This window comes from Canis lupus, chromosome 7 (genome assembly GCF_003254725.2).
Source record: "Canis lupus dingo isolate Sandy chromosome 7, ASM325472v2, whole genome shotgun sequence".
Lineage (NCBI taxonomy): Eukaryota > Metazoa > Chordata > Mammalia > Carnivora > Canidae > Canis > Canis lupus.
In genome coordinates this window covers 54,743,551-55,780,998 of record NC_064249.1, presented here as the reverse complement: position 1 = coordinate 55,780,998, position 1,037,448 = coordinate 54,743,551, and the positions used below count along the sequence as shown (strand labels likewise).

Below are 1,037,448 nucleotides of genomic sequence, written 5' to 3'. Positions count from 1 at the left end.
GAAATTTCCCATGTTGAGTTAACAACACAGGAAATGCATTAAGACCAATTAAAGTATTTATTTATATGCATTTATGGATTTCTGATCTCAACATTAGTTCAAATATGAAACTGTTTCGATTTTTCTTAAGAAAGAGAAAAAAAAGAAGGAAAGAAGGATATTTTCAAATGAAGACTATCCTCAAACAGCCTGAAAACATTCGGGGTTTGATTCATATAACTATTACTTAATTTGTATTGTGATGTTCTTCGACATATTCTCATTTAACTCTGTGAACAAACAAATTTAGGTGTCAGCTCATTAAACCTTTATATTTTATTTGTTACCACTTTTGGCTCCTATTCAGCAGTTTTATGTCTTTTTTTAAAGTTTTTATTTAAATTTAAGTTAACATGCAGTATAAAATTAGTTTCAGGTGTACAATATAATGATTCAACTATTTTACACTATAATCAATTATATTAGCTTGAAGCAAAATTCTTAAGTATTGGTGTGCCAAGAATCAAGTTGAATGCTCATTGATAAGGTGGATTCTGGATCTCTGCTATCTGAACTCATATATCAGGAATGGAATTCAAGAATCCATATATGCAATAGACATCTCAAGTGATTCTGATATATAGTCTAGAGATTTAAAGTAGGTGATTGTCATCTGCTTTTACTATATCCTGACATGTGTTGTAAGTCTAATAATCCCTTTTAGAAGTTAATAATTCCTGGAGAAAAATGGACAGTGAAAGCCATAATATGGGTACATCTGACAGGTAAGCTTACATTGAGGAGGATAATTTGTTGAATTTGTGGGAAAAGTATATGGGCTGGGACTTTCCAAATATGTGAAATGAGTTCATTTCACAGTGGCACACATTAGCAAATGACATTTTTTCCTTTTCCCTGCTTTTTAAATTTAGTTTCAGCTCCTGGGTTTCTGTGACTCCATTTTTTATAATTTACTTGATTGTTCACTGTCCCATAGGCTATCTGAGTAGGGGTATAAAAGTAAGTTTTTGACAAATTAAATCCACTGAATGAGTTTTCATGAACTTAATAATATTTTCTATTAGTCTTTTTAATTCAAGAGCATCTTTCTTGAGAAGCAAATGTGTTCTGTTGGTTAAAAGTGAAGTCTCTTAGCTTTAACTTAATTTCCAACTTGTAATCAGCCCCTATGCTAAATCAACTAGAGTTATGTAATTATTTTTGTAAAAAAACATAAATGTATATTTATTGAAAGGAAATTTTCATCATTGAATAAGTATGTATTATTTTAAGTATCTTGTACCATTTTTGTTTACATGTATGTGAAACCATACACTACGAGTTTAATATGGAGTTGATTTTATTGAACTTCATTCATAGGGTTAATATTGTATTCATAATATCTTCCACTTAACTTCCACTTAACTTTTGAATTTGCACAGCTAATCACTAAACATGATTTTGTCTATACTTTGTAAATACTAACAAGCAATTTAACAATTTTAAGTTTTGTCTTCTCTACTTTTTCTGTTCATGCTTTGAAATAAGTACAGACAGTCAGAATTTGAAAGCAAGAGGATATTTCAGATATTGGATAATTAACTGCTGCAATATTAAAAATTTACTATTGTAAAGTGAACTAATTACACTTTTCTTTGCCTTTAGTTTGTAAAATAGTAACAAACCATAACAATTTAAATTACAGGTGAGACCTTTGAGCTTTTGATTGCAGTGACCAGAAGACCCTAGACAAATCTCATAAAAGACACAGCAATAAAGATTCTCTTGATGTGAATAATTGAGTTCACATTGTTCTCATTTCATTTCTGAGTATGGTTCTTTGAACCATTACAGAAATGAAATTGACTCATTGTCTTCACTATATATCTTGCATGTTCTATATCCACACTATGGCTCTCTGTACCTTCCTTCTGAAATATACAGTCTGGTTTTCTCAGACTATCTAAGATTTACTATTTCACATATTCAAGAGGATTTGCCATAAGCATAATGTAGCTTGCTTAGAAGAAGAGGGTATTTTATTTTTGGTTAAAATCATCTTTATGTTCTAGCTGAGGACATGAGGAAAATTCAGAAATTAAATTTAGTAAAATATGATATCTTAGTCTGATCTAATTACTTGAAGTTATTTTTAAGTATTTTATTTTAAAGATTTTATTATTTATTCATGAGAGACACATAGAGAGAGGCAGAGACATAGGCAGGGGGAGAAGCAGGCTCCCTGCAGGGAGCCCAATACAGGACTTGATTCTAGGACCCAGGGATCACAAACTGAGCCAAAGGCAGATGCTCAACCACTGAGCCACCCAGGTGCCCCTGATTTTATTTTTAAAAATCTTTATTTATTTATTTTTAAGTGATATCTCTACCTAGCGTGGGGCTCTAACTCATGACTCCAAGATCAAGACTTGCATGCTCTATTGATTAAGCCAGCCAGGTGCCCCATTTATTTATTTATTTATTTATTTATTTATTTATTTATTTATAAGATTTAATTTAGTTTTTCATGAGAGACAGAGAGAGAGAGAGAGAGAGAGAGAGAGGCAGAGACACAGGCAGAGGGAGAAGCAGGCTCCACACAGGGAGCCCGATGTGGAACTTGATCCCGGGTCTCCAGGATCAGGCCCTGGGCCGAAGGCAGTGCTAAACTAATGAGCCCTGAAATCAGGCTGCCCTGATTTTAATTTTTAGAACAGTTTTGTATTTACATAAAAATTGAATAGACAATAGAAAAGAGTTTGCATATGTTTGTGTTCAGTTTTCCCTACTATTAACATCTTATTTACTATGGTATATTCATTATAATTAATCAATATACATTATTATTAACTAACGTTCCTAGTTTACTCATATTTCTTTAGTTTTACCTAATGTCTTTTTCCGTTCCAGGATCCTATCAAGGATATCACATTATATTTCGTCATCACATCTTCTTAGGCTCCTGTTGGCTGTGACAGTTTCCTGGACTTTACTAGTTTTTGATTACTATAACAGCGTTGAGGAGAATTGGTAAGGTATTTTATAGGATTCCCCACTGCAGGAATTTGCCTTATGTCTTTTTAGTTATTACACTGGTGATATGGGTTTTGGGGAGAAATAACAGAGGTAAAATGCCATTCTCATTACACAATATCAAGAATTTACATATCAACATGATTTATCACTGTTGCTGCTGTCCTTCATCATGTGACTGAGGTGGTGTTTGTTGGGTTTCTTTACTGCAAAGTTACTCAATTATTTTCCCTTTTTATAGTGTACTCTGAAAAGTAGTCACTATGCACATACAACACTAAAGGAGCTTCCATTTGTGTTAGTTTCCAATATTAGTTTCTTGCTATAACAAAGTGCAAGGTTGATGACTTAAAACAATAGAAACTTTTCTCTTAGTTCTAGAGGCCAGAAATCTGAAATCAAGATGTCATCAGGATCATGATCCTTCCAAAAGCTCTAGGGGAGAATTTTTTTTTTTTTTCATCTTCAAGCTCTAGGCATTCCTTGGCTTATAGCAGAATAATACTAATCTCTGCTGTGATCTTCACAGAGCCTTCTCCTCTGACCTCTTCTCTTATTATAAGGATATTTGTTATTGGATTTAGGGCCCACCTGGATAATTTAGGATGATTTTGTCTTAAGATCCTTTACATAATTACACCTGCAAAGACCTTTTTTTTTTTTTTTCAAAATAAGATCATACCAACAGATTCCAGGCAGATATATCTTTTGGCAAGCCACCATTCAATTAACTACACCCTTCTTCAACATGGAATAGCCATATAAATTATTTCAAGGAAAAGTCGTCTCTTTTCTCCATTTATCAAACAAAGGGGAAGAACTCATGTAGGGAGATGTATAAAATTCAACTTGATGCATATTGACTTTGATGTGCTTATGAGACATGAAAATTATAATTGTAGTAGGCAATTGAGCAAATGATTCTGAAGCTTTGTAAAAGCTAAATATTACAGTTCATCAACAAAATTATTCATACTGTTAGATTCAATGAGAATGTTCAAAGATAGTGTGTAGAAAGAAGAAACCAATGGCCCAATGACCAAATTCAGGGAACTCCAACACAAATGGGGCAGGATGCATATGACCAAGAAGTGATGATTTGAGTAAAAAAGAAGCAAAAAAACATGTCATGGAAGGCAAGCATAGCAGTATCATATGCGCTAAAAGCACCAGTAAAAGTCACAATCTACAGATGTCCCATGCATTTGGAATCAGGGACTTGAGATTTTCCAAAGCATTTTGTGATACTCTTATACATATACATAAAGAGTAAAGGAATAAATAAATGAGTAAAAAAAATAAAGTTCTACAATGATTCAGAGGTGTTTTGTTTTTTGTTTTTTGTTTTTTTAAGGGCCAGAGGCAACATCACAAGTGGGTAATGAATGAATCAGAAGTGAGAAACTGGGGTGGGTCAGTTGGTTAGGCATCTGCCCTCAGCTCAGGTCATGATCCCAGGGTCCTGGCATCAAACCCCTTTTCCAGTTCCCCGCTCAACAGAAAATCTGCTTCTCCCTTTCTCTCTCCCTCTGCATCTCCCCGTGCATGTGCTTGCATGTGCTCTCTCTCAAATAAATAAATAAAATCTTAAAAAAAGGAAAAGAAAGTGAGAAATTGAACATGGCATATAGAGGCAAAACTTTCCAGAATTGAGAAAAAAAAGGAAGACAAGCAATAGAAAAACGGCAATAGTTAAAGAGGGTTTTGTTCAGTTTCTGTTTTGCATTCTTTTTTATTTTTTTATTTTTTTCTCTTTTCTTTGTAAATGGAAGAGACTTTCTGCATGTTTATAGAACAAATTTCCTCTGGCCAGGGGAGGCAGATGTGGAAGATACAGAGAAGTGAGGAGATCCTGGGGGAACAGTTTTTATTCCGTCAGTGGAGTTTTATTCCACTTCAGTGGAATAGAAGTGGGTTGGAAATGTTGGCCTTGGAATGGACTAGATCAGAAGAAAAGAAGCTAGGAGAGCACACACATAGAAGGCTGCCAGGCTGGGGAAAACACACTCCATTTGCTCTTGGAAAAGAGGATCTACGTGGAGGAAGGGGGCGGGGCACTGACAGCGTATGTAAATTCCTCATGAATCTTACTGGGTCAGGATTGCCTATTAAACCATTTAATTAGAAGCGCTTATTGAATCAATACTTCAGAGCTCCAAGGCTTTGTGTTCTCAAAGATACTCAGAATTAAAGCCTTTTATCTATAATGTCAGGCAGAAATATAAAAACAAGCAGTCATAATATTGACTTTCCTTCTGATTAACTTGTCTGTACCATTTTAGAAGGGCGAAGACAAAGTGCACAGTGCTCCAGAGCTCTTTATCGATCCCCCACACCCCCCACATCCCCACCCCAGGCTGGACTGTGCTGTGTTGGTCTTCCTGTCTCCCACCATGGGGCAGTGTAGGAAGAGCATGCTTTGGAATCGGGGAGACTGGTTTACATCTTACCCTTTCCAGTTAGTAGCTGAATGTCCCCAAGTAAATGGCTTCATGTATCTTAGCCTCAGGATCCTCATTTATAAAACACAGTCCAGAAATCTTCTGCATACATTTGTTGCAAGACACAATCTCTGAATACTGCCCAGGGCTTGGAACTCATTGGAACCGTCTGTCTGGGTTCCTTTCCCAGGCTATGAACCCCCAAAGGCAGAGAGTGTCCTACTCCTGAATTCCTAGTTCTCAGCATAGTAATGAGTACACACACACACACACACACACACACACACACTTAGTAAATGTTGGTTGATTGGTTGAGTGAACAAATAAATGAATTAAAGATGTTCTACAACTGTTAGTATTTTATAATTAAAAAGAAAATCTTAATGAGAACAATACACACCAATTTGTTCTGAACAAAAGCAGAGGCTTTTCAGGTTCCTGACTTCCCCTCTTTGCCTAACACAAAGATATATAGTAACTTTTCTTCAGTATGGTAACTTTGTGCTCCTAAGGGCCACATTTGACTCCTAATGAAATAGAACTCTATTTCTTTTTAAATTTTGGTATATTCTCTAGTAGAGTAGCTAATGGATAGTGTAAAGTGAAGAAGAAAAACAACACATACATCGTGCACAACACATACATCTTTGAATTACAAACAAGTAATAATGGACTATATGTATGTTTGTTTTCTGTGTGATTTTTATCGTTATGGGGGTTTCTTCTCTAGCCTACTGGTTAGACCTAAAAACAACACATATCAGGATAATGTGGCATTCCTTGCTTTGTTTTAAGAATTTCTCAAACATTCACTGTAAGGGCACTTGGGTGGCTCAGTCGGTTAATCACTGCTGTGAGATTGAGCCTGACTCAGGCTCCCCGCTGGGCATGGAGTCTGCTTGAGATTTTCTCTCTCCCTCTGCCTTTCCCCCCATGCCTCTCTCTCATTCTCTCTCTCTCTCTCTCTCTTAAAAAAAAAACGTTTCCCAAACACCGTAAGATGGGGCTCCCAAGGAAGTCTGAATAAAATCTAGTTTTGCTTAAAGTTCCAATACCTGGGTTATCCAAACCAGTGGACGCAGAGGGGTACAATATAGAAAGGGACCATGCATGCTAGCCCTTGCAGAGAATAGGTTTTTTAGATAAGTATTGGGCCATATTTCCATGGTTACAGCTAATCTATTATTTATTCTTCTGTGCAGAGAAATTCAGTAGCAGCGTGGTCACTGGGGGATGGTTGCTGTGTTTGCCACGCAGAGGATGAGGTTGAGTGGGAGGGATCATGACACTTGCTTGCAGTGGCCATGTCTGTGCCACCTGTTCATTAGTAGATCCTTGCAATGCTCACCATTCTCTGCTTCACTGTATCTGGATGTGCACGGGGAAATCTGGTGAAGGTAGAAGGCTCGATTCTGATACTCTTCTGCTGCTCGCACTGAAAGGACCTCGGTGGAGTTGCTACCCATATTTTCTTCCCCAGAGCTCACTTTGTTACCTTCGTTTGTGATTAATTAGTCTGCTGGTGAAATGCAAATCATAGCTGTGCATCCTAGAGGACAGCGGAGTAGGGATGAGGGGGGTGGGTGCTGTGGGTCCTCATTTAGAAGTCCTCCTTTCCTTTCTTAAGCTTGGTGGGAGTCATTGAGGAGCAAGGTCTCCAGTGAGCAGAAGCAGAGAGCTGAAAATTTGAGGTGTTTTTCTTACCTAAGAGAGGATGGCCAGTAGGTCAGGAGTCTTCCCATCCCTCCCTGTCATCTGGTATCCCAGGGAATGTTCCCACATGGCCCTATTTCAGGAAGTCTCATTTTTCTTGTCATTGTGACTCTGCTTACTAGAGGTGGACTGTTGCAGTACAGTCACTGTGCACTCATAATTCTGACAGAAAATCACTATAAATTGGATTTAAATTTGGATCAATTCTATGTCATAAAAAGGCAAAAGAATATAATTTATTTGTTTAGTTTGGTTTTCTTTAGCTTAGTTGACTAGTATGGTATGAAACTGAGGTTGTTCATTTGTTTGCTTTGGTAGTGAACAAAACTGCCCTCATATGTAAGGACATCGTTTCTTTTTATATTGTCCACTATTTTGCCATCTATCAGCTTTCCCTGAGACCAAAAAGCTTTACTCTCCTCTTTTGAAAGCACTTTTTTCCCCCTAAAACTTCTTTTCTTTATCTAAGTCTTTTAAAAATGATCTTCCCTATCCAGGAAGGAACTGATTACCCATTATTCCAATCCAATTTCCTTGGTATTGATTTTAACCACTTCAGAAATGTCGAAGTAAAACTGTCATTTCATTATCTCAATTTATCCTTCTTATGTGTTATTACACTGATTTTTATCTCTAGTCATATGTTAGTTGTTAATCATTAATTTTTTAAATTTAATTTATTTCTGGTCCTCACCCTCTTTCCATTGAGATCAACATTTCCAGAAAGATAATGATAGCTGCTATAAATTACTGAGTATATACTGTATAGTGTCTAAGTGCTGGGCAAACATTCTCTTTTAATACTCACAACCCCTGTGAAGCATGAGTTGTCAATATGTCCACTCTACACGCTCAAAGAAGTTATACACAGCTGGTGCTTGGCCAACCAGGGATTCAAGGCTGCATACACCTCATAAAGGCCCTGTTATTTCTACTGCACTTGACTATAACATTTCAAGCATTTAGGATTATGCCTTGAATATTTTAGAATCCAAAAATTTTGGTCAAACAGAAAGCTTAACTGCAAGCATATAAACAATGATTAAGGCATTTATATGAATAACTACTAGGTAGAAAACATAAAAGCTAGAACATTAAATCAAATGCAATAGCTTCATCGTTTTCCTTGAACTTACAAAACTGTCTTTTTATCTATTAAAACCTATATTTTATCACTTAGAAATCCTTCTTTTAGGAATGTTTAAGTATATAATTATAAGAATTTAAATGCAGTGAAAAATGGAAGCAACATAAATGGTTCTCAGTGGAAGACTATTATAAATTATGGCTTGCCAGTGGAATGGCATTCTCTACAGCAATTAAGAACAAAAATCTATATATTCTGATTTGGAAGAGTGATAGTGAGCAGACCAAGTAAAAGAGCAATATGTATTAGATTATTCTATTTTTGAGTAAAAATGTAGATGTGATTATATGCATATATGGCTACATCCATATAAGAAGTAGCAAAAACAAAATCCAGTGGGGAAATGTCTTAAATTATAATCACCAAAATGTTAATAATGATTACCTTTGGGGTTTCAGGTCAGTGATCATTCTGCTTCTAAGTATAAATACTTAAAAAGGAAGTAGGGGGATTAATGGTGATTTTTATAGCTTTTAGTTTTTAAAAAATAATTTTTATTAATTTCAGTATATGACCTTTACCTTAATAAAGGCATTTCTCTGCACTTAGGCATAGACACTTCATATCTATGGGTCAGAGGTAGCCTTTTACATATTCCTCACTCTCACTAAAAGTATAAGGAATCTCCAGGCAATAGCAACAAAAAGATTATAAATTTATTTAAAACTAGTGAAGATCTTTGGATACCAAGAAATCTAAAAGGATCAAAGTCAAGAGAAGCAAGTCTTTTCTACACAAGAAAGGGACAGCTCATGTTTTTATACTTAGAAGAGTTGCTGAGGGTGGCAGCAGGGCTGGTAGAAAATCAAGCGTGCACCATGTTTACTTGGAAAAAGAAGCCAGCTACTTTTAACAAACCCAAGCATTGGCATGCTTGATTTGAAACTCCCAGAGTCTCAAAAGCAGAAACAATTCCTTTTGCCAAGTAATGCTCTTACATGGGAATTCTGATGAGTTAGGAGAAGCTGGAGTGTGGCCGAAAAGTGGAAAATCTCTGCAACCTTATGATCGACATGCCTACAGTCTTGAAGCCTCATGGTCTCACAACTTCACGGTTTCACAGATATGCAGTCTTCAGGTCCTGCAGTCTCATGATTTGTGGGTCCCTACTGTTGGGAAAGAACTAACTCAATGTCAAGCCAGTTCAAGCCAGAGATGAAGGGAGTCTGATCAAAGTCATAACCAACTACTACTCAATTCAAATTCTGATGACATCAAATGTATCAATGCTTTCATAGTATACATGGGGATGGCAAACAGAGATCTATTCAATTCCTGGTGTTCTAATTCTAAAGCTCTGACAGAGGAATTAAAGCCACCTCCTTCCAAACTAATTTAGCTTTTGACCAAATCAAGTTGAACAACTTCTTACCACATTTCACACTAGCTACCTAATATTAACAGAAGAAAGTGGTGTCATTTATGTTAAAAAAGAACAAATAATAAAGTGATGCACTTTATGTTAAAAAAGGAAGAAATAATATACATACCCAGTCTTTAGATGCACTGTCCAACCTACAACAAAAAATAATAAAAAGATGTGCAAAAAAGCAGGACAACTCACAGTGAATGGGAACCATCCATCATAAAATACAAACATAGATAATGAAGTGTAGAAATGGTCAAACAAAATTTTCAAATAGCTGTAATAAATATGTTTTAAAAATCCCTAGAAAAGCATAGATATAATGAATGACAAGATGGAGGATTTTGAGAAATAACTTGAAGCCTTAAAGAAAAGACCAAGTGGATAACCAAGAGCTAATTAATATAATATTTGGAATAATAATATCCACTGGGGTAAGGGTGGGCAGGAGGATTAATAGCAGACCAAACAGAAAAAAAAGGACCATTGATATTCTAAACGGGTTATTAGAAATCATCAAAATGGAAGCAAACAGAGAAAAATATTGAAAACATGAGTACAGAACCCTAATAGGATTATATGAAACAGGGTGATATTCATGTAACTGGAGTAGTAAAAGAGAGAGAGAGAGAGAATGAGAATGAGAATGAAAGAAAAAAGAATATTGAACAAATGTGGGGTAAAAATGACCAGATTTGATTTTAAAAGAAAATAGCAACTCATGTATTCAGGATAAAATACAAAGAAAACCACATCTAGATGCATCCTACTTAAACTGCCAATGATATTGAGAAAAATCTTAAAAGTAGGCCAAGAAAAAAGACAAACAAAATGCCCTCAATCCTTGCCTTTCCTTCCAGAATTGTTTTAGATATTCTAGTTTCTTCAGCTTTCTGTATAAATTTTAGAGTTGTTTTATTGATAACTATAAAGGAAAAAAGCCTGCAAGGTTGGTTCTGGTTATACATGTGTCTTAGGTAGACAGTGTCCTTGGGTGTCATGGATGATCTATCTACCAAGGGGAGAAGTAACTTTCATTTCCTTCCCCAGCTACAAGTTTCTTTTTTAGTGCTCTAATGGTGTGCACATTGACTGTTCCCCATCCAGCCTCATTTAAAGCTTTGGTTCAGTAGGGGAGACAGGAAGAGAAGGACCTGGATGGAATGTCATGCTGTTCTTGCTCACAACAGCTCTTGTCACCAGATTCCTTGTCACCAATTTTCTTCACTAGACTCTTTGTCACCAGTGTTTTCCCCAGACTCCATGTCACCAATTTTCTAATTCTATTCCTCCATTCAGCCAAATATTTAGCAGCTGCCCAGGAATCGCAGAGATTTGTTATTTCTGACCCTCTCACAGAGTGAACAACCAGATGAATTGCTGAAGGTCTTGCCCATTGAGAAGATTCCTTTCACTAATGACAATCAGGGCTACCCTGTGGGACTCTAGTACTACATTTATCCACTTTAAATTAGAACTATCATATTGTGAGTACCCCTTTGGAAACCAGACATGAGGGTGTTTTTTTCCTCAGGTCATTGGAAATACACCAGGCCATAGGTATGAATTTGAGAGGCAGCACATTTCTTGATGTTGGAGAAATCCTGCTCCTGCAACTTACTCAGACCTTGTAGACCTGCCCAAGCATCATCTCTTATACACAATTTTTATATCATCTCCATTTGATGATAGACTGCTGCAGTTGCATCTTCCCATCCTATGGCTGTGTGGTTCAAATAACCGAGTTCATGAAGGTACACTCAACCCACAGTCACCTGCTGTTCCACTGTTAGGTGTTCGGTCTCTACCAAGGCTCAGTAGAAAGCCAGAAGAAGCTCTTCCTTAAGAACAGAGTAGTTATCCGTATTAGATATGGATGTAAGTACATATAGATGCGTATAAGTATATGAATAAATGGAGATGGAGAGATTCCATGATCTTAGAAATACACACTGATTTTTCCCTTTGGTGCTTGCCAGGGTCTGCATGCAGCATTCTTATGTGCTCCTGAGTATCATCAGATAGGCTTAATCATACAGCCAAAGCAATGAGGTGCTTGTGTACAGACTGAACTTGTTCCAGAGCCTTCTCTTACTCTGGTCTTTACTAAAAACTGGCAGTCTTACAGATAGCTCTTTAAATGGATTGAAGTCTGCACCTGAATGTGTTATAAATTACCTATAAAATCTAAAAAGGCCTATTGAGCATCTTTTTTCATGGCAGGCGATGTAAGGTGCACAACTTATCTTTCACCTGGAAGGAGATATCTTCACATGCTCTAAACCACTGATCCCTCAGACATTTCCCTGAGGTGGCCCCCTACATTTTTTTAGTGCTCTAATATATGAGCTAGAGGTGCTCCTCTAGCTCATATATGTCTTACTAAGGCATTTAAAATCCTTGCTACTTCCAATTGGCTGTATATAATGAGCAAATATCATCAATATAGTAGGCCAGTGCAATTATTTTACTGAATGTCAAAAAGATCAAGGTCTCTATATGACCATACTTCTGTAGAGAGCAGGAGATATAAGAGAGGTCTCTGAAGGTGTACTTCTGGCTCGAAGGAATAGCTGCATATGAAATGGCAAGGCCTGTGCTATTCCAGTGAAGATATAACATCTGGGGTAGCAGCTTCCATTGAAATGACCACTTTATCAACCTTACAGTAATCCATGTTAATTCTCTAATATCTGCCTCATTTCTCCACACATTGAATTGTTGAATAGTATATGGATATTATAGGTTTCACCACTTTTGCTTCATTCAAATATTTGATGGTGGCATTAATATCTGAAATTCCCCCCAGTGATGCAGTATTGTGTCTGGTATCCTATTTTTATAGGTAGAGATAAGTTCCAGAGGTTTTCTCTGGGCCTTTTATATAATAATAGTCCAAACTCTATGAATCAAAGAGCCAATATAGAGACTCTCACCATTGCCAAGTCTCTATTCTAATTATACATTTAGGAGTTGGGCACATAGCTACAAGGTGGGTCTAGGGACTAACTTCGCTCATTGTAAAACAGACTTGAGCAAGTGCTCCATATATCACCTGATTACATTGGCATTTTGGGTCCCCAGGAATTCGCTTCAATTCAGAGCCAATGTCCAGTAATTTTCCAAATGTTTGGGTATTTCTACTTCACTAATGCACAATACCTCTAGTAAATGACCACAGGTCCCTGTGGAAAGTCTTCAGTAAAGATTTATAGTATGTAGCTGTGACAATGGTCCTTCTTCATGGGGACCAGAATATTTTCTTCAGTCAAGGAGCTCTGGGTCTGTGAATTAACTCAGGCCTAGGAACTGGGCTCAACAAGAGAGTAAACTAAGTCATATTTCTAGCTTCCTGACCTAGAGTTTTTTTCTGGTGCTAAATCTATATTATTACCTTTCAAAGAAATAGAGTGAGGAGGGATGGACTAGGGAGAAGTAAAAAGAATACTTTTTACTTACTCCATTACATCTAGGCCTAAGATAGAGTGGCCAAGGAAGAGACACCCATTCCTGGAACCCAGTTCCAAAACTCGTTATGCATCGCCTGGCTGTAGCTTATTGGAAGGCAGAGAAGTCACAGAGATGCTGTACTGATGGAACTTGCGGGTACTCTGTCCTCTGTTGTGATGGGGTAAGCTGCCCTCAGAGGACTAACTACCGAACTCACACAGAGCCTCCTGTGGAGTTGTCAGGGGAACAGCTGGCTCCTGGGCACTGGAGAATCCACAGCGTGCAGCGTGCAGGAGCCTGAGAGAAGAATACATCAGAACCCGGGAGAGAGACCTTCCTCTTCCAGTGTCTTTCCAGTCCCTTCACCTGACAAAACTTAACATGGTGTCAGTTCTGCTATATTATCACAGAGCAGGAGAAGGAAGATGGATGAGGAGCCAAGACAATACGTTAATAATTGGCACAGGAGACAATGGAAAAATTCTCATTTTGCATATGAAATAGTGATTGTGTTAGAAAATAGTGGATTTTCTTGTGCCTCAGAAAATTAGCCTTCTGTTTTTGAAAACCCTTTGGGGATGCCTGAGTGGCTCAGTGCTTGAGCGTCTGCCTTGGACTCAGGAGGTGATCCTGGGGTCCTGGGATCCAGTCCTGCGTCGGGCTCCCCACAGGGAGCCTGCTTTTCCCTCTGCCTGTGTCTCTGCCTCTCTTTCTGTGTCTCTCATGAATATAAATATAATCTTAAAAAAAAAAAAAGAAAATCCTTTGAAGCTTAACTAGAGTAAATGGCTTAGAAGTATAAACTGCTTTACCCATTAAAAAACAAAATATACAACAGACCAAGCAGACAAACCAACCAAAGGAGTATAGTTAATATGAAACAAACATAAAAAAAAGTTCCAGAAAAACCAGAGAAAACTAAATTATAACTTTAATAGTCCTCAATTAAAACAAAGAAAGCAAAAAAAAAAAAAAAAGAGAGAAAAAACCCTGAAAATTGGGAATATGATGAATATTATAAATAACTTTATACCAATAAACTTGATACCTTGAATGAAAATGCAGTCCACATATATTTGTATTTAAATATTTAAGGCATCATGTTCATAGTAGCCAAAAAATTGGGAGCAATCCAAATGTCTCTTAATAGATGAATAAACAACTTACAGCATATTAATACAATGTAACACTAATCACTAATACAGTATGTAAACTAATTGTGATACACACAATCATATGGATGAATCTCACAAACATCTTGGGAAAAGGAAACTGAAAAAGAAAATATACTGCAATATGGGTGAATTGAATTTAAATAAAAAATTTAAAATAAAATAATATATACTGCATGCTTCTATTTATAAAACTTCTGTAACTAGTGAACTTAAATCTAAGTTACAGAACTTAGATCAGAGGTTGCCTATTGAGGTGAAAGGGTTGCTGAGGATTGTTTGCATGAGAAAACTTTCTTGGGTGATAGGAATATTCCATATCTTGATTAAGGTGGCAGTTATGCAAGTGTATACATTTATTAAAACTCATTCAACTGTATATTTAAGGTGTGCATTTTATTGTAGGTAAATTATACTTCATCAAAACTGATAAAATTCATAATCAATTATTTAGCTTTTAGTATGTATAAGGCAAAATTCTAGGTATAAAACCTTCCTATACTATTTCTTGTTACTTACAAAAGGTGATCTTTTTTTTTCCTATTTAGATATTAGCCTCTCCCAAAACTGTGTTTAGTGATCCCTCCTTCCTGTTCTCTATCTTTCTCATCCACATACAATACCACTCATCTTTGTTTTTATTTTATTTTATGGTAAAGATTTTATTTTTAAGCCCTACACCCAACGTAGGGCTTAAACTTAAAACTACAAATCAAGAGTCACATGCTCTTCTGACTGACCCACCAGCTGCCCTGTTTTTGTTGTTGTTGTTTTGTTTTTGTTTTTGTTTCTTTTGTTGTTGTTGTTGTTGTTGCGACACATTGATATAAGGAAACAATTGAGTTTTATTTAATTTTGTTAGTTTTGAAAAGATGGAGCCACATCTATGTTTTAAAAAATTGGCTCACCATAGAGATGAACAGATAAGCAAGCAGCTTTCACTATCATTTCTACCAGTTATTTCTTCTTTCTTTAAAATTAATTTATTTATTTGAGAAAATGTCAGAGTGTGTCTGCGCACATGGGGAGGAGGGAGGGTGGGAGAGAGGGGCAAAAGGGAGAAGGAGAGGAAAATTCCTAAGCAGACTCCGTGCTGAGCACAGATAAGCCACATGTAGGGCTAGATCTCAGGACCCTGAGATCAGGACCTGAGTTGAAACCAAAGTCAGAGCCTTAGCTCGCTGAGCCATCCAGGCACCCCCCCCCCCCACACACACACAAACACACACTAGTTATTTCAGTTACTTGAATGTCCATTTGTTATTGCCTTCATACAGATGAAAATTCTAAAGCACAGGCCAAATAATGTTCTCAGATTCATATCCCAACACACAAAAACACTAGGATACAGGTTATCATAAAGCCCCCTTTTTATATTTATGAAAAATTAGTTTTCATTGTATGATTTGATTTATATACTTCAAATATTGTCTATATATTTCAGGAATAAATAGCACTAGTCTTGTCCTTCTATATTCAGATCACAAAACTGGCCCCACCTTTTTATTTTAAATATGTTTGCCTTTGATGTTGCTGCAGGTGTGAAAAGGGATAGAATAAGAAAAAAAGTTGGAGTGATCTTCTTTCACACTTTTCTTCACATTTCATTTTTATAACCTATAAATATTGGAGAAAATCATCTAATTGTTCTCTGGAATGCCAATAAGTGGATTCAACAAAGCCCTTAGAGCTTTCCCCATAAATTCCGGGGCTTATTTCTCCCTATTTGTACACAACTAGTCTTCTAGTGCTTAGTATGACCCAACAGATAGACCAAATGTGAAAATTTACATTCTTATCATTATGCTGCATTTATTATATATGAGGAATAGAACTTGTATATTATTTTATTTAAAATATATGAATATATGTGTTTGATATATTGGACCAGCTGCTTTAAGCATGCTATTAAAACATTGTTGTTTGTTTTAATGACAACTCTGTGCAGTTGTTAAGGGATTCTTAGAAATGTTAAAGTGGAAGAAGAAATATACTTTGGTTTCATAGAAATGTTCTCCCAAATCAATAATAGTAAATAATTAATCTCATTGGAAATATTCTTCTACCTCAGACCGGTTCACAATTGCATTATTCTTTTTGATCAAAATGCATAAACAAGCTATAGGCAAACACTTTGTTGGCTTTAGGCTCCATAACAGATTTTTGATCATTTGCCTTCAGGCCCATCTGATCTTTGTTCTATGAGGTTGAATTTTCTGTGTGCTTGTGATGAAAATGAGAAATTGCAAGCATCGCATGTTCTAGTATGTTTTCACCCAGGCTTCACAATACTCCTTCTCAAAGCTCAGTGTCTGCTGTGTTTCACTTGTTGGAAATGTGCTACCCCTCCGATAAACTGAAGCCTTTTCCTTTACTGTTTTGAGAGAGCAGTGAAGTCATAGTCTTCTGAGGATGAAATTGCATACAAATCAATACATTCCAAAGACCAATTCATCCTTCTAGGCTGAGTGTGAGAAAATCAAGTGATTTGCCCTATGAATTAGCCTTATGTAATCTGGTTTTTCCCACCTAGAAGTGCATATGTGTTTCAGTCAACTCCAGTGCTTCAGCCATGAAAAGAGACTTCTAGAGCTTATGGAAGTTTTGAACAAGGTGGGAGGTTCTCTTAAATGCCTTGGGGCTGGGTGTCTCCATTGCCTATTTGTGCTCCATTTTCTGGCCTGGATTTCCTAAAGCCTGAGCTGTGTTTTCACTGAGCCATGGGATAGGTCTGCTCAAAACCTCAGAATAGTATATGTGCACATGTGGAGGGTGAGGGGGAAGAGCCAGCAAGAGGGAGAATTAAATGTAACTGCACTCTTGTGTCAGCGGATAAAAACTGAGCTGCTCAGTTTCACCTCATAGTAAAGGGATACCTATGCAATGTCATAACACACTGAGTCATCTCTTTTTGCAAAAGGCAGCTGGCCTGTTTGTATACAAATATATTTTGTTGTGGCCTCGTATTTCTGGTCATGGTCTGAAAGCGCTACGTGGTCAGTGGTAGAACGTTCATTTGCCTGACTCGCATCCTCCATTCTGGACCTGTAAATAGGCATCGTCGATAGCACGGAAAATGGAAAATCTAGACATAAGTCTTTTTTCTTTTTTTTGGGGGGGTCATTATCATCCTCAAAAGAAGGCAGCAGAGGGAAGGAAGAAGAACTAAAAGAAACTGTCCATAAGCCAAATTTAATTATTCCAATTTTCACATAAAGGGGCTGAGTTAAATGCCCTCAAGAGGCAACCAGGGGGCAGAGATCACATAACCATGGAAAGAATCAGTACTGATGGACTACTACTAATCTCTTAGGCTATATGCATTAGGATAGGCTGAGTTACCTCATGTCACGTGACTGGCCGATAGTAAGGTCAGAATTTTGCTCTAGCAGGTGCAAAACCTGTTGTTTACTTAAAAATGTTGGCAGCAGCTGCCGCTTGTGCTGTCTCAAAGCAATTAAAGAGTGTGTTGTTTATTAGGTTGCCAGGTGCTGGCTTCCCTATGTGCTATGACAGGTGGGGCAAAATTTCATGGAAACACCTGCCAGCCTCTGAGACAGACCTGTGCTAACTGGCTATTATCTACATAGCATTTAATCTTTTGTGGGTTTAGCTGACAGAGCAGGAAACATAGCTACAACACCCTCCACCAGGACTGAAGAGATATGATATGTAAGCACTTTCTTGCTTGCCACTGTAGACAAGCATATTTTAGATATTAAGAAGATTTCAGAGGTTTCCATTTTTCAGCTGTGTTTGGAGAGCATAGAAAACACCCCAAATTGAAAAAAAATGTTGTCTAGAGATATAGCATGTTAATTATTAATAACAGTCACCAAACTGACTTATGAAACAATAAATACTATCAAACAGTTTTCTCCCAGTGCTGGAAAGCTCCTCACTGCCTTTCCCTTTAGTTAACAATTTTCTTCTTTACATAGGAAAAGTACCTTAATACTCATACTAGAAATAAATAAGTGAAAAGAATCACTACAGCTTTTGGATTTGTTTATTTGCTTGTTTGAAACACATGTGTGACTTAGGCTCTTTAGTTTTCCCTTTCACAAACAGTGGAAACTCCTGGGAGAAGAAATAAAAATCTAGAGATTTCTTAAAGGTTAGAGCACAACTATTTTCTCTTTGGTAAAATAATCCCAGGTGAACTCAGGAGACATAGGGACTTCCTTTTAAAACATACTTGACAAATGTTAGCCACCTACCAAGAAAAATTTCTTCCATCAATCTCAGAGCTGTGGAAACTCAACTCAATAAAGAAGTCTAAATGATGCTATCTTAGAACTGTATTCTTTGTATTTCTATTTTTCCATTGAAAAAATGCCTGAGAGTCGGTCCATAGATAAGAGCTAACAGTTTGTGGCATTCGAAGTGTATCTTCAACTTACGTCTCATGCATCCCTTTTTCCATTTACTTTCATCTATTCAAAGTTGCCTCCAAGAAAGAAGTTTAAAACCTTATTTATACTAAACACTAATGACTGATATATAATATATTGTTACCTGTTTCTAGAACATTTGCATTTTAGGAGAAAATAGTAAAAATTATATCAAGGGTAAAGCCACCATTACCACAACACAAAATTACCTAATTCTGAAATATTAAAGATCAGCAAAGAGAAAAGAGAGTTGGCATTTGGGAAACAAAGACATTTCTGGTTTGCTTGCACATACTTACTGGCTGGGCTTGTCGGGTCAATTGCTAATGAAGTTCACATATGTTTCCTTAGGGGCAGCTGAATGTTGAATAGAGCAGTGACTTGGTTTTTGTTTGTTTTTACTTTTTTTAAAATTTGAGTATAGTTGACAATGTTCCATTGGCTGCAGGTGTGCAACATAGTGATTCGACATTTCTGTAAGTTCTCTGTGCTCACCACAAGTGGGGTGGTGAGTACCATCTGCCCACCGTACAACACATTACAGTACCATTGATGACATTCCCTATGCTGTGCCTTTTGTCCCTGTAACTTACTCATTTCATAATTGGAAGCCTGGACCTCCCACTCCCCTTCACTCATTTTGCCCATCTCCCATCCTCCTCCCTCTGACAACTGAGTTGGTTGTCTGTATTTATAGATCTGATTCTGTATTTTTGTTTATTCATTTGTTCTGTCTCTTAGGTTCCAGGAATTTGAATCCTGGTCCTCCTATCCACCTACCAAGTCTAGAATCATCAGGCTCCACTTGTCATCCGTGTAAAGGGAAACAATAGGACCTCAACAGAGTCTCCTGAGAGGATTTCAATGAAATGACAGTGTATGGAAAGCACCTAAGACAAGACTGGACCCAGGTGAAACACGAGAGAAATTACAGTTTTCTTCCTTTGCTTGAATTTAAGTTTCTTCAGTAGATAAAAATCATTCTAAGAGCACCCTTGCGGGTTTGTGCTCGCTGAGGTGGAAACTGGTCCCATCTTGGCATTTATAGTTTATAGGGGGCCACTCAGCACAGGATTTATTACTTTCTGTAGGAAAGGCTGCTGTGTGAAATGTGAGTCTTTGACGATCTCCTCCCCATCCTTCAAGGAAATAGTTCATAACCATCTGATTTAATGCTTGTGAAACTCAAAGTTAGTTTTATTAAGTATATCAAGCTTCATGTGACCTTCAACTTCCCATTTCATCTGGCAAAAACCTTCATTAATGTTCACCACTGTGATTAAGGTAGCATTTAAAAACTGTCACAGAATAATCTAGAGGTTATTATACCTGAGGAAAAAATATGCCACCATTTCCAAGTTTCTGCTAGGAGTCTACATTGCCTCCATAAAAATTTCTTTTAAACCATGTTGAAAAGCTGATTTTTTTAATCAGGAAAAGCACCAGGTGGCAAATATACATTTTATATAAAATAGAACTGACCTTTTGCCATTTCTCAACACAGGAAGAGAAGGATAAAAGGATGTGGAGTAGAAGCAGATAGAATTCACACGGGAAAATAAAATCCTTTCCCACAACAGTCCAAAGATATACTCCATCATGGATACTATACGAAGTTAATGTTATCAAATAGAGATATGGGACAGTTGATCTTAAAAGAAAAGCAGGGTGATGTTTTTATAGGAAACGACATAAAAGAGTAAAAGGCAATTTCTAGGTAAGGAGTCAGGAGGAAAAAGAATAATGAACTAGGTGGTGAACAAAAAGATTGCAAAGAATATATAGAACACACATATCAGAAAAAATATGAAAAGGTCCACTTAGAAAACTCCTAAGGTTACATTTACAAATATTAGAAATAAAGAGGAGCTCAGTAGTGTAGGTCTGGCATGTGTTTGTTTTCGATGTTCATATTGTAGTTTTAAGTGAATTTATTGTTTTACTGGCAGCAACTGCAGGTGAATAAGGAGACTACATGTGGACTGGACACTAGTATACTTGATGTGAGTAGAATGTTGGAAGCAGAGATGGTAAAATAAAAGGACAGGCTTCATCCAAAACTAGCTTTGACTTCTTGCAATTCCAGGTGTGTGCTTCGGGTGAGTTACTTCCCCTGTCTATTAGTTTTGTCTTTAGTAAAATGAGATGAAATTTCATACCTCATGAGGTTGGCCCAAAAGATTAAATAGATAATGCAAAAGGAAAGTATTCTAGAATAGCGCCTGGCTGTCAGTAAATAAACACTGTTAACTAATGTTCTTAGTTATTAGGATTAGATGTTAACTCATTTATTTTAACAGGTAATTTTCTTAGAAGAAATAATTTCTACAAAAAGCACAACACACATTCCTTCTCTTGCTTGCTTGCTTTCTGACCACCAGAATGTGAGTTTTATCTCCTTTTTAGGTAAAAATGCGGAAACTTCATAATGCCAATGTGTACTCTCAGAATTGTTTTCTTCTAATGCAGTCATCAATAAAGTTGAAATCTGAATTTATATTAGGATGTTAATGTCTTAATATTTATGGAATTTCCATGTCAGATGGTCAATAAGGAAAGGGATGCTGAGAAAAGTGATTTTTTATAGTTAAAAGAATGATAATGCTTAAGGACTTGTGGACATGGGTGGAACGGAACAGCCAATTAGAATTGACATCTTACCTCATCATAAAGAAATTACCATCCAAGTTAGCTTAAGAGTTTTGATTTATAGAAAAAACAAAGAAATAAAATTATGCCAAAATATCCACAGCGAGTGATTTTGTGTATGATTGTCAAAGAACTTTGTGTTGAAATAGGATTGTGATCTATTAGAGGCCCTGATGTATTTTATTTGTAATCTACAGGAGAAAACTACATCCAGAGGTGTGAATGCTTCTGTGACCTACAGAAAAGCCTGTGTAATTCATCTGTTGATACACAAGCCTGGTGAGTTCATTTTTAATTTAAGTGAAAATACTCCACTTTTGGTGACAAATATATTCTATTGACATAACTGTAAATATAATGTTTCACATGCCTCATTAAGGTTGAGTGTTCTGTTCCTGAGAGTTGAAACTATTTAATGCCCTAGGAAAAACAAACACCAAACTAACTTGTAATTCCCATTGAATATCTCCTAAAGATTACTGCTCCTTTTTCAGGACCATAGAAAAGACATAGCAAGAGACAGAGCCTTCACAAATGTAAATAAAAACTTTTCCCCCTTATGATTTCACTCTTACCAGGCACTTGGTTTACTTAGAGTCTATGGTCACTGAATATAAATACTCTAACTATGTCTTCATAACTTGAAATGTCAAAGTATGGCCAAATAATATTCTTCCCTAAGTTTATAAAATATTCTTGTGATCTATAGTTTATTTTAACAACATTGGATCAAAATTCAATGTTATAATTTGCATGTCCAAAATGTGAATATTACACTCTTGTAAAACTCTAAATGTTAAGTAATCACGCAAGAGCATAACAAACTATCCAATGAAACCTTTGCCCCTTTCCCAGGCAAATCCAAAATATGCAATCAATGCTGCTTTGAAATGTATTAACCAACTACAAAGGAAGCAAGCCTTTTTCAGAGAGTAGATTCCCTCTTTGAGTCTCTTTGAATGAAATTTCATTAGGTCATATTCATGATTATACCATGTAAATATACATACCAAAGAAAACCATTAGACTTTTAATAGGACACTATAATGGTACTCTCAGAATTTCTTTTCCAAAGAATTCAGGATCCTGAGTTGTTGAACCACCATTTCATCCAGCACTATATTTATTGCTTACAGATTCTTGAGTATTCTGTGCCTTGATTAGTCTACTGTAGTGAATTTTAACATATAGAGGATTCTTCACCTTAACTTTAGTGTTTCCATTTGGATCTTTGTTTTCCTCCTGACTCTCACCTTCTCCTTTCACTTTCTCCTCATATCTTTGCTCATTAGCTTCTTCCTTTCACTTAAATGACTAGAGTATACAGAGTATCTAAGCATTTTAGGAGAGAGGAACAATGCCATTTTGTTCTTTACATACGTAGTAGATACATTCGTTTTTATAAAAGAATCAAATAATACACAAATAGGCAAAGTCCAACATATATATACATATTTTTTCATTTGTCCTCCTTCAAACTGAAGCTATCCTCCTCAAAGGTAACTACGATAAAAAATTTGGTATGTAAACTTTCATGTATATCTACTAATACTCATATGCAAGCATGCTCATTTTATTCACGTGATTGTATGAATTGATTTTAGGGGAGGATCTTTTCTATAGTATTACAAAGCATGGATGTTCATTTCATGGCAAAATTTAAAATGAAAGATATAAATATTACTGCTCATGAAATCACTGTCCAGTTTAAGAAGTCACATATTACCAACATTATGGAAGTTCCCTGTGCAACCCTCCGTGATTCTATCATAACCTTCCCCTCATCCCAATAACTCCAAACCTGAATTTGGACTTTACTATTCCTTTGCATTTCTTTGTACTTTCTTTATACTTTTTACTACTTATTTATGTATGCCTAAATGTATTTCTCCTGCAAGTTTCTAAACTTTATATAAATAGTATCAAAATATATTTGATTCTTTCCTTGCAAAATGTTTATGATAGCCATCAGTTTTGAAATAGAAAGTTCCAGTTCATTAATTTTTAGTTTTTGTTGATAAAAATAGTTTATTATGTAAATATAACACAATGTATTCATTCACTCTTCCAGTAATGAACATTTATGTGTTTTCAATTATTTGTAACTAAAAATACATGTTGAGAACTTCTGGTTTCTGATCCAACACATAAAGAGGTTAGAAGTCACTGGTTCCATCCTTACAAAAGCTGAATATTGAAAATCAAAAACTTCTTAGATTCATCAGAGAATTGGGATCATAGGACAAATCACTAACACCAAAACTGAAGACACAGATAGGTTATACAGAGTTTTACAGTTTACTGGAGCAGAAGCCCAGAAGCAGAAACATTCTAGAAAAGAAGTAGAAAAACCTAAACTGCATTTGACAATTTGCTCGAAGCTCAGGATAGACAAATTTGAGAGTTAATCACTCCATGGGTTGAGGCTCAGAGAGGCCCTATACTTTGATGAGCCTCACCTTTAGAAGCCCTGTCAGGTTCTCACAGTAAATATCAGAAAAAATTCCCTTGTGTTTATAACAGCAAGAAGGGGAAAATAAGCATACTGAAATATGTCCATTGCATTCTCCAACTCATCCTCCTCCTCTTTTCCTTCTTCTTTCTCCTCCTCCTCCTTCTCCTCCTTCAAGATTTCTTTATTTCTTAGAGGGAGCAGGCAGGAGGTGAGGAGGGGCAGAGGAAGAGGGTGAAGCAGACTCCTTGCTAAGCAGGGAGCCTGAAGCAGGGCTCAGTCCCAGGACCCTGAGATCATGAGCTGAGCTAAAGGCAGACTCTTACCTGACTGAGCCACTGAGGTGCCACAAGCATTCTGTTCTTCTTAATAAAGCCAATCAAAAAGGGAAGCAATTTTACAAGACTGTAACTAACTAGTGTTTTATCAGAGCCTAACTGATCTGAGTCAAGGGAAATATCCAACTCCAGCACCTGCTAGCTTTCCTGATTCACACAAGGGAAAAAAAAACCTGAGATACACTGGTAAAAGTCATAGACTAGGGGCACAGGGTTACTAAAAGCCTGAGACCTAATTATAAGACTATAGAATGCTTCTCCTCTTCAGTATATACACTACATCAGTAGCATTCTTGTGTAATAACAGGAAAATACAACAAAAAATATTGCAAGTCTTATATTTTATTTAGGAAGCGATCTTTAGGAAAAGCCAAAGATAGCAACAAAAACAAAAATAAGAACACCAGAGGAAATTTTAGCCTCTGATACCCATAGCTAGAGCAAACAGTAAACAAACTAACTCCTAGGCAGGCAAATACAAAACCTCACATTGAAAACTATTTAATGAGTTCCTTTTACTAGGTACATCATATCTGGCTTTCAATAAAAGCTTCCGGGCACACCAAAAGGCAAAAAACAATTTGAGTAAAGAAAGCAAGCATTGGAACCAGCCTCAGATATGGCAGAGATGTTGGAATGAACAGAATAGGAATTTAAAACAATTATCAATAATACGATGAAGATTGTAGTGGAAAAGTAGACAACATGTAACAACAGATGAGTAATGTAAGCAGAGAAATGGGAACTCAACGAGTCTAAAGGAAATGATGAGAAAAAAAAACCCCACCATAATGGAAATGTGTAATGGACTTTAATGGGACTCATTAATAGATTTAATATGGCCAAGGAAAAATTCTCTGAGCTTGAAGAAATGTCAATGTAAACTTTCAAAACTGAAACACACAGAGAAAAAAGAATAAAAGAGACAGAACATAATATACAGGAACTGTAGGATAATTACAAAAGATATAATAAACATTGTAGGAGCACCAGGAGAAGAAAAAGAGAAAGGAAGAGAAATATCTGAAGCAACAATGTCTGAACATTTTAAAAAACTAATGCTAGATGATAAACCACAGTTCTAGGAAGCTCAAAGAACAACAAGCAGGGTAAATGCCAAAACAAAACAAAACCCACACATAGGCATATCATTTTCATATTTCAGAAAAGCAAAGAGAAAGTCTGGAAACTAAGGAGGAGAGACAGGTAACATATAGGGAGCAGGAATAAGAGTTACATTACTCTTCTCTTGAGAAACCATCCTAGCCAGAGGAGAATGGAATAACACATTTAAGATATTGAAAGAAAAAACCAGCAGCCTGGAATTTATCCTTTAAAAAAAAGGACTTCTGTGGACAAACAAAAATTGAGGATATTTATTGCTGGTAGACCGGTCTTGCAGGAAACATTTAAGGAAATTATTCAGAAAGAAGGAAAATAGGTCAGAAATACAGATCTACATAAAGAAAGGAAAAGTGTTAGAGAAGAAATAAAAATAAAATCATTTTTGCTTATAATTAATTGATCTGACAGATAATTGTTTAAAAGGATTATAACAGGGGCAGCCCGGGTGGCTCAGTGATTTAGTGCTGCCTTCAGCCCAGGGCCTGTTCCTGGAGATCCGGGATCAAGTCCCATGGAAGGCTCCCTGCATGGAGCCTGCTTCTCCCTCCGCCTGTGTCTCTGCCTCTGTGTGTGTTTGTCTCTTATGAATAAACAAATAGAATCTTTAAAAAATTATTATAACACTAATGTATATCTCAGGGATAAGTGAAATTATTGACAGCAATACTATAATGGATGGGAGAGGGGTATCAGGAATATTTTGTTGTAAGGTACTCACACTATCTGAGAAATGGTATAGAGCGACTTGAAAGAGGATTTGGATTACTTCTACATGTATTTACAAATTTAAGGATAAGAACAGAAGACTGCATGTTCTCTCATGAACACAGATGCAAAATTCCTCAGCAAAATATTAGCAAATCAAATCTGACAATATCAAGTTAGTTAAGAAAGGGTTTCACAAAATTCAGCATTCATGCATGATGAAAATTCTTAGCAAACTAGGATTAGGAGAGAACCTCCTCAACTTGATAAAGAACATTTCCCCCAAACCCCAAGCTTTACCTGCTTTCTGGATGACAGGGCCCATGGTAAAATAAGTAAAATTCAGGGTGATTATAGTGTCAAACTTCTTTTGCCATAAAAATGTTCCAAGGTCAAAGATGATATTATATACTGAATATACATATATATGCAGACATTCTACACATTTATTATTCTACTGCAACAAGAATGTATGACGCATGCTGAATCTGGGATTCTGTCTCTAGTAGGGCACTGGGACCAGAAGAAATGTTATTTCAGAAAGAAGGGAAGAGGCTGCTTAGGTATAATCACATGCCCTGCCAATCAAGGAAGAGAAACATGTCTTGACTGATTGTTCAAGTAAACTGTCAACAAGCATGTGGCCAGCTTGAGCTGACAATAATAAACATCAATAGATCCTTCATTTAAAAAGCAGCTATCATGGACCAAATATGGTTTTTGATACTTGTTGCTTCTCTCAGAATAACCAAGGGCTAGAAGGCAAGTGATTATTGTGAGTGGAGATGTATTCTATTCACAATCAAATGAATGAGGTGGGCCCAAAGCCAAAGAATACTCTTGATTGGACTCTTATTTTATAGCCCTAAATTTAGCTAGCTAGATTTTTTCAATTTTTGAAATGGAGGCTTTGGCATTTATCATAAAATCTTGTTTTCACTGCAGAGATATCATAAGGCTCTATAATTACCCACACAGAAAGTGGTCTTTTTTTTTTTTTGATACAACATATATAGCATATAGTGAAGTCCCAAATTATATTATTGTTAACAGGTTGCCCTGGAAGAATCCAGATATAAAGATTTGGAATCTTGATAAGAGGAAGTGGAAACAGACTGTCATTTACAAGTTTCCAGTGGTTCTTCCCTTCTCTAGAAATAGAGCCTTCAACTCACAGTTGGGGCAGACTCGTCATTTGTGTTAAGGAAACTCCAGGAATTAACTCTTAAGTTACACAAATATAAAACATACATCTACATGTTGTGAGACAGAATGCCATTTCCTGCACAACCGTAAGACAGTTGTAAAACATTTATTTTGGTCATATATTTGTACATCTCTGAATCTGAGCTGTGGATAAAATGTTTTCAGGGTTTATTAGTTGAGACCACATTTTCCCTGAACTCTCACAAGTTTCTAATGAGATTTTTTTAAAATGTATATTTTGAAATAACTCTACACTTAGAAAAAAGTTGCAAAATACTAGAGTTTCTGTATACTTTTCAACCAGCTTTCCCTGACATTGATATCTTGCATCACCACGCCACAATCATCAAAGCTAAGAAATGAACATTTATACAATATTGGTTTCTAAAGACAGTTGCAGGATGTACGAGTTTCTTCACTAGCATCTTTCTTCTTTCCCCATATCCATTCCACGATCCCACATGGCATTTAGTTGTTAGGATTCCCTGGTTTTCTCCAATCTGTGATGGTTTCTCAGTCTTTTCTGAGAGTTTTGAAGAACATTGATCAGTTTTGTAATAGAATGTACCTCAAATTGAGTTTGTCTGATGTTTTGTAAGGATTCGTTTGAGGTTATGAATTTTTGGCAAGAATATCTCAAAAGCGATGTGACTTTCTTGGTGCCTCATCACATCACAGGGCATATGAATTTGATATGTCTTATCAATGGTGATGTTAGCCTTTGTCACTAGATCCAGGGTTCATCAGGTTTCACACTTCCCAGTTTATCTACAAATATCCATTATTTTCCAACTTTTGCCCACTGGTAGATCTTGCCTATAATAATTATGACTGTGGCATTTTAATGGTGATGTTCTCTTATTCCTCCAATACCTATTAATTAGAATTCTAGAAGGAATAATTCTCTCCCATAAATTCATAATTTATTTTCCAATTTACATATGCCAGTATGGACTTATGGGTATTTATTTTATGCCATGTGTTACAATTTAATATTATATTTATGTATTATTTGCTCAAATCACCCCAGCTTTGGCCACTGTGCTCTTCAGTTTGACTCCTGTGCCAGTTCAAAATGCCCCATTCTTTCTGAGAAATACTTTACTATCTGGCACTAAAATATGCCCCAGACTCATCTTATTTCCCCTGCCTCAGCCCTAGAATCAACCACTTCTGCAAAGAGTCCTTGTTCCTTTTATTGGAGAAGAATATTTACAAACCAAAATCTGGGCTCGCTAGGTGTGCTCATTCCTACTGATGTGTCATTACTTCTAGACCTGTCATCAAACAGTTTGGAAGATGTGTGTGTATACTAATCTGTGTATAAACAGACATCTACATTTATTTCTGCATCTATCTGTAAATATTTTTTAAAAAAATCTCAGATACCTTTCATTTCTATATAACACCACTTTGTTCATTCCAAGCTCTCCCCTTTTCTTATTTGTAACTTCTTTCCACCACAGTGAGAAGCCTGGCTCTCATTATTTATAATGTATTTATTTGCTTGTTTAACTCCACTATATATATAAGTTATTTTCAGAATTTCTAACCCATATTCCCATAAAAAACACATTTGCCAACTAAAGTACAATAGTTGTCTACAGATCTTTTTGTCGCAGCCTTTATGTATCTGGTCAAAATATTGTTTTCTTTCATTAATAGGTAGTTCTCTTCACCATCCCTTTAATGCAGTCTTATTATTATTAACTATTAACTCATTTTTAAATAGATATTCTGAATTATTTTCAGATTATTTATTTCTTCTTATATAAGTTTTGGTATCCTGTGTCTTTCAAGGAATCAGTCAATTTCACCTGGGTTATCAGATTTGTGGATAAAGAGTTGTTCATACTATTCCTTCACTATTCTTTTGCTTTTCATGGAATAAGCAGTGATAACCCTTCTTTCTTTTATGGTATTAATAATTTGTGTTCTTTCTTTTCTCTTAGTCTCTCTAGTGAGCTTATTAATTAATTGGATTATTTTAGATCTTTCTTCTCTTCTAATATATACATTCAATGCTATAAATTTTCCTCTAAGCACTGTTCTCATTGCATCTTACAAATTTTGATAGTTGTGTTTTCATTAACTATACCTATCGTGGTGGATATTTCATGATATATATATATATCAGAATATGTATAATTGTCAAATCACTATGTTGTACACCAAACTAATATAATATTATACGTTAACCGTGCTTCAACTAAAAATGAAAAAAATATTTAAGTTCTCTTGAGGCATCTTCTTTGACCCATGTGTTATTTAGAAGTATATTGTTTAATCTCCATATATTTGGGGATTTTTTAAAGTTACCTTTCTGTTATTGTTTCTAATTTAATTCCATTGTGGTCTGAGAGCAGGCATTGTCTGATTTCTGCCTTTTAAATGTGCTAAAGTATGTTTTATGGCCCAGAATGTGGTCCACACTGATGAATGTTCATGTGAGCTTGAGAAAAATGCACATTCTGCTGTTGTTGCATGAAGTAGTCTACGGATGCCACTTACATCTGGTTGATTGATGGCATTGCTGAAATCAACTATGCTCTTACTGATTTTCTGCCTACTGGATCTGATCTGTCTGTTTCTGAATGGAGGTTGTCGAAGTCTCCAATGATGAGACAATTTCATCCATTTCTCCTTGCAAATTCTATCACTTTTTCCTCATGTAGTTCCATAGTCTGTTGTTAGGGACATACACATTAAGAATTGTTATATCTTCTTAGAGATTTGACCTTGTATCATCAGATAATGTAATTCTTTAAGTCTGATTCCTTTCCTTACTTTGAAATCTGTTTTGTCTGAAATTAATATGCTACTACTGCTTTTTTGCTGTTTTTATTGTATCTTTTTATTGGTGCTATCATGGTATATTTTCTGCATCTATTTACCTTTAACCTCTATGTGTCTTAATATTTAAAGCAGGCTTCTTAAACAAGAAGATAGAGTTGTGTCATGTTTTTTTGATCTACTCTGGTAATATTTTATTTTGTACATTTAAACCATTGACATTCAACATGATTACTGAGATGGCGAGATGAATGTCTACCACGTTCGCTGCTATATGCTATGTTTTGTTCTTATTCTTTGTTCTGAGTTTTGTCTTTCACTCTTTTTCTGCCTTTTGTGGCTTTAACTGAGCATTTTATGAATCCATTTTCTTTCCTTTCTTAGCATATCAGTTCTCCTCCTCCTCCTCCCCTTCCTCCTCCTCCTCCTCCTCTTCCTCCTCCTCCCCTTCCTCCTCCTCCTCTTCTTCCTCCTCCTCCTCCTCCTCCTCCTCCTCCTCCTCCTCCTCCTCCTCCTCCTCCTCCTCCTCCTCCTCCTCCTCCTCCTCCTTCTTCTTCTTCTTCTTCTTCTTCTTCTTCTTCTTCTTCTTCTTCTTCTTCTTCTTCTTCTTCTTCTTCCTCTTCTTCTTCTTCTTCTCTTAGTGGTTGTTCTAGAGTTTATGACTAATCCAAGTCCAAATAACCTATATACCACTTGACAAGGTAGTGTGAGTACCTTAGAATAACAAATACCCTACTTCCTTCCTCCTATCCCTTGTACTATTGTTATCATTTATTTCATATATATAAGCATATATAAGCATATATATATATACATAATACATAAATGGACTTAATTGAAATTAGTGTTGCTATTATTTTGAATAAACTGTTACATGTTAGGTTAGTTAAGAATAAAAAAATAAAAGTTTTTATTTTGCCTTTACTAATTCCTTCCTCAACGATCTTTCTTTCTTTCTACAGATCCAAGTTTCTGACCTATATTATCTTCCCTCTCTCTAAAGAACTTCTTGCAAAGCAAGCCTACTGGCAACAAAGTCCCTCAATTTTTGTTTATCTGAGAAAAGTCTGTATTTCTCCTTTACTTTTGCACTTTGGAAGGATAATTTTGCAAGGTGCCGAATTTAGGTTAGTGGAGTTTTAAAACTAGTTTTGTCTATTCTTGTTTGCATGGTTTTTGAGAAGTCATATTTAATTCCTATCTTTCTTCTTATATAGGTTAAGGTTCTTTTTCCACATGGTTTCATTCCAAGTTGGTTTTGTTTTTCCTTTATCATTAATTTTTTCAGTAATTCAAAAATGATATGCCTGATTGTTTTATTTATTTATTTATTTATCTATTTATTTTTGACATTTATCCTGTTTGGTGTTCTCTGAGCTCTTGGTGTCTGACATTATTTGGGGAAAATTCTCAGTCATTATTGTTTCAAATATTCCTTTCCTTTTCTTTGTTTTTCCTATTATGTGTACATTACAACTTTTGTAGTTTTCCCATGGTCCTTAAACGTCCTGTTCTTTTTACTCATTATTATTATTATTTTTTACTCATTATTTTGATTTTTCTGTTTTTGAAAATTCTAGTGTATAGATTCTTTTCATTTTTAGGCTGTATCCAGTCTACTAATAAGCCTATCAAATGCACTCTTTATTTCTGTTACAGCTTTTTTATCTTCATCATTTCTTTTTCTTTTCCCTAAGGATTTCTATCTTTCTGCTTACATTGTTCATGTGTCCTTACACACTGTCTACTTTATTCAGTAGAGCTCTTAGCATATTAATCACAGATTAAAAAGTTCCCAGTCTGATAATTCTAACACACTTGCTATGTCTGATTCTGGTGCTGCTATCTCTTCAAATTGCACATTTGGCCTTTTGGAATGCCTTATAATTTTTTCTTGATAGATAGACATGGCTTGCTGTAAACTGTCCTTTAGTAATGAAGTGATGAGGTATTGGGGAGGAGCACAGTCTATGATCCTATGATTAGGTCTCAGTCTTATACTGAGCCTGTGCCTCTGGACTGTAAACTTCACAAGTGTTTCTTAGTCCCCACCCAACCCAGGTAACAGGTTGGCTTAAGTGGGTTAAAATTGAGTATTTCCCTTCCCTATATCAGTTAGGCTCTGATAAAACCCCAGTAGGTTAGGCACTGGTTAATTAGTTTCTCTGGATGGCAAGCCTATTTAAGGAAAACAGAGTGATCTGGCGTATTTCAAGATGGTTCCTTTCCCTCTCCCTCTGCCTGATGCTCAAGGGGATTTTTCTCTGATATTTACTGTGGGACTCTGATTGAGCTCCTGGAGGTAAATCTCACATATTGTGGGGACCTCATCATGACTGGGACCCCTGAATTTTTTAACTCTCAGACTTGTCCACATTGAGCCTCCAGTAATTTGTCAGTCAGAACTCAGGTTTTCCTGCCTTGGCCCTGTTTCTTACAGCAGATTCTCCTCACCAGTCCCTGTTCTGGTAAGTTATTCTCTGTATTTTTCTGTCATTCTCTCCAATCTTGAGGACAGTAGTTTGCTCTGTGTATTACCCTCTTTGTTCTTGTTTTGTTGTTGTTTAGTCTGTTCAGCTTTTTACTTGTTGGAATAATTTGCTTCTTAACTAAGCTCTTATTAATTAGTTAATTTATTTATTTATCTATTCTTAGCTCATTACATGAGAAACTGGAAACAGAACCTGAATTTCTTTAAAAAAAAAAAAGTTTACATACGGTTAAATTCACTCTTTGTGGAGCACAGTTCTTTGGCTTTGAAAAATATAGACTACAAGACGATTCCATTAACCACCCCAAAATTCTCTGTGCTTCTCTTTCGCAATCAACACAAACCTCCATCCCTTGTAATTAATGATTTGCTCCCATCATTAAAGTTCTACATGTCATGTAAAAGGAATCAAAGCATATAAAGCCTTTTGAATCTGTCTTTTTTTACTTAGCAAAGTGCATGTGGGAGTCATCCACGTTGCTGTGTGAACAAATAATTTGCTTCTTTTTATTGATGAGTATTATGCCATTGGCATGACATACTATACTTTATTCTTAGGTTAAGGTATTCTGAATTATTTCCATATTTTGACAATTATGAATAAAATTGCAATAAACAGTTATATAAACATAAGTAAACCTAAGGGTTTTTTTCAGGGGGAGTCAGTGAACATATGTTTTCCTTCTTTTTGGCAAAATACCTAGGAGTTGGGTTGTGAGTTATATGGTAAATGTCTTTTTTCATTTTATCTGAAACCATTGAACAGCTTTCCTGAGTTGCTGTGCATTCTGCTTTCCTACCAACAGTATATGAGAGTTCCAGTTACTGGATGCAAGTGCATCCTCACCAGCACTTGCTATTTTAACCATTTTTCCCTGTAAATTTTAGTTATTTTGAAATTAGAATTGGCACTGTGGTATCCCATTATAGTTTTAATTTATATTCCCTTAATGGCTAATGCTGTTGAGTTCTTTTGTGAATTTTATTTTTCTTAAATTGCTTTTTGAGCTGGTTGGTAAGTGGAGGGAGAGTTTGAGAGGTTCCTGCAAGATCTGGAGCATGGTGGGGAGAAGCTCAGGGATCTTTTTGTATGTCTATGTGTGTGGGGGGGTAGTGGCCATGAAATATTAGATCTCAGAAATGTTGGTTTGCAGCCCACATAACCAAAGGTAGAATTTTTTACACCCAACCCGCACACAAAATCTAGTGTCCTGTAAGAGGGGGGAACACTGAAATCATTGGGAAGCTGCACCCTAAACCAAGAAAATAAGTATTGTGAGGAACCCATTATTACAGGCTACCATGCAGGTCCTCCATTAGTTGTTGGAGCCTGGGGGAGCAACCCAGGGTGACTGTCACTATTTGATTATTTTCTTCTGATAGTGAAATTGCAAACAGTAAATGTTTTTAAGTACTGAGAGAGGCATTAACTTTTATAAATATTCCTTTAAGGCTATGAATGCTTTGGGAAATACTGCATTAATTAGTATGGAAAGTGTGATCAGTTAAGATCACTACTACTACCTACTACCTTGCAGCTCCCCAGCCCCTCCCAATAAATATGTACACCCTGGATCTTATGACCTTGTGCTCAGTGCCTGGAGGTGAAATGGGAAAGCCAAAGGAATTCAAGACTTCTGTGATTTGAATCCCCACAGAGCCCAGAGGGACTAGGCCTGAGCCCTAGAGAGGGAGAGGCTATAAGAACCAACCAATCAAACATAAGAAAGAAAACTTTAAGAGACTGTTATTACTAAGGACATTATGGCACAAAATGCATTTATTCAGATCCTAGTAGATAACCACACAACAGGACCTGCAAAGAGGCCTAAACTTTATATGTGGAATGTAATGTAGATTTGGAACAGTGAATAGGAAAAGCAAAGCAATGGAAACCCTAAATATCCTGCAGCCTTGAGCTAACAGAACCTGCCCCTGAGCCTGGGTGTGCTACTGTCCCAGAAAGTGAGGGCTTCCTTCACCACATGACTTGAGATGCACAACGGGGACCTGTCCACTATTGGAGCACAGGGGTCATCACCTGTGGCTCCCAGAAACAAGTGAGGAGCCTACAGGTTGTCAGCGACATTCTGTGGGGAGGCAGTTATCAGCTCAATGTTGTCCTAATATGACCCCTCAAGCCCAAAGGCTGATGAGGCCTGGTAAAAGCTGAGTTCCACCTGAATTAGTCTCCACTGGTAGAGACCTTATCTCCTCAGCAGAGAGCTTGATTAAAAACATGTGCGTTGAATGTATTTTAAAATCCAGGCTTGGGAATTAATTGAAGAACAGTTTGAAAATTTCTACCTAACAGAAAAAAAAAAAAGTGGAAAATGGAAAAAAAAAATCCAGCCTTCCATTTCCCATGGTGGATAGGTTCTTGTATTTGCAATTGTAATAAAGCTTTTTGCTCCTTCTATAACAGCATTGTCTTTCTCTCTAGGATATTGTAGTAAAGTTATGTAGGTCATGTGACCTCACACAATTTCCCCAGGCCAGAAGAAAATATGGTCAAATGTCTTCATTGCAAAATGAGTCAGAAAGTAAAGCTGCTATTAGTCATGTCTTGTGTCATTACAGGAAGCAGAAAGATGACTGGCAACATAAATATCAGAGGCATGAATGTTTTGTTTTCCCTTCACCAATCTGAGCTCCTCCCAGCCAGAGAGCTCAAACAAAAGCCCCTGATCCAAATATTCATGCATCAGGAAGAAAAACTCCTTCCCTGCTGCTTCCCTAATAATGTGTGTCTGTAGCCAGTGATTGTGGTTCAGCCTGAGCCCTTTTCAGATGGCTGGTTTCACAAGCTGGTCCCGGAGGTTGACAAGAAGCAGCTGTTGATCTCATCTTACTCCATCCCATTCTCCCCCTACCAATACCCTGAGAAGAGAGGGGTGTGTTCCTTACCTGGCTAGAGAAGCAGAAGGCTCTTGGGTCTGAGTGGAGGGGAGAAATCAGTTGCTTTATTTTAAGAAGCTGGTTAAAAAAAAAAAAAAAAGCTGGTTTATCATAAGAGTCCATTTCAAATTTGTTACATGCACTCTCATCCATGCCTGTGCCTCAGAGGCATAGAATTTCAACCAGACAGGAAGAACCAGGGCATTGATAACTATTTCTGTGACTTTCTCTTTGTTATAAGGAATAGAGATGGTATAAGGCGCTGTAAGTAGGATAGTAGCGAAGCCAAAATTTCCGCGTATCTGTAATATTGAACGTTGAAAGTACTGGTTATAAATTTCTGGAAATAATGGAAGAATTGATAAGAAAATAGAAAAAACTTAATAGTTAAATATCAACAAAAATAATGGTCATTTTCTTGACTGTTAATCAATGCCAAGAATGTATTCAGTTTGTCATTAGCAATTCTCAATATCTTAAATTCAACCTATCTTTCCATCCCTCTATCTCCATCGCAATGACCTTCTACTCCCCCTGCTATACAACATCATGTCCAAGGGTCTGGCCATGCTGAACAGTATACTCCTTTCTCTCCTCCCTATTTAGTAGTTTTGGGATTTCCTGCCTTGGTTGTGTTCCTTCCTTGCCCTTCTCTCTCTCTCTCTCTCTCTTTCTTTATCTGTTTGTTAAAATCTTTTTCATACATCAAGAACTCTTTCTCATGATGGTGAAATGTTTTCCAAGTCAGACGTATTTTCTCCTATGTTCGCTCATTACATTTTGTTTGTTCTTCTAGTTTATCTATCATATTCCTCTTTATATTAGAGTTTCTTACTTTGGTTGAGAATGCTTTCCAATATCCATTCTTATCTTCTTCCTCAATATTAGAACTTGTTATTTTTTAGCAAATGGTTTCCCAAGCATCATTTCAGCTAGGAGCAAATTTGTATCTAAAATTTGTCAAAGGGAAACAAGCAAAAGTGGCACGTGAAAGATCCAGAAAATGTCATGAAAGGAAGGACACGTGTCCTTTTTCTTCTATTTCTATCTTGTTGCTGTTCAGAATATAGATAAAACGGTTGAAACAGGAGTAGTCATGCTGGACTAGGAGGAGAAAAATCTGTGATTCTTCTTAAATTTGAGTATAGTCAATATTTAATATTATACTAGTATCAGATGTACAACATAGTAAATCAAAATTGCATACATTACAAAATGTTCACTATGAGAGTAGTTACCATGTGGTAACACACAGTTTTTACAGTATTGATCACGTTACCTACATCGTCCTTTTCATCCCTATCACTTACTTACAACCGAAAATTTGTACCTCTTAGTTCCACCATTCTTTTCTAGAAACTATTAGTTCTTTATATTTATTAGTATAGTTATCTTTTTTACTTATTTTTTTGTTTCTTAGATTCTACATATAAGCAAAATTATATTGTATTCGTCTTTTTGTCTTACTTCACTTAGCATAATACCCTCTTGATCCGTCCATGTTGTCATGAATGGCAAGACTTCATTATTTTTTATAGATGAGTAAATATTTCATTGTGTACATATACCACATTTTTATCCATTCATTTCTTAATGAAAACTTAGGTTGCTTCCATATCCTGGCTATTAAAAATAATCCTGCAATAAACATGAAGGTGAATATCTCTTTTCAAATTAGTGTTTTTGTTTTCCTTGGGTAAATACTAAGAATTAGAATTTTTATTGCATCATATAGTAGTTCTTTTTAGGGTTCCGAGGAACGTTGATACTGTTTTTTATAGTGGCTGCACCAATTTACATTTGCACCAATGCTGCATGAGCATTCCTTTTTCTCCACATCCTTGCCAACACTGGTTATTTCTTGTCTTCTTAATAAGAAGCTGTGATCTTAATTATCACAGGACTCCCATTGTTATATTGTACTCCCTATGTTTAATGAGAAGGTTACATTTCAGTCTTATTTGAGCTTATGTTATTCAGAGTTTTCTGTCACTTGCATTTGAAACTGAATTCTAACAATCAGACCTTTGTAAAAGTCTGTCTCCCCCACCAGATTGTGTGACCTGGGGCATGGGTATTATATCTTATATTACATCCATCTCAAGCCACTTCTCAGCAATTAGAACAGTGCATGGCCTATATAGATTGCCAAAAATGATATGATAGTTTGATCCAAGTAGAAAGTGTGTTTCCTGATATTTTCTTATTCAAAGCAACAACAACAAAAAAAGAAAAATAGACACCACAAGCTACATGAAAGCACTGACTATTCAAAATAGAAGTCAAATGAAGAATGTTCAAAAGAAGGGGAATTATACTATCATACCAGACATAATACAAAGAGAGTTCAATTTTTGTATAGTTCTTATCACTGCAGAAACAGTATTTAAAGCTATTTTGAAAGAGATCTAAATGCCTACAGAGCTATATGTGTATTCTATCAATATAAAATTTTAAACTATCCACTGTTGTCAGGTGCTACAACAGTTGGTAGAGATAGAATGGTAGACAGGTATTAATGTGCCCTCATGTATAGTCTAATCAGATTTTTATTAAAACTTCCCACAGAGGGGTACCTGGATGATTCAGTGATTTAAGCATCTGACTCTTAATTTTTGGCTCGGGGCATGAGATCAAGACCCACAATGAGCTCCATGCTTAGCATGAAGTCTGCTTGAGATCTTCTCCCTCTTCCTCTCCCTTTGTCCCTCCCCATGCTCATGCTCTTTAAATAAATAAAATCTTTTTAAAAGCATCCCACAGAAAATCCCATATAATTTATAATGTGTATGAATATTACATATATTCCTCTCATTTATAATTTATAAGTATAACAAATGCAATGAAGTGAAGTATATATGCATTCTATGAGGGTATTGGAGATAGAGTTGGAAGACTCTGGACTATATCTTAGAAATCTTATGTAACAGAGCTTGGTAATAGATTGGATATGAGGATAAAGAAGTAAGAAATGTCAAGGATGACTTCTAGTTACCAGGATTAACTAGAATGGTGGTACCAGTCACTAGTCAGTAAAATATTGGAAAAATATAAGATTTGGGCATATATTTTGAGTTTGGTTTTGAACACAGTGATTTTTTTTTAACATAATAGTTAACATCTCAAATTTGAGATTGAGGGGTGAGTTTTACATAAGAATATGGGGATGCAAAGTTTGGTCTGGGGGCTTGAGACATAAAATTTTGAGTTATCTGTCTTTAGTAGTAATGGACACTATAGGGATAAATGAAATTGCTTCAGGATAGAATCTAGACTGAGACAAGGAATTGGTTAGGATCTGGCATTGAAGGACTCCACTAAAACCCAGATAGAGGAGAATTATTTAGCAAGAGAGGCCAAAAGGGCAAGAAATAACCAGAGGAATAAGAATAATGTGATGTCTGAGAAGTTGAAAAAAATTAAGGGTTCAAAAGAGGAGGAAGGAATTTTCACAAGTGCCTAATAGTAGGCAGATGTTAAATAACATGAAGACCGTAAAACAAAATTTATTGAAATATATATCCTAAAAGTCATTTGTGTTTTAGTAACTGCCATTTTGGTGAAGATAAGAGTGGAGACCAGATTAAAGTAGATTGATAAGTGAGCAGGAAGTGAGAACATGGAGCAGAAAGTGAGAAAATAGTGACAGTTTATATATATATAAATAATTTTTTAACTGAAGTTAGATTTGCCAACATATAGCATAACACCCAGTGCTCATCCTATGATTTTTTTTTTTTAATCTAGAGTGAAATAGTGAAGTTTTGGGAAGGCTGTGGGGGCTAAGATAGAAAGTGTTCTTTCGGGCAGCCTGGGTGGCTCAGCAGTTTAGCGCCACCTTCCACCCAGGGCGTGATCCTGGAGACTCGGATCAAGTTCCACGTGGGGCTCCCTGCATGGACCATGCTTCTCCCTCTGCGTATGTCTCTGCCTCTCTCATGAATAAATGAATAAAATATTTTTTAAAAAGTGTTTTTTCTTTTCCTCTTTAAAAAAAAAAAAACAAAAACAAAAACTTAAGAGTGACTTGAGAATGATGGGGAAAAAAGGTTACATATACCAAAATGGAATGGAATAGTTGGTATAATTTTTCAAGAATGGCAGGAATAGGATCCAAAGCATAAAATAATGTATCAAGTCTTAAATGAAAAGGGAGATGATCATACCATTAGATCAAATGATGCTTGTATGTGTGTGGATATATCTTTTATGAATTGCATCTAGCTACTTATATCAAAGTCTGGCATTAATTGTGACTTAAATAAGATGAAATTTCCTTTGTTTTATAAAGGATATCTGGAGATAGCAATGGGCTAATAATTGTGAACCTACCATTCTCCAGATCACCTGTAGAGCTTATACCTATGAATCATACCTATGTTCCAGGCAGAAAGAAAGAGGTGGAAAGTGAAGAGCATTGCTATATAGTTTGAAATCAGGAGTCATGATACCTCCAGCTTTGTTCTTCTTTTTCAAGATTGCTTTGTGATTTGGGGTATTTTGTGGTTCCATACAAACTTTAGAATTGTCTTCTCTATTTCTGTGAAAAAAATGCCATTAGACTGTTCATAGGGATTGTACTGAATCTTGAGATTGCTTTAAGTAATACAGACATTTTAACAATATTCCTCCAATCCATGAACACAGAATATCTTTCCATTTATTTGTGTTTTCTTCAGTTTCATTCATTAATGTTGTATGCTTTTCAGTATAAAGGTCTTTTACCTCCTTGGTTAAATTTATTTCTAGGTATTTTATGATTTTTGATGCAACTATAAATGGGATTCCTTTCTTAATTTCTCTTACAGTTCATTATTAGTGTATAGAAATGAAACAGATATTTGTATGTTGATTTTTGTATCCTGCAAGTTACTGAATTCATTTATTAGTTCTAACACTTTTTTTGGTGGAATCTTGAGGGATACACACACACACATACATTATTATGTCATCAGCAAGCAGTGAGTTTTACTTCCTTTCTAATTAGGATAACTTTTATTTTTTACCTAATTGCTCTGGCCAGAACTTCCAGGGATATTTTGGATAAAAGTGGTCAGAATGTCTTGTTCTTGATGTTAGAAAAAGCTTTCAGCTTTTCATGACTGAAGATATTACTCGTGGGCTTGTTATATGTGGCCTTATGTTGAAGTATATTCCCTGTCTACCCACTTTGTTGAGATTTTTCCTCATAAATCGATGTTGAATTTTGTCAGATGCTTTTTATGCATCTATTGAGATGGTTATATGATAATTATCCTTCATTATAATGTGGTGTAATCACATGGACTGATTTATGGATGTTGAACCATCCTTGCATCGCTGGACTAAATTCCACTTGATCATGTTGTATGATCTTTTTAATGTATTGTTGAATTTGATTTGCTAATATTTTGAGGAGTTTTGGATCTAAGTTCATCAGGGATACTGACCTATAATTTTCTTGTGGAATCCTTGTCTGGTGTTAGTATCAGGGTAATGTGACCTTGTAAAATGAGTTGAAAGTGTTCCTTCTGTTTTTTTGGAGGAGTTTGAGAAGGGTTGATAATAATTCTTTAAGGGCACCTGGTGGTTCAGAGGTTGAGAATCTGCCTTTGGCTCAGGTTGTGATCCTGGGGTCCTGGGATTGAGTTCCCCATCAGGGTCCTCAGAGGGAGCCTGCTTCTTCCTCTGCCTATGTTACTGCCTCTCTCTCTGTCTTTCATGAATAAATAAAATCTTTAAAAATCAAATCCTTCTTTAAATATTTTGCAGAATTCACTAGCAAAGCCCTATGATTCTAGATTTTTATTTTTGGGGAAGTTTTTGGTTACTAATGCAATATTCTTGCTAGTAATTACTTGTTCAGATGTTCTATATATCCATGAATTCAGTCTTGGTAGGTTGTATGTTTCTGAGAATTTATCCATTTCTTCTATGTTGTCCAATTTGTTAGTGTACAAATCTTCATAGAATTCTTATGAATCTTTGGTATTTCTGTGGTATCAGTTATGTCTACTCTTTCATTTCTGATTTCGAGTCCTTTTCTTTGGGCAAAACTTCAGCTAGAGTCCCCTTCTATCTTCTCAAAAACCAACTTTTTATTTCCTTGCTCTTTTCTATTGCCTACTTCATTTATTCTCTGACCTTTTTTCCCTTCTTTCTACTAACTTGGACTTCATTTGTTTGCCTTTTTAAAGTTTCTTGAGGTATAAGGCTGTTTGATATTTTCCTTGTTTCTTTTTAAATCACATTCTATTTTTTAAATCACAAGTGTACTCTTTAAACCCCATCCTCTTTTCCCTTGTCTCTGCCATCCCATATACACACACATCCCCTCTGGGAATCATCAGTTTGTTCTCTATAGTTAAGAGTCTGTTTCTTGGTTTGTTTCTCTTTTTTTTTCCTTTGCTCTTTTGTTTGTTTCTTAAATTCCACATATAAGTGAGATCGTATGGTATGTGTCTTTCTCTGACTTATTTTGCTTAGCATTATACTCTGTAGCTTCAACCATATGTTGAAAATGACAAGAATTTTTTTATAGCTGAACAGTATTTATATATATATATACACATACATATATATATGTATATATGTATGTGTATATATATGTGTGTGTATATATATATATATATATATATATATATATATATATAGACACACACACACATACACACCACTTCTTTATCCATTCATCTATTGATGGACACTTGGGCTGTTTTCATAGTTTGGCTATTGCAATAAACATAGGGGTACATGTATCTCTTTGAATTAATATTTTTGGTTTTGGTGGATAAATAGCCAGTAGTACAATTACTGGTTCATAGAGTATTTCTATTTCCAATTTTTTTTTAGGAAACTCCATTCCAAACTGTTTTTCAGAGTGGCTGTACCAGTTGACATTCCCACCAACAGTGTAAGAGAGTTCCCCTTTCTCCACATCCTTGTCAACGTTGTTTCCTGTGTTGTTGATTTTAACCATTGTGGCAGGTGTGAGGTGATATCTCATTGTAGTTTTGATTTGTATTTCCCTGATGATGAGTGATGCTGGGTATCTGTTTGTTTGTATGTTAGTCATCTGTATGTCGTCTTTGGAAAGATGTTCTGTCTTCTCATTTTTAATTGCATTATTTGTTTTTGGATATCTGGTTGTATAAATTCTTTATATATTTTAGATACTAACCCTTTATCAGACATATCATATGCAAATATATTCCTTCATTTAATAGGTTCCCTTTTAGTTTTGTTGACTGTTTCCTCTTCTGTGCAGAAACTTTTTATTTTGATGTAGAGCCAATAGTTTACTTTTGCTCATTTCCTTTGCCTCAGAAGACCTATCTAGAAAAATGTTGCTATGGCTGAGGCCAGAGACCTTATTCCCTCTACTCATCTGGGATTTTTATGGCATCTGGTCTCACATTTAGGTCTTTAATCTATTTTGAGTTTATTTTTGTGTATGGTGCAAGAAGGTGGTCCAGTTTCATTCTTTTGCATGTAGCTCTCCAGTTTTTTCAATACCACTTGTTGAAGAGACAGTCTTTTTTTCCATTGTATATTCTTTCCTCCTTTGCAAAGATTATTTGACCATATAATTGCAAGTTTATTTCTAGGTTTTCTATTCTGTTCCACTGATCTATGTGTCTGTTTTCTGCCATACAATTTTGATTACTACAGCTTTGTAATATAATTTGAAGTCTAGAATTGTATTACATCCAGTTTTGTTTTTATTTTTCTTTTTAAAAAAAATTTATTTATTTATTTATGATGGTCACAGAGAGAGAGAGAGAGAGAGAGAGAGAGAGGCAGAGACACAGGCAGAGGGAGAGGGAGAAGCAGGCTCCATGCACCGGGAGCCCGACGTGGGATCTGGGTCTCCAGGATAGCACCCTGGGCCAAAGGCAGGCGCTAAACTGCTGCACCACCCAGGGATCCCTGTTTTTATTTTTCAAGATTCCTTTGGCTATTTGAGGACTTTTGTGGTTTCATAAAATTTTAGGATTATTCTAGTTCTGTGACAAATGCTGTTGGTATTTTGGTAGGAGTTACATTAAATCTGTAGATCACTTTGAGTAGTATAGGCATTTTAAATGATATTTGTTCTTCTAACTCAAGAGCATGGAATCTTTCCATTTCTTTGCATGGTCTTTAATTTCTTTCATCAGTGTTTGTAGTTTTCAGAGTACAGATCTTTTATATCTTTGATTAAGTTTATTCCTAGGTATTTTATTGTTTTTGATGCAATTATAAATGGGACTGTTTTCTTTTTTTTTTTTTTTTTTAAATTTTTATTTATGATAGTCACACACAGAGAGAGAGAGAGAGAGGCAGAGACATAGGCAGAGGGAGAAGCAGGCTCCATGCACCGGGAGCCCGATGTGGGATTCGATCCCGGGTCTCCAGGATCGCGCCCTGGGCCAAAGGCAGGTGCTAAACCGCTGCGCCACCCAGGGATCCCTGGGACTGTTTTCTTAACTTCATTTTCTGCTTCTGCGTTATTAGTGTATAGGAATGCAACAGGTTTCTGTATATTGATTTTTGGATCCTTCAACTTTACTGAATTCTCATTTATCAGTCAGTTCTAATAGTTTTTCGGTGGAGTCTAGGATTTTCTATATTTGATATCATATAATCTCCAATAGTGAGTTTTACTTCTCCCTTTCCAATTTGGAGTGTTTATTTCTTTATGAAGTCAGATTACCTGTGGCCACCTGTGTTTACTAAAAGGCAGCCTCAAAAAGGTTCTGGTACCACTGTATCAGTATGTCAGGTTTCCCTTAATTTCTCCTAGGCTCTAGGAGGAGAAAAATAGGGTTTGCACAGAAAGGGACAAACTTTCAGTCCTGAATCACTGGCATAATGGAAAGTATTGTGCTGCCTCAGTCCTTGCACATGCCCTCTGCCATAAACCCTGAGATGAGCTGTCTGAAAAAATAATTTGCAAATATTGAGGATGCCTCAGTTCATATCTGAGGGCCCCCTCCAAATAAATTTTTAAAGAAGGAAAAAAAAAAAGACTGAGGATTCCTGCAAGAAAGGGAGAATGAAATCGAATTCCCTGTTTAGATGTGTGCTTAAAAAGCTGTCCATTAGGGACTCCTGGGTGGCTCAGCAGTTGTGTCTGCCTTCGGGTTAGGGCATAATCCAGGGGTCCCTTGCAGGGAGCCTGCATCTCCCTCTGCCCATGACTCTCCCTCCCTCCCTCCCTCTCTCTCCCTCCCTCTCTCCCCCTCCCTCTTTCTCCCTCTCTCTCTCCCCCCCCAATCACAAATAAGTAAAATCTAAAAAAAAAAAAAAAAAAGTCTGTCAATTACGTCAACTCAAATTGATGGCGACTCCAGAGTTGCCCCTGTGTTCATCTTAGCTTTCCTAGAGAATAGTATCAGCTCATTTTTGTGTCCTCTCTCTTCCCTCAAAAAAATAAAAATAAGAAAAAACTCTATGAAGTATAAATTCCTTTATCTGTAAAAAGTATTTTATAGAAAACTTTTGAAAAAATTTAAGAGGCCAAACTGCTCATTTCAAGGAGGGGTAATATAGTAAATGTACTTCCCCAATTATGAAATCCTTGTATTTCATTTCAGAGATCATATTGTGGGACTGTTGTTCCATTGAGTATATTTTGGAAAACGTTGCACTAGACTTATTAAAACCAGCAACAAGAATGCTCATTCACTTCTATTAATATTTAATAGTCTTTTAATCAATGAAATAAAACCAATAAAACAAATTTAAAAAGTTTAATTATTGGAAAGGATACAAAATTATCAGAATGTGCTAATGATGTGATTCTATCAGAATTCATGATGCTAAATTACAAAATGTAGAGAAGTGCAAAAGATTATATAGGTACAAGAAAAATGCTCAACTATCAGTAACTATTTTTAATATAAGCAATGAAGAACTAAAGGATATAATAAAATGTTCATTTAATATCAATAGAAAAATATAAAATCATTCAGAATATCTTGAATGTAAAGAAAATTCAGCAAGATTGAACAGATTTTTTAAGTGTTTGAACAAAGATTGTTCATAAGTCTTTCCAGGGCTCTGAGCTGTTGGTTAAGACTCTGTCTCTTGGTTTCAGCTCAGGGTGTGATCTCAGGGTCACGAGTTTGAGCTCAGCATCAGGCTTCACACTCAGTATGGAGTCCACTTGAAGTTCTCTTTCCCTCTCCATTTGCCCCTCCCCGATGCTTGAGCACAAGCACTCTCTAACTCTCTCAAATAAATACATTTTTTAAAAAAAGATGAATCATTCCAAATTAATTTATAGTGTAATACAATTAAAATAAACATTTACTGGGAATTTTTTGGTAACGTGATGAAATTATTTTAAAGTTGCTTTAGCTAAATAAACAAGTAAGAGAAACTAAGAAATTTCTGAAAATGAAATTTTCCTATCAAATATAAATACAGATCACAATTTTCATTAATTGCATGATAGTATTGGCAAAAGAGTCAACAGGTTGACAAATGAGATAAAGTATATAAATCTCTGAAATACTAGTAAGTGTAATAACTTATAAATAAAGGAATCCTCACAAGTAAATGGGGAAATTGTTCAATACGTGTTATTGAGAGAATTGACTAAAAATATGGAATAGTTAAGTAGAGATCTTGCCTCCTACAATGCAAAACAAATTCAACAGAGTTTAAGGAAAATATTTTTAAAAAGCAAAAAAATACAAATATAAATTTTAGGAGACTATACTGACACTGAGGTGGGTTCTTTTCTTTTTCTTTTTTTTTTTTTAATTTTTTTTTTTATTTATTTATGATAGTCACACACAGAGAGAGAGAGGCAGAGACACAGGCAGAGGGAGAAGCAGGCTCCATGCACCGGAAGCCTAACGTGGGATTCGATCCCGGGTCTCCAGGATCACGCCCTGGGCCAAAGGCAGGCGCCAAACCGCTGCGCCACCCAGGGATCCCATCTTTTCTACTTAAGACTCATTATACAAATTAATCCAATCAACTTTATATATATATATATATATATATATATATATATATATATATATATATATTTTAAAAGGCAACATTATGATTTGGAACATGGTGGAAATCTGCATATATATCAATAGGAAATATAAGCTGTTCCTCAGAAGGAGGATAATTTGGAACTAAAACCATCAATTCTATCTCTAACCTCTCTCTCTTTAAGGGTGACAAATTCTCACCCTGAGGATCTCTCTCATCTGCTTTTCTCTCTCTAGCTCAGCTCCCCTATAACTCTAACCTCAGATGACTTTACTGGGCTTTCTCCATCTGAATATAACTGTGAGCTCAAGTTTCTGCAAATGACCTGCAAAAACTCTGTGAGGTTGTGTTTCCTATAAGTTTTAAAGGGGTAATATGATTTAGGTCATATTTTTTAAGCCATAAAAATCCAGAGGGTGATTCAGTTTTTGTTTTTTTTTTTTTAAGATTTTATTTATTTATTCATGATAGTCACACAGAGAGAGACAGAGAGGCAGAGACACAGGCAGAGGGAGAAGCAGGCTCCATGCTGGGAGCCCAACGTGGGATTCAATCCCCGGTCTCCAGGATCGCGCCCCGGGCCAAAGGCAGGCGCCAAACCGCTGCGCCACCCAGGGATCCCGGTGATTCAGTTTCTTGTGTAAAGCAGGACACTTCTGAGAGTGAAAGCTCATATGGTTCCTGATTAAGGACCAAGAGAGGCTTTTCCAGGCCAAAGAGGACAAATGTTTCTCCTAGCCTAAGTCACCCTCTAGCTGAAGTTGGATCTTCTGATAGTCGAGTATGTATCTCTACCAACCCAGTGTGGTCGCATGTGATAAGGTAATTCAGACTGCTGCCAATCAGACTGCAAGCTAGAACAGGTTCTATGAGAAGTGGAAGTAGAACAGGAACTATGGAACATGCCCACTCTAACAAGAACTTTTTGAGAATGAAAACAATGAAGATGGAAGCACAGCAAGATCCTGAACTCACTTCCTCCCACTGGCACACTGAATCTATAGCTACGTACGGGATAATTTACTCTGAGAGGAAAAAACCCTAAAAACTGTGATGATTATACATTGGGCACATGAGGAAAAAAACCCTATTGAAGCAGATAGGAGAGGCTGAAACAGAAGCTCTCCATAAACTCCACTCCCAGTGTGGCAACTCATAGTCAGGAGGCAATTAAAAACCTGAACTTCTCCCTGTGGAGCAAAGAGTTTGAAGCCCATATCAGGCATCCCTAAGAGGTGCACCTGAGAGACAAGCCTCCAAAACATCTAGCTTTGAAAAACAACAGGGTTCACATTCATGAGACCCACAGGGCTATTGCAATCTGAGAAATGGCTCAGGTTCTTCTTTAAAGAACTCACAAGTTAGGACTCACTTGACACAAGGCCTAGTGAAGAAATAGCTGATAGCATCCCAACTTAATGTGAAGAAAGCTCATTTAGAAATGGAAGATACAAATGCAATGAAACGCCGGGACACCTGCACCCCGATGTTTCTAGCAGCAATGGCCACGATAGCCAAACTGTGGAAGGAGCCTCGGTGTCCAACGAAAGATGAATGGATAAAGAAGATGTGGTTTATGTATACAATGGAATATTACTCAGCTATTAGAAATGACAAATACCCACCATTTGCTTCAACGTGGATGGAACTGGAGGGTATTATGCTGAGTGAAGTAAGTCAGTCGGAGAAGGACAAACGTTATATGTTCTCATTCATTTGGGGAATATAAATAATAGTGAAAGGGAAAATAAGGGAAGGGAGAAGAAATGTGTGGGAAATATCAGAAAGGGAGACAGAACGTAAAGACTGCTAACTCTGGGAAACGAACTAGGGGTGGTAGAAGGGGAGGAGGGCGGGGGGTGGGAGTGAATGGGTGACGGGCACTGGGTGTTATTCTGTATGTTAGTAAATTGAACACCAATAAAAAATAAATAAAAAAAAAACAAAAAAAAAAACCAAACCTTTTATGACAGAAAAAAAAAAAAAAAAAAAAAGAAATGGTGAAGCATCAACCTGAAGAGCAGGCATCTCTCTCCTATATCTAGGGTCCTGCTGGATGGAATACTCTCTGGTTGGTGGGTACCACATTCACACCTTTGCCCCTCTAAAAAACCTAACATTTTTTCCTTTCCTTTCCACTCCTGGTAGGTACTATCTTTATGTTTCCACCTCTGCTTTTCTCCAGCCATGAGTTCCATCTTCATATTCTCCCTCTGCTGTGCTCCAGAGTGTCCTGCTAAACAGGATCATTCACATACATCTGGATCAAAAGGATCAAAAACAATTTTAGAAATACCTTGAGACACATAAAAATGGAAGTAAAACATACAGAAAATTATGGGATGCAGCAAAAGTAGCTCTAAGAGGGAAATTCACAGTGATAAATGTCTATATCAAGATGAGAAACGTTTATTATTCAAATGATGTCAAAAGAAAACTGCAGTAGCAATACTTATTTCATATAAAATATACTTTAAAACAAAGACTGTAACAAGAAACAAAGAAGGGCACTGTAAAATAAGTGGGACAATCCAACAACATGCTTTAAAAATTATAAATATTTATGCATGAAACATGGGAGCACTCAAATATATAAACAAGGTAATAAATAAAAGGAAATAATTGCTCGTAATACAGTACTAATAGGAAACTTTAACACTCTACATAACATCAAAGGAACAGATCATCCCAACAGAAGATCAATATGGCCAGGGCACCAGGGTGGCTCAGTCAGTTAAGCATCTGCCTTTGGCTCAGATATGATCCAAGGGTCCTGGAATTGAATCCTGCATCAGGCTTACAGCTCAGCAGGAAGTCTGCTTCTCACTCTACTTCTGCCCTCCCCTGTTCATTCTCTCTCTCTCTCTCCCTCCTTCCCTCCTTCCCTCCCTCCCTCTCTCTCTCTTAAATAAATAAATAAATAAATAAATAAACAAACAAATAAATAAAACATTTAAAAAAGAAAATCAACAAGGAAACCATGGCTTTGAATGACTCTGGACAGATGGACCTGACAGATATATTCAGAATAATCTATCCTAAAACAGCAGAATGCACATTATTTTCAAGAGCACACAGAACATTCTCCAGAGTAAATTACATATTAGGCCACAAAAAAAGTCTCAACAAGTTAAAAAATTGAAGTTATACAATGCATCTTTTCTGACCACAATGCTATGAAGCTAGAAATTAACCACAAGAAAAAAATCTGGAGGGATCCCTGGGTGGCGCAGCGGTTTAGTGCCTGCCTTTGGCCTAGGGCGTGATCCTGGAGACCCAGGATCGAATCCCACGTCGGGCTCCCGGTGCATGGAGCCTGCTTCTCCCTCTGCCTGTGTCTCTGCCTCTCTCTCTCTCTCTCTCTCTCTCTGTGTGACTATCATAAATAAATAAAAATTAAAAAAAAAAGAAAAAGAAAAAAATCTGGAAAGAGCACGAATACATGGAGGTCAAATAACATGCTACTAAACAATGAACGAGTCAGCCCAGCCTTCCAAACCTTTGGGATGTAGCAAAAGCAGTTCTAAGAGGGAAGTTTAGAGCAATACATTCTCCCTTCAAGAAGCAAGAAAAATCTCAAATAGCCTAATCTTATACCTAAAGGAGCTAGAAAAAAGGAAAAAAAACAAACCTCAAACCAGCAAAAGGAAGAAAACAATAAAGATTAGAGAAGAAATAGGGATGCCTGGGTGGCTCAGCAGTTGAGCGTCTGCCTTCAGCTCAGGGCATGATCCTGGGATCCAGGATCAAGTCTCACATCAGGTCCTTGCAGGGGGCCTGCTTCTCTCTCTGCCTGTGTCTCTGCCTCTCTTTTTCTGTGTGTCTCATGAATGAATGAATGAATAAATAAATAAATAAATAAATAAATAAATAAATATTTTTAAAAAGATTAGCATAGAAATAAAAAATATAGAAATTTAAAAAATAGGTTGATAAAACCAGGAGCTAGTTCTTTGAAGAGATCAACAAAATTGATAAACCTCTAAGATGAATCAAAGAGAGAGAGAGAGAGAACAAGAGAGAGAACTCAAAATCACTAACAAAAGAGGAGAAACAACCAATACCCAGAAACACAGCCAATTTTAACAGATTATAAAAGTCTATGTGCCAAAAAATTGGACATCTTAGAAGAAATAGATAAATTCCTAGAAACCTATAACCTACCAAAACTAAAGCAGAGAGAAATAGAAAATTAGAACAAACCAATTACTAGCAATGAAATTGAATCAGTAATCAAAAAACTTCCCAAAACCAAAAGTCTAAGACCAGATAGTTTCATAGGCAAATTCTACCAAACATTTAGAGAAGATTTAATACCTATTCTTCTCTATTCCAAATATATCCATATACATATATATATTCCATATCTCTATTCCACATCTCTATTCCATATCCTATAGATATAGATATATATAAAACTTCCAAATCCATTCTATGAGACCAGTATCATGCTGGTACCAAACCAGATAAAGATACCACACACACACACACACACACACACACACGAGAGAGAGAGAGAGAGAGAGAGAGAGAATTACAGGCCAATATCTATCATGAATATAAATGCAAAAATTCTCAACAGATTATCAGAAAACTGAATCCAACAATACCTTAAAAAATTCATACATTATAATCAAGTAAGATTTTTTCCTGTGATTCAAGAGTAATCTAATGTTCTCAAAATCAATGTGATATGTCACATTAACAAGAGACAGGAAAAATTACGCAATCATTTCAATAGATGTAGAAAAAAAACATTAGACAAAGTACAACATTCATTCATGATTAAAAACCCTCAACAAAGTAGGTTTAGAGGAACATACCTCAACATAATAAAGGCCATATATGAAAAACCCACAGCAAACATCATATTTGATGGATACAAACTGAGAAGTTTTCCCCTAAGGTCAGGGCAAAGACAAGGATGTCCACTCTCACCACTTTTATTCAACATAGTACTGGAAGTCCTAGGCAAAACAACCAGATAACACATTTTTATAGCTTTCTTTAAAATGTAGGGTATTTTCTCTTTTTCCCTCAATTCAGAGTTCTAATAGCCATTTCCCTGAAATAGAAAATGTTTACTGATTATGGTATTAAATGCTTTTGAGGAACATTAAAGTGTTTACTGCAGATAAGGACAGTTTTCTTTTGTGTGTGTGTGTAAATTATAATTCAATGTTCAATATGAGTTTATTGGAAGGAGAAAGCATAAAGATCCTTCAAAATCTTTGGGAGAACCTGCAGGGTTTATGTAACTGGGAGCTTTATAAATAATCATCAGCTGATAGCAGGGACTAGAACAATTGATCCTTTGAAATAGATTCCAACTCTAGGATTATATGTTTCTGTGAAATGATGAGTGTAAACTGCATCACAATTATAATCTTTTCTATTTTGCTGGCACTTAATTAATGCTTCTCAGAGTGACAAGTACTATAATGACTATGTGACATAAGAAAACTATATCAAAGAATGATAAAACCATAGTGACCTTATTGCTCCCTTGGTGTGGCTCAAAGACAATGAGGCAGCTAAAAAATAACTTCATCAGTGATTAAGAGGATAAATGCCATTTGGCTCACTCTGAGAGCTATAATTTGTTCTAATATTCCTCAGGAGTACGTTTAGGATGATACAAATTCATTTATTTATGTTCTTTTGAATGGTTTTAAAGTACCTTGCAAAGATCCACAGAGTATAGCATAGTAAAAATGAGTGGAAAAAGAAACCAAAGAAAAGATAAAAGGAATTTATGATTTTTTAAGATTTTATTTATTCACTCATGAGTGGCAGAGACATCGGTAGAGGGAGAAGCAGGCTCCCTGCAGGGGGCCTGTTGTGGAACTGGATCCAATCCCGGGACCCTGGGATCACAACCTGAGCCAAAGGCAGATGCTTAACCACTGAGCCACCCAGGCATTCCTCAAGAGTATTCTTAATTCCACATTTGATACCTCATGACCTTGTTATTCATTTCACTTATTCAGATGTGGTGATGATCTGATATATTATTACTATTATTATTTTAAACAAATTGTTGTCATTTAGATTAAGAGAAGAAAGAAATTGACATTCCTGTATACTTTCTCCAGTACTGTTCCTCTATTTACCTAGGTCAAAATTTCTGATCTCTATAATTTTTCTCTTGAACTTATTTTAACATTTCCTAAAGGCAGGTCAGCTGTTGATGACTTAGGTTTTTTGGTTTTTTCCTCTGAAAAAGTCTTTATTTCTCCTTTATGGCTGAAGAAATATATTGCTAGGTATATAATTACAGGTTGGGTTTGATTTCTTTGAAAACCATAATGATTTCACCTGCTATCTTGTTTGCATGGTGGCTGTCTCCCTTAGCTCTCATTCGTGTTCCTCTATGAGGGGCTTCACCACTCACCTTGCTTATTTCAAGAATTTTTCTTTGTCTTTGGATTTCTCAATTTTGAATATGTATATGGCTACCTGCATTTTTTTTCTTAAGAGTTTACTTTTTACTTCTGGGTCATAGCAAAATTGAGCAGAAGAGAGATATTCCCTATATATCTTTGTCTATACACATGCATAGCTTTTCCCATATCAATATTCTGCGTGTGGTGGTGCTTGTGCTACAACTGATGAACCTACATTGACACATCAGTATTACTCAGATGTCGTATATTCTATAAATTTGGGCTTGGACAAATTTATAATGACCTGTATCTACAATTATTGTACCACACAGAGTAGTTTTCCCTGCTAAATATCCCTAAAAATCCTGGTTTCACCCATGCATCCCTCTCTTCTATCTAATCCCTGGCAACCACTGATCCTTCCAATATCTGCATAGTTTTGCCTTATCCAGAATGTCATATGGTCGTAATCATACAGTAAGTAGCCTTTCAGATTACTTCTGTCACTTAGTAATGTGGATTTATGTTTCCTCTGTGGCTCTTCATGGCTTGAAGGAAGTCTCATTTCCTTTAAGCATTGAATAATATTCTATTGTCTGGATGTACCACAGTTCATTTATCTATTCGTCTACTGAAGAACATCTTGGCCTCTACCAAGTTTTGGCAATTACGAGTAGAGCTGCTCTAAGTATCTGTAAGAAAGATTTTGAGTGAACACAAATTTTCACGTTTTTTGAGTGAAAGCATCGGTGAGCATGAATGCCGCATCTCATGGTAAGAGTAGGTTTAAACCTGTTCTATAAGAAATGCAAACGGTCTTCCCAAGTGACTATACCATTTTGCATTCCTACCAGCCATGAATTAGAGTTGCTTTTGCTCCGTATCTTCACTAGTGTTTGGTCGTGGCAGTGTTTCAGATTTCAGCCATTCTAATATATACATAGTGGTATTGGATTATTGTTCTAATTTGCTTTTTCCTGATGGCATGATGCAGAACATCTTTTTATGTGCTTATTTTTTATCTACATATTTCTTTGGAGTGTCTCTTAAGGTGTTTGGCCTATTTTTTAAAGCAAGTTGTCTGTTTTCTTATTGTTGAGTTTTAAGAGTTCTTGTGTATTTTAGATGAGTTCTTTCAGATATGTCATTTACAAATATTTTCTCCCAGTTTTTAACTTGATATCAGTCTCTTGATAATGTCTTTCACAGAACCAAAGTTCTTAATTTTTAATGAAGTCCAGTTTATCAATTGTTGTTTTCATGTATATTGTCTTCAGTTTTTTATCTAAAATGTCATCATCTTTCCCGAGGTCATCTAGGTTTTCTTATGTTTCCTTTGAGGAGTTTTATAATTTTACATTTTACATTTAAGTCTGTGATCCATGTTGTTTTTATTGCATTTTTAAATTAATTAGAATTAAAATTAATTAAGACTCTATGTCCAATATGGAGCTTGAATTTACTATGCTGAGATCGAGTTGTATGCTTTACCAACTGAGCCAGCCAGGTGCCCTGTCTGTGATCCATTGTAAATTAATGTTTGTGAAGATTATAAGATCTGTGTCCAGATTCATTTTTTAAATATGCAGATGTCTATTTGTTCCAGAACTTGATGAAAGACTATCTTTTGCCATTGTATTCCCTTTGCTTCTTTGTCAAAGATCAACTGACTATGTTTAGGGGATTCTGTTTCTGGACTCTATTCTAGTTATTTGTTTATTCTTGTGTCAGTTAAACACTCCTGAATGTTGTAGCCTTAAAATAAGTCTTGAAGTCAGATAATGTTATTCTTCCAATATTGTTCTTCAATATTGTGTTGGCTATTCTGGGTCTTTTGCCTTTCCCTAATAACTTTAGAATCAATTTGTTGTAATCTACATAGTAGCCTCCTGGGAATTTGATTGAGATTTTCCTATAGATTAAGCTGGGAAGAACTTGAGTCTTCCATGAACATGATATTCCTTTCCATTTATTGATTTCTTTGATTTCCTTCATCAGAATTTTAGGTTTCCTTATGTAGAACTTGAACATATTTTGCTAGACTTACACCCATGTATTTCAGTTTTGGAGGTGCCAAAATACATGGTACTGTTTCTATTTTCAGATTCCACATGTTCACTGCTACTATACAGGCAAATAATTGACTTTTGTATACTAACCTTGTGTTCTGGAACGTTAGTAATAGTAATCACTTATGAGTTCCTAGGACTATTTTGGTTGATTCTTGTAGATTTTCTAGATTATGTCCTCTCCAAACAAAGACAGTTTTATATATTCATCCCAATCTGTATACATTTTCTTTCCTTTTCTCACTTTATCATATTAGCAAAGATTTCCAATATGATGTTGGAAAGAAGTGGTGAGAGAGGACATCCTTGCCTTTCATCTGATCTTCTGAGAAAGCTTCAGGTTTCTCACCATTAAGTATGCTGTTAGCTAGAGGGTTTTTGTACATAGTCTTTATCAAGTTCAGGAAGTTCCCCCTCTATTCCTAGTTTTCTGGGAGTTTTTAATGAGTGGGTGTTGAATTTTGTTAAAATATTTTTCCTCATTTACTCATATGATCATGTCATTTTTCTTTAACCTATTGATGTGGTAGTTTATATTAATTGATTTTTCAGATGTTGAACCAGGCTTGCATAACTGGGCTGCATCCCACTTAGTAGGGTGGTATAATTTTTTTTAATGTTTTTTGGATTTGATTTGATACTTGTTGTAACTGAATGTTTTTGCACTTGTATCCATAAGAAATACTGATTTGTAGTTTTCTTGTAATATCATTGTCTGGTTTTGGTTATTAGGATAATTCTGGTATTCCCTGTACTTCTTTTGTTGGTTTGTTTTTTAAAGTAAGCTCCATGCCCAGTGTGGAGCCCAACATGGGGCTTCAACTCACAACTCTGATATTAAGACCTGATCAAGAGTCAGATGCTTAATGGATTGAGCCATCCAGTGCCCCTCCCTATACTTTCATCTTTTCAAAGAGATTGTAGAGAATTGGTATAATTTCTTCCCTATATGTATGGTAGAATTTACCAGTAAACTCCCATAGACCTGTGCTTTCTGTTATGGAGGGTTATTGATTATGAATTCAATTTCTTTAAAGAAAAACCTTTTCTGATCATCTATATCTTCTTGTATGAGTCTTGGCAGATTTTATCTTTCAAGGAATTGATCCAATTCATCAAGGTTTTCAAAATTTGGGGACATAAAATAGGTATTACTATTTCTTATCCTTTTGTTATTCTTGGGATATATAATGATATTTCATCATTTGTGATATTAGTGATTTGTATCTTCCTTCTTAATTATGTCTAGAGCTTTCTCAATTTTGCTGATCTTTCAAAGAACCATCTTTTGGTTTTGTTAATTTTTCTCTATTGATTTACTATTTCATTTTCATTTACTTCTCTATTTTTTCTAGTTTCCTAAAGTGGAATCTTAGATCATTGATTTTAGAATTTCTTTTTTAATATTTACATATAATGCTGTAAATTTCACTCTAAGGGCTGCTTTCACTGCATCCCACAAACTCTGATAAATTTGTGTTTTCATTTAGTTCCAAGTATTTAATTTGCTGATTTATTTTTAACCTATGCATTATTTACAACTCTGTTTAATCTCCATTTGGGGATTTTTCTAGCTATCTTCCTGTTATTGATTCTTTGGTGGTTTGAGAGCAAACATTGTATAAATTCAGTTTTTAAAAATTTGTCAAGAAGTGTCTTCTAGTCCAGAATGTGGCCTATCTTGGTGAATGTTTCATGTGAATTTGGAAGAATGTGTATTCTGCTATTGTTGGGTGAAATAGTCAATACATGTCAATTATGTCAATCCTGTTGATTGATGGTGCTGTTGGAGTTTAAGTATGTCCTTACTGATTTTCTGCCTACTGAATCTATCCATTTGTGACTGAGTGAGTTAAAGTCTTTGACTATAATAGTGGATTCATCCATTTCTCTTTGTGGTTCTATTGGCTTTTGCCTCATGTAATTTGATGGTCTGTTGTTAGGTGCATACACATTAAGGAATTAAGGATTGTTTTGTCTTCTTAGAGAATTGAGCCTTTTATCATTATGTAATGCTTCCCTGATTAGTTTTCTTGCTCTGAATCTGCTCTGCCTGAAATTAGTATAGCTACTCTTGTTTTCTTTGGATTAGTGTTAGCATTGTATATCTTTTTAAAATCACTACTTTTCATCTACAAGTATCCTATTTTTAGAATGGTTTTCTTGTAGAGAGCAAAAATTTTGTTCTTCGGTTCACTCTAACCATCTGCATTTTAACTGGTGCATTTACACCGTTAACATTCACATGGATTACTGATATAGTTTGATTAATATCTATGATATTGCTACTCTTTTTCTGCATTTTATGATTCCACTTTCCTCCTTTCTTAGCATACCAGTTATGCTGCTTTTAAATTTTTTGGAAGTCTTCTGTGTAGTTTGTAATAGATTTACAACTAATTCAAGTGTCCTTGAATTACACTTATTATTATTTTATTACACAAGTTCTAGAAATACCAGAGAGGAAGAACGAGAGAAAGGAACAGAAGAAATCTTTGAAATAAGAATTCTCAATGGAGAATTCCTCCAAATTAATGTCAGACACCTAACCACAGATCCATGAAACTCAGAGACAAAGCAGATTAGAGGCCAAAAAGTTAAAGCTGGGCATATCATCTTCAAGCTAAGAAAACCATAATAATGTAATAGTTTGTAATGTAATACCTAGTAATAAAATAATCCTAACTTCTCCCTCTCATCCTTCATATCATTGCTGTCATTCATTTCACTTATGTGTAAACATGCATAAGTGGATATATTATTGCTATTATATTTTGAATAAATATTTTTAGATCAATTAAAAATAGGAATAATTAAAACTTAATATTTCTTTCATTCTTTCTCTGATGCTCTTCCTTTCCTTATGCAACTCTGAGTTTCTTACCTATGTCATTTTCCTTTTCTCCAAAGAATATATTTTAACAATTCTTGCAAGGCATGTCTACTGTCCACAAATTCCTTTAATTTGTCCAAGAAAGTCTTTATTTCTTTCTTCTTCACCTTTGAAGCATAACTATGGAGAATTATAGGTTGGTGGCCTTTTTTCCCGCCTCTAAGCACTTTAAATATTTCAGCCCATTCTCTCTTCCTTGTGTTGTTTCTGAGAAGTTGGATATAATTATTTTCTCCTCTACAAATAAGGTGTTTTTTCCCCATGATTTCTTTCAGCAGTTTAAAAAATATTTGGTTTTCTTAGCTTGAAGATGATATGCCCAGCTTTAACTTTTTGGCTTCTAATCTGCTTTGTCTCTGAGTTTCATGGATCTGTGGTTAGGTGTCTCACATTAATTTGGAGGAATTCTCCATTGAGAATTCTTATTTCAAAGATTTCTTCTGTTCCTTTCTCTCGTTCTTCCTCTCTGGTATTTCTAGAACTTGTGTAATTTTTCCACAATCCTTGGATATTCTGTTTTGTTTTTCAGTTTTTGTTCTCTTTAATATTAGGTTTTTGAAGATTCTATTGAGTTAACCTCAAGCACAGAGATTCTTTACTCAGCTATGTCTAGTCTATTATTAAGCCCATCAAAGGCATTCTTCACTTCTGTAATAGTGTGTGTGTGTGTGTGTGTGTGTGTGTGTGTGTTATCTCTAGCAATTATTTTTTTTTATTTTTTTATTTTTCTAGCAATTATTATTATCTTTTGGGCTTCCATTTCTCTGCTTATATTGCCCATGTGCTCTTGTATGCTGTCTTTTTTTTTTTATTCTTTAAAGCCTTTAGCATATTAATCATAGTTTCTTTTTTTTTTAAATCATAGTTTCTTAAAAGAAATTCCCAGTTTGATAACTCTAACATCCTTGCCACGTCTGATTCTGATGCTGCTCTGTCTTTCCAAATTCTGTTTTTTTGGCCTTTTGTATGGCTTGTAAGTTTTTCTTGATAGCTGGACTAGATAAAATGAACAGCTATATATAGGCCTTTAGTAATAGGTGTGAGTTGGGAGAGGGAAGTGTTCATGTCTCAGTCTTTAAGAGAGCCTGTGTCTCTGGACTGTGAACTTTACATGTGCATCTCAGATTTCTTCCCTTTCTGTGGGACAGGATGGCCAGAGTTTGGTATTTTCCTTCCTGCATGTGGAAGATTTAAGGCTGGCTGCAGCTGGGTTTTACCTTCCTCAAGGTTGTTTAATCTCTGATAAAACCCCATTAGTCTAGGCTTGGGTGAAATAGTTTCTCCTATGGGCAGATCTCAAAAAGAACAGAATATTTTGTTGAGTTTTATTTCCCCCCTCTTCCTGCTGTGAACACAAAGGGATTTTTCTCCACAATTCATCATGAGGACCTGATAGAAGGCCTGGAGATAAAACTCACAACAGCGTGGAGGCCCCTTTATGACTGGATCTCCCTAGAGTTTTAACTCTCAGACTTGTCCACATTGAGTCTCTAGCGATGTATTACAGTTCAGATTTTCCTACCTCAGCACTGGTTCCTGCCCAGGCTTCTATTCATGGGGCTTTGGTAAAGTAAGTTTTGATTCTCTGTATTCATTTTTGGTCTCTCCCATTTGGGGGCCAGTGATTTACCTTGTGGTTTCACTTCTCTTTAAAGATCTGAGGAGACCTATTGATTTTTCAGTTTGTTTAGCTTTTTTACTTATGAGGGTGAAATGAAATGGCAACTACCAAGCTACTTACAAGCTGAACTAGGAATGGGAAATCCCTTATTTTCTTGTTTTGTTTTGTTTTTAATGTTTATCATCTTGATAAAACTGCAATTTATGTATTCCTGTATTGAGGTTCTTGTACAAGAGCCACCTGTATTTGTGGTTTTGTTTCTGTCGTTTTTTCTGAGCAGTTTGAAGCCATGATTAACACAAATATTTTTTTCTACTTCATTGTTTTTCTTCTGCTATTTCAATCATGCATATGTTACCTCTATATAAATTGTCCCGCATTTTAGGTTTTTTATTTTAATGTTTTTCTTTTTGCATTTAAGTTTGAGAAGGTTCTATGGTCCTTTCTTCAAATTTAGTTTTTTCCTCATCTGTGTCCACTCTACTGATGAGTGAAGCAAAAGCTGTTCCATTTCTTGTTTTTGATTTACACCATTGTTATTTTTAGAGTTTCTATCTCTATTTACATTACCTGTCTATTCTTTCATGCTGTCTTCCTCTGCATCCACTGGAACCCTTAACATATTGATCATAGTTATTTTAAATTCTGCATCTTATACTTTTAATATTCATGTCATACCAGAGTCTGGTTCTCATGTTTGCTTTGTTTCTTTAAATTGTGATTTTTTTTTTTTTTTTTTGCTGTTTTGCACACCTTGTGATTAGTTGTCATTGAAAGCCAGATATATTTTATTGGGTAATGGAAACTGAAATAAATAGCCTTTTCATATGAAGATTTGTGTTCATGTGTGTAGGTGTTAGGTTGTGTTTGATTTTGTCTATAGCAGAGTGTCATGGACTTCAAATTTCTCTAGCACCTTTGTTTCCATTTCCTTTTGATTTTGGATTTCTGAAGTTCTCCTTCTTAGAGAGTATGTATTCTGCTGGGTTTTTTTTAGCTATAACTCACTGTTATTATGCTGAACCCCTGTAGGTAGAGTGGTAGGGTATGTAGGAATGGGAGCTTTCTATAATATTGTGGTTAAATCTCAATCTTTAAGTGGGCCTTTGTTTCCTGGCTGGATCTTCACAGGATTTAAACAGAAGTGTTAGCACTCCTACCCCAGGTTGAGACCAGAAGGCATGGGGGGTAGAAGCAGAATGGGAGAAATGTCCTGGCTCTGATAAAGCCTTATCCCCACCAAAAGAAGGCTGCTGCTATGACAAACGCTCCTTATTTAGCAATACTCTTCTCCCTCTTAAGCCACAAGGGGATCTCATATAGATCTTCACAGTACAGCAAAATGAAGCTCCTGCAGATAAAGTCCCTGATTGTTGGCCCTCTCATGAGAATGCAACCCCTAGGAGCTTCTCACTGTCATGCTAGTCTCCACTTAGCCTCCAGAAACTTGTCAGTTACCACTTAAGTATTCCTACAAGTTTATGCTAGTGGCTGCTATTCCAGATAAGCGTATCTTGGCTAAGACCCTCTATTTTTTTAAAGATTTTATTTATTTATTTATCACACACACACACACACACACACACACACAGGCGAAGACATAGGCAGAGGGAGAAGCAGGGTCCACACAGGGAGACCGATGTGGGACTCAATCCTGGGACTTCAGGATCATGCCCTGAGCCGAAGGCAGACGCTCAACCACTGAGCCACCCAGGCATCCCAAAGGCCCTCTATTTGTACCTGTCTTTCCACATTACTGGCTGGTAGCTGGCCTGAGTCCTCAGTTCTCTGGGTCAAAAAAGACAAAAACAAAACAACAACAACAAAAAAAAACACAAACACTTTCTAGTTATTGGTATGGGAAACAAACCTTTAAGCTCTTTATACAGCAGAGTTAAGATGGGAAACATCTTGTCCTTGATTTTTATTCCACAAGACTCACTCCTCATCCTAGTTGTCTTAATGATTCCTTTTGATTGCTTTCTCTTCAATGATTGGGCCTAGGTATGGAAACAAGACTATTTGTATAGTCTAGTTAGAGACTGCTGGAACTTTATAACAGGATTTTTTTTTTTAAATCTGAAAGTAACATGTGGAAATTTTCATCACAGAAAGATTATATTGTTAATAGGCTACAGATTACTTCATTTAAGTTTAGAATTGCCCACAAGTGACTTTTTTGCCAAGCTTCCAGTAGCTTCTCTGTGGCAAAGGTCCTATTATTCCTAACTCCCTGGAGTTCTCTTAAATGTTTCTGTATCCACTGAAGATCAAAGACATTGGCAGAGAGAAGTGAGAAATCCTTCCAAGCATGTTCTAGCTGGGGATCTGGCCTTTTTGCATGAGGGTTCCTTTCATTGGGCCATTTCACCCCTACCTGGTGTTACAAACTCATCTCAAGGTCTCAGCAGGTCAGCTCTCTCACAAAGGCAATAATCCACCTTAAAGCAGCAGAAAATTTGAAAGGAATAGATGTTTATGTATCCTGGGTAGTAGATACCCAGCAAGCATTTGTTGAATGAATGAATGAATGAAAGTAGGTCTAGAAATTTGAAGCAGAGGAAAACAGATTTGAAGCAAGATAATAAGTTGGTTCTGAATGCTTTCTGATGAGCTCACTCTTTCAGAACACAAGAGGAAAAAGTCAATTGGGGAAAAAAAAAAACTAAGGAAAGTGGTTGCTACAGTCCCTTGCCTTTACCAAAAAAAAAAAAAAAAAAAGAAAGAAGAAATTCAGATGTCTTTGGGCATTTGGATCTGAGAATGAAGTTAAGGCTGTTTTAACAAGCATGATATCTTTGTGTATTATCCTAACCCCCGTGTGCATACACTTCTTGACCTCCTCCAATCTGTCCTCCATTGAGCACTCAGAGAATTTTCAGAATATGAATTTGATTAGATCACTTCCATGCTAAAGATCTCTGAATTCCTACAACCTAAAATTAGTTACATATTTAATGTTGTCATTCAAAGCCAATTTATTATCTTGCCTCAAATCTTTTTCTGTTCCTAGCTGTATCTCTTGCATATTCCTCAAATAATGTATCCTCTAATCAAGTCTGACCAATTCCAACATAAACCACACATTTCCACATGACCTTTTATCTGCAATGCCATATTTTGCTTGTTGAACTTCTATGCATTTCTTAAGGCTCAGCTTACTTCCTGTAGTAGATTTTACTGAAGAGTCCCTCCCTCTGGCAGTTTTAGTTGCTCTATGTACTATTTTATTTAAAATTTTGTAGCATAGGGATGCCGGGTAGGCTCAGTGGTTGAGTGTCTACCTTTGGCTCTGGTCGAGGTCCCAGGGTCCTGGGATAGAGTTCCACATCAGGTTCCCTTCAGGGATCCTGCTTCTTCCGCCTATGTCTCTCTGTCTCTATGTGTCTCTCATGAATAAATAAATCTTTAAAAAATTAACAAAAATTAACTTATAAGTTTTAATTGCTTCGAAGGGGCAGGTGTATCCTATTGACCAGCTAGCCTTTGTTAACTGAGTAGCATGGGATATATATAATGAGAGAAGCAGTGTCCATGGCTAAAAGCACAGACTAGTTTCAGCTGACCACATCTGACATCTAAGTAATTTTTTGTCAAGTTATCTCTATGCATTGGTTTCCTGAAGTAAAAAGATGCAAATGATGATAGTCAAACCTAACCCACTGGTCTTTGCAAGGAATAAATGAGTCAATCCTGAGTCAACCTATGAAGATAGTGCAGAAATAATCAGAATTGAGGGTATTGAATTGCTTCGTCTAGTAAGTGGTAAAGATACTTGAGTTGGGTTGGTGGAGAAGTAAAGGGAATCCAGGAGGGAAAAGACAAAAGTTAATGAGGCTGAACAGAGAAGCAATACATTGTTGGTACTATAAAGAGTGAGTTTTAGAAAACAGACCCATCTGGTGAGGATTTTAAGTATTTTTCTAATAATTGTGTGCTGTAACTGTCTCCTATCCCCATCTGCCAGATGAGATCACTAAATGTACTTTATGAGTGACACGTTGAGTGCCACAGGATTCCTTCTGGGTAGTGAGACAGATACTGAGACTGTTTCAGTGCAGTGTGGAGCACAAATGCCTGACTTCAAGTTGCAAGTTGTGTCTTCAAGCTGACTTCAAGTTGGAAGTCTGTGTCTTTTAACAATCAGCATAGGAAGACAGTGCCTTTATCTTATTTATACTGTAAATAACACTCTCCAGCTTTCACTGCCTGAGAGAATAATAACCAGGGCAGAAAGGATATATTTGTCTCTGAACTCCCCCAAGTGAAACCACTGGAATCTCAATGTTTTCTTTTCATACTCCCCTCACAAAATTCCTTAACTGTTACCTGTGGGCATTCTCAAAGGATGTCTTTAGCTATGCTCAGTTGGCTGATAGTCAACAATGACAATACATACTTCTGGTTGTATTCTTCTTTTACTAGTAACCCCGTTGCCATCACCACTCCCAGTATTCCAGATGGGACAGCATTGTTCCATCAGCTTGTGATGATACCTCTTGTGCTTCAACTCTTTCAACTTTCTCATTTTCAGATACTTTCTTTTTGAAGCTGTTGAGATACTTCCTTAAGGATGACCACAGAAAAATAAAACTCATGCTTCTTGTTATGCAGCCCAAACATTCCATCCTCAACAGGTTGGTAACCAGAATAGAGTCCTTGAGGACTAGTCCTCATTTATCTGGAGGAGCACTCTCTAGGAGGTAAATACAGCCTTGTTCTTCAGTTGTGTTTGAGAGCTTAAGTTCAGAGGACAGCTATCCATCTGGAAAAGTGTTATCCATACATCCCCCAGGAGGGTTCTAAGAGCTTCATGCAAGCCAGATCAATCTGTTCTGATGAACCTGAACTCCATACTGGGTTCCCTCTTATACTCTTTACTGGAATTGGACTCTGCTGGAAGCTTGCTTTCAATTTATTCCATGCTAAGGGTCAATGGACTATAACTGTTCTCTGTTCTATTCCTTATCCATGTGAGTGTCAATGAGCATGAAAACCCATCAGCACACCTGACGTTTTAAGAATTATTTCTTTATAAGGTTTTATTAAACCATTAACAGCCGTGTGTGCCATCAAAGTAGCCTCAGATGAAGGCAAGATTGTTTTAAATTCTGGATTTTCCTGCCCATGGAAGATGATAATATTCTAAGAGGTGCTTTCTGAAATTCACGACCTAATTTTAAGAGTATTTTACAAAGCAGAAAATTAAGTAATCTGGTCTGAAATAATTGGCCAAAGAGGCCAAGTTCAGTGTAGCCTACTTTTTTGTAATTTGAATCTTGTTGATTTCCTTAAAATATTTAAGTTTATGCTAATGAAAGTGATAAGAATAATTCTAAATAAATCAAAGGAGGAGGGGACAGACAGACAAAGCAGGTGTCTGGGATGAGTTAGTTACAACAGAAGTGTGGAGCATTTAGCTCTCAGGCTCCTGTCCACAGGGTCACATGCAGAAACAGATGTGAGTTGCTGTTGACATCTCTTGAATGCTTATTATGTGTCAGGCTCAAGTATACAGGCCTTTTAATTTTTGCGCGTGAATTTATTTCCATAACTACTCTGAAGTATTAATGACACTCATATTTTACAGATGAATAAACTGAGTCAAAAAAAGGCAAATAACTTCCCCCAAGATAACATAGCTAGTCCATGAGAGTTGGAATCTGAAATAAGGTAATCTGACTTCAGAGTTTATGCTTTTAAGCACAATGATTCTTCTTACTCTCCAGTAAGGGAACACCAAAAGATACATTTTTCTGAAACTCAAGGCAAGAAAAACTTATTTAGTATTTAGTTTAGCCTTGGATTGGGTAATGTAATAGAAAATAAAAATCAAAAACTTGGGCTCAGTTTTGCAAAAGGAACAATGTATCCTCCACATGGCAACTTTTGTGTCACTATCTTAAAATTATAGGAATACCAATAACCTAAATTAGAGACTTTGCTTTATGATGTCATAACTTCGCAGAGGTTAGACAATACTTAAAAATATATATTGTAGATTATTGAGTTAAGTCCTATATCTGCAAAGCAGAATGCTGATTTGTAGGATGATATTATTTGGATGAGCCTGGGTAATGTTTAGGGGTGGCTTGCTTTATCTTCACATGGACATGGGGTTCGGTAGGGTGGGCTATGGAACTGGAAAGGACCAATTTGGCCAGAAAAAAATAATAAGTCAGGTGTAATTAAATACTCTTGTATATAAAAGAAAGTATCTTACAGGATATGTATTTTTTTTGAATCAGGGATCACATTTATATATTATACATAAAATTTACTCCATTAAGAGTAAGAGTTAGAGAAACTGAAATTAATGAGTGAATACTAATAAATATGCATATGTGCTGCCTTTAATATTCATAAGCCATTTGATTTTTAGAAGCTTAACTTCGCCCTTACAATTACATTCCTCAAAATAATGCCATATGGTGAGTTTGTACAGAGATAATTATCAAACTTCTCACACTTTAAATAATTCTACAGAAATAAAAGATTTTGTTTTCAAAACATGTCTCATATATACATAATATATGTATATATTCTCTATTTCTCTGGTGGCCATCTTATATTCCTTTTGCTTCAGTTTATTTTGGAAGTATAAAGGAATAAAGGGGGAAAAAGCAATTGAACATGTAGTTTATTTAAGCAAAAGGGAAAATTTTTTTTCCAGATAGGAAAGCTTAAAGTGCTTTTGGCTAGTTACTGTGTGTTAGTCTCTCTTCCCGTAGGGGGCAGGATGTGGTAATCCGTAAACTCAAGCTTCTCAGGGGTTAAATGAGAAGCAGTATCACCTTCTTTTGGAGTTACTGTTTAATTAAAAAGCTGTTGTTTTTTTCGCTGATATATATGTTCTGATTAATTAAATCCCCCAAAGTGAGATTGTGGTAACTTGCAAAATACTGTATTGTAGCAAATTAACACGTAGCCCAGTTCTCTTCCAGAATACCTATACACTTGCACAGATTTCAAGGAAGTATTTTCCATTGTTGATAAATAAGCAAGTGGAAATTTACTACACTCTCCAGGTTGTACTCATATGTTGCATTTTAGGACAAAAAGACAATATAGATGTTTATTATTAACTAAGGGGGAGTCACATATGAAGTGCTTTGCAGCAGTGCCTGGCCCTCTTCCAGACTGTGGGGTGCAGAAGTGAGTGGTACAAAAGCTCTACCTATAAGCAGCCTGTATTCTCCCGAAAGGACACAGAAGATCCACACAGATATTGCTGACTAAATAGTTTGTGGACAGTCATAATTGTTAGAAAATGAAACAGGTTGGAGAGTGGTTGGGCAGTCAGAAAGACCTCTCTTGACTAAAGAGGCAGCCCCCAAATTCTAAATGGGCTGCTTTCTAATAGCTTATATTTAGGTCCATGGTTTGCCACTGAGAACTACTTTTCCCACTAAAAATAAAACCTGGAGATTATGTTCCTAAAAACAGTTAATAAAAGACTTGAGTCGGAAAAAAAAAACCCCAAAACTGTGTTTGAATTCTGGTTGCGATACTTATAGTAGCCTGCTTTAGACACATGGTTTGGCCTAAGATTCTTTCCTCACTTGTAAAATCATGATCATAATACAACTAGCAAGGTTTTTGGGAGCATTAAAAATAACCTATCAAAGGGGTCTAGTTGAACACTTAGCATATAGGAGATAGTTATGGTCCATAATATAATTTTCTAGACTAGCAGTTGACAAGCATTTCTGTAAATAGTCAGTAAATATTGTTGGCTTTGTGGGACTACTATAGTGTGAAAACAGCCATAGACAACACGTAAGTGAGCAAACATGGCTGTGTTCCAGTGAGACTTAATTTACAAAATCTGAGCAGGCTGGATTTGGCCAGCTGGCCATAATTTTATGACCCTTGCCCTGGAATATATGTATATATCACTGGATTGATAAAAGTACAGTAATTGGAATATAACTGAATTCAATCACCAAAGGGAGCACTCTTCATTCATTCATTCATTCATTCATTCATTCATCTAAGAGAGCCAGAGAGTGGGAACACTCACAAGTGGGGGCAGAGGCAAAGAATCTCAAGCAGACTCCCTGCTGAGCACAGAGCCCCACACAGGGCTCGAACTCACAACCCCAAGATCATGGCCTGAGTTAAGATCACTGATGCTTAACTGACTGAACCATCCAGGTGCCCCGAGGTAGCATCATAACCAATTTGGTGCCTCTTATTAAGGATGTGGGTTTGGGGTCTGTCTGGATTATGGCCTTAAAGAATTGGAAAAGCAAATCCACACAGGATTTAAATATGAATTGCAACTATGTATGATTTTTTTCCCCAAATGTCCAATTGCTAAATAACTGTCTAAAAATTAGGTCTGGCCCAATTGTGCCTTATTTTTCTGATTTCAGCTGCTTTTAGAGTACATAGAGACCCATCAGAGACCTGGCGTAAGCTACCTCTAGAATGCTCCTATTACTCTGCTGCCCAGGAGCGTAAAAAGTGCTGAGAAGCATGTTTCCTGTCAAATTGGGGACAAGCTCTTATATTTTTAGTTTTCATTTGGTTCTCCTGGTCTGGCAGGAGTTCTCACTTCTTACAATTAACATTGCCAAGGGCTTCAAATGGAAACGCAAGGAGTACCACTCTGAGACTCTAAATTTTATTTAGTGAGTGCCTTAAAACCTGTTCTATCTTATTTAAATCCATGTTTATATTGTGAAAGAGCTTATTCTCATTTTACACATGGACAAACAGATCCAGCCCAGTGGCTGTCAGCACAGGGCCTGGTGCTAAAATCCTCACACTGACTTGCAGACTCTTCATAAACATTTATTTCTTTTCCATCAAAATATCCCATCTCTGATGCCAGAAGAGCATGGGGTTCTGTAGTTCATATATTCTGCTTGAGTGACTCTTCTAATGAATTTTCATTAAGAAAAAGACAAACCTACAGGCAAAGAAGGAGAGCAAATCAAAAGGTATTCTGGTTTGAATGTCTCCGAGGTTATGAACGTGTCAAAGGATGGATAGCGTAAATGAGCAGGTTTCAAAACCTAGATAATGTATGTTTGTAACACGTGAGAGAAACAACTCTTTGAAATGCAATGCAAGGTAATGGGGTGGAGGCCAGGGAAAGCACAGGATTCAGCATTAGAAGGCCTGGCTTCTTTCTTGGCTATAATAATTAGCAGTCTTAGAACTCCGTGCTTCAGTTTCAGAAAGTGATTATAAAATCTTCTGTCTTCCCTGTAATAGAGATCAAATAAATCGATGTAGATGAAGGTACTTTCTAAAAGCTCTCAAAATTGTCCATTAAAGTTATATTTTTAAACATAAACATTATGAGCTAGTACTTGGGTAATATATTAAGAATATTTTCAGAGTTATTATATTCTGCTTAATATTCAGTGAGGTACTGAAGGGGACTTTGATGAGGTGGCGCAGAGGGAGATAAAGACTGGTGGTGGTAGTTTGCCAAGCCGAGCTGGGCTCTCCTTTCTGATCATCCATAACTGTCTGTATATTTGGGACTCATTTCAAATGTCAGCTGAGCTGGCCTTTTATGTCACAACACCAGCAGCAGTGTTTAGATTAATGAGGAGAATATGCTGCTGGCCTGAAGCACCGGCCACTGAGCAGGGCGCCTGGTATATATGTGGGCAGATCCACAATTCGCTGAGGTCTTTTCCATTTCCAGCTGCTCCTCCTTATGCTGCAGGCTTTAGCCTCACCCAGTCTAGACATGGGGTCACTGTGGCTGAGCCTTCTGCAGTCACTCCTATCCAAACATGCCATCGAAGGCACCAGTCAGGAGGATGAGTTCCTATTTATTTGAAGGATCATCTTATTTAATTTGGTCTTTGGCACTGGCAATATCTGCAGCTGAGCTGCATAATAATGAAGAGAATGAGAATAATTGATTTGTGAGTGGAACAGGCATGTTGTCCCATTCCTGCAGGTCTCAAGTCCGGCACTACTCCACTCTCTGTATGGGAAGTGTAGAACACAAGTGATACGTGAAATAGCACATTGTCATACTTTGCAAAGGAAACACAACTCATGAGTAATTTTCATTTTACTGGAAAAAAACAAAATCCTACCATGTACACCATGTTAGGAGTCTGCAATAGCAGTGCTAAATAAGTCCTTCTCTGATGCCAAGCTCCCTAGAGCAACTCTGATGATCTTCTATCCAGTTCCCAGAGGTACCACATGTTCTCCTTGGTCTGCTGTGGTGTAGAAGATAGCCCTCCTGTTTCTTAATGGATAGACAATGTGCACAGTAATAGACATTTCTGAAGTTAGGAGCTATTGAAGAAAGATTCCTTAAAATGAAAAGTTTGTCACAGATGCCATTCTTACAATGTCAGGTTGTCAAGCGAGGTAAAAAATGGCTTCCCCTGGTCTTATAGTTGCAAGCAAAGCATTTATTGCAGAAAAAAAAATGATATATTGGGAGATACTTTATTTCAAATGTATTTTTTTTTAACTTCTATGAACTCATCTTTCCTGTCTGCCTGCCTTCCATTCGTTGCTATTGGCTGGATATCTAGGTATCATACTGTTTCTTTCCACCTAATTTTTATGGGACATGCTCATTGTTTAACTTCTATCTGTCCTAGGAGGTGTTTCTGGCCATTGCAATGACAACACCAGTCTGCAATGATTTTCTTCTCCAATGTCCTTGTTTTAAACTCCACTTGGGTAGGACTTTATGCTATCAACACTTGGAGATAAGGAATTAGTCTAACGATTTCTAAATTCCCTGATTTCAGGGTGGGTCCTTTGAAATTTTTCTTTTCACGGAGGCAATGAGACCCAATCATTCATTTCTCCTAATGTCTTACCCTTTCCCCTGACAGCTTTGCTTGTTTTCCTCTCAGAGAAAATCAAGCAAGAAAAATGGAGCTCATGAGTTTTGGCCATCATGTTGTTAGGTAGGGGTGGGGAGGAGGTAAAGGAAAGGAGAAAGAAGATAGGACAGGAAGATGGGGTGTTGGCTGAAATCTTATTCTTAAAGAAAATTTGCCCAGGGTATTACCATTTCTCTGCCATTACTCCTCAGCCTGCCTTTTCCATCAGAAGATGCACAATATGTCAGTTTCTAGCACTGCTTCTACTTTGGGAGGCTTGTGAGGACAGGGAGGGACTTGCATTCCTAAAGGGTTGTGTACATTGCCGGGGGGGGGTGTGGGGGGGTGGGGGGTGGGGGGGGGTCCACCCACCCCTCAGTCTCCCTTTTTCCAAATTAGGGTATTCATAGTGGAGTTTTTTTTGTTTTTTTTTTTTTTCAAAATTCCTTTCTACTCACCTGTCTTTTCTTGTATCTGTCTCCTGAGAAAGAAGCCACATTAATTTGTGACATTTAGGGAATTATCCTGGTTTCCGGTTCTCAGTGGTTATAGTACAAACCATTCCTTCCTTGTTAGCATGCTGCTCATGTCATACTCCCTCCCCCCTTTTTTTTATTAGTAGTTTTACTTAATTCTCCTGGGAGGAAGGTCCTATGTCCCAGTATTATTCCATCTCCTTCCCCAGAATTTCATTCAAACAATCAAAAGCCAAGCCAGCACACCACTTACCACACCACTGATAGGCCAGTGCCTCTTGATCCTCTACAGGACATAGCTCAGCTCCTTGGCATGGCAGGCTAGGCTCTTCATAATAGGGCTCCTTTATTCCTCCCCAGGAATCTCTCTCGATTCTTAAACCCTACTGTCCAGCAATACTAAGCTGTTTGAGTTACTGTGCACACCATGCCACTCCATGTCTCCTCTATCCTCTTCTTGTGTTGTCCCCTATAGTTGAAATGCCCTTCTCTAACATGTTTGTCTTCTTTCCTGCCCAAACACACCTGACAATTTTGCCAGATATTGTTCACAGCTCCAGTCTTGATGACCAGCTAGCCCCAGCCCATGCTCTACTGCCAAGACAGGATCAGTGCTCTTTTCTGACCTATCTGGCATGTTCCTATCATTACATGTTATGCCGTTAATCTTTATCCCTTTGATTTGTAATTATCTGTACTTCTGTCCCTCTCCTCCAGCAGATGGGACCCCTTGAAGCAGGAATAGTTTTTGTTTTGTTTTGTTTTTGTTTTTGTTTTGTTTTGTTTTCTGTATGACAGCACAATGCCTAGCACATAGTAGGTCAAAGAATACATAGTCGTTAAGATGAATGAAAAGAAAACAAGCTAAGAGGCTTACTACTCCAAGGAGAGTAGTTCACAACAACAAAGGAACTTAGAATAATCTGCCACCATAATAGAACACCTTCAGTAAGTAGATGATACCTTTATCGTAGGCAGACTGATCTCATTCTCTGATAAATAAAGAATATGAGAAATCAGAACTTTAGAGGGGAAGAAAAAACTGGTGCCAATCTCACACTGGTAGTAATAGCATTTGCTCTCTGTGCTCTATGCTTTTATTATATTTTTTCCCTCACACAGCATTAAAAATGGTCTTGAATGATCTCAATCTTCTTTCATTTAGTGGATAGCCTTTAAAGGGAAAAATGGTAAATAAGGGAAAATAAAAATTTTGACATGTAGATAAAAGTACAGTTGTCCTAGCAAATTTAATTTTTAAACTCAGCTGATTATCTTAAATTCAGTATATTTGTTATTGCTCAGTTTGTTATTTGTTAAAAAGAAGGGTCACCTAAAATCATTTAATGTCAAATATATCATTTGTTCAAGTAAATAAAACGCCACTAGTAATTGGCACTAGAAGTTTTATAAATGCAGTTGGTTTACTTAAATAATTTAACCAGCTTTGGATTCTCACGTACCCCTTCTGGCCTAATGAGTTGGAGTCTTCTCATACATATGTCAGGGAATTTCTTGGGCAGAACCACCTTCAAAGAAATGGAAATGGAGGAAAGCGTTCAGAGGTATCTTTGTTTCATTTCCTGTGGAAGATTTAGCTGTACTTTTACCATATTCATTTGTTCATAACGTTGAATTTGAATGTGAGACATGGGAGGGAAAAAATTCCATTAAAATTTCTAAGACTGTATCCTTTATACAGGAAAAAAGAACATGTAGTATTGCCAGCTGACAAACCTTTGAAAAAGGTTTGTGCTGCTGACTTAGGATTTTTAGTACAGGAGATTGGAAAATGCACCTATAGTATCTGGGCACAGAGTGGTATTTTTAAAAAGAAATTAAGGCTGAATAATGTCCCTCAAAGATGTTTACTTTTTCATTATCAGAACTTGTCAGTGTTTTGATACATTTCAAGTTGAGGAATTAAGTTTGGAGAGGATATTAGGGTTTCTAATTAGCTGTCTTTAATATAAAGAAATGACTCTATTTGATCCATGTGGTCCCAAGGTACTCACAAGGGTCCTAAATGTGGAAGGGGGGCTAAAGAAGAAGTCAGATTTAAAGATGAAAGGAAGGGACACTGGTTGAGGAATATTCTGAGAAGCAGAGCAGGCAAGGCAACATTCTCCCCAAGAGCCTCCAGAAAGGAATGCTTTTACTGAATCCTAGATATTAGTCTAGTGAGACTTCTGACCTATCAGACAGTAATAAATTTGTTGTCTGTGGTAATTTGTTACCGCAGCAATAGAACACTAATACAGGTACATTCAGACAATGTGATACTACACAGTCATTAAGAATCATACTTAAGAAGAACACATGGTGTATTGTTAGGTTAGAAAAACAGCTGAGGAAATACTCTAGGAAAGTGAAACCAAATCTTTATATACCTATTTAGGTAAAATTTGAAAGATAGGCTGTAAAATGATATTCATGGTTCTCTATGGATGCTGGAATTACTATTTTTCTTTCTTCTTCCCATATTTCCCAAGTTTCTTTTTCAATCAGAAAATAAAATTAAATGTGGAACATGATTGACCTTAATTAACAATGGAGATAGGTTGCTCATAGTATTTTGTTTTCCTTCAAAGTCTTGGAGAGGAGATGAGCTCCAGGTAGTATAGTAAGCTCCTGTATGGTAGCTTGTACTCAATCCTTACTTTGCCAAATTTCTACATCTTAAATACATGGAAAATGTGTTAATGTCTTCCCGTTGTATTTTTTATTTTTAGTTATGAACTGAAGTTTGAAATTTGAGCCATAAGAAATTAGAAAATATTTTGGGCATTTAAGATTAGTGTCTGAGTATTTGTATTAATGGTGTAAAGATTAATTACGATTGCAGGAAGGCTAACTCTATAGGTGTAGAAGACTAAAAGACTATCGGTGTTTGAAGACTAAAAGTTGAGGTGAAGGAACCTAATCTTTATGGGATCAGCTGGATACTGCCTTTCACCTCATTGTTAAAAAGTCCCTGCCTCCCCCTCATGCTTCATGTATTTGATTGTCATTAGTGGTGGGTTTTATTGTTGCTCTTGATATTTGCAGAGAATGTAATGTAAAGGAAACTAAACCTCTATAAGCAGGATAAAACTCTCTATGTTCAAGTCAAAAGCTTTATTTGATGCCAAGAACATTTTCAAAAACTATTACTTATGTACCATACTAAACTTTAACAATCTGGTTCTGAGTCGCAGGGTAGAAGACAATTATTTAGTACCTGGGAGGCATCAGACTCCAGCTACCAAGAGGGGAGAGTGGGCATCAGGTATACCTGGGTTCAAATGAGGGCTGCGGCCTTCAGTCTGTGCTCCTGGCAAGCTACATCAATTTCTTGAGCTTCCTTTGTAAGACGGACTGTGGCTACCCTCAGTGCCTACGGTTATTGTGAAAAGGAAAGGAAACAAAATGCTTCTCCCTGTATAAGTAATCAGTAAGGGGTGGTTGTCATTATATCTGAATGCCCATTTACTGAGTATTTTTCCTTAAACTATACAATTTAAGAAAATTCAGTAATGGCTTGTGTGTGCAGTCTCTGTAGTCATTTCAAGGCATTTTTTTTCTTATTAGGTATGATAAAGTAACACACACAACACACTGCTGTTGTATATAAAGGTAACTGGCAGAAACTTCTGTTTGATCTCTGTGTTTGTGATAATTTCCAATCACCTTAGTACAATGAGGATACAAACCTGCACCTAGTTTCTCCAAAATGCCTTATAAAGGGGACATGATTTATTTTCATGTGACACAGTGTCAAAGAGGAACCTGATGTTTTTTAGGTACAAGTTCTAAAGGAAAAGGCTTTGGCCTCTGAGCACTCCTAGGGAAATGATCGGAATCCCAGTACCCTCATTCTTTGGGATAAATGTTCAAAAAGCAGAAACTTTGAGGGGGAATTTAGTTCTTGGTAGGTAGGGCTGGGAGTTACATTAGAAGGTGGGGACATAATGAAAGCACGATCACCTTGCTGGAACTTACCTTCTCTACTCCGTTTGCTTCGTTATCACTCTTAAGGATTTTTTTATGGATGTGCCAAACTCAAACCTGTTACTTTGAAGACTCAGACATAGTTGCTACTTCTCAAAGATGGCTAGATGACTGCAACAAAACCCAAAATACAAAACAGGAACTTAAAACAGGGAAATGCTTCTCCTAAGATGTTAAATCAGGAGTGACTGAAAGAGCCAGAGTACTCTGGTAAATGAAGAATAACAGAATTAAATTTAAATAAGCAAATGAAATATTCTTGGCTTGCTAATTTCCCTTACCTTATCTTGGGATAAATTCTTTACTAGACAATGTTGAGACTCTAGGGGATCTTGGGATAACCTGCTGATTAAATGTTAAACTGTCCTTTTTGTGCTCAATGTTGCATACAAAACAGCATTGCATATTTTCAAAGTAAACTGCTGAAAGTATAGTATCATTCAGAAAGTTTGTAAGTTTTCACAATCATTGTTTTAACACAGAAATCTGTTTATTAAACCAAACAAAACAGAGAAAATTATACCAGCCCTCGAATTTTTTTTGAATTTTCATTTAAATAAGCAAACTCTAAATCCACACCTTAAAAGATGTTTGTGCATCTATGTATTTCCAAAATACTCATATTTCAATAAGATTTTCACATTATATTCACCAACAGTATCACAAAAGTTCTTTTTTTTTGTTTTTTGTTTACGTAACTGTAAGGAACAGTAATTCTAGAAACGCTAGAAGAAAAAGCATAGCAATGTCCACAGTTACAAGAAAAAGTGCACATTACTTGGTCACAATCACAGTCATTACTTGAAAAACTATATGTAACAAGTAGATAAGAAAGATCACTGATGCCTTAAACTCATTATCAAAAACTGAATGACATAAGTTTTACATGAAATAAGGCAAATTCAGGAATGCACAAAGAATTTGTAATCCAACCAAAGCTGAACAACAGAAAAATAATTGTACAAGAAGCATAAACTGATGTACTTCTCCCTAAGTATTTAAAAAATAGGCTTGCCTCAGTGCACAAAGAAAACACCATTCCTGTGTATCCAACACTATAAAATAAGAAAGAAGGGCAAAGAGTAAGGGGAGAGGTGGGGACAGTTCATTGAAAGTTGCAGCTGCATCCACTGAGAGTTCTTTACATTTTTACCTAGAACTGTAAATTATACAAATTCTATCAGGAGAGGTAATGGTCTTTTTTGGAAACTATTTCTGAAATAGAGAAAGAAAAACTACACACGAGTGCAAATTTTCAGATTGTCACTTGCAACCGCTTAACATTCAGTCACCTACATCCAATTGCTGCTGGAGGCATGCCTGTAACACAGCAGCGTCAATCCGGGGTGAGCAGCTGTAAGGAACCAAGGTGTGATTTTTTTTTTCAATGATATGTCTTTTTTAATATTAAAAAATTCTGTGATGAAAACCTCTATTGCGAAACTGCAATGTTGAATGGCATGATGAGCCTGAGTGCAGAAACGCAGGCTTCTCTTGGAAGTAGCTCCTGATGTGACGGTTTAAAGAACTTAGCCAGGGTGTGTTTTCTAGCATTGTTATTTCTGTAGAAAGAATTTGGAAAGAGGAAAAGGCAAAGGGATATGGAAAAGGTACTTACAGTAGTTTCTCAAAACAGTTTTCTTTTAGGACCTATGAAAAAGTTACCAAAGTAAAAATGACAATTTTGAATGAAAAACAAGTTTTCTTTTTATAAAAATTACACATTTTTTTAATACAAGATCCTTCTCATTGTTGTTATATCCTGTAGCAACAAGAAAATTGGCTTTTTTTCTTTTGCCAGATAATGCAGCTTTCCATCCAATAAGTCAGTAATAATAAGTCCATTAATATTTCAGTTGGATCTTGAACTATTTTTTTCATACCACAAGCTTCTTCTGTTTTATCCTTGAATTAGGAATATACAGCCTTTTTTTGTTTGTTTTTTGTTTTTTGTTTTTTTGCCCCAGATATTTATGCTGACAAACTAAAACAAAAAGCAGTAGGCTGGACACATTACAGTATCTCAAGTACTTCAGAGGTCAGAGTTCCTTTGAAGCACCTTAACACATCACTTCATGGATCAAGGACAATGTGGCATAATGGAAGTATTTCTCTTAAGACTGTGCAGTAAGACCAGAAGCATCTCTGCTGGGAAATCAAAATGTCATTAGTGGAAACTGCAAATTTAGACCTCAGTGAATAGGCTCGTCATTTGACTCAGTTCTGTTGTAAAATAAGATTTTCCAGTTCATCTGCAGAACGCAATAAAAATGCAGCTGATTCTCGATATCCTGCAACGAGCTGTCTCACGGCATTGATTTCAGTTGGACTCAGCTGGGGTCTGGAGCTTGAACTGCTGGAGGATCCTGAGCTAGTTGCCAACTGCCTCTTCATGCTGAGATCCGTGGGTCCTAGAAAAAAAAATTACAAAATTAACAGGAACAATCTTTGTTACGGTACTTTGAACACGGACATTAAATTGACTTAATTCACTTACTCTTCTTAGAGATACCAAAGAGCAACATGATGTGAAATGAGTGGCTGAGTAGTCTCAGATTCCTTGTCCACGCAATCCCCTCTTATTGTGCAAAGACGACAACCTTCTCCTAACATGTATTTTTCGGAAAATTCATTTTTAAGTCTACTTCCCTGTAGAAGTTTCTCAGCAGTAGCTAAAATGTTGAGACTTACAAATTCTTTGTGCTTGTACCATTGGTTCACAAATAATTTTAGATTCCACCAATTCAATGCAGAAACATCCTAGACTGTGATGCTAATGATCCAGATTAGGAATTCCTCCATTTAGAACAAAGGAAATTTTGGACAGGGGAGTTCAATGACAAGGTTATAGTTTCAACAACTATTAAGTGGCACAGTAAGGATGTGAATTGTGGATTTTTTTCATCTCAGGCAAATACTGTTCTTCTATTAGGATGGTTAGTATTGAAAAATATTAGACTAAAATTAGAATTTTAGAAGAGTACAATGGGTAAGTGATCAGTAAAACAATTCTGAAAAACAAAACAAAACAAAACAAAAAAAAACAAAAACCAGACTAGGAATAGTGATTTAGGTAATGCTAAAGCTGCTTCTATATTTACTTGCAGGAAACATTAGGTGTCAAAAGGTTTATTACATATAATTAAATAGATCTGCTTTTTGACAACATTTTGTCAAATTTTGGGGGTAAATTTTTACTTTAAAACAATGTTCGTTACTTAACACACATCTGAATTAAAACAATTTAGTTACTTCACACAAATGTCTGAATTAAAGATTTTTAAGATGCTTTACATCAATTATTGTATTATTAAGGTTTTTTATGTTATTATGGTTTCTAAGTGTCGTAATAGCAATTACTTAATGAAAGTAAGAACTATAATTATTTGCAATGAGTAATGCATTTCAAATCCTTGAATAAATATGAATAAATGTGTACACGATTAAAGCCATGCTCAAAAGCTGTAGCGATGCTCTAACTTGAAAGTATTTTAACAAATTTTTCTTAAATGTAACTTTTCAGATAATGGTATTCATTTCATGAACTGAAACAAGGGATGCTATTTTATCCTGTTAGTTCTTTTTGAAGCCTGATAGAGACAGGTCAAGACCCAATCCCCCTCACCCTTTACCCTGAAGGGAGAAGACTCCTGTCAGCTTGGAGGCAAGTGTCCCATGAGACTCGAACAGTTTCACTTGTAATTTAATTAGGACAGAGACAAGACTAGCACACAAGAACTCTGACATTTGAGATGGACTTATTTCCATTTCTGCCACAGTCTTTCAGAGCCTTGATTTTCTAGCAGGAGTTAGATTCCATTTGTTCTGCTCTTTACAACATTATGATTCTGACATAGCAAGCTGAAAAGGGAGAGATGTGGGGATGTCACACTTGGCAAATATGAATTAATGAACAAGTATTCAAGCAAATCATTAACAGCAACTATCTTTAGTTGCTATTAAAATGCTTTCAACTATTTGGAAAACTCTGAGTGGATTAAGAAAATATGACATAATGGGTTCTGGTTTGCGGATGAACCAACTTTAAATTTGTCTTTTTCCCCCCTTTATACTCAAGAATCCCAATACTAGTACGAATCTTTATAAAAGAAAACAGAAAGGATTTTCTTAAGTTATGTCGATATGTCATGTCTAATTGATTATCCTTATTTTATTAGAAGTTGTAACATTTTGTGATGTTTTGCTGATAAGCCAAGTGGCTGGTTGACATCTTTAACTGGAATTGAGAAAGGCTGAAGCTAGGGCTCAGGTTCTTTTTTGGGATAAAAGAGACTGTGATTTCATTCTAACACTGCAGTTTATAGGTTATTTTCTGCCTGTGGCTCAGGGGCAGAGGCTTTGAAATTTAAGACGTGGCTTTCACTTTTTTTTTTTTAAGATTTTATTTATTTATTCATGAGTGACACAAACACACACACACACACACACACACACACACACACACACAGAGGCAGAGACACAGGCAGAGAGAGAAGCAGGCTCCATGCAGGGAGCCCGACATGGGACTCGATCCCCAGTCTCCAGGATCACACTCCAGGCCTAAGGTGGTGCTAAACCGCTGAGCCACCCGGGTTGCCCTTTCACTTTCTTTCAGATTATTAACCTAGGCAAATTCTAGATAGCTCAGTAACACAGAAGCAACTCATACCATTGTTATTTTTCTGGAAGAAAGTTGACATCATTATCTTGGTGTCTTTTGGATACAGGATCAGAATTAAGTATAATAAAACTGTAAGGAATTCTTGTTGCTGAGTATTTATTATTCAGGTCTTCAAAGTTAAGAGGTTGAGTAGGGCAACTAAAAAATTTTAAATAGTCATAAATGAACAAACTATTTGACTACGGACTACTCAAACAGCCCCTTGTTTGTCACTAGTATTCTTATCTTCGCCATTCAGACAATGTCATACTTGACTGGCCTAGCTTAACCCAAACGACAATTGATAAAAAGTAAAATTTCAAATTTTATAAAGATGTTGAATTTAAAGAAGTCCAGAAAAATATTCTCGGAGATTTGCTCAGATCACAAAACCACTAAAAAATATGGTTCTGGAAGAGTGGGACCAGTTAGCCAAACAAGCAATAATAATGACACAATAGATGTGTCAAGAGAAAATGATTTGAACAACAAGTGTTAAAGCAAATAATCAAAAAACTTGGCAGGGCCATTTGAAAACCATAATTAGGCAGACCTGCTTTATTCTGAAAATTTGAGTAAAAGATATTTCATGCTAACATGAAAAAATTAGAAAAATTAAGATCCACTTTTTAAAAAAGGTTTGGGGACATATTTAAGTCATAAGTAAGTTGTAAATAAATGAAAATGTATATCCATAACTCATATTTGTTGATATATTTTTTTTAAATTACAGTTTACGTACAGTGTTAGTTTCAGGTGTATAGCATAGTGATTTGACAACTCTGTTATGCTATGTTCTTTTTAAGTTTTTACTTAAATTCTAGTTAGTTAACATCTGGAGTAATATTAATTTCAGGAGTAGAATTTAGTGATTCATCACTTACATATAACACCCAGTGCTCATCACAAGTGCCCTCATTAATACCTATCACCCATTTAGTCCATCCCCTGACCACCTCCCCTCTAGCAACTCCCAGTTTGTTCTCTATAGGTTAAGAGTCTATTTTATGGTTCACTTCTTTTTTCTTCCTTTCCCCTGGGTTCATCTGTTTTGTTCCTTAAATTCCACATAGGAGTGAAATCGAAAGGTATTTGTCTTTCTTGGACTTATTTTTGCTTAGCATAATACACTCTAGCTCCATCCACATCATTGCAAATGGCAAGAGTTCATTCTTTTTGATGGCTAAGTAATAATCCATTGTATATTTATATCACCTCTTCTTTATCAATTTATCAGTCAATGGATATTTGGGCTCTTTCTATAATTTGGCTATTGTTGATTATTCTGCTATAAACATTGGGGTGCATGTGCCCCTTTGAGTCCATATTTTTGTATTCTTTTGATAAATGCCTATTAGTGTAATTGTTGGGTCATAGGATAGTCCTATTTTTAACTTTTTGAGGAACTTCTATACTGTTTTCCAGAGTGGCTGAATCATTTTGCATTCCTACCTACAGTATTAGAGGGTTCCCCTTTCTCTGCATCCTTGCCAACATTTGTTATTTCCTGTGGTGTTAATTTTAGCCATTCTGAAAGGTATGAGGTAGTATCTCATAGTTTTTGTGTTTCCCTGATGCAGAGTGATGTTGAACATCTTTTTGTGTGTCTGTTGGCCATCTGGATGTCTTTGGAAAAAAAGTTTATCCATGTCTTCTGCCTATTTTTAAACTGGATTTTTTTTGGGGGGGTGGGGAAGGGTGTTGAGTTTGATAACTTCTTTATAGATTTTGGATACTGATCCTTTACCAGATAGGTCATTTGCAAATATCTTCTCCCATATAGGCTGCCATTTCACTATAAGTGTAGCTAGCATCCATCACCAAACAAATCTATTACAATCCCATTGACTATATTTTGTAAGCTAAACCTTTAATCCCTGTGACTTACTCATTCCCTAACTGGAGGCCTGTATCTTCTACACTCCTTGAACCATTTTGACATCCTCCATCCCTCTAGTAACCATCAGTTTGTCCTCTGTATTTATGGATCTGTTCCTGCTTTTATCTGTTTTGTTTTTTAGTTCCACAAACAAGTGAAATCATATGGTGTTTGACTTTCTCAGGCTTATTTCACTTAGCATAATACCCTCTAGATCCATCAATGTGGTCTCAAATGGCAATTTCTCATTCTTTTTTGTTAAGTAACAGTCTATTACACACACACACACACACACACACACACACACATTCTTTATCCATGCATCTATTGGCAGACATTTGGTTGCTTCCATATCTTGGCTGTTGTTAAAAATGCTGCAATAAACATAGAAGTACATATATCATTTTTCAAATGAGTGCTTTTATTTTCCTTGGGTGGATATCCAGTAGTGAATTACTGGATTATATGGTATTTCTGTTCTTAATTTTTTGAGGAACCTGCATATTATTTTCCATAGTGGGCACATCAAATTACATTCCTATAAGTAGTACGTGAGAGTTTCTTTTTCTGTACATCTTCACCAACATTTGTTACTTCCTGTCTTTTTTAGTCCAGACAATCTGACAGGTGTGAGGTGGTAACTTCATTGTGGTTTTAGCATTTCCCTAATGATTACTAACATTGAACATCTTCAGGTCCTCTACTTATTTAACATTATTTATTTATTTAACATTTATTATTTAACACTGAACATCTTTTCAGGTCCTCTACTTATTTAATCAGATTGTTTGGGGGCTTTTTGAGTTGTATAAGTTCCTTACATATTTTGGATATTAACCCCTTATTAGCTATATTATTTGCAAATGTCTTCTCCCAATCAGGAGGTTGCCTTTTCAATTTGTTTGATGGTTTCCTTTGCTGCACAAAAGCCTTTTATTTTGGTGTTTTCCCAACAGAATTTTAGTTTTGCTTTTGTTTCCCTTGGCTGAGGAAACCTATCAAAAAATGTTGCTGAGACTAGTGTCAAAGAGATCACTGCCTATGTTTTCTTATAGGAGTTTTATGGTTTCAGGTTTGACATTTAGATCTTAACCCGTTTTGAGTTTATTTTTGTGTATGGTATGAGAAATTGGTCCAGCTTCTTCTTCTTCTTTGTGTGTGTGTGTGTGTGTGTGTGTGTGTGTGTGTGTGTGTTTACATGTAGCTGTCCAGTTTTCCCAGCACCACTTTTTGAAGAGATTGTCTTTCTTCCCCACTGCAATTTTTTGTCTCCTTTGTCATGGACTAATTATTGACCACATAAGTACTGATTTATTTCTGGGCTCTCTATTCGATTCCATTGATCTATGTATCTGTTTTTGTGCCAATACCATACTGCTTTGATTACTACAGATTTGTAGTATATCTTGAAATCTAGGACTGTGATACCTCTGGCTTTGTTCTTTTTCAAGATTGCTTTGGGTATTTGATGTCTTTTTGGTTCCCTACAAACTTTAATATTATTTGTTCTAGTTTTGTGAAAAATGCTGTTGGTATTTTGATAGGGATTGCATTAAATCTGCAGATTGCTTTAGGTAGTATGGACATTTTAACAATATTAATTCTTCCAATCCATGAGCATGGGATATCTTTCCATTTGTGTTGTCTTCAATTTCTTTCATCAGTATTTAATGTTTTCAGAGCACAGTTCTTTAACATTCTAATTAACTTTATTCATAGATTACATTTCATTTACTTCTGCTCTGATCTTATTTCCTTCTCTCTACTATCCTCGAGCTTTGTTGGTTCTTTTTCTAATTGCTTTAAGCACAAAGTTAGATTATTTGAAATATTTTTTTTTTTTTAGGTAAGCCTATATCACTATAACCTTGTCTTTTAGACCTGCTTTTGCTTCATCCTGAAAATGCTGAAACTTTGTGTTCTACTTTTATTGTCTCAAGGTATTTTTCAGTTTCCTCTTTATTTGTTGAAACATTGGTTGTTTAGTAGCACATTTAGCTTCTACGTGTTTGTTCGTTTCCAGCTTTTTTTTTTTTTTCTATTTGATTTCTAATTGCATACTGTTGTGGTCAGAAAAGACAGTTGGTATAATTTCAATCTTCTTAAATTTATTGAGACTTTTTTTATGGCCTAACATGATCTATTCTGGAAAATGTTCCATGTTCATTTGAAAAGAATGTGAATTCTGTTTTTAGATAGAATATTCTATATATCTGCTAAGTCCATGTGGTCTAACGTATAATTTAAAGCCACTTAAAAAAAAGATTTATCGGGATCCCTGGGTGGCGCAGCGGTTTGGCGCCTGCCTTTGGCCCAGGGCGCGATCCTGGAGACCCGGGATCGAATCCCACATCGGGCTCCCTGCATGGAGCCTGCTTCTCCCTCTGCCTGTGTCTCTGCCTCTCTCTCTCTCTCTGTGTGACTATCATGAATAAATAAATAAAATCTTAAAAAAAAAAAAAAAAAGATTTATCATTGATATAAGTGGAGTGTTAAAATTCTCTACTATTTTCATCATATTACTGTCAGTTTTTCCCTTTATGTCTGTTAATATTTGCTTTTAATATTTAGGTGCTTCTATGTTGGGTACATAGGTATTTACAACTATTATATTATCATCTTACTGGATTCATCCTTTACTGCTGTGTAATGCCCTTCTCTGTCTCCTATTAGAGAGTCTGTTTTAAGGTTTATTTTGTCTAATACAAGTATTGCTACCCCAGCTTTCTTTTTTGCTTCCATTTATTTGCATAAAATATCTTTTTTTATTCTCTTTCAGATAGTATGTTTCTTTAGGTCAGATGTTAGTCCCTTATAGGGAGTATCAAGATGGGTCTTATTTTTTTCTTTTTTTATCAATTTAGCCACTCTGTACCTTTTGAGTGGAGAATTTAAGCATTTAAAGTAATACTTAATTGCTATTTTGTCCATTGTTTTCTGGCTTTTTGCAAATCCTCTGTTCCTTTCTTCATGCTGCCTTTGTGTTTTGATTTTCTGCAGTGATATGGTATCCTTGACTAAATTTGATATTTAAGCATAAGAAAAGGTGATTAAAGGCCAATATCCCTGATGAACATATAGACAAAAATCCTCAACAAAATATAGCAAACCAAATTCAACGATATATTGAAAAGATCACACAGCATGATCAGATGGGCTTATTCCAAGGATGTAAAAATGGTTCAATATCTGCAAGCCACTGTGATGTCCCACATTAATAAAATGGATATAAAACATATGATCATCTTAATAGATGCAGAAAAAACATTTGAAAAAATCCAACGTATTTTAAAAGCTCTCAACATAGCAGGTATAGAATAGGTATAGGAATGTACCTCAATATAAAGCAGAAAGTTTTTTTTTCCTCTAAGGTTATGAACGAAACAAAGATGCCCACTCTTACCACTTTTATTCAGTATAGTGTTGGAAGTGCTAGCCAGGGCAATTCGGTAAAAATAAATTAATTAATTAAATAAGTAAATAAATATGTAACTAAATAAATGCATTCCAAATTAGAAAGGAAGACATAGGGATGCCTGGGTGGCTCAGCAGTTGAGCATATGCCTTCGGCTCAGGGCATGCTCCTGGAGTTCTGGGATAAAATCCCACTTCGGGCTCCTGCATTGAGCCAGCTTCTCCTCCTTCTACCTGTGTCTCTACCTCTCTCTCTGTCTCTCATGAATAAATAAAATCTTTAAAAAAAAAAAAAAAGACATAAAACTGTCAATCCTAAAATTTGTATGGAACCACGCAGGAACTCAAATAGTCTCATCTTGAGTTAGAACAAAGCTGGGGACAATATCCTCCCTAATTTCAAACAACGTTACCAAAGCTATAGTAATCAAAATAGCCTGGTATTGGCATTAACACACCATGGAAACCAATGGAAAAAATACATAGCCCAGAACTAAACCCATGTGTATATGGTAAATTAATTTATGACAAAAAAAGCCAGGAATACAAAGTGGAGAAAGAATAGTCTCTTTTATAAATGGCACTGGGAAAACCAGATAGCCACATACAAAAGAATGAAACTGGGCTTCTATCTTAAACTATAGATAAAAAATAATCCAAAGCAGGTCAAACACTTTAATACCTGAACCCATAAAGTTCCTAAAAAAAAAAATAGATAGTAAACTCCATGACATCAACTTGGCTATGATATTTTTGATTTGACATTAAAGCAAAGGCAACAAAAGAAAAAATAAACAATAGGGGCTATGTCAAATTAAAAGGAAACCATCAACAAAATGAAAGGCAACCTACAAAATGGGAGAAAATATTTGAAAATCATATATCTGATAAGGAGTTACCATCCAAAAAATATACAAGCTCAATATAATTCAATAGCAAAAACCAAAAACCCCACAAAACCTGGTTAATAAATGGGCAGATGATCTGAATAGAGAGTTTTCCAAAGATGACCTATAGGTGGCCAATAGTACCCAGAAGTGCAAGTCAAAGCCACCATGATATATCACCTCACAGATGTTAAAATTGCTGTTACAAGATTTCACAAAACTTCTATGGACAAAACTCAAAATTCAACAATTGATAAATATATTACAAAATATGTAGTATAGGACTACTAACAGTGAAATTCTTTGGAGGAGGGAAACAACATTTTGCTTAACTGGGATTTCAAGTTTATGTTCCCTGTTACAAAATCAATTGTAAATGCCTATCTGCTAATGTGGATCTGTACAGAGATTTTATCAGTTTTATACAGATAGTTGTTTCCAAATACTGATAATAGTCCACAAGATTATAATTTTAATTGAGTATATTCATCATTTGTAAAGCATTTATAGCTGCCTACTAGATTTTTTTTGATACTTACCTAGTAACTTATCAGTTCATTGCATATTTATCTGGCCATTCTTCAACTGAACAATAAAAACTATTTTGTAATATGGAGATTTATTTTGCACTTGTATAAAGTCCCAAAAAACATTGCTGAGCCTGTAGTGTGTGCTCGGTGAATATATCCACTAGAAATGTGTGTGAAAATTTAGATTTAACTTCTTATTTGACTTGAACAGTATGAATTTATAAAGCAGCTTAGCCTACATGTGATCCAAACAATGTTTGTCATCAGCAAAGTGGCTTTATCACAGCATAAGCTTCACATACAAGAACTGTTTGATATTGTAATTCTAGACTGAATTCATCAAGAATCATTGTCCATTCTGCAGCATAAGCTAATTTCCAAAGCCATTTTGTGTTTGGTAATAAAGTCTGAGGGCAGTTCTTGTTCAGAAAAATTTCAGTCTTGGCCCTGACCTGAAAAAAATTGCAATAATTTCCCATAAGCCATCAAGCTGCTGTGTCTTAGGACAAGTAAGGATATCCGGATACTATTTTTGACAAAATATCACATAACTGATGTTTAAATTGATGAAAACAAAGTTTAAAGTTAACACTACTGTTCAAGTATCACATGATAGTAAATGTTTTCCACAATATACCTATTTCAAGAAATGAATAGTTCAAGAAATAACCATATGCCTTATGTTTTAATGAACAGTAAATTTGTCCAAATAAGCCTTTTTCTGCTTCATACATCTTAGCAGATTCCACTTCAGGTTTTACTGAATTATTTTGTTCTTTGTTTTAAAAATATTCTCAGCTAAAGGTGTTCAACTTCTACTGTTCATAAACACTAAAAGTCATTTGTCACTTCAAATTCATCATTAATTACTCAAGCCCCAGCAGTATTAGTAACATCTCAACTTATTAAGAGACAAAACCACTTTTAATCAGTTGCCTTCTTTTTTAATTATTTTGCCAACATCTCAATTTCAGCCCTTCAAGCACTGTTTTTGCCATAATGCTAATATCAAGCAAGTTTATTTTCTCTAAACACATTTCTTTGGGGATCCCTGGGTGGCGCAGCGGTTTGGCACCTGCCTTTGGCCCAGGGCGCAATCCTGGAGACCCGGGATTGAATCCCACATCGGGCTCCCGGTGCATGGAGCCTGCTTCTCCCTCTGCCTATGTCTCTGCCTTTCTCTCTCTCTCTGTGACTATCATAAATAAATAAAATTAAAAAAAAAAATAAACACATTTCTTCAATTGCTGCAATCAAACACAATTTAATAAACTCACTATGAGTAAGTGAAGTTACTTTCCCTGCTTGACTAACACATGAGCCATTTAGAAACTTACTTTGGTTGCAGACTTACTTTCATTTTCTATTTTGATCATATATTTAATACTAGTATTTGATAATATTTTCATACTTTTCTGCCAAAGGATAAAAAAATTAACTATTATTCTTTATCATCTTGGCTAAATTAGCTGATACATACAAAGCATCCAGTGCTGTGCCTGGGTAATAGCAGATACACGTTACTAAATTCAAAATACTGAGTTGCAGTTACAGACAGAAGTGATGATAGATTTTGCCCTTTAATACTGTTCTTAATGATAGGATTAAGATGGCATCACAAAATGTGCTGAGGTGCTTTTCATTTCTTTTCCCCTCTTTTTGATCTGTTTGTCGAAGTGAGTATTTTATCCTTAAAGTTTTGGTAAAACTCATTTGTAAAACTATCTGAGTCTTATTTTTTAATGCATTGGTTTTTATGTATTAATCATTGTGAGTTCATGTTGAATATCTTTTTTTGAGTCAATATTTGCCAATTATGTTCTTGTACAACAGTCTAAATTTTTCAAATATACTAGTATAAAGGTATAATATTTTAATTTTTAAAATATTTTGTTCTTTCATTCTTATTTTATACTTGTTCTTGGCTAATCTTGCTAGATATTTTTAAGTATTTTCAAAGATTTTGCTTCTATTGGTCTCTATTGCTGCTTTTTTTTTCTGTTTAATTTCTCCATTTATTTTCTCTGTTCTAACTTCTTGGTTTAAATGAATAGCTCACTAATTGTCTTTCTGTAACATGTGTGCCAAAATACCACTTTAGTTCCATCCAACAAATTTAATGTGTAGTGTTTTCATCTTCATTAATTATAAATATTTCTAAACACAATGCTTTCCGTATATTAATAATCTTTGGTTGTCATCATTTGCTTAGTCAATATGTCTGAAAGAATATTTGTTGTCAAACATGTCTGGGCAGGTTCTAAATATAGTCAGATTAAATTTTTGTTGTTTTTTCAAGTCTAAATGATTTTCTTTTCTATCATTCTCTGTGAGAAGTGTTTTAAAAGTTATGGCTAGGCCAGTTTCTTCCTACAATTTTGTAATTTTTTATTTATTAATTTTAAGGTAATAATATTATTGGGACACATAGTTTTAGACAATTGTGACTCTGAACCTTTCCCTGAATTATTAATCTAAAGCTTTTGCCTTAAAGTCAATACAAATTTACTTTACTTTTACAAAATTGGGTTTTGTATGGGTCTTTTCTATCAAAATGAAACCATTTTATGTATGCATCTTCCTAAGAATCCATCCTTTAACAAATAATGGATTAAAATAGAACAAGATATGATGTGTTAATATAAGGTCTGGGATCACTCCATCTTCAGGGGACTTATCCTTTGATAGGAAAGAAGGTCGGATGCTACAGTTCAGTGAAAATTGTTTGTCTCCTCTGCAGTTTGTGCCAAACTCAAGCCATTTTCAAACCATTCAGGTCTACTGTAGGTCTAATAGATTGTGCTGCTGCCAAGTACTTAACTCCTCTTGACCTCATCAAATTTATCCTTTTCTACTTAACACTGATTAATCAACATTAAGTTACCCAGGAACAGGGTATTTATCCATAAAGTATGTACCAAATTGCTGAGATACATGTTCTACAGACAACTAAGAAAATACATAAAGCAAGGTATTTATCACTGTCAAGTAGCTATCTAAGGCATTATGCAAGACAGAAAAGAGTATATGGATCACCCCTACTCTCCACCTACATCATAAGTCTACTTTCTAGTAAAATGAAGGATCAAGCACTGACAGCAATTATAGGTTGAATTAGATCTTCTGTAATATACTTCTGGGCTGATTTGAAGGCAATTTTGAATGTTTACTTTGGACTGTAATTGATGATATCCCATACATTACAAAAAATTGTACATGATTTCCTGAGCCAGATTTAGCTGAGTCTTTATATTTAACATGCAGATCTCTTAGATCTGTTTTTTAAATTTTAATCTATTAAATTTTTCCTTCACCAGGTCTTCTCGTATTTTTTTCATTGTCTTAATCCATTTGTTTTATTTCATTTTTTCTCATCTAAATGTACCTTGTTAAACAAAACAAAACCAAAACCACCAAAGAGCAAAATTGCAGTTGAATAAATTTTTATACAGAATTTGAAATGACTCCATTGTTTCCCCCATTAAGAAGGCCTATCTTTCTTCCACTTATATTTGCTAACTGCTGGCACTCAGCTCTGTAAACTGCCTTAGTGTTTTCATTGTATATAGCCTTTCCACTCGAGCTTCAAATTCATTATTTTGTAGAGACTTGACTAATCATTCTGATAAACTGTAGGAAGACCTGGCAGTGAGTCATTGTCCCAGCAGAGTCTTAGAGATTTATGAGGGAAACAACTCAGCATGCTTATTTTGTGCCTAGTTTTGGATTGTGAGAAAGGACACAAACATTGCAGTAGAGAGAGGAGTTGTTTAACTTCAATGGAATCAAATATATTACATGAGAGTATAATGAATTATTGTACTACTTGACTTTATGCATTTTCATACATGTTTTTTTTTTCAAGGAAGAGGAAGCAATCCCTTAAAAAATAAGCCCAGAACATTCATTTATTATTTTTTGGAGCTGAGGTAAAAAATGTCTTAATTGCTTGGACTATTGGGTTTTGCCTTCATCTACACCCCAATGATTAGTTTTACCTTTCCTTTTGCTTAAAGAGTATTTATTTATTTAGAGTGTGCGCAGGGGAGGGAGAGTAAACAAAAGGGGAGAGAGAGAGAGAGAGAGAGAGAGAGAGAGAGAGAGAGAGAGAATCTCCAGCAGACTCTGCTCTGAGCAGGGAGCCCAACATAGGGATCTGTCCCATGACCCTGAAATCATGACCTGAGCCAAAATCAACAGTGGAATACTTAACCAAATGATTCACCCAGACACCCCTAAAGTTTTACCTTTTTAAGGGTTTCCAAGGATTAGTAGGAAACTTAGGAAATAAAAGGCAAGATGAGATTAAAAAAAATCTCCAGAATGTCCTCAGGAAAGACTAGATATTTGTTTTATTCTTTTCTACTTTTATCTTATTCCATTTTTAAGTTAATAGGAAACCCCAATAAACTACAATTTCAAAATCTCACCTGTAAGATGTATCTGTTTATGTGTATCCATTCAATCTATTTCCAAAGATATTTGAAGATATTTTAAAGATGTAAATTAAATGGAAACTGTACCTGTGTTAAAGTACTAAAAACTCGAGTAAATAGTAAAACTCTACTAAAGAATTAAGAGTTGGACACAGGTTTCATCTTCAAATGATGAAATCTCAATTAATATATACATATAAAGATATATAGTTATAAGAGCATAAAACTAGTATGTGAAAAACTGGGTTCAAGTCTTAATACAGAAACTTTTCTAGATATGTGAACCTTACATTTGGGCAAATCTTTTATTCTCTGAGATTGACAAGTAAAATGGGAATACTGCTCCTACTTTTGTCCATTTGTCAGGTTGTTGGAGCAGGAGAAATGAAATTATGAATGTTAAATGGTCCAATGAATGTGAGATCATATTCAAAACTGGGATCCTACCCTTGCCTTAACTTCTCAGTAATAATAGGGGATTCATGGATTAGTTATGTTAAACTCTAAGGGATTATTCAAGTTTATATGACTCTTTGTATTAGTAAAGTTTCTCCAGAGAAACAGAACCAACAGCTAATATATGTGTATGGGTATAATATTTGTAATGAGGGAATAGCTCACTTGATTATGGAGGCTGGGAAGTCCCAAGATCTGCAGCTGACACTCAGGAAAGCTGAAGGTGCAATTTCAGTCAAAGTCCTAAGGCCTGAGAACCAGGAGAGGTGACTGTGTAAGTTTTAGACTAAAAGTTGGCAGGCTCAAGACCCCCAAGTGGATTTTTCAGTTTAAGTCCAAAAGCAAGAGTTGACTGTTTTCCAGATCAAAGAAGCAGATGGAAATCTGACTTAGCCTTTCTGTTCTACTCAGGTCTTCATTTGATTGGATGATGCCCATGCATATTAGACCCATCTTCTTTACTTAGTCTACCAATTCAAAAGTTAATCTCATGCAGACCAACCCATAATAATGGTAGGCTAAACATCTGGGCACCCTTTGACCAGTCAGGTTGACACTTAAAAAAGATACATGAATGTGATAGTTAATTTTAAGTTAAGTTAAATTTAAATTAAATTTAAATTTTCTAAATTTTAATTCCAATATAGTTAACACACAATGTTATATTAGTTTCAGGTGTAAATATAGTTACTCAGTTTTCTATATATTACCCAGTGCTCCTCATGATAAATGTACTCTTTAATCCCTTTCATCTATTTCACTCATCCCTCTACCCACCTCTCTTTTGGTAATCATCAGTTTGCTCTCTACAGTTAAGAGTCTGTTTCTTGGTTTGTCTTTCTCCTTTCTCCTTCATTTCTTAAATTCCACATGAGTGAAATCATATGGTATTTGTCTTTATTTGACTAATTTGGCTTAGCATTATACTCTCTAGCTCCAAACCTATTATTACAAATGGCAAGATTTCATTATTTTTTATGGCCAAATAATATTCCATTCTATTCACATAGCATTTCTTTATCAATTCATTTATTGATAGGCACCAGAGCTGCTTCCATAATTTAGCTATTGTAAATAATACTGCAACGAACATAGGTGTGCATGTGTCCCTTCAGATCAGTGTATTTGTATTTTGGGGGTAAATACCCACTACAATTACCGTATTGTAAGGTAGTTCTATTTTAAGAGGAACCTCTGTACTATTTTCCACAGTAGTTGCACTGGTTTGCACTCCCACCAACAGTGTAAGAGGGTTTATTTTTCTCCACACCCTCACCACACTTTTTTCTTGTGTTTTTGTTTTTAGCCATTCTGACAGGTGTGGGGTGATAAGTCATTGTAGTTTTGATTTTCATTTCCTTGATGATGAGTAATGTTGAGCATCTTTTCATGTGCCTGTTGGGCCATCTGTAGATCTCCTTTGGAGAAATATCTGTTCATATCTTCTGCCCATCTGTTAACTGGATTATTTGGGTGTTTTTTTTTTTTTTTGTTTGTTTGTTTTTTGTTTTTTTTTTTTTTACATGTTGAATTTGTATCAGTTCTTTATATATTTTGGATACTAACCCTTTATCAGATATGTCATTTGCAAATAATTTTTTCCCATTCAGATTGCCTCTTAGCTTTGATGATTGTTTCTTTCACTGGGCATAGCTTTTTGTTTTGATGTAGGCCCAATAGTTCATTTTTGTTTTTATTTCCCTTGGCTCAGGAAACATCTAGAAAAACGTTGCTATCGCCAGTGTCAGAGAAATTACTCTTGATGCTCTCTTTTAGGACTTTTATGGTATCAGTCTCACACTGAGGTCTTTAATCCAGTTTATTTTCATGTGTGGTGTGAGACTGTGGACCAGTTTCATTCTTTTGCATGTTGCCGTCCAGTTTTCCCAACACCCTTTGTTGAATAGACTTTTTCCCATTGTATATTCTTTCTTCCTTTGTCATAGAGTAATTCACATATAATTGCAAGTTTATTTCTGGGTTTTCTGCTCTGTTCCATTGATTTATGTGTCTATTTTTGTGCCAGTACCATAGCTTTGTAATATACCTTGAAGTCTGGAATTGTGATACCTTTAATTTTGTTTATCTATTTCAAGATTGCTTTGGCTTTTTGGGGTCTTGTGTTCCCATCCAAAATTTGCAATTGTTTGTTCTAGTTCTGTGAAAAAAGCTGTAGATATTTTGGTAAGGACTGCATTGCATCTGTAGATTCCTTTGGATAGTATAGACATTTTAATAATATTTGTTTTTCCAATCCATGAGCGTAGAATGTCTTTCCATTTGTGTTGTCTTCAATTTCTTTCATCAATGTTTTACAGTTTCAGAGTACAGGTCTTTCATCTCCTTGGTTAAATTTATTCCTCAGGTATTTTGTTAATTTTGGTGCAATTATAAATGGTATATAGAAAGGCAACAGATTTCTATACATTGATTTTGTATCCTATGACTTCACTGAATTCATTTATCACTTATAGCAGTTTTTTGGTAGAATCTTTAGGGTTTTCTATATACAGTATGGTGTCATCTATAAACAGTGTAAGTTTTACTTCTTCCTTACCCCTTGTCTTGTTCCTGACCTTAGGGGGGAAACCTTTCAGTTTTTCAGCATTCAGTATAATGTTAGCTGAAGATTTTTCACATATAGCCTTTATTATTGAGGTATGTTCCCTTTAAACCTACATTGTTGAGGTTTTTATCATAAATGATGTTGTACTTTGCCAAATGCTTTTTCTGCATCTATGGAAATGAACATATGGTTTTTATCCTTTCTCTTATTGATGTTATGTCATGTTGACTGATTTGCAAATATTGAAACAGCTTTGTATCTGATGAATAAATCCCACTTGATGGTAGTGAATGATTTTTTTAATATATTGTTGGATTTCATTTGTGAGTATGTAGTTGAGGATTTTGCATCTGTGTTCATCAGAAAAATTGACCTGGTGGTCTCTTTTTGTAGTGTCTTCGTTGAGTTTTGGTATCATTGTAATGCTGGCTTAATAAAATGTATTTGGAGGGTTTTCTTTTCTATTTTTTTTTGGAATAGCTTGAGAAGCATAGGTATTAAAGCTTCTTTAAATGATAGGTATAATTCATCTGTGAAGCCAGCTGGTCCTGGACTTACGTTTGCTGGGAGTTGTTTTGATTACTGATTCAATTTTATTGTTGGTAATTGGTCTGTTCAGATTTTCTATTTCTTCCTGCTTTAGTTTTGGTAGGTTATAGGTTTCTAGAAATGTATCCATTTCTTTTAGGTTGTCCAATTTGTTGGCATATAACTTTTCATAATATTTTCTTACAGTTGTTCATATTTCTGTGGTGTTAGTTATTTCTCTTTAATTTGTGATTTTGAGGTGGCTTTTTTTTTTTTTAATGAATCTGGTTAGAGGCTTATTTATCTATTCTGTTGATCTTTTCAAAGAACCAGCTCTTGGTTTTATTGACCAGTTCTAGTGTTTTTATTTTATTTTATTTTATTTTATTTTATTTTATTAGTTTCTGTATCATTTATTTATCTTTATTATTGCCTTCCTTCTGCTAGTATTGTGTTTTGTTCTTTTTTTAGCTCCTTTTGGTATACGATTAGGTTGTCTGAGATTATTCTTCCTTCTTGAGGTAGGCTCATATTGCTGTAAATGTCCCTGTTAGAATCACTTTTGCTGCATCTCAAGGACTTGGACCATTGTGATTTCATTTTCTTTATCTCTATGTAATTTTTTATTTCTTCTTTCATTTCTTGGTTGACCCACTCATTTTTAAGCAGCATGCTATTTAAACCTCCATATATTTGTGGTCTTCCTAGATTTTTCCCCTGAAGTTGATTGCTAGTTTCATAGTCTTGTAGTCAGAAAACATGCATGGTATGATTCATTTTTTTTGTTGAGACTTTTTTATTTTTCTTTTAGACTTCTTTTGTGGTCTAATTTGATCTATTCTGGAGAATGTTCCATGTGCACTTGAAAAGAATGTGTATTCTACTGTTTTAGGATGGAAGGTTCTCAATATACTCTTAAATACATCTGGTCCAATATGTCATTCAAAGCCATTGTTTCCTATGCAAATCAAAACTACAATGAGATATCACCTCACATCTGTCAGAATAGCTAAGAACAATACAAGAAACAACAGCTGTTGGCAAGGATGTGGAAAAAAGGAACCCTCTTGCACTGCTAGTGAGAAGACAAAGTGTATAGCCACTGTGGAAGTTCCTCAAAAAGTTAAAAATATAATTTATGATCAAGCAATCACACTACTAGGTGTTTACCCAAAGAATACAAAAACACTAACACTATGTTGATAGCAGTATTTACAATTGCCAAGGTATGGAAGCAGCCCAAGTGTCCATCAGCTGATGGATAAAAAAGATGTATAATTATACAATAGAATACCACAAAAAGAATGAAATCTTGCCATTTGCCACAACAGGGATGGAGCTAAAGAAAATAATGCTAAGTGCAGGTCAGAGAAAGACATATACCATATGATTTCATTCATACATGGAATTTAATAAACAAAAAGGGGAAAATAAGAGAAACAAATCAAGAAACTCTTAATTGGAGAGAATTGATGGTTACTATAGACGGGAGGTGGTGGATGCATGGATTACATACATGATGGGGATTAAGGAGGGCACTTGTGATGAGCACTGGGTGATTTTTGGAATTGATGAATCACTATATTGTACATCTGAAATTAATATAACACTTTATGTTAACTGGAATTAAAATAAAAACTTTTAAAAAGCCACTCTTTCCTTATTGATTTTCTGTTTTGATCTTTCCATAGACTTAAGTTGGTGTTAAAGCCTCCCAGGATCATTTTTTTGTTTTCTAGGATCATTTTTATTACTACTGATTAGTTCCTTTATGTTTGCTATTCACTTTTTAAAATTTTTTTTTTATTTATTTATGATAGGCACACAGTGAGAGAGAGACAGAGACACAGGCAGAGGGAGAAGCAGGCTCCATGCACCGGGAGCCCTACGTGGGATTCGATCCCGGATCTCCAGGATCCCACCCTGGGCCAAAGGCAGGCACTAAACCGCTGCGCCACCCAGGGATCCCTACTATTCACTTTTTTTTTTTTTAAAGATTTATTTATTTATTCATGATAGACATAGAGAGAGAGAAAGAGGCAGAGACACAGGAGGAGGGAGAAGCAGGCTCCATGCACCGGGAGCCTGACGTGGGATTCGATCCCGGGTCTCCAGGATCGCGCCCTGGGCCAAAGGGAGGCGCCAAACCGCTGCGCCACCCAGGGATCCCCCTATTCACTTTTTAATGGAAAGTTTTAAAGTCTATTTTGTTTCAGAGTAGTATTGCTATCTAAGCTTTCTTTTGACATCATTTGCATGATAAATGTTTCTCCACCCTCTCACTTTCAATCTGCATGTGTCTTTCAGTCTTCTAGAGTCTCTTGCAGGCAGCATATAGATGGGTCTTGCTTTTTAATCTACTGTCATTCTCCTTTGATTGGGGTGTTTAGTCCTTTTACATTCAAAGTAATTATTGATAGATTGCTATTTTGTTACTTGGTTTGTGGTTGTTTTTATAATTTTTCTGATTCTTTCTTGCTCTCTTTCATGGTTTGCTGGCTTTCTTTAGTGATATACTTGGACTCCTTTATTCTTTGCATATCTATTACTGATTTTTGATTTGTGGTTACCATTAAGTTTATATATAACATCTCCTACATAGAGCGGTCTATAGAAAGTTTCTGGCCACTTAAGGTTAAATTCATTCTTTACTTCTATCCCGCTCACGTTTTATGTGTATGTTGTCATATTTTATATCCTTTTATTTTGTGAATCCCTTCACTGATCTTTACAGATAATCTTTTTTCTTTCTTTCTTTCTTTCTTTCTTTCTTTCTTTCTTTCTTTCTTTCTCTTTCTTTCTTTCTTTTCTTTCTTTCTTCTTTCTTTCTTTCTTCTTTCTTTCTTTCTTTCTTTCTTTCTTTCTTTCTTTCTTTCTTTCTTTCTTCTTTCTTTCTTTCTTTCTTTCTTTCTTTCTTTCTTCTTTCTTTCTTTCTTTCTTTCTTTCTTCTTTCTTTCTTCTTTCTCTTTTTCTTTCTTCTGCTTTTGTGCTTTCTACTTTTTATGCTCTCATTATGGTCTTTCCCTTCCACTCAAAGAGTCCTTTAATATTTCTTGTAGGGCTGGTTCAGTGGTCATGAACTCCTTTAGTTTTTGTCTGTGAAATTCTTTGTGTCTCCTGTTCTGAATGATAGCCCTGGTGGATAGAGCATCCTTGACTTCTTATTTTTCTTATTCAACACTTTGTAGGCAAAAAGGGAGTACCATGATATATTCAAAGTTTCTGATGATAGTCTTATGGAGTTTCCTTATATGTGGTTTCCCTTGTATGTAACTCATCTTTTGTCTTGATGCTTTTAAATTTTATTTTCTATCACTACTTTTTGCCATTATAATTACCATGTGTCTTGGTGTGGACCTTGTTGGGTTGATTTTGTTGGGAGATCTGTTTCCTTCCCCACATCAGGGAAGTTTTCAGCTGTTATTTCTTCAAATACATTTTCTGTCCCCTTTTCTCTTTCTACTTTTGGGAAACCTATCATGCAAATGTTACTATGCTTGATGGAGTCACTGATTTCCCTAAATCTATTCTCATTTTGTATAACTTTTTTTTTTCTCTGACATGCTGAGCTTGATTATTTTCCATTGTCTCCCAGGTCATTAATTCATTTTTCTGCTTCTTATAGCCTGCTATTTATTCAATCAAGTGTATTCTTTATTTTATTTATTGTGTTCTTCATTTCAGAAGGGTTTGTTTTTTTATCTCTGTGTTGTGTCTCACCAATGTTATCCACTCTTTTTCAAAAAAGAATATCTTTTTCAAAAGTGAATATCTTTATGATCATTACCTTAAATTCTCTAATCATGCATATTACTTATATTCTACTAGCTTAGGTCCCTTGCTGTGATTTTGTCCTATTCTTTCATTTGAGGCATATTCCTCTTTCTCCTCTTTTTCCTAACTCTGTATCTGTTCCTGTGTGTAAGGAAAGTCAGTTATGTCTCTTGTTCTTGAACGTAGTGAGCAAGGCACATACTTTTAACAAGGTGGCACCTTCCACAGGGAACACAGAGCCACTGCTGAGATTGAGCTGGCTGTGGCTGTTCTGCAAAACATGGGCAAGGTATACAGTCTTAAGGTACATGTGACTTTTGCAGGAGTTTGGGAGAGGCAGTGTTGGTAAGGTTTGCTGTGGTCTTCTGGTGGAGAGGCTTGTAGGGCCAGGACTGAGGCAGGACTAGCTGGTGGGGGGAGGTTGAGGTGGGGGCGCACAGTATAAGCAATTTAGATAGTGAATGCCTGTGCAGCACTGGTTACTGCTGGTGAATGTGTGATTATGCTGGGGGCAAGGGAGGGAAATGGTGCTTGCCAGTTCATTTGTTCCTGGAGAAGTCCCTCAGGGACCTAACAAGATTAGTAACTAACTGGCCCTCTGGTATGCCCCAGTTGTTTTTCAAACTACTTCTTCTAAGCTGTATTTCCTCAGCTTCTTTTTGTGCCAGCCCTAAGGGGCAGGGACTCAGCTTCCTATCACCCTCCAATATCTTTCAGAGCCAAATCTGCTGCTTTTTAGAGTTTCAAGCTTTATGTCTTGCTGGTTGTAAGAACTCCTGAAATTCAATCCTGGTTTTCAAAGCCGAATGCTATGGGGAGTTGTCTTCCCTGTGCAGGCTCGCAGTGTGATAGTCTGTTTCTCACCCTTCTCAACACTAGTGATTCCTTTCCCCTCCGCTGGCCATATCTGCAGGGTTTAGCTCCCCACCACATCTCTGCCCTCCCCAACCTCTTCAATGTGGCCTTTTCTATACAGTTAGTTGTGGAGTTTGTCTATCAGTCGTAGGGTCATTTTATGGGTTATTTACATTGATGTGAATGTTATCTAGTTGCATCTGTGGGATGAAGTGAGTTTAGGATCCTCCTATTCCACCATCTTCTCCATAACCCTCATAATTTCAACTGTCATAGTCTAAATCATTTTAATTTTTGAGATGGTTATATAAAACATGTTTATTTGTAAGGTAGGCATTTATTTTATAATAAAGATTTAATAAGAGTTGCTTTTTGTTCCATATGCTCAATAGTAAAATTATTTCTATTCAAGGGAAATGAAATTTGACCTTGAATTTTATTTAGATTCTCTTCTGTGTTTTTTGTTTTGTTTTCAATAATTATTTTTAAAATTTGAGTACAGTGACAGATGGTAGCTGCAATTATGGTGAACACAACAGTTATTGAGTCACTATGTTGTACACCTGAAACTAATTAAGATTGTGTGCCAAATTACTTTGAATTCAGGATATTGAACACACCTACACAAAATGTTAATACCATAGTGATTAAAAAATTTAGGATAACAATAACCATAGCAGAAATTCTGATGGCTCATGAAGTAAGACATAGGTGAACTAATGACACCTCCAGAGTTAGAAGTACCAGTCATAAAATTTATACCTATAACTGCAATATTGTATTACAATATAAAAATACAACCCTGACTCAGCTTGGTCATTGTTACTGCTGATAAAGAATTCAAATAGCTATTTAGAAGAAATTCAATGAATTTCAAGAAAACCCAGAAAGACCATTCTTTGAATGCAGGAAAAAAATTATGAACAAAATGATATACTTACCAAAGAGACATAAATCATTAAAAATGAATCAATAAATTCTGGACCTGAAGAATTCAGTGAATGAAATGAAAATTGCAATAGAGAACATCTATAGTGGAATAGAACAAATAGAATACTTAAATAAAAATTAAAGGACAGGAATTTTAAAATAACCCAATCTGAGCAGAAAAAATAAAGAATGAAGAAAGTGATTTATGAAATTTCATCAAAAGAACAAATATTGGAATAATTAATATGCCAGAGGGAAAAAAAGGAGTAGGGCATAGAAAATTTAAATAATAGCTGAGAGGTTCCCAAAGCAGGGGGAAAACTTGGGCATCCAAGTTCATGAAATATCACAACCTATTATCTCAATGTAAAAAGAAATGATCTAAGATAACTTATAACTTGGAAATATAAAAGAATTCTAAAATCAGCCAGGGAAAAAATGATTTCAACTTACAAAGGAACCCTCCACTAGGCTATCATAAGATTTTTCAGCAGAAATCTTACAGGCTAGGAAAGTACTGAAGAAAAGAATTACCAAGCAAGAAATACTCCATATGGCAAAATTATCCTTCAGATATTGAAGGAAAAATTTTAAAATCTCAAAAGACCTAAGGGAGTTAATCGCAGATAGATTTGCCATGAAAGAAATGCTAAAATTAGCCTTTTTTTTTCAGCTTAATCAGCAACATGAAAGTATACAACACATTAGTAAAGATAAATACAGATTTAGAAAAGTCTATAAGATAGTGTGTTAACCACTTACCACTAACAATAATTATAGCAACTCTAATGAATACAAAATATAGTGACATCAAAAAAATGAAATAAGAATAATAAAGTGAAGATTTTGTAGGCAATTGCATTTAAGTTGCTATCAGCTCAAAAATGAGCTCTTTAACTGAGATGTTTTATGTAAGCCTTAAGAAAGACCTAGAGTAGATTACTACAGAGGAAAAAAAGGGTTAAATGGAGCTAACCACCACAGAAAATCGTCAATTTACAAAGGTAGGCAGAAACAGAAAAAGAAAAAAATGGCGATATAAAACAACTGGAAAGCAATTAATAAAATGACATTAGCAAGTTCAGATACATCAATAATAACTAAATGTAATCATTATAATTCACTAATCAAAAGCACAGAATTACTGGATGAATTTAAAAAAAAAAGGACCCAATTATAGGATGCTTCGAAGACTCAAATGAATTTTAAGGATTGAAAATGAAGGCATGAAAAAAAAATTCAATGCAAATGGAAAAGAAAGTGTAGTTAGCCATTCTTAACACCAGATAAAATAGACTTTTGCCAAAAATGGTAACAGGAAACAATAAAGGTCACTGTATAATGATATAGGGGCCAATTCATGAAGAAGATAGAATTTATAAATATGTAAATACCAACATTAGTGAATGTAAATATATTGAGCAAATATTAATAAATCTGGAGAGAAAGAGACAAAATTGTAATAATAGAGGTCTTTAATACCCTAATTTCAGCAATAGATAGGTCATCCTGATAGAAAATCAATAAGGTTACATTGGACTTGAACCATAAATTAGACCTAATGGACCTAACAGACATATATAGAACATCCTATCCAATAGCAATGGAATGCACATTCTTTTCAATTGCACATGAAATATTCTCCGGGACAGATCATATTATAGGACATAAAACAAATCTTAGCATATTTAAGAAGACTGAAATCAAATGAGGTATCGTATAGTATGAAATTAGAAATCAAGAGGAAAGTTCAAAAAATTATAAACGTGTAAATGTAATGCAAACTTCTGAACAATGGTTCAAAGAAGAAATCAAAAAAATGGAAATAAATCAAAACCTATGGGATGCTGTAAAAGACATTCTTTTATGGGAAGTTTATGATGATATGTGTATATTATTAGGAAAATAGATCACAAATAAACCACCAAACTTTACACATCAAGGAACTAGAAAAAGAAAAAAAAAATTAAATCCAGAGTTAGCAGAAGGAAACAAAAAGGCCAAGAGCTGTTTTTTTTGGGGGGGGGTGGGAATATATATATATATATATACACACACACACACACACACACACACATATATATATGTATGTATGTATAAATTGACAAATCTTTAAAATCAGAAATGGAAGGAAAATTAAAACTGATATGACAGGAAAACATAGAATCATAACAGACTCCTCTGAACAATATAATACAAAAAAAACTAGACAACCCAGAAGAAATTAATACATTTCTAAAAACAAACAATGCACCAAGACTGGAACAGGGAGACTAGAAAATCTAAATAGGTCAGTAATGAGTAAGGAGATTAAATCAGTAATCAAAAACCTACAAAACATAAAACCCCAGGACCAGATGGCTTCACAGGCAAGTTCTACCACATTTGAAGAAGAGTTAATGCAAATCCGTCCCAAATGCTTTCAAATAATTGAAGAGAAGGGAACACCTCAAGACTCATTTTACTACAGGCAAGAGTTACTCTGATACCACAGCCAGATTAGGACACTACCAGAAAATTAGAGAGCAAAAAATTAATGAAAATTCAAAATTCTCAACAAAATATTAGTGAACCAAATTTAGCAGCCCTTTAAAAGGATTGTATATGGGGGGGGGGGGAGCGGGGCTCGTGTGCGGCCAGGTGTGCAGCGGCGGCCATGAACCACGGGAAGAGCGGCCTGCGGATGCCAGCTTTCCGGGGGACAGGGCCCCCGCCGTGTTAGTGCAAATAAAAGATAAAGAGATAAAAAAAAAAAAAAAGGATTGTATATCATGCCCACATGAGATTTATCCCTGTAATGTAATGATAGTTCAACATATGCAAATCAATAAATGTAATACATCACATTAATAGAAAGAAAAAAGATCACATGATTATCTCAAGATGCAGAAAAAGTATTTGACAAAATACAACATCCTTTCATGATAAAAACCCTCCTCAAAGTGAGGATAGAAAGAACATAACATAATAAAAGTCCTTATTGAACAAACCCACATTTAACATTATACTCAATGGTGAATAGTAAAAAAGATATTCCACTAACATCAGGAACAAGACAAGGTTGCCTACGCTTATTATTCTTATTCAACATATTGTTGGAAGTTCTAGTAAGAGCCATTAGGCAAGACCAAAAAAAAAAAAAAAAGTATACAAATGAGAAGGAAGCTATAAACTGTCCTTATTTGCAGATAATATGACCTTATATATAGAAAATCTTGAAGACTCAAAAAACTGTTGAACTAATCAAATTCAGTAAAGTTGTAACATATAAAATCAACAAGAAATCAGTTGTGTTTCCATACACTAACAAAACATCTGACAATAAATAAAACTATCCCATTTATAACAACAAAATATTTGTACAATGAAAACAAGAAGACTTTGATGAAAAAAGTTGAAGATGCAAACAAATGTAAAGATATCCATGTTCATGGATCAGAAGAGTTAACATTGTTAATGTCCATGTTACCCAAAACCATCTATAGATTCAATGCAATTCCTATCAAAATTACAATGGCATTTTTTACAGAGCTAATAATATTAAAACTTGGATAGAACCATGAAAAGACTCCCAATAATCAGAGTAATCTTGAGAAAGAATAAAGCTGTAGGCATTGCACTTTATTTCAAACTATACCACAAAGCTATGATAATTAAAACAGTATGGTTCCTCAAAGAATTAAAACAACCAAATCACTTCCAGCAAACCACTTTCAAGTATATATCTAAAGGAAGTAAGATAGGATGTTGAAGAAGTATACACATTGACATGTTTATTGAAAGATTATTCATGATAGCCAAATATGGAAACAACGTAAGTGTCTGTCGATGGATGGATGGATAAAGAAGTGGTGGCATATAAATAAAATGCAATATTTAGCCATGTAAAAGGAGATCCTGCCATTTCATTGAATATGTTATTCTAAGTGACATGTCAGACAGAAAAAGAAAAATACTCTAGAATATCCCTTATATATGTGGAATCCACAGAAACAAGATTTAAAAACCATATTCTATAATGATGGTTTCCAGGGGTTTCGGAGGTGCAGACGTTAGGGATATGTTAAGGGTACAAACTAAGAACAAGTAGACAAATAAGTCCTGGAGATCTAATGCACAGCTTAGTCATTATAGATAAGAATGCTATATTATCAACTTCAAAATTGCTAAGAGACTAGATCTTAATTATTGCCACCACCACAAAAAAATAATAATTATAAGACATGATAGAAGTGTTAGTTAACACTACAATGATAACCATATTGCAATCTATAAATAAATCAATAAGTAGTATACCTCAAAGTTAAACAATGTTATATGTCCAATATATCTCATAAAAAAGAATGCCCATATTCAATTTACAATTATTCAAAAACAAAGAAAAAATACATGAAGGAAACAGTGGCCCATGTGAATTGATAAAAGTTTCTCCTTACTATCATTTTAATCAATAAACCCTGGGGGTAAAAATACAGATTCAAGACAGAAAATTAAAAGGAAACAGCATTCTTATCACATTAAACCAGATTAGACCAGATGGGCTTAACAGACATACACAGAACATTCTATCAAATGACATCAGGCTACATATTCTTCTCAAGTACACACGAAACAGTTTCCAGGATAGTTCATTTTAGGTCACAAAACAAGTTTAATAAACTTAAGAGGACTGAAATCCTTTCAAGCACCTTTTCTGATGGTATGAACTAGAAATCAAATATAAGAAAAGTACAAAACTCACAAATCATGGACATGAAACAACCAATACTACTAAATAATGAATGGGCCAAGAAAAAATTGCAAAAGAAAAAAAAATACCTTGAGACATAAGTAAATGGAAATACAACATATCAAAGATTAAGGGATGCAGCAAAAGCAGTTCTTTTTAAAAATTATTTACTTGGGGATCCCTGGGTGGCGCAGCGGTTTGGCGCCTGCCTTTGGCCCAGGGCACGATCCTGGAGACCGGGGATCGAATCCCACATTGGGCTCCCGGTGCATGGAGCCTGCTTCTCCCTCTGCCTATGTCTCTGCCTCTCTCTCTCTCTCTGTGACTATCATAAATAATAAATTAAAAAAAAGAAAATAAATAAAATAAAATTATTTACTTGTTTATTTATATTAGAGTGAAAGAGTAAGAGAGCAAGAGAATGAGAGAGAAAGCATGGCAGGAGTAGGAGGGGCAAAGGGAGAGAAGAGATTCCCAAACAGGCTCCAAGCTTAGTATGGAGCCAGATGGGAGGGATTGATCTCACAACCTGAGCTGAAACCAAGAGTCAGTTGCTTAACCAACTGAGCCACCCAGACACCCCAGCAAAAGCAATTCTTTTTTTATTTTTATTTTTATTTTTATTTTTATTTTTATTTTTATTTTTTTTTAGTAAAAGCAATTCTAAGAGAGAAGTTCACAACAATAAATGCCTTCCTCATGAAATGAAAAATTTTAAGCACCTTTCACTGCAAAGAAGTAGAAAAAAAGGAACAACTGCTCAAAGTGAATACAAGGAAGATCAGAATTGAAATGAAAACTGAAAAGGCAATAGAAAATATCAATGAAACCAAGCCCTGGTTCTTCAAAAAGATAAACAAAAGTGACAATCTTTGGCCAGGCTAATAAAGAAGAAAACTCAAATTAGAATTAATTATTATTAGAATATTAATATTAAAATTAATATCACTCCTCAAACTCCTCCAAAAAATAAGGGAGCACTTCTAAACACATTTTATTCAAAGCAATCATTATCCTGATACTAAAACCAGACAAGGATGACACAAAATTACAGACCAATATCCCTGATGAATATAAATGCAAAAATTCTAAACAAAATATTTGCAAACCTAACTGAATACATTAAAAGTATCATTCACTATCACCCAGTGGGATTTATTCTAGCGATCTAAGGATGGTTCAAAATCTGCAATTCAATGTGATATACCACATTAACAAAATGAAGGATACAAATCCTATCTTAATAGATTCAGAAACGCATTTGACAAAATTAGACATTCAATTATGATAAAAGCTTACACAGAAAATATATAGAGGAAACTTACCTCAATATAATAAAGACCATATATTACAAATTCACAATTACCATCATACTTAACCACAAAAAGTTAAAAGCTTTTCCTCTAAGACCAGGAACAAGAAAAGGATGCCTCTTCTCACCACTTTTATTCAACATAGTTTTTGAATTCCCAGCCAGAGAAAGTAGGTAATAAAAAGAAAAGTGATCCAATTAGAAAAAAAAATAAAGCTTCCATTATTTGCAGATGACATATTATATATTATATATAAACTCTATTATAATAGATTTTGGTGGAGTCTTTAAACAAATTTAGTAACATTATAGTATACAAAATCAATATACAAAAATCTGTACTTCTGTACGTTAATGAACTATCAGAAAATTAATAACAATTCCATTTAAATTTTCATCAAAAAGAATAAAATACTTAGGAATGAATCTGACCAAAGAAGTGAAAGACCTATAGTCTGAAAATTATAAGACATTGATGAAAGAAATTGAAGCCAACCCTAATAATAAGATATTCTATACCCATGGACCGGAAAAAATTAATATTGTTGAATTTCCACACTACTCAAAGAAATCTACAGATTCAATGCAATCCATATCAAAATTTCAATGGCATTTTTATGGAAATAAAACACACAACTCTAAAATTTGTGTAGTACAACAAAAAGACCCTGAATAGGCAAAGCAATCTTGAGAAAGAAGGAAAAAAGCTGGAGGCATCATGTTCCCTGATTTCAAACTATGTTTACACAGTGATAGCAATCAACAGAATAGTATTGGCATAAAGGTTGATGCATAGATTGATGGAACAGAATTGAGAGCCCAGAAGTAAATCCATGCAAATATGGTTCATTATTTTATCAAAAAGGTGCCAAGAATATGGAATGAGGAAAGACTGTCTCTTCAATTAATGGTGATGGATAAACTGGACACTATCTTACACCATACACAGATATGAACTCAAAATGAGTTAGACTTAAACATAAGATCTGAAACCATAATATCCCTAGAAGAAAACATAGGCCATAAAGTCCTTGGACACCAGTCTTGGTGATGATTTTTAAATCTGTCACCAAAAGCAAAAGTTACAAAAGCAAAAATAAACAAATATGACTAAATAAAACTAAAAAGCTGCTGCACAGCAAAGGAAACTGCCCAGAAAAAGAAATGGCAAGCTACTGAATTGGAGAAAATATTTGCAAGTCATATATCTGATGAGGGTTAATACCAAAAATATAAGAACTTAACATCCAAAAAGACAAAAAAAATCTGATTAAATATAAGTGGAAGATCTGAATAGACATTTTTCTAAAGAAGACATACAGATGGCCAACAGACACATGAAAACATGCTCAACAACATTAATCATCAGGGAAATGCAAATCAAAACCACAGTGAGATACCCTGTCACATGAGTTAGAACAGGCACTATCTAAAAGACTAAAAATGACAAGTTTTGGTAAGGTTGTGGAGTAAAGGGCCCCATGTACACTCTTGGTGGTAATAGAAATTGATGCATCCACTGTGGAAAACATTATGGGGGTCCTCAAAATATTAAGAATAGAATTACCATATATTCTAGCAATTTCACTTCTGGGTATTCATCCCAAGAAAATGAAAACATTAACTCAAACATATATGCATCCACATGTTCATTGCTGCATTATTTACGAAAGCCAAAATATGGAAACAACCTATGTGTCCTCTGATAGGTAAGTGGATAAAGAAAATGTAATATACAATTTTTATTTAAATAAACCTTGCCATTTGCAACAATATGGATGGGCCCTGAGAGCTGTATACTAAGTGAAATAAGTTGTGCCAAGGAATACAAGTCTTACTTACATGTGTAATCTTAACAAAAAAAAATCAAACTAAGCTCAGATACAGAGAATAGACTAGTGGCTACCAGAGGTGGTTGTGGGGGCGGGGGGGGGGGTGGGCAAAATAGGCTAAGGGAGTCAAAAGGTACAAGTTTCCAATTATAAATAAGTCATGGGGATATAATGTACATCAGGGTGATCATAGTTCATTATATATACTGCATATTTGAATGCTGTTACGATAGTAGACCTTAATAGTTCTTATCACAAAGAAAAAAGTTTTATAATTATGTATGGTGGTATATGCTAACTATATTTCTTGTGATGATCATTTTGCAATGTATACTAATATTGAATAACGTGGTACACATGAAACTGATATAATGTTATGTGGCTATTATACTTCACTTAAAAAAATAACTTTAAGAAACTGTGTTTGATGTTAGGGTACCTTTGCCTGCCTTCTCTCAGTGATTTGTTTTTTTTAATCAAACATGTGCTTTGATTTGTTAATGTCAAGAAATTTAAAAGTTAAGCACGACCGTTTTTTGAACATAGATGAAGTACTTTCTTGTATATGAGGGCAGACAGGGTTGATGGATATCTGTGGATATTAATGTCCTTTTCCCAATGTTTTTTAAGTTATATACAAATCAAATTAATATTTTACACAAAATAGAAGAAAATCATGGGAGATCATAATTAGAGTGGTAAGAGAAGGATGTCTTGTGGATAATGAGGATATGAAAGAGGTGGGTATATTATAAACACAAAACATGGTTTTCCTTGAAAGATCACACAAAAAATAAACAGTATGACATCTCTCACAATTTTGGATAAACTGTTTATAAATATATTTTTAAGAACAAATTATTTAGAAAACATGACTGACTTCTAGAGAAGATGGCAATCTAGGAAGATCCTAGACTCACCTTGTTTTATGGTGACATGGACCCCTGTGGGAACCAGGACAGTGGGAACTTTCCACCTAGCCTGCCAACAGCATGCCCTACCCCTTCCATCTCAGTCTGGGCAGGAATTTCCCCACAGGGCTATGGGTCCCCTCCCACACTAAACTAGTGCAGACCTTACTGGCACCATGGCACTTTGCCCCCACATTCTCCTGTGGACATGCCCTATCCAATATGAGTTTGGCAGGAGACCATCCAAAGAGGTGACATAAGCCTCACAGGGTACAGAAACACTCAAAAGTGACTCCTGCCTCAGGGAGAGGGGAAGATAACTAACCAACCACACCAATTCAACTGCAATCATAACAGTGGGCTGGGGACAGATGTCTGGTCTGACTGTGGGCCCTGTCCACCAACAAAAGCTTTACAGAGGAGAATATAGGGAGACGGCCCTGCAGTTTGGTGCTACCACAGATTTGGCAATGCTTGGTCTGACTTAACTTAAGCCAAAGGCAGCCCCAAACTGGGCTATTAACACAAGGACCAAACCCTGCCTACAACAGGCAGAAAGAGCCATGGTAGGTGACTGGAATGAATGCAAATGGGGCTCAGCCACATAGTAAGGTGTACACAACACATATAGGAAACAACTCCAAAGCACCAGGTTCTCCAGGGGACACTGACTATAGGACGCTACAGTACCTCTTCTCCATAAGGCCATTGCTTTTAAGAACAAGAGATGTAGCTGACTTTCCTAACACACAGAAATGGTCACAGAGAGTTAGCCAAAATAAGGATATGGAGGAATAAGTCCCAAATGAACAAAAGGATAAAATCACAGCAAGAGAGCTAAATGAAAAAGATATAAATAATATGCCTGACAGAGAATTTAAAGTAATGGTCATAAAGATATTCACTGGACTTGAAAACCAGAATGGAGGACCTCAGTGAGACCCTCAACAAAGGGCGAACATAAAGAAGAACCAATAAGAGAAGAAAAACTCAGTTAACTGAATTAAACACACTCAGTAGAATAAACTATAAAAAGCAGAAGAACAAATTCATGACCAGGAGGACAAAATAATGGAAAGAAATCAAGCTGAATGGGAAAGAGAAAAAAAAAGAGTAATAAAAAATGAAAATAGATTAAGGGAATTCAGCAACACCATTGAACATAATAGCATTCACATTATAGGTTTCCCAGAAGTAGAAGAGAGTAAAAAGGGAGCATATGATGTATTTGAAGAAACAGCTGAAAACATCCTGAATCAGGCGAAGGAAACAAAAATCCAGATCTAGGAGGCACAGAGAGCCCCCAACAAAATCAATCCAAGGAGGTCTACACCAAGACACCTAGTACTTAATGTGGCAAACAGTAGTGACAAAGAGAGAATTCTAAAAGCATCAAGAGGGCAGCCTGGGTGGCTCAGTGGTTTAGTGCCACCTTCAGCCCAGGGCGTGATCCTGGAGACCCAGGATCAGGTCTCATGTCGGGCTCCCTGCATGGAGCCTTCTTTTCCTTCTGCCCCTCTCTCTCTCTCTCTCTCTCTCTCTCTGTCTCTCATGAATAAGTAAAATCTTAAAAAAAAAAATAAAAGCAGCAAGAGAAAACAGTTACATTTACAAGGGAAAACCTTTAAGGCCATCACCTTATTTTACAGCAGAAACTCTGCAGGCCAGAAGGGAGTGACATGATATATTCAAAGTTCTGAAAGGGAAAAAATACTCTATCCAGAAAGGCTTCTAATAAAAAGAGAAAGAAAGAATTTCCCAAGCAAACAAAAATTAAAAGAATTCATGACCACCAAACCAGCCCTACAAGAAATGTTAAGGGGGACTCTGAGTGGCAAGGAAAAATCATACGTTAGGAATAAGGAAGATAGGAAGCACAAAAGCAGTAAAAGTATACCTAAAAAATCAGTCAAGGAATTCAAAATATATAAAGATATAAAGTATGACACCATATATCTAAAATGTTTGGGGGAGGGTATAAATTTAGTGCTCTTAGGATGGGCTCAAACTTATGTGACCATCATCCTAATATAGACTGCTATATGCATAAGATGTTATTTATAAACCTAATGGTAATGACAAATCAAAAACCAATAATAAATTAAAAAAAAAACTAAAAGAGAAAGGAATTCAGTTATATCACTAAAGTAGCCAGTAAACCATGAGAGAAGAGAGCAAGAGAAAAAAGGAACTGAGAACTAGAAAAGCAACCATAAAACAAGTAATAAAATGGCAATATATATGTATGTATCAATAATAACTTAGAATGTATATGTATGGACTAAATGCTCCACTAAAAAAGACATAGGTTGACAGAATGGATAAAAAAAAATAAGACCCAACTATATGGGGCCTACAAGAGACTCATTTCAGATCTAAAGACACATGGAGATTGAAAGTGAAGGGATGCTGGTAAAGTATTTATTATGCAAATGGGAGTGAAAAGAAAGCTGGGGTAGCAAAACTTGTATCAGACAAAATAGAAACAAAGACTGTAACAACAGACAAAGAAGGACATTATATAATCATAAGAATATCCAACAGAAAAACACAATTGTAAATATTTATGTACCAAATGTGGGAGTATCCAAATATATAAAGCTGCTAATAATAAACAAAGAAAGTCACCAATAGTAACCCAGTAATAGTAGGGGTGTTTAATACCCTACTTACATCAATGGTTAGATCATCCCAAAAGAAAAATCAACAAGGAGAGTGGCTTTGAATGACACATTGGACCAGATGGATCTGACAGATATATTCAAAACATTCCATCCTAAAATAGCACATGCAGAACATTCTCCAGAATAGATCACATTTAGGCCACAAAACAAATCTCAACAAATTAAAAAAGATCAAAGTTATATCATTTATCTTTCCTAACTACAATGTCATGGAACTAGAAATCAACCACAAGAAAAAATCTGGAAAGAACACAAATACATGGAGGTTAAATAACATATTACTAAACAATAAATCAATCAACCAAGAAATCAAAGGAGAAATTGAAAAATACATCAAGACAATGAAAATGAAAACACAATAGTCCAAAATCATTGAGATGCAGCAAAAGCTGTTCTAGGAGAGAAGTTTTATAGCTACACAGGCCTACCTCAAGAAGCAAGAAACATCTCAACCAACCAACCTAACCTTACACCTAAAGGAGCTAGAAAAAGAGCAAAACCCATACCATAGAAGGAACAAAATAATAAATTCTAGAATAGAAATAAACAAAATAGAAACTGGAAAAACAATAGGATGAATTAATGAAACCAGAAGCTGGTTCTTTGAAAATATCAACAAAACTAATAAACCTGAGGTGGACTCCTCGATTAGAGGACTCAAAATCAGAAGTGAAAGAAGAGAAATAACAACTGACACCACGGAAATACAAAGGATAATAAGAGAATATTATGCAAAATTATATGCCAACAAATTTGACAACATAGAAGAAATGGATAAATTCCTAAACTGAATCAGAAACAAATAGGTATTTGAAAACACCAATTAGGGGGATCCCTGGGTGGCTCAGCGGTTTGGCGCCTGCCTTTGGCCCAGGTCGCGATCCTGGAGTCCCGGAATGGAGTCCCACATTGTGCTCCCGGTATGGAGCCTGCTTCTCCCTCCTCCTGTGTCTCTGCCTCTCTCTCTCTCTCTCTCTCTCTATCATAAATAAATCTTTAAAAAAAAAAGAAAGAAAAAGAAAACACCAATTACCCGCAATGAAACTGAATCAGTAATAAAAAAAACTCCCATTAAACAGAAGTCCAGGACCAGACAGCTTCACAGGTGAATTATGCCAAACATTTAATGAAGAATCAATACCTATTCATCTCAAACTATTCTAAAAAAAAATAGAAGAGAAAGGAAACCTTCCAGGCTAGCACTACCCTGTGATACCAAAACCAGATAAAGACACTACAAAACAATAAAACTATAGGCCAGTATTTCTGATAAACATAGATGTAAAAAATCCTCCACAAAATATTATCAAACTGAATTCAACAATATATTTTTAAAAAAATCATTCATCACAATCACGTGGTGATTGATTCCAGGGTGGTGAGGGTGGTTCAATACTTACATATCAATCATTGTGATATATCACATCAACAAGAGTCAGGATAAAACCATATGATCATTTCAATAGATGAAGAAAGCATTTGACAATGTACAACAAAGTAGGCTGAGAGGGAACATGCCTCAACATAATAAAGGCCATATATGAAAAACCTACAGCTAATGTTACACTTCATGGTGAAAAACTGAGAGGTTTTTCTCTAAGGTCAGGAAAAAAACAAGGATGTCCACTTTCACTACTTTTATTCAACACAGTAATGGATATCATAGCTGTAGATATCAATTAAAATATTGATTATTTTAATCAATCACGGAAAATAAATTAAAAACATCCAAATTGGTAAGGAAGGAGCAAAACTATGACTATTTTCAGATGACCTAATATACATATTAGGCAATCCTGGAGACGCCATCAAAAAACTGCTAGAAGTGACAAATGAATTCCGTAAGGTTGCAGGATACAAAATCAATATACAGAAATTTGTTCCATTTCTAGAGACTAATAATGAAGTAGCAGAAAACTAAGAAAACAGTCTCATTTACAACTGTACCAAAAAGTGAAATATTTATGAATAAATGTAATCAAGGACATAAAGGACTCATTTTCTGAAAACTTTAAAACATTCATGAAAAAAATTGAATGACACAAAATAATGGAAAGATATTCCATGTCCACGAATTGAGATGACAAATATTGTTAAACTGTCCATACTCAAAGCGATCTACAGTTTTAATGGAATCCTTATCAAAATGCCAATAGCATTTTCCACAGAACTGGAACATATACTTCTAAAATTTGTATGGAACCAAAAAGTCCATTAGTAGTCAAAGCAATTTTGAAAAGAAGAACAAAACTAAATGTCTCACAATACCAGGTATCAAGATACACTACAAAGCTACAGTAACCCGAACACTATGGTACTGGCACACGTGCGCACACACACACACGCATACACACACAAGGCACATAAATCAGTAAGACAGTTAGCTAGACATACACCCATGGTTATATGGTCAATTAATCTTTGACAAAAGAGGCAAGAAGATACAATGGGAAAAGTCTCTTTAACAAATAGTATTGGGAAAACTGGACCACTTTCTAACAACATATGCAAAAATAAACTCAAAATGAATTCAAGACCTAAATGTGAGACTTGAAACCATAAAAATCCTAGAAGAAAGCATAGGCAGTAATTTTTTTTTGTCAGTAATTATTCTGACATTAGCATAGCAATGTTTTTCTAGATATATCTCCTGAGGCAAGGGAAATAAAAGCAAAAATAAACTATTGGGACTACATCCAAATAAAAAGCTTCTGTGCAGTGAAGGAAACAAAACAAAACTAAAAGACAAGACAGCCTACTGAATGGGAGAAGATATTTGCAAATAACATGTCCAATAAAGGGTTAGTATCCAAAATATATGAAGAACTTACACAACTCATCAACAAAATAATCTAATTAAAAATGGTCAGAAGACATGTAGATGTTTCTCCAAAGAGGACCTACAGATGGCCAACAGGCACATGAAAAGATCCTCAACGTCACTCATCATCAGGGAAATGAAAATCAAAACTATAATCAAAAATCAAAACTTACACCTGTCAGAATTGCTAAAATCAAAAACACAAGAAACAAGTGTTGGTAAGGATGTAGAGAAAAAGGAACCCTCTTGCACTGTTGGTGGGAAGGCAAACTGGTGCAGCCACTGTGGAAAATAGTATGGAGGGACCTCAAAAAGTTAAAAATAGAATTACCCTGTGATCCAGTAATCACCCTACTGGTTACTTACTAAAAGAAATATAAGAACACTAATTCAAAGGGTTACACACATCCCTATGTTTACTGCCACAGTATTTACAATAGCCAAATTATGTGTCCATCAATTGGTGAATCTGTAACGAAGTGGTATATCTAAACAATGGAATATATAACTCAGCCATAAAAAAGAATGAAATCTTGGCATTTGCAATGACATGGATGGATCTAGAGGGTATAATGTTAAGTGAAAAAAGTCTATGAAATACAATACCATATGATTTCACTCATTTGTGGATTTAAGAAACAAAACAAAGAAACAAACAAAAAAGACCCTTAAATATAGAGAACTGATTGTTGCCAGAGCGGAGGTGGGTGGGAGGATGGGCAAATAGGTGAAGGGGTTTAAGAGTACACTTAGCATGATGAACACTGAGTATAGTATTGTTGACTCACTGTATTGTACACCTGAAACTGATATAACACTGTATGTTATATTATCCCAGAATTAAAATTTTAAAAATAATATATGTTTATTCCTACAATATTGCCCCCCCCCGAACAATAGAGTAACTTATATTTCCAGAAACAGGAACCAGAAAAATGGTCTAGATTTAAGTAGTGTAAAAATTGGTTTTGGATACATTCGGAGCACAACAGTCCTTCCTTATCCATAGTTTCCCTTCTCGAGGTTTCAGTTACTTCTGGTCAGTTTCATCTGGAAGTAGATGATCCTCCTTTTGAGATATCATCTGAAGGTCAATAGTAACTTAATGCTAATGTCACAATGCCTATGTCACTCACCTCACTTCACCTCCGCACATAGGCATTTTATCTCACACCATCACAAGAAGGGTAAGGATGGTAAAATAAGCTACCTTGAGAGAGAGCAATCACATTCACATAACACTTATTACAGTATACTGTATCATTATTCAGTTTTATTAGTCATTGTTAACTTCTAACTATGCCTTATTTATAAATTACTAAATTTATAAACTTTAAAATATAATTTACAAATGAAACTTCATCAAAGGTATATAGGAAAAAACCATAGTATCTATAGGGTTCAGTACTATCTGCAGTTTCAGGCATCGATAGGGGTTCTTGGAAATAACCCTTGGGATAAGGGGGGGGACTACTGTACTCAACAAGATTATATTCCCTAATGAGTTTAATCACCAGAGAGAATTTCTTTTTGCCTTGAGACCACTGAGATTTTGGCCAGAATTGTCAGTCACCACACATTCCTCATTTGTTAATTTGGAATCTGAATGAGTGGAGCAGCACAGGAGGCAGTTTGCACTCTGTGAACTCACACTAGTTCCAGCAGTGGTATGTGGATGGAAGTAGGACTCTCAGACAGTCAAGAGCCAAGTGGCTATTAATATGACTGTGTGCCTTGAAACCACAAAAGGAAATATTAGCATTGTAACTGTAATCATATTTGGCATTTGCAATGTGTTAACATGAATGAGAAAAAAATAAGGCAACTCTGGCCTTCCTACCCTCTTGGAGTGATTCAGGCAGACAGACCCAAGATCTCTAGTGAGGCCGGGGAGAAGCCTGGTGCCTATTTCAGGAAGGTGCATCAGTACCTGAACCCAGGAAAGAGGAATGTAGAAAATGGCTAATTCAATTTTCATACAGAGAGTGATACTTCTCACTTCCTAGAAAAGTAGAACATTCTGAACTCCCCAAAGAGTTCCTTCCTGAGTAGCAGTGGGCTGATGAGGCCAGTGAAATTTAACTGGTTTGTTCAGAAAGATCCCCAGAGGATATGTCAAAGTTCAAAGGAGGTTGTATAAGGAAAATGAGCCCAGCCAACCATTAGGAACTCATACCACCTGGAAAGCCCCTGAAGAGGATCCTGGCAGCCTCAAAAAGGGAGGTCCCAGAATCCTAATGGAGTTGTCTTTTCATCCCTTCCCTTCAGTGAGTAGGCACAAACACAACATGAAATAAAAGGATCTTAGGAGTCAATAAAGATCCATTTTACTGTAAAGAAGGGCTTTTAGGAAGCTGCTGCCAGAAAGCCTGCTCAATATGGAGCTGTAACACCATTACAAGTGCTTGGCAGTCCAGGGAAAACACAGGGCCACTCACTTCTTTTATTCCAAGCCCTTTCTCTGAAGCTCCCTGACCTAAAGAACACCTGCTGCAAGATTTGAAGACTTGATCAGATAAACTGAGAGACGCTTCAGTTTATTTTGCAGGTAATTCATATCATTTTCCTTTGAATTATCCAGCAGCTGATTAACATAATTTCCACTCATGGTTATCATCATGGTACATGTGGGAAAACCTGAAATAATAGAATGAACTCAGTGGCAAAACTGTGGTCACATTTCAAACATTTTCATCTTGAGCTGCTTTCTCTAAATGTTACACTATTTGAAATTCTATCACAATGAAACTCTTACAAAATTTGTTTTGTTTTGGGGTGCCTGGGTGGCTCAGTCAGTTAAGCATCTGCCTTGGGCTCAGCTCATGATCTCTCAGGTCCAAGGTCTGGCTCCCTGCTTAGAAGGAAAGTTGCTTTTCCCTCTCCCTCTGCCCCCACCCCACTCCCAGTTTGTAGGCACACACACTCTCTCTCAAATAAAATCTTTAAAAATTTTTATCTTGTTTGTAATTTTAAAGCAATGCCAGCTTCTGCCAAAAAGGTTTTCAATACTTATGTTGCAACCTATTAGCTTTTCTCAGAACCCTAAAATGACTGCAAGTCATTTAAAAGCTGAGCAGTCTGAATTAAAAGCATTATTTAAGAATTGTCATTTAAGTTTCCATAAGGTTATTCATTGACCCCACATATTTTATTGAGAAGTGAAAAATACATATATAATTAAACACAAGGAGCTTGATGGAATAAATGTAGAAAAAGTTTTCTGCAATAATAAAACCCTCCAAAAGCCAATATAATGGTGCAAGGTGAGAAGATTAGGGTCTGGAATAAGCATTGTCCAACAGAAATTTTTGTGGTGATGAAAATGTTCTTCAGTGCTATTTAAGTAGCCACTCACCACTTTGGCAAATGAGAACTTGAAATGTGTCCCAGTGTGATGGAGAAACTGACTTTTTAAATTTTACTTAATTTTACTTAATTTGAATAGACACATGTGATTAGTGGCTATTATATTGGATAGTACAGACATTGAGAAACTTAAAAATAAGGATACAAATGAGTAGAGTTTAAAGTAGGGAAATATATGAATTAAGATATGTCATCAAAGGAATTCACATGGAGGAAATGGGCTTTCTAAGAATAGTCACAAGCTGGATACTGTGATGGTACAATCTCCCTCTGCAAATGAAGTTATAGAACGTGCTCTGAAAACTCAGGTGTTTTGAAACTATTGAGATATAATAACAGCATATTCCTAATTATGTTTATTTCAATTAGATCATACGATCATCTTTTTTCACATATGTTATCATCATGTAGATCTTTCCATTGTGTAAACTACATACAAATTAACCATAGGGGATTGCTTAACTTCTGTGAATCACTTTTAGGTTCTACTTTGTAAAATCATTATGTACACAATTTTACATAATACATCTAATGTATTTTTCACACAACAGAAACAGCCAGCTGGTCTATTGGAGCAGGATGATGATGAATCCCTCCCCCATGCCTCTGTACCACTTTGCATTCGGCTCATGAACCAGAACAAGTCATTATGAGGATAAGGTAAATGTATAAAGAGCACCTTGCCAGTTCCCCGGACAACTACGTAAACATTTCTCTCTTGAATCAGGGAACTTAAAGCTGAATACATTTTGAAATGGAATATGTGTATTTCAAAACATTTGTCTGAAATGTTTGATATGAAAACACTTCTCTTCTTCCAGTATTGTACTCTTCAGGGTATTGAGAGAAACAGAGAAGACATCCTCAACTGATGATTACTATGCTCAATAGGATTTAAGTTCTCTAAAGAAGTAATATTTTATTGGAACAATTTCTTTCTTTCTTTTTTTAAATTTATTTATTCACAAGACACACACAGAGAGAGGCAGAGACATAGGCAGAGGGAGAAGGGGGCTGTGAGACTCTCCCAGGACCCTGGGATCATGCCCTGAGCCAAAGGCAGATGCTCAACCACTGAGCCACCCAGGCGTTCCAGAACAATTTCTTCCTGAGTCATTTATCTGCTCAATATTCGTTGAGCATAAATATAAACCTATTATTTATTGATGCTGGTGTTATGTTAGTAAAAAAAAAAATCACCTTGCCTGTCCAGTATAGAGAAGAGCATTTAACAGGTTAAATAAGAAGTATGCCCATGGCATTATGGGAACATATAGGAAGAAAACTTAAGTGGGGGAGGCAACCAGAAAATTATCAATGAGAACAAGAGCTGTCATGAGTCAGGTCCAGGGAAGGGCATTCCTGAATGAGGCAGCCTGAGACAGGCAATAGAAGGTATCAAGATGAAGAATTCATTGTTAAATAACTGAATGTGAATTTTCTTGGGATGTCTATATTTTCTTGGCTATCTGGTAGACAACTTGATATAAAATCTGAAGCTCAGGGTGAAATAGGGGTGAGATATACCACTTTTGGCATATTCTAAAACCACAAGAGCTGGTAGGCTCACCTTTAAGCAGTGTGCAGAACAAGATAAGTAAAGAGACAAGAGCAGGATATGCTAGGAGAATCCCAGTATGGAGGGCATGAGTAGAGAGAGAAAGCCCAGGAATACAGTGAGAGAAGAATCATCTGAGGAGCAAAGTGACATGAGAGTATATTATCATGGGAGCCAAAAAGGTGGATGCTTCAAGTCTCTAATCATCAACAGATACAAATATGCCCAAGAAACCTGGTAAGATAAAGGGAAAAATCATCTATGGTTTGACAAGTAAAATCATTGATAAACTTGACCTGACCAGTTTCAGCAAAATGGTGGAGGAGAAGCCTGCTATTGTGGATTGAAGAGTGAGTGATAGATGAGAAGTGAAGACAGCACATGAATAGAAGGTCTCCTCTGAAAATTTCAGATGACAAGTGATGTTTCAAAATGTTGATGCCGAAGGGCAGCAATATCCATATACAAAGCCAGGCATATCACTATCAATGGGCTTTAGAATGGTAGTGAAACTTATGGCCAAGCTTCCTTAGACTCATAATAATAGGTTCTGATCCAAAGCATCTTGACAGCCAACAACCCTGAATATTTGTGAGGAGCAAAAAAGATAATGGATGTAAAGATTCAGGCAAACTAGAAATTGCCACACAAATGTTAGTTATTATGGGTCATTATTACTACAATTTGGTCTTGTTAAATTTCGGTCTGTATATCAGCCCAGTTTATATCAGAGTTGAAAAACAAATTGAAAAGTCTGCCCAATGGAGTTTGTGGAGAGGAAACATCAGTAGTTAACTTATGCATTATGCATATAATTTAGACTCAAGAGATCCAATGGATAACTGCAGCAAACCGCAATTGCCCTCTTTAGAAAGCTCAGTGTGAACTTCCTGATAGAAAGAAAGCTTTCCAAAGTCCCATGTAATTGGATGTGATAATAACGAGAGGATTGGCTGCTTGCTTGCTTCTCATTTCAGTTTGATAATTTGAATAAATTCTTTATACAAATTGTAACTGCTGTCATTTTGATAACACTCCAACTTGAAAATTTGGATTGTTGGGTGCAGACCCTTGCCAGCTCTAAACAAATGGAGGTTGGCTAACAAAGGATTTGAAGGGCACCCTTTCCTTGCTATGAAGTCTCCAACAGGGGCAAGTTTTTCCTATTGTTATTACCCTCAAAATTAATCAATTAGTAAAACTTCATGGAGTCTCCCTCTTTCACCCACAGAATCTCCAAATTCAGTTTTGTCTTTCTTCTTGCTTCTCATTCCTTTGCTTTATTTAAAATAAACCCTCACCCGTACCATCCAATATACATAAATAATTCAGTTTGCACCTTTTTCACTTCTTTAGCAAGTGTTCTATTTTTAAGAATTTATTATTCATTAAGCCAATATGGTTGAGCACTTATGTTTATTCACGGGATGCAATAGAGAGCAAGACAGAGTTTCTGCTTTCAAGGAGTACACGTCTATCTAGGGAAAATATTTGAAAACCTATGTCTTGATTCAATGAGACAAATGCTAGAATAGAAACATAAGCAGGAGAATAATTGTTCTCCAAAAGGGTGGAAGGGTGGCAAGGTACAGTAAGGATTCCCCAAGGAAGTACTACTTCATCAGAATCTTAAAGGATTCTGATATTTACACAAGAAGAGAAAGAAAATGAAAAATTTTAAAAAGATTTTACCTATTTATTCATGAGAGAGACAGAGAGAGAGGGAGAGGGAGAGAGAGAGAGGGAGAGAGAGAGAGAGAGAGAGAGAGGCAGAGACACAGGCAGAGGGAGAAGCAGGCTCCATGCAGGGAGCCGACTTGGGACTCGATCCCGGGTCTCTAGGATCACATCCCGGGGCGAAGGCAGGGCCAAACTGCTAAGCCAACGGGGCTGCCCAAGGAGAGGAAGAAAATTTTATCTCATTTTGATCTGGAAGTTCCTTGAGGTCAGTGATTCTGCCTTTACTCAACTTTGTTTTTCTTTAAGTGCTTGCTCTGGACTGAATGTTCACCTTTCTTTCAAAATTCATATATTGAAACCTAATCTCCATTGTAATGGTATGTGGAGGTAAGACCTTTGGAAGGTGGTTGGGTTCTAAGGGTGGGAGGAGTGCCTTTATCAGAGAGGCCCCACTCATCCTACTGTGTGGGGACATGGAGAAAAGGTGGTCCACTAGGAGCCAGGAAGTGGTTCTCACCAGATACTAAATCTGCCCAGCACTGGAACTTTGGACTCCATAGCGTCCAGAACTCTGAGAAATAAAGGTTTGTTGTTTAAGCTACTCAGTTTATAGTATTTTTGTTGTAGCAGCAGCCCAAATAAATTACAAAAGAAATTAAGAAAGTGATTTGAAAATGAGAATCCAAAGTTCTTAAATCTTTGGACTCTTTAAGTCCAAATGCTGTTAAGGTAGCCTTCCTTTCTCATTCTTTTACCCTCATGCTCTTTTTGAATGTAGCACAATCTACAGGGTTCATATTCTTATTATGTTAGCCTAGAAGGTTTTACAAACATTGTATCTCCTTCAATCTTTGCCTTCCTATTTGGATAGCTAATCCACATCATGCTTCCCATTTAATAATTTAACTTCTAATTGTCTTCATCTGCTTTATAAATTCAGATGTGTAGCTAATTCACCTTTGCATCTTGAAAGTTGCTGCTCTGTTCAACACTTCTCAGAAGATCTCCACAAATCCTAAAATCAAGAATTCTCAAATTTAGAGTAACTGGAGTTGTCAGCCATCAGATTTGATGCTGGCATCTCATATAATGCTAATCTTCTGCTATGTCCTTTTTAGCTCTCAAGATTTATGTATATGTATATAGTTTCTTTCTCCACAGCTCCAAATCTGTTACAGGGAATGATTATTCTAATGTCTTAAAATTGAAGAAATAAGCTAAGGATAATACCATTTTTAAAAGTCAAAATATGTTAGGGGTTTCCAGAATTTATAAAGAAAGTCCCCAAATAAAGGAAATTGTGGACCTGAATCAAGCTTTCATTCTGTGCTTAAAACAAGCAAAAACTAAACACTATCAAAATAGCAGTAGCCATTACCAGTGTTACAGGTAGGATGTGCCTTTGGGGAAAAAAAAAATTATTTAGAGCTCCTTCACAACCTGAAATTAACCATTTGCCTTGCTACCATTACTATAGCTTATTTTTCAGACACAAGGTAGAAAAATTTTCCCTGGTTTAATCCTGAAGTTGTTATTTCCCAAGACTAGTCTTTTGCCTCTTTAAAAAAAATAAAACCAAACCCAAAAACTCCATTACACTTATCCCAAAAACAATGCTCAAAGAAAGCCATTCATTTTAAATTTGTTGCATACCACACTGGTTATTCTGCTACTCCTGTTTTTTTGCTACAGTACACAGTCTGAATTGTTCAAAGTTGTTCTTTACTGTGTCCTTAAGAGATCTTTATAGCAACACACAAAAACCAAAAGATGTATTAATCCAATAACCAAAAAAGTCAGCCTGTGTGACCTTGAGCAAGTCACCTTACTTTTCTGGCTTATTTTGTTATAGCCTTTTAAAAATAAAGAGGTTTCTATTGAATTATTTCTCAAATCCCCTTAGGCCTATCATCCGATGATAGGTTTTGGTGGGAGGGGTAACTTACAGACGAGGTAAACTTCATCATAGTACCATAGTACCTACATTTAAACTGCCAATTTATAAAACTTACTTTCTAACCACTTGTATGGTTAGAATCTGATAAAGGATCTATACTCGATTTCCAATGTGGCTTTTGAGTAGCATTGAGCAATAAAATTGAAGAGTGGATACCAATGTATTGTGATTACATATGTGTAAGAATGTGTTTAGGAGTGTGTAGTGTGTGTGTGTGTGCATGTGCTGTGGTTCATGCTTCAAAGAATGCTATGAAAATTATGACTATATTTAATCTAGACTTCAGGAATTCAAGATTCAAAAGATGAGCAATAAATGATGGATATGAGGGTGAAAAGGGCAAGTCCAAGAAAAGTTCAGGTGAGTGAACCTTGAGGCATAAAGTGGTAGGTAAGGTCATTTTCCAGGAACAAGGAGAGCTATAAAAGGGTTTTAGATGAAAAAAAAAAGGGGGGGAGGGGCTTAGATAATAAGTGATGTAATCAGATTTCTCTTTTCTTTAAACTTACTTTGGTTCCTATGTGGAGAATGAGTTGAAGGGCAAGAAAAAATTTTGGCACCCCACTTATTAATAATTCATAGCAAATTTTTTCCTTTAAATTCCTTCTCAATATTGACTCATCATTGGCAGCTGCTCCAACATTCTCTCCTCTCTCCTCAAAAAACTCAAACTATTCTCATTATCTTTCTTCTCACCAGTAACTATCTGCCTTTTTCATGAAAACACAGTGCTTCCTCCAATTTGCTTAACAAGTCAGAGGAGCAAAGTGGGGCATGAAATATGTATAGTCCCACAGGATCCTGTGATCAAAAGAGTCCCATGCCTTGTGTAATGCTCTGTTATCATCATCTTGATATTCTTACTTTTTAAATAAGAAGACCTATTTTTCATTTGGCATTGGGTTCCCAAAATTACACAGCCTTTTATGGAAAAATGACAAATTATTTTGGTAGTATTTGAGTAGAGGTGAGAAATACTCAATTTGTCCTATATTCTTTTTTTTTTTTTAAAGAAAACAACATTTTTTAAAAAATTTTTATTTATTTATGATAGTCACAGAGAGAGAGAGAGAGGCAGAGACATAGGCAGAGGGAGAAGAAGGCTCCATGCACCAGGAGCCCGATGTGGGATTCGATCCCGGGTCTCCAGGATCGCGCCCTGGGCCAAAGGCAGGCGCCAAACCGCTGCGCCACCCAGGGATCCCTGTCCTATATTCTTTTATGTGTCACTTCCACATCCAAAGTTTTGCCCTCTTGTCTTCATTTTCAGGACTACCACAATATTATAGAAATAACTAATATTAGGCAAGATAGATGTAAGAAGTTATAAAGAGGGATATTTCACAATGATAAAAGAGTCAATCCATCAATAAGATATAATGATATAAACAATAAATATGCCTAATGGTAAATTCTCAAATGAAACAAAACTATTAGAAATGAAGGCAAAGTAAACAGTTCAATAACAGTAGTTGGAGACTTCAATAACCTTTTTTCAATAATGGACATAAAACCTAGGCAGATGATCAATAAGAATATAGAATATTAGAACAACACTATAAACCAAGGAGACCTAATATGCATTTACAACCAGCCAAACAATCAACAGCAGGATACACATCTTTGTTAGGTACACATGTGACATTATCTAGGATAGATCACAAGCTGGATCATAAAACAAGCTTCAATTAACTTGAGAGGATTGAAATATATAACGTATGTATTCCAATCACAGTGGAATAAAATTAGAAATCATTAAATAAATTTGGGAAATTCACAAATAAGTGGTGATTAAACAACATATCCCTAAATAACTTGTGGGTCAAAGAAGAAATGACAAAGGTAATTAGAAAACACTTTAAAGTGAATGAAAACAAAAACACAATATACCAAAACCTTTGTAATGCAGATAAAGCAATGCTTAGAAGGAAATTTATAGCTGTAATTAGCTACATATGAAGAAAAAGCAGGCTTCAAATAAATGTCTTAACTTTCCAATTTATTTTCAACTGGAAACTATGGACAAACTGAACTTAGTATAAGCAAGATGAAGGAAATAATAAATATGGGAGTAAAAAATCAATGAAATAGAGGGTAGAAAAACACAGAAAATAAATGAAGCTAAAAGCGGGCACCCCTGGTGGCGCAGCGGTTTAGCGCCGCCTGCAGCCCGGGGTCTGATCCTGGAGACCCAGAATCGAGTCCCGCGTCGGGCTCCCTGCATGGAGCCCACTTCTCCCTCTGCCTGTGTCTCTGCCTCTCTCTCTCTCTCTCTCTCTCTGAATAAATAAATTTAAAAAAATGAAGCTAAAAGCTTTCTCTTTGAAATGACCAAGTAAATGATCAAGTAAATTGACAAGTCTTTAGCTAACGTCACCCAGAAGAGAGAGGAGAACTCAAATAACTAGAAGCGGAAATTATAGAGGGAGCAGAGCTTGTGAAAATAGGATTATAAAGGAATCCTATGAACTGTGTCAGTAAATTAGATAATTCAGTTGAAATGGACAAATTTCTGGAAATATATAAAACTACCTAAACTGACTCAAGAAGAAATAGACAATATAACAAGAGACTGGATTAGTGATCAAAACCCCTCAGAAAAACCCAGGCACAGGTATCATCGTTCCTGAATTCTACCAAACATTTAAAGAATACCACTACTTTACAAACTCTTCCAAAAATAGAAAAATATAGAACAATATTTTAAGGAAAACATTCCATCTGCAGTAGCATCACAAAAGGAAATAGCAATAAAAGAAGTGCAAGCTTGTACTGTAAATATTACAAGACAGTCAAGAAAATGTATTAAGGATTGATAACAAAAAAATATCTCATATTCAGTCTATTATTCCCTCAAAGTGTTAATCTTAGAGTTACCATATGAATGAACCAGCAATTCCACTCCTAGGTATATTCTCAAAAGAATCATATACACAAATTTGTACACAAATGTTTATAGCATTATTCATAGAAACCTCAAAGTGAAAAAAATCCAAGTGTCCATTAACTGAATGGCTAAACAATATCTGACATAGCCACGGAATGGAACATTACTTGGCAATAAAAAAGAGTGAAGTACTGATTCATACCATAATATAGATGAACCTTTAAAACATCATGCTAAATGAAAGATGCTCAACATAAAAGACCACATATTGTATTATTCACTCATTGTATAAAATGTCCAGAATAGAAGGGTCTCTGGAGACAAAAGTAGATTAGTTCCTACCAGAGGCAATCACATACTTCAGTACTTTCTTGTTTGCACACATTGTTAGCTAAGTGGTTTACTTTACAATGTGGCTTCTGATGTCAGAAAGCCTGTGCTCAGATCCTGGCTTTTCCCTTTATTAAGGAGGGACCTTGAGAAAATCCTACTCAATGTCTCTGAGCCTCACAAAATGGGTTTCAATCATTCTAAGAAAAAAGGAAGTGGTGCCTAAGCATTATTTTTTTTTAAGTTGGGGCAAGTTCAATTTTATAAACTTCTTCCACAAAACTGCAAAACATATCTCAGAGGACTGTGTAAGGAATAAATGGAAATTACATGAAGCACCACAAGGACTCAGTAAGTGATTGGTATTGATGTTAAATACATTAATAAATGAATGACCACTTTAGTCTAAAAAAACAAAGTTTCTGTCAGTAAAATCTACAGTCAATACACTTTTCCTCAAAATGTTTTGATTTACCCCAAAGATACAGATGCAATGAAACGCCGGGACACCTGCACCCCGATGTTTATAGCAGCAATGTCTACAATAGCCAAACTGTGGAAGGAGCCTCGGTGTCCATCGAAAGATGAATGGATAAAGAAGATGTGGTTTACGTATACAATGGAATATTACTCAGCCATTAGAAACGACAAATACCCACCATGTGCTTCAACGTGGATGGAACTGGAGGGTATTATGCTGAGTGAAGTAAGTCAATCAGAGAAGGACAAACATTGTATGGTCTCATTCATTTGGGGAATATAAATAATAGTGAAAGGGAATAGAAGGTAAGGGAGAAGAAATGTGTGGGAAATATCAGAAAGGGAGATAGAACATAAAGACTCCTAACTCTGGGAAACGAACTAGGGGTGGTGGAAGGGGAGGAGGGCGGGGGGTGAGGGTGAATGGGTGATGGGCACTGAGGGGGGCACTTGACGGGATGAGCACTGGGTGTTATTCTGTATGTTGGTAAATTGAACACCAATAAAAAATAAATTTATTAAAAAATGTTTTGATTTGGTGGTTGAGTTCTAAACTATCAGTTCTTACCTCCCATGTCAAATATTTAAAAAGAATTGTTAGTTTCTAGCTTTATTGGCTAAGGAATGTTCAGCTTCTGTTTATGGGTTGTCCCTATTTAGTACTGAACTTTCTCGTTCCTGATGATTTGCTGTATGAATACAAATAAGACTTGGAAACAACTAAGAAGACTCATTGCCTTTGGAAAAATTGAAAAACACTTGAAACTTAGTTTCTTTTCAAAATAAGATAATTTCCTTTTTTCCCCCTTCCACTTGAAGCACCCCTCTTTTGAGTTGGAGGCAACTGATTCAAGTGCAAGCTTTGTGATCCTGTCCTTAGAGCACCTTTAATTTGAAAGCAGAACCAAAGAGCCCCAGCCTTCCAAGCAGAGTACCCCTGAACACACCCAGAGCATATTTCCAGTATTAGAAGGGTAAGTGATTTTCTAGAGTATATACTCCTTTGACATTAATAATGCAATTTCCTCCCAAATATGTCAAAAGCTCACAAAGCCTAATTCAAATATTCAAATTTAAATTGGTCTTTATTTTCAGGCACTTTTCAGTAGAAAATGAAACATTTTTTTTAACAAATAATGAATTAAGTTCTCACTGATACTACCAATTCAAATACAAGATTATGGAACTTTTGCTTGAACGTATTGCTTTTAAATTTATATCTACTTTGTCCCTGCTAAAAATTCCAACTTTCACTGTATCAACATAATTGTAAAATTGTTTTAAACCACATGCACAAACAGTCTCAAAATAATAATGTGATTACTGAAAATAGTTAAAGGTCTTATGATAGACTTGTATGCTATGGAGTCAAATTATGGTTTTTGAACTCATTTGGAAAAGTTCTGTGTGGAGGTTATGCCAACCACTCATTAAGCAGATAAAAATTCATCTGTATCATTTTTCTTTCAATATCAGGAATTCTTAAAGTCAGTTACATTTATAATTATGTATTTAAATTGTTCAAAGTTAAATTTATAAAACAAAATACAAAAACCAAGTATAATCACAGAATTCTGGCTTGTATTTCTTTCTCCATACTGTTCTCCCCCATTCCTGCCTCTATGCAAACTTTTTTTTAATTATATAAATCCTTCTTTAATGAATATTAGCATACTATAGGGGCTTTTCAGCATTTGGAGGTATAAAGAGATTCTTCATCACTTTTTATAGCTGCATGTTACTGTCTTGTTTGGATGTACTCAAAATGAATCAACTAACCATCAATTGATGGGACATTTTTATTTTGGACATTTTCATTGGTAATCCCTTTTTCTTGCATTTAAAAATAACACTACAATGGATAGCTTTGTGCATATGTCTTTTTGAGATAAATTCCTAACAAGAGATTCCTAAAGAGATTGCTGGACTGAATGGTAAATGCATATTTAACATTTCCAGATACTGCCAAATTCCATCCCAACTTTTGCATTGTACAAACTATGCATGAGAGTCCTCATTTCCCCCCACAGCCTTGTTAAAAGATTATTGTGTAAATATTTGGATTTTTGCTAATCTGCTTTTCTCTTATTAGGTGTGAGTGGGGTTAAGTAAATTTATCCATATTTAAGAGACATTTGCATTGCTTTCTTTGGGAATTGTGTTTTCATTTTCTAGCCTTATTCTTTTTATATATACTTTGGGGTATTTCTTTCAGAAGAACCTCATGTATTGGCTTATTAACCTTTTGTAGTATAGGTAGCTAATAATTTTCCCAGTTTGTCATTTATTTTTTACTTTGTATAAAATGTTTTCTGTCATAAAAAAGTGTGTGTATGTGTGTGTTTGTATATGAAATGGAACTCCCCCCCCCCCCCCGGATTTTAAGTATACTTTAGGAAAACTTTTCCTACAATGCAGTTATAAGAAATTCATCCATATATTTTATTCCTTTTATATTACACATTTGGAACTCATTTTGGCACATAGACTCAAGAAATTCCTAAAACTTTATCAAGCATGAGCCAGTATGAGCTGCCTCCAGTAAACCCTTTACTGCTGGTGGAGCATGGAGAACCACGGGTGCACGGGTTGTTTATGTGGTGTCTCTGTTTGTATGTTCTTAGGTATATGACTAGTTGTGTTTCATAAAGTCAATAAAGTTCCTGGTGCCTCACATTTTCCAAATTAAAAACCTCTTTGAACATTGAGAAAATAGGTCATTATTCTTGACGAATAGTGCATTACAGCTTTGGGGGAAGGACGTATAACTATTTGGTTTAAAAAATTGTTATTTCTCTAGTTGAGATTTTTTGAGTACAGAACATCAAGTATTCAGTTGTATAATAGTGCTGCTACTTTTGGAAACAGCAAGACAATTGGGAAATATCCTTGGAGGGAGACAAATGTTATGTATTAAGCTGTCTTGTTTTTAGCAGATTGGTACTATTGCTTATCACAGTAAATTCATTTCTTCCTCTCAGATTTAGAGAATTTGCTATCCCCACATGGACAGAAAAAGCACAATAAATAGTAAAGACTCACCACTACTGGAAGCATCATTCAGATTGAGCAGGCCCCCGCCTAGCCCTCTGTAACTATGGTAACTGTAGGTCCCATTTCCGTTGATGTACAACACCTCCTGGGAGCCTGATACAGCTGAGGTGGAGTAAGTGGCCTGGGCTGGCTCTGGTTTACACTGTTTGTCAGCTGGAGCAGATTCGTCCTGCAAGGACAACAGCATTCCATTACTTGTCAGATCACAGTGCTATTTCACATTGACCAGGACTATCTCATTGTTATCTACATGTCTGCATTGAATATGGAAAAATAAAAAATCTGTGGTCAACATCATTAACTCAGCACATATACAGATTTTCAACAACTTGGCCAAAAACTAAAAAAAAATGGAGGGGCATCTGGATGGCTCAGTGGTTGAGCATCTGCCTTCAGCTCAAGTCGTGATCCTGGAGTCCTGGGATTTAGTCTCGCATCAGGCTCCTCACAGGGAGTCTTCTTCTCTCTTGGCCTATGTCTCTGCCTCTCTTTCTGTGTCTCTCATGAATAAATAAAAATCTCTTTAAAAAAAGAAAGGAAAGCAAGGTAACAACGTAAGACAAATTGGAGATAGAACAATTTGCAATTTCCAACTGAATTTAGAATTACATGAAAAGAGTTGTTCACAATAGCCCAGAGGTGAAAGCCACCTAAATGTCTACAGAAGGATGAACAGAGAAGGAAAATGTGGTATATAAATACAGTGGAATATTATTCAGCTTTAAGAAAAGAAGGAAATACTGTCATTCCACAGTATGGATGAACCCTGAGGACATAATGCTAAGTGAAATGAGTCAGTCCCCAAAAGACAAATTTTGCATGACTCTCCTCGAATGAGGTATATAAAGAGTCACACACATAGACCAGGATGTAGAATGGTGGCTATGAGGGGCTGGAAGAGGGGTAGGGTGGAGATAGGGAGTCGATCACTGGGTATATTTTCAGTTGTGCAGGATCAGGGCAGTGGCCTGGGAGTCTGTTGCACAACAACATGCATATGGTTGATGATCTTGTACCATACACTTGGAAATCATTGGAAGGGTAAATTTTATTAAAAATTAGAAAAAAAAAACTAGGTAGGCTTTAAAAATACATGAAGAGAAATCACAGTTTGTTGAAAAAACATTTGCAAAGTTAACTTTCTTAAAATCCTTTTTTGCAGCCTGTGCCTGCCTGCCCTTCACCCCAGGCTCCCTTTCTCTACCTTGTTGCCTCTCTTTTTATTTTATGATTATAGCAAAACTGATTGTGTGCTGCTAACTCCACACTAGGCCCATCTTGTGCAGCATAGCAGCCTAACAAAACCCAAATAAACCCAGGCCTTTCAGCTTGTTTTTCCTTTCTTAAACTACACTAGTGTCTGCAAACTGTGCATCAAAACTGCTAACCATGTCAAGTTGTAGAGGACAATGAAATTAAGATTTGTGATAAATTGTATATGTCTTAAATAGTAAAACAGGTTGAATTTCTCTCCAGCTTTGAGTATATAAAGTCTAAAATGCATACAACATATATGACTTCACTTGCCTGCTGCATTCTTCATGTTTTTTTTTTCATAAGAAAGAATTATAAACAGGTTCCTAGTGAATTCCTAGGAGTATCTTTGTCATAATCAGAAGTATTTTGCAACTTTTAAGGTTTAGGGTACATGTTTAGAGAAATAAGTAACTTTCAAATACATTTTTTAAATGGCACCAAGTACTAGAAAAAGAGGATACCTGGAATAAGTTTGCTCCTATGTACCCAGTGGTATTGTTATAGTCAGAAATATCCTAATCTTTCATGTAGTAAAAACATCACCAGTTATCAGAATGATACAGTATTGATTTTCTTCTTGTTCTTTTGATCTTATTTATTTGAGAGAGAGAGCGTGCACACGAGAAGGGGGGTGGGTCAGAAGGAGAAGCAGACTCCACTGAGCAGGGAGCCTGAATCAAGGTTCAATCCTGGGACTCCAGGATCATGACCTGAGCAGAAGGCAGACGCTTAACCAACTGAGCCACCCAAGCTCCTCTGATCTTTTTATCTCTAACTGATCTATTTGACTCTGACCATTACACTGAGACAAATTATCTGTGAGCATTTCATCATTTCATTTCTAGGTAGGAAAGATTTTGAAATTAATGGAAAAAATCCTCTGTGTAAACTAAACTGAAAATAAGAATTTTCTGAGCATTCACTTTAAAAACAAGCAACCAAACATAAACTGACTTAAATTGGGGTATGAACTGGAATATCTGATTATAATTCCCTCTTGCCATTTAAACCTTAGTAATCTCTGGAATAACACTTTCCTGGAGAAAGTGCACTAAAGAGGAAACTAAGATAGAATCAAATTTTGCCGGTATCACTGCTCTGCCATTTAGACTGTAAAGTCAGAAAATTCCAGACTTTTTTTTTTTTTTTGAAAGTAACTCTGCTAGTTGAAAGTATCCAAAGACAGTGGGTTTTAGAATGGAGATACTGGGCCTTCACCAAATTTACCCCTGGAAATAGAGACTTTTCCTAGAAACATACCAATATATGTGCATTTTTTTTCTGGTACTATGATGTAATGTTATACTACAGATAGTAAGAGATCTTAAATAATCTAAAATATTGAAGAGTATATTTCCAGGAATCTTTTGTTACTGAAAGTATGTACCATAATAAGTACATCTTAGGTAAATAATTATACTAATTATAGTGCTACTGTGAACAAGAATTGTTAATAAAGCAATATCAGTGTTACAGAAACATGGTTAACTATTACAATCTTAGAAACTGTTACCAATGGTCTTTTCAATGGCATGTTACAGTTCAGGGTAAATGGAAAATGGTCAAATCAATGATGACAGCACATCATTAGTGTCCAAAAGTCTTTTATAAAAGTGCAGTGAAGTGGTCTCCCATCTAGGAGTGCCAATCTCCTCCATGCCTGGAGACAGAGATTATCAATCATATATATATATATAAATATATATGTAGACAGATTGAAGGTATATATAGATAATTGAAGAATACAGTTTATGCATAAACTGGGCCTTCTTTGCTTTAGTCTACTTTCATCAAATTATCACATCTAAAGCGTATTTCCATAATAAAACCACTGGGTTGTGTAGTATTCTTTCTGTAAAGACCTGTAGCTTCTGAAACTCTGAAAGAAAGCAGAATGTTCTATACTTCAAAGCAATTCTGAGGTCTTTGGGAAGGGGCTGGCCTCACAATTCCACTGCTAGCATAACTTCCCAGTTGGTTGATTGAAAATAACTTGGGCAACATGATAGATTTTGAGTTTCTAGTTTGGCAGAATGGGTGGCTCTTCTGAACATCCCAGTCTATTTTTCTGTGTTTGGAAAATGACAATAAGATACACTCCTATTGGAGAGGCGTTTCTTAATGATGAGTAAAAAGGGAGAAGGCATTGTCTCCACAATATTTGCTCACTGATTCTTTGTGTGATAGAATGTATATTATTAAAGATGCTATTTTTAAAATTTGCCTTGGTCTTTCATTATTAACTGTTATTCCAAACCACAGTAACTGCATGGAGCAGAGAGATAATTAATTCCATTAATAATCAAAACAGGCCTTGTAGGGAGTCATTTGTGTTCAAACACAGATTTGCATTATTAATGCTCTTGGCAATCCACTATATGTTGAGAAAAAAAAAACATATGAAAGTCCCAATAAAATCTGGTCTGGGTATCTTTTAGGCAAAAGTTTAATATAAAGTTAATTCATGTTTTTCTTTTGAATGATCAGTGTTATTGGTTTTGAAGAAGAATAGATTTTAATAACATAAAAAATAAATATCCCCTAGGGTCACATTTTATCCCTGTAAGCAACTTTTAATAATCATTAGTTCCCAAATTTCTCAAGGCTAACAGTCTGCCCCATGGGTTGCTCTGAAGATTATTTTTAAAAGAGGATAATATTAACATGTTACAAGATTGTGTATCTAGGCATTGAAATAAATTTTATTCATCAAAAATTAGACAAAATCTCATCCCAGCTTTTATGAGACATAGTTCAAGTTTTCTTTTAAAAAATTCCATAAAAATAAGATAGCATCAGTCATTTAATGACCACCAACAGTGCACTACAAGATCAAGTGTTGTTTTGATTCAGATTTCTTTGATTAAAATATATAACCAAAAATTAAAGATATACTCCTAAGTAACTTCTATAATGAGGCTCTGGCCTTATCAATAAATATAGCCTTGATGTATATGGGTAGGCATTTTATGTTTCAGAAAATATAGGCTTGTAATAGGATATGTGATGGATGTTATGGGTAAAGGGCAAGTTTGGGAATGATTTGAAGGAGTAGACACTGTCACAGTCTTTGAGAAGGCTGGTTTGTACTCTCCTATATGTTATCCTCAGAAACTGGACAGAGATGACCTTGAGTTTGTGGAGCTTGACCTGGTACTTGAGCCATGAGACTGAATTCCTGAGTGTGATGCCTAAGGAATCCTTAACTCAAGTACCTTAGACAGATACTTTTTCTATAAAAACGAAATTTGACTGATTCCACTCAAATTTTTTGAGAATAGATTTCAAAAAAAATTTGCTTGGGAAATGTTACATTGCCTTTATTATATTTCTCAAGAATTACACTTTTTCTTAGACTATTGCTTCTATGATCTATTAAGTATACTTTGTTTTCGTTAATTTTTCCCTATCTATAATTAGAAAACTCCAATAAAATTTACTGCTAGATTCAATAATCCAGATATCTTTCTTCTTTTTGCCTTGACCTTACATCATTAGAGCAACTGGAGTTTGCAAGGCATCGATATTGAGTTATATTTTTAGTTTATCATTGAGGTGTCAGGGAACTAGTGATCCATCTTTTTAAGGTGAAGAGACTTGCACAGACCTTAAAGAAGCTTCTCACTGCAGAATAGTAAACACACAGATAATTCATGTGTCCATTTGCTGAGCTTTCTAGAAGATAGTTACAGGATTTCTTCTATCTTTATGTGTTCTTTACAGTCTATATGACAGAAGCATTTTTACTTTAGTGACTGCTCAAAATATCTCCTTCGCTTTCTTAGTACAGATGTGAGGAAGCACAATTTATTTCACACGTAAACTACTGGAAAGGATCCTGCTTTCTAAAAGCTTCTCTTCTTCCATTTGATAGCAAGCATTCCAGAACTAAGTACATTGCTAAGAGTTTCCAGAGAAATTCATAAAAGCTCTGAGAGAGCCAAAGCTTCCATTGTAAACTGCTTAAACTGCGGAAAAAAACAAAAACAAAAAAAACAATCCGCACTTAAAGTAAATGTAACTTATTACTTGAGATGATAAGAAGTGATTGATGAGGCCATCAAAACACACACACACACACATACAGTAATATTCAGGGAATCATTTCTTTCTCTCAGTTAGGAATACTCTATACAGTCTCCTCCCCTTGTTGGCCATACAAATAATTAAGATAGACAACATAGAAGACCATTCTTTGCAAAGATGCTCCCAAACCCTCTAAGATAATAAGGTAAAACACCTTTGACCCAGTCCGAATAGCCTCGTGATAAGATGTGAAATAAAAGAGAAACCAAAACCACAGCAAGATAGCTGTTACCCAGAGTTTTATCAAACTCTCAGAACAACAGGTTATCACATTAACAAACTCTCTTTCTAGCATTATTTTACACACATATGCATGATTTTTTATAAACAATAAAGTTTTGAGAACTATTGGCTTAAGTAAAAATACAAAGTACAGTCCCTGCCTCAGTAAATATGGATACGAGGTTGGCAAGAAGTAACCAAGTACATCGCAAAGTTGTCTCCTATAAAATTCTTCCTGATGGTCATAAAGTTTTATTATTAAAAATAAAAGTACAGATGTAGCATTTAAAAAGTTCAACTTTAAATGAAGCATGCCACCATTTAATTATTGGCCAAAAAAAATCGAATTTAAAAAATGTCATTTCCTATAGGTTTCTAACAATCAATTTTGAATTCCTTTGTTAATAGGACCAAAATGAAAATTTAAAGGTAATGTTCTTTTGAGGTTCTAAAATTGGATTGCAGATATGAATTTTTTTGCATATGATTTTATATGCATCTAATAGTATTTTGGGCCTCAGAAAAATCAATTTTAATAGAGTAATACCAAATTGGTATCTTTAACATTACATTTTAAAGTATTTTAGGGATAAAACATATTTTCCTAATCATATTTTTGTTTCTCTTGAGTTTTTAAAAAATATTTTTAAAGTCTAGGGGCACATGGATTGCTCAATTGGTTAGGTTAAGCATCTGCCTTTAACTCGGGTTATGATCTTAGGCTCCTGAAATCCACCCACCAGCAGCTATCCAGCTATCTGCTCAGTAGGGAGTCTGCTTCTTCCTCTCCCTCTGCCCATCCCGACACATGAGCAGACAGTGCATTCTCTCTTTCTCTCAAGTTAATAAAATATTTTGAAAAAATAAAAAGAATAAAGAATAAAAATCTACATTTGGGATACCTGGGTAGCTCAGTGGCTGAGTATCTGCCTTCGGCTCAGGTTGTGATCCCAGGGTCCTGGCTTAGAGTCCTGTACTGGTTCCCTGCAGGGAGCCTGCTTCTCCCTCTATCTTTGTTTCTGCCCCTCTCTCTCCTCTCTCTGTCTCTCATGAATAAATAAACAACATCTTTTTAAAAAATCTACATTTACAGCAATTCAAAACATCTTTAACACCATACCTTTATTTGTAATTTGGGTTCTACTGTTCAAACAGACTTTTATTTTTTCCTTAGTCCCCTTTCATATAATATTCTGTTTTGGTAAGATAGTTGCAATGCTCTACATGATGATTCCATGCCAGGCATGGTGTCAGATATGCATCACACCAAGATTGTTTTCTTCTCCTACACTGGCTTCTCTGAGTCAAACAACATCCAAGTCCTCACATGCCCATCTTGGAAATGACCCTTATTGGCATACATGTGAGAAACTCTCATTGACAATACAGAATTCAGAACCCCATAATCTCTCCTTTGGGTTAATATGGTAATCCTCTGGCCAGTGTTTTCCCCTTCACATTTGTCTACTCTTCTCAAATCTTTTTAAAATCATTTAAATCTTTTAAAACCATTTATCATGTTGAATTCTCTTTAAAAAGACTTTGGGATTTCTTTTTTTTTTTTTTTTTTTTTTTTTTTTTTTTTCTTGGAGAACAAAACCCAGAGCTCCTGGCATCCAAAGCTCTTCGGAGTTGGAGAACAATCTTGGCAGTCATATTTTCTGTCACTTCCTCTCACCACATTCCATACTCTGGTCATAACTTAAACTGGAAGAAAAAAATCTTAGCAGTCTAATATTCAGAGCCATCTGAATGCCCATAAGAGCATCGATATATAGAAAGTTTCTCATTTTTAATTTTTTCAGAGAATCGCCTCCTGGTTTCATTGATCTATTGTTTTAGTTTCTACAACATTTATTTCTGCTCTATTCTTTATTATTTCCTTATTTCTGCTGGTTTTAGGTTTTGTTTGCATATGTTATATCTGATGATGGTTTGTCATTTAATTTTTACTCTTGTTTCCAAAATTTTAAACATACATATCTAATATTGAATAACAAATTAAATTTTTTTCTTAGAAGATTTTTTTAAAGTTTCTTAAAAGTTTTTAAGTTTTTTTCTTTTTTTACTTTTGGTGTGAAGCCAAAAAGTGTTATAGATAAAGCAAGTTTAGATATGGCTTTCATCAAACTAAGAATAAAGATAGTATTTTCCTTTTTCACATCCTTACTAACCTAAAGTCCAGCATAACAAAATATTTTTCCTCCCTAAATACCTAATATAATTGCCAGCCACCCTTAAATGAAAGAAACAAATCCTATATATCTGAAATTCTTGTACCTCTTTTCCTGTATACAATTATCTTTATGGAAAAATGCAAGAAAAGCAAGTAGAGACTAAAAGATACTGCAGGAGAGAAAAAAGACCTCAATTGTGTGTAAATGTTCAATTCTCAGATTGCTAAAGACCCAAAGACCTTGGACCAAATACTCTACAGAAGATAGGAGTCCAAAAAGATTGTCAAGGCAATTATATTCTAACAATTAGAAATTTCCCTCAAGGCCAGGGCCTTAACATGATAGCTATGTCAGAATCTTTAGCTATAAAAATATTACAGCTCTAATAAAAATTCAGAATAAATATTATAGTTGCAACCAAAATTCAGAACAAATGTTTTCAGCATTAAATGAGGCAGTAAGAATTTTTTTTTTTTAGAGCACTTAACCATTAGCTACTATATAAGAATCGCATTACCACGATGATGTCAGAAGATTAAGGCTAACTATGGGCAAGGGCCACCAAGAGTGTGATGTTGGATAGCCTGAAGAGGTGCATTATTTTATCTACAATATAATCAAGTCTGTGATACATAAGGAGCTTCATAAAGGAATTTAATTAGTTATTGGCAGTTATCAATTCTAGTCTAATATTTATTTTATCTTGTCCACATATAATATTATTGGCTAATGCTAAAATAAACTAAGAGCTATCAATGCTGTTGTGACTAACATTTTAGTTCAAATTAAATAAAAATGCATGCTACTTCAAAAGATACGTTAAGAGAAGGAAACTTTCTTTTCATTTCTGTGGACATCAGTTTTCGTAAGTAAAAGATTAAGCTACAATTTATGTTAAAACTGTGGTTAGATTCCTCATCACAAATGGCTACATAAGTATAAGTCAACAAAACTCAGGTTGAGTACTTTAAAAGGGACCCCTCAGATACTATTTATTTATCCCAGATGTCAGTCACCCAAAATTTTCTCAGTACGATCCATGGAGTTTTCATCACTGGCTTAAAAAAATTAGACTTTACTGGAAAATAGGGATTTGAAAATACAAGTTAAAAAAAAAAAACTGGCCATAGCACACAATTTTCATCTTTTCACATTTCTTTTTGAGTAAATAGAGAAACTTGACTAATGGTGCTATTTCAACACTGATGTTGGGAGGTAATCATAGATGATTTCAAAATTAGAAAGAGGTGTGTCAGCATGGTTGCATGAGCAGAATGAAGAACAATCCCTTCTTAAGGTCACTCTACATAATAGATTCCTTCATAGCTACTTTTGATGAACATTATGTTCGATCATATAGTAAACATAATTCCATCTGAATTGTGTATCTTGAAGGAGCCACATAATTGAGATGTTACTTCCTACATGTTGGAATAAAAGCTTACAGGTTATTACAAGTTAATTTAATCTGGATGTAAAAATTACCCATCCATTTTGGTATTTCAAGTATATTAATTATGAAATAGTCAACTAAAGTAATTAGAAAAGCCATCAAAATGGTGATGCCAGAGTCATTGAGTCATAATGCTTTTATATTAATGTGAAATTAACTTTTAAAAGGAACATGCATGAGACAACATGAAATGAACTGAAAATAATCTAGTGATGAATTTAATACACATCGTTTAAGCCCGACTATATACAGGTATGTGTATACATAAACAAAATACTATATTTTTTGTTAATGTTTCTTTCCTGAATAGTTATGTTTCTCTTACTTAGTTGCTTAGTTACGTGAAGAGTCCTGATCTACCATGTTGGCTGTGGGTATAGGGTATATAGAAGAAAAGAAATGACACTATTAGTGTATTTTTTACAATTTTATTCCCATCTATGATGAAAAACTAATTTGTTGTTCAAGAAGTCATTAATTTTTAGAAGTTCACTAATTTCTCAAAAATACACACAATTAACCCCTTTAATATTCTTGGACACTTCATGTATTTGGGGTAGTAGTATTATCTTCCTTAAGATAGTGTGTTCTGTTATACGGCTCCATAATAAACTTTGATAATAACAGTATAGCTAAGCTTCTCTTTTCCATTTTGCTTCTCTTTGAGTCAGCTTTCTATGCAGAATTTTCCTTCAAGAGTTAAACTGTGTTTATGACTTCATCTATCCCTTCTACACCAAAGACCTATAAATCTCAATCTGTAATTAAGAGCTTTTCCCAAGTCTACATTTTCAACCACCTACTGGACAAAAATATCTGCATACTCCACAGGTGCTTCCCAATCAGTATGTCAAAATTGTACATTTTCCTCCTCCACACTCACTTCTCTAGCCATAATTTTCTCTGCCTCCTGAACTCTTGATTTCAATTAATGATACCTCCATCTAGTCTCCTGAGCTAGAGACTTATGCCATATTGTACAGGCCCCCTTCTGATTACCTTATATGTACATATAACCCAGGATGAAATCATATGATTATTTAAACAATGTTCTATAGAATGTCTTATTTATTAGGCTACACATCCAGCTATGTACTGGGGATATATCATCAGATAAAACAGACAGGATCCCTGCCCTCAAGGAAACCTACAGAGGTATGGGAGGAGGGAGAAAATAGGCAAGGGGAAGAAATGAAAAATGTAAGATATAGTAAGTTCCAATATTGATAACCATTAATAATGAAAGAAAATAGGGTGATGTAAAAGAATAATTAGAGATGAGAGTTCAAGAAGGAAGGCCTTTCTGAGAAAAGTATTTATGTCCATAAGCTAAAAATGATAGAAAAGAGTCAGTCATATGAACATACTGAGCAAGTGTGTGTGAATGTTGTACAGAAATCCATTCTATATCTGATATGAAACATTCTTCATATCCAAAGATCTCTATGATTCCCAAGATTTTGTCTTATTATGTGAAATAAGTAGTCACATATCTTAGACTAGAATTTACCTTACAGCAAAACATTTGAACAATGCATATTTTTGCTACTGAACTGAATATTCTCACCCTCACTTTAGACGCACTCTTTAAGACTATTCCCTGGGAGTAGAATCACTATGAAGTTAGTTAGCTCCCTTGCTCTCTGGCTGCTAGGATTTGGTCAATGGGAAGCCCTGGTAGGATTCAGAGTTGAGAGATGAGAGTGCATGAGGTTTTCTTCCCCAGCAGCCTTTCCTGCCCTGCCATGCTCTGGACTGTGTTTAGCCTCTGCTGAACCTGGATCCTATCAGCCAGCCCCTCTCCAGAGGGGGTTTCAGTTCCTATCTGGTTCTGCTAACCTTTCATTGCTCCTCCAGGCTTCTCTCACTTGCTAGTTCAGGATGCTTTACCTTCTCTTCTGGATTTCCTTAGGCCACCCCACACTTAGGTAAATAATCTCATTGTTAAACAATATTCAATTACTCTTTTGAATATGCTCTATTTCCCTTGCTGGGTCCCAGAAAGACACAGTAGTGTTCACTATTAAGCCAACCATTGGGGCAACCCCGGTGTCTCTGCAGTTTGGCACCTGCCTTTGGCCCAGGGTATAATCCTGAAGACCTGGGATCGAGTCCCACATCTGGCTCCCTGCATGGAGCCTGCTTCTCCTCTGCCTGTGTCTCTGCCTCTCTCTCTGTCTCTCATGAATAAATAAAATCTTAAAAAAAGAAAGAAAGAAAGAAAGAAAGAAAGAAAGAAAGAAAGAAAGAAAGCCAACCGCTGAACAGTAAATATGAACACTGAATATACTTTCTTATCTAAATTTTTATTCCTTTGGTATTAAATTATTTAATTTAAATTATTTTTCTTTGCTGTTATATTCCAAGCCACCATTTCTAATTGGCTAGTATTCTAAGCCACTAATAGTAATTTCCCTCAAATTTTCTTTTTTTTTTTTAATTTTTATTTATTTATGATAGTGACACAGAGAGAGAGAGAGAGAGGCAGAGACACAGGCAGAGGGAGAAGCAGGCTCCATGCACCGAGAGCCCGATGTGGGATTCGATCCCGGGTCTCCAGGATCGCGCCCTGGACCAAAGGCAGGCGCCAAACCGCTGCGCCACCCAGGGATCCCCTCCCTCAAATTTTCTAACACAAATATAAAACCCTTTGGAACATTTCCATATCAAATCCATCCATTGTCTCATCAGTTCCATATTTCTCCTGGATACCTCTCTCCCAGAACTCTATCTTCTTACTCTAATCTGGAAAGATTCTTCTCCAAGGACTCTTCCATAGCATCATTCCAGATATTCTTCCAAATTCCCCCCCTATTCTATTTTGGGTCACCTCTTAGATTCAGTGACTTCTTCCTTGGTTTACATTCTTGTTTCAGTGAATATTTTCCAATAACTTTTCAAGAAAGACTATTAGAAGATATATACCAGAAAATTATTTTAAATTATTTTTACCCTTATATTCAATTAACAATTTTCCTGGATATAGAACTGTCTTTAGAATTTTGCATATTTTACTCCTATATATTTTAGTGTTGAGAACAGTTTTTGCTGGGTGATGTCCTTTGGCTTTCTAATTTTTTATATGTGACTTTTTTTCCTCCCTCCTTGAGTATTTAAGATTTTCTTTTCATCTTGTGTGCTCTGAAAATTTCATGGTAATGTTATTGATTCAGATCTTTGTTTGCATTTACTGTCCTGATAACTTTATGGGCTTTCATTCTGGCAACGCAGTTAGTTACTTAGTTCTGAAAGTTTTTTTTTTTTTTTTTATAATTCTTTCGTATTTTCTTTCTCTTGACTCTAATTAGCCAGATGTTGGCCTTCCTAGATTGATCATCCTTTTAAAAAAACTTTCTCTTTGGGATCCCTGGGTGGCGCAGCGGTTTGGCGCCTGCCTTTGGCCCAGGGCGCGATCCTGGAGACCCGGGATCGGATCCCACGTCGGGCTCCCGGTGCATGGAGCCTGCTTCTCCCTCGGCCTATGTCTCTGCCTCTCTCTCTCTCTCTCTGTGACTATCATAAATAAAGAAAAATTAAAAAAAAAAAAAAAAAAAAAAACTTTCTCTTTAATTTTCCATTCTGTGCCTAATTTTTTAAAGTTTCTGCATAATTTCCAAAATGATCTTCCAATCCTTAGAACAATTTTGACTAGTATATATATATTTTTTTCATATTAAAAGTTTGATTTTGCTTATTGTTCTTTTTCATGTATTTATCTCTTATTTCAAGGAAAAAAACTTTTAAAAAAACTGAGGAAATGTTTTGCTTCAACTATTTCTTCTATTCTTTGCTGTGCTTCTGAAATTGGAGCGCCAGGATTCATAGTTTTATTCCTCTCTGGATCCTCAGCTTTTGAGAAAAGATTTCTAGTTTTCAGAATGGAGGAAATTATTAGGTTATCTCCATTCTTGGAGCTAAAATGTGAAAAGGCCTGTAGCAGAGATATAGAGCCTTCAGTCTGAAGAATTTCTCATGTCCATTTTCAGGATACTGTTCCTGCTTTTATACCTGGCTTATCTGGGTTTAGTGACATTTGCCTTTATTTCTCTACAGGATAAACCTCTTATCTTCCTTCTCAGAGGAAGAGATTCCCCTAGAAATACAGAACTGGGGAGGGAATCCAGGATCTAATAATTGTACATATCTATTGAGCCATTTCTATTTTCATATTCATGCTTTTCCACTTTCTGTAGTACCTGGTGCCCTTACTTCTTAGACTTTCATTGTTTACTGGGATTGAATGGCTTCTTCTTGGTATCTCCTTATCAACATTTGCATGTCACATTTTCATTTTACTTTCCTGAATCCTCCTCATTCTGTACCTCCTTGTAGGACTAATGTCTTTATATTCACTTACAATTATTTTAGTGTGGTTTTGGAAGGAAGCAGAGATAAAGGCAAGGATTTACTTTGCCATGTTAAAAGACATGTACGCTTTCAAACTTTAATATATTTAAGATTACAGGTAGGAACACTTCAGGATATAATGCAATATGTGTAGGATTTGGATAGTTACCTTAAGTATATCTTTTAATCTCAGATTCTTGTCATTTGAAATGGTTTTAATACATAGATGGTAAACTATCTGAAAGTTTTGTTCAGTAGAAAGGAAAAGTTAAAATACGTGAACAGAAAGATCACACTGTTTTCTGTCATAAAGGCAATATAAGTCATTAAAGTTGACAATTTAAATATTTTAAAACTGGGTAAATGTGGTAAGAAACAACTCATGCTAAACTTACCTCATTTTCTTTGTGGAAAATACTTAAAAATGCAGATCATGGTGATTTTCAGGACACAGAACAAAGCATATGACAAAATAAAGCAGAGTGTGCTAAAAAGAGAGCACCATGAGGGTAGTTCAATCTAATAGAATGATCACATCCAAGGACAGATGAATGGATTAGAGCAGCTAGAAAGGTTTTAAGAAGGCATGCCACAGAGTTTTGCTCTAAACCTGTGCCATTCAATGTTTAAATTGAGACATCAGTGTATTGATAGAATACTGAACAACTTGAGTGATAACAAGAAACAGGATGCAAGCTGTGAAAGCAGAGTAGTAAACAATATGCAGTCAACAGCAGCAGGCTTTGAACAACATCATTACAGGTGGATATTTTATATGATGAACTCAACAGGGCTGAAAATATAGCTTTAAAATTACATCCAAAACATTACCTATACAGACAAAGTGGGGAAGAAATTTTTCACCTCTGAAAGTGTACAGTTATAAGTACCTTAAACCATTTGTGAAAATATTTATTGAGGGCTCACACTGTGCAAGGCACTGCAGTTGTAATGGGTGATACAGAATGAATGATTGCTTCCTGTGAACTTACACATTAGCAGGGGACACAGGTAACACAAGTTCTAACAGGTAATTAGAATTATTCATTATAATTGACATAACAAAAGAGAACAATTAACATTAGAATACATATAATAGAGGTCCTAAAGTATAGATGAATGAGACAAAAATTATCTAATGCCACGGTAAGTGCAGTGACAAGAGCATATAAATCCTGGAACGTTGGGACACTTGGGTGGCTCTATGGTTGAGCATCTGTCTTTGGCTCAAGTCATGATCCCAGGTTTCTGGTATTGAGTCCCTGTATGGAGCCTGCTTTTCCCTCTGCCTATGTCTCTGCCTCTCCCTCTGTGTCTCTCATGAACAAATACATTAAAAAATCTTCAAAAAAATCCTAGAATTTTGAGCTGCCTCTATTTAATAATTCCTTGAATAAAGAATGACACTAAAAAGAGAGAGCGCTAAATATATTACCAGGTAATACTTATTGAGCATTTACTATATGCCAGGAACTGTGGTAATTGTTATATTATCTTAACTAGAGATGCTTAATTAGAGGAGACAAAGAGAAATATTCATTTGTTCATTCACCAGGGAATGATCTTCATCAGGTTTAAGCTGTCACATACTGCTGGGAACTCTTTGGCAGGTGGCAGAAAAGTGGTATCCAAAGCAGATCTTACCCACTCGGCGTTCCACAGTGTATATGTATATGTTGTTAGACAATTAAGACACAAAAGGCAAAAAAGAAATAAGGCCAGCTATATCATTTTAATACTCCATGCTTATTTATTTTAATATCAAACAATGTGATGATAGAATTGAGAAATTTTTCAAATAAAAATATTCTATTTTCATCTGTTTACTTAGTAAACAATATTTACTCTGATGAACACTAAATATTAAGATTTTTTTTTTTTTGGTTTGCTTCATCCTATCCATATTTTTAGGTATATCTTTATATGTTTAGAGGCAAAATTCAAACTTGTTTTTTTTTTTAACCTTTTAAAATTTATAACTGCCCTAAATGATAGCTTCAAGGACAAACAGCATTCAATTATTAAGGAAGGGGTGTTTTAATTCTATAATAGCCTTTAAAATACAATTAAGCAAAGTAAAAAATAATGGAACCGCACAAGGCTACTTCATCATAAATTCAGCATTATCTTCACTTCAAAATTTCCGTTTGATGGGATTTGCTGTTAGTTTTAACCCAGGCACTGTGCAGGAGGCTGGATTTGCTGATAAGTAGTTTTTTCATTTCAGTGCAAAATCAGCAAGGTGATTAATACTTTTAATTTCCAGAAGCCTAAATTATGCAAATGAACTACAACTTTCTCTCCTCCTCCTTCTCCCTCCTTTGTGGGCCTTTCCTTGCAAAGGGAGATAGGATACAGTCCTGTGTGTAAACTAGTGAACAGCTGGTAAGAACACTCTGTTTCCAGTCAGCAGCTCATCCAGAGTTGCGGTAAAATGCTGACCCAACCTTCACCCTGTTTGTCTCCTGGTGTGTTTGGGTGAACAACGGCACCACAGTTGTATCTGTCCTGTGGAGACCCTATAAATAGTCATATTAATTTTTGCAAAGCTTTTTGAGTACTGTAGAATAAAATACTGTATAGATATTTAATACCATCACCACTTAAAAAAACAATATGATCATCTCAAATTCTTTGGAAGACTCATTAAAAATGAGGGCCTCATTCTAAGATGTGTGCCTCCTAGGGCATGCTTAACGAAGGCTGACTCTCATTCTTTCTATGGCTCTAAAATGTTTCATGATCTGTGGGCTTTCAAGATGCTTTATCCCAGGAATCCTTCATTTTAAATGAATTAATTTAGTTGTCTGCTTTATAAATGTCTTTTAATTCTAGCTTAAGGACTCTGGCCCAATTTTTTTAAAACTAAACATGTCTACTATGACCAAATATAAATAATGTGTTTACCTATTTAGGGACCCAGAGGCTTATCTTCCCTATGAACTCACCAGGAACAAACAGGCAGCTTAGTTCAAAATGAATACTGATAGATTCATTTTGGGTGGGAGAACAAAAAATCTGTCCAGTTGTTTCCTCTTCATTTTGTAACAAGCAAGGCTGTTAGTTCTAAGTACCAAAATCACACAGAAAGTTAGAATTTTAAAAAGGAAGTAACTTTAATTCAGTGGTTGGTTAAGAACAGGGTTCATAATTCAGCTTGAGTTTGATTTATATTCATACATTCTTGCTGATACATATTCATATGTCCTTCATGTATTCTTACTGATATATATATATTATTTCTGATACAGCAAGTATCCTCTTAAAGGTAAAACCACATATCCTTCCATGCTAAAATATAAAAAAAGAGAAGAATCAAATCTAAATAATAGCTTTCCTATTCCTATTCTTTTAGCAATATTTTTTATTCTACTATTGAAATGAAGAAAAGAGATAGTATTTGCATATTTGTATAAGTTGGAAAGGGTAAAAAATCTAAAGACTATCTTATTTCTTATCCTAATTCCTTTTTTCCCCAGAGGATTAGCAAAGCTTTAATTTTTAAAGCAAAAATGTTGGCATGCATGTTTGGGTGATAAAAGACTCAGCTAATATGAGGTAAATCAAAAGCCTTGATATATTACAGGTGGCACACTCAACTGCTTCTAGGCACCCAGCGAAGTATATAAATGAGAAAAGGGGTCCAACTATAGAACAATGGGAAGTTATGGGGACAGTGGTAAATTCAACAGCACATGCCCCCCTACAAAGGGTTCAAATACAAACATTTTACAGCAATGTTTAGACCAAATAAACACTCTGTGGTCTGATAAACATTTGCCATCTTCCTATATACACTTTTGATATATATAATATATTTAGGTTTACTGTACTGAAAAATGATTCAATTTTATTTCTTTTCAGAATACTGAAGCAGTGTTTTCCTAACCTGTTGAAACAAATCACGTGTTACAATCCAGGGCTATACTGAATTACTCCCAGAAATGCTTATAAGATCTAACAAGTGTGTAAAGATGAATTGGGCTCTGTAGCCAAAGCCATAAAACAGACCCAGAGTCCCCTTCTGTGCTTCCTGGACTGAGGCTTTTGAACAACCAGATACAAAAGCATCCACTACATTTACTTCCTGTCTGAGGTCTGAAGAACATGGAGCCCTGATGTGTCATCAAGACAGGGATCAGATCCCTTCCTCCTCTTGAGGGGATTGCTCTGGAAGGAATTAAGGGAAGGAATTGGAGGTCAGGCAGCCCTGATGTTTATCCCCTCAGGGCTGCACAGGGGGTGAATGTGGGCTGTGGGTGCTTGTCTTCATACTAAGATACATACAACTTTTCAGAACCTGCCTTGGTGAGCATTTCTATAATTAATAAATCACTTTCAAATTTTCCATAGTGCCATCAATATTCAGAGAAGAGCAAAAACGTAAATAAGAAACAAAAGACAGCCATATATATATTATTAATATATATATTAATTAACACATATGTTAATTTTAGTTTGATTTTTAGAACAGAATGCACACATATAAAGCTTGGTCAGCACTTTACAGCTAACGAATGGACAGTACTTTTTAAGAGACAGCTCATTAATAATTGTTTTCCTCCTCATCATTAAGAAGCACTTATTACTAGTCTAATTATAGATGGCCTTGATTAGGGGATATGTACACGGTATGTATGCATGAATCACTGGGTTGTCTAACAGCTTTGTCTCTAAAGCAGAAAAACAATGTAAATCTACATAGTATTCCCATCTTATATCTGACAGTTATTACAAGTGAGCAAAATACTTAGAAAAAATACAAGATTAAATTAATTTTTAAGAAGGAACACATTTTCTGGGTGTGGGGCATGAGGTATATGAAGCACTTTTATGGACTTGACAGTAACAATATAGTGGATCATATGTATTTGCTACATTCCCATGAAAGAGCAAAGCACATATCAATAGGCAATAGGGCTATATTTCACCTTTATTTTGAATTTTATTTCCAATGTTTTTACTCTCCATACCTATCACTGATTTAAGATTATTAGCATTTCTTCATATTTTGATACAAAATTATATTTTGTATAAGTTTATATTTATATTACATAGGAGAAAGAGAGAATCTAAGTCAATCTCCTGATTAAAAAAATACTCATGCAATTAAAAAAATAAATGGAAATATTAGCCCTACCATACATCTTTAAATAAATAAAGCTCAAAGATAATTTTTAATTTTTTCTCGATTTAATAGCACTGGAGGTAGTTATATATTTGCCATTTATAGATATACTTAAATTGTATGCCTTTAATAGTTCTGTTGGTAAATTCTTATTAGGTATAATACAACCTAATGGACATAAAGCCATTGAGTTGAATTTGCTAACACAAAGGAATCAGCACTTGATTTGGAAAATTTTCAATTGAGCATGCTTTGAAACAAGGGTATGGTCAGACCACCCTATGCTAACGATTTTAAGTGTAACTTATAAGTCCAATCAACCATCTTAGCAGAGGTGAGAGATAGAGACGAGGTTATCCAGGAAGGGTGTGTGAAGAACCCTCACGTCAAATAATGTGAATCACCTCAACATCCATGGAAGACCAACAAATGTTTTAAAGATGTTACGCTAGCAGAAGAATTGCAAGCTTGAAATGAGATAGAACAAGAGAAGGAGGGTTTGTAGAGCAAAGGATAGATGCAGAATCCAGAGAAAGTAGAGCTAACTAAAGTGAACCTACCGGCAGTCCCTGGGCTAAGAGTACAGGCAGCATAGAGCTGCTGCCCAGCTGGGCAGAGCACAGCACCTCAGATGGCTATTCTTAGGCCTTGGAATATAATGGGATTTACCCTGCTGGGTTTTGGACTTACTCAGGATGTGTGACCCTTTTCTCCTTTCCCATTTCTCCCTTTTGGGATGGGAATGTCTATCCTACCCTGGCCTCATCATTGGAAGGATCCATTTTGGAAGAATCTAACTTGTTTTACAGGTTTCCAAGGTCTACAGGAGGAGAGGAATTTTGACCCAGGATGGACCATACTCAGAGTCTCACTGGTACCAGATTTAAATGACGTAGAAGATTTGAGACTTTTTGGGGGTACCTGGGTGGCTTAGTCAGTTAAGCATCTGAGTTTGGCTCAGGTCATAATCCCAGGGTCCTGGGATGGAGCCCCACATCTGTCTCTCACATTCTCTCTCTCATATAAATAGTTTTTTTTTTTTCAAGGAAGAACATTTGAAACACTTTGAGTTAATTATATTTAGGGGAGATTTTGGAATTAGGGTTGATACTGGAATGAGTTAAGACTTCTGATGAGGTTGGGATGAATGACTGCATTTTGCAAGCAGAAATGACATGCATTTGGTGAGGAGGGCAAGGGGTAGACTGTTACGGGTGGAATTGTGCCCCCCCCACCAAAAAAAGACATCTGTTGATGTCCTAACCCCTGATACCTCCAAGTGTGACCTTATTTGGAAATACATCTTTGCAGATATAATCTAGTTGAGACTAGACTGAATTAGGGTGGGACCTGATCCAATATGACTGGTGTCTTTATGAGAACAAAAAACAGATGCAGACACAGAGGAAAGATGCACATATGAAGATGGAGACAGTGATTGCTACCACAAGCCTGGGGTTATCAGAAACTGGAAGAGGAAAAGAAGGGTCCTCCTCTAGATGCTTTAGAGGGACCAGCGCCCTTGCAATACCTTGGTTTTGGACTTCAAGCCTCCAGAGATATGAGAAAGTAAATTTCTGTTGCTTTAAGCCACTGAGTCAGCAGTACTTTGGGATGGCAGCCCTAGGAAACTAACACAGCCCGTCTTAGTGAATATTATTTTTCTTTGGCTTCTCAGCATTTATCTTCCCTCCTTCCCTTTTTAGTAACTGCTTCTGATTTTTCCTCTCCCAGTCTTATTCCATGTGCTTTGCAGAGCTGACCACACCCATGTATCTAAAACTGAACATGCAACCTATGCATTATTCTGTTCTCCCGGGCTCAGTGTATGCTTCAGGGATGCATATGTACCCCAATCACAGTCCATGAGAAGATGGAAAGCTAGAGCTGCTGCAGCCATGTTGCTACCATGAGGAATAAGCTGTCCAAGAACAGAAACAACAAAGAAGAACAGAGATCTCAGGGGGATCCTACTTATCTATAAGATACTCAACCCCATATAAAGCTGGCCCTAGTGCTACAATTTTGAGTTGCCTGAACTTATCAATTCTCTTTTGCTCAAACCATCTTTGATTACCTTTTCTAACACTTTTAAGTAAGAGATTTCTAGGTGTTCGAACTGCCAATTCTTGGCACTTCCTCCTTCATCTGCTTTCAACAGCTACTGAATGCCAGATCCCTCTCTCCTGGGTCGCTGCTAAACTTAATAATAAAGTTAAGTTTCTGGTCTGGTGTTTCACCAAGTACTGAATGAATTAAATGCTTTGACAATATCTAATCAAAGTTCATCAGGTTTCCTCAATCTGAACGTGTACTCCTTGGCTACTTTTGTATCTGGGCTGCATTGCAGAGACCTTCCATCAGCTGTAGCTCGGGGATCCAAGAGAGCAGACAAATATCGCTTAACTTTTCCCTGTAGGAATAATGCAGAAGAGTCTCTCTCTTCATATATAATATATGGATTTGGATGACATCAGAAATACCTTCAATTTCTGTGCATTGAAGTGAATATATTTTATGTTTTTAAATACATTACAAAAGGTAAACTCATTATAATAATAGACTATATTTTATACATTTACATATTCTGTATCCAAATACATTGTGCTTCCAGACTTTTTTTGAAAACTCTCCCTATTTCTAACTTCATTCATAACAGATATAAAATGAAATTTTGACTCTTAATCTTCAATTTTAGTTTATGTTCTTTTTAGCTCACTGTGCATGCATTCTTTAGTAATTTCTGAAATGCTGGTCTGAAATTACTATAGAGTATTACATTTATTTTTTCAAGGTTTAAGCAAAACCAAAATATTACCATTCAGATTATATTCCTATTTTTCTTTTGCTAGTAGCACTGCTTATATTTTTACCAGGTCAAAAAGATTGAGTGAAAAAAATGTAATTTTTCAATTCCTCCTAAAGGTGGAATTATATATTGACTTGGAAAGAAAGAGAAAAAAGCACCCTCATGGTAGTGGTTATACTAAATCGTTATGATCTTTTTATGATGCCTATTCCATAATTGCATAAGCATGGTTTAGAAAATATTTAGGCTATGCTTTAGAATGTAGACATTCTCTATTGATCATACATAGGATTAGGATTTTTGTTCTTTTTTGTTTTAGGCAGAATAATCCAAGATTATTATAAATCTTAATTATTGTTGGAATAGAAATTATTTTTTCTGAAAATTACAGTTATCAGTAGTTTATCTGAGTGTTTCAAGATCATGCATGCATTAACAATTGTAATTGTTTATAAAATAGGATTGTCTAATGATATATAATTTAATGTTACTATTAAGATTTCAGTTGTAGGAAGACATGTCCACATTAATGCCAACTCTATCCTACTAAAGCAAAAATAACATTTTCAAAACTCAAATGAGTACATCACTGACCAATCCCAACATATTGAGAGATATCTTCTCCTTTATGTAGATACGTTTATATATGTTTATGTTTTTATCTAAAGCTTTAAGTAGCTGTCTTTTGTGCAAAAGATAAAGGGGTGCATGCATATATTTGTGAGTAATCAAAGAGCAAATAAGGACAAAAATTTGCTGAGTATGAACAGCATACAGAACTTAAAAAACATACATCCAGTTTAGCATCCAAACCTTTTTTTTTCTTAGCAACACTTTAAAATACCTTCTCCCCAAGGAACAATAGCCTAGATACATGGTATCTACTTATAGCGGATGGGGCTGCAAATCACATCGAGGCTTGTGGTTGTCATTGCCTTTAAACATGGGCTTCTTATCAAGTACTTAAAAATTAGATAAGCACCAAATAAAGGAGAAAGATGGCCACTGCTAAGGAATGATATACATCCTTGTATATTGTTTTAATGTGTTCCATTTAGGATGGAACTTCCTCCAGAGCCCACAGAAGCACTTGTAGCAAGCTGTTCTATTCATCCTGCTGCTATGACAACTATCTGGGGGCAAATGTCAGGTCAGCTTCCAGCATCTGTGTCTTGCTATAATTGCTTTGTCAGAAACCTAATAGCTGCCTTCTTTTTCTTATTGAACAGTTAAAAGCAACAGTGCCCAAAGACTAAATGTTGAGACATTCTTTACTCTCTCCCCAGATTACACGCTTGATAAAAATTTTTTTAAAAACTATTTTTTTATTTTCTTTATTTGGTGCTAAGACTATGTGTACTGGGCTGTCAGACAACATATTAAATTATAGTATTACTTCCAATGATTACTCTTCTATCAGATGACATTCTCAGGCCTGAGCATTCCTACTGTGTTATGGAGGCATCTCATTAAAAAGGCTCTTTCCGGGCAGCCCCAATGGCCCAGTGGTTTGGCGCCGCCTTCGGCCTGAGGTATGATCCTGGAGACCCACGTCGGGGTCCCTGCATGGAGCCTGCTTCTCCCTCTGCCTGTGTCTCTGCCTCTCTCTCTGTGTCTGTCATGAATAAATAAAATAAATCTTAAAAAAATTAAGATATAAAGGTCCAAAAAGCTTTTTTTTTTTTTTAAAAAAAAGAAAGGCTCTTTCCTTCCCTAAAACTGAGCTTTTTGCCATGCTACATCAAGATTATATAGATAATTATTTACTGCCTAACCTCAACCCAGTATATAACTAGGTATATCCCTGAGGCTCAAAATGATGAAAAGCCAAAGCTGTTTTAATCCTACAGAGAGACACTTAACTTCAGAGTCAATATTCCAAAAACCCATCTGGAGGTCATTCCAGTGTCAGCTGGGTAGGAGGTAATCAAGTGGTACAATATGTTGGACTGATAGTTGTTGCTACAAAGAGAAGAGGAAAAGGACTTAGTTTTGTGGGGTGATTTAAGCCAGGAGATGTTTCTTAAATCAGATGCCTGTGGGATGGGCACAAGTCAGAGCAGGAGTGGACCTGGACAAGATGAACAGCCTAGGCAAAGACACTTGGGAAAGATTTATGGTGTGTTTAAAGGATTGAGAATCCTGCTTTCCATTCACATACCCTTAAATAAAATTTCATGCATATAGGAAGAAAATGGGGTAACAATGAGGGGTTGCACTTATTCATGTAATTTTCAGTCACGAACAATAGTAATGATGTATTTACCTCACTGAGTTTTGGGGAAAAGTTAAATGAGAAAAACGTATGCGGATTCAACATGAAGGTCTAAGAAAACACACAAACATTAGTATGATTATGAGTGATGTTTTTCCCCACACACGTACTGATTTATCTCCCAAATATAGTGGGGATGACACTTGGCATGTTAAAGAGCTTGAAACTGAAACCTGAATCTGGGTATATGAAGTGGTTTCAACAGACTTGGTTCTTAGAATAAGAACTATCAAATAGTGGTTTACAAAACTAATGTAAAGAGAAACAGAAAGGATCCTCACATGTGGATTCTTTATAAAGAATCTAAGAAAGTACACCAAGAACTAGGCAGTCCCCTAGAAAGGAAATGTTCCTCACACACATGGAGACATACAAAGCTTGACAGCTCCATTGGACTTCTCAAACTTGCTTCATAGACAACCATAAAGGGTAGAAAAATGCAACTGAATTAAACTAATGTGACCTTCTGAGCTCCACATCTAAAGTAGCATTCAAATTCTTCCATGTTATGAATGTGTGATGGCATTAAGAGTTGAAATTTATGAAGCATTCTGATTTTCATTACTCAGAACATTACCCTGAAATAAAAATGAAGCTAAATTCTTTGTACTGTATTGGTCTTTTTTCTTTTTAAAGAGAAATTCCACTTTATAGAACTAGGGAAAAGTTACTAAAGAAAGGAAGAAAGATAGAAAAGAGGAAGAAAAGAAAAACTAAACTAAAAATCAATTTCTCTAGGCTTGCTTCTTTTATAAAATAAATTTACTGAACGAAGTGGTCTGCCAGGTTCTCTGAAGCTCTCTTTATTTTATTTTTTTAAGATTTTATTTATTTATTCATGAGAGACAGAGAGAGAGAGAAGCAGAGACACAGGCAGAGGGAGAAGCACGCTCCCTGCAGGGACCCTGATGCGGGACTCGATCCCAGGACTCTGGGGATCAGGCCCTGAGCCAGAGGCAGACGCTCAACCACTGAGCCACCAGGCGTCCCTGGAGCTCTCTCTCTTTTTTTTTTTTTTTTTAAGATTTTATTTATTTATTCGAGAGAGAGAGAGAGAGAGAGAAAGCACATAAGTGAGGGGAGTAGTAGGCAGAGGGAAAGGAGAAGAGCTGAGTGGGAGCAAAATGCAAGGTTGGATCCCAGGATGCTGAGATCAGGACCTGAGCCAAGGCAGATGCTTAACCAATGGAGCCACCCAGTCACCCCCAATGTGTTGGAGTTTGCTGTGTGTTCTTGAGTATTAGGACCAGACTGTGCAATTATGTTTCCTTATGTATAAAAACTAGCACTAAAACTAAGAAAAATAAGAACATGGAATGTTACTAGAGAAGTGATTAATGAGAGGTTTGCTCTTGATGTAGGAAAATCACTAGGCTTTCAACATAACTGTATCATTTAAAGTGTTATTTTGATCTTGTTTGCGTTCAAGGCAAAAGATTAACAAGAACTTGAAAAGAAATGGGACTTGGTTTTTGATCTATATAAGCATCATTTTTCTCCTGGTGAAAGATCGTGGGTAAGGGCTCTTAGAAAATAGGTTTGCATAAACTCCTAAAACTGAGAGGTAGTCCTTCATATATCCCATTTAACAGCGTGTAAATGAGAGCAAATACAGACATGTCCTGGAGATATCTAGAAGCCACTGGGTCGTTAAAGCAAAAAAAAAAAAAAAAAAACAAAAACAAAAAACAAAAAACAAAAAAACAAAACAAAAAAACAAAACAAAAAACAAATAATAATAATGTTAACAAGGCAAAGAACACTGGTAGCATGGAAAAGACGGGGTATCTTCCTGAGGGTGAGAAACTTATAAGATTGATCCATCTGAGCAAAACTGATCAATAAAGATCAACTTCACTGGCAAGGCTACCAGAAATCCAGGATCCTTTCACCATTATGAGAAAGAGGTAAATTACCAAGAAAGCAGGTTGACCTGCCTTGGGGGTTCTCTCTAAGACAGACTTTATAGGATCACTTGTTTTACCACCTGTTCTGCAGTACCTATGCCTATAGCTGAGGCTCTAATATCAGAAATGCCCAATCTTTAGTAAAGAATAATAACTAAATCCATGGTTAAAATTGATGATCAGAAGACTTTTGTCATGAAATGAAGATGCATTGAAAGTTTAGAATGAAATGAAAGCAAAATAAATGAAATGAGAAACAAAAGTAAAACCATCCTTAATGAAGCATAATATTCAACTACCCAAAATAATCAGTTCTGCAGAAACCCCCACTTTCCCAAAGTGCTGAGGTACTGAGAGAAAAATGTGGTTTTTGAGGCCACTGGTCTCATTGTATTTACCATGTGAGTCATGCCAAACATCATAAATCTCTTTAGGAGGCTTAGTCCAATTTGTCAAGTTATTACATTATCTGATTTCATAATAAATTTGTGACTATGGCTAAATTTCACAAATACACACAATATTGTTGCTTCAGGGTAACTAGTGGGTTTTAAAGTGGTTAAAGAAAAAAGAAGATAAAGAATGAATAGATTATGAGAAATAAATTATAAAAATGAACACATTTGGCATAAACCTAATGTCAGACTTTTCATTTATCTACTAAGCCTAAAAATAATCCATTTTAAGATAAATATTAACATAAATGCTATATTCATGGAGAGCTCAGTAAACCATATGTTTCCCTGCCTTTGGCATCAAAAAGTGTATAAACATATCATGTGAATTACTCTGTCTGAATTCAAACCACCTACTCATATCCTGACATTTATCCAGAAACTAATAACATCCTAAGCCAAAGATGTACCTAAAAATTCAAAAAGAAATGATTTCTATAAAAATGTGGGAGAATTCTCAATGAAGCCAGAAAATCAAATAGTAAAGTAGAATGAATTAAAAAAAAAAGACAACCCAACAGATATCACCCAACAGGAATAAAAGTTCTCAGCTTCATATTTCCCATCCATAGAAGAAGGAAATCATTTGATTCACATGCTTCACAATATTATAAGGGGCCAACAAAATGATATCCTATGCACCTCTACACAGATGTAAATTGATAGACATTTACATAAGGAAAACATGTACACTAAGGAAAAATCTTCTACAGAAGTAACCATATTCCCAATTTAAGAAAATAATAAAAAACTCATTGATGAAAAACTACAATGTCAGTTTTTTAAGACCTCATAAAAAGAAAAAGATGAAAAGGTCTTTAGACAGAACAATAATCTTTATGTATAATTACATAAACGGAAACTCTAGGAAAATAGTAATCTTTGATTCCAAATTAGCTGAGGTAATGTGGCGCGGAAGGGCAGGCATACCCAAGACTCGTGGTTAACATAGAAATGCCCTGTAACCATACGATTATTTTATAGCTGATTCATCTTCATAATCACTTTGGCATATACTTAGCTTTACACATCATCTCATTTAAATGGCACGTTTGAAATAACAGGTGATAAGTAAAGTAATTCCTTGCTGGATCAAGACCCCACCTTTGCCCCAGCGTCTCATCAACACTCCTTTGTTCATAGGCTTCTGAAGCCTCCTAAAAATAAAACATTTTACTCTCCTTCCCACTCCTCTCTGGCATGTATTTAAAGTCCAAATAACACCACATAAAGCACCTACGCAATCTAGTTTAAACCCTCATGCCCAATACACTTTCCTTTTCCTTTTTCCCAGGAATCTGGTTTCCTTCACAGGAGATGGCAGTTTTTAATACTCAAGAGGCTTTCACGTGTAAAGATGTTCCATGTGTCTGGAATATTATCCTCAAGCTTTTTTTTACTTTTTAAAGATGTTATTTATTTATTCATGAGTCACACAGAGAGAGAAACAGAGAAAGAGAGAGAGACAGAGACAGAGAGGCACAAACACAGGCAGAGGGAGAAGCAGGCTCCATGTAGGGAGCCCAACGTGGGACTCTATCCCGGGTCTCCAGAATCACGCCCTGGGCTGAAGGCAGCACTAAACGGCTGAGCCACCTGGGCTGCCCATCCTCAAGCTTTTTTGTCAAAATCACCTTTACTTCCCAAGGTCCAAATCTGATAGTGTCTCCTCTGAGAAGCCCTCCTGGGTTCCCTAGGTAGAATTAGGAGCACTGTCCCTTTGCTTTCACAACAATCTGATCACCCCCTTATAATTTTATTTACCATGCTAATTTCACTTATCTTTAATGGAATGTGAGTTTCTTGAGGAATAATATTATGTCTTATCTATCCATAAATTGAGAATAACAATACCCATGCTCAGCAGCAATATGGCCAGAAACAAAGAAATTCCTATCTACAAAGAACCAAGTAAATCCAGACTTAGTAAATTCTCAGTAGAGGTTCCCCTCTCCTTACTTGTTTCATGGCCTCTGTAAAACATCTTCTATATGATGAATATTTGCTAAGATAAGCAAACCACTTTAGGGCTTATTTACAAGCAATTTTCTTCTATTAATCATGTTCTTTGTTGATAGAGATAAACGGAATATTTAAGGAACTACCCAGAGAAGTGAAAAACTTATGGTAAAAGTTTTAAACTTCTAAAATCCATTAAAAAGATATCTTGTAAAAACTCAAGTTGGAATTAATTCATATTTGAGGCCCAGCTGCATTAACTAATGCTGAAAGAATACAAATTCATAAAGCTAATTATTTTGCTTACAAAATATCAACAGAATTCAGGTCAAGTATTCTTTCCCACAGAGCAAATAAAAATTCCAGGAAAATTATTTTAACCCTGTTTTTCAAATATTATATAATGTGTACATAAGCTCAAACTTTTAAATTGGAATGGTAAAAATGCATTATAATTATCCGTAAGGGATATTTCATGTAATTTTAAAACATTTTATTTTGGTATATATCTTTACTTTTCCTTTGTTTTTATGTTTATACAGCTTCAATATTTTTACAAAAATGTAAGGTAACGTACAACTTATCTATATTTTTAGTATTTAAAAATGTGATTATACCTAGTCCCAGAGTCTGTTCTGGTTTAATGAAAGTATGATGGTAGGTTTGCAATAGTGAGAATGTTTGTGATCTAGTTTCTCTGGATTGGCTTACTAGTTGGTCTATTCCTTGGTGCTTATGAATTTAAGGTCATGTTTTGGTATCCACTATGTTAGCTATTTCCCTATATTCCTTTAGAATATGATGACTTCCTACACATTGCCAGGCATTTAAGAGATGATGTAAGCAAAACAAAACAAAACACAAAACACAAAACAAAACAAAAACAAACAAAAAGAGATGATGTAAGCAGATAGTTCAGTGTACACCCATTCCAGAAAGAGAAGAGTTGCCAAGTCATGCCCTCCAATGGTGAGCATGCAAACAGCATATTTATGGATGATTAAAACTGATGAAACATGCATTTCTGAAGACCACGGAGCCTTATCTTTTTGTGGCATTCTATTTGTAGCAAAGTGTTGGATGTTGTGGCATCCCTGTTATAAATATCTAACATAATGGTGACTTCAAAATTAGAAAGAATAGAAATGTAATTTTGGGAGAGACCTTAAAATAGTTGAATCGATGAATACAAAGTGGAACTGTACTACAAGAATAAAACTGGAATTAGAAATCACACGTGGCTTAGGTTTTTGACTGAGGTCATAATTGAAAGGGCCATTGATACTTAATTGCCTCATCCTTGCAAAGACATAAAAGTAAATCAAAGGACCCAGTGAAGTTATTTTTATCTGAACCATGCAATTTTTATTTCTAGGTCCTAGTGAATATAAAAACAAAAAGTAAAAGGAAGGAGAAAAGGATGGAGGGAAAATTCATTTACTATGATAATTGCAAAGCCCATGGGAAACTTGTGGATTTTGAAGCTCAAGGTCATCTTTTCAAGTGGGAGTAACAGAGTTATGAGTTCACTATCAAGGAATGGATCTCATAATTTATGATTCCCATTCCTATTCACAAATCCTAGACTACTCCATCCATAGCAGTGCTTCTTTTTTTTTTTAATTTTATTTACTTATTCTTGAGAGACAGAGAGAGAGAGAGAGAGAGAGGCAGAGACACAGACAGAGGGAGAAGCAGGCTTCATGCAGGGAGCCCAATGTGGGACTCAAGCCCAGGACTCCAGGACCACGCCCTGGGCCTAAGGCAGGTGCTAAACCTCTAAGCCACCCAGGGATTCTCCCCATAGCAGTGCTGCTTCTGCTTCTTCTTCTTCTTCTTCTTCTTCTTCTTCTTCTTCTTCTTCTTCTTCTTCTTCTTCTTTTATGTTGCCTTTTATATTTATTTATTTATTTATTTATTTATTTATTTATTTATTATAAATTTATTTTTTATTGGTGTTCAATTTGCCAACATACAGAATAACACCCAGTGCTCATCCTGTCAAGTGCCCCCCTCAGTGCCCGCCACCCAGTCACCCTCACCCCCCGCCCTCCTCCTCTTCCACCACCCCTAATTCATTTCCCAGAGTTAGGAGTCTTCCATGTTCTGTCTCCCTTTCTGATATTTCCTACCCGTAGCAGCACTTCTTTTTTTTTTTTTTCGTAGCAGCACTTCTTAAACAGTGTTACCAACCACTCACAGGTGACATTGGGAAAATACATAGCAGGTGACACAGGCATGAAGTGGGAGAGGGACCAGTTTACTAGAAGCTCTGACATGCTCTAGGCAGTCTCAAATGACTAAGAATTGTCTCTGTTCCCATGTGAATTTTAAAAAGTTCTGCTGGATATATATATATATATATATATATATATATATATACACACACAGATATATATTTGTACATACAAATATGTACAAATACATGTACATACAAATATGTACAAATACATATATACAAATATATTTGTATACATATACAAATAATATTTTTATATGTATTCATATCATACATAGTTCATAACACATCCATAATACCTTTCATGTTCATAGCTCAAAAGCAAAAGCCTACATACAATTATCTGACCCTAAAAGTTGACTTTAGGTATAAACACAAAGTGCTTATGCATGCTTTTAAATATATATTGAATTATTTCGGGCATATCGTTACTATGCAAATCAAGGCAATATTGTACTATGCAGCATTTGGAACTTAACCAATAGTTTTTCACCATTTAGAAAGTTCGTGTCACTGAATGCTGTGAGCTGCCACCACACACATATAGCAGATGACAGTTGGAGCTGCTGCTGCTTTGGCGACTTTATGTGGAATCAGTGATGTTAAAAAGTACGAAGATCGGATCAAAGCAGAGCTCCATCCTGAACAACTCTGTACCCTTGGGAGAAGTTACTTCCCTGAAGCCTCAGTTTCCCCACTTCATAAAAAGTCATGACAGTGACATAAAATAGGCTTGTAAAACACCTCACACACTACTGCATCCATACATACTTCTGATACTATTATTAATATTCTTACCAAGGAGGAAAATAATGCCCCATATAGTGAGATGACCTGAGAAGTTTATTCTATCTAAGTAGTTTTAAATTGTGCATGTTACAAAGGAAATACAATGTAATCCAAGAACTACCCTCTATGGCTCTTTGTTGTTCTTATATAGTATATTTTCTTCTTTGGATGAAAGGGTCATGCTGAAACATATGTTGAAAGAGTCAAATATGTCAGGTTTTCCCTAAAATACTGAATAAAAGAAAGAAAAAATCTGAGAGTAGAAGTTGAAGATGATTGAGAATGAGAGCCCAGGGGTGTAGGCTGCAAGGGCACAGAAAGGTTTCAAGCCACATCTCCATCTCTGTTAGCAGCACATTGTTTCAATGTAAGCAGAAAATCCTATTGAAGAATGTTGCTTTCAGTTTGTGCATCTGTTAAAGTTTATAAGTGGTATCAAAAGAACATACAATTGTAGAGGATGAAATATGATAGAAAAGCTGCCTGTCTTGAAAACGAAGTCTTGACCACAGTGTTTTGGCTAGTTTTAAAAAATGTCCTTGACAAACTACAAAGTCTATAAGAAAACTGACACCATGCTTACACACCTATGTTTTCAACCTTTGTACCTATGATTACATTTCTTTTAATAATATGCCCTCTCATTAGTACCTTAACAGGACACCCAATGGATCATGAAGAGACCCAGGTTGCAGGGCGACCACCACTGCTAAAGGAAACAGAAAACTAAAAAAACAGAAAACTAAAAAAATAGTTTTGGGTCCTGGCTGGTGGTTTCATGCTAGTTTACTACCAGTGATTCTTCTTTAAAAAAATATTAATTAATTAATTAATTAATTAATTAATTAATTTTGAGATTTTTCTTTTCTAATTCTGCAACACACCGGTTTTATTATTTTTTCCCTTGATTTGTCTCCTTTTATTATATTACAAGGAACTAACATGCCATTTCTCCTTTCCCTTTCTTGGGGTTTTCTTTTTTTCTCAATAGAATCAAAGAGTTCAGGCAGCCCGGGTGGCTCAGCAGTTTAACACCGCCTTCAGCCCAGGTTGTGATCTTAGAGACCCAGGTTTGAGTCCCACATCAGGCTCCCTGCATGGAGCCTGCTTCTCCCTCTGCCTGTGTCTCTCTCTACTCTCTGTCTCTCATGAATAAATAAATAAAATCTAAAAAAATAAAAAAGGATCCAAGAGTTCACATTACAACCTACCATTGATCTGTCATCTCTCCCAGTCACCGCAAAAACCGTCACTTTGCAGAGTTGTACTGTGTTGTCCTTCACAAAGGCTGTATCTGTTGTGCTATGCTGTGGAAGCCCTTGACTCTTGGCTCTATGTGATTCCCACCTAGGCACTATAAACTAATTTAACTTAAAGAACTAAGGATAGAGAAGAGAAACCAAAGAAACTCACATTATTCAGAAACACATTATTCAGAAATTCCTGAAGTTTATAAGTCAGTAAGCCAGGAATAAAACATATGTTATCCCATAAAAACAGCAAAAAAACAAAACAAAACAAAACAAACAAACAAAAAAACAAAAACAAAAAAACAAAAAACACGCCCATGGGTAACAAGTCACCACCAAGTCACTGGTTCTCATCTCTCACTTTCTGCTTTTGTCTCTCTATTTAGATGGATTGTAACCAAGAGCATTAAAAAAAAAATCTCTTTAAGGAAAAAGTAATAAAGATAGAGAAAAAGATTATCTTTTAATTCAAGCTATAGCTAGAAAAGTGCAGTCTGACTTTGCCCATTTTATTTTTTTTTAATCGTTAGAGTGAGGAAGACTTTCCTAGTTACCATAAAAATTCCAGATTTTCCATTACAAGAAAAGAAATGCTGACTATATTCTATAATGCACTGAGGGTTGACCTCAGTTCTGTGAAATCTGATTCTTGATAAAACAGTAGGCTCCTGTCCTTGCCACTGGCTTGCTCCAGGGCTCAGGCTGCATAATAACAGGTCTCCTCTGGACTGTGGTACAAGGTGGGCATATGAAATAAAGTATTTAACACATCCATAATACCTTTCATGTTCATAGCTCAAACAGCTTTACAAAATCCAATTAATTCATCAAGCTTCATAAACTCTGAAGGACATACATAATTATCACTCTACATGTGGCCAACCACTGGCAACAAACACTCAGCTATAGGACTTAAAAGTCCACATTTAGCTGTCCAGTTCTTGAACTTTCATGCACCTACAGAATAGCAGGGGCATGATAAAGAATCTGAATCACCAGCAAATACTACAAATGGTGAGTTGGGCTAAGAATGTGTGCAGAAAGGAATGATCTCAATGCCAACAACCCAAAGAATCCTTGCTGTCTCTACTTGGGTAAAGAGGGTTTAGATCTAACTAGGAGAGTGCTGTCCCATCTGCATGCTTTGGTTGGAAGTGCAAAATCACTTGGTAGAAGCCTTTGTGTGACATGCCAAATGAAATCTATAGAATTTATGTTAAGAAGAAATAATCTAGATATTTTTAAATATCTATGTGTAATATATTATTTATTTTAAAATGCTAAATAAACACTAAACCTATGTTCATAGCGCATAACTCATTTTTCAGATGAAGTGAGAATAGCTGATACGGAGACAAAAATGCCCTGCTGGAAATAACTTGCTTACTGGAGAAGCCTGGTTTGCTAGTTATGAGAGAGTGCAAGTATCTTTGTGAATAAAACAGATTGTTTTCCAACAGAAAAGTGCACTGTCAAAAACATTATGAGCAGAGGCACAAATGATATGAGTCCTAAGAGTGTTCCAGGACATGGGTTTTCCCTCAGTGAATGTATCAGTGAAAGGCATAGGATTATACAGAGATCTCAAGTGTCAGCCTCTCATAATAGAAACTTGCAGTCTGATTTGCTCATGTAGCTGGATGACCCTATACAAATAATCTCTATTCTCTGAACCTCAGGTTCCTTACAGGGACATGAGAATAAAAATATCTGCTTCTCACCAGGTAGTTGCAATTACTGAAGGAAAAAAAAAAAGTCTACTAAGTGCCTATTAGGTTTCCAGTAAATCACAGCATGTATTTTTTAAAGCATTTGTTCCATATTCCCCCATAAATCCCAAGCTCACTGAACACGTTTAAAGTCTAGAAAGAACATTTCTATGTGGAAGGAGATATTGGACATCCCCTATTCTCAGAATCTTGCAATAAATGACTGATATGTATGAGGACAGGAAAAGGAAACAGGTAATTGGTCACCACCTATTCCCAGCACCTACTCCCTGGGCAGAAGTAAGAAGTCATTCTCCTCGTTATTGCTAGCCATTTTTCTTCAATGGGTAGAAGGAAGCTCTAGGAAGCAAATTTGATCTCAGTTTAAGGACTGTCAAAATGTTATAGCTCTCTGAAAGCAGGAAGCATGTGTTAGTAAACAGTAGAGTGTTAGTACTACTAGAGATGAGATTTTCCTACCACTTTAGATATTCAAGCAAATGGTGACTAGAGTAGTATTCTGGCAATACATAAACTTATTAAATGAACTATGCTTTCATATGCCTTGCCTTATTAAATTCTCAAAACAAATCTATGAATTTAATATTTGTATCCTCTATCTTATAGATATCTATCCATCAATAGATGGATGACCAGCTTTTGGGGATACTGTAGAGTGATATCATACATAGTTCATAACATGAATGAGACATTTAATTTTCATAACAACTGTATATATGACTGATACCATTCTAGAGTGTAGACTAGGGTGGGATATATGGCAAGATAACAACCAATAGAGTACATTCAATCTCAGAATTCTCACTCCAGTTTCTAGAATTATGATCTTTTCTCAAATAGACTTAGTCTGACTTCAAAACTCCTCTATCTGAGATACTCCTATTAGTGCCTCTTTCTAGTTTTACTGATGCCAAGGCAATGACAGAACATGAGTTAAAATCTTCTTTTCTAGGCTGAATTTATTGATGCTTAGTATACGCCAGGCTAAGTACTTAAATATAATAAATCTCATTCTCATGACAACACTATAGGACTAGAACTGTTGTTGTTATTGTTATTGTGCCCATGAATAAACTGAGGCACAGAGAATGGAGCAGCTTTCTGAAGGGCACACAACTAGAAAGGGCAGGGCTGAGAATCAAAACCAGACGTATTTAACTCCAGAATATACCATTTCAATCGCTGCTACATGGTATTTTATAAAGTGCTCTGACTTGTTTCAAGCAAGATAAATTCTAGACTTATAATAATAAATAGAGTCTCACTGAGGACATGTATACATGAATAAATACTTTTGGCCCAGAATGATTAACAAACTCAAAATAAATATTATGTATGTATGTCATCTGAGGCAAATACTACATTCAAAAAAATTAAAGGCTTCATCTTTTGCATTGTTTAGAATTATTAGCACATATCACACTGACAATAAACACAGAAAATTTTTAAATAATGCCACTATGAAACATTTTTACATATTTTGGTCCTGGAATGGAAACAATTTTTTTCTATTTTTCTTCAAAGCTCATTGGCTCCCAGGAAAAACAAAAGTAGACTAACAATTTGATCTTCTCATTCCCAACTTAATGAAAGATATGAAGCACCAGATCATTTGTTGTAAAAATAACTTAAAAGTCAGAATACAATATACTTGTATGTGTAGCATTGAATGTCATGTATTATAATTTAGCACTTTATTATGGATAGTTAAGAGGGCTAGAGAGAAAAAAAAAGACAGAGAAAGGCATTCCAGATCAGAGAAGGGGCAACACACAATGCAGATAAGCCAAGGGAAAACTGAATGAAACAAATAAACAAAAAATGCACACGTCCACACCACCTGGGGTACATTCCTTAGAAAAGAGACAGAGAAAAATGATACTTAATGGATATACAGCAAATGGTTCATTAATGAGGAAGCAAGCCCAGGACATACATTTTCATTATTTTATATCCCCATTTTTATGGCTTTCTAGTCTTTCAGAGTCCTTGCTTTCACCACGCCCAGAACAATACTGACACTTAGCAGCAAACCAGAGGCGATTTAAGAAAGGTTCATGTTCATTCAAAATGAACACAATCCTGTCACTATCATAAACAATCAGGTACAATTACAAGACTATTGTCAATGATCAGTTAGAACCACTTACTTAAATAAGCAATCAGCCTGCGAATTGGGTACTATGCAGAATTCCGACTCATTAACTTTACAGTTGGCCATTTTTCACCACAGAAAATTTGATGGATGTCCACTGATCTCATGAACATGCATTTTTAAGTTCAAATTCGTATCATAAAGACACAAAAAAACATATCTTGGTGCGCTTCAAAATTTCATTCAAAAGTTTCATGCTCTTCTACGTAAATCAGGCTAAATGAACTGTATTTGTTTTCTATCATGGGTGCACACCAGCCCCCAAGGCTCCTCAGTACCTGCTGTCTATCCAGACGCATCCTCTTGGCTGCATTTCTGCTCTCACTCTCACAGGCTGAAGCCAAGATACTCTCTGCAACTGCTGAAGTAAGGTGGGAAGGAATAGGTCGAGACTAAAAAAAAAAAGAGAGAGAGAGAGAGAGAAACATGAAAAATTATTAACAGACCAATGCTATTCTCAGAGGAGCTCACAGGATGTGCAGGAAAATCCATGTATTTCAACTGAACTTATTTCAATAAAAACAGGAGATGGAAATTGCAAAGATGAAAAATGAAAGCTAGTTAGAGGTTAAAGCTACAGCTGTTACACAGATCCATCACTCATTCCCATAGCTCCATTGTCACAAATAGTTAGTCTGGGCCATTAAGCTGGAGTTTGAATAGGCGGTGACAAAATGCTGACTGGGTTTTGCAAATAATAGAAGTTGCTTTAATTCTTTCGTAACACATGACGATGCACAACAAAACAAAATCAAGTGACAAGGCTGAAACATAGCTGGAAAAACTGACAGACACTCAGACCATGTCAAACATTTTTAATATGAAATATGAATATTTACAATTGAAGTTGTGACATTATTGGTATGATTAAAATCTTCTAAAATTATTTTAGCTTAAAAAAAAAGAACCAACTAGCTTGGGAATGACAAAAAAAATATTTTAGCTTACATACAAACTGAAAACTCAGTCCTGAAATAATTTTGATATAATACAAGTTTGATGTTTTGATATGAGCTTTATGTGTACCTACATGTTTTATTAATAAAATAGGAGCTAATATTATTAATTTAATAGATACATGTTAGAAATCTATCTTCTATGTAGCCCATATAGAAGTTAATTACCCCCCCACTAAGCTTGTAATTAATTTCAAATTGTTTGCAACTCTCCATATCATTTGTGATAATCAGAAAAGTTTTCCATTTTCTTTTCCCATAATTACATCCAAAATCATCAAACTGAAAGATGAAGTGCTTAATGATATTGAACAGTTTTTTAATGAAGATAAGCAAATGATAGATAAGAAATAACATGATAATTAAACCAGATAATACAGCAAAATATGAAATTACAAAATAAAAATGTCCTTTGGGAAGCTAGCCTATGTAGTGATATGGCACTTTTGAGTTTTCAAAGCCTCGATCTCAAATATGTATGGATGCCATTTACTAGAAGCTTCTGACCTAATAAAGGCCTTCTCATTTTTCTAAGTGAATAGGAGCATGCCTTTATGATACTTGATTCATTTTGCTAACTCTAGCATATAAAATGTGTTTCAACAAATTGAACCAGAGGGCTTATATCTCAATATTGAAGAACAGCTAAATTCAGACCATCAGTACTTGCACAGATACTCCTCAGTAGAATTTATACAGTGTAAAAAGAGACCAGGCTCTGACCTTGCTTGAACTAGGAAGCAATTTCTATAGCTGTCTCAGACAACTTCTTCATGTTTCCTACCTCTTTAGACATAAGGTAGTAAAGGTAATGGGTACAGTCTCCACTGCTAACCCTGTGGGGTACCTGAAATGATGCCTAGACAACCTTGACAATAAAGCATTAGGATACTAGAAATGTTACTTTTGCAGAGGAAAGAAAAGAGAGAGGCCGCTGAGGCGGCAAGTAAGTGTAGCAGCAGGATTTTGAGAAGGAAATTAGAAAGCTAGGAGTGTGTGTTGGGAACAGAGAGGAGGATCAAATCAGATAAATAATAAATTGAAAAAAATAAATTGTCATAAAGATGTAAATATAATTTTAAAATCCATATGGCTTCTTCATTTCATTCTGTACTTCCCTGAGTATGGATAAGATAATCTAGTTCAGAACCAAAATTATATTAAGCCACAAAATCAGTGTCTCATGAAAGAGCAAAGCTTTGGTCACAGCTCGGCTCAAAATTATAATATAAACCACACGGAAATTAGGTACACAGTGTTGTTTTTCTCAATTGAATTATGTTTGGAGGCAAAGACATTATAGAAAAAAATGGGAAGAAGAACATTCTAATATGAAAAAAGAAAAATTATTTGATTGTAGCTAACATTATTCAAATAGAAGTGACAGTTCACATCATTATAAACTACATTATTAGACCTTTCATCTGGTTCTAGGGGCTGAATTAAAACAATCTAAATAAGACATCAGTAGTCTCTCTTTTCTTGATCCAATTATTGATAGTCACATGAAATTCAGAGAGATGTATTCCTGCTCTTCATTATCTTTATTTTCTCTGTCAGGTATCTTCATTCAGAATTAGGAATACATAAAGCTATGGAACATTATTAAGCTGATTCAATTGAAGTAATAACCATATACCTTCCTAAACACATAAAAGTTTCTTGAATAGAAGAACAAAAGGTGAAATATTTCTGTAATCAAAATTAGCATTTTATTTCATTTAAAACATTAAAAAAACCAAGATGGGAAATAACTTTTACTAAAACAGTAAAAGTTGTTAGGCGTGATAATTTATATAATTTCCTTTTCAAAGAAAATGATGGGGATAGTTCAGTCTTTTCCAGCTATAGGAAATTGGTCTTCTTAGAAACTAGAATAATGTCCTGGCTGAGTGGGGCTAGATCATTTTTAAGGTCACTGGCTAGCCTAATATTTCAAGATTTTGAAAAGAAAATCAACCTCAAGATAAAGCAGTCACGTATCCTTTCCTATTAAGTGGCAAAAAAAATTAATAATAATAATAAGTGGAAGCAAAGGTATGTGATAGATATTGCCAGTAGTTAAATAGTATAATTTTGAAGATAGAGTTGTTTTGAATTTATGGTAACGCTATAACTTGGGAACTGTATATAGCCTTAGAAATCATTCAATACAAATTTCTTCTGAAAAGTTTGAAGAAACTGAAACTCAGAGAGGTTAAATGATTTGCCAAAGGACAGATTGACTAGATGTAGAACCCAGGGTTCATGTCTCCCAATTCTCAATCCTTTCACTCTCGAAATTCTGTTCTATACTTAGTACTTTTACATAACTTATCATTAATATAAAATATTATAGAAAAAAATCCTTATACACACACCCTATTGCACTCAACTGAACAATAAGCAGACCAAAGTTAACCCTTTCCATGTATGTATTACAATCAATACATGTTCATTGAAAAGAAAGCAGAATGAATAAAATTTATATTATGGATTAGGAAATATACATGTGTTTTCCAAAGTATTTACTATATCTTAAGTACATAATAAAAAATGTACCTCTAACTAGAAAACCAGTACCACCCTAATTTAATTTGATGATAAATGTTAGTATCTAACTCATACTGACTAGCTGGGATGGGCAAGCATTAATACAAGAAGCTTAGATTCATTATCTAATTTAGTTTTCCAAACAACCCTTGAGAAAAGTATTTATAATATTCATATTTAGAGGAAAAATAAATTGAAATTCTAAAAAATTATATAACTTGACCAAGATCACACAGCTATGATGTGGAAACACCTTAATATCTAAGTCCGATGATAAAGTGGGAATAATAATTCCTAGTAAAAAAATATTCTCATTTCACAATGAAGGTCTCAGTAAGTTTAAACAAAGCTAGAAATCTTAAATACTACACACTCCTACAGAGGAATCCATTTACAGCTAACTCTATTTTTCACTTAAGTAAGGAATATATTAGGATCTCACTAAAGTTCTCTTAAAGGGATTGAGATTCTCCAAATATATTTTCCTATTAATTATTTAAAGCCTTTCTTCATTAATAGCACAAAAATAAATGTAACATATCTCAGTTCTGTCACGTTCTAAATGGAGGCAATATAAAATCACAAGAATGTCATGTTGGAGAAACCAGGAGTGCCAAGAAATTACTGTCTATGAAACATAAGAAAAGCTTAGTCTTGTGCCCAAAATGAGAATGAGGAGCCAGGCAGAGTTCGTGCTTTCCTGTGAGGCAATCTGTTAAAATCCCTTTGGTTCTAATATTGAGGAGCCAATAATGAATGCCAATGCTCCTCACTATACACAGAGCTCCGTTACGCTGTGCCCTGCTCTAAGATATGAAAGATGAAAGTCTTTTGTTTATTGTTCCTCCATAATTTGTCTTTTATCTATTTCACAGCTCAGAAGTACTTTAACCAAGCTAATGAGAAGGAAATTAATCAATTTTGCTCCTCATCAATGTTATCATAGAGGAATTTAAAGCTATTGTTTAGTGTGAGTTTTGAGGATCATCTTTGCCAGAACTCTCTTTTCCTTCACCATATTTGGTAGTACAGAGCTGATTCTAATTCTAATATTGCCACGCTACGGGCTTACTGGCAGTTAATTAGCAGAGTGTGTTAAGAGCTATCATCATGAATTCCACCAGGAACAAGTATGAAAAGTCCCTCTTACATCAGTAAAAGTGGCCATAGAACACAAAAGCCTCCATGTAATAACTTAAGGATATTTTGACAAAAAAAATCCCAAGTGCGTAGAACTCAATAACACCTACTTGATGAAAAACAAAACCTTCCAGTTGAATATAGCTCAGTAAATATACTACTTGGTATATATCTTGTAAGATTTTAAAATAATGATGCAAAGATGTATATAATCATACATTCCACATGATCTATACCTACAGTGAGATTTGTTACCTATTTCTTATCCTATTTCTTACCTTATTTCTTATCCTATTTGTTATTCTATATCTGTTACTTATTTCTGATACTGGAGGTGAGATAATGCTAATCACCTTTACTAATTATCTCTTTGTAATTAACTGTCATCCTCAACTGGGAAGAGTTGATCTTTCCCTAGCACTGCTCTTATTATAATAATTATCTATGACCAAATTGGTGGTGGTTGTTTCATTAAACAGATGGCTCAACTGTCACAAGGAACTTTTGGAGATGAAAAAGTCACATTTTAATTGTGGTCTTAAGATGTGATTCCTATTGGCACAGCATAAACATAATTTTCCTTATATACACATGTATATTTACCACCACACCAACAAACTATTCCATTTTTGGGGTCTGAAACTAAAAACTAAACAATGTTACCATCGTCTGAACTTCTCCCATACTTTTACTAGCTCTGAGTTTTTTACAATTTTTAAAAAGTAAAAATAAATCATTACTGTAAGACTCTATTCATGAGTTGAGGCACCTGAGTGGCTCAGTGGTTGAGCATCTGTCTTTAGCTCAGTTCGTGATCCCGGGGTCCTGGGATCGAGTCTCACATCAGGCTCCAGGTAGGGAGCCTGCTTCTCCCTCTGCTTGTGTCTTTGCCTCTCTCTGTGTGTCTCATGAATAAATAAATAAAATCTTTAAAAAAAGACTCTATTCATGGGTTAACAGTACTTATTAGTGACAAGGCTTACTAGAATCCAGGGTGAAAGCATTACTAAATCAAGTATTAAATGAGGCAATGAGGCAAGATTGGGAACAACCACACATCTACCCAAGATTCTACATAGAATGTGCTCTTTCAAAATAAGTAAAGCAAAGGATTCAGTAGTCAGTTTAGACAAAACCCTATACTAAGATTATTTTTCCTAATTGTGTTACTTCACAAAACATATAATATAAAAATTCTGCAGCTTAGATCATATGCATATTCTAGATATATCTACTCCTAAAGGGATAATTGTTATAGGTATGTAGAAAGCTGTGGCTCCTCTGTGATCTCTTCTATAAACCAAGTAGCTTCCTTTGTATACATCAGTAGAATAAAGTCATAGTTTAGCAATGAAGTGACTGACCTGAATATTATTATGAAATAAGCTACTTGCAATCAGCCTGACCACTTTTGCGATTTAATCGCTCTGAGCCTCACTCACCATGCCAGGTACGATTATTTCTATTTTTACAAATGGCAAAACTAATTTTCATTCAGTAAGTTATGAAAGGGAAAAATAATCTTTATATCATGAATAGTTACAATTCCATGATGAGGTAGTGATAAAATCACTGATAAAGTTTTTATTAAAGTCACTAATATTTTCACTTAGGTAGCCGACAAATGTATTTCATGAGCACATTCTATAAGTCAGAATCTGTGCCAAGTTCAAATACATAAACAGTATCAATACTGTCTCTGCCATCATAGCTTACAAGCTAATACATGTGCAGCATGAGGTGTGTAATACACATGCAATAATGTTAATTACAGACTTGCAACCATTTATCAGCAATTCTGTAATGCTAATAGTGTATAAATGGAAAGTTTTTCAGAAACTTTGGGGAAATTTGGCCGAAAGAACTGATGAGAATACTTACAATCTTTCTTTTTCCTACTTTCTGTGAATATTCATATTTTAATGGCAGGAATACTAATACATTTGTATATTAGATGTTTTCTCAGACCCTGTTGCAAGTGTTATATTCCTCAAATCTGAAAAGTTCTGAATTTTGGACCACATAGGATCCAAGGTTTCAGATAAGGCTTGTGGCTGTGGACTAAAAATTACAGTTCAATTGTTCTTCCCCCATCCTATATGGTTTTGGTAGAAATAATGATCAAAGAGCCTCAGTGACCTGATCCTGGCCATGACTTAGTGTGGACCATCATGAGAGCTCACTTCAGTGGCTGATCCAAGGGATGGGCATATGAACCAAATAGGACCAAAGTCTTTTCATGGAAAAGGGGATGTAGAGTTGGAAGATTGTTCTTGAATTGTAAATTTTTTAAAAAGATTTTTATTTATTTATTCATGAGAGACAGGGAGAGAGAGAGGCAGAGACATAGGCAGAGGAGAAGCAGGCTCCAGGCAGGGAGCCTGATGTGGGACTCGATCCTGGACTCCAGGATCATGCCCTGGGCCGAAGGCAGGTGCTAAACTGCTGAGTCACCCAGGGGTCTTTTGGATTGTAAATTTTAGGGAGAGAAGTTTAGAGCTACTGATGGCATCATTTTATAACAGGTAGCAAGGACTTGTCTCAGATATAAGCTAATGCACAAGGGAAGCATAGTTAAGAAATAGGAGAGCGTGAAGCCCTAACGTCTGACCCCATGGATCCAGCTATGTGTGAATCCCTGGACTTCCCGGTTTCTTGAGAAAATTCTCCTGACCTCTTTAAAAGGAGATTGAAAATGTGTTTTCAACAAAAATGCTAATTAATCTTCATCCAAGCTTTGATAATAATTATGAGTTAATGATATGCACTTTGACCGTAATTTTAGAGCATTATTGGCCTTTAATAATGATCTTTCACAAATACATGAGGGTTTAATGTCTTATTTTTAATACTCAGAAGCCCAGTTTGGCTAATCCTATCTGAAAATCCCTTTGATCAAGATAAGAAAAACTAAATTATCAACTGAAATAATATATTATCATTTTTAACGAAGTGATTACCTACTTAAATCTCCACTAGGAAACATCTTTAAATTCTGAAAATAAGTGACTAGATGTGCTTATGATTATTGTTGATCATGGCCTCTCTGCCCCTAATAGTTCATTTGTGAAACCTGACACCATATACAAATTCTATTCAGTTAACATTACAAAACATTTCTAAAATAGTATTTCAAGAGTTAATAAGAGTTAAAGTTAAATAATGTAACTTTTTCTTCAGAGAGTTTTTTTTTTTTTTTTTACTATTAGATTTCCAGTTAGCAGTCACTTTAAAAATTGAAATGCCAAGTGCAGAATTCTGTGAAACACAGCACACAATAAAAACTTGCTTATCTCCCAGGTAATTTCTACCACAAAGTAACACATTAGTAAATGTCCATTCACTCATTCATCTTTCATTCGACAATATCAATTCAGTTGAATTGAACACGTACTGAGCAGCTTTCATGAGCAATTAATTGCACTGTGTGTGAAACACTATAAGTGATACAGACATGAACAAGGTAAGCAGCATAGTACTCAAGGAACAGAACTTCTTATAAGGCAGCTAAGGCCAATATATAAATAACAGCAATATAAGACAGGATAAAACTACAAAAAATGTACCACAAAGTACAATTTGCACACAGAAGAGAGAGAGATTTAGGGCTGCTTTTAGTGAGAGGTGAGGACTAAGTAGATAAAGACATATTTGATTTAGTCCTCCAACTAGTTGATGAGGTTGAGCAGTGAGGGTTTTCCAGTAAAGGGAGCCAGGGAACACGGTTTCAAATTATATTGTAATTTATCAAGTTCCTCAGATATTAGGTACTATATTGGGTAGGAGTTTTTACATTTGTTATTTCAAGTGACATTGGTTTTCATGTGTGATATAAAAGCTATTTGTTTCCATTCTTCCATGAGGAAACTGAAGCTCAGGAATACAAGTCCATGAGTAGCAACTGGCAAAGAAAGCAGGTCCAAGAACCAAGATCCAAGGTGTTTTTCTTCAAATTTTCTCACCAATGCTGCTAATTTTTCATTGTTGCCCAGGGCTCAGCCTCCCTCTGCATGGAGGACATTTCAGCTCTTCCATACAGCCTGTGAGTGGTAACCTTGGAAATTGTCTGAGCTAGTTCTTTGTTTCATACTCTGGAAGCAGAGGTTAGCTGGGCATTGACTTGTGAATTAAAAGCAATTTCGCCAAAAAAAAAAAGAAAGAAAAAAAAATCAAGACTTTTTTCTTCCTTAGTCCCTTGTAGACAGTCTTCTGGCATCTATTTTGAGGACAAGAGGTGTGGTCCTTCTGTTTTTCTGTTTTAGATCATCTCTTGTTTGTTCATTGTGACATTTAAGAATTTCTTGGGTCTGCTGCAGTTGTACTAGGATGTACACAGGTATAGATTTATTTTTATTTATACTACTCTATGCTCATCTATTTTTCTGTTCTTAGGATTCAATGGTCTACTCAATTCTAAAAAACTCTCCTCATCTGTTTGAATATTGTTCTTATTCTAATTTCTCTTAGGAAATACCTTTTAGATCTATCTATATCATTCTGTTTTCAATCTTAAGTTCTTTTTTCTTATTTCCCTTTTTCTTTCTAGAAGTAATTTCTATAGTCTATATCCCAGATTATTGATTTTCTCTTTGGCTGAATCCTACCTCCTATTTAACCCATCTAGGAAGGTTTTAATTTTAATGCTTATAATGCCTGTCATTTTATTTCTTGAAGTTATAACTGGATGTTTCCAATTCCCCTGTCATAAGAGAGTAACCCTTTCCAAGTCCCAGCTATTTATATAGTTGGCAGTTCCTGTTCCTCTCCAGTTATGAAATCCTCATCACTTGAACTTAAGTGGGCATTCGGACTGTAACCTGACCTGCTTTGGCCTACATTCAGGTTTTCTACCTTGCTAATCTGTTACCCTATCAAATTACGGGTTTATAACTCTGGTTATGAGTTTCCTATCAAGTTCATAGCCTGAAAATTTCCTTCTCTTTCTTTTGCTCTCAGCTAGGTATTTAAAAAGTTATTATATTCTACTCAGTATTTGTGTATTTGTAGAGGGAAGGTGGGTGCGGTGTATGAGGGGTACTCCACGAGGCTTAGGTCAACATTTTGCTAAAACTAAAAGATCCAGTGATAAGTCAGTCTTACAACTATGTTGGCTATATTCTTTACACTCTAATTACTCTTCAACCTTAATATATTTAGTAAATAATGGGAGAACAGTACTCATTATCCCTGAGTCAGGAACAATCAGTGGACCACAAGAGCACACGAGGAGAAAAGTACCAGAAATCCTGTGTGAGAGTTTAAGTTGAGAAACGAAAGAATTGAACATATTAGGAAAAAAAGGATAGAAAGAGGCCAGATCATATGCTAAATATTTCATATACATTATCACATATAATACCCCAACAGTCCTCTCCTTTAGAAAATTGGAGATTCAGAAACATCACACAGAGTTGTACAGGAATTGAACCTAGGCCTCTAAGTTTCAAAAGGCCATACTTGATTATTATAAGAAACTCAGAACTTTTTCTGATGTGGCAAAAGTTTGACATCAAAGTCAGAATCAAGGAAGACTACTCCGGGAGCAAAGACAGATTTCTCATATAGCCAATGAAATTTAGACACAAGGGCCTTTCAACTGGATGGGACTCACAGAGTTTCTGGGTATTGTAAGTATGTGGATAGGGAGGGGAAAGCCATGTGAAAATTGGAAAATATTTAAATGTAAGTGTGTCTGAAAATTGTCTAAAGAGATGTCAGAGAGAAGGGTTTGAATCTTCAAGACTTCTGTTTTTGAAGATTTTGGGGGTAGAAATCTTTTCTAATTAGAAATAAATATTCATCCTTCTACTTAAATTTTTGCTAATAATGGTGTATTACTTTTCTTTTAATGAAAGGCTCCAACTTTATAACTTTCAGGCACAAATCCTAGTTCTGTCCCTGCCTGGGAATAGAGGGTGGGGGGAGTATAAAATGAAAATAGGCTAGTTAGGATTCTGTAGGAGTATAGGTATGAAGTATGAAGGACTAGAAGTAAAGTGGTTAATGATAAAAGTCAAAATTATTTTTTTAAGATTTTATTTATTTATTCATGAGAGACACAGAGAGAGAAAGGCACAGACACAGGCAGAGGGAGAAGCAGGCTCCATGCTGGGAGCCTGATGTGGGACTCGATCCCTGGTCTCAGGGATCACACCCTGGGCTGAAGGTGGCGCTAAAATGCTGAGCCACCTGGGCTGCCCAAAGGTCAAAATTATTAGACTGATTCAAGAATCATAGCAAAGAAAGAATAAACGGAATCCAGTGAATGGTAGGATGTAAGCCATAAATATAAGAAAGAATCCAGTCTCATTCCAGGTTTATGAGCACTGCTGTAAATGACATTAGTGGCACTATTACCAGAAAGAGCCCAGTCAAGAGGAATTTACTGGTGATTTGGTAGATGAGGTGAAAGACCAGTGGAGAGTATGAATGGTGGAAAATACAAAGAGTTCTGCGGATAGAACAACACATTTGTCCAGCATCTGGCTGACATTTGGAAATGAAATACAAAAGCTCTGCAGATGACTGGGACTCTATGGGAAGAGCTGCTTACACACAACAGCCCTCAGTAGCTGTAGATTAAGAAAGACACAGTACATGGCCAAGCCCAGGATTTTCATAAGTGGCTCAAAAGCAAGGAAAGGTAAATAAGAAGGGAGAGCAACAAGAGCCTCAAGAAAATGGAGGTGATTTCACTGAGAATGCAATGTTTGGATCTGGTGCAAAGATCACATGACTATGTGATCTTTTAAAGAACCAATTCAATAGGGTAGTGAGAACCAGAGTCTGAATGTGAGGGATCATCAGGAGAGTTGATGGTAATATGCATGATCTGTGAGTATAAAATAATCTTTCAGGATTATTGAATGGCAAAGAAGAATGGTCTCAGATTGTAGAAGAGACATGAGATGAAATACTTTCTTTGAGTTTGAGGACTTTTTTTAAGTCAGAAGAGAAGAAATTTTTCTCTCTCTATGGTAAAGGAAAATTGGAAATAGAAGCATTGGGATGGTTGACGAAACAACATTGTGACAGAAACTGAATGATGGGGGAACAGAGGCTTTGGGGTCATCCAGGGGCAAATACAATGAGGACATTTCCTCTGTAAAGACAGTGGCAGATACTTAAAAAATTTCAGATGATTATGAAAGTTTTTAATATTGCTTATGTAGATTCTTTGAGTGATAACCAAGGCTAGATACATCCATGTTAACAATGGCCAAAGTAAAATAGAGATGTAGATCTTGAAACTGAGAAAGAAAAAAGAATTGCGAATTCAAAAGGTCAGATAGTAAAATTATTAAGGAGAGTATTAGAGGATGTAATTAAAAAGAAATACTATGAATAAAGACCTCAGAAGATGGCATGAAAGTATCCTGGGGGATGGAGATGACATTTATAAAATAGAGACCAAAAGTTGGTACAAGTAGCAGGTGGGGAATTCAAACAAAATGTGTTTGCTAATTAGTATCAATTAAGTTAATTGGTCACAAAGACAGAAACCTACACAGTTATGGGAATAATAACGTGAAAAATGACTGCACAGGTTATTACAGAGTTTTTAATCATGACCTTGTATGAACAAATGGATGGGTATATCTCTAATCAAAGTTTCAGTCTAAAGAAGCACTTGAATTCATTCTTTATATCTCCATTTGCTAAAGAATGAACAGCCAATGTCACTGCAGCTTTTGCAATGCTCCTACCAGGGAAGTTTTAAATTGAAATCAAATTCCAATCTTTCTACTTTCATCTGCATTAGACAACTAAAGGCAAATGATGTAATTAGGGAAATTCCCTTAAAAAATGTACTATTGCTTAAACATTACTTCTTTTCTGATGAAAGAGTCATAAGCTCAGGAGACTAGATATCAAAATAGCTGAGGAGGGTGCGATTAAAAAGAAATAGTATAAAAAATAAAATAAAAAAAGAAATAGTATAATAAAGAATTTTCATTATGGTATTAAAACATGGTGTTTCTATAATTAGATTTAAATATTTTTTAAATTAATATATCACATTTCCCCCTAAAATAAATATCAGAGCCATTAAAGAAATATATACCTTTCATCAATTAAATGAAAGGATAACTAGTACTTCAGATAAACTTTGGCTCTCAACTTGCTGGCAGTGAGGCACACAAGGGAACATATTTAGTTGCATGGTCCTAGGCAAAAGAAAATATAAAGCATTCTATCTACATAGGAGAGGCACTTTTTTTTTTCTTGTATTACATTTGGAAGGAAGTTTCTGAAATAAGGTAATTTATGGACATTTTAGTAGCCTACTGGAAAAAACACTTAGTAAAAATACTACGAGTATGTCATAGACCTATTTCTCCAAACATAGTGAATCACATGATATTTTAAAAATAAGTAAATAGGTAAGTTTTCAAGATGCTGAATTTATTGAACTCAAATATTAGGGTATCTGATCTATCTTAGTATAGTGGCGCAATTTGAGATACAGTAGGAATGATAGACCACAAGTGTCTTACAATAGCTCCCCTAAATATCTTTTCAGTTTTATAAAAAATACATGTAAACATATGCAGCATGGTGAAACAGTCTCTAACAATATACGCTCAAACTCAAAAAGAGAAAACATCGTTATAACACAGACTACTCAGGTATGGGCCAATCCCATCTTGTTCATAAAGTTTGGCTTTTATGATCTTATCTGTTATACCTGCTCTTGAATTTAAGATCAGGGCATCTTGGACAAACATTTTTATTCTAGAATAATCAACAGATATTCTTCAGAAAACTAAAGTAATTTGAGAGTCAAAAGTGCACAACTGAATCAGTAGCAATTGGATATGTTTGTTAAAGGATTAATTTTATGGCTGTTTAGCCCATTCATTGGGTTCTAAAAATCTAATGAAAACTAAAACAATACTCTGGATCAAACTTATGAGATTTATTTTTCATAAAAGGTGACCTTTGATATTCAACACTGAGGATTTTATGATTTGAAAGGATTGGTAACAGTGACTTGGTGAAAAGGTGTAGAAAAGAATCATAATATAAAGTAATATAGTGATAGTTATATAACAATAGTAATATAGTTATTGTACTTCATCCTTTACAGAGACCATTCACAGTGATGGCATGAAATTTTGGCTGCTTAAGCAATCAACATCTGTGGGGTCTTGTTAATTCTAGTGAAAAAAATGTATAAATACCTACTCTAATATTTATGTGAATTCAGTGAAGTCAGTTAAAAGTATTTATGTTGGCATGTAAATTCTTAAGAGATAATTATTATTAACCATGAATATATTTTGTATTAATGACAGTGGGAAATTAACAAAAATGAATGCCAACATTCTTAACTACTATATGTTGTGATAAACCACTTCTATGGGATTATCTCTGAATTTCTCGAAGTCAACACAAAACATATAATTCAATATTTTGTGTTTTACTCTACTGAAGGAGTCTTCTGGCTTAGAAAGCCCAAATGACTGGAAGAGATAAGCTTGTTGAATGCCACTTTCATTTTATAAGATGGAATATCCTACCAAACAATCCTACACTTAACAATTTCATTTTACAATTATATTTTTAAAAATTCTTATGTTGTCTTGTTGACCTGTGAAGTCTTACAGAATAATTTGTATGTAAAAACCTGCTGAAAACAAGACTTTTTTTTCATGTCTACCTACATAAAACACAACAGAAAACAAGATTTTATATTTAATGCTGTTCCGATTTTTAAAAAACTATGGATATTACTTTATATCAAATTTAAAAAGTGAGGGCAAAAATATTCACATACTATATTTAGCTGCAATTACTACTGCCCTAGTCATACATTTTTCCTATCTCTTCTAGATAAGTATTCAAAATGGCACCTAATCCTTTCCCATGTCCCGTAACAATGAAGTGATATATTAAAAAAAAAGAAAAGATTCCAAGGGTCAGCTGGATGGTAGATTTGCTATTTCCAGTAGTACATTACTGAATAAATATATATAAAAAAACTAACCTGCAATATAAATTTTCATTCATGTTGCTCATTTAACATTTAATTATATTTGGCCTTGTATTTTTACTTAAGTACTTACTTTACTTCCCACAACTTGTCACCTCAATGAATCATAATGATCAGGGAACATGTTAATTTTTCCTAATTAACTGGTCAGAAATCTCTAATATTTCTGCTTATAACTTTATATAATGTATGTACATTATTGAATAAATGAATGAATAAAAATAAAATAGCATTTCTTTATAGTATATTTCTTTAAGATTAGTTTGCAAAACTATATGACTTTGAATCTCAACTTTTGTCCTTCTCTATGCATAGCACAGGGTTTACAACAAATAGATGTCCATGTTGAAGTAAATAAATACAATCAACAGGAAAACCTGTGAGTCTCAAATATGCCTTTAAAGGATATAGGAATCTTACAAGACAATGGCTTTTTTCTCATAAAAATAATTAATGGAAAATAAGATAATTTTTACCAAAGAATCTCTAAATAATATTACAAGATTAGGAAAAGAAATAGTAATGCCAGATGCTGGTAATAAAAACCTTGATAGATGATATCATCTTTATTGTTACTGAAAAAGGAAAGTATATATTGTACATTCTATTCTGAATGAGACATATTTAGGTTCAATTGCAATTTTATATCAGCTGCTAAATGGTTCTGAACTAAAAGTCAATGCCAGGACTCTAGACTTTTACACCTGCTTAGCTACGCTGTCTGTCATCTTTTTCCTATTGAGTAGGCAATAATAATTTTTCAATAACTGAGTAAAGGGATAAATAGCTTTAATTTCCTCAAGCAAACTCTCCTTCTCTTTTATTCTGTGCCACCACTCCTGCCATAATTCAGTTTGATCAGGCATAGCAATACCATTTTTATTTTAAAATGACTTATGCACTACAAACTCTGGCTTCAATATAGTTATTCTGAGAAGTAAACAAATACTTAAATGGAGTATTCTGTGATTGTTTAATACAAACGGTTTGGGAAGCTTTCATCAGATGATAGATTAAATAATATTTAAAATATTTTCAGATTTAAGATTTATTGAGTGACTACCATGTGTCAGAAATGGCTTGCAGAACTTTACAAGTGACAACTTATATAATACTCATAACTTTATAAATTAGGAGTTACCACCTCTACTAGAGGCATCTGAGTGTAGGTATCTGAAGCAATGTGCCAGTCACACAGCTCCAGGGTGGTGGATCGAGAACTCCAAACCAGGCTCTCTGAGGACTGAACATTGAGCTTGGTCCCAACTAGGCAGATTGCCTCTCTTAAAGTCAGAGAGTCTATAAAGATTCTGTTTTATAGGATATACAAGGAGGGCACCTGGGTGGCTCCATCAGTTAAGCATTAGATTCTTGATTTCAATTCAGGTCATGATCTCAGGGTCATAAGATTGAGCCCTGTGGCAAGCTCCATGCTGGGTGTGAAGCCTGCTTAAGATTCTCTCTCTCCCTCCCTCTCTGTCCATTCCCCTACCCCTGTCAATTCTATAAATAAATAAATAAATAAATAAATAAATAAATACTGAAGGTATTTTTACAAGCCAGCGGGGAAGGACTGATAGTAGATAGTGGATTTACTGCTTTTGTCATTGCATTTAGATCTAAAAAGCTATTTCTCCAAATGACATCTCTGAAACCTCTCCTAGCTTCACCAGCACCACCCCTTCACAACTAATGCATTACAGACACTGATCACAAACACTAACAGTTCCTAGCTTTGATGGAGCCAAGAAAAGGGGGGAAATGGCTTCAGAAAATTTCTGATACATTGCTGCTCACATGCATTAAAAAACAAAAATTTAAAAAGCACATTGTAAATGTATACACTATTTCTAGGAATAACAATTAGAGCCAGCTGAAATAGAACAAAGTTCAGAAACCATTGATAACTGATTTCTATCTGTAAACAATCTGATGTCAACAAAATCTCATCCATCTGTAAAGCCCAGATGAATATGAAAGCTCATGTACCATCCACAAGCACACAAATACACCATGTACAACAAAACCTTATTTTTCACATGAGGATTTTCATTTCCCTGATCTTTACTTTCAAGGCATGCTACCTGTTAACCACTGGTATGAAAACAGTATTACTTAGGTGGATTCATCCATTTTCTTTGGTTCCAGAGAAAGCAATTCTCATGGGCCATCTAAAGCAACGACTTGTGCTTCAGTTGGAGACTTGGTTAAGTTTAATCTGCTTTAGCAGTGACAGAAGACAAACAAAAATGAGATGCTGGTTCTCATTGGTTTTTACTCATATCACCGTCATTTTCCATGACATGGTACCACATGTGCCTGTGAGCACTGGTCTCATCAGGTATTCCTTATTGAGTGACAAAGGGGGTAAATACTTCAGGAAGATGAAAAGGAGAAGGGGGGAAAAACAAACAGGCAAACAAAAACCCCTTGGACCTGACATTATGGAAAAAATAAAAAAAGACACTAAGATGAAAAAAAAAATAGTGTCATGGTTTACATGTGGGATTTTGATGGAATCTAGGGCTGTGTTTTAATTCAAAACTCACCATCTCAAAACCACTTCTTTTCATCCGCCTGCAGGACTTGAGGTAAGTACGTATACGTTTTCTGGCACGCTCTTGATACTCAGGGAATTGTCGCCTGCATGAGTCAATGATAGCCTGGATCTTTTCTTTGGGCTGCTTAGAGATTGGGACCATTCGGTCCAAGTTTTCATCTACAAACAGCCTGACAAACATCTGTTGGCAAGAGGGAGACAGAGGAGAAGGGTTTGGAGGACTGCTCTCTGCTGTTCCTAGCTTCCTGTCTTGATTACCGATAGGAAAATACTCTTTTCTGCTTTATGCACTGGAGAACTTTGCCATGGAAAGCCAGAGATTTTACGCAAACACCCTTTTAAAGGCTTTCGAAATGGTTGGATTAAAAAAAAAATAGAGAGAAAAAAAGAGAGAGAGAGGCAGACAGACAGACACACAGACAGAAAAGTATAGACTATTGTGTAGGGAAAAAAAATCAGGAAATAACAGTACACTGTGACAATTAAGCACCCCATAAAATTCTCCATTAAGGATAAATGCGACTGCTCCACTGTGACACTGCACAGTGCAATCATCTCTGAAAACAATGGACTCTCTTGTCATGCATAATTAGATAAGCCGGGAAGGCGGGAGAAATAACTGGTGACAGGCATACTCTTCCGAGGAAGAAGCCGAGGCCCCTCATCCACTAGGTAAACATGCATACTCACACAACACAAATCCAGTTTTCAGCTCACATTTGGCTTTAAAATTCTAAACAAAACACAGCAATTCTGGTGTCTGGTTGGCAAAGAGTGTTTCATGTACTTTTTAAATCCTTCTGTAAATTAAACAGACATGTCTCTAGAATAGCCACATTTACCAACAAGCAACAACACCAAAGTGAAGCGGTAAAGGAAGCCACGCGGGGAGGGTGGCCGGACTCACATTAAAGGCCTTCAGCCGCTCGGCCTCAACGCCATCGGTCTCGTTCACTTTCTCCGAGTCGTCGTGCTCGTCGTGCTCATCTTCGTCCTCATCTCCCCTGTTCAGGGACAGGTCCTCGGCACCTCGGTCTACGCTCTCATTTTTGCCAGACTCGTAGCTTGAGTAGCTATGTGCCGGAGACTGCAAAGAGAGGCGCAGATTGCTGCTTGTAAATCCATCGCACGGCAGACAAACGCAGCTTTTAATTTCTCAAAGATCTCAAAGATCTTGCTCAAAGAAGTGAATCCCAGAGTTGTAGCTATTTTCATTTGAATCGGAATGAAGGGAGAGGAGAAGAAAAATCTACCTCCCCAGTCATGCTGGTCGCATTACCAGTATTCCATAGCTGCATGAACATTTCTAACACTACAGAAAGTTCTATCGAATTTAGCTTTTCGAGCGCAAAGATAGTTCCCACTTAATATACTCAGGAAGGAAGGAAGGAAGGAAGGAAGGAAGGAAGGAAGGAAGGAAGGAAGGGAGGAAGGAAGGAAGGAAGGAAGGGGAGGGAGGGAGGGAAGAAGGGAAGGAGGGAAGACAGATTAACCTTTAATCACCTTTGCAAAAGAATCATTGAATCACACACATCCTTAGAAATGACCTCAGGGCTTAGTCAGTCTAACCATATTAGTAATGTTTTTAACAGATAAGGAACCTAAGGGGTGGATATATTTAATAGATGTGCCCCACAAGGACTACACAAAATATTGATACTAAGGGGTGCTAATTATAAGACAACGTCTTGAAAATCAGTTTTTAAATTGTGAGTCTTATCATGGCCCTGAATTTTGGCAGAAAAAAAGAACTAGGTTTCCTCAGAATCATGTTAAGCTTAATGCTTCCTAAAGCTTAACGGAAGATAAATGCCGATCAGCGCAGTTCTCGCAAACTTCAATAGGGTTCAAGACCAACCATGGGTCCTGCTGTGGTAGCTCCTACTTTTTTGTCCATGTGGCATCTTTTCCTTTCAGGAACAGCTTCTGTTCCACCAGGTGAGAGTGCCAATCCCAGGGCGGCAACCTTCTCTAACCCAGGTGTGCCCCAACTTTACCTCTGGGTAACTGAAATTAAGTTGAATACAGCAAGGCTAAGCAGAATAGAGTGCTAATAATGTCATCTGAGATTCTAGATTCAACTGTGCCTGAAATTAACCCACCTCCCACACCCCTCCCCCCTTAGTCTTTCTTTGCTTAAATCTGAGTTTTAGTCCTTTGCAGTTGAGTCTAGAGTGGCACTATAGTGGAACACCAAATACCTGTTAGTGAAAGAAGCCAATCTGAAAAGGTTACATATTGTATGATTTGAGCTATAAGACATAATGGAAAAAGCAGAACTATGAACAGTTGAGAAAGATCATTGGTTGCCAGGGGTTTGGGGAGTGGGGTGGGGGATGAAATGGCAAAGCACAGAGGTTTTCTAGGGCCCTGGGAATATTCTATATGATACTATAATGGTGGATACATGTCACTATATATTTCTATGAACCCATAGAACAGACAATACCATGACTCCTAATATAAACCATGGACTTTGGGTATTTATAATTTATCAATGTAAGTTCATCAATTATAACAAAAGTACCACTCTGCTAAGTGGACATTGATAATGAGGGAGGTTATACATGCATATGGGCAGGAGGTATGTGGAAATCTCTGCATCTTCCTCTCAATCTTGCTGTGACCTTAAAACTACTTTAAAAAATAAAGTCCTTTTTCAAAAAAATGGGGAATATGAGTATTGGGATGATAAAACAGAAACAAGCCATAAAAATTACTATAGCCTTTTAGCGACCCACATAAAATATGGTAGTCTTTACACCATAACCCTACCTTAATTTTTAAGAACTTTGGATGACCATACCCTAAGAAGCCTTTATTTCAGGAGCAATCATTTTCATATTCCAAGTGTAATTTTAAAAATTCCAAATCAGGGACACCTGGGTGGCTCTATGGTTGAGCATCTGCCTGCAGCTCAGGGTGTGATACCAGAATCAAGTCCTGCATCGGGCTCCCAGTGGGGAGCCTGCTTCTCCCTCTGCCTATGTCTCTGTGTCTCTCATAAATAAATAAATAAATCTTTTAAAAAATTCCAAATCAAATCTTTTTTTTAAAAAAAAAATTTTATTTATTTATTTGACAGAAAGTGAGAACATAAGTAGAGGGAACATCAGAGGGAGAGGGAGAAGCAGGCTCCCCACCAAACAGGAAACCCAATGTGGGGCTCTATCCCAAGACCCCAAGATCATGACTTGAGCCAAAGGCAGACACTTAACCAACTGAGCCATCCAGGTGCGCACAAATCAAATCACAAAATAAAAGAAACAAAAATGTTAAGGAATCACCACTTAGGCCTTTTGGATGAAACCTTGCTTATCCTCATAACACAGGTGTTCACAGGACCAATGGTATATTTTTGCCTAAATTATGTATTTCATTTTTCCCCTCTTGAGATAACCTGTAGTTCTCCTTAGCAAAGACCTCTTGAAAAATACAATTACACTTTGATTTTCTCACATTTTTACCACCCTTATAGAACTGGTAGCTCTGGACCTAGAAAGCCACCCCACTGCTGTCCACTCCTAGAAAAAGGAGGCCCAATCTGTTTGCTTATTCTGTGGTCAGAGCATAGAATGGCTCGGACAGCAACACCGCCATGCTTGATAGAAGAGCTGAGGCCATAGGGGCCATTTGTGATTCACGCAGCCAAGGGAAATAAAGACAAACCTTTTATTTCTTTATCATGCCCTAAATAAGGGAAGAATCTCATGAATTTAGTGGAAGACATTCATGTTTTCATATTAGTTTGAACACAGCTCTGTCACAGCACTGATCACGAAGTATTATACAAGTTAGCTCATATGTCCATCTTCCACACAGCCCAAGAGTTACTTGAGGTTGGGGTCACTCAGGGACCATGCCTTTTCCATCCTTATAACTTTGCACAATGTCAGGCACATAGTGGGAATAAGATAAGAAATGTTTCTGAAAAAGTGAACAATTAGAGCTGTACAGAATTCGAATTAACTTTTAAACTGCTAGGCGCAGCCCGGGTGGCTCAGTGGTTTAGTGCCACCTTCAGCCCAGTGCCTGATCCTGGAGACCCAGAATCATGTCCCACATCGGGCTCCCTGCATGGAGCCTGCTTCTCCCTCTGCCTGTGTCTCTGCCTCTCTGTGTGTGTGTGTCTCTCATGAATAAATAAGTAAAATCTTAAAAAAAAAAAAGTTGTTAGGATTTAAAAAAATAAAATAAACTGTTAATTAAAAATTTACCTTGTCAGTTACTTCCTTTTTAATTGAGCTATAATTGACAAGCAACATTATATTAGTTTCAGGTATATAATAATGATTTGATATTTGATATATTTCACTGCCACCATATATAATTTCAAAATTGTTTGTGATGAGAACTTCTAAGATTTACTAACTTTCTAATATGCAGTATATTATTAACTAGAGTCATCATGCTGTACATTACATCTCTATGACTTACTTTATAACTCAAAATTTGTCCCTTTTGACTCCCTTCACCTATTCCCCGTCCACTGACCATCCTCCTCCAACTCTGGCAATATATCAACTTATTTTCTATATCTGAGCTTGACTTTTTGTTTTGTTTTTCAAGATTCCATGTGTGAGATCATTCGATATTTGCCTTTCTCTCTTTTCACTTAGCAGAATGACCTCAAGGTTCATGTCACAAATGGGAAGACCTCCTTGTAGCTGAATAATATTCTGCTGTATACATTCACTATGTTTTCTTGATCCATCAAGGACACAGGTTGCTTCCAGTCTTGGGTATTATAAATAATAATACAATGAACATGGGAGTGGATAACCTTTCCAGTTAGTGTTTTCATCTTCTTCAGACAAACACCCATAAGTAGAATTGGAGGATCATATGAAACTTATTTCATTTCATTTTATTTTTTAAGAATTTTATATTTTAGAGAAGGAGAGAGGGAGAGAGAGAAAGAATGCATGAGGAGGAAAGATAGAGGAGGAGGGAGAGAAAGAGGAGAATAAGTCCCAAATAGATTCTATTTTGAGCCAGATGTGGGGCTTGATTTCAGGACCCACGGATCATGACCTGAGCCAAAACCAAGAGTCAACGCTTAACCAGTTGAGTCACCCAAGTGCCCCCATACAAAACTTCTATTTTTAATTTTTTGAAGAACATTCATATTGTTTTCCATAGTGGATAGACCAATGTACAGTCTCACCAACAGTGCACAAGTATGGAGAAAAGAGAACACTTGTGCACTATTGGTGAGACTGTAAACTAACATATACCCTGTTGTAGTTTTAATTTGCATTTCCCTGATAAAGCGATACTGAACATCTTTCCAAGGGCTTAATGGCCATATGTACATCTTCTTTAGAAAAATATCTATTCAGATCCCCTGCACTTGGTATGGGGGTAATTGAATGGGTTGGTATTTTAGTGTTGAGGTGTAGGAGTTCTTATATATTTTAGATCTTGGTCTCTTATTGGATATAACATTTGCAAGTATGTTCTCCTGTTGTTGGTTTCATTCACTGTGCAAAAGCTTTTTAGTTTGATGTAGTCCCATTTGTTTACTTTTACGTTTGGTGTCAAATCCAAAAATCATCACCAACACAGACATCAAAATTACCACCTGTATATTCTTTCAGAGTTTCATGGTTTCAGGTCTTATGTTCAAGTCTTCAATCCATTTTAAGTTTTTTTAGGTGTATGGTGTAAGATAATGGTTTAGTTTCATTCTTTTGCAAGCAGCTGTCCAATTTTTCCAAAATTGTTTTTTTTTTTAAGATTTTTATTTATTTACTCATGAGAGACACAGAGAAGAAGAGACATAGGCAGAGGGAGAAGCAGACTCCCTGAGGGGAGCCTGATGTGGAACTTGATCCCAGGACCCTGGGATCACAACCTGAGTCAAAGGCAGATACTCAACCACTGAGCCACCCACGTACTCCAACATTGTTAATTGAAGACACTGTCTATCCCTATTGTCTGTTCTTGGCTTTATCATGAATTAATTGACCATATATGCATGGATTTATTTCTGGTCTTCCTATTCTGTTCCACTGATCCTATGTATTGGTTTTTATGACAATACTATATAACTTTAATTACTATAGGTTTTTAATACATATTGAAATCAGGGAGCATGATGCATACAGCTTTGTTTCTCTTTGTCAAGACTGCTTTGGCTATTTGGGGTCTTTTGTGGCTCCATACAAATTTTAGGATTATTTGTCCTACTTCTGTGAAAAATGCCATTGAATTTTCATGTGTCTAAATAAATTTTATTTATTTGATAATATTGCATTGAATCTGTAGGTTATATTGGGTATTAAGGACACTTTAATGATATTATTTCTCCCAATCAATCAGCAGGGAATATCTTTCTATTTGTTCGTGTTGGTTTAATTTCTTTTATCAATGTCATACTTTTCAGTGCATAGATCTTTCGCTTCCTCCTCGATTATGTTAATTCCTAGGTATTTTACTCTTTTTTTATGTAATTGTTAATGAGATAGTTGTCTTAATTTCTCTGATAGTTGTTATTAGTGTATAGAAACACAAGATTTTTTTAAATTCAAGTATAGTTAAAGCACAACAGATTTCTGTATATTGATTTGTTATTCTATAACTTTACTGAATTCAGTCAGCTTTTAAACATATAGGGGATCCCTGGGTGGCTCAGCGGTTCGGCGCCTGCCTTTGGCCCAGGGCGCGATCCTGGAGTCCTGGGATTGAGTACCGCATCGGGCTCCCAGCATGGAGCCTGCTTCTCCCTCTGCCTGTGTCTCTGCCTCTCTCTCTCTCTCTCTCTCTCTCTCTCTCTCTGTGTCTATCATAAATAAATAAATAAATCTTTAAAAAATAAATAAATAAATTCTAAAAATATATATATTAGTTATTCATTACTGAATATATTAGGCAATCTTAGAATCATTAAAAATATGAGCAGTCTAGAAGCAGTGGTTTTCAGACAATGCCTACTATGTCAGCAGTAACTGCATCTCCTGGGAACTTATTAGAAATACAAATTATTGGCCCCCATCCAAGACGACCTAAATGAGATACTTTGGGGCTAGACCCAGCAATCTATGTTTTCACATGCCCCCCTAGGGTATCCTAATGCACTTTCAAGTTTGGAACCACTAGCCCAGAACTAACTTCTATCTATAAGAAATAAGGCAGATAGAACAAGTTGAATAACACTAGAAAAAGCAAAGAGACTTCCAAAATATGAGACCTTGTACAGGACGACTGGCTGGTTCTGCAAAAAGTGACACAGGAAAAACAAGTGATACATTAGAAGAGATTTAGAAGTGTACGGGCGTACCTTGTTTTATGGCATTTTACAGATATTGTGGGGTCTTGGTTTTTGCTTCTTTATAAAGTAAAAGTTTGTGAAAACCCTGTGGCAAGCAAGTTGATCAGCACCAGTTTTCCAATAGCATTAAGCTCACTTTGTGTCTCTGTGTCACACTTTGTAACACTCATACTATTTCAGTGTTTTTCTTCTTCATTATAATTGTTATGGCAAGTTATGATCAGTGATCACTGATGTTATTATTGTAATTGTTTGGGGTAATCACAAACCATGCCCATCAGAGATAGTGAATTTAATTGAGAAAGTGTATGTATTCTGACTGCTTCATTGACCAGCAGTGCCCCCACCTCTCTCTCTCTTCAGGCCTTCTTATTACCTAAGATAACAACAATACTGAAATTAGGCCAATTAATAATCTTATAATGGCCTCTAAGTGTCATGTAAAAGAGTCATGTGTCTCACTTTAAATCAAAAGCTAGAAATGACCAAGCTTAGTGAGAAAAGCATATCAAAAGTGGAGACAGGACAAAAGCAAGGCCTCTTGTGTCACAAATTGTAAATGCAAAGGAAGAATTCTTGAAGGAAATTGTAAGTGCTTTTCCAGCGAACACACAAATGGTGAGAGTGAAACAATCATATTCTTGATATGGAGGAAGTTTTAGTGGTCTACGGAGAAAATCAAACCAGCCATCACATTTTCTTAAGCCAAAGTATAATCCAGAGCAAGGACCTAACTCTTGTTTGAAGCTAGCAGAGGAGCAAAGGATAGTTCATAAGGTTTAAAGAAGGAAGCCACCTCTCTCCCTAACATCAAAGTGCAAGGTGAAGCAGCAAGTGCTGAAGTAGAAGCTGCCGCAAATTATCCAGATGATTTAACTAAGATAATAAAGGTGGCTACACTAAATAACACATTTCCAATATAAGACATAACAGTCTTATATTGGAAGAAGATCTCATCTAGGACTTTCATAGCTAGAGAGAAGTCAATGCCTGGCTTCAAAGCTTCAAAGGACAGGCTGACTCTCCTGTTAGAAGTTAATGCAGCTAGTGACTTTTTGTTGAAGCTAATGCTCATTGACCATAGGAAAATCTTAGGGTCCTTAAGAATTATGCCAAATCCACTCTACCTTTGCTTTATAAACGGAAAAACAAAATCTTGATGACAGCACATTTGTTTGCAACACTGTTGACTGAACATTTTAAGCCTGATGTTGAGACTTACTGCTCAGAATAAACAAAAGATTCCTTTCAAAATATTACTATTCATTGATAATGATAATGCACCAGGACACCTAGGTGGCTCAGTGGTTGAGTGTCTGCCTTCAGCTAAGGGTGTGATCCCGGGATCCATGATTAAGTACCACATCGGGCACCTTGCATGGGGCCTGCTTCTCCCTCTGCCTATGTCTCTGCCTGCCTCTCTCTCTCTCTCTGTCTCTCATGAATAAATAAATAAAATCTTTTTAAAAAAAGATAATGATAATGCACCTAGTCAGTCCATCTTTAATGGAGATATACAATGAGATCAGTAGTTTTATGCCTGCTAACACAACATTCATCCTAACAGATCAAGGAGTCATTTTGAATTTCAAGACTTATTTAAGAAACAAGTTTCATAAAATTATAGTTTCCATGTATAGCAATTCTTCTGATGGATCTGAGCAAAATCCATCTAGAAAGGTTTTATATTCATCTACATTAAAAACCTTTTAGAAAGGATTCACCATTCTAAGTGCCGTTCAGAACATTTGCAATTCATAGGAAAAGGTTAAAATATCAACATTAACAGGAGTTTAGAGGAAGTTGATTCCAGAGGTGCCTGGGTGGCTCAGTCAGTTAAGTGTCTGAATCTTGATTTAAGCTCAGGTCATGATCTCAGGGTCGGGAGATCAAGCCCAGCATCGGTGGCTGGTATGGTGTCTACTTGAAATTCCCTCTCCCTCTGTCCCTGCCTCTACTGGTCCCCCTGCTTGCATGCTTGCTTGCTTGCTCTATCTCAAATAAATAATAAATAAATAAAATCTATAAGAAGAAAAAAATGTTGATTCCAGTCCTCAAAAAGGACTTCGAGGGGTTCAAGGCCTCAGTAGAGGAAGTAATTGCAGATGTGGTATAAATAGCAAGAGAATTAGAATTAGAAGGGGAACCTGAAGACATGGCTGATTTCTTGCCATCTCATGATAAAACTTGAACAGATGAGGAATTGGTTCAAGAAAGTGATTTCTTAAGACGGGATCTACCCCTGGTGAAGATGCTGTGAAGATTGTTGAAATAACAACAAAGGATTTAGATTATTACAAAAATCCAGTTGATAAAGCAGTGCTGGGTTTGAGGATGGATTCCAATTTTGAAAGAAGTTCTGTGGGTCAAATGCTATCAAACAGCACTACATGTGAGATAAACTGTAAGAGGGAGAGTCCATCAATTTGCAAACTTCATTTGTTGTCTTATTTTAAGAAATTGCCACAGCCACCCCAACCTTCAGCATCCACCACTCTGATCAGTCGGCAGCCATCAATATCAAGGCAAGACCCTTCATCAGCAAAAATATTCACTAAAAGCTTAGATGATGGTTAGCATCTTTTAGCAATGAAGTGTTCTTTCATCAAAATACGCACTGTTTTTTAGATGCAATGCTATTGCAACTTAAGAGACTATAGTATATTGTAAACATCACTTTTATACACACTGGGAAACCAAAAAATTCATTTGACTAGTTTTATTGTGATATTTGCTTTATTGTGATGTTCACTTTATTGTGGCTTTCTGGACCTGAACTCACAATGTGTCTGAGTTTGTACCTATAATAAAATTAAATGTGTTGAACTTGCTTGTATCATGATTCAAATAAACTCAATACAAAATGTCATTTTGAAAACACTTGGGAATAATTGGCTATAGATGGGGTGTATTACATGGTAACACTGAATTCTTACTAACTTTGCTAGATGTAAGACCTAATATTTGCCTAAGTAAATATCTATGTAAGAAAATGTCCACATTTGTTAGAGACACATATTGAGGTATAAGAGATGAAATGACATGAATATCTGGGATTTGCTTTAAAATACAGAAAAAAGGAAAATAGTGAAAAAAGTGTGGAAAGTCCTAATCACTGTTGAATTTGGCTGATATTAGTAGTTTTGTGTATTATTTTCTTTTTCAATACATTTTAAATTTTCAAAATAAATTTTGAAATTTATAACACTTCTGATTAGTTTGATGAGTCTCCTCCATTTCAGATATTTTTACATAACAATAACTTATTCAACATTTAAAGAATCATTAACCCATGCTTAGAGCAGCAATCTAAGCTCATAGGATTGATCTGATCCAAGTTTTTTGAAGCCTGAAAGTTATAAAATTTGGAGATGGGGCTCACTTATTTGAAAAAAATTGATACAAAAGAGATTTAATAAGAGAAAAATCACAAATTATGAGGTTCTAAAAAGCCTATAAATGCTACTACTATCATCACAAAATACAGTAAAATTTAGAATGTTAATTCTAAAAATTAAGTAACTCCCTGGCACATCTCTGTAACATTGTCTTCTTTTCACATTTCCTGGCTGCATGCTCTTTGATTGCTTCTTCATATGACAATTATTTTGTATTACCACAGCCTATTGAGAATAGAAAAATGATTCAGTCTTTATTTTAGCCTGTCTGATGGAAATGTGTCTTTTACTGTTGGTAGTTTAGAAACTTTCCTTTGCTCTTCAAATTTATTATTGCTAATATCATGCAAATTGTTACATTGTTTTCTGTTGGGGAAACCCTTAATCAAGTTCTTTTCATGTCTAACCCATGAATTTTTAGGGCATTTCAAGTTTTCCTGGGAAGTGACTGATATCTTCATTAAAATGGTATTTTATGAGATTACATTTTCTTAATATTGGTATCTTCTGTCAAATTCAGTATGAAATTTAAATCTTCCCCTGGTGTGTTAATATAATTCATTCCTCATCATTAGTTGTATTTTTCTTACTCCTAAATACTGCTGTTAGTGAGATCTAAAATTTCTATTACAAGTCAGTTACTTCTCAGTGTCAGAATGTCTACTGATTTCCCTTCCCTTTATGGTTTTTCATATTCCATTAATATTTTACCTGAGTTTTCTTTCAATCATTTGGTAAATAAATATAAAGACAACAAAACGATACAGTCTTCATAGTCTTCATATATTTCAAAGTAGGCATTTGTAATTTCTCACTTTTGTCAAAAAGATTTTTCTGGGGTACCTGGGTGGCTTAGTTGGTTAAATGTCTGCCTTCATGATCTTGGGGTCCTGGGATCGAGTCCCATATCAGGTTCCCTGCTCAATGGGGAGCTTGCTTCTCCTCTCCCTCTGCCATTCCCCCTGCTTGTGCTGCCTGGCTCTATCTCTCTGTCAAATAAATAAATAAAATATTTTCTTAAAAAAAGATTTTTCCACATGTTAATTGAAATGTCATATTTCACAAAACATCTCTGTTTTAATACTTACAACTGCATGCGAATCTGCAATTACCATTGATATAACCATGGATTGATATATGTTATTTGATTTACTGATTTTCCATTGTGTAAATACTTTCCAATGATTGAGGTTAACCTTAAACAGTTTTGGATAGATAAGTCACAGGGGACATTTCATCTTGACATTGAGTGTCCAATAGTGAACCAAATTTAATGATTACTTTGAAAATTCTCATGGGATTTTAGTTATTTCAATATTATTCCTTTTCCTCATAACCTCTGAAAGATAATGTCTTAATTAATAATTTTAAAACTATTTTTTGGCATTTCAAATAATACCAGTTTTTCAGGCCTGTTCTTCAAGATGTATGTTGGCTAGAACAGTGCTTTTAATTGGCATGCACTAGTATCACCTGAGGATGGTTGGTAAGGAGGAATATCACAGACAAGAGGTCTCCCTGGAGGAGTAAGGGAGTCAAGCCCTAAATTGAGCATCCCTAGCACTGGCGATCTGTACCATGATGACAAACACCCATAAGGTCTGGCTTTTAAAATCAATGGGGCTTAACTCTGAAGCTTTAAAAATCAGGGGTGCTTAACTCCAGGAGAACTGGAGGAGTATAAAAAACTAAGTCTCTGCTATTCTGCTTGTAAAAGGTCAGCATACTATCTCACTAACTCCTAGACCAGAGCACAGTGGCAGTGGTTTGAAAAGTACCTGAACTGTATGTGAAGATTTACTGATTAACTTTAGGTATTTGTTGGAAAGGTAGGGATCTTTAGGCATTTTCTTCAGGAATGTCAGTGCTAACAGACACTATCTTTCTTGCCTCTTTCAGGTTAACTGATCAGATAATAGCAAAAGGTAGTTTTGACACCCTCCATCTACCTGGCTAGTACTGCTTGTCCTGTGTTCTGTTAACTCATCCCACCCAATATGCCTACCTGGCAAGTAACCCTCCAAAGCAGCTCCTGTCCCACCATATCTGGCAGGCAGGTTCAGTGAAGGCCAGAGTCCTTCCAAAGTCACTACTGCCATGCCACACCCAGTGGGTAGTCTAGGCCAGGTTCAACACATCTCCAAAGTAGCTCCTGCCCCAAAAATTGGAGGGAGGGGATAGGCAGTCCTGACTATTAGCATAACCACAACAGTTTTGACTTGGTTTCTCACCAAATTGCAGTAGGGGCTAACTTCACCCACCACCAGCATACCCACATCTGCTATAGCTGGGTTTCTCAGTCAGCCACATTGGGGCCAGCCCTGCTTAGTGGTGTGCCCACAGTAGTTGCTGCTAGTCATTGTAACCAGCCATGCTGGGAGTGAGCCCTGATCATCAGCATAGCCACAGCTGGAGGGTGTACCCAACCCACATAAAGCACACCCCTGGAGCATCTGGTTCTGGTGACCAGATGAGATTGTATTATGGGCTCCATAAAATACCTTCTACATAAGTCCACTACTTTCAAGACCATAATGCCTCATAATGAGTTTAAAGTACTGGTCAAAAAGGATGCTTGCCAGACTTAAGAATGGATGAACTCAGTGAAAACATCAAAAAAGAAATAGAAAACATAAAAAAGAACCCATCAGAGCTGAAGATAAAAAAAAAAAGAAAAATACACTAGAGGATAACAGCAGATTAGAGGAAGCAGAAGAATGGATCAGAAATCTGGAAGACAAAAAAAAAAAAATTAAAAAAAAAAAAAAAAAGGGATCCCTGGGTGGCGCAGCAGTTTAGCGCCTGCCTTTGGCCCAGGGCGTGATCCTGGAGACCCGGGATCGAAACCCACGTCGGGCTCCCGGTGCATGGAGCCTGCTTCTCCCTCTGCCTGTGTCTCTGCCTCTCTCTCTCTCTGTGTGTGTGACTATCATAAAAAAAAAAAAAATTCAGAAATCTGGAGGACAGGGTAGTGGAAATCATCCAAACTGAACAGCAAAAACCAAAAAAATAAAAACAAAAATAAAAAATGAGGACAGGGTAAGAGGCCTCTGGGATGACATCAAACACACAAACATTTACATTATAGGGGCTGCAGAAGGAGAGGAGAGAAAGGAGTTGAAAACTTACATGAAGAAATAATAGTTGAAAACTTCTCTAACCTGGGAAAGGAAACAGATGTCCTGGTTCAGGAAGCACAAAGAGACTCAGAAAAGATGAACACCAAAAGGTCCACACCAAGACACATAATAATTAAAATGTCAAAAATTAAAAATAGAGAATCTTAAAAGCTGGAAGAGAAAAGCAAATAGTTACATAACAAGGGAAAGCCTATAAGGCTATTAAACTGCTGATTTTTCAGCAGAAACTATAGTCCAGAGAGGAATGGCAGGATAAACTCAAATGCTAGCAAAAATAAATAAATAAATAAATAAATAAATAAATAAATAAAAGATAAAATAAAACCAAGAATACTCTACGTAGCAGTTATCATTCAGAATTGAAAGAGGGATAAAGAGATTCCCAGACCAAAATTAAATAAATTAAAATTTAAATAAAAAAAAAAAACCCACAACAACAAACCACAAAAATAACAACAAAAACCCACTAAAGCAGTTCATCACCATTAATCAAGCCTTAAAAGAAAAGTTAAGGAGACTTCTTTGGAAAAGGCCAAAAGTACAAATAAAAATGTTATGACAGGAAATTATTCCTGGTAAAAGCAAACATATAGTAAAGGTAGTAGATTAATCACTAGGTTAAAAATAAAAGTAGTAAAATCAATTATATTGGCAAAATTAGTTAAGGGATACACAAAATAAAAAGGTAAAATACAACATCATATACACAAAATGTAAGAGGGGGAGAGAGTAAGAATGTAGTGTATTTAGAATGTATTTGAACTTAAATGACCATAAACTTAATATAGGCTTTTATATACATATGTTGTTACATATGAACCTAATGGTAACAACAAACCCAAAACCTATAATAGAAACAAAAAAATAAAGAGAAAGGAATCCATGCATGAGACTAAAAAGAGTCATCAAATCACAAGGAAAGAAAGCAAGAGAAGAAAGGAACAGAGAAGAATTACAAAAACAACCAGAAAACAACTAAGAAAATGACAATAAGTATATACCTATCAACAACTACTTTAAGTGTAAATGGACTAAATGCTTCAATCAAAAACATAAGAGGATTGAATGGAAAAAAAAAAGAGGTAGGGTAGCAACACTTCTATCAGGCAAAATAGACTTTAAAACAAAGACTGCAAAAAAAATAAATAAATAAAATAAAATAAAATAAAACAAAGACTGCAATAAAAGGCCAAAAAAAAAAAAAGGCATTACATAGTCACAACGGGATCAATCCAAAAGGAGAACATAACAATTTTAAGTATCTTTGCATGCAAGTAGGAGGACCTAAATATATAAAGCAAATGTTAGAGATATAAAGTGAGAAATTCACAGTAATACAATAATAGTAGGGACTCTAACACCCCACTTATATCAATGGGTAGATCACCCAGACAGAAAACCAATAAGGAAATAGTTATTTTGAATGACACATTAGACCAGATGGACTTAATAGATTACAGAACATTCTATCCAAAATGAACAGAACATACATTCTTTTCAAGTAAATGTGAAACATTATCCAGGATAGATCATGCTAGGCTTCAAAACAAGTCTTAATAAATATTAAAGGACTGAAATAAAAATTAGACATCTTTTATACCCAAATGGCATGAAACTAGAAATCACAAAAAAAGATGGAAAAAACAAAAATACATGGAAACTAAACAACATGGTACTAAACAACCAATAAGTCAATGGAGAAATCAAAGAGTAAAAAAATAAATAAATAAATAAAATAAATATATAGCAAATGGAAACACAACAAAATCTTTGTGATGCAGCAAAAGTAGTTCTAAGTTTATGGCAATACAGGCCCACCTCAAGAAAAAAAAAAAAAAAAACTCAAATAAACAATTTAACCTTACACCTAAAAGAAAAGGAAGAACAAAACCCAAAGTTAGGGGAAGGGAAAAAAATAAGAGAAATCAAAGCAGAATTAAATGAAATAGAGACCAAAACTATAGAAATGATCAATGGTTCTTTGAAAAAATAAAATGTACAAACTTTAACTAGACTTAAGAAAAAGAAAAGACTCAAAATCACAAATGAAAGTTACAACCAACAACACAGTAATACAAAGGATTACACAGGACTACTTCAAAAAATTATATGTCAACAAATTAGGCAATGTAAAAGAAATAGATACTTTCCTAAAAACATTCAATCTTCTTAGACTGAATCAGAAGAAATAGAAAATCTAAACAGACTGATTAATGATTCATTTTTGTTACTACTAACAGGAAATTCCCAACAAACAAGAGTCCAGGCTGAGATGGCTTTACAGGTGAATCCTATCAAGCATTTAAAGAAGAGTTAACAACCTTCTTCAGGTGGAAGGACATAAGATGGTGTGGTAGGAGGACCCCAAACTTGCCTCATCCCTCAAAAACAGCTAGATTCCTATCAAATCATTAGTAATAACCGAGAAATCAATCCGAGGACTGACAGAACAAAGTGCACAACTAGAGGGAGAGAAGAGGACACATTGTGGTAGGAGTGCAGAGACATGGTTTGGGAGAGAAACGGATCATGGGTACTATAGAGGGGAGAGAGCTCTGGTGGTAGAGATAGAAAGAGAAGAGTGCATAGGAAATTATACAAGGAAAATGCTGGGGAAATGGAAGTGGCTGACTTTTGTGAGGTTCTGCAACCAGGCAGGGCTCAAAGACTAGAGTTTTAGAGGTCTGTGGTATGGCTGATGTGGAGCCCTGAGAGCACTGCAGTTCTGTGAAGAAGGCAGGCAGATAAGCCAGCTGGCAGATAGCATGGATCACCTAAGACACATAAGAGCCAGCAGTCCTCCTTCCTGGAGCCCACTCTTGTGTGAGGGCGCTTCTGGGCCAAACTTGCATCAGTCCCAATGTAACAAGACTGTCTCCCAGAAGACCAGTGCAGGTCTCACCACACCAGATCCCTAAAGTCTGGAGTCTTAAAACTCAGCAGGCCTGGCTGGGATAGAGACCAAAAGTGCACTACACTGCTCCAGGCAGGCAAGCAAGCTAGACCCAGACAGTGTGGAGGAAGGACATCTGGGACACCCAAGGGAAAGTTGTCTGCTCTTCTGAGAGGGCTTCCTCGAAAGTGGCAAACATGAACTTCCCTCTCTGGGGATGAAGGAGCTAGCTGGTGCCATTTCCCGCCCTTGCTCCTAAGCATAAACTAACTTTAGTAAGTAGCAAAGTGCCAAAAGTGGCAGCCTAAACTACTTAGACCAAGCCTCATGCCCCTAAACTCTGCAGGTGCTGCTTTTCTCAGGCAAGCATGCCTTAGAACCAGAGCAGCAGGCCTCTCCCCAGGGATGAGCACAAACCCCCACAGGTACCACCACATAGTGCTGCAAAGCTTCAGATCTAGTTCAAACAGATTCAAATCTCTTTTAATAAGCAGACCAGAGCACACTTAGTTAAAACTTCACCACATTCTGGTGAAGGTCCAAACACTCCCCACTGTAGGAAAAGGAAACTGCAGACCTAAGGAATAGAGTAACCAGAACACAGCACCAGAGACCCTTCCTGAAGCAGCAGACCCTGGACAACATATGACCTCTTCTTCATAAAACCATTACTCACAGGATCAGCAAACCTAAAAGGCTTTTCTCACATAGAGAAGAAGACAGAGACCTAGACAAAATGCCAAGATGAAGGAACGTATCCCAAGAGACAAAAGAAAAGGTCACAGCCAGCGATCTAATTGAGACATACATAAGTAATATGCCTGACCCAGAACTTAAAGCATCAATCATAAGGAAACTAGCTGGGTTTGACAAAAGCATAGAAAACACCAGGGAGTCCCTTACCACAGAGATAAAAGAGCTAATAACTAACCAGGCTGAAATGAAAAGTGCAATAACTGAGATTTAAAACTGACTGGATATAATGACCATGGGGATGAAAGAAGCAGATGAATGAATAAACGATATAGAAGATAAAATTATGGAAAATAATGAAGAGAGGGAAAGAAAATCATGAATTGGATCACGAATGTAAACTTACAGAACTCAGTGATTCCATAAAGCATAACATTCATAAAATAGGAGTCCCAAAAGAAGAAGAGGGAGAAAAGGGGGCAAAATGGTTATTTGAGAAAATTATAGCTGTAAACTTCTCTATTTTAGAGAAGGAAACAGACATCTAAATCCAGGAGGCACAGAGAACTCCCATCAAATCAACAAAAGCAGGCCACACCAAGACATAATATAGTTAAATTTGCAAAATATAAAGAAAAAAACCTAAAAGCAACAAGACAAAAGAAGTCCCTAACTTACAAAAGATAACAAAATAAGATGAGCATATCTCTCCACAGAAATTTGACAGGCAAGAAGAGAGTGGCAATGGTATATTGATAAGATGCTGAGCAGAGAAAATATGCAGCCAAGACTTCTATCCAGTGAGGCTATCATTCAGAATAGAGAGGTAAAGAGTTTCTCAAACAAAAACTAAAGGAGTTCATGACCACTAAATTAGCCCCGCAAGAAATTCTTAAGGAGGCTCTTGGAGTGGGAAAGAAAGATCAAAAGCAATAAAGACTAGAAAGGAACAGAGAAAATCTCCAAAAACAATGACAAAACAAGTAATAAAATGGCACTAAACACATATCAATAACTACTCTGAAATGTAAAATTGGACTAAATGATTCAATCAGCAAACATCAGGTATCAGAATAGATAAAAACAAGCAAAATCCATCTATATGCTGCTTCCAAGAGACTAATTTTAGAACAGAAGATACCTTAGGGTTGAAAGTGAGGGGATGGAGAAACATTTACCATGCAAATGGATATCAAAAGAAAGCTGGAGCAGCAACACTTACATCAGGTGAACTAGATCTAAACCAAAGATTTTAACAAGAGTTGAAAAGGTGCTATATCATATATGATATAGCATATATGCTATATATGCTATATCATATATCTCTGTTATGATATAGCACAACAGAGAGATCTATCTACCAAAAAGATCAAATAATTGTATATGTTTATGTCCCCAACTTGGGAGCACCCGAATACATAAAGCAATTGGTAACAAACATAAAGGAACTCACTGATAATAATATAATAATAGTAGGGAACTTTAACACACCACTTACATCAATGCACAATCATCTAAGCAGAAAATCAATAATAGTGTCTTTGAATGACACACTGGACCAGATGGACTTATCAGATATATTCAGAACGTTTCATCCTAAAGCAGCAGAATACACATTCTTTTCAAGTGCACATGGAACATTCTCCAGAATAGATCACATACTGGGTCACAAGTCAGGCCTCAACAAGTTCAAAAAGATTGAGAGCATACCATACATATTTTCTGAACACAGCGCTGTGAAACTTGAAGTGAAATACAAGAAAAAATTTGGAAAGACCACAAACACATGGATATTAAAGAACATCTTACTAAAAAATGAATGGATCAACAAAGAAATTAAAGAATAAATTAAAAAATACATGGAAACAAATGAAAATGGAAATACGATGACCCCAAATCTTTGGGATAGAGCTAAAGTGGTCAAAAACAGATGCATATAGCAATACAGGCCTACCCCAAGAAGAAAAAATCTCAAATACACAACCTAACCTTACACCTAAAGAAGCTAGAAAAAGAACAACAAATGAAGTTGAAAGCCAGCATAAGCAGGGAAATAATATAAATTAGAGCAGAAACAAACTATATAGAAACAAACAAAAAACCCAGAATGATGAAACCAGAAGCTGGTTCTTTGAAAAAATTAATAAAATTGATAAATCCTGGGGCACCTGGGTGGCTCAGTCTGTTAGGTGTCTGCCTCCAGCTCATGTCATATCAGGGTCCTAGGATCCAGCCCCACATTAGGCTCTCTGCTCCGCAGGTAGCCTGCTTCTCCCTTTCCCTCTGCCCCTTTCCCCTGCTCATGCGCTCTCTCTCTCTCTCTCTCTCTCTTAAATAAATAAATAAATAAATAAATAAATAGATAAATATCTTATTAAAAAATTGATAAATCCAGGAAAAATTTGTTAAATCCCTACCCAGACTTACCATAAAGAAAAGACTCAAATAAATAAAATCACAGATGAGAAAGGAGAAATCACAACCAACACCACATAAATACAATCATAAGAAAATATTATGAAAACCTATATGCCAACACACTGGACAATCTGGAAGAAATGGATAAATTCCTAGAAACATGTAAAATACCAAGCTGAAACAGGAAGAAATAGAAAACCTGAACAGACCAATAACCAGCAAATAAACTGAAGCAGTAATCAAAACTCTCCCAACAGCCTCGTGGCTTCTGCAGTCCAGCTCCCCTGCCCTAGAGCCCAGTGCCACTGCTGCCATGTCTTCCAGGGTCAGCCTAAAGGCCATGCAGCACCTAGTGGAGCAGCTCAAGCTAGAGGCCAGTGTAGAGAAGATCAAGGTCTTGCAGACAGCTGCAGAGTTTCAAGAGTACTGACTTCAGAGATGCCCTGCTGGCAGGTATTTCAGCTGGAAGCAATTGCTTCCAGAACCCCAGATTCTGTGCCTTATTCTAAAGGCTATAGGGAAGAAATTCACTGAGGAATGCTTTTAAGCATGAAGTGATGAAAAACTGTCTCCAGGTCTCAAGAGAACATTTTTCTCCAGCCAAATGATTTCTAGATATTTCAGACCTTTCCTGTAGCCTGCTCCTAAAGCCAAAATTCTACCCAAATTGATGAGTTTCTACTTAGATAAGGAAACTCATTTTAGGAGTAGACTAAGTAATAATGTCCTGACTCTTTTGGCAAAGTGTTTTTATATATAAGACAAATAAAATGTTCCCCCCAAATACACCTGTTTCTACACCTGGAATATTTGTTTTGTTTACTGGATGTTTATATTTTGAGAAGGAAAATATTTTTGTTAAAAAATTGAATATTTGTAATTTGTTGTTTCTAAGGTTTTTATACCATAACAAAACTTGTTCTTTTCTCACAGATCTAGTTTTTAAAGATAAACAAGTATAAAACTGGAAAAAGAATAGGCTTTATTAATCAAAGGATGTCTAGATTTCTCTGAGAATATTGTTTTATTTGTAACTATAAACATGGGAGTTATTTCTTAGCAAACTTGTTTGGAAAGATTCATGTTGTGTTGTGTGTTAGATTGCCTCATCATATGTATGAAGCAGATTTGGTCTTTCTTAAGTTCCTCTATTTTATGGTTGTGGTTGTACTTAAAAAAAAAAAAAGAACCACATCGTTTCATATCTTTTTAAGGAAAAGATTTAGTTATGTATTCTAGAGAGAGCACACATGCACAAGGGGGGGGGGAGGGCCAGAGGGAGGAGGGAGGGAGGAAGAGAGAGAGAGAGAGAATATCTTAAGCAGATTCTAAACTGAGTATGGAGTCCAATGGAGGGTTCAATCTCACAACCCTGAGATTGTGACTTCAGCTGAAATAAAGAGCCTTACACTTTGACTGAGCCACCCTGGCACGACTATTTCATGCCCCCCCCTTTCCCCCGCTCCTATTTCATGGCTTAAAAAAAAATGTTTAAATGTGATTTCAGAACATTGCAATGATTAAAAACCAAATAATGTGAAAAATACTACAACCTAAATTAATTCTTAATGTCACAAGTGTTTTACTTTGATGATGTCTCTTCAATTTAATCTCAGATGCATTTTTTAAAAATTTTAGGAAAGAGTTATTGAACACTCATAAGAGCAGAGTGGAGAGGAGCAGAGAGAAAAGGAGAGATAGAATCTTAAGTAGGATCCACACTCAGTGCAGAACCTGACCTGGGGCTTAATCTCATGACCCTGAGATCAAAACTAGAGCCAAAATCAAGAGTTGGATGCTCAAATGACTGAGCCACCCAGGCGCCCCTAATTTGGGATACTTTTAAAAGGATACTTTCTGTTTGTAATAATCTTTGATGACTTTGGAAATAAAACTTCTGCTTAATTAAAAAAAAAAATCTCCCAACAAACAAAAGTCCAGGGCCATATGGTTTCACAGGGAAATTATACCAAACATTTAAAGAAGAGTTAGTACCTATTCTTCTCAAACTATTCCAAAAATTAGAAATGGAAGGAAAGCTTACAAATTCATTCTACAAGGCCATAATTACCCTGATTCCAAAACCAGACAAAGATGTCACTAAAGTAAGAGAACTACGGGACAATATCCCATATGAACATGGATATAAAAGTTTCCAATAAGATACTAGGGAAGTAAAATCTGACAGCACATTAAAAGAATCATTTACCATGATCAAGTGGGATTTATTCCTGGGTTGTGAGGGTGGTTCCATATCCACAAATCAATCACATTAATAAAAGAAAGAATAAGAACCATAATAGTCTTTCAATAGATACATAAAAAGCATTTGACAAAATATAGTATCAATTCTTGATAAAAACCCTTAAAGCAGGGTTAGAGAGAACATACCTCATTATTATAAAAGTCATATACAAAAAAACTAACAGTTAATATCATCCTCAATAGGGAAAAACTGAGAACTTTTCCTCTATGGACAGGAACAAGATAGCATGTCCACTCTCACCATTATTTAACATAGTACTGGAAGTCCTATCCTCACCAATCACAAAATAAAAAGAAATAAAAGACATCCAAATCAGTGAGGAGGAAGTCAAACATTCACTATTTGCAGACAACTGACATGCTATGTAGAAAACCTGAAAGACTCCACCAAAAAAAATGCTAGAATTGACACATGAATTCAGTAAAGTTGTAGGATACAAACTCAATATACAGAAATCTGTATATACATCAATAATGTTTCTATACATCAATAATGAAGTAGCAGATAGAGAAATCAATGAACCAATCCCATTTACAATTGCGCCAAAACCCACAGATACCTACAAATAAACTTAACCAAAGAGGTAAAAAATCTGTACCTTGAAAACTATAGAACACTTATGAAAGGAATTGAAGATGACACAAAGAAGCGAAAAAAATATTCCATGCTCATGGACTAGAAGAACAAATACTGTTAAAATGTCTATACTACCCAAATTTAATGCTCCATATCAAAATACCACTAGCATTTTTCACAGAGCTAGAACAAACAATACTAAAAATTGTATGGAACCATAAAAGACCCTGAATATCCAAAGCCATCTTGAAAAAGCAAAGCAAAGCTGAAAGCATCACAATTCCTAGACTTCAAGTTATATGACAAAGCTATAGCAATCAAGACAGTATGGTGCTGGCACAAAAATAAACACATAGATCAGTAGAACAGAACAGAAAACCCAGAAATGGACCCACAATTATATGGTCAACTAATCTTCAACAGAGCAGGAAAGAATATCCAATGGAAGACAGTCTCTTCAACAAATAGTGTTGGGAAAATTGGACAGCTACATGCAGAAGAATGAAATTGGACCACTTTCTTACACTATACACAAAAAATAAATTTGAAATGGATGAAAGACCTAAATATGAGATAGAAAACCATCAAAATCCTAGAGAATACGAGGCATTATCATCTTTGCCATCAGCTGTGGAAACTTCTTTCTAGACACAGCTCCTGAGGCAAGGGAAACAAAAGTAAAAATAAACTATTGGGCTTCATCAAGATAAAAAGTTTCTGCATAGTAAAGGACACAACCCAACTAAAATAAAACTTTTCAAATGGGAGAAGATATATGTAATAAAGGGTTAGTATCCAAAATCTATAAATAACTTATCTAAATCAAAACCCCAAATCCAGTTAAGAAATGGGCAGAACACAATGCCCTTCTACAGATGAAGGGCTAAAGAAGATGTGGGATATATACACAATGGAATATTACGCAGTCATCAGAAAGGCTGAATATCTACCATTTACACTGACATAGATGGAACTGGAGGGTCTTATGCTGAGTGAAATAAGTCAATCAGAGAAAGACAATTATCATATGGTCTCATTCATTTGTGTAATATAAATAGTGAAAGGGACCATAAAGGAAAGGGGGAAACTGAGTGGGGAAAAGTTAGAGGGGAACACAAACCATGAGAGACTCCTAACTCTGAAACAAACAAAGGGTTGCAGAAGGGGAGGTGAGTGGGGTATTAGGATAACTGGGTAATGGCATTAAGAAGGGCACCTGATGAGATGAGCACTGGGTGTTATACAATATGTTGGCAAACTGAATTTAAATAAAATTTTAAAAAAAGAAATGGGCAGAAGATATGAATAGACATTTTTTCAAAGAAGACATACAGATGGCTAACAGATGAAAAGATGTTCCACATCACTCATCACAGGGACATACAAATTAAAACTACAGTTAGATATCACCTCACATCTGTTTGAATGGCTAAAATTAACACAGGAAACAACAGATGTTGGTGAGGATGTGGCCAAAGGGGAACCCTCTTACACTGTTGGTGGGAATGCAAATTGGTGCCGCCACTCTGGAAAAATGGTATGGAGGTTCCTCAAAAGTTAAAAATAGAACTACCGTATGACCCAGCAATTGTACAACTACGTATTTACCCACAGGATACAAAAATACTGATTTGAAAATATTGATGTTTATAGCAGCAGCATTATCAACAATGGCCAAATTATGGAAAGAGCCAAATATTCATCAATTGATAAATGAATAAAGTAGTGTGTGCGTGTGTATGTGTGTGTATATGTATATATATGTGTGTGTGTGTATGTGTGTGTATGTATATATATATATACACACATACACATATGTGGAAAACTACTCAGCTATCAAAAGGAATGAAATCCTGCCATTTGCAAGGATGTGAATAGGACTAGTGTATTATGCTAAGCAAAATAACTCAATCAGAAAAAGACAAATATCATATGGTTTTACTCCTACATGGAATTCTAAAAAATAAATGAAACAAATGAACATAGTGGAGGAAAAAGAGAGGCAAACCATAAAACAGACCCTTAAAAGAAACTGAGGGTTGCTAGAGGGGTGGGGGAGGATGGGTTAAATGGGTGGTGGGTATTATGAGGAGCACTGGGTATCATAGTGAGTGAGTGATAAACCACAAAATTATATTACTGAAACTAATATTATACTATACGCTAACAGGAATTTAAATAAAAACTTGAAACTACAACCAAAAAAAAAAAAAGCCTATGGAAAGAGCAAAAAAATAAAAATAAAAAATAAATAAGCAATACTCACCTTTCTCAAACTATTCCAAACAAATAGTAGAGGAAGTAATGCTTCCAAATTCTAACTAGGATTACCCTGACACCAAAATCTGATAGGCATAGGTTTATCTATGAATATAGATATAAAAATACTAATATATATATATATACACATATATATATAAATACTCAAAAAATATTAGCAAATTGATTTCTACAATATATTAAAAGGATTGTTCATAATGATCAAGTGAGATTTATTCTAGGGATGAAAAATGGTTCCATATTTGCAAATCAATCAACGTGATACACCATAGTAACAAAATGAATGAATTAACAAAAATCATGAAATCATCTCAACAGATGCAGAAAAAGCATGTGATAAAATTCACCATCTGCTCATGCTAAAAATCTCTCACTAAAGTACATTTGGAAGAAACATTTATCAACATAATAAAAGCCATATATGAAAAACCCACAGCTAACATCATACTCAATGGTGAAAAACTGAACGCTTTTCCTCAAAGATCAGGAACAAAGCACAGATGTCTGCTCTTAGCCCATTTATTCAACATAGTACTGGAAGTCCTAGCTAGGGTACTACAGCTACATCTAATAGAGCTAATAAATGAATTCAGTAAATTTGTGGGATAAAAAATTGATGTACAGTTATCTGTTGCATTTTTATGCACTAATAATGAAATATCAGAAAAATAATTTATGAAAACAATCCCATTTACAATGTTATCAAAAATTAAATATTTTGGGATAAATTTAACCAAGGAGATAAAAGATCTAGTATAATAAAATGGTTGTTTCATTCTTTTGAATGTAGCTATGCAGGTTTCCCAGCACCATATATTGAAGAGACTGTCTTATCCCTATCATCTGTTTTGTACTCCTTTATCATAGATTAATTTACCTTGAAAGAATGTATTCTGGAGTTTCTATTCTGTTTAGGTGAACTATGTGTCTATTTTTGTGTTTTGTTTACTATAGCTTCATAGTAGTTTTAAACCTGGGATTGTGTTACTTCCAGCTTTGTTCTTCTTTTTCAAGATGTCTTTCATTATTTCAGGGTCTTTAGTGGATACATACAATTTTGGGATTATTTGTTCTAGTTCTGTGAAAAATATTATTGGTATCTTATAGGGATTACATTTAACATTTAGATCACTTTGGGTAGTATGGGCATTTTAACAATATTCTTCCAATCCATGAATATGGTATGTCTTTTTCTATTTATGTCAGCTTCAATTCATCAGTGTCTCAGTTTTCTCAGTATAGATCTTTCATGTAATACCTGAAACTTTAAAACTTCTAAAAGAAAACATAGTCAATAAATTCTTAGACATCAGTCTTAGCAATATTTTTCTGCATGTCTCCTCAGGCAAGAGAAGCAAAAGCAAAAATAAACAAGACTATATAAAACCAAAAAAGCTTTTTTACATTGAAAGGAACCATCAATACAACAAAAAGGCAACGTAATGAAAGGAAGAGTATATTTGTAAATGATATATCCAATAAGGGATTCATATCCAAATTATATAAAGAACTCCTACAACTCAACATCAAACAATTCTATTAAAATTGGGCAGAGGACATAAGTAGACATTTTCCCAAAGGCGACACACAGATAGATGGCCAAGAGGAACATAAGAAGATGCTCAACATCACTAATCATCAGGGAAATGTAAATTAAAACCACAATGAGCTATTATCTCACACCTGTTAGAATGGCCAGTATCAAAAAGACAGGAAATAATAATTGTGGTGAAAAGGGAAACCTCATGTACTGTTGATGGGTAGGTAAATTGGTGTAAACACTATGAAAAACTATATGGAGGCTCCTCAAAAAAATTAAAAATAGAAATATTATATGATTCAGTAATTTCACTTCTGGGTATTTATATAAAAAAAAGAGGACACTAAATTCAAAAAGATACATGCACCCCCATGTTTATTGCAACATTATTTATAATAGCCAAGGTATGAAGGCAACCACCTGAGTATCCACTAATAGAAGAAAGGACAAAGAAGACATAGTATGTACACACACACACACACACACACACACACACAAATGGAATATACTCCTCCATAATAAAAAATAAAATCTAGCCATTTGTTATGACATGAATGTATCTAGAAGGTATTATGCTAAGTGAAATAAGACTGAGGAAGACAAATACCATACAATTTCACTTATATATGGAATCTAAAAAGAACAAATGAACAACAATGAAAAAACAGAAACAGACTCAAATTCAAAGAACCTGTGGTTGTCAGAGGTGGTGGGTGGAGGGATGGGCAAAATAGGTTAAAGGGATAAGAAGGACAAACTTTCAGTTCTAAAACAACTCAGAGGGATACAAAGTATAGCATAAAGAGTATAGTCCATAATGTTGTTATAACGTTATTTGGTAACAGATGATAACTACACTTACTGTGGTGAGAATTTCAAAATGTATACAATTTTCAAATCACTGTGTTGTACACCTGAAACTAATATTTTCTATCAGTAATGCTTCAAGTTAAAAAAAAAGGGGGTTGTTAAAACAGATTGCTATACCTCATACAGTAGGTCTGGGGTGGAACTCAAAAATCAGAATTTCTAATACATATCCAAGTAATGCAGATGTAGCTAGTCCTACTCTGTTTGGGCTGCTATAACAAAAATACTACAGATGAGTGACTTAAACAACAAACATTTATTTTTCGGAGGGCTGGACATTGGGAAGTCCAAGATCAAGGTGCCAGCAGATTTGATGTCTGATGAGGCCTGCTTCCTGGTTCACAGATAGCAATCTTTTCCCACAGCAGAAGGGGAATGCTCTGGGTTTTTAAAGAAGGGTATTAGTCCCATTTATGAGGGTTCCACCCTCATGACCTAATCACCTCTCCAAAGTCCCACCTCTTAGTATCATATTGAGGGCTAAGATTTCAACACAAAAATTTCAGAAGGACACAAACATTCATTTCAGAAAACTACAAGTCTGGGGAACACACTTTGAGAAGCTAGTGCATTTTTACTTTCTTCAAATGTAATCCAAATAACCATCACCATCATGGGCTCCATGAAATCTTCATAACCTTTAAGATTTTCAAATATTTTTTTTCTTTTTAAGATATCTATACATTTTATAAACCCCAGTACATAATGTCTTTCTTGTTCAAAATAGTTATAAGCAAAATAGTATATGTGAGGGGATCCCTGGTGGCTCAGCGGTTTAGCGCCTGCTTTTGGCCCAGAGCATGATCCTGGAGTCCCGGGATCAAGTCCCACATCGGGCTCCCGGCAAGGAGCCTGCTTCTCCCTCTGCCTGTGTCTCTGCCTCTCTCTCTCTCTCTCTCTCTATGTCTATCATGAATAAATAAATTTTAAAAATCTTAAAAAAAACAGTATATGTGACCTTTAGTTTTCAAATAAACTGGGCAACATATCTTATCACATTGACACTTCAATTTTTTCCATAAAATGTAAAGAATTTATTTTTGTCAATGGACTTTTGAATCTCTTTAAATAGCATTTGATTGAAATTTAAGAGAAAAAAACACTTTTTAAAATTAAAATGTTAAAAAAATTTTTTTAATGTTTTGAATGGAATCAATTCATCTTAAAATCCCATAATGAAATCACAGGATTTATCAAAGTCAAAATGAAACTGCTGCTGACATTCATGTGTTGTTACCCTAACAAATTGTGCTTTTATTTTTTATTTTTTTTCAAATTGTGCTTTTATTATTGTAATCTTTCCTTTGTTATGTTGTTTCCTTTTAGGAAGGGTCTTGAATCTCATCTCTCTCTCATTATTTTCAACATCATTATTTTTGTCACTCTTTTTCTTATTTTTATAATTTTGACATCAGAATTTAGCAACAGTTTTTGACATGCTGACATTTTGGAGCTTCTGCCAATCTTTCTCTTTTGGGCTTTTTTACTAGAAGACTTCTTTTCCTTTATACATGAACTGTGGAATGATCAAGAATTCTGAAAATGTAAAAATTATAATTAAGACATACACATTTCTAAGTCACTTCCATGTTATTTTGAGCTACATAACTATATTATCACATTGTCCTTCTACCATATACATTGAAGTTCTTGATGAATCTATATATAGTTTTGCTGTTAGAAATCATTTCTTCAAGCTAATTCAGCCTGTCTATGGCAACTTTGCTATTTCTTCTGGAACTTCCAAGTCTCATCTGGACAGATTGTATGCTTGATGCAGTATGCTAAGGTCCAATTTGATAAGTGAGATGCACACAAGTACCTTTGCCTATAGATACATTAGCTATTCTCAGATCTGCTACAGGGTTGTGTCATATAAAAAATTTTCATGGGATTCCCATAAAACAGAAAAAAATATATAGTAGGCTTATTGAGTATATTCTTCAAAGGACATTAATTTTGACTAATTCTCAGTAAGAAGAAAATCTTTCATTTTATATATGTGATGATTAGAAGAAAGTTCAATATTTTAAACTGTGGCTGCAGACAACTCAACCTTTGTTTCTCCTGGGTCCATTTCCCATATAGTTCTGGTACCAAGGATGACAGTACATGTTCACCTCAGAATCTGTGGCTGTAAACACCATGTGGACTAATGTCAGGACAGTTGATATTAGGATTATTCCTGGGAGGGCTCCCTATGCTGGCATACAGTAACTCAAGTGCACCCAGAAGTGATGGTAAATTTCTTCTTTTCCTCCATTGTTTTATAGATGGTCTTTTAGGTATGGTAACTTTATAGTGATCAAATAAAAAAACAAAAGGCCAGATCTGATTTCTGAGCAGACATAAACAGATTAGTCATACAAGAAAGCTTAACTTAGCTTATTTTGCAAGATTAACTTGACGTGGGTCATTATTTTGCTTATGTCTCTGAAAATCATAGTGAAACTTAAACTAGCCCCCAAAATTGGTATGAAATAATCACTAACCAATTTCCTCATTTACAAAAATTCTAATAGTATAACCAATCACTATGAATACAGTCACTGTCTCCTCACTACATAAGCTGCTTTTTAACAATATACCTACCCCTGAGCCTCATTCTATGTTTTAAGTGCTCACAGTTTATAAACTGTCTTTTTGGTATGTTCACAGTAAACTTTTACTAATTATTAGTTTAGTGGTTCAAGTTCATTTCTGAATTATTGGCAATAGTTTAACCTAGTTATTTTAAGATGAGACCATGATGAAATGAAATGGAGAAAATTAATGAACATACCTTGAGATCCTAGATTTGAAACCTGTTATAATAAAATAAAACTTTTTGGTAATTTCAAGTTTTTATTTAAATTCTAGTTATTCTGGGACACCTAGGTGGCTCAGTGGTTGAGTGTCTGCCCTTGGCTGAGGTTGTGATCCCAGGGTGCTGGGATCAAGTCCTGATCAGGCTCCCTCTGGGGAACCTGCTTCCTCGGCCTATGTCTCTGCCTCTTTCTCAGTGTCTTTCATGAATAAATAAGATCTTTAAAAACTAAATAAATTCCAGTTATTTCACATATAGTATAATGTTAGTTTCAGGAGAATCTAGTGATTCCTCACTTACATATAATACCTAGTGTTCATCACAAGTGCCCTCCCTATGCCCATCATCCATTTGTATCATTCCCACCCACCTCCCCTCCAGCAACCCTCAGTTTGTTCTCTATAGTTAAGAGTCTTTTATGGTTTGCTTCCTTTTCTCTATTTTTTCCCCTTTCCCCCATAGTCATCTGTTTTGTTTCTTAAATTCCACATGAGTGAAATCAGATGGTATTTGTCTTTCTCTGACTTATTTTGCTTAGCACAATACACTCTAGCTCTGTCCACGTCATTGCAAATGACAAGATTCCATTCTTTCTGATGGCTAATATTTCATTGTATATATACCACATCTTCTTTATCCATTCATCAGTTGATGGATGTTTGGCTCTTTCCATAATTTGGCCTTTGTAGATAATGCTGCCGTAAACTTTGGGGTGCATGTCCCTTCAAATCAGTATCGTTGTATCCTTTGAGTAAATACCTAGCAGTATAATTGCTGAGTCATAGGGTAGCTCTATTTTTAGCTTTTGGGGAAACTCTATACTGTTTTTCCAGAGTGGTGGTACCAGTTTGCATTCCCACCAACAGCGTAAGAGGGTTCCCCTTTTGCCACGTCCTCACCAACATCTGTTGTTTCCGTGTTAATTTTAGCCATTCTAACACATGTGAGGTTAGATCTAATTGTAGTTTTGATTTGCATGTCCTGGATGATGAGTGAAGTTGAACATCTTTTCATCTGTTAGCCATCTGTATGTCTTTTTTGAAAAAAATGTCTATTCATGTCTTCTGCCCATTTCTTAACTGGATTATTATTATTATTATTATTATTTTTTTTTTTTTGGTATTTAGTTAGATAAGTTCTTTATAGATTTTGGACTCTAACCCTTTATCAGATACATCATTTTCAAATATCCTCTCCTATTCCAAAGGTTGCCTTTTGGGTTTGTTGATTGTTTTCAAAACAACAGAAATTTTGAGTGGACTTACATTTTGTAGAAGGGTATGTTTTCAGTTTAGTAGTAACTGCTGCATTTTTAGGATGTGGGAAAACAGTTTTTTAGAAGTGTAAGTTTCTGATATTGGGTGAACTAAGGAAAATAAACAGTAGACATTTGATACCTTTTCCTATTTTTGAGGAATCTCCCTTTTTATAAACTGACCTCACCTCCCACCACAAAAGCTTTAAAATGCCTGTGTTTGGGGGACTCTCAATCCAGACTTCACCTATTGGACATACTCACCACAAACTTTAAATACAAGATGGTTTGTAAAGAAATAGAGACCATTCTGGCCAGAGGGTAGCCAGAGGGCAACTGTATGTTCAGTTGCAGGGGTAGCAGTACCCATGGTTCTAGGGGGCAATTGCCTATGCTCAGTCTTGCAGTATTTCCAACAGGTAACTTGTGCAAACTACAAAATTGTTCCTGGCTATGGAGATTCCAAGCCTGATTGTTCACCCCTCCCACAGACTGCTTTATAAATATTTTCTCTGTTGCAATTAGTCACCTTCATTAAAATCCCTGAGTGCTGCCTATGCCAAACTCTTTTTTTTTAATTTTTTTTTATTTATGATAGTCACACAGAGAGAGAGAGAGAGACAGAGAGAGAGAGAGAGAGGCAGAGACACAGGCAGAGGGAGAAGCAGGCTCCATGCACCGGGAGCCCGACGTGGGATTCGATCCCGGGTCTCCAGGATCGCGCCCTGGGCCAAAGGCAGGCGCTAAACCGCTGCGCCACCCAGGGATCTCTATGCCAAACTCTTTGATGAGAATATGGATATTTGAATTGAAAAAGATTTTTTTTAGCCCAAAGATTAAGTCACTCATGATATACTGCAGGTTTTAAAAATACTCTGTGAATATATTAAGAACTCCTACAACTCAGGGGTGGCTGGGCAGCTCAGTTGTTTAAACATCCAACTCTTGATTTTGGCTCAGGTTACAATCTCAGGGTCGTGAGATCAAGCCCCACATTGGGCTCTGTGCTGGGTGTGGAGTCTGTTAAGATTCTCTCTCTCCTTCACCCTTTGCCCCTCTCCACTCACTTGTGTATTCTCTCTCTCTCTCTCTCTCTCTCTTCCTCACAAGAAAACAAACTCCTACAACTCAACAACAACACAAAAATTTAAGAACCTTATCCAAAAAATGGGCAAAGGGCTTGAGGAGACATTGGTCCCAAACTGACATACAAATGGCCAACAAGTATATGCAAAGATCCTCAACATCACTAACAATCAGAGAAATGTACATCAAAAATGCAATAAAATATCACCTAATACCCAATTAGGATGGATACTATCAAAATCCCAGAAAATAACAAGGGTTGGTGGTTATATGTTAAAGTACAAATCCTTGTGCACTGATGATGGGATTGTAAAATAGTGTGATGGGTATGAAAAACATGTTGGTTCCTTAAAAAAATTAAAGATAGAACTACCATATAATCCTTAAATCCCACTTGTTGATATGTATCCAAAAGAACTGAAAGCAGGATCTCTAAGAGATATGTTCATAGCAGCACTACTCATAATAGCTAAAAGATGGAAGCAACCTAAATATCTATCCATGGATAAATGGATAAACAAAGTGTGGTATTGGAATATGCATATAATTAAATGTTACTACTCAGCCTTAAAAAGGAGGGAAATACTGTCACATGCTATAACATGTAACATTTTCAGAAGGAAAAATACTGTATGATTCCACTTATATGATATACTCAGAACAGTCAAAATAATACAGACAAAGTAGAAAGGTGGTTTGCCGGGAGGTGAGGGGAAAGGGGAGTGGGAAGTTCCTGTTTAATGGGCACAAAATTTGTTTTACAAACAAAAAAACAGTTATGGACTTGGATAGTAATGACATTTGCACATTATTTAATATCACTAAACTGTACATTAAAAATGGTTAAGATGGTGATTTTTGTTGAGTTTATTAGAATTCTAAAAAAAAAATACAAAGATTTAATTTAAAAAGCTCCACAATTGGGGCACCTGGGTGAATCAGTCAGACAAGCATCCAACACTTGGTTTTGGCTCAGGTGGTAATATCAGGAGTGGTGGGATCGAGCCCTGAGTCAGGCTCCACACTCGGCAGGGAATCTGCTTGAAAGACTCTCTCCCTATGCCCTTCTCACACTCGTTACCACCTTCATCTCTCTTTCTCTCAAACAGATAATCTTTAAAAACAAACTCCAAAATTTGTATAAGGAAAGAAATCCAAGCAAGTAAGGAATATTTCCTGTTTTTCTTTGCTCTTATTAATTCTCATGTTTGAGTTTTCACAACTCTTTCTTCCTCATTAGCAATATCATGGGGTTATTAAAAGACATTCAGTGAAGAAATTAGTATATAGGGAAAAAGAAGAAAGACCTTTATCAAGCATGTCTCATTTACTTTAGATCAAAGTGGGCTTCCTCCAAAGTTGGTATTGTTTAGGTTCCAACTTTAGATGATGAGGTAGCAGTAGAAAAGGCAGCAATCCCTCCTGCAATCCTAAACATATGTGGGTTTTTTAATATCAAATATAATTTGACCATTGATGATAGGAAGTCATGTATGAGAAGCAGTTTTTTGAGGATATATGCATTGGGATTTTTGCCTCAAATATGCAAGGAGATCATATAGAGATTCAACACTGAACAGGTTAATCTTGGATGTTAACACGCATACCACAGCAAAGAGAGATATTGGTCAGGCTACATAAACACTCATGGAGTGGAAATGGGGAGGAAAGTATAAGCAGTCATTCTAAAATAAGTTCAGAACAACTGATTCTCATGATTGTTCCCTGGCACACATGCCTGCTGTGCTAAATGGTTACAGAAGTTTTTCCTATCTGAGAAAAAAATTGCTCCATTATTCTGCAAATTTCATTTAGGAATAGAAGACATAAGTCAAAAGCAACACATTTCATTTTGATCAACTTGACACTTCTATGTGAAAGAATTTCCCCTGAGAGAATTGATATATATTTTAACCAATTTGTCAAGGCTTTTATTTTTATTATATAAATGATGATAGAAGTGTGTGGCAGGAATGACATTACAGGTTTCTACAAATTCGAAGTTTCTATGATTACATCACTTTTAAGAGGAAGAAACAAATGCAATTTATGTTCCTGAAGCTTCCAAAAACGTAGGGATATCGATTTTTTTCTTTTATTATAAGGTGAGAATATACTGATATTAGGGAAGTCTTGTGACACAGAAAACATGAACTGCTGATTTAACTCTTAAAGTTTCAAACACAACTATTAATGTTATTAACTTATCACCCTCAATGAGAAATCCCCAAATGGCAAAATTCATCTTCTAGTATCTCCATTTAGTTCTACAATTAAAATAATAAAAGGTAAATGTAGGCATCAGATCTCTGAGTGTCTCATGAATATTATATTTTGTTCAAGTACTTTTAAAAAGATGAAAAATATTATGCATACTGCTAATATATTTCCCCTAATTGCTAATTTTGTGGTTTTAGAGTAACATTTTTCCTTTTTAGAGTTAAAGTTCAATGGAAAGTGAGGCTTGAAAGTGAATTGAATTCCCAATCATTAATTTCATCACCAACAATTCAAATGATTATAATATTATTAGAGGTTTTAAGGCACAATTACAATTTTATTCACGAGGGAAGAGGGTGATATAAATATTTTAGCAGTATTAAGTAAAAATTTCACAGCCTAGGCTTCAGACACTAAATACTTAAGGTTTGAAAGGTGGAGTTTCCAAACCTAGTTTCTATTATAAAAGTACTTCTAACTTGTAGATTACATATTTAACCTTGTTTCATTTATTTTTAACATAAATCTAGTTGTAAATAACAGCAACATCATCCCTAATAATGATAATCACAATAAGAATGTTAGTTATGTTCCACATCTGTACTTAATACTTTATACCTATGAAATCATTTTCCCAAGGACCCCATGAGGTAAATTTTACTGGTAAGAGAAATGAGAATGAATGGTGGAGTTGTGATTTGAACCCCTGCAATCTGGCTTCATTGCTGTCCACCCATATGTGCTGTATTATAGCACATAAGATTTAACTGATATAACTTCTGGTTTGAGATTATTTTGATACTATATGGCATACAATCTATCTTTAAATTTATGTTCATAACTGTATTGGTCAATAAATACTAGCTGCTATAAAAAAAAAAAACTCTCTAAATCTCAGTAACTAAACAGAATTCATTTCTGATTCAAAGCAGATCCAAAGTGGTTTCTGTGAGTGGTGGTGACTTCACATGTGGTAATTCAGGGACCTCAGTTTCTTCCATGTGTGGAAATCTAGGACCTTGGAGTCCTATGTCTAGCCAGTAGAGAAGCAAAGGAGGATCATACACAGGAAATTACTATGGGCCAGTCCTGGAGCTAGTGCATTTCATCTCTACTCTTTCCATTGCCTAGAACTCATTTACAGGGTCAAGGAACGCTTGAAAATGCTGTTTAGGTGTTATGTGCCCAAAAAGAAGAAGAAAGTAGATTGGCGAGCAGCTGGCCGGTATCTCCCACATCAGGCTTTGCTTATCTTAGTGATACATTACTCATACTTTCGGACTCCAAAACTAATATTTATTTCACTATAGCTCTGCTTTCTAGACACTCTATATACATATAGCAAAGTGAATAATACTAGTATATATAAAGGATGTTATGAAGGTAGAGCAGGATTTTAAAATTGGCCAGATTCTGGTCAGACAAGAGATTTCGGATGTCAACCAAAAAAGTAGACGACACAGTAAGTATTCAATCAGGTCTATACTGAAGGTTTTTTTTTTTTTTTCCCTCTTCTATAAGGAAAACTTATCTGCTAAATCCCTGTTTCCTTATCTGTCCCTGCTACAATATATTAGCTCCCTTGAAAATTTATGGGATTCCTTGAGGAATTTTGACTGGATCAGTTATTGATATATATTAAGCATCTAAGATATCCTGGGTTTGTTAATTATTAATTTAAATGTGCACTATAAATACTTAATGCTAGGAACATAGCAAGTGATTAATAGAAGTTTGTAGGTTATTGCTTGGACAATATTGTTTTTTAATTGTGGGGTAAAGAAAGTGAATCCAAAATATGAATCTAAATTAAAGGTTTACAGAAGGATTAGACCATTTTCCTTTCATACTTACTTTTGAAGGTAGGTATGTAGGAAATAGCTGATTGTAGAACAATGCTATTTAATATGTTAAACAAATGAACTTTTAGATTATAAATGTAAAAACTGAAAAGCAAGACTCAAATAGACATTAAGCATGCTTGTTCTTAGGTCTCTGCAACAAAATTGAAAACAAAAATCAACCCCACATTTACCCTTGGTTGTAAAATCAGAATAAAAAGGGCAATAAGTGGGGCAGCCCGAGTGGCTCAGTGGTTTAGCACCTGCCTTCAGCCCAGGGCGTGATCCTGGAGACCTGGATCGAGACCCACGTCAGGCTCCCTGCATTCAGCCTACTTCTCCCTCTGTCTGTGTCTCTGCCTCTCTTTCTCTGTGTCTCTCATGAATAAATAAAATCTTTAAAAGAAAAGGGGGGCAATAAGAAGACTTGTAAATCGGTATTTTTCCATAAGTTATCCATTTTTTACAAAAAAAATATTTTTTAAGATTTTTATTTTTTTATTTGAGAGAGAGTGAGCAAGTGAGAGAGCCAGTGGAGAGACAGAGAGAGAAGCAGACCCCTCATTGAGCCCAGATGTGGGGTTTGATCCCAGGACCCTGAAACAAGACCTGAGCCAAAGGCAGACACTTCACCACCTGAGCCACCCAAGCGCCTCTCTATAGGGTATCTTATTGATATTTGAGGTTTATTCATACTCAAACAATATGCCAGACACAATCTTATCCTTTAAAATTATAAATACAAGTTTTTACTCCTTTTTTATTCATCTGTTAAATGCTCTAACCATATTGTCTGACTCTAAGTCTACTTAATTATACATAATATATCATCTATTAAAGAAAGGTCTTGAATTCTGAGATTAAGAGCAGTATTATTATAGATTCATAGTCTCTTATTGCAAATCTTCATTCTGTTTCAGACTTTGAATTTTTTATATTTACATATAGTATGTGGAGCATAAATAAAATAGTTTAAAATATTCCAGAATACTATACAAATATATTAATATTTCTCTAGAAAACATGAATATTCTAAATATATAGAGACCATAAATAGCTTCATGTTAATTCAGATTACGTTTTGCTAAAAATGAGTTTGCCACAAATTCACGTAGAAAGTTTTTTTTTTTTTTTACGTAGAAAAATTTTTAAGAGTCTTTTGGATTTTAGAAACATGAAAAAAGAAGAACTATGGGCTCTTAATACAATTAAATCTTAGGTGTTTAAGTTAGATAAGTTAGATATTGTTTCTAAGCTACCTGTTCATGAAACAGTTTCAATGAATTATAAATATTTAAATATCTCAAAAGTTTTAAACAATTGTATGCTCAAATAAAAATGTTTCTGGTGGGTACTGGTCCAGCATGTAAGGACCTAACAAGTAAAAGTGAACAAACAAAAATCAGCAACTCTTTTTATATGTCGGAGAGGTGAGGTTACAGGGCAAATCACTGCACCCCAAATCAGATACACAAACAGCTGGGTGGGAAGAATCATGACTTAGCAGAGTAGAAACTTATATCCACAGCAACCCATATTGGGGTAGGGAAATCTTGACTGTAACACATGAAATTTTGGAAGCTCAAATGTAGACAAATTGGAGAGATAAAAACTCCAGAGGGACCAAGTCATGGCAGTTAGAGGGAAGAGGGTTCCTCAATTTGCTTTTATTCTCCCAGGAGCTCTAACAGGTTATAACAGTGAAGATCAGAGGAGTAGAGAGGAAAACAAAACAAACAACCTTGGGCATCCAGGGAGAAGGAGAAAGTAGTATTTTCAAATAAGCCAGAGCATTCTGATCTTAACAAGGCCTGCTCTGAAGAGAAAATGTTTTACCAAAGCCTAAACCATTGGGGTTTTATCAGGACCTAACCTCAAGGAAGAAAAACACCTAAGTCTGAAAGGAAATATCCAAATGTAGGCTCCCCTAGGCATCCAATACACATAAAGGAGGAAAAAAAAAAAAAAAAAAAAAAACAGCTGAGAAGCACTTGTGGAGTTCATAGCAGAGGGACCTAAATGACTGAAACATAATCATAGGACTAGAGAGCACCTCTCACACACCTTACCACTATATTATTAAAGACCTATTTACTACAGTTTCTTTTTTTCTTTTTTCTTTTTTTACTACGGTTTATTTAATGTAGCACAACATGTCCACATTTCAATTAAAAACTACAAGATATCCTAACCAACAAAAAACAGTTTGAAGAGACAAAGACAAAACAAGTATTATGACGAGACCCAAATATGCTATGAATGTTGAAATAATCAAACCATAAGTTTATAACTATGCATAACTCAGCCATTAGAAATGACAAATACCCACCATTTGCTTCAACGTGGTTGGAACTGGAGGGTATTATGCTGAGTGAAATAAGTCAATCAGAGAAGGACAAACATTATATGGTCTCATTCATTTGGGGAATATAAATAATAGTGAAAGGGAATAGAAGGGAAGGGAGAAGAAATGCGTAGGAAATATCAGAAAGGGAGACAGAACATAAAGACTCCTAACTCTGGGAAATGAACTAGGGGTGGTGGAAGGGGAGGTGGGTGGGGGGTGGGGGTGAATGGGTGACGGGCACTGAGGGGGGCACTTGACGGGATGAGCACTGGGTGTTATTCTGTATGTTGGCAAAATGAACACCAATAAAAAATAAATTTATAAAAAAATAACTGCATAATGTACTAAGGACTGTAACGTAAAAACTAGACAACATTCAGGAAGAAATTGACAACATAAGCATAGACAGATGACTTCTGAGAAAAAAATCAGAAACAAGTGCGATAGACCACATTCCAGGCCATAAGAAGTACTTTAAGTTTAAAAGGATAAAAATCATATAGCATATGCTTTCAGATCACAAAGGAACAAAACTAGAAGTCAACAACAGAAAGAGAGCTAAAAACTACCAGAATACTTGGAAATTAAATAACACATTTCTAAATAACACATGGGTCAAAGAAGAAATTTCAAAAGAAATTAAAAAATACTTTGAACTAAATGAAAAGAATACAATTTCACCAAATTTGTGTGATGCAGCAAAAAGACATATATTCAGAGTATATATATCACATTGACTATATATATTAGAAAAGAACAGAGATCTAAAGTCAATAATCTAAGCTTCACCATAATTGTGAAGAAAACGAAATGGAAGAGCAAATGATATCCAAACTAATCAGAAGAAATAAAAGAACAGAACTCAATGACATTGAAAATATGAAAACAGAGAAAACCAATGAAACCAAAAGCTGGTCCTTTGAAAAGATTAGTAAAATGTATAAGCCTCTTGTCAAGCTAATAAAGTAAAAAAAAAAAAGGAGAAGATGCATATCACCAATATTATGAACGAAAAAGGGAGATCACTACAAATCCAATGGACATCTTTTTCTCTGTGTCTCTCGTGAATAAAATCTTTTTAAAAGTCTTAGACATTTATCCAAAGAAGACATACAGATAGCCAACAGACACATGAAATGATGCTCAGTATCACTCATCAGGGAAATGCAAATCAAAACCACAACGAGATATCACCTTACACCTGTTAGAATGGCCAGAATCAAGAAGACAAGAAACTCTAATTGTTGACGGAAATATGGAGAAAAAGGAACACTTGTATGCCATGGTAGGAATGTAAATTGGTACAGCCACTGCAGTAAACAGTATGGAGTTTCCTTTAAAAATTAAAAATAGAAATATCAAATGATTCAGTATGTCTCCAATTAGGTATTTACCCAGGGAAAAAAAAGATATATGCACCTGTGTGTTTACTGCAGCATTATTTACAATAGCAAAGACATGGAAGTAGCCTAAATGTCCATTAATAGATGAATGAATATAAGGAAAGTGGTGTGTACCCACACACACACACACAGAGGAATATTATATAGCCATAACAAAGAATGAAATCCTTCCATTTGAGACGATGTAGATGGACCTAGAGGGTATTACACTAAGTAAAATAAGTCAGACTGAGAAAGATAAATGCTGTATGATTCCACTAATTAATGGAATCTTTAAAAATGAACAAAAAGCAGAATCAAAACTATAAATACAGAGAACAAACTGATGGTTGCCAGAAGGGAGGGTGGTCATGGGTTGGAAAAAATGAGTGAAGGGGAAAGGATGATATATATCCCCAGTTATGGAATGAGTAAGTCATGGGAATAAAAAACAGAGCAAAAAACAAAAAACGAACAAATAATTTTTTTTTAAATGTAGTGTATACAAACACATACACACATATATCCAGTGGAATATTACTCAACCATAAAAAGAATGGGATCTTGCTATGTATAATAACACAGATGGACCAGAAGGCATTATGCTAAGTAAAATAAGTCACACAGAGATAGACAAAAAACAAAACAAATAATCAGTCTCTTATATACAGAGAACAAACTGGTGGTTCCTAGAAAGCAGTTGGATGGAGGGGTGGGTGAAATAGAGAAAGGGGATTAAGAGGTACAAAGTTCCAGTTGTAAAATAAATCAGTCAGAAATTAAAAGTACAATGTAGGGAATATAGTCATAATATTGTAATAATGCTGCAAAGTTGACAAATGGTGACTGCATATATCCTGGCAAGCACTGAGTAATGTACAAAACTGTTGAATCAGTATGTTGTACACCTGAAACTAATAAGACATTGTATGCTGCTTATACTTCAATTAGAAAGTCCTAGAAAGGACTTTTTCTAGGACCAGCCCCGGTGGCCCAGCAGTTTGGTGCTGCCTTCGGCCCGGGGTGTGATCCTGGCGACCTGGGATCGAGTCCCGCATCAGGCTCCCTGCATGGAGCCTGTTTTCTCCTTTCCCCTCTGCCTGTGTCTCTGCCTCTCTCTCTCTCTCTTCTCTCTCTCTCTCTATCTCTCTTTCTCTGTGTCTGTCATGAGTAAATAAAATCTTAAAAAAAAAAGTCCTAGAAGACAATAAAACAGGAAATCTAGATGGCTTTGGTTGGTCATAGCCATAACTTTTTTGATACAAAAAAGACAAACTATGAAAAAAATAACTGATAAACAGAACTGCTCTATGAAAGATACTGTCAAGAAAATGAGAAGACAAATCAGAGACTGGAAGAAAATATTTGCAAAAAAACATCTGATGAAGATGGCCTTTCAAAATATGCAAAGAACTCTTAAAACACAGCAACAAGAAATCTAAACAGAGAGCAAATAAGCATATAAAAAGATGTTTAATTCATGTCATTAGGGAATTACAAAGTAAAACAAAAATAAGACACCACCCCACACCTATTAGAATGGTGAAAGTCCAAAACACTGACAACATCAACTGCTAGAAAGGATATGGAACAAGAGAAACTCTCATTCATCATTGGTGGGAATGCCAAATGTTATATCTTATTTGGAAGACAGTTTGCAGCTTCTTACAAAAATAAATATATTTTTGCCATTTAATCCAGAAATTATACCCTTTGTTACTTAACCTAAATGAGTTGAAAACTTAAATCTACACAAAACCTTTACACCAATTATCACAGCAGCTGTATTCATAATTCCCAAAATTGGAGGCAACCACTATGTAGGTAAAACGATAAACTGTGGCACATCCAGAGCATGGGATATTATTCAGTGCAAAAAATAAACGAGCTACCAAACCACTAAAAGTCATGATGAAACTTTATTTTTTTAAAAGATTTTATATATTTATTTATTCATGAGAGACAGACAGAGAGAGAGAGGCAGAGACACAGGCAGAGGGAGAAGCAGGCCCCATGCAGGGAGCCTGACGTGGGACTCGATCCTGGGTTTCCAGGATCAGGCCCTGGGCTGAAGGCGGCGCTAAACCGCTGAGCCACCAGGGCTGCCCCATGATGAAACTTTAAATGCATACTACCAAATGGAAGGAGACAGTCTGAAAAGACTATACTTTTGATTCCAACTATATGGCTTTCTGAAAAAGCCAAAACTATGAAGACAGTAAAAAGAATAGTTTGTCAGGAGTCATGGCAGCAGCAAGAATGAATAGGTAGAGGAGCACACAGGATTTTTAAGGCAATGAGACTATTCTACATGATACTATAATGGTGAATACATGTCATCATACATTTGTCTGAACCCATAGAATGTACAACATCAAGATTTTCTTTTTGTTGCCATAGGACCATATTTGTTCAACAGGGAAAAAAGAATATATATTTTTTCCCATGGCATGTTAAGTCACACTAAATTTATAAGACACAATGAATTATGATGAAATGTAATGTAAGTTCAATTTTGATCCAGTTTTCACTTTTAGCCTACTTCCAAATATACAAGGAAATATATCTCCAGATAGACACCACATCATACTTACATAGAAATATTTTCCTGTGTTCAGCACATGTGAATTTGCAAGCTTCCGAGTACTGGTCAATTTTGGAATAAAAAACAACAGAAACAAATACAACACAAAACCTAGTGATTTTGTTTGCTTTATCAACTCTGGAGAAATGTAATATAACCAAAGGTTTTACAAATTGTTAGCATTTGTCCAAGGGCTATCTTTAACTTAACCAACTTAATTCTCCCTCCCCCATTTGCTATCTATGCAACTTTGGAGGATTTATTTCACCTCTCTAAATCTGCAGTTCCTCGTTAAAAACTAGTACCTACATCTCACAGAACTGAATGAGAAATAAATGAGATGGTGTTTAAGAACAAAAATTGATTGAAAACTATTTCCCAAAGAGAAAAATGCTATAATGTCAACTAGTGACTAAAGTATAGGCTACATATGATTAAATAGTTTAAAGCCTGTTTAATTTTTAAGAGAAGTTTTAAGCTAATCAACCTAAATGGTTACACCAGTTATAAAACCTCACATGAGATCATTTTTGAGAGCTGTTTTTGACAGCTGGGAAATTCAGGCATTTGAAAGTGTTTACTGAGGCAGCACGAACGGTCTGACAGATGGGGAAAATAAAACCTTCACAGGCACTTAATTGTGAGTGCCTAAATATTGTACCTTCCAACATTTGATTACTTGAGTTTTAGTATTTTGTTTTTGTATTTTAAAATGCTATAAAAATTTATGTCTCCTATTGCGAAAAAAAAGCTTTCATGGCCATCACTATAGTTTGAATGGTTTACTACTCTGTTATTCCTGATCCTCAAAAATCTCCTTGTAGACACTTTTGTTTTTCCTCTAGACCAATATTTTAAAACCCTCATGACTTAGCCTTCCTATTTTTTTATTATAGAGAAACACATTAAATAACACAATATTGAGTGAAATAAAATGCAGTCAACCATTTTAGTTCTCCAATAAAGACTGTACATTCAATAGATTTTAGGTAAAATTCTAACCATAAGCCATCTTTGGTGTGTGTTGGGGAAGGTATGAAATATGTAGAAAGATTTTAAATGAGGTTCTGGCTTCCTTAATCTCTCTTAATTGATTAACTATATGCTCAAGTCTAGGATAATGTAGCAAATAGCCTAAGGTTATACCAACTTGGATTTTACAGGTAAAAAATTAGGTATATAAAAATATGTAGACAAATAAATAACTTCTGAAATTGGTTATCAACCTTTGATCAAATCAACCACCTTTTACTGTTTTATTCTTAAGCCAAAATAAAAGGAACCAATTAAGAAAAACAAGTGTGCCTGATATAAAACATCTTTCTACTTATGTTGGACCGTAAGTACTTTATAGCATAAACTATGCTATATTCCCTTATATTTATCAGTTTAAAAGAGATATTTGTTAATAGCAGTAATTATAGCTATTTGATATATTGATTTAAAGTCTATTAATATTCTTCCAAGAACATTGGGATAAGACCAAATAATACTATTTTATTTTACAATTGGAAGGAGCTATAAACCAATGTATAATGTAATAGTGTCAATTTACATGAAACAGGGTAGTCCAAACAATATTCTGCTAAATAAAGAGCTAAGTACTTAATTTTTTTAAAACAACTTTATATATATATATATATATATATATATAGAGAGAGAGAGAGAGAGAGAGAGAGAGAGAGAGAGAAACCCCCCCAACCCCTCAGCCCTGCAAGAGCTGGTGGGGGGTGGGTAAAGGGGGAGGAGGAGGAGGGAGAGGGGGATGGAAAGAGAGAAAGAAAGAATCCCAAGCAGGCTCCATGCCCAGCCCAGGGCCCCAAGCGGGGCTCGATCTCACACCTGAGTGGAAATCAGGAGTTGGATGCCCAACTAACTGAGCCACTCGTGTACTCCTGAAAAGAGCTATTTTGAAAAATAAGATTGTTTGAAACTCAGAAGTAACAACCAAGTGTATTTATTATTTTCATTACATAGATATGTTCCTTATATATTTAAATAAAGGGGCCAAATTTCTCTTGTTTGACTCTTCCTAAGAGAGAAGTTTAAAAGGAAATTCTTGGTACAGTTTTTGTCCTATGGCAGTTGGTGACTAAAATACATCTCATTGCTCTGAAATAATTAACGTATTTCCCCCAAAATTTCTGGCTTGCAGAGTATTTTATGACTCCTGAACTATATAAGAATACTGACCATTTTTACCTACAAACTAAAAGCTAGGCTGTTTTTTTAGGCAGATGTGGATACTTTGTTGAACCACAAAGGATATTGATCATTACATTGAGTTTAATAAGGATTATAATTTCTACAAATTGTTGGCTCTTAACATTTTGCAAGATAGCCAGTCCTTAATTCATAAAAACCTAGTATAAATCTTCAATTTATTCTCCAACCTTGGTTATAATACAGATAACATGATGTAGATATTCTGACCCATTTAAAGGATCTTAGCAGAGTATTAGCATCCAATCTACCACATGTCTTAAAGAAGTGAGAAATAGTCATGCAGTTTTATGTTTTTTGACTAGGGAAAATAAGCAAAAAACAAAATGAGAGATTATATGACTTTTTGGAGGAAGTATGTAAGTTTCATGTTTTAGAAAATCATTATGATGGATTTATTATTTATAAGTTCATATACTTGTTATATATATCACTACTCTGCCTGAGTTCACAAGAGAGGGAAAGACACAGAGCAAATAGAGATTAAAGAGAAGGAGAGGTGGATAGTAGGACTCAAAGCTTATCTGAGCAAACTCCCACAAGCAGAAACCACTGCAGGAACCAGTGCTAGAATAGGAAAACCTGAACTTTAATTGATGAATTGCTGAGAGTGTCAGTGTTGACTCAGAGTTAAAAGCTCTAGGGGAGCTCAGTTATAGGATAGAACCCAACAATACTGCAAGCATTATATCCAGAAGTTTATCCGAGATTCCCACAATAAATATTGGAGAAAAATCTTCTCCTACTTCTGGCAGAGGGAAGGAAAGGGAACCATTTTGAAATGAGCCCAAGCACTCTGTTCTTAAACAGGCCTGCCATCAGGAGAAACGAATTAGCCAGAGCCTAACTTGCTGGAGTTTTATCAGACCCTAAATGGGATACGGGAAGGGAATTATCCAACTCTAGCACACTTAAACCAACCTGTCCCCTGTCTCACTTAAGTGGGGAGGAAAAACCTGAAAAACACTTATGAAATTCATAGTCCAGAGGAGCAGGATCACTAAAAGACAGACCTAATTATAGGACTATAGAACATGTTCCTCCCCCTATGCCTCCCAACACATCACTACAGGCCTATTCACAGCAGTTCCTTTTACCAAGTACACTGAATCTGGCTATATGGAAAAAAATTATAACGCATACCAAAAAGCCAAAATTGCAATTTGAAGATACTGAGCAACATTAGAATCAGACGTGATGGAGCTGTTGAAATTAAATATATTTATATATGCTTATGTATGTGTCTATATAAGTGTAATAAATGACAGCAATAATACAAGTGATGGGAGGAATGAATTAGGATATTTTGTTATTATTAGGACTACTTGTGAAGTAGTAAAGTGTTATTTAAAAGTGGACTTGAATTAGTTGTAATATATATTGCAAACTCCAGATAAAGTCCTGAAAAATGTTTTTATTTATTTTTTTAAATATATTTTTAAAGGTTTTATTTATTCAACAGAAAGAGAGAGAGAGAGAGAGCACAAATAAGGGGAGCAGCAGAAGGAGAAACAGACTCCCCGCTGAGCACAGAGCCTGATATGGGGCTCTATCTCAGGACCCTAGCATTATGACCGGTGCCAAAGGCAGACACTTAACTGACTGAGCCACCAGGCACCCCTGAAAAAGGTTTTTAAACAGTATAATTGATATACTAAGAAAGGAAAGATAATGGAATCATATAAATCAAAATTTAATAGAATCAGTTAAAGCCAAAAAAGGCAGAAAAGAATGGAAGACAAAAAACAGAAACAAAGAACAAGAACAATAAATAGAATATAGCAATAAATATGGTAGATACTAATCCAACTAAATCATAATCTTATTGAATGTGAATGGTCTAAATATACCAAGTAAAAGACAGAATATCAAAGTAGGGACACCTGGGTGGCTCAGCAGTTGAGCATCTGCCTTCTGCTAGGAGTGTGATCCTGGGATCCCAGGATTCAGTCCAGCATTGGGCTCCCTGAAGGGAGCCTGATTCTCCCTCTGCCTGTGTCTCTGCCTCTCTTTGTCTCTCAATAAATAAATAAAATCTTAAAAAAAAAGAATATCAAAGTAGATAAAAAAATATAACCCAACTAATGTCTTATTTACCAGAAACCCATTTTAAATATAAAAACACAGAAATTAAAAGTAAATGGGTGGAGAAAAAATAGCAATAATCAAAAGAAAGAAGAGTAGCTATATTAATTTTAGATAAAGTGGGCTTCAAAGTAAGGAGAGTAGTCAAGTATAAAGAAGGATATTACCTAATGATAAGAGGTTAATTCCCCAAGAAGACATAACAATTCTTAATATCTATGCATCTAATAATTGATCAACATGAGGCAAAAACAGGGTATTGCAAAGAAAGATAACTCCACTATCATAATTCATCACCCCTCTCTCAGAAACAGATCCAGCAGTCAGAAACAATACTATTAATCAGCTGGATATAACAGGCATCCATAGACTACTTCATGTAACAATAGCAGAATACGCACATTTTTTTCTCAAGTTTACATGGAATATTCACATTCTGAGCAACAAAACGTATTTAACAAATTTAATATCATAAAAATCATACAATGTCTGTTTTCTAACAATGGAACTAGAAATCAATAACAGAAAGCTAACTAGAAAATCCACCCAAACATGGCAATCAAACAGCATACTTCTAAATAATGCATGAGTAAAAGAAGATATTTCAAGAAAACTTTAAAAATATTTTGCAAATGGAAACATAATTCACCAACAGTAAAGCAGTGCTTAGAGGCAATTTTATAGCATTGAATGTATATATTAGAAAAGACAAAAGATCCAAAATTAATAATACATGTTTCCACCTTAGACATAGAAAAATAGGTGAATATTAAATACAAAGTAACCAGATGAAAGAAATAACAAAAATTAAGGCATAAAGCAATAAAACTGAAGACAGAAAAATAGAGAAAATCAACGAAACCAAAGGATCAATAAATCAACAAGCCTCCAGCCATGCTAATGAAAAAAAGAGGACACCAGTTACTAATATTAGATATAAAAGATGGGACGTTGCTACAGATCTCATGAGCATTAAAAGAATAATAAAGAGGGGTGCCTGGATGGCTTAGTTGGTTAAGTGTCCCACTCTTGATCTCAGCTCAGGTCTTGATCTCATGAATTCAAGCCCCTCAAAAAGGATAATAAAGGGGTATTATGAACTACTCTATACCTGCAGATTCAAATACTTAGATGAGATGGACCAATTCCTTGAAAAACTGGAAAAACTCACAGAAGAAATGATGCCCAGATACATGCACTTGTAAATTTTACCAAATATTAAAGAAGAAATTATATCAATTCTCTACATGCATTTTCAGAGAATAGAAATAGAAAGACAATATTCCTTAACTCATTTTATGAGATCTACGTTATGCAAATATCAAAACCAAAAACATTAAAACTATAGAGCAGTATCTTTATGAACATGGAGAAAAACATTTTTCAACAAAATATTAGCAAATTTAAGACAAAAAAAGTATAAAGGGCACCTGGATGATTCAGTCATTTAAGCATCCCACCCTTGGTTTCAGATCAGGTCATGGTCTCAGGATTCTGGGACCTAGCTCCACATCAGGCTCCCTGATCAGTGAGGAGTCAGCTTAAAGTTCTTTTCTTTCTCCCCCTCTGCCCCTCCTTCTGCTCATGCTTTCTCTCTCTCCCTCTCTCTCTCAAATAAATTAAATCTTTTTTTAAAAAGCATAAAGAAGGAGTAGTGGAAGGGGAGGTGGGCAAGGGGATGGGGTGATAGGCACTGAGGGGGGCACTTGACAGGATGAGCACTGGGTATTGGCAAATCGAATTCCAATAAAAAAATAAAAAAATAAAAAGCATAAAGAAATGACACACCAAACCAAAGTAAGAGCTATTGCAGGTTGCAAGGGGGTTCAGCAGTTAAATATCAATTAATGTAGTCTATTACATCAGTAGAAAAAAAAGAAAATAATCATACTAATAGATGCAGAAAAAGCATTTGACAAAATCAACACCAAATATTCAAGATAAAAATTCTCTATAAACTAGTAATAGAGGGAAATGTTCTCAACCTGATTAGACAATCTATAAAAACCAACTGCTGACACCTTACTTGATGGTGAGAAACTTGAAAATTTTCCACTAAGATCAGATACAAGGCAAGAATGTCCCCTTTCACCACACCTTTCTAATATTCTACTTGGATGTACTTGCTAATATAAGGCAAAGAAGCAAATAAAAGTATATACATTGAGAAGGAAGATATCAAACTGTCATTGTTTGCAAATGACAGGATCATCTGTGTAAAAATCTGAAAGAATGGACAAAAAAACTCATGAAGTAATAGATTATTATAGCAAGTTTTGAGGTTACATACTAGTGATAGTGATCTCCATCCAGCCATCTGTACACCAGGGACCACCTCAAGGAAAGAATATTGTAGTGTGTGGTCAACAATAGGCAAGCTGAGTTGGGGAGGCTTGTTGCTGCCCTAATGCCCCAAGGCATACTAAAATCAAAAGGTTTCTGCTTTTATCACAAATTAGAGTGCAGTTACAGTGTTTTTCCCTCTTTATTCAAGAAACAAGAAAACAACCTTAATTTATTGCCCCTTCCTGGAGGAGGTCAGATGATACAATCAATGCTCACCTATGTATCAGGACTTGGGTTTCCAGATCAAAAAATAAGGTCCGAATGTTGTTAATGAAACATGAAATTCTCATGTAGACCATCAGGTGGACTTGGAAAAAGTTCATGGAGCATTGTATGATTCACTTTATACTTCTGAGGAAAATAAAACATTAGCCAGAGAAGTTAAAGTGGATACTAGCATTATTATTCTTCCCACCTTCCCTATCTTACACAGCCTATCACTAGACCTCTCTCCTCTTCTCCTTTGGAATTCTCTCCTCTTTTGGAGTGCCCAAGAAACTAGATAGAGGTGGAGAGTTTCAGAGGATGCCAGAAGTATGAAATGTTTAAGTATAAGAATGTACTTGAATCTTGGTCCCTTCTTTAGGGAAAGATAACTCATCCCAGGAAATGGCCCATGTAGGGAAGCTCTGCTCACTTAAGAAAAGTCAAGATAGGTGGTATTGGGAACAGGTAGGAGGAAGCTCTCTTTCTCTTTTGTGATTGTGGGCATTACATTCGTTGTGACTACTGAAACATAAGCATCCACCCAAAGATAACTACGGATTTTGAGCCATGAGGAATAACCAGTATAGATGATGTAGCTTGTGATCTAGCTGAAGAGTGAGTAAAATTGATTATTCAGATTTACATACCTATTTTCAAACACGGTAGCTATACATGCATCCTATGGGAAAAGAAAGGAAGACACTTATACTGTATGGTACACACACTTTATTTATTGGGATTCTGTCAAAGACTAGAGAATGAAGAGTACTTTGAAAACCCCTATATAAATATACCATCCTCCCTTTCTGTGGACAATGTCACCAAGTACAACTTGAAAAATCCATCAGAATTATTTGAAATAGTTGTATAAAATGAATGGCAAAAGTCATCCTGAATCAAAGCCTACAATACAGACTAATTAGTGTAAAGGGATTTGCTGCAATTCACTACTGCATCTTAGTGAGATGAATGATAGCATCTGTTAATAATTATGAACCAGCTGCATAGGAGAAATAATAGAAATCCATAACACACAATATCTTTAAGCAACACAATGAAGACAGTTTGCTAGATGCTGAATCAATAGATAAATAACTTTTAATACAAGATCTATTAATAGAATTTTAAATGGTTATTATATGGCATCAGACAAAAAGAATGTGTTTTCATGAATAGTGCCTGGCCCAGCAAAGGGCTGCTAAGGATAGTCACTTAACCTTATTATAATGTTTATTTTCTGTAGAGACACAGATGGTAAATGACATTCTTATGCTCAGCATATTTCAGTGGTTAAAGTCAAATTTTTATAAAACCCAAAGTAAATTCCTTAGGGAACCATTAAAGCAGTATGACAATTCATTATTAATAATGAATGAGTTAATATTAGTAAAGCGATTTGAACAATTTCTGATCTATAGAAGCACTATACAAGTGTTTGACAAACCAAAAAATAAGTATGGGATACTTCTATACTGACACCCCACTATAGCTGTGGCATAATTATAATGTATATAATATGTCAGGTACAATGTGTAATAAGTTAGGTATAATCTTTTTAGCCTTTTTTTCTTCCACTTATAATAATACAGCAGAACATAAATGAGTTAATTATTTTCTTTAACAAATATTTTTTGAGCACTTATTATGTACCAGGCACTATGCTGAGGACGAGAGATGTAGTTAACAAGGTAAAACACAAGATCCTACACTCGTGAGAGACTATCTTCTACTAGGGAAGGAATATAATCAGGAGACAATTAACCAGGGAAATTTCAGACATTGATAAGGATCATGAAAAAAATCAAAGTAGGCATTGAAATAGCAATGGGAGGCTGAGGGTAACAGTTTAGTAACATAAAAACAACTTTATAAAATAATTCCTTTTGGAAAATACAAGCCCGCTAATTTTTTATACTTTACTTCTAATCACTCTTGGTCACTGGACAAAATATAAATATTTTATCCATTTTCTTAAACATCCTACCATGCTATACTCCTTTCACATAGTTTACATTCTTTCATCTCTGATATCGCCCGTTTCATGGCAAGCACACCCTGTCATTTTAACCTTTGCAGAAGAGAACATGCTTCCTTCCTTTCTTTGCCATATGTTAAACATATCCCTTGCTGAGGCCATTGCCTTTTTTTCTTCTGGTAGGGAAGAAACGGCTCCTCCCCAGGCTTAGCCAATTCTTAGTGACAGCACAGAACTAAGCCTGAATCATGCCTTTGATAGCAAACTAGACTACCCAGAACTATACCTCCTCTATCTGGCTCATATACCCCAGGAGACAATATTATTCTGCCTTAATCATCTCACAGTCAGGCACCAGGCAACTAAGGACTACTAGGATAGCTTAGAGTCTGCTGAAATTATTCAAATTAACCAATCCTAAATTGTCTACTCTGCTCTGCCTTGCTTTTCTTACAGAAACTCCAAGTAAGGCCATGGACTAGGTCCCTTACTACCTTACCAACACTGGTGCTTCCTCATGTGGTCCTGCCTGATGAACCACATCTCCAGTTTCTAGGACTTGTGGCTATAATGCACTTTGCTCTTTTGAGCCTCTTCTGTGTCTCCTCTGGTGGCTGCATATGACTGACCATCACCTAGGGAGATGCAGAACGGGCTTCTATACTTCTAGGTATACACTGCCCCTTCCAGACATTTAGTTTTTCACTGTTACGTTAAAACAACTTTTTTTCTTTGAAGTTTGTCTTGTCCAATTTTACAGCCCCTGATGCCTCCTCATTTATTATTTTACTTGCAGTTCAGTTCTCTGTATTTAAAGATTTATTTATCACCTGGCCCACAGTCTTCCTTTCTACCCCAAATGACACCATTTTCCTTGAATGGCTTTGATGTCCTTAAAGATGATGTATTCATCATCCCAGCCTCATAACACTGTACTCCTCAATTCAAATGACATTCATTTCATTTCAAATAGAATGCCATTTCAGGCATATGCAAATAAGATCATATCCTAGACCTCGATATCACAAGAAATGATTCTTTTTTTGAAATACAAAAGCCCAATTTTCAATTCTGTTACTATCCTCACAAATTTATCACTTTCCTTCACCAACTGTCTTTAGCTGTCTTTATGAAGCTTTCCAATTCTTTGCCCAAAGTTTCTCCTGATTTACCAATCTCTACTCACTTTCATTACCTTCTCATTCAATCTAAAATATTATCATAACTTTAAGTATCCTCTTACCAATGCCCACAACTATCTTATCCCTTGATATTTAACTGAATTCAATAAAGAAAACACCTACCCTAGTGAAAACACCTACCCTATATTACTCATTGAGCCTGCCACAAAATTTGGGAAAGCTACACAGTAGTGAGAGATGGTGTCCTCTCAAAGTTGTGGTTGCCAACCCTACTGAGGTCTCATGTTGCCCAGGCATGCCTGTATATGTCCCTACTCATGTACCGGTTCCAATTCCTATATCAGTAGTGTCAAAACTTCCCTGCCTCTTTAAGCTCTCAAGCCTATTACCTACTTTCATTTCCCCTACTCTTCACAGTTAAAATCCCCCAACATCCTGCCATTCTGTTTACAAAGAGAACTTATTTCCCCTGCATCCATCTTCCTCTTATCCTTGTTCAGGGTTTCTCATTGACTTCTCAGTCTTTTCACTGATCTCATTGCCCTAGTTTTGCTTAACTTCAGTCCAGTTTCCATACAACTGCAAGGCTATGACTACATGTCACAATATAAGACAAATAACCCTGCTTTGAATCCTTCAGTTATTCATTACCTTCAGGAAAAGTCCAATATTCCTAAATGATGAAACCTCCCTCTTGTCAGGCCTCATTTTTTGTCTCTATACTTATCTTCCCCCACCTCAGTCTAAGAAGCCTGTAGTCCACCTCTACTGGCATGGTAGCATTATACTGTTCCTATCATGTACTCTTGTTTTTCCTTTCTTCATACATACTACTCCCTCAGCTTTGTCAGCTGGTGAACTCCTATTCATCTTTCAAGATTCACCACAAGGAAGTCTTAAATGATCCCCATCTGCCCTTTTCAAATGGGTTAGGTATGTTTTTGTGTATTTCACATCACAAACATTAACCCAGTTTTCTCTTAATAATCTATACTTCGTCTGCATTCCCTCTACATGAAGTGCCTTTTGAGGAAAATTCATTTCATCTTTGAATCTCCAGGACCTACTATAGTGCAAAAGAGAATGATTATTTAGCAACTAATTCTCCCAATTTTTCTAAGAACAAAACTTTCACCTGTTTATTTATATACACTGTGTGGTCCTATTAATATTGCTCCACATTTCTTGGACCTTTCATGTTAAGACCCACCCAACTAAAACTTTATTTATTAATTAATGCATGTTTTCATTTCAAATTTCACTTTGCTCTAAAAGATGATGGTAAAAAAACACAAATAATCTAATGCATTTGTCTCTACTTTTTAATAATCACTGTTTGCCAGCCATTAAATGATCTTGTGTATTTGGCTTTTCTAGCATATGACTATTAATGCTACATTATTATTTTAAATTGAAATAATAACATAGCATGTTTTATAATTGTGGGTAGCAGTAAGTGTTAGTCTGTGTGTGTGAGGGGGCAGCGAGCAAGATAAATAGGGACAGGATAAATGAATCAATATAGCAGAATTACCGTTATCTAATGATTTTAGGAACATCAATACAATAGCTTCTAGCCACATGAGTCTACTTAATTTTAAATTAACTAAAATTAAAAATCTAATTCTTTAGTCATACAAATCCATATTTACCATTGTTCAATAGCCACATGTGGCCAGTGGTTACCATACTGGACAGTGTAGATATTGCTATCATCACAGAAATTTCTACTGGACAGTGCTGCTCCCTAAACTGAATTCTATGCCATAAATGGACAGTTATCTCTGGAGACATAAATTGAGACAAAATTAAGTCCTAAATTTTTGCCATTTAATACATCTGCAAGTAAAATTAATAAAATCATTTTTGTAAAATTAGTAGTGTCACCTCTAATTGCAAACAGCCAAATTCTTCAAGCAGATATCTATAAGCTTTTTATGGAAAACACTTGACATTACAGTTTCAGAGGTTAATCTCCCATCAGTGCATGCATAAATCTTCTATAAATGTTAATAGGAGAATGCTAATGAAAAAACTTCTAAAATCAACATGAGAATAGTTTCTTTACTATGAAAACCTATTTTCTCTTCATTTGGATCTGCTTAACTTGAAATTATACTTAGTATTTGCATAATTTTACGTTTTTATTTATAACTAAATAAAATATCTTTTTAATGTCTTACCCCTAAGTCTATTTTTCTTTTATAGTTCAAAATTGGTGATAATGTATGATAAATTGAGATTCATCTCAATTTATTTAAAATGCATTTAACGATTTAATAATCCCACTTAATCTCATATTTGCTTAGTTTTCTTTTTTCATAAATGATTAGCCATACAAAATATTCCTGATAAAAGCAATGTTCTTTCTTATTAAATGCGATCCACATAGGTAATGAGGAGAAATGCTGACTTTCTGTGAAGTTCAGTTTTGACCTAGCTCCCCTATCCCATCTGTACTGCATTTTGGTCATAGACACACACAACCTAAAAGATACGATGAGTGCTCATAGGAATTAAAAATAACTCATTTCAAAATGAATAATCAGTTGAGACAAAGCACACATGTTCACAGACACAGTTCAAAGACATGATGACTTGAAGCTGAGTGCAGTTCCCAGGAAAGGAGCTTGGTAGTGCACTCTTGCTGTTCAGAGTGTGTATTGCCTCTATCACAGCTTGCTGTAAACAAATACTGCAGGCTATTTTCACTTTTTTACACAAAAGACAAAATTCTCTTTAGATTGCTTTCAGGTAGTGAAAATGGGTACTAATGTAGGTCTTTCGTAAAAAGGAAGTGGTATAATGCAAACTTTCAAAAAAGGAGGAAATACCTGTAATAGCACAAAGGAGGTAGATGGGAGCAAAGCTCTACTAGGCTAAGGAAAATGACACCAGCTTTGACACCAGACTTGAGTCCAGAGGAATAAAGGAAGAGAGCCAGAAATGATAAATAAGGTTAACATAGGAAAAACTATATATACTGGTTCTCTTTTCTTCACTAATATTCTTTAAAAGTGATAAAATTATGTAAGGTAATGATTATAATGATGCATTATAGTATTTATAGACATAAGATAACAATAATATTACAAAAAAGAGGAAAAGAGAACAGAGCTATATAGAAGTACTATATTTCTCACTGGAATTAGGTTTATATAAATCTGAGGCTGAGGCTGATGCTGATAAGTTAAGATACAGGATAGGATCTGGGACAACCACTAAGGAAATCAAAAAAGGAAAAAAAATCATTAAAGAAGTTAAAATACTACATTAAAATATTTATTTGATGCAAACAAAAACAGTAAAAGAGAAATAGCGGAACAAAAAAGACATGAGACATAGAAAACAAAAAGCAAAATGGCAGATATAGACCCAACAATATCAATAACAACATTAAATGTGAATGCATTAAATAACCCAATTAAAAGAGATTATCAGACTGGATAAAAACTAAAAACAAAATAAGATACAACTATATGCTATTTAAAAGAGAGTTATTTTATTTTTGCTATTTCTTTAAAAGAGACACACTTTAGATTCAAAGATAGAGATTGAAAGAATGGAAAATGATATATCATGCAAACGGCAACCACAAAAAAACTGCAGTGAGTATACTAACAGATGAAATAGACTTTAAAACAAGAATGCTACTAAAGTAAATGAGCGGCATTTTACAATGATAAAGGGGTCAATCCATCAGGAAGATATAACAACCATAAAATGTATGAGCCTAATAACAGAGCACCAATGTACAAGAAGAAAAAAGTGACAATGTAGGGTGAAATAGACAATTCAACAATAATAATTGGATAATAGAGATTTTAATATATCACCTCCAGTTTAATAGGTAAAACAACTAAGCAGAAGATCAACAAGGAAATAGAGGACTTGAACAACACTACAAACCAACTAGATCTAACAGACATCAATAGAACACTTCACCAAACAACAAATGCACATGGCTCATTCTCCAGAATAGACCATATGCCAGTCCATAAAACAAATATCTATAAATGTAAAAAGATTGAAATAATAAAAACGTAATAAAAATGTGCATTCTCTGACCTTAATGGAATGAAATTAGAAATCAATAAAAGAAAGAAATTTGATAAACTCACAAATATATAGAAATTAAACAATATACTTCTAAATAACCAATTGGTAAAAGAAGTAATCAGAAGGAAATTAGAAAATATTTTAGGGTGAAGTAAGATGAAGACACAACATACCCAAACTTATGGTATGCAGCTAGAGCAGCGGTACTTAGAAATTTACAGCTGTAAACACTTATATTTTAAAAAAAGGAATAAAGATCTCTAGTTAACCTAATTTTCCACCTTAAGACACTGGGAAAAATGATAAAACCTAATGTAAAGAAAAAGAAGTAAATAACAAAAGTTAGGGTGGAGATTGATGAAATAGAGAATAGTCAAACAGTAGACAAAATGAATGAAAAGATTCTCTGAAACGAAAATAATGGACAACCCATTACCTAGATTGACAAAGGAAAAAGGAGAGAAGACTCAAATGACAGACATAAATGCAGCGGGGGTCACTACACCAACCTTACAGAAACAAAAAAGATTAAAATGAGCACTTTAAATAATTATGTGCCTACAAATTACTTAGGTGAAACGGACAAATTTCTAGAAATACACAAACTACTTAAATTGACTCAAGGATAAGCAATCTGAATAAACCTATAAAAGGTAAAGATATTGAATTGGTAATCAAAACTACTATAAAGGAAAGCTCATATGCTCATATGGCTTCACTTCCCAACTCTTTCTATGAGGCCAGTATTAACCTGATTTGAATGCCAGGCAAAGATATCACAAAAAATGAAAACTAGAGCTGATAAATCATGAATCTGAATACAAACGTCCTCAACAAAATACTAACAAACCAAATCCAGCAACATGTAAATAAAATTATATACCATGATCTACTGGAATTTATCTCAGAAATACAAAGATGGCTTAACATCTGAAAAGCAACTAATCATATCAATAGAATAAGAAACAAAAAACATATATCAACTCAATAGATACCCATAAAAGCATTTGACAAAGCCCACACTCTTTCATGAGAAAAAAATCAACAAACTAAGGATGGAAGGAAACTCCAACAACCTCATTAGAGACATCTACAAAAACCCACGGCTAACACCTAAATTAATAGTAAAAGACTGAATGCTTTCATCAGAGATCAGGATCAAAACAAGAACCTACACTCTTGTCACTTCTGTTCAAAATTGTACTGGTAGTTCTAGCTATAGCAATTTTATAAGAAAAAGAAATTATGGCATCTAGATTAGAAAATAAAGAGTAAAACTATCCTTCTTTGCAGTTGAAATGCTTTTTTATGTAGAAATTTCTAAGAAATCCCTTAAAACTCTAATAAGAGCTAAAAAATGAATTCAGCAAAGTTGCATATACAATAATTAATAGTATTCTGTACAGTTGCAATGAACAAACCAAATATGAAAACTTTTTAAAATTCCATTTACAAAAGCATCTAAAAGAAAGAAAGAAATTGAAGATATAAATTCAAGAAAATAATACCCTATTTATAAATTAGAAGACTTAAAATTGTTAAGACGGTAATACTCCCTATATTGATCTCCAGATTCAAGGAAATTATTAACAAAATCCCAGCTGACTTTTTAAAAGATTTTATTTATTTATTCATTCATGAGAGACACAGAGAGAGAGGTAGAGACACAGGTAGAGGGAAAAGCAGGCTCCCTGGAGGAAGTCCGATGCAGGACTTGATCCTAGATCCCGGATCATGCCCTGAGCTGAAGGCAGACACTCAACAACTGAGCCATCAAAGTGTCCCTCACCAATGTCTCATAGTTTTACAGTGTATACATCTTTCACCTCTATGGTTAAATATAGTCGTGAATATCTTATTGTTTTTGATGCTATTGTAAAAGGGATTGTTTTATTTTTTATTTTTAATTATTTTGTTATTGGTGTATAGAAATGCAATCATTTATCTATACAGACTTTGTGTCTTCATCTTTATTGAATTCACTGATAGCTTCTAATGGTTTTTTGGTAGAGTGTTTAGCATTCCTCTATCTAAGATCACATCATCTGTAAACAAAGACAAGTTTACTTCTTCAGATTTGGATGCCACTACTCTTCTAACTTATGCTTGGGATACATCTTTTTAATTGATCATTTTTCCTACGAGCCTGGGCAAAATGTATCTCCAAACCAAACACAGTCACTACCAAGTATTTTCAACTCAAACAAAAAATGAAATCTATTTTCCATTCCTAGGATAAAGATCATTCAATTATCATATTCACTGGAACATCTCTCAGCCAGGAAATGTAAATTAGGTAGTTAAGAAATAGTTTTGGAGACATGATTAGGCATTTGGTATTTAATCTGACTGTCCATGAATAATGCAATTTTTAAATATAATATGGCCCCCATAGTCAACCTGCTCAACAGTTGGCCAATTGCTGAAGGAGCAAGAAACCAGGCAAAAGTGCCTATCAAATACAACCAGCTCTTTGGTAATTACTGTAGATTAATTCAATTCCAGAATTTATTTAAATCATATATTTTGCCTTGATCTCAACACTGTGTTGGGTACTTAGGTTTCAACTATGAACAAAACATTATACATATTTGCCCACTAGACATTTATATTATAGTTACCATGGAGTAAAGACATTGAAGATACTGATTTTTATACTAATCCTTTTTTCCCATCACTATTTCTTTATTTTCCATTAATCTCTGGCAAAATTTTTGTTGAATATGTCAGTTCTTCTCTGTCTTGATAAGAGAATATACAGAGAGATTTGTTATCATAATTAGATCAAAATCTGAGAGTCCCCAGAACACTCCAGATCTGGCATGATATCCAAATTAGATTATAGAATCCCAAGGGGTTAAAATTCAAGACAATGTGAGCAAATGACAATGTGTGTTCCTTTTTGGGGAAAGATAACATCTATATCATTCTCAGTGCCCGGAAGCTCTGCTGCAGACATGACGGGATGCTAATTTCTATTTTTTCTACTCAGGAATAGTGACAACGCTGTCATAACAAAGAATTTCTTAAAATTCAACAATGACTTTGAGACAGAATGTGATTTGATACTGAATTCATTTCCTAAAAGAAACTATAAACCTGAAATAAAACATATAGCTAAAATACAATATAAAGAGTTTAAATTCTCAAATGTGAGGTCCTTACAGAAAAAATAATAATAAACTAAATTTTAAGGAAAAAGATATATTTTTATATTTTATAAATTAGAACAAGAATGTGGGTAGGTCAGGGATGTCAGCACAAATAAGGATTATTTTAGTTCAGTTATTCCTAATTATAAGAAAGATGGTTCAGAAGTTAATCATTTTTAGTATAGTAGAGTACACTTTAATATGACTTTTTTTTTTAACTTGAATTCTTCCTAAACATACCTTGAGAGGATTAGTGTTTCCAAGCACTACTTTAGCACTGAAGATAACTAAATTCTCTAATCTCTGACTATAAATTCTTTTTACCAGAGAATCCCAAAGTACTTAATTGCCCTCATCTTTTTTTTTCTTCTCATACTTATATTAGCTAAGAACAACATACACTTTACCATCTTCCAGCCAATCTAACTGATTCAATTAATACTTGTTAGAAATTGCAGTAAGTGATGGATGTTATATATACTTCTTCTTTGGTTCAACATAAGAGAGAAAATATGCAAACTTATATTCAGAACCTAATGTAAATGGCATAGAACTATATACCAGTTCTAAGAGACAAAAGAAAGTCATTATCAGCAGGGAAGACTTCATATACCTAAACCCCGTTGTAGGTGGTAATGGATGCACCCCAGGTCAAATAAGTGTGCTTGGGGAGGAATGGAGGGCTGGAATTGGGTAGGATAAGGAAAGCAGACAGAGTGAATATTCTGGGTAAAGGAAGTGCATGTTCAAATACAGAACTTCTAAAGGGGTACAACTCAGGTTTCATCATAGAGAGTATTAAGCACTAATGCTGAAATTTAGATGTAATATTTAAGTATTGCAGTAGGAGCAGCAGAGCGCTATGGGATGTGGGACTAGGAGAAGCAAGTATCCCCCAAAAGAGTATCAAAACAGCTTTGTGGGGGGACAGTGACATCTACACAGAGACCTACTTCAGTGATGGGCACTACCATCCACCCAGGTCCCCACGCTAGAAACTAGGTCACCAAAATAACTTGCTTAGATCATTTCAAAGGTATTTGAGATGATCTTGATTCCACCTTGGTTCATCCAGTTTCAGACTCAATAATCTAAGATAGCCTAAAAATAAAAATCTTGGCCCAATTCATGACTTCTATAGTGATAGCATCCAAATTCATAAACATAATTTACAAAGACTTTTGAGATGTGGATCTCTTTACTTTTCCAGATGCAGTTTTGACACTATGCCCCCTCAGACTCCAAAATCCTGCCATACCGAAGTTCTTTTAATTCCTCAAACATACCATGCACTGCCTTCCTCCAAGTTTTGTCTTTGCCTGGAACCAGTCCTTCAGCACAGTTCCTACTTAGATATTATATCTTCTGCAAAGGAGGTCCTGACTCCCCAAATCCCAATCAATGCCTCTCCTAGCGCTCCTATTTCAGCATGTCCTCCTAACCAGACCCAACCAGCCTCTGAGAAACAGGGACCATCTCTGTCTTCTTTACTCTTTTATTTCTATCTGCCAACATAAAACTTGGCTCATTTAACAATAAATGTTAAACGATGGATAAAATGTAAAACACTTAACATAAAATATGTAATATTAAATATAAGCTCCAACATAAGCATTAAATAAGAACTTCCAATACAAACATTAAATAGTAAATTAAATCCCCATTTACTTTCTCACTCATTAAAAGTTACCATGTGACTTGGGAACATTGTAGATTAATGAAATTTTCATTAAGAAGTCACTCTCACTTTACTAAAGTTAATGTTGAAAATGGTCATGCTTTATATTTAAATTTAAAACCTGGAATCAGTCCTTCCCAATACAGACATCCTTTAATTATATTTATCAAATCTGTATGAAATATTATAGGAGCAAACGTTATCCCTATTTTTCAAAAAGAGGAGTGCCAAGAAAACTCTGTCATACTCATTGTGTTCCTGCATAATAATATTTTTGAAGGAGGTGAAGAAATAATTATATTTTACATTTTGCTTTTGGTATTTTTGAAATCTACCTAATCTGTGAACTTCTTATGAACAAGTATTAAAATAAAGGATTCAGAACGTAAAGACTGCTAACTCTGGGAAACGAACTAGGGGTGGTAGAAGGGGAGGAGGGCGGGGGGTGGGAGTGAATGGGTGACGGGCACTGGGGGTTATTCTGTATGTTAGTAAATTGAACACCAATAAAAAATTTAAAAAAAAATCATGGAGTGGTACAAATACCCATGAAAAAAAAATAAAATAAAATAAAATAAAGGATTATCTTTTGGTTTGTATTGATGTTTTCCAATGTTCCAAAACTTTCATGCAAGTATGAAGTCCAGTGCATATTTTTATTATTGCATGTGTCTTATTTTAGGCAGTTAATGTATTTATGTAACTGCTTCACTCAATGGACTGGGATTTTTATTTTTATTATTTTTTAAGATTTTATTTATTTATTCATGAGAGACACAGATAAGAGAGAGGCAGAGACACAGACACACAGATAGAGAAGCAGGCCCCATGCAGGAAGCCCGACACGGGACTCGATCTCAGGACTCCCGGATCACACTCTGGCCCAAAGGCAGGTGCCAAGCCGCTGAGCCACCCAGGGATCCCCCTGGACTGAGATTTTTAGAACAGACTACCCTTGATTCATCCCTGCATCCTTAGAGCCCAGCATGATACCACACAAATAGATCCTCAGTACATGCTTGTTCAACAGACGAAATGAAGTTTACTTTATCAATTTTGCAAGACTAGACTTTTACCATCTCAAACACCTTAGTGAATTTGAAGAGCCTACTATTTGGCCTTCTAAAATGCAAGTGGAATTACGTCTTCCTCCTGCTGAAAAATCCTTCTCATTCCCTTAAGATAAAATCCAAACCTTTCAGCCAAATCATAAATTCCTTCATGATCTGGCTCCTGCCTCATCCCCTCTCCTGCCTCTCCTTGGGTCCACAGCACACTCCACCACCCATCATTCTCATACACATTATGCACTCATCCTATTCTTTATATGACTGGCTGCTTACCGTTTCCTTAACTTTCTGCATTGTTTCATTCATTTACATTCACAACACAAAACATGATAGATACTTTCATTTTGTACTGAGTCCACATTAAACATTTTACAGCTTTTTTTCCCTTTGATTCTCATTGCATTTACCAAGTGCCTAACCTTTACTTCAGGACTTGGCACATAGTAAATAGCAAATATATGTTGATGCCTAAATGAGGAATCCTTAGTAATAAAGATAACTCCCTCACTTCTTGGGTAAGTAAATTTAGTTAGAGAGATTAAGTAATTTGTCTGAGCCCACATAGGTTAGTCAATTGCAGAGATTTAAATCATCTTTCTTCCCTTTTCTGGCTGGAAACTATTTTTCCTTTAAGACCCAAGTAGAGTGGGATATTTTCAGGAAAAAAAAAAAAAAAAAAAAAAAGATCTTTTCTGATTCCCCCAAACTTTCATTTCCACCACTCGACTCAATAAAATGAGTCATTCTCTCAGACACGTGTTTTATTTACTATCCTAAGTGACTGCACTTAGGACTGTCACATTGTAATGTGTTTAATGTCTCCCTTCTTTTCTTGAAGCCCCTGAAGCAACAGCCTCTGTCTTTTTCATTTCTTCATTCCCAGGGCTCCATATGTAACTGGTGTCCAAAATTATTTGCTAAATTCAGTTGAAAAATCAGTGTTAAGACACTGTGTTAAAATATTAATTTAAACTTCTATTTCACTTTCATAACACTATTACTCTAACCACATACAGTTTTAAAAAGCATACAAGTCCAACAAAACCTTTTACTATACAAGCCTTTTTCTGAGGAAACCATATATTGACTCACGCCTCAGTTCTTTGAGATCTGCCTTTGTTCTCATCACTCCACTGAAACGGCCTTCTAGATGGTCTCCAGGGACATCCAAGTCAAAGCCTTCTTTCACTTTTTCTTCTCCTCCACTGCTGAAATGACCCATCACCTCTCTTTCTTGTACTCCAGAAGTGGATGTGCCAGGTTTTTTGTTTTCCAGCTCTTTGTCAGTTTCATGTCTATCCCTTCTGTTTTCTCTTCTTTCATCCATAGAGAAAGGCTCAGGTTTGTTGGCTGGTCACTTCCTGTCTGGCTTCCCGTTGACACAGCAGATGACTCCTACTTCTTTCCTCCCGGTTTTTCTACTATCTATTGGCCTCACATTTCTACCTGTCATCCAGTCATAGCTAACTGACCTTCTTAGAGCACCTAAAACCCCGTAAGTTCAAAACAAACTTGACACTGCCCCTACTCTGGGAAGGGTCCTTGTACCTCTCCCGTGGAAGGGTTCTCTGTACCTCCTATCTCTAGCATCCTCAAACCATTCTATGAAGTACTGAGACATCCATCCTCCTGCCCAAGATCACTCTCACTGTACTGCTCTCATGCTCATGTCTTTCCATGGTTCCCCACGCTAAGAGATACAAACCAAATAGCATATTAAGATTGGCTCTGGAAAATATCCCCCCCTGACTTGCTTTTATGCACCCTTGAGTCATCCAAATTCATGGTTATTTGCTTCCAGGTCATTTTGGTGCCTTCCTGCTTTTGTGACCTAACTCTTCTCACCTCCTCAAACTTCTCTTATCACAACTATCCTTATTCTTTGAGTTCATACAGTCTTTCCTCTCTGAAATCTTCTTCAGTTGCTTGCTTTGTGTTTTCACAGAACATTTTTGCACATAATAATAAACATTCATATATTTTTACCTTTTGTTTTCATTTACATAGTAGCTCTTTCAGAAACAATTTTGTAGCACCCACAATCTCTGGTATGGCACCCTGCCTATACAGGAACTGAGGAGTATTTGATGATTTACCAAATACTATTAGTTAGGTTTCCCCAAACTAATACCTCTTTTGTTATTTCAATACTCTAGAGGCGTCTCTGATGAGAAGGCTAACATCAGGAATAATATCCCGCTTAATAAAAACATAGAAATAAGTATCACTGGTTAATTTTGGTCTTTAAAATTTGTCATAAGCAGGGAAAAGGATAAATAGGGAGAGCACAGAGAATATTTAAAAGTAATGAAAACTGTCTGTGTGATAGTATAATGATGGGTATATGTCCTTGTACATTTGTCCAAACCCATAGAATGTACAACACCAAGAGTGAACCCTAAGGTAAACTGTGGACTTTAGGTGATTATGATATATCAATATGTTCATCAATTTTAACAAATCTACTACTCCAGTAAGGATGTTAATGGGAGAGGCTATGCATGTATGGGAGCAAGGGGAATATGGGGAGTCTGTATGTTTCTCTTTATTTTTCTGTGGACCTAAAACTACTCTAAAAAATTAAGTTTTAAAGAGTTTTGTCTGAAACATCAAAGTGAAACTAATTTAAAAACCAATCAGTTCTCTTTACATTTAGTGTGAACGTTTGAGAATAACAACACAAGACCTCATAAACTTCCAAATATCTCCTTTACCAGCATTCAATGATGCTATCCTCAATAATCACCGTATTAGAAATTCAATTTATTTGAGTCATTATTTTTTGTTAGTTGAAATATATTTGATATTGTGTAAATTGTGTAAATTTGTGTATAACATGTTAATTTTATACACTCATATATAGTTATATAATTGGCATTATAGCAATAATTAGCACTTCTATCATACCACATAATTGTCATTTCTTTTTGGTTATGGCATTAATTAAGATCAAGTCTCAAAGTTTGATTATTATAATACGATACTGTTGTCCATATTCACTTACTGTGCATTAGATCTCTAAGACTAATTTACTATTTGTCGTAAATTTGTCTCCTTTTTTTTAAAGATTTTATTTATTTATTCATAGAGACACACAGAGAGAGAGGCAGAGACACAGGTAGAGGGAGAAGCAGGCACCATGCAGAGAGAGCCTAACTTGGGACTCGATCCAGGGTCTCCAGGATCACGCCCTGGGCTGCAGGCGGCGTTAAACCGCTGCACCACCTGGGCTGCCCGTAAATTTGTCTCCTAAAACAACATCTGTCCTGTTTTCCTACCCCCCGTTCCCCCTGGGAAACACCATCTTACTCTGTTTTTACAAGTTTGGCTTTTTTTTTTTATATATAGATTCCACATATAAGTGATATCACAGTATTTGTCTTTCTCTGTCTGACTTATCTGACTTAGCATAATGTCCTCAAAGTCCATCCATGTTGTTGCAAATAGCATGATGTCCTTCTTTTTCATGGCTGTATAATATTCATATATATGTAAAATAAATAAAACATAATTAATATATAGAAGATATGAGATATGTATATATCTTTTTGATATCCTGTTTTCACTTCTTTTAGATATATACATAGAAGTGGAATTCCTGGATCATACAGCAGATCTATTTTTTTAATTTTTGGAAACCCACCCCATATTGTTTTCCATAGTGGCTGAACCAATTTACATTCCTTTAAGATTGTACAAGGGTTTCCCTTCCTCCACATCCTCTCCAATACTTATCTTCTTTAGTTTTCTTGATGATTGGCATTCTAACAGGTGTAAGATATCTCAATGTGGTTTTGATTTCCATTTTCCTGATGATAAGTGCTTTTGAGCATCTTTTAATGTCCTTTTGGCCATTTGGATGACTTCTTTGGAAAAAAATGTCTATTTAGTTCCTCTGCTCCTTTTTAAATGTTTTTTTAAACTGAGCTTTTATTCATGCTTCATGTATTTTGCATATTAACCCTTTATCTGATATATGGTTTGCAAAATTTTGTACCATTCTTAGGTTGCTTTTTCATTTTGTTTCCTTTGCTGTACAGAAGCTTTTAAATTTAATGTAACCTCATTTGTTTTTTTATTTTGTTGCTTGTTTTTGGTGTCTTATTCAATTGAGTCACTATTTTTGATGAAATATAATGAGAATCCATGGCCCAGAGAAATAAGATCATATACATATTGCCTGGAACAGGACATACTCACATTTCAGATTAAGGTCAGAGTCAACTACATAGTGGGAAGTTTGGAGAAGCTAGGTGGCAATGTGAGCAAGTATTGGTATAGGAAAGTGGGTAGGATAAGATTAATAGGATGTATTTCCACATCACTGCATCATTTTTGCTCAACAAACATTTTGTAAGGAGCAAGTTTTATGCATGTAAATCACTTTAGGTGTGACCAAACAATCCACCACTCATACAACTTACCATCCTGACTCCTTGTCCTTATTCCTCATGGATCTTTCTCCTTAGAAGTTCAGAAAAGAAAAGACTTTTTTTCCTGGCTGAGTTAATCAAGATAGATACTATAAAGGCAGTGAAATTTGAATTGGACAGATTCCAACAGGGTCAGGTAGATTTTAACAAGCAGAAATTGCAAGGTATCCTAGGATCTATTTCCATGAGTATCTATTATATATACACAGAAATAGGTCTTAGAATAAATGCCTATAAAATACCTCTGGGAATGTATTACATATTCCAGATGCCTGGAAAATAGGTGTAACTAAAAGAAAATAAGGAAGGAAGAAGGGGTTAAAGGGAGAAATAAAATATAGTAGTATTTACTAGATAATATAAAGTAAAATGCTGCTCCAAATTGCCAATCTCAGTAAGTACTTGTAGGCTATAAAAAAATGGATATTCAACTTTCCAAATAAATATTTATGAGATTTAGCTAAGCCCCAAACTCTGGAGCTAGTAATAACCATCACAGAAATTCCATTTATTATGTGCTTATATAAACAATGCATATAGCCTTATTTAATTGTCACAATTGCCTAAAGGTCAAGTATTACTATCCCTACTAATGAAATATCCTGGCTTAAAAGGTAAAGACTTGCTCCAAGTCACAGAGTTGATCAGTGTGGCTTTCTGATAAGGGAAACTATGAGCCATAAAACAGCAGCTGGGGGAGTCTCAGCACCAAGTTAGATTTGCTACTCACTTTCAGGCCCTGTCCCATGATCTCTACTCAAATTGTATCGTTGAAATGTGGGCAAAATGATTGGGGGCTTAAATCCAAATTCTAGAAACTCTTAGTGTAACCATATTTGTGATGTCATTGGGTCTTAGTTATCCCATCTGTAACACTGGGAATAATAACAAAGCCTAATTCCATTGGGTTATATGAGGATTACATGAGTTAGTTTTTAGAATAGTGCCTGGCAGATGGTAAGAACTCAATAATGTCATCTTTCATTATTATTATTCCTTGGGATGAAAAGTTTATGACTTTTTACTACTTAATTATTTTCTTCAAACTCTCATTCATATTATTCTCTTGATTCCAAATAACCCCAAGATCTTTATTTCAAAAAAAGTTTTTATAAATCATACTAATAACAAAGTTACAGATAATTGCTTTCAGGAATGTACTTCAAGACATCAAATATTTAACATTAATGAAAACAATATAACTTTATTATATTGAGACAAATTAGAATGTATTACTCCTGGTCTCTGGTATTTCTTCTTTTATTCTTTCCCCAAATTTGGGTAAATATCAAGGTGTTTTCAATGAGTCCTGGTAATACCAACTATTTTGAGACATGTATGAGTTACTTCTGGGTATATTAATTATGATTTTCTCTCTTAGATTTCCTCTATCATTCTTAAGATATCCACAGACCAAATGATATTTTTAAACATTTTATCTTATTCCAAATGACAGAATACAAACATAAGACAGGCAAGTACACATATGTAGGCAAAATAAAATTTAAAAACCACTCCAAAACCAAAAAAAAAGAAAGAAAGAAAATACAAAAGTATATAAAATACAACACTATTTCTTTTAAGCTATTGATTAGCCATTCAATAAAGACAAAGATAATAATTGTTCAGTTTTCTTTATTTTGTATTTTGGCCAAACTTATAACGTATTACTCTAACCAGAATACTTATCAATACATAGCACTGAAGGCTGGAGGATCATTTGAGATTTTGCAGTGAACCAATTGAACTCATATGTTTAAAAGGGAATTCAAAATGTATATTTTGCTGTATATAGATAATTAAAATCTAACTTCACTTTGCACATTTCAGGGTATAAATTTTAGAAGCCCTTTGTCTTCTCCATTCTCCTGATATAGTAAATGTGAAGTGAGCAAATATAGACTGTATCATGCATAGTAGGCACTCACAAATGTTGACTTTACCCTTTCCTTCTTATAGTAACATATCAAGAATATAAGCATATGCAGGTGGTAACCATGACAGCATCATGATTCAGAAGGACACTGATCTGGGTGTTAAGAGTCACTTGAATAGGTCTTAATTTCTTCATCTGTAAAACGAAGCGGTTTTTAAAACTATATTATTCCACAGAGTAGTTAATTTAACAGTCCCTGAATAAGGCACATATTTTTTTGCTAAAGCATTATACACATTTAAATTTAGGTTGCAAATATGATAGACACTACAAAAAAATCATTTGATACTATATCCTTCTTATATATCTTTTGATTAAAAAAAGATCTAAAGACAGAAGGAAAAAAATATGTCCAATAATGAGCATAACTGAAGTTCACATAACTCATAAGTATGAAATATAAAACATATACACATTCTCTCCATATATCTATATATAATACATATGTAAATATATGTGTATGCATGTAAAATACATGAAGATGTCATTTTAAATTGGTAGTTAACAAAATGTAAGTCTAAAATTTACCTTAGGGCTTTTTAAGGACCCACTCTAATTCAACCACTCATTTATTTACATTTATGCACATAAGCAGTAAATGGATACATGCTTAGTTTTCCAACAGAGGCGCTAGTATATTATTATGTAAAATATCTCATAGAAGAGAGCAGAACAAATATCTGTATAATAAACACCACTGCAAATATGTGCCATTTATCAAGGAACTATTCACTAATTGTTTTATTTATTTATTTTAGATTTCTTCTTCTTCTTTTTTTTTTTTTTTTTTTGGAGATTTTATTTATTTATTCATGAAAGACACAGAGAGAGAAAGGCAGAGACACAGGCAGAGGGAGAAGCAGGCTCCATGCAAGGAGCCCAACCTGGGACTTGATTCCAGGTCTCCAGGATCACGTCCTGAGCCAAAGGCAGCACTAAACCACTGAGCCACCCGGGCAGCCCCACTAATTGTTTTAAATATCTGCCTGTCTGGATAGTTTGCTCATCATAGTCACCATATGGTACATAGAAATAACTAGTCCTACACAACATCAACCATTGTGTGGGTACAGTGAAAACTACATGGGCTGCAGAGTCAGAAGACCTGTGTTCAATACCAGGCCCTAACACTTAACTAAGTGTATAATTAATGTGTATAATTAATATTAGTTAAACAGCTTAGCATCCATTAGATTTTATGCACTTATGTTTAAAAAAGACTTGCTCTCCTACTAGATGGAGTTGGTTTGAGTTATGAACATGAAAGCATACACAAGTGTTTGTCACTGTTAGAGTTGACATAACATCCTAATATCAGAAATGATATACCCTTTATCTTCTGGCTCTAAGTTTCTTTCACACTCTCCATCCCTTAACTAATCAAACTCCCCTTTCTGTCCATTTAATATTCTAAATATTTCTTAATTCTTTGCTCTTTCCATCCCTACCACTACCTCATGAAGGCAAGACCTCATGCTGTTAGTAGCTTCCTGTCTTTTTATGCCACTTAAAGCCATCTTGTAACAAAGATGCCACAATGACCCTAAAACACAATCTGACCATGCTATTTTCCTATCCTACATCCTAAGCAAGCCTGTCAAATAGAGTAAAGTTCAAGCTTTGAACTTTAGCCAAAACATAGCCTACCCTAGTCTGACACCCCTGAACAACCATTCCAGACTTACCTCTCACTACTTCAAACCTCAACATTTCTAGGCCTTAATTGAATGCTGTGTTCTTTGAGGATTTCCTATTCCCTTTCACCAAGTGTCTATCTCCTATTTAACCATTAGTAGGCCTAGAAGGCACATTCACATACAAATTAATTTCTGTATTATAACACACTTATTTTCTTATGTGTCTATCTTTCTGGTCAAATGAGTTCTTAATGACAGAGACTTTTTTTAATTTTTAATTTTTAATTTTTTTAGCACTCAGGACAGTGCCTAGCACAGTGTGCACATTCATTGAATATATCTATTGTTTCTACCCTAAAGAAGATCCATGCCCAAATCTTTAACATCAAGAAGTTAGATATTGAAAATCACCAAATTAAAACAATAATGAGCTGAAATATCCACAGAAGAAAGACCAAGATAATATTTTTCCAAAAGTAAATCTATGGCTCTTATGTTTTAAAAGGCAATCTCATTACACCTAAATATTACAGAGATATTTAGAAAAATGTGCTGCTTCCATTCATCATGTCTAAATAAAATTACATAGCAATTCTTAATGGTAATTAGGATAAGTATTTTATAAACTTTAATTTGAATATCAATTCTTACCCATTTGGTAAGAATTTAAAGGAAAGATTCACTGAAAAAAATGTCTCATGGACCACTTTGGGGAAAAATATTTTAATAAAGTGAAGATTGAAGGGTCTTGGGAACTGAGCCAAAAACCAAACCAAATATGCAGTAACCACAGTGACACATTAACCCTCAAACAATAATCACCCTCCTACCACAGTTATTGCTTGAAACATCAGTCTTTTGGGAGACTGATTCAGAATATTTTACCATATTTAAGTATAATGCAGCTAGGTCACAGATACTAAAAGAGAAACAAAAAATCAATGATATTGTTTTAAGTTATATATTTCCCTCTGTTAGATTTCATTTTGCTTTAATTCTCACTTAATAATTTTAAACATGTTTATATCCAAATTTTTGTCTTCTTAGCCTTTTTTTTTCCATATAACTTGTTTCTTATTGTTTGCTCATGAGTCTCATTTTCTGAGCTTTTAAACAACATTACTACTTCCTTCTGATTTCTAATGTTACTATTTGTCCTCTAAAAATGTGGCCATCTGCTAGCAGAAAATAAATATCACCTAAACTCTTTCAATGCAATATATTTATTTTTTAGATTGGTTAATGTGATTCACTGGTTTACTGAGTGAATTTGCATAATAATAAGCAATTGGTAAATGGCATAGTCCAGCTCAGCTATTCTTTTTAAGCATTTCTAGTCACTGTTCAGGTTTTTAAGTGCTTTATAATTATTTTTGTTTTATATGACTCAGTACAATTGTAAAATAGATTATATCAAACTCACAGAAATCTAAGTTTTTCAAAGATATTATATAGTTAAGCTTTTTTACTCCAAGTTATGACAGAGGCCAGACTGAAAAATACTGGAAGAGAAATTGGTAGTGTCACTTTACAAATTTGTAAAGAAGTGTTTATTTCTAAGGATTACAAAAGGTAATGCTAACTAGACAGGTGAGTGCTAAACCTTTAGTACGAAGTTCACCTGATAAGCTTCAGGTAGAGCAAATATTGATCCAAAGCCAGGAACCCAAGAGCTCTCTGCATACAAATTCACATTGCAAGAAGAATCCCTAAAACAAAATTCCAGACACAGTCTCCTTCACAATTAAAATGATTCAACTTTCCCATTCAGCCTCTATAACTGTCTTCAGTCTACTTTCCCACTATTTCTGCTCTTTCTTCTGCCACATGTTTTAACTCCAACTCTTAGCATTAACTCTTTTAACCATCGTCCAGGTTGAGACCTGGGGCATTTCACCTAAGGATTACTCCATTTAACTACATACCAATTTTGAAATGCCCCACACTTTAGCTTCTAAAACATCTCCTATCTGCTTGCCTTCATTTCCTCCTTTTCTTTTCTTTTTTTTTTTTCCCCCTCTACAAACTCCTATTTATGCCACTTGTTCTTGATGGGCTGATATTCTTCTATAGGATGATATATTTTGACTCTCTTGTCTCTTTAGTCTATGCTCTTCTGAGGTGATTTCAGCAACCACAACAGCTTTAAGCTGCACTTCTAAATCTTTCACATTTCTTTCTCCAGTCTGGACATTTCTTCTGAGCTGACACATATGTCCCCAATGTCTATCAAATATATCCAATAGATACTGCATAGGCACAGTAAACCTTATGTATCACAAAACTACTTCTTCAAACGTTTCTCACCTGAATCTTGGGAAATGGAGTCATCATTCACCTAGGCAATCAAGCCAATAAGGCTAGATTTATTCTAGAATGTTCTCTGCTTACGACATTCGATAAACCTTTATTTCTTCAAAATTATTCAAGAAGCTACTATGTACCCAATATTAAGCGAGATGCTGGACATACCTCAGTAAACAAGGTAGACATGATTCTTATAGTAGAATTTACATCCTAATGGGAGGTAGAAAGAGGCTCTTCATACTGTAGTGTATGTGAAAAACATTCCCAGGAGTTTCGCAATATAAAATCTATGGAGCTATATATATTCCACAAATAAAATATCAAAAGAACAAAAGCCATCTGTTCTGTTTGTTGTTGTTGTATTCCTGCATTATTGTCTCCCTAGATTGCCATTATAGCTCTCTAACCAGTTTTCTGCCTTTTTTTTATATTTCCTAGTCCCTATCCTATTTATCTGTCCTGAGGTAGCCAGGATAATATTTCTAAAATTCCAACCTGATTACAACCTTATCATACTAAACTTACCTATGGGATACAATCCAAAGTCCTTGAACTGACCCATGACACCTTTATTGATGGAATCTCTTTATACTCCATTTCTCCACATGTATTCTCTGCTGTGGCCATGTGAAGCTCCTTGCAAATCTCCATGCCAAGTGTGCTCTCTCATGCCTCTATGCCTTCAAACATGCTCTACCATATATAATCCTCTCTGTCTGAATAACTTCTACTTACACTTCACATTCATTCTGGCATTAATCTCTGCATAAAGTCAACCTTAAGATCATTATAGCCCCAAAGGTGCTCTACCTTTCTTTTCTCATTTCACCCTGCCTTTGCCCATCATATCACTTATGGAATCACATTATAATCCTGGGTTTGCCTCTCTCTCCTGCTAGATTTTAAGCTTTTGAGGGTCTGGGACCCTAGTTTGCTCGTTTCCATGTTTTTGCTTCCTACAACAGTGCCTTACATGGAGGAGTCCCTCAGTCAATATTTAGTGAATTAAATTAAATGGTGGCTAACGGTCTATGTTGCATAATGATATCGGGTTCTTTTTTTTTTTTTTTTTTTTTTTTTTTTTGATATCGGGTTCTTCCCCAAATACCACGCTATGAAGTCCCACCCAGCTCCAAATAGACAATGATTCTCTAACTCATCTCCTCTGTGCATCCCAGGCCCTTTACAGTGACCAACAAGAGACTCCTGATAAAAGAGTAATCTTACATTTCCTTCAAAATTCAAGACTCACTTCCTCTAGGAAGCCCTCCTTATTTTTTCAGTAGAAATATTTTCTTACTTTGAACTCCCAAGGTTTTAATACAGGAATGGATATTTGCCTATACTTTTACTAAGAAACTTTTCTATATATATGGACCCCTTTTTACCAAAATTATTTACCAAAGATCTTATGAATAAAGAAAGACTCCTCTCTTTGCAGAGTCTCTGCTACGTACTACTTTAGTACAAGTATGACAGGTACTTAATATATCCTTTTATCCCTGAAGGAATGAATAAAGAATCCCTCTGGATTCTGCTCCCAATGTGCTCCATAACTGTTCTCACAGACTCAACTATTTTCTTTTTTTAAGATTTTATTTATTTATTCATGAGAGACACAGGCATACAGAGAAACCAGGGTCCCTGTGGGGAGCTTGATATAGAACTCAATCCCAGGACCCCAGGGAAATCATGTGCCCTGAGCTGAAGGCAGATGCTCAACCACTGAGCCACCCAGGCGTCCCTCAACTATTTTCTATCTTTATCTTCTTTGATAGATCAGCATTGTCCACCAGAGCTGACCACTCTCTTTCTTAAAAGGTAGACTATGCTTAGCTTCCATACACTTTATCCTTCTGATCTTTCTTCTATATCTCTGGCTACTCCTCAGTGGGTTCTGGGAACTCTTCTTCCTTTACCAAACTATTAAACTTTTGTTTCTCCAGGGATGTCTCTTCCCCAGGTCCATTTCTCATCTTGCTCCTCACAAAATTGCCCAAACAATCTGTACTTTTTGCAACTTTATTTTAAGAGAGTAGAAAAGTAACTTCACTCTTTAAAATGTGCAACAGTGTTTCCAACAAGCATAGTTCTATCATTATAATAAGGGGATAAAGAAGGGTAAACTATTGAATAATTTTAGAAAAATACTCAACAAACACATGGCATAAAAAGGACATTTATAAAGACCAGGTGGAAAATGTAGATGGTCAGAACACTTAAAGGTATTTTGTTCTATAAAAATGTAACCTTGATTCAGATCATGTTACTGAATACAAAATTATTTGCGTTTGTGTGATTTGGCTTTAAACCACTGGAGACCGTATTTGCACATTTACCCCAGCAAAAGTTGTAGCAGAGTCCCTCAGGCAGTAGTGCTTAAGTGCATGATGAGGTCAGTGACTTGCTTAAGAGGATAAAGCAACATGCCCTCAGGCAAGCAAGAGGATTTAAATAGAGCCAATTTAGGAAGTACAGTGCCTCAGCAAATTCAGAAATTAATTCAAATTAAGCCATTTTGCTTTAAAATCTATGTCAAAAGATCAGTTCTTCAATTCTAGTTTAGAAGAAGTGGGGGGGGAGGGAAGGGAGTCAAAATGTATATTCCATAAAACTACTGCGTTCAAAGTATGCATTCAAAAATTACAAAACAAAAATCACCAGCATGTATTATTTCAAACTGATAGAAATGTGAAGTCAATTTTTAAATAAATTAATCAAGACAAACTGATGGTTACCAGAGGGGAGATGAGTGGGGGGATGGGGATTAAATAGGTGATGGGGATTAAGTAGTGCACCTGTGATAACCACAGGGCGATGTATGGAAGTGTTGAATCACTATATTGTACACCTGAAGCTAATATTATGCTGCACGTTAACTAAAATTTAAATAAAAACAAACAAAAAAAGAACTGGCAGTACTTCTAAAAATGGGTATGAAGAAAGAGATAAAAACAAAAGGACTAAAAAAATAAGAAGAAAAAATAATAAATCAATTGGGAATGGGGAGGATTGTAATTTATTCTAATATAAAGAATCTAGAAAATTAGATATGTCTGAAACATGTTTCTGTTTTCATTTGTATAATTCAGTTTGTGATAAATTACTTGTTCCAATAGTTATTTAATCTGCAGGCTTCATCTAGAACACTGACACATCTCCCAGGTATGGGGAATAAATTACTGATTGAAGTCCCTGGGTCTCTAAAGCAAACTTGAGAGTCTAATTGAAACTTTATTACTGTGTACACCTATCAGTCTAGTAGAAACTATATAGTTATCTTTTTAGAGTCCATAATTGTGTTCTGAGAGCTAAATTTTCACATCTGAGATCAACAAACTCCCAGAGACAGATCCATAAGAAGATTATATGAAGGAGAAACATTAAATCAAGTGATTTCCTGTATAAAAACACATCAATGTGATGGGCATTAAGGAGGACACATGATGTGATGAGCACTGGGTGTTATATGCAACTGACAAATTCTTGAACTCTACATCTGAAACTAATGATGTAATATGTTGGCTGATTGAATTTGGATAAAAAAAAAAAAAAAGCACCAACAGCTTTGTCTGAAACACTCTCCATTTTGTTCACTGTTATTCCTGAAAATTATTGCTTATATGGACACAGGATACCTATGGTTATAAACTTCTTGGTAAGATATTATTGGGATTTGCTTAAAATATTTTTAGCAAAAATAATCATCTCTCATATAAATATGTTTCTCCTTATGACCTTCATGATGAACATAGAAATGCTGAGAACTGTAATGTGACCTTACCTTGCTTCCATTTTCTCTCGCTTCTCGTTCCATCTTGAGGTCAGAAATTAGAAGATTCTTATATTTGTTTTTTCCATTACTGCTGTGGTCATCTATTCTGTATTCCGAAGTCAGCTGTGCTGAGAGGGGACTGTCGCTCAGGTTCAGTGGCTGCTCATCCTGTTCCAGTCTAGTTTTGCTGTCACCATTGGAGTCTCCTATCTCCCTGCTGTGTGTTCCCCCTGAAGCAATCGAATTGTGCCCCAGAGTCTCATTGCCATTAAAGCTCTCTGCAGCAGAATCATCTGTTGGAAAGAATATTTTGATTTTAATTAATGTGCCATTCAGCTTCTACTTCAACTGACATTTACTGAGCTCCTAATATGTGCCTGGCATTGTGGTAATTTTACATATCCTGTGTAGTCTATCCTCACAAATAAACTTTTGAAGCAGCCACTGTTATCTACAATCTAGTAGGCATGTTTAGGCACAAGAAGTGGAGTAAAATAAAAAAGAAAAGAAAAATAGGGAAAACAATTCAATCTCAAATGTAATCTCAAAGGAAAGCAAATTTAACAAAGAAAACTTGATCATTATTTTACAAATAGTTTTTGTTTTTTAGTGAGAATATCCAGATTTGGTGAAAATTCTCTGATAAAAGCATCATCTATCCTGCTAGTGGGGTAGATGCTGGTTCAAGCTTTATGAGTGTTTAACTCGTATTCAAAATATTAAAAGTGCTCATAACCTTTGCTCCAGTCATTAAACTTTTGGGGCTTCTAAGCCTAAAGAGTATAATCATTGTGTGCATTTCTGTGCAGGTAAAAAGGCCCTTATACCAGTGTTCTTTACAATAGCAAATACTCAAAAGTGATAGAAATTACCAAATATAAAAAACTGACTGAATATATGTTGGAATGATTAGAATATGGGAAATATTGAATATTTTCCATTAATATTAATGGGAAACATGAAGTGTTAAATGGAAAAGGCTAGCTACAAAAATGGTCAAAATGATCCCAATTTTCTAAAAAGAAAACACATAACCATATAGAGTGAAAAAAATGTAGCCTAAAATGTCAATATTAATTTCTTCTTAACTGGAGTGACACTAGATTTTTAAATTATATAAGTTGTAAATTATTATTTACAACATATATAATTTTCTAATAACAAAAATAAAATAACTGTAGTAATAAAAAATAAAAAAGCAAAACAGGGAAGAAAGGGAAGAAACAAAATTTGTCAAAACTTTCTGGCTTTCTAAGCTTGTTTAGAAAATACACATCAATAACAATTAGAGTAAGAAACAAAATGTACATGAAACAATAAAATTCTATTTCTCTTAACTTCATCTTTAAGGTAAGAATTTGCTATTAATTTTAAAAGATTATGACGGACCTTTGTTTCCTTTAGTTAAGGGCTATTGATGAAGACAATAGAAAATATGGATGTGCATGAATAATATTTTGATTTCTGAACACTTTCAAGTTTGCTTTATCTTCATAGGATGCAATATTTAATGCCTTCTAATCAATTAAATTGATGAAAATAATGTTTAAATTCTGAAGGAGTGGTATAATTCACCTGTTCATTCATTTATCCAATATTTATTGACTACCTATGCTTGGCCAAGAGGGGGCTAAATAATTTGGCCAACAAAGACTCTGCCTTCAGTGAGTTCACAAATAATTAAAAGAGATGGAAAAAAAGTGCAACTAAAACGCAGAGAAAAAAGGTTTGGATCCAAAACAAAGGGTAAAGACATAACAGAAGTTCTAAAGAAGGTGGGATATGAACTGAATTCCAAAAGATGAGTAAGCCTTAGCAAGGTGAACAAGTTGGGGGAGAGGATTCCCCACCTAGAGATTAGCAGGTGCAACATCTTGGAGGAAGGAAAGTGTGGGGCAGGTGAGAAATAAGGTTGGGGTGCTGAATGTGAACAAGAGAGTCAGAAAGGGAAGCATAGACAGGGAGGCAGAGAATGTGTTTTGTATAATAAAGAGCTTTTATTGGACCTTGGGAGAAAATAGGAACAATTTTATTGTCAGAAGTGATATGAAAGAAAATGTCTTTTGAAAAGATTACTCTGATTCTGATGAGAAGTATGGGATGAAGGTGACAAAAGGGGAAATTGTTAAGAGCTCCAGAAGCCCTCTGGATCAGCATTGTTGAAAGCCCAAGTCAAAGCAGCAGTAATGTAGAACAAGAGGGTACTAGAATCATCCTAAGAAAAGAACAGGTAAGACAGGACAGACAAAGGTCCAGGAGGAAGGCCAGATCTCCAGCTCCAATGGATAACAAAAACAAAGGGCATGGAGCTTGAATTTCAGTAAAATAGTATTTTAAGAACTTAATATCTTAAAATTATTTTTTGAAAAGTTAAAAAGTATTCAAATGTCAAGATGCTCCTAATAAATTATTCCTTTTACATTCCCATTCATCAAAAGACTTCATGCAGAAAGAAAACATACATAAGAGAATTAAAGAAACCCTGTCATAAATAATATGACTTAGCATGTTCCATAGCTATTGAGAAATCAAAAAAAAATCTTTTAATCATGAAATATGTAAGGCTTTTGAAATAAAGAGGGCAATAATTTATATAAGTAATTCAGAAAATTCTGCATATCCTTTATATGAAGTCGAATCCAATGCTAGAGCATGCAAGCTCATTTCAGATTATTTCTTTCTTTCCACAAAAGTCCAAAGAAGAGCATAGTGGACACATTCCAGCTCAATTATTTCAATTATTAAATTCACAAAAAGTGTGATTTAACATTTGTGTACTAGAATCCTTTAAAAAATGTTAAACATAAAAAAAAAAAATGTTAAACATTTTATGTAAGGAAATTTCATTCTTATATTAAAAGAATGAATAACCCTAAAAGTATATCACACATTTTAAAACCAAATCTAGGGGCATCTGGGTGGCTCAATTGGTTAAGCGTCTACCTGTGGCTCAGGTTATGATCTCAGGGTCCTGGAATGGAGCCCATGTCTGGGTTGGGCTTCCTGCTCAGCGGGGAGCCTATTTCTCCATCTTCCTCTCCCTCTATTCCTCCCCCTACTTGTGTTCTATTTCTCTCCCAAATAAATAAATAATCTTTAAAAAATAAAATAAAACCAAATCTCTACTAGCATAAAACAAATCCAATATTTATTATAGTTAATTATCAAATCTGGTACATCTCTGTCTTTAGTCTGAAATCATCATACATATTTACTAAAGAGTGTACTATTTATTCACATTTTAAAGAAGATAAACATTATCATCTATGAAGAGAATCTTTAATAAAAGTCATATGTTTATAATTTTGGTATAAATTATAAACAATAAAGGAGAAAATATTTTTAGACAGAGTAGTTCACTCCAGATGTTACCAAGGTAACTGAATTCCACAGCTTTCCATATCTCATTCGTGAGTAAATCAGTATGTTTTATGAAGAGCAAATGCTTTATTTGTATAAAATATATATTCACACATTTTATCATTTAAATGGTAAAAGAATCAATCATGTTACATGCCACAATTTTATAAATCAAAATCTAAAACAAAGTTTCTGATGTCAGTATTAGAAAAATTCAATATAAAGAGTGATCAGACATTAAACTGAAGCTAAATTAACCATTTTTATTGTCTGATTTCTTGTGACCATGTTAGCAATTTTTATTTTCTCTTAAAGATACTTTTTCAGAATTTGAACCCACAAATCTGAGACTCCTATTCAGAGCCAACTCATATCAGTTTATTGCTTTAAAGGGGAAATCTGTTTCCTTACCCAAGATCATTTGCTCCATCCTAAGTGGCTGCTGGCGTGTGGGTACCCAGCTGCTACACAAAGAGTACAGTGTTGAGATCTGTAGGTATAGCCGTTAGGTTCACTGGCCCAATTCAATGCTGGTGCTTCTCTCAAGTTTCAGCCTGGGGACCATAGCATTGGAACTATAAATTATGTGTTTGAATCCAAGGGGGGGTGTGGCAGGAAACGGCACCTGGAGCTTTAGAAATTAAGAGTGCCCAGGGTACCTAGCAACAGAAGAGAATGCAGAATGTAACGATGGGTAGTGTGGAATCCAGTGACATCAGGAGGGCCGTTGGATGTTTGGGTTGCATTACTCTGAGGTTAGTTTTTGCTGGGATGGATCCAGCGCTATGGAGAGGGCCATCCAAGTGAGTTGAGCTGTGGCTCTTGCTTGTGAGGTACAGTGTCACTAACCATAGTAGCCAGCTTTTCTTTTTCTTCTTTCTCCTTCCCTACTCCCCATGCCTTCCATCAATTAGTACAGACCCTAGAAGTACTAATTGTTTAAATTATGTCTAATGTCATCAGAAGAGTCAATGGTTAGCTCTCTCTATATAAAGAGAATGAAATATTACAGCAAGTATGATGTGTGTGGAATTAAATATATAAACATACATATATGTGTATGCATCACTGTCTCCCTTTCTCTATCTATATATATATAAATAATGTGATGTAGATATATTTGAAATCTCCCAAAGCATCTGACCTACATTCTTATTCAGTTACTTTCAGTAGTTCTTCATAATGGCCTTGCCTTGGGCAAAATGAATAGGGAAATATATATGTATATATTCTTCATTTTAAGATTGGAACTTGGAAATTTAGTCTGGAAATCCAGGTCGGATGCTTATAGGGTCCAAAAAGCTTTTTTTGTTGTTTTCTCTCAAATGTACCATAGTCTTCTAGTCCTTTGGTGCTTCCTTAGAAAATTGCCCTTTAATATCTCACCAAAAAGCTAACTTTTAATTCCAAAATATAGATGTAAATAACCCTGTGTCAAAAGATTGGTACCTTAGTAATGAAAAATATATTTTTTAAATCCTTCAAAATCTACTTGCAAAAAGGAATTTAGGTGCCAGTCCCCTTCATCACTTGGTCACTCCTGATCTCTGCTCTAAGTCTTCTCCCAGCCCAGGGTCCCCTATAAAAAAAAAAAAAAATGGAAGCATATCTATTGCTAGACTATACCCTACATCTTTTTCCCCTCCTTTCAAGTTTTTATTTAAATTCCAGTTAGTTAACATACAGTGTAATATTAGTTTCAAGTGTAGGATTTAGTGATTCACCAGTTACATACAACACCCAGGGCTCATCACAAGTGCCCTTCCCAATACACACCTATTTAACCCATATCCATTTAATCCACCTCCTCTCCAGCAACCCTCAGTTTGTTCTCTTTAGTAAGTCTGTTTTACGATTCCCCTCTGTTTTTTACTCCTATGTTCAACTGTTTTATTTCTTAAGTTCCATGTATGAGTAAGATCATATGTCCATACCCTACATCTTACACCACAGCTACCTCTACCCTGCAACATGAAGCAGGCAATCCAGTCTGCCTTTGTGAGAACACTGGCAGCAACCTCTTTGGCATCAGCCATAGCAACTTCCTGTTAGACATGTTTCTGGAGGCAAGCAAAAATGAACTACTGGAACTTCAAGATAATAAGAATCTGCACATCAAAGGAAACAATCAATAAAACTAAAAGGCAGCCTACAGAATGGGAGAAGATATTTGCAAATGACATATCTGATAAATGGTTAGTATTTAGGATCTAAAAAGAACTTATCAAACTCAACATCCAAGAACAGATAATCCAGTTAAGAAATGGGCAGAAGACATGAAGAGATACTTCTCCAAATAAGACAGACAAATGGCTAACAGACACATGAAAAGATGCTCAACATCACTCATCATCCAAAGACAAACCAAAACTATGATGAGATACCACCTCACACCTGTTGGAATGGCTAGAAATAACAACATAGGAAACAACAGATGTTGGCAAGGATACAGAAAAAGGGTAACAAACCCTCTTACACTGTTGGTGGGAATGCAAAGTGGTGCAGCCACTATGGCTATCCTTTATCCAAAGGATAAAAAAATACTGATTCAAAGGGGTATATACACCTCGATGTTTATAGCAGCATTATCAACAATAGCCCAATTATGGAAAGAGCCCAAATGTCTATCAACTACTGAATGTATAAAGAAGTGGTGTGTATGTATGTGTATATATATATACATACATACATATGTGTGTGTGTGTGTGTGTATGGTGGAATATTACTTAGCCATAAAAATAATTAAATCTTACCATTTCCAACAACATGGATGGAGCCAGAGTGTATTATGCTAAGTGAAATAAATTAGTCAGAGAAGGATACTATATGCTCATATGTGGAATTTAAGAAATAAAACAAATGACAAGGGAAGGAAGAAAAAAAAGGGAGAGGGAGGCAAACCATAACTAACTACAGTGAACAAACAGAGTTGCTGGAGGGAAGTGGGCAGCAGATGGGCAAAAAGGGACGATGGGTATTAGGAAGTGCACTTGTGATGTTATATGTAAGTGATGAATTTACATATAAATTGCAAATTATATGGGTGTCATATGTAAGTGATAAATTCTACTCATTCTACTCCTGAAACCAATATTACACTATATGTCAACTAACTAGATTTTAAATAAATACTTGAAACAAAGAGATAGATTATACATAGATGATAGATGGATGGATAGATGATAGATAGATAGATAGATAGATAGATAGATAGATAGATAGATAGATAGATAGACATATAGATCAACTGATCCTTTGCTGGGCAGCCCCATTCCTCCCCCAGCCCAAGACCTTGACACATTCCTGTCTTTATCACTGTTTGTCCATTTGTAGTTGCCACCTAGAAATTTATTTTTCATTTTTCTTGTTTCCTTTCTTCAAATCCTTCTGATGACTTTTCTATTCTTTGATTTCTATTTTACTCACCCTCTATAATACTGTTATTAAGTAAACAGCACTGTCTGAGTTTTATCTTCTGTTTTCTTACAAACATTTTAGTTGCTGATTACAAAACTCTTGCACTTCTAAGTCCTTAACACTACAAAAATCTTTGAAAAGATAATCAACAAAGCAATCTTCTGTTTTTGTTTGTATTTGCAAAGTATTATCTAGACTATATACTATTTAAGTAATGCTATCTCAAACATGTATAAAAGAATGATGCAATATTTTGAAGTCAATCATTCACAACAACTCCTATAAGGAGTTTAAATATCTATGTGTATATACCTAGTTATATATAAAAAGTTAAAGAGCATTGATTTTAAAATGATAAAACCAATATAGAAGATAAAAAAGTAAAGAGCAATTCAGGTTTTCCCTTCCAAAGTGAAGGATAAGTTCTTAAAACTTGACCTCTTTATAAGAAGGAGGCACATCACCAAGTAGGTTCCATCTGGTTTTGATTGCAATGGAAGTGGCTTTTCCACTTGACCTTTGTGAAGACAAAAATAGATCAGATGGTACTCTAGGTATCTGTAGCACTTCAGGATTGGACATGGAGTCTGGGGTAACCTCCAACCAGAGAAATTCTATCAGTAAAAAACATGATTTAGCACAGGGCCCCGTATTCTTCCTAGGGTAGCTTTGCTTTTCGATAACAGCTCCTGACTCTTTATCCAGCTGGCCATCATGAGCTGAGCACCACCTGGTTCACTGAATGTTAAATTTATGTGCACTTAGGAGCCCTCCTTCATTGAGTGGAAGTACAGTATATAGAAAGGAGTCTGCTCATGCCTCAGAGGTATACGAGCACAACCTGCCATACAAGAGTTCCTTCTTTTTTTTTTTTTAATTTTTATTTATTTATGATAGTCACACACAGAGAGAGAGAGAGGCAGAGACACAGGCAGAGGGAGAAGCAGGCTCCATGCACCGGGAGCCCGACGTGGGATTCGATCCCGGGTCTCCAGGATCGCGCCCTGGGCCAAAGGCAGGCGCCAAACCGCTGCGCCACCCAGGGATTCCGAGTTCCTTCTTTAATCTCTGTTTACTCTCTTAGATGAAATTATTCATGAAAAATTGAGAAAGAAAAATGTCAGCTGGGTTTCCATGATTCTGTGAAAAGCTGCAATGGTATAGGTGCTTTCATGGATAGGCCAAATGGCCAATGAAATCCATGTAGTGAACCTTGAGCAGTAGGTCTGGCTGTATTTTCTCTTTAGAACAAAGATAGAGGTTATTTTTTATGGTATTTCTTTAGCAGCAGCCAAATGATGTAGAGACTTGAAAAGGGAAAGTTTGGAGGGCTTCTTAATAGAAGTTGAAAGAAGGATGATATTGATAGATCTTTCATAATTAGGCTAGGGGAGAACAATTGTATTAGATGCCTCTGACTTGAGAAGACAGTTACTTGACCTCAGCAAAATGGACACTTATTTTTTCCTTGGTCTTGCATTTTACTCACCCCTTCTTCCTCCAACACCACTGCATATGAACCCTCAGAATGTTTTATATACTACTCTTTCCCTCACACACATTAATTTTAATCAAGGAAATCACATCATACTAAAATAAAATAAATAATTGGATGATTTCTCATAGAGCTATTATTCTTATTCTCTACTCCATTATTGGAAAACTATGGACATTCTAAAATAATGGAATAAACTATTAAAAACTCGGCTACGATGCCACTGAAAGATACAATCCAAGCCTGAGGGGCTGCTTTTCAGGATGTAATATATGCTCTAAACCAGCTGCCTCTCTCTTAGCACAATATCAGTCTGAAAAACAAGGCTTTTCTGAGATGGTAGTGACATTTCTCACAATTCTCTGCAGGAATAGGTTCTACTGGTCTGTAAGTAGGACACTTCCATTAAAATGGATAGACAACTAACTACCCATTTCACACCATGTAGGCCACAATGGGAATAGATAAGAGCTGTGTGTTGGCCATGATCACTGATCCTGAATACCAAGGGAATGAAAGATGTCCAAAAAACAAAATGGATTGGGATATAGGCCCAGAGAAGCACCTGAAGCATTTCTCATTTTACTCCGCCAACAGGAAAATATTGTCAACCCAATCCTTATAGGCAGAGATAAAATCTCATATCTTGACATGATATGCCATCTGAAAACTACTGAGTAGTTTAACCACTAGCTAAAGAAAAGACAATGTGGAGTGAGTAGTGGAGCTGGTTAGTCATATTATCCTTTGGAATGAGATGCAGAAAGGAGTGCAATATTTATCTCAATTTCTTTGTTTGCTGTTAAGTGTCTGATGATTAAAATACATTTCTCATTTTTTTAAGTTTTATTTCCACTGTGTGTATATGGTGTGGTGGTAGTAGATAAATATGCTAATTAGTCCATTAATCACATAGCTTCAATTGTTACAGAACTAAATAAGAATGAACATAACTTGATGGTCTGGCCTTAGAAATTGGGGCTCCTTGGGATGCCTGGGAAGCTTAGTGGTTGAGCGTCTGCCTTAGGCTCAGGTCGTGATCCTGGGTCCTGGGATGGAGCCCTTCATCAGGCTCCCCAGAGGGAGCCTGCTTCTCCCTCTATGTCTCTGCCTCTCTCTGTGTGTCCTTCATGAATAAATAAATAAAACCTTAAAAAAAAAAAAAAAGAAAGAAACTGGGCTCCTCCATACCATCTCTGAATGCCATAGCTGGACATGACAGATTTCATTCCATTTGGGGAAGAATGAGGTTGGTTGAGGTTTATGTGAAATAGGTAGTAAGTATTCAGTAGGATTATCTTCGGTTATATGAAAAAGTTACGTGATATGTGATATGGAATGGTGTGGTGTGTGTGTCTGTATGTTTTAGCAGCCAAATGTACTAAGCACCCATTGGGTTGGAAACCTAGTGCATATGATCCATTTCTAATATGCAGGTATGCTCCAGAAACCATAATCCCTTGCTCCTTTAGAAAAATTTGGAGCTTTGAGACAGAAAAAGGGAGTCATTGGAACTAGGTTGTTATATTTTAACCTCTAGAAAAAATGTACAAAAATTACCATCACTGGATTTACCAGGACTTTTCTAAAATTGGGGCTGTCTTTGGTTCCTACATTCCCAGATTGCTGGGTGACTAACTCTTCTATGAATTTTGTCAGAAACTCCAGTACCTCTCCATTGGATTCCCATTATGTGTATTGTTTTCACTTATTTTAGCCAAAGATAATATTTTTACTTGAAAAAGGCAATCTTAAATACTGTATAATATTTGTTTCACTTTTGAAAAAACTGAGGAACAGAAATGTTAAGTGACTTGATTATGTCTTACTAAAAATATAACATACATGTTGCAGGGACTTGAAATCATAATAAAATACAGTCAAAGAACTAGAGGATTCTAAACCTGAAAAGAACATTGTCATAGATTATGAGGAGAAATACAGTTAAATCAAATTTAAAGATGTGAATGTGTTTTATTACCTGTCAGATCGAAGATTAGAAGTCACACATAATCAGTATTTTTATACAAAATACGAGAAATCTTTTTGACAAAATTCTCAAAATATTAAAGAAGACTTTCTACTTCTAGAGGTATTTGATTATGAAATGTAAGCTATTTAAGGGAAAGTTCCAGTTCTTACTCCTTTACCAATTTATGATTGCTACATAGTAAATACTCAATAACTATTCATTGAACTGGATAATCATAGGAGGTGATAATCACATATCTATTTAATGTCTGCTTAAAAAAAAAAGACTGAGTCTTTTTACATCCTTTTATATTGTTTTGAACCACTTATTGAATCATTACTACAGTGGATGCTGTGGTAGGAAGAATCTAGAAACTGCTCTTCCTCTCAAGATTCTATACCCTAACTCCCCAAACCCGTAAACATGGTGAGATACCACTCCTGAGATTATGCAATGTCATGTGGCACAGTGGATCTTAAATAGGGAGATTAGCTGGGTGGGCCTAATCTAATCACATGGTCATTTAATAGCACAGAGCTCTCTCTAGTTAGTGGCAGAAGTCAGGGACACTCGAAGCATAAAAGTTTTCAGTGTGCCATTGATGGCTTGATGATGGAGGAGGTCACACAAGGAGGAATGTAGGCAGTTGTAAAGAGCTGATGATAGAGGCTTCTGGCAACAGCCAGTAAGGAAACAGGGACCTCAGTTCTATAGTCACAAGAGGCTGCCTAGATTTCTGACCTACTGAACTGTGAAATAGGAGTGTTGCTTTAAGCTGTTAAGTGTGTGGTAATTTGTTACACAGCAATATGAAATGAATATAGCAACAAACATAAAGGATTTTCTTTCGTGTATTGGGATAGGTAAACTACTCTAATTAGTTGAGCATATTTCATATGATAGGTGTATATCAAATAGTTCTCCAACTTTAATTGCTTCAGAATTTTCTAGGAAACTGTCAAAAATGCAGATCCATTTGAACACTAAAAACCTCTATCCTAACAAAACCTAGAAATCTGGGTTTAATTCATCTTAAATAGCAGGTAATCCAGAAGTATTTCTCATACAAGAGTTTTGGGGCCACATGTGAGAAATCAATGTAGACAATATCCAACATGAATATGCAATTTTTTTAACGTATGAGGATAAGAGTTTTTTGTTTTGTTTTGTTTTTAATTTTTATTTATTTATGATAGTCACACAGAGAGAGAGAGAGAGGCAGAGGGAGAAGCAGGCTCCACTGAATATGCAATTTTAAGAGGCCACTGTTGATATCAAGAAAACTGAACACCACAACCAACAGCCATCGGGGGTTAGTAAGACTGAATCTGAGGATATTTTATCCTCATTTAATAAATCTTCAGGAAATTTTCAGAAAATGATGCCAGCAAGCCAAATATTCTCTTGGTCAAAACTAATAAACAAGGGCACTTATTGCCAGTATGGTCCCACTTTTAACGGATTCATGAAAGAATAGGATTTTTTTCCCATAGAGCGAATGTAAATGTAACTAAAGAACTAAAGGCATTATTTCAGGCAAGATGACTACCTTGATTAGCAAACTCCTGGGAAAGAAGATCTTTACTGAGGTCAAGTGTACGTTTGTAAAATCAAGAGTCTTCACTTAGCCCGTAAAGCAGAACTACATAACACCTATGTGCTCGCATATGCTGAAATCACTGTTGGTTTTGCTCATATTGGAGGTAAAGAGTACCACTCTAGGAAAAATCGTCAAAACCTTCAAAGTTTGTCATCTGGGTCCACCATGTTCTCTGTCCCATCTTAATGGCCAATCTTCCGGCTATTTGTGTGCACACTGGCTCGATATAAATGATTTTACTAAGGAAGAGATTGACATTGATTGATTAATTGACCTTTGAAATCTCCCCACAGAAATAATATTACTTCAGTTAGGCATTTGTAATTTAAATATCTTATCTCTAATTGTTGAATGAAAGGCTTTTACTCTTGGTATTTTCTGCCATTCACGAGCAGGTGAAGAAGCGTATTGTGCTTCGGGAGTGTGTATAAGAGGGAGAAATCCTGTAGTCCTACTAGATCTATTTAGTACCCATGTTTTTAGAGGAACTTAGAGTCTAATGATTAGAGTGCATGCTCCACAGTATTTTCTCCTAAGCCCTCCTTCCCACCAAAGTTCCTCTCCCTACTGCAGTAAGCCAGGACTACTCAACAAGGAAGCTGAGCTCATCCCTAACATTCTGAGATGCAAGAAATCTGAGCCACTAAGAACTTCTTAGACCTAAAAAACAAAAAACAAATCCTAAAGTAGGATTATAAAAGGCTTCCACACACATTCCATCTTACACTTTGGTCATTTGCTGATTTGATCTGTTCTTCTCCTATTCTTTGCAAACCACTTCCCAGATTTCTCTGCCTATTGTCTTATGTCTTAGTTCAAATGATGAGAGATGCTAGCAAAGACTGAGCATGAGAGAGAGAGAAAAGGGTGAGTATCCCTACCCCCACTTTACACACACATCCTCTCTGGCTCCACTTCAGGATGCATCTTCCCCATATTCCAGCCCCTGCCAGGAAGCATCTTCTGTGAATCTCACACAACAAGGTAGGTAGCTCTGGCTCTTGGGTTCTAGTAACACCAATTCCTCCCCAACTTCTCCACCTCCAGCTGTAGCAGTGGCTTCCTTCTATTATTAGTTCCTGTATCGCTTTACTATCTTCTGTTTAGCTTTTCTGCTTTTATAATACTATCGCAAATAGTTCCTGGTATTGAGTTTTTCTAATGAATAACATGGAATGGCCTCCATTTTCTAGATTGGATTAAAACTGATACAATTTACCTTACTCTTGGCTTTAAGACTTCTGTTTTCTAGCATCGTTGATGTTATTATAGCCAATGTTTTATAATGTAAAAACATGGTTAATGTCAGTTCATTAGTTTATATCTAAGAGATTTCCACCAAACTTTCTTTACTACTTCTACCTCTGATGTTGAAATCCATCATCATCAGTAACAGTGGTATTAATGAACTTATCTTAAAGGATTCTAAGCCAGAAAGAGTTTTGGTACCAACTTATAAAACATTATTATTTAGACACTTGCCAAAGTACTAATATCTTTCTAAAAAAGACTAAATTATTCTAGATTCATCTGAATAATATCAATTGATTTGAATCATTACACATTTTAATTATATAAATCATTTTGATAGTCACTACCTTTACAAAACTCAAAAACAGATCTAGGATTAAGATAACACTATCAGTTTTCGTAATTTAAAGAGCTTGAGAAAGATAAAGAACTTGCTCAAGTCACACTGATTGTGGCAAATTTAGGATTAAAAAACTGGCCCCTTAAAAAAAAAACAAAAAAACTGGCCCCTTAATTCTAGACCAAATTTTTCTCTAAATTGTACGGCTATAACTCAGCAGGAAACACCTATCTGGTAGGTATTATGAAGAGAAAAACCTGAAAAAGACAGATAATATGCTATGTGGGGGAAAAAACAGTTAACTTTAGATTTTAGGAAGCTCTTAGAGACACTAAATTGAAAGGTGTCATCTGAGGTTACCCATTTTGCAGCACTTCATAAAATCAGTGATCAGTGAATATCCTACTACCACCTTCCACTCACTGTAACAAAGGCCTTCTGTCTACCCTTCGTGCAATTAGCATAAACTGAGTAGCTATGATTTCTTATAAATACAGGTGAACTTTCAATATCTCCATGATTATAAGTACAGGCTGACCAATTACATGATATTTATAACCATAGACAACTGTGTTTGACATTCAAGACTGAATAATATCAAATGATACCATTTTAGGAAATTTGCTAAAGCTTTAAATAAATACGAAGAGAAAAAATAACATAATTTATGAAATAAGAGATAAAAAGAAAACCAACATAACATCAGTATTTGGAAGATACAGAAAATTGAAGTCCTACTCTTGAAAGAAAACAGTAGTAGCATATTTGCTATTTTTCTACTTGAAAAGTGATTTCATCTCATCACAAGAAAAAATAATTTATACTATGTGTGGCAATGGATATTAACTATACTTATAATAGTGACCATTTTTTGATATACACATACAACAAAACATTATGTTGTATACCTGAAATTAGCACAATGTTATATATCAATTATACCTCAATATAAATAAAGCAATAAAGGGGTTACCCACAGGCCACAGTTAAAATCTATTCAAAGCACAAAGAAGCCAGAGGCCCTATGGCCACCCCAAAAGGATAAAGTTCTAATACCACTACTTACATTCCCACACTCATCTCTCCCATCACACCAGATCACCAGAGCTTAGGTGAGAGGTAGACAAGGACCCATGGCCACACTCATGGAACAGGATGTGAAATCTGAATGACCATGGATGGCTTCACCTCTATGTATGAGCATTCAGTAAGTACACAAGGTGTATAGATACTTCTAGGTGCCAGGTTGAAAGGACTGTAAGTAAATATAAAAGAAGTGGGGAAAAGGGGAGAAACAACTACTTGCCTAAATCTAAAATAAAATGCTCTGTAAAAAATAACAAGCACTATGCTTGCAATGTAGAGAGTAAACTATAAACCAGGTAATTTTATAATTAAATGTCTTAATAATAGCAGAATCCTAAAAAAAAAAAAATATATCAGAATCCTAGACAACACATCATGGGTCTACATAGCATTCAGATGATTGTTACCACCCAGGGATAAATGGTGAAACATTTTCAATAATAGAAATAGTACTTGCTTTTGTTGTATTATAGGACCTTAACAAACAGTAAATATAGAAGGGTTCTTCCCACGTTTTACATTTCTCAAATTTGGTATACTTGAGTCAATTTAAATATTCAAATTAAAAAAACGATGGTTAGTTCTAGCACTGATTTGGAGGGAAAGGAGGATTATGGTTCAAGAGAACCATGAAAGTTCTCAAAATTATCATCTAGTTTGAAATCAAGCAAACTTTCAAATCATGGATGGCTGAGGAATTAGGTCAACTCTAATTGAGCAGCCTGGGCAACATCAAGGTGGCCATCTTGCACCAAATCCTCCTTTCAGAGCACAGGCTCTCTCTCAGAGACCCATCTCTATCAATATCTGAGGAACACTACTTATATTGATCTTACTTTCTAAAGTCTTGGTTTTCAAAGTTCAAAATTTTTTTATTCTACACTAACTTTTCACACAACTGTCATATTTTTCCAAATGTTCATAGACAGTGTGGACCTTGCTCTAATATTCTTTCGTATAAAGTAGTGTAGTTAGCAAGTCACAAGTAGAAATATAATATTTCTTAAAATGTCAATGGATGAAGAGGAAATATTTTGGGTCTCGCTCCTATTTTATTTTTTGTAGTAAAAGGACTGGTAAGAGATAATGTCAGCATGAATTTAAAAAAAAAATAAAAATGGCTAAGAATTGAAAGCATTCCCAGGTAATGAGGGGCGCCTGGGTGGCTCAATTGGTTGAGCGTCAGACTCTTGATTTCAGCTCAGGTCATGTTCTCAGTGTCCTGAGATGGAGCCAACAGCTGGCTCCACACTCAGCAGGGAATTTGCTTGAGATTCTTTTCCTCTCCCTGCCCCTCTTTTCTCCTCCCCCACTCACCATTCTCATTCTACACATACATACATACATACATGAAATCTTTAAGAAAAAAGGATTCCCAGGTAATGAATATTCTTTATATATCAGGAATATATATTCATTTTCATTAATGCTGTTTCTATCATAACAAATCATTGAATTCCCCTCATACCAAAATTACAAAATCTGTCTTGGTTGACCATTAAAAAACTAATTAGTCTAAGTTTCTGTACTCACTATATCAATTTAAATACTCTAAATAATACCAAGATAAGAGCTCTTACAGTGTGATTATTTCTAATTAGCCAAGAGCTGCTCAAAATAAACTCCTTACCCCCTATGTCTCATGCTGCTATATTAATGTTACACAACCATGGCCATCCATAAAATCTTTCTTTGGATAAAGCACAGTGGATTATGATTTGAAATCTGTTGTTTCTTGGCTTTAGCAAAGAAGAAACATTTACTGAGATTTGACTGGCCTGGTTTAGAGAGGTGTCCAGTGCCCATGGCACCTTTTCAAGCTCCTTCCTCAGTGGCTTTCCATGAAAAGAAATGGGACAACTAATTTACATTGAACATATCATTTTAGTATATGAGCTCCTCTCTATACTCCCTTCTAGAACAAATTAACCTACTTACTGCCTTGGTAGCCATATTACCTCCCCAGGCCCAAAATGCCAAAGTAGGCACCTGTCCAAATGATCATCAAACCATAAGAGGTCAAAGCTGTAATTACTATGGTCAAATCAGAGAGGTGAACTGGCTCAAAAATTTCTATCTCTTGGAATTTACACTAATACCTTTCTTTTCAACATCTGGGCTAATGATGAGCAGCATCAAAATCTCCTGTGAACCTGTTAAAATCATCAAATCTCAGGCCTTACCACAGACCTACTGAATCAGAATTTGCATTTCAACATGACTTCCAGATAATTGTATCTACAATTATCTATGGTGGGAAGAGGAGAACAGAAGAGGAAAGTAGTTGAGGAGAAGCACTTATTTCACCTTGAATAACATAATCACATACAAATCACTTCAGCTGTTTTGTTATTTAGCATAATACAAATCTCAGAAACCCAAACTCCTAACTCAGTAACCATAGCTAAAGTCATGAGGGAGCACAGGACTGACAAGGTAAGAGGGGCCATTAGCAAGCCAAATTCATCAGAGAAAGCCATAATGGGGGGACAGATGGACACAGAAACAGGTATACAACAGAGGGATTATGTCTGTGGTAGGCTGGCCTCACATAGTCTTGGTGTCAGTGTAATAATTAATTGTGCCCCCTCTCATTCCAAATGTTTGGTTTGGGCAAAAAATTGTATGATAACCCTATGTATGATTCAGTGAGGCCAAGGCTAATTCATGGCCTGGCTGTTCTACACTTCCTCTTCCTGGGCTTCTTAAATCACTGTCTCCCTTATTGTGGCATCATTCTTACAAAAATTGATACCTCCTTTCTGCCCTCATTATTTGAAGTAACTGATGCAAAAAACTATATTGCTTAATTAGTGCCGTTTGCCATTAAAAATAATTTAAATTTGAGTGCTGAATACTTATTTCATTATATGTAATCCTCAAAGCAGGCCCAGCTAATCTAATACCATAGAGGCATATGCTAGGATCTTGATTGAAAGACTTTGTCAAAGTATCACAGGTGTGATTCACACTCAGAGTAGCTGACTCCTGAGCCACTATCCTTTTCTCTCACCTACATACCTCTATAGGAGATGACCTCATGTCATCCAATTCTGATGATGCTGCAAACACCAGTCATGGGGGAAAAAAAAAACAACATGGTATATATTGTCCCTGGAGGCACAGAAGTACTTATTATAAGATACTATCCTCTATTTTTCTGAGAAAATGCTTAGAAGCTTTGCAGATATGGGTTGAACATTATTTTCTAGACTATACTAAACCAAGACATGGACATTTTTTATCTTATTCTATTTAAATATGTTCTTACCCAAAATGTGTCTTTTCCCTGTAACCACCAAGGTATATTAACCAATTTGCAGTAGCAAATACAGTGATAAAACAACTGAAAATGTTAATTGATGAAACCAGGACAAAATTTCATATTAATCCACATACAAATCATGTCAGCTGTTACAATTGTTATTAAGCAGTGCAAAATGTACTACAATTGAGTGATTTCATGCCTCAGAAAATAAACAATTTTCTCCTTTTTATGGCAAGAATCCTATCTTAAAGGCAAAGGAAAGCAATGGCCTAAGTAAAAATCTAGTGTCCATTTTCTGGCATTTAGAAAGGAATCATTTTGGGTAGCCCCAGTGGCTCAGCGGTTTAGCGCCACCTTCAGCCCAGGGTGTGATCCTGGAGACCCCCAGGATCGGGTCCCACATCGGGCTCCTTGCGTGGAGCCTGCTTCTCCCTCTGCCTGTGTCTCTGCCTCTCTCTCATGAGTAAATAAAATCATAAGAAAGAAAGGAATAATTCCAATTGTATTTATATTCTTTTTTCTTAAGGTTTATTTATTTAAGCGAGAGAGAGGAAGAGCACACACATACGCACACACATTGGGGTTAGAGCAGAGGGATAGAATCTTCAAGCAGACTCACTGCCAAGTCAGGAGCCTGATTCCAGGCTGAATCTCAGGACCCACAAGATCATGACCTGAGCCAAAACCAAGAGTCAAGATAACCAAGTAAGCCACCTAGGTGTCACTTTATATTCTTAATAATAAAAGCTTTGAATTTCAACCTCCACATACTTAATCTTAATATTATCTCTCTCTTTTTTAAAGATTTTATTTATTTATTCATGAGAGACACAAAGAGAGAGGCAGAGACATAGGCAGAGGGAGAAGCAGGCTCCCTGAGGGGAGCCCAATGTGGGACTCAATCCCAGGACCTTGGGATCACTCCCTGAGCCAAAGGCAGACGCACAACCACTGAGCCACTGAGGCATCCCATTATCTCTCTTTTTTAAAGGGTACATGCAAGAATGCATCCTAAGATTGAGCATGCTCAGGTTCAATATTCACAGATTCCTGAATTCCAGTTCTAATTACTTTTGCTTATTTTTCATTTTAGGGATAGGAACAGGGAATGGGAGGTGAGGATATAGTGGGGTGTGAAGCACAAACCATCCCACATGTGAGGGGCTTACCAAATTCTAAATAAATCTAAATGGATGCAGAGAGTGAAGAAAAGGAGAGAGGAAACAACACACAGGGCTATAGGCACATACCCTTTAGTAATCAGAAATAAAATATGTATATTTCCTCCAAATTGGACTATTTGAAGAGCTCTGTTTGTTGACCATGATTGAAATCAAGGTTACTATTTATTCCCTTCTGTAGATGATAAAGTTTCTCAGTTATGTAAATCAGAGTAGATGAAAACAAATGAAAGATTAAGGGGAACGGTGAGGAGAGTGAGTCATAGCAAGTGAAGGGGAAAGGGGGCAAGAGGGTGAATAGATGAAGATGAGAAGATAGGAGAGGGGAAGGAGAGAAAGGGAAGGAAGACAGGAGAGAGGAGGAAAGTGGTTGAGGAGAAGCACTTATTTCACTTTGAATAACATAGTTATTTGGAAAGGAATCATTCCAATTGTATGGCATGGATAAAACAAAGAAGCAAAGCTTGAAACAGAACATGCACAATACAAACCCATTTGTTTATTATTAAATTCTACAGACATAAAATTGCTGTTTCAAATCCTGCACTTATCTTGTCATGGACCAGAAACAGTTGTGAGTTCTACTAACTGCTCCTTGAAGAGTCTGACCTGGTAGAAACTCATTAAAAATTCATAAAATATCTCAATAGTACAGCCATCAGAACATTAACAGTTCAGCAATAAATTATTGTTAGGTCATGCTTTTTCTGGAACTTGATCGCTTTGGTTTTTCCCTCCATTTTATTGCCAATTCAGAGAAGTTAACAGGGTGGGCAATATGACCCTTATTTTTAAATGGTTACACTGAGGACAAAGGCCAGACCTGTCAGAGGATGGTCCCATACTGAGTAGTAGAATAGAAGGAGACTCAGTTCTCTTGACTCCCAGGTCACTGCTTTTTCCTAGGCTTTGGTGGCTCTTTTTTTTTTTTTTTTTTTTTTTGTGCAATCAAATTGGACATGCAGCATTAATTAGCGAGCTGTAAGCACTTTCGTTTTCACTTTTGGCTAGCAGACTCCAGTGAATCTCTAATTTACACATTTCAGCTCTGCAGACATTTGCAGACCAATATTCCAAGAGCTAGTTTTTAATGTGGCTTAGCATCTATTTCGGTACTTATAATGTTAAGATGTGTATTTAATTGTCATTCCAGAAGGGATCCTGCCACAAATAATCAATGGTTCCCAAAAGATAAGTGTGTGGTTAAATCCATTCTACTTTTCTTTTAGTCTATAAATTGTTATGCCTTTTGTAGCATTGGCTAGTATAAAAAACTATGACAACTTCAGCAAATCATTGGCAAAAGGACCTTTCCAACAACTGATTAAAAATGATAAAAATGATACCTATATTCAAAATCTTGGTGACCATTTTTTTAAAAGGATAGCTATTGAACCAGCTATCATTTATCTACTTTTCTTTTCTGGAAAAGTACAAACCAAACTGCTAACAGCAATAGGCTACTGGGCGGATAGTATACAGGGAGTAGGAAATGGGGGACCCTCCCTTTGCACATTTCTGTATTTTAAAAATTTTTTTCTCATGAATATGCATTTAGATGAATATGTAATATTTTATTAATAATATATTGGTGATGGAAGTGACTCTAGGAAGTCTAAATGTTTTAAACATGAATATATATTTAAAACAAATGTGTAATATTTTATTAATACATTTTATTACTTTATCCACTGATCTTTGAAATAAGGCAATATGCAAGTCAGGTTCTTAGCTCTTTAGTAGGTAGATGAAGGAACTACAGTGGAGGTATAGGGCTGAGATTCCAAGGGAAATGTGTTATGCCAAAGTGTGTGAGCTTCGCACTTCCTTATGCTGCATGGCAATGACAAATGAATACACTGCAACAGTTAGTGAAATCTCCTTGTATTTCTAACTTAGGTCTCCCAGGGTAGATAAACAACAAACAGGACCTATTTGAAACATGCACTGTGACAATGATACAACCCAGAATTTGGGGTAGTTCTGAACCAAAATTGTTCAGGTACATTTGATCAGAAGTATATTTTATATTTCAATTACCCTGACAAGCTTTTCCTCTGGTTTGGTAAAACCAGTAAGAGATTCATTTAATCTCTAGAAGGTTAGAGATCTGTGCCAAGAACATGTTACATTGGCAAATGTCACATACCATGCTGAAGATGATTTTATCTGATAATCTAGTATGGAGAAAGCATAACATAAATATTTGCCAGATTATAAACTTAATTTTATACCACAGGTCCAATAACACGTAATTTGCTTATAATGGATTATTTCTAAAAATATATATTTAAGATATTTAAAATTATAAAGTTACTAACAATATCTTGTTACTCCCAGTTCTGCTTTTTCACTTGACCAGTTAAAAACTATATTTGCTTTAAGAGAGGAAGGGCCACTAAGAAAACCAAGTTTTGGGGTTGAAAAGAAACAATGCTAAATTAACAAGGTTAAAATTTTAAGCTCTAAAAAAATCATAAAAGAACTTGAGAAAAATGCTGTGAGAATTTGTAACAAAAAATAAGCCAAAAAGAAAAATCATATTCTTGGGCCTTTTCTTTCCCACTGTGTAGAATGGGAACCAGAGGAAAGAACTAAAGGTGAAGAAGATCCCTATTTGGCAGGAGTTAAGAGAAACACATGTCTCCTTCCTGATATGGGTACAGTCATCCCTTGGGACCTTATTAGCTACAGAAAAGAAAAAAAAAAAACTTGGTTATCACCCTTAAATTCCCTACTCGCTTAAAGCAATTTCTAGAGAGAAGATACACATGTGCCGTATCGTCTAAGTCATGGCTTCTGGGATTTTTAAAAATTTCTAAGGTTCCTTCCAAGCATTAGAAAAGTGTTATATGTGATTTTTCTTTCTTTTTTTTTTCCTTTTTTACTAATTGGGGTGACCATTATTAGACAAGTTTGGAAGGTACAGGCAGTGTTAAAGTCAATTTCTCATTTTTCTTTTAAAATCTACCTTAGGTTTGTTCCACAAATCATTGTCTTAACCATATTGTTTATGTGAACTGCTGTTCTTAATATTTATTATACAGGGCTAAACTTGATCATCATATTGTTAGCTTTTACTAAAAAGTATGAGATATAAGTGATTCTGTCACAGATTAAGTAATAGCCTTCAGAGAGTTTTCCACTGTGTGAATTTCTGCATGTGATTTAAAAGGCAATGTGATATAATACATACACATGCATTCAGGACTCACGTGTGAAAACCTTTTTTCTATAGATCACAAAGTTTGAAGATCCTTTAGTATATTTTGATTTTTTGACTCAAATACTGAGCCACTGACTCCTCTGAGCCTGATTATAAACAATGCCCTTTTTTTTTTTCCTCTGGTGCTAATTTTCTTACCCTCTACAACACATTCAGTGAAACCTATGAATGAAGGCTACATACAGGAAGAGGCAAGTTCCCTAGCCAGTAATGGCATCCTTACTTGCAAAAATGAAAAACTCTCAAGATATTCCTCCCACTGAGCCCCTTTCTCTAGAAACAAACAAACAAACAAACAAACAAAAACAAAACACAAAACAACAACAATGAAGAAAAAACTGAGAATACATGATGGTATTTAGAGGAATACTTCCACTGTTGCCTATCCCAATCGTAAGGAACCCTAATGGATACACCTGGGAGGTCAAGTGCTAGGAAAGTTTTCTGTGAACCTTTAATCATCTCCCAGACTATTAGATAAAGTGGAAGGGAGGTAACATGTATATTTGCAGACTGTCTATGAAACAAAGAAACAAGAAAGAAAAAGAAAGAAAAGGAAAAGTCAGAGCAGTAACTGAGACCTAAGATTATAGTTGAATGATAGTGGCTGCTAACATATATTAGCACCTAGTGTCCTCCAAGGTTTTTCTGGTTACAACCTCCCTTCATTCCCAAAACAATTCCATGAAATAGTTATTGTACAGAGAAATTGTATTTGCTAAAGGGGAATTGTATCTGCTAGGCCTCCCCGTGTGACCACTCCCACCCTGTCGCCACTATCCTTCCTGACAGTTCTATATCTTATACTAACCTTCCTCATAGCACCTTACACATGTGTGCAACACAAGGAATAATATTGTGGTTAAAAGAATAGGTGTTGTGGCTAGAAAAACATAGATTCAAACCCAGGCCTTTCACTTATAAGACAGGTGGTTTGGACCTTCTCTCAGAACCTTAGCTTCCCCATAGAAACAACAGGGGCAGGTGTATCATTTACATTATAGGATAATTGATATGATTAATTGAGTTCATGTTTGCAGAGTATTTAACTGGTCCATAACAAGGAAGAGCTTAGCATTATCTTTGAGAGGAGTGGGAGTTTCCGGTTGTCTTCATTTTCCTATAATTTGTCTATGCAGAAGGAACCCAGGGTAAGGGTGTTATTTTTTAAAATTTTATTTAAATTCAATTAATTAATATATAGTGTGTCATTAGTTTCAGAGTTAGCATTCAGTGATTCATCACTTACATATAACACACAGTGCTCATCACATTGAATCTCAGGACAGCATTATTTTTACTGAAACTCCAATTGCAGGGATGCCTTAGAGGCTCAGTTGGTTAAGCACCTGACTTGATTTCAGCTCAGGTCATGATCTCAGCATCTCGAGATTGAGCCCCACATAGGGCTCCCCTCTCAGTGGGGAGTCTGCTTATCCCTCTCTTTATGCTCCTCCTCTTGCTCTTTTTCTCTCTCTAAAATAAATAAATAAAATCCCCCCAAAATAAAGCTCCAATTGCTTCATCATTCTCCTCTTCCTGGAGTGGAATAAGTTTCTGTGACTGTTCTGTTATTAAGTACCTAGTGCAGTGCAAGTTTCTTTACATTGCTTATCTCTTTTAATTCCCAAAACAATTCTGTGAAATAGTTATTGCACAGAAAAATTGGACCAGACTGTATCCAATGGCCTGCTTATTTTTTTTTTGGCCTGCTTATTTATAACATGGGCATAAGTGTTCATAGATACCTAAGGCAAGAACAATAAAAATGATTGTTTCCTTATTACCTCTCCATGTAGCATCCAAAAATGAGTTTCTACAATGCCTCATTTAAGAAATGAGAATGTGAGATAAGGAGCTGGATAATCTCCTACTATTGGTTCTATAACTTTAAAAATATTCCCTGACCTTTCTAAGCATCAGTTTACTTATTCATAAAACTGGGACACAATGGTAATTATATATGTCTGACAGTGTTGTGATAATTAAATGAGATAATGTGTAGAAAAGGTGCATCATAAGGATAAGTGGATGATTTTCATTGAGGAGACAGGAAGCTGCTTCCCTACCATCCCCTTTAGAGTGTCTTCTTGAAAATATTCAGGTGTAACAGGACCAACCTTTTGATTTTCCAAAGCAAGATTAAGACTTCTGACCCTTCAAACTGTAAATTCAAGCTTCCAGAATTAGCTCAGAATTAGCTTTCTTTCACAAGAGAAATAGGAGACAATCAGGTGCATCTATTTACTTCTCAAAAAGATAGAGAAGTTATTATTCTTTATTCTACTTAACTATATACATATGTGTGAGATTCTGTGCAGAACTTGTAGTCATTTTGACATCACCATATATCCCTACACTATAATAAATTGTTTTCTCTCTTTCTTCTATATAGGTACAGAGGGGTCTTTTTTGGGCAGGGTTGTTTTTGTTTTACCAATAATTATAAACCGTAACATACCAAAAGATCTTAACTGTTGATATTGTTCTTATAATTATTAAAAACTTTTCTCATTTCAGGACTACAGTGATGGAAAATTATGCCATTATCCAGATAGAAAAGAATATAAAATACTTGACCCTAGCACATTGGGTAAGTTCTACAAAAGTGGTTTTCTTAAAAGTTCAGCTGAATATATCTTTTTTCCTTTGTATTAAACTTACTTTTATCTTATATTAGTGCCAAGAGCACAATGCAAAGACAAAAATTATTAAATTTTAAACGGTCATACCCAACTAATGAAAGATAAACTTCTTTTTGGTCATGCTAAAAAGTTGAACTTCAAAATGAAAACACATATCAAGTTTTTGCATACTCTAATTGCTATATACAAATATTAAAGAGAAACAAAATATAGTAAAGTAAATGCTAAAGACACTATGAAATTCTATGCACTAACACAACCTTCTAAAATACACTACATTATGAGGTGCCTGGTGGTTCAGTGGGTTAAGCATCCAACTTTTGACTTAGGCTCAGGTCATGATCTCAATGTCATGAGATCAAGCCCCACACCAGGCTTTACCACACTGGGCGTGGAGCCTGTCTAAGATTCTCTCCCTCCTACTCCCTCTGCCTCCTCTGCCCCCACTCTCTATCGATCTCTCTCTCTCTCTCAAACAAACAAACAAACAAACTATACTATGGGTAAGTTAACTCTTACAGTTAAATGCAATATTTCTTTCTAAGTCTTAAAGATCAAACAGGATGGCCAAATCAAATTCACTGCAGTCTCCATTACTATCACTTCTCTCCTCACGTCTCACAAAACCTCCTGTCTCTTCCTATTGGCTTTCCCTACGTCTACTAATGGCACCCATGCATTTCCAAGTTTGAAGGTTCTTTAACGCTATCCAGTCATTGGCCAAGTATACCCCCTAGTTTCCCACATTTCTTACTACAAAACATTTTAATTTTCTATCTCTTAGTCCCACCAGACTAAGTGTTTTTTTATGAATGCCTGAACATAGTATTTTGCTCTGTAATTCTTACCATCCATCTTGGCAGTGACCAAATAAAACCTTAGCTGAGTAAATCAACACATGAAATTCCTTAGATTATGTGGCTATGATTGCTTTCTCACCTATTCCTTACCTTTAATTCTCAGGTTTTCTATGCTAGTTTAGCTTCTCAGTCCTAAACACCTCCCCTTAACTCTTGCCCATACCATAGATTTATCCTTTCCACATTTGTAGAATACATTTTCACAGAGCCCTGCTCCTATTTCTCACTCTTGGCTCAGAAATGCCCCTTGGCCCCCATCTGCTTTCAGAAGTGTATATCACCAAAAGTACATAAACCCAAGTAACATTCTGGTCTTTCTACATATAACCCAATTTCAACAACTGTTCCAGCCATCTTCCCATACACGATGCTACACATTTACTTACATGCAATCCTGAGAGATAAATTTAGCATCTTACATATTTGTCCTGAGACATATAAAGTCAAACTTAAAGAATATAAGGAGAAGATTTTTACATGAGCATAAATCTCAAAGTTTAAAAAAGAGGAGGAATCATTGCTATATTACAACTCTCTAAAGTGGCCTCTGTAACCCAACAATGTATTATAGAATCAAATTTTATATAGTCAAAATTAAATCTTAATTTGATTTTTAAAAGCAAAAAGTATTCATATCATAGTGTTATCTTTTGTGCTAAATATTTCTACCTTCAATATTTACTATAATGTATATGTCAACCATCAACCATACTGGGTAGTTTTAAAAGCTTTCTTTATTTTTTTTTAATTTTTTAAATTTATTTATGATAGTCACAGAGAGAGAGAGAGAGGCAGAGACACAGGCAGAGGGAGAAGCAGGCTCCATGCACCAGGAGCCCGATGTGGGATTCGATCCCGGGTCTCCAGGATCGCGCCCCGGGCCAAAGGCAGGCGCCAAACCGCTGCGCCACCCAGGGATCCCAAAAGCTATCTTTAATGTACATAACTGACCATTATATATATACTAACCCCAAGACCTTGATGTCCTAAGATTTTTATTCTTAAACTGACTTCTGGACTTTCCAAAAGACGTTCCAAACCTCTGAGACCAGTTCAAGAATAGAAAAGCTTGCTCTTCCAAAGATTCCTGAAGCAATGCCTTTCCAAGGATAATTAGGCTTTGGAGTAGGACCTGTCCCTCACCTAGCAAGATCCTGACATAGTAGAAGCCCAAACCAAACTGCCTCAGGGATATAATAAATCCCCACATGTCTTCAGCTCTCAGCATTTGGCTCCAGTTCAATCATTACTGTATTTACAAAAGAAATAAGCTCAGAAGACAGGAAATGGAAAACTCTAAGTAATATAATAAGTTTCTTATTTAAAACTGGTTAGGACCACCTCTTGAAAAACTTTAGTTAACGTAGTGAATGGGCTAAATTCCTTCCTTACCTTTCAATTACTATTCAGTATATAGTATATACTTGTATATACTTTATTCTGTGATCTCAGTCAGTGGTGCCCATTTTCACCTAGCCATTGTTCCCCTTTCCCAGTTCTGTTTATTTTGAGCCTGGCATCATATAGTGAGCTCAAAGTTTCTCTCTTTTTAGAATATGGTCATTGGCTCCCTCATTTTTGCACAAAGGCCATAAATGAAGAGAAATAAGTTACTCCAGTTTGTTTTCGGAGGGTAAGGATGGAGAACCGGGGAGAAATAGCAGATTTGCCTCTTTCTCTTCGTGATTTCTAAGGGCTCTGCCCCGAACTACTGATAGAAAAGAGATTTACAATCATTTACTGAAAGGGGCTCCCTGACTTCCTGCTTTGTCTCCATTTTCTTAAGAGCATCAGGCTTCTGCATAGTTATAACCTGAATGCTATTCAGCCAATTGTGACCCTTATGGTTTTGTGTATATTTCCTGACATATGAAGAGAATAATTTTATGTAGCCATTTAACACAACCGTTCCTTCATGTCTAAGACCCATGGTCTCTTCTAGCATTAAGTTTCAGAGAAAAAGAGTATATGTGTAATCTGCACTCTGCTTTTACAGCAACACCCAAATTTCTTTCATTTTGGTAAATTAAAGCAGTATACTTCAAATAGCAATTAAATATTTTTTATGATGTTGGCTGTATTTAGCAGGGACTGCAATGTTAGTTGTAGTGTGGAAGTACACTGATAGCCTAGGATTTTGTATATGGAAACCAAAAGCTAGTTTTTAAATACACATTGTAAATATATGGCCAGGATCAAAGCAATTGAAAAACATGATGAATGCACCATGCTACAATTTTCACTGGGAATATCTTAAATTAAAAAAAATGTATATAATTTCAGTGTAATATACACACTGATCATCAAAGCCACAGTTCACATATTAGTAATATAGTACATAAAATCTACATAATCTTGAAATATTATTTTTATTTTTGGATGTGGATTAAAGTGCACTCTGAAGTAATTAAGTTTTTCAATGAGTAGATATCTCCACAATAGATATCAATATCAAACATTTCAAATCTATAACAAGGTTTACTGATTCTTAAGCTAAAATCTATGCACTACTTAGTAATTATAGAAAGAACTGTTCCCATACAGACCAAGGGGGGAAAAACAAAATCAACCCACATAGTCCCCTAGAATAAAATCCATTTGAGACAAGCAACAGAAAATCCTGAAAGATTTACACATTGCACATACTTTATGCTGACAAGTTGAAGCAATAGCACCAAAGAGAAGACCTAAATAAATTAATCTTCCCCAAAGAATATCGTTTTTATCACAGTCTAACTATCTTAAAAGAGCTGTATCACTTGTATGCTTCTAAAAGGATTTTCAAAAACTGTATACATAATTGAAAACAAACATTTGCAATCCTAAAATGAAATCTTATTACTTTTGGTGTAAAAGAAACACACTTGCTTAGAAATAATACATTTTTTCATGAATTTTTTTCTCTCTATGGAATTTTAAATTTAAGTGCACAAAAATCTAGGGTAAATCAATTAAGCACCAAAAACCTATAATACACTTTTTTTTTTTTTTTTTGCTTATCTAATTTTAACATGCTCCCAGGATTTTAGATGGATGTTTCAAAAGTACCTAACATTTTCCCTCAAGTTTCTGATGTGATCAACCCCTTAAATACCACCTAAACTAGAAAAACATTGGCAGTCTTATCAGAGTTCCCTGCTGTCATTCCACTGCTGCATGGGACAGTCTTCAACGAGACTTCGACAAACCTCATTCATCAATATTCTACTCTGGAGGAGCTGACACTTACTGCGAATTCTGCTCTTCAACTTAAATACCAGTGTCTGTGGCAGCCAATTCTATCATTGCAGAGACAGCCTCCCTCAGGCGAGGTCCAACCTTTCTCTCCAAGTGCACCCAGGGATTACTCTGACTTCCCCTAAATTCTCTCCTCTGCACAGTAAGAGCTAATCTTTCCTGTATGAAGCAGGAGATGGTGTTGCTATGACAACAGAGCACATTCTAGCAGTGGGACTACCGAGATGAGCCTTCAAAGACTCAGGGAAACATGTACTCAGTTTTCCTCCAGGGCTATGGGCTCCTTCCTTTAGGATTTAATCCCCCAACAAGTTTACTGACAGACCGAGTTGTTGATTATCTATGCATTTTGCTACAGGGAGATGACTGATTAAGAACATGGATGGAAGATCACAGAGTTATTTAATAAAAGTGCCATTCTCAGTTATATTAAATTTCCAGTTGTAACTGCTTTGTATAGCTGTTTTAAAATACTAGCCTCACTTAAATTTAAAACATTCTGCTTACTGTTAAGTTTTTCAAAAATGATATTAATGTGTTGAGAAGGGCATTAGCAAGGGGAAAGCTTTATCTTTTTTCGTTTGTTTGTATATCATCACCAATGTATCAACTTGAAGGTTAGATACAGTCACACACACACACACACACACACACACACACACACACACATCCATTTTCTCTCTCCAGCATCAACGTCTGGAGCCTTGAGGTTTCAGGGTGGGGGAGGGGATATGCTAACAAAAGCAAATCCCTGCAGCCACATTTTGCATACATATATTAGCTGGAGAATAATCACAATAAGCATTAATCATTTAGAAAAATAATCACCAGTAGAATTTAAGTGCCTTTGCAACCACAGAAGAGAGCTAGTATCGGGTCATATTGTGTAAGGGCAGATTTCACATATTATTTTCGAACACAGCAGTTATATTTTTCAGAAAATAATGAATGCAAACATTGTGTATTTTTTAAAAAGTTGATAATGCATTTTAATAGCCCTAACTTTGTACTATTTTTTATATTCACTTTTCTTCAGTAGGCATTCCTGTGAATTCAAACACGTCCATCTTGTCCATTAGAAGGCAAAGACTCAAGGCAGGAAAAGTTTTCCCTTCTCAGCAATAGACATTCAGTTTACTACCCCGCCATGAGAGAGACTTTCACCCAGGCAGTCATCCAAACTGTCCTTTTTGCTCCTCTTCACTTCCCCGATACCTCTTCCATTTCTCAATCTTTTCCTTCAGGAACAGCTCTTATCACACATCACCCTTCCCCCATACCAGGCTTGCAACTGCTCTCCTTTGTGGCTGAAGCAATATCATCTACATCCATTCTTCTGATTGTGGAGGGAGAACATGACTTCATGGGTGTTGCTATCATTCAGAGGTGAGGGGATATACAGGGTATAGGGATTCAGTGTCCTATTGGCTGGCTAGAAGGAGTATCAGACTATCTTTATTACTCCTTCTCATGCAAATTTAGTTACTTCCTTTTTGTGTGTGAAAAGCTTTAAGATATTAACTAGTATGTCAAGATTCCAGATAATACTTGCATTTACATTGAGTAATTCACAAAAAATGAACAGGGCATTTTAAAACTAATTTTGATTTTTTTTTTTTATTTCTATCAGGTAATAAAACTAGCAGTTAAATTTGTTCAAAGTGTGCCTTGGCATCCTCCAGACACATACGTGCTCACATCATGGGCACATACAGAACATTTTTCCCTCATGATCCTATTCCCAGAGCTTGTTCTGAAGATGCATTCTCATAATTCAAAAAGTTATGGCACCTGTTTTCATTATGTTCATTATTATCTAATTAGTAAAAGGCTTTTTTTTCCCCCATTTTCACTCTCATCTTCAGGGAAACTGGATAAATGCCAAAACATGTAAACAACATATGGTTTACTTTCAAATCAACCAACCAGAATTACTCATTTTCAAAGAATCTCTTAGCTAAAAAAATATGTTGAAGAAATAATTTCCTGCTCTAATAGCTAATGTTTACCATCTGCTATTCCTTTAGATTAACTACCTGGAGATCAATCACATTATATATTTTCCAGTTCCCCTCCCCTCTAAAAACTGATATTATTAGTAAAATAAAAAATAAAAAATAAAAGGCACTTAAGTAGGTCATGCTGAAGTGGCACAACTAAAATTTGAATTTTGCAAGTGAGTTATAACCACCTAAAATAATATGCAAGCCAGAAATCACTACTGTTAGAAATTTATGAGCTTTATGATAATCTCCTATGTATTACTTTTGAGCTTCTATTTTTCAACATAATAATCATTATATCTGTTAAACCACAATAATAAGTTTGTCTTACGAAAATAGAGATCAGGAGAGTAAAGAGCATTTTCCTCAAAACCAGCTTTGAAGATGAACCCCAAAGCATTTCAGAAGAAAGAGACTGAGCTGCTGGAGCCCATGGCAAGGGGAGCAGAGTGTGGATCAAGAACCATTTTTCTTTCTATGAGGCCATCTTTTGTGGAAAGGCTTAAGTACAGTCTCTGGACTTTAACTGGACACTGAACACAGATTCTAATGACAAACTGCACTGCTAACCTGTATTTCAGTTTATCACTTTCAAAATGGGGAAAATAATAATACTTCTATCATGGAATTCTCATAAGAATTCAAGGGATAAATATGTATAAAGTTCTCCTAATAGTGCCTAGTATACATAACATACTATGTAAATGTTAGCTATTATTTAGGATTTTGAAGACAAGGACTACATGTTATTCATTTTGTTCCTCCTATTCCTAACACAATATCTGCTATAAGATATGTACTCAGTAAATCTACAAAAGTATTTTTCATATCATCTATGTGATTTCAATATCTAATAAAGCAAAGTGAACATAAAATATCAAAACATTCTAAAATATAACAGAAGAGAAATAATAAATCTGTATAACTATTATGGGTTTATAAAGTTCAATAAGTAAATAAATAAATACATATTCAAGGAATGGAGTAGATTTTCAATACATAACCCTCTTACATACTAATTCTATGTTAAGAACTATTTGTTGAATACTAGCTACAGATTACAATAAGTAGGATTATTGGAATACAAGCACCATAATCCCTTTAGTTTTACAAGAGAATGAGTTATCACTTACTACAAAAGTATTTAGCACCTGCTTTAGTAAATGTTATGCTAGATGCCAGGGTACTAAGATTTAGATCATGGTTTCTGTTCTCAATGAGTTCACAATCTAGTCTAGGAAACAGACATCCATTCAACACATACTATATGTGCTAGGTACAGTTCTAGGTGCTGGAGATACAACAGTAAACCAACTAGAGAGAAATGTCTGCTCTCAAGAAAGTTACCCATACTCTGTGGATATGCATGTGCACGTGTGTGTGTGTGTGTGTGTGTGTGTTAGGGGTGGAAAATGTGAGTATACAAGTAGATTATAACTGCTTGAGAGAAAAAGGAAACATAGTTGGGAAATAGGAAGGGTGGTAGAAACAGGGACGAAATCTTAATGTTAAGCATATATATACAACGCAAGTTGGTAGCAGCCATAAAAGAGCCACAAAGGATCATGGGCATCTACAAAAGGGATTGATTAACTCTTCCCTAAGTAATCTGAGAAGACTTCATAGAGTACTCAAATTCCAAGTAAGAAATTTAAAAATAAGTACATAAATAGAGTTCTTGTGTATTCAATAGTATTTTTCACATCATCCATTTTAATACTTACCACAACAAAGTGAATAAATAACATCTAAAAATACTAAAATATGTCAAAAGAGAAATATACATCTATTAACTAATTATTATGGGTTTACAATGTTCAAAAATTTCATGGTCAGTTAAAAATATGTAATTCTAGCACCTGAAATAATATGTGGTTGTTCTACAAAAGTAATTTCCTTTTATTTTGAAAAAGTAATTTTCTTCTTACTTAGTTTCCTAAGATAAAACATAGCTAAAGAAACACAAGTATAACTCTATTATACTTTGTATAACAAAACAAATTGCAGATGGGTTAAACTTTTAAAGAAAATAAAGTTGTAAAAGCATGAAAAGAAATGGAGATTTAAAAAATATGTACATACAGGAAAACAAATTCTGCAACATTCTGTCAGATAATTAACATCCTGACTAGTCTAGAAATCTACAGATATATACCCATACCCACTTTTAAATTATTTATTAGACAATCATTTACTCGCTGCAATGATGCATCAGATATTGGGAATTCAAAGAAAAATGAGACAGTCTGCCTTCTACAAGTTTATGGTCCAGCAACAGACACAAATGAGTACATAAGTCTTTACCACAACAGAGTGATAATTATTATAAAATTATGCACAGAATGCTATGAGAGGATCTAGGAAAGAATTCTGTCCTGGTACAGGCATATGAAATCATCAAAAGAGCGTGTAGATGCAGCCAAAATGGAAGAGATTTGAGCGGGCCAATGCTATCACTGAGAATAGCCAGAAAAGCTAATTTTAAAAAATATATGCCTGAATCCGTTTGAAGACATCAGACAGCTAGCAGGCAACCAGGATTTGAGAGCCCACAATCCCTGAGAGAAGAAAATCAGAGAACTGTGAACCAACATTCTCTAAGCAGCTTTTTTTACTCCAGGCAAATGCTGATGTTCATGTGAAGAGCGGGACAACAGTATGAGCATGCATTGTTTAGATGCAGAGAAAAGAGTAGAACTTTTGGAAATCTCATAATGCTGTAAAGAAAATAAACTGGATTTCACATTGAAAAGGTAGCCAGATTATGAGTAGTCAGGATCCCAGAGAAAGGGTAGTAGCACGGAAGTGAGATCACAACTTGTGGTTTTATTTTTGAGACTTAAGCGTATTTATAAGTTGCACAGAGCAAAAGCCCAAGAAGATAAGCAGAAAACCTCTAAACAAACAAACAAAAGACCAAACCCAGCAGCATTTGCCTTAGTCCTCTGGACTGAAAAGCCAAGGACCCTCAGAGGGGCAGGTTTTTTGTTAACAATCCAGGCTATCCCTGGGACCTCTGGAAGGTTACATCATTCAGCTGAGGAAAAACAGATGGGGAAAGGAGATCGTTATAAGACCTGAGACATAGCATCAAATCAGTTCAATCCTTGATTTGATTGATCTGTGCCTCCTTATCTGCCTATATAATAGGCATATTAGGATATAAGGAAAACTCCCTGAGCCAGACAATGTTCCTAAGACCATCTATTATTATTCATACAAAATATCCATAATTTAATAAAAAATTATAAAGCCTACCAAGAAACAGGATTGAGAAAAAAAAAAACAGTTTATAGAAAAACAGACAGCCAGTTACTAGAGCTATCAGAAATAAATTTTTAAATTACTGTGATTATTATAGTAAATGGAAAAAGAGGTGGGAATTTCGCCAGAGCTGGAATTTATAAAAGGAAACTCAAGAATTTTAAATATGAGAACATTAAAATTAGGCATTTAAGATAGGCTTTATTTTTTATAGTAGTTGGAGAGAAAAACAGAGAGGATTAGTGAATTGGAATATAGATCAGTAGAAAATATACAGGTGGAAACACTGAGTTAAGTGCAGGAGATATAGAGAAAGAGTGTTCAGAACATACAGGAAATGGGAAAATGATTTAATACCTGTAATGTGCTGGTAAATGTTTAACAACCAGTTCTCAAAAAAAGTGTACATATATTATACATTTCACTCATATAAAGGATGTGTAATACACTATTAATAATAATAATAATAATAATAATAATAATAAAATATACGATATTCCCTGTTGTAAATTCCATATAGCAAAATGATTCTTTCAGAACATTTGGCTTCCCATCAGCTTCAGGGTGAATTGCAAACCCTCATCATGGCAAAACAAGTGTTAAAAGTATCTAGTATATTGACAACATACATACATATACTGCATATTTGATATAATTTAAGCCTCACAGCAACTAAGATACAGTGCTATCCTCATTTTATAAAATACCCCTGGTTCAAAACTCTGTCTTCCTCTTTCACTGTCTCAGTATTTACCAAAACGGGCTGTACTCTATTCTCATTGAAGAACTGGAGGTTCTCAGAACACATCATCCTTTCATCTGACACCATGTCTTGTATAATGCCTCAAACTCTCTTGCTCACTCTCTCACATGCACATTATCTCTCTGGCTGTCATATCCTGTTCCTCATACTGGATAATTCTGGTTTTTCCTGTAAGGTCCAGCTCAGCCTTCTCTTGTTCTTGGAAGCCTCACCTGAGACTGACAAGATGCCCTTCATCAGTGTTTCCACAGTACCCTGCACATACTGTAAGCACTGTCCCCTGAAATTACTCAACTCCAAAAATGGCCCCAGATGATCTGTGAATCCCACAGTTTTCCCCTTGTGAAATACTCTCCCTGAATCTGAGTTGGCCTGGGACTCATAGTCATGAGAATTCAGAGAAAATAATCCTGTGTAAGTTTTGGACTTGACACTTAAGAGAGTCTGTCAGCTTCTACTTTTGTGCTTTTTGGACCTTCAAGCCAACAGATAAGAAGTCTCACTACCTACTGAAAGAACCATGTGTTGAAACCATGTACAAAACTATCTGAGAGGGGAAGAGGCCCAGACACATGAAGTAAAAGAAACAGGGCCAGTTGTCCCAGTGACCCAATGTTCTTTCTGAAATGAGCCTCCCAGCCTCCCCTAACTAAGGCATCAAACATATGAGTGAGCCACTTCTGATGCTCCAGGCCATTCAAACCTTCAGACCACTGCAATCCTAGCCAACATTGGAAGTGGAAGCACTACCAGCTAAGCTCCATCAACCCAATAAATCATTAGATTATAAAATTTGTTTTTATATTGTTTTAAACAGTTACACTTTGAGGTGTTTTTCTTAGAACGCAGAGACAGATAACCAAAATATCTTGTACTTTGAACTCTGAGAAGCTTGAGAGCAGAATCTGGACATCTACCCTTGTACTCAAAACCACTAGAATAGTACTTTGTACAGAATAGTTCTAATAAATGTTTACTAAATTAAATTAATATATTCAGGTCTCCTCAGTCTGAATGTGCAAAAACTCCCAAACAGCTCTACTTTTAATTTTCAATTCTCAACCAATTTTTAGTGACACTGCTTTACATGGCTAGGAACTTAAATTATTTCTGCACCAATTGCATTAACCTATTTATATGTTCCTACCTCACTGTCTTTTTCCTACTTTATTTTGCCTTTGATTTTTCTCTCATCAAAATACTATGTATTATTAATTTGTGATGTTTATTATCTGTGTCCCCCCATTCTCTCCCCTTCTTCCTATTAAAAGTGCCAGGAGGACAGGGAAGGTTTTTTCTTTATTCTATTCAGTTTACTGGTTTATCCCAAGTACCTAGAACAATATCTAGTAAGAGCAGATGCACAATATTTGTTGGTTGACCTAATTCATTATTTTAGAAGGGAACTGGAGATACTCATGAGCTACACTGTAGAGAAAACCAGGACATAAAGAAGGTATATAGTCAGTAGCCAATGAAGGGGACTGCATGATTCAAAAAAAGAAATTTTACTTCTCTGTGAATTAGTGTTTAGTGAAGAAACAAAATTTGGGTGGAAATAAGACAAATGTGTATGAAAAACCTTGACCTCTTCCGCATAAAGGTGCTACGTAGATGGAAAGACATCACATCCTGCCTTGCGGTATGACTATTCCAAGTAGCAAAAGTATTTATTTCTCAGGCATTCAGTATTTTTTCTTCAGAAAACAGAACTTCAAATTAACTTAAAGGAATATACAAGGCTGAAATGCCTTAAGTGGCCTGAGTTTCATACAGAAAGAAATTCCAAGATGTGTTATAAAACAAAAGCAGTTCTTACTATCATGAAGCAGTCTGCTAAATATAAGACATAAAAATTTCACAGAGAATATAATTAAGAACTAGGAGTATACACATGTATTTACCTTAGTAGCCCATAATAGGTATTTGAAAGATGTTGGCTGAATTAGTGTTGAATAAATAAACATAATCTTACACACAATAATTTTAGTTATAACATTTATTATTAAGATAATACATTATCTTAATGATGCTCTTCAAGATATGGTGAAAAAAATTCAATGAGACATTATCACCGACATTCTAAAACTACAGAGCTAGCTATCTAGAGAGAAAAGAGGATATTAGTCTCTTATACTGTATATTACAGTGATTCTAAGTGGAGACAGCTCAAGAGCTCTTTGGAAGAATACCATATGCACAGGTCATCCTATGGGATGGTGACCAGGATATTAAAATGTTCCCACAAGAAGGTCGACCAGTGGTCTGGCTAAACATATTCTTTCAAGGAACACATCCCTGGTCTGCTGGAGTCACACTATTGGGTTGGCTGAGGGGGGATAAATTTGTTTTCATCAGCTCTGCATCGGTGAAATAGTAACTCATAAGAACTATGCATAAATGAAGGAAAAGAAACTATAGACAGTTTGTCTTAACAACAATAACTTATTTTATTTATATAATATGTGATATTTTTAAGAAGCAATATTATATGTTCATTAGGTAAAGGGACCACGTCTTAAATAATTGTATCTTATAGCATTTAGGAAAAGTGAACAATTAGTAGAGAGTTAATATTGCTACAAGTTCTCTACATACATTATTAGAAACTCCTGCTTCAATTACCCCAGGAACCAATTACATGTTATTTAGTCTATCAGAATAGGACAAAAGATAAAGTAGGGACCTGGAAAAACATGAGAACGGGCAAAAGAAGAAAATGAAGAATTAAAATAAAGAAATAGCAAATATCAAAGCCTGGAATGCTAATAAGTAACATAAAGATTCATTTGAAGGGACAAACGAAGATAAACAGCTATAGATGTCTCCTAAAAGAGAGATGATGAAAGACAATAGCTAAATACTTTAGAGAGGTATAAAAATAGAGCACTGGGTGATGGACCTTACCCTTTCAGTTAAACACATAAGCCTCACCTGAGCTGCAAGGAGATGTAGCAGAACCTCTACAAGCATGAATTTTTTCTTAAAGAAGCTCCTACTAGAGATGCCTGGGTGGCTCAGCAGTTGAGCATCTGCGTTTGGCTCAGGACATGATCCCGGAGTGCCGGGATCGCATCCCATATCAAGCTCCCTCCATGGGGCCTGCTTCTCTCTCTGCCTCTCTCTCTCTCTCTCTGTGTGTCTCTTGTGAATAAATAAGTAAAATCTTAAAAAAAAAAAAAAAAAAAAAAGGCTTCCTGGGGGATCCCTAGGTAGCTCAGCGGTTTAGCGCCTGCCTTTGGCCCAGGGCGTGATCCTGGAGTCCCGGGATCCAGTCCCACATCGGGATCCAGTCCCACGTTGGGCTCCCGGCATGGAGCCTGCTTCTTCTTCCTCCTGTGTCTCTGCCTCTCTCTCATACATAAATAAATAAATCTTTTTTTAAAAAAGTTTCCTACTATACTTCCACTAGAATATTATAAATTAACTGAAGATATAAACATCATTCTCTCTTCATACATATATAATATGCTGGAGTAGTAATATTTGTTATTTCCATTCCAGTCCTCATTTGAAATGCTCAAAATGTCTGAGAGAAGTTTAATCAAGTTTGAGAATGTGTCAAAGGTGAGATCTAATGTTTAAAAAAGAGTAATAATATATTCAAATATTCATTTTTCTATATCCATGAAATATATATATACACACACATTTTTATATATCAAAATTAAAATCAGGTGGATGGAAAATATATCAATATAATATCATAGGAAGAAGTCATTTTGACTTGGATAACAGGAAGTAGAAAGCAACAGAGCATATTCATATAAAAAAATTAACTCTATCCAGAATGAAATGTTAGAATACATGAAATAAATGCAAATCACAAACCAAAAAGACTGCCAATGTATAGAACTGGTTAGTTATCATGAAATTTGACATGTAAGACACTGTGCATCATTCAATCAACTACATCACAGAACTACAAACAGAAGTTACTTGTTGATGCTATATTGCCTTTTATATCCATAATGGATCTCTCTCTGCTCCTAAAGAGATCATTCACCTTTGGTAAATTTTACCTTCTTAAACACCATATTCCTAGGTGAGACATAGACAAAAGATGAATAAATGAACTCAGTAAAAGGAATAAAGAAAAATCATAGTCATATCTTGATTTGGTCCAACAGAGATGATCAGATCATGGGAAATTAATCTGAAAAGACAGCAACCTTGACATTAGCAGCAGTATAAAACCACCAGCCAAAGTTTCGGTGCAGTGCTTCACAGGGGTAAGCATTGAGCAAATAGCTTGCTTTCCCAAAATGAGTTAAGTGGCATTTTCAACCTTTATCATACCATTACTCAATGTTCTAGAGTTCACCCATTAACTAGATTACATTTTTTTTTCTCCCACTGGCAGTCTACCTTACCTCAAAAATATATGTTGTGTGATGCCGTATGTGGAATTATTTATATCAAAAGTTGGCAGGCTCTAATTGACAACAGAAATTATGCTTTAAAAGAAAAAAATGATTGGATATTAAAATAAGGAAATAGATGGAGACCTTTGTTCTTGCATGTATAGTCTGTTACTGGACACTTGAAAAGTCATCTCTTCAAGTCTGAGCTTTCACATCTCTTAAGAGGACATCTGAGAAAGCCAATCTCATCCATCTTTATGACCCAATAAAATAATGTCTGTAAATGCACACTTATTTATTTATTTGAGAGAGAGAGACAAAGAGAGAGAGAGAGAGAGCACCCGAGCACACAGAGGGAGAGGGAGAGAGAGAAGCAGACTCCCTACTAAGCAGGGAGTCTGATGCGAAGTTTAACTCCAGGACCCCTGGGATCATGACCTGAGCCAAAGGCAGAGGCTTAAACAACTGAGCCACCCAGATGCCCTTGTAAATGCACCTCGTAAACCATGCAACAAAAATGTAGACAATAATGTCACACTAACGCTCAATTATTTTCTCTCAAGGTGAGTCTGTCTTGCTATTTAAAAGCAATACATTGCAGCAAATCTTCAAAGAGCATTTATGATGATTAACCTAATGTACAGAAAACAGCTAATTCTATTTATGTAGTTGGAAATTGCTATTTTTTCTTCCTTGCCATATATTGACTGGTGTGACTGAATGGTTCTTATGTTTATAAAGAATTAATAATTATGATATAAAGACAATCATAGGAAGTCAAGTACAACTTACAGAATACAATCAGCACACTGTCACCTATGAAACACAAAACATATTTACTCTTTTACTGGTGCAAAGATGAGTATCAGTAAAGGATCAAATAAGCCCAAGAAAAGTAAAGCAGAGACCACTGGACTAAACAGTCTCCTTTGCTACCTTCTCTTATTGTTGAAATTTTAATGAAGCAGGTCAAGGAATAAAGAGAAATGAAGGCTACAACATAGAACTGTCAACACCTTACATAAATAATACTATGGTTATACTCATTGTATTGTGGACACTGTATATAGCCCAAGGCACATTTTCTTTTTCCTCTTTCCACTTATATTACAATATCATAAAAGCCTTGGATCTTATAACCTCCATTCATAAGTTCATTTTAAGTGGTACCAGTGAAATTACAGAGTTTGACAACTAATCATTCATAAAGAACTGTTTTTGAGGATCATATGCTAGAGTATATTTTATTCTGGCAGATTAACATGCATTCCAAATTATGAAATATCCATGTTCCCAGATCATTGTTATGAAAATTGGTCTTTATAATTTTAAAATGCAAAACAAATACGTAGTATTAATAATAGCAGATATAATACTTTACTTATGAGATGTGAAATATAAATCTATAGTATTAGGAATCATGATATAATGTATCATATATAAATTTTTGTAGTTTGTCATTATGAATCATTGATTTCCCTAGAATTGAAAATGATCATTCGATTCTTACAAATCTTCCAACCATATTCCAAATGGTTTACCCAAAGCATCCTATGATCATTCTAATTCATAAAAATTTCCAAAATTATAACTTTTATTCCCCATGACATTTCTAGTAGATAATTTATAAATATCTTGTTTTTATGCCAAAAAATTAAAATACATAACATTTACTCATGTACAAGGTAACACAATCTATGTAGAAAGTTATTTGGTTTTATTAAGATAACTCAATTAGACAGGCAATTAACTTGAATAATAAGAGTTATTCAAATAAATATATCACTACATTTTTGAAAACAGAAAGGAGTACAATCTGATGAGAAATTAGCTCAGGAATCTAGTTAGTACAGTTTTAAGAAGTGTTAGAAGGGAGATCAGATTCTTGAAAGAGATCATAAACATACATGATTTAGTTTGTTTTCTCAAGTATCACCAATCATCTCATAATTCCATTTGACTGTATCTTTGACACTTAGCACTTATTAATTTTATTTGAGAGTTAAAGCATCAACTAAGAGCCAATAGCAGTTTATTAATCTTTACATAAACTGACTTCTACTACTCTTTCAGTTAAATACATTCCCCCTGAATCCCACTGAAGTTAAAATGATGTTACCAGGCATTCTAAAGTCCAGAGATCAAATAATAAATATCAAACTATTTGAAATTCTAAATTTGAATAACCAATAGTTTCATCAAAAGAAATGAGCTTTTTTTTAAAGACTAAAATGCAAAATAAACAAATAAAAACCAAAATGCATGACTTTTCTTATTTGTGATACTCACAAGGATTTAAACATACAAATGAGTTTCCCCCTTAAAAAAAATTCTGCAATGTATGCAATACCATTATACCATGAATTGCACTAAAATTATGATTCTTCATTTTATATATTAATTAGAAGATGCATACACATCTATGTTTTCTGACTTATATAGTACAATAATTATTTTATAACTTTAAATAATCTGTTAAGTACATCATGGGATGATAGAGAATAAAGGCTAAAAATTTCTGACAGGAGATATGAAAAATTAGGAGATATAAAAATGCTAAATTGTTAATTTGTTGGAATTTTCAGAACACTGTTTTTTTTTTTTTTGCTTAATTGAAGACTCGAAAGTTTGAAGAAATTTCCATGCAAAAAGTTCAAATTTTTTGCTATTAAATGATATATAGCACTATATTTAGTGGTTTTAAATATCTAATCAGTTTCAAAACACAACTTTAAAGAGTTTGACTTAGGATTATTACTCTCTCTAAAAAAAAAAGCAATCTCTTAGGATGAACTGATCTCAAGTATATATTCTAACAACAAAAATAACAATTTGAAATTTGCTTGGGATATTTACACAGAAATTCAAAGTAATGTCTGTATAAGCTTTAAAAATAGTGGCCATGAATAATTAATCTAAAAAAGAAGGTAAATTTGGTTTATACATTTTAGTTACTGCAAAATTATAATAGTAAAATATCTCAATTTTAGATGATTCATTTACTCTTGAGAATTACCAAAATTGTTCTTAGCAGATTTTATCATTTCATTATATTAAAATACAAAGTTCTTTAGTTCCATTCTTTTTTTAATTAAGCTTTTATTTTAATTCCAGTATGGTTAACATACAGTGTTATATATTATTTTCAAGTGTACAAAAAAGTGATTGAACAGTTCTGTACATTACTGAATGTTCATCATAAGTGTAATCTTAATCCCTTTCACCTATTTTGTCCATCTCCTGACCAACCTCCACTCTTTAATTCCATTTTTAAACACGAGCAGCTGTTCTTAATTTTCTGTTGTTTTCAATTATTTAAGTCTTTACACTTGATTAAAATATGGTACATGAGCATAGGTACTGCTATGAATTTAAATGACCTTGAATATGCTATAAAGAGAAAAGTATTTTGGAACTCTGTTATAAAATATTAAACTATTTTCATGGAATTTGAATATTCAAACTTTATTACCACTGCAGGCTTCACAATATTTAAAAGCAGTGTGTAGTTGCCAGTAGGGAGATTGCATGTCAAATCAGTACTAAATTATTCCAAAGCTGTCTACTATGTAAAATATATTAATTCCTTATATTTGAAAAGTGTTTTAATATTTACAAAGCATTTTTTGTAAGATGGAGTACAAATATATGTTCCTTTCTCTAATATAACATTTAACCTTTGTTCAAGAAAATTGTGTTTGCTTTTTCTATTTTAGCTCTAACAATAATCCCCAAACTCTAACATAATCAGTATAAGAATATATAAGAGGGGCTAGGGGTCACTGTAAAACAAGAAAACCTCTTCACCTTTAGATTGTCATAATGTAAAGGACATGAAAGATGAAAACCTCTTCACCTTTAGATTGTCATAATGTAAAGGTTCACAATATGAACCAACAGCCAAGGGATAAAAGAATAGCTAGTAATATACAGAAGCATTAATAAAATACCTTCTATGTGTCAGGAATTATTCTATGGTTACAGCATAAACAAAATAGAGGAAAAAACCCCATTTATCCCACATATTCCAATGGGAGAGAGAAAACAAAATACTAAAGTAAATTACATAGATAGTTGAAGAAAACAGTGTTACAGGGCAAAATAAGGTGGGAAAAGTGTATAGAGTTTTCAATTTAAATAAACTGGTCACTTAAGAACTCAGAGAAAATGATCTTTGGGCAAACTCTTGAAGAAGGCAATGGGGCAAGAAATGTAGACAGGAGGGCAGCCCGGGGAGTTCAGCAGTTTAGCATTGCCTTCAGCCCAGGGCGGGATTCTGGAGTTCTGGGATCGAGTCCCACATCAGGCTCCCTGCATGGAGCCTGCTTCTCCCTCTGCCTGTGTCTCTGCCTCTCTCTCTGTGTCTCTCACGAATAAATAAAATCAAAAAAAGAAAGAAAGAAAGAAAGAAAGAAAGAAAGAAAGAAAGAAAGAAAGAAAGAAAGAAAGAAAGAAAGAAAGGCAAGAAAATTTCAGGCAAAGTTAACAATAACCACAAAGAACCCTGAGGCCAGTGTATACCAGGCATGTTTGAGGAACAGCAAGAAGCTCATTGTAACTAGCCCATATAGAGACTTCAAATTTGACACTGAGAGATGGGAAAGACTCTGACAAGTTTTGAGCAAAAAAAGTAACATGATTGGAGTCAGGCTTCGAAAAAGATCACCTAGGTTGAGAATATACTGTTAGAAAGAAACAGAGACAAGAGTAGAAGCAGGGAGACTAGATATGAGGCTACTTTAATAAGCCAGGCAAACAATGTGGGTAGTTTTCACATAGGTAGTTTTCAAACCTAGGAGAATAGGTTTGAAAATGTACATAAGGGTCCAGATTCTGGATATTCTCTGAAGATAAAAGAACCAGGAAATTAACTGATTGATAGAATGCTGATTAGAAAGAAGGAAGTCATAGGTAACTCCAGGTGTTTTGGTCTGAGCAGCTAAGAGGATAAGGTAGACAAAAATGCAGATGGAGCAAGACTGATTGGTTGATGGATGGATTATTTTGTAAAGAGTCAAACTTTGGATGTATCAAGATGTTTATTTTATGTCCAAATGGAAATGTCAAATGAGCAGTTGGGAATACAAGTCTTGGATTAATAGTAGAAGTCTAGTTTGGAGATATAGCTATGAGTCATCATTGCATAGATGATATGTGAATACACAAGTCTGATATCACCAAAGGATGATTGCACATAGAAACAAAAAGTATTCAAAGACTGAGCCAGCAGGTCCTGCAGATAAGAGATATGGGAAATGATGGAAAATTAAGAAATAATGTGAGAAGGAAAAGCCAGGGAGATAAGAGGAAATAGGAGGTGAGCAAAGTGGTTCTGCAACTTCCACACCTGGTAGTGGGCATAAACATGTATGCACAATGGAAGCACAGACCCACTATAGTTGGAGAGGCTTCGCAGGGATGAGGAAAAATCAGGTAAGACTAGATGACAGTCAGGTCTTCCAAAATAGTTTAAAAACTGAAAATAGCTCCAAATGTAAAAACAAATATCTTAGTGTGTAAATTCTTCTTCCTCCTCTCGTCAAATTTTAACAGGAAGCAGCATTGGAGGAGAAACAATGGAAAGAGAAATTGTTTATTCTTAAGCCACTTTTTTTTACACATGAAAAGTACTAGTTTATAAATAAAATAGCTATGATTGAGATTAAGGTTTAAGAAATACTATGTGTTAAAATGTACAATTTTGATAAACTGAGTAATAATTGAACAAGAATGACTAAGTGTAAATGTTCCCTTCCAAGCATAAAAGTTGTCCTTAGTGAGTAAAAACACACTGACAATTCACTTAGCTGCTATGTTATTATTTTAAACCTCCTTTTTTGGTTTTTAAAAAATAGTAATAATAAACTAACTGATGGTTGCCAGGGGGGAGGTGGGTGGGAGGATGAGTGAAATAGATGAAGGGGATTAAGAGTATACTCATCCTGATGAGCACTGAGTTATGTACAGAATTGTTGAATCACTATATTGTGCACCTGAAACTAATATATCACCATGTGTTAATTATACCTGAATTAAAAGTAAATAAATAAAAATAAAAAATAAAAAGCCATTGAAAAAAATATATAGTAGTAATAACAAAGTCAAAGGCAGTAAGACAAATCCCCTGGAAAATTAGCTTATTCCTAAATAGTCTTGCAGTAATTTTATTTTAAAACACTTTCTAATTTGAATTAAATAGTAAACAAACATACTTAGAATGGCAATACAATACCCTCTTTACCCAAATACTGATAAGATTAAAAAAGGGGTGGTAGCCTGAGATACCAAAGATTAACTCAATATAATTAAAATTGTGGCCCAGCTACAAGAAGAATTTGGAATGAGTAGCTTCTTACCTTCACCACCAGGCAAGTGAAAGGGCTTTATTACCTGGGAAATAATTCAAAACAATAACTATACTTCAACCATTCTTTTAGAACAACATTCAGGGGAATAAATCAGAACTTTATAAGATACCTGAAGGAATATATTATCCATCATAAAGAGAAAGCAAAATAAACAGAAGATCCATAGATAATGCAGTTATTGAAATTATCATTATTATGTTAAACAATTTACAGCAAAAGATTAATATATTGGGTGAAGTGATAGCACATTTCAGCAGAAAACTGAAAGCAATAAAAAAGCACCAAATGGAAATTATGGAGTTACAGAATACATTGTGTGAAATTAAAGTTTGTTAAATGAGTTTAACAGAATACTTGACATGGGTAAAAAAAGGATAAGTGAATTTGAAGTCAAGTGAAAAGAAATGCTCTAAACTAAAAACACAGAAAAATATTGTTTTAAAAATGACAGTAAAAAGGTCAGTAATCTGTGACATAATATCAATAATATAGATGCAATTATGCAATTGCATAAAAAGAGATGAGGGAAAATTAAACTAAAAATGTTTTTGGAAAAATCTGAAAAATCGAAGAAACTTATGAGAAATCTCAACGCACAGATATAAAAAGCTCAACAAACCCTAATCAGAATTTACATACACACACCCACATGCATACACACACACACACACACCCCTGAGCATTCCATAGTCAAACTGCTGAAAACCAAAAATAAAAGAAAACCTTACAGAGACAAAATACAGGTAACCGAAAGAATGAATATACATATGGATAATGGCTAGACCACGTAACAAAAATAGAACATGACACAATCTGCAGCAACTATCCCAGGAAACCAGTCTATTTTCTACAGTAACTAACCTAGGAAGTCAAACTACTTTTTGTAAGTCAGATGTGTAGGAAATCAGATGACTATCTCTAGCAAACAGCCTAAAAAGCCAACAAAAGCCCCTATACAATTGGTCCAAAATGCTCAGGACCTCATTAATAACTGACAGCTTCCCTAATTTTTTGTCCCACATCCAACTTATAATTAACCAAAGAAAGCCCTGTGTACCCCTAACTGTGTAGAATGTACCACTTCTAATTAGCCTACTTCCAATTTCCCCAGGCCAACAGCTTCCAATCAGGGCATTCTTTTTTCCAATCTAGCCTTTCTTTTCTTTTTTCTTTTTTTTTTTTTTTTCATCATAAAGCTTTCCCACTCCTCTGCCTGTCTTGAATTTCTGCCAAACATAAGTAATCATGGCTGACTCTTGCTATAGCAAGTTCTAAATAAATAGCCTTTGCCTGTTCTCATTTGGTTGGTCTTCATTTATTTCCACATAATGTGCAGAAGAACACGAATGATTGCTGACTACACATAATAAACAATTCAACCCAGAACATAAGAAACACAATCTTTAACGTGTGAAGGGAAAAATACTTATAACCTAGAATTCTACAATCAGTGAAAAAGTCCTTGAGAAATGAATGCAAAATAAAGATATATCCGCTAAGCAACAGCGGAGTGAAAGAATCTGTCACTAGCAGAATCTGCACAACAAAGTAAATCCTTCAATACAAAAGTAAACAATTCCAGATGGAAACTCGGGCTTAAAGGTGAAAGAAATTATAAATATATAGGAAGTACAAAAGACTATTTCTTAATCTTTCTTACTCTCTTTAAAAGGCTGTTAAGAGCAAAAATGGTAATATAAAAATGGAGTTTATAAATTATGAAGTGAAACATGAAAACAATGGCACAAAAGAGGGAGCAATTGGAAATACATAAAGTTAAGATTCTTGCATTAAAAATAGAATGAGGGCAGCCCCGGTGGCGCAGCAGTTTAGCGCCGCCTGCAGCCCAGGGTGTGATCCTGGAGACTCTGGATCGAGTCCCACCTCAGGCTCCCTGCATAGAGCCTGCTTCTCCCTCTGCCTGTGTCTCTGCCTCTCTCTCTCTCCTCTCTCTCTCTCTGTGTCTCTCATGAATAAATAAAATATTTAAAAAAATAAAAAATAAAAATAGAATGATGAAGCATTAATTCAAAGTGTACCACAAGGTAGATACATACCAAAGTACTTAGATAACCATGAAAAAATTGGAACTAAAAATATTCCAATTAGAGTTTGTTACACTGGAGCTATATACCTAGATCTAGATCTAGGTCTATCTGCCTAACTATGTACCTACCCGTCTATCTATCTGTCTGTCTAGAGAGAGGTAGTGAGGGACACCCAACTGTATATATCATACAGAGCTGTATTTTAAATGTAAAGTAACAGATAGGTGAAAAGAAAAATGACAGAAAAAGGCACATCATTCATATGAAATCCGATGTGGCTATATTTAGCATTAGAGAAAATAGATTTTAAGATATAAATGTATTACCAGATATATAAAAGTACATTTCATAAAGACAAAAGGTCAATTATCAAGAAGACATGTTCTAAATGTGTATACATCTAATAACAGAGTTTGAAAATATATGAAGGAAAAATGGACAGAATTAAAGGCAGAAACAGAGAAATGTGCAATTATGTTGGAGATTTTAGTATATGTTCCTGAGTAATTAATAAAACAAGTAGATAAAAACCAGTAAGAAAATATATTTGAATGACATTATCAATCAAATTGATTTAATTGACATATACATAATACTATACAACACAATTACAGAATATTCTTATTTTCAGGTACACATGAACCTTCTATTATTAAGTCATATTATATATTGCACCATGAAATAAGTCTCAGCAAATTTATAAGTATGTAAATTATAGAGAAGATAATTTAAAACAATATGTTAGAGGTGGGTTCTTTGACAAAAGTAATAAATTTCATAATCTCTTAGAATAGCTTCGTGAAATAATAAAAATCAAAATACATAAATTACCAATGTCAGAAATGAGAAATGGCATCAACTGAAGATTCTACAAACATGAAAATGATAATAAAGTGATATTCTAAACATCTAAGCCAAAAAATTCAGAAAATTAGATGAAATAGATAAATTTCTTAAAACCACAAATGTAACAAAAAAGAAATAATAAATAAAAATATCCTTGTATATGTTAAATAATGGATTTCCAAATTAATGGAAATTTAGAAATGCAATCAAATAAAATATTAGGCACTTATTTTCTTCAGGAAAGAATAGAAAAAGTTTTATGGAGAAGGAGATATGATCATCCATGAATATCATTTACATTATAATTAAATATTTTTAACTAAAAAGTCCAATATGACTAAATTGGGAATACAAGAGATAGAGGATGGGTAAGTGCTACAGAAAATCAATACATGGAACTGGAGGGTATTATGCTGAGTGAAATAAGTCAATCGGAGAAGGACAAACATTATATGGTCTCATTCATTTGGGGAATATAACTAATAGTGAAAGGGAATAGAGGGGAACGGAGAAGAAATGGGTAGGAAATATCAGAAAGGGAGACAGAACATGGAAGACTCCTAACTCTGGGAAATGAACTAGGGGTGGTGGATGGGGAGGAGGGTGGAGGGTGGGGGTGACTGGGTGGCAGGCACTGAGGGGGGCACTTGGCGGGATGAGCACTGGGTGTTATTCTGTATGTTGGCAAATTGAACACCAATAAAAAATAAATATATTATTAAAAAAAAGAAAATCAATACATGATGTCCAAAATGTAAACCAAAAAATCAAGAAATAGCAAGAAGCAGCTGTTATTTAGAAATGTCTTAGAAATGAAAAAGAAACAGTTAAAATATTTTAAAGCAGTAACCTTTGTGAAGCAAGAAGAGATTAGATAAGGCATTGATTATTTTTGTATATTCTTTTAATGTTTGAGATTTCAAACTCTTTGTATGCATTACATCATTAAAGATTAAAATCATATAAGTTCATTATAGATATTTGAAAAACATTAAGAAGTCTAAAGAAAAATTACATTTTATAACTTAAGGTTAGCCATTCTGCATATTGCTGTGGTATTATATAATAACTTCCAATATATATACAAACAAAAAAATAAATACTTCACTAAGTTGGAAACATACTATATATATAAATTTTGCAATGTTATTTGTCAACAAAAATTACATCATGGATATTTTCCCATATTATTGACTATTATTCAAAGCTAATATATTTAATGATGATATAATTTCCTATTAGGGATATTCATTAATTAAACAAATATTTATTATGAGTATTTAATATGACCAGACACTTTTCTAGGTATTTGAGATACATCAATGAAAAAACAGGCATTAGCTGTTGATCACTAGTACATTAATATGGATAATTTAAGTTTACTTATTTTGTTGTTGTTATGATAATGCTTCAGTAAACATCTCTGTTTCTAAGAGTTACTCTCGGAAGTGAAATTATAATTCAGACATACAAATATTTTACAGTTTCTTGAAACATACTTGCAAGTTGTCTCCCCGAAAAGGTGCATCAATTTACATTTTCATCAGTGTGACATGGGAGTGTCTGCTTTACAGAATTATGTTGTACCATAACAATTCCATTATCTTTTAAAATTATTTTCCAGTTTGAAGGGGATATAATTCTTTTTTTAAAAAAGATTTTAGGGATCCCTGGGTGGCGCAGCGGTTTGGCGCCTGCCTTTGGCCCAGGGCGTGATCCTGGAGACCCAGGATCGAATCCCACGTCGGGCTCCCGGTGCATGGAGCCTGCTTCTCCCTCTGCCTATGTCTCTGCCTCTCTCTCTCTCTCTGTGACTATCATAAATAAATAAAAATAAAAAAAAAATAAAAAAAAATAATAAAAATAAAAAAGATTTTATTTATTCATTCATGAAAGACACAGAGAGAGAGAGAGAGAGAGAGAGAGAGAGAGGCAGAGACACAGGCAGAGGGAGAAACAGGCTCCACACAAGGAACCCGACGTGGGACTCGATCCCAGATCTCCAGGATCAGGCCCTGGGGTGAAGGTGGCACTAAACCGCTGAGCCACCTGGGCTGCCCAAAGGGGATATAATTCTTTTATTAGTTTCTATTTGTTTAATTATTTGTTAGATTGAAAAGTTTTCTGATATTAGTTGTCTACTCCTATTTCTTGTTTTTACTCTTTGAAGGGTTGACTTTATGTCTTTTCATCTCACAAGTACTGTCTTTTTGGTTTCTGGTTTTTAGATAAGGGAATAAAACAAAATGAAATCATTTCCAATTTCTAGTTTTACATGGAAGGAGCTTGGAAGTCACCACTGTGTCCTAATGAGTAAAAAGCCAAAAAACTGAAATCAACAGATCTGCTGGGTACCTAGAGAACAGATGACAAAGGGCAAATAGCAGCCACTAAGACTAAACAGTCAGGTGAATGTGGGCAGTCTTAGCTTACCAGGACATAGACACATGAAAGGAAAGTGTCATGGGAGCTAGTACCTGAGTAGGAATACATGAACTGTGAATGATGAATTGCTGGAGGCTCAGTGTAGACAACTCTGAGGGTGAATAACCCTAGTGGGATACAGTCCTAGGAGCCCCCCCACAATACTGTGAGATTTACTTCCTGGAGCTCAACTGGATTCCTACAGTAAATATCAGTGAAAAATCCCCCTGGGTATCTGGCAGTAGGAGGGGAAAGGAACCATTCCAAAATAAAACAGAGGGTTCTTCTCCTAAAGAAGGTCTGCACTCAAGGAAAATGACTTAACCAGAGTAAAATCTGCTGTAGTATTTTAGAGCCTAAGTGACCTAAGAAAAGAAAATACCCAAATCCAGCTCAATCTTGCTATCCTGTCCTAACTAGGGTGGGGAGAAGAAAACTGAGAAATAATTGGGCACAAGGCCACTAAAAGACTAAGTTCATTATAGGACTGCAGAAGGCTTTACCCACCCCTCAGGCCTCACAGCACATCAATAAAGGCCTTTTACAATAGTTCCTTTTACCTATTATCAAGAAAAAATTACAAGGCACACCAAAAGGCAAAAAAATCCACAATTTTAAGAGACAGAATAAACATCAGAACCAGACATGGCAGGGATGTTGGAATTATCAGACCAGGAATGGAAAACAACTATGATTAATATGCTAAGGGCTCTAATTAATAAAGTAGACAAGTGCAAAAACAGATGGGAAGTGTAGGCAGAGAGATGGAAATACTAAGAAAGAGCCAAGAAGAAAGTCTACAGATTAAAACAAAAAAAAAAAAAGTAACAGAAATGAAGAATGTATTAAATGGGGTATTGGTAGACTGGACATGGCTGATGAAAGAATCTCTGAGTTAGAAGACATAGCGATAGAATCCTCAAACACAAAAAAGCAAAGAGAACAAAGACTTAAAAAACCCAAACAGCAATATTCAAGGATTGCGGGACAATTAAAAAGATACAACATACACATAATGGGAATACCTGAAGCAAAAGAGAGAGAAAGGAAGAGAAAAAAATTATTTGATATAGGAATGACTGAAATTTCCCCAAATATATGTCAGACACTAAACCACAAAGCTAGGAACCTCAGAAAACAACAGGCAAGATCAATGTCAAAGGGAGAAAGAAAAAGTACACCATGGCATATCATTCTCAAATAATAGAAAATCAAAGATAAAATTCTGAAAGAAGCCAGAGAGAAAAAACTCCTTACCTATAGAGGAACAAAGATAAGAATGACTCCTACCTCTCAGAAACCATGAAAGCAAGAAGAGAGTGGAATGAAGTACTTAAAGAGGTAAGAGAAAAAAAACTCACCAACTAGAATTTAGGTACCCTGTGAATATCGTTCCAAAATCAAAGAGAAAGAAAGATTTTCTCAGATGAACAAAAATTGAAGGAATAGGTTGTCAGTAGACTAACCTTACAAAAAGGTTATAAAAAAGATCTTTGGAGAGAAGGTAAATATTATAGGTCAGAAACTTAGATTTACATAAAGAAAGAAAGAGCACCAAAGAAGGAATAAGGAAAGGCAAAATTAAAAAAAAAAAAAGGTTTCTTATTCATTTTTTAAAAAAAATATTTTATTTATTCATTTGAGACACAGAGACAGAGACAGAGACAGAGACAGAGACAGAGACAGAGACAGAGGGGGAAGCAGGCTCCCTGCGGGGAGCCCGATGTGGGACTGGATCCCAGGATCCTGGGATCACAACCCAAGCCAAAGGCAGACACTCAACCACTGAGCCACCCAGGCACCTTATTTTCTTATTCTTAATTGATCTAACAGATATTAGTTTATACAAAATAATAATTCCTGTAATGTATTCAATTATGTCTGTTTTTATATATATCATATATAAATAGCAATAATACAATAGACAAGAGGGATAAATTAGGATGATTTTATTATTATAAGGCAGTCACACTACCTGTGAGGTGGGACAGTGTTACTTGAAAGTGGATTTGGATTATCTATAAATGTATACTACACACCCAAGGGAAACTACTTTTTTAAAATGTAAAAAAAAAAAAAGGAAGTATAACTGATATACTAAGAAAAGAGGGAAAATGAAATCTGAAAATGCTTAATTAAAGCTACAAAAGGCAGAAAAAGAGTGGAAAACAAAAGGGAAAAAGAACAAGGGGAATAAATAGTGACAAATGTTGATAAATGTTAATCCAACTACATCAATAATCACTGTGAATGTCAATGGTATAAATGTACCAATTAAAAGAGAGAGAATGTCAGAGCAAATCAAAAAACATAATCCAACTATATGTTGCCTATAAGAAATCTACTTTAAATAAGAATACAAAACCGCATATCGATTAAAAGTAAATGGATGGAGAAAAACTTACCATGCCAATAATAATCAAAAGTAAGCAGAGTGGCTATATTAATTTCAGACACAGTAAACTTCAAGTCAAGGAAATTTATCAGGAATAAAGAAAGGCATTATATAACAATAAAGAGGGCAATTCTTCTCCAAGGAAACATAACAATTCTTAAGGAGTATGTGCTTAACAACAGAGTGTCAACTGAACCAAAAGCTGACAGGACCACAACAAACAATAGATAGATCCACTATTACAGTTAGAGATTTTAACATTCCTCTCTCAGCAGCCAGAAAATCAGGACAGACATAGTTGACCTCAACAATGCCATAAATCAACTGAATTTAATTCACATTTATAGACTACTTCATCCAACAACAGCAAAATATACACTCTTCTCAAGCTCACATGGAACATTCAACAGTTAGACTACATTCTGCCATAAATCATATCTTAACACATTTGAAAGAATAGACATTACACAATGTATGATCTTAGAACACAATGAATTAAACTAGAAATCAATAACAGAGAGATCAATAGAAAAGTCCCCAAATTCGCGGCATGTAAACAATATACTTGTAACCTTTCCACTCAGAGAGTCCCCTTTAATATTTCTTGCAGGACTGGTTTAGTAGTCACAAACTCCTTTACTTTTGTTTGTCTGAGAAACCCTTTATCCTTTCTTCTATTCTGAAGCATAGCCTTGCTGTATAGAATATTCTTGGCTGCAGATTTTTCTCATTCAGCACTTTGAATATATCATTCCACTCTCCTCTGGCTTGCCAAGTTTCTGTTGAGAAATCTTTAGCTAACCTAATGGGTCTTAACTATAGGGAACAAACTGATGGTAACCAGAAGGGGGGATGGGTTAAATATGTGATGGAGATTAAGGAATACACTTGTGATAAATATCAGGTGTTCATGTAAGTGTTGAATCAGTAAATTGTACACCTGAACTAATATTACACTGTATGTTAACAGAAATTTAAATAAAAACTTTAAAAAACCAAACAAAACAAGACACTTCTAAATACACAAGTCAAAAAAGATATTTCAGGAGAAATTTTAAAATATTTTGAACTAAATGAATTAAAACAATTTATCGAAATTTGTGGAATGCAATGAAAGCAGAGCTTAGAGTGAAATTTATAGTATTTCAGGTATATATTAGAAAAAATGAAAGATCCAAAATCAATGTTTCCACTTTATGTAAACTAGAAAAAGAAGTGAAAATTCAACCAGAATTCAACAACAGAATAAAAATTAGAGCAGAGATCAATGAAACTGAAAATAGGAAATCAATAAAGAAAATCAAAGCAACCAAAAAATATTTTTTTGATAAAGATCAATAAGTTTCTATCCAGGCTAACCCAGAGATAGAGAGAGGACACATATTACTAATATCAGAAATGTAAGAGGATATATCACCACGGATCCAGTGGACCTTAAAAAGATATCAAAGGAACAGTATGAACAACTCTCTGCCCCCACATATGGTAATCTAGATGAAATGGACCAATTTCTAGAAAGACACAAGCTGACAAACTCATACAAAAAGAAACAGACTATCAAAATAGGCCAATGTCTATCAATGAAATTGAAATCTGTAATCAATAACCTTCTAAAACAGAAAGTACTAGGACCAGAGGGTTTACTGGTAAATTCTACCAAACACTTAATGAAAAAATCATAACAATTCTCTACAATCTCTTTCAGAGGACAGAAATAGAGGAAACTTCTTAACTCATTCTACGAAGTCAGAACTATCTTTATACCAAAATCAGAAAAATTCATAACATGAAAAGAAAACTACCCACCAATATCTCTCATAAACATAGATACAACAAAATATTAGCAAACTTAATCTAAAAAAGCATAAAATTAATTATACACCATGACCAATTGGGATTTATTCCTGGTATGGAAGACTGATTCTTACATTCCAAAGTGAATTAATGTACTTCATCACATCAATAGATTTTTTTTTAATCACATGATCAAATCAATAGAAGCAGAAAAAGCATTTGATAAAATCCAGAACTATTCATGACAAAAACTCTCAGTAAACTAGAAATAGAAGGACACTTTCTCAGGATGCCTGGGAGCCTCAGCAGTTGAGCATCTGCCTTCAGCTCAGGGCGTGATCTTGGGGTTTGGAGATCGAGTCCCGCATCAGGCTCCGAGGAGTCTGCCTCTCCCTCTGCCTATGTCTCTGCCTCTCTCTCTGTGTCTCTCATGATTAAATAATTTTTTTTAAAAGGACACTTTCTCAACTTGATAAAGTCTGTCTACAAAAATCCTACAGCTAACATCATACTTTTAAAAAATATTTTATTTATTTATTTATTTATTTATTTATTTATTTATTTATTTTTTGAGAGAGAGAAAGACGAGAAAGAGAGCACACGCATGTGGAGGGGCAGAGAGAGAAGGAGAAGCAGGCTCCCCGCTGAGCACAGAGCCCAACACAGGCTCAATTCCAGAACCCTGAGATTGTGACCTTGGCCAAAGGCAGACACTTAACTGACTGAGCCACCCAGGAGTCCCCTAACATCATACTTAATGGTGTGAAACTCCAAGCTCTCCCATAAGATCAGGTATGAGGCAAGAATGTCCACCCTTACCTGTTCCTCTTAGCATCATATTGGAAGTTCCAGGTAATGCAGTGAGTTAAGAAAAGCAATTAAAATATATTTATATTGAGAAGGAAAACATAAAACTGTCTTTGTTTACAAATGACATGATTCTGTATGTAGAAAATCTAAAGAATCAACAAAAGCCTCCTGAAACTAAGTGATTAGAGGAAGGTTGAAGAACAAATATTATGTATAAAAGTCAGTTGCTTTCCTATACATCAACAATGAACAAGCATAATTAGAAATTAAAAACACAATATCCATCCCCGAAAATGAAATACTTAGGTATAAATCTATCAAAACATGTATAGTATCTATGAGGAAAACTGCAAAACTCTGATGAACAAAATCACAAAAGAACTAAATAAATGGAGATAGATTTCATGTTATTAGGTAGAAAGACTCAATATTGTCAAGATGCCAGTTTTCTAAAATTGATCTATAGATTCAACAAAATGTCACTCAAAATCCCAAGTTATCTCATGGGTATTGAAAAACTGTTCTAAGGTTGACATAGAGAGTCAAAAGACTCAGAATAGCCAATATAATATTGAAGGAGGAGAATAAAGTTGGAAAATTAACACTACCCAACCTAAACATGTACCCTAAATCTATGGTAGGAGAGTATGGCATTAGCCAAAGATTAGATAAACAAATCAATGGAAGAGAAGAGAGAGCCCAGAAACAGACCAATATAAAGAGTCAACTGACCTTGAAAAAGGACCAAATGCAATACAATGAAGCAAAGACAATCTCTTGAACAAATAGTGTGGGAATAACTGGTGTCCACATGTAAAAAAATTAATCCAGGCCCCAGAACCTTCAAAAAATTAACTCAAAGTGGAACATAGGTCTAAACATAAAATAAAAACTAGAAAACTCCTAGAAGATAATCAAGGAGAAAACTTAGATACCCTTGAGCATGGTGATGACTTTTTTAAAAAGATTTATTTATTTATTTATTTGAGAGAGAGGGAGAGAGAAAGAGTTGGGGGAGGGACAGAGGGAGAGAAGAGAGAAAAATCTCAAGCAGACTCCCCACTGAGTGCAGAGCCTAATGCAGGGCTTGATCTCATGACCCTAGGTCATGACCTGTGCCAAAATCAAGAATTGGATACAACTGACTGAGCAATCCATGGAAAAAATTTGCAAAAGGCACACATGATAAAGGACTGTTATTCAAAATATACAAAGAACCCTTAAAACTCAACAGTAAGAAAACAACACATTTCAAAAATAGGCCAAAGACTTTACTTGCTGTCTCAGCAAAGAAGATATACAGATGGCAAATAAGTACATAAAACATGCTCCAAATTATGTGTCGTTAGGGAATGCAAATTAAAACAGCAATGAGATACAACCATATACCAACTAGAATGGACAAAATTCAGAATACTAGTAACATCAAATGCTGATAAGGATATGGAGCAACAGGACCTCTCATTCATTGCTGGTGGGAATGCAAAATAATTTTGGAAGACAGTTTGATTGTTTATTAAAAGCTAAACATGCCCTCATGATACAATCCATCAATCACGCTCTCTAGCATTTATCCAAAGGAGCTGAAAATTTATGTCCACACAAACCCTGCATGTAGATGCTTATAACAGCCTTCATAATTGTCAATACTTGGAAGCAACCAAGATGACCTTCAACAGGTGTTCGGATAAATAAACTGTGGGACATTCAGACAGTGAAATATTATTCACTGCCAGAAAACAAATGAGCTATCAAGTCAGGGAAAGATATGGAGGAATCTTTTTTTTTTTTTTTTTAATTTTTTTTTTTTTTTTTTTTTTTATTTACTTATGATAGTCACAGAGAGAGAGAGAGAGGCAGAGACACAGGCAGAGGGAGAAGCAGGCTCCATGCACCGGGAGCCCGACGTGGGATCCGATCCCGGGTCTCCAGGATCGCGCCCTGGGCCAAAGGCAGGCGCCAAACCGCTGCGCCACCCAGGGATCCCGATATGGAGGAATCTTAAAAGTATATTACTTAGTGAAAGAAGCCAATCTGAAAAGGCTTCATCATGTATTATTGTAACTAAATAACATTCTGGAAAAGGCAAAACTGTGGAGACAATAAAAAGATCACTGGGTGTCAGGGATGGGTAGGAAGAGATTAAAAAAAAAGGACACAGAGGATTTTTAGGGCACTGAAAATACTCTATGATATAATGATGACGTCATTTTACATTTATCCAGAACCAAAGAATGTACAACACCAAGAATGAAGTCCAAGGACTGTAGGTGGTAATGATGAGTTATTATAGGTTCATCCTTGGTAAAAAATGTACCATTCTGGTGAGTGATTTTGATACTGTGTAGACTATGTACATGTGGGGGCAGAATGTACATGGAAAATCACTGTACCTCTGCCTTAATTTTGTTGCAAAACTAAAACTGCTTCAAAAAATAGTTTTAAAAAATAAGAAACAAAAAATAAAGCTTCACATTTAGTCTTCAGGAAAAACATTGCCAGAATCATTTTATATTTTAATGTTTGCAGCAGGAAAATACCAAGTAGTCATGTTCCTTTTGCTGATCACAAGTATGTGGCATTTTTCATAGCTTTGAAAATAAAGTACCCCACAAAACCAAAAGAAATCCAAGTTCTTATATAGTTTTATTTACCTCAACTGATAACATTTTGAATGACCAGTTGCTGCAGTGCTCATTCTTTCATTGCTTCCCTAAATTTACAAGCAATATCTCATAAATTATGAGGCTAACTCAAGAATGAAGTCATTGAGTGTACTTTATAGGGGTAAATGGGGATCATGAGCTTCATAGCCCAAGAAAGGTTATCTTTTCTTAGATGGCCTGAAAAGAACAGAGCACACTGTAACAAACACATACTTTTTTAGACTTTTCCCCCTTAGTTATTAAACAGTTTTAATAATAAAAAAATTATCCTTCCTTAAAAGAGAAACTTGTGTTTCTAATTTTCTTTCTTTAAAAAAAAAAAAAAAAAAAAAAAAAAGCTGTTTTGGGACACCTGGGTGGTACAGTAGGTTAAGTATCAAACTCTTGGTTTCAGCCCAGGTAATGAACTCGGGGTCATGAAACCGAACCCTGCACCACCGTGCTGAAAGCCAGGTGTGCTAAAGTTTCTCTCTCTCTTTTCCACTGCCCTTCCCTGCCTCAGGAGCAGCCTCTCTTTCACTCTCTCTCACAAATAAAACATTTTTTTTAAAAAAGCTGTTTCATAGTCATGAAAGCATGGACATATAAGGCTTAGTGTTTTAGTTTACATCACATAGTTAGATCTTTATCTTATTAGAATATAAATTCCAAGATGCCAGATATCTTGTCTGCCTTGTTTACCACTATGGTCCTAGCAGTAAAAAAGTTTCTGCCTCGTAGGAAGGGCTTAATAATTGAAGAATGAATGAATTGTTCTTGAACCCAGTATATTAGCAGTCATAAATCTTTTTAATCATTTTTAAGAAATGTTTCCATAAGTAGTAAGTGAAAAAAGTTTTTTTTCATTCATTAGATCACAGTTCAACAAAAGGAGAGAAGGAATTAATCTCGATAGAAGTTTCACTATAATCTTGACATAAAGCGCATGGCCAAAGTGGAGGTAAAATCTTGGAAAGTCAAATGCATGTTCTCTTTCAGGGCTCTTCATTGCCCAATTTAAATAGTTGAGAAGCAAATAATTTTGAAGCTGAGGGATGAGTGCATCCTACTATAAATACATATGCAGTCTGTTGTTTCCTCTGTTTGTGTTTATGTTTGAAATTTTGGTATGTATAATGTATATAATATATACTTTCCATAGATTTTTTTAAAAACTTTTAAGTTCTGCTGAGTCTTCCCAGTTAGTAGTTGATAATTTATTTTTTTTAGTAGTTGATACTTTAAATTAGGTGTTCATTTATAATTGCAAAGGTGAGGGATCCCTGGGTGGCACAGCGGTTTGGCGCCTGCCTTTGGCCCAGGGCGCGATCCTGGAGACCTGGGATCGAATTCCACGTCGGGCTCCCGGTGCATGGAGCCTGCTTCTCCCTCTGCCTGTGTCTCTGCCTCATTCTCTCTCTCTCTCTCTCTGTGACTATCACAAATAAATAAAAATTTAAAAAAATTTTTTTTTAAATTGCAAAGGTGAGAGTTTGAGAAGTGTGTGTATATTAATTATAATAATTTGATAATAATTAAAGTAATCATAAGGGGAAAATATGAGAAACTTCAGATGCCAAAGATATAATGGCAAAATTTTATATATGATAGGTGAATGAAAGTGATACTTTAGTAGGAGGAAGAGAATAGCATACACATGGGGATGCCTTGAGCAAACTGCAGAAAGGCTAGCTACTTGCAAAAGGCACTTCCCTTTGCCAGAGGAATTATAAAAAGTTGCCTATTCCTCTAGGTGAATGCAGTCTTGCCCTTTTGGCTTGGCAGAACAGAACATGACCAATAATCAGCTTCACTCACCCCATGGCCAACAGTAGCCTTTGTAGAGTGCACAAACGTCATCATTTCATACCTACACACAGCAGCCAAGGGGAGCCATTTCTGGCATCTTCCAAATCCCTGACATCAACAGCAGCCTATTTTGCCTACTCAAAAAAAAAAAAAAAAAGGTCATCCTGGATAGTGTAAAATACAACTACAAAATAATTAGTGCTAGCTAACTGGACTAAATAAAAGTCATCCTTTTGCTACATTTGTAATCTTGCTCCTGTCTCCTAGATAGAATACCTTCTGAAAATAAATTCAGGGGCAGCTCACTAAATGCTCCAAAAAAAATGTCGATGTAATGTTTCCTTAAGTTGAAGTTTTCTCTTTATTGCAGATGTACTCATAATTATTTTGGCTAATTGGAAGGGAATCCCAGAACTTACACATTGCCTTTCCTCCTTGTTCCAACAAGATGACACCACATTTCTAATTTCACTATTCATCTCAGCAAGAAAATGGGGCTGGAGCCAGACAGATCAGATGAGAGAATAATGAAACTGACATTTCTACTGAGCTTTGAGAGCTGGGACTCTTTAAAGTACTATAGACACAGGAGACTCTCTGACTACAGGGTGTTTCTTAGTTCCTTAGATGTCCCTGTGGTCCATGACAGGAAGACAGACAAGTCCAAGGTTCAGAGATGAGCCCCTCAGTTCTCTCATGCAGATAACAATTGCTACCTTCTTTTATATAAAAGAATGTAAAATGGCAAATTATTTGAAAAGAACAACAATATGTAATGCTTCCAGGGTTCTTAGACACAAATTTTCTACAAAATGGTGCCTAGTAACACTTACTTGTTTCTAACAAAATAGAAGCCATCTATTTTTAGGAACATAACTGACTACAGCATGAGTCCCTGAATGGTGAACTCTATGTTTGATGTGTATGCACACTGCAAATCCCCTGAAGGTGTACTCACAAGTCAGTGTGAAAATGTGTAACATCAGGCAGTAAATTCTTGCCTTAGAATCAAATGGAATTCATATAATCTACTGAATGAAAAGTAAGACAAATTTTAAAACTAACGTTATCATATATACACACATGGGATATATATACACACACACACGTGTACACACATATGTGTGTTTATATAAAGTACCCAATATATACCAACCATTTAAAAGTTAACTATTCTTAAAATAGTTAATAGTCTGATATAGTATTTAAACCTGAAAGGAAAACAAAAAACAAAACATAAATACCCAAACAAAAATAATCCCCATCCAAACTGTCAAATACCATCAATTTTAAGTGGAATTAAAGTTCACAGAAAAAAAGATATAACAAGAAAGAGGAAATTTACTTTAATTCACATGAAATTAAATATTTGTAGAAATGAAGAATGTTGGCAGAAATTTGATATCAGTAGACCTCTAGTGGTTATTAGAGTAACTGGTGATTTTACTATTTTCCATTACTGCCTCTTTCAGCATGAAACAAAAAATGTTCAAGGGTTCCAGGATATTACCTTCAATGGCAACAGTGTAAACAGTAGCAAATATCTGTTCATATCTCTAGAAAAACAAAATAATAAAAAAATAAAACTAACTTCCAAAGTAGGTTGGCCACAAACTATCACATAAAAATATTCTATTTAAAAATGCCTTTATAGGCTTCTAAACCCAGAGGTTTACCTTCTGACTGTAAAATAATTTCCATGAAAAGAGAAATTCAATGCACATGTGTTATTTTTTTTCATCTCAGATAACTGAAATGTTACATTTTCTTTAGCAAAGATGTTTAGTCTAAATTTAAACCTGTGAGCTATGAATACATGATTTTACTTGCAAGGGAGACAATAAATAACATGGTTTTTCTTTATATTAAAATGAAATAAATGCCAGTTTTGAAGGATGATGGACATAAACCACTCAGCAATTGATGAGGTCACAGAAAATTGCATCAGGTAGACAGACGTAAATTGTATTCTAATTGAAAGTAAAAAGTCTCAGATGAAGTTAATTTCATTTTCCCAAATTTAAGTCATTCTTGTTAATGATGGCTTTTGCCACTGATTAATAAAGACAACTGGTACAGCAAAGGATGTCTTCAAGCAGCAGCATTCTTTAGGTGACATTAGATGTGGCTATAGAATGACGCTCAGGAGCCAATGACACATACTGTCAATGACATCACTTTAGCAAAAAAAAAAAAGAAAGAAAAAATTACTTCCCACAAGAAGATATTCCTTTGCTACATATTATAATTCATCTCAAATAGGTAAGTGTAGAAGATAAACCATTTAATAAGTCATGGTCAAGCCAACCATGTATATATCACAATAAGCCAATATAAAAGAATTACTCACATGGGATCAAAATAGCATAGTTTTAAAAGATCTTTTGCTTTGGAGGTGGATTTCTGAAATGCCTACTGATTACTTATAAAAGAATGTACGTACAAAATGGACCTGCTTTCCAATTTCCTAGAAGGCATTAAAAAAGGAAGAATATTGCTCAGGATGATAAATTTAAGATAACTGTGAAGCTACTTTAGAATGTTAACTTCTAAGCTCTGCCCCAAATTTAATGATGATTACTCTCAATATCTATATTCCATGTAGAACTGGTTTAAATTGACATGGTCACCAACTCAAGTGTACAAAAAGGGGCATCTTCCTTTTTTAACTGAATTCACTTTATTGCCCCACTGCTCGTCAGGTAGGGAAATATATGGCCCATGAAGGATGCTTGGTCATTCCAGTGAAAAACTCTTTTTTTTTTTTTTTTTTTTTTTTTTTGTAGAACTACTCTGCCTTGTAAACTTCTCAGGATTCTAACCACCAGCACTCCTTTTCCTTCTCCTTTAGGAATCTCAGTGACATGATAGTGAATGAAGCTTGGAAGCCTGAGAAAGAAAAGGAGGCCAACTTATTCTGTCCTCCTCGTCCTGCATGGAAGAGTAACCTTCTCATCAGATGCCTATCCTTGTGGAATCTACTAATGATAACCATACCTCTGCCAGAGCTTCCAAATAGTAGATTTGGGACTTGGTCCACTCAATCTCAGAGATTCTTACAGTTCACCAGACCTCTTGGCTGCTTCTTCCTGCCACCTTACCCCAACCATGCTAGCCAGGGCATCTGTGAGATTTTCCCTTAGCCTATCACCTAAGTGCCTCATGCTAAGTACTGCACTCTTCAGATGCCATGTTGGACACAGGGCATCTCTCTATGAGGTTTGTGGCCACCCTAACAATACCCTGGGTGTAGAACTCTGTTCTTTTATCCTTCAAGAATATTCCAATTACTCCACTGCCCTGGCCATGGCCACTAGGCTTTTTTCAGAGAACCATGCAGCTCATCTCTCTAAATTGCTCTTTCCCACATACAGTAGGAAGGTTAACTTCTTTGGGGAGGAAAAAAGTTCTTATTATGCATTCTTGTCCTTTCTATAATTTATTCATCCAGGCCTCTAGGCTTTTGCTTCTATTTAAAGCCAATTTCTTAGAATTCTATTCTATGTTTGGATCTCACCGGTCAAAGTCATTGCTTTTAAAGATGCATATCTATGCTATTAATTTTAAAATATCAACTTAAGTACTCAAAAACCAAACAATTGATTCTTTATTCTTTCTGTAACATGCTTAGCCTAAGGGCAGTTCATTTGAAAAGCCCTGGACTCTGCTTAAAAGGAGATGTGGTGAGCAGAAGTAAAAGAATTTGAAAAACCAAGCATACATAGTTTAATATCAAAATATGGCCCCATTATACCTAACAATTTATAAAGCACATTATTTTGCTCATGCAGGTTTCTGTCCAAGGTGTTCTTATGCCTTTCTTCACCTGTGAACTGTTTTTCACCTTCTGGACCTATGTCACTTTTTCTAAGAGGCATTTCTAGCTCTCCCATGGCCAGGTTAAATCAGCGCCACTGTTATTCTCTCTCATGTGGCTCCTTCCATTCAGAGTGGTTGTCATAATTTGTAATCACAAATTTACTCTTATGTCCCCACACTACCAGTCTATACATCAATGTTAATAGTGTGGGTCTTTTTTTATTTTGCCCACTGCCAAATTTCAAGCACTTTTTATACTTCTGGCATATAGAAGGTGGTCAATCAATATTTGTGAATAGCCATATTATCTTATTGGTTTCTGTCATAGATTCTGTGAGGTTAAGAAGGCAAATATTACCTTAAAATGGAGGACCTTTAGGTTAACGTATGTGAAATGGAATGCATCAGGACATGTTATATCACAGAACTGGGATCTACGCTTTGGTCCTGTGAACTCTAGCCCACCACTGTCCATTGTACCACATCCTTGTCCACTGTCATCTTTCATAATGGCTTGGAATCTGCCTTATAAAGAATTCTTAGTAAATACTTGCTTAACAAGGCAAAACATTATATTTAGTAACAAAAAAGAATAGTTTAATGGAAAGAAAACAAAAGACAGGGTTTAATTTTGAAATGAGAATAATATGTGACCCAATAAACCATTCTGATCATTATTTTAAAGATTTTATTCATTTGACAGAGCAAGAGAGTGAGGGACCACAAGCAGGGGGAGCAGCAGAGGGTGAAGGAGAAGCAGGCTCTTCACTGAGCAGGGAGCCCAATGTGGGGCTCAATCCCAGGACCCTGGGATCATGACCTGAGCCAAAGGAAGATGCTTAATCGACTGAGCCACCCAGGTGCCCAATCATTTTGATTATTAAACTGAATGACATTATTATAATATCACCATGATGGGGTACAAAACATTTTCAAAAGGTAGTCAAAATACTTAATTTATTTGCAAAAGTTTCACTTCCAGAATAACATTTTATAGTCTTCTTTTTAAGAAGATATGAATGGGTTCTTATCTATAGATGCAAATGCAAAAGCCAGTCTATTTATAGATTGGCCAGTTGACAAGCCCTATGAACATGGAGGGACATTTATAATCACCAGACAAAAAATATACCCAAGTGGTAACTGGCTCTATTAACCTTCAATTCACTCAATATATATTCTCAAAGCCACAATATCTCATGAGCATTTAGTAACCTTTACTGATCTAGTTGTATTCTTTTCACAAATGCAAGAGATTTCAATTTATAATATTAAAAGCCTTCTTTTGAAGTTTGATGTTTTATTTTTTTAATTTATTCACATTTATGTATGGCTGAATGTACCATTATTATATAAGTTTACCCAATTTAATCTGTATAATTTCCACATTTATGCACCCTTTAACAGTCTTTCAAAAATGCCTTTATTAGATTAATGTATTATTGCTATAAAGTATGTTAAGATATGCACCCTGTATGATTGATACTTCAAAATAGCCTATTCATCTGGATGCTTTATGTAGAAAAATGGTACTCTTCATCAAAAAGTGTACACTTTATTGTTAGTCACACAAAGCAAAACTGAAATGTTTCCCCAAAAAAGCTTATAAGATAAATCATTATTGGCATGAGTGGATAGTCATGAATGAAAAGTGTTTTTTTCCCCCTTCTCCAAAAGCTTGCTCTTATTATTTAGAATAAAGCACAGTAAAGTAAAATGAGAAGATATGAAATAATGAATGCACTAGAGGAGGTCAATCATAATTTCTTATTGTCCTTTCCAAAAAGGGAAGAATAGGGGGAAATGAAAGAAATCATCAAAAGTCAATTACGTATTTAACAGATAAAAGGAAATATGAATTTTAAAAACAGGACAATTATTGTCAAGAGGTGTTATAGAAATAAACATTTTAAGTTTGTTACTCCTTTTAGAAAGCTATATAAAACCAATAGATTACAATGGCTAGAAAGAATATTTTAATTCCTTTATAACAATGCGGAAGCAAAGAAGATACATGCATGAAAATAGGAAAGTACAAGAAAACATCTACAAGTAGCTATTATAGACAGTTTTAAAAGCACAGGCAATACTAAAATATGAACCCCAATATTAATTCCCTGTTCAAAAAATAAAAACATGATGAGATAGTTGAACATGCATGGCATAAAATAATGTGCGTAAGCAAGCCTAGGCTACAGAACATGATAAATGCAATGGTTAGAGAGGTGGGCTTGTGGCAACTTAAAAACCCATCTTTAAAGACATAGGCTCCAGATCTATGTTCTGATCTTGTTTCTACCACTTTGCAGTTGGATAATGACAGACTAGTTATGTAGCCTCAATGTCCTCATCTATACCATAAAAACAATAACAGTTTGTACCTCATAGGATTGTTGCGAAAATCTGAAAAGTTAATTCTTGGGCAGCGCCTGGCATACAGTAAGCAATCAAGACAGTTCTTGTCACCACCTATCATCACTTTCTGTTGGAAATATCTTACAACAATTTGATTTTAGATGGTTAAATTAAGATGAGAGACTAGATGTTTCTCATCGATCCAAAAATAGAATTATGCACATCACATTTTAGATAAACAAACTGCTGATGTCGTTGACATGCGTTAAGTAAGTATGTTCTCACTGAGCCCAATTTAGAACCCTGGCATCATTGTTCAGTGTACTAACCCTCCCCTGTACCTATAATGCTAATCTGATTTTTCTTGATTGCTTTATCATAGATTTGAATAAAGACAGAGCTAAGCAGTGATGAGTTGTGTTTTTTATTCTGTATGATGCTAGAATGTATTCTCCAAGATGTTATTATGCAGTAGCAATAATGATATGTTAGTGAAATAAATCCCCAGACTGAGAGATGTGCTGATTGATACTTGACTGCCAAAAATCTCAAAGTTTCTGAAATGTATATAGACATTGAAGGTTGTCAAAGCTTCAGTGATGCTGCTGTTAAAGGAAATTCTAAGAAACCCTCCAGTACCTTAGGAGCTCAGGTTAATTTTATGAAAAGTGTTTCAAAGAATATAATAATCATAATTGTTGAAAGTACTAAACCTAAATCCTCCTCCCTTTCTCTCTCTGTCCCTCCCTCACTCTCTCATCCCTTGCACACACACACACACACACACACACAGCTATTCTCTCCCCCCTTTGTTTCTCTCTCTAAATACACACATAACCACTCATACATAAATATGCACATTCTATATACATATATTCAGGAAGGAATAAGGGTTCTTAAGCATGATGTTCATAAAGAAGAGGGGGAAAGAGAGGAGAATTAATTTCACATATTGGTAATATCTACCAGCCTCTGTGTTGACTGTAGTTTCTTACCAAAAGCATGGAAGATTGGCAGCAAAAACAAGACAAAGTAACTCTGAACTCTGGAATATCTTGTAGTCAAGATTGGAGGGAAACTGGGAAGTCTGCTCCTTCAGTAATCACCCTGGTTTCCTAATACACTCTCTCTCTTTCTCTCTCTCTCTCTATATATATATATATACACACACACACACACACACACATATGCACCCTGGAATTAAAATGTAATATATAAAATGTAATATATAAATTATTATATATAGTATATGTTACATATAAATATAATATATAAATATAAATATAAATAAATGTAAATATAAATATAAATATAAATATAAATAAACAGCCTGGAATTAAGATGGCTGAAACTAATATTACACTGTGTGTTAGCTAACTGGAATTTATATAAAAACTAAAAAAAAAATAAATGAAATGGCTCTTTAAATATGGGAATGACCAGTTGGGAGAAGGATGACGGTGTCTCCATTATTCCTTAATCCCTTCCTCTAGCCTGAGAAAATACTTAGAGTAGTTTAAGGATATATAGAAAATGATAAAGGAGCCCCTGGATGGCTCAGTAGGTTAAGCATCTGACTCTTGATTTTGGCTCAGGTCATGATCTCAGGGTAGAAAGATTGAGCCCCGAGTCAGGCTCCATGTTCAATGGGGAGTCTTCTTGAGATTCTCTCTCCTTCTTCCTCTGTCCTTCCCCTGGCTCACACTCACACATGCATGTACACACTCTCTATCTCTCAAATAAATAATTCTTAAAAAAAAAATAAAACAATAGAGTCCCACTTATTTTTTAAAGGAAAGTGTTTTGTCAGGATGAAAACAACAGAAAACATTATAGATAAGAAAGAGAATCCTAAAAGTGTTCTAGGACTAGAATAAATCTTAGAGGTTAACTGAGCTTCCTTCCCATTTACAGATGTAGAAATGGTTGCCCCAAGGTGTTAATAATTCTTAAGTAAGGCCACAAAACTAGTTACTGGAAGAGCTGGTATGAGAAATCAGGTGTCAATATTTAAACTTAATAATGCCTTCCTGCTGCCTCCTTAATGACTTCGCTTGAAGATTTCCAAGCTACTTTTTTATTCCATTGTTCCTCAATGGGTTGGGCGGTAGATGAGGGAGACAGCAATAAGCATCAGAAACCCCAAAGTGAGATGCGAAAAGGACAAAATATTCATTCATGGGCAAGGAAGTCAGCTGCCTATCTCTTTTTTGGCAAGAAAGACTAAGTCTAAGAGTTGAGTGAACTTCCACCTCAGAAGCAAGCAGATGGGGAAGAAATTTCAAACACTATTTCAATTCAAAGACTACATCTTATAACATGTCAAACACTGTTCTTGACTCCAAAGACAGGGTGCAAGGATGCAGATGATGTACTGTTCCTGCCTGCAGGTGTTCCCAGTCAAATAAAGGAGTGATAAGAAAACAATTATACTATAAATTTATAATGAAGTATCCTTTCCATTGTTTTTCTTCAATAGCCTCTGACTATTCTTTCCTTCATGAATTATCATCTAATTATGATCTCTGTAAACCTTTTTTTTGTTTGTTTGTTTGTTTTTTTTAAGTAGTAGCTAGATGACCCACACTTACCCACAAGAAAGTTGTAAAGAAACACAGCATGGTGTTGACTTTACAGTAAGAATTTACAAAGGTTAGCCAGGTGGTAGTAAAAACAAACACAATTTTTTTGGGGAAAAAAAAACTACTTAAACATTCAAATTGGTAAATTTCAAGCAGTTCTGATTCTATAATATAACTGGATACATGAACTTATAAGTTCAAAATTTATTTTAATAAATATTCATAATATATGCACTTTCTAACATCTCTTTGGTATCATGTGCATTCTTGTCTTATTTATGCATTATCAGACAGACAAAACTCATATTCAAGGACAAAGGGTCTAGTAATCTGCTACTTGGTCCTACCAGAATTTTGGCATCCCCTGGAGGTGCTAAAAAATTGAATGTTGGGTCCATGTAATCATGCATGGTCTAGTGAACACTGTCAGAAAGATCATGACAAAGCAAAAGAATAATACTTCAAAACAAAGAACTAACCCAGAATTAAAATTCCAAATTAATCTGACATCCTTCACTGATCAGATTAGACTCTCCAAATCAAGACTGGAAGCTAGCCAATTTCCCTTAATTTTCCAGAGGTCCAGGAACTAGCTAAGATTGGATTGGTGTCTGGAGTGCACAGCAAGCTTTAGACTGAAATCAATAAACTAAATTTCTAAACAAGTACTCACTTATATGAAAAATCACTTATATAATATCAGTAAAGTATCAAGAAGCAGAATTTTAATTCAAGATAAAAGTAAACTTTTAAATATGATCACCCTAAATATAAGAAAATATCCCTTACAAAAGCATTTAAAGTAAATGCATAACTATGCATCTTTTTTCCATACTTATGTTTTACATGTAAGCCCCACTGCTATTCTTCTGCTTTTGGAAATAGAGTAACTGCCTAAAAACAATTTCAAATGATTAAACATACACACACACACACACGCACACACGCGCACACACGCACACACATAATATTTAAAAGAATCTAGCAATTGAAATTCCTCCAATTCATAGAAACATTCCACCTAATTCTCTATCTTCCTTATATTACGTATAAAGATATTTTATATTTCTGAAAATCATAATATATTTTTTATAGAACTGCCATGAAGAGAAAGCTTTCTAAAAACTTTATCGGTGTAACCACCTCAATGCAGAATAATTAATTAAATGTTTATCATGTAAATTGTTTTTAAATTTGGCATTAGAACAACTTGAAAAACTAACAGCATTGTATCATTCTTAGGTATTTTAATCCCACAAGTGTATGCAACTTAAAAATTGAGAATACCATCAAGAACAGATTCAATTCGGGAAGTCAAATATTTTATTACATTTATATAAAATAATCCTTTTAACTATTTTTTGCTTTATGCAAAATTTCCTAAACAATTAGAAACTACTAAAAGAAAACAAAGTTTTGGAACAAAGAAAGTCACTTACACAAGACAACATTACATCAATAGGGAATTTGGTGTTCTGCATAAAAAAATTTTAATAGCTTTTCTAATTAAAACTCACCATCATAAAAAATTAACCACTAAATTTAATTTTGTATTAAGTATACTGTTTTACATCATTTTTATTAAAAACATGTTTTATTAGATTTTTCAACTAAATTAAATGGTGAATAGTAATTGCTTTTATTGCTGCTTTATATGCTTTAATAATTACTTGAAACTATCCCATTTGGCTAAATTAGATGCAATTTTAGTTACAAACATACTTTTAATAAAATTTTATTCACATATATACAGCAGTTAGAATGCTATGTGTGTGTGTATGTTCTAAAATTAAATCCAAATGTGTGCAGTACTCAGATAAAAAAGACTGCAAACAGATTGTAAAACTTAGTAGATGAGTGGAGGAACATTTTCAGAAGTATTAAAAAATTGCAGTACACAACAATTGTCATAACTAAGAAAACAGCATTAACTGAAACCCATGCAGATCAATCCTCACTCAGAAGGTAACAGTGGCCAAAAATAGCATTGAGCGTGACCATATCCACGTGACTCGATACTCTGGAGACTGTTGCCATCTTGACACTCCAGAACTGCCAGGTACAAATGTGAGAAGTATAAAAGTATGTTCTGGAACACTGGCTCCATGCCTTTTCCACATGATTGTCTTAGTCATCCCATTTGAAGTGGTCCCATGAATCTGCTGTGCGTTTTGTTTTGCTTTTTAGTTATATTCCTCAGGTAGGAATCTGTGCTGCCAACTCAGTATATAATCTAAATTAGGACGGGGTGCCTACGTGGTCAGTCAGTTAAGTGTCTGCCTTCAGCTCACTGGTTTAGGTCCTGATCCCAGGGTCCTGGGATTGAGCCCCGCATGGGCTCCCTGCTCCATGGGGAGTCTGCTTCTCCCTCTCTCTCAGCCCCTCCCGCAGCTCATGCTCTCTCTGTCTCTCTCTCTCAAGTATATAAATAAAATATTTTTTAAAAAATCTAAATTAGGATGGAAGAAAAGTAAAACTTCCACTACTATATCTCTTTATCCAGTTACTTATCTCACAACTAATTTATTATTTTTAAATTTACTCCTTTCTGTTTTCACTTAAAACAGGGCTATTTATGGTCATTTTACAAATGTCTGAGTCAAGCTATACACAATGCACATGGGTATACATCATTGTTCTGAAACAGAAATCTCAACTTCAAAAACAGTTTGCTTTTTCATACTCTTCATGTTCTAATTTATTTTAGAGCTTGAACTATTAGGTTAAACCTATATGGAAATTTCATGAGGTAAAGTTTACATGTCATGTTCATGCTTATAATCCCATTGTGTAGCTCATTCTTGGGTTCAACAGGTATTTGTTGAATGAATAATGAAATATTGGGTCTCTCACTACTTACCCTTACCTAAGTATGTTCAAGGCTCTAAATAACGTACTTATTAAATTTTACATCTGAATAGGACATTTGCCTCCTTTTTGGCTAACTAGCTCCCAAATATGCTCTAGGGGGTTACTGCTGTATCATATGTCATAGTAAGAAGCAAAGCTCTCCATTACAGAATCCAAAGGGGCTCAAAGAATCTTGGAAAAGTATTTCACATGGAAATGTTGTTTCAATGGGTTTGTTACTAACACTTTGGAAGTCAGTACACTATGGATTATTATAAAGGAAAAGTGTTCTAGACTAGTGTTAACAAATAAAATAACTGCATTCCTGGAAATAGAAATTTAATCCTAGATTCTAGAGAGGGATATTTGTTCTAGTCATTTGTTCTAAACAAACTAGACTTTGAAAGACTAAGTAGACATCAGTGGGATTCAATTTTTTTTTTTCTAACAATTGAAAACAAGATACTTTTCTGACTTTCAGAAACTGTCTTCCGACCTTTTGGATCCTGAAAGCCAGGCTTTTAAAGGAAAGTTATGATTTTACTCAAAGATATGCAATTCAAATGATTAGAATGCAGAATACTTACCTATTATTTAATTAACCTATAAGATATTTATAACCTATAAAATATTTTTCACTAAAGTGATATTTATGGTAAACAATTTTCCTGTTTTCAGCCATGATCTAAAACCTAAAATTCTTCAGTTTCTATAATTAAACATGATTGTATGTGTATGTATGTGTATAGATTACATATAATATACATTATATATACGTTGTAGTTTAATATTTATATGCAGGTTAACCACTAAGTTCCAATTCAATTTTTTTCTGTTTCTCAAAAATGGTCTGACCAATTGAAGCATATTAAAACATTTCTAGAATATAAATATGCAGAAAGGGGGAGATTTTTAAACTATGTAAATGAACTTTGCATTTCTCATGATGATAGAATTACCAAACATATTTTTGAAAGAAAAAGTTGCCTTAAGTAGTTTTTTCCATCCATCATGTGTAGACCCTGAAGTATTAATGAACTCATTAAAAGAGTTCTTAATTCTCAAGTCCTTTTCCCTCTTTTTTGGTTTTAAATATTACAATCCTTTAGATGGCACATAAGATGCTGTTTGTTAAGGTTTCAAATGCATAAAGAAGTCATTGTTTGACACATGAATGAAGTACCAAATACTGCAAACAAAACAAAACAAAACAAAAAACTATTATAAAAAAAAATCTCTACTGAGTTGAGAGACAATATGGGGACATGCTCCCAAGAGCAAAATATTCTGTAATGTCATGAACAAAATAATTTTTAAAATTCCACATATTTTTTCTATTGCAATTCCTTACTTTAAAAGCTGATAATATGCAGAGTTAAAGGAGGTATCTCAACTTCACCTTGTACTCTCATAATCTTTAAAAAAAAGGGCAAAGGGGAAAAATACAACAATTTGTTGTGACTTAAAAAAAAAAAAAAAAGAAATCCTCTGCTGATTATCTAATATTTTTGAGACTAATAAAGTACAAATATTCTCTTGCAAAGCTATCAATAGTATACAACATAGTATGAATTCAGAAAAGTAAAATGTCTCTTAGAAAAGTATACTTCTATCAAATGAAGTTGAATGTTTATTTTGAACTGAAACTTTCAAGTCTTTCTCTAAATGTGACACTTTTATTTTGCCAGACATCCTTTAACTTCAGACAACAACAAACAAATCAGCTGTTTGGAGAATTTTGAGAATTGAGAATAAAATAAATAATTAGGAAAAAAAAGAATACTTTTTGAGCTATGGCATGTTCCCACAAATTTCTAGAATCTGGATTCAAAGACAGAAACCTACATGAGCCCATTTCTACTTATAATCCATTTAAATGGATGGTAGAACAAGACACAAACTGATAAACACTTGAATAAAGAGCATCTTTCAAGTTCTTTGATCAGGAATGCCTTTTGGAATTCTGTAAACCACAGCCATTGCATAAGGGAGCCTCTTTCACAATTAGCTACTTATATTTCACGATATATTTCATGATAGCTCCAAGAACCTCCTACTTTATGATTAACTCAAGTGATTATTCAATCTTTAAGTGATTTTAGCTTACAGGTATTACTTGAAGTCTGCAAAAAAGTTTTACATAGCTTAATATATTTTACTCAAAATCAGGTGAAGGTGGCTAAAAGATACAAGCTTCCAGTTATAAAATAAATAAATTCTAGAGATATAATTTACATCATGGTCACTATAATTAATAATTCTGTATTATATATTTCAAAGTTGCTAAAAGAGAAGATTCTAAAAGTTCTCATGACAAGAAAAAAATGTAACTATGTATGGTGATGCATGTTAACTAGACTTACTGTGATCATTTCACAATAAATACCTATAGTGAGCCATTATGTCATATACCATAGACTAATATGATGTTATATGTCAATTATATCTCAGTATTTTAAAGGTAAAATAGGTTAAATACTTACTATGCTAAGATTCAGAGATTTTTCACATTTTTACCTTTATATTTTATTGACTTAGAGAAGCATTATAAGCTTACAATAAACAAAAGAAGCTGAATATTATACATCAATTTTTCCCTTTTCTAAATTCTTCATTCTGATTTGTGTCTTCTTGACCTTTACCTAATTATCTAGCCTGATGTCAAGAGACAAGATATTTCTCTTCTTTTCCTCTTTTTCTCCAACACACACAGTATACATGTATCCCTCAAATGAATTTATATTTTTTCCCTTGGTATTGATTAGATTGAAAATCTTTCATAAGCACAGTGAGGAAAAAAACTTTAAAAAGGAATTTTTAACTCTCCATTTTATATGATGCCTAACAAAAACATTGTTATACCTACCTGTGTTATAATTATAGGGAAGGATTTCTAAAAATCACAATATTTCAATTTCTTTACAATAATAAATTAATCATTTAGTATTAAAGAAAATAGAACCTTTTAATTTAAAATTTAAAATGTGGGCAGCCTGGGTGGCTCAGCAGTTTAGCACTGCCTTCAGCCCAGGGCATGATCCTGGAGAACCGGGGTTAAGTCCCATGTCAGGCTCCATGCATGGAGCCTGCTTCTCCCTCTGCCTGTGCCTCTGCTTCTCTCCCCGCCCCCACCATGTCTCCCACGAATAAATAAATAAAATCTAAAAAAAATTAAAAAAGAAATAATATTTAAAATGTTATATTATTCATATATTAAGCTGGGGTTCCAGCTGACTGTTAAAATATGAGTTTCACCAACAATTTCTCTAAAGACTTTAGATACATCAAACCCATGGCTACAGAGAAAGACATTTAACTGCCAAGTCAGAGTAAAACAATATTCTAGACTCCACATCTGATACAGTGGCCACCATCCACATGCAACTATTTAAATTAACATTAACATTAATTAAAATTAAATCAAGTGAAAATTAACATTAGTCCCTCAGTTGTACGAGCAATATTTCAAGTACTCAACAGCTGCAGCATGGCAGTGACTATGGTATTAGACAGCATGAATATAGAACACTTCCATTATCTCATAAAGTGGACTGAATGAACTTCCTAGACTCTTCTCCAATCTTCACTTCTAAACTCCTCTTCATTGGGTCTCTTTAATCTCCATCTTACTGGATTCTTACCCAGACCCTCCTTCTCTGTCTATACAAGTTGTTCTCAACTTAGGGAGATATAACCCCCATGGGACATTTGCCATGGCTGAGACATTTCTGGTTGTTACAATCTGGGAGACAGATTTTAATACTAACATACTGAGTTAAGGCCAGAGACACTGTGAAACACCCTACAAGGCACAGAACATCCCCCACAACAATGAATGCTGTGTCCATAGTGCCCAAGTTGAGAAGTTTTGGACTAGACTATTCTAGGTTGATGCTGCATGTGGACTGCCCACCCAAAATTGGATTTGTTATATCACAAGTCCCTAGTCTCTCAAATATCAATGTACACCATGTACAAGAAAGTAATACACCCTAGATCCAGTGTATGTCTAGCACTCAGAGTCTTCACTATTTAAGGAAGATAGATACAAACTACAAGTATTACTACTATGAATTATTATTTTTATAGAGACTGGAATTTCCCCACATTGGTTAGATGAAAAGTAATCAAATGTGAGTGATATCATGTATACTTTTATTCCTTTAGATTGTATATTACATGAAGGTAGGGACCATGTCTTTGCTCACCATTTTATACACACACACACTCATATATATATATATATGCATTTTTATAATATACATATATATTAGTATATAGGAAGCTCTAAACAAAAGGTGACATTGTATGAGAAAAACAAGATACAGAATTGTATAAACAATATAAACTTATTTTTATAAAAGAATGATAAATCTTCTGAGTATGTACATATGTTTGTGTGCATGCCTGGGTGTGTTCATGTGTGTATATGTGTGAATAAGTATAGGGAAAATAGAATGATACAGTAGTTCATCAATCCAGATTACCTAGGATAATGCTATTGTCAAGGGAAAGGAGAAATTTTTTGAAAAGTTAAAAGAATAGGTAAAGCTTATGTGTCAAATAATGATGATAAAATTATATTTTCATTTTTTAAATAATGGGGCAAGTAAGAACCACCTCTAGTGGAGCAACTGAGGAAAATCAAAAGCATAAGATCTATTCATTAATATAGCAGTTGTATTTTAGAAGAGAAACAGCTAATAAATAAGAAATATAATATTTTATACAATGATAAATCTTCTAAAGAATATTAAAATTTAGGTTTCTGGGGGGAGATAGTCCTGAACTCAAGAAAGATACCAGGGCTTGGAGAAATAAATTTGGGATTCATCAGAGTATAAATGGCATTAAAAGTTACATGATTCCATGTGATCATCTACATGAGAGTGAACATAGGGGAGGAGAGAGTTGAGGGCTGCACTCTAGGGCTCTCCAATGTGAAGTGGCAAGGATGAAAGCCTACCAGAGATGAGCAGAAAGAGTAGAGGGGAGAAAGCAGAGATAATGAGACAACTTTTTAAATGAGTTTTGCTGGAAAATATGTTGTGGGAATGGTGGAGAGAAATGGGACACTGAACTTAAGATCACAATGGGATCAATGGAGGCTTTCTAAAGATGACTTTCATTACAGCAGACTCGTATGTAGGAGAAGAAAAGAAGGGCTCGCAAAAGAAAACTCAGTGAGAAATGTGTGGAAAAGGCATTTATACAGCGGAAGACTTAGGCAAGACTTAGGCTTAGACTACAGAAGAAATGACAAGATATGTCCCTATCCTTGAGGCATACATCCATATATGATGAAGAAGCACTTTCCCTTCAGAGTAAATAATATTTGAAATTATTCCATTGAATTTTATTGAAATCAATGTAAATTTGTATCACATTAGCTATTCCCTAGCCAAAGATCCACAACTGACAACTTCAAACAAGAAAACAGTGAACTTCCATCATAGGACACAGCCTCTTGCATTCTCCAGAATTATAGACTAAAAAAGAGGGTGGTACAAATAAGCAAAACACACGAATAAATACAAATGGAGTGAAAAATATATCACTGATATATATTTCTGTTATTCTAGGATGTCAGTGCTAAACAATTTCCAATAAAAAATATGAATAAAAGATGTCCACTCATATTATAAAAGAAAAAAGACAACCAAACCAGAAAAATTTCATTCTTAGAAATTATGCAAGTAAATATCCTTTTTATCCCAATAGCTATGCTACTCTAGTGGGTGAGATGTTTTTTAAACCCAACCGATCAAAGTAAATAAATAAATAAATAAATAACAACAACAACAACAACAACAAAAAAGCCAACTGATCGATGCACTCCTCCTTCCTTGTAATTCATGCCAAAGACACCAATATCTTTTAGATTAATCTGAAGTGTGAAAAAGAAACACCCTTGCCACCATGTGTTTCGAACTTTTGGTACACTTAAAACTAGGGATTTCTTTTTTTTTTCTTTTTTTTATAATTTTTTTTTTATTGGTGTTCAGTTTGGCAACATATAGAATAACACTCAGTGCTCATCCCGTCAAGTGCCCACCTCAGTGTCCGTCACCCAGACTAGGGATTTTTTATATCTTGACAGCAAAAACAGATCACTAACAGAAGCTAGAAATGCAGCAATCTTTTACAACCAGTTTTTAATAGCAAGTGTCAGAGAAAGCAAGAAAAAAGTTTCATTTCCCTACCTACAGATGTAGGCACAAAACTTCAGTCAAAAAAAAATTCATGTAAACTTGTTAATTACAGGAACAACAAACTAATGTTGAATAAAACTGGCCATTTGCCTTCTATTTATTACCTTTCATTTTAACTCACAATTACCATAGTAAGGTTCAAATTTAACTTTCATACATAATTCTATACTTACAAAGATAGAAATCTACAAAGATAATTTTTAAAGATCTGTACAAATAGTAGACCTAAACAATTAACTTCCAGTCTACTTTCTTTATATATGTAGTTTTCTTCCTATCAAGAACAATTGGAAATTCAGGAATTGTCAATAGACCCAAGAATAAGAGATAATGATTTTCTTTTTTCCCTTTACAGCTGAATAAAGTAACTCAAAATCCCAGCAAAAATCTTCTTATCCAACTGGTGCAGCCACTCTGGAAAACTGTGTGGAGGTTCCTCAAAGAGTTAAAAATAGACCTGCCCTACGACCCAGCAATAGCACTGCTGGGGATTTACCCCAAAGATACAGATGCAATGAAACGCCGGGACACCTGCACCCCGATGTTTATAGCAGCAATGTCCACAATAGCCAAACTGTGGAAGGAGCCTCAGTGTCCATCGGAAGATGAATGGATAAAGAAGCTGTGGTTTATGTATACAATGGAATATTACTCAGCCATTAGAAATGACAAATACCCACCATTTGCTTCAACGTGGATGGAACTGGAGGGTATTATGCTGAGTGAAATGAGTCAGTCGGAGAAGGACAAACATTATATGTTCTCATTCATTTGGGGAATATAAATAATAGTGAAAGAGAATATAAGGGAAGGGAGATGAAATGTGTGGGAAATATCAGAAAGGGAGACAGAACATAAAGACTCCTAACTCCAGGAAATGAACTAGGGGTGGTGGAAGGGGAGGAGGGCAGGGGGTGGGGGTGACTGGGTGACGGACACTGAAGTGGGCACTTGACGGGATGAGCACTGGGTGTTATTCTATATGTTGGCAAATTGAACACCAATAAAAAATAAATTTATATAAAAAAAATCTTCTTACCCAGCAAAATCACTTTGATAAAACTGTCCTTTTATAGAAATTGTTTTTTAATTACAATTTTGTCTTTTAGGAAAATTAAAACATCCAAATTACTCTTTTGATTATTTTTAAATGCTTAATTATTATAGCTCAAGAAAGCAAAGCTAGGAAACATCACAGAAACCAAAACTACACTGACACAACACGTTTTGTATTCAGGGAGCAAAACGTGGGCAAGCTTGATTTTTATAATTAACATCTGTTTATAAATCAGTCTGTCACCCTACTTTTGAACAAAGTACTTGAATCCAAAAATAATGAAAGTGGATAATAGAACCTGAGAATACAGAAAAAGTCCCTGTAGAAACATTAAAAACTGGCACAAGAGAATAAGATGGTTGTTTTAATACATTCTGACTCTGACTCAGGTTTTTGTTGTTTTATTTGTTCAGTTTGAAAGGCTTACCATCTTGCTGGCCATGAAGAGCCTGAGGACTTTGCATTCTTTCCTCAAGATTGGAGCTAAGATCAGAGTTCACAGCTGACATCCGTGTTGAATCGCTCATATCAAATTCATCACTTTCTATTGAACTTTCATCCTGAAAATGGTTTTAAAATATCATCAAGCATCATAAAATATAACATTCAAATAGTGACCATTTTATCTACAGGGTCAATTAGAGTTTAGCAAGTAAGTAAGCTTTTACAGAACTCAGTAACACATGTTACATATTTATAGATCCTTGAAATAACAAATAATGTAATAATTTCTCCCTTTAAGGAATTTCAAAACTTGTGAAAAATCAATGTATCTATGTACAGGCAGATTTAAAAGGTAAAATAATATGTTTAGGACGGATATAGTTGGGGAATTATCCAAAATAATGAAAAATATATTTTTTTAATTAGTAAAAAAACTTCCTAGAAAGAATCAAATCACAAAATATAACATATGGAGAAATATGTGTTTTGAGTCTAAAAATAAATGACCTAATAAAATATTATAAGAAAAAAAATCTTCGGATGCAATATGAAAACCTTAACCAAAAAATTGTCGTTGACAAGCAGAATGGATTCTAATAATTGACAAGCTTACATGGCTATATTGAAAATCCACATTTACTGAGAGCAAGTTTTATCACATCCCTTCTTTCCTTACAAGTGAATATACACCATAACACAAAAAGAAGTTCTAAGTAGAAATGTGCAAGATCCATTTGCCAAAAGCCAGTTCACTGAGTGGTGAAATTACCCAAAGGCCTGTTTTCCAAAAGCCCAATTCATCAAAGCCTGTCAAAAACTAACTTAATCCAAATCCTAAAATATTTTGCTGTAGCCATTTCACTGAAGCAAACTCCTGTAGGAGAACTGATTTTCAGCCAGTCGTACACTTATGTAGGCAGAACGGCCTGAAAACTGCTGTGACATACATATTGCAAGTATTTAATCAAAATCACCAGGTTTGACTTTAGTTTGTAAATGTCTGATCTGAAGGTTTAGCATTAATATAATAATTAGCAGTAGCTGTACTTGTAGTGCTATTTCGGTTCCAGGTAATTATTCTTTATATTTGTTCATTCCCCTCAACTTTATCACCACCTGTCCCAGGATTCATTGAATTTTACAGATTGAGAAATTGAGGCACAGAGCAGTTAAAGAATGTATCCCAGTATTATATACACCAGAACGGGGATTTATATGAAGTAACTCAGACTTGAGAAAATAGCTTCTTTGAATAGGAAGAGTTACCTTGGCTTCATAAATGACATCTTGGTATCAGCAAAGAAGTTGCTATGGTTAGGGGACAGGAACATTCTAGTAGACTAACAAATTGGCATTCTGATCCATAGGTCAGGTCAAGGTGATTTTGGTGTCCTTCCTTTACAAAAGGTCTGATCATGTCTGGGTCTACTGAGTAGCACTAGCTCTTCATTAATTCAGCAAGGAAATGCCACCCTGCGAGGCCTCTGGGCAATCAGCCACATAGACTTCTCCCGGCGGCATGCCCTCTCTCTCGGTACATTATGTTTTCTCCAATTCTAAATTCTAAGAAAATCCAAAGCATCTGAAATAAATATATATGTTAAAAAGAGAAAAAAATAACAATTCAATGTGCACATCAACATTATCAGTGTGTACCATATACATATACATACATATATATGCACACGTAAGTAAGTGACATAGATATTTATTATATATACTATATATAGTGTCTACGATATGGTAGTATTTTAGAGCACATTCTTTAGAGCCAGACTGACTGATTTAGATCGAGGCTCTGTCACTTAGATGTGTTACCTTACATAGGCTACCTAACTTTTCTGTGCCTCAATTTCTTCATCTATAAAATGGAAATAATAGCATTAATCTCATAGGGCTATATAAAGATTAAGGAAATATAATAATATTTAAAGTAGTTAGAACAATGTCAGATATATAATAAAAGCAAAGCTGTTTAATATTTTTATGTAGAACATACAGGAAATTCTGCAGTATATAATAGGACTCATACTAATTATATTTTATGAACATTTACAAAAGTAAATGTATTTATAATGGTAAAGGTGACCAACATGTGTTTGTAAAGTAGCTGTGTATTCTATATAAACATGGTCTTTAGAATCAGCATTTATTATATATACTACAAATAGCTAACAATATGTAATCCAGTAAAATATCATTTCCAATATATACCACCTGATATATATTATGTGTGCATGTGAATGCAGGTGTGTATGTAAAATGTATGTGTATGTGAGAATGTATGTGCGTTTAAAGAAAAACTAGACACAAAGAGATCACAATCTCTGATCGATAGAATGATTATAGAAACTGCTATAGCACATTATGAACAATCAAACACTCTTATCAGCACACTTTGTAAGAAATGTGGACAATAAATTAACTGGTTATATAACCAAATGTACCTGTTATGTATTTTATTTTTTAAGATTCACCATTCTATTTATCATCATAAGTGGCTTAAAGATTGTGACTATCTTATTTTCCTCCATGACTTCCTATGAAATATAATTCAGTTTTCATAATTCTACTCCTTATTAGAATATAAATTATCCAAAACCTTTAATGAAACTAAGTGCATGCATTCATTCTGTAAGTTATATTCCAATTATTAAATGATTAGATTACTATCTTTTAATAAGAGGTGGCAAAAGTATATAAAGTATAATATTGTGGTTTTTTATTATCATCTTAGAAACAATGCTAATCACTCTGGAAAGAAATTACTGAAGATTTCTAAGAGTGAAGAATCATAAAACTTGATTGATATATTAAGTATTTTATTTTATTCATAATCATCTGCTGGCGACTCATCTAAATTTTTCCCTCTGTGAGTATTTTATTCTGTATGACAACCAGAAAGAGAGTCTTCACATCTTACAATGTGACCTTATTCCTTATGTTACTAAAATATTATCATAATGAAAGCCCTGGCCAACTATCATAGCATTTGCGTTCCTAACACTTAATTTTTAAAAATTAGAATAAATATTTTACTGTAATAAATAATTTTATCCCTAGTCTTTTTCCTTTTAAGACAGTTGCTTGAAATTCTGATCCCGGATCAATACCATATTTTATTTCAGTTTTCAATTCCAGATTTTACTTCAAAAGAGTCTGTACCATGTGACTCTTAATTTCTATTGCTATTGCCTTAATCTCATTTTCCCATTTTCTGAACAATTAATAATAGTCTCCTAGTTTTCTACCCACCTCCAATCTCTTCCCCACCAGTCCTATTTATCGACTACTGCTAAATTAATCTTTCTACTTCAGAGAGTGCCTCTTCTCTGCTTATAAATTTGCAGCTATATTCAAGTCAATCCAAATCTACCAAGTAATGTGTAAGCTGCTCAATCAAACATAAAGGGTTTTCCATAACACTGCTTGAAAACCACTCTCACCAATCTCATCTTTGTTCTGTTTTTCATTTGCCTTATGCTCAAATCAACTCAAAGCCTATATTATTAGCCTTTCTATGAAATGCACCACCTCAGACTTTAGTGTGCGTGAGTGTAGTTATTGTTAAAAGTTCAGATCACCAGGTGTCACACACTACATCTAGAATCAGAATCTTGGGGTCGAGGTCTTGCAACATGCAGTTCAATAAGCTCCATGGATGTCACTAATGCTAGTTTTTAGCCAGTAATGTTCAGAAAAACATTCTGTGCTGTTGGAAATGCTCTATAATATCCCCTATTCAGCAGATAACTACCAGCTATGCTTGGCTATTGAGCTCTTGAAACATGGGTAGTGCAACTGAAAATCTAAAAATTTAATTTTAGTTAATTTTAATTAATTTTCGATTAAAGTTAAATATCCACATGGGGCTGGTGGCTACCATATTGGACACTGAAGATCTGACAATTCTTCATTGTTGGATCATGAAAATATTTTCAATTATTCACAATTATCAATGTAATAAACATCCTAATACATAATTTGCTTCATTCATCACATCCCTTAATACAAATTTCTAGTCAAAGCATATGAGTAACTTTTAAAAGTTTTTAATGATTATTGCCGAGCTCTCTCCCAGTAAATTTATCCTGGTTTAAACTCTGTCGACAGTTTATAAGAAGGTCAACTGATCTTACATTGGATAAAGTATTTTGTAATCCTAAAGAGATCCCCATTCCGTCTTTATTTCTCTAGTAGCATTTAGCATCTTCTCATATATACATACCTTCATTACTTACTGCCTTTATCCCCCCCACCCCTGACTAGAGGTTAAACTTTATAGGCAATATTTTTGTCAATTTACTCACTGTTTATCTCTATTGTCTACAAGAAGGCCAATCACATAGAAGGTACTCAGTAAATATTGGTTGAACTAATTGAATTCACACATTAAAATTTAAATATACCTGAGCACAAAGAACTATCTCACTTGAATTCCTTTTCAGTATGATTTACTTAACCACTTTCCTATCTTTCAATAATCACAACTTCTAGAATCTTGCAAATAATCTAGTCGCTTATCTGAATATTTTTAAGGCTGTGTATATCCAATTGGTATCTTCAAAATGTAAGGCTGAAAGTTATTTTCCTAATCCAGTTATAAATTAAAAGGATCCACTTCCTTTGTATGAAATACTTATGATTCTTTAGAAGCCAGAAAGATTCAGCATATGTGGGCTGTACTGTTGGCACAAAGTTGATCTTCTTACTTTTTAGCCTAGAAATAAATGTACCAACATCTAAGTGAGCTTCCTACAAATAATTTGACAGCTCTAACTAGTTTATGAGGTTTTAAATTTTTTCCAATTATATAATAAATGATGGGAATAATTTTTCCATTCTCTGGGATGGATAGACATTAATATTTTTTAGTTGTCTCTCATGTCTTTAACCCAAAGATTTTATTACTATTTATTTAATCATTTATATGTAGCCATCTGGTAATATGAAATCCAAACTGCCACTATACAAATACAGATCTTCTCATGGAATATATCCTTAATAGTTTTTTAAGATAAAATGATTTTATAAATGTAGTTTTAAGATTAAACCTGCTTAAATAAAGAGGAAAACAAAAAGATGAGTTTTATCAAATAAAGCTCAAAAAAGTAATATTGAAAGAATTTTATAATGCTTCACCAAATAATGCTTTATTTGAAAAATATTTAACCACATTTCCTGTTCTTGAGAAATTTCAAGAAGGAGTATACGTATTAGCTTGAGAAACTATTCCTATTATTGATAATCTGAATGTGTCCATTGATTAATGTCTACTAACTAGTTAACAAGGACTTTCTAAAGCCCCTATTGTTATAGGTTTTTGGGGGAATACATATAACTTGGTCCTTGCTTTTGGGATACTTCCACCAAATTGAACAGTTGATTAGTATCCTAGAGAATATTCAACAAATGTGCATTTGTGTCTAATACATGCCAGTAAGCACATTTCTAGGTACTTATTGTACAAATTAAACAGAATGGTTTGAAACATCAAAATACTTCTGATTAGGAAGAATCACCACAACTTATCTCTAGAAAATGCAGAGAAGTAGACAAACTAATATATAGAATAATGAAAAAGAATATTAAAACGTATGAAAGATTTAGATGGTGGAACAATGATTATACTTGAAATACTATTAAGTGACTTTTTTTTTTAACTTCCAGGCAAAATAGCCTTAGTCCTAAAGGCTTGGACACTTTCCTTGGATTTGGGACACTTTCCCCTGAACTTTCTAGCACTTTCCCAAGGCCAGCTTGATGGCAGTCCATTAAGGAAAATGAGTCTTTCTTGGGAATGAACACATTCCCACACAGCATTAAGGTAGGTGTGTTGAGACAGGGACTCTATCAAGGACTAGAAGTTTCTGCCCGTTTCTCCATCTGTGCAATCCTAGTGACATTCTTTTCATTAAAAAATAAATTACCATCTTCAAAATGCCGTCATGCTTAATACAATAGTCATGGTTATCAAACTCTATTCTGACTTGGAAGTAGATATTTCCATTTTACCTCATCTTGCTGTGAGTTTAGCAGCTGCAGTTTCATGTGCTTCATATAGGCCATGGTAATTGGCATGTTGTAGTCAATCATGCTGGTCACCAAAGTGGGAGGTTTTCCATTATCTGTAATAAAACATTTTTAATGGGTATGAAAGTAATTCCGCATTCTACCTGTAATTTCAGAATGATCCAATTTGTTCAAATTGAAATAGGATTCTAGATACCAGGTCTTTAGGAGATTGGTAGCATTATGGATGGATTGCAGAAAAAATAACTATACAAAAGTGTATGGGACAAATAAACACTACAGATAAATTAGTTATTTCTAATGACAGGGAAGCTTTTTGATACCCCAGCAACAATGGTGGGTGAAAATCATATAGTGATTAAGCACAATTATTTGTATTTTTGTATTTTTTTCTCCTTTGCTGCATACCTACTTTAGCTATGTGCTAGTTGAGTGAAAAAGAAAATTTGTATGTTTTTTTCATTTTTCTTTTTTTTGTCTATTCATTCCCCAACACATGGGAATGAACTAGCCTAAAAGTACCTTTGAGACTAATTTAAACTCTGAGAGAAATTGATAGATTAGAAAAACCATCTAAATAATTTTTAATGAGAGCTAAGGACAAATTGTAACGACGTAAACATTTTAAGTGAAGGAGCTCCACACTACTCATCACTTTCAGAAATAAGGAATTGGTAGATTTAAAAGGACACCAATGGAACATCCATTTCCTTGCTAAGTACATTTAAAATACTATGGAATACACACAATATGTGAAAATTAAAACATTATCATAGGAAAAAAGTTAGTTGCCACAGTCAAAACTGCCTTTCTTCTGAAAATGGGCACAGAATCATTCTGTAAGTAGATACTCAATATTCACTGCCTCCTACTCAAATAAATGAGATGATCTGACTTGTTGAACTGTTTCAGTCTACCACATTTTTATAAAAATGTGGGATATGAATTGACATTATGAATAAAATTACTTTAAATCTCACTATTTGACACTGTGGCTACCTTTGTGATCTGTTCCATCTGGGTTTAAATGCATTCTTTTCTGGCACTCTGAGCAGCTCATTAGAAACCGTGTCACCGCTTCTCTTGGTAGGAAGGCATAGCTCTCTGAAATCTGAAATGATTCACAAAATAGAGGTGTTATTATATAAGCTGACTGAGCATGAGTCAACAGAAATGATCATTGTATTTCCAAATAAGACGCATTATTCCATAATGGCAGGAAGCACAATGAAAGCATGCACTGCATACCATGCATCATTTCAAGAAATATCTATCCAACTTGATTGCATGTCTCTTAATAATAGCTAATAATGTGATGTGGCGAAAAAGAATCAACCACATCTGGATGGATATCTGTTTATATTTCTGCATTTCTTTTAGGAAAAGTAATCATAATGTGCAGATATTCTAGTGAATTTTCCTTGTTAAAAATTGTCAACGTTGTTTTTAAAAGTACTGCTAGCACCATCATAGTTTTATCCAATTTTACATATATTTTTAAAAATTTAGCCCCAACTATTAACAATAAACTTTGGATTTTGCATTAATGAGCATTTCTTCATTATGGCTTTTCAAAACACTTTAATTGAAAATAATAGATAATTCTAAGAGAAATTATGTATATATTTACTGCAGTGAATCATCCCTTCCACAGAAAATGACACACCTGGAAATGCATTTTGGCCACTTATTCCATGTATTATCTTATGTCAGTATTTCATAATTTATGTCTACAATAGCTCACGCTGTCAGAGTAAGCTTTCCCCATACCCTATACAGAGCTTCTATTTTCAGAACCATGATCTAGAATCATATTAGAAATAAATACTTCTGTCAGAAAATTTTTAAATATTAACTTTTCAAAAACCAGAGTATTTCTCTTATCAAAGCAAGTAACTTCAGAAGTGAAGCTGATATATTGCTAAATATCTCTAAATAAAAGCAGACACTGACTGATACAGTGCTATTAAGGAGTGTGATACAGGGCATTAGTCTTCCACCATAGCACTAATGCTGGTACATAAAACATGAGATACAGAAGAAGAAATGAGTTGCAAATTAGTCGTAAATGCTACAGACAGTTGCTCAGATACATGCACCAGCTGTCATGAACACTATTATATTTTAATTGTAGAAAGGAAAGAAAATATGCATCTTATGTATAATTAAGTCCAAGTCTACAACAATTCCATTAATAGTGATGGGATTAATATTTACCTATTCAGGCTGTAGGAAAAAACCAACATTGAAGAAACCCTATGCACTAAAATCCAAAATTGTAAAGCATACTTTGCCTTGAATTTAATAATAAAATCAGTTTGCATCACTTATCCTGGATCAGGGCAAAAAAAGCCATAAAAATACCAAAAAGACAAAAAAAAAAAAAAAAAAAAGAATACCAAAGAGAAAGTGTAAGTCCACAATTAAATCTATTGTGGATGATCCATACACAGGTAATTAAAATTCAACTCCAAAAATAAATAAATAAATAAAAATAAAAATAAAAAAATAAAATTCAACTCCACTAGAGTTTTTAATATAACTATCATTTGTAAATTAAGATGTCCAGTTTTTTAAAATGTGCATTTTTATACTATACAAAGAATCGTGAGAGAAAAGTAAAGAGAACAATTTAAAAGTGTTTCATTAAACTATTTAATATTAGTTTTCAAATAAGGAAATATATACACAATTTAAAATCTCACTCTCTCTTGTTATTTCCCTAACTACACACACACACACACGAATTTGATTCCTATTTATCTATTTTACTGAGGGAATTCACACCTCTGCCTGATTTGTTTATCTGATTAGAGATCTTTTTTTTTTTCTGACTCTCTGAAAACCTATATTAAAATAATTTGAAGTTAAAAAAAAAATCCATGATGCATGCCTGGTCCCTGATATTTTAACTCACATGGAGTCATGGCTCATTGGAACTCTGTGCCTGACCATAAATTCCTCAACAAATAGCTTTTGAGAAGAACGTTCTATTGATTTTCATAGAGGATTTCTATTACATCTTTCTCTACTTATATAAAAGAGAAATCTTCCATTGAAAAATGATGGGCAAATGGTGGACTTGAAGACACCCTGCATATGCTTCCAGTGTCCTGATGCTCTCCACAATCTGCCTTCTTCCCAATGCTAATAAGGCACTTGTGTAGGAATCCCTTCTAGACAGATTTAAGACTAATCTCAACCATATTACTTGTCCTAGCATTACTTTGCTTCAAATCCATGTTTCAATAATCATTATTAATCATATTAAATTTATTTTATAGTTTAACTCCGAAAAACAGAGTACATGTAATGGTCACAAAGATGTTTGTGTTCATATGTACATGTGTACATGAAAAATATATAAATTCCCATTTTATATCTTAGGAAAAAAATAGCAAGTATTTTATCACATTATTCTCTGTGATGTTATTCTGACACAGCACTTGGTATGTCACTACATGTTAAAAAGTGGATAAAAGCACTTCCTAAGGGGTACTTTTCTTGGTGTTCAGAATCCATTCTATGGGGAGGCTTGCCAAGGCATCTTATTCTCCTTGAATCCTTTCTTCCTCACCTCATGCTTACTAGGCCCACAGACCACGGAGTCTTCTTATGCACAAGGACACAAGATCCCAGACATATCTCACACTCATTTATGAAATAATATTTCTCTTGCTATGGAGGTGAAGATGGAAAATAATTTCTTTTTCTTTATCTAGAATTTTTCCTCCCAGCCTTCTTTGACATTAAGAATCCTAAGCAACCTTCATTGATAAAGTTCTTAGAATATTTTGCAAAATGAAGAAATATTTTTCAAAAGTTCTTAAATTATGGTACATTTGAATAAATACATTTCATAATTAAAGCCCTGTCTTTTGATCCTGTTGGTATCCTCTGGTAACCCCATTTAGAGATAACACTGAAAGCCTACATGTGAAGCTTCTTTAGAAATTGAGGCAGGGGCTTAATGCCCTTATGGTTCCTTCTCTAGTGAAAGCTCCTGTTTCTATTTACTAGGAGTGAACATTTGAAATGCTGAATCAACTTTAAATAGATATTCATAAATGGTGAGAAAATTCAGGGATGTGTTCTAGGCTGTCCATTCATCAAAGTCCTAACATCTTTTATGCAATATGTAAGAGCAGTTGTAAATGAAACCTAGAAGTAAGGGACCAAAATTTTAAAATATTCTGACTTGAAATACCATTCTATCAATACTATAATTAATTATATAAAATGCTCTAATCATTCATAAGTGTCTATTTCCTTGACTCACTCTTCAAATCTAATCACTTATTTGTTTCTAGGATAGAAACTGAGCTTTGAATATAGAGTACAGAACATTTTCTAGAATGCTGGATGAGATTAATACTTTACTTGAAAATGTATTCTTAGAAATATCTTTATATTTTGGAAGGATAGAGTACTTACTTAGAATTTGCCCATGCAGAAACACTGCATCTTGTTAATAATAATAAGCAAAACAAAACACTAATGGATATTAGTCTTCCTCTCCCTAAACTAAACACTAAAAAGACAACTGCCTTATGACAAGCCACATATATTGCTTTTAATAGAAATTAACATCTAAAGGAAGGACCAGAACCTAGCCATATTGAAATTTATAAACTAATAACCAAACGCCATTTATCAGGAGGTACCTCTTTCATAGAAATGCTTTTTTTCCTGTAAATCCACACCTGTTTTCTTAGATTTATATAATGCTTTATATTTTTCATTGACTTTTTGTATCCATTCTTTTAGATAGTAGCTAAACAGATTTTACAGTAATTTTCTGAGAAGTGGATCAAGTGGTATAAAGAGATGAAATGAACTGCCATGGTTACATGACAGAGGATAAAACAGAGTTGGAAGTGTGGATCTCCCAAATCCTGGCCTATTTCTACAAAGTAAATGAATGGACCATGTGGGCTTATCCAATGGACAAATGTGTAGGGTCCAAGGAAAGCAGAAATCTCAAAATAGATTTTTAAAAATGGTCTATTTCAATAACACCTGAAGTATCAAAGCATCCTCTCAAGACAAAGTCAGCACATGTAAAACTTCCTTAAACGTAAGTTATGTCTGAGTATTTATTGTTACTTTTAACTCTATGGTTGGGGGGTGGGGATGTTGTGGCACAACAGATTTTTTTTCATGACTTACCACTTCTAAGGACCTTAAGTTCTCTGTTTTTGGACATCATTAATACTGTTATCAGTGAAAACATTACATTCTAAGTCCATTAAAATTGGAGTGCAATAATGTAGAATATCATGAATCAAATTATTAATACAAGTAGAAATGACCTCTCCTATCAAAAAATATGGTGATACTCTACATAAAAATAATTGAACTGCAGCATCTTTTGATAGATTAAACAATAAAATTGGCCTCTATTGCAAAGATAGCATGGCATTAATAATCTAATGATAAACAGATCCGTCCAAATAAGGCCAGATGATCAAGTCCCAGGCACTGCTATTAATCTTCCACTTGTGGGTTAAAACAACAACAAACTACTAGGGACACATTTCTGAAAAGTTTACCGACAAATAGTATTATGGAAAAGAGGCTGGGCATGTCCCTGCCATTCTGAAAAAAGAAGAAACAATAATTTTTCAAAACCTTACAACCATAAAGCCAGATTCTGGCTTCCTCTAGACATAGTTCTGTTAAGGTAAAAATATCAGTGATCCAAAAGAACTGAAATAAAAGAGCGATTGTAGTTAAATTGGTTTGCAAATCTTATCTTGTAAATTCAGTAATATATAATTCCTAAAATTTTCTTATATTTATTTTTGAATAGTAGAGCTTTATCTTCAGAAGTAAATCTTTCCTACCTGGATCTGAATGCATGAAGTAACACCAAGTTAGGAAAATTGAAGAAATTAATCAGTTAATCAAAGCAATGTAATAATAAACCATTGCTTTGCTGTACTTTCTCAGACTGTGTGTCTCAGAGTTACATGATACAAGCTCATCTTATTAACCCAAGCCATAAAATTTTGATAGCAACATTGCTAACAGAGAAAAAAATTTTAAATGGGGCTATTTGTCCGTCTTCTTCCTCAGTCCCAAGCCTCTTCTCTAATTTTAACTGTTTAATTTCTGAACATTTTCAGAAGAAAGGTGCTCTAAATGTATTCAGCTTAGCACATATACCTGCAATATTCTGGTTTCTGACATGGTAGAGAATGGACAGTTCTCAAAATTAAGATTCTCATTCAATATATGACAACTATTACTCAATATTGCTGTTTTACACGAAAGGAAATGCTTCCTAAAAAATGCATGTGTAAGTTTTCCATTAATTGAGTCCTTAATAACTCGATTATACTAAGCAAATATTTTACATGAATTTTACCCTTTGATCCCCCCAACAACCCCAGGAATAGATTACCATCATCACTATTGTCATCTCTGTTCAAAAGATGAGGAAACTAAGCTTCAGAGAGGTGGTAATATTTGTCAAACGAGTAAAGAGGACTCAGGTGGCAATGTTTTCAGAGTCTATCCCCTTAATATCTATAATTTATAGCCTCTTCTGCTTATCAGCATCAAAGAGAGAGAGAGAGAGAGAAAGAGAGAAGAGAGAGAGAGAGAGACTCATCCATAAAGACTTGGAATATTAACCTCACAGCATAGGTTAATATCCTGAAATGTTTATAATGTTTCCCAGTGTGAGGTTCTTCGTAAGTTTAAGATGCTCTAACGAGTTTGAGGCAACCATTCTGAATACAAGGGGCAGTCAAACTCTCTGTATCTTGACTTGGGTTACAGAGTTCCACAAGAAACACATCAGACTGTATAGTAAAAATGCAGAGCTCCACCTGGAGGAAATTAACAACAGCCTGTTCAGCAGAATTGATGGCAAAAGTGATGAGCATTGCAACAGTATTGTAATACTTAACAGCTGGGAACTAAATGCATAGGACTTCAGCTTTTATTTTTTTTTTAATTTTTATTTATTTATGATAGTCACAGAGAGAGAGAGGCAGAGACACAGGCAGAGGGAGAAGCAGGCTCCATGCACCGGAAGGCCGACATGGGACTCGATCCAGGGTCTTCAGGACCACGCCCTGGGCCAAAGGCAGGCGCCAAACCACTGCGCCACCCAGGGATCCCAGGACTTCAGCTTTTAATAGAAAGAACAAGGAGTATGAGTAGCATATTTCTAAGGGAATCAGAATTCCAATTATTGAAGGAAATCCACCAGTAGGGGAGTCATTCTCAGCTTAAGATGCAAGCTTTAACCGGTGAACTGAAACAGAGATATCACATGACACTGGTCAATCATAAACATTAGCAAGCATTTTTTAAAGCAAAGCAAAATGGCTAAAGCCAAAAGCTTAACCCACCAAAATCATGTCATATTGTCCTAAGTTCCCTAGCAAAAACAAAACAAAAACAAACAGAAACTAAATTAATGTTACTAAATACCAGTAATTTGGAAAAGTAGGAGGCAGTGCTAAATTTCATAAATAATAGTGAAAGGGAATATAAGGGAAGGGAAAAGAAATGTGTGGGAAATATCAGAAAGGGAGACAGAACATAAGACTCCTAACTCTGGGAAATGAACTAGGGGTGGTGGAAGGGGAGGAGGGCGGGGGGTGGGGGTGAGTGGGTGACAGGCACTGAGGGGGACACTTGATGGGATGAGCACTGGGTGTTATTCTGTATGTTGGTAAATTGAACACCAATAAAAAATTATTTTATTAAAAAAAATTACTCTTCAGCTTGCTGCCTAGGTATAGTGTGCTCCATTGATACTGAGCATCAGAGCAAATAAAATTGGTCTAATCACACTATTTTTAAAATTACTGTTCCTTAACTTTATAAAATGAATTTAGAGAATAGCAATAATATTTTTATTTTACTGTAATAATAACATTAAAAACATGTTTGTTGCTGAATACCATGCAGTACACTTTATGGAAGAATTTGCCCTTGGGGCCAAACTTTTGATATTTTCTCTTGAGATTCTGGGAAAAAATAAATTAGAAATAATCTCCTAGTGAAATTTGTTTATCTCATTATATTTAGTATTGTGATATTTATTATTGTGCTATTCTATCACAAATCACCTGCAATATACATAACTGGATAATACAACTATAGAAAATGTATCTTTAAAAACTAATAAAATTTAACTATAATTGAATAAAGCCTATAAATCTAAATGCTATTAAAGAGCTCATATTTCCTGATTCATAAACAGCACACCCTAGTCCAGAGAAACCTCTATCTGGGGAATGGAAGTCTTGGTTCACTGTAACATCTCTTAGTCATCAAGGGCTACTGTGCCTTTATCTACTTTACACACTGTGTATCTTGAATACATTTGGAAGGAGAGAATTAGGACTATAAAAATCTGCAAATGGTATAACATCTTGCTCAGAAATTTTTTAAGATATATTACAAAACTGAAATGTCTAGCCAATGGTTTGCCCTTATACTTACATGGGTTCTCTTTTACCCATTTCTCACATGAGAAAAGATAAGCAGGAAGCATCGTTGTACTTTGACAGGAGTAATTATTAATTTGCAAAGGTGCATATGGAAACTGTCTTTCAAAGATGAAGACGTTTTTAACCTAACGTTTACTTATTCAACAAACACTTACTGAATGCATAGACAGTATAATTATCCCTGAATACTGCTAGATATGGTTCTACACCACTAAAGTGCCTGGATACATCAAATTATTGGAATCACTTATTGGTAATTATTTGATTAATTCCAAAGTGATTCTGAAAAATGCTTTCATCCAGGCTCTATATAAATACTCTTAGGTAAATAGCACATGCATGGTAATAATCAATAAGACAAAAAGCCAGACATTTAGCCTGCCTATATCAAATCTGCATTCACTCTGGACCTCAACAATTTTCACTTCAAAATCCTAGCTACTGTTTCTGAAAGATTTGGTGCTCTGTTGTATCTGTTTGACCTCTAGACATCTGCTATATGACCAATTGAATTCTTGTACCTTAATAATGTCTCCAATATGAAAACCAAGATGCTGCTACATCTTTTTTTTTTTTTTTTTTTTTTTTTTTTTGCTACATTTATATTTCAACCCCAAAGTTACCACTTCTCCCTGACAGGATTCTCAGGTTTTATATGAGTTCCTAAGAATCCCGTACTACTGCTTGATCTGCTGTGATTCTGATACTATTCCCATTTGGTATTTTCAGTTCATAGCACTTTCCATGTGTCCTTTTCCTTCTTTCTTTTCTGAGCATTTTCTTCTTGGATCATTCATCAGCTCCCCTTGCTTTTTTTCACTTAGTTGAGGGGGATGGCCTGCCCCAATCTGGAATATCTAGTGTTGAGTTTTTATTATTTATTATATTATTTTTCACAACTGGAGGAATTTGATTTCTAATTTTTAAAAAAGCAACTGAGTATAACACGGAAAATTCAGATCATCCTTACATTTATTTGGGGCTTACTACAGTTTTTATTTTGCATTACAGATGATGGAAAAACCACAGTTTTTTCTACCACTAGGGTCTAGTGCTGATTTTTCAATAGGATTAATGTTGGTAGATAAAACACAGCATGGCCAGTTCAATATGAATTCCAGATAAACATGCAATACTGGGACAAATTTATATTAAAAATTATTATTTATCTGAAATTCAAATATAACTGGACATCCTGTGTCTTATTCATTAAATCTGGCAATCTCACAGGATACATTCATCTAAAATGAATGAAAATATGAATTAGAGCCTGAAAATTATTTAACTTTATTTTTTAAAGATTCGTTTATTTATGAGAGAGAGTGTGTGGAGGGGGTGGGGGGTGGGGGAAGCAGAGGGAGAAGGAGAGAGAAATTTTAGCAGACTCCACACTGAGCATGGAGCCCAAAGCAGGGCTCCAGGTGGGGCTTGATTCACAACCCAGATCATGACCTGAGCCAAAACCAAGAAGGGTGGGATGCTTAACTGACTGCCACACCCAGGGCCCCATAATTTTAAATTTGAAACAAACTGCTTATTGGGAAAATCTAAGAATAAAGTGAGAGGTACAGTAGGCAGAAGTGATCATTGGAAAGTATGCAGGCAATCTGAAATCACAGTCCCTATTTAAAGCAGTGTTCTCCAACTTTTTAGACCAAAGTACAAGCATAAATATGTTTCCCATCATAAACTAGCACATACACACATTTCTATTTCCTATTTCTGATCACTTCTATTTCCTTTTATTTCATTTTTTGAAAGTGTCCACAACCCACTAAATTGACTTGCTAACTTGCTAATGGGTTGTGATACGTCATAAAAAAAAAAAAAAAAGAAAGAAAAGAAAATTGGTCCAAAGTAGAAGAGTGCAGTCTGTCAATCCAAAGATTTTTGTTGTGGTGTTGAGAGGAGATGCTGGGTATGTGGTCAAATTTAAAATGAAGGCTGGCAACTCCAAAGAGGGTTTAAAGCAGGCAGGGATATTTTTAGACAGTTCGGGCCAAATTGTAGATAGCTCAAAGCAATCTGAAGACATGAAGCAAATGCAACGAATGTAATATAAGAGGAAGGAATGGTGCAAACAGCACAGTGGCAGACACAGCATCCTCCAGGGACAGGGAGATAGATGCTAGAATGGATGGCAAAAGGCAAAAATTCAGTTTCAGGGATGCCTGGGTGGCTCAGTGGTCAAACATCCACCTTTGGCTCAGGTCATGATCCCAGAGTCCTGGAATTGAGTCCTGCCTCAGGCTCCCTGCAGAGAGCCTATGCCTCTGCCTATGTCTCTGCCTCTCTCTATGTGTCTCTCATAAATAAATAAATAAAATCTTAAAAAAAAAAAAAGATTGTTTCAGACAGAAGCACAGAAATGCACCCCATGATGGAATCCGAGGAGGTAAGCAGAGAGGTAACAGTATTCCAGGGCAAGGCAGATGAATGGAGCCCTACACCATTATACTTCAGTAAATCAAGGCCTAGGCAAACAAGATATAGCATGTGAGTTAATTTAATATTAATTAATGAACTTTTCCTGGAAACAGTTTTTGCTTCACTGATTACAGTTCAAACTTAGCTGTATGGCTTTGCAAAAAAGAACTTTATTCTCCTCTGCCTTATCTCTGCTATAATGATGCACATCTCTAATTTGGAGCTGTATTTTACAATAATTAAAATAGTCATCAATTGAGCAAATGAGACAACATCAAGAGAGATAATAAAATCAACTGGCAATACATTGCCAAAGTTGTGGATGCTATTTTTGTCACTTCTTATGTTAGAATATTTGCCTGTTAAGGAACAGATTGTCATAACAGAGAATTCTTATATTAGATGAAAAAAATGAGCAGATGGGCAGTGAAAAGTTTTTCTTCATGCATGTTTCCTAATAGTAAAATAAAGAGAATCCCTAAATATTGCATGTAAATAAAATGACTCAGCAAAGCAAATGCTTATACAATTACTTGCAGCATGACACGCTACATTAAAATACACAATTACACACATGGAAAGTGTGGAGAATTTGCTTCCTCTCTTGACTTCTTCTGAAGAGCATATATACTATGATATTTTAGTGTTTTTACTGGGGGCATAGGGGGAAGACCAGTTACAATTCGACCTTCTTGGTCTGGAATTCATCAGCACATTCAAGCTCTCCTTGGCTCTGACTATAACCCACCCTCTCTGTTAAAGTTTACTTTGAGCACATGCTGCTAGTCAGTGGGGACACAGTGCTTCTTTTGAAACAAGTACCTAAGAATACCAAAGTAGGCAATAATTAGGCATCTTAGGGGAAATGGGAGAAGTTGCAGAAGTTTAGACTTCACTACTTAGGGAGTCCAGTGAGTTACACAACCCTCATAGAGCTGTACAGGCAAGGCGCAGAGTCAGGAGATGCTAACCATGTGCCACAGGTGCAGAAATCATTGTCTGAATTCTTGAATTGCTCAACAACTAGCAAATAATGAAAACAATTTTTTGAGACACTAAGTAGAAAACTGGCCACATGGTTTCCTTTAGAAAATGTCTCTCAACTTGGAGTGTTCACTGTGCTGTAGAAGTGACCTGAAATAGAGAACAGGGTTGCATTCTGATTATCACAGGAAGCAGGGCTGGTGTGGCTGGAACTTAACATTCAGGCATAAGGGATGTTAAATGGCCTGGAGTATTTGAACAAAGCCAACTGCCTGCACAAAAGCCTATAGTGCCCAAATGGAAATATGGCCTTAGGTTATACAAATAATTATACAACTAATGGATACATAGGACAAAAGATACCATGTTTACATGTTCTTTTTTTAAAGATTTTATTTATTTATTCATGAGAGACAGATAGAGGCAGAGACATAGGCAGAGGAAGCAGGATCCCTGTGGGGAGTCTGATGTGGGACTCGATCCCAGGACCCCAGGATCACAACCTAAGCTGAATGAAGATGCTCAACCACTGAGCAACCCAGATGTCCCTACATGTTCTCTACTAAAGAGAAAAGGTTCCAAGATAGAAATTTCTCGGTGAAAATTCCAAATTCTTAGAAGCAGTGGCTAGGTCCATTTCTTTTGGGATTCATCTCCTTTACCATTACAGTAGCTAAGGAGCAGAGCCATGCTCAAACATGGCTGTGCTGTATGCTGACTGGGAGAGGACATTCCCGGAAAAAGAAGGGGTGGAAAGGGAGAGAAATAGAATGGATAAACAGATAAGAAATAGGCTGGTTTTGTTTTACCTATCATGAAATTAAACTGCTGTTGATAAAGCTAGTGAATAATAAGCTCAATTCTGGGAAATTCAAGAATGAAGACCTGGAAAAAGCCAAGGAAGAGCACAGATGATACAAAGAAATAAATAGATCTTTCAAAATCTAGTTAATAGGAAGCTGTTTCTAACATTTGCCACCCCAAATAACTCCACATTTTTTAAAAAACAAGTTTCCATTCACTTCAGTATAACAATGTTTGAAGCAATTACATTAAAACCTTGACATATATTATTTCTGGACCTCAAAAAATCCTTCAAATAATACATGCTCAACTCACACATATAGAAGTCACCTAATCCAGGATTTAAATCAAGTCTGGCTGACCTCAAAACCAGCACCATTTTCTACTACCTCATGCTAGTCATTCACATCCTATACCTTCTTCTTGTTATATTTTATCCCAATTAAATATCTATATAGGTGCACATATGCATATTATTGAAGAAATTCAGTAGATTTTATTTATTATACTATGACTGTACCCAGGAATACCTAGACCTCTGGATCTGACAGAGAATCACCCACTGGGAAGCAGGAATCATCCTTAGTTGTAATGCTGCACTGGCTCACTTTCACCACAAGGGTGCACTAAAGTAGCAATTTCCTAGGCTGGACATAAAGGGTTAATGGTTTCTTCAAAAGGTTAATTCCCTTTCAAGGAATGTATCTATTCACTGGGACATTATCATTTAATACAAAAATTATTAATGACACAGTTTGTGACATTAGTTGATGATTAAATGGTTTCAGGGAGCTCTTACGTCTTTTGATGATCTCCACTACCAAAAAGACAGCTTCTGAGTAAAATAGATTTGCACTATTAATCTGCCTACCTGTGATAATTCTAACTATACCTATATAAGAAATAAATCAATTTTGATGAATGGCGATACACTAGTCTTCTGCTTCAGAATGGTTGTTTAATAACTCTAATTGCCATGCCATTGATTTTTTTTTTTCCTTCTGAGGTGTTCTCCACATCTAACTTATTAGGCTGAATATTATTTTTAGTTATCAGAAACAATGGGGCTGCTCTAACATAAAAGTGGATCTAATATGATATGTACCATGTTCAATTCAATGGCTGTTTTCAATATTTAGAAATCACCTCTGTAAAACCTATATATGTGTATAAGGGTAGAATATGTGGGTATAAGTGTGTGTCTGATAAAAATAAGCTACTGTATGGAAAAGTAAGTAAAGTATTTACAACCTGTCTCAAAGACAGAAGCATTATTTAATGGAGCATCAAAGTCTGTCCTGAAAAGCAAATGAGAAACTCTTGTGCTAAATGACTTTTTTACCTTATTGAGAACCTCCAAAGTTGCATAAATCTGGAGCTGTGTTTAGTGTAAACATGGATTGTACAGTGCCCATCTTTATGGCCATGGGATACAGTACTAATCTTATTTCATTATTTCTAGTTATAGTAACATCTTTATACTATTTAGTTGGTATTTAAAAGGCAAGGACTTCAACAAGTACTTATCCAGTACCTCCACTGAGACTCGCCTTCTGCTAAATGTACTTACACCGTGGTATGAGAAACATACATGGTTTCTCATGGTTTCCCCCCATCATTAGGAACTGTGTGATCTTTTAAACATCTACTCTAGTCATAAAATACAAAAACAAATAAAAGGAACCTCACAAAAATAGCATAAAATATCTATAATTGAGTAACATTTTGTACTCATAATCTCTCAAGGATAAACTAATTTAAAAACACTTCTAAATCACTGTATTATTGTATAACATTATCACTGAATTCAACATTAAAGAGTACCCACAAAAATATTTGAATTTGGAATAATTTTGAAGTTTCTTTCTATCTCTATTTGAAATCCAGAACAGTTGTTTATTTAAGACACTGTAGTTTGTAATAACAAAATAAAAAATGTCAGTTACATAAAAAAGGCAGGAACCTATATTTATTTGTTATATTAATTCATCTTCCTATTTCTTTGCATTAAGTCAAAGAAGATGGATTATACACATAATGTTAATTTCTAAGTCCCATAGAATATTTTCCTCCACACTTGTCTTCAGTAACACCCTATCCATGTGCTTAGATCTGTTGGCAGGTAAGGGAAAAATTCAAAATAATAAAAGGAAGTGAGAAGGGACAGAAGCACACGTTTTTATATTCTATTAGTAAATCATAATTGAATAGTACTTTTACTAGGAAATCATATTTAAATTTCATAGTTTTAAATCTAATACTGCCCATCTATTTTTATCATTTATCTCTTTCCCAAAATTTTTATTTAAATCCCAGTTAGTTAACACATAGTGTAATATAAGTTTTAGGTGTAGAATTTAGAGATACCACTTACATACAACATCCAGTGTTCATACAACAGGTGCTCACCTATTTTTAAACAGCACTCTCATCTTTTAAAAAACTTTTCACTAAAAGAAATGGCACCTTCTTTTTGGAAAATATTTTCAAATAAAGTTTGTAAAGGCTTTTTATCCTTCTCTTGACAGCATGAGTTCTCAACTTCTAAATATCATACATGTTTCTAAAGCTATAATATGTAATGCCACACTGAGATTCACACAAAAATCAGGCAGCTCCTATACTACCTGGGGTGTCAGATATAGGAATGTTTATTTAGAGCATTCCACATTGCTTTTCTGTATGCTTCTTTATGGTTGAGTTAAACCCAGCTAGATATGGGAGACAGAAGCAAGTTTATAAAATGATCATACAAAATATCCATGACTGCTAGCAGCCTTATTTATTCTCCAACTTTTCTTGTCTGAGGATATTTGAAGTCCATATAAAGATATAGGGGTCAATAGTTTAACCCAAGTAAATTATATCCTAACTGTAAAATTTGAGGCACAGTGATAGGGAAGAGAAATAGATCTGGAAAGCAAAGCCTCCCTGGCACTAATCGCAGAACTACATAGATAGATATGTTTCAACAGTGAGATTTAGCAAATCCTATTAAACATTGTCTCAGACTATAGGACCATAAGACAGGCAACACTGATGTTCACATGATCATTTATGTTTCAACAAAGATGCAGGAGAAAAAAAACATAAACAAACAAATGAGATATATAGCAATCATCAGGTTCCAGACAAGAATACATGCAACTGAAGTACAGCTGCATGTGTTGTGCTGCAGCTTAAAAATCACATTATAGGGCAGCCCCGGTGGCACAGTGGTTTAGCGCCGCCTGCAGCCCAGGGAATGATCCTGGAGACCCTGGATTGAGTCCCACGTCGGGCTCTCTGCATGGAGCCTGCTTCTCCCTCTGCCTGTGTCTCTGCCTCTCTTTCTCTCTCTCTCTGTCTCTATGAATAAATAAATAAAATCTTTTTAAAAAATCACATTATAACTAAGAAGCTGCTCATTCATAAAATGGTTCAGATTACTGCAAAAATTTTACAAAAAAGTAAAATAGTGAAGATCTGCTGACATGTGGTGGTATTTTCTGGGCTCTCTCCTTTGATTGCTCTTTTAAATTCCTGGAAATATGAACTACAATGACTACAGATCCTTTACATTATTGTTCTTATCATCATCATAATGATTATTTATAGAAGAATTCTCTAGATAATAATGGAGCCAAAATGTTCTATCTCTATGCTATGCTTACCAACGAATCTGCCTTATGACAGACAGCAGGATACATTCCCTGTGTTTGCACATTTCTGGTGCCAGCTAATTTACTCACTTTGGTTAGTATCTCCATTGTGTCGCCAGCACATAATGGCCTCATACACACTATTACTATTGGTGTTAGTCCTTCAGAGTTGTTGTGGGTTTTTTTTTAAACTTTATTTATTTATTTTAGAAAGAAAGAGAATGAGTGTGGGTGGGGGGTGGTTAGAGAATCCTGAACCTACTCCCCACTGAGCACGGAGCCTGATGAGGGGCTGGTTCTCCTTATTGCATGACCTGAGCCAAAATCAAGAATCAGATACTCAACCAACTGAGCTGCCTAAGTGCCCCTCCAGTTTTTTTTTTTCCAGTGTTATTCCTTCAGAGTTTAAAGAAAACTGAAATGTAACCCCCTCGTTTCATACCTAAGTAAATTGTAGCCTAAGCCAAAAAGAACTTTATTTGGAACTCTTGAATTTTAGCGTAGTGTACTTTTTTCACACCACAATGGCTTCAAATTTTGCGGATTAGTCTCATTATAAATTGACAAGAATTCTAGAAATTTTTACATAACAAATCAGTAGAAACTAAATATCCTATTTAGCAGTGGAAACACTAACCCAATAGGTATTTATAAAAAGAGAACAAAAATTATGCTAACTTAAGCCTTAAGATTAAGCACTTAATCTTAAAATGTATCTTTTTAATTTTCAGAGTAGGAATGCAGACACTCTACACGATATATTGTTTTTCTACAATACATCCCTAGAAAGGGATGTTCAATTCATACTGAAAACACATTCTTTAAAGAGAGCTAGTTTTTAAATTTTTCAAAAAGTTTATCTGAAATTAATTTATTCAAAATTATTTTTTTTGGAAAAAAGCAAAGAAAATGAATAGAATTCTCATAAACTTCATCAAGTAAGAGATCTTCTAAACATGGAAACTGGCCTGCTTTTATGCTTCCATTCTGCCCAGTGAAACCTCAGAGAAAACTTACACTATGGACTTCCAGGGATGTGACATCTAGAGTTTGACATAAAAAAAAATATGCATGAAAAGTTATTACTATTCCTATCTCCCAACAAGAGGCATCAGGGTGGGCAGAGGAAATTATATCCATAACTGCAACCTGGGCAATGACAGAGCTATGTTAATTGCTTAATATATGTCTTTCTACTTAGAACATGAGTAGTGATTAGATAAAGGAAAAATAATAATATTCCAAAGTTTACCATATTCCAAGTGCTTTATGTATATGAACTCATTTATTTCACCACACCATGCATATCATTATCTCCCTCTAAACAGGAGGAGAAAAAAAGTAAATAATTTGCCAAAACTGACACAGATAGGAAGTGCTAGATTTGAAATCTGAAACTGAGCTTGTCTGGCTTCTAGCCTATTTTCTTTTAGCTCTAGCATATGTTCTCCACTCTGAATTAAATGAATGTAATTATTGGCAGCGATGTATGTGAATAGTACATGTAGGTTTAGTGTATCACACTACAAGTTGTGTGTGTGTGTGTGTGTGTACATATACACATTTATATGCAGACTGTTCTCTATTGAAAACATGGACTTTTCCCCTTAGCTCCTGGATTTCCACCATTACTCTTATTTTACATGTAGACATGTAAACATGTAGAGGAAAAAAGTCTTGAAACTTAATCCTCTAATCAGACCCTAACTTCTGTTACTCGAAGGGCAGCTGTGCTTAGCCTATGATAAAATATAGGTGATAAAAGACAACTGGAGAAGAGTGACGCATTCCCAAAAGTGGAGTTCAGGTAGAATTTGAGAAGTACCAGAAGACAACATTTTGCAATAATTTCTTATAATGTTGCATCATCAATTTTGGAGTTACCATCCAAATTGCTAAGTACTCTTGTATTCAATATTCGGTACAAATCGATATTTTATATTCAAATATAAGTGATATTTGAATGAACTATGGCTCACACCTCTCCACTCAGTTAATGTAGATAATCAAAAGTTGACTAAACTCAAATATACCAAAGGAAACAAATTCAGTGCAGCAATAATAGTTCACATATACACAAGAGCAATTGTATAAAAAAAATAAAAGACCTAAAAGACACTAGAATTCCCCAAAGACTGAACAAAACAATTATGATAGCCTTTACATATTCCTAAAATGTGTCATTTTATGTGGATTTTTAAAGAGTTCATCAGTAGTAGAATACATACCCTCCAATTTTATCTATGGTCAGATCAGATTGCAATAATAGTTAAGTTGTATAATGCCTAGATATTTCAAGGAATGACATACTGCAGATAGGTAAAAACAAAGAGCATTCAAAAGTTAATCCAATATTAAAGGACCACCATTTCCTGCTGAGTGAAAACATAGAAAGATTTGCAAAAAAAGGCAAAGTAAATAAAATGACCACTAAGTCTATCAATAATATTAAAACAATATGAAACACTTTAATGATTAGTTGTATAAGTATGGTTTCTTGGCCATGTAGGAAAAGGGAGAAAAAGGTCAATAAATATAATCATGCATGCACTATAACTAATGTTAGAAGTAGGAAAAAAATCTTAAACTTCATGGGAACCATTATAATTGCAATAGGTATAAAGCTAATTCTACCAATGACTAGCCAATTCTAGCATTAGTGTTGAGAACTAAACACTGACCCAGCAGTCTAGGGCCCTGATACCACTAAACCATTCCATTTCAAATTGCATTTGGTCTTATGCTCCATTTAGTTGAACATCTCTATGAAATGCTAACATTAGACTTAATCTATTGTAGAGTGATATGTACAGTTCTGCTGGCATTGCAGCAGTTTTTTTTCTATGATATATTATTACTCAATAAAATGGAAAATCTTCTTTATTAGGATTCAATTATGAGGTACCAGAAGGCAAAAGATTATGCCAAAAAGAATCTTAATGATATTAGAAAAAGGTGAAAGTACTTTAGATGTGTAAATTAATAATAAACTTGGGAAAGGATCTTTAAATAGGATGTTCTCAAGAGGCAATGAAGGATGTTTCAGGGCTGCTTATATGTCCAAAGTTGGTATTCCCACCCCAAAATGCAGAAAATGTCTTCACAACGTTAATGCAAAATGAGATATGTTGGAAACATGTTTACCAATTTTTTTGGAAGTGTCTGGCATGCATAATGGCAATGGATCACATTCCCTACATTTCACCTAAGAAAATAGGGTGACAGAGTTGGGTCTGTGTCATGTTTCCATTTTAATTAAAGGTCTCTAGTAAATGTATTCCAAAGATTCAATCATTTTGAATTGCTTTTGGCACCTAAATAGATTTGGCTGCCACACTACTACTGACAATGAAGCCACTTTTTTGTTCATTTGTTTCTTTTCATTTCACAGCTGAACTTCTGCATTCCTACCTTATAAAGTTCTTTCTATCAAGTTCAGGCAGCTATTTCATGAAAATGCATTATCATAAGAGTATACAGTTAGTGAAATTAGTAGATCAATGTATATATTTTTCTTGTTAATATCCAAAGATACAACCCTAGCTTAGGAGACAAGCAAAGTGAGTATGTTCAGTAATATTAGTCTACATAAAAATATCTTAAGAAGCTAGGCCATTGTCATTAGTTATGATAAGAATGTCTCCTAGGATATGTAAGTCAAAAGAAAGTTTATGTGGCAGAATTATGTAAGGAAACTTACAATAGTGCCTGCCCACAAACCATGCAATTTGGAAACAGCCAAGAAACAAAACCATAGAGAAGGAGAGATAAATACAACATGTATTAGGGGTTATTATGCAACTACAAAGATTCAATATGACCCTGGAAATATAGCAAAAAATAGTTATGGAAAAGAAGCTATTTCTTATGCTCAGTAGCTAATTTTCAAACATATGTACCTGTATTTGAAACTTTGAGCATTTCACACATTTTTCTGTATCTGAAAAAAAAATGGATCCAGACTGATATTGTATATCAATATAGCTGAAAACAGTCAATAAAAAGGTAGCCAAAAGCAAAGTTCAATAAGAATTCTAAAAAAGGATATTATTCTGTTTGCTGATAAAACACGTCTGATGTATACTTTGCTCATATTGGAAAAGAATAATTTACTGTTCAATTTTCCTAGAAAGGATGAAATATCTATAAGATGATTTCATAAAATGTTTGATTAAATAAAAGCTAGATTAAAGTGTCTAGGTCAAACTGTAAATATAATTAGAAACTTTAGAGATAATATATAACTCCATTTTGAGAATATATATATTTTTCAATATCTGAAAGTTAATGAAATCTGTTTTCCACATAATTTACAATAACAACATTGTATATTTTCACTCTAAAATGTTCAAGGGCATTGGATCTATGAAAACAACACATATATTTTAATTCTCTATTCTGGAAAACTAAGAAATGCATACACTTCAGGACAAATGTATTTAATATAAGGTGACACAGGAAAAGTACATCAAATTTCCTTATCCATGTGAACTTAAGATTAAATAGGAAATACCTGAACATACTAATATGATTTGAAGGGGAAGGAATATTAAGATTATAGTGGTAGTACGAAAGTTCATATATCCAGTCCATAATTCATATATTATGATTTGAATATATACTGAATATATAACATAAATACATCTCCCCATTTTTGGGCATTTGACTGTGACTACCACCTTTTATGTATATTTAAACAAAACAAAATGAGAGTGCTAGAGGCAGATTTAAATTATATGCAACAGACTTAGTGAATATATGACCAAAACAGAATCAGCAATAATAATAGTTTAAATGTTGGGCATGACCATGATATGGTCTAACTTATACTAGAGATAGAATATTTATAAATATTTAACCCAATTTCAACAAACATACATAATATCAAATTTCAAAATGCATGCCTTTCTCTTTTTTTTTTTTTTAACTTACTGCTTTGTAAGTTCTCTTTTGTCCAGCATGTTTCCGAATTTGTTCTCCATTTGGCCCTGTTTCCACATGCATCGAATAGATAATGTCAAAGAAATCTTCAACCACAGCTACCCGCCGTAAAGACAGCTTCTCATCTACCCCTACGCCATCCTGGAAACAAACCCCCCCAAAAAAAGACAAAATTAATAAAGAAATGTGTATTTAACACATAAAGTTAACACACAGAGTGAATTAAACAAAAACATTTTTGATAAATTGAACCAAATCATCCAGATAGGAAACTTTAAAAAATTGTGAGTGAATGCTGCACCATTTCATACATTACTTACATATAGAACCTTAAGAAACATGAAAAAAGATATTTGGCATAGTGATCATGCTTACCCACCCACCATGACTTATTTGTAGACATCAGTATAACTTTATTAAATTACTCCAAAATATATTTTAAAGCTTAGGAATTTTTATTACAACAATTTCATTCTAGATATTCATTCATCCAATCAATATTTATTGAATTTCTGGGTACTGGTAGCTGTTATTAGAAAAGGAAAAGAAATTATGTGGAATCTCTATCCTTAAATACCATATAATCTAAGAAAGAAAATGCATCTACTATTCTGTCAGATTGGACTGGGGGACAATAATTGTTCAAGGTTAAAAATAGGAATCACAGAAATTATCTTGGTGTGAACTTTGGATCCTCCACTCAGAAATCGTATGTTTTGTGCAAATCATTGAAACTTCCCTAAATTCTAGTCTTCTCAAATTTTAGTTTTCTCAGTTGGAAAACAGAAATAGTAGAGTCTACTTCCCAGAATTGTAAGAATTAAATGCAATAACATAGGTAAAGGATGTGACCTAACAGTTGACATACAGTGAACACTTGGCAAATGGTAATTCTTGTCATTGTGACAATCATGATAAAAATATAGCAACATACTACAGGAGTTCAAAGAATAAAGATATCACCTCTGGCTGAAGTAGCTTCTTGAAAGAAATAGAATTTGATGTGAATGGGAATACACACATGGTATAAGCCATAGTGGTGGTGGTGGGAAGTGGAGCAAAGAGCCAAAAGCTCCAAGAGATGACAGAAAATAAGAAATTTATAAGAAAAAGATAAGAAATTAGGAATTAGGCCAAAAAAATAAAGAAATTTAATCTTATATGAAAGGGTTTCCGGTTTGCTAACACAGACATGCACGCATGTGCATGTACACACAATGTTCTTATTTGGACCCTAAGGCATAACCTGAAGTAACATGACATAGTCATTAATGTTGATACACAGCATAAGAGGATGATTAATCTGAGCAAAATCATTATGAAATGAGTCAAACAGCAAAAGCCTCTTTGAACAGAAGTCCCAGAAGACTGAGCTCACTACAAAACTCAAAATAAGTTATATAGTACTTTTTCTTAGTTTGGTTTTGTTTTTTGTCTGATTTATAATAAGTCTCAGAAGTAGCAGTGTTAGGCGCCTGGGTGGCTCAATGGTTGAGTATCTGCCTTTGGCTTGGGTCATGGTCCTCGAGTCCTGGGATTGAGTCCCACATTGGACTCTGCAGGGAGCCTGCTTCTCCCTTTGCCTATGTTTCTGCTTCTCTCTGTGTCTCTCTCATGAATAAATAAATAAATAAAATCTTTATTAAAAAAAAAAAAGAAGTAGCACTGTCTGAGGCAACATATTCATATATATATGTATATATATACAAACACATATATATATTTAAATAACTCCATATATATTCAAATAACAATATATTTCATAACTACATATATATTCAAATAACTATATATTAAAATAAATATATATATTCAAATATTATGAGTTGTATGTAAGGTCAAACTGCACAGTATCTCATCTCTGTTAAATCTGAAGCACTCTTTCACAATTACCTATGATGCATGTGATTTGTTATTAGATTATAGACCTTTCTCACTTCTCTCCTTTAACATTTTGAGGCATCTCTTCTGTACTGCATCTCATTGATAACCCCTTATTGCCTTGTAATGCAAGACCAATATGTAGCCAAAGTACAGAGAAACTGCATGAAGCATGGCTGTGACTAGCCTGAAAAACTATCTAGTTTAGTGTAGAGTTCTTGGGAAGCACCATTTGAGATGCCTATCACTCAATCACCCCGGCCTACCCCCCACTCCTCAGAGAACATCTACTGTTCTTAGGCTAGAAATCCAAATTCTAACTCTGTCTACTAGCAAATCAACACAAAATTTTGTCTTCTTTTCTCCCACTCATAAAATTTGTAGTTTCCTCTCAGTTTGCTGGGTAACCAGAAATATTGTAATTTTGTATAGTTAATAAACTATGAGTGATGTAGGAATCACAGACTATTCATTCCTTCAGCAAGTATCCCAGAAAGACCAAATATTGCCAAGACCAAAGTCTACTGTGTTGAGGTTACCAAGGTCAGCTGACTTCTCAAAAGAAACATTGGAGGTCAGAAGGCAATAGTACAATATAAAGTGTTGAACATAAAAAAAAAAAACTGCTAAAACAGAATTCTATATCCAGAAAAACTACTTTTCCAAAATTAAAGTGGGTTAAAGACATTATTAAATAAACAAAACAGAGAATTCAATGCTTATAAACAAGAGAAATTTATGCTCTCCTAGTCCTAGAGGCCAGAAATCGAAATTCAAAGATGTTGGCAGAGCTGCACTCTCTGAAAGCTCTAGGGGTGAATCCATTCTTGGCCTCTTCCAGTTCCTGTGATTGTTAGCATTCCATAGCTTGAGGCCATTTCACACTGCCTTCTCCTCTTTGGTGTAGCTTTCCTCTGTGTGTTTCTCTTATAATGACTCATTTTATCTGAGAGCAGTTACAGCCTAACCAGATAATCCACGGTAATCTCTTCACTCAATATCTTTAATTTAATTACATCTATACAAAGACTCTTTTTCTAAACAAGGTAACAGTTACAAATTCCAGGGATTAGAACTTGAAATCTTTTTTTTTTTTTTTTTTTTGAGAGAGAGAGAGAAAGGTGCACACAAATGGGGGGTGAGGGGTGGGGAGGTGAAGGTAAGGGGGAGACACAGAGAGAGAATCTTAAGCAGGCTCTGCACCCAGCATAGAGCCCAAGCGGGGCTCAATCTCATAATCCTGAGATCATGACCTGAGCTGAAATCAAGAGTTAGACACTTAACTAATCATGTGCTCCAGAACTTAAAATTGTTAGATGGCCGTATTTAACTACACGAAGTATGAATTAGAGTTCAAAAGATACAAGTTGTGCTCTGGGAACATATATTGGAAATGTTTCATTATCAGTGGTTAATAGTCCATTTTCTTTCAGGAAATCATAAATTCAGTGTTAATCAAGATAAGATTGAAATCATATATTTTGGGGAAGGGAAATAATGTTAGCCTTCTGTCATGTGGCCCTGCTTACTTGCAATTGTGACTAAGCTCAATTCACATCCATACTCTTATTAAAACTCAAAAAAGCCTTCAGGGGTTGGGCCTATAACAAGGTCAAACTGTATTGACCACAAAGTATTTGTGGGAATTGTACTTCCCACAAAGTATTTGTGGGAAGAAAACAAGGAGTAATAAAGCCCTTTAGGAAATAGAAGAAATGTATTCAAAGAGCTTGGAGCTTAGCATACTTCAAATACTATGGGGCACCCAGGTGGCTTAACTGGTTAAGTGTCTGCCTTCAGCTTAGGTCATGATCTCAGGGTTCTGAGATCTGTCAGCATCAGGCTCCCTGCTCAGCAGTCTGCTTCTCCTTCTCCCTCCTAACTCCTCACTGCTTATGCCTCTCTCTCTCTCTTCTCTTTCTCTCTCAAAAAAAAAAAAAAAAAAAAAAAAAAAAAAAAAAAAAAAAAAAACCTTTAAAAACCTTTAAAAATCATACTTCAAATATCATAAAAAGAAAGACATTCACAAACAGACACATGATAGTTAAATGCCAAAGATAAAATCTCAAAAACAACAAGAGATAAATAACTCATCAACTATTGAGGAAACCCCAGTAACCATTCAATGCTGTAGACATGCCTCATAATAAATAGTAAAAGAAAAATTTTCCAGAATAAAAGTAAGTGGTAAGTGACATCAAGCAGTAATTCAAATCCAGATGTAAATACTAAGAGCTGGGCAACCCGGGTGGCTCAGCAGTTTAGCACCGACTTCAGCCCAGGGTATAATCCTGGAGACCCAGGATCGAGTCCCACATCAGGCTCCCTGCATGGAGCCTGTTTCTCCCTCCTCCTGTGTCTCTGCCAATCTCTCTCTCTGTGTCTCTCATGAATAAATAAATAAAATCTTAAAAAAAAATACTAAGAGCTTCAGTAAAGGAAGTAAACATAAAAAAAATAAATAATAAAAAATAGAAACATGCCAAATATAATTACCTATTCTTTTTTTAAAGGTAATAATTGAGTCATTTTTATTTATTTTTTTCTTTATTAACCTACAATCTTTCCTCAGTTACCAAAAATAGTCAACTATGTGTTGCAAGAGGGGAGCCAGGTCCATATCATTAAGACAAAATATATAACAGGCACATTGCCATAAGGGAAAAAATACAGACAGCACAACTTATATCTTCTTACTATCACTGATAATAAGATTAATTTAACAGTTCCAAATGTGTGTGTCTCATTTTTGTGAACCAACACCTTAAAGAATTTTCAAATGTTATCTTTAAATTTCCATAATCATCTCTTGAGATGAGAACACTAATACTCAGAAGTTATGCAACCTTCCCAAAGACTCGTAGTAATTACAAAAGCTGAGTAACATACAGTTTTTGTGAAAAAAAGAAAATATTATTTACCCTAAGAATACACTTGGACATATCCTACACAGATATACCTGCTGGTTATTTTACAAGGATTCCACAAAAGCCTTTTAACCCATAGTAGAGCTGAAATAATCTACGGTTGCAATTAAACATAGCAAGATATGTAATTACAATACTAGAGGACAAGAAAGATTAAAGGTTATCTAAATGTTCACCTTGAATACTGATGCTTTGTTAACTGCTTGATTTAAAAGGCAAATGATTAAAATAATATGTAAATAATTGTATTACTGGTATAATAACATACATAAATGTAACATATTTGACAACTAAAGCACAAAAGAGTCAGTAACAGAGCTATACTGGAGTCTAGAATAAAGAAATAACAATAATAAATCAAATCCATATGTAGAAAGAAAGAGAATCAAAAAAGTTAATAAGGTTAACATTAAAAGCTCTATAACTATAGATTTTCCTACTTCCTTCTCTTAACTCTTTGAAATACATAACAGTGTATGAATAATTATGACATTATAATATTGGGAGATTATTGATATATCTATATATTACATGCATAAATCATAGAATTAAAAAGTGAGAAAATTGAGCTCTTTAGGAGTAAAGTTTCTATATTGGATTATAACTAAATCAGTATATATCTAAAGTAGATTCTGATAAGTTAAAATGTATATTGTAATTCCTAAAGTAACCCCCCAATTAAAAAATATATTATCTAAAATCATTAAAGGAATTACTATTTTACAAGGGAAAATATGTACTTAATATAGAAAGGAGCCAACAAAGGATAAATAAAGGAAAAGAGACATGAGAGATAGAGGTAATAAAGCAAAGTCACCAATATAAATCCAATTACATCAATATCATTAAATATGAATGGACTAAGGAATCTAAACAAAAAGAATTAATTATAAATAAGATCCTAGTATATGTTAGCTAAAGGAGACACAATTTCAGTTCAAAGATGCAGATAGAGAGTGCCTGGGTGGCTCAGTCAGCTAAGCATCTGACTCTTAGTTTTGGCTCAGGTCATGATCTCAGGGTTGTGAGATGGGTAGAGTCTGCTTAAGATTTTCTCTCTCTCCACCCCTCTCCCCACTCACACTCTCTAAATACATAAATCAATCAATCAAATCTTTTATTTTTTAAAGACGCAGATAGGATGAAGATGAAAAGCTACATTATGCAATTAAGAACAACAACAACAAAAAGAGCTGGAATAGCTATATCAGAATTAGAGGACAGAGTTTAAACCAAAAACAAATGTTACTAACAACATAGAGGAACATTTTATAATAATAAAAAGGTCAATTCCAAGTAGGGTATGCATGCACATGCATTGAATTAGCAAAAACTGAAAGAAGTAACCGGAGAAATTAACAATAATAGTTAGAGACGTCAAAGCTCTATTTTCAAAAATAGAATAATAAGGGAGAATGTAACCAAGGAAAAGAAGACTGAACAACAGTATAAAAAATAGACAAACATAGAACAACCCACACAACAGAAACAGAATATTCTCCATAATAGACCATATCTTCAGCATAAAAGTAGTCTCAATAAAATGTAAGGGATTGAAATATGCTTTATATGTTTTCTGATCAATATGGAACTAAATTACAAATCAATGACTGAAGGAAAATAGGAAAATCTACAAAGATGAAGAAATGAAACAACACACTTCTCAAAGCCAATGAGTCAGAGAAGTCAAAAGAAAAATTAAAATATACGTTGAGATAAATAGAAACAAAAACACAAGATCCCGAAAACAGTTCTTCAAAGGAATTTATAACTGAGTGTATTTTAAAAAATAAGATCTTTTTACCTTATAGAACTAGAAAAAGGGTAAACCAAGCAGAAGGAAGGAAATATTTTTAATGAGGAAAAATAAATTAAATAGAGAATAGAAAACAATGGACAAAATCAGCAAGACCAAAGTGCAAGTTTGAAAAAATTTTAAAGACAAAACTTTAGCTGTATTGACCAAGATTAAAAGAGAGAAGACATAAATTGCTAAAACCAGAAAGAATGAAAGAAGGAACAGCACTCCTGATCTTAAAAAAAAAAAGGATTATAAAAAAGAGTATAAACAATTGTATGATAAGTAACTATATAAAATGAATAATTTCTAGAAAGATACAAATTATTAAAATTGAAAAAAGTGAAAAAAATTTTTAAAGATTTTATTTATTTATTCATGAGAGACACAGAGAAAGAGGCATAGGCAGAAGGAGAAGCAGGCTCCCTGTGGGGAGCTAGATGTGGGACTCAATCCCAGAATCCCAGGATCACACCCTGAGCTAAAGGCAGATGCTTAACTATTGAGCCACCCAGGTACCCCAAAAAAGTAGAAAATTTGAATAGGTCTTTCACAAGTGAAAGAGACAAAATTAGTAATTAAAAAAAAAAATTCTTACAAAGAAAAGCTTGGGCCTAATGGGTTTCATTGGACCAAACATTCAAGAAGGAAGGCCAATTTATCACTAAATTTCACCCCCCCCCAAAAAAAAAGAGAGAGAGACAGAGAGACATTTCCCAAATCATTCTATAAAGCCAGACTTACCCTTATACCAAAGTCAAATGTATTACAAGAAAGGAAAACTATGGACCAATATATTTTATGAATATAGACGTAAAAAACTCCAACAAAATCTTGGCAAACCAAATCTAATAATATATATATATGCACATATACATATATATACATATGTATACATATATATAAACTATTACATATATATAAATTATTACATACCATAACCAAATAGGATAATCCTAGGAATACAAGGTTGATTAAATATATGAAAACTAATTAATGTGATACACAAGATTAAAGAATAATAGGCAAGGGATCCTTGGGTGGCGCAGCGGTTTGGCGCCTGCCTTTGGCCCAGGGCGTGATCCTGGAGACCCGGGATCGAATCCCACGTCAGGCTCCCGGTGCATGGAGCCTGCTTCTCCCTCTGCCTGTGTCTCTGCCTCTCTCTCTCTCTCTCTCTCTCTCTCTCTGTGACTATCATAAATAAATAAAAATTTAAAAAATTTAAAAAAAAGAATAATAGGCAAAAAGCATATAATCACCTCACTAGTTACAGAAAAAGCATTTGACAAAAGCTAACATACTTTCCTAAGAAAAGGCCTTAGTGAATTAGAAATAGAAAGGAATTTTCTCAATATGATAAAGTACATCTACAAAAGCCCCACAACTAATATCTTACTTAATGATGAAAGACTTAATGCCTTCCCCCTGAGGACAGGAGTAAAACAAGAATGTCTGCTCTAGACACTTCTTTTTAGCATTTTACTGAAAGTACTAGTCAGGGGAATCAGACAAAAAAAAGGGGGGCGGAGAAAGAAAAAGAAAAAAGAAAAGGAAGAAAGAAAGAAGAAAGTAAGGAAGAAAGAGGGAAAAAAGAGCATCTAGATTGAAAAGGAGGAAGAAAACCTCTCTTTTTCTATGACATAACCTTGTATGTAGAAAATTCTATGAAAGCCACCAAATAACTATTACTCTAAGTGAGCTCAGCAAAATTAAGGTTTAAAATCAATAACAAAAAACAATTGTATTTCTTTTAATTAGCAATAAAAAATTCAAAGATGAATTTAGAAAAATAATTTGATTTACAATGGCATCTAAAAATTCACATACGGGGTTGCCTGTGTGGCTCAGTCAGTTAAGAATCTATTGATTTTGTCTCAGGTCATGATCTTAGGGTCATTTCAGGCTTCATGCTGGGCATGGAGCCTGCTTAAGACTCTCTCTCTCTCTCCCCCTCTTCCTCTGCCCCTTTTTACCCTGCTCATGCATTTTCTGTCTCTCATAAATACATAAACAAACAAACAAGCAAACTAGACTACAAGGTATACATTTAGGTATAAAGTTAACAAAAAAAAGTACAAGACTTGTATGTGAAATCTACAAAATGTTGTAAAAAAATGTTTAATGATCTAAATAAATGGAGAGACATCCTATGTTCTCAGACCAGAGGCTTAATATTGTTAAGACAGTAATATTCTAAAAACTTATTTACAAAATCAATATAATCCCTATTTAAAAGCTCTAGCTAGCTTTTTTTTGCAGACATAAACAAATTAAAATTCAACATGTATATGCAAGATACTGAACATAGCCAAAATAATCATTTAAAAGAAGAAATGTGGAGATCTCTTTATTTAAAAACTTACTATAAATCTTACATAATAGCATGGTACTGGGCATAAGAATAGATAGATCAATGAATAGAATTGAGATTCCAGAGATAAATCCTTATGCTTATTTTCCATTCATTTTCAACATGAGTGTCTTGTTGACAATGCAGTGGGGAAAAAATAGTCTTTTCAACAAATGGTACTGGGACAACTGTATACCCACATGCAAAAGAAAGAAGTAGAATCCTTACCTCACCCTATACATAAAAATTAAGTCAAAATGCATCATAGATCTAAATGTAGAAGCTATAACTTAAAATTATTAAAAGAAACATATAGGAGTAAATGTTTTTAACGTTGAGTAAGGCAAGGTCCTCTCAGTTATAAAACCCAAAGTAAAAGCAACAAAAGACAAATAAGTAGAATGACATTAAAATTAAATTTTTTCATGCTGAAAATGACACCTTCCAAAAAAAATGAAATGACAACCCACAGAAATGGATGGAAACACTTGAAAAATCACATATCTGATAGGGTGTTAATATCTAAAATTTATAAAGAGCACATTCAACTCAATAGCTTTCCCAAAGGACGCACCCATGAAAAGGTGCCCAACATCACTAACCATCAGGTAAATGCAAATCAAAACCACAATGAGATATCACTTCATACCAGTTAGAATGGCTATATCAAAGGGACAAGATATTACAAGTGTTGGTAAGCATAAGGAAAAAAGGGAGCCCTTCCTTACACACGACTGGTGGGAATGTAACCTGTGCAGAACTATGAAAAACAGTACAGCAATTCCTCAAAACATTAAAAATAGAACTACTATATGATCTTTATTGCACTTCTGGACTTATCCAAAGAAAGCAAAAACACTAACTCTAAAAGATACGTGCACCTCCATTTTCATCGCAGCATTATTTACAATAGCTAAGACATGAAAGCAACCTAAGTATCTGTTGATGAATGAATGAATAAAGAAACTGTGGTCATGTATATATATATGCCACATATTGTGCTACCACATAATTGTGGCATTATGCACGTGCATGCATGTGCGTGTGCGCACACACACACACACACACAGGCAGGAATATTATTCAGTCACAAAAAGGAAGGAAATTCTGTAATTTGCAGTAGCCTGGATGGACTGTAAGGGGATTATGCTAAGAGAAATAAGACAAAGACTAATACCATATGATTTCACTTATATGTGGAATTTTAAAAAACAAGCAAACAAATTAAAAAAACAAACTCACAGATAGGGAAAGAGATTGATGGTTGCCAGAGTCAAGAGGTAGGAAGTGGATAAAATGGGTAAAGGTATAAAAGTATAAGTTTGGAGGTGTAAAAGATAAACTCAAAATGGATGAAAGATCTAAATGTGAGACAAGATTCCATCAAAATCCTAGAGAAGAACACAGGCAACACCCTTTTTGAACTCAGCCACAGTAACTTCTTACAAGAAACATCCACGAAGGCAAAAGAAACAAAAGCAAAAATGAACTATTGAGACTTCATCAAGATAAGAAGCTTTTGCACAGCAAAGGATACAGTCAACAAAACTCAAAGACGAGCTACAAAATGGGAGAAGATATTTGCAAATGACGTATCAGATAAAGGGCTAGTTTCCAAGATCTATAAAGAACTTACTAAACTCAACACCATAGAAACAAACAATCCAATCATGAAATGGGCAAAAGACATGAAGAGAAATCTCACAGAGGAAGACATAGACATGGCCAACACGCACATGAGAAAATGCTCTGCATCACTTGCCATCAGGGAAATACAAATCAAAAACACAATGAGATACCACCTCACACCAGTGAGAATGGGGAAAATTAACAAGGCAGGAAACCACAAATGTTGGAGAGGATGCGGAGAAAGAGGAACCCTCTTACACTGTTGGTGGGAATGTGCACTGGTGCAGCCACTCTGGAAAACTGTGTGGAGGTTCCTCAAAGAGTTAAAAATAGACCTGCCCTACGACCCAGCAATTGCACTGTTGGGGATTTACCCCAAAGATACAGATGCAATGAAACGCCGGAACACCTGCACCCCGATGTTTATAGCAGCAATGGCCACAATAGCCAAACTGTGGAAGGAGCCTCGGTGTCCATTGAAAGATGAATGGATAAAGAAGATGTGGTCTGTGTATACAATAGAATATTACTCAGCCATTAGAAACGACAAATACCCACCATTTGCTTCGACGTAGATGGAACTGGAGGGTATTATGCTGAGTGAAATAAGTCAATCGGAGTAGGACAAACATTATATGGTCTCATTCATTTGGGGAATATAAATAATAGTGAAAGGGAATAGAAGGGAAGGGAGAAGAAGTGGGTAGGAAATATCAGAAAGGGAGACAGAACATAAAGACTCCTAACTCTGGGAAACGAACTAGGGGTGGTGGAAGGGGAGGAGGGCGGGGGGGTGGGGGTGAATGGGTGACGGGCACTGAAGGGGGGCACTTGACCGGATGAGCACTGGGTGTTATTCTGTATGTTGGCAAATTGAACACCAATAAAAAATAAATTTATTATTAAAAAAAATTTCAAAGGTGTACACTTCCAGTTATAAAATAAATAAATCCTGGGGATGTAATATATGTCATGGTTACTATAGATAAAAATACTGTATTACATATTTGAAATTACTAAGATCTTCTATCACAAAAAAATATGATTTGTAACTATGCATGGTGGTGGATGTTAACTAGACTTATTGTGATGATCATTTTGATATAAATATCATTATATATAATCATTATAATCACATAATCATTATATATCTATATCATAATCATTATGTTGTATACCTAAAACAAAAAAATTATAAATATTTTGAGTAAACATTTTCTCCAAAGAAGATGTTCAAGTGGCAAATAAGCACAAGAAAAGATGATCAACATATTTAGTAATCAGGGAAATGTAAATCAAAATTTTAATGAGATACTACTTCACATTGACTAGGATTGCAATAAACAAAAATAAGTATAGACAAAGATGGAGAACTTAGAACTCTCATACATTGCTGATAGAAATGCAAAATGATGCAGGTGCTTTAGAAAGTTTGCTAGTAACCTGAAAATTTAACACAGACTTATCATATGACCTAATAATCCCTTAGTATGTATATATTCAAGATAAATTAAATACAACCACACAAAATAAATTGTACAAAATACAGCAATATATTAGTTATAGCCTTAAAAAGTAGAAACAATTAAAATGCCCCTGAACTGAATATATAAATAAAATATGGTATAACCATACAAAGGACTGTTACTCTGTTATAAAAAGGGATAGAGTACTGATTTGTGCTATCCCATGGATGAATCCTCAGAACATAAACCTAAGTGAAAGAAGCCAGACACATAAAAAGACACATATTGTTTGATTCTTATTTGAAATGTTCAGAAAAGCCAAATTTATAAACGTAGATTACTGAATACTTTGAACTAGAGAGATGGGTATATGGGGATTCACTACTAATGGGTATAAAGTGGCTTATGGAAGAGGTAAAAATGTTCTAAAATTAGATGATGGTGATGGTTTTGCATCCTGTGAATACACTAAAACATTAAATTGTGCGTTTCCATGGATGAATTGCATGGTGTGTGTTTTATCCCTAAAAAGCCATTGCAATGTGTGGTCTCCAATAGTTTTGGATTTTCTTTCTTTTTCATTTTATTTTATTTTTTTAAATATGTATTTTTAAATTTTTAAAAAATTTTGGCTGTGGGTGACAGACAATATTACATCAGTTTCAGGTGACAACATGATTCAACTTCTCTATATTACGCTATGCTCACCACCAGTGTAGCTACCATCTGTCACCGTACAATGCTATTACACTATCACTGACTATATTCCCTATGCTGGACCTTTTATTCCTATGACTTATTCATTCTCTAACTGGAAATGTATATCTTCCACTCTTCTTTACCCATTTAGGCCATCTCTCTAACCTCTTCCTTTTGTCAATCACCTGTTTGTTCTCCATATTTATAGGTCTGATTCTGCTTTTTGTTTGCATATTCATTATTTTTTGTTTTATAGATTCTGTATGAATGAAATTATATGGTATCTGTCCTTCTCAGTCTGACTTATTTCACTTAACATAATACCATATTGCCATTTGTGACAACATAGATTTTAATTTCAAAGATAAAAAAGGAGTTCATACCATCCAATTTCAACAGTCTACAAACCCATAAACATAGAGTGGAAATGGGAACGGCTCAAACAGCAAGGCTTAGCGTGATGTGCTGGTATATGTTTACCAACTATCTCCCCCAGAGTATATAAGGTTTTTATAAATTGCAATAATATAAAGATGTGTAGCATATAATTTATTTATTTATTTATTTTTATAATTTATAAATAATAGCAAAATATGTACTTTTTATTGTAAATTCCATATATACAACTAATTCTCCCAGAATGCTTTTGACTTGTGTTGAACTCTTGCTCAGCAAACCAGCCTATTATTTTAATTGAACTATGATATGTCAAATGGAATTTCATTGCAGACTTCTTCCTAATAAGTTTTTTTGTAATTTAATATGGTATGTACTCTACTGTTGTACTATTTCTCCCTTGTATAAATTGTATTAAACTGAAACCTCTTTCAGCTTCAGCACTATGACAATAAACAAAACAATAAATCCAACTCTGATCTGTGGTATTTGCTGATTTTTGTGGTGTAAGTACTTCTATAAAGGCATATTTCAAGATACCAATGTGAGGTCACTGAGCCCAGAGTTAGGAAGAGATGCACAACAGTATACCAGTATGTGGTATTTTCACCATACTGATACTATAGACCAGAAAAACTACCTTAAGAATATGAATAATAATAAAATAATTAAGTAGTGATACATTCTGAGTATCTACCACCTCAATATAAAATAACTTAATAAGCCTATATCATTTAATTTTTCTTAATAGCTGCTTCACTAATGGCTTGTAAAATTCCTGAAAATCTAACAATTAGCTCTCTTAAGCTAGTACAAACCAGCTCCAGAATACAGTTTTTATGTCATTCAAGATGAGTGAATGACATATTCAATGAATTAGGTGAATATTTCATAGTGTAGTTTCTTTAACCAACCACTGATATAAAAAGCCTTAAATAGCAGGAATTCACAAAATAAACTGGTCTAATATAACCCTTCAGGGTGCTAGAAAACATAGCTACTATAGGAAAAATTTTATATTAAAGCTAATATGATAGCAAAGCCAATCAAATTTGTAAATTGAGTATGGGATAGCAAGTCTGTTCTCAAAAAACTTTGGTTACTTAATGCCTTTATTGTATATTATATTAATGCACTCAAATGATATTAAAGGAAGATAATAATTAAGTTCAAAAATGAATCACCCTTACTTCACTTCCTGCTGGCTTACTAATTGCCCATTGGTGAGATGACACATATACACATAAAAACTTAGGGCAAACATGTGAAATTGATAAATGAGAGACACAAAGCTTAGAGATACAATACTATTATAATGAAATCACAGTGCCATTATGTTAAAAGACTATCATCAAATTTTACATGTTTCATCTTGGCCTTATAGGAGGTATTTAAAATACACTTTTCCTAAGTTTCAAATTCAACCCCTTTTGAAATTCCTCATTTCCAATTACATTTTGAAGCTAAGTAAGAACTGATGAAAACAGAACCATTAGGGGGTAGATCACTCTCCTGCAATCTTCCCTGACTCCATATCTCCATAGGAGACTGTATCTGCTTTTAGCATGACTAAGCTACGGTAAGATAATAGACAGACATTGACACCAGAAATGTCACTCAAGCATATTCATATAATTTGTGAGGATTTTCCACTCAATTAAAAACAATTTGAGAGTCAAAGTTTTGATATATCAAATATAACATCTACTGGAATAATCTTTATTTGAGTTACATTACACAATTGAAACTAAGGCCAATATAACACATTTGCTATCAAGGAATCAATGAGTGAAAGTAGTTATCATCTTTCCTTCCTCTGTCTAGTTATTATCAAACAGATAACAGGCAAAGTCATCATGATAAACTAGTTGATGTGAGAGCAATTTTAGTGAGATATTCAAAATTAAATGCAGTATGAAAGGCTGCCAGTTTATAAACAATAAATAAAACAAAATAATAAATAAAAAGGGATAGTGAAATAAAAATAAATTTCTAACATTCAATATTCAATAATCCTAAACTCAAGAATTTTTAGAGAATACCTTAAATAATCGAATTTTTGCGAAAAATTTCAATGTGCTCCCTAAACTGAAAGGTACCCTTTATCCTACTCTATTCAGCTGACTCTAGAAGTTCACTTTTCATTGGCAAGTCCATCATTATATGTATGCTGAGAGAAAGCAATGGGGGATGGAAGTAGAGGAGGATTCAGTCTGTGAAGATGGAAAGGTACCTAAAACCTACTTTATCCTACTGTAACTACCTAAAGGTGGTACCTTGGAATATAATTCTGCAAGAGAGATGCAATCAGAAAGCCCAGGAGTGAGGCAGTATAAGGAAATACAAGGTTGGCAAGGCTTCAGAAATTACCTCTACTGTGTGTCAGAGATTATGATAGATTACTTTGGCTAATTGCAAAGAAAAACCTAAAAGATGTTTTCCTTCCTAAAGGATTGTAGCCTAACATTAGTTTAGATGAGTATGTAGAAAGAGATTGTAGTAAGTAGAGCACGGTAAATCCAATATGCTTTAAAACTGGTTCTTAATCTTAGTTGCACTTTGAAATCTCCTGGTGAACTTTACATTTCTGATACCTAGGTCCTTTCTCCAGAGAATGTGATGGATGGAATAGGTCAGGGGTGCACCTGGGCATGGGAGTTTTTAACATCTCCCTCAGGGATTCTAATAGGAGCCACAGTTGAGGAATCAGGCAGTCCCTGCTAATATTGTGCAAACACAGTCCTACACCCTGGATAGCAACTCTTCTTTGAGGCCAGACACCCTTCCTATTCCCAATTTACATACAGGAAACCAGGCCTGGAGATTGGAAGTAACTTTGTCCAATCAGTAGATTGTGCTAGGATACAAACCCAGGGCTCCAGGGATCAAGCAGTTATCCCCTATGAATAGGAAACAGACAGGGAAGTACACATTTCTGCGGAATATGCTCATTTCAAAGCAGCCATCTGCAGCCCTAAACTCTCTCTTTAGCCTGCTACTTGGCCCTCAGCGCCTCAGTTCACGCATATATTTAAAAACAAACAAAACAAACATCTGGGAAAGTAAATAATTTGTAAGAAACTTTCAGCTAAAAAACAACAACAATGTTTCAATCCTATGTATTCATTATTGAAGAAATGCACTCTAATTTTCTGTAAAATAGTAAGTTTGGAAATCAAATCAAGAACTTTTAACCTGCAGCATTCTTATCATCTAAAGTGTTTAAGTAGGGATCCCTGGGTGGCGCAGCGGTTTGGCGCCTGCCTTTGGCCCAGGGCGCGATCCTGGAGATCCAGGATCGAATCCCACATCAGGCTCCCGGTGCATGGAGCCTGCTTCTCCCTCTGCCTCTCTCTCTCTCTCTCTGTGACTATCATAAATAAATTTAAAAAAAAATTTAAAAAAAAAATAAAGTGTTTAAGTTACTTGACTGTGTTTTTAAAAAGGAAAACAAGACAACCTGAAGAATTTTAAACAGACAATATTTTGAAGAGAAGGAAAAACAGCCGAAAGTAAAAGTAGCATAAAGAGAAACATGCAGTATTTCAACATACAGTACTTCAACTGAAAAATATGTTTTTGGGAAAGGAAAGCCTATACAAAATTTATTAAATTTGTACTAGCAATTCATTTGCAAAAACACAGAAATTTAATTTCACTTCTTTGCAAAATTGATGATTTATTCAAGAAAACCATATCGAATTCCAAGTTTCTGTTTCTTCAATGAGAAGATAATTACAATTATTTATGGAGAATATTCATCCTGTCTTCAGCACAAACAAAAGTCCACATTACTAGGAGGCCAATCCCTGCCAGTGTAAAAGAAGTCTGGAGAAACACTGCTTCACCATATGTTCAGATGCTGGCAAGATGAACTTTTCTTGTCAGATACTATCGTATAGTAGTGACTTTTCACCACTTCCCTGACACATACTGTTGTCACCCTTGACATACAAATAACTTTTTATTCTGAGGTACTCATGAACCAGTAGCATTAGTATATTTTAGGCTGTATATTTCACTGCTTTTAGTTATTTCACAGCATTAACATCATTAATGGTTGATGTAGTAACCAAGGAAAAAGTAAAAATTAAATTTCTTTTCTTGAAAGCCAATCTGTTCAATATAAATTTAAGTTCATCTAAGGACGGAATCATTTGAGCTTTTTTGGTCATCATTGTGTATAATTTGGGACTTGGTTGTGAGCAGGAAGTGCCACTGCACCTTCCTGCATTTTCCCTTAACTAGCAGACATAATCATTACTTAATACAGGTACATCTCCTTTATTTCTTTAGTTCTAACAACTAGAGCAAGGCAAATAGTTTTAGAGATGCTAGCACTCATTGCAAATTTTATAAAAAATTTAATAGATCAAAGATGTATGGTGTCCATGGACAATAGTCTATAATGCAGAAGTAACTTCAGAAGGAGATGCTAACAGGCCAAAAAATAATAATAATTTAAGACCTTTACAGTTAAGGATCCAATCTTGTGAGTTATAATCCCAGAAAAAAAAAGAAAGACTTCATTTTAGGAAAATTCCAAGAATAGTAACTGAGTTAGGTACATAGGGACATAACGTAAGAATTTTTGACCTAATTACAAAGAAAGGACTTAGAGCTTAGAAAAAAACATTCTTCGTTTCTAATTTGATCAGAAGAGTTACAAGAGATCCACTGAAAAGTGTGCAGGTGTAGCTAGTGAGATGTATAAATGAGACCTTTGTCAAAATTTTGGTGTCATACTTCCCCAAGAATCCAAACACATTTTATATCCTTCATTACTATTATTACTATTATTATGTTGATGATTTTGTTTAGTGGTATTTTTACCTAGATTCAGCGTCTAAAAATTCGGAATCATGATACTATGCAGTAATCAGATAATTCTACTTCTGGACTGGCTTTCCAATCTACTCCGTACCCCACCTACTCTACTAGACTCCTGATTTACTAGCCCAGGAAACGACTTTGGGAGCCTAAAACAGAGATTGCAAATAGGTTTCATTACATGTGTCAAATCTGTTTCTGATAGTGGCTACTCATATGTAGAGCCTTGTTTTGGCTTCATGAGAAAGAGTACCTTTATGGGTTAGTATTGGTTCAAAAATCTGAGATGGCACATGTACTAAGTTTCTGCCAACTCTGGCATAAACTATGGAAACAATATTATTTTTATCATTTTTCTATTAATTTCTCCCCATTCCAGTCTATATTCAAACTGCTAAAATAATCTTGCTTTAAAAACTATAATCACATCAACTTATGATTTATAAATTTCTACTTGATTTTTATGCCTGTAAGACAATTCAAAGTTTTGAATTTATTATTCACTTTAATTTCTTAATCTAGTCCCAATTTACTTAACCACTACTCACCTATGTCCTGTCATTTCAACACATTCACATAACATTGAACTTCTCAACTTTTCCTGAAAATTCTGTAAAACTCATAACTAATGATTTCTTCATTAGAATCCAAGCTTTCTGTGGGCAAAGTCTGCATTTGATTTTCCCTACAAAGACCTAAAATTGAACCAAGCAGAGAATGAATGGACTATAATTTTGAGCAGAAAAATGAATAAATTAATATATGAATAACATTTTCTGATTTCTTCCTAGAATGTCTTTCTTCAGCTGGCAAATTCCTGTCCACCCTTCAAAACCCGTGTCACATGTCCAGTCTTCCAGGAAGCTTTCCTTGATTCCTTAAAGCTAAGTTACCTATATCTCTCTGTTCGTTCCTGTTTTTAGCATTTCATATGCTATTTTTGTTCACTTTTTCTTTTTTATAATTTATATACAGTGAAATGCTCAGATCATAAGTATACTATTCAGCATGTTTAGGCAAATGCATCAAATAACAAACATTTCCATCACTCCAGATAGTTCTTTCATACTTCTTTGTCAACTTCTTCAAAATAATGACCAATGATTTCAGTCACCAGAGGTTACTATTTGCCTGTTCCCAATATTTATCTAAGTGGGATTATAGATGTGTACTTGTGTCTCACCTCTTTCATTTAGCATAATAGAGATTTATTCATGCATTTGTCTGCAGTGCCTTCTTTTTATTACCGAATAGTATTCCATTGCATAGCTAAGCCACAATTTGTCCATTTTCCAGTTGATGGGCATTTAGGTTGATTCTAGTTTGGTGCTATTATGAAAATAGCTACTATGTTGTACTTTAAATGATCTCTTCACTGTAAGATCTTTACTTTGCAAAATGAACTCAAGAGAAGTTGCTTGGTGATAATTATTTTGAAATTGCCATACCTAGAGTAGTCCTTGGTAGATAATACTTGATCAGTAATCATTCAATTAGAATACAATTTGTGTCTCTCTAACCTAGATGTTTGTAGAATCTCTTTGCCAAACAGGACTTGTAGGTACTGGGAAGTGATACGTTATGAGGCAAACTACCATATTCCATTTACTTCCTAAGTTCCTTGGGAAATTCCTTTACATTTCTCTGGGCCTTGATTTCCTTATCTATAACATGAAGATAATTATAGCATTTATCTGTTTGGCTTGATTTCAGGATTACTTGAACGTTGCATAGAATTTAATAAGCACTCAACAAAGATTAGTTGTGAATTTATTATAACGTGTATCCTTCAAATATCTGACTAAGCCTATAACATGAAGAATGGAATTTTGGGATAGTTCCATTAAAAAAATGAGAGAAAAAAGAGTAAAAGGCACCCAGAAGAGTCAACACAATATTAATGAAGAACAAAGTCAACAGACTGACACTTCAAGACTTAATATAAAGCTACAGTAATCAAAACAGTGTCACGGTGGCTAGAGAACAGGCAAATAAATCAATAAAACAAAAGATGAAAAGATGAAGTATAGAAGCAAACCCACATAAATATAGTTAACCGATCTTTGATAAAGACACAAAGGCAATACAACAAAATAAAAATAGCCAGGATGCATGGGTTGCTCAGTTGGTTGAGTCTCTGACTCATAGTTTTGTCTCAGGTCATGATCCAGGGTCATGAGATTGAGCCCTGAATCATGCTCCACACTCAGTATAAAGTCTGCTTGAGATTCTCTCCCTCTGCCTCTGTCCTTCCCCCAGCTCACACGCATATGAGTACACTCTCTTTCTCTCTCTTTCTCTCTCTCTTTCTCTCCCTCTCTCTCTCAAATAAATAAATAACACCTTAGAAATCTCAGTGGAAAAAAGAGATTGTCTTTTCAACAAGTAGTGCTGGAGCAACTGGACATCCACATACAAAAAGAAAAAAAAACTTAATCTAGGCAGACAGCATATAATCTTCAGAAAAAATAACTCAAAATGGGTCATAGACTTAAATGTAAAACTCAAAACTATAAAAACTCCTAGAAGATAATATAGGGAGAAATTTAGATGACCTTAGGCATGGTGATGATTTTTGGTACAACACCCAAGGTACTATTGATGAAAGAAATAATTGATAAGCTGGAATCATTATTAAAAACTTCTGTTCTATGAAAGACACTGTCGAGAGATTGAGAAGACAAGTCACAAATGGAAAGAAAATATTTGCAAAAGACCTATCTGATAAAAGATCGTTATTCAAAATACACAAAGAACTCTTAAAGTTCAACAATAAGAAAACGAACAACCTGATTTAAAAATGGGCAAAAGATCTAAACAGATGCCTCATCAAAGAAGATGTACAGAGAGAAAGCAAGCTTATGAAAAAAAATGTTCCATATCATATGCCATTAGTAAAATGCAAATTAAAATAAGAAGATACCACTACACACATATTAGAGTGGCATAAATTCAGTATGCTGACAACACCAAATGCTAGCAAGGATGTGCAACAACAGGACCTCTCATTCACTGCTGGCAGGAATGCAACATGGTACAGCCTCTTAGGAAGACAGTTTGGCAGTTTCTTACAAAACTAAACATTCTCTTACCATATGATCCAGCAGTTGTGCTCCTTGGTATTTAGCCAAGGGAGTTGAAAACTTATGTCTACACAAAAACCTGCACACGGAAGTTTATAGCAGTTTTGTTCATAATTGCCAAAACTTGGAAGCAACCAAGATAGCCTTCAGTAGGTGAATGGATAATAAATTGTAGTACATCCACTGCTAAAATGAATGAGCTAAAAAGCCATGAAAAGACCTGAAGGAACTCAAATGCATATTACTAAGTGAAGTAAGACAATCTGAAAAGGGCACATACTGTATGATTACAGATATATGAATATTCTGGAAAAGGCAAAATTATGGAGACGTAGCCATCATGAAGACTAGTTGCCAGAAGTAAAGCAGAAGGGATAAATAGGTGAAGCATAGAGAATTTTTAGAGCAGCACAACTATTCTTTATAATATTGTAATAGTATTACATGTCATTATACATTTGTCAACCCATGGAATATACACAAAGAGTGAATCTTAATGTAAATTATGGGCTTTGGATGATAATGGTATATCAATGTAGGTTTACTAATGGTAACAAATGCACCAGCTTGTGTAAGATTTTGATAATGAGGGCGGCTTATCCATGTGTGAGGGCAGGGCATATATGTAAAAATCTGTAGTTTTGTTCCATATTGCCACAAACTTAAGCTTGCAATTGATCTTAAAAATAAAATCTATTTAAAAGGGAAAAAAAGTTAAAGTGAGTGAAAGCCTTATTTCCTTGTGTAACCACTATGGAAAGTTATTTAAGTGGCCCAAAAACCAGCTTGAGGCATTTTTTTGTAAAGAAGCCTTGGTCAATTAAAAAAAATAATAATAACTGAAAATACACAAAAAATTAAAAAATAAAATCTATTCCATCTCTTTTAATTGCATGTATTTCTAAAAAAACTTCTTCATATTTTAGAACAATTCATACTGAAAAAATGAAAATTTGCCAAGGACATAAACCATTCACTTTCATTAATATTTAAAAAAAAAAAGACTTTCCACTATAAAATAAGAGGATTAATAGCAACCACATAGTAAAATGCAGAGCTCTCAGAACACAAACTGGGGCAGCCACTGGGGAAAACAGTATGGAGGTTCCTCAAAAAATTAAAGATAGAACTACCCTATAATCCAGTAATTGCACTACTGGGCATTTACCGATAGAAAACAAAAACACTAATTCTAAAAGATACATGCACCTCTATGTTTACTGCAGCATTATTTACAATACCTAAGCTATGGGGGCAGTGCGAATTATATATTGATGGATGAATGGATAAAGAAGATGTGGTATACGTGTATAATGGAATATTATCCACTCATAAAAAAGGAATAAAAGCTTGCCATTCTCAACAATGTTGATGGATCTAGAGAGTATAATGGGAAGAGAAATAAGCCGGTCAGAGAAAGACAAATACCTTATGATTTTACTCAATATGTGTAATTTAAGAAACAAAACAAGTGAAAAAAGAAAAAAAAAAAAGACAACCCAAAAAAACTGACTCTTAACTATAAAGAACAAATGGATGGTTACTAGAGGGGAGGGTGGTTGGGAGATAGGTGAGATAGGTGATAAGGATTAAGAAGTGCCCTCATGGGCAGCCGAGGTGGCTCAGCAGTTTAGCGCCACTTTCAGCCCAGGGCCTGATCCTGGAGATCGAGTCCCACGTCAGGCTCCCTACATGGAGCCTGCTTCTCCCTCTGCCTTTGTCTCTGCCTCTCTCTCTCTCTCTCTCTCTGTGTGTCTCTCATGAATAAATAAATAAAATCTTAAAAAAAAAAGTGTACTCATTGCAATGAGCACTGGATGATGTACGAAATTTTGAATCACTATATTATAGTAATACAACACTGTATGTTACCTACCTGGAATTAAAGTAAAAACTTTAAAAACAAATAAAAATAAAATAAATACAAAGCTCTCAAAATACAGCAACTTTCTAGGGCATGTGTGCAATAGGCCATAAGACTTGAAACAGAAACCTCCACATGAAAACAAGACCCTCAAAACAAGGTCAACATATGTATTGAAAAAATGGAATACGAAAAAAATCTGCCCATTTGAAAACAGGGATGACAAGGTAACTTGTCTTACTTTCCTTTATCTCTTTATTGAGGAAAAAAAAAAGTCTCACCTTTGGGAAGGCAACGGAGAGAAACTGGTAGTTATTTAGACAGAGTTATTCAGATTTAAGAAATATGATTAATTCCAAACAGGATAATTTTGTTTTTTAAAAATCCACCCTTGACTGCATCTCACTTAAACTGCTGATATCCATAGACTGACCACCCTAACAAGTAGCCAGAAAGATAAAACAGATTACTCTCAAAGACCAGCTATTTGTCTGACTGCAAAGTTCTCAATAATCACAAACCCAAAAGACAGTAGAATAATAGTTTCATGGCCCTAAGGGTAAAAATATATATTACTCTAGAACTGTATAATCAAGTAAATTATCATTCAAGAATGAATTTTGAAACAAAAACTAAAAACATTTACCATCCTCATTAAGGGAACTTAAAGGAAGTACTTTAGAACCAAGAAAATTGCTAGATAATTCTAGAAAGGAAATACTAAAATTGTAAGCATAATTTATTCATAACATTTGAGTTATTTTAGTAATTTTTCCCAAAGCACTTTTTTGATAGATAAGTCAGATCCTTAAGGAGTCAATAGTCAGTAGTTATGACCCCCAATATTTAAGAAGCATGGAACAGTTAAAGGATAAACGCTAAAGTTAAGGATTAATTTTGCTCCTACATCTAAGAAACAAGTTATTTCCATTTGTTTATTAAAAATAATGCTACTAAAAAAAAAAATAATGCTACTGTGGGATCCCTGGGTGGCTCAGTGGTTTAGTGCCTGCCTTCGGCCCAGGGCATGATCTTGGGAGTCCCAGGATTGAGTCCCACATTGGGCTCAATGCAAGGAGCCTGCTTCTCCTTCTGCCTGTGTTTCTGCCTCTCTGTGTCTCTCATGAATAAATAAATAAAATCTTAAAAAATAATAATAATGCTATTGTGAATATTTTGTTCACATTTTTAGCATACCCATGTACTTATTTCTTTTGGACACATAACTAAGAATAGAAACGTTTAGTTACAGGGTATATTTATGTTCACGTTGTACTACTTCCAATATTTATGAAATAATCCCAAATTTCTAGAAGGTCTTGAATCATAAAGCAAGATGAGCTGGTTTTTAAAATCCTTAACTTAAGAGGGATGTCTGAGTGGCTCAGTGGTTGAGCGTCTCCGTTTGGCTCAGGTTGTGATCCCAGGCTCCCCGGATCAAGTCCCCATATCAGGCTCCCTGCAGGAGCCTGCAGGAGCCTTTTTTTTTTTTTTTTATGCAACTTCATCACTTTATTCAGATCTTCAAAATAGTCTTTATTCTACATTTTTAGTATAAAAAATCCACAAGTTAAGTACACCACAGTGTAAAGAGAGATGTACAACGCTGAACTTCCATAACAGTCAATGGTACAAACATCACATGTACAGAACACAAAATTTAGATGAACTGAAATTATAAGATAAAATAAAATAAAATCCAATTTCCAAAAACAAAAATCAAAGTATTAAGGATCCCTGAAAATGTTCTTAACCCTAATGAGATTTCGCTGGACTCAAGTCATTTTGTAGTGAGGGATTCATAGTACCCATTACCCCAGCTGAGGAATTCTCAGGAGCCATGAGCACCTGCATCAGATACTCTGATAACTGGTAACCAATTTTTGGATGGGGAAACTTCAGGCCCCTCTGCCTATGTCTCTGCCTCTCTCTCTCTCAGTGTTTCTCATGAATAAATAAATAAAATCTTGTAATAAAAATCCTTAACTTGGATATCTACCTCTAATACACATTGATCTTTGATGTTACGCCTTTGCTTAATTCTATAATGTCATGATGTGTATTAAAACTACTGTGTGAAAATAAGCTTATATTTGTTGAGTGCTTCATTTGTATTCCACACTGTGCTAAACAGTTCACATATTTTATACCTTTTAATCATCATGATAGCTATCCATCATTCTCATTTCACAGGTTAAGGAATATGGGGCTCAGATAAATTAATACATTCTCCATGATCATGTATATAGGACATGGAATGCACTGCAAGAGAACAAATAATGAATATGGCACAGCCTGGAGATCCTTTCAGTAGAAGAAACCTAGGGTCAGGGCATCTTTGGAAAAACTAGCCTCACTAAACATAGAGGCATATATGAATCACAATGTTTATAAAATATTAAGTGTGCTAAGACAGAGACTATATTATAATAAAGAGATTTCAAATTTTGTAACTTAAATAGAAATGTATTTCCCTCCCATCTAACAGTTGAGTGGGCTGGTGAGCATAGTAGTTTTGCCATCAGAAACATGTGATTTCCAAGGATTCTCTAGATTTCATTAGTTTCCAGTCAGAAGTAAAACTGAAAGAAAAAGTATAAGAAACAAGTTGCACTCATCATGTCTGATCATCCAGCATTGGTCCAAACTTAATCACAGAACCACACTTTGAGGCAAAGAAAGCTAGAAAATGTAGTCAGCAAACTGGTTAAAGACAGTCAGATGTCCTGCTGAAATTAAGATGATTCTATTTTTAAAAAGAAAAAAAAAAGCAATGAATATGAAAAAGTGGAAGCCTCTGCCTCATTAACTAGTCAGACCTGACAGAAACAGGACATGTGCCAAGATGTAACAAGGAAACAACTGGAGAAGTAGGTATAAAGCCCAACTGTGGAAGGCTTGAACGCCCATCTGGAGAAGGTAACCTAATACAGTAGTTAATCAGAAGCCCTTTTTAAAATAAACATTTTTATTGAAGTACAGCATTGAGTCAAAATGCACATATCATAAATGTACAGCCTGCTAAATTTATACAAATGTACACGTCAGAATCACTCAGCTCAAGAAATTTAAGTTCCAGCACTCCCACCAGCATCTTCCTGCCCTTCCCAATCATCAACCTTGCTCACCTACCCAAAGATAACCACCACCTAACTTCTCTATATAGGCTAGTGTTGCCTATCTTACCATGCCATTATGTTTGTGGGATTCATATATGTAGTATATAGTAGGATTTTTTAATGTTTTACTGCTGCACAGTATTCCATTATAGAACATGCCATATTTTTAATTTAAATTCAACTAATTTAACATCAAGTGTATTACTAGTTTCAGAGGTAGAGTTCAGTGATTCAGTCTTCTATAATACCTAGTGCTCATTATATCCCATGCCCTCCTTAATGTACATCACTCAGTTACCCCATCCCCACACTCCCCTCCCCTCCAGCAACCCTCCTAAGGTTAAGAGTCTCTTATGGTTTGTTTCCCTTTCTGATTTCATCTTATTTATTTTTCCCTCTCTTCCTCTGTGTTCCTCTGTTTTGTTTCTCCAGTTCTACATATGAGTGAAATCATATAATTTTCGTTCTCTGATTGACTTATTTCACTTGGAATAATACCCTTTAGTTCCATCCACATCATTGCAAATAGTAAGATTATATTTTTTTGATGACTAATATTCCAGTGTATGTGTGTGTGTATCCAGATAGATGATTGATAGGTAGATAGATAGATAGATCTCACATCTTTTTATCCATTCATCTGTCAATGGACATCTGAACTCTTTCCATAATTTGGATATTATGGGCATTGCTGCCATAAATATTGGGGTGCAGGTGTCCCCTCAGATCACTACATTTGTATCTTTGGGATAAATACCTAGTAGTGCAATTGCTGCGTCATGGGGTAGCTCTATTTTCAGCTTTTTAAAGGAACCTCCACACTGTTTTCCAGAGTGGCTATACCACCTTAAAGTTCGACCATTCATTTGGGGAATATAAATAATAGTGAAAGGGAATATAAGGGAAGGGAGAAGAAATGTGTGGGAAATATCAGAAAGGGAGACAGAACGTAAAGACTGCTAACTCTGGGAAACGAACTAGGGGTGGTAGAAGGGGAGGAGGGCGGGGGGTGGGAGTGAATGGGTGAGGGCACTGGGGGTTATTCTGTATGTTAGTAAATTGAACACCAATAAAAAATAAATTAAAAAAAAATAAAGTTCGACCAAGAGTGTGGGAACATGCCATAATTTATTTAGCCATTGTCTTCAAGATAAACATTAGAGTTGTTTCCAGTTTTCAGCTATTTAAAATAATTCCACTATAATAGTTTGCCTTGTGTTTTTTGGTGTACCCATTACTCATTTCTTTTGGCTATACCCCGGAGGAACAGAATTGAATACAGAGTATACTTGCGTTCAACTTTTGTAGATCATGCTAAATAGTTTTTCCCAAGTATCTGCAGCATTTATTGTTCCCCTGGAAGTATAGGAGCATTCTATTTACACTACATTCTTACCAACACATGGGAATATCATTATTTTTTCATTTTAGCCATTCTGGCAGTTGTGATTTTCATTTGTCTGCAGACTACTCTAGTAGTTTTAATTTTCATTTGTTTGATGACTATTGAGGTTAAGAACCCTTTCTTACATTTATTAGTTATTTGGAGAACTACTCTTGTTTACTATGTCTCCTAACTGCTTTCCAGTTTTTTACTGGGTGGTCTTTTTAACTTATAGAAGCTCTATAGATAGCCTGAATATGAATCCTTTGCCAGTTTGCAACTTTCTTCTCAGTGAACAGCTTTTGAATTTTTTGAATGAGAGAGTGGCAAGAATAGTTCCTTGTTTTGAGAAAATTCATCTGCCATGAATATGAAAGAGTCAGGCCGAAAAATGTTAAAAGGATACTGTATAAATTTCCTGATAATGGTAAATATAATGAGAGCCTAGTTTAGACAAAGGGGAACAATAATAAAGAGGAAAAAGATGAGAGATATTTTATAAAAGAATAATTCATCTATTCAATACTGAGACTTGCTAACTGATTTTAAAAATATGAGACATGGGCCATTTATGAAGGACAGTGAATACTAATAAAATGCAGTCATTATTGGCAGATGGGAACTTAGGAAAATGAGAGTTCTGAATCACTGAAGAGTGTTTACTTTGGAATTAGGTTTTTAACTATAATGATCACACCAAGTAGCAGCAAGGCCCAATTTCTCCCAACTCAAAGGCTTTTTATCATTCTCACCGTGATTAACAACTCCATATTCATTTCTTTTCAAGATCACTCAATGAAAAAATAAAAGACAAAACATGGGCTTAAGGAAACTGATATTGTAAAAAATCAGAAAGGAACAGAAAACTCCTGAAAGAAAATTTTCCCAAGAAGGATATTTGAGGAGTAGCAACCCTAGATTGTCAAAACATCCTCCATTTCTTCCTACCCTCAGATTAGCCATAATGTCTTTCCTTTCCTGGTTCTTAACACTATTATAACTAAGAAGTAAAGGATGCAGAACTTCCCTTAAGTGATTTCATAAAAACTCTTATTTGAATGAGATGTTAAGTCCTCTATCATTATCATCAGGCCCAACATTATCATCTTAACATTTATTGAGCACTTACATACACTGTGTGTTATATGCATTATTTGATCCCTGTAGAGTCCTGAAAATAAGTATTACACTATTATTACTATTCTATGGCAGAAAGCTTAAGCAATTTGCTCAATGTGACAGAGCTAGTAAGTCATGGACCTTGGACATGAACCAAGGCAGCTTGACTCTAGAGCTTCTTTCTTACCTAATTGTTCTCTACATTCTCCTCGCCAGCTATCATGCAACAATTATTTACAGCTAAGGCCATAAAATAATACGAATCATAATAATTAGGATTTAGTAGTAAGTACCCAGATGTGGAAAGTCCTATAGGACATAATGTACCCTAAGGATAGAAACGAAATTGAGACCCAATCTGAGGGACAAACACAATTGAAATTACTTCATGTCAGTTCACTTTTCTCCCTCTCCACTTCTATCCAGCTTCCTCTGTTATCACTAATCTTCTAATCACTAATACTTCTATTGTCTTTAATTTCCTCTCCATCTCTAAACTGTCACCTTCTCTAATTCGTTCTCCACCCCACAGCCAGAATGATCTTTTTAAATTATAAAATAGCTCATGCCACTCTTCTTTAAAAACATTTCATGGCTTCCCACTGCACACAGGATAAAACTCTTCATTAGGGCCCACCAAATCCTACAAAATCTGACCTCTGCTTCCCTTTCCACCCTCACCCAGCCCCCCCAATTTCCTTCTCACCATGCACATTGATTTTTATGTCAATCCCTTGAATACCAGAAGCCCTTCTCTACCACAGGTTCTTGGTGATTACTATTCTCTCTGCCTGACCTGTTCTTTCTCCAAAAACTTAAATGTTTGGCTTATTCTCATCCTCATCTCCACATAAGAATTTTTTTTATCATATAGCACCCTAGTTACTTCTGTAGCCGACTTTCTAAAAAGCTGTAATTTTATTATTTAGTCATAAATGTATTCATCTATCTTACCCACCAGAATTAAGTTCATGATAGTGTGCCTGGCACATGCTAGATATCAATAAGAAATCTGATGAGATGAATCAAGAATCAATAAATGGCTCCATGTTTCTTATCTTGGGTAACGGGGGATAGTAAGGTCATTAACTGAGATATGAAATACAGGAGAAGAAGCAAGTTTTGAAGAGGAACATAGTTCAATGAAGGGGAGGAGACTGAATTTGAGATGCCTGAAGGAAAAACCAGTAGAAATATCCGTGAAGTAGGTAGGAATAGGGGGGTCTAGCATTCAGGGGAAAATCGGCAAGATAACACAGACACGATAACATCAATTTAGAAGACAATAGAGAAAAGGGGCAGATAAAGCTATGGATGTGAAAAAGAAGGCCCAGGAAAATATGCAGAACGGATACAGCAGAAGACCCAACAGGCAATATAAAAGAAGGAAGAGGAAAAATGAAAAGCAGGAGGAAAGGGCTTCAAAGAGATCAGAGAAGTGCCAGGAGAAGATGGGGACAGATTTTCCAGGAAGATGAGAAATTAAATAATGAAGGTCAAGTTTTCAGGAGAAGTAGGATAACAAATGAAAGCAGGGATTCAGGGTTGATGTTTAGGAAATCCTCGTGGCCACTGGCAGAGGCTGCAACCAATTAGATTAGGAGATTGAAGACAAATGTGTTTCAAATTCTTAGCTTTACCCAAGGTTTGGATTATATAAAAATCTTTTTTGGTGGCTTTGAAAACCCCATGACACAGAAAGTGTGGCAAAGCTAAATTATTAAGTACTTCACCTATCAGCTTCAGGGAAGACATAGTTATCCTGCATTGTTGGAATTTTCTAAAGAGGTGGTATTAAAGTCAGTTAAAAAGGCTAGTCTATTCAAAATTGCAGAACTATGTAAGGAAACTCATGATTATCAGTAGCAAAAGCTACCAGGGTGCTTTCAGAGAATGAAAGCTGTACCATATACACATTAAACACAAAAGAAATTTGAGAAGCAAGGGGCTGAGACCAACAGCAGTTCACAGAGCCTGCCAGGGTACACTGGCAATTCAAGATCACAGATGCCTCAACTTGCTCTAATCAGGGAGAGTCCTTCTTGCTAAGTGCATTCATGTCTGTAGTCAGTAGAGATGCATCCATGCACTAAATCTTGAACTTGAACTAAGTGTAAATATTCTAGGGTATTTAATTTACCTCCCACCCCAGTTCAAGGGCAGACCCATGCTAAAATAATCCCCCCTGCAAAGCGAAACACTGATCTCAAACACGGAATGGAATGGAGCCCAGAAATGAGACATCTTAGCACTGGATTGGCATACGGGCTGGGGGGAAAAAAAAAACAGGGAAGGAGCTTCTGAACAGCTCATTCTTTCTCTATTATGTCCCCAGATACTCCAACACATAATCATTCCACTCATTTGTCAAAAAGCAGTTAATTTCAGCAAAAGGGTGTTCCTATACTATCCATATCCTATAAATGAAAAGTAAGAATTTCGCATATCTACTATAATTTTAAAAGAATTTTAAGTCTCTTTCTGTTGATACTTAGATTTTGTCCTGGACAGTGTTCTGTGAAATAAGCTGTTTGTCAACAGAAGAGGTGCGTGGCACGGTACAAAGGGAGTCACTTTTTCCTCCTCCGGACCGACCGTTAACTGCAGCAAACGCTGAGATCTAGACAATTCTGGGTGGAAAGCCAAAGAAAGAAAGGCCTGGTGGAGGAACCCCGGCGAATTTTGGAAGTCGAAGTCGGCCCTCTCCGGTCCCGTTTGCGGGGGAGGAGCCGTGGCAGGTGCTGGGTTCGAGTTCTCGCAAGAGGCCGCTCGGGCACAGGAAGGCTCGGGTCGGTAGCTGCTGCTTCTAAGGCGGCGGCAGGCCAGGGGAGGCTGCCCCGGCAGTCTCCATGGCAACGCTGAGGGGAGGAGGTGGGAAAGGCGCCCTCGCGCCGCCCGCCCCGCCTCCCCCGACCTCGCGCCGGCTCCGGCTGCTCCTCCAACCACACCTGCCCCGCGCTCCAGCCTCCGCAGCGCCCGCGGCCCGCTGCACTGTTGCCTGGGCAACGCCGGGGCAGGCAGGCCACGCCCCCGGGCATTCCCGCCCCCAGGGCCCGGAGCGCGAGGGCTGGAGCGGATCCGAGAACTCGGGTCCGGGCGGGGCCCAGGGGTGCCCTTGGAAGACGCAGGCGACCGGGGCTGGACAGCCGGCCCGGCCCCACAGCCGCGGGCGGGGGAGGATGCTCAAGCGCCCCGCCCTCTCCGGCACCTCCGGTCGGGCATCTGCTCTCTCCTCCCGACCGGGGCGGGGTCGCCAAGCGACGCTGGGACTGTGCGGGCCACCTCCCGAAGGGCCCAGAGCCCCAAGGATGCTTGCCGCACCCCAAACCATCCCCGGGTCCAAGGCAGGGCCGAGGCGCCCGCCCCGCTCCTCCCGCGGCCAGGCCCCCTTCACACCCACCTAGGCTCGGCTCCAAGGACTAATTTACCTCCCACCCCAGTGAGTCCTCGCCCTGTTTTCCTGCCCAGCCCTGGCCTTGGAGAGCTAAGGGTAGACTCCCTCGGAGCCACAAAGTAGAAGGCAGCTAGTGCACCCAGGGGCCCTAGGCGACTCCCAGCCTTTTCCCAGGTCAGCAGCTCCGCTGGCCCGGGCCTCCCACGGGAGAGGGCTGCGGGGTGGGGGCGCAGTCAGCAGGCTGTGTCCTGCCACCCCCGACCCACCCCCAGCCATCAGAGAGGTACCCGTGACCATGATTAAAAATTGCATAGAGAAACTGATTTTTGTTCAGAGCCTAGAAGAATTGAATCAAGTGTTTATTTACTGGAGCAAAACAATCCTCGGTGAAGTGTGCCTTTTTCTGCAGCTAAGTCAATGGGGACTGTTGCCTTGATTTCAAAAGGAGCCAAGATTTTGAAAGACATAAACATTACTGCTTAGGTGTGGATAAAGAAAAAAAAAAGAAACTATTTTTATTTTCTAATTGAAATTTTTCTAGTTACAGTTTTCTATAGTTTACAATATGGATCCGTTCTCTTCTTGAGCAAAAATATTTTATTGCTATGACCGGGGCTTTTCATAACAGAAGGTTTTAGTATTACCTTTTAAATAAGATCCACAAAATTTGAAAATAAATTCAGAAGCAATACATGTATTGGTGAATATACACTGTATCATTGGTTTTTCCAAACATTTAGGGAGATACTTGATGAATCAGTATATTGTTCAATAACTGTTGGTGACTTAGCACTTAAAGCAAAGATCACTGTAGCTGGAGAAAATTCATAGGGAAATAAACAGCACTTGTCAATTAGATTTAATAGTTTGCTTAAGAAATTTTTAAGATATAGATAGATGATAGATAGATAGATAGATAGATAGATAGATAGATAGATACTAAATAAATTTGACCTAAAACAGAGGATCTTTCAGTCGGAGTTTTGAGATTAGGTATGTGCCTTAAAATGCAAACTGAAGTATTATGTGATTATTAATTCAGATATGTTTCGGTATCTTTGCAATGAAACACCCAATTTTATAAGGCAGTTATCTTCAAAGATGATTTTCATAAAGAAGTTTACTTTAAATGTGATATAGTGAGTAGGAGATTAATAAAGAAAATATATCTCTAATCATCTTCCAAACTGCCTATTCTGTCATGGCAGAAATGTTTCTATCTCCCTGAGGATTTTATCCATGCCCTCAAGTGCCAAATTATCTCCTTTTGTGCCCACATTGATTAAAGTTAAATGCATATTTCAATTGGGAGATAGATCTGTATATAAGTCATAGAGTATATATGGACCAATGTCTAATATCTCACTTCATGTCATCAGGATCTCACAGAAGAAGGTTCATGATCAGAGTACCCCATGTTGCAGTATGTTGAGATATAACTGAACGGGAAGCAAATAGAAAAGCTTTTGGCCTTCTGGACTGTTTCTTTTGCCATTTGAAAAGGCCTAGCTGCTCACTATTATTTCACATGGTATGATTAGCTCTCAGCAGGTCTGGCACGCCTTCAGCTAGGTCTCAATCTTTGCATATTCAAGTATTGTTCCATTTTCTCAAGGTACAATATATATCGGGGTATTAAAATATAGAATATAACACAGAGCTGCCAACTAAAGCTTTCAAAATGAATAATTATCTGAACACTTAATATTAATGCACACTAGGAATAAGGAAACTGGAAAAAGAAGTATATTAAGAAATGATTTTAGGGCAGCCCCGGTGTCTCAGCGGTTTAGCGCCGCCTTCAGCCCAGGGCCTGATCCTGGAGACAGAGTATGGAGTCCCACATCAGGCTCCCTGCATGGACCCTGTTTCTCCCTCTGCTTTTGTCTCTGCCTCTCTCTCTCTCTCTGTGTGTGTGTCTCTCATGAATAAATAAATATTTTTTTAAAAAAGTTTTAAAAGAAATGATTTTAAAGAAACACATATACTCAATATGTAATTTTTGTTAATCGATGTCTCTAGATTATAGAACCGGATGTTATTCTTTTTCTTTCTTTTGCTTTTCAAGAAATCTATAATAAGCAGGTATTAATTGAATAATAATAAACATTATATATTTTTAAATTTATAAATATCTACACTTTTAAAAGCATAAATTTATTTTAATCTATTAGTTGTGACAAACAACGCTATATTTTTTTCATTGTCTAAAATCTGTCTAGGAAATAAAAAGCCAACTGAATTTTTCAAATATGTCTTTCTAAGAGTTGGGAATGTTTCAGAGGTTCCTAACAGAATACAGAGCCAGAGAAACTTGTATGTACATCTCCAGCTTACTCATTAAACAATGTTATAAGAAATTGTTACATTTAAAATACTCATTAACCTTATGATAAGACTGTCAAACCTCCAAAGCATTCTCATCCACTGATCTATCAAAATATAACCACATTATAGCTTACCTGGGCCAGTAGGTACCAACTAATTCATATGTTAGTGTTAAAGTGTTTGACAGAATGATATTAATAAAACAATTTTTAAAAACACTATATAAAAATAGCCCCCTTCTAATTCCCACTTCAACAAGGTATGCCAATTTAGTAGATGGATCTTGCACCTAGATTTGAAGTAAGCAAACAAGATTCTGTCATAGGCAAACAGGGAGGAATTGAAAGATGTTTGTCTTTTACAGAAAGTAGATTATACAAAAATTTGTATATATTCATTTCCCCACAGTCTCAATATCAGAAGTACATCATTTAAACTTGAGCTGATAATAAACATCTAGAGCTATAATAATGTACACTAAAGAAATAGAACAATATTAACTAAAGCTTATAAATTTGTAACAATCAAGCTGGTAAAGAACAGCTATGAAATGTTGTGCCCAAGATTGCGAATCCGAGAAACCACCACGGAGCCAACACCGATGCAAGCACACGAGGGTTTATTAGCAAGCTCGAGCTTGGGTCCAAGTATACCCATCACAGTGGAGCAGGGACTTGGACCCCGAGGTGGGTTTCAGCTGGGTTTTTATGGGCTGGTCTAGGGGACCTCCAGGAGGGGTGGAAGAATTTCTTCATTCCGATATGGGGGAAAGGGTGGGGGAGTTTCTTAATCTCTGTCTTCATTCTGATATGGGACTTTCTGTCAAGGGCATTCTATTTTCATTCCAATATGGGACTTTCTGTCAAGGGCGTTCTGCGGTTTTTTTCTGTAACTGAAGTAGGGTAGAGTTCAGCTCTTGTTCACAGGGGCCTGAGATGGCTGCCGAAGCTAAGATGGCTGCACTTGTGCTAAAGCTAAACTTGAGGTGGAATGGCCTTAATTTTCTCGGCCTCCACATTTCCCCCTCTCAGAGGAACCTAAGGAAGGATCCAATCATGAGTCCAGGTTAGTCTCAGTAACAAGATCCAGTGGTTGGTATTGCTGAGTATCATGAGCTGAACTGCATGATTGTCTTTGACAAAAGTAACCAAACTATTGATAATGCAGGGCCCGAAGGTAAGGAGGAGAAGGAAGATAATGAGGGGCCTGGCTAGGGTGAACAGCAAGGTAGTGAGCCAGGGGGAATGACTGAACCAGGATTTGAAGCAACCTTGTTGCTGTTCTCACTCCCATTTACATCTAGCCAAACCTTTTCTGACATTTGCCATAGATCTTGGACTATTCCAGAGGGGTCAGTAAAGAAGCAACATTCCTTGTTTGAGGCAGCACATAACACCCCCTTGTTGTAAGAAGACTAAGTCTAATCCCCTTCTGTTTTGAAGGACAACCTCAGACAAAGATGTTAGGGAGTCTTGGAGGTGGGAAATAGAGGTTTCTATCCGTTTTATGTCTAGATCGATTGTTGCTCTGAGACTGTTATAGTGGGAGTTCTGTACAGCTAGTGGAGCAATATCTGTCCCTGCACCTGCTAACCCAATTCCCAACAGCGTGGCAATGGTGATAGCCGAGATGGACTCTCTTCTATCCCATCGTGGGTACCTGCATTGAGCCACTGAAGTACCTGCTCATCTGAATGGTAGATAATTTTAGGAAGTAGCTGAACTAGCACGCAGAAACTCTTTGTCTGATTTAGAATCTGACCATGAAAACAGGGGGTTAGGCCTGTAGAACATGCCCACCAACCATCTTGAGGAGGTAGGTGGTAGTCTAGGCTAGATATAGATTTTGTATCATTACATAGGAACTGGTATTGGGGTGAAGGGGTGCCTATCCAGAGTCCCTGACCTGACATTGATTGTAAAGTGAGTCCTTGAGTCTTTTGATGCCATGTATAGGCATTAGGGTCGGAGGTTGTGTTGTACTGAACTAACATCGCTGATTCCCTCATAGAAGGGAGGCCAGATGTCATAGCAGAGCCAGCAAGATCAGATAAGATTGGGCTTAGTTGCATTGAGGAACCTGTAAGCTTGGAACATCAGGTCCCAAAGTGGATGCTGAGAGGGGCTGAGGAAAGGAGCATCTTGTGGAAAGGAGGCCGGGATGGGAGTGATTGTCTGATCAGGGGTGTTATTGAACGCAGACAGCATGGTAGGTACAGGGGAAGGCGGTGGGGAGATAGGAGCTGTCTGAGGTCTGAGGTTTAGGTGGAGGAGGTGCTAGCACAGGGTTTGGGCCTAAGGCAACCCGATGGATATCCCTGTGTTGGAGTTTAACAGTAAACAGGATACTGGGGTCTGATCCCAGTTGTGAACAGAATCGCAGGCCCCAGGTGAGTCCTGTTTGCCACCTATTCTCTATTCTACCGGCCTCCGTAAACCTCAGGGTCATTAGTCCAGCCCTGTTCGTCGGCGCCCCTGGGTTGTGGAGTTGCATTTAAAGGTGATCAGATTCTTGCTGAAGGGTGCAGTCCTCCAAATATCTCCGGTGGAGACAAACTCCAAGAGGCGCAACAGAAATTGGAGGGGTCTCCACACTGTTTATGTGGGTTCCCTTTAAGATGCCCTGGACGGACAAAAGTATTGATCTGTCCAGTCTCCACAATATCCCTGGCAAGGTTGAGATAAGTTAAAAGTAAGGTCTGGGAACCAGGTCTGTGGAGGCGCTTCCTTAGACATGGAGTGTATTACTTCTCCCCTTGAGATATCAATCACCTGCCAGGTTAGATTAAGTGGCTGATGGGGATTGGTTCTGGAAGAGGACGTAGCATAAGCAACATTAGTGGGGTAAGTGAGAATGGTGCAGTCTTAGCTTTAGGGGATTGTCCTTGTCTAGTTGGCTTTTCCATTCTGGAACAAAGTCCTTGAGAACGGCATGTGGGTCAGCTGGCCAGACGTGGGTGTACTGGACCCAGGGAGTAGTCCCATCAACCTTGACAGCGGTGGGAGTGGTTAGGATCACGATGTAAGGTCCCTTCCAACGAGGTTGAAGTGGCTGGTGTTGGTATCTCTGGACGTACACCCAATCACCCGGCCAATATCGATGGGGGTCCAGGGGTGGCCCAGTCTCGTAGAGGGCCCTCAGCTTAGGCCACACCTTAGAGATGTATCCTGGTCCGTTGTCTGATCCAATCTTAACAGGAAAACCATACCTCAGCAAGAGGTCTCCCAGCAGTTTCTTGGTCACGGTCTGTGCTGTTTCATGTTTGGTAGGAAATGCCTCTGTCCATCCTGAAAAAGGATCTACAAACACTAGTAAATACCGGTATCCGTATTTTCCAGGTTTTACCTCAGTGAAGTCCACTTCCCAGTAGGCTCCCGGGCAGTCCCCCTGGAGCGGGTACCTGGGTTAGATCCATGGGCACTGGCATTAGTTAACTGGCATGTGTGGCAGCTTGCCACAATCTGCTGGATCTTTGCTTGAGAGTCTTTAATAGTGATCTTTGCGTGTCGTATGAGGTCTTCCACCTTTCTTGTTCACCTATGAGTACTCCGATGCATTTTGGATAGGACTCATCATCCTAGTTCCTCTGGCAAGATGATGCTGGAGTCTGCGGCCCTCCACCAGCCACGCAAGACTTGGGTCATAGGCAAGCGTTTGATCCAGTGTTAAGTGAGCATCAGTATAGTTGGGGGTGTCCGGCAGGGTCGGTGCCCCCCGGATTGGGTAGCGTGGTTGTTAAGTTCTGGATCACCGAAAGGGCCACCTCCTTTGTTTTTGAATTGGCTAGCCGGTTTCCCCCAGCTACTGGTGTATCTGCCTTTTGGTGTCCTGGACAATGGATAATAGCTAGTGCCTGGGGCAGCCAGAGGGCCCTCAGGAGTTTAAGGACCTCTGTTTTGTTTTTAATAGTCTTTCCTTCTGCTGTCAGAAGCCCTCTCTCTGTGTAGAGGGCTCCGTGGATGTGAGCGGTGGTGAAGGCGTACCTGCTGCCGGTGTAAATGTTTATTCGTTTACCTTCTCTCATGGTCAGCGCTTTGGCCAGGGCGATCAGTTCTGCCGTTGAGCCGATGTTCTGGCTGCCAATGGCTCTGCCCAGATGGTCTCCGTTTCCGTGGTTACGGCTGCCCCCGCATATCTGATTCCTTCTCAGACAAAACTGCTGCCGTCCGTGTACCAGGTGGCGTCTGATTTCGGCAGTGGCTGGTCCTGGAGATCAGCTCTTATTCCGTGTACCTGGCGGACAGTTTGCGGCTGTGGGATCCTCAGGACGGTTTCCTTCCACGCATCTGTCAATCATCTTTGTCCACCCTTTAATTTGTACCCTAGGTAGCTCAACTCTGCTCTGCAGATCTGGAGAAATGTCCCAGAGGTGTGGGTGTGGGGTTGGAGCAGTTAAATGCATTAGGGAGGGAACAGCCACCAGGAAGGATTTGCCCAAGGTGGCACAGATAAAACAGTGGGACAGATTGTCCATGCCAGAAAGGCTGGTGAGGGAAGTGCCTTGTCGGGTAAGTTTTATCCAGGAGAATGGGTCCTGGTCCTGAGTTGGGTTAGTCTGTAGGTGGGTTTGGAGAAGTTGTTCCTGTGTGCCTATGGTGTGAGTTTGGATACTTAGGGCGGTTTGGAGAAGTTTGTTAAAACCTTAGAAAGTTTTAAAGCACACACCTAAATAGGATTAAAGACCTGATAAAGGCAAAACAGAAACTGGTTTTTCTGGGCAGGCAAAGAGAAAACAACTCTTCAGATTTTCTTATCAAGAGCAGACCAACAAATCAAGGAAACTTTTGAACAGAAGTAGACTTTCAATCTTATACATTTGTACTTTAAAATCCATTAACTTCAATATTAGTCTGTCCTGACCACACCTAAAATTCCTTTCCAAGGATTTCCCTTCACAAACCTTCTACACCTTCCTTTGCATTCAGAATTTGTCCCAAGCCATTTCTTTCCAGTCTCATTTAGTACAAAATTGCTTTCTTTCACCTTGAACAAAAATATATTCCCATTCCTTATATTTTTCTTACACATCTCCTTTTCTACATACAGAGTTGCTTCCTTTATTGCCATCAGTCTTATTTTAGCAGAGTTTTTCACTCTTAGAAACCTCAGTCTCCAGTGAAAACTAAGGAGTAACCAATTTTGAACTGTCACACCAGAACTCTTCAGACAGCAAATTTATGAAACAGTTAAGTACAGAGCATGTTCACCAACAGATTCAAATCAACGTTTCAGCACCTTTTCCTGTTTGGAAAAGACCTAGATGTCCAATGAATTTAATCCCATTTATCATCAAAGTGTAACTAAGGTTTCAGGTTACCAAAGACTTTGAAAGGTATCTTAACAATTACCTATGAAAACTTGGAAACAGACAATTAACCATGTGTTAGCCATTTTCTCCTAACAAATTGCAAAAAGATAACAGAGCTTATATGACCTTCAGTAAACCTCAATAGAATAAAAGTTTCAGGCTTAGTAGTGATAATTTTCAAGACCTATTTATTATGTCCCACCTGGATCCACTTAAAGTCAATCAATTTGCTCCCCATCGTCAATTTTTACCTGAGACACTAGTGCAGGATTCTGGAGGGGGCAGTGTTAAGTAATTGGTGGTCTTCTTGCTCCTGGATGGGGAAGGGAGAAAGAGCCACTATGGACCAGGGCACGGAGGGGAAGGGCGGTAGAGTCTGCCAGCCGGTGGGTCCGGCCGCGTGACCCTGCTGCCCCCCGTGCACTGGGACTCCCTTGTCAGGGTCAGGGAGGGGTGGCACCCCTTCTGCAGCCCCGGCGCCTCTAATGGGGGTGGGGGGCGAAAGTGCAAGGGGGCTCGGGTAGGGCTGCAGGAGAATCAGGTCCTCCGGGGAGGAATCCTGCAAGACTGGATAAGGGGTGTTTTGGTCTTAGAGTCAGTCTCCTTCTCGGCCTTTCACAGGGCTAGAATCCTGGTAGGTCCTGCTTTGGGGGGTAAAAATGGTTTTAGCCAAGGAGGGAGATTCTCAATCATGTCCTGCCAGGCCAGCATGTAGAGCACCTGGTCAGGGTGGCCGTCTGGTTTATCCCTGAAGATCACGGCCTTAACCTGTAAGGTAAAAGGTAGGTGGAAAGTTCCTTCTTAGGGCCATCAAAGGTTGGCCACTCTGTCATGCTGTAAGTTCGAAATTTTTCTCTCCATATGTCTGTGCTCAGATTATGAGTTCTTTCCCTAATGTCTGAGAAGTGGGAGAGCATAAGAGACAGGGGGGTGGTTTGTGTCTGCCCCATTCTGTCTCCAGTCCACACCAAGGCACAGTTATGACAATTAACAAAGACACAGTAACACAGACAAACGTTCCAGTGCAGCCGTGGAGACGACAAAAAGTAAACCGAAGGGCTGGCTGTTCCTAATGGCAGCCGGTCCTCCTCACAGATGAGGACCCCGTCCTCCAGGCAGGGGCAAGGGACGTCTCCCAAGACCCCGGTCTACGTCCACCAGTGCATCCTGGCGCATTGGCCTAAGCCAATGCCGACCGATACAGATTGGAATTCCTACTGGTAAAAGTACAGTATAGAGCTCTCAGAGAATATGCCTGCAAAGGTGGAGAAAGTTGAGTGCACTCACCAGCGTGAAACCCTCCAGATGGGGTCCTGGAGGTCTCTCGGATCCGGACGAGCCCCCAAATGTGCCCAAGATTGCGAATCTGAGAAACCACCAAGGAGCCGACACCGATGCAAGCCACGAGGGTTTATTAGCAAGCTCGAGCTTGGAGCTTGGGTCCAAGTATACCCGACACAGCGGAGCAGGGACTTGGACCCCGAGGTGGGTTTCAGCTGAGTTTTTATGGGCTGGTCTAGGGGACCTCCAGGAGGGGTGGAGGAATTTCTTCATTCCGATATGGGGGAAAGGGTAGGGGAGTTTCTTAATCTCTGTCTTCATTCCGATATGGGACTTTCTGTCAAGGACGTTCTGCGGTTTTTCCTGTAACTGAAGTAGGGTAGAGTTCAGCTCTTGTTCACAGGGGCCTGAGATGCCAAAGCTAAGATGGCTGTACTTGTGCTAACGCTAAACTTGAGGGGGGATGGCCTTAATTTTCTCAGCCTCCACAGAAATAGTTGTATAAAGTGCTGTTAAGCTTTAAAATAAGTCATCCTGGATTATTACACCTCCCACATATCCAATTACTAAGCATAACTATTAAACCATTCTCAAATCTGCTGACATTTGCCTGTATCTCTTGCTTGGATTATTCAATTTACTACTTGTTCTACTAGTTTCAAAAATGACACCTACAATTTTTTCTTCTCAGAGTATCCTAAAGTATAAAATTAAAATCTGAGCCTACTTATTTTCTCTCCCCCTTGTATGTCTACACATTTTAGATATACTATTGAGCATACACGTAAATATGAGAAATCCCACAAGGACCCCAAAATTAAAATATAAAATAAATGTTAAAGTGAAATCAGAGAAGTAAGTTGTAACAGAAAACTAAAGTTTAGGCTTATCCAGAGGTAACTGCCTATACCAGAAACCTACAGCTTCTGGGGACTAGACGGAGCCAGAAGAAGAAACTAAACCTTGGATTCTGGCAAAGTAGGGTATATAAAGCTGATTTGTGAGTGCAAGGAATTAGAAATTATAGAAGAAAAGAAAAGAAAAAAGACTGCATTTGGGGCAATATCTTCACATCAAGATTTCAGTTCACCAACTCTTTTTTCAATGTTATCAAAATTTCTATTGAAACCTTTGAGTTCCTACTTTCTACATTTGTTGTTTTTGCCTTAAAAAATATTTTTTAGATCTATCTAGTCACTTTTGTATCATTTCTTTCCCTCTAATTTAAGAAACTGCTGACAGAATTTTCCATAACTGGTAAAAGTCATTAATTCAGAAATTCAAGACTATGTATTATTAGAAAGGCTAATTATTTTTAAATCTCGGCATAGATACATAATCGTGAATCTGTAGAACACCATCAAAAGAAAAAGATTCAAACACCTTCAAAAAAGGGACCATCTACAAAGAAAGGACAATAGAAAAGACAGCACATTTCTCACCAGGAGATATGATGTAATGTGGAAAATAAAAAGACCTTTAAAGAAGATTTTAAAAGTCAAAATAACAGGCCTAAATAAAAATATTTTCAGCTGGAAAATTAAGAAACTTAGCCACCCACCAGAACTTTAACCTCTAAAGCACTAATTTCAATGAAGAAAACATACCTCAGAGTAAAAGCCTAACAGACTGGAATAAAAAATATGGAAAGAAACTAGTGAATTTGAGGAAGAGTGTAAAAACAACATGATCTATGGGATAAAGATAAATGAACATTATATGTAACACACATATTAAAGAAATAATTATTTAAAAGAAGAATAGTGATACTATCTACATTCTGGGCTTCAAGAGAAAAAAAAGACTATAAACTAAACCCTTGATAACAAAAGATTGTAATTCATGTCCAAGACAGTAGGCAGAAAGGTCCAGAGGTAGAATTTAATAGCTATGCATGGTCAAATGCAAATGGCAGTCACTAATATAAATCTAGTTTATAAATTCCAAATCAGTAAAGGGGAAAGGTGAATAAAAAAGTAATTTAAAATGTCAAGGTAGTATGAAAGAGAACTTTTAAAAGAGCAATGTAAATAGAAAAATATATATATGTTGGGGCACCTGGGTTGCTTAGTTACGCTTCTGACTCTTGATTGTGGCTCAGGTCAAGATCTCAGGGTCCTGGCATCCAGCCCTACATTTGGCTCTGAGCTTAGCAGGGAGTCGGCTTGGTGCTTGGGAGTGATTCCCTCCCTCTCTCTGCCTCTCTCTCTATGTTCCTCCCCCTGCTCACATGCTCTTTCTTTTTTTTTTTTTAATTTTTATTTATTTATGATAGTCACAGAGAGAGAGAGAGAGAGAGAGAGAGGCAGAGACACAGGCAGAGGGAGAAGCAGGCTCCAGGCACTGGGAGCCCGACGTGGGATTCGATCCCGGGTCTCCAGGATCGCGCCCTGGGCCAAAGACAGGCGCTAAACCGCTGCACCACCCAGGGATCCCCACGCTCTTTCTCATATATAATTAAATAAGTAAATCATTTTTTTAAAAAGCGATATTAAAATATATAGACCTATATAAATAATAGTATCTTTTTAAATGAAGGCGAACATATATTATTGTCTGATACATAGAGCCAAAACAATTCATTACTAACAGACCTATACTACAAGAAATGTTACTATTCTTTAGGCAGAAATGTCTTTCAGGCAGAAGTAAATGATACCAGATGGAAATATGGACCTATAAAAAGGAATAAAGAGCACCGCAAATGGTGACCACATAGGTAAATATATTAGAATTTTTAATATGTAAGTATCTTTATAGATAATTGATACCTGAACAAAATAATAACGTAACATGAGATTTATGACATATCTGTAGGAAAAATACATAACAATGGCATAAAAGTCAGGAGGGGGAATTGAAAGTATACTATTGTGAACTCCTTGAACTATGTAAGTGGTATAATTCTTGAAGGTAGACTTTGATAAGTTAAATATGTACACTATAAACTCTAAAGCATTTCAAAAATGCAGAAAAAGGGTACAAAAAACAAAGAACAGATTGGACAAATAGAAAATAAACAGCATGATGATAACTTAACCATAACCAAATTAAATATAAATGTTCTAGTGAACCGCTTGATTGAAAGGCAAATATGGATTTAAAAAGCAAGACCAAACTATATGCTACTTATAAGAAATGCACTTTATATTTAAAGGCACAAGTAGTTTTCTAGTAAAGGATGGAATGAGATATACCAACTCTATAGGGAATGGGAATACAAGGTTGGGTTAACATTTCAAAATCAGTGTCATCCACCATATCAACAAACTAAAAAAACATATGGCTCAGCTCAGTAATGCAGTAAAGGCACTTGAAAAATCTAACATCCATTCCTAATAAAAATCCTCGAAAAAGTAGGAATTAAAATAAACTTCTTCAACAGGAAAAAGGGTAACATTTAGGGATCCCTGGGTGGCGCAGCAGTTTAGCGCCTGCCTTTGGCCCAGGGCGCGATCCTAGAGACCCGGGATCGAATCCCACATCGGGCTCCCGGTGCATGGAGCCTGCTTCTCCCTCTGCCTGTGTCTCTGCCTCTCTCTCTCTCTGTCTCTGTGTGACTATCATAAATAAATAAAAATTTTTTTAAAAAAGGGTAACATTTAACTATACCTTATTCTTAAGACACACCTAACTAAAATACATACTCATTAATACAAACTGCCAAAACGTTCATGGTTTAACCCTAAGAATTCTTTAACATTGTCTTTCATGAGTCTCCCTGTCTTATTCTACTCTCTAGCCATGCCATTCTTTTTTCAATTCTTAATCAACTTCCTCCTTTGCTTATTCTTTCACTTCACCCCACCCACAATTTCTTTAGATCCCTTCTGGAAGCTAGGAGAATCATTTCTTTGCCTTTTCTAGCTTTTGGAGTCCCTGCCTTCACAGGCTTATGGCATCGTCTTCCATTTTCAGAGTATATCACATTATCATTTGCTTCTGCCCTCATATCTCCTTCTTTACCTCCAGCCCTTCTGTCTCCCTCTTATAAAGACCCTTGGGATTAATTGGGCCCACCTGGAAATTCCAGGATAATCTTCCTATATGATCCTTAATCATATCCTCAAAGTTCTTTTTGCCATGATAACATATCACAGATTCTGGAGATCAGGATATGGACATTTTTTTGGAGGCCATTATTCTATCACTGTGCTCAAATATTTTTGTTCAACAAAAGAAGATAGATTTCAAGTTTTTCTAACATTTCAAGTTATTTTTAAGCACTCAAGGAAAAATAAACTTTAATAGGAAGATATCAGAGTAAAATTAACTTTTGTCTATTATAAACTTCATGCGAAATGTGTAATCTACATGCTAAATATTAAAAGAAAAATTCTAAAACTGTTCATCTATAGCCCATAAACTGTCAATAACCACTGAAGATAAAGCCTGTCATCTTGGGATGCCTGGGTGGCTCAGTGGTTGAGCCTGTGCCTTTGGAAAGGCTCCACTTTGGAAAGGCTCCAGAGTGCTGGGATACAGTCCCACATCAGGCTCCCTGCATGGAGCCTGCTTTTCCCTCTGCCTGTGTCTCTGCCTCTCTCTCTGTGTCTCTCATGAATAAATAAAATCTTAAAAAAAAAAAAGGCTGTCATCTCTGTAGCAATGAAAATGGCTATTATTCTTGCTACATTTTCAGCTAGTGCCCTATTTCATTTATCTAGTTTTAAATACCTATATAGGTTACTAAACCCAGACACTGGGTAAGCCATTAAGAGGAAATATCAATCCCAGAAAGAGAATTAATTATCATAAACACATCATATATCAAAACCATATATGTTTTCTATGTCAGGCATTGTACCATCAATACAATTTAGGTAGGATTTATAAAAAGAATGGAGTTTCATAGCAGTTTACAAGATAGAAAATACTGAAGTTATTAGTTATCCAAACTGCATTTTGTCATGCTACTCTCAAACCTGATCTTCATTCCAGAAAACAAGGCCTCAGACTGTTGATGAGTTTAAGAATATAATATCGCTTGTCATTTCTTTAATTAATGCATTACTTTATTATTGTTCTGATGTTACCTCAACTATATATATTTTCTGTTTCAATTGGGATAAGGCATTCCTTAAGACAAATATTTTATGTAAAACTCCCATAATTTCTAACTTAGAATTTTACATTTATGAATATATATGTATGTGGATATCTTTGTATACGTATAAAAACTCTATACATATACAGACTTATACAAACATATATACATATATGATCAAGTTATTACAAAATATATTTTTGATAAGCTATGTGAAGTTCTGTTACATATCTGAAATTATTAAGATATATCTGTTTTGTGTCAACATGCAGCATTATAACTACAAATGAATGAAATATTTTTGGATAATGACATCAATATATTAATTAATGTTAATCTAATACTAATATAATTTTGAATTATCCAGTTTTAAAAGCTAATTAAAATTTTAAACATCACCATAGTTCCAAATCAGTTAAAATGTTATTTTAAGAATTCTTTGTTGTGAAAATAAAGAAGTAAACAGTTTGAAAATGTAGTTTCTCTCTGTATCTGGCAAACAAATGCTGAAGAAATATTTAAAGGATATCTGTTTAAGGGACACAAAACTACAAACCTGCTCTAGGGCTCTATATATCTTTATCTGTCTTTAAAATATTATATGAATTTTTGAATGGCAAATCTTTGTCTATGTCAAACAGATGCTGCAGATATATCAAGATCAAATATTAACAGTGCTATGTATTGTCTGAATGTGCTTTTACTCAGGACGTGTATCTCTCTCAACATGAATGATATGTTGATATGTGATATCCCAATGTGGATGGTAATATTTAGCTTCAATCATAATACTTGTCCACTATTTCCTTATTTCTGAAACTAATGTCAATTAATACTTTTTATTAACTAAAGTTTAAAAATCCTTTGAGAAACACATGACCTCACATAGTGAATATGAGCAACTCAACAGCACAACACCATGTGCCAATGAAGAGACTGAATGATGCTTGGAAAACTGCCTGGACAATTTGCCCCTTTAGAATGATCCTAAAGTTCCAGACCAGTTCTCAAAAATTTTGGCAGGGAGCTTAAACTATACTATTTAAATTCAGGGTACAGAAATGACATCAAAACTATAATGGCAGAGTAAGAACCACTGAAAATCTGTTCTTTCTAAAATTCATGAGAGAATGGGCAAAATCGTCAGAATCTACTTTTCAAAAACCGGAAACTCATCAAAGCCTTACAAAACCCAGCAAGCATTTATTAAAGAAAAAGCACGAAATATTGAAAAGAATGGGGAAATTTATGCTGTTTTAACTTGCTGTAATTCCATCTCCTAATGTGGTACTCTGCCATAGCCTAGAAAAGTCACAGCCCACATTATTAGAGCAGCTCGTTAGTCACTAAAAGTAAGAAAATGGAACCTGAGCTTTTTCAAAGCTTCAGTCCCAAAGAATAGCCACGTTATTTTACCTGTCAGGTGGTTTCCTAGAAGACCCCACTTAACAAGCTGTCTGAAGTTGACCTGACTTGGAATTCATCTACTGTGAAAGGCCTTCACCTCAGGAACATTTATGGAAAACAACTGCAGGAAAATGTTTTATCTTCACAGCTGCCTACAACAGTGAATAACATTTGAGTCAAACAATAGACTAAACAGAAGCCTAAAAGTAAAAACTAGGGAATAAAATGTCCATAAGGCTTTAAAAGGCTCTAACGTGGTCATCTCTGGGTGGCTCAGCAGTTTGGCGCGCCTGCCTTTGGCCCAGGGAGTGATCCTGGAGTCCCAGGATCAAGTCTCGCATCGGGCTCCGTTCGTGGAGCCTGCTTCTCCCTCTGCCTGTGTCTCTGCCTCTCTCTCTCTCTCTCTCTTTCTCTCTCTCTCTGTCTATCGTGAATAAATAAAATCTTTTTTAAAATTTTTTAAAAATTAAAGGCTCTAACATATTCCCTAGGAATCCAAAACAACACACACATGCATAGAAGCATATGCACACACAAAGAAGGTCTAAGAAGTCCCTCAGGTCTCACCTTTAACTGACCTTGAGACTCTGCAAAAGCAGGAAATAAAGCCTAGGAAGAGCTGTAAGCAAACTGGCTTAGTGTCAAAGGTTTGTGCTAACACAGAGAGCCCCTTACAAATACTGATTCTAGGAATTTAAGAGAATCATTGTTCTATCATTAAATTATTAGGCTGAGAAAAAACTTCAGTGACTGCAGAAGACAAACAATATAAGCCTTACAGAATTAATTTTAAAAATCCATTAAACAAAAAACATCTGTAACCATAATAAGCATCAACAAGCCCTGGATAAAGAAGAGAATCTCATTTCCAGGACTCCCATATAATATTGTCTAAAGTGGCCATTTCTCGGTAAGAAATTGAAATTGACATTCAAAGAAACAAGAATGTATTGCCCATACACAATAAAACCAATCAACAGAAGAAACTCAATAAATGGATTTACTAGAGGGAAAAAAAAAAACCTTTAAATCAGCTTTTTAAAATATTTTAAAAGAGCTAAAAAAAAAAAAAAAAGGAAAATCATGTTTGAAGAACCAAAGAAAAATATTAGAACAATGGCACACCAAGTAGAAACATCAATAATGAGAGAGAATTTTTTTTAAGAAAGATAAAAAGAAATCTTGGATTTGAAAAGTGGTATCACTGAAATGAACAATTCAGTACAGGAGTTCAACAAAAGAAAGCAGAAGAAAAGACAGAAGCTATTTGAAACATGCAGAGAAAAAGAACCAATGAACATGAACATAAAGCTGATAAAATTATCCATTCTGAGGATCAGAGCAAAAAAAAATAAGGAATAAAAACAAAAAAACCTTAGAGACCTGTGGGACATCATCAGGCATACAAATAAAACCATAACAGGAATCCCAGATTGAGACAAGTGAGAAAGGAGCAAAAGGAATATTTGAAGAAATAGTGGGAAAAAGACTTTGCAAATTTGATGAAGAAAATGAATATATATATATTCAGAAATCTCACTGAACTCAATAGGTTAAATTCAGATAGATCCACATTTAGTGGATCTGAACTGTGTTTGCCCCAAATTCATATGCTAAAGCTCTAATACCCATATGATGGTATTTGGAGATGGGACCTTTGAAAGATTAGAGTAAGATGAGGTCATGAGAGTGGGAACCTTATGATAGGATTATCACCTTTGTAAAAAGAGACAATCAGAAAGCTATGCTCCCTTTTCCCACCATTCAAGAAGTTGGCCATCTACAATATAGGAAGGGAATTCTCACCACAAACTGACTATGCTAGCACCTTGATCTCAGAATTTTAGCCTCCAGAACTGTGAGAAAATAATATTTTATTTTTTAAGCCACAGAGCCTATATATTTTGTCATGATAGCCCAAGCAGATGCCAAGGTACCTCATCAAACTGCTGGCAGCAAAGACAAAGAGAGAATATTAAAAGCAACAAGCAGCAACTCGTCATACACAAGAGATCTTCAGTAAGACAAAAAGTTGATTTCTAATCAGAAATCAGGGAGGCCCAGAAGCAGTGGCCATAAAGCAGGAAAACCAAAAACCATATTTAAAGTGCTAAAGAAAAAAAACTGTCAACTAGAATCTATACCCAGTGAAACTATCCTTCAAAAGGTGAAGACATTAAAATGTTTTTAGAGAAACCAAAACTTGAAGAATTTATTGCTAGCGTATCTGACCTAAAAGAAAAACCCAAAGAGAGTTCTTTAGGATGAAATGATAGAAAACTACAATAACTTTAATCCACATGAAGAAATAAAGAGCTGTGGTATGAGCAAACCAAATCAGTATATAAAGAGATTAAATACCATGATCATGCAGGCTCTATCACAGGAATATAAAGCAGATTCCACATATATAAACCTAATCCATGTAATGCCTCATATTAATAAAATAAGGGGAGAACACATTATCATATAAATAGATGCAGGAAAAGCATTTGACAAAAGTTCAACATTCTTTCATGGCAAAAAAAATATAAAATATAAAAAGCTCAATATACTAGGGTAGAAGAAAATTTCCTTAACAAAGGACCACTATGAAAAAAGCAATTGAAAATTATACTTAATTTTCTCTTACACTTAGGAAGACAAGGGTGTATGCTCCTGTCACTCCATTCAACACTGTAGTGAAAGTTCTAGCCAAGGAAATTAAGGGAAAAAAAGAGGTAATAAAAATCATCTATATTGAGTAAAAAAGAGTTTAGCAAGGTTGCAGGATACAAAATCAATATATGAAAGTCAGTTGAAGTTTTACACAATAGCAATGAAAAATCTGAAAATGAAATTAAGAAAATAATTCCTTTTATCATACCATCAAAAAGAATAAAATAATCAGGAATAAATTTACCAGAATAATTGTACACTGAGAATTTCAAAACACTAGATTTTTTTTAAGGATTTTTATTTATTTGGGATGCCTGGGTGGCTCAGTGATTTAGCACCTGCCTTCAGCCCAGGGCGTGATCCTGGAGTCCTGGGATTGAGTCCCATGTTGGGCTTCCTGCATGGAGCCTGCTTCTCCCTCTGCCTGTGTCTCTGTCTCTCTCTCTTTGTGTGTGTTTCTCATGAATAAATAAATAAAATCTTTAAAAAAATCTTTTTTAAAAAAGATTTTATTTATTTATTTGAGAAAAAGAGAGTAAGAGAGCACAAGTTAGTGGGGGGGGTGGTAGGCAGGGCAGAGGGAGAGGGAGAAGCAGATTCCCCACTGAGCAGTGAGCCTAATGCAAAGCTCAATCTCAGAACACTGGGATCATGATCTGTGCTGAAGACAGATACTTAACCAACTGAGCCAGGCACCCCTAAAATATTGTTGAAAGAAAAAAGACTTAAACTTCTATATTACACCATACACAAATATCAATCCCAAATGGGTTAAAGATTTTAACATTAGACATGAAACTATAAACCTCCTAAAAGAAAACAATGAAGAAAATCCTTAACATAACTCTTGGCAATGAACTTTGGGATTTGACACCAAAAGCAAAGGCAAATAAAGTAAAAATAAACAAATGTGACTACATCAAACTGAAAGCTTCTGCACAGCAAAGGAAACTATCAACAAAATGGAAGGTAATCTACAGAATGGTAGAAAAAAATGTGCAAACCATACATTTGATAAGGGGTTAATACTCAAAAGATATAAAGAACTCATACAACTCAACAACAAAAACCAAACAATCCAATTTTAAAAAGGGCAAAGGATATGAATAGATATTTTTCCCAAAGAAGACTTTCAAATGGCCAAGAGGTACATGAAAAGGTGCTCAATATCACTGATTATCATAAAAATTCAAATCAAAACTACAGTGAGGTATCACTTCACACCTGTTAGAATGGCTACCATCAAAAAGACAAGAAATAACAAGTGTTGATAAGGCTGTGGATAAAAGGGAATCCTTGTTCACTATTAGTAGAAATGTAAATTGATGCAGCTACTATGAAAATCAATATAGATATTCCTCAAAAAATTAAAAATAGAACTACCATATGATCCAGTAATCCCATGTCTGTATATGCAAGAGAAATGAAAATAAGATACCTGCACTCCCATGTTCACTGCAGCGTTAGTCACGAAAAGCAAGAAATAGAAACAACTATTCATCAACAGATGACTGCATAAAGATACACACAAATACACACACATACACATATAAATACAGTGGAATATTATTTGGCCATGGAAAAGAACAAAACCTGCCATTTGTGACAACACAGGTATACCTAGAGGGCATTATACTAAATAAAATAAGCCAGACAGAGAAAGATAAATATTACATAGTATCATATATATGTGGAATTAAAAAAAATCAGAGAAACAAAGAGAAGAAAAATAGAAAAGTGTTTGTTGGGGGCTGAGATATAGAGAAGGTGTAAGATAAACAAGGACTGAGGATCCCATGTAAAACGTGACTATAGTTGATAATACTGTATCATATAATTAATATTGGCTAAGAGAATAGGACTTAAATGTTTTCACACACCCCCTCACACACATACAAAGATCAATATGTGACCTGACAGATGTGTTAATTAACTAGTTGGGAGGAATTCTATCACAATATACACATATATCAAATTACCATAATGTACATTTTTAAATATCTTATAATAGTTTATGTCATTTTACCTCAATAGAGACAAAATACTTCTTAGGGGGGAAAAGGCAAATAAATGTAAAGACATTCCAGGTTCCTGCACTGGAATGCTTAATATTCTTAAGGTGGCAATTCTCTCCAAATTAACCTACAGATACAACATAATTTGTATTGAAATTCCAACTGCCTTTTTTTTTTTTTAATAAATTGGCAAACTGATCCTAAAAGCAAAAAGGAAATACAAGGGACTCAGAAAGGCCAAATCTAAATCTAAAAAAGAAAGTTAGGGCAGCCCAGGTGGCTCAGCAGTTTAGTGCTGCCTTCAGCCCAGGGCCTGATCCTGGAGACCCAGGATCGTGTCTCATGTAGGCTCCCTGCATGGAGCCTGCTTCTCCCTCTGCCTCTCTCTCTCTCTCTCTCTCTCTCACTCTCTCTCATGAATAAATAAAATCTTTAAAAAGTAAAAATTAAAAAAAAAGTTAAAAAGAAAGTTAAACTAAGACAAGTCACACTTCTCAATGCCAAAACTTACTATAAAGGTACAATAATTAAGACAGTGTGACACTAGCTTAGAGATAGACATACATCAATGGTGTAGAACTGACTATCCATAAGTAAATTGTATATCTATAGTCAAATCATTTTTGACAAGGGTGCCAGACCAGTTCAATTGAGGAAAGAATAGTCTTCAACAAATGGTGCAAGGAAAACTGGACATGCACTAACAAAAGAAATGAGCTAGATACTTATATCCAAAAATTAACTCAAAATCAATCAACAACCTAAAGGTAAGTACTAAGGCTATATAACACTGTTAGAAGACAACACAGGTTTAAAACTTTATGGCCCTGCTTTAGGCAATAATGTCTATAGCCTATAGCACAAACAACCAAAGAAAAAAATAGGCAAGTTGGACTTTATCAAAACTAAAAATTCTTACACATCAAAGAACACTTTGGCAAGAAGTAAAAAGGCAACTCAAATAGTGGAAGGAAATATTTGCTCATGATATATCAGATAAGGGTATAGTTCCAGAATATATAAAGAAATCTTACAGTTCAGCAATAAAAAGACAACCCAATTTAAAAAACGTGCAAAGAATGTGAATAGACATATACATATGGCCAATAAGCACATGAAATAATGTTCAACAAGATTAGTCATTAGGGAAATGTAAGCCATCAGATGTTATTATTCCATATCCACTAGGATGGCTACAATTAAAAAAAAAAAAGAATGTAAAAAATGATGGGGGGGCACCTGGGTGGTTTGGTCAGTTAAGCATCTTATTCTTGATTTCAGCTCAGGTCCAGATCTCAGGGTAGAGATCAAGCCCTGTGTTGGGCTCCATGCCTGCTTAAAGATGCACTCTCTCTCCCTCTTCATCTGTCCCTCCCCCAACACTCAAAAAAAAAAAATGTTGGTAAGGATGCAGAGAATTCGGAACACTCATTCATTGCTGTGGGAATTTAAATGGCAAACTACTTTGAAAACAGTTTGGCAGTTCCTAAAAAATACAAAACAGGGTTGCCATGTGACCCAGCAATTCCACAGCTGGGTATATAGCCAAGAGAACTGAACACATACGTCCACAAAAAAACAAAAACAAAAAACTGTACATATGAAAGATGTGTTCATAGCAGCATTATTCATGATAGATAAAATGTAGAAACTCCTCAAAGCGTCCATCAACTAATGAATGGATAAACAAAATCTGTCATATCTATACAGTGGAATATTACTCATACATAGAAAATTTCATCATTGCCAATGTGCAAGGTAAAGAGTGCAAATAGATACACAGTCAAAATCCAATTTTCAGATATTCATCATCATATTTTCTATGTAATTTTTCTGTCTGGGCTGCTTAGTGGGAAAGTTACACTTGCAAATCCATTTATCCTGACATATGTACACTTGTATTCTCTATTCTGTCTACTTTATTGTGAATTACATTACTTTTATATGTCAACAAATCATTTTATTTCCTGGTCTACTTCTATGAATTCGGAATATAATTCAATAAAAAATATGGAAATTTCACAAATATAAACAAGCATGAAAAGCCCTTTAGCCAACCTGACCTGCTCCCTGTTAACTAAATGTTAGCCAAGCCTAGTGACTAATATCTCCTTCATAGTACCTGAACAACCAAGTATATAATAGTCATGAGCCATCATTGAGAATGTATAGAGAATGTAATCTGATGATAATTACATTACAATTAATCTTGGATTTCATAGTTATTAAATTTATTTCAACAAATGTTTCATCCCTTTTCCTCTGGAATAAACTACTTGTGGACCATTTGATGCTCAGCCAGGTTACAAAGTAGGTCAAAGATTTTGCTTTGAGATACACTTACCAGTCTCTTAAGCTACCTGAAGACAAAGATTTTCACCCATTGACTATCAGTTACCTAGACTATCTGAGAACTAATATATGCCCAATAAAAGTTCACAGTCCTTAAATGTGTGTATTTCTCTTATCCTTTTCTTTACTCACCTTAACATCCTTTTGACTCCAAGGAGACAACTTCTATAAGCATGATTGGCCAATCCAGTTTGGCTTCTCTGAATTCCTAACGCTTATTGCTACCTCCCTGCCAGAAAAAAGTCACCTTTGTGGTAAAACTTTTCAAGTGTGATACTTCCAAAACAAACTCATTATTATGTACTATCTAACAAAAGACACATATCTGCCTCCTATTTCTCCTACCACTTGTAACTTTTTGCACTAGCAATGCAGGCTCAACCTCAGAGTCTTTTACTTACTTATCTACTGTCAATATTAAAGCCTTCATATTCTTCTAAAAACATGCTTATTTTGAGGGTGCCTGGGTGGCTCCGTCAGTTAAGCATATGCCTTTGGCTCAGTCTTGATCCCAGGGTCCTGGGATGGAGTCCCACATCCTGCTCCCTGCTCAACTGGGAGCCTGCTTCTCCCTCTGCCTCTACTGCACCCCCTACTTGTGCTCCCTCCCCTCCCTCTCTTTGTATCAAGTAAATAAATAAAAATCTCAGAAAAAAAATGCTTCTTTTCTTTATAGTGATTTTTAAAATTACAAATGTAATATGGGCTTATTTTAAGAGCTAATATGACCCAAAGCTGCATATAAAATTGTTAATACTTCGACCCAACTTCCATGTCCTGTTCCTTTCACACAGTGTTTCCAGATTGGTCTATGGTACAATGACTGTGATAGCAAATTGCTTCTTCCAGCCCCAAATGATACCAAGTTCCTTTTCCTATTTCCACTGCAACTACCCTAACTCAGGTGTTCCTTATCAAAATGATATTTTCCATGTTTGAGTCTCTCCACTTTGTTCATAATCCATTCTGCTCATGTCTATTACATTGTTCTTAAGATCATGGCTTATTTTGCCACTCTCCAACATAAGAAAATATCACCGGTGGCCAACTGAATAAATTCTAAACTTATTTTAATATTCAAGGATCTCCTATAGTTGCCAAAGCATAAAATAAGGAAAATTTGGACTAGGAATTAGAAGAATACACTTAACGCTAATTGTGCGATCATACCTCTAAGCCTTCTTATCTATAGAAGGAGGAATAAGTACATAAAAAAAAAACATTCTAGCTTATTGTAGAATTACACAAGTCCACTTTCAAATATTAGCTTCCATTACTCCACTAAATGGAGTTTTCCATCCAATAAAACTATATATCATTCCACAGAAAGGACTTTGCAATTACTACACCTGCCAAAGATTTTGCCTTTGCCTTTCCTCTCTGCAAGCAATATTTAACTCCTATTCCTAATAAAATAATATTCATACATAATGGTTACACCTTTCATAAAAGTTTTCTAAACCAGAATAATTATCTTCTATAAATTCCCAAAGCATGTGTATTTTGTTTTTTGGAATATTGCCAGCCTTTCTTTATATCTTAGGAAAAAAAAAAAAAAACCCTTCAAATTTTATTTTATTTTATTTTATTTTATTTTATTTTATTTTATTTTATTTTCCCTTCAAATTTTAGAGCCATTTTAGGTTTACAGCAAAATTGAGCAGAAGTTACAGAGATATTTGTCTTACACTCCCTGCCCCCCACAAATATAGAGTTTTACCCACTATCAACACCCCACACCTGAGTAGTACATTTCTTACAATTGATGAAACCACATCTCGCAGAGTCCATAGTTTACATTAGAGTTCACTCGTGGATTTCAACAAATATATACTCTATGGATTTTGACAAATACATAATGATATATATCCATCATGTAGTATCATCCAGAATAATTTTGCTGCCTTAAAAACTCTTTGTGTGAGGTCCTGGGTGGTCCAGCGGTTAAGTGTCTGCCTTTGGCTCACGGTGTGATCCCAGAGTCCTGGGATCGAGTTCCGCAGCGGGCTCCCTATGGGGACCTGCTTCTCCCTCTCTCTCTGGGTCTCTCATGAATAAATAAATAAAATCTTAAAAAAAAAAAAAAACCTCTTTGTACTTTACCTATATATACCCCTTCCTGCTCAATAAGCTGTAGAAACCACTGATCCTTCACTATCTCCATAATTTTGCATTTTCCAGAATGTCAGATTATTGGAATCATACAGCATGTAGCCTTTTCAGATTGGCTTCTTTCACTTAATAATGTGCATTTAAGGTTCCTCATTTCATAGCTTGATTGTTCATTTCTTTACAGCACTGTCTAATATTGTATTATCAGAGTACACAACAATTTATTTACCATTTGCCTATTGAATGACATCTTGGTTGCTTCCAAGTTTTGGCAATTCTGAAAAAGCTGTTATAAACAACTGTGTGCAGGTTTTTGTGCGAATGTATATTTTTAATTCCTTTGGGCAAATACCAAGAAGCACAATTGCTGGACCTTAAGATAAGAGTATATTTAGTTTTATTTAAAAACTGCTAAACGATCTTCCAAACTGTACCATTTTGCATTCCCACCAACAATGAATTAAAGTTCCTTGGGGCACCTCGGTGGTTAAGCATCAGTTAAGTGAGTTGATTTTGGCTCAGGTCATGATCTCAGGGTGTTGGCCATGGAGCCTGCTTGAGATTCTCTCTCTCCTTCTCCTCTGCCCCTCCCCTGCCCTGCTTATGCACTCTCTCTCCTCTCTCTCTCAAAAAAAAAAAAAAAAAAAAAAAAGGTCAAGATTTGGGTTTTTGTCATTCCAGTCGTGTATAATGATATCTTGTTGTTTTAACTGGCAATTCCTAAATAACACATGATGTTGAGTATTATAACTATTTTTATGCACATTGTATCTTCATTTTAATTATAGACTTCTTTTTTATTTTATTTATTTATTTACGAGAGACCCAGAGAGAGAGAGGCAGAGACATAAGCAAAGGGAGGAGAAGCAGGCTCCATGCAGAGAGCCCGATGTGAGACTTGATCCTGGGATTCCAGGATCACGCCCTGAACCAAAGGCAGACACTCAACCACTGAGCACCCAGGCAGCCCTAATTATAGACTTCTTAAGGGTAGCCAAAGTTATTTCTTTTTGTCATCCACTGAATGCAATATAAAGCCTTGAAATCATTATTGAATAAGATGCTTGGATTGGAGGGAAAATAAAAGAAATTGAAAACAATTGTATCAGTTGATTGGAAAGATGAATTCAGCCTCAGATGTGTCTAAGAATCAGTCATTGCTGGAATTGTAGTAATTTTGTATATTTGTGAATATTTATTGGTATATTTGTTCACAGATGATATTCTTTCTTATAATGAAATAGGTTTGTGAGTCCAAGGTACATAGCCTTACTGTACTACTATTGGTGCTTTATTTACTAGCATAGCCTGAGAGAGATCAAAGGGAAAATGAACTATATTTCCAATATGCTAATTCCTATCCACAACTTTCCAAAAGCTTAAATAATGTCGATCTGACTTTCAAAGTTAACTAATTCAGCAAATATTTATTGAGTGTTTACTATGTGCAAGGCACTATTCCAAAACAAGTAATATATTGGTGAGCAGAACCAGTTCTTCATAATGATAATGATTTTTTAATATATGCATTTAAATTTTTCCCCCTACATCTAATAAAATATTTCAGGATCATGTATCATTTGGTATATTTTAAATTAATGTTATTTCAGTTTAGAAATAAATCAGTCCTGAAAAGATTAAGGCTAAAATCCTTTAAACCAAGTTCAGAATACTTTCTTTCCATTCCTCATTTGTGAAATAAATATATATTTTTAATTTCCATATGGCTGTAAGATATTTGAATCCAGAAGACTCACATTAACATTTGGACTTGGAGATACATTTTTAAGCAGTTTTTGCTATTCCTATGACCTCATCAGGTTTCCTGTCCTAACTACACACTGGATGATTTTGGAGTTTTTTAGTTACAATTTAGGCAATAGAGAAAAAATACATACATAAATATGATCCATTGCATATATATAATATCCAAATGAATTTGAATTTCAACATCTCTGTTTTTGGCAAGAATTCAGATTTATAAGCAGCAAGCTTCCGTCTGGAATTATAGTCTATATAAAGAGGCAAAACAGATTGATTGATATTCATTCACCATAATTTACAAGAGCTGAGAATGCTTGTCTCTTGATAAGGATGGCTAAAGGCCATCTGTAACAGATCATATGCAAATAAAAGCTTGCAATATAAATTAAAATAGTCTCTTAAAATGTAATAAAACTGGACAATTGATTTATATATATGATTTTATATATCTCCCAAATGCTTTTCTATAAATAATTTTCAACTAACTATAAATTCAGTAAAATTCTATTATGTTTATATCTTCAATATTTATATGAAGGAATGTGTTGTCCCTTGTAAATGAAGGTAGAATTACCCAGTCACTATGAGTGAAATGTGTGCTTTCAAGTGTTGGTAGGATTTTAGAATTTATCAGTTTATAGTGAGTCACAGTCCTTTAATCCTCCTTGTGGAACTGAGTGGAATAGTCAAGGAAATAATCCAAAGACAATGTTAATATATAAAAATACTGAACAGAATTTTAGGTTGTGATAGCTTAAAATTTAAATATTTTTATTTAAATACACAAATAACTACATTTTGACAATAATTTTAGGCTTACTGTTGTATATTTCTCACTCAAAAAAAGTACTCTGGCATCATTTAGATCAGTACATTAGAGGAATTACTTTATCTTTTAAAGCAATTATAAATGATATTCTATATATAGGTCTGGTATACAACACAAAAACGATTTCACATGAAATTGCAAAACCATGCTAACTGAGCCAAAGAAGCCCACCGGGGTTCCCTGAATCATAAGTATCTAATGTTTTTAAAAGTTATGGAGATAATGCTCAAAAATCTTTGAATATGCTAATAAACTTCAGCTTAAAATCACAGCACAGAAACAGGAACCCAACTTTAGCTGTGTTTTCTTAATGAGATAGCTATATAAATGTGGTGCACAATTTCAGAAGGCCCTGGGCATACATGATAAAGTAAGAAAATACCATAAAAACGAGTGTATCTCCACCCCCTTCTAATAATCTTATTGTTTTAGAACACTTTGTCAGTTGAAAAACAGCAGCCAGATTCACTCTCCTCATTCTGATTTGTCTAAATGATTGGAAAAGTCAGTTATACGATACTAGAAAAAAAAATACATATATACATATATATGCACACACATCATATATGCACACATCGTATATATGTATGCATATACATGAGGTAATTGATCACTTGTGTCAGTGAAGATGATTTTGCTATAATCAATGGAACAGCCACCTTAAAGATACTTCTACATTTAATATTTTGAATACAAAAATTTCCAGAAATAGTGTTGCTTTAGATTTGGCTCTCAGCTGGCAATGTCACCATGACCCAAGTAAGTACTTTCCTTGTGTCTCCTTGTCATCCTCCCATGTCAGCTCTCTTACGAATGCAAGAAGTCCTCACAAGACCCTAGGATTCATGTGTATGCACCACCGCATACAGCAAAGAAGAGTGATTTATTCTTTTCCATCTCCTTTATTTATGGAAAAGCAACTTTCTTGAGATCTTACAAAAGACTTTCCCTTAGGTTCTGCTGGCCAGAATGAGTTTATATTCCAATGCCCTAGCTGCAGGGAAACTGGGAGAGCAAGTATATAAGCATACTCAACCTTTACAGAAGGTAAGCAGAAAAGGACCAGAGACACAGGAGTCAGGGAGATTATCTGTAAGTCTGCCACCATCTCTGGATTTGTCTAAGTTACCCTACATTGTTCAAAATTCATCTACCTACCTACCTATCCCTTCCTCTCTCTTTCTTGTGTGCAAGCGTGCATACCCACACACACTTACTACCCCACGTTTACTTTTATCCTGCAACTGTTAGCTTGTGTAAGGGAAATGCTATTTATTAATGTGCCAAGACATCATATGTATATTTCTTCACTGTATCTAGATTGTATAGTAAACCTTTTAACTCTTGGCTACATTTTTACCTAAAAGGATTCAGAAACCTTTCTTGGTATTTGCAAAAAAACAATGAGCTACCAGAAGTTTGTAGCTCTTTGAAATTTACTGTGTTCTCAGTGGAAAAAAAAAGAAAAAGAAAAGAAAAAAGCCACAAATATGTTTCATTGGGCTTATGTATTTCTCTTATAAGTTAATTGGTTAAAAGATGTAACCATTTCCAGCATCCTGAAATGCCTTTGTTCAAAACTCAAACATTAAAAAGATGTCACACATCTTTTTCCTGATAGGATTGCAGACGATTTTTTTGCATGTAATTAATATAGAAACTACTCACCTAAATGCAAATATCTTTTAAAGAGCTAAGATTTAACATAGAGATCTTTAATGGACTCCAACCCAATTAATTCAAATTGATGAAAGTTTACAGTGAAAAGCGATTTTCAAATGGCTTACCAGAATCTTGTATTTGCAGCCTGGTGTTAAATCATTTACAAATAAAATTGAAAATGACACTTTAGCAGAAATTACTGAAATACTTTTCATGAAACACTGAAGCATGACCACATCTTTCTTCTTAAATGAGCACTTTATGGATTTTATTACTGACAAGTGGCATCACCTGTATATGCTCTTTCTAATCACTTTCTCAAAATTGAAATTAATAAAAAAAATAATCTACGGATGAGTGACAAATAACAAAATTAGTACTTCTCAACACAGAAATTCAAGTAGCTAAGTTACACAGAAGTTGCAAATCCTGATGATTCTATCAGTATGAAACAATGAAAAAGCCAAACTCAGTTTGTGTAAATTGTATGTATGTACTGATGGATGGTGACCTTGTAAAATTATCCTGCCATGTTCTCCTTTAAGTCTTAGTGTTTGTAAAGCAAATGTTAGTTTCCTCAAAAAAAAAAAAAAAAAAAAGCTATTTTATTCTAAGAAAGCTGTGCTCCTACAGGCGTCATAATAAGCTTTCATGTTGCCATTGCATTGAGGCCTATTATGCCAGTTTCACAAGTGATTATAAGCATTTTGTCTTCCACTAGCAGAGGTCAAGACATCTGAGACCTTAATAAGTATCATCTTGTCTGGAATTCTTTACAGCATTGCTTCAGTAAAGTGAACTATCAAGACATCAACATCTGATGTGGGTCAATCTTTTATTAAAAAATATCCCTCCCAGTATATAAAGAATTCATTAGTCCACCCTACAAACAAATCTCTACCCAACTTTCTCATTTAAAAAAAAAATTAGGTAACTATAGAATACCATGCAGGAAATAGATATATTCATGAAGATACAATAAAAATTATAAAATATAAAAAAGGTAATTCTTACTTTTGGACCAAAAAGGGGGGGAGGGGATCATTAGGTGCATGCACTTCTCTTTCCTCATATGTTTGAAAAAATGTGTTAATTTTTAAATTACAGATTCTCTTCAGAAACATCTATGCTGAAAATATTGTTTCCAACATATCCTCTAAGGATACAGAGAAAGGTATCCCTACTATTGTATCTGGTTTATGAAATTTTAAGCTAGGAGAAGGTGGCTGCTAAAATGTGTGCACATAGTTTCCCTCATGGCAATTCTAAGGACACTCAACTAGTTTACAAAGACTCTATTATCTTATTTTAATCCAAGTATGAAAACATCACAACTTACAGAAATTGCTGATCAGAGCCATTTGGGACTAGAAACCCATATGTATTCACATTTTAAGCTGTGCAGCATCACAGTCACAAAGTGGTTTTATTCTACAACATCATTCAGTCAATAATAAAGTAAATGGGCTGTCCTAGAAGCGAAATTGACATTACAGAACTATTGTCAGGACAGATGGTCCCCAGCTTTACAAAGATTCAACTTAAAATGTTTCATCTTTACAGTGGTGCAAAAGCAATAGGCATTCAGTAGAAACCAGACTTTAAATTTTGAATTTTGAGCCTTTCCTGGCCTAGCTATATGCTCTAAGATCCTCTTCTCATGATGTTGGGCAGTGGCAGTGAGCTGTGATTCCCAATCAGCCACACCATCACCAGGTTAACAACCAATACACCTACCACCTTTCTATACCCAGACAACCATTCTGTTTTTCACTTTCAGTATAATACTCAATGAATTACATGAGATATTCAACACTTTATTATAAAAAAGGCTTTGTGTTAGATGATTTTGCCCAACTGTAGGCTAATGTAAATGTTCCAAGGACATTTAAAGTCAGCTAGGCTAAGCTATAATGTTGGGTAGGTTAGGCGTATGAAATGCATTTTTGACTTATGGTATTTTCAATTTACGATGTGTTTATCAGGACATAAGTCGAAGAAGATCTGTAGAACATGAATTTTGATTAGATGTTCACAGCAGGGATTTGAGGGCCCTCAAGCAAACATTTTGAAGGAGATTTATTCACACTTTGTTAAATGCAAAACGTTATGAATTTGTAGCAAATTTTCATGCAATTGAAAGATTTGGCTTTTCCAGAATCTGACAGGAAGGGACCTTTTCCTTTCAATAGTTTAGCTTATTTTCCATCAACTTTTGATTTTCTCCATGTAAAGAAGCCACATTTAAGGGTTTAAGAAAGAAAATATATTTAACAAATGAATATTTCCTCTAAATTGAGTAACTGTAGTTTAGTTATATATGGTACAAAAATTGTATTAACTCCTTAGATGACTCTTTAAATTGATAGGCAGATATTTTAGAGCTTTGGGGGATGGATTTCTGCTGCCTCGCAGTCTCTCAAATGTCCTTAGAGACTAACTAAGGTTTTGAGTTCTGTTATTTTTGTTTGTTTACTTTTTTTTATTTTTTAATAATAAATTTATTTTTTATTGGTGTTCAATTTGCCAACATACAGAATAACACCCAGTGCTCATCCCATCAAGTGCCCACCTCAGTGCCCACCACCCAGTCACCCCCACCCCCCACCCTCCTCCCCTTCCACCACCCCTAGTTCGTTTCCCAGAGTTAGGAGTCTTCCATGTTCTGTCTCCCTTTCTGATATTTCCCACTTATTTTTTCTCCTTTACCCTTTATTCCCTTTCACTATTATTTATATTCCCCAAATGAATGAGACCATATAATGTTTGTCCTTCTCCGATTGACTTATTTCACTCAGCATAATACCCTCCAGTTCCATCCATGTCGAAGCAAATGGTGGGTATTTGTCGTTTCTAATGGCTGAGTAATATTCCATCGTGTACATAGACCACATCTTCTTTATCCATTCAACTTTCGATGGACACCGAGGCTCCTTCCACAGTTTGGCTATTGTGGACATTGCTGCTAGAAACATCGGGGGGCAGGTGTCCCGGCGTTTTGTTATTTTTTTAAATGGAGAAAGTTAATAATGGATTTGTGCAGATCCATTACTCGGATGGAGAAAATAATACAACAGAGTGCTAGCACATATAAAATTACAGTATAAAATTACATATGGGAATTTAGCAAGTTCTAGGGCTAGGCAATATACTATTCCGTTTCATTGTGCCTTAACAATCAAGAAAATGGAAAGAAACCTGAAAACTATGATCTTTATCCTTTCTCTCTTAAGTTTATCCTTTTACACCTAGAGTAGGTGACAAATGACATTTTAGCATTGAATAGATTCACAAGTAAATCTAATCAAATCCTCTCATTTTATAGCTCAGCAAGGTGAAGTCAGAAAGAGGCAAATTAATATCTGACTTGTCTATAATAAACACATGTGTGGGAGCTCATAATACCATGAAAGAACAAAGCCCTACATTTTCGTTAACATTTACTGTGTGCTTGCTTTGTTCCAGGGGCTATACAATAGTGGGGGCGGGGTACTTACATTCTGCCTGTTTCATGAAACTTATCTCATGGGAATAGCAAGCTTTAATTAATCACACTAGCACATGTATTATCATAAAGTGAAATAAGTGCTAGGAAGGAATATGAATGAGAGGGAATCTTGAAAAAGGCATTGTTTGAGATGAGACCTGAAGGATGTACAATAGCTAAATAGGTGAAAGGGGTTATGAGAGGGTGATCTGAGTTCCTAGCAGGGGGAACAGCATATGCAAAGGCCTTTCTGGATGAGAGTGTATCAGTATTTTAAGGACGTGCATAAAAATAGAATTTTAGGAATCACCTAATCTGGATAGACAGGAAATGAATTGAAAAAAATGAACACAGCTTCAAAGATTCACCAAAAGAAGTCAAAAAGTTCTATCATATGGGTAATTGGAATCCCAGAAAGAAGACGGAGAATTTGAAGAAATCATGGGCAAAAACTTCCCAAATCTGGTGAAAGACATAAACTTACACACAAAAATTTTTTAAGAGGCACCTCGGTAGCTCAGTCAGTTAAGTGTCTGTCTTTGGTTCAGATCATGATCTCAAGGTCCTGGGATTGAGCCCCACCCCAGGCTCCCTGCTCAGCAGGGAGTCTGCTTCTTCCTCTCCCTCTCTGCTCCTCCTGCTGATTGTGTTCTCTCTCTTTCAAATAAGTAAATAAAATTTAAAAAAAGAATTTAAGAGCTCATCACATCCCAAAGAGAACAAATACAGAGAAATCCCCACGTAGTCATATCATAGTGAAACTGCTGAAAAACAAAGATTAAAAAAATCATCTTCAAAGCAAACAGCAACAGCACATTCTATACAGAAAAATAACCACTTGGATTATTCTGAATTTCTCATCAGAAAGCATGCAAGCCAGTCAGTTACGCCTCAGATTCCTGGTTTCAGCTCACTCAGGTAGTGATTTCATGGTCCTGAGATTAAGTCCCTGTGGAGCTCTGCACTGAGCAGGGAGTCTGCTCCAGATTGTCTCTCTCCCTCTCTCTCTGTCCGTCCCCCTACTCGCTCCGTCTCTCCAATAAATCAATTAATCTTTAAAAGTTTTGAAAAAAGAAAGCATGCAGGCAAAAAGGGGGGAAATATCTTCTAAAAATTCTGAAAATATTTATTAGTTTCTGTTCTTTTATTGCTTACTTCCCTTAAATTATTTTTCTAGCTTCTTCAACAGAGTATCTTATTGATTTTCCACTTTCTGCATTCTATATAAAGAGAAGCATTAGAAGTGACAAATAACAGTTTGAGTGCAACACAAAATTTCTGAAATAATTTTTTTATCATTTAGTTTAAAGTATTTTATAATTTCAACTGAGTTTTTCTTTGATACATGAGTTATTTAAAAGGGAATTTAAAAATCTCCAACTATACTTTTTAGTAATTCGTTTTTAATTTTTAGTTTAATTTTTGTCAAAATGGCACATATGAATCAGTTTTGGAAATTTACTGATATCTGTTCCTACACTTCAACACACTTGCAATTTTTACAAATGATTTGTATATTCTTGAGAATGATGTGAATGTTGTGACTGTTAGGTAGAAGGTAAACATATATTCATTAGACCAAGTCAGTTTACTGTTGGATTAAATCTCCTATTTCTTTAGTAAAGAGCAGTCAAATCAGACAAAAATTAAACAAATATATGATAAACTTCCAACAGTTGGCTTTGTCAATTGCTCCATGTTATTTCGTCAAATTTGGCTTTATATATAATAAAGGTTTACTATTAGTAGCAAGTTTAGAATTATATTTATGTTTAATGACTCTTCCTACTCATGGTAACACTGTCATGAATAATGAAATTCTATTTAGTATGGTATAAATAGACATTTACCTGCCATGTTAATATTTGTTACAATCTTTTCATTTTAACCTATAACTTTATAATTTGGTATACCCCTTATAAAGATGATATTAGCTGGACATAGACTTTTTTTAATCTAACATGTCAATTTTTCATTTTTAATCAAAAGATTTAGTTCATTTATTTTACTATATTTATCAATATATTTGAATTGAGTTCATTGTTTCATTTTTTCTCCTTTACATGTTTTTTCTCCCTTTATATGATTTTTACAATGCACTGCAGTTATTTTTCATATTTCACTTTTGTTTCTCTAACAAATTGAACATGAATTCTATTCTTGTAGTGAATAAATTTGTAATTTTTAAATGTAAATCTAATTAAGTCCAAATCTAAGTAACATTTCAGCCCTCTTTATATTCAAGCTTAAATTGCTTTAAATCTCATCTCATTTAAAATGTTAATTTTGTCCAGAATTTTGCTACCACTTATTTCCCAGTATCACATATTAATATCATTTCATAATAATATTTACTGTGCCTTTATGCTTTCTCAGTTTTATGTTCACCATTTCCTCTGACATCCTGATTATTCCTTTTGAGGTCTCTGTATTCCTTTTTCTTTAGACATACCATATCATACCAAAATTTCTTGGGGGAGGGTCTATTAAAGACAAAGTCTCTCATGTGAAAATGTCTCATTACATTTTATTTCTTCTCAGTATTTTGAAGTCATTTAGTTTCCACCGATCTTGAGAAGAAAACTATCCATTCACCTAATCATTCCTAAATAAATCATTCTTAAATCATTTTTGTTCTATCTGCTTTTAAAGTTTTTCTTCTTGTCTATGATTTTATATGTCACTATTAGAGGCCTAGTTATGAATTTCTTTTGTATTTATCCTGTTTGATATTTGCTGTCTTTCCTGATTTTGTGGGTTCATCTCTTCCAAAGACTCTTGGTAATTCTAATTAAATTTATATTTGAAAAGCTCGTTTCCCTTCTTTTCTGTGCTGTGCTTATGGAACCTAATTGAATATATTTTTTACCTTCACATTCTCTTCTAGGTCTTAATCTGTCTTTTCTTTTATCACTATATCCATCTCTTAAATCTAGAAAAATTTACCTAAATTTATCCTTCAGTTCACAGATTCACTATGAAATTCTGTCTAATGAGCTGTTTGTCTTCTCTGTTGGTAGGGGGAGAATGCCATTCTGTGAAGCAGCTGTGCTGCTACAGCTAAGGATTGATGGTCATCCGCAAACTAGCAGGAGTGAAGGGAGAGTCACCCCTCCAGCCCTCAGAAGGAATCAACCCTGCTGAAACCTTCATTCAGGACTTCTAGCCTCCAGAAACTAGCACAGATTCTGATGAATTTTTTTTTCATTTTTAGAAGTGTCTGGTTCTTTTGAAAATTTTCCTGTCTTTTTAAATATCAATATCTCATTTCATTCTTAGATTTTGACTCAATGTTTTTAAAGGCATTTAAGGGGGATCCCTGGGTGGCTCAGCAGTTTAGCGCCTGCCTTTGGCCCAGGGCACGACCCTGGAGTCCTGGGATCGAGTCCCACGTCGGGCTCCCTGCATGGAGCCTGCTTCTCTCTCTTCCTGTGTCTCTGCCTCTCTCTCTCTCTCTCTATCATGAATAAATAAATAAATACAAATCTTTAAAAAAATAAATAAAGGCATTTTAAATACGTTCCTCATATATGCTGTACACAGTAATTCTAATATCCTAAGTTCTTGGAGGCCTAATTCTTCTAAGATTTCTGCTGACTCTTAATTACAGGTGTTTGTTCTACACTTTGTAATTTTGGCAAATTCAGGTATAGTTGAGCTTTCTCTGTTGGAATCCTGGGAAACCTGAAATGAAAGTATACCATTTCATAGAAAGCTTCTGCAAGTCACCCTCAGTGCAAGAAACCCTGATTCACTTATGTTCATTCCTTAGCTTGGGACCTCTGAGACCACATTGCTGTGGGAGTTGGGAACCCAACCTACATACATGTGAGGTCTATGGTTATAAATTTTTAGGAGAAACCTCCTTTCCTTTCCAGAGCCACACCTGAGACAGAGAAGTTCCCTTGTTCTATCTCTGTACATCCTTTACTGAAATGAAATTCTTTGATGATTTCAGCTTTATGAAGAGGTCTTTGATTCCAACTTCCAACCTTATGTGAACACAGTTTCCTATCTCCTGGCCCATAGACAGCTGATAAAGTGCTAAACTGTCACTTAACTATAGATACTTTTAAGTAGATGAAATATGGTTAAAATAGGATAATAGTTTCAAATTTCATCTGAAGGGTAAGAACGTTCTAAAAAGGATTTAAAACATTATTAGGCTTACCTTTCCACATACAAAACAGAGATCTGTACGGGTAAAAAAATATAGACTTACTTATCTCTGTATCCACAACATTAAATTTAGTTTCTACTATTCTCTACTAAACCAAATCATATAAACTGTATAAAACTTTCAAGAACACAAGAAGAAAAATTCTTCAATGTTCTATAAACTTATACTTGCAGCTATAATGATACAAGTATAAAAATAAGTGGCATAGGTTAATGATTGGGTTAGATAATAGATTTTAATATTCTGGAAACAAAATTTTAAAGATTTATTTAGGGACACCTGGGTGGCTCAGTGGTTGAGTGGCTGTCTTCAACTCAGGGCATGATCCCAGAGTCTCAGGATCGAGTCCCACATCAGGCTACTCGTGTGAAGCTGCTTCTCCTTCTGCCTATGTCTCTGCCTCTCTGTGTCTCTCATGAATAAATAAAATCTTTTTTAAAAAATAAAGATTTAGGGCAGCCCGGGTGGCTCAGCGGTTTAGCGCCGCCTTCAGCCCAGCGCCTGATCCTGGGGATCAGGGATCGAGTCCCAACGCTGGGCTTCCTAAATGGAGCCTGCTTGTCCCTCTGCCTGTGTCTCTGCCTCTCTCTCTGTGTCTCTCATGAATAAATAAATAAAATTTTAAAAATAAATAAATAAAGATTTATTTATTAAAGAAAGAGAAAGTGCAAGGGGAGCCGCAGAGGGAGAGAGAGAATCCTCAAGCAGACTCTCCGCTGAGAACAGAGTCTGATGATGGGCTCTATCCTAGGACCCTGAGGTCATAATCAGAGCCAACATCAAGAGTTGGACACTTAACTGACTGAGCCACCCAGGCACCCCTGGAAAATTCTTTATTATGTCATAAGGTTAAAAAAAAGTTAGTGACATCAGTTAACTCTAGGAGGTGAGAAGTTTTCCTATAATTAAAAAGTCAATAAACAAAAATAAACTTTATTTAACTACACATTTAAAAATAGTTTCACATCATATTGGTACAATCTGGGGATGGAAGAAGGGGACAACTGTAAATACACAATGTAAATGGTGGCTGGTATCAACTAACACCTTCCAGTCTATTCACATAACTGGATACCAACCATAAGAGCAGCAGCATCTTAAACTGGGGAGGCAGGGAAGGGTATATATTTACCTTTCCTTATACAGTCTCTGCTTTTTTCTTCGGTTTTTAACAATTTTAATAATTGTTGTCTTTCATTCCCTGGCACCATCTATTGAGTGTCACCACAGCAGTAAGCAAAATAAAAGTTGACAGGAAAATTAATGTGTTACTTTTCATCACAGAAAGAAAAAAAAATGACTGTGAAGAAGAGCTCTCTAGAAATTTCTTTTGAGTCATGAATTTCACCATTTTATAAATTGAAGCACACAGCCATGTTGATTTGATAGCACTCACTGATGTTTCTTCTATAACCAATAAATCCTTAGAAACAAATCAAACAAAATATATATCCACAGGATGCCTGGGTGGCTCAGCAGTTAAACGTCTGCCTTCAGCTCAGGGCATGATCCTGGAGTCCCAGGATCGAGTTCCACATCAGGCTCCCAGCATGGAGCCTGCCTCTGTGTGTGTGTGTCTCTCATGAATAAATAAAATCTTAAAAAAAAAAAAAGTCAAAATCTTTTAAAATATATATATCCAGAAGGAGATGGGGCTGTCTCAATTCTGGTGGTAGTCCATGATGTAGTTCCCATTATTTAAGGAGAAATAATACAGTAAAAACTGAGTGAGTTTTTCACTAAATTAATCTTATTCAATTTAATGAGCTGTTTTTGATTCTCAAATTAAATCCTTCCTCCTTTCCTTGTGATGGTGGTGCTGCTTTTTAGGTTAAAATGTCTACTATTTTATAAAATGTTGGTATAATAGGTGACAGAGATTTTGTTGTGTTCTAGTGTTCTTATACCCTTATATGGAAAAACAAAAATTTAGTAAACTTGTTGTGGTCTCATGCTTAAAATTCTTTTAATTTACTAATCCACAAAATGAAAAAGTCTCTAGGAACCTCTTTGAGAAAGCAATATATTGATGTGTTACACACAATGGATCCTAATCTATTCAGGTCAGAAACAAGACCATGCCACCACAGTACCAAAAGTCAGCTGCCAATAGGAGAGAGCTGACCAGCTCTTTTTTGAGAGACAGGAAAAAAAAAAAAAAAAAAGCATTGTTAGAATACATAAACTGGCTAATTCAGTGAAAGTATTCAATTTGAGAATTCTATGTGACAAGAAAAGTTCCAGAAGGAGAATTTTTTCTTTCCAGAATGTTCCTAGCCACCAGAAGAGTTCCTTATGGTCTAGAGGAAATTTCAGAACTGAAGATCAGTTTTTAATAAAAAAACAAAGGTTCACTTTTATCTTGAACAAATTAACTTCAATAATATGCTTCCCTTCTAAATTAATGTTAATGTTTAGTATGATTAAAGAGAGACAAAGAAGAGAAATAGAGAAAGACACACACACAAAGAGAGAGAAGAAAATAATACTCTGACAGCTTTTTCATGTTCATTTCTAAACACAAAAGTTTTACTTAGTCATTATTCAACAGCATGTACTTCATACAATGCATTTCTCTGTTTTACAAATATTAACTCATTTAATCTTCATAAAAATCCGATGAGGGAAGTATTACCTTCAGTTTATAGATGAATAAAGCAAGGCACAGAGATATTAAGTAACTGGCCAGAAGTCACACAACTAATTCATGAAAAGCTCTAAAAGGCAGTCACCTTTTAGAGTTCATGCTCTGAACCACCACCATTACTGTCACCATGAATTCAATGGTAGGAATTTTATATCCCAAGAACCAGAAAGCAAAATAATCACATCTAAGGATTATACAGCATTAATATAAGGTATACTAAATAAATTCTAATTACTTGATACTTTTTCTCAGCATCCTTTGTCTGTTAGACATAAAATATTATGCCCTTCTTTCACAGTTGTACCAGTTAGCCCACCCAAATGAACATTGGGCCACATCCAATGAATTTCTGAATTCAAAAACTTTCATCTGGGTTTTTAGCTCAGGAACAGTCTCTTGGAATTTTTCAAAATTCTTTGAAGGCTAGAATTACATTTTTAAAATACTTGTAAATGCTTAACTTAAACCTATCATTTAAATATATCTGTATCATAAATGCAAATCTTATATTCGGTGCCATGAGGAAACCAACATTCTAGTCAAAAAATAAGCTACCTCTCCTCTCATCTAGATCTGCCTTTAATCCATATGGAAACATTTCTCATTACCTGGATTTGTATGAATACTTTTATCACCAATAAATGTATTTGTGGGTGCCTCAGTGGCTCAGTGGTTAAGCATCTGCCTTTGGCTCAGGACGTGATCCAGAGGTCCTGGGATCAAGTCCCACATCAGGCTAACTGCAGAGAGCCTGCTTCTCCCTCTGCCTATTCTCTGCCTCTTTCTCTGTCTCTCAATGAATAAATAAATAAAATCTTTAAAAATAAATAAATGTATTTGCTTATTTTGCTTTTTTGGAGCATTAAAAAAAGAAAAATAAGGAATACTATTACAGTCTATTTGTCCAGAGTCTAATAATTAGAGATTTAGACCTAACGAAGTTAATTTAACTTGTATTGATCTAAAAAGAGGTCGAAATCCTACCTTTCCCACAATTTTATTCTTTAATTAAATATTTATCAGGTAAAACCACACAAAAATCTAGGGATACTGAGATTAATGTTAAGTATTGGTGCTGTTAAGACATGTTTGAGAGTCATATTTTGGCAAATCCTACTTAGTCAAATTTCATGGCTACATAATTTATTGTAATATAGATTATTCACTTCAGTATCTTTGTCCTAAAGTTAAAAACTGCACCCTTCCTTTCATTGTCTATAAACATTAGCATTGAAAGTATTTGCTCTACAGCTTCCATTTTGGGAAGATAGTTGCTGGCTAGGTATTTATTTACACATGTCAATTTTTCTAACCTTGACTATTTAGGAGAGCACTATTAGGAAACTTTTCAAAGAAAGTGGATTACAGACTTCTAGGTAATAGTGATGCCCAAGATGAATAAACTAAGTAAATATCAGTGACTTTTCCAAAATAAAAACTGAGAAAATATCACAATGATACCTTTCTATGGTTGTGTTTGTATCAGTGACAGTTACTTTCAAACTCTAAAGAATGTTCAAAGAGAAAGTATGACTTTATGTTGTTATTGACATAAGTTATTATTGCTATAACATTAAAAACTGGATAGGATAGGAAAGTCACACATACGTACATATCTGATGGGAAAATAAAATAATACAGACATCCTGGAATATAGTGGCAATTTAACAAACCAAACATGCAATTACTCTGTAACACATCAGTTGCACACTTGGATATTTACCCCAGGAAAATGAAAACCTATGTCCACACAAAAACCTATACACAAATATTTATGGCAGCTTATGTTAACAGCCTCAAACTGAAATATGACCAAATATCCAACAGATTAATGATTAAACAAATGGAACATCTATACCATGGAGTACTACTTAGCAACAAAAAAATACAAACTATTGATACATACAACACTTGAATAAATCCCCAGGGAATTACACTCTGAAAAAACACCAGTCCCAAAAGGTTATATATACTGTATAATTTTGTAAAATTACAAGTTTAAGAAATGTAGATCAATGATTGCCAAGGGTTAAGTTAGGTGGGGGCTTGGGAAAAGGGGGCAAGAAAGAGGTGGGTATAGTTATAAAAGGGTAGATTGAAAGATCCTTGTGTTGTTAAAACTGTTCCAGTATCTTGAATATGGTACTGGATACACAAACCCACACACATAATTAAATTGTGTACAACTTAATACATACAAATAAATACAAGGCAAAATTGGAGAAATCTAAGTAAGATTAGTGGATTGTATCAATATAATACCTTGGCTTTGATATTATACTAAAGTTTTAGAAAAATGTTAACCAGTGGTGGGAAGTAGTAGCTACAAAGTTTCACTCTAATATTTCATAAACCACATATGAATCTACAATTGTCTCAAAAATTTCAATTCAACAAAGGGCATTGGAACACTCTTTCTATCCTGTCTCTCTCTCTCACACACACACATGCGCTCACACAATGTTCTGCCTGGAAAGCAACATGTCCACCAGAGCTAGAGCTGCTCCAGCAAGTGAGGATGAATGCTACACGGTAAAGGTGGCAAATACGGAAACAGAAGGAGCCTTGGTCTCTTAAGACACCAGGGCTCCGTACATCATCTGTAGACTACGTATCCATGGCCTTTTCGTGAATAAGAGAAAAATAAGCTTCTACTTGTTTGAAAGATGAACACAATGTGACAAGTAGATAATACTCATCTGATGCCTCCTGTATGTTTTCATTAAAAGTGCTATTTGCCTTTAGAACAGTTCTCAACAAAACCTGAATGTGTACATACAAAATACACATCCATAACACCCTATTGCCTCATGACTGACTGCATACATGATATTCCTCCCATTATCTATTGGATCTATATAGTCTCTGCAATAAGAGGAGAATCTGTGCCATCTGACAGTAAGTTCTAGACCTTTCATCACAAATAATCTCAGCCAGTAATTAGTTTGGAAGCATGTTTTTAATCCACCAGTCCCTAAAACAACCTTTACAATATAGCTTTTTATAAGACTTGCCTTATATCGTTCCTTCTTATTCCAATATTCTGAAAGTTTAGAAGTTTAAATATACTGTATTTCAAAGTCATCATTGGGTTTACATGAAAAGACTTTCAAAATGGGCTTTGACTGAAATCCATCCTGGATAATAGGTAAGAAAAGAATAAGTGAAGGAAAGTTAAGTCCCTACCCTTTCCTTGGCCAGTTGTGTTCTACTCTAGTACCATGAGCCTGAGCCTCTATCCAAGCATATTATTTTTCTGAATTGTTTTATAAATAACTGAATAAACCCTAAGATTCTTTACATCCTCTGTAAAGAGTGCTTCAGAATTCTTACATTTATACCAGTTGTATTTATTGAGGAAAAGAAAGAAATGATGGTGACTAAAACAAAAAGGAAAACTTTTTGTTTAAATATGTATTTGTCCAAAATGACACATGAATCGCATGTATTGACTCATTTAATCATTCCAATACTCAGTAAAATAAATATCATTTCTTCTCCTAATTTCACATATGTTAGGAGAATTTTCAAGTGTTAAACGATTTCTTTCATTTGCATTTTGATGTGTATTCTGGCCTTGTTCCCAAACCAAGCTGTCAGGGCATTCCATCATTGCTGCCCTAGGGAAAGGTTGTTATGATGGCACATATTGGGTACAAACATTTAGATTTTTAGACTTAGATTTTAAGTTTCAGAGATTTACTTAAAATTGTAAAAGCTTTTGAGCTTCATGAACCTAAAGCCTGGAAAACTCATCATATAATGTTTATGTCAAACAAAAATAGAGCTGAATGAACACTGACGAAGTAATAAACAGTTTTCACATTTCTGATGAGATAACAATTCTCTCAGTGGGAGAAAGACAAGGAAGAAAGAAAATCTAACCTATATACTCATAAGTTCCTGAGAAGTAGCTGAGAAGTAGCCTTGAACATATATTGTATGAGACAGTCTCACAGGACAATAGGTGAATTTCATCCCAAGACATCAAGAAGGACACTCAAATATGTTAAGACAGTCCCTTACTTGCATACTCTGTCTATTCAGAAGTAGTGTTGGGGATCCTTGGGTGGCTCAGGGGTTTAGCGCTGCCTTCAGCCCAGCGTGATCCTGGAGACCCGGGATCAAGTTTCACATCAGGCTCCCAGCATGGAACCTGCTTCTCCCTCTGCCTGTGTCTCTGCCTCTCTCTCTCTGTGTCTCTCAGGAATAAATAAAATCTTAAAAAAAAAAAAAAAAAGCAGTGTATACCGCATTTCCAATCTAAATGGTAGAACCAGACTGTATGAGAGAATGTACATCTCAGTAGATGTCACTGCCATCATCAGATAACCAAGGCTCAGTTTACCTCTGCACTCTGAGGCAGTGACACTATATGAATTATCCTTAATCCCTAGAACCTCAGGCAAAGGAATACTTTATGCTTACTGAGATTATCAGGAATTAACTAAGATGAAGTTTCTGTTTTCACTGGGTTTCATTTGTTCCTTTTCTAGTTCCTTAGGTATAATAATATAAGCTGAGATTATTGATTTGAGCCATTTCATCTTTTGTGATGTATTTACCATCCTAAATCTTCCCCAAAGCCTTGTTTTAGGAGCATCCCATAAATTTTGATATGATACACCATCATTTTCATTCAGTTCAAAGTATTGTCTAATTCCCTTTGGAATGTCCTCTTCACTCATAAATACTTGGGGAATTACCAAGCTCTCATATTGATTTGTACTTTAAATCCTTTGTGGTCAGAGAACATTTTTTGTGTGTTATATATAGTTACATGCAACTTATCTACATAGACTTAAAACCCCACCAGACAATGCTATAATTTTTGCTTTCAATGGTCAGACATATTTTAAAGAATTTAGATGATGAAAAATAATGTTTACTATGTCTGGCACTCTTCCTTTATTACTGAAGTTTTAAGTTTCCTTCTAGTATCATTCCTCTTCATCCTCAAGAATATACTTTAGCATTTATTTTAGAGCAAGTCTACTGTAAAATAATTCATAGTTTTTCATTGGAGAATGTCTTCATTTCACCTTTCCTAAAAGATACTTTCACTAGATATACAATTCTTTTCTCTCAACACTTAAAAATTTATGCTTTTGTCTAGAACCCTTCGTGGTTTCTGATGAGAGGTCTACAGTCATTTAAATTATTGTTTACCTACTTGGCTGCTCTCAAGACTGTTTTCTCTTAGCAGTTTTGTTATTATTCTGTAGTAATTTCTTGAGCTTATCTTGTTTGGGTTTCACTAAAGCATTTTGAATTGGTCTGTCATAAAACTTGGGAAAATTTCAGCCATAACTTTTCCAACTTTTTTTTTTCTACACTAATTTCTTTTCTTCTGTGATTTCATTAGGACAAATGCTAGCTTTTCTTATATTGTTCCACAGATCCTTCAAGGGCTGTGTTTATTTTTTTCCAACTTTTGCTACTTTGTTTTTCAGACTGGGTAATTTCTATTCATCTGTCTTAAAATTCACAGACTCTTTCATCTGCCCTCCTTATCCTAGTCTTGAGCCCATCCAGTGAATTTTTATCACATTGTATTTTTTTCAGTTCAAATATTGGCATTTTATTCTTTTTTTTATTTTGAAGCTCTTCTTCTTCTGCCAAGAATGTCTATTTTTCCAACCAAAGTGTTCACATTTCCTGAACAGAGCACAGTTATAATAGTTACTTTAAAGTTCCTTGTAATTCCAACATCTAGCTCAACCCAGAGTCGACATCTGTTGATTTTTTCCTATGAAAATGTGTTCAGGAGGCAAGAATATACAATAGGGGAAAGACAGTCTCTTCAGTAAATGGTACTGGGAAAACTGGACAGCTACATGCAAAAGAATGAAACCACCACTTTCTTCTATCATGCACAAAAATAAACTCAAAATTGGTTAAAGACCTAAATGTGAGACAATAAAAATTCTTGAAGAGAACACAGGCGGTAATTTCTATGACGTCAAATATAACATTTTTATAGATATGTTTCCTGAAGGAATCAAAAGCAAGAATGAACTGGGTGCCTCAGTCCATTAATCATCTGCCTTGGTCTCAGGTCACAATCCCAGGGTCCTGGGATGGCAACTCATGTGGGGCTCCCTGCAGGGTCTGCTTCTCCTGCTCTGTCTGACCCTATCCCCTGCTCATGCTCTCACTTGCTTTCTCTCTTGCTCACTCAAGCAAATAAATTTTTTTAAGCAAAAATAAACTATTGGGACTACACCAAAACAAAAAGCTTTTGCACAGTGATGGAAACCATCAACAAAACAATAAAGCAACCTACTAAATAGGAGGGGTTATTTGCAAATGATTAAACCTATAGGGGTTGATATCCAAAATATGTCTAAAAAAACTTATACAATTCAAAGTGCCAAAAAATCCAATTAAAAATGGGGAAAGGAATCGAATAGACATTTTTCCAAAGACATACAGATGGCCAACAGATACATGCAAAGATGCTTGACATCATTAATCATCAGGGAAATGCAAATCAAAACCACAATGAGATATCACCTAACACCTGCTAGAATGGCTTAAGTCAGAAAGACAAAAAATAACAAGTGTTGGCAAGGATATGGAGAAGGAACCCTTGTGCACTGTTGCTGAGAATGTAAATTGGTGCAGCTACTATGGAAAACAAGACGGAGTTTCCTCAAAAAGTTAAAAATAGGACACCATATGATTCAATAATTCCACTACTCGGTATTTACCCAAAGAAAGTGAAAACACTGATTTGAAAAGAGAAATGTAACTCTATGTTTATTGTAGCATTATTTATAATAGTCAAGATATGGAAGCAATGTAAGCATTACAGAGGAATGGATAAGGAAGAGGTCACACACACACACACACACACACAGGAATAGTATATAGACATAAGAAAAAATAGGCTCTCACCATTTGCAACAACAGGGATGGACCTTGAGGATATCATGCTAAGTGAAATACATCAGACTAGGAAGACAAATACCATATGATTTCACTCATGTGCAAAATCTGAACACCAAAACAAAGGAATAAACAAAAGCAGAATGAGACCTATAAATACAGAGAACGAACTCAGGGTTGCCAGAAGGAAGAAGATGGGGGAGATGGGCAAAAAGATGAAGGAGAGTAGGAGATACAGGCTTCCAGTTATGAAAAGTCATGGGAATGAAGGCACAGCATAGGGAATATACTCATGATATTGTAATAGCATTGTATGGTAACAGATGGTATCTATACTTGTGGTGAGCACAGCTAAAGCATGGAAAAGTTGAATCATTATGCTATACACCTGAAACTAATATAACCACTGTGTGTCAACTATTATACAAAAAAGGTTTAAAATTTATCCAATTTTCTGTCTTTTTACATGCCAAATAACTTAAGGTTGTATCCTGAACATTGTGAATATTATAAGACTAGATCCTGCTACAATCTTCTGGAAAGTGTTCTATATTTACAGCATGTGGTAAACCCCATTAAATTTGGACCACAAATTCTGCCTTGCTTTCCAGCAGTAATGCCAGCATTAGCTCATTTTTCAAATTTTGCTCTGGTTCTTTGGGTCTACTCTGCATATGGGCAGCTCAGGGGTTCACCTGGTCCTTGGACAGTGGTTTATACCATAGCTCAGTTCTCAAAGACTTGGTCACGGTGCTTTGCATAGGTTCTTCACATTCACAGCCTGACAATGAATTAGCTCACACAAAGATTTAGGGTGTCTCCTCTCTGGTATTTTCCTCACATTTTCCAATACCCCAAGTCCCCCCTTTTCTTCTGATTCCTCTAGACTAAGACTGGAGCCATCTGTAGTAGAATGTATCAGGAAACCAGGGAGAAAAAATAGTAATGGGATCTCATACACCTTCTTTAAACCACAGGGGCCTTTTCTCCTTGTTCTTCTGGCCAAATGGACAAGTTTTCTACTCAGAGTTTTAGGTCCCTCTCTTACAGCACTGCCTCCATGGTAGGGCTATCAATGAAAATGAGAGGAAAATAAGTGATTCCTTCCATATTCTCCAGTTGGCAAGGGATTTTTTTTTTTTTGATCCTCAGAACAAAAATTACCCTCAGAATCTGTGTTGTCTGCTCTCACCACGCAGATCCATGACTGACTGATACCAACCTTCAGTTAAATCCAGGAGCTAAAGCAGCATGAAAAATCTAACCAGGAAATCCATCTCTGAGCTTGTTGTCGACTTCCATCCTCATTTTACCTTTTACTGTTTGTGTTTTAGAGTTCTCAAGTACCTGTGCTTTATATTGTCTCCAGAGTTTTTAGCGTAATCAGTGGAAGGAATAGTCCATAATAAGGCTTATGCTATTTTGGCCAGCATTGGAAGCCCATATGTTAGCTTTTTAGAAACCAAAAATCATGCGTCTTGCCCTGACCTAGATCCCTGATTCATTTTAACAAGCTCCTGAGCTAGATCACAGAAGTAAATTTCAAAAAGCTCTTAGAGGGCATCCCTGGATGGCTCAGTGGTTTAGCGCCTGCCTTAGGCCCAGGGCATGATCCTGGGGCCCCAGGATCAAGTCCCACATCAGGCTCCCTTCATGGAGCCTGCTTCTCCCTCTGCCTGTGTCTCTGCTTCTCTCTCTTTCTGTTCTCTCATGAATAAATAAAGAAAATCTTTAAAAAAAAAAAAAAAAAAAGCTCTTGGAATCTAGGAAGATTCTTGTAAAGTCCTTCAATGAGGACCAAAAAAATAAATTCTAACACACAAACACCACCCCCCCACACACACAAACATATTTTTAAAATAAAAAGGTAATTATCATCATCCACGGGGAAAGGAAGCTTAAAACAGAAAAAAATAAAATGATACAACATATGGAAATGGTAAAGAAAATCATGTTAGAGATGTTTGAGCAGGTATTTGTGAAACTATAAAAATAAACATTAAGACTAGTAACATCAGGAAAATGTTAATAATTTTAAATGAAAAAGCACAACTCAAAGTTATATTAAACTAATGTTATAACTCCAAAAAGTTTGCCAGTCATGAATTTTAGAAAGTAATCAGTTCAGAAGACAACAATCAGAAAGTCAAGAAAACTGCAAACCAAGAGGAATGATTGCTTGGAAGAAAGAGTTCTAAGTAAGTTAGATTATGGTGGACACCATTTTGTTGCCTTTCTAGCATCTGTTATCCCTTCCCCTTCTCAAGCTCTCTAATATTTTCTTGGAGATCTCATCAGTGCATATGAATTGATTAGACATAGATACTCTGAATTCAATCCAAACGCACAAGTGTTTTTAGCACAAAACCTAAAATTACATAACTTATATCGAGAAATATAACTTTAATATTCCCAGCATTGGCAATAGTTCGACCAGTGCATTCTCTTTCTTTTGTCAAGCCATATGGAAACACAAATAATTAAAAAGAGGTTTGTTAAACTTGGACTGAATGAAGATATAATAATACCAAGTGATTAAGTTATGGCAGTAGGCTCATCTGGATGGAAACATTTTTGTGCATAATAAGGATATGCCTTCAGGAAACAATGAGTTCTGTCATCATGACAGTATATTATCAGCACCACAAAGATGTACATCTTTAACTTATATTTCTATGGCTAAACACAACTTATAAATTTCTTTCTATAGTAATAAAGCCTTTTAGCCATTGTGAAGCTCAGCATAGAAAAAAAGTTAAATTTGAAAGGCAGAGAAGATGATACATACACCCCTAAATATCAATATTTTAATATGTGCTCATTTATACTTATTTGCTAAACTTCTGTGATAGAACAACAATTTCTTCTTTAAGTATGGGACTACTAATTGACATTCCAAGTGTATAAGCCCTCAAAAATGCATTGTCTATAATTTCAAGTTTCAGTTAAAGTAGAATGAGAAGTTAGTAATTATTACTTGTTAAGTAATTTAGGCACTGCAGAAATTTAATTTTTTCTTATTTTCCCAATTGTTTTTAGTGATTCACATTTATTTTGAGACTTTTTAAAGCAATACATTTAAGTTATTGTACTCTATCAGTTTATTTATTTATTTTTAAAGATTTTATTTATTTATTCATGAGAGACACACAGAGAGAGGCAGAGACACAGGCAGAGGGAGAAGCAGGCTCCCTGCGGGGAGCCAATGTGGGACTCATCCAGGAACTCCAGGATCACGCCCTGAGCCAAAGGCGGGTGCTCACTGCTGAGCCACCCAGGCATCCCTGTACTCTACCAGTTTAAAATATATATATTCAAATAGCATAATTATAACAAATGAAACCAGCAAAAAAAGAAAAAAAGAATGTGGGAAAAATATGAAAACAACTCAATTTTATGAGCACAAAATGCAAGTAACTACAGGGTAGACTACAATAAACAAGTTTGTTCACACTCTGGGAATCAGTACTTTATAGAGGGAAAAGAGAGTTTTGGTTAATTCACTAGACAGTGAGGCTCTCTTAAGACATCTTTTATCATATTTTCAAGCAAAATACCACCTAGTCTTACAGTCTAGTAACCATTCTGTCATTTAAAGTGACTTTGTATATCACATATTAATTTACTGCATTGATTATAATTTTAAATCTAGAAGGTGATCTTATTTCCCATATTTGAAAATTCTAGGGGACATATTACAATTATACTCTATGTATCAACAACAGAATAATGCAGATTAGCTAACGGGTATTTATTCATAATACCTTCTTTATTAAGTAGAGATCCATTTATAATGCAACGGACCTATGAATTGTTTATATGAGGATAGAGATGGTTTAAGAAAAAGTTTTTACTCATTATAGTAGATAAGCATACCCTCTCTGCTATCTTATTAATTATGAATTTATAGAGAAATCCTCCTTTAATAGGTAGTTCAAGGTAAATGTCATCGTACCCCTGTTCAAATTAATGCTAATTTTAAATTAACATATTCCAAATTAGTGAAACCAAACAAATCATCAAATGAATTATTTTATAATGGTAGCTTTTATAGAAAAAGATTAATTAAAACAAAGATAGCAAAACTCCTTCTTGACCTCAGGTAAACACCAAAGAGCATCGTAAGCAGAGACTGCTAAGACAACAATGACCCACATCTAAACATCAAACAAACCTGTGATATTAGATTTGAAAATCTCATCTAATTAGGTCGATTGGTTAGAGCAGGATGCTAATATGACCAAGCTAGACATTAGATCCTCATGTATGCCACCTAACTTTGTCCCATGTCTCTAGATTAAAGCCCTAAAGCCCTCTAGCCATCTGGCAACTGCAGTTAGGTCCAAATCTAAGCATCCTCCCTCATCTTGGCACCCTACCAAAGAAGACTACAAATATTTGCCAAATCTTATTTCAATGACTGCTCCCATTATATATAATGGTGAGATACAAATATTCAAGTAGTATTTCCTGAAAACCCATCATAACATTTAAAAAGGAAGACAAATAACCACTGGTAGCAAAAACACCAGCTCTCTACCTATAAGACAGTTTATTTCTTTTTATTACCAAAATTAAGTTCCCAAGTTATTAAACTTATCTTCTGAATCTCCTTCTCTTACTCCCCAGTTTTCTAATGGCTCCAAACAGTGGGAAAATCCTTAACTATGAGAAAAACTACCACAAATGAATACCTGACTAAAATTAGGAAGAATAGAACATAAAAGCCTACTGAATAAACCTCAGAGAGAAAAGAAGAAAATCAAAACAAAGATTTTCCCTTCTCAACTGAGAGGAAAATGATTCCCAGTTCCTAAGATTTTAACAGAAGAAGATTTACCTATAAAGTTATTTTCTATATTCCCCTAAACATTAGACAAGTCTTCTTTAAAATGCATATTATATTAAAATAATTATTTAAAAATAAAATTATGGAATGGTTATTCCTAATAAATGATAATGTTATATTTTGTTGTATCTTCTGTATATTGTTTTCAAAAATGCTTCAACATTTAATATAATTATATAGATAATAATTTCTTTTGATATGTATACTCTTCTGTGTTTATCCTCCCACAAAAAGCCTAAAACACTAAGCTACCTTGTGTTTTCCTTAGGGGACAGATGAAAGATAATGAATGAAAGGTATTTAAAAATAAAGACATTAAGAGAAAAATCAAAGTTATATATCAAAGTTAATATATTATTAACTCATATAAACAAGTTATTATTAGGAATATATGTATATATACTTCTAATATGAGCCATCATTAAATACTTCAATTGATCTGTTAGAAATTTTATATTTTACTAAATTATGGACTATCTCATCAAAAACTATAAAAAAGGCAACACATTAAGCATTAGGTGGAAAGAATATTTAAATTATTCTCAGCTGTATCTTAAACTACAAATAGTTAAATAGGCCTTTTAAAATTTTGACCTGAAAAAATAAATAAAAATAAAAATTTGACCTGTTTTAACTGTGCATATGCTTTTGAGAAAATGTACCAAAGAACTCTAAGTTTTCTTTTGCTGTGTGACTGCAAATTGGGTAGCTTACAACTTTACAAACTTGATATCTCATAATTTGTGTGTCAGAAGTCCAGTACATTTTAACTGGGTCCTCTGTTCAGGTTCTCATAAAGCTGAAATCTAAGTGTCAGCCAGCTACATTCTCATTTGGAAACTCAACTAGGAAAGATCCACTTCCAAGCTTCCTCTGGTTGTTGGCAGAATTCATTTCTATGTGATTATAGGACTGAAGTCCCCGTTGTTTTCCTAGCTGTTGGCAAAACATGCTCTCAGCTCCTAGAGGTTGCTGTCAGCTCTTAACCACATGGCCCTCTCCATCTCAGGCTTAGAAGCTCTGTCTCTGCTATGAGCCAACAAAACAAAAAAATATCTGCATTTAACAGGCTGATGTGATTAATTCGCACCTACCTGAAAGAGCCCTCTATCTTAAAGTCAACAGTACCATGTAACACAACAAAACTGTGGGAGAGATGGCTCATCATATTCACAGGTTCTACCCACACACAAAAAGGAGGGGATTAAACAAGCGTGAAGGTCATTTGGGAGTCATCTTAGAATCCTGCTTGCCTGGGTGGCTCAGTCGGCTAAGCATTTTCCTTTAATTCAGGTCAGGGTCCTGGGACCCTGGGATGGAGCTCCACACCCTTCCCCACATCTTCATCTACCTCCTCTCCCCTCCTCTCATGCTCTTGTGCGTTCACTCTCTTTCAAATAAAGAAAATCTTAAAAAAAAAAATCCTGCCAACCAACCACAGTGGTGCACAAAATTGAAGGATCATAGGGTAGATTCTCAGTGGTAGAGACAGACATGTGAGTATAAAATCAATGAAGTATGAATAAGATTTAAAGTATTGCTTTAAAGCATAAATTTCATGTTTTCAAAACTATTTGAAACACTAACTAGATTTTGAAAAGGACTGTACTTGAATAAGTGTTCTCTTTTTTTTAAAGATTATTTTTAAATTATCTCTATACCCACCCTCGGGCTTGAACTCACAAGTCTGAGATCTTCATGCTCTACTGACTGAGCCAGTCAGGTGCCCCTTGAATAAGTGTTCTATATAGAATTCTGCACTTGGTTTTTTAGAAGGATTTCTCTGGCAAGTCTTTATAATTGTGAATGTAGTAACAACCAAAAGATCAATAATCATTTCTCCTTAGTTCCAAAAACAAACAAACAAACAAAAACCTGTTTAAGAGGACTCTATTTATATTCCTTTTAAGGGCCTTTAAATTTATTTTTAAGTTTCAAAAATTCTATTTTTAACATTTTATTGGACTTAAAGTCTGAGATTTGTACAGTATGATTCAATTATACATAATTTAATTATAACATCAAGCTACTGAATTTTATTGATTTACTGCTTGATAATTTGAATTTAATGCTTGTGTAATATCTGTAACTATAATATTTTAAACAATATATTGAGTCAAAGGAACTATTAAGCTTCTATTTTACTCATCTGATTTATACTCTAACATAAACCACAATGAGACATCAAGTCTCTACATCTAAGACCTAAATCATGACATCGCTGCTCAAACACTTTTGATATCTGTAATTCCCTATGAATTGAAGTCCAAACATTTTAACATGGCAATGGAGGCTTCCCATACTTCTTGCACCAGCCTACTTTTCCAATTTCATCTTTCACTATCCCCTACACTTTAGCTATTCTTGACTATGCACCACCCCCTGCCTGAGTATGCCTTTGATGAAACAACCTCTCCCATCACACCAACATCAAACATCTATAATTGTTTTATGGATGCCAAGGATTTGTAGAGCTAAGGTACTATTTTAATGTTGTGTTGGTTAAGTATAGAAGCACCCTCTGTAATAAAAAAGGTGATACATGCGCTGAAGTATATAAAGTCTTAAACACAATGTACTACTGTGAGACAAAACTGTACTATACATGAGAGTAATTATCTCCAAATTGATATGCACACCCCAGAGAATGTATGAGATGACCTACTGGGGTGAAGAATATTAAGCCTTATATGTATTTTGACCTCAGTTCTGTATTTATATTTTTGAATATATTTTAAAATGTGTTAATTATTGATACAGTAGTATATCTATGTAATTTATTAAAAATATATCTTCAGGCATGTTAATTTTTGTTAACAATTAGATACATTATTTTAAAAGTCTGGAGATCCAATCAAGAACTTTGGAATTCAACTGAAATGATTTCCATCTGAACTCTAACACTTTGAAGCTCTGTGACTTTAAAAAGTCACCTTAACTTAAACCAAAATTTTCTAAAGTATATGTAATAAAAAGCATTAATAACCACAGGACTATTGCGAACATTAAAGGGGATATTTTCTTTAAAGTGATTAGCCCAACCCTTAACCAATCGTAAGGACTTGACCAATGTAAGGCATTATTATTGTTACTAATTCTGTTATATTCAGAAAGAAGTATGTTCATTGAAAAGTTCTGGATGAGGAGCAAAGTCACCAGTTTCTTAGCCTCAATGAGTGCTTACTCTTATGCACTGTTGGCAGTGCTAGAAAATGGTGCAACTGCTGTCAAAAATAGCATAGCTGTTTCTCAACAAAAAACAAACAAATGAAAAACAAAAATAGAGCTAATCCAGCAATCCCCCTTGTGGGTATATATCTCAAAGAATTGAAACTAGGATCTTGCGAAATATTTGCACACCCATGTTCATAGCAGCACTATTCAGAATATCCAGGAGGTTGAAGGAACCCAAAGATTAATCAACAGATGAGTAGATAAACAAAATGTGGTACATACTGACAATAGTATATTATTCAGCCTTTAAAAGGAAGGAAATTCTGTCATACGCTATAACATGGATGAATCTTGAGGACATTATGCTAAATGAAATAAGTCAATCACAGAAAGTCAAATACTGTAGGATTCCAATTTTACATTAAGTATCTAACATGGTCATATACATTGAAACAGAAAGTAGAATGATGATTACCAGGGGCTGAAGAAAAGGGGGAAAGGGTGAAAATTATTATTTAATGAGTACAGAGCTTCAGTTTTACAATATAAAAAGGTTCTGGACATCTGCAGCATGTCTATACTTAATACTATTCAACTGTACATTTAAAAATGGTTAAGATAAAAAAAATGGTTAAGATAATTAATTTTATATTATATATTTTTATAATAATTTAAATTAATTAATTAGTTATATTTTGTGAAAAAAAATTCCCAAGATAGCTATGAAACTAGCTATTGTGTGGTGGTAAATAAGAAGGGCCCATCATGTGGGGTCAGGCTGGGAAGTTTTTCATTTATTGCATTAATAGCAAGCACCAAGGATACATCACACATTATTCAAACACTAGACATCAAATCCCCCCCTTCAAAGCTTTTGGGAAAATTACCAAACTACCCTGCGATGGTCATTTGCTTAGTATGGTATAGTAAGAGTATAATGGATTCAAGACATATTCCAGTTTGTAGAATCAATGGTATTCTGTTGAGTAGTGACTACAAAAGGGGAAGGGGGAAATCAAGAATGTTACACAGAATTTTTGCCTTTGATAGATGAACAAATTGCATTGCCACCCATGGAGAAAGGAAATTAAAAAAAAATAAGAAAAGATAGACAAAATCAATAAACCTACAGCAAGACTCATCAAGAATAAAAAAGAGAGGGGCCAAACAAAATCAGAAATGAAAAAGAAGTTACAAGTACTACAGAAATACAAAGGATTATGAAAGACTACTATGACCAATTATACAATAAAAAAAATTGGAAAGCTCAGAAGAAATTAACAAATTCCTAGAAACATACACTCTTTCAAGACTGAATCAGGGAAGAAATAACAAAAGAAAATCTCAACAGACTGGTTACTGGTAATGAAATTGAATCAGTAATCACAAAACTCCCAATAAACAAAATTCCAGAACCAAAGAGCTTCAGAGATGAATTCTACTAAACATTTAAAGAAGAGTTAATACCTATCCTTCTCAAACTCCAAAAAATTAAGAGGAAAGAATGCTTGCAAGCTCATTCTATGAGGTCAGCATTACCCTGATATACAAACCAGACAGATGCCACAAAAAATAACATTACGGGCCAATATTCCTGATGAAGACAGACACAAAAATATTCAACAAATTACTAGCAAACCAAATCCAACAATACATTTAAAGGATCATATACCATGATCAAGTGGGATTTATTCCAGGGATTCCAGGATAGTTCAAATCTGCAAATCAATCAACGTGATACACCACATTAAGAAAATGAAGGGTAAATATCATACAATTATCTCAAAGATGTAGAAAAAACATTTGACAAAATTCAGCATCCGCTTATGATAAAAATTCTCAACAAAGTCGGTAAAGAGGGAATATATCCCAACATAATAAAGGCCATATTTGACAAACATACAGCTAATATAACATACTCAATGGTGAAAAGCCAGAAGTTTTTCCTCTAAGATCAGGAACAAGAAAAAAATGCCCATTCTCACCACTTGTATTCAACATAGTACTAGAAGTACTAGCCATAGCAATTAGATGAGAAAAAGAAACAAAAGACATCTAAATTAGAAAAGAGAAGAAGAAGAAGAAGAAGAAGAAGAAGAAGAAGAAGAAGAAGAAGAAGAAGAAGAAGAAGAAAGAAGAAATAAAATTGTCAATATTTGCAGATGACAAGGTACTATATACTGGAAACCCTAAAGCCTCCACCCCAAAACTATTTTAACTAATAAATGAATTCAGAACAGTGCAAGATAAAAAATTTATACACAGAAATCTGTCGTGTTTCTATACACTAATAACAAACTATCAGGAATAAATTAAGATAATAATCTCATTTACAATTGCATCAAAAAGAAGAAAATACCTACAAATAAATTTAATCAAGGAGATGAAAGATCTGTATTTTGAAAACTACAAGACATTGGTAAAATAAATTGAATATGGTACAAATGGAAAGATATTCCATGCTTGTGATTGAAAGAATATTAAGATGCCCATACTACCCAAAGCAAAAGACTCTGAAGAGCTAAAGCAATCTGGAGAAAAAGAAAGAAAGCTAAAGGTATCACTCTCCTGGATTTTTTTTTTTTTTTTATGATAGTCACACAGAGAGAGAGAGGCAGAGACACAGGCAGAAGGAGAGGCAGAAGGAGAGGCAGAGACACAGGCAGAGGGAGAAGCAGGCTCCATGCACCGGGAGCCTGACGTGGGATTCGATCCCGGGTCTCCAGGATCGCGCCCTGGGCCAAAGGCAGGTGCTAAACCACTGCGCCACCCAGGGATCCCCTGGATTTCAAACTATACCGTAAAACTATGTAATCCAAACAGATGACACTGGCACAAAAACAAGTCATGTAGATCGTTGGAACAGAATAGAAAGCCCAGAAATAAACCCACGCTTATATGGTCTATTAATCTACCACAAAGGAGACAAGAATATGCAATGGGGAAGACAGCCTCTTCAATAAATGGTGCTGGGAAAACTGGACAGCTACTTGCAGAAGAATCAAAATGGGCCACTTCCTTAGACCATACACAAACATAAATTCAAAATGGATTAAAGACTTAAATTAAGACCTGAAACCAGAAAACTCCTGGAAGAAAATCAAGGCAGTAAACTTTTTGACATTTACTTTTTACAAAAATAAAAATAAACAAATGAGACATCAAACTAAAAATTAATAAATATTATTTTACAATAGCCAAGGTATGGAAGCAACCTGTCCACTGATAAATGAGTAAAGAAGATGTGTGGTGTATATCCATATATTTACACACACATAGATATATATATACGTGTATATATGTGTATATATATATACACAACATACACATATAACACATACATATGTGTGTATGTATATATATATATCAAAGTGATCCATATGTGTGTATATATGTATATGTATACACATACACGCACACATACCCAATGTAATAATATAACTCACCCATATAAAAAGAATAAATCTTGCCATTTGTGCCTACATGGATAGACCTAGAAGATATTATGTTAAATGAAATACATTAGACAAAGAAAGACAAATACTATATGATTTCACTTATGTGTGGGTCCCCAAAACAAAAACAAATAAAGAAACAAAACAGAAATAGACTCAGATACAGAAAACAAACTGATGGTTGGCAGAGGAGAGGGAGATGGGAAGATGGATGAAAAGGACAAGGGTATTAAGAGATACAATCTTCCAAATATAAAATAAACAAGACATGGGGATATAACGTACAGCTTAGGGGATATAGTAAATAATAGTGTAACTTCGTATAGTGACAGATGGTAACTAGACATCCTGGTGATCATTTATAATGTACATAAATATGAAATCGTTATATTGGGGGATCCCTGGGTGGCGCAGCGGTTTAGCGCCTGCCTTTGGCCCAGGGGCAATCCTGGAGACCCGGGATCGAATCCCGTGTCGGGCTCCCGGTACATGGAGCCTGCTTCTCCCTCTGCCTGTGTCTCTGCCTCTCTCTCTCTCTCTCTCTCTCTCTGTGACTATCATAAATAAATTAAAAATTTAAAAAAAAGAAATCGTTATATTGTATAGCTGAAGCTAATACAATATTATCAATTATTATTAAATTTTTTAAAAGATAATCCTTAAAATAGATAGGGATTACAACATAAATTCATGGCTCCATTTATTCAATACCATTTTTGTAAAGTAGCATTTGCTGTACACCAAACAATGGACATAAATGACAATAACTCTTATAAAAGACAGGGAGCAGGAAAAAAAAAAGGCATATATTCCCAGGAATATTATTGTATAAAAGAGCCTCTAAATTTTTCAGATTGCCCATTAAATGATCCATGGACAAGTTGTTATTTTAGTGCTTTCAATTTCTAAACAAAAGAGAGAAATACAGGTACATTTTTTTAAATAGGAGAAAATATACCATTTTTCAGATTTCTGCTGTTTTCCTCTAAGTCCACAATATAATGTTAAATGTTACACTCAGTAATAAAAGAGGAAGGCAAATCAGTAAATGCTCCTTTTTCATAAAACTTTACTATATTAGCTTATAGAAATTATACTTATTAAAATCTATTGAATTTACCTTTTTTCTGTTCCTCTTCCAATGTATAGTGCTAATAACTTTTTCTAAATCTTTCAAATTATTGCATAGTTTCAAATCATTTTAATTTGTTTGCCACCCTGAAATTATAATGAATGATCTCTGAACTGCCATTTATTCTGGGAACCAAATGTCTCATTGGTTCACTCTTTGAATGCTTAGCTGGATTTGGTCCCATACTAGGATAAATTGCAGTATAATTATTAAAAATGACAATACAAAAGGGAAAAAAAGGTGTCAGCTTGGAAGACCTAGAATGAAGGAATGAAGGGAAGAAAAAAGTCATTTGGGGTTATGTTCAGTTTAAGGTGCTTAGGGATATCTTGGTAGAAACATCCAGTAGAAAGTATAAAATACAGATGTGACTCTCAAAAGATACGCATTAAGTCACCATAACCTAGACAGATGCAACTGAAGCCATGAACATACATATAAGTACTCAGTGATAAAAGGAATTCAAAACATATCTCAGTGAAATTATTCAATTTCAATGATAAGCAAACAATCCATGAAACTTGGGAAAAAAGTGTTTGCCTTAGAATTTTACGGAGCACACATATTATCAACAATACTCTAGAAGTAAGAGGGAAAAAAAGACAATACACCTAGTTAAGTTGTTCTTTAGTTATAAAGGCAAAGGTCAAATATTTTTAATTGAATACAAACCTCAAAAAATGGAATACATATTCCTTTCTTTAGAAAAAAAAAGACGACTAGGGATTGTAGCCAACTAAGTAATGAATCTAATCAAAGAATTCAGAAAAAAAAAAAAAAAACAGGTAAAAAAATGGATAAGCATTTAAATATGCTAAAGGAAAAACAGTCATGAGAATCTAATTACATACCGTAACAAAACCTTGACAATAAAAACAATTATATAATATAATGAATATAACACAATAAAATATATAATTATAATAAACCTAATATAAGAAGGGAGTAACAAAACAGTGAGAAGTGATATAGACTTCCTCCTCATCTACCATTGGCGAAAGTCAATGATAAGAATGAAATTGGAATCTGTAGTTGAAAAAAGATGAATGTAATTCAATCTCTTAATGTGTTTCATAATCTTTTCTACTAATTTCAGGAACAAATACCTCTGAGAAGTATTTATTAATACCAGTTTTTTGAATTGCATGTTTCTCTTTTTCTTTTGTTATATTTTGATGATATTATGTTTTATGTTTCTTGTTCAAATTAGCATATAATCACAATCCCAGTTTTGGAAAATTATTTCTTCCTGTCCATATCAATCATTATATCAATCAATCACTATACCTAATCTTATTTTGGCATATGTGTTTAGACAGACATCTATAATGATGCTCATAATTAGCTAATGGTTAAATCTCAATGCGGGATCTAATGTAATTTAAAATTTCTCTCCTTTTCACTTAGATTTTTTAAATAATGAAAATGTATCACTTTTACAAAATAAAGTCATTTTTATTTTCTAAAAAAATAAATATTAGAATATACACATTCATAAAGATGTATATTAACTACTTGTGGCAGTGTGAGCTTGAGTTTATAACATATACCTAATTATAATTACATCATGGTGTCCTTGCTTTCTTAATAATACTTAGAACAGCTTCAATTTTTTAGCATTTACTATGTGCCAGACAGATACTACATATACTATATGCTTATGAATTATTAGTCTTATCTGAAACTACTTAGGCAAGTATTATTAGTGTCATTTACCAAGAAGAAACTTCTTATTTAAATTTCCCCTGACACACAGCTATCATAAATGTCAAATCTAGTATCTAAATCTTCCTCTGGATCTATACCTTGCCCACTATGCCTTGTTTCCTGCCATCTATGTTGTCCATGAAGTTTATTTTGTTATCCCAGGACTATCAAAATGAACATAACCTAAAATACAGCAGATTCACTTTAATCTTTCCTAGTTAGATATAGGAAGTCTTAGCAAATCCAACAGCTATTAGTGAAAAGAGCTTCATGGTCTTGACATGGGATTGAAAACTCTCAGAAGTTCTGCTGCTACATCCCTGTATTTGCTTCTTGATCTTTCTCTATCCTATGCACAAAGTCTAGAGTGTAAAATCTTGAGAAGCAGGATCTCAGCTGGTTCAGAAGTTTATTGATGTAATATAAATGAGTGCTGAATCTTGCCCTGCCTGCCTCCCCTCCTCCACTATGCTTATTAACAAGACAAGGAAGACAGTGGAAAAGTCAAGCACCAGTATCTTAGGAAATATGTGTGGGCTAGTCTTCACATATTAACAGGGTCTGATTTCCTCCATAAATTCAGGGAAGTTATCTCTACCAGCCCCTTGTCCCTAAATACTCATACCACACTGGACTCTTATAAGGGTATACCCACTATTCTTGACAACCTTAATTGGCACTGTATTAGGGTTTTGCCATTGATGAGTTATACCTTACAGCAATTCTCCAGGAACCACTAAAGTCCACTTATTTTTTTTTTAAGATTTTATTTATTATTCACAAGAGATAAAGAGACATAGGCAGAGGGAGAAGCAGGTTCTCTGTGAGGAGTCCAATGTGGGACTGGATCCCAGGACCCGGGATCGTGTCCTGAGCCAAAGACGACGCTCAACCACTGAGTCACCCAGGTGTCCCACTAAAGTCCACTTTTAAGCCATGTTTTTGAGACTCATGCTTGAGATCTATTTGACCCCCAAAGACCTATATTACAGAGCTCCCCAAAATACCTAAATGAAGAGGAGGAAAAAATGCATTGGTTGTCTACAGCAATGCCCATCTTGAAAGTATGGGAGATAAGCAAAACTATTATCACGATTTGCCTGTGTCAGAGATATAAAGTATCCTAAGGTGTAACTAGCATGTTACTCAGTTTTGTGTTTCTGGAATTTCTGTAGCAAATTTCAGATCAAGGCCTAATATACATATGTGCCTCAGGCATGAAGTTAGACCTGGTAGAAATGTATGCTGACTCTTTATGGGCATTATTTTCTTCGCTCTTGATATAGCATAGAGAATTTGTAACCAAAACCATAGTCAGAGAACTAAAAAAAAATCAGTGACTATTTATAAACCGGTCCATGAATATTCATTCTAATGACTATATAGTAATCAATTAGTATACACAGAAAGAACAATATGAAATCCGAGGCTGCAGATTGCAGAATTGAATAAATCCTCATTTTCAAATGACATAACTATAGATAATACATTTCCCTTCTGGATGAAAATTCATTTTATGTCCCCTGGTTACAATACATATAAAGAAGAAATACACAAAAGGCAAAAATGGGACCTAAGTGTCCGTTCCTACATATACAGTTCAAGAAAGGCATTACTCACATAACTGGAGAGTAAACACTGCCTTGTTTGCTTAAGATTGAAAAATAAATAAAAATGTGAGTTTGTCGAATTTCCTAATGTTTTATACAGCACAGCAAGCCTTTAAAAATACACAATAATGCATTAATCCAGTAGTAGTGAAAGGTTTAATGAATTTTCTGGTTATTTCCCAAGTTTACCTTTCATAATACCAAGTGGTATATATAATGTGTTGTGGTAAGTCGAATTATAAGTGTGATGCTTCAACTAAATTGTGGCCAAAACCAAAATGTCAATCAGGATGAAAAGCTTCTAAATACAAATTAAGCTGAAACTATCAAAAATATAAAACAGAGTAACCGTAGTGTTGCTGATTTAAAATGATCACTGATGAAACCTTTCCTATAATCAATAAGACATTTGCCGTATCTTTTTCAGAACTATCTTAAGTTACGCGTTATTTCGCCCTTTTAAGCGTCTGAAAGCTTTAATGAAGGAACACATAAAAATAACAGCAACAGGGTAAACACAACTTCAATGCAATGCTCAACAAAGTGCACGTGTGCGTGCAAAGTGCACACACGAGCGTGCATGCGCGTGCAGACACACATGCAGATCCTACTCCAGACCTAAAATGGCTGAGTTGCAGGATGTTGTTGCTTGGTGACCAAACAGTATCTCCTCAGTCACAGAGTAATTTAAACAGTGATAGATACGTCCCCTCAGCTTTAGGCATGGCCAGGGCAAATATTAAAGGGTATGTTGATCTTTTCTAGTATTTCACATTTTCATTTGAAGTCAGTTGTCACCTGCTTGATTTTATCCTCAATTAAATTTAGATTTTAGGGGAAAGAGTATTTGCAAAGCTGCGGCTATCCTTTTAAAGAAAATAAGAGGTAGAACCCAGCTCCTTTCGTTCTGAAAGTCCCGTTTCAATTAAGTCTACGTGGTGTGCCTACTCTGTTCTGGTACAATCTCCCAGTTGCTATTTATCAGTCTCCCTTTCTTTCATTAAACATCAGCAGTTAATTAGCCCCAGCCTGTCCTCTTCCCTTCTCTCTGTCCCTTTTCAAGGTAGTAATGATGTCTAATTACCAGCAGCAGTGGGTTCTTGCAACATCAGGCGCAAACCTCTCTCACTGACAGCACAGCCAGCCGCAAACCCTCAAACCTCAAATAGCTGGAAAGATTCTCAGTCTGTTTGAAAACACAGCACTTTATCTCAACCAAGCTACGCCTTTGACCTCAAAAAAATATACATTTTTTGTCTTTCTGGTGACTGTACTCCCGCTATTATAAAGAAAACCTTATTTTTAAGGAAGAAATCATTTGAGATGCGGAGAAACACATGATAAAAGGGGAACCTTTTATTTATTTTTTAACTTGTTGAAATGATGATTGGCTGTCTTTCAGGGAAGGCGGAGCCTATAATTCTATGTAAGGAGCAGCATAAAATTTTCATAAAGAGCAACAGAAGAGTTCATGAATTAAAAACCTCTTCAACATTTCAAAACAGGCTTGAATGAAGAGCGAAGCTCTTAAATACTACATGGAAACCACTATCTAAGAATATCACCTGATGAATTTACATTTTCTCCCATAAATATATAGAATCTCTACTGAAAAGGGAAACATGTGTTACCTTATTATTAACCGTGGAGTTGTCATTCTACATTAGATGTCTTAGCAATAATTCTGTAACAACCCTGCATAAATTTTTGAATGAAAATACGGGTATCTGAACATGTGAATACTGGTTTGAATTACTGGCACCCATAGTTCTCCTAGTGCCTCTATAGCTGTTACACAATTTATGTTACTCAGAATTTTTAATTAATGTTTTTAAAGGTCACATCTGTTTATACACATAGTGGACGTAATCAAACCCCTGCACGTATAAATTGGACCAATACGCAAGTGAAGCTATCTAACAGGTAAACAGAGGAACCTGATTTTAACATAAAAGGAATGAACAACAAACTTCCCAGCTAGCAATTGTTTTTGAAAAATATACACAATAGTATTTAATAATATATAAGTAAACATACCTCAAGTGATTATTTTATTTATTCAATTAGCCCAGTGGTGCCCCAAAGAAAATACATTCTTATGTTTTGAATCCCAATCTAAGTTATTTTTTTAAATCAGGTTAAGTTCCTTCTGATACAAATGAATCAAAGCACTTCATTCTCTACAACAGACTTCTGGCTCATCCAGATGTAAATAAACCTCAGTTCTAATCCATAAGCGTCTAGTCCTCATTATTTAGTAAACCAAGACAGTAATCTCACCATTGTCTTTAGCAGTGCCACGTTAAGGGAGAAGGCTGTGTTTATAGATCTATCTCCCAGAAAATTCCAACAATAGTACTTAAAAAAAAAAAAAAGCAGAACTTTTATGTGTGTTTCCATTTCACCTTTATTTCCTTTTCCCATTTTCCAAATAAATTCCAAAAGAAATATACTTCCTTCAAACGACTATCCCTAATTAATCTTGGGAAACCATTAACTATTTTCCAAACCTACAAGAGTCCTCCAAAATAGTCCTCTGAAAAACCTTTCATGCACATATTTCCAATTTAATATACCTCCGCTTGAGACAGAAGAATAGCTTGCAAGACATCTCCTTCCTAGCATCCTCCAGGAATATTGCACGGGAAACAGTTGCCAGTAAGGGGGCGGGGTGGGGGTGGGGGAGTAGGAAAAGGAGCAAATGCTCAAGAAACCCCAAAGCCAGGCAAAAATGCAAAGGATGCCAAATACCCTCCCCCACCCCTGCTCCTAGGCGAGTACCCACCGTGGCAAGACGAAGAAAGAGGTCTTAGGGATCTGATCTGCAATCCTACTTGTAGCCCTCAGTTCCCATCTTCTCAAAAAGGAAATTGACGCTGCCGCCGCTGCCCAACCTCACAGGCTCGTGCCCTGTGAGGCTGGGATACCCTAGGTTCTCGGCGCCCAGGACCTCGCTAGCTGCGCCCGGGCTTGCAGCCTCGTGGCCGTGAAACTAGAGCCATCCCAGAACCAGGAACAGATACATACACCATTTGATCGCGCCCAAACCCATGTCTCTTTGTTGTTCATCATGTAGCTGCGGCTTTATTTATGAAAGGGGGAAGTGAGGAAGGGAATGGGGGGCGGGGAGGAGGAATCTCCAGGACCTTATCCACAATCGAAATAGTCGTGGCAAGATCTCTGGGAGTGATCGAGGCGACGGGATAGCCCCGGGTCCCCCAGGCGGTCTAACAATAAAACCTGATAGTGTCCGGGGGCGGGGGTGCGGGGAGAGGAAGGAACGCGGGGGAGGGGGGATAGAACCCCACATCTCTGACTAGCGGCACAATCGGGCTTTGTGCCAATTAGGAGACACTGGAGACGATCGATCGGAATCGTCTGTTATCAGAGCGTGCGTCTGGGGTTCCAGCGTGGCCTTTATGCTTGGTGGCGAGAGCGGGACACGCGCCCGGCGCCCAGCGAAGGACCTGGGACAATGGGCCAACCCGAGGACGCGCGGGAGGCCGCCCGACGCGGGGATGCAAGCTCCGGCACCGGGCTCCGGAGGGCTCGGGAGCCCGGAGGCGAGGAGGGCGGCGAGCTGCGGACGTGCGCTGCCGCTTTAAAATAAAGGACCACAAAGACGCCACTGCGAGGGAAACGCGCCTGGTTAAGGCGAGTGGGGACGACTTGGGGAGGGGGTTGAGAAAGGTGGGGGGCACACGAGCCAACGGTGGCTCACGGCTCCCCCTTTCTCCCCCCCCCTCGCCTCTCCCCTCCCCGCCGGCTGCTCCCGCAGACAAATAACAGAGGAAGGCGAGTCACTCACCGTGGTCTTGACCGGCACGTAAAGCACTTGCTTGGCGCAGCCGCCGCCCCCGCGGACCTCGTCCGGCTGGCCCAGCTGGAAGCCCTTCGATTTGACCCAGAATTTAAATTTGGCATTGTCCGTGGAGCTCGACTCGGAGCCGTTGAGGAGCTGGACGATCCGCTCGTATTTTTTACGGGTCACCGTCTTGGTCTTGCCTGAGTCCCCGTAAGTCCTGAGGCACCAGTCCTGGAACTGGCGGTACATGTCGCGCTCGCTCTCCATGTTCCCCGCTCCCGGCCGCCGGCCGGATGCTCCCAGCGCACTTCGCACCTGTTCACCCCGGGCTCATGAAAAATGCAGCCCCGGCCACGATGTAGGGACGCGAGGTCCCGGCCGCCGCCGGAGCCTGCCTCGGGTTGGGGGGCGGGGGGGTGGGGGGGGACGGGGAGAGGGGAGGAGGGTCCGGCTGGGCACCAGCAATCAATGCCCTGTGCTACCAAGTCTCTGGTTCATTCGTAATTGCAACGGATGTCTCGGACGCTGGTCTCGGACGCTTTTCCTCGTCCTCTTGGTGATGGGTCTCTTTAATATTGTGTGACTCGGGCCATCCCAACAGCATCCGGCCCGGAGGACCTGGGTTTTAAATAATTAAAATCCCATTCCTTGGTTTATTAAAAAAAATATATATAGATAGATATAGATATATATCCCAATATTGACTTGGGGTGGTCCCTGGACGCCTCGCCCCGGGGCTGTGTCCGGGGCAGGGCAGGTGGAGCGCTGCGCCGCCTCCCCGCGCGCGCCCCAGAAGCTTCCCCAGCCGCTGGCCCCACCGTCCAGGAGGCGAGCGCTGCGCCTCTCTCGAAAGCAGCCGCCGGGGCCGAGCGCCTGCGAGCGCCTGCGAGCCCCGCAGGGCACCCAGGTCCCCGGGCTCTCCTTCCTCCAGGGTCCCGTTCCGCTTCGGCCTTCCCTGCGTGGGGCGTCCAGGGACTAGAAAGAGAGAAAGTTCTTACCTGTCATGTTGTTAAGCCTATCAAATCCTGCTACACAGGAAACCTTTAAGGTATTTTCTAAAAATGGTTTAAAATGTCATTTCTTCATAGGCATGTAGGCTAAATTCCAGCCCTGCAGGTAGGTTCCAGGAGTTAAGTCCCAGAATTAGCAAAACATTCACGGATATTATTTGGCCATAGTTCTATAGGAAAGACTGTGATACCCCCAAACAGATATCCGTTCCAGGGGGGATGTGGGTAAACGAAGGCAGGCCGCTGGCGGCGGGTATCCCGGATAATGATGGGGTCCCCAGACAGGACTCCTCTGGTTTCTGCTGAACTGGGTACAAGGCATAGAAGTAAGTTTATACTGCAGATGCTTAAAACCCTTTGCGTGAAATTAAAATCTAGAGAGAGATGATTTTCCCCTTGCTTGGTTACAGTTTGCAGTACACACAGGAGGTTTCGTATGTCTATTTTCCCCCTGCCACGTCATGGACACCCCTCCACTGCTCAGAGTAGCCAAATATGAGTTCCTCTGGACGATTTTTCTCAAGCAAATGAAATCAGCGGCTCCTCCATTGAGGATTTCCACCCGTTTGTTACAGAGCTGGAGACAGGGGAGTTCCCATCCTCCTCGCGCTGCGATTGCGGCCGCTCCTCTTTATTCTACTCTCTCTGCGGAGGCCCGCGCCCGTCCCGGGAGGCGGCGGTGCCCGAGAGGCGGCCCGACCAGTGCCCCGCGCCGGGTCCGCGTCCCAGCCCACCTTCGCCCCTCGTCGTCGTCTCCCAGACGAAAGCCCCGAATGGGAACGCGGAGTGTTTGTACCCACTGCGCCGCAGCTGGTCCCGGCACTTGCAAAATGGTCAGTGGCTCCCGCTCGGCCAGGCTGAGTGTGTGCGTGTCTGTGAGCAAGGGAGCGAGGGTGTGCGGTGTGCGGGGGGTGCGCTGGGTGTGCGCGCGTCTCCGGGAAGGTCTCGCGGCGGCTGGAGCCGGGACTGACAGCCCGGGCGGAGCGCGAGCAGCTCCACACACTAAACCTCTCGCCTCTCCCCTCACCCCCACCCCTCCCACTCCCCTCTCCTCCCACCCCCCCCCCCTCCCTGGCCCCTTCCAAGCTCTCTGATTGGCCAATGGGACAAAAGTTTCTGTGGAGACGGCTGGGCGCTGACGTCACGGGCAGAATTGTCCCATTTAGGGATCCCGGGGGCAGTGCGCATGCTGCAGGCTGCAGGTTAGAGGCAGGAGGAGGTAGCAGCGGGCGCGGCGGCAGCCAGGTGGCGGAAAGGAGCACTCAGCATCCAGGTGGGGGGACGACTCCAGCAGGGTTTCCATGGAGATTCCTCTGGGTCTAGCCTAAAAACAGCAGATCAGCTGACACCATTAGCTCAGGACCTAATTACTGCTTATTGGAGCAACAAATGAGGGAGAGGGCCAGCTGCAAAGGAAGAGTTTTTATCCTCCCCCACCACCCCCCACACACATACACACGCCATCTCCTCCTTTCTCCCCTCTCGGTCGCTCTTGAGTCCCGGGTGAATTCTCATTAACTTGCAAGATTCCTGCAACAACAGCTACCCTTCTCTAGAGGCCACCCGGACCGCGTTTATTCTTTTTATTTCTTTCTTTCTTTTGTATTCACACATACACACACGCCAAAAAAAAAAAAAAAAGCTAAAATTGTTGTGCCCAAGATTGCAAATCCGAGAAACCAAGGAGCCGACACCGATGCAAGCACACGAGGGTTTATTAGCAAGCTCGAGCTTGGGTCCAAGTATACCCGACTCAGCGGAGCGGGGACTTGGACCCCGAGGTGGGTTACAGCTGGGTTTTTATGGGCTGGTCTAGGGGATTTTCACAAGGGGTGGAGGAATTTCTTCATTCCGATATGGGGGGAAAGGGTGGGGAGTTTCTTAAGCTCTGTCTTCATTCCGATATGGGGAAAGGTGGGGGAGTGTCTTAAGCTCTGTTTTCATTCCGATATGGGACTTTCTGTCAAGGGCGGGCCTTCTGTTTTCATTCCGATATGGGACTTTCTGTCAAGGACGTTCTGCGGTTTTTCCTGTAACTGAAGTAGGGTAAAGTTCAGCTCTTGTTCACAGGGGCCTGAGATGGCTGCCGAAGCTAAGATGGCTGTACTTGTGCTAAAGCTAAACTTGAGGTGGAATGGCCCTAATTTTCTCCGCCTCCACAAAAATAAATCAGTTGTCCCGAGTCCTTGGTTTTTTTACCCAGTAAATATTAGACCAGTAGAGAGCTCAGAGAGTCTACTGTCTTAATAGAAGTCACAAGTAAGTGGATCTAATATAAGGGGGAGAGGGAGCAAAAACCACTTTCAATATGTTAAATTAGGTATTTATCTTTAGGCCAGTCATATTTTCAAAAAAATTTTCAATATCCTAAACACATATGTGGAATAAACAATTGGACAGAAACATATTTTGAAGCACCCTTGTGTGGTATACCTCACAGGAACACTGTTAAAAGTTTACCTGTGGCATCAGAGAGAGAGGGTAATTCCAAGTTGGGAGATCTGGATTGTGTTGTATATTAGTTAAATGTTTCCTAGATGATTTTGGAAGTATATTTGATCCTAGAGTGGTCATTCATTCATTCAGGAGTAAGCTGGTTCATTCTATACAGTTCACTTTCTTATGGTTATGACTTAATTCTTGATTTCAGAATTCTTTTTGGTAGCTCTTCCATCTGAAAAGTCATCTGTCCTCTAAGCCTCTTTCAAGTACTTTCAGAGCCATAACGCCTTCTTTCCTTGACTACTCAAGTTAAAACAGTCTGTCTCCAAACTCTTCTGGATAAATGTCTTTCAACCATGTTTTTTATCCTTGTTTCATGGTAAGACATATACATTACATTGATGTACAGTGCATTCATACATCTGTACTTCAAAAATGTTATGAAAAAAAGGTATTTGATTACATAGAATACACACTGATAGTTACCCGATATTCTCCTATGATCATTATCACTACTATTTGGTCAAGTGTAGTCCTAACCCAATAAATTTATGAAGCTGCAAAGGATGCCTGGCAACATGTAGTTTGGAAAACATTGTTTTAAGCATATGAACTACACCACTCCTCGTGCCATATTTATAGTTTCACATGAGTATACTTGACGGTTCAAATGGAATTTTGATTGGAAGGCCCTTGAGAGTTTCTATTTTCTTGTTTTTTAAGGAACTCCACCACAATCAACAATGCACATGGTAAGTGCTTAGTAAATAGATTCTAAGTTAATAAAGGAAAGAGAAAGAAAGGAAAGGAAGAAATAAGCAGGAGGCACAATCCTTCGCAATTCCTGTTGGCTTTTGCTGGGTGGTATTTGGATGAAGTTGGTTCCCACTTAAGGACATACCAAGGTCTTACCATGTACCATGTTCATTATATTTATGATTATACTTGGCATTCTGATATATGGAAATTAAAACACTTTTGACATAAAGAACTCCTAGAATACAAGCAAATATGTTACCAACCCTCAGCTGTATTAACTAGATATGGCAGACTAGCAAAAAGAGAACACAAAAAATAAGTGATTATAGAAGATGCAGTTTTTTAGAAGGAAAAAACAAATAATTCACTATTGTAAGAATATTCACGCTGGAGTAAAGAAATAGAGTCTTAGGATTTTAAGGGTTAAGCTTTTCAGAGCCATGAAGATTCTTTTGCCTCCAATGGAACCTAAAGTGTGCTCTGTTCTATACTTATATTCTTGAGTAATTGTGAAAATCAATTTTCTTTTTTTTACCATATCATTCCTACTTAAGATCATAAACACCTGGCAAGAATCTAAACTCTGCTTCAGCAACTCACTTCTAGACTCATTTCTCTCCTTTTATACTTGTTTAGAGCCAGGTCTTCCCAGCTCCACCTGGAGGGTCATATTGACCCTTTTCCTTCAGCTATATGATTCATTTGACAGGCTGCCTGGAATTTAACTTGGCATTTCTCCAAGATACTTTTACAAATTCACCTCTCTACAGAGCATATCTCCCTCAGAAGTGACTCTTTATCCCCATATCTGAACACCAATTCCCTAATCCCTGCTCGAGGTCCTGCCTGCTATTTATAAGGAGAAGAAATCAGAAAATGTTTTATCAGAAAATGGTTTAATTAAAGATAATCTAAAGTTTCAGCTAAAATCAACATAATTTTGTTATGAAAATAAAACTTCTTCCCACCTCAGGATCAGTTTGCGTATGACATTTTTAAAAATCTGGAAACTCTTATATTTTAGTATCAGTTACAAATATTTACACAACACCACATATTCATCAGTAAAATGTTATAGTCCAAACAACATATAATTTGTAATCACAAAATAAGTGGTCAAAGAATAAAAAAGCCTTCATCATATAATTATGCTTTTATTCAACATATATTTACTGAGTGCCAAATACTCATATAGGCTTTAAAGCTTAAGTAGTCAACAAGACACATATCTATATGTTGTATTCATCTAATGGAACTTAAATTTTTCTCAGGAAAAAAAAATAAACAAGGAAGTGTTGTGCCCAAGATTGCAAATCCGAGAAACCACCAAGGAGCCAACACTGATGCAAGCACACGAGGGTTTATTAGCAAGCTCGAGCTTGGGTCCAAGTATACCCGTCACAGCAGAGCAGGGACTTGGACCCTGAGGTGGGTTACACCTGGGTTTTTATGGGCTGGTCTAGTGGATTTCCAGAAGGGGTGGAGGAATTTCTTCATTCCGATATGGGGGAAAAGGTGGGAGAGTTTCTTAAGCTCTGTCTTCATTCCGATATGGGACTTTCTGTCAAGGGCATTCTGCGGTTTTTCCTGAAACTGAAGTAGGGTAGAGTTCAGCTCTTGTTCACAGGGGCCTGAGATGGCTGCCAAAGCTAAGATGGCTGTACTTGTGCTAACGCTAAACTTGAGGCGGGATGGCCTTAATTTTCTCAACCTCCACAGAAATAAACAGCACTTGAGGTGAATGCTAGGAGGAGAAAAATGGTGCTGTAATAGAAAACAATGGCAGAGTGGAGGGACTTGGTAATTCAGGGAAGATCTCTGAGTAGGTAACATTTATCATGAGACCTGAAGGATACAAAGGGATCAACCATCTGAAGAGCCAGGAAGGGGAACTACAGGCACAGCACAAAGGTTCTACAGCAAGAGTTATTAGCACTTTTGAGGAATAGAGAGAAGAAGGCCCATACAAGTGGCGTTTACTGTGCTTGGAATGGACAGTATGGGGTATAAAGGTCTGAGTGGTCTTCTGTGGCCAGATCTTGTAGGACAGTGCTTGCCATGATAAAGACTCTTCATTCTATTACTGATCCAGCAAAAAATTAATACAGGATTTAAAGCAGGAAAATTTTTGTGATGTGATACGCATTTTTATGTTTCACTGGCCATTCTGAAGAGAAAGGACTAGAAGGGAACAAGCATGGAAGCAGGAAGACCAATTAGGAAACTTGCAATAGTTGTAGTAGCTTAGGTAGGGAATCATGGTGATAGATTAGGAAAGTAACAGTTGAGGTAGAGAGAATTGATGGATGGCAGAAATATTTTAATGATAGAAGAAGGCTCGCTGATGGATTGCATGTGGCAGGTGAGGGAAAAGATTGAGTCAAGGATGACCATATGGCTTCTGGCTTTTGTAGTACGGCTTGTGAGGCCATTGACTTAGAGCGGGGTGTTTGAGGAGGAACAGATTGGAGTTGGAGGCTGAGGTAGGAGCAGAAGTAGGTTGATGTGGAGAGGCAGGAAGAATTTAATTTCAGAGAAGTTAAATTTGAAATACCAGGAGAGTTGTTCATGTAGGCATTTGAATATAGAAGCTTGAACTACAGAGAAAAGTCTGGGCTGAAGATATAAATACAGGAATTTCAAAACCATAAGAATGAATGACATCACCTCTGCCCACATTCCTCTATCCCCCAAAAGGAAAAACCTTCATCTTTAGATATTGATTTTATATAAACTAATACCCCATGACTAAAATAGAATGTCAGACACTGAACAGCTGAAGTTGGCTACTTTTGGTAGAACACATAACAGGAAAGTCTGAGAAACACAGCAAAGCCATTTGGATCAACCCTTGGCTATACCTAGATAGGTAGTGAATTCCAAAATTGATGTGGCTTTAAAACCCTCTAAAATTTAAAAAGGAAAGATTGAAACCATCAGGTTAGACCTCTTCTGTAGGTGTGCTAAAATAGGAATCTAAAATTTGAGGATGGCCTCTGAGTACATCTCTCATTGAAGGGATGGAATAGGAATTTTGGCTACTGAGTTGAGTCAATAAGAGAATGTGAGCCCTTTAGCTGTACTAGAGATTGTGATAGATGGTATTTGTCACTTTGAAACCTCAAAGTTCTGAACATCATTATGCATTCAGATGCTTAACAGTCTATTAATAACTCTTCCAAGGAACAGAAATTTGTAAAGGAAGCAAATGGCCAACTCAATCAGCAACTTGATTAACATATAGCATGGTAACTTTTCAAAATAAAATAGAAAAACAAAGTTAAAGCAGAAATGTACAGCTCTTATGGATAGAGCAATTTGGGACAACATACTAAGTGTCACAAATCTGATCTTATTAGTTGACCTCCATCTGTAGACTCTTCTCCCAAATAATTTTGAAAATAGTATTATCTTCAATATGCTATAGCTATCCTTTGATTCAGAAAATAAATGCTTTTGAGAGATTTAAAATAGTGTCTTGATCCTCATAGCTGTCTTTACTAAGACACCGAAAAACATCTCTTCCTTTCTATTTGTAAGCTGTAGTATCAGTATCTTTATTCCATTTTGTAACTTAAAAAAGATTAGAAATTTAATGATTGTTGTTCAGCCCAAATTAACTGATATTTATGTCTGGTAATATCATTAAATATGATGCACTCTGCAGAAGTTAATTTCTGTAAATACTTAAACATGCAAACAAAGAACAAGTTCGATTTGACAATACAATGGATTTGTTGAATTTCTCTTTACTTCCTACCTTTAACATCTCTGTACAAGCAAGTCAATGGCACAGCCAGTTCTTACATTCTGACAGCCACATATGGATTCATTCAACATTCATCCACCCAACATTTTCATCTAGCTGTTATAACTATGGTAAAGTCCAAAGTTAACAGTCTGGTGTTCGTGTCCCTTGTATGAGAGAAGAAAATACATTTCTTTTCTGGCCCCAAATATTGCTTTATTTCCCACTAGCCATATGGCTTATCTTTTCTTCCAAAATATATGTCTTAAAACAGTAATCCACATATTCATCTTCAACTCAGTGGACAGTACTATTGTAGAATTTCTACATTATTTTTGGAATAGTTATTTTGTCATAGGAAATAAAAGCTCTTTTGGAAAAAGGGAGCAATCCACTTCTGCCCGATTCCCATTATACTTTTCCACATTTCCAGTTTTTACTCTGATTCCTATTGAGTAAACCAATTAATATCATAACCATCATCATCTGACCTTTATATCTTATTTATAATACATTATTAATCACTCTAGGACACTTGTTTAACGTGCCGAATAAAAGTGACAAGAAAAGACACAAGGATTTCTTGGCTAAAACCACACACTCTATAAATAGTTTTCACAGGGGAGACGTCTGAGTTCAAACATCAGAATCTGTAAAATAGCTGTAACACTGTTAAAATACTGTCCTTTGGAAAAGCAGAATCTGAAGGAATAGCTACCCTTAGTTTCCCTGGGACTATACTAATAGGCACTGAAAAGCAAGGCAGAAAAAAAGTTTCAGACTTTTCTTTTATCTTTTCAAATGAACATCCCCCAAGTTTTTAGAAAACTCTTTAATTAGGTTTCTTGATCAAAAAGCAGTGTAACCATTTAGAGTTTCCAAAATTTTAAGTTCTTTTTATAGTTTATATTAAGTTTGGAAATGAAAGTAAACTTTTACAAAATGAAGTGTTCAACTTATATGCGAAAATGCTTCTTTGGCAATTGAATTTAAACTCTCCATTTTGGTCATCCTGGTAGCCTGGAAAAGCAAAGCACCAGCTTGGGAGTGACACAATTCCATTTATTAATTGTGATTTTTAGCTTGAGCTAATCTTCAGGGCAAAGTTTTATACATTTGCACATGACATCCAAGTTGCTTAACATATCATAAGCATAATTTATTAAGAACAGCCTCACTAGGTATAATTACGTGACTAACCAATCAAACCTATGAGTCATTTTAGCTATTAATTTGTAATTCAGTGTGATAATTGGAACAAACCCCCACATACAACGCGAAGATAGAGCAGCTCCACGAGGATCAATAGTAAAGAATGGTTTACAAAGATAGCTCTGTTTCTGAGTGTATTTATGTGCACATGTGTTTCTGTAGAACAAATATACATGAATTTTGAAACAGCAGTATTTGAAATCTCAAGATTTGTTTGACTTAAGTAAAATCATCTGAGCACCCCTTTTTGCTAGAGTATTAAATTACTAATCCCAAGTAAAATGAACTGATGTCATGCCATACTTTTTAAAATTATTCCAAAATATTCATATGACCATTATTTTCTAAAATAGCAGGAAACTATGTCACTTATAAGTATCAGTCAGTCAATTAATAAATATATAGTGATATTGGCTCACTTTCCTATTAATACCCATCAAGGTAAAGTTATAATTTGATGTATATACTTTAAAAATGTGGATTTCTGCTTCTAGTGCTATGGCTCACTAGCAACCTAGAGAACCTTCTTCAAGAAAGCAACTCAGAGATGCATAATGGATAACTTTGATTGCATGACTATGTTCACAGGATGTGTGGAAAGCATCTCACTCTTCCCTGGCCCTTAAAAAAGAGCCTATTGAAAACCAGTCAACACACCCAAGAGGCTAGATTATTTTATGAGTAAACAAAAAATGTTCAATCAAAAAATTGAACATTACAGTAGGAAGACTGAGCATGAAATCAGTAGCACAGTGCTAGAGCTGTGTTTAAAACTTCTGTATTGGGGATCCCTGGGTGGCGCAGCGGTTTGGCGCCTGCCTTTGGCCCAGGGCGCGATCCTGGAGACCCGGGATCGAATCCCACGTCGGGCTCCCGGTGCATGGAACCTGCTTCTCCCTCTGCCTGTGTCTCTGCCTCTCTCTCTCTCTGTGACTATCATAAAAAAAATAATAATAAAAAATAAATAAATAAAACTTCTGTATTAAGCCAGAGACATTTGTTGAAGGGTGTGTCTTGCCACCTAACTTGGTAAAAGTAAATATAAATTCTCCGCAGAAAAAACATCTACAATTTGAGTAATCAGGTTTATCTCAGATTAAGATTAACCAGATGTGAGCATATAATTAGAAATGTCCACATACAAGAAGAGCAACTTTCATCTTCAAAAGTCATCATAGGCATACTTGGGTGGCTCAGTCAGTTAAGTGACTTAACTCTTGGTTTTGATTCAGGTCATGATCTCATGGGCCATGGGATTGAGCCCCGCATTGGGCTCCATGCTTGGTGGGGAGTCTGCTTAATGATTCTCTTCCTCTGCTCCTCCCTCTGCATGCATACTATCCCTGCAAAATAAATAAACCTTTCAAAAAAATAAAAGCCAGCATAAGTAACAACAACAAAACTAAGCTTTCAAAGATTTTATCTGGAAACAAATAAATTAAATCTATGATAGTAGAAGTCAGGATAGTGGTAACTGATTACAGTGACTGGTAGAAGACACTAGGTGGTTTTTTAAAATGCTAGTAACATTGATTCCTAATCTTTGTAGTAATTACACAGGTAGTCCACTTATGAAAAATTCATTGAATTATAAACTTGCTATTAGTAGACTCTTCCTCGTGTATGTTAATATTCAATTAAGAACTGTACTTTTAAAAAGCAATAAACATGCAAACTCTGTAGAGCAATGGCTAACAATATTTTTTAAAGTACATTTGATATGCTAAGAGAGGAGATAAAATGAAACCATAGAAAATGCTTAATTAAAACCAGAGAAAAAAAAGAAAAAAAATTGACACAACAAACTTTGAAAAGTAAGCTATAAACATGATAGATATTAATCCAATGGTATCAGTATAATCACTTTAAATGTGAATGGTCTAAATATGCCAATTAAGAGAGATTGTCAGAGTGGATCACAAAATAAAACCCAACTGTATATTGTCTACAAGAAACTGAGTTTAAATATAAGTATTCACACACTGATTAAAAGTAAAAATGAAAATAGATAAAACATGTTAACATAATCAAAAGAAAGCTGACCTACTAAGTTAATTTTGAACAAGCAGACTTCAGAACAATAAAAGTCAGGGGTAAAGAGGAGCACATATAATGATAAAGTGGTCAATTCTCCAGTTATACATAACCTTTAATGCACATACACCTAACATCAGGATATGTCAGGCAAAAACTGATAGAATTGTAAAGAGAAATAAAGAAACCTGCTGTTGTAGTTGAGACTTCAACATCTCTTTGCCAGTATTGACAGATAAAGCAAGCATAAACTCAATGAAGATACAGATGGCCTGTAGAGCATTATCAATCAACCTGACCTAAGTAAGATTTATAGAATAAAATCAACAACAGCAGAATGCACATTCTTCTTAAGCTCACATGGAATGGTTATCAAGGTATACCACCTTCTAGGCCAAACAACAAAACTTACAAATTTATAAGACTAGAAATTATACAAAGTACGTCTCCTCAAACCACATGAAATTAATTAGAAGTCAATTACAGAAAGATAACTGGAAAACTCTCAAGTTTTGGAGATTAAAAAAAACATATATAAATAATACATGAGTTAAAGAAAAATTCTCGAGAAGAATTTAAAAGGTATTTTTAATACTTTGATAATCATATCTTATCAAAATTTGCAGGATGCAGCAAAAGCAGTGCATAGAGGGGAATTCATAACATTGAATACATATAGTAGACAGAAAAATCTAAAATCAGTAACCACTTTCCCCCTTAGAAAACAACAACAAATTAAGCAAAAACAAGAGGAAAGGCTATAATACACAATTAGAGCAAAGATCAATGAAATTGAAAATAGGGAAACAATAGAGAAAATAAACAAATCCAAACACTGGTCCTTTGGAAAATGAAATAAAAGCAATTAACCTTTAGGAGACTAACCAAGAAATATAAAAGGCACAAATTATCAAATTCAGATATGAAGGAGAGGTTATTATAGTTATCACATGGACATTAATAGGATAATAAAGGAATACTATAAACAATCATATGCCCACACATTTGATAACTTAATTAGAATGAATCACTTCTTGAAAGACAAAAACTACCAAGACTCATACAAAGAAAAATAGATTATCTAAAGAGACCTATTTCTATTAAAGAAATTGATAATAACCTTCCAAAAGAGAAAGTATCAGCCCCAGATGGTTTCACTGGTGAACTCTGCCTATTGAAGGAAGAAGTGGTCCCAACTCTAAATCTCTTCTTAGAACTAGAAGCAGAGGAAACAGTTCCTAACTCTGGTAGAAGGCCATTACTACATCAATACCCAAACTAGATAAAGGCATCTCAGAAAAAGAAAAACTAGTGACAAATATCTGATGAACTTGGATATAAATATCCCCAAGGAGATGTTAGTAAATTAATACAACAATATGTAAAAGAATTTACACTGCAAACATATCGGGTTTACTCCAAATAAGGAAGGCTGTTTCTACATTTCAAAATCAATGATTGTTATCCACCACATGAAGAGATCGAAGAAGAAAAACCATATGACCACATTAATTGACACAGATAAAACCCAACTCCCATTCATAATAAAAACTCCCAGGTAATTCAGAATAAATAAAACTTTTTCTGCTTCATAAAGAACATCTACAAGAACTTTAAAGCCAACATCATACTTAATGGTGAAAAATTAGACACTTTTCCCCTTAAGTTTTAGGATAAGAGAAGAATGCCCTGTCTCACTACTCCTATATGACGTTGTATTATAAGTCTAATCTAATGCAGTAAGATTTTTTCTTTTTTTTTAATTTTTATTTATTTATGATAGTCACGCACAGAGAGAGAGAGAAAGAGAGAGGCAGAGATATAGGCAGAGGGAGAAGCAGGTTCCATGCACCAGGAGCCCGATGTGGGATTCGATCCTGGGTCTCCAGGATCTGGCCCTGGGCCAAAGGCAGGCGCTAAACCGCTGTGCCACCCAGGGATCCCATAAGATTTTTTTCAAAGGAAAAAATATAAGGTACACAATTGGGAAGGAAGAAATAAAACTATCTTTTCCACAGATAGGAGATTATCTATGTTGAAAACTTTAGTTAATCTACCAAGTCCAACGTCCTGGAACAAATAAACAATTATATACAAGACTGCTAGATACAGGTTCAAAGATACCAAGCCAATTGCTCCTATAAAGTGGCAATGAACACTTTTAATTTGAAAATTTAAAAATACCATTTAGAATAGCACCAAAAAGCTATTAAACACTTAGGTGTAGGGCAACCCAGGTGGCTCAGCGGTTTAGTGCCACCTTCAGTCCAGGGTGTGATCCTACAGACCCGGGATCGAGTTCCACATCAGGCTCCTTGCATGGAGCCTGCTTCTCCCTCTGCCTGTGTCTCTGCCTCCCTCTCTCTCTCTCTCTCTCTGTCTCTCATGAATACATAAAATATTTTTTAAAAAACCCACTTAGGTGTAAATCTTACAAAATATATACAGGATTGATACGCAGAAAAGTACAATATTCTGAGTTAATTTTATAGAAATTTAAAAATTGATTGTAAAATTTATATAGAAAGACAAAAGACCTAGAATACCCAAGAGTATGGTAAAGAAGGACAAGGTGTAGGAAACACAAGATCCAATCTCAATGCTCATTTTAAAGCCACGGTAATAAGACAGCATGGTATTGGCTAAAGAATTGACATATGGATCAATAAAGCAGTATACAGACCCTAAAAATGCACCAAAGAAATTATACTGACAGAAAGAGCAATTCAATGGAGAAAAGATATTCTTGTCAATAAATGGAGCTGGAACAGTTGGACATTCATACACAAGAAAAAAAAAGAACCTAGACACAGAATTTACACTTCACTTAAAAATTAACTCAAAAAAAATCCTTCAACTTTATATAAAATCTAAAACTATAAACCCTCTAGAAAAAAATATAGGGAATATATGAGCTTCAGTTTGGCAATGAGTTTTTTAGAATTTAGATATAATACAAAAGCACAATCCATGAAAGAAAAATGTAATTTGGACTTTACTAAAAATAAAAATTTCTACTCTATGAAAAACACTTAAAAGACTGAAAAGACAAGCCACAGACGGGGAGAAAAGATCTGCAAAACACGTATCTGATAAAGGACTTGCCTCCAAAATACACAAAAAATTCTTAAAACTCAAAAATAAGAAAACAAACAATCCAATTAAAAACAGACCAAAAATCTCACCATATATGTCACCCAAGAAGAAGATAATACACATATGAAACACCATTTGTCATAAGTGAATTGTAAATTGACATACAATAAGATATCACTACACACCTATTAGAATGGCTAAATGAGAAAATCTGACACCACTAATTGCTGGGGAGGATGCAGAGAAACAGGAATTTTCATTTATTGCTGGTGGGATTGCAAAATGGCACAATCACTTTGAAAGACAGTTTGACAGTTTCTTACAAAGCAAAGCATAGGTTTGCCATACAATTCAGCTATTACACCCTTAGGCTTCTACTCAACTGATCTGAAAATCTATGTCTATGTAAAAAACTATTTGTAAAAGTTTACACCAGTTCAAAAACTGGAAACAACAAAGAGCCCCCTCAATAAGTGATAATATACCTAATAGGGTAAATAAACTGTGGTACATCCATACAATGGATTTTGATTCAAATACAAAACAAATGAACTTTCAATTTATAAATGAACATCTGTATAATTGAATATTGTTCAGAAATAAAAATGAAAGGCATAGGGACGTCTGGGTGGCTGAGTGGTTGAACATCTGCCTTTGGCTTAGCGCAAGATCCTGGGTCCTGGGATCAAGTCCCACACCAGGCTCCCTGCAAGAAGCCTGCTTCTCCCTTGCCTATGTCTGTCTCTGCCTCTTTCTCTGTGTCTCTCATGAGTAAATAAAAAGAAAATGAAAGGCATAAATCTTGAATACATATTGCTAAGAGAAAGCCTGAAAAACTCATTTAGTGCCTCTTCCTAATTGTATGACATTCTAGAACTGACAAAACTATGAGACAGTAAAAAGAACAGTAGTCTCCTGGCATTTGGGGTGGGGTTAGTTTGAATAAGAACAGGAGATTTTCTAGGTTGGGAAAACTATTCACTATGATAGTATAATAGTGGATACAAGGGGCACCTGGGTGGCTTGGTGGTTGACTGCCTTTGGCTCAGGTTGTGATGCCGGGGTCCTGGGATCAAGTCCCACATCTCCCTCTGCTTATGTCTTTGCCTCTCTCTGTGTGTCTCTCATGAATAAATAAATATTTTTTTAAAAAATAGTGGATACACAACACTATACATTTGTTCAGAACTCATAGAACTTTACCAAAGAATGAACCTTAACGTACACAAATTTTAAAACATTTCAGAAATCAAGGGATCACAGGATGAAATGCAGATGACAACAAAACAATCTATATTACAAAAGTATGAATACAAGTTCACTGAAGGAGAAAGAGATACTGATCTAAGTTACCTTGGAAATGAGTGGATTCTATGAAATTAAAGGAAAAAAACATTTATCCATCTAATAAACAAATTGAAGGTAAGGGTTAATAATTCTGATACCTCTGTACCTGTATATTTGAACAATTAAGTAAACAAACAATTACAATTAAATTAACAATTAAGTCAGGTGGTTGGAGCCAAATGACTCACTGTTGGAGTGGGTGTTTACAAATAAGCAAGGGGAGATGGCTAAAATGACCTATAAAGATAAGTTGAAATAGAATTGACATCAATATGAACTCATGTTTAACCTAATATATATGTTTGCAATATGGGAATATTTATTTATGTGTATATATACATGTTAGTATATACACTTATATATTTCCTTGCTTTACTATCTGAGAAGCCCTAGAATATCAACACCCCAGTAGCAATGAGCATACCCAATATCCACATGCTGATTTTTTAATGCCTTTTTAAAAATGGAAGGAAACAGGGCTTCTTGGAGAAATGGTTAATTATTAGACCGGGGCAGGAAATATAAACTATAAGCCTGGAGTACCTTGTGATATCAAAAAGTAAGTGAAAAAACAAAAAATTAAAATAAAACAGAACAAAGATGATCATATCAAGGGATACAGGAGCTAATTGCAAGAGCCCCTACTGGCCAAAGCTGGAAAATTTGACCAACCAGTAAAGTGCTTTGGCCACTAAAATGCTCTGTGCCTTGTGAATGAATGAATAAACTAAGGGCATCTTCTAAATTACCTCCATCACTTCACTTGTCAATAAACTGCAGGTCTCTTAGGGATAGAAGAACATAACTTTCTTTCCAGTGTTCATCATCATTACAATAGATTTATTTAAAAGCAAATTCTGTTGATATTGTCTTTGGACACCATAAGAATATTAGAATCACACAAACACCTGACAATACTGAAGACACATAAAAATGAAAAAAAAGTAAAAATCATTTAGCCAAACTAAACATAAAACCAATATTCTATGTCTATGACCTATTCTAAAATGGCTCTCTTAGGATAAAGGAAGGTTATTCTAAAGTGCCATGATGCAAGATGAATGCCTGAGTCAGACTCAAACTATCTCTCCAGATTTTAGGCTGGCTATTTGTCCTGCAGCCTCAATTCTGTGATGGGTTATTGATTTTCAGTTTGTCCAGGTTTTTCTTGTAAGAACAGGAAGAAAGATTTCCATTTACCGTATCAGACCTTGTCCCAGTCCATATGGGCAGATATAAGAGAATACTATAGACTGGGTGGCTTATAAAAAGCAAACCTTTATTTCTTATACTTGTAGAGGCTAAGAAGTCCAAGATCAAGGTTCCAGCATAGTCACACTCTCATGAGTTCACAACCAGCAACTTCTTGCTGTGTCCTTACATGGTAGAAGAGCCTAGGGAGCTCTCTAAAGCCTCTTTTATAAGACACTCATCCCATTCATGAAGGTTCCAGTCTCATGACTCCCAAAGGCCCCACCTACTAATACCATGATATTGGGCATTAGAATTCTAGGTCACCATGAAAACAGTTTGTAGTTCTGCAGTATTTATATTTTAGATAGGCAACTGGGTTCAAATGGAGTTAAAAGGAACCTTTTTATATTTAACCATATACACTAGAAATAATAGCGATGTGGTAATACATTAATTCTACACTTTGAACTATTATCTAGACCAGGTGTTTGTCAAAGTCTGGTCCCAGGACTGGTGGTATCAGCCTCACCTGAAAACTTGTTAGAAATGCAAATTCATGGGGTGCCTGGGTGGCTCATTTGGTTGAGCATATAGGACTCTTGGTTTCCACTCAGGTCATGATCTCAGGGTCATGGGATGGGCTAGGCCTCCAGCTATACTCTGGGTGTGGATTCTCCTTAAGATTCTCTCCCTCTGCCCCTCCTCTTGCATGCATGCTTTCTCTCTCTCTCTCTCTCTCTCTCATACCACACACACACACACACACACACACACACACATAAATAAATCTTTAAAAAATGCAAATTTTTTGCCCCCATCTGAGACTCAGGAAAGTGGATCCAAAAATCTTCATTTTAACGAGCCTTACACATGCTTCTGGTGTTATCTCAAGTTTGAAAACTATAGATCAACAGTAAATTACAACTGCAGTTGTAACTGGAATACAGTTATAATTTTCTAATAAAATTGTCTGTTAGCTTCATACCTGTTGTAAAAAGAAAATGTTACTCACTTAGTCATTGTTAATGATTCTATTACTCTGGAGGTTATCTCAAGCAGTCACAAAATAAGATCCTAAAATCATAGAAGGTTTGGATGTGTGAAAATAGAATGACAAATTTAATAAAACATTATAAAATTTATTACCAATTTTTACACTTTTCATCTTGAAACAATTTCATACTTGCAAGAGTACAATTTCAACTTTTCTCCAGCCACCCCAATGGTTAACACTTCACATAAACATAATGCATAATACAATAATAATAACCAGAAAATTGAGAAATTGAAAATACTATTATGCAAACCTTATTCAAGTTTCACTAATTGTCACATTAATGTCCTATTTCAAATCCAAGATTTAACCAGGATTATACATTGCATTTAGTTGCCATGTCTCTTTAATCACCTCTAATCGCCTCTAATTTAGGCAGTTCTTTGTTTTTCATACCCTTGAAACTTCCATGTAAGTCAGCCAGATATTTTGTAATGTGCCTTCAATTTAGACAATTTTGTCTGATATTTTTTAAAAGATTTTATTTATTTATTTATTTATTTATTTATTTATTTATTTATTTATTTGAGAGAGAGAGAGAACAGAGGGAGAGGGAGAGGGAGAAAAGCAGACTCCCCACTGAGCAGAGAGCCCGATCCCAGGACCCCAAGATCATAACCTGAGCCAAAGGCAAGACGCTTAACTGGCTGAGCCACCCAGGTGCCCCCGTCTGATATTTTCTTGTGATTAAATTTGAGTTATGCTTTTTGACAAGACTACTACTGAAATGGTATTATGCCTTCTCAGCACATCATATCAATGTTATTCTTGGTGCTATCTTTATCACTTGGTTAAGATGATGCGTTCCAGGTTTATCCATGTCAAATTATTATTCTTTTCCCTTGAAAATTAATAGGTATCTAATGGGACAAGTATTTCGAAATTATTAAAATATTATTTTTCTCATTATACTTTGCCTATTAATTTTAGGATCCCCTGATGATTCTTGCCTGCAACAATTATTACCAAAGTAGTCACCAAATAGTCATTTTTTAAAATTCCATTAATTGCAACTCTTATTAATTACACTTATTAATTGCAATTCTACTATACTTATAAATTGCAATTCTATAATTAAAGGGAGGTAAAGAGCTAGCCTTTAACTCCCTTTAATTTTGTATTCAGTTAATTTTGTATTCAGTTTTGTATTTATTTATATTAGTATAAGCTCATGAAAATTTATTTTACCCTATGGGGTATGCTCCACCACCACCATTATTTATATTGTTGCTCAAATTGTCCTAAGGCAGCCCCTGGTAACTTCAAGTTGGCTCCAGTATCTTTCCAACATGCTGTCATTATTTTATGAGAACTTGCTTACTTTTTGATACTGCTTCTTATTCTAGGATCATTGTGTACTTTCTCCATCCCAACTCTGTTATCACTCATTTCTTCAAAAAGCATTAGTTCATTTTACTAAAGAATAATACTTGGGGGATGGGGATTAAAGAATATACTTATCATGATGAAAAAAGTAGATAAAATCATTTTTTAATTAATATTTAGAAGCTAAGATCTAGGCATGAGATGTGCTTATTGCTATTAAGTTGTTCTTGCTCCTTGGCCTGACTTATAACTATTTCCCATAAAAAAAAAAAAGAAATCTGGCTCACATTGTCCACATTATGTTTATTTTTTCTCGGTTCCAGAAAACACATAGAATTGCTAACACAAACCTCTGTCGAAAAATAAATTACACTCTAAAGTACGTGTGTGCCATGCATTTGAACAAATGTATTGTGAAGTCCTTCATGTTTTTCACTTAGTTATATATTTCTGGAATTTTGTATTGTTATTTAACATATAGGAGAGCATCTTTAGGTCCAGAAGCCCCCAAGCAGGTCTCAAATTTTCCACTTGTAGCACCTAATTATATAAAATTATATCAATTTTCAACTATATAAAACTATGCTTCTTACATATTTCATATTATTAAAGATTTCTTTATTTTTCTATTTTTTTCTCTCATTTTCATTTAGAGAACACATTGCAATAAGGTGTAGTAAGTACCAAAGGGCAGGGATTTTTTTTTTCTTTTTCTACTGTAGCCCTAGCATCTGGAACAGAATTTGACATATACTAGGCACTCATTAAAAATGTCTTGACTAGAGTATTCAAAGAATTATACATACATTTCTACAATGGGAATTTTGCCAAAATTGCCAAAATTGAGTTGTTGTTGTTTGACAATCACCACTAGGGGACGGTATAAAACATTTGTACCTTAACTACCAAACAAATGTTTAAAGTTGGCCCATGAAAGCAAGGTTAGGGATGTCACTATACGTAATATACATAGGATCCCTGGGTGGCGCAGCGGTTTGACGCCTGCCTTTGGCCCAGGGCGCGATCCTGGAGACCCGGGATCGAATCCCACATCGGGCTCCCGGTGCATGGAGCCTGCTTCTCCCTCTGCCTGTGTCTCTGCCTCTCTCTCTCTCTCTCTCTCTCTCTCTCTCTCTCTCTGTGTGACTATCATAAATAAATAAAAATTAAAAAAAAAATACATAGCTTGACTTACGAAAAACCTGGCGGTATTTATATAAGAAAAGTATTAAATGTACAAACCTACTAAGTGCTCATCTGTGATAACAGAATGAACATTTTAGGAAGAGTAGCTCTGTTAGGAAAAAATGAACCGGGCCTTAGAGAGCGTTGTCTTTAGTATTGATGGATAGGAGATGTGTAGCAGGAAAAGGAGAGAGTGAAGTGGAAGCTGATGAAGCCACAGGAACAGTATCAAGGTGTGCATCACCAAGGATGATTTGAAGAATCTTACGTTAAAGTTAAATCATTGCCAAGTTGAGCAGTGAAGCAACATGTAGGGAATGTTGGTAGTGTTTTGTCTCTGTTAAGAGAAGAAGCTCAGATGAGTGCTTATCTGATGTCACAAAGCTATTCTAATTCCAGAATCCATGCTTTTTCTCACTACTTAAACTGCCTTCTTGCTCCTAAATTCTTCGTGAAGAAAATTTGAATTTAAAATAGTGCCTAAAATTGCTCCAATATTGAGCTTTTAAAAATTCCTAGGAAAACAAGACCAGTAGCTGATTTTGTCTTAATCTAAAATTACTTGTGAAGTTATTTTTAAGAATTTTGACTGCTTTATAATTACATGAATTATAATACATGAGTTTCATTTTCACCTCTTAATAAATAAGAGCTCTTAGAGCTGGTCACTGTTTCAATGAGAAATTTAAAACATGAGGGTGAAATTAAAACATTCTTTCACCTCAAAGCGTTTCTTCTTCAGTGAAAACACAGAATCTATTTGAATAGTGTGTTTAGAACTCTGCTTTCCAGATATTCCTAGAGAAAAGAGATGATTTCACTGGCATTTTAATGGCTTTCCTTTGAAGGTTTCAAATGCATTGTAGAATCTGCTGAATTATTTTAAAAAAAAAAGAAGTAATAAGATATATAAAATATATTATTTAGATATATTGTGCTCCATTAGTCTCTTTGAGAGTAAAATTAATTGTTTTAAGGAAGTCAATCTCTCACAAATTAATTATGACTTTAATTAAACATCTCTAAGAATCAAAAACCAACTGTCAGGCAAGATTTGAAGTAGAAATTACCAAAATTTCATTATTTTATGTCCTTTATAATCAAACCTCAATGTGATTGTGTTTGTGTTAACTAAGCTTTTTAATAACCATTAAAGTCATTTGTCTATTTCTGAAATGATCATGTACTTGGAATTTAAAATATTTGAAATTTATGCTTTTAGCAAAGAACTTAGTGTTTTCATCTCATGACAGCTATAACCATGTAGTAGAATAATACCTAAAGACACAAATTATTAGGAAAATTTCTAAATATAACTTTAAATTAATCTTTCCCATTATTCTTCCATTAATTGTACTTTTAATAATTACACATCCCTTAGTAGGAAATTGAGGAAAAAAAGATGGCAAAGACTTTTATGTGAAAAAATATTCCAAAGTAGAATAAAATATTATTTGTTTATAATAAAAAGACTTAAATCTCTGGCTACATAAATATAAGAACATGAAATATTACGTAATTTTAAATAATATGTAAAAAGAATAACATAAATACTAACAAATGAAATGTGATAAATACATGGAAACAGTGGTTGAAAGATTGATGTTAATTATATTAATTATAGGGCAGCCCTGGTGGCCTAGCGGTTTAGTGCTGCCTTCAGCCCGGGGTGTGATCCTGGAGACCCGGGATGTAGTCCTACGTCAGTCTCCCTGCATGGAGCCTGCTTCTCCCTCTGCCTGTGCCTCTGCCTCTCTCTGTGTCTATCATGAATAAATAAATAAAATCTTTTTTTAAAATTATATTAATCATTATATTAATCATAATTATATTAATCATAAACACATGCTTTGACATGTACTCTATAACACAGTTATAACATTTCAATAAACTAGAGTCTAAATTATGGAAGCATTAACTTGGTTTTCTTAAAAGATAAGTTTATATACTGGATTTTGACAATTTATTTTCTGAAGGACACAGCAAATTACTTAAAATAATTGGATGAATTACAAAACTATAGATCATTTATTGATAACAATTAAAAATGAAAGTATATTTGCCTATAATGTGCTATGCCTTTTTTTTAATGTGCTATACCTAAAGTAAACAGAAAAACCATCCATAGTACTGAATGACTAAAAAGTCTGGATTACAAAAATTTCCAAAGCTTTAATTTGCTATAATCAATATTTAGAATAAAGAATTTTTCAAATCTGCCATGTGTATATATGTATTTGTAGCTCTATATGTGTGTATGTGTGTGTATATATATATATTTGTATATATGTTTGTATATATATACACATATTCTGAACCATTGAAAGTAAGCTGCAGGCATCATGACACTTTATCATTAAATATTTATGCAGGCATCTTCTAAGAAGAAGAAGAAGTTGCTTCTACATTTTTGTAGAAAATGATGGTTCATTTTAAGTGTCAACTTGCCTGGCTGCAATATCCAGATATTTGGTCAAACATTCTGAATGTTTCTATGAAGGTGTTTTTGGATGAGTTACATTAAAATCATTAAACTTTGATGGGTGAAATTGGTGAAGAGGGTCGAAAGGGAAAAAGAAAAAAAAAGTTCTAAGAGCAGTGGAGATAAAGCATAGAATGAATTAAACAATGTAAGATTCAGAAACACCACATAATAAAACAAACACAAAATTTGCTGGAAAGTTTTTAAGTGATGTCAACAGGATATGTGCCCTAGTGGCAAGGCGGTGTCTCTAAGGGCCTTGCTAAGCCAGGCTCAGTCTGTGGGGTTCAACTAGCTGTGTCCCATCTTCCTTCCATATTCTCTGCTCTTTTTCTGGGGAATGCATTATTGGGAATAAACCAATAGTAGTAATCTTCATAATAATGTCTACAAAGTAGGGGAAACTATATTTGTATCTTGCAAATTGATCAGTGCTTCATTTTGCTAAAAGTTATGTCAGTAAGAATACCAAAACAAGCATGTTGAACTTTTGCTCTTCAAAAATGTAGCTCTTTAAACTTGGCACTAATATGATTTCTCTCTCCTTATTCTTAAGGCATTTTATATATTTTGCTCTCAGTGTCAGTAAAAATTTTTTAAAAACCCACCCCAAAACAAAAAAACAACACCCAACGTATCTTTCTGTGATACCCTGCATTTTCAACAGGTCTTGTTGATACTCAGTGCCCACAGGCATGATGCATGTCTGTGTGTGTGCATGCATGTCCATGTGTATGTGTGCATGTATTTGATGGCTGCAAGGCATATATTTGGAATCAGGTTCCTACATCGCACGGCCTGTCTTCCAATAATAATGATAGTGTCTTAGTCTGTTTGGGCTGCTATCACAAAGTACCAAAGACTCAGTGACTTATAAGCAGCAGTAATGTAAGTCTCATGGTTTTGGAACCTGAAAGTCTGAAATCAGTATGCCAGCATGCCTGGATGAGAGCTGTCTTCTGGGTCTGGGACAGCAGATTGCTGTCTTCAGACTGTTACATGAGGGAAAGACAGTAATAGAGCTCTCCCGAGACCCTTTTATAAGGATACTAATCCCATTCATGAGAGCTCCACCTACGGTTTATAACCCACATCATCTCCCAAAGTTTCTCCCATCCTTCTATCATTAAAAAAAAAAAAAAGAATTTCAAATAGAGATCACCCTCCATAATGTGGGTGGGCCTCACCCCATCAGTTGAAGGCCTGAATAGAACAAAAGGCTGGCCTCCTTAAACAAGAATTCTGCCAGGAGAGGTATTTAAACTTGAACTGTAACCCTAGTTCTTCCTGGTTTGCCAGAAGACTGCCCCTGGACTCAAACTGCAACTCTTTTCTGAGTCTCCAGTCTGCTTTTATGCTCACTATGTACCCACAATAGCATGAACCCTCTCTTTTTTAGAGATAGAGAAACACAGTGACCAGAGGGAGGGACAGAAAGAGGGAGAGAGAGAATCCCAAGTAGGACCCAACACAAGGTTCAATCCCACAACCCTGGGATAATGACCTGAGCTGAAATCAAGAGTTGGATGCTTAACCAACTGAGCCACCCAGGCGCCCTGGCATGAACCAATTTCTTTCTTTTTTTTAAATTTTATTTATTCATGAGAGAGGTAGAGACATAGGCAGAGGGAAAAGCAGTCTCCTGGCAGGGAGTTCAATGTGGGACTCGATCCCCAGACCCCAGGATCATGTCCTGAGCCAAAGGCAGATAGATGCTCAACCACTGAGCCACCCAGGTGTCCCCAATTTCTTAAAATAAATAGCTTTCTCTATGTATACACATCTTTTTCTCTGTAGAACTCTTAATACAAAAATCATTTTCATATTTTAAAAATTTCACATTTTCAAATTTCGAGATTTCCCAATATACATATATGTTAATTTAATTAATTTATATATTCATAAATTTAATTAATTTATAATTTATTAATTTATTTAATTAACTTATAATTTATTAATTTATAAATTTAATTAATATATATAAATATATATTTCTCCAAAATATAATTTTAGCCCTTTTTTTTGAACTTTGATTCAGAGTTCATGCTTCTTACTTTGCTTTTTCCTATGTCATCTGACATTTTGAAGAGACTTAGCCAACAGAAACAAGGTCCCACATTTTGGGATCTTTATGTTTTTCCTTGCTGCCATTGTTCTTGTTTTTCTAAGCCTGTGTGTTTCCAACGATCAGGAGGTTAGATGTTAAGCTTGATTTGACTCAGGTGTAGCACTTTGGGCAAGAATACTTCGTAGGCCCTGCAGTACTTCATTAGGAGCTATATCATGTCACATGATCCACCATCAGTGAGACTTCATTACATGGTAACTCCCAGATCTCTCCATGGTAAAAGTATTTTTTTCCCTGCCTCATGAAATACCCAGTGATATTTGGGTGAGGGTGGGGTGATACTTTGGTTTCAGTGCATATCCTGTTTTTCAACAATATTTCCTCTAATGATTTTATGCTCTAGTGATGATTCCTTTCTGAATTATTTGGCTCAACGTTACAAAATGGGCATTTTTTAATTCCATCATTCCCTCTTCTTTTTTAATTGGTTGTTTTCAACTTCCATTTAAAAAAGGAGAGTGTGTCATCTCATTACCAGAGGGTTGAACATACTTCCTCAAAGACTTATGCTAAATGCTTAACTTTCCCTTTAATTACTAATTTTGAGGATAAGGGATATAATAATCTCTTCATTGGTAGCCTATCTCTCACTGACACCACAATGAATTAATGGATTTTTATATATTCAGTGGTTACAGTCAATTATATTCATTATTCCTTTTGATGCTCAAATTGTTCTGAAACTGATTCCTGGGTCCTTGTGACATGTCTCCATTCTTTGAGAGCTTATTTTCTGACACGACAGGATGCATCAGGCTCACTGTGTACTTTCCCTAAGCCAGCCCTTGAGAAACCATTTCTCCAAAATAATATTTAGAAACCACAATCTGGTCACAGGTGTGCTCACTGGATATTTTTAAAATCATGTTTAAATGCATGGCTGAGCTGACATGTACATGGGTGTTTTTGAAGGCATCTAGACAGGTAAAGCTGACATATAACATGGACTTTAATGAGCCACGGGCACAGAGAACAATCAAAATTACTATTCAGTGAGCACTCAGTAGAAGATGTTAAATTTAAAGCAAACAACTCTCTCCACTCCCTCTTCAGTTGACCTCAAATCAAAACAAAACAACAACAACAAATTATATATATATATATATATACACATGTATATGTATATGTATATATATAAGATAACAGCATTTGAAAATTAAAAAAGAAAGTGATCAGCATACTAGAAAGTTTGAAGGCATCTCAGGTAATAAATAGGATCAGACTGAAATTAAAAATAGGATGAGGAAGACATAGCCCTTAACAGTAAATAAAAGTTCTGTTCTTCTAAAGATAACCAAGGGTTAGCTCCAGAATTCAACTCAGTAAAGGCAAAGAGCAAGGACGGACCACTTAATTAAGAGACTTTGTAAAAAAAAAAAAAAAAAAAAATACTAAGGTTTAAAAAAAAAAAGCAGGGGGATGGGGAGGCAAAGGAGAAGCAGCTCCACCCAGGAGCCATATGCACTAAGAGCTTTAATCCCATGATAAAGCCCTCTTTAATTTGTCTAATTATGCAAGTCCCAGACAGCTAGACTATTCCATGCTCAATAACCTACAGAGCCATGGCATGTCCTACTCACAGAAACATAGCCCTGCTCCCCATAAAAACACCTCTCATGTTGGAAGGTCTGCCAGAAAAACATAACACACCTACCACTATAAGTCATTCTAATCATTCAATAAGTACAAATCCTATGTCTAAGGATCACCATATATTGGAGGAAAACCAATAGCATCCATGGCAAAAATCAAAATGAATAAACAAAAAAATTAACCTTTTAGGAAACAAATAATTTAGAAACAAAAATGTAAACTATCCCAATTAGTTTCCTCAAGGAAGTTTAAGAGAATATTACATCCATAAAACAAAAAGAGACTATTACTAAAACAAACCACCAGAGAATAAGAGTTTGTGAAAATTAAAATTTTAGTTGTGATTACAAAAGAAAACAGTCAATGCACTGACTAAGAGAATAATCAAGCAAGATCAGGCTTAGTATTGGAAAGATTAAGAAATTCTCCATAATATAGAATATATATGTACATTTAACTACTATTACATATAAATTTGTATGTAAATAACTGTTTTTAATATTTGTTTGTTCATTTATTATCTATTTTTGCAACGTGGAGGTTCAATTCCAGAATGCCAATGTTAACCTAACAAACATTCCAGGAGGAGTTCATGATTAATGAAGGAAAAGAAATACTATTGACCATATGGGGGTCAGGGATACCAACACCCCATGTGGTCAAAAATCTGCATGTAACTTTTGACTCCTGAAAAACTTTTTTTTTAAGATTTTATTTATTCATGAGAGACACACAGAGAGAGAGAGAGAGGCAGAGACACAGGCAGAGGGAGAAGCAGGCTCCATACAGGGAGCCTGACGTGGGACTCGATCCTGGGTCTCCAGGATTACACCCTGGACTGAAGGTGGCACTAGACTGCTGAGCCACCCAGGCTGCCCATGACTCCTGAAAAACTTAATTGCTAATAGCCTACTATTAACTGGAAGTTCTATTGATAGCATAAACAGTTGGTGAACACATAATTTGTATATGTACTGTATACTGTATTTTTAAAGTAAGCTAGAAAATGTCATTAAGAAAATCATAAAGGAGAGAAAATACATTTATAATATTGTACTGTACTTAAGGAAAGAAATCCACATAAAAGTGGGCCTGCACAGTTCAAACCCATGTGTTTTGAGGATCAACTATAACCAAAAAAATAATAGAAACATTTTTAATTAAAAGGGCCTATTAGGTGTTCAGCTGGGTACGTAGCAGAAACCTGCATATTGATAATTCTAGTGAAATTTCAGGCTTCAAGGAAAAGAAGAAATCAAGAAATATTTCAGGGAAAAGATAACAATAAAAAAATAATATGTCAAGTAAATGAAATTAAACCTTGTCAGCAAAATTGGATGCTCAAGGGCAGTAGAAAATGCTATCAAATTTGAGTGGAAAAATAATTTTAAATAATAATTCTACATATAGTTAGTCTAAGAATAAAATCTAACAAAGTAAATGCATTTTAAAGACATAAGGACAAAGAAAGTTTACAAATAATCCCTACCTACCATGAATAAATAATGCTTGGAATATTACAAAATAAGGAAAAAATGCAAGAGGAATAATACCATAAGACAAGAAAGCATCAGCCTGAGTATGAACTAGAAGGATGGTCCTCAACCCTGTACAAGCATTAGAATCACATCTGAGCTCTTAAAAGTACAACTGTCCAAATGAGAAGATCATCCTGGATTCTGGCAATATTCTATTTCTTGGATTATAAGTACACAGAGGTGTTCACTTTGCAATGTTTAATCACAAAAAGTATGTATGCCTAATTTCCACCTCAGACTTATTTTTATTTTTTATGATTTTTTTAAATTTTTATTTATTTATGATAGTCACACAGAGAGAGAGAGAGAGAGAGGGAGAGACATAGGCAGAGGGAGAAGCAGGCTCCAGGCACCGGGAGCCCGACATGGGATTCGATCCCAGGTCTCTAGGATCACGCCCTGGGCCAAAGGCAGGCGCCAGACCGCTGCGCCACCCAGGGATCCCCCACCTCAGACTTATTAAACCAGAAAATCAAGGGGTTGACTCCAAGTGTGGGCATTTTTTAAAAAAGCTCCTTCGGTTATTGTAATTTGCATCCAAAATGCATTCACTGCCCCCAAAAGAAGCTAAAGTTAAAACAAATTAATATTTCGTGAACCCCTGATAAAGAAGATTAAGTTAATCATGCTCCTTAATTTGTAGCATATTAAAAACCCTCTTGTTTTATTCATTTTTTTAATAGATGTGTTCCTTACTGTCACCTCCTACTCTCATTCTCCATTCTTCCCCAACTATTCTATTGTTTAGTGTTTATCCTTTTGTTTATATGTTTTTCATCAAATATAAATTGTTATGTGTGCTTGCAATTTTAAATGACTTTGAAAGATATTTTGTTCAATATCTTATTCTGTTCCTTGAGATACCTACTGTCCAATATGATAAATCAAAAACTAGATTGTTTTAAAATCTATTAATATAAAATGTTTAACACCAAAATGAACTCCAAAACAAAAACTATTTTAAAATATTTAATTTTACTCTTGCACTGTTGGTGGGAATGTGAACTGGTGCAGCCACTCTGGAAAACTGTAAGGAGGTTCCTCAAAGAGTTAAAAACAGAGCTACCCTACAACCTAGCAATTGCACTGCTGGGGATTTACCCCAAAAATACAGACACAATGAAACACCAGAACACCTGCACCCCAATGTTCACAGCAGCAATGTCCACAATAGCCAAACTGTGGAAGGCGCCTCGGTGTCCATTGAAAGATGAATGGATAAAGAAGATGTGGTCTACACATACAATGGAATATTACCCAGCCATTAGAAACGACAAATATGCACCATTTGCTTCCACATGGTTGGACCTGGAGGGTATTATGCTGAGTGAAATAAGTCAATCGGAGAAGGACAAACATTATATAGCCTCATTCATTTGGGAAATAAAAAAATAGTGAAAGGGAATAAAGGGGAAAGGAAAGAAAATGAGTGAAAATATCAGTGAGGGAGACAGAACATGAGAGACACCGAACTCTAGGAAACGAACAAGGAGTAGTGGAAGGGGAGGTGGGTGGGAGGTGGGGGTGACTGGGTGACGGGCACTGAGGGGGCACTTGACAGGATGAGCACTGGGTGTTATGTTATATGTTGGCAAACTGAACTCAAATAAATAAATAAATAAATTTAATTTTAGATAAAAAACTGATCAAGGAAATAGAGTTTTCATTTTATGAAACATTAATTTTCAAGATGACTTCTTTCTCAGAAGGATCAAATTATTTTAGTTTGGGGGGGCATGTGGTACTATTGTGGCACATTATATGTAAGACATATTTAGTTATTATTCCACTTGTAAAGTTTTGAGTATTATAAAACTTTTGATTTCACATTTCGTCATATTTTGTGTCTAATTTGTATCTTATTTTGGACTAATTCTTATGTATGTTTTTAGCACAGCACAGCATAATTTCAAAGTCCATAGAATGGTCTTAGATTCCTATCTTGAATATGGAAACATTCTTTAGAAGTGATATTTTTTCTCTGATTGCATTGCTTTGCTGAAGAAATTTAGCATTCAACCAACAAATTTGTGATCTCATGAAGATAGTATATTAACAGTTTGAATCTGTCACAGGACAGGTATCATAATTTGATCTGAAATAGCACATATACTTGTGTGTACATACTCCAGTTACATACACACAGAATCATTTAATTGAACATTAAAATAGTAAAACATACGTAAAGCAGGCAAAAAGAATTAAGGATGTAAGAAGATACAAACTCTTTGGGTGTCTATAATATTCTGATCTCTTGTGAGCATATGTGGAAGGACAAAATAAAGTCTTCTATCCACAGATACTGAAAGAGGAAGAGCTTCCACCTGCCTCTGGGAGAGACAGCTGACTACTTAGCCAGAGATTCCTTAGGAGGTGGCCAAAATGGTCAGGCAATGAGCTCCAAGCTGAAGCTCCAACAAAAGGAAAAAGTAATTCATATGGCCATTCCAGTAGAGAGTTTCTTATTGAAATATCTACATAAATGAAAAGTTAGAATTGTCAAGTCCATGCTGTGCTTGGAAGATGATATGGAAGATGAAATAGAGGAAAATGTTTACAATGTAGAACAAAAATGCACATGGACATGTACATAACTGTCTGCAAACACAGGACTTTAAACCAATGGAAATCTGTATATTACTTTTTACCCATTTATTACTGAAAAATTGTTCATTGTTACCATTGGCGAAGAAATTAGAAAGGTGTTCATCTTTTAAAACTGTATTGCTTTTTCAATGGAAAAGTTCATTATCTAATCTATAGTCACAGGACTGTTACAAGGTCACAAATGTACATACATAGACAGAGAAGGCATGATCCATTTAAAAGAGAAACTTGGGGCAACGTTAAATCTGATGACCCTATTACCAAACTATACACCACATCATATGCATATCTTTACAGAGAAAAAAGAATGAAGATAGATATACCCCTACATATTCTTACACTACATTATTTGACTTAATCCATTTAATAACTCTGAAAGAAAAAAAACTCTGAAAGATACAAAGAATGAAGTAGTATAGATATGGTGATATATAGATATTGATACAGTTATAATATAGCCATCCCATAGCCCTGAAAGAGAACTTGCACTAGTTTTGAGTGTTCCATGTCATGGTTCAAGAAACTAAGACAGAAATGAACCAAATGATTTGCTCAAAGTCCTACACCTAGAGGCAGCGCGAGACACGGAGCCAGGTTGATACATTCAGTGTCATTCTGCTATGTATTTTATCTCATAACTTCAAATAACCAGAGGTAGTTTCTGTTTTATGTTCATTTACAGAGAAGTGGCTATTTCTCTGCCTTTTAAGCAACACCATCCTTGATAATAATACCCATGCTTGCAGAATAATAGATGCCCATGTCTTAATCCCTAGAACTTGTGAATACGTTAAGGTTACGGGACAAAGGGAATTTAAGGATGTTAATCAGCTGACCTTAAAATAGATCATCTTGCATTATCTGGGATGAGCCCAGGGAAATCACACAGATCCTTAAAAATGGAAGAAGACAGAAAGAGACAGTCAGAGGAAGCTGTAACTATGGAAGAATGGGGAGAGAGAGAGAGATGCAATATTGTTGGCTTTGAAGAGGATGGAAGGGAGCCCAAGCTAAGGAATGCTCTAGAAGCTGGAAAAAGCAAGGAAATAGATTCTTCCCTAGAAACTCCAGAAATGAACACACCCCTGCCAACACCTTGATTTTAGCCCAATGGGACACATGTTGGACTTTAGCTATAGAACTATAAGATACATTTGTGTTGTTTAAGCTTTTTATGGTAACTTATTCTAGCAATAATAGATAACGTAGATGATAGATAGATGATAGATAATAGATGATAACTTTATATATATATAAATGTTGTATATGATGTATATATATATATATATGTGTATATATATATATATATATATATATATATATATACATCTTATTTGCCTATGATAACAAACACCATTTCTAGTTCAAGTCACTGGAGATGGGCAATCCAGCTGTGGCTCCCACCAGTTCTGCTTGGCTCTACTCCATGACTTCTCTCATTTTAGGACCCACTACAAAGAAGTAACTACTATCTGGGTCATGTTCTTCTCAAGTAAAGGTGTCAAAAAAAAAAAAAAAACACACACACACACACAACCAAAACTATATAAGGACATTTCAAAGATTTCACTCAGATGTGGAATATGTCATACCTGCTCACATTCCACTGGTCAAAGTCAATCACATGACCAAACTAAAAGTAATGGAAATCTGTGGCTTACTTGGCAGAAAGGAAAGGGAAATGTAATTGATAATTATGTAATACAATGTGTCACAGATATGAAGAATAATGTACTTAAACTATGACATGCAAAGTTTTCCTATTCATCTTTCCTAAGCTAAATTAATCATTCCTGGGGAAGTTAAAGTAAGGTGTTCTGATGACTACTTTCCATAGATGCTCAAAGAGACAGAGTATGGCTGTTCTCAAGGGAAAAAACAGCATGGAAGCATCACTAGCTCCTCACTTTTTCATCTTCAGCTTCAGGATTAAAGTAAACCTATATGATGTAAAAAGACTTATTAAAGCTTTCTTCCTCTCTACATTATTTTCACTCAATATGTATTCACATGCTGAGCACTGTTCTAAATACTGGGAAGATTTTGTTGCAGAGAAGAAGGAAACAAAGGAGAGGGGAGCTTATGAGGTTGATCTGAGGCAATGATACAGAGTAAATTAAATGTAGTTTTACCTTTGAAAATAGCTTCATGTTTTGCATATTTATTTTCCTGGCAGGGCCTCTGCTATTTCCTCCAGCTAATCTCTAATGTCAGGAACTCATGCCACACCATGTCTGTCTTTCCAGGCCCCACCCCACCTAGTCCTCTCTCACCAGCATCCTATGCTCTCATATATCTCATGCCTCTTTCTGCTGTCAAAACCAACCTGTCTTTTGTTCAGTTGTGAGTAATTCTTAGTTGGTCCTTTCTCAAATCCCCTCTCCACCACACTACACACTTATCAGTAGTCACTTCTGGCAGCATGGACTCCTACAGATCCAGACCTATGTAACTCTAAAGGAAGCATGTTTTTGAGAAGGATACTACTTAACCTCCACTAACAAGTTTATCCAATAGACATTTATGAAGCTTGCATTCCATTGGAGGCGGTATGCAAGCAGCAGGGAATACAAAGTTAAAAAAAAATGCTCTTCCAACCCTGGACACCTCACATCCTTAGAGGGGAGACACCTATATAAACAAACACAAAAAATGCTGTTGTGCTGATTCAGAGTTGGTTGGACTTCCAATCCATGCTTTAACCTTGCCGTGTTCTTTTCTGGACATAGGCAGCCACGATCTGCAGGATGTCTGGATGCTCCATTAGCTGGCTTTCTGTTAGATCCAGCCAAAGGCAGGTGCTGGCTAGAGACTAGGAAGCATTTTAAAAAGATAAAAACATTAAATAAAAACTGAGGCATAGAGAATTCATAACTTGCTAAAACACCATCGTTACCAGGTGGCGGACATGCAATTTCAAACCTGGGCTAATCAATAAAGATTCCTCTTTATCAATATCCTATATTGAACACAGTAATCTAATACCACCCCATGCCACTTAACAGAGCTGTGAGGAAGTGGAACAAGGAGAGATGATAGATAGGTTCTAAAGAGATGTCCAGACACAGAGAAGATCCGAGAACATGTGGGAAGCAAGAGATAATAGGTCTATATGAGATTTCCTGTGCAGACTCCTAAAATAGTCAAAGAATAAGATAGGGGCACCCAGGTGGCTCAGTGGTTGAGCATCTGCCTTTGGCTCAGATCCTGATCCCCGGGTCCTGGGATTGGGTCCCACATCAGGCTCCCCACAGGGAGCCTGCTTCTCCTTTTGCCTATGCCTCTGCCTCTCTCTGCCGAGGGTGGGGGAAGGAAGGGTTTGGCCCTGCCAACCGTGGTGTGATGTGGTTCGATATGCTCCCAGGATCAGCGTCATGGCCATGTGCTTGGTCATCCCTGGCATAGCCACGGCGCACATCCACAGGTTCAGTAACAGGGGCAAGGAAAAAAGGCTTGCCTATTATCCATATCAGTGGAGTTTGATGCAAAGAGATAGGTGAGTCCCTGGAATTAATCATTACTATGTGTCAGAGGGTTTGGAGAATATCGATTAAGGAAGCATTTTCCTGTTTGATGAAAAATACCTCGGTTACAGCTCATCTACCCCTTCTAGAAGGTTATGCAGTGTATTAATGTAGTGCATAATAAAAACAAAAAGTAAAAGCTAAAAAAAAAGACATCTCTCTGCATGTCTCTCATAAATAAATAAATAAAATCTTAAAAAAAGAAAAGATCGAAGAGGGGAATTCGGGTTGAGACAGCGATGGGAAAGATGGAGTAAGTTAGAAGTTGCAAATAGAAGGTCCTTAGGGCTTATGCTGAGTGGAAGCAGGTAAGAGGACAGGAAGACAGATTAAGAGAAAAGCAAGAAAGGGGAGCATTATACAGATGCTCGCAAGGGGCCTTCCTGAGATGGAAGACCCTGCCAGCTTCATATCCCAGGGAGAGACCTTTGGGTCTGTAGCAAAATCTGAAGCAGGTCTACAGAGGCCTCCTTTCATGGCTTTCTGCTCGGCACCAACTCAATGGTGGGAATTGGTTACAGGATGGGCACTTTTCTCTGGACTCACGTGTGTCAGTAGTCCTCGCTATCAGTGATGAGCTTACCAAATAAAACAAATGCACTATGTGGGGTTGCACAGAAACTGCAAATAGACAACTAAGTCATTGTCTTTTTAGGTTCCATAGGCATTATTGATTGAGGAAGAACAACAGATGAAACGCAAATAGAATTATAACTACAGATCTATTGCTACACTACTGATATTATTCCGAGTACCCTTGTGTGTCCTCATTGCCTTGCTTCGATTTTCCCAGGCATTTGTTCCCCCGTGCACCCTGCCCTTTGATCACAATGTTCAAAATGGGGATGGCCATGGAAAATCAGTAGTACCTGCATCAGAGCAGCTCCAGCTGATTAACCTGTAATTAAAATAGGAAAGGAAGGACAATTGTACATACTTCTGTATCTCCATAAAATGCCACCACGGGAGGTACACAGGCCTGTATTGATTTGAGGGTCATGTTATTACACTGCAAGGAAGCCCTGAGAAACACTTCAATGCCGTAAATGTATCAAAATATGAATAAGTGAAAAGTGTCTCAATAGGAAGCACTGGCTGTGCACTAACACTCTTCATCTACACAAGACCAGTTCAAGCATCATGTTTAACCTCCTGGCCGGGCGCTGAGGCGGAACAGGCCAATGCTGGAGAACCTTAGTCTCTCACCCAGAACTTGTTCCCACAAAGAACAAAGGAAAGCACGGGAGTGAGTGGACACAGAGGGCTGTACACTACCACCGCCCCTCCTGGCTGTTGCACCAGTAGCTGTGACAAGCAGCAAGAATGAGGCCAGAAAACCCTCTTTCATCCAGTTGATTTTTAGCACCCGTGTATGCCAAATAATGTGCCAGGCATGAGGGATACAACGGTGAGCCCGTGAGGGATGGTTCTAGCTTAGAGACCGATGAGGAGACTGCAATTTAGAGAAATCATAGCTGGAAACTTGTCAGACGTCACCTAGCAAGTGGAAGCAGAGCCAAGATTCACACCAGCTTTCATCTACCCTTTAAAATTTATCCTTCAAGCACTGTCTCCTGTGACTACTTACTTCTCTCCCTTTGTCACTCAATAATTTTCTCTTAATTTCTCTCTTTTAATTTCTCTCTTTTAAATTTCAGGGCAACAAATTGCATGGGGCAGCCCATCCAGTTACCTAATGAATGTTTCTTTAAATATGAATTGGAAGGCCCCTGGACTTGTATCCGGTTGCAATTTTGTCTTATCTGCTGAGCAGTGTGGGGCTGGGTCTGCCAAGCCCTGGCTTGACTGAATTAATCAGCCCGAGGCTCTCCCAGGGAAGCCAGCAATTCTGCAGTGACTTTCCCCATACAGATGGCCCCTTAGTCAGCTCTGAGAATGCAGAGGGAAGTCTGGCTTGGCGTTTCAGCAGCAGACTGGGTGGACAAAGGCTTGGGTGGACACAGATGCCCAAGCAATTGTATTGAGTCTATTTCCTGTCATTTAAACCCAGTGTCATTTATTATTCAACTCAGAGTGTATTTTAGAGATTCAATTTGTAGGGTATATGACACACATAGTAAATTGGGATGTATTATCTCAGTTCATTTGCTGGAGGACAGGTGTTCACATCACAAGAACCAACAGCCCCATCGACCGTAATTGGTGCCTTGGCTGGCAGTCTGAGCCTAGAGGGCAGGACTAAAAGTGCATGAAGAATGAACTCATAATAATTTCCACACGCGGCATAGTGCATTTCACTTGAGGCTCTCAAAGCACATTTTAGGCATTCATTCCCTTCTCACTACAACACTGCCTGGGCTTGCTCTTGTTCTCCTGCCACAGCCAGGAAAACAAAAGCAAAGAATGGAAGACTCTCGTTCACAGGGGAAAATACAGGCAGGACAGGGATTAAAAACTCAGGAGGCCTGAATCCTCATTCTCTCTCCTTGGAATCCCCCTACTTCCATCTCCGTCTCATGTATTATTTAATGTTGTTAGCCAGGATATTATTAAGGAACCTAGACTGATGGATCCAATTTTGTTCAGGTTAATTAATTTCAAAATGTGTGCAAGTCTGCAAGCTGCACAAAATCACACTCGATACAAATTAAACACAGAAAATGATATATGTGTACAGTTCCCGTAATTGTTACCGTATGTGTCTGTCAAACGTATGTAGCATACAAACACTAATCACAACAAGCCACCCAACACACTTCCAGGAACACGCAGATTGTATGGTTAAGCATTCCTATGTGAAGAGAGGGGAGTCAGTCCGGGAAGGATGGAAAGATTTGTATGAAGCCAAGAAACTCCAGAGCCTAGGTGGTATCTTAACTACATATCTAATGTCATTGCAGAATACTTTGCATGCTAAATTCACTTAAAAATATGAAATTAGAAACCCCTATCCTTGTGGGTTTTGTTAATAATGAGCAGGGAGAAAAATGGAACTTTTGCCCTGGAGCTCAGGTGAAAAGACATAATTAAAAATACTGCCCTAGAAAAAGGATGCCTGCTTCCCAGGTGGCATTTGGCTTTTGCATACTTACAAATAGCCATCGCTCACAAAACCAACACACTCAATTAAACTCCTTCCACTTATCACAAACCCAGTGTTCTTCATTGTCAGTTGAGAAATTCCAAAGGATGAAATGAGTAAATGGAAAAAGAGATTGACTACCAATCTTCCCTTTTCAAGGATAAAGTTTGGAAACATGAAATAATATGAGTCTCTGATCTTTAGAAAATTAAGTTTGACCAATAACATGATGAAGGTGTGCAAGATCAGTACCCACAGCCATGCAGGTAGTACACAGCATAGCATCAGGGCTTCCCAGCACACCCCACACTGAGAATGGAGACCATGGCTTCAGAGGTAGTGCTCTACATTCTATTTGCAGAGGATAAAATGCTTTTTCTCTTAAGTCCAGTTTAGCTAGTTAGTTGACCCAGCCTAAGCCCATAAACAGATATAAAATCATCTAAAACTTTTCAGAGGGGAAGCAGTTGTCAGCTTTTGTTTGACAAAATACCAAGATATAATGAGTGATCTCTACCATCATGATGTTTTCAATGTGATTTTCATTTTACTCAAAAATGAAAGTGGAAAGGATGGAAAAGGACCACAGCACTACAATGTGGGGAGAAGAAGGCTCAAAAAGCTAAGGTCCTTGGTCCAACTGGTCCAAGTATTCAGAGGATCTAGAAAGGTGTGAGTATAAGGACCATAATTGTCCAACTTCCTACAAGTTCTTGGATTTCATACCATTGAGAGGTGTGACAACCCTGTTTCATGGGCTTTTCCCAAAGCTAGTTCATAGCTTAGTACGTTAAAGCTTCACTTGCAGAGTAAAACAGCATCTGCAGCTCTGGGATCAGATTGTCAACAAGAATAAAAAAGGAGTCAAGCCAGGGATTCACTGTCTCCTTAGCTTTATCCTCTGTTCTAATGACTAAGCTCTTGCTTTGTTCTGAAGACACTGTTCCCATCCCATAGTTCCCATCTACAATGACTATCTACTATATTTTTTGATGTCTCAGGTCCTGCCTTGAAATTTGGCATTCCTACTTTGCTCATTGCCTGGCCCCAGTCTCCTGCCAGGATCTGCCTGGTTCCTGGATGGTGGCCTCTTCCCGGTCACCACGATCTTTGGTTCTAACCATCCTGTCAGCACCTGCAGTGGTTATAGGGAAACCAATTCCTCAACACAGGAGAGGGGAATTGACAAATCAAAGCAGGGAGCAGGAAAGAATCTATAGTACCATATTATTGCTGATACTAATTTCTGAATTTTTTTCCCCGTGGTCCTTGCCTTCATCCTGTTTCTCAGTGCTTGAGACAAAAGTGATCATTTAATTCGTTTCTAGGCTATATGTGCCTTTTTGTTGATTCCTTCTCTTCCATCAAAGAACACATTTATCTTCCACTCATTAATTCCGCTGGTGTGGATTTGCAAGCATATGTTCACTGGAAGAAATTTAAATGATTGTGACCTTAAATTCAAGAAAACAAAAACCCTAGCCATTTAAAGAATTTTAACATAGGGTGCTAAGTGTCTGTTAGATTATCTAAAGACCAGTCATATCTTTATTCACTCTGAGACTAACACATGTCAAATAGATTTTGACAATTTCTATTTCCATTAAGAACAGAAGATTGCCTGTTACCTGCTTGTAACATCTAGAACGGTGCCTGGCACATAAAAGGCCCTCACTAAATATGCTGATTGAATAAATTAGGTATATTAAAAGTATTTGGATAAAGATTTCTTCTCTTCTCATTGTTTTCTTTTCTTTTTCATGCCTTCCCCACAATATGAGCCAGAGGTTTCCATTCAAAGGGGTGGTGAATGTCAAATGAATGGGTTGATGAATAAGAGATCCTATAACAAGGCAGCCCCGGTGGCTCAGTGGATTAGCGCCGCCTTCAGCCCAGGGTGTGATCCTGGAGAGCTGGGATCGAGTTCCACGTCAGGTTCCCTGCATGGAGCCTGCTTCTCCCTCTGCCTGTGTCTCTCTCTCTCTCTCTCTCTCTCTCTCTCTCTCTCTCTCTGTCTGTCATGAATAAATACATAAGATCTTAAAAAAAAAAAGATCCTATAACAGCAGTTATAAAATATCTATATGATATGATCTCAAGTGTGTCTAAACACACATATGAAAAAAATAAAAATAAACACACATATGTTAGCATAAAAAACATTGTAGTGGGGAATGCATCAGGACAGGAACAGCAATCATCGCTGTATGGTATATTTTTCCTATTTTAATTTTTTCTAAAATTAATATGGATAACTTTAATTTATATTACAAAAATCACTACAGTCATGATAAAAGGAAATTAAATAACACCAAAGTTATTTAAATATAAATTTTGTTTTCATCTCAAATCCTACTCCCCAAAGCTAAATATAACTAACTGATATGGACACAAACAAATAATATATAAAATAGTTCAATCATAATATATATACCATATTGTATTCTGCTTTTTTGTTCAATGAGATGGTGTGTGTGTATAAATGTATGTATGTTGTATATGATCTATGCCAGATATATAAATATTTCTTACCCTATTTTAACAGTTACTAATTATTTCATTGAAATTGATGTACCTTCATTTATTTATTTTTTTTGAAGTGGGGAGAAATTTTATTATTTTTTTAATTTAATTTTATTTTTTTTATTGGAGTTCAATTTGCCAACATATAGCATAACACCCAGTGCTCATCCCGCCAAGTGCCCCCTCAGTGCCCATCACCCAGTCACCCTAACCCCCTGCCCACCTCCCTTTCCACTACCCTTTGTTCATTTCCCAGAGTTAGGAGTCTCTCATGAGCTGTCACCCTCTCTGATATTTCCCACTCATTTTCTCTCCTTTCCCCTTTATTCCCTTTCACTATTTTTTATATTCCCCAAATGAATGAGACCATATAATGTTTGTCCTCCTCCAATTGACTTACTTCACTCAGCATAATACCCTCCAGTTCCCTCCACGTGGAATCAAATGGTGGGAATTCCTCGTTTCTAATGCCTGAGTAATATTCCATTGTATACATAGACCACAGCTTCTTTATCCATTCATCTATCAATGGACACCGAAGCTCCTTCCACAGTTTGGCTATTGTGGACATTGCTGCTGTGAACATTGGGGTGCAGGTGTTCTGGCATTTCGGTTTGCCCCAAAGATACAGATGCAGTAAAACGCCAGAACACCTTCATTTATTTAATCAATATTTTTTTGGGCAAATGATTAGGCCCTTTTCAACTTTTTGTCTGTAATAAACATACAATCTCACACTTGTTCAATGATTTTCCTATATTAAATTTCTAAAAACATATTTATAATACAAATGGTCTAAACATAGTTAAAGATTTTGATGTATTTTGTCAGATAGTTTTCCAGAAATGGCATATTGATGTGCATTCCAATTATGTGTAAGATTTTTGCTTCCCTAAAACACTTACTAAAATCAAACATTATAAAATATTTTAATCTTTGTTCATCTGATAATTTAAAGCAGTTAATTGCTGTTTTAACTTATAATTCTTTGGTTATTATATCATGTATCTTTTCATTTTTATTAGATATTTGTTTTATTGTGAATTACAAGGGTATATCTTTTGCCCATTTTTTCTCAGAGGTATTTATTTATTTATTTATTTATTTATTTATTTATTTATTTATTTATTTTACTGATTTATAAGAGGCCATTATTTTAGAAGTATAGGAACTCTATTCCTGTTATATGTTGCAGATACCTTTCTCAATATTTCACTTCATTTGAATATTTCATTCTCTCAGTTTATTTTTATTTTGTCATTTATAAACTAGTTCTTTTTACACTATGCAAATTGTTAATGTTTTTATTTCATTGTCTTTGGGTTTTATATTTTACTTAAAAAGTACTTTCTAAAAAAAAGTACTTTCTATTTTAAGAATTTTTAAATATTCTCCTATAATTTTCTAATACTTTTAATTTTTCTAATGTTTTCTATATTTTATATTTATTAATCCAACTAGAATTCTGCATGTTTATATAAAAAGTCTGAATTAAACTTTCTTGTCAAATGAAGATCCAATTGTGCCAACACCGCTTATTGAATAATATATTTACTTCACTGAATGTTTTTGAGCAAGGAAGTGGCAAAATCAAGTTTTAGGTAGACAAATGAGGGCTGGAAGAGAGATGCTTCAGGGCGGATAGCTGAGATTTGATGTTTTCTGGCTGTGAAAAAACAATATATAGGTCACAGTTCAGTGAAGACTTGGCCAAACAGGCATGTTTAGGTGTTATATAGTTATTCAAACCCAAAACATAAACATTCATTTGCAAAAAAATTACACGCATAGCTCAAAATATTTAAAAAATCAACCAGAAGTGGATCATAATCTGAAGACTATAAATTTTTACTTTATTTTAATGGAATATACTGTATTTATTTTTTTTTTCAAAGGGAGCATAAAGAACATTTTGAAATCAAACAAAATATTCTCTAATCTAATTTTTGGTGGATATATGACTGTTTACATTTGTCATATTTCATCAAGAATGAATTTTACTGTATTTAAATTATATCTCAAAGAATCAGACCTTAAAAATCAGATAAGGGAGACATTTTATAAGAAGAAAACAAAAAAGGATGATCAGAGGAAGTAAAGGTTAAGCTGGGGCCAAAGGATGAGTAGAAATGAGCCAAGAGTTCAAGCCAAAAATGCTTGAAGCAAAGGGAATAATTTGGGCAAAATCACTAAGGAGGGAGGGAGCATTTAGATATTAGAAAAAGTAACCTGAGGTCAGTGTGATACAGGAGGAAAGTGTGACAGTGTAATGTGGGAAGAGAAAAAGCACCAGATCATACAGGGTCTTGTACGAACTACTTCAGACTTTAGAGTTTATGATAACTGCAATAGAAATCACCAAAAGATTTTAATTAGAGGAATAAGGTGATCTGACATAAATTGTTAGATCATCCTAGATACTTTGGTGAGAAGGACTGGTAAGGGCAAAAGTAGGTGCAGAAAACAGATTAGGAAAACGTTGCAAAGACAGATATGGGAGCTTAGGCCATGGTAGGGCTGATGTAGAAAGACAGAAGGAGTCATGTTTGGGACATACTTAGATCCTCAACTCCCATCAGCTATGAAAATGGAGTTAATAATAACATCTATGTCATGGAGTTGTTGTGACAACAAAATGAATACAATTATTTGGCAATTTTGTTCAACATATTATAAATGTTCAGTACATGTTGGCTGATGTAAATGATGCAAATAAAATAAATATAGCTTTCTCTGTTTCTGCTTTCAACTCCATCCAAGTTGCCTGGGAGGCTGTCAATGCCTGTACCTCTCCTGTCCCCACCCAGCCTTACTAAGATATAATTGACAATTACATAACATTGTGTAAATTTAAAGTATACAATATATTGATTTAATACATTTATTTATCACAAAATTATTAACACTGTGGTGTTAAGACTTCCATCACTATGATGTCTTTACCATGTCTATGTGGAGCCAACCCAGTTCTTCCTTGGTGATAACTTTAGTGCTGGTTGGCTTTCTCCCAAGAATGTGTACTAATGTGTAATCAAAACCATGCAAGAGCCAGATCTACACTTCCAGTTACAGCTTACAGACAACGAGGTAGTATCTATGTAGTTTTAAACTGACCTGGTTACATTTGCTTTGTTTTCTTCCTGTTATCGAACATTTGAGTTTTTTTTTTTTTTTTTGCAAGGATGGTATGGTGCAAATCTTTTTTCCTTAATTATGTGTGCTTACTGTTATAGGAACATCAAATCTATTTTTATTATTTTTATTTTACTCCCTCCAAAAAGGCCATTATAATCATAGAAATATAAATGATACAGGGCCTGGACAAGAAGAATGAAAGTGAGAAAGATTAATATGAATTTGGAAAGAAGACTCAAGGAGACTAGGTGAACAATAGAATACAGAAGACCATGAATATGAGAACGTCAAGGACAAATTGAGTTTCCATTCCTATTGGCCTGGGTGAAATCCGTCACCACTGATATTGAAAGAAAAGTCAGGAGAGGATTCTTTTATAGGAAAGAAAATGAATTCTCTTTAGAAACATTAAGGGTGAGATAACAATAGAATTTTCAAGTAGATGTGTTCAAGGGCAGTTGTAAGCTATCAAAGTACTTAGTCCACTTGAGTGAGCACTTTAATTTTTTTTTTTATTTTTTTTTTAGGATGCTGAGACTACACAAAGCCTCCTGGAGAATGAGAGAGAGCCTGGAGAATGAGAGGTCCAGAAATTGCCCAGCAACTAGTTTGGTAGACGGAAGATAATTTGAGTACCAGGCAAGTTAGAGACTGGGTAATAAATAAGCAAAAGTTCAGACAGATGAGTTGGCTTAACAAGATAAAACTAGTAGAAACCCGGTGCAGTTCAGAGCCAGAGTTTCAACATTTAGGAGAATTAAGAGTAACTATTTGGACAGCAAACAAGGACTTGGACTTGTGTGTACCGTTATAGGATATGTATCAGAAAGATCCAAATTAGTATCCTCCTCAATCAAATACAGCAAAATTCACTACTCTGTCTTATCCCCTAAACATAATTTTAAGTACCCACTTGACAGTGATGAGCTCTAAAAGATAAAATAATTTGTGACATTCCTTTAAAGGAAAAAAATTAGCTTCCATTCAAAAATTGTTTTTATGCTTAAGATCTGTACTTAGCTTTTGCCTCAGAAAATCAGAAACTAAAAGCAAGAGAGTTGAAATCTTCACTTTACTGATTTATTGTCCTTCAGTATTATTTGATGGTAGTTTTATTCATGAATTCCTTTAACTTCAAACATTACGTCTTGGTTTTCAGTGGTATTTGTAGCATCTCCCAATTTAGATTCATCTTCAAATTTAATTGACATGCTGGCTGCTCCCTCCATAATTAATCCAGCTGTTAAATAAGACAGGTCACAAAACTCGTATCACCAGCCATCATACCTTAACTGGAAACATTGCCATTCGTTATTATCTTTATTGTTTATTTTTCATTCAGAGTTTAGTTCTTGAGATGGTACTTAAATCTCATCCAATCTCAGTAAACTTACAAATAGATTTCACAAGATACATGGTCCTGATGTTATTCAAATCGTGGCTTATGCGATATCCGGGTGGCTTAGTGGTTAAGTGTCTGCCTTTGGCTTAGGTCCTGATCCTGGGGTCCTGGGATCAAGTCCCACATCAGGGTCCAGGCAGGGAGCCTACTTCTCCCTCTGCCTATGTCTCTGCCTCTCTCTGTGTCTCTCATGAATAAATAACTTTTTTTAAAATCATGGCTTAGTATGTGTTTGTTATTTCCCCTTTTAACAGAATCAGAAAGACAATTGCATTTTCCAGATATGGTTTATCCTTTAAAAGAGTGGCATTTATAATTTTTAAACAATTGCCAAGATAAATCATTAGTACTTGGTTACATGCATTGTTTTTATGTGTTTTTGTTTAATATTTGTAAATTTCACCTACTAAACAAAATTTGTGCATTTTTAACTCTTTCCTTTATGCATTTATCAATGTGTTAAATATCTACTAAATTGAGACCATTCTCCTTTTCTTTTTACTTACAAATATTTTATTTTAAAAAATTACTCAGGGGCCCCTGGGTGGCTCAGTCAGTTAAGCTTTCAGCTCTTGATTTTGGCTCAGGTCATGATCTCAGGGTGGTGGGATGAAGCCCAATGTCGGACTCCACATTCAGTGGGGCATCTGTTTGAGATTCTCTTCCTCTCCCTGTCCCTCCCACCACTCTCTCTCTAAAATAAATAAATAAATCTTTAAAAAAATAAAGAGCAAAATATTATAATATTATAAAAAATCAAAATTTTCTAAGAATATTTGTTTAAATATATGAGAAAATATAAAAAGCATACCACTTCCTAAGAAAGTGAGCTGCCTCATTTTTATTGCCACTTTAAACACTTTATTTACATCGGTTTGGTGAACTAGTCTTATTTTTTATTAGGAGCAATTCTTTTTATTATCAAATAGCTTTTAATATAACAAATCTAAGTAATTTTCTCTGACTTCAAATTTTTAAAATTAAGCTTGTTCTATCACATAATGTCCGAAATTTTCAGACTATTTTAAGCCAAAATCCAACATGTGTTCCATGAAAACTGGAAAGGTTTATCAATATTATTATGCTATGTGTAAGTTGAAATTTGAGGGTGACAAGATAGAAATATACATATGAAAGTCAAAAACAAATAACATGAATACAATAGATATTTCATGGAATAGTAAGAATAACAATGACCACTCACTAGATATTTAGTATATGCCAGACGTTCATCACAACACTTCACATAAATTATCTCATTTAATATAGTCATATTATTTTATAATTGTGGGAACCAAGAGTCTGAGACATTAGATAATCCAAGATTACTCAGCTTGTAATAGCTAGAACTGAGGATTGATTTTAGGTCTGTCTCCTTCCAAAGCACAGGTTTATAACCACTCTGCCATACTATTTTCATTGTGAAGAGAGTGGTGTTCCTAATTCGATGGAGAAGTAACAAAAGAGTATCTGCAATAAGACTTATATATCCCAAATCACTTAAGTAACTGAGATGGTTCAATTTAAAGTTTAGCGGAAAATGCAGCCTCTCTGTTTTATGGCCTTGGCTTAAAATTCTCCATATATGTCCAGAATTCCCTCAGGACTCTTGCTTGTTGTATTCAAAAGATCAATTCAATTTGCTTTTACTTCATCCCTAGAAATGAAACTCAAATCTAACCTTCAGCAGGGGAATGCCCCCATTCAGGATCTGATTCCCCAAGAACATGGTCCCATTAACTTGCTTTCTCTCCTACCAAAGGTAGCATAGAGACCTGTGTTACGCTGCTGCTGCCCTGTTGGAATATCATGACTCCAACTGGCCTCAGATACTAGGGCTGAGACAAAGCCTCCTGCTCTGGTAACCTTCACTATTCCTGATGCAGATTTCTGTCCAGCAGAGAGTCATGCCTTTAGATGTGATTGAAGATGATTCTCATTTCTGTATTATGTTCATTCAAGCACATGGTGCTCAGTGCAAAATTGGCTATGATGCCCAGTATTGCAGCCCCTTTTATTCACCCGCAAAGAGCTTCCCCAGGGCATGAGCCTACTACCTACAAGGATACCCTATCAGAACAAGCCCCAGAACCAGATCTACCCTTTGATTGCCTTATCAGCACTGCAAAGAATGAAGACAATGAGACTGGATTGACTATCAACAGGGAAGTGGAAGATTCTTGGAGAACATTACAATATCACATTGGAATTTATGTGATGTAGAGAAAAAATACTGGCTGTGGATCTACTAAAACCAAAGCTTTGGGCAAGCAGAGTTCAAAATTCAAAACACCACAGAGAAAAGACACTAAACCTCAAGTAGGATGAGAATCTCTAAGCTGAAATTGACATGAAGAACTGGCTCCAGTGGAAGAAAAATAAGCATATGTGTTTAAGGGAACCAGAGAGACAGCATTAGGAATGTTAGGGTAAATTCTCATACTCAGAAGATAAGAACAGAACATGGAAACGTCACAAAAAAAGCTCACTTAAAATCAAAAGTTTTTAAGAACGTACAAGAGAGGTTCAGAAAGGCTAAAGCCCAAAATGACATGAGACTTAGGAGAGAAGGGGACAAGAAAAATGTACACGGCTTAAAAAAGAACTTTGAGATATGACTTACATATGGTAAAGTGGGGACAGACTAAGTATACAGCTTGATGAACTGTACATACATCTCTATTTAGTAATCACACCCAAATCAATATGTAGAACGTTCCCAACACCCAGGTGACCCTCCCATGCTTCCTCTCCAAGTCAACAGCCCTCCAGAAGAAATCATCATCTTGATTTCTATCACTGTGCATTAGTTTTCCCTAGTTTTGAAATTTCAGATAAATCATACAGCATCTAGTTTCGAGGTTTTGTTAGCCACAAGAATATCATTTTCATGAGAGTTACCTATGGTTGGGTTTAGCAATAGTTCTTTTCCATTGTTGTAAAATATCCCTTTTAATAAATACACTACAACTTAGGTATCCTTTCTATTTAAGCTGACACCTGTAACTAACAAGGCACGTCAGCTGCCCCATTCTCCCCTTCCTACTCTGCCTGCCACCCAGCAGGGGTGAAAAGCAGGAAAGCAGGAAAGCAGGAAAATGGGAGGCACACAGCAGTCTTCTGTTTAGAGTAATTCTGAAATCTTGGGATGTGGTGTTCTTCTATTCTCGAAGTGTGGGAAATAGTCTTTGATTAGACCTTAGTTTGGGTTTGAGGAGTAGCTCCCCAGTGCACTATTGTCCATAGCTGTCCATTATGCTCCTCTTCCTTTTCCTCCCTGGCCATATCTCCCAGAATTAAGCACCTTTCTCAGCCTGCCTTATTCTCAAAGATCTGGGGCCCGAGGTTAGTTTATGGCTCAAACAGTCACGTCAATATTTGTCCTGGTGTTTCTTTGGCAGTAAAATCCTTTCAAAGATAGACTTTTTAATCTATTTTATTTTCTTCGACAAGCCAATAGCAGCACCAACAAGTCTTTTCAAGACATGGCTCTAGACTTAATTATAAGTTTAGCAGTTCCTGGGGGAGCCAATTCTTTAGTTTCTTTGCCCTGAGACATCTAGTCCAACTGAAAGGACTAATAACTAACTGTTATCTTAATCAATTTATTTTGACAAAGGGCATGACAGCTGTACCCATGGTTTTGGTTTGCCTGTTAAAGATGAAAAGAAGTTTACTCTTCTAACAAAGCAATTTATGTCATCTTCATACTCCCTTTCATCTTTACATTTAATGTGGCAAATTCATTTTACAGATCATTTCTGCCTTGTAGATTCTTGTAAACACAGCAAATAGCAAACAGAACACATTATGGATACCAATATTCTTTCCCTTCACCTTTTCCTAAAGCCTTAAGCTCTTTCAGTATCTGCTTTCCAAATTACATCAGTGGATTGTTTGACCAAAAATAGTGCCTTTATATAATGTGAGTTGACATCTTTCTAGTCTCTCAACACAACTTCCTTGCCACCCACTGTTGGATCCTACAATCAAAATCACAAAATGTTGGTGTTTTATTATGGCAGTACCCCACTTCTATAAATTTTTGTACTGGAGAGTGTGGGATGTTATATAGTAGTAACCTAAAACTCTAAACCTCAGTGGTTTTAAAAAAAACAGTGAAATTATATATCATATCGTATATGTCCACTGTGAGTCAATTTGTCTATGTGCCCTTCATTCTGGTATCAAGGCCAGTTGAGAAGTCCCTATGTGAAACGTTGATACTCTTGTGGCAAGCTGGTCTCTGAAAGTGACACATGGCACTTCTGTTCATACTTCATTGACCAAAGCAAGTCCCATGGTCAATCTTCATGTCAGTTGGATGGAGATACATGTCCCTTCCATTGAGAAAGCAGATGTTTTTAACCAAAAATACAACCAATTATAATAAAGGGGTAACTTTCTAGCAATTAGAGCTAAATACCAGTGAGGTGAGAACTAAAACTATTTCCACAGAAGTTGAAAAATCTGTACCATCATGATAAATATAGTTATCATTTATTAAAGTATGTAACAAGATCCTAGCCTCCATTTGCTCTTCATTAAACCTAAGCAATGATGGAAACTGTAGCTCAGAGAGTGTAGCTCACCTTACCCAAGTTTATATAGTAGTCAGTTACAAAGTTGGAATTAGGATCTTAGTCTGACTGAATTCAAAATCCATGCTTTTCCCATTGCAAAATATAATGATAGCTATCAAATAATTTTACACAGCAGTGAGGGGTTGGATTGATATCCTCTTACATTGGCTTCAGCAAGATTCTCTGATTATAAACATTTTCAATTATAGGATTTAATGAACTCTTTATTATGGCCAGAATTCAGCAGATGTCAATTGGCAGAATGATATTGTTAAATTAAAACTTTTGTTCTGTTTGGTAAATAATATTGTCAAAGCCCCCCCACGCACACACACATATACACTAAACTATCCCTTTTAGATATGATTGAGGACCCTCAGGACCGCATTTTGATTCAGCAATTAAGGGGTTCATTCTTCCCGATGGGGTTTCCTTAGACAATTAGCATGTCCTTGGCAGTTGGTCAGTGCCTATATCTTCCTGGTTATTAAATATTATGAATATCACCCTACCCAATAACTATTGAGTCATAAGTGGGCTAAATCAGGATTAAATTTTATTCTAAAGAGAATAATTAGCCTACTGGAACAGAAGCTATCCATCAAAAACTCAAGGTAATTATTAGATGTGAAATATAAAAGTCATATGCTTAAAAGATTTAATCATGAAAATGCATAATTTAAATAATTGTAATGAATTGCTAACTGAATAGATATGTTTTCATTTATTGAAGTTAGAATGGGAAGTTTGTTCAACTAGTTCATGTTATCTTTCCTTTTTAAAAAGAAAAGATTTTATTTATTTATCCATGAGAGACACAGAGAGAGAGGCAGAGACATAGGCAGAGGGAGAAGCAAGCTCCCTGCAGGGAGCCCAATGCAGGACTCGATCCCAGGACCACAAGATCATGACCTGAACTGAAGGCAGATGCTCAACCACTGAGCCACCCAGGTGCCTCTCATGTTGTCTTTCTTACATGTTATTTTGTGTGATGGTTGATGTTAAATAAGGTGAAATTTAAATATTCCTTAATCAACAACAGGAATCACTCTTCATGAACTCAAAATATATTCATGTTGAAGTTTAACATAATAAATAGGGAGAACATTTAAATACCCCCTGTCAGTGGTTCCTAACCTTGGACTCACCTGGGGTACCATGTAGGCCACATCCCAGAACAAAGATATCAAGACTCCTGCTGATGGGACACAGGGATTCATAGTTTTTAAAAGTCTCCGGGCAGCCCAGGTGGTTTAGCACTGCCTTCAGCCCGGGGTGTGATCCTGGAGATCCGGGATCGAGTCCCATGTCAGGCCCCCTGCATGGAGCCTACTTCTCCCTCTGCCTGTGTGTGTGTGTGTGTGTGTGTCTCATGAATAAATAAATAAAATCTTAATTTTTGTCTCTGGGTGATTCTAATGCACAGTCAAGGCTGAGAACCACCTCCCTCTATCATCTAAAATGCTACCCAGTCCTTCCTTTTGGAAATTATGTTCTTTAGGTTTTTTAGATCAACTGCATGTCCTTACTTATCAGGTGTCTTACATAATCTGCAGATAGCTCCTGGACAAGGTAGGTGAAAGGGGGTGGACATAATTCAGAAATGAGGGTGAGAAAAATCCTGATTTTCTGGGAACTGATGGCTTCCCAAGATGTGGGATTTTCAATATTACGCTACCAGAACAATCTCCTCTGCCCTTTCTCTGGGAGGATAGCTTACTCAGGTCCACTCTCTGGGGTCTGGGATGGAGAAATAAAGTGAACAAAATTATAAAGGGGATTAACAATTTTATGTCCCTTTATGTAAGAGTTTATAGTCCATAAAGAGTACAGAAATGGTTACACCTATGAAACTCTCGAAGAGTAGAATTTTTCCATCATCAGGGGTTTTATTTTGTTGAAGCCTGAAATATTTGCACATATAACAGCAGTCAGCCTTTTCTTATTCTTCTTACACCCTCAGGCACTTGATTCACTGGCCCCTGCTAGGCTAGAATTTAGCAAGCTTTGCCAAAATAGGCCAATTTCATCAGCATTAAAAAAAAAAAAAAAAAAAACTACTTAAGGGGCTAACCTCTTTCTGGTGTGTGTGGCGGGGAGCTGCAAGATTGTTCTGGAACTTCACAGCTTTTGTTTTTACTTTGTTTTTAACTAGTTACACCTAGCCTTCTAATGTCTTGTCTCACACAACTCCGTCGGCAGCATTTGTTTATAAAATCGTTTGCTTTTTCAGTTTGCGTTGAGTGCAGACAGATGTGTTTGCTGGCAACCTGGGGGTGGGGGGGTAGTTTTTGAATCATCGTGTTAGGACAGTTTCTATGCAACACCTGATCATGGCTCAGCTACCATCCATGCTCTACCTTGTAAACATCAACCCTCCTCCGAGCAAGAGTGAATGGGCCACAGACAGCTCTTGGGTTGCCTTAAGCAGGACATTGAATATTGATGTCCTTTGAGACAATCCAAATTAATGGAATTTAGTTTGCCTTTTTTCTAAAGGTTTTCTATTGAGGTATACAGGAAGCCAGCTGCATACCGACAGTGTCTCCTCAGCCCACCCTCTCCGCTGTGGCACAGGGAGATGCCCCAGGCAACAACAGGAGTGAGCACTATAATGCCATTAGGGCTTGCCTCCCACTTTTGGACTTTACTGCCACTGTCTCACTGCTATTGCTTCTACTCTTGCTGATCCATCTCCCTTCTCTATCTTCTTTTTTTCCTTTTTTTCTTTTCCTTCTATTTCTTGTATGGCTTTTACTTGTATACCAACATCTTGGCTTTAAAATCAAACTTGTTTCCCTCTGATCAGTGAACTGACCAGTCAGTCATTTGATGCCAGATAAAACCTTTGGAGCGTCCACATGCTCTTCCACAAATATTTTCACAGGAGTGGCTGCTTCCAGCCAGTCTCTGTTTTTTTCTGGTTCAGGCTTTCCATGTGCTTTCAAGTTCCATGAGGATTGGCTTCTAGACAATGAATTGCCTATCTGAGCCAAGGAAAAAGTCTTATATTTGGGGGAAAAACCTCCAAAAATATATAATTATCCTCAAGCAAAAATAACAGTGGGCATAGTGAGGATTACAGACTATTACACTTAGGTTTTCTTTTATTCCACATGCATTTATTAAACACTGCTTTGTGTCAGGCAGTGGGTTGGGTGTTAGGAACACAAAGAGGAAAATTTATGTTTTAAGTTCTCAATGAAACGTCAAACTCCTCTGCATGCCAGACCTATAAACAACTAATATTAGATTTTCTCTTAAAGTCTCTATTCATTTATGAAACTCAAATTTTAAAAGTTTTTATTTTAACAGAAATTTCAAATATGTTCAAATTGACACCATACCTTTCATTAATGGGCATTACTTACATATCTTTTAAGTATTATTTGATATGCAAATAATATAGGATATTTATAATTAGTATCACTCATAAAACAAATTAAAGGGATGTTTTAGATCAGTGGAGAATGTTTAATCTTTTGATGTTACTAAGTGGTAGAAAATTTGCCTACATTTTGATGGGAAAGTTCGATTTATTTTTATTAACTTTTTTATACTGCTTATAAAAACTCTGCCTTTATCTAAATATATAAATCATGGAAAACAGTAATCTAACACTTGGATGAATATGAAGCTGTAACTATTATTTATAAAATACTGTGCATATATATGTGCTTGTGTGTGTCTGTGAGGGAGATAAAAAATGGATATTTCAAATATCTGATAGAAAATGAAATTAACAAACAACTAAAAACATGAGTATATATCTTAAGTCTAATCCATGTTATCATTCTCTTTGGAAAATAGATTAATATTTAGCAGATACCTGGAAGGAGCAGTTTTTGATATCCTATAAATATTTCAGAATGTTAAATGTTTTAATAAATAGACTTTTATATATTGCTTTAACATTAATATACTGGGAAAAACTTGAGTATCCCTCAAGTTTTCTATTATGTGAGATATCTTGAAGTCCACTGATATTGCTTGCATCTCTGATTCTGCTAGCAAAAACATATCTGAGGTAAGATCTTTCCACTCCTCACCTTCCTCTTGGAGCTGTCTCTCTGGGGCTCATTTTATGATACATTTTCAATTTTATACTCCAAATCTGATCTTGAGTTACTCTATTTGACTTACATTCTTGTAGAATTTTTTCAGTATTAATTTTATCAGGCATTTATAATACACTCTGGTGTTCATCACTTGGAAGATACTATTGAAGGGAAACTTAATTGGATGAGATTGATTCCACCACACACACCATTACACATGCTATAGATATGTGTATACAGCTAAAGGGGAAATGGGGATACGCCTTTCTCACTCTACCATACTATTTAAATAATGCTATTAACTTATTAATCAGTAAATCAGTACAGGAGCTCTGTGAAACGTATGGCTTTGGCTTCCTGAATTCTGATTGATACTGAAAATCAAGTAGTAGCTCTTTTGAATTGCTACTCACTGATTTAGAACAGATGCAAATCCTTCTAGAATAAAATAAAATCTTCCTGAATAATCAATTCAGCACGATTATTTATAGAGAATCAGGCTGTGTCTCTAAAAGTTAAGTAATCATACTGCAGCATGGGTAAGCTGGTTATTTAAATTAGAATTGCTACAGTCTATGTGAATATTGTACATTAATAAATCCTAAAATTCTCTGGATATCCCACAAATAATTTTTCCCTTTCAAATGGCCACACAATTTCTAGTAACTTATAGGGGTGGAAAAGGAAGGAAAAGCATAAGAATTTCATCTCATATATACCTTCACCAGTGGTTCTTTTTACACAGATATCAGAGTTCAGTATTAGGGGAAGTTAAAAGGAGAAAGCCTTCTCAAGGGGAAAATATCTAGGACAGGGGAGAAAAACAGAGCATAGAGGGCAAAGCAAAGCCCAGAGGAGTAAAATAAAATGTGCAGCCAGAGTAGAAGTATCTGAACACAGTACTGACAAGTGAATATAATCCTGAAAATACATGCCCACTCTCACACTCCATAAAGGGGGCACAAAAAAAAAAAAAAAAAAAAAAAAAAAGGGGGCACAAAGAGGAAAAAAGTGAAGTTAGTAAACATCTGTCCTGGCTAGTGTCACTCCCCAGTGCTGAGCCTGAGCAAGAGCTGCATTTGGGTAGCTATATTGGAAACCAATCCCAAGGCATAATAGTACAGTGGGGACAAGGGTGACTGAGGAGGGAGGAAGGAAAGGCAGCCCAAGAGATTGTATCTAACTGCTCCTGTTGTGGGCACCTGGGGCTGGATCCCGTTGGGTACCTTCTAAATAACTACAGAACAAGACTCAGCATTGTCTGCTCAAGGGGCAAAGAAAATATTTTTTGCTAGTTCCTGCATCCGTGGCTCAAGATTGCCCATTGCACATGCATGTTTGTATAAGCATCAGAATAGCTAAGTGGATTCCACAGACGGCTGAGTAGTAGCAGCAAAGAACCCCATCGCAGAAAGTGAGAGAGAGTTCAGTTGAATTAAGGTGAAGTCAGGTTACACTTGGGCCGAAGATGTATCACAACAGCAACTGGAATAAAAAGATGGGCAGAGAGGGTCTGAGGCAAGGCATGAGAGGTGTCTAGGACAGCCATTCCTTGCACTGCAGAAACTCACTTGCTCCTTACATCAAGTCCCATTGGTCACAGAGTCTTCAAGATGGTGGCTGCCTACAATTCTACTAAATACTACACAATGATAGGGGAACATACTAGAATCCCAACTGCTATGACTGATCCCAATGCTATAAGCATATTGCTGTCCTTTCCCTCCATTCCCCGTTTGGAATTTCCCTTGAGATTAGATGGCTTGACTGATGGAAAAACTCAGAAGTTTATTCCCCGGGGATTAGAATCCTTAGTTCCTTTACCTTTATTGAACCATGGTTATTGACACTGGCCATTTACTTTTACCACCAGGTTTGGAAGAACCAAGGTACACTTCAGGGAGTTCCCTAGGTTTCAAAAGTCATCCCAGCAATCCTGCCTCTCCCTAGTAATCAGGTTCAAGTACTCTACCAATATGGAAACTCCTTTCTTTTCCTAAAGACCCACTAGCACAAGGATCCAAAAATGGTCCATGGATAGTTACAGCCTTAGGCTCAGTAGAATCTTTATTGTGTCCCCTGATAAAAGTGTCTTCCTTTGCCAGAGAAAGAAGAATTCTTTTCCAATAGGGCCTAAAGTTGCTAAGACAGAAAGCATAAATTTCATAAGTGGGTAGCTGGAAAGACGGAAGAGAGGCCAAGCCTCCCTCCACACCTTGGTTCTCAGAACTGTGCATGCTCGGTGTTGGGAACACAGTGCCTTAGTAATGGCTGGTGGTTCGTTATATATACCACATCCTGGAGGTTAGTGCTCCAGCCCTGCAGGACATTAGCCCCAAACTAATGTCTTTTTGGAATCTTTAATAAACCACTTCCATCATTGTATTAGTCTGTCTATTTCCAGGTCATACAGCGTATATTATGACTGGTGGGTTTTATGGTTATCCATTCATTGTTACCCTCATTAATCGTGACATGTGTCCCTTTGTCTAAGATAATGTTTTGTTGCATCCCATGTTATTAAATCAGGCATTTAATAAGTTCTCAGATGATGGTGCTGGTAAAAGCAAACCCATACTTTCAACCTAAAAAGGATAACCGTTGCTCCTTGACTGTTGAAGGATTTTGAAGTAATCAACTGGCTACCAAGGAATGGTGCCTTACTGAGGGTTCGGGGTCAGTCTCTGCTTTTGGCAGCTTAAGCAATTAAGCAGTAGCTGCATCAAGATCACTTTTAGTAAGGGGAGCCCAACTCTGTAGCCTGTGCTTATACTGCACCCCTACCACTTGGGCTATGCCAACTGTATGATATTAACAAAACACTGGAATGGCTATGGACGGAGGCGGACTGCGAGCCACTGGACAAGTCATCCTGTCACCCAGATTAGTGAGTGTCTTCTCTACTATGGATACTCTCTAGGGGGGCATTATCATGAAGCCCAGAGATTCTTATGCTTTCCTGAGGGGTAGTGCAGTGTGATGGAAGTCCGTTTTCAGCCAGCAGCAACATACACACCCAATCCATTTCTGATCGTGTTTGGGTTTTCCTTCTCTGCTAGTTGGTGATAGAGAACCTCTACCCCATCTGTAAGGTCACAGATGTAACTTGAAAGAGAAAGGAGGAAGTGCAACAAAAGTAAGAGATATGGGAATCTAACCCGCTTGTTCAAGTTGCTGATCTCTCTCTGGATTTACTGAACTGATTGCTACTGCTCCTGTTCAAACTTTTTGCTGGGTGGGTGTGATAATACCTAGCTTATGACAAGAAGCCTTAGTCACACAGTAACTTGATGTCCCATGATCAGGAACTCTCTCTGTACTGCAGTCCAGCAAGAAGCTCCTCTTACAAATGGTAAGTAGTTCTCTGACCCCAACGTATGGCCTGTATGATGTTGTCTGAGGATCCCAGGCATCTGTGCTTTGACTCTGCTCTTCAGACTAGACAGAGACTACACACAACATCAGATCTGTTGGTCACATGAGCCACTCTCACTCTAGGCCCCAAACCATCAGCTTTGCAAGTTACCCAGTAAGTTCATTGTAGCAGTAATCCTAAGCACAGTATATATGTCTCTGAGATCCAAACAAAACAAAAGAAAACTCACCAAGCGCTGTGTCTCTTCTTTGGGAAGAGTACATGACCAGTAATCTGTCCTTTATGTCAAAGGAAATGGCAATGTTCCGTAAGCCATTAAATCCCTAACATCTTCACTGGTATTGCAGGTCCCTGAATCTCCATGCTGTTATTTTCCCCCTTTCTGGCCCACATGTGTCTAGCCAATACACAGTACTTGCCAGTACCTGATTACTTAGCAATATAGTTGTCCAATATAGCAGACCAATTGATTAGAGTCCATGAGAATTATCCATGACAGAAAACAAGGGGATTAATGGGGTCCTGGGGATGGAGAGTTGATGGTCTTCCAAGCATAATAAAATTGCTTTGGGTCTTCTTTACTAATAGGACTATGGAAGATGCCAGTTCAGTAGTCACATATGCAATGTTAGAGACTGAGTTCTAGTAAAGATTCCACATCCAGCACAACAGCACAATTGAGAGACTACCATTTGATCAAGTTTATGGCCCATTTATGCACTGCACCCATGGAGGTCTTATGGAGGCCTCACAAGTAAATTGGATAAGAACATAATAGGAAATACCACCCATGCGTCTTTAAGTCTTTAATGTTGTCTCTAATCTCTGCAGTTCCTCCTAGGGTGTGATTTACTCTCTTGGCTGAACTAGGTAGTAGAGAACAGTAGGACAGATTTAGAGGCTTTCACTCAGCCTTTCCTACGATAATGGTTATTCCCCTATAGGTCAGGGAACCAATGTGAGGGCTCTTCCAGCTGCTAGGTATGTTCACACCAATTATGTACTCAGAAAATGAGTAAATAACCACAGTGTGGATCCTTGAGCCCAATAAATCCAATGTCAGAGAGATTCAGCTCATACCTTTAATCTCCTGGTCTCTAATCACTCTAGCTACGGAATTATATTGAACTGTTGAGTTTCTGAGTGTCAGGTCAGATTTGGTGTCTAAAAACAGGGGATCCCTGGGTGGCTCAGCGGTTTAGCACCTGCCTTTGGCCCAGGGCACGATCCTGGAGTCCTGGGATCGAGTCCCACGTCGGGCTCCCTGCATGGAGCCTGCTTCTCCCTCCTCCTGTGTCTCTGCCTCTCTCTCTATGTGTATCATAAATAAATAAATAAATCTTTAAAAAAATAATAAAGTAAAATAAAAACATGCAAAATTTCTAAGTATTTCCTCTTCCCCAAGTAAAGACTGAAGGTCCTTTTGGAAGAAGATTGGGGATGAGCGTTGTGTATACTCACAGTAGCAGGGCAGGGTTCTTCTTTAAGGGAACGCTGCTTCCACCTCCAGTAGAGGGCTCCAATCTGCAAATTTATGGTATGGAGCCTGGGTCTGAAGCAGTGTCAGAGTTACCAAGATTTCCATGGGTGGTAGATTGGGCTGAGTGGACAGAAGAAGCACTAACTTTTGTAATGGCGAGGGTATTTCAACGGAACAAGGACACTGGTGACCATAAGGATTGTGGAGTTCACTGGCTTAGGTAAGTGCTTTGAAAGCCTTTGAAAATAAAAGATGGCAGACCCAAGTCAAACCATAACCAAGTACAGACACATTAAAAAAAAGAGGCTATCAATGAGATCTTTCTTCTACTCATGCTGTTGAGTAGAAGCTCTACCCAGCTGAGTGGATTTTAGCCATGTCTTTTCACCGTGTCGAGACTCAGCTTCCACATCTATGATTGAACAGTTTAGTGAGATGATAAACAGAGTTCCCTCTAGTTGCAACACATCCCAGCTTCAGGAACACCACGACTCCCTACCTCAGGTTCACGTATCCTCCTATGAACCCACCAGAAGTGTAGCTGGAGAGCTTAACCATGTGATCCAGGGTCCCAAACAACTCGGGACAATAGTTGCCCTATGATAAGGGGATCCAAAGGGAAACCTGAGTCCTATCTTGCATTTGAAAAGTTCTTTCCTGCTTGCTTGAACCTGAACAGTGTCTTAGTCCCATTTTCCCTGAATGTTCTATTCCCTCCCATGATCCCTATTTATAATTCACCTATAACTATAAATCAACACCCTCTTAGGGAATATTTCATCCACCCTGGACTGCCATGAATTGCCCACGGTTTTGCTGATGGTCAATAATTTTCAATGACTCATTCCACCCCTGCCTTTGTACCAGCTCCCTTACTGTGGAAGTCACCCCAGCTTGCTGTCCTTTGGTTACCTTTTAGAAGTTTAACTTGCTCGTCTCTTCGTGCTTGCCTACACAAAAGTTCCCTACCCATTTTCTGTAAAAGCAGTCTTTTGGCCTCCATCAGAGATCTTTTGACCTGGCTTCTTCCCACTCCCTACCTCTAAGCTAGGCCCTCGATGGGATTTTAAAGTCCTATTCTCAGAGCCCTTTGACATGCTGTCACTCTACAGCTCTGCCCTGGTCAGCCAGAAGACTTCTGTGCTGTCCACAGAGTTAATCTTTAATACCAATGTATTGTGGACTTCACAAGGGACAAAGTGTGGCAAGTAGTACCCAGGGGTGCCAGGATATTTGGCATCTCTCCCTTTTCCTGGTACACTGATTTTTACCAAATGCTAAATGCTACATGATTTGAAACTACTTCAGACAGCTCCATTGCAAAGGTGACGTGAATGCAGGAGGTGTTTGGTACTCTCTCTGATTAGTGGGTTCTCTGAGTTACTGATTAATTAGCTAAGAGAGACACTTTTTACATCGAAAGCCAGATCATGGCACGGCAGCCACTGCTACAGCCTGGGCCTGTGTACAGTTGCCATGGGGCTTTGGGAAGGCCTGTCGCAGCTGTATACAAAGACTGCTTTCTGAGAACCAGAGGCTTTTTCAATTATTAGACATCCAAAGCTTGATAATTTCTGACTTTGGATTTACATTTAGCATTTTTGTGTTTAATCAGGTGTCAGTGAGGGAAGAAAGGCACTGCTTGCTTTTTAATACAACATCACATTCATCTGCGCAGATGAAAATGCACTCTTAATCTTAACAAACAAATATGTTGCATTCTAGGTCTGGATTTTCACTATTACCAAAGCAGTTGCTGAAATACAATATTTCAGTTTTGCATGAAAGAAAAAGGACTAGAATCAGCTTCAGCAGTAAATATAAAATCTGTGTTTTAGCAGAAGCCCACTGAATAGAAATCATATACCACAGAGAAAGACAACAGATCCTTACAGCTCTATGTGTATAACGAACACAAATAGTCATAATTATCCCTGCCCCGGGGACTTAACTCCTTCGGGGGAAGGCCAGGCTTCCAGCCTCCTTCTCAAACTAAAATCATTTAGAAATATATTTGTCATCTCCTCCAGCTCTGTTTAAAAATGTTTGTAGATAGATACTGTTTATTGTGTTTTTTTCTCCCTCCTTTTTGTTTTCAGTATTCATGAGAATTAAAACCCTGGCTGTAATAAGGCATCTGTTGTAAACAAGTTCAGACAAAGGAAGCAATTTCTCTGGCAAGTAGGGGGCATGAGGAGACACAGAAGCCTGCATTATAGAAAAGCATAGATAACAACAGAAAGTAAACCTCTTTTTATCTCCACACTGCTCCCTCAGCTACCTTGTCGATCTCGGGGTCCATCAGCTTTGTAAGTTGTTTGGGGAATCATTAGACATCAAAAATATTGTGAATCTAAAAAATTTTGCATCATTTCTAATTTTATGGGTTCTAGCCACATCCATTCATAGATTTTCCAGTATCTCTCCATTCTGGACTCAGAGCAGATAGGCATCTGCCTTCAGCGTCAGTGAAAATATATCCTGCTCCATTCCCTTCCAAGGTGCGTGTGCACACACGCTCACACACACGCACAGGCATGCACACACAACACACATAAACACAGTGCACAAGCGCACATAGAGGCACACGGACACGGACATGCATACATTCTCACACACGCAAACACACACATAAGTTACACTTCCATGACCATGTGCACGGACATGCACTCACAGAGATATACTCACACACATACACACACACACATCCCTGGCTGGGCACTGAGAAACAGTATCTGTCTTGTCCTGCTCTGTTTCAGGCCTCTGGGTTTCTGAGCTCATGCTCATTTTCATTACTGAAAATAATCATCTGCAGCCAAATTCTCCTCACTGCCTCAGGGAAAGTTCTTTCCTATCTCTTCCTCTACATCCCCCTCCCATATTAGGCCCCAAAGCCAAATCCTTTCATTTCAGAGAAAAATCACTGTCGCCAAACTGGACAGCATCTACACATAGACTAGTGTGAGGACACCACTTTGCATGTCTTGCACTGAGATCAGGGAATGGGACACAAGATCCGACAGCCTTCCTTTTCAGGACCTGGCTAAGTGGTAACCTCTCCCCTCGTCGCTCCCACCCTCAAAGTCTGTGGAGCAGCCACCGCAAAACAAGGTTGGTTTTCTCACACCCCCTGCGCAGGGACTGTGTCTTACTCAACTCTACGCCTGCAGCGCCTAACACAGTGCCTGCCACAGAACAGAATCCAATAAAGATCCAAATAAATGAACCCCCAATGTGAGATCCTTTTCCCTCAAACCCCGATATGCATACTCATCAGCGTGTGTGCCTGTGGACCAGGGAGCAGGAGAAGTCACAGGATAAACACAGTACATCTTCCTGGAAAGTCCATTTTATTCCTATTAAGTTGTATTTAAAAGATTATTTTTCTATTAAAGCAAACACTAGATAAGGAGAACCTAATAAATGTCATGTTGGTAGTTACGATAAAGATCTTAGGTTTTGAAGGCAGTTTTAAATTCTATACCTACCACAGATTAGTAATGTGACCTCTAATAAATTTTTTATATTTCTCCAAACATTTTAATTCTCTGCTGTAAAATGGAGGTCATAATAACTGTCTCGTAGAGATTTTGAAATTCAAGGAAGAGAATATGTGCGGTGACATTGGAGGCAGTGGCCATAACAATAAATATGACAGCAGCAGTATGGTAATGCTGCCAATAGTCCCAGCGACGCTGATGTTAGCAGGGGCAGTTGTAACAGACACAGAAGTAAACAGCAAAAGCCCAGAGGAAAGGAGGGAGCCAGGCAGGGAGGAAGTGATTGAGTAAACCAACCAATTAAGACAAGTTAACCCAAATGCAAGGGGGCTCGCCCTTCGGGGCAGCAGCCACCAGTGGCAATGACTTAATCCGGTCACTTTGTTGTACAGACAAGGAAACTGAGGCAAACTGAGGCTCAGAGAACTAAACAAAGCAATTCATCCGAGTCCATCACAGTTACCAAGCAGGCCGAGTCTAGACCCCATTCCCAACTCCAGAGGCTAGGCCTTCGAGGCTGCAGTCTAATCTGTTCAGCGTTGAAAATAATCATTATTCCTATGTGATGGTAAAAAGATATGCCCATGCTCATGTTCAAAAGCAGTCAATGGTCACATGTGCCAGAGCAGAGTTGAACCCGGACTGCGGAGTCCTAAAATCAAATTACAGCTCTGCCATTTCCTAAATTTCTAACTGTGGCCAAGTTACTTCATCTCTCTGAATCATCATCCACATGTGGAGGGAAGATTATATCTACCTTGCAGGTCAATGAGTCAATTAGAGAAAATGCATCGGAGTGTCTGGTGGCACATACTAGCACGCACTTAAATGTAGCTTTTATGTATTCATCCATTTTCTTTATCCTATAACTAATTCTTAATAATCACTGTAAATACACTCACCAATCTGGTAGGAAAAATAATTATCATGCCAATAGTATATTCTGAACATGTCAAAAACTAGGGTGATCAAATAGATTAGAAATTCAGGGGCTTTGTGGCTTTATCCTGAGAGTCACTGGAATATCAATGACCATAATAATGATAATTGATTCTTCTTGGTCTATATTTCTTCACCACTACAGCATATGTAGTATTTGGGGGTCAGGGGCAGTGATTGTAATATAATTTGAGCATTTAAAAGGCAATGAACTTTCTGTGAACAATAGCAAATAATAACTAAGAAGCAGACAAAGCACTTGAAACAGGTGAATCATAGTATTTTCACTTTTCATGTGGTTTTCTTTTTTCTTGTTTTAAAGGATCTGACACTCCAAAGAGCATAATGTCTTTCTTATGTCCTGATCTAGAAATCAAAAGACCTACATTGTATTTGTGGCAAAAAAAAAAAAAAAAGTGAATTACGGGGGCACCTAGTAGCTCAGTGGTTGAGCATCTGCCTTTGGCTCAGGTCGTGATCCCAGGGTCCCGGGATCGAGTCTCACAATGGGCTCCCTGCAGGGAGCCTACTTCTCCCTCTGCCTATGTCTCTGACTCTCTCTCTGTGTCTCTCATGAATAAATAAATAAAATATTTTTTAAAAAGTTAGTTATGGAATAACCATACAAATTATTTCTCTGCCCTTCAACTTAGCCCATCCCTTACCACCAATACTAATACAAAGAAAAAATGCAAAGAAAACAAAAAGTTGGCAGTATCATCTTGTAATAAAAGATAGTTATTTAAATAAAAAATATTTAGTTTTGTTTTAAATATATATTTAGTATTACTAAAAACTTACTAAATCATTATTCTCCTCACTTCTCCTCCACCTGGGGAAACCCCACTGTGGAGCAGCACTGGCCAGTTGGAAGAAGCTAAAGATTAGGACTGGAAATCACAAGACATTGGACAGAGCCAGATGGGCCACCCTCTGTGTGACTCTAAGTGGTCTTGGACCCTATCTGTCCTGGTTTCAGAGAGATTACACTGTATCTCTAATACCCTTTCCAGTTCTAGCTTTTATATCTCTGACTCAGCCCAGAAGGGTGCAGAAGGATTAAAACCATAACTCTTCCTAAGGTAGAGGACATTGGGGAGACCTCCCCAAGTCTTGCTATATGCTGATATCAAAACAGGGTGAGAGAGTGGAGTTATGAGATCTATGGAGATAATATAACAACCCCTGGTACACACATAATTCCCAAATATTCAAATTCTAATCTAGATCCTGCTGTGAGAATATTTTGCAGATGTCACTAAGAACCCATATTAGTCAATCCTAAGAAAACGAGATAATCTGGGTGAGTGTGACCTAATCAATCACAGGAGCCCTTTAAACAAAGAGAGAGATGACCTCCCCCCAACCCCACGCAGTCTTAGAGGAAGAAGTCAGAAAGACACGTTCTTCCTGGCCTAGAAGAAGCAAAACCACGTTGTGAATTGCCAATGGGGGCTACACAGTGAGGAGCTAAGAGTTGCCCCTGGCTGACAGCTAACAGGAGAATGTGGACCTCAGTCATAGAATCAACCACAAGGAAATGGATCCTGCCAGCAACCATTGACCTTGAAAACATATTTCTTCCCCCGAGTCTCCAGAAGAGAACACAATCTGGTCAGCATTTCAACCTTGTGATGGTCTTGAACACAGAACCCAGCCTTGCCATGGCCAAATTTTTGACCTGCAGAACTGGGAACAAATAAATAGGTGCTTTTGAAGCCACTTGGTTCATAGAAGTTGGTTACGCAGCACTAGAAATCTACCATGTTCCTATGACTAGAGAAAATAACGTGCAATTTAGTAGCTTTTCCTTTAATCAAATAATATTTCTTTAACAATCAATTTTAAGTTGATTAAAACTTCACATAGCTCAGCTACAACGTTATTCTGCTTCCTGTGAACGTCCTATCAGAAATCACCAGCATCAGGCTTTCTGCAGGTACGCAGAACTGGCCCTTCTTCTACCATAAGGCAACTTTCTCTCAAGAGAAAACATGGGCTCCCAGGAGGCAAAAGGCACTGTTATTCCACAGCATTCCCTACCCTGTCACAATGTGCTTTGTGTACATTTCAAGTTTAAATATGAATGATATCATCCCAGAACTCCACCCATTAGACCTTGTTTTTCTTTATTGCATTCGGACATTTTATTTCAGGTTGGCGAGAATGAATGAGCAAGCTGTTGGTCAGGAAGCTGAGATGTGCTGGAAATTTCCCAGTGATTCATTTGTGGAGAGGATGGCAGGGGCTCTGAATGGGCAACGAGGGGAACAGTCATAGGAAGGGATTAGGAGTATCTTTAAACCAGCCTCCTATTGTTTAGAATCAGGCAGCTTCCTCCAGGTCTTCCACTTTTGGGTCCAGGGGGCTGCAATAGCATGAGCAAAAGTCAAGGGCACCTGAGGTCCTCTGAAACAGGAGGATGACACAGGGAGGGTGTAGAGAAAACACCAAAAAGAACATTTTTTTTCTTTCCCTCAGACAATTGAAAGCTGAGGAATGAATAGGTTTTATGTGTTTTGTTTTGTTTTACTTCATGTTTTGATCAAGCCTTCCCCTAAAAAGATAACGCCAGAGATTTCACTAAAGGCACAACCAGAGCGCCACCATGTGGTAGAGCCTCTGCGAACTGACGCGGTCTTGCAGAGTTGGCAGATGGACGGAGTATTGCAAGGGAAGAAAATTTGTAAGAATGGGTTTACACATCGTCACAAAAGCCAGAACTCTTCATGCAAAAGATCGTGCATGTCTTCGAAAGCTTGGTGATAGGCTTAATTTTTTTTTAACTGTCATATTCCTGCAATATGTGTGACAGTGACTCTCATAGCTAACACTACAAAATTATCATCCACGTGATTTCAAAGTGAAGTTATTTTATTTTGTTGCCTTGATTATTTTCTAAAAGAAAGAATGAGGCTAGCACTAGTATCCATCATGGGACAAGACAGCATTTGTTCTGGCTCACGAAAAATCACATCCATGCAAATTCCTCATGGCTATCATACTGCTTGAGTTTGTTGATGTTGGTGGAATTGGTGAATTTTGAGATTATTTGTCTGGTTGTCGGGTTGTTGTTGTTGCTGAGCAGATAGAAAAAAATGTCACCTGATCCAATTTGAATGATCAGTTCCAATTTTTTTGTGTCCTCATATCCCTCTGCTCTAGATTTAAATTCTGGAAGGGAGTGTCTGATTAGCTTTGCTTGATCTGATCAACTTTATCCACCTATAATTCTTGACTTACAGTCTCACCAAGACTAGATGCAATGGAGGAGCAGCTCCCTAGGAAAACTGGGCTCACAGTAGCAGGGGAACAGGGAGAAACCGGCAGAGGACAAACACATCGTGTGCCATTTCGAGGGCTAGTCCATCACTGGACCCTGCCACAGACTAAAGGCGTGGCATAGGTGCCATAATGTCCTACTTACTGATATTGCTGAATGATACAGACCAAGCTCCTTCTGATCTGTCTGAAGTCTTCTGGTCAATGGACATTGTGCCAATGTGGCCTCCCCAGCTAAGTTCTATCATCAAAGTCACTGAGGTTGCCTGCCACTTGATTACAAGTCCCCCAAGGAAGACACAATATCTGAGGGCCATTTCTGACCTGAAGACATTTGTTTTATTTTTAATACATATTGACTAAGTCTCAATTTTCTCCTACTTTAATGGGAAACAGCAGGAGAATACTCAAAAAGGACCTGAGACCCACTTGACACCTCAGTGAAATGATTTTTTTCCCTTTTGCAAGGAGATTAAGGCATCAAGTAACAGTGTTATTATTGCTTTTGTGTAAAGTGTGCTAATGCCTTTGTGCCCCTTCCAAGAAAGAACTTGTTTGTGATGAAAGAGATTGTCAGATCCTCCACGACAAGTTATTCTTTGATATTTATACTATATTTAAATGCGCTTTGCCAAAAACAAAAATCTTCCTTTCTTTGAGGACTCGGGGCTGCTTACTCTTCAGATATATAATCTATATATAGATTGGGGAGAACCAGTGGCCCAGATCGAGAGAAAGTTGTTATAAATTGTCACTTTGGTCTCTTAATTTATCACCAGGATGAAATTATGGAAGCAATGAGAATGTTCCAGCCCCTCATCTCCCTGCTTCCCCTGAATGAGTCAGTGGTACCTGAGCACATTCATTTAAGGCCTCCATGATCCCTGATGCTTTGACCTCCATGGGAGTCTCTTGATATTTCATGATTCCTAGTTCATTCAGTGAAAGAATCAGTATGTTCTTGCTCCAGAGAGATGGCCTAGACTTGCAGGCCCTCAACTAGAACCAGACATTTCATCTTCTGACTCAGGCCACAGCCCTCTCCCTAGACACTCTGTTTCTCTTCTTTTACTGATGTCTGCATGGCGTTACTTTTATATTACAAAATCATGTAAACAAAGATTATTAAAATCATGGAATGAAAATTATTAAAAGTACATTAATATTATACATTGAATATTATTTATCAAAATGATATTAAAATATTAAGACTAAAGGAGATACTTAATCATCCTTGTGTATATAGTTGATCCTTGAACAACAGGGGTTTGAACTGTGAAGTTACACTGATACACGGATTTTCTTTTTTTCTTTTTTTTAAAGACTTATTTATTTACTCATGAGAAACAGATACATAGGCAGAGAAGCACGCTCCCTGTGGGGAGCCTGTTGCAAGATTTGATCCCAGGACCTCGTGACCAAGACCTGAGCCAAAGGCAGATGCTCAACCACTCAGCCACCCAGGTGCCCCCCGACCACCTTTTTTTTTTAATAAAAAATAATTCAGTGATGCAAATATATTTTCTCTTATGATTTTCTTAATAACATTGTCTTTGCTCTAGCTTACTTTATTGTAAGAAAATAGTATATAATACATAAAACATAAAAAGTATGTGTTGACTATATTGTTGGTAAGGCTCTGGTCAATAGTAGGCTATTCGTAAAGCTTTGGGGAAATCAAAAGTTATATGTGGATTTTTGACTACATGGGGGATCAGTACTCCAAACCCCTGCATTGCACAAATGTCAACTGTATATATATATTTTTTTTTACTTTGTTTTATTAATATTTTATTTATTTATTTATTTATTTATTTATTTATGCTATCAAATAGCTTTAAAGTTGCTTTACAAACTGTTGCTGTTAGTTTCAAACAATTTGTGAGGAGAAAGATTCTAAGATTCTCTTAGTAATATAGATTTTAATAGTTAATTTCAGAGATATTTCTTGTCTTAGAGAATTATTTTTTAAACTACCTTCAAGACAAATTATATTATAAAATCTCCTAGGCTACTGGGCAATTTTTCATAGCTATAGTTGACTCATTGTGCACTTCATCCCAATGCTGCTCTCTTTGGTGCCTTTTTTTCTAATTTCTATAAAAAGTCATTAGAGGGAGTTATTTTCTCCAAATTTCCCATTATTTCTATGCAAACAGCAAAAACAAGTTGTTGGTTGAAGACAGAATTGATTGAGGAGATGTATCGTTGGCATATGTGTATGCTGCCTCTGTTAGGTCTTGGTAATTGCTGTGTAAGAAAATTGAAGAAAAAAAGATTATGTACAATATACCTAATAATGTAGATACTACTAATGATAGAAATGTTAAAAATAAGAATTTGTATTCAGCTTTGCTTTATTTTTCTTCTAGACTTTCCATCCCTGACTTTAGAAAGTGAACAAGTTGATTTATACCAGTTTTACAGGAGAGAAGTTCATTTGGTGACTCCCCTCAGGGTAAAATCCAACTCCTTAAATTGACATATGATGCATTTCCCAACATAGCCTCAGTCACTCTTACTCAGCTTGTTCCCAGCATTTTTTTTTTAATTCTGGCTATCTTCATGTTGCTATTACCCAGGGATACATATGCTCTCTTACTTTGGATGCTGTTTTCTGTACTTGAAATATCTTTATCTTACTCATCCCTCATAATCTAGATCAGAGGTCAGTAAACCATGGCTCGTGAACCAAATTTGGTCTGCTCTTCTGCCTGTTTTTGTAAATAAAGTTTCATTAGTATGCAGCCATTTACACATGGTCTATGCCTGCTTTCATACTACAACTGCCAAATTAAGTAGTTAGAACAAAGGCTGTCTGGCCACAAAGCCTAAAATACTTACTATCCAGCTCTACAGTAAACACCAACCTCTGGCCTACATCAATACCACTTTTCTTGGGAAGTAATCACTCCATCTTAGTCACCTAGTCAATAGATCATTTCTGATCCTAGAGCATTCTTGATAAGATACTAAAGAGTACCTACCACTGTTTGCAAATTCTTTTACATATCTATCCTTCCCAGAACAACTGTTTCTTCCTCACACACAGGGATGGTTTCATTTATTGCTGTATGGCCAATTCCTAGTGCAGTGCCTGAATTAGAGAAAGCGCTCAGGCGAGGTTGGTGGCACAGTGAATGAAGTATTTGAAGAATCAACTAAAACCCATTAAGCAGAAAATGAGAAGGAAAGTAAAGTTTTCTACTTTGTTTCTTTGAATATGTTACTCATTATAGCTTTACGAGAGTTAGAGATTTCTGGGGGTAAAGGGGAGGGCAGGAATTGTTTCCTAGTTTAGATGTCTTCTGTAAATTAAATTCAAGAGGTGCTGTAGTCAACAAAAGCCCAAGACACTATCTCTAGGAAGTTCAATGTAAAGAAGGGTGGCTGTAAAATATTGTCACTGATTTTTAAAAATACCATAAAACATAGCAACTAAATGTCAACATAATCTCTTTTAAACAATTCATCATAGGAAATCATATACTTTCTCTAAAACTTCCACCATTAGTTGAAACTTGCTTTTTGGTGGGGTGCCTGGATGGCTCAGTGGTTAAGAGTCCACCTTTGGCTCAGGTTGTGATCGTGGGGTCTTGGGATCGAGTCCTATATCCAGCTCTCCACAGGGAGCCTGCTTCTCCCTCTGCCTGTGTCTCTACCTCTCTCTGTGTGTCTCTCATGAATAGATAAATAAAATCTTTAGAAAAAAAATTACCTTTATGATAAATTCCTTCCTAGGTTGTAACTAGTGCATTTAACACTCTCCCATGCCTTGGGGTGAAAGGGTACTTATTTTTTTTCAATGTTCCACAGTTATCTAGTGACAGATGTGTTATGAAAAAGGTAGCTTCTAAAAATTGGGAAATACTCTTTTGAATCTAACAAGACGTATTCATATAAAACAACAAGGTTGAGTTTCTTGTACATATTTGTAATTGACTCATTTAACGAATACCAACTGAGTTCTTGTTATATAAGGCACTGTGGTCAGAAGGCAACTCCAAATGCTTCAAAAATATTCTGACAATGGTAGCATCATAAGAATACATGGGAGGCCCTGAAAACATATAGTGAATACTTACAAAAGAGATCTAGCCACACAGACTGAGCTATGGATGTAAACTCTTACTTAGGCCATTAGCCAAAACTGAGCAGGAAAGCATCAACCCTTAGCACTGGTTGGGGAGGGAAGTATCTTCCTCCTTTAAAAAAAAAAAAAATTATATATATATATATATAATTTATTTTTTCATGAGAGACACAAAGAGAGAGGGGTAGGGGGAGAAGTAGGCTCCATGCAGGCAGCCCGACATGGGACTTGATCCTGGGTCTCCAGGATCACACCCTGGACTGAAGGCTGAGCCACCCAGGCTGCCCTCTTCCTCCTTTTCAAGTCATAAAAGCATAGACAACACTAGATTGGTATGTAGGAGCCAGAAGCAGAACAGGCAGGGTCAAAGGGAGCAAAACTGAGGCAAAGAGCAGACGTGAAGGTCAAGTGGGAAAAGCTGAGTCTAGAATTAGAACTCAGGGCCAAGTGTTAGGTTACCAACAAGGAAAACCATTGGTAAAGAGTTGAGTGAGCACAGAAGCAAGATGCGAGTCAGTGGGAGGGATAAAAGAAGAAGATGATCCAAAGCTTCATGAACAGATGGGTTCCTAGCGGTCCCCTTTTATCAGATATTGACAAGGTGGAAGGTGTGTGGGTCAGCATGGGCTAAAGGCACAAGGTCAGAGCAGAAATTAGACCCTGTGTTCAGATAAGAGGAAACAAATAATAGAAATTTTCGAAGCTGTCACTCTTAGCAGCAACCTGCTCCTTCCATCTTTTTGTGTTGGAAAAGCATTTGGACATACCAGCGTAGGCCACTCCCTAGGACATAGTCTGTAAAAGCTGGTAAACACAAAATGCTTCAACAAGGAAACTTCCTGACAGCTTCTACTTCTGCTATCTTCCCTCTTTCCAGCCCTCGGAAGAGCTGTGTACGGAGATACAGATGAGAAGTCTGTCAGGAGGCACTCCCTTATGACCCATATATTTATAGTCTCTAGCACTGTAAGGCATGTAACTCCTCCAATAACCCACTGAAGGATTTATAGTGAGGCCTCTCTCAAAAACAAAATGCCTCCCAGGCACAAATCATTATCCCATTTTTATTTTGTGGTATGAACGGAGGTTATATTCACCTGCAAGTCAAGTGCAAAGAACATTGCAATTCAGAACCCAAGATCTGTGCTTACTAGTTACTTTTTGCACTGACAAGGAGCTTCATACAAATAGAATTGCCATAATGTTTATTTTCCTGGCAGCCAAAATTGTAATGCTCTTACTGACATTCAACTGTCTGCAGCATCCTTGAAGATAAATTGAGAGAGAGAGAGAAAAAACAAAACTAAGCGACTCACTAACCGAGAAAAACATTCTGGACTTTATATAAAAGAGGACACTGGAAGTATGGTTTTTTAGGCACCGTGGGCTATCTTAAACCCAGAGTGGCTTAAAAGCAAGGAGGAATAGACGTGGAGTCACTGTTAGGAGAATGTCCACTTTATAAGCTGGAAACTTTTTCTAAGTGGGGGGGACTTGGAGACTCTCTCTGGGAAATGACTACGTCCCACTCTTGTACTGAACTAATTAATCTTTAAAAAAATAATCGGGAAGAAGGAAACCTGAGAGGACATCTGGAGGTAGATTTCCAAGCTGGGCTAATTACCAGACTCCCCTGGGAGCGATCAAAGACTATGGAAAGAAAGGAAACTAGTCTCTGGGCTCCACCTGCGACTAATATGGCTCATAAGCTTGGGGTGTGGCTCACACTTTTGTCTCTGAAAGGCCTGGCCAGGTGATCTGAAGATCAGCCAGGTTTAGGAACCACTGATCCATTCCATTCTCCCCCCACAGGAGAGATCACCTGGAATCTAATGGATCTCCATCCTAATGGAGATTTTTTTTTTTTAAGATTTTATTTATTTATTCAGGAGAGACACAGAGGGAGAAGCAGAGACACGGGCAGAGGGAGAAGCAGGCTCCATGCAGGGAGCCCGACGTGGGACGTGGGACTCGATCCCGGGTCTCCAGGATCATGCCCCAGGCCAAAGGCAGATGCTTAACCGCTGATCCACCCAGGCGCCCACCCCCCCCCCCCCCATGGAGATTAAAAACAAAAACAAAAACAAATCAACACTTTTTAAAGTAAGAGGGAATTCCATACTTTTTTCCAGCAAAAAATCTATTTATACTTTAAAGCCCGCCTACAGATAACCTACATATCTAGACTCTGCTTAGTTACCTTTGGATTAAGATTCCACATTATAAAGTAATTCATTAGTAAAATTATATACATGTTCTTTTTTACTGTTAAGTATTTGAAAAGTACAAAAGTAAAAACCTATTGTCCTCCAGTTATGTTGATTTATTTTTATTTTTACCTCAGATCTTTTTTGTGATTCTCTGTTTTGAGAAATAAAAATTGGGAGAAAAAGTTAGGTTTCCTCTATTTCTCTCACAGCTTCTGTTGTATGTGCCATCTTTCCTTCTCTCCAACAAGGCAAACACTATCACAGATTTGCCAAATACACAGTTGACGATTTTACACTTTCTCCCCATACTGAATCCATTAACAATATACATATTGGTTATTTTTTAAATTTGCATAGACGATATCATACCTTATTTAACATTCTAAAACTTGCATTTCTCTTTCAACATATTTTCCAGATCTACGTTGATACATATATATTGAATTCATTCATTTGAAATACTGTGTGAACATCCTGTCATATAAATATACCACCATAATATATCTACCCATTCTCTTACTGGTAGATATTTGAATTTTTTAAAAATTGTTGCCTTTACAAAAGATGTTACTGGAGCATTCATATATTTTCCTCTTAATAAATATGTACAGGAACTTCTCTAAGTATTTGAGTTTAACTGCAAAGTTATAGGATATATGCATTTTCAAATGTATTAGTGTCAAATTGTTCTCCAAAGTACTGGATAAGACTTTAATCAGCAGTTTATGATGGTATTGTTTCCCACATCTTTACCAACATTGACATTATCATTTCTTTACAAATTGAGTGAATCTGATGATACTTCAGTGTTGTTGTTGTTGTTTTTTTTTCTCAGTGTTGTTTTGATGGCAATTTTCCCCAATTACTTGTGACATTGAGCCTATTTTTATAATTTCATTGTACATTCAACATTCCTTAGCACTTTTGTCTATTGAGCAAAATATTCCTCTAGAGAAATGTCTTAACCTAAACATTTCTCTTTCCATTTTTACAATCCACTCACCCAGTTGTTTACATTTTTTTATCAATAATAATGGGTCCATTCAGGGTAGGGAAGACTAAAACAACTAACAAAAATACCAAATCACCTCAAAATATCCTATAATACTGAGCACCTACTAAACGACAACACAGTATCACGGTAGAGTGTGCCATCTTTGGAGCTGAACTACCTGGTTTGAATCCCGTCTCCACCATTTGCCAGCCAGTAACTGAGAAAGACTTCTTAACCTCTCTGAGCCACAGTAGCCACATAAACAAAATGAAGGTAATAATAGTACCTAACTATTGAAAGTTAAAGTAGACAATAAACATAAACCATTTAGCACAGTGTTAGGGACATAATAAATACTCAAATACTAGTTATTTTACTGTCATTATTGGTAGGAGGATAGCAGTGGCATTGGTCATGTTTTGCCATCCCCAGCATGTAGATTTTAGATGGAGATTAGCATGCAGAAGGTTCATCAGAGAGTGCTCTTGAGATTGCCACATGGAATAAAGGGAAGGAAAGGAGGAATGCCCAACCAGTACCCAACAATGAGAACTAGTCCTGATGCATTTCAATAATCCATACCTTACAACTTACCAGAAATATCAAAAGTATTGCCCTTTGTCCCTGAACCACACTGAACTGTAAGAAGGAGGCAAGGTGGGGGGGTGGGGGGGGTAGGCAGGCAGGGAAGGTGAAAAGAATGAGGAAGAGGCAGAAAACAATAGTCTCTGGAACTATTCTAAACATCTTACACGTTAACTAAAATCTCACAAAATCTATAGGATAATCCCAAGTCAAAAAATGACCACAATGAGAGCATCTAAGTAACTTCCTGATGGTCACACAGCTAGGAAGTGGGTACAGCTAGAATTTGAACCCAGGCAATGTAGCTTCAAAAATGACGCCCCTCATCGCTGTTCCGGACTGCAAGAATGCATGTCGATACCACTAGCAGGCTGTAACCGTGCATCATTATTTCTATTACAGGTCTCTCCTAGACACTCTGCTAGGTGCTTTACTAACATCATATAATTTAATCTAATCTCTGTATAACTCATCAAGGGTTGCATTTTTATCCGCATTTCTAGCTGAAGAAAGTAGGGGATGTAAAGTTACTTTCCCAAAGTCATACAAGTTAAAAGTAGAGCCAGGATTTCACTCCATGCTTGTTTGGCTCTGAAATTCAGTGTTCTTTCCCATGATAATGTGGTTTTATTTTTGACAAAGGACCTCCTTTTCAAGGAAATTGATGACTATATCATACCTCTTATGTGTTCCCCTCAGATAAATAATATCAATTTGTCAACTTCCTTATTGTTTACATTGTCTCATGTTGGCACCCTTTGAATATTCTCCATGTACATTGCCTTATTTAATTACAGAATCAGAATTGAGCATGTAAAGGCTTTGACAATTTTGAGTACCTAATGGGAAAGGTGCCAAGTGTTTCCTACATTCTGAATTCCCATTTAGCATTTCAATGCCATAATTACCTTTTCAAGAGCAGAATTGCTATACTGACTCATGTTTAATATGCTTTCTGAGGTGACCAGTAGACCTCTTTCTATGGTGCTCAGAGTTCAGACTTCCTACATGTTCTAGCTGTATAATTTGCTTTAAAAGTATTCTAAGAATATTTAGTCCTTGTCAAGTCTACAGCACTTACCTATGCCTAATTATCCTATTTTAAAATTAAAGCATTTTACTGATATGAAATTAGTAAAAAAAATCACAATCTTTCCATACTAGATTTATCCAAGATAATTCTTAATATAGATAAGATATAAAATAAGAGGAGTTTTACATAAATTCTACTATGATTTCTCTATCCCTACCCATGGGTACAACTTAAAAGTTGCACTCATTCTAAAAATCTTAATTCTAATGAGGTACCTTAAACACTTCTTAGAAGTCTCTCTGTGTGTTTATTTATTCTCAGGTGTACAGATTAACGTAGTGGGACTCTAAGAAGCCGCAACAGTCTAAACAACTTGCAAACTTCAGCCTCCTATGAATATCTTAAGTGGATCTATTTGATCAGCTGTCTCATTTTGTTGGAAAACCGCCACCATGGCCTTTTTAGTTTTGCAACGATAAAGCAAGAGCTACTCATTTTTCTTGAGGAAGACCCTCAATGTAGTGTAATCTAAATGCAGTTGTTTTAGCCAGAGACAATATTCTGGATGATCATGTAAATTAGGTCTCTACAAACATTGATACTGTGTGAGAAAAACACTGTTTTTTTCTCTCTATGGGTTTAGACTGCCCTGCACTTGTTCTCAGATGCTATTTTTATTAAAACAGTGAGCATCACAAAAATCATAAGCAGAGAATTTGGCGGTTCTACATGGACATATAGGTATATTTCTGGCCTCACACTAGAGAAAGTATAGAATGTGCCAGAGGAAGATCTGTCTGTGCTTGCAGCTCCACACAGACAGATGTGCAGGTGACTCACAATTCCCATAGGACTGTGGGAAAGATTCTAAGGTCAGATGAATTTATTCTGATGAATTGTGGGTGTTCAAGAGCAAGGCCACACCCCTCTGAGTAGGGGTGTAATTTATTTTAAAGGAATTAATTTACCTATCAAACTATTAATCATGTCTTTTCTATCTACATCCACACCCCTCCACCTCACCCTGGTCAATGCCTTCCATTCTCATGGTATTGAATGAAATACAACTGAAAACTTCTAAAATTTTCTAAATCCAATTGCCTACTCAAGATATCCACTTGGATGTCTAATATATCTCAGACTCAACCTATGTTCAAAACTGAGCTCTTTGTCTTCCCAAGCACACTTATTCCTTCTTCAGTTTTGTACTTTTAAACCCCAGATAATTCTGTTCCTCCAGCAGTAAGCCAAAACCCTTGGACACATCTGATTCCTCTTTGTCTCATACTCCTCATCTGACACATGTCTCAATGCTACATTCAAAAAACATCTATAAATCTGATCAATACTTAACACCTTGAATGCTACCACCCAACCCAATACACCAAAATCTTTCCTCTGCTTTATTGTCATGGCCTCTTAACTGATCTCTCTGATCTGCCCGACATCCCTGAAGGCAGTTCTCACCTCTGCAGCCTAGTGAACCTGTTACTCTGCTCCATGCCCTTGCCTCTTACTCAGAGCACCTTACGATTGCCTACAAGGTCCTTACAATCTGATTCCCCTCATATCCCCTATGCCTACCTCCAACCTGGTCCAGCTCCATCTCTGACTTCATCTCCTAATCTTCTCCACATTTCACATCATAGTAGATATGTGGACATATCGGTTTCCTTGCTGTTCCTCACAGTTAGTAGAAATTCTTACAGCTCAGGGCCTTTGCACCTGTTGGTCCTTGCACCAGGAATGCTCTTCCTCCAGATACCGACATAGCTTGTTCTCTCAGATCATTTTTCCAGGTCTTTCTTAGACATTTCTTTCTCAGTGAGGCCTTTTCCAATCATGTTATTTTAAATTGTAATTTAAAATAAATCACATCAAAATCTTCATCCCTTTCCCTACTTTATTTTTTTCCCAAAGGGCATATCACCATAAAATAACATCTATCTTTCCCAAAATATTTTGTTCATTGTCCAATTTCTCCTACCAGAAAAGATTAGCACTATAAGGGCAGGAATTTATACCTTTCCTTTCCTAACCACTGGTATCCTTCAAATGTAGCACATAATTGTTCAACAAATATTTGTTGAATAGATCATTGAATGGCTCCTGAAAACAAAGAATCTGGGACAGGAGATAGATATTTCCTAGGTCATTTTTGAGGAGCCTAGTACCACTTTCGTTAGTATTCCCAGAGCATTTCCAGTGTAGTAATGGGGATGGGGATGGCAATGGGTTGATGTAAGTCCTAGAACATGTCAAGGGACACTAGGTGATTTGAAATGTATCCAGCTTTCTGTGTAAAATTTCTGATTTACAGTGAGATAGAAAAGGAAAAAGGCCTCCATGTCTGTGTTCAAACCAAAGGATCTTCCGCTGCAAACCATCATAAAGAATTGGAAATTTAGGCTTAGTTGAAACAGTTTACTATGGGTACATTTTATTAGGAAATCACACACTTCAAAGAGACTCAAAGAGCCTCCAGATTTTCTTTATTGGTGGGAGCAAATTCAGAAGGATAAGTAAACATGATGGAATTTAAACCACCAGTTTGGATTTGGGAAATTGGCCACCAGAGGAGAAATCCTTGATAATCAAGGTCCCAGCATAAGCATGCTTAATTGTCATTGGTCTGAAGGTTCCCAGAACAATATTAGGGACCTGGTCAGAATCCATGCTCCCCTTTTGTCTTGCATTATGATAACTGGAGAGAAAGAGAGCAATATGGACAATCTGAACTCTGTACTCGTTAGGACTTATTCAGTATAAAGTAGCTCTGGGAGTGGGGGAATGGGGAATTAAAATTAAATATATATATTTATATATTCTATCTATGAAGATAAAAAGCCTAGTGGTTTTTTTTATGATTATACAGGACATAAGAATTTATGACAAATGTAGATTTTTAAGAGAGGAGACTATACACACACAGCTATATGAATGAAAAATATTGACCCAAGCTACTGGGATGGGGTTCCATCCACCATCCACGTCACCCCTAAACCCAAACACTATTGCTTTAGAAACCTAACTTGGTGCTTTGTGAGAAGAGATTCTGAGAAAACACATGCAGGGGCTGGGCTTGGTCTCTGAATACAGCAGAAAGGCAATAATACAATACAAGCAGACACAGGATAGGTGTCACTGATGAGCAAAGCTAAGTAAACCACTTACACTTCATAGGAACAATAAAGTTCCACTGACCTCTGGGCTCTAGAGAGAAATCAGGAGAGAGAGAAAAAAGAGAGAAAGAGAGCATGAAGGAGATAAAATGGAAACAACTTCTGACCTTTCACGCCTTTCTCCACAGTAGGTATTGTCTTCCTCACCTTTGCCATATAATGTCAGCTCTGGGAGTGATGGAAGGTCCTAGAACTCTGCACTGAGACCTCTTGTCCCATTACAGCCTCAAAGGCCCACCCCCTGAGGTCACCTTTCTTTCCACCCTCAGTCATCACTTCTCCATCCTTCCCCCCCAAGCTGATTCATTCTCAATCTAAGGAACTTCTCACCTAAATAACCCATTAAGTAATTCTGAACTCTTACAAAATAGAGATGGCAAAACCCATGTGAGAGAATTAGACCAGTTGGTTTGGCAAGTGCTCAGACATGGGTGATTTTTAAGAGCTGTGGGGATGATTCTAATGAAGGTAGGTGAGAAACATCGCTCTCGGGATGCCTGGGTAGCTCAGCGGTAGAGCGTCTGCCTTTGCAGGGCATGATCCCGGGGTCCTGGGATCGAGTCCTACATCAGGCTCCATGCTCCCTCTGCCTGTGTCTCTGCTTCTCTCTCTCTCTCTCTCTTTCTCTCTCTCATGAGTAAATAAATAAAATCTTAAAAACAAAAAAGAAACATCACTCTCCATCCTCTTCGTCTTTTTTTTTTTTAAGGTTTATTTATTTATTCATGAGAGACACACAGAGAGAGAGGCAGAGACACAGGCAGAGGGAAAAGCAGGCTCCATGCAGGGAGCCCAACATGGGACTCAATCCGGCTCCAAAAGCAGCACTAAACCACTGAGCCACCTGGGCTGCCCGCACCTCTTAGCCTCTTAGTCTTAACCTAAACTTGGTCTCCCCCTCCAAACTGGTATCCTTTGACCTCTTTCAAGTTCAAGCTTTTTCTTAGAAATCCCAAGTGCCTCAAGACAAGGGGTGTCACTTGTCTTCTAGCTGCTAAATTTTGGAGAAACTTTCTGCAATAAACCCTCCTCTGTGGAGATCTGAGTTTCCTGCCTAATAGCCTTTATCTTTCCTCATTCATATAATTTACACACACCCCTCTTCTGCTCACTTTTCAAGCCATCTCCTACCATAATTCTGGGTAATTCTATGAACATGTAAACCATTCATCTGTCACCCTGGCTTCATGATTCTTTGACCTTCATAATTAATTGCAATTGGCCCCTTCTCCCCTTCTTGTCAGAATGACTACACCTTGGGCTTTGACATTACTCACAATTGCTCCACCTCAGAAACCATTTGCAGCATTTCTCAAACCTGGTCAGCATAATCTTCTGTCCTTCCAAATCTCACCTACCATACTTCCAATGTTCACTTCATGTTGGATTTAGTCTTTGAACTTCTCCAATTTCTCTTATATCTCACCCCATTCAGCACTTTGCTTCCTTCCACACTCAGCCTAGTCTCCTAGGCACATTAGTCACTTCTTTACCATCCCTCTGAATCCCTTTCTGCTTGTTTGGCTGCAACTGCCAACTCCCAAATGTGAATAAAGCCAAAAATCTAACTACTCCATTCCCACCTCCTATAATATACACATTCATGGTACCTGATCTTGGTTTTATAGACACAAAGAGAATAAATATATTCCTAATACTTGCTGGTAGTATGTTCCATTAGCCACAAAAGGTAAATATCATGTAATAAAAAGCTTAAATATATTGTGGGCTGTCATTTAATCTTTATATCAACCTTAAAAGGCAGTTGCAATTATCATTCCCATTTTATAAATGATGAAAATGAAGCTTAGAGAGGTGAGTAACCTGCCTAGGGTCATATTAAGTGCCAAATGATATAGCTTACATTCAAACCATTATCTCTTTGACTCTTGAGTCTCAATTCCTGAATTATTTCATAGTACCTTTCTCTGTGCTACACAACTGATCTCAAAGGGGTCAGGGATGCTCCGCTGGCTCAGCGGTTGAGCATCTGCCTTCAGCCCAGGGCATGATCCTGGAGTCCCAGGATCAAGTCCCACAACGGGCTCCCTGCATGGAGCCTGCTTCTCCCTCTGCCTGTGTCTCTGCCTCTGTGTCTCTCATGAATAAATAAATAAAATCTTAAAAAAAAAATCAAAGGGGTCCAAAGGAGACTGGATATTTAAATTTAATCATTTGTTTAAAAATGTGATTTGGTTAGATGTTATAATGTAAAATTTCTCATAAACTAACCAATATTTTCTATTTAAAGGAAATCTCAGTGTTAGTAAAGGTAATTTATACCCTCCTAGTCTTGTGTCTTTCCCTATCTTATTGATCTCTGTCTGCAGAATATAACTCTTCTACCTGAAGATCTCTGACTTAAATGCTTGCTTTTTTTTTAGAACTAGGTAAACTATACTATTCTATAGAAACCAGCCTTTCACATCAAACTACATAGGTAGTAAATTCAGGTACAAGTAAAGAACTGAGAATGGCTTACATGTTTCAGAAATTAGTTCAGTGACCACTGCCTTGTTTTCTCCTATGAGAACAAAAATGTGTCTCTAGAATTACTCATGCATTAGAATGGACAACTCTTCTTTGGGCTCCATCCATTTCTCAATGAGCTTCCCCACCATCTACCCCTACTCTTATGTCCACAATCTGTTCTCTGCCTTCTGAAGTGGCAGATGTGCCAGTAATCACTCAGTCTGTGAGAGCCTTGTAAATAAAGACAAGCTATTTTAAAAAGCATTTTGCACCCCCTCCCTTCCTGAGTGTTTAAAGAACGGGCATGGGTAGAAAAAAATCTGGATTTTCAGCCCCATCCTATCACATATGTGACTTATGGGCAAGCCATTTTAGCTCTCTGAACTCCAGTAGTCTCTCCTCCTCAAAATAGAAATATTTTACCTAGAAGACTTTGGCTAGGTAGGTATTTTCCTTGAAATACCCTTAAGAAATATGATTAAGTATAAATAACAAAATGCCATTCTCACTTCAGAATGAAGCCAATAAAAGTCCTATGAACATTTCCACCTACAAAAAAATAGTATTTTTTATAACCTAACTACAATCTAAGCCAAGTTGATTTATATTACGAATTTTTGAAAAACTGAATTAGATTCAAAATTTCCAATTCACTCTTACCATATCTATTTAATTCTTCCTACTTGACAGTATTTCAAAATATTTTCAAAGACAATGAAAGATAGACAGTGATAATTCTTTTAGAGGTTAAATAATTGATAAGAAAAATTAAGAGGATATAAAACAAAATCTCTAACCTTCAAATGAAGTATTCTTAATAGTTATGCAAGCAAGCTTGATTGTGCAGACTTATGCCTTAGATTTAACATGTTATCAGTGCCAGCAACATATGGGTAGTCGGTGATTTCTGCCCACACCTTGTGAGCAGCTTCCTTCATAAATTCCAAAAGTTAATCATGACAAAAAGCAGTCTTGTCTATTCCCTTTAAAAGCCTGAAGCAATTTGTTCGGCAACCACACTGCTAATGTAGAGATAAAGGAAAGGAGCATCGAGGGCAACAAAAGAGGATCAAAAATATGGAAGAATGTGTACAGAATTACAGTGACTATGGTAAGGAGTGACTGCATGTGGATCATTTTATCTTATTACTCTGGAAATATATTGCTAGTTATAAGAGAGAATTAGGAACTGAGATTTTAGGGGAACAAATCCCGATTCATGCCACAGTGCTGAGTAATTTCTGATTCCCAATTCCCTATTCATTATTCATTCAATAATTGCAAAATGAATGCATTTAAGTCCTATATTCAGCAAAATGTACACTTAATGAATGGTTAAAAACAATCAAGAAAAAATTAAGCAAGACACAGAAGCATTGATTTTTATTAGAGCAAGCTGCATTCAAAATAAAGAGGAAGAAAAAGGTCAGGGGTTAGGGATTCCTGCATTCCGAACATATTCCTCTTTACCCTCATTGTATAGTAGCAACCACTTTCTACCCCACCCAGTACAGAAATCCCCTTCTTCATATGTTGGTCAATGTCATTAAATGGCCAAATTAGTCAGATAGCAATCTCAATTCCCAATTCAATGGAATTATATCCCTTGGTGGAAGCATTCCTCCTTTTGGAATTAAAAACTCTAGACAGCAGAGCCCAAAGTTCCATCCCGTGATTTCTGGACTCTGGCTATGGGAGAAATAATACCAAATACTGGATGCAGATTTAGAACATATGCCACATCCTGGAGGATACTGCCCCAGCCCCACAGGATATTGTTCCCTAGCTGGTGCCATAATTAAATCCTTAAAAGTCTATTCCACCAGTCTATCAAGTCAGTTGTTTCAGGGCAATGATGAATATAGTGATATCAGTGAATTTCATGAGTAGGAGTCAATTGCTGCATTTCATTTGCTATAAAGTGATTTCCTTGGTCATAAGCAATGATGTGTGAATGCCATGATGATGGATAAAGTGTCCTATAAGTTCACCGATGGTAGTTTTGACAGAAGCATTGTAAGCAGAGAAGGCATCTGGGGAGGCAGTTTGAGTACTTGGCATGGCTGTAGCCAGGTTTGCCTTGGGGAATGGAAATTCATGTTGCTGAGCTGATTTATAACCTCCCTTCCTGCCACTATGGCCTCTTTTACTTGAGTGACAGGAATGACTAGGGAAGGAAGCTTACCAACAAGCACAAAACCATGTTATCCTATCTTCTGGAATCACCCTTTGGTGAGCATTATAGGGCACAAATATCTTCATGCTGGGCCTATCTAGATACCTTTCCCCCCAACCTCCTTGTCACTAATTTTCTATTCATATAATACCCAAGCCCCTGACTATCTAGCCACAGTCTTCAGGACTGTGACATTAGCCACAGTCCAGAAATAGATATCTGTCCATAATTCTGATCATCTCTCCTTTTAGGAAAAATGAACAATTTGAATCTCTGCCCTTTATCACTCTTTCAGGGCCATCTTAGAGTGGGACTCTCATGCTGCAACTATATTGATGGTGCCCGTGTTTTTTGCAGAATGTGTTTGTAAAATCAGGCCTAAGTTCTTTCTTTCATAGTCAACTGATCATAAAGAGCTCCCTACGAGAGAAGGTTGAGAAGGAAGGCAATAGAGTATGAATAGAGTCCGTGGGCATCTGTGCCACTTCCTTATGCACCTTGTGCTTTCAGAAACTACTTGAGCCTAATCTAGCATATAACCTTTCCTTTTGAAAATGAGTGTTGTTGTATGTATCCAAAATTATATGTTGGTGGGTCAGATAACACCAGTTTGATGGGCAGCTCAAATTACATGAAATGGCAACGCTTTGCTCCAACATTATAATAATCTCTGTGATTCCCTATAGGATTCTGTCAAAGATTCCATGCAGCATTCCTACCCACCACTGACATTTTGAGTAGCATCTAATCTGCTGGAGGACCTGCTGAGCTGGAGGGTTATAAGACAGTTCACTCTCATGGCTCCTGGCAGGACACTTCAATTCTTTGCCAATTGAGCCTTTCCATAGGGCTGCTTGAGTATCTTCCCCCAGAGCAAATAAACCAAAAGAGCAATCAAGGATGAAATGGTGATGCATTTTATAACTTAGTCACAAAACATCACTTCTACCATATTCTACTTAGAACCAAGGTACTAGGCACTTAAGGGGAAGTGAATTGGGCTTCATTTTTGGAAGGAGTAGGTGGAAGATGTATGGACATGTTTTAAAACCACCGCCATACTTATTTATAATATTGAAGAATAAAAGGCAGCCTGATACAAAAATCTTGCACTGTACCTCTCAAAATTTGCTTAAATCGAATTCCTAGAAATTAACTATGGATCAAAGCATAATGATTTCTTTGAAGGCTCTTAACACATTGCCAAACAGTCCTCCAATGAGTCTTTATTGAGCTGGATTTTTTCAGAAGCAGTGAATGTGTATGATTATTTCTTTGCATATTAACCAATATCAACTCGGTATTAAAAAACAAAAACTTATTTAAATTTATTTTTACTATTTTATTATCAGTAAAGGTATATTTTTTCCTGTGGTGATTCACATTTTGTATTTCTTCTTTTATAAATTGTTAAGTGTTGCCAATTGTCTATTAGGATGCTTTACATATTGATTTGGAAAATCGTGTCAAATGCAAAATTATTATTTCCTTACTTGTCATCTTTATAAGTAGTTTACTGGTTTATCATTAATTTTATATTTTTATTTAGTTACAAAAGCTTTTTATTTTGAATTGTCAAATAAATCTATTACTGTCTTTGTGATTTCTTACACAGCTTCTCTGCTGCTAATTTAAGTCATTACTTTCAGCAAATGTTTTTTAAAAATCACCATTTCGATACAACTAACTTCTTTGTTGTTTATAATTAATATTTTTCTTTAAGAGTTCAGAGCTGGTTACATAACTGGCAGGGCCCTATGCAAAATAAAAATGCGGGCCCCCTTGCAAAAAGAAGAAAAGTATGTGACTAAAGGTACTAACATGTAAAGACTTTTCCTTTCTCTCCTGGTGTTTCTCTTAACTTGTCATGGTGCTTTTTATTGTCGCACTATTGTTATGCCAATTAAAGAAAATTAACATTTTTAAATATTACAAAAAGTTGTTTGTATTTTTATTGTTCGATAGCAGTTTTATTTTTTTTTAATTTTTATTTATTTATGATAGCCACACAGAGAGAGAGAGAGGCAGAGACATAGGCAGAGGGAGAAGCAGGCTCCATGCACCTGGAGCCTGAACGTGGGATTTGATCCCGGGTCTCCAGGATCGCGCCCTGGGCCAAAAGCAGGCGCCAAACCGCTGTGCCACCCAGGGATCCCTGAGAGCAGTTTTAAATGCAAACATAAGGATATTTAACTTGCATGTTAAGTTCCTTAAATTATACAATTCATATTTATAGCTCATGCAAGTATATGTATTTTATTCTTATCAAAATATAAGAAGTGATACACAAGACTAACTTAACTGTTTTTATTTTGCTTCTTAATATGTACACATTCTACTCACATTCTCTACTTTCAGCTTAAGGAAGGAAGGAAGTTAAGGAAGGACAGAAAGGAAAGGAACAGTTGGTTGCCCTATGCCTGCTTTTCCCTCTGTGTTATCATTTGCTTTTTAAATGGCTGGCTCATCCAAGGGATAATAATGAGTAAGAAAGATTGTAATAGGATTCCTTGATTATTTGATTTTAAAATGCCACTGCTTTCTTTCTATTTGAATTAAGTTCCTGTTCCAAAGGAAAATATGGCCTCCCTGGCCCATTAGAGTCCCCTCTGTAACATGTTGAACTTGTATTCCTTTTCTGTCTTGCTAAAACTCTAAACACTGTGGTTCCACCAAAATGCTGTGTTTGTTGGGCATCCTGAAAGCTCCATGCAATGAAGTGGCAAGGAAAGGGAGATATGAATACTGTACATGCCTCCCCTACTCAAAAACATGCTTCTTTGTCCTGCTGGACTTTTCTTACAAATCACAAGTTCAAAGATAAAATTATTAAGAATTTAAAGACAGGAGCAATAAAACATTAAATCAAATGTGAAGCTCCTCAGAACATAGGGCCCTGCGGGACATGCAGGTATCATGCCCTTGAAACTAGCTTTACATGAACTACAACCAAATTCTAGGAATGTTTCCCACCAAAATAAACCACATGGAGTAAAGGTAAATGAGTCATAATTTATAAAAAGCTTTCACTAAAAGACAATGAAAAATTGATTAAAATCTAAGTTTAATGTCCACATACAATAGAGAAAGAGGTATACATAGCCTGGGTGACACCATCAATCAAATGGTTTGAATTGACATTTATAGAATACTTCATCCAACAAAAGCTAAATACACTTCTTCTCAAGCTCATATAGAGCATTCACCAAAATAAATCACATTTTGGTGCATTCACAGTCCTCACCCATGGGTGGATGTTTTTTACTCATCAACAGAGTTCCCGCACAGAGAATTCAGGCACTCGTCATAATCAGGCACACCAAGTCCCAGTGGGTTCTTTGGACCATTTGGCCCCTAAAAGCCTTACTGCCCTTCACTGCCAGGGTCTGGGCCAAGCCATACAACCCTCTGGTTGGATCTCCCAGAAAGCTCAGTTAACAATGCCTTCCTCAAAGAGGCCCTGGGCAGGTGTAGGGAGACTCCATCCAGGCCTGGGTGTGCCAGGACTGAGCTCAGGCCATGTTGGAGAATGCCCAGGACAAGCTTCTTTGACCTTTACCTTCTGCTCTTCATATCTAGGGAGAAGGGCACTCAAACCATCCAGAGATCTAGGAACAGATCAGAATGGATATGGGGGCTTCCTCCATATCCTGGAGGATCCCATGTGCCTTCGGAATATCAGAAGACCTAGTTAGATGTCTCTAACCCAGCAGGAATGTGCCACTGGGAGTCTCCCCTGTTACACCAATTCCCTGAAAGCAAGAACTAAAATGGTAGCAAATCAGAGCAAAATAGTCAGGCGGGGATGACTTCTGGAGGCCTCTAGGCTGGATATTCCAATTTATATAAACATAATTACATTTGCATAGATGCTGAAAGCCCTTGATAAGAGGAAATGTCAGGGTTGTACTCCAGGGTCCCACTTAACAAGCAGATGGGCCAGATGAAGAGGCTGCACAGACAGGATGGCAACTATGTCCATGTTGCCTGTCACTGTCACCATTGCCCAGTAGTAGACATTTACATAGACTCCATAGCTAAGCTCAAAGGGCAGGAGCACAGTCTCTAGATGGCCATGATAGCCAACAAATGGTATTGTACCTGAAGGCTCTGCTGTGTGTGTCTGGGGTAGTGAGGCTGGCTATCACTGTGGACAAATTTAAAAGAATAGAAATGAACCAAATATATTGTCAGATCACAATGAAATTTAACTAGAAACCAATAACAGAAAAAAAAAAAAAGCTGGGAAATCCAAAAACATTTGGATATTAAACAATACTTTTCAAAATAGTACATAGGTCAAAAAGGAAATCTCAAGAAAATTTTAAAAATATTTTGAATAAATTAAAATGCAAATACAACCTATCAAAATTTGTAGGATGCAGGAAAAGCATTGCTTAGAGGGAAATTTATAGCATTGGATGCATGTATTACTAAAGAAGAAAGATCTAAAACCAATAATCTAACCTAGCCTTAGGGAGCTAGGAAAATAAGAGTAAATTAAATTCAAAGTACCAAAAAGACATAATCAATATTACAGAAGAAATAAAATCAAAAACAGAAAATCAATAGAGAAAAATCAATGAAACCCAAGACTGGTTCTTTGAAAAGATCAATAAAAACTGGCAAACTTCTGGCTAAGTTAATCAGGGGCATATAAAGAAAAAAGAGATTACTAATATCAGAAATGAAAATACCACTACCGTTCTCAGAGACATTAAAAGAATGATAAAAGAATATTATAAACAACTCAATGTCCAAAAATTTGATAATTTTGGTAAAATACGCCAACTCCTTGAAAGATAAAATCTACCAAAACTCATATTAGGAGAAATAGATAACCTTGACAGATATATATAGATTTTTAAAAAATCAAACCAATAAATAATAAACTTTTGTTAATAATAAATTTATTTTTTATTGGTGTTCAATTTACCAACATACAGAATAATACCCAGTGCTCATCCCATCAAGTGCCCCCTTCAGTGCCCGTCACACTTTCACCCCCACCCCCACCCTCCTCCCCTTCCACCACCCCTAGTTCATTTCCCAGAGTTAGGAGTCTTTATGTTCTGTCTCCCTTTCTGATATTTCCCACACATTTCTTCTCCCTTCCCTTCTATTCCCTTTCACTATTATTTATATTTCCCAAATGAATGAGAACATATAATGTTTGTCCTTCTCTGATTAATTAATAAACTTCTAAAACAGAAAACATTAGGTCCACATGGTTTCACTGCTGAATTCTATCAAATATTTAAGGGAAAAATGATACTAATACTCCAAAATTTTCTTACAAAAAAAAAAAAAAAAAAGGAGAGGAAATACTTGCAAACTCATTCTATAAAGTCAGCATTAGCTTAATACCAAACCAGTCAAAGACATTACAGGAAAGGAAAACTAAAGACCAATATCTCTCTTAAACATAGATGCCAACATTCTTAACAAAATATTAGCATATCAAACCCAATAATGTATAAAAAGAATTATACAACATAACCAAGTGGTATTTATTCTAGCATGGGAGTCTTGTTCAACATTCAGGAAGAAAAAAAAATCAATTATTAATGTAATCAAGAGACTAAAGAAAAAAATCACATGATCATATCAATAGATATTTTTTAAGCATTTGGAAAAATCCAATACCCATTCATAATAAAAACTCAGCAAAGTAAGAATAGAAAAGAACTTGATAAAGAACATCTACAAAAAACCTGCAGGTAACAGCAGACTTAATAATGAGAAACTAGATGCTTTTCCTCTATGATTACAAAGTAGGTAAAGATGCTCCCTCTCATCATTCATATTCAACATTGTATGGTATTCCTAGATAATGATATACAACAAGAAAAGAAATAAAAGACATACAGACTGCAGAGAAGGAAATAAAGTTTTTTTCACAGATGATATGATGGTCTTTGTAGAAAACCTCCAAGAATCAATGACAACAAAAAATCCTGGAACTAATAAGAGATTATATAGCAAGGCTGCAGGATAAAAGATAATATACAGAAGCCAATTGATTACCTACAAATCAACAATGAACAAATGGAATTTGAATTACAAATACCTTGTCATTTACATTAACACACAAAAATAAAATACTTAGGTATAAATCTAAGATAATTTGTATAAAACTCCAGAGTCACAGGCACCTGGGTAGCTCAGTCTGTTAAGTGACTGACATGATCTCAGGAGTCCTGAGATCAAGCCCCATGTCGGGCTCCACACTGGGTATAGAATCTGCTTAAGATTCTCTCTCTCTCTGTCTCTCCCTTTCTCTCTTCCCCTCCCTCCCCTTGTACTCTCCCCTTAAACCAAACAAAACTCCAAAACACTGATGAAGGAAATTAAAGATATAAATAAATGGAGAGATTTTTTGAGAGATGTTTTATATACACATATAAGAATACTCGATATTGTTAAGATGTCAGTTTTCCCCAACTTGATCTGTAGATTCAATGCAATCTCAATCAAAATCCCAGCAAGTTATTTTGTGGATATCAATAAAATAATTTTAAAACTTATATAGAAAGGGAAAAGACACAGACTAGCCAACACAATTTTAAAGTGGAACACAGAGAACTGACAACTCTAAAACTTACTACAATAATCAAGAGAATGTAGAGAATGTAGCATTAGGTACCTGGGTGGCTCAGTCTGTTAAGCATCTGACTTGATTTCAGCTCAGGTCATGATATCAGGGTTGTGGGTTGAGAAGAGTTGGGCTCCACTCCCAGGGGGGATTGTGTTTAAGATTCTCTCTCTCCCTCTCCCTGTCCCTCCCGCCAAACCCTTATGCACGAGAGTAATACATGTAAGTGTGTGACATAAGTGTGTGCTCTCTCTAAAATAAATAAATCTTAAAAAAGAAAAAGATTGTAGTATTAGCAAAAGAATAGACAAATAGATCGATGGAAGAAAATAGCCCAGAAATACATCCACACAAATATTGTTGACTGATTTTCAACAAAAGAGCACTGGAGAAATAGTTTCTCAATGGCAATTCAATGGAGGATAGTCTTTCTAAAAACTGATACTGGAATAACTGGACATCCACAAGCAAACACAAAACACATTTTTTTAAGAGACTGTATACCCATCACAAAAATTAACTCGATATGTATCATAGATGTAAATGCAAAGCTATGAAACTTCAAGATGATAACACAGAACACAAAAGAAAATCTAGATGACCTTGGGCATGGGCATGATTTTTAAGACTCAATCCATAGAATAAATAATTAATAAGTTGAACTTCATTAAAATTTAAAACTTCAGCTCTGTGAAAAACACTGTTAACAGAATGAAAAGACAAGCCATAAACTGGGAGAAAATATTTGTAAAACACACATCTGATAAAAGAGTATGTCCAAAATATATAAAGAACTTTTAAAACTCAACAATAAGAAAACAAACCACCCAGTTAAAAACGCAAAAGGTCTGAACACAAACCTCACCAAAGAATTTATACAGGTGGCAAATAAGCATATGAAAAAATGCTCTATAGTATATGTTATCAAAAAATGTAAATTAAAACAACTTACTGAATACTGTTTTACACACTTACAAGAATGGCTGAAATCCAAAACACTAACCAAATGCTGGTGAGTATATGAAGCAACAGGAGGTCTCATTTATTGCTGGTGGGAATGCAAAATGGTACAGCCACTTTGAAAGACAATTTGGCAATTTCCTACAAAGCTAAACATAGGCTTACCATACAATCCAGGAATCATGCTCCTAGGTATTTACCCAAATGAGTTGAAAGCTTATGTGACACAAAACCCTGCATAGTCATGTTTATAACAGCTTTATTCATAATTGCCAAAATATTGCAAGTAACCAGGATACCATTCAAACAAGTGAATGGATTAACTGTGACACTCCATACAATGAAATATTACTCAGTGATAGGAAAATAAGAAGATAAAATAAGAAGAAACAACCTGAAATACAGACTGCTAAGTAAACGACACCAGTTCAAAAAGGCTAGTACTATATGATTCCAACTACATGACATTCTAGAAAAGGCAAAACTATACAGTCAGTAAAAGCATCAATGGTCACCAGGGACTTTGAGGGAACATAGAAGGGAGGGATGAATTAAGTGGAGCACAGGAGTGTTTTAGGACAGTGAAACTATTCTGCACAAGACTTTAATGGTATATATGTAGCATTAAACATTTTTCAAAAGCTATGGAGCTGTTCAACACAAAGAGTGAAATATAATGTATGCTATGGACCTTAATTGATAATAACCTATCCATATTAGTTCATAAATTGTACCAAATGGACAACACTACTGTAAGATGTTTATAACAGGGGAAATTGTAGAAGGAAAAGGCATATAGGGGGCACATGGGAACTTTCTGCACAATGTTTCAATAAACTTAAAACTGCTGTAACTGAATAAAATCTATTAATAAAAAATAAAAATAATCTATTAAAGATGGTTCATATTATTTAAAATCCATAGAATCACCAGGAGTGTTCCAGTTCCTAAGAATTGCAAGTTATCACTTAATCGTGTCTGAGAACAAGAATGTGTTCTCAGAGATCATCTTGCTTAGCTTCCTTACTCAGGAAATGTCTTCTCCAAGAAACATATTACAAAATATAGAGAAAAATATAATGCATTTTAATAAATAATAAAAAACTCTAAATAACAAAAATGCAACACATAATTCAGTATAAACAGACCACTGACACAGACGATGAAATGCATATAAACCAGAAACATATCTGGGTAGGTGTGCCTATGTTTTGTTTGGGGGTAAAGGCAGAAAGCACTTAACTCAGGGCTAGCTACACCAAAAGAAGCATTTGAGAATTTTGGTACTATTTTAATTACCCTCTAACATATTTTCATTACTCTGAGAGTAGTAGTCCAGAGAACTTCATTAACAAAGATTGCTAAGGGTAGCAATGCTGGTCCTAGAATAAAAACCCAGGTCAAATTTCTCAGAAGTTTTCATTAAAGGAAGAATCCTACATGGCTCTTCCAACTACTTTTTTTTTATATGAATACAGGCAGATTTTACATTGAGTATACTCCCATGAGATTCATGTCTGGTATTTGTCCAAGGAATCATGAGAAGAATCTAGGAAATTTGCCACTGTCTACAATATGGTATCAAATGGATATTCTTTACATCAAATTCCAGGAGATAAATACAGTTGAAAACAGATAGCACTATAGAAATTGCTTCAACAAGATCCATTTCTGCCTAAATGTCATCTGAAGATGTTAAAATAGAGATTCCCTGGTTGATTCCAGAGTTTTGGATTCAATAAATTTGGAAGAAAGCCTGAGCATCTGAAATAAAACCTAAAATGAAAATACTCTATCCTATCTGGAAATTGGTAAAAATCCTGGGGGACCAGCACAGAAAACAGCAGTGATTGGCTGATATTCATATAGATCCCTCTGTGATCTCTCTCAACCTTTCCTCACCTCCCAGCTCCAGAACCATCTTGACTGAGATGCAGGCAGAACTAGGTTATTTCCCACTTGACTTCTTTGACAGTTGAAACAACTCCTAGGGACTTTGAACATTTCTATTCTTCTGTCACCATTAAGGTAGCTCACTGCTTCTTCTACTCTCAAAAAAGGCAAGCAAAAATAGAAATATGAATACTTCATTTTTTATTTTGCTCTTGCTTTGGAAATCATCCACAGGTCTTTAATCACATGGATTTGACTCTCAGGTCAAGGTTTTGCAGATCGCATGTTATTTCTCACATGTTCTAACAGCAGTGTAACATGGGTGCGATGATTCAGGTTGTGTTATCCACACCCCTCCCCACCAGCTCAACATGATGCCTCTGCTCTTCTAGCAGGTGTGCACACTTGATATTTATGGTTTAAAGCACTCTTGATCCCTGGAACCTTTGAGAATATATATATGACCTCAACTCTACCTATATTTAGTTCATAATACACAGTTTGGGTTTATAGTAAAGTGCCTAAAACAGTGATGGTAGTATTTCTCTTTAATTATTTACTTATCACACTTATCCTCTTTGGGCATTCATTTAATATTAACGATTCTCACTTAAGAGAAAGTGAATCCAAGAATTTAGATGAGCTGGTTCTGCTGCAGCAAAACCCTCATTCAAACAAATTTCAACTAGAGATAATATTTGCTCATCAGACTACAAACACCTAAAGAATATTCTATCTCCCATGGAGGTGGACAGACAGGGCAGCCTCTATCTTGTTTTCGTTTTCCTTAGGGCAGTTCACATTACTCAGTAAACAAAATGTCTGCCAGGGGGCAGCAGAATGTAATACTTTCATTCCCTGGAGATTCCAGAGGATTTTTATGAATGCTACAAGCATATTATGATAATTAACTCGAAATTAAAGCCTCATGATTACCATGTTACACTACATTTAAAAGTAAAGGTCTGTCTGTGGATTTCTTATTAAATCATACTAAGGATTTCCGTGAACTTAAACTGTATGTTCAGACTTAAAAATTAAAGGGAAATCCTAACAGACTGATGTTGCTACCTAATTCTGTCCTTCAAAACTTCCCCAAGCTTCCTTGCTCTCTTGAACCATTTGTGGACAGTTATACTGCCTTTTATAAGCAAAACAAGATATATATATATATTTTTTTTCAAAACAAGATATTTTTTAAAATTTAGAAGTATCTGGCTATGTTCCCAAAAAATGTGACTCATCTTGAAAGAAACTAGGCGTCATTATTTTTGTTACTTACGATAGAAAAAAAAAATACTTCCATAATGAGCTGTAACAAAATTATTGTAGCAAATTATTTCTGAGTATGACTTTATTATATATGAATTACAAAACCACAATGTAGAAGGACAGTTCATGGGAAGAGAAAGGCACTGAGGGAAAGAAGAGCCATATTGAATCCTTCAGAAGTCTTATTATAAATTCAAATAATATTTATTCAGAATCCCTGGAAGGGTGCTTTTGAGTACCTCTTGGCCTATCTGTGTATTGTCTTTTATAAGTATGAACTAAAAAGGTACCTTCAGGGAACCCTAGTAGTTGAAGGGGTTCCCTGAAGGTACCAAATTTTATAAAAAGGGCCTTCAAACTTACCTTTTTTTTAAGTAATGAGTGTTAATCAGCTTCAAATCCCTATTCATTTTGTTTACAATGTTCTGCTTTGAGTAATGCCCTTTAATAAAGTGGTTTCTAGGGACCTCTGATTAGAGATACTTCACCAAAACAAAGTAATCCTTAAAATCCGTAAAACCACAAACACAAAAACAACAGGAGAATAACCAAAACAGAATTCTGGAAGCCAGAAAGCAGATGGATATGGGGTAACTGCTTAGAAAACTTGAGAAACGTGAGTTCTGAGCTTCCGTGTTAGAAACTGTGCACTAAGTAACCTGAAATAACAACAGAACATCCAAGTGGTTCAGAAATTGATGGCTGTGAGGGAAATGCTGTGGTTGAAAAGCAGGGAATCATTCGTTCAGTGAATGAACTCAAATGCCATTTTAAGGAGCATCTAGATTTTCAGGTCCCCACCCTTATTCTACATATCTAGGCAACTAGCATTGTTGTTACCTCAACAGAAAATTGGAGATATAGTCTTCAGAGAGGAATAACACAGAGGTCCTGTTGAATGAAAGAGGTTTCTGTAATCTACTGGCATATAACAAATCACTTCCCCAAATGGAAGTAATATAAAATAATCACCTATTATTATATCTAATATTATACCTATGGGCTGACTGGGTCCACTTGGACAATTCCCAATGGGGCTCTCCAAATATAGTTATGAACAGATGGTGGCTGTGTTGGAGTCTCTGAAGGCTTGAATGAGTTGGCTATCCAAGATGAAGTGTTCACTCATGTGCCTGGCTCTTCAGCTGGGATGATTGGAATAGCCAGCAAATGACCATAAGCTATTCTTTACACATAGCCTCTCCATGTAGCCAGTTTGTCCTCATCACAGCTCGGCAGTCTCTGGTTAGTTGAAATTTATCCAAAGAGGTTGGCTTCTTCTAAAGCAAGCATTCTGAGAAACGCAGAGGAAAGCACAAAGAGTCTATGACATAGAGTTGGAGGTCATGTAGCATCACTTCTGCCACATAATCTTGTTCAAGAAGAGAGTCCAGAATCAAGACAAGTATACTCTCTAAAAACGTGAATAGCAGGAGGCATGGTTCATTAGGGGGCAAAGACATGTTTGGGTGCAAGCTGCCACCAGAGAACAAACACCAGATACAGCTGAGGTGTGGAAGATGTGAAAACAGAGAAACTAAATGAAATATTAAATCTTTTCTTCCTTTCCACATTGAACTCTCAGAATGTCTCAGACCCTCCAAGATTGAAGTGTACCAATTAACAAGCCCAGAAGATATACATAGTGCATCAAATCAGCCTTGTATTCCCTACTCCTAAATATAAGAAAATGTTTAAGGAGTCATAAAAAGCGAAGATACCAAAACAAAGACAGAAATTAAAAGAAAGTGAGTAAACAACAGTGGGTAAAGAAAACTTCTAAATCATATCTTTAATATTATCAGGGAAAAAAAAGGAAATACAGCATATTCTTGTAACAAAAGCAGGATGATTCTAAAAAGTAATATCCAGAGAATGAAAAAAAAAAAAACCTCTTGGAAATTATACACACAGAAGCAGGCAATATGTGGATGGATGGGGTATTGTGAGTTTATATAGGATAGAAAAATATATAAATAAAAATGTTGGAAGACACAGACTTTAAAATTAAGACACAGAAAACAGGGGGACAGTTAACATAATTAAAGGATCATTTCACAAGTTCCATGATCCAAATAACAAATATTCCAGAGAGAAAAGAACAGAAGATAGGTAGGAAAATTTTCTAAGAAAAAATTCAAGAAAATTTCCTCGAACTGAAAGAATTGAATTTCTAGTTCAAAGGAGCTGTTATGGATTAAATTGTATCCTTCCAAAAGATGTTGAAGTCCTAATCCTCAGAATGTGACCTTATTTAGAAATATAGTCTTGGCAGATGTAATCATGTTAAGATGACATCACTAGGGTGGGCCTTATGACTGGTGTCTTTACAAAAAAGGAGAAATTTGGACACAGATACAGAGGCACACAGCAAGAAGGACATTTTAAGATGAAGGCAGAAATTTGGGTGAATCATCTACAAGCAGAGGAGTGCCAAAGACTGCCAATAAACCTCCAGAAGCTAAGAGAGAGAGATGGAAGAGATTCTCCCTCACAGTCCTCAGAAGGAACCAACCCTGCCGCCATCTTGATCCTAGACTTCCAGCCCCCAAAGCTGTGAGACAACAAATTTCTGTTGTTTAAGCCCCACACTTTGTAGTGTTTTGTTATGGTGGAGTTATAAAACTAATACAGGGGCCCACTGAGTATCCAGTTATATAGATAGAGCTAGAGACACAGGAAAGCATAGGACTGTAATTGTGGGAATTTGAGTGAGTATAGAAAACAGATTCTTTTTTTTTTTTTTTTTTATGATAGTCACAGAGAGAGAGAGAGGCAGAGACATAGGCAGAGGGAGAAGCAGGCTCCATGCACCGGGAGCCCGATGTGGGATTCGATCCTGGGTCTCCAGGATCGCGCCCTGGGCCAAAGGCAGGCACCAAACCGCTGCGCCACCCAGGGATCCCCAGAAAGCAGATTCTAAAAGCTTCTGGGCAGAGGGGTGTAGGAGACTAAACTACTAATTCAGTGTTAGGGTAGAATAAAGACCTGAAATTTCAAACATGTCATTTCTCAAGCATCCATAGGATGACAAGGGCCACCAAAATGAGTAAACAAATAAAAGGCAGATGTGGGACTCCAGCGTAAAAAGAAACCAGCATAAGACACAAATGAAGGGTGTTTCCAAGATGGTTTTGAGAGTATTTTCAGGCTAAGGGCTGTGTAGTAGGCTCTGAGAGCAACCAGGCTGGTTTAGAGCATGCCAAGTGATTAAACCAGAAAGGAGACAGAGAATATCTAATTTGTTTGAGAAATTTTATACTTAGGGCACTAGGTAGTGGATGCATGAATAATCATTGGGGGAGGGGGGAACTCCAAAGTGATAACAAAAAGTTGTGTAAGAAAGACAATGAAATCATAAAAAATTCAGTTGTAAATAGGATTTTCATAGCCATATTGATATAAACACTGAATATTAATTTAAATAAAAATTATAACTAATTAGAGAGGATAAGGAAGAATTTTTATTCTACAGGGTGAAAGGCAAAGGTGAAAGAGGACTAAAGATTCACCTTTTTTTTTTTTTAAAGATTTTATGTATTTATTCATGACAGACACAGAGAGAGAGGCAGAGACATAGGCAGAGGGAGAAGCAGGCTCCCTGCAGGGAACCCGATGTGGGCCCTATCCCAGGACTCCAGGATCACGCCCTAAGCCGAAGGCAGATGCTCAACCACTGAGCCACCCAGGCATCCCAAATATTCATCTTTTATAGTGAAAAATTGGTAGATAAAGCCTAACACTAAAAAAAAAAAAAAAAAGAAGTATAAACATAATGTTCAAAGGTAGGAAATAATTATCCCCCAGAAGTAGAAAGTGATTGTCTTTAGGCAGCCAGAATGGAGGAGTGGGTGGGATACTGCTTTTTTTTTTTTTTTTTTATCACAAGCCTTGCAGAACTATTCTACCTTTTAAATATTTTGCATATACAACTTTGAAGGAAGTAAAAACTAGTGAGAGAGAACTGCCTCTGGATAATTCTGTAATTGAAGTGTAAAGATAAGTCTCCGGCCATTTACTCTAGACCAGTGATTCTTGAAGTGTAGTGTGTCCAGAAATGACCTGGTGTCTTGTTTAAAACACAGGGCTGGACATAAAGAAGGATGAGATCTTGCAAGGACATGGCTGGAGCTAAAGGATATTGGTCTAAGGGAAATAAGTCAGAGACAAATACCACATGATCGCCCTCACATGCAGTATTTAGGAAACAAAACAAACAAAGGAGAAAAAGAGACAAATGTGAAAACAGACTCTTAACTGCAGAGAACAAGAGATGGTTAGTAGAAGGGAGGGAGACGGGTGAGATGGGGGAGGATTAAGAGTATATTGACCTTGATAAACACTGAGTAACTATAGAGTTGCTGAATCACTATATTGTACACCTGACACTAAGAACACTCTATGTTAATTATACTGGAATTCAAAAAAACAGAAAACATGGGCACCTGGGGGGCTCAGTGGTTGAGCATCTGCCTTCGGCTCAGGGTATGATCCCAGGGTCCTGGGATCCAGTCCCAAATAGGATTCCCCACAGGGAGCCTTCTTCTCCTTCTGTCTATGTCTCTGCCTCTCTCTGTGTCTCTCAGAGAATAGATAAATAAAATCTTTAAAAACAAACAAACAAAAAAATAAAAAATAAAATAAAAAAAAATAAAAACAAACAAACAACAACAACAACAACAACACAGGGCTGGAGTAGGACTTAATATTGTGCATTGACCAGAAGCTCTTAGGCAGGTACCAACCTTGCTGGTCCAAACACCACATTTTGCGTAGCAAGGCTCTGGGGCAGTATTTTCAACTCTAGATACGCATTGTATTCCCATGAAGAGATTTCTAAATGGTGCAGATGGTTTGAGACTAAGAGATTCTTTCAATGACCCTCAAACTGCTTTTAGCCTAGAGGTCAACACTCTGAGAACACCACACCAGGCTCCTTCATGCACACTCTTTGCCCTGCTCTGCAGCCAAGGCCCCACCTCTACCAAGAATTGCCATCTGCTGGCATCACCCAGGCAGACGGGAGAGCCTGCTCTAGAAAGGAGCCAAAGTCGGCCTCTGTGCACTGACTCCTAGGTTGTTTACTTCTTCCCAACACACTGAGATCTGTTGGCTCATAAGCCAACTGGTGGCAAACTCAAATTTTTATACATCCACTTATTTTAAAAATAGCCCAAACAAGCAGATTTCTAGCCATTTACAGCCTGCCTGCTTTGCATCCCCCCAAATGTCACCTCATGTTGGCTGGCAATAAATAAGATAAGCCCTGGGCCATAAAGCTCCCAGGCTGCTGTGGCCCTTTGGAGCTCTCCGACCCAGATCTCAGGTGCTGCCTGGCTGAGCAAAGTCCCCTCTCCCAGGCTCTGCTGCCCTCTCCTGCCCCTTCCCCACACCAAGTGTCCTCACCCTCCTTCTGCCCTTAGGACTAGAAGCAACCCCAGTGCCAAAGCCTTAGGAAGCACCTCTGCTCTGAAGGATTTTGTCCTCACTGTGAACCTATCAGCATTGCCCAAAAAGCTGTACATACCACTGCTACCTCATGGTCACATCTTTTTCCTTAATTACCCCTCAAATATCTCACTCCCAACCACAACACTTTAAACACCCTATAACCCACTCTATTTTAGTGAGATAATTCTTCTTTACTCTTCAAAACTCATGTTAAGGGCCACATGCTCCAGGAAGCAGTCTTTGACCTATAACATGGGGAATAAATAGTGCCCTGCCTTGCGATCCTCTACATGGAACCCGATCACAAGTCAGACATTACAAGAGTTCTATTTACCTTTGCTGACCTCTAAAATACCCTGGAGGAACCTCCCTTTCCCTCTAGATAAACGGGTTTCGGGTTTTTATTCAGTCGACCAATATTTATGGAGCAACAATTATACACCAAAGAGAGTCTTGGGATTGGATATTCGTGGTAAGAAAATAATGGAATTTCTGTTCTTAGGGATGTCAAGCCTACAGAAGAGGGAAGTGGGAATTAACTAGTCACACGAGTAAGTGTGATTGGTATACTCTGGAGGGAGGTACTCAGAAGAGATTATAGACCAGATTCAGGCTAGCAGTACAAAGCACAACACAGACCCCCCCAAGAAAATTCTAATTTCATACTCTCTTGAAGCTAGGATCCTCAGAGTGCTCCTTTCATTCTAGACTGTGTCTTTGGGTGTCAAGCAAAATCATTAATGCCTGTGCCTTATAGGAAAGTGCTCCAGGCCTTTGAATTGCATTATAAATTGTACTGAACTCAGATGGACTTTGAAAGAGAATTCTCAGCACACTGCAGGTGTTGTCTCGGTCAAACCCCGAATGGAGATAAAGTTGCCACATTATCAGGTGCACAACCTGATGAAGATTCCAAGTTTTCTTCCCTTCATTTCAAAATCTTCTCTGGTTGTAAATATTACACACTATAGTGTATTTGAAAATACAATTAAGCTTAAAGAAAATAACATTACCATTGACATATGAGCCTGGTTGGTATTTTGCTGTATTTCCTCTCCTTTGTTTCTATGCCTCTGTATTAGGAGACGTATACTAGCTGTTGTCCTAACTCAGTCTATTCCAGCCATCACCTTCTTGCAGGACATCTCAACCCCCTACAGGTTTCCAGATTTCCCATCAGTGAGGGGACTGTCTGCAGGTAGCAGTTGGATGGGGACAGATGCCCAGAGGTACTACACTGTAATCGTGAAATTCCTGAATTAGCAACAAGAGGTCTACTTGGCTTGGAGTCAGTGTCTACACTTGCCTGGTACTTGCAAATGAAAGCTCTATTTTCCTCCCCAGGGATGGAGGTCTTTCAGTTCCTTCCTCCCATCTGCTTGTTCTTTCTCTCCGGCTGCTTCTTCCTCTTTGCAGCTCAAAGTCTTTCAGGGAGTAGAAAAACCTGCTCCTCAAGCAAGCCTGTGAATCTTTTTATGCAGCACATCATTAGCTTGCAACTTCCGTCTTTGAGATTTACAGTCTTTAGAGCTGTTTCTGATGTGGGTGATCTATGCCTACCATGTGAAACAGGCTTGGAAAAAGGCCCCCTGGAGTGAGAATGAGAGAATTCTATGATCCAGGAAGGAAGATTCAAAAGAATTATAGCCTGATACAGATTAATAATCCTGCCACACTTGTATATACCTCTTATTGTATATAATCATAAAGCATACATAGTCAATTTGGTGTCTTGATTTCTTTCACTAAATACTATGTTATAAACATTTTATCCAGGTCACAAAGTATTCTTTGAGGACTCCATTCCACAATATTCACTGTAGAATATTCCATCTTTTGGTCTGCTAACTGCTTAGCTGATTGTCAGTTGGTAATTTTGTGTAGTGATAAAAAGCTCAGGCTCTGGATTCACCAGCCTCGGCCGGAACCCCAGGTCTCCTACCCACCACCTCTGTGACCTTTGAAAAGATACTTAACCCATCAGTGCTTTCTCTTTAAATTGGAATATTAATATTACCTATCTCTAAGAATTAAAAGGAAGTTTAAAAGTTAATATACAAAAATAGCCAGGTCAATTCGTGTACCTACTGTTGCTATAGTTATTTGATTTTTGAATTGTTACTGTTTCATTTTTATAAACAACTATGAGTATGTACGTATATACATATCTCTATGTCTTTTTTTTTTTTTTTTATGATAGTCACAGAGAGAGAGAGAGAGAGAGAGGCAGAGACAGAGGCAGAGGCAGAGGGAGAAGCAGGCTCCATGCACAGAGAGCCCGACGTGGGATTCAATCCCGGGTCTCCAGGATCGCGCCCTGGGCCAAAGGCAGGCGCCAAACCGCTGCGCCACCCAGGGATCCCCCTCTCTATGTCTTTTTTAAAAATCTTTTTAGACATAGTTGTAGAAGTTGTATTAACAGACTATAAATTTTTAAAGGTTCTGTATTTGTCAAATCATTTATTGGTAAGATTATATAATTTTACACCCACACAGCAGTTAAATGTTCTCCTTTCAATAAAGTTTCCATCAGCAAGGACAGTAATCTTTTTAAAAACAGACTAGATCAAGTCTCTCCCTGAATCTTTAGCCTGGCTTTGGGGAATCTGCAGACAGTGCCCCTGACCCACCTCTCTTTCTCCTACAGCTACTCTGGCTGGTTCACTGTATTCTAGCCACACAGGCTTCCTTTCCATTCCTAAACCAGCCAACTCAATTCCAATTTCTAGACTGCAATTCCTTTAAACATCCCAAATTCCTTCTGCCTAGAATGTCTTCCTGTCTCCATGCCACCTCTATTCTCCCAACCTTGTCTAGTTAACTCTTGGTCCTACACACACACTCAAGCATCAGAACATGATATTCCTTCATTTAGATACTTTCATGGCATTGTCTTTTGCTCCATAGCACTTAATGCAAATGACTTAGTTAATCGATTACTAAGGGTTTCTAGAATGTTTTCCTGGCTTGTCTCTAAGCTCTTGAAACAGGAATTGTAATTAGCTTCAGGATGATCATTGTATTGGGGTTCTCTTTTACAAGAGCAAAGTAAATATTAAATACTTGTTGAATGAATGGAAAAGGATAGGAAAGAAGGTTCACATGATTAGATCTGATTTTCCTTCTTGCAATAGTTGTCTTTAAAATTTCCACTCATTTATTAAAGTGTATTTTTTACCTTTCTCCTCTACCTAAACACCCCAGCAGAAGCACCAGGTCTTTACTCATTAACTCGGGCCATATCCTCCCCATAATCCAGGCTAAAGGCAGAGGCTTTTTCTCTGAGAGGTTGTAGCCTGAGACCAGAGGCAGTGTTGGGGGGAGGTACAACACCATTAATAAAATATGGGATTAATTGAGACTTTTCCCTGCTTCCTTCCCCTACTTAGCTCACTGATCACTGGTAATGGGTTTGTAGCCCCCAGACAACGGTTGGAGGATTCCTCTCTGGGCAAATCAGCCAGCCCGGGATCTTGACTTTGAAGAAAGCATTTAATGTAAAAGAGAGTGAAACAAACAGAAACATGGATGAAATAGGAATGACACAGGTAGCAGAGGAAACTTCTATAATAAAATAAACATTAAAATAAATAAAAGAATAAGAAAGTAATACAATTTTTTGAAGGAACATTTGAAAAACAAGAGAGAACTCTTAGAAATTAAACACAGAGTAGCAGAAATTTAAAATTCAATTGAAGGTTTAAAAGATAAGTTTGAGAAAAATCTATTTGAAAACAGAAAAACAGACAAAAAATAGAAAAATAGGAAACAAGAAAAATTGCTGATGAATCCAGAATGAGCAGCATCTAAATGATAAATATTCCTGAAAAAAAATAATTTTTTTTAAAGATTTTGTTTATTTATTCATGAGAGACATACAAAGAGAGAGAGAAAGAGAGGCAGAGACACAAGCAGAGGGAAAAGCAGGCTCCATGCAGGGAGCCCGACGTGGGACTCAATCTCGGGTCTCCAGGACCAGGCCCTGGGCTGCAGGCAGGCGCTAAACCGCTGGGCCACCCGGGTTGCCCCAAAAAAATTTTTTTAAAAGGTAACCCACACAGAAAAAATTATTCTTGCTGCTAACAAGAACTAATGTTATTATGAAGTGAGGCTAAAATATTTTCCAGAAATTCAAGATCTCAAGAGTGAGCTCTACCATATGAGGAATAACACCAAAAAGAAGGAAATAGAAAATTCTGGGACTAGGGAATTCAAAAGAGGAGAGAGAAAGAAGTTCCACAGTAACAGCTGGGCAGAGAGACTCAGGGAACCAGACCAGACTAGAACAAGAAGAAATGCCAGATTATGACCTGATGTGCTTGACAATACCAAAAGGAATTTTACACTACTTTCAGGGAGTTTTAGAATAAATAAATGACAGTATATTTCATGAAATCTAAGATATCTTAGATCCTAAAATGTTCCATCGTTATATATACTACTAAGAAATGGTTGACCAATGAAGTGTGACTAATGTTTTATATTTTATATATATTCAAATTCAGACTTAGGTAGACATGGATATATATCTCTCCATATATATATCCAGGCACTGGTTATATGTAAAAAAGAAATACAAAGTAAATTGATCAAGGTACTGCTAAACTTTCATTTTTGGAATTCTGATTTTAGATATGTTAACATATAAAACAAAAAAGGAAATAAAATCTAAAGCTCTTTACAGGATTTTGTTGAATTAAATTTGTAAAAGGGACCAAACATTAATAAAAGTCTCCTTAAGGAATGCCTATTAATACCAATAGGTTATGGATAGATAATAAAGCTAGTAAGTTGAACTTAGAAGTTAAAATTAAAATATTTAAAATTATAACATTAGGGAATTGGATCAAATAAATTAAAAAATTGTTTTAAGTGTACACAAATACCAACTCATAATCCTGATAATGTAAACACTGCAATACCGACTTAACCCCAAATTGCCAAACTATATTTGGAAAACGGGAAAAAGCAAAACTGTGTGTAGGTGGGAATATGGTGGTAAGAGGGCTAATTGTTTCTCTTTCAGAGTTGGATTCACTAAAATGCCTGAGGTTGAAAAATAAATAACAACATGAGCACATTAATTAGAAATGCAGCAGAAAGAAACTGTTCAGAGTCGAAAGTGGTGGCCTCTAGAAAGGCTGACTTCCGGATAGGCAGAAGCGAGGCAGGCAAACCACTGTTTTTCATAAGTTTGTTTTTTTAAAAAAGAACAACTATGAATATGTATTACTTTGATAAAAATACGAGCTACATTTTACAAAGAAACACTGAGAAAGTCACTTCATTTTGAATTCTAAGTACATTGCAATTTTCATCTATTTTGGTCATCCTCTAAAACCCAAAATCCAGTTTTCTTGACGCCTTCATTCTCCTTCCTATTCCCTCACCCAGGATTTTTCTGCTCTTCCTCTTCCGTGTAACTCTAACTAGACTCCCAGAGCTCACACAGGTGTTTATCAACAGGCCAAATATAGGGATGGACTTCCCTAGTGAAGAGTCAAGAAACATTCAGTGCATCTAGAGGTGGACCTCCTCCAGGGCTCCAGGACTCAATGCACAACCATTTGTATACTGGAGTCTTAACATAATTACAGCTACACTTTCCCAGCTAAAGCCAGATTTTGACAAGTTAATAGAAAAGGTAAGCCTCATTGGTACTCAAATCAATAAACCCTTGGAAATCAACATGCTTACACCTTCTAGAAGCTTAGGCTACTGAACTCCTTTCTCAGATCCTATGTACCTGTTAATTCAAATGAAAGTTTTTTATTTTTAAAAAAATCAGTGCTATTCACATCCCCATGTGGGTTTCCCTTTCCCAGTATACTTACTAAAACATTCGTTGCACAGTTAGTTGGGATCATAGATTTAAGACATTACCAGTCATCATGGGTTATGTTTTTCCTTGGCATCGATCAGCTCTGCAGGTGAAGGACAGTGGAGACAAAAGAATGGATTTAACTGGATTTTGATTTAGCTAAGGAAGTAGGATATGGTGAGAGGCAAGGGGAGTCTGTACAAGGAACAGTGAATAGTACTTAGATCAATATCATTCTTCATCTTGTATCTACGTGAATAATACATTTCAGTAAGTGTAATAAATGCAGAATTTCAGAAGTAAAACATTTTCAAACCATTTTTATAACCAAATTAATGAGTCCTGTAATTTGAGATCTAAAACTGCTTACAATAAAAAGTGAAATGAAGGACAAGTAAACAGAAACGGGAATTTCATACGTTCAATCCACAAATGCTTATTAATCACCTATCATGTGACAGATGCTGTGCTACTTCTAGGGGTGCAATAGAGAGCAAACAGTAGACATAATTCCTTCTTTCATGGATGTTACCATCAGGTAGAAGACTCACATATAAAAATAAGTTACAAACAGACTCATACAAATTAATTACAAATATAATGCTGTGAAGGAAAAACAGAAGTGCTTTGAGTACTTAACACAAAAATGCAACTAAATGATGGAAACAGGAGAGTACTGGAAGATTCCTAAAGAAGTGATACCTGTGGGCAGCCCGGGTGACTCAGCGGTTTAGCGCCTCCTTAACCCCGGGGTGTGATCCTGGAGACCGGGGATCAAGTCCCACATCGGGCTTCCTGCATGGAGCCTGCTTCTCTGTGTGTCTGTGTGTCTCATGAATAAATAAATAAAATCTTAAAAAAAAAAAAAAAGAAGTGATACCTGTTCTAAGATCTGCATTAGAAGGAGTTAATCAGTGAAATGGGGAGGAGAGAAAAGAGGAGAGCATGCTAGGCAAAGGAGCTTTCTAGAATATAAGATTTTCAAAGACGGAGGTACCATTTTTCAATCCCCTACAGTTGGTAAAAGTATCCAATTAGATGGAGCTATGCAAAACAGTAAGCGTCACATAAAGCCTGGCAGGATATCATCTTTATGAGAATTGTGGGGATGCATTTTTGGTTTGTTCTTTGAAGCAACGTTATTGATGGTAAAAGCATTGAGTCGAAGCCAGACTGGCTAGATTCAAATCCCAGATTGGTACTTATTAACAGTGGGAACTTGGGGAGGTCAATTAGCCTCTCTGTGCCTTAATTTCTTTATTGGTGAAATGGGAATATAAAGGAAGCCCCTCATACCAATTAAATCAGTTAAAGTATGTAAAGGCACTTAGAAGAGTGTTGGGTGAATCAGAGACACAGTTAAGTATAATAGGAATGTTAGTTATTATCAGGAATAGCTGGCATTTTGCGAAGAATTTAATGTTTTTATCGTATTCACACTATGGATTATGTTACAGGTTAGATGTATCTCTCTTGTATTTAAAGACAGATCATTTAGGACTGGTGTGCTTTGACCTTCTGGCATAGCATGGTGTATACTTACATTGTGACCAGCATTTCTTTTTTTTTTTTTTCCTTGACTATCTACTGTCATGGGAATTTTTATGAAATGGAATGTTATACAGAGAGCAAATTGTTTAATAACATGTAAAGTAGGATTCATCTACTGCAATAAGATGAGAGAGCACAAAAAAAATTAAGCTGGAACCAAAAGGAAGATGTTTACAGAACAGGCAAGACCTGTGCCTCATGATTTCACAGGAGAATAAGGAATGAGCAGTGAGCAGCTCAATTTAAGCAATGACTGTGCTAAAGGGTAGTCAAATTCTCTAACTATGATTGTTTTAATAAAAATGGGAGATACAATTATGCTGGGCAGTGACTATGATATAATTACTGGTGACAGAATTAGTCTTGTTTTGATTCTTTTAATCCCCTTAAGAATGCCACCAAAATTATAGCATTCAAAAGTACGATTTAAAAAACAAACAAACAAACAAACAAACAAACAAAAAAGTACGATTTAAACCCAGAGTTTAAGAATCACTGACTTGGAACTCAAAGTAGAATGTACAGGTGTACATATACTCACTAGGTGTGCATTTTTCTGTTGGCTTAATTTCTAGATCCATTTTATGCCCCTATCAATTTAATCCTTTCTTGTATTAGTGTCAATTTTAGTTTATGTTATTTTGCTATTTTTATGTAGTTTTCTAAATCATCCTGTGGGAGGTATAACAAGGGTCCTCAAAGATGCCCACATCCTAATCCCTGGGATCTGTGAATATTTTGTATTTCCACAGCAAGGGGCATTACGACTGTCAATAGAATTAAGCAGCTTATTCTCTGAATAAGTATCCTAGAGATATTCCTATTCCCCATCCAGGCATTCATTTTCCCATTCTTATTCAAACTAGAAATGGTTTCTAACTTGAAACAATGAAAAACATAGTTTGCTTTCATTGCTTTAGCATATTTTTCTGTATGTGTCTGAAGAACTCACTGCTTCCATCGATATTAGGAGTTCAATGCCTTTAACACACTCTGCCATCTGCATGGTTTCCTGTTCATTGTTTTAAGAAAAAGGAAAAAAAATGCAAAACCTAGGGAAAGTATGAAGAAATTAGATTTGACCTTCAAATTGATGCACTTTCAAAGATGTTTTTATTCAGGGAAGGTAAAGGGTATACATAGGCATTTGCTTGGTGCCTACATTCTGGTATGGTTCTGGAATGTGGGTGGCATTAGCTCTTGTGAGCCAAACTTATTCTCTAGGAAACAGAGATCCTCTGATTTGAGAAACCCTGAGCTGGCATATTTCACTGGCTTTAAATTCAGCATAAAAACTCAGTGAGAAAATGTTAAAGGACACCTCTATGGAAAATGCTAGGATCAAACTCATGGAACAGACAATACGTTTGTCTGAGTCTCTATAAGACAGATGCTCCTGGATGTTTCAAAAGCTTTAAGGCATGAGGTAAGAGAAACAAGGTTGGCCACCCAGTTCAGGTCTGCTTAATGTCATTTGCCATGTGGAAGACCAATTTTGGAGACAGTTTTCTGTAATCTCAAGCAAATAAAAAATAAAACAAAACACAGTAGGGCATTGTTCTTTGCACAGCCTCACAGACACAAATTAGTGCTGATCACATGCAACCAGGCCAAAAATAAAATCGGACAGATTGGAAAATACAGAGGTAATCACAGTCCCTTCAATCAGAATTTCAGATAACATTAGTAAGGTGAACATGGTTCAGAAGCCTTCATTGGTTAAACACAGAGCCATTCATAAGCTCTTTCACTTGTGCATTGGCAAATGTTTATTGGACACCCATCACATCCAGCCTCTGCAACAAACACTGGAGATACACAGCTGAATGTACTTGGTCTTGGATCTTGTGAGCCTAACCAAGGGACTGGCTAGACAAATACTACCATACACAGAGATGAGCATTATTGGAGAAATGTGCATATACAGCTGTTAGTGAGGCAGAGAAATGCATACTTCTAACATGAAGAGAGGCAGTCTTTTGGTGTAGTTTGGTTTGGTTTACGTTTTTTGACTTTTGAGGATCTTAGTTTGAATCCCTTCAGAAGTTGACCCTGAGTAAAAGATTAAAATACAAGGTGATTACTTGGGAAATAAAGGAGTCACTAGTAAGGGAGAGGAGTTGGATCTGAAAAGGAAAGGTGGTCAGTAGAGGGTATGTTATCAAGTCAATGGACACAGTGAAACATTAGGGTTTACCCTCCCTTGAAAGTTCCAAGAAATGGTAGAAAACACACATCTTACAGTTATCCCACCCAAGGACAAAGGAAGGGGGGCATAGCTCCCATCACTCATTTGCTGAGGCCTTTTCCTTGGACACTTAGCTCCCTCCAGCACTTCCGGTCAGCCCCACAATAGGCAGAGCCACCTTTTACTCACTTTGGGAATAGCCTTTAAGCAAAGGTACTGGCAAGTGAGTGGATGTCAAAGGCATCCAAGGCACACCAAAGTGGTAAGGTTCAAAGGATATGAGTAAGGCACCTACAGTTGCTGCAATAGCATGTGAAATTCCTCCCAGGTTTGGACAAGTCCCAATTTTATGACCTGTAGTATGAAACAGAGACTACCTAGCACTATGGCAAGGTAAATCGTGCAATTCGTGCTTTCCCAGCCTCCCTTGCAGTGACGGCTCAGGTAGGTGAACTAGGCTCTACCAATCAGACGCACCTGACGGACTTAAGCAGGAAGCTCAGGAAACTCTCCTTCTGTCAAAGGTGATAGCAACTAACTTTATCAAAATTGAATTTAACACATCAAGCATGTGGCTTTTCCCATCTCTCCTCTGTCTCCAACTTTTCTCTTTGTGCTAAACATACACCCACAAGGTCAGCTACAAAATGTGCAGGACCCATGCAGAATGAAGATACGGCCTTTTGTCAGAGAGGAAAAGTACACTTGCAGGTACGTGTAAAGCCTTTTTCATGTCTTCTGTGCTCTGTCGACTGATGGTGTTTCATATTTGCTTTTTAATGGCACTCTAAATATAGTAAGATTAAAATGTTAAATTTTTAGCATAAATTTTACCATTCATCTTTATACTGTGAATGCCAGTTTTAAATGCAAATATCAGAGTATTTAAGTTGTATGCGATATCACCAAAATTACAAGATTCATATTTTGTGGCTCGTCCCCAGAGGGAGTCTTCAGCTGGCGGGAAGAGACAAACAGAAGCCAGAACCCAGAAAGTTGGAAGAAGAGAGGATCCTTTCAGCCACAGAGCCTTGAGGCAGAGACCAACACAGGCACTCTGGTGCCCCACCGTACCACATGGTGCATTTGTGCTCCCTCCAGTCTCACGACTGTCAAGATTCCCTTGTACTAGCCCTGGACTCATGCACCATATTCCAGGGAGGGGCAGGATCTGGGAAAGTCTCACCAGTCATCTCCCTTTCCCCCAGGTCTGCCACCCCATGCCTCACAAATGGGTGAAACCCTATGATCCAAAAACCTCCACACTGAGAAGCACTAAGTAGTTGGATCCGAGATGAACTACAGGCTAGTCCCCACTGACATACGGCCTCTGGTTGGCCACTCACCAACCACTCCAGGATGCTGCTAACCCAAGAAGGGCAGCTGTCACTGTGCAAAGGCCCAAGTCATGGCAGGACACACACACCCAACCTTGACCCTTCTTGTTCTCATGCCTTGACTCCTCTCAGAGGCAGAATGGCAGCAAGGATACTGAGGCCAAGAGGACCTGGAACACGAGACGCCTGAGGGTCAAGTAGCAGAGAACCCTTGGTCAGGAGGAGGGTAGTGGGGAAAGTGAGCCTACAGGATTAGCCCTCACTTATAAAATATAAATGAAAAGAAACAGTTGTCAAGAATCTCGAGATAGTCATGGAAGAGCATTAAATCCCAAATGTGGGACACTGTCCTGTGTTAATATACTGGTCATACACCCATGAAGCCGGAGCAGTATATACATACACACAAAAAAACTCCATTCACCCCAGGCAAGCTTTTTGAAAGAAGAGTTCACACTGGCCAGCCTGTCCTCTCCTGTCTCAGTCACATCTCAACTCATCATATCAGGCTTCCATCTCTAAAATCAGGAAGAGATAAGGCTTTGTAGGACCTAAAGCTCACACAGTTTTGAGACCAGTGTTAAGAAGACAGATTCTAAAATATGAGCCTGTGATTAAGTATATAAAGGAGAACATGCATTTGAGTGGTCTAAAGCTTAAACTCCATTAGCTTCACTGTAAATCCTCCTCTGCTCACAATTTTGCTCTACTGTTCTCCCCATTTTCCTCAATTGCCACATCTAATGGACAAATTTTGGTCTGAGTCTCACTTGATTTCTTCCCCATAATTGATATGAAGATCATTGATTACTTGCTCCTCGAAATCCCCTAAGATGGCTTCTGATACATCATCTATCTTCTGGGCTAACTCATTTCATCAACTTTCATTGGCTTTCTCTCCAATTCTTCCACCTGTGCTACCTCAGTAACTCTTAGTATCTATATTTGTTTTAAAGGAAAGATATTGCTTAAAACTACATTATATATCATATATGCAAGTGGTTTATAAATTGTAAAGCACTACATAAATATAAAATGTTATTATTACTAGGTGATTGATTCTATAATTTGTTCAGCAAAGAGTATCTTAACTTTCCAAATGATCCTTTTATATCCTAAAAGAGATATGTATGTAAGAGATTCATGCAAGTTACAGAAATGACTTTATGATTTATACATTATTTTTATGTGTCTTACTTTTTTGTACTCCCCATTACAAAATAAATAACACTGAAAAATTAAGGAAATGACATTTATTATGTGTATATCTCTGTTTCTCTGATTATATGAGTGGAATTTTTACTTTTATGGAAATTAGTTGCATGAAACTCAAGCAAATATATTTAAATGCAGCATATATACTTCCCTAAATGTAAATTAATCTGTCCAAGTGAAAAACCAACCAAAACACAGATTTCTTTTTCCTTATTAGAGTTTGCCCACTTATGCCACTCAAAATAATGACTATATTTTGCTATAAATTATTTTTCTATGGAATTTGAATAGTTTTATCTCTGCCTTAATCAGAATCAACCTATCTGAAGGCAGAGATAATTTATAAATTATTATTTCCTTGTTTTAAGGTTAATCACAGTTTCAAAAACTATCCAACACACACACAAAAAAAATTTAAGTCCACTTCGGCTTGTGAAAGGCTTCATTTAAGATAATAAAAACACATTTCATGGCTAATCGCCAAAAGAAGAATGATAATTTCTTATTTATAATGGTGACTTATTTTTCCTCTAAAGAATGGGGTATAGGCATCCATAATCTTCATCTTTGCAAATCAATCATTATAATCGAGAAGGTAAGTTTTCATGGCAAAACACTCTTTTAAAAATTACTTTTAGCCTATGACTGCCTTTATTACAACTTCTGTTTAGATTTTGTTTTGATTTTATGTCAGGGAGAAAAAAATCCTATTGGTTTCTCTAATGATAAGTTTTCCAGAGGTATTTAGGTTCACTGCTGATCTTGTTCATCCCTTGCTCATAAAATAATATATCATGTTTCTTTAATGCCCAGATGGGGATGATCACTTCCTTCATAAATTCAATGAGTTGGAAACTCTTTCACTAAATAACGACAAAGAAATTAACAGCACTGGTAGATACCAAGATTTCATACTACGTTTTTGGACTTCTTTAACAAGCCAGTTTTTTTGTTTTGTTTTGTTTTTTTGTTTTTTTTTTTTTGTTTTTTTGTTTTTCTGTTTTTTGTTTTTGTTTTTGTTTTTTAGATTTTACTTATTTATTCATGAAAGACACAGAGAAAGGCAGAGACATGGGCAGAGGGAGAAGCAGGCTCCCTATGGGAAGCCTGATGCGGGATTCAATCCCAGAACGCGGGATTCAATCCCAGAACCCCGGGATCACACCCTGAGCTGAAGGCAGATGCTCAACCACTGAGCCACCCAGGCGCCCCACTTTTAATAAGCCTATTTTGGGGAAAGGCACCATGCCAACTGTATTGCACTGGATGCTGAAAAAGTCAGATATTTTAAGCACTAAATTTAACAGATGTCATCTTGTCTCCTTTGATGGGCACGGACATCTTAACAAAACTGCGAAGATATCACTTTCCCATAAGGCAGGGATAATCCATGGGGTTTTACCGGAATAATTATGTGCATTTAACGGCCCCTTAACTGTAAAGCTGGCAGCAGAACTGAAGTGGTATCTGTAGCTGTTATTAACAGTCATACCTTGAGAGGACCATAGCTACCAGCTTTCATGAGTTGCAGAATAACACCTGGCTTCCAAACAAATACTTCAACCCTTTTTATAAAGAGCAGGAACTGACCTTGTAAGTAAATACCCTGTATTGGAGAGAAAGTTGAAAAAATTATAGAGATTTTTATTTTTTATGTTATCTTCTAGGAAAAGTAATACTCTCATTTGTTCAATCAATCAGTTATTCAACAAATACTCATTGAACCCCTATCATGAATAAGCTCATACCATATATGTATTTAAGTTAGAGAAACTCAACTCCATGCATTAAATATTAAATATAGCATAGAAACATACAGAGTGCATTTTAGGGGTTCAGCTTGGCCTCAAAAATGCAAACAAAATATTTCATTTGTTCCAAAGCTGCAGGAAAAATGAACTGTGCCAGAATTATTGAAAGGTGCTCTGTCTGCTTTCTGGTTTTTGTTAGGCATATATTTTTAAGACCATTTTCAGAGGTTCAATTTTTGCTTTACATGCAAACTTTAGAACATAAATTCTCACCTCCAACATGCTGCTGACCCAACTTTCACAATAAGACTCTATTCTGATATGACAGATATTTAGTTAGGAGGACAAGGGAATTTTTTTAAAGATTTTATTTATTTATTCATGACAGACATAGAGAGAGACAGAGACAGAGAGAGACAGAGACAGAGACAGAGAGGCAGAGACACAGGCAGAGAGAGAAGCAGGCTCCATGCAGGGAGCCCAACGTGGGACTCAATCCCTGGTCTCCAGGATCAGGCCCTGGGCTGAAGGCAGCGCTAAACCTCTGAGCCACCTGGGCTGCCCAGGAAAAGGGATTTTTACAAGACCCATTCTTTGCCCTCAAGACACTTGTAAATGAGAAGGAGGAATATATTTTATAAGTTAGTTCTCAATGTGAGGTGGTATCAGTCTGATACCTGCAATACAAAGCAACATCACCATCCCCACTCTCAGCCAAAATCAATTTTATTTTTCTAAAACTCTCTTCCACTAAAATATTGGGAAAAAGAAAAACTTTCATAAATAATAAGAAAGTTTAACCATCACATTACACATGTAGCGAACAAGAAAAAGAATTCTCAGATGTTTTACCTATCTATAAATAATTGAATGGAGTTGACACTCATTTAATCATAGTCCTCAGCTTGCTAGTGTAACAGGTGTCCACCTTAAGCATCCCTACTTTTACAAACAAAACATTGTGCAGCAGTCTGCCTGACAGGCTGCAATTCTATACATAATTACATATATTATACTCCAAATTATATATTGAGAAACATCTCCATTAAAAATGAACACAGAAAGTCTCTGGACTTTTGTCTCCTTTGTCAACTTCTGAAAATAAGCTCAATTTATAAAATGAGAAATGACTTTTTAAAATTGATAACATGAAAATTTAGCTCTCACCCAAGGGGGGTGTATTTACTCTCTTCTGTTTATTTGTAAATTTTAAAGACCAACCATGAGTTTTTGATGAAATATAAAATGCAAGAAAAGCCAAACATAAAAAGCCACAACTTGGGGATCCCTGGGTGGCTCAGGGGTTTAGTGCCTGCCTTCGGCCCAGGGTGTGATCCTGGAGTTCTGGGATTGAGTCCCACATCGGGCTCCCTGCATGGAGCCTCTCTCTCTCTCTCTCTCTCTCTGTTTCTCATGAATAAATAAATAAAATCTTTTAAAAAAATAAAATAAAATAAAAATAAACAAAAAGCCACAACTTGATTAATTTTGCACAACTGAACTTTTGTTTTTATTTTAACTTCCAAATAGTTTTTCCTGCTATAATTTAAAAGAAATGTATATTTTAATGCACATCCTAGTCAATTATACTTTAGATAGCATGCATTCAGTCGCTGATTTGATCTCTCATTTGGATTATTTTCTATTCCCAACCAAGACACTTCTCTCACTGCATATATTAAATTTTATCTGTTCATGGCATGATTATCTGCAAAATCGGGCTTTGTCTCCCAGCTGTTCTTTTCCTTGGTGACCCCATAAAACAAAAGTGCCAAGGATCCAGAAATCAAAAAATAGACAAAACATAAACCATTACCCTCAATGAAAGGTGGAGATACACAATTAAACAAATAGTTACAATAAAGCATGCAAAATACTATAGTAAAAGTCTCTACAAGACACTTTGAGATCATAGAAGATATGATCAGCCTCTCCCCGATTTGGGGTCCAAGAATTAGGGAACTCCTCACAGGAGATGATAATGAAATTTAAGTTCTATTTAAGTTCCACTTAGGTTAAAGATCTTCAGCCTAAAGAACAGGACCATGTCAGGCAAAAAAAAAAAAAAAAAAAAAAAAACAAAACGAAACATGTCATGTGCCTGATACTTCATAGCACATTCAGTCCTCTGAGTGGCTTAGTGCACTATAGCCCACGGGCCAAATCTGGCTCACCACCTGTTTTCATGCAGTCTGTGAGCTAAGCATGCTTTTTAGATTTTTAAATGTGTGGGGCAAAAAATCAAAAGAATAGTATTTCATAGCACATGAAAATTATATGAAATTACAATTTCAGTGCTCATAAGGTTTTATGGGAATACATCCTTGTCCATTCCTTTATATTATTGTCTACAGCTGCTTTTATGTTACAATGGCAGAACTGAATCGTTATGACAAAACCCTTTTGTCCACAAAGCTAAAATATTTACTATCTGGCTCTTTACAGAAAGTGTGTTGTGTTCTGGTTTAGTGTGACTGGAGCAGAGAGTCTTGAGGAAGTAGTAAGACATGAGGTAATCACAAAGAAATAAGTGGTGACAAAATAGCAGATAGAGAAATTAAGAAAACAATTCTACTTACAATAGCACCAAAAGAATAAAATACATAGAAATAAACTTAACTGAGGAAGCGAAAGACCTGTACTCTGAAAACTATAACAGTGATGAAAAAAATTGAAGGCGACACAAACAGATGGAAATACATTCCATGCTTACAGACTGGAAGAATTAATATTGTTGAACATTTTTAAAATGTCCATACTACCCAAAGCAATCTACAAATTCAGTGCAATCCCTACTAAAATACCAGTAGCACTTTTCACAGAAGTACAATAAATAATCCTGAAATTTATATGAAAATACAAAAGATCTCGAATAGCCAAAGAAATCTTGAGAAAGAAGTTCAAAGCTGGAGCTATCAATCCCAGATATCAAGATATACTCCAAAATTATAAAAATCAAAACATCATGGTACTGGCACAAAACAGACAGACCAGTGGAACATAACAGAGATTCTGAAACTACAAGATATTCAATACACTTAGAGCTAAAAGTTTAAAATAGTAAACAGTAGAATAAGTATGGAAAGTTAGTTAGGACCATATCAGACACAGACTTCTTTATCAAGCTAAAGAGTTTAAAGTCCATCCTGAGACCAGGGTTGCTGAAAATGGAAAACGTTTAAATCAAGAGTAACTTAATCAGAATTGAATTTGCAAAATATCATTCTGATTATATTTGAGGGAATATTTGTGGGCAGTGGGGGAAAGCAAGGCTTAAATCAAACCAATTAGACTCTTTAATAATATAGATGAAACATAATCTTACATCTGGCTTGAATTGAGTAGAGGCAAAGGGGATAGACAAGAGAGGGAGCGTGTATTAAGAGTAGTAACTGATTGTCTGACAATGGAGTAAGAGGGTATAATGTAAGAGGTCTGGACACCTAGCTAGAAGGGTATGTCATTCACTGAAATGAGGACATGTAGAGGCAAAGAATTTCTTTTGGTACAGGTTGAGGATAACATGGGATTTAAATTTAAAGGAGCTGTCTGGTCTAGACACTATAGACCAGCTGTCTAGTCCTTACTGCAAGAACGGTGCCAGTGGGAGATAGGCCTGGCTGTGATCACCCAGGACTTTACTAGTAAGAAGACAAAGGGCTGGTCCCTGCTAAGTACCTTCTTATAAGGAAAGAATCTTATGGACTTTAGGTTTAATAATGCCTGTAGAATTTTCAGTCATCACCTTTCTCTTTCTCTTGTTGCCAGAGTGATACATGCCCTCCTCCTCATATTTGGAAAAGAGCATCTGATCCCAGTGTCATCCTCTATTGCTAGCCTCTGTTGATGGAAGGATGGTCTCTCCTCTTCTTGGTGGTTGTCCTCAGTTTGCTTAGCTGACGACCCTGTCTTCTGTTCTCTGTATGGATAAAGTATGGTGGTCATTGGGTTGGAGGCTAGCACCTAATGATCTTTCTTGCTGATTCAATCCCTGTTTCATCTCTTTTTACTAATCTTCGGAGCCCAGTTAGAGGGATCCCGCCATTCCCACTCTGGCCCCACCACTTGGCTATCTTCTGCACTGCACTCTTCTTGGGCACATTGGAACTTTTTGATCTCCCTTATGTCTCACAGGAGCTTAGAGACTTGAGAGGGCACGCCAACTCGCATCCTCACCATGTCTACTCTGCCAGCATTAGAATAGGCTTCGATACTGCCTCTCCCCTGAATCACATCTCCAAACTCATGTAGGACTTCCATGGCTCCTCCTTCTCCAAGGTTCCCCTTGGAAGAGGCCAGAGGATGGCAGCAGAATTTCTACACTGGTCTAAATGTCCTTTCTATTCTGACCAGTGTTTCAGGCTCCTCCCCAATTCAGAAGGATCTTAATCTGCTCTCTGAATAGTGGAAAACTACTTTTTGTCATTCTACATTTTTCTCTTCTGTGTAACTGAAGATATAGAATTCAATGCCCTGATTCAGCCAGACTTTATACTTGACATGCAAAGAAAAGACCTTAACATTCCAAAGCATTTTTCCTTCTCAAGTGCTTGCCTCTTGTAATTCAGAATTGCTTTTAAGATACTGCCTGTTATGGACTTATCAAAAAATACATAATAAAAAACTCAAAGCTAAGAAAAAATTGATTTTTCATTCTTTTTGAGTTCTTTTCCTCTCTTTTCTAGGTAATAAACCTTAAAGTCTTTTTAAAAGAATTTAGATTGATTCCAACTGTCTAAAGTACAATACATTAGAATTCATTTTACAGTCCATATAATTTTAAGATTTACATACATACAAGCATATGAACAAATGTTACTTTGCTTGATATAGATCTAATGAATTGCCAAGATGTATTGGTTTTGACACCCACTTACTTATGGCAATAAATAATTATGACGGTAGACTATCAATAAGAACTTTTGTGCAATGATAGAAAATGTAGATAGAGAATGTAGAGAATGTAGAGAACACAGTAAAATGAAATTATCTTTCTTATGCAATGATACTATGAATAATAAGGCATAACAAACTGTATCACAGTAGTCTGTCCAGCTGTGTTTGAAATGATGAAATCAGCTAGAATAATTCCCAAATCTTACTTTATTTTGTGCTTTATAAATATATGCTGATTTTTCTTCCTTCTATGTATCTTAAAAATAAAATAGGACACTATTGTTTTTCCTTAAAATAATTCAACTTTGATCCTAATAAGTCAGCAAAGCCCATTTTTACATTAATTCTAAGAACATTAATACATGAAGACTTTTACTATTTTTAAATCTGATTTTAATGTTGGAAAGGCTTCAGGGGACACAGAAATATGCATTACATAATATTTCAAAATATTAACCCTCTATATTTTTCTACATGCAAACTATTTCATTCCTCTCATCCTCCAACCTGGCTAATTCTAACTGCTACTTCTGCACTCAACCAAGCAAAAACTTCATGAGGTTATTTACCTTTGGCTCCTCAGCTGTATGAGGTGCTTTGCTTTGCCTACATGTACCTATGACACCTAGTATATACCTCCAGTATGACATTTACTATCCTACATTACAATCGCTTGTTTATAGTTCTATCTTCTCATCTGGAGTGCAATTTCCTTGAGAATAGAAAGTGTCCTATTTCTTGTTCTCTATCAATAATAATTAGCATGTTATCTAGTAGAGTAGACACTCAATACATAGTGGTTAAATAAGTAAATGAATGAGTACTATCATCACTTTACAAACAAAGGAAGTGATGATCAAGACATATTCTTATAAAACATGTCTGCTATAAATTCAAACTCAGAACAATAAATATATAACAATCTGCAAATTTTACAAAAATATTTTCACCAGAGTAGAAGCAAAAATTCATTTTCCTTTATTTAAACATTCAGCAAGAACCATAGTCTCAGTCAGAAACCAACTTACTAATTAGAACTAGATCATTTAGACTGCCAGGAAAGTTATTCAAAATCATTATGGTAATATTATGTTAAAACTTTGGGTTTGTCCAGAAATGTAGGTTTACCTTTTTGGGTTTTATTTGTTTTTTTTTTTTTAGGTTTACCTTTTTGACTTGGATAATTTATTAGACTTTGCTGAACCTAGATTCTCTTCACTCCTGATTTCTTTCTTCACCTTACCCCTTCCCTGAAAAATTGTAAGGGTTAAATTGGCCCTTCTAAAATTAAAATTTTTTAAATCTTTAAAAACAGAAAATAATATAAAAATAAATGTGTATCTAATTGATGGCATAATCACATTGAAAGGAACTGTTCCAAGCGACATTAAACAGAGTAATTTCTCTGCCTATTCGAATATAATTTAAGGTTGAAAAAAAAAGTCAAAACAAAATCTTAAACTCTTTATTAAGCATGTTGTTGGCAGTACTGTTGTAGTGGGCAAGCTGGTATTGTTCTCCTGAAATACTTATATGTGGATTGTAGAATGTGTAATTGAGTAATTATGTAATCTTCTAGTTATATTCCTGGTGTGGTTATAAATCCCAGAACTTCTTATTCTTAATGTGATGGGCAAAAGAGATGCAGACAGAAGATGTTAGGCAAAAACAAAACAACAAAACACCATTGTCCTGAATTTGAATTGGATATAAAAATAGAATTCCTGATGACATATACATGGATGTTTATATTAATATCTGTTTATGCTTAAATATTTTGGAGTGTATGTATTTCCCCCACTTTATCCTCTGAAAAAAATTTGAGAACAAGGATGAACTCAGTAGCAATGAACATCCTTAGTACCCAGATTGCGGTCTCTAAATACATTTCCCTCTAAAAAGAAAGAGAGATTCTCAGAGATATCTCAGATCTACCATAGGCAATGTATAAAATAAATCTAAAACATCTTGTTCAGATAGCAAGGAAGCTATCAGTGAATACTAAGGTCATATCAATAGGACTTAAGAGTCGGATTAAAGAGGTATGAAATGGCCCCAAATGAGCTATGTGTGGTTTCAAAAATGATAATTACTATGGATTGAGAAATCAAATGTGGTTAAATTCATGAGTTCATAAGGATAGTAAAAAAAAAAGTCTAATTGGTCACCTCTGGAGAATGATGAAGAATTAATTCATTATCTTGAAGACTGGAAGATAAAGGGAATATATCAAGCATTTACAGTTTCCTATATGAGTTATACCATTGGGTAAAACCATAATTAGAGATAAAGAGAACAAGTCTTTTTATGGTATCCCATGAAAAAAAAATGACCAGAAAAAAAAAGAGTTTAATCATTTTGAATGTCATCATTTTCTAAACCTCCAATTGGATTTAGCCACTAAGTGTCTATGGTTATTGAAAACACCAAAAGAGAAATAGCCCAACATTAAGTGTTTCCTGATAGGAGAATTCACCATCTTGCCAACACAATCAAACCTGAATTCAGTCAAGCCTCTAGAGCTAACTTCAATTTATAGGAAATTTAAAACACAAAGTAACATGTTAAACAATTTCACAAAGATACAACCTGCACAATCCAGACTATGGGCAACTCTAGAGACATATATCAGCCAATCACAAAATATGACTTATTTGAATCTTGATTCAAATAAATGGAAAGAGAAAAAATATATAAGCTATTATGATGGCTATAAATAAGTAATTGGTTAGGTCAAAGATCTTGAAAATTTCTATTTTCCTCTGTTAAAAAGATATATGCCTATCCAAGGAAAACATAATTTTGGTCAGAGTAGTAATTAGCATGGTCAGTATAAACCACATTCCCATAGAAATACAACCTTTTCTCTTACATTGTTATAGAAGCATTTTATTAGTTGTGATAATTTATGTTTTTAATCTTTTCAGTTAATATACCCAGAGGCAATGGAATTGGAGCAGTAAGGAGGAAAAAATGAATACAATATTATGCATAAATCCAAAAGCATTAAAAAGCAACTCTATTCTTTGGTCTCTGAAATCAAGTAGGTCATAATGTTTAAAGAAAACTATAAACCCTTTATTTTCCTTTTTGATCAATTATTTCTGTTGTAACAATTATGAAAATCATGAAAAATCATTTTTATTATGAAAAATTATGATTTTTAGTTGGTAAATCTATTTTTTATAAAAATGGGTATATTGAATATCAGATTAACTCCTCTCACTTAAAATCAATTTATTTCAGTGTCAATTATCTTATTAGAAATAATGCTCTATTTTCTCACATTTCTGGGAAATTATTTTCCTGGATATGGTATTCACAAATCTTATGGCTTGGAACTTGAATATAGTTTTCATTTCCTAATAACGTAGTCAATTAAAAATAAATATTTCACATAATGTATGACTTACTATGTTTGGCTTGTCTGTAATGAGGAATGTCATTAGATGTCTCCCCTCCTATTAAGGCTCTGACGCCTCCAGGGTCACCAGACAGTGCTGGCACTGGAACTTCCAGGTTTCCAATTCTGAGCCTTTGGATATTTCAGGCAAAGGTAATTCTTTTTTATTCTGAGTTATCAAGCCAATTTTCACCTCTTTACTTGAAAGCTGTCCTTTCTCACTGGGAGAAAAAAAAATAACCATTATTTCCCTACCAGAACTCTTCTTTGATGCAGTAAATAACTATATACATGAAAAAGATACTAGGCTCCTTTTTATTTTGTTCTATAAGGAAATAACAGTCCATAGCCATACCTGTGCACTGTCTTCCCATCTGATTTGAAGTCATACTTAACTCTGTTTATGTCACGTTATGTCATGCTCTCAGCATGGGGAATTATAATCTTTACTGGTATACTAAGTAATTAAAACACTTTTAATGCCCACCTCGCTAACTCTTCTAAGTCCATTGCAATAATACCTCATTTTAAACAAGTAAATGATTTTTTCACATTTCAAGGATGCACATAAAACTAAAACATATTTATTTCCTTCTCTAGGACTCATACGCAATGCTATTTTGGTCCCCTTTTAAAGAGTAGAATTGAATAATTCTTCCAGGAGACATCTTCTCCCTTACAGAATGTATGAAGAGCTAAAATTTCTCTTAATGAAATATCACTCATCTTTGAAACTCATTATTACTTATTTACTAAAACTTCATTTCAGTAGATTTTTTCATTAATTTTGAAGCTATTAATAAAAAGAATGAAGAGATCTAACAGGGTGACTAATCAAATATTTAAAAACTATATAACTTCTAAGAGTCATGGTTCATTAATATCACAACAGTGTCTAGCACATAGTAGAAGCTCATGCAATATATTCCAAATGAATATGTGAATAAATATTGTGACAATTATCATGTAATATGTTACACATATACCACACTTAGCCAACCACACTGTGAACTCAGAGGACAAGAAAAATGCTTGATTGCTAGAAAAGCATCTGGAATATAGCAGATAATATATATTGAAGGAAGAAAAGTAGTGAGCAAGTGTCACTGAAGAGAAAATCATCCGTTAATGTTAGACACAATCTTACAGTGAATGCTACCTTTGATTTTATAATTAACTTGGATATGATGAAGCGCAATGGTTATTTTGTAAAAACCACCCAATTCTTTATCAAAAAGGCTGTGGTTGTTAAGTTACCTTTGAATGTCTTAAAACCTGGTGCTAAGCTTCGCTACCATTATAGAGAAAAGGAAAATTATATAATCTTACATAGAAAAGTCTCTGGATGCTCCAGGGGGATGCAACTGTCTATTTATTTCAGAGTTCAGTAGTGCCATTCAACTGGCCAGCTTCCCTAAGGCCTTCAGTCCTGGAGCTACCCTGGGTCATTAGAGCCCATGCCCAGCAGAAATCAATGCAAAAAAAAGCCCATTCAGGTGAGCATCAGCTAGGGGTCTGGTAGTAGGTAATTAAAGCATAAGCGTTAATGGAACTGAAGGAATACTATGATAATAGAGTTATCAGTGATGAGGTAAGCAAAGAAGAGCAGTTATTAGGAAGTTTGAGAGGGTGGTAGCCCATGTGTCCAAGAAGCAAAGATGGGAGGTAGGTTACAGAAGCGTAGATATAAAACATCATATGTGGGAGCTACTTGGGTATGTGAGAAAAAAATACAAGTCAAGGGTGATGACATTAGAGAACCAGACACTCGATTCATGTATTTCAACATTCAAGGAATGTTGACAAAACATCAAACATTAGGAATATAGGATCAATAAACAAATAGTCAAAAGGTTTATGGTCTAGAAGCCAAGCTCTAAAACATGTAAATATTAATCACCATAATATGTCACAGGTGCTACAATAGATCTACATATGAAAGAGAGGATATATATATATATATATATATATAGTAGAAAGGAGGGAATGTGAATTATTTTTAGGTTGGGGGAGATTGAAAAGAAAGATTTCCTACTCAAAATCCAGTGGTAAAAAAAAACAAAAAAAAAAAACACAGTGGTATAAAAAAACATGTAAAAAAAATTAAGATGTGGCAAGTGCTATGATAGAAATATGCCCGGGACGCATACTATGATTAACAAATCAGTCTGTGACATTAAGTTATAAAGCAGGAGGTTTAGATGCAACTATAAAAGACTATAGAAATGTTACAGTCTAAGTTTTTTAAATTAAATTTTTACCTTTTCAAAATTATCAAACAACATATACCATAGACTCCTTCATCATATTCTTGAACATTGCACTATCCCTGAGCCCTAATCTGAAATATGGAAATATGGAAATATGGAAATATGGAAATATGGAAATGGATTGAATAAGTGACTGATACATATGAGGTATAATGCCTTGGCTTTTAGGGTCTTTGGTATCATAAAAAGATGTCTGGCCTTTGTCCCTGGTTCCTGAGAGCCCTGAAAACTTTTGGAAATTCCTGCATAATAAAGATGATAAAAGCATCCTTTTTTTTTTCTGGCAGGCCCCTAGATAGCTTCAGGATGTGGACAAGTGGCCAGAAAGACCAAGCTTTGATTAGAAACTTGAAACTCTCAGCCCCAGTCTCTGGGGAGGAAAGGGCAACTAGAGACTGAGTTAATCACCAATCAATGGCTAATAAATTAATGAATTAATGAATAATGCCTATGCAATGAAACCTTCAGAAAAAGTCCTAAACAAGAGGGTTCAAAGTTTCCGATTTGGTGAATATATCTATGTGCAGGAAGAATGAGGCATCCCGACTCCACAGAGACAGAAGCTCCTGTGTTCCTTCCAGACTTTGCCCTATACACCTCTTCATCTAGCAATTCATTTGTATCCTCTATAATAAACCAGGGAACATAAGTTAGGGGGCTTTGTGAGTTCTGTGACCTGTCTTAGCAAATTATCAAAACTGGCAAATCGTTGTGGGAAGTCCCAATTTACAGCCTGTCAGTCAGTCAGACAGGTGGCCCAGGACTTGTGATTGGCCCCTGACATGGAATAGCATTGTGGAACTCAGTTCAGAACTGAGTCCGAACCCCAGGTAGTTAGTCTCAGAACTCAGTAGAATTATAAGACACCCAGCTGGGGGCCAGAGAATCAGAGAATTGGTTGTTGGTGCTGGAAAACACCCCAAGGTTATAAGTACTTAGAATGTTAAAATGACTACAAAATCAAAATGTCAGATACCAGGAAAGACTTTCAGTGGGTATGGACTGAGTTCTGCAGGGTAACTCACAACTTGGCCAATTGAGAAGGTCCAGATAAGTGAAAGAAAGCTGTCATAGGCCAAAAGACAAGGTGGGTAATGATTGGAGGAATGCAAGAGAATGTGGCCTGTCCTGCTCTGGATGGCTGGAACATGGAAAGTCAGGGCAGAAACCCATAAGAGATGAGACTGGAAAGATAATCAGGGCTGGAGTGGTCGGCTAAGTGCTTTGTGTCGTGTTCTCAGTTAAGTATGATTATCATCTCAAACAATCCTGGAGAATTATAAGCAAGGGATGGGAGGATTTAATTTTTGTTTTACAAATATTAATAGAAGACCAAACATTCCTCCCATTTTTTGTCAGGTCTACATTAATTGAACACATCTAATGTAGCTTGCTAGCTACCACTATCATCACAGGTTCCCAAAGATTTTGCCGCAGAAACACTTCAAACAGAAACACTCCGCTGTGATTTGTGACCCCTGAAAGAAAACTTTTGTGACCTCTGGGAAAATTTACATGCCTAACCTTGCCAGTCCAAGACACTTGCTGAAGTCTCTTTCCTATGGCAGAGTTTGTGCCCTCTCCGCACGGAACTTGGTCCACAAGAAAAAGGATGTATATACTTTCTCTCGTTTGGGCTTGGTCCAAGGAAAACAAGTCCATATCAGGCCCTCTCGTGGTTCAAGGATTTTGCTCAGAGCACTTGACTATGCCTACCCTTTGCAGTTGAAGTTGAAAACACATACATACTCATGTAGCCTGACAAACTGCCAGATAGTAGAGATGGGAGGATCGCTAAAGTCCTGAATTCCTAAGGCTTCAAAACTCCCATCAGTTTCTGTAAAACCACCGTGTTGGGTTGCCAAGGGGGAGGTTACGCAGCATAGAGAATAACTACTACCATGTGAGTAGTTCTCCAAGTGGATCTCCAAGTGCTGTGGACCCTTGGAGACCCTGGAACCTTTTCAGGGGATCCAAGAGGTCACAAGTATTTTCACAGTAATGCTACAATGTTGTTTGTCTTTCACTGTGTTAATATTTGTTCTGATGACAGCAGAGGCAATGGTTGGTAAAACTTTTGGAGCCTTAAAAACAAAACAAACAAACAAAAACTACTGGAGCCTTACAGCAAATCAAGGCAGTGGCAGCAAACTATTCCATTAGTCACTGTTGTCTTTGCTGCCATGAACTTGCGATGAAAAAAAAAATCAGGTTCACTTAAGAATGTCCTTGGTTTCCTAGTAAGATATATTAAAATATTACTAAACTAAACCTGTACAACCTGTAAGTACGTGGTTTTTAAAAATTCTCTATGACTAAGAAGCATACCCAGAGTACTTTTGCTACATCCTGAAGTATTATAGGTGTTGCAGGGAAATCCGCTCCAAGCATCCAGAGCTCAGCTGAGCTGGGACAGCAAACTGAGCTGTTCTGTGTGAGAGTGGCCCATTCAAGGGACAAGCCATAAACCAAAGAGTTAAGCCTTTACCTACCCCGATGGTGTGAGTGAGAGGCTAAAACCAGAGAAAACACCAACTCCCTGTTTCATTTTTCCCCCATGGAAGGGCACACCAGTCCAGGGTCAGGTGGATCATCTCACCATTGATGGAGCTCCTGAACAGAAGGCTTTGGTGGTTTCAAGGACTCTGAGGTCAGGAGGAAGAGCTCAGGGTCAGGCTTGGAGGGCAAAAGTACTGGTACTGAGTCAGAGCGGGGAGAAGTGTCTTTAAAAGTTTTCCCTTGGGCAGCCTGGGTGGCTCAGCGGTTTAGTGCCGCCTTCAGCCCAGGGCATGATTCTGGAGACCTGGGATCGAGTCCCACATCGGGCTCCCTGCATGGAGCCTGCTTCTCCCTCTGCCTGTGTCTCTGCCTGTGTGTGTGTGTGTGTATGTGTGTGTGTGTGTGTGTGTGTGTGATGAATAAATAAATAAAAATCTTTAAAAAAAAAGTTTCTCCTCCACGCCACTCCCTTCAAGCAGAGGCACCTGAGGAAGACCTCTGCCCAAGGCCTCCACGAAGGTGCCCGGGTGAGGAAGGTAAATATGCAAAGAGCATGACAGAGCAGGGGAGTCTGAGACCTTCACTGAACCTCCATTCAGGGGCTGTGAGGCACCGGCCGTGCACCAAGTATGATGTGGGGAGGGCAGCTCTCCCCTGGGAGGCCTGCCAGGTAAAGCTTTTGTATGGGTTGGGCTGTGGGTCAGACTTGAAAAATCGCACATAGGTTTTTAACCAAAAGCCTGACTCCTCATTAAGAAAGGCACACTGCAGAGTGATGGAGTTGCAAGCTGAACTAGCAACATTTTTTTATAGAGCACCATTTTTATTTGAAGGAACGACTAACAAACTGTGGTTATTGAAACTTAGGCTTTTGGCAGACATTTTCTTGAAAATGAACAAAGTGAGCCTGTCACTTCAAGGAAAACAACTGAAAGTTTGTTGCCAAGGATAGAATGCAAGCTGCCAAGCAAAAATTGGAATTTTGGAAAACTTGTATCCACCACCATGAGCTTCATAATAATTGCAGAATTTTTGGAATGAGTTCAGTGGTGATAATGAATGATTGCCAGTGTTGTAGCTTGAATTGTGTCCCTCAAAAAAAAAATGTGAAAGTCCTAATATCCAGTCCTGCAAGAATGTGGTATTATTTGGAAATAGAGTCTTTACAAATAGAACCAAGTTAAAATGAGGTGAGGTCATTAAGGTAAGCTCAAATCCAATCTGACAGATGTCTTTTAAAAAGGGGGAAAGGTATACCCAGAGACAGATCTGCACAGAGGAAGGCGATGTGAAGATACACCACCTGAAGATGCAAGACCGCAGTGATTCATCTACCAGGCAAAGAACAATGAAGATGGTCCTTAAACCATTCAGAGGTAGAAAGAGGCAAGGGATGCCTGGGTGGCTCAGTGGTTGAGCATCTGCCTTCGGCTCAGAGCATGATCCTGGAGTCCAGGGATCGAGTCCCACATCGGGCTCCCTGCATAGAGCCTGCTTCTCCCTCTGCCTATGTCTCTGCCCGCCTCTCTCTGTCTCATGAATTAATAAATAAAATCTTTAAAAAAAAAAAAAAGAGAGGCAAGAAGGGATTCCCACACTTTCAGAAGGTGTATGGCCCTACCTACACCTTAATTTCTGACTTTTAGCCTCCAGACCTGTAAGACAATAAATTTCTGTTGTTTTCAATCACCCAGTTTGTGATATTTTGTGGCAGCAGCCCTAAGACAGCAGTATAGTGATTTTTCCATACTGTAAACTAAAACATGTCAGTATTTAGAAGATCTGTGTATTAAGGTGAACTAGTATTTTTCCAAATATCAATAGGTGAAGTTATAAAATCCTACATGGGTAAAATATCCATTCAAAGTTTTAATGGGGGGCAGCCCGGGTGGCTCAGCTGATTTAGTGCCTGCCTTCAGCCCAGGGCCTGATCCTGGAGACCAGGGATCGAGTCCCACGTCAGGCTCTCGGCATGGAAGCCTGCTTCTCCCTCTGTCTGTATCTCTGCCTCTCTTTGTGTGTCTCTCATGAATAAATAAATAAAATTTTTAAAAAAGTTTTAATGGGCTTTAATGTGCAGAGCACAAAGTGTTCATTGATATGATTTGACATAATACATTACAATCAAGCTTTAAAAAACTACCACTTCTTAATTTTTGGTATCATATCAAACAAGAATACCCACAATTATCTGAAAAGGTTATTTAAATACTTCTCCCTTTTTGAACTATATGACTATACAAAGCCACATTTTCTTCATATCCCTCAAACAAAACAACGAATCACAAAAATCAATTGCAGAGGCAGATGTAAGAACTGTTTTACATTAAGGCAGACATTAACAATATTTATAAAAGTATAAAATAACATCTCACTATTTTATTTTGAAAAAATACAATTTCTTCAAATAAAAATATGCTAATCATGTCAACTTCTAATGTGTTATTTTTGATGAATTAGTTAATATCTTTAAGCATCCCCAGTTTTAATTGCTAACAAAGCAAACATAGATAGATTGAACATAAACAAAAGAATTTGGGGATCCTCAATAATTTTTAAGAGTGTAAGGGTACTGAGATGAAAAGTTTGAAAATTGCTTTCCTAACAAATGCTCAATTTTATGACTCACTGAAGTTTGGAGCCCTAATCCCTGTCTAATTCCCACCCCTGTGAATGGATAAGTTTGGTTGCAAATCTAGGAGTTCCTGTCGTTCCTCTTTCTTAGACTCAGTTGTTTTCTGATTCTTCTACTTGATGAGCGGGGACTGACATGTGCACACATTTACTGCATGTGCCTCTTGGAAGATAAATCTTTAGAGAGGGAGCCAAGCCTAGATGGAAAGAGCATCATGCTTGTCCCAAAAAAAAAAAAAAAAAACATGCACAGCACACAGTGGGCTCCCAGGGAGTCTTGGAGCTATTCTTGGCAGTAGAAGGAGTGAAGGATCCTAGGAGTCTTCCCATCACTACCACCACCTGCTATAGATGCTGTACAGATTCATAGGACCCATCCCAAGAGATTCCAAAGGTCTGAATTAAATGGCAGAATCAGCCTTTCCCACAAGCAGCTCAAATGATTCTGGAGCAAGGGGTCCATAGACCACACAGAAAAATAGTGCCAATGAGTGGGGTGACCTTCTAACCAGGACCAATATGAGAAAGGTGTTAGTGAGCTCCATGCTAAAGGCTAGGTGATTATCAAGACTACCTGGTCCATTACATACAGAAAGAACACCTGCCTCATGATTTCCTATAGGTCAAGGGAGACGTGTGCTACTGCCAGCAGAACACAGTCATTGATATGGTTAACTCTGAGAGGAGGAAAAGATGGATTTGTCAGCCTGGGACCTTAGCTGGAAGAGTGGGCCTTTGAAACAGACTCACTTGGAAAACAAAACTGATATAAAATGAATGTCAATTACCCAGTTCCAGGGGGCCTGTCCATTTTCACTTCTTTTTGACATAGCATTTGTTAAGTTACACTTACATAAAGTGCCCATGACAGTAATATCTGAGTGCCCTTTAGACTCCTAAGAAATGCACAGTTTATTTAACTGTTGAGTAAAACACAGTCCTTGTTTTTCTTCACAAAGAGACAGAATAACAGCACAATTGCGGGTGGTACCTAGGATGGAAAATCACTAACACTAACTGTATCCCCATATAAATTGTGTGAACGATTCTTAGAAAAGGTTGAGACTATCAATATCACATGTAGTAAACCTAAACATTATTCTTAGCTTATCACAAGTAAGCAAAACAGCATTTTGCTTTACAAATCAGCCTTTTGTGCTATGTTACTGTCCTTAACTTTCAGAGTAGCAGGAAATCCTTTCTGCTTCCAGGATTTACCCTCTACTCCCCTGCCTACACTCCACTCAGACTTACCTTTCTGAGATAAAAATCTATTTCAGATCTCTTTACATTGTGTCATGTTACCACACTTTCTTCCTTTATCCAGCACCTTCTATGTGGTGGCAGGCATGATGAAACCATCAGTCAGATGGTTTTCACATATTACCACTTTTTCTCACCCAGAGAGCTCCCCTTATTCTCTCCATGCCACAGTTAGAAAACAAAACTCCAAGAGCTTAGGCACATTTATCTAAGAAGCTATGATCTGCTTAAGCTAGAAGTCTTGCCCAGTTAGAAAGCTCTGGTTCCTAAGCCTGTATTCCAGTCCGCTCCCCCCCACCCCCACCCCCACCCCCCAGCCTGAGGATGCTTGGATAAATGGACAGTATTAGGTTTCTAAATCAAAAAGGTTGAAGTCAGTTTCCTTGGCTGGTAACCTCTGAAACCCATAGGTGGCTGTGCCTATTTCCTACAGTAACACAAAGGGATTCTACTGGAAAGCAAACTATAGAGCAGGACAAGTTCATTTGGCTTCAGGAACATCCCATGAAACCACTGAGTAGAGTCAGAACTCTTCAAATGGTGCCAAAGATAGCTTTGTGTCAAGCCACTGAGTCACACATCAGCACAATAAAAATAAGAATGACTCATACTTTTTGGTCTCTGTCACGTACTCTGCCAAATAGCAAAAAATAGAAAGATGTTCCTCAAATGTCACATATACCCTAGGAATAGTTCAGGAATAATTCCCACACTGTATGTGTAAATATTACTTCAGAGTCTGAAGACTGCTGCTCACACCAGGTTGTACCTGAAAATCTTACTGTTTTCAAGACTTTAAGATTCTGAACCCTTTTCAATAATCTAATGTTGGGAACAAACCCAAGCATTAAGCTTGAGGAATTTAAATTATTAGAACAAAATGTATTTTCAATATTATTTCCTAGTGCTGAATTGGATTTTAAAAATAAACGGAAATTTTTGGTATTTGTCTGTTTACTTGATTCTTTTTTTTTTTGAAGACTGTAGCAAAAACAAACAATAAAACAGAATGCACATATTTTTGAGAGGTAGGCTCCTAGAATTTCTCAAAATCTCTCTGAAGTTGTCTCCTGGTAACATTCTCCAGGTCAGAACACTCAAGAGTAATGAGTCTCTTTATATATACTACCTAATCAATAAGAAATAAAACTTCCAGTGCTAACAAATTGCCATTTCAGCAAAAAGAGATTTATTCTGCTTGGCTTGTATTTCCTCATTAGTAAAGTAAATGCAAAGAAGTCTGATTTATCTGGATTTTTTTCCCTACTGAACAAAAAGTAATTTGGTGAAACTACAGTTTTATTTTTCATTGTATTGTATTTTTTAATTAAAACTGGCCAGTGGAACCTCTCTATCCCCAAATCATGGTGTGTATTAAATTTCAAGGAATCCTTATGCAACTGGAGAGAATTTCATTTTTTTAGCAAACTGCAAGGCATTAAAATCAATAAATAGGCTGATGATGCAATTAATATTCTAGAGGCCTTGAAAAGAAAAAAGGAAGATTTAGTGTTAGCAACCACCACTTCTTTCAGTTAAAGAAATTTCTAAGCCTGTGTTTTACTAAGTAAACTATATAATCATGACCACTGAACAGTAGTTGTGTTTTCATTATAGTTAATGTTAATTAGTCTGTTTATTTTTGGTGCAATTATCATTAATTTAGAGATGTGGATGCTGTTCCCTGTAAAGTATATGTATATGATTCATAACCAAGAATGCATCCACTGAAATGGTGAAGCCCTCCAGGAAGGCTTTTCATTCACAGTATTACTCAGTAGCTAAAACTGGATAAGTTTATCCAGGATCTTGCCAGAGGTCAGATTCTCCAATATCACCCCTATTAACTCCTATATTGCTTTTCCATAAAAACGCAAGTATAGAAGCATTTGAAAAATATTTTACCATTTCTTTCATGTTCTAAAGACAATTTTTTTTAATGATTACATATCAAAATATAATAGGCTTAAGGCAACACGTGAAACATTGCAGAGCCAGTGGGAGGTGCTGAGACTACTTCAACTTGAACCCTGAAATGAAGAAGTTTACAGGCATGTGGAGGTGATAAGAGTTCTGCCCAAATGCCCAGAAGTCATAGTGATTCCTAAATAAAACTGTATATCTTTTGGAGTAGGGGCAGGCCTGGATCTCTATAGATTCCAAGTCAGAAACTCATAGTCACAAGAACTTGGGCAAATCACTCTGCGTCTCGATGTCTCAAATTCCCTATCCATAAAATGGAAATAATAACTAACACGTATCATGGTCTTGACAATTAAATGGGATATGGTACATTACAAAATTGAATGTGGCACTTTATGTGTAACAGGTGTTAGAGGGGAAACCTGTGCTCCCCCCAACTTCATACTAGGTTCACCTTACTGCAAAGTTCAAACATGTTCCATTTCAGAGCATGTGTTCAGGTTAGCTTCTTTATCCTCAGAGAAGTCCATAAACTTGCATGGAGACAAAAGTACATTGCATTTTCACTAACTCATTTCAGTTGGAGAACCAAAATTTAGCATTTCCTTCAATGATGACTGTAGGCAACAAACCATAGTAGTATTTGCAGTGCCTTTGTCACCAATATAAAAGACATATTTTCCTATCACATTTTCCAGTTGCTAAGATCTTAAAATATCATTTATGCTGATCATTATTTTGAAATTAAAGTAGTTATTGGACTCAATGTATAACTTTTTTTAATGCATTCACCAAAGGCACATATATAACTATGGACACATATTTTAAACATTTCTTGGCAAGTATTTTTTAACATTTTGGGGTTCCTTTAAAGCCTATGTACTTTATTTTATGCACTTAAAAGCATTATTCTGAGAAGACATTCCTTAGGCTACACCAGACTTCACAAAAATCCATGGTGGGAAAACACTGAAGAACTCCCCTGCCATAGGGGAGCCAGTATCTGTAAGACATGTGTGCTCGCAGAGACTAAAATAGGGAATCCACAGTGCAAGTAATTGGGAAATAATCCTTAAAGACAGGAACAGATATACCAAGTGCTTAAAAAAAAAATCTCTGGATGGATCTGAAGGATGGGATCAACAGGACAGAGCTTAGGACACTGACAGTGTTCATGAGTGGGTTCAGCACTCCTCCTAGGTAGAAACTCCTCTCTTCTAGAGCTGAGGCCAAAAACATCAGATTCCTTGTAACTGTCACCTTTCCTTCCACACCATACAGGCAACCTATCATCAAGTCCTGGCTGCTCTGTCTTCAAAATACACCTAGATCCCGGTCATCTCACTCCTATCACTGCCACCTGGATCCTGGCCACTACCATCTCTCCCTTGATAATAAATAGATGCCTCGCTGCTCTTGCTATTTCAGGCAAGGCCTGAAACATTCATAAAATTGTAGAAGCACATGACAAAGGCACAGGACTAAAAATACGCCTTGCAAAAGTCTGGAGAAGTTCTCTCATATCACAGCCCTGGGGCTCAAAGGAGAGATGAAAATGAAAGGATCTTGAAGGTGAGGCATAAAAAAATACTCCTCAAAATAAACCCCTCCCCAGGACAGCCAGACTTGCAAAATTTTTTTAATTGAAAAAAAGTCACCATGTCTTAGATGATACTTACATAATGAAAGAAGACGTAAATTTCCACTCTCTGGATACAGTGCATCTCTCACATTGGAAGAGTCCTTCTGATTATTTGTTTGCAGTTCATGAACTCCAGACAGCTGGCTTAGACCGGCTGGGATTCTGGAGAAGCAGAAATTGGGGTGTTCCCTAATAACACACCCTCCCTCCCTCAGATATCACTGTATCTCTACTTTGCCCATATAAAGTAATGGGTTCTGGCAGCATATTTGTCTAAGATTATTTCATGAGGCATTGGCAATGTGTGCTTCATCTTCAATGTCATAAGAGTCATTGTTATGATAAGTGTGTATATGACCTGGAAACTTCCAACAGTGAGGCACGTCAGAGCCCAGAAGAAACTGTACCCATTCCAGGGAACTTCAGCCCCAGACACAGCAACTGACAAGTTCTGACTCTCCAGGTAGGTGACAAGACTGGACACAATTGGGATGGGAACAGAGCAGCGAGTAGGTTTCAGTTTTGATAACAGAGTGGCCTTGGAATCTTTTAAAGTAACAAACTGTTTTGGTGTACTTCTGAGTCTTCTGACAAAAAACATTCACCCAACAGCATGCCCAGGGAATCCATAAAGGTGTGATGTACAGAAAGCAGCCTCAGAATGGTGAGAGCAGGACTACCCAGTAGGCCAACACCTTTCCAGACATTGCTGGGTGACCAGAGGCTTAATGATGAAGCCCAAAGAATTAAAAAACCAAAAAGCTAATCAGCATTGGGAATATATTTAAATATACCTCATGTGCTTTTCATGAGAAAAGACTGCCACTAAAATACTTCTCATCTCTTGCCTCATTCCCTAGTATTTCCCACAAAACTGCAATAAATTACCCAATAGTGAGTGTGAAAGAGAAACTGAGTATTCAAAACTGACTTCCATCTTCCATCTTTCACTTGCAAGTCAGCAGCCTTCAGGAAGAGAGAACGGAGTCTTCCTCTATACCGGAAATTTCACAGGGATAGTATTGCTGGTGACAAGGTGGACAAGCAGTTCTAGAAAGTGCATTTTGGCTTTATGAGTAAGTACCTGGCTTTTTGATTCCCATCTGCTGGATTCTTATTTGGTTCAAACCTCAGGTAGTAAAGAAGTGGCTACTATGTACTAAGCCCTGCCAAAACCTATGCATTAACCATTTGATAAATCATTCCTTCAACTAATCCAAGAAAGAAAGTAGCATGTGTCCTAAGAAAAATTGACATAGGTAAAGAGCTGTGATGGCTGAGAGAGATAGAAGTCCTCCTGGTAGCTTAGCAGACAGAAAATTTCATTGAGGGATTAACACATGAGTTAGCCTTTGAAGAGAGGAATAATTTACACATGAGGAATTGGAAAAAAACATAAGCAGTCAGATCCAAGCACTTGAACAAGTGCTTCAGTGCCTGAAGGCATGAGAATGTGGATCATACTGTAAATATGGAGCAGAAAGCACAGTTAAGTTTGACTAATACACAGCAGTGTCTGAAAAAGTGCTTAGCCTACAGATAACTGAATTTGTTCAATAAAAACAAGAAATAGCTGAGGACACATCAAAGGTCTCAAATGTGGTAGTCAAAATTTATCTTTGGGTATCTGTGAAATGTTTAAGGAAATACTTATGAGAGTATATCTATTTGTCATACATAGTAAACTTGAGATAATATAAAGAAAAGTAACCTGGCTCCTGCATAAAGATATCAAAATTCATGAAACTCTGTTGTCTTAATGTAGTATGATCAATTTCATACAGTTAAGTAACATGTAGTCATTGAGATGATGCTTTTGAAAAGTAGTTAGTGACATAAGAAAATAAGGAAGATATGTAGAATATGAAAGGATTGAAAATGTTCAAGACTAAGCTGGTTGGGCCACCCACTCTTAGTTTCAGCTCAGGCTCTGTGCTCCATGTGGAGTCAGCTTCAGATTCTTTCTCCCTTTCCCTCTCACTCACACGCTCTCTCTCTCAAATAAAGAAAAATACAATCTTTTAAAAATAAATAAATAAAAGGTTTCAAAATATTCATTAGAGTATCAATTTTGTGAAAGATAGAAAATACGTGTGCATGTGTATATAAGTACAAAAACTAAATATACCAAAATATGAAATACATAATTTCTGAGTGTTAAAGTAGGATAGATCAAAATGCCTGGGTTGCTTAGTGGTTGAGCATCTGCCTTCCATTCAGGGCGTGATCCGAGTCCTGCATAAGGCTCCCCACAGGGCGTCTTATGTCTCTGCCTCTCTCTGTGTGTCTCTCATGAATAAGTAAATAAAATCTTTAAAAAATTAAGATAGGTTTATTTTAGTTTTTGCAAATTTCCTCCAAATTTGTAACTCTGTAACAGTCTTTATAACAACTTTCAAGGTACAGAGTACTGGTAGTTTAGGAACAATTTATTTTATTTTATTGTTTACAGGGTTTTTTTTTTAAGATTTTATTTATTTATTCATGAGAATACACAGAGAGGAGAGAGAGAGAGGCAGAGACAGAGGCAGAGGGAGAAGTAGGCTCCATGTAGGGAGCCTGATGTGGGACTTGATCCCGGATCTCCAGGATCAGGCCCTGGGCTGAAGGCGGCGCTAAACCGCTGAGCCATCCAGGCTGCCCTAGGAACAATTTATATATGATTTTGAAAGCCAAATTGATACCACTCTTACTACTGTGTATTTCTAGCAATTCCTATAGGCATATATCTGTGATAGTAGTATAAAAATAATGGCTTACATGAACTTACATAGTGATTTATAATTTACATGCATTTGCAAAGGCATACAATGGCTCCTGGGCCACTGTGAAGAGTTGATGTCATGCTAATAACCAACAGTTGAAAAACGTGTATTCCAGAGAAAAATACGTGTTTCATACAGAGATCTCATTTTATATAACTGTAAAATTTAGACTTTCCCAGATACCAGGACCAAGTCATTAATATGTTGTATCAGTATAAGTTAAGAATCCTGTTAAAATCAAATTACTTCCAAGTCCTAGGATATATCATTGAGGAATATGGGAAAGAGGAAGAAAGAATTCCTTGGAGATAGAAACACAGATTAAATATGAATTTAGATTACTTCTAACTTTTGATAGCCATACTAACCTTGGGAAAGTTCTCTGATCTTTAGTTTCTTCATTTATAAAATATGGAGACTATTCCTATTTTATAGGATTTGTATGAAGATTGATTTAAGTAATATAAGCCAAGCATTTAGCACAACTTAACTAGGTCCCTTGTTCCGCTAGATAGGTTAATAGCCTAATGTCTATCATAACCACCATTAATAGTTCTCACGACCCCACTATTACCCTCTTATAGGACATGCATTCAGAGTGTATCTTTTTTGGTGAGTCTCACGAATTGCCACAACCTGTTCCACAAGACCATCCTTCCCTGGTCACCATAGATGAAACAGAATGATTACCTCACTCAAGAAAGACTAATCTATACATTTCTATAATGGTTTTTAGGGGGCCCGTGTAAGAAATCTACCGACCAAGGGTGATTAAAAATCAACAATACACAGAATTCTATCTTAAAAGTTTGATGATGAAGTAGGTATTAAAATGCACACTGGAGAAGCAGTGTCCAGATGCTATAAATCAGTAGAAAGCAACAATAGGCAAAGCAATAGAAGAAATAAGATCAACGCTCCCCAAGAATTTTTTGTCATGCAGAACATCACACTCTCCTCATTATAGATCAGATAGATAGTTTTTTCTAATTGCATAGTTTTTTGGTGATATCAACAAAGATCCAGACCAGGCTGGGGATGGGTGGTGGAGCTGACGGGAAGGAGAGAGACAGAGATTTTAACACTTTACCAAATGTTGCAATTTTCATTTTGCCAGGAAGTATTACAATCAGAAATTGAACTCTTCAATACTAAAATTCCTAAAAAAAGAAAAATATATCCCATGATTAGATGTCACATTCACATTGCCAACTTTAAGAATTTTTTCAGCTACAGGGATGTCCATATAATGGCAACATTGTTATGTTCCATATGACTGTTGTTTGCTTTTACCCTTTCACAAACTGAGACAGTTTTTTTAGTGCTGAGTATTAGGTGTCCTTTTCTCCCATCACAGCGAACGTTTAAATAAACTTTTTACTGAAATATACCCTTGGATATTCTTATAGATGATTATTATGCTTTTCTTGGGAAATCAGTTGTAAGAGCAAAAGGAAATTAACAATAAGGCAGGTGAGATTGATCTTTTGGTATGTTATGTCTCCTTTCTGATTAAATATAAAAGCCCTTATTATTCTATGTTTCTTTGTAGTTTGTAATCATATAAACCAATGGTACTCAAATTTTTACATTTTCTTATGCTAGAAAATATTTAAAGGATAAACAGGGGAATCATGGATTACTACTGTAATTTTATAAAAGAAATTGGTTTTAAAAGTATAATTTGGAAATAGTAATTGAATTCAGTCATTAGAGTAATTTCCTAAGTGTCTTTACTTCTTCCATATCATTACAGATTAACAAAAAGTTTAAACTTCTCCTGTTCTGTGACAGGATTTGAGAACACTAATGATAGTCTTTATTTTCATTTGAGATCCAGAAAGTAAGTGTGAGGAAAATTAAGAACTTCTAAGAACTTTACCTAAAATTGGCCTATAATGAATACTTTAAGTATGTTTTGAGAAATTTTAGCAATTTGGTAAGCTGAGATTGGATGCTGATTTAGAAAACCTGTAAATGCCAGACCAAATTTAAGTGTCCTTTATTCAATGGTTAAAAGAAACATTCAAAACCTGTAAACTCAGTCATTAAAACAAGAAGGCAGTGATATAGATACTACCTTTTTTATTTTATTAACCAGTTAGGCTCCTTTGGAATTCCTATAGGCATATTTTAAGCAAATATTAGTGATATACAGTTTTACAAAAAGTATTGTGTCCTATTAGATGTACCAATTAGTCATTCTATCTCTACTTAAGGGGATAAGATTTTATTTATACCCAGATACCCTAATGCTTAAAGATGTCAAACACTGAACTCAAAATTACAAAATTCAAATATTCTGATATTTGCAAATATTCACAATAGTAGTTGTGTTAATTAAACACCTGAATGCTCAATAGATTTTATTTTTTTTCCTATTTTGTCTGAACCATTACCAATAAAACTCAGTGTAATTATGGTCCTTTTTTATTAATAGTGTTCTAACATGTTATTATCTTGTTTAAGAAAACAAATTCAATACCCTTCATTTTTTAAAAATAGCTATTGTGAGTATAAGGTTTTTGGTGATAGATGTATTTTTTACTTTCGGTGCTTCGAATGTCACCTGATTTCCTTCTGACCTTTATTGTTTCTGATAAGGAAACAGCTGTTGATCTTATGAGTTTCCTTAAACACGATGAGTTGTTTTTCTCCTACCACTTTCAAGATTTTCTATGTATTGTTAGCCTTTAACACTTTGACTTCATTTTCCCATAGGAGAGCACCCAGAGAAAAGATCTTCCATGAAGATGGAGACAGAGGCAGAAGAACAGGTTATGGCTTAAATGCCACAGACTCTCACTGTTCTTCACTGTGCTGTAGTAGATTTTCTTGAATGATTGTCCATTTACTGGATGTCCTTAGGATAATTTCCAGAGACTTTAAATGATTGTTGTCTTTAATAATTGTATCTAGTTAAATGGTTGCCTTGTGGGGCAGGGAGGGAGTCTGCCAAGCTCATCACTCTACCATTCTGTATGTCCTGCTTTCCATGATATGGTATAACTTTCCATTTGTGAAGAAAAAAAAACAAATCGTAAGCTGTAACATATCATGTCACTGATTTCATTGAATTGTTTTGCATTGAATTGTTTTCATGGGATGCCTGGGTGGCCTAGTGGTTAAGCACCTGTCTTCGGCCCAGGGCATGATCCTAGAGTCCCAGGATCGAGTCCCATTTCGGGCTCCCTGCATGGAGCCTGCTTCTCCTTCTGCCTATGTCTCTGCCTCTCTCTGTGCCTCTCACGAATAAATAAATAAAATCTTAAAAAAAAAAAGAATTGTTTTCATGCCATAATGTATTACCTCATTAGGCCTTGCTTTATTTTGTTAATGTTAATACTTTTCATTCTTAGAATTTTTTTCTATGAGGTATATCCAGAATCTATTACTGGCATAACTTCTCGTTTCCTTTTATCAGCATTATAAGCAATATGCCTCCCTAGACAACTGCTAACCCATTTCTGATACAGTAGTTAGGCCTATCTCAGAGAGTATACAGCGGTGCTTAATCATACTTCAGGTCTGCACAGTAGAAAAACAATGTGGCCTTTGCAAGTCTGTTAACCTCTCTAAAAATAAATTTTGTCATATGTGAAATGGGGTTGATATTGGCAACCATCTAGAAGGATTACTGTGAGGTTTAAATGAGGTAAAGAAAGTGTTTAAACCAGCATCTTGCACATAAAAAACATCAGTAAGTATAGGCCTTAGGGCAGACCTGGTGGTGCAGCCGTTTAGCGCCACCTGCAGCCCAGGGTGTGATCCTGGAGACCCGGGGATTGAGTCCCACATTGGGCTCCCTGCATGGAGCCTGCTTCTCCCTCTGCCTGTGTCTCTGTCTCTCTCTGTATGTCTCTATGAATAAGTAAATAAAATCTTTTTAAAAAAATATGAAGGGAATCCCTGGGTGGCTCAGTGGTTTAGTGCCTGCCTTTGGCCCGGTGCGTGATCCTGGAGTCCTGGGATAGAGTCCCACATCAGGTTCCCTGCATGGAGCCTGCTTCTCCCTCCACCTGTGTCTCTGCCTCTCTCTCTGTGTGTCTTTCATGAATAAATAAATAAATAAATAAAATCTTTAAAAAAAATTTTTTTTAATAAGTATAGGCCTTAGTAGATCAGGCTTGATTACCGAGGTGGGCAAGAATATAATACATCATTCACTCTTTTGGGTTTAATTTCCCATAAAAATAAATAATTTAATCACAGAAGCACATACACATAGAATATACCAATTTCTATTCCCAACTATGTATGATAAGAAAAAGGTAAAACCAAAAATATAATTACTTAAATCATCAAGATGGTAAATCAAATTGTTTTTAGACTTACATATATAAAATGTTGCTACTTTTAAATCTTTCACCTTGAGATGTCTTGAGTTTAGACATACAAATTTGTCTTCCATTTGTTAGCAGCCTATTCTCGACTGGTGTTAAACAACCTTATCTATTCTTCTCAGCATGTATCAGAAGAATAAATACTGAGTTCTTCAAGAAAAGTTGTACCTACCCTTTCCAGGTCTGAGCCCCGAGAATGTTCTCTTTACCGTCATCTCCTTGACGTGAGTGCACAGTTTCTTTGTTGGCTTTCCCACGCGTGAAATACTTGTCCATGTGTGTGCTTAAAGAATGAATTTATTCAATCTGGGTAGGTAATTACTTCAAATAAATATTAGGTTCATATTTCCCTTTATATTGTATGAAATTCTAACTCTTATAAATAATGGCATACATCTGTCCCTTGGGGAACCATTAGGATTGATAAAGTGTGACTTTTGTCTGTTATCTTTAAGAATAGTAAACTCCTGGTGCCTCTAACAATAAAATGAATACCATGCAATGTTTGCAAATTTCTTGTGAAAAAACCTCCATCTAGAACGATACTGTCTTGTTCTTTTAATGTTTTTGTGAACAAAAATAGGAGAACAGACTCAGGGTCTTAGAGGGCTCAGTAAATCTCATCCCTTTACTTAGCTCCCAGATTCTGAAACAACTATGTAAGAAGAAAAAGAAGAAAGCAGGTGGAAAATAAACACATTTCTTTTAGTTTGGTAGGACTAATATGGAGCATATGTTTTACATCTGTGGAATAAGACATGTAAGACACATTTGAGCCTCCCAATATTAAATCTGAGTATTGGACCAAAGTTGATAAAGCCATGGAAAACTGAGAGCTTCCTTACAGGAGGACCTACTCAGTGTAATTCATGGAGAGGCAGACCAGATTTTAAGGACAGTCTTAAAATCTGAATTATGCCCAATTATCTCCCCATTCCTAAAGCAAACCCAGATTTCTGTAAGACATCAATGTCTAGATCAGTTGAGTTTGCCCTGGTGATCCACACTGACTCATTCCTGAGCCAGTCCCCTTTGTCATGGCCACCTGTGTTTCTCACAATCAAAGATCTTTTCCTTACCTCACTCATCTCTCTACCTTTTGCTAACACTCTGTTTCTTTCTTGAAGAAGCTAGTCTTTTTAAAAATAAAACTTATAGGCAGCCCAGGTGGCTCAGCGGTTTTTTTTTAGTGCTGACTTCAGCCCAGGGCATGATCCTGGAAACCCGGGATTGGGTCCCATGTTGGGATCCCTGCATGGAGCCTGCTTCTCCCTCTCCCTCTGCCTCTCTCTCTCTCTCCCTCTCTGTGTCTCTCATGAATAAATAAATAAAATCTTTAAAAAAAAACCTTATATACCGTATTTAAACACAGAGATGACAATAGCAAATACCTTATGAGTGTTTGCCATGTGTCAGACACTTTTTAAGCATTTTCCATTCACAGTAGACTCTTGAACAATGTGGGTGTCAGAGGAACCAATACCCTCACTCATAGTCGAAAATTCATCTATAACTTTTGATGCCGCCCAAATTCAACTATTAATAGCCTACTGTTGACCAGAAACCTTATTGATAACATAAGCAATCAATTGACATATATTTTGCATATTAAATGTATTATATACTGTATTCTTACGATGAAGTAAGCTAGAGAAAAAATGTCATTAAGAAAATCATAAGGTGCAGTACCTGGGGTGGTTCAGTCAGTTAAGCATCTATCTTTGGCTCCGGTCCCAGGGTTCTGGGATCAGCCTCACCTAGCCTCAGGCTCCCTGCTCAGCATGGAGCCTGCTTCTTCCTCTCCTTCTGTCCCTCCCCCTTCCACCACCCCTGACCCCAGCACTCTACTCCCCATGCCCCTAGAGCATGTGCTCTCTCTCTGTCAAATACATAAATAATATCTTTTTTAAAAGAAAATCATAAGGAAGAGAAAATACATTCACAGTACCATGCTATAAAAAAATCTGCGTACAAGTAGAGCCTTGCAGTTCAAATCCTTATTGTTCAAGGGTCAACTGTATTAATATAGTTAATCCCCAGGAAAGAAGCTAGGTAAAAAGTACATTATCCCCATTCTACACAGGAGGAAACTGAAGTACAGAACGGATAAAGAACTTGCACTAGGTTACACAGCTAGTCAATGTGGGGCTCAGATTCAAACCATAACTCAGAATTTATCTTCTTAACCATTACCCTCTACCACAACTCAAGAGAGAGACTAATAGGAATAAATAGCCAATAGATGCAGATATAAAGACAGCAATTTCTTCAGAGCATCAAATCACAGTACATACATTTTTTTGACATTTCAATTATTGTAGATAAATCATTGCATTGATATAAATTCTGAAATAAATTGTGACATATGTAGACATAGGTGATTAAAATTTTAGGGAATTGGGCACTCGTTCTTGCTTGAGTGTGTGGCAGGAAGGGATCTTTCCAGAAAAAGGCACTTGTATCTTTTCAGTGATTTTATTTTCTGACTTAATAGAATATTTCTGATCTTTTACATTACTACAGAACAAGACCGTGATTTATATTTGACAACTTACATAGTTGTTTTCATGTAGTTTTAACACTTATCAAAAAAATTTTTTTTATTTATAGCCCATGGGAAGGAAGAGTTTGAAGGCCTCAAGGAAGTTTGTGGTGCTAAGCAACACTTCTATTCATGTACATGCCCTCCCATTCTATGCTTTTACTCAGGAGCCCATAATATCTTGGTACTTATGAATAAATCTAAACAGCATAGTTAGAGAACAGCTTAATCTTATTTACACAGTATTCCTTATTTCATTGCTTCTTTGTTATCTAAAAGTATAATACAATTCAGCAGAAAAATGTGTGCAGTCAGGAATAAATTTCTTGATTACTCAGAGTAACAAACGCAAAAAAAAAAAAGGTAACAGTTTTACTTAAATCCTTTGATTTTATTCTGTAAGTTTTTATTCCAATCCTCAGTAATCTTCAAAAAGTTTCATTTACTTGCCCAACTTCCATATTTTAAAGAGAATTAGTCAGGCTTTTATCTGTTCATTTTAAACGAATCTTGCAGAATGCAATCATAAACAGCTCTGAAAAGTTGGTTTAAGTGTTAGACCATTAATTAGAAACTAATAATGAACCTAGTTATTGGATTTTTTTAAGTTACTATAGCTACTAACTCTAATTTGAGTCAGGAGTTTCTTAATTGTGTATTATAAGAATTGATGAACTTAATTGCCTCCTAAAAGCTCCCACAGGCAGTATATATCTTTTATGAAGAATCAATAAATCACAGAGAACTAATAATTTACCATCTCTCTGTTTAGGAAAATATGAGCATGAAAAATCTTTCCTTCTAGTATATGAGAATTTTTAACAAGAATAGTCTGGTAATAAGAAGCGTTAAATTTTTTTTGTTATTAGATCACGTTGAATTCCATAGTTTAGATTTTTACCATCAACTGGCAATTCCAATTAGGTCTTTCTTGACATAGGCAGAAATTGTATATTTGTGACAAAATGAAATTAGCCATTAAAAATGTTATTCTTTCTCAGTCTAAATATAACATAAAATACAATATTACCTGTCTGCTTTCGGGCTAAACAGAAATAAAAATTCCAGATCCTTAGAAGTTTCCAATAAATGAAGTCAAATAAAAGATGGCAAGTTGCCCTGGCCACTTGTGAAAAAAGTGTTCCTACCCAATCTGTAAACAAATAGAAATTCATTACTAGATAGCTTGAAAGAGACAGATTACCCAGAATTTATGGGAGAGTAATTTCTTTCCTTTAAGGCATGATAATGAATCTCCATTATCCCACATTTTTAGTTTACCCTTGGTCCTCAGAAATTGGAACGATGATTATAGGCTGCAGTGAAAAATAGCTCCCATATTCTTTCTTTGATTCTCTTACATACCAGGAAATGGGTTTCCCTTTGCACTTACCTTTGCTGAGTACATGTTTTTAGAGATGAATGTACCACATGTTAACATTTTGTCTAAAGGTTAGTCCCTGTTATTATTACTAATTTCTAGAGTAAGAAATTAAAAAGATAAGCAGTTCTCAACTTAAAAGCACATTATCCTTGTCCCTTACTTTTGTTTGGTTTAAAATTTCAAATATTGTTTCCCATAGAAGTACTATTACAAAGAGCTACCTGGTTCCTGGAAAGATCAAGTTCCACTGTCAGATTCATACAAGCAGGATAACACTGGTTGGTGACGTAACCAGGGGCAACTTGATTGTGGCTACAGATGACCTACCTCTCTGGTGCCAACATCAAGGCAATCTGTGCAGAAGCTGGCCTGATGGCCCTGAAAAAACATAGAATGAGAGCAACGAATGAAGATTTTTAAAAAATCTGAAGAAAATGTTATTTATAAGAAACAAAAAAGCACCCTTGAAACGCTTATCTCTTCCAAACCACAGTTGCCTCCAAGGAAATGGTCGGGATTCAATTGGAGCAGTTGCCCAGAAGAATCCATGTTTCAGTTTGTCGTCATTAGCAACACATCTTATCTATTTTTGTCCACATGAAGTGTAGGATCCCCCCGGACTGCCTTCATACAATGCCCTCTTCCCAATAAAGCATGCTCTTTCTCAAAATCAAAGGACTAAAACCAAAAAGCCTGCTCCATAAGGTAGCTAACCAGTAGAAGTATAAACTTCTAATATCAAAACTATAGGTTAAGTTCATCATCTTCTATTACATTTTCTTTGTAATCAGCTAACACAGCCCAAGACTTCTTTTTTGCAAATCTATACAAGAGGAGATACATATGTGAGTATTAAACCCAGCATTATTTGGGATACAAAAAACTTGGGAACCACACAAGTGTCTACTGATAGGTGAACGGAAGTAGATAAATATTACATATAGATTCATTTAGACACAGTTATAAATTAGAATATTTATACAATTCAATGCAATAATATATCAACTTTAACATAAATGAAATATATCTACAGGTGCCTGCATGGATAAACCTCAAGACATATCATTGACAGGAAAAATGTGGATTACATAATAATAATATATAATATATATATAATAAATATAATTTAGGTAATGTTTGAAACTACTTTAAATGGTATATATTTGTTGGCCAATATGTGTATATATAGTAAAAATAAATAAGCACAATGGTAAGAACATTACACTCACTTGAGAATGGTAGTCATTTCTAGAAAGGAAGGATGGCAAGTAACTTTTAGATCAGAAGAGATAGACTTTCAAATATATCTGCAATATTTCTTTCTTTTTATTTTATTTTTAAGATTTTATTTATTTATTCATGAGAGACACAGAGAGAGAGAGAGAGGCAGAGACACAGGCAGAGGGAGAAGCAGGCTCCATGCAAGGAGCCAATGTGGGACTCGATCCCGGGTCTCCAGGATCACACCCTGGGCTGCAGGCGGCACTAAACCACTTCACCACCAGGGCTGCCCTATTTTATTTTTATTTTTATTTTTATTTTTATTTTTATTTTTATTTTTATTTTTATTTTTATTTTAAATTTTATTTATTTATTCACAAAAGACACAGAGAGAGAAAGGCAGAGACACAGGCAGAGGGAGAAGCAGGCTCTATGCAGGGAGCCCCACATGGGACTCGATCCCAGGTCTCCAGGATCACACCCCTAATGCAACGCTAAACCACTGCACCACCGGGGCTGCCCGATTATGTATAGACTTACGAATCACTATGTATGTCTGAAACTAATGTAACATTGTGTTTCAACTAAATAAAATATTATTCCTTCTTCTGCCATCCTTACTATAAATATTTTCCCTTAAATCAGTGTATTTCAAAAGCAATTCTTTTTTTTTTTTAAGATTTTATTTATTTATTCATGAGAGACACAGAGAGAAAGGCAGACAAGGCAGAAGGAGAAACAGGCTGCTCGCAGGGGGCTTGATGCGGGACTCAATTCCCAGAATGGGATCATGCCCTGAGCTTGATGCTTCATGCCCTGAAGACAGATGCTCAATGGCTGAGCCACCCAGGCATTCCACTAAAGCAATTCTTCGAAGTATCAAACAATGAACACGTATGGTAGTTAGATAATCAGTATTTAAGTGGTTCTAAGATAATAGTGTGCATGATTCATTTTGAAGTTCAGAGCAAAGTCAATTTAAGTATTTCTTTGAAACTATTTTTATTTAAATCCAAGTTAACTGAATTTTCTATACTGTATTATTCCCATTGACTTAGATTCCAATATACTTTTCTGACGTGAAGAAAAAGAATGGAGCTAGTAGCCTTTATGATAATTGAACATAACCTTGACTATTGTCCAAATAAGTGGTGTCTCACTGGAAATATCATCTGTTGGAGGCCGACGGCAGAAAATTAGTTGACAACTGCTGCTTTAATTAACAGAACTAGTGGAAAGTCCACATGATACATGGTGAGCCCTCATATTATAGTGATCAGTTACATAATTGCTTGGCTTCTCTATTAGATTATAAGCTCTATGCAAACAGACTTGACTGTCTTGCTCATCCTTGTATTCTGGTACATAACTGTTGAATACTTGGATGAATGAGTAGTAAGAATAAAACTATCATGTGGTATATTCACTACATGCTGCCTTAACAGTTAAAATAAGAGTAGTAGAAATTCACATTTCTGTTTGCTTGTATGTGACTTTGCTCATGAAATTTTACCATGAACGTTTAAATGAATCAATTGTTCAGAAACAATCGTCCAAACTCTTAAAAATACTATTACTTATTTATTAAAAAAAAAAAGCTTTTTTTATTCTATTTTTCTTTCTACCTAATTTAAAATACACATTGAGTAGGAAGTGAAAAAAAAATCTCCTGAGAAACCTTACTATTTTCCTCTTGTCACATAAATAAATTTTATTTCTGTCAAATTAACACAGTATCTTGAGTTTAGACTCAAAATTAATTACATATACACCCTGCAGGTAAAGAGCTATCACAAATAAAGATCCTGGTCAATATGTTATATAGTTTTATACTGTTTTATTCATCTCATTCCAATGAAATGTCTTGACCAGGAATCCTGAACATTGCCTACACTTGTTTATAAAATATATTTCCTTCTTTGGTTTTCCTTATAAAGTGGCACTTGCCACCCCCTTCTCCCAATCCCATTACCCTTCCTTACATCAATTATCCCAGTACATGCTACTAAAGAAAGAGGCAGCAAGATATTCAAGCAATCCCTCTCAGATGAGACACACCATGGAGCAGCCACCATGGTACCATGTTTGGACTCACCTGGACTGTTCCAGGAATGCAGTTTCATCAGTTCTTCCCAAATGGATAAGATTTAAATTTGTCAAACTCACAGGGCACTGTTTAGAAAACCAGAATGCTGGTTTATTAATTTAAATTACAACACACATCAATACTTTTTCCCACTAGCCAAGGCAAATCTTTTTTGATAAATCAGACATTTAGGAAGTGAATTGGAAAAATCTATTCAGTGAACATAAAATAGTAGATCATTGGACATTCTTGAAAAAATATTTCTCTCAGGTTAAAGGGAAGTCTATCAGTCTGTCACAATAGAGAAACCTTCTCTAGAGACAGAATGCTCAAGCTGTCACATAAACACCTTTCTAGAAGGTGCTGCAAATGCATATAGATCCAGCCTGCTTGCTTTTTAACAGACATAAAAAAGCAAAAATATAAAGCATAAATCAATGCATGTTTTTCTATATTACAGCATCCTGTGCATCACTGACATTAAAGCTATGTTTTTTTGCATTTGTATTTTGTATATATGTGTAAGTAGTCAATGAAAGGTAGATGCTCTCATTATACTTTTGCATAATGATGGCTGTAATGGATAGAAATAATAGTCTACTTCAATCTTTATACAAACTAAAATTTTCAAAGGTTCAGATCTGGGTCAAATAAACTTCTTACTGGGATGCCTGGGTGGCTCAGCGGTTGAGCATCTGCCTTTGAGCAGGGCGTGATCCCGGGGTCCAGGATTGAGTCCCAAATTGGGCTCCCTGCAGGGAGCCTGCTTTTCCCTCTGCCTATGTCTCTGCCTCTCTCTGTCTCTCATGAATAAATAAATAAAATCTTTAAAAAAATATCTTACTAAATTTCTTACTAAAACATCATAGTCCATGTCATGTGCATATATAGAAAATGTAGACAATGTTTTACTTCTTAGTTTTACCAATATATTTACATCACTTTAATGTCAGTTATTTTTTAAAGTTCAATTTTGGTGACAAAATTATGTTTATGACTCATTTGAAAAATATCTAGTAAAATTTGAGACTGAATTCTATGATGACAGTGACTATAATCATTAATAATTTATCTCCTACTAGGTTAATGATTTCATGCTAGATAGGCTAGGAGAGACATATAAATATTAGGAATTCAAATCATGTTATCATACTCTTCATATAATATGTGAAATATAGTAGTAACGAGATAGTTTGAGTAGGCATTATAAAACCAAGCCTACAATACTGACTCCACATTCATTTGTTGACATATTTCCATTCATTTTAAAGCCAACTCTGATAATCCCCTAGTTAATTCTGTTATACAAAATTTCTCATCATTAAAGCTAAATATTTTCAATCTTAGGAGATTTTACTGTGGTCAATGTCACACTCAGCTGTCGGTTGGGGCAGCCTGAGTGGCCCAGCGGTTTAGCGCCACCTTCTGCCAAGGGCCTGATCCTGGAGGCCCGGGATCGAGTCCCACATCAGGCTCCCTGCATGGAGCCTGCTTCTCCCTCTGCCTGTGTCTCTGCCTCTCTGCCCACCCCCCCTCTGTCTCTCATGAATAAATAAATAAAATCTTTAAAAAAATAAAATGTATGCAAATTGTTAAAAAAAAAAAAAAAGAAGTTGGTTGCTACCCTGGCATCCATACCTTCTATTCTTTGTCAATAATACTCTGATTTTCCTTGGAGACTTTATTCCTCCCAAATCTTTAGCCATATGGCTGAGATGGGAATGGTGCCTATGTCTAGCCTTTGAATTAAGTTCTGCAATTGGTTCAAGAATGGAAATATAGAGAACAAGTCTCATAATATGTGCACAAACTACAATAATTGATCTCTTTTTAGATGATATGTTTTACCTTAAGTATTTTGTAAACAGAAGGAGAGGCACCATATAGAGCCTGAGAATAAAGCTAACCCAAGTGGAAGCAGAGAGACAAAAGAGAAGCCAGATCTTGGTGATAATTGTTTAAACAGGTGGTGGGACCAGTCCTCACCCAGAACTAGCTGTACCACTGGCCTTTGAAGATAAAGCCAGTGTGTAACTCTTTTGTTCATTTGTTTGTTTTAGCTGTTTGAATATCATTTTCCATTGCACGTAACTAAAAGAGTTTTAACTGACATAGAAACTGACAACCTGATTTCAGAATTATATGAGGTTATGACATGTATGCATCTAAGAGATAACACAGCAGATCAAGTTATTTCTGCATTTAAAAAAGTTATTGAATACCTACTTATTCCAAGCTATATAGTAATGCTGAGGTGACAGGGTAAACAAAATATTCATGGCTCTTCCCTCAGAATGTTCTGCTTAAAAAAATTTCATTCACTTTGATTTTGAAAGGGCTTTGAAGAAGAGGACTAGAAGCTCCAGGAGGCTGATCACAGGGGAATAGACCTGCTCTGGGCTGTATTAATTCCCACAAGCTGCCCTGGTAACTACAAATTGGGTGGCTTGAAACAACAGAAATCTATTCTCTCAGTTCTAGAAGCCAGAATTCAAAAACCAAGGCGTGGCCAGGGACCTTTGAAGGTTTTAAGGAGAATTTTTCACTGCCTCTCCCTGACTGTTGGTAGCTGCAGCAATCCCTGGGATTCCTTGGCTGGGAGCTGTCTCACTCCAAACTCTGCTTTCAGTGCCATATGGGCTTCTTCCCTGTGTCTCTGTGCCCCCAAATCTTTCTCTCGTTGGGGGATCAGGACTCCAATGTATCTTTTTGTCTGACACAATTATCCACCACAGGGTGTTAGGTAAGACTTCCTTGTCTGAGGTGATCATCCAGAGCAGACATCCAAGAATGGGAAATGAAAAACAGGGACATGTATTTTGCTGTAGGATGCATTTGCTGCCGTTCCCATTATTTCTGTCACAACCCATCCTTGCTCCTGTATTACCTTCCCATCTTTCATCTGCAATCCCGATACTGTAAGAGAGAGAGAAACCATGGAAGGGCAATTCCTAATGATGATAACAGAATCTCTTGGGCAGTCACTGAGCCACATGATAAATGAATCCTGCTTGCATATTTATTTCTAGAAAAATATTTTTTTCAAAGCTTTTGTTTAGAATAGGGGGTAGAGGGCAGCCCCAGTGGCCCAGCGGTTTAGCACCACCTTCAGCCTGGGGTATGATCCTGGAGACCTGGGATCGAGTCCCATGTCGGGCTCCCTGCATGGAGCCTGCTTCTCCCTCTGCCTATGTCTCTGCCTCTCTCTCTCTCTCTCTCTCTCTCTCTCTCATCTGTCATGAATAAATAAATAAAATCTTAAAAAAAAAAAAAAGAAAAAAGAAAAGGGGGTAGAGCAATTAAGAATTTCTCTCTTTTTTTCCCGGAACATAAGATTGTATTTAATAGTTGTTTTGATCCTGGAAGAAATAAGCATGTAATCTGTTTTCTACCTTTAATTTTTACTGCTAATGTTAAACTATTAGCATATAAATTTTGTTAATTGCAGAAACTGCTTTAAAATTTTCTCAACTCAATGTTCTCAAAACAAAATTTAGATACTTTGCTGTGAACATTTCCAGAGACCCTATGTTTAGTCATCTCACATCAATGAGTTCCCTCAGTGACTAAGAGATTTTCTTCAGAACATAAACAGCCATGTCCCATGTAACTTTCCTCCTTCTCACCTGCCTACTAGTGGTAGACTTTATTGTCTTTTCTCCCACAGATGACTGGCACATGAGCTTTATTTAATACTTTAATACTTACTGACTGGCTGCAGGAATGGGTTGATCATGGAGGAGGGACAGCACTGCCACTGTTTTGCCTGCCCCTACGTGCACAACATCACCCACAAGGTAAGCAATCAGAAGTAATCAAAGCTCAAAGAACTGGATGATGTGCTTGGTGGAGCAGCTGTCTGGGAGAATGTTGACTCTACCACACAGTCATGACCTAAATGTGAACATCCTCGTGCCTATTTCATGTAGCTTCAGACCCGCTCTGCAGACGAGTCAATGATCACTTTCTACAAGTGCTGCAATGCTCAGTGTGGACACCGCTGGAGGGACTAGGGCCAGGATCCAGCTGTGTCACTGTCTGCGTACCTTGTTCCCTAGGGTGAATTCACAGCCAGGAGTGTGAACTGTTTGTCCTGAAGCATCTCTGCTGACATAGCCAAAAGCTTACCCTTTTACCAGAGGCTGGTCAGGGTACCAGCCCATCTGGGAGTCAGCGGATGAGCTCATTTATGTCCAGGGGGATTGTGTGTGTGGGGAAGGGTATTCATAAGTAAGTGTACTCTGTTTAATGTCCTGCTTGTGAATCTTGTACATATATTGGCTAATTGACATCTTTTCACCATTACCCTTCTTAAGTATGCACTCTGTTTTCACAATTAATAAAATAAAATTTTATAATATAGTACATTAGATGTATCTAAGTATTTAACTGTTAATTGTAAACTTATCATCTATTCTGAATATTTAATTAAAATGGAAAATCTAAAAAAAAAATACTTACTGACCATGGGAAAAATAAGCTAAAATTAAATTTTGAAAAAAAATTACAACTTGAGTTGTATGTGTCACTTCCAAATCAGCCAAAAAATATATTTTTTCTACTATTTAAACAAATGTCACCATGAACATAAAACATTTTATTAAGGTTGTGAAACCAAAGTACTTAAGATATTATGTATATACAGAATCTCACTATTATTTATTGAATCAGGTACTTTACTACATGCATTTTGCTGTCTGATATTCATGACCACTTTAAGAATAAAGTATTATTACCTTTACTTCATGGATGAAGAAAGATGAGACCCAAGGTCACATAGCAAATAGAAAATAAAAACTTAGGTCTGTCTAATATTAAAGTAAGTGTTTTTTCCATTAATACCACCCTAATTCTTTCCCAAGGTCTTTTTTTTTTATTTTTTTATTTATTTATGATAGTCACAGAGAGAGAGAGAGAGAGAGGCAGAGACACAGGCAGAGGGAGAAGCAGGCTCCATGCACCGAGAGCCCGACGTGGGATTCGATCCCGGGTCTCCAGGATCGGGCCCTGGGCCAAAGGCAGGCGCCAAACCGCTGCGCCACCCAGGGATCCCCCTTTCCCAAGGTCTTACGGAGAAAATTACACCCATGTTTTTTAATGTATATACTACATTTTCTTTTAACCAAAAATCCAGTAGCTTCTAGGGGACTGCTTTTAGTTATGTGCTCTCATAAAACTAATGTTCTTGAAACAAATCTTCCTCATCATCATTAGTGAAAATCCTTTTTAGTACCCATTTTGTGCACAATTCTAGACAAAATGCTGATATCATTGAAAGCATGGAAAAAACAGACCCTGCCCTTGAGGGATTTATCTATAAAGGAAGTCAGGACACCTAAGGTTATTATCTAATCTACATTTCTTAACTGACTGCTGTTCCTTGGAGAAGATCTAAATTCATTAACAAGAATCCATGATCTAGTTTCACCTCCACTCTTTAGCTTTAATCTTTTCCACAGATGATACTCTTTGCTCCTCTCCAAATCCTAATATATAGTCACATCGAAATTCAAGTTCCTAAACCACTATCCTACCCTTGCCAGTATCTCTGCCACCTCTGGCAGTCATTTGGCCAGGTTTGCTATTATCATCCATGACTAAACTATAAACTCCACCATGATATTGCTTAGAACATAAAATATGCTCATCTGTTAGACTTGCGAAGACACTAATGCCTTTCCTTGTCAAAGCACTGGTTGGTTGGCAAATTGGTTGATTCTTTTTTTTTAATTGGTTGATTCTTTAAAAGAATTAATACACTGAGGAACAGATTTTCTATAACCAAATACAATGACTCTATGACCATGCCTACCCCAAGGAGAAATTCCCAATATCTCGTCATAGCATAGCCTATCATGGAAAACAAACAAACAAAAAAAGCTTTTAAATCTTTTTGTAGAGAATTGGTTTTTAAAATAATCTTACTTAATCAAAGAGATACCCCTCTATGCCTTTAAGAAAAAGCTATAGATTGATCACACAACTTTAAACTGCAGTGATTGAAGAAAATCATTTATCCATCTCTTCTAATTCTGTCTCCCATGCAAACATTCTTTCATAAAAGCTAAAAATAATTTCACTGATCAACTAATTTTACTTTCATAACTGTTAACAATGATAGTAATAATGTGATAGCACAATTAATGCAATGTAATTCCAAGTTTGGAATTTTTTTTAAAGATTTTATTTATTCATGAGAGACACAGAGAGAGAGGTAGAGACACAGGCAGAGAGAGAAGCAGGCTCCATGCAGAGCCTAATGTGGGACTGGATCCCAGGTCTCCAGGATCAAGCCCTGAGCTGAAGGCAGCGCTAAACCACTAAGCCCCCCCGGGCTGCCCCAAGTTTGGAATTTTTAAGTGATACCAAAACTGTAAAGTTTTAAATTACAATTTAATGCTTTTTTTCCTTTTCTAGGTGTTGGCCTTGCATTTCTTCTAAATAAAGAGTAGTGCTCATTAAATTTAACTTGAAATAAATTAAAATCTTACAAGTAATACCTAAAACCATGAAACTCCTTAAAGAAAACAGGAAAACAGGAAAACAAAATCATTGACATGGATCTTGGTAATGATTGGAAATCACATCTAATATACAAATAACAAAATCAAAAACAAGAGGGACTACAAATAGCTAATAGAGTTTCCTCACAACAAAAGAAACCATCAACAAAGTGAAAAGAACCTACAGAATGAGAAAAAAAATATTTGTAAACCATATATCTGATAAGGGATTAATATTATATTATATATAATATATATAGAATATATATCCTATATATATTCTATCTATATATCCTATATATAGATATATATCCTATGTATATATAATATATATATATAAACTCATACAACTCAAAGCAAAAAAGCAAATAATCCAATTTAAAAATGAGCAAAAGACCTGAACAGACATTTTCCAAAGAAAATATATAAATGACCAACAGATACATGAAAAGATGCTCAATATCAGTATCACTGGTTATTCAGAAAATGCAAATTAAAACGACAGTGAAATATCATCTCATAACTGTTACAATAGCCATCATCAAAGAGACAAGAGATGACAAGGAGTGTGTAGGGGGCTCAGTCAGTTAAACCTCAGACTCTTGATTTCAGGGTCATGGGATCAAGCCCTATTTTAGGTTCCTTCCTCAGCAGGGAGTCTGCTGAGATTCCCCCTTTCTCTCTCTCTACCCCTCCCCCTGCTCCCACACACACTCTCTCTCTCAAATAAATAAAATCTTTAAAAAGATTATCTTCTCCCCCTGCCCTTCTCCATTCATGCTCTCTCTTTCTCTCTCAAAAAAAAAAAAAAAAAAAAGTTGATAAATGCTGATGTCGATGTGGAGAAAAGGGAACCTTGTGTCCTGTTGGTTGGTATGCAAACTGATGCAGCCACTACAGAAAACAGTACAGAGATTCATCAAAAAATTAAAAATAGAACTACCATATGATCCAGTAATTCCACTTCTGGGAATATATCCAAAGGAAACAAAAATATGAATGTGAAAGGTAACTGCACCCCCATGTTCACAGCAGCACTGTTTACACAAGCCAAAACATGGAAATATCTAAGTGTACCTCAGCAGATGAATTGATAAAGAAGTTGTGGTATATATAACCACACACAATGGAATCTTATTCAGCCATTGGAGGTGGGAGGAAATCCTACCATTTGAGACATCATGGATGGACCTTGAAGGAGTTATACTAAGTGTAATAATTCAGAGAAAGACAAATACCATGATCTCACTTACATGTGGAATCTTAACAACAACAAAATAAAAACCAAAGACCCAAACACCAAACTCAGAAAATGAGAACAGATGGGGGGGGGGGGGCAGCACTGGGAGAGGGGGAATTGGAGGAAAGTGTTTAATGGGTATAAATTTACTTCCAGTTATAACAAGTACTAGGGATGTAATGTACAACATGATGCCTATAGCTAACACTGCTGTGTTATGTACACAGTACACAGGTAAGTTGTTAAGAGAGTAGATCCCAGGGATGTCCAAGTGGATTAGTCCTTTGAAGTTGAGCGTGTGCCTTTGGCTCAGGTCATTATCTCAGGGATCAAGCCCCATGTCAGGCTCTCTGCTCTCTCTGTAGCAACCCCTTTTTGTGCCTGCTCTTTCTCTCTCTGTCAAATAAATAAATAAAATCTTTTTTTAAAAAGAGTTCTCATCACAAGAATTTTTTTCTTTTTTGTATCTACATGAGATGATGGATGTTAACTAAACCTAGTTACAGTCATTTCACAGTATATATAAGTCAAGCCATCATGCTGTATACCTTGAGTTTACATAGTGATGTATGTCAATTATTTCTCAGTAAATCTGGAAAAAAATAGACAGTATTTGACTAGGAACACAATTGTTAATTCTTTTTTTTTTTTTTTCCTCAGTAAAATTAATCTAATTGTTCTTGCAGCAGAAAAAAAGAAAAAAAGAATAGTGCCATGTCTGGGCATGAGGCAACCAATTTTAATTTGAGTTGCAATATTCAATATTTCTAACAAAATTCTAAAATGGAATTACTCTGCCTTAGGCTGAGCCTTAAAGTCTGAGAACAATAGGCATCAAACATTTTTTCAGATCTTAAAGTAACGGACTATATGGAAAACATTCTTCTGCATTGTGAAATTGGTTCTACCAACTTTAGGTATCCACCTTCCAATCTTGTGTAAGAGGGAAAAAGAATTTTGAAGATAGTCTTTGAAGTGTTAAAGGCTTTCCTTTCCAGGAAGCTAAGGGAAGAAGAATTTGCAAATTAAAGTCAAGAGGAAGTAAGTTTGGGGGTAGTTGTTGGTGGTGGGCTGCATATATCTTCTACCCCCATCCATCCCCTGCAGGAGAGGATGAGGTTAGCTGCCAGACAGGCTCCAAGGGATCACTCTGAGAGTCTGATAAGCACCCCATGGAATTTTAACCTGAAACAGGAAAGTGAGGTGGGAGGTAGTATTAGGAATGCACTGTGTTTCAACAAAATGTGGGGCACAGAAGCAAGGATTTTCCCTTGGGCCAAGCTAATCTTTGCTAATTCTCGGGAAAACACAAATTTAAGGTCATTTTAGAATGGATTCCCCTGGAAGCAATTATTATTCTAGGGAACAGAGGGATCCCAAAGGAAATAATGTGTGAAGCCAGGTAGAATCCAGATAAAGGGAGAGCCAATAGAGGCATTTATGTGAACAAGAGATGCCCTGGCAGGATCTCTAAAAATAATATGCAAAAAGTGCATTCATGAGAGAAAGAATTAACTGTGCATCAGCCCCAAAGAAGCAGGTATTTTCCCTAAAGTCTTCCTCCCCGTGAGCTCAGTAACCCTGGACTACTGGGTAGAGGACAGCTAGGAATCAGAATCAAGGGAAGGAGAGAAAGCAAGAAGGGAAAGTCATTCCTGCTCCCATTCTCCTCTGTAGGCTTCCCAATCTGAACTGGGAAAGGGGGAGAAACTTTAAGTTGAATGATTTTAAAATGTTGCTTCTTATACCAGAGAAATGTTTACATTGCTCAGATGGAAATGTATTCTTCTGACTAAAAAGGATGAGAAAAGCTCTGGGGCATGTCTGAGATCTGATGCAGGGAAGAGTAAGGATGAATTCACTGATGGGCAGGGGTAGAAACTTTAGAAATATAACATGATGAATTTCTGGAATATAGGTGAGGCCCAAAGCTGACAACCAAGAAAGAATTCTTGAGATGTTTTTGGTGCAAAATGGTGGTTTTATTAAAGCCCTGGGATAGGACAAGAGGGCAGGAAGAGCTGCTGCCCTGGGCTTGTGAGGGGAGGCTGATATATACCTGATTATATACCTGGGCTAGTCTGGGGAGGTAAAGAAAAGGGAGAGTTCAAAAAGATTTTTACTCTAAGGAGGACCTACAAGATACTAGAGGCCTTGCCATTGTCAAGTTAAAGACTGTTTTTCCCTCTAACAAGGCATTAACATTAAGACAATTGGAAACTTCCTGAAAAATGTCACATACACATCCCACCCTGGGGCGGGGGCGGGGGGGGGGGGGTGGGCGGGGGGCAGGGGGGGAGGCTTCATTTGGGGGATATCAGCTGTACTTTGTCCTCAGCTAGCTCTGTTCCCCCATCATAATGTTCTCATTCTTTACCTGCTTCAGTAAAACAAGTACATGTTTATCAATCATTAATTATGTATCAGGCCCAAGAATATATATTTCTTTTGACCCTCTTGGAAGATGGTATTGTTATCCACTTTTACAAGTGAGGAAGTCCTGCATTATATTAAATGTTACTGTGCTGCTCTGTAGAGATGATACTCCTATAGATGCTGTATCCATGCCTCACCTCAAGCTCAGAGTATATGAAGTGATGAGACAGATATTCATCATTCTGTTTCTAGCTCTGGAACGTTCTCCTGATGCACAGAGGAAAGAAGATCAAGCACCTAAAAATAAGTTCTCCTATATTAAGCAAAAATACTATGCATGAGGTACGTTATATATTAACTCTAAAACCCAAAACTCCAAAACAAGTTATTGATCTTATTTTACAGGTTAACTCAAAAGGGCTGAGTAAACTGCCTGAGATTTCACAGCTAGTAAATGGTAGAGCCCAGATTCCAATGTAGGCCTGCCTGATTCTAAGAAAGGTATCCTTTCCACTATTCCCTACTCCCGTGTGTTAAGATACAAACCTATGGCAGGACATGGGGGCTAAAGATTTCATCAAACTCAGATGGCCCATTTAATGAGATATTTACATAGATTAAATAATATCTGAGATACATGGGAGAATTATTCTTATTTATCTTTTACTGGTAAAATAAATAAGATACCCAAAGTTGAAATGTCCATGAACACAAAATAAATGTATGCAAACTAGTTTGTATGCCCTGATTTGGGTGTCTTCTCTACTTCACAATATTACACACAACAATAGAGGTTATTGGTTGTATGTAGACAGATACCCAGATTAAAATGATGAGAGAGAACACTTTCTTTATATTTATTTTCCTAAAATAATAGGAAACACAGAGATGCAGTTAACTTACTCCTTAGAACATGGACAATCTCTGAATATGAAAAATTATACTAAAATGCTGCAGACTATTCATTACTTGTAAAGTAGGAATTAGGACAAAATTTCTTTATAGTGTTTAAGGTATAAAGTATTTGAAGCAATTTTATTTACCATTTTTGTCAAGCCAACATTTTCTGACTATTCATGATAAAATTCCAAAAAAAGAAAGTGCTTGGTATCAAAATATATGTTATATCCAAGATCATAACAGTTACATTATTTCCATTAGAACTTTTTAGAATAGAATTTATAAACCCCAATTGTTATGAAGCCAATCTGAGAATTGAAGTTGAAAAGCCAGAAATCACCTCTGAGAGGTTATTATCTGTATTTACTCATTGTTCCACTGTAATTTTATACAATCTGTGTTTAAAAGCTGAATTATGAACCACACAGCCATGACTATGTTTCCTCTCATTCTTTATAAAATAAGTAAAATATAAAGAATACAGCAGTTACATTCTATCTTCTGGATTTTTAAATCACTTACATATTAAAACTAATGCTTAAATTATATGTATAACTCTGAGGGAAGAAAATAAGTACCATACTTGTTCATTCCATATGCAGTTTTCCCCATACTTCATTGATCAGGCTGTTTTCAGAGATTAGTTGTGGCACTTCATGACTGTTTGACTTCACAGAATAATATATTTTATATCCACTGATATTTTGATGCTATTTGGTTTGGAAAGAATATGGTTCAAACATTTGTATTATTCTCTGCAATGAAATCAGTTCTCTACTCACTGCAGTTTGTCTTTATAAAAAACATTGTAGAGGGCGCCAGGGAGGCTCAGTCAGTTAAGCATCTGACTGTTGTGCCCAAGATTGCAAATCTGAGAAACCACCAAGGAGCCAACATCCATTCAAGCACACGAGGGTTTATTAACAAGCTCGAGCTTGGGTCCAAGTATACCCAACACAGAGGAGCAGGGACTTGGACCCCGAGGTTAAGAGGCGTAGCAGTTTTATAGGGGCCAGGGGCCAATGAGATAATCCTAGTGCTTTCTTGGATTCGCTATCTTGGGCACAACACTGACTTGATTTCAGCTCAAGTCATTATCTCAGGGTCCTGAGATCAAGCCCTGCCACAGGCTAAGCCCTGGGTGTAGAGCCTGCTTAAGATTCTCTCTCTTTCTCTCTCTTACTCTACCCCTCCCCACCCTGTTCTCTCACGTATTATAGCTTCAACCCACTTATTAATAGCAAACTAGATAGAAATGGTAAAAATATAATATAGTTCATTTTTACCCCCCACTCCCAAATTTTAGTGGCTTTTTCTTAGACTATAAAAATAAGACCATTTATCACCATTACTGAAAATAAAGACAGCTTTATTATTTCCTTGACAATACATTTTCCTTTTTTATTTTTTTCTCGATATATTTCACTGGCTAGGACCTCCAGTACAATATTCAGTAGAAGTGCTGAGATCAGAAAGCCACATCTTGTTTTTGATTTTAGGAAGAAAATATTCAATCTTCCACCATCAACAATGGTTTTAGATATGTTTTTCATAGATACCCTTTATCAGATTGAGGGATTTCCCTTCTAAGAAGTTTTCCAAGAGTTTCTATCAGGAATGGATATTGAAGTTTGTCAAATAATTTTTCTCCATTGAGATAATCATATGATCTGTTAATATGATGAATTACATTGATTAATTTTTAATGTTAAACCAATCTTACATTATCCTGGGATAAATATCACTTGATCATGATATTTACTGTTGCATTCAATTAACTAAATTCAAATTAAGGGTTTTTGTGTTTGTTCTAGAGAAATTGGTCTGGAGGTTTCTTTTCCAGGGTACTGCTGGCCTCACAAAATTAATTGAAAAAAATACCTATTTATTTTATTTATAAATACAGTTTGTCAATTTGCATTATTTTTTCCTAAAAGTTTGTTAGAATTCACAAGCAAAACCATCTGAGAGTTTCTTTGTAGGAAAGTTTTGGATAAGTAATTAAATTTCTTTAATAGATATGTACTTATTCAGGCTAAATATTTCTTCATGAATGAGCTTTGGTAGGATGTGTGTTTCAGTAATTGTTCCATGACATCATCTTGTTGATTTTATTGGCGTGCATCATTCAGATTATTTTCTTATTATCCTTTGAATGCTTGTAAGATTTGCAGTGATGTTTCCTTTCTCATTCCTAATATTGGTAATTATGTCCTCTCTTTTTTTTTCTTGACGAATTTGACTAGAAGTTAATCGAGTTTATTGATCTTTTCAAAGTTTTTTGTTGATTTGCTTTTATTATTTTTAATGTTTGATATTTCATTAAATTCTGCTTTTTATTATTTCTTTCCTCTGTATACTTTGAGTTTAATTTGCATTTTTCCTAGTTTAAGTAGAAGATTATATAATTGATTTTAGGTCTTTTTTCTTCTATAAGTATATAATGTAAGATTTTTCTCCTAAGTGTGGCTTTATCCGAGTGCCACAAATCTTGATAAGCTGTTGTATCACCTCACATTCTCCAAAAGCATACTTTAAAATGAAATTACATGTGCAACAGATTTATTAAGTGAAGAGGAAAGTTGAGAGAAACACAGAAAACCTCAAGAATCTTTTGATTGAAATGCTGTGATGACTCCTGTGAAAAGAGAGAAGGAAAGGAAGAATGCTGTGTAAAAACAGAAGACTGAGGTAGAACTCTGAAAATCTTGGCAAGTCTGAAGGGAGCCTCAGCGTAAAACATCCCCTATTAGAGGAGCCTTTCATTGAACAAGGTGACTTGGCTCTGTATCCTCACCATGTTCAGTCACTGCCTAGGATAGGCCCAACAAGAGCAAGGCCACAGCGAGAATTCTGCTGCAGATCCTGAAGGTATCAGCTAACTGTACTCTTCATGCAAGGTTTTCTCTTTTGAGAGGACCTGACTGGCAAACTCCCATGGATGCCACAGCCTACCCTGTCTGCCACAAAGATTCATTTCTTCATATATTTTCAGTTTCTCCACAATTTTTGTGAATCTCTCTTTCCAAGAGGGACAAACCACAATCTCCATCATCATATTTGGTTTCTGGGCCACAAGAGGTCCACTATCTTTCCCCACTACTGATTTAAAGTTCCCATCACCCTTGGTTATCACTCTGCAAATCTTGGTCATTTACCCAAACCAACTTTTAAAGATCTTAGTAGCTTACCCAACAAGGGACCCCAACTGCCCAACAGTAGCTTACCCCAACCCTCATTGCTGAGGAATGTGACCCACCAGGTAATTAGATCCTTTTTTTGGGTAGAGTTACTGCAGTTTCCACTCATACTTAGAACTGGGCAGGAAGTACCAACAGGTATTCAAGTGGATTACCTTTGTCCCACACGTATTCATCCCTGCCCCCACTGTAAAAGCAGGCTTACTTCCTCCTGCTGATCAGGGTCAATTACCTATATATTAACTCCTTGCCTTTTAGTCTCTAGAAACAAGGAGAAAAAGTGTCAGGACAGTATCTATATCTTACAGTTAGACACATTCATGCCATGTCTCCTGTCAAGAATACAACCTTTTGAAGACCCGGACCTTTAAACAAGCAGCTCCAAAAGTTAGAAGAATGGGAGGCACAATGCCTTCTAGTAGATCCTCAGGATTGATAAATGGGATACTCTGGCTTTAACCCATTGGTTTCCAGACCCGTGAACTCTTCCTGTTCCTTCTGTGAACTAATGCAGAGCTGATTAGTACCGATATTGTGACTTGAAGAATGGCATCCCATCATTGTAGAGTGTTACCTTGGAATTGGTACCTCAGTTGTGCCCCAATAGGCCATTCCAATATTCTATCAGTTCTCTTCTAGATGGTGTTGTATGTTATAAGGAAAATAGATCTGAATCTCATAACTCTTTCACTATAAAATGAGTCCCCTATTTGGATGTTATGATGTTTGGGATTCCTTGCATACTGATCAAATATTTCATAAATTCCCAGATAGTGATGCTTGCTAAGACTCTGCAAGTTGGGAAGTTAAACCTTTCGCAGTATAAATATTAGATACTGTGAAGATGAACTACTCACCCTTCCTAGATGGTAGGAGCCCAATGTAGCTGACTATCAGCACTGGGTCTGCTGAGAAGAACCACCACTGAACTTAGAAATGTTAGCACCCCTGTCATCAATGGTTCTTGATGTCCTCAGTAAATGGAAACTCTTCTAAACCCTCTTATAGAGCACAATCTTGTGTGTCTTCTAAACTCATATAACATGTCCATTCCAGCTTGCTTACCACTCTTTGCCTTTCTATGCCATCCCATAGGATCTGCCATGATAAATGTAGGCCAATGCTTTACCCAGGCTTTTAAGAACCTCTCTAGCAGTAAGTTTGCTCTCTGGTTCTCTGTCAGGGTGCTAAAGTCCTATGCCTTGAGAAAGTATCCAAACTCAAAGAATACTTGGTTTTATGTAAAGGTCTTGGTTTTATGTAAATACTTGGTCTTATGTAAAGGTCCCCATGTTTTGCCATTCAAAATCCAATCCTAAGTATATTTCTCCAGCTCCAGCTAATATTCTCCTCACTCCTACTAATTTCTGCAGCTTCTTTAGAATGGTATCACTTTTCTACCTTATAATTCCAGCATTCCCCCAGCCAAGTTATGTTGGGTTTTCACCCTAGTTACCAGCCTAATAACAAGGAAAGTAGTTAGGAACAACTCCTGAAGGACTCATCTGTTGACTTAAAAGAAAGTGTCTTCCTCTTGGAAGAACTTTGAACTCTTAATAAGGTATAGAATGGGCCATCTCTGCAACTCTGGGAGTTCAGGGTCATATTCAGAGCCCTAATCCTTGAAAAAATCCATTCCATATGTTAGGGTACAAATTTCCAAACTAGAACACAGAACTTACCTCAGCATTTCAATGTCTCCAGAGCTATGTGACTGTAACATTTAAGTCCTGTGTTGTTCCTCCATCTATTAGTGCTTCTACTGTAAGAAGTAAGGGTCTGCTTGGTAGCTTACAAAGAAGCTCACTGTTTCTTACACTTTCCTTCTAATTATTGTTTAACTGTCTTCAATTTCTCATTATCCCTCTGCAGGTCATCAATATGACCTATTAATAAGCAGTCAACTCCACTGTCTTTGGAGGGATTATCCTCTTAACATCTTTCAAATATCTTTATCATCACATTAGGCCAGGAGTTCCCCTCCACTGGAGTATCTTCCAGGATCACCACCAGTGAATTCTTTTTTTTTTTTGATGGTTCATAACTTTCACTTCAATTTTTAATTTTTTCCTTTTCTTAAATTTAGCTTTTTTTACTTATTTAAATTCAAGTTAGTTAACATATAGTGTAGTATTGGTTTCAGGAATAGATTGTAGTGTTTCATCACCACCACTGAATTTTTAAGCAAATAATTCCTCATCTTTTTTCATCTTTCACCAGGGATTATTTATGTATAACATCCAAGCTAGAGAGTGATCCAATCCCAAATCCCAGTCTTATTGCCTATTTTGTCAGGCCACTCTTAGTACTTACTGTGTCAATTCAGATTCTCTAAGAAGCAAATGTCAATACAGAATTAGATACACAAGCATTTTCTTGAGGAAAACACCTGTAAAGGGGAAAAAGGAGAGGGAGAGGAATAGGTGTGGAGAGCCTTCAGATTATGATGGGGATATGACACCTACAAAAGGAGTGAGGGAAGGAAGGTGGATTGGTTAGGAAAAGTCTCATATTGAATTACAGTTTTGAGAAAATCAGAGCAAAGCTTATATGGGGAGCCCCAAAGTAAATGTTACTCATTACAGTAATTTAAGGATCTACATTGAGTAGGAATGGTCTGCTCTCTGCTATGCTTGATAACTTGTGGGAGCAGCCCATGAAACCCAGCAAGAGTACCAACCTTGGTATAAATGGTACAGTAAATAAATCTCAAAGGTGAGGCAAAGAAAGGGTTTCATCTAATTACTCCCCTTATGGTAGGTTCTTATTTGGAGATGATTCTCCATGGGTCTCTCACATTTCTTACTTCTTGTGAAGAAAGGCACTGATGGCCCATTTTCTGGACTATTTTTGAAGAATAGCAAACAAACTTGAATACAGAGATAATATCTTCATCTTCATCAAAGCAATCATACCTACTGTCCATCATAAAAGATTCAGGTTCCCTAAACTCAGGGTTCTTCTTCATGCAACCTCTGGCCTTCATTTGGTTGAGCTTATCCATTTTGACCCCTGTGGAGTTGGAGTCAAGAGGAAGATGCAAATATGCTGACACTCATGCTGCTTGTCATTCTACGGGTAACAAAGTCCTCAGTCTTTAACCCGGCATTTTAGAAATGATGTTAATTTGTTATCTTGCAAGTAGGATAAAACTCAGATCCTTCACAGTTCTTGATAATTCTGTCTTGAAGGCTGTTTCATTTTTTTTCTATGATTCATTGATTATTAAGAAGTATGTTGCTGGAAACAACCTAAGTGTTATCAATCATTTAAAAAAGAAGGAAGTCCTGTTATTTGTGACAACATGGATAAAACTTAAGGACATTATATATAGTCATATAGCCATTCTGATATAACATACATGAGTTTGCATATATATAGAACCACAGATTCAACATGGTCCACTTTTAAAAAGTTACTCCATGTGTGCCATCCAAAATAACAAGTCAAAATAATTGTGAGTAGAAAAATTTAAGCATCTGATAAAGGAGAAACTGATTCACATTCTTGAAAATCTTGTTCCTATAATGATATATAACTACTTCATATTTCTTAATATATTCCTTTCCTTTTGCAGAATGTGTTATTTTACCAGAACAGTACACCTTAATATATTCCTTTCATTTTAATAGTACTTGTGCTATATCTTCACTTTTTATTTTATCTTAGAGTGCTATATATAAACCTGATTTCCCACCTTACATGCATAACTAATTCCTTCATTAGGCCAACTGAAGTTGAAGGCTTTGAAACTGAGCTGAATTAAAGCCATATTAAATCAATTCTTACTAGTGTCCTGTAGTTTGTGGAGAGAGAAAGAGAAATAGAAAGAGAGAAAGTATGTCAACTTTCCCTGGCTTTTTAAGGTCAAGAAGAGAGAGTAAAGAAGATAAAGTATGACACTGGTGTTTTATGGAAGTTACTATGAATTGTCTCATCAGCTAGGATAACTCTGCTTCATGCTCTAGGTGACAAATGGGAAGCATACATGGAAAACTACTATCAGTTATCTCTTCTGACATAAAGAATTGATTATGAAGTACTTGCTAAAAATATATGAGTTTAATATCTATTTAGATACTAGAACTTTATTTCTGCATCTCAAATATTTTTCAAAGTATCTTCAAGATTTAGAAAAACAATTAATATTTGTGCATCTGACACATCCATTTGTTGAGCATCTGTGGCATTACCCAGACACTATTCCAAGCACCAATTTGAGACAGCAGTCAACAAAACATGCAGAAATCCCAGTCCTCATTCAGCTTTCCCTCTAATGGAGGGACACTGACACCCAAATAATTAATAATTAATGATAAGAATAAGAATAAGAATAAGAATATTGTACGGTATTTGTGGTAGGCAGAATTATAAGATATCCTCCAATGACTCTTGCTCTTATGTAATCCCCTGGCCTTGAGTTGAGGTGGAAAGAGGAATATAATAGAAATCATTCCTGTGACTATGTTACCTTATATGACAAAGGTGATTTTGTAGATGTAGTCAAGGTCCCAAATCAGTTGATTTTAAGATAGGGAGATCTGGATGAGCTTGAGACTTAGTAATATAAATCTTTTATATTTATTTGGAGGTCAAAAAACAGGGAAGTCAGAGATCTGAAGTGTGGCAGGATTCAATGTAAGGAGCATTCTCTAATGCTGATGATGAAGAGGGTCATACAGCAAGGACATGAGAACCTGCAGGAGCAGAGAAAAGCCTCTGGCTGACAGAAAGTTTCTAAGTTTCTAACAAGAAAGTTAACACCCACTTCTACAACTGCAATGAACTGGTTTCTGCCAACACCCTGAATGAGTCCAAAAGCAGATTTCCCCCCAGAATCTCCAGAGAAAATTCAGCCCTGCTCATACATTGATTCCAGACCTAAGCAGACACTAAGCAGAACAATCACACCATGACGAACTTGGTAACTACAAAATATTTGCTAATAAATGAGTACTGTCTTAAGATACTAAATTTGTGGTGAATTGTTATACCACAGTAGAAAATTAATACAGGAGCTTAAGAGCCTATGTAAAGAAATAGGAGAAAGATGTGACAGTGTGTGCTGGAAATAGAAATGGAATTGGTGGAGGTAAAAGTCTAAGAGTTGCCATATTTGAGTAAAATGTAGAATACAGTAAAGGAGACTGATTTGTGGATATCTAGGGGGGAAAGTTTCCAGCAATAAGAACATCTACAAAGATGTGAAGTAAGTCTTGGCTGTTATTAACCAATTAACTTGGCAGAGTGAGTTACTCAAATGAAGTATAATGTATAGATCCTGGCTGCTTTAAAGAGTTCCTAGTTTAGATGAGAGAGCAATCTTTCCCTCTCTCTCTCTCTCTCTCTCTCTCTCTCACTTGTCTTTCTTTTACCCATTTCCGCATTCTTCCTTCCCTTCTCCCATTCATTTCTTTCAATAATTATTTACTGTATGTCTATTTTGTGCCTGGAACTGTGATGGACGGTGAGAATATAATACTGGTTAAGACAGACATAGCCATTTCCTTCAGGAAGTTTACTATCTATTAACAGTAAAGGGGCAATCACAAGCAGGATGATAAGTTGTATGAAAAGAACAATAAACTATAGTACAGAAGAACAAAATCAAGGTGACCAGCCTTGATTTGGTGACTCAGAGAAGCTTTCTCTAAGCAAGTGATATCTAGGCTGAAACTAGAAAGAAGAGGATTAACCAGGAAAAGAGATTTAGATGGGAAGCCGTGTTTCCTAGCAGGGGGAAACTAACAGGTCTAAAGGCCCAGAGAAAGGACAAAGCATGCTCACAGAAGAACCCACAAGGAGTTCAGAGTGCCTGGACCATGCAGTGCAAAGGACATAGGGAAAGGTGGGGAAATGTTAAAAGTAAACTTGGAGTAGGCTGGGGCCAAAATAGAGAGGTCTTTTGAGCTATGTGAATGACTTTGGATTTTGCCCTAAAAGCAACAGAAAACCATTGAATGTTTTTTTTTAAAGATTTATTTATTTATTCATTCAGAGAGAGAGAGAGAGAGAGAGAGGCAGGCAGAGACACAGGCAGAGGGAGAAGCAGGCCCCATGCAGGGAGCCCGATGCGGGACTCGATCCTGGGTCTCCAGAATCACGCCCTGGGCTGCAGGCGGCGCTAAACCGCTGCGCCACTGGGGCTGCCCTTTTTTTTTTTTTTTTTTTTTTTTTTTAAGATTTATTTATTTATTCATTCAGAGAGAGAGAGCATTGAATGTTTTTAAATGAGGGGATTTGCCTTTCAGAAATATTGTTCTGGTAGTTACATGGAGTATAGATGTTTATGAGCCAAGACAGAAGAGAGGGAGGCCAGTTAGGTGTGAGGTTCAGCTAACCAAGAAAGAAACAAGGAGTGACTTGGCAGGAAAAGAACACATAGACAGTAAGAGATAAATTCAGGACAGACTTGAAGGGAAATTTATAAGAATATGATATGGAAGGATTGGAGAAAATTCCAGAATGACTCCCAGGTTTCTAATTTGGTCCATACCGTGTATATCATTATCTGAACTGTGTCTAATATATTTTCATTATATTTTAATTAGTTCCATAATCAAGTACAAGGAAAGTGGTATTGTGTAAAAACTGTAGGTATTGAGAAGAAAAGAGGACAACGGGCAGGAGCAATGTTGGAGAAGTTTTCTGAGAAAGATGGAGCTTGACCGGGACTCAAGAAAAGGTGGTATTTGATTGGAGGAGGGGAGAATGGAAGATACTTCTCTGAGTGGGACCACCCAAGAAATGGCAGAATAAGAAAGAATATAACTGATAAGAGGCCGGGGTAGACAGGCCTGAGGGAGAGAAGGGTGCCTCTGGGAGTAAGATCATTTCTCTAGGGAGGGTCAGGTTACAGAAGAACTTCAAAGACAGGCTTTGGAACACTGGACATGATCTAACAGGGAAGCATGGTCAGTCAGTGAGTAAGGAGTGAAAAATCAAGAGCTATGTTCTCTGATGGTTAGTCTAGTTTCAGTCAACTGGATACTTTGAACACAGAAAAGGATGTGTGGGTACTGGGAGCACAGATAAGCTGTTTCAAAACTCCAAGGACAAGGTAATGATGTTACATAGCAGGGCACAATCTTGTTAATTAGGAATAAAGGACAGATAAAGACAGTCTTATTTTTGAATCAGAGCTACACATTTGGAAGGACTAGACACTGAGAAGATAAATCCAGTAGCATATTTGGGGTGATGTGGCAAGCAGAAGTTTAATGAGGCAGTTAGCATCAAGTCAGTCCAATATAGACCAAACAGAGTTTGCAAACAAGTTAGTGAGGAATCCAGGATTATGTGGTACTTAGAGATCTGAACATGCAGATGAACAGCATTGGTGGTTCGTATCAGGAAACCCTACTAACGGTTGGCAAAGCTCCAATTAACAAGCAAGGATTAAGAAGACTTGGCCATTAGAAGAGAATCGTCAAGAGCAAAGCAGGTACCTTGGTTAAAGAAGGACTAGATCATTCCAATCTCCCCTCCTACAATCAAATACCACCTTTTCTTGAGTCCCAATCAAGCTCCATCTTTCTCTTTAATTTATTATACCCCAAATTGAGTCTATCTTCCCCCTTCACCTCTTCTCTCCTGTGAGCAACTCCTCACAACAATATACATGATATATACTCTGTTATATATAATACATGAATCTCTCGCTATACATAATATATACTCTATAGATTATATGCTTGCATAAATTAAAATTTGACCCTTTAAAATATACTTTTAAGAAAATATCAGATTGGGGCTCCTGGGTGGCTCATTCGATTAAGCAGGTTCTATTCTGTAAGGGGTACTGTTAGATACTAAGTACTAGGAGAAAATGCCAGACTATTAATTTTTAATATAAAAGCCATGAAGTTTTATGAACATACAGGAATTTAAGAAATGAGGACCATCCTGAGAAATTGATTAGAAACTCAGCTTCAGGTAACTGAAAGCACCGAAGAGATATCAATACAATTACTAATTATATTCTGAAATTGTTAAATATGCATTTTTGGACTACAAGCAAACATAAAATGCTTTAATTCTTATTCACAATGAACTTCAGACCTACATTCTGCTCAGGAGAAAAGGGACTCAAAAGTAGATCTAAATTTTAATTGAAGGTAAAAGAACTGATAGAACTTTTTAAATTTTTCCCCTGAATTCTGTCAATGGAAAAGTCTAGAAACAAAGGGAATTACAATGGCAATAAACACCCCTAATGCTCAGAGTCTCATCTTGAGAAGTCATTTTCTAATTTAAAGAAACGGAAAGAAAAAACAGGGATCCTGGGAGAAGGAACTGATTCCAAATCTGAGGCCATAAATGTATATAAGATGAGTTTGGAACACTAGATAGCAAGAAAGCTATCAAAGACTATTAGGTTATGGAAATAAGACTACAGCCAGTTGAAAGAAGCCAAAGATGGGACAATTTGATTCCCATTAAGGATAATAACTGAAACACAGTAATATGTTTAATTTCATGAACTCATAATTATATTAAAATAAACTAGTCACTAATGAAGGATACAGTAATCCAACTCAATGTAAAATTAGTAAATTTTTAAAATAGTAAAATTTTAAAATAGTAAATTTTAAAATAGGAAAATTTTAAAAATTGAACATTTTTCCTGCCTTACCAGTATACACTATACCACCAGATAAACAAAAAATAGATGAGGGAAAATTTTGCTTTTGGATTATTTTTTTAAGATTTTATTTATTTATATATGAGAGACACAGAGAAAGAAGCAGAGACATAGGCAGAGGGAGAAGGCTCCCTGCAGGGAGCCTGATACAGGACTCCATCCCAGGACCCTAGGATCATGACCTGAGCCAAAGGCAGATGCTCAACCACTGAGCCACTCAGGGACCCCCCTTTTTAAAAGATTTTAATTATTTATACATGAAAGACAGCTTTTGGATTTTTCTTAACAGAATTATTCTTATTATGAAGAAATAATAGAATGCAGCTACTACCATTTTGCAACTCAAAGTGGATCTAGGCTTTTAAAATCAATGGCTACTAACATCACTAAAAGAAGGGCAACTAGAAATTAGAAGTTTCTTGATGAGAGAATACAACATCATTTTATTTTTTTTATTTATTTATGATAGTCACAGAGAGAGAGAGAGAGAGAGAGAGAGAGAGGCAGAGACACAGGCAGAGGGAGAAGCAGGCTTCACGCACCGGGAGCCCGACGTGGGATTCGATCCCGGGTCTCCAGGATCGCGCCCCGGGCCAAAGGCAGGCGCTAAACCACTGCGCCACCCAGGGATCCCACAACATCATTTTAAAAATGGTCTTTAAAAAGCACACACAACTAACTTGAATCTGATAAAACCCTTCCCATTTTCCAGCTACTAATTTACAGGAAATACAGAGTTTAGAGAGATATATTATAAAACAATACTGGGATGCAAAGAGCAAATGTGAAAGTCTTCAAACAATTGACTGTGTTTTCAACAAACAAATCACAAAGGGAAAAAGAAATGGGTGAGTAACCAGTGGATTAAAAGAGAATTACAAAACATTATAATCAATTGAAATGTGGAGTCTTAATTCAAACTATAAAATGTAACATGAGACAAATGGACATTTGAACACTACATATTTGATGATATCAGAGATATCTACCAAAATATATGTGGAGGAAGTGATACAATCTCTAAGATTTCTTCAAAATAATATGAGAAGTGGATGCAGGTACAGATGAAATAAGATCAGCTACGTATTAATAATTATTGAAACTGAGTTTGGGGTATATGTAGGTTCGTTATTCTATCTACTTTTATATATGTTTGAAATTTTCCAAAGTAAAAAATATATATGCTGTTTGGGACACAAGTTCAGCCTGCACAAAAAAATTGGTGATAATATTTAAACACCAGCTTGAACTTCAGATTTTATTCTTGCTGGAAAGAATCACAGCTTTGAGAAAATCAAATACTCAGTACAGGGCTGATTGGCATGGATCTACTGGATGTGGAATAAATAAGTAGATTACACAGAATCTGATTTTCTAAAGAAGAAGATTTGGACCAAAATCAGGAAAGAGATTTTCCTAGCTACTCTTAGATTAAAATGTCATTAGCACTCTAATTAGAAGTTGTGCCCAGCAATGTCCCGGCAAAAAAAACAGACAAGCTACTGGAAATCACATAGCCAAAGAGGTTTTAAGAGAAGAATGACTTGCAGACCAGTGGGCAGAATGACAGGGACCAATAAGGGGTAGGAAACCTCTTAAAGGGCAAGGGGAGAGAATTGTATATCCTGAATCCTGCCAGAGCTGGAGCCTGCCCCGTGCCACAATGGAGTGAGTCCTGCCACCTCCACAGGGAAACAGCAGGGGAGACACAGAGAAGAGGTAAATATGGAGGTGGTTTTTCCTGTTGCCCTCTGATCTCCTGCAGGCCTTGACATTGGCTGAACCCAACTAAGCCAAAGGGCACAGGAGCCAGTGTGATGTGGTCTGGGGCAGGCCATCCTCCCAGTCCAGCGCATAGAAAGATAGACAATGATGCTAGATAGGGACCAGCTGACAATGACCTCCGCAGAATGCATCTTTCATCAACACCCAGGCCACAAAGTAAGTCTGTAAACCATTTGTTTGTATATTATATGTGTACATACTGACCATACAGTTTATAGACTATATAGTTTAATCTGCTACAGGTATTTATTTTGAAACATACAGAAACATGTATCAACTCTTGGGTGTGCTTGTGTGTGTGAGAAGAGAGATCCAGAGTATGGATTCATTTCTCCTTTACATCTAATCCTTCAGTTTTAGGATATGTATTTTATTTTATTTTTTTACCCTTTCTCCTACAAGTGGACCTTGAGAGCTTGTTTGGAGGTTCTAGCAGGGGAGCACAGCTACTCATATACCCTTGATCAAAGAAGGGTCCTCCCTTGTGGGGGATGGTGGTCCTCTTTGATCAAGCTAGCACACAGCAGCTTGGGGAGGGATGCACATGGGACAATGAAGGAGGAAGGGGACACCAGGCTAGCTGCCAGAGCAGCCAAATCAACCCTGGCAATCAATGAGGTGACAGATGTTGCAACCAGATCACCCTACATCCCAGGTTATTTAAAATAAATCCTAGAAAAGGAAATACAAATGTCTGATAAACTATAAGATGTTTAACATTGCCAGAAGTTTGGGAAATACAAATTAAAATAACAAGATACTATTTTTTGCCTATCAGATTGGCAACTATTTAAACATTTTATAAGGTCAGGTATTGGTGAAGCTGAGGGGTAAGAGGAACTCATACATTACTATAGGGAAAGTGCAAGTCTGTCCACTTAGTTACTTGTTCAGTTTGATGATATCTACTCCAGAGTGCAAGAACATCTACTCCAGAGACAGTGCAACAACATGACTAATAGCTCAGAGATACTCGGGGCAGATCCCTGCTCTGCCACTTAATCTCCATATAATCTTTAGTGAGTTACTTAATCTCTCATATCTTAGTTTCCATCTTCTTACTAAAAATACTTATTCTTGAGACACCTGGGTGGCTCAGTCAATTAAGCATCCAGCTCTTGATTTCGGCTCAGGCGATGATCTCAGAGCTGTGAGATTGAGCTCCAGGCTGGGCATGGGACCTGTTTAAGAATCTCTCTCCCTGAACACAGACAACACCCTTTTCGAACTTGGCTACAGCAATTTCTTGCAAGATACATCTATGAAGGCAAGGGAAACAAAAGCAAAAATGAACTATTAGGACTTAAGATAAAAAGCTTCTGCACAGCAAAAGAAACAGTCAACAAAACTAAAAGACAACCTACAGAATGGGAGAAGATATTGGCAAATGACATATCAGATAAAGGATTAGTATCCAAGATCTATAAAGAACTTATGAAACACAACAGCAAAGAAACAAACAATCCAATCATGAAATGGACAAAAGACATGAACAGAAATATCACTAAAGAAGACATAGACATGGCCAACAAGCACATGAGAAAATGCTCCACATCACTTGCCATCAGGGAAATACAAATCAAAACCACAATGAGATACCACTTCACACCAGTGAGAATGGTAAAAATTAACAAGACAGGAAACAACAAATGTTGGAGAGGATGTGGAGAAAGGGAAACCCTCTTGCACTGCTGGTGGGAATGTGAACTGGTGGAGCCACTCTGGAAAACTGCGTGGAGGTTCCTCAAAGAGTTAAAAATAGAGCTACCCTCTGACCCAGCAATTGCACTACTAGAGATTTACCCCAAAGATGCAGATACCTGCACCCCAATGTTTATAGCAGCAATGTCCACAATAGCCAAACTGTGGAAGGAGCCTCGGTGTCCATTCATGAATGATGAATAAAGACGCGGTGGTTTATGTACACAATGGAATATTACTCAGCCATTAGAAACGAGGAATACCCACCATTTGCTTCAACGTGGATGGAACTGGAGGGTATTATGCTGAGTGAAGTAAGTCAATTAGAGAAGGACAAACATTATATGGTCTCATTCATTTGGGGAATATAAAAATAGTGAAAGGGATTAAAGGGGAAAGGAGAGAAAATGAGTGGGAAATATCAGAGAGGATGACAGAACATGAGAGACTCCTAACCCTGGGAAACGAACAAGAGGTGGTGGAAGGGGAGGTGGGCGGAGGGTTGGGGTGACTGGGTTAGGGGCACTGAGGGGGGCACTTGACGGGATGAGCACTGGGTGTTATACTGTATGTTGGCAAATCGCACTCCAATAAAAAACATACAATAAAAAAGATGTATAAACAATGGAATATTATTCAGCCATAAAAATAATTAAATCATGCCATTTGCAATGACAGGGTTGGTTCTAGACAGCATAATGCTAAATGAAATAAATCAGTAAGAGAAGGATAAATACTATATGATTTCACTCATATGTGATATAAAAAAAAACAAATGAACAAAGGAAAAATAGAGACAAACCAAAAATAGACTCTTAACTATAGTGAGCACACAAATGGTTACTAGAGAGGAGATGGAGTTGGGGATAGGTGAAATAGATGATGGGGATTAAGAGTACACTTACTCTGACAAGTACTGAGGAATATATAAAATTGTTGAATCATTATATTGTACACCTGAAAGTAATATAACATCATATGTAAATTATACTGGAGTTAAAATTTTAAAATAAATAATTAATAAATAATTTTTAAAAAAGAGTCTCTCTCCTTCTGCTCCTCTTCCACCCCTTCCTCCCTAAATGAAAATAAATACTTACTCCCCATATGCCTCAGTTTCTTAATCTAGGAAACGGGGAAAGAGTGCCAGGCACATTAGTACTCAGTAAACACAAAACATGTCCATACACCATAAATCAGCAATATTACTCCTCCCCTATCTGCATAAAGAAGCTGGTGCAAGGATATTTATTTCACTACTATGTGTGCTGTTTTTCATAAGAAATAAATGGAAACAATCATTTGTATTCATTGTTAGCTGTGGAAAAATTCTTGACATATAATGTTGATTGAATAAAATATTAATGAAAAATATATGCTTCCTATGGAGATTTTTTTATATCTACTAACAAATATAATATATTTATATTGATATCTGTATAAGTTTTAGAAAATTTCTGGGGGAATATTCTGAATTGATAACAATAATTATTCCACAAAGGGACTAGGATCAGGAGTGAGGAAAGATAGTCAAAAAAGCTTTATGTTTATTTGTTGTGTTTGAATTCTTAACAAAAAAATTTATTCATGAGGCACTGTGTGATTAAAATTTAATACAGTTTTGAAAAATAATTCAGGTCCACCTGAATCCAAAACCAATGCAGATAATCACTACATATCAGAAAAACCTTTTCATTGACCCCAAAAGCCTTTTCTCTGTGGTTACTTCTTCATTCAAACCATAAAAATTATAGTCATGTCTAAAATTGTTTTCACTTGCTGCCTTGCTGCAGTTTTTATATTAATCATTTATTTCCCACTGAATATGAGTCATATCAAGATGTATGAATGGTAGCAAAGATCTGAATCCTTTCTGATGATCTATAGTACATCTACCTGCTACTTTCAAATATCATTTTTTCTTTGAATATAGAAATGTCAATAACTAACACAAATATCCAGTTACAGTTTATAGTTACCTAACATTTTCACATAAATAATAGGAGCTTTGAAAAGGCAACTTAATAATTTTTCCCTGAAGAGTTATAAATGAGATTTATTTTATTTTATTTTTTTAAAGATTTTATTTATTTATTCATGAGAGACACAGAGGGAGAGGCAGAGACACAGGCAGAGGGAGAAGCAGGCTCCATGCAAGGAGCCCGACGTGGGACTTGATCCTAGGCCTCCAGGATCACACCCTGGGCTGAAGGTGGCACTAAACCGCTGAGCCACCCAGGCTGCCCTATAAATAAGATTTAAAATGTGAAAAACGGAATTAAAAATCAGAGAATGGAAAAGAATAATTTTGACTAATTCAAAGTTTAGAGTGAGAGATTATCCAAACTTTCAGATGAAACCTGGGAAAAAAAAAAGAGAAAGAGCAAGATAGGTTGCAGATGAAGTTTGGTGAGAAAAATATAAAATTGTAAATGTTTGAATTTGTTTGACAAATTTTCTGAATCAGATGATTACTGAAATATGTATGCAAATGTTAGAAAGTAAACAGTTCTTAATCACTATTATTTATCTTAATGATGATATTTTACATTACAGAAAAACCAAAAATAATTCAATTGTTATATTTATCATTTTTTTTTCCTTGTGGGAAGTCAACATATCAGGGAAAATATAATTTTTGTAAACAACTACGAGCTTAAATTTCATCTGGGGGAACTATCCAAATTGGGGTCCTAGAGTTTACAAGGAAATTATCTCACCCACAGTCAAATAAATCAAGCATAAACCATAAATCAGATATCACCAAAATATGCAATCAGATCAGTTCATTCCTTGGATGGTGATGTCCTTGATAATCTATTGTTAATATAATCATTTGAAAATTATTAATATTATTTACTATCCATTGAACTTAACATCACTTTTATTTTATTATTAAATTGGTTATTTTTATGCAACACAATGCTAATAAATACTATTATTTTGTAGAATTAATAATGATGTGGAGTAAATATTCAAGCTCTCTATAATTTCTTGATTCTATGTTTTTTATTTATTATAGTCCTTTTATATCTGTCAACAATAATATCATAAAAATTGCAGGTCTCAAAAAAAAAAAAATTGCAGGTCTCCTATGGATTATTCCCCCACCCCCAGATAGTTTTCCCCTACAAAAAAGGTGTAGTGTTCAGGGTAATAATTTCGAAATGGATTTTACTTTAAAAACATGGTGCTATTGTTTAATTATATTTTAAAATATAATTAATGAATTTTAGTAGTTCATAATCACCGACATTCTACAAAACAACTGATTTCATGAAGGATGAGCTATATTAAAGATAGATATTTGACTTAGGTTTTTTTTTTTTTTAAGATTTTATTTATTTATTTATTCATGGGAGGCAGAGACAGAAAGAGGCAGAGATGCAGGCAGAGGGAGAAGCAGGCTCCATGCAGGGAGCCCAACGTGGGACTCGATTCTGGGTCTCGAGGATCACACCCTGGGCCTAAGGAGGCATTAAACCACTGAGCCACCAGGGCTGCCCCTATTTGACTTAGTTTAACACATGTTTAATCTGCTGAAAGACGGAGCAAATTCCATGTAGCTAATGCAAGTAAACTTCAAAATAACTTATTCCGCTTTGCTTTAAAACTTAAAAACCAGATAAGCAGAGTATGTGGTACTTTCCTTGATAAAAGGCGAGGAGCACCATGCTAGATGGGTCATCTCCATCTTCTCCTTTCTTCTACTTTACCACTGGATTGCAGCACTTTCATATGCTTGCTACAACCTTGGGGATCCTGCATCCTCTAGACAATGCTAATGAAAAGGAATGCTTTTCCAGGAAGGAAAGCCTTCTCTGGGAACCTAATGACTTAGAAATATTTCTGGAAGAACTTTGTTTTTAATTAACTCATTCTCGTTTTCTATTTTCCTCTTTCCATCCTTCTATCATAGCTACACCCCAGACACTATCATTACTTTCTCCTAAGCCCAAGAGACCATTTAGTACCACTGATTATTAGCAACAGGTGATATTGAAAACATACTACAAATTATTGAGACTTGTTTTGTTTTTTTTTAAATTTCAAAGATTATTTCCTTTTCAAATATGCAGATAATAAAATAACTCAAAGAAGAAAATAAAAATCAGCTTTCATCTCATTGCCTAGATACACCTACAGTTAACATTTTGGTGCACATCTTTCCAGAGAGTGTCCTATACATGCTTACTTTTTAAACAAGGGGCGCCTGGTGGCTCAGTAGGTCAAACATCTGCATTCAGCTCAGGTCATGATCCCAGGGTCCTGGATCCAGTGTCTGTCATCTGGCAACCTGCTTGGTAGGGAGTCTGCTTCTCCCTCTCCTTCTACCCTTCCCTGAAACCCTGTCCATTCTTTCTCTCTTTCTCTCAAATAAATAAAAAATCTTTAAAAAATAAAATAAACACAGAAGCATATTTTGTACAGCCTAGTCATTCACTTAATATATTGTAATTTTCTTTACATATGAGTGAACATTGATTTGCAAGTATTATTTTTATGGCATCATAGCATTATATATACAATATATAATATGCAATGTGTAATATACAAATAAATATAAAATGTTGATACATATAGGTTTTAAAGTTTGTAAATGTTACTATTTTTTTAAAGATTTTATTTATTTATTCATGAGAGACACAGAGATAGAGGCATAGACACAGGCAGAGAGAGAAGCAGGCTCCATGCAGGAAGCTTGATGTGGGACTCAATCCCAGGACTCCAGGATCACACCCTGAGCTGAAGGCAGGTGCTTAACCACTGAGCCACCCAGACATCCCATAAATGTAACTATTTTTTAAAAATGTTTCCCAACTTCAGTGCTAGCTACTGGAGGACTGGGTAAGTCCTCAGATCTACAAACAGGCCTTCACAAATTACGTAGCCTCTGGTAAGAGCTACTATCTCCTGCTTCTGTTCAAGATGAGAATTTACTTTGGATTTTATCCCTGAAAATTTATCCTCATCATTGGGAAAATTTAGTGTTTCTCCCTTTGTGCATTCATGAAGTAAATGCTTATCTCCTAAAACACAATAGCATCAATATCACATTGCTTCTTGAAAGTTGATATAATATTTATCTTTCTCCAGTCTCTCTGGGAATACCCTAGGAAGTCTAGAAGTATAAACTGATGGTGGTTTACAAGATAAAAAGCCATAATGATCATGACCATGAGGCTAAGCAAGGGTGAGAAAAGTTGCCACTACAAAACAGAAACCAATTAAGAGGAAATAGATCAATACACCTTCAAGTTCTTGGCCATTTCTTCACCTAACCAACACTCCTTGATTATCTGCTATGTGCCTGGCACTGTGCTAATTCTAGTGAGAAGAACCGTTGATATACAGATGATAAATAGTTCACAGAGGTAAACTCGGGGTACTATGACACTCTTAGGAAAGGCAGCCCCCATTGATGGAGGTAAAAAGTGGTCAGAGGAGAGGTCCAACTAAGAACTAAGATTAGGCAATTAGAGCATTAAATTAATTAAACAAAGAGGCCATTATAGGGCCAGGGAGCCTAACTAAGCAAACCAAAATTTAAGCCTGTAAGTGCCTCAAGGTTACAAAATTGCAATCTAAGGACAATTGATCACAAGCAGCCAGAGAGGCTTTAAGCTGTGGCAGATCAATAATTTCCTTATTTTGCTTCTGTCTTTTCTCTATAAAAGTCTCTAGCTGAGCTTCTGTCAGGGAAGCACTCCTAACCACTTCTGGTTTGGCACTGCCCCATTTAATTGATTTTTGCTCAAATAAACTCTTAAAAATTTTAATATGCCTCAGTTCATCTTTCCACAGGAGTTAGAAACTTTGGTTTCTTATCAGACCCACAGGTTTTTAAACTTCAAATGCAGTCACTATAGAGATGATCCAGCAGCAGAGTCAGGGAGCCCTACTACAGTGAAGTGCTTGTTATTAATAATGTATGGTGTCTGGGAGATTATCAAATGAAGTAAGCATCAGGAATGGGTGAGGATTTGAGTCCAGGCTCTGCCACTTACCATCTCTGTTGGCTGGATCCTTGGTTTTGTCTACTTTACAGGATTATCAAGTGAAAGAAATTAAAAACCATCCTGTATGTGCCAGCATTTCATAAACTGTTAAGGTTACAGATGTAAAATCTGCTACAGTAAACATTGCAGGAGCTGCCTGAGTGCTGACACCATCTAAGCAGTGGTAATATTAAAGTTACATTTAACACTATGTATTTTGTTCAGACAGAATAATGTGAAAGATATGACATGCTATCTATTAATCCCACATTTTATGGCCCTTATCATTAATTAAAAATTCTGTTTCCTTATACTCTTCTGTTCTCCTTAGAGACTTGTCCTTAGACATGTTAATATAAGCCTAGTCTTCTTTCCAACTTATTTCCTTTCTAGTTAAAAAAGTAAATATTGTAGAATAATGTAAATTACACAGCAATAAATAGAGATAATACTTTTTTATTTGAATATATATATTCAGTTCCCATATAATCAAAATTCTGATTATCATTGGTTTCATCAGAAATTAGTGTCACTAGAAGATTAGAGAGTTTCTAACTAGTACCTGTACACAGACTCCCCACGGAAGATTCAAGGATACTGAGGTCAAGTTCCTGTTGAATATGGTTGAGAGATGGGGCTCCCTTCTCCTGCCTAGCCCCCACTAGTGGAACACAAGTTCTGTCTTGAAAGTAGCATCCTGGGAATACTGGAACAACAATTGCCCTCTCTCTGCATCTGTAAAGAGGATGTTTCATGCCAGGAGAGGTAGTCAAGAGGTCCCCAGCCTGCTGACCACCACACACGGAGTGCTCAGCTTCTGAAGTGGGTGTGTCAATCAATTCCAACTTTGTTGTTCTACCCTTAGCTCCAGCGCCTGGCTCAAACATTTTGCCTCTGGGGAGAAACAAGCCATAAAATAAATGCATCCCAAAGCAACCAACTTCATTTGCAAGAGTGAAGAAGTTCAAGTCTAAAGGGACTCTGAAAAACTGCAAAGGTTGCGATGAAAGGATATTGGCAGGATATTCAAGATAGAGGCTAACGTGTAGACTGGATGGTTTGTGGTAAAGAACCAGGAAATAGCGCAGCTGGATATAGCCCTCTGATCTCAGAACAAAAATCAAACAATGACCTCAGAAACTATTTCTTCAAGAGCCAAAATTTGATTGGGTATCATTTCTTCTTAAATGTTCAGTAGAATTCTCTAGTGAAACCATCTGAGCCTGGTACCTCCTTCTTCTAGAAAGTTACTAATTATTGATTCAGTTTCTAAGGTAGATACAAGTCTATTCAATTTTCAAATTTTCCGTGTGTCAGTTTTGATAGCTTTATGTCTTCCAAGGAATTGGTCTATTTTACCTAAATTATTGAATTTGTGGTTATATGTCTCTGAGCTATGACCTTCACAACTACATTTCTACAATGAGATCATTCTTGGATCTTCAGCATGGTATTCCTGAAAGTAAAACCTCTAAAAGTGTAGGGTTCCCGTCAAAATGCAACTCCCAAGAATTTCTCACTCTCACCCTAGTCTATATTCAGCCTTTAACAATTCATCAAACCTACCATTTAAATCGTCCTACTAGTTTATGGTTCTAGAGGCTTCTGTTCCTCATAAGTAGATCTTGGCTATGACTATATTTGCCTGTCCCTTCAAACTCCAAGCTGATGGGTTTGGCCTGTAACTTCAACTGCCTGATTGGGTCCAAGAAAAGTCATTGATTTTCAATTTTCAGATTTCTTTGATATAAGAACAGAAATGGTAGATTCTAAACTCTATATGTTAGATCTGAAACAGGAAGTGGTCAATTTATTCTTTTTTATTGCTGAGTAGTATTCCATTGTATAAATATACCACAATTTGTTTTTTTCCTTCTCCTGTTGATGGATTTTTAGATTGTTCTGAATTTTTGCTCATTAACAGAGCTTCTATGGACATTCTTTTAACTGGCTTTTGGTGGTCATAGTAATCATTATTTCCATAATTCCAGATTCAAACTAACGAATAGATCAGAACAATGCTCCTATACAGTAAATGAATCACACATAGTATAACTGACTTTGTGCCTTACTCAGCACTGGTGGGCCTTTCTTTATAGAAAATAGACCTGGATAGAACATCTAACTTGTGTTGGTATTCAGACTGAGGATAACCACTTCTTGTAGCACAAGCCATGAACTCAAGTCCACATAAAACTATCTTTCTTGGGAAACCCTCTTACACTGTTAGTGGGATTGCCAGCTGGTGCAACCACTCTGGAAAACAGTATGGAGGATCCTCAAGAAGTTAAAAATAGAGTTACCCTCTGACCCAGCAATTGAACTACTTAGGTATTTATCCCAAAAATACAAATGTAGTGATCTAAAGGGGCACCTGCACCCCAATGTTTATAGCAACAATGTCCACAATAGCCAAACTGGAAAGAGTAGAGATGTCCATCAACAGATGAATGGATAAAGAAGATATATTATATATGTATACAGTGGAATATTACTCAGTCATCAGAAAGGATGAATACTTACCATTTACATTGACATGGGTATGGCACTGGAAGGTATAATGCTGAATGAAATAAGTCAGTCACAGAAAGACAATTATCATATGGTTTCACTCATATGTTATATATGAGAGAATTATAGGGGAAGGGAGGGAGAACTGAATGGGAAGTCATCAGAGAGGGGAAACAAACCATGAAGGACTCTTAACCATAACAAAAAAACTGAGTGTTGCTGGTGGGGAGGTGGGTAATTGGGGGATGGATATTAAGGATAGCAGGTGATGTGATGAGCACCCACTAGAATGGGTGTTATATGCAACTAATGAATTACTGAACTCTATATCTGAAACTAAAGATGTACTGCATGTTGGCTAACTGAATTTAAAAATAATATGTTTATTTTACTAGAACTACATTTCTGTTGAGCTACCATTTGACTTGATGACAGCATATGCAATCTTAGTCAATTCCAAGTAAACTCACACAGTCAATAAAGATTTCATATCCTTACTGGTTCCTTCTTCCCCATTTCTGTCCTGATTCTTAGCTCTGGGGTGTATATACTGCCATTCCATCAGTGGATAAGTGACATCGGCTCTGTGCTGGAACTTGCTAAGATAGACAATTTCCTTAAGCATTCTTTACATCATTTGTGCTCTTTCTTTTTGAAAATGTACAAAATGTACAAACTTTATAAATGGAAAATATTAACTGCATAAACTATAACAAGTTATTATCAAAAAAAGTTATTATCAAATATCTACAATTATTTCGTTTTTAAAATTTAAATCATAGTACAAAGGTTATCTGGAAAATCATCTCTTCTAACTTCAGCCAGAGCATGAATACCTGCAACTGATACACTTTATAATAGTGCCACATGCCTAACAAAACATTGTACAACCAATAAAATCATCTGGGATAGATTATTTCAAGGTCACTACAGAATGTGTTTTAATTCTTATTCTTAAGAATGTTAACTTGTATGTGGCAAATTCCACTTATTCTCAGTATAGGGGAGAATAATTCTCTCTCACTATCATCCCTTATTAAAGGCTATTCTCACTAAATATTAGTTGATTTGCTTTTTATAATAAGCTAATCTGCCTCCGTTCCACACACATACACACTAATAAAATTTGAGAGATTTTTAAATGCTGCTTAAAGCCCAGCCTGGGAATTTTTACTGGATTCATCATGATATTAGCAAGGCATAAAGCGTGAGCACTTCATTACTGGGATGAGAAAAATCTTAGAGTCAATGAAATGTCAGCTTAGAACTTTTCATTAGCCATTCCACAGAACATGTAGACATTGGGCTTCATTTGAACTTCCTTGATACAGTTTATGATGGTCAAATTTAGTAGATTTTTATCTTTATGAAAATTTATCATAAACGTAGGTAATATGGTAGATAGGAAATGAACTACATAATTTTCAAAATGAGCAGCTTTATGAAATGATTGGTACACTGTTCATTAGATACTAGGAAGTATGAACCTATACTCTTAACGTTCTTAATTTCCTAAAATGGCAAAAGAGGTGAAAGATTGAAATCCATTAATTCTAATACTTCTTATTAGTCAAAAAGGTTGTACTTTCTACTTAAGTTTATTTCCATGGAAACAGAGGAGAGGGAATGCCCCCATATCTAGGAATATGACCAAAGACATAGGGCCACAAAGTACCTGGGATGTTAAGGAGAAAGAAAGTCAAGCAATTTGACTACAGTAAAGGATTTATGTTGGGATTAGTATAAAGTAAAGCTGGAAAGGTAGGTTGGGGGTGGATTATAAGGAGTCTTGAATACTGGGATAAAGAATGTATATTTTATTCTACAAAAGGAATGATCTGGTGTTAACAATTAGGTGTGGATTAAATGAGAGTGAGGCTGTAAGAAGAAAAATTGATAGAGAGGATGTGTTCTAAAATAGGTGTGAGTTAACGATGGCTTGAGCAAGGGTGATGTCTGTAAGAGTCATAGAATAACCAAAGCATTTGGAAAAAAGAATTGATGAAACTGGCTGATATGACAGAGAGCTAAAGAGAAGAAAGATGCAAAGACAATTCCAATTTAATGTTGGGAGAATTCTATTTCCACTTAGTTCAACATGGAAAGCATTTAGAGAAAATAGAAAATGTGAGTTCAGTTTTAGAGAAGCATAAGTAGATACATAAGAAGAAATGTGCTGTACAGTGGAATCTGTAGGACTGGCTGAGACAGCAGGGATGGATCCATTTTAATTTTAAATAAAAGTTCACTGAAAAAAATAGGCAAATAAAATAAAGTTTCCATTTGAACTTTGCATTTGAAAACTGAAGGGACCTAGTCATTCATATTACTATCATGTTTTAAATTTATACTCAAACATATGGGTTAGGTTCTATATTTAGTCATGTCTCTTGTGTGTGTATGATTTGCTAGAATATTATAAGGAATGCCTTTCAATTTGGCTGAGATTAGCTTAATAAATTAAATGTTTATTATTAAAGGGTATTTTTACCATGTAAGTGAATGTTCCCATTCAATACCTCCAATAAAATGTGAAGTATTAGGTTTCCTGGCAAAAGAGATCTCTGGATATACTATGTCTGCATAACATCAAAGTGATTCAAGGTAGTGAAAAAATAATTCTAGGGGCGCCAGGGAGGCTCTGTGGGTTAAATGTCTGCCTCAGGTCACGATCCTGAAGTTCTGGGATAAAGCCCCTTGGGCTCCCTTCTCAGTGGCGAGTCTGCCTCTCCCTCTCCTCCTGCCTCTCCTCCAGCTTGCTCTTGCTTTCTCTTTCTCTTGCTCACTCTATCTCTCAAGTAAATAAATAAAATCTTCAAAGAAAAAAAGAAAAATAATTCTGTTTTATGGAACTTATTGGTTATATTGCAATCAACACAGTTATTTAATAATTTTTGTAAGTAAAACCACAATATGATGTATCCAAATCAAGAAACATTTTTTTTTGCATGTTAGAAAGGCTAAAAAATGTTAGTCACGTTATTAACCTAGCCTCAGTTTGTTCATCTGTATTAAGTGAGAAACTGAAATGAGAGCAAAGTTCCCTTTTAGGTAGTATATTTTATTTATTTATTTATTTATTTATTTATTTATTTATTTATTTATTTATTTATTTGTAGTACATTTTATTATATGTAAACACCAAGTCTTGGGATAACAAACAAAAAAATTTTATTATGCAACACGTCAGATATACTAAAAAATACACCAGAAAGAACAATTGCTAAGGGAACCTAAAATCATGGGATGTTGTGATTGACATTGAGTTAAATTCACTTTACACCAAGCCTTTTTATCCAAGAAGCTTTAAAGAATTCCGTGGTTGCAGTAATTACAATCTTAAAAGGGAGGGAATAAAAGTAAATACTCTAAATCTCATCTCAGTTGACATAGCAAGTCAGTGGTATTATCTAGCAGGTCAAAGTGTGGTCCCTGGATCAGCAGCATAGGCATCACTGGGGATCTTGTTAGAAATGCAAAATCTCAGATTCTACTCCAAACCTACCGAATCAGAATCCATGTTTTAACAAGATCCCCAGGTGATGCCTGTGTACATCAAAGTATGAGAAGCACAATGATAGGCCACCCTACTTGGATCTACACCCAGAGAGTGAGCAAATGCATACCATCCACTTATGGAGATCTCACCACTCTCTTACTCATCTACAGTTAATCAAATTTTACAATGTCACTTGCCCTAATGTCATGTACTTCGTGAAAGATATGTGATCCTGAAGAGCTTCTTCATGATAGAAATAGCTTGAATTAGACTTCATTCAAGAGTGGTAGAGATCATTTATAGGCACTTCCTCCACTCCAGCCAAGAACTCAGACTTAGTTTAAAATCTGAACAGAGGTCCCTTCATTATCTGCTGCTTCATTCACCAGGGCAAAAATAAAGTCAATCTGGAGAGCTATACAGAAGATGTACACGTTCTTACTCATTTTGCAATAAATGTTCCATTCTTTTATAGTCTTGCTATAGAAATTGCTTTAAGTCATTCGCAAAGGCTATTTCTTGCCTAAGCTTCATTAAGCTTTTTTAATATAGGCTTGCAACAATGCTTGGAAACTAGTAAACCAAACTGACTGCAAAGGGTATTTGTTTTATTTGCTCTGGTAAAGAAAAGAGTGAGGCAAAAAATAAGTAAATAACTAACATTTCTTGAGCATCTACTATGTGGCAAGTACTACACTGAAGTTTTATGTAAAGAACAGGGCTCTCCAAAATGTTAAACTTGAGACCAGCTCTCTAATCATGTAAATGCAGTGTTTGTGTGCTCTGTCACAACTATAAAAACACAGGCTTTTTTTAAAAAAAATATTTTATTTATTTATTCATGAGAGATAGAGAGAGAGAGAGAGAGAGAGGCAGAGATGCAGGCAGAGGGAGAAGCAGGCTCCCTGCAGGGAACCTGATGCAAGACTCAACCCCAAGACCCCTGGATCATGACCTGAGCTGAAGGCAGATGCCGAACCACTGAGCTATCCAGGTGCCCCTAAAAACACAGCTTTTTAAATAACTTCTAAAACCTTATGTATCTAAAACTTTGCTTTATTAGAAACTATTAATATGTCCAAGACTTTCTCATCTCCCCAGTGATACATTACTAAGAAAATACTCTAGAATGGTAGAAATCAGATGACCTTGTTATTTTAATATCCAAAGGGCCTATATTAGATCTTAAACACACCTAGAGACCTTCTCCGGTGATATTATTTATCTTAAACACACCTAGAGACCTTCTCCGGTGATATTATTTATGACTGTTGGTCCTGAAAAGTATCTTGGGAACTGTAGTACTTTGCAACTGGTCTCAGTTAACATGCTTCATTGTACATGCAAGGACTGCTGCATAATAAAACGACCATCTGGGATACCTGGGTGGCTCAGTGACTGAGCATCTGCCTTTGGCTCAGGTAGTGATTATGGGGTCCTGGGATCTGAGTCCTGCATCTGGCCTACAGGGAGCCTACTCTTCCCTCTACCTATGTCTCTGCCTCTCTCTGTGTGTCTCTTATGAAAATAAATAAAATCTTTAAAAAAAAATCTGAAGGTGCTATAAGGTAAAAAAAAAAAAAAAAACAGGTGGTTTTTGGAGGAGCTCAATACCTGTACAAAGGAATAACACAAGAGGCCACTTTTTTTACAGCTTAGTCTAAAAGAATGCTTCAGAAGGCACCACACAGAGAGTAGACAAAATTCTCACAGAAAGTTGGCAGACTTTCTGACCCAAAGAAATAGAGGACAGACTTTAAGGAAACCACAACTTCTAGAAAGTGAGGGAATAACTCCCAGAAAGGAGGGAGACAAAGAAAAGGACCCCCAAATCTGTAGACAAACTGTGCTCAACTATGCAGCAGAACCCTAAATCACACACATGTGAGGCACACAGAAGTCAGCTAAGGATGGAAGAACTGAACCTACATTTGAGTTGCTGTAAAAGAGACCAAGTTTGCAGTTTGCATATCCCAAGTTCATTGCCAACCCAAACAAATGAAAAATATCAACACTCTTTGGAAGGACTTAAAAGAAAATATATTCTTCACAAACTCACAGTCACAGGGTCCAGATACCACTCTAGAATTACTTCAAATTCAGAGAAAAAGACAGTGATTCATTCTCAAGAGGAAAGACATGGAAACCAACCCCAAAAGGACTCAGGCAGTGGGACTAGCAGACAAGAATTTTGAAGCAGCTATTCTAACCATACTTAGTGACATAAGGAAAATATTCTCAGTGAACAAAAGATAGGAAATCTCAAAGAGGTGAAAAAGATAAAAAAGAACTGAAGTTAAATTCTCAAACTTAAGAAAATACAATACGTGAAACAAAAACTCATGGTAGATTTAACAACAGAATGGAGATAACTGTCAGACAAGAAAATAAACCAATAAGTATGTGAATATAAATGATCCAATCTGAAGAACAGGTTGCAAAAGTGACGAAGTCTCAGGGTCCTGTGGGACAATATCAAAAGGTTTAACATTGCATCTAATTTAAGTCAAGAAGGAGAGGAGTAAGAGAATGGGGCAAAAATAATATGAATACATAATTTCCAAAATTTGGTAAAATATATATATTTAAAGTTTCCACATTCTCAGAAAACCGAAAACAGGAAAGATATGAAGAAAAACACCCATCAGTGCATCAGAGACAAACTGCTGAAAACCAAAGATTCAGAGAAAATCCCAAAGGCAACCAAAAATTCAGAGATAATAAGTATGTGTTGTCATGTTTAAGTCACTAAATGTAGAGGTAATTTGTGCTACAGCAATAGATAACTAACACAGCTATTATATTTGGAGGTATCAATATTCTTTCTCTCAAGAATTGACAGCAAATAGATAGAAAGTCAGGATAGAGAAGACTCTAAATATTATCAACACATTTGCCCTAAATGTAATTTAGAGACAACATTGGTCAATAACAGAAGAAAATGAATTATTTTCAAGTGAATACAGATTATTTATTAGGGAGATCATATTTTGGACCACAAAATAAACCTTCATAAACTTAACAGGATTGAAATCATTCCAAGTATGTTTTCTGTCCACAATGGGATTAAATGAGAAACCGACAATAGAACAATGTCTAGAAACACCCATTCCAGACATTAAAATCACACTTCTAAATAAAATGGATCAAAAAAGACAACACTGGGAAAATTAAGGAAAAAAATTAACTGATTATAAGTGAAAAGCTGGACATCAAACTATGTGAGATGCAGCTAAAGCAGTGCTTAGAAAATTATCACATTAAATTCTAGTAGAAGGGTCTCAAATCAATAATCTAAATTTCCATCATAAGAAACTAGAAAATGAAGAGTCAATTAAACCATGAGTGAGCACAAGGAAGGAATAAAGAATGAAATCAATAAAATAAACAAACAAACAAGATAACTCCAAAAGAGACACTGAATAAAACCAAAAGCTGATTTTTTTTGAATGGGTAAATAAAACGGATAACCTCTTTAAGACTTACCAAGTATTTACCAAAGAGAAATGAAAATATAGATTTCCCCAAAATAAGACCAATCAGGCATATTTACTCAAGAGATAAAAATATAGACCCTCAAAAATACTTGGGCAAATGCATTCATAGCAGCTTTATTCATAAGTAATCAAACACTGTAAACAACTCAGATGTCTATCAACAGGGGAATAAATTAAAAAAAAAACATGATATATTTATGCAATGGACTAGAACTCTGCCATAAAAGAACCCACTCGATGCACACAATGAACATTGGTTCTAATGAATCTCATGGATACAGCCCTGAGCTAAAAAAGAAACACAAAATCATATATACTCTTCATATATGAAGTCCTAGAACAAACAAATTGAAATAATGGTGATAGAGATCAGAAGAGGGATTGTCTTTGGGTGGAGGAAGCAGGACAGTATTTACAAGAAAGGGATGAAGGGGAGTATCCTTGGTGCCCTGTGCTTTGATCCACATGGGTGAGTTCCAGGGGTTTTTACATCTAAGTCATCAGACTGCTGATTGAGGGAGAGACAGAAAGACTAATGATAGAGACAGGGGACTGGAAGAGAAAGAATACAATTAAAAAAAAAAAAAGCTGCCCAGGATCTTGGGGGAAGAAACTAATCTGGACCACAAAGAAAGCATAGAAGACTTGCAAAGTGAGACCTGATTTGGAAAACACAGAAGCAAACACTAGGATGAGAAGGAACAGTCTCTAAAGAACAGACTAGGAGTCTCCAGGGATGAACAGTTTTTAAGTTATTAACTAGGTCTGAACACTTGACCTTGTAATTATTTGTGTGTGCAATGTCTATTTTATAAATAGTCACACTGGCTTGAGGTATGTACATGTGCAATGAGAGCCAAGTTAAGATTTGTAAAGCCCTCTCCTCCCCAGATAATATTATGGTATTCCACATTATCTACCCCCATTATGTAATTCTAAATTAAAATTGTATAGCCATGGGCTGAAATATTTATGGATGAATATATATGAGATCTAGGATGTGCTTCAAAATACTCTGGGTGGAGAGATGAAGGGGTATGTGGAACAGTTTGGTTATGAGTTAATAGTGATGACAGCTGGGTAATGGGTACTATTATGTTTGTTGGAAAGACAGTTAAAGAAAACTGTAGCACCATAAATTAAGAGTGCTAAAGCCAGCTTAGTTTTTATTTATTTTTCATGATAACTAATTTGAAGCCTGAAAAAAAATCTTTCAACTCTTTTAGTGCCCCTGTTGCTAATGTTAAAAGCCCACACAGCCTTCGCCTACCAAAGGAGCCCATGCTGACTGGGCTGAGGGTTGCAGCTCCTGATTGTCTTGTCTCAGAGTGGTTTCACAGGTTAAAGGGCCCTCAGGGGAAGGGCAAATAAAAGCTAAGAGAAGGAGCCAATTTTTTGTCACTGCCTAGTAAGAAGCATCACAGAAGACAGGAGAAAGAACCAGCAATGTTTTCAACATCAGATGAGGGGGGATGGAGCAATGGAACAGTCCCTAATGTATTTAGTTTTTCTATTCAGGATATGAATAAAATTATAATTGAGCTGTTTTTGTTGTAGAAATAAAAACTGAGGTATTAAATTTGAATTTCCTTAAAATCTATTGATTATAGATTATAGCTCCTCGATCTACTCTATTATTAAATGTGTTTGATCTATTATTAGGCAATTGATACATATTTTTCAGTTGTTGAAATATTCTTTTCTTTGAACAAATATAAGCCATTCTGCAGCATGATGAACATTAATTCTTAAAAAAGGAGTTCGCTTAAATTTTTAGATTATCAAAAATTTACAACACTGAGAAAAAATACCAAAGAAAGAAAATCTTTTATACTTCAATACCTCCACATTCATTTCGTATAATTTCTTAAAGTAAGAAATAAAAGTATATTAGCCTAAATAAATGATACTACAGTAATCCTATCTGGTTAAGGTAGAAACTGAAGATATCATAGGTAGTAATTACTCCTTGCAACTAAACAGCAAATTAATTTTGATTTATTTACTTATAAATATAGAAGTATTTATTTCTATATTTACATATACTTATTTACTTATAAATTATAAATTTATTTACTTATAAATATAGGACAACTTCTATTATCAAACTTTGAATCATTATTATAAAAATTAATGCTGTACTAGGAACATATATTTAAAGATTTGGAAATGTACGCAGATTAATAATAAATAGAGAAGACATTACTCTTTCATATTTTGGGCAACATCACATCAAAACAGTAACCCATTTTCAGTTAATCAACAAAGCAATCAGCAAATATTTTCTGAATAACTATAAGATGCTGCAAAATGTACAAGAGATGCATATGATAAGGAGTTCACAATCCTGATGAAGGAGTACGCAATCCTAATGTCTGATATACATGAAATGTCTAGCTAACAACACAAGATAGTGTTTCCAAAACTAAGTCTTTCTTAAAAAAAATAAAGCTTTTATTTATGTATTCATGAGAGACAGAGGGAGAGAAGCAGAGACATAAGCAGAGGGAGAAGCAGGCTCCAGGGGAGCCTGAGGCGGTACTTGATCCCAGGACCCCTGGATCACGACCTGAACCAAAGGCAGACACTCAACCACTGAGCCACTCAAGTACCCCAAAACTCAGTCCTTCATATGAGTTCTGGAAGAACAGGTAAACTGAGCTGGAGAATGCACTTTGATGATAGTAACAAAAGGACAGAGCATGTGGAAGAGAATACTTTACGTATGGCCTGCATACAATCCTGAAAGTCTTCTCTCCTATAAAATAAGTTGTTTCTACTTGCTTTGAAATCAAAACCAGATGATCTTAAAATACCCACTTTTTCCTTTAATGTAAACTACAAAATAATGTTTTAAATGCTCTCTCTTCTCCTAAATATTTAAGACACAGATATAGACAAGTAGAGTTAAATTGAAGAAACATCATAACAAAGGGAAATATACTGCACTGGTATTGATTATTAGATTTAAATGAGTATCTTTACATGTATATAATTCTGTCATCCTCCAATTTTTTTGGTTTGTTTTAAACATACAAAATTAAAAAAGCTGTACATATTCCAGTAGCGAAAGCAAGTCACTTCAGCTTGTTCATAGAAAATGTACCCAAAAAACGCTGTCAAAGGTATTTACGAGGCTACAAGAATTATTTCTACATGTTGCATAATGCCAGAAGTAAAATCGAATTTTCCTCACCATCATCCTCGTCTTATTTTCCAAGCACCTCCTAGATGAAATAAACATGCTTGATTCTCTGGAGAGGAGAAAAAAAAGATTTTTTTTATCATGGCCCTTGTCCTTGAGAATCTTAAAATGCTGTATGAGCTATGTGCAAATAAAAAAAAGGACAATTTCAAAATCAGGAAATTTTCACGTATATCTACTGGACAGCGCAGACAATGCTGGCAATAGATCAGGGTACAAAATAAGCCTTCTGGTTATGATAAAACATGTAAAATGCCCTCCATTTCTGTTCCTTTCAGTCTAGCTGATTGACATAAAAAAGAGGAAAGTAAGACCCATATGTAAATGGAGAAGCATTGAAACCATGGAGGATGTTCAAGCTGATCTGGTGAAGCAGCTCAGGGACAAAGGAGAAAGAACAGGGGTGAATCACCCACGGTATTTGTGACACAAATAAAAGATAAGCATCTTAATTAACAAAGAAAATTCTCATGCCAGTGGTATATATTATTACCTCCTAGGAATGCACTTTGAACTATCTCAAAATGTACCCCCTAAAGGGCAAAATACCTTTATTTCCAATAATAAATCTTAATTATGGATCCACCCAAATATCTGTCATACAATTTAAAGATTACAATTGGGTTCGTTTACATTCATCCCCCAACCTTTTTTTTTTTTTTTTAATTTGGTTTTTCATAAAAGACAAGGCTTTGCAGCATCAAATAAAATATATGGTATTTACTATAGGGGTTAACTTTTAAATTAAAACATGTGCTTGTTAACATGCTTCTTAATGGGCTACCGGAGATTTGGGCTGTGTCTAAAGGATATGTCAAGAATCATTTTAGTGGGAAATAATTGAGTTGGGCAAACTGATTTCACATAAATAAAATTGTTTTGACTAAGCTTTTCACTCTGTAACAGGTTTTTTTTTTTTTTTTGGTATTGTTAAAAACATTAGGTTTTATTTATAAATCACCAAGGAAAAATTTGACATTTCCCTAAGATAATGTGGATAGCTATTCATATAAGTCATCTTCAATAAACAGCAGGGGTTTTTTGTCCTTAATTATTTGGATTGATCATCTACACTGACCGAGTTTATTTGTTATTGATATTCTGATGTATTCAATACATGGCTACCTGTGTCAAGATATTTTGTATTCTTGGCCAAAACAAAACCGAAAATGTTCAGCTTCAAAGCAATTAAACACTGGGCAAAAACACTTTTAGCAGCAAAATGAGTAGATTAGAAGCACCTTCTGAAGGCTATGCTCTCTAGCTGGCCTTTTTTCCACTGTCTCCACTGGGATACTTAAGTTTCATCTAAAACATCTGTGTTTTGTTTATGGCCCACTGAGAAAAAATTCCCCCAGGAGTAAAGGGTGCACCGGTGTGGTGCCATTGAGAGATGTAAACCACCCTAATGTGCGGTTAATGAATTGCCATTACAAAGTGGAATCACAGCTATTTAAAATGGCATCAGATTTGTTCACTCTAACAGGAGGAGACAAAATACACTTGACCACTTGCACCTGTTCTTTAGGCTGTGTTCTTTCCTCAGTCTGAGAAGCATGTAGAGACTGCAAACACCATTTCTTCTGAGGATGTTAGATCTACAGAGGAGACACTGGCTGAGCACCATCGTAGGTACTACCAGGAGCAGCTGAGTTATGCAGCACTGCCCTGGGCACAGGAGGCTCCAGTACAAGTGGGGGTGGGGGCAGGGAGCATAGGCAGGATGAAAGGAAGAACACCTCTGCTTTCCCAGATTTGCAATTACTCCCTAACAGCTGACAGGACCATGCCTCAATGCAGAATTTCTCAAGCAGATGGATACTAACTTTAACTATATAAATATGCATCTTGAAGTGACGCATAAGGAGACTGAATGAACATCCTTGGAGTATATTAATATACATAGTTACAACCCCCCCAAATTTTCATGAATGCTTAGGACACAATATGTATGTCTCAGTGGAGGTCAGAAGACGATGTTCTGTTTGAAGCTGCTGAGCTCCAAAATGGGAGTATCTTGAAAAGCTGGAGAACAGCAAAGGGTTCTGACTATTTTTGTGAGCCAGAGAGAAGGCAGGGCTTCTGTAGGAAGAGGGAGGACATTGGAAAAAAAAAAATGGACAGGAATGAAATTTGCCTCCTTCATAATTCTGCCCAGGGTCACCTTTGCCTCAAAATTTGATAGCTCTCGGGGATCCCTGGGTGGCTCAGCAGTTTAGCGCCTGCCTTTGGCCCAGGGCCTGATCCTGGAGTCCCAGGATCAAGTCCCACATCAGGCTCCCTGCGTGGAGCCTGCTTCTCCCTCTCCCTCTGCCTCTCTCTCTCTCCCTCTCTGTGTCTATCATGAATAAATAAATAAAATCTTAAAAAAAAAGTATAAAAATTTGGTAGCTCTCTCACACACAAAAAAAGCCAAAGAACCATCAACTGTCCCTCAGTCGATCCATCTTCTCGACCTGTGTTGTACTGCTAATGTACTTTTCAGTTTTGAAAGCTTATCAGTTTCTTAGGGGAAGCATAATCTATGGATATTCTGTGTTTTCCAAGCCCCCATCTTGTCCTACAGTCCACATCCATTTCAGTCCACACCCAAGGGTATAAGAGTTTCTAACTGGTAAAACAGTAGTGTCTTTACTTCAAACATTTTGAATCCATCTTCTTTTATACTCTTGTCATTCAAGTCCTTTAAATACTCCAAAATTATTACTTCCTCATGCCCTAAAACTATGACCAGCTAATCACTCTGATTTGACCTATAACACATGCATACTCTATATATCACTATGTCTATAAAACACATACACGCTCACATAGTTTCATCATAGCACAGTGAACGCTGTGATTGTACCTATGGCCATTCTCATTTTAATTACAATCTATTTTAAAAATCAAGATACTGTAAGTGCAGAATAGTAAAGATCAGATATTTATTTCCCTTGGTCAGGAGCCTACATTAGTATGAAGCACAAATCCATGGGCACAGCCATATTAAAAGTTTTTTTTCCCCAGGTAGCCTGGGTGGCTCAGCGGTTTAGCGCTGCCTTCAGTCCAGGGACTGATCTTGGTGACCAGGGATCGGGTCCCATGTCGGGCTCGTTGCATGGAGCCTGCTTCTCCCTCTGCCTGTGTCTCTGCCCCTCTCTCTCTCTCTCTCTCTCTGTGTGTGTCTCTCATGAATAAATAAATAAAATCTAAATAAATAAATAATTTTTTTAAAAAGTATTTTTCCCTAAATGAAGGTTCTCAGGCACAAACTGCTAGTGATTGGTGAGCCACTGAAGTTGTAATGCATTTCCAAAATATATGCTATAATCATCAACCCTAAATATATCTCTAATTAAAACAAATCCTGCCATGAGTATGAAGATCAAAAGGAAAGTGCTCTTGATATATTGCTGTTCAATTTAGGCCTCCACCTCTTGTGCAGAAATCTCCCAGAGATACTGCAAATCCATTAGAGTCTGTTACATGCTAAAGCTTCTAGTTTAACTCCAATCGCCTGTGTAAAATCCTGGATTATAAATCACTGCTGCGATCTATGCCCAGGAACCATCTACTTGTATTGCTTATCGGAAGGGTTGGAGGAGGGTATATGGAGCAACATCTTGAGGGTTGACGGATCAGAAAATATAAATGATATTTCCAAAACAATGAGTGAAAATTCTCAGCACTTCTCCATTTGATATGCAGAAAATGAGGGAGAATCATTATATTCCCTTAAAATAAAGCCTACAAAAGTGCCTCCCTCTAATTATTGTTTTGCTCAATAGAGACTGTATGAAAAGCTTTTTGAAACATCTGAAGTACTTTAAAAATATGAGATATTGTTACTACCAGTATTGTACTCTAAATATAGCAAGTATAACTCTTCAATGCTCCACTTTAATATACCTGCACCTTTGGTTTTCCATTTAGCTCCCTGACTTTCAGTGTTAATTTCTTCTTAAAATATTACTTATACTCAGCTATTTGATCCCATTGTCATTTTTCTTATTATGTTATACTGATAAGTCTGTTTATTTCTTCTACTGGATCCTATCCTCGAATCCACTTTTTAAAAAATCCACTCAATTTTAAAAATTGAGAACACTCAAGGCAGCCTCTACAGGACTGACACCATTAATTCCTATAAGCTTATCAAAAGATATTGTTATCAGACATTATCTGCTTATAAGGAATTATGAGCTTATAATTCCTATAAGCTTATCAAAAGATAATGTCTGATAACAATAAGAAAGTCTGTCATTTCCTAAATTTGATTTCCATGCAGCAAAATTTAGAAAATCTTAGCTATTACTTGAAAGTTGATTCTCTTTTTCTTCTTCTCTTCTCCTTCTTCTTCTAATAATTAATTAATTAATTGATTAATTCCCTTTATTCTTCCCTCCCCATCCACTTTCACTGCTTAGTCTTCTGCCTTCTTCTTGTCCCATTCTCCCTTTCACATCATTTCTCTTGGGAGTATTAGAAGGCTGGCTAGCTGCTGCATTTTCTGATATAGACCAGAGCAAAAGCTACCCAAGAGTGACTTGTGAGAACCTGCACAGTATTAAAAAAGAAATCCCCATTTAGTGTTTATGTAGGGTGCACATGGAGGAGAAGGGCAACGTTAACATATTACCTTGGGGATCAAAGACAGACTGAGGGGCGCCTGGGTGGGTCAGTGGTTGAGCGTCTGCCTTTGACTCAGGTGGTGATCCCAGAGTCCTGGGATTGAGTCTTGCATTGGGCTCCACAAGGGGAGACTGCTTCTCCCTCTGCCTCTCTCATGAATAAATAAATCTTTAAAAAAAAGAGACTGAATTATGGGGCACAGAGACAAATGAAATCATTTAAATATAGAATGGAAAGTAAGTAGTAAAAAGGAGTGTCGCTTGTACTTGCTTTGTGATACTTCGCCAAGTAATACCAAAAACAACAGTGTTTCATCTGTAAATCATTGTGTGTGTGTGTGTGTGTGTGTGTGTGTGTGTGTGTGTGTGTATAGTTGGAACAACTAGATGTAAACTAATGGGGGGCAGGTTCCATGTTTCGAACTTCTCTCTATCCTCCAAAACACAGTGCAGCTCCTCATATATCTGGCACTTAAAAATAGTTTGAGTGAAGTATAGCAAATCACTATGAAACTGGTGTCTATTGCCCCAAAATTGACTATCATTGCTTCATACCATGTAAAGGGTTTAAACAATGCAAATGAATAGAAATTTACACACGGATGCATGGATATATAATACACATAGCCCCCAAAAGAAAATTATATGAAACCATGGAATTGAAGATATATACAAATACACAAGAGAAAAATTATATAGAAAACATATCCATGTAGAAAAACCCATTAATTTGCAAGATAGTCGGAAACTTAAAAATAATGAAGAGTATCTTTATTATTTTCAGCAATCTAAGTTTCCAGGAATTGGTGACAGTGAACGAGCAACCTGTGAGTAGCTGTGCAATTAATATTTATAGTGAGATCTTGACTTACGTGTACCTGGATAAGTCATGTTATCTGACTTAGGCTTCATGCTTCCGTATCTGAGGTGACAACACTATTTGCCTTCTCATCCACCTCCTCTGCAAAGATGCTCTGCAAATAAATGAGGTAATGTTTGGGAAATGTTTGCAGCTTGGGAAGGAAACCCACTGCATACATCTCAGGTGTTATTACTCTTCCATATTCAAGCCTGGCCTATTATTTTTATCTTAAATTGAAATGGCACTGTTTGAGTTCTTGGGTTCTGACCAAAATCTGGGTCAACATGAGAGGATGATTATTTTTAATTTTAATTCTGAGGCTCTGTTCGAATCCCTTGCACGTGTGAGGGAAAACTGTAGCAAATAAACAAAGCACATAAATCAAGCTATGAAAGAGAAAAATCTCTATTCAGAAGGATTTTTTTTTTTTTTCAATGAAGAGCATGAACACTGTATTTCCCCGGAGGAATATTTCGGTCCAGGAAGGAGGATAGTGCATGCAGTGTGTGTGTGTGTATGCGTGTGTGTGTGCATGTGTGTGTATGTGTGTGTGTGCTGTGCGTGCGCGCCCGCGGAGAGAGGGGCGGGGGAGGCGGATGAGGAGGATGAGATCATAGTTTCAGGATCCTCAGGAAACCCTGGTACTGGCAGCAGCCAGCCTCTGCTGTGCCCACATGACCCACAACTCTGGCAGCGGACCCGGCACTTCCAACATTATTAAATAATAAGAAAGCGGCTCCTACTCCATGCCCAAACCTCCCCACAGACCAATGGACACCTTCTAAGAGTTTGGCGAGCCGGTGACTGAGGCGCCCGTCCATTCCAAGGTGTGTGCAAGGCGTGTTCCTCCCCGGCAGCCCCGGGATGGGGGAGGGCGCGGGGGTGGAGGGGGTCGGGGTGCATGGGCGCCGGGCGGGGAGTGGGCGCCGGCCGGGCCGCGCGGGGCCGCGGAGCGGGCGATGCACAGGACGCGCCGCCCCGGCTGCGCAGGGACCGCAGCCGCCCACGGCGCCGGGGCGCGGGCGCGGGCGCGGGCGGCTCGGCGGCCGGAGCAAGGGCAGGCGCCGCGCGCCGGCGAAGTCCCGAGTGGAGGCGGGCGGCGGGCGCGGGCGCGGGCGCGGGCCGGGGCGGGGAATCGCCCCAACGCCCACTCGCGGGGTTCCCACCTGTGCGCGGGCGCCGGCCGCCGCGAGCGCCAAGCATGTGCGGGCGCCGCAGCCGGGACTGCGGCGCGGCGCCTCCCCGGGCGGCGGGCGGAGGGCGGCGGGCGGCGGGCGGCGCCTCGGGCCCGCGGGGCGGCGGTAGCGGCTGCGGCAGGATGGCCGGCCCGGGGCGCGGGGCCGCGCAGGTAAACCTCGGCCGCCCGCGGAGGCCCGGCCGTGCCGCAGCCCCCGCCGGCGCCGCCGGGCGAGTTGTTTTTGTGGTCGGTGCCGCGCTCGCGGTCGTCGTGGCGCGCCGAGCCGCGGGGAGGTGGCGTGGCCGGCTCCATTAGGGATGGCGCTCACGTTGGGGAGCAGGCCGGGGGGCGCCGCACGGCCGGGAGGGCGGCGCTGGGCCCCTCGCAGCCCGCGGCGTCTGCGCGTGTTGCAGTGCGCTGCGGTGCGCGGGCGGATGCCGAGCGGGAGTGGGCGCGCGCGGCGCTGGGCGGCGGGGCCGGGCCGGGCCGGGGGCCGGGGGGTGGGGGCCGGGGGGTGGGGGCCGGGGGCCGGGGAGGGGCCGGGGGCTCGGCGTTTGTAGCCTGTTGCCCATTTTGCAGTTTTCCGCTGGACGGAGGGCGGACGGGAGGGACCTTCTGGTGCCCGGAGTGGGAGATGGAGAGGTGTCTGTCACAGGACCAAAGCCAAGGAGAGAAGAGGGGTGGCCCGACGGCGGTGCTGGGCTCACTGGCACCATTCCTGGGACTCGGTAGTAAAACTTTGCTCTTTGGCTGGTTTGGGGGGAAATGGCTTTGAGAAGAGGAGTGTGGAACTTGGCAGGGGTGGGGGGGTGGGGGGCCGGCGGAATACTGGATGTACCCTCGCAGAGAAGCTTACCACCCTTAGCTTCGCTATTGCACTGAAAAATGGGTCTTTGGAGTTGATGTTTACATTCAAGTTTTCCTGCTTTCTATTAGGGTCACTTGGTATTAATGTGTTTGTGTTTCCTTTTGAACGCACCTGTATTGTTCAAGTGTGCATAGTTACTGATTTCTTTAAAAAAAAAAAATGTACTTATTTTGCTTATTCCAAAGGTAGAAACTTCAGAACTAAGAAAAAAAGCTCTCCGTATGTTCCAGGCACAGTTCTGTGTGTTTTCACTCAGTTAATTCTTACAGCAACATCAGGGGTGGTTAATAATATTATCCACCTCTTTTTACAGGTGAGGAAATCCAGACACAGGTGAAATAACTTATACAAAGTAGAACAGTTATTAAACATTAGAGCCCAATTGAGCACTCTGCACCCTTAAGCAACTCAGGTATTTATTTATCTCAAGGGCACCTCATTGTGCCTAAAGTCTTCTATGCTTCATATATATATATCTCATATATATATTTAAATGTTTTATTTATTTATTCATGAGAGACACATAGACAGGCACAGACATAGGCCGAGGGAGAAGCAGGCTCCATGCAGGGAGCCCGATGTGGGACTCGATCCCTGGTCTCCAGGATCATGCCCTGGGCAGAAGGCAGACGCTCAACCGCTGAGCCACCCAGGCGCTCCTATGCTTCATATATTGACCACATTTCTCTACCAAAATGACGTCTTAACAACCGCGTTGAACACAATGAAGATTTTCTGATTTTTAGCACTATACCTATAGCAAACATCCTTTGAGTACTTTTGTCACAACCAAGTTTCCTACAACAATTTTAAACCAAAGTAGCATTTGTCAGTCAAGATTTTTCAGCCAAGTAAGTTAGCACAAAGCAGATGGCTGAATTGACCTATTAGTTTGCACTTAATTTTAAACTAAGGTATTAGTCTTTACTCAAAACATGGCCATCATTTTCCTCAGAACACCAGAAGCTTTGAGCAAGTTTAATCATCTTTAATCCAATCACTCTGACTAGAGGTTAAGCAGTTTTAAAAGAAGAATTTTGTGATTCTCTTTCAACTGTCCATGATTAAAAGGTTATGTTTTGAGGGTGTGCCAGTTGTACGTGCCAGTTGTACGTGCTTTATACAAAGTTTGTAGCAATGAAGACTGAAATCAAAATTTCTCATTAGTTCTAAGTTGAAATACTTTTAAAATTTTGACTTGCTTTAAATGAACCATGATGTGAAGAAAGGTCTCGGTGGGATGAACTCCCAACTGCATAAATTTAGAGAATTGCTCTTCATTTGAGCTTATCGTGAAGCTCTCATAATATTCATTTTATTGGACGGATGTCTCTCTTAAGTCTTCATCTATTATTTCCTCAAGTAAATTTAATTGCTCCTTCACATAACCAATTTCAAATTATTTTGACATTCATAGACTTCCTTAATTCTTGTCTCTCAGTTTAATTAAATTCAACATACATATTTCAAACCCACAAGCATTCAACATTATAAGTGAAAAGACTAGACCGCTACATGGACACATGTTCTTTGGATATGAAAAAAAATCATCCCATTCTTCAGTGGTTAACCTCCTCCATACCCCAAATTATGGCTTCAACTTTATTTTGGGATACCAGAGTGCAGTGCTGTGGTCAAAATAGTTGCAAGCCGTGAGACACAGTGTTTTTGATACTGAAATTGAATTTAAATCTTCCAGGTCTATTTATATGAAATGTTGATTGTTATTAAGGCATACATTTTATAATACGTAGGTATGTCCTTTCTTACCTGACTCAGAATTGTTCCAGTGTTCTAGCTTGTTACTTATTTTAGAGAAAGCATTCCCGTCCTTCTTTGACCTCACCTGGTAGATATGACATGACTTTGTCCTTTCAAGTCCCACACCACCGGTTTTGGGAGAATTATAATGTCTCTGCTTCCTTAGAGCCCCAGTGTTTCAGAAGGTAGATGGGGACCTGGGGATCAGTAATGAGCAGAGAGATGAGTGAGCCCTGCCACCACAGAGGGTCAGATTTTAATAAGTATACACATAAGTGTTTATTTATGCAAATCGAGGTAAGTTCTCTGAAAGAAAGAATTCTTTAAGAATGCGTAATAAAGGATTCTGCACTGTCTTAGACATGGAGGTCAGAACGGGATGCCCAAGCAGTCACATATTTGTGGAGGAATGACATGTGAGGAGGTGTTTACTAAGTCAGCTGTCTTCTTAAATGTTTTCATAAATATTTTCTGAATCAGAGAACTTTGTCTCATTCTGCTTATCGCTACACTTCTTTATTCACCAGGAGCCATACTATTTACTTTCATTATTCACCTAGGGACATGGGGAGATTTGCTATCAATACCTTTTTTTTTTTAATTTTTTATTTATTTATGATAGTCACACAGAGAGAGAGAGAGGCAAAGACACAGGCAGAGGGAGAAGCAGGCTCCATGCACCGGGAGCCCGATGTGGGACTCGATCCCGGGTCTCCAGGATCGCGCCCTGGGCCAAAGGCAGGCGCCAAACCGCTGCGCCACCCAGGGATCCCTATCAATACCCTTTTTTTTTTTTTTAATTATGATAGTCATATAGAGGGAGAGAGAGAGGCAGAGACACAGGCAGAGGGAGAAGCAGGCTCCATGCACCTGGAGCCCGACGTGGGACTCGATCCCGGGTCTCCAGGATCGCGCCCTGGGCCAAAGGCAGGCGCCAAACCGCTGCGCCACCCAGGGATCCCCCCCATCAATACCTCTTAAAGCATGTAGAGCATGTGCCACCCTTATCTGGTTAGTAACATATGTACAGAAAGTTATTTAAGTTTAGTGAAATATAATCATTTTCTCTCTTTACCTTAACAACTACTGTTGACTTTTAAAAAGTAGTTGTGTGTGTGTGTGTGCGTGTGTGTGGTTGTTGTTAAAGTGGCAGATGGTGCAAAATAGAAATGCAATTGATTCATCACACAGTGCCTAAGATTCTATAAAGTGTCTAAGGGCAGGGAAGAGGCCCCAGAGTAAGGTATTGATAATGATACTCGTCATTAAGTGATGACTATGCTGGGAACATATGTATTAACAATTTAAAGTATAGTAATAACTAAATTTATTGAATATGTACTGTGGGCTGGGTATTCTGTGGGCTATAGATAAATTAAGTATTCTTCACAATAGCATAGAGGTCTGTATGCATTACCCACATCCCCATTTTGTAGAATGGGAACTGAAACATGAACAATAATCATGACCACTGTCACATAGGTAGAGATAAACCCGAAATTCAAGTATTCTGATACTGTAGTACACACTGTTAACTGTTGATGTGTAGCACCCAGTTCGTAATTTTACTAATGTGTTAAATTCCCACCTGCTAATTTAGTCCTTTGGTTACTTTTCCCTTAGTAAAAATCAGTGGGAAAAAATAGAACTTCCTTTAGGGCAATGGTTTTTGCCCAGTATTTTATAGCAAAATATAAATAAAGAAGAGATCTATGAATTCCTAGACAAAGATTAGAGACGACTAAATTATGAGAAATTTTTCATTACATATTTTTTTAAATTCAAAAGTTGTCATCTGAGCAGCATTTGAAACTATTGAAATTTTTATCATCAAGGATTTGTACTTTAGCATTTCAAATAATTAGGGAAATACCTTTATTTTTTTAAGATTTTATTTATTCATTCATGAGATACAAAGAGAGACAGAGACAGAGACACAGGCAGAGGGAGAAGCAGGCTTCATGCAGGGAGCCTGACGTGGGACTCAATCCTGGGTCTCCAGGATCAGGCCCCAGGCTGAAGGCTGTGCTAAACCGCTGAGCCACCCGGGCTGCCCATGGGAAATACCTTTAACACCTGGAAGTTCTATGACTATTAATAAACTTAAGAATTTTAAGTCACCTGTTTCACCTACCCGCCAGTGTCCAGAATATGCACTGCAAAGAAGATACAAAGTATGACATGAAAACACCTGTTGAGTTGTCTTGGTAATATTTAAGATCCTGTTAATTTTTACATTGGGATCTTCTGACATGACTCATAGTAATTGTTATGATAAAAATTTAGTAGTTTTGAATATTATTCAAATAATGCTAATCTAAGACACATGGGATATGTTATTAGCAAAGTGAAGTACTAATTGGTTAAGTGTGCTAATGCATGTAAAGATCTTTGCACAGTGTCTGAAAATGTTAGCCAATGTTATTTCTCCCTGAATATGATGGATAATATGTAGCTGATCCGATTAATGTTAGTAGTAACCATGAATCACAATTCGTACATATAGCACATGTACAGGTGTGTGTGTGTGACTCCTTTCTTTGAAACTGTTGGAAATGCTTAAGGCAGTGGGTACATTTTCTGCAACTCATGTATCCCTATAAGAAATGAGATACATCATTTCTCTATATGCTTAGTTTCATGCAAAGTTTGATTTCATGGACTAATTAGTAAACTATTGCTCTAATTTATTTCATAAGAAAGAGCTGCAAGACTTGATTTGATTTTGTGTGTGTGTGTGTGTGTGTGTGTGTGTGTGTGTGTGTGTGGTGTTACCAGAGTGGAGGATGACATTGAGTGTACCAATGAACAGTTCATTAGAGTTCTGATGTCATAATATAGTGTCCTATTGCAGAAAGTTTTGTATGTTTGATGTAAATGTAAAATACATTGACCAGTTATTATTGGTTAGGTTATGCAATCATAACAAACAACTTTATTTATTTTATTTTATTTATTTATTCATGAGAGACACGGGGGGGGAGAGAGAGAGGCAGAGGCAGAGGTAGAGACACAGGCAGAAGGAGAAGCAGGCTCCATGCAGGGAGCCTGACATGGGACTCAATTCTGGGTCTCCAGGATCATGCCCTGGGCTGGAGGCAGCGCTAAACCGCTGAGCCACCTGGGCTGCTCAGCAAACAACTTTAAAGTCTCAGTGACTGAGATAAATAAACAAAGGTTTATTTCTTGCTAATGCTATGTGCCTATATTGGTCAATAAGACTGTATTCTATATCCCCCCTCTCTTAGAGATTCATGCTAATAAAGCTGCTGCCTTCCAAAGATCCTCATCTCTCATTAGGCACATGGGAACATGGTGAATCACCTACAAGTTTTTAAATGTTTCTACCAGCAAACAAGACTTGCCACTTTTACATATTTCATTGGCCAAAGGAAATTATACAGCCGTTCTTAACCGGAAAATGGAAGAGAGGGGCAATACAATCCTATGCCCGATGGAAGAACAGCGCGATGATAGTGAACACATTATGATTACCATATAAAATTAGCCAGTTTCCTTCAATAGTTTTATCACCTAAAAATGACTTATGTCTTAATGTAAAGTAGAATCAACAATAATTATGTTTTAGAATTCAGCATAGAAAGGTAATTTCTACATAACATCATCAGCAAAGAAAACAAAGACTAAACTTCTGAAATCCCCTTTTTTCACTGGGAGTGTATTTAGTCAAGGAATGATCATAAAGCTATGGTTTATTTTAAATTAATGCAGGATTTAAACTATTTGACAGCAAGCACAAGCCAAGAACAGTGCCAATGCCACATACATCACCCAGCCTCTGTTTTCTGAACTGATCTGATAGTATCAACATGGTAGAAAAAAAAGAATGGCTATTTATGTTCATTTTTGTCACCTCACCAACATGGACAAAAGTAACATAGGTGCTATTATATATTATTGTAAAAAGTAATATAAACATATAAATCATACTGCATGTTTAAGTTTCTGAACATAATTTAAAATGTTAGAATATATGTAATCCATATTTTTAACTAAATCTTTTATTTTGAAATAGTTGGAGATTCATATTCCATTGTAAGAAATAATAAAAAGAGTTCCCATGGTCACTTTTATCCAGTTTCCCCCAACACAAACAATTAGGAAATGGGCAAAAGGCATAAAAAGTCATTTCACTATGGAAGATCTACAAATGGCAAATATGTACGTGAGAAGATAATCGACATCACTAGCCATAAGGGAATGCAAATTAAAGCCAAAGTGAGATATCACCACACACCTATCAGAATATTCACTGCAAGTATATAGGAATTTAGTGGTTTTTGTATGTTTATGTTGTATCCTGGGAACTTGATGAACTTATTAACTCTAAGTGTTTTTTTTTTTTTTGTAATTTCTTATAATGGTCTGTATAGACTGTATAGACCATCACATCATCTGAAAGTAGGACAACTTTCTTCCTAATCTGTATGTCTTTTCTTTTCTTGCCTTATTGCACTGTTAGAGGTTCCAATATTATGTTAAATAGAGGGCTGAGAGTGAACATTCTTGTTGCTGATCTTCAGGGGAAAGCATTCAGTCTTTCATCATAATGTATACATAATATCAGTAAATTTGTCTTCTAGATGTTCTTAATCAAATTGAAAATTTTCACCTCTCTCCCATTTTTTTCTGGTTGTGTTTATCATGAATAGATATTAACTTTTGTCAAATGCTTTTTTCCTACCAAATGATATGATCATTTCATTCTCCTTTAGCCTGTTATAATAGTAGATTGATTTTTGACTGTTGAACCAGCTTTGTACCCCCATAATAAATCCCATTTAGCCATTGTGCATATTTTTTTGTATAATCTATTTGCCAGTATTTTGTTAAATATTTTTACATCTATATTCACAAGAACTATTGGTCTATAGTTTTCTTTTTTGGTACTGTCTTTGTTATTGGTATCAAAGTAATGAGTTACAATGTCTTCCCTCTTCTATTTTCTGAAAGAGATAGTGCAGAATTGGTATTAATTCTTCTTTAAATGTTTCGTGGAATTCCTCGGTAAAACCATCTGGTCTGGGAGATTTCTTTTTTTAGTTTTTTTTTTTTTTTTAACTTATGAACTCAATTTCTTTAATACTTGTACAAGTTTGCTTGGGCTGCCATAACAATATCACAGAGTGGAGACTTAAACAACAGAAATGTATAGTTTCACAGTTCTGGAACCTGTAAGTTCAAGGTCAAGGGATCAGCAGGTTTGTTTTCTTCTCAGGCCTCTTCCTTGGCTTGCTGATGGCTGCTCTCTTGCTGTGAACTCACATGGTCTTTCCTCTGTGTGTCTGAATTTTCACTTCTTACCAAGACACGGTCTGATTTGATTAGGACCCATCGTAATTGTCACATTTTAACTTAATCATCATTTTAAAGGCCCTGTTTCTAAGTATGATCATATTCTGTATTGCGGTTAGGACTTCAACATATGAATTCTGGGAGGACACCGCTCAGCCCATAACAATATTTTATAGGCTATTCAAATGATCTGTTTCATATTACATGAATTGTGGTAATTTAAGTTTATTGAAGAATTGATTCATTTCATCTAAGTTGTCAAACATCTATTTGTGGGGAGTTGCTCATAATATTTCTTTTTCTTCTTTTGATGTCTGTAGTATCTCTAGTGACATCTGTTCTTTATTCTTGATGTCGGTAAGTTGTGTCTTCTCTCTTCTGTTGGTTTTGACAGAGGTTTGTCAATTTTATTGATCCTTAAAAGACCACATTTTTTTATTGATCCTTAAAAGACCACATTTTTTTCATTGATTTTTCTTTATTGCTTTTCTGTTCTCCATTTCATTGATTTCTGCCTTTATAATTATTATTCTCTCCCTTCTGTTTGATTTTGGTTTATTTTTCTCATCTTTTCCTATATTCTTGAGTGGGTATTTATACTGGTTTTAGGTTTTTCCTCTTTCCTACTGTATGCATTTAGTGCTATAAATTTTCCTTTTGGCACTACCATAGCTCTATTGTACATTTTGATAAGTTGTATTTTCATTTTTAAAAAAGATTTTATTTATTCATTTGTGAGAGACAGCAGAGATGTAGGCAGAGGGACAAGCAGGCTCCCTGCAGGGAGCCTGATGCAGGGTTCAGACCCCAGGACCCTGGGATCACGACCTGAGCCAAAGGCAGAAGCCTAACCACTGAACAACCCACACATCCCTGTATTTTCATTTTAATCCAATTCAAGTGCTTTTAAAATTTTCTCTTGAGATTTCCTCTAGGTTTGACCTATGGGTTACTTAGAAGTGTGGTATTTAGTTTCCAAGTATTTGGAGATTTTGTTATTGTTGTTATATCTCTGTGTTTCTGGTCAGAGAATCTTATTTTCTGTATTGTCTGTCTTTTTGTCAGAGAATACACTCTGTGTCATTTTGATTCATTTAAATTTGTTGAGGTTTATTTTATGACCAGAAATGTTGTTTATCTTGGTATATTTTCCATGGGCACATTAAAAGATTGTGTATTCAGCTGTTTGGGGGCAGAATGTCCCATAAATGCCCATTTAGATTCTGTTGGTTGATATTGCTGATGAATTTTTATATATTTTTGCTAATTTTCTGTATAGCTTTCTCTATTGACTGTTGAAAGAATGTGTGAGGTCTCCAATTATAATTGTGGATTAGTCTATTTTTTTATTTGTATCAGTTTGACTTTACATATTTTACAGCTCTGTCATTTGGTATATTTATATTTAGGATTGCTTTGTCTTTTGGTGTGTTGATTCTTTTATCATTACATAATATCCTCTCTATATCTGGTGGTTTTATTTGCTGGAAGTTGACTATATGTGACATTAACAGACACTCCTTTTTTTCTTTAATTGACGTTTGCATGATATCTCTTTTTATATCCTTTTACTTTCAATCTGCCTGTATTATATTTGATTTGAATTCTTTGTACATATAATGTAGTTGGGTCATATATTTTATTTTATTTATTTTTTAAAGATTTTATTTATTCATGAGAGATAGAGAAAGTGAGAGAGAGAGTGAGAGAGGCTGAGGGAGAAGCAGGCTCCATGCAGGGAACCGACTCGATCCCAAGACTCCAGTATCACGTCCTGGGCTGAAGGCAGGTGCTAAACCATTGAGCCACCCAGGAATCCCATGAGTCATATATTTTAATCTACTCTGTTAATATCTTTTAATTGATGTATTTAGACCATTTCCATTTACTATAATTATTAATATGGTAGGTTTATGTCCACCATTATATTTTTTGGTTTCTTTCTCTCCTTTTTTTTTTTTTTTTTTTTTTTTTTTACTTTCTCTGGAGTTTTTTCCTTACCTTTCTGTCAGTTACTTGAGCTTTTATAGAATTCCATTTGTATTTGTCTATAGGGTTTTTAAGTGTATCCCTTTATAGATCTTTTAGTGGTTGCTCTAATTTTATATCATATATATGTGTGTGTGTGTATACATATATAAAAAATGTTTTTGCTGTCTACTGCTGTCATCATTTTATCGATTATAGTGAACCATGGAAACTTTACTTTTTTTTACACCCTATTCCTCTCTGCCATTTATAGTATAATTGTCAAATATTTCCGTTACATGCATCCCACAGTGTTAACATTTTTGCTTCAACTGTCAAATATAATTTAGAAAGCTGAATAGGAACAAAGGAGCCCATTTTATCCATATTTTTTCTTTCTTGATGTTCTAACATAACTTTCTTTTATTGCTTCCTTTTTGTTTTTTTAATGTTTGCATTTTAATTTATTTTTTTAAAGATTTTATTTTTTATTTATTCATGAGAGACACAGAGAGAGAGAGAGAGGCAGAGACACAGACAGGGAGAAGCACGCTCCATGCAGGGAGCCTGATGTGAGACTCGATCCCAGGACTCCAGGATCATGCCCTGAGCCAAAGGCAGATGGTTAATAACCACTGAGCCACCCAGGCATCCTCCTTTTTGTTTTGAAAGCTTCCTTAGCCACTTTTAGAGCAGACTGGCCTCCTGGTGACAAAATATCTTTGATTTCCTTCATCTGATAATGTCTTTATTTCCCCTTCATTCCTGAAGGATATTTTAACTGGATATGAGGTTCTAGGTTTATAAATCTTTTCTTTCCATGTTTGAAAAATGTGCCCATTTTATAATGACCTTCATGGTTTTGTTGAGGTGGCATCTTGATTCATCTTCATTATCTCTTATAGGTAAGTGTCATTTCTCTTTTGTTCTTTTCAAGATTTCTTTCTTCCGTTTAGTTTTCATAAATATGACTATGTTGTATTGGCATGGGTTTCTTTGGGTTTATCTGTTTGGCATTCAGAATTATTTCGTTTCTTGAATCTGTAGATTAAGGTCTTTGTCAAACTTGGGAAGTTTTCAGGCATTATTTCTTTGAGTACTTTTTTCAGCTCTGTCCATTTTCTACTTTCTTTCCAGATTCCCAAGACATGAGTGTTAGATCTTCTGTCATAGTACCATAGTGGACTTGTTTCCTATGACTGCTGTAACAAATTTCCAAAAATGTGTTTACAACACACATTTATTCTTTTACAGCTCTGGAAGTCAGAAGCCAGAAATCACTTCCACTGGGTTAATCAGGGTGTTGATAGGGCTAGTTTCTTCTATAGGTTTCATGGGACAGTTCATTTTCTTGCCTTTTCTAGCTCCTGGAGGCTACCAGTATTTTTTTTGACTCACGATTCCCTTTTCACACCAATTTAATCTCTTCCTTCTATAATCACGTGTCCTACTTTCTTTGCTGTAATCAAATCTCCCTTGACTCTCTCTTTCAAGGGCACTATGATTACATTTAGGGTCCACCTGGGTAGTCCATTATATTTTCCTAATCTCAAGCTCTTTAAATTAATCCCATCTATAAAATCATTTTTTGCTTTATAAGCTTCCAGGGATCAGGACCAGACTGAATGTCTTTGGAAGCCATTAATCAGCCTACTGCACACACAGAATCTCTGAGGCTCTGTTCAGACTGGGTTATTCTAATTGTCCTATCATCCAGCTCACAGATTCTTTCTTCTGTCATTTCCATTCTGTTATTGGGATATCTGGTCATTGGGTTTTTTTTTTTTCTTTCTTTCCTTTTTTTTTTACAGTTCTAAAATTTGCACTTAGTTTTTTTCTAATGTGTGTTTTTTTTTTTTTTGCCGATACTTTCTACTTTTTTGTTTCAAGCATATTCATAATAGCTAATTGGAATATATTTTTTATTATGGCTGCTTTAAAAACTTTATCAGATAATTCTAACATCTGTCATCTCATTGTTGGCATCTATAAATTGTCTTTTTTTTCATTCAGTTTCTTTTTTTTTTTTTTCATTCAGTTTCTGATTTTCTGATTTTCACGGTCCTTGGTGTGATGAATGATTTTCAGTTGAAACCTGGCTATATTCTTATTTTGTTAAGAGATCTGGATCTTATTTAAACATCCTGTTTCAGTTGTCTTCCACTAACATCACCCCAACAGGCAAAATGGGGTTGGTGTCATCTCATCCCTGCCAGGTGGGGGGAGAAGTGCAGGTTCCTCACTTGGTCTCCCTTGTCACCTAAGGGGACTCCACATTACTGAGGGAATTGTAAATTCAAGTTCCCCACTAGATCTTCACTGATATCTCCCTGGTTGGGAATGGTAGAAGTGCCTCTTTTCTGTTCCCTGTGTGCAATCAATAGACAATATGGGGATAAGGAGGTGATCTGATTACTCCTGGGCCATGATGACAGTCCTGACTCTCCACGAGGCCTCCCATGAGACCACTCAATGGAGATGGAGAGGGGAGACTTGGTATTGCCAGGTGGGGATAACAGTTCAGCCTCCCCACATGGTCTCCACTGACAACCTAGTAGAGATAGAAGGTGGGGAGTCTCATTACCACTTGGTAGGAATGAAAGTCCCAGCTCCATACTTGGCCTCTGTGCCATTACATTGGTGGGAATGAGGAAATATGGGGCTCCTATACAGCCTGGTGAAGGTGTAGTTCTAGGCTCCCTGCTTAGCCTGTTGGCAAGGTTGTGTAGGGTTACATTCTTAAATGGTTAAATGGTCTTAAATGGTTGGAATAAAGCCATTATTATCTAAATATGTTTTGATATATTATGTTGCCCCTTACCTAGTCCTTTCACTAGGTAAAGTGTGATTTTGTTGTCTTCCTTTTTTTTTTTTTTTTTTTTTTTAATCCGTGTCTGTTGGCATTTCCAGGTTTCTAGTTTCTTTAGTCCCATGTCTGGGATACATGGAGCAATACAAAAACCCAAAGAAGTCACCATTGGGGTGACTGTGAGGGCCCTGAGGCCCCTAGCTGGTTTGCCTTCTCCCCAACTTTCAGAGTCTTCGCATGCTTATTTTATGTATAATATCAAGGGTTTTAGTGTACCCAGTGGAAGGAATAGGGAAAATTACTTCTATTCCATCTTCATAGAAATCCAATCCACGTTTTTTTATGCAAGTGTAAACTGAAAAATATCACTCAACATTGATTCTCAGAGGATGACAGGGGATTACTGCTGCTCTGTTCCTGAATAATAGGCACTTTACGGGTCAGTGGGATGAGGGGGTAGTTGGACAATGATGCAGACAGGAACACAGAACATTCCATCAGTGTGAAGGTTCAGGGACCATACGAAGGTACTTTTACTCTTCCAAATCAGTGCTTTTTCCTCTCCTGGGAAACCATTACTGCAGTCTGGAGCAAGATTGGAAACTTCTACCATTCTCATGGACTGTCTTTGTGGCAGAATTCTAAAACTCCACCATCCCAGCCCCTACTGTATTCTAAGTATCCCTTTTTCCTGGGAACATTATCCATCTGAAATGCTATTTTGAACCAGAAAGTGTGTGGGGAAATGTTGCTAAGCTAAGAAGGAAATAGTGAACACAAAATCCATGTTTAAATGTTGGGAAGCATCTACCAGCAAACATTCATGTTAATTTATTTTGATGTAAAATTATAAATTAAAAATAAATGTATTGATTTTGTCAAGTTGTTTAATCACTGCCTAGTAGATTAAGTACAAGAGATGGGGAATAAGAATTTTCTGCTTGAAACCAATATTTAAAAAATTTTTTTAAAATTAAAAAAACAAAAACAAACAAAAAAGAAACCAATATTCAGGGATCCCTGGGTGGCTCAGCAGTTGAGCCCCTGCCTTTGGCTCAGGTCATGACCCCAAGGTCCCGGAATCGAGTCCCACATCGGGTTCCCTGCAGGGAGCCTGCTTCTCCCTCTGCCTGTGTCTCTGCCTCTCTCTCTATCTCTCATGCATAAATAAATAAAATCTTAAAAAAAAAAAAACACCAATATTCCGATAGATAACAATTGACAGGGAGGCAATCCCAAAGAACAGCAGTCCAGCAAGATTCTTCCAAAAAACAAATCAAGTTATTGACACTGTCATTTTTTTAAAGAATTAATTAATTAATTTATTTATTTATGACACTGTCATTCACCCTGAAGTTCTCACTGTACTAGAGCAATGTTCCTTCAAATGTGGTTCTCAGACAGGTAGTGTTAGCACACCCTTGGTAGTCTCTGGGAATACGAATTTCTAAGAAACTCTGGGGATGGAGCCCAGCAATCTCTTGTAACAGACTCTCCAGGTTCTTCTGATGCACGTGAAGCTAGAAACCACTGTACGAAAGTAACTATTACAGAGTACACTGAATTTATGCTTTTCATGATTCTCAACTCACCAGTTTAGGGTTTTGGAAAATTTATTTATTATGTTTAACATTTTGTGTGCTTTTATTTGTAAGTATTTTTAAAGTAAAAATAGCAAAAAAGTCAAAAATTTGTTACCCAAGGCAGTCTCTTTAGTTACATGTGCCTTGTTGATTTCCAGAATTATTTTGTATCCTTAACCCAAATAGTTATAACTGCTCCATGTCTTACTTTTTGGTTGAATCCATAAATTAAGCCATGCCTACACTTCCCTGCCTTTGTTCCCCATAGCTGCCAAGTCATAAATTAATGGATTTTCTTGGCAGTTTTTATGCTCTTTTCTAAAACTGACACAAGTCACGAAGATATTTGGAGGCAAGGGTGGGGGCGTCTCTGCATCATTTGAAGAAGATGCATTTTAGGAGATCTTGTCACACAATATTGTTAGAGACAGATGCATATGCAGATGTCCAGACTCATCATTGTCATTACCACATCAGTTCTACCATAGGGGATTCACTGTCTACTACAGGCTGGCATTTTTCTCTGGGGTCATGTGAGATTAAAGAAAATCTTGACTCTAGGACTATCCTGAGGAAAGAGAAACTGTATCTGGAATAGCAATTTTATACTTGGGGTGCAGTTACAAACCCTAAGATGGAGCAAGACAAAGTCAGTAGGAAGCAAAAGGTTAGAAGTTTTAAAAAAAATACCTTGTGACTATAATAAAATATAGATAGGCACAGATTTGAGAGATTATCTGTGGCTTCTAGTCCTAAATATGGTTCAGTTTTATTTTAAGGACAGTATTGGATTATTTTATTCTTTCAATTAGCAATTCACTAAACATAGAGCATAGATTATATAAGCGTAGAGAACATAGATTTATAGAAGAGAGATTTGAGTTCATAGATTTTTTTAGAGATTTTATTTATTATTTTTAAAAGATTATTTATTTATTTATTTGAGAGGGAGGGGGGCAGAGACACAGCAGAGGGAGAAGCAGGCTCCATGCAGGGAGCCTGATGTGGGACTCGATCCCAGGTCTCCAGGACCAGGCCCTGGACTGAAGGCGGTACTAAACTGCTGAGCCACCTGGGCTGCCCTCCATACATCTTTTTGAAGGTGTCCTTGTTCCTGAGTAAACTAGGGGAGTGGCTCCCAATTCATCTGCTTTTGATTTAAAATGAGACACTGTTTTCTTGGTTCAGAAAACAGTATTCTCTTATCCTTTAGTAGCCCCACTACCAGTTATATTATGTTTTCCATTCCTTCTGTTCCCTTTGTGCATCCAATCTGATCATATTTCTCATTTACTCGTGTTGCTTGGGTGTTTAAGTGGTTGTGCTTCTGCAATGTTTTGGGGATAAGACTCTTCCAAACCTTCATTATGTAGAAGTGTTTGTTAAATACCACCATGTGGACAGGTTGGAGGAACCACTCCTTTAAAAACAGGTTTTTAAATGATGAGGCAGATGTTAGCTCTCACACACTCATCTTTTATAAAATAAGGGCCCCCAGCCCTGGCAATACTAGTCAGATATCTTCTTTCTTAAAGGAACCACTTGGTTGGCTTTTTAAAAATGTAGTAATGAAATCATCACCAGAATGCTTAGGTAAGGCTTAAATATGGAGAAACACGATTCTTGCAGAACCAAAGGGGCCAAGAAAAGGGGGATTCAGAAAGGTAAGAAGTGTAATCATGTCCTGTGTGGGCGGTCAGCCAGATTTTCCCCTACAGTGCTAGCTTCTATTTATAAACACAAAATGTGTCAGGTGATTTTTTTTTCCATATGCAGATAAATCCTGTCCCTTCCTTTTAACCTAAACACTGTAAAAGTACTATTTACCATTAGAATGCATATAAAATACCTTCTGTATTATGGTGCTTCAGCCCCCTTTTTCTGTGTGTTTTTTTCTTTTTCTCTTTTTTTTTTAGTGGTTCAAGAATGTTTTTTCTCTTTGCCTTGTTTTTTGGGAACTTGTGACCTAACAGCTGTAAATTAAATGTTCTTTATAAATATCTCTAATACTTTAGAGATGAGGTTGAGTCTTGCTCCGTATCCGTACAGCTTGAATCTTCATATTAGGCAAGAAAAACAAGCGAACCCAAAGCGAGTGGTATTCTATCATCGATCTGCAAAGAACTGGTTATAAAGGCAAATAATCAGCCACAGTAGTTTAAACTGTGATTTAAATAATTTTAAATATTAAACAATGGCCCTGTGATTTCATGTGAATGAGCACATAGGAGAGTTTATGGTTTGGATTTTAGGGTTGAGGTTGATGATTAAGGTAGGAGAGAGTGGCACAAACCAGTGCTTCACTTCTTTCATAGCCATAATACTTCTGCCTGGCTATGAACAGATGATAACCTGTGCCAGCTGTCTTTGTTTTTTCCCACCACTTTATTCTCTTCATCTCCTTTGTTTTGTGTTTGTGCGTTTGTTTTTTAAAAGTATTTATTTATTTATTTGAGAGAGAGCACGAATGGGAGGGGCAGAGGGAGAGGGAGAGAGGAGCTCAAGCTGACTCTGCACTGAGCATGGAGCCAGATGAGGGGCTTGATCTAATAACCCTGAGATCAGGACCTGAGCCAAAACCAAGAGATGGAGGCTCAACTGACTGTGCCACCCAGGTGCCCCTGATTTTGTTGTCTTTGTTATTGTTTTTCTCTTAGCTTTCTTCTTTCTGTACCCTTAGCCAGCATCTAGCTGAGTCGAATGGTCCTATGAAGAGACTCATTGCTGGCACCATTGAACTAGAGACCTGTTAGTCCCTGGCCTGTGCTTCTCCAGACTCTCACTGAGCCTATGACAAGACTGCATTTTCTAGTTTTCCTTCTCTTCCACCAGTCATTCCACATTACTCATTACTCCCTTGGATTCAGTAATTTTATGTTAGTCTGTGGAAGAACTAGCCCTTGTCATAATTCATACTCACCAAACCTTCTGTTTCCCCCTCTGGCTCAATGTGGTTATGAAACTGGCCATTCATTTTTTAGAACTGTTTCTCAAAATGTGTTTCAAGGGCCACCTGCATTAGAATCTTCTGCGGATGTTTGTTGAAAGGATAGGTATCAAAACTCCATCCTAGACCTGCTGAATCAGAATCTCTTTTTCTGACTTTAGGATGTTAAGGTTAATGCTAATACCAGGAGTTAGTCTGGAATTGTGCTTCATAACCTAGGGTAGCTTTTTATTTTTTATTTTTTAAAGGTTATTATTAGAGCACACTATGAGCTGGGGAAGTAGGGAGAGGGAGAGGAAGAAGCAGACTCTCCACTGAGCAGGGAGCCCAACACATGTGGGGTTGGATCCCAGCACTTTGAGTCCATGGCCTGAGCCTAAGGTAGATGCTTAAGCAGCTGAGCCACCCAGGCACCCCTAGGGTAGCTTTTTAAAAATCAGAATGGATACTAGGTGCAAGTTTGTAATTTGAACAGTCTGATGTGATACTAGCATGTAGTCTATATGAACAACTGGAAAAGAAGCTGTAGAAATCAGAAGGATGGGAAAGAGGTTAGTGTTGACAAAGAAACATTACTTTAGCGCATTCATCAAAGGCCAGACATTGATCCTCATTTATAAAATCAGAAACTAGATCTTTCTCTCAAGGGCATAGTCACATTAACCAAGCTTATAGAGACTGAGCTATAAATAGAAATGCCATTTTTAGAATTATCATTGTCACTAGGACCTGCATGACTGGGGCGTTCTTGTCCTCTAGACAAGGAAGAGCGAAGAAAAATTATCCAGAAGTTTACTCCTTGAATTTGCTGTCAGATTGAGGAAAATTAGTTGAATAAAAATGGTAAAAATACTAAAAAATTACCGTGTGTCAGGAAATCTCCTAAATATTTCATGTTTGTGATTTCATATGATCCCTCTCAATAGCCCGTTGCAGTGGTATTATTAGCTCTATGTTCTAGATGAGAAGGGCATAAGGGAAAAGATGCTACCAAGTGCTAGAGCTGAAATTCTCAGGCTCTGTGACTCAGGCTCTGTGACTAAGTTATTAGTAAAAAGAGAAAGAAACTACTAAATACCTCTAGAATTGCTTAGCCCTTGCCATCTAAGTAGGCAATGAATTGGGGGAAGAGTAGCTTCCAGTTGATGGAAAAGAAAGGAATATGCCAACCACTGTTTGTATGGATAGGATGCTTTCAAGTAATGAGTAATTACATGAGCAGTCCCCGGGTGGATGAAGAGTAATACCTCTGTCAGACTTTGTGGTTTTATTTAACTGACCTCTCTAATAGTTGTGATTAAGTGACAGATCTACACAATCAGGTTCTGCTCTCAGATTGCCTTTTTTAAAAGATGTATCCCAGCCATATAGAAATAGCTAGCCATAAATATTAATAAGTAGTAATATAGGCATGTTTAAATATAGTAGGCAAGTTTGCATATATCAGCCTTGTGGGTGTCCCCAAGTCCTGAGGTAACCTTGTTTCAGAAAATGTGAGTGGAATTGACTAGAACTTCCACAAGCTCCAACTCAAGCATATTTCCTGTTCTTTTGGGAGATTCTCATGGAACTTAGTTCCCCCGTGTCTCTGTTCTGAGTTTCTGCATCAGTTGAATGCCCAGTCACCACTCAGGGTTTTGTCTCCTAAGAACAATGCCAGCTTGCACAAGAGATCACCCTGCTGTATGCTACTCTTGATCCTTTACTCCCCAGAGTATCCATGGCTCCACGATATGTGTTTAGCCCACCGTGTGGTAGGACTTGGACAGTAGAGTTGAGTAGTGGAACAGACATATTGGATACCCCTCATATTAAAACTCCCCCAACCATTTCTGAAAAAAAAGTGATAGTTTGCGTTTTCATCTTATGTTCCAGCATCTCACGAGGTGAGAAATGGATTATTTCTAAGTGCACATATTCATTTCGAAGTGGCAGGTGCACACTAGTAAGTCATATTTCTAGCTCTTTTGTTTTCCCCAGTTTATCTGCTCGGAACTATCCATCAGATTCTGAGCTACTATTGAAATGTAACCCTTCCGACAGGAAAAGTGAATGGCCCCCTGATCTATGAAACAAATGTCTGCCACCAGCAGTCCCTGAAAAACCTCTCAGCACATACAAATGTTGGTGGATCCTGCAGATGAATAGCACAGCTGCCATGTATGGTCTGGGGGCTGATACTTTGAGACCGCTTTAAGTCAGAGTAGAACCCTAGCTCCACACTGGTGGTGGTACAATTCACTGAAAGGTACTGGTAAGAAGTATAGGATCTGCCAAGAGGGAAAACTTTAGGGCTCTAGGTAAGGATGTGTATATCCTTGAATGGACACACCTTTCAATAACAAAACTGAACTAAAACAATTCTTTCCAATTGTGGAGATGACTAGTATTAGTGTCTAAATAAACATGTTTTGCATCTTGCAGGTTACAGGTTAGCTGGTTTTGCATATATGGTGGGGAAAAAAAAAACCAGAAATTTTTCACTGTGATGAAAAGTAACCACTGCATTATAGGATACAATCTAGCAAGCCTGCATAGAAGGATAATTGTTTCACATAATTTTGTGATCTAAAGATTCATGGAAAACTTTAGAATTTGCTTAAGATTGGTGGCAGAAATAACAACCACATGGTTTTGGATTTGTCCGTGCCTTTAGACAGATGTAGTTTTCAGAGCTCAGTCTATTTCTGAGAAGACTTTTGCCTCATATCTGTTACAACTGCCAAGATGTATGGTATTGTGGGCTAGACCTGTTGTACTAAACTCCACGTCTGTGATCCTAGAAAACAGTGGTGGAGATTGATGCAAACTCAGAAGGTAAACACAAAGCTTAACAATAAATATATGCTAATAGTAAATGTGACATCAAATTGTTGCAAAACTTAAGACTATATGGTCAAAGCCTGTGTTAGTCTTTACCTATCAATAGAGTAGGAGGAAAATGCTGGAGATCTCAGCCACAAAGATTGTATCTTTTGTTTAGCAATACCTGGAAAGTTATTGTGGGTCTGTCAGAGGCCATGCTGACAAGTGAATGATTTGCTCTAAGTTCTAGAGAATTTATCAGTCTATCACAAGGTGACATCCCAGCTACCTAGGTGCCTGGAGATTGACTGGAGGAGGGTGAAACTGAACCACACAAGGTGCAGAAGCATCACCCCCTTGTCCTCGGGAAGCTTACATTCTACTTGGGAGATGTAATTAAGAAGAGAAACAATCAGGGTGCCTGGGTGGCACAGTCAGTTAAGCATCTGTCTTTGGCTCAGGCCATGACCCTGGGGTCCTGGGATCAAGCCCCATGTCGGACTACTCACTCAGCATGGAGTCTGCTCCAGGATTCTATCTCCTTGTCTGCCTCTCCCCTCTGCTTGTGTGCTCTCTCTCTCCCTCTTTCTCTCTCACAAATAAAATCTTTTTTTAAAAAAAGAACGGAAACAATCAGTGAAACAACATGATATAAAGAAAGGTAAATTTGTTGTGTTGCATGAAATGAGAAATAGGAGAAAGCATGTTGAAATTCTGAGAAGTGGGAAGGTTTTCAGGAAGTATGTGATGTCTCAGTACCTTCCTGGGGTTAGGATCAAGAACTGCATGAAAAAGTGAGTATCACAATTGACTACCACCTGCAGCCCACATCAGATCCCTGGAAGGCAAACCTAAGCTGGCCTCCCAAGTGTCTAGACTCATGTACAGTGAAAGAGAAGCAGTAGAAAGTAGAAAGGTAATAAACACGTAGCAGTAGAAAGGTAATAAACACATGCCCCTCCAAGTCCACCGCAGAGGTTCATGAATTGTGCTTACCTTTGTTTCTGTAAAGGGCGTAGGAAAGAGGAAAGAATAATATTCTTAATGTGTGCGCAGTGAAATCCAGCTTGCAAAGCCATTTTCCTTCATGGTTTCTCATTTCTTCCTCACATGAGTCCTGTGAATTAGTGATTCCTTAATCCCTGATAGGCTCAGGATTGTGATTTGTCAAAGATCACACAGCTAGTAAACAGCCAAGCAGGAACTTGTGTCTTACCTGAGTGCTCCCAAATTCTGAGTTCTTTGTCCACACCACAGTGTTTGAGTTATAGCTGCTGACAGGAAAGATTTCTCCTGCCTGTAGTGGACTGGGAGAACAGAACAAAAAAAATTAAACCTGGTCCATAGTATACACAGAGTTCTGATTGAACTCCCTTCACACTGGGTATTTAAGGACCTTACAATGTTACTTTCAGCTCTCACAGGATTTTATTAAGGTAATGGATCAATTTCCATTTTCAAGGGAAATCTGTGAGCCTGTGATCTTTGTTCTAATCCCACATCAAGTCAGAGAGGAGTTTGGGGACTAGGATCTATATATATCATATAAAATAACATATAGGATATATATATTTATGACAGTGGTTCAAGGTTTTAGCATGCATCAGAATCACCTGAAGGGCTTTTGAGACCAGATTGCTGAAACAGTTTCTGATTTAGTAGATCTTAGGTAGGGGCCGAGAATTTGCATTTTTAACAAGTTCCCAGGTAATGCTGATGCTGCTGATCTAGGGACCACACTTTTAAGAGCCATCAGTATAACATGTGAGGCCCGTAGTGAACTACACTGATTTATTAAAAATTAATCATTTAAACATCGTTTCTAAGATGGCCTTAAAGAAGAAATGGGGGTGCTAAAGTGTAGCCAAGAGGGTATGTTTTAATAGTCCATGAAATTCACTCTGTGCTGTGTGGTGATAATATCAAGTGTGGGAATTAGGGTAGTAGTGGTATTCATGGGGGTTGATTACCCTGTAATACTTACAAACTTTGGGGTGTTTCTTAATAATTCTTATTGTTTGATGCCTTTTTTAAAATCTTGCTCAAAATATCCCAAAACAGCTGGCTTAGCTCATTCTATCTACCTGCTTCTACCCTGAGTTCAGCTCTAAATAACCCATCCCAAATGGGATTTTTCCACTTACATAGTCATCAGGTTCACTGGCTTTGTTCAACTTGTTAGATGGCCAACACCATGAAGAGAAGACTCAGTCTGTGTTTGGATTATTGGTTGGCTAATTCCAATGGTTCCTAATTGTTGTTCAGGAATTTTGGTTATTGTGCTCCTCCCACTTCAACCTCCTACATGGACGTTTCCTTGAAAAACAACAACACTGCAATGTGTAAGGACATCAGTTCCTTGGTCAGTTATTTTAAAACTACTTGCACACACATGGACACAGAACATGGACAAATTAAACTGTTTCTGAAAGTCTGTTACTCTTCCATAACCATAGTTGTATTTGTGAAATAAGCTTTGTCTTTATTTATATAGCATATTGTCCTGTTTACTATAATGGATTATATGTGTGTCACCTTTGTTCTCTATTACTTGTGTTTTACTATCATTACTTGTGTGTGTGCATGTGTGTGTGCGTTTAGGTCTATGTAATTTTGCTACATGTGTAGATGTGTATTATTACCACTACAGTCAACACAGAGAACATTTCTATCACCGGGGTGCCTAGTGCTGCCACACACATTCCCCTTTCCACAACCCTCTCCTTCCCCAACCCACAAATATGTTATTCTTTCATTTTGTCATTGCAAATATATAAAAGGAATTGTGCTTTATGTAATCTTTTGAAGTTTTTGTTTTTAAGAAACTTGGCATAATTTCTTTGAGCTTCTTCCAACTTATTACATGTATCCATAATGTGCTCTTTGTTATTGTGGAGTACTATTCCTTGGTATGGGCATACCACCATGTGTTTTAACCATTCACCTGTCAAAAGGTATCTGTTTCTTTTTTATTTTTCAGTTTTGGCTATTATGAATAAATATGCTATGGGTCTTCACATATAGATGTGTTTGTAAATGTAAGTTTTTGTTTGTCTAGAATAAATGCTCAAGAATGCAATTGGCTAGAAGTTTAGTTTCATAAAAAACTGCCCAGCTGTTTTCTAGAGTGGATTTTATATTCTCACCAACACCTTATGAGAAGTTTCTCTGTTTCCTTACCAGCATTTGGCATTATCCTTATGTTTTATTTGAGCCATTCAGATAGGCTTGTAGTGTTTTTGTCTCATTGTGGTTTTAAATTGCATTTCCTGGATGACCAATGATGCCAAACATCCATGTGCTTATTTGCCATCTGTATATCTTCTTTGGTGAAATGTTTCTTCATGTCTTTTGCCATTTTCTAATTGTTTTTTTTTTAAGATTTATTTATTTATATTTATGATAGACAAGAGAGAGAGAGAGAAAGAGGCAGAGGAGGGAGAAGCAGGCTCCTTGCCGGGGGCCTGACGTGGGACTCGATCCCGGGACTCCAGAATCGTGCCCTGGGCCAAAGGCAGGCGCCAAACTGCTGAGCACCCCCAGGGATCCCCTCCAATTGTTTTTTAATTTACTGTTAAATTTTGAGAGTTCTGTATGCTTTCTGTGTTTTGTATATGTAGCTTTCAAACATTTTCCTTTCATCTGAAGCTTGGGTTTTCATCTTCTTAACTGACTCTTCCATGGAGCAAACAGTTTTAGTCTTGATAAGATCCAGATTATCAATATTTCTTTCTACGGATTGTCCTTTTGGTATCAAGTTTAAGAACTTTTTACCTAGCCCAAGATCCTGAAGATTTTTTCCTGTTTTTTTCCTAAAAGTTTTAAATTTTACTTTATACTTTTTAATTCCAGAATGCATTTTGAGTTCATTTTTGTATAGCATGATTTAGATTGAGGCTGTTGTTTTTGGCTATGAATGTCCAATTACTTTAGCAAATATGCCTTCAGTTTTGACATATCTTTTTTTTTAATTTAACAAGCATTAATGTGAGAGGTTACTATGTGTGAGACACCATTAGGCAGTCTTTACAGGGAAATTCATAGACTTGGTTCCTGAATGATCTTGTAGTTGAGAATGTACATATACAAATATTCTCAAAATTTTAGGTCCAATTATAAGACAAAAGAAAAGGACTTGAAAGATAGAGGAGGATTCAGGGAGAGTAAGTGTAAGCTATTGGTGTAGCTTAAAAGAGAGAGTATTAAAGCAGGGATATAAAGACAACAGAGAGAAGGCTAAAGAAATATTTATGAGGAACATTTATCAGAGCCTAGCAGAAGGTAGTTTAGGGAGGAGAAAATGTCAAATGTGTGAATGGTTTGTACAAAAGAGGAAAAGAAGGAGGTTTGGGTAGAAGAAGTGAATTAGTTTTAAACTTCTGGAGTTTGAAGTAGCCATTGAACATTTAGGTGAAACTGACCTCGTTATGGTTTTCACATATGAAACTAAGGTTTGTGGATGAATTTCATGGTGGGCAATTTTTGAAAATTTCCAAGAGTTATTTAGAGCTAAGATGCCATAAAGTTAGATTAGACAAAGTCAAATACAGAAATTGTAGAATTATAAAAGGGAAACTTTATATTTAATGTAAAGGCTGAGGGTTTGGTACATTTTAGGTTAGAATCAGAAATAGAATGGTTCTAACTACAAACTATGTTAGCTCAAGAAGTTTTGTATTTTTTTAAAAGAGTCCAAGCCTCAGCTTTCTTATCTGTGAAATGGGTGTTTTTGTAAGCCTGCAACTTCTAGGATTGCAGTGAGGACCAAACAAGATGGTCAGCCTAACGTGCTTTATCTATAATGAAGACTTGACATGTATTAGTTCTTTTTTTTCCTACAAGATATTTTTGAGATCATTTAGAATGTTTTCCAAACTATTATTAACAAGAACTTTTTTTTTTTCAAACAAAGTCTTATACAGACCTAGAAAACAGATCAAAGCAAAGCTGTCTGCTTTTTATCCAAATTCTCAATTACAACAACAAGGTGGAAATGTCAGGCTCTTTGCAAATCACCAGTATAGTAAGATACGTCAATTTAAAGATGAGAAAACTGGTTAGAAGAGATAAAGAAAGTTCTCTCAGGTTACATAATGAAAGCAGATCCTGGTGTAGTCTCCTATTCCATACGCTTCCCAAAATGCCATAGTATCTATGACTCAAGTAACATTACCTCACATGGATGGCTATGGTTACAGTTCCAAAAGAAACTGGTATCTTAAAGGTTCTGTGAAGTGTAGTGGCAATCCTGTCTCTTGTGGCCTCCAAAGCACCCTTCTACAAAGTGAGCCTCTTTTTAAGAGGCATGTTTGGATGTATTTAAGAAATGGGCTTTATATACCCACTTTATATGAAACAAGGCCATGTTGTTCTTCTATCCTTTTCTCTTAATAGCTAGTGTTGGCAATCATTTCATGTCTTAGAAAGCTTAGAAAATGTGTCCTGGGGCAGTGGTTTCAGACACGGAGTAACCCAGGGAACATTTCTAAATTGTATATTCTAGGACTCAATCCTGGAAGATTCTGAGTCAGAGAGTCTGAGGTGGATCTTTAGAATCTCATTTTTTTTTTTAAACTTCCCAGGGGAGGCTGAAATTTAGGGACCATTGCTCTGTGGTGTAGCACAGAACCCCTGGAGTTGCCAATGCTGTTCCTCTGACCATTTCCTTTCTAGATAACTATTGCTTTTGAGCACTCAGTAACATTGCTCAGATCCTCTCTCTAGTTCAGAATTAGAATGTGGTCTGCCCTACCCAAGCCAGCCAATTCCCATTCGTCAAACCTTTTCCTTGAGTTAACAGCTTAGAGGCAAAAATGGTGTCAGGTTGGCAGTAATAACAACAACAACAATCTAAAAGCCATCACTTTTGGAGCATTTGCTATGTGACAGATGAGTTTTTAGTGTTTGTATTTTCTGATGACAGAAGTCTGACCTTTAGACTTTCATTTACAATTGCCTACTCAGTATTTCAAAAAGAACTCTTGATTACTCCCTTCCCTGATAGATGCTCCTATCCCAGTCTTCCCTTGGTACATTCCCAACTGTCAGCCAGTTGCTCATGCCCAGATCTATTCTTGCCTCCCATTTCCCAGACCATAATGAATCTATGCCCTCAAAATATACCCCAATCTAACCACTTCTACCCTGCTCCACCTAGAGCCATTCAATCCAAATCACTACTGTTTCCTGTCTACATCATTATAGTAGCTGGATGGCTGGACTACTTTTGCTTTCAGAGATGAAGCAAGAATAATCATATAAAAGTGAAGATCATGGGGATCCCTGGGTGGCTCAGCGATTCAGCGCCTGCCTTTGGCCTGGGGCGTGATCCTGGAGTCCTGGGGTCGAGTCCTGTGTCAGGCTCCCTGCATGGAGCCTGCTTCTCTCTCTGCTGTGTCTCTGCCTCTCTCTCTCTCTCTCTCATGAATGAATAAATAAAAAAATAATAAAAGTGAAGATCAGAGTTGTCATTCATTCAGGGGTCTAAAATCTTCAGTTATTTCCTAGCACACTTAGCTAAAAATCAATGTCCTTACCAAACGTTACCTGTAAGTTCTACATGATTTGGCTTAGTCTCTTCCCCCAAATTATTCTTGTATCACTCTATTCCTTGCCCTCCTTACCTTTAATTCATTACTGTTCCCTAAATTAGCTATTTTTTTTTTTTTGCCCACCTCGGTGTATTTACACTTGCTATTCCCTCTTCCTGTATCATGCTTGCCCCAGAGCTTCCCATGGATCACTGTCTCATTTCACACAGGTATCTATTTAAATAACATTTTTGGTTCTTGGTAAGGCCTTCCCTGCACATTCTTCCTAAATTAGCACTCCTGCCTCTATTCTCTTTCCTGCTTCGCTTTTCTTCATAGGTTTTAAACTTCTAATGTTCTGGAATACATATATTTGGTTGGTTGGTTGTCCATCTCTCCAACTAGTGTCAGCTCTGTGAGGGAAGGGATTTCTCTGTGTCTTGTTCACCTTCATATCGTTGGCACCTGGCACATAGTATTTGTTGAATGAATGAATGAATGAATGAATGAATGAATGAATAAGTAGGTATAGCTGTTGTTTCCCTCTTGATTCTCCCTTAGCAGTGCCTATGATTCTTATCTCTCAGATGTACATGGAATTCCTGTAAACTTCAATGACATATGTCCTGATCTCTCAATCATTTTTTCCAATGATCTTGGTTGCCATTTGTTACCATCCTTTAATATTTATTAAGGACAGAGCCATTCCTAGGACAGTCTTTAAAATACTTCACTATTATCCCCAAAACTAAAGTTTCTAGGCTTTGCCTCCTACCCTTTGCTTCAGCACTTTCAGATTTAGGTTTGAAAGAGAGCTAGCTATAAAGAAGGCATGCTATGTTGCATCATCAATGTCTTCATAGACAGGAAAATACTCTATGCACATTTTTTTGCCTCTCACCAACCGTTATAGAGCCATATGAGTGAGGGAAATGTACTTTTAGGTGGGCAATAAAAATGCTCACCCTAGGGCCCTTAGGCTAATATTCCTCCTTACTTCTCACACTAAAAATGTATAGATGGATGATTTTCCTCCACTTTCGTGAATGGCTTCTGTATGAGCCATTTGCTACAGGAAGGTTTGCATGTGTTCTATGTTCACTGATGCTTGAAATACTAGTATAGCTCTGCCTTCTTTTTATTCACACTAGGAGCATTTGTTTTATGACACATGAGAGCCAACAAGTGTGGTCAAGTGCAAACAGACCCATATGCAGGTTGGGTGGAAGGGTTCCTTGTGGAAAGCTAACTCTCACCACAGTGCACCCACACACAGACCCTCGGAAGGCTGGTAGCTCTGCTGAAATAGAGTGGGCCAGCTTGCCAGTAGGCACCTTGCTATCAGAGCAGATGGGCCCAAGCAGGGGCAGGCAGCAGAGCACGCATGTTCGTTCTGACCACATGCATATTTATCATTTGTGTCTTTTATTTACAGGAGGCAAATTCTTGAACAGAAAGGCTACACTTAGAGAATAAGAGTCAGGAAGGATGAGCTTTCAGCCTTAATTAAAACATGAGAGAAAAGAAACCAGTGTTTTGATCTCATTTACTAAAGCTTATACATTAACCTGTTACTCCTTAATCCCAAATCACTCATCACTGAAGGGGGTGCCCTGTCTTGCTCCAACAGTTTTTCACTTGCAAACTCACTAGGTAGCTTAATCTTTTTTTTTTTTAAAGACCAGAGATGTAAGGAGATTCGCTGCATGCAATGAAATTAATTTTACCAACATATGTTAATAGAAAATAGAAAATAGAATTATTTTCCAGAACCATCTTTCACTTTTTTAGTTGTCTCATTTTAATAAAACATTTGTTTTCCTCCCAAATTAAGATGAGTATAAGGTATTAAGGCTGGCAGCATAAGTGACAATATTTCTATGTTGAAAGTCTTCTCTAATATTACCTGTGGAATGTCTCATTTACCTAAGTAGAAAACTTGAAAGAGAGAAGAATAATTGTGATTACTAAAAATATACAAATCACTTTAGATAATCTATAAACATTGTATCCATTCAAATAGAAGACAAAAACAAAACAAAAAACCCAGAAGGGTCTCTCATAGACACTACATGTAATTCATGGGCATATTAAAATATTTCACATTTACTTAGCACCTTATACTTCCCACATATTTCCACATGTATTATCTCACTTGAGCCACACAATTACCTTGTGACATTAAGTAAAGCCTGTTAGTCTCACTTTGTAGTTGAAGACACTGTGGATTATGGAGGTATAATCACCCAAGTTCAGACTTCAAGATCATTTGTCTCTCATGATTGTAACTTTAGTTTGGAGAAGTTATCTCATGATGGCTTCTAAATTATCATAGTCTTTGCATGTTGCATTCTACTTTTTATTTTATTAATGAAATCTGACAGTGGAGACATAAGAATTCATATGTTTCAAGTGTCTTGGCCACTGACTGCAAAATCACATTTGACAGCTGCTGGTTGACTTCTACGTATGTTTTTGACAAGTTAAGTCTTGTAGAGCTTTGAGTAGGTTACTGAGTTGCCTAGCAGGTGTTAAATTTTTGGATAATTATGCTGATGTTTGTGATCTTTGCTCCACTGTATTCTGCATCAGTTTCTCTTACAGATATTAAAACAATGTCACTGCTCTAGGGAGCTGTGGGTTGAGCCATATGGTGCTCTTGTTTTACAAACTCAAATGGTGACCTTTATCCAAAATAACAGCAATAAGTAGAACTCTGTAGTAAATTGCTGTGCTCAGTGGATTCATTGTATGAAAATATGCTTGAAAAAAATAAATTTTAATTTTGTACTACTGTGCCTACTTTGAGATTTCTCTCCCCAAACTGGAAATTCTATGTTCTTATTTTGACATGTTACAAACAACATGCCATGATTACTGTTTACATGTACCATTAAAACTTATGGATTTTTGCTTTTGGACCTGAAGCTAATAATGCAGTCTTCCAGTCTTGAGAACCAATCAGAACTCTTTTGAAAATCAGCTCACTTAAAGGAACCCAGAAAACCACTCTCTGCATGAAGCTTGGAATATCATGTGACTCTATTATAAATAGCCTGTTCGACTCCTCTATTATAAATAGCAGTAAGTTAAATTAAAAACTGTTTTCCAAGTAATTGATATCCATTACTGGATTTGGACAGAGTAGAAATTTTCTTTATGGTGGCTGGTGCTCTGGTATGCAAAGATAGAGTGCCCTTTTCTCTTGTTAGTGGCTTGCAGAAAAATTATAGTTTTCAAGACTTTGCAGAGACACGAAAGGATTTTTTCAAAGGTTTATACATTTCTCAGAATGTAAAAGAAAAACTATTCCAGAAAGCTGTGACAGCCAGGCCTTTTGTGTCTGATAGAGGACTCAACTGAATCACTTGTGCTGAGAGCATAGCACTCAAGAACAAGTGAGTTTGGGGCACATGGGAGCCATTCATATCAGATGAATTATAGATTGGAGTGGATGACAGCTAAATTTCAAAAACCCCAAAATTCATTAATTCAGCCATGAGGTCATCAAAAGGGGAAATTAAATTCAACATATACCCAAGTTGACAAATTTTTAAAAAGAAATCTGATTTGATGCCAACTTTGTAGTATACGTGGAAGTCAACATTCTTATGAGTACTGAGATAGAGTTCCTTGTTGCTCGATCCTCAAAGTCTGTGTGAATCTACAGAGAAAAATAAGCAAAGTAGAAGTGCATAAATACTATACTCCCTAAAGTATCAGATGATCAGTGGTGCAAGCACATCTTGAGCATTGGCTTCCCCTCTCCCACTCCAAACCCCAAATTTGCTGGACAACCAGGGCAGAGATATTCCTTTCTGTCCTTCTCTCTCTCTCTCTTTTTCCACTTGCTCAACCTCCTCTGGCTTTCTGTCATTTTTACATCTTTAATTCTTCCTTTTGCCCTCTGAGGCTCTTGAAGCAACTCCCATCAGACTCCCAAAGTTCATCAATATCTATCTTACTTTGCTTTTCCAGGTGTAACTCCCCTATTCCTACTTAAAGGAATGTTTAGACTTTTGTTTCATAGGTTTGAAAAAGCATTTTAAGACCAGAGGATCTTCTTTGTCCTTCCAACCTTTTATTAAAAGAAACATATTTAGCAATCATATTGTTCCATAGGAGGCCATCCCACTAGTCAAAGAAAACCACTCCTTTGACACATAGCGGTAGCACTAGAAATAAATAATCCATTAACATGTTTTAATTGATCTAGAAAGAGCCAATAAAAAAAAAAAAAGAAAGAAAGAAAGAAAGAGCCAATAGGTTTTAGTAGAAACCAAAGAGAATGAGATATATAATGATTCCTATGGAATTATATTTGGACATAATGAAAGCAATAGACAATAGTTAGGAGCAGGGACTATAGACTCACATTGACAGAGCTCGGTCCTAACATCTAACTCTTAACTGTTTGCATGCTCTTGGGAAATTTGCTTTGAAATTTTCACATGTGAAAATGAGGACAATAATGGTACCTGCTTTGTAGGATTGTCATGAATACATGTGGACTGAATGCAAAATATTGAGAACAGCCCTGGCACATATTAAGCATTCTATTAACTATTACTATTACAATTAAACAACAACAGAAGACTACTATATTCCTATATTTAAATCATCACAAAAAAAATCACAGAGGGGAGCCTGGGTGGCTCAGTCGGTTAAGCATCTGACTCTTGGTTTCAGCTCAGATCATGATCTCAGGGTGGTGAGACTGAGTCCTATGCGAGGTTCTGCCCTGCATATGGAGCCTGCTTGAAATTCTGTCTCTCCTCCCTCTACCTCTCCCTCCGCTCATACACGCTTTGTCTCTCTCTCTAAAAAAAAAATCATCACATAAATATTGAATATAGGAATATGTAAAATTAGAATTTTGTGTAGAGAGTTGATTCAATCCTATGAAAGCAATATCTGACTATCCCCAGCATATGAAGTTGACCCATCTATTTTATTTCAGGATGCACAATTTGTATCTTTGTCCATTCTTGGAATTTTGATGCTTTCTCAATGAACAAGAGAAGAAAAACCATTTCTTTAGAGGCTATTTCTTTTCCTGGGTCTACATTTTTGGGCAAAGTTGAAATACATTGTCTTGAAGTATATGTGGCTTTCATCTGCAAGGGGTACCAGGATAATCTGTTGGCCCCACTAAAGAGGAACAGACCCTGGAATTTCAGGCAGGATTTCGTGGAAGACCCTACATGCTTCTCCTGCTATTTTTCTCAGGCTTACTGCATTTTTAAAGGATTGGGCCACCATTTTTTTCTGTTCTCTTCTCTCTCTGCACCTGTCCTTTCTGTAACCCCCCCCCCCCAATTGTAAACACATAGATATGTGCATACCTGGGGATGTGGTGGGGATGTGTGTGTGCCTGTTGCCATACTCAGATCTAGTAGATAAGTTCTTTCTGCTAAGGGACCAGTAACACTGATTACACGCGAGCTCAAAAGGTCATCTAGTCAGACTCATTCTGTCAAATAGCACTTCCCACAAACCAAGGAGAACTGTCTACTCATCAAGAAATAGATTTCTTATCTTCCTTTTCTCTTGTACAGAAGAGTATTTTTAGGGGTTCACTCAATCAATGCTGCCAACAGTTAATAAAGAGTGGCATCTTAATAGTAGACATTCTAGACACAGACAGAAACCTCAGTGAAAGAAGACAATGTTTCATTTTGTTTTTATTCAAGGCCCTATGCTCCCTACAAAAAAGGTGAAATCATTGAAGTGGCAAAACAAGTCTATATTTAGAACGAAGACACACTGTTACTAGTTTCATTTCTCCCATTTCATGGCTTGTAGATTTGATCCATCATTTTTTCAAGTTATTTTTACTCTAAACCACAAAAATAAGAGCCTGGAAGAGTAATTCTGCAGAATTAAATGCCTCGTACAAGGTTAGAGAAAAATCACTGGTAAGACAGAGATTGGAACACTCAAGTTTTACTTATTAAACTATTACTTAAATCACCCAGCTATAATAAGTGAGTCTATATACAGCAGATAAGCAAAATTCCAAGCTTTGCTTAAGCCTGTATCAAGCTTAACAAAGTCAAGAATTTGGGAGATTTCTCTGGGAATTCCTTCTTGAAGTTACTGTTGTCCAATGAAAGTGCTTTTTGTGTCTTTAGCAGAGGATTTGCAAGATGAATGTGTTCTCTTTTTAGAGTACCCAAGAATGTTAATGTACCAGCTATTGTGATTGATTCATGATTTAATTCTAATTTTTATTTCCTCTTTTAAAGAATCTCCATGCTTGTGTCTTAAAAACCCATATGTTTCTAACACATGGTTGCTATGAAAGCATGCCCTTGAAACCTGGATTTCCTGTACAACTATTATGTGTTGGACAAGACCTTGAAATTAGACAATTGACTGAGTTCAGAGAACTTCTGCCAAATCCATTAGAATTGATTGTCAAAGTTACTTGAAACTGAAGAACATTAGCTTTGTAGCTTGGAGTTGATCCCATTTAAATTTTTTTTAATTTTATTTATTTATTTGAGAGAGAAAAAAAGAGAGCAAGAGTAGAGGGAGGGGCAGAAGGAGAACCAGGCTCCCTGCTGAACACAGAGTCCATGCAGGCTTGATCCCAGGACCCTATGATGGTGACCTGAGCTGAAGTCAGACACCTAACCAACTGAATCACCCAGGCGCCCCACCATTTAAAACTTTAGAATGGCCAATCCAGCTGGTAGTGCCTATTTCAAACAGATGAACAATCATGGGCTATTCATAGCAACTCAGACAACAAGGTGTGGCTACAGAATAGAATGTGAGAGTTGTGCTAAAAACAAAAGGACCACCAAATATATTCATACATTCTTTCTGATTTAGATATAACTAAGTAAGTGATTATTTATACTCTGAGTTACTGAAAGAGCTTTAGGTTGAATGCTTTTCTGAGAGAAAAGCAATACCCAGAACTAATGCATTGGCGCCATGTCCCATAATGAGGTCAGTTTTACAGGGTGCAGGACTGGCTAAGTTGTCTAGAGAAAAATATCTCTCCATCATCAGGCTGTACTATGTCTCTTAAACAGCCACCAGTTATGTAAGTGCTTCTGTATTTTAAACATGAGCCTATATTTTCTTGAAAAGTTAGAAAACAGGGAGATATTGAGACTCTGACAGTTGAAAGTTTAGAGCCATTTTAATAAATTGCTGTATTTCCATGCTTGTTGCCTGCGGCAGAATTTATGTTGATGTATCCAGTACCTAATTCCAACCCTACTCACTCACCTTCTCCTGCTTTATAAGTTGGAAATGTTATAGATTGTCTTTTCTAGTCTCCCTTGTAAGTATGGGTGACAATGTGACACAGCCCTACCCACTGAGATGCCGGTGGTTGTCCACTGGCTCTGCGTGTTCCCATTCCTTTCATCTTGCTTGGTCGACAGAATTAGTGGAGCCACAGCAGCCATAATGTCACCATGAGGAAAAGGCCCGAAGAATCTGAGAGACATTAAGTCCAACCCATTTGAGCAATTGAACCCACACTAATGACTGTCTACTTCTAGAATCTGGGCCACATGAATTTTTAGAACGCTCTCTATTTGCATACATTGATATGCCCTCTGTTCTTTATCCTATTAAATATCACAGTATAACCTCATCATCAGAAGTACTCATCTATTCATTAATTCACTCATGATTTATTAAGTTATAGCATGGCTGAAGTCAGCATACAATATGTGAAAGTAAAATAAAATTTTAATGATGAGAAATAAAAGGCAAAAACAATATAATGGTAGAAAAGTGAAATAACTCCCAAAGAACACAAAACTATGTTTAGTCATTTCAGATAATTTTTAGAGATTAAACAAAAATTTGACTCCAATTTTGCAGCATCCAGCACAAAGGGGTGAAACATGATGAATTATATAATTGAGTGTCCATAAGAGAAAAACTGGTTGCTTAGCAGAAGGCTAACTGCCAGTGACTACAAAATGATAGACATTTCGCCTGTGGATAGTCACAAAGTGGTCATTGTGTACTGTAAAGAACAAAATCTTTAACTATTTTCACAGAGTTACATGTTTTATAGGTTTTCTTCCCCTTGGGCTGTCTCTTAATATATGCTGATGTTATCGTGCCAAATTGCACTTTAACAAAAACAACTTTATAAGTCACAAACAACTTTATAAGCCACCATAATGCAATATAAATTCATGATTCTCTCAGAGTTGGGTTTAATCCAGGGCAGAGCTAATAGTATTTAGAAAGATGGGATGTGAGACTGTGTGTGCTTCAGAAAGTCCTTCTTTGCTAGTTTCTCTCAAGTTTTGGTAGTATTAAGAAACATCAAGTGACACAATATTTTTAATAAACGTCATTATGAGGGCTTTCCTTGATTCCAAGTAGATAGAATGATAGCATGTTTCTTTTACTCTGGAAGATTACGAATGGTGGCAGGAGCTGTAGAGACCCTTCTAAAGTCATGTTACCCTTGGGAAAATACTTGATAGTGCTGATCGGTCCTCTCATTCATGATGGGTAGAGTAAACTGGTCTGCCATCCCACAGTCCTCTGGGGCTGAGCACACTCCCACAGCGGTCAATCCGAGCCTGATACTCAGCGAGGAGGTGCACATTTTCATCAGAGCTAATCTATCTTAATTTGGGATTTAAAGAATGATGACATTTTAATGAAAATGTTGTCTTTCAGATGGGCCATTTACTTAGTCCTCTTGTATTCTTAATCCATCAGTCTGGATATCTCTGACTTTTACTCTCATTCTTTTTCTTTCTCCTTGAAGAAAATGGAAATCATTCAGAAATCATGATGAAACTGTGGTATATTCATCACTTAGGAATCTGTCTCCAATATCACTTCCAGTTTCTTCTCCTGAATACCCTTCCTTTTCTTCAGTTTCCCTGTTTCCATTCCCACCCCAACCCCTATCCCTGATCCCTGTTCTGTTATCGTACATGGAAAAGCAAAATTAGTAATTCTGTGCTACCACAAATAATAATGCTAGGTAAATTATTGGGGCTTTATTGGGTGCCAAAATCTTTTGCCAAGCAATTTGGCACATACCATGTCATTTAAGCCATGTGACAACACTAGGAAAAAGATGACTGCTTTTATCCCAATTTTAATGCTAGAGGAGACAAAAGTCATGCTAAATAGGAGAGTCAGAGTTCAAATTCAAGCTATCTGATCCAGTGCCTTCCATTCTTAAGCACTCTGCTGTCCTCCTTCTAGAAGCTCAGCTGACAGTGAAAGTATAGAACAAAAGATCTTTGTCCTGGTTACCTAGGGATCAGCAAGGAATGCCTTCTTCTAATCTATCAGCAGCCCCTGGTCGCCTCCCCTCCACCCTGACCTACACTCCCAGAATACAGTCTACAGCATGTATCAAATGTTCACTTGGACATTTCTGTGATTATTCAATAGCTAGAACATGGGGAATTTATTTTTCTATGCTTTAAAATTATAATGGCTTCTGGAAAACCACTGATGTGAGGTAGAGGTGATTACACAGTCACTTAGATCAAGAGATTAGTCTGAATGGGAACATGGTATTAAAAGTGAAGGACACATAAGAAATATGATTTTGCTGGAAATCTCTTCCTCAGCTTATAAATGGTGTGTTTGACCCTTGGGTATAATTTATGATGCTTTATTGGAGGCATCAAGACCTAACACCAGTGAGACAAGCACAGGACTGATGGCTAAGAGATGAGGATTCTAGTCTAGTTTTCGCTAGCCGTGTGAGCTTAAGCCATTATCCAGCTTATAACTTTCTGCCCTTTTTTTCCCCACTATCAACTTCATTCATTAGACTATATTTTATGTAAATTATTCAACTCTGCAAATGCAAACACAAAATATTTAACAATTAAGATTTTGCAGTCAGAAAATTCAAAGCAGTTTGACTATCTCAGTTTCAGTGCAGTTTTTTGAATTAATCTAAAACTCATTCTTAGTTCTCTGTCCAGTCAGGTAAGAAGCCCAAACCATTTCTGACTTTGGGTGTATAGAATTTTTCAGAAGCATTCTGAGAAGCCCCAAAATACAGACGGGTAATACTATGTTTCCACGTGATTTTTAAATAGCTAAGTGGAAGTTTTTTCCTCATACTGTTAAAAATCCTCTTCCTCAGGGTTGGAGAAAAACAAAACAAAACATGAAAATCTTCAGACAAAAGGTTAACTTCTTTGAATAAAGGGCCTTTCAGAGAAGTGGCCAAAGATCAGAAGAATAAAGATGCCTTCTCAACCGTTTAATTTAATTCAGCAAGCATTTACTGAGCAACTCCTAGGTATTGGTTATTGTAAAAGCCCCTCTGGGAAATGGAAAGATGAATGAGACATGGCACCCACCTTCTTTAGTGCCCAATCCAGGGAAAGGAAAAGACTCGTGCATACTTTACTGGAAAACAGGGCATACTGGAATAAGCACTTATGGAAGTGTGAAGTGATAGAAGGCAGGAGGGGGAAAAATAGGTTCTTTCTGACTAGGGCATTTTAGCAGGCTTCACTGAGGAGGAGGGATCATATAAGCTGTTCTTTGAAAAATGATAAAGGGATAGAAGGATATTCTAGGCTGAAAGAACTAAAGGAGCAAAGAAATGAAAAGAAAAGTGCTGGTGCTCCTTTGTGGAACTGAAAAGACAAGTTGACTGGATTGTAGAGAGTAGGAATCTGCTGGAAGATTCACTTGAGGCTGCTTTTATGAAGGGCACAAATGCCAGATTGTTTGGAATCCACCATGTACAATAGGAAGCTATTGAAGATGATGATGATGATGATGATGATGATGATGATTTCAGCAATTAACACCTTAAAAGGAAGCCTTTTTTTATAATAAATTTATTTTTTATTGGTGTTCAATTTATCAACATACAGAATAACACCCAGTGCTCATCCCGTCAAGTGCCCCGCTCAGTGCCTGTCACCCATTCACCCCCACCCCCCGCCCTCCTCCCCTTCCACCACCCCTAGTTTGTTTCCCAGAGTTAGGAGTCTTTATGTTGTCTCCCTTTCTGATATTTCCCACACATTTCATCTCCCTTCCCTTATATTCCCTTTCACTATTATTTATATTCCCCAAATGAATGAGAACATACACTGTTTGTCCTTTTCCGATTGACACTTCACTCAGCATAATACCCTCCAGTTCCATCCACGTTGAAGCAAATGGTAGGTATTTGTCGTTTCTAATGGCTGAGTAATATTCCACTGTATACATAAACCACATCTTCTTTATCCATTCATCTTTCGATGGACACCGAGGCTCCTTCCACAGTTTGTCTATTGTGGACATTGCTGCTATAAACATCGGGGTGCAGGTGTCCCGGTGTTTCATTGCATCTGAATCTTTGGGGTAAATCCCCAACAGTGCAATTGCTGGGTCGTAGGGCAGGTCTATTTTTAACTCTTTGAGGAACCTCCACACAGTTTTCCAGAGTGGCTGCACCAGTTCACATTCCCACCAACAGTGTAAGAGGGTTCCCTTTTCTCTGCATCCTCTCCAACATTTGTGGTTTCCTGCCTTGTTAATTTTCCCCATTCTCACTGGTGTGAGGTGGTATCTCATTGTGGTTTTGATTTGTATTTCCCTGATGGCAAGTGATTTAGAGCATTTTCTCATGTGCATGTTGGCCATGTCTATGTCTTCCTCTGTGAGATTTCTGTTCATGTCTTTTGCCCATTTCATGATTGGATTGTTTGTTTCTTTGGTGTTGAGTTTAATAAGTTCTTTATAGATCTTGGAAACTAGCCCTTTATCTGATATGACATTTGCAAATATCTTCTCCCATTCTGTAGATTGTCTTTTAGTTTTGTTGACTGTATCCTTTGCTGTGCAAAAGCTTCTTATCTTGATGAAGTCCCAATAGTTCATTTTTGCTTTTGTTTCTTTTGCCTTCGTGGATGTATCTTGCAAGAAGTTACTGTGGCTGAGTTCAAAAAGGGTGTTTGTTGCCTGTGTTCTCCTCTAGGATTTTGATGGAATCTTGTCTCACATTTAGATCTTTCATCCATTTTGAGTTTATCTTTGTGTCTGGTGCAAGAGAGTGGTCTAGTTTCATTCTTCTGCATGTGGATGTCCAATTTTCCCAGCGCCATTTATTGAAGAGACTGTCTTTCTTCCAATGGATAGTCTTTCCTCCTTTATCAAATATTAGTTGACCATAAATTCAGGGTCCGCTTCTGGGTTCTCTATTCTGTTCCATTGATCTATGTGTCTGTTTTTGTGCCAGTACCACACTGTCTTGATGACCACAGCTTTGTAGTACAACCTGAAATCTGGCATTGTGATGCCCCCAGATATGGTTTTCTTTTTTAAAATCCCCCTGGCTATTCGGGGTCTTTTCTGATTCCACACAAATCTTAAAATAATTTGTTCTAAATACCCCTCTCCCTAGTCCCTGGTACAGCCCCTTCCCTAATGTCATAGAACCTTATGCATACCGATAAAAATAGTGTAATAGTATCACACTGCGTTAAAATTCCCCACTCATTTATCTGTTGCCCTCCTAGGTTATAAGCTCTTTGAGAGCAGGATCCATCAGTTTCTGTATCATCATCATCTGGCTAGTACAATAGGAAACAAATAGTTTTTATTTATATATATTCACGGAATGAACACATGAAAAAAGTAGAAGCCATGTGGTCAGGGTTGTGTTTTAGAAAGAGAAATTTGGTGATCGTGCATAGGATGGATCAAAAAGTGGAGAGTAGTTAGACACAGGGAGAGCTTTGGTGGCTCCCTTGGGAGAAAGAAAGAAGATCCTGAAGCAGGATATTGAGGATGCAATTTGGATAAAATTTGGTGACTTCTTGAGTTTGAGATTAAAGGAGAGGGAAAAAGGGGAATGAAAAGGACTTTGAGTTTTCTAGCTTGTATATCAAGGAGTTGAGTATGCCCTTAGCCAGATAGGGAATAGAATAGAAAGAGCAGGTTTTGAGGACACAGAAGAGAGATGATGAATTCTGTTTGGATTTGGTGAATCCAAGGGGTATCACATCAATGGCTACTGCAGTGTTAAGTCTCTGTCACTTGTAGAAAGTGAAATCAAAGATAAGCAATGGAATTTAATCATTAAAATAATTGTTTTTTGCCTGTAACATGCCAGATGCTTTTCTAAGCACTTTATACATGTATAAACTTATTAAAAGCCTTAAATGATCCAAAAAATTGGATTTTACAGATGAGGGTTAGAGCCAAGATTAAAATCCAAACAGAATAACCTGAGAGGTTGTGTTCTTCACTACTCTATAATATTATAATGCAAGAATAAAGGACATTTTTGTTTGTTAAATAATGTGGAAGACTTTGGGAGATGAGTAAAATGATTGGTTTTGGTTCTCCCCAAATCTGGCTATTGAGAATAGACTCAATCTCATTGATCAAAAGGCACGGTGCAGAATATGATGATGCCTGCCAAGTGTAGTGGCCTCTGCACCTGCCATCTTCTACACTGATTAAGTATCAGCAATTAACCTCTACTAGGTCTAGAGAGTAGCTCTTGAATGTGTGTAGCTGGGACTAGAGGACAACCATCCATTGATAAGAATGGCTAAAACCATCTTTTAGTATACCCTTCTACAGGAAGGTCTTCAAAGACTTGAATTGCTGTGTTGTAATTTAATGACTCATTGGCAGCACATATATTCTGAAAACTCAGTCCTCTTCTCAAGGGAAAAAAGATACACACAGAAATCATTATAGTGAGAGAGAAATAGAAATCCGAAATATGTATGTGCTATATGCCTAAGCCATACAAGAAACAAAATTTATGTTCAATATGTAAATACCTGACACTTTTCTGCATATTCTATTAAAAGATCTTGATGGAGGCACTTTATGATACAGATGAAAATCTGCTGACAGTTGTTCTAAAAATAAGCCCAGGCTTTAACTGTTCTGTGTTCCTTAAATTTGGTGAGACATTTTTGCTTGGATTCTGCAGGAGCAATTTAAATGGCTCTGAGAAATGAATGAATTTTAAAGAGAATATAGATTTGCTTGGTTATCAGTCTTCTAAGACCTTAACCATTTGAAACTCGTTTTCCTTAGCTCAGAGTGGGAACAGAAGGGACTTCAAAAGCACATCTTTAATAAAGAATTAATTAAATAGTACTTGAAGAGAATATTTTTCTTCTGGAGAAAAATTTCAACTATAAAAGCCTTGTTGAATCACAGTGTCTGCCCTAGGTAAGCAAACAAACAAGATGAAGGCCACACCAGATCAACATTTTCCTTGTTGTTACAGCCAAAACGGTAAGACCTGTTAAAATATATTCAGACAGAAGTGTAAGGAAAAAATGTTTTATCCCTTCTCAAAGTATTTAAATATTAGAAGAGGCCCAAGAATGGATTGATTCCTTCCTTCTTTCCACCTTCCTTCCTTTCCTCCTCTTTCTGAACATTTGAATGCGTCTTAGGTTGAGATATTGGGGTTGGCACTGGAAGTGCCATAGTGATCAAATCGGTGTTGTTGTAACACCTTTTTCTCTTCTCCCAATCCACTAAAATTTGCATTCTTGCTGGTGTGCTCAGGAAGTGGAATTTCACCCATCTCCAATGGTTTGATTCAGGTTTTCCATAATAGCTTTTGCATTTTAACCAGTTAGAAGCAATAGTATTTCCTGTTAGACATTATGCAAAAAGCTGGCCTTTGTTGTAATCTCAAGTATCAAGTAGATGAAGACTCTCCCAAGATATGTTTCAGTAATTCACCATCCATAATTGAAAGAGAAAGTAAAAATAATGGTAATTGATTCTCATATCAGTTATGACAAAATAATCAGCATGGTTGTATATGTCACTGTTTCCAGAATTGACTTTTCCTTTTTTTCCCCTGATGTCCTTTTATTCTTAAACTTCCTTCATCACTTACCTCTTGGCTGCAAGCAAACCTTAAAGGCTAAGAATTAAACATTACTAGTTAACAAATCAATCACCAAAATAACTGCTAGCTTCAGAATTGCTGCCTCTGCCCATTCTGTCTTATCTGTTCTACCAACCCTGATTCCCTTTCTCCGTGACAGAGGACAGTGTGGTGTTCTAAAAAGGATTACCCAAAGAACTGTCGCTAGTTTTGAGGTTTGATCCAATGTACACCCACTAACTAGCAGTTGATATTTGTCATATCCTTTGGTTCTCAGTTTCTTCATGTGTTAAGAGGTTGCATCGGGTAACTCTGAATTTGCTTCCAGCTTTAAATTCTTCATTCTTTGCCTTACTCTCTGGAGTACGGCAAAAGCTAACCTCCCTGAACCCTGACCCTCATCTTTTGAGTTAAGCGGCCAGTCTGACTTCCCATTTGAGTAACTTCAATTTTTAGTCTGTCAAACCCAAAACCTCCCTTTAAAACAAATGTGTTGTCCTTACACTCTCCTAAAATACAAATCATAGATAATACAACCTTATTTACACACAACTAAAAATATCAATAAAATCCTCTAAGTAAAACATAAAGGAGAAATTCAAGGAAAAGAATTTAGGGTAAAATAATACGTATTTCAACATGTGAATGCTCAGCCCTCACTACATAAAAAGCATAGCAAAATATTAAGAGGCTTGCAGCAGCTCATACATAGATGTGATAGCTAGAGGTACAGATTGTGACACATCGATATTGATGCAGACCTATTTGATTGATGACTCAAATAGTGCTAGTGGCATGGTTGTTGGTAGGGTGATACGATTTTCTAGAATGCTTAAGAAGACTTAGTAAATTTCGGGGAAGATTACAATCTTCCCTCAAGTCCTATGGCAACTGTGTAACAACTACTTTGTGGGGGTTTTTTTAGGTTATAGGCACAGAACATGGTAAATAGGTTTTTCACTTAGATGAATATCCACAGGAACATATAAAGGTCTTGCAAGACTCGAGGCAACTCATGTGAAGTGAGCCACGTAAGTGTCTTGCAGGATATCAAGCATCCTTGACCTCTGCTTACCACATGGTAAAAGAAGCCACCAACTGCTCTGGAGTAGATGAATAGATTCACTATTTTCTTCAGCAAAATTTCATTGGTTTAAGGCACTTTTCATGATACTGAGCTGCATATTTATTCTCCTTGAGTTTTGACATGAATTTGCTTTGAGCCATCTAAGCTGACAGGAATTTGGCCTCTCTTTTGAGCTCATATGCCCTCGGTGTCTAATATATTAGAGAATCAAAAACACTTGAAGATTAAAAACAAGAAGGAAAGGTGGGGGTATATCCTCCAGTCTTATATAAGCATATATATATATATAGGCCAACAATAACAACAAAGTAAGTTTTTGAGTTCCAATTGAATGGACTGAAACATTATCATTTATACACCAAAGGGAATATGGAAAGGAAAATACATAGTAATATAGAATTGAGAAAGACATATTGAAAATAGTTGGGCCAAGATACACGTTTTGTGGCTAGGAAAAGAAAAAACTTTTTTTTTTCTTAATGGAAGAATAAAGTAGAAGCTTTTGCAGATATGTGCCTTCAGCATTAATAAGAACTACTAACACATAGAGTCAGACACTGTTCAAAATGTGTTACCCATGTTAAATCATCTCATTTTCAGAACAGTTCTCATTTTACAGGTGAGAGGTTATAGGTCATACAAGTAGAAAGGAAGACCTAGGATTTGAACCTAGGTATTCTGGGACCGTACCTGTGTCTTCAACCACTTTTCTGTAGTATTGAGGCCTATATGTCAATCAGTTAAAATAGTATTTTAAAATAACATTTTTGCAGAGGAAATTACTTTATTATGGTAATAATAAAGTACCATAATGTACCACTATGAAAGGTTAAAAATAATGTGAGTAAGAACATGAAAGGTCAGAACAGTTCTTCGTTGTGAAACACTGTCCCACACACATGGGCAGGAAATCAAGCATCTTCAACTCCTGCCCACGAAATACTGGAATTTTGTATTCTAATTATGCAAACAACACATGAATGCATTCTCATGATAAAAATTTCAGATACAGAAGTTTACAGAATCAAATCATCTTCACTTCCCTAACAATTCCTCTCTCTTCCTCAAAATAACACACAAACACACACACACACTTTTCTAACAAAATCGACTGTGAAGTACATAATTTTTTTTTCTTTTTTGCGCTTCACTTATTCTGGCAATATTTTCATTCCTAAATATATAGACCTATCTAATTTTTAATAGTTGCCTAAATAAACCGTAAATATATGCTGGCAATTTGTAAAATCATTCTCCTACTGATTGATAAATTACTTGATTTTAACTTTTTAAACAAAACAAACATGAATTTGTCTTCTTGGACAACCTTCTTCACATTCCTGGCCAACTTTTATTTTTTTTTAGAATGGATTCCTAGAAGGTAATTTCACAGATACTACTAACCTTTCCTCTGAAATGGTTTTTTATATTTATCATACTTTTTTGTTGCCTCTTTTATGCCTTTTAAAAAATTGAACAATTTATTCTGGTCTTTCCCTCTAATGATTCTGAACTTATATATTTATTTATAGTCTAATAATTGCTCACAAATTTACAACACACTTTATGAAGTTAATAATCTTTCATCAAAGTCGAGAGTTAATCAACCTTGCTCTCCCCTTCCCCATAAAAGTCAGAGCACACTTTTCTCATTTTCCTTTTCTGTCCTCTTTACTGGATCCCAACAATGTGCTCAAGGCATGTGCATTACAAGCCAAGGTTATTGGTAATTCCACAGCAGACCTTTCCTCTGTGTGCTGTACTTTTGTCATTCTTATTTTAATGCATTCATCATATTTGAAGTGTCTAAAATTTTGGAATTTAAATTCATGGAGGCCAATTTCTGGGAACTATAACTTACTTTGTAGGGAGAATGATATTGAAACCTGCTTCTTAGGTTTTTTTCACAAGCATTGCATTCTAAAATATTAAAATTAATAGGACTTTCTTAGATTTATTCTTTTTTAAAAATACTTTTGAGTGGTGTTTATGTGACTTTATTGTCATATTCAGATTCTTATCTTCAGCATTACAAGTTTTCTCCATAAATTGTCAGGCCTACTATGTTCGCAAGAAAGAGTAAGATAACAGAAAATTACAGATAGACCTCATTACCTTAAGAATACATCAGATACTCGTATTTTGAATTAATAGTAACATTAGCATGATGTAAAAATTTGTCTAAGCCCCTTACCTCAAGGAGTTTAAAAACCAACACTTCAAAAATATAAAAGGACATGCTTTTGCCCTAGTAGTCATATGGATTTAAGCAGATGTAGCTGGCAATTAGCAAGTGGTTCTGATAGTTCATGAAAGGTTTGACTCAAGGGAGCAGAGGAGAAAATATCTTTTTTTATTCTTTCATTTTTCCTCATTTATCCATGCCACTCTGCTATTATAAAAGCAGCTGCCTGACTTAGATTGTCTCTCTACCTGAGACTCAACAAAAGCACCTGTACCCTCCTTCTACCTACCCCTCCCATGCCATTTGCTGTTCAACAAAAGAGAACATTTTTAGCTTTGACATATTTGAATGCGTTTATACAGGCATTAGAGATATCGTTGTTATAGCAGAGAGAAGAGGGTAAATTGGTATTTGGGTTTTTATTTATTTAATTTAGTAAATGGATAGTACATATTTCTTATATGGAATTGAAAAAGAAACTCAAATTAGATAATAGCCATACTTGATTATATGATAGAATATTGAATTGTTTCCTGGATATAAGCTAAGAATACAGACAAAAGAGGTGTTACAGTAAAGACTTGGATTTGAGAGAAAAGTGTTTATTTTCACATTATGAGTCCAAAGTAAATTTGAAGAAAATATGTACATAAAACTTGGTACTCAGGAGTATTTTATTTGCTAATATTTCTAACCACAGTAAAAGTTCTCTTTGGATCAGTAATAGAAGCTATTTGATCAACCTCCTTGACTGAGACTGTGACAGACTTCACTCATGCCATTTTATAACCCTCTTGTGCAAAGGATGCAACCTCAAAATCATTCTCAATATGCTATAACCACTATTGATTGATCAGCTGTTGTATAGGATAAAAAACCCTTTGCTGTGAATTTATGTTGATTGATATAATAATGAGTAGTATAAAAGAGAACTTGATGGGGCAGAGATTGAATGATGAAGCTCTTCAATACCTGAGATTGGATGAGGTATAACATGAAACTCCAGCACCAAGGCCTAAACATAATTTTCTATCACAAGCTGTTCCTAGGGGTTTTTGTGACATAGAAGCAAAGGAAAGACTTGAAACAAATAGGGCTTATAATGAAAAGATGAACTATTTTCATTAGAAATATCCAGTTTTAACTTAATAATAAGAACATGAGTGGAAAGAAAGAGATGAGAGAGAAGAGCTGCAGGTTTAGTTTTTCAAGGAGAAATCTGGCTAGGATAGAGAGAGAGGGTGTTCAGAGGATTTGAGGAAGTAACTGCCCTCCATATAGAGTATTGCAGATGGCAGTAAAACATAATGCTATATGGCATTCTGTCCTTAAGAGATTGATAGGAATTATTCTTAATACTTTTTTAACTGCCAGACTTTATTTATTTAGACTGCATATTATCTGAACTACAGGTAACCATAGTTATGTGTGGGGTACCCTATGGGATTGTTCCTGACCCCAATAGATCTTTTAATGTAGTTATACATCCTCAGAGATTCGGGGGGAAAAAAAAGAAGTAGGTGTTTTGGTTGATTTAAGTTAGGAAGTTAGCAATATATATGCCACTAAAATATGTGGGTAGAAGCATCATTGCAGCTGCCATCTCTTCTACTCATGGGTAGGTGGTACAAGAAATACTAGTACATGGAAGGCATAGATATTGGTATTTGGTATAATTTCTTAGAGGTTATACAAATAATTCATATCACTTTTGCCCACATTACATTAGTAGAACTTGGTCATGGTTGACTCTAAGAAAAGCTGAATTTGTGCTAAATTATAAGTTGGGAAACACAGAAAAAGTATTCAAGATGTAGAGGTAAAAGCACCAACAATCCCAATTTCAGAGATAAACTCAGGTATTCTTTTGGCATATTTCCTTCCAGGCACTTTATCAAAGCACTTTTTATATACTTCAGATCATTCTTTATAAATATTTCTCTTTCCTAAATAGTTTCACTAACCTGTCATATAATTATTTTTCCATTCTATTAAACTACGTATAAATGTAATTTTATTTAATTTTATTTATTTATTTTATAAATGTAATTTTAAATTAACATCTGATATTATTTTATATGAATATAGTATATTCTAGTAATATATTCTATTGTTCTGTATTCTTTTGGTGTTGAGCATTTATATAAAACTTTCCAAATTAGAGAAAAGACTTAGCTATTATAACAAAGAGACCCCCAAGTTCAGTGAACCAAGTAAGGGGTTTGTTTCTCTGGAGTGTGCCACAATCTAGTGGGAGCTAAACTGTCTTGGTCTGGTAGGCAGTTCTGACATCCTCAATGTGTCTACTTGTAGAATAAAGACATTCTGGCAATCGCCCAGCTTAGAGAAGGGAGAAGGGTTAAGAAGCACTTGCAATTATTTTAAGGGCAAGATTATGAATGGCACACATCACGTCTGCCCACATCATATTAATAGAACTTCATTGGTCATGCTTGGCTCTAAGAAAAGCTGAATTTGCGCTAAGCACTCATATGTCCACATAAGTTCTATTAGTGTAAGAGGAGGGAAAAAGGATATTGAAAGGCATCTAGCAGTTAATTGCATTTTCAAATAGGCTGTTGTGGAAATATCAATAAGTTCAGGAAAGAGAAGACAAGTATAAATTGATGCTTGGTTATTTTGAATATTCTCCTACAATGAAATCACTAAAATTCCTGAAAGAAAAATTCTAAAATGGATTCTATTTTATGCCTCAGTAAATTACTTAAACTGGTATTGATTATTGCCTTAATTAATTACAGGATTATTGCCTCATACTTTGGACTGACTTATAAACTTGATGCTAGTTTCCTAAAGTTAACCTGAAAAAAAATGACTACTTTTAGATATCCATTGGAAATTTTATGAACTATGAAGGCAATGGCAGTTCACTGATTTGTTAATTTGGAAAAATTGGAGGCAATCTACATTTACAAGTTCATTTCAAGTAATCTAAGGAAAAGTCAAGAATAAGAGGTACCAGGCAGCCTAGTTCAACCTGATTACTTCTGTCTTCACGATTGGGATTTCACTTCTATTAACATAGCTACTATTGCTCTTGGCCTGAAGCACTCATATTTGCTGCATCAATCTTGGTTTGTTAGCTACTAGCAATAGTTGTATCATTGTACTTATGGACAATGGAGTTGTATCCAGTTGTGCTTAGGGATACAACCATAGCACATATCTTTTTCTTTTAGGGCAGGGTTTTTAAAGATATAAACCTCTGACTAAAGAGATTTAAGAGTGCAATGAATTGGAATGTGTTGTCAACATTAATTTACAATATATAAATGACAAAAAGTTGCATCTACTTTATGTCATCTTCAAAAAATGTTTTCCTTATTTGAATTACTTTTTTGACTAGTAAAATTAATTGTTGCTATATGCTTTCAGAACTTCTTGCCAACATAGTCACTATATTTTATGAATCCTAAATCAAATGACAAATCTGATAAATATCACTCTGATTTTTGAATGGTTATTATGAGAATCCTAAGTATTAACATCGAATTGCTTTAAATATTAAACTTGGTGAATCATCTTTGTTGAATATAATCATAGAATTGAAGCTATCCAAGAAAATGTGGAATATCTAATTGCTATGTTTTTTACTTAATTATTTCTCCCTGTATAAACAAATGACATGACAGAGCTCATATAATATAAATAATTTTTAAAAAATCATGAACAGAAAAATAGAAAAGTTGAGGAAAGGAAGAGAATAGATCAGACGAGATCGGGCGCATTCAGGGTGGTATGGCTGTAGACAAGGAAGAGAATAGAGCATAAAGATGCAAGCCATGAGATTCTAGATGATGGTTGAAATTAGTATTTGTTTCTAATTTCCTATTGACCACAGTGAAGAAAGAAACATTATCGTTTGTATGATTTCCATTGTGCAAAATGTAGAAAATATGCTGAATCTCCATGGAAAGAGAAGTTTCTTACCTGGAACATAGTCTTATTAGGAACCTGGGACACTCAGATACAGCGAATAGACAGTGATTTTATTAATATCCCTGCAACATATGTATTATCAGATTCCATAAAATAATACCTGGTATTATCTTTCAATAATATTTATATGGCACCAAAGTATGTAACTAAATAAAAGAAGGTCTGTGGGAAGCCAAGATGATATGACCCAAGGATATCCCCTTCTGATAGGCTGCTTTAATCCACAGAGAAGATCTAGGTCATTTAGGCAAAATCTAAACTCTCCACACACACCTAAAAAAAAAACCCCATAGACTTCATATCCTTCCATAAATACTTCTCTAAACCAGGTTTAAAAAGTGTTGGACAACCAAGAGTTTGAGATCTAATTATGGTCATTGTACAGATTTAGCATAATAAATAGTTTCATTAGCCAGATTGTTCCTTGAAGGCAGGGTCTTCATCTTGTACCGAAACTTGTCTGCTGAGTACCTACTAGGCCTGCTCAGGAGTATGACTGGCTTCAATGAAATGAACATTCCTGTGTGTTATGAAAAATAGATTATACACTATGACATAATATCCTCCAGTGCTGAGAACCAAATGGGACTTTAAAGTATTATAAAATGGTAATCTTTTTTTTTTTTGGCCCTCAAACACCATAGAAATACCTCTATAAAAAGTTTAGTTTTGAAACAAAATTTCACATATGCCAAACAACACAGTTTCTAAGTCAGGTAATGATATCAATGTGATAAACATTACTTTAAGTACTTTCATTTCATGACTTCTTATCATGCTACTCCAATTTAAATCTTATAAAGGAAACATATATATTTACAAGGACCATGTATTGTATTACTAGCAAAATTTCACATAGTATAATGATGTCAGTGTTCAAAATATAGATATTACAAAATATCTTTAATTATCCATTCATTTATTCATTCACCAAATATGTTCTGAGCAACCACCCATCATATGATACCACAGTAAACAGACCAGATAAAATCTGATCTCAATTTTGTACTAGTGAAGACCAAATCAAACAAGTAAACAAAATATGTAAACACATGCACACAATGTTTGGGCACTGATAGATTTTTTTAAAGTGGCAGAGGGGGCAGGTAGATAATAGGATAGAGATTGACCACAGGCACTATCCAGGAAGTAAATAGGAAAAGACTTGCAGTGCAGGGACCTAAGTAAAAAGTGAGAACAAATCATCTGAATTTATGGGAAAAGAGTATTCATGAGGAATCTGTATTTGTGAGAGTTCTTAAAACAAGAAAATGCTTGCATTTTTCAAGAAACAGAAAAGCAGAGTAAACAAGAAGAGAAGAGTGAAAAGAAATGAGCATGGAACAAAGACCATGAGCAAGTTCAGGTAGGACCTCACAGCCATCGTAAGACATTTGGATATTTTCTCAAAGTGATAGGAAACGGTTGAAGAACTGGAACAGTTGATTGACATGATCTGATTAATATTTTTAACTCAGGCTATTGTGTGAGAATCGACTTTAGGTTAGGCCATGGGCAGAAGTTGGGGAGAGAGGGCAAAGTGGAGAAAAGGGACCAATTATAAGTCTGCTTTCAGATTCAAGTGAAAGATGATAGTGGGTTGGTCTAGAGTTGGAGTAACAGAAGCTATGAAAAGTAAAATTCTTAATATATTTTGAATATAAAACTAAATGATTTATTGGTAGATACGGCATAGCATATGTAAGAAGGAGAAAAGTCAAATGATTCTTCAAGGTCGGAGTAACTGGGTGACTTTCTGAGATGAAAAAACTGTAGAATGAAGAAACTTAAATGCATATTACTTAGTGAAAGAAGCCAAACTTAAGAGACTACATATTATATGATTTCAACTGTATGACATTCTAGAAAAGGCAAAACTGTGAAGACAGAAAAAAAGATCAGTGATTGCCAGGAGTTGGGAGTGAGGAAGAATAAATAGGCAGAGTACAGAAGATTTTTAGGGCAATGAAAATACTTGATACAATATTATAATAATGGGTATATGTCATTAGACCTATGTCCAAACCCATAGGATGCGCACCACCAAGAATGAACCATAGTGTAAATTATAGACTTTGAGTGGCTATGATATGTCAGTGTAGATTCATTGATGTAAAAAATGTCCCACTCTGCTGAGGGATGTTGATAATGGGGAACACTATGCTATGTAGGGGCAGGAGGTATATGAGAAACCTCTGTACCTTCAATTTTGTTTTGAATCCAGAACCGCTCTTAGAAAATAAAGTCTTAATTAAGATTTTTTTAAGTAAATATGGATTAACCCACAGAAATCTCATTCAGTAGGTCTACTACAAACATAAAACACAAACAAAATAACAACAATAAATTATTGGAAAAGCTGGATGGCTAGGGAGTTGGTTGGGAGATGTTCAATATTGAACATACCAAATTAGAAGAACCTATTAGTCATTCAAAGGTGACATTTGGCAGCTATATATACAAACTTAGGTTTCTAGGGGGGTGTATTAGACTAGTTATAAACTTTAGAAATACCTTCCTCTACATGCTATTTAGAGGTAGGATACTTGATGAGATCGTCTACTGAGTGAGTGTGCTTAGAGAAGAGAAGGAGCTGATTATGGGATTCCTAGACACACCACACATACATATCATAACCAGGAGCTACACTTAGCAGAGTCTGAGAAGCCAAGAAAAGTGAGGAGGGTACAGAACTGAAGGATGCATTTCACAAGGAAGTATGTATGCCCAGTGCTGTTTAAAATGTTGGCTATGGTGAAAGCTGGAACTTGACTGTTGAGTTTGGGACCACAGAGTTTACCGACAGTTAAGGGTTGTTTCAGTAGAGTGTGGAGGTAGAAGTATAATTATAGTGACTTAAAAAGGAAAGGAAAAGGAAAGAGCAAATTTGGGGTTATGCTATAGAGTGGAACCAGAAAATGTCAGAGTAGCTGGAGGGGGATATACAATTAGGGATATTTGTGGGGTTTTTTAGAGGTAGATTTATTACTTATGTTTCTTTGTAAGCTTATAGGAATGATCTCATTGGAGGAAATTTATTTTTAAAGATTTATTTATATTAGAGAGCAGGAGGGGCAGAGGAAGAGGTAGACAGAATCTCAAGTAGATTCCCCGATGAGCATGGAGCCCAACACAGGGCTCAGTCTCACAACCCTGAGATCATGACCTGAGCCAAAATCAGGAGTCAGACATTTACCTGACTGTGCCACCCAGGCGCACCTCAAGAGGAGGAAATCATTAGAAAAGAGAATAATTGCAATAACAAAATCCTGGAGGCAATAAGGGCTGGAATCAACTCCAGTTTGAGGTAGTGATTCCAACAATTTATCCACTATAATGGGAAAGGAAACGAATTATGCAGCTACAGATGCATCTGGTTTGGTAGACTTGGTGATGGAAGAATGAGAATGTTGTTTTCTTCTGGTTTGTATTATTTCACTAGAATAAAAAGCAAATCAGTAACTGAAAGAGAGGGTTGGGGAGAACATGTAGAAGTCTGGAGGAGAAAGGAGATGGGGTTAGATAGCCTTCCTATGTAGAGGTGACAGTTGGTCAGGGAAAAGGAGCAAGATTGCTGGGCAATATGGAAAGCCCATTCATAGTTATAACTATAGTTTTAAAGGCTAAAATCTTTAGCAAATAAAGGAAGCAGATGAGTAGATACTTGTACCAGGAAAGGTGTTACATGCTATAATCTAAGAGAATGTGCTTCAAGGAGGTGGATTGGTTTGTTTGTTTTTAAGGAGGAAAGTTAAAGGGCTAGGAAGAAAGAATAAATTGTATATTTGCTGAAGCCTGGGCCCAGAATGAATATATGTGTTCTCACAGGATAAGCATTTTAGTTCAAGAAATGAACTAAGCTTTAAGAAGGTGATCAGAACATTGATAAAAGAGGTTGGTAATATACAAGATTCTGCTGGTGATGTACACAAAGGAAGAATCTAAGGCTCACTAAGTAGTAAGAGGTGAGACTAGAAGATGTCTGTTCTGGAGAAGAGGGATGACAGGAGCCATGGACTTCTGGTGGGGATAAAAGTAAAAAGCTGTAAGGTGTGGGGGACATAATTCTGACAGTCAACTAGAGAAAGGGGGTAAGCAATCCTAATTAATGCCTCCTCCTTGAGAATAAATAAATCATAAGAAGTTTGTGGCACAGGGAGACGGAGAATCCAGAACAGTGGGGAAGGGGCAGAGGAGGGTGGTGGTTTCATGGGAGTGCCCAGAAATCTGTGGGTCTCTCCTTCAGTCTAGCTGTGAGCACTGTCTTGTTTAGGCTGCAGGACATGAAGGGGAAGAGAACTTACCAGGAACATGAAGAAAATTTTTCCAATTTTTAGTTCTATTGATTTCTATTCTTTTCTTTGCGTTATATTTTAGAAAATGTCTTTTGATCATACAAATCTAAAATGCTACATATTCACTTTTATCATTGTAATTTACCACTGAGAACCCACCATTGAACCCAAATAGTCCAACTTCAAGTTGCTTTGGTGATTTATTGTAGAGATTTCCAGCTCCCTGAATTGAATCTCATGGAATTCATGAAAATCCGGGAGACACGCATCTCTACAGTGGTAATACATTCTTTCCCATGGACTGTTTTTCTTCTTTCTTTCTTTTTTTTTAAAAAAAGATTTTATTTATTCATGAGAGACACAGAGAGAGAGACAGAGACACAGGCAGAGGGAGAAGCAGGCTCCATGCAGGGAGCCTGACGTGGGACTCGATCCTGGGTCTCCAGGATCATGCCCTGGGCTGAAGGCGCGCTAAACCGCTGAGCCACCTGGGTTGCCCCTGTTTTTCTTTCTGACCAGAATGCTGCTTTGGTTTTATGCCTACTTATTAATGTCTACATAGTAATTCACTTCTGATAAAGTACAATCTGCATTGCAAAGTGTTCTGCTTAACATACCCACCAGTTGAGGCAAAGGTGGAATCTGAGGTGTGTGGATGATTCCTAATGTGAATCATTACTTGATTCAAGTTACTGATTCATTCAAGTTGCTGAAGAAATGTCCATAGACTCTGAAAATTCTGCTTTTCTTCTATAAATAAGTGTGAAATTAAGAATTAAGTTTGGGGAGATATTGTCACTTAAATGAGTGTTAGACTTTGGGGGTTCACATATGTATGTCATATTTTTTTTAATTTTATTTATTTATTTGCGATAGTCACAGAGAGAGAGAGAGAGAGGCAGAGACACAGGCAGAGAGAGAAGCAGGCTCCATGCACCGGGAGCCCGACGTGGGATTCGATCCCGGGTCTCCAGGACCGCGCCCTGAGCCAAAGGCAGGCGCCAAACTGCTGCGCCACCCAGGGATCCCCTGTCATATTTTTAAATAAAAATGGAAAGGGCACTTGGGTGGCTCAGTTGGTCAAGTGTTCAACTCTTGATTTTAGCCCAGGTCATGATCCTCAGGTTGTGGGATCAAACCCCACATGGGCTCTGCACTCAGCATGAGTCTACTTGAGATTCTTTCACTCCGCCCCTGCCCCCACTTGCACATGTGGATGCTCTCAATCAATCAATAAAATATTTCAAAAAAATTATAAATGGAAAAGTGGACACAGGGTTACCTACTAATAAAAAGGAAAAACTAACACCTCTATTCACCAACATTTCATTAAAGAATTGGTATTTTCACAATTTAAAAAGTGACTACATTTCATATTATGAGAAACATATCACATTGCCCTCATTTTTTTCTTCTTTCTCTAACGTACTAACAAAAACCTCACCACAAATCTGTAACAAGCTGCAGACCAGAGGTAAACTGAATTAGCTGACCTCTTAGCCCTTACAAACATGATATGCCATGATATTATTTAGTGGTATGCAAAATTGTGCATTGGTTCTCTATTACTCACTCTGCTTCATTAAGCCCACTTAGAGTTTCAATAAAATTTCCAGAAATATTATTAGGATTGATATCTTCATGTCTCCGTCTATACTTTCCTTGTTGTAGTATCTTAAGGTATTGCTACCAGATCTCATATAGCAGTTCAGACTCTTCAATGTAAATATATATTTTTAAAATATAATAATCTGGTAAAAACACTATGGTGATCGTATTGAAAGAAAATGACAAATCATGCATAATTTCTTACTTTAATATTTCCTCTTTAGCATATTTCCTAGTACTTTTGTGAATAGGTTTACATTTTTGCATGTTGTAGCCATAATGTACATGAGCACACCTTTTAGCTCAAAGTATATGTATAATGAGATAGGAAATCCATTGAGTCATAGATACTCATGTCTATACAATACAGAAAAGATCTTCAATTTCAACGCCATCAGACAGACACTTGAGTTTTCTTGATAGCCTTATCTCAATGTGCCTAGTGATGAGAAATTCAGTATTGCTCCATGAAACCTATTTTATTATCTGCTACCTCTACAATTAATTTTTACTTTTCACAAATATAGCTTCCACATCTTTTTCTTTTTTCTGGACTTGCATCACATAGATGAACTCGTTGATTTTTCACGTAATGGCTTTTCAACCTCATATATCATTCCTCTTCCCAGCTTGTTTCCAGGCTCAATATTTTCAGATCTTCAGTTTGTATGCTTATCATTTCTATAGGTTTTCAAACCCTCTCATTGGTCTGTATTCTTTCCATAAAATGTCTTCCAACTTGTTGGTTTGACACTGACTCAACATAGGAACGGTTTAACCAGCACTAAATATAACAGAATTAACACTTTACAATTCTGTGTATTGTAATGCAGCATAAGATCTCATTTTATATCCTTTTTTTCCAAGCACATTACACTATCTATGGCTTATGTTGATTTTATATTCAACTGAATATCTTCATATATTTTTCACAATTTTCCACCTGTACATTATTCTATACAGCAAAGTTAGGTAAAATTTGACTCTTCAATTTCCCTCTTTCCAACCTGTAAATATTTAGATCTCCCTGCTGTGGGTCTGTATATCTCCTAGGTTTGTTCCTTCTTCTAATTGGGGTAGTTGTCTTTCATGTCCAGCTATGGATGAACTGACCATGATGGGGTTGAGAGGGAAGGAATATGCATGCCACAAATAGTAGTTCAGTTACCTCCACATTACCAGAGATTCATTCGTCAGTGTCATATAGATAAAATATTCCAAACTATTTTTTTCCTTTCCACACTACTCTTGTTATTTTAAAAATTTTCTGTAATTACCTATGTATGCAGAATTGTGTTAGTGCTATGGGCTATTAAAGTAATTTGTGGGGATCCCTGGGTGGCGCAGTGGTTTAGTGCCTGCCTTTGGCCCGGCGCATGATCCTGGAGACCCAGGATCGAATCCCACGTCAGGCTCCCTGCATGGAGCCTGCTTCTCCCTCTGCCTGTGTCTCTGCCTCTCTCTCTCTCTCTCTCTCTCTCTGTGACTATCATGAATAAATGAATAAATAAATAAAATCTTTAAAAAAAAAAAAAGTAATTTGTGAATAGATTTATTAGATTCTGCTAAACACTATAATAAACCCACCTTTCTACCAATAATATGTGCCACAATTACACAAAAGTAATTATTGATTTTAATTTTCAATTATTGATATATCAAGACTTAAATTCAAAATCCATTGTGCCTTTATTGACTATATTAATATTTATAAATAGTTCTCATTTAAATTTTATACACACACACACACACACAAGGTTGAAGAAATTTCTGTTTCTCCCCTTAGAGCTTACAGAGGGGCTCTGTCAGGCTTTGGGAAATTCAGATTAACTTAATCCATTGTGTTTTCCCACCTAGTGGCATTAAGAAATGAAGCCAGTTTGCATTGATTTTTTTTTCTTTAGCAAGCCCTTCCTGTTCCTCATCACCATCTCTTCCCTGATGAAACTTCATAAAATATCGATTTGATTATGAGATTGTAGTAGAGTCAAAAGTGATCTATTGACCACTTATGTCTGACATAACAAAAATAATAATCTGTGTTATTGATTACTTGGACCACATTTATTGACTGATTATGTTGTAAGTAGTTTTCATGCATTATCTCACTTAGACCATATGATACCACTTCATCATTACCCCCATGTTGTAGATAACAAAAATGAAATACAGAATGGTCAAGTATGCCCAAGGCCATAGAACTACCAAATGATGGTGCTAGAATTTAAAACTAGATTGAGTCCAGATTCTAAATTTTTAAAAGTATGTCTTCCTAGCATTTCAAAGTCCCATATATGGCCCAGGAATATCTGGGCCATATATGGGATGTACAGGACCACAGATTATTACATGGGCAATACATAATTGCTTTGCAAAATTATAATGGTAATAAAGGACTTTCTCTTTAGCAAACAGTATACCCAATATGTGTAAAATAGCATGAGGTTCTAAAGGCAGCTGGAATTCCATAGAGCATTGTCAGCACCTCATGTTTGTTCTTGGCTAGGAAAGCTATCCCAACCAAAGTACTCTGTCCACTTTGTAGAGTAATTATACTTGCACCTGTAACTAATTCTTAAGGAAGTTAAACAGCATGGCGAAATCATCCAGAAGAAGAACGAGAGTACTGCTTCTTGCCTTGTGCTCTTATACTGCTCGCCATAGAACACAGTATATGAAAACACGTGGCACAATGTCTGGAACTTAACAAGCCCTGAAGGAATGTTATTAATTCAATCATAATATTGGTACATTGGACTTGGAAAGTATGGGCAATATAGGACAACAGAATATCCCGCAAAATGAAAACATCACATAAATACTGTGTGTGTACACACCTACAGATACTTGGAAAGTAATACTTGGTTGACCAAAAGTGTTCTTCAACATTATGGCAGAGCCAGTAGACATCTGGGAAAGCATAAAGATTAGAAAAAGTAACCTGAGCTGCAGTAATCAGGATGGAAGGATGTGAGGGAAAAGGGGCTTTTTTTTGTACAAAATTTCAAGACCAGCTGTTAACTTCAAGAGGTGGTTGCAAAGAGTGACAAGTGTGAAAGTGATAGAGTCTCTGACATAAAAAGCCAGCTGGTTTTGTGAGTACAGGAAAATATTAACTGTGCAAAGTAGAAATGAGAATACTTCCTTAAGAGATTGTATAGCTTGATATTTTCTAGCCACTAACCACATAGAAACCATCATCAGGAACATCATTTATAGGTACAAAGATCAGCAGAAGTGGGCAAGACTGGGAGTTTTTCATGTAAATCATGCTATACTCCAGTTTACATTAATTTAAAAATACATAGCATACATTAATGTTATCTTGTATATATCCTGTTCTGTTATCATATATATATCCTGTTCCAATTCCATGGTTAAGTAGAAAAGAGTTTTTTTCTATGACCATAGAAGCTCTTTTCTATAACCAAAGTCTGTTGATGTAATTGAGCAGTATTAAGTGGGTTTCAGCAGGCACTGTCCATTGAAAGGAGATCATTCAATGTTCAACTACCTAAACAAAATCATATATGGGAGCTTCCTTTGGTCTTAAAACAGACCTAGAGAGGAAAGTCAAGGAATGCAGTCTTAATGAAATTTTCCATTTAATTGTGAACCTTTTATGGAAAGTTCAAATGCTCAGTTGATATATCAGAATTTTAAATTAGAAGATGTATATATTTATAATTACATCAACAGCAGTGTTTTATTTAGAAAATTAATAGCCATTTTTCATAGCACTTTTGGAAAGTAGTCATGTGAAATGGAGATATCCACCTATGCATTCATGAGAAAGTGTCTAGTAGTTGAGTGGCCACAGTAGTTACTCTAACTCCACCAGGCACAAAGAGAGTTGGGTCTTCAGCGTTGAGTAGGATGCCTGAAGACTTGCAATGGGTAAAACTTATGGGTAATAAATGCTCAATGTCTAAAAGAGCCTTTAGGATAGTATCAGAGCACTTAGTACTGACTGGGTTCTCCAGGCTTGCAGATGCTGCCTCAGCAAAATGTGGTTGTTGTTGAGTACTGTGATTCTGGCAGGTAGCAGGTACAGTTCAAGGGGAGCCATCCTTCTCCAGCAGGATTCCCTACAAAGTAAGTGAGAAGGCATAGATGCAGAGTCCTGCCACAGGAAGGGAATAGGTAAGTCCTTGCTTGGTAGGATACTAAACTTATGATAGAGCTTGTTGAGGGCTAATGGAAAGGGAACATTGTTAAGGAGACAGATAGCCAGTCAGGACCAGGTATCTGATTGGCAGTAGAGGTGATGGTAGTGACATAAGAAGCCCTGCAGTCTGGCTCTCCAGAATGGAAGTCCAGATGAATCTTGAGTCCATTTGGGGTAGAAGGGAAGAACCACCGCACAATGCTGCAATGGAGGACAAGCATAGCTATGAACCCAAATTTGTATTCCTGCTAGGATATCCACTCCATAGAAGATTGTTAACAGTTTTAACTGTCTTATGTGTTATATTTTTCTTATGTGTTTCCTAACGTGTGATAAACTCAACCAGGTACTATAATAGTTAAAAGCGAAAAAATGCATTAGTTGGTTTTTAAATGTAGAATATATACCCTAAAAAAATAGATCTAACCATTTAGTTTCACAGTAGCATGTAAAAACATTGGCATGGCTGGGAGAGTACCTTTATTCTACCCTCCTTGTGTAAACAATATATGTAATAAAATGTCACATATACAGGCTGGAATACTACAGCTTTCCACTATCTGGTAGCCTCAATCCTCAACTCTAGGATTTCCTGAATTGCATTTAATAATACAAAGTTTAAGAAATTTTTTTTGTTGTAAGTGGCAATAAGTAGTGTTTAGTGCAGTTTATTCAATTCTGTATAAACTGTTTTTCTTTTGTCTAGTAAGAAAGAGAAAATAATCTTACTGGTTTCTCATACTAGATTGTGGAATAAGGTTAATAGTTCATGGAGTTAGTTTTTTCTGTGTCAACACTATCAGTAAGACCTTAGGCCTTAAGTGTGTAGCCTTCTCAAAGCATTATGTGCAATACATTTATTCAGAGATCACTAATTAAGAATTTACAGATGCTCAGCTCTGTACTACATATTATGGGAAGAATTTTTAAAACACAGTGTTCCTGTCAATTTGCCACAGAAGCATAAGAAATGCCAGAATGCTTTCAAAAGTTGTTGTGAGTGACCAATAAGCAAAACGTGGGTCTCCCCTGCCCCAGCAATGGGAATAATTCTTCTCAGGTTTTCGTGTTCCCTCCTTCTGGTCTCTGTCTATCCAAGGCATGAATTTCAGTTCATCCTAAGTGAAAATTTGGGTTTATTATTCTGTGACTATGTATCACTGATACTAGCTAATTCACATGGAGATTTGTCCTATATCTAATTTATATGGAGCTCTGTCCTACATAAATTGAGCCCAGATAACCTAATACTCTATCTTCACTCTAAAGCATTCATGGCTGATCCTATCCAGCACTCTGCTTCAGTCACTGAGACCACCGGCAGTGTCCTAATACATTGGTTTATTTTAGCAAACCAGAGAATAGCTTCCTTTCTTCACATTCAGGGATATCAGGAGCATGTCCTTACTTACCCATCTAGACAAGATCACCACTACCAAACTCAAGATTTCAGTAAACATTGTCAGTTAACTTTGTTTTGTAATTCTGAATTAATCATGCCCCTTTCATAGGGGAAGAGCCTCAAAGATTGCCATTGGATTCAGATGACCAAAAGGAGCTAGGATGGTACATGACTTCCAGCCCCACTTATTCTATATTAATAAATATGCCAGTGACACATGAATCACACAAGTTCCATTTCCCAAGAAACTTCAAAACTCAAAACATAATTGATGCATCAAACATTATCTCACAAACATCAAGGGAGCACTAAATCTTTAAAGAAAGCTACAATGATTTTTTGTGAGTAAATTGTATCATTTAGGGAGGGACAGTAGGGGAGGGGAAGTTCAGTCATTACCCAGTAATTACTCACCCTTATTTCATTGAATTTTCATATGATTATAAATTGGTTATTATGATATTATCTAAAATGATACAGAAGGAATAACCATAACACAAATTACCGTATATTGGTAATTTACTACAAATACAGACAATTTTACAAAGAGTAGATTTTTTATAGTAATATTTTGAGAGAAATTTTGTGCCTTTTGTAAATTTGATCATCAGGCCTTGTCACTCATCAGCAAAATAAAAACATATATATTTCAAAAACAGAGGACCTATTTTTATCTCATAATGACAGTTGTTAAATTATTAAATTTCTAACTATACCAGGGAGCCTTGGTCAGCCTGTCATCTTCTTGCCTTTACTTTCCCTCTGCTCGCATCAAAAAGAGTTATAAGCAGCAAAAATTGATCTTCCTATGGATTTTGCTCTGAGCTGCAACCAGCCAAGGTATTATTCTATTGTATGTGTCACTGGAGTTGTCCTGGGGGAAGTCTTACACAAGGCAAGAATTACTCTGTGCCCTGAGCTGTATTCATAAGGCCTTACTTAACGAAAATTGCAAGCTGCCTTGATGCAGACAAGTTTATGAAAGACATCATTATTATTTTTCAAACTACATTGGATTCCTAGAAATGCACCTTACTTTCCCATAAATGACTTATTTTCACTTTTTTCTTCACCAGAAAACAAAACATTCCTGCTTACATCAACTGTGTCCTTCATTTATAGATACAAGAGGACAACCTGAACAGTTGAAAATCACTTCTAAACAGACATGGAACTGAGCTCAAATGACAAAAGTTGGTTACACTGTTTAGAAAAAGACTATTGGATATTATACCTCGACTTTAAGAATATGATTTTGAATGTATCCAAGGTACAATATATGTCTATGTATTGGATGAATTTTGATCACAGCAACCAAAGTGTTAACACAGCCAGTACCTTTCTTGGATGGTTTTGAGATAAATCTAAAATAAACTTAACTAAATATGATTTAACAAAAGATTAAAGAAGTATCATATAAAAATAGTTGAATTTTAAGGAGAGAGTAAATATTTTTGGACATTGAGGCAGCCTTTTGCCTCCCATTTTCTTGAGGCTTGGGGGATCTATCCTTGGATTAAAAATCAGTGGAGACTTTGATTTTCCTCTTTTAAAGAATGATCGCCATGTCTTCTACTCTGCTTAGGTGTATTTCTCCACTATGAATTTATCAATTGGACATTTAACTAAGAAGGGATGGCTTACTTTGCCTGAAAAAACAGGACTGCGACCTCTCTACCTACAGACTTGCCTAAATTCGTGGACTTTGGTTATTCACATAGGTAGAGGAATTACCCAGACAGGGAACCAGCCAGAGCTATGAAGGGAAAGTATCACCATGTTACCGACTTGGGTCCTTGGGGCTCTCCAAATAATAGAAATTGAGGCAAGAAAGAATTCCAAGCAAGTCTTTTTGGGGAGGCTTATGCTCCAGTACAGGAAAATAGCACAAAGAAAGGGTTCTTTATGCTGGTTTTCTAAAAAAAAAAAAAAAAAAAAAGGCCGGGGAAAGTTTTTAAAGAGACTGAGGTGGGAAAGGAGTGACATCTAAGCCCATAGAGGTAGGAGAGACACAGAAGGTTGGGTGTGCAGGCACAGTGGACAAGAACCTGCTTAATCGTGCATCACAAGTCTCATTAGCATGTTAAATCTCCACCATGGGCATGATTTTTATAAGAGAGAATGTCAGCAAAAGATCAACACTGGGGTCCACCCTGGTGCAGACTGGTTTGATCCCCTCTTTACCAGTCTCGTAGTCTAATCTCCCTTAGGTAGACATTCTCCTTTCACATTCCTGCAAGATATGCAACTCAAGGGGCATAGGGTTTTAGCTATGAAGGAATACAGGGTCAGGGTTGAGAGGACTTGAGTCTAATCCCTGCCCTCTCTCAACCAGGTCATCCAAAGAGGGAAGATCTGTCTCTCTTGGACTGAATATTTTTACTTTTTTTTTTTTTTCCCAGTAGGAACAATCTAACTTCAAGAAGACTTGATGGTGATTAACATTATGCAGGGCATTTTATCACTGAAGCATTTTTTTCAGTGTTTAAAAATAAAGAATTAAAAGGAAGATATCAAATGATTTAAAAATATATCAAACCATGTGCTTTGATTTCAAAGAATTTAGAGAAATACTCATTATTTGATCATGCCCATGGCACTTCCCTTCCCTGACATCAAGTTCTGGACTAGACCTAGGTTAATCTCCTGAACTCCCAAGCGTGTAGAGTCCATACTGATATTTGGCTCTACCTCCTTCTTCCCTGAGGGCTTTTACTGACTCCTGAGCAAAAATACCTTCAGACTTTAACAGAGGCATTCTCACGCTGTTAATAGCAGGGAGCTGCCTGAGGATTGTAATTCTCCCTCTGTTCTTTTGAATGACAGGCCAATTAAAACCATTTTGCCTTGGAGGAGCTATTGCCAGATTGGAAACAGGAAGCAAATTCTGGTCCACTTAGATTTTTATATTTGAACTCTTGATTCCTATCGAGTCTCAACAATGATCATGAGGATGATGCTAATGACAATTCTTAACAATCTGATTGCACTGTGGTGTTTCTTTGAGCCCTGATTCCCACCTTAGTAAGTGGCACCATCTGCCTTCAAATCTCTTCCAAGTCAGAAGCAAATGTGATCTCAGAGCCCCTCCCTGTAGATTTGCCTTCTGATAAATCCTTCAGACTGTTCTCTCTCTGCTCCCACTTCCAGGATAATCACCAGAGCCTGGTCACTTCTTTCTTAGAAGTGCTTGTCTTTACCTGACTATCTGCCCCTCCATGATCTGTCCACACTGGACCCAGAGGGATCTTTCTAGAACATTAGTCTTACACCAGTATCTTCTCTAAATCCAACCATAGAGGGGTGCCCAGTGGTTTAAGGCAGAACACGAAGAAGCTTCAGTGTAACTCAGAGCCCTCTAGGACCTGGACCCATACCTAAGCCTTGAATTTCTCTAGCTTTGTTTGCACTAGCCTAGCTGCAGGGGTGCCTGGAATCAGCACTGCTTATGTTGCTCTGTCCCACAGTTACATCCCACTTATAATTCAGTCCCAACTCAGCCACCTTTTCTTTTGCAAATTTTTTTCTGCCCTCAAAGTGAGTGAGATGCTCCTTCTTTGGGCTCTGTGGTACTCAGTGCACACCTTTGTTCTAGAACGTGTCACAATGTACCTTACTTATTAATATAAGTGACTTACACGTTCATTAACATTAGACACCTTTAGGCTGTCATCCAACAACTATTCGTCAATTTTTAATAATATACAAATTATTCTCTGTGATGTCATTCTCAATCAGATGGGGGTCCCCAAGTGTGGGGTGATGGTCTGATGGTCGGGTGGAAGCCAGTAGCATGGGCTCTAAAATGATTCACCAGAGGCAGAACAAAGGAAATAGAAGTTTATTGAATACACTGCAAGGGAGCAGTGGACAACAAGGGGAAACTGTGTGCAAGGAGATGGTGAGGCTGTTTTTAAAGGAGAGAAGTGAGGAGGAATGGGGAAATTAGCAATTCTTTTTTTGGTAACCACGCCTGGTTGTAAGTAACCCATTTGTTTGTTAGGGCCGATGGGTATGTGCCTGATGGGCCTGTCTGCATTCAGCCAGACTGTTGATGTAGGCTCTTTCTACATTCCACTGCTCAAGGCTGTCTGCCTAAAAGTGGCCTCTACACTCCATACATAAAGCTGCCATTCTATTATTTCCAGGTGGTTTTTTTTATTTTCCTGTCAGCTTTCATTATAGTTATTTCTTTGCCTTTTGCTGATTTTTCTTTATTTGCTTCTATGAACATTATTTCAGAGCCAGATTAGATAAAATCCTTTATTATCTGCAGCAAGTACTGACTTATTACCAATGATAATGACTGTAGTTACTTTGAAAGTTAATTCTTAAGAGGAGTCTCCCAAAGGGTAATGTTGAAACTGATCTGGTGATTGGTATATTTGGCAGATGAATCATAATTTGAAATTGAATGAGTGAATTTGTCTTGATGAATTTTGGTTATTAAAAAAAATGATTTAGAGTAAGTATCTGATTTCAAATGTTGCCTTTTGCACCTTAGATGTGTTTTTAAAAAAAAAAAAAAATAAGCCTAAATTGGAGTCATTTGCCCCTCATGACAGCAGACCAGGACTTAATAACAATTTTAACCTGTCCAAGGAATGTGACCTTATAAAAGTCAATCTGAAATTTCCAGATCAGCACCAGTGAATTAATCTGCATATTAAAAACCCTGCCATTTCCTTCCCCCTAAAAAGGAGATGTCCTAGCCTGAAACAATCCTCTCCTTTTTTTTTTTTTTTTTTTTGCTAATAACTTCTTTGCCCCAAGCTCCCTAGTCTAAAATAAATGCTTTCATACTGTGCAACTTCTCAGAACTGTACTGTACTTGATAGATGGGATGCTGTCAGATTCATGAATCACTTAATAAAGCCAATTAGAAAAAAAATAAAGCCAATTAGATCTTCAAATGTACTCAGTTATTTTTTTTAACAGGTATGTTTATTAGAGGATTGGTTCCCCATCACCCTGTCTGTATTAAAATCAAAGTAGTCTCCGGGAAACGGGTGAACAACCAGAAGCCTTTGCAGAGTATACTTTTTCCTTTTTCTGTTATTCTAGAGTGCCACCTTAGTTGACTTAGGTTTCTGTCTGAAATTAAAAAAGAAAAAAGAAGGAACTTGTTGCCTTCACTGCTATCAAAAACTACAAGTTTCTCTGAATTGATAGGGTGAGGGTGGAGTTTCCCCAGAAATCCTGCAGCCAGCATTTCCCATGTACTGTTTTCCAAAAGTCTCATGAGCTGAGTGTTGCTGTAGATATTAGAAGGGCGATGGGCTTGGTTGGTTGCTTCATTGTGTTATGGTTTGTGGATCTAAAGACAGTGCTAACCTAGATCTTTCTGGCTCACTCAAATAAAGTAACAAGATGCTGGATTATTAGAAAAGAGGCCAGATGTCAAGTTAGTATTTATATCATATCAGGGTGGAGAGCAGATGGATGAGCACATTTGTAAACAGAGTTACCAAAATTATCTAAATTCTTAGATCTAAGAACTGCTATTTGGGATCTATATATGTTTTATTTATTTATTTTTTTAAGGTTTTATTTATTTATTCATGAGACACTCAGAGAGAGAGAGCATGAGAGAGAGAGAGGCAGAGACACAGGCAGAGGGAGAAGCAGGCTCCATGCAGGGAGGGTCTTGATCCTGGGTCTCCAGGATCACGCTCTGGGCTGAAGATGGCACTAAACCGCTGAGCCACTCAGGCTGCCCTATGTATGTTTTAATATTTAATCCATATGGATTGCATTGCCAAAAAACAAGAAAATTGGCTAATTTGGTTCTAGTTGTGTTTACCTAAAATTTACCAATATATCAAGTGATTTCAACTCTTTGGGTTCACTGCATTGTCCTTGAGGGATCTTTAGCTTGCTTTCTTTCAAGGTGAAGTAGAAGCCAATATAGCTCTGAATGTATCATTCCCAATCAAAAATAGATGCATCCCTCTAAAATAAAATGTTTCCATTTTGCTATAGTATTATGTTTTATCCTCGTTTCTCCTGGTCACCATATTTATTTTTATGACTTTCAGTTAACTGCACAGCTTTCTTTGCTGACACTGCTTGTATTCTGTATTGTTCAATAGAGTCCCTTCTTGGACACTGCTTTGAGTCCCATATTAACTCAATTTTTTTTAATCCACACTGCAATGGATCTTTTATTTCCTTTGCTGTGAAATATAAGGCCATCTGTTGAGGCTGGGATGTTATTATTTTTATCATTACTGCGACTAGACTGGACTCCATTCATACCCTCTTGATAGATCTAGCCTGTCAGCCCTCAGAACAAAAGAGTTTTGTTTTAGCTCTCCTATCTTACTGCACAGTGATTGATCATTTCTCACTCAAACTCTTACAGTTGTGAGTCATTCACATGAGGGCACTCGCCTGCTTGCCCCTCCACCCTGCCCATGTGTAGGCCAAGTCAAGTGGTTCTGCCTCCAAACTGTATCCCATAGGAGTTGACCTCTGTACAGCCATATCCACAGCCTTCACTCAAATGCAAGTCACCATCATCTCTTATGTGAACTATTGTAGTATCTTCTCCACTGGTCTTACTGTTAAACTAATACACTCTTGATACACAGCCAGAATACCTTCTTATTTTCCCTTTCATTGGAGCTTTTTCATCTGTGCTTGTTGGCATTTCCAGGTTGGCTTCACCATGGCCCAATCTGGGATGTGTGAGCCAGAAAGAAAACACAAAGAACTCTCCACCATATTGTTTCTCAGGCTTTATGATCCCTAGCCAGTGTCTTCTCCTCTCTAGCATTCTTATGTTTGTTTTATATATAATGGCCAGGGTTTTAAGCCAAACTTAGCAGGAAGAAGAGGGAAAAGCATATCTACTATATCTGGTCTAGACCCAGAAAGTCCAGAATGCCACTGAAACATAAATTACATTGTGTAACTGTCCCAAGTTTAAGCCTTTCATTGGCTTTCATTGCTCTTAGTATGCAGTGTAAAAATATGTCCATCTATAAGCCCCAAAATAACATGATCTCGACCTATCTCTTCAGCAGTTACTTTGTGGCAATTGGCCTCATTCCATTCAGCTGGCCTTTTGTGTCCGTGAATGAGCAAAAGTTCTTTCCTCACTCAGAATCTTACTCCACTTGTTCTCTTTGTCTCAGCCGTTTGTCATTAATGCTACTCTGCTGGCTCCATTTCAGCCTTCAGTTTAAATACCTTTCTTTATAATGTCCTTTCCTAACCATCCTACCTAATCTAATATTATTCTTTTACTTTCTTTATGTTTACATCTTCTTCAGGAATTAATGTGAATCAGATTTTTCTGTTACTACTTTTCATCGTTGATGCAAACAGGTTTCCAGCATGTCCATTGACCTCTTGAAGTTACATTTAACAAACAGCTCACTTGGAGGATGTTAGTGTATTAGCATCAACCATTTTATAAACAAACAAACACAAAACAAGTCCCTAAGTTATAGATCAATATGGCATCATAGGCAGGGTTGCTAATTTTACTTTGCTTATTTTTGATTTATTGATTAGCATAACTAATATTTTCTAAGTGCCTGTTGTGTATCAGGCACTATTCTAACTCCGGCTCTTATGGAGAATATGTTCTAATAGTGGGAGAAAAACAATAAATAAATATGAGAGAAATATATAATATGCCATGTGATGAGCATAAAAGGGAAACAGAGTAAGGGAAGAGAAAGTGGCTGGAGCATGCAAGGAATGGGAGAAATATTTTACTAGAGTGGTCAGGAGAGGTCTTTTTGTAATAAGGTGACATTTAAGCAGAGACCTGAATGAAATTGGGAACTACATCATATAGACATGTATAGGAAGCAAAGGGAATGGTAAGGACATATGTTTTGAAACGGAAATTTATGTGCCATTATTGAGGGGCAACAAGAGATGGGTATAATAGAAGCTTAGCAAGGGAGGAGGCAGCACTAGGAGATGAGATCAGAGGAATAGCCAGTGGAAAACTATTGAAAGAGGTCATTGACAAACTTTGACCATGAGAGATTGCGTGTGCCTCTTACCCGTGGCCACCATTAGACCTGGTTAAAAGTACTGCCCATTGGAACATGGAAACAGTGTCACCAATAGAAGCAAGCTGATGATGAGATTTATTTCAAAGCATTATTTGATAGCTTTAAGTTCTAGTAAGAATAATAGATACATGACACCTGTAAAGCCTGAGTTTTACCCAGTTGATTCCACAAAGGCAGAGAGAATGAAGAGAAAGTAAAGATAATTAGGGCAAATTATAAAAAAAGTAATTAGAAATAGTTCTAACAGGAAATGAGCTAATTGTTTTAAAGTTATTTAAAATTCCAAACTCACAGTTGTTTAATTGCTTTCCTATATTGCAGTGTAACTAGTGTAAGCAACTGAATCAAGTTCTGTGGATAAGTGGAAAAAAATAGGAAATTGAAATATTCCGGAAATACCAAAAGGAAATTAAATGTGTACAATCTTTTATTTTTTATTTATTTTTTTAAAGATTTTATTTATTCATGAGAGACACAGAAAGAGAGAGAAAGGCAGAGAAATAGGCAGAGGGAGAAGCAGGCTCCCCAAGGGGAGCCCAACGTGGGACTCAGTCCCAGGACTCTGGGATCATGCCCTGAGCCAAAGGCAGATGCTCAACCGCTGAGCCACCCAGGCATCCCACAATTTTTTTTTTTTATTGAAACTTAAAAACTACACTTAGTGCATATATATTTGTGTTTTGGAGATATTAGATAAGAACTAATTGTCATGTCTAATACCATGAAGAGAGTAAGTTGGTGCCCTGTATAGGAGTTACAGAAGGAAGGAAGTAGCCAGTTCCCTCTTTGTAGCCGGATCAATTTCATTCATCCATACAGGCTTATATCATGAAGGCCTCTAAATCTGATGTTGACTATGTCTAATTGAAGCAGAAAATAAAGGTTTCATCCTCACTTTTCCTTACTGCACTTCCTCTTGACATCAAAAGTAAGATGAAGTACTTTCTAGAGGTCTTTATTCTATACGTAGTTATTCTCAGAACTGAACTACTTCCTTTCTCTCCTTTGCCTTCCATTTATTCCCTAATTAACTGGAATTAATATTGCATCTTCTTTATCATTACAAGCACCAAGACCCATAATATATATAGAAAAGTACAAATTATATGTTGCTTGAAAATATTACTTCCCATTTTATAATTATTATCATATACTAGACCATGCTCACCTTAATAAACCACAAGAGATTCCTTCAGTTTACCCTTCTCCTTTTCACTCTTAACTCTTTACAGAGATGGCTCAGTTATTTGAATGCCTTCTTTCCCCCCACAAATCCCACTTTGCCTGACTGATTCCAATTTATCTTTCTGGACTGAAGTTTTAAGTGACCTTTTAAACCTTCCTTAATCATCCCTTTTTGGTTAGCACATTAGTGTTCTGCATAATTACATTATGGAATTTAAGATACTGTAATGATTTTATGTCTTCTTTAGGAGATAACAAACTCCTCAGAGCGGGGATTATATCTTAATTTTTCTTATATCCACAGTATGTCACACAATGCCAAGAACATGGGTAGGCATTCTAAATATTTGTTGAGTGATTGTATGAATGCAATCTCAAAACAAGCTTTATGCTATTTAAACATAATAATGAGAAAGTTACAGTAAATTCGAAGGTCATGAGGATGTTTACTATTTAGAACTCCCTTTAAATGCATAAGCACACAAATACATAATAGTGTTACCATAAGTACTTGAAATAAGCCCACATTTGTATTTTACTTAATTATTTTCATGGTCATTTAGATGAGTCTTGGAAACACTGAATATCCTGAATTCATCTTACTCTTTTATGGTAGTCCTTGAGAATCTACTGCAATTTAAAATTTGAGTAAAATTTCTTGACCATGTATTTTTTCATTAAACGTTGACAGTGAATAAGAACCATCAAAAATGTACTTGGCTTAACATATTAAGTTCTGCATTTTAATTTTTCATATATTTGAATGGAATGCTGATTAAAAGCTGCACAATAAACTTGATAGTTATAAGATATACCATTTGATATTGAATAGGGTGGTCATACCAGAAAAGAGAAAGAAATTATATTTTTCTTCCTCTCTTCACTATGTAGCAACAATTTTGTAAGCACAGATTACAGCAAATATGACAATAATACATTTTAGCAGCTCTTTCAAAGATGAAATAGGTGCCCCTAAAAATACTGTTTTCCTAACATCCTTAAAAAGAAATTAAGATGAAATTTGAAATACTATCATTGGGATCTTTAGGAATATTACACATGTGCTCAGTACTGAAACTACTGCCCTGGGATATGATTTGCTTGTTTTCTAAAACACATATTATAGTAAAAGATTATACTATCTGGTGTCTTGAAATACTGACAAAGGAACTTCTTTCTTCTAACTTTGGTATTTGCTGCTTTCCCAATATTATAGCTGAGTCTACCAGGCTTTCTTAACAATGCTACTGAAATCTTAAAATACTTTGATTTCCTCACAAATTAGCGATTTAACTATATAAAAAAGAATCCATTTTTATCATACCTCGTAAATGATAAAAAAATATTAAAATTTTGCCACACATAGTTGTCGTGTAAGAGGAAAAGGTTATAAATGGATGTTTATAGTAAATCATGACTTATAATCCTTATACTGGCAAATTTTGTGCATATTGTGATTTTTATTTAACAATAAATTTCATTTTTGTAACTATTTTTATCTACTTATACTTGTCCAGGAGAAAATTTAAAATGCTATATCAGGACACCTATTCAATTATAATAAACTTAAATTAAAAGTTACTTGACGGCATGTATTTTTTCTTTCTATTCTCTACATTATCATTACTTGTATTTTAAGGTATTAATATCATTTGGGTTTTTTTTTTCCGTATACTAGGGCCTCTGGTAAAGTTATAAGGCTATATCTATGGTGTTTTCTGTAAAACCAGTTTGAAACCATTAGCTGTTGTGCTAGAGGTATACGACACTGATTTATTCAGCAGCTATTTTTTTTTAAGATTTTATTTATTCATTCATGAGAGACACAGAGAGAGGCAGAGACAGGCAGAGAGAGAGGCAGGCTCCATGCAGGGAGTCTGATGTGGGACTCGATCCTGGGACTCCAGGACCATGCCCTGGGCCGAAGGCAGGCCCTAAACCGCTGAGCCATCCAGGGGTCTCCCCACAGCAGCTGTTTCTTTTTTTTTTTTTTTTTTTTTTAAAGATTTTATTTATTTATTCATGATAGTCACACAGAGAGAGACAGAGAGGCAGAGACACAGGCAGAGGGAGAAGCAGGCTCCATGCACCGGGAGCCCGATGTGGGATTCGATCCTGGGTCTCCAGGATCACGCCCCGGGCCAAAGGCAGGCGCCAAACCGCTACGCCACCCAGGGATCCCTGCAGCTGTTTCTTAAAATAAAAACTATCACAATAGTTCTACTAAAAACTTCTTTAAAATTATACACACAGGCACACACACCAAACACCTCTAATTGAATAAAAGAAAGTAAACCATGTCCATAATTTCATATTTATTACTCTGCACTGAAGTTGCCTTAAATCTACCAAAATTTAGAGACACCAAGCTACATTCAGAAAGTATGAAGGAAAATAAAGAGCCTTCCCTGTTTTTCAAATATGGGTTTATAGTTCTTCAGGAACACCAGACTGGCCCAAGATTGGTATAATCATTCCACCTCATGCTATTCTTAGATTTCATCATCAGTCAGAAGTTAATAATAGATGTATTATGCCAGCATCCTCCTCCTTGTCTTTCTTCACCATTGCATTCTGTTTCTCTTCACCTTATTGGTAATAGTAGAAGGAAGCAGCTAGATTATAAGGAAAAAGATTTCCTTCTTGAGAGTAATAGGAACTCCGATCTGAGTATCTATGAGTTAGGGAAGTGAAATCTCAAAGTATGGTCCCCATGTGTCAGCATCAGGATCACCAGGGGCTTGTATTTTAACAAGCCCCTGGGCAATTGTGAGGCACATCAAATTTCAAGACTACTGAATAAAAATCTTAAAAAAACAAAAAGAGTTACCATGACAATCAGCCATTTGAGAGTGCACAGAAAATTCTGTGGTATCTTTGAAGATCTTCCCCAAATTTATTGGCTAAATGCAGGAAAAATTGATATCGTGAGGCATTGTACCTTTGAACATATTGCAAATTAAGAAACAGCATGGTCAAATTCTGAGTCTGGGGCACTTAGCTCATGAGTTACAATGTGAAGTATGAGAACTCCAAAGACTGAGGGTTGCATTAAACTGAATAGTACCCCCCAAATTCCTATGCACCTGGAACTCAGAATGTGGCCTTATTTGGAAAGAAGGCTTCTGCAGATATAATAGTTAAGATGATATCAGAGTGGATTAGGGTGGATCGTAATCCAGTTCCTGGCATCGCAGTAATGAGGATCTGTAGAGCGACACCACAGAAGAAGTTGTGTGAATGTGAAGGTGGATTGGCGTTTTGCTGCCTCAAGCCAGGGAACACCAAGGAATGGTGGCAGATACCTTTGCTGGGAAAAAGCCATGGACGGATTCTCCTGAGAGCCTCAAGTAGAAGCCAACCCTGCTGACCTTGATTGAGGACTTTAGGCCTCCTGAGCAATGATTGAATAAATGTCTGTTGTTTCAAGCCAACCAGCTTTCGCTCAATTGTCATGGCAGCTGTGGAAAATTAATGCAGGGGACTTATATTTTATGAGTTCATATTTGATGCACATTCTTTGACTCACTCTTGGTCCATAAACATCTTCTTATGAATATGCTCTGTAGGAAGGTTGCTGTGCCCCCTTACCCCCTCCTCCTCTGCTCATCTCCCCATCCTTTCAAAGGATTTTTAAAGAGTCTAGCTTTAGTTGTGAAAGTCATGTTCTTATTTATTGTTAAGAAAAAACTCTCCTAGAAGAATATTAAATGTAAAACCCTTTCATTTGTGTATTTTTAGTTAGAAATTATGCTTATTATCTCCCATCCATCTGTCTTTCAGTAAAATTTTCGATTGACATGGATTATGCTTTTTAAGCTGCTTTATACTCATTTGTTCAAATACATACCAAGCCTTTTAATTGGACCATTTTATATGCAAATAACTAATACTATTAAGTATATCTGTGTCTCCTTCTGTTGCTGTTTAGTTGTGTCATAAATGCATTGACCCTCCACAAACAGGGTTAATCAGAGTAGTGTGTGAGTGCAGTGTGTGTGCCTGTGGCGGCTGCCAGCTGTAGATCTGAGATAAAGAAAGAATAGACATTTACCAAGCAGAGCTCTTTGTGTCTTAAAAACAAAACATACATAATTATGAATGATATATTTAGGGAAGCCTGCTTTAAGGAAACGGTTTTGCATTCACTGTACCTTATGTGAATAGCTCCATATGAGCTCCTCTGCTGTGTTTTTCCCCCAAATGACTTAGCAAAGCATCTATATTTTAATGTACAAATATATATATATTAAAGAGTCATAAAAATTGAAAGGAATATTTAACAACAAAATAACTTTGATCAAATAATTTAAATGACTTAAAAGATCTATCTTTGAAAAATACTTGTTAAATGTAATAGTTTTAAAAGCACAAAATACTTAAGAGTATGATTCTTCTTGGGCCTTCTTCCATGTTTTATTTCTATAGCTCTCATTTCAGAATCTGTTAATTTTCAAGTTTCCCCTAAAACTTTTAACATTCTCAATTTATCAACATGGCTTTCTAGTATTCTCAGTTATATCTTTGAGCTAACCTGGAGCTCTCAGAGATAGTTGTCAGATAGTTCCCTCACAATAAGGTCAGTTCCATCTTGGGACACCTGGGTGGCTCAGTGGTTGAGTGTCTGCCTTCAACTCAGGTCATGATCTTGGAGTCCCACATCGGACTCCCCAAAGGGAGCCTGCTTCTCCCTCTGCCTATGTCTCTGCCTCTCTCCCTCTCTGTGTCTCTCATGAATAAATAAATAGAAATCTTAAAAAAAAAAGATCAGTTCCACATTTTAACAGTTTGAAATTCATGTTAAGGAGGCTGGAGTTTACTTTTAAAAATCAGTATAGGTGATAAATATTTTTGTGTAAAGGAGTAGCTTAAGAAATATTACACTGGGGATCCCTGGCTGGCGCAGCGGTTTAGCGCCTGCCTTTGGCCCAGGGCACGATCCTGGAGACCCGGGATCGAGTCCCACATCGGGCTCCCGGTGCATGGAGCCTGCTTCTCCCTCTGCCTATGTCTGTGCCTCTCTCTCTCTCTCTCTCTCTCTCTCTCTGTGACTATCATAAATAAACAAAAATTCTTTAAAAAAAAAAAGAAATATTACACTGAATCTGAAGGTATTCATCAAGACTGTTTAGAGAAGATTGATCTTTATTACAGTAGATTGATGCTATTTCGATACTAACCAGGCAAACAAAAAATCCTTTGCTTCATTATTGCAACATATCTACCATGTGTGAAGTATTAAGCATTAGCAATAGAAAAGGAATTCAGTCCTACTTTCAAGGAGTAGTAATCTAACAGGGAAGAGGGACAATAACCAGACAAGTATAAATCAACTTAAATATACAGAATTGGACCACTTGAGCTGAGGGGAATTAATAAATGGTACCGTATCCATTTCCTAGGGCTGGGTTTTGTTTTTTGTGGTTTTTAAATTTTTTTATTTAAATTTAATTTGCCAACACACAGTATAACACCCAGTGCTCATCCCATCAAATGTCCTAGTGCTGCTGTTCCAAACTACCACAAACTTAGTGGCTTGAAACAGGAAAAATGTAATCTCTTCTGATTCTGGAAGCTAGAAGTCTAAAATCAAATCTCTGCAGGGCCAGGGCCACACTCTCTCTGAAGGCTCTAAAAATGGATCCTTCTTTGCCCCTTCCAGTTTCTGGCCATTCCAGCATGCCTTGGCTTCTGGCTGCATCACTCCCATCTGCCTCCATCTTCATTATGTGTCTGTCTTCTTGTCTCTTGTCTCTTATAAGGTTGTATGTCATTGGATTTCAGACTCCTCCTAATCCAGGATGAATTCATCTCAAAATCTTTAATTTAATTACATATACAAAGACACTTTTCCCAACTAACATTACATTCACAGGTTCTGGATAGACATATCTTTGGGGAGGAGGGAGCACCATTCAACTAACTATAATACCCAGACGAGATGACTCCATTGCAGAACAGATTTGAAGAGAGAGGGGAGGGAGACACATGTGAGTTTTCTTGGAGGCATGGATAGTGTGTCTTTTCTCCTTTTAACACAATGCCTGGCATGTAGCAAGAACTCCATAACTGTGAAATTTGATGAAATACATTCATGAAAATGTTAGGTGGGCAAGTAGGCATACAAGTCTAGAGATCAGGAGAAAGATCTAGGTTGGACAGAGGAATGGATAAGATTACCAAGAGAAGGGACGCCTGGGTGGCTCAGTGTTTGAGCATCTGCCTTTGGCCCAGGGCGTGATCCCAGGGTCCTGGAATTGAGTCCCATATTGGGCTCCCTGCAGGGAACCTGCTTCTCCCTCTGCCTAGGTCTCTGCCTCTGTCTGTCTCTGTGATGAATAAATAAATAAAATTATAATTTTATATATATAAATATATATGATTTATATATTTATATATAAATATATAAAATATATTTATATATTATATATATAAAATATATAAAATATATATATATATATATATATATATATATATATATGATTACCAAGAGAAGATGTGTGAGAACAGAGAAAAACAAAGCAAGAACCATGAGATAGAGAGTCCATCATTGAGGAAACAGCTTTGGAAAAGACTGAGAAGGAATTGATGGAAAAACAGGAGGGATCGACAAATACCCACCATTTGCTTCAACGTGGATGGAACTGGAGGGTATTATGCTGAGTGAAGTAAGTTAATTGGAGAAGGACAAACAGTGTATGTTCTCATTCATTTGGGGAATATAAATAATAGTGAAAGGGAATATAAGGGAAGGGAGAAGAAATGTGTGGGAAAAAGCAGAAAGGGAGACAGAACATAAAGACTCCTAACTCTGGGAAACGAACTAGGGGTGGTGGAAGGGGAGGAGGGCGGGGGGGTGGGGGTGAATGGGTGACGGGCACTGAAGGGGGGCACTTGACCAGATGAGCACTGGGTGTTATTCTGTATGTTGGTAAATTGAACACCAATAAAAATTATTTTATTAAAAAAAAAGAAAAACAGGAGGGAAACTAGGAGAGAGGGGTGGTATAGGAGACAACAAAATAATGCATCTTTAAAAAGAAGAAGAGAAAAAAAAGTGTCAGGTGACATTAAGCTGTTTAAGTGTTATAAAGCTGGATTTGGGAACTTTGATTTAAGCAATTTTGGAAGCTGGGACACCAGTTTCCAGTAAATTAAAAATTCCAGAAGCTTTGACATTTTTAAAAATGTGCTAGTGGACAATGAAACTAAACCAATACATAGGCTTCCCTCCATAACCTCCTATATACATGTTTCAAAAAAGGGATTTGAAAAAATTCTATGCATGGACACATGCCCATGACCTCTCTTCTTTGATCCCAGAGACAGACCATGCAAGTTGTTATGGATCATTAGAGCTGCTGTGCTAGTGTCTTCCATTCGTAACCTCTCTGCTCATTGCTGGACATCTTATCACATTCACAGTGGGAGAATGCAGTTTCCAAACTGTGATTCTGACTCTGATCTTCCATGTAAAAGAATGTTCTTCAGGCATCCCACTGAATCCACTATAAAACATCAGTCAGGCATACATACCATGGACTCAGAGACCTTCCTGATCCGTAGTGTGAAATATATTCACAATAGAAGGACCCTGCAGCTTTATATGCTAAGAGATTTAAAACCATCCATCTTATACTTTGATGCCATCATCAGCTTTTTCCTTTACAATGACATCTGCTGTTATATGAATTTAGTTTTTCTAAGTTAGTAACTGAAATACCCTGATAGCTGTAATCTCACCTGTTGGAAGGACACTGAGCAAATTCCACTGTGGCTTATGATCAACATTCCACAAATTTGGCCTTTTCAATTCCATTGACAATTAAAACTATTCCATTGAAATTGAGGAATGGTTGAACATTGTGGTTTCTCTGTGTAACTTAGTATCCCCCACAACATTTTTAAAAAAAGATTTTTATTTATTTATTTGAGAGAGAGAGTGCACATGAGCAAGGGGAGGGGCAGAAGGAGAGGGAGAAGCAGACTCCCCACTGAGATCTTTATCCCAGGAACCTGAGATCCTGACCTAAGCCACTCAGGTGCTCCTCCCCCAAACATTCTTGAAGTAATAACAATAGAAACTATATTGTAGTTTATTTGTGTCAACTAATAAAACTAACTAGGAAAACTAAAAAACAAACAATTTTTTAAGGAGAATAAGTTTGGACATTTTGGATGCTGTCATTTTAAATGATAACTATCAGTAGAAGGCCTTGAATCATTTTCTCTGCTTTATGAATTGAGATTATGGCAGGTGTATTCACTTCAAAAACTAAAAATGAACTTGCCATTACTTAGCTTGACAGAGTCTTAAAATCAGGCAAAACAAAAGAATTTATTTAAAATGAACTCTAACTGTTGACATATTTTTAGATTGAATATGTGAGAATTTGGATGTGATCCTTAATGGAATTATTTAAAATTTTGTTTTATACAGATTTCATGCTAGACTTTGTAAAACAGAATTATAAACATATACGTAATAAGAAATTATTAAGTTGGAACATGTACAAAGCCTGCTTATGCTATTTTATTATGCCATTCTGTAATAACTAATAAATATTAAAACCTATAAATTTGGGATTTATATCAACAGGTCGATAGGGAAACATAGCCTTTATCTCTGCCTTTATTATTCTATCTGCTACTTTAATATAAAATTCAATTAAGACATTCTAAGGATTCTTCCAACAGAGCATAGAAAAATCCAACAGCATATTTTCTTTTTATTTTAAAGATTTATTTATTTATTTATGATAGAGAGAGAGGGGGGGTTAGAGAGAGAGAGAGGGAGAGAGGGGCAGAGACACAAGCAGAGGGAGAAGCAGGCTCCATGCAGGGAGCCCGACGTGGGACTCGATCCTGGGACTCCAGGATCATGCCCTGGGCCAAAGGCAGGTGCTAAACCGCTGAGCCACCCAGGGATCCCAAACAGCATATTTTCTACTCTTTTAGAATTTATATTCACAAACTACATACATGTGCCTAATTAGAATTTAATAAGCTTTTCACCCAAGAGAGAATTCTGATCTCTGTAAAGCTTTTATCCTTGCCCTACTTATAATGTCACTATCAAGTTCTTTATTCTGCAGGTTTATTTTTTGAAAAGATACAATTATATGTTATTTTCCTGCATGTTATAATTATGCAGTTTTCTTTACACAAATGTTGCTTTCTGGAGAAAATGTTCTTTGTAATGTTAGGAAAGTAAAAAACTATTGTTTCTATAGAAATAGGAATATTCTATGTGAGCAATAGATTGAAAAGGGACACCTTTAATATGAATCCGTCTTTGTTGTTCAACAAAATGAAGGGTAATTTTGCAAAACTAAGGCCAAGAAAAAAAATGAAATACGGGATTTCATAGTTTATCAGAAGTCAGACACTTTTACTGCCAATAATTCAGCACAGTGTAGCCCCCAAGCCATACTCTACACTGCAGTTGTGTGTGTGTGTGTGTGTGTGTACACTCACACAGTGCTATGATTTGTTACGGCAATCTGTCATTACAAATTTGAGAGAGACAGAGAATTACTGTCTCTCAAAATTTACTGCTTGTAAATGATGTTATTTTATAAAGAAAAGGATATTTAGGATTGTAGGTTAAGTAACCTTTTGGTGCTTCTGTTTAGGGCTCATTTCACTTGCCCCAAATTTCCCTTGTGCCACTCATCTTCCCTTCATCTCCAGATCTCCTTCCCTCCTCTTTTATCCTTTCATTTTCCCTACTTTTTTTTCTGTAATCTTAAATTTCTCTACGCATAATCATAAACGGTCCCATTTATGATTCCTTTTCAAAGTTTTTCTCTGGAAAAACATCATTTATCAAGTGCTAATTCATTACTCAAAGATGTTCATAACTGTCAGTCAAGCCTCCTGACTGGCCTGAGAAAACTGGTGTTACTCTTCTGAGTTCATGTCCTCTCCAATACAGAACTTTTGACCCTAACATGAACTCCAGCCATGAAAAGCCACATACTATGCACCACTTTCCTGTGAAATAGCCCTACAGGATCTAACCTCATTGAATCTACCCCGCTGAGAGATTATGTCATATTCATGACTGTACACACACACACACACTCATTCATGTGTGTAGACGTATGTTAGTTTGTGAAGACAAGCACAACTCAAGAGAAAGCAGAGAAGGAGTTGCACCTGTGAAAGAGGAAATGATTATTGAACTATACTCCCAAAGGAATGCTTGAGAAGGATCTGGAGCACTAGTGAAAGATTAGTCATAGGAAAGAAAGAGAGTACTTGTCCTTGGAAACAGAGAAGGAATGACCCAATAAAGGCAAGGGGGTCCTTTCAGGTAAATGAAAAGGGAGTTAGAAGGAATCATGTTGGATGGCATCTATTCCTTAGTGAAAAGGAAGTCAAGGATGGGACTTCAATCTTGAGGAGAATAGGAAAAGATACATCTGATTCAAATGCATACCTTACTTGTCAGGTTTCTACAGAGAAACAAAACCAATATTGGATGTGTATACATACACAGTGAGATTTTTTTTAAGGAATCAGCTCACAGGATTATGGAGACTACCAAGTCTAAAATTTGCAGGGTGGGCAACTCAGGAGGAGTTAATATTGCAATTCAAGGCCAGAGTTTGTCTCCTGTTCATGGAAGGTCAGTCTTTATTCTATGAAGGCCTTCAACTGACTGCAGGAGGCTAACCCATATTCTACATTATTCCAAAGCCACCAATTTAAATGTAAATCTTGTTCACAAGAAACACCTTTATAGAAATATCAAAAATAATATTTGGCCAAAGATCTGGGCACTGTAGCCCAGTTGAGTTGACATATAAGATTAACTAGCACATATATGTTGCCTTTGCTGCCTAATTCCATGTTCTTCAAGAATCAGTTCTCCCATCTCCTCAGAAAGCCTTCCCATATGTCCATCCTCAGATGGAAGTTTATATCCCTGATTGTAAGTCCCAGACAATACTCCTTTAATGTCTCCCACTGGAACCTAGTCCCTGAGCATGGGGATTTTTTTCTATTTTTTTTTAAATTTTATTTATTTATTCGTGAGTGACGAGAGAGAGAGAGAGGCAGAGACACAGGCAGAGGGAGAAGCAGAGGGAGAAGCAGGCTCCATGCAGGGAGCCCGATGTAGGACTTGATCCTGGGACTCCAGGATCACACCCTGGGCCGAAGGCAGGCACTCAACCGCTGAGCCACCCAGGGATCCCTCTACTTTTCTATCTTCAGCACCTCAGATATCACCATCTATCTCCTAAGCACTTGATAAAAACTTGATGAATATCTTTCAGTTTACTACATTGTGAACTCACTGAAAACAGGGACAATCTTAAAATACCTCTGATACTCATTACCTAGCACAAATGAAGAGCTCAACGAAAAAATGCTCCCTAAAGGAATAAATGGATAAATCACTTACCAAATGCTTACTGTGTATTTTTCCTTATCTCTGATAACTTGCATATTATTCCAATATTGAAAAAAAATTCTGAAGATTTACACAGACTTGGACTGCTATACATGTGGAGAAGTTATACTAGCAACTAGGATTTCAGGTCAGAAAATGCTGGTGTAGGAATCAGACATCAGCAATTTTTAAAGTCCTGCAGGAGATCCCAGTGGTTGGGAATCCCTGTACTAGATACAGATAAAGTAAAGAAGATACTCAGGAAGGTTCAGAATAGAGGGAACCTCTGTGGAAAGCAAGGCCATATGGGGACACCAAAAAAGAGGCTTTGCACAGGTTCCAGAGGAAGAAGGACTCCTACAGAGAAGAGAGGAGTATTGAAGATAAAGTTATGGGGTGTTTCATAAACACTCTTTGAATATTTACCACGTGCCAGACACCATGCTAAGTGCTATACATGGTTTGCCCCTTGTCTTCATGACAGCTCTGCAAGGTATATTATGGTAAGTTCTTTTTCCAGTTGAGAAATTGAGGTTTATATAATTTAATTAAGTTCCCAATACCCTACATGAAGTGGACAGAACAGCAACATTTCAAGCCTCTGATAATCTACTTGCAACGTTTACGTCCTTTCCACCACAATAGTGGTTCTCAACCTTAACTGCACAGTAGAAGCACCCAAATTTATGCCCCACTTAAGATCTGTTCTAGGAGGATCTCTGGGTAGGAGGCCCAAGCACCTATATTTTATTTTAAATCCCACAATGTTTCTAAAGTACTACCACGATAGAAGACCAATACCACAAACGCCATAGATTATCTTGTGTTTTGCCAGCCTTCCCACTGTGGGCTCACAGGTGCTTTCATCCAGAAACAGAGACTAGACTTGATCAGTTTATAAATGGTCTGCCCCCAATTCAGAAAAGGGAACCTGAATGGTTACACATTTGCCAGGTAATTCGAGATGCTCCTAATAGGTGACCACTTTGATGTTAGCAAGAGTTTTATCCCGTTGTTACTTTGAGTTAATAAAAGGATTACACCATGCCGAGTCTCTGACTTTCCACAAAGGGTCGTGCTCACTGCCACTTTGCCTTTGTGGGTTTTATATCACAGCTGATGCTTTATACATCCTACCTCATTCCAAAAATAGTTAGGTACTGCTGGGCACACCACATGCGCGCGCGCGCGCACACACACACACACACACATGCCCCACAAATGAATCAGGCCATGGTAGATGTCACGAAGTATTTGTAAAGCTTAATATCAGATTTTCTTCTATTAATTTTGGGAACACCCAAGTCACTTTTCTTTGTATTATAAAAGCTTGCAGCTAATGTCCATGATCACTACCTTCATGTGAAATAAAATGCATTTGTGCAAGCTCCTGAAATCATGTCAAAATTCAGTCAGGTATGTAGGCAAAACACTAACTTGATAAATTTAGTATCAATCCCAATAAGAAAGATTAGTGGGCAAAAACTAACTTTGATAGTATAGAGCAGGTATTTATTACAATATCTATTTTTGATAATATAGAGCAGAAGTTCTCTACCCTGGATTCACATTAGAGTCCAGGGAGGACTTTTTAAGCAAATAGATACTCAGAACCCACCCCTAGAGATTGATTAAACTGATAGTTGGTCCACTTTGGCTTGGATCTTGTTATAACAAAAGCTCTCTAGGTGATTCAAATCTGCTGTTTTTCTTACCCTCCCCCAAACTTCCACTGTTGTAAAAGATGGGTATTAAATGAGGATATTCTGATTCACATAATTACTCTGATGGTGATGATGATGATGATGATAGGAACTCTAATTGAATTTGCCATGTGCTAAACAACTTTTCCAAGTATTTAACATATAATAACTCATTCAGTACTCACAATAGCTATTTTCTGAGATAAATATTATCATCTTTTTGCAGGTGAAAAACAGGTGTAGAGAGATTAAGTAACTCAGTGTGGGACTTGGCAGAGGTAGAATGTGAATTCAGAGTCTGCTCTAGCACCACACACTCTTACAGCTTTAAGTGAGATAATGAAATAACTATATTATGTCACCCTATCTCTCCCTCCCATCAGGTTCCCTTTTCCTTCTTCTTGATTTTTTTCAGAGTCTAACCTGGTGCAGGTTCACCCATTATTAAGTGATAAAAAAAAAGGAGCTTTCTCCCCACTGCCCTCAAACTCCCAACACCCATAGTATATGCCTTGCGATAGAACAGCACCAAGTCTTTGAGCTCCAGGGAAATACTACAAGGTTTCCAAGGAAACCTCTTTATTTCTCAATACAAGGGAAAATTTTAGAGCTTTAGAATCATGGAGATATATGATCAGATTTATGTACCTTTATTTATTAATCCTAATAACCTGAGTCATTTAATCTGAGACTCAGTTTCTTAATCTGTGAAATGGAAATAATAATGCCTAAAAGGTAGAATTTCAAGGATTAGGCAAAATAACATACATAAAGGTCCTCTGCACATAGTAGGCACTCTACACACATGGGTTGCCCTTCCTTTGATCCTGTTCCCATTCCACATATACAGTTAACTTTGCACCTAGCAGCTTTTGTTCAGCTTGTACATTTCTGCTTCCTTTATTCCTTTAACTTCTATGTATGGGGCTACCAGAGCTGTGCATGAAAAAGTCCTGCCAGGTAAAGTAGTAGCTACCTCTGGAATTTTAGGGCTCTGAGAAAAGATATCAGGAATAAAAATGTTTCTTAAAACCTTATAACCACCACTCCACCACTACCAAACCACCCAAATGCCTAAGTTTCGCACCTTCAAATATCACTGAGGAACTGCTAGAAGAGACCACATTTGTCTAAATAAGGTAGGGGTCATCTTATTTTGTTCACATGTGACTGCATGTTGGCATTCGCATGTGCCATACCAGGAATGTGCGTAATGAGAGCAGGCAAAAGATGGGAGAAGGCAGATTCATTTTTTTAAGCAATAAAATCTTATTTGAGCATACTTCCACTGTAGTCCTAAACTATAGAAAGGAAAGTTTTTGGCAAACTGAAATAGCCTTTAAAGTTCCAAATGTAAAAGAAAGAAAGAAAGAAAGGAAAGAAAGAAAGAAGAAAGAAAGAAAGAAAGAAAGAAAGAAAGAAAGAAAGAAAGAAAGAAAGAAAGAAAGAAAGAAAGGAAGGGAAGAAAAAGAAAGGAAGGAAGGAAGGAAGGAAGGAAGGAAGGAAGGAAGGAAGGAAGGAAGGAAGGAAAGAAAGAAAGAAAAGAAAGAAAGAAAGAAAGAAAGAAAGAAAGAAAGAAAGAAAGAAAGAAAGAAAGAAAGAAAGAAAGTTCCAAATGTACCTAGTTGCTGTACAGTTCAGGAAAAACGCTTGTTTTCTCTGATGCTGTGGTGGTCTGGTCATCAAGTCATACTTCTACTACTTAAAGAGTACAATAAAATGGAAGTCTTTCTTGTCTGTAAGTATCTGATTTTTCGGGGAGCTTATGTGCCATGGAATATTTCTCCTCTTTTTCAACTCTTTCCTTCCTGTACAGTTAATTTCCTGTGAGGTTTATTTCATTTTCTTGATATAGTTCAGTTGTTGGTTTCTGGTCAGGTATTTGAACCTCATGTTCAATCTTTGCATTTTCTGATTCTAAAGATGCACAATTGCTTTGAAGAGTATTAATATATGTAAGCTTTTATCTTCTCTAGCTAATTTGTTACACATATGAGTAATTTTTTCAAAAGTTTTAAGGAAACGTTTGCTTGAGGGCATACATGTGTCTTCAAAGCTTCCCATCTAAGTGGCCTCTAAGATCTGACCTTTTTTTTTTTTAGTTTTTATTTATTTATGATAGTCACAGAGAGAGAGAGAGAGAGAGAGGCAGAGACATAGGCAGAGGGAGAAGCAGGCTCCATGCACCGGGAGCCCGACGTGGGATTCGATCCCGGGTCTCCAGGATCGCGCCCTGGGCCAAAGGCAGGCGCCAAACCGCTGCGCCACCCAGGGATCCCTGACCCTTTTATTATATCCAGCTCCTAGTGGCCATCATCCACGTCATCTCCAAGGGTAGCAAACAAATCCATAGTCATCAGCTAGTATTCAAACACTGGATCTGGTGATCCTTCTTATACAGAGATTTTTCCAAACACACCTTTGCATTTCAATCTTTTTCCCCATTCTGTCCATTGAGTCACTCATTCTTTCCATCCCTTACTTTCATATGGAAGTAGTTTTAAACTTTCCTAAAGATGGGAAATTTTATCAAAACTTTTCTTCAATAATATCTATAGTTGCATTTTACTCTTCTGGCATAAATTTTAAGATTATTATGGTTTAGGTCACTTGGGATTAGATGGATTCCAATGTATCCTTCAATGACTACTGTATTCTTCTAATAGCAACCATCACCTCGTCTGGTTCTGGATTGATTTCTTTCCTTCATCTTTCTTTTCTAGCAAGTCTATTTTAATTTCAAAAGGTGAGGCTTGGGCAGCCCCAGTGGCTCAGTGGTTTAGCACTGCCTTCAGCCCAGGGCCTGATCCTGGAGACCCAGGATCGAGTCCCACGTCGGGCTCCCTATATGGAGCCTGCTTCTCCCTCTGCCTTTGTCTGTGTCTCTGCCTCTCTCTCTCACTCTCTCTCTCTCTCTCTCTCCTGTGTCTCTGCCTCTCTCTCTCTCTCTCATGAATAAATAAATAAAAAATCTTAAAAAAAAAGTGAGACTTATTCCATTTTACAATACCTACCTTCATACTCAGCATTTCAAGTAGCTTTGTTTCAAGTCTGGCCTCCAACAAAAACGTGTCTAAGGCTTCAAAGTCTTTCTTAAAGAACTAGATCCTGTCATGAATTTCATCTATTTCTTCATCTAGGACACTAAACATTCCATCCAGGTCTTCAGCTCTATGCTTATAAAGCAAGATTTCAGCTATAGAAAATTCAGTGTTAGCTGCCCATGCCACCATCTCCCTGAAAATCTCAGAGTCCTGAACCTGGACTCACACACCTGCAGGGGGAGTGCTCACAGCTTTGCACATGCCCTCCAGGATAAGCCTGTGGTACAGCCGTTTACCTGTTAGAGTGGCCTCTGTGGCACATTCAGGGCTTCAGGTTGCTAGGGCTCTATTGATCACCCCAAACTGCAGGGAACCCACATTCCACTCAACTAAATCAGCAACCAACAGTCAAGATGAACCAGTAGGGAGGGGATTAAGAATGTGGATACATTTCATCTCATTTTTGTCTCCGCATGGAACACAAAGTAGGAATATTTGTATGACCTCCAGGGGAAATGAGTGAGGGTGTTTGTGGACTCACCCTACCTGTAAACCATAAGTAAACAATCCATGATTTGTCATACCTGTGAACCTTCCAGGGTTGCTGGCTATAAGGAAACTCCCCTGTCCATGTCATGTACTAAGGCTGCTTCTTCTGTGTATCCAATTTGGAGGCTAGTCCCAGAGATGCATTCTGCCCTGAGAGGTCTCCCCAAAACACAGCCTATTCCAGTTTATTGCTGGTCAGTAATAGCATGTATGTGTGTTGGGATAAAGAACCTTAAAAGGGTTTCTGCTTGCCTTTAAATAATTATAGATTTATCTTCTCTACTTTTAATTCTGTCAATTTTTCCTTCACAGATATTAAAGCTGTATTTTATTTGTATGTCATCATGATGAGTTGTTCCTTTTATTACTATGAAATGCCCCTCCTTGGGGCATAATTCACCTTGCCTTATAGTCTGATGGGTTCGATATGTTTTCATATAGACACACCCACATTTTTATGGCATATCTTTTTGTACTCTTACTTTCAACAAATCTATGTTTTTATATTTAAAGTATATTTCTTTAAAAACCATATAGTTTGGTAGTGCTTTTCTATTCAGTTTGATAATGGAATGGTTATTATATTACATTGGATGTAATGTTAGGTTTAAGTCTACCATATAGGTGTTTGTTTTTAGTTTATTTCATCTGTTCCTTGTTCTTATGTTCCTTATTTTTGCCTTTTGGGTTAATTAAATTTCTTACTATTACATTTTTTTCCCTCTATTGATTATTTTCACTATATCTTACTGGAATGCTTTCCCCCCAGTGGTTGTATCTTGAGATTACAAACTACTTATCTTTTTTTAAAAGATTTTATGTATTTATTCATTAGAGGGGGGAGGGGGGGAGAGACACAGGCAGAGGGAGAAGCAGGCTCCAGGCAGGGAACCCGACGTGGGACTCAATCCCAGGTCTCCGGGATCACACCCTGGGCTGAAGGTGGCGCTAAACTACTGAGCCACCTGGGCTGCCCCACAAACTATTTATCTTTAACATTATCTCTTTCAAATAATATTACTAAAAGAACAGTCTTAAGAACCTTACAAAATTATAATTCCATTTATTCACTTCCTATTGTTTCCTTTTTATCTTATATTTTATTTACTCATAGGTAAATGAGTAGGTACTCCTAGGTAAATATATTATTATTTTTGCATTAAATAGTTATTATCTTTTATAGATAGATAGATACCTACATACATAGATGATAATTTTTTAAAAGGTCCTTAATACTTATCCAGATGTTTTACCATTTATTCATTCTACTACTCTCTTCATTCCTGGGTGTGAATCCAGGCTTACATCAAGAATAATTTCCTTTCACCTTGAAAAATTTCCTTTCTCATCTCTTATAGTGCATATCTGCCAAAAATGAATGCTTTCAACTTTTGCCTGTTTTATTTTACTCTCACATTGAAAGATATTTTTCCTGAACAGTGAAAGCCATGTTAACAGGTACTTTCCTTCAGCACTTTGCAGATACTACATTGTCTTATGGCAATCCAGTGTTTTAGATGAAAAGCCAGACATTCTCAAAGTTGTTCCCTGTATGTGCTGTCTTTTTTTCTCTGGTTGCTTTTAATATTTACACTTTATCTTTGTTTTTAAGCAGTTTAGTTATAAAATGCCTCACTATGTTGCTATTATTACTGATTTTTTTTCTTTCTTTGTTGTTACATTTTTCCTATTGGGTTTCAGTTAGCTTTTCTCACACGTGGGTTGAAATCCTTCATTTTTGGAAAACACTTGCCTCTTCAAATATTTCTTATGCTCCATTCTCTTTCATAGCCTCTACGGCTCCAATTATACATGTTAGACCATTCGTATTGTATTACAATCACAGATTTTCTGTTCCATTTTCTTTACTCTTTTTTTTCTCTTGTGTTTCAATTTGGATGATTTTTATTGGCCTGTCTTAAATTTTCTGATCCTTTCTTCTGCTAGGTTCAGTTTGCTATTCTGCCCTCTAAATGAATCCTGTGTTTATGGTACCATAATTTTCATTTTTATCATTTCCATTTGGTTCTCTTTTTTTTTTCAAGTTTTATTTATTAATTTGAGAAAGGGAAAGAGCAGGGGGAGGGGCAGAGGAAGAGGGAGACAAGCAGACTCCCTGCTGAGTGGGGAGCCTGATTTGGGGCTTGATCCCAGAAGCCTGAAAGCATGACCTGAGCTGAAATCAAGAGTCAGATGCTCTCCCTTTCACGAAGATGGCACTGAAGGCGAAGAAGGAAGACCCTGCCCCTCCCAAAGCTGAAGCCAAAGCAAAGGCTTTGAAAGCTAAGAAAGCAGTGCTGAAAAGTGTGCAGAGTCACAAAGAAAGGAAGATCCTCACGTCACCTACATTCTGATGACCCAAGACCCTGTGTCTCTCAAGGCAGCCCAAATATCCTCGAAAGAGCACCCCCAGGAGAAACAAGCTTGATCACTATGCCATCATCAAGTTCCCCCTGACTACTGAGTCAGCCATGAAGAAAATAGAAGACAACAACATACTTGTGTTCATTGTGGATGTCGAGGCCAATAAGCACCAGATCAAACAGGCTGTGAAGAAGCTCTATGACATTGATGTGGCCAAGGTCAACACCTTGATCTGGCCTGATGGACAGAAGAAAGCATATGTTCGACTGGCTCCTGACTATGATGCTTTGGATGTTGCCAACAAAATTGGGATCATCTAAACTGAGTCCAGCTGGCTATAAATATAAATATAAATTTTTTCACCATAAAAAATAGAGTCAGATGCTCAACCAACTGAGCCGCCCAGGCGCCCCTCCATTTAGTTCTTTTTTACTGTACCTATAGCTCTGCTGAAATTCCCCAACTATTAATGAGTGCTTTCTACTTTTTTCCACTATATATTTTTAAGATGCTTATCATAGCTTTCCTTTTAAAAAGAAGATTTATTTATTTATTCATGAGACACAGAGAAGGAGAGAGAGAGGCAGAGACACAGGCAAAGAGAGAAGCAGGATCCATACAGGAAGCCCGATGTGGGACTCGATCCCAGGACCCCAGGATCACACTCTGGGTCAAAGGCAGACGCTCAACCACTGAGCCATCCAGGAGTCCCTCATAGCTTTCCTTTTAATCTTTGTCTGCTAAGTTTAATATCTGGGTCATCTGTAGGTCTATTTCCACTGCTTTTTTTTTTTTTTTTTACTTTTATTATGGGGGCATATTTTTCTGCTTCTTCACGTTCTGTAATTTTTTATTTTATATCAGCCTTCATGGTTTTCATAGCAGTAAATAATATTTATTTTCAGAAAAGGGCTCACTTATTCCTCAGTCACTCCACTACTGTGTGGAGAAGAAGGTGGAAAAAGGGATTGAAATAATCTAATATGTACTAGATCTGAACCCAACTTTGCTATTGCTTAAATTCAGCTCACTATTGACTTTAGATGTATTGAGGAAGGAAGTAGGACTTTCTCTTTAGCTAGACTGAACTTGGAAATGCTCCAGAGCATTTGAAGCATAGCCTAATAGGCAACATTCATGAACCCCAGGAAATCTCCGTTTTTCACACTCCAGCTCTCAACTGTCCAGATCTAAAACTTCTCTCTCCACCATGTTGCCCTGACCTCCAGCCATTGAAGGGCTGCTGCAGTAAATGGAATGAAGATTTTCTGCACCTTAAGATCTTTGTCAGCAGTCCTGTCCTGCCATAGCCTGTCTCAGTTACCCCCAAACACTCAGTGAAAGCCTGCAGGAAATAGTTATCGACAAATACAGATTCTTTCTATGATTGGGCTGACTCAAAATTCTAATCTGTGATACAAGCCCACTTGCAGCTGTTAAAAAGTTTGTTAACAGTTGGTCTGATTATTCTTCCACTATCTTCAACTTTCCCCCCAGGGGCTGAAGGTGCTCTTCTTTTCACTGTATCCCTAGGTGTGATTGAAAACAGCAACAACAAACTACAGAGTTCTTCTCTCTGAGGAAAGGTTAATCCCATTCTGGAAGTTAATTTATCCAAGTTTCTTTGGGTCTTAGCTTTTTGGTGGGTTATTTCATACCTACTGCTTCTACCTCCTCACAAAAAAATCATCCTTCAGCCACTCCTAAGTCTTTAAAGCATACATACCAGAGGCAGGTCCACCTTGGGAAGGCAGATCTGGAAACAGTCTCAGGGCTGCTTGGCAGAGAACTCCAGGGTCCCAAGCACCCAAAGCACACTGCAGAAGGGAGTCATTCATTCTTCCTCTAACTCAGAGATCTTTGGGGGAAAGACACAGGCAAAGGACTTGAGCAGCAAGGACTGCTGTAGTATGAGGCCCAGGGCAGGGTCTTCCCCCGTCTCTTGGCTAGGTCAAAAGGTAGTACTGATGATAACATAATATTTTGGAGCTAGGTGGGAAAACTCCATAAAGAGAGGAATGTGGAAGGCAAATGAAGGTAAGGATGACCTTTGACTCTTTTCCTAGGGCCAAGTCTTATAGCTGTGAAGATAATAGAACTTATATATATCTCTTCTCCAAGAATAGAAGGTAGCTTCAATATTGATGGGATACGCTAAAAGAAATAGAGTACAGTATATCTTCTAGAAAGCTAATGTCTCTAGATGGATATATTATAAGGAGTAGAACTAGTGCATAAAATGATTCAAGACAAAGCTTGCCTCTGATAACAAAATATACAAATTTGACCCATATGAGAATGACTATGACAACTTAACAGGGAAGTGACATTACTGTTAGCTTTTACATTGCCTTCCAACCAAAAGCAAACACAAAATGACTGCTGATATCACTTTAAGGTAATTTTCTTATGTTGGCTGGGTTATGGTTTAATTGATAGTTTAAGCAGAACTTCAACTACAAACAAAATTTATTGTCACTTTTTAACTTACATAGTTTTTGAACATGATGGAATTATTTATAACTATGTAGTTCCTGTATTTATTCCCACAGATATATGATGAAAATCTTAACATAAGGAACCACAACCTATGTTAGCATAAAAATATAACTATATTTTAATTAAATTTTATACTTCACCATGTCTGATGTAGATAATTGTATACTTTGATAGAATTTAGCTTTCATTTTAGCAGCATATATTTCCTTTAGCTGTGTTGCCTCCCCCCACATACACGCACAAACGTGAATTTGTTAGGATCACTTCAGAGAGGTTGGAGAATTTGTTCCCTTTATAAAGCAGTGCTGAAGAGTGAAGACAGAGAATTGCAGTTGAAATGGTGGATGGAATACATAATTTCACCCTTTCCTTCCCAAAGCCACCCTGTACTGATAGTAAACAAAAAAATGCTAACTGGAATAACGAAAATGGGAGAACATAGAACAGCAGAGAGCTGTTGACATATGTTTTGGAAAATGGCAAGGGAATGGATTAAGAGGTACTTGATTTAGCTGAGCAGTGATGTGGAAACCTAGGTGCCTGCAGAGGAGAGGCCAAGAAGATGCAAACAGGAACGCCCTAGAGAGTCAGGGAAAGCACAAGGAGTGAAGGCAAATGGTATTGCTGAAGCTAGGGGTGAGATGTGGAGCTGAAAACAGGACATGGTTGAGATTCTTTTCTTTTTACATTTTTAAATTTAAATTCAACTTGCCAACATATAGTATAACACCCAGTGTTTATCCCATCAAGTGCCCTTCTCAGTGTGTCACCCAGTTACTCCATTCCTACACCTGCCTCCTCTTCTGCAACCCTTTGTTTGTTTCCCAGACTTAGGAGTCTCTCATGGTTTGTCTCCCTCTCTAATTTTTCCCACTCAATTACCCTCCTTTCCTTTATAATCCCTTTCACTATTATATTCCATGTATGAGTGAAATCATATGATGATTGTCCTTCTTAACAGCTGGGCTCCCAAATCCCCTTTGCACCTGTGCAGCCTGGCAACTACACTAACCTCTGCAGGAGGTAGGACGTGGGGTGTCTTATTCTCTGTAGTGACTTAATTAGAGAGGCTCTAAACCCAGTGATCTTGGAAATGGTGGTAGGTGGCATCAGATGTAATACCACAATCTGTTAGATTAAGTGGAAATCTGAATGGTCAATAGTAATAAACTCCCCTCCCCTTCAAATCATCTTACCGAGCTTTGAATACCGAGCTATTCATTTCATAACAATGAATTCTATATCTACTCTGACAACCAGGCTTGTCCCTCCTGGATGGTACATTGGAAGGGGGGCTTCTCTGGAAGATCGGACTACACAGGTTGGGAGAAATCTAGTTACCCTTGAGTGTGTTTCAGTAACAGCTCAGCTTTGTCAGATCACCTTACAGTATTGCCCTAATGTCCGTGATGCATTGCGTAAGCAGGTAACTAGGGAATACCAGATGTGTGGAAGGTCTCTAACAAAAAAGAGACCAAAGCAAACAAACAAGAAACTGAAGGAAACAAAGACTGCAGGGAATAAATGAAAGCTCAAAAGAATGTATATTCTCATAGATAATAGAAAAGAAATTGTGTCCATGAATCAAAATATGGTCTTTATAAAAAAGGAATGAATAGAGACAAATAGAATTCTTAGAAATCAAACGTATGTTAGCAGAAATAGAATATTCAACAAAAGAGAGAAGAGAAATTATTCCAGAGAGGATTCTAGTGACAGATTAGTGGAAGAGAAAAGATAATAAAATTAGAGATTCCATTTAAGGGGTCCAGCATCCCACTATAAGGAGTTTAGTTTCAGAATAAAATAACAGAGGAACCAGACTTCAGAAATTGCTTAAGAAACATAATAAAATTTCTGCAAAATTGGAAGATACAAGTAAAAGTCCCTCGAGTTGCAAACAGTATCAGTTGGGGGAAATAGGGGGACCCACACCAAAATGTACTATGATGAAATATTAGAACACTGGGATAAAGAAGAAATAATAGGGGCACCTGGGTGGCACAGTCGGTTAAGCAACTGACTCTCAGTTTTAGTTCAGGTCATGATTCCAGGGTGATGAGATTGAGTCCCCAAGTATCAGGCTCTGCAGTCAGCTTGGAGTCATCTTAAGATTCTCTCTCTCTCCCTCTGCCCCTCCTGCTCATGTGGTCTCTCTCTTGCTCTCTCTGTCTCTCTCTCTCTCTCTCTCTCAAAAATAGATAAATAAAATCTTTATTAAAAAAAGAAGAGAGACGCCTGGGTGGCTCAGTGGTTGAGCATCTGCCTTTGGCTCATGGCATGATCCCAGAGTCCCAGGATCAAGTCCTGCATCAGACTCCCAGCATCGAACTCCCTGCTTCTCCCTCTTCCTATGTCTCTGCCTCTCTCTCTCTCTCTCTCTCTCTCTCTCTGTGTGTGTGTGTATTTCATGAATAAATAAATAAAATATTTTTTAAAAAGAAGAAGAAATAATAGATCAAGAACAGAATGACCTGAATACAATACTAGAAACTAAAAGACAGTGAAGAAATTCCTTGAAATTTCTGGGGGAAATGTATTTCTAAACAATGAATTCTATATCTAGTCAAGTCAGTAATTAGTGGAAGAAAAGAATAAAGATATTTTCAAGCATTCAAATTCTCCAAAAATTTATTTGTCCTAAGTGTCATCCTGGGATTGCCCTTTGTAGCTTCCTGAGAAAGACACTCGGGATGGGGCTGGGGGACTGAAAAAAATAACTGACATAATTGTCTATATTAAGAGGAATGTTACATAATTAATGAGGAGTTTGGAAAAATGTAATGATGGCAAATAAAAGTTAGGCAAACTAAATTATGGCACAGCTACCAATTCAGAGAAAAAAACAACTGTGTAAAGGAATGGAAATGGAGTCATAAATCCCATGTGGTTTACATGTGAACAATATAATAAGGTAGTGTAAACACCAATTAGTGTTTTACCTAGAATTGTTGTATATCTAAATTGGAAGGCTTAAGGGAAGGAAAGTGTGTGTGTGTGTGTGTGTGTGTATAAATGAGAGAGCGGGAGGTTGGGAGGGAGACAGATATTGAAAGTACACCTGCTGGAGGAAGTGTACTTAGAAACTAAAGATAAGGGTTTAGTAGGAGACCAATAAACAATATCAACTTTGGAAAAATTTTTAAAAATGTATGAGAGCATCAAGTATCATTTAGGAATATGGAGTGACTGTCATATTTAACAGTTAAGAGTTGAAAGTGGTTGCCTCTGGTATTTACAGATGGGGAGGGGTAGAGTGGGATGGGACATTCCTTTAAGCTCTATCATTCTATGTGGCTTTTTAAAATATGTGCATGTATTTTTTAAAATATATGAAAGTTACATTTTAAAAAACTGAACGCTGTAAGTACTAGAGCTCAGTAGTTTTCAAGCTGTGCTTCCCAGGTTCCTGGACATTTCTGCAGGGGATGCCTTATAGAAGAGGGAGCTGGGTCAGCCTCCCACAGGAGCCTCAGCTATAGGACCTCTGCTTTGTCATTGTTAAGTTTCCATGAACTAATTCCTTTGAACAAAGGGTTCTGTAGAAAACACCACCACCAACAACAACAAACAAGTTTGAAAAGCACTGATTAGCCATGTGCATATCTGGAGAAAAACTGCTCCCCAAAAAATAAGCTGAATATAATAACTATCCGACTAGATCCAGTTTGGCTATCCATTGTCATTTTGTTTTACAACACAAAACAGAATTGTCCCATTTCTAACTCTTGATACATCTTAAGCTTGGAGTATGACCAGCTTGTTTGGGTTTCAAATATGGGCTGGACTTACAATTATTAAATTTTGCACAGGTTTGAAATGGTAACATTAAGTACATGCTTGTTTTTTTCCCAAACCAAATTGAACCCTCACTTCTTTAGAGGCAGCAAGTATGGCATATGCTGCCAAGTACAGTAGGGGTATCTTTCTATCCCGAGGATGACTGAACATTCTAGTTTTGTCTAGGGATGGATATGTTTATGATTGTGCTCTAATTAGGGTTGATTTTGGTCCTACAAGAGAAAAATACCCATGCCCCAGTTTAAAGGAAAAGATACAAATAAAAATCTTTGTTTTTAACACGGAAGATAATCTTTTGTGAACATGACGTATTGATTGTTTCCTGGGCTATCAAGCCTCTCAAAAATCAACCATCCTTCTCTTGGTGAATTTAATTTAGGGAAAAATCATATGCTGAAATTAATGCTACTAAGAAAACTATTAATCAATATCTATCTTTCCCCCTCCCTATCCCACACACACGATGTGAAGTGTTATACCTCATCTGTGGACTTCCACTGTTCCTCAATCTAGAATAATTTAAAGTTTCTTTGAAAAATAACTACATATAATTTTATATAAAATAAAACACATAATATAGATTTATTCATTTTGTATATCATATTCTATACATTTTACATGCATATCTCATTTGAGGTCGGCAGCAATTCTAAAATATGTATTATTATTCTCATTGTAAAGAGGACATAGTGACCCTTGGAGTTTGACGTGGCCCAAGTTGCATGGCTGCCAGGGGCCAAGGCAAAAGAAATCTATATTTTTGAAGTACCTATCTACTTGGGCCAAACACCTCTGAATGAATAAAAAGTCTAGTCTTTGTCAAAAGCATTTCTATAACATAAACAGTTCTGAATTACATATATAGAATGATCAACTCATCCTGGTTTGCTGGAGGCTTTCTTGGTTTTAGCACTGAAAATCCTGCATACTGGGAAATCCTTCAGTTCCAGTAAAATGGGTTTGGTTGGTTACTTTACATATAGAGTTGTTCCAGGAGGCTGTAATAGATACCCATCCTGGGAACAGAGAGACAGACAGGAAATGAAATGCAAGTAAAGGACACACTGATCAAGAAGTTTATTTAGATGAGGGTGAAGATGATTTCTTACCCATACCAAAGAAAACCAATTTCAGCAACTACAGTAACACGACAAAACAATTAGCTTTAGCTTCAAAAATGTTTATGTAAGCAAAGATATCTGTAGATTTAAGATCTATGTCAGTGTCATCAAGTGTCCAAAAGACAAATTTGACACTACCAGATCTTGAAAAGTAAAGACCTAACTTAAGTGTTTCATGAGAAAAAAATCACAATATACACAGCCAGATGTTCTAGGGCCAGACATCCTCAACCTCCCCTCTAAACTTTGTTCACCTCCAAGTCTGCCTCATTAAAGTATCTGCTCCCCAGTCCAGCTGACAGACTGCCACCTGCTTCTAGTATGCCAGATTCTATTCCCCACTCTATTCTTTTGGTCTCACTGATTCCTTTCAGATCACTCTTTTTTTAAAGATTTTATTTATTAGAGAGAGAGAGAGAGAGAGTACACAAGCAGGAGGAGGGGCAGGCAGAGGGAGAAGCAGACTCCCCATCGAGCAGGGAGCCGGATGCGGGTCTGACCCAAGGACCATGGGATGATGACCTAAGCTGACAGCAGACCCTTCACCAAATGAGCCACCCAGGCACCTCAGGATCACTCTTTTTCTTGGGTATTTTCCCTCCATACCCATCTTAAAATTAACAGAAGCCCCCTACAGCTTTCATCTGTGTCCATGTCCACATTGAAGAGCCTCCTCATTCTCCTTCCACTCCCTCCCCCTCAACAACCCATCTACCATTCAGCAGACCCAAAGAAGAGAAATAGAGATGCCTCTTCACAGGCCAGAAGGAGAATAAAAATGAGGAAAAGCTACAATTATTCTTGTTTGAATATTTTTTGGGGGATGTTTTTACCCATAAGTCATTTTGATAGGCTTTCTTCTAGTCTTTTCCTTTCCATCTAATGCCTACAGAAGTTCTAACATAGTAGAAAATCATGATGCATGTACATTTTTATGCCATGATTTTTATTTAAAAAAATTTTTTAAGATTTTATTCACTTATTCATGAGAGACAGAGAGACAGAGAGAGAGAGAGAGAGAGAGAGAGAGAGAGGCAGAGACAGGCAGAGGGAGAAGCAGGCTCCATGCAGGGAGCCCAGTGTGGGACTCGATCCTAGGACTCCAGGATCATGCCCTGGGCTGAAGGCAGGTGCTAAACTGCTGAGCCACCCAGGGGTCCCTATATGCCATGATTTTTAACCTAAGCATTAGGTCTTGTCTTTTTGTTGTCATCAGAAGTATCGTTGTTCCCAGCTACTCTACCAAATTATGATGTTATCATTAGTATATTTATGACATATGTCCCTTTCCATAATTAGGGCCATATGCATGCAAAATGAGTGCCCATTTCATCCAATTTTTTAACTGACATTTAATAATAATATACACAGCATGCTGCTGTTTTGAATCCCTTCCATATTTTTTGTTAGAGCCTCTGTTTTTTAATGCTTTTTTTAATGTATGGTTTTCTAATTTTTCTTGGACCATGTCTGTTTTAATTACTTTCAAAAAGAGGGACACCTGGGTGGCTCAGCAGTTAAGCACCTGCCTTCAGCCCAGAGCATGATCCTGGAGTCCCAGGATCGAGTCCCACATTAGGCTCCCTGCATGGAACCTGCTTTTCTCTCTGCCTATGTCTCTGCCTCTCTCTATGTCTCTCATGAATAAATAAATAAAGTCTAAAAAAAAAAAAAGCTGCAACTTACAACTTGGGTTCATTAATTTTCCTTAGGGGGAAAAAAAAAACTATTCGCCACCCCCCCCACCCCAGTGCATTTTTGTATAGTTGTCTTGGTCCATTCAGACTGTTATTATATACCATTGACTGGGTGGCTTATATACAATAGGAATTGATCTCTCACAGTCTGAAAGCTGGAAGTCCAATATCAAGACACTAACGGATTCAATGTCTGGTGAAGGCCTACTTCCTGGTTCGCAGAGGGCCGTCTTTTTGCTGTGTTCTCACATGGCATAAGGGACAAAGGAGCTCTCTGGAGGTCTTGCTTGAAGGGCACTAATTCCATTAACGAGGGCACCACCCTCAGGACCTAATCAACTTCCAAAAGCCCCACTTCCTAATGCCATCATATTGTAGATTATGTTTCAATATATGGATTTTGGGGGGACACAAATATTCAATATATAGCAAGTAGTGTCTATTTTCTAAAAAAAAGAAAAGTATGCAAAAGAACAAAAAAAAAATCATTGGCAAATCCATTATCCTGAGAATTTGCCTATTCTAGTCTCTTAAGGATGCTAACAAGGAAAAAAAATATCAGGAATCACTTGTTATTCAATGACCAGATTCTTCATACACATGATGTGTATCAGATCAACTAAGATCTATGTTTGAATACCTTACTCACCTCAATAAGGATCCTGCTATCAGCATTTGCCATCCACAGAACTGTGCTAATACAGTCTATTTCTGGAGAATGAAGCACAGATTAACTGCTTGTTCATGATAAATCAAGGGTATTTGATTTGCCTGTTACATGCCCAGTTTTCTTTGGAAGCAAGCCCTGCAAGCTATTTTTCTGATCAAATCCTAACTCTCATGTTAGTGCTTATGAAAGAGAAAAATAACATTTACTCATGATAAGACTGAATTCTATCAATTATAAATCTTATCAATTACCTTGTGAAGGTTAGGCAGAAAAGAAAAGCAAAAAATTCCCATTGTGCTCACTCAACCTTGAGGTTGGACTGATGCAGACTGTTCTAGAATTTCCATGATTGGCACAGCTTAAATATAAGGGAAGATAAGGTTGTTAACCCAAGAAGATATCTGATTGATAAATGTCGTATTTATAAGGAATGGCTAGTAACAATTCAATAAGGAAATTTTTTACAATTCACTAGCTAGTATGAAATATTAGAAGGACCCAACATTTCCTTTTTTCTCTATTTTTCTTAGAAGCTAACAAGCTCAGCAGGAATGATCTTAGCAGTATTTTCCATGTTGGTGTTTAGAGCTAATCGCTCACACAGACACAAAATTTATGATTTTCTTTTCCTTCAGTAAAGGTACTCAGTACCTAATATAACTTCCATATAATCTATTGGTTAGTGGCTTGAAAAGAGATAATTTTCCCTCAAAACCTTTCAGATAGATATGCAGTGAGCCAACACATAACCATTTTCCATAAGTTGAAATATATACTTTTACATAAACAGTTATTCAGTTTCAAAAAACATTTCTTGAGCACAGTTACATGCTAGTGTTCACTCAGAGATAAAACATAGGCGAATAGTGTGGCTGAATGTGAACCAGATGGCCTACCACCAATCCCGACTCTTATCTTAGTCCACATGTGTTTTGACACCATCCATTAGCCTTGGGGAGGAGTGTTTTGATACAGAGAAGACACATGGGGACAGGGATATGTGCTCTCTGGGTGAGTGATTGATTATTCTTTTCTATTTATTTCTGAAGTCATCTGGATATGCCTACTTAGCATTGCACATCGCTTGAAATGTCCTTAAGACAATCAGCTTCGGGAATAAGACTAAGGAAAGTTTCTTCCTCCTCTACCAACTTCTTTTATTTTTTTTAAAGTCCATCTAGTAACAATTTAGGGAGTGAGCAAGCTGGTAGGAGGCCAGTCCGTATTGGGCATCAAAATATCCCCGAAGTAAATTAAGTAACACTGATGCCAGTTGATCAAATGTTCACTCATGGTTCCCAAACATGGTCTTGTTCAGATGTGGTACAAGATCACCTAGAACAGAAAATGTAAAACCAACCACGAACAAACAAAGTGAAAGCCTTCTTAGTTGGAGTCAACCTTTTGCCATTGAATATTTCTGAGATGTCTGTACAAGTTGCAAGGAGCAGCTGCAACCACACCGCAACCCTGAGCCCCGCCAGCTGACAGTTGCCCAGAGTTGGCAGCCACAGCCAGATGAAATTTGGAAAGCCAAAGTGTGTGGGGTTGTAGCTTGTCTGATTGCTGAAATTATAAAACCTTTATCAGGTCCTTTAAGAAGTTGTCTGGTCCATAAAATGGCATACAATAAATTCACTATTTTAAACACAGAGAGGTAGGTCATCTGCAGCAGTAACAGCAAATCTTTTGGCCCCTGTAACTAGAAAGTAATATTAAACACAAGTTTATTAGTAGTAATTTGAAGGGACTGTACACTATTAATCCTTGTCCAACCCTATTTGAGGAAACGTATCTTTTTCTCATTCCCATTCACTCAGGCTTTGTTCATGTGTGTGTGTGCATGTAGTTCTCACCAGTCTGCAAGACAATCCTGGAAAAGAAGACTTGACAGGGAGATAGAAGTGTTTTTTTGCACCCTCTTCTCTTGCTGTCTGCAATATAAAATATAGGATAATTGAAATCAGTTTTTCCACAATTCTTCTGAACAAGGTTTTCTTTCACAGAAAAGCCACAGATTGAACAGCTGCGCTCCAGAATACTGTCAAGCAGGCAGCATGACTGTTTCTTCCCCGAATGGGTCCCAACTCATTTACTAATAAGGAAATTCAACTTTTAACACATGATTTGCCATTTCACTTTTTACTGCACGCAGAGCCATTTTGGGTAAAATGATATGTAGATATTAAAACTGAAATGCCATGGCGACATCAAAGATATATGTAATGCCCCCCAGATATTCACTCCATTCTCCTCAAAGTTATGAAAAAAAAAAAATCTAGGAAACTTACTCGCTTGTACTATGTGTACCTGGGGAAGTTTTTCATGCAGAGCAACAGAACAAAACTTGAGCTGCTTTGCTTTCTGCTTCCAGGAATGCCAATCAGAGAACATTCTTTTTCAGACAGCCAAGTTTGGAAGTCAGTTGGTTTCTGGCAGTAAGAAGGGGGAGGGGATGGCAGGAGGGAAAGCACAGTGAGTCCTCAGGCTGAGCTTAAGCTTCCAAGTGTTTCCGTAATAGCCATCAATGAAAGCATCTCCTTTTACCCACGCAGAGACAGGTAAAAAGACAGCTGAGTAAATGGGCATTCGATGTAGCAGCAGCGGAAGCTCAGTCAGAGGAAGGAGGGGGGTGGAGGGAGGGCGTTTGAAAGCCTGCCATTGGTGAGCTTACCAAAGGCATCTGCCAGTGGGACTTCAACGGAATGTGAAACCAAATCATTTTCAAGTTAAAGATAGACACAGTATACAGGATCTAGAAGCTGGATTTTAAACTCCTATCACTCCCTAGAATTTCAGAGAGTTCTGTTATGATCTCTGTAGTAATTAACAATTTAGCCAAAGTTCGTTTTTCAAGTGTCTGTGCTAAGAATTCATGTATGGTCTCGATGTCCTGGAATTAAAAGGATTTAGGAGCTCATGGTGTACATACTCTAGGGTAAGTGAAAAGATTGGTTTTAAGGCTCATCGCTTCTCTGAGAAGGTTAATGTTGAATTTTTCTTTGTATCTGTGTAAATGAAAAAGTGATCATGAAGATTTTTCCAAGACTGTGACTTTCTTACCTTTCTTGAGATAGTTGGCGTGTTACAAGTTATGCAGCAGAAAGAGTATTTCAGCTTTGTTTTGAAATTTATCTTGCATGTCTGTCACTTCAGTTTTGCTTTATTACCCTTACTTGACATTTTCCCTCCATTAACTCCTTAAACACCCTGCAGTTATTGAGTTACAATGTCCATAGTTCTGTGTCGACACCCAGTGAATGCTACTGTGTTTATGATGTCATTGGATGCAATGTTTTATTGTGAGATGGAGAGATTTCCTTGCATGGCACCATGACACTTCCTAATTTAAAAAATGAAAAAGGAAAATAAATAAAAGAAGGGAAAAAAAGATTACCCAAAGGTGAGATGAAGTGTGTAAGGAACCTTTAGAAAAAAAGAGAGAGAGAGAGAGAAATAAGCAGTTTTCCATTGAAGAGAACAATTTATTAATAGAAGTTATTTTTTGGTGTCGCCTCATTAATTCCAAGCAGGTTCTCTTCCTCCAAAAAAGCTGATATTTGCTAAGTGAATGGAGGCGTTCTGATTATATGGAGCTTGAGAGTGGAGGAGGGAGAGTTGTCTAATTTGCTATTACCACGCTGTGTTTTAAGGATTTCAAACTTCTTTCTTTAAAAGAAAGAATGACAAACTTCAGTTCTCTTCATGTTTTGACCATGTATAGGTTTTGTTTCTTATTTTGTCGAATGACCTCTCAGCTCTGCTCTTAGAGACAGCTTTCCCAAACTTGCACAGCATTCCTTCTGAATAAATACTGTCCATAATAGTCACAGAGGACATGGTGTGAATTGGAAATTCTACTTTATATGGGGAAAATGAGTCTGCTGACGTTCTTATCACAGTGTGGGGCTGAACAGTTGTTAAACGTAACTGGCTGGATTTTGCTCTGTCAGACCAGATTCTAATGAACTAAGTCGGCTAAACTAAGTACAAATGATGAGTGACTTAACACAGATCTTTCAATTTTGATAAGAATAAATAATATTGTGTGTTACTCTTCTAAAATGAAAACTGAGCATCATATTGGTAGAATCATTTGATTTTACAACTACCAAATAATCTAGCAAGACCAAAACAAAATGTGAAGTTGACAGGGCTCAGTTTTGACGCTCCTACCCTCCTTTCTCTGCCCACTTTCTCCCCCCTTCCAGTCCTCCTCCACCTTCCGGGCCTCTGATGAATGTCATTGCTCAGTATCCTTCTTTTTTCTTGCAGTCAAGACCCACTTTCCAGAAAGTTGCAGTGAATTTTCATTTCATTTCTCCACAAGCGGATGGTACCTTTGTAAATTTTCCCTGGTGACATTGACTCCTCTTCCCCTTGCTTCACCCAGCTGAATCCTGACCTGTTGATAGTAGGAGTGAGCCTGGCAGAAATCATAGGTGTTTCCAAGAAATTTGTGAGTGGGAGCTGGTGTGTGCCCACCATATACACATGTATGCACAAAAACACTTCATGGTGGACTTATCTTTTACTCAACTAATATATTTCCGATTGAATCATACATATAAATATATAAATAAATAAAATAAATTATAATTTATATAAATATATACATAAATTTTATAAGTTTATATATAAGTATATATAAATAAATTATATCATATAAATACATAAATAAAATTATATCAGACTTTTCAGTATGGGGTTTTGTTTTTTTCAGTGTGTCAAAAGAAAGCCAAAAAAGAACACAAAACTTTAAATTCTAAAATGTGAGAATTTTAAACCATGAGGCAAAATAGTGTTGATAGAGAGGATGAATATTACTCTGCTATTCTCATGTCACTTATAGTTTCTAGTCTCTTGCTGAAATCTGTCAAGGTTGGGCTTTATTTCATTGAATGTAGTACATGTAGTTTTATAATATATGTCTGCTCATCCTAGTATCTCAAGTGTTACTGGATTTGTTTCTATTATTATTTTTCCTGCCAGGTCTTACTCATGGTGTCATATTTTCTTGGTTGCTTAGATATCTTTGACTATCTGTTGGAAAATGTATTTTAAAAATCACTTGTAAGAATAAATTGAGACCTAGTGGTAATGACATTTTCCTCCAGAGAGGACTTTGGTTTGCTTCTACCAGGCACCTGGGGGCAATATCAGCCCAGAATTTATCTTTGTCAAAGTCCAACACCTAAGGTTTCCTGAATCACCCCTGTGTAAGAAGCAAGGCTGCAAATCTGTGTGAGGAATCATTTATTTGGGGTTCACTCCTACCCTGAAGGAAGATACGGCCTTTTGAGGTCCCAAGTTAAAGTTGTGTTAGGTAATTAAAACCCTCACCTGCAGATCATGGGCTTTGTCATTCCCACAAAACCTGTAAGGCTACCCAAAGTGCAGCTGGTTTCACAGATTTTTGTTCCTGATACTTATATGCCCAAGGGCAAAAGCTTTCAAAGATCATCTTCCTCTCCGCAGTTCTGGTCGCCCAAATTTCTGAGTGTGTAAACCTCGCCATCTTATTAGCTCTTTGCTGTTTTTATATTTTCAATAACTTAAGTTAATAAGAATGTTATTCCAAATTATCTCATTACTGGTCCCAAGAATGGAAATTCACTCTACTGCTTTTATAGTCATTTTTTTTATACTCATGCTAGAGAAGATATTAAGCAGTCTGCTAACATCATTGATGATTTTGGGTAGTTTTTCTGATTTGTAGTTTTCGTTGTGGACTTTTGGAGAAATTTTCAAATGCATGGAGGATTCACGTTTCCCAACCTTATTTGAGCTGTCAACAATATTTAACAGTCCTTTTATTTGTCCCTAGCTGGCCCCTTTCCTTAGTTATCTCTTCAGTCTCTCTAATCCACCCTACCACCATCACTGTCAGCTGTTGACCTTGACTCCTCTTGCTTTCTCTGGGCCTTTATTCAAGTATCTATACATTTAAAAAATTATCTTAAATAAATTCCTTTCTTTCCATTCTCCTTGCAACTGCTCTATTTCAGTTCTTCATCATCTCACTTGGGTATTACAATGGTCTCCCAGGTGTTCTCCTGCTTTTAGAGTCTACCCCTCAACACATCTCCCACCCTAGGACCAACACGCCTATCTTCTCAAAATCATAGACATGAATGGATTGCCCCCTTACTTAAAAATCCCTAGTAATTCACCATTTCCTTCAAAATAAATTCCTTAATATGTCTTAAAGGCCTGTCACAAAGCCTCAACCTATTTGTCTAACACCATCTCTACTACTTCACTGGTTATCACCAGCACTTTAATCACACATAATTTCTGCCTCCAGAATATTCCATACACTATAGTATCTCTGTGCTAGTCTACCTACCTGACCCCCCACCCCAAACACCCAATGTTCATCTCCTTGTGGATAAATTCTACTTCTTCAAGGTTGACCTCGTAAGTCACCTTCCTTGTACTTTCTTTACTTGTATAGTTCACCTGCTATTCTGGGAACCTCTGATGGCAGGGACTGTGTCTTGCTCATTTTTGTATTCTCAGTAACTGACAAATAGAAACTATTTAATTTGAGTTTAAGGAAATGAACAAACAACTGTTATGAGGAAGTGTTTTTTTTTTTTGACAATTCCTTATTCACTTTATTCTTTTTCATTGTAAACATCATTATTCTTTTGACCTCAGACTCTTTTTCTGGAATTGTGATCATTAGTGTTCCTCTATGTCAAGGAAAGCCAGTTAAAAATGCATGTTTGAAAAAAAAAATGTTTGTTTGGTTATTGCATTTCTGCAGGGGAAGAGGCTATCCATTTCCATTTTTGCCAAATGAGACTCCATAACATCACTGTGATGACGAGAGAGATCATAGAAGTTTAAGTGTGATAAATTACCTGTATATTGTCAGAAAGATTCACAATAAAAAGGAAAGTCACGGAGTTAGAAAACACATGTTTCAACAAATCTAGCCCATTGCTGGGTAACACCAATAGAAAAAGTTAACCTGATACAACTAGATTAAAATAATCTCACTGCACACAGACTGAATCTGAACCATTGGAAAACGCTGGATTGTTTTTCAGATCAGTGTGGTGCCAGAAGGAAAGCAGTTGATTGCTTATGTGATATGACATTGTCACCCTAAATCTTAAAGGTGGCTGAAAATCTTCATTAGAAAACTTTAAGGATTTAAATGTTAATCTCAATTTGCTATGCTGAATTTAAACAACAACAACAACAACACTGCATTTAATTATTGAAAATTGAATATAGTTAGTGGGAACTAGAGAGAGAGGAAGTATGGCTTATTAATCTCAGGATGTTTAACTACTTTCATATTCCTCAGACCATTTATAAATTTGTCACACATTTGCTATATGCCTTTGACATGCCAACACCTGAGATTTAGAAAAATAAGAAACTTGGATTATATTTTTTCTTATATAGGGCTTTCCTACCTCCACAAAGGAAAAAGCCCTTGTATGAATGCAGTCAAAAAATATTGTAAATATAAATAAATAAATAAATAAATAAATATTATTTTAAATAAAAATCTTTGAATCAAATCAAATGTTCAAAGTCAATGTCTAGGTGAGAACCCAGATTTCTCTATCACAAAATATGAAAATATAATATTATAGACATTTTCTTTTTTGCCTCATCAGTAAAAACAAGTAAGACTAGCTGTTGAAAACTGGCTGATTTAAATCATACCTTTCAAGTAGCTGAGCTAATTTGTCTTATTAATTCAATAAATCTCTACCAAGCTCCTAACTTCTGCCTTAACTGTGCCATGTTAAGAAATTATCTAGTCCCCTTCACTGGACACTGACCCTGGATTATGTCATGTTAAAACAATGGATATAATTTAAAAATTCCTTTATACTTTCTCTAATTTGTATTCTTAATTTATTTGTATGGCTAATCTCCATACTTGTTAAAAAGTCACTCTGCCTTTCTTCAACAGTAAGTATTTTCCTCTCAGAAAGGTAAGTTTTAGGAGTCTTGGGGTTAGTTTCATTTTTTTAAATCTATATTTAGCAGATGTTCTCTTACAGAATGGTTTAGAGACCTAAACAAATTATATATTAAAAAAAGTTATTTGGAACATGCCTTTTTATCACTGTGTTGTACCTTAATATAAAATATAAGTACATTTATTTGCATAAATAAAGTTGGACTTTGCATTCTTGCAAGATAAATATGGTGTGAAGATGACTCAGAGACAGCCTGAGTCATGAAAGCTTTGTAAAGCTTCGTGTATTTTAAAGAAGGCAATGGTTATTTTTACTATTTTTCTTTTTTAGCCTTACTTTGCTTTTTGTACCTCATTCCTATGTAATGTAGTAGCACTTAGATTTATCAGTGCTGAAAGGATGAATTCACTGAGTTAGTCATAGTTGAAGACTACAGATGCCTTTACTAATTGTATTAAGAGATGTCGATTAATTTTGGATGAAATCTATCTTCTAATGCATCTGAATTTCCTAGTCCTAGACTGTTCATTGCTACACATTCATAGCAACATATTTACTCATCAAAAGATGTTGTTTTTAGCACTTCAGATAAGTGTAACAACTCTCTTCTAAACCACATGCATCCAATATTTTATACTATTTGGTAGGTAAGAGACATATGTTATTTTCTTTTATATACAATAAAGCTAAGATGCAGACATAGGAAGTGCTCCAGATATACTACATGTGGTTTCCTGAGGTGACAAACAACTCCTAAATCCCATTGGCTTATAAAAGCCAAGGTTTTCTTCCTCCTCATGCAAATTATCTACCACAGGCGGGGGCTGGGGGGGCTGCAGGCCTTTCTCCACATGGTTGCTTTCCCCTGGAATTGACCCGCGTTCCTTGGCCAAAGCATTCTGTGTGGTCACACCTCGCTTCAGTTGAGTGAGGAATACAATCCTGCCACATGCCTGAAAAGAGAAAGCTGGAATTTTTATGAAGACTTCTAATAAATTCTGTGCTAATGGATGATGATAGGTGGTGCCAAACCTCCAGAAGAACAAAGATCTAGACTCAGATCTTAGGCAGTATTTCCCTCCTTATCTGCAGTTTAGCGTTCTGTGATTTTAATTACCTGTGGTCAACCGGGATTGGCAAGCAGGTGATCTTCCTTCCAACAAATGGTCAGAAGATAGCCTGTCCCTGTGTCTCATGCCTGTGTCACTCACTACATTTCCTGGCGCAGGCATTTTATTGTCTCACATCATTACAAGAAGAAGCATGAGTACAGTACAATAAGATATTTTGAGAGAGAGAAACCATATTTACATAACATGATACAGTATGTTGTTTAAAGTGTTCTATTTCATTATTTTTTAAAGATTTATTTATTTTATTTAAGAGAGAGAGAGCATGAGTGGGAGGGGCAGAGGGAGAGGGAAAGAATTCCAAGCAGACTCCCCATTGAGCATAAGCCCAACATGGGGCTTGATCTCACGATCATAGGATCAGGACCTGAGCCAAAACCAAGAGTTTGATGCTTAACTGTGACACCCAGGCACCCCTGTTCTATTTTATTATCCGTTATTGTTGCTAATCTCTTACTTTGCCTACTTTATAAGCTAAAATATATTATAGGTGTATATGTATAGGAAAAAAACATAGTAGATCAAGGGTTCAGTACTGTCTGCAGTTTGAGCCATCCAGTAAGGATCTTAGACTGTATTCCTACGGATAATGGGGGACTGTATTCCCACGGATAATGGGGGACTCCTTGTGAACAGGTGTCCTGGCAGTTTGTAGACAATTGCCTACTATCTGATGCTATTGTTTTTTTTATCTTTTTTCGTCCTTTGATGCTCATCCCCACTAAGGCTTTTGGCTCTCTAAACCTTTGTTGTTTCCTGAGCAACTGTGACCTTTCCTGTCAGTGCTTTTCCAATCCTTGGGAATCCTAACATTTACCTGCCTTTACATTTATCTCTCAGGAAGTCCTGCCCATAAACAGCCTTGGGAAGAGAAAAGAGCCTCTGCTAGGGCAATTCCTTTAAATTGTAGAGACCAAAAAGTGAAACATTACTTCTACACTTTCCCATCTTTAAGAACTGATCACGCGTAGCAAATTAATGGAGAAAAATGCAGTGGAGTATAATCCATTACAGCCCCAGCCCCCAGTATTTCCAAGAGGCAAAATAAAAGGACTATGGTTAGGGAAAATGCCCCCAGAAGAATGGTGATCTATATTACATATTAGAAATGCATCATTTTGAGTAGGATTTATGCCACTCTGATACTCTATTTTTTTTGTTTTGTATTTAGTTTTAAGCACTAACAAGGCAAAACTGAAGAATTCAAAGATTAATGAGATGCTTGAAAATTGGAAAATTATTAAGCCAATATTTTAAGGCCTTTGGATTTTATTTTATTTTTATTTTTTAATTTTTTAATTTTTTAAAAATATTTTATTTATTTATTCATGAAAGACACAGAGGAGAGAGAGAGAGAGGCAGAGACACAGGCAGAGGGAGAAGCAGGCTCCATGCAAGGAGCCCAATGTGAGACTTGAACCCGAGAATCCAGGATCATGCCCTGAGCCAAAGGCAGGCGTTCAACCGCTGAGCCACTCAGGCGTCGCAGCCTTTGGATTTTAATTTAAATCAGCAAATCCAATTTATGTTCTTGGAAACAGTAATTTTAGGAAATGCTATATGCAAAAAGAAAAAAAAAAGATGAGTATTCTGGGTCAAGTGAATTTGGAAAATGCTGTATACCATATCTCTTTCTTGGAGATTTAGGTGAACCTCAGCATTAGGGGGTTCTTAAAGTCTGATTTTTTTCAACCTAATGTTTTAACACACTTGGTCAATTCTTGTTTAAATCAACCTTTGTTCATTGTATTAATAATTAAAAGTGATAATCTGGCAGCTCGTGTAATATTTTAGAACATAAAGATGAGAATTTTAAAGGACTTTCAAATATCTTTACTATTGGGTACTTTGTATTCTCCTGATAATGCCATTGATTTTAAGTACCAACAGAAATTAAATTTTGAACCAAAAGGGCATCCAGTAGTATTTGTTTAACTTTAGTCAGCATATAATTTGTGATGCAACCACAAATAAAGAGATTGGCTGTATTCATCAGAATCCAGAACTCCACAAGGATTTTACCTATTTCATTCAAATATCTAAAACTGTTATTCCATTTTAGAATGTGACTACACATTATTAATTTCTAAGACTTAGTTATCCTTTCTTTATGAAGACCTGGTGAAGAGAAATCTTCAACATTTGTTTCTCGATTTTTTGTTGTTGTTGTTCACCTCCTTTAAGTTTAAAAACCTTAACGCTTAAAAGGAAAAGGAAAGGGACGCCTGGATGGCTCACTGGTTGAGCATCTGCCTTTGGCTCACGGCATGATCCTAGGGCACGGGATTGAATCCCGCATCGGGCTCCTTGCAGGGAGTCTGCTCCTCCCTCTGCCTCTCATGAATAAATAAATAAAATCTTAAAAAAAAAAAAGAAAAGGAAATTGTTGGGTTTCAAAAGATGCTCTATGGAAGTTACCAGCTTTGGAAATTTTTTGGTGCAAGGAGGGTAATAGACTAACACAAACAAAATGTCTATTTTTTTAGAACATTATATTCAGCTAAGTGCTGTGACTGCTTAAAATAAACGAATGCTCCATGAACTTTTAAACTATTAGGAATTCTAGTAAAAAAAAATTCTAGATAGGAGTTTTACTGATTGGTTATCAGGGTGTTCAGGTGTGACAGGGAGCATGTGTTCTTTCATCACCTCATTTACTCCTGTAATATTATTCTGCTTTTTATTTATCAACATTTCAATTCTCCTCCTAACATTTTAGAAGAGTTAATTTTTGTCAGTACATTTTTTTAAAAAAAGAAAATTACTTGGGAAATATACCTTCTCTCTGTATCATACAAAGAAAAATCATTCAATCCAAAGTGTGAGTAGCATCAATTCCTGGCCCACATCTCTCCCTTGGTTTATTTTTGTTTATATTTTCCCCTGGGGTTTTAATGAGATTCAGAAACCTTAATGATGTCAGCAACACCTCTAAAAATCCATTGCAGGGGAATCTGAAGATCTCTTCTCAACTCTGCAGGGCTGCTCCTTTTCAACTCTCTGAATAGCCACAAAGCAGAACATTCTATTGTTTGCCAAATTACAAAGTCAATTATATCTACATTCTGAAACTGCCTAGCACCTAAAACATTTGGAATGCTGAAAAATATCCTGTGTAACCATTTGCCAGACGCCAGAACATAAATCTAAATTACTTAGATTTACAGTATTATAATCTCTCCTTTAAAATGACATGAGGGAAGTGTTTAACTTAATGAGGCAAAGGATCCTGGTGTGCAAGTTACATTACATTTTTCATTGCACAAGGGTAAATTATTGCTTCAGTCTCCTAAATGGTACCCCAGTGGCCTCAAAGACACAATGTAGCTTCCAGAAATGCCCATTTTTGTCTTAGGCAATAACTTACTTCATGAGAGCATGCTTTCTGAGAATTGCCCATAACGTTTCTTGCAGTAGGCTGAATTTCTTGAAGGTCATTCATTTTTTTTGAAGGTCATTCATAAACACTAGCTGAACTTGACTTTTTTTTTTAACTTAGGAACACTGAAGTGTAAGTCTTTAGACATCATCATACAAAAGGGAAACCAATGAACATTTCTGTTCTAAACCATTTAGAAAACATTCTAAGAAATAAAAGACTGTGTTTTTTTTTTTTTTTTTTTTTTTTAGTGTTTCTCGTCTGATTTTGCTAACTTTTTGAAATAAATAAGCGCAGGTCTATTGGGGTGGTCTATAAAGATTTTGGGCTATAATAATTAAGTATATTATTCTATATTTGCGAAAAGAATCTTAATCCTCTATTGAACACCATATGTATGAATCTAAATGTGTGCGGGCTTTTTTAAAGCAAGCTTTACTTTCTAATAAGGTAATACAGGATTTAATTAAAACAAAACAAAATACCCTTACCATTCAGTGCTGCAGCATTTGGGTAAATGTTAAAGCTTGACAATTTTCAAGGCAGAGACATTACTCCAGGCTTTCTGCCAAACCATTCCTGGTAATCTGATGACAAGAGACGAAGTAAAGGAAAGTGCTGCTGCCTGGCTTAGTTAGATATGCATTTGCTAAAAGAGAAGCCAGCACATTTCTTAGGTAAACCATCAAAATTACAATTTAGAAACACACACACACATATACACACACACACTATGCTTTTACAAGTCTAAGAATATACACATTAAAATACAATTCTGTGCTTAAGGGGAGCACAGAAGTAGCAGACACAGCTAGGGTTGACTAGATCCTTTCTTTATCTTGAGTGGTTTTAATATACAACCGCATTTCTTTCAATAGCTGCCATGGAAGGAATTAAATTACTCATATCTGGACAAGATTCAGATTTGCCCTTACATGGTTACATTCTAGAAACTACTCAAAATCTCTCATTGATAAATGAGTGGATTGAGCCACTATTTTCTGTTGTTTATTTAAATGGTATGGGTAAACATGTGTTTTCCTGTACTGCTAAAAGGAAATTCAATGTAATAGTGTTATCAGAAAATAATCAGCGCACGCATTTTTATGGCAGCAAGACTGTTGGAAATGTTTTAAGCTCTTTGGAGGGAGGGATATTCAATCAATGACTGTATTTGCATATACTATTTTGGCCACTGGAGGGCTCTCAGATTTTTTTACTTGAATGCATTAGAACTCTATTTGATATAACTGCAATTTCAGTAAAAGAAATTTAAACATTGGCACTATAAAGTCTATATAGCCTCCCGGCCCATAATTTGGTAGCTATTTTCTAAGTACAAAATGAAAGAAAAATTGGATTTAGTTTACTGTATCCTTTCACTCTTTCACAACAACAACAAAATCACAATAAAAGAGAAATGAACCATGTGCTTTTTTTAAACGATCATGTCATAATCAAGACTCATGTCAAAATTTCATGATCCACAACCTGTGTATTAGAGTAAGACATTCCTGTATTTGATGTTTTAAATGACCTACACCTTGCCAAGTCCCTGTCTTTAAGGAGTGTCCTAGGAAGACAGGTACATATGGTGCCAGTTTCCTCATAGTGTAGGAAATGATAGAGTGTTCAGAGAGGTCCTGAAAGAGGTGACAGCAATATTGGATCTTGATAGTTAAGTGGAAGTTACCTAGATGAAGAAAGATGGGAAAGCATTCAAGATTAAAAAACTAGCATGAGCAAAGACAGGAAACAGGTGCGTAGAGGAGCGTTCAACTGTTTGGTGTTCTAGAGTTTGATGATACAGTGAAAGGAGGTGAGTTTGGATAGCTCAGTGGGTACCCAGATAGGGAAGGCCTTTATGTCAGTCCAAGGTTTGTTTTTTTTTTTCTCCATTTTTTAGAGCATTTAGTGCTTCTGAAATCCAAACCCCTTCCCCAAAGGTAGGTAGATAGGTAGGTAGGTAGGTGAATGAATGAATGAATGAATGGCACCTGAGTGGTTGAGTGGCCTATGGCTCAGGTCATAATCCTGAGGTTTTGGGATGAGTCCTGCATTAGGCTCCCTGCAGGGACCCTGCTTCTCCCTCTGCCTATGTCTCTGCCTCTCTGTCTCTCCCGTGAATAAATAAATAAAATATTTAATAAATAAATAAATAAATAAATAAATAAATAAATAAATAAATAAATAAATAGAAAAAATAAAAAATATAAAAAGAATAAATACATACTCACGGGAGGATATAGAGCCAGAGTTCAAAATGGTCTGGCATGTATATCAAGTTCTTTGAATTCTTGTGTATTTGTATTTTGCTCCTAAGAAACCTCTGTTTCATTTGGTATCAAAGTCTTTTTCTCAAAATTGAGAAATGCACCATGTCTATTCAATTGTTTCTCATTCTCCCACCACATTAATGTTCTGCCTTAGAGCTTCCTTTGACTACAAATTGTCTTCGTTTGAGAGCACAGCTCTAGGTACTAAGGGTTACAAGAAATTGATCACCCTGGATGATGATTTTAAATATGGCAAGAATGGAGGCAGAGAAGAGAGAGAATATTGCAATAGTCTTCTCATAATAGCTACTTAGATGGAATATTATTTTCACCACCGGGGAGGAGAGGTTTTCCATATTGTTTTTAGATTAATTTGTTACAAGCCAAATATTCTCTAACCTTGTTCCCAAATGGACACTTTAAGCAAAGCTTATATATAAAAAAAGAAAACTCACTTCATCATCTTCTCATAGTTTCAACTCTTCTGAAATATTGCAAATGCCTACTAAAAGAGATGGGAAAAACGTTTGTCACTGTAAGCAGCACTCTTAGCACAGAGGTGTTTGTCCTAAAGTGTCCCTCCTATCTCTTCTCATGGCCGTAAGGCATCTTGTAGCAATCTTCTTTAAGCACTCAAACTTTGGAGTCGTACTGGACATTTCTTCACCAATACACAGCATCAATAAGCCAGAAGATACAGAAGTGCATAGATCAACTAGGAGAAAGGCTAAAGAGGTACCATTTTGATACTCGATGAGGGAAGATTATTTTTAGGTGGCTCTGTTTAATAAATAGTGAAGCGCAAGATGGAGGACCATAGCAATGTAAATCTGAAAGTGTCTATGACTCTAAAACCCTATGATTTGAATAATAAGTGGCTATGAGCCAAGTAGGGGAAACCCAGAATGCATCCCCAATCTGTGATGGAGCTACCCAAGCATGCTCTTTTGACAGACTCAATTGCAGTTTCAAATTTTAAAAAAGAGCTATGCCATATCCTCCTCATTTGATAGATCTAAATAACTGGATTGGTATTTAGGTGAATTGGAGACATGCTCATCCATCCAACCCTACAGAAATATAGGCAGCCTGAGCTATGATGATGGTATGATTTTTTTCTCTCACAATCAGAAGTGGCCTTTACAAATTGCTACCAGGAAGAAAGACTTTACATTAGCAACACTAAAAATGAAATACACATCCTCTAATATTCAAATGAACAATACTAAGTAGCCCTACTAGGTCAGTTGAAGCATCTACACTTTAGGAGGGCCCATCAGTATGTCTTTCTACTCAAATACTCAGTTATCTAACAAAAGTATTTCTTGTATTCTTTTGTGAATTCAGGCAGTGTAATTGTGGGAACTACTTATAAAAATTTCTAGGCCCAAATTGTTTCTTTCATGCTTTCTGGGATTTAGAAAACCACAAGATCAGTTGGAGAACTTCTTTCTTCTTTTTTGAAAGAGAGTTTATCCATCTCTTTGTATATTAGAGTGACCCATCTCTATGTGAGGATATAAGTCAGGCTTCTTAAATTTTCCAATAAAATGTCAGCTCTGCTGCCTTTTCCCCTGCTGTTTAAACATACAGATCTTTCTTCAATCAACCACACAGAATATCGGCACTTTTAGCAGCTGCCAAAAGATTTAACCTTGAACTGACTGTGCTAAGAGTAAATGCCAAGACATCTCTAAGTGCTGTAGTAAGTTGGATCACATATCCTGAGCTCATTGTCTTCATTCTTTCCTTGCCCCACCACACATATAACATCATTACTGCGTAAGTATTTAATTTTGTGCTCTTGGCCACTGTTTACCATACTGCATGACACTTTGGGAAAATAAAGAAATATTTAACTTTGAACAACTCCAGTAATATTGTGCTAAATACTGCTTGATAGCTTCAGAATAAGGAGCTCTACCACAGAGCGCTCACAAGAATTTGTGCCAAGAAAAAGTTTCTCTCTCAAGATAAACTTGGAAGCTTTCTTTATTGTACAAGGAAAACTATATAAGCTCTCCATTTCCTTTTTGTGTGTGTGTGGCTGTCTAGATTCCAAAAGATGAAATGAATGCTCAGTTGTATTAAAAATCTAATTTTCAGTGCTTAGTATAATAATTGTTGTCTTGAAAATTTCTTTCTAATTGTTCCTTAGCAAAGCTCAATTTACTTCCTCTTTCATAATAAAATTCATCTCTGTCATTAGGGTGTAATTCATACTTTCCCCACGTGAGATCTCTGAGGTCAGTGACACTGCCTCATGCTCCACTGTTTCTCATCATTGAACAGACAATAGTATTTGTTAACATTACTTTGCATAGTCTTGTATGTTTTTAATAATGAGATACTCCATTCTGAAAATAGGAAGTAAAATTTTAAGCCAGCAGGAATGACTAACAAGGCTTTTCAGAAAAATGAATAAATAAAAACAGTAACATTTCTTAGGGGCATCTGACACCCATTTTCTCCAAAAAGCTTGGTGACAGATTTCTATCCCCACTCCAGTTTTGTGCAGAGTCTATATTTATTCTTATCAGTCAGGTCACATTTTATTTTATTATTGAGTTTTATTTTCAGCAAGTTTTAACTTTCTTGGAGTTTTGCATCAGAGGGCTCTTGACAGAATAAACAATAAGGTCATGCTTGATTACAGTGGGCTTATGTCATCAGTTTGTCTTATTCTAGCAGCCAAGGCTATTCAAATACGTGAGGAGACTTCTATAGGCTAAGGAAGATCGCAGCTGTGAGGCTGTCTTTATGAGAACAAGGATGAGCTGACTAGTCATCATTCCTACGGGCTGGTGTTTCCCTCATGGACATCTTTGAGATCTAGGAGTATGAAGCTGGAGTGAAAAAGTAACTGTCAAAGACGAAAACCAATCCAGTCTAATTGACGGTTTGAAACCCAGGTCTCTTCGTTTATAATCCAGAACTCTTTCAGATACTCCTCAGATGTGCCTCATAAGATCTCTGAAACAAGGTGTTAAGAAAAAAAAGGGGGGGGTGACTCAGCATTTCTTCATTGTTGAGATGACCACACTATTTGGGGGTGTGGAGTGTAGAGCACTTTTGGGGACATGGGGTATAATCAATTGTCTCTCATATGCCAGTGGAACAGTTTGCTTTGAGGTACATGTAAAAAAAATGGATAGATGCAGAGGAATGGAGATGGTGGAAGGATATCATGAATAGTAATGCCCACTCAAAAAGGAAATAGTTGAGAAACTATGGTAAATCTGCTCAATAGAATGTTATGCGGTCTTCTATGCATTTAAGCTTGCTGTACATTTCTTTCATGAACTGAATCAGATATCTTTCTGTTAACTGTCTGATGTTGAGTTATCTTAACTTTTTAATTCTTGTCTGCAAAATGAGGATAATAATAGAGCTACCTTCTGGGATTTTTGAGAGGATTCCATGAGATAACCCATGTAAAAAAATTAATGAGCTCAGCATATTGCACATGGTAGAATTATGCTTATGAAACATCTTTATGATTGGGAAAATACTAATGTCCTAATGTAACAATAAAGAGGACATGAAATTGTGCAGTTATCATAATTATGTAGGTACACTGATTTTCAAAAGCCTAGAAAGAGACATTAATTTCAGAGATCTTTGTATCTTGAGATACAGGAGCTTATTTTCTTCTTTGTAATCTCCTATATTACACAACTTTTCTACAAAGCACACACAAAATATACTTAGGGAAATATAAAATTCATAAAAATAAACGTCAACCTGCTAAAATTCCTTCTTTTGGCTCTTAACAGATTCTTAGAGGGAACTGGAATGTCTATTTGCTAACCAATATTTATTTACTAGTGTACATGTCATATATATTAAGGAAATAGTGCCATTCGATTCTAGTCCAAATCCTTTCTAGCCTTATAAACAAGTTCATTCATCTCTAATGAAAATTGAGCAAGTAGAGAGTGATGTAGTCCTGTTCTCTGAAATTTCCTCCAGCCTCAGGTGTTGAGACCTATAAATCTTGATTCGTAGGGGCTCATTTCTTTCCCCAGAACCTGTATCATTCTTTTAGCAGAGAAAAAGCTCAAAAGAATGATGTATTCTTGAAAGATGTGGGGGTGTGCAACTGTAGTAATGTGGCACTCCAGCCATATTCTACAGCACCTCGTCACTGCAGCAATAAAAAGAACCAGGGAGAATCTTCTTTGCTCGTGCTCTGATTAGCTCTATTGAGGAGCAATAAACAAGGAAAGGTTGTTGTCGTTAATTTGCAGCACTTATACTCATCAGTAAACGTTATTACTCTTTGACATTTTCAGTGCTGCTCAGCTTACCTGTAAACATTCCCCCACCGGTATGCCTTGCTCTTACCTTATAATTATGAAACACTATGTGTATTAATCTAAATGAAGATATTATACCCATGAGAATTAATCATGACTGGGAGAGCTCTCGGTACATCAATCAATTATAATGAGTCAGCCTTCGTGCTATATTCTTATTGCTTTTAAAAACAAGTACACATAATTTTATGAGAATTTACTCCTCTGCACACCTCTCCCACCTCTTTGATAACACAGTTTTCTGATATTATACTGGATTCAGAGAAGCTCATCTCTGGACTGAATCACCAAGTTCTAGAGCTGGGAGAGACTTAGACACACCAGCTAGTGACTGATTCCCTCTGTTAGTTTTATAGAATAGGAGACCATAGCCTAGAGAGATTAACGTTGTCCAAGAATACAAGAGTTAATAGTAGAACCCAGTCCAATTCTGTTGTTACATCTTGGAGCCTTTTAAAAATCCATGGCAATTATTCTTATAATAATAATTTGCCAGCCTAAGCTACTTTTTTCTATGAAGTTCACCCTGCTTTGGAATATTTGTTGGCAATAGCATGTATTCATTTTTGATGAGGAAAAAACTAGGGAAGAAGGATTAAAAACTAGTTTGTAAAGCATTTTAAATCAATGGTGACCACAAATCACTGTTTTATTCAAACAGCATCAGATACATCTCTTTACATAGAGCAGGCAAATGGAAGTATGTCCTTCAAAGGCTGGAGCAGATAGGTCATAATTCTATAACTAGCAGTATAATCTTCTTGGTTTCTCGGTAATTTTTAAATTATTTCTTTCTGCCTATGTCACTTTGGAAGGGCTTAGAACAAACCATTCAATTAGGAAGTAATATTGTGATGTTTTCAAGGGCTTTGTGCTGTGGGTAATGAGGAAACTTCAAATGAGCGTCATGTTGAGACATAAAAATGTAATTATTTGGCATCTTTACTTAGCATTTTTCACTTTCATAAAATCATTGGTAAAAATCTGTATTTTTTTTCAAATTCCTGTTTGCATTCATTCACCATCTACTTTGGTCACCAGCCATGTACCAATTACTGTATGATGTCTGTGGAAACAATCTCTGTCCTCAGGGAGTTCAGAGTGCAGAGGAAAAACATATACACAAGCAAATTGTCGTGATTTCATGTGACAGATGCCACAACATAAGCCCCAATAGGCACAATAGAGAGGGCAGAGCATTAATAAGGGGAAAGATAAATGAGCCGAAACTTGAAAGGTGATTCCAAGTTTGACAGGCAGGTTTAAGAGGAGGGGATGCACAATGCAAATGCAAAATAATGCTCTAGAAGGAGCAAAGATTACTTAAGTATTGGAGGCATAGGAGATTACTATATTTATAGGTAACTGAAAATGATTTAGTATTGCTAAAGCATATAATGTGTTGCAATAAGTGGTACACAGTAAGACTGAATAGATAGGGAGATGTATCATAGAAGGTCTTTCAGACTATGTTAAAGAGGTTAAAATTTATACTGAGGCAATGAGAAACCATTCAAGAATTAAGATCAAGCAATTGCATAGTCAATTTGACTGTTAGAAAAATCACTATTGCCACACTCTGTAAGAAAGGTTGGAGGGCAAGGATCCCCTATCCAGGAAAAATAGCAAGGGGGCAATATACTACATATCCCAAGCAAGAATCATTAACCCCAATGATCTAAGGAAGTCACACTGTTAGTAGTAGTGAGAAAAAAAAAGGAGGATAAATCCAAGCAATATTTCAGAAATAGAATTGACATGATTTAGAAATTGAGCAGGAGGCCAGAAGGAAAAGTGAGATATCAAGGGGAGAGGTTGACATATGGGAAGGATAAACACAGTGGCTTTGGACATTTTGATAGAAAGCCTTTGTGGGATATCCATGTAAAGATTCCAGTAGGCAGTTGGATAAATTGGAAATGTCTTGTGTAGAGGTATTGATTTAAAAGTCATTTGTTAAAAAAAAAAAAGCCATTTGTATATAGGTGGTTAAAGCTATGAAAAAATGTGACTTATCCCAAGGAGATGTATACTAAATGGAAAAGAAGGCTGAGATCCCAGTGAACACGTTGGGTTGAGGAAGAAGAAGAGCATCTTTAAGAGACCCTGGGAAGCATTAGCCAGAGTGACATCAACAAAATGGTGATCTCCATCCCCAACAGAGATAATTACTCAGCTCTCCATAAAGAAAATCAACCCTAAGGAGTTCTAGAGTCCACTTAAGAAACTTTAGCAACACAGTGGAACAAAAAACCTGAGAATAATCACACGAAAAGGAAAGAAGATAGCTTCATTTTGTCTGTATCATCCTATCCCTAAGTCAGTTTTGCTCAGCACTGAGAGGGAACTCCCCAGTTGGAATGAGGCCCCTCACTGGGAATGGAAGCATGTATAGGTGGCCACCTTTTAGAGAGGGTGGCCAAATAGGAACCCAAATTAAAGGACTTTTTTAAAAAAAATATCACTTTTACACAGGACAGACTTGAAAATGTTTGAATTGCTTATATAAAAAAAGTTCATGAAAATAGATAATTTGAAGACTCAGAGAAGAAATGGGGAATTGATACAGTAAAGTTCCATAACAGGCTTAAGAGGAGAACACAGAGAACAGATATTTGTGGGCAATATAGCTCACATATTACAAACCAGGATCAGCATTGTTGTTGTGTTTAGCCTATGATTTTGTAAAAATTATGATTAAAAAGAAAACTGATATGGACTGATTAAATTGCTTTGGGAACTATTTTCATGAAAATATCATTTAAAAAAACCCTTCAGCTATATATTGCAAATTTCAGATGCTTTTATTTCTTGATCAAGGAAAGATAGGCAGATACAATGCTAGCTAGCCTTTGTCCAGAAAAATTTCCTGCTCTCACTTCCGCAAATGATCACATTGTGTTTGACACAAGATTTCTTAAAGATCACTATGTATTATAACAATATATATATTCAGCAGAAAACCTTTACAGAAAGAAATAAGTTACATGGGAAATGGCATTGCATCCCTAAGAAAGGAATTGAACTGGCCTACAAAAACATTGCAGCAAACTCATGTTTTCAATGAGTGTATTTTATCATCAGGAGAACAACTTGAATTGTTATCAACAAGCCACACTGGTCTAATCCAAAATGCCAGTTTGATATATATGACAGGGGTAACATCAGACTCTCTTGAAAATATGAAAGATTTTTCTTCTTAAAAAATACCATAGGATAAAAAACATGGCCATGTGTTCAGACCCATGACAGGACCACCACAGGCCAGAACTCCTAGGGGCACCATTTACACAGAATACAATGGAGCCGCACAACAGGATAACCCTGCCAGCATAGGATCAAGGACCAACAGATTCAGTCCTCCCCCAAAAGGGGAACAAAAATCTGATTTGGGAACCAGAATCTGAGCCTCAAGTAAGACCAGACAGACTTTGCAGGCCTTTGATTTTGCAGGAGGTGCAATAACATCAGAAACAAATGAAAGGGAACTCCATTCATACCATATATTCCTTAGAGTTGGATTTTTAGAGATTTTTCTGGTGGATAGAATTGTCTTTTCTAACAAAATGTATATTATAACTATTTTTGCACAGAGGCCTTTACTTTATCTTTCTGGATCCTCTGCTTCTCTATTCAGTTTTTACTAATTAGTCTTAGGAGCTCAAGGGCATCATTTTAGAACATTCTAATCTAGAACTAGTAACTGCAGTTCAAGTAAAAGAACACAAAGGGACTAAGGCAAGGCTTTTATATCCTTCAGTTAGTTCATCCATTTATTCAACAAATATTTCTGAGCACCTGTTATGTGGCAAGCAGTGTGCTGTGTACTCGCCATGGGCCAGGCCAAGAGACTAGGAGAAGGCTAATGGTCCAAGGGATAGGGCACATGCCACGAGAGAGTTATTATGTGTAGCAAGAAATGCAGGCACATCACTGAATGAGGCATCAATGTGTTTTCTGAAAGTTGCATTTTTAAAGCCATAATTCTTCCAAATGTGTTGAAAATTGTCCTCAGAAGCTATTTTAACTTTACACGGATGCAGCGCTTTTATAACAGGAAAATGTTCATATTTTCAGCTCGAGTTCTTAAGTGGGGAAAACATGACAGATGCTTTTGCTAAGCCTAAGAGATTGATTTGAACTGAATTTTAATTAAAATTATTCAAAGAACTGGTGAAAAGCTTTCTCATGACTGCCTGAGACCTTCAAAAGTTCTGCCCTCTCCAACAAAAGACATGGTGTCATACTTGAATCAAGATAGCAACAAAAAAAGAGACTACTCGGTTATCGATTGGTTATGTCATGAGGTTTTACTGAACGTTGTAATGAAAAGATCATTTTACTTTGCCAATTACAGAGATATTATAAAGATACTAAAGTCAAGAAATTAGCAATGATGTAAAATCTCTGCTGAGAACAGCATTAACACATTGATTTATGGACATTTCTATAAAAATTACCTATTATGTGCAATATCTATCTTTCATATAGAAAATACCTCTTAAAGAATGATGGTCTGGGGGACTCCTCGGTGGCTCAGTGGTTGAGGGTCTGCCTTCGGCTCAGGTCATGATCCCAGGGTCCTGAGATTGAGTCCCACATCGGGCTTCCTGCATGGAGCCTGCTTCTCCCTCTGCCTGTGTCTCTGCCTCTCTTTCTGTGTCTCTCATGGATAAATAAATAAAATCTTTATTAAAAAAAAAAAAAGAATGATGGTCTGGGTGCCTGGGTGGCTCAGTAGGTTAAGTATCTGCCTTCTATTCGGGTCATGATTCCGGGTCCTGGGATCAAGCCCCATGCTGGGCTGCCTGCTCAGTGGGGTTCTACTTGTCCCTCTCCCTCTACCCTTGCTCCCCACTCATGGTCTCTCTCTCATACTCTCTCAAATAAATAAAATCTAAAGAAAAAAAAAAAAGATGATGGTCTGACAACACACTGATTACTTCATATTTAAATTTAGCCTTTAACATTATTTTTGAATAAGTGAGGTAGGAAAGCATCAAACTGTTATTTTCTTCTCACATGCCAAATGTCAACATCATTTCTTCAAGCCTAATCATTTTTAACCATAGATGTGTTTGTTCTTCAAAGAGAGGACTAAAGGGAATGGTACCATGTGAAACAAAGTTGAAATTTAATGGAAACTTAATTAGCAACCACTGTTAAATTCTTTTTATAAACAGTGCTATGGCTCAGGTATTTTGAGAGATACAAAGATGAATTGGATTTGCAGCTCATCCTCAGCTCGATATACAGTGGAAAGCAGCTGTGATCATTGCTTTTGTAGCTGAAGAAACAGCATCCAGGCCAAAATTGCTGCAAGGAGCAGAGAAATTAATCCCATTGGGAAAACCTTCTAAGTGGCATATGCCAAGTAGAGCAATAGGTGCACCAGGGAGCAACAGTGCAAAGAGATGGACGGCAGGGCCCTTTCCTTCGGTGTATCCTCTTCTTGGGGAGCTAAGGCCAATACATACAATAGAGGACTGTATAAATAGAGAAAATAAAATGTACAATTATGTACAAAAGAACAAAAAGCCTCTCATCCAAAAGTAAAGCCTCTGAGCATTCAATAGAGGGAGAAATTGGAATTGCCTAGAGAGCTTGAACGATGTCTGCAGAAGATGAACCAGGAGATGAGCAGGGAAGTGCTGGAAGTATTGGTAGAAGCTGCAGAAGGGAAAACCAGAAATGATGAAAACAAAGACCTACCTCAGACTGTTCCATGCATGACCTTCAGAGGCTGACCTGGCTGAAGCAGAAGGCTCATGTTGGGGAGCACTAGAAAAACAGAGTGGATGCCTAAGGAAGGGCCAGGTGGGGTTACACCATGAACTCCACCAGATGAGGAATCCCAACTTGATCTGATAGGAACAGGAAATTTTTGTCATTTGTCCAGCAGCCTGGTGACACACAGAAAGCAGCTAGAAAGACACACTAGAAAGATTAGCCTGGCAGTTATTGCTTTTCTGAAGAATTGTTTTATATAAAGTTCCTCTAAGCAGTTTGGAATCTGTAAAACATTAGACAGACGTACGATGTTATTACCTTAGACGCATACAGAAAAGTAATGAGTGTGTATATAATCCTAACACTTGCAGAAAGTGTTCTCTAGAATCTTGCAACTGACAGAAGAAAGCATTTAGCTATCCTGCTCTACTTCTATAAAGGAGTCTATGAAAAACAGATATAATGGATTAGGCATTTGTTCAAATGACATGAGAGAAACAGAAAGGAAATGTTACATAAAAAAGGAAGATTTATGTCCAAAAGGACCTATCTTAAGAGTGAAAGGGAATATAAGGGAAGGGAGAAGAAATGTGTGGGAAATATCAGAAAGGGAGACAGAACGTAAAGACTGCTAACTCTGGGAAACGAACTAGGGGTGGTAGAAGGGGAGGAGGGCGGGGGGGTGGGAGTGAATGGGTGACGGGCACTGGGGGTTATTCTGTATGTTGGTAAATTGAACACCAATAAAAAATAAATTTAAAAAAAGGACCTATCTCATGTATTTTAGGAAACTTTAGAAGCTGTCCTGAGGTTGTGGGGAAAAAAAACCCAAAAAACCCATAGCACTCACATAGCACAGCAATTTTTTATCCTTTGATAAAAAATTTTTTTTTAAATTTTATTTATTTATTCATGAGAGATACAGAGAGGCAGAGACAGGCAGAGGGAGAAGCAGGCTCCATGCAGGGAGCCTGATGTGGGACCCAATCCCAGGACACTGGGATCACACCCTGAGCCAAAGGCAGATGCTCAAGCCCTGAGCCACTCAGGGGTCCCCATAAAAAAATTTTAAGGGAGAAATATCTTTAGGAATTTACAAACTGGTTGTCTCAACTCTTAACACCTGAGAGGAGAAGGCTCCACAGGTGGCCAGCAACCAGCAGAGCACTTACTGTAGGTAGTAATCAAGACCGTAAGAGAAAATCAGGGCAGATCAATTCAATTTCCACCCAGGAAACAGAAATAAATCTTAGTGATAAGCGGGTTATAATGTAGCTGATTTTCCGAAGACTTGCTGTAGTTGACATCCTTTTTATTTATTTTATTTTTTTAATATTTTATTTATGCATGAGAAATGCAAAGAGAAAAGCCAAGACTTAGGCAGAGGGAAAAGCAGGCTCCCTGCAGGGAGCCTAATGTGGAACTCGATCCCAGGACTCCAGGATCATGACCTGAGCCACAGGCAGACACTCAACCACTGAGCCATCCAGGTGCCCTGGCATGCTTTTGTAGTAAGCTGCACAGGTACAGTCCATGAGTCTTCCATGTGGCCATAGCTGATGAGGGTTTATATTCAGATATTACTTACTGATTAAAGATCTCACCATTCAAATGAAAACATTTTTGTGTAGCTGATAAACTCAGTGGTCAAAAGTTGGTGCTAATGATGTCAAAGTATTGGACTTGCCCTTCCAAATGTTCTCTCTTTTTGTCCTAGAGTCACTTAGCAGCTTGGCTCCCTCCTTCTCACTGAATCACAATCCATGTTTCATGGGAGGAGCTAGACATTAGAACAGAATAAATCCATCATCATACTAGAAGAAAAAATAAAAAACCCTTCAATCCTGCTTGGGCACAAGTCTGTAAAGCACAGTTGAGACTAACAGTCAAAAAAACCTATTGATTCATTCAAAATACCTACTACATCAAGAAAGCTGATGGTTTAACTGGAATGTTTTTTCAGTTAGAACAGTTTACCCTAATTTACCATTGAGACCCAGGGATACTTGTGTGAGCACAAACGACAGCTGGGAAGCCAATCATCCTACCAGGTAGTACTTGTGCCAGTCGTATTTGCCTTCTCTTGTCCCACTGCTGAAATTTTCACTGCTCTCTTCCTCCCAGGAGAGCTCACTCTTCCCAGCTCCTGACAGCTCCTTCTTAATCCACGCCTTCCAGGTCCCTGGTTTCTAGAGCATATTTATGCCCTGTTGCCTCCTCTTAGCTCATGCCTACATAGCACTCAAGATCTGAAATTTAGGTCTACAAATACCAATATGTCTGAGAGATCAGAAAGGAGCATGGCATCTGAACAAGCCTCTTCAGTGCCTGTAGACGGTTCGCGTTATGCCCTGGTGCATGTTCTCTGGCCCATGTGTCTCAGAAGTATGGTGCCTCACCTGGGCTTCCCATATCTAGGAAGGAAGGATGCCAAATTTGACATGTACCAATGTACCTGTGCTTATTGAAAGTTCCACCCACAGTCCGGCCCCTCTCTTTTAGATATGTGTTCAGCCTGGGCAAAATGTGAAAGGTTTTCCTTAAACTCTTCATTCTGTTTCTGCATTACTAATGGCTTTCCCATTCTACTAGTACTTCTTCTAAAATTAGCCACTTTAAGGAATTTCTTTGTACACCTTCTGTCTGACCATATCTTATTTCTAAAAGTATGAACTGTAATATTGAAGAATAATCAAGTTTTCTACAATAGCTATTAAATGCTCAGGTGTTTCTTTGGGTTATTTCTCAAGCTTTAATAAAAGGCATATAAAATTCTTCTTATGTATTCCTTTGCTGCTAACCATAATCTTATTTTTAATAAAATGGTAAGTTAAAGGCAGAAAAGAGCTCTGTGCCAAATGAATTCTGCTGAAGTGTTTGTAAGTGTTTTGGTAAAGGATTCATATATTCGGGTGACATAGTGATTTCTTTTGATCCTCTTTTGCCATAAGGATCTTTAGACATGACATGCAATTTTATAAAGAAAGCTAGCCATCAGGTTAGTGATCCATTTATGAAGAAAGGTTCATTTCCCTTGGCCTCTCCTTATAAAATGTTCAAATTGCATTATGTTCTTTGAGATTTTTTTCCCCATTGATCCAGATAAATCTTGCTTGATGCCTTTTCAAAGAACTGCTTATCAGAGAATTTTTAGTAACCTTTTGGCATTTTCAAAATTGCATATTCCCTGGATAACAGTTTTATTTGTTGTAATTATAAAGCTTCAAAGTTCCTAAAGATATACCTAATACAGAAAGACAGCTGTGTGAAGTATTATTGGCTGCCTTGATGTCTTTCAAGCTCTGTACTGTCCCTTTTTTTATATATGAACCTGCTTGTCACACTTGGTAAGCTTATCTTTTCAAACTGGTTGAGACACTTTATACCTACTAGATTCATAATCTATCAATTTTTTAAAATGTATGATATTTATAATACAGTGTTTCTTCAGTGGAATAATATTAATAATTTAATCTAGCACCTTTCTTCTTAGTAGCATAAATAATTCCATGTTTTTATGGCTAATCAAATGTTTTACTGAATTATGAAATGTCATCTCATGTAAAATATTTTAACAATAAAACAGTTCTCTCCTATATTTACACAAGCTCTTTTAGCTTCTTAATTACTAAAGAACAATTCAGTTCTCATCATAACTCAATTTTAGTTTCAACTAAAGCACAAAAATCTTACTGTATTGTTTATATTAAGAAATAACTCAGATTTTCTCTGGTGCCTGAATGATTTTCTTAGTATAAATTGCTTCGGAAGCTCCTTCCACTAAAGCAATACCTAGAAAAATGTAATCTATCTGACTGACTTGATAGAGTTTTCCTAAGTACATGAACTAAGAGTCAGGAAGTAGGTTTGGGACTTAGGAGTTCAGAACTGGTTTTATTCTTATCCTTTTATTATCCCTTGTGCAGATTCCTGATGAGTGCAACCCTGTCAGCCCTACTGTTGGAATTCTTTCAATGTGCCACCTGTCCTCCTGGGCTCAGAGTTCTTCAGAGAAATAGTCAAGTGAGGTCTTAGTGAAATAATTCCAGGAAAACCTAAGATGCCCCATTCAGCTGGGCTTCTGACACTAGTGCCATTGAAAACCTGCAGCCTCCTCTCAGTCCTCCTTGTTCTCCACCTGTTACCTTGGGTCAACCACAGTCCAACATATAAACCCCTCTAGTCCTTCTCTCTCCTGACTCCTGTCACCAGACGATCCTGAGCTACTTCCTTCTTCTGCCTTTAGTTCTCTCTACCTCCACTGATCACTTCGTCTCCTTACGTGTTGAAGAATTTAGAAGCCAATACAGAGTAACTTTTACAATCCAGCAACTGCCCTCTTCTTTTTTATTTTATTTTATTTATTTTTAACTGCCCTCTTCTTAAGTGATTTCACATCTGGGTGGGTGATTCATGAAAACTATAGCCTCCTAGAGCCTTGGCCTTCTGAACTCCTTCTGTCTTCTCTGCCCTACTCCACACACTCCAATGCCTCAGTTGCCAACTGTATGCAATACGTAATAATACTATTCTGTAATAAACATATGCTAGAGCTGCTGTGCGGCTAGTCATGGGTAAGGAAGTGAAGAGCTTGTTGAAATGGAAATTCACATAAAAGAATTTAAGAGGAGAGAGTCATAGCAAAGAAACCAGTGAAAAGCCAATTTCATTTACAGCAAAGTTCTTAGGAACCTGAATTGAGGCAGTAGCATTGGAGTGGACGATGTCAGTTTTCAGACACCTGAGTCAGAATTATCTCAATACCAAATTCTGAGATAAGAATTTGGTATTGAGATAAGAAGTGGTAGAATTTAGTAACCCTGGGGATTTAGAGAGAAGCAGGGAGTGGAGGCTGATTTCCAAAGTATCTAGTGTGGGAGACTAATTTGATCATACAGTAGCTCTTTTAATGGAGCTGGAGAATGGAGCAATAGAGTAATTTTAGGGATTTCTAAGTCCGTCGATCCATGCAGAAAAAGAAGGTATATGTTTGGAGTTCATAAGAGGGGTCAGAGTAGAAGCTAAAGCTTGTGAAATCATCAGCATACAAATGTAATTGAAGTTATCAAAATAGATGAAACTACCCAGGGAGAAGGTATGGAATTATGGGAAACAAGGGGTTCTTAAGAATACCAACACTGTACGACTGGCTAGGAGACCAAGTATCATAGGGCCAGAGAAGGAGGGAATGTTTACAACTTAAAAATGTTGAAAACAATAATAATGATTCAGGAAACTTTGCCAAATATTTTATATACATTTATATCATGGTGATTTAGAGCGCAGACAGTGCTTGAGTTCAAATCACAACTCTGTCATTTATTAGCTATGGCCATTGGCATGTTTCATTAGGATAATAATAGCACCAACCTTATAGGGTTGGTATGAAGGCTAAAAGGGATGAGCAGCACCAGACTCATAGAAAGCCCTATATAAGGGTTAACGGTTATTTTTGTTATTATAGTTTTATTTAACCTTTACAATAACTCAATGAGGAGGTATGATTATCCCCATTTTTTTTGCAATGGAGGAAATTGAAATTCAAAATATTGCATAAGTTACTGAAAATTAGTATCAGAGCTGGGTTTTTTTTTTTTTTAAGATTTTATCTATTTGAGAGACAGTGACAGAGGTAGTACAAGTGGGGAGAAGAAGGAGAAGCATGCTCCCTGCTTAGCAGGGAGCCTGATGTGGAGCTCAGTCCCAGGACTAGGATCATGCCCTGAGCCAAAGGCAGATGCTTAACTGACTGAGCCACCCAGGTGCCCCTGAAGCTGGGTTTTTGAATGAGGTTTGCCTGACTATGAAGCCCATCTATTTAATTGACAAGAAGAGATGTTGCAGAAAAAAAAAAAAAAAGGAAGCAATTTTAAGAAGCAGAGAATGACTAACGGTGTTAGATGCAACAGAGTTGTTGTGTAGCTTATGCATAGGCCCCATTCCTTTGATTCATCTGGGTGGGCAGCCGCAACAGAGATTTTGATGGGGTACCATACTATCAAGATTGGACACAAACATGCAAATTTTACCGCTTGTATAATTTATGTTCCTAACCTGAGCTTTGTACTGAAAACTCCCATGTGCAGACTTGGTCATCACCCAAGAGTGACGGTGCCTGGAAGAGCTCACAGGCATGATTTCCTGTTACGTCAACGCAGTAGGCACTTGGGTTATCCTCACATTTAGTCAGCTGTACTCCTACTGGGAGCTTCACATGTCATTTGTTTTAATATCTGACTCACTTGGATTTGAAATCCATCCTCTGTGACCATTGAATCACATTGTTTTAAACACGTTTAATGGATCCATTGGATTGCGGTCTTTTGCTTACTGCTTTGCACCATCATAACAAACTTTATTTAATCAACATTGTCTTGTGTGTCTCATAACATTTTCAATATAATATGCTTTTAATTAAAAAAAATAGAATTTATGTAAACTTCACAGTAAGGATTTATAAATCTCTTGGCATCAGAAAGAGATTACTTGGCATTATGCTTTTCCTTTTTGCTCATGTTGTGGCACAGACATAAATGGCTTCTACAGTTGGGACATTTTGTGTCAACTTTTCTGTACCAGTCCATGAAGCTTACTTTCCCTTTGTTAATGATGATTTAAGGGGAAGATTATTTAGAAAGCAAGCCAAATGGTCCCTATTGCATCTCAGCTCTTTCTAGCAGGATAGCTACAAACTATAAGGCTAAGCTCTATTGTAGATTTCTACATAACTCTGGGCATGGTGCCTTATTTAACAGTTCCCTAGTGTTATTTTGGAAAAGCCCTCTGCAGAAAATGCCAGAACTCAGCTTGAACTCTTGTCCCCTGTCAGGGAGAATCTTTCTATCAGCGGGATTTCTCAGCTGTTTCAAAAATCATTCAGCACTTTACTAGTAAGTTTTGTTCCTGTGGAATATGCCAACTGTAGCTTACCCTAATTGTTCATCCTAAGAGCTTTAGAAGCAGAGTATGTTATCAGGAAATCTCAGCCTTTGCTACATTTTTACATAGAAATCTTAATTTTAATTCATTTGAGGTTTTCCACTGTTTTTCCACTCCTCATTTAGATCATATGAAAGCTTACTTTCAAGAAGCAAGAAAGTCTCAGGACGCCTGTGTGGCTCAGTTGATTAAGCATCTGACTCTTGGCTTCGACTCAAGTCATGATCTTGGGTTTGTGAATTGAAGCCTGGCATTGGGCTCCCTGTTCAGCAGAGAGTCTGCTTCTCTCTCTCTCTCTCTCTCTCTCTCTCTCTCTCTCTTTCTGTCTCTCTCTCATTCGCTCTCTTTCTCAAATAAATAAATCTTTAGAAAAAGAAAAAAGAAGCAAGAAAAGTCTCAAGTATACTACCTAACCTTACACTTGATGGAGCTAGAAAGGAATAGCAAATCAAGCTTTCATTTTAATCAATCAAATGAGATTCTCTTTTTTCTTTAAAGATAGTCTCACCTGTAATCAATAACAATAATCTAAATTAAGAATTAGTATTTGTGCCATTGTATACTGGATACTCCTTTGTTTTTATTTCATATAATCCCCACTACAGTTCACAAAACTGAGACAAAGGTTAGGAGATTTCTATGTTAATTATTAGTAAAACCAATCTTCAAACCCAGCTAGTTGCACTCCAGAGCCTGAATACATAATCATTTCCCATATTTGATGAATGAGGAATATCCAGAATATTAAGCTATATATCTCATTTATGATAAAGCAATGGTAACTATTCTAATAAGAATAAGACAGTTCTCTACATATATGTTGTGTTCCAAGCTAACTTCCACTACAAGTTAATTATTTAGAGTTTGGAATATAATGCTAGATAGGGCTGGTGCTCTGACCAGCTACAAAATCCTATTTAAACTCTGAAATAGTTGAAATGCAATGTATTTATAATAACCAATGTGGAATGCCAGAAATCAAGGAAAATATAAAACAATAAGAAACTTTAAAAAGAAATCTTGAGTACCATTGCTTGGATAGGTGTTAACTTTATTTATAAAATGAAATATAAAGCTCTTTCATAGAAGAAAAGGGACTGAATCAGACACATTACAAAGCATAATATTTGATGAAGTGGAAAAGTTGTAAGCTGAGAAATGGAAAAGGAGGCTGGCGGGACAGGAGAAGGGAGAGCTGGTATGCAGAAAACATTTTGAATTACATGCATTATAAACAGGTCATTAACTCAAAGGGCTCCATAAATGCTAAACAGAACATGTTTTGTGGAGAAATACACACACACACCTGCCACTTTTCTACTTCCCTGTCTGACTACCCATCATTATATTAATAAAAGAACTGGACTGGTGGCCCCAAAGACACACCTACCTGAAGGTCTGTAGATTCAGACTGGTTTCTTATATTTCCAGCTTAGGGAGAAAAGAGAATAAATGGGAAAACGGAACCTGCCTTTCTTAAAAATCCAACCAAAAGTAGTTGAGCATCATCAAAATTGGTTTTGTGGGTTTAAATACAGAGTAATATCAATTCAATTGATTAAGATAACTTATGCAAACTCCATAATAGATTGTGTGGTACATAGTAGATATCCAACAAATGGTAGTTAATGGTCTTACCAAGGAAAACTAACATCCAAACAAAAAGGAAAAAGAAAGATAGTGCCTATCTATTTAGTGTATTTCAAGCCACTTTTCATATTTGAGGTTGAGATTTGGACAACACAGCCTCTGGAGATTTTTCCCTTTCATTCTTTGTGGTTGTGTCTTTCATCACTTTTTTCTAAAATATTTACTTCCTGTCCATTTCATTTCAGTACATTAGCTATTCGTGAACTTTCAAGCCTCAGAGCCTCTTTATGCTCTTAAAAATTATTGGGAACCCCAAAGAGCTTTTGTTGGTGCAGAGTAATATCTAATATTATGTAAATTAGAAATTAAAACTAAGAAATTTTAAGTGTTTTATTGATGAATTCATCCATAATAACAATTTACATATTAACATAAATAATATTTTTTTATTTTTAAAATAACTAATTTATTAGGGTCCTGGGTGGCTCAGTGGGTTAAGCATCTGCTTTGGCTTAGGTCATGATCCCAGAGTCCTGGGATTAAGCCTCAAGTCTGGATCCCTGCTCAGCAGGGATTCTGCTTCTCCCTCTCTCTCTGCTCCTTCCCTCCACTTGTGCTCACTCTCTCTCTCTCTCAAATAAATAAACACATAAATCTAAGAAAAACACCTAATTTATCCACAAAAAAGTAATTAGAAAAGTGGCATGGTTTTACATTTTTGCAAATATCTTTAATGTCTGTCTTAATAAAGGAAGTGGAATTCTAGTATCTGCCTTTGCATTTAATCTATTATAATATATTGTTTTTGTTGAGTATATGAAGAAAATCAAGACTCACTCAGATATGTAGTTGGAAAAGGCTAGAGATTTTTCATAGCTTTTTCAGATAAATGTGGATATTCTTTGATATGACACCTAAATTCAACAAGTAGAGTTGTTTCTTAAAAGTGAGTTGCATTGTAGAACCATAAACCATATCAGTAAACTTGGCATAATCCATTACATTAAAATCTGTTATCGGTATCATCCTTTATATAGACTTTTTGCCTTTGTGTGATATTATAACATCATACATTGGTCATTTGGGAAATACTGGTTTACTGAGCCTTCAAATATTGGCTCAAATATTGGCTATACAAATATTGACATATTCACTTTACAATAACAAAAAGAAAATTACTTTTCTTAATATCACCATCATTCTCATCAGAAAAGTCTTTTAGGAAGCTATCATACTCATGGCAGCAGATACAAGCTTTCCAAAATTCTAATTCTTGCTTGAAAGTTCTGATTTTATCATTAGCAACAAATACTGTTATTTGTTTTACTTGAAATGACAGCTCACTGTGTTCATTTTTGTGAAATACCCAAGTCTGGATAACCATAGTTCGCCCATCGGTCTTTCTCTCACTTTAAATTATGTTCTGTGAAAAAGCTGAGAAGCCAGCTCACAGAAAGTTGCACAAGTGCTTTGCGCACACACAGACACACACTCTTTGATGTGCAGCAAAAGGACTTGATGTGTATTTCCTATTTTATAACACAGAATTTTTAAAAATATTTTATTTGAAAGAGAGGGAGAGACAGAGCATGAGCGGGGTGGAGGGGCAGAGGGAGAGGGAGAAGCAGACTCCCCACTGAGCAGGTAGTCCTTTGTGGGGCTCCATCCCAGGACCCTGGGATCATGACCTGAGCCGAAGGCAGACGCTTCACCAACTGAGCCTCCTAGGTGCCCCTTATCACACAAAATTTTGAGAACATGTCTTTGAGGATTGAGATTTAGTAAAATCAATAATTAATCGTTTTTGACTGTTGCATCAAGGACACTCAGCGAAGTAAATGCTTTTTAAACTGCATTTAAAACTACTAGTACAGTCTGATGTAATTCCCTTGATTCTTGCTGAGGTGCTGCAAGTTTTACTCACTGTCACTCTTGCACCAGCAGTGCAAATAACAGTATGATAAGTAAAGCATGTAACAGATCTGTATTATTATGAACATAGTATTGATCTTATGGGTGCCCTGAAAGAGTCTTGGAGACCCCCAGGACCTGTGGACCACATTTTGAGGAATGCTACTATGCAAAATACCTCTTTCTAAGCTTATTTTATTTTGTCTTATTTTAAAGCATCTCCTTCACCCACAGCTTTTATGTCAATTATAGAATCCAAAGTCATGACTGTCATAAGAATATGCAATTGTCAGCTAAACTACAGAAGACTGGTGTTGATAAAATGAATGTAGTAATTTGTTTGATGATGGCTTTGAAATGCTGTAGGAGAAATTGATGTTCAGTGGATAGGTAATAGGAGACATTGTCATTGATCCCAACTTCCAGGTCATGTCTTCTGACTTCAGCCCAGAAAAGAGAGATGAAAATATTTGGCGCCTGCTGGCTATTTAGTGGCCTCCAAGAAGGCTGGAGCTTTAAATAAATAAATTTCATATTTATTTATGCAATGCCCTGCTTCCTTAATTGCTGATATTTGCCTCCTAAATTGTTCCCAGAGGAAGAAAAGGAATGAATTATATCCTAATATTATGTCAAGAGTAAGGTATGCCTTCAGCCTCAAGCTTACTTGTCTCTTAGCTTGTCACCATTGCTATCAGTGGCAGATTCTTCTATTTACTTTTAGCAACCAGGATTTAATTAAGTGCAGTTCACTGGTCCCCTTCAGCAGCTCTTATCAGATCCTTCCGAACTGTAAAACCACCACTGTTGCCTAAAAAATGCTGCCCATTCAGGGGGAAATTACAGGAAAAAAAAATAATGTATTTTCACCCTAGAATCAGAAGGAAAAGGAAGGGAGTGCCTGGGTGGCTCAGTCAGTCAAGCACCTGCTTTCAGCTCAGGTCATGATCTCAGGGTCCTGAGATCCAGCCCCACTTAGGTTCCCTGCTCAGTGGGGAGCCTGCTTCTCTCTCTCCCTCTGCCCCTCCACCTGCTGGTGGGCTCTTTCTCTGTCTCTCTCTCTCTCAAATAAATAAATAAAATCTTTTTAAAAAGTAAGGAAGGAAAAGGGAATACTCCAAAAGGAGAACATATACAAAGAGGTGAACTTCTTATATGTATAAATACGGTAAATTAGTTTACAAAAGTGGCATTCCATTTGGCTCTCAGATACCATGAGTCCAAAGAGATGAGTAGATCTGAGTCTCTACTGCACAGAGCCCCCTGTCCAGTGGCTGGTGGTGTTTCCTCTGAACATTACAGCATGGGGGCTCCACCACCTGTTGTTTACAGGTTCGGACAGAGGTCTCTGGCACAGGTAGACTCCACTGATTCAGAATCATAGAAATTAACTTCTAAACCACAAAGTAGTTTATTAAATTTTATACTGAGAGATGTAAGTGCTCCGAGGATACTCACATGGGCTAAGTGCCCATTCTTTGCCAGTAGGTGGGACCTAATAGGATTAAATCAGTTTAAAGGAAATTAGCTGGATCATTCAAATATTTGAGAGCATTGAACTAAGCATACATCTCAACAGCAAAAAAATAAATTCCCATCAGCATCTTCTCCACATGGATTGGTCATTGTCATTTTTGACTGGGCTGCTCCTTGTGATACAGTGGAGAGAGCAGGGATTGCCCCTCATCAGTCAGGTCTCAGGCATCTTAATACCACTTCTTACTGCTCTCTGTTCTTTGCTTAGTTACTTAGCTAAGGATTAGCCCTTGGGATTAAATGAGGTAATGGATATGGAACACAATAAAATGCCTAGAATATGATAGGACAGCAGTAAATATTATTAATTCCCTCTCTGACTGTTGCTTTGCAGTGCGTCCATTGCTGACTCCCCCTGCGGTTCTCATTAACACTTTATGCCTTTATATCTGATAAGACGCTAAGTGAAGTTATAGTCAGTCATGTAAACAATAGCTAATATTTACTGAGGGCTCGCTGTGTACTAGGCATTACGTTTACTAAACCATTTTAATACATTATCTCATTTATTCCTATAGCAACTCTATGACTAGTGCTGTAATTATTCCCATGTTACAGATGGGGAAACTGAGACACTAGGCTTAGCTAATTTACTAGCCTGAACATGGTGAAGCTGAGATTGGAATCCAGACAGTCTGGCTCCCTAAGTTTTTTTTTTCCCCTAAGTTTTTAGACAGTATTCTACATTAATACTCAAGTGAGACTTGCCTGGCACCATTCTTTATCTTTATCACGTACCCTGGCTCAGTTCATTATGTGTTGATTTATAGTTTAATTCTCAGAGGACATCCTAGTTCCTACATTTCTATGTTCTTGGTGGAGGCACCCACCATCATCTTAATTTGTAAGCTATTATGTTTACTTAATTTGTAAGTATATGAAAATGTGGTACTTGTGCCCACAATAAAAACAAGCTCATTCCCTTATGTGGAATAATCGGATTGAACAATTTTTCCTGATATTTATTCATATTTTTAGTAAGAATCTGCCTATCACCTACCAATCTCCAGACATTGTTCTAGGAACTGGAAATATAACCTGGACCAGAGATTCTCAACCTGGACATATTGACATTTTGACAAATACTTCCTTGTTGTACGGCCTGTCCTGTGCATTGTAAGATGTTTTGCAGCAGGCTATCATCTACCACATGATGCCAGTAGTATCACCCTTGCCCAGTCGTGACAACCAAAAATGTCTCCAGACGTTGCCAAATGTCCCATGGAGAAAGGCAGCAAAATCACTGCTGGTTGAAACTCACTGGCCTCATCCTTCCTTTCATGAAGCTTACATATGATTGGGCTTAAAAAAAAAGAGAGAGAGGAGAGAGAGAGACTGAGAGAGAGAGAATAGTATAATTTCAGGTAACATCAAAGTAAAGTGATAGAGAATGATAGAGGAAAGACCTATATAAATAAGGTAGACAGGACCACACTGTCAAACTCTCCTCATGCCCCAAATCACTGCTGAAAGAGCACCCCCTCTGATTGGTACATGACATACTAATGCAAAAACTCCAGCAGAGGCCTTCATGGTCCTACTTGAGTTGCAATAATTCATGCTCAAGCTGTAAACATGACCTCCTTGACCTACTCCAGCTTTCAAAAGCAAAGAAATACAAGCTAAATTGAAGTCAGCATAGGTGGGGGCCCTCGAGGTCTCCTTGTTCCCACTCGGCTACCCCGTGGCCTCGCCTCAACACTGCTCTGCACTCGGGGATGAAGAGCAGAGTGCAAGGTATGCCAACAGGCCAGCAAACACCAACAGCACAACTTGTGACAGCACCGGCCCCACTCCCCCTGCCTCCTAAAGCACGCTGGCCCTGTGGAGACTTGAAAACAAATTACCACTGAAGGTATAAATGGTACTTTTAAAAATTCCAAAATAAGCTTTTGGAACAAATTTCTGCTGGTCTCAGTTGCAAACCCTGTCAGAAACTGCTATTAACTGCAGCTGGGGGACAATCCAAGATAATAATCCTTTTTATCTTTTCATATTATCAACACCATGTCGTGAGCAGTTCCTTTCTATTTGTACCTTGCAGACAGTTTTCTTACTTCCCAGCAGAGATAGCTCCTTGCTCGTAGGTCCCTCAGCCTGGTTGTGACTCCCTTTCTCAATCCTGTCAGGCAGAAATACAGGCATATACAGCTTCAGTATGTAGGCAACTGTCCTGGTTTTATTCTGTGTCAGTGCCCCAGATCCAGTGGCTGATCCCACCCTCTCTCTCTATTTCCTTGAGGACTGTGATCTCACCCAGAACCTGTGATGAGGACCCCTTCCACCAATCTAGACATTTGTTCATTTCTTTGTTTGCTCATTCATCCTATAAACACTTATCAAATGCTGCTATAATTCAGGTCACATGCTAAGTACAAGTACCCAACCCTTCATCCTCCTACCAATCTTTCTGGACCTCTTGCTTACTGCCAGATTCTCTGGGTGCTATGCTTTGTCCAGCTGCCGAGAATATCTCCCTAAGCCTAGGCTGATTGTTTGCTTCATCTGTACAAATCAGGCCAGAGTTTACATTCCTTCCAGCCCTTCCCCTAGTCTACCCCATAACTGGCTACTATCTATTTTTGTATTAAAATTTCAAAATTTATTCTTAAAACCAGAGTTTATTTTTTTGCTATGGACTTCTGGCTGCTTTTTTTGCTGCATGCAAAGGACGGGTTTGGGATTTTTAATTATTGTGTTTTGTTTGGGGTTTTGGTTTTTTTTTTGGTTTTTTTTTTTCTTTTAGGAAGGGATTTGAAAATATATTAGGCACCATTATCCTCCCAGCCTAGAGGATAAAAGTCAATAATCAAATCATTGATGAGGTAATATATAATAAATGTTGTTGCTAGTATAAATAAATATTAAAATAAAACCTCAAATATTTCTAGAACCCAGAGGTGATAATATGTGAACCTAAGCCAATGACAATAAGACTTGGAACTACCAAATCAGAGAACCTCTGAGACCTACAGAAACTTCCTAGTCATGTATCAATTCCATGCCTAAAAACCAGTATAATTATTAATTGTGATAATTAACATTTATTGAATAATTTGTGTACCCTGTGGTGAGTGAGGCACCTGATTAATACAGTTTAATCCTGGGGACACCTCGGTAGCTCAATGATTGTCTGCCTTTGTCTCAGGGTGTCTCAGGGTCTCTGATCCCAGGTCAGAGATTGAGTCCCACATCGGGCTCTCTGCAAGGAGCCTGCTTCTCCCTCTGTATATGACTCTGCTTCTCTCTCTCTGTGTGTCTCATGAATAAATAAATAAAAATCTTTTTAAAGAAAAATTACAGTTTAATCCTGGAAAATTACCCTCTCAGGTGCCTGGAGCTCATCCCTGACCAGGACAGCCCAGGGTGTTCTATTGGAACTCTGAATGCATTCTTCAGTTTATTATGTCCAGACCTTCCCTCTGCCATGCAGCTTCATCACATATCTCTTGAGTTTTCTCTTCTCCATATGGAACTTTACTAATAATCATTTAACCAGTCCAGCCTCTAATAGTTTGGATTTTTTTAAAAGATTTTATTTATTTATTTATTCATGAGAGACACACACAGAGAGAGGCAGAGAGACACAGGCAGAGGGAGAAGCAGGCTCCATACAGGGAGCCTGACGTGGGACTCGATCCCAGGTCCCCAGGATCATGCCCTGGGCTGAAGGCGGCACTAAACCGCTGAGCCACATGGGCTGCCCTGGAATTCTTTTTGGGAGAGACTCCCCTAGTCTCTGACTCAACCCTCTCCCTCCCATCAGATATCAGCGCTTGTAAAAGTGTGGCCCCAGATGACCAAATACTGTGCTTCAGGTATGAATAGAGCTGAGAGATTCCAATGAAGGTCTCACCGCATTCTCTCCACAGCCACAAAGTCTGTGAGGAGCTAGAGGCATTCTGGGGATCCTCTGGAACATCCTACAGCAAAAACAAAAGTGGCCTCAGAACAAAAAGGATGAAGGCAATTGGCATAGCACTGGGGTCCCCATTAGTGGTTCCCCAAATAGAAGCTGAGTGTCTCCAGGCAACTCCCACCCTCTATGTTAATATGCCCTGGGGCTCTGAGAAAGCCTAGTGGTTTGAGAAAGAGCACCTTTTCTTCACTATTTAAAACTCTTGAATGCCATTCAAGTACACAGTCTTGCCACCTTAGTAGAGGGAGCACAGTCTCTTGACAGGAAAATAGCTTGCACATTCCACTTTACTTTAGGCTGGCTTTCCTGGGGAATCATGTTGCCTTGGCTCCAGTGCTAAGTCTCTCTGCTTCAAACCCTCCCAGAAATGTCGCAGCAGTGCTGACCTGTCCCAAGTTGTTGAACACTAACCTGGAATCCATGCCAGTAACTAGCATGCCATAACTCAGCAACAGGCTGTTACAAACATCTCTGGATATTAGGTGGGGCCGGAGCCTGTGACTAGGAGAAAAAAGGAATTCAGTGCCTATTTCTGGTAACATTCTTTTAACTTGGAGGCACTGCCAGTGTTCAGTGGGTAGAATGAATATGTAACTTAAAAGCAGGGTGCCAAGATGTGTCATGGTGCTTAGCCTCTCTGGGCCTCCTTTATGTTTACTACTGGTGCTTTTAACCACAATCAGAACCCATGGTTTCTCATCGTGATAGTAAAACATGCACCCCAAGCATTTTGAAATATCAATATTAGAAGAATACATAATGTTAGTTTTAATTTTCAAAATTAACTTTCATTAAAAAGTATGGAGATAAAGAATACCACCACCACCACCACCCCCCCGGCGCAAAAAAAAAAAAAAAAAAAAAGGAGGCCACAAAAAAGAAGCATGTGATTTGCATTAGCACAGTCTTATTTTGTGACAAGAATCATTCTTAAATGGCAGGAGCCCATCCACAGCTCCTGAGTTTAAATACAGTATGACAAAAGACCTATCAATAATGTGCTAATTAGCCTAGTTGTAATTTACCTTCATTTCCACACATTTTGGTCTTTAATGAGATCTATTTATTCTTTATTATTCTCTTCAGAAGTTTGGAGGATATACTCACTGGGTGAATCTGAAATGTTGGCAACAGTATCACCAAGAGCCACAGTTTCAATAAATAGACTGTTGGCCAGAAGATCCTGACCACTATTCCAAATTTGTCCTTAAATATATTTTAGATTAAATGATAGAGGTTATCTTTTTTAAAATCTAGAATTGTGTTTTCTGCCTTACATTTTAGGGATAGTTGCCATTATGAAATCTGAATAAAATTATTATCATTATATAATCCACAACAATCAGATTGTTTATTCCCCAATTACATGATTTATCAAATTCCCAGACATCATCAAGCATCATCTTTATATACCTATAAAAATTGTGAACTCCTTATAACCCAAACTTAAATTACGAGAACAAAACTCTACACTCACCAAATAGCACGTCTTTCAAAAAAAAAAAAAATAGCACGTCTTTCTTCGACTTGCATATTAGGTTGTTTTCTCTAAATTATCTATCACTCTTAAAATGGCCAATCTGATTATGGGAGATAGCAAAAAAACAGGAATAACACAGATATTTGAAGTCCACAAATAAACCCAACCCCATTTGAGTAAGTAGTTTCAGCCTTCCCTTGATAGATCTTAGTCCATTTATATCCATTTATTGTCCTATTCACCCTCTAGTGGAGTTCTTAATAAGCAGTGGAAATACATACAGAGAGTGAAATGACATAAAAATAAAGGAGACGGAGGGTCCACAAAGCCACAAGGCTGATGATTCCTGGGGCATGGAGCAGCTGACTGTATTATTACCAAGAGGACATTTTTGTGGATGTTAATTATTTATGACTATATATGATCTTTGTATTAATTGACATATGTAAAGCATACAATTACATGGCAGCTAATAAAGTAAGTTTTTAAAGATTCCAACTTAAACACAGTCATCATTTCAAAAGACTTTGTGGAATGACAAGCTTTGAAATATATCTTGAATTCTTCAGAGGAGCTAAAATCTCTCCCAGGATGTGAAGTCAAACATCTCTAACTTTATTTTCAAGTTACAGGTTTGATATAATCTCTGATTTGTGTGCTTGTGATCATCAGGAATAATGTAGGAATGCAAAATTTGGCACCTCACTTTATAATCTAAAGAGAACATTACTGATGTTCTACAAAAATTTTGAGCAGAAGAAAACCCCAATTTGCAGTTCACATCAACCCGTCTTTTTGCTTCAGCCTAATATGGATATAAAATGTATCTGGCATTAGTGTTTCCTAGGGTTGCTGCAGCTGCCAGAATGTTCAGACCTTTGCACAATGAATCCTTTATTACAGTAAATATAAAAAGACATAAGATTCTAAACAGCTCATCACATTCCTTCTAATGTTCTTGTACTCAAGAACGTATTTTAATATATAGAAGTATTTGAATTTATTTTCAAAATGGTAAATTCATTCTTTTAGTTGTTGCCCTTTAAGAGTTTTGAGTGCACGTGTGTGAGACTGTAAACTGGATGTATTCATTATGATCACTTTCACACTAGAAGAAAATTCAATCTTTCCCCAAGTTTCTCAGCTTGTTTATTGCATAGCTTTTGACATAATGTAGGAGTTGTCATCTTCTTAGAAACAGAGATTAGCATAAAGCTGGGCTATAGTCTGTAGATTCTGATTCTGGAAGACCTTTGGAGATTTTTACATTATGTGAAGGACTTAATTAAATGAATGATGTGATTTTAAATGTGTTTATGACCCTCAATGTTAACCACTTACAGTAAACCCATAATATACTAAGATATTGCTCTTTGCTGTTAATAAAATTTACATATAGTTTTTGAACCTATTCATGAAGCTGGCAAAGGTTGAGAGTGTTATTAATTCTACCCTGTGGTGTGGGTAGGTAATTGAGAATTACATTGACTGAGAGAAGAGGAAGATTACTTTAGGCTTTGTTAAAGGGATATTAACTTTAGTAATACAGCCAGCCCCTTCCATTCTAGATATCTCTGTTTATAAAATAGTCTGCAAATATGTATCTCTGTATTTAGAAGGAAAGAACAGATCTCAATAAGAGATCAGATGTATGGAGGGTGTGTGGAGCGTGGAGAAGTTGCATCAACACCAACGATGAAGACAGGTTCCTAGACCAGAACTTTGAAGAAGGACATATGATAAATGTTATTGGAATAAATGCAGAGTCTCTTTAGTTTCCTGCAGCATCTTTTCTGAAAGGCTGGAAGGGGGTAAGAAACAAATAATTTGGGTGCTCCCTTAGTTGACTTTAGAAGCTGGCTAACATCATTTTCCATTTGTTAACTCACTTTGTTGTCTTGTAACTATTTTGTGTAATAGTGCATCTCATTTATTAATATATCCTCTGGACACAATTCCCTCTACTCCCTTAATCTAATACAGAGATCAAGAAACAGAGATAGAGACATAACATCCCAGAAATCCCAGCCCTTCCTATTTATGGTTTTAGCTGGATAGGGTATGATAATTTTAAATGTACTGACTGGAAATGTATTTTCTTGTTTGGCCTTTGTTGTTGTTTTGAGGAATGTCTGATTATGCTTCCTAATTTTTCAGCCACCCTTACCCTTTAATACAATATCTTAAAAGGTCATGGTATCAGTCACCTTAGAATGACCCAAATAGCAATAAAACACTCTTCATGAGATGATGAAAAATCACAGTGACGGACTAGACACATTTATTAAATTCCTACCTTATTTGTCTATATCAAACTCAAAATGTATTTATGCTTAGGATTACTAATAAACTGGTGTTTTAGATTTAAGCATTTTTGATTCTACATAAAATTAAAAGGATATGGCTCATAAAAATAACAAAAAAAAAACATATTTTGTGCTTTATTGTGAAAAAAGTGTAGCTTATGTCCAGAATTATGTGTACATAATATCCAAAAGTCAGTTTGAGCTATTAAGCAAATTAATTTACTAGAGTAAATAATCACCAGTTTTAATTTTTAACCACTCAATTCACCACAAGTCAATGTCTTTTATCTTGGGACAAAACATCAATTTTGGATTTTTATTTTATAAGAAATATGACATCAGAAGTGTCAAATTTCATGCTACATTTTTTAAAGCATAGATCACATATTCAAATTGTTGCTCTTAATATTGGACATTGACTTGGCATTGACAATTTTTATGCTCAAGAGGTTTACAGACTTGTGAGAGGCATTAAAAAAGGACCATCTATGATCTTCGTTTGACTTGAATACAAGGGTAACTGTCCAGTGGCCCTCTTTAGGAAATACGCCAGGATTCAAAATGGGATAACGCACATTAGCCACTTTGGCTAATGTCCCTAAATGCTAATGTTTGTAGAAGAGCCAAATGTATAACAAATAATAGGTAATAATATTTGCTATTATTACAAATAAATCCCCAAAATTTCTGTTTCATGCACCAATCTCAGGTGATCTTTCTTGGTCAGTAGGTGGCTTTCCTCCATTTTGTGATTCAGAGAATCGGGTCCATCCTCTTAAACTACAGAGTCCTCTGGTCCAGCCAGCAGTAGAAAGAGTATAGATCAGCACTCGTGGAAGCTTTATAGAGGCAGGCCTGGAAGTGGCTCACATATCATTGGCTACTTCACTGCAAGGAAATCTGGGAAATGTAGTATAGCTGCGTTTCCAGGGTAGAAAGAGAATACTAGTGGTCTTTGCTGCCCTCACTATTTCATATGTTCCTAAAAATGAAGGAGAGCACTACTAGGGACTGGCTTCTGGGGCTAGCTTTGTCACTAAGGAATTATAGAAATTTTATTAGGTTCTAGCCTCTTTACTTTTTGTATTATTTGGTCTCATAGAACTCATGATCCTAAAGAAAAAGACAAACATCAAATAAACACACAAATAAAGGTACAGCAACACATCAATATAGGTTCCATGAGAGCATGGACCATGGCTCTCTAGCACTTAAAGCAATACTTGGTGCATAGTTGTGCTGAGCCATAATTGTTGAATGAGCATGTGCCTAAAGGCATGAATGAATGCATGAAAATATATGATGGAAAAAGAATAGGTGCTGTGAAAAAAAGGAATAGGGAAATCGAAATTCATTTGGGCAATCAGGAAAGGTGTCTTTCTGAGGAAGTAACATTGATGTTGAAACCTGAAGGATGAGTAAGTTAGCAGAGTTGAGTGATAGAATTTTGCAAGCAGAGAAACACTAGGTTCAAAAGATCTGAGTTGGGAAGAGATTGATACATTTCACAACTGCAAGAAGGCTGTGACAGGAACCCACAGGGGCTGGGTGGTCATGGTGGAGGTCAGGCTAAAAAAGTAGGCAAGAGCTATCCCCGGAAAGGATTCTACAGTATGTTCAGCCTTTTGGTCTTTCCTGCAGGGACAATGGAAAGCCAGGGAAAAGTATAAAGAAGGTTAAGGGATGATGTGATCATATTTTCATTTTAAAAGATCACTCTAGTTTTCTCTGAAGAACGGGTTGAAGTGGGGTAAGAGTAGAAGCAGAGAGACTAGTTAGGAGATTATAGTGAATAATCCAAATGAGATGACTTAACCAGAACAGTGGTTTTGAACAAGGTAGAGGCATAGGAACTGGAGGGACTTGAAATACATTGTTGTAGGTAAAGGGAAATTGGAGCAGATGGAGACATTCAGTAATAGAACCCTTTGGGTCTGTACTGTGTTACTCTTTTCTTTGGGATGTCATCACAGTGACAATGATGCCACTAGACACAAGACATTTAGTGTTGCTTCCTTCAGATTTCTTTAAAAGATTGGTCCCAACTCTGAAGATGTGTTCAAAGATCAGTCAAATAACAAGCATTTAAATTTACCTAGATTCTTGGGGTTCTTCAAAATTTGCTCCAGATGATGTTGTATTTCTGTTTCTCTTTGTCTTCAAGAAATTAATTAGATAAATTGCATAATTACAGTAGAGGGTTGTATTTATATGTTAGTATAAGTAAATGTATCTTATTTTTAGTGTTGAAATATTTTACCCATAAATTTTTTTTTAAAGAAAGGTAAATTTTGGACCATCTTTGATATCTTCTTAATATGGTACTGTTGTTTCTGTTTTAATTTTTCAATTTCATGTTTTAGGAAGTAATCCACATATTGTAACAGTATTAAAACTTTATCCTTGAAGCCAGTGTTCTACTATTTCAGAGTTAGTTGTAATGGTTCAGGCCTTTATTAGAATTTCTTTAGAGATAAGAACACTCTGTACCGAGGGCTGGAAATTTGATGCTCTTGAATTCCATTCTGCTCACCTCCCTCTGCCCATTCGTGCTTGGCTTGCAAATGTATCTCTGTCTGCATTTCTCATCTTGAAAATGGACATCATAGTGATTTCCCAGAGGTGTTTGAAAGGCTATCCTAGTGTTTATCAATCAGCTTTTAAGGTGATATGGGTAAGGGGATATTATGATCTTGGGAATTGATGTGTCTATGAAATGGCTGCAACACACAAGTAAGAATTCTGTGAAGCCCTGGCAGATTTCCTGCAGGGACATTTTACCCACAATCAGTGAAATACATCTAGGAAGTTCCCTCCCTCATTTTAAAGATAGAGCTTCATTTCTGGGGCTCCTCTGGCAAATGACATTAACATGTGTTGAGTGTTGTTTCCATTTTAAACAGTTTATTTGAATAACTCTCATCCAAAATGTGCTATTTTGAGTGGATAAAATTCTTTGGTGGCCTGTTGATCTCTGGAGAGAAAAACTGGAGGGGCAGGTATGATTTTTATGAAGAAATTTTGGGGTTGTTTCTGCCAAGCACATTGATGTTTATAACCTTATTTTTTCATTTGATGTCTAGTGTGATATTACTCACTTTCTCTTTGACATAGGCCCCATTCTGTTTAAAAACATTTTTCAAAAACCTTTAAAGTCATTTCTTTGTTTTGCTGCATTCTCTCCTGTCATGTAGTCAGCCACCTCACTGCAAAATGATGTTATACATGATCCAAAGCAGCCATAGGAAATTGAGGGGATCTTGTAGATTTCACTTTGTTGTTCTGGTTTTAGTCTGTATATGGAAGTAGGATAGGAATATAAAAATGGCATAAAGTGTGCCTTTCAGATTCCATGGTGTTCCTTGTTATTCCAGGCAGGTATTTGCATACCTCACTTATCTCAAAACTGATACTTCTTCCCATACAAAAACAAAACAAAACAAAACAAAACAAAAAGCCCCAAACTCAAAGTTTTAGATAAAGTCAATTACACAGGAGAACTTGAAAGCCAAAGGAGTCATACTTTTTTTTTCCTTTTTTTTTTTAAGATTCCCCATTGCTTAGATCAGCCAAGCAGATGACTGGTTAACGCTGCTTTCTGGCATCTGGCACAGAAAATGAAAACCCTCATGTTCTAACAGCAAAGTGTTTAAAGAGAAAAAGTTGACCTTCCAAGCATCTGGATTTACTGCCAAAGCACTAAAAATGAATTATAAAGCAGAAAAAGTATGAGTCAGGTGAACTCTCCATTCTACCTTAAGAGCAAAATTCTAGTTATGTGAATCAACTAAAAACAATGAAAAAGGGAGGGGTGTATTTGTGTATGTGTGTGTGTATGTTGTTTTCCCTGCTTGTACATACCTACTTTACTCCTATTCTCCCCTTGGGACACAGTCTTTTTATAGTAATGATGGTAATTAGACCCCTTCCTTTTTAGATGCTCTTAATCATCTTTGGATTTGAAGCCAATGTCTCTACCTCAAAATAGAATGAAATTTGGGTTCTTAGCTTGTGGCACGCCTCGTCACTCTTAGTACTTAATGAAGGTTTATTGACCTTAGGGATAGACACAATACTAGGCAGATATGGAAAAAGCTGCTATAATTGAGTATTTATGAATATCTGTTTAATGTCACTAAAGAACATAACATTAGTGCATTGACTCTTGGTCCTGTTAAAAATGTATTTTTTCCTATTATGATGGCACGAGGAAATGTGTTATGGAATAATATAGTTATTCTCCTTACTGTCAGATTAAGAATTTGCCTCTAAATCCCAATGTCCAATAGTAATTCATTACAGTTGTAATGACTCATGAGTCATTTGAAAGTTTAAATATTATTTTCTATTTTCAACCTAGTCTTAGTAATATTAGTAGTACATGCTTTTATGGATCTTCAACTTACCTCTTTGAAGTTTTAGTGAATTTCCTGTAGATATGTCTGTTGTCATCTTTTCCAGACCATTCAAAGCTTTAGAGACTTCACATCTTCTTTTGAATACTCCATATTTTTTTAGTCTGTCTTTATACAGACTATTCCCTTCAGATATTTCATATAAATCTTGTGAGCTGTGGTAGCCAAAACCACAAATGGTATTTAAGGTTGAGGCACAATGTTTTTGCAAGTAGGTCAGGTTTTATTTATATGCAATTGTATGTATGATTTCATTTTCTTATAAGCAGTATCTTCCTCATAATATTATGTGAGGATTAAATGACATAATTCTTGGAAAGCAATTAGCACAGAACGTGGCATGGTAGACACTCAATAAATGTCCACAATTGTTACTATTTAATTTGTATAACATTTTCACCACCATACACTATTGCCAACCACTTTCCTTTTTTTTAAATCCTGAGTTCCTCTTACTCATTAACAGAGGGTCTGATCAACATTCCTAATACCATCTCTAGTCTTGTTTGTTTTATTCATTCAACAAATGCATTTCCTAAGTATTCTAGGAATTAAGCCAAGTACTGGGGATATGGCAAGGTCTCTACATTCAGAGAGTCTAACACAAATGAGGAGATTACTAGTTAAAGGGAATCCCAGGGAAATACAGTGAACTGTACAGACTCAGTGGGAGAACACAGAAGGGGGAGCTAACCTAGTACAGAGGGTAGGTAGGCTTCCTGGAAGAAGTGATGTTAAAGCTGAGACCTGGAGGTAAGTAGGAGTCAGCCAGACAGAGGGTGTAGAAGGACAAACCTGGAACAATTACCAGAAGGACTAGATGAGATCAAGTGCGTTCAGGGTGGTATGGCAGTAGATTTCAGGACTAGAATGTGTGATACTTGGAAGTGAGACAAAATGCTGTTTATTGAGGAACTGAATCAAAATCCAGCATTCATGAAGAGGGGAATAACAGAGAAGGCTGGAGGTGTGGGCAGGCACCAGATCTCAGAAAGCCTTGGGAATCATGTCAAGCATTATTTTCTCCATGCTACAGTAGCTGTAAAACCAACACTGGCTCCTCTTCATCCATCTAATACCAATCCAGCCTGCTTAACCCCCTCTACCTTTTCAAGTACCCTTCCTCTCATTCCCCCACATGACCCTACATGCCCATGAGTTTGCTCATTTCCTCGACTGGAATGTCCTTCCTTAAGGCCTGCAGTTCAACTGGGGAAGCATTTGTTCAGTAACTGGCGTGTGCTAGGCATCATGAGCCTTCATCCCTCCAACGTCTTTCATTCATTCAGGCTACAAGTGTTTTTAAAGCACCAACATGGAGAGGGACGTGTGCTACTTTTAAGTGACATTTCTTCAGAGAAGAGCCCAGGCATCCCAATTGGAATAATCTCTTCCATTTTTCTTCATCCTTTAAAATCCTTATATCCTAAATAAATCTCTCCCCTGGCTTTGCCACTTTTGATATTGAGTTCCAGCTAGCTACATCATGAGTCTGAAACCTCTACAAGATCTCTATGTAATAGGGGACAGAGTCCAGGCCCAATGTATCATTGTAGTTTCCGCAGCTCCCAACTGGGCATGAGTTCAGGAGCTGCAGTGTTCATAATAAATATATAAATGAGTGAATTTTCTGAAAATAGATCTTTAAAAAAACCTTCTTTTGGTACTTCCTAATGACCCACATTGCCAAACACAGCAGTTAAATTATTATTATTTTTGTTTTAGTTAAATTATTTTTTTTCAAAGTAATTAAACCTGAAACTAGTACAGTTTCTCCAAAATATTGTCGTTTTCTATGGAATTCCAAGATTTACATGAGTAAATCTCATGAGTGAATAAGATCTTATTAAGGGGGATCCCTGAGTGGCTCAGTGGGTCTGGCGCCTGCCTTCAGCCTGGGGCATGGTCCTAGAGTCCCGGGATCCAGTCCCACGTCGGGCTCCCTGCATGGAGCCTGCTTCTCCCTCTGCCTGTGTCTCTGCCTCTCTCGCTCTTTTTCTGTGTCTCTCATGAATGGATAAATAAAATCTTAAAAAAAAAAAAAAACAAGATCTTATTAAGGATTACACATTAAGTACATGAAACCGTATCACCTCCTTTACTGTCAGCTCTGTACTATGCATTTACTATGCTTTTTGTGTATTCTTATTATGGCAAATCAGAAAAGAAGAAAAATGAGTAGACTTCCACCTGTTGATTGCTAAAAATAAAATTCTGCCTCGCCCTTAGCTTTTCCATTTTACAACGCTCGGCATGAATTTACAGCTAACATTTTTTGTGGTTGCTGCTGCATTTCCTAGGCACACCGATAGTACTTTTGGCAGGCTCTGTGATTCACAGTGGATACTAGAGTTGAATCCTGATTGGCACCACAGTGAATACTAGAGTTGAGGCTTAATTCTCTCCAGTGTATTCATGGTCTATTTGAATAAAAGGATGAGGAAAAACCACTTCACCCTAGGGAATTTTTAAATACCACTGAAAAATCTGTGCTGAAATAGCAGGCAGTTTTAAACTTGAGACCCACGATACATGTCTTCAGATATACTGCCCACACCAGCCTGCTGGCACCTACCCATGCTTGCTAAATGCTGTCTGAGCTTTATTTGAAACTGCATGAAATGCTTTGAGGACTTTCCTTGTTAGCGATCAGGCCATTTCAGATAACCTACTAAAGCGAACATTCAGAGTATTCTCCGGAGGGGAAGTTTTAGGGAGGGTGGTGGCTTACCAATGAACAGTGGATTTAGTGATACTCTTGCATGGTCTCATTCATTTATATGGTCACCACACTCAATTTTCTTTTCTCTGATTGGACAGCAATCTTTCAGCTGGATTGGTGATACTCTCAAATAGCTGATACAATAGAGCTGTTGCTGATTGACAGGGAGGAGATTTTCACTTAAGAAATGACACTTTGAGGGACACTTGGGTGGCTCAGTGGTTGAGTGTCTGCCTTCGGCTCAGGGCATGATCCTGGGTCCCAGGATCGAGTCCCACATCGGGCTCCTTGTGGGGAGCCTGCTTCTCCCTATGCCTATGTCTCTGTCTCTGTCTCTGTCTCTCTCCTGTGTGTGTCTCTCATGAATAAATAAATAAAATCTCTTTAAAAAAAAAAAGAAATGACACTTTGGGAATGTCTCATCTCCCACTTCTATCTAGCAACTTCCTATCCCTCACCCTGTTTCATAATCCCAGCACAGTTACGAGTTATTGAGTGATAGCTATGTGCCAGGTGCAATACACTCAATATCTAAACCAATCTTCCAGATTATTCTAGGTCAGCACTGTTATTATCCTTACATTCAAGATGAGAAGATACCTTTAGAGAAAATAAGTAACAGCTATAATTCCATGCTCTTGATCACTAAGCTGTACTCCAGCATCTCACTCTTACAAACTCAGAGCACATGCATTAACTGCAATACTGGCTAGGACAAAACTTAATTGTGAAAGTTAATCTCTTGGACACATTGGGAGAACAAGCCTCATTCATACTCTGAACCAAAAATGTCAGAGATTTTAGAATTTATCTTCCAAGTAGGATAATTTTCCATGTCTCTATTTTGAAAGGCAACTATAAAAATCCAAAAGAACAAATAATACATAGCCATAACAATATTAAGATATTCTTTTGCTAATACATACTTTTTCCCCAGAACCCTGGAACATCCTAAGATATTCTATTATTCAGCCAGGCAAAAGAGAAAACCCCAATCCCAGTAGGCAGGCAAGTAAAGTTGTGGGCTTAGAGGTGGTCTTCACTCTGCCCTCAGTCTTTTCTGGGTCGATTATTGGAAATCATTACCTCCTTCTCTCCTATGCAATTGGTGTTACTTTGGAGTGAAAGGAACACGAACATCACCCTATCAAAATGCAAGTCATTCCCACCCACCAGCACCTCTTCTCCCCTCCTTCACACCACCATTTCCCTGCTTGAAGATGCTCAGAATCCTACTGGCTTAACTTTATCTGGTAAAGGCCAGCATGGTTAAAGGCATAGCTATGCAGACAAGTGTTTTTGAGCATTATGTTCATCTTTGTTAACTATTATTAAATAAGAAGGAAGATCTCTTAGGTATATTAGCATACTGTTGTACCCTTGGCCCATTCAGCAGTCAATTTCCTTACGTGTTCTCACTTTTTATCACAGAAAATTTATAGGCACTAATATCAAAAAATATCCAAAGTGTCACTACCCAGGTTAAATTATATTCTCTTTTCTATAAGTACTTAAGTTTACTATTAAAAATTAATGATAGATACATTTTCTTAGAAGCTAGATTGCCCAAATGTTATTCTAATCAAAGAACTTGATGCATTTGAGTACAATAAAACTCGTTTTGTTGAAGTGTGAATGGCCCGGTCATTCCAGGAGCCTCACAGTTTTGCTATGGAGTAGGACAGACTCTTTGAAGAAAAAGTCAATTTTCATACACCCAGAGAAATTAAGTCATCCTTCTAACTCACTCTCAAACCTATCAACTATGAGAGAGGTATTACACATATATACATGTACACACATACATGTGTGTTTATACACACATGCAGAGTAGTACTTAATTGCCACTAGTTCTCTTACTGTAGATAAAAGAATTGAGTTTTGGGAATGGATTTATGTTCTTGGCAGTAATTCTGTGGTTTGGGAAATCCCATTATAGGACAGCTTATCTCACTATTGAATTTTAACACAGTTTATAAGTTCCTTTTATGAAGTTTTAGTTACAAGTTCCTCTTATTTCTTTCATTAGACATACCTCAGCCATGATTTTATTTTCAGTTTTAGTGTTGCAGAGCACCAGTAGTAAGCAGACTGTCAATCCTAGAAAAGGTGAAGTAAGCCATTCATTCGTTAATACAATTTATCTTAGTGAAACCAGTAAAGACTGTATAGTTTGGATTTTTATATCTGCACATTGTCCTGCTAAAAATCATGTTTGGAGGCTCCTTTCACTTTAAATGTCTAACAATTGTGTCATTTTTTTTTTTCAGTTAAATGGGATGGGGTGCTAAAAGGACTTGAGATGAACTGCTAGTTGCCCCTAACCCCTTTTCTTCCTAAACTTCCAGGTGAGAGAGCAATCCAAAGGTGCTTTTTACTCTTATATTGAAGTCTCTCAAGCCTGTCAGATTCCCCCAAATCACACTTTACAGACATGAGGGCCTTCAGTAGTGCGCGCACGCGTGTGTGTGTGTGTGTGTGTGTGTGTCTTCCTTTGATTTCTCTGAAGAAGTTTCATTAATAACCCATAAATTCTTGGAATATATAGGATTACTTCAACGTGGATGGAGTTGGAGGGTGTTATGCTGAGTGAAGTGGGTCAGTCGGAGAAGGACAAACATTATATGTTCTCATTCATTTGGGGACTATAAATAATAGTGAAAGGGAATATAAGGGAGGGGAGAAGAAATGTGTGGGAAATATCAGAAAGGGAGACAGAACGTAAAGACTGCTAACTGGGAAACGAACTAGGGGTGGTGGAAGGGGAGGAGGGCGGGGGGTGGGAGTGAATGGGTGACGGGCACTGGGGGTTATTCTGTATGTTGGTAAATTGAACACCAATAAAAAATAAATTAAAAAAAATAAAGAAATTAAAACACTGTAAAAAAAAGAAATATAGGATTCCTTATTTCTATATTTCTTAGTAATAAAATCTAAAATAAAGAGAAGAGAAAAACTGATTTCCAGCTGTTGAAATGTTTTGTTCAGTACTGCAATGCAGTCATCTAAAATTTGAGTGTCATTAAGTCAGTCTATTTTATGTCATCTTTCATATTTGCATATTCTTATTCAACATCTTTTTAGTCCCAACCATTGGAATCAGATAATATAAGAGTGCTATTCTGCAAATGCTATAAGCCTGTTCTAGCTTACCTACACTTTTCTTGCTTTCATATATTTCCCAAATATAGGCACTTTTTTATTGCTCAGAAACACTTGTCAAGAATTTAAAATAAAAAAAAATAAATTTGTCAAGAAGCAAAATGTGGTATAAATCAATTTCCTGTCACTGTCCAAACTGAAAAGATTAAAAAAAATTACCTCAAAGAATGGTAAAAGTGTTTTTCTAGTTTTCATCCCTTATGAAAATGTTCACATTGTAACACTCAATGGATCGCTCATTCTTTTTTAAATGAGAAATCATATATATGAAAGATGATTAAATGCAAACCTGTTTATTTTTCTTTAAATAGTTCCATGACTTTAAATGAATACACTCAATTTCACATATATCCATTTAGAAAAGGAAGAATACAAAAAAAAAAAAAAAGAAAAGGAAGAATACAAGAAAGAGATTTGAGGGGAGAATGATGAGCCACTTTCTTTTTTTTTTTTTTTTTTAATATTTTATTTATTTATTCATGATAGTCACAGAGAGAGAGAGAGAGAGGCAGAGACACAGGCAGAGGGAGAAGCAGGCTCCATGCACCGGGAGCCCGACGTGGGATTCGATCCCGGGTCTCCAGGATCGCGCCCTGGGCCAAAGGCAGGCGCCAAACCGCTGCGCCACCCAGGGATCCCGATGAGCCACTTTCTAATAGAAGTCTCCCCGCAGAGACCTGAATATCTGAATTTGAAGAACAAGATTAAGGTTATTTATTTGAGAAGGAGGGAAGACATTGCAGAGCTCTAATGAAGAAACATTTAAGGGACCTCACCTTTTCTTCCAACCAGCTCAGGAGCCAGGAACACCTTTTTATTGCCAGAATACACCATTTATGGGCAATCATTCAGAATGGTCTAGACACCATTAATGAAATCTCTGCTCAGCTGTTTGTTTTCCAGCTGTGTTCATAAAAATTCAAGTTAATAGTTAAAATGGATAAAAAGAAAAATTTAAGGATAAGACATAGGTGAGTATGGTACCCCAAATTAGCATCTGTTAATGCCAGGACTCCAAAGTCCTCCAAGGAGTTGAGGCTAAGAAAAGATGAACTAAGCCAGGTGATGGAATGGATTCTGAAGCAGGAAAGAATAGAATAGAGAAGCAGGTACAGGAGAAAGGCTGCTAGGAACCTCTCAATACTGCCAGAATTCGGGAATAACTATGAACGGAGACAAACCATACTCAAAAACACAGGAACCACATCCAGACAAATATAGATAGTACAATTTTTCACTGTCTAATTTAAGTAGCCAAATTAGAGTCTAGATTTCGCTTTTATCAAAATTCTTATTAAATAAAAGTTTTAGCTCCATGTGGTACAGTACAATTTTGACCATCACAGTCAAACCATTCTTGAGAGTATCCAAGTCTAAAACATTAAAAGTTCAGGAAGCAACATCAATTCATTTCTACAGAGCTCATTTTGTTCTTAAGAGTGGTAAAAGAAAGACATTTCTCACATATTCAGCAGTGCCCTTTCATTCTTATTAAGGAGGCCAGACTTAAATGAACTACAACAAATGCCCTTAGACCCAAAGTGGAGGTCGATTGGCAATTCAGGGTAAGATGTCTTTTGGTGCTAAAGGCCTATTTTGTACCCATTCTTCAGCATAGAGCACTGGGATCTTCAATATCAGCACCATCAATGCAATTATAAAGACTATGTTTTTCAAATGGCTCACTACTGTGGCCCCCCTTTTTCTTCCTTCGTGTGTGTCTGTGTGTGTGTGTGTGTGTGTGTGTATGAAAGAAAGAAAGAAAAAGAGAAAGAGAGAGAGAGGAGAGATACTAGAAGGAGATGATATCAAATTTCTTCTGAAGCAGCACTGGCCAATGGAAATATAATGCCAGCCACATACATAATTTAAAATTTTCTAGTAACCACATTAAAAAATAAAAACAGGTGAAATTAATTCAAATGTATTCTGCTTAATCTATCAAAAATATCATTTCAACATAATCAATAATCAATATTAAAAGGATACTGGTAAGATACGATTCATTCACGTCTCATACTGTGTATTTAAAATCCATTGTATGTTTTACATTTCACAGTATATCTCAATTTGGATTAGGCACATTTCAACTAAAATAGCCACATGTGGCCAGTAGCTATTAGACTGGACAGCCCGGATCTAAAACATGACTCCCTCTTTGTCAACAATATCCCATTTGAAATGCCTCACTTCTGATATTGCAACTCTCTATCTGAATATGTTTTCCTTTATGGAAGAAATCCCTATGTATAAATATTTTAATCCAGATTCTAACACAGACACACATACATGAACACATACACAAACTAACATCTGAGTTTTAATGACCTATTCCAACTTCCTTCTACAGAAGTATAAAAAATAAACTATTTCCTCTCTCCAGTGCTTTCTGAGGGAGCATGTGTGCCTATTATCTTGCACATTAATGGGTTACCGTATTTAGTGTTGTCAGAGCTGCTGACTCATTGCCTGTGAAAGGCTCTGCTGCCCATGGTGATTGTTGGACAGAATGCCAATAGCGCCTGCCTACAGCTTCTGAAAAGCTGACCTTGTAACAACATCCACATTCTTTTGGTTGGTTTTGCTGACATACTTTCAACTCAAAAACTGTTTTTAAAACAAAAGTATAATGAAGTATTGAGCTTCTAAAAGCAATTGTACTTCAGTTCATTAAATTATCTGAGTGTGTCAAGGAGGGCAAAACAGCAAGGAAATGAGTCTTCAGAGGGAATCATCCTTGAAAGCTGACATTTGAACTACAGGCATATAATTCTTGGGAATGGTGTTCTAAAACAACATGGGTATCCAAATGAAACAAAATGAAACAAGGCTGTCGTGGGATATGTTTTACAACTTTCTCAAGAATCTTTATTAGCTCTTTACTATTGACCTATTTAACATTCTATTTAATTTTTTTTAGAATTGCAAAATATATCCCATTACCCACCCTAAGAATGTTCTCCTCAGGTTAAGTTTCTAAACAAAGGGATATAAGATGTTCTCCATTAATTAATAAGGACTACGCTACTATTAAATACTTAAAACAGGGATCAAATTAGCCAGATTCTCCTCTGGCTAGTGGGTGAGGTGATCCTTTACACTAGACTCATATATTCATGTCTATACAGTCTAATCTGCACCAACATTAAAATTACTATATGATTCACATCTCACACGGAATAGCCAGAGTCAGCTTTGCTGATTTTAACGAGTTTCACATGTGAGCTGCATAGTGTTCAGCTAGTTGTTTTGGCACTTTCTCACCACTGGAGGGAGATCAAGGCTCCTCTCTATCTTGTTTCCACCTCTGAACCCTCAATGAGTAGTGATGGAGTGAGTCAAATGCCAAGTTTATTGGCCCATGAGGTGGAAGAGAAATATAATTGTATCTTAGGAGAAACCTAAAATTTGGCAGCTTGCAAACCCTGCAAACATTATTTGTTTGTCCTATCCAGTTTGAGGCAACATTTTATAAATTTGAAGATTTAATGTAAAAATCCAGATTTCCATCCTGAACGTGAAAATAGGACATTGTAGCTATTGTGGATCCATGCTTCTACGTGGTACAGCCAGAGGGAGGTGCTGTCCTTATATAGGGAAAACAGTCTTCATTTCAACTCCATCACTACCACTCTTTTATTTTTCCCAACACTGAAACCAAATATCATGTATAAATAAGCTTGCATCATTGTCTTCTTGTTGTAAACAGCTTTGCCCTTTGGGGTTTTTTTTAACTCAGGTCACTATCAAAAGTGGTAAAAAAAAAAAAAAATAGACCAAGTGAATCTCTTATAATTTCAAGGAAAGTAAGAGAGAGCATATTTCTTTGAGGTAGTAAAAAATATACATAGAGATAAAATATGCAGGCACACTGTGCCTGGGTCTCTTTGCCTTATACCCACCTATTCCCCATTTCTATCAGTTATATGGGGCTGTGAGCTTAGAGTTTTCCAGTACTCAGTCTCTGCCAAATTACTGTTTGTGAGAGTACAAGATCCACATGCACTTGTGCACACGTATGCACTCATGCACGTGCATGCGCGTGTGCACAGACACACAAATACACACATTCCTTGCCCTTTGTTGAAGCAAGTACCCACTTGTTCCCTTTTCTCTTTAGTGTCTATTTTCCTTGAATTCAGTTTTCTCCACAAAGTGGTAAAATCTAAAGGACTGAGATTTGGGCAAGGGTATAAACATTCTAGGAAAGATTTCTCAAGTGTTTAGTCTCAGTCTTAGGCAAAAGGGGTCTTTTTAACACCTTGTGATCTAGCTTTCTGATCATAGTGTAAAGCATTGGTAATATCTGCTTCCCACATATGATAAGGGATTGGTGGATCGTGGGTCTCAGTCAAAAGACCATCTCTCATTTATCACCACGGACTCTAACTACCAAGAAATATCTCTTATGACTAACTACACAAGGATTTGCAAAACCGGTATATGAAGGACAAATCTTTGCACTCAATATAGGGAAAAAGAAACATATCTGCATGCAGTTTGTACCCACAGAGGAAATTAGAATTAAAGTTGGATTGGCATAGCATAAACAAATTCCGGCAAGTACAGCAGATATTCTGATTTACTCATTTCATTGCTTCTTGATCTTAAAAAAAGTAGTAATAGGGGTGCCTGGGGGGATCAGTCAATTAAGTGTCTGACTTCAGCTCAGGTAGTAATCTCAGAGTCTTGGGATGGAGCCCTACATCAGGCTCAGCGGGGAGTCCGCTTGTCCCCCTCCCTCTGCCCCTCAGCTCATGCTTTCTCTCAAATAAATGAATAAAGTATTTTTAAGTGGTAATATAAATATTAATAATCATAGTCAATATCTATTGCATTTACTATGTGTCCGGTGCTGTCCTAAGTGATCTCCTTTAATCTTTGGATTACCCTGTGAGGTAAGATCCATTATTCCTGTTTTAGAAGTGTGGCACATGGGGCTTGGTGGTTATGCAACTTGCCCAATATCACAGAGATTCAGTCTGTCCACAATCACAGAGCCTTTACTCAACCTCCTTACTATATTCCCTTCCTCCTAGGGCAATGGTTCTCAGAGTGAGGTCCCCAAGACACCTTTAAGGAACCCTTGAGGTCAAACTACTTTAGTAATAATTCTAACGTGTTATTTGCTCTTTTTACCTTGTGGACATTTGCACTGATGATGTAGAAGTAATGGTGGGTAAAACTGACTGTAACCTTATTACAACCAAGGCAGTTGTACCAGTGTGTCCTGGTAGTAATTATATTCTTCAGTGCCATGCATTTACAGTAAAAAAACAAAGCAAGCAAATGTTAGCAACAACAACAAAAATCTAATTAAATCCTGAAACTCAAGTACACATCTTTTTAATATTCTGTTTGAGGATGTGGGAAGTGTGCATAAAGTTCTCAAAATATTCTAAGAGACAATGATTGCCTACAAGTAAAATTGTTTGGTGTGCAAACTGAACTAGCCACTTCTTTCATAGAACAACTTGTTTACTCGAAAGAACAACTGGCAGACAAACTATGGTTATTCAGACATGGCATTTGGCAATGTTTTCCTTGAAAATGAATGAAGTGAGCCTGTCACTTCAGAGAAAACTAACAGTGTTTTCTGACAATGATAAAATTCAAACTTTGAAGTAAAAATTAGAATTTTGGAAAGCTTGCACCTGCCACTGTGAGCTTGACAGCTTCCCAATACCTAAAAGCCTTTTCTGATGAGATTGATGGGGATATTAACAAATAAGACTTTTTGTCATTGAAAATGAAAAGCATCAACATTTGGAAGATCTGGATAACTCAGTGAGCCAATACTTCCCAAATAGACAATGCTATGAGACCATAAAGGAGTAAAAAAATCTGTACAAATTCTGAGACAGATAATGAATGTTAATGTCATGAATTATGCAAGGTTCACTGATATGGCTCAGTTTCCACACTGCAACCCACCTTTAAGAAACAACTGCTCGCTGAGTTTCAGTGTCATATCAAAGAAAAATATCCACAGTCATCTGAAAAACTATCAAATACTACTTTTGCAAGCTGTGTATCTGTAATTTTGGAGTTTCTTCATGTTCTTCAACCAAAACAACTTATTGCCATAGGTTAAATACAGAGGCAGGTTTCTGCTATCTTCTTTCAGCCAAACATCAAAGAGATTTTCTGAAATATAAAACCATGCCATACTTCTCACTATATTTTTTGTTTGGAAAATATTACTATTTTATTAAAAATAGGTGTTACTTGTTATATCTAATAGGTTTATCATTGTTATGTAAATAAAGTTATAAATAAATATCTTTTTTTAAAAAGATATTTATTTATTAATTCATGAGAGACACAGACTGAGAGAGAGAGGCAGAGACATCGGCAGAGGGAGAAGCAGGCTCCATGCAGGGAGCCTGATGCGGGACTTGATCCCGGGACTCCAGGATCATGCCCTGGGCTGAAGGCAGGCACTAAACCACTGAACCACCCAGGGATCCCCTATAAATAAATATCTTTAAGTCAATAAATGAATATTCTTTTTTTTAATAAATGAATATTAAGTCAATTTCTAATAGGTAAATATTGATAGATCTAACACATATAAACAAAAGCTCTTGGGGTTTTCAAAACAAAATGAGAAACTGTGATGTGGAGTATCCTTTTTTTTTTTTTTTTACACTTCAAAGTGGCATGGCACTTTACTCATATCGAATTAAATGCTATATCTTTTATCTTCATTTTTACAGAAGCTATTCATCCCTTCTAAGTCAGATGAAAATAGTGAGTCAGGTTCTCAGTAGCCCTCAGGTGGCCACTAAGCATATGGCATATTCAAGACCATCAGTCAAGGAAGAAATAATCACTGAAGGACAAAGCCTGAACATTCATTCCCAGAATCAGATCTTTCTCTCTCTTTATGATTTCCAGAAAAAAAAATGTATTTCTTTGTCTATGAAAAGACCCATCCAGATTATTCACATAAATATTTGTTTCTGGGGAAACAAGATGTACAAGAAATATTACAAGCAAATAAATAAATAAATAAGAATCTAGTTTTCCTGCGAGTGAGTTTGTCACTGGAATTGCATCCAAATAACTCTGCATTTGCATACCTATTGTTTTATAAGGGTGAGCTTTATGTTAGGTTTTGTGCATATTAGAGAAGAGTGATATGTTTTTAAAATGTGGAATTCCATGTGCTTAATACAAAAAATTAATTCAGGCTATTTGTGGGAGGTTTGGTACTCTGCATACAAACATTGATGCCCCCACCCAGGCCCTCCTTTTTTAAGGTCACTAAGGTAACTGGCTAAGGTCCTAGAAAATCTTTCCTTAATTTTGGGTTTTTTTCCCCTTCTATCCAGTTTCACAACTTCTTTCCTTCTTTCTTTCTTTCTTTCGTTCTCCTTCCTTCCTTCCTTCCTTCCTTCCTTCCTTCCTTCCTCCCTCCCTCCCTCCCTCCCTCCCTCCCTCTCTCCCTCCCTTCCTCCCTCCCTCCCTTCCTTCTTTTCTATTTGTTTTGATCTTTAACATCATGGTAAAATCAAACAGGCACATTTACATCAGATCACATTGTATCATTAATCTCTTAGAATTGTGCAGTGCTTTAACAAATGAAGGAACACAAAATCTGAGTGAGACACTGTTGGTCACGTATTCTTGGGAAGATTCCAGTAGAATCTATACCTGCATGTGGCTAATTAAAAGTTATCTTCTTAGAAATTAATTGAATTCATCTTTGGCACATTTTGATTCAACTCTCCAAGTTCAATTTAATTCTCTTTTGACCAAATTGGCAGGTACACTGTGATGCAAGAGACAAAAGACAGATCTTGGGTAAATATTTTTTTCCTGGGCAGCAAAAAATATGTTAATATTTATGCCCTACTTGGAATTAATTTCAACATGGAGAGTTTAAAGGTTTAATGAGGTCATCACTATGGAGTGCTTGTTGCCTATACTCTGTTTTAGTTGCATGTTCTACTTAATTCATAAAATGAGGTTTTCATCTAGGAAAACTGGAGATAGTTAAGTTTAATGATTGTTTGTCTAAGTAAAGAAGACATTCATTGGTTTTAAAAAGGTAAAATATGAGATAATCACTCTCTTTAAACCTGTATTCTTGGAAAATGACTTCTCTTTATCTGATATTGTGGAACATGGGCTTTGTGCAACAGAGGTTTCCATAACAAAATAAGCACTACTTAGGATGATCTACTGCCTTACCCTGAAATGTAGCAGAAATGTGGTTGGTGTAAATGTGAGTGTGTCCAAGTGCTGGAAGAGACTAAAGAATCATTTAGTGACTACAGATGTCCCATATCTTCATATATGTCATATCCTTTAATTAGTAAGCTTGATGAAATAATCTCATAGCCAAAAAAAGGGGAAGTATCGGCTGGCCCAGCATATTAAGTATCTGACTCTTGATTTTGGCTCAGATCAGGATCTCAGGGTCATGAGATTGAGCCCTACGTTGGGCTCCACACACAGTGCAGAGTCTACTTAGAGATTTTTTCTCTCCTTCTCCCTGCTGAGTGGGGAGCCCAATGTGGGGCTGGATCCCAGGACTGTAGGATCATGACCTGAGCCAAAGGCAGACACTTAACCAATTGAGCCACCCAGGTGCCCCTAAATAAATAAATCTTTTTTTTAAAGTAGGGGGAGTATTTATGCTGAATATGTATAGATCACTAATAATAGAATACAAAAAGGAAAACAAACAAAAAACTTTAAACAAAATTATAGTTTATAATCCATCAATTTCATTAAAAATTATGTGTGTGTATATATGTGTATGTAAATACATATATGTGTGTGTGTGTATATATATATATATATATATATATATATATATATATATATAAAATTGGAAGTAAATGTATAAAATCTTCTTTACAGGGATTGCTTCCAGAAAGTGTAATGTGGGTGACATTAACTTTCTCCATAATGTACTATATTCTCCACATTTCCTAAAAAGAAAGTTACTTTGATTACCAAAATAATTTTGTAAGTTTCCAGCCTCATCTCTTGATCCATTTTTATCAAACTTGTTTGTTCATAAATACCAGCATATTGCTAATCGTTTTTATTTTTTTTAAAGATTTATTTATTTATTTATGATAGACAGAGAGAGAGAAGCAGAGACACAGGCAGAGGGAGAAGCAGGCTCCATCCCGGGAGCCTGACGTGGGATTCGATCCCGGGTCTCCAGGATCGCGCTCTGGGCCAAAGGCAGGCGCTAAACCGCTGCGCCACCCAGGGATCCCCTAATCGTTTTTATATTTCTTATTTATTCTTATTTAGTATCTGTGGCCCACAAGTGAGTTCTTAATGATTGAACCCCTCTTTGAGGAGCATAGGCCAGGTGCAGTGCAAGTCATTAAACATACAAGGCAGGGGATGTCTTTTTAAAAGCCAAATATCTGGTAAACAACTGCCTTATCCTTACAGTAAGATATAATGGAAAGAAACACAAAGGCATTCCCTCTGGAAAAAAAATCCACACATAAAACAAAACTGAGAAATTCTTTATAAGCCACCTTCTTCCTTCTGAGCACCTTTAAAACAGTTGACTGAATAGCCAGCTGAACTGATGTTGACAGGCAAGTCACCATAGTTTTTCCTTAAGAGTTCCTGAATGTTGGCAGGCCTCTGGCTTTACAGTGTAAAAAATTCTGCATTCACTGCTGAATGTATATGTCCATTCCTTCTGACAGCTATTTTGTCCAAATGTTGTGGTTCTCTCTGCTGTATCTTACTCTAGCCTGAGTGATGAAGTATGATGTTTTATCCTTGTCTAGTGGTGAAATATTGGGAGGGAAACTGAACACCCTGCTGCTTGCTGTCTTACAGTTGCTCAAACATTCTCTCGAGGTCTTCTGACATGTTACAGGGAATAAGAATGAAGGTAACTGAGAAGCAACAGCATGGCAGGGACTCTACTTTCCCTGCATAGGTACCTGTGCATTTTTAAATTGTGAAGGTAGCCCATGTGTCTGCCATATTAGGCTGTAATCTGAGGGATGGAAATGACAGGCATGTGACTCCCTCTGAAATTAGATAATTTCCTTATTTGGACAGACTTAAAACCTTCATAGGGACAAATGCAGCCAGTCTCAATAGGGTTTCCTTTGGGACCTAGAATCCCTGGTGGGAGGAGTCCACCAGGCTGCATGATCTTGCCCTTCTGTGATGGAGCCACACTGGGTCTGAACAGCTAAACTGTCCCAGTGCCACAGCCTCTTTATCCTAAGAGCTTGAAGCAACGTTCTATTATGCCCTTAATAGGAAATATGTACAAACAGCCAAGACCTGACTGGTTCTCCAGCTGAACTCTTGTGTCAACAAGAACAAATCCTTAGAATAGGGAGGGTGCCCAAGTGTCCCTGAGCACTATCCTCTCTCCAGCTACAAAGCATCCAGAAAGGCCTCTTTCCCAACAGTGTTCTCTCTGACTCTGACCTACTATCATTGTGTTTGGGGTGATTCTCAAACTAGTCCAAGGATCACTATCCCACATCCATCTTAGTGCCGATTCCTAAGGCACATTGACATTCGTAAGCTGGTAAGTATATGATCTGAGTAAGTGTATACCACAAACCCGTGTAGGAACCAAGTAAGATAATGCTGAGCTTCCTGTTTGCTAATTGTTACACCACCAGTCATTTCCTCAAACAAACATTTAACAAAAAGAATTATTCATCATGAAAGATGACAGGTTAAAGATGAGGAGGAAATAAACAAGACAGCCCTTGGCCTCAGGCTGCTTATGTTCTTACAGAGAGATAAGAAAATCCCTGGAAGTTTTACATGGTCATGTGAGCTATAAGGAATGAACTCAAAGGCTGGTGTGAAACATCAAGGTCTGGGGGTGGAGGGCATCTAAGAACAGAGCTGGGAGGTGTAGGAAGGAGTTCAATGTGGTTTATAGAGTTGAAGGAAGCTTCAGAAGGGGAATTAGGCTTACCTGGGGCAACTTCAGAGGTCTGGATGGGACCAGTGACAAACTTACAGAATGATCTTGGGAACTGAGAGGGACTTTAACCATCTAGACCAGGGTCTGGATGGTTCTAAATGGCACTACTATCATTTGGACTGGATAATTATTTTGTTGTTGTTGAGGCTGTCCTTTACTTTATAGGATGTTCAGTGGCATCCATGGCCTCTACCTCCTAGATGTCAGTTGCATCTACTTTCCCTCCACAACAAAGATACCTCCAGACATTACCAAATGTCCTGGGGTGGTCCAAGGTCACCCTGGGATTGAGCACCATTGGTCTAGACCAATACTCAGTTTACTATGAGAACACTGAAACCCAGTTAACAGTAAATGACTTGCCCAATAGTTAGTATAGAGATAAAAATAAAACCCCAACTTCTGATCATAGTTCAGTCCTCTTTCTACAACACCAGAAGATGCTGCACCTTTCAGAATTGTTTTCCTTCCCCTTACAGCATCTTCTTTGTTGTTGAGGATCTGGTTGATGCTGTGTCTGCAGAAGAGGGGTGGCCAGAACCCTAAGCTCAGCCTCAGCACTGGCATGGGAACCTAGTATTTGTGAATGTGACAACAAAGAGTCACCCAGAAACAAAACAGAACCTGTTTCAGTTGTTGAGAAATTATTTGGACAACTAGATATTATTTCTCAAGAGTCTTTCATCATTCTCTGCCAAAAACTTTTAGTGGCCCCTACAATTTAAGCCAACTGGCAATGTCAAACACCAGAAAAGACCAAGTGTCATATGTTTCTGAATGCAGTATGGCTCTCCATCTTTGCATTTCCCTGGAGCACCCTCTATAAGTCCATGGTCATCATCACCTGCAGCTGCTTCTCATACTACAGAAGACCCCCTATGACTTAAAAGTGATCTGAAAGTGGGCTCTATCCTAGCCTCTGATATCTAGTAGGTTAGACTCCTAGCACTGTAGTCTCCCAAACATAACTAAAAAAGAAAAGACTACCAAATAAATATTGGAGAGCACCATCCTCAATCTGCCTTTGAACTTGTAGACTATCTTTTTCCTACGTAACTATGAAAGTAGATAAAATACTTACTAGGGTTCTTTACTTTTTCAATGTGAATAAAGGCCTTTGAATTCTTTTTTCTTTAAGATTTTATTTATTTATTCATGAGAGAGAGAGACAGAGAGAGAGAGGCAGAAACATACGCAGAGGGGAAGCAGACTCCCTGCGGGGAGCGTGATATAGGACTTGATCCCAGGACCCCGGGATCATGACCTGAGCCAACAGCAGACGCTCAACTACTGAGCCGCCCATATGTCCCAACCTTTGAATTCTTCCAACTGTGATGAAATTGTTTCCAGCATGGTGAAAACTGATAGAAGTAAGAAAGAGGAAATTGGATCAAATATTTATAAGAAAAGAGATATGTAAATTTGTATGTATTATTCATGCATTAAATAGTACTGAAGGCCTACTATGTGTCAGGCAGTGTTCTGAGCAGCAGGGATATAGTAATGAACAAAATTACTGCCTTTGTGGAGCTTATATTCTAATGTGAAGTGACAAAGAATGAATAAAGAAATAATGGAAGTGCCATGTAGGAGAATATATCAGAATGAGCAGTAGAGAATGAGAAAGGAGTACTATTTTAGGTGGGAAGATCAGTAAGGGCATAATTATGGACAAAATGTGATTATTAACTCCAGTCCAGTCTAATATCAGGCTAGCTTCTATTTAATCTCAGTTGGGAGTGCCCACTCATGCCACCCTTGTGTAATGAATACATGCCCTTGACCAAATCCCACCACCACAAGTGATTATTGAGCCTCAGTTAGATTGATACCATTAGTTTGAAAATTACTCTTTTCTTAGGTGACCCATTCTATTTTTGTGTGCTCTGTTTTGAGGAGTTTATTTTATTAAGCAAAAAATCTGCCTCCTGCCACATCTACCCAACCATATCTAAAACAGAGTACCCCCAATGACCAAAATATTCCTTTCTCTTGTGGTAAGATATTGACTCCTACCTCCAATCAGACAGTGGCTGGGAGCTTTTCAGGGAGCTGGAAAAAAAGAGACAGTATTTAATTTTATCTCATGATGTTAAATTTTAATTTCTAGTCACAAGTCATTCAAACAAGAATTTTGTAGCTGATGTAGAATTTAAATAAGACTTTGAAGAGAGGAAGGTATTGTTTTTTATTCCCACTCAGAGTTCATGTGAGACTTTTGCTTTGCCAGTGTCCAGTGGGCTACAGCAAGAGGAGAGAGTAGGATGGATGCCTTTAATTCAGTGGCACTTTGGGAGACTATCACCCTGCGGCTCAGAGTAGAAAGAATTCTAGAAACTCAGCTCTGTGTACTCTGGAGTAGTCACAGGGCAGAGAATCCAGGCTGGGTAGGGAGAGAGCTACTTCCAGATTCGACATCTGCTTTTGATCACTGCCTGTGACATACAAGCTGAATAAGGGCCACTGTTGGTGGAGAAGGAATAGCAAACATGGAAGCTAGCTTACAATCAAGGTATCACTCAGGTTGCAACTTTTATTGAAGTCATAGATCTAGTCAAGTCATGCAACCTGAGCCAACCCATGGGTTACTTTAACACAGCATCTCCATCTGAACATCGTCTCCCTCATTGTCTCTTACAGTCTGAGGTAACCCAGGAACCTAGAAAAAAGACAAAAATGCAAAACATTTTTCCCCAAATTGCCAGGTAGAAGAGCAAACACCAGCAGCATGATCCTAAGAGGTCCCCAAGCCAAAACCAAAGGATTTCTTGAGTGACTATTGCAGATACAGCTAGATGTCAATTTCTCTATGTGTGTAATATACATGATATAGTCTTATATAGAAATATATAAGATTGTGTAATATTTCCATTTTATTTCCTAATGTGGGGGCTCAGAGAGCTGCATTCATGAGGAAGAGAGAATATTTTTAAGATACAACTTATTCCCAGATGCATAGCTCTAATTTACCTGAACTCTCAATTTGAAAAGAAAAAAAAGGAGCATGTACTTTAAGAAAACAAAAATTGTTTGAAAGTACTACTGTTGTGGGCAGCCTGGGTGGCTCAGCAGTTTAGCGCCACCTTCAGCCCAGGGCATGATCCTGGAGACCCGGGATCGAGTCTCACGTCGGGCTCCCTGCATGGAGCCTGCTTCTCCCTCTGCCTGTGTCTCTGCCTCTCTCTCTCTCTCTCTCTCTCTCTCTCTCTCTCTCTGTGTGTGTGTGTGTGTGTGTGTTTCTCATAAATAAATTTTTTAAAAATCTTTAAAAAAAAAGAAAGTACTACTGTTGTAATAATACATTTAATTCAAAGAATACCAAATACATGTATGTACCTGGAATCTAAGTATGGGGAAAGATAGCTGGGTTCTAAGGTGACACAGAACAAGGGTTAATTATGTAGTGAAAATGTCTTTATCTCCTGTGAAATAAATCTCCTACAATAATGAACATATCTAAAAACTTGATTTAGAGCAAGAGGGAGTTATTGTATAGAACTTTCCCTAGGAACCTAAAATCACAGGTTGCCAGAAGCCACGAGAGCTAAAATAGTTACTGTAATTCTTTTCGATAACCAGGGTTGAAGAAGTCAGTGGTCAGGGGAAGTGGAGGTGTGGAGCTGGAGACAAGATGGCACCTTTCTCCCATCCGGGGTGTAGAGCTGGGCTCCCATACCTTCCTTTTCTACCCCTGCAGCCATCAGACCCCTTCTCCCCTTTATTTTCTATGATCCCTTCCCATTGTTTTCCTTCATCTTTAACATGGGATTTCCCGAGCTTCAGCTCCCTGCTGCTACAGGCTCTCCAGCACTTAAGGTGTAACATCCAGTCTGTGTGTTGGTAAGGAGGGGAAGAGGCAAGGGAAGGATGAGAAAGATTGGTAGGAAAGACTAGCAATGGCAGATAGTGAGTGAATGCCTGGGTCACCACTGGGGAATCTGCTGGAAAGTGCCAACTAGAACCTCTCTCTTCCACTTCTTATCTGTGAGTTTTCCGAGAAGGCAAAAGATTAGAAAATCATTCAGCTTTGTTAAGAAACATTAACAGGCAATTTTACAAACTATTTATTATTTATGTTATTACTACATAACATCATAAATCATACAAATCATTGAATAATGTCAGGTTGTCTCTGGGGTAGTCTGCTCTTGTAGGATATCTACCTATGATTGCTCAGGCTTAAATCATTAGAGGAAATGCTGGTCTAACCTAACTCTAACCTCAGCTGTAATTTCCTTGGCTTTGGTAGAAATTATGGTAACACAATATTCCAGAAAATTACCTACTTGGAAAACACAGGAGATTCCATATTTTCCCATTTCTGGGTTTTTAATCAACTAAAAATAAAGAGGTATGTCAGGAGCCCAAGGTTCAAGGCCACTGTCTGTTACCAACCAGGTGCTTAATCTTGGACAGTCACCTCACCTGCCTGGGCCTCACCATACTCACCCATACAGTGGTTTCTGGCACAAACATCCATTTTTATAAACATTTCTTATAGTAAATGAAAATGAAGGCTTTTAGTTGAATATTAGAAATTCAACTAAAGGGATTATTAGTATATGGGGGGATTTGTAATATACCATATGTTCTCGATCTGCCCATTTTGGCTTCCTATTTCTGTAATAAACGTGTAAGTGTAAGTTGCTTAGCTAAATAAAAGTATACTTTCTCATTGCAGATAAATAAAATTTACCTATCCCTGGATGAAGTGCTTGGGAAGCCTCTAAATGCCATAGTTAACTGCCATTTCAAAGAAGAGAACATAGATGGTTTTGGAAAGTTCATGCTGTTTCTTCATTGAATTTTAGGTGAGTGTATCTAAAACAAAGAATTTAAGATGGACTTTGCCCTATTTCCTCTTCAAAGTGCTTCTCTGCTTTGCATGAAAAGAAAATGGGGTTAAATGTTATCGATGTTCTGTACTTCTAGTGGGGGTGCCACACAGTGAAAGACTTCGTTTTTACGTGCCTTTTGTGATTTTGTTGTTGTGTCAAATCACCTGGAGTATGAGGTATGACATACAGACACCCTGACATTCTTCCTCGTTTCTATTAAGCAAATGCCATAGTACTTCATTCTATTCTAAAGGTCATCTAATTTTTTAAATATATAAAAGTATTTAGCATCAGAGTAATAAGCCAGAATGAGACAAAACTATGTTTTCATGGCATAAACTGGAGGAAAATTTGATGGTGGTAATGACAGTTTAATCATTAACAAGTCTATGTGTGCCACACAAGGCTAACATTTCAAAGGCTGCCCATGGCGAGATTTTATACTGCTTAAAGTAGGACATGGTTTAGGTTAGGTGTAGTTTTTAAACTGCCATGTATGATTAAGCACACACATATGCTCACACACATCAAGCTTTGTTTTGCTTGGCCATAATGGATAAATATTTTTTACCTCATCATCCATAATTACCCTTCCATGCTACAAAAGACATAAGCCTGCAAATTGGTGCTTTACTGTTCGTTCGCAATATGCCATTGTCATTCCTCAGCAGAATAGAAAGGTATGGAGGAAATTGAGTGGTCTTGTGCAGGAAATTGTGTGGCTTTCCCCCCTCCTCTTGAGTCCAGTTTTCAAAGTGTGGTTTTATTATCTACTTTGAAGAATGATGATTTCCATCAGAATAAACCTCTGTTCACAATTCTGAATAAAACAATGCAACTGACACAGCACTGACCACTTTCTACATCTAATGCAGAAGACGCCAATGCTTCCTTTATACTTTTTATTAACTTCAAAGTGAAGATGCTCATTCCCTCATAATCTTTGGGGTGTGTAAATTTGGTTTATTGAGATTGTATGTGGAACTAAAATGGTGATTTCATCTATTTACAAGATGTTTGGTGAACACAGTTACAGGCGCTAAACTTAGAGCCCTTAAAAAATATCAGTAAATCAATTTGCCCTAGTTTTCTAGGGCAAATTGCCCTTCATTTTCAATTTGCCCTTCATTTTCTGGAGGAGAAAATGAAGATGAGAAGCATATTTACTTAACTCTATTTTCCAGTTCTGCTGGTCTGTGCCAGTGTTTACCTTCTTATCTGTTCCTTGCTCTGCTCCTACTCTACTGGTTCCATGGGGACTGACCCCTCTGGACTATATTTCCACCTCTGCCCCCAAGACTCACCTCATTGTTCCCACTTTCCATCAGTAACCTTGAACTCTGAGCTCCAGTAATATCACCTCTTCCCTTTCTCCCGTTAGATGTGTGGGTGGTCATGCCTTTGGCTTCCTGCTGCTGTTGATCTCGGAGTTGATCCCCTGCTTAACTCTCAATTCTTCCATCATCCCTGCAACTGTTTCTCTAGATTAAATTCCATTTGTTTTAAATACTTAGGGTGTTTTCTCTTTTCTTGATTACATTCTCATTGGCCAAACAGTCCTTCATTAATTTCTCCCAAAACTATTAGACAAAAAGAAGTGAACAGGGATTACTTGTGTCTTCCTATGAGAATGATTCTCAGGATATGCATTTCAGGTTAAATGTAAAGTTTGATTTTTCTACACCAGAAAAAATTTAATATATATAATATATTTAAGGCTATATTCTAAGCTGTGTGTAGAAGCATTAGCATTAATTTGTTGCTGTTAACAAAATCATTGTCATATTCTTATTTTGTATATCAAGTTAATAGGAAGATTTTTAAATTCTCAGATATGGGGGCATTGGGCGGCTCAGTCAGTTAAGCGGCTGCCTTTGACTCAGGTCATGATCCCTGGGTCCCAGGATGGAGCACTGCATCCGGCTCTCTCCTCATCAGAGTCTGCTTCTGCCCCTCCCCCCTGCCCATTCTCTCTCTTTCTTTCTCTCTCTCTCTCAAAAATGAATAAATAAAATCTTTTCTAAAGTCTCAGATATGTACCAAATATGATTGTTACTTTTTAAATACATTTCACAGAGTACAGATAAGAACTGCTTCATAGGGACTCATTCCCATTTCTGCATTCACATTTCAGTCCGGAGCTTCAGATCTGTCTGATTATGGATCTGACCTCTCTCTTTCAGTAACAGTTGTTTGCTGCTTGAAGATGCCCTATGATCTGATCTGCTCACATTTCCTTTAATAAATATGGGCTCTATTAGAAAGCTAAGTGATCAGATGCCACTTTGTGTCTGTCTCTTCTGGGCAGGTAAACAATTCACCACTGTCTCAATGATCCCACTGAGGGCTTCCTTGCTATATTCAAATAGCTTTTCATAAAATCACTTGGTTATTTTAGATGCGAGTACCTTTGCTTTTTTCATTTCGTTCTCATTTATTTATGTAGACATTTTCCCTTTCAATCTTTTCTCAGAGGTTATCGTGACTGTTCATCTGTCCATTATAATGCATTGTGTATACATTCAAGAGGACACGGTGTCCCTCCTCTCAACAGTTTTCGTCTATTCAAACAATGTTAATGTTAAATCTGCAATGCCTAATTGAGAATCCTTTCAGACAAGGTGAAAATGCCATCACAAGCAGAATTACAAAAAAAAAACAAAAAAAAAAACAAAAAAAAAAAAAAAAAAAAAAAAAAAAACAAGCAGAATTACTTAGATCCCTTGGTAACCCAAAATTGAGACACACAGGGATGAATAGCTTTATGGTGTGGTTTAAGATGCAGTGAATCACTGATGTTCTCAAAACGAACCTTCCTTAGGTTTGATACAGCACTGAAAATTCTAATAATTAACATTTCTCTCCAGCTTAGGGAAATGAGGCTTTATAAAGTCATATTTTAAAAAAATACTCTCGGGGAAGGAAATGCATCCATTAATAATACATACTACCTCACACAGAAGTCTAATGAAGTAGCAAGCCAGAGACTCCTGAGGGAGTGGTATGTACACTCAGCTTCTGAGGGTTTGGTACACATAAATAGGAGGGGACTACTGAGCTAATCTCACTAAGTTCATATGTTGCCTGATGGGTCAAGGGAAACATGCCACAAAAGATAGCTGGGGCTGAATGGATCTTAATGTCATATTGGAGGAAGGGTAGGCAGAGTGGAGGTATTAGTCCTTACACTGATGAGCAGCACTGTAAATGGAGATTTTAAATTTGTGGGGCCCAAGTAGTTCAGGAAAGTGCTTTAAACAAGACGTAGTCAGGAGTATTTCTGCTGAACCACAAAGTATGATATTGGAAAAAATCAAATATGTTTAAAGGCAGAAATCATCTGTAATCCATCTCAGTATTCCTGGAAATTGGCCCAATCCTTGGTTCACTGTAGATAATTTCTAAATAAATGGTTGTTGAATAAAGACTAAGGCCCAAAGCAATGATAGCTAATGCTTACTGCATTCTTCTTTTCTGCCAAACACTATTCTTATAGACATATACTTAAAAAATAGAAGAGAGACATACACTTCATTTCATGCTTAAACAATTCTATAACATAGGTAGTATTATATCTCCTTATTTGAAAGATAAGGAAACTTGGGCTCAGGGAGATTAAATCATCTGCCTGAAGTTAAATTGGGGGTAAAAATTCAAATCCAGACAGTCTGGCTTCAGACCCTGTGCACTTAATTATTGTGTTCACTCTCTCTCATGTAATATAATTATCAAGTAACTTTAAAACACAGAAGCAACATTTTTTATTAAAAACCTTATATCATTTCAGAACATGCCTTTATTAAGAGATATCACCCTACTCTTGAATGGCCTCACTTTGAACCACAGATTCCCTCTTTTCAGTGTTCCTATTCTCCTTTTGTTGTAAAACATGACCATCTAGGGGCTCCTGGGTGGCTCATTCAGTTAAGCATCTGCATTCAGCTCAGGTCATGATCTCTAGATACTGGGATTAAGCCCCCCCCCCCCCCCCCCCCCCCCCCCCCCCCGCAAAGGGCTCTCTACTCAGTGGGGAGTCTGCTTCTCCCTCTGCCTCTGCCGTCCCCCTGCTTGTGTTCTCTCTCTTGCTCACTCTCTCTCTCAAATAAATAAATAAAATCTTTAAAAACAAAAAACAGAAAAAGTGGCACCTGGGTGACTCAGTGGTTGAGCATCTGCCTTTGGCTCAGGTCGTGATCCCAGGATCCTGAGATCGAGTCCTGCATCAGGCTCTCCACAGGGAGGCTGCTTCTCCCTCTGCCTGTGTCTCTGCTTCTCTCTCTGTGTCTCTCATGAATAAATAAATAAATAAATAAATAATATTTTAAATAAATAAATAAAACAAAACATGACTGTCTAAATCAACTTCCTAATTTACATTCAAGTCTCATTATTCCTATGCTTTAATGGCTTAATCTGAAATTCATATTTTAAAAATCCTATTCCTCCTTTTATTTCATTTGCTCCATTTAAGAATGTGTAATTTTAAGCAGTGAATTACTTGACCTCTCTGAGCCTTAGATCCTTACCTAAAAACTTTTGTATAATTTGTCATGAAGACTAGAAAATAATATCCATAAAACAAGAAGGCACAGTTCCTGATACATAGCAGATGCCCAATGAACAGTAGCCAATATGATCTAATTACCCTGGGCCACTTCAATCTCAAAGCCAGTGCTGGCTGCATCATCACCTGCAGAACAAAATCTGTCTCGTGTATTCCTTAGCAGGTAATAATACAGGCACAACAGACCTCTTGAGTTTCAGAACCTACCTTTGCTCCTCATCAGTTGATCTTTGCTAGCATAGGAATCATCTAATCTACATTTTCTAAACCATACTGTTTGTGCATTTACTTTTACTCACACTGATTTTTCTGCCTGGACTCTCCTGCCATTCATACTCCTCTCCAAAGCCCCCTCACCCATATGCACATAGGTACTCTCCAGTGACTGGCAATATCCCGGTCATGCTTCAAGATCCATCACAGCTGTTGCTGCTACCAAATGACTTTCAGTGAAGTCATTAATGACCTCTCCTGGGTCAACGGTTATCAGTCTTTCTCTGAGTTCACATAGCCCTTTGGGCCATTACCAGGAGATCAGCAACAATTATAGACAATAGAAAGAAAAGGGATCTCAATCTCTCACAGCCTCATGCCACTTCCCACGTTATCTGTCTTCCCTTTAAAATTTTCATTAAGAATAAATGCCAAGTCTTTTCTTTAACTTTGAATCACCTGTACCAAGCTCACAGTAGTCTCCTCTTTTTTTTGGTTTTGAATGAAGTGTGGAGGGTCATATTTTGAGATATGCTTGAGTGCTTCTAGGGTGGTGAAGATCATAGCACTTCTTCCAGCATTACAAGCTCCCTTAGGGAACAGGAGACCTCACAGAGGGGATCTAGTGCCACTGTGCCAAGCACCAAAGCAGATGCTCCATAAATATTATCCTATTTAATTTTTATAATATCCTTGCAAATTAGCTATAGTTTCTCTCCTTATTCCGATAAGAAAACTAGGGTCTCAAGAGCGTAGGTAACTTGCCAATGTCACATTTCTGCTAAGTGGCAGGATGAGAGTGTGAAGTCCTATCTTTCCACTGCAGCAAACTGCCTCACTGAAAGAGCTTTCCAATTTAATCCTAGAAGAAGAATATGTATGTAAGATAATGCTAAAATTTTCCATTTAAAATATTTCCTGAGGAGTAAGCTATTTATAAGTCTACAGACTTATAAATAGCTTTTTTTCTTTTTTTCTCATTGGCAAATAAGTTTATGTTTAGGCTGATGCTAAAATTAGCACTATTTCTGTTCAACAAGAGTTTAAAAGATACAGCACCTTGTGGTTCTGAGACTATTTATGCAAAAACCTCATGTACTGTTGTGAGCATAAGCTTGGAAATGATGTCTAATACTGTCGATTGGTAGAATTTTAGGGCTATCCATTATGCAGAATCACCACTAGTGCTGGGGGCTTTTGAAGGCAAGGATTTCTGTCTCCTTTTCTTTTTTTCTCCTTAAGAATATTTATGAAGTGAATATTTATAACTAATTATAAAAAGTTTGTTTGGAATGCAAAATAAAAAAATTTCTGTAGACATGACACTGTTAGCCCTCCTTAAAAGAGTACATAAATGTGTTCTGAATTTTTCTAAAAATCACGCTATTCAAATATCATGTATAAGAATAATAACTGCCATGAATAAAACTCAAAATTTGCAAAAACCAATATCTGGCTTCATTTTAATTGCAAAAATCAGTATCCATACAGAAGGGCTTTCTTCCACTGGTGAAAAGTCCTGATGATGCTTAGACCACATTTGTACCTATAATGACCATTCACTCATTTATTCTTTAAATATATAAGACATCTCTTATACTCCCTGGCTCTGTGTTAGGCACCTGGGAGCCTGAGATAAATAAGGCATAATTATTTCAGATAGCATCCTACTTTGATTTGCCATAGATTATGTCTTAGAGTCATAGGATTTAAGCATCAGAAATGATATTTCAGATTATTTAACCTAGACCCCTGTGTTAGTTCATTCAAGCGTCTATAACAAAATACCAGAGACTGGGTAGCTTATAAAGAACGGATATTAATTTCTCATAGTTCTTCAGGCTGAGAAGTACAAAATCAAGGCACCAGCATGGTCACATTCTGGTGAGGACCCATTTCCTGGTTTGAAGCAAACACTTGCTCTCTGTATCCTCACATGTAGAAGGGGCTAGGCAGCTTTGTCAGGCCTCCTTTATAAAAGCACTAATCCTATTCATGAGGGCTCCATCCTCATGACCTAATCAACCCCAGAGTTCCCAAATTCTGATACATCACATTGGGCATTAGGATTTCAACATTTGAACTTCAGGGCAGACATTGAGGCCATAGCAACTCTTAATTTTACATTTGAGGATGTGGAGGCCGAGAGATTAAGTTCTACCTCTAAAATTAACAGCAAAGTCACAACAAGGACCTGTATGAGTCTCCTACCACCTAACTCCTGTCCATCATACAACACACTAGCCAGTATTACTATATTTGTGATCTAACTTTCCTCCAAGAGAACTTTCTACATGTAAGGAAAGACTAAGAAATTGATTTGGGTTTTATTTACAATACAAAGAAGTAGATTTACTATTCATCAAGTACTTTAGAGAACTACCAGGAGCAGCTTTGCTAGGTGTTGGATATACAGCTGAGCAAAATCCAAAACGCCTTCCTAGCTCACATCCTGCTTATTGTCTGGTACGCGCATGTCTGAAACCCCAGCATAAAAGCCACAAACTGCCCTTTAATGGGAATAACAAAATAGTCCAGGTGCTGACAGGCATAATGTGATGCTAAAAATGGCAACTAGTGTGACTGTAACGTACTCGTTTCTTTAAAAAAGAAATGTAAAATAGGAAAATCTATAAATGCCCCATATATTAAAACAAAAAGATACAGCTCTGTGCCTTTGGTCTACTGCTTTGGATAACTTGTTACTATTCCAGAGTGAAAAAGAATTAAAAAAATATGAGTAGCATATGCACACTGCAGTGCCTATCTTTGAGTAAAATAAACATATAGTAGCTTAGAAAAAATAAGACTTCTATTCATTGCCCCAGGTTAGGTCCCTGCCTGTTCTCTTTTGTCTGTCGATTTCCCGTTAGTGTCCCAGAAGAGTTTGCAGGATGCTATTTACCTTTATGTAAGTATGATTTTTTAAAACTGTGATCATTATGAGAATGGATGGAACAATGCTTTCCTATCAAAAACTGAGGATTATGATGTGTTTACAAAAGTTAATCACAACGTGCTTTAATGTTAGTGCATTCATATCGGTGACAGTTTACTGTTTTAACTTGAATCTCCACCATCAATTGATTTTTGTAACTTTCAAAACCTGACTTTTAAATCCATACAGTTTATTTTAGCAAAATCTTATACCGTGAATCTGATTGTTTCAAATGATCAAAATAGATGAATACCTTAGCTCTCTTTCCTATCATTCTTTACAATTCTGTAACAGTGGGCTGGAAATTTTTCTGTTTGTGTGTGTATGATACGTGTTCAGTCTCAAATAAATCCTTGCCATAGTTTTTCTTCCAGGTCTAGCTGCAGAGATGAGTAAGGTGGCTGTCTTTTTCTAAGAGTGTTCTTATTTTTATACTATCCCTCCCTGATGCATACGAACAACCCTAGTATCACATGGCTTCTCTTCTGAAGTTGAATTTCTTCCCAGAGTAGTAGCATCCGGCAGAAGGCACATTTGGAGATAAAAAAGCCTCATCATGTTCCAGAGAAGGCTACATTCTTCCCATTCAGCCGCTGTAAATGAGCCTTTTATGACCTCAATTCAGTGAAGTTCCATTTTATACCGGCACAGATAGAGCCCCGCTGGGTTCACATACCCTCCTACATGGCCAACAGTGCCACCAGAGTAACACCAAGCATGCCACCACCCGAATCTCTGGCACATTCCCACAGCACTTTGAATTCTTTTTAGCAAGAAACATTTTCAGACATTAAGTACAGTGGTAAAACTACCCTAATATAAACACCTTTCCATGCTCCCCTGGCCTTTCCCTCCCCACCATCCAAAGAGCTAAAAGGGCCTAAGAAGCAGGGCTTGTAAATTCCCGTCCTAAACACAGTTCTGAACAGGACTTCCTCCATCTGATCAAAAGGATTCCTTTGAGGTTTTCCATATCCTCCAGCTCTGAGGCTATTGTGTACACGGTTGCACCTGTAAGCGTGAAGGCTTGTCACTAAAGTGTTATTCATCCACTTTCTGAAAAATAGTGAGGTCCCCCACGTTTACCTAATAATAAAGATAATAGTCTAGTTCAGCTCATGATTGCCTTCTCATTAAAATATTCAGACCCTTTCCATACTCACACATAGAGTTCATGCTTAATGTATACTAAAGGCAGTAAGCTGTGGTTGCCTAGTAACCAGTGGAGGTGTGTCCAAGAGGCTGAAGAACATAAATGAATAACTGAAACATTAACATTAGTTTCAGCTGGGTGACCTAAGCCTTAGTTCAGCACCAGCCATTTCAGACGTTTCTAATGGGCTGGTGAAACAGTAGCTTTCTCAGAAGTAGCTCATTAAATCATAAGAATGAGAATTAGCATTTAATATAATGTTCTTCTCGATGCTCTGATAGGGGACAAGCGAATGACTGAAAAAGCAACAAGACCAGATCCTAACATCTTTGATATGCTTTCTACAGAATGAAATGTCTGCTAAGACTCACGCTCTCAGCTTTTTCCAAATGCTTACGAACTTGTTTGATCAGTTTTTGGGGGGGGGGGGCAGATATTTCAGTCTTTTTATTTTAAGATATATTTATTTATTTGAGAGAGACGGTTCATGTGTGCACATGCTCACAAGGAGGAAGAGGCACAGAAGGAGAGGGAGAGAGAGAATCTCAAGTAGACACTACACTGAGCATCTAGCCTGATATGGGGCTCAATCCATGACCCTGAGATCATGACCTGAGCTGAAATCAAGAGTTGGACGCTTACCTGACTGAGGCACCCAGGCACCTCTTTCACTCTTTATTCAAGCCTCTAACAGTATTACCTTTTTCAAGTTGAGTTTTTAAGGATTCTGAAACATTTATCTCCCTTTTAAAACCCATTGTTTTAAAAAGCAATGTAGAAGCAAAAGAAAATTGTGTAGAGTAAGAGCACATTTAGCTGGATGGTGAAATCAACCCACCAAATAAAAAACTCCTGCCTTATACCTTCTGAAGAAAACACTGCCCACAATCCAAAGTGCATCCATATGATGCCATTCTGTTCTAATTGGGCTACTTAAATATTAATATTTTTACAGTGTGCCCTTTATATCATACTTTGTGAAGGATAAGTTAGTTATCCTTCCTGAATCAATGAAGATTTGGCAGATCTGGTGTCATTTAGGTAGAAGGAACTAAAACAGAACTCTTACTTGTGCAACAAGTAAAATAACAACCCTTGAGTGCCTGGATGGCTCAGTTGGTTAAGCATCTGCGTTTGGCACAGGTCATGATCTCCAGGTCCTGGGATCGAGCTCCGCATCAAGCTCTCTGCTCAAAGGGAGTCTGCTTCTCCCTCTCCCTCTGCCCCTCCACCCCACTCATGCTTGCTTGCTCTTTCTCTCTCTCTCTCTCCCAAATAAATAAAAGCTAAAAACAAAAAACAAAAACAAAAAAAAAACACTCAGGCTAGTTTAACAAAATAGGAATAGTTAGGCTTAAGATAAGGGTAGATTCAGAAGTTCAAACGTTATGCTCGGCACCTTGTTTCTTTCCCCTTTCTCAGCTCTCTTTTCCTCTGGTGCTGAATTAATACTTAAGGAGGCTCTATCAATGCAATGATGAAGAAAGCCACCAGCAACTCTCACCATACAAAATCTACCCAGCCACAGATCACAGGGAAAGAGTTTAGCTCTGTATCCTACAGAACTTTGATTGGCACTGCTTCTGTGCTTAGTTCTAGATAACTTCAGTATACGCATGGATGATCCAATCAACACCTTCCTTATATCCAAAAATAAATCCCTCCATTTGACCTCAACCATCTACTTCTTTGAACCATGTCTACCATCAGAAAAACAAGCAAGATATCTCCCTCTCCAAACACTACTTTCTACCCTTCTGGATCTTTTGTTCTGATCTCCACACTTGCAATTCTTTGTGTTCATTATAGAAGCTTTTTGTCCTAGTTCTTTCTCCCTGTCAAATAACTACCTCTTGTCCTTAGTTCCTTCCTTGCCTGGTTAGATTCCATGGTCCCTTTCCTTTTATGTACCTTCAACTCTCTTGCATGTCTTCCCTCCCATCATATTCACCAGGCAATAGCAAACCAAGTAGATGAACCCTCACTTATCCATACCTTTTTGGCTGAGCTTTGTCAAAAAAAAGTCACACAACTAAGCATGCTAGACTCATGCTAGACTCATGTACACTACATCAGATGTGCTTGCAATACTCTCTCTATAATCAGCTCATTCTCCTCATCTACACAAGGACTAGCTCATTACTTCTCCCCTTGCATCGAAATTCTTCTACACATTCCTCATTCTGAGCTAGCAACCTTGCTTCTTACTTCATTGAGATGATAGAAGCCACTAGATAGGAACTCCCTCTTTCCATGCCCAAATGTACACATATACCCTCATCTACACCCTTCTTCCCTCATCTTGTCACAAGAGAGGCAATTTCTCCACATGTGCTCCGTATCTAGTCCGCTTTTACCCTCTTAGGGCTGTGCACATGCCATCAACCATTTTCTTTCCCGTATCATCAGTCTCTCTGACTTTAATGGACCACTCTTCTCAGCATGTAAATATTTTCTACAGTCTCCTATATTTGAAGTATTCCCTTGATTTCATGTTTCCTTTAACTTACTACCCGACCTCTGCTCCCCTACAAATCCAATTTTCTCAAAAAAATTTTTTGCTTACCCAGTCTAACTCTACCTCCTTAACTCCTATTTTTCTGTCCCTCACCATTCCATGGAAAAGGTTTTTTTATGGTTTTATTTATTCATTCATGAGAAACATACAGAGAGAAGCAGAGACATAAGCAGGCCCCTGCGAGGAGCCCAATGTGGGACTCGATCCCAGGACCCCAAGATCATAACCTGAACTGAAGGCATATGCTCAACCACTGAGCCATCCAGGTGGCCCTTCATGAAAAAGGTTTTTATTAAGATGGTCATTATCACCATATTCTAAAATTAATGAATGCTTTTCCCATTCTCGTCTTACTTAACTTCTCAGCAGCTTTCAATTCAAAGGCCACCCCTTCCTTCCTGAAAAACTCCCATTTAGCTTCCATAGAAACATACAAGAATTTCTTCTTACCTCCCTGACCCTCTCTGTCTTGGAGAGGAGTCTTGGGTGCACTTCTCCACATATGTTCTCCTTTTCCCATGGCTTTAAAAAATTCTCTTGTACCTCCAGCTCTCACCTGTACATCTCTATTTTGAGCCCTATCTTTCGGGCTCCAGGCATATAGAGACACAGCCTATGTGACATAACTGCCTGACTCAGGGACATTTAAATTCAATACTTTGCCTTGTCCCATGTTGCATTCCCTCAACATGCTCCTACAGCCAGCTTCTGCACTGTAGTAAATGGCACCTCCATTTACTACTGAGGGTTTTTCTTTACCTTCTATTCTTATTCATTCTCCCTCATTCAGTTTATGACTCAGTCCTGTCAATTCAGTCTCCAAAATATATTTCAAATGTACGCATTTCTCACTGTCTCCATTGTCAGCTTTTTAGTTCAGAAGTAACACCTGGCCCTCAGACAGTATTTTTTTTTTAAGATTTTATTTATTTGTTAATGAGAGACACAGAGAGAGAGGCAGAGACATAGGCAGAGGGAGAGGCAGAGGTCCTAATCCCAGGACCCTGGGATCACAACCTGAGCCGAAGGTAGACGCTCAACTGCTGAGCCACCTAGGTGCCTGTCCCAGACTGGTTGCTCTTTAAACACACTTGTCCCTCTTCTGTCCATTCTCCACACTATAGCCAGGACACTCTTTTAAAAGTAAAAGTTGGATTATGGGGCAGCCCAGGTAGCTCAGTGGTTTAGCACCGCCTTCAGCTCAGAGTGTGATCCTGGAAACCTATGATCGAGTTCCACCTCGGCCTCCCTGCGAGGAGCCTGTTTCTCCCCCTGCCTGTGTCTGTGCCTCTCTCTGTGTCTCTTGTGTCTCTAATAAATAAATAAAAATCTTTTTTAAAAAAGTTGGATTGTGTCACTATTAGATTTTAAATCCTTCAAAACTTTCCTACTGTATTTAGAATAAATTTTGGAGTCCTTCCAAAGCCCTAGTCTGCCAACTTTTCCATGCCATGACCCTTGACTCTTTATGCATATTATAACCACACAGTTCTTCTAGTGTTCCTTGAAAACATCATGCTCTTTCCCTCTCAGGGATCTCACACATGCTCTTCCCTTTGCCTAAAGACTCGTCCCCATTCTGCACAGGTGCCATCTCAAATATCACTTTCTCAGAGAGCATTTTTTTAATTCATACCCCATTCCAAGAGTGGACACAGACTTAATTACTCGCTGGAAGCTTAGAGCAATTCTCAAAGCTTTTTCAACATCTTGATGATGATAACAGAGATACCATAAGTCAGAATCCCAAAATTAGTCATCAGCATCATTATTCCTTGGACCATAGTCATACTCTTCAGAAGGGATCCCATATTGGTCATTTCCTCCTGGCCACCATATTTTAGAAACTGCTTCCCCTACAGATAGGAATTCCCTATGACTTGGACCTAGTTCGCTGTGTCCAGAACTTCTGCACCCATTCTCCCTTGATCTAGGCCCCAGATCCTTACTCATTCCAGTTAATAACTTACAGTTCTCCACCTATGCCACCCATAATGAAGGGACCGTTTTTCTCTGTTACATAGAGTGGCTTAATTTCTCTTCCTTCATCAATTTCTTGCAGACTAGTTTATATATAAACAGTAGGCCCATTAAAGTTTATTCCAAAAAAAGAAAGTTCTTCAAAGATGGTCATGAAGACTCTAGCCTCCTTTAGAATATGGAAAATGCTGCAGTTTTAAAAGTAACAATCCATTTTATTTTATTTCTCATTTTTGTATTTTTATTTACATTTTTTATCATTCTTGAAGTATTTTTCTGTTTTTTTAATTTATTAAATTTTTTATTTTAATTCCAGCAGTTAATGTACAGTATTAAATTCATTTCCAGTATACAGTACAGTGATTCAATAATTCTATACATGGCTTAGTGCTCATCATAAGTATACTCTTCAATCTCCATCACCTATTTCACCCATTCAACAATTCATTTTAAAATTAATCTACATAGTTACTTGGAGACAGATATGAATCAGTAAATACAAAAATATCAATTGTAGCTGGTAGGGTTATAAGTGATTAGAAAATATTTTTGGTTACTTTCATTTTTTAAGTGGTCTACAGTGTTTCTCAAAGATATTGTAAGTCCTAAATAGATAAAACAAATAGTGTTTGTATATCGTATATAATGGCTACAAGTATCATAGTGTGGGTGGGCGATCCAAGCCACAGGATCTGATGTATGACCTAAAGTTTCTGTCTTCTCAGTGTGTGTGTATAGAAACATGTAATTGTGTCTCCATTGGGATATAAAGTGTCTTTACGTGTATAACAAACATGAGTGGCTAACATCCTCCAAAAACGCTATTCATCTGTGATGAACAAAGTAGAAGCTAATGCCTCTCTGCCTCATATTACTTACATGCCATGGTTTTGATATTATGCCAGGAGTCCTTTCTGATGTCTCACCTGGCAAACACAAAGTGTGGTGCCTTCAGTAAAAAATGAAGAACACCTGCTCACCAATATTTATGTGCAGATAGCCTTTCAAACGCCTAAGTGCCTCCCTCACAGACTTCTGTGCTACTTCCCTTCCTGTTCATTGTTCACCATTGTGCAATGGTTTCTCCAGTTTCTCCATTTCACATGTCACTGTGAGGCTTTAAACAGAATGCCATGGCCTGTTGGAGAATTGACCAGTATGAAGTAGGGAGCATGACTAATAGCTCCCAGATGGACTCCAGTGAACTCCCTATCGCCACCTACAGGACCCTCTGAAATGTCAGCTAGATGATCTCTGCTAAAGGAGTGTTTTCCACCAGAGACACCCAGAAGGGTCCCAAGTGCCCTGTATCTTTATATTATGGGTCAATTTATATAAAATGTGTTTAATTATCAAATATACCATCTTCATTCATTCCAACAGTGGAATTCATTTAAGTATAAAGAATGACACATCAGACATTGGTTTATCACTTGTCTTAACTTCTTCAACTTTCTCAGTTGTGCATTTCTTCAGTATTCTGATACCTCCTGTGTAGTTTTGCTGTGTGTTCTCTTTAACTACATACGCTTCTTTCTTTAATTTTCCCCCCTAAATCACCTTATATCTTTTTCCAGCTGTTCAATCTGTGTTTTCCCTTAATAATTTCTTCTTTTATAGTCTTGCCTTTAATTGTTCTCCTAACTTGCTTCATTTTATAATACCCTTTATTTTTATCAAAGTTGGCATCAATAATTAACTTTGAGTGCCTACAGGGTGCATTACACGGCACTTGCTTCTTAATCTCTCCATCTCACGTACAATATATACACACATATTACTGGAGAAGCAGCTACTACCCCTCCTCTCCCTTCACCTTGCCACCAACTATTTAATTACTTATCCTTTCTCAGGAGTACATTACAGTGGAAGGGAGAAATTCAGTAGCTTTTATCACTCCTACATCTAATCTTGGTCACTGAATATGCCCTTAGGGTACATCAGGCATCCCTCCATAGAGCTTTAGCTTGTATACTGTGCAAACATAGTCCAACTATTCAAACACAAAGGAAAAGAATCTGGGAAAACACACGTAACATCCCCCAAAAAAACTGCTTTCCAATTTCGAGGCACACCGAATGGGTGATTTCCCCCAGTAATGTTCTGCTTAAGCTGACCTAATTAAATTATCTATCTACTCTCAAGTCACTTAATTATATTTTCTCATATATTATATCTACAGCTATATTTTCTTTATCCATATTTCTTTATCCATATTTCATACATTATATCTACAGCTACATTTTCTTTATCCATATTTCTTTATCCATATTCTTATCTCCCCCATCTAGGTTGTAGGCTATTTATATTTCTTTGCTATACAATATGTGATTCTGGAAGACACTTAATTAAAGTTTATGAATTAGAATTAGAATAAGTCATCTTATTTTAGAATAAGTCACATGGAAAAGACCGAGAAATAATAATCTCTGTGTACTATGTATTCAGACTAAGAAAATGAATAATTTCAAGAGTGAGTTCTCAGGAATATACCTGTTTCCTTGACTTTATGGGTAGACTTGATTTTCAGAAATGTTCTCCACTTTTCCCTCTGAGAAAGAATATATTCTGTCAAATGAAGACATCGTTGTGGCTGTGCAAACACACCTGGGTTTGTAGAATATGGGATTGTCACAGAGGGTGACCAGATAAGTACTTATGCCCCTACCTCCACAAGTTACCTAACAGTCTGCCACTCAAATCCCACAGATCTTCTGTTTTTCCAACAGAATACAAGCACATAAGAGAACTTGGAGTCTATCAAAGAGCTCTGCCTAATTTTATATCAATTTAAACTCACTAACTTTATGAGCATCTTGACCTCTCAACTCTCTTGGAATCTTCTTCCCTTTTGTTCTTCTCAGGATAGATTTTTGACCTGAGAGAATATATGCTGTAGAGATGCTGCCATGTGGATCGTCTCTGACCAAAAAATAAAAAATAAAACTGTGTCACCCCCATCCAAGCTACTCTCATCCCTGCCTTATGGAGTTTCACAGAAGATACCAAACCAGAATTGGGAAGGAGCACTCCAGAGATGAATTGCCATTTAGAGTCAGCAGGGTGAAATGACAGAAAGCTAAGTGGACTCACAAAGAACCCCAATCTGTGTTCTTGCCCTAGAAAAATTCATGGCAGGACTTTGAGCCAATTATCTCGCCTCAGTTTCCTTGTCAATAAAATGAAATCTTACACTCAATTATAGGGATGCGTTTTCCAACTCTAAAGTTCTATGCTTAAAAAAGAATAAATAAAATTCTATCCTTAGATTTCTAACTTACACCCCATAATTCCCCCTACTGCACAGGTACCTATTCTAAGAAAATAACCCAAGATATAACCAAAAATTTATATACAAGGATATATCATTTATACAAAGAAACCTGGAAAGACTAAGTATATATTTAACAATGAGAGGTGGGTAGGTGAATTCTAATACATTCAAATAGTGGTATTGTATGCAACTATTAAAAATATTTTCAAGGAACCTGTAATATGGTGTTTTTATTTTACATGTCTTTCTTTAAGCAGGAGAAAACTTAGTCAAAATCATCCAGGATTTTTAGCATATAAAATTAAGAAATATATCAAAATGTCGATATTGGTTACCTCTGGTAGTTAAATTATGTGTGCTTTTAATATTATTTCATAAATCTTTCTGTATTTTTCAATTTCTCTACATTGGCCTTGTGATATTACCTTTCAGTGAGAAAATGAGTGTGTGGTGTGACTTTTTATTATTAAGTTTCGGTGTGTTTTGCACTAAGGAAGAATCCAGAATATAACTGTATAATTATGAATTTTGAAGAGATGAAAAATCCAAAAGCAGGAATTTGAGAATAAATTTCCATATGAGAACAGGATAAAATGATTCGGGGTTCACAGTAAGTTATTCGTACAGTGTATAGCCATGGATTTCACAGTGCTACTTAGAAACACATACTTATTTATAGCACTGTTAATACAGTTCGAAAGAGAAGTGCATGTTTTGAAAACATCTTAAGGGTAAAACAGAATATCTTGATAGTGAGTTATATAAACTGAGATGCCTTGGAATAGCCTTGTTCTTTCATAAGAAATTTTCATGAGTAGAATAGATACTAATCCGATTAATATTTTTTAGGTCAGCTGCTCAAAGCAGCCCAAGAAACTATGCGCCTGCAGAAATTGTTCAATAGATCACAATCTTTTTGTTGTTGCTGTGAACAAGTTCTCTTATTTGATTTAAACTAGTACCCTAACAATAAAGCTCTTTGTGGTTATTAAAAAAATAAGTAACAATTTTAAAACATGACCTGAAAAAAATAGACTTTGCAGAGGTTCAAAATGTTTTGTCTTGTTTTAATTTCACTGACATTAGCAGCCAGTTTTTTTTTTAGTAGCCAGGCTGCTTAATTCAAGGGTGGGACCTCTGAGCCCGTGCTGTTACCTTGAGTTTGTGGGATTTTAGGTGCTCTCATGTCTGGAAAAGAGAGCCGTGAAGCAAAGGACCTTGTAAGTTCTTTCTCAGGTCTGTGGGTCCCAGGCTTGGCACATCTTCCTGGGTGCATTCTAAAGCAGTCTGTCTCAAAAACTGTTTCTTCCTAGGTGATTAGGTTCTTTGTATGAAATTAAGCGGGTCACAACAGCATAGAATCTGTTACAAATTTTGCTCACACTGAGCAAGAAGTGAATCTTAACATTTGCAAAAGGGGATTTGAGACTTTGTGAAACCAAATATATTGACATCATATTTCCCTACTGCTTAAGAGAGAGAATCAAATAAGTTGCTTAACATCTGACGAAGTATGTTTACTAATCGTAGTTATGCTCTAGGAGTAGTAGACATTAACTAGGTAAATGACAGTCTCTTCAGTTTATAAAACAAGGAACAGTGAGATGCATAACCCATCTGTAGGAGGAAAAAGACACAAAGTAAGGAAGCCTAAAGAAATGAATACGAGCAGTGAAAGAGTGTCTATTCAGCCAGCCACATATGAGAGTAATTATGAATTATTCAAATTGTGGTTCTATTCCTCTTTCCTTCATCAACTGTCCTGAAGAGGATTAAGAGGCTCTGACTTTTCAGCGTATATGCTTCTTGCCTTTTTGCCTGTTCTGCCTCAGTTTCACGCTTTATAGGACTGTGTCATCATGAGTCACAGCACTGAAGGATTTTTCAGAGTTGTAGCAATGCCAAAACTATTTTAATAATCTCTACTGATCTGTTGTAGGGCTTTTTTTTTATGATAGAGAAATCTTGCAGTGCACATTTATTTTATTCCTTTTTGCAACTTTCTACCATGAAAGTTTTTTCTCCATCACAGGTTTCTGTTTTGTTGTTGTTGTTGTTGTTGTTGTTGTTGTTGCTGTTTTAACCCCTGGCTGCTTTGCACTATAAGGCTTCAAAGGGATATTAATGCCCATTTTCCTTTGCAATTGGCTTGGGTGTCTGGTAATTTCCTGAGTTAGATGACTGTGGAAAAAAGCAGCTAAAAGTCTGTAGTGGTGAGCCCTTTACAGCCCTTGTTACTGATCAAGGTGACCTTTCAAAGGCTGCTGTTAAACCAACCCTGATAAATTGCAAAAGTGTGATCTTTGTACATAATTTCTATTCTGAGGTTCTTTATGATGACAATTCTTGATATCCCATTTTAATTGAAAAAAAAAACCTGCTACTACGTAACAGAGACCACTTCTTGAAAATTCGATATAAATATCAAAATGAACTGCTTTACTTCATGTTTTTCATACTAAAAAGATCTTTTTAATCTACTACCAACTTTAATACTCTTTTCACAGTCCATTTCACATTGGGAATATGTAAAACCTTTTGACTGGTCATCTCCTCTAGATGGTTTGTAAGTGGAAGCAAGCAATCCTGGCTAGTTGCCTGAAATGGTCACCATATGAATGGTCACTACTCATATTATGAAGCATATAATTGAAAAATGTGTATGTGGTTGGAAATGACAGTTTTATCAGCAAGGGAAAGTCAGGTGTCAGTGAGCTTTCTTATTGTCCCTATTGTTCAAAATTCATAAACAGTTTTGTGAAATAACACTAGCATAATTTATTGAGCACTTACTATGTTTCAAGTTCAGTGTTTGGCATTTGCCTTGGGCTATCCCATTTAATCCTTTTTCATAACTCTTTAAAGTAGAAATTTTACAAAAGAGTAAGCCAGGTTTATTTTTTTTAATTTTATTTATTTATTTATTCATTCATGAGAGACAGAGAGAGAGAGAGAGGCAGAGAGACAGGCAGAGGGAGAAGCAGGCTCCATGCAGGGAGCCTGACGTGGGACTCGATCCTGGGACTCCAGGATCACGCCCTGGGCCAAAGGCAGGCGCTAAACCACTGAGCCACCCAGGGATCCCAATAACCTAGGTTTAGAGAGGTTAAATGATATATCCAAGATCACAAAGCCAGTCTGGTAGGAGCTGGATTTCAAACCCACATCGGGGTAACTCCATGGTTGCTCCCCTTAAGAGCTACTCTTGCCTGCCTCCCTTTGCAGTGAGGAATAATAAGGAAGAGCCTGTGCAAACCCCTCAGGGGTTGGACATAATCCCAGAGGAGCTGAGCTTTCCTCCACCGTGCTGACATAAAGCATTCATTTCCCTGCTTCATCCATTCAGGAAATAGCCACTGAGCCCTACGTTATGCCAAGCCCTTTGCTCATTACATGGTATGGAAAGATGAATAAGACCACATTCCCCTTCCTGAGAGAGTCCATGTCTAAAGAGAGAGAAGAGATATGCAAAAAAACTATGATGAAATATGAGCTAAATTTGGAAAGTAAGCAAAGCTGTGGACACGGGGGAGTGGCAGGCAGTGTGAGACCCGAGGGACAGAGTTGCTGCTGGCTGGAAGACAGAGAGCAGCTGCTGTGAAGGATGTCCCCAGTGGGAAGGAGGGACCACAGCTGACTTGAGATGAAGACTGTCACCCAGGCCTCCCACCAGGCTTCCTTAAAGGACCAGGAATAAATTGAATCTGGTTGCTTAAATTGTAATCACATACCCAAGGGTTTGGGGGTCCCAGGATTCTTCAGAGTTGCTGTTGTCTCAACTCCAAACTCCTACTCTTAATATAGAGCCCCCAAGTATGGTTTGGTTGATTCTACTGGGCTGTGTCACCACAGATCCAAATCTATGATCACTTGAAATAAGACCGAGACTTCATCTGTTTAAATAATGGTTAAACACAGGGTATGATGAAAAGAAAATGAAGAATTTTACCTCCCACCTCTGAGCTGTGATTAGAAGTCTGCTCTAGGAAAATACTTTGAGACTGGCCCTTCATACACTGGTGTAGTGTTTTCAGCATCCGTGGTGACTGAATTATTTAACTTTTATATATATATATATATATATATATATATATATATATATATATATATAAAGGAGCTGTGAGATCATTGCTGCATTTTCTATTGAGTTAGTAGCTGACATCTAAATATACTTGGCTGGAAGACGTAGCAGCTAATGATCAATATTTTGAGGGATTAGTGGCAACTTAAAAATGCATATAGTTATTTCATTTGTTTAAATGCTTTGGGGACCTTTTATTTCTCGTACCTCTGCTATTCGTTTTTCTTTTTTTTTTTTCCCCCTTGCTCACAAAGTTGAGTCAGCACCAGAAGCATATTCAAATTAGACTTGTCATACAGGGGGGAAAAAAACTCTGACTTTGTCAGGGTGGGTGGAGGGGAAAAAGGCAACTTTTTGTCAGTCTTTTGTATTTCAGCAGCTGGATTCATTGCTACCATGGCAACGGACCACATGATGAGGTGTATTAGATTGCTGTGTGTTGAGCACAAGGGGAAGAATGAACACAGCGTTTTATTGAAGTTAAAGGTTGCTTTGGAGTTTCTTCTGTGGAAATGTGCACGGTCAAATACTATAGCTCTCAGCATATGTAGTACTTTAGGGGAAGAATTAGGGGCATGTTGGTGCATTTCACTACAAAACCAGGTAAGGCACAACTGAATCTATGAAACTGAACTCTTCTGTTGCAGGAGCATAACTTGCTGGGTGGAATTTCCTCGGCACCCCCACCCCCAGCCCTCCATGGGCACAGGACAAATTTCTCTCCCTCCACCCCAGCTCCTTCCTGTCTGATTTCACCCTTTATTATTTGAAAGTCTAAAGCCTTGTGAATTTTTATGTCTTCGGTAGTGTGTGTGAGGGTGTCTGTGCAACTAAAACAAAGAAAACTAGAAAGAAGTAATAAGAATGCAGTGATTCGCGTCTGCAAGTAAAAGTGAGCTTCCTTGTTTTGATCTTTGAAAATGGTCTGCTGCTCTTACAGGACACCTGGTCAGCGGCATGGGTCCCGAGCGTTGGTCTCTTTGACTAAATTAAGCAGCAGGGTAAAAATCCTCCCTCGTGCTACTCGGTGTGTTTATTGTTATCTGCGCATTTATTCCTCTTGCATCATATACCTGCCAGCCTCATCTCGCACGAGTAGTTGGGTTTTGGCTACGATTTTTACAACCTATTTTATTTCCATTAGTATTCTGTTCTTTCAGGCATTGTGGTTCTGTGTGCTTCAGGGGATTTAAAAATAGAAGTAAATACAATGCTAGGGTTAGTATAAAATGAACTCTTGCTTAGGGCTGGGGAGAACCAAATGTAAACAATGCAGAGTGGTGTAGGGAAGCATCAACTCTCCAGTGCAGAAGACTCCTGTGCCTTTTCCTTGGCCTGCTAGCAGCTTGCTTCAAAAAAGAGGTAGCTTTGATATGCAGAGCAAGTTAGAGGAGAAAATTTCTTGAGTAATAACTTAATGTTGCTTCCTTCTTTGTGGAGTCTACAGATGTTTGATGGTCATCCTTTTTTTTTTTTTTTTTTTTTTAAGTCTGGGGCTCACCCAGCCAACTTCTTTCCACTTAGAACAAAGTTGTCCCTGCAGCTTTAGAGACAAAGCCCAGCTAACCCAGGAGCGGAGCCCCCACACCGTTGCTCCAGTGGATTCACTCTCCACCTGGAGTGTTTTCATCAGAGAAAGTCTTTCGAAAACATTTCCCTAGCTAAAAATCAGTTATTTGCCACTCACTGGCAGCAATTTGGATAAGAGCCAAGCAAATGATCTCAAGTTTGGTTCATATATCACTCTTTCTTCAAAAAGATAAACAGATTTTGTTAAATCCACTTAACGCTCTGTGATTTTCATTGCTGTTTCCTTAGTCTCTCTAGTTTTCATATGTCTGGGTCATCTTCTAAATTTGAGCAAGGAGTTATAATCATTTTTCAAAATAATTTTTTTGCCACGACTGCAAATAAAGGGGACTGTTTCCTTGATGACAAATGCCCAAAGCATTATAATAACACTGAACGTGAGTAAAATGCCCATGCTGTTTCTGAAATCATTCTTTCCTTTTACTCTTTGTTGTTTGGAATATAGAATAAGCTATGAGCATCAACTCTGAAACATCAAGTATTTTCACAAGCATAAGTTGTTATTAGCTAAGAATAGGAAGTTTCCAAGAAGGAATGAAAGATGGTACCTGGTAAAATATTTTATTTTATTTTTTTAAAGATTTATTTATTTATTTATTTATTTATGATAGACCTGGAGAGAGAGAGAGAGAGAGAGAGAGAGGCAGAGACACAGGCAGAGGGAGAAGCAGGCTCCATGCCAGGAGCCGGATGTGGGACTCGATCCCGGGACTCCAGGATCACGCCCTGGGCCAAAGGCAGGTGCCAAACCGCTGAGCCACCCAGGGATCCCCTGGTAAAATATTTTAAAGTGTGAAATTCTCAGTACTGACAATATCTGAGGTAGAAAGGTATTTATTAAAGGAAAAATAAAGGAGGGAGGGAGGGAAAGAAGGGAGAGTCAGACACAGAGAACACAAGAAAGGTGCAAAGGTAGAGAACAAACGTGTAAATGATCTCTTCTTCATTGCCAGCAGCATGGAATGGTTTGTCTCTCTGTATAAATGAAGAGAGGGAGTAGGGCAGATGAAGTGGATTTACTAAAAAGTAGTAGTATTCCACTATTCCGTGTTCAAAGTACTTAATCAGACCTAGATCCATTCTATAATTGGAATGAAAACAAATTCCTGTTGTTTCAGTGCCTATAGTTCTTATTGCTGTTGTGGGCTAAGATATCACCCAGCAGAGACGTCAGAGTGAGGTATGTGTAAAAAAACAATATGTATCCAAATTTCTGTGATCTTTATACACCTGACAGTGGGCCATATGTGTATGTCCATTTCTCAGGTCATCATAACTGAGAGGTCCATAAGATGGAAACCCCTTTTAAATTTTATTTTTTAATAATAACTATATGTTTAAGTTATACAACATGATGATTTGATACACACAGATATATAGTGAAATGATTACTACAGTCAAGCTAATTAACATATCTTTCCTCATATAGTTGCTACTTCCTGGTGTGTGATGAGAGTATTTGAAATCTACCCTCAGCACATTTCCAGTATGCAAAAAGATAGTATTATTACCTATAGTCATTATGCTATACATTAGCTGTCTACACTTGTTCATCCTACATAACTGCAAGTTTGTACATGCTGACCAACATCCTCTCATTTCCCCCACCGCCTCATGGCTGGTAACCACCATCCTACTCTCTGCTTCAATGTATTCAAATTTTCTAGATTCCACATATAAGTAAGAACATGCAGTATTTTTCTTTCTGTGTCTGGCTTATTTCATTTAGTATAAAGTCTTCTCTTCTCAGTTCATTCATGTTGTTGCAAATGGCAGGATCTCCTTTATAAATACTCCTTTGTATATATCACAATGTCTTTATCCACTCATATGTTGATGATACACCATTTCCATATCTTATTATTGTGAATAATGTTACAATGAACATGGGATTGCAGATATCTCTTCCATGTACTTATCTAAATTTCTTTGTGGTTATACTCAGAAAAGAGATTGCTGGATCATATGGTAGTTGTATTTTTAGTTTTTTGAGAAACCTCCACACTCTTTCCCATAATGGTTATATGAACATTTCTTTTCTAGTTGTTTTGATACTTACATTTTTAAGATACAAAATGATTTTTGATATGCTTGTTTTAAATTAGAAATGTTGCCAAGGTGTTTTTTTTTTTTTTTGCCAAGGTGTTTTAATGGAGTCATATTTTTGCCAATGTTTCTTTAAATCATGCTTTATTGTTCATTTTGAATGATTGATAGTGTTTCTTAACATTTTAGCTTTAATTTCTAGAGCTCCCTAACATCTCAGACAAACAGCTAATTATCTGCAAACATTTACCCCTATTAAGGAGATAGATGTTCAACAGAGTCATGATAAAGAAGAATTGTAGTGACTATTATAGCTTCTTCAATAAAATTAATGGTAACTGTTGAACCCCAAGATAATATTGCTAAAGTAAAGCTCAAACCAATAATGATGACTCAGTATCCGCTAGATATTCCATTTTTAGGTATTGCTATTTTTAAACCTATGATTTCACTAAAGTGGATTTTATTCTTGACAACCATGTGATTTTTTGCATGAAAAAAAATTGGACTTTAAAAAATATTCTTAAATGTTTCATATAAAAAAGCAATGGCATCATAATCATGATGACAATGGCAATAATGATTAATTCAGAGAATAAGATAGACTTTATTAGAAAGCTCTAAGCTCTGTATGTAGTAAAAGGCCAATGTTTTAAAAAACAAAGGAAGCAGAAATTTCTAATGGGTGGTTTTATTCTCAGATATTTACTTTCAAATGTAATTAATTCTATTAATAACATTTAGAAATCATTAACAGTAGGTGTGTCTGTTATGTTCTTATCAGAGCTTATTATAAAGGATGTTGACTTTGTTCAATAAGCAATAGAGGCTTTCATCAATAATGATTAAACTCATCAATAATTCTGCAGTGTGGAGACCAGTATCTGATATTAAAAGAGTAAACTCGTTGCTAGTAATGAACAATATGCTACATTTTTAATATCAAAAGAGGAAAAATCAACTGGTTCCACTCTCATAATGATGTTAGCCGATAAATTTTAAAGTGATATTATTATAGTAATTCCCTACTACCTGGCATGCATACTATGAAATATTCACTATTGACACTATTTGAATCTTTTAATCATCTTTTTAAATTCTAAATTGTATTTTTAATTTTTTTTTTGAAAGAAAGAGATGGCATGAGCAGGGAGGGCTAGAGGGGGAAGGAAAGAGAGAATCTCAAGCAGACTCCCCAGTGTGTATGGAGCCTGATGTGGAGCTCGATCTCATGAACCTAAGATCATGACCTGAGCCAAAATCACGAGTCGTCTACTTAACCAAGTAAGCCACCCAGGCACCCTCTTCTATTACTTGTTTTAAAACAATGTTATATATCTGAAGCCTATTGACTTGGGTTTATTTGAAGAAAATTATATTCAGAAAAATCACTTGCCTCCACCTACACTCACATGAAAGAAAATATTGTATGGATTGACAATTCCAATATATAATGTAGATCCATCAAAGTAGTACAAGAAAATACAGAACTTGAAATATAAAAGCATGCTTTCAAAGGCAGAAACAACAAAGGAATGGTTACAGGAAATGTTATTACACACCTGCATAACTCCCAGCATTATCAACATGACTCACCAGAATTGTACATTTTTTTACCAAGGATGAGCCTCCAATGATACATCATAATCACCCAAAGATCATAGTTTACCTCATGGTTCACTCGTGGCATTGTCCATTCTATGGGGTCTGGACAAATGTATAATGTTATCTATCCATTATTATAATACCACACAGAGTATTTTCACTGTCATAAAAATCCTTTGTGCTCTGCCTTTTTTCTCTCCCTTCTCCACCCTCTTTCCTGGAAACCACTGATCTTTTTATTGTCTCCATAGTTTTGCCTTTTTCCAGAATATCATATAGTTGGAATCATACATAGCCTTCTCAGATTGGCTTCCTCTACTTAGGAATATGCATTTAAGGTTCCTTCTTCACTTGTCATGTCTTGATAGCTCATTTCTTTTTTGCACTGAATAATATTACATTGTCTTGACGTATCACAGTTTATTTCATCATTCACCTACTGAAGGATATCTTGGTTGCTTCCAGGTTTGGGCAATTATTATTAAACTGCATAATCATCCATGTGCAGGGTTTTGTGTAGACATAAGTTTTCAGCTCCTTTGAGAAATAACAAGGAATATGACTGCTGGGTCATGTGGTAAGAGTATGTTTAGTTTTGTAAGAAACTTCCACACTGTCTTCTTAACGGGTTGTACCATTTTGAATTCCCACCAGCAATGAATGACTACTCCTGTTAGTCCATACCTCACCAGTATTTGGTGGTGTTAATGTTCTGGGCTTTGAGCATTCTAATAGTTGTATAGTGGTATCGCATTGTTGTCTTGATTTGCCTTTCTCTAGTGGCATATGATATATACATCTTTTCATATGCCTATTTGCCATCTGTATATCTTTTTTGGTAAAGTGCCCATATTTTAATTGGGTTGTTTGTTTTTTTATTGTTGAGTTTAACAGTTCTTTGTATATTTTTGATAACAGTCCTTTATCTGATGTATCTTTTGAAAATTTATTCACCCAGTCTGTAGCTTGTCTTCTCATTCTCTTGATACTGTGTTTCACAGAGCAGAAGTTTTTAATTTTAATGAAGCCTAGCTTATGAATTATTTCTGTCATGGATTGTGCCTTTGGTGTTGTATTCACTAATTATTTTTAAAATACCTACAAATTAAACAAACTTCATTTTGATCCTTAGCAAATATTTTTAAAAGGGAGAAGCAGGGATGAGGAAAGGGAGATTATACCCAAAGTTAGGGAGGGTGTGGAAAATTGGAGCTCACATATGATGCTATTGAGAGTACAAATTGATACTTTTAGAGGGCGTAGGGTCAACATGACAATGTGTTTAAAAAGGGGCACCTGGGTGGCTCAGTGGTTAAGTGTCTGCCTTCAGCTCAGATGGTGATCCTGGGGTCCTAGGATCAGGTCCCGCATCAGGCTTTCCACAGGGAGCCTGCTTTTCCCTCTGCTTAGGTGTCTGCCTCTCTCTGTGTGTCTCTCATGAATAAATAAAATCTTTTAAAAATAAATAAAGGCTTTAAAATTATGTACCCAACAATTCTACTACAAGGAAAATACCCTAACAAAACAGTCAAACATATATATAAAGAGAGAGAGAGTTTTTCATTGTTGTGGTGTTCGTGTGTAAACAAGGCAGCCATTCTGAAGAAAGAAGTCTGAGAAATGGAACAAACACATCAGCTTATATTTCTGCTCTAATAGCTATAAGCTATAAGAAGTCATAGATATGGCTATATGCTTATTAAACCATTCCACTTCTCTACTCTTTAGCTAAAACATGAATAGGCAGCATGGTATAGAGAAAAGGGCCTTGGTTGGCTACAGACTCAGAATGCTGATTGCTGCTATGGACTAGCTGTATTCATATAAATATAGGAATATAAAAAATCCTTATGTTAGAGAGTAGAAAATAAAACATCTGTGGATCCCCTTACCTGCTTATTTGCATTTTTCTTAACAACTGATCTTGCAAATAAAAAGTCCCGTATCAAGTGGAAGAGGATAGGGTATATTTTTATAATTTCACTGAAAGGAAATGCCAGATGGTAAAACCTGGAATGCCTTGGCTTTGATAGAAAGACAGTAAAATATTTTGGATAGGCTATACTTCCCAATTATCATTGTTTGAAATTGGCTCAAAAGAAATTTCTGCTTACATAAAGATAAACAGAGGATAATTGGTTTTGAATGCAAACTAGCCTTTAGGTATAGTGAAGAGGGCAGAGATCTAGAGCAGTGTTGTTCTATAGAACCTTCCATGGTGGGGCCCCGGTGGGGCTCAGTTAGTTAAGCATCTGACTCTTGATATCAGTTCAAGTCATGATCTCAGTGTCATGGGATTGACCCCCAAGTCAAGCCCTGGGTTAGGCTCCCCACTCAGTAAGGAGCTTGCTTGAGGATCCTCTCTCCCTTCCCCTCTCCTTCTGCCCCTCCCTCCACACATATGCTCTCTCTCTCTCTCTCTCTCTCTCTCAAATAAATAAATAAATCTTTAAAAAAAGACCTTCTAGGGTGCTAAATATGTTCTATGTCTGTGCTGTCCAACGGTAACTACTAATCCCCTATAGCTGTTAGACACTCAAAGTATGACTAGTGTGACTGAAGTACTATATTCCTAATTTTATTTAATGCTAAGTCATTTAAGTTAAAATAGCCATCTATGACTAGCACTGTCTTACTGGACAGTATGGCTCTAGAATTAAGCACAATAGGGATGCCTGGTTAGCTCAGTGGTTGAGTGTCTGCCTTTGGCTCAGGTCGTCATCTTCTGGTCCTGGGATTGAGTTATCCCTCTGCCTATGTTTCTGCCTCGCTCTGTGTGTCTCTCATGAATAAATACATTTTTAAAAATCTTTTAAAAAGTAGAATTAAGCACAACAGATCGGGTCTTTTATTTAATGTGGGGATTCATTTCAACATCTCTGATGATTAAGAGTGATATAGGACAAGAAGGTTAATATTCTTTGTGAAATATCCCTTTCCTCCAAAGAAATACTTAACAGGGAGATCATTTGATTCTATGACTGTAAGTTCACGATTGTTCAGAAAAGTCTTGGTCTCAAATATTCTTTAGCCTTACTCACTTAGGAATTCTAATGGTCACTCATTTTTCATTTATCAAATAGAAGACACTTAAGTTGAATTTATGTCTCAATGTAAAAAAAAATGTACCTTGTACATTTATTCTCACATTACTACCACCCTCACAACACTTCTGACAACAGATTGTGGATTTTCCACACCAAACAATTCTAACTAACTGCCTGGAGTTTCTGTTAGATCCCACAGGTTAAAGGCTCAGTCTCACAAGACTGTCTGCCCCACTACACTCAGATGCCAGTTGTAAGTCCAGGTTATCTATCACCTGAGCTTCTAACCGATTGGCTATAAATCAGAGGTTTCCACTACCCCCTCCTCAGGTTCAGTCATTTGTTAGAATAGTTCACAGAACTCAAGGAAACACTTACCTATGGTTGCTGTTTTATTGTATAACAGAGACTCTGAAAAAAGATACCAATGAACAACCAAATGAACAGATACACAGGACAAATTTCAGAAGAGTTCTGAGTGCAGGCACTCCTGTCCCTGTAGAGTTGGGGTGCACCACTGTCCTGTCACATGGATGTGTTCCATGTGTTCCAACCCAGAGGCTCTCCAAACCTCATACTTTGGGGATTTTTATGGAGAATTCATCTGTTTGCATAGTCATTAATCATTCTCCCTAGAAGATGCAAATGGTGTTGAAAGTTCCAAGCTTCTGGTCATGGCTTGGTCTTTCTGGTGACCAGCCCCATCCCAAAGCTATCCAGGAGCACACCAAGAGTCACCCTTAGAACAAAGACACTCCAATCACCTAGAAAACTCCAAAGTATTTAGGAGCTGTGTATCAGGAGCCAGGGAGAAAGACCAAATATATTAGAACAAAAGATGCACCTAATGTTCTTATCACCTAGGAAATTATAAAGGTTTTAGGAGCTCTGTGCCAGGACCCAGGGATAGAGACAATATATATTTTCTACTATTTCACAATCAGACACTATACTTGACATTGAAAACATAATGACAGTCCAGAATCCCTAGATACAAAGTTTCCTTGGAATACAATTAGGAATCATATGATACAGACCAGATGTTACAGAGAAGGGGTGAGAAAATGGTTTATGTAGAAAAAAGCATTGGGATAAACTTTAAAAATAGTGAGCATTAAATAGGAGACTGGGGAAAAGAAGATCTGTAGAGAGGGAACAGTTGGGAAAAATCAGGGAAAGGTGAGAATCAGAAATCTCTGAAAATGTAAGCTAGTCATGAAAATGTAAAAAGAATAGAACTCAGAAAGTGTTCAGGAACAAGATCATTATCACCACCACCATCATCATCACCACCACTGTCACCACCGTCATCATTACATCATCATCTCCACCACTGCCTTCATCACTATCATCATCACATCGTTGTCACCACCACCATCATCACTGCAGTTGCAGTAGCCACATGCTGGTTACTTTGCATTAGACCAAGCATTTTTCATGCATTACTTAATTCTTGCTAGAACTCTATGAAGCAAATACTACCCTAATTTATTGATGAGAAAACTGCACTGCCAATAAGTAATTGCCACACTCGGATGTCAGGCCAGAGGCAGCCCTGTTAAACCACACTCAGTTTCCACTTTTGCTGAGTATTCTCATCTCCTATGGAATTTAAACAGCTTTACCCTGAATACTCTGGGAAATCATCTGAGAAAAATCATAAGCAGCAATGTAGAAAATAGAGCTCATTTAGAAAGGTCAAAACACAGTTCCCTTTATCATTGTGGAAGCAAGTCTTCTAAATCAATTTCTGATTTGAGTACATTATTATTCTCCTGCCTTTGCCCATTGAGGTGGATTTTTTTTTATCACTTGGCAGTATATCCTGGTTCATTTATGGATTGGAAGATAATAGAAGGTGTTACTTCCAGCATCGGGGCCTCCACTGTTTTCTGAGAAGTTACTTTCAATTTCTTCTAAAGTCTTATGATCAGTGTGGTTGGAAAAGAACATTGGGAAATGCAGAGTAAGGTGGAGGAGGTGAAATGTTGTCTTGACAGTAAAGAGCTGAAAGAAGGATAAGGATATTCCCCCAAGGGGATCCACAGTAGTCTGGCTCTCGGGAGGACCAACCAAAGAGGATCAGGAGGGAATAGCAGAGAAGAGCAATGTACTGACCATGTGGTTCTTTCCAGTATGTTGGATGGCAGTGGAAAACCCAAACATACAAGAGGACACACAGAAGACATCATAGGAGAGTTCTATGCATTCTCTGATGTAATAAACTAGAAAAATTTTAAGTGCCAGATACTATTCCCAACATGTTTAGTTTACCATTTTTTAAAAATATTTTATTTATTCATTTGAGAGAGAGAGTGAAGAGAGAAAGCACAAGCAAAGGGAGGGACAAGGGAGAGAGAGAAGCAGACTCCTCGAAGAGCAGTGGGCCCAACACGGGGCTCGATCCCAGGACCCCAACATCATGATCTGAGTCTAAGGCAGATGCTTAACCAACTGAGCCACTTGGTTTACTCTTTTAAGTTAATGAATCCTCATTTAAAGAACAATACTTAGCCCATAGAAATCACTGAATACACATAGTTATTATCTCTGTTAATAATTACAACCCCATGAGCCTTTTATCATATATCATCTCTAGATTATGCACGAAGAAATCAGGACAGAGAAGTTAACTAATATCCACCAGGCTTACAGTTAATAAGAGCTGTAGTTAGTGGGCTTAACCACTATGCCATCTTGCCTACTCTTAATCTACGTAAAGTCTATTATATGTAAAGGGATTATATTTATAACATGCTTACAGAGTACCTGACAGGTAGTAATTCTGACATATATAATACCTGACATATGTAATAAGACTTAAAAGATGTTATATTTATATCATCCTCCACTGCTCAGAGATAGTAAGATTGTTAGGGCAGCTTTGGCTTTATTCTCACATAAGTTTGAGTAAAGCTTTGTTTATGAGCATGCCCATTATAAATTGGAGGAATCCTCTTTCTACCCAAATATTATCAATCAGTTTGACTGGCACTTGAAGTTTTCACCTCAAAGAATGTGCCTCGTAGAAGTGTTCCATATACACAACTATAAAACTCTGCCCTTTTGACAGAGAATGATTGCAGTTAATGGTCCTAATGCAAGCAAGTGAAATTCCCTTCCATGCTTGGTATTTGCATAATATGTCAATTTGTTCATTGCGGTCTGACATTTTCATAACCTAAAGGAGTGAGAGGCTGGTAGCCAGGAAAAGGAATCAGGCCAGAGCCTGGAAAGGCGTAGTCATAAGGGAATGGATTGGTAATAAAGTCCTCAAGGTCACACGGGTGGTTCCAGGCAGGCCCCAACCAGACCCTAGAACAAAGCCAGACACAAACTTAGGTTCTGATTTGTTTTCCCTTTAACATGACTTAGTTGGGGGCAGGTGGACTATCATCCTCTGTCCAGAAATCACTTAGTGGAAAAGAAGGTGGCTTGCAATCTAACTTAAGTAAGAATGTCAACAGATGCAGAATTGAAGATAATTACCGTTTTGGATACAGGCTGTGAAAGAACAGCCCTGTTTCTGGAATTCCTGGAGAGAATGGTACTGCTGTGGATGGTGCATGAGAACTGGGCAAAGGAGGTCTGAGAACACCTAAATCAGGATGGCAGAAATGAGAGGACTCTGGGAGAAGTCAGAGCACAGCAGAGAATGAGCAGGGGAAAACCTCAGGAAGGGTGACCAGCAGCTGCCTTGTCTTCTGCACCTGTCACTCCTATCTAGCTCCCTTTGTCTTTATCTATGACATCAGTGTTTTAGCCAATGATGTCACGGGGCAAGTGTGTGAGGTACTACCCCAATAAGAAGGTGAGGAAGGAGACCAGCAGACTTCCCTCCTCTCTGCTACATAGGGCAAGGCAGGCTGAGGAACGAGGTGGGAAGATCTACCTTTAGATATTTACCCTCAGCTATGCAACCCTCATCTCAGATGGCTACTTCTCCATGAGCTTAAATTTAGGCCATAGTTTCTTTGAATATTTAGGGAATATGTTGATAATGTTATGATTCACAGGGTTTCCAAAGTAATCTCTGCAAATATTATGTGTCCTTTATTATCTGGAGAAGTAATAAGCTTTTATTAACCATAATAACTAACATGTGTATGTGATTTACTGTTTGTGAAGTATTTTGGTTGCATTATATTTGAATCTCCTAATAACCTTCCAAGGGAGATGACATCATCATCTCCTTTTTATTTTTTTTTTAAATTTTTATTTATTTATGATAGTCACAGAGAGAGAAAGAGAGAGAGGCAGAGACATAGGCAGAGGGAGAAGCAGGCTCCATGCACCGGGAGCCTGCATCATCTCCTTTTTAAAGATGAATGAATGAATTTCTTGGAGCTACTGAGTTAGCCAGCAAAATATAGATTTTAATTTACTGATTTACTAACACATGCTCTTCACTCAAAGTTCCTCTCACCTTCAGAAGTAAAAATCTCCTCACTGATTGCAATTTGCCTTTAAAAGACTGCTATTACAAATAAAGAGCTCTTGCATTTATTAAGATTATCCAGATTGAATCCTCTTTTTTCTTAATACTTCAAGGTACTTTATGTACACAGTAGGTATTTAATAAGTGTTAACTGCTTGGTTATTGTCTCTTTATACTCCTCAAAAATAATCATGCTGATACGAATACATTTGATTAAAAAATCATTTTGGAGTAAAGAGAATAGTCAGAAGTTGTAATTCCCAACGTGGGAAACTAATGAGAATACAAATGAGAAGCAACTCTTTTTAGTTTAAGAAAAGACTGTAACCTCCAATGTCTGAGTGGATTTAAAATCATTTAGATGGCCAAAACCAGAAGGCAACAAGGCAGATGCTTTATGCCTATGTAAAACTGATAAAAGGCAGTTCTTATGAGCCTCCAAACTAGTCTCTCCCATACTCACCCAACAACTAAACAATACACAATTTTATCTTACCAGTATAGTGTCCCATTCTATTCCTAGGTGTGTGTTTTGCCTTCGTATTACATAATCTTCTTTACAACCCTCCTTTACCCAACACTGCTCGTGGGTTTAGCTATCTTTCTTGTCTCCCAAAGATATAAAAAATACTCTTCCCCCTGGCTAATTCCCTGTGAGAACCGATGTTATGGTCTCAACAGGACAAACAAAGCCCATGGAGGAGGGGGACGGGCGGGGGTCGGGGGGTGGGAAATGCTTGTCAGCAACAGGTGTTTCCAATTTGGCTACGCAGACATTCCTTACTTCATCAAGTATTGCTTCCATTTGGGCTTCCTTCTGCTTATACTTAAAACATAAAAAAAAGCCATTTTGAGTCACAACATTTATTACCTTTGGTGTTTAAAATTGTATTAAGGGCAGCCTTGGTGGCGCAGCGGTTTAGTGCGGCCTGCAGCCCAGGGCATGATCCTGGAGACCCTGGAGATCTTGGATCGAGTCCCACGTTGGGCTTTTTGCATGGAGCCTGCTTCTCCCTCTGCCTGTGTCTCTGCCTCTCTCTCTCCCTCTGTGTCTCTATGAATAAATAAATAAAATCTTTAAAGAAAAACTGTATTAAAATAATCCTTTGGGTTTAAATGTTCTCTTCTGACAGTAATGCTAAGATCTGAGACTTGTTCAGGATTAGGGTTAGGCAAGAAGAGAATTAAGATGAAGGGCTGCTTTTCTTACCAGCTATTAAATATATTATAAAGCCGTAATTATAATTAAGTTGAACTATAATTAAAGAGGGTGTTGACATAGAGGAAACCCTGGGGTATAAACAAATACTAGCGTATGTATTAATATGTGCTAGACAAGGCAGTACATATCAATAAGGAAGATTATTATTATGCAGTAAGTCATGGGGAAGGAGAAGGTCTTGATTCATACTACAAAAGAAATTCCAACTAGATTAGATTTAAATACTTACAATAAATCAAACTATGGGAATCAGAAAAAATATAGAGGAATTTTTAAAACAGCTTTATCGAGATATAATTGGCAATCAACCACTATTGACAGTGTATGAAATAGTATGTTTTGACATAATGTGTATACCCTTTAAAACATCTCTAAATCCAAGTAGTGAGCATTTCTTTCATCCCCAGAATTTCCTCATGCCCTACGGTGATGCCACTCTCTCATACGTTCCCCATTCCCAGGCAACCACAGAACCACTATTGATTACCATAAATTACTTCGTATTTTCTAGAGTCTTCTATACAGAATCATATAGAGCATACTTATTTTGTCTAGTTTCTTTCATTCAGCATAATTATTTTCAGTTTCAGCCATGCTGTTGCATGAATCAATAATGTGTTCATTTTTATTGCTGTGTTGTTTATCCATTAATCTGTTGATGGACATCGGGGTTGTTTCCAGTGTTTGACTATTACAAATAAAGCCACTATGAACATTCATGTTAGAAGCTTTAAATATATTTTTTCTTTCCTTTTGAGTAAATACCTGGAGGATTTTTAAATGATCTGTGAAAAGAAAGGGCCATGTAAGTGTTAAAATGGGGGTCCACGTTGGAAAAAAATTCTATTTGACAGCATTAACATTTTTAACTTCTTCACATAAAAAAATGCCATTAACAAAATTCTAGATTAAATGAGAGTCAAGGAAAATATAGAAGGGATAGCTCACAGTGATAAGAACTTGCTAGGAGCAAGGCATCAAAAACTGTGTTTGCTGTATCAGTTGTATCACTGCCTTCAACAGTCCTGAAAGGTAGATTGTTATCCCAGGTTAAGGCACTCTAGGTCTTAACCCAGGTTCTATGCTGCCTCCCTGTGTGGAAACGGGGCATATGTTACCCGCAGACGGCATGCTTGTCAGGAGAAACCCAGAGACCTAATGCAGAGAAGTATATGTGAAACATAATAGAAACAATTAATAAAATGCATGTCTAGGCCACATATGTGAGATCATAGGTCAATAGCCTTAATATAAGGAACTTATGCAAAGCCTATAGGAAAATACTAAGAAATGAAATGAGAATGAGACGTAAATAGGTAGTTCACAACTAAGGGAAAATATATTGAAGTTTATTTTAAATCAAAGGAATTAAAACATTGCTGGAACACCTTTCAAAGTAGAAAATATTTTTAGCTATTTTGCTGTTGGGTCGTTTTGCTTTGATAGTGGCAATATGTGATGTTAGTGAGGTTGGAAGACATTCTCACACTTTGTTGGTGGGAGTCAAAATTAATACAGTAATTCTGGAAAGCAATTTGACAATATCAATAAGGATCAATGACTTTGAAAGTAATTGCACCATTTGATTAAAATTTCCTCTTTGGAATCACATAAGGAAATAATGTGAAATGCATACAAAGATTTATGTACAGACATCTCTCTTTTTTAGCATACGAATAGCAGTGAAAAGTTGAAAATACCTAGTAACAGGAAAATGAGCAGCTAAAGTCATTTTGTAGATAAGTAATCCTATGCAGTTACCAAAGGGGTGTTTATCAAGCTATTTCATAAATTATTAGGAGTGGAACTTACTACAAATTTTCTGGAGAGCAGTTTGATAATACTTTTAGTTGACGTAAAATACTTATGAGCATTGACTTAGTAATTCTGCGTTTCAGATTGTCTAAAGTGAAAATACTTTTGCACAAAATTTGTAAGTAAGGATATTAATCACAGTATTATTTAAAATAATTTTTAAAACAACTAAATGCCCGACAATGGATAAATTATTCAATAAATTCAATAGATTATTTAATAAATTAAACTATGGCACATTCATATAATGAAACCATTTAAAATGTCTTATAGTGAGAGAGAATATACCTTTTAATAAAATACCATCTTAAAAAAATAAATAAAATAAAATAAAATAAAATACCATCTACCGTTGAATCCTGATATTGAGATTAAAAAATAAAGAAAGAAAAAATAAATAAAGATAAAGAAAAAAAATATCAGTAATGATTAATCTATGGGTAATATATTGATTTTTGTCTTTACTTTCCTTGTGTTTTCTAAGCTTTCTTCAGTGGATATATATACTGCTTTCACATCACTATGATATAAATTAGGTTATAGAAGGCAGAGTTTGAAATTGAATACTCAATCTCAACGCAGCCATGTACAGAAAAGAAGCAAGAAGGGTATCAATCAAAACATTAAAAGTATGGTTTTTGTTATCTTTTCTGTAATTTTTGAAATTTTTCTAAATAGTAAGGAATCAGGGCAAAAACTATTTTGAGAAAGAGAGAGAAAGCACAAGATCCTCCTTTAATTTGAGAAAAACAATGCATGAGAACAGAAGAGCATTGTTGTGGGCTCATCCTACTGCAGGGGCAAGATATATCTCTCCAACCAGTTTAAAGGGATGAAGTGGTTGCTGTAAATAACTTCAGACTTCAGACTCCGGAGACCCAAAGGACATCCTCAAAGTGCTACCTTTTCCTCTTTCTGGACTCTGCTACTCTCTGCTTAACTTTATTCTGGTTGAGGGGGCACCTGGGTGGCTCAGAGGTTGAGCATCTGCCTTTGGCTCAGGTTATGATCCCAGGGTCCAGGGATCGAAGCCCACATCAGGCTCCCCAGAGGGAGCCTGCTTCTCCCTCTGCCTATGTCGCTGCCTCTCTCTCTCTGTCTCTCATGAATAAATAAATTAAATATTTTTAAAAAAATAAATAAAGGGGCACCTGGGTGTCACCATGGTCAGGTGGGGGCCAGGGAATGGAGTATTCTACTTCTCTGTTTGAAGGGAAACAAAGTCAGCCTCACAGCAAACACATAAAATAGATGACAAGAGAGGTTACAGGAGAAAAGATGGGAAGGGAATGTTGGAAGGACAATGTGACAGATGTCAATGACAGAAAGTAGAAGGTACGGTGCCAGGCATTTTACAAAATTACCTCATTCAGTCCTCACAGAATTACAGCAGGTTAATTTCAAAGGAAACTGAGAGTAAGTGAAACTTCAGTGTTTCACCCCAAAACAGGCTGGTAGAACATGGCAGTGAGGAGATTTGAACTAAGGTGTGTCCAAATCCATAGCCAAACCTCCCCTCCCAAATGTTTGTCTTTCTTAAGCTCCACAGCTGCTTCCTCTAAAGTGGAGAACAGAGACCCTCTGTGTTGGCAATGGCAAGGGGGCAAGCAAAAGCTTTAACCTTCTGAAGGAAACGTCTAGGCGGCTGCCTCTCTCTGCTCTAAGAAGAGCTAACACAGAGAATAATAATATATCAGGGTGGGTGCCGTAGGTAAAGTGTTGGATATTTTCCTGACACTAAAAGCAGCTGTGGGATTCATAGACATTAAAAGATTTTCACATTCCAATTTTTACTTTTTCCAAGAAAGTTGGGCTTATTCCATGTTGGCATTCAAAGAGTATTTTCCACAACATCCTAGGCACTCTCAAAGATATAAAAGTAAACATCATCTATATGAGGACACAGAGACAAGAGATGGGAAATTCAAGGTGGAAAGACATAAATGGCAACCTGGGATAAATGGCCCTTGTAGGTCTGGCAGTTCCCCAACCAAAGCAGACAATCTAAAAGGAACCTAAGTTTATTTATACCTGCTGAGAATTTACTCTACCTAGTGATTAAACCTCCAGGACACACCAGCTAAGTTTAGTGGAGCTTTAAGAACTCAGGCTTTGCATTTCCTTAACCTTCTTGCTTCCTGTCCTTGGTTCTGCATGAAAAAACTCATCTCCTCACAGTTCCAAGAAATAATTCCAAAAATAAATGTAGGCATTTGCTTTAACCAGGACATTATGTCCCCAGTTTTCTTTCCAAAGCCTACAGGATGTACACATTGCTCTTGAGGTCTGTCCATAAGCACAGCAAATGCAAGTTCTACATTTGCTCCCCAGCTGAGTGTCTGTGCTTGGCAAAGCTGCACACAGCAGATAATGCCCATGAAGGAACAGCTGGATGAGTGATTTATACTGAAAAAACAAAACAAAACAAAACTAGCAAACCCTTGGGATTTATTTAGCACAATATATTTAGTTGTTTATTCAGAAGAAGTAAAATTCCATACATTAAGTAATATATGTAAAAGTACTTTGTTAAGCATTAAAGAGGGGCACAATTGCTAGGGATTCTGACATGAGACTCATTAGCCATTACTTCAGTCAGTGTGGAGCTAATTCCCTACAGACTCATAGCGGGGGAGAAATACTGTCTTATGGCCCCTGGGGCCCTTCTCACCAAAACTGAGGAAACACGACAAAGCTGGAAAAGCACAGACCTTGAAGTCAGATTTAGATTCAAATGTAATTTTTACACAATTACTAGCTTGGGAGCTCTTTGGGTCCATATGCCCTCATTTGGATAATCCAGTTATCAACTGGAACTTCCTACCTGCCTTAGGGAGTCAGATAAAGTTGGTGTGCACCAATTAGAAAGTGTAAACCCTTCCCACAACCTTTGGGAATTCTTGGGAATTACTGTCCTTTAACCTATTACTCATCTGGCTCCAATAGTACACAAGCCATATTCTCTTTTCTCCTTTTCTCAGATTGCAAGTGAAACTCTATCCCCTTGCCAGTATCCAGAAAGAATCCACTCAATACTGACATGTCTAGGAACTTCACTGAAGGTTATGGGGTTGGCAAGGACTGGTAGACCTGGGGAATGTAGGAGGTGGGGGCACACAGCCATTTTCATCTCTCTACCAGTGTCTTCTTACTTTTCCTCTCCTTTTCTGCTGCTCACACATGACTCCAGATTGTTTCTTAGGAACTACAAATATTTTTCCTCTTGCTATACAGAGAAATTTAGCTCTCTTATGTTCTTGTTCCAAACCTTCATACTCAAAATGCATCAAGATGCTAACAGAACAATGGGGTTTCCAATGGCTTTTTCAGGAGGTAGTCAAGGTTATAAATAGAAAAAAAGAAGATTTCCATCATATTTCTTTAAAAAGTGTAATAATAATAATACCTACCTTGATACTTTCCAAGATTTGTGGAGTTTATATAGAAGGGATGAAAATCCTTTGCACATAATAAGTTCATAATAAATACTGCTGCTGAGCATGATGATTCTGTATTAGGTAGCCAGTGTTTGCAGTAATTGTACTTCTCTGGGTATCACTTATCACAATTGTAGTGAATTATTTTTGCAATCATATTTCCATGTCTGTCTCCCCCATATGCTGTAAGTTTCCTGAAGGCAGAAACTATTTCTGTCTTGTTTACCACTGTGTCACCAATGACTCATACAGTGCCTGGCCCACATATTTAACTCTTCATTGCATTAATAAATAGATGAATGAATAAATGGAGAGATATTAGGTGTGGAGGATTTTTCTCTTTCTTTAGAATTAGTGACTTCATAGGAAGAAGTGCTAGGGCAGGTGAGAGATGGTGAAGTCACGAAAGACATTCTCCAAGTGTTTTTTTTTTTTTTCCTCCAAGTGTTTTAAGCTCTTGAAGAGTTTGGGAAAGATTAGTAGAGCCCCAGCTTCTCCATTCACCCCTTGTTTCTCTGCATTTTCTGCTCTTTCCACCGGATTAGCCTCCTACATATTCCAATGGGTTTTATCAGTCTCCCTAAAACTTAAAAAAAGACAATAGAATATTTGTTTGCCTACCTCTACACTGTTTCACTAACACAAACTGAGATCATTAGGCTTTTGGACTATTTCAAGAAAATCTATCTTACCCATAATTTATGGGAAATACCTACATTTTCCCCCAATATTTTCCCATGGTACATATTTCACTTTTTAGTTACCTTGTTGGATCACCTAATAATCTAACTTTAATGTTATAACATATTCTGAACAGGAAAATGTACTGTAATGAAACTTGTAAATTAACTTTAGGAGTGTAACTCATTCCTGGACTGCAGAGTTGGCTTTATGTGCAGGGACTACATATTGCAAAGCAAAGACACGGGATTTACAGTCACCCTCTTCCGTGGGCCTCCTCTTCTCATCTGACAGTGAGGAGTCTGGGCTAAACAAATGGGTTTTCAACAATAGCAAAGGATAGGAGCCTAAGTGGGCTGGGTTCAGCCCTCTTTTCCCTGCCAGAGCAACTGTTATTTTAACTTTTTTTAGATGCTTGGCTCCAGTTAAGGAATTAATTTGAAGAAAAGATTCCATGGCAAAAATTAAAATCAGCAAACTGGAAGAGACTCTTCTATAATCCAAAGAAAATTAAATCACCTAACAAATGTTTTCTGAGTCTAGGGTGCTGTTTCAGTGGGATTGTCAGATAAAATATAGGATGCGAAATTGAATTTCAATTTCAGGAACAATGAATAATTTTGTAGTATTAGTATGTCCTATATTCGAGTCACACACAAAATCTGACAACCTTATAATATGCTAGGCACTTTAAGAGTTGGGGTCGAGGGATGCCTGGGTGGCTCAGTGGTTGAACATCTGCCTTCGACTCAGGGTGTGATCCCGGGGTCCGAGATCGAGTCCCACATCAGGCTCCCTGCATGGAACCTGCTTCTCCCTCTTCCTGTGTCTCTGCCTCTCTCTCTCTGTGTCTCTCATGAATAAATAAATAAAATCTTTAAAAAAAAAAAGAGTGAGGGACAAGCGTCATATACCAAGAAGAGCACAAAGACATGATAAAAGGAGTTAAATGTTTTGCTGTAGATTTTATTATTATATCATATAGAGTCCTCACCCCACCCCACCCCCAAAGACTACTTCCTATGCCCTTACTACTTCTGAAATTTATTGCTCATTTAAAAATTGAAATTGATGGAAAAATAGTGCTTAATATACAGAATTTAACTTTACAGCAAATATACTCAGAAGACATCTATGCCATGGAGTTGGAAATTATACTTCAATACCCTGCATTAAAAATAACCTCTGTGGTTCTAGAAATGACAGAATCTGGGGAATAATTCTCTACCTGTTCCTCATATGATTTGTTCTTCCTACCGTACTGCATGTCCTCAGTTTTGTCTAGAAGGGCATGAGATGCCATGAGGCAACACTTGTCATCTTCTTTGGCTCAGGAAGCAGTTAGCCCCATTCAAAATGGGAGAGTAGTAAAAATTATTTTGTATTCACTTTTAAACTCCTGTTTAGTGAAAGTATCAGTATTTGGAGGGTATTTGGTGTCTTTGGAGATACTCAGAGTTACCCAAAATTGACCATTTGAGGCTTGCCTGAAACGGGACTGTTTGTTTCTGATGTATATAAAGACTATCTTAATCATCAAAGAAAGAACTAGTTTATATTGAGGAGGGGGCCTGAGTCAAATTGTACCTATGAAAATTGTTATCTAAGTTCTCATCCACAGACCGCCTACAGTTTAAAAGTTAAAATGATACATAAGTTTGCAAAATTATTTTGTGAGATATTCACAAAACTTCACTTATTTAGGTGAAATCTTCATTATTCCTTCTCAGGTAGTCTGTTCTTCTTTACCACATCTCCCCACGTCTTAAAAAATATATTTGAAGCCATATGAATAGAAGTGAACAATTTCTCCTATTTCATTTGTAAGCAGTTTCTCTTAGCAATGACTGAGCCACGTATGCACTGGAACTCCCTCTGAACAGTGTATACAACCAACAGCTGCTCTGAGAGGGGAAAAGCTCTTGGAGTCCCACCGCCGAATCTTCCAAGTCCAGTCTTCCAAGACTTTTTCATTTCCCCCCTTCTCCAATTCATCCTGTACATACACTGTCAGACTAATTTTTCATCATTACTGCTTGCATTTTTTAACTCCTGTACACAGAAATCTAGTGGCTTCTCTTCTCCTCCTCTGTACAATGGAAGCCACCCGAATGGCCTGCAGCCAATGTAATCATCCTCCTTGGCTTCACTCATTCCTTCTAGGCACTAGTGGTATAATGAACATCACTGAGATGCTGCATGCCCTTCATGAAACTGACAGTCTTATGAGTGATACAGACCCCAAAAAACCAATTTCATAAAGTATTCTATGGCTATAATTTTGATAACTGTTATAAAAGTAAATTATGAGGGCATTATGAAAGCAGAGAGCTAGAGTGTGTTAGTGGAAATTAGGAAAGGCTGCCCTAGGGTGGTGATGCTAATGGGCTGGCCAGGTTTGGGGCTGAGAGCAGTTGGGATGTGCACTGGGAAAAGAGAAGAGAATATTCCAGGCAAAGGAATGGAAGGCCCTGAGCCATGTGTGACTGCTGTGCAGTGAGTGAACAGAGTGACATGTGTCAACAGTGAACCTAGGAGCCCAATTGCTTGGACCTGCAAAGACATTTTAAGGATTTGGATTTTAAATTAAAGCAGTGGGAAGCCCAACCTGCATTTACGTGCTGGTCGTCAGAATGCATCTTAGTTGACTATGGAGGCCATTAGATAAAAAAGGCATGGCTCCTAAATAAGCTCATATAATCACAACCTGCCATAATAAAGCATGACATCCAAACCAAGAAAGGCAGCCACAGTACAGCCTCCACTAGTGAGACTACCCCAGGGACTCCAGAAATTAAACAACGTAGTATGTCTATTTGTTTTAAAACAAAGGTGTCTGTATTGGTTGTTTGCCCCTCACATGGTTTACTAACAATCCAGATTGCTGAGTAAACTAAGCCAAGCCTGGACACCTTGACCTCTTCATTCCCTCCTTCTACCTGCTGTCCCTGACCTGATGCACCCCTTCCTTCTACTCTTAGGAGTCTACTGTGTCTGTAAGAGGAGAGTATTTGACAGTAAGAAACGATCTAATTGTAATGTCTTTTTCCCACGCCCCTTCTAGCTGATGTCTCCTGCAGAGTTCACGGTCCTGGTTCTGAGAGTCAAGAGCCATGAGCACCACATTAATGGAGGATTGGCATTGAATGCTGTGCTAGAAAAAGTTGCCAAGAGCATGTTGCAAATAACTCTTGACAACTTTTGCAGAGGAAAACTGCGTAATTAGCTTAAACTTTTTAAACTAAAAAAACACCTGACTCTGATTCTGTGTAATTAGGATATAAGCAGGCACCATATTAAAAAAATAAGCACACTGGTCATACTGTAAGTGACATATTTAAAAGCTAAAAATGACCATCTTTTTTATTTTTCTTTTTGTTTGGAGGTGAGAGGGTTAGTCACTTTCTATTCTTCACCATCACAACTAGTCTTCCCCCTACACACCTCCAGAAAATATTGGCATAATCCTAAATTTGGGATGAACAAAGGCATACCAAACTTCAAAAGGCTGTCATTTCAAGGACTCACTAACTTGGCTGCTTTGCAGACTATTAATGGACCTTGGAGAACAATAACTCAAGTTTAAAGCATTTTCAGGCATATGGTTCCATAGGGCAATGACTTGCCTGCTTGAGAAGACTTCTGCAGGTCCTTATGATTATAACAACCGCTTGTGAACTCCACGGTTCTCATTCTTTACTTGCTCAGCCCCATTCCTAATACCTCATATTCATTTCTTGATAAAAGTTCTCTAGAGCATTTGACTCTAGTGGCACTGCCTCCAAGAAATAGATCGGTAAATCATAAAAGAGGAAAAGTGTCATTGACTTGTAAAGGCAGTATTACATGATTTATATACTGAAAATCATCTCTAACCAGGACCCAAGAATTTAAACTTTCTGATTTTGCTACTTCACCGTGCAGCCTTAAACTTGCCACCTGATTTCTGAGTGTCATTGTTCTCACCAAGTGACACCACAGAATTGGGAAACAGTTATTACTGACATATTACAAATAGGAAAATAATGACAAGGAGCTTCTTGATCTGGTTCCTTTATTTACAAACCATTTTTTTCTGGCCCCTGAAATGTTATTAAGGCTCTGTACTTTTTGAAATGCCTTGACTTGATGTTACTGTGTAAGAATGGGACTGATTCATGTTTCAAGCTCAATGAGACAACAGCTCACAGATGGAAGGGAGCCTCACTATGTGGGCTCAAAGGATACTGTTGGTCACATATAGCTAATATCGATGTCCCAGAATCCCTTTCGACAGTTTTTTTGGAGCTTTTAAAGAACAGTTTTTCAGTAGTTACTTCTCTCAGAACCTAATCATTTCCAGGTAGTAGTTTAGACTCATTAAGTCTTTGAAGTCACTAACGTGCTATTAAATGCATCACTACTCTGGTGCATTAAATGACAGTGAAATGGTAGGCACTAGTCTGTGTGGCCAGACTGGCAGGAAATGGCTTGAGTGCCCCTCCGCCAAAGCCTTTATTTAAAAAGGAACTGCTTGTTCAGTCTTGGATGCAGAGCTTGCCGCTTATTACCCTTTGTTATGTTCTCACAAGGTCCAGGGACACTTGTTTCCATAAATGCAGACACTGAAGCATGAATCTGGAACACTTGCTTTCAGTATTCACAGATTCACAGAGCAGACATATACTGATGCATCACAAGAATGACTTTTACAATCTCAAAAGCATATCCACAGTGACATTGATGCTATTTGGCTAAAAATGTTTTGTGCTATAGCTCTTACTTTGTATCACTGTGACTGATTCTAGTTGTGTATCCATGGAAGTAGGGGTAGTTTGAAGTATGAACACCATTGAGTCAGAGAGATGGGGTGTTTGTGCATGTGTGTGTATGTGTGTGGTCTTTTTTGTTTGTGTGTGTGTGTGTGTGTGTGTGTGGCCATTTACCAGTTAACATGGGGGTTTATGATTCAATAATTAACTTTGTTTTCTGGTTCTCCAGGCAGATTCATTTTCTACATAATTGTATTGTACATAACTTTGTCTTTTATATTATGGTAAAAATAACATAATAAGAAGATGTGATCTTTTAATAGAGTAAATGCATTTCATTGTGGTATAGGCTTTTGGGGATCATAAAGTTCCCAGCAGCAGGCACCTCATTTGCAGACCCTTTAGTTAGCTAGCAACTCCTATGTTTCAAAATATTATATCAATTAAAAGCAGGATGTTCTCCCATCCAGATGATTTCTGATCTGTAGTAGATCAGAGTTCTAATAATTCTTATATTGTGATAGTCAGATATGTGATCTCATATCTTAATAATCCGAAAGTATTCTTTACTAGATTTACCTCTATTAAATTTGACCATATTAATTAAGCAATCAGAGCTAATTTGGTTTGTTGATATAGATGGGATCAGAGTGTAGCCTAATTAATTCTTATCATTAAGCCACTGAGATTGAAAGAGCTTGTATCAATGATAACTTTGTGTCCAGAAATTCCACCACTAACCTTCTGGAGTGGAATATTCCTAGAGCATAGTTGATATAGCGACTCCTGTAGGACCATCTAGATTTGTTCAAGAATTACTGAGGGATAAAGCACCCAAATTTAAGTTTTTGCTTCATGATGGTGTTTAACAGATGCCAAATAAATGTTGGTCAGATGTATATGGCAATAGGATGAAGAAGCTAAAAACTTGGGAGGACAGCCAGGTAGATTGACCTGGGTATAAATTTTAGCTTTTAAAAATCTCTAACCCTCATCTCTTTTCTCATCTGTAAGATAGGAATGATAACACCTCCTAGATCTGAGTATTAAATAAGATCGTAAACATTAAGCAGGAACATAGGTCTCAATAAATTAATGAATGGTATTTGGGAGCAAGCCGAGTCTAAGGATGAATAGGTTGGGCATGCAGCATGATGGTCAAGTATAGAGCTCCTGGAGAGACTTGTAAAATGCCACTCCTGGTTCTGTGGCTACCAGTATTGTGATCTTGTGGAAGTTTCTTAACTATTCAATCTGGATTAGTGTTCTATTGCTGCTATAACAAATTATCACAGATTTATGGCTTAAAACAAAACACAAGTCCAAAACGGGTCTGACTATGCTAAAATTGGGTGTTGGCAAGGTTGCTTTCCTTCTGGAAGTCCTAGAGGAGGATTCATTTCCTTGCCTTTTCCAGCTTCCAGAGGCCACCTGCATTCCTTGGTTTGTGGGCCTTACCTACATCTCCAAAGTGTGTCTTTCCTTTATAAGGACTCATAATTACATTGGGCCCACGCACATAACCCAAGATAATCTCCTTATCTCAGAGTCATTAATTTGATCACATCTGCAAAGTCCCTTTTGCTATGTGAGGTAACATATTCACAAATCTGGAGATTGGGATGTGTGCATCCTTGGGAGGCCATTATTTTGTCTACCTCTTCAGCCATGGTTTTCTCCTCTATAAAACAGGGAAGTGTAATATGACCTATCTCAGAGTTAGGATAAGAAATAAGTAGGACAATGCATGTAAAGTGCTTATAATTCAGAGCCTCCCTACACATGGGAAGCATTTCATACATGCTATCTATTATTGTTATTATTCTCCGTGAACGAATCTCATAGTCCCTTCCTGCTACATAACCCAAGCATTCATGTCTCCGCCTCAACAAAATGATCCAGAAGGCCTGCATGGTTCAAGACTGAGAAAGAAGGCGCCTTCCCACCAGCTATTCTTCCCCACTAAAATTCTTGGCAACCACCAACTTAGAGCCATGGTTCTCTCAAGAAACAGAGATTTCTTCCAGTCATCCCTTAATTTCAGACAAATTCTCTTCAAAGGAAGGGACATAACGGGGAGGCTTATAACTCATAGAAACAGATCCAGTGGCAAGAAATAAGGGCTGCCTCTGTTTCTTCTCTTTCCATTCTCTACTCTTGTCATGCCAGTAAGCCCTCGTCTCAGGGAAAGGACCATGGTGTGCAGAATGCCATTGTTTACTGCCGAGGATCTTGCAGCCATAACTTCTGGCAGCTCATACACTCTGCCTGTTTCTTTTCCATGTGGCCTATTTAATTTTGGCATGTGCATGTATTAACCCCATATACTTGGCTGTGACTCTACTGAATAGCAATCATCAGAGTCCCTACAATGTCATTGCCATTTTCTGAGTTGTTTTATATTGTATCAGCCTGAGATATTTTCCACTGAGAGAATCTGAGTAGAGAAAGGAAAAAATAGCACAATATTAATTAATTTAATATTTAACTATGGGTTAGCCTCCATTCTACTTTTTAAAAAATGTTTATTTATTCATGAGAGACACGGAGAGGGAGAGAGAGGCAGAGACACAGGCAGAGGAAAAAGCAGGCTTCCATGCAAGGAGCCTGACTTCGGAGTCGATCCCGGGTCTCCAGGATCACACCCTGGACTGAAGGTGCCGCTAAACTGCTGAGCCACCCGGGCTGCCCTCCATTCTACTTTTTACTGACACGTTGCACTAGACTGAAAAGTTGTTAAGTGTAGATTCCCTTACTCCTTGTTTTGTTGTTGTTGTTGTTTAAAGATTTTATTTATTTATTCATGAGAGACACAGAGAGAGAGGCAGAGCCATAGGCAGAGGGAGAAGCAAGCTCCTCACAGGCAACCTGATGTGGGACTCCATCCCAGACCCCCGGATCATGACCTGAGGCAAAGGCAGATGTTCCACCACTGAGCCACCCAGGTGCTCTTTACTCCTCATTTTAAATGAGAACAAAATAGTTTCTTTGATGATCTAGGATTCTTGAAAATTGCCCTTTGAAAATATTTGTCCTGGCATAAATACATTTTGAGAAACATACAGGAGAATTAGTAAGGAGGAAGGAAACTTAAAAATAATTTAATAGACACTCTCTTTCATCTTTTCATATCCTCCATGGACTGTGTTTGGAACCCTGTGTTCTTTTCATGCTTTGTTATTGGTTTTGAATCTGTTAAAAGATAGTAGTGGTTATATTGATATCTTCCTGCCTGCCTATCTTAGTGCCTTCCCCCCATTTGCCTTCCCATCATCTTTATCTCAAAAGACAGTTGGAGCACCTGGGTACCCGGCTCACTTGGTTAAGTGTTTGACTCTCGATTTCAGCCCAGGTCATGGTCTCAGGGTCATAATCTCAGGATCATGAAATTGAGTCCCACTTCGGGCTCCATGCTGGGCACAGAACCTGCTTAAGGTTCTCTTTCCCCCTCTCCCTTTGCTCCTCCTTCCCCACCCCCCACCAACCAAATTAGTTATACCAAGGTGAACTTTCTGATTCTCTCAGGGAAATTTGAAATTTAATATTCCCAGCTTTATTGAGGTGTAATTGACAAAACTGTAACATATGTAAAGGGTACAACATGATTTGATATACCTCTACATTTTGAAATAATTCTCCCAAGCAAGTTACTTAACCCATTCATCACCTCAAGTACCTACCTTCTTTTTTGATGGGAGAGCCTAAGATTTACTCTCATAGCAAAGCTCAAGTTTAAATTTCATTATTATTTACTACAATCACCACGCCATACATTTGATCTGCAGAACTTATTCACCATATAACATTCTTTTTTTCTTTTCCCAGCGATTCTTGCGTGGTCCTTCTTTCTCAAGTTTAAGAACTGTCTGTTTTGTTGGTCTGGGTCGTATTCCCTAATACACATAGAAATGCAGAAAGTGAATAAAGGAGCAGCGTTAAGGAAAGGAAAAGAAAGGGCAAGAAGAGGATCCAGGAAAGAGGGAATAAAATGCAAAGAGAGGTGGAGAAAGAACTTGAAGCAGAGAGTACAGAGGACCTATGTGCTTCATGACTTGTAGGTCTCTTTCCTTAGAGAAATCATGCCAGCACACAACCCCTTACCACCATCCCACCCAGCTCCGCTTGGCATCTTCTAATGCATGTCGTCAACAATGCTTTAGCCTAGTTCATGTATGTGTGTGTACGAATGTCCCACCACGCCCATCCTCGGGGGAAAAAGGAGAAGTTCCCTTGAGTCTTACTTCATACAATGCTGTTTTGGTCTTAAGAAGCCCAGTGGACTCTGTAGTCAGATGTGTCTGGTTCGAAACTCTAAATTGGTCATTTAGGCAATTACTTAATTCTTCTGAAGTCCACAGATAAATTGGTGGTGTCCACAGTAAAATGGGAATAACAATATCAACATATGCTGTTCTTTTAAGAACTGAATGAGAAAACTCCTGCATAATGCTTGGTATAGGGCAAGCTTTTTTGTAAAATGGTAATAGTTTTAAATAGCATTATGGTAGTTATTCTTTTCATCTTATTACTATTTCTTCTCCCAGAAAAAGTCTGATTTTTCTTGTCCTATTGCAGAAAACAACTTTTTTCCCTGACTGTGCCTTTTCTACCTCTCCACACAAAACACTCCTTAACCCTAAAAAATAAAAAATGGGCATTATAAAGCACACAAGCCTCCCTGGCTTATATCTCAATGCTCAATGCCATGTCCTACACTTATTCTCACTTTGTTTTTCTAAGTTCTTCTCCTGGAAGTCATATTTCCAGAAGTCTAGACAACAATTGGCCCGTGAATTAATAGCTGCCTCAGTTTTTCTTTCCCCTTAATGCATTAGAATGGGACAAGGGGGAACCTATCTCTTTCTACTACTCTTTTTAAGATCCTTCAAAACAAAGAAGAGTTAGAATCCTTTCCAGCACCAGGAGTTACACCATAAGGTCCTAAAGCACTTCGGATTTATCAGATGCAAGTTTCTGCCTGACGTGATTAAGTGTGTAGACCAAAGTGCTCTGGTTTCTACCATGTGAGGAGCCCATCACTGCCTTCTCCTTGACATCTTTCCCTTTTGTCTGGCCTTAAAGGGTCTGGTCTCCATGAGCCTTCTTGCGCTCTCTCCCTGGGCAGTTGATTTGCAGATATGCCCATTGTGACTGGCCAACAGTTGGTGCTCCCTATAAAACAAATCTACCTTTGATTCTCACTAATCCTGGCCTTCTTGCCCTAAACCAGCCCACATAAGCAACTACACTTCCTTTATTTGCATATCCGTGTACATATGTAAACGTTTTGGTGGGGTGAGGGTCCTTAACCTTTTATCAAAACATTAAAAGGATCTAAATCTTAGCTCTGAACTGGACAGCATTGCACTGCTTAATCAGCTAATACATCCTGTCATTTGGAAGCCTCATTATTGAGAAACTAAAGTGAACTCAGTCACTTGAACAAAATTTGGAATTACAATCTTAAAATTTTTCAAAATATTTTACTTTTATAAATGTCTCTGTATATATATACAACATAATCCCACTATAATAAGCGGTTCTCATAAATTAAATTACAAAAATGAGGGTTGTCCTGGTGTAAGGTTAATTAAAAATAATCAGTCTTCTACTTCTGGGGGAAGAGAACTTTTCATTTATTTGTTTTCAAGTATTAGACATATAGGAAAAAGAAACAGACCTATGTTTATGAACAGTGACATCTTACACTGAATTGAGAAAGTTCCAAATGATCAGAGGGCAGCCATTTCCTAACACCTGTCCCCCAGAAGTTAAGAATTTAGCAATCCCAGTAAGAAGACAAAGAAACCTCACTCTCTAGTGTTAGGGACAACCATAGTTCCACCATGACCAAGTGCCCTATACTCATTATTCCTCTTGAGAAATATAGATACACACATATACACACACGCATACAAAACCATTGTCCCAAAGGCACATCATATTGAATAAAATGTAGTTCTCTGAAAAATCTTGGGTCCTAGTGCAGTGCTGGAAGCATCAGTATAAACAACCCCCTCCTGATAGTGATCTCACCTTAGGAGAGGTCCTTTTATTTACTATTTTTTTCTTTTTTAGGAGAAGTCCTTTTAATTGAGCTCCCAGACAGGGCTCTCTGGTCCTTCAGGGACATTCTAATAACTTCAAACCCCATGTTACAGAGTTCAAATATTCATTATCTTCCTTCCAAAAGTTTCTTTTTTACCCACGCCAAGTTGCTCCCAGCCTTGCTCTGCAATCTTTAAGCCATTACTTACTAAGAAGGAGGAGGCGAGGGTGATAGCAGTTGCTAATGGGCAGGACTCCTAGCCTTTTACCAAGCCAAATGAAAGCAAACAAAACCAAATGTCTTTTTTTTTTTTCCAAATGTCTTTAAACATCGAGTACACTCTTACCCCAGAACAGTAGGTTCCTTCCTGACTTGACAGTACCACTAAGAGTAGTTCTTCCCAGAACAAAAATGGTTTTCTCAACTTTTTAATGGCATTTCCTCTTCCTTAAAGTTTGCCTCATTAGGTACCCAATATCATTGTATGTAAATGTTTATATTTATATTCCCCAAAGAATGAATTATCTTCTCCCTGGGCTCAAAGTACATTTTAAAGAGGGTCTTACAAACAAGAGAAACATATTACAAGGCAACGTAAGAATTCCAACCTGATGTTCTGCGAAGAGGTTCGTGGTCAAACTCAACAAGTGTTATATTTCTAACTCAAACATGGCTGTATATCAGGAGTGCCTCTGGGGCTCTTACAAACATGAATGCTCAGTTCCAACCCCAGATTCAATAGGTCCAAGTATTTGCATTTTTCCAAGGTCTTCAGGCTAGTGTGATGGGCAGCCACAGCCAAGAACTACTACAGTTGGCACTTTGGAGAGGAGATCAAAATCCCTAATAACACTGGTCATTATACTAAAATAGTGAGCTCATAGCTCTGGCCCCCTAATCACAAGATCCAAGTTCCAAGAGCAGAAGATGATACTCAAAGTAAAAGAAATCTGAAACCCATTATAGCCATTTATTTTAGTAACAGCATTTTCCTACTTGCAGGAGCTCATCTTGATAAAGGACTGAGAAGTAAAAGCAAGTGCAATTATCCTTTGCCTCAGGAAAGAGCTCTGAATACTTTTTTATTATATTGCCAAAGATGAGGCTGAGAATGTAAATCTGAGAAAGTCCTATCAGAGGCCTCTTTCATTAACAGAAATGGAAACAGGCATTTATATGCCACCAATAAATCAATTAAAGGAGGAAAGGAGCTTGAAATGGCCTTCCCTACAGTTATTAACTTGGGGGATTGCAAGGCTGGGTGATTGGTGAACCCAGCACCCTCCTGTCATCCAACGTGGAGCAAAGCAAAGGAAAATAAGGCCTGGAAACAGTCTTATCATCTAAACACAAAGAAAAAAAATAAAAAATAAAAAATAAATAAACACAAAGTCTGCAGGTCTTGAGTGTTTGCTCAAGTGGAGCAGAGGCAAAGCAGAGCCAGACGTTTTTAAAAACATTGTCGGCTTTGTGGACTTAAAACATGAGAATGTGAACCAACGTGTGACTTGGTGTGTTTCTACGTATCTGGATTTCCATCAATCCAAACGACTGGGAATCATTTCCATCTCCATGATTATTTCCAGTATAACAATGTTTTAGAATAGGAGGGTTCCATTAGGGAGTAGCACACAAAGGACTCTCCCCTGCAGTTTGAGAGCACTGTGGACCCTTCCCCTCCATCTCCTTCTGGCCTGCCAATCACCTAGTTCTATCAACTTATTTTCATTACTAGTTGCAGGAAATCTTAATTTGTATTCAACAGTGGCAGCTGGAGGAAGATTACTAGTGATTAGAATTCATACCAGCCTAGGAATTTAAAAAGTAAAAGCCAAAAAAAAAAAAAAAAAAAGGATGAAATGTCTTCTCCTGCCACGAAATGTGTTTTGGGGAAACTTTTTTTTTTTTACCTGAGTCTCAAGCTCTTTGGCTGTAATTTAGGAATAATCATGTCTCTCCAAGCTCCTCACAAGGTTGTCAGGGGAAAAGCATTTTATAATCTTCAGAAAGTTATACAAATGTAAGACACCATCGGTGTAATATTTTACGTTTAAAACTTCTTATGTCATGTGGCATAGAAATGTGTGTCTAGTATGGGCGATGTTGGATTAAAGAAGTGTCATGAAGGAAGTAACTCAAGAATGTGATATTTCAATGTGAACTTGTTCTCACCATGCCAAAATACAATTCACATTTCTTCTAACACTCCGTGCCCTGTATTTGGATTTATTCTTTATTTCTTGTTGGTTCCCATACTATTCTTCTCTGTTATTTCATTTGTCCCCCATAAATGGGGGCAGAAAGCAGGAGCCCTCCTGGTCCAGTTTTGTGGCCCTCTTTTGGCCAATACTGGAAGAAGGTGACTTGAGGAACTCACTTTCTATGAAGTCATTACTGCAGCAGATTGTTTGCTCCAACGTGTGAAATGGTGTGGGAGGGCAAAGGCTGAGTTCTTCTCTTCCACCATTCTTCATGTGGACTACAGATCATGTGCCCTGACTCTTAAATCAATCCTTTAGCATAAGATATGGTATTCTTGCTCCGGAATCATGAAAGTATCTGGCAAACTGGACTCTTCCCTTAATCATGTGTGCCCATCCTCTACCCTCCTACCTACCCGATCTTTTGGAGTCATCTTGGCAAAACCTATATCTGTATACATCAGTCCCCTACTTAACCGTGGGTGGCATCCAGTCTTCTACAGGGAAGCCCTATACTGCCTAGACATGAAGAATAGACCTTCTAGATCTGATGTCTGTCCTGGCATCTCATACTTGCCCTCAGCAATACTGAACCATTCGCAGTTCCCGTATATTCTTGTTAAAGCTCCCTGGTTTTTTCATGATTACCTCTAATGCTGATTATCCTTTCTTCACCCATTTCTATCTGGAAAATTCTTGTTTGTCCTTTAAAAGTCTGTCCCAGAGTCACCTTTTGATGCCTCCTTCAGATTTACCAGAAGTAAACTACTATATTTAGTAATACATATTTTTATTATTGTATGTATTACACCAAATTACTATTATCATTTGGAATAATTTGTTTCTCCTTCTAAACCGTGAGCTTCTTAAAAGCAAGGATCATGTCTTATTCATCTTTGGATCTTGTGAAAATAGCAGAGGATCTGACAAATTATAGCTGCCTTATAAATATTTCTTAAGTAAATGAAATGGATAGATTCTCATAAATGAAAACAACACACACCGTGTATAATTCATGGGACTGAACCCTAGTAAAGGAAATGTCTTAATGGGGCTCATCACTTATTTATCACCTGTTAGTTCCTTTTGCTATTTTGACATTTATGCAATCTGGTAAATTCTGAGGTTGTAAGCATCTTGTCTACATGAGGGAGTAAAAGAAACCAGATTAGGCCTGTTGGTGAGCCACACACCTTGTGACATTAGTATTGTCACAGATGGGTTCTTTTCCCCTTCATCTCCTCCATATGACTTTGGGCAGCTGTTGTTATACTGAAATTCATGAAAAGCAGAGCTTCGTGACAATTTCAGAAGCAAAACTGCTCTCTGCAAAAACCCTCCCTCCTTCCCTACTGAAAGTTTTGCTCTTCCTTCTAAGAAGAAACTCAAGCATTATGTATCTCAAGTCCCACTGATCAGAGTTAAATTGGAATCTAAGGAGTCCACAGTGGTGCTCCTTGCCTATTTGATTCATGAGCTGACTCTGTCCATAAGTCCCTCTGTTGAATCTGTATAAACAGTAAAACTAGCATGCCTTCCTTCTTTTACCATTATGACTGTGATCAATGGGTAATAAATGCATATTCTCAATTTTATCTAATAGTGCTGCTTCCAGGAAACTTTAGGGGTAAATGCGAAATGTGTTATTTTCCTTTTATATTTGTAATTATATTTCATGCTTTCTATTATTTCACACTACTGAGTTTTTCCTTCATGATCTTCTAAGGTACACATTTTACTTAGAAGTGAGAATTAATTCCTATTATTTAACTAATGATGGTTCTTTTATGAGTTAATTAATCACGAAATGATGATGAATAGACCAAACGGTGACATCAGGGTAGTTTGCATCTATTTTAACTTCTGCTTCATAGGACAAGATTTTGCTTTAAAATGTATGGTCCTAGATTATAATAGATATAAATTAGTCTCCCTCATTTCAAATAATTAATTTCTGAAACGAGTGAGATCTGATTTGAACTCTTCTGTGAGTCAGTTTTTGGAAATATAATTGAAAGTCCATTTCATGGGAGAGCAAACTTAGCTCATACTGTTCTTTCCTCAATTTTTTTTGTTTCATTCTTTTTTTTTTCAATAATTACTAACTGGACATATCATTGCTGATTGGATTTTGCTAGGCACTGTAAAGAACTTAAAATGTTTGAAGTTGCTGCCCTCAAAAACCTTACAGAGAGACACACAAAAAGTTAACTAGAAAAGAGGTGTCACAAACAGTACCGATTGAGGGTACAGGCAGTGAGCACTGTGGGTTTGGAGGCCAGTCTTTCCTTCTCTGACATTTTCAATCAGAGCTTTCCAGCCTGCCATCCTTTGTGATTTATTTTTAACAGTTCTTTTCAACTCATTGCAACATACAGACAGATGTAGGAATGTATCACTGGTTCTTTCCCTTATCTATTGCTTCGACTCTACTTCTAAGCTCTTGAAATAAAAATTGGAAGCTGTATCCAGACTATTTTGTGAATGTCAGAGTATCATCTACCTACTTCCTCTGGAGTAAAGGCGATGTGGTTCTGTGAATCAGGAGGGGTATGTTTTTCTCCAGATCTTTGTATTTCAACCATACCTGCACATTTAAAATCATAAAAAGAAACTTGACTACGTTCAGCAGTGAATTGTTACCAAATTAAGACACTTAATTAATAACCCTACTCTTTTCCAGTTGTTATTTAGGCCAGACTCTGGATACATCATCACCCATCGTGAATGGGAACACAGTCTTCCCTTAACTATGTAAACCAAGGCTGTCCCATGCCCTTCTTTCCCTTCCTGGCAGTAGGCAAATAATCCTTCATTCATAGAAACAACAAGTGAGGCTCTTTGACGAGAATAACTGGCATCGCATCGCTTTTCACCATCAGTATTTTCTTTTACCCTTAGGTGAGTTATTTTGTATACAGCTCCATTTTTGAGCTGTCTTCTGCAAGCTAGTTCTACTAAATTTACCCTCAGGTTGTCAATGTCTCTCACACTCACAAATCTTTCCACTTCTGTGGCTATAATTACTCCATTGTGGTTTCACAGCTTCTCTGCTTTTGTATCTCCTTGATTAGAGGGTAAGCACCTTGTGGCTAGGAACTGTGACTTCATCATTTTTGCACACCTAGAACTTACCATGGTTCCTGGAGTCTAGAAGGCACTCAATAAAGATTTTTGAGGTGACTTTTCAGCATTGAGAGAAAGGGATAGTGAGCTGTGGAGGCTCAGAGGAAAGGCACCAAACCCAGCCGATCATAGAGTTAAGGAGGATTTCCCAGGGAGATCCACCTAAACTAAGCTGAAGGGTTACTGCCAGTTAGCTAGACTCAGGGAGAGGGGAATCTGGACCATAAAGTAGCATAGACAGGGGATCCCTGGGTGGCTCAGCAGTTTAGCGCCTGCCTTCGGCCCAGGGCATGGTCCTGGAGTCCCAGGATTGAGTCCTACGTCGGGCTCCCTGCATGGAGCCTGCTTCTCCCTCTGCCTGTGTCTCTGCCTCTCTCTGTGTGTCTCTCATGAATAAGTAAATAAAATCTTTAAAAAAAAAACAAAAAACACAAAGTAGCATAGACAGAGAACCATATTTGAGAAAGAGCAGAGTCCATCAAAAGACAGGCAGGAAGATCAGCTATGCCTTCTGTTTATCACATCTGAGAATCAAAACACGGTGGTATGTGGTATATGTGTACATGCGTGTACAAGAGAGGAAACTTTAGTTTTGTGGGTTTTTTTTTTTTAAGTTTAATTAGGAGCACCTGAGTGGCTCAGTGGTCGAGCATCTGCCTTCGGCTCAGGTCATGATCCCGGGGTCCTGGGATCAAGTCCCACATCAGCCACCCCCACCCCTACCCTTCCCACAGGGAGCCTGCTTCTCCCTCTGCCTATGTCTCTGCCTCTCTCTATCTGTGTCTCTCATGAATAAATAACTAAATAAAATATTTAAAATAAATAAATAAATGTTTAATTAGATATAATAAAAAATCGACTCCATCCACCTATGAAACCCTTAATATGAGCCCAAAGTCCTCTATCACTCTAAAGAACATTTTCAATAAATTTCTCATTATCTTCTTTCTCCTCAAGTCAGATTTAAATTTTTTTAATATTTTTTTATTATTTTATCTGTTGGCATTTTCACAGCACCTTTTAAATGGTTACTGCAGACAGTAGTATGGTTAAGTAGAAAGATGTGAACCTAACCACTTTGCATGAAATTATTATGTATAGAAAAACTGTTGCAGATTCCAAACACTTAAAGGTCAATATTTAGAAAATAACCTGCATCTAAAGTAGGGTTTTGAGTACACAGTGACAACCTGCAGCAGAATATGGCAGAAGGCAAACTGGTCTTGGGGGTCCAAGGTTTACACCATTCACTTTACTAAGTCTCACAAGACTCTCTATCTCATCATTTGTTTAATGGAATCCATAATATCTGCTCTATGTTCTTTGTAGGTATTCCCAAAATTGAAAGAGAAACTATATATGAAATGAACCACCTAACAACAGATGGTGGATGGTTGTATTCAGTTTGGCACAAGGTCATCTGCTATTGTAATTATTTTTATGTTAGAAAATAAAAATTTTATACTCCCTCCAACAATTACAACAACATTGTGTATGAAAAAATATGTATGGCAATTTAATAGTGAAAGTAAAGCTATACTTTCTAAATACACAGTTTTAAATAGTTTGTCTATGTTTGTGGCATAACTACAGCAAGTGTGTTAACATAGAAATGGCTGTTTGCCTCATTAGCATGAGGGTAATAACATTGTAACCATTTTGCCTCCTAGAATGATTGAAGATAGTGGGAAAAGAGGAAATACCATGGCAGAAAGAAGACAGCTGTTTGCAGAGATGAGTAAGTATGGAACTTCTCAGGAACACCCTATAGTTTCCATTGAATACTCACAGAAAGACTGAAAGTATCTACTTAATCCTTATGGCATTTGTCCTTTTCCTTAAAATCCTAAATTCCTTGTATAAAATTCACATTTGGGCAATTTTGCTTCCTATTGGGTAAGAGTGAAGTTAGTCAGTGAATCATCATAATTTATTACTAGATTGTATATTTTCTATGAAAGAAAAAATTTTCACAAAGCCAAGTATATATGTACACATGGGCACTTGGTAAACACTATTTAGTGTTGGCACTAATACAGTCTCCTGCATTTTAAAATCCATGTTCACGTCCCCACAATATTGCTGTCTGGCACACTCATATATGCCATATATCCGGCATTAGATATAGTTTGTGAAATGACTTTTGGACTTTATGGAGAGGGGTAGAGTCTGTCCCACAAACTTGTTTCTAAAAAGTGAAAAGGAAATAAAGTAAAGAGTTTGGAGGTAGAGCATCTGGGTGGCTCAGTCAGTTAAGCAACAGACTCTTTGTTTCAGCTCAGGTCATGATCTTAGGTACTGGGATAGAGCACTGAGTAGGGCAGGAAGTTAGCTTGAGATTCTCTCTCTCACCCTCCCTCTGCTCCTCCCCCACACTCACAAGCATGCTCTCTCTCTAAATAAATAATTTTTTTTTTTAAAGAGCTTGGAAGTGACCTCTACATGAGGGAAACCAAACTAAGGTTATATTTACTCACCTCAGTGAAGAATCCATTAAATAAAGATTATTGATTTATGTAAATGCCAGATTGCTGTATAATTAATTGGTTGGTAGTGTCTCCATTACAGACTATTATTTCTTTCTTTCTTTTTAGCAAGAAAGAGAGTATGTGTAAGCAGGGGAGGTGGGGCAGAGGAGAGGCAGAGAGAAACTTAAGCAGGCTCCTCACTCAGCACAGAACCTGACACAGGGCTTGATCTCACCACCCTGAGATCATGACCTGAACCAAAATCAAGAGTTCATTGATTAACAGCTTAACCGACTAAGCCACCCTTGCATCCCACAGACCATCATTTCTTATTCATAAGGAAAAAGAATTTGACATGGTGGGGGGCACACATCTCAAATTCAGTGTTATAAAGAAAAAAGTACAATTCTCTTATTGTCTTTTTATCTCTCCTTCCTTGCATAAGGAATGAAGATGAGCAGAAGGGAGTTGTAATCCTTTCTCTCTGAGAAGGCAGTAGACAAAATTAGATTTCTACCGGAGACTGGAACTGATTTGGCAAGAATGAGGGTCGGGAGCAGATAAAGGAAAGTCCCAGATAATAAGATTCATATTTCCCTTTATCATGTCCCAGTAATCTGGAGGCACCAAGACAGCTTCAGAACTAACAAAAAGGAAAGAAAATTAAAATTGACGTGAGGAATCTCAATCATGCTTCTTGCTTTTTCCACTCTCAGAGACATGTCTAAAGTGCCTCAGAGAGTTGCAACCATGACCTTCCAATTTCCTAGGCCGTGTTTGGCCCTATATCTTCACTTGTGGCATGGCCAGCCACCTGGAATTGTGACCTTTGTTGATACATATCTATCAGAGGAAGGAACCTAGTTACCTCTGCCCATCTCAACAAAATGCAAGACCACAGATTCTTAGACTTAAAGTCAGGAGACCCATACATCATGGGCCAGTGTTTTGTCAGGAAAAGAAAAATATATTGCTATTTAACATAACAAAGCACTAAAGTCTTGGGGGAATTTGAATTTATCATTGTTACATTAAAGATATATCAGCCAATGCACTGCACGAATTACAAAAGTGTGCTTTGTTAATGATTTTGTAAATATTTGTCCAAATGTAAGTACACTGTCCCAGTTCTTCTGCACCTGCTGTGATCCTTGGCACAGACAAATATATAAGTTGCAAATGTCTTCTGAGTTAGAGTTGTCCAAATCAAAGGATGATTGACGTAAGTTTTATAGACACAGAAACAGAAAACCTCCACGTTTTTCAAGGGAAAGAGACATAGGAAAATTGTGCATTTGTTTCCCACTTTGTAACTTTATCTTCATAGAAACTTCTCCGGGATGTCATGCATTTATTGAATCATTTCATGAGTTCTTCTGATTAGTGTGATCAGAATAGTCAAGCAAGCCACACAAACGTGTGTCTTTCTTCCTTGGGCGTGCTAAATAATAGACTCAGATGTTGGCCCCAAAGAGGAAAGCACGTCTGACCTTAACAATGCTCTAGTGAACATCATCTCTAGATTGACACTAGGGAGGGCATGTCCACAGTAAGTGGAATTCTGCCAGATAAGACAACTGGCTGATTGCAAAAGGAAGAATTGATATTGTTAGGTAGACTGTCATACAAAAAAGAGAAGTGATCTCATTGAGAATGTGTTAAGTAGTTGAAAAACATAGAGGTTACCTCAGCAGCTCTATCAGCAGGACACCAAAAACAAAAAACAAAAAAACGAACAAACAAACAAAAAACCCAAGGAAACTATAAAGGAAGATTGACATCAGGCCTTGGAAATAAGTTCCCCCAGGATTCTGTGAGGGAGCTTAAAAAAAAAAAAAAAAAAAAAAAGGAGGAGGAAATTATTATTATTATTATTTTTTTTAGGAGGAGGAAATTAAAAACCTGGTCAGCTAAGTATTTTCTAGAAACAATTTTTTTTTAAACAGCAAATGAAAGAGCCAAAGAGATCCTTTGTTTTGGCAATTACAAATGTCAAAGAAAAATTGCCTGTGAAGGGGTTAAGGCAGGGAAGACTTTATTCAAGATTATTGAATTGCAGTCAAGACCTAGTGCAAGAGAAAAGAGAGATTGGACTCAGCTCCTGTGGAAGGCAGGAGGGTTTTTAAGTACTGAGGTGAGCTACTGCAAAAATCCTGCTAATTGTCCCCTTTAGAAAGTTAGGCTTCTACCCTTCAACAGAGAATTGGAGATCTCCTTCAATGATTGCGCTTCAATGGTTTGGCTCCCATGTCCTTAAGAAAGATATTCCTGAAAAAAAATAAAAATAAATAAAAATAAATAAATAAATAAATAAAAATAAAAAAAATAAAGAAAGATATTCCTGGGCTGTAAAACTGGCAAGAGGCTGGGAGATTACTTCTCAACGAGGCAGACAAAGAATTTACAATGAAAAGTTTTCTGAAGTAAAAGCTCCAAGGAAAGGAGGTTGGAAGCCTAGGGTCAGGAAGAAACCCATCTGAAATTTGGTCAGGCTGAGGGGAATGTTAAGGCATCTTGGCCTTACAAAGGCTAAAGAATATAGGACACAAAGAACAGAGAATAATAATTGATAAGAAATTTAGGCAAATTCAGGTGATTACAGCATTCATCTGCATTAAATGTCTGCTCTGAGCTCATAACCACAAGCAGCAGAAGCAAAAAGAAATGGTAAAGAAATGGAATTAAGGGTAGCAAGGACTCACAAATAAGAAAAGAAAAAAAAAAAAGACTAGCCTTATGTTAAAACAAAATAAATCACTAACTCTGTGGCCACCAACTTTGACTAAAGAAATTCTAGACAAGTTGCCCTTAACCAAAAAAATTCCCTTCAGGATAATGCCTTAATTATCCCTTTATTTAGTACCTTAGATTAAAACTGAAAGACTAGTTAAATGTAGATGTCATCCTCATCTTGGCTTTTCAGCCATCAAATAAGTTTATCAGCTTAGATAAATTTATCAGATTGTCTTTTAGCAGAATAAATTGTTTGTTCTTGGAATCAAATCACCTCTGTTTTTCTACTCTGAGAGGACATCACTCTGCCTTATATAACACTTACTTATGAACGTGTCACTCACTGTCCTGAACATCTCCTAGGGACAAACCATAGACCTTTACATTCAAATCCATTCACCTTAGGTGCTGAATAAATGTTGGTTTAAAAGTCTGCAGTGTACACGAGAAGTAGGTTTTAATCAGAGGAGAGTGATTGGAAAGCGTTCTTTAAGAATATGGAATATCTGCTGAGATAAAGAAGGGCCTGAAGAGAAATCAGTGATACCCCTGGCCTCTAAGCAGAGAAGGGGCAGAAAATCAAAGAGAGGCAAACATACATACTCAACAAACACGTGAATTGCTCAAGGGCAGATAGTTCTTTAGAAAGTTAACTACAGTCCGCACATGGATAGTCCGAATGAAACCTAGAGCATGATTTTGCAATGCAAGCTGTGGCTTTTAGGAAAATCGATTACAAAAATTCAGAAAAATGCCATGAATAAGCCTGCTACCATGAGCCCACCACACACTATAGTCCATGGTGGATACAGTGATTATTTTTCACTTGCTACTTCCTTTCTCTTGCTCCTCAGCCTCTTTAAGATGTTAATACCATAGGTCACCATCCTGGAAATACTCTCCAATGTCGCCACTCTTGTCTGGTCTTTGCTTTTTTTGACCACTCTACTTCTCTTTTTTCTGTCTCTTCACACCTTCCAGACACCCTGAAGCCAGATTTTACCAAAGTTTTGTTTCTGATCAATTCTTTCCACTTATAACTTTACTTTCTCTCAAGGCTTCGCCACTATTGTTATGGCTCACAAGTTTCAAGGACTCCTTCAAAACCACATCCCATATTCTCATAAACCAGCTTATCCAGAAAAATCAGTATATAAACTCAGTGTCCCTTCTAGCCTTGGCTCCTCACTGTCAAGGTTTCTACTAATGAAGCGGCTTGAGGTGGGCTCACCATTAATTCCACTAAGTGCCCCTGAGTATATGCACAGTCTCCTCTTGGAAAGATATTCCCAGTTTTGGCTCAGTGAAGACAAATTGCTGCATTTTATATGTTTGTGAATAATCCTGGGAATGTATTCCATAGTCAGGAGTTCTATATCTGGTATATCCAACATCAACATCATCCAACTGCAACTGATATCTCCATTTGGACATCCTACAAGCACCCCAATCTCTGTAAGCCCAAAACTGAACTCTTCATTCACCCACCTATAAACCCATTCCTCCCTATTTGTACCTTAGCCCAGTGAGGCCTCCCCATTCTCACTCAGTGTCCTAGGCAGAAATTTGAGCATTATCCTTGACCCCCAAGCCCCTTTACCTCTCTCTCTCTCTCTCTCTCTCTCTCTCTCTCTCTTTCACACACACAGATCCAGGAAATCAGCAAGCATGGAAGAGTTCAGACACAAAGTCTGTAGGCTTTATCTTTATTCTGTAAATATGTGTTGGTACATTTGAAAAATAAATGAGACATTTAATTACCCAAATGACTATATCAAAGGCTTTATAATAAGCTATCAAAACATGAAAGGCAAAATATACATGAATTGTGTGAAACTATTCAGAACGTAATAAAACAAAAGCTAAAAATTAGATAAGATTGGTTGGTTGGATAAATAGATGAATGAATGGAGGGAAAGAAAGAAAGAAAGATATATTTAAATATATTAAATATATTAAATATATTTATAAAATATAATGGTGTGATCGGTCAGAATTTCTTTCTTTCTTTCTTTCTTCTTTCTTTCTTTTTTTTCTTTCTTTCCTGAGAGAGAGGAGGAGAGGGGGTAGGGGCAGAGGGAAAGGGAGAGAGAAAACCTTAAGCAGGCTCCATGCCCAGCATGGAGCCAGACACAGGGCTCCATCTTACAACTCTGAGGTCATGACCTGAGCCAAAATCAAGAGTGGGATGCTTAACTGACTGAGCCACCCAGGTGCTCCTGTAATCATTCAGAATTTCTTAACTGCATCTTTGCTTTTGTCTTTGTCACTTTCTTCCAAGCATGATATGGGTATGAGAGACTTGAGGAGGTGGTACAAGAGCATCAAGTTGCCTTAAGTGAATTAGCTTTAAATTTTTATTATGAAAAGTTTCAAATATATATAGATGTATAGAAAATAATATTCATCTCTACCCTTAATTATTTACCCCCAGCCCCCTCTGTATTTTTATGAAGGAAATCTAATATACTATTTAAATGAGTTGAATCTACATGTTTTAAAGAGTTATATCCCAGTGATCTAATACTAAAGGAAAAAATACCATCCATTTTTTTCAGAAATAATGAAGAGGACAATACAAAAAAAAGACAAAAATAGGGAAATGCTATTCTCACTTTTTCTGCTATACCCTTTTTTTATTAAAAAGGAAGAATGGGGGATCCCTTGGTGGCTCAGTGGTTTGGCGCCACCTTCGGCCCAGGGTGTGATCCTGGAGACTCAGGATCAAGTCCCACATTGGGCTCCCTGCATGGAGCCTGCTTCTCCCTCTGCCTGTGTCTCTGCCTCTCTCTCTCTCTCTCTCTCTCTCATGAATAAATAAATAAAATCTTAAAAAAAAAAAAGGAAGAATATAGGTTCTTGAGAGTCTAGTGTATGAACTTGTAGGTTTTATGATAAGATGGATTATTTTTTTTAATATCATGGAATGAATATAGTGCTAATCCTAGATATTTCAACATGATAAGAACTAGGATTGCTCTATTAACTTCTTTATTCCTGTATTCAAATTCTATCTTTTTTATGAAGGAATTAGTCTGCTCATTTCCCTTTTTAATAAGCCTACTAGACCCCTAGCTCAGGAAAATACTATAGCATAAGAATGAACCTTAATTTCAGCAAAATACCAACAAAGCTAAGTTTCATTGCTCACCACATCCCATTTGATATTCAGGGCTTACATCCTCAGCCAGGAAGAACTTATACAAATAGGAAACATAAGAGACCCTCTGACCCCTTCCTGACTCTTGAACAAAACAGATCAGTTAGATCTGTATGGTGATAGAGCAGGGAAATTGGTCATTGCACTCCTGTCCCTAAGCTTCATCTCTGTACACCCTCTTGACTATGCAGGGGGAGATGCAACTTTGCCAGATTGCTCCTAGGACCTCTATGAGAAGGAAGTGTGGAGGAGTTAAGGTTTCTGTCCTCACAAAATACAGCCTTGCTGGAACTAAGACATTGAATTATGTGCAGCATCAAAGCCCTTTTATACCTGGGGCTTATCATTATTCTTCAGGAATCTAAACAAATACTCTATGTCCCTAATCTCTTCTTTTAAAGGGTTATTTACAGATATTGGGACTCTTGATTGTTGAGCCAAGCTCAGCATCAATAAGAGTACATCCTCATCCAGGGGAAAAGGCAGATTTAGCATTTAGGCATTTCTGACTCACTCTCTGTCTCTGGTTATTGAACACCCTAGAGAGTTCATTTTCACATGAGCTTCTTGGATCTACAGAGGACACAAAACTGGGAAGTCCCTTTGAAATGCTAGTGGCAAAATCAAAACTTTTAGAATGGTTACAAGCATGAGCTAAAAATTAAAAGAAACTAACCAGATAAATATGAAGTCCTACCTTTAGCCTCCAGATAAGCATCAGACCAGGAAAGATGTGATCAGATTTGGTACATATGCTTTTATAAAACTCGCTTGTTAATGAAAAAGGTCAGACAAATGAGCCATTTATTTTTTTTAAGTTGCATTAGTAAGTGTCCTTATCAAAGTTGGTAATAATTGCTTTCCATATATTCTGTACAGGTGAGGCAATAGCTGTGGCACTTGGGTTAATTTTATATATCTCATTTCAAGGAGATATGAGCCAGCCATAGAACAAGAGGACTAGAACGGATGAAGGTCTCAAAGACATGTCTGTCATAATGAGAAAAATAATAGCAATATGCATGTACTGAAGCCCTATTGTGTGCTTCACTCTGTGGTAGACATTGTACTTGAAATGGCTGCAAAAAAAAAAAAATGGCTGCAAAATTGAACCTCTCCAAACTAAAAGGTCAAAAAGTTATGATCCCAGCTAAACTTTAAACTCCATGATGACAGGGGCTTTTGTACATAATTTTCAGATGGTAATGAAGATCCTAATCATAATCATGATAGCTGCTTACCAACGTGTGAAAAATAAATTATCAAGTGGCAAGGAGAAAAGATTATGTGTCTCCAGAAAGGAAATTAGATCAAATGGATTGAACTTATTGGGACTCAAATTAAAGCTCAAATATAAAAAAGGAAGTTTCTATCACTTATTGTTGCTCAGAAATGTTATAAGAAACCTTGTAAGGAGTCCCACCTGCTATCAAGTGCTCATTATGTACAGCTTCAGAGGTAACCAGCTGGTAAAGCTGGTATTGTTATTCCCATCCACACGAAGAAATCAGATACCAAGTACAAACTTGTCAAAGTTCACACAACTAGGAAATGAAAGATTAAGGCTTACTGACCTTAAATCTCATTTATTTTCACTAAGTTATATATTCCTGTCATTGGAAATGATCTTATATGGCCATTGTCTGCATGTCCATCTCTCAAGAGCATGTTTAAGAGATTTCCTGTGTGGGGTGAGGGTAAGTCCTACCTATCTCCTTGTTCCCTCAAGCACTCAGCATAAAGCACTCAGCAAACTGAGCCTGTTTGTCAAGTAATAAACTCATAAGAATGAATGTTTAATGATCTGCCTCATAAAACTATAAAGTAACAGGAATATTGATATCCTTTTTAAATGAATCTAAAGAGATCAGTTTGAATCGAGGGAATGCTAAATGCTCTCAGTGCAGGACACTTGCTAATTCATCCCGAGTTTCATTAGGAAAGCACTTAATTGGCCTCCTGATATAATTATTTCTAGGCCAGTTCATTTACTTGCTACCCTAACTATTCTATTTCGAGGCATTTATGTAGCATTCTTACTGGTAAAGTTCAATATATCTCAAAATATAGCTCTGTGCCTTTATATCTGTTATGAACCATAAACATGGACTTAAAGAGAGCCAAATATTTAGAAGCAGAGAAGGACAGACATTTGCTGAAAGACACAGTCTAGAGATCAGCTCATTCAGAAAAGAGTAGGAGGTACTCTGGTGTGGATGTACTAAGAAGCCCATCTACAGGGCATTGTGAGACCAGCCTGAGCCCAGCAGAGGTTCTGGATAGAGAGTAATAGGAAGTATTACTGGGTAGGTAGCATGAAAAGAACACACAGAGGGGCTTGGATTGGGAGCAGAACATTTAGACTTGGTGAGCAGCAGAAACCATGCTGGATTCCTGAGGATAAGTGTAGAATGAGGAAAATAGTTCGAGAATATGGGGAACATGTTCCTCTATGTAGAGAGGAACTGGAAGCCACAGTATAAGAAAGAGTAGTGGTTGTTTTTAGAAAGGAGTCTCCTCTGAGGTTGACAGGAAGGTTTGCAGGGTGGACACTAGCAATACTAAAGAATACACAGCACGAACTATGTGCCAGGCAGGGTTCTCTATGCTTAAGTGTAGTCATACATTTGCCTTATAATTCTGTGAAATAAGTAGTAGTAGTAGGTTAATCATCCCCAACTTCCAAATGAGAAACTGAGGTTTCTAAATGCAGTTGACCTGGGCACCTGGGTGGCTCAGTCCATTAACTGTCTGCCTTTGGCTCAAGTCATGATCTTGGGGTCTTACATCTACTCCCTCCACCCCCACATCCCCAGAACACCCTCCACACTGTGCCCAGTGGGGAGCCTGCTTCTTCTTCTCCCTCTGCCCCTCCCCCCGCTCCTGTTTGCACTCCATCTCTCTCTCTCTCAAATTAATAATCTTATAAATTAAAAAAAATAATAAAAGTAGTCGACCTAAAGTCACACAGAAAAGATGCCCCACATTCAGCAAGTGCTCACCTCACAGCCATATTCTGATGACCAGTCACAGTGTATTTAAAATGGTTCTGATAATACTGTTATCATCTTACTGTTTAAAGTCACAGCTTGAGCAGATTGTTCTCAGAAGTGGCAGACACCACAGGGCTGAGGTCATGTTCCTCGGCCCACGAACATGGTCGACAAACAACGTGTTGGATATGTGTGCTCTCTTCCCCTAGATCCTGAGGGATACAAGGCAGACTTTTTCAAGTCTTCAAGTTCTTTTTTTTTTTTTTCAAGTCTTCAAGTTCTATTTGTATTCTAATAAAAATAAAAATCGAATTAAGTGAATGGGTTATAATATCTATAGTTGTTTTCTTTATAAATATTATAAATCCCTTTCCAAACACATGGCATACCATATGTGTACGTTTCTCCCCCCACAGGGGCTCAAGATCTGGATCGTATCCGACTCTCCACCTACAGAACAGCATGCAAGCTTAGGTTTGTTCAGAAGAAATGCAACTGTAAGTATGCCAGTTGTTTGGACTAATTACCCTCATGAATCCTATAGTTACGTTTGTAACTTTGTTTATTAAAACTGGTGTTCTTGTAAGTGTTGATAAAACTATGTTTACACAACAATAAAAAGAGTATGGTGATGCACAAATGGTAGAGAGACTGTTCGTAAGTAATTCAGAAGGTTTCATTGCTCTTAGCTGCTGAAGTATTGAAATGGATGAGCTTCTGGCTGTGTATGAAGTCCTGTCCTTGGGATGGTTTAAATCTGGATGGATATTTTTCTTCTATTCTCTAGCTTTGGTATTGTCCATGTAGTCGCCCTCTTTAGCTCCTGTGGAACTGTTTTGTACCTACTTCTTTACTAGTCTACCCTAGTGCCATCCACCAGCTTTACTCTCTGAGACACACACACACACACACACACACACAATTTTAACTTGGTTTTTCTTTTTTCTTTGTAAATAATGTACATACTATCGATTTTTTATTAAAATAAATATGCTTTGATGTGCTAGCATAACTGCTCTAGCTTCTTGTCTATAGTTCTATGTGGCTTCAGATTTAGTACCTATGAACAGATGTACAGGACATTTATTACACCTTTTACCAAAAGGAGTTACCATTGTAGTACTTTTATGTAAAACTTGTCTTCCCCCTTGCCCCAACTTTTTTTCTTTTTCATTTTCTTTCTTTCGTTCGTTCTTTCTTTCTTTCTTTCTTTTCTTTTCTTTCTTTCTTTCTTCTTTCTTTCTTTCTTTCTCTTTCCTTTCCTTTTCTTTTTTTGTAAATAAATAAAGCTTGTTTTTTACTTAAGGAAAAAAATGGTTTCCATGAATTTTATAAAAACATTAAATATTAAGTCCTCTTTATAATTGTGATTCCTTTACAAGTATAGGAAAATGTTAACAAGCTCCAGGAAAGCACAGAAGTTTCTTTCTGAAGCTATAAAATTAGCCCTTTGTATCAGAGTATTAACTACATTTGCCTATATCAGACCACAGCAAGAAAAGAAACAATAATACTTGAAGAAACAAAGGGACTTGTTTCAACTTTTTCCCAAATTTTAGAATGTTAGCAGCTACTAGATCACTAATCACAGCGAGCCGTTTGCATCGTCTGGTGAATTGCTTCTCCCTTCATATCTCCACATCCATTTTCTGGAGAAATTGCCTCATAGTTCATGTATATGAACTTATTACTCTTTTCTTTTTGAGCACTGATTCCTATAAAAATTAATAACTGTTCTCATTTTCTAATTAGTATTGGATGGATTAGAAAAAATGAAAACCATAATGTTCTCCTGAGTACATACACATAGTTTTTGAATAAGTGGCATAGGGCTTAGACATGGTGAATGTAGAAACCAGCCATTTCCACACCTCTACCCTCCTGGAATCTCCAGCAAATGTTTCTTAGGGTGCTGGGCAGGCCAGCCCCAGACTCCCCAAATCATGACTATGGGGATGGGCAGGCTGTGTGTATCTAGTCGTCAAGTTGCTCATCTACAGCTTATGCCTCAGCTTTGGTGGCTAGAAATGAGGCTCAAGTTTGGGGCAGGTTGAGAAGGGAATAAAAAGTTTCACCAGGTATCAAAGACTCCTTATGGGACACTAAACCCATCAAAAAAAAAAAAAAAAAAAAAGATGGGGAGGTAATGCAAAGAGCACTAAAGACATGGGAAGAAATTTGTGGATGTACTTACAGCCCTGGGCATTGAGGCATCTATAAAAGGTCTTTGGAGGGCTGTGGTTAAAGGACAAGGAAGAGGCTCCCAACGAAGGAAGGCTTTCCCCCACCATGCCCCTCAATTCCAACTACCTGTATTTAAACAAAAGAAAAAAATCTCCTTGTTTCCAACAATGAAAAAGTGATAGGATCCTCCTACTTTCTTTCCTCATCACCACTCAATGGGCCTTGGAATGGAAGGGAGGGGAGAAGGAGCACAGATGTGAGCTCTGACCCCATAGAGCTTAGCCAAGCAGAGCTTCCTCGGGTCCTTCCAGCTGAGATAGGGAATTGCAAAAAAAAAAAAAAAAAAAAAAGTTACAAACTGATAGGGTTGAACTAAAGAGCAAACAAACAATAAAGAAAAGGAAAGATGGGAAGGAGGGAGAGAGGGAAGAAAAGAAGAGTGAATGATTTGGCAACCACCCCTGCAGCCAACATTACAAAGGCCCTAACTAGCTAGATCCAGCAACCCTAGGGCCACAGGGCATTCTCCTACTCACATTAATGGCCCTTTCTCATTCTTGGGCATCTCCTTTTCTCTTCCTGTTCTTTTCTGCTCCTCATCCTTATCTTACATCCAGAATCATGTTGTAGTCACACTGACCTCCTTGGAAAGCAGTGGGGAAAACAGTGCTAGTCCATCCCTTGTAGAAAATAGAACTTTCATACTTGTCTAATTGGCCTCAGTGCATCCATTCACTCACCTTTTAATTTAGAAAGCTTATAATGAGCTCCTACTGTGTGTTTGGCACTGTGTTTAAGTGCCTGGGATAGAGCAATGTGAATAAGATAAGATTTCTGCCTTAAAGTTGCCCAAAGTCTTAGCTTAGACTAGATAGAATTTTAAACAGACTCATAACACAGTGTGGAAGAGTAATGGTAGGAATATCTGCATAGTGTTTTGGGAGCATAAGGAGGCAGTCCCCTACCTGGGCGTGAGGGCCAGTAAGAGGAGTTTCCTAGAGAGGAAGACATCTAGCCTGATTCTTAGAGAATTAGGGGACATAACACCAGAAGAATGCCCTACAAACTTCATCTATTTTAGGATGAGGAAAATCGCTTCTCAGCCTTTTTGGCTAAGTTCATGTGGAAGATGAGGAAAATATGACATTCTCTACAAACTATGTGAAAGTAAGCCTTAAGGAAGAGAAGTGAGCAAGATTTGAATGCTCTGCTAAAATTAAGTTGCTTTTTAAAATTGTTTCTACCTTGAGCAGAAGCGTTAAATCCAAGTATGGTTATGTGTTTGCTGAGTGTTCCTTCCTGACAACAAATATAACAGTGGTGATGTTAAGGAGCTTGCAAAATGCTAACACAGCTGAATCTATTCTATCTTAAAAGTTAGAGCCTTCTTTTTTTTTTTTTTTCTTTTAAGATAACCAGGACACTTGTGTTTATGTGACATAATATTAGTCAACATTGAATGTATACCCCTATATTCGAGGAAGGACATTTTTGTCTGCAATACAACCTAATCCACCATAAATTGTGGTACCTTATAATGGAGTTTTACTCCACAATAAAGAAATAAGAAAAAAAATCCACATAGTGTATTTGCAAGCACATTGCTTTATTGGAAATTCTTATAGAACGTTTACTTTATAGAAATCGATGGGCCTTAATGGAGAACAGGTTATTTTTAGGTCCAGATCTTATTTACAGGTAAAACTGATTTTGTGTATTAACAAAACTAAGCTTAAAAACTACAGAGTGGGGGGTGGAGTGGGGCATAAAAACTGACACTTGTAAAGTCATCACCTTTGTTATCTAGATATAGCATGGAGTATATAGACTTTTAAAAGATTAGGTTTTTATCTGAATTCAGACATCATGAGTGTTATTTAATTCCCTGTATTTCTGTCCCCACAGCTCTTGCCTAGTCTCCTTAGTTTTCCATATAGAGAACTGATTCCTATCACCAACACTCATGTTCATTCCCTCCAATGCAATTTCTGATGGATACTGAGAATATATTCCCAGGGTCTAAAAAGACTACATAGAAGAGGCTAGAAAACTGTGGCCTGTGCACAAAATACAGCCCAGGACCTACTTTTGTATAGACTGTGAAATGAGAGCTTTTATAGATGAGTATTTGTAATGATTTTAAAATAGGAAACAATACTTATAATCCAAGTTAAGCAAAATGTTATCCTTCCCCCAAAAAAGTTCTAGTCTTTTCATTGGTAGACAAGCATCGAAAAAAAAAATTCCCTCCATTATTATATTTTTAATTTCATCAGTAAAAATGTTTTGTAAGTTTGTTTTCTCTCTATATATATATATTTTTAAAGGTTTTATTTATTTATTCATGAGAGACACAGAAAGAGAGAGAGAGAGAGGCAGAGACACGGGCAGAGAGAGAAGCAGGCTCCATGCAGGGAGCCCATTGTAGGACTTGATCCCGGGTCTCCAGGATCATGCCCTGGGCCTAAGGCAGGCGCTAAACCGCTGAGCCACCCGGGCTGCCCCATTTTCTCTCTTATTATATATATGCCAACATATCTACATAATATTACTACATAATCTGGTAGTGCCCCACGGTCCACACACAAAAAAGACATTTACCAACTTCTGTTACAAAAGAAAAATTGTGAGAAACCATCTTTTCTTTTTTTCAAGCAAAAAAGTCTTTATTCCTTTGATTTTTCTCCATGGGATCTATTTTTCAAGTCAACATCTTCCGCCCTTACCATTCATTTTTGTACCCTGTCATACCCTGCCCACCAGCATCCACCATGCCATGAGCACATTCCTAATGGAACAAAAGAATGGATGCCCTTAAAAATTAGGGGACACAAAGTTGGCAATTTTATTTTCTAGGAGGACATATTCCAAACACTGTGTGCTTTCTAATCAACAGTGTTCTCTTTAGCTTCTAGGTTTCCTGAGAATGTCCCAAAAAATAAATACCCTATATGCCATCTATAAGTGAATGGAAATATCTCACCCTTTGTTTTAAATAAATAACTATTTTCTGCCAGAACAGTATTTCCTCGGTCCATACTGACATGGTTAATAATCCAGATACCCTGTAATGTCAGCAGATCTTTTTTTCAGAAATTACTTTGGAGTCAATGGAATGCAGCCTTAAGTTCATGAACAATAAAAGGGAGCAAGAGAAATAAATCAGAAATCCCAAATCTCGCCTGTTTAATAAAGGGAATGAAAGTAAGGAGGCACCTTCCTTTTGCTCTTCTGGTCACAGCCTGAATTTTTTTTTTTCTGTCACTCACATCAACTAAAATTTAGTTAAAATTTGGCTTAAAAAGAAAGGAGGAGGAAAGGTATATATTTGTATCTGAGCTCTCAGAGTTTCTCAAATACCCCTCTAATAAAAGAAATGTAACTATTCCTCATCCTGTTGTAATTTAAAGCTAGAACACATACTTTTGCCTTTAATAGCTCTAAACTTCTTTCAGGGTTTCTACAACCAAAATAAAATCCAGACACCTTTTTACCTAATGGCTTCTCTGTCACTGTGAAATTAACCCATGTGAGTGCTAGATATGTAGTGAGTCCAGAATGAATAATCTTTTATGAGTGAATGAATAGGCTCCACTAGATTCATTTTTCACCAGCCAAGCAATTAGTCTTGGCTTTGGGAGTGGCCTTTAGATTTTTTTCTTTTAAGATTTTATTTATTTATGTTGAGAGAGAGAAAATGAGTGCGAGCAGAGGAAAGCAGCAAGGGACAGAGAGAAGCAGCCTCCCCGCTGAGCAAGGGAGACCCAAACGGTGTTAGATCCCAGGACCCTAAGATCATGACCTGAGTCGAAGGCAGACACTCAACTGACTGAGCCACCCAGGTGCCCCTAGATACGAGTTTTTAGAAATAAATACTAATATCCCGTTCAATTTTGTTCGAGTTGGTGTACCAGCATTTTCCTTCCTCCTCTCTGCCATATTTTCCAGTATATGGCTCTGTGGCTGCCTGTATCAGTTTCCTATCATTACATAACAAATTGTCCCACACTTAGTGACTTAAAACAACTCACATTTACTATCTTACAGTTTCTGGAGGTCAGAAATCAAACAGAGCGTGACTGGATTCTCAGCCTAGGGTCTCCTAGGGTCTGTGGGTCTCATCTGGGGCTCAGGGTTCCCCTCTGCATGAAATGGCTGTTGGCAGAATTCATTTTCTTATGGTTGAAGGGTGAAGGTCTCCATTCCTGGCTGGCAGTCAGCTGGGTACTACTCCCATTTCCTACGAGCCACCTGCATTCCTTGCCACAAGGCCCCGTAGATGTTTGCTATTCCCTCCACACCAGGCAGAGTGAGTCCCTCTGACTTCCTCCTCCTCTGTGATCAACCAGAGAAAACTCTCCACTTTTTAAAGACGTACATGATTAGGTCAGGCTTACCCAGAAAATCTCCCTGTCTTAAGGTCAACTGATTTGAGACCTTAATTACATCTGCAAAATCCCTTGACAGCAGTACCTGAGTTAGTGTTTGATTAAAAAATGGAGAAGGTATGTGAACACTGCAGGCCAGGAATCCTGCGACCAGGGCTGGGGAGGGGCGGGGATGGGGGGGCGGTTGTAAAGAGGAAGAAGGAATCTTAGCACGCTGCCTACCACACTGCCCAGCATCATGGACTTTTCTGCTTTCCAGATAATGACATGTGGAGCCTTGGGTGAAAAAATAAAGTTGAAATTTAAAAACTCAGGCAACAGGATCAGATCTCCAAAAAAGAGATATGTCTGAAGGAGGGAGATAGAACTCTTTCCTGTCAAGGAGTCAGAAGGAAGACCAGGAATGTTCAGTTAGGGAAATAAGTGGCAGATGGCAAAGCCTTGGAGCATAATTATCTGTGCTCCAAGTGATTTTGATATGCATTTTCATTCCCAATGTTGAATCATTCTAGACACTTGTTTAGAATAAAGAGAAAGACATTGCACTAGAATGCAACATTCCTAAAAACTCCCTGTGGGGAAGTTGGTGGTGGCAGCAGAGCATAAACCCATTCGAGATGCCTGTGCAATATGGCAGTGGAAACACTGCTCCTCTCTGGACACTCTGGGCCTATGGCAAAACTGTTTCCCCTTAATCAGAGCACACTTCTGGTAGAACAAAGCTACGCTTTTAAGGTTCTGGTGCTTGTGATATGAATTTAATTAAAGTGGCTTCTTCCCTTTAATTGCATCCATTCTTAAGATCTTAAACATTCATAGCTTTGTTTTCTTGTTAGTATTTTTATTTTTAGATAATACTGGGAACTCCGTCTTCTCAGTCTGCCACCACTACACAACCTACAAACTAAACCAGTGCCTGTAGTCTTGCTAGGTGTCTGGAGGGAACAGCCATCAGCTTCCTTCCCTTCCTCTGGCTTCTGAATTATACCAGGAAGCTGAGGCAACCGAACACTCACAGTTTAGGAAAGAACCTTATGTTTAAATGCCCCAGCCTGTTGGGAAAGAGTAGGGGATACAGACAAAAGCTTTTCAAGCTTCTCAGTGCCATCCAGCAAGTAACATTCAATGGCCATCCCTTAAGGTCTCATATCAGTGACCTTCCTTCCTGGGAACCTGCTGGATCAGCCCAGAGCCTGTGAGCTGAGCAATGAAGGTACTCCCAGAGGGTGCTGTCCTACAGCCTGGCTCCTAGCATCTTAGGGCTCTGGCAAACAGTAAAAAGAAACTGATACAGGAGGACAGGGATGGAAGAATCACCACTCCCTCATAACCACAACTATGATCCATGAGCACTAAATCAAGGTGACTTTGTTGACATTTTGTTGATGTCACCAGCAGCCACTCATTTATTTTTTCATTCAGCAAACATGAACTGAGGTTTGCCGCACGTCAAGCATTATTCTAGACCATGGGGGGAAAGTATGATAGTATTCCTTAGTGTACAAATTTAATATTAGAATAACTTCAAGTTTAGAATCTAATGATATGTTCTATTTATTACAATGCTTCTGGTTTTGTGAATATCAAATAGTGTATACACTCTAAAACTTTGCCAAATCAGCTTATGTCTAGCCTGAGCAAACGATCGTTTTATTAAGAAAAAATAAGTTATAAGTATGACAGTTAAAGAAACCAAGTATATCTGTAGCTACTGAAATAAATTGTCTAGCTATTTTTAATCATTCATGGTGTTGGGCTAGGACTCCTGCTTTATCTCCTTTTTTATCAGGACTTGTAAAGTTCTGTTTGTTCCAGGTGAGAAGAGCATAACATAAGAGATGTTAAATGGCTTTCCTGAATAAACACCAGATCAAATCATATAACTGAGAACTCAACTTCTAACTCCCAAATATTAACCAAATGCCATGGTAAACAGAGAGCCTGTCCTGCGATGTCTGTCAAACACATGGACCACTGAGCCTGCTAAAAAGCTAGTGATGCATCAGCCCTGAGTAGCTTAGTTTCCAAAAATAATAAACTTCAATGTAAGATCAAGTATGATGCATTTTAATTTCCAAATTCAACGTTGCTGAATGCAACAGTGATACTATATTGTGGAGAAGAGTAACGTTGAGGAAAAGTTATTTGACGACACAGATTCAGAATCTGATTTGAATGTGGTCCTAATCATCATTTATTTCTTATTTATTATTCTGAAAGTGTTCAACCAGCGATAGACAGGGACTTGGTTAGAATCAGTGCTTGAGCCCATGCTTCCCAGAAAGCAGACTCCACAAAAAAGGCTTTTATGGAAGATGCTCTTTTGCTGTTCCCAAGCAGAAGAACAAGGGAGAAAAGCCAACAGATGATGCAGGAGCCTTCTGAAAGCCTCCAGAACTGTCCACCCAGGAGACACAAGGAGGAGTCCTAATTGACTGCCCTGTCCTGCATTAGTCAAGAGTGGCCTCCAAGCATGAATAACCCCCACACTATTTGGTTGCATGTGTATGGGTGCTAGGCAGGTCAGATATTAGTACTGAGGCATCGGAGGTATAGAGCAAGAGCCTGAAGCCAAGTGCTGTCTGGTTGCAGCCACACCAAGCCGGTCAAAGTCTACACCATGATGGTCATTCCTGCAGGGGCTGGAGAAAGAGGTGGAGCCAAGATTTTGAACAGGTAGAAAAGAGGATCTGAAACATTGCGTCCTTTATACCTTGATTTTCTGTGTTGAATATTTCCTCATCGGTGTTCTCTACTTCCTTCTAAAGATTTTTTTTAAAGATACATTTCTCATATTCTTAATGTCATTTAAGATAGCTGAAGATAATCTGTACTGCTGATTAGCCTTCTAGAGATCACTTCACCCCAAACGCTAACCTATCTCCCAATTTTCCATGAAGTAGGAAACTGAGTCATAACTATTTTCTGAATGGGTGAATGAAATGTATTTTCAATTTCTATCCCAATTTTACTCTTGTTGTGCAAAGGCAATTATGTACATAAATGACAAAGGTGAGTGCAGAAAAAAGTGACACTTCCTCACCAACTGCTGCTTACCTATTCTTCAGTGTCCCAGTGTACTTTGTCTGCTGGTGTTCATCCTGGCCAGATTGGCACATGATGCAGGGTCACTGAAAGAGACAGCTGTCAAGGAAAGGGAGAAGGCAGCTCCTCATGGTTGCCAGCCCCGTGAACGCTCCTTCTCTTGAAATGTCGCCTCCGGCATCTAGGATTCTGGCCATCTGCTCAAGTCATAGTGTGTAAGGAATAATGAAAGTACTGTGGGAAGCCACGCTAAATGAGTCTCATTGAGCTTTCCTGAAACACTGAGGTGAAGGGAAAGCTTCTAGAGATAATATGTAGTGTCTGGCAAACAGTAGGCCCTCTACCCTCTTCCATTCACCAGGCGCTGGTGAGCACCCACTTTGAACAAGGCATATGCAAATAGCTATGAGGAATACAAAGCTGAATGAGACCTAGTACATATCTTCAAGTTAAGTATAATTTAGTGCTATGGTTCAACTTTTCTCCTCATGCGTCTTTGGGAGAAAGTCAGAGATCCTTTCCCTCCAAACACACATGACACTAACCATAAAATGGAGATCACCATTTCAGAGACTCTCCTCTCTTCTGAAGCTCAGTCAAGGGCTTATCAAAAAAGTGGAGGGAACAACTTGTCCATTAGTCACTATGAGAAATGTGGAGTGTCGTAAATTATCTGATAGATGAAGTTGTCTGGGAGCAACAAATGGAAGAGCGTAATTCCACATGAAGGTCAGTGCAAGAAAGCCAACCCCATATTCTGGAATTATAAGAAGCCCAGTGTGGCTGGAGCATAAGATTCTTGGGAAAAGCTGAAGGTGAAGTAGGAGATGAGGTTAAAGATTGGGAGATTGGAGGGGCACCTGAGGGGCTCAGTCAGTTAAGCATCTGACTCTTGGTCCTGGTCTCAGCTCAGGTCATGATCATGGGTTGTGAGATCAAGGCCCCTCCCCTCTCTTTCAAGCCCCAACTATGGCTATGTGCTTGGCCAGGGGCAGGATGGGGGGTAGTCTGCTTGAAGATTGTCTCCTTTTGCCCCTCCCTCTACTTGTGCTCACCCTCCTGCTCTCTCTTTCTCTCTGTCAAATAAAAAAATAATCTGTAAAAAAAAAAAAAAAAAAGATTGGAAGACTGAAGTTCAAACACTGGTTTTCAAGCTTAGAACTTGGGTTTTACTGAATAGATAATGGAGAATGTCATGGCCAGAGCTGGGATTCACACCGGTTCTTAGGACAGATGGAAGAGGGCAGAAACTGGAGATGAGTAAGAAGGCTTACTGTGAAAATCTAAGTAGAAGTCAGTAGATGCCCAAACTAAGGTACTAGAATGTAGAGAATGCTAAAGGCACATTGAAGAAACATATACCAACTGTCTAGTGAAGGCAAAATGACAACCCAGAGCAGAGACAAGATACTAGATCCTCTTGCTTCTGAAGCTATCAAATATATTCCGAGCAAAGTTAAACACTGACAGTGAGAAATTAGTTATTGTTCAGATCTTTCTTTTCATTTACCTTCTCTTATTATTTTTACAATCATTGGTACAATACTTTGGAAAATAATGGGCTTAATAAATGCTTGTTCAATTGAATTTAGTTAAATTTAATTTATAGTATGACAGCTATTGAGCCAACAACCATTATACCTCATTATGAATAATGATGCTGGTCTACAAACACAATTTGAGGAAAACTGAATACTTTTTCCTTATGGGCAATAGACGTACTGCCAGGGCCTTTGAGGGTTGGCACTATATCCTATTTGATTTTATATCAAAAATATGTTGTAGACTTTTTCCCAAAGCTCTATTCCATCATGCAACTTACCCAGGAAATTAAAGTGAAACTAAAATGTCATCTTTGTAAGCTATGATGCTTCTCTCCAAGGGTCCTTAGCACCGAGAACTGTCTTAATGATAAAGGTATACTGTGGGAGCAAGGAAGTGTTGACTCTGGAAGCATAAACTAATTTGGTGAGCTACTCAGATATTGTTTCGATTCATATTTTAGAAATAGATAGCTCATGGCTCATGAATGGAAGTAAAATACAAAAATTGCATTTTTATCAACATTTTCTTTCCCAACTCAGTGTTTGGTCAATGTGGCTCCTATCTTCAGTTGTAACCACATCAAAATGCATGTATTGACCCTAGCAAATCATATCACTTAACTGAATTTCTCTTCCTTAAGAGCTTCTTAAACACTGTTTTATCATGAGCAAAGGCCTAAATTATGGCATAAAAATAAATTATTTATTTGAGAAAATCTTAACAACTGGCTAACTTCACATGTCTTTCTTGACCACAGTGCTTGTTCCTAGGATTCTTATGATACCTTTTAAATAAATTCCTGTAGCTCAAATGAGCATCAATTTTCTGTTCTTCCTGTCTCTCTTCTGTTTACATTAAGCTCCATAACTGTGGTTCTCAAATATCCTTACTTTAAAAATCACCTCAGGAGCAGCAGAAACCTGGGGATGCCCTGGCCAGACTCCAGACCTGTGGAATCAGAGGCCACAGTTTGAGACCCACTCACGGCTCCAAAGATAGCTTCTGATTTTCACCACCCAATCGGTTGGCTGTAAACAGGGATGGAATTAGTTCACATGGCATTTTGAAAATGAAACAGTGTTAAACTTGATGGGATGCAAATTCTCCATCTCTCTATTTGCTTACTGAAAAATTGGAGAATTGTCAAATAATAGGCAATAAGAAAGGTTACAAAGTTACAGACCCTGATTTCCAGTACACCCAGCATGCAAACTTTGCTAGCCCCATCAGGTCAATAGAAGACCTGATTGGCCCTTCTTCATTCACTGCTCTCTGCTACCAGTCATAGATTATCATCTTCCCAGAATATCCTCCCCCAACTCATCTTTATGTACTGAGATCCTACTGATTCAGCAGCCAACTTGAGCCCTACTTCCTCCTCCTCTGAACCTTTCCAAAGTTTCCGGCCTGCAATAGCATCCCTGTATTTTCAGCTCCAGTAGTTTTGGGCTTTTTTTTTTTTTCTATTGCTCTATGGATATGGGCTTTTGATGACATAGTGTCTCATTCTGATCTTCAGCTAGGCCATCTGAATGTCTTCCCCACAGGAATTACAACCTCTTTCCTGGCCAGGCTCTCGTCTTTAGTCTAATCTCTTCTAACATCAAGCATCATGTATTGTAGAATCTTTAAAATTATTAGCTGAATTTCATTTCTTTTGAAAATCTGATGGAATTTCATTTCTTGCTTCCTTTCCCAGCTCTGTATGTATAAGCATATGGCAGTTTTCTTCTGTATGTTAATACCTATACGTGTAATACACATATGGTAAGTTAGTGACACATTGAAATACTCTTTTTTTTCTCATGAGCTGAGGTTCTCTGAATTTTGAGTAAGTATTTGATCTGAAAGTGAGCTAAAATATTCATTGCTGTGATGCAGTCTCTGATAGATTTATAACATTGTCACTCCAGTTAAGAGGGGGAAAAAAACCCTGAAATTATAAAAGAAAGCTTGTATTATGGGAGAAACATCTTTATCACTGACAGAGTAGAGCAAAGAATTGAAAGAATTAGGGGGCTATAGTTTTACCTAAATATGACTAAATTTTAATGCCTGTTTTCTCTCAAAAATAAGAATAATGCCTAAAATATATATAGTGCTTCTAAGTTTATTGTTTTCCATGTAATTTTTGTCATTCCCTAGAACACCTCTACGAAAGGAAAGCTGGATATTATTATCCCTATTGTACAAATGAAGAAATACCTGAATCCGAGGCTATGGTCTCTAAGCCCATTTCCCATTTTTCTCTGTAAGAGAAACTAGATTGTTTCTGCATACTCCATGCATGTGTTTGCTAGATCCCACTGGTCTCCACCACCTGTGAGTTTTGTGTGCACAAGGACCTACCTGTATTGTTTACACTAATTCTAGAACCCAGAAGAGTACTGTAACATAATAAGGGCTGAATAAATACTTCTTTTATGAATAAAGATGTTAGCCTCTGGAATGGAAGGCTAAGAAAGGCTACTTAGTGGGTTGGCAAGGTAATGAGTTTGAAGAGGAACCTGGAATTGTTCCTGAAACTCACATGGAAATATGTGCTCCCCCCACCTCCTCCCTACCCATGCAGCAGTCTGACCCACATGGGAAGCTCCTTGAAGGCATGATTGCTTACAGTCTTCTTTGGTATTTAAAATCCTTCATGAAACTTTGCATTTGAGAGCTGTCATAGGAAAAAGACAATGCTTCTACGTGTGTTCATCTTTTAGTGTTAAGGGCATCAGAACTTTATTGGAAAACTAAAAGAATGAATCTCCATTAATGACTTTCCTATAAACCTACAAACATATCTTAATAATCCTCTATGTGAGTGAACACAATTTGACACTTTAAGCCTGCAGTATAGACTAATCAGCAATACCACCTACACTTGGTTCTCATACTCTACGACTAGTCACAATGGGAGATTCATGCTGGAAGTTTTCTTGAAAGTCAAGGAACTTAGATCTAGGGAGGAAAGATTTGGATGAGTTTTCAGGAGAAACAACGTATCTCCTTTGCAATGGGATGTGATGAGGAAGCCAACATCAGAATTCTTCCTGCTTTTACTGCATGTTTCAGAGATTAGAAAACTAGTCCTAACAAGCCTCAGACAACAGTCACCATCACTGTAAGCATGGATGGCCAGAGTAGATGAGGGTTGAGAGAGTGTATGTGTGAATATGCACACACGTACACACCCCATCTACATGCTAGAGTAGATATATGTATTCCCAGTGTTGTATCAAGAGATGATGTTCAGTTCCAAACCTAACTGCAATTTACTTTGCTCCCAGTCAAGAGAGCACATCGTGATGCAATGAGTGACCTTCTTACAGAGAGATAAATCACAAGCCCTCTAAAACAATATGTATATATATAATTATATAAATCATTCTTAAACTGAATAACTTAATTGATAATTACCAGCTTCTTATAAGATGCCTCAACCTATTAGAACATAGCAGGCTGTCAAGGGGTGCCTGAGCAACTCAGTCTGTTAGGCAGCTGCCTTCAGCTCAGGCCATGATCCCCGGGGTCCTGCTCAGCAGGGAGTCTGCTTCTCCATCTCCTTCTGCCCCTCCCGCACCCCCACCTCAGGCTCATACTATACCCTCGCTCTCTCAAATAAATAAATAAAATCTTTTTTAAAAAGAAGAAGAAAAAGAACATAGCAGGCTGTCTTGATGCCAAAGGATGGAGAACTACTGACTTCCAATATGATTGTCATACTTAAACTGCCTGGGAATGTTAAAATGCAGATTCTGATTCTCCAGATCGAGGTTGGGGGCCTACAAGTCTGCATTTCTAACAAGCCTAGTGTCTTGCAGCTCTGTGTATGGTCCAATAGCAGCAGCACCAGGGAGCTATTTGACAACCCTGTAGGTGTTTCCAGCGTGCACCACAGTTGAGAACCACCATTCCAGAATGACCAGTTAAGTCACTATAATTGTTTATTGACCTTCCCCAGCTGCAAGTCCTTTGAAAGCCTTCTAAAGGTTTATAAATCAGTGATTGTCAGAATCACCTGGAAAGCTTGGTGAAAAGCCTTTCCCACCTTCCCAAATTTTGGAATCAGTAAGGGATAGAATGTGGGCTTGGGAATTTTGAGATCCCCAAGTGCTTTAAAAAAAAAAAAAAGTCATCATGCTTAGATTCACTGACCCAATCTCTATGATGTGGTCCAGGGAAGGCTGGCCCTGGACTAAATAATGAGACAGACTAAATCCTGGGTTGTCTTTGGATATTTCTATCCTTTCTGTATCCTCTCTTCCATATTTTACACTATTTATATGCTTCTCCTACTTCTAATAAAGTCTATGACATCAGTGATTTCTATCTAGGTATTAATGAGTTTGGTATTTTTGGACTTTTCCCAGAGATATTTGAATTTAAGTCCTCTTTATGATCTAAAGAGTTCATTTCCTATGAAAAGAGTGTAACATCAGCAAACAGGTAAGAAACATCACTTAAGAACAGCAACCCTCATGCAAACACGTCCCCCCCACCCCTTCTCTACCTGAGATTGCCTGGATTTAAGACAAACTATTGAAGCTTTTGTCTATTTTCATTTATTCATTAATACAAACTGTTAAGTGTTAATAAGTCCAAAATAACACTAATATTATTTTTAAGATTCTATGAAGTATTAACGACTACTCTTAAGAATACATGTTTATGTATGATATGGTTAATGTTAACTAAATAACTTTATTATACAAATTGTTGCTTTATCTAGTATATTAGTGTAAAATGTATGCAGTAATATAGATGAGGAAACCCCACTTCCTATGCCTGTGCCTAATAGCAGGTGCTCTATGATGGACAGTTAAAGCTTGATGGATATTTAGTAAAGTGTGCACAGTGCCATCTAGTGGTCAACAGTCATCACTGCATAACCTAAATGTCTTCATTTTCTAAAATAATTTGATGGCTCAAGAGTAAACAACATGTTTATACAACTGTCAGACTCTTAAAACAGACTTCTGAATAGCTTCCTTATGACTCAAGTTAGAACCTTGCTTAGAGTTCCTATTTCATTAGGCAAGAGGCCTTTTCAGTACTAATTAATAGATTTTAATGCTTCTTATGCACTAAGCACTTTGCAAAGTGCTTTACATGGATTATCTCATTTGATCTCCACAATAACCCTGCAGTGGAGCAGCTGTTATTTATTTTGTGGAGCAACTATTCTTGTCCCCATTTTGCAGATGTGGAAACTGAAACATAAGGACGATAAGTGACTTGCTCAAGGTCACATGGATGCTCAGTAGGAGAAGCAGGTCGAACCTACTGTCCAGAAACCCACACTATTCCGCACTGTGATCTTCACCTCCCAAAATAGTTAGCAGTGAAATAAAATTTTCAAGAAATCTCTATGAAAGAGGGCCTTCCTCACCAGGTCTCTAATTATCAAATATGGTAAAATCGGTTCAAACTCCACTAACTCAGAATTTATGGTCGGTAGACTGAATAGTACCTGCTTTTGTGGCTGGCATATAGTTTGGGCTTCTTTTACATGGCCTACATAATATATGCTCAAAATTATATATTAATTAGGTTATTGAATTTAAGGGGACTAGGCTAATACTTAGGTTTGGAGTCACAGCTCTTCTAAATTAATAATAAGATAGTATGGCTGTAGATCAGAAGGTGTTTAATTATTTTAACACCAATAGCTATCATTTGTTGAGCACCTATGTGCCAAACCCTGTGGTCAGCACTTATATATACATTTTCTCTTTTCTCCTCACTACAACTCTCTCTGGATAGTATTAGTCTCCTCATTTCTTAAAAAAAAAAAAAAAGAAGAAGAAGAAGAAATAATAAAATATATAGAGGAGAAATAACTTGTCCACAGTTTTACAGTTATTAGGGGAGCCAGGAGTGAAACCTCAATCTTTGTGATTACAAAATCTGTCTTTTGCCACTCTTCAAAGACAAATATGTACAATGATCATGATTACAGTTTTCCTGTGTACTGCCATCCCTGTGCAAAAATACCATCATCTCAGGGCACCTGAGTGGCTCAGTCAGTGGAGCATCTGACTGTTGGTTTCAGCTCAGGTCACGATCTCAGAGTCGTGGGATCCAGCCCTGTGTTGGGCTCCACGCTCAATGGGGAGTCTGCTAGAGATTCTCTCTCTCTCTCTCTCTCTCTCTCTCTCCCTCTGCCCAACACCTATCCGTCTGTCTGTCTCTCTCTCTCTTCTCTCTCTTTAAAATAAATAAGTGAATCTTAAAAAAAAATGCCACCATCTCTGCTGGAACCACAGCAACAGGCTCCAGCCACTTCCCCCATGCAAGTCATTACTCTCTTCCCCTACAGTCTGAAATGACACTTTTAAGCTGCATTTCTGAGCATGTCACTCTATTTAAAACCTGAATCTTCATATTTTCAGTGTAAAGACCAAAAGACTTGCCAAAGCTACAGTGCTCCTCCAGCCTTATCTTGTTCCTCTGTCCTCTTCACAAACCATCTCATAATCCCATTTTGTATCGAGCACCCGGTCTGTCATGGTAGGTCATTATTTCTGATTATCTGTGTGATTGTGAATCACATCTCTATCCCTGACTGTTAGTTCTCCGAGGCCGGAGCAACATCTTTGCCTTCTGTACCCAGATATATCCTGAAGGACTAGATCCAGAGGATCTATATGTCAAGCATAAAGGGAATAATTATAGGAATCCCAGTTCCTGTAGAAATTAATTTAATTCCTCAAGAAATTAAATAAACAAACAAGCAAACCTATAGATGCCATCTCTGTGGGAGTAGCTTGGTCACAAAATTGAAAAACTGGATGAATAGGATTAAGAAACAAATAATTTCCTTGTTGTATGATATACAAAGGTGGTAACAAATTTGGAATCACATAAATATGAATTTATCCAAATCTAGTAAACATTTAAGTATTTCAGTTAGAAAGTGATTTGTGTTCTTCTGTCCCAAATCAGGGATGTGCTAGAAAGTGTTGTTTGTTTGTTTACATGATTCACATTGTTCATTTGTTCAAGTATAATGTACTGTCTCTGTGTATCAGGCACTCTCAATTTTGACTTCATGATTTGTCCCATTTAAGGAATACCATTTCTGCTTTGTAGATGAGGAAAGTAAAGCTCCAAGTCTTCGAGGCTAAAAGGCCATGCACTTGTAGTAGAAGAGCCATATTTGGACCTAAGTCTTTGGACTTCAAGTGCAGTGCTAATCCCTACTCCCAAGTCCAGAAGGTCAACAGATGCTAGTTTTGTTTTTTATTTTTTATTTTATTTTTTAAAAGATTTTATTCATTTTTCATGAGAGACACAGAGAAGCAGAGACATAGGCAGAGGGAGAAGCAGGCTGTCTGTGGGGAGCCTGATGTGGGACTCGATCTCAGGACCCTGGGGTCACACCCTGAGCCAAAGGCAGATGCTCAACCACTGAGCCACCCAGGTGTCCCATGGTTTTGTTTTTTAAGTAGAATATCAGAAATGAGCAAAGAGGTGGGAAACAAAAGCTTGGGAGTTGGTAGAAAAGCATATAGGGAGTGCACACTTCTCAAGAACTGAAACCTAAATATATATTTCACTGAGAAAGACAACAGATTTGTTTTCAAATGTAAAGGTGTAATGAAAAGGGAACCTTAAATTTGGTGAAGTTGTGGAGAAACTGGAATTCTCATACACTGTTGATGTGGACATAAAATAGTACCACTATGTTGAAAACACTTGGGAAGTTTCTCAAAAATTAAACATACGCGGGCCATGCAACCTAGTATTTCCTTCATTTCCGAGTATTTACCAAGAGAAATGGTTGCATATGTCTATACAAATATTTGTACGTGATTGTTCATAGCAACTTCATTTGTGACAACCAATAGCTGAAACAACCCAAGCATCCATCAACTGGTGAGTTGATAACCAAATTGTAATATATCCACTTAATAGAATACTGTTCAACAATATAAAGGAACATATTATTGATTCGTGCAACAACATGGGTGAGTCTCAAAATAATTATACCAAGTAAAAGAATCCAGACCCCCCCCCCCAAAAAAGAGTACAGAGTATATAATTCCAGCTATATAGAATTCTAGAAAACCATTTTGGAAAGTATATCTGTGGTTGCCTGGGGTGAGAAGTGGGGAGGATTAAAAGAAGCAGGAGGAAACTTTTGAGGATGATGGAAATGTTCACTGTCTTGATTGTGGTGATGGTTTCTGGGATGTTATAACAAGACCTCAGCACAAACAGGGAAGAGGGAGAAATGGAATTCCAGACTTTCCAAGTGAAAATAACCATGACTTAAGTTTTGTGAGCTAGTCAATAATATAGCCAAAAAACTGTTTGTTCTTGACCAGGGTAGTAAAGTGATCTGTGACTTAGTTCTGTTCCTGCCTTCTAGAGATTACTATTCCTTTTTCCCCTGCCTCTCTTCCTTCTTTAACTTTCCCTTCTTTATTTCAAACCTTACAGTATGAAAAGTATATAAATAAATGAAAATATTTTAAATAAATGCAGGTTTGACATCTTTTCAAACACTATAAGTGTTTCTTTTAAAGGGTCAGTGTGTGCAGTGGAAAAATGCTTTCAAGGCAGATAGACTTGTTAATTTTAATCACAAGTGCTATATACTTCGAAGTTGCTAAGAAACTAGATCTTAAGTGTTCTCACCACAGAAAAAGAAATGATAATTATGGGACATGACGTGTTAGCTAATGCTATGGTGGTAATCACATTGCAATATAGAAATGTATCAAATCAACATGTTGTGCACCTTACACTTACACGATGTTGTGTGTCAATTATATCTCACTTTTTTTTTTTTTAAGTCAGGTAGATGTGGATTTGAATGCCAGTTTTGCCATTGGCTGGCCTTGGACCTTCTCATTTGTCAGCTAACTTCCCTGGTCTCGGTTTCTTACATGTAGTATAAAGATTGTAGCTATATTTCAAGGTTATTTTAAAGATTAGAAGTAACTAATTACTGTGGTTTTTAGGAAATAATGTTCTTGCTATTATACATTGCACATCAAGTCTTTGAGATCATGCAATGTCTAGATACACTTACTTACGCCAACTCTTACAAGAGTCGAACACATATGGAAGACTATGAGGTGCCTTGACCAAACCGGACAGATGGTACATGTAAAATAATGGATTTACCTTTCCCTGCATTTGGGGCTGATGTATTCACTCTGCTTTAATTGTATGTAGTGCACCTGGTGGACATTTGGAACGTCATAGAAGCATTGCGGGAAAATGCTCTGAACAACCTGGACCCAAACATAGAACTCAGCGTGGCCCGCTTGGAGGCTGTACTATCCACCATTTTCTACCAGCTCAACAAACGGATGCCAACCACTCACCAAATCCAGGTGGAGCAGTCCATCAGCCTCCTGCTTAACTTCCTGCTGGCAGCCTTTGATCCGTAAGCTCCCTCTGAATATCTCTGTACATGTTTGGTCTCTCCTTCCTCTTGTCCTTCTTGGTCTTTATTCCAAATAATTTTCTAGAGTGACCAAATACCTCTTTTTTCTTGATCAGTTACTTATCTCAATAAAGTCTCTCTGTGTCTAACATGAATTTTAAATTCTATAGGAAAAAAACTAGAGAGTAAAATAGTGCCATATGAAGTCGAGGACAATTGTATTTCATATGCTGACCTTTATTTAACTCATCCCACGCTTCCCAGAAGCTATGGATGCTTGAAAGACTTGCATGATGGCATTCCTGTGGAGCAGTTTAATGAAGCATAAGTGGGAGGATGCTTTTAACTCTCTTCTTCGCAGATTGTCTAAGACAGTGTTTCTGAGGTGTCATAACAAGACCCCAGAGCAAACATAGAGAAACTGACAAGGGTTTCTTGACCAGCCTAGTGAAAATAGCCATGACTTGCATTAAATGGATTGATCAATAATGTGCCACATAAAACAATGTAATGCCGACCGCACATGACAATTGAGACTTAGCCTCAATATCTTATAATTTCCTCTCATAGAATCAGAGAATTTCAGAGCTAGCTGAAATATTAAAGACTGTTCTTCCAAATCTCTCATTTTACAGAAAGAGACTATCACTTGTCCAGTGTCTTTCAGAGGGTTAGTGGCAGAGAAGGGATTTAGGTACTCAGCTACGCTTTCTTTTCCAAGGCACATGTGGCAGCCTTGTGAAGTGTAAAAACTCCCCCAAATTACTTTATCAGCCTAAGATTTCAAAAGGTCTTTTACTGATAGCCTCTAGTCTAGATATAGGATCAACCATCTCCACTTTCACTACTGGTTTTGAATATTAAAAAGGAACATTACTAACTTGACCTTTCAGCAGTCGCATTTTAGGACTCCCGAAAGATTTTGCTTAGTCTCATTGACTGGCCAATGCCTGGGAATATATAAGCCCAGCACTGGAGATGTTCCAGCCAGACTAATGTTATTATGCCACTCACAAAAGTCACCAGCTGTCACTTTACAACCTAGAGTGGTAACAGAATTATTCATGCTCAGTTTGACCAATGTAGATTATTGTCTTGGGATGTTTATATTTTGAGAAATTCTTGAGTTGAAATAAACAATTCTAAAACAAGCAGCCTGGCTTGATAGATCCCATGCTTAGCCCATGCAGACTTCAGAGCTAATGTACTGCTTTGGTCTGATCGCTATGGTAACCAAGTGGCAGGCAGGTAGAGAAGGCTATGGTTCTACATGACAGGTGACAGAATGGAACCAGGCTATAGAATTGCTATAATGGCATTTCCATCCTACCCCCTTGATAAGACCATGGAAGCTTCCAGACTTGCCACTAATGTCTTCAGGGAACTTATTTGTTATAAGCGAACAATGGAAAATGTAAAAAGAAAAATGTGATTCTCTCCAAATCTTAGAGTATTGCTGCAGGATTCATAAGGACTCAAAGGTAAAAAAAAAAATTGTATCCATAAATATAGAAATGGGGCCAGATTAACAATAGGGGAAGGAGGAGTTTGTGAAATGTTACTTTATGAGAGAGCTAATATATACATACTATATTTTATATGATGTAAAATATCATATCTCAGTATTTCTCACAATATGGGAAATATACAATAGAATTAGATTTTTCACTTCTGTTTGGAAATATTGGGAAAATCACTTTGAAAAAATAGGGCTGAGTATGTTCTCTAACCAGCTAATCATGATTATTTCAAGATCAATGAATGCTAAGCTTAAGGACTATCTCAAGGTAAGGAGCCATTGACATGAATGTTCAAATGGGATATTTGTTTATTTCTTACTCTTCTCACTGATAAAAAAGGCTCTGATGTATACTTTCAGTAATCTCATCATAGATTTTTTTAAAACATCCACATAGAGAAATTTCATTTTACAGATTTGCAGACACATCCATATAGAGACCCCAGTTTATAGGTTCTTCCGCATTCTTCCTTGGCTTAGCAAATGAGTATAGGGCAGTTCTGCTGATACTTTCCATCTGATGGCTTTTGAAATTCTAGATGTGAGATGGGAGCCATAAGGAAGCATCAGTAACTGGAGAGAGAAAGTAACCAGAAATACTCACTTAGAAGTGAACGAAACAAGAGACACTTAAGAATAAAGTGCATGTTCAGTTCAATTCGTTATGATGGTAAACTCCTGTTTCTCCAAATGAGATCCAGTATGGAAATCTGATGTTGCTTCCTACCACCTATCCCACAACAGAACCCAAGTGTTTAAGGGAGCCTTCTGCAGGTTGGCAGATGTGAATGAGCCTAGTGCATCAAAGATATGTTGTTACTGTAGAATCACTGAGAAACATTTAGGCGATTTTTTCTCATTTGCTGTAATTTAATTGAACATACCAAAACCGGGGGGGGAGGAATCTAAAATAAAAATAAAAAAATTAAAATCCGCATTCTAAAGAGGTTATCTGTATATATTTTTCAAAAGGAAAGACAGTATAGCGATTTAAATTCACGAAGAATGAGAACTTGTATTCAGAGAAAGGTGGTTATTATTTGGGTAGTGCCTTAAGATTCACTAGACTCAGCGAGGAGGAGTCTGCCTGCCGTGGCAATGGTAACTTGAAATGGCGTTCAGAGCCCACTGCACTTGGCTGTGGCCCTGAAAGCCAGACTCGCCTTCTCACAACATAGTTCCCCAAAAATAGCACTCCTTCCTTCCCTCCCCAAAGACACACCTGGGTCTCAGTTCTCACACAGGCACACTTACTGCATATGTCAGTTTCCTGGCTGCAAGGTGTCTCACCAGGTCAGTTTCTCAGAAGGTAGAGAGTATGTAGCTGCAGACACAGGATGATTTCTAGAATGTTAGGAGCTAGCATTTGTGCCCAATGGCTATGCTTATGCTTGCCATTCTATCTCTGAATAGTCCATCTCTAGAGTCTAGAAGATTTTTGTTCTTCCTGACTTTCCTCCTAAAAATGGCTATAGCTAGCAGAAGTCAACCAGTCATCAATTACCAACTGACTGCTAGGCAGATCTTTCCACCCTGGACACTATCTTCTCCAGGGTCCCTAGAAAAATGGATAGGTGCACCCAGGAAGTGTGGGAAGAAGTGTCAGAATCAGGAAGCAGGGATTGAGAGGGAAGAAGGATATTAGGAAGTAGCCAGAGCCAGTCTCTGCATCTTGTCTCTTTCTTCCGTACATTCCTGGATGAGCCTATTGCCTTCCCTTATCTGCTGACAGCCTGGCAAAAGCTTCTCTTCTCACCATTTCTATTATTTTTGAGGAACTTGAAAGTAACAAAAGAAAAACAACATGGAAGCAAGTTACAAGATGACAATTTTTTTTTCAATAGCTTTATGGAGGTATAATTGAAAATAATTCTTAAAAGTCTATAATGGCCTTTTGGAGAGGGAATGTCACAAGTTGATCCACTGTGAAGCCCAACTCTCATGGTTGAGTTACCTCCCCCTGCCCCAGGTCCCACTGTTCCTTACACATGATTTTGCTATGTCTTACTGTGTGCATGACTGCCTGCCACAAGCTACTGTACAGCGGGACCATGTCTTACTCTTTGTATGCACAGCACCTGAGACAATATCCAGCTCATAATGCATCTGTGAATGAATGAAAGACTGAATGAAAGTCAATGATTGACTCTTCTTAGCTCATCACACTGATTTCTCTTTCTTTTTCTGAAATCAGGTCCTCCTTAATCTCCAGTATATTACCAAGACTAGGGAGTCCAAGTTTGCTCTGATACCTAGATTCATACCCTCTATTTTTACTTCTGCTCTACAAGAGAAGAAAATCAGGTATCTATGGCTACTAATGTAAGGGCATCCCATTTCCACACACACAAAAAAAAACTTCAGTGTAGGTCTCTTGCTCTCTTCTTACTTCCCTGGGAAACACAAACTTTAATCTGTTGACTTAATCTCATTTCCATTCACTAGAATCTTCCTTCTTAGGGAAGTTCCTCCTAAGGTAATTATGTGACAGTGGCCTTGTTTTTAGCAAATATTATTTTCACATATATTCAGTCATATAAATATTACAGTAGGAAAAATGATAAATATTAAAGGAACAGTGGTGTTCCTATTTTCAGATGTCAAGCTTTATTGTTAATGCCACTTCTCCAATGATAATAATAATATACACTAATTGTAATAATAGCTAATATGTTATCAGTATTTACTATGTGCCAACAATCTTCCTGGTTTGGCATAATATGATTAGAGGGAGGTTAAACAATGTACAGGTCATACTAGCTGAGGTGAGCGGGGGAAGAATAATTTGTTTCAGGCATCAGGGTAAGTTCAGCTCTATTCATGCTGTTTCATTTTTTTAAATGAGAATTAATGTGTGTTTTTTCCCCCCAGATCTACCCTACTTTTACAAGATATTTTTATTAGGCTCTCATTCCTTACCTTTCCAGTTTGGGTATTTAGATATATCTGACAGTGTATGTGAAGTAAATTTTTGGACTTAAACGTATTACACTGTAGATTTAGAGTCAGTTTTATGACAGCCATCCAGAACTCCAAATCTATCATATAATGGTCTTTCACAGAGAATACAAAATCCTGGTATTTTCCTCTCTGCTTGACATATTGCACCTTGCTGAGCCATTTGAACATCCATTCCCACTGTGGAGCCTCTCCCCCGCCCCACCCCTGACACTATGAAAGGTACCACAGCACTATTTCAGACGCATGGATATAAAATATTCTGAAACTCTGCCAAAACACTTCTGCCTTTTGAGTTTTAAAAACGATTTTGATGTTTAATGCAAGATGTACTACAAAGTACACAGCCTTTTCTCTGTGCACCAATGAAATGTATCATTGACGTTTGAGGCTGGGAGCATGTGTGAGAGTGAAGGAAGAAGAGAAGAGGTCTATAAAACCAAATGTTCTTCCTTTTTACTATTTGGCCAAAACTAAATATTTAACATAGTGTTTTCCTGGTGATTTTTTTTCTTACCACATCTTAAACTCAAGATTTCCACAGAATATTCTCCTCTAATCACTAAAATTTTGTTCTAGTGGAAAATACTTTGTTCCAAGATTCCTATATGTCACTAAAATAAGATCTCTTTTCAAAGAAGTTTCACAAGTGTAGATAAAATTAACAGCCTTTATGTCGCTCATCTTTATGTCAGACTTATACTTTGTGTGAATGGCAAATGGAATTTCATAGGGATAAAGCGTTGGCCCCTTCCATTCTGGAAAAACTCATGGCAACTCACATGACCAGAAGTTATGAGGAATTCTTTTCCCAAATGTTTTGCTAACATGATGGGGAGCCCAAAGACACACCACAGCCAACTAAGGGTTTTCTATCTGTTCACATGTTAACTATGCTAACCCAGAAACCAAGAGTAATTATGTGTGTAATCACTTCGAAATTCAAGGTATCACATTGAGTGCACAGCTGATATTAAGGACCGTAAGGTCAATTTTTGTAATTTCATTCAAACGCTTAGTATTTCTCAATATAAAACTTAAGTGGTAAATCAAAATTTCTTTTCACATGTGCATTCATTAATTTAATTAACATATATTAAGAGCTTGCTTTGCACTGAGTGCCACAATAGGCTGGTGATGAAATGTGATTAAGGTGAGATCCCCACCCTTTTAAAAAATGTGTATTAAAAATTAACTGGCTTTGACTCTTTTTCTCCAATAGTCTATGAGCAAACTCATAGGGGTGGGAGCCATACCTTACCATCTTTATATCCCCAACCTATGAGGCATTATCAGTAAATATATGTTGAGTTACAAAATGAGTGATCCATATGAACAAATTGATTCCCAGATAAAGACATGAATTATGATAGAGGCATGTTGTGGAAGCCAGAGGAGGAAACAATTTTCTCAGTTAATTAAGCCACCAAAATGTGTGAGAAAGAGCAATTTGAGTTCTGCGCTCATCAAAACGCTTACCAAATGTTTTTGTGAAATGTGTTGGTAAAAGAAGAGCTTCTGGTTTTAGTGCTTTTAAATAGAAAAATAATTCCTTCAGCCTGTTCCAAAAAGAATCAGTCAGAATTCAAATCTCATTTTCAAGGACTTAAAATTTATCATGGGAATCTGTAATTTCAAACAGGAAACTCGCTTGGCAACTTGGAGGAAATTTACATTCTGTTCGGAATTCAGCCTCGCATCCCAGGCCTATCAATATCTGTTTGCTGTTCTCCCCTCTTGTCAAAGGCAGATTTTCCCTCCCAGACAACTTTTCCCTGAAACTAGTACCTTCTTAATTCAAAGAAATCAGATTGCCTCTTTGTGAGGTCATGGAAAAAGCCCAATATAATGCAGTTTACTCACTTTTTATTATGATGTGTCAGACTTTAAGGTAATTTATGTTTTAAGACAGACATTCTACAAATCTCTGCATATATTTTAACCAAAGGGTAGGTGCTTTCTGATTTCCATTTTTAATCAGTCATCCCTTAGAAGAATTTGAAAATTTTCAGAGTGAGAAAACAAAGTATAAGGGAAATAAAAGATTTAATGAAACATTGACTTATAAGGCAATTTTAGTTTGTACTTTTTGCTAATTTTTTGATTGTTTTAAATACCCATTAAGGTATGAATTATATACTAGCATAGCAACTTAGGTGGGTGGTTTTTGACCTCAAGCTGGAACAGGAAAGTAAAGTTTGCATTGGCAAAAGCTTCAGGATAACTGGCCTAAAAAATAGAATATATTCCATTATGCCAAAAACCAAATAGTGGAAAGAAGGAGGAAAGCATGTATTATGCATTGCATTCTTGTTCTACATTGAAAGGGAAAATATTAAAATAAGTAAAAATTTTACTTAAAAATTTTTAGAGCAACTCTTTCTGCCCACAGGTCCTGTCCCTGTGCTTTAATAAAACCACCTTTTTGCACCCCCCAAGAAATATAGAAAAATAAAATAACATTTTTCATTAAAAATGATAGGCTAACAGTAAATTTAATTTTAAAGCTCTTGCTGTACGTTTTTTACACTACTAGTAGTGTAGTTTTGTACACTACTAAAGAATCAATTGCACTAGCAACTTCTGTTCACAAAGAATAGCTCTTGTGGGCATGTGGTTGATTCTAAGACCCAGCCCAGCCATAAGGTGGATGGTCCTGAGGGGTACCTTGTATACCGCACACGGTATTCTCAAACACATCTGGCTCTGCTCCATCTTTCTTTAGGTGGCAATCAGAGCCACATGTGAAGTTGGAGATGTGCTGCAACAGCTTTTCATAAAAAAAAGAGAAGAGCATAGACTTTTCCTAGCACCCTTCCTGGTTTTGCCGTTCCGAGGCTGTTTGGCCAGCAGCATTAGGGACAATCTATGTCTTTCATCCTCAGCACACTTTGGCAGGTCTGCTTCTGGAGTTGTGGCCAACAGCCAACATTCCATATGTGCAGTTTTACTGCTTTACTCCTAGAGGCATTGCATGTGCAGACTCACTTTGGAACAATATGTCGCTTTCCTGCTCGTTTGCACAAGACTCCTGGGAGCTTCCTGTTATCCATCCTCATGAGCTTGACTTTCCACTTCCTAGACATTTAAGGGATTTCCTGAACTGTTCCTGAATCAGATGGCCCCCAGTTAGGGTTGATTCCCAATGAGCACAACTCTTGCACTTCTCCTCTTGGGATATCCCAACTTCTCACTTCTCCTTACTTCCTTTGTTAATGCTACTTCTTTTACACACACACACACACACACACACACACACACAAATAGGGACCCTAATCCCATGATGAGTTTAAGTAATGGCCTTGCGTATGGAATCTTGTCTAAGGCCTTTATAAAACTTTCCTTCTCCTTACCCACCAATCTTTCTTCATCCTTTTATATCTACTGAAAAGTTCTTTAAAAAGATCCACATGTATCTAAGTCTTTGGTGTCCCCTTTTCCATTGTAGAATCATTCATCTCCACTCACTCCTTAAATTCCTTCAAGGTTTTTCCAATACCAGGGCTGAGCAAGGCCTAAACTCACCGAGTATAGTGAGGTTAGTACTTGGTGTGCTTCCCGAGATCTACATTCCTGCATACCCCCTGAATCTTTCTTAGTGACAAGGGTCACCTTTGCAATCTGGCACACTGGCTTGCATAACAGTACATTCCAGTGACCTAATTTCACCCTTGAGTTCCTGCAAAACTCTCATTGAGCTGCCTCCACTTGGTGATTTATCTAGATTTATTGTGTCAATTTGGCAGAAGAGCTCTGATACAACCACTCCTGGATGTAATAGCATCAATCTTGCATTTCCAAGAACAATATAGAACTGGCAATCTCCCTATGATCTTCTTCATTAAAAGCCAAGGTTTAAGAATTCATCCGTGAGCTATCATCATTTCATCCTGTGGAGAACTCTCTGTTCCAACATTATCTGTAGTTTATCCTCTTTCTTGAGTTAAATGATAATTTCTGATTCCTTGAAAGAAATTTGTATTGCTCCTAAAGTCTCACATGTCATGCTCCTCAATTTCTCTGCATTTTGAGGACTACTTTATCACTTTATTGCTCCTATTCTCCCACACTTGGTAGATTTCCCTGTTCTCATCATTTGAGCCATGTTTCAATTTAGGAAAGGGAACTAATTATTTCCCAAAATAAAATTTTTGATACTTCCAGTTTTCCATGCAATTGGGAATACAATGCACATGGAATAATTTTGAATGACGTTTTTTACAAAATCATCGCATTTTTCTTACAGCTACCTGCTCTAAAATTAGCAGATGACTAAATGAGTGTTCACTCAAAATTCTAGGGGCATCTATTATAATGATTAGTAGTTATTAATTAACATAAGAAGTATATTGTTTGCAAATGCTGGGGGAAACAAGTGTGGGAGGCACTAGAAATATACCTAATTTAGAAGATTTAGAAGATATGGTCTCAGTTCCCCTCTCATAGTGTGGGGTCAAGTTACATGCAGACGTGTAAATAAGCAAATCAAAGTCACTCAGTGTGATAGGTGCCAAATCGTAGGTAAAAGTGGAGAGCAGAGCAGTTGCCTGCACATCCAGGGGAAAAGCCATTTTCAGAGCCGGGTGAGTGATGATTTTGAGCTGAATCTTGATGTATAGGTTGGAGAGTCCTGAGCAAAAGGTGGTAGGAAGGTCACGGGCATTAAATGTGGGACTGTAGAATCAAGTTCAACAGAAATGGTAGCAGTGAGACTGGAGAGCATGGATAAAGTCGTAACCATATCCTGTAGGCAAACAGAGGGTAATAAGAGATTTAAATAATAAAGTAATATAGCCAAATTTGTGATGAGTGAGCAAGCAGAGAGATCATTTAAGAAGTTATAACTGTTCAAGCAAGAGCTGATGAAGCAATGCAGTTAGAATGGAAAGCAAGAAATGGGTTTAATATACAGGTAGGAGGTATATTTCAGTCCCTCAGACATTTATCAGGTGGTAGGGAATTAAGGAAGAGAAACAAGTCAAGGGTAACCCCTTCCCAGGATTAATTTTTGGATAACTAGGTACATGTTAAGTCTGGCAACCAGAAGCAGGGTGGTATTAGGCTGGCCTGAGTGTTATGGGAGCACTTTGTAAAGATCATGAGTTCTACTTTGAACATACTTGGTTTGACATGTGGTATCCATATTCTAACTATTTACATAACTACGTAGATCTGGTGCTTAGGCTTGGAAATATAAACGGGAGAGCCCCTGGCATAGGGCTCAGTCACTTTTCCATTGTGGCTGGCTCTATTTGAAGTCCTATGCTGAGACTGACAGCAACAAGGATAAATAACAAATGATCTGTCTCTGGAGTCTTGTAATGAACAAAGATACAATTATTTATTATATCTTATTCTTCTAATATGCTATATATGTGGATCTTATTCATGTAAGTGATTTATTCTATATACTAAAACTTTGTCAATACTGGCTTTACTTACCTTTCAGCCACATTATTATTTTAAATAACTCTTTTGATCATTCTTAAGAGTAGCAACTATCAAAGAAATGAATTACTAATGTGATACACTTTCTGATCCCAAGGGTACAAGGATAAACAGTTTATTTTGGCTGGAAAATCATTTAGCCAAAATAGTATACTTCTTACAGTGTGCCCTTTCATCACACTTTGTGAAGGACAAGTTAGTTATACTTCCTGAATCAATGAAGATTTGGCAGATCTGGTGTCATTGAAGTAGGAGATAAAACAGAGCTCTTACTTTTGCCCCTCTAAAATATCAACTCCTGGGCACCTGGATGGCTCCCCAGGCTAAGCATCTGCCATCAGCTTAGGTCATGATCCCAGAGTCCTGGGATCAAGTCCCCCATCGGACTTCCTGCTCAGTGGGGAGTCTTCTCCCTCTCCCTCTGCTGCTCCCCCTTGTTCATACTGTCTCACAAATAAAGAAGTAAAATCTTAAAAAAAAAAATAAAATATCAACTCTCTTTGACAAGTAAATGTATCACATAAACACAGTCAGCTTGTGGGTTGGAAATGATGGGTGACCAAAAAAAGGTGATGGAAAAGTTCCCATAATTACTGTAACAAAATTCAGGAATTCTCCAACCAAAAAAAAAAGTCTTTTTCCGAAAACCTTGTTTAAATAAATTATAGAGACTGTGGAATCATCATGCATAAAATTATTTCATGAAACCCAGAGTGAAAATCATGTTCTGTAATTGTAATCCATGGCTAAATAGGACATATCCCTCTCGCTGCTAGTTCATACTTTGAGCAAGTGACATATACAAAGAATAACTTGAAGATCCTGCTATCTCTTGAAAAAAGGAAACATTGACTAGACAGCTTTTCAGAAATTTGTATTGAATTGTATTCATGGTGTTTTCTAAAGTGGATGTGTTCACATAATGTATGCAGCTACAGTGTCCTATGATTTCTACAGAACAGAAAATGTCAGATTTCATTACTGTAAATTCTCCAAATGACATCTTTTTTTTTTTCTTTTTCTCTTATCATTAAACAGGGAAGGCCATGGTAAAATTTCAGTATTTGCTGTCAAAATGGCTTTAGCCACGTTGTGTGGAGGAAAGATCATGGACAAATTAAGATGTAAGTTATTCTTTGTGTCTCTCTGCTTATCCCTCCCATATACCACATTTCCTTTCCCCATTCCTGCCACATTCTGCTGCCCATTTTGAGTTTCCTCATTCTGTGAGAGTTGTTTAAAATATGATCTTCACTGATCTTTGGATTTTGTCACAGAAATATTTTCATAATATGAAAGATAAATGTTAATGATATGAATGTTTTCCTTCTCCTTGCGGATTATTATTAGTTTTATCCTGTTGAGTATCACCAATTAGACTTTTTGTGACATTAAAGTAAGATGTATATTCTTTCAAGTTCGTGTACTAAACTGCCTTACAAGTGTATGTCCATCAGCCTCAGGACCTGAAGGCCATATTGGGGAACCTTCCTTTTTTAGGTAATCTAAAGCCAAAGCTCCTGGAACATTTCCTCATTATTCTTAGCCAGTTTAAATCACTGAGAATTCCAAAGGTTCCAAAGTAAACATTGCCGGGTATAGGCATAAAAATGCATAGGGACACTACAGGCCGAGAATTGACTGGATTCCAATAAAAACATGATAGCTAAGGTGCCTTGAGTGACTGTGGCCTTTTATGTACATTTTGTCACCAAATGTGGTAGTTCTTTGACCAAGAAAACACAAGAGTTTTGTTTGTTTTAGGTAAAGATGCTGAGACTCAGAGAGGTAGAATAAAGTGTATCATATAGCTAAGATGGTGCCAAGATTTGAACCTGACTTCTTTTTCTCTCCACCCTAGTAGTTCTGGAATTTTAGGATGTATAGAATCATCTGGAGGCTTTTTAAACCATTGATTTTCTGGGTCCCACCCCCAGAGTTTTTTATTCAGAAGACCTAAGAGCAAGAATTTTCATTTCTGTTTTTAAAGGATGTATACACTGCTGTTTAAAAGAAAAGCTTCCACTTAACCCTTTCCCTTGCCCTAAATATTGTGAGTTTGGCTTATAATGCTGTGTGGGAGAGAGCACTGTCGTGAGAATTGGGAACCCTAGCTTGTAAGCCCAGCTATGTGACTAATTCAGTGAGTTATCCTGTGGAAATGACTTTATTTCCCTAGCCCTCAGCTTCCATCTTTATCCCAGATTTGGGGATTTTGTTAGATACCCAGAGGGTCCCTCCCAGCTCTACTCATCTGTGACTCACAGCCTCCAGGCTCTTTTCTCACCTGCTGCCTGTCAACTTCTGAGTGTGATCTCTTGCTTCTTGATGTACCAAGAGGAGAAAAACGAAGGAAGATACAGAGAAAAAAAGCTTTCATTCTTCTGGAATTTCCCCAGACATACTCCAAGGCAAGGTTATGTCATTGGGCCAGTAGATAAGTAGAAAGCACATAGAAACCTCACAACCACACATCTCCCATCACTTCAGGAACTTCCACCCATGGACTAATCAAATGTATTTCAGATTCGGAGAAGCCCAAGCAAGCATTATGGGGGAGAGTTAGTTCTTCTTTAGTTAGACTGAAAGACATTTTAAAAATTAAAAACTATCTGCCTCCTGCTTGACTGAGGATAATGCTAAATTAGAAGGTGGTGGAACCAGTGTCCTTTTTAAAAACAGCTTCAGAGTAATCCTTGAGGCATTTCCTTGAGGATTAGGCTGGGAGGAGAAAGTTGAGCAAACTGAACCAGGACAGGGCAGAAGAAAAAACTGCAGGGTCTTCCCTGCTAACCTCATGTCACAACTGGCCAACTTGTCCTGAGGACATTGGATACCGGGGGTGAGGAGTGGGGTGGAATATAAGTCTTGAGAAACATTTCTGAATACTTACTCAATGTTGTATTGAAGGTACATGGATAAAAGGATTACATATTAAAATAATTTTCAGGAAAACTGAGAGAACCAGTTTTCTGACCTTCCTTGGGGTCCTTAGAGCCATTCATGAACCAGGCTAATTCTGTGCCATCGAGGACCACAGCACTCTCCATCTTTCCATCCAGGTTTCATTGGTGTCAGATTTTATTTCTCTCCTGAGGAAGAAAGGGTCTGACAATCTCAGGAGTCACATCTCACTCCAGAGACCCCCAGCCCGTGTCATTGCCCAGCATGGCATCAGAGACCCAGTGCTACACCAGTCACTGGAAATGAGAAAGGAAACCCTGTGGTGGTCATGGGGGAACCCACTCCTGCCTCCTGAGCTGAGAGAAACCCCTGCTTTTCCTACTTAGCCCAGGAAGAAATTTGAGGCCAATAAAAACAGAGGAAATGGTTGTTGGGTCAGCAAGGAACCATGTCTTCACAGTTACAAAGCTCAAGGTAGCTAAGTTTCTGAGCAGATCTTTACCAACTGTCAAAACCCTGGCAGGTCTCTTGCCTGTCCAGGAATTCAAAGCCAAAAACGTCACCGCAAGGGTCCTTTCTCCTCACCCCACCATCAGTGAGCACAGCACTCATGTTACCTAGTGGCCAAAGTAAATCCCCTTCAGTGCATTTTAAGAAGTTGACACATGCATGAGTCTCATTGGAAGTAAACTGCATTCTCCAGTCTGCAGAAATCAGCATCAGTGTCACAAACTCGGGAGAACAACAAAAAAACAGGTAGTGTGATCATGAGACAGATCACGTTGCCCTCTCCTCTAATGTCCCCAGCTCTCTGGCTGAGGAGTCACTCTTTGTATATTAATCCCAGGAAGGTGGTTTTAGTGGTTTCCTGGTAAGTCTACTGAGAGCAATTGTACAAAGACAATTTAGCTGAAAGTACTTTGGTTGGAAGAACTTCTCCAAAATGTTAATTAGTCAAAAATGAGTATCTTTAGTCACCAGTATTTCTAGTTTCAGTGATAATTATTAATTGAATACACAAATATGAGCAAATCTGCCCACAGACAGCAGAGGCTGACTCTGGATGAGTGGGATTTGTGAATGTTTTCTCTGGTCTTCTCTCGCTGGCTTCACATGATGATAAAACAGGAGAAGTAATGATGTTCTGCATTGCTTTCATAATAAGGAAAAGTAAAAGGAAAGGATATGGAATTTCTCGGCATTTGAGGGTTTTGTTTTCCCTTCTTTACATTCTAATTCACTTTAAGCCAATATGCCAGCTGCGCTTATTTGGCAGTTTTTCTATTTTTGTGCATGGGGATGAGAGATATTTAGTTGGTTCCAACTAGCCCCTTAATGTTGGAGAAGGCAGGGCAAGAGTAATTGTTGCAAGTAAGTTAGACACGTTAGAAAGCAAAAAGTGGAAGACAGAAAATTTTAAAGTAAATTTTTCAAACTGCTTTAAAATGCATGAAAGGGACAGCAACTCCATGCTGCACCACAATTTCCAGTACTCAGGGATGGGGCGGGGGTGCAGGAAGTAACATGCAGGCTGCTCACTGTGTTGGTCTAGGCAGCCTAGAGTAGGAGGGTGCCTTCTGCCGTCGGAGGACACAGCCACCAAAACATAAACTGACCTAATAAAAATAGCCTGTTTCTGTCAGATTGTCCTTGGTCCATCTATAAGCTATTTTTTTTTAAGATTTATTTATTTATTCATTCAGAGAGAGCGAATGAGGGAGGCAGAGACACAGGCAGAGGGAGAGGCAGGCTCCCTGCAGGAAGCCCGATGTGGGACTCGATCCTGGGTCTCCAGGATCACACCCCAGGCTGCAGGCGGCGCTAAACCGCTGCGCCACCGGGGCTGCCCTATAAGCCATTGTTGTACTGATTTAGGACATCTGTTTATACTTCTTCCTTGAGGTTCCCAGAGAGTCCTAAGGATCCTAAGAAATTCCGAATACAGTGCTCTTAAGCCGGGAATGTCAGGGGCTGTTCTAAAGCTTCTGGGGAGGGCTTGCTTCATTTAAGAGACTAGTCTTATGGCGAACACCATGTATTTGTTGAGTTTCTAGAACTAAACTGATTGTTCTGCCTCCACACCTACCTCCGGGGTAATATTTCTACCTCACTGACCTGCCTTAAATTTTTAGTATCTTCCCCAACATCTTCTGTATGGAACTTAAATCCGTTAGTAGAGCCCTAAAGCTCTTTGTATCTCTACCTCATCTCCGACCGAGCCCTGTGTGCACCCAGGGCCCCTGCACAGTGAACTACTTGAAGAGCCTTGAGTGCATCATGCTTGAGCTTGCCTGTGCACATCCTGACTCTGTGTCCTAAAGTCTGACTAGCCCCTAATCGTCCTTTATACTTGGCCTAGAAGTCACCTCTAGAAAGACCTAGAAGTCACCTGTGCAAGGAAATCTTCTCTGACCCACCCCTTACCCTGAAAGCCCGCTCTTTCAGCTCCTGCTGCACCCCCTACACCCTACTGTTCTGGTTGTCACTCCACCGTGTTACCATTTATGAGGTCATATGATGCATTGTGTAAGTGCATCTCTTTACCCTCAAGGGACTGGGACGTCCCAGAGGTCAAGAACTATGTCCTATTACAGACCAACTCACAAAATTAGAAGATGGTCAATAGGTTAGATAATATTGGGTATGATTAGTGTATCAGTGTTAAATATACCAAAGTGGGTAATGACCCTGTAATCCAGGGTAGACAAGCTGTGGCCTGTGAGCTAAAAATAGTTGTCACATTTTTAAAGGTTGTATAAAATACAAAGACAAATGTGTGACAAAGACCACATGTGGTCCACAAAACCTAAAAATTACTATCTGGCCCTTTACAGAAAAAGTTTGCTGACCCTTGCTGTAGTCTCATCAGAGGATATACCCTTATTCTTAGGGAAGACACACTGGCAATGTTCAGAGGTAAAGGCCATGATATATACAAATCAGTCTCAATTTGGAAAAAAAATTGTATGTTTGCACACACATATATGCACACAGACAGACTTAGACAGATGTTAGATGGATAAAGAACTAGAGAGACAGATGATAGAATGATAAAGTAATTGGAATAAAGTGTTAATAGATGAATCTGGACAAAGGGTATATGGGTGTTCTTTGTAGTACCCTTATTCTTGCAATCATTTTGTTAGGTTTGATATTATTTTCAAAGAAAATTTTGTTTTAATTCCTTAAAAAATAAATATAAAAAAAGAACTATGTCCTGATTTTTCTGTATATTCATTGCTTAGCACAATTTTATACATTTAGTAAGTGCTAAGTTAATTTTAGTTGAACAAATCAATGAATATAAATTCTTCTAAAGTATCTGTCATTGTATGGTGCTGTTGAAAATACAGTGGGGATTTAAAGCATGATTGGGAATGTTGGGGAGGCAACGAGGTTGGGGAGGCAAAGCCTAAGCATATGAAGTAAATAACATAAAAAATGTAATATGAAATTAACAAGTAAAAATAGCTAGCATTTCTGTACTGTTTACTAAGTGCCAAGCACTATTCTGTGTCCTTTACATCTGTATATCTATTAACTAATTTAATCTTTGAAATAGCATTCTACTTTATTACATACACATATATTACCTATTATAAGCATATTCCATATGTGTATATGTATATTGTTACATACATATGTGCATATATATATATATATATGTTGTTATATAACAATATGTATATAAAACAGAGGGCCCAGAACTATTTTGATAGCTTCCTCAGAGTTCTCTCATTTCTTTTTAAAAGCCAAAGTAGCCATTAATAGCCACTTCCCTTTGATTCCAGTGACCTAGCCCTAGTTTGGCTATTGCTTAGCAAAATTTCATCAACACAAACACGTTTAATATGAACTTCAAATTTGTGAAAGGTCAGTGTTGGTACTCCTGCTGCTTTTGCTCTAGTTAGAACTGTTGTCTAAATCCTTTCCATGGGAGATTTGAAAGACCTAGGCTACTTTTCAAAATGTGTCCTGGCCTGGAAAAGTCAAGCCTAGAAGATCACCAGGGTGACCCAATTACAGTTAACCAACCCGCCCAAAAACACACAAGATGACAGCTCTGGTAAGAAAGTCCATTTACTTTTCCTGGGTTTCCTTTTTCCCCATTTTTATTGGAATTCTTGAGTTTCTATATATGGGATCACATAAGAGTTTTTTTGCTATTGGCAACTTTTTTCCCTTTTTTTGATCAGTTATAATGAACATAAGAGATAAAATTCACTAAGTTAACAATTGTGACAGCAGCTGAAAACATTAATTTTGCAGCTTAGGTAAAATTTCTTTAGCCTCATAATTGATAAACTATTTGAAACATACTAAAAATCCCTTATAATTAGAGTATTTGAAGGAAATGAGAATCCATCCACAACCTGAAAACATAATCCAGCAAATGCCTGTAATATGCTTAACAGCTGACTGCAGTGTAAAAATCATGTTCCCAGATTGCATTTTGACCTTGAGACATTAAGCCCAAAATGAACAGAGACAGAACATTGAATTTACAACAGTTTATCCCAACAGCTGTGCCAGTCTGGTTACAATCTAGCACGGTGACAAACTGTATGATAGCAGAGGCTTTCATTCCCATAGTGACATCCACAGAGGAATTATAAAGTACCTTGAGAAATTATGCCATTAATATTCACTAAGTGCTCATAGTGGCAGAAACTGAAGAACAGAAGTTCAATGAAGACACAGGCTCTGTCCAGGACTCTGCCTTTACCTCATTGATCTTCCCCAAGGCCAGGCTTCCCCTCGACTGCCTGAGTCAAAAGACCCTTCCCTGTAAATCAAGTGCCTTCCACCCAGAACACAATGATTTATTGAAAGTTTTCTGCTTCTGTGGGAAGTTAATCAGGTGTTTTCATTACATCCTTATCCCCATTGTGTCTTTCATTTTTCAATATCTTAAACCAAAACGCAAAGGTCCTCATGATAACATAGATGGGTAAATAGCTAGCTAGACACATACACACCCCAGTGTTACAGTAAACGTTCATTGTGTGTTTCAATGAAGTCAGCATATTCCTCACATATACAAGAATTCCTTCCATTGAGTGATGTGTGAGTTGATAATTGACCTCAAAATAAAAACATGATGCTCTCTGTCTTATCAAAATATGCTAATTTTACCTAAATTAATGCTGTGTTCCAGAATCAGCTACAAAAAAACACCAAAGACAACACTATGCCAGGAATATTTCAGTATAACAATTAACTTCTATGTTATTCTTTCATAAAAAATTATTTATTCTGCTACAGTTTTTGTTATTTGTAGCAGACATGTCTTACTGAAACAGGAATATATTTATGCAATGAGTAAATGTCCTTTTCCTTCCATCAGATATTTTCTCCATGATTTCTGACTCCAGCGGGGTGATGGTTTATGGACGATATGATCAGTTCCTGCGGGAAGTTCTCAAACTACCCACAGCAGTTTTTGAAGGCCCTTCATTTGGTTACACAGAACAGTCAGCTAGATCCTGTTTCTCTCAACAGGTACGAAACAAAGGAAATGTCTCTCACACAGTGGTGGCCCTTCGGTGTGTTACTCCAAGTCACTACTTAGACAAACTCCTCTTCATGATAACCTGTAGTATCTCCCACCCTCTGACAAATGACCTCTGAGCCAGAAACTCAACTCAACATAGCTGGAAAATAATAATCAACGGTACTTCCTGACCGTGAGCCAGGCACCATCCTGAGCCCTTGACTTGCATTGTCTAATTTAATCATTCCACCAATCCTTCAGCCTCAATATCATTACTATTATTATTGCTGCTCTATCAAAAGAACTGAATAGTCACTCAGCCTCACTGAAACACAAGTCTGAGCCTGCGGCAAACTTCACCAATGTTTAGCAAAGGAAACAAGGGAATCAATCATATAGCGTATGCCACACTCAGTCAGGAAGGCCCAACATATGACAAACACAGCTGCCTAAATCCCCCATGACATGATACATCAGGGATCCAGAGTGACACGTTTTCACTGGGGGGTAGATAGTACAAGTTAGCCCAGAGAAGTGGAATTCTTGGGGGCTTTCCATGTTTGTATCTGTCCAGTCATGTAGAAAGTCCACAAGTCTAGCACCGTTCTCCAGCACAGTGCAATGGTGTGGGTGTGTGTGGTTTGTTTACAAACCCATAAATAGAAGAGTTACTTAAAATTTTTTAAAAATCCAAACTAACCAAGAATATTCTCTAAAAGGATCCCTTAAATAAGAAATCAGTGCAGAGCAGCCACTGATAAACTGCATTTAACTGCCCACCTAGTAAACTGCATCAGTCTGTTTCCTAGTGACCTAGGAGGTCAGAGTGCTTCAGACATCCCTATGGGTCATGGATTTATGTAGAATCGTAACATATCCCATACAACTAATAAGAGATGGGACAGTTTGGTACACTAAGTGCTGATTCTGCTCCCGTGTAGTCTCATCCAGAAAGCCTTTCTGACCCTCCCACACCCCCCAGCCCCAGCCTGGCTTAAGTCCCTTATCTCTGCCCAGCTGAAGCAAGCTCCTCTTTATATTTCTCCTTCGAGTCTGTAACATCACAGTGGTTCCATTCACCTAAGCTTCCTTCCATACAACTTCCTCACCCCACAGTTCTCAACAGTCTTTAAGTCCTGCTGATTGCCCTTTTAAATATTTCTCCCATCTCTGTCCTCATCCTCATCTGTTGCCCAGCCTATAGTTTTAACCTCCATGCTAGTCTCTCTCCCTCTCGATTTGTTTATTTATACATTTGTACACTTGCAGATAGTTTCCTTCGTTGTACAGAGGCTTTTTATTTTGGTGTAGTCCCAATAGTTCATTTTTGCTTTTGTTTCTCTTGATGACTCTCTTTATTTTCATAGGACCTACATGTTCAATAAGAATTATTTATGGTATTACCACTGCTCAAAATTCCTTTTGAAATATCTTATAGACTGTCCTATTACATAATTTTTTATATATCCTCAATGACGAGAAAAATATATATGTTAAAATCATAATAATAGTTTTGGAAACTGCCAGAAGTGATTTTTAGCCAGTATGATGAATGGTCAAAATGGATAAGATCATTTGAAGTATAAAAAGAGGCAACACAAATAAAAATAATAAGACCAGTTTATTTTTGTGCTTCATAAACTGGCTATCACAGCAGTTTGAATGATGAAATTTTAAACTTGTTTGCATTGCTTCATTGGAAAAAGAACAAGCCATTCCAAGATTATTTTAAAAGACAGTATTATTTTAGATGCTACAAATTGTGGTAGTTGCTTAAAGAATGCTGTCTCATTCTTTATACTTTACATAAAATACCTTTTTTTTAAGATTTTATTTATTTATTCATGAGAGACACAGAGAGAGAGAGGGAGAGACACAGGCAGAAGGAGAAGCAGGCTCCATGCAGAGAGCCCGATGTGGGACTTGATCCTGGGACTCTAGGATCAGGCCCTGGGCCAAAGGCAGGCGCTAAACTACTGAGCCACCCAAGGATCCCCCAACCCAAGGTTTAAAATCATATCTGGGGCATCCCCAGTGGCGCAGCGGTTTAGCGCCGCCTGCAGCCCGGGGTGTGATCCTGGAGACCTAGGATCGAGTCCCACATCAGGCTCCCTGCATGGAGCCTGCTTCTCCCTCTGCCTGTGTCTCTGCCTCTCTCTCTCGCTCTCTCTGAATGAATAAATAAATAAATCTTTAAAAAAAATAAATAAAAAGGCTTTATTAAAAAAAATAAAATAAAATAATATCTGGTTTTCTAGCTATCAGAATATATTGTTTCTCTGTATATTAGATGTTAATTGAATGTCTTGCATCTTTCATCAAAAATGGCATTTACATGGCACGTCATTTCAGATTATTCTCTCTTCTAAATTTTTGTGGGTTTTTTGATGCAGAAAAAGGTCACCTTAAATGGTTTCCTGGACACGCTCATGTCTGACCCTCCCCCCCAGTGTCTGGTCTGGCTGCCCCTTCTGCATAGACTGGCAAATGTGGAAAATGGTGAGTAGTCACTCCTGAGCTATGGCAGTTTTTTAAATTATCAAATTATCAAATTAGTCTATCAAGCCTAGTTATTCAGCCAACGTCATTTAGTAGTTAGGAGTTTTGAAAGCACCTTTCTCCCTCATCAGTAAGGCCTTAGAGGTCCATTGCAAAATTAGGACTGTCAATTCCATACACTTAATAAATCTCCCCACATGTCTCTCAGTTACGAGTCACGTGTGGCTATAGACTTGGCATGGCAGAAGAAGAATCTCAATATTGAAGATGACATTTTCTAGATTAGTTTTAGGGCTGAACTTCCAATATTGGTATACATGGCATGGACTGTTCCTAGGCACTTGGCCAAGAATAGGCAGAGGAGATGGGGGGAAAATTAGTTTATGGTACCTTGCAAATGTTTAGTCTTATGCTCCAAATGGAAGCTTTCACTGATTGTGGTTATAAAGAATAATTTGACCAAAGGCAAGAATTGTTGTTGCTTAATATCTTTAGCTCATAGCATGTAGACAGTTACTTGGATTTGATTATATGTTAGCTTCAAATCTCAAGTATTTTACCCTGCCTGCTTTATAATTCAAATTCAAACTCTCTGTCAGGGAGAGTTAAATGTCTCTCAAACTATCTGAATTAGAAATGTATTCACATAATTTACACATCTCTTTGGGCCCTGTCCATCTGCCTCTAGGGAAAGAAAAAAAAATTGTTGAATGGAAGTAATGTCACTCATTAAAGAAGCCCACGAGCCACTCCATTTTTTTTAAACAAAATAATTCAATTCTCTCATCCAGTTTTTTTACTCTCTCTCCTTTCCCTTTCTATTTTCTCCCTCTCACTTTCCATTGCTCTAACACTGGCTCTCCACCCCTGGACAGTCAGTTGTGTTCATCCGTTGTGCTTCTGAGTCTTCTGGCAAGCTATGCTTGTCTCCTGGAAACAGAGAGCAGCTTGGGGGAAAGGCAAGTCAGTTTGGGTGATTTATATTCTTGTAGTGTAAGAGATGGAAGTGGAAAGAGAAATTTGTAGTTAAAAGAAGACCTATCCTCCATCCCTTTTCATTTCCTCCATCTCCACACACATGCTTTAAAGGGGTAGTGAGAGTCCAGGAATAAACATGATGCTTCTCTCGGCCAAAATTGACTATCATCTGAAATCATGGCACCATGGCACCCAGCAGAAAAGCTCCTGATAGACTGTAGGTTTCCTTATTCTGGCTCATGCTTGTATTTTTCTCTTTTTTTTTTTTCTCCATTTCATTCCCCCTTAGTCTTCCATCCGGTTGAATGTTCTTACTGCCACAGTGAGAGTATGATGGGATTCCGCTACCGATGCCAACAGTGTCACAATTACCAGCTCTGTCAAGACTGCTTCTGGAGGGGACATGCCGGTGGTTCCCATAGCAACCAGCACCAAATGAAAGAGTACACATCATGGGTAAGGCCAGGTCCAGGCAACCCTTTACACTTGGATGTGTGAGTGCCACTCAGAACGTAACAGAACAGCAAGGATGGTGGGAGAATCCAGGGGCAAACCTAACTCTCCCCTCACCACCCTCCACCCTGACTTTACTGGGATGTCTTCGTTGCTGTATCTGAACCCAATGCAGCTTCCTAAGACTTCAAGTATGGGAAGACTTCCACTCCGTTACTGCTTGGAATTCAGACCTGGTTTAGCCAACAACCAAACAAGCACCTTTGGGACATAATCTCATTTTCAAAGTCAGTTAAGATTCTCTCCAAGTTTTGTTTTGTTTCGTTTGTGGGAATTGCTTAAAATGTATTGTTAGTTTTCTCAGATTCTGGAGTTCTGTTAAGTGCGTGACTAGAGCAGAAAAGGAATGATGTGTGAGCCTGTGGGCTTCGTTGTGTTGTTCCATTTTAGTTTTGTGGAGGTGGGGAGGTTGTGGCTCTATTAACAAATCATCTTTTGTAAACTATGAAGAACCAGCTTGTCAGAGGTGACCTGTGAGTGTCTGTCCATGTGATAGATGTGTGGGAGGAATTTGACTCCCTGAGCTTGGGGTTCAAGCAGTTTAGTTGGCTAATGTGTCTCAGTTACACGCGAAGATCAAATCCTCAAAGATCAGCTCAAAGATGTTGTTCTTGTGCTTCTGTGAAAGCATTGCTGTAAAAAAAAAAAAGAAAGAAAGAAAAAGAAAGCATTGCTGTATGTATGGATTGGGTTTTGTGGGATGTACCATCAGGCCTGCCAACCACTCTTGGAGTAGTTCTTACACAAGAAAAGGCAAACTTTTTATTATGGTTTTTTTTTTCTATATTTTATGTGTTTCAATTAACCTATAGACTTTACTTACAGAGTAACTGCCCTTTAAAAAAAAAAAAAAGACCTTCAGAAAATGCATTTTAATTCAGAATGTTCTTTCTAGGAATTATTGGGAATCAGCATTCAGTGTAAATATATTGATTTTTTCAGCATCTGTCAGTTCTTCTCTAAGGCATCGTATATTGAGGGCTTTATACCAGTTCAGATGCCACCTCTCACTGTTGGTTATGTCACCTGTTGAGCATGGATATACTAACACAGATCAAGAAATACAATTTAGTACAGAAGATAGAAGAAAACACTTTTATTTTCTTATGGTCAATATACTAGCAATTTTCAAACTTGTTCTAGTTCAAATTCTGGAGGGTTAGTGTTTGAAGACTAAGTGTGTTTTAATTATCATTTTATGTAAATGCTAAAATCAGTTTAAGAGCCTCTTTCTTAAAGGTTATGTACTCAAAGTTATGTGGTAGGGCAATGTCTTTACAAAGTAGGATAAGACCTCTCAAGAGGGTAAAGAGGTTCCAATGTTTGTGGGGGTGAAAAACAGCTGTTGTGGTTGTGGTTTTTTTGTTTGTTTGTTTGTTTGTTTGTTTGTTTTTGTGGTTGTGTTTTCGGAGTTCTATGAATTATACCTCCTAGCAAAAGCCAAAGAGGGATTTCTTGAACAATGCTCCCAACCCTTAGCTTTTAAAAAGTACAAAAGTCACCTCATTGTATTGCAATTATGGGCTCTCTGCATAAAAGGAAGTAACAAAATTATAAGTGGCTTCTCATAAAAAGGAAAAGTTGACATAAAGACTTATTATATGTGGTAGATTATTTTTGATAGATTTGGCTATGGAATGTTAAGACATACATCCCACTAGTCTAAATGAAAAAGAGATAACATGATGCTCTGGAAAGAACATGAATTTTAAACCCCAAAGACTTAGATTGAAGTTCCACTTTTACTTTTAACTGGGTGTTTCCAGCCACACCTGAAATGTCTTGCACCTGGGTATCTGTGAAAGCTTCTGCTCACCTTCTTACTTCCACTCCTATCTCCTCCCAAATCATTTTCTGTTTTTTTTTTAATTTTTATTTATTTATGATAGTCACAGAGAGAGAGAGAGAGAGAGAGGCAGAGACACAGGCAGAGGGAGAAGCAGGCTCCATGCACCGGGAGCCCGACGTGGGATTCGATCCCGGGTCTCCAGGATCGCGCCCTGGGCCAAAGGCAGGCGCTAAACCGCTGCGCCACCCAGGGATCCCTCATTTTCTGTTTTTAAGCAGGAGTAATCCTTCTAGAAGCACACTGATCCTGTCACCTCTATGATTTAATCTCTTCATTGTCTCCTTCTGCATTGGAGATAAAGACCACAGTCCTTGATGTGGCATAGGACTTCAAAGGGCTGCCTTCTGCTTTCCTCTCCAGAATGGGGTTTCTTCTTCTTCTTCCATCTGGAATTACCTTCCCAGTCCCCTGACTTTTTATCAGAAGGACTCCTGCTGGTCCCTTAAGTCCCAGCTCAGATGTCCCATATACAATGACTACTTCCATTTATCATGGCATTTGCAGGCACTAAGCAGCAGGAGGCAGGTACTCTGGTGGCTTGTCCCAGCACTTTAGTCCCAGCATTGAACAAACTCTCTGATTTATAGTAGATATTCAAAGACAATTTCATGAATGAATGAATGATTATGAAAGCAAATCATCTCATAAAATGTCACATACATCAATGTTAGTTATTATCACTTCTACCTTTCTTCTTCTCTCCAGAAATCCCCTGCTAAGAAGCTAACTAATGCATTAAGCAAGTCTCTGAGCTGTGCTTCCAGCCGTGAACCCTTGCACCCCATGTTCCCTGACCAGCCTGAGAAGCCACTCAACTTGGCCCACATTGTGTGAGTATCTGCCTTCTAGATGAAAAGACATGTTTCTTCATTGACCGATGTTCACATCCATACAAAGGCAATTTTGTATCAGTTGTCAGGGACCAAGTTTTGAATTTTAATTGTAAAAAAAAAGTAAAAATAATGTGATTATTATTTTTTTATTGTATGAATAAGCAGTACTTCTGAATTGATGTACAAGTAAAGTATGTAACACTAATGTTATTTGCCTACAGGTGGAAAATATTCAGGAAGCATCATTATAAAATACAGAAGTTGGTAGAGTTTTTGCAATTGGACATTAATGATCAATGAAATTAACCATAATAAGAAAATACTAAAGCACACTGTACCTTAATACCATAGGTGCTTTGAGTCTCAATTATAAAAGCTCTTTGTTTCATTTATCTGCAGAGCCAGTCATCTTAAAGATAGCAACAAATCTGAAAATTGTTGTCTTATCCCAAATGACACAACTTTAGAAGAATCATGGCCCACACATGAGAAGGTGGAAGAGGAGGAGGGGTTGGTGGTAAAATTCCTCAGAGCATCCATAAACAGACTTTAAAAATTCTTTCTCCAAAGCATATGTGACTTTGGTGGCCAGAGGCAGATGAGCCAGTAAACAGTGCTACCCACCCATTCCTTCCACCTCCCAGAAGCCTTATGCCCTAGAACCTCTCTCTGGCCCAGGTGGCCAGATAGCAGGGAGGCTTAGGCAGAAGAAAGTATTTCCTCCTCAGTGTTATCTTGGGCTCAAAAGAAGAAACAAGCTTGTCATCTGCTTCTGTGCCCAATTAGGAATTATGTAGTCACAGGTACCTTCGAAAGACTCTAGAAAAGGTGGTTCCTCCTCAATACAAACTGCTTTCTGTTTTGCACAGTTCAGCAGGGCCTATGTTTGCATGTTGACATCGAGAGGTGGGCTGGTTAGTCCTATCCATGTTAGAAGTCCACCAGTATAAAGTTTAAACTTTGGTTCCTGCTTTAGGCAGTTTGGAACATGACCTCTTAGGGGTGCCATGATGGTTCTGAGACCTATATGAAAGCAAGAACTCTTTCCTTTGATGGACCTAAGCAAATACCATCAAATGATTTGTGCTGTGTCATGTCTCTGGCTTTGTATTACTACTATGGAGTTCTGTTTGGTTTGCTCCCAAGTGTGCATTGAGGGTTTACTGCCTTCAGCAATACACACACAGCCTGGAGGCTTTTGTCGCTGGCATGGGCTAAGCATCCAAACTAATGTAAGCCAATTCTGTAGAATGTGGTTAACTTATTTTTGGAAATTCTGATCCTAAAAATAAGCCTTAAAAGAAACTAGGGATAAATAAATCTGGGGAATATACCAAAGGGCCAGTCACTTGCGAAAAATGACCTCACACAAGCTGTTCTTACTAAGGTCTCAATTCTTTGTCCCAGAGCCAGAGACAGTCACTAAGTTGCTACTAAATGAATAAAACTAAGTGAGAGCAAGTCGATGCTCTCTGAACTCTGCTGTGGAATCACTTCCTGCCAGCCCGGCTAGAAGTCTCACCCCAGAAAACAATGTTCAATCAGAGCTGATGGGTGTAAGGAAACAAGAGAGAGTAGATGTGAACATTCTGACCCTAAGAGCTTTGCAGAACACAAAATTAGGTTTCCTTTTGGAGACAAAATTAGGAAGTGAGATCGAGTGAAAAATGAAAGTCAATTTCATGGTCTGTCACACTATTACCTAGCCCAGATCCTGTACCCAGTCATACTCTGGCCTGATATGTGTGTGTGTGTGTGCATGCGCGTGTGCATGTGTATTTAATTGGCTAATGAGGAAACAAATTTTTAACTTTATAGTGGCAATCTGATCTGTTGTATTATTCACTGAACTAACTGAGGGCACTCTCTACACAATTTAAGTTCCATGAAGAGTTTCAGGATTCCTTTAAAATTCTACACTAATGTGCCTTCTTCTGAGAAAAGTTCCATTTATTTAACCAGATTCTCCAAATAGTCCTCAAATCAAAATAGTGGTCTGTACTCACTGATAGTATATTTTTTCCAGGCGAATGTCTTAATTTTAAAATGCAAATTGTGAAAAATGTTTAATTGTCAAAATAACATATAAGAAACTCTGTACTCTGAATGTCCAATCTCTATTAGACCAGAAGTTTTTTTCTATTTTTAGCTTTAGACATTTTCCTCTCATTTATTTTTCAGATGTTTTTGCCCTGAACAGATATCCATGCCTTTTTCTTTTGTTTTTTGGATGGAGATAGCTCAGGCTTCTAATTTTAAAATATGCCATTCATTTAGCTATTCTACATTATCATAGGTATGTAGGACCACTTAAGTGGTGATATTTTGGTATTTTGGCATTTGTTCTTCCCTGTTGTATTTCTTGCTAATTTTACCATGATTAACAGTCTGTATTCTATTCAATTTCTCGCTGCCAAAAGTGATACGTGGTAAGTAGTTCAATAGTTCCCTGTGTGCCTATAAAGACGTATAATCATAAGTGGTTATGAGACACAAAACAAGTGAGTAGCATGAAGCTAGTTTAAAACTAATTCTGCCTTAAGCCTAATACTCTCCATACACAAGACAAATGCCAATTTCATAAAAATGTCCTCTGTGAAGGTCTTGTCCACTAGGAAAATTTTGTACTAGATCCCTGTGACTTTATCTTGTGGAGCTATTTCTTTTCAGAAGAATAAATATGTTTAAAATTCCCAGTGTGACCTAATTATTAGATAAAGTAACTTCCCATCTGATTATGGAGGAAATAGGAACATCAGTCAGTCCTTTTGAAAGCTGCCACGTGGTACCAAGGCTATTCATCCCGTGTTCCCAAGTTCAACATTTCCATGATGAACCTTAAACATGAAGCCATTTACTAAGAAACTGCAATTTCATCTTTGCAGGGACAAGATCCTATAGGGTAAATTTAGCAGGATAGTTAAAAAGCATTCCAGGTCCACTTTTGTTTTCTCATTTCCTAGAGCTAGAGCACGCGGGGGGAAAAGAAAAGAAAACTAGAAATGTTGGCCAAGTTGATTGTTTCAACTTGTTTCAAAGTTAAAATGAAGATAGTTCATTCTTCTTACTGTTTGAAAATCTGATTTGCCTAACTTCAAATTCACAGAGGACATTTGTATAAAATTAGCCTCCTGCTTATAAAGTGAAAGTGTTGTGCTCAAGGCAGAATTAGTTTTAAACTAGTCTCATGTGTCAAAGACACATCCTAGGCAAGTAATGCAAAACACTCAGGTAGTTTTTAGAATGTCAACTAATATGTTTAGAGTAGATGAAATATTGAAGCTGCTGTTTTGACCTCATATGATGTCTATAAAAAAATCTTAGAACACTGTTTAGCACCAACTACTGGGAGCACAAGTTTTCAGTGAATTTTTGCATATAGTGCTGACGTTTTAAAACCTTTAGAGCATTGTGTCCAGTCCCATAAACATGGTGGGGTAAAGCCTACCTTTTCCTCAGAACCTCTGCATTGTGGAATCCAAAACCAACTTTGGTTGCCTAAGGTAGATATTAAACCATTAAAACTTTGTCTCTTGATCAAGCTAACACAACTAGATTCTGTAGGCTACTGTGATTAATATCTGGTGTTCAAAAATTCTGCACTGTCAAACTCAAATATAGAATGATAGTGAGACCAAAATTTCCTCTGACTCAGAATGATGCCCTGCCTCATTATCCATATTCTGAACTCTCAATCCCATCTCATGGAACATATTCCAGTGAACCTAAAAAAAGACTAAAAACCACTTGATGATGAGATATGCGTCTTAGCTCGATCATTTTGCCTGAACTAAGACATTAGCAATTGGGACAAAATGACAGGCTAAAATGAAAAATACGAGTGGGAGTAACAGACCCCATGCAGACAGAGTTTGAGGCCATTCACAATTCTGAGAAATATTGAACCCTATTTTCTTTCTGTCATCCTATGAAAAGAAGTTTATGAGATGCTGTGTACTCTATGTGCCCTATTATATGGAACATCCAGATAAAAGAAACCCAATAAATTCTGCAGTGCTTGATTGAATCTTCACATAGAACAAAGAGCAAATCAGGCATGATATGATTTCACAACGGGGTCCATCTAGACCAGGTATATTGAGAAAGGGCCATCGTCATGTGGAGCACGGGAGAAGTTTCTAAAGCCTCAGGAAACCTCTGCTTTCCAAGAGGATGTAGATTCTGCTTATCATCAGTTTTTCAGAAGTTCTCCTTTTAGGAAACAGTGGACCTGAAGCTACCTTAAAGCCCTTGCTCCATTCAAGAATATGACTCAATGAAACACCAAGCTCATGGATAAACATTCCTATGGTGTCCAGAGATTTTCCTCCTAATGTTTCATGAACAATCCACATTTTTAAGGAAATGTAACTTCCCAAAATACTTAAAGAATTTCATGGCAAAATATAAAACTTTGTGTTGATCCTGAGTAAGATAGAACTCTGACCTTCCAAGCCCCTTTCCTAGAGAGGTGGTGGATAGTTTTTAACTTGTGACTTTGACTTGTTTTAACTTTCCATCCACACTGTACTTCGTTTTAGGCCTCCCAGACCTGTAACCAGCATGAATGACACCCTCTTCTCCCACTCTGTTCCTTCCTCAGGAAGTCCTTTTATTACCAGGAGGTAAGTTCCAGTCTTATTATGAAATAAGCCCTCTCCTTGGTAATGACCTCTAATTCTGTGTGAAGAACAATATTCTAATGTAAGCCAGGTGTGGAAGATTATTGTTAGAAACTAGTTTGTAAATATCTGTCACAAGTTTTCACTTTGATTCATTTGGATGCTTTTGAAGATGGCTGGGATGGCTTTTGGGATGAATGTCACTTCTGGGAACTTGCATTTACAACCTCCTCATTTTAAGAATATAGGGTATGTTTAAGTTTTATGACCAAGACACATGTATCCATGTTGTTGAGAAAGTCACTTTCAGAGCACTTGGAATGGCCCCTTAAATGAGAATATTGAACTTTCAAGATACAATGGGAAAGTATTGGGTACATTCTGAAACATCTTATAATCTCATCTCATAATTTGGTGAACTCTGGAGTTCCTAAGGCTAGAGGCTGAAGACCAAACTTGGAAGTGTAGTTCCCACATTAGTGATTTCAAGGGAAAATAACAAGAACTTTTTAAAAAGTGGGTACATGCCTCCTATTTTTATACAAAGATCTACTCCCATGTGAACAAAGAACAGATGAACCAAATACTTCTCTCAGAGCTAGCTTGATAAAGATGCTGGGTCAAATTGGTCATTTGATCAAATCTCACAAATAAAGTACCAGGAACTTATATTATAAAGACACAGAGAAGGCCCACAGGAAAGCAGAAACAAAGGTAAGGAAAATTGGAGTGAGTAATGAACATAAGATTTCAGATGCCTTTCAGCAGGAAAAAAAAAATCAACCCCATGTTTCATAAAAGGAACATAATCAGTCTTTTCCCCTGGAGAGGTTTGTGGGTACCAATTTCATTGTAGTATCCTGGTACATTCGAGTGAAGGTTTGCCCACAATGAGACGCATAACGCTGCTGATTTTTTTCCCTGATTTCCTGTATTTTCCCATCAGCAGGAGTGGGAGATGAAGAAGTTCCCCATAATTGTAATTAGCATAATAAATAGAATGTGGTGCTGCCTCCCTAGAAATTAAGCAAGTCCGTAACAACTGGAAATGAGGACGTGAAATTGAACAGTAGAACATCCAGGGTGAAATAACATGGTCTAGGTCCTCAGTATGTTCCTTTTAGCATTCCCTTGCAAAGCCACCAGCAAATTCAACCATCTTTTCTGACACAAAATCAAACTGGAAAGTCTATAAGGGACATGGGCCCATACCTCAATTGAGGAAAGATCTTGCAATGATGTTCAGAAAGATGGGCTTTTATTAGGAAACCGTGCATTCTGCAAATGTCAAGCAGAGATAGATTCCATCCTTACTGAAGATCATTTTATATCATTTCAGCTCGGACCCTGCTTATGGTGGATGCGTCTAGATGGATAACATGGCTTCCTCTCCTCTAAAATATTCCTATAATACTTTGAGCTGTTCTGGTTCCTCCAGGGTGTGTGGTACCCAGTAACCCAAACTATGATCATTTCCCTTTTTTCCCCATCTTCAGTCCTTTTGGAATGCTCTCTGTGAACCACAGATGACGTTGTTTAAAGTTTGTGGGTCTTGCTATCACCATGGAGGTTCGCCTCTGGTTTCTGTTTGAAGGGGGCTGCTCAATAAAGCTGTGTACACTGAACATCTTTCCTCTCTGAGTGGGCCTTGCTCTGTCCATGGAAGGTTTTAATGAGGTCTCCTTGTTTGCATCCCTCAGGTTACCTGAGGGGCTAAGTGCATCCAGCCCTGGGGCTGAGGAGCATTCGCTCATAAAGCTGTATGTAGATCAGCTTGACCACGGCACACGGTCAGTATCCCAGCTCTGAATCACTAATTGTAGCTAGTAGTTCCAGAGCTAGACTGCTAGTCATCCTCCTCCATCACTAAAATCCTCTTCTACTATGTTTTAGTAGAGATATAGAAGTCTTCTGGGGCTTCATGAGATTCCATAGAGAATTTTCAACCTGAGCTGGACTCCTCAGCTCTTTCCTCTCTTTTCCGCTTACATCATTGATTTTGCAGCCTCATACCAGCGTATATGAGATGCATATATATGAAGAGTACCAAGCTGGAGCTTCTTCCTTGCTTTAGTACCATCTGCAAGACTCCAGATGGTGGTTTTTTAGAGTCATGAATCAGAGTCTATTGGAGTGATTGATCTTTAGCAATAACAGGGTGAGGCCGAGACAGTGTCACATGACTGGACCACATTGTAGTAGAAGACTTGAGAATTTAGGCCTGATTGGCCCACTAGGCCTGGACGCCTTTTCCCCCAGGTAAGGCAGTCTGATTCCTACTAAAGTCGCAATTTCAAAACCAATTCCATGCTCTCAGTCCTTAATTTCTTGCAGTTGACAATGCTGGTGGTGACCCACTGTTTATTTCTTGACCGTGCGCATACACACAGATTGATGGAAACCCATCATGCCAAATGCAGGCATAAATTAAAGGTCCTATTCTTCCTACAATTGGAACTGAACCAAAGAAATATGATCTAGAGCTCTGTCCTCACTCCTGCCCAAACCCAACTGTCCTTTTTAAAAATCTGATAAAACCTAAAACTGATGGTGCTGGTCAGTGTTAAGGCAGCATTAAGAAAGTAGGGAGGTTTGGCATACAGATACTTTATTTAGCCTGAGTTTTGGGTCTTTTGTATTGTGACAGATCTTGGAAAGATAAAGCAGAATGAGGATGAATTGAAATCACCACTCCAGAATCCTCGATACAAACTCCTGGCATTACTCACCTTGAGTGCTTTACAAGCATACTTTGATCTTCAAAAGGCACTAGGGCATATCTTTGAAGTCCTTTGACACCCCAGCAATCTACCTCACACAGATTTACAAGCATATAGCTCTGGTTACCACCATCATCTGTTGCAGCCCTGTTCTTATTTGCACTTCTAGCTATGTATTTGATTCACCTTTCCCTTACTTAAAAGAAAAGAGGGAATTCTCAAAGGCACTCTCCATTAAATTTGTAAAGTCCTCGTATGTGTGTGTGCATGTGTGTGCAGCTAGGTACAACGTGGGTCAAAGAACACAATTCGGGGACTAATTCACCTCATTCATTTTTGTGATCATAACCATATCCCTAAACCTAGATTATTTTCTTATAAATGCATAAATTTACAGGGAAAAATGCTGGAGCAATGGAAATCTATCATCACCACTAAGAAAAGAGCTCCAAGGGCCATGTATGGTGTGGCAGCAACATTATCCATGCTTATGAAAGATTGACTATCGTTACTGCAAAGAGTATTGCAAGGGCTGACCAAAGGGCCCCTTCTTCCCTTCACTCTCTTAGCATTGTGCCCTGGCTGTCTACTGTCTTTGTTGGCATCATGCCCCCTTTGCAAAATCTTAATTAGCTTGATAAAATCCTTGCTTCATTTATGTGAGAAAGTTAACCAGTCTTTTTCTATGTAAAGTAAGTTTCTTTAATTATGGCCATCTTCTTCATTACCACAATAAGGACATTGTAAAAGTTTGAATGGCTACATTTCTTTTACCTCCAAGGTTAGAACCATCGCTTCAAGGTTTACAGATGCTTTCACAAATGCAACCTCTAAAATCATAACTATGCACAAAAGGAATCACTTTGCTACTATATATAACATGTAGCCAGATCTTATCACTCTCCCAAATATAGAAAATTGTTTATGATTCATAGAGTGTGTCAAACACAATCTAATATGCTGTTTTCTGGTTTCTCACCATGCCATTTGGTTAATAGCTAATTCTGTATTAGGTTCAGTATTGCACATGCAGAGGGCACATTGCTCACCCCAAACATAATTCTTCCAAATCCTGATTCTTCCCGGTGGAGCAGCACTTGTGAGATTTTTTATTGGTTGACTGGTTGGTTGGTCAGTTGGTAGATTGGTTTGCATTTTCAACCACAGAAAAGCTAATTTGCTGTGTCTTTTTCAGTTTTTTCAAACATGTTGCTTACCCAAAGATTCTTTACAGAGACAACCCAGATTTTTAATCAGACTTAACATTCAGACTGAATTTTAACCATTTGTGTGTTGGTAATCAAAAGCAAATAGAAATAAAATTGAGGTACTGAATTCAACCTTGTCTTCTGAAAACCAATGTTTTCTCCATGGTTAATTTTTTCTAAGATTAAAGCCCATCCTTTCTCATCAGGAAAAATAGATAAATTTATAAATCAACATCATAAAATAAACTTATAAATCAACCACCCTGAAGATTTCTCTACTCTTTTCACACTTTCTGGTTATGTTGTCTGAAGTTTCATGAAATTTGAAATAATTACTCTTTGCAGTTAATTCTTTATTCCATGTAGCCCCAGAGCTCCACTAATATGCTAGGTTTTTTTCAAACTTGAATTAAACTGGTCTTCACACACCACTCTATTTCCTATACTGAAATGTTAGTGCATAATTAAAACTGCAGTCACCTCTCTTCTTCACTTTAATAACTTTTATTCTCTTACTAGACTTCTTTAGCTCTCTGTGCATGCCCTGTACCCAGCAAACTTTTCTAGACACACTATTGGCAAAAATGCAACTGACACAGCTTGATGATATCTGGGGGACAACATAGTAAATGTAGTGAATCAAATATGACCTAAGAATTCTTATTATTTCCTCCACGGTACCTGCTTAAAAGATGGTTCAGCTTTCATGCCAGCCTGAATTGATGACAACTAATTTTCCCCCTGAAATACTGAGCTGTTTTTTATGCTTGTTTGCTGATTTGCATGTGGCAGATAGTTTATGTTTCAGATCTCAGATATTGACAGCTAGAAAAGGAAAGGAAGACAGAATTTTTCCAGAAATTATCTCAATTTGTGGACACTTCATTGCTTTTAAATTAGTTTAGTGACCTTGTTAGTAGCCTGTGTTAATTATAGTGAGAAGCAATTAAATAAAAAACAGCTTTGTGGAGATATAATTGACATATAATTCAATAAATATATTTAAAATAAATGCAATTCAATAAGTTTTGACATGTAAAAACAATATATCATACATACATATATGCACACATGTGAATGAATATATAATAGGTTCATCTATATTGTGAACATATGTGTTCATAAGTGTGAATGTACACACATACATACATGTGTGACTATACATATATACATATGTGTGTTTACATACATACATGAGAAGCGAAATTTTATTCACAATTAACGGTTAGTTACTTAAGAAGTTAGCCAACTCTGCAAGTCATTCTTTACCAGTTCAACTACCACACAAGTTTAAAATTACTTAAATTATTTAAAATCAGTAAAACTGAAAATGTTTTTAATTTGCCATTATTCAAATATCATTTTCCATTTAACCATTGTAATAATAATTATTTTACATTACATAATTTGTTTACATAATACTGTTGCTCTGTGAAACTGCATCCTGGACTTTTATTTAAATCCTTTATTTTCGTGTTTAACAAAAGAAAAAAAAATATTTGGCCAGAGCTAATATAGTAACACAGTAAAAGAAAAGTGGCCTTTAAAACTATATTTCAGGTTTAAGAAAAATCTAGGGAGCATTTGTATGTGATTTTATTACCTTAGAATGCCTCAAAATATTTATACTTAAGCAAAAATATGACGTCAGTTGTCATCCTTCAAAACCAAGGGTGAATTTTAAATAAATAAATATGAGACGGTTTGAAATTGCTCTATCATTCCAGAATCCATTGTATCATTGTATGTGTGTGTGTGAAAAAAAAATCTAGGAAAACACCATTTATCTTTATAGTTGCTATTTTCCAGAGGTCTAAAAAAGAATTGATGAGAACATAGAGAATCTTTTAGAAGAAAAAATCTAGAGGAATATTTTCCTGCCTCTTTTCTTTCAGCAGAACACATAAACTTCAAAATTTACCTTGTCATCCCCTTTGGAGTGTGACTGTCACCACACCCATTAATGTTAGTATGTGTGCAAGAGAAATGAACTTATATAATGACAAGGACCTAGTGGGGAAAAATCAGTAAGAAAACAACCTATGTGTACATACAGTTTTAGAGATGATGACCCTCCTTTTCCCTGGGAATCAACTTAGAAAAGATTTATCACACATGGTCAGGAGGAGCCCCAAGTAGTTCCCAGCTTCAGAGTAAAAGGAAGAACACATTTTGATTTGAGAACAAACTTGCAGAAGAAGGGGAGGCTTTTACAGCTGGAGTTATGTGCAAGCCATTGTTGCATTCTGGCACATTGCCATAGCAGAAGTGTCATTTTTTGGGAGGAATCTAGGTTCCCATGTGCCTGATCCCAAAGCCCACAACGAATTTGAAATACCACCTAACTTCTCTACACAAATGACCAAGCTACCAAATGAAAATTTAAAAATTTAATGTATTCTATAAAGTATCGTGAGTGTATGTTGCTTCGAAGAAATGATAATAAACTACATATTGTTACTATCTCACAACTCAGGAGAAAAGACTTTCATTTTGCTTTCCTTCTTCAAGCTTCTCAGGAGGCACAAAAAAATCTAGTGAAGATACCTTAACATGAAAAGTCTTTATAGGGGCAGCCCCAGTGGCACAGCAGTTTAGCGCCACCTGCAGCCTGGGGTGTGATCCTGGGGACCCTGGATGGAGTCCCACATCAGGCTCCCTGTGTGGGGCCTGCTTCTCCCTCTGCCTGTGTCTCTGCCTCTCTGTGTGTGTGTCTTTATGAATAAATAAAATCTTAAAAAGAGGGATCCCTGGGTGGCGCAGCGGTTTGGCGCCTGCCTTTGGCTCAGGGCGCGATCCTGGAGACCCGGGATCGAATCCCACGTCAGGCTCCCGGTGCATGGAGCCTGCTTCTCTCTCTGCCTGTGTCTCTGCCTCTCTCTCTCTCTCTCTCTGAGTGTGACTATCGTAAATAAATAAATTTAAAAAAAAAATGTTTTAAAAAAAAAAAAAAAAAAAAAAAAAAAAAAAAAATCTTAAAAAGAAAAGTCTTTATAGACCCAAGTTTTAAGTGAAAACTGCCTCCCCTGTCAACTCCATAAGTTCTTGATATATTTCATTTTGATCCATTCTTGTCTTCATCATGAACTTGGCTTCCTCTATACATGGTCATATTTTTGGCTTCCCAGAAATAAATGATGAGGAAAAGAATTTGAAACTAGTTCTGGGAAGTACAGAAACTATGTGGACAGGGAGTACCAAAAGTCAGAAATGCTCTTGGCACTAGATACTAAGAGCTGTAGCAAATAGTGTATTTCCACAAACTCATAGATGCAGAGAGTGTAATTTCCGTTTTTTCCAAGAACTGGTTTTCCCAGGAATTCATGTGGGAGGCAGACGGAACATAAAAGAACTTAAATGATTTCTTCAAACCAACATTGGCAAGGGCCAAGGCAGAGAAAATGACAACCAAATGAAAAGAAATGTGTACAGATAGAATGTCTGCTCCTCTTCCCTCTGAAGGAGAAAAGGATTTGGGAAGAAGAAGGAAGAAGAAGAAGAGAGGAAAGACAGGCAAGTGGAGTAGAGGAAGGAAAAGGGGGCCCAAAGAATTGGGAGAAAAAGAAGAAGGCCACCAAGGGAAAATCTGGGCCACTGTTCCCTTCCTGAAGTGAGCAGGACTCCTCCATTGCTAGTGTTTGTCAGTGACTGAGTAGCAAAATGCTCTCCAGGGACTTTGCTGACACATCACCTTCCTCCTCAAAGACCTCTCTGGTGTAATTGGTAGCAAACACATCCTCATAGTTGATCCTTTTGTGTTTTTTTTTTTCTCTACTAATCCTTTATTTCTTCTTCTACATTCAGCACCAGAGGTTATGCCTGCATAATTATTAGGCTTTTAATTTAAGGAATCAAATACCACCACAATTTCTGGGATTTGAGGGAAAAAATGGATAACAAGGCAGGGAAACAGTTAAGTTTGAAGGGAAGAATCATTGTTATTTCACACCATGCTTTGATTGGTTTTGTAGGGATCTGAAATCAATTATAGAATAGGTACATCTATCTTGAGTTATTTTAAAAAAAAAAGGGAAGAGGTGCTAATTGGGCAGCAAAGAGACTGTAGTTAGTGGATAATGAATATAGAGCGGTATGCTTCAGGAGACAAGGCTTGGAATGCTGTTTTGGTAGGACGAGATAGGAAAATAACAACTATGATGGCTTAAGGTAGCTATTTCGTCCTGATAGGCAGCTTCGTTATCTCAGAAAGTGAAGATCAGTATGCTGAAAAAAAATTATGTGCATCAAGAAGTTAAATTCTCCTAAAAACATTAATCATTTCATCTTTAAAGTCGATTTCATTTGTGAGCAGTTGTACTCTTCAAGTGATAGATCTATTCCTGAAAAGCTAAGTGAGATCATATATTCAACAAACATGAGTGCCTGCTCTCTACTAGACATTTTCTTTATAAATCAAATTTGATTTTAAGTTTGCCAGAGGACCTCACTACTTAAGTCATATCATAGTATATACAATTATAAAAAAAGAATTCTAGTTACAAAGTGCATAATCCTAATGTGACACGTTGGTTTACACATTTGCATTTTCTTTGTACTTCATGGTCTATAGGAGTGATACTTTGTAGTGAATCCATAAAACTTGAAGTTTTTAAGATTTTAACTACTTTATAAGCCATCTTAATACATGCATACATTTAGAACTTGTTGAAAAGCTGGGAAAGTTTGTGGTAAAACTTCATAATTTCAACCCCAGAAAATTAAAGATTTGGTCATCAAAGTCAGAAAGTTAATTTTTGTATTCTCCATGAAAAAGATAGGAGGCTAGTTTTCAGCCCACCAGTGTTACAGGGCAAATTCTTCAGCTCCCTTTAAGCACATTACAAGTACAGTTGGATTACTAAGGATCAATACCATATTGCCAATGAAGCATGCTTAATAGATCTTGGTTGACTTTGGCTTGGCCACACTTTATTAATTATTATTTCTATTTATCACTTAATAAAACTACACTTTAAACTTTTAAAACTATCATTTAAATTACTAAATGAGTGTTTCTCATAATGAACCCAAAATGATAAGAATTTGCTATATTGATAGGACTCTACTTACAGGTTATATATATGGGGAATATGAATATATATTTATAAGGCTCAAAGGTTTATTTCTGTTTCTCTGAAACTTTTCTTTGCAGCTTCTCAGCAAAGGTCAGGTGACTTGTGCCTGAGTAGTAAAGCACTTCTAATATGACCACAGTCTCTAGGTAATTTTCAAGTCTCTATTCAACTCAGAAAGTTGGAAAATATAAGGGAAAGCTGGAGAAGTATACCCTTTGAGTGGGATCTAAAGGCTGGCAGCACTTCATGAACTGTTGAACTGTTTACATGATAGTCTGTAATGAATGTTGAATGAATTTTCATTATGTCCAGGCATATGCAATCTATTTGTTAAGCAAATAGCGAGGTCAAATCGAGGATCATGGAGGCGTGTGTAATTGCATTTATGGTTCTCAGGCCAGGTTTCTACTTCTAGTTCAACTCTGTGGAAATCTGAAAACATCTGGAACCTTTCAAAATAACAAGAGAGCTGTCCAAATGGAGCTTGGATCTAGACTTGGGAGTTTCTGTAGCCAGTTCTATTCTTGAATACATTGCTGTGTTTACGCTCTTCTTGGCTTTCCCATCTTATTAACTAGCTCTCCTCCCAAGGACAGTGAAGTAGAGCAGAACAAACTGCTGGCTAGGGCTGCTCCGGCTTTTCTGAAGGGAAAAGGGTAAGTTAAAGCCAGAGTGTACTGGAACCTTGAATTAACTAAACTAAAAATGGAGATTTCTTGTGTCAAAAATGCTTTACGTTTGAAAGACCATCTTTGATTTGGTAAAAGCAGCTCTATTATAACCCCACTAACAGCACCATGTAGTTATTTTGAGTAGACACATCTGTGTTATTCACTTTCTCTGATTTCCCTTTTATTTTTTTAAAGACTAAACTTCAGATTTGATTTTCCAAAGGATACTTACTCTTTGCTTGCAACCCAATCAATGTGTTTACTGTACAGATGAATTTCTTGGCTTTAGTGGCTTGAAGAATGCGAATCTGTTTTCTTAAAAGTTGCTTTACCTAAATGGAAATTTTTTTTTTAATTAGTGAAATGGAATCATGTATTTCATTGCTTGGATTTTGCTGGTATTTTTCATAGAACATCACTTATTTTTCCTCTACCTGCTTGGTTTTCTAAATGCCTTTTCTATCACAAACTCACTCCCACCTCCTCTACTTATTTCTGTCCACCTCTCCTACCAACACCCTTTCTTTCCTCCTGCCCTGTTTCAGGATACAATACAGCCTGAATGTGGCAGACAGGCTAGCTGATGAACATGTTCTCATCGGGTTGTATGTCAACAGGCTCCGGAACAACCCATCATGGTTAGTGCAGATTTGGCTGCTTGACTGTCCTTAGAGAGGGTAACAGTCTGATCCCTTGATAAAAAGTCTCAGCAAAGGGGCAAATGGTTGCCGCAAGTGTCACTAAGTCACTTTTGAATTGATTCAGTTAAGACGTCTTTTGTGATGTTAGTTTAGATACTTCCCATTCATGTACCATGGAATTCATACCCTCATTTAATCACAGCTGAGGGGAAAACTTGTGTAAATGGATGCCATGCTAAATATTAGCCTTCAATGGGTGCAGGACTCTGGGTCCCACCTGTCACTTCTGTGTTACCCGTGCCATGGCAAATTATTTGTCTTATTCCAAGGGCATGGCTGATTTGGAGGACAATGCTCTATTAACTTAAGATAAAAGTGAAAGGAAGAAAAGTGATGGGATGGGATCATACTATGGAAATCATTTCCATAATGATAACAGTGGGAGTAATTGTCTTTCAACTCTTCTCTGACAAATATTTCTGAGTAGCCATCCTCATAAAGCCTGCTTTCAAGTCTCAGAATATGCAAAGCCTACTTCTAGATGTGTTAAATGTATGAGTTCAGATAGCCCTGTATATTCAGGTAAAGGCATTCATAATGTTTTTCTCTATTTTAATTGTGACCTAGGAGATTCCTCCCTTTGGTTAAAGTTACTTGGCTTTGATAATAAATGTATATTTGCAATTTGAATGAAAATAACTGGACAGACTATGTATTTATCATATATTTCAGCCTAGTTTAGATTCCTGTGTTTACAAATTTAGCAACCCAGTTCCTTAGAAATATTTGAATTTTGCTTAATAACGAACTTTCTGTGAACTAAGGGCTGATGGATTATTCTATTTTGCAATTATAAATGTTAAGTGAACCCATGGGTTAAATTGCCTTTAAAATAGCTGGCCTCCTTTCCCCTACTATGTCACAAAAAGCATCCCTGAAACACATGATGGCCATTACTCAGTCCTCATCATCTTTACCACTTGGTATTATTAGCCACTTCTTTGTTTCTAGAACTTTCTTCTCTGGACTATTTCCTGCTCCAGATGCCTAGAACTAGTCTTACAAAATTAGTACATGAGATGATTTTAGATGATACATTGATGAATGTCTATTGGTAATTACATATTTATCTTAATTTGTATTTTTAAAAAATGTAGCCAGCACACTAGTTTCATTTTATACTATATCCTATACTTGACAAAGATAAAAATAAAAAGCTCTCTTCAGCTAACCCCACCTCTTTGTTCAAAGTTGCCAAACTTATAGATCAAACAACTGCTCTTCTTTGTTACTTCTCAGTCTCTCAAAACTACAAGTGAGAAAAGTGATTGCTTTAATCTGATTCCCAGTGAGTTTGGATCCTCAATGCTGTATGGTAGCTGAAACAACAGAACTAAATACTGAATTCCCAAAAAAAAAAATGTATTGACAATGCTCAAAGAAGAATATTGTCAATATACATTCAGTCATGTCTGAAGGCAAAGCTGTGGTCTCATATCGTGTCCTCTCCCCCATAATTCTGAGCACACTCCAGTTTCTTCTACCACTCTTCTTTGACCTTTTCTTAATTAAATTTGTGACAAAGAAATCTCCAAAGAAGAAAGCTCACAGTTTGTCACTATGAACATTTTCCCTACTGAAGTGATTGATCGTATTGACTTGATGGTCACTTAAGACAGTAAAACTGTCTCAGTAGAGACACCTCACATCTATTTGATGAAAGCTAGAGGTGATATTTATTTCTAAAACAAAGCAGAATTTAAGACTGATCAACAAAGTCGATGCCTTGTTAATAGATGCTGCCCTCAATATTTCTCTATGCTTTTTTCTGTTCCTAAAATTTTCTAACTTCTCTTTTAAATTTCTCACTTTTCTTCTCTTTCCTTTGTATTGAATCAGATCCTAACAATTCTCCATACCTACCATGATTATGTAAGTGGTATAGTGCTCTCTTACCTTCTCTGTCATCATAATAGCTAATAATGCTTCACTGTCATTCAACTCTGGTGAGATATGGAAGGGTAATAATCATAAAAGCTGCCAATTTTTTAAAGCACATGCCTCCTGTTGAGCACCGTGCAAAAACTTTAATTTCCCCTAGTCCTTACAGTAAGCCCATAGAGTAAATACATTCATCCCCATTTTATAGATAAGTAAAGGTACCAATTTACAGAATTTATATAACTCTGTCACAGTGACATAGCTATGAAACAGTGGATCAGGAATTTTAACCATTATCTACTGGGCCCCAAAACCCTAATCACTATGCTACATTGCCTGTTATAAAACCTACATAAACCATGCCCTCCAGAAAGCTTTTCTGGACACTACTGCTCACTGCATCTACCATATATCTGTTACCTGAAATTGCAGATCCTACTACATTATTTTTATTTCATTTTAACAAAGATTTTGAGCACATACTAGTAATAGGAATGGTGGTTGTTAATGTTACCATTTTTGTATTTAGTCTATGCATTGTGATTTTCCATTTTAATTACAATCTTCAAAAGAGCAAGAATTTTGTCTTCAGTCTCTTGTAACTCATCATGGCGTCCAGGATATGAATAATAAATTCTACATTTATGAAGTGCTTCAAAAATCACAGAGCCCTTTCTTATACATTATTTGTTCACCAAGGCTCTATATGTTTGGATATTATTAATTCAATTGCACTGATAAAAGAATGCTAACTCTGACACATTAAGAGACTTATCCAAGGTCACATGCTAGCAAGAGCTTGCACACAAGTCTTCTGACACTGGGTCCCATCTACATTCCATCCCGTTTCTTAGACTCCCTGTCTGTGCACCCTTCATGAAATAGTTTACAAACAGGAACCCAATAGCTGTTCTTGATTAAAATATTTGTTTTTGTAATTATTTATATATACTCCTGATTAACCCTGTGTGGGGGACTTTTCTCCATATTAACTACTTAACACAATGAAACTGACTCATTTGTAAATAGTCTACTGCTAAATTAGAAAAACACTTCTGTGTCCTTGCTTGTTCTGATGTCAGATAAGCCAAATAAATTCGCTGTCACTCAAGGGAGAATTCCTGCTGTCTTTCTAATTCAGTGAAGTCTTAAAAGCCTTAATGGTTTTCAACTACCTTCTCCAATGGAGGAGAAGGGATACCAAAATGTAATGGTAAGGGCTTTTTCCACCTGTCCCTAAAGCTTATCAAGTGCTGGGTTTGCTGGTAGTTGATAATTGTGGCAGGCGACTAAAACAAGCCCAGAACTTCCAACTCTACCCATAATTATATCCCTGATATTTATGATATTCTTAAGTTTCTGGCATACTGCTCTTAACTCTGAAAAAGACCCTGTGTGTGAGGGAGGGAGAGAGTGCAGTTAAAGGCTATATTATCTATACTTTCATGTCTTGATGAATTACTGTCACTTAGTTATTAGACCCCTGATCGCATATAAATAGATTAAAATTTGTTCTGCTTATGTTTTTCTCAAGTAAGAAACCATATATCTGATGCCATTTCTACGTTTCATATATGAGGTCTCAATTTTTATTGGTTTGCCTGCTTAACACCCTTTAATAGAGTCCCACTGCACTTGGTTTACAACCTAAACCCTTGGCCATGGCCTATAAGCCTGTGTACGATCCAGCCCTTGCCTAGTCCTATCTCAGCCCCAGTCTCACTGGCTTCTCTCACTCGATCTTAGTACTTAGCAGCACCCACTTTAATCATTCCTAAAAACATTTTCTATAACTGCCTCAAGACCATGATACTAGTTCTTCTCTATGCCAGGAACATTCTTCCCACTTTACCCTTGCTCTCTCTGGCCACACACACATGCACTGGCTCCCTTTACATGTATGTAAAAGTACTTCTCTGGCTTCCAAACTCAGATTAAAGGCATCTCCTCAAGTAGGTCTCCCAGACTAGTTTCTGTCATGACATACTATTTATTTCATTCTTACCATAACTGCAGTCATTGGTTGGTCAGTTGTCTGGTTGATTCGTTTTTTAGCTGCCTTCTTTGTGGAGCTGGAAGCCTCTCTTAACTGGTTAGTTACCATATCTCTGGCACCTAACATGGTGTCTGGCACACAGTAGGTGCACAATAAATATCTGTTGATGGAACATTGATAGTGCTATAGGTAGAAAATTCCCTCTCACCCTGAAAAAATTGTTAGGAGTTCTCAGAAAATCTTTTTACTAGTAAAATAAGTATTTTTACTATTTAAAAAAATCACCTATCATAAATTAGCCATTAGATTGAACATTTAGTATAAGAGCATAAAGTATATGAAAAAGTAAAGTATTAAGCTTGACATACAGAGTGGTAGTAAACCTGGATAAAGACAAGCAGCAGCAATTCACGGACATGGAGAAAGCAATTGATGGGGGGCAAAAAAAAACTAACAGTGATATTGGGAAACATTTTTTTTTTAAATTTTAATGTTCTCTGATCTCTTCCACTTTGTGTTAGTTTGCTAGGGCTGCTAAAACAAAATACCACAGACCATGTGTCTTAGACAACAGAAATTTATTTTCTCGCCAATCCAGAGGTTGGAAGTCCAAGACCAAGGTGCCAGCAGAGCTCATTTCTCCTGAGGTCTCTCTCCTTGGCCCACAGATGGCCACCTTCTTGCCTTGTTCTCACAGGGCCTTTTCTTTGTGCACGAACATCCCTAGTTCTCTTCTGCTTCTTATAAGGATACCAGTCATGTTGGCTTAATGCCCTATACTTATCACCTTACCACCTTACCTTAATTACCTTTTCAAAAACTCTCTTTTCAGGGATTCCTGGATGGCTTAGTGGTTAAGCATCTGCCTTGGGCTCAGGGCGTGATCCCAGAGTTCCAGGATCTAGTCCCACATCAGGCTCCCTGCAGGGAGCTTGCTTCTTCCTCTGCCTATGTCTCTGTCTCTATCTCTGTGTCTCCCATGAATAAATAAAATCTTAAAAAAAAAAAACCCTCTATCCAAATATGGTCACATTCTGAGGTCCTGGGGCTTAGGGCTTCAACACATGAGTTTTGGAAAAGACACAATTCAACACATGATCCATTTCAACACTAAACCCACCAAACTCTATGCTCACCGTATTTGTAATGTGTAGGCTAAAATTTGACCCTTTTCAGCAAAGATTGATTTGGAAAATGTAAATATAATGCAACCAGTTGAAAGAAAAAAGAAGTGATTACCTACACTCGCTGAAAGTGTCTCTTTTATATGCGTTTTCATTTCCTTATTAACACTACTCATTTTCTTTTGTAAAATGTTTAGGGGTCTCCATTATAAAACTAGACTTCTGAGAAAAGTACTTCCTTAGAACTCTGGAAATATGAATCTGAAAAATGTCACATCACCAGTGCACATATCTACATTGGCTGCATTGTATCCACATAGGTTTACTCTGCATACTCAGATCAGAAATTGACTTTAAGATGAGTTCATTTCTCTGTGATAGATTCTAATACATTTTAAGTTTCCCTGAAAATTGAGAGTCGCTACCAATCTGATGAGGTTTTTGGCACAAATTAGCTAGTGTGGTACTGGGCATGTGGGTATTTGTTCCTCGCTTAATTTTGGATAGGATTAAAGGCATATAATAAGTAGATTTTAAAATCTCATTATAAAACCTGTCCATTATAATATGGTAGAAAACAATGATAGCTCGTAGATGTTCATCGGTATTGTTAAGTGAATGAACTTTAGAGTATGTTTTCTTTAAATATGCTTAAATGAAGAACTTAGTGTGGGCCCTGGTCTCATATGCTGCTTAATAAATTGTATGAAAAGGACGTTTGATTAAAAAATGAATGGCAGTATGCAGCTTTGGAGAAAGAAGAGAAGGCTGTCGCTATTCGCTAACTCCTCCCTTTGTTTAGGAAATTGGAGACGTAAAGTCCATCTAGTACTTCTGTAAAATCCTTTATTGATTCAACTAAATGGTCTTTCTTCTTTTTGGTATACCCTTGAATACTACCCCATAACCAATCATATGTTCTTGAGCAAAATGCTAATTTATAGATAAGGAGATAATAGTACAAAAATGGCTATACCAAGACAGTGTTACCTGCTTTTTTGAGGTAAAAGTATGGGTGCCTGGGTAGCACAGTTGGTTAAGTGTCTGCTTCTGCTCAGGTCATAATCTCTATGTGGTATAATCTCTATGTGGTGAGATCACGCTCTGTGTCAGGTGCTACACCCAGCACAGTGTCTGCTTTAGATTCTTTTCTATTCTATTTCCCCACCCCCAGCTCATGCACACTCTCTCTCAATCTCTCTCTAAAATAAATAAATAGAGGCACCTGGGTGGCTCAGTTAGTTAAGCGTCTGCCTTCAGCTCAGGTCATGATCCTAGGGTCCTAGGATCAAGCCCTGCATCAGGCTCCCTGCTCAGTGGGGAGCCTGCTTCTCCCTCTCCCTCTGCCTGCCCCTCCCACTGCTTGTTCTCTCTCTCCCTCTCTCTCTCTTTCTCTCTCTCTGTCAAACAAATAAATAAAATCTTTTAATAAATCAATTAATTAAAAATAAATCTTTAGAAAAAAGAGGTAAAAGTAAAAAGAATACTCCCATGGAGTCTCACCATGTGCCCTGCCACTGCTCTAAATACTACATAATAATCCTCCCAACACACCAGGAGGTATGTTATCACTGTGCGTATCCCTGTATTATAGATAAGAGAACTGAAGCACCCAGAGGTTAAGTGATTTGCCCAAAGTCACACAGCTAGTAACTAAGAGGGCTGAGGTTTTAATTCAGAAATGATCCAGTCCCAGTTTGCACCCACTCTTAGATAACATTCCTACCCATATTCATCCCTAAGAATAAGCATTTCTTCTGAAGGAGAGCTTACCTTTTTCAGATACCATCTGCTTTCCTAATCTTTAAAACAACAACTACAATAAAACGTGAACCAAAGAGAATTTGCCATGATTGCAGGTGGGGAAGATCTGATGTTGATATATATGGAAGAGTAAAATGACATTTCTGTGAACTTTAGTGCCTGGAGAAAACACATAAAAAATCCACATGCTACGGTTGAGTGCATCTTGATTTTCACTCTGCCAAATGTGAATTGATTCTGTTGGATTTTAGACAGCATGGCTAGTTTTAAAGTGCTGTGCTTTATCTGTACCCTTCTGATTTTCTCAGTGTTGAGGATGCATGCAGAGCCAAGAAGGGTATAGAAGACGTGGGCCAGAGTCCATGACACAGCAAGCCAAAGAGAGCTAACCTATATTTGTTCTTTTGTCCCACTAATGCTTAGGCATTTCCTGCTGTGTTCCAAGCACTGTGCTAAACACTCATGATCTAATGGTGAAAAGTTTAAACCCTTCTTTCCTCAAAAAAGCTACAGCATAGTAAAGGAGAAAGACAAGTGAAAAGGCAAGGGTAGCAGGGACCATAAGGGCAGACAACAAAGCCATGGACTATATGAGGAACAACAAACCCAAATTTAGAGCTCGGAGGTGAGGGTCAGCGATAAAAGTGGGAAATGGCAGCTAAGCCAACAGCTGAGTGAAGAGGAATCGGCCAAGTGGCAGTGGGTGGAGGGGACAGCGAGATTGTTTTGTTCAGAGCAGACAGAAAATGTGGAACTTCTCCTTGACTAAGGCTAGGGCTGCTGGAGTCCCAGAGGTGAAGGGTGACACTAGATTATGCAGGACTTTAGAAGTCTTATGTAGGAGTTTGAAAAATGAGAACCCACTGGAGGATTTGATGCATAGGAAAGTTACAGCCAAATTCATTTTTAAAAGATCACTGACTACAGGATACAAAATGAACTGGAAGGAAGAATAAGTCTAAAAGGAGAGGAACCTGTTGAGAAGGCTTTACATGAATTCTGGATAAGATGACAGTGGCCTGGAGCACATGAGTGACCGTTGGAGTAGAAGAAAACAAAAGAATTTGTGAGTTTGAAGAAAGTAGAACACGTGGCCTTGGTGTTAGAACATAGCAAGTTGGTAAAGTCTTGATAAAGGAGTTTGAAGGCATTCCTATAGAGATGCCTTATTATGAAAAGTTTTATTATTATTATCCAGGAAGATTGCCATTTCATATTTCCTCTCTTTCTCTTTTAAACCAGTCATTCAAGAGCCAACAGTTGAAGCTTTTTTTTTTTTTAATTTTATTTATTTGTTCATGAGAGACATACACACACAGAGAGAGGCAGAGACATAGGCAGAGGGAGAAGCAGGCTCCCTGCGGAGAGCCTGATATAAGACTCAATCCAGGATCCTGGGATCATACCCTGAGCTGAAGGCAGACACTCTACCACTGAGCCACCCAGGTGTCTCTGAAGCTTTGATAGTTAGTTCATTCCCCTCTGCATTCTTCAGTCCCATAAAATCATGTCCTGGGCCTCAGAATCACTTTGCTCCCTTCTACCCTGACTCTTCTGTTCACTAACTCCTGAAGGCCTGAGCAGGCTCTATTCCTAGAGCATTTTGCTCTCAACCAACTGCAAAAGGCAGGAAATCACCTAATAGAGTAACTCTGCACTTCATTGCAACTCACAATATCTTCTCAGGTAGTAATCCTCCTCTTTGTTGTTTGCTTTTTAATCAAAGGGTAATGCAGGAGACTTAATGACCTTAAAAATAAATCTATACTGATAAAAATTCCTTTCACCCAGTCATACAAATGGAAAAATATCAAGAGAAAACATGGATGAGTTTCTGCTCTCCTTTTCCACATTATTTGCTTGACTGTCCCACCTGGGAAGTCAGAGCCGTTTTGCAGAGAAACCAGAGAAATGTGAACACACCCTAGGTTCCCAGAAATCTGGGAACAATCACAATTTAGCAAGCCCTACCTCAGCTGAGGCCACTTGAGTTTCCTAGAATGCCAATTTGAACTCACTAGCAACACACACACACAGGCTATGCATTTAAGGTAGGAAGCTGAGAGCTTTCAAAATAATAGATTTCCCCACTCTGAAATGCAGTCTACACAGCAGCCACTTTTTAATTCATCATGGTCTTGTAGCAAGATTACTGATTATAAAGTCTTGAAATGAATAGCCAGAGATGAAGAAAGTGTTGGAATTGGTATTTCTTTAATGATTTAGGGATTATTGGCCATTCATTTTCAACTATTTGTAATTGAAGTCTTGAAATAATGGAATTTATCAGAGGAATGCCTCATTCACCCTTGTATAATTTGAACATACTGAAATGGCACATGTGGACTCATAAATCGTTTGTGTGCACAAAGGGGTAATATATCACTCCACCCCTCATTCACTCAGGGCTGGGGGAGGAAAGGCATGGAAGTATGAGTTATAGCTTACCAGACAGGATCCCATAACTTCACGTCTTACATCTCCAAGAGGCTTTTTTTTATGTAACCTTTATATTATTTATACTTGCTGGTCATTCATGATAAAAGACACTTTTATCATGAGATTTTTTATCAAGCTTTTTATTATTTATTTATCAAAACACTCACAAATGTTTTTGACAAAGTCACTTTCTTGCAAATTGATCTTTGCCCTTGGCTTAGAGCAATGGGCCCTGTTGTCTACATAAACTGTGCTGAATTAGGCATATTATTTCTAATACCAGCCAGAAATGATAAGCATATTAAAACTAAATTATTTTTTGTGAGTAGTGTTATGTTTAAAGTGAAGAGACAGCCCGGTGGCTCAGCGGTTTAGTGCCGCCTTCAGCCCAGGGTGTGGTCCTGGAGACCCAGGATCGAGTCCCATGTCAGGCTCCCTGCATGGAGCCTGCTTCTCCCTCTCCCTGTCTCTCTGTCTTTCTGTCTCTCTGTCTCTCTCTTTGTGCCTCTCATGAATAAATAAATAAAATCTTTAATTAAAAAAATAATAAAGTGAAGAGAGTATAACTTTTTTCTTATTAAAGCTGTAACAAGTAATTCAGTTATTATTTTAACCATTACAGAGTGCAGACATTGTGTCTTAGAGACAAACATCTGCTTTAAAGCATCAATTCTCTAGAACTAACTCCTTTTGCTATTACAGTTATTTTCTTACTCCAAGTCTTTTCTATGCTGATTGAGATCTCAATCTATGAGGATTATACCACATGTATTTGAGCCTGGAAACCTAGACTTTCTTATAAACATTGAGGAATGTTTATAAAATATCATACATGCTACATGGATATAAGTTCAATACTCATTATTTCTTTTATATGGTTTGCATTTAGGATTTATTTCATGTGTTTAGGTTTTCCATTTTATTTTCAGGATCTTCTAAACCCTTGCCAACTCATGGTTGTCCTTTGACCAGCAGTATCAACATATCTGAGAAGCTTCCTTAGGAATGCAGATTCTTAGGTTTTGCCTCCCACAACCTACCCCATCACCCCCCAACTACAGATGAAAACTACATTTTTATAAGATCCCTAAGTGATAAGTATATACAGTAAAGTTTGAGAAGCCCTACTCTACATGGTTGTTGGATGGGAGATGACATTCTGAAGGAGACATGGATCATTAGTGAATCTGAACAGGTTACTTAAGAGGCAAAATAACAATAATTAACTGACTTTTGAGCACTTAATGTATTCTAGGCATTATACTAACTTGATGTGTTTTACATGCATTATCTCACATGGGCAAAAAGGGAAGAGAAGACTTTTTCTGAGGATGGAGAAGTGACTTAGTAAATATAAATATTCAGGAATATTCTAGGTAGTTATTTCAGCCCAGAGAAAAGAGCTAAATCTATAGTGGAAGTATTCAGAATAAAAACGAGTAGAGATTCCATATGTGAGGAGTGTAGACTGGAGCAGAGATGATGGAGACAGGAATGTTTTCTGAATGACAAGAAAAAAATGGTTGAATAATGGATTCAGCCAGCCAGGGAAGAGCTATTTGGAAGTGACATAGCTAATACTCTGGAAGCACATAATGATTTGCACTCATCTTCTCACTTTAGAACAAAGGTTAAAAGACTATGTTGCATATTTACCTTATATGTAAATACACATAGAAATAATAAGTGTATATTACTCTATATGGATTTAAGTTTTTGCAATGGATAACTCTTACAAACTTAATATTGGCATAGAAGTGTATTACTTTCAGTGTATAATCATAAGTATTGATTTTTTTGTCTTTAAGAAACAGCTTAAGAATAACAGGTAGGAAATATAAATGGAGGAGAATATATTCAGGGATGAGGGAAAGTAGTTTCTAATCTTAATTCTGACCCAATAATAGATAAACCAAACTATAATCGATTAGTCTGTTAACAGGACTGATGTTACTGGTATGTTTCTCATACAATTGTTTTAATTGCATGCAAAACTTAGTCTTGAATGAAGATCCTCCTGAAATATGGGAGAGTTGATAATGCTTCTATTTGCTTTAGTTTTTTAGGGACTCAGATCATTCTTATTCTAGTAATAACAATTTCTGTAATTATACAAGACAGTAAACAATTTCCATTAATGTCATTAGAAGCCACTGCAATAATTCCATTTTTCTAGAAATAAATATAAAATAGCAAGTTACCTGAGTAGTAATATTATAGATAACAATTTGTATTAGTTATCTATTGCCATATGACAAATTACCCAAAGGCTTAGCAGCTTAAAGGAACAAATATTTACTATCCCACAGTGGGTCAGGAATCCAGCTAGGTACCTGTGTCTCAAGGATTTTCACAAGGTTGTCATTGCCATCAAGCTGTTGGCTGGGGCTGCTATCTTATCTAAAGGCTCTACCTGTGAGTTTTCATTCACAAGGTTATTATTGGCTAGCTTCAGTTCCTTATCACATGGGCCTTTCCACAGGCTGCCTTATGACATGGCAGTTAGCTTCCCATAGAGCAAGGAATCCAATGAACTCAAGATAGAGAAACCACTCAAGATGGAAACCACAGTGTTTTTTATAGCCTAATCTTGGAAGTGACATTCCATTACTTCTGCTCTATTCTATTCATTAAAAGCATGCCAGTCAGGAAGTGAGGGGGTGGGGGACAGAGTAACTGGATGTTGGACATTAAGGAGGGCATGTGATGGTAATGAGCGCTGGGTATTATATAAGACTCCTGAAAAAAAAAAAAAAGACTCCTGAATCACTGACCTCTACCTCTGAAACCAATAGTACATTATATGTATTATACTTAAATTTAAATAATTTCTTAAAAAAAGAAACTAATGAAAAAAAAAAAGAAACTAATGAAATTAAAAAAAAAAAAAAAGGCAAGCCAATGAGGCCAGTTCATACTAAAGGAAGAGGATTATACACAAATGTGAATACCAGGAGGTGCTGATCACTGAAGGCTGACCACAATTGTTGTGTTGGTGTTGGTGTTGGTGTTGTTAAGCAAGCTCCATGCCCAGCGTGGGGCTCTAACTCACAACCCTGAGATCAAGACCTGAGCTGAGATCAAGAGTTGGACACTTAGCCAACTGAGCCACCCAGGTGCTTCATAATTGGGGATTTTTTGCATCTTGCTTCAATATTTTCTAATACATAAATAAAAATGTTATGGGCAATAAAATTAAAGAGAAAGTATTCTTTCATCAGACACGTTGATGAGAAAAGTCACTCTTCTTTGGAGTTTTCTTAGCAAGACATTGAATCAACTGAAGACAGTATTTATTAATGAAACTTCCCGGCCACATATTAGATCATGTCATGAATCCAAGTCGGAGATCATTAACCTAACAGAGTTTTGTATAACTTTCAAATTTTTGCACCGAAAAATTGAAATAGCAAACCCCCTTGGCAGTGATATGAACACATCAATCTTCTGCACTGCCTAACAGTCTCCTTCTTGCTCTGTGCTCCATAGTATGCTTGAGAGTTCAAACCGGCTTGATGAAGAACACAGGCTGATCGCCAGGTACGCGGCAAGACTGGCAGCAGAGTCCACTTCGTCTGTAAGTAGTTTGAGTGAGAGGCTGTCATTCATGTTCACTGTTACCCTCAGGGTCGATGCTACAACAGCAGGGCCGAGGAGGTGTTGCTGGATGGCCTGCAGGACCTAGATACGAGCCTTCCATTCGTCACTTTCCAGCTATGGTTCTGGTGGGACAGAAATCATAGTTTCAGATATTCTGTTCCAACACTATTGCACCAGCCCAACACCTGATTTTTCTGGGTAATTCCTGATAAGTTAATAGAAAGGGCAACGCAACGACCCAAATCCATTACTGACTCAGATAAGTTTCTGCTTTTATCAATGTATAATAGATAAGAGAAACAAAAAAGTATGTAATGAAATCAGAGGGAGGGGCATCTGGGCCGCTCAGTGGTTGAGCATCTGCCTTGGCTCAGGGCGTGATCCCGAGGTTCTGGGATCGAGTCCAGCATGGGGCTCCCCATGGGGAGCCTGCTTCTCCCTCTGCCTATGTCTCTACCTCAGTCTCTCTCATGAATAAATAAATAAAATCTTTAAAAAAAAAAAAAAAAAAGAAAAAGAAATCAGAGGGAAAACCTGGATCATAGGTCAAAGCTACAGGAGGCCATTTAAGACATAAAACCTAGGCCCTCAAATCTCTTCATTAACAACACAGATCATTTCTTTGTTAAAAGAAATGTTAATTAAAAAAATCATAGAAAAGCTTTAGAAAAACCAGACATTGACCAAGCTTACCCTTTCCTCCAGTCATGTATCTGAACATCAAACAGCAGGCTGAGGTTTTTCCCTATCTTCGTGGGCTTACTTAATCAGTGCCAATTTTAAAAGCTTGACTTTCTTTTTTTCTTTTTTTAAGATTTTATTTATTTATTCATGAGAGAGAGAGAGGCAGAGACACAGGCAGAGGGAGAAGCAGGCTCTTCACAGGGAGCCTGATGCAGGACTCAATCCCAGGACCCCAGGATCATGCCCTGAGCCAAAGGCAGACAGACATTAAACCACTGAGTGCCCCAGGTGCCCCAAAGCTTAGCTTTCTTTAGTGAAAGATTGTGATTTTTTAAAAGTTGTTTAAAAACCAATTGAGGAATTTCTATAATGTACTGTAGAGCAAAGAAAGAAAGGGGCAGGGAACTATGCATAATCTGATCCTATTTTTATAAGATAATGACAGATTAAACCTTCATTAAACAAAAAATAAATAAATAAAAATTAAAAATTTAAAAATAAATTTAAAAATTTAAAAAATTTAAAAACCTTCATTAAACACACATGCATACACACACATATATAAATACAGTGATTACATGTATATACATATGTAAATATACATATATATAAAAGTTGACTCTTTTATGGAAATCTGAAAAACAGTCCATCTCTGTTATAAAAAAATTCTTATAATTATAAGAAATGTTGATATTGTATAAAAGAACTCACTTAATAAAATAATAGTACTTTTGGGATCCCTGGGTGGCGCAGCGGTTTGGTGCCTGCCTTTGGCCCAGGGCGCGATCCTGGAGACCCGGAATTGAATCCCACATCCGGCTCCCGGAGCCTGGAGCCTGCTTCTCCCTCTGCCTGTGTCTCTGCCTCTCTCTCTCTCTCTCTCTCTGTGTGACTTATCATGAATAAATAAACAAAATCTTTAAAAAAATAAAAATAAAAATAAAATAAAATAAAATAATAGTACTTTGATTTTACAACAAAAATACACATATAAATATACATATGTATATACATATGTAATCATATACCCATACTTTTATGTGTGTGTGTGTGTGTATATTTATATATATATATACACACACACACATATATATAGCAAAAGCTATGACTGCATATATACCAGTTCTTAAAGCTGGCTGCCATGATCAGGAGTGATGAGTGGTATGGCATGAATGTGGGGGAAGGATGTATATATCCATCAATGTAAAATTAAATGCTAAAAGTGTGTTGATCAGGGCAGCCCAGGTGGCTCAGCGGTTTAGCGCCACCTTCCACCAGTGATCCTGGAGACCTGGGATGGAGTCCCACATCGGGCTCCCTGCATGGAGCCTGCTTCTCCCTCTGCCTGTGTCTCTGCCTCTCTCCCTCTCTCTCTCTCATGAATAAATAATAAAATTAAAAAATAAAATAAAAGTGTGTTGACCAAAAAAAGGAAAGAAAATCGTATTAACTATGATTTTAAAACTATGAAATTTTTAGTTGTGCATTAGAGTGACTGAACAGTAATTTTAGAGAGTTGTCTCAACGGGGAAGTACTTTTTACACCCACCTGTATACTGAGAGAACTGTAGCAATGGAGACAGCACAAGCATGAAATAGATCCCAAAGACTTCAAGTCAGAAAGCTACAAAATGAGGGCACCTGGGTGACTCAGTTGATTGGGCATCAGACATTTGATTTCAGCTCAGGTCATGATCTTATGGTTACAGAATCAAGCCCTGAGTCAGGCTCCCTGCTCAGCTTCTCCCTCTGCCTGTGTCTCTGCCTCTCTCTCTCTGTCTCTCATGAATAAATAAATAAAATCTTAAAAAAGAAAAAAAGAAAGTCAAGCTTTTAAAATTGGCACTGATTAAGTAAGTCTGTCTGAGAATCTCTCTCCCTCTGCCCCTCCACCCACTTGTTCTCTCTCTCTTTCACTCTCTCTCAAAAACATCTTTAAAAAAAAGAAGAAGAAAGCATGCCTGTGGGGGGCTCCCTCAGTTAAGCACCCAACTTTTAGTTTCAGCTCAGGTCCTAATCTCAGAGTCATGAGATGGAGCCTGATACACTCAGTGGGGACTCTGCTTGGGATTCTTCTTCTCCTTCTGCCCCTCCCCACCCCTGCACCTGTGCGCACTCTCTCTCTCTCTCTCTCAAATAAATAAATAAATAATTTTTTAAAAAATTAAATTAAAAAAAAGAAACCTACAAAACTTTTTTCTGTGCTTTGTCTATTTGCCTGCCAAAGAATTCTATTCTGCTTTTCACTGCAGAGGTGTCCTCCAGATTCAGAAAGGTTGGTCCTTAAGAGATGAATGGCAATTTCATGTATTTACTTTTCTTTTTTGATAGAAATAGTTTTTCTTTCATGTCCTCATATCTCATGATTCCCCGTCTTCTTAAGCACATTCCCAATGTTTAATAGCATAAACCACATGTTTTACAGCAGCCGACTCAGCAGAGAAGTGCTCCTGACATCTCTTTCACCATTGATGCAAATAAGCAACAGAGGCAGCTGATTGCAGAGCTAGAAAACAAGAACAGGTAAGGCTTTTTAGACATGCTGGCATTTTTTATCAGAGTATGTGTTCACTGAAAGCTTGTAATTTTGCTTTAAAATATCCAGGTTTTTCAGCTCTGTGTATATTTAAAGGATGGTATCTTTAGTCAGTGATGTTGCTTCTAAAAAAGCAGGCTTCTTTACATTTTAGATCTTTGAAAGCTTCATGTGACAGTATATATACAGTTCTGAGCTCTCGGTACAGTCAATGCTCTCTCTCTAGACAGCCTCATTTCCCTTGTACTCACATGCTTGCTTTTGTTCAGGAGCTGGCGCATACAGGAGGGCCCTCCTGAGTGCCATCCAGAGACAAATGGAAGGCTCTTTAGGGAAGGTCCTTGTAAGGACCCCTGGCTAAAAGAGGCATTTGGATTGACACCATTGACCCCCAGTTGTTCAAGCCAAACACCTCCATGCCCAGTCCATTGGCAGGCTTTTCTTTATTCAGCACAGACTGATTCACAACTGACCATCACAGTATATCCCAAACTGTCCACTCCGTTTCTGCCATTACCACCAACCCAACCTGTCACTCTCACTGTATAAAACACAAGTCATTATCAGGTTATTTTTTGTTCAAAACCCATCAGAGGGTCTGACTAAAACCATCACACTTTAACTAAAACCCACCTTTCTTACCATGGCCTGCAAGGTGTGACCTGGCCTTATTCCTGCCTACCTTTCCAGCCTCAGCAAACCCAGCTTATGACGTACCTGCTTCTTTCTTTCTTTACAGCCTCTGTACTCTGCTCTGTCAGCCTAGAGAGCTCTTCCTTACAGTCTCTGCATGGATGAGTCCTTCTCATCATTCAGGTCTCAGCTCATAAAACCAACCATCTACTCTTGCCCACAACCTCCTACATCAAGAACCTCTCTATCACAACTCCCTGTGTGTGTGGGGGGGGGGGGGGGGAGGAGAGAGAGAGAGAGATTAGATTATGATGCCATTGTTTGATAGTGATATCACCATCAAATAATTGCATCTATGTATTTCCTTTCTTTGTATTGTTTGTCTCCTCTGACTGAAGTGTAAATTCTTTGAGTACAGAGGTCATGCCAAATGGTCCCTGGGTTCCAGAACCATTAGGTTAGGATGTTGTATAAGCTCAGTAAATATATACTGAGTGAGAAAATAATAAATAGTGGAGTTAGATCTCAAACTCAATACTGAGTAAGTCCACCATGGGAGCAACTTGTATGTTCTATATTTCTTAGAAGATCACCAAAATATCTTACCACTGGATCCTATTTTTAGACACTGATGTCACTTCTGAGATCTACCTGAAAGACGACAAGGTTGTAATCTTTGTTTCCTGCCTATAGAGTTTGACCTGAGAATTTGGGGATAAATGGTGAAAGTATTTTTTAAAGTTCCATGGACAAAAATTAAAAGGAAGGTTCAAACTTGGTTGGCACATTTTCACATTCTTAGAAGGAAAGAAAGACTAAAGTGAAACTCCCAAGCCCACAAATATCTTATCTTGGTTGTGGTGTTCACATGCTCTCTTATCTCTCCAAGCACCTTATTTTCCTCTCCAATCCTCTGCTTCCACTCAGGATGAGGAGAAATCAAGATTCCCCTTAAGGAAATACCCCAGGGATATCTGCCTCCATGGAGGATTCCAGAATCAGCGAGAAGCACCATGAATGTCCTAATGGCCCCAGCTGTCCTGTGCTTACCCCTCTTACTGCTTGTTTCCAAGACGTTTCTGGATATTGTACCCTCTGAATGCATGTGTTAGGACCAGAGGAAGAATTAAAAAATAGGAGTGAGAACAGAGGGCAGAAAGAGAAGTTCATCCTGTCCCTTAGTCCTTTCATGGTGCATAGAGTTCCCCACCCCATGCCTGAAGAGCATCTAGTCCATCCTGAACACATTTCTCTAAACCAGAGGCCTCGTGCCCTCCAAAGATCCCAGAATCATGTCCTGGAAGCTTATCCAGGTCACATTCCTGCATCATGGGAATTCACCCCAGGGATCCCATGATCTCTAAGGTGACAACTCACTAATCAGATCTCTGAGCTTCAGAGGAGGACAGAGTTCCTCATTTCACTTTATGATTACCCTAGGTGATTTGTGGACATTCTAGCAATCATCTTAGTAGATAATGCTTCCTCATAGCACATTTGGAGGAGCCAGTTGGGATTGGTATTAGGAGTAGCAGGACTCTTTATATTACATCGCATAAGTCACAGCCTGCATAGGCTAGACCTGTCAGAGCAAGTACCAAAGACAGAGGGAGTCAGATACATATGAGCATTGAACCTGAGTTCAAATCACTTCTACTGTTACTGAGCTCAGGTGAGTCATTTAACTGGCCTGTGCTTTGATTTCCTTATTCGTGAAATGGATAATAGCAGTACTCACATATAAAATAATTTGTATGAGGATTAAATAAAATAAGATGAGAGAAGAGAGTATAGTTTCCTGGGTAGAGACTAAGTACTCAATGCTCTTTACATATCTTACCATTATTTTCCTTATCAGAGCTGCTTCTCTCTTTTCCCTCCTTAGGCTAAATGCTACATCATGGTTCTGTCATTGGAAATCAACAAGGAGAGTTAGCGGGATTCATAAAATATCAGGATGTTAGCCCTGGAGGAGATGTTTGAAATCCAAGCTTACTGATTTTTCAGGCTGAGCTCTGTGGGATGCAGGGGCTCTGTTGAGGTGCCTGAAGATGTGGGGAGGGAGGGCTTAGGGCTCAGGTCTCACCCCCTTTCTTTCACCAAAGCAGCTTCCTTTTAACTATCTGATGTATTGAATTTCCATAGAATATTTCTCTTAAAGAAAGTCTTCCACCATGGAACATCAAGGGGGACAGAAAAAGGTGGAAAACCATTGAATTATAGTTCAGTCTTCTCACTAGACCCACAAGAGGTAGTGACTGATAATTAGCTTCTCAACTCTGGTGTGTCTATGAAGCAGGCAGTTGTAAATCAGCCTTTCAGATGGAAAGCCATCCCCTTGCTCACCAAGTTCACCTTCCATTCCTTGGTGCTTTATTCTTATTTTTGTCTGTCTCTCGTGCATTTTGCTGGATGGGAGACTGACCCCTCCCCCAAGAATATGTGACTTGTCACCTTGCTTAATGGCTTCTAACTCATTTAGGGATAATTGGCCTTGCGTAGGTCACCTACCCTCTATAGCCGGCCTAACATTCACCTCAGTGCAGGGCAGCCCAGGCTCCAACATCAATAATAGACTGACACGTCTCACCCCTGACAGGGGTCACACCAAGTGCACTCTTATGTCATACAGTCAATTACAGTGAATTCTTTTAAAAGCACTTTCCTTCAAAGGCTATCCTCACTGAGATCCATTGTTAAGGCTGAAAATGTTAAGGAAAAGAAATTTTCCCTAACCATGGGCTTCTCAGATAAATTCAGTGAAAGGAATCTCATTTCTGGTGAGAGAATGGGGTTATTTAGTTTTGTGAAATGACCACCATTTATCCTTATCTTCCCTCCAAGCACCTCTTCCTTGGTAGCTGCAAGGCATTCCTGGCATCAGACCATGATCATAAATAATCGGAAGATACATTCTTGCTCCTAAGTAGCACGCTTTTACTGCAGCATTATATTACTTACTGGAGAGATTATGAGGTCCTGGCAAGAACACTCAGCCTGATGGCTCCAACAACATATGCAGAGTTTGACTGGATCTCAGAGCTGAGATCTCAGAGCTGACATCAGCCACCCCCGGCCCAGCAGCGCCCATCTAGCCACAGCCAATACCCCGTGAGCACCGGTGGTTAGTGAGCCCTTCTTCTGCTCCAAAACATGGGACCACCCTGCCCAGATGTGAGTATCCTAGATATCCTGGAAGCTGACTGACCCTGGTTTCTTATCCTCTTCCTCTCTCCCAAGAGAAATCTTACAGGAGATCCAGAGGCTGCGGCTAGAACATGAACAAGCTTCTCAGCCCACTCCAGAGAAGGCTCAGCAAAACCCCACTCTGCTGGCAGAGCTCCGGCTCCTCAGGTAAGAGAGGGAGCCCAAGGCCTCTGGGGGATGCAAGTGCCTGGGATCTTCAAACAGTCCAACAGCATCTAACCAGAAAACAATGCTAAGCTGCCATAGCTACTGACTTATGTTTGCTTTTGCTATTCTTTTTTATTTTAATAGCACATACCTAATTGCTGGTATTTGGGGATCTCAAGGAGATGCCGTTTCTATTTCCTTCTCTCATTTGACACAAAGAAGAGAAATGCGCTCTTTTTTTAAAATTTTTATTTATTTATGATAGTCACAGAGAGACAGAGAGAGAGAGAGAGGCAGAGACATAGGCAGAGGGAGAAGCAGGCTCCATGCACCGGGAGCCCGATGTGGGATTCGATCCCGGGTCTCCAGGATCGTGCCCTGGGCCAAAGGCAGGCGCCAAACCACTGCGCCACCCAGGGATCCCGAGAAATGTGCTCTTTAGAAACAAAATCTCTCATTGGAAAAAATGTGAACTCAACTCTTTCTTATTATTTGCACCATCAACAACGAGTTTATGATACAAGTGATCAACAAAACAAACATACGTATACAGCTAAATAAACATCATAGTTTTATTTAACCTATAAAAAGGAGTCTGACTTTCTCTAAATCGTAGTCTCTAATAGCTTTACATGCAGGTCTTTAAAAAATAGACTTCATCCCTTCTTGCTCTGCAAATGAATTAAAACATCTGGTGTCATCTAGACTGGCACTGTAAAATATTTGAGTTTGAAAGGACCCTAGAAGGTCATCTGGTTCTACCCCTGAATTTCAGTGTACTTCTCAGATTCAGAAAGGTAGAGAGTAGCCAGAGGACCACAGCGCCTCCCACTGTGCTCATGTGCAAATGGATGGGTGCCATGGGCTTCCCATCAGGCTGCCTCAGCACAGTGCCTTGAATATGGCACATACGCAAACCTATTTGTGTAGGAAACATAAGCATAAATTCAAAGACATTGCCTCATTGAAATGTCATATTTCACAAGACACCTTCAGTTAGCAAATATGATTTTCTTTCCATCTTCTGATTTGGGTACCAAGTACATTCCAGGTATACCTAACTCTGAGGCACGCTTTTTATAGTAAGTACAGATGCTTCTTCTCAGAAACCCTTGTCAGAATTAGAGTGCTGTTTACTTCTTCCATATAAAATACTAAATTAAGCAAGTTTTGTATGGCTCTGTGTGGATTTTACTATGGATGTTTCTGAGGATTCCATCCCAACCCTGCTCTTCAGACATGCTAATATCTGGACACCACAGCACAGCACACACACCCTGCAGGCCCTGCTTGCTCTCAGCTAGGCTCCGTTCTCACTCTCCCCAGGCCTATGTATCTGGCCAGATGGAAGACCCACCAAAGTGGGTGGGTTATGGAACCTGTAACTTGTGGGAGCTGCTTGATGTGAAAAGATCACATCATACTTTGAAATAACAAAATAGTTTAGCAGAAGAAATAGAAATCCTTCCTTTTCAAACAATATAATCTCTGGTCCTACCTTCAGGGAGATATATTGAAATCCTTGCACATCCTACTACACCATCGCCCAGAAGGGATGAAAATGGAAAGAAGGAAAATTGATATTTCATATCATCATCCTCAAAGGCATGTAAAAGTAAATGCCTGCTTGAGAGAATCTTGCCTAATAGGATTATGTGGGCCCTCCAGGCTCACAAGTTGCAAGGCTAATGTACACAGAAATATAACTGAATAAACCAACTTGGAAATAGAGCCATCATTCATCTACACATCAAGGTACCTTGTCTCCACCTGAAATGTTTTTTATACCTCTTCCATTGATTGTCCCATTCTCTGTTGGAGGCATGATGACTAGAAATTTTTTATAAATATTTTCATCAGATCCCCTCAGCATTTGCTTTCTAAAGTATTTGGTTCCGTTTGGATAATACAACATCTTGATGTTCCTTGATCACTGATGACAGTTTTCCAACTGATATTTCTTCCCTCTTGATATTGCTATCTTGGGATAGACTGATAATTCTAACTACCCTCCTGGCCCTGACTTGTGGGCACTTCCATAGTCCCAGCGAAGCCCAAACCTATGCTAAGGAGTATGGCTCTGTGAGAAACTTCAAAACTTATTTTGGGTGCTCACTGTCAAACAGTGGCCCATACCTGAGGCTAGAGGCCTGAGGCCTGAGACACCTAAATCCCAACATACTTGCTTGCTTGACTCCATATGCAACACATTTCTTCCACCTGCATATTCCTGTAGATACTTATAAACCAGTTATTTGGTGCGAAGCACTGATACAGTTTAGGGATTTTATAGATACCCTGACATCCCAGATTAAGAAACCTCCTTTGAGTATTCTAACTTTTATTCTTCAGTCATTTTAGACACCAGAACAATGACCTCTTGCACAATTACTTCGGCTTTGGTTCACATCAGGGGGTGGCCATGTGAATCAGCCACGGGAACCCTTTGATAGAGATCTCCATCCATTGCAGCCTGCCTGGGTCTCTTATTGCAGAACCAACAGGAGAAGTTTATTTCAGTGGGGAATAGGCAAGGGGACAAAAGAGCAGAGCTCTGCTTTTCATGAATTCATAGTTTATTTATATCTTAAGAACACTATGACCTTTCTAAATAATCACTTTTCCATTTTCACATTAGCCACAAGAAAGCTGAGAGCCAAGTTTGCAACCCAGATCTGGCAGCTCAATGAGATTAGATGATGGGCATTTCTATGAACTAATCTGACACTTCCTATGCACTAAGCTCTATATACACTGTCCCAGGTAATTACTGTAACAAAGCCGGGAGATGGACACTATTATTATACTCTTTTATAGATATGGAAACTGAGATTCACAGAAGCTAAAAAATTTGCCCAAGATTCCACACAATGAGTAGCACATTTGGATTCCATCTCCTTTTCTTAGGTCTTAATGATCTCCTGCTGGACTGGTATTACTCAATTGATTCCTGGCCTCTGGTCCATCTCTGCTGCTATCAGACTTAGGTTTCCTCATTTTATTCACTATTCATTTAATTCACTCAGCAGATATTTATAAAATGCAGTATTCCCAGAATTGAGTTGAAAAGATACTGTCCTGGTCTCATAAAATGTGTGGTCCAGTAGGAAAATGACGTAAATAACCACACAAATAAGAACATAATTATAAACTAAGGTAAGTGCTGTAAGGAATCTTCCTTTTAAATAGAGGCATAATTATCAAATCTGCCCTTCACTGCAGTCAGAAAAGGCTACTGTGAAGAAGGATTGTTTGAGTTAAAGTATAAAAGATGAATCTAGAGGGAATGGGGATTAAAGGGAGCAGAGGGGCTAGACCAGCTGATAAAGGGCCTCCTGGAAGAGGGAGACCAGCTGTACGAAGACCAAATGGCAGAAGTGAACCAGCACTTTTTTTAGGAACTGAAAGTTCTATATGCCTAGAATGCAGTGAATGAAGGGGTGAGTGGTAAGAGATGAAACAGAAGATGTAGGTAGGAGTAGACCATGATGCTCAAGACCATCTTGAAGATATTGCTGTTAATCCTATAACAGGAAGCCACTGAAGGATGATAGTTATAACACAGTGGGTTAGATTGTAAAGTCAGACTCCCATAAACTACTCCAGTATTAAGCTTTCCTAATAACATCAAGAATACAAGCAATCAGGAAGCACAGATGAAGCAGAGAAATGTCTGGAACATTCCATATGGTCCCTGAGGTCTTTCCTTTCTACAGTTGTGTAGAGTTTTTGAGGGAAATTTTGCAAGTTCATCTAGCAAGCCTTCCTTAAATTTCCAACACCATTTGGAACTGGACGTCTTCTCTGGTATTACCATAGACAGCAATTTGTTCATATTTTTATTGTGTGCTCGCCGTCATTGTTTTGAACTGATTTGTTTCTCCTCCTCTTACACCCAAGGACAAAAACCTACTCATTATTTTATTTACAGTGTCTTAAAACAAAAGTGCTAAATGGATGTTTGTGGGATGAATGGATAAGCTGTAAGACTATATAGGGATAGCTACAGAACTCTGTTTGCAAAGCAAATACCATCCTGTAGAATGAAGAAAACATTTAGTGAAGCAACTAACTTCACACTACAAATCTCAAGGGGAGAAAAAATATAATTTCCTTATCTATACCTTGCCAAAAAAAATAAACATCTCATTTTACATCCCCCCCAAAAATTGCATTCTTTTCAATGTATATAAAATTATTCTTGGAGAAAACTTGCTAATATAAGATGACTTTTTTTGTTCTATTAATTAAAGATGAAAATGTAATCTCCGGTGCAAGTCTGTGGTTTAATAGACCAGTTTAATTTTTAAATTATTTTTGGGAAACAACATAAAGTTGAGTACTTTTTGTTTTACCCTAAAGTGATGTATTTTTAAAACTACCATCTTCACCTCTTATAGCAGTGTTATGAATGACAGCATATTTTTTAACTTTTTACTTTGAAACAATGTTAAGCCTACGAAAGTTGTAAGAATATTACAATGAATGTCCTACACTTCACCTAGAATTGCATCTTGCTGCACCCATTTCTATCTCCTTCTATATGTTAACATATAACCATTACATACACATTTTTGATGAGTTATTTGAGAGTAAGTTGCAGATATCATAACCCTTTACCCCTAAGTACTGCTGTGTATGCTTCCTACATAAAAATGTATTCTCATATACATGTCATGTATAACCATGACACCATCATCAAATTCAGGCAAGTTAATATTGATGTTTCTTATTATCTAATAGACAATCTATATTAAAATTTTTGTTAAAATTTTATATTAAAATCTATATTAAATATTTAATCTATATTAAAATTTTACCTGTTGTCCCAACATTGTCCTAAGAGAAATTGGGGGGGGGGTTAAGATTTTAAAAGAGACACAGCATAAACGGGAGAGGCAAAGGGGACAGAGAGAGAGAGAATCTCAGACAGACCCCATGCTGAGCTCAGAGGCCCACATGGGGCTGGGTTCCAGGACCTTGAGATCATGACCCAAGTTGAAACCAAGAGTCAGACACTTAATCGACTGTGCCACCCAGGCACCCCAAGAGAAAGTAGGTTTTAACACACATGCAAAATTACAAATAATCAGGCATATTCTCAGAATAAAAGGCATTCCTTTAGAGCTATATTACATTAAGCTCCATAAAAATAAAATCACTACTTAGTCTTTGTTTTCCTGTTCCTACCTGGAACCATGGAAGCTACACCACAAATTTGTTAATCAGCCCCACATCTGGTAGCCACTTATAGAGAAGATTAAATGAATACTTACAGAGAAGATGAAATAAAGACATTATTAAGTGAATTTTTTTAAAAATTGAATTTAATCAAATGCATGAAAGGGTAGATGTTGTGTTTTGAAAGATTACTACTAAGAAAAAAGTATGAACAACTTTTTTTAATGTTGATTAATTCCAAATTAAGACCAGTTTAACTTTCTCTCATAGTTTTTAGATGCCTTTCTTAATATTTCTTACCTACACTATTAGAATTTTACTTCAGCCCTCTTCACAAAGTGCTCCTATGACCAGAAACCCAAAAATTACAGAACAGTATCTAGAAGAGAACTAGAAATACATCACTGGAAATACAGAGCAGTATCTATCCTTCTACCAAGTCCTATCGTGCGTATATTTGGAACACGATGTGCAGACAAGGTCAGAGATAAAACAGCTAGTGGGTTTGTCATTGAAGGACATTTTTGAATGGAGCAAGTCTTTCAAAATTAGGATGTTGCAGCCCTAGAAGAAAAAGACTAAAATAAGATACCATTAAAGTCTATAAAATCATGATGTTCTTTGTCCTTCGGGATTCAGGACAGAGACGATTGTACAGAAAATCAAAGGACGAAATAAATGCTCTGGGAGCAACCCTTAGGTGGCAATTAAGGCCAAAAATACAAATATATTCAAAAAGGGTTGAGATGTATTTATAAATTTTAAATTCATAAATCATTAGAGAAAGCCCGTATCAAAGCAAATTAGAAATGTTTCCTTAATATCTGTAAGTAACCTGTCCTCCCACAAAGTATCCTTCAATTAGATGAGTCATTGACCTACGTCATTGTGCCATTTTTATATTGTCGGTTTTTCATTTGAGTCTATGCTATAGCTCCACTTAATATTGTGCCAATACCATTGAGACTAGGCATATCCATTCATATGTTAACCTACGGCTAAAGCATCTACACATTTTTAAAATATAAGGTACAATATCTCAAACTCAGAAGCCTTTGGGGCAAGGGAAAAAAATTGTGTATGTATTATTCACTAGTTATCATAAAATAATAGATTTGAAATTGACTTGAAAAGTATACAGAGACATCAGAAATGTGAACCATTAATTTTTTCCCCATACGATTTCATTTCTTTCCTCTCTTTTAAAGGTATTTTTGGTACATTTTCGTGTCAATATAAATGATAGAGTAGAGATTGTCCTTTGTAGTTTCCATTCCTGCTGACAATTTAATAGAAGTTCTGCAAAACAAACAAAATTAAACAAACACAAATCTTATAGGTTATTTCCAGTAAGAACAACTGTGTAGGAACTCCTTTATTCTCACTTCACTTTATATATAAAGTCAAACCCAAATCAGAAAACTTAAATTGACTATAAAAACTCTGTACTATGAATATTTCACCTCTGAAAGTCACCACATTGCATACTAAGAATGGAAGAAATGAAAAATAAACTTTTAAAATCCAATTTCCAATTACTAAGGTAATCACTGTTTCCTCTGAGATTTACAAAAGGGTCCTTGGGTTTGGAGGATCTATGGGATTGACGTTTTTCAATGACAGTTTGGTTTTTGTTTGTTGTGTCAGGGAGCCCAATGGCAAGGGGAAGCAATATGCAATAGGATTTTAATTCTATTTTAGTATGACTTCTAACAAACAAATGTACACCCCATGTTCATTCGACAATGTCGAATTCCCTGCCTGGAAACCACATCAGAGATCCAGAGATGCCCTTTTTTTGGTGGCCCACTAGTGCCACAAGACTGGGAAATGCAATCAGCTCAGTAGGTTGAACATTGTTCTGATGACAACTGCTTCTTTCTTAGACAGCGCAAGGATGAGCTGGAACAGAGAATGTCTGCTCTCCAGGAGAGCCGGAGAGAGCTAATGGTCCAGTTAGAAGGTCTCATGAAGCTACTAAAGGTAAGACATTCAAATAATAAATATTTCCTAGACCTCGACTTCCTACGGCATTTGTAAAAATCTTTCACACATAATGTGCAATGGTATTCCAACTACTATATGTGATTAACCGCAAAATATGGCTTCCGTCTCACATATAGGATCGTTTCTTAGATACATCAAATGCTAGCAGTCAATTACAAAGCTCATTCTTATCCATTTCCTGGAACCAGACCACTGAGGACCTTCAAAGGACAACTTCTTGGCTTATTTCAAGTTCCTATGTCCTTGAAAATAATTGAACTGGATTTATTTAGGAATATTTTACATTTAATAGCTTCAATAATTCTGAATAAAGTGAACAGAAGCTAATGTCCAATTCAGAAAATAAGATATAGCCATGAAATCATTTGGGTGATTATAGTTTTATTAAGAAGAGTAACTTAATTTCAATGAAATACTTTATCTCATCTGTGTGGCTTTACCAGCAAGTCACATCACCTCAATGAGTCTCAAATGCAAACTGTAAATCAGAATTTGCTCTCTGCAGGTAGAGTGTTTACTACGATGACCTAGGGAAGGCCTCTGCAGAGTGCTATGATGTTATTATCACCAGGAAGTAGCTTTCTTCCTTTCATAAATCCCTATTTCCTTCTTCAGTATACTCATTTCGAGTCACAAGTAGACTGGTGATGGCCCATTGGCCACAGTTGGCCCAGTAGGGGTGTCGGTGCTATGTGGTTGTCCTGCCTGACATAGACAAGCAGAAACCTCTGTGGATTGGAACTGGGACACACCAAGGGCAGGAAATGAAACTTCTGAAGTGTGAGGAAGGCCAGGTCCCTGGGGCAGCTCACCTGTGAGACAGATGTCCATGCCTTCAGCCCTTGGGTCCCCCACATCCCTGACACATCATCATTTACTGTTTCTCCCTTCCTCTTTTTCTTTCTTTCTTTTTCTTTCCTCTTCTTTTTTCCTTTCTTTCTATCTTTCCTCTTCTTTCCTTCCTGTATTTTATTTATTTAGCAAATACTTGTTGAAACCTATTGTGTCCTGGCACAGATATAACTGTTATACTTCTTCCTTTTGTTTTCTCTGCTCTTTTTTTTTTTTTTTTTTTTTTTTTTTTTATTGCTTTGTCAACTTTTCCTGCCATCAGTGTTGGGAATGCTTTATTGCCACAAAACAAAATCTCTTTTTCAGTGTATTAGACAAGTGAAGGGTAGAACTCAGGTTTTTTTTTTTTTTTGTACTATATGTATTAAGACAGGACTAGATAACTAATAACTTCTTACTGTTTCTGCCCTATTATCTGATTTTACGATCAGAAAAGCTCTTTCTGCTTTCCTTTTCGAATATGCCAAATGAAGAGGGTTGATCTCATCTTTCCCTTCACTGAATGACAGGAAACCTTGAAAACAGCACCCTGCTTACATTCCTATAGCTTCTATCACCGTAGTGATGGGATAGAGGTCTATTTACTACCCACCATCTTGGCATCCACCTAGCCAAACAAACACAGTCTATTATTATATCGGGGTGTACAAACACCAGGAGAGAGGGATAGACCATGTTGAAAGATGGATGGACATAGGGAGAAAAGAGATGGTCTTTCTGAAACACCTAAATAGCCGTGGAACTCAAAGTCACCGAGGTGGGAGAGGCTACCATCAAAGCCATGTTGATGTTTCCCCCACCTTGCATTCCCTCACACTGTATACATGCTCTTACTGGAACCCTGGGTAATCTAACTATTATTGATTCAATCTTTCTGTAGGAAGAAGAACTGAAGCAGGGAGTAAGTTATGTTCCCTACTGCAGGTCTTAACTAACTGTGGAGGGGCCTGCCATCCTGCTGTTTTTCTCATTGCTTTTGCCTCTAATGTATGTTCATGCTTCAGTTTGGAAAGAGAAAAAAATCATACTAATTTGCTTCTTTTTCAATGTAGTGCTTGAATGGACACATATAAAATTTAGCATTTTTTATAACTATTACTACTGTCAGCATCAAAACGAGAGCTATTACATCTTTTAGAAGAGGGAAAAAATTGTCATTTGTTGGAAAGTTTGTAGATCTCCAGTGATCTAAGTTTCAAACCAGTCTCATGTTTTTCTGAGTTGTTGATCAGACCCTTTTCCTAATAGAGAGACACCCACCACAGCCACTAAAGTTACACTAGGAAAAACCCACAGCACTCCAGCTAACCTCTACATCCTCTCATGCTGTGACCATTTAGTTCAGTTTCCATTTTACTGGAAAGGCATGGGACCTCTTTGTATAAAAGTTTGCCAATTGCATCTCTTTTCATTGCATAATTATTGAGCTCTGTCCCCCTGCCTCCCCATCACCAAAATGTGTTCAATCTAAGACAAACACTGTACTCAGCAACTGCTCACTTCCCGTTGTTTAGTTCTTGCAAGCAGAATCGCTACCATTGGTTCATAATAATCTCGAAATAGGTAACTTTCTGCCTTTCTATCATCACCAAGAACCTTTCTGCTCTGGGAGTTCACAAGGCCCTTACGCACATCTTCTCTGGCGGCAGGAACATTGTGACTCTCTTACTCTAGTCTAAACTGGAACCCTACAGCTGACCCTGTGGTCAGGTTCAGAGCCAGCAGGGGGAGTAGCATACTCAAAAAATAACAATAACAAAATAGAAGCAAAATAACAGCAGCTTTCATTTCAAGTGCATGTACCAAGCTGTGTATGACAATATATCCCACTTGCTAGTATTACCAGGAAGTTTCACATTATTTCCATGGATCGATTAGCGCCACAGCCTGTCCGATTTGAACGTACCTTTTATTCTTCTGTATTCTCTTTCCTATTATTCATTGTGTGTGTTTGTGTGTAACAAAGAATGTTTGCAAAATGCTGGACACATTTTTACCCTTCATTCCCATGGTCTGTAAAAAAGGAAAGTGTAAAACTAATCTGTAATGTCAGACAATAAAGACAATGTATTACACTATTTTGTATTTTGTGAAAAAAATTACTTTACTAAAGTCAAATTTGAATGAGAGACAGTCCCCCGGGTGAAGGACGCACATGTATAGCCTGTATAATTGCCCATAAAGGCACACACGGGGTATTGCTATTGTACTTCCAACATACTTAGATCATGGTAGAGAAAAATGCCTTGCTGTGCTGCTTCTCTTTGCAAACAGCCTCTTTTCTTTCCTGTCTCTGACTTAGCATGTGCACAGATAAAGGAAAAAAGGCTCAACTATAACCTTCTTCCACCTAGTAGAGAGAGAGGGCAATCATCCTAGAGTCAGCCAGCCTTGCTTGAGCCATTTCCTTCATGGACCCCTTTCCTGCCTCTTCCCAGGCCACCTGTTCTGGAAAAGCTCAGTGGACCAGGAGGTTCACAAAGCATGGCAGCACCCATAGAGCATTACTGCCTCCTTTCCTTCCAGCTCCTTCCACGGAGCCCTCCATGGCTCTGCATCTCTGCACGGCAGCCCTCAGTTGGGTAGTGCTGCAGAGATTCTAAAGGGCCCCTTACTGGCAACACCCAGATAGATGTATACTCAAGTCTCTTCTCGAAAAGGACCCAAGGTAGCTTACAACTAGAGATGTCAACAGTGACTTTATAAAATAAATCTAGAAATATCAGAAACTGAAAAACAGAAAATGCAAATATGCTAATCATAAGGGACAAGGGTGTTCCTCTTAGCTTTTTGGCAAGGAGGCAAAAAGAAAAGAAAAAAGAAAGAAAAGAAAAAAAAGAAAGAAAAAAAGAAAAGAAAAGAAAAGAAACATATAATTGGTGGTTTTATCAGAACAAAAATGCCAGTTCTCAGGGGATCAAAATTTCTGTTGGCATAAAATATAAAAAGGAAGTCTTCACTCAGAGCTTTAGAGAAGGAGCGCTAAATAATAAAACAGACAAATGCAGCAGCAAATGTCAAGTGGCTGATTATAATACTGACCTTCAGTCAAAATTAAAGACAGAACCCTATATGTCCCAATCCTGAACAGGCAGTTCTACAAGGAAATGAACATATGCCGTCCAAATATATAAACTTCCTTTGGTATAACATGATCTAAGGAGAGAATTTAGAGGTTTTAGTCTGGCGTCTGCTTCTAAATTCTGTTTTTATTTATGAGCCTTACCCCTTTGGGGACATTCTCTTTGTAAAATCAAATTTAAGACACTGCGCACAACAAATTGTGCTTGATTTAATAACCTCTACTTGCTTTATCATAAGTCTGTGTGGTTCAATGTATTTTATTATACTGGTATATATAATTCCTACTTATACTGTTTCTTGTTAGAGGTAATGCATGAATTTATTCCCCTTGAGGAGAGAACATGAATTTTAAAAAAAATAGTGCCTGTAATATAATATGATGATTATGGTATCATAAGCAATAAATTTTTTTTTTACAAAACTTGCATCCAAATTATCCTACCCTCTTTCTTCTTTGTGTATTTTTAAGATTTATTGAAGGAACCATAAAAAGAACACTCATAAAAAGTTTAATAATGAAGGCAGCTGGGGGATAGTTGCAATGACAGTATGTTTCAGAGTTTCTGGTAGACTTCCAGTTCCAAATATCACGTCCCAATCTAAAACCAGATATCCTGACTTTGAGTTCAGAACGTAAGGTCTCAATAAAATTTCTTGTAGAGAGATCAGTGGTGTTAGACCTGATTATAGGGGTTCCCACTCTTTGCTCACACCTGTAAGATCTTAAGTAAGTCCATTAACTTCCTGGTAATTTATTTCAAACATACTGATAATACATGGCTCACAGGACTGTTGCGTAGATTTTCAAAGGTAATGGATGTGAAAGCACTTTTTGAAATACTATGTGCATGTCAGATATTAGTATAAAATTATGTATATATGTATATATGTATACACATCTGAGAATACGTAAACTTTTCTGACTTGATCCATATTTTACACACACACACACACACACACACACACACATTCATTTCTCCTCCTTCTCGTTAACTAAGCGTCTCAGAGAAGGAACGTGAAGCATTTCAGATTGCACCTTCTGGCCCCATTCTCTTCTCTCTTTACAACTGGAGCCCAGCTAACTCGGGAAGTCCTGGTTGTTTAGGCTCCTATTTTTCCCAAACACATTGTTTGGAATATGAGCAGTTCACCTTCCTGTATTTCCCTTGCTCATTTTCCCAGGTGGGGACCCTGTGGAGTGGTGACACAATCAAAAGTGGGATGGGATGGTGGGGTGGAATTCACATCATAAATAATCAACTGTGATATTAGGACGACATCTACCATTCAAAACATACCCTCTCAGCCTCTCCTGCTCTCTCTCACAACCTTTTTTTAAAATTAGGGATTCAGGGATCCCTGCGTGGCTCAGTGGGTGAGAGTCTTGCCAGGGTCCTGGGATCAAGTCCTGTACCAGGCTTCCCGCAGGGAGCCTGCTTCTCCCTCTGCTTATGTCTCTGCCTCTCTCTCTGTGTCCCTCGTGAGTAAATAAATTAAAAAAAATTTAAATAGGGATTCATCAGTAAATTCTAGGAAAGTAACAATTATTTCTCGACTTAAAAATTATTTCTCTAACCTTAGCAGATGACCATCTAGTTCAAATCTAGCCCCTTTCATGACGTCAGAGATGCCCAAACCTGGCACCGCCACCTCACTAGCCTCAGTCCCCTCCATTCCCTGCCATGTTCCTGGTGCATTCACCATCCTGGCCTCTTCACCGCATCTGCGATACCCCTCACTCTTCCCTTCCCTTGCTCATGACACTCTGAGGCCTGGAATGTTCTTCTCTCCTTGCGATACATCCTCTCTTCTGCCCAGAAATCTCCACTATTAAGACCGAAGTCAAGTGCTGCCTCCTGCCTGACCTGTCAGAATTAGTCACCTCATCTGTATCCCCACAGCACTATGGACACAGACAGCAACCCCATGATGATAGTCAGTGAATGTGTATTGGAAGAAAGGATGAAAAGAGGGTTGCATGTGGCTAAACACTGCTTTACTGCACCTTCTGAGGCTGCTAAGAAAAACCAGGCAGACTGGGCTGTGTTCCCAGGCAAACCTGAGAGGCAGACTTTTCGGGGCGGGGGGGGTGCACTCCCATCTCCTGGTCATCTGCTCAGCCGCATCTCCAGCAGCAATTACACGTTTGGTCCTTTCCCTGAAGCCTCCCTCCTTTCTGGTGCTGAGTAGAAACCAAAATACTTCCTGGAAAAAATCAGAAAATGTATGGATCTTGTCAGACTTCTTAAAAATTGATACAACAGCAGGTTGAGTGGACTCAGAGGATGGAGTGCAGAAATGAATTTTTCATTTATTCACTAGGAAGTGAGCTATTTTAAATTTGCCAAGTATGATGTATGTTTTCCTTTTTCCATAAATCAACTCTCCTCTCAGGAATTTTAGATCTATATATTGATCTGCATGGACCATTGTCCCTTAAGTCTTCTCTCCATTAATCATCAAGTAATTTCCAGGAAAGGATGTTCCCAGAGATTACTCCCTCTAGCTCCTTGAAAGTTGTTAGCAGATAGCCATACTTCATAGACAGGCCAAGAGGCCACCATTCTACAGCGATCACTACCTGACCTGAAAATGACACTCGGTGATATCTCCACTGATCTGCCCCAATGCCAAGAGGCAATTGCCCTTTCCTAGTGACCCTACAGAAAGTACAGAAAGGAAGGCCAGAGATGGCATTCCCAGGAGCAGGTCCCTGGAAGGTACCATGCATCAAACTGGACAAGGTCTGGACAAAGAGACATGTTCACCCAGGGAGCCAGGGTCTTCCCACCACCCCCGGGTCTGAACATGCCTTGGGAGGGGAGTTGCAGGGAAGATGCCACTGAATCTTGTCTCCAGCACAGAATCTCCACTTAAGTTCTTCACATAACCAGACTGCTTGAAATTGCACCAATTAGAGATTCATTTAGGAGATGTTGACTATCAGTCATTCGCACATTGGTGTAATTTAGATTCAGTCCACTGTTTTTCCCTTAACACATAACTATAGTCAATTATTTTTCTCTTAACACAGAACCACTAATGGGGGTTTTGAAGAAAGGAAGCAGGCAGAAAGAAGTAGGGAAAGTTGACTTTGGAGACCAAGCATTATTGAGCAGAGAGAGGACTGGAAATGTCTCAAACACAGTTAGCAGGAGAGATCAGGGCATGAGGAGAAGGGAAGAGTGTTGCCAGAGGTAGGAGATGACAGACGGGAAGCTTAGAAGGGCCAGGTTAGTCCCCAAAGGGGAGGGGGCAGCCCCCTGAGCACCCTGTACTAGACACCTGGATGGAACAGGTGCAATGGAGCAGCTATGTGATGCAGCCCCAGAATAACCATTAAGATACTGAAACACAGACCTGCAGCCCCACATCTGAAATCACTGGTTCCTGATATGTCCCAGGGCTTCGAATCTCTCAGGTTTTAGAAAGGCAGTACAGCACAGATACCATATATGGTACAGCCTCACATCAGTTATGAAATCACCTCTGCTGCTTTTTGGATTTCAAGTTTGCAGATAAGGGATTTGCACCTGTACTTCTGTACTGACCACGGGCTCTTGCTCCACTGGGGCACTTACACTGTGCCCCGAGACCCAGCAATGGAAAGGTATTTTCCTGCCCAGCCGGAAGCCCTATGCAACTACTCCAGCACCACTGGCGGGTGGGTCCAGGCCCTGCGCCTTCTCAGCCTTCAGGCTGCTAAACCCTTCTCCCGGAGTGAAGCCTGTGGTAGGTGGTCACAGTGCTTCAACCTCAGAAGTGGCTGTGGTGCTGTGGGAAAGCCCTGGGCTTGTAGACATGAGGCTAAAGATCCAGTTTATCTCTGCTATTCTGTAGCTCAGAGGCCTTGGGAAACTCACTTACACCTCTGAGCCTGTTTGCTAAGCTGGAAAATGGGAATATAAGACCTGATACTGTTGCTAGGAGGATTAAGTTAAATAGTTGGGGTTAAAGTGCCTTAGAGACTGCAAATTGCTATTCAAATATAAGTGACTATCATTCTTAGCACCAATAACAAGAACGAAACCAAACAGTCTATGTAGAAGTGCTTTGTCCACTGTAAATTACATAGAAAAGTGGAGTTGTAGGATTATCATGAACTCCCTACCCTAGAAGAGGGTCTGGGTGCCCAGAGTTGAGGGGGTAACCTAGCTATGTAGCCAAGAGGAGCCTCCTTCTTTCAACCCCTCTGTCCATTTCCCATCCCAATCCCTCCTCCCTGCTGTGAAACTGGTCCTGGGTAAAGAGGACAGGTAAGAAAGGGCAAGGAGCCCTGCTGATGGCCCTGCCTGGAGAATGTGCACAGGATGGGTTGTCAGGGGGAGGCAGCCCTCAGGGCTGCAGAACTCCTTTGAGGCACCCCCCAGCATCCCAGGCTCTCCCGCTCCAACTCCAGAGCAATCCTTTTCACCTCTCTGAGCATTTGGACTCACAACTGCACATTTAGATGCCTCTTCAGTAGGTCATGGAGAGAAATCAAATCAGTGGGGGTGCCCATGAAAATCCTACTACATGGCAAAGCATGATGCAAAGGTGAAGTCATTTCTTACTGGCAAGGGGAGCAGGGGGATACCATGGTAGCTCAGAAAGCAGAGGTTTCGTGGTTAACGAGACCAAGCTGCCAAAGTCTGCTGGGGGGAACCAGACCCGTCCTTGAGCAGGCTGGGCCAACGGGCTGCAAAGCATCATGCAAGCAGGCACACTTCTCTTCCCTGGGCCCGGACAGACCGTTCAAGGTATTGTTAAGAGTGAAAGAGTGGCATCCCCAGCCCACATGAGTTCTTTGCTCTGCTCTGTTCTGTTTTGCTTCATTTTTAATCTAGATTTTTCTCAATTTATAAGATTTGACTTTTTATGTGTGATGCTGAGCCCCAGAAAGCTAACAGCATGGCATTTTACAGGAGTTATGTTGTGTGTTTTAACTGCAAGCAGCTGACCCCACACCACAGTCCAAATCGAATATTCCAGAGCACTTCTCCCATGGTGCACGTCCCTGGGTCTGAATGGGTTGATGCTAAATCTCTCTGGGCCTTGCTATGAAAGAGTCCTCTCTTTCCCTGGCCAGACCCAACAAACTGGAATGGAGTTTACATGAACACCCAATCTTTGAGTATGCACTGGAGGGTGGCCTTGCATTTTTTTACTCCGACTGACTTCCTTTGTAAACTAATCATTATAACCCAGAAACTGTTTCCAAGAAACCTCATCCTAGAGACAGAGCTGTGAAATTCAAGGTGTGAATGGTTTCATGCCGAGGACTTTATGTAGTAAATAGCTTTTAGTTGCTTTCTACTTTTTTTCTTTACTCACTTTTAAATCCCACTGTTCTTACTGCTAAAATGACTGCTTTGTCACAACGAGAAGGACATTTCCTGCAGGAAACAGTAGCCAAAAATTAGAAACCAAGAGTTCTTTTTTTTGTCTTCCGTATTTGAATCCCTGACTCAGAGCAATTAGACAAAATGAACTTTTACAAAAAAAAATGGGGATAAAGCCATTTATACCTCATTTGATTCTTCATTTGAGACTCAGTATGCACGCTCTTACATGACATGACCCTGCCTATAAATTAGCCTCTAAAGATCATGCCAAGGCAGGTCGAAACTTTAGGAATTATATAAGCCACATCCATCCCCCAAAGTCTCCTAATTTATATTTCTTTTTTTTTTCCTAATTTATATTTCAAACTTTGTTCTAAAGTGTCTTTTTATTCTATGCAGAACTTCCTTCAGGAGGAAACAGACACACCTTGTAATCATCACAGCTTAACAGTAGCCTCATGACAGGGGCACACATCTCATGTATGACAGAACAGGGCTCTACTAATATTCTTAACTTTCAACATGTAACCAGAAGTCCAGATTACAGACAATAAAGTTCTGAATTACCTCCTGCAACTCAGGATTAGGATGACCGGCTCAATCACCTAGGATGTCCTCCAGCTGAGGGGGTGGAGGGTGAGGGGGGGTGTTGGGGGGAGATCTCACTGTTACTGTTGTTGGCTTCGGACTGGGGCTTTGGGAAAACAAATTAACGGGTCACATTGTCTCTCCAGACCCAGGGGGCAGGCTCTCCTCGCTCGTCCCCCAGCCACACCATCAGCAGGCCCATCCCCATGCCTGTGCGGTCTGCCTCGGCCTGCTCCAGCCCGGCCCACACGCCCCAGGACTCCCTCACCGGGGTAGGGGGAGACGTTCAGGAGGCCTTTGCACAAAGTAAGTGGGGGGGGGGGGCGCTCTTTGTTGTTCTGCTCTTCCACAGGGCCGATAGGACACCACGGTGTGTAGGTTGGCTCGAGCTGCCGGAGCCACAGTGTGGACATGCCAGCACAGTCCTCGTGGCAGCCTGGCCCAAGAGCTGTTCTAGAAGCTCCCGAGGCTGATCTCTTTCTCACATGACCATCTCATCTTCTTGAGCTTCTGTTGCCCGGCTCCATTTTTGTAGGAGTCTTTGCTCATTAAGGGAAGGGAAACCCTTTCACCGATAGCCCAGGCCACTTTATAAATGTAATAATCCACTTTCAAATTCTGAAAGATCTTATTTCCTACCTTCTTCCCTTTATGTTAAAGCCAACTCAGGGTTGAGGTTAAACAGCCCCAACTGAGGTGGGATGCAGCCCTGTGGTGATCAAGCAGGGCGTTTCACAGCCGCCCTAAGAGTTGAAGCATCGCCTCTGTAACAGGGGCCAGGAGGTCCAGCCTCCATGGTTAATGCCAGAGGGTGATAAATAGAACAGAATTCTCCCACCTGCTGCCTCTTCCATTCACGCGCCAAGGATGGGGGTAGGGTCCTCAAGGCAAGTGATCTTATTCATTTGGAAATATTTTAATCCTTTTTAAACTTTTTCTTGCCATGACTTTTTAAATTTACAGAAAGTTCGACCAAAAAATATATATATATATATATCTGCCTGCAGACCGTCACCCCGCCAATCTCATTCCCAAACGGCCTTTAGCCATTTTTTAATTTATATATAATCTTTTCTCAATTTTTTATTTATATATAATTGCATATGTTTATGTGTGTTTTTATAAACACCTACTCTTCTTTTTCACACAAACAAGACCAAATGCTTTGCATTTTGATATGCAATTTGCATTTTCTGTAAGTTAACAATATATCATGAACATCCTTCTAGGTCCTCACGTATAGCTGTAAGGAAAAGGGAGATATATTTGATGACGAGTTTTAAGGCAAAAATAAATAAATAAATGAAGTCAAAAAACAAAAAATAGACTGGGGAAAACACTTCCAGCATATGCGGCAAACAAGTTTCACAATTTCAGCTACACATAAAGCATATAGAGATCGTTAAGAAAAAGACATTCCTAAAACAGAAATAGGTGAAGTTTAGGGACAGAAGAAGCATTATAAATTGCCAACAAAGATATAAAAAGAAGCCCAGTCTTACAAATTGCTGTAGAAATACAAATATCACCTCTTGCCTCACAGATTTAAAAAATGTTTAACATTAATAAAGACTGTGAGGAAAGAGACACTGTTATGCATTCTGTATGGAGCATAAAATATTTCATTTTAAAGGAAGAGAATGATGTACTCTCCACTATGAGGGAAAAGGAAATATCTATAATAGGTCTTTTTCCTCTGAAAAAGAAAATAGGTTATACAAAATAACCTTTTAAAAAAGTTTTCAAAGAAAAAAAAAGTCCTTTGTCTAAATCTCATCTTGAAATTTACAGTATTTTTAATCAAATAGAGTTTTAAATTATAATTGTTTTATCTGACTCCTTTGATTTTTTAAATGTACATGTATTTATTATTTTACTTGCTGAGTTTTACTTTCTGTGAAATTACTGTATGAACCGTGGTGGCCTATCAACAGCCCCTAGCTCATAAAGAGCTCGTGCTACTTAAGTTCATCTGTAAGTCAGGTGTTTGGAATCTTGAGCCCTTTTTCCCAAAGATGTTATGGGGCCAAGCCTTCTGTTCCATTTCTACCTCACACCCAAGCCAGCCCGCAGATACCCATGTAACGCCTCATGTGCCTGAAACATCATCGTAAGCTTCGTCTACCATGAAGGAGTGTAGTCTAAGTTACAATTCAGAGTACCAGGCATACATCTTCTGCCCAGGTCTTGAGCAGTTTCAAGAATCCCCACCCCTGTTCCATGCTCTGGGGCATTTGATGCCTAGGGTTCCTACTCCCCAGAGATACCTCAAATAGTAGGGGAACTCTGGAAGCTCTGATGAGACAGAGGCCATGAGGATGGAAATCAAACTCCCATGTGCTCAGCCACCAGGTCATGGCTGAAACTGTAGCAGCAGCTGGCAAGGTGCAGTTCTCTGGGCAAAACCAGACCTTACATCTGTGTCAGTTTTTCTAAGAAAGGTACCCAGAGATATTAGTTTGCCTGGGACCCTCCTGGTTTGTGCCAGGTCACCCAGTCTTGTTATCATGCCACCCCCTTTCACTTGCAAACTTGTCCCAATTTGTATAATAAATGAACACCTCCTTCATCAGTGGCCATGTCTTCTTACATCAGAGGCCACTGTCCTAAGTACACGGTATTTTTTCAGAAAGTGAACCAAAGCACTTCTGAAAAGGAGAAGTCTTGGAAGTTTTCTTTCTTCAGGATATCAATATAAGTGGTAAATTGCATAAAAACTTGGGGAAAAAATAAGAAAAGCTGTGATTTTTTCAAATGATCATTTCTTCTTCACTCAAGGTTCAAGAAGAAATTTAAGAAATGACTTACTAGTAGCAGCAGATTCTATCACTAACACCATGTCCTCTCTCGTGAAAGAGCTGAATTCTGGTGAGTTCCTGGTCCCCTCTCATTTGTCTGCTCATTTCAGAGGGACCCATAACTGCTAGGGGCCTCTTTTAGAGATCTCCTCATTGTCAAATAGAAAAAGATATTTTAGGGCACCTGGGTGGCTCAGCCAGTTAAGCATCTGACCTCAGCTCAGGTCATGATCTCGGGGTCCTGGGATCAAGTCCCACAGGGGCTCCTTGCTCAGCAGGGAGCCTGCTTCTCCCTCTGCCACTCCCCCTGCTTGTGTGCTCTCTATCAAATAAATAAATAAAATATTTTTTAAAAAAGAAAGAAAAAGATATTTTAAAGATGAAGATTTTTTTTTGGTATATTCAGATTTTTTAGTGCTGTTTATATTTTGCTGATGAGAAGAATATTAATACATGAGCCAATGTAGAAAGTTTGAAAAATGCAAGGGGAAATAAAAACACTAAAATTGACCTGTGATTCTGGTTTTATAATATCTAGTCTTTGTAACTTGTAATACTGTGATCCAAAGTGACATGATACTAAAGTTATTTTATAAGGTCAAATGTTTTATTTATTCATTTAAACTCTGTTCATTTGAAATGCATTGCTATTTGAATGAGGCTAAATTGCAATTTACCTTTGCAATATGTCCAAAGAAAGATCTGCCCAGAAAATAAAGAGCATGACATTGAGAGAGACTCTTTATTCTGATAATACTACACAGAGTCTTTAAAATTTTAACAGCATGAATCTGCAAATAATTATCTTACTGGTACATCTCATCTGTTCCTTCAGCCTACCTTGCAAGATATTTGTCTGACAGGACTCTGGTTACAAAGTTTGAGATTATAACAATGTATAATCTCAAATATACAATAAATATTAAAATAAATAAAGCCAATATTAGAAATAAATAGAATAGAAATAAATAAATAAAACCAATATTAGAAAAAAATCCTGGATTTAGGTTTCTTAAAGCCTCTATAATAAGAATTAAAGTAATGGGATCCCTGGGTGGCGCAGCGGTTTAGCGCCTGCCTTTGGCCCAGGGCGTGATCCGGGAGACCCGGGATCGAATCCCATGTCGGGCTCCCGGTGCATGGAGCCTGCTTCTCCCTCTGCCTGTGTCTCTGCCTCTCTCTCTCTCTCTCTCTCTCTGTGACTATCATAAATAAATAAAAAAAAAGATTACCAAACAGGATAAAAATGGCAGTATTAATACATCACGATTAGTGGCATGCCCAAGTACATGATGACTAAAATGTTACTCTTATTGTGGAAGCTTCAAGTACTATTCATTTATATTCACAATACTTTGAGATATTAAGTGAATGTAATATTTTAGGCTTGTATTTCCTAAATTAAAGTAATATTAAACAAAAGTAAGGGCAGTCCTAGTGAAGGCTTTTGTAGAGAGGGTTGAAACAAAAGTGTTAAGAAATTAAGTCAGTCAAGACACAAAAATTCCTCATGATATGATTGAGATTAAAAAAAAAGACATGGGATCCCTGGGTGGCGCAGCAGTTTGGCGCCTGCCTTTGGCCCAGGGCGCGATCCTGGAGACCCGAGATCGAGTCCCACGTCGGGCTCCCGGTGCATGGAGCCTGCTTCTCCCTCTGCCTGTGTCTCTGCCTCTCTCTCTCTGTGTGACTATCATAAATAAATAAAAATTTAAAAAAAAAAAAAAAAGACAATACTGTATACCCAATGATCTTCTAGAAATTCATGTCAGTATCAAATGTCATTTTGGGAAAAAAAATAATAATAAATTCACCTGACTTATGTCCAATAGCTAGTTAATATTTTATACAGCACAGGTTGACTTATGTTAAGCCCAGCGCTTTATTTGCCAGTCATAAAAAAAAAAATCTGAGTAGTTCTTCATTTCTTCAATCATACTTAATAGAGGTGGGAAGTGAAACAGAGAGCAATGTGGATTCTGAATTTGCGCGGACTCAGTTTGAGGATCTGGTCCCATCGCCAACCTCTGAAAAGGCTTTTCTAGCGCAAATCCACGCCCGGAAACCTGGGTACCTCCACAGTGGTGCTACCCCCAGCACCATGCGCAGCGATGGGTAAGTATCTTCTGTGCAAGGACATTTCTCAGTAACAGAACACTCCATAGGAAATACAGGAAAATAAAAACATGGTTGCTTCATTTTTTATTTTGGAAAGGGGTCATATAGTTTCCTTGTTTGCCAGAAGAGGTAGGAGGGTGCTACACAGTGAAAGGTGACGTCCCCCCCTATATCTGCTATATCCAGAATAGCAGTAACCAAAACCAACCAGTGCCTGTTGAGAGCCTGGCTCGCCCAAGGCACGGTGCTAGCTGTGTACAAAATAGTATTAAAAAATCACTCTCTGCTTTCCCAGGACTCAAAGACCCGTTCAGAGAGAAGTCATTCCATCTTCTAAATGTGCTATATTTGAGGACCAGGTGATGTTAGGCCTCTATTCAGAATGGGTATAAACAACATTATATAAGCAGCTGGAATTGAAATAAGTAAATGTCTAAAACCTCATTATAAAGAAACCCAATCTGGTTGACTCGTTGCATTTGTATAAATCTGACCTTTGAGAGTCATTTTGCAAGAGATTTCATCCAATTAGGCTTCTAGCTTCTAGCTTCTAGCTTGACAGCAGCAGAATCAGTGACGTCCCCTCCAGACTTCCTGTGTCCCTGGATCAGCTCACACCCCATGTCGACAGGCCTAGGAAACCAAAGCTGAGAAACAAAGCAAAAGGAACCAGGCTGGACTTGCCTGAGCCCAGCAGGGGAGCCTTCAAGAGAGCAGGGGCTCAGGCAGCTGTTAGAAACATGGCCAGAGAGGCTCACCAGAGGGTTGCAGAGGGGTTCACTGAGCATTAAAAACTAGGAAGGTGATGGTGCTTAATGTAAAAAAAAATGCTGCAGACTAGTCTACAAAAATAAACTGGCCATTTTCAGGACCCAAAGAAGAAACTAACCAGAGGCCTTTCTGGTGTTTTGGATCTCCATCCAAGTAGTGAGTAGACTAGTAATAATGGGGAACTATAAATAGATGTGGTTGGAAAGCGAGTAGTGAAAAGGCAGGCTGAGAGATCAAAACAAAACAGTTCTAACATAATTTTAAATAGCAGTAGGCTGCTGCTTTTAACTTTAGTTTGCTTTCTTGTCCTTTCCTCTATAATTTAGAATTATTTGATTTGTTAGTTATTCAAAATGGTGAATTGTCATCAGTTTAGTCTGGAAAATACCTGTTTGACTTTTTATAATGAGGCATTAACATGTGGTTACCTAAAATGTTCTCGTTCTAATCCAAAAATCCAAGAGTGTATCTAAATCTACCCCCACTCCACTGTCCCTGGTATGCTGATGGCAGTACCAGCCACCAGCACAGGCTGGGGAATTGGGGAGGGAAAGTTCACAACCGCCTCACAGACCTATTTAGGCTGGCCCCAAACCTCTAAAAATAATGAGAACATGTCATACAGATATAAATAAACATGAACAATGGCATTAAGTTCTAACCCAGAAATTTCTACTTGACCACTCTCTTCACTTTAGGAGATATTTTAATATCTGTACTATCTAAACATGTACTGAGTTTTACCCTGAGAATATTTTAGTCATATGACTTAGGTAGTAAATTTATGTTTAGTCTCAGGAAGGGTTTTTATAAACTGGGATGGATAGATGCAAATAGAGTCACACATTAGTGAAGGAGATCATTCTTAGCCATTTGTGTAATGATAGAATTGAACAACTTAAGGGGATTTCTTAGATTCACAGCTAGTATAAATTTTTAAGATCAAGAGCTATGGGTTCAAGTATTACTTTCCTGACACTGATGAGCTGATATTCTAAGATTTATTCTACTGTAAAAATAAAGTGGGGGGAGGAGCAAGATGGCGGAGGAGTAGGGTCTCCAAATCACCTGTCTCCACCAAACTACCTAGAAAACCTTCAAATTATCCTGAAAATCTATGAATTCGGCCTGAGATTTAAAGAGAGACCAGCTGGAATGCTACAGTGAGAAGAGGTCGCGCATCTATCAAGGTAGGAAGACGGGGAAAAAGAAGTAAAGAAACAAAGGCCTCCAAGGGGGAGGGGCCCCGCGAGGAGCCGGGCTGAGGCCGGGGCGAGTGTCCCCAGGACAGGAGAGCCCCGTCCCGGAGGAGCAGGAGCTGCACCGACCTTCCCGGGCGGAAAGGGGCTCGCAGGGAGCTGGAGCAGGACCCAGGAGGGCGGGGATGCCCTCGGGCTCCCGGGGACAGTAACAGCAACTGCGCGCCCAGGAGAGTGCGCCGAGCTCCCTAAGGGCTGCAGCGCGCACGGCGGGACCCGGCGGGACCCGGAGCAGCTGAAGGGGCTCGGGCGGCGGCTCCGCGGAGGGGGCTGCGCGGCCCCGGGAGCAGCTCGGAGGGGCTCGGGCAGAGGAAGAGGCTCCGTGCGGAGGGGCCTGCGCGGTTCCAGGAGTAGCTCGGAGGGGCTCGGGCGGCAGCTCCGCGGAGGGGGCTGCGCGGCCCGGGAGCGCGAATCCACCAGCGCAGGCTCCGGAGCACAGGGCGCCGGGACACAGCCCAGGATCCCGCCTCCCCCGGGACAGGCAGAGGCCGGGAGGGCCCAGGACAGCGAGGACGCTCCTGCCCCAGCTGAGCAGATCAGCGGCCCCGCCCCGGAGCCTCCAGGCCCTGCAGACGGAGTTCCTGCCGGAGCTGAATCCAGGTTTCCAGAGCTGCCCCGCCACTGGGGCTGTTCCTCCTGCGGCCTCACGGGGTAAACAACCCCCACCGAGCCCTGCACCAGGCAGGGGCACAGCAGCTCCCCCAACTGCTAACACCTGAAAATCAGCACAACAGGCCCCTCCCCCAGAACACCAGCTAGACGGACAACTTCCAGGAGAAGCCAAGGGACTTAAAGAACACAGAATCAGAAGATACTCCCCGGTGGTTCTTTTTTTGTTTGTTTTTGTTTTTGTTTTTGTTTTTGTTTTTGTTTTGTTTTGCTTTTTGATTTGTTTCCTTCCCCCACCCCCTTTTTTTCTCCTTTCTTTTTCTTTCTCTTTTTCTTCTTTTTTTTTTTTTTTTTTCGTTTTTTTTTCTTTTTCTTCCCTTTTTTTTTCTCTTTCTCTTTCTTTCCTTCTTTCTCTCCTCTCTTTTTCTCTTTTTCCCAATACAACTTGCTTTTGGCCACTCTGCACTGAGCAAAATGACTAGAAGGAAAACCTCACCTCAAAAGAAAGAATCAGAAACAGTCCTCTCTCCCACAGAGTTACAAAATCTGGATTACAATTCAATGTCAGAAAGCCAATTCAGAAGCACTATTATACAGCTACTGGTGGCTCTAGAAAAAAGTATAAAGGACTCAAGAGACTTCATGACTGCAGAATTTAGAGCTAATCAGGCAGAAATTAAAAACCAATTGAATGAGATGCAATCCAAACTAGAAGTCCTAACGACGAGGGTTAACGAGGTGGAAGAACGAGTGAGTGACCTAGAAGACAAGTTGACAGCAAAGAGGGAAACTGAGGAAAAAAGAGACAAACAATTAAAAGACCATGAAGATAGATTAAGGGAAATAAACGACAGCCTGAGGAAGAAAAACCTACGTTTAATTGGGGTTCCCGAGGGCGCCGAAAGGGACAGAGGGCCAGAATATGTATTTGAACAAATTCTAGCTGAAAACTTTCCTAATCTGGGAAGGGAAACAGGCATTCAGATCCAGGAAATAGAGAGATCCCCCCCTAAAATCAATAAAAACCGTTCAACACCTCGACATTTAATTGTGAAGCTTGCAAATTCCAAAGATAAGGAGAAGATCCTTAAAGCAGCAAGAGACAAGAAATCCCTGACTTTTATGGGGAGGAGTATTAGGGTAACAGCAGACCTCTCCACAGAGACCTGGCAGGCCAGAAAGGGCTGGCAGGATATATTCAGGGTCCTAAATGAAAAGAACATGCAACCAAGAATACTTTATCCAGCAAGGCTCTCATTCAAAATGGAAGGAGAGATAAAGAGCTTCCAAGACAGGCAGCAACTAAAAGAATATGTGACCTCCAAACCAGCTCTGCAAGAAATTTTAAGGGGGCCTCTTAAAATTCCCCTTTAAGAAGAAGTTCAGTGGAACAGTCCACAAAAACAAAGACTGAATAGATATCATGATGACACTAAACTCATATCTCTCAATAGTAACTCTGAATGTGAACGGGCTTAATGACCCCATCAAAAGGCGCAGGGTTTCAGACTGGATAAAAAAGCAGGACCCATCTATTTGCTGTCTACAAGAGACTCATTTTAGACAGAAGGACACCTACAGCCTGAAAATAAAAGGTTGGAGAACCATTTACCATTCGAATGGTCCTCAAAAGAAAGCAGGGGTAGCCATCCTTATATCAGATAAACTAAAATTTACCCCAAAGACTGTAGTGAGAGATGAAGAGGGACACTATATCATACTTAAAGGATCTATTCAACAAGAGGACTTAACAATCCTCAATATATATGCTCCGAATGTGGGAGCTGCCAAATATATAAATCAATTATTAACCAAAGTGAAGAAATACTTAGATAATAATACACTTATACTTGGTGACTTCAATCTAGCTCTTTCTATACTTGATAGGTCTTCTAAGCAAAACATCTCCAAAGAAACGAGAGCTTTAAATGATACACTGGACCAGATGGATTTCACAGATATCTACAGAACTTTACATCCAAACTCAACTGAATACACATTCTTCTCAAGCGCACATGGAACTTTCTCCAGAATAGACCACATATTGGGTCACAAATCGGGTCTGAACCGATACCAAAAGATTGGGATTGTCCCCTGCATATTCTCGGACCATAATGCCTTGAAATTAGAACTAAATCACAACAAGAAGTTTGGAAGGACCTCAAACACATGGAGGTTAAGGACCATCCTGCTAAAAGATAAAAGGGTCAACCAGGAAATTAAGGAAGAATTAAAAAGATTCATGGAAACTAATGAGAATGAAGATACAACCGTTCAAAATCTTTGGGATGCAGCAAAAGCAGTCCTAAGGGGGAAATACATCGCAATACAAGCATCCATTCAAAAACTGGAAAGAACTCAAATACAAAAGCTAACCTTACACATAAAGGAGCTAGAGAAAAAACAGCAAATAGATCCTACACCCAAGAGAAGAAGGGAGCTAATAAAGATTCGAGCAGAACTCAACGAAATCGAGACCAGAAGAACTGTGGAACAGATCAACAGAACCAGGAGTTGGTTCTTTGAAAGAATTAATAAGATAGATAAACCATTAGCCAGCCTTATTAAAAAGAAGAGAGAGAAGACTCAAATTAATAAAATCATGAATGAGAAAGGAGAGATCACTACCAACACCAAGGAAATACAAACGATTTTAAAAACATATTATGAACAGCTATACGCCAATAAATTAGGCAAACTAGAAGAAATGGACGCATTCCTGGAAAGCCACAAACTACCAAAACTGGAACAGGAAGAAATAGAAAACCTGAACAGGCCAATAACCAGGGAGGAAATTGAAGCAGTCATCAAAAACCTCCCAAGACACAAGAGTCCAGGGCCAGATGGCTTCCCAGGAGAATTTTATCAAACGTTTAAAGAAGAAATCATACCTATTCTCCTAAAGCTGTTTGGAAAGATAGAAAGAGATGGAGTACTTCCAAATTCGTTCTATGAAGCCAGCATCACCTTAATTCCAAAGCCAGACAAAGACCCCCGCCAAAAAGGAGAATTACAGACCAATATCCCTGATGAACATGGATGCAAAAATTCTCAACAAGATACTGGCCAATAGGATCCAACAGTACATTAAGAAAATTATTCACCATGACCAAGTAGGATTTATCCCTGGGACACAAGGCTGGTTCAACACCCGTAAAACAATCAATGTGATTCATCATATCAGCAAGAGAAAAACCAAGAACCATATGATCCTCTCATTGGATGCAGAGAAAGCATTTGACAAAATACAGCATCCATTCCTGATCAAAACTCTTCAGAGTGTAGGGATAGAGGGAACATTCCTCGACATCTTAAAAGCCATCTATGAAAAGCCCACAGCAAATATCATTCTCAATGGGGAAGCACTGGGAGCCTTTCCCCTAAGATCAGGAACAAGACAGGGATGTCCACTCTCACCACTGCTATTCAACATAGTACTGGAAGTCCTAGCCTCAGCAATCAGACAACAAAAAGACATTAAAGGCATTCAAATTGGCAAAGAAGAAGTCAAACTCTCCCTCTTCGCCGATGACATGATACTCTACATAGAAAACCCAAAAGTCTCCACCCCAAGATTGCTAGAACTCATACAGCAATTCGGTAGCGTGGCAGGATACAAAATCAATGCCCAGAAGTCAGTGGCATTTCTATACACTAACAATGAGACTGAAGAAAGAGAAATTAAGGAGTCAATCCCATTTACAATTGCACCCAAAAGCATAAGATACCTAGGAATAAACCTCACCAAAGATGTAAAGGATCTATACCCTCAAAACTATAGAACACTTCTGAAAGAAATTGAGGAAGACACAAAGAGATGGAAAAATATTCCATGCTCATGGATTGGCAGAATTAATATTGTGAAAATGTCAATGTTACCCAGGGCAATATACACGTTTAATGCAATCCCTATCAAAATACCATGGACTTTCTTCAGAGAGTTAGAACAAATTATTTTAAGATTTGTGTGGAATCAGAAAAGACCCCGAATAGCCAGGGGAATTTTAAAAAAGAAAACCATATCTGGGGGCATCACAATGCCAGATTTCAGGTTGTACTACAAAGCTGTGGTCATCAAGACAGTGTGGTACTGGCACAAAAACAGACGCATAGATCAGTGGAACAGAATAGAGAATCCAGAAGTGGACCCTGAACTTTATGGGCAACTAATATTCGATAAAGGAGGAAAGACTATCCATTGGAAGAAAGACAGTCTCTTCAATAAATGGTGCTGGGAAAATTGGACATCCACATGCAGAAGAATGAAACTAGACCACTCTCTTTCACCATACACAAAGATAAACTCAAAATGGATGAAAGATCTAAATGTGAGACAAGATTCCATCAAAATCCTAGAGAAGAACACAGGCAACACCCTTTTTGAACTCGGCCATAGTAACTTCTTGCAAGATACATCCACGAAGGCAAAAGAAACAAAAGCAAAAATGAACTATTGGGACTTCATCAAGATAAGAAGCTTTTGCACAGCAAAGGATACAGTCAACAAAACTAAAAGACAACCTACAGAATGGGAGAAGATATTTGCAAATGACATATCAGATAAAGGGCTAGTTTCCAAGATCTATAAAGAACTTATTAAACTCAACACCAAAGAAACAAACAATCCAATCATGAAATGGGCAAAAGACATGAACAGAAATCTCACAGAAGAAGACATAGACATGGCCAACATGCACATGAGAAAATGCTCTGCATCACTTGCCATCAGGGAAATACAAATCAAAACCACAATGAGATACCACCTCACACCAGTGAGAATGGGAAAAATTAACAAGGCAGGAAACAACAAATGTTGGAGAGGATGTGGAGAAAAGGGAACCCTCTTACACTGTTGGTGGGAATGTGAACTGGTGCAGCCACTGTGGAAAACTGTGTGGAGGTTCCTCAAAGAGTTAAAAATAGACCTGCCCTACGACCCAGCAATTGCACTGTTGGGGATTTACCCCAAAGATACAAATGCAATGAAACGCTGGGACACCTGCACCCCGATGTTTCTAGCAGCAATGGCCACGATAGCCAAACTGTGGAAGGAGCCTCGGTGTCCAACGAAAGATGAATGGATAAAGAAGATGTGGTTTATGTATACAATGGAATATTACTCAGCTATTAGAAATGACAAATACCCACCATTTGCTTCAACGTGGATGGAACTGGAGGGTATTATGCTGAGTGAAGTAAGTCAGTCGGAGAAGGACAAACATTATATGTTCTCATTCATTTGGGGAATATAAATAATAGTGAAAGGGAAAATAAGGGAAGGGAGAAGAAATGTGTGGGAAATATCAGAAAGGGAGACAGAACATAAAGACTGCTAACTCTGGGAAACGAACTAGGGGTGGTAGAAGGGGAGGAGGGCGGGGGGTGGGAGTGAATGGGTGACGGGCACTGGGTGTTATTCTGTATGTTAGTAAATTGAACACCAATAAAAAAAATAAAAAAATAAAATAAAAAAAAAAAATAAAAAAAAAACCTGGAAAACAAAAAAAAAAAAAAAAAAAAAAAAAAAAAAAAAAAAAAAAAAAAAAAATAAAGTGCATGGGAAAAATAAAAATAAAAAAAAATAAAGTGCATGGGTGCATGTGCCTACATATGTGCAAAACACAAAGGGGGTTAAATTATGAACAAATGTCCTTAATCGTTATTTCAGTAGAGGGCTCACTTTCCTTATAGAAAGTGTTCTTGGATTCTATTAAAAAAAAAAAAAAAAAACATATTGGGAAAACTATATCCTTTCAAAAGATAAGGCTGCCTCTTTTAAGCCTGACAAACACTTTAAAGGCAACTCATTCCCATAAGCCAGAGGAAAATACAGATGACCAATGGTCATCAGCCTGCCATAGAAAGATTGCATGAGAATACCTTGATTATATCTCCAAACCTCCAAAATTGTTTTGTTTTTTTTTTAATTTTCTGTTAGGTAACAGAAGATGTTGAGTTGAAGTGAATTGAAGCAAAGAAGCAAATTAGAGGACTCAGTAAATGGGCCTCAAAACTATAGCTAACACGTGAATTCCACTTCTACTTTCAAGATTTGCTCCCAAACACCATTTGTGGTCTATTCCCAGGGTCACAGAAGATGGGGACCCCTATGTGCGGCCAGAGGATGAGAACTATGAAAATGACTCGGTCCGGCAGCTGGAGAACGAGCTCAAGATGGAAGAGTACCTGAAACAGAAGCTGCAGGATGAAGCCTACCAGGTATGGGCACCTGGCCTGGCCCCTGGCCCCCAGCCCCCTTGTAGCTGGGTCTTTTACATTACCCAGAAAATCCATACCTTCTCCTTTCTTCCACCCATCCTCTCCAGAATATTCTGATTACATTCCTTACTCCACACATTCTAGACAGTAAAAATTGTAAATACTTCTTAGAGCTATACCGCTCACCATGAATTCTTAGAAATTTCTGATCTGGAAAGTGAAAAAGATCTTGTCATTTTAGTGGAAACACAGTGACTAGCAATCCATACTGCTCTAAGATCATTGGGAAAGATGCTTTTTCTCATAGATAAAAAAAAATAAAAAATAAAAAATAAAAAGATACAGAGAACAGGGCCCAAGGAAACTGAATAGTAAGTTTAAATATATCTCCTCCCTTGAATCATTTGTCCTCAGCCTCCCTCATGGCCCACCTCATGTCAAAATAAATAAGTAGGAGGGGATCAAATCTCACCAAGAAATGTGGCAAGAACTGGAGGCTCTGTGTTCAACAGGGTATGGATGGACAGATTTTCATATATATTGGAGTATATTACTAATCCATCCATGAATTCACTGAACTTCACGCTCACAACTGGGACTAAGTGTAATTAGTAAGTCATCCTAAAAGAGATACATTTTCCCCATGAAGATTGTTCTGCAGTGATTGTCTTGCTCGTATGTTTCTCTTCCCTGTAATTCACAGGTGTTTTCTTGAGGTCCTGGGAGTTCAGGGATGTTTGCTTGGTTGAGACCTACTGCCCCCCAGACCCCATGGGATATTTCTTCATGCCAGGCTTTCTGTCCAATGGCCAGATAAGCTTCTTCCACACTCGTAGATGAGCGGCAGCCCTTTCTTAGTGAAGGAAAGAGAAGCAGAGAGAATACATTACCTCTGCTTCTCATATGTTTGTGGATTGTTTTGAAATATTTTCCGAAGAAGAATGTAGTAGGAAAGAAACTGAAGCCTACCAACTCCACCCTGACAATATAAAACAAAAGTTTTGTTGGAATGTTCCATTAGCCTTTTCAGTTTAACAACCATATTTCAGAAGCAACTAAAATGTAGGCCTAGTCCATACCTCCCCCACCCCACCCCTGCCAAAAAAAAAGAAAGAAAGAAAAAAATCAGTGACTATGTATGTAAGGCCATGCTTCCACACCAAAGTTGCCGGAAGTAGACCCATGGAGAATACTCTTATTTTGCCATTTCTGTGGCCCAGCAACGGAAAGAAATTAGCCTGGATGAAGCTGTGAGGGTATCTCTGGGAACTCCGAGGATGGCATTCCTACACATATTTCATTTGGCTCTGCTGTGTAGAGAGAGAGGGATGTGGTTAAATAATCAATGTTCTGGTTCATGCTGTTAGTGGCGCCTCTTAGGCCTCCCTCTTTGAGTCCATATCAGTTTCTGGATTTTGGTGACAACAGTGACTGAAATTCTAGATTTTTTTTTTTTTTAAAGAGAGACAGCCATTATGCGTAAAATATTAGATTTTTGTTTATTTCAATGAATTGGGAATTTAACCTTATATGAGTAATGAATGAGGGGAAATTCTATCAATAGCTTAAGATGTACTTGGAGCTTTTGCCAGCTCTGGTCAATCTTAAGCTCTTTCCCTCCTTTCCTTTCCATGCCCAGTGACTTCAAGGGAAAGGCAAAGAAAAGGTGTAGGAGACCATAGTAGGCCTGTGTGTCCCCACTCAAGACATATGCCCTAGAGAACATTGAAGTGGCTTTTTGTGACTACTCTGTGAGCATATGGTTGCTTGATGGATCAGAATGCTGTTTTCATTCAGTGGACTCTCTCTCTCTCTGTGTGTCTTTCTGCATGGCTTCCATCCAAATAATTCACCAGCTTGACTGCATCACAGACTTGACATGTCACCTTTCTTGTTTGTGTCCTTTGTCACCCACAGGTCAGCTTGCAAGGTTGAATACAATATCCTTTTATCACTCTCCTTTCAAGTAAGTACCATCTTATTTAGGAGGAAACGTGGCCACTGTACACTGAATTCTGATAACCAGTAACCTAAATTCACAATCACTCTCTCTTAGGTGTTTCTATGTTCTATGTGATAAAATATCCTCCTTCCCTGCTGATATCAAAGAATCATCCGGCCTATGGAAGCATTTCATTATAATCCAGTGGAGATTTGGGAGACCACCTTGGGAATTGACTTTTTACTCTATTAATTAGGAAAATTGGCACAGAAACTTCTATAACACCAGAGATGCCCCCCAGAAATCCTCTGGGGCGATGATGCCTCATCACCAGTCCCTAAGAGCGCCTGAGTTGGCAGCTTCTCTGTCGCTTGAGAAGGAAAAGTCCAGGCGTGCTCAGCACATCCAGAGATGGGCCAGCCTCAGAGTCGTGCTGTATTCAGGACCCAGAGATCAAAAGTGAAGGCCAAACCTCATATTATTAAAGAAAACAAAAGAATCAAAACAGAGAGGAAAACTTCTGCAGCCTTATATTTTTGTGGAATTCAACAAGATACAGCTTAATTTATTTAAAGTATCATTTATGTGGCATGTGATTCCCCCTCCCGGGGACCTACCTACATACATGGAGAAGCCTCAGTAATGTGTTTAATGTAGAGAGACTAGCACCTGACTGGCAGGACCTCTTGAGTGGAGGGGTCTGAAGCTTAGACCCTGGACTCTGACAGGCCTGATTTCAAACAGGGGTTCCACCAAACCGTGGCAGCGTAAATAACCCTGACAAATTATTAAATCTCTATAAACCTCTGTTGCCTCCACACAACGTGTTTCACAGTGGAGTTGTCCTCACTGGGAGGTAGTTTATAAGGAGCTTAACATGGTGGCAGACACACCATACTTTAATATGAGCACACACATACGTGCCTAGCACTATGCTTTACAAGTGATTCAATCTGGGGGAGCTGCTATAGTTATTATGTAAGTGTATGGGACCCTCCTGGGACTCACAACTAGCTTGCTCTGTATTTTTTTTTTAAGATTTTATTTACTTATTCATGAGAGACACAGAGAGAGAGAGGCAGAGACACAGGCAGAGGGAGAAGCAGGCTCCATGCAGGGAGCCCGATGCGGGACTCGATCCCGGGTTCCCAGGATCACACCCTGGGCCAAAGGCAGCGCTAAACTGCTGAGCCACCCAAGCTGCCCTTGCTCTGTATTTTTATAAACTCAGCTATGTGCAGTGACTTTATACACCTTTTGCTACACTGTCTCATAAGTCTAGATGGTTTCTCTGGCTCCAGCTAATGGCCATTTAGCTGCCCCACATTACAGTTCAGAGTAAATACCCCTCTCACCGTCTCTGGCTGTAGGGACCCAAGGACTTGTATCTACTTTGGTGATACAGTCTTTCCCAACCACAACCACACTTATAGTACAGCTGGTAGGAAAGTCAACTCTGGCTGTTAAATTGAAAAAAGTATATATATATATACACACACACATATATATACATATATACATATATATATATATATAAAATGACAAATCAACTTGCACAGAATATATCCTAGCTCATGCATTACTGACCTCCGTCCTCAGGTTAGTATGAAGCAGGTAGATATCATGGCATAACTGCTGTTAGGAAATATACTTTATGAGCAATGAGGCCTTTTTGGTGTGAAAAGAAGGACCTAACTGACTATATTCTAGTCTCTGTCCCTTGGATTTGAGAATGCCACACCACGTGCATTCATTATGACCACGGTGAAAAAAATTCCCAGGAGCTGTTTCTGAAAACATCGACTCCTGTTACAACAAATCTAGTCCGAAAGAAGCAAGCCTCCCCTTTAAGAGCATTTTTTTTCTCTTAGTGCCAGCAATGGGATCATTTCTATTCTGCATATTATTTAAACATCAGTCACTAGTTCTTAGAAAAAAATATTTTTTTCTAAACAAACTAACGAAATGTCCTTGACATAAACTCACATAAGAAGTGGCAGTTGGTTCTTCTACCTAAAAGCCAAAGATTTCAGTACTCTAAAAGTTCTTAGGCCACTGTTTTAATCTTTTGTTGTCAGTTTGGCAGTGGAAAACTGAAACCATTGTGGCCTCTGCCATTTACTACATCACATACCTATCGAGCTGACATTCCACAGGACTCTAAACAAGAATTAGGGGAGGATCCTAATTCTCAAAATCTAAACAAGAGCCTATCACTGGATCAGCCACTCAGGCAAAATGTATTTAAAACCTTATGGGTCAATCTAGAAGCCAGTGGCTTCTCATCTGAAATCTTGGAACAGTTTGTGCTACTGAGATCGATTTGTTTGGGCTTTCTGATCCTGTGGCAGGACCAGAAATTGCCCCAGAGCTCTGATCTCTTATCCAAGGGTCCAGAAGCCAACTTCAACCCTGCAAGTCAATTAGGTGTCCACCAGAGCAGAGCCCTACATGAGTAAGGGGCAGATGGTGGGACCCCAGAAAAATAGAAGACCCTTCCTCTGCTCAAAAAGAACTATTTAAAGATAAGTATGCACTCAGCAGTTCAGGAGCCAATAGAGGAAAACCTTGCCTTTCAACTAGCCTCTTTGGAAGAAATATAGTGTATGTAATATTTAACACTAAATTCAAGAATCCACCAAAACTCCATTTTGGCAGACTCAAATCTTGGATTTGTTTCTTTTCCATCCCTCTCTCCACATGGGACACCACTCTCCTTGGCCAGCCACATCCTAACTTCAGAAACTGGAGGCTTGGACAATCGAAAGTGAATTTTTTTTTCTAATTACATTGGCATCTCAGTGGGAGGTTAGTGGTCTCATCTGCTTGTCAGTTGAGGACAGCACAAATATTTCTGTTTTGTATGCTTTAAGCCTTCAGATGCCTCAAGTACCCGTTAAGCAAGAGATTCAACACAGAGGATTCCCATCCTCCCTTTCCGAAGGAGCAATAGCACATGGTGTCCCAGGACACCTGTTCTCAATGGTCGGAGGAAGGGAGGAGAGAGAGTGTGAATATGTGCGTGTTGGGGGGACGGGGATGATCCTTATTCTCAAAATCCTATTCTCAAAACCCTAATTTAGAGAATAGTTTTCATCTTTAAAACAAAATGACACGTTCCTTATTCCCAGGCAAGCTATAGTCAGACAGATGATGAAGGGAACACGAAAGCTGGTGATGAAGGAGAGCCCCGCACCCACCCACACAGAGAAGAAGACACCGCCTGGCAGCAGCTTCAGCGCAGAGAGGAGCCGCCACACGCAGCAGCTCCTGACACACCCCTACCCCTAGAGACGCTCTGCCGACTATAGTGCAGCTAACTTTTCATTCTAAGATTTGTAGTTCATAGGTGTGTGTTCTGAGAAGGAAAAAAAAAAAAAAGACTTCTGACTTCTGTTCAAAGCTAACTTACATCTTCTGTAACATGGCTCATCCCTGATTGATTAGAAACAAAAACCAACTACAGTCACAAAAAAAAAAGAAGAAAGAAAGAAAGAAAGAAAGAAAGAAAGAAAGAAAGAAAGAAAGAAAGAAAGAAAGAGAGAAAGAAAGAAAAGAAAGAAAACCCACAGGCTGAAAACCCACGCTGCTGTTACTCATGATGGCAGTATTAACAAGCATTTTAAACCTTTGCACATGATATGGAACCTGTTCAGTTTACAATGACAATATTAATACTGTTTATAGCTAGAAGTTTGATTTCTGAATTCTTTGAGATTTTAGCGAAACAGTTTATTATACACTGTACATTTTTTTCCACAGCAATTGGAAAAAAACAACCACTTGCAGAGCCCTACATGAGTTCACTAACCCCGAAGGACTTGGTACCTGAGTGTACAGACTCAGGGCCTAGCGGCCAAGAAGGGTCCTTGGCCTGAACTGTCTGCATTTGTCTTTAAGTCTCTATGAGCAGTGACTTGAACCAATCACACCAGGATAATCCAGTCTTTGGGGCTTCTTTCCAGCTTGGGGTTGTTTTCTTTCAAGATACTCTAACAAATCAGCCATAGAATTTAGTGTAAATATTTTTTCCAAATAGATATCATATTCAAAACAAAAGGCAACATTCAAATTATATAGAATCTAGTTTTTAAAGTCAGCACAGATCTTCTTAAAAACTGTGAACTATGTTTTGAAATACTTGTTGCTAAAGCTGTTTATAAACCACAGGTGCCATAAGATCCCCAAACGGACTCAAGTTATCTCTGCTCTTCCATGGGCTCGTTCCTCTCGTTTTAGCTTTAGGGAGCATGTCTAACCACACCGCTCATCCACAAGTTCCCCTATCAGGTTGTCTGGAGGCCTTCAGCTTTAAATGTACAGGCTTAAAGTGCGCTTGCAAACGCTCACTCTCCTTTTATTTCTGAATGTTTATTGCCTTAGCTGGCTACCTGGTGTTCTGCATGCAGCCTTCTGTGGTCATGTGAGAGGAAACAGGCTCTTCTAAGTGGAGTTGGGATTTTGCACTCAGTGAAAAGCTGATGTTGCAAAAGCACTGTCGAAGAAGGAAGAATGAAAGTCTCTGTTGATGGTCCTTTATAATGGCCCTTGTCAGGAAGCGTTAAAGACTTCCCTTAGGGATTCTGGGGAAATGAAAACATAATCTACTTGTTTCAGGATTTGATGAAATAAAAATCCTGCAACATATTGAATATGTTTTACTTAAATGGCAGCTTCTCTGGAATTCCTGTCTCCTTTAAAAGAAAGTAGAGAACGTCTAGAACAGTGGCTCTCAAAATGTGTGCCCTGGACCGGCAGCATCAGCATCACTTGGGAATTTGTTTAGAAATGCAAATTCTTAAACCCCATCCCAGGCCTGCCGAGTCCCAGCCACCTGTGCTTTAATAAGCCCTCCAGGTGATTCCTGGTGCCTGCTGAAGGTTGAGAGCCATTGCTTTAGAATAAAGTTGCATAATAAAATCTCTAAAAAGACCATATTCAGAATAAGCAAGAAAGGTTCTGAGTCAACCTCATGCTTCAGCAATTCGATTTTGCTTCCAGGGCTGGCAAAGAACTTCTTCCAGCCATGTGTTTGGTAGTTGGTGTGTGCCCAACTGAGAAGACATCCTGACACCTTCCAGATCCCTCTCTGGAAGGTTCTAAGTTGTTCATGTCTCTGCATTTGGTCAGAAACCAATGTCCTTGGCTGCCCTTTGGAACAAAATCACTTGCCTTGGGGATAGTAAAGCCCTCCGCTGGATAGAAAGAAGCCCATTCTCTCCGTTGATGTGCTTCATCATACTTCCCCAGAGAAGCAGCCTGACAGATGTCCCTGAGGACAGGCTGACACCAAAGTGGCACAACTGCACAGTTCTCAAATTTCTTTGCACAGATGGATTTTACTAGGAGTTTTGTTGATTTTATCTTAATGTTCATCTCCTTTCCACTGCCCATCCTCTGTGAAACCATACCTCTCTAGATGAAGTGGGTGGCCCCTCGTGCCTCATACTCAGTACTTAAAACTACTACATCTCAGCTACCTACATTGCTGTCAGCTCTAACTCATAGCCAGGTAGTTCTTGAACTCAGAACTCTGATCCTGCAAGTGGTGTTCAGCCACCGACTGCACTGAGCTGACATCTGTTGTCACTTTGTGTTTCTACATCAAAACGCTTGTCTAAGGTTTGAGTAGTTTTGCTGATAACCTTCCCCCTTGTTGTAGCTGTCATTGCCAACTCCATGGCATGGTGGTCAATAGCATCGTACAAAGCCATTGCAAGGACTCTAGAAACTGCCGCCAGTGACCAGTTCCTGACTAACCAGCCACCTTTTCTTTCTCTTAGCTCCACGTCAGCACTGAGACCAGACTCAAGCACCCCTGTCCTGTAACCGAGACAAAATGGCGTGTATTGTTTTGGGGTTTTGTGGTTTGGGGTGTGTTTCTTTCATTGGCTCTCCAAATTTACTTCTGGGGCCTGTTCTAAGTGCAACCCAGTGGGTTTCACCTATCCTGTCCATGAGATACAATTCTATCTTGCGGGGGTGGTTTCTTTCTTGTTCCACAATGAATTGCACATCCAGGTTCATCAGAGATGATGGCCTATTAATGAGCACTGGTCTAACATAACCAACTTCCCCCACAGCGCCATGTAGATGGAGGGAGGAAGGGTGGGAGGGAGGGAAGAGGGCAAAATCTACTGTATGAGATTCAGGAATCAGTTGTGGTTGGTCAGGACGCAAGTCAGGGTAAGTTAGGTTGGTCAGAGGGAGATGTGCTGGAGATTGTGAAAAATGGATTCTTGAGTGATCTCTATAAGGCAGGGAAGGTTCATTTGTAAGTAGTAATGTGAACTGAATTGCATAAGAGTGTGGCCTTTGTTGTGATATACTATGTATTTTCTTATATGCATGAGCCAAACTGTTGCATCATAATTTAGCACTGATGTCTGCTTTTATTTTTATCATCTTTGTCCACCCTTATTAGTTCTTGGCTGTTAACTGTAGATAGACCTTGTAAATACGGCAACCTTTGGTTGCTGCAATCACCTTGGTTTGAATCCACGCAAGGAGCCACAAACAAGAACTCCACTGTGTCCTCAGAAGAAAGGGCATTTTTACTTTTGAACCAAAAAGAGAAAAAAAAATCAGAAATGTTACATCTTGAGGCTAATTAACTGTAAGACATTTCTAATTATGACTACTGTCATTTGACACCATTTGAAATAACCAATTCAGAGACACTAAAGATTTCACAATCTTCATTGGTATTGTAACAAAACTACTATTGTATGGGTTTTTTTTGTATTGCTGTTAAGTATTGTTTTGTGTGTGTGTGTGTGTGTGTGTTGGAACCTCCTGGGGACATGTTATATTTTGAAGTGATTAAACTATTTAATTGTGTGTCTATATTTTGGAATGGAATTATTTCTTCATTAAAAAATGTTTTTAAAAACACTACATCTGTGTATTTTATTCCTTTGTTGTAACGGATCTTTCTTAAAGCAACACGGAGTCAGTCTGTTCAAAGGAGAAAGACAAGGCAGCACATCCAGTAGGAAGCAGGACACATCATTTGAATCTTAAGCAACTACAGCAAAATATCTCACCTTTCGCTACCTTTGGAGACACACCTTTTTTTTCTATGGAAAACCTTGTTGTAATCAAAAGGGGATGAGTTTGAGAATACAAAGAGTTCACATATTTAGTGCTCGCTTTATATCTGACACTGTTCTAAGCACTTTATATAACTTGACTCAATCCTTCGAATCACAGCATCTACCCAAGTACTTGGCAATTATGAGCTCCACAACTATGTGTCGAATGAATGAATAAATGAATTAGTTTTTGTTTTGTTTGCGCTAGAGCTGATAAGAAAGGAGAATCAGGGACACCTGGGTGGCTCTGCGGTTGAGCATCTGCCTTTGGCTCAGGTTGTGATCCCGGGGTCCTGGGATCGAGTCCCACATCGGGCTCCCTGGATGGAGCCTGCTTCTCCTTCTGCCTGTGTCTCTGCCTCTCTCTCTGTGGGTCTCTCATAAATAAATAAATAAATAATTTTTTTTTTAAAAAAAGAAAGAAAGAGAGGAGAATCAGCACATCCTGGAGGTCAACGTGTTGATAGCAACAGGAATCAAGAGTTCCAAAGAGTGGACAAACGGAGGTAATCACTCCCTACATTCTCATTTCCCTTCCAAGAACCTCTGGATTCCCATGCAATGGTGGGTTGTGTGCTTCATTTGCTCAAGGAGCCATTTCCTTTGTGGATCCAATAGCAGAATCCATGAGTCCGTCTCCAGCACTTCATGAATGGCATTTCTGGGAATTCTGACTTGGAATGGTGCTGCAAGTCTCTGCTCGCAGAGTCTGGGGTTGATTTACAGTTCATGAGAATGCTATAAAAACTCAAAAGGCACTAGAGAAAGAAACCAAAAGGCTCTGCTATACATCTATGCAAGGGCAGATCCTGACCTCATATAACCACTAGTCGGAGCTCAGACACCCTCTCCCATTTGGAGGTGGGCAACAAAGGCTTGCTTAATGTTGCCTGTCCAAGTCTTTCTCAGCTGCCTCTCAAGGCCTCATCTCCTCACCTCCTGGGATCTACATTTTAGCTTTGATCCCTACCTCAGCATTTCCTAAATGTATCTAACTGCCAAAGTAACCTGAAGTATTGATTAATCTGAATTAGCAAGTCCAGATGAGGGCCAGGAAATTGATATTTTTAACAAGTGCCCCAGGTGATACAGTCTGACAAATTTTAAGAACTGCTATCCTCTTGCTACTCAAAATGCGGTCCAAAGACCAACAGCATCAGCATCACCTGGAAGCTAGTTACAAATGCAGAATCTCGAGCTCCATGCCAGACCCACTGAATTAGAGTCAACATTTCATCAAGCTCTCCAGGGACTCTGTGTGCACTTTAAAATTCAGGAGGCCCTGACCTGAAGTACCCCTTCAATCCTAGCCTTCCACGATTAGGTTCAGTTGGGTCCTCCTTAAACCAAGATAGTGCAGTTCTTCTCGAACTTACAGAGTTTTGCTCTGCATTTCAAGCAAGTTCTCAAGTGATGCTGATACTGACCTGAGGACTACTCTTTGAAGTGCAGGGCTATGGAATTCTTTTAAATAAGGTGAATTCTAGGGAGCTTGTGACTAGTGAGTCAGATTTGTGGATTTCTACATATAGCAGGAAAGATACTCAAGGCTATGAGCTTGAACATCACGGAAGCTCAGTTGGTTGGAGTCCCTTGGGTAACACCACAGCAGCTAAACTCTACTATGAGCTCTGGAAGACTGGAAGCAGCTAAATTTAAAGATTCTGTCAAAGAAGAATCTTTTGCTCCAAGAATTGAGGCCCCTGTCTCCACGATACAAAGAATCACCTGGGAGTATGACTCAGTGGCCCTACTGGCCCCAAAAGGGCAGATATGCCAAGTTGGGATAAGGCCAAGCATGGCGAGAAGAAGTTGGCAACATTTCAGATTCATCATCCCAACAGAGCAAATCAGCTACTGAGATACCCGACACCCAGGAAGAGGTTCTCTGGGCACCTTGGAAACCTAGAATTCTGCTCTCTGGGATTCTGATGCCATGGACTATGCTGGGACACTATGTTGTGATGGAGCCATCCTGCTTTTGAGGCCACAAAGATACATGAACAAGGATCTTTGTGGAGCTTGGCTATAATATTAGAAAGAGCATACATGGACACTAATAAGGGAAGACTTAAACTACTTATGGCCTGATATGCTAGGCTGGAATACTAAAAAGCCATAAAAAATGATGATTAAAGAGATATATTTCTAAACATGGAAGATATTTGCATAAGTCATGCAAAACATCAGATTACAAGAGTATAAGAATGATCCCAGTTTGATGAATATTTGAGTGCTTCTTGTGTATAGAAAAATACACACCAAAATGGTGATGATCTAAATCATGGGACTGTGGATGATATTTTTATTTCCTTCATCATATTTTTCCAACTTTTCCAGGTTTCATGCCATAAATAGAGTTAATGGGAGAATGGGCAGATGGATAAAAAACAGGGTTGGTCAGTTTCCTTGTTTTAGTAACAAGGCTACTTGAGTTGGCCAACATCTTTGAAGGGCATGTCTAACCATGAGAATTTTCTGCCTTCAATAAACCAAGGATTCTTGTTTTTGCCTAAAGAGATGCTCAATAACATTGATATGCCACAGAGCATTGGAAAATATGTATGCTTGCTTTATTTTAAAGAAAATCTAATAAAAATATCAGAGGCTTATGAGTCAGGTTAAATAATGACAATGCTTCATCCTCTTCCCAGCGCTAATTGATTCAGTGATAGCAAGTGAACCAGGAATGCAGGCCATGCACATTTTCCATGTCTGGTTCTGGTGTCTCATGTGTAAAATGGGGCTAAATCACAATGGAGATTGGCTCCTTTGCTTTCCAGTCTCCTTATTGTGGCCTCAGGAGGAGGGCCACTGAGGATAAGTCTTGGGCAAGAATATTTGTTGGAACACAAATGGCAGTAGGTCAGTGGTTTCTCTGGCATTCCATTTTTCTGGAAGTCTCTGTGGCTGCTCTTGCTTGAGAACAGATACTTCCTGAAAATATTGGGAAGGACTAATTAGACCAGCTCTTGTTATAGCCCTCCAAGAGAAACTTACTTTTACTTTCCCTGGAATTTTTTCTTGGCAAATACCTTTCCTTGCCATGAGTGGGGGGAATGAGAGTAGGTCAAGAGGATTAGGAGAATGATATGCCAAACTCTCCAAGTGATCAAGTGTGCCAGCTCTAGGCTCAACTGTGCCAGCTCTAGGCTGAGGAAGTTCTCCACACACTCAGTTTCATTCAGCTAGTATGTAGGACCAAGACTTTTAGAGTGATCATTTGCCTGGACCTACCCTCATTTTTATACATTGTGTGCAAAATAACAGATTTATAATGAATTTTATGCAACTTTTAAATTATAGAGAAAATTTAAAGTAGTGTCACAAATCAAAAACATAATGTATTCCATTTCCACCCCAAGTGGGTGTATTACATTCAGTTTTGACACTAACTACCCAGAGTTAGCATACACCCCACAGGTTAAGAGTAAAGTCCTCCACAAGATTGCCCCCACTTTGAATGCCAGTCACAAGTCTTAGGGACTACCCATACTTCTGACTGACAGGCTATACTTTCAGAACTTTCCACAACACCCTCAGGTTTGATTTGTTACAGCTCACAGAATTTACTGACAGCACAATATTTTCTATTATAGTTTTATTATAGAGGATACAAGTCAGGAACAGCCAAATGAAGAGATACATAGGGCAAGGTCTGGGGGAAAGGAGGAGGATACAGAATGTCTATACCCTCCTTTTGCAGAATCTGAACATATCATTATCCCATGTTCACCAAGTAGGAAGCTTCTGTGTCTAGAGACTATATTGAGATTGCATTATGTAGGTATAATTGATTAAACCAATTGAACTCAATCTCCAGGTCCCCTCCCCTTCCCAGAGGTAGGGCCGGCCCAAAGTTGCAATTTGTGGGAACACAAATGGCAGTAGGCAAATGGTTTCTCTGGCATCACATGGTTGATCTTTTAGGTAACCGGCCCCCATCCTGAAGCAATCCCACAGTGAGTTACCTCATTAACATAACAAAGATAATCCTTCAGGAAATTCAGGGGGGGTTTAAGCTCTCCCAGGAGCCAGGAACAAAGACCAGATAAATTCTCCATTATATCACACAATATTACTTAATTTCTTTAGTTAATCTTACTGGAGGGGGATCCCTGGGTGGCTCAGCGGTTTGGCACCTGCCTTTGGCCCAGGGCACAATCCTGATCCTGGGATCGAGTCCTGCATCAGGCTCCTGGCATGGAGCCTGCTTCTCCCTCTGCCTGTGTCTCTGCCTCTCTCTGTGTATGTGTGTGTGTGTGTGTGTGTGTCTATCATAAGTAAATAAATCTTAAAAAAAAATAATAATCTTACTGGAGATCTTTGTTTCTTCAAACTGCATTAAGTACCATCCAATGTCTTTTCACTTAAATTTAGGACTCCCTTTGGCATTTCTTGCAGGGCAGGTCTACTGGTAATGAATCCCCTCATCTTTTGTTTATCTGAGAATGTCATAATTTCTTCATTTTTGAAAAACAATTTTATCAGATATCAAAATCTTGATTGACGGGTTTTTTTTTTTCCCTCCTTTCAGCACTTTAAATATGTCACTGTACTGGCTTCCATGGTTTCTGATGAGAAATTTTTAATCTTATTAAAGCACCCTTGTACATGACAGTCACTTCTCTTTTAGTCTTTAGCTTTCAACTATTTTATTATAATGTGTCTCTATGCGGAGCTTGTTGAGTTTATCTTACCTGGAGTTTGTTGAGCTTCTTGGATGTGTAGAAACAAACTCAACAGATGATTTTGCAAGATCAGTTAGGGAGTTACTGTAATAATTCAGGCAAAAGAGATAGTGCCAGCTTAGACTAAGGAAGATGGTCATATGCTAAATATATTTTCGGGGCAGAACATTAACAGTTTTGTAAATGGATTAGATATGTGTGAGAGAAAGAGAGAGCAAGGACAATACCACAATTTAGGAACCCAAATAACTGAGGGAAAGAAGTTACATCACTGAGTTGGGGAAGGCAGGGAAGAGCAAACTTTGAATAGAGAGAATCTCAGGAGCTCAGACCTGGGCATAATGCATTTGAGATTCCTATTAGATAGCCAAGTGAAAATAGTAGTGTGTCTGAAATCTAGACCTAGAATTCAGGAGAGAAGTCTAGATCAGGGCTATACATCTTGGAGTTGTCAGCATAGAAATGATAAAGAAGACTGAGAGGAGTGGTCACGGGGTAGAAGAATATCAGAACATCTGATATCCTGGATGCCAATGATGAAAGTGTTTCAAGGTGGAAGCCATCATCAAATGTGTTGAATGCAGCTGATAGGTCAGGTAAGCTAAGCACAAGCAATTGGCTCATTGCACATGTGTTGAATTGAATTAACTTAGCCAGATTCAAAGAATCTCTTGGCTATTTCTCAACCCCTGTGTTCCAGTGAAATCTTGAGAAACACCGAGTGCATATTTGCTTGTTTTTCCTCTTAGGGCATTAGGGGATTTGTTGTGCAGCATAATAAATCCACAGGATGGGGCTAGGGGTCTGGGGTAGAGGGATGGGGGGGGGGGGGTTGGGTTCAGTCAATAAAGCATCTGCCTTCAGCTCAGTTCATGATCTCAGGGTCCTGGAATCAAGCCCTGCATCAGCCTCCCTGTTCAGTGGAGTCTGCTTCTCCCTCTCTCTGCTCATGCTCTCTGACTCTTTCAATAAATAAAAATCTTTAAAAAAAATCCACAACTTAACCCTGACTTGCAGCCCCACAGTCCCTCATGGGCCAGCTCCCTACCTTCCTTCCCACCTGGGGAGATCAATCCACAAAGACAGCACTGACAACTTACATACTGTGACAGGCACTTGATAACAACCAAGTTAAGATAGAAAGTATTTCCTTATTGACCCTTCAAAATGGCCTTTTTTTATTGTTATTTTTGAAAGAGAATCATTTTATTGATTTTGGAAAGTCATCTACTTTAGTTATATTTCTAAGGAAGAAAGGCTAAATTATAAAACTCTTCTCCTGCTCTCTGGATATGTAAAAATAAAATTTTAAAAAGTGGCTCTCCCATTTTATGGCAATGTGTATTTGTTTGACATTCTGTATGGGTGATTTTGGGAGCCAAATTTAAAAAACAGTACATATAAAGCACCCAGCAAGGTTCCTGAACATTCTGGAAGCTCAGCTCTGTCAGTTACCTTTCCCTTTTTCTCTTGTGAAGTTCATAATCCTTGTTCTTAAAATGGGGGCAATAGTTTTAGTTTTCAGAACACTCACACAAAAATATATCTAACCTAAAAACGAATATAAGAAAATCTATTCAATCTCATTAGGAATGAAAAGACCAGAAATTAAAATATTGTTATACTAGAGGGATTTAGTGATCCTGTAAACACCAAATTCTGAGACCATCCAGCTGGCTTTCTCCACTCAACACACAGAACACTGGCAGCCAGGAATTCACTCTTCAGATAAAAGATGAAAGAGCCCTCTCTGGGAAATCTAACAAACCTCCCCTGACCAAAAAAAAAAAAAAAAAAGTCCTGAAAATACTGACATGGGGCCAACCAGAGCACCCTACAGAAAAGGTCAAATGCTAAGACTACAAATTAGCTCTTTAGACCATGACTCTGACAAAGGAGCAGACAACCAAGTATAACCCCACACTTGACAAAAGCCTTTACCATGAGTGATTGAGACCAAACAAAGAGGAAAAAATAGCACTGTCAATGAAGGATGGACTATGATGAGGAAATTAAATAATACTGTGCTAGCTGCTAAAACAATCAAACCTGTATGGAATAATGATTGTGTATAGTATAAAGCCCAAAAGGGAAGTTCCTGATATGTAAGCAGCTTTCCTGCAAATACTGATTTAAGAATATTGGCTCCTTCCACCTTTTGAAAATTTGTGATTTGTATTCTTTTTTGTAGTATGTTTCCAATATTGTATAATGTCCATGCTGATAAAACCTGGATTTACTCATTTATATCTAGATAATAAATAAGAAAATCAAGATAATCATTAACTGCCAAGTTGTTCAAAAAAAAAAAGGAAAAGTAATTATAGCATTCCATATAGTTCAACTTTGAGTCCCATCTTTAAATAGCATATGTACAATAACAATGTCAACACAGAATAACAATCAACCAAAATCACACATAACCTTTTGGGGAAGATATGGTTGGCGATATTTACATTATAGAAGGGGAAGAGCCAATTTCTCATCCTCTGTAGTGGGAAGGCCATAGATAATGCCTGAAACTTAAAAATAAGAATATACACAAACATATTATTTAGAGGCAAATACAAAAAAATTAAAAAGTATGAAATTAGTTGTTTCCAAGAAAGGGAACTTAAACTTTTCTATTTAAAGATTTTACTTATTTACCCATAAAGGACACAGAGAGAGAGAGGCAGAGACATAGGCAGGGAGAGAAGCAGGTTCCATACAAGAAGCCCAATGTGGGACCTCATCCAGGGACTCCGAGATCACACCCTGAGCCAAAGGCAGGCGCTCAACCACTGAGCCATCCAGGAATCCCTTAAACTTTTATTTAAAGATTTTATTTATATATTTGACAGAGAGAACACGAGCAGGGGGAGGGGGTGAGGGAGAAGCAGACTCAATCCCAAGAACTGTTGGATCACGACCTGAGCCAAAGGCAGACACTTAACCGACTGATCCATGCAGATCTCAAGAGTGACAAACTTTTTAGACCAAGTGAGCATAATTTTGATTTTTAAAAAGAAAAATGGTAGGCAATACTTGAAGGTGTTAACAATGATTGCCCTTGAATAAGGGGTTTTTGAACAAACTTTAAAAATATTCATCTTCCATCTGTATTTTCTGCATAATCTAATATAAACATGGCTTACTTTTATAATTGAAATATTAGATAAAGTTTAAAAGTAATGTAATGTGTCTTTCTATCTCAAAATGAGTGTTCATGGGCAGCCCAGGTGGCTCAGCGGTTTAGCACTGCCTTTGGCTCAGGGTGTGATCTCGGAGTCCCTGGATGAGGTCCCACGTTGGGCTTCTTGCATGGAACCTCTCGAGGGAGTGACCCTCGAGACCCAGGATCGAGTCCCCTGTCAGGCTCCCTGCATGGAGCCTGCTTCCCCCTCTGCCTGTGTCTCTGCGCCTCTCTCTGTTTCTCATGAATAAATAAGTAAAATCTTAAAAAAAAAAAAAAAGAGTGTTCATGAGGTTAAAATTGCTCTTCTAAATGATAGAAAACTTTTATGTTTGGCCCTTTTGTAAAACATACCAGATTTGACCCTTCTCTACTTATTTTCTTAACTTTTCTTTTTAATTCTTTTTTCTTTTTTTTTTTTAATTATTATTTATTTATGATAGTCACAGAGAGAGAGAGGCACAGAGACACAGGCAGAGGGAGAAGCAGGCTCCATGCACCGGGAGCCCGATGTGGGATTCGATCCCGGGTCTCCAGGATCGCGCCCTGGGCCAAAGGCAGGCGCCAAACCGCTGCGCCACCCAGGGATCCCTCTTTTTTCTTTTAAAGTAGGCCCCACACCTAGAGTGGAACCTAATGTGGGGCTTGAACTCACAACCCTGAGGTCAAGACCTGAGCTGAGATCAATAGTCGATGCTTAACCAACTGAGCCTCCCAGGTGCCACCCCCCCCCCTTTTTTTAACAACAACAAAATAAAATAAATGTCTCTCTAGAAAGGATTGCAACTTGTAGGACCACTTCAAGGCAAACTTGACAAGTAGTTAGAATACCCAGCAAGGCCACGTTTAACTGCATGTGTGACATTTCCCTCCTTCCAGCACCACTTCTGGCCATTTGTTTGGCCTCTCTGCCACAGTTTTATAAGAATTTCAAGGTCAAAAATGCATACACCTTCTCTCCTTTCTTCCCAAATTCCAAATATTGGGAAAAAATAATTAACATTTACATAATCCTTTATATGACTCTCAAAAAACTTGTCTTATCTACATTCCATCCTCACAATGCCCACAATGCCCATTTCGGGAGTGCTTAGTCATCCAGAAGTATGACCTCGAGAGTTGTCTTTGTTGTGAAAACGTCTGTAGACGAGGCCAAGATGGGAAAAAAGACTGGGCATTCCATCAAACAAGAAACAGGAGGGACACACAAGAAATTTCCCACTGCAACAAGTTGGTGTGCTTCTGGGAGGAGTTTCTGGAAGCAGGCTTTTCCCTTGATCCATGGCTAAGTAGATTTCAACTCACCTTTGCTAGATGAGGCATCAGCCAAGACTGAGATTCCCCCAAAGACTGGTGCTCCATTCCTTGGCTTTCGTTTGATTTCTGTGCCTCTCTCTTGTTGCCCTAGCAACACATATTAAACCTGGAGACTTTTTCATTTTAAATATTATTCGAAGTAATAAAAACAGGACTGGGAGGATAGGGACAGGTGAAAAGAGATTTTTACCTCCAAATTTTTCTAAGACATCAGACTTTGAAGTAAGCCTGTGAAGTAAACTAAAAACCATCACCACCACCCCCAAACATTTCCCTAAGTCTTTATCAGCAAAGGTCAGGAGTAATGGGGTGGTAGGTCACTGGTTGTAGACACTAAAGAAGCTTAGGGCAAGAATTGTCTCCCTGGTCCACAGCCAATTTGGGAACAATGGCCCTCTGAAAAACCAAATCCTTTATAGTCTTTGAAAAAATCCTGCCTTCAGGGGATTTGTATATGAGAAGAGAGTAGTATTTCCCCTCTGTGGCAAAGAGAGCCAAGAAGCCTCCTTGATAAAGAGAGATTCAAATATTTTAACCGGAAAATAAGAACAGTATAATTTTACCAGAAAACCTAAACCAAGGCTAAGAAGAGATATTAAAACTGCATGTGAAACTTAATTTCCAACTTGCACTGTATACCGCAAACAAACATACTTGTTCAAGGGCAGAGGCATGTTTTTCCAGCCACTGTGAAAGTCTCTGTATTATGAACACTGAGTGGGACAAGGGACAATCTTCACTTATTTTCTAAAAAAGCACAAAGTCATTCTTCATATGACCAGTTAGCATAATGCTAAGTTGCAAGACCACAATGGTGAGGAGTGTGATGCTAATAGAATTTGTTCCAAGATAATAGCTTTGTCCTGGTCTGGCCTGATAAAAGGATAAAGACTTGTAAATAATTGCTGGTTTACTCATTTGCCTCACCAGACTCTATGCCTGTGGTGTGAGCAGAGCCTGCCCTCATATACACCATCACTTAACCCAATGCCTGGTGCAAAGTGATTGAGCAATAAATATAGAAGATTAAAGAAAATGAGGAGGAGACACCATTCCTCAGGCTACTGTTGGAAATACCAGTAGTCATAGCCAGAATTTTTAACAGAAGCTTTGGAATAGATGAAAATCTCTTTGGAATAGACTCTGATAAGCACTAGAAGTGGGAGGTTGAGGAGACCATCCGTGTGCCGCAGAGCTAGGTAGTAGGTAGTGCTGCTTGTCCTCAGATGTGGAGATGCTAATTTGTACTCTGACGTCCAGGCTGCAAAAATACCTGATAACAGAGCCAGGACTTTTCTCAGAAAGTGATTCAGCAGTTTGCCTGAGACTGACCCAGTTTTAGCACAAAAAGCCCGGAGTCCTGAGAAATGCCTCGGTCCCAGTCAAATCAGAGCAACTGGTTGCCCAAGAAAGCAGGTAAAGAGACACTCAAGCACTCAGGCGGGTAACAAATCTCAGGTAAATTCTACATTGTAGAGCAAATAAGAGTATACTCTAGAGTGGGATGTTTGAGAACAGAAAATGCTTGTTCTACCATGAATGTATCTTTGTAATCAAAAGTTTAATTCTGCTGTCCTGCCAGGATGGTATTAGCTGCAGAATTCTCTTGGGGTATCTAACATGACCTGTGAGTTCACTTCAGGGTTCCTAAAATAAGATCACCTATAGATAAGAATCATTTAAATATCTAGATGCTAAAGAGAGTTTGCAAGAATCAAGAGATGCTAAAGGGAGCCTGTAATCACGAACTTTGGCATAACTGATACTGAGCTTTTAAAAAAAAACAGTGATGGACTATATTAATCAATTTATTCTTGAGGCTACCTCAGAAATTTTGAGCAGGCCATTAACTTGCCCTCCTACTTTTTTAAAAAGAGGGCATTATTTAGTTCATCTAAGAGCAAATCAAACTTTTTAGACATGAACTCAGTGGGAGGAGCTAAGGCTCAGCCCTGTTTTCTCCATTTTGCTCTTCTCCCCAGTACTCATTCCCTCCTCTGTAATGTCAATGCGGTGTTGGAACAGACTCTAGAAATAAACATATGAGCTTGGACTCTAAAGAGAGAGCATCTATAGAGATCTTTCCATTTATTAAATCAGATACATACTATAAAGGCTTGGGTTCTCAAGTAAAAAAATAGGAGTACTAGCTTGATATTTCTGGAATAGCTACTAACATTTAGTGGGATTTGTATATGGCATTCTAGAATTGCCCCTATCCCACAATTTCTGGAGGAAATTTGTTCTGACGTATTTTCTTTTTAGTTCTCTGTTAAATACTTCAAGTTTTGAAATACATAACAAGCAAACTCTAATGATGCAGAAAAACTACAGAACAAAAAAAAAAAAAAAAAAAAACTACAGAACACACCACAAATTACACACAAGGTCCCCAAGACTTCCTGGGTAAGATGCTTCAGCAGTTGCCTTAAGAGTTTACCTCTGGATGAACTTGCATCTCTACCAGTAGTTGATTACTCATTCAGTTTAATAGTAACTGCCAATGAAGAAATAGTAACTGCCAAAAAATAAATAGTAACTGGCTAGAGATTTAGACAAGTACAAATTAGTCTTACATCAGTTTCACTCAGCTTTATATTCCAAATTGCATGTATTTCTTGAAAGCAAAAAGATACATTAAAAACCTTGATTTTTTTATATGAGAGGCAATATTCACCTGATACATATATTAATACATACTCATTCATTGTAGTAACCAAAGGCCATTATAATCAGTGTTGACATGGACCCCACTATATTCCTTGTTTCTAAGTTATCAATAAACTTGGCCCTTTTGGAGTTTTATGTTTTAATTCCACTTTTTTTGCCTGAAAGAAACAATATACAAGAAAGAGGGCTTGGAGTTTATATTTTGTTTTTGTTTCCTTTTCCTTTTCCTTTGAGAGAGAGAGAGTACACGCACGCCCATGTGCAAGTGTGAGTGGGCAGGGAGGGCAGAGGGAAAGGAGAGAGAGAATCTTAAGCAGGCTCCACGCTGAGTGCAGAGTCCCACCCGGAATTCAGTCCCACAACCCTGAGATCATGACCTTAGCCAAAATCAAGAATTGGTCACTTAACCAACCAAGCCACTCAGGCACCCTTTTGAAGTTTTCATTTTGGTGCTAGACTAGCAGTTGGAAAATACTGGGATTTGTAAATTGCCTACATATTGACATAGGAGCTATTGCAATGGAGATTGGGGCAAATACATGACAACTCCTCCCTGACAATAATAAGTAGGTGGGAAAGTAAGAATTTAACATGAGAAATTCTGGGAAAGAGGAAAAATGCTAAAAAAAAAAAAAAAAAAAAAAAAAAAAAAAAAAAACCTGTGTTTATTCTCTCTGAAAAAGTACAGCTCTAGTGAATTATAACTATAACTCAGTCCTTATATTTCCCATGAATTAGCTTTTACCCAACAAATATAAGAGGATAAATGATTACTGTTCCCCCTCTAGGAACATCTGCTTCCAAAGGAATTTTGGCAGAGTTTACAAGTGATGTCAGACTGCCAGGCACAAAGATTACAATCTGGTTAATTCTTGCCCTGGCATTCCTACCTCCAGAGGAGCCTTGTTTAAATCCATGCAAACCGGAGTTTGAAATGAATTACTATACATTCTTACTAGAAAACAAACAAACAAAAGTTTGGTAACAGAAAGTGCTCAGAACCAGAGTTTTACTGAGTCTCTTAAATATTTATATTCAACATTCTACAAAATATCAATTTGTAAAAATGTTTGGGAAAATAAAACCCCAAAGAGAAATGTTTCCAGTCATGTTGTTCACCATCAATGAATACTTACTGAATAACTAACTTCTCCAAGATATAAGGAGTCACTAGGCTCTTCCTTTGCAGACCAAAGCTATTATTCACAGCCTAGCTATACTTTAACCATCTAGCTGGCTGATTGAGATTTCATAAGATCCTATAGTTCCTTTCTTCAGCTTCCGAAATTTGGTTACGAAAGGGGCACCTGGGTGATTCAGTCGGTTAAGCACCTACCTTTGGCTCAGGTCATGATCCGAGGGTCCTGGGATCAAGTCCCACATTGAGCTCCCCACAGGGAGCCTGCTTCTCCCTCTGCCTGTTTTTGCCTCTCTCTGTGTGTCTCTCATGAATAAATAAATAAAATCTTTTTTAGAAAGAAGAAAGAAGAAAGAAGAGAAGAAAGAAAGAAAGAAAGAAAGAAAGAAAGAAAGAAAGAAAGAAAGAAAGAAGAAAGAAAGAGACTAAATTAATTCAAGACAGAATTAAGTGAAGGGCTTCATGAAAGTCAAATGAAAATCAGGTTTTAACAGCCAAAATAAGGGGGGTCTGGACAGTGGCGGGGGGTGGGGGTGAGGGAGCAAGGAATGCACCTTGTCTGGCCCACAGGAAGCAGCAACGTCTCCCCTCAGCATTTTTTCTTTTTCCAGATCAGAACTTGGCTGAGTTGAAGAACCGAATGTACCTTAAAGATTTTTTTGGAAGATGATGTGTTATCGTCTTATTGTATTTCAACTCTTGAATCATTATGTTTTGGCTGTCACCATTTCATGAAGTCAGTTGATACACTGAAAAAGAATGTGGCTTTAGCAATCAGGAAATCTGGTTGGTAGGCTGGGTCCCTGGGCCCCGGGCTCATTCCTTAACTTCTTCTCAACATGGAGAGTGCAGATGCCTATTTTAAGTTCTTTACAGATTTATGATGATGATCAAATAAAGTCATATAAATATAGCTATACAGTAATTTGAAGTAACATGAATGAAAAACCTTGTGAAAAAACGATTCTCCATTCGAACATAAGGTGTTGCTATCACACACATCAGTTCTAGCAGTTTACCTCAGTTAATTTTTATATTCAGAGAACTTGCCATCATCAGTTCCCTCAACATCTTCTATGAAGTCAGCAGCATCGGTTCATTTTAACGAATCAAGATATTCTTTTTTTTCCCAAGATATTCTTAAATTGATTGCCATAGAAAAATGAGTCTGCTCTGCAAACACCAATTAACAGGGAAGTGACCCTTGCCTGTGGCCAAAGTACCAGGACCCCGCCATCACCCTGCCCTGCAGTTCCCATTTGGTCCAGCAGTTCTGTAACCTTGATTCCCCCACTTGATTTCCCCATTTGATGTTCAAGAGTAGGTTAACTCTGTTTCCCAGAAGGCAGAAGCCCAGTGTTACTACTGTTAACCAAGAAGCTGAAACAAACTACACAATGATTATACTCCCCCTCCTCCTGCCATTGGACAGGAACTCCCAACCAGAACCACAAAGAGAGAGTGAAGGAGAGAGCGAGCTCAGGAAAATGTGACCCAATGGTGAAGGAATGTTGTCCCCCTCCTCCAAGTAAATACAAATGTATACCTCGTTATCAAAGAACTGTCCAAAAGGGTTAGCAGGCCCTGGTGTTAAGGAGCCTGCTGACCTGTCTGTCACTCACCAGCCCCCAAGGTTCAGACAAAAACTCAAAGGCCATAGCAGTAGAAACGATAGTGGGATTTTTTTTAATTTTGTTTTTTTAAGAGTGAGATATTGGAAGCTGGCTCCCATTCCATGGCTATGAGCCTTCCTTTAAATATAAACAGCAGCCAGAGCTGAGAATGACTGCCATATTTGAATGCCAAATAAACACAAAATGACAAGCACAGATTTTTGGCTTTATAGTAAAGCTTGGTTTTTCAACAACTCCTTTTGTTGCCTCTAAAGACAATGGTCGCAGTGTTTCTGAGCCAGATCCTGGGCCTCTAAGCATAGCCTCTCTTGCCGCACCCCAACCCAGTTTGCTCCACAGGCAGGATGAGTATCCTCTTTGGGTTTGAAAACAAGCCATCTCTCTCCTCCTGGCCGGCTGCTCTGGAAGTACTTGTTGATTGAAACTACAGAGGATACCAAAAAAAAAAAAAAAAAAGAAACTACAGAGGAGTGGCATATGAAATTGGGAATGTGCAGGCCAAGCCCAGGGTAGTCTGATGCAGGACATGCTCGTGATTTCTACTGGTTGGGAAACAGTAGCTTAAACTGGGAGCTCTGCAATGTGAATCCTCCAATGAAGACGCTGGAGGAAGCAGAGGATTTACCCATTTCATTAGTTCATTGTAGGGTTAGTTTTTTCTTTTTTTTAAAGATTTATTATTATTTATTTATTTATTTATTTATTTATTTATTTATTTCAAATAAATAAAGCATGAGCAGGGGAAGAGGGTTGGGTGGGGCAGGGGGAGAAGCCAGCTCCCTACTGAGTGGGGAGCTCCATGCAAGGCTCGATCCTAAGCACCCTGGGATGATGACCTGAGCTGAAAGGCAGATGTTTAACTGTCTGAGCCACACAGGTGCCAGGGGTAGTTTTTCCTAATTGGTGTTTATCATTGTCTTCTGTCACTTTGGGGTAATGCTAATTGACTTAACTGGATGGAACCAGGGGGCTTTCTGCTCTACTTCCCATCTAGCAGTTAAAACAGCCCTCAAATTCTCTTACATGGCTGAGTAAATATCGCAGATGTTTACACAGGTAAGTATCTAAGTGCAGATCTATGGGCCACCCCAGTAAGAACCTGTCTGGTCGTGTCTGTCACCTCCTTCTAGGACACTGCCTTTTTTGAGGTTCCATTCCAGGGTTTCAAAGCTCTGTTGTAGAAACATTTAAATGCATAGGTACATATTTCTTACTTTTCCCACAAGGATTTTTTTTATGTTTTGTTTTGTTTGGTTTGGTTTTGTTTTTTGCTGATTGTTAACCTCAAGGAAAATTGGATTCAAAATTATACACTAACAACTTAATTATTATTTCTATAACATAATTAATTTCTCATTCTAAGCATTTGCTTCAATAAGCTTAGTAAGTTATTAAGAGAAATGATTGAAGCATAAATACAGTGGCATTTACTACCAGGTTTCTATCACCTCCAAATCTGTGACAAAAGTAATCTAATGGACTTAATGCCAAATGTAGCACCTTCACATTTTGTCTTTGTGAAAAAGGAATGATTACAGCCCCTGACAGTGCCTCCTACGTCTACAGCTCTATGCTTTTCACGGTCCCCCTAAATAACCATGACCAGGCTTGATCATCAGAACCGACCTTATGATGGGTTTATCATCTCCATTTTATAGATGAGAAAACCAAGTTAGCAAAATGAGGACATTTGCTAATGGCCATACTCTCTATCCATGGGGCAGAACTGTGATCCAAACCCACATCTTCTTGTTACAGAGCTAATGATCCTTTAGGTGGCATGCTATATGGGTAACAGGAAAAAAATGATACAATGTTTGTCAACCACCTGGTGGAGCTGGACATTCTATATACTGCTTATTGAAACTTAGGAAAGAACACATTTCTTCATCAAGTTCAAACAGCTATGTTGTGCCAAACTAGAGATCCTTATTCATTCAGAGTACAAGACTTAAATCCCTCCAAGAATTATCTGAAAAGGTCATTTTCAATATAACGTCTCTTTATTCATTCATTCATTTATTCACTCACTCACTTTTTTACTTATTTCCTTACTTCTTCACCTACTTATTTATATTGGGAAAATGTTGCTTTCTCTCTTGCTCTAATCAGCCTCAACAAAATATAAAATAGTCTAATATTTAAAGTATAAGAAACAATAAGTTCAGGCCACTTCTCAAGTATGTTGTGAAGGGTAAATAACAAAGATTAATATGATGCTTAGCAACCACACCATTCTAAGCAATTCTACAGACATCTATAGCTAGTTTCAATGAAATATATTTATTTGTAAATATTAACTTACTTCCAACTCAAATTTCATATTAACCTACTTCCAACTCAAATTTCACTAGCTCTAAAGAAGCTAAATATACTCTAAAATTCAGCATTTTCTTTGGGACTACCAAACTTTAATAAATCAACACCATTTTCCTTAGGTGTGGCCTTTAATTATCAGGGTAGGGTGACAATGCACAATT

General features: G+C 36.9%; 2 protein-coding genes, 1 long non-coding RNA gene and 4 pseudogenes across 57 annotated transcripts; 6 read left to right on the top strand and 1 right to left on the bottom strand.

Annotated features, from left to right (window-relative positions):
• Nucleotides 1-75,034: 75,034 nt before the first annotated feature.
• On the bottom strand, nucleotides 75,035-597,104 carry NOL4 (nucleolar protein 4). Of its 16 annotated transcripts, none has more exons than XM_049112792.1 (12): nucleotides 465,879-466,175; nucleotides 464,138-465,109; nucleotides 366,484-366,633; nucleotides 346,221-346,332; nucleotides 345,204-345,316; nucleotides 339,172-339,304; nucleotides 259,408-259,691; nucleotides 183,413-183,592; nucleotides 182,495-182,686; nucleotides 165,599-165,712; nucleotides 129,071-129,251; nucleotides 75,035-76,977 (listed from the first exon to the last, which is right to left on the bottom strand). In XM_049112792.1, the coding sequence occupies exons 2-12, from the start codon at nucleotides 464,399-464,401 to the stop codon at nucleotides 76,784-76,786; spliced, it is 1,917 nt and encodes a 638-aa protein (XP_048968749.1). In that variant the 5' UTR covers nucleotides 464,402-465,109; nucleotides 465,879-466,175; the 3' UTR covers nucleotides 75,035-76,783. The 16 variants fall into 16 exon arrangements, with proteins under 16 accessions (XP_048968749.1, XP_035574899.1, XP_035574900.1 ...); XM_035719006.2 differs by lacking the exon at nucleotides 465,879-466,175 and adding an exon at nucleotides 465,133-465,767 and having other exon boundaries at nucleotides 464,138-464,752; XM_025429188.3 differs by lacking the exon at nucleotides 465,879-466,175 and adding an exon at nucleotides 116,209-116,407 and having other exon boundaries at nucleotides 76,865-76,977; nucleotides 464,138-465,767.
• Nucleotides 202,634-202,829, top strand: LOC112647890 (guanine nucleotide-binding protein G(I)/G(S)/G(O) subunit gamma-10-like; annotated as a pseudogene).
• Nucleotides 498,232-498,522, top strand: LOC112647889 (NADH dehydrogenase [ubiquinone] 1 alpha subcomplex subunit 1-like; annotated as a pseudogene).
• Nucleotides 597,105-597,139: 35 nt separating the features above from the next.
• Nucleotides 597,140-603,089, top strand: LOC112648567 (uncharacterized). Its single transcript, XR_003129140.3, has 3 exons — nucleotides 597,140-597,506; nucleotides 598,002-598,119; nucleotides 602,530-603,089. It is a non-coding gene; the product is annotated as an uncharacterized LOC112648567 (long non-coding RNA).
• An 11,999-nt stretch (nucleotides 603,090-615,088) lies between these two features.
• LOC112648178 (DNA-directed RNA polymerase III subunit RPC10-like) lies at nucleotides 615,089-615,576 on the top strand (annotated as a pseudogene).
• Nucleotides 615,577-662,502: 46,926 nt separating this feature from the next.
• DTNA (dystrobrevin alpha) lies at nucleotides 662,503-1,034,253 on the top strand. Of its 40 annotated transcripts, none has more exons than XM_049112759.1 (25): nucleotides 662,529-662,746; nucleotides 663,676-663,824; nucleotides 831,702-831,831; nucleotides 890,258-890,325; nucleotides 900,358-900,438; nucleotides 920,281-920,494; nucleotides 931,458-931,543; nucleotides 938,671-938,825; nucleotides 941,211-941,316; nucleotides 942,584-942,750; nucleotides 945,362-945,486; nucleotides 950,031-950,114; nucleotides 951,812-951,901; nucleotides 959,693-959,770; nucleotides 960,331-960,423; nucleotides 973,180-973,267; nucleotides 976,400-976,497; nucleotides 980,384-980,497; nucleotides 987,565-987,661; nucleotides 989,418-989,438; nucleotides 997,680-997,839; nucleotides 1,000,312-1,000,401; nucleotides 1,002,278-1,002,446; nucleotides 1,011,175-1,011,307; nucleotides 1,019,033-1,020,146. In XM_049112759.1, exons 4-25 carry the CDS (start codon nucleotides 890,259-890,261, stop codon nucleotides 1,019,171-1,019,173), a joined length of 2,457 nt encoding a protein of 818 aa, XP_048968716.1. In that variant the 5' UTR covers nucleotides 662,529-662,746; nucleotides 663,676-663,824; nucleotides 831,702-831,831; nucleotide 890,258; the 3' UTR covers nucleotides 1,019,174-1,020,146. The 40 variants fall into 40 exon arrangements, with proteins under 40 accessions (XP_048968744.1, XP_048968716.1, XP_048968715.1 ...); XM_049112772.1 differs by lacking the exons at nucleotides 662,529-662,746; nucleotides 663,676-663,824; nucleotides 1,019,033-1,020,146 and adding exons at nucleotides 763,943-764,241; nucleotides 1,013,225-1,013,273; nucleotides 1,033,672-1,034,253; XM_049112769.1 differs by lacking the exons at nucleotides 662,529-662,746; nucleotides 663,676-663,824 and adding exons at nucleotides 763,943-764,241; nucleotides 1,013,225-1,013,273 and having other exon boundaries at nucleotides 1,016,381-1,020,146.
• Nucleotides 751,365-751,845, top strand: LOC112647884 (60S ribosomal protein L23a-like; annotated as a pseudogene).
• Nucleotides 1,034,254-1,037,448: the final 3,195 nt, after the last annotated feature.

Bases quoted from the DNA above. Each gene is read 5' to 3' on its own strand.
- DTNA (XM_049112758.1), top strand. From the start codon at position 890,259: ATGATTGAAGATAGTGGGAAAAGAGGAAATACCATGGCAGAAAGAAGA. The intron at 945,487-950,030 runs GTGAGTATCTGC...ACTTCGTTTTAG, and splicing joins CTCAACTTGGCCCACATTGT to GCCTCCCAGACCTGTAACCA. The intron at 976,498-980,383 runs GTAAGGCTTTTT...CTCTCTCCCAAG, and splicing joins GAGCTAGAAAACAAGAACAG to AGAAATCTTACAGGAGATCC.
- NOL4 (XM_049112792.1), bottom strand. From the start codon at position 464,401: ATGGAGAGCGAGCGCGACATGTACCGCCAGTTCCAGGACTGGTGCCTC. The intron at 182,687-183,412 runs GTGAGTCCGGCC...TCTTGCCAACAG, and splicing joins AGCGGCTGAAGGCCTTTAAT to ATGTTTGTCAGGCTGTTTGT. The intron at 129,252-165,598 runs GTACTGAGGAGC...TTGTCCTTGCAG, and splicing joins TGCGTCTGGATAGACAGCAG to GACGAATCTGCTCCAGCTGA.